At 44.1% G+C, this 1,153,433-nt stretch overlaps 1 protein-coding gene and 1 long non-coding RNA gene across 2 annotated transcripts; both read left to right on the top strand.

The window, feature by feature from the left end:
* The first annotated feature begins 59,903 nt into the window (after positions 1–59,903).
* On the top strand, positions 59,904–663,505 carry SLC15A2 (solute carrier family 15 member 2). The gene is made up of 23 exons (XM_078682022.1): positions 59,904–60,040; positions 130,488–130,540; positions 300,793–300,880; positions 309,230–309,371; positions 381,319–381,411; positions 389,180–389,279; positions 389,406–389,496; positions 401,821–401,898; positions 404,157–404,239; positions 430,709–430,795; positions 432,405–432,494; positions 434,412–434,456; positions 445,202–445,234; positions 447,107–447,195; positions 481,942–482,023; positions 485,177–485,299; positions 503,432–503,593; positions 508,014–508,060; positions 594,645–594,755; positions 624,742–624,838; positions 637,624–637,770; positions 641,568–641,672; positions 661,436–663,505. The coding sequence occupies exons 1-23, from the start codon at positions 59,995–59,997 to the stop codon at positions 661,625–661,627; spliced, it is 2,184 nt and encodes a 727-aa protein (XP_078538148.1). The 5' UTR covers positions 59,904–59,994; the 3' UTR covers positions 661,628–663,505.
* Positions 663,506–775,156: 111,651 nt separating this feature from the next.
* Positions 775,157–876,796, top strand: LOC144824982 (uncharacterized). Its single transcript, XR_013609222.1, has 4 exons — positions 775,157–775,265; positions 848,747–848,792; positions 876,190–876,351; positions 876,687–876,796. It is a non-coding gene; the product is annotated as an uncharacterized LOC144824982 (long non-coding RNA).
* The last annotated feature ends 276,637 nt before the right edge of the window (positions 876,797–1,153,433 follow it).

Below are 1,153,433 nucleotides of genomic sequence, written 5' to 3' on the forward strand. Positions count from 1 at the left end.
TTTTCTGGTAATCCTGGTCCTGATCTCTTAATGTGGGCTTCCTTGTGTAGGATCCCCTGCCTCTGGTCGAGAAGCCTCTTCGAGATCTCTGTGGGCGCTGTCCTAAAAAATTATCGTATTCCCTGTTGGGATGTGCATACTCTTCATCATCTCTCTGGGGTACTTCATCTTCTCCACTACTTTCTGAAGTCCCCGAGAAATTCATATGTCTGGGCCTCCCGGGCTGGAATCTAACTCTAGGTGCCCTCTCCCAGGCTTGTTCAGGTTTTTCTGTATAATAGTCTTTTTTAAGAAAGGGATAAATTACCCCTGACTAAACTTATTTATATCCTTTCTTAATTTCTGCGTCTTCCTATTTGTAAGATATTCATAATATCCGTTCATATCCTGATTTATTTCATCTATCTTTTTTTTGGCATCCTCCAAAACATTTGTGTCTGAGAGTACTTTCTCCAGCTCTTCTATTTCTCTTTTTTCTATAAGTATAGTGTTTTGGGGTGTTTCTATTATGAGGAGCATCCAATCTCTACTACATCTGTTAGAGATGAATGTCCACGTTTCCAAAAATGTGGTGTTATTTACAAAGAGCCTGGGTTCGTTGCGGACTTGGAGTCCTATTGGTATGGTTCCTGCCCTTACGTATTGTGTCATCAATTCCGCATGGAGCTCAGTGCTAATTATTTTCTTTTTTAGGTTTACCAGTTGGTTCCATTTTTCCCCCCCATTGGGAATTACTGTGATGTTGCCACTATTTTTGTTTGAGCTGAGTATTTTATTTAGCTGTTCTTCAGTGAAGCCGAAGGTCCTCAGTGTGTCCATAATAGAATTGGACCTTGGACCGTTTGTTTTTTAAGGAAAACCAGTGGGTCCACACAAAACCTATCTCTCCAGCACAAGGCTGTACAATAATGTTTCTAAAAGAGTGAAGACCCCACTATATACCAGGGAACAGGGTACTGTCGACATGTAAAGCCAAAGGACGATCCCTGCACTTGCAATTTCTTTTTATATTTTTATATTCCTATACCCCATGCATACTATAACAATCTTAAAAGGAGAGAAATATGTGTGTACATATAACACCCACACTAAGATATGACGTATCCACTCTTTATTTTTTGTATATAAAACAGTATTTGTATCCTTGCTTTTATCAGTATTAAAATTTCAGAAAACTTTTCTGAAAGCATTAAAAACATGCGCAATATATCACATTTGAAAACATCAGTTTACAATATTTTATAAAACATACAATATTAAAACACAACAATTATTACATGTAAATATACACTCTTTATCACTAAATCACCGGAGCTTTATAATACACAATAACTCATACTCAAAACCCCTTTCTCTATGTAGGTTCAAAAGTTCATACTACATGCTTTATCGACCGACGTTAGAACGAGAAAACGAGGTAGACACATGGACCCACATAAACTCAGGTGAGTGCTTAAGGTAGACGCTCGGAATATAGGAACGCATATCTGCTAATATGTTAAGATACTAGATAAAAGATCCCTGAAATCAACCGGGAAAAGAAGGGTACTGCCATCCGAGTGCTGATATATTACTCTGTCTGCTTGAATACGGTATGGCGATACTCTAACCTGTGAAAGCAAAGCTATGACACAAGTCAGCTACAATATGACCGGGAGAGAATAGGCGTAAAACATTACGGGTTATAAGATGCCATGGCGGTCCCAAGTGTAGAAATACTATCTCTCCTTGAGTCACTGTGTGGTTTGATTCCAGCAGTAAAGGGTAAAACGACAAAAGTGTCACGTATCAAAGGTCGAGTTAAAATCGATCTATTATCCAAACATTGTGAAGTCTAGAGGGCTAAAATTATTTAAAAAACACTCCCTTGACTCAGAAAACAAGGTGTTGAGGATATGGAACAAGGGCATCTTCTTAAACTATTTATATAGAGTATTATGTAGATGAACCCACGTAACAAGTATATAGACCCATGACGCCTCCTTGATCACTAACATGGGGTTATACTAATGTCAACCCACAGAGCATATCCGGTTCAAAAGAAGTGGGACAGCAAAACGGGACATACCGCCAAATCACACTATACCTCGTGGTGAAAGAGCTGTTGATCACAAAGGTAAGAATGGGTTGAATTATACTTAAAATCCACACTATGGGTAAGGACTAGCAAGATCACTAATATTCTGTGAATAATCCTTAACAGATCACATGTGGCCGATATAAAGAAAAACACAAAAGCAACAAGGACCTACGAAATAGAGCGTCTTGTCTTCATCCATTTACCCTAATCAGAGGTAAACTAATAGAGAAAAGAGAGGAGTTTTTTTAGCAATAAATAAATTTAGAATAAAAAATGAAATGATGTCTCTGTATACCTAGGGGAATCATAAAATAACTGGACTGAAAGAGAAGGGAGACAGGAATATCGACCTGAACCTCTGATATCGTCCTAAAGGTAAAAGCTCGCTTAAAATGACAAATGCGACAAAGAAAGAATAAAATAATAAAATTTTCAATATCATAAATTGTCTCAACAGGGTACCTCAATTAACAGAGAGTGAATACCCTTAACAAAACCGCACAGAAGCAGACTTGATCTTTCGGTGGGGAAAACAGTCCATCCTGCTCTTGGATAAAGACGAGTAAGTGGACTAGAATGAGTGTTGCTGGTAAATGTTTTTTTAACAAAAATAAGAAACATGTGATCCAACACTAAAGTATAACGGAGGGCAAAAAGTGTTTTTAAATGGAATGAAAATTGACTAATTATGTTTTCAGTGCACTGTAAAAGTAGGTTAGAAAAGGAAATGTCAGAAAAAAGAGAAATTTTAGGATCTTGATCTTAAATGTCTCTTATAATTTTCTTATAGACAAAGAAAGGTTATTTAAAGCTGAAAATGATGACCCCATATATTATGCTGTCCTGAAGAAGGTGTTACTATACCACAGATATAACACCGAAACGCGTCGACGCTTTGACAAATGAGAATCCGATTAAAGCCCAAAGAAATAACAGATATACAAAAAGTTTGGATACTGTAATTTCTGCTACAAAAAGATATGAGGCAGTCGGGTCGATAAAGCATGTAGTAGGAACTTTTGAACCTACATAGAGAAAGGGGTTTTGAGTATGAGTTATTGTGTATTATAAAGCTACGGTGATTTAGTGATAAAGAGGGATACAAATACTGTTTTATATACAAAAAAAATAGAGTGGAAACATCATATCTTAGTGTTGGTGTTATATGTACACACATATTTCTCTCCTTTTAAGATTGTTATAGTATGCATGGAGTATAGGAATATAAAAATATAAAAAGAAATTGCAAGTCCAGGGATCTTCCTTTGGCTTTACATGTCGACAGTACCCAGTTCCCTGGTACATAGTGGGGTCTTCTCTCTTTTAGAAACATTATTGTACAGCCTTGTGCTGGAAAGATAGGTTTTGTGTGGACCCACTGGTTTTCCTTAAAAAACAAACGGTCCAAGGTCCAATTTTATTATGGACACACTGAGGACCTTCGGCTTCAGTGAAGAACAGCTAAATAAAATACTCAGCTCAAACAAAAATAGTGGCAACATCACAGTAATTCCCAATGGGGGGGGAAAATGGAACCAACTGGTAAACGTAAAAAAAAAAACAATTCGCACTGAGCTCCATGCAGAATTTATGACACAATACGTAAGGGCAGGAACCATACCAATAGGACTCCAAGGCCGCAACGAACCCGGGCTCTTTATAAATAACACCAAATTTTTGGAAACGTGGACATTCATCTCTAACAGATGCAGTAGAGATTGGATGCTCCTCATAATAGAAACAGCCCAAAACAGTATACTTATAGAAAAAAGAGAAATAGAAGAGCTGGAGAAAGTACTTTCAGACACAAATGTTTTGGAGGATGCCAAAAAAAAGATAGATGAAATAATTCAGGATATGAACGGATATTATGAATATCTTACAAATAGGAAGACGCAGAAATTAACAAAAGATATAAATAAGTTTAGTCAGGAGGTAATTTATCCCTTTCTTAAAAAAGACTATTATACAGAAAAACCTGAACAAACCTGGGAGAGGGCACCTAGAGTTAGATTCCAGCCCGGGAGGCCCAGACATATGAATTTCTCGGGGACTTCAGAAAGTAGTGGAGAAGATGAAGTACCCCAGAGAGATGATGAAGAGTATGCACATCCCAACAGGGAATACGATAATTTTTTAGGACAGCGCCCACAGAGATCTCGAAGGGGCTGTGTAGTGAAGAATGTCCACACGTGGATTAATTTCCATGAACTTTATTCAGTATCAATCACTAAAGGTGCTCCCAGCTTGACAGGACCAAAACTCATAACATACTAAAGCTGCCTCCAGAGACAGCTACAGGTCATACCAAGTGGGCAGGAGAAGGGAGGGGGGGAAACAGGGGAGAGTGGAAGATACCAAGTGCCAAGTTGCAACACATCATCCCCCCTAGGGAGACAAGAGGAGAAAAGATAGGACAGCAAGGAGAGCGGGTTAGGCGAAGAGGAGAGAAGGGTGAAAGGTGAGGCAAGGGGAAATAAAAGAGGAATATAGGAAAGAGGGAAAAGGGCTCGGTGGGAGGAACAACAGATGAGAAATATTTTAACAACCACTACCAGGAACTTGCGGAGGAGAGGGGGCCAGGTCGGGGCAGGGAACCCTATACCACTAGGTTCCACGCGATATGCTGGCTTGTGACGCAATGGGGTAAGCAGGTGGGTGTCACAGTGGGGGTTGCAGGAACTTCCCCTCCCTATGGCGCGTCCTCAGACTCCTCCCCCCCTTCTCTATGCATTCTAATTGATGGACATTAACGAAATAGGGTTCTGCACTACTCCTACAAGTCCTTCCATCCCCCACTAGAGGGATGTTCCAGGAGGTGACGCTCATATTGCTTCTTTAAGTAGTAACTTGAACCCGGGCGGAGCCCGGCAGTACCTTCTGGCACCCTATGTCTCTATTGCAGTAACATCAACGGTGACTGGTCTCGGCGCTCTTTTGTCCTTCCTCCCTTGGCCACTACCAGCATCCAATACTCTCTTGACTTCCTTTTCAAATAGCTCGCAGTGAACGACCTGATCCACCACTGCCCTAGTTCCGTCCTCCTGTTTCATCCTGCATCTTCCCTTGGAGAACTCAGAGGTGTTTTCTAGATCTTGAAACTTATGCTTGCTCCTATCATCATAGCGTGAACCCTTCAGTCCTGACTGGACATTCGGCTGGAAATCTTTTAGTATAGTTCTTTGCATTACCTTGCTCTCTCTCTCCACCGTCTCACTGTAGGGCCTTTGAGGGTATTCTCCTTTCTTCTCCCTCTTCAAACTTGAGGCCACTTCTCTTTCTTTTTGACTATTGACCTCATACTCCTCTCTCACTTTAGTCTCGAGTTCAGATGGCGTGGTCATTAGCCCCATCTCTTTGCTATTGAATGGATTACCCTTACATTTAGTCTTTTTACGCTCAATTTCTATTGCCCTAGTGTGTTCTCCCTTCCTTTCGAATACTTCTTCTTCTCCTACTAAACTTTCTGTACTTTTGCACTCTAGTTTCTTACGTATTTCTCTCTCATCCACCATACATCGGTAAGATTCTCGTTTTCCTTTCAAGTTGCTTATGGTAGTAATTTCCCTTTGTACTTTAATACTGGCAGCCCCTTCAAAAACTTCAGCACCCTTGGGGAGCGGCGTGGAGATCTTCGACGCACCTCCCTTTGTTACACTCATGTTTTGTTTCTGTGCCTGCTCCCTCATTTGTTCTCTTCTTCTTCCTTTGTGTGATATTCTCAGTTTCATTTGATCCTTCCACCCCAGCATGGTGGGTCCACTTTCTGTTATGTAAATGGTGCACCTGGACTGATTTCCCATGTACATTAAATCCATGACTTGGTATCCTATTACTTTAATGTCCTCTCCTGTATTAGACTTTGGGGAAATGTTTGCCTCTTTCAATACGTTTCCATATATTTTAACTAATTTTCGGTTCCATTCCCTCTTGCTCATCATACTATGACGGGAACCAGAATCTGTTATCACATCTGTCATCACTCCGCCTATACAGATGGTACACCCCGGGTTTATTTTACTTAGAATAACTTCCTCGTGGCCACCCCTCCTTTTCTTCTTTACTTCTTCGCTTTGTATTTTTTCCAATGAGTCATGTACATAATATTCATCCAATACACTCAATATGTCCTCATAAATATTCCTGATCGTACCTATCATGAATGCCTTTTCCATTTCTCGGTACTTCTTCCGTCCCGCAGTTCCTAAGCTGTAAAGCAACATTTCAGCCTTTTCCTTAGGTACAAAGGATACTGCCTCTTCCTCAAAAATTGAAATGTAATTCTCAAAAAGACTCTTTCCACACACTCCAACCAGTGACATTTTGCTCATCCTCCTCCATAAACGGCACGGGTGGCGGAAAATTGTACTTCTGGCCCCACTCCATGTTGCCCGTGCTGTTGTATCTATGATAGCTCATGAAGGTGCAATGTTCACCTCCCACCACAGATGTCGGAACGAGAGTGCCTCGTTGTGTGCTCCTTTGCCCAAGATGTTTAAAAGGAATGTGCTGATAGGGAAAGTTCCGCTCGGTAAGATCGCACTTTCAGGCCTGCGAGTAGCGGGTTCCTCCTCCTCCTTTGTTCCCAATGAAACAGGAATGCAGTCTTTCCTGACAAGCTCTACTGCCTCCTTCAGCCTCGCCGAATTTTCTCTTTGAATAATACTCTTCACAAACGTGCTCATGTGATTATAAGTAAACCCCTTTGTTTATGTATAATTTTTTTTTTCTTGACGTCTTTTAAATGTCTCAGACCTTATTCCTTATTCCCCACTGCAGGTTTGTTAACGTGAGTGCATTGGGCAGAATAGCCCACTGGGTGGCAGTACAATGTGGCGTCTGTACCCTTTACAGGCTGTAGGGGTGACACTGGCGCCTGTAAAACTTCACGGCTTTACTCTACTGAGAAAGAGGATTGTTATTACAAAACCCACTCTCGGATGCTCCTCACGCTCAATATCCTAGGAGCACACCTCCGTAAGTCAGGAAACAGTCTCAGTGCCCGGTTGAGCAATCTTTCTATCTCACGCTTCACCCCCCGAGAACTCCCCCGGTTCCTCAGTAAATCTCATAATAAGCAGCGTTATTTTATACTTCAAGGACGTTTGTAAATATTTCACTTAAACTTCACTTTACGACCTTTCTTTTCTTAACACATATCTTCCTCTCGTGAAAGCCAACGTTTCACGATATCGTACCTCAACTTCATCGGGGTAAATAGTACCGCAAACAACTGCTAAACTTGGGACGTTTTCTGCCAGAATATGTCTCTGGGTGAAACGCCGAACAATCTGTCTCCTCAGTGCAGCTCACGGCTGGAGACGTGTGACAGCTTGCCTTTGGCACTTCTTTACTTATCACCTCTCACCTCTTCTTGACGCTTCCTCCCGCTATGACGAATCTTCACTTCTTCGACTTTCCTTTTCACACACCCAGGAATTCCCCGCACCTGCGCCTGCTCGGGCTCCGCCTGAGGCACCCTCCGGGGTGTTTACCAAGGTCGCTACTTCCTCCTCAACTCAGATCAGCTTCCCGCTGCATTGTGGTGACGCACTGCCAGGAAGAATAGCGACGTGCTGACAGGCAGGGATTCTCACCTCAAGTAGGGTCTTTCACTTATACCGGGGTTAAATTACCTTCCTTTCCTCCTATGTTCATGAGGTTAACTTCCCAATGCGGTGAGAACAATTTTATAATACTTCCGTTCCTCATCCGCTAAACTCTCTTATGGATTCCAGCTGCTCACTTTACAGACATCCGCCTCCTTCAAAACTCACAACTCGGATTAGCTTAGAGAGCTTCTCCTCACAGAATGTCCATTGCTCTCTTCTTATAGCTCAGGCGCGAGAATGGTGTCAGGCTGAGTGTTGCTCGATGAAAGGCGACCTCAAGGCAAACACGCCGCCTAACGCCGGGACCTGACAGAGAGTCAATATTTACTTTCGCCTCCGCGCCATTAGTATAGTGTTCCTCAAAGCGCAGAGCGCAGCGCGTATCCTTTACTGTTTTTTTTTTTTTGTTTTTTTTGATTCCTTTAAGGAGCCGTTCTCGCCTTCAAGCTCAGCATACACCTTCCCTGTGCCTGAAATGACACACGACTTTGCACCAGCGCGCTGATACCAAAGGCTTTACTTTGAGTGGGTGATAGGAATCCACGGTGCCCGGCCCGACACCCGATTATCTTTCTCCACCTCACTTGGGGGGTCTATCTGGGGCTGATGCGCAGGGAGGTGGTGACTGTAAAACCTCTTACTAGAAGATCAATTGAGGTCAGCTCCCTTCTCACTTCACGCCGCTTTAATTTCCGATGCTTCCCTCCGTCTTGTTTTCTTTTCCCCTTCTTTAACTGGTTTATATTACCTCGTCAGTCGCAACTGCTCACCACACGAGCTTTCGTCTCTGTCACAGCTCTTCAACTCGGGTCTTACTTCTCCTCACAAACTCACTTTTAATAAGAACGCCCGATGTAGATCACCTCTCAGAATGCTTCTTCCACTAATTTCACGGATCTTCTCCTACAGAGCCGATTTCTCAACTATTTCACCAAGGCTTTCAATATCACTTCACAACGCGGTGGGAACAATTAACTGCAATTTCGTCTCCCGCTCCGCTCAGCCTTCCTCATTGGCTTCAGCTGCTCACCTGATGAACTTTTGCTTACTCTGAAATTCATCCACTCGGGACTTACTCCTCTTCTGTTTCTTTTTCACACAAGAACGCCCGACGCAGCTCATTAGCTCAATTCTTCATCACGTTATCCATGTCCAAGCTTAACTTATTCCAGGGGAGAGCACCCCACTGACCCTGGCTCAGCTCCGTTACCCTCGTCGCCACAAATGTAGTGAAGAATGTCCACACGTGGATTAATTTCCATGAACTTTATTCAGTATCAATCACTAAAGGTGCTCCCAGCTTGACAGGACCAAAACTCATAACATTCTAAAGCTGCCTCCAGAGACAGCTACAGGTCATACCAAGTGGGCAGGAGAAGGGAGGGGGGGAAACAGGGGAGAGTGGAAGATACCAAGTGCCAAGTTGCAACAGGCTGCTCGACCAGAGGCAGGGGATCCTACACAAGGAAGCCCACAATAAGAGATCAGGACCAGGATTACCAGAAAACCCAGGCCCCCCAAGAGTACAAGAGAACAAGGAACAAGGTATACTGGCATTAGAGAAAACTCCCATAATAAATCTATCAGATAGGATACTCACAGAAGCCGAAAAACAAGTGTTAGGGATGGGATTTAATTTTGTCCCCACGGCGGGCATCAATAAATTCCAATTAGAAAAAGACCTCAGAGCTTTTTTCAGAAAAATCAGACTTTGTCGGTTTTTCGAAAACAGACCAGAAAGAGATGCCACGACAGACTCAGGGCTTAGAGCTAAATCTATGTTCGCCCCTAGTATAGGGATGGTAGACAGAAATATTGAAATCTTTGAATCTGTGGTAAAAATAGAAATAGGAAACCTAGTGGAGAAACAACAATATCAAGCCCACAATATCTCCAAAATCCAGAGAGAAGCCATAAACTCCTTATCAAGTGACACTCAAACCACTATCAAACCAGCAGACAAGGGAGGAGGTGTTGAAGTCTTCAATACAGATGACTACAACGAGAGAGTTATGTCCCTCCTCTCTAATGAATTGCATTATACGAAAGTATCACAAACTAGATTAAAGACACTTAAGATGGAAGTGGAAACACTTCTGCAAACAGCGAAAATGAATGGCGAAATCAGTGAAGAGGAGTACAAATTTTTGCATAATAATTGCCCTAAGACTCCAGCGACCTATGGACTTCCAAAAGTCCGCAAGAACATGGAGAATCCCCCTTTAAGACCTATAGTAGCGTCCATTGATTCACTCTTGGAACCATTGAGCAAATATGCTGATAGATTTCTTAAACCCCTAGTACAAGTCCAAAAATCCTACATAAAAGATACATCTGACATGATAGTGAAAACGGAGGGTATGAAATTCCTTCCATCCCCCACTAGAGGGATGTTCCAGGAGGTGACGCTCATATTGCTTCTTTAAGTAGTAACTTGAACCCGGGCGGAGCCCGGCAGTACCTTCTGGCACCCTATGTCTCTATTGCAGTAACATCAACGGTGACTGGTCTCGGCGCTCTTTTGTCCTTCCTCCCTTGGCCACTACCAGCATCCAATACTCTCTTGACTTCCTTTTCAAATAGCTCGCAGTGAACGACCTGATCCACCACTGCCCTAGTTCCGTCCTCCTGTTTCATCCTGCATCTTCCCTTGGAGAACTCAGAGGTGTTTTCTAGATCTTGAAACTTATGCTTGCTCCTATCATCATAGCGTGAACCCTTCAGTCCTGACTGGACATTCGGCTGGAAATCTTTTAGTATAGTTCTTTGCATTACCTTGCTCTCTCTCTCCACCGTCTCACTGTAGGGCCTTTGAGGGTATTCTCCTTTCTTCTCCCTCTTCAAACTTGAGGCCACTTCTCTTTCTTTTTGACTATTGACCTCATACTCCTCTCTCACTTTAGTCTCGAGTTCAGATGGCGTGGTCATTAGCCCCATCTCTTTGCTATTGAATGGATTACCCTTACATTTAGTCTTTTTACGCTCAATTTCTATTGCCCTAGTGTGTTCTCCCTTCCTTTCGAATACTTCTTCTTCTCCTACTAAACTTTCTGTACTTTTGCACTCTAGTTTCTTACGTATTTCTCTCTCATCCACCATACATCGGTAAGATTCTCGTTTTCCTTTCAAGTTGCTTATGGTAGTAATTTCCCTTTGTACTTTAATACTGGCAGCCCCTTCAAAAACTTCAGCACCCTTGGGGAGCGGCGTGGAGATCTTCGACGCACCTCCCTTTGTTACACTCATGTTTTGTTTCTGTGCCTGCTCCCTCATTTGTTCTCTTCTTCTTCCTTTGTGTGATATTCTCAGTTTCATTTGATCCTTCCACCCCAGCATGGTGGGTCCACTTTCTGTTATGTAAATGGTGCACCTGGACTGATTTCCCATGTACATTAAATCCATGACTTGGTATCCTATTACTTTAATGTCCTCTCCTGTATTAGACTTTGGGGAAATGTTTGCCTCTTTCAATACGTTTCCATATATTTTAACTAATTTTCGGTTCCATTCCCTCTTGCTCATCATACTATGACGGGAACCAGAATCTGTTATCACATCTGTCATCACTCCGCCTATACAGATGGTACACCCCGGGTTTATTTTACTTAGAATAACTTCCTCGTGGCCACCCCTCCTTTTCTTCTTTACTTCTTCGCTTTGTATTTTTTCCAATGAGTCATGTACATAATATTCATCCAATACACTCAATATGTCCTCATAAATATTCCTGATCGTACCTATCATGAATGCCTTTTCCATTTCTCGGTACTTCTTCCGTCCCCCAGTTCCTAAGCTGTAAAGCAACATTTCAGCCTTTTCCTTAGGTACAAAGGATACTGCCTCTTCCTCAAAAATTGAAATGTAATTCTCAAAAAGACTCTTTCCACACACTCCAACCAGTGACATTTTGCTCATCCTCCTCCATAAACGGCACGGGTGGCGGAAAATTGTACTTCTGGCCCCACTCCATGTTGCCCGTGCTGTTGTATCTATGATAGCTCATGAAGGTGCAATGTTCACCTCCCACCACAGATGTCGGAACGAGAGTGCCTCGTTGTGTGCTCCTTTGCCCAAGATGTTTAAAAGGAATGTGCTGATAGGGAAAGTTCCGCTCGGTAAGATCGCACTTTCAGGCCTGCGAGTAGCGGGTTCCTCCTCCTCCTTTGTTCCCAATGAAACAGGAATGCAGTCTTTCCTGACAAGCTCTACTGCCTCCTTCAGCCTCGCCGAATTTTCTCTTTGAATAATACTCTTCACAAACGTGCTCATGTGATTATAAGTAAACCCCTTTGTTTATGTATAATTTTTTTTTTCTTGACGTCTTTTAAATGTCTCAGACCTTATTCCTTATTCCCCACTGCAGGTTTGTTAACGTGAGTGCATTGGGCAGAATAGCCCACTGGGTGGCAGTACAATGTGGCGTCTGTACCCTTTACAGGCTGTAGGGGTGACACTGGCGCCTGTAAAACTTCACGGCTTTACTCTACTGAGAAAGAGGATTGTTATTACAAAACCCACTCTCGGATGCTCCTCACGCTCAATATCCTAGGAGCACACCTCCGTAAGTCAGGAAACAGTCTCAGTGCCCGGTTGAGCAATCTTTCTATCTCACGCTTCACCCCCCGAGAACTCCCCCGGTTCCTCAGTAAATCTCATAATAAGCAGCGTTATTTTATACTTCAAGGACGTTTGTAAATATTTCACTTAAACTTCACTTTACGACCTTTCTTTTCTTAACACATATCTTCCTCTCGTGAAAGCCAACGTTTCACGATATCGTACCTCAACTTCATCGGGGTAAATAGTACCGCAAACAACTGCTAAACTTGGGACGTTTTCTGCCAGAATATGTCTCTGGGTGAAACGCCGAACAATCTGTCTCCTCAGTGCAGCTCACGGCTGGAGACGTGTGACAGCTTGCCTTTGGCACTTCTTTACTTATCACCTCTCACCTCTTCTTGACGCTTCCTCCCGCTATGACGAATCTTCACTTCTTCGACTTTCCTTTTCACACACCCAGGAATTCCCCGCACCTGCGCCTGCTCGGGCTCCGCCTGAGGCACCCTCCGGGGTGTTTACCAAGGTCGCTACTTCCTCCTCAACTCAGATCAGCTTCCCGCTGCATTGTGGTGACGCACTGCCAGGAAGAATAGCGACGTGCTGACAGGCAGGGATTCTCACCTCAAGTAGGGTCTTTCACTTATACCGGGGTTAAATTACCTTCCTTTCCTCCTATGTTCATGAGGTTAACTTCCCAATGCGGTGAGAACAATTTTATAATACTTCCGTTCCTCATCCGCTAAACTCTCTTATGGATTCCAGCTGCTCACTTTACAGACATCCGCCTCCTTCAAAACTCACAACTCGGATTAGCTTAGAGAGCTTCTCCTCACAGAATGTCCATTGCTCTCTTCTTATAGCTCAGGCGCGAGAATGGTGTCAGGCTGAGTGTTGCTCGATGAAAGGCGACCTCAAGGCAAACACGCCGCCTAACGCCGGGACCTGACAGAGAGTCAATATTTACTTTCGCCTCCGCGCCATTAGTATAGTGTTCCTCAAAGCGCAGAGCGCAGCACGTATCCTTTACTGTTTTTTTTTGTTTGTTTTTTTTGATTCCTTTAAGGAGCCGTTCTCGCCTTCAAGCTCAGCATACACCTTCCCTGTGCCTGAAATGACACACGACTTTGCACCAGCGCGCTGATACCAAAGGCTTTACTTTGAGTGGGTGATAGGAATCCACGGTGCCCGGCCCGACACCCGATTATCTTTCTCCACCTCACTTGGGGGGTCTATCTGGGGCTGATGCGCAGGGAGGTGGTGACTGTAAAACCTCTTACTAGAAGATCAATTGAGGTCAGCTCCCTTCTCACTTCACGCCGCTTTAATTTCCGATGCTTCCCTCCGTCTTGTTTTCTTTTCCCCTTCTTTAACTGGTTTATATTACCTCGTCAGTCGCAACTGCTCACCACACGAGCTTTCGTCTCTGTCACAGCTCTTCAACTCGGGTCTTACTTCTCCTCACAAACTCACTTTTAATAAGAACGCCCGATGTAGATCACCTCTCAGAATGCTTCTTCCACTAATTTCACGGATCTTCTCCTACAGAGCCGATTTCTCAACTATTTCACCAAGGCTTTCAATATCACTTCACAACGCGGTGGGAACAATTAACTGCAATTTCGTCTCCCGCTCCGCTCAGCCTTCCTCATTGGCTTCAGCTGCTCACCTGATGAACTTTTGCTTACTCTGAAATTCATCCACTCGGGACTTACTCCTCTTCTGTTTCTTTTTCACACAAGAACGCCCGACGCAGCTCATTAGCTCAATTCTTCATCACGTTATCCATGTCCAAGCTTAACTTATTCCAGGGGAGAGCACCCCACTGACCCTGGCTCCGCTCCGTTACCCTCGTCGCCACAAATGTAGTGAAGAATGTCCACACGTGGATTAATTTCCATGAACTTTATTCAGTATCAATCACTAAAGGTGCTCCCAGCTTGACAGGACCAAAACTCATAACATTCTAAAGCTGCCTCCAGAGACAGCTACAGGTCATACCAAGTGGGCAGGAGAAGGGAGGGGGGGAAACAGGGGAGAGTGGAAGATACCAAGTGCCAAGTTGCAACAGGCTGCTCGACCAGAGGCAGGGGATCCTACACAAGGAAGCCCACAATAAGAGATCAGGACCAGGATTACCAGAAAACCCAGGCCCCACAAGAGTACAAGAGAACAAGGAACAAGGTATACTGGCATTAGAGAAAACTCCCATAATAAATCTATCAGATAGGATACTCACAGAAGCCGAAAAACAAGTGTTAGGGATGGGATTTAATTTTGTCCCCACGGCGGGCATCAATAAATTCCAATTAGAAAAAGACCTCAGAGCTTTTTTCAGAAAAATCAGACTTTGTCGGTTTTTCGAAAACAGACCAGAAAGAGATGCCACGACAGACTCAGGGCTTAGAGCTAAATCTATGTTCGCCCCTAGTATAGGGATGGTAGACAGAAATATTGAAATCTTTGAATCTGTGGTAAAAATAGAAATAGGAAACCTAGTGGAGAAACAACAATATCAAGCCCACAATATCTCCAAAATCCAGAGAGAAGCCATAAACTCCTTATCAAGTGACACTCAAACCACTATCAAACCAGCAGACAAGGGAGGAGGTGTTGAAGTCTTCAATACAGATGACTACAACGAGAGAGTTATGTCCCTCCTCTCTAATGAATTGCATTATACGAAAGTATCACAAACTAGATTAAAGACACTTAAGATGGAAGTGGAAACACTTCTGCAAACAGCGAAAATGAATGGCGAAATCAGTGAAGAGGAGTACAAATTTTTGCATAATAATTGCCCTAAGACTCCAGCGACCTATGGACTTCCAAAAGTCCGCAAGAACATGGAGAATCCCCCTTTAAGACCTATAGTAGCGTCCATTGATTCACTCTTGGAACCATTGAGCAAATATGCTGATAGATTTCTTAAACCCCTAGTACAAGTCCAAAAATCCTACATAAAAGATACATCTGACATGATAGTGAAAACGGAGGGTATGAAATTTGAAGGTGATAGAGAAATTATGGTGACTATAGATGTAGAGTCGCTCTACACCAACATACCCCAAAAAGACACTATTGAAGTAATTAGGACAGTCCTTGAAAAAACAGATATTAGAGGGGCCAGCAAGGATTTTATATTACAATGTGTGTCCATGGTCCTTCTAAATAACATCTTCCTTTTTAAAAAAGACTTATACATCCAGCGCAAGGGCACCAGCATGGGTGCAACTTGTGCACCGAGTCTAGCGTGCATCTACGTCAGTATGTTTGAAGAAGAGCACGTCTATAATGAAATGAGCCCATATTATGAAAACATCAGAAACTGGCTAAGATTTATAGACGATATTTTCTTCATTTGGACAGGAACAGAAAATGAACTAAAGGATTATTTAACCTGGATTAACCTAGGGGACGAGAATTTGAAATTCATCGCAACATATAGTAACACCAAAATGAACTTTTAAGACATCTGCATAAAAAGTGAGGAGAATCAATTGAAGGTGAAGCTGTTTCAAAAAGAGTCAGACCATAATACGCTACTGCACTATAAAAGCAACCACCCAAAAAGCCAAAAGGATAGTATACCTTTTGGCGAATTCCTACGTTTAAGGAGGAATTGCACTACGATCAATGATTATTATAAACATGCAGAAGAAATGAAGCAAAAATTCCAAGACAGAGGCTACCCAAAAAAACTGACAAACCATTCCCTAAAAAGAGCTTGTTATTATGACAGGGACAGTCTGTTAGAAAAAAACAGGAAAAAGAAGGATATGGAAAATATAGTGATGGTAAGTCAATTTTCCAGTGTAGCCAATCAGGTCAAAAACATCATAAACCGTAACTGGAAAATTATAAATGATGGGAAAGAAACCAGCCTACCGCGCCCAATGTACGCTTACAGAAAAAACAAGAACCTACGTTCTAGCATGGTACATACCTAAAGGGAGGATAAGATAGAAACCCAAATGAACATGATAGGAGAGAAGGCCGTGGGAAATCACAGATGTGGATCCTGCATTGTATGTGATCTATGTGTGGTGACAAAAGAAATTGTTTTAAATTCAGTCAAACATAGGATCACCACTCTAAACAACTGCAGAAGCAAGAACGTGATATATTTGATCCTTTGCCCTTGTGGTATTAGATATATCGGTGAAACAGGGAGGGAATTAAGACTCAGAATAGGAGAACATAAATCTGCCATAAATACTAACAAGGAAAATGCCCACTAGTCAACCACTGGAGAGAGAAGGGACACAGTGTGGGAGACATTCAGTGGGTCATCCTGGAGAAAATAAAAGAGCTGACCAGGATGGGGGACAGTAAAAAGAGACGGAAAACACAAGAACAATGGTATATAATCAAGTTCAACACGATTAAATGTGGGTTGAACTCTAAGGAGGACTGGGAAACCCTCATTTAACAAGACATATGATCATTAATCGGCAATATAAGTAGAGAATGGTAGGGAATCTATCTGAAAAATGAGAACGGCAGGGGTTCTATTTGGTAAATGAGATCTATGTACATGCAGAAATATGGGTTTGCCAGCAAGGGTGAACATAAATTCTTTCTATAACGATAATCTTTGAGGTTTCTATAATTGGGATTCTTTTTATATAGAACCACTAGCCAGCTTAATATTCTAAAAAACTTTCTTAAATATCCACAATGACCAATGGGACATTTGTGGTAATAGCGTAAGTCTTCCTAGAAATCGAGCGGTCGAAATTAACCTAAAGTGGGACGATAAATAGTAAATATTAGACCCCATTCAAAGATGGCGATCTAAAAACAGTACGACACATGAACGCACTACGCATGCGCATATGTGTCCTATCCCGAAAATCGGAAACAACAAGAATGGTGTGCAAACTTAAACCACACTTAGGATTACACACACATAGCAGATAACCCTGACCACCAATCCGACAATCGGGCAGGATAAGGATATTTTGGTAGTTTGTCTAGTAGACACAACTGGGATATAGAAAACCAAGATGGCGTTACCAGTAAACATGAAACAGCAACACTATGCGCATCGGCGTAAATACAAGTTGCTCCACAGCTGTTAAGGGTTACCAATGACCGCGCGCAGTATATATATGAGAAAAAAGAGACCGACGTTAGAACGAGAAAGCGAGGTAGACGCATGGACCCACATAAACTCAGGTGAGTGCTTAAGGTAGACGCTCGGAATATAGGAACGCATATCTGCTAATATGTTAAGAAACTAGCAAAAAGATCCCTGAAATCAACCGGGAAAAGAAGGCTACTGCCATCCCGAGTGCTGATATATTACTCTGTCTGCTTGAATACGGTATGGCGATACTCTAACCTGTGAAAGCAAAGCTATGACACCAGTCAGCTACAATATGACCGGGAGAGAATAGGCGTAAAACATTACGGGTTATAAGATGCCATGGCGGTCCCGAGTGTAGAAATACTATCTCTCCTTGAGTCACTGTGTGGTTTGATTCCAGCAGCAAAGGGTAGAAAGACAAAAGTGTCACGTATCAAAGGTCGAGGTAAAATCGATCTATTATCCAAACATTGTGAAGTCTAGAGGGCTAAAATTATTAAAAAAACACTCCCTTGACTCAGAAAACAAGGTGTTGAGGATATGGAACAAGGGCATCTTCTTAAACTGTTTATATAGAGTATTATGTAGATGAACCCACGTAACAAGTATATAGACCCATGATGCCTCCTTGATCACTAACATGGGGTTATACTAATGTCAACCCACAGAGCATATCTGGTTCAAAAGAAGTGGGACAGCAAAACGGGACATACCGCCAAATCACACTATACCTCGTGGTGAAAGAGCTGTTGATCACAAAGGTAAGAATGGGTTGAATTATGCTTAAAATCCACACTATGGGTAAGGACTAGCAAGATCACTAATATTCGGTGAATAATCCTTAACAGATCACATGTGGCCGATATAAAGAAAAACACAAAAGCAATAAGGACCTACGAAATATAGTGTCTTGTCTTCATCCATTTACCCTAATCAGAGGTCAACTAATAGAGAAAAGAGAGGAGTTTTTTTAGCAATAAATAAATTTAGAATAAAAAATGAAATGATGTCTCTGTATACCTAGGGGAATCATAAAATAACTGGACTGAAAGAGAAGGGAGACAGGAATATCGACCTGAACCTCTGATATCGTCCGAAAGGTAAAAGCTCGCTTAAAATGACAAATGCGACAAAGAAAGAATAAAATATTAGAATTTTAATTATCATACATTGTCTCAACGGGGTACCTCAATTAACAGAGAATGAATACCCTTAACAAAACCGCACAGAAGCGGACTTGATTTTACAGGTGGGGATAACAGTCCATCCTGCTCTTGGACAAAGACGAGTAAGTGGACTAGAATGAGTGTTGCTGGTGAATGCTTTTTTAACAAAAATAAGAAATATGTGATCCAACACTAAAGTATAACGGAGGGCAAAAAGTGTTTTTAAATGGAATGAAAATTGACTACTCATGTTTTCAATACACTGTAAAAGTAGGTTAGAAAAGGAAATGTCAGAAAAAAGAGAAATTTTAGAATCTTGATCTTAAATGTCTCTTATCATTTTCTTATAGACAAAGAAAGGTTATTTAAAGCTGAAAATGATGACCCCATATATTATGCTGTCCTGAAGAAGGTGTTACTATACCACAGATATAACACCGAAACGCGTCGAACCTTTGACAAATGAGAATCCGATTAAAGCCCAAAGAAATAACAGATATACAAAATGTTTGGATACTGTAATTTCTCCTACAAAAAGATATGAGGCAGTCGGGTCGATAAAGCATGTAGTAGGAACTTTTGAACCTACATAGAGAAAGGGGTTTTGAGTATGAGTTATTGTGTATTATAAAGCTACGGTGATTTAGTGATAAAGAGTGTATATTTACATGTAATAATTGTTGTGTTTTAATATTGTATGTTTTATAAAATATTGTAAACTGATGTTTTCAAATGTGATATATTGCGTATGTTTTTAATGCTTTCAGAAAAGTTTTCTGAAATTTTAATACTGATAAATGCAAGGATACAAATACTGTTTTGTATACAAAAAATAAAGAGTGGAAACGTCATATCTTAGTGTTGGTGTTATATGTACACACATATTTCCCTCATTTTAAGATTGTTATAGTATGCATGGGGTATAGGAATATAAAAATATAAAAAGAAATTGCAAGTCCAGGGATCTTCCTTTGGCTTTAAAGTTGCATTGCTCCTGCAGTCTGCAATGGCAGGGTTGCTGCCATCTGTTTAGTTAGGTCACTCGGAGTGGCACAAACAGTGCTTCAGGCCCTGGTGACCCCTTTAACTCTCATGTCACGGGTATCACTACTACCATTTACTAGGGATTCATAAGGGGTTTAAGTTCTTTCCAATTGGGGTTACCAATCCACGTGCATCCATTTTAGGCTCCAGTGCACTCTCTGAGTCATGAACATCAGCATTTGTACAAAAGGGGGGAAGGTGACCATACAAAAGGGGCATTTCCTACACACATGTATGGTTTGACAAGTCACTTGGGGCCCGATGTAGGTGGCAAATACCGGTCGAAAACGGCCGAATTCGGCCGTTTCCGACCGGTATTTGGCATCTTGAGATGTAGGGGGCCAGATTTTACAGATTCTGTAAATTTACCGAATCAGTAAATTTACAGAATCAGTAAAATACCGAATCGGTATGTTTACCGATTCGGTACCTTCCAGATGTAGGTGGGACTCTTCTGAGTCCCACAGGCCTTTAGGAGTCGGCATTTTACCACCCAATCCAATTGGGTGGTGAAATACCGAATCCAGGTGTGCATGCACATCTGTACATGCACACCTGTGCCATGTGACACACAGACATGCCCTTAGGGCATGTCTGTGTGCCACATGGCACACATGCCTGTAATTGGGGTGCCAGAGGGTGTCAAAGTGACACCCCCTGCACCCTTGCAAGAATAGGTAATTACCGAATCGGTAAATACCGATTCGGTATTCCACATTGATTCCTATGGGCTTCAAGGCCCATAGGAATCAATGGGGGATACCGATTCGGTATTTACAGAATCAGTAAATACCGAATCTTACAGATTCGGTATTTACCGAATCAGAATTACCTACATTTCCCCCCCTTTAATTTACCACTTCTTAAATACCGAATCGGTATGATTCGGTATTTTAGAAGTGGTAAATTCGATTTACCTACATCGGGCCCTAGGTTGTCGGAGGTATCACTGCCATCACTGCAGCCTCCTCACAACATGTAGGGTTTGTTGGAGGTATGGTGGCACTTTTTTTTATAAAAAGGGCTTCCACAGACATGAGGAAGAACTTTTGTTGAAATTACACAATGCCAGTGAGCACGCTTGCCTTGGCAGTTTTTGTGTTTCTGGAACGCTCTCTTTTTCTGTCCTTTTGTATGTCCAGCTAAGGATTCCAAACACTCTGCTGAAACACTAGCACCTAGCATTGCTGCAATATTTAACCAAGCCTTTCATGGAAGGCAATAGATCAAAACTGTAAAGCACAACGTTTTACCTATTACTGAACAGTATTGCCTGTTACTGAACAAAACCAAATTGATCACTAGAGATCCATACAATCAATCTGCTTTATTTTCTGTCAAATATGATTGAGTGACTTCTGGTAAAGCAGCCACAGGTAGTCATGCAGTTCATCTTCGAGATGTTCTCCTATATGGCCGCAGGCTGAAGCACGCAACAGGATGATGTCTATCAGACATTGGAAAACACAACATACAAGTAATGGGCAAGGCCACTGACTGGTGGTAACACTTGACACCATTTATGGGCCTTTATACCACTGTGCTGAAAGAATGACTCAAGAATGGATCCGAGTTTCAGGTCATGGCTGTGCCTAGTTGAGCTCTCTCTTTCAGAACAGGACCCAGCAAGTGAGTGTCGATTACATCTCCTACACCAGCAACTTCACCTATGATGCGGCATGGAGATCTGCATTGCTCCGTTCAAGAACAGCATCAGCATTACGATCATGGTCCAGGTGCATAAAAAATGTAATCTTCAAATCTATTTTTAAACTGATGGCTTTCAAATAATTGTATTATTATTTGGTGTTTGTAGAGAATGCTTGTCCACCATATGACTTCTTCTGAGTACTGAGAAGGGGTAGGAGATCTGAAACTTCAGCATCTGGCCCTGAATCCCAAGGGTTTTAGTCCATCTTTAGGGCCAAGGGTTATTTTGTCTTGGTCACTCACATTTATTCACAGTGCATCAGATTATGTTTACATAACTGATTCAGCTTCATTTTTTCTGATGCTGTCCCGTGACACAGTTAGAGCACTTATATGGAAAGGTGCAACAATATTTGGAACTTCGGCCCTATAGATCTATGGAGAAGCAGTTGGTTGTTCTTGACAGTTTATAAACTCTCGAGTTGACTTCAGATTTTGATAGCTAAAGTGAGTTAGCATGGTAGAGGGGCCGGACCGAACTTTACAGTGTATTAAACTGGCCATGATATATCTAACCTGTGCCTTAGTTTTACAACATAGCTCGGTTCAAAACTAGGGGGCTGTGTCCCAGATGGCTAGAAAGTAACCCAAACACCTACCATGCAACGTGAAAGGAGGCTCACGAAAAAGTTCAAAGCAAAATATTGGGTTGCCAAAAGGATCATTAACTAAGGGTAAGAGGTCAAAGTACCCTGTTACCAGTGGAGATGCAATTAGTGTTTCCTTTCAGACACAGTTTGGGAAAGCACCCAACATATATCACAGGCAGGTACCAGACTTCAAGGGTCCATATTTAGAGATCGCCTACTGGACATTCATCCTCCTTCACCAAAGGCCTTACATGTCTGATGTAAAAAGTTTATCTAGACAGTTCCAGGATCAAGACTGCTGGCTCCATCCAACCGGACAATCACCCAAGAATAAATTAAGGGGAAAAAAACACCATGGGGCAGATTACGATACTGCCCTTAAAGACTGCGCCCTGTAGTTGGAGACTTCAGGGCTGCAACGTAATGGGTGGCGTAGTTTACTTTCTGACCGCCTCATTGAGGTGACTGACACAGGTGCAGGGATGCACTGCACCACCCTTTTCACAATGGGAGCTTGTGTTACGGCCGTATTATGGCCGTAACACAAACTCCCATTGAGAAAAGGGAGCATGGAACCCAGCAACGTTCGGTCGCATTGTAATGGGCTGGTCTCGACCGCCGACCGGGTGTCGCATGGTCCCAGGACCGAGTCTGTGCGGGCAGAAGCAATTCTGCCCGGCATGGAAATTAGCCCCTTGTTTTCCTTTGGGTTAAACATGGACACATAAGGTCTCCACCAACTACAGGGATGCCATTGGGCAATCTCACAACAGGCTCACCACACTGATAGTCATGCAATGCTCATCATTAATGTATTGACCTCTGGTCATGTAATGGTATCTTGGGTCAGTTCAGGCCATCTGGAAAGCAAGGTTATCAATGCCCCTGGGTTCCTCTCCCCCATAAGACAGCCTATATTTAGGCTTCATCTGCTAAGTCTTGCTCTTTGTCTTCCTGGTAAGGGGTCTGTTCTTCTACAAGCCTTCCTTAATGCAGAACAACTCTGCCAATCAGTACTGTGTGCTTCTTTCTAGGATTAAAACAGGCTGGTGCTTAATTTGAGCCGATGGTTTCCAGTGCCCAACACTGGCACTAAATTGCCTGACCCTGCACTTATGACAGCAGCCACATGGTGGTGCTGTTTGTGTAATTTAAAGATGAGCAGAAAAAAAGTTGTTTGATAATTCAATATACATTAATAAGTAACAACTAATTTCTGCCACTCAAGGAATTCTTAAAACTTTGGTTGCCTCGAACAGTCTGAATTGTAACACTTAGTGTGATGGTTAGGAGTTGAGTAGGTACAGTGATAATGTGTTGTGCAAACTGAGGTGGCCTCCTGATGAGGGTCTGGGGCTTTTTCTTTTACAAATGAAATACTGCAGCAGGCCTAGGGAGAGCTTGTGCTAAATGGTCAAAGTCTGCGTATTACCTGCTAGATTTAAAGCAAGGGTTGAACGAGGAGAGAAAGCCCATAAAGTAACCATTTCCTATGTACATTAGCAAGTAAAGAAAGTAAATGCATCAGGCAAGATTCGGCTCTGTGTCAAGCGATCTACCTTGTGCGATGCCCCACATGGTACGGCACCTGACACTGGTATATCTGCTTGGTTCTGAATTTGTAAAATAAATAAGTGCCAGAGCCGCCCTTTCCAGGGGGCAACTGCAGTGTGCACCACGCATTGCCCCTGCCAGCGCTGCCAATGACAGTACCAACACAACTACTGACCATCACACTCCTACAAGCGTGGCAATTTCAGACTAGTCCATGGCCCCAAAAAGAATAAGAGTGGCTTGGGCAGCAGGTATTAGTCATTTTTTACGGATATTTAAATAAAAAACAACTGTTGTTATGCTTATCTCTAAATTTGACAGACAAAGCCACCATGCTGCAGATTGTCAAAAGTTCTGTGTTGGCAATTAAGTGCTGGCGCCGAGCACCATAAACTACAGGCTCAAATTTAGTACTGTTTGTGGTAATCCTTAATTTACATTGATATCTGGCCTTGTGTTTTTACAAACTTTAGGAACTACTTCACCTTTGGAAAAGTAATGATCAAGATTATAAATGGTTATGTCATGAAGAAACATAGAGTGCGAAGACCTATACAAGTGGTCAAAGGTCCTTGTGAGTTAGTTACTATTGGTTCCAGTTGCCCTGAAAACCCACAAGGATTGTTATTCTCTTTCATATGTTTTGTTCCCTGTTTCTGTCTCCTGTCCCTAGAGTATAGTGCGCCACCATATACTAAAACCATATGACTCACTTGTCCCTATACCATTGCACTGTATAGCCTGTGGGCCTAAAGTTGAGGGGACAGGATAATCAGTCACAAACGTGCCAGATGTCCTGTCCGCCATAGTACAACTGCATTATAGTTTATAGCCATGGTACTTCTAATATGGTGAACAGGATATCCATCACATCTCGGAAAATTCCATCCATCAAACTCTAAATATTGGCCTGTGTGTTTGGTTCATTTGACAATCATACCCAGAAAGTCTTGCAAACCCACCTGTAGCACCACAAAATAGTTTTGGAAGGTGTTTGTTTGTTTTATTTTACCTAGCTGCACTTGAGAGAACAAAAAAACAGCATTTGCAATGCAATAGGTCTCACATTTATGAGAGTTTGTGCAATTGGCATTGTAAATGACAATGCCTTTTATGTATGTGTTGTTTTTAAAATTGATAAATAAAAGGCATTGTCATTTACAATGTCAATAGCTTAACATCTTGCAAATGCGAGACCGATTGCATTGCAAATGCATGCTATAACAATAAAAGAAAGCGTTAGGAGAAAGTGTGTTCTTTGCTATTTGAGCAATTAGTGCTCGGAGGCTGTAATTAAACCCTATTGAGCAACAACACACGTTAACAGAGGGTGTCGCCATGGGAGGTTACAAAATGAGACAAGGCGGTACAGAGGAGGGACTACTAAGCCTTTTGACCAATGAACAGCCACAGTTTGCAGTGGACAATGACACAAGCCAATGAAAAAATTGAGCAGAGAGTGGGCGGAGCTTCAAGTCCCTACCTCAATACAACATGCCTTGCAGTGCAGCGCATGTGCTGCCCAGGCCCAGGCTCGACCTAAAAAATGAACATGATCAGGATGGGCAAGTTTTCTCACTCAGGCAATTGCTTTGGTTCAGTGTACTTTCCCATTAAGACTTTGGAATGAGACATGCAGTCGAGCGTAGAACGATAGGCAAACCTTTGCTTCGTGTTTGTATACTCCAGTCTACAATCTTCTGTTAATGTGCTTTCAAAGTATGGGACACTCCGTTCTTTTTTATTATATGGAACACCTGGTCTCGGCATGTGTCTGGCACGCGGTAGAAGATGACACAGAGCTGTGTAGCCAGCACACAGCCGGATGCAGGAAAGCTGTGCTTTTGACAGTTTCATTTTGTTACTTTTTCACCTTCTGACTGTCACATCCTTGTCAGACGTATCCAAGATGAATTGGAGTCACACATTAAAAAGCGTGTTTTGTTTATTGAAAGCGTGGAGAAACCATGTGTAAAACAAAAACGATTAGAGGAGCCCTCACGCTGGCAACAGCGTAACCTTCTGCGGTGTCACATGATTTGCATGCCAGTCCAAACAATGCAGTGTGGAACCAGCTGCAAATCAAAGGCAAGCAGCATGCCAGAGCATAGCAAACCCACCCTTCCAGACTTTAAAATGAATCAAGACATGTAAACACATCAAATACTTCAGTAAGTGCAACAGGTGAACGTTTATAAAAAGAAAAAATAAATAAAACAGGGCTTACACACATATGATGTATCTCCGCAGTTACTAAAGGTAAATAAACAACCCATGGCAACCGAATCACAGACATACACAATCATTGACTAGCACAGGCAGGTTGTGAGGTTTACTCTTTTCTTGGCTTTACACCCAACCACTCTGATTTTCGAAACCCCTTCCAGGGGCGAGTTCTCCTACCCCCCCTTGCCCACTTCACTGCGTCCCTTTTTACCTTTACATTACACCACTGACAACATGCTTTGGGGCCCTAAAAGGTTGCAGTTTATTCATACATAACATGGTTCATAAACATCCATGTTATTGTATACTTCCATTGTCTTTATACATTCATTGTTGTTATTTGCTCCCAAACAGTATAGCTTTGCGAGGTGCCCCTTTGGCCGGGCCTCTGTGTCTGCAGTGCCAGGCTTCAACTTACTACCAAATTAAGGGGGTGTCCGTCAGGACCTGCCCGGGCTGCAAGTGCCGATCCGCTTGCCCTGGAGCCTTTGTTGGCCCCTCGCCTGCTCCTCAAGGTCCCTGCCATGTGGCATCCCAAGGACCCTGTATGAGCATCTCATCTACTCAGCCTGTGGCTGTGTCCTGTCGTTTAGCTCCTTCAGTACCCCTGCTGTGAGGCATCTCAAGGGCCCTATGGGAGTGTCACCTCTATTCTGCCTGTGACTGTGTGCTGTCATTAGCTCCCTCAGTGCCCCTGCAGTGAGGCATCCCAAGGACACTGTGTGGGGCTTCCTTCAACCTCTAGTAAATGTTCTCTCTTTTGTATATCTTTCCTGGCAGGGTTGGATTGGGAATGAAAATCGGCCCGGGCACGGAAAAAAAAAACGGCCCACATTTGCATAAACACTCCTCATATCACTGCTTTGGTGTAATCTTATAAAAAACTTTAGGGAGGGGGTAAAAAAAATGCACACGTTAGTTTACACTGGTGAAACAAGTGAGGCCACTTCTATTAAGGCCCCCCTGCCCCTGCTCAGTATGTGCAGACATTAATGGGCCGGCCCGAGAGACAAAGGGAGTGATACCTCTGCTAAACTGAGGTAATGAGCGCCCATCCGCCTCTAGAAAGGCCACTCAGACACCCACTGGGCCACTGACTGTATCAGAAGAACAGAGACAGCGCCCAAAAAGCCCCCAGACTGCTAAAAAAAAGCAGCCCACAGCAGAACTCGGACAACTGGCCCCTCGGGCAAAGCCCGAATGCCCGCGTTATCAATCCGCCGCTGTTTCCTGGGTTTCTTCCGCCACGCTACCTATGGTTTTACGATCGGAGGGAGCTCTCCCTTCCCCTCCTTCCTCACGAGAACCAATCAGCGTCTTTGACCAATGCAGGAGGATCTTCATATAACCTGCTCCCAGTACCACGTCTACCCGGCGTATGCAGGCCGCTCCTGGGGTTTCTGCTGCGGGGTACACTATCTCACTGACCTTGCATGCACCAATGAATGCCAGTGCGTCCGCTGCACTAAACAGCTTTGCCTCCAGTTCTGTGGTGCCTACCTCATCTAGTGCCCATATTATTTTCCGTAGTACTGCAAAAACAATGACAGTTGTGGGAAATTATAGCACTTGCTCCCAGTAGCGGAAATATTGGTGAGATTTGAACCTGCGAATGCTAACTACTGATTCAACTATTTCTTCCCCGCACCAAGTGGGATGCAAATGAGAGGCCTTCTTACAATAGGCAGCATGACTTCACCATTATTACCATCTAATGCAGTGATTTTGGCTGCATTTCCCTTATTTAAATTATTTGTGGTCTCCCTGCCTACCAACTTTGAGGGCACTGGAGCCTGATTTGAAAGCCCGAAAGTTATGCTTTTTAACTCATTAAGCTAAGCTCCAATCCATCTCTTAAAACAGTTACACAGGTGGGAGACAGGTACTTTATACCACACCCCAACCTTACACTAATAGCATCAATCTTCCGAGTTTAAAGCAGTGCATGGGCAATGTTATACCAGACAGCTGACTACAAGTACTCAGCACCTGGGCCAGCCATATTCTTTGGCCCTGTCCAGACCGCTTTCAATTTATGATTGAGTTTCAAGCTCTATCATGCCCTATTTGGCCAGGTCCCTGACACAACCTAGGACACCGGTCCAAGTTCTAGATGTGCTTACATCTAATATTTAGGGATAGTGACGTGTTTTCAATATTGTGACAGCTCACGAATAATACTAACAATACTACAAATAATGCCTATGACCTATGACTACGAGAGTTCCTGTTTTGATCTTAAAGTAATTCTGTACGGATGTCTTCATGAACAAACACAATATTTCTCTGCAAAATATCTATAAGACTCATGCATCACCCACATCAAAATGAGTTAAGGAACATGGTATTTGAAACATCTGTTTAAGCAATAATCAATGTAATCTGGGCAAGACTCTCTGGAACACAGGGTTGGTTCTATCAGTGGCCCCCTGAAGGGCTGGGGCCCGGGGCCAAAGTCCACTTTACCCATGTCTTAACATCTCTGCTTGACAACGCGCCAGCCCACTGACCTATTTCTTGCCATAAACGTTGTGCTCTGTCTGGTACCATCTTTGCTGCAGGCCCATTAACCTTGCCTACTGTCTCTCGATCAGATAACAATTTCCCCCTGACAAAAAATCTGATCCCTCCCTGTCAGGACCTTAATCACTGAGTTTCTCCCAACTTTTCTTTTTCTTTAAATTGTGGAGGCCGAGCGCAGGGAACCGATAAGGCTGGTAACGGGTAAGATATTATCCTGCCGCCAACCATATATCAGGCCAGACCTATTGGCAAGCATTGGGGATTTTAGTATGAACTATGGGTCATATTATCAAGCCCCTTATCGCCGCGTCATCTGCACTTTTCTGCCGATAACGCGGAGATATTTGCATCGCCCTATTATCAAGGCAGTGTTAAGTCAATTAACGTGGCTTAAAGCCAAGCTAATTGACTTAACGCTGCCTTGGTAATAGGGCCCCTTTCACGATAAACTCATCGTGAAAGGGGGCGTGCAGTGGGTGTTGCGGTGGCCGTTCCACCGCAATACCCATTCACTTCGACGCTGCCACCTATTATCAAGAGAGGCGATAATAGGTGGCAGCGCCGAATTTAAGAACAGGGAAGACCTGTTCTTAAGGTGGCGAAACGAGGAGAAATGCTTCATTTCTCCTCGTTTTTGCTTTTTCCATGTGTGCTGCCTTGTGCAGCACACATGGCAAAAGCAAAATGCCAAGGTTTGTTTATGTACAGGAAGGTGTCCCTTCCTGTACATAAACAAACCTCTTTTTAAAAATGCCAATTTATAACTTACATGTGTGCTGCATGAAACAGCACACATGTAAGTTACAAAATGGCATTTAAGCTTTGTTTATGTGCAGGAAGGAACACCTTCATGTACATAAACATACCTTACCTGCCTGCGCTGGCGTTAAGTTGTAAAAACTTATCGCCATCGCAGAGGGAAACGCTAGGCTGCCCCATATCCTTGGTAATATAATGCAGCCTAGCGTTTCCGAAGTGGCGAAGAGAGGCGTGAAGCCAAGGCGACTAACACCTCTCTTCGCCACTTTGTTGGTAATATGCCCCTATGTGCGTAATGTGAGACCTGTCCTAATTCTTGCAGTGTTTAACTCTGGTGCTTCCTGACTAAAGTCTCTTCAAGGCAGATTTTTCCCTCTTATTCGCCTAAATATTACTTACTCACGCAGGCTGTGACTCCAGCTTCGCTACTAGATCTGCCTTCTACATCTGCGTTGCTGGCCCCTGCCTAAGACCTTGATTTCCCGGCTAAACTCACGCTACTCTTGCATGCGCACTGGCCTACTGCTTAGTTCAAGTCTACTGTGTATCTTGCATGCAGACTCGTTTGTCTTGTATTGCCATATTTGAGACATGCTGCATTTTTTTTATCGAAGACACTGTGTTAGCTAAGAAGACTGGTGGCTCCAGGCAAACTTTCCTTCGTGTCCTGCCCTCATGGCTGCCTATTTGACATCTAGGATGATACTCAGGCTGACTCAGGCTCTTAACTGGACCAGAACATTATGGTAGATTTATCACGCACCTTTTGATACAGTAAATTAGGGTAAAACCACTGGAAACAATCACCCCAAAGCCCATCTCCAGTCCTGCGAACAGCCACGCATTATGTGTGAGCCTAACGCAGTTTTAAGGCAAGTCCCTGCATCCCCGCGTTAAATATAATGATCACACATTATAGCGCCTCCTGTCCTTTACTATCAGGGCTGGAGGACTGTAGGACAATAAAGAGCCCTCTGAACAAAGCCCTCAGCGGCCGCCCTCTCGCTGCTTTGGGGGCTGGCTCACCTGCAGCGATACATTCACCTGCAGCGTTCTCAGTCATGTGGGCATGTCAATAGAGTGGTTATAATGATTTGCCCAAAGGCTGCGCAGCTGAGGCAGTGCACTTAAAGGCGGGTTGGGTTGGTGCCAGGAATGTGCAGTTTGGTAGCAGCACGTGTAAGTCATGCTGCTGTAGCACTCGCACCGCTTCCGCCGTGCACCGTGGTGCCAGCAAATGTGGTTCTGAAGATTCTGGATTCATGTAATCGTTCTGGACTCGAGAATTAAAACTTCGTCGAAACATGACGAATTTGGTATCAAAAGACCGAGAATGACGAGCACACCATGTATAGATATTTTCAGCATATTCGAGTGACGATTTCACCTCGAAATCGTCATTTGCGTTCTAAACCCTTGGCTACCATTTATGTGTTGCCCTTTACATAGGCCTTAATCCAGCTGAATTCATTTCCACAAGGACACATACTCCTTAATGGACTTTCCTATGACCTGTGCAAGTTGGAACCATTGCCCCAGGCCGAACTCGTTAGGTCAGTTCCCCTCCCAGTGGCCGAACAAGATAGCATCAGGGCTCAACAAGCCATAAAACCATTTCAGCGTGCACACCTGCTGTATCTTGCTCACATCTGTCTCTACTCTCTTTGCTTCACTTATTTTATGGAGGGGAGGTGCCTGTTTTATTGGGGGTCCACCGATATCTGATGAAATTTTGGGCCTTCCCGGGTGATTTGTTGTGGGCAGCACGACGTGAAATATGTACATGTCATCATGACTCTGCTTTTCCTTTGTAACCAAAACCTGTAAATGATATATTGCAAATTCAAAGAATGTTTGCCTGAAGCCGAATATTCTGTATAAAGAGAGAAGCCTGACTTTGTAAATTCGAGCAGGCTCCTGAGAATATACTTCCCCGTGTGTTGTACTTCTAGGACACTTGTTACCTTGGTTGCAGCCAATAAATCGCATCTTTGACTTCACCTAGAAGACTCTGAGTTTCTGTGGTCTGGATCAGGAAGAACCCGGGGTCTCTGGGTGTACCCTGACACCGCTGGGTTACCGGTTCTGTGCCGGTTCTTAAAAACCCAGTACCTCAGCTGGCGCCCAACGTGGGGCGATTCCAGTGGTACCAGTCAGCCAGAGGTTCGTGAGGAGCTTCGTGTGGAAATTCTGGAGGACGGCCAACCACCTCATCGACCCGTGCATGTCGACGTGGTCCGAAGGTCTTTGCTGCGAGGTTCCCCGCTTCCCGACGGCTACAAGGACTGCTGCCCTGGCTATCGCCCTGATTTGGACCCTTGAAGTTTGGTAGAGCGAAACACTAAGACGAGTCTTCTGGTGACGTCATCGATATCTCAGTTAAGTATAAGTGGAGCGTCTCCCAGTCCTTAGTTGGTCTTAGTCTTGGGTATCCTTTGGGATAATTGTTGGTACTTGCAAGCACCAAAACCGAAGGACTCGTGTATTCACGAGAAATATCGTAATCGATAATCCTTTGAAGTTTGGAACTAGACTAGAGAGCAAAGATGCCTAGTCTTAGACTTGGAAATTTGTTATGCCTTGGTTATAATAATAGGGACTCCCGATTGGAGGACTCATGTCCGGTTCCTCCGGTTGGAACTCCAACTTACGAGTTATATGTCAAACACGGAGTAGGTCCCATCACATACAATGAAGTGTGGATCAAATACACCAGAAAAGATGGTGTTTTAAAATGGCCCCAATATGGTAGCTTTGATACCGAAATCTTAGATAACCTTGAAGTCAAACTTTTCAAAAAGAAAGCCCGGCTGGCGATGTTTGACTCTTTTCGCCTATGGCGTAAGGAGGCCAAACAAAAAGAAATCCAATTAGCTAAGAAAAATAAGAGAGAAGGGGCAATTTCAGTAATGCAAGCTGCTATGCAGTTTAAAGATAATGAAGAAGAGCAGATGAGTGAGCAGTTGCACAGGCAACGTAAAATGGCAATGGATAAATGCTATCCAGTTTTGCCGTCTCTTCAGCAAGAGGCAGCAAAAGAGCGTGAAAAGGATCCATTAATGTCGCATTTATTAAGTTCACCACCCCCCTATGCGCAAAATGCCACGGCACCCCCGCAACCTTTAGTTGTGCAACTTGCGCCTCCTATTCCTCCGCAGCACTCACCAGCTGTTCTCCAGCTGGCTCCTGTCCCTATGGTGCAGCCTCCTCAAGGCCCACCGATCACACCTGTTTCACCTGTGCTTTCCACAATTTTTGCCTACTGTACTTTCTACTTCTCCTAATACTCCCTCTACGCTTTTGCCCAGTGCCCCTTCTATTTTGCCTGATGCCCCCTCTGCTATTGTCTCTGCCCCTGCCTAACCTCACCCAGTTTTTCCACCCGTTCTTCCTACAGTTTCACCTTCCATTCGGCAGAAAATGGCCAGCACTGTCACTAACCTTTTCTCACCTCTTTTCGGGTCGCCTACTACGACCCCTAACATGGGACGAAGACAGTTGCGAAGTCGACTGCCTGACTATCAAGAGAGAGACTCATTGAATCGTTTAGCACGGAAATGGGTTATGGACACTGTGAAGTATGATGTAGAGTCTTTCATGGAAGTCTTCGATCAATGGGAAGCACCGACGCAGAGATATGTTTTTGAACAGATGTGTGTTTTCCTTTGCGAGGATTTGGAAGTCAATGATCTGGAATGCAACCCGCAAGAATTGTGTCGTGTACGGTTTAAGTTTGGAGAGGGCATGATTGTAGGTCCCGATGTAGAGAAAGCGGTTGAAATATTGTTATCATATCGGAGTAAGGGGAGCAGTTCTGGGTCACAATCTGAACCTAGTGCGTCTAGTAGGAAAAAGGCGCGGCAATACCCAATGAGAGAAGTTCCCCACAATGGAGAGAGGGCGACACAACTGTTAACCCACCTATTCTGCCACACTTTCAGCGTGTATGGGTACATGTCCCATGGAAGCGAGCCGAAGTTTTAGCGCTCAAGCAGACATTACTTGATCCGCGTAAAAATCCTGCAGGATATTACAAAGAGTTGTCACAGACTGCTGGATCATGTATAATGAATTTAGCCGATATCGATATGTTATTTGGGAATGTTGTTCTACAGCCTTTATGGGGTAAAATTCGTCATACAGATCATGATCAAGAGTTAGGTGACTCATGGGCTAATATTGCTGCTGCAGATGCTCGACAAGTTGGTGGTGCTAAGCCTGAGCCTTTGGTAGCAGAACTCCCTGGTAGAATAGTTGAATACATGAAAACGATAATGCCTGCAATACGTGTAAATTGGGACAAGTTGTCTGCATGCAAGCAGAAGAAAGAAGAAACAGTCTCAGATTTCTTCACCAGGTTTGAAGAAACATTTGTCGACCACAGCGGTCAAGATATGACCACAGAAGGTGGTCAGAGATTGTTTGTCGATAAATTTGTGCACAATCTGCTTCCAGAATTGTGTAAAAAGTTAAAGGATTCAGAAAGTTCTTGGGCTGTGTCATCTTCAGCCCAGATATTGGCTACTGCACAATATTACGAAAATAGAGACAAGGACAAGAAAGATAGAGTAGAAAAGAAAACTAAGGAGTTGAAAACGAAGGTTTTGCTACAGCAAGCATATCCACCACGTGGTGGTGGTAATCAGAATAATAATGGTCAGAATACCTATCAGAGTAATTTTCAGCACCCTCAACAGTATCAGAGGAACTCGCAAAGAGCCGAGTACACTCAGCCACGTGTCCCTGTAGGCCCCAACCAGTGTTCGTATTGCAAGGAAGAAGGTCATTTCAAGTATAGTTGTCCTATTTTGTTACAACGTGCAAATGGTATTTCTGGTGTAAGAGGTCGTGGTATTCAGCAAGCGCCTAGAGGTAGAGGACGTGGAAACACCCCTCAGACCGCACGTCCCCTTCCACCACAAAATTCTATGAATAGGTTCGATCAGCAGAACCACGCATCTGACAGGACAGCTCAATACTATGTTGATGATTACTATACAGAAAATGAGTATTTGGAGGGTAATGATTGCTAGGACAGCCAAAGACAAAGAGAGGGAGTTGTTTCAGTTCCAGTAGATCAGAGTGGACCTTACGTTGAGGTGATTACATCAGGTGTGTCAGAGCCTTTTCTGTTGGATACTGGTGCTACAAAGAGTTCTATTATGCACTCCAAACTCCCTGGCGCACCTTTGTCTGGCGAAATGAACGTTTCTGTAGGTTTTTCTGGCGCCCCAGTTAGAAATCCGATTTCTGACCCTTTGTCTCTTTCTGTTGGTCCTTGCGAATTCGAAGCACCCCTCATTCTGACAACAGGTTGTGGTGAAAACTTGCTAGGATTGGATTTGTTAAAAAGATTGAATGCGACTTTGTACTGTTCTCCTTCAGGAGTACAGCTTACTTTAGGTAAGAAAGTGGTTTCCCCCATGTATTTGTCGAGGGATGAACTTCCAGCAGAATTGTCGTTTCTTCCAGATATTCTTTGGGCCGCTGGTCCTAATGATGTAGGCCTTTTAGAAATTCCACCATATGTTGTAACATTGAAAGCCAACGTTAAAATGCCACGAATTCCCCAATACAAATTCTCGAGTGAAGGTGAAAAAGCTTTGCTAGCGATCATTTACGAATTGATTGAAAAGGATGTGATTGAAGAAACACGAGGCAACGTTTGCAATAGTCCAGTTCTGCCTGTTTTAAAACGAACTGACCCTTCTCAGCCACCTGTGTACAGATTTGTGATTGATCTTCGAGAGGTGAATAAAATAGTTGTGCCACAATTCCCAGTTGTCCCCGACATTACCACATTATTGACTATGATTCCAGCTTCTGCAACTTGGTTTTCGGTGATTGATCTGAAGAATGCTTTCTTCAGCATCCCGATCGCTGAGGAGAGCAGGGATATTTTTTCCTTCAGTTTAGGAGGTTGCAGCTTCCGCTTTAAACGCGCTCCTCAGGGCTACTGTGAAAGTCCATCAATATTCAGTCAAGCTCTAAAAACACAGCTTGATACGATTGTTTTATCTAAAGGTGCCGCTCTTGTACAGTATGTGGATGATTTGCTCATTGCTGCAGACACTAAGGAAATTTGTAAAAAGGCAACGCTGTCATTATTGCATCATCTGTGTGAACTTCATCACAAGGTGTCACTTTCCAAACTGCAATATTGCCGACAAGAAGTGACCTACTTAGGTCACCTCTTATCAAAGAAGGGAAGGAAACTGACCCCAGAAAGAATTCAGGCAATAGCGAAATTGAATGTGCCAAGAACACAGAGAGAAGTGCGTGCTTTCTTGGGCATTACATCGTACTGTAGACAGTGGATTCTGAATTTTTCATTATTAGCCAAACCCTTGGTGGCATTAACGTGCAAAAATACACCCAATCCCATTCCTTGGTCTGAAGAGTGTCAGAAAAGTTTTCTCGAATTGCGCACAGCATTGTGTTCGGCTCCTGTGTTAGGTACCCCCGACTACAGTAAGCCTTTCACATTATATGTCCACGAGAAAGAGGGCTGTGCATTGTCTGTGTTGAGTCAGTTATTTGGAGGTAGGCAGCGTCCATGTGCCTATTTTTCGTCGACTTTGGATCTGGTAGCTAAAGCATTGCCGAGTTGTTTAAGAGCCACAGCAGCAGCTGTTTCTATTCGACAGTCTGCTGGTCTAGTAATGAATAATACACTAGTCGTGATGGTCCCACATGCAGTAGACACGTTGTTAAATAGAACCAAGACACAGCACTTAACTAGTGCTCGATTGTCCAGTTACGAACTGACACTGTTAGCGAGTCATGTGCACATAAAAAGGTGCAGTACCTTAAACCTAGCTACGTTGTTGCCAATTGCAGAGGAATCAGATGTTTCAGAACAGCATGATTGTTTCCTCAGAACAGAGGAAGAGACGAAAGGGAGAGTAGATCTATCCGATACTCCTCTTGCTGAATGTGATGGTACATTATGGGTGGATGGTTCATGCTTCAAGCTCCCGAGTGGTGACACGACTGCAGCATATGCTGTCACGACTTTGCATACAGTTGTTGAAGCTGCACGTGTCCCACATAATTCGGCTCAAGCAGCGGAATTAATTGCACTCACGAGAGCATGTGTATTGTCCAAAGGAATGAAAGTGACTATCTACACTGATAGTCAGTATGCATTTGGAGTGGCTCACAGTTTTGGGCGATTGTGGAGAGAACGTGGGTTCCTGACATCGCATGGAGCTAAGATTCAGCATGGTCAGTTGGTGAATGAGCTTCTTGAATCACTGACCTTGCCCCTGCAAATGGCGATTGCGAAATGTAGCGGTCACAAGAAGGTGACTGATGATGTTGGTCGTGGAAATGCATTTGCTGATGAGATAGCGAAAGAAACGGCAAAGAATGTAATGAGCCGAATGTATGTTGCAAGCCCTGGAAGATGGACTGGTGATGTTGGAATGTGTGAAGACACAATAGAGAGCGTGAAGTCCATCCAAGCTGAGGCCACAGAGAAAGAATTGAGCACGTGGAGAGAAAGTACGGGTAGAATGGATGCAAATGGTTGTTGGATTGAATTATCAGAGCATCAGAGATGGTTGTTACCTGATGCATATGTGCTTGCAGTGGTTACAATGGCTCATGGAATGGCTCATATCAGCGTGAAAGGGATTTGCGAGTTGTTGGCCCCAGTATGGAAGAATTCAGGGATTCCCAAGTGTGCAGAGAATGTTGTCAAGAATTGCATGGTATGTCTGAAACACAATCCTGGTAGGGGAACCCCAACTCTAGCTGGTCATTTTGCACCTCCTACGTATCCGTTCGAGGTTTTGCAGCTAGATTTCATTCACATGGAGAGGTGCAACAATTTAAAATACGTACTTGTTGTTGTTTGTGCCTTCTCAAGATGGGTAGAAGCCTATTCCCTAAAAGATAATACTGCCTTGTCCACAGCAAAAGCCCTTGTGAAAGAGTACTTTCCCAGGTTTGGAATGCCTAGAATGGTTTGGTCTGATAATGGAAGTGAATTTGTGGGTTGTGTGATGAAGAGAGTGTGTGAAGGGCTAGGTATTCGGCAGAAGTTCCACGCTGCAAATCACCCCCAATCAGATGGATTAGTAGAATGTTACAATGGCACTTTAAAACTTAAACTGGCCAAAATCCAAGCGAGCACAGGTCTTAAATGGCCTGATGCTCTACCCTTAGCACTGCTGTCCACTAGAATGACTGTGCATTCACGAGTGAAACTTAGTCCATATGAGATTGTTTTTGGCCGGCCAGCCAACATATGGGGAGTGCCTAGACCCACAAAATTTAGTGAACTGGAACACCCTGTTTTGCTCGATTATCTGTATGAATTGACGGTTAAATTGCGTGTTTTGCATCAACAGGTCCACAACACCCTGCCTCCGGTCTCTGAGACTCCGGGTCACGCCATTGACCCCGGTTCCTGGATTCTTGTCAGAAACTTTCAAAGAACGAAGAACGGCCAGCCCAGGTGGACCGGGCCTCACCTCGTCCTTCTTTCTACAAGAACAGCCGTTCGGGTGGAGGGGAAGACCAACTGGGTCCACGGGATCCATTGTAAAAAGATCCCTTTCCCTCTGCCTCCTGACCAGTGGGTCCAGAAGGGTGCCGCTGACCCAGAACCTAAAACAGTGCCACACGCCGTCCCCTTTAATGATTTGCATGTAAAAAGAACTGACTCTGAGCGAGTGTTGGACTTTGGCCCTTAGGGCAGGTTCACCCCTAGACTTTTTGCGTGAAATGGTGACCTGGCAATGGTGATTTTAGGGATTCTGCGCACTTTCACTGTGTCCCAGTGGAAAGTGCGTGCGCACTCTGAGTGCATGTGCTGAGCTAGGCCTGCCCGCCCATAGGAATGCATGGGGAATGTATGTGTCCCTGGTAGTTCCTGATGCGTGGGGTGTACAGGCTTGAGTCTGGTATGTGTGAACTCGTGTGAGTGAATGCTGCGCAACGGTGTATGCAGCATGTATGTGTCTAGTAGCGAAGCGCCATTTCTAGACATGGCTGTACGTGTGCTGTGAGGGTGCTGGCGTGTGATTGGCTGGAGCTGGCTGGCATGCCAGGCTCCAGGAAGTCTGGATGGGTCTGCCCGGTGGTGAGTGGGAGATCTGCATGAGTAATGTGTGGGAGGAGTGTACCTGTGTCCTGGATGGGCTGGGTTTTCCCCACACAATGCTGGCTCCGCCCCCCTGTGGTGTGTCTAATCACCCAAGCCCTGCCAGTGAATAGAGAGGGTGGTTGAGGTAAACAGAGTACTCAAGAACCAGCTGCGACTGGTTCCGCCCCCACTCTGCACCCTTGAACAAAGAAATGCACTGTATAAAAATGGGGCTGTGTCCCCACAAATGTTGTTCTCTTCCAGGATCCTGAGGGGGCTGTTGCTGCTGCTGCTGGGCCAGAGGACCGCCACTTGGGGTGTCTCCCTGCCTGGAGACCCAGTGTGCTGGCTCTGGGCCCAGCTTTGCCCCTTACCTGCCTACAAGGACTTTTGCTGGGTCCTTTCCTGATTTATAGCGCTAGGAGCGCTTGGCTTTTCCCTCTAGCGCTTGAGAGCGCTTTGTTTCGTCCTAGCGCTGGGAGCGCTGGGGTTTGTGCCCCCCTAGCGCTTGAGAGCGCTTGATTTTGTCCAGCAGCGCCTGGGAGCGCTTCTGTAAGGCAGGTGCCCACCCTGCACTTCGCGGCTCGAGCGGCTGCCCACGCCGCATATTTGTTTGATTTATTGGATTCACGAGGGAGCCCACTCCTCGGATCCTGGGAAGCCGCCTGCCTGCCTAAAAAGCGAGCCGCCGCGCTGCCCGCGGCGACCCGGAAGCACTGGGCCGGCTGACCAATCGCAGCGCGGCCCGAGACAGGCAACCCGGAAGTCCCACCCCCCGCAGCAGAGAAGCTGCCGGCCGGGTTCCCGAGGCTCCCCGAGTGGAGAGGAGAGCCCCGGGACAAGAGGAGAGCACCACGACTCAAGACGAGTCCCGCCGGTGGAGAGAGGAGCCGGTGAGAGGAACCGCCGCCCCAGAAGCTGACCGGGGAGCGGAGAGAGCGTCTAAGAAGCAGCCGGTGAGTGCTGGTGCTTGGGAAAGGAGAGGGGGGCGTCGGGACACATTGCCGGTGTCCGCCCCGCCCCCTCTCATTAGCGCGACCTCGCTCTTTGTTCTCTGAGCCCAGAGGAGGCTCACGGGGGCCTCTGTCTTGCTTCAAGAGCCCAGAAAGGCTCATAACGGCGGCATTTGTTTGTTGGAGCCTGCGAGGCTCAGGGGCATTTTTCTTGGAGCCACGAGGTGCCCCGGGGGCACCAGTTGTTTTGCAGAGCCCAGAGAGGCTCGTGAGCCCCCCCCCCCCTTTGTGTTTTGAGCCCAGAGAGGCTCAAGAAGGGCATTTAGTGTTCGATGAGCCTAAGAGAGGCTTGAGGCACTACCAGTGTTCCGGGTCCCCCGTGAGGGACCCCCACAGCCCAGTGAGGCTGCATCTGTGATTCCTTTTGAGCCCAGAGAGGTTCTAGGGGAAATTCTATTTGCCAGAGCCTACGAGGCTCAAGTGGGTGGCCACATCCTCCTCAATTGCACCAGTTGCCCAGCACTTTGTGGGCAACTGCTACGTTTAGGACCCTGACTTTGGACACAGGGCGTCCTAGCCCCAGAGAGGCCAGTTGGCCTAGGGACAGTCACAGGTGGTGACTTACGTGAGTTTGGCGCAGTTGGTATTTGTTCTGCACCTCTGAATGTATTGATTATGCGTCATGTGCCTTACACCTCTGAATGTATTGTGATGCATCATGTGTTTTCCCCCTTACACCTCTGAATGAATGTTATGCATTGCATCATGTGTTTTCCTCTTACACCCCTACAGGTATTGTAATACATAGGTGGTTGTTTTCTCCCTAGTACAGGTGGTGCTAGTGAGGTCCTGGTTACCAGTGATTACTGGTTGTGTGCTATTTTGTGCTATATTCTATGTACTAAGTGCTATTTCTGAAAGTGCTACTTCTGATTCCTGACAGTGGTCCAGGTGGCCCTGTCTTGTAAATATCCCCTTGTAAATTCTGCCCGTGCCTCTGGCACATTGTAAAGTGTGTGTTTTATCTAATGTGTTTTGGTGTAATACAAAGGCTATTTTTATATAACCTTGTGTGGAGTTTCCTTTGTGGTGGGCCTTTGGTTGTTGTTGCTGGGGTGCGTGCGCAAATACTTAGCCTACATCGCCTCCAAGTTTAGCCTTGCTGCTCGCGCCACGTTACCTAGAGGGTGAGTAGGGGTTATCTTGGCGTGTAACTCCCTTGCCCTGACTTGGGTGTGGTGGTCTCTGACTGACTTTGGCGAAAGCCCTGGCCAGCCGGGGATCCCATTTCCAACATTGGCGGCAAGCGGTGGGATAAGGATTTGTGTTTGCCTTGTACCTTAGTAGCAGCTGGCTGCACCACAAAACTCTGCATTTTAGATGACCACATTTTTGGGGATTATTGTTTTTGAAATTCCATTGTTTCTTCTCCTGAAGAGTGTCATTTGATTGTGTTCAGTACATTTGTCCCCCGCCCTGCTTCCAGAGTTTGGTACCTGTGTCGCTTTTGGTCAGGTTGAGAAGTCAGGGGTGGTAGAAACTGCCTTACCGATCCGAGGGGAGGGTGTGTGTGGATGAATGGTGTGTTTTCCTGGACGCATGAGTATGAGTTCTCTTTGATAAGGAGATTGTTGAAGTTTTGGAATTGTGTCCTCTTACTTCAGATTGTTCAGTCCCCTGTGTTGCACGTGTCTGGGATCATCTTGCCAAGATGGAGTCTGCTTTTAATGTCTGGGGTCTGTTTTTGCATGAACTGAGAGAGTTTTGCGAAGAGAGAGACATTGAAGTGAATGAGTCAGACACCCAGTCCCAACTTAGGGGTAACCTGATCCAATGGCAGAAGGATGACTGGGAGCGTGAGCACAGTGCGGAGAGGGCCCGGGTCTCACACCATGAGGGTGGTGGGTCAGAGGGGAGCCCTGAAGAGTCTGAGGAGGAAGAAGATGATAGCACAGGGACGCCAGCAGAGAGTGAGGACCCCATAGATAGGGAGTCCCTTGCTGGGTCCAGTTTAGGAGGCAGCGCCTCATCCCTTTCCCTGTCCCCAGAGGAGCTGGAAGATAGGAGGAGAGAAAGGGAGCACCAGCTGGCTTTAGAGAAGCTCAGGTTGGAGCATGCCCAGGCTATGGCACAGCTGGGCATTAGAAAGCAACAGCTAGAGACCGAGAGGGTCTTAGCGCAGGAAAGGATAGAGGAGGCTGAGAGGGCCGCCACCAGAGGCAAAGTAGCTCTGGAGGGTAGACTATCCCCTGCGCGCAGTGTTGAGTTTCTGGATCCCCCAGGGAGGGTTGAGTCCAGTGGTGGCAGCTATTTAAATCTCAGTCTAGAAAGTCCCAGTTCCCAGAGTATGGTTCCTGTTTCCCCAGAGGAGGAGAATAGGTTGAGGTTTAGGAACCTTAGGAAACCGTCTCACCAGTCTTGGGTAGACTTTGAGGATGACTGTTGTGGAACACTGTGGGCTTGGGTAGAGGTTCACACTGACTCTGATTTTGAAGTCTTGTTTGATCTTATAGTCAAAGAGCAGGTGCTCAGTGGTTGTTCGCCAGAGTTGCGCCAACACCTGTTGCAAGTTGGATTTACTGATACAGAGTTACTGGCAAGGGAAGCCGACCGCTGGGAAAGGGCCAGAGGTTCTCTAGGGTCATTGGTGAGTGACTCCAAAAGTAGTGGTTCAGGGATCTTCCAGCCCAGCGTGGTGGAAGAGGCTCAGTGTAGCCCAGCTAGGTCCCAGGATAGCGAGGAGGGTGTAGGGGCTCACTGCCTGGCTCAGTGGAGCAGGAGTGAGGGGGAGACCGAGGTTCCCCAGACGCCCAAAGCCCTGCCTCAGGACTTGGATGGTTTCTTGAGGGAACACCAGGTTGGGGACCTAGGCTGTCCTGTTAGTCCACTTGAGGAAGATCTCCTAGTGAGTAGAGGACCTGGAGTGTCTGTAACCAGAGCTCCTGTGGTTCTAGAGTCTGGCAGTACCGCTCCGGTAGGGAGGGTACAGGAGTCCAGAGTGAGGAGTGATTGGGGGAGTTCCCCAGTGGCTGGACCAGTGGGTCAGGGACTACCCAGTTGGGCTAGGTTCCCGTGTAGTGACCATGGTGACACCACTTCTGGTCTGGGGGATCGTCACGCACTGTCAGGTGGACAGAGGGCGGGAGATCTGCGCCAGACAGACAGTCACACGACACATGGGCCATGTGTCAGCCTCAGGGAGATTGTGTGTGAGTCCCCAGAAGTCCTGGAGTGCCAGGCAATTGTTCCACCGAAGGTTTTAGACCAGAGGTTGGAAGGCCAGGTTCAGGATCAGCCTGACCTGAAGGGTAGGACAACTGTAACCAGTGTCCTGACCGGTTCTTCTTCCAGAGGAACTTCTCCAGGTGGGAGAGGGCAGACCTCTGGAAGGGGGTGCAGAGGGTGGGAGAGCCCACCTCTGACCCCGGTGCAACCTGAGTGGATAAGTCCTGGGTTGGAATGGCGTTCTAGGGGTACCCCTCGCAGAGGGAGGAGGAACCCTAGGAGAAGAGGTAGGGGGAGGAGAGCCTTCCCCGAGACTCCTGGTCCGCCTGAGGTTGTAGGCCCTAGGCTGGAGTACCAGTGGCAGTCTAGTCCTGTCTTGCAGACAGGAAGAGTGGAGAATGGCTCCTATGTGCCAGGGGTTACTACCCCCCGCTCTGCGAATTGGCATGGACCAGTGGCACCTGGGTGGCCCAGGGCCTGGTCCTGGCCGCGGACAACTTGGGAGTACCAGTGGGGTAGCCCAGTTGGTCCAGACAGTGTGTTTAGAAGGAATCCCATGGGTTCACCGTGGCGTAGAACAGGAGGGTGTCCCTGCAGTTGTGGGCCCGCGTCCGTGTTCTATCGCCCCAAGCAGGGAAGTCCATCACGGTGGTGATTGGTCTCCCCTGCGTTTTGGCTGGAAGGGGGTTATGTTGGACTTTGGCCCTTAGGGCAGGTTCACCCCTAGACTTTTTGCGTGAAATGGTGACCTGGCAATGGTGATTTTAGGGATTCTGCGCACTTTCACTGTGTCCCAGTGGAAAGTGCGTGCGCACTCTGAGTGCATGTGCTGAGCTAGGCCTGCCCGCCCATAGGAATGCATGGGGAATGTATGTGTCCCTGGTAGTTCCTGATGCGTGGGGTGTACAGGCTTGAGTCTGGTATGTGTGAACTCGTGTGAGTGAATGCTGCGCAACGGTGTATGCAGCATGTATGTGTCTAGTAGCGAAGCGCCATTTCTAGACATGGCTGTACGTGTGCTGTGAGGGTGCTGGCGTGTGATTGGCTGGAGCTGGCTGGCATGCCAGGCTCCAGGAAGTCTGGATGGGTCTGCCCGGTGGTGAGTGGGAGATCTGCATGAGCAATGTGTGGGAGGAGTGTACCTGTGTCCTGGATGGGCTGGGTTTTCCCCACACAATGCTGGCTCCGCCCCCCTGTGGTGTGTCTAATCACCCAAGCCCTGCCAGTGAATAGAGAGGGTGGTTGAGGTAAACAGAGTACTCAAGAACCAGCTGCGACTGGTTCCGCCCCCACTCTGCACCCTTGAACAAAGAAATGCACTGTATAAAAATGGGGCTGTGTCCCCACAAATGTTGTTCTCTTCCAGGATCCTGAGGGGGCTGTTGCTGCTGCTGCTGGGCCAGAGGACCGCCACTTGGGGTGTCTCCCTGCCTGGAGACCCAGTGTGCTGGCTCTGGGCCCAGCTTTGCCCCTTACCTGCCTACAAGGACTTTTGCTGGGTCCTTTCCTGATTTATAGCGCTAGGAGCGCTTGGCTTTTCCCTCTAGCGCTTGAGAGCGCTTTGTTTCGTCCTAGCGCTGGGAGCGCTGGGGTTTGTGCCCCCCTAGCGCTTGAGAGCGCTTGATTTTGTCCAGCAGCGCCTGGGAGCGCTTCTGTAAGGCAGGTGCCCACCCTGCACTTCGCGGCTCGAGCGGCTGCCCACGCCGCATATTTGTTTGATTTATTGGATTCACGAGGGAGCCCACTCCTCGGATCCTGGGAAGCCGCCTGCCTGCCTAAAAAGCGAGCCGCCGCGCTGCCCGCGGCGACCCGGAAGCACTGGGCCGGCTGACCAATCGCAGCGCGGCCCGAGACAGGCAACCCGGAAGTCCCACCCCCCGCAGCAGAGAAGCTGCCGGCCGGGTTCCCGAGGCTCCCCGAGTGGAGAGGAGAGCCCCGGGACAAGAGGAGAGCACCACGACTCAAGACGAGTCCCGCCGGTGGAGAGAGGAGCCGGTGAGAGGAACCGCCGCCCCAGAAGCTGACCGGGGAGCGGAGAGAGCGTCTAAGAAGCAGCCGGTGAGTGCTGGTGCTTGGGAAAGGAGAGGGGGGCGTCGGGACACATTGCCGGTGTCCGCCCCGCCCCCTCTCATTAGCGCGACCTCGCTCTTTGTTCTCTGAGCCCAGAGGAGGCTCACGGGGGCCTCTGTCTTGCTTCAAGAGCCCAGAAAGGCTCATAACGGCGGCATTTGTTTGTTGGAGCCTGCGAGGCTCAGGGGCATTTTTCTTGGAGCCACGAGGTGCCCCGGGGGCACCAGTTGTTTTGCAGAGCCCAGAGAGGCTCGTGAGCCCCCCCCCCCCCTTTGTGTTTTGAGCCCAGAGAGGCTCAAGAAGGGCATTTAGTGTTCGATGAGCCTAAGAGAGGCTTGAGGCACTACCAGTGTTCCGGGTCCCCCGTGAGGGACCCCCACAGCCCAGTGAGGCTGCATCTGTGATTCCTTTTGAGCCCAGAGAGGTTCTAGGGGAAATTCTATTTGCCAGAGCCTACGAGGCTCAAGTGGGTGGCCACATCCTCCTCAATTGCACCAGTTGCCCAGCACTTTGTGGGCAACTGCTACGTTTAGGACCCTGACTTTGGACACAGGGCGTCCTAGCCCCAGAGAGGCCAGTTGGCCTAGGGACAGTCACAGGTGGTGACTTACGTGAGTTTGGCGCAGTTGGTATTTGTTCTGCACCTCTGAATGTATTGATTATGCGTCATGTGCCTTACACCTCTGAATGTATTGTGATGCATCATGTGTTTTCCCCCTTACACCTCTGAATGAATGTTATGCATTGCATCATGTGTTTTCCTCTTACACCCCTACAGGTATTGTAATACATAGGTGGTTGTTTTCTCCCTAGTACAGGTGGTGCTAGTGAGGTCCTGGTTACCAGTGATTACTGGTTGTGTGCTATTTTGTGCTATATTCTATGTACTAAGTGCTATTTCTGAAAGTGCTACTTCTGATTCCTGACAGTGGTCCAGGTGGCCCTGTCTTGTAAATATCCCCTTGTAAATTCTGCCCGTGCCTCTGGCACATTGTAAAGTGTGTGTTTTATCTAATGTGTTTTGGTGTAATACAAAGGCTATTTTTATATAACCTTGTGTGGAGTTTCCTTTGTGGTGGGCCTTTGGTTGTTGTTGCTGGGGTGCGTGCGCAAATACTTAGCCTACATCGCCTCCAAGTTTAGCCTTGCTGCTCGCGCCACGTTACCTAGAGGGTGAGTAGGGGTTATCTTGGCGTGTAACTCCCTTGCCCTGACTTGGGTGTGGTGGTCTCTGACTGACTTTGGCGAAAGCCCTGGCCAGCCGGGGATCCCGTATTGTCCAAAGGAATGAAAGTGACTATCTACACTGATAGTCAGTATGCATTTGGAGTGGCTCACAGTTTTGGGCGATTGTGGAGAGAACGTGGGTTCCTGACATCGCATGGAGCTAAGATTCAGCATGGTCAGTTGGTGAATGAGCTTCTTGAATCACTGACCTTGCCCCTGCAAATGGCGATTGCGAAATGTAGCGGTCACAAGAAGGTGACTGATGATGTTGGTCGTGGAAATGCATTTGCTGATGAGATAGCGAAAGAAACGGCAAAGAATGTAATGAGCCGAATGTATGTTGCAAGCCCTGGAAGATGGACTGGTGATGTTGGAATGTGTGAAGACACAATAGAGAGCGTGAAGTCCATCCAAGCTGAGGCCACAGAGAAAGAATTGAGCACGTGGAGAGAAAGTACGGGTAGAATGGATGCAAATGGTTGTTGGATTGAATTATCAGAGCATCAGAGATGGTTGTTACCTGATGCATATGTGCTTGCAGTGGTTACAATGGCTCATGGAATGGCTCATATCAGCGTGAAAGGGATTTGCGAGTTGTTGGCCCCAGTATGGAAGAATTCAGGGATTCCCAAGTGTGCAGAGAATGTTGTCAAGAATTGCATGGTATGTCTGAAACACAATCCTGGTAGGGGAACCCCAACTCTAGCTGGTCATTTTGCACCTCCTACGTATCCGTTCGAGGTTTTGCAGCTAGATTTCATTCACATGGAGAGGTGCAACAATTTAAAATACGTACTTGTTGTTGTTTGTGCCTTCTCAAGATGGGTAGAAGCCTATTCCCTAAAAGATAATACTGCCTTGTCCACAGCAAAAGCCCTTGTGAAAGAGTACTTTCCCAGGTTTGGAATGCCTAGAATGGTTTGGTCTGATAATGGAAGTGAATTTGTGGGTTGTGTGATGAAGAGAGTGTGTGAAGGGCTAGGTATTCGGCAGAAGTTCCACGCTGCAAATCACCCCCAATCAGATGGATTAGTAGAATGTTACAATGGCACTTTAAAACTTAAACTGGCCAAAATCCAAGCGAGCACAGGTCTTAAATGGCCTGATGCTCTACCCTTAGCACTGCTGTCCACTAGAATGACTGTGCATTCACGAGTGAAACTTAGTCCATATGAGATTGTTTTTGGCCGGCCAGCCAACATATGGGGAGTGCCTAGACCCACAAAATTTAGTGAACTGGAACACCCTGTTTTGCTCGATTATCTGTATGAATTGACGGTTAAATTGCGTGTTTTGCATCAACAGGTCCACAACACCCTGCCTCCGGTCTCTGAGACTCCGGGTCACGCCATTGACCCCGGTTCCTGGATTCTTGTCAGAAACTTTCAAAGAACGAAGAACGGCCAGCCCAGGTGGACCGGGCCTCACCTCGTCCTTCTTTCTACAAGAACAGCCGTTCGGGTGGAGGGGAAGACCAACTGGGTCCACGGGATCCATTGTAAAAAGATCCCTTTCCCTCTGCCTCCTGACCAGTGGGTCCAGAAGGGTGCCGCTGACCCAGAACCTAAAACAGTGCCACACGCCGTCCCCTTTAATGATTTGCATGTAAAAAGAACTGACTCTGAGCGAGAAAGTGAGAACATTTTGCACAAGGCTGTGCCACCATCCAAGCTATTGAACACTACAGAGCCTGAACTTTTGTTCCAGGATCAGACAATACCAGGAAGACAACGATATAATTTGAGACCGAGAAAAACGAACTAATAAAAGGAAAACAGTTTCTTTTGCAATTTTAGACCAAGATCCATGGACTAATAAACAGATATTTCCTTTCCTCCCACATACTATTTTTGAAAGTGCAGCTCTCCCATCTAAGGAACTTGCTTATTTTTGTTTTTCGAGCCATCCAGGTTCCGCTGCTAGGGCCGCGGTTTATTAAAGTCTTTGGGGTGCAGCTGACGACGTTAGGTCGGTAGTTCTGGTTGGTCCAAGGGAGTTGCCCTAGACTGACAGAAGCATCCCTTAGCAGAGGCAACCTCCCACCGCGGGCAGCACTTTAGAGAGGATGGAGTTTCCCGATGTGGAGAGACCTGCCAAACGAACGAATTTTAAGCACAAATTGTGTAACGTGATAACAAGGAAAAGTTTTATAATATTGTGTATTTCTATGCTATTCAGTGTAATGATATTTTTGATAAGTTACGTTTTATTTTATTTTCGTGTAACATTTGCACCCACTGCATCACCCATACCTCCTCCCACTGTTTCCTCTCATTCTTTCCACCCTCTGCCTGACCACGAATCAAATAGGAGATTGGAGTTCATTAATAACTCCTTTGTTCAGTTGTTACACCAACACCAACTTGTAATGAACACAACTAACTGTTGGGTGTGCGGTCTTATGCCTCACACCACGGATAAAGGTATCCCTTATCTGGTCCTGCCATTCAGTCACAATGGTTCTGTATGGGCATATAGGACAATGTTCATATATGCACACGAAATCTACCCCCTACGTTCTGTAACAGACAATCCTAGAAAAAGTGCTCTAGTCAAGAGTATAGTAGACATGATTAAGGAAGGTATTTCTTATGAGACTATCCCGAGAGATGAGACACTAGTCTACATAGGATGGAACATGACTGGATATGGAGCTACTCTGAGTGAGAAACAGCAAGCTAAGAGATCGTCCACGATTTGGATTGTACCCCATCAGGGTCATCTGTGTCTGCAAGGTAATGGCACGAATCCCAGGGCTCAGTTAGGGAAGAGTATCTGCACTAAAACATATGTTTTTGGATCTCAGACTTCCCCTGCGTTTTTAGCAGCTAAGGGTACCTATTTCATCTGCCACGATAGAGCCTATACATGGTTGCCCCCTGACTTTTCGGGCTCATGTTTTGTTTCCTTCCTGTTGCCTCCCACCTACACAGCAGCGGCAGACTACCACAGGATAAGGATAGCTAGAGGTGTTTTGAGTGAAGAAGACACTGCAGGTCAAGAATATGGGGACTTTGGAAAGGGTTTTCTGCCGTTCTGGGGATCCATGGCTAACAGCAGGAACATAAGGCAACTGACAAGGGTAGTTGAGTCCACCGTGATTGAAACTGCTGGTGCCCTTAGTAACTTGACTGCTGAGCTCCAGTCGGATCGACTTATGACTCTTCAGAACAGGGTCGCTTTAGATGTCATACTTGCAGACCGAGGTGGGGTATGTAGATTGATCCAATCGAGTTGTTGTGTTTTCATTCCAGATAACGCTCCAACAGTGTACCAGGCCATCTCCAAACTACATAAGATTTCCGAATCTATTCATGTGGATAAAGGAGATGGGTCGTTAATGGGATGGTTCTGGGAACTGATATCCGCCTGGGGATGGAAAATTCTGATGGTCATTGGAATGGTCTTAGCAGTTCTTTTCCTGTTCTGTCTATGCGTGCAGTGTGCTCCTGCAATATGTGGCCTTTGCGTCACATCATGTATAAGGAAGCCTGTATCAAGAGATGAACTGAGTACTAGAATGATGTTACAGCAACATCTCAATGACTTTAGGAATATAGATCTGGACTCAGATTAGCATGAGGATGGATTAATTGCCTATGTAAGGGCAAAAGGAGGGTTTGTGGTTCTGAAGATTCTGGATTCATGTAATCGTTCTGGACTCGAGAATTAAAACTTCGCCGAAACATGACGAATTTGGTATCAAAAGACCGAGAATGACGAGCACACCATGTATAAATATTTTCAGCATATTCGAGTGACGATTTCACCTCGAAATCGTCTTTTGCGTTCTAAACCCTTGGCTTCCATTTATGTGTTGCCCTTTACATAGGCCTTAATCCAGCTGAATTCAATTCCACAAGGACACATACTCCTTAATCGACTTTCCTATGACCTGTGCAAGTTGGAACCATTGCCCCAGGCCGAACTCGTTAGGTCAGTTCCCCTCCCAGTGGCCGAACAAGATAGCATCAGGGCTCAACAAGCCATAAAACCATTTCAGCGCGCACACCTGCCGTATCTTGCTCACATCTGTCTCTACTCTCTTTGCTTCACTTATTTTATGGAGGGGAGGTGCCTGTTTTATTGGGGGTCCACCGATATCTGATGAAATGTTGGGCCTTCCCGGGTGATTTGTTGTGGGCAGCACGACGTGAAATATGTACATGTCATCATGACTCTGCTTTTCCTTTGTAACCAAAACCTGTAAATGATATACTGCAAATTCGAAGAATGTTTGCCTGAAGCCGAATATTCTGTATAAAGAGAGAAGCCTGACTTTGCAAATTCGAGCAGTCTCCTGAGAATATACTTCCCCGTGTGTTGTACTTCTAGGACACTTGTTACCTTGGTTGCAGCCAATAAATCGCATCTTTGACTTCACCTAGAAGACTGAGTTTCTGTGGTCTGGATCAGGAAGAACCCGAGGTCTCTGGGTGTACCCTGACACCGCTGGGTTACCGGTTCTGTGCCGGTTCTTAAAAACCCAGTACCTCACAAAGCACACCACCTCCTCAATTACGCCGCCACCCGGGCAAGACCACCGTGCCTGCAGCTACACATCTGGCGAATGCCACGTGAACTCGACCCCACAGACCATGGCCGCTGCAGGAGCAGTCATGGTGGCTCAGCTCTGTCAACAATGGTGCTTGCTCTGTGTTGCAAACCAGTGCAAAGGTATTTACCTCCTCCGACACAACCATCAAATCTGAATTTCCAGCCCGCCCGGCACCCAAGAGCCACTAGCCGCCATATGCTGAGTCAAATTACTATAGCTGGAGGCCGGTGCTCGGCCCGTCACCACCTGACTTCAACACTTCCCGCTCACCTAGCCCCTGTCCTGGGGCATCCATGGTGTGACCAGGTCACAAGGGCACAAGGTTAGTGCCCCTCCGTTTCTCGTGCTCTACAGCAGTTTCGAAATCCCAGAGTCTCTCGTTGCTCAGTTGAGCACAATCTCTGACATATATGCTTTCCCCATCTCCATTGCACCGTATTGTAAATGCATTCATACAGCGCTCATCACTGCTGACGACACGTCAAAGCACTTCTCCTGCTTGATTCTGGGCGAGAAAGTGTCACCCATAGTTGCCGAAATGTCGCTCATAATAACACCAAAATTATGAAAATGTCACACATAGCAATCTGAAACCTTGGCAGCCATGCATCCACTCCGGCAGGGAAGCTACATGTGGCCATTCCATGGGTATATCTCAAAAACGCATCACATATGCAATTTGGAGATGCTGCACACACTCCCCTAGAAAACATCTCGACAACTTGTCCCTGAAGCGGTCCCACACAAATCGGATGAGGGAGAAGAGGGTGACCAGGAGCCCAGGCAATCCCTGCAGAGGTGGAACCACACCTTGTATATAAGGATTTCCACTCTGCCCAAAACAATACACAAGACCTGCACCAGCGAAAACTGCAACATTCAAAGACTGCCCAGTCTGAGTCTTGGTGTCAAACGCCCTCACCCGCAGATTGACTACCTACGGAATGAATATCTGCAAGCATTGCACCAGGTTTGTTCCATACCTGCACTGCCACTCCTTCTCTCATAAGTGCAAGCATGGGGGACTTCTCTCCTCCAGACACAGCCCTGTGGCGGTGACCCTTCCAACAAGATATCAAATAGCCTTGGTCGGGACTCGACCCAAACAAAGGACACACATCATTGGGGTTCATAATCCATCTGCCATTGTGACCCCATGAGGATTCAAACCACTAAAACAATTTACTGTCTCTAGTTGGCGTCCACATGCCGCTCTCGCCCAACGCTACACATTTCATGCTTGTAACCACTCAGAGCCACAGCAAAGAAAACTCAAAAGTGAAAGGCATTCCACCCGAGCATGGACATGAAAATACAGGGTCACCTCAACACACCCTTGTACCACGCAACATACCTTGAGACAAGTATAGATGGCCAATTAAGAGTTTTATATAGCACAAACTAGACGCGAAGATATCAGGTATCAGAGCGTTCTACACGAGCACCAGCTTCATCACAGGTGCAACATTCACTCCGTCAAGCCCGGGAAGATCAAGATATTTGCCCAGCATCACAGGATGTTGAGCGTTGTTGCCGAGACTCGTAAATCCGGAACCCCACACCACCCATCCTGTGCACCCAGCATATCCGTGGCCTCAACTGAAACCAAACTAAGCTCCACCCTGAGCAAAACTAACAGCGGAGATCATGCCCCCCTCTCCCACTGCTTTTTGCAAACAAAGCCTCCCATACTCATTCCCGGTCTCACCCCAACATATGCGCCACAACCAAAGGAGATGCTGCCGTGTTGGCCTGAGGGGCCTCAGGAAGGCCCGCACCTCCGGCCATGCTCTCGTCATCTCATCTCAGGCCATGCTTTCCTCGTCGTCCTCAGGTGCCCAACACTCCTTCCTAGGCACCACCGCCCTGGCTGCTGGCAAAGGGGGGTGGGCAGTGTACTCTTCTCCTCTGGAGATAGTACCACCGCACGCTGGCTCCTCGATGCCTCCCGCAGCTGCCCTCCGCCTCACAGCAGCCAGTCATCCCGATGGCTCGCAAAGACAATTCAATGATGAGAGGTCAAGGCAGGCGATTCCTTCTTCTCCTTGCAGGGGGGGTTGTATGCTCCCTCAGGGCCTCGCACCCTTATTTAATCCTCCAGCTGCTTGCCAACTCGCCCCTTGACTGGGGGGGAGCCGTTGGCTATCTTGGGGGCACCAATCATGGTCGCCCCTCCTTTTGCGGGCTTTGCGACAGGGGGGAGGTCTTCCCACCTCCGAGCGGTGTTTGTCCCTGCCCCCAATTTAGTCCGGCTGCGCCTTCCCTGGCTCTTCCTCTAAAGCAGAGGTCTTCAAACTTTAGTCGGCCGAGCCCCCCCATCTAAACCTGTTTACACGTCGAGCCCTCCCACTGCCACTACCACCTGACAAAAAAGTTCTGGAATCTGGTACTCTGCATCATTGATGGCCATTCCCTCCTGCAGAGCCCAGGTTGTATAGGGTAAATAATATTAAATAAAGTAAGAGTGTTTAGTAAACTGAAGTTTTTGTAGTGCATGTGCTTATTCTAAAGTTCAAATGAAAAGTCTCCAAGAAAATATTTAGCACAAAAAATTACATTAATGCTTTAATTTTCACATAAAATACAAAATTTAGGATAGATTAGCAAAAACACTCCCAAAACACAGGTGTGGGAGTGCATGTTTTTCTCCACAGAGACAATGTGTGGATAGATTCTTGCTTCTTCCTTCCTTAGGTTGTGCTCCACTTCCAGTCTTGAGCAGTGCCTGGAAACGGGAGTGCTCACAACATTTTGCGATATATTTTTTGTAGTTTTATATAGGGCGAACATGACCTAAAGGTATTGGACTGCTTTACAGGAGCATCTTTAACATTACACAAGGACAGATTCATTTTTTGTAAGCACAGGGAGATTAAGTGATTTTCCCAGAATCACAGGATGTTGAGCAGACATCAAGAATTGAACCTGGTTTCCCAGCTCTACAGTCATCAGCTCCGGCTCTTGTGCCACATCCTTGCCCCTAAACATGATATCAGAAAAAGAAGTTCCACAAAACATGCTTTCTGACACAATTGAAAAATCCATGATTATGTGGAGTATGGCCAGGTTTTGCCATGTCAGTAGGAGGCCAGTCGCAGTTTTCCAAGAAGGTCTAGGGAACATTTACATCATACACATGTGATATAAGTGATTCAAGAGGATATATAGATCTGTATTCTCTAGCATCATCAAGAATCAATTTGTTAGCATAGTTGGCTTATAAAGAAGATCGCATTCCAAAGCTTCAGAAATAGCTGCACAAGAAAACATTTAAATGTGGTCTATGAAAGAAGTGAGGACAGATGGTAGGCACACTTCACAATATTTTTTATATTTGACTTGTGGACTCAGATCTAGGGATTGGAACATGTTAAACAAGCACCAGCGACTTTAATCAAGGTCAAATTCATTTTTCGTAAGTCACTGGTAAATTAAGTGATCTTACCCAGGATCACACAATGTTGAGCCGAACTCAGGACTCAAACCTGGGTCCCCAGAAGCAAAGGCAGCATCTTTGGCATTAATGCCAAATCCACTCCTGCTTGAAATATCCAACGTTCCCACTAGTATTGGGATGAAGGGGAAAGGAGCGAGGCTTTAAAAAAATAATACAAAAAGCTCTTCACTCTTACCTGCCAGAGAATGGAATCTTCTGGAAGGATGTAACTGTTGTAAACTCCTTGCAGTGAAATGTACTTTCGACGTGAGAAGCAACATGGGGCGCAACTAGACAGAACTTCGGGGGGGGACTAAGATTCCCAGCCAGGGCTGGCCCTAACACTGATCGCACACGTGAGAGGGACAGGTGAGTAAAGTGTTGCATGAGCAGGGTGAGTAGTGTGCTCGTGTGACTGCAGGGTGAGGTACAGGGTGAACTTGTGTGACTGCAGGGTGAAGTACAGGGTAAACAGCGCAAGAGTATTGTGAGTGCAGAGTGATCACTGTGAATGCAGTGTGCTCATGTGACCGCAGGGTAAGTGGAGGGAGACCGGTGTAAGTTCATGGTGAGTGGCATAAGTGCAGTGTGGTCACTGTGAGTACAGGGTGAGAGGGTGGGTTGAGTGCATAGTGATCAGTGTGAGTACATTGTGATCTCTGTGAGTGCAGGGTGAGTGTCAAAGTGAAGGACGAGAATGAGGAGTGAGTAGTCTGAATGTAGGGTGCATTCTCAGACACAGTTGAAGTTACTCAGCATGTTATTGAGGCTTGGCATTGGGTTTCAGATATAAGTTAAACTATTGCTTTTATGGCATTATTCAAGGTCCAGGGATTGAGGGTGAAGGAAATCAATATTGTGCTCATCCTGCAATAAACTTCCAGTCTTGGGATTAGGGTTGCCAGCTCATTATATTGATGTCCCAAAAGGTACAAAAGTAAGCAGTCCCCTAAAGCCTATTTTCAGCACTCATCTCTGCACACTTGGAACAGCAAAAATACATAGAAAGCATTTTTAATTGTGTTCTAAGGCTGCCTGAATGATCTATGATTTATAATCCAAGGGAACAAAGATTGAAACGTCACATTACAAAGGAATACATACTATTTTATTTATAACCCTATTTAGTATACAAGACAAGGCCTTTGCAGGCTCTTTAAACAGCACATGACTGGCATTTTTATTTTGGTAACCCTACTTTATATTCCTTTTCATGAAATGCATTCTCACATTAAGGCAGTAAAAATTAAAATGTAAGGAATAGGTAGAGTGGGGGCACAGGGGGTACTGGAACCAGAAAACAAACAGCCTCTTTAATCAGTTTACAAAGGTATGTAAATATGCACATGGGGGCTGATTTACAAGCCCCTTGTGCCACTTTTGGCTCACTTTTTCATGTTAAAAGTGACGCAAAAGTGGCGCAAGGGGCTTGTAAATAAGCCCCATGGTTTTTAAGAGGTGCACAACGCCCATGGTTTTAAATGGCTACACCATGCCTCCCCCCCGCCACCCCCACCCGTCGTGTGTGTCAGCCCTGGCTGAGACAGCTTCCTGGGCACACACACACACACTTTTGGAGCTGCCAGCCGCACCCGAGTACTTCACAGGTCTTTAAAAGACCATTTACGCGTCAATGAGGCTTTGTTGTTTTCCACCCTTTCTTAGATCCCCTGCATCTCCATGACCATGAGAATAAGCACCCCCCCTGAAATCGTTGTGCCTCTGGCCTTTAAAGACCTGTGACTCTTGACACTCTTAGCTTTAACCCCGGCAGCTGGAGCTGCAGCAGCCCGGGCTGAGATGCACGTCTCGCGCCTGGAAGCAACAATGTGGGGTGAAGTTCAGGCCCCCCCCCCTGAAGGGATGCGGCGCTCCCCCCAGGGGGGGGGCACGCCCCACAGTTTGAAGACCTATGCTCTAAAGGCTCTCAAAATCTGAATGGTCACCTTTTTACTAAATGTGAAATCTTAAGTCTGACCTCATTATCTGCACAGGGTCGGACAAAAGCAGAAAATAGGCTCGGGCACCAAAATAATAGTGCCCAGAACCATTAGTGAAATAGAAAGCTAAAAATGTGGCCCATGTTGGCAAATTGGGACAGTTCTAAATATGTATAAACAGGCTGTTTATGTGTATGGAAAACTGCATGCAAGTATGCTTGCTGCAGGCAATGTTTCTTTTATCAGGGACATCAACAGTAAAAGCCTGCCCGGCAGACAATAAAACAGGCCCACAAACAGTCAAAAATGGCCCACACACTGAAATGTGAGACCAGACCACAGGGCGCTACCTGATTGCCCTACAAGCCAGTCTAACCCTGTAGTGACCCTCATCGAACATCCTTGGGTTCAGCCATCTTGTTCACTTCCAAAATAAAATCTGCATAACTCTTCTACTTTCACTTTTCAGTGAGTTTCTTTTTTCCTTGACAGTATTAGACCCTCCAGCCACTGCCATAGCCATCAATAATGCAGCAGTAGCTCTAGGACCACCCTGCTGTGCAGTGTTGCGTTAATTGGAGAGAGCAAACTTGTGCCATATCTACTAAGATTGGGCGCTAATCAGCTCTCTACCTGCACTGGCGCACTTTTGGCTGCCATGCACCAAAGCATACACCCTTGGGTCATAGTACAGGGCTTTCTGTGTTGTCTGAGGCGTAGCTTTTATACTGCAAGGGGCCCCTTCCAGTACAAAACCTTTGCTGTAAAGCATTTCTCACTTTGTATGTGTGCTGTAGAATGCAGCACACATGCAGGGAGGGAAAAATTAGGAGAAATGAAAACAGTTCTCATTACACCTGCCTCAAGAAGCTGCAGGATTTCTGTAAAATTCCATTCTACAATTCTTTGTGAATGGGGAGTTGCATCAAAATACACGGGTGGGTACACGGAAATGCCCATGTACCACCCATTGAACACCCCCTTCATGCAAAGTTTTCAAGGCAGCGCATTGTCCAGCTTTGCCTTACAATACAACGCAAATCGCAATTTGTGTTGGATTTTTAATCCCACCTCAACACTTTGCGTCTGGTTTGCATTAAAAAGATAAGGCAAGCATAATGCAAAGCGTATGAACATCTTGGCCTTGATTGATAGCTGGGAATTTACTGGCAGGTGTCCGATGTCCGTTGAACTAGCAGTGATAAAAAGAACCATGATTGGGATGTGACAAAGGTTCCTTATTTTATTTGCAATCCGTATTTCGACTTCGAAAAGTAGCAAGCTTTTGTTTCCATTACCTTTACTTCAATTGCATTTCCCAATGAATCTTCATGCACAGCTCGCTCCTATATCCCTTGTGATGTGCCCCTGACCTGCAGTACAATTTTAATTGCTCTGTTCAGTGTTTGATTTTATGTCAACAACTTCTAGTGCACATAACAATCATTAGCCTTCTGCACAAGCTGATCTCATAATATCTCATGAAATGGGCGATAATTACATGTTGCCATCAGAGGCCATTGCACTGCAATAAAGGGATCAACAGATTCACTGGTCATTCAGGCCCTTCCAATAAACCTTTATCTTTCCACAAAGTTATTCTTTTTGTTCCCAGATCACATATGCAAACTTCAAAGGGATCCAAATCATAACCGTCCGAGGAGAGATGGCAATTCTTTTGGACATGTTTTGCGAATTTTCTCTTCACTGCGAAAAATACCAGCATCATTGGTTTCTTCCCATGCATGAAAGCACTCCTTTTAACCTCCTGCGTCCATGGCGAGCTCTCCAGGAGACTGCAGAAAATTGGGTGCTAGGAAATCCCTCGCATTTAAATCAAGGGTGGTCGATAAGCAGACTCTCCAATGGTGTGGGACAGTGCCGGATTAGACCCCTAGGCAGTTGAAATGTTGGGGCCCCCCACGCAAATTATCTCCAAATATCCAATGTACTGGAATTTTTTTACAGATTGCTGCCAGAAGATTAGCTTTTAGGAGACAAAGGGCCAGATGTAAGTAATTCGTATTTACCGATTCATAAATACCGAATTTTACCGATTCGTTATTTATGAATCGGTAAATATGAAGGAGTGAGATTTAGGTAGATTTGGTAATTGAATTACGGAATCTGTTAAAATCGGTATTTACCGAATCGGTATTGCCCATTGATTCCTATGGGCCTTGAAGCTCATAGGAATCAATGGGCAATACCGAATCGGTATTTACCGATTCGGTAAATACCGATTCCAGCAAGGGTGATGGGGGTGTCACGTTGACACCCTCTAGCACCCTGAATACAGGCATGTGTGCCATGTGGCACACAGACATGCCCTACGGGCATGTCTGTCTGTCACATGGCATAGGTGTGCATGCACACATGTGCATGCACACCTGGATTCGGTATTTTACCACCCAATAGGATTGGGTGGTAAAATACCGAATCTGAAAGGCCTTTGGGACTCAGATGAGTCCCCCCTACATCTGCAAGTTACCGAATCGGTAAAAATACCGATTCGGTATTTTACCGATTCGGTAAATTTACCGAATCGGTAAATTTGGCCCCCTACATGCCAAATCTTAAATACCGGTCGGTAACGGCCGAAATCGGCCGTTACCGACCGGTATTTGGGCTCCTACATCTGGCCCAAAGTGTTATGTGACTCTGATATCTATGGTTTGTGTACTTTAAGTTGTATTTTGATCAGTTGTCGCAGGCCCCTAAAAGGAGTAGGGCCCATAGACCGGTGCCTACTTTGCCTATTTGGTAAACCAGAACCGGTGTTGTGCGCCTCATGTCATAGATTGCAACTTCAATACAGTTTCAAATTGTGGAAAATGGATAGAAAAAAACTTTATTCGCTACACACCAGGGTTGTGTTTATGAAATGATGCCCATAGGAAGCGATTTAGTAGAGCCTGTGGCACAACCTTGTCGCTATACATTGTCTCCAGTAAGCCTTGTAGCCTCTCCTTCACAACACCTGCCAATAACTTTTTCAATGCACTCTTGAGGTCAGACTCTCAAAACGCTTCCTGAGTTTGGTTAGGGTTTAGATTTTTTCCTAAAACCTGTATGCAACGTGTGTTGAAAGACCCATATTAAGACTATGTACCGCATCCCGCCTGCCCCAGAAATATGATACTTTGTCATCCTTGTCTAATAGCAGTGTAAGTGGTCTTGCAGACATCTGCGCTAGGCATAATTTTGCTACGTTTTCAACCAGCATGGGCAGAGCAAACATGGCTGGCTTTGATGTGATAAGCAGCATTTCTGCATGATATACCTGTATGCATCAGTTGTGAATAGGTGTTTACGTGTGTTGCCACAGGCCTGGTGACTTTTTCGCTGCATTTGAGAAATGCAAAGCACACAAGTATAAACTGACCGCAGAGGTGCGGTGCAACTGACAACAGAGGAACTTTATAGTCACACCTTTGCTGACTGTGCCAAATGATGCGAAACTGAACAATGCACTAATGACAGCTGGATGGAAGACATTAACCACGCCCATTTCAGGGGCACTCTAGAGCAACCGGGGGCAGTGCGTCCCCTTCTCACAGTAGAGTGAGAGAGAGATGCTAACTTGATTTGAGCTGCGCCTCTGAAGCGACCTGCTCCCAGTCAGTACAAGACACGCTCTGCGAACAGCAGGGAGGGATCCGCCTTTCATCTTTTCCAAAGTTGATTAAATTAGTACCACTGATTTGGAGTGTTGGGTTGGGGTTAATGAATACATGCCCCTCCCACCACCCACCCCCGTGTCGCCAGAAAATAACATTTGCACTGCTGGCCTTTCCTTTTACAAATCAAGTGTGTTGACCCTAATTTTTTTAATTTGACTGAACCAAGGCGAACACATTCCATAATGCACTGTTTTGCTGACCTTGAGTCATCTGATGTAAATAAAAGTAACATCTGCCAGCAGGGCACATAAAAGAATCCACATGTGTTCTGTATTAAGTTCTACAGAAAGGAGGAAAAATTACATCTTTTTTTTACACCATTTTAAGACACTCGAAATATGTCACGGTCATAAAATAAAGTAAAATCCATCAAATAGTTCAACGAAAACACGAGGTACTAGGGCGGCGCGTGTCGCACGCTGAGTGTTCCCTTTTCATAAAGAACCTTTTATCTGACCCAGACAGTGTGAAGGACCGTGGCGCTACAGATGTTTCATCTTCAAGGAACCGGGCAAACCCATGACCCATCTCCTTTACGACCCTAGCTATGTTCAAGGCGATCTAGTCTCGACCACGCGCGTGGTCAAGGGCAAAGGTCGAGTTCCACACAACGACACCACGCCTTCCTCATTTGCTTATTCATTTATTTTTGGGAGTCGCTCGACAGAAAAAGTGTCATCGTCTGTGATGTAAACAAACTTCAACCCGGCCGTTGTGCGCTGGAGTAAAACTTTAACCTGGGATTACATAACGTTCGCAGAGGGAAAGATGCTGCAAGAGCCAGGGAGTTTCGCCTCGCAGGAGGCGGAGGCAGAGGGCGGGGTAGGGCAGGCAGTGCGCTGACGGCAGCCGGACCGTCTTCAGAGCCCGGCAGCAGCAGACCAGTGCACTCATCATGGGAGCTGGGGAAGACAACTCGGTCGCTCTGAAATCCAAGAATGGTAATTATAGGGCTTAGCTCGCGCTCTTGCTTTAACATATGGGGCGGATAATGGATTTATTAACTCTGTGCACTGCAAAGTGTTGTCCTGGGCTTTACTTGCCAAAAGTATCCCTAAAGTGGCGATTTGTGAAACGTTGCGCTATTTCGCGTCAAGAGGACGTTTCTTAGGTGATAAATAAGCAGGGCTTTGTGTGGGATAAATAAACTGGGGGTGGGGGGTGTCTCTTAGAGGGGCTTGGCCTATGTAATCAAGGGCGTGGCTTAAACACAACCTACAATTCTGTGCTTACAATAGTGTGCCGCCCGACTGGTATTTTGCTGCCTCTTTCCATAATTGCGTCCAAATACAATACAACCACTGACATTACATCTGAAACAAGTTAGCACTATTGGATTAGTCAATGGTTGTTTGCTCCATGAGCTAAATGAGTAATAATAATGACCGTTGTAAATAATATAGAAAATGCTTCAATACTGAAACTATGAATAACTATAAAGCTCAATTAAGAATGCTAAATCAAATTCTGAAATGTTTACTTTACTATGGGCTTTAAATATGTTTAGAAGCTGCAAATACTGGGCAGCTGGAGTCCATGCAGCAGCTTTAACGCTGTAGACCTGTTACATTTAGCGCCTGATCTCTGCCCCTCACCCTCCTGTCCCACCGCGGATTCCACGGCTTGCGCTTTCAGATCACTATCAGGTGATCATGCCTCCCGAATAGATCCGGGTTGTGGCAGCATGCTTAACAAAGGAGTCTATTCTCAGTTACTACTTCCAGGGCCAGTGATGAGGGCTTCTGCAGCTGAATTAAGATTTTTTTGCAAGGTGCAGGTGAGGGTAAAATGGGGAGCCCGATAGGGACCCTTCTCAGCACCTGCTTTTTAAAACTGCTGGTGCTGAGCACAGGACCAGGCCCACTTAAAGCCCTGTACATAATACTCCTATACAACCAACCATGGATTTTGGCAGAAAGCCCTACCTACACAAAAGGGTAGACAGGTCTTTACACCACAAATAAATCCCTAATTAACGCATGGCAAATTTGAAGAAGTTTCCTTTTCTTAAAACTTTACCAGCTTTGCATTTGTGCTTTACAGTACGGCATATTTACAATGCGAGAAATATATTAAAAATAATGTCTGAGCATAGTATTTTGTACTGGAAACCGTACAATACAAAGCTATGCTTTGCATCAAGCACACTATAGTGAAATGGTGCATCTGTTGTCTCAAGGCAGCCAAAAGTGTGCCAGAGCATAAGGAGGGAAAAACATGATCATATCTTACTAGATGTGTCTCTGTCCTGCTGCCTCCCTTTCAAGCAAAGTAGTGCAATAACTTTTTTTGCTGCGCTGTGTTGCATTGAAACTTAGTAAATCTGCCCCTTGCAGTTAGGTCTACCACCACAACTTCTTTCTAACTTAACTTGCTATCGCTTTTTTTTCTTCTGCTCAATTTTCATTTTCTTGATCCTGCAAGAATGCAAGAAGAATGCCTCGGCTGGAAAGAGAGACACATATATAATACTGTGCACAGTACTAGTGGACAAAATCCCTCTTTCACTAAATAAATGCAAATTCAGATTACATGCTATGTAAATCATCACTGTGATCTGTGCCCATTTTAGGATGATTTGGGTGTTTATTAATTTTTCTAGTATTTGGCACTGTTTTTTTGGCCATTTTTAGGGTGTTGCTGTACTGTTGTGTCTGTTTCATAAAGAATCCGGCATTGCGCAACATGACAAACCTGGAGATTTTTAGGCACACAGAAAAACCTTTCTAGTCCTTCAGAAAGACTGCTTTGAGTGCAGCGAGGGGACTGCAGTCTGCAGCTACCTGTAACTGAGATTCACAGTGACTTTCCCAGGTGATCACCTAGAATACTGAACTTCTAATGATAAAAGTTTAGTTGATTCCAGTTGAATCTTGGACCCAGTTATTGGAATCTCCTCTGCGGCATTTATACGAGTCAGGTGTTAAAAGTTTCAGTTGCTTTCATTAGAAACAAGACATCAAGTAAATTGAACAGTTTTTCGGGGCAGACGGGATGTACTGGGTGAGTTGTGGGCTGGACTAAGTTTTGGTCCAGAACATTATGTCAGGTATCCGAGTGTGAAAGGATGGAAAACATGCCGCCCTCCAAGATCACTATGGGGGTGCTTTAGTGTTTGTTTTGCTCAAGACCCACATGTTACATTTCCATTCTAGACCAATCTGCACATCTTACTGCAGATAAAGATCAATAAAACAGAGATCCTTTGTGTTTTGGAACTCTTGTAAATCTATCTGATTGAGAGAGGGATCAAGGACATTTGTTAAATTTCTTCCATAGGAAGGGAGATCTGAAGGGCTGGAGGGGCTTATCCAGGGAAGTTACCAGGTATATTGTTGTGGTATCCTGCGTGATACAAAGTGCCGACATGAGATTTTGGCTGTGTTTTTTTACTAAATAATTTCTCTTCCCAAAAACACATCTTCCATGTCAAACACGGGAACAATTCTAAGGCCAAAAGTTGACCAGAATGCTGTTACTCATATTTCTGTTCTGTACACAGTATCTTCTGTAAAGCAGCATGTAATGTTTTTAAATTATTTTCTATTCAAAGTTCCTATTGCGTTTCAAACAACCTGTGTCTGGGGTGGTCGGCCAATTATTATCAATTGTGAAATGCCTGGTAGACCAGCCCCATCAGCCACAAAAGGGCTGAGCTCACAACTGATTGTAGGATAAATATTTTGCAAAGTGTTCCGCCTAAGAAAAAATTGTCTCAAGACCCTACTTGGATAATGGAAGGTTGGAATTGTTGTGTTTTGAGTTTGCTTCTAAAAGCTAGGTCATATAGTTAAGGACTGTTACCACTAGAGAGCTTGTTCTGCACAAGTGATGCTTTAATTGAGCAAACAGTAAAGGCAATATTCTACAGATTCACTTTGCTTAGATGAGCTCTTCCAATCGGCATGACATTTGCGGATGCCTGGCCTGAAGACTCCACTTGTTGTCAGATAAGGACTAGGAGATGGTACATAGTCGGTGTGGTCCTTTCGCTAAAGCCCAACCTAGTGCTGCTGAGGCACAGCCAGGGTGAGAAAAGGTGACTCATTGAGAGCAGATGAGTTCTGTCAGATGGGCCCCATTCTAGCTAGACACCCTGCCAGACTTTCTGGGGCTAGTCTAGGTTTAGAAGGTTGATTGGAACAGAAAGTGCCTTGCTGTTTGTGGGCGTGAATAAAACGAACATTCACTCATGAACGATCTCAGAACTATAACTCTTCAGTCAATTCAATATTCGACCTCATCGCTCCATTTACGTGAATGCAGGATCAGACACACTTTATATTGAGGAGGGTGCTCAGGAGTGATGAGTTCTGGAAGGGGATTGGAAATGTGGTGGGTGGTTTGAGCTGTTTTGAGAAGAGATATGTGAAATCCTGGGTGTTTGTGGACTGTATTGTGACATTTTAACCACATAGTTATAGGATTGATCATTGGCATATTTGAAAATGGCGCCATGGAGCATGGTTTTAAGTTAGACTGACACTCTTGATTGGAAAGCTGTTAGGTAGAGAGCCGGATATGGTCAAATACTGCATATTTAGGGACAGGTTGTCTCGTCTTATACTTTGTTTCAGCATCCCGTATTTATTGTTGCACTGCTTCGACAGGACCGCCTCATATAAATATCTAGGGGTCCACATGGACAGAAGGAGCTTGTTCTTAAAACACAGAGACGAGGTAAGAGCTAAAGCTCTGACAATCCAGGTGGCATTCTTAAATCTCTCAAGGCAGCTATCCGGCCCAAGCTTGACCCCTCTTATAACAGCTTTGTGAACAAAACAACAGCAAGAATTTTCAAACAAGTGCTGAGCCTTCCAAAAACCTCATCCCCTGCTCAAATACGACTTGAGTTTGGTCTCGAAGATCATCAAGCTTTCGGGGCTAGAGCAATCATCAGGTTGTGCAACAAGCTATGCACTTCCAGGGAAGGAAGCTTGGAGGCTATATTGTGGCAGGAAATTTTAACTAGTCAGCTTGGGCGATCATACAGATGCTACTTACAAGATTACTTAAAACTCTTGGACGTAGTAGAAATGCGGAGCTCCAACCCATCGCAGCAGGCACTCAAACTTTATAAAGGAAACACAGAGATGATGGAAGGAGTGCTGAAACTTTTCAGACACTCACCCCAAGTCACAGATCTGGGATGAATCCATCATTGTTCTTTAGCTCACTTCGCCACCTCAGTTCAGATCCAGCTATATGCAAATCAGTCTTGACCCTGTGTCTCATAGGAACATTCCAGCCCGAACTGCCAAGCCAGGTCTTCCCTGAACCGGAAATAAGCACCCTGGGACCGGTTTTGGGTTAACAACAAGCATCAGCCAGGCTAGTTTGAATCCAGTGGCAAAGTGAGGAAGGGATTGGTGGGTGGGAGGAGCACTCAGGGTTTTTTCAAAAGTTTTAACAATAATACTGAAATGTTTTTGATATTTTTGATATTTTTCTCTCAGCGTGCTGCTAAGGTAGCACGTTTGTCTTGTCCGTGCCTGCACTAGAAACTTATCTTAAGTGTCTGGGACACTTAACCTCAGCGCACTGTCGCTCTGCGCGGTTGTAATACAAACACTCCGCCTAGAATTTTTTCTCAATAAACACAATTTTTTTGCTTTCAAGAATGTACTTTTTATCGTAAAATTAACCACAAATGATTCGGTAACTTTTCCTCAGTTACATAATGCTTTCATTCAAAGGTTTATACAATACTAGAAAATTCACATTGTAACATTTTCAAACAATAACAATAGATGACTTTATCATGATGCCCAATGCATTTCAAGCTCTGACGAGCTCTTCCTCAGGGGCCTGTGGAGTGAATTATACGTATGAGTTATTCTATACAACAATAATGGAACAGGAAACACTACATCACTATGTACAAGGTGTCTAAACATTGAAAACATGCTTTGCAGGTAAAAAACACACATCACCATCACCTCAGTGAAAGCACCTCACCGTGCTGAAAGAAACCCAAAATCACGAGGAAACAAACTTACTAAGCCGTAGTCACCTAAGACTTCAATCTAAACCCTAAACAAATGTGGGAAACAAATGAAAGACCATGTGAAATGCTGCTTTCGACTATCTAATAGTCCAAGTGAACTGGCCGGCCGGTCACACAGTTCTCTCTTACCTTATGGTGAACGCTCTGTGCCAAACACGTGGGGATCTGCTATTACGGAGATTTAAACTGATCTGCAAAAACAAACCATGCCACTTAACCCTGGGTTTAAAAACCTCGTGACCGAATGTCTGCGAGGACAGAATATTTAGAAGCCCCTTACCGGATTCTAATGGGCTGCGCTTCAAACTTTTCTCCACTGCTCTACAATACTCCGTAACTGCTGCACAATGTGCCGACACGCTGTGTACAACGCACCGCGGTCTTCCTCAATCCACAACGGGACGACTGGGGGTATAAACACTGAAAACGGACTCAACTAACCAGCTAAAAATCTTTGTACACAGCGTGTCGGCACATTGTGCAGCAGTAAATATTCTGTCCTCGCAGACATTCGGTCACGAGGTTTTTAAACCCAGGGTTAAGTGGCATGGTTTGTTTTTGCAGATCAGTTTAAATCTCCGTAATAGCAGATCCCCACGTGTTTGGCACAGAGCGTTCACCATAAGGTAAGAGAGAACTGTGTGACCGGCCAGCCAGTTCACTTGGACTATTAGATAGTCGAAAGCAGCATTTCACATGGTCTTTCATTTGTTTCCCACATTTTTTTAGGGTTTAGATTGAAGTCTTAGGTGACTACGGCTTAGTAAGTTTGTTTCCTCGTGATTTTGGGTTTCTTTCAACACGGTGAGGTGCTTTCACTGAGGTGATGGTGATGTGTGTTTTTTACCTGCAAAGCATGTTTTCAATGTTTAGACACCTTGTACATAGTGATGTAGTGTTTCCTGTTCCATTATTGTTGTATAGAATAACTCATACGTATAATTCACTCCACAGGCCCCTGAGGAAGAGCTCGTCAGAGCTTGAAATGCATTGGGCATCATGATAAAGTCATCTATTGTTATTGTTTGAAAATGTTTACAATGTGAATTTTCTAGTATTGTATAAACCTTTGAATGAAAGCATTATGTAACTGAGGAAAAGTTACCGAATCATTTGTGGTTAATTTTACGATAAAAAGTACATTCTTGAAAGCAAAAAAATTGTGTTTATTGAGAAAAAATTCTAGGCGGAGTGTTTGTATTACAACCGCGCAGAGCGACAGTGCGCTGAGGAAAAGTGAGGAAGGGACCCACGTCTGGGCAAACCCTGCCAACTTAGGGCAAACAAAGCAAACACAAAGAGAAGATGGACAGAGTGCTGAAACTTTTTAGACACTCACCCCCAGTCACAGATCTGGGTTGAATCCATCATCTTTCTTTAGCTCACTTCGCCACCTCATTTCTGACCCAGCTATATCCAAATCAGTCTTGACCCTGTGCCTAATGGGAACAGTCCAGCCCGAACTGCCAAGCCAGGTCTTCCCTGAACCGGAAACAAGCATCCTGGGATCGGTTTCGGGGTAACAACCCCCATCAGTCAGGATAGCCTGAATCCATTGGCAAAGTGAGCAAGGGACCCATGTCTGGGCATACCCTGCCAATTTAGGGCAAACAAAGCAAACCCAAAGAGATGATGGATGGAGTGCTGATACTTTTCAGACACTAACCCCCAGTCACAGATCTGTATTGAATCCATCATCGTTCTTTAGCTCATTTCGCCACCTCAGTTCAGACCCAGCTATAGGCAATTCAGTCTTGACCCTCTGCCTCATGGGAACAGTCCAGCGCGAACAGCCAAGCCAGGTCTTCACTGACCTGGAAAGAAGCATCCTGGGACCGGTTTCGGGTTAACAACCCTCATCAGCTAGGCTAGCTTGTATCCAGTGGCAAAGTGAGCAAGGGACCCACGTCTGGGCATACCCTGCCAACTTAGGGCAAACAAAGCAAACACAAAGCAATTATGAACGTAGTGCTGAAACTTTTGAGACACTCACCCCCAGTCACAGAACTGGGTTCAATCCATCATCGATCTTCGGCTCACTTCGCCACCTCAGTTCAGACCCAGCTATGTGAAAATCAGTCTTGACCCTGTGCCTCATGGGAACAGTCCAGCCCAAACTGCCAATCCAGGTCTTCCCTGGACTGGAAACAAGCATCCTGGGACCAATTTCGGGTTAACAACCCTCATCAGCCAGGCTAGCTTGAATCCAGTGGCAAAATGAGCGAGGGACCCCCATCTGGGCATACCGTGCCAACTTAAGGGCAAACAAAGCAAACACAAAGAGATGATGGACAGAGTGCTGAAACTTTTCAGACACTCACTCCCAGTCACAGATCTGGTGTGAATCCATCATCGTTCTTTAGCTAACGCGCTTATAGCGCAGCCTCTCCCCCCGCGACGCTGTAGACCATAGCTGCTTGTTGTGCCCACTTGTCGCCCGTAATGCTGGCAACCGCACCATTGAAGAACCCCTGGTGGGATGAGGGTCCCAGGGGCTACGCTGCCTTTCTAGCTTTACCCGCTTCTTCCTTCACACTCAGGGGAGGACTGCAACCCCCAGAGTACACCGCTCATACAGCTGCTGTCGCGAGTGACGGGAAGGCGTGGCCAACGTGCTTATAGCACAGCCTCTCCCACCGCGGCGGGGGCGTAGCCCGGACGTAGCCAGGACCAAGGACGGGCCATCTGTGCCCATCAGGGGCCGGGCTGGGCCAGCCCGCTGAAGTTTGAGTTGTTGGACAGTGTGGGTTGGAGTGGGGACCGGGGTAAGCTTAGCTGTGGTATATGGACACTATGAACAAACGTAAACAACAGCAGGGGCAGGGGTCGTGGGGACATTCCTTATCAGGGCAGAATCAGTGTTAATGCACGAAAATTGAGCTCACTGAACGCAGGCTATCGTTAGAACCAGTAGCTCCCATTAGCACACTTGGCATCTCCCCACTCCCCCCCTGCACGAGTTAGTTACCATCGAAGCCTCTGTCCAGCATAGTGGTCTGCTTTCTCCATCCCACAGCTGTCACGTGATCTCCTCTTCCCCCAATACAGGAAATTTGGAAATTCCCTTAACACCACCCTGGTTATCACCAGTGGTCAGAAACCTAGCCATGTAACCATTGCTGAACCACCGTCCAAAAAGAGGAAAGCCCATTGACCACCAAGAAAACAACCACATGCCTTTAAGATCTGGGAAACACAAGGGGGAGTCTACTGTGAGCATTAGTTGTACGATGGCCAGCAGTGCTGCAACTAGCCAGCCCCGCTTAGCGGATGCATGCGTTTCCTCCCACTCGTGTAATGAGGTAGACCTTTGCACTAGGATTAAATCCAAACTTTCGGCACTGTTCGACCCCATATTAAAGAAGTTGTCCCTGATCGAAGAAAGGCTTGATAAAATAGAGTTGGGTATTTCTAAACTCCCCCCAAACAGCTCCTATGGGTCTACGGTGGGAGGAGCCACAACACTTTTGAGTGAGAGGCCAGTGGAAGTTACTAGGGGTCCGCTTAGCAATTCAAGTTGCTCCATATCCATGTCCGGTCCTGTTACGCAAGTTGCACATTCTGATAAACCGCCCAGACCATAAAACCTACATTCCTCTCTTTGAATCAGAATGAGAGACCGAGTAGTCACCAGGCACATCCGCTCCAACTCTCCAGCCCTTTGAGCACCCATCCCTTTCTTCACCTACCACCAGAAGCCACTCCCTATATAGTCGTTCTGACTAACGTTCCAGTGCCCACCCCTGGTGGGCGGGAACACTGGTCTACGTTAAGAAACAAGGCACTATATTTGCTGAGTGTTAGGACAGGTATTAAGGAACCTCTATTTCATGAGTTCAAAATGGTCCGCCGAGTCTCTTGGGTGGGAAAATCCCACAAGTCTCTCCCAGGCGATTGTGTGGTTATTAGCTTTAGATCCCCAAGACTGGTACAGCATATATTGGAGAGGGCGGGCAATTGTTTCATCAAGGAGGACGACTTTATTTGTGTCCCGTTGGGTTTCTTCTACAAAACAGTAGGGATCATTGGACATAGTGAGAGGAGGGGTGAACCAAATATGTGTGGCCAACCTATCTGCCAGATCCCCGCCTTCCAGATTCCCACTAGTAATCGATTTGGGGCCAGATGTAGGAGCCCTAATACCGGTCGGAAACGGCCTATTTCGGCCGTTTCCGACCGGTATTAAGGTTTTCAGATGTAGGGGGCTTAAAATGACAGAATCGGTATACTTACCGATTCGGTAAATTACCGAATCGATAAATATACCGATTCTGTAATTACAAATGTAGGTGGCACACTTAACAGTGCCACCGGCCCTTAAGAGTCGGTATTTTACCACACAATCCTATTGTGTGGTAAAATACCGAATTCAGGTGTGCATGCACATCTGTGCATGCACACCTGTGCAATGTGACACACAGACATGCCCTTAGGGCATGTATGTGTGCCACATGGCACACAAGCCTGTACTTGGGGTGCTAGAGGGTGTCAAAGTGACACCCCTGCACCCTTGCAGGATTCGGTATTTACCGATTCTGTAAATACAGAATCGGTATTTCCCATTGATTCCTATGGGCTTCAAAGCCCATAGGAATCAATGTGAAATACCGATTCTGTATTTACAGAATCGGTAAATACCGAATTTTACAGATTCGGTAATTCAGATTTTAAAATTACCTACATCTGCCCCCTTCCCATTTACAGACTCTTAAATACCGAATCGGTAAAATTCGGTATTTAAGAGTCTGTAAATGGGAATTACCTACATCTAGCCCCAAATGCCTTAACCTCCATGGATGAGATAGACTGACTTAAAGCCACTGGTGGCCTGACTTTAGCAGGAGTCTTAGGAGCCAGGGGATTATCCAGGTCATTCTTGGGCCGTCTCGACAAAGCCCATACAGGGCCCTCTTGTATTTAGGATGTCTCTGACTCCGGTTCTACCGATCGTAGTCCTATAAATCTAGGGATTGCATGTGATACAGGGATGATTAAATAACCTGAGGTGGCACCAAGGGATACTACCACCATTTCCTTGGCCAAATATTCTAGCACCAATGTTGTTGCCAAACAGCATAATTTTTCTCCTAACAAGTTAGTGGTTGTGGCTAGCAATATGGGTACATCTGACCTACTTAACACCACCGTAATACATCAAGTACATCCCTCAATGTCTCTTTCTTCCTGGAATGTAGCGGGATTGTCAACCAAAACTGCCTCAACTGACTGGGCAGTGTTTATAGATAAACTTGATATTTTGTCCTTCCAAGAAACCTGGTCGCTGACTCCCATTTTTTCCCCAGGTTATCTTAATTTTTTTAAACCAGCTCTGGGGGGCCAGAAAGGTAGGCCGTCCAGCGGACTCACATGTTGGGTCAGGCAGTCAGATGGATGGGTGGTGCAGGAAGTCTACATCAACAGTCCCGATATATTGGCATTGCGGATAAGAAAGGCTGATGTGCTAGACGCTCTGGTACTTAACGTCTATGCCAGTGGGATGTCTGGGGGTAGAGCTTCAACTGTAGTTGCAGACCTTGACAAGTTTTTGGATAGTTTGGGGGGCGGCTGCAATTTAATAATAGTGGGCGAGTTTAATTGCACGTTTGAGACTCTCGACCATGATGACGGAAAGAAGACGCTCAATGGAACATCCCGCAATTAAATCTAAGCCCCATCAAAAAGTGGACCGAGGCTGCATTACAGCTCAAAGGGTTATGTTTGGAAAGGAGCCTCAGAGAAGTCAACTGAAGGACGCACTCAGATAGCAAGGATACCCCCACTTTCAGCAGTGGAACCAAAAGTAGTCGTATCGACTATATATTTCTTAATGTTGAAATCTGGTCCCTTATGTTAGACATGAAGGTCCAGGAGCAGATCGAAAGTGATCACAATCCGCTAATACTAACCCTTAAGGTTCCTCGCCTATCCAGTAGTGATTCTAGGGTCGTTGAGGAGAGGCTAGTAGAGGCCACTCTCTCCAACGATATGAGGAGAGTTACATGGACTAGGATGGTGGACAATAAGGGCGATTTGGCTGAGATGAAATCTCTGGTTGGTCACTCACTCTCCATTTTACATGATTGCGACTCCCAGGAGGTGGTTAACCGCCTTATCCCCGAGGTTCACAATGAGCTGTTTGGGAACCTTAAAAAGTTTTTTATCAAATCCAATAAAAAAACGAGGGCCTTATCCACTAAGGTAGCCGCCTGGTATAACAAAACCTGTAGGGAAGCATACAAGTTATTGGCTAAAGCCATTAGATCACAGGTAACTGGGGACATAAAAAATGCCAGAATTAGGTACAACATGAATGAGGTGGTTCTGCACACCTTATTTCTCTAAAGTTAATCCAATGAATTATTACCAGTCTTGAACTTGCGTGCAGAACTGGGTAGTGCTATACCCTCAACGCACTTGACGTAATACATGAATATAGGGAGCGCAGAATCCACGCTCCACTCCCAGCTGCACTGCGTAATAGGATATTAAATCCAACCAACTTATCATTGTTTCACATTATTCAAAGTTCGTCAGGTAACTGGGGACATAAAAAATGCCAGAATTAGGTACAAGGCATCCCAGCAGCAGGCGAAGAAGCACTGGGATGAATCTCAATAGCATAATCTGCTAGAAGCAAGCAACGAGCAAAATATGACCCACTTCTGGCATCTTGTTAAATGGGGCAGCGGAGCAACATCCCAAGTTCCCATAAATCACGTCACCCTGGAGGCGTGGGTGTCCCATTATGAGGCTCAGTTTTCAGCTACTAGTTGTAATGTCACTGCCATCTACCAACCCGTTTCCGATACCAGTGCATCTTTTACCCTCCTCGAGGTGGAAAACGTGCTAAGTCAATCCCACGAGACCGTGCACCAGACCCAGACTGTATCCCGGCCGACTTGTTTGTATCGGATCAAGAGAACTGGGTCTCCTACATAAAATACCTTTTTTTATGCAGTAGCTAATGGCGCACCTACTCCCGAAATGTGGTCCGGGGCTGAGATTCTACCTATACACAAGAAGGGAGACCGCTCGCTACCAGGCAACTACAGGCCAATAAGCCTACTCGATTCTATCCAAAACATAGTTGCAAGGCTTGCCTTAGTCAGAATACAGGCTTGGATAGACGAGATGGATATTCTGACCCCATTACAGGCAGCGTTCCGTCCCCATATAAGCACCATTGACCAGGTGTTCAGGTTTGTGTTTGTGTATTGGAAGGTAATCGCCATTGATGGTGGTACGATCTACACGGCCTTTGTAGATCTAAAGACCGCGTTTGATCTAGTCCCACACAGAAAATTGTGGAGTGCCCTTCAGGCACTGGGGATGCTCTATGAACTATTGAGTATTCTGGTCAAACTGCATGAATCAAATTATGCGCTGGTCCGATGGGTGAAGCAGGGGAATGTTACCAAAAGGTTTGCGGTTACCAAGGGTGTCCGTCAAGGGTGCTTTCTGGCCCCAACCAAGTTTTCACTTTTTATTAATAGGGTGGTCCATTACTTTACATCTCAGCCCACTAATGCCCATTGCTTACAGGAATGAAAGTACCACTGCTCATGTTCGTGGTCGATACCCTGTTGCTTTCCAGGACTCAAAAAGGCCTGCAGGTTGCACTGGAGCGTTTCAGGGTTTTCTGTCGCGAGCATGAGCTTGAGGTAAACGTGGCCAAAACGAAGTTTATGGTGTTCCATAGGTCAAAGGCAGTGAGGGGGATGGTACACATGAATAATGTCCCCTTGGAACAGACTGACACCTTCACCTATTTGGGGTTAACATTGGGAAAGAAACTGACCTTGAAACCCCAGATTGACTTGCTGACACTCAAACATTCCCAACTTGCAAGTGCATTCTTAAAAGAGCATAAGCTTTCCAAGACTATGCCCATAGCCCCGGCACATAAAATATATAACCTTAAAGTAGGTTCATCAATGTTGTTTGTGGCAGAACTATGGGGTTTTAAAGATTTAACTTCCTTGGCTGCTGCCAAAAACAAATTTTTAAGAGCCTTGATGGGCCTTCGCAGTCTACTCCACAGCGGCCTTTATATTTGGATTTGGGCTGTAACAAAATCATGGACCAGGCACGGTTTAGACCGGTAGCTTTCTGGAGAAGACTCTGGAGTACTCCGAAGCTTACCCCGTTAGGGAACCCAGCGCCCCGTTAGGGCGCTGGGTTCCACAACTAAAATACCCTGGATAAGGAATTTAAAGTACACACTGATCTGTTTGGGGATGAGCAAACTGTGGGAGGATCCAGTAGTTGCTGTCTTCCCCTCGACAAAAGGATTTGAAAGAAGCAACCTACTGGAGTATGGTTAGACTGCAGCAATTTACGCAACATCATAGCAGCTCCTTTGCACAGGTTTTTATCGACCACAAACATGAACCAAAACTAGAATCATACTGGGACATCATTACAAGACATACTGACAGGAAGTTGTATCATCAGTTCAGGGTGGGTTCTCATCCCACCAAAGTGTTTACCAATAGTTGGTATTCCCATAAGGATGACAAATGTCCTTTTTGCCCAACCGAGATTGAGTCACTAGCTCACATTTTCTTTGTATGCCCTGCCTATAGGTCACCTAGGCACAAATGGTTGAAAAATATTTGCAAGAATATGGGCTTCAGAGTAGCTATGGAGGCTTTAAGGATTTTGAAAACCAACACTGATGATCCTATTGTCACAGCAGTGGGCAAATTTCTGAGTTGGTTGTGGGTCATTTGAGCGAAAAAGATGAGTGCTTGTGAACACAACCTCACACATAATATATAGCCTCAGTCCCTTCAGTAGCAGCTACCTCTAGCAATTTACCATAGTTGACAGTAATCTATATGTAGTATTTTTTTTTTTTTTTAGCAGAGTATTATATAGCGCGAACTAGACCCGAACCGAATCAGGTATCAGAGCGCTTTACATAGCACCAGTTACGTTACATGAGGACGGACACACATTCATTTTAGGCACGGGGAGATTAAGTGATTTTCCCAGAATCACAGGAGGTTTTGGCGTCGTTACCGAGACTCAAACCCAGATCCCCAGGTCCTAGGTCGAACGCCCTGGCCGTTAGGCCAACTCCTCTCCACGTTCACTGTCCTTTATGCTGGTTATTTTTATGACATATGATTTGTTTTTACAGACAATTTGAGATATTGTTGCACTGTATGTATCACTTATTTATTCTAATTATTAGGTAATTTAAAAGGGCTTATTGTTTCTGGTTACAGCGGATTTTGTGGTACTGTGCTAGGTTATATGTTTTATTGAAGCATGTTGTCTTTTATGATTTTATTGATCAAAATAAAGACATAATTAAACTGAAACTGATATATATTAACTGAAAAAACCATAGGTTTCAGGCACGTGATAGTTCACTGAAAAAAACATAGGTTTTAGGGAAAGTTATGGTTAGTTGGACATTTCAAGCGTACAAAACCAGTGAAAGTCCCCCGATATAGTTAGTTCAACTAACTATAATTCGCGCCCCAGCAATGTACTGCTGATGATGTCACATATTACATCACTCATGACATGGTTAGTGACATCACTGATGACATCACTGATGTCATCAGTCCTGTCCCAGCCAAAAAAATGCACTCCTTCGCCTCTCAGTACTCCTGCCCCAGCCAAGGGCACTCACCCCTTCATCACTCAGTAACCCTGTCCTAGCAAAGCGAACTCACCCTTTCGTCACTCTGCAACATCCTGCCCCAGTCAACAGCACTCACACTTCATCACTTTGTACCCCTTGCACAGTCTAGATTACTCACCCGTTAGTCACTTAGAAACCCCTGCCCAGCCAAGGGCAGTCATCCATTCGTTACTTAGTACCCCACTGCCAGAGTAGCGAGAACTCCCCACTTCAACATTCAGTAACCCACTGCTCCAACCAATAGCACGCACCCATTCGTCACTCAATACCCCCAGCCAAGTCAACAGCACTCACCCCTTCGTCATTCAGTACCTCTAGCCCAGCTAACGGAACTCAACCCTAAGTGATTTAGAAACCCCTTCCCAGCCAATTGCACTCAACACTCAGTCAATTGGAAACAACTGATCTAGCCAAGGGCGCACACTCCTTCAGAACTAGGGCCACTCAGTACCCTCTACCCTAGTCAAGAGCACTAAACCCTTCCGCACGCAATACCCCTTGTCCCAGCCTGCGGCACTCATCCATTAAAAGCTAAGGTCACTCAGTACACCTCTGTCCCAGCTAAGAATACATACCACTTCAGAGTAAGGGTCACTCAGCGAAGCCAAGCCAACCCAGCCAAGAGCACTCACCCCTAAGTCACTCTGTACCCCATGTCTCAGATTACGGCACTCACTCATTTAGAGCCAGGGTAGCTCAGTACACATAAGGGGAGGTGGAGGCTGAGAAGCGGATCAGCTCATGCAGAGGCCAGAGTCCGTCCCTTCAGTTCCTGCAGCGCATCAAACTTTCAAACAAAGTTCAGTTGGAGCCAGGAGGAACCTCAGTGAAAGCCGAAGCCTTGGGCACCAACAGGACCGGCACCTCCACTCACTTACGGCTACCGCAGCCCTCAGGGCACCTGCACCCCAGGGAGCCCAACGTTTCTTTTGGGTGTCTGTACGGAGCCCTACGCCCTGACTGGTGTCTGCATAGAGATCTGCGCCCTCCAGTGTTCTCGACTCCAGGTGAATCTGCAGGGATCTCGTACATCCTTTCAGGTATCTGTGCCAAAAGTTGCTCTCTCACCTGTGTTTGCGACTAGGTCTGCACAGCCTGAGGTGTCTTCAAGGAACTCACTCCATCTGTGACCGCACGGAGCATTGCTCTTCACTGTTGCCTTCAGGGAATTTTACAGCTTTGCAGCAGTTTCTGCCTGACCTGCGCATCCAGGTGCCAGTGTTTCTCTGGGGCCGGAATGTGGAGCTGTACCTTGTATATATATATATATATATATATATATATATATATATATATATATGTAGTCCATATGGCTCACTTTTTCCTCAAATGGCGCTGCTCAGCGTGGCCGCGTTGCTCCTGCGGTTGAGCCCAACCGCTATTAATTCCAACCAAGGTTCCTTCCGCAGAAGGAAATTGCGGAGTCGCAGTCAAACCACTCAGTATAGCAAGGAGGCTACTTTCAAGATTATTTATTCATATCCATAGGGTGCCAAAGCAAAACAGAAACTAACGCGTTTCGACAGCCTCCGCTGTCTTGTTCACGGTCGGTTTGACAAACCGACCGTGAACAAGACAGCGGAGGCTGTCGAAACGCGTTGGTTTCTGTTTTGCTTTGGCACCCTATGGATATGAATAAATAATCTTGAAAGTAACCTCCTTGCTATACTGAGTGGTTTGACTGCGACTCCGCAATTTCCTTCTGCGGAAGGAACCTTGGTTGGAAATATATATATATATATATATATATATATATATATATACCATCATCTCCAGAGATACTTAGAGGTGGAGAGAATCCCCAGGGGTCTCTGGATTACGATTGCCCCCAGCTACGAGGCGCCAACCCACTCATGATGGCAGAGTGGGGGAGTGTAATTTGGAGTCGTCTCGTCGGCTGGTACAAATCCTAGTCAAATACGCGGATATTGACAGGAGCTTGCTACAGGAGAAAATTGAAACTTTAGAAAAAGAAATAGAGCAACAAGGGGATCCCCAAATGAAACAGAAAAGTATGGAGGAAATGAATAATCATTTACATAAGGAGGAGGAAAAAATAAAAGAGAAAATAATCTATAAATTCAGAAGGGATAGTGATGATTATGCAAACAGAAAATATTTACGTTTGCGAGAAGATATGACTCTACGAGAACTGCAACAGCTAATAAACGCCTGGGCAATGCTGGTGAAAACCGGAAGGGCCAGAAACCGAGAGTCTCCCTCGGTCTAAGATTTGAGTTCTGCAGTGGAAAGTGGATCGGAATCCAATAATACAGGAATTAGATCTGAGTCAAGCAACATTAAACTGACCTTGGGTGAAGAGCTAGAGATTTTAAAACGCAGCAGGAAGGACTCATTACGACCACGCAACAAAGTGCCCGCCAAAGCAGGGCTAACCGGAGAAGAGGAAGCGTAGACGGGCAAAGAGGGAACGCCAGGAAGCACGGGCATGGGAAAGACATTCAAAAATAACAGCAGACACAAGGACTACAGTACCCAGAGACTCCAATGCCCAAGAGTCTAACACCATCTTCAATTTGGTCGGCATTGACCTCACTGCTGCGGACCATCAGCTCCTATCGCTGGGCCAATCCTATTGTCCAGAGTCAAATTTTAATTACACCCAGACTGGAGCGGACATTTATAGATTTATGCGGAAACTCAAACTTAAAAAGTTTAATCATCAGCGGAGCAAGCAGGGAGACTCAGTCTCTGCAGACATATCTTTGAGGGAGCCAGGGATATCAGAACTCATGGCATCAGATTATGGACTGTGACGCGATCTGCATGGTTTAGAACGAGGGGATATTTCCACATTAAGTGTGAGTTAGAGTGATGCAGTCAATCCCAGTTCACAAGAGTCCATTGTGCAGGGTACTGATGTCAAACCCTCTACTCCCTTTAAAGTTAAATCAAAATTCGTTCCTATCATGGCCAGAGATTCCATTGATGTTTATAATGAGCAAATTGTATCGCAAACTAAGAAATTGAGCATTTCCTTCAATAAAACACGTAAGAAGTTTACCAATCTGGAGAGCAAATACCATCAGCTCATAGACAAACTCAAGGACAATCATCAGGTGATAATACAAAATTCTGATAAGGGCAGAAAAATAGTCCTATGCACCCTCGAAGAATATCTGGAGGAAGCGCATAACCAGTTAAATAAAGTGGAATGTTACAGAAAGGTTTCTCCTACAAAATTTAAAGACACACAGAAATTATTATTTTTGCAATTGCTGGCTTGGAAGAGCATGAGCCTGTTGAGTTGGGAGGAGTTCAAATATGTTTAGAAAGAGCATCCTACTATCCCGGTGATGTACTTTATACCCAAGGTACATAAAAACATCAGTAAACCACCGAGGAGGCCCATCATTGCCGCCTGTGATGGTCTTTTGGAGAACCTATCCATGTATATTGATTTTTTCCTGGAAGACTTTGTCAGAGGGCTCAAATCTTTTGTGCTGGATACCTGTGATTTTTTAAGCATGATTCAAACTATTGCATGGAAACCAACTAATTTATTGATAGCGCTTGATGTTTCTGCCTTATATACATGTATAAAAATAAGGACGGAATAAGGGCAGTGGAATATTTCCTGATAAATTGATCCATCAAATATTCTCAAAATACCAACATGTCGTTAAAAATGTTATTGTTCAGCTTGGAGAATAATCTGTTTTTGTTCAATAGCAAAATGTACCAGCAGATTCAGGGTGTTGCCATGGGGGCCAGCTTCTCCCCAGTTATGCCTGTTTATTTATGGGATGGTGGGAGGAGCTGGTCCTCATGCAACAACATGAGCCGATATATGAGTCTAGGGTCGTAACCTAGTTGCGTTGCATTGGTGATTTGTTTATCGTGTGGGGTGGAGATGTTGAAAGTGCTACTGATTTTATTACACTTCTGAATGACAATGCAGTCAATTTACATTTTACATCTGATATTAGTACTGACATGGTCTCATTTTTAGATGTTAGGGTCCAAGTAGTTAACAATAAGCTGACTACCACTTTTTTCAGAAAAACTTCAGCAGGAAATACCCTTCTGCATGCTTCTAGTGCACATCTACCCCATCTCGTTAAAAGTATTCCATACGTGGAGGTGTTGCGAATTAGGCGCATATGCAGTGACCAAAACGACTGTCAGATCAAACAGAGGGAAAGCCGTAGTAGGTTTTTAGCCAGAGCATACAGGACTGAAATAGTGGATGCCGCTATTGCTAAGTCTAAAACATTGGCACGTAGTGATTTATTGAATTACAGAGATAGAACAAATGACAAAGATATGACTGAGCAACCCACTAGATTAATTTAGTCTTTCTCACGACAAGAGAAACAAATTAGAGCAATTGTTAAACGCAATTGGCCAATCGTGAAGGACGATCCAGTGATTGGTAGGCTATTACCCTCTAATCCAGCTGTGACTTTCAGAAAGGCCAAAAGCATGGGTAGGGCACTTACAAGAAGAAATTTAGAAGAACGAGGTAAATGTACTTAGCTCTCTGCAATAAAATGATTCTATAAGTTTGCTGTGTGTAAGGCCTGCCAATATGGCAACATAATGCATATGTTTTTTGAAAAACTGCCCTCACTTACACACAAAAGTGTGTGACATGCTTCATCATCGGGTCTGCTTACAAAACGCCCTGGTGTAGCCACACTCAGGACGGAGCATAAGGGAAGGGGTAGAAAATAGAAAATGAGAGATCACAAGGCACAACACATAGACAAATATAGCAAACACAGTGATAGGACAGTGAATATCACCCTGTGACTGGGACTGGTGATACGACAAATTGCAGTTAATGACAAAGTGCTCTAAAGTTGGTTTGGGGATACCAAACAGACCTTTATTAGTAGGTTCAACAACCAGGATTAAAAAGAAATTAGGATGGGTCGTGTTTAAGGGGAAAATTAAGTTCTCAAAACACCCCTCCTGATACTGCTTGTGCCAACATGTTTCGATCGACTTACTGCGCCTCAAAGGTCACCCCGGTCTTCTTCAGGACGTCTATCGTTCCCAGTCCTGGTATTGACACAACCGCAATTCGGTCAAAGTGCCAAAATAAACTAGTCTCTGGTGATCATGACTCAATCGTCACGTGTAGAGGAGATTCCCAATAACACTGAATACATGTACTGAAAAGAAGCATAAAAATATATACGCTCACTCTTATGTGCCGAAACTGAAGAGTCCCCTCATATGCATCCAAAATTGTTATGTCTACCCTGTGCCCCTATTCGGGTACCCTATATCGTTTGTTATCCACTACATGCATTGGTGGTAATCACTTTAACCACCCTGAATATTCATAAAAGAAAAGCGATAAAAAGTATATTGCTGTATATATACAGTCATCACATCCTGCTGTAAATGTACCCTCCTTAAATCCGTTGTGTTTACAAAACGGCACCCATTCACACTCAATCTACTTGATCACTTCTGACAGGGTCCCTCCCATGTACTCACCGAGTTTATCAACATTAAAAACTCGAAGTGGTGCCCGGCAGGGAGGTCTCCCAAGAACACAACCTGTGTTTCAGAACAAGGAATAGTTAACACACGTCAAAGCTCCACTGTCAGTAACGCTAATGCAATTAACTCACATCAAAAGATCATCCATTGTCGACAATGCCCATTGTAAATACACAATACCCGGTCAACAGACCGCCAAAGTGCCGAGAGTCAGAGGCACAAACTATCCAAAAAGTCCCCGACCAACACTGCTCCTTACTGTTCCGAGGGAGCAGCCTCTCCAAACTGCCTGATTCCGGATCGCCGCGCAGTCGGTAGCGGCTCTAGAGAGTGAAAGTTTTATGCCGCCATCACCGTCAGTAGACGTCCTGACTGTCCACGTCACTCGCGTCAGAAACGTGATGATCGTGTCTGCTCTTGTTTTTCCTCTAATTCTGCTCTTCGACCTACCGAATGGTCTCCTTCCCGTTTCTCCAAATAGATTGTATGTCCCATTCCACCCTCTTCTTAGTCTGGCCTGATTTTTATGTTGTTATTTACATCATTAATGGCTGGTGTCCCTGATGTGACTTACATCGGTATTGGTATAGACACCTGGTTTGATACAGAGGGTAGGTTGTCTGTTTATCTTGAGGAATCCTTTACTTCTTAGCGGGGCTATCACCCTTGGTGGGGCGGTTTTGTGTATGATGACTGTCCCCCTCATTAGGAACGAGTAAGACTTTGTAAGGGAGGCTCATAGTCTGAGTAGAACCTGTAGAAACAGTCTCTGTCTTACGCGTCCCTGCTGGACTGCCGTTCCCGGCATCTTAACGTGCCAGACACGATGACGTTGTCACTTCATCATGTTTCTGATGCGAGTGACGTGGACAGTCAGGACGTCTACTGACAGTGATGGCGGCATAAAACATTCACTCTCTAGAGCCGCTACCGACTGCGCGGCGATCCGGAATCAGGCAGCTTGGAGAGGCTGCTCCCTCGGAACAGTAAGGAGCAGTGTTGGTGGGGGACTTTTTGCATAGTTTGTGCCTATGACTCTCGCACTTTGGATGTCTGTTGACCGGGTATTGTGTATTTACAATGGGCATTGTCGACAATGGATGATCTTTTGATGTGAGTTAATTGTATAAGCGTTACTGACAGTGGGGCTTTGACGTGTGTTAACTATTCCTTGTTCTGAAACACAGGTTGTGTTCTTGGGAGACCTCCCTGCCGGGCGCCACTTTGAGTTTTTAATGTTGATAAACTCGGTGAGTATATGGGAGGGACCTTGTCAGAAGTGATCAAGTAGATTCAGTGTGAATGGGTGCCGATTTGTAAACACGACGGATTTAAGGAGGGTACATTTACAGCAGGATGTGATGACCGTAAATATACAGCAATATAGTTTTTATCGCTTGTCTTTTATGAATATTCAGGGTGGTTAAAGTGATTACCACCAATGTATGTAGTGAATAACAAACGCTATAGGGTACCCAAAAAGGGGCACAAGGTAGACACAACAATTTTGGATGCATATGAGGGGACTCTTCAGTTTGGCAGATAAGAGTGAGTGTATATATTTTTATGCTTCTTTTCAGTACCTGTATTCCGTGTTACTGGGAATCTCCTCTACATGTGACGATTGAGTGATGATCACCAGAGACTAGTTTATTATGGCACTTTGACCGAATTGCGGTTGTGTCAATACCAGGACTGGGAATGATAGATGTCCTGAAGAAGACCGGGGTGACCTTTGAGGCGCAGTAAGTCGGTCGAAACATGTTGGCACAAGCAGTATCAGGAGGGGTGTTTTGAGAACTTAATTTTCCCCTTTAAAAATGGTCATCCTAATTTCTTTTTAATCCTGGTTGTGGAACCTACTAATAAAGGTCTGTTTGGAATCCCCAAACCAGTTTTAGAGCACTTTCGCATTAACTGCACTTTGTCGTATCACAAGTCCCAGTCACAGGGTGATTTTCACTGTTCTATCACTGTGTTTGTTATATTTGTCTTTGTGTTGTGTCTTGTGATCTCTCATTTTTTATTTTCTACCCCTTCCCTTATGCTCCGTCCTGAGTGTGGCTACACCAGGGCGTTTTGTAAGCAGACCCGATGATCAAGCATGTCACACACTTTTGTGTGTGAGTGAGGGCAGTTTTTCAAAACATATGTATTATGTTCTGTTTCGCGTTGTGACATGTGTACTTTAACCTCTCCACCCCTTCTTGTGTGTATATGCTATACAGGCTGACATCTTACTTGCAAATCGGAATACGCAGTATATGTTTTAACATGCAGCTGTGGTCTCAAGGATAATGGCAGTACAAGAGGGGCGTGGCCAACAGCCGAGCATGTAGGACGTGCATCGTCCTAGCTCCGTGAATAAGCCCCAGTTTTGGTAATTTATCCTGTTTCATTGACGGACCTCCCCTCCTCCCTGTGCATGGTGTGATCGAGGCAGCTCTCCGACCGTAAAAGTAAGGATTTTGGACGCCGCGGGCCGGGGAGGTTCGATCTTGCACCGGAGTGAAAGTGAGGCCTAGCTGCGACGAGGCGACCCCGGCCCACAGTGCGCGGAGACGCGGACGGGAAGTGCGCTGCATTCCGGGAGGCGGGCGACAGCCGAGTCTCCACTTCTGGCTGCAGCGGGTGTGTGCTGGACTGGTGCCCCGGCAGAAGGGAGCGGCCTCCCCCCCTGGCCCCTGGCTGTTCCAGATTCGGCCGACTGGCGGAATCCACAGCACAGCACGGTGATCGACCGGCCCAGGATTACGAGCACTTGTTGGTCGGGCATCCGGGCCAGTCTGACACGAAGTGGAGCCGCGGCTTGTTCCCTCCCGGTGCCTGCCGCCCTCCCCTCCCTCTGGGATTGTCCGTAGCGATCTGGCCCCGGGACAAGCGAAGCGCACCGAGACACGGAGACTACACTGGCCGCGCGGGGGAGGCGGTGAATGGCGGCGGTGTGATTTGCCACATCGGCGGACGGCGTCCATTGCCACAAGAGCTTCAGGGAAACCGATTTGCAAGAGGTTGGGTGATTGCGGAATGGACTGTGTGATCGAGTGCGGGGGGCCCCTCCCACCCCCACTGGCTATACTGGCATTGCACGAATAACCACCTGGCCTCCACGGCGCACGACTATATGCCCCCTATACTTTGCGAGACGACAGCCCTTGGAGGAACGGTGCCGCGCTGCTGCATGATCTTTGCAATTGGTGCTGACACCTCTTACAGCACCACCTTCCCGGCGACTGCGAGCAACACTGAGCCTCGAGGTATAGGGCGGGGTGGCTCGGGTGAGAGGCCCACTACGCGAACTGCGACGAGCGGTGAGATTACCCCGTCCCAGAACCTGACTGGGGGTGCAACTCCTGGACGTTACTGTCGCACGACCACAGTCTCCACGAATTGCGGAAAACCGGCGAGGGCAGCCACAGGCCAGCGACACGATGGTGAGGAATGGAACCCGCCGACATGACCCGGCGCCACGCACATTGGTGCCCTCCTCTGGGTCAGACGACCCTCTGGCGTCGTCCACTGAGGACATCGTCCCGCCGACGGGCCTGGGGGCACAAGACGCCAAACTGGACCTTATCCTAACGGAAATCAGGGCCTCCAGGGAAGCGCTCGTGGCGAGAATGGACTCGATGTCCACAGGTCTTTCCCTGCTGAAAGACGACCACAAAAAACTATCCGAAAAAGTGGCTGAACACAAACTTGCCTTGGCTGATCTGATACCTCAACAAACGGAGCACTCCACGAGACTAGAGGAGCTGGAAAAACACGTCAAGAATCTAAGAGAGAGGGTGGACGACGTGGAAGGGCGCTCCCGCCGCAACAATTTACGTATTTTGGGTGTACCGGAGCGAAGCGAAGGGACCAACCCAACTAGATTTCTGGAGGATTGGCTACGGTCAATAATGGCTGCAGAGGACCTGACCCCGCTATACAGCGTTGAGAGAGTCTACAGAGTACCGCCTCGACCGCCGAAGCCAGGAGCCCCACCGCGCGTGCTAATAGCCAAGCTGCTACACTTCAGAGACCGGGATGCGATATTGAAAACCGCCAGAGACAAAACTCCAATCAAGTACGAGAATTCCACAATCTCCATATATCCGGACTTCTCACAAGCAGTGCAGAGAGCCCGAGCATCCTTCTGGGAGGTGAAGAAGACTCTCCGTGAACGTAACATGAAATACTCGCTATTCTTCCTGGCGCGGCTGAGGGTCATCCATGACCATAAGTCCTTCTTCTTTGATACCCCGGAGGAAGCCTGGGAATGGATAGAGGTATCTCTCACTCCGCCCAGATCTCAACGAGGTAGCCAGGGAGCGCTCAGTGAACGCTCGCAGAGGCCTTCGGGGACATGTCCGAACCAGGCTATGGAGGAGGAATCAGGGGGCACACACCCGCAGAGTCGTGATCATGATCAGTCGGAAGCAAGAACCTCACTACAAATGGCGGCTCTCACGACAGATGCGCTGGCTGCCCATGATGCAGACATGGACAGAGACACTAACAGCCAGGCGAGTTCTCGCACGGCTGCATCGAATACGGACGCTAGTATGCAATTATTCCCACACATCACGGCGCAACAGGCGGAGGAGTTTTGAAGAAGCGACTCAGTGCATGCAGATTGCTAACGTAAACTATGTGACTGCTGCTTGAGTGGGGGGGAGAGGGATGCCAATTTGATTATAACTGTCGGGGTGTTTGAGTGGAGAGACTTTAAGAAGGGACTTGCTGCTGATTACCGACTGGACGCACCCCCCCAGGCGACGGCACCATGAAGATTGGTTTGAGGCGGAAATGGAAAGGCCAATTATTTGCTACGGAGTACTCGGCATTTTCCAGAGGTGCAGCCATTTGGATAAGGAATAACATCCCTTTCAAAGCCCTAGAACAAAAGAAAGACAAAGATGGACGATTTGTATTCGTACAAGGGATATTAGATGGTACAAACGTAGTGTTGGGTTGTGTCTATGCGCCTAACTCGGAGCAATCTGGTTTCTTCCGAGATATTAGCGGACTGCTGTCAGGATGGGTGGCCCAGGATTGGGTGATTGGGGGGGATTGTAATGCGGTGTTAGACATCACACTGGATAGGTCACACCCTCCACTGCACGCCACGGACAGTAGGAGACAAGCTGAAGCACTGGCGGCCTGGGCAACTGGGTGGGATCTGGTGGACTCTTGGCGGGTACTGAACACAACCAATAGAGAGTATACGTTTTACTCCCCACCACACAAACTGCATACAAGGATTGATCGTATATTCTGTTCTCGTACATTGCTTGGGTCCATAGTGTCAGTCTTGCATATGGGCAAGACATTGTCGGACCACAACCCTGTAGAACTCACACTGCAATGGGGGGGGGTCCCTACCACGATACCAACGTGGCGTTTATCGCCAGGTCTCTTGGAAGGCTCGGTCTTCCGCTCCACCCTACTGGATGCCACTACCCTCTACTTTATAGACAACGAGAACACAGCTAGTAATAGACAAATCAAATGGGATGCTTTCAAGGTGACGTTACGGGGCGTAGCGATGGGCACAAAAGTGGGTGTCAAGAGAACGCTGTTGGATAAACTCAAGAAGGTGGAGGGCGGGTTGGCACTACTCGAAAACGAAGCAGTGGGCACTGATGGTCATCTCACCCAACTAAAGGAGGCACATATCCAGCATGCAGAACTGCTAGAGGAACTGCGGTTGATTGACTATAAGGAATACACATGCAGGCAACACGCGCAGGCGGATAGAGCTGGCCCCCTACTAGCGCGTTTAACACGTAATGCTCCGGAAAGTAGCCCCATACTGGAAGTGAAAGTTCGCAGTGGTAGGCTTGTGCGCCCCCAAATAGATATAAATAGTACGTTTAGATGCTACTACACTGATTTGTATGGCCCACACTCCCCACTTAACACCCGGGTACTAGACGACTTTCTTTCAGACCTGCACCTCCCACAATTAACATCGACTCAACGGACTGAGCTCTTGAAACCGATATCACTACAGGAAATAAGGCAGGCTATTAAGGCACTCCCACGAAACAAAGCCCCCGGGTCCGATGGCCTGCCAGCAGAATTTTAAATGACATTTATAGACACAGTGGCCCCAAGATTGCGAATATTATATTGGGAGGCTCTGGCAGATGGTGTCTTACCAGCTTCGACCTTGCAGGCAATAATAGTATCCCTACTGAAGCCGGGCAGAGATGCCTTACAACTCGAAAATTACAGACCATCATCCTTACTGAATACGGATTATAAAATCCTCAGTAAGTTGCTGGCGACGAGACTATCACACTATATTACGGATATCATACATCCGGATCAAAACGGATTTGTTCCGGGGAGGAGCACTGCGTTGAACTTAAGGAGGTTGAGTCAGCTGATGATACCACAGGGAAGAGAGGGAGCAAACGAGGGGTGTATCTCCTTAGATCTCAGGCAAGCCTTTGACTCCCTGAGATGGGACTACATGTTCGCAGTGCTGCTCAAGTTCGGCATTCCTGAGGAATATATAGCATGGGTGAAATTGCTCTATCAAGCCCCTACGGCGAGAGTGCGGACTAACGCGTGTGTCTCGGAGCCGTTCGACATAGCGAAGGGCACCAGACAAGGGTGCCCACTGTCACCCCTGCTCTTTATCATCGCTTTAGAACCCTTACTATTGAAAGCACGGACAATGGCGATACATAGAGGAATAACCAACCGCAATACCAGACATGTCATCTCTGCCTATGTGGATGATATACTATTGTTTTTTAACGACGTGTCGGGCCCCCTGACGTCACTGCCAGAATTATTCAGCGATTTCCGGAATCTTTCGGGTCTTATGATTAACGAAAGTAAATCCTATGGATACTATTTCCACAAGCCCCTTGTAAATGATTGCCTACACTTCCCACCACACAGCTTCCGGACTGCCCCTGAGACCTTTAAATATCTGGGCATTCAGATTTACAGACGCCCACAGGACCTCTTAGAGGGTAACTTGGGACGGGCCCTTAGCACATTGTGGACACAAGTACGATTTTGGACCACACTGCCGCTCTCGGTGGCCAGTAGAGTTACAATTTCGAAAATGGTGGTGCTACCCAGGCTTATATATTTCTTCACGAACCTACTGATACTGATACCCCCCCTTTTTTAAGGCTATAAATATGGTCCTGACAGAACTAGTGTGGGGCACAGGCAGGCGACGTATAAGTCTGGCTAAATTACAGTTGCCGACAGACGGGGGAGGTATGGGAGTCCCAGACCTGATAGCATACAGCTTTGCCTGCCAATTACAATGGTTGACCTATTGGATAGCGGGCCGTAACCTACATGAACTCGACATGTCAGATGCAGACAGAGCTATAGAAACCATACACAGTCTCCTTCTCGCACAAGCCAAAATACTGGTTAATGCCCCACCATTACTAAGACTGGCACTGCAACACTGGAGGAGGGCTGTAAAATACACGGACAAAACATCCACATACGCGCCCACGATACCACTACTGGGAATACCCCTGGGGACGGGACAACTCACGGAACGTAGACTGAGACTGTGGCATGATGCAGGAGTGCAACAGGTCGGAGATTTTTTCTCCGACGGGAAATTACTGACTTACACGGACTTCACTAATTTGCACCACACCCCGAGAGATATGTTTTTAACGCACGCGCAGATAGCGCACTACATCACCTCACACTGGGCGAGAGCCGGAACAGAACCAGACACTGACCCATTACTCACAATGCAATATCTCATGGGAACGGGTAGTCACCTGACGAAATGGCTTACGAATGGGATACGGTTGGGCAGAGCGGTCTCCTTACAGCCCCTCCGCACCCGCTGGGAGGAGGATGCAGGCAGGGCCTTCAGGGACAAAGAATGGGGCAGGGTGTTGAAATATCCCAAAACAGTGGCACGGAATCCTAAGTTCAAATATATCCAATTAATGATAGTCCGCAGGGCCTACCTTACCCCTCATAGGATACAAGTGATGTTCCCGGAAGCAACAAACACCTGCCCTAGATGCGGGCTAGAAGATGCGGACCTAATACATATGTTCTGGGACTGTCCCAGGCTCAGACGATTTTGGGGGGAGGTTCATGAAGTACTAACGGCGGTGGCGCCGGGTAGGCCGTACACATCCTTATTGTATGGAGTCCTGGGATTGGGTCACACAGAAAAGAAGAAGAGTGTTGGCACAAGATTCGCAGATTTGGATATGTTACTATCGAAAAGGGCAATAGCAATGAAGTGGAAGTCAGCCAGGGCACCCGATATAGAGACCTGGCGTGGAGAAGTAATGAGATGGGGGAAAGCAGAGGGTGCAGAATTACAAAGGGAGGAACGCAGGGGTCTGAGAAAGGCGCACATTTCTCTAGACTGGCACACGATATTGGGAGAGTTCGAAACACACTCCACGACCCACAATGAATGAGACCAGATAATCCCTGGAAGAACCGGTATACTTAAATGCGAACACGCAACCTGTTGTTAATATTATGTAAATAGAGACCGAGATGCCCCGTATCCTACAAGGCCCAAGTTGCAGATTTCATCACTATATCCCGCATAATAGTTTGCTATGCCTATTGGGAGGATGGAAGAGAGACATTTAATTTATTCAGCAGCTCAAGCGACTACGCCTGAAAAGCATTACCTGCAGCTGTTTCTTGATGTATGTACTATGAGTGCCGGGGGGGAGAAGAAATGTGTTTAAGCTTCGTTGGGAACGGTTCGACATATACAACAAAAAAGAAAACACAGTATTTTTTGAATATGTATAAAGAGCAACGTCAGGATATGTTATGATAACGCACTGCTAATTGTGATGTTTTACAATGATTATTGTGTGAATAAAACAAATTTAAAAAAAAAAAGTATATTGGCAGTACAAAATTAGCAGTACACAAAAGAATCCTTCAACACATATGTGCCATGAACAACAATCGGGAAAATTACCCAGAGGCGAGACATTTTAAGATCTGCCACAACAGTTACCCTAAACATTTGAAATATTTTGTTATCGAGGCCGTAGCTCCACAGAAAGGAGGTGGGGACAGAGAATCAAAATTAAGGCGGACGGAAACAACTTACATTTTACAATTCGATTCCAAACAACCTAGGGGCCGCAATACCAGTGAAGACCTCTATACATTTTTATGAGTATCTCTTTGACTGTCTGGACATGATGTAGGAAGTTATATATATTGATTAGAAATATAACACTGGCATGATGTATATGAATTTGTAACTTCTCCGGTAGCGATGTGAACCTTTTCTCTTAATATGATATTTTTAAGGATATTTTTATACGTGATATTTATGGTTAGATTTTAGAGATCATATTTAGAAAGTGTTTTTTATACTTCTGTTTATCAACTTCGACGTTCATGACGAGCTCAGCTCGTCATGAAGTACACCTCTTGTACACTCATGATGAGCTGAGCTCGTCATGAACCGCGTTTTTTTGAATTTTCCAGCGCACAGCGGGAAAATGCACCGCATCGATGGTGTTAATTAATGTGATTTTCTGGGGGATCAACTATTTAGTTCTCATGATATATGAAATTGTAGAAATAAGATCTTAGCACTGAAGCACTTTAGAATCGACGCTTGTTTGCACTATATTGTCCATCATCGACATGGGACTATAGGTATTTAACAAGAATATCCCAGCCATGGTATACATTGCAAGTATGTTAATAGGGGGCTTTTCAAAACTGCTTTAGAGTTGCTTTTAAGCTGGAACCAGGAACTGTTTAAGTGTATTTTTGTAGTAAAAATATTTTTTTATATATTTTCTGTAGTGCACTGGTTAGGTATGCACTTTACATAGTTTCACAAGTTGGGCATAGTATTTCATTTAGGTTATGGTTCGTGCATTTTGAAGCCGAAATTAATATGTATTTTCTACATGTATTTTCATGAACCTGTCTAAGTATGGTACATTTGACCGCCTTGCAGCATTTATGTTTTCACAATGAGGTCAAACCTATATGAAAGAAAATAATATGTTTTCTATGTCCATTAGATTGTCAATTACACTTGCACTTTAAAAAGTGGGGTAAAATGTCCATGAGTTGTCATGTGATCAAGGGTGGGATCGCTCGAAACGCGTTGTCGCAGACTGGCAATAAACTGAGATAATATTGCATAATATACCTGGGTCCATGCTCGTTTTTCAATACCTTAGAAATTTACTGAAAAAAGCCAAAGGTTACAGGGATGTTATACTTAGGCTCAGATTTCACTTGTACAAAAGTATTGAATTTCAGCAGTTATAGTTACCTGAGCTAACTGTAACTTATGCCCCTGCAATGCACTGCTTATTACCTCACATATGACCTCCCTCATGACATGGTCAGTGACATCACTCATAACACCACTGATGACCTTTCAAATCACCCCCTCTTTAATAATTTAAAGCTCCAGGGAGGTGGTGGTCCCTGGGGCGTTTAAAGGCCTGAGGAGGTGGGCTGCGGTGTCCCCTCCAAGTTATTAAATAAAGCACCAGGGAGGTTGCGGTTCCCAGTAGTCAAACTGGACTTGGGGAGGGAGCCAATGTCACCCTCCCAATTTGTTACGAAAATGGATGCCCTCAGCGGCTGAACAAAAAAATAGGCATGCAAGACTGTCATGATTTCGAGGTGAACATTTAAAAAAATATGCTTTTTTGCCCTGACAAGGTCCCTAGGGGACCCCAACACCAGAGCTAGGGGGTCAGGGTATCCCTACCTTGCCTCCCTTTTTTAACCTTTATTTTTGGGACTCGTCTGAGGCCCAAAATGGCTACCAACACTTCCTGGTAGAAGTGTTGGCAGCCAATCAGATATTAGCACGGGGACCGTTGGCTCCTCGGAGAATCTGCGTCCCTATATATACAAATTTAAATTTATTTTAATAAGTCTAAAACTACTGAACGGATTTACACCAAATAACAAAAAAACATTCTTTCTGCACCAAGAGCTAGCTTTCTGCCATATTTGATGTAATTCCGTCCAGCAGTTCGGGCTGCAGCCCTGTTCAAATTCCCTATGGGAATAACATAGGAGACACACTTTTTTACCCCCCCCTTTTTCTCGTCCCCCATATATCGGATCACCCCAAAACTTTCCATGTATAACTATAATTAGTGGCGCACTCTTTTTCAGAAAATGTAATGAAGATTTCTGAACCTGCGCCAAAGATATAGGCAAGTCAAAAATGCTTTTGCTATGGAAACATGGTCCTAACTATGACTACCGACTGACGATCACCAGTAGGTAATAGGTATATACGTTATAGTTACCTTAGGGCGCGCGTTATAGTTACTTGAGATAAGTATAACTGTAAATGGTAAAGTTCTGTGTTTTGTTTAGTTTAAAACGTTATTTTGTTACTAAACATTTCACCTAGCTGTAACTTTGTTTTCAGCAACAACAAAAAATATATATATATAGGTGTGTGTGTGTGTGTGTATATATGCCCTAAGGTAATTATAACTCATGCCCCCGCCATGGACAGTTTTCCCATCCATAACTTCATTGAAAATGTTACAGGGATATTATCAACAATGTCATGGAAGATGTCATGAGTGATGTAATATGTGGGGTAACTAGAAGTGCATGGAGAGAACACCAGTACTAATTACCTGAGATAACTACAACTATAACTGGTGAATTTCTTCAGGTCTTCACAGTACCAACGATACTCGGTAGAGTGGGAAAGAGTGACAGCAATCACTGAGTATTTTGTCTGATTCATGACTGCCGAATGACACCTCTCCTCTTATTTGGCATGTCCATGAAGATAGCTCATAAAGTGAGGGAAGCGTGCAAGGAGGGGGTGTAAGAAAGTGCCCATTTTTGACAATGTTACCCTCACTTTTTACTTGTCATTGATGCAGTTCTGACTGAAGTGCACTAAGATCCTGCTAACCAGATCCCCAGTGCCAGTGCTCTTTCCCTAAAACAAGGTAACTGTTCAATTGTTCCCCTTTTGGCAAAACCTTTAGCACCTCTGCAAATCCCTAGTAAATGGTGCCCCTGGCACCTAGGGCATGGGTACCAAAGAGGGTCCTTAAGGGCTGCAGCATGTATTGTGTCACTCCAAGCATCTTACCACCAAACGCATGCAGATTGCCATTGCAGGCTGAGTGAAAAGCTGCAAACAAATGTGAAAACACGACATGGCACACACCCTGTGTGCCATACCCATAGACACTGCAAGCAATATAAGTAAATCACCCATACAGCAGGCCTTACAGCCCTAAGGCAGGGTGCATTATAATACATTTGAGGACATATCTGCAGGAGCAGATATGCTCCTGTGCTGTCTAGTTCAATTACTAGATAGTGCAAGTGAACAGGAAAGCCATCTTAAGTACATGTACTGGGCGCTAGTCATTACAAGTTTCCCAGATACATGATGACTTTACTGAAACCTACGATATCCATAGTGATGCCAGTAATAGATTTATTAAACCATACACCCAGAGGGCTCCTTGGAGGTGACCCTTGAAAACCTACCAGCCTCTTAGTGTGCTGCCTGACTGGTATCTACCAGGCTGCCACTAAAGACACATTTCTGATACCCTGCAGGTGAGAGCCAGCATACTCAGAGGTCAGAAACAATGCCTATTCTGGCAGGTGGTGTTTATACCTACTCCAGCAGGATGGCTTGTGATTAAGCATATCAAGGCCAGGGGCTTCACATCCCTTGCTGCCTTTGATATGCAACCCCAGCTTCCCCATAGCTGGGAGATACCTCCCCTTGTCATGAATCCCATTTGGCACCAGGACAGTCTGGAAATTAGCTATGCAAGTAGGCATGTGAACCCCCAGTCTAGTCACACCCCTAAGGTGGGCTGCCTGAAGAGCTCTACAACAGAAGGATTCCACCATATCGTTTTTGGTGGAATCAGGAAGTCTGGGACACAGTTATGCCCACTCCGGAGAGGAAGTGGTCTTATAGGGGGTGCATTGACCCCAAGAGTAATTAGCTCATTGGCTATTACCCATCACTCCCCTTAACACCCCTAGATTCAGTATTTAGGTGGCACCCCAATACCAGGAATTCAGATCTGACTGACTCCAAAAGAAGATGGACAAAGAAGAGCCAAAGATAGCGAGAACAGAAGACTAGCTTTTGAGTTTGTTACCAAGCTCTACCTGCCTCCTCCTGTCCCAACAATCGCCCAGAACCGAACTGTCCTGCAGCTGTGCATCTTCCAAAAGCCCTGCAAGGCTGCCAGCACTTTTTAAACCAGCCAGCTTCTCCCTTAAACTGGAGGAGTCATTTTCCAGCAGCCTACAGACACCTACCATGACGTCTGTTACACCGATCTTCTGACCACCTGGTTCACTGATCCAGCAGCCACCCAGAAAGAGGTCACCATGCTCCAGAAGGTCCATTCCATCTGCCCACCCAGTTTGGAGATGCCAGGACCCCGAAGAGGCACCCGAGGTACTGGGTCCTGTTGCAAGCATCAATCCTTGTTTGTGTTCAGCCCGAACCACATCATCGCTAAAACTGACCTGCATATTGAGGGACTTCACTTGAGTGCACCTCCACACCAGTCGTCTTTCTTTGTTTCTTCACCCTCTTCTACAGGTGCACCAAGAACCAAGGGAGCCTCAATATCAACAAGCCGCCGGACAAAACACCTATTCCTCTTAGCCCACCAGCCCAAGTCCATTGAAATGGACAGGGTCTATGTGGCCCTGAGACCCCAAGAAAAGTGGAACCCCTTTGGGTTCTACCGGCCTGGTCCCTCAGTCCCCAATGCAGCCTTTTTTTCACAGGTACTTTCCCTATTGATTACAGCTTGTACCATCTGAGGCTACCACTAGTTGAAAGCACCTTTGCACTCAACACTGAAGGGTAGGTAAAACTGAATTCTTTGCAATTTCTAGGACCTTGGCCCCTACTCACCTTAAGTCCAGAAGAGCAGTCCTGTAAGTCCTTTTCAAGTAACTCTATGCAATGAATGTTTCTTCCATAGAATAACCTTACAGCATTCAAGGCTCATGCCTAAAATCTGACAGCTGTCAATTTCTACTGTTTCTACTGTAAAAATAAATAATTTCTAAAGTACTTCACTGATTACAAAGTTGTTGGTGTCCAACATTTTATAAAAATATATTTTATGTTTCTACATTGGTCTTGAGTTTCTTCTTGAGTGTGTGTCTCATTCATTGACTCTGTGTGTACAGCAAATGCTTAACACTACCCTCTGATAAGTCTAAACTGCTCGCCCACACTACCACAAAAGAGAGCATTTGGGACTACTAATTTAAGCCCTGTAAACTAATGAGGGTCAACTGGACTTTCTACATAGTCTACCTCATTTTGGTACACTACATTAAAAGCCAGTTTCCTACAGGGGGCATACATACCATGGGTATTGCCCTAGTGTCGTAAGGAACAATGACAACCCAAGCCTTGTTTTCCTGTTTCTCACAATCTCTTGGTGAATATATTGCTGTTTTGGATTTTTCTCAATGTACAGATTAATATACAATGTGGTTTAGGTTGATAGTTGTGCTTTGGATTTGCCAAGGTATTCAGTTACTACCAGTGAAATTGGTCCTTTATAAAACAAGACCCTGGCATTTAGTTACATAGGAGTCAAGCATCTGCAATCACAAGCTCTTCACTTAGTTACACAGAGAAAGCATTATTTGATACCACAAAGAGGTTAGCCATTAGACACAATCTAAATAGATCTTGCTGCAGATTTATTTATAATTGAAACTCAGCAATGACTACAGAATGTTACATGGGTACTGTTACTGGTCTGAGAAAAACTTGATAGTTTGGTTTCATGTTTATGATGGAATGCCCCCTTTAGAATTTAGCATGCGCTATAAGTTTGCCAGGATGTTCTGTATTAGAGTAGGAACTGCACAATCATCTGCAGCATCTTCTGAAATGCTAACGTGTCTCAGGGACACAGAAAGCGGGCACTCACACCCATTGTGCCCTCAAGGCCCTTTACATAATACCGTTCTTTGACTTTTTTCATAAACAGACTTTGGGCCAGAGGAAGAGAGAGAAAGACTGTATGGGAAGGAAGAGAGAGAGGAAAAAAAGAGAAGAAAACAGCAACAAAGAGAGAAAGCAGAGCCTGTAAGAGTGAGAAAAGACAGAAAGTGTAGGGTACTGGTGAGGTAGAATCAAATTAGTTGCACAGTTTTAGAAAGCATGGATCTGCACATGAGCAAACCATAATTACAAGTGGGCATATAAGCTGTGTTAATTTTGAACATGTTATAGTTCATATCTACAAATAAGAAATTATGCAAACCGGTCAAACTTATGCCTGTGAGTATATGAGATTTCACTCCTGCTGGCTGTTTTCCTAATTCATTGTACATAGTAAATGATCTGTGCACAGTCAATCATTAAACCGTCCCCAACAATTAGGCAATCAAATGCTCCTGTTTAACCATTGAACATTGGAGCAGGTTGGTGCACTACCTAGGGGTAGATGTATCAAAAGTCCATTTTGTGATTTCTTAATAGCGATTTTTAAGGAATCGCTATTTAGAATTGCAAAATGGAATGTATGTAAAAAATCGCTATTTTTTAGCGATTTCTTAGTCTTCCTTATTTGCGAATTCGCACTTTGCGAATTCGCAAATAAGGAATAATTTCCCATGCATTCCTATGGGCCAGGAGGCCAATAGGAATGATTGCGAAATATTTCTCAATTTGCGATTCGCATTTTGCGAATTCGCAAATTGAGAATAATTTCAAGGGTGCAGGGGTGTCTCAAAGACACCCTGCTGCACCCCTGAAATTTACATGTGTGTGCATATGGCGCACATACATGCCCTATGGGCATGTGTGTGCGTCACATGCCACCTTCAAAAATGCCAAATAGTGCATTTTTAAAAGAATTCGCAAATTAACATCAACTACAAGTTGGTGGTAATTTGCGATTTCTTAACCAAAATTCGCAATTGAAAAATGCTACATACATAGCATTTAAGGAATCGCAAAATTGCGATTCCTTAAATGCTATGGCAAAATAAGGAATCGCAAATTTTTGCAATTCCTTATTTTGCGAATTTTTTATTTATTCGCAAACGGCTTGACACATCTAGGCCCTAATGTCCAAAGAGAAGCATGTTAGAACCTAACGCACAACATAGGTGTGTGTGTGTCTCTGTGTGTGTGTGTGTGTGTGTGTGTGTGTGTGTGTGTGTGTGTGTGTGTGTGTGCACACGCCAGCCCTATCACATAAATGCACAGCAGACAATGGCCCTTTGTGAGAGTTGTCCAAGGCGATATTTTATTCATGCGGGGCATTAATCTCCATTGAATTCTCTGTGGGCTTTTGTTCCCACACCTAAAACTACCAAGTGGATTTTGAACATAGTAAAACCACTAGCTCATATGCTAACATTTTCCAACTGCTCAAGACCCTGTTAATGATGTTTTTTCTGTAGACCTGGGACTGCATCAGAATTGTACACATTTCCACCAGAGGCGCATCAAGGAGCAATATCTTTATTTCTCGTCATTGTTTCCTTTTTCTAAGAGTGCTGCATTTTGCATAGAGGAAAATGCCTCTAAGGATTGTTTTTGTACAGGAAGGTGTAAATTTCTGCACCAAAGCAATCCTGCCTGTAACGCATGCACCCTTGCTCCATTCTGCATTGGCGCAAGACTGCAGATTGTATGGAGGCACAGGCAAAGGACAGGAATGCACTACATCTTGATAGACATGGCACATTATTGCCCTCACCCTTTCATCCAGCACAACAACTTGTCTTGCTGCATTGCATTGCATGAAAGCATGGTAAATCTGACCCTTAGTGTGTGCCACACCTTTGGAGGACATTTTTCCCCATAGGGCGCTTTTTGGGAAAAAACCAAGACAGATGGTCCCTCATGCCTAGACGGCGGGGCAGACCTTCCAACACCTTTGCTTTTTTTCTAAAACCAAACTCACAAAGCTAGCTTCTATATTTGGGGGAATAAATGTCTCTTGCACTGAAAACTTTCTCCCAGCATCTAAGTGAGATTTGTGGACCTTCCTGTCTTTGTCTTCCATGGTTGATGCTTCAGCCCCGGACAGGAAAAACATAGATTGGGTCGGGGGTCACCATAATTAGGGCACCTTATAATGCCACTTCCACTGGTATGGTATCATCCCACCTGTTTTCCCCAGACTGGCTCTGCTGTCGGGGAAACTGCATTACCCTAATAGTTTAAATTAGGTGGGGGAACAAAGAAGTAAGTAAGAATTGATTGTTTTTGATTAAATAAGACCATTACAAAATTGCATTCTAATAAAACATTTCAGTCAATTGTTGTTTTGAACAGAGCACTGTTAACATTCTTATATATTAAAACATATGTGAATAATTTGAAAGTGCAAAGTGTCCTTAATACATTTCAATCAAAGCCTCTAGTGTCTATACATAGGTTACAGTGCAGCTGGTCTTTGCTTAGATGCTGCTAGAAGCAGGAACTTTACCAGCTTCCCATTTATTTGTGGGTCCCTTGGGTTATAGCATGCAAAAATGCTTGTCTCCGGGAACGTATGCCTCGTTCATTAAAATGATTTTTTAGGAGGCCTATCCTTTCCTCTTTTAGCTTAGTGAAGGAGCATATTATATGTTCAATATCCTCGTTTTCAGCTCCACATAGCCAGCATAAGTTCCCATAGTTCTTTCTCAGCCATGGTGGAAGATGAGGTATGGCTGGAAGGATTCCTAACCTGTATTTAAAAAAAGCTTTTTTAGACTTTCTAGAGTACCCCAGTTCAAACTATGCCTGTGACCCAAATGATTTGTAGCCACACAGAGTCATCCATGCATGGCTCCTGTGTGCAAAGGCAGCTTTGTCTTCTGTGAGAGAAAGTTTCTTAATAATCTTATTTACGATGTGCTTAAAGTGCAAGTGCTTTTTTGGAATTTCCCATAGGTCGGCTTGTCCAGTTAATGGCCAGTGATTCCTCCAGGTATGCTTAACTTGGTGAGGTCGATGTGCTGCACAGTTCCTGCCAGAGCTAGCGATTCAGTGTATTCCTTGCGGAGTTCTTAGTTTTGTGCCAGCACTTGATATACAAACCTCGCCTCGCAAGGAGTAGCTTTGTTAGACCAAATTCAAGCCTAATCTGTGCTGGCGAGGTGTAAGGCGGGAGGTTTAGGATTATTCTGTATGCTTTTGAAAAGGTGGGGAATGAAGAGATAGGCGAACTGGACATTAGTCTAATTTTGGCCAATATCCTGTTACTTGCAACCTCTATACAAGATCATGACATTTAATCGAATTGCTAATGTTTAGTTATTGGTGTGTAGTCAGTGAGTGAAAATCTAATATGAAAACTGACAAAAATGATAAACTGTATGAGAAGAAAAAAACTGTAAATCCTCCTTTCAAGTTCCTCAGTTTGTGCACCAACTGCAGAGATCGTTGTTAAGGTTGTAGGACATACAAATGTGTATAACATATGTCCAGGAATGATATGACCATGCCAGATTTTCAGAATGGCCAATGAGTTGTATTTAGATTAATGGCATGTAAAAAACGGGAATAAAGCCTAGGTCAATCAATCAATCAAATAATTTGTAAAGCACGCTACTTACCTGTGAGGGTCTCAAGGCACGGGGGTGGGGGGGGGGCTTTACTGCTCGAAGATCCAGGTCTTGAGGAGTCTTCTGAAGGTGAGTAGGTCTTGGGTCTGCCGTAGGTGGGTCATGAGGGCGTTCCAGGTCTTGGCGGCAAGGTAGGAGAAGGATCTGCCACCCGATGTCTTTCGTTGGATGCGGGGGACAGTGGCAAGGGCGAGGCTGGTGGAGCAGACTGGCGGGTGGGGGTGTAGAAGCTGAGTCTGCTCTTCAGGTAGGCCGGTCCGGTGTTGTGGAGTGCTTTGTGTGCATGGGTGAGGAGCTTGAAAGTGATCCTCCTGTTGACGGGGAGCCAGTGTAGGTCTCTCAGTTGTGGTGTAATGTGGCTGTGGCTGAGGACGTTGAGGATCAGTCGGGCGGAGGCGTTTTGGATGCGTTGTAGTCGACGCAGGTGTTTGGCTGGGATGCCTGGGTAGAGTGCGTTGCCATAGTCCTGCCTGCTGCTGACGAGGGCTTGTGTCACAGTTCTTCAGGTTTCGGTCGAGATGCACTTGTAGATCCTGCGGAGCATGTGGAGGGTGTTGTAGCAGGAGGAGGAGCTGGTGCTGACCTGTTTCGACATGGAGTGGTAGGAGTCGAGGATGAATCCTAGGTGCGTGAGTGGTCGGTGGGTGTTGGGGTTGTACCAGTGTGGTCGGCCACTAGGAGCCATGCCAGGCAGAGGGGGTGGGTCCGAGGATGAGGACCTCCATCTTGTCCGAGTTAAGCTTCAGACGGCTGCTCCTTATCCAGTCGTTCCACAGCCTTCATTCCCTAGTGTAGGTTGGTTTTGGCGGTGTGCTGTCGGGCCACTTGTGCGAGGGGGGCCATGTAGATGTTAAACAGCGTCGGGCTGCGGGATGAGCCCTGGGGGATGCCGCAGATGATGTTGGTGGCTTTGGATCGGAAGGGTGGGAGGCGGACGCTCTGGGTTCTGCCGGAGAGGAAGGACGTGATCCAGTCCCGGGCCTTCTCTTGGATTCATGCATTTTGGAGACGTGTCTTTAGAGTGCGGTGGCAGACCGTGTCAAAGGCGTCTGACAGGTCTAGGAGGATGAGGGCTGATGTTTTGCCATTGTCTAGTTGGTGCCTGATGTCGTCTGTGGCGGCGATGAGGGCTGTCGGTGCTGTGGTTTTGTCTGAATCCGGACTGGGACGGGGCCAAGATATTGTTGTCTTCGAGGTGGCGTGTCAGTTGCACGTTGACCATTTTCTCGATGACCTTTGCCGGGAACAGGAGCAGGGAGATGGGCCGGAATTTCTTGAGGTCTTTTGGGTCCGCCTTGGGCTTTTTGAGGAGGGCGTTGATTTTGGCGTGCTTCCAGCTGTCCGGGAATGTCGCTGTTTCGAAGGAGATGATGATGACCCTTCGAAGTTGGGGAGCGATGGCTGCGTTGGCTTTATTGAATATGTGGTGTGGGCACAGGTCTGACGGAGATCCTGAGTGGATGGAATTCATAACCTTTCGTGTCTCGTTGTCATTGGCGTTGGCCAAGGAGGTCATGCTGGTGGTGTGGGTGGTGTTTGCAGGGTGGGTGGAGTCCGGCGTAGTTGTGGTGGTCCTGGTGTGGAAGCTGTCGTGGATGTCAGCGATCTTGCGGTGGAAGAAGGTGGCCAGTGAGTCACACAGTTCTTGTGAGGGCGGGGCGTCATTGGTGTTGGCGCTGGGGATGGAGAATTCCTTCATGCTGAAGAGCTCTTTCCTGTCGTGTGCGTTGTTGTCCAGGTGGTCTTTGAAGAAGGATCTCTTGGCTAATCTGATGAGGTGGTGATGTCTCAGTGTGGCGTCCTTGTGGGTAGAGTGGCTGTCCGTTGTGCGTTCGTGGAGCCATTTCTTCTCCAATTTCCGGCTTGCGCGTTGGGAGGTCTGGAGCTCGTCGGTGAACCAGGTGGCTCTCTTGCTGATGTGGTTGTTGGAGGGTTTCTTGAGCGGGGCAAGGGTATTGGCGCAGTTGTTGATCCACTCACTGAGGTTGTGTGTGGCGGCGCCTGTATCAGTGGGGTCGGTGGGGTCGGTGGGTGGGTTCTGGGCGAGGGTGGTGGTCAGCTGATCTTCGGTCACTTTGCTCCAGCAGCGGTGGGGCATCAATTGGGTGTGGTGGTGCGTGGTTGGTTTCTTGAAGGTGAAGTGGATGCAGTGGTGATTGGTCCAGTGGAGCTCGTGGTGTGGTGGTAGATGACGTGGGTGCTAGTGGAGAAGATGGGGTTCAGTGTGTGTCCAGCGGCGTGGGTGGGTGCAGTGACGAGTTGTCTGAGGCCAAGGTTGTCGACCAGGGTGGTGGAGTTGGCGTCCTTCTCAAGGTGGAAGTTCAGACCCCCGAGAAGGATGTAATCTGTGGAGGCCAGTGCTTGGGTGCTGGCGAGGTTGGCGACGGAGTCGCTGAACTGAGCCTGGGGTCCGGAGGGTCTGTAGATGAGTGTTCCTCTGAGGTTGGGGTCGGTGTGGATCCGGAAGTGCAGGTGTTCGGCGGTGTTGAGGGTGTCGTCCGCGTGGGTGGAGACCTTGAGGTTGGACTTGTGGGCGATGGCTATTCCTTCTCCGATTCCGTTGGCACGATCCCCGCGGGTGATCATGTAGCCGTTGGGGATGGCTATGGCGATGTCGGGTGCCGCAGAGTCGTTCCACCAGGTTTCGGTCAGGAAGGCTAAATCTGGGGCAGATGTGTCGAGCTCTGGTCCCAGAGCTCGACGGCGTGTTTGCGTGCAGAGCGGGTGTTGAGGAGTATGCAGCGGAGGTGGTTGGGTCCAGTCCTAGGGGTTTGGTAGTTCTGTCGCCGGTCAAGCTGCAGGTGTGGCAGGAGAAAGATCCGTGGGTGCGTTTCGGGGTAGCCTGGAAACAGCGGTGCTCTCAGCCGATGTTTATAGCGTGGAGGGTGCTGGCATCGTAGCTGAGTCTGGTGGCGTGGCTGTTGCGGGGTACAGGGGTTCTGCTGCTGGGCCAGGCGCGGACGGGCACAGACGGGCTTGCCTCTGGCGTGCCACCCGTGCGTGTCTGGCGTGCCTCCCGCGCGTTAGCGGCACACCCGCTGTGTGCGGCCACCATTTAAGGCGAGGTGAGAAGGATGAGCAGCTGGGAGGCGGGAATGGGACATTGTTGGCAGCTAAGGTAAGTAAAACGAGCATTGGCATAGCCAATAGGTCTCGCCTTTGGGACCTTAAAAGTGTTTCGCCATGCAACAGTTGATGTTGTTGCACCAAGAATATTGTGCTGGATAACTAAACACTTATAAGGCCCCAAAGGTGAGACCTATTGGCTATGCCAAGGTTTATTATTTTAAACGTTTTATGAAAAGTTTGCAGACATTGAAGCAGTGTAAATGTAAATGTGGGATACTTGTAAAGCGCACTGTTACTCTACCCGAGTGTCCTGGCCCTGTAGACCGCTGGGGAACCCGTCCTGGTTTTCCCTGTGAGATGCTCTCTTTCTGGGTATCTCCGGGTGAAACCAGGCATCCCCGGCGTCTGTGGGGGGCCGTTGTAGAGATGAGGCAAGCTTAATGACCAGAGTTACCGAGTGTGTTCCCTGGTTAGAGTAGGCATTGAGGCGAGAATTATCGAGTCCGTTGACCCTGGTCCAAGACCCTGCCGCGTCGGGAATTGAACCCTGGTCACGGGCCGTTCTCTGCTTACAGGTCTGCCGCCTCTAACCAGTGAGCCACACCTCTCCACAAGACCAGTGTCTTCATGGTTCCATGGAAGGTTAACACGCCGAGCTTCCAAAATGTCTGCCAGAGAGACCACGGCTAGTTGAAGGATGAGGTTTGCAAATAAAATAGCCCTGCACATTTGGGAAGCAGAAACAAATATACTGTAGGCCCAGCTTTTCTCATGAACAGATAATTCTCTGGGTAACAGGCCCAGGAGTATTTAGAGTGTCAGCCCTGGTGTTGTGCATTATCACTTATCGCCGGCTGGAATCGTCATTACTCACAGCCATCACCGCAAAAAACTTGCTGATGATTGATACTGACGGCTAAGATGATTACTCTTCCAACGAGCTTACCTTTTTACCTTTTCACTGAAGCAGAGGCAACGCCAGGGCGCCGTGATAGGGTCTGTTGGCTTCAATGCACCACGTTCACAAGCAGACCCAATGCAGGAGAAACTGGGTGCACACATGTAAGGTTGAAGTTACACGAGCCTCCCACTAGGAGTCCACGCTCCCAGCTCAGCCTCTCTGAAACAGTGCCACCCTCTGCACACCCTCCCCTCGCAGCACCCATCATGAATTGCAGCTTTCTAAGGTAAGCTTTGAATACACAAGGACAAGGGAGGACGGGCGCTGCAGGCTGGTGAGTAAGCCCTGACAAATGCATTTCAAGTCTGGCCGATTATTTTCGGAGGCCTTCTAGAGCGCTATGCCAGTTGGACTGAAGCGTGTATTGTAAGCAAAGGAACAACTTAGTAAGGGCATAGCTTCACCGCTAGAGACCAGAGAGAGAGAGAGGGTCTTGGCACTATATTGGAGCTCAGACATTTACACGAGTTGCCCCACACATGTGTACCCTGGTGAGCACAGCTCATCTTGTGCACCATCTAGTGAAGGCACCCCTCACGGGGGTCCCGTAGTGAAACCAGCATTTACTGGCATCAAGATTAGGTGTTTTTCCTGGTTCTGGTCACATTCGCTGTGTTTTGATTCTGGCTTCTGAGGGTCCTGGGGGTTCGGACCAAGGAACTCTTTTATCACAACAAAGATTGGACTTGTGACAATGGATCAAACCCTGGTGTTTGCATTGACAGAGAGCTGGGGCTGAGGGACTAGTGCCACAGCAGCGGTGGTGCCCAGGCACTGACCATCGGCAAGCAGGGTGGTGAGGGCGGGCCAGGGCCGCAGGGCACGAAGTGTGAGGGCACAGAACTGTCCCTCAAAGAGTTCAGAGGGCACAAGGGGCTCAAAGAGGGTCTGAGAGAAGGGACGGACTCAGGAGCAGGGAGTCTGAACAAGGAAAGGGAAGGCCATAAAATGGAGGAAGGGGAGCGAGCGCAAGGGACCGTAAAATGGAGAAAGGGGAGTGAGCGCGAGGGACATACACGAGGTGAAAGAGAAAGGGAAGGGAAACTATGGGGGAAGGAGGGACAGCAGAAGAGCACTCAGTTTACAAGCAGGGGTGAGACACACACAGCGTCTGTTTGCAAGATAATTACAAACAGATGTCGCCAAAGCTTGCTCCCGCAGGGAAACGCCAAACGTGCACACGTTGCAATAGAAAGCAATGCAAAGCGTGCACGTTTTTGGGCAAAAAAGCTGATCGATTCCAAGAGTTCCCCTCCTAAGCAGGGCATGCGCGCTGCGTAGGCGAGACCTAAAAAATGCTTTCAAATGTATGTTGTGTGCAAATTTGTGGGTATGTGAACATGTGTGACTATGTGTAAATATATGTGTCTGACTGAAAGTGAATGAGTGACAGGTAGTGAGTGAGGATGAGGGAGATTAAATGTCAGTTACTATGAGTGAGTCAGGGTGAGAGAGAAAGAGTATGTGAAAGTAAGGGAGGGTGTGAATGAATGCTTGAGAATGAGCAAGAGAGTCAGAATGAGTGATAATATGTGAGAGTGAGTAGGAATGAGTGAGTAAGAGTAGGTGCAAGTGAGTGGATCAGTTAGAATGAGTGGAAGTGAGTATGAATGAGTGAGAATGAGTGAGCGAGGGTGGGAGTGCAAGAGAGCAAGAATGATTTAGGGCAAGTGACAGAAAATAATTAAGTCAGAGTAAGCGAGAGAGAATGAATGTGAGCAATTAAATATAAGTGAACATAAGTGAGACTGTAGAGTTATGCTATCAAGTATTAACCCTGGCATACTGAAGGAAATTTGTGGCTTATAGAAGCACCTGCAGCAAAATAATGGAGTTGGCATATTGGAGGCAATTCTTGACATGACAGAGGCCTGTGACAATATACTGGCACTGGCATAATAGAGGAATTGCTTGATGTATGGGACAACTATGGCAAATGACTGGTGTTGGCATACTGTAGGTAAATCTTGGCAGAGACACCCATGAAAAAATTGTAGCACTGCCATAATGGAGGCTATTCTTGGCATAATGGGCACCTATTATACTGGTACTGGTGTACTAGAGGTAATTCGTGAGTCGTGGGGCACCTGTCAAAACGTTCTGGTGCTGACATTTTGAGAAAAGGCATAGCATGGGACATGCATGGCAAAATGCTTCCACTAGCACATTGGAGGTAATTCTTGGCATAATGGAGGACAACCGGGGAATATAGGAGTGGGGCTACCATATCAAAATGTTGCCCCTGACATACTAGAGGATTATTTTGATATAAGGGTCACCCATGTGATATTGATGCCATTAACAGCGAAATTCTGGCCCTAGCAGGTAGTTTGTGGCATTAGAGGCTCCTGGAATATGGTGGGACACCCATGACAAAATGCTGATCCTGGCAGAATGGAGGTGTGACATATACAGGTACCCGGAGAATATTTTGAAAAAAATCAAGCCAACTCCTGCAGAGCATCAGCTTTCATTGGACTTGAATACTTAGGGGTCGCATACAATGCCATTCAGAAGGCCTCCAAATCAGATTCCGATTTTCCGAATCGGATTTGGACGGCTTGTTTCTGACCGATTCCGAAACCTTTCGGAACAAGCATTACGATGCTCAGACTTTTCGAATTGGTTCTGAATCCGAACCGAATGGCATTCGGAAAGTCTGAGTCACTTGGAGATGAAACGTGTGTTTTTACGGCCGCATTTCCAAATGACTCTGAAGCTTTCTGAATGAGTCATTACGATGACAGATTCAGGCAGCCCTTTTAAATCGGTTGTTCCAATTTGGATCGGCTGTCAGAATCTGACTTTGGGGGCTCGTAGCAGACCCCCTACACCCTGGTCAGAAAGAAGAATTCTCTACCTATTTTAAATAATAATGGGTATTTTGTCACAATTGTATACATATCTGAATGACTGGCCAACTGAAAAGGACACACCAATGTGAAAATGTCAAATCATATCAAAATTATTTTATGTTCAATTCATAAATAGATGAGAAGTTTCAATAAGTGAAAACACGATAAAAATTAAGCACATCCCGCATCACACATACTCAATCATTCAAACATCCAGTTGCATACCCACACATACTCATATACCTGAAGTGAAAGGATAATGTGGTGCATAGTTAACAGTTGAAAAACGCAAGTGGACCAAATTCCCTCATAAACATAAATAGCATAAATGTTTGTTACATGTATGGATATAGAATATTTTCAGTGAAGAAAAAACATATATAAAATAAGCTATAAATAGAATGTCCACAATATTTCATCAAATTACACATGCCTTAGCATCAATATTGCAATAGTGACTCTTGGGAGGGATAGAGGGATAAGATTAATGGGCAGAAGGGGTCCAGAGAAATCTGTAAACGATAACTCGCATTTCGGTTTTGGACCCAAGTTTGGGTCTCACCTTCCTCAGGGCGTAAGTGTCAAAAGAAGAATGGCCAAGGGACGTGCCTGAAATAAACAAAAAAATATAATAGTCTGAAATAGACTAACAATTAATTAATGTATCAATCTGTGTGGTCCAAGCGAATAACAGATGTCGCCAAAGCTTGCTCCCGCAGGGAAACGCCAAACGTGCACACGTTGCAATAGAAAGCAATGCAAAGCGTGCACGTTTTTGGGCAAAAAAGCTGATCGATTCCAAGAGTTCCCCTCCTAAGCAGGGCATGCGCGCTGCATAGGCGAGACCTAAAAAATGCTTTCAAATGTATGTTGTGTGCAAATTTGTGGGTATGTGAACATGTGTGACTATGTGTAAATATATATGTCTGACTGAAAGTGAATGAGTGACAGGTAGTGAGTGAGGATGAGGGAGATTAAATGTCAGTTACTATGAGTGAGTCAGGGTGAGAGAGAAAGAGTATGTGAAAGTAAGGGAGGGTGTGAATGAATGCTTGAGAATGAGCAAGAGAGTCAGAATGAGTGATAATATGTGAGAGTGAGTAGGAATGAGTGAGTAAGAGTAGGTGCAAGTGAGTGGATCAGTTAGAATGAGTGGAAGTGAGTATGAATGAGTGAGAATGAGTGAGCGAGGGTGGGAGTGCAAGAGAGCAAGAATGATTTAGGGCAAGTGACAGAAAATAATTAAGTGAGAGTAAGCGAGAGAGAATGAATGTGAGCAATTAAATATAAGTGAACATAAGTGAGACTGTAGAGTTATGCTATCAAGTATTAATCCTGGCATACTGAAGGAAATTTGTGGCTTATAGAAGCACCTGCAGCAAAATAATGGAGTTGGCATATTGGAGGCAATTCTTGACATGATAGAGGCCTGTGACAATATACTGGCACTGGCACTGGCATAATAGAGGAATTGCTTGATGTATGGGACAACTATGGCAAATGACTGGTGTTGGCATACTGTAGGTAAATCTTGGCAGAGACACCCATGAAAAAATTGTAGCACTGCCATAATGGAGGCTATTCTTGGCATAATGGGCACCTATTATACTGGTACTGGTGTACTAGAGGTAATTCGTGAGTCGTGGGGCACCTGTCAAAACGTTCTGGTGCTGACATTTTGAGAAAAGGCATAGCATGGGACATGCATGGCAAAATGCTTCCACTAGCACATTGGAGGTAATTCTTGGCATAATGGAGGACAACCGGGGAATATAGGAGTGGGGCTACCATATCAAAATGTTGCCCCTGACATACTAGAGGATTATTTTGATATAAGGGTCACCCATGTGATATTGATGCCATTAACAGCGAAATTCTGGCCCTAGCAGGTAGTTTGTGGCATTAGAGGCTCCTGGAATATGGTGGGACACCCATGACAAAATGCTGATCCTGGCAGAATGGAAGTGTGACATATACAGGTACCCGGAGAATATTTTGAAAAAAATCAAGCCAACTCCTGCAGAGCATCAGCTTTCATTGGACTTGAATACTTAGGGGTCGCATACAATGCCATTCGGAAGGCCTCCAAATCAGATTCAGATTTTCCGAATCGGATTTGGACGGCTTGTTTCTGACCGATTCCGAAACCTTTCGGAACAAGCATTACGATGCTCAGACTTTTCGAATTGGTTCTGAATCCGAACCGAATGGCATTCGGAAAGTCTGAGTCACTTGGAGATGAAACGTGTGTTTTTACAGCCGCATTTCCAAATGACTCTGAAGCTTTCTGAATGAGTCATTACGATGACAGATTCAGGCAGCCCTTTTAAATCGGTTGTTCCAATTTGGATCGGCTGTCAGAATCTAACTTTGGGGGCTCGTAGCAGACCCCCTACACCCTGGTCAGAAAGAAGAATTCTCTACCTATTTTAAATAATAATGGGTATTTTGTCACAATTGTATACATATCTGAATGACTGGCCAACTGAAAAGGACACACCAATGTGAAAATGTCAAATCATATCAAAATTATTTTATGTTCAATTCATAAATAGATGAGAAGTTTCAATAAGTGAAAACACGATAAAAATGAAGCACATCCCGCATCACACACACTCAATCATTCAAACATCCAGTTGCATACCCACACATACTCATATACCTGAAGTGCAAGGATAATGTGGTGCATAGTTAACAGTTGAAAAACGCAAGTGGACCAAATTCCCTCATAAACATAAATAGCATAAATGTTTGTTACATGTATGGATATAGAATATTTTCAGTGAAGAAAAAACATATATAAAATAAGCTATAAATAGAATGTCCACAATATTTCATCAAATTACACATGCCTTAGCATCAATATTGCAATAGTGACTCTTGGGAGGGATAGAGGGATAAGATTAATGGGCAGAAGGGGTCCAGAGAAATCTGTAAACGATAACTCGCATTTCGGTTTTGGACCCAAGTTTGGGTCTCACCTTCCTCAGGGCGTAAGTGTCAAAAGAAGAATGGCCAAGGGACGTGCCTGAAATAAACAAAAAAATATAATAGTCTGAAATAGACTAACAATTAATTAATGTATCAATCTGTGTGGTCCAAGCGAATAACAGTCAAAAGGCACAGTTTCACAGCAAGATGAAAGTTATTTAAAAAATTACGTGGCTACTTAATGCACAAAGAAAAAAAGAGCGTAATAGTCAAGAAAGAGTAAATGCAGATAGCCCCGCCACTAGGTGCTCTGAGCAATACATACATGCATAGGTATATCCCGACGTGAGACCTCAGTGATGGTTCATGGAATGCATCCAAAGAATACAGAGTGTACAAAGAAAAGATGTGATATTGGCCCCTTAGGATATATAGTGAACAAGGGCAGAGATCCCCTTCACCCTGGGCCTTCCGATTCAGGCCTGTGAGGGTACCAAAGGGATCCCCTTTTCCTACCATGCACAGTGTGGCAGGCACCAAGGGGTGCCTGCCACAGGGTGCACGATTTTCCCCAGACACTACTTTCTTCAATCGGAGCCTGTATATTCGTTCGGAACACAGGCTCCCATTGAATTCAGTGAGATTCCGATCAAATCACATCCTGAAGCATCCTGATGTATCATAATCGGTCGCTTTGACTCCCTGGATCTGAGTTGGTCGGAAAACAGTCTGAGACCGATTCGGTCAGAATGCCTTCCGACCGAGATCATAATCGACCCCTCAATGAGGGCACTTTCAGAGCCCATGGATTTTTTGCAAATTTACGTGAAAATGTTTTAAACTTTTTCTCAGAGTGAGGAAACTCACCCAAATCTCTTAAGAAACAGTCAAATACTGAATTAGACGATGTAGAGAGCCACCCGGTCTCTAAACAACAATGTATCCAATGCACCCACGCACGCATTCACCCTCGGGACGGGCACGCCCCGAGGTATATAATAAAAGCGCGGAAGACCGCTCGGGGTCTTTCCGGCATACCTCCAGCTATTGTGTGTGTGCCCATCATTACTGTTATCTTGCTGCGTGCGAGGCCCTGACCTCGCACACCACACTGGCGATGAGGCCGGTACCGCCCCCGCACGTGCCCTGCCGTCTGTCGGAGCTATCCGCTCCCTACCTGCCGCCTTCTGCAGGCTGAGGCTGCCTGTGACATCCCCTGGCCGCGAAGCTCATCCGCCGGCCTGCTGCCTGGGCTCGCTGTCGGCTCCCGCCCACGCGCCTCCTGTAGCGGAGCGTGTTCAGCCGGCGGGAGCTGTGCCTGGCCTTCCTCCTGGTGCCGGGTGAGTGCGCTGTTCCTGCGGCCTTGCTGTGGCCCCCCCCGCGCTGTGCGTGTCATTGCCTGGGGGCTCGTCCTCTGCCCCGGTGTGTGGCGCGTGTGCGCGCTTCGTTTGGTGCGCGGCCCCGGTGGGGAAGGGGTGAAGAGGGGAGACGCTGCACGTCAACCCCGTGGCTCCTGACGAGTGAAGGCTCCAACACCCACCCTGCCCTGCGACCTCACACGGACTGAAGGGGGGAATAGAGCAACATCTACACTTTCACTGCTCCTGGCCACATTTTGGAAATAAATAAATAAATCAAAAGGTGAAATAAAGCACTGGCAAAACCAACATTAAAGCACTGGCAATACCAACATTGCCTGAGGTCATTAGAGGAGGCCGACTGCCATCTCAGCGCACTAGCAGCCTGCCAAGGCATCACCCCGCCCCAGATCAAAGCCTACACTTAAGGCCTGGAAGGAGTGAGGTCAGGGAAGGGACGTCAGCATAAATGACAACGCTGCTGGAGGCGCGACCGCAGCGCCGGTCAACAATGCCACTCAACCAGGGCCCGCCGGCCCATCTCATCGCCGCGACGCCGACACGCATGTTATTAGTCATGCTCATACCGGCGTGGCCCCCATTCCACCCTTTAGTGAAACAGCAGACCCCGCAACTGCGGCACCGCGGTGGAAGGCGTGGCTGGGGCGTCTAAATCTGTACTTCAGAGGGACCCGAGAAACGGACAACACCGTAAAGAGATCGCTCTTGATCCTCTATGGGGGCCCAGAAATATATGACCTCTTCGAGTCCCTCCCGAACACGGGAGACGAAGACGACTATGACGTGGCGGTGACCGCGCTGAACACACATTTTGACCCCCAGGTGAACACCGACTATGAAAAATTCAAATTTAAGCGGGCGTGGCAAACTGAGGCTGAATCGGTGGACATGTACTACGCTAGGCTGCGCCGGCTGGCCAGCAGCTGCCCATTCACCGACCAGCGTGAGGAGATAAGGGACCAAGTCATCGTGGGGTGTCGGTCGAAACTACTCAGAAAGCTCATTCTCAGACAGCCCGGCATCACATTGGACGCCATCCTAGTCCTTGCTCGCTCCCATGAACTATCAGACTCAAGAGCGGACGAGATGGAGCTGGCGCTCCGGTCCCCCATGGCCCCACCAGCCACGCCCAAAATGGCGCAGATCAAGGAAGAAACCGTTGACGCAATACACAGAAGACCAGCGGGTGGACGAACACGACAGTGGCAACCCGGGGAGGCTCAATGCGCATACTGCGGTGGTGACCACGCAGCGACAGCTGTGTGCAACGCGAAAGGGAAGATCTGCTCGAAGTGCGGCAGGCTCAACCACTTTGCCGCCGTGTGCCAAGGAGGGAGATACAGGCCCAGTGCCCCGAGGTCACAGGGCTGGTACGGGCCTCGGTCGATGACATCAAGGGTGAGACAACTATCGCTAGAACCTGAACACCCACCTCCCGACACGCAGGCCCAAGACAGGAGGCCACATTATGAGGATGAGGACGACGACGAAGTATATGTGATATCGTATGTCAGCCGGATCTCTACCAGGAAGAGACCACCCCCCATGTGCACGATATCCGTCGAAGGGTCGGAAATCAGAGCTCTCATTGACACTGGTGCTTCAGTGAATGTCATGGACTCTGATCAGTATGAACAAATGTCGCCCAGACCTCCACTCGCCCAGTCGAACGCCCGGATATACACATATGGGGGCACGGAACCCCTGCCGCTGCGCGGAGTCATTAGTACCACCATCAGCAATGGAGACTACACCACAGAGGCAAGGTTCCACATTACTGTAGGAAAAAAGGGCACACTGCTCAGCTGTAACACAGCCGAAGATCTGGGACTGGTTTTCTTCGCCAACCAAGTCCATCAATCGCACGCCGACAACATGCTACAAGAATTCCCTGCACTGTTCAGTGGCCTTGGGAAGCTCAAAGGCAAGAAAGTCAAACTGCACATAGACACCTCCATTCTTCCTGTCGCGCTAAGACACCGAAGGGTGCCGTTCAATCTCCGCCCTCAGGTAGAAGAGGAGCTGAAGAGGCTTGAGGACCTAGATGTCATCGAGAAAGTCTCGGGACCGACCCCCTGGGTATCCCCGTTGGTAGTGGCCCCAAAACCAAAGCAGCCTGGCGCCATCAGGCTATGCGTCGACATGAGGCTGCCGAATGCCGCCGTGAAGAGGGAGCGTCATATCACGCCCACCATGGATGACATCGTCGCCGACCTCAACGGGGCGAAATGGTTCTCAAAACTTGACCTCAACGTGGGATACCACCAATTGGAACTTGAACCGAGCAGCAGATATATCACAACGTTCTCTACTCATGTCGGACTCCGACGGTACAAGAGGCTGAGCTTCGGAGTATCATCGGCTGCTGAGGTATTTCAAAATGCGATTAGGGAAGTTCTATCCGGACTGAATGGAGTCATCAATCTGAGTGATGACATTCTCATCTACTCAAACACCTTGGAGGAGCACCACGCCCACCTGAGAGCCACCCTACAGAGACTCCAAGAACATGGGTTGACTCTCCACCGAGCGAAATGCTCGTTCTATCAGGAAGCCGTCGACTTCTTTGGCTACCGGTTCACGCGCGAAGGGCTCCGGATTGACCCGAAGAAAGCAGAAGCCATCCAGAATGCAAGCACGCCCAGAAACCCATCTGAGGTGAGAAGTTTTCTCGGGATGGCCACATACTGCGGCCGATTCATACCCAATTTAGCGGATCTGGCCGAGCCCCTCCGAGCACTCACAAAACAGGACCAGGAGTGGGAATGGACATGCGTAGCGAACCAGGCTTTCCAGGAGATCAAGGCAAGCCTTCTGGATAAAGCTACAATGGCCTACTTTCAACCGCGCAGGAAAACTGAGTTAATAGTAGACGCCAGCCCGGTAGGCCTCGGTGCAGTCCTGATGCAAGAACATGGCCGAGACGAGTGGAGACCTGTGGCGTATGCGAGCAAGGCCCTCACGGACACTGAAACTCGATACGTTCAGATTGAGCGAGAGGCGCTGGCCATCAAGTGGGCCTGCCACCACTTTCACTTATACCTCTGCGGACAAAACTTCACCGTCGTAACTGATCACAAACCACTCCTACCACTATTCACGGGATCCTCCAGGCTCGCTCCCCCACGAATTAAGCGATGGGCAGTCCAGCTACAAGGCTACAACTTTACCTTGGTTTTCCGGCCAGGCGCCCACAATCCGGCGGACTACCTGTCCAGACACCCCGATGTGACCCGGAAGGCACTCCCGCTTGCAGATGGGCAGGTCGTAGAAGAGTTTGTACACATGGTGTCCATGGCTGCATGCCCGGACACTCTCACCCTGCCGGAAATAGGGGAAGCCACGGCTGCCGACGAGACTCTGGCCAGAGTCAAGAAAGCCCTAGAACATGGGAGCTGGACTCGGTTCCTAGATGGAATACAAGGACTACGACCGGAAGTGAGTCACGCCCGACAACAACTATGGCAGATCCGCCATGAGTTGAGCACAGGAGATGAAGGAATCGTGCTGCGAGGACACCTCATCGTTGTGCCCGCGAGCCTTCAGCAACACATGCTCACGATAGCACACGTGGGCCACCAAGGGATGGCCAAAACAAAAGCCCGGTTGCGCAACAAAGTGTGGTTTCCCACCATGGATCGCATGGTGGACGACATGGTGCGATCCTGTCACGCATGCACCATCACGGGTTCGGATCCAGCTCCGGCCCCGGTCATTACGGAAGAGGCAGCGACGACACCCTGGACTCAGCTAAGCATTGACTTTGGAAGCTTCCCGGACGGCCGACACACATTGGTGGTGGTAGACTCATTTTCAAAGTTTCCTGTCGTAGAATTGCTCTCATCCACAGCATTCGGGCAGGTCAAAAGGGCGCTAGACCACATTTTCGCCACGATGGGGCTCCCAGACGAAGTGAAATCGGACAACGGGCCGCCTTTTCAAGGGAGAGAGTTCCAAGCATATCTGGAAGGACTTCGGATCAAACACCGGAGAATCACTCCATTGTGGCCGCAAGCGAACGGCGAAGTAGAAAGACTCATGCGGACCCTCAATAGGGCCCTCCGCATCGCCGTCAATGATGGAAAAGACCCAGAAGCCGCCTTGGACCAATTTCTAAGTGCTTACCGGCAGACTCCGCATAGTACCACACAATGTGCGCCCGCACACGTCCTGTTCAAAAGAGCCCCAAGGGGAAACATCCCCACGTCCCCCACCTGGACACCGGCGGTAAGGGACAGTGAGGCGATCCAATCAAGGAGAACCATTACAAACCAAAAGGCAAGCGGAAGAACAATCTGTCAGAGGAACTAAATTGAAGGAGGGATGTAGAGAGCCACCCGGTCTCTAAACAACAATGTATCCAATGCACCCACGCACGCATTCACCCTCGGGACGGGCACGCCCCGAGGTATATAATAAAAGCGCGGAAGACCGCTCGGGGTCTTTCCGGCATACCTCCAGCTATTGTGTGTGTGCCCATCATTACTGTTATCTTGCTGCGTGCGAGGCCCTGACCTCGCACACCACAGACACCACCACTTTCACGGGTCAAGTCAGAACCCTATTACAGGTGCATCTAAAATAGACATTTGTGTTGTGTTGTTTTATTATATAATCACTCAGCTATTATGAAGTTTCAGTGATGTTAATTAATGTGATACCATTAGGGTTAAGGACACATGACATCACATCCCAAGAAGATTCAGTGTCAAAGGCCAATTGTTGTCTCTTCCTGCGATGTCAGTAAGGTCAAAGGGTGTGAGGTCACTTCTGCTACTCCTAACATTTTGACGAGGGAGGCATTGGGTGGTATACTGAATACTGGGCGATACAATGCAAGGTGCAGAAAGACGGAGGAAGGAGGGCAGGGAAAAGGCAGGGAAAGAATTGAGAGAGCAAGAGAATGCATTGCCTATATGGCTTAAGGCAAATGGCAGAAGGGAGAGTGGAAATTAGAGGACATAAAGTTGTAGGAAGCACATGAAGGGTGGAATAGGGATTTAGATATCAGAATTGGAGTACTTCATAGGGAGGATAAAAGGTACTGGCGGTTAAATCAGCTGCAGAACAGAATTTGAGGTGTGTGGTGACCAGCAAGGAGGGAAGGCTGAGTGGGAGAAAAGGATACAAGCACAGTAGGTGTGTACCAGATATGTGAATGCCATAGAGAGCTGTAGGAGTGGGTCTCTGGGGTGGGGGCTGGCTAGTAGCAGGGTACTTGGGAAAACCTTGAGTTGTAAATATCGGGAGACAGAAATATTGGAAATAAAATATAGTGACAGAGAAATATAGTGATGTAGGAATATTGTTGACAAGAATATTGTGTTTTGAGGTAAGTAATATTGTTTTAAATAGTATTATGTTTAATTTCTTTTTCAGTAATAAAGTGGTAAAAATATTGTTTTTAATTATAATATTGTGTTTAGTTGCTATTTTAATTTTATGTTACTATTGTTCATAAAAATGTTACTAGTCTTTTTAAAATATAAACTGTTATTTCAAGTGCTTTAGAATGTTTTTATAAAGGTTTTATAGTAATGTATAATGTAGTAGAGGGTTGTGGGATTTGTAGAGGTAAAGGGTGAAACATGTATTGGATAATAATTAATTTTAAATAGTTTAATACATTTTATTTAATTACTTGATTGATATTTATAATCTAAATTATGTAGTACTGATTTACTTTTGTTATGCCATTTGTGGGTAGTTAGTTTTGTACGGTTATAGGGTGGAAAGTTAATTAATTATTAATTAACAATTTAGTATTAATTGTTAAATATTTAACCTCATGGCTGCTGGAGCGATTCCCCTGCAGTGCTGGGCAGTAATAAAAATGGGTGTGGTTATGACGAGCTGAGCTCGTCATGAGTACCTGAGAGGTAGATGCCATGACGAGCTCAGCTCGTCATGAGCACCGAAGGGGCTAAATGATTTTTAATTACATAAAATATGGAATACTGAATATTTTACTTATATTTTAGTTGAGTTGTATGATGCTATGCTTGTATGGATATAGGGTGGGAGTTAATTAAACAAACATTAAGTTACTATTCATTATTATTTATAAATGTATTATTTAATTGAATTTTAAATATGTAAGTTATGGAATGCTTATTTATTTTAATTATATTTTAGTTGCGGACTGGTAGGTTTGTAGGGGTATAGAGTGGGAAGTTAATTAATTAATAATTAAATAACAATTGTTTATCAATTGATAATTGTTTAGTAGTGATTATGTAAATTGGTTAATATTTATTTCACAGGTTAATTAATATGTTTTATATTAAGAGTTACATGTTTTCTATATTTAGGGGTTACTCATATATGTAATGTGTTTGAAGTGAAGTGCTTTCCCTAATTTTGCTTACACTTCACTAGGAATCATAAAATTAACCCTACCGAACTCCAACACTTTTGCTACTGTTGCATTGTTTGGAGTGGGAATAGCAAATTTCACCCATCCGAATTCCAATTATTTCCCTACTGTTGCACAGACTGCAGTGGAAATAAAACAATTTACCCCTTGAACGTCCAACACTTTCCTTACTCTTGTGCTGTTTGGAGTGGGAATAATAAATGCAATCAATTCGAAATCTAATGCTTTCCCTACTTTTGCCCAGACTAGAGTAGATATAGTACGTTTTACCCCACCTAAGTACAACAGTTTCCTTACCGTTGCTCTGTTGAGAGTAGAAACAGAAAATGTAACCCCTGAGTAGTCCTTTACTTCCCATATTGTTGCGCTGTTTTGAGTGGGAATAGTAAATGTAACCTCTCTGAAATCCAATGCTTTCCTTGCTGTTCAACAGGCTGGAGTGATAATACTACATTTTTCCCATTTGAAGTCCCACACTGTCCCTACTGTTGCCCAGAATGGAGTGGGAATAGTAAATGTAACCCCTTCAAAGTCCAACACTTTCCTATTGTTGCATTAACTTGAGGAAGTATATTAAATCTTACTCCTCCAAAGTCCAACACTTTCCCTTCTATTGCGGTGACTTGAGTAGGAATAGTAAATCTAACCACACTGAAGTCCAAACCATTCCCTACAGTTGCATGAACTAGACTGGGACCAGTATATTTGATATTCTTGAACACAACGTCCATGGTTGCCCAAGAGGAAAGTCTAGGAAGCCTGGAAAAATAGTCCAGGTAATAAATTCATAAAGTATGGAATCATTATTTATTTTAATTATATTTCAGTTGCAGGCTTCTAGGTTTGCAGGGATAAAGAGTGGGGACCAAATTAATTAATAATTTAATAATAATTATTTAATAATTGATCATTATTGAATGGTAATTATAACATATGGTTAATAGTTTTTTAAATAAATATATATTTTTTCATGTTCAAAAAATTAAAACGTATGGGATTACTCATATATGTAATGTGTTTGAAATTATGTACTTTCACTACCCTTGCATGGACTGCAGTAGGAAAATGTAAATTAACCCTTCCCAAATCGAAAACGTTCCTTACTTTTGCATTGTTTGGAGTGTGAGTAGTACTTTTACCCCTCAAAAATCCATATATTTTCCCTACTGTTGCACAGACTGGAGTGGGGACTAGCATAATTACTCCTTCAAATTGCAACACTTTCCCTACTGTTGCACTGTTTGAATCGGGAATGGCAAACTTAGCCCATCGAAAGTCCAATGTTTTCCCTACTGCTGAACAGACTGGAGTGGGAAAAGAAAATGTAACCCCTCTGAAGTCCAACTCTTTCCCTACTGTTGCACAGACTGGAGTGCAAATAGTAAATTTGGCCCAACTGAAGTCCAACACTTTCCATGCGTTTGCATTGTTTGGCGTGGAAATAGTAATTTCACCCCTCTGAAATCCAACACTTTCCCTACTGTTGTGCTGTTTGGAGTGGGAATAGTACATTTAAACTCTCAGAATTCCAACGCTTTCCCTACTTTTGTTTAGACTCTAGTGGGAATAGTACATTTCACCCCTCTGAAGTTTAACACTTTCCCTACTTGCTTGGACTGGAACAGGAATAGTACATTTAACCTCTCCTAAGTCAAAAGCTTTCCCTACTGTTGCATTGACTGGAGTAGGAAAAGTAAACCTAACCCTTCCAAACTCCAGCACTTTCCATACTTTTAAGGTGGCGGGAATAGGACTAGTAATTCTAACCCTTCAGAAACCCAAAACTTTCCCTACGGTTGCATAAGCTAAAGTGGAATAGAATAGTTAATATTCTTAGATTCAAATAGTTTTCAGTAATATTGGTTAAATAGAATTTGTAGCATGACGTGTTTTTTTATATTTGATACAATGTGTTTTTATTTTTAAATACATTTTTAAATACATTTTAATGTTTATAGTATTTTTAGTGAATGTGATTTGGCACTAAAACTTCTGAATTACACCAAATTCAGCAAGAAGATAGATCTTGGCACATAGATTACACTTTCTGTGATTTGGTGTAAATCTGTTCAGTATTTTTTGTGAAATTTAGGGTGAAAAAATATAGATATTTGGATGATGGGGCCTGCAAGACTCTAGAGACACTCTCGATGGTGCACCACTTTAAAAATAGAGCATTTTGATTAGCTTTATTTCATTGGGGTATCTCTCTCCTGTGGGAATCAGACTCCCTCGAGAGCAAGGGCTTGGCTGCTAGCAACATGAGAAAACATTTGCTGGCAGCCATTATTGGACTTCTATACTTAGGATCTGATTACAATTTTGGCGGTCCTGGAGCGGGCTGCCACACCTCCGCTCAGCTCCAGGACGGCCAATATCGACTGACGGCCGCTTGCCAGATTACAAGTAATGTCGTGGTCTGGGGACGGCCCTTTGGCGTTTCTACAGTGGTGCCTATTAAAAAATCACCGCAATGGTAGCTCCAAATCCGATTCCAACATGGCATGGACTGTAAAGTCCCTGCTGTGCTGGAATAGGGGGTGAATTCACACAGAAGGGCACAACATGTGCCCCCCTCCAGGCACCCATTGGCCTCACAGCCATGAAAACTGTGGCAGTGAGAAAACTCCAAATATGCTTGGCATTGACGCAGGGCACTGACAACCATATTGGAGCCTTTGACCACTGCGCCACTGCCAGGGATCGTGAATCTTGTGGAGGTAGGACCGCTGCACTCAATACAGTGGTTGGACCGCCAGTGTGGCGGTTCCTGCCACTCCACCACGACCGTACTCCTAATTAGGCCCTTAGTCCCCTGTCCTGAAATCCTTAACAAAAAATATTTATGGGGGCAGGGGAGAGATACTGTGATCCCCTAGGCCCCATGCAGTGGACCCAGAAGAACCCCCTGGGCCAAAAACGAAAACAAATGGCAACACATGCTGCGATCCTAGAAGACGCTAGAGGAATAAAAAAAATGTAAAAACAAAATGGTGGCCAGGGCATATTTAGTTATTATAAGCCCCGAAGAACCTTACCCCTGGCTCTGTTCATAAAGGGGAGAGGGTCTGGATTGCACCCTCCCTGAGCCTCCAGAGGCCACGGGGAACTCACCTGATAATAATGTTTATGGGGAGGGGGATGCACTGCCAACCTCCCCAAGCCATTAGATACCCCATGGAGCCCACCCCTGGGCAAAACATATTATTTATGGGGAGACTGTGCCCGGCCCCCTTCCCTGAGCCATGGCAGTCCCTGGGAAGTCCAACCCCAGAACCGAAAAACTTTGCACTGGGACGGGTGTCACTTGGCCCCTCTTCCTGTGCCTCAAGAGGCCCTGGGGAGCTCACCCCTTGGGTTGAAATTTCCCCAAATGGGGACAAGACCCCCCTTTCCTAAGCAATTAATGACCCTGGTGATCTCATCCCCTGCAGCTGGCTCACTGGCTGTGTCCTGGGGAGCCCACCCCATGACATCACAGGTTTCCTACCCACAGTGGTGCAGACAGGGGAACCTGTGTTTAATCTTACTTGGTGGTAGCATTTTTAAAACTCCAACCAAGCAGGAGCAAACACCAAATCCACTCCCAGTAGGTGGGAGTTTCAAAACAGCTCCCACCCTCTGGGAGCAGACTCTAAATCTTCTTCCCTGCCCACATTGATGCAGGCAGGAAACAGATCTGAATAATGCTCCCGCCTACAGGGAGCAATGCTGGCTCCTACTGTATGCAGAGAGCCTGCTGGGGCCACTGAGTCCTTGGGGCTGCCCCACAGCCCCCAACTACAGTATGGTTGGTGCCCTGGGTGACCAACAGGGCACCCACCTTTAGTTGCAACGGGACCTGGGGGATGGGGTGCTTAAGGCCAAAAGAGGCCCTGAGAGGGAGTTGCATGCCTCCTTCCCCATCTAAATGCTTCCATGTCCAGGGTTGAAATCTGCCTAGAGGGGGCACATGCCTCCCTCTCCCTTCCCTATGCCCAAAATCAGCCCAGGGGGAGAGCCATGTGAGCCCCCATGCCCTTAAAATGTTGGAAGACCCGGGGGTGAAATTGTCCCTGGAGGGGGGCCACTTCCACCCTCCTCCCCCTCAGAATAACACCAGGCCCTGGGGAATGGGGTCTCTGGACAAATGTTGGCTCTTGGATGGGGCAGCATGCCACCCTGCCACCCCCTTTCTAAATGCTGATGGACCTTTGGATGTGGGTTCTCCGGCAGTGAAATCCTCCAGGGTAGAGGGCCACCTGCCCCCCCCCTTCTAAATGCTAGAATGGGGCCCTGGGCTCAAATCGGCATTTGAGGGTGGCAATGCGTGCCACCACCCCTAAAAATGCTACAGGGCCCTGGGGGATGGGGTGCCCGGGGCCAAAATCAGCCCAGGGACGGGGCCATGTACACACCCTCCCCCTAAAAATGCTGCCAGGTCCCAGGGGATGGGGTCCCGTGGCTGAAATCGGATCAAGGAGGAGGGCCATGCTCACCCCTCCCCCTAAAAATGCTGTTGGGTCCCAGGGTATGGGATCCTTGGGGCCAAAATCAGCCTGAGTAGGAGGGCTGCATGTCCCTCCCCTTCTAAATGCTACCATGTGGTCCCCAGGGCCAAAATTGGCTGGGGAGGGAGGTCACACGCATCTTGCTCCTCTTTAAAATAACACTGGGCACCTAAGGATGGGTACCAAAATCAGCCAGGGAAGAGGGACAAGGCACCCCCTCCTCCTCAAAAGAACACCAGACCTCAGGGGATGTGTACTCCTGGGGGAGGGGTCCCCAAGAACAAAATCAGCCCAGGGAGGAGGGCCACCCCCTCCCTTTATTTAAATAAATGGGCCTGTGGATGGTGTCCGAGGGGCCCCAAAAAAGTACACGACCCAGGAGGGTGAGTTCCCAGGCCCTAAAGAGGATTGGTGAAGTGGACCGCTCGGCCCTCTCCACTTTATTTTTAGAAATGGTCCTGAGGATGGGGTCCTCAGGAACTAACAAGGCTTAGGAAGGGGGGCCTGTAACCCCCTCCCCTTGAATTAAAAAAAAAACAGCCCTTGGGTTGGGTCCCCAAAGCCAGGCCTCTAGCCAACCCCCCACTGCACAAAGCCAAAGGCCGATCTCAGCGTGTGGTTGGCTATATTGAGGGGTTTGGCTGCAGGGCCTGGCAGCAGGTGGGAGGTGGCATTTATGTATGATAATTAAGTATTACTTTACATTTTTTTAAATATAGAAATTCACTGAAATAAGGTTAAAGTAAAGTTATTGTTAGGTATGCTGAATAGATCTGTTTTCATTTAAAAAAAAACTAGAAATTCACTGAAAAAAACAAAGTTTAAAGTATTATTATAGTTAGGTGAATTTGTCAATGGCAACATTAGCATTTTGAACTAAAAAAAACACAGAAATGTACAAGTTATAGTTAGCACTAAGTATAACTTGCGTTCCCACTACGCACTGCTTATGACCTCACCTATAATATCACTCATGACGTGTTCTATGACATCACTTATGACATAACTGATGACATCTCAAATTACATCATTCGGTGTATTTCAAAGTTAAAAAAAATAGAAACAGATCTTCGCATCACACTTTTTAGAGAAGAAAACAAATGTTGCAGGCACACTATAGTTAGGCTCAGATTTCACCAGCCCTGGCTGCTGCAGGTAAGAGTGGTGGGGCACGTTGAGGGGATTTCAAGAGATCACCATGAGGGAAAATTAATAATTTATTTAATTTTCCCTCGTGGTCGTCTATCGAAATCCCCCCTCACCTGACCCCACTGCTTTTACCTGCAGTGGCCGCGGGTGGATTTCACTGGTACAAAACCAGTGAAATTAAGCAGCTAACTAAACTTACGTCTCTGTAATGCACTGCTTAGGATCTCATATATTACATCACTCCTGACATAGTCAGTGACATCATTGATAACATCATTGAGTACATCTAAAATGACATCACTAATGACATCATCCAATGAGTGTAAGTATTTTGTAAGACTCTCCGATTCTTAAAGATATATACTAAGGTACTACAAAAGTTCAATTAGTATACTAGATGTACTACTAATGAGGGATACTGCTTCTAATATATATTATGTGAGTGGCTGTGTGTATGCGTGTGTGAGTGGCTGTCTTAATGAATTATTGAGGTGTGAGTGGGTGTGTGAGGGGCTGTATGTGTGAATAAGTGGGTATGTGTGTAACTGCATGGGTTAGTGAGTGGCTGTATGGGTGGATGAGTGGATGCATGAGTGACTGTATGGGTGAGTGAGTGGGTGTCTGAATGGTTGTATGACTGAGTGACTGGCTGCGTAAGTGTCTGTATGGGTGAGATAGTGGCAGTTTGAGTGGGTGATTGGTTTAAGTGAGTTGGTAGGTGTGTGGCTGTACAGAGTGAGTGTCTGTGGGAATGGCTGTATGAGTGAGTGAATGGGTGTGTAAGTGAGTGTGGAGTGCTTGTATAGGTGAGTAAGTGGCTGTGTGGAGAGACTGTATGGGTTAGTGAGTGGGTGTGTGAGTGGCTGTGTGGGTGAATGCATGAGTAGCTGTATGGTGAGTGGGTGGCTGTGTGAATGGCTATATGAGTGAGTGGTTGAGTGTATGAGTAGCTGTTTTGGTGAGTGAATGGGTGTCTGCATGCGTGTATGAATGACTGAATGGGTCAGTTAATGGCTGTATGGGTAAGTGAGTGTGAGAGCCTGTATGGGTGACTGACTGCATGTGTGAGTGGCTTTATGAGTGGGTATGTGATTGACTGCATGGATGAGTGAATAGGTGCATGAGTGGCTGTAAGGATGAATGACTGGTTGTATGAATAGCTGTATGGGTGAGTGAGTAGTTATGTGAGCACCTGTATGAGTGAGTGGGTATGTGAGTGGCACTATGGATGAATGAGTTGTTGTATGAATACTTATATAGGTCTGCAAATGGATATGTGGGTGGTTGTGTGGATATGTGAGTGAGTGTATGGGAGGATGTATAGGGATGTGAATGGGTGTGTGAGTGGTTCTGTGGATGATGCCATCAGTGATGTCATCAGTGATGTCATTTGATATGTCATCAGTGATGTTAACTGTGATGTCACTGACCATTTCATAGGTGACGCAATATGTGAGGTCACAAACAGTGCATTGCGGGGGGTTTAAGTTATAGTTAGCTCAGGTAACTATAACTGCTAAATTCCACTGGTTTTGTACAAGTGTAATCTGAGTCTAACCATAACGTACCTGTAACCTCTTTTTTTCAGTGACTTTCTTAGTTGATGAAAACAATATTTCCTAACTATAACATCCCTATACCCTTTAGTTTTTTCAGTGAATTTCTAGAGTTTTTAAAATTATATATTGCAACTACAATGCCCCTGTAACCTTTGTTTTCTTGTACCTTTCTAAGATGTTTTTAATTTTATGTCCTAATTGTAACCTGTATCCTTTCAGAATGAGTGTGTGAGGGAGTGTATGAGTGTCTCATTGGGTTTATGAGTGAGTATGTGATTGTCTCACTGAGTGTGCGAGTTGGTGCATGAGTATCTGAGTTGGTCCGTGGGTGGGTGCTTGAGTGTCTGCATGGGTGCATGAGTGTATGAGTAAAAGTCTGAGTGGATCAGTGCATTGGCATGAGAGTGTCTGAGTGGGTTTGTGAGTACCTCCTTGTGCATGTCAGTCAGTCTGTGAGTGAGTGCAGGAGTGTCTGAGTGGGTCTGCAAGTGGGTTTGTGAGTCTCTGAGTGGTTCTGTGAGTGGGTGTGTTAGACTCTGATTTGACCTGTGAGTCAGTGCATGAGTCACTGAGTTGGTCTGTGAGTATGTGAGAGAGAGTATGAGTGATTCTGTGTGTGGTTGCATGAGTGTCTGACTGGGTATCTCAGTGGGTATATGTGTCTGAATTGTTCTGTGACTGGGTGCATGAGTGCCTGAGTGGGTTCTGCTCATTTTCTGAATTTTTCTCAATATTGACCTTTATTTTGCCTCTTTTTGCTTATTTTGGACCTATATTTTGCCTCTTTCTCCTCGTTACTGGCTTTTATTTTGCCTCTTTCTGCTCATTCTTAACCTTTATTTTGCCTCTTTCTGCTGTTTCTGACCTCTATTTTGCCTCTTTCCGCTCGTTTTTAACCTTTATTTTGCCTGTTTCTGTGTTTCTGTTAGTTTCTGACCTCTATTTTGCTCTTTCTGCTGGTTTCTGTCCTTTTACTTTGCCTCTTTTATTCCAGTTTCTAACCTTTATTCTGCCTCTTGCAACTTATTTATGACCTCTATTTTGCCTCTTTCTGCTCGTTTCTCACCTTTATCTTGACTCTTTCGGCTCATTGCTGACCTTTATTCTGCCTATTTTTGCTTGTTTCTTACCTTTATCTTGCCTCTTGCTGCTTATTTCTGACCTTTATTCTGCATCTTTCTGTTTGTTTCTCACTTTTATTTTGCCTCTTCCTGCTCATTGCTGACCATTAGTTTGCCTCTTTCTGCTTCTTCCTCACCTTTATCTTGCATCTTTCTGCTAGCATCTGACCTTTATTTTGCCTCTTTCTCCTCATTTCCCTGGGACTGCAGGAGAAGCCTCAAGGCCCCCATGCTCACAGTGGCTCCCCGCTTTCAGCAGGGGAGCTGCATTGCTCTCACACAAAAGGAGCTGCTGGGAATGCAGCACCCTGCATGCAAGATCAATCGGTTTTGTCCCGTTCCTTGCCCGCACATTTGCGGCCAAGGAAAGAGATTAAACTTCCGCCTCCAGCAGGCGGGAGTACTTTAAAAGGTCCTGCCAGCTGGAAGCGGAATGTTTTCTTTTGCTTAGTGGGAGCTATCAAAGCTCTGGCCAAGCAAAAGCAAACAGCTATGCCCCGGGGTAGGCACCCTGGGACAAAGCAGGAACTAGCCCTGGGTGTGGCATCTCCAGTGCCATTTTTGGCTCCAAGAAGGGGTTGCCCAGCCCCCTCCTTCTGTTTGCATTGGCCTCCCTAGGGAGATTGTTGTCCCCGGGCCCGAGAATGTCCCAGGAGGTGACCATGTGTCCCCTGTCCTTCAAAAAAAACAAAGCCTACTTTAAAATTAAAAAAAAGTCTGTCTCGCTTGCCTAATTTGCCTGCTGATTGTCCATTGCTATGCCCTGCCTGTTTTTTCTGTTTTAAAACTTAATAAAAATACTTTGAAATTAAAAAAAACAAAGCCCTGAGGAGGTGGTGGCCCCTATGGCACTGGGGCACCAGTGACCACATGGCCCCATGCCAAATAGTTTAATTGTCCTGGGGAGGTGGTGGTCCCCAGGGCTTCTAGAAGACCACGATGGGAGTCTGCATGGACCCTCGAATTATTCTTTAAAAAAATGCCCTGGGGAGGTGGTGTTCCATGGAGCTCAAAGAGCATCGGGGGGGGGGGTCCCATGCACCCCTCCTTTTTTATGAAATACCCTTGGGAACTAACCAAACTGGATCATTTTAAAAACAAGCTCAAGAGCCCCAGCTTGGTTTTTATTCATTTTTTTGCCACAAATTTGTGAATTTCATGAATTTGCAGCAATTGTTTTTACTTAAGAAAAAGCTTTTTTGCCCTGCTGGGGTCCCTCTAGGACCCAAAGACCAGGGCTTGGGGGTCAAGGTATTTCTATCCTGCACCCTTTTCTTTTCTTTACGATTTTTTGGGGGACTCGGCTGAAGCCGCGTCCCAAGATGGCTGCTACCACTTCCTGGTTGAAGTATTGGCAGCCAATCAGAGCTTTGCACTTACCTGCATGACCTCATTATTATTCTTGAAGTTGACACGATCCCAGCAAGGCAAAGTTGAATTTCTTTTATTTGTTGACAACTACTGAACGGATTTACACCAAACTACTGAAGCACAATCTGTGAACCAAAAGCTTGCTTTCTGCCAAATTTGGTGGAATGCCATGCAGCGTTTTGGGCTGTAGTCAAGTTGAAAGTTCCTATGGGAATAAACATGGGAAACACATTTTTTTTAATCCCTTTTCTCGACACCCACTTGACGTATGACCCGAAACTTTCCATTTGCGACTAGAATCACAGGTGCACTGTTTTGGGAGCATTTTGTAAAGGTTTGTCAGATGGCACAAGTGAAAAAATGCATTCCTATGGATACCAGGTCCTAACTATAAGTACCTACTGGCGACTGCCAGTAGGTATTTTTCATAATATAACATGTTAAATATTAAATAAATAATATGATGTAACATAAAGATTTATATCAATTAGGTTACACTATACATATATGTTTATTTAAATGCAGACGCATATATACATATTTACCAAGAAAGTATTGAAGTTGGCACCAAAGCTTATAACAAACTGAGACATGAAACAGCATTAGCTTGCATCAACAAGTGCCAGTGTGGAGACCAGGAGACATGGAACAACATCTCAGCTAGCAAAGACTTATATACAAGTCATCATAAAAATCTTGTCAGCAAATTTTAAATTCCAGTTGGAGGGGGATGTCTGAATAACAGGTGGGAGGGAGTTCCAAAAATGTGAACTTACTAAGTAAAATTAATGAAACTTAGAGGTGGCTCAAGGAGGTTTAGGTGAGGTCAGAAGATTTTGGTTGGCCAATTAAAGACTGCAAGCTGGAGAGCAGGAAGAAAGAGTGTCCAAGAGATTTATGGGGGGAAGATTGCTAACTGATTAAAAACTAAGAGTATTAACTGTAAATGACTATGTTTTTTCAGTAAGTCAACCAACATGCTGATGGTAGTTGGTGGTGGGTGTGTTTCTGGGAACCTTGAAGAGATTGGACTTGTTAAAGTTAATGACCTTGATCAGTGTGACAGTGGAGTGGCTAGGTAGGGCAAGTAGAAGGCTAATCCAATAGTCTATTCTCCTGAACACCAGGAAGTAGATAGCAGATGAGGTTGTATTGAAAGGAGTGGATGAAGGTTGTACATATTGAGCAATTGGAGATTGTTATATCTGCCAACCTTATGGTGGTCTTCCCGCACATCTTTTACCTTACTCCTCCCACTTAAGCTACATTTGTTTTGTTGGCCCTAGAACTCAGCACACTTTACTTCTTAACTAGAGGTAAAGTGCTTGTGCTCTCTTCTTTAAACATGGTAAAATTGGCTTACAATCAGTTGGGACATTTTTATTTAACCTGCAAGTCCCTATTAAAGTGGTGCTACCTGTACTCAGCACCTGTAAATTAAGTGCTACTAATGGGCCTGCAGCACTAATTATGCCTCTCACTTAAGTAGCTCTTTTAAACACGTCTTAGGCTTTCCATTGCAGGCTGTGTGAGCAGTTTAAAAGTGTCAATTTGACCTAGCAAAATAAACCTTTAGGCAGGCCAATTGCACCATTTTTAATAAATATAAGTCACCCCTAGTCTAGGCCCTACACAACCCATAGGGCAGGGTGCAGTGCATTTATAAAGTTTGACACATGCTTTTAAGTTTTGCACGTCTTGGTACTGAAAAACTCTTACATCTGTTTTTCAGTACTGTGAGGCCCACCTCTCTCATAGGGTAACTTTGGCTCACCTTATTACATTCAATTGGGAGCAGATAGGAATGTTGAGTTTGGTCTCTAAAGAGTTGTAATTTAAAACCCTTTTCAATGGTAAAGTCGGCTTTTAAGTCAAAATCTGAAAATGCACTTTTAAAAAGGTGGCTTTTTCCTGTCCTAACCATTTGGTGCTTGCAGTCTGTATCCAGGGTTGCATGACTAGGTGTAGCTGGTAGTTGCTCTTCATGTATTACTCTCAGACAGTGAAACAAGGGGGCAATAGGCTGGCAGGATGCGCTATCTTTGCCTTGATAGTAGGCAGAGTAGTCACTTACCACACTTGCACATCACAAAGACTCTGCCTCCACACACTCACAAGGGGTTTCACACTGGTCTTTTGTGTACCCCGGTAAGCTGGAGCCGGGGCAGGGAGGAAAGAAATTCCAAATGCCTTTGGTGTGGAAACTTCCAGAAACTTCTCCTACTTCAAAGCTGGCAACAAGTATAAATATTAGTCCTTCAGAACCAACTCTACAATACACAACTGGACCTGTCAAAGAATCAGAAGAATAACTGATGTGCTGCTATGCTGCAACACTTACTGCTAGTTTGCTGCCCTACTATTCTGCTGACCTGCTACCCTACTGCCTGAGTGAGAAGGACTGAATGTACATCTTCAAGCCAGGACCACCAGAGTGTCTCCAAGGCCAGATGGCTGGCCTCCTGATCCGAGACTCAAGGACAGAAAAGGCCCAACTACCTTTAACCCTGCACCTGGACTCTGCCTGCAGTGAGACCTAACCTCCCAAGTGGTGCCTCTCCAGTTCAAGACCCTTGGAAGTGGGTCTAAATCTGCTATGCTGGCCCAGCTGTGGTCTGACCAAATCCGGTGCAAAGTGACACAAAGCCTCACAAAGCCTTGCCGCGCAGCTACAATCTTCATCAGAATGAAGCCGAATGATGCAGACCTTCGCCGTCCCGCTGCCAGCCTCTACAGAAACAGCGAAAGGTGACGCAAAGCCCTGCAAAGTCGCACCACACAGCTTCGTTGGAGCCAACGCAGGACGGCGCAACTTGACGGAGATCTTGCATCACAGCTCTTGCAGCTCCTTGGAACGCTCAGTTTTTTTAACAGATTTCACAAATGCCGGTGAATCAGGAACAAAGAGAATAGAGATAATGAAGTGGGAGGGAGCATCAGAGGCTAGGGAATAGTCAATTCTGCTGAACACAAGAGAATGGACTATAAATGTGGCTATTTTGAAAGGTATAAGTGGATACATTTTGCACATATAAAGCAATTGAACTACACATTTAGTAAATAGGATCGTCGGCACTACTGTGTACATGAATATTTGTTCTTACTTGCCATACAATCGTTATAATGATTTTAAACATTTAGGGGTCCATTAGGATGTCGTGCGGATTGCCACCGCCGGCCTGGCGGAGGTAATCCGCACGACATCCACTGCCCATTCCCCCCCCACCATATTACAAAGGCGGGGGGACCGCGGCGGTGCAAAACACCGCCCACCTGTTTTCCGCCCCGGTCGCCTTGCGGCCGGGGCGGAAAACGAGTAATATGGTGGCGGTGTCTGTAATATGGCGGGCGGTGTCTGTAAGACACCGCCCGCCATATTACAATGGGCATACTTCAATGCCTTTCTGTGAGAGGCAGGCGGTGTTCACTCTGAGGGCCCCCTGTGAAGGCCAAAGGGGGTGGCACACCCCCTGCCTTTGCATAATAGAAGAGGCAGGCACCGCGCGGTGCCTGCCGCTTCTATTGTGCAAAGGCGTACTGTTTTTTTCAACATTGTGGCGGGCGGTGCAGTGAGCACCGCCCGCCACAATGTTAAATCGTGAAATGCGCCCGCTACTGTGGCGGGCGCATCATGATTGTGATGTTGGGACCCCGCCCTTTAGGCGGGCGGTCCCGATTGCCGCGAGGGTGGCGGGCGGTCCCGATTGCCGCTAGGGTGGGGGGCGGGCAAAGCCCGCTCGCCATCCTAATGGACCCCTAAGTATAAACATTGCAGGTGAGACCTAGTGCCTTTGGTAATCCTTGTTGCAAAGTGCTATGAAATGGCTTTCAGTCTGTTTGAGGACTACATAATAAAGCAAACAAATTAACTATGAAAACGTAATGCCAGATTTTTTTTTGCTGTCTGCAGAATGAACGGCTGAATCGATAACAATACAAAGTTGTTTATATGTGTATTTCTCCAGGAGGCGCATTAATTAGTCCACTGAAAACATTACCCATTTCTATACACTAGTATCTCACTTGCGCCATCCAAGTGCTTCTTTACTCCTGTTTGGGGAAGAGGGGTCAACTGTGTTTGCACAGATAATTGCAAGGGCCTCAGAACGGACCTGTTGACTGGGCAGACCCGTTCGTGGAAGGCTTCCGAGCCATAATCTCCATTCAACTTAGTGCGCAAGTAATGCCTTAGCTTCCAAGGCTGGGGGAGGTGAAAAGGCACTCGAGAGAAAACGTGTGCGAGTTTATTTGCCAGAAGCTTTGTTCAGAAAGCGCGAGCTGTGTGCTTTCCCAGCCTAGGAGAGAAACGCGGCTTTCCTTACAGCAGGGAGGGTAGGCAGCATGGAGAAGAAGAGACGGAGGGTTCGTGGAAACCTAATAACTTCTCCTCCCTTCCTCTCTTTAGGGGACCTGCCGCCCAATGATGACCAAGGACCCCGGCCGCGGAAGACCTCCCCGGTGAGTAGTTGCACTTTCTCTCTGTTGGGTCCGAGGGAGCGGCTGGGTTTGAGAGCACCCGAGGGTGGCAGTGGGAGGAGGAAGGGCGGTGGGAGGAGGCCGTGGTCAATTTGTGGAAGCCGGGCAGGCCTCCGATTCGGCAGTAGCCGTCATCACTGCATGATACAGTCATCAAAGCGAAAGCCAGTCAGCTGATTGTTTACATTACTTCAGACAGTTTTTAAAAAAAATGAGAACGAGTGATGGCAATCTGCCACACAGTAGCTGTTTACGAGTCAGAATTGTACTCTAGACACCACGCAACAGAAAATAGATCTGGGCTGCAAATAAGAGTGGCCCTCATTAGTGAATCAGAGCGTTAAGAACGTGTCCCCAACTCCCCATATCAGTAAATCCGCTAGCAAAAAAAATAAAAAAATTGCTGGCATTCCAAATCAGGGCAGTTTGGAACTTGGAAAGACACGCTGTATATGTGTTTATGTAAGATATGTGGGTGACTGCATGCATTTGTGCCTGCAACAGTCAATTTGTAGCAGTGCCAGAGAACAAAATGGTCCACTACACCATAAAACAGGCCCACAAACAGCCAAATAACTAGCCCACACACACTAGCCTGTCAGGTGAGCCCTTCGACACTGATGGATTGCCCTATAGGCAAATCCAACCCTGCCAGACATGTCAAAAGGAGAACAAAGTGTCTGATTAAAGGTAAAAGGGCCCTTAGAGTCCTGTAAAAAGTTTACTGGTACAGTTCAACTTGGAAGCCTGAAAAAAAGTATTACAGTCCCGTACTAAGTGGCAATTGTAGTCTCATTAACTCTATGGGAGCCGTGCTCTGGTCCAAGTTGCCATAACCCTATTAAAAAGTTCAGCATTTCTGTCCAAATGTGACCTTAGAAATGCCCAGTTTTTCCGATTTAAAATACACAACTCCGTTTAAACATTATCCCCTTTCCAATGGTACTCCTCCCTAGTAGATCCCTGCTTGGGGATTGCCCCAGGAGGGTGATCCCCAAGCAGGGATCCACCCAAGAGGTACCAGGGAGGGGGGAGCGGCCCCTTGGGCAAGGGCCTTTGCTCCCCCCATATTTTTATGGGCATATTTAGTCTTTCTGCCCCCCCTCGGGGGCAGATGGGGCAGGAGCCCCCAATTTGCCCCCCCGGGGGTGCGGAAAGCCCACTAGATACCAGGGATTTTTTTTTACTTTGAATTAGGGGTGGGGGCTGCGCAATATGGGCATGCCAATGGCCCCACCTCCCTTGCCACAAAATGACAGTCTTTTGACCCTCCCGGGGGGACAGATGGGGGCAGTAGCCCCTATCTGCACCCAGGCAGGCAGGGCAGAAAACCCACTAGATACCAGGGATTAAAAAAAATATATAATTAGGGTTGGGGGCTGCCCAATATGGGCATGCCAAGGCCCCCACCTCTTCCTGCAAAGTACAGTCTTTCTGCCCCCCCCCATCCCACTAGAAACCAGGGTTTTTTTTCCAATTCAAATCAGAGGGTGGCTGCCCGATCTGGGCATGCCAATGACCCCACCCCTGCAAAATTACAGTTTTCTGCGGTAGCCCCCAAAATCCCCCCCCCCCCCCGGGGGCAGAAAGCCCACTAGACACTAGTTTTTTTTCCCCAGATGAATTTAGGGGTGGGAGTTGCCCAAGATGGGCATGCCAATGCCCCCACCCTACCCCCGAAAGAAAACAAAAGACTTTGTGTCCCCCAGGAGGCAGATGGGGCAATAGCCCCTGATTCGGTCCTGGGGGGGGAAGGGGTACAGAAAGCCCACTAAGCACCAGGGAATGTGAGGAAAATGTGTTTGTTTTTTTACAAAGTTTGTGGTTTGCAAGGACTTCTGGGTAACAGAACCTGGTGAGAGACGGACAAGACACCCTATCCTGGATTTCCCTGGCTGTCTAGTTTTAAAAAATATATAGGTTTGCTAGGTTTCCCTAAAAGCTGGTAGAGCTAGGGCTCAAAATCTACAGCTAGGCACTTTGCAAAAAAAGGGTCAGTTTTCACTTTGAAAATGTGGTGTGTCCACGTTGCGTTTTGGGCCATTTCCTGTCACAGGCACTAGGCCTACCCACAAGTGAGGTACCATTTTTCTTGGACAATTTCGGGGAATACGGGTTGGGTGGAATTTTGTGGATCCACGCATATTCCAGAACTTTCCACCACTGAAATGAGAGGAAAATATGTTTTTTTAGGATACAGTTTGACGGTTGCAAGAGATTCTGAGTAACAGAACCTGGTGAGAGCCGGACAAGTCACCCCTTTCTGTATTACCCTGGGTGTCTAGTTTTCAAAAATATATAGGTTTGCTGGGTTTCCCTAGGTGCAGGCAGAGCTAGGGATCAAAAGCTACAGCTTGGCACTTTGCAAAAAAGGGTCAGTTTTCAATGTGAAAATGTGGTGTGTCCACATTGCGTTTTGGGCCATTTCCTGTCGTGGGCACTAAGCCTACCCACACAAGTGAGGCACCATTTTTCTCAGAAGACTTTGGGAAATGTGGGGTACGTGGGATTTTGTGGATCTGCGCTGATTCCAGAACTTTCGACCACAGAAATGTGAGGAAAATGTTTTTTTTTAAGATAAAGTTTGAGATTTCAAAAATGTATAGGTTTCAGGGGTGTAACACAGGCCCCTGCAGCCCCCGCGGTGTGGGGGGGCCTCAAACTCCAAGTGGCCCCTCAGTACCTCACTCTGGCCGGAGAGCTCCTGATTGAGCTCGGAGGGGGCCCCTCTACATACCGGGCAGGGAGGCCCCCTCACTTTTCATTACGCCAGTGATAGGTTTGCTCGGTTTCCCTAGGTGCTGGCAGAGCTAGGGTTCCAAATCTACAGCTACTCACATTGCAAAAAAAGGGTACGTTTTCACAGTGAAAATATGGTGTGTCCACATTGCATTTTGGGCCTTTTCTTGACACGAGCACTAAACCTACCCACACAAGTGAGGTACCATTTTTCTCGGAAGACTTTGGGAAATGTGGCGCGGGTAGAATTTTGTGGATCCATGCAGATTCCAGAACTTTACACCTCAAAAATGTGAGGAAAGTATGTTTTGTTTTTACAAAGTTTGAGGTTTGCAAGGGATTCTGGGTAACAGAACCTGCTGAGAGCCAGACAAGTCACCCCATCCTAGATTCCCCTGGGTGTCTAGATTTAAAAAATATATAGGTTTTCTAGGTTTCCCTAGGTACCGGCAGAGCTAGGGTTCAACATCTACAGCTAGGAACTTTGCAAAAAAGGGGTCCTTTTTTGCATAAAAAAGAAGTGTCCATGTTGCGTTTTGGACCGTTTCCTGTCACGGGCACTAGCCCTACCCACACAAGTGAGGTACCACTTTTGTCTGGAGACTTCGGGTAACACAGAATTGTAGAGCAACTGTTATTTCCTATTGACTTTCGATGAACGTCTCACTTCCAAATGAAAGACAATGTGTAAAAAAGTAGTCACTTTGAAAAATATCCTATAATTCTCATGCTAGTATGGGGATTCACAATTTCGGAAATGTGCAAATAGCTACTGTTTCTAAACTCTATATTTTGTTCCAATTTCAGAAATACATAGGTATCTTTCATACCGATTTTTTACTGCATACATTTTCCCAAATTAATTGCTATATACTCGGCCCTCTAGGGCTGGCCAAACCGGCATGCGCACTTGGCATGTTCACCACTGGGCTGTGTTACACAGCCCATGGAGAACTGCCCAATCTCCCAGGCACTGCCTAAGCATCCAAACAGGACGCTGAGATCAATCACGATGCTGCTTCTGCAGCGTCGTGATTGGCTGAGAGAGTCTGGAAACCTGGGTGCTTCCGCTGCTTCCAGCAGACCTTCCTTCCAGGACGAAGGAGAGACATGAGGCTGTTTGAGAGGCGGCGTGGCGGAGAAGGTAAGTTTATTTTTATTTATTTTTTGTAATACATCCACCTAACCACCCCACCACCCCCGTTCTGAGGCAGCTGCCACTGTAAAAGTGTAATAGTATTCTTCAGGTATGCCAATAGTTTTCAATTGAAGGTAGAAGGATTATGTTTGCTTTATGGTTTAGTGCTAACAATAAAACTCAATAAACACCCAGATTCCCACTTCTCAAACAGGAAGGAATGCCTACAGTTAGGGTATCTCAGATCAATGAGTAATACCCCCAGGGGTTGTTTATCAGCAACTGGAAGCTGAACTAGAACCAAAATATGAAGGAAGTGTGCTTTATTGGATGCTCGGACTTTTGAACTGTAGTGATATGATGGGCACCTAACAGGATGGTCAAAAGTAACAATTTTGGAGAATGACCTCACACAACTGTAAGAACAGATTAATTTTTACCTTTTTACTCTGCATCCACTCTCAGAAAGGGAAAAGTATCCTGGCAACCAAAGCAATAGCAGACATCTTAAGAGTAAAGAATGATTATTTTAATATTCTTCCTGTAGGGAGAAACAGAGTTAATGTTGAAACATATATACACACACACACATTAATGTACTGGAATCTCATAGCAATCACATTCTTGCACATGTGAAACAGTCAGTGGTTGTCCGTTTATTCTAAAAAAGAGTTTTTGGTTTAATGTGAAATGTTGTGGGTGATGACCATAGCTGGAGATATTCCTTTAAATTAAACAATAAGCATTGCCAGTGACAATAGGTCTGGATTCAAAGGAATGTTGTATGTTAATGTGAAGGTTTACAAGTAAACAGAATGGGAATAGATATGTATTTGTGTGGAAGCAAAGAACTATAGAATAATATTGGTGGAGGTTATAAAGTCAGGTGACAGTTGCACTGTCAACAAAGACCTAAAAATCCATGTAGGTTAATGTGTTGTATGGCGTTTTAAATTCCGAATGGATTTTCCAGATTCATGTACTTATATAGGTACAATTCACGTTGCCCTTATATAGGCATAGAAATCAAGCTCTTATTTAGGCGTAGCCCTTGCTACCCAATACATGCATGGCTACTTCCATTCGTTCATCAAACGTCACAATGATTTCTTGGAAAACCAGCTTAAGCCGTTAGGGACTTCCCCTTGCTTGAATATTGATTTCCCCAAGAACTCAGTTACTTTACAATGAACAACTATTCTCCAGGGGTTCATTCATGACGTTCATATGCCCGACTTTACGTCAAACATGGCATTCCTAAACATCTTCAAGGTATAAATATACCTTCGCTTGCTATAGCAAAGCACAGTTGTTCGGAGCAGTTCGACGACCTACTAGCCCGACGCAGCTCTCTACAGCAAGTGCCAAGGAAGGCGACTCTCCAATTGACGCACTGATCAGGAAGCTGACCTTCTCTGCCGAGAATCCTCCTCCAGTGTTTCTGACTCCCCTTGCAGGGTGTTGGGAAATCGAGTCCTGAGACAGAGATACCAGACCTTCTTCATTCTAACAAGGTACTGAGCTGATTAGAACCTAGAGAAACCTTTGGTAGATTCTTGGCAAAACTAACCATATGCAAAAGACCATACTTACTTCCTCCCTCGTACTGGACTTAGGTTAGGTACATTGGGGTACGCGTGTTTTAGAAGCACCATTTGAGTATTTTAGTCTATGTTATTTATGTATGTATTTTTATATGGCTTAGAAACCATACAATGTTCTTACAGTATTAGTTCATAATAATATTCTCGCTTTACGCATTATACTTTGCATTCTGTCTAACGATTGTAGCATTTCACCTCTCTTGCATGAGAAAGAAGACTGTTCAATAAACCTTTTATTGTAAAACGCCAGTCTCCTATCTCTCTGCAACTCTATAGAAACGAAGCATGCACGATTGACTGAGTGAACTAGTTATCTATTGTTTCCGCGACTCTGAGAGATATTTTCTTATTCTTGGGAAACAAAGTTGTCATGTTTATGCGGTTGTCAGAAATGAATCCCTTCTTGTGAATTCCAGAAAGTTTTTAGTGACCTCTGAGCTAGCTGACACTCACTATTAAGTTTAGTATATTCGATAGAGACCTATTGACTTAAGTCCTACGTCAAATCTATAATATATATTATTCCAATGCGCAGAGCCTATTGGGAATATAAGAACTACACTATACACTACTGCCCTCTTCTCCTCTGTGCTGCCGCCACATACAACTAGTTATCTAAGAAACTTTAGTAGCATTCCAATATCATGTGTGTCCCTGAAAATCCAAGCTTCGGCAGCTGGATAAATGAACAACACAATCACAGCTGTGTAGAGAGCAAGCACTTCTTTGTGGCTGCACAGAACATTTGCCCAATCAAAACATATACTTCTAGCTCCCAATATATGGGCGGAGCTAAAACCTTTCTCTAATGATGCTCAAATAATTGTCTGGCCACAGCTGCACTGTCAAACCAGGACATACAAATTGGTGATTGTATTGCTGATTCATGGATCACCTATTCATGCTGTGATCTTAGGATATAGTGTGGTTACGGTCAGGAGTCTATACCTACCAATTGCTACCAAAGTGAAAGAGTGGAGAGGCATAGGTGTTATTGAAAGCACGGTTTCCAATTGAAAGAGTCACCGAGCCTATCAAATGGATGTTTCCCTATCTTTAATGTCTTGATTTTATTAAAGACCAGAGGTGAGCATTATGTGTTTTTTGCTTGCTTTATTCTAGCATATTTCCCATGAACCCTTGGAAAAATAACTACAAAGTGATGTGAAACTGCATGCTTCCCAATTAATAGTCAACCAGCCTATCTACACCCTTGACAGTAAGCCACAAGACCTCTTTCCTTGTGAAAGCTAACATTAATTGTAGTAAACCATAGGAACAGGGACCAAAATAATGGTGCAAGCCTTTAACAAAGCAAGGGGCTCTATTGCGAGGTTCAAAGCAAAAGTCCGATCATGTTGTTTCTTGATAATGAGAGTTGAGTCAAGGGCAATTATGTGTTCTGCCAAAGAATAAGTTATAAGAGTGGTGGGATATTACTCACCTCCCTGTCTTTAATAAAATGAAGACTTTCCGTTATGAAAGCTAGGGAAATCTCCATTTTATTACAAGGCTGGAGGCTCATTTTATGCTTTGTTAAGGCATAATCACAACAACATTAGCTACAAGAGGAAAAGGTTGCTGATTTGAGAATGTTGTCCAAGCCAGCTTCAGCCCAAAAGGCTATAGATGACATTGCCCCTCTAGTAAAATGAACTCCGAAAGCACTGGTATCAATTTCAGCTAGCCCTGTGACCCATCAGACCCATATGGTTTATGAGCTCTCCCAAAAAAAATTAAACAAAGGGGACATCTCAGGTAAGCAATTTTCTGTTTGTATGCTTTCAAAAAGGAAAGTGGACACACATCAAATTAGTTTTTCTCCTTCAACAAACATTGAAACAAACACCTGAAGGTGTTTCTAGCCCTGAGGTAAAATCTAAGCGTCTGATATCAGCTAGATATTTCCAATGAACAACCTCAAAATTAAATTGAAATCCCATATCTGATTCTATTTAGGTACAGGTGGATTATAAATTCTAACTCTCATCAACAGCCGACTTATCAGTGTTTGCTCTCACACTGTTGCACCAATCACTCTGATATGTTCTGCAGAAATTGCTGACATGTGGGTGTTTATGGTTCTGTGTGATTTCCCTTTGAAAGCTAAAACGGTTACAAAATTCCCTACTAGAAAAATCTGCTGAAAAAGGGCCAATATTGCTGTCCAAATACTATTCCTTTCTGTCCAAGTGGATTGGTAAGCGTTGGTGGTCTCTGTGGCCCAGGCTTGCCAGATTAGGTGTGCAGCATCTGCCAAAATTCCTAGAGTTCTCCAGGCTCACCCCAAACCTTCCAGGCTAGCAACACTAGAGACTGATTAAGGATAATTTTTTGAACTTGTCTTTGTGGATCCAGCAGTAAACACTGAAAAGACAGGTTTAGAATTGGGTAGTATATTGAGAGTTCTAAAATGGAGGGATCCAAGTTTGGGCCTACCAGAGAGGAGTCTGGTGTACCAGCAAGGCATTCTGTCAATGAACATACTAGGAACAAGATATCCAAATGGGGGAAAGGCAGGATTTTGATATAAACACCAATATTCCAGGAAAGAATCTATGGCTAAATCCTGGTGATCCAGTTTTGAGCTGTGAAATGAAAGGAGTTGCTATTTCAATTGTGAGGCAAAGAGTTTTGTGGAGAAGGGACCCCATTTTTAAAATTGAAGGGTGAACACAAAATTGAAGGGTGAATTGCTTCAATCCCAAAGGTGCCTGAAACACCAATCAGCTATTTTGTGCATGCTGCCTAGAAGATATTCTGCTTGGACAGAGAGTTTTCTCCAGATGATCAAGCCACCACTGACATTCTAAACAGGATTCTTGATCCAAATTAATTGTGTCAAAAGATGAAAGCCCTCATCGAAGTTAACAAGTATTCAGTCTCCAGCAGGCTTGATAACGGAAGTGTTCTAGAGAAGTGGCCTTAATGGAGGATGCCTGCAGACCAACCAAATGAGATAGAATTCTGAGAGATGCTGTGTAAATTTTTAAAACATCAGAGTCTCCTGTTTTATCTTTTTCACTTTGTCTTGCCATTGTTCTAATGATGCTTTGTCGGAATTAATAAGGAAATATAAGAATTCTATATGTTTTGAGGGAACCAGACATGATTTTTCTTCATTTATCAAAAACCCTAGCTTTTGTAACAGGTCGATGAAATCTCTTAACTGACTTTGAGAAAGATCTTTCTCCTGAGCTATAATGAGCAAGTGGTCTATATAAACTATCAGCTTCCTTCCCTGAAATAAAAAATGGACTATCAACTGTCCCAATACGTTCATGAAGCACTAAGGTGTTGATGAATAATCTTAAGCAAGAGATTTGAAATGAGAATTGTAAAAATGTACCTGAGGTTTGAGTACCTCTTTGATGATATTTGCAGTTTCCAAAAAGCCTGAGTCTCTCTGGGTAGAACTGCAGTTTACATCTTGTTATTAACCATAGAAAACTCTGAAATTAGTTTTTCCTCTTGTATGGTATAGGTCGGCAAAGTGTCTCCTGCCTTGTCAAAAACCTGATGTCCCAAAAGTTTTCTTCAAATCACCCTTTGTAGAGATGACATAAATTACTTATCTTGACTGTGAGCAGCAAGAAAAGAGGACTTGTCGCACCCAATCAAGAGTGTTTATAAGCTGGTTGACTGATTATTGGTTAACATACACTGTGATATTGAGTTCTAGTTATTTTCACAGAGGTTCACAGAAAATGTAGCTGCTTTTTTTGATCTTGGTTGCTTTTTTAATACAGCAAGGAGAGAATGCATTACCTCCTTGTCTGTCTTCCTTGATGCAGTCCTTATGTATGATCCTTTTCTTTTCTGGCAGAACCAATTCCCTAGCTGAAACCCAAAATGTTCCCCCAAGATGGCCCCTATTACCCATGAACCACCACAAAGGAGACGAACAAACGAAGCACTTTCTGTTTTGTTTTTTTCTGGAAAAGGTATGCCCTATTCTGACACTCGTCTGGGGCTTCGGTAAGTGTTTGTTTTGTTTTTTCTGCCTTTTTATTTGCTGTTTTACTTTACTTTAGAAAACAGGGCTTTGTTTCTGGTTTTTACGCTTGCACTTCGGCATGGCACGTTTTCCCCCCCATGGGGTCTTGTTTAGAGGGGCTGTTGGGTCTTTGCAATCGTCATACGTGTCCAGCTCTGGCTGCTCTGCTTTAGCTGGCGAAGCCGGGACAAGGAGGCTTTTTGTTCCTTACTCGTAGCACTATGCAGATAGCTGGCAGGGCTATGTTCTTCTGCTTTTGGAGTTCTGCTTTAGCTGGCTTTTTTGTGCTCTTGTCAGGACTCACAGAGCGGTCCTTTTGGGAGTCAATGGTGCCTAGGTTTGCCAGGCTTTTTCTCCCTGTGTGATGGATGGGGATTATATGGTACTGGCCCCTCCCTCCGGTCCGCTACAGTCATTTTCCATGTGACTTTAGGTCATGGGGCACCCGTATATAGCCCGTATTGGCTTGTGCCTTCTCAGTATTTTGGCGTTTGGGAGATTTTTCTGATTGGTGTTGGCATGCTATTGAGTCTGATGGGATGGTCGCTGGTCCTTCAGTGTAGCATTCTTTGCTGTCCATAGTGTGATGTCGTATGAGTGGAAGGAGGCTGACAAATCAGCCTTCCCTCTGTTTTTTTCCCCACCGTTATCCAGTAGACAAGTTTGCTGAGGAGTTTTCATTGCTGGTTAAGCGGGATAATCTCATGGCTGGTAGGTCCACTCATTGGAATGATGCAAAGGATAGGACGGGGGATGGTGTGGTTAAATGGTGTTATGCTGTCACCAATTTCTCTGTGCGTGCGAACACCTACAGCATTTTCAGGCCTTGTCAGACCGTATGTCTGAGGGTTCAGGTTGTTTGGATCTGCTGGCACTCATGAAACTAGTTCCCTTTTTGTCTGAAGTGTCCTTCGACAGCTTGTGTGCTTCCTTGGCTACTTCTGGGGTGGCTGTTGCTGCTCGTAGACATCTGCGGATGCACAACTGGAAGGCTGATGCTGCTCTGAAGGCTGTTTTGATGAGACTACCCTTTGAGGGCCATAAGCTGTTTGGCCAGCAGCTTGAGAAGATGGTCAAGAAGTCGGTGGAAAACAAGAAGTTGGTGGCTCCTGCGAGACCCTTTCTGAGGGGCAGGAGTCTGGTATTTAAGAGGGCTTTTCCTTCTGGCTCTTGAAGGGGTTCAGCCCAGCCCTTTTTGGTCGGGGTGGCAGCTGGGGCACCCCGTATCCAGACACATCCCGGTTCCTGTCTTCCTCTTCAACTGCCAACACACAGCCTCCCAAAGCATAACTGCTGGCATTCCTCTCCAGTGGGAGGAGGCCTTCCAGATTTTCAGGACCAGTGACGAATGGATGTGTCGGATGCCTGGGCCTTGCAGGTCATGTCCAGGAGGTATCGCTTGGAGTTTTGGGAAGGTCCGGGCTCTTTCTTCTGGGATATCCGGTGCGTCACCTTGCCCTGTTGGTTGTGATTCGGCAACTCCTGGACAAGGGGGCAGTGGTTAAGGTTGCCCCGAGGGAACACCAGCTGGGCTTGTACTCCATTCTTGTTTGGGTCCAGACTTGTGTTGGACTTAAAGGCTTTGAATCATTCCTGGTTGCTCAAACTTTCAAGATGGTCACCCTGCAGAGTTTCTTTCCAGTGTTGAGTCCTGGCCTGTTCCTCACATCTTTAGAACAGCGGGATGCTTATTTGCACGTCCTAATCTGTCTTCTGCATCAGCAATATCTAAGGTTTTTGGTGGAGGGCCGCCATTACTAATTTCGCTCCCTCCGCTTCTTATTGGCATCAGCTGCCAGAGTTTTCACCAAGCCACTGGCTCGACGATTGGTTAATTGCCTCTTCTTCTCTTTCTATGGCTTGCCAAGATGTCGAGGAGGTGTGCATCCTGTTGTGCACACATGGATTTCTGCTCATTGCCTTGAAGTCCCAACTGCATCCGTTCTAGTCTCTGCAGTTTATGGGGGCCCTCTTCCGGATGGACTTGGGAGAGTTTTGTTTGGCTCTTGCGAGGAGGGACAAGCCGATGTTGCACTGTCTTCCCTCATGTCTTTCCCGTCAACTCCTATGATGCAGCCGGCTCCAGGGGACCAGAGCTTCCACTCTAGCTCTGGTCCCCTGGAGCCGGCTGCATTTGTATCCCTTGGTGCATCATTTTCTGCAGCACTGGAATCCGGTGTCTCAGTATTTTAAAGTCCGGCTTCCTGTCACTTGGCGGGTGGTACGGGACCTGCATTGGTGGTTGAACCCGGTCAACCCCAACAAGGGTCATTAGTTGTGTGTTCCCCCTCCGGTGATCATCTCCACCTATGCCAACGGTCTGGAGTAGGAAGTGGTCCTGGGGATTTTTTCTGGTCAGGGGTTGTGGAGCAGGGTGGAGTCTCTCTATTCTTCCAACTGGAAGGAGCTGGCTGTGGTTCGTGCAGCTCTGTTTCATTTCCCCCCTTCCATCAGGGATCAGGCATGTGTGTCCAGACGGACAATCAGGTCACAAGGTCTTATGTTTGTCATCTCGGGGTGATGATTCCTGCCCTGTTTGTCATGGCCAGGAAGGTGGGGTTATGGGTGGAGCAGAATCTTCTTTATCTAACTGGAGTCTATCTTCCAGGGTGGGAGAATGAGCCTGCTACCAGCTCAGTCATCAGTTTCTGTTGTCGGTGTCTCTGTGTCTCTACCCCAAGGTCTTTCAGGAGGTTTGTCTGAGGTTCGGGTCCCCCTGGCCTGACCTGTTTACCACAGAGGGCAATGTCCTTCTCCCCTCTTCTGCTCCTTGATTCCATCCCGAAAGGCCTGGGCCACAGATGCCCTTTCGATTCCCTGGCCAGGGGGTCTCCTTTATTGTTTTCCACTGATCCACTTGATTCCCAGGGTGTTGCAAAAGGTTATCTCTGACCATGCTCGGGTTCTTCTGGTGGTTCTGGGATGGTCAAGGCCTTAGTTCCCTCTGCTTCTTCAACTGTCAGTGGGTCCTCTCTGGGTGTTTCCTCTTTTTCCCTCTCCTCTGAGTCATCCCATTCTGGTGCCTTCCTTCCTGCAGTGTCCCAATCTGGGAGTCTGGCGGCTGAGCGGTGTAATCTATTAGATCTGGGTTTTTCAGAGGCTGCTGCTACTACATCCAGTTGTCCCACAAGCTGTCAACTCGCAAGTCGTGTGATCGTCATTGGGGTCACTTTTATAAGTGGTTTAATTCTAAAGTGTTGGTTTCCTCCTCTTGTCCTCCTTTGCAGATTTTAGATTTCTTGCAGGATGGCTTCACTTTGGGTTTGGCTGTTTCTACCCTTAGAGCCCAGTGGGTAGCCGTTTAGGGCTTTTGTGGGGGTGAACTATCTGGTGTCTTCCCTTTGCTCTCTCTGCTCCTTATGGGTAGGGTGGGAGAAATTGGTGCTTTGATGTCAGTATCTCCATTTCTCCATTTCTTGCCAGATGAGGTTGTTCTTAGGCCAGGTCTGGCTTTCCTTCCTAAGATTCCTTCTTGTTTTCATTGTTAAGAGGACATTGTCCTTCTGGTTTTCTTTCCCGACTCTTCTTTGGCGGAGGAGATTTGTTTACACTCCCTGGATCTTTGTCGGGCTTTGTCCATTTATTTGGAGCATTCTTCTTCTTTTCGGCTGGCTGATTCCCTTTTTGCTACTTTTGGTCTTCCAAATAAGGGTTCTCGGCTTTCTACGGCCTCCATTTCCAGCTGGATTAAATCTGCCATTGTGAGGGCTTACCAGGTGTCTGGGTCTTCTTCTCCTCCGGGCGGTCTTTCAGGGGGCCTCTCTGCATGATGTGTGTGCTGCGCCTACTTGGAGTTCCCATCATACTTTTCTTTCCAACCATCGTTTGCAGTTAGTTGGGCTTTTTTCCTCCTCATTTGGGGTTCATGTCCTGTCTGTGGCGGAGGATGATTCTGCTACTTTTGTAACTTGTGCTGCATTGGTTTTTGTATTTGTATTAAAACTTTGCTTGGTTCTGCATCCTTGGTGTTTCACTGGTGTGTTTCTTTCCCGTGTTTGTGTTTGGAAGCAGGAATTGATTTGCTTGGGTATTGTATCATGTGCAAGGACTGCATCCAAGAGGACAGATGAGGAGGTAATGCCCCGGGTACTTAATGGTAATCTTCATTACTCCAAGTCCTGGTCTTCCTGTATGCAGTCCTGAGTCCTGCCCTCCCATCTGGCATGGCAGTTGACCATTTTCTGTTTTCGCATGTCTTTTGGCGTGGTATGTTACAGGAAGTTCTTCGTTTGTCTCTCCCTTTTGTGTTGGCTCATGGGTAACGGGGGCCATCCTGGGGGAACGTTTTGGGTTTTAGCAAGGGAATTGATTCTGCCAGAAAAGAGAAGTATCATTACTGAGGACTGGCTCCAGGAAGACCAGGACTCGGAGTAATGAAGATTACTGGTAAGTAGCCAGGGATTATATATAAGCCTCCAGTCTTCTAATAAAATGTAAGTTCATTAGCACACTTTTTAAATGAGACAATAAGACACCTTGCAAGTCTTTAGACAATAACAATTTAGAGTGCACAACAATAACTGTGGAATGCACATGGATTTATCAATACACAGTTTACTATCAGTGTTTGTACACCACTGTGCATTATTAATGATTGTCTCACAATTTGGCATGGAGCACCTGAGAAGCTGCAGGGCCTTAAATATAAATATGCACTTCACTTGCCACTTTGATCCCCACAACCACAAAGGCATTATTCCATTTGCTAGCCTCTGATTCTAGGTGTGCTTGTATAGCAGACACACCCTCTGCTGTCCCTAAGTCCTCTTCTGCCTGCAAGCTCAGTCCATATGCATTCTGCAGTCCCTCCATGTGGGGTCCTGTCCATTACCTCTCGTACTGACAGTGTGTCATCATTCACCACCTAACCAGTGGAAAGCTTTTTAGAAAACGTTTTAATATTCTCTCTAGCATTATTTGCCTCACAGTGTCACATGGCCTGGGACCACCAATCCTATCAGCACCTCAGACTTGTCTCTTTGGTCAAGGGTGCTCATCCAATCAATAATAAGGTAATCCCCTTTTTATATAAGGTAGGACAGGGAAAGAAACACTACACTGTTAGAATGAAAACCTTTCAAAGATCCAGAAAAGACATTAACATCTACAGTTTCACAACTGTCACATATGAATATGTGCTGAGACTTGCCACTGTTGCTGCTTGACAGTAACAAAGCTAGCCACAGGGGATGAAGGTGGACATTTCTCTCACCAGATGCATAGTTAGTTTTCACCTTTTCTACTTTCTTGAAAAATGGAAGTAGGACATGTAAAACAGGCAGTTTAATGTTGATGGTAGCAGGCACATACCAGTATTATTAGCCTAGTTTTCTCTAGTTTTTTGCTAGTTTTTACAATATATATGTCTATGCATGTATGTATGTATATGTGTATGTATGTATGTATGTATATATGTATGTATGTATGTATTTATTTGTGTATGTATTTATGTATGTATATATGAGGTGTCTGTATATTGAGAGACTAGCCAGCAGACACCATAACACTATACAGGGTCGAAGATAGAGCTGCATACAGTGATCACTGACATCATTTTGGAATCAACAATATTGTGTAACAGTAATATTGTGTTGAAAATATCGACTACAAAAATATTAGCATACTCTCCTTTGAATAGTAAGTATGAAAATATTGAAAAAATATTTCATACTACTATTGTTAAAAAACATACTAAAATCTAACTTCATCATATAAATATATATATATATATATATATATATTTCAAAATCCTTCGCAAAAATTCATACATACGCTCTCAGGAAAGTGAGTCCGAACCCACAAATGTTGGAACACAGGTTTATTCCACACAACGCGTTTCACCTAGCGGCTTGTTCACGTGTAGAAATTCGCCAAGACCAGACATAGTGATAAAGTTAATCATGAACATAAACAAAGGACCAATGTGCATATAGGTCACAAGTCGACAAAGAGATAATCGCCATCTTGAGTTAGTCAAATTTGCATATCAATTCCACAAAATAATACATCATTGTGATTCTCGTATTTTGTACAGACTCAATAGTAAGTGTGCAATCCTGTAAAAAATGGCAAGCGTGTATATGATGTAATCACGATAATACCTATCGAAAGTAAGTTCTACTGGCAAGTGCCCTCATACTTAAATACAATCGCCATCTTGGGTAAGTCTAATTTGCATCCAAATTCCACAAATAAGTTAAATAATTAATACATGGTTGCGATACTCATATTAGACTTATTGGCGTGCGCGCAAACGTGGCTGCTATGGCGAGCATGTATATTACTATGATGCAAATGTCCTCGAACGTGTATAATACTATGATGCAAATGTCCTCGAGACGATGATTCATGTCAACAGTAAGATCTACTGGCAAGTGCCCAGTCACTTAATAGTGATACAGAAAAATCATCATCAATCTTGGTCCAGTTTGAAAAGTTCATAAATATACCAAAAGTGAATAACATACGTGGTCTCGACTAAGGAGTGCAAAGGTTAGGTACGCCCGTGCAGGTGCATGTTCGTGAAATGGGCCCCTTCCTTTCCTCCTACTGAAAGAAAAAGAGAAGATAAAGTGAGAGAAAGATAACATAACAAATAAAAAGAAAACTGATCTCATATTAACCACCTACTTTACACAGGCAATAGCTATTCAGGAAGCACATAAAACATATGGAAACCCAATTTCTGACAACATATAGAAACTCATGTGTATATCATTCTTTCAAATGTATTTCCAGTTCCTCATCCATGTTGAGCCCACCCGGGGTTTTACTCTGGAAATCAATTATATAACGTGATTCTCTCTTTCTTAGGGCCAACACTCTATCACCCCCTCTTAGTTTCATGGGATGTGTTCCAAGATCATATAGCTGCAGTCTGAGATGTTAGAAAAGTGTTGCTGTTCGAAATGCTTAGCCACAGGGTACTTTGGATCGTGATTAGTTATCGCTCGTAGATGTTCTAGAACACGTTTCTTGGCAGCACACGTAGTGCTCCCAATGTACCAGAGACCACAAGTACACATAATGACATAAATAACAAAAGTCATGCCACATGTCAAAAATTGTGTCAACGTTTTGGTAACCCCATTATAAGTCACAGTGTTCCTGTAAATACTGTTTTTACAGGCCTTGCAGTGGCCGCATGGGTAAAAACCAACTAACCCATGTTGTGTACTAGGTGAGAGGTTCGTCACATCATTTCTTACCACCATGTCCCGGATGTTTCTGCTACGTCTATACGTGATGTTGGGTCTTTCGGGTATAGAGTTACCCAGTACAGTATCTGTTTTAAGGATATCCCAATTTTTTGTGATAATCCTTTTGACTCGCTGAGAATCTGAATTGAAAGTGAGGATCATCCGTGTGACATCCGATTCTTGAGAAACAATCTCAGGCTTATCAAACAGAGTGTCACTTCTGTCAACATCTGCTACTCGTTTGAGTGCTTTGTTCAGCACCCATTGTGGATTCCCTCTTTTGGAAAATCTATCAATGATATTGATAGTCTCCACCTCAAATGCTGACTTAGAATTACAATTTCTCCTTGCCCTCAGCAGTTCACCATATGGTATGCTCCATTTCAGTGATTCAGGGTGACTGCTGAGGGCATGTAGGATACTGTTGCCAGCGGTGGCTTTCCGAAATAATGAGGTATGTATGGTGTTATTGACAATATCCAATTTGACATCAAGATATTCAGTAGTAACACTGCTGATGTTACCAGACAAATGGATGTTGGAGCTGTTGGTGTTCAATTTCTCAATAAAGGATTCCGCCTCCTCCCTTGTCCCACTCCACACAATGAACAAATCGTCAATGTAGCGGAGCCACATGACAATTTTGGTCAGATCCGCCGATAGGGTCGTACTTGCAAATATTTTCTCTTCCTAGAGTCCCAAAAAGAGATTCGCGCAGCTCGGTGCAAAGCACGACCCCATTGCAGTACCTTTGATCTGCCTGTAGAGGGCACCATTGAAGGAAAAAATGTTGTTTTGGAGACAAAATAATATCATCTCGACAACCATTTTGGTGTGTTCCCTATATCGCAATGCACGGTTAGATAAAAAGTGCTCACATGCCTCAATACCCAGTTGGTGGTCAATAGTAGTATATAGGGAATGAACATCCAATACCACAAACAGATAATCTGAGCGCCAATCAAGCTTCTCAATACGGCCTAGGAAGTCCTTCGTGTCCCTGATATAACTAGGTAGTTGACAAACATATTCCCTCAAGAAGAAGTCAACATATTTGGAGATATGTTCCCCAGCACTTCCTATGGAAGACACGATAGGACGTCCAGGAGGTTTGGTATCATGTTTGTGGATCTTAAGTAATAGATACAATATTGGGAGTTTGGGGTAATCCCTTTTTAGATAGCAGTACTCCTCCCATGTTAGTAAGCCTTTATCCTTCCAATTCACAAGTTTATCCCAGATAGAAATGATACTTTGGTTGTAAATCTGGTTGGTCACAGGTATATAAAAGTTAAGCTCACTCAGTTGACGCATAGCTTCACTAATGTAATCCTCCCTTTGTAGAATCACTATGTTCCCCCCCTTATCCGCAGGGCGGATAACTATAGAGGTGTCATCTTGGAGGTTTTTGAGGAATTTACGTTGGTTAGAGGATAGATTATTCTGGTTCCTATCTTTCATTTTTCCACATTTGCGCCTAAGGTCAGTCAATCCCATAACCATGCATTCATGAAAAGTATCTACACTATCATGCGGGAGTATTGGCATGAAAGTAGATTTCATTCTGAACTCTGTTTTAGCTGTAGCGCCTTGTTCTAATTGCATATCATTCAACACTTGTGTCACGCTCATATGTGCACTAGTGGTGACATCAGGAGTATCCAACTCCGCTATAGTGACCAGAGCATCTACATCACCAATCTCAAAATTCAAATCATTGACATAAGTCTCAGTATTCGACACAGGTCTAGCATTTTGTCCCAGTCTTTTAAGTTTGTGCCATTTCTTAAGTTTAAGTTTGCGCACAAACTTGAAAGTATCAATCCTCGCGTCAGTATAGTTAAAATGTGATGAGGGACAAAAGGATAACCCCAAACACAGAGTTCTTTTTTCATAGTCAGTTAGCTTTTTCTTGGACAAATTCACAATTGTTTTATTTACCATTATGGCATCCATTAGTATGTTTTGTTGGAGCACGTTGTGCGATTTCCCATGGCGCCCTTTGTTTTGTCGGTGTTCACAGCGTTGTTTGAGCCGTTTTTTGCGGTTGCGGCGTTTCAACTGAGTGATCTTAACTTTTATATACCTGTGACCAACCAGATTTACAACCAAAGTATCATTTCTATCTGGGATAAACTTGTGAATTGGAAGGATAAAGGCTTACTAACATTGGAGGAGTACTGCTATCTAAAAAGGGATTACCCCAAACTCCCAATATTGTATCTATTACCTAAGATCCACAAACATGATCCACAAACATGATACCAAACCTCCTGGACGTCCTATCGTGTCTTCCATAGGAAGTGCTGGGGAACATATCTCCAAATATGTTGACTTCTTCTTGAGGGAATATGTTTGTCAACTACCTAGTTATATCAGGGACAAGAAGGACTTCCTAGGCCGTATTGAGAAGCGTGATTGGCGCTCAGATTATCTGTTTGTGGTATTAGATGTTCATTCCCTATATACTACTATTGACCACCAACAGGGTATTGATGCATGTGAGCACTTTTTATCTAACCGTGCATTGCGATATAGGGAACACACCAAAATGGTTGTCGAGATGATATTATTTTGTCTCCAAAACAAATTTTTTTCCTTCAATGGTGCCCTCTACAGGCAGATCAAAGGTACTGCGATGGGGTCGTGCTTTGCACCGAGCTTCGCGAATCTCTTTTTGGGACTCTGGGAAGAGAAGATATTTGCAAGTACGACCCTATCGGCGGATCTGACCAAAATTGTCATGTGGCTCCGCTACATTGACGATTTGTTCATTGTGTGGAGTGGTACAAGGGAGGAGGCGGAATCCTTTATTGAGAAATTGAACACCAACAGCTCCAACATCTATTTGTCTGGTAACATCAGCAGTGTTACTACTGAATATCTTGATGTCAAATTGGATATTGTCAATAACACCATACATACCTCATTATTTCGGAAAGCCACCGCTGGCAACAGTATCCTACATGCCCTCAGCAGTCACCCTGAATCACTGAAATGGAGTATACCATATGGTGAACTGCTGAGGGCAAAGAGAAATTGTAATTCTAAGTCAGAATTTGAGGTGGAGACTATCAATATCATTGATAGATTTTCCAAAAGAGGGTATCCACAATGGGTGCTGAACAAAGCACTCAAACGAGTAGCAGATGTTGACAGAAGTGACACTCTGTTTGATAAGTCTGAGATTGTTTCTCAAGAATCGGATGTCACACGGATGATCCTCACTTTCAATTCAGATTCTCAGCGAGTCAAAAGGATTATCACAAAAAATTGGGATATCCTTAAAACAGATACTGTACTGGGTAACTCTATACCCGAAAGACCCAACATCACGTATAGACGTAGCAGAAACATCCGAGACATGGTGGTAAGAAATGATGTGACGAACCACTCACCTAGTACACAACATGGGTTAGTTGGTTTTTACCCATGCGGCCACTGCAAGGCCTGTAAAAACAGTATTTACAGGAACACTGACTTATAATGGGGTTACCAAAAAGTTGACACAATTTTTGACATGTGGGATGACTTTTGTTATTTTTGTCATTATGTGTACTTGTGGTCTCTGGTACATTGGGAGCACTACGTGTGCTGCCAAGAAACGTGTTCTAGAACATCTACGAGCGATAACTAATCACGATCCAAAGTACCCTGTGGCTAGGCATTTCGAACAGCAACACTTTTCTAACATCTCAGACTGCAGCTATATGATCTTGGAACACATCCCCATGAAACTAAGAGGGGGTGATAGAGTGTTGGCCCTAAGAAAGAGAGAATCACGTTATATAATTGATTTCCAGAGTAAAACCCCGGGTGGGCTCAACATGGATGAGGAACTGGAAATACATTTGAAAGAATGATATACACATGAGTTTCTATATGTTGTCAGAAATTGGGTTTCCATATGTTTTATGTGCTTCCTGAATAGCTATTGCCTGTGTAAATTAGGTGATTAATATGAGATCAGTTTTCTTTTTATTTGTTATTTTATCTTTCTCTCACTTTATCTTCTCTTTTTCTTTCAGTAGGAGGAAAGGAAGGGGCCCATTTCACGAACATGCACCTGCACGGGCGTACCTAACCTTTGCACTCCTTAGTCGAGACCACGCATGTTATTCACTTTTGGTATATTTATGAACTTTTCAAACTGGACCAAGATTGATGATGATTTTTCTGTATCACTATTAAGTGACTGGGCACTTGCCAGTAGAGCTTACTGTTGACATGAATCATCGTCTCGAGGACATTTGCATCATAGTATTATACACGTTCGAGGACATTTGCATCATAGTAATATACATGCTCGCCATAGCAGCCACGTTTGCGCGCACGCCAATAAGTCTAATATGAGTATCGCAACCATGTATTAATTATTTAACTTATTTGTGGAATTTGGATGCAAATTAGACTTACCCAAGATGGCGATTGTATTTAAGTTTGAGGGCACTTTCCAGTAGAACTTACTTTTGATAGGTATTATCGTGATTACATCATATACACGCTTGCCATTTTTTCCAGGATTGCGCACTTACTATTGAGTCTGTACAAAATACGAGAATCACAATGATGTATTATTTTGTGGAATTGATATGCAAATTTGACTAACTCAAGATGGCGATTATCTCTTTGTCGACTTGTGACCTATATGCACATTGGTCCTTTATTTATGTTCATGATTAACTTTATCACTATGTCTGGTCTTGGCGAATTTCTACACGTGAACAAGCCACTAGGTGAAACGCGTTGTGTGGAATAAACCTGTGTTCCAACATTTGTGGGTTCGGACTCACTTTCCTGAGAGCGTATGTATGCATTTTTGCGAAGGATTTTGAAATACGAAAACACCGGCACGCTCCACCGGAGTGTACGTCACCCCTCATTGGGTCCCAGTATCTCGGCAGGAGTATCATGGTGTTTGATATATATATATATATATATATATATATATATATATATATATATATATATATATATATATATATATATATATATATATATATATATATATATATATATATATATATATATATTCACTGAAAAAACCATAGGTTATAGACCATATATAGTTAGGAATTAGCATTTACAAAACCTTATTTTACTCACACAAAACAATTGAAATTCGCATATATAGTTAGTTGCACTAACTATATATCGCGCACCCGCAATCCACTGCTGATCATGTCACATATTACATCATTCATGACATGGTCAGTGACATCACTGATGACATCACTGATGACATCTCAAATGACATCACTGATGACATCACTGATGACATCTCAAATGACATCACTGATGACATCTCAAATGACATCACTGATGACATCACTGATGACATCTCAAATGACATCACTGATGACATCACTGATGACATCACTGATGACATCTCGAATGACATCACTGATGACATCACTGATGACATCTCATTTGACATTACTGATCACATCACTGATGACATCATTCATGTGATAATACGATGAACCTCTTCAGACTCTAATATACCCTTAGATACACTCAGTGTAAACAGACACTCACTGACTGTCACTCATCCATGGAGTTACTCACACACCTAGTCAGTCATGCAAAGAATCAATCACACCTCCATTTCCTCAACGATACAGTTATACACACCTTACTTATTCAAACATATACTAACACATATTTACTCTCTCATACAATCCCTGATACAAGTTCACAATGATCCATACAGCCACTCACACATTCACTGGCTCTTATGCACAGTTATTTATATATGTCAACTCTCACATGTACTGTGTTTTACATATGTACTTACTTTGACATGTAGAACTGAGATATCCATTCACTCACCAATACACTCATGCACACAGTCAACCGCCCATACAGCTGTTTCCACATGCACTTTTGAACCCATACATCTAGTGAATCAACTGCTCACACATCTATGCACAGAGTCATACACCTCCCAGCCACCCACACGCACACTCAGTCTCCCATACAAATACTTGGGCAACCAATCAATAACCCATATAGTTACTCATATAGCTACTGATCAACACATGCAGCAGTTTACAGAACAACAGACATAATGATGCACAAATTAAGACAGTTTAGTCACTAACCCATGCACTCAGTGAGACACATTTAATCACTCACTCATACAGTCAGTCATGCACCTACTAAATCCTTCATCCAGACACTTATACATCCACTCATTCTTCAATATGTAAGACATATTTTAACTTTAAAGAAACATACAGTCACTGGATGTTGTCATCAGTGATGTCATTTGAGATGTCATCAGTGATGTCATCAGTGATGTCACTGACCATGTCATGAATGATGTAATATGTGACATGATCAGCAGTGGATTGCGGGTGCGCGATATATAGTTAGTGCAACTAACTATATATGCGAATTTCAATGGTTTTGTGTGAGTAAAATAAGGTTTTGTAAATGCTAATTCCTAACTATATATGGTCTATAACCTATGGTTTTTTCAGTGAATTTTCAAGGTTTTGTAAATGCTAATTCCTAACTATATATGGTCTATAACCTATGTTTTTTTTAGGGAATTTCAATGGTTTATTAATAGCAAATATCAAAAGCTGTAAAATGTATTCTTCTTTTAAAGGAAAACTATATTTTATATGTATTTAATATAATTTTTTTATGTATATAAATTTTTTGAGGGAACGAATTTATCAACTATCATGCTGAAGAAGAGTGTGGGGAAAAAAAAACAAAGAGGACTAAGAGGAAAGAACATTCAGTTCAAAAATACAATTGCTTTAAAGCATGAAGTGCTTTTCCACACATTTACATTTAAATAACCCATATTAGAACATACAAAATATCTACAGAGGAGACGGTGTACATTGAATTTTAGACTCTTCATTGGTACCTACATGTTGGTACTTACATCACCCACACAACACAACAGCTCTATTCAGAGCTACCCTACCTCAAAGCACTCTAAAATATTATTTTAATATTTCCCTTGGTTTTCCCCTTGTTACGCTTTCCGGAACGCTACCCGGTGCGCGGACCGGGCGCTAACCGTGCGAAAATTAAAAAAAAAATGTTTTTATTTTTACATATATGGGCCTCCTCAGCCACCCTCAGAAAACCTAGGGGGTCAGGATATGTCTCCCGTGCCCCCTTATACCCATTCCCAACATTGTTTATCCTCCATCTTGTGACTAAATTCGTCCGAAACACAAGATGGCGGACTCCCGTTATGCTACCGGTGAGCTACCCGGTTCGCGTACCGGGTAGCGCTTCCACCGCGAAAAATCGAGAAAAAAATTATTTAATTTTTTTGACCCACGGGGCCCTTTAATAGCCCCCACATCAATCCTAGGGGGTCAGGAGGGGTCTACCTTGCCCCCTTTCATTCATTTCCCCCTTCGTTTATTTCCACGTCTTGTCTCTCGATCCTACCGAGAGACAACATGGCGGCCCCTCCGGACTGTTTAGAATGTTGACAGTCACCGGAGAGCCAATCCGCTTCTCCTCGCGAAGTTCCGTTACGCGTCTGGTACGCGAACCGGGGCGCTAACCGGGACGCTGTCACAGATATATATATATTTTTTGAACGTTAATTTCTCAAAATCCACTGGAGCACATATCTTGAGACCTAGCAAAGGCACATCGGGCAAACAGTCTCTACAATTTTGCCAAGTTTCATAGAAATCCATTCAGCCGTTCGAGCTAAAAGTGAGTCCAACCGCCCTATGGAAAACTCAATGTTAAAAACACGTTTTGGGACCCCCCCTTTTTTCTTGGCCCCCGCTTGACGAAATCCCCCCAAACTTTCAGGGGACGCCCAGAAACAAAATGTGCCATTTTCCTGCAAATTTCAGCCAATTCCGTCCCTCAACGCCAAAGTTATTCAACATAGAATTTTCAGAAATCCCTATTCAAAAAAATCCTAACTATATATACCTACTGGCGACCGCCAGTAGGTAATATATATATATATATATATATATATATATATATATATATATGCGAACACAAAATCCAACCAGTTCTCGTCGGAAAAAACGGCCAGCTCTCCGGTGTGAGAATGTTTTCAAGTTTATTCAATCTCCAAACCCCCTTCACCCCGACAGACGCGTTTCGCAATTAAGCTTCGTCAGTGTCAGTTTGTGCTCTCTTACAAACGCCATTTTAAACCCATCGCCGATACTCTTTTCATTGACATAGCAGACGTTCCCTCTACTGCCACGGCGGCCATCTTGCAATGTGTTATTCACAATGATTTACAATGGTGAAAAATAGCGTAAGATTAATGAAAAGTGCTCGAGTGCAGTTATAAAATCATTGACAGCAACAAACAATTATATCTTTTTCGTGCACACTACATTTGTACATTTTATGGACATTATGTCTTTTCATTTCATATCTGTAGAATTTAATTATTAGATTTTTTAAAATATATATATATTTTTAAGAAAACAGGATTGGTGTGCATAGTTGTATCGGGGTGTATCCCCTAGTCCAATATTTCCATTTTTAGACATGCCCCACCTTTACCTCCTTCTTACCATTCAGCCCTGTATGGGCTTTCATCTAAATTCATTATCATACAGATATTTACAAATTTACACGGATTAGCCCAAAGATCCTGCAAGTATAGACCGACCTCTAGCTCTCATAGATTAGAGCACTCTTGTCTATTCACTGTGTTATCCTATAGATGAACCCACATCTCTGCGTCATTATTCAGACCCCATGGTGTCATTGTTTTCAGGTCCAAAATGTACCGTGACTCTGTGACGCGGAGTAGTTTTTCCCTATTTCCGCCCGTTCTGATCTTACTATTTGGTCTAGGCAGTAAAACCTGAGTAGGTCCCTGTTGCTACCATGATATTGGGCAAAGTGACGGGCCACCGGATAGGTTTTGTCCTTATTCGCGATGGCCCTCATATGCTCAAGGACTCTCAGTTTGGCGGGTTTTATAGTACTGCCAATGTACCGTTTGTCACACGGACACACCAGACAGTACACAGTGAAATCTGAATTGCAATTCAGATGTTTCATGATAGCCCTATTGGGTTCACCTCCTCCAGATTTTCCTGGGTATTCTTTTACTCTTTTGCTGTACTTACATGCTTTACAGCTTAAGCATGGAAAAAATCATGTAACCCTGTTCGTAATTGGGGTTGATACAGCTGGGGAGAAGTGACTATGTATCAAGTGATCTGAAACTGACTGACACCTCCGATACGTGATGTTTGGTTTATCTGAAAGATGTTTTTTCAGAATATTATCTGTTTTCAATATGTGCCAGTTTTTCTTAAAGGACTGGACAAGGTCACCTGATTTCACACTAAATGTGGTAATCATTCTGACTTGATCGTCTCCTTTCTGCGCCTCCTTAACCAACAGAAGATCCCTCCTGTTGATAGTATCTGCCTTCTCAGTGGCTTGATGTAATGTTTTCTGTGAGTAGCCTCTCGCTCTAAATCTGTTATTGGCGTCTTTTTGGGCCTCTCTAAAATCCGTTTCCACTGAGCAATTTCTTTTCAGACGGAGACATTCTCCGTAGGGTACATTACTAATTAGACTTCTGGGGTGACGACTTGCCGCGTGTAGCACGGCATTTCCCGCTGTGGGTTTTCTATATAATCTTGTTTGTAGATTGTTCTTTTCCACAAATACTTCCAAGTCTAAGTAAAATACACTCTTATCACTGATTGTGCTCGTGAATCTGAGATTCAGGTCATTCTTGTTGAGCGCGGATACAAATTCCTCAGCCGAGGTTCTATCTCCGCGCCAAACAATAAAAAGGTCGTCGATGTACCATGTCCACATCAAGATTCTCTCATTCCAGATCTCATTGTCTCCTCCCCAGGCCTCGTGCTTCTCCCACCAGCCTACGAATAAATTCGCATAGCTGGGAGAGAAGCACGAGCCCATAGAAGTTCCCCTGGTTTGTTTGTACAGCTGGCCTGCAAATAGGAAGAAATTATTATACAGACAAAACCTTATCATACACACAAGCATTTCACTATGTGCCCGAAACTTATCGTTCTTCCTGTCCAGGAACCATTTTGTGGCACTGATCCCCTTTTCGTGGTCAATGCAAGTGTATAAGTTCACAACATCCAATGTTATTAGCAACATGTCCTTGTCCCAAGTGACACTGTCCATGATGCGAAGGAAATCCTGCGTATCTCTCACATACGACGGTAGATACTTCACAATTGGAGCCAGATATGTGTCAATAAAACGTGAGGTATTCTCAAGGAGGCTCCCTATTGCCGAGACAATAGGTCTCCCTGGTGGTCTTTTGGCATTTTTATGGATTTTCGGCAGATGGTAAAATGTGGGGAGAACAGGGGAATCGCAATGGAGAAAAGAATATTCATCTGAGCTTAGCATGCCTTCGCTCCTCCATTTATTCAATAGAGTCTCAAATTCTATGGTGCTCTTTACATAAAGTTCTCTTTTCACCATAGCATAGCATTCAGTATTTCTCAATTGTCTCAGAGCTTCAATAATGACGCAGAGATGTGGGTTCATCTATAGGATAACACAGTGAATAGACAAGAGTGCTCTAATCTATGAGAGCTAGAGGTCGGTCTATACTTGCAGGATCTTTGGGCTAATCCGTGTAAATTTGTAAATATCTGTATGATAATGAATTTAGATGAAAGCCCATACAGGGCTGAATGGTAAGAAGGAGGTAAAGGTGGGGCATGTCTAAAAATGGAAATATTGGACTAGGGGATACACCCCGATACAACTATGCACACCAATCCTGTTTTCTTAAAAATATATATATATTTAAAAAAATCTAATAATGAAATTCTACAGCTATGAAATGAAAAGACGTAATGTCCATAAAATGTACAAATGTAGTGTGCACGAAAAAGATATAATTGTTTGTTGCTGTCAATGATTTTATAACTGCACTCGAGCACTTTTCATTAATCGTACGCTATTTTTCACCATTGTGAATCATTGTAAATAACACATTGCAAGATGGCCGCCGTGGCAGTAGAGGGAACGTCTTCTATGTCAATGAAAAGAGTATCGGCGATGGGTTTAAAATGGGGTTTGTAAGAGAGCACAAACTGACACTGACGAAGCTTAATTGCGAAACACGTCTGTCGGGGTGAAGGGGGTTTGGAGATTGAATAAACTTGAAAACATTCTCACACCGGAGTGCAGGCCTTTTTTTCCGACGAGAACTGGTTGGATTTTGTGTTCGCATCTTCAGCGCCTCACCAGCGCTGGCATTGAGCACCCGGGACGCTGTGGAGCGACGGCGGTGGAGGAGCGGTGTAAAAAAAAAAAAATATATATATATATATTACCTACTGGCGGTCGCCAGTAGGTATATATAGTTAGGATTTTTTCTCTATGGGATTTTTGAAAATTCTATGTCTAATAACTTTGGCGTTTGTGGACGGAATTGGCTGAAATTTTCAGGAAAATGGCACATTTTGTTTCTGAGCAGCCCTTGAAAATTTGGGGGGGGTTCGTCAAGGGGGGGGCGAGAAAAAAGGGGGGTCCCAAAACGTGTTTTTAACATTGAGTTTTCCATAGGGCGGTTGGCCTCACTTTTAGCCCGAACGGCTGAATGGATTTGCACGAAACTTGGCAAAATTGTAGGGACTGGTAGCCCGATGTGCCTTTTGTAGGTCTCAATATATGTGCTTCAGTGGATTTTGAGAAATTAACGTTCAAAAAAGATATATATCTGTAACAGCGGACCGGGCAGCGCTCCAGTTCGCGTACTTTTCGCGCAACGGAGCTTTGTGAAGCGAAGCTGATTGGTTCTCCGGCGTCTGTAAACATTCCAAACAGTCCGTAGCGGCCGCCATCTTGTCTCTCGGTAGGATCGAGAGACAAGAGGAGGCCAAAGCGAAGGGGCAAATGACCATAAGGGGGCATAGTAGATCCTCGCTGACCCCCTAGGTTTGATGTGGAGGTTTTAAAAGGGCCCCGCGGGGCAAAAAAAAAAAATAATAATAATAATCGAACGGCTGAATGGATTTGCACGAAACTTGGTAAAATATTAGGGACTGGTAGCCCGATGTGCCTTTGCTAGGTCTCAATATATGTGCTCCAGTGGATTTTGAGAAATTAACGTTCAAAAAAAGATATATATCTGTAACAGCGCTCCGCTTCGCGTAACGGAGGTTTGCGAAGCTGATTGGTTCTCCGGCGTCTGTAAACATTCCAAACAGTCCGTAGCGGCCGCCATCTTGTCTCTCGGTAGGATCGAGAGACAAGAGGAGGCCAAAGCGAAGGGGCAAATGACCATAAGGGGGCATAGTAGATCCTCCTTGACCTCTTAGGTTTGATGTGGAGGTTTTAAAAGGGCCCCGCGAGGCAAAAAATAAATAAATAATAATAATCGAACGGCTGAATGGATTTGCACGAAACTTGGCAAAATTGTAGGGACTGGTAGTCCGATGTGCCTTTGCTAGGTCTCAATATATGTGCTCCAGTGGATTTTGAGAAATTAACGTTCAAAAAAAGATATATATCTGTAACAGCGCTCCGCTTCGCGGAGATAAAATTATATCTGTATTACCTAGCTGTTGCTAACACCAGTTAGCGACGGCTAGTAGGAGATAGCGACCATCTTGGGCCCCACTTTGCATGTGAGTGATATTTATCACTAATGACATGCAAAGTGGGCATGCCAAGATGTTAGCGACTGGAAACAGTCGCTAACATCGCTATCTCCTATTATCAACTTTTGGAAATATTCGCGATAAGCGCGAATATCTCCAAAAGCTAGCACCTGCCCTGAGCAGTTCTAAGGCATGTTATCCAATGGGAGGTGGATAACATGGCTAAGAGCATTAGCTCGGTAATGCATGAATATCGCTGAGTTTTCAGCGATATTAATGCATTGCGGTCGTTTTTTATCGTATTTGCGATAAACCTTGATAATAGCAAGGTTTATCTGCGATAATTTCTGACGATGCTTAGCGGTAAAAAAATCGTTGCTAAGCATCGTTAGGGATAAATATCGCTTAACTTTGGTAATATGCCCCAACGTCTGTTAACGTTCGATTCGAAGGAAATCAGGAAGTGTTGAAAAACATTGTCTGCGCCATCTTGCCTTTTTTCAAATGCCACACTTTTGTCGTGCACGGCAGTCATTTTAGATGCCTTGACCAGACCCACTCTGTGCACGCTGTCGATCCTTAGCATGACTCCCCACCCTCGCAAGCATCTCCCCCAGGCAGTGGTCACCCCCGCTCTCTGTCTTATGCATGGGTAATAAACCACCCCCCATCTGCGCTGCTCTTCCCTGAGAATCACACCCTGTGCCCGCCCGACACCTCCCTTTCGCCCTATTCACTACCGCACCCTCTGACACTCCTTTTCCTCTGTGTCCGATTGTCCAGGCCGGTCCTAGGGTATCAGCTAGCCCTGCAGATGTAGTTTATGGCCCCAGCTGTAAAGAATCACCCCTCTTCAAAGGAGTTATAGTAGATCAAGGCCCACACTCGATGAGATCCGTCACAGCAGACGCGTTCCTATTATCTGAAAACCATCCTGTATTGTGATTGGGGAGGGGACCGAGCCTGAAGCGGAAGATTCCAGGGATGACTCTTTGTACATCAAAGTTTTTAAAATTATGTGTCACATTAAAAATATATAGCACTCCAACAAAGTAGTAAGATTATAAAACTTTAATAACTTATAAATATATACAAGAAAACAAAAACAGTAATAACATATAAACATTTTTAGGGAAAAACAACGAAGTAGCGGTCGGCTGTGCGAATAGTCCCAACGCAGCACAACGTCCAGATTTCTGGCGTGGGGCGTCGCGGGGGGTGGGTCATCAGTAGCAAACTGTTGTGCGAATAGTTCCAAGGCAGCAGAACGATGGCACCAAGGTGATGCCGCACTGGTTTTGGTATCCTACAATGCTGCTCCGAATAACGGCGTGGGGCGCCCCGGGGGAGGCGGCGTGAACGGGCCTCTCCAGGTGGAGTGTCATCTGTTGTAGTGGGGCGCCCCTTTACCGTTTCAGTTGCCATTCCGTCCGTTTTTGGTCCACTGTGTCAAAAGCCGCAATTCAGCTGAGTTGCGCCCACTCTTGCGGTGCAGCGATAGGCGGCTGTCACAGGACTCTCAAAATGGCGGCAGGCTCTTTCCTTTTTGGGCCTGGTCCACTGAAATGGCCCTGGGACACCTTGGAAATCGGACGCTTGTCTGCTAGGTCTTGGACCCCATTCTCGAAAGCGTCCCCTCCGCCTTGAGGATTTATCAAAAGTTTTGGGGGCCCCCTGTGGTAAATAGATAAATAATACCCTATTTTTGAATGCATAAATGAATAACAGATAGCTCAATAAATAAGAGTCAAGATTCGAGGTAGTAGGAGTTTTGCAGGTTTAATACAGCATAAGGACAGGAACAGGACGACCTGCACGGGAATAGGATGGCAGCTGCCGGGGACAGGATCGGGACAAGGGAAGCATAGGAAGACAGGATAACTTTTAATAACAGTACATGAGCATATATACATAACGCAAACACATAGCATTACATTGCAATAGGCGTAGCAGTGGGTGGAGCAGAAAGCGTGACGCGTAGCAGTCGCGAAAGATAAGGGTGAAAGTAGGTGTAACAGGGCGTATACATAGACATGTGATGCAAACGTAACAGAATATGTCATGAATGGGGCGGAACCCATGGAGGGGGCTACCTGAGGAGCCGGGACCTCTAACCTGATGGTGCGCGCAAACTGGCGATGACGTGTTACTAGGAGAAGCTGGGGGCTATGAACTCTGTGCTAGGAGCAGAGACTGAAGTCTGGAGAGTCAGGGCGACATGTACCTAAGCAGTATCTAGTATCTGATGTTTAGAGAACATGTTGATATAAACTAGAAGTCAGGAGGGGAAAGGCTAACAGACTCTAAGACTGGAGCATGCATTATTCTACATGTAGTGCGTGATGAAGAATATTAAATGACCACTAAATGCAGTATTTCTCTTACATGGAGACGTAGAGGCTAGACAATGACGGAAACTATCGATGCGATTCAGTAGCTTAGGAATGCAGAGAAGGAGGGCTGTACTGATAACTCGAATCATAACATACTCTTGGCAGACTCAGAGGCAGAGCCAGGCTGGGCCGGGCACTGCGATGCAGGAAATAAGTGAAGGGTCGAGGATACAGGTGGGGGCTGTATCGCTCCTCAGCGAGGCTTCAGGGGACAGGAGCTGAATCTGGTGTCCAGGCCCTTTTGAGGCCTAGAAACGGAGATTTTACAATGCATTAACGTGCACACTGAGAAACGTGGCAACGTAGCTTTACATAGGCCTGATATTCGTATTATTCACGAGAACTGGAAACTGGCATACTAGAGGTGGACACAACTATAATTGCGTCTTTAATCGAACATGGGGAATAACATATGCATATTAATCATGCACAGATAACATATGATGGAGGACGCGTAGGGACACAGAACATAGCAAAATTTTACTTTTCCACATTTTCCACACTATGGAATCACTTTGTCTGTAGCCCAGGCTCTGCCTGCGTGCCTCAAGTCAGTTGCAGCCACAGCACTAGCTATCAGACAAAGTGATTCCATAGTATTAGGACACTCCCTGACAGTACAAGTTCCACACTCCGTGGAAGTACTTTTAAACCGAACACAGACTCAGCACTTGACAATCGCACGTTTAACAGGTTATGAATTGACACTGTTCCAGCCACACATAGAAATCAGACGCTGCAACATCCTGAACCCTGCTACACTGTTACCATCAGTTACTTTAAGTCCGGACACACACGACTGTGTGGAAGTAGTCAACATCATGACAAAGCCAAGACAAGATCTGACAGATATTCCATTACCAGATCCCGACCTGACACTTTATGTGGATGGTTCATGTATGAGAACAAGTACAGGAGAACTAGTCGCCGCATATGCAGTGACTACTGACACCGAAGTTATTGAGACACACCGTATTGACACCCTGTCCGCTCAAGCAGCAGAGCTAGTTGCTCTGACACAAGCCTGCATACACGCTAAAAACCTGAAAGTTAATGTTTACACAGATTCACGCTACGCATTTGGAGTCGTACACGACTTTGGAGTGCTCTGGCAGGAGAGAGGTTTCATGACTTCTCATGGAACCAAGATTCAGCATGGTCTCCTTATTCAAGCTCTGTTAGATGCCATACACTTACCGACATCCATTGCTATCATGAAATGCAAAGCACATACGAAAGTTACTGACATTATTTCCCAGGGTAACGATCTAGCAGATCGCACAGCCAAGCTTACAGCACAGACTCCAGACATTCCAGTTAACATGACACACACTCCAGATCCGATTACATGTATGACAGTTAAGGACCCTACTCAAGATGTCATAGATATCCAGCTACATGCTACTCCCGATGAAATCAAGAAATGGTCCGAACAAGGAGGGGTCCAGACAGATCAAGGATGGGTGACGAAGGGTAGAGCCACATGGTTTCTCCCCGACTCTATGGTTCAAGTCATTATCAATACCGCACATAGTCCAGCACATTTAGGAGAAAAAGCTATGTTAGACAGTATCCAGAACATTTGGTTCAACAAGCATTTACGAGCTGCAGCCAAGCAGAAAGTCCGTACCTGTATGATATGTTGTCAGTTTAATCCAGGTAAAAGTGTCCCGGTGGAACAAGGGGGATTCCAGCCTCCTGACCACCCTTTTGAAGTCCTCCAGATGGATTATATTCAGATGGAGCGATGTCGAGGTTTCAAGTATGTCCTTGTAGTTGTATGCGCTTTGTCCAGGTGGACAGAGGCATATCCAGTCCCAGATTACACAGCCGCGACCACTGCCAAGCAGTTGGTTCGTGAGTTCTTCCCCCGTTATGGACTCCCTAGGGTCGTATATTCTGATAACGGCCAGCCATTCTCCTCAGAGTTAATGAAGCACGTTTCCCTTTTGTTAGGGTACCAGTGGAAGTTCCATTGTGTACGCCATCCTGAAGCAGCAGATCTCGTAGAAAGACATAACCAGACCCTGAAAATTCGCATCGCAAAAATTTGTAAAGAGAAAGGTGTGGACTGGCTAGTAGCTCTGCCAGTCGCTTTGTTCTATATGCGCATGGTCGCACATTCCAGACCAGGTCTGTCCCCGTATGAGGTCGTTTTCGGCCGCCCCCCTAACATGTGGGGTACTCCTAGACCCCGAAGTATTACCGATATTTCAAGTAATATGCTGACAGATTACCTAGCTTCCTTGATGTCTGCCCTCAACTCTTGTCGTTCACAGGTTGCCGCAGCATTTCCAGACAATACCGAGGTGGCACCGCATGAAATCGTTCCCGGATCCATGGTCTTAATTCGCAATTTTGATCGCTCAAGTCCGCTGGAGCCACGCTGGAAGGAGCCCCGACAGGTCCTCCTCGCCACCCGTACGGCCGTGAAGTTGGAGGGTCGCAAAGGCTGGGTGCACCTTTCGCACGTGAAAAAGTTTTATGGACTGAAACCGGTCTCAAAGAACATTTCCCAGGATTTGAAGGACTGCCAAAGTACTATTCTTAAGGACTGTCCCGCAAAGAACAATGATACTGCACCCTCCCCGTTAGAGAAAACTCCGCAGCAGGAGTATAAGTTGAAACTCCGGTCTAGTAAAATAAGTCAGCCAGTTTGATTGTCTAAGTCCTCCCCTAGGTGAAACGGTTAGACTGTTTCTGACATGTATAAAATAGACCCCCATAGTGAGAGAGTTAGTCAAAACTCAATCCGATGTATCGTTTTTCTATGTTTCATATTATTTCTCAGCATTATGATTTCCTGCACCAGTTATGCCTTTTACCTGTATTTTCCAGTTTCTCATGTAAATAAGTCTGCTAATGTTACGGTGGAGCACACGTTTAGTGATCTGCCTCCTCATGAACTCTCTTACCGCCTCGCTATGCGAAATAATACTTTCATCCGCATGTTACATTACTCACACCAGACCAGCAATGCTACAAATTGTTGGGTGTGTGGTCGACTCCCCCCTTTCCAGACGCCGAAGGGAGTTCTGCCACTCTTTCCTTATCCGTTTTCACATAATGGTTCGTGTGGAGCATGGTCCACGTTAACGTCGTCCTCAACAGATATGTCTTTTCTTAACAGTACATGTTTTCCAGACAAGCAAGGTCTTCCCCACAGAATCGGGTTAGATCTAGAAAATGAAGTTTACAATTTAGGTAATTATTCTTCGAATTTCATGGTCCTGAATGTTCAGTCTGATACTACTCCAGACTTACCTGCTATTTCAGTACTACCAGTCAAAGGCGAATTATGTGTCCGAAATAATGGTTCCGTACATGTAGGACATAGTGATTGTACTACTATTGTCAAGTATAGTGACAGTAGGAAATCTATTTTCAAAGTTTCACGTCATTCTTATTTTATTTGTGGTCAGACCGCATATGTTCGTCTGCCCCTCGATTGGGAGGGAACCTGTTACATTGCCCTCCTACTGCCACCGGTTTTTCTAGGCCCACCCGATTACCATAGGAATTCCCACCTAGTACATACTAGACACAAGAGAAACCTCCCGATTGTCGATTATACTGAAACTGCTCTAGAACAATATATAGATATCAATAAAGGTGTCTTTCCTTATTTAGGTACAGTTGTGAATAGTAAACTGATACGTAGATTAACCAGAACCCTCGAAGCAGTAGTAATTGAGACTACTTCTGCTCTAAGTAATTTAACCGAAGAACAATCCTTTATGAGAATTGTCGTGCTCCAAAATCGTCTCGTCCTTGACGTCATACTGGCCGATAGGGGCGGGGCCTGTAGAGTCATCGGATCTAGTTGCTGCATTTTCATTCCAAATAACGCGCCGTCTGTTTATTCAGCTATAACCAGACTTCATAAAATTGCCCATCTGTTACACCAAAATCCAGGCACCTGGACTTGGTCCGGTTGGTTCTGGAATATAATTTCCGCCTGGGGATGGAAAGTCTTGTCCTTTCTAAGTATTGCAGTAACGATCATATTCAGTTGCTGCCTATGTATACAATGTGGCCCTGCGATTTGCGGCATTTGTGCTACCTCTTGTATTCCTAGTCCCAAGCCCCGTTCTAAATCCCGTTCCAAGAAAATTCGAGACGAGCAAATGATACTGTATGAAATGATAGATGGTATCATGAATATTGATGTTTCCTGAAGGAAACGTAGTGACAAGGAGGGAATGTGGAAAAGTAAAATTTTGCTATGTTCTGTGTCCCTACGCGTCCTCCATCATATGTTATCTGTGCATGATTAATATGCATATGTTATTCCCCATGTTCGATTAAAGACGCAATTATAGTTGTGTCCACCTCTAGTATGCCAGTTTCCAGTTCTCGTGAATAATACGAATATCAGGCCTATGTAAAGCTACGTTGCCACGTTTCTCAGTGTGCACGTTAATGCATTGTAAAATCTCCGTTTCTAGGCCTCAAAAGGGCCTGGACACCAGATTCAGCTCCTGTCCCCTGAAGCCTCGCTGAGGAGCGATACAGCCCCCACCTGTATCCTCGACCCTTCACTTATTTCCTGCATCGCAGTGCCCGGCCCAGCCTGGCTCTGCCTCTGAGTCTGCCAAGAGTATGTTATGATTCGAGTTATCAGTACAGCCCTCCTTCTCTGCATTCCTAAGCTACTGAATCGCATCGATAGTTTCCGTCATTGTCTAGCCTCTACGTCTCCATGTAAGAGAAATACTGCATTTAGTGGTCATTTAATATTCTTCATCACGCACTACATGTAGAATAATGCATGCTCCAGTCTTAGAGTCTGTTAGCCTTTCCCCTCCTGACTTCTAGTTTATATCAACATGTTCTCTAAACATCAGATACTAGATACTGCTTAGGTACATGTCGCCCTGACTCTCCAGACTTCAGTCTCTGCTCCTAGCACAGAGTTCATAGCCCCCAGCTTCTCCTAGTAACACGTCATCGCCAGTTTGCGCGCACCATCAGGTTAGAGGTCCCGGCTCCTCAGGTAGCCCCCTCCATGTGTTCCGCCCCATTCATGACATATTCTGTTACGTTTGCATCACATGTCTATGTATACGCCCTGTTACACCTACTTTCACCCTTATCTTTCGCGACTGCTACGCGTCACGCTTTCTGCTCCACCCACTGCTACGCCTATTGCAATGTAATGCTATGTGTTTGCGTTATGTATATATGCTCATGTACTGTTATTAAAAGTTATCCTTCCTTCCTATGCTTCCCTTGTCCCGATCCTGTCCCCAGCAGCTGCCATCCTATTCCCGTGCAGGTCGTCCTGTTCCTGTCCTTATGCTGTATTAAACCTGCAAAACTCCTACTACCTCAAATCTTGACTCTTATTTATTGAGCTATCTGTTATTCATTTATGCATTCAAAAATAGGGTATTATTTATTTATTTACCACACCCCGACTCCTGTAGGCTTCTGGTGGGGAGCGGTTGCCATGATTGCTCGCGGAATGACCACGACGGAGCTACGAGATGGTGGTGCTCTCATGCTGAAGCCAGCTTCAGTCTGAAACATCCAGAAACAAGGTGGGGCTTTCATCGTTTGGGAAAAAAAAAAAGTTTTCATCCAATGAAAAGTGTTGTTTTTAGGTCATATGATCAAGCCTTCGATCATTAGGAAACCAAAAGTAAAATGAACCAATGAAAAGTTTTATAAACAAGTCACATGACCTGTTATGCGGCATAGGGTATAAAATGCGGAGAAAATACGTTGGCACGTGAGGCGGCGTCAGTAGCGGACCGATGTGCGAATAGGCCGAAGGCAATACAACGCGCCAAGATCCGGATGGCACCGAGGTGGTGTCCAGCAAGTTGCAGCACTGGTGTGGCCATCCTACAATGCTGAAAGTCGGCGTGGCGTGCCCCGTTGGCCTGTGAGTTTGCGTCAGTAGCGGACCGATGTGCGAATAGGCCGAAGGCAGCACAAGGCGCCAAGATCCGGATGGCACCGAGGTGGTGTCCAGCAAGTTGTCGCACTGGTGTGGCCATCCTACAATGTTGAAAGTCGGTGTGGGGCGCCCCGTTGGCCTGTGAGATGGCGGCAGTAGCGGACCGATGTGCGAATGGGGCCAAAGGCAGCGCAACAATATTTTCGGAATAGAAGACACCACAAGGCGCTGAGATGCCAAGATCCGGATGGCACCGAGATGGTGTCTAGCAAGTTGTGGCACTGGTGTGGCCATCCTACAATGGTAAAAGTCGGCGTGGGGCGCCCTGTTGGCCTGTGAGATGGTGTCAGTAGCGGACTGATGTGCGAATGGGGCCAAAGGCAGCGCAACAATATTTTCTGACTGACACCACAAGGTGCTGAGATGCCAAGATCCGGATGGCACCAAGGTGATGTCTAAGTTGCGGACCGATGTGCGAATGGGGTCAAAGGCAGCGCAACAATATTTTCTGTATGGAAGATACCACTAGGCGTTGAGATGCCAAGATCCGGATGGCACCGAGGTGATGTCTAGCAAGTTGCTGTACTGGTGTGGTCATCCTACAATGCTGAAAGTCGGCGTGGGGCGCCCCATTAGCCTGTGAGATGGCGTCAGTAGCGGACCGATGTGCGAATAGGCCGAAGGCAGCACAACGCGCCAAGATCCGGATGTCACCGTGGTGGTTTCATAGTTGAGAGGCACTTCATCTGCAGTGGGGCGCCGAGATCCGGATGGCACCGAGGTGATGTCTAGCAAGTTGCTGTACTGGTGTGGTCATCCTACAATGCTGAAAGTCGGCGTGCGGCGCCCCATTAGCCTGGGAGATGGCGTCAGTAGCGGACCGATGTGCGAATGGGGCCAAAGGCAGCGCAACAATATTTTCTGAAGAGAAGACACCAAAAGGCGCTGAGATTCCAAGATCCGGATGGCACCGAGGTGGTGTCTAGCAAGCTATGCAGTTGAGTTGTGTGCGCACTTGCGGCGAATAGGTCGAAGGCAGCATAACAATGTTTTCTGAATAGAAGACACCACAAGGCGTTGAGATTCGGTTACCACCGAGGTGATGTCTAGCAAGTTGCCGCACTGGTGTGGCCATCCTACAATACTGCTCCGAATAACGGCGTGGGGTGCCCGAAGGGGGGGGGGGGAGGCGGCGTGAACGGGCCTTCCTAGGTGGAGGCTCGTCTGCTGTAGTGGGGCGCCCCTTTACCGTTTCAGTTGCCATTCAGCTGAGTTTCGGCTGCTCTTGATGCTACAGCGTCAGGCGGCTGCAACAGGACTCTCAAAATGGCGGCCTGTTCTTTGGATTTGGGCCTGGTCCACTAAAATGGCCCTGGGACACCTTAGAACTCGGACGCTCGATTTTTTTTTTCCTTTCCTGTACATGCAAAAAAAGGTAAATGCCCGGTACGTTACACGCTTCATCTGCCACGATGAACTCTCCAGAGGAACCGAAAAAAAATATAGTTATGGTAACTATACCATGCATCGTCATATGGAGAGGTGGCACCAATTAATTATAGTGCTGCATAAAAGAGAGATTTGGAGGAGAACCCCTGACCTGCTAGTACATTTATCAAAGATGTGGCACTGACAGCATCAGAGGCAAGGGAAACGGTCCCAAATATTTAGAAGAACTTTGGAAAGATTAAAATGACATGTTTAGATTGTGGCAAATTAATTTCATGTGGACAGAAGAGTGTTACTCTAATAAATACAGCATATGAACATCATCATAGTCGATGGTTGGTAGAGACATTTTGACTATATCCTGGACCTGCCCGTCCTCGCCCAAAATGGCGCCGGAATAAATGGGACTCGTAACTCCTTGTTGTGTACTGGTTGCAGAACCTTGAAATCACGAGATACGTATGCAGTTTTGAAGCACATGGCGGGCGGGGACGAGAATTGATTGAATATTTCGACATCCCTATTGATATTAAGTTCTGATGTGTTATTGATTACTGTACTATTGAAAGTTCGAATTAACGTCACCCATGGTACTTGCCCGCAAATGTATATCTAGATAATTTTATTGTAACTGGCCCTGTCGTATTTTAATTATAAAATGTACGTCCACCGATTCCGTAACTGTTAGACACCTTAGTTCTTGCAACCTAATGGCCCGCCCGTTACGTTCCTCTACAGTGTAAATGTCTACTCATCATATACGATTACAGTTTGCTCCGTGGCCGGCCCACGTGGTTATAGGCTCGTATTTGTATAATGAAATTTTCACAATAAAGATTTTTAAAAGAAAACATGGTAGTAGTATATACATTGGTAAAGTTTTTAATAATAGTCACTGTTTTAGAATCAGTAAAAGGCAAGTGAAATAAAGCAGACCAATTACATGAAGGGTAAAAGGTATAATTCGAAGGAACGCAGTAAAGATAAATGATCAAGGGCTGTTGTGTTTTCTACTCCTGCAACATAAAGTGATCGATAAGAATCTCATATTCAGGCGTATCGGCGACTAAGACAGCAGGTCGACCCTCTTTTGCTCAACGGCTCCGTCATGGGACGAAGAAACGCTCTTTTTCTCGAAAAAAGAATATATTTTACTTGCAGGACAGTTGTAAATTTTCCGGGAAAGTACATTAGCCTGGAACATTATAACATATATTTAAGAAAAAATAATGTTCGGAAGTAATAAAAAGCGTAATTTTTTGGTCATATGACCAAGCCTTTCATCATTAGAATAAGAAAAGTAAAATGAACCAATGAAAAGTTTTATTAACAAGTCACATGACTTGTTATGCTTACGTTACGCGCTGCGCGCCCCGGATGACTTCCGGATGCGCTAACGCGGTGCGTCATATGACGCATTACGCGACAACGCAGGTCCAGAATATAGTCAAAATGTCTCCACCAACCAGCGGTTGGAACACCACCCCTTTCAGCAGGCTAAATAGTTCTGTTAAATGACAACAGAAGGGACAGGCAACAAGAACCATCAGTCAAAGAGGGGAGGGCTAGTTCTTCTCTACCGGGTTACATTGGGGCGCTACCGGAACTGATCGAATTGGTAGTCTACAGTGTTTCTGGATATTCAGACTGAAGCTGGGGTTAGCATGAGAGCAGCACCATTTCGTAGCTCCGTCGTGGCCATTCCGCAACCAATCATGGCAGCCGCTCTTTATCGTTATTTTGGGCGGGGTGGGTGGCGGAGCCAAGCTGTTTTGCAGCCATCATTGTGTGGAGTTCAGTTCATCTCACTAGTTTTGTATTTGTCATGAGGGGTTGTTCCTAATGTTTCTATTTTAGCGAGGTCAAAAAGAGATCCCATTAGTGGCCTACTGATTTTGCTCGATTCCTTTTCTTTTTTTTTTACACGATTTTTCGTTATCTGCGAAGACTAAACAGAGTATTGCGACTCTGTGTTTGTTTGTAAATAGAGAATGAACCAAAGAGAACCAATTCTAAAACAGTAAATACTTGGATAACAATCAATCAAATGGAGAGAGAAGCAGGCACGACGTATTACAACGGGGGCAAAGGCCTGCGTTAACTACCCTTCACTATGTGCAAAGAGAGAGTACTCCTAATAGAAATGAGGGGGGGGGGCACCATTCAAAGCAGATCAGTGTGCATAAACACGAAAATGTTTTCACTTACCACGTACTTGACATTCGACAGCTTATGATATTTGCTATTAAAAAACCATTGAAATTCACTGAAAAAACCATAGGTTATAGACCATATATAGTTAGGAATTAGCATTTACAAAACCTTGAAAATTCACTGAAAAAACCATAGGTTATAGACCATATATAGTTAGGAATTAGCATTTAAAAAACCTTATTTTACTCACACAAAACCATTGAAATTCCATATATAGTTAGTTGCACTAACTATATATCGCGCACCCGCAATCCACTGCTGATGATGTCACATATTACATCATTCATGACATGGTCAGTGACATCACTGATGACATAAAATAAGGTTTTTTAAATGCTAATTCCTAACTATATATGGTCTATAACCTATGGTTTTTTCAGTGAATATATATATACATACATAACATTTCTATGGCAAAATGAAACCCCTCATTTTGTTCCTTTTCAAATTAAATGTATTAAGTGTTACCACTTTATTCCAATCAAGATGACTTCAGGTGTGCCATACTTTTGTCATAAGTAAGACTGTTAGCGTTCTAGTTGTTCTTTAGAACACTCTGGGACATTCTGTCATTGGGCTATAGTTGGGCTACATCTGGCTGATATTTGGGCTACATTTGGGCTCTTTTGTCTCTGGTGGCCATCTTGGGAGACTGCATATCAGAATTTTTTTAATGAAATATAAGAGGATTTGAGAAGTCACTCAAAGTGTGCCCTAATTTTTCTTTCTTCAACACTAATCATAATTTCTATGGCAAAATGAACCCCCTCATTTTGTTCCTTTGCAAATTAAATGTTTTAAGTGTTAACACTTTATTCCAATCAAGATGACTTCAGGTGTGCCATACTTTTGTCATAAGTAAGACTGTTAGCGCTCTAGTTGTTCTTTAGAACACTCTGGGACATTCTGTCACTGGGCTATAGTTGGGCTACATCTGGCTGATATTTGGGCTACATTTGTTTTTTTTTGTCTTGGTGGCCATCTTTGGGCTACATTGGGCTACATTGGGCTACATTGGGCTACATTTGGGCTCTAACATATATATAGCCCAATGTAGCCCAATATATATTTTTCAAAGTTAATTTTCGTAAAAACCACTGGAGCATATATCTTGAGACATAGCAAAGGCACATCGGGCTACCAGTCCCTACAATTTTGCCAAGTTTTGTGGAAATCCATTCAGCCGTTCGAGCTAAAAGTGAGTCCAACCGCCCTATGGAAAACTCAATGTTAAAAACACCCCCGGCCCCTGCTTGACGAAACCCCCCCAAACTTTCAGGGGACGCTCAGAAACAAAATGTGCCATTTTCCTGAAAATTTCAGCCAATTCCGTCCATCAACGCCAAAGTTATTCAACATAGAATTTTCAGAAATCCCTATTCAAAAAAATCCTAACTATATATACCTACTGGCGACCGCCAGTAGGTAATATATATATATATATATATATATATATATATATATATATATATATATATATATATTCACTGAAAAAACCATAGGTTATAGACCATATATAGTTAGGAATTAGCATTTACAAAACCTTGAAAATTCACTGAAAAAACCATAGGTTATAGACCATATATAGTTAGGAATTAGCATTTAAAAAACCTTATTTTACTCACACAAAACCATTGAAATTCCATATATAGTTAGTTGCACTAACTATATATCGCGCACCCGCAATCCACTGCTGATCATGTCACATATTACATCATTCATGACATGGTCAGTGACATCACTGATGACATCACTGATGACATCTCAAATGACATCACTGATGACATCACTGATGACAACATCCAGTGACTGTATGTTTCTGTAAAGTTAAAATATGTCTTACATATTGAAGAATGAGTGGATGTATAAGTGACCACTTCCCCTTACAGCTAGGATTATTATCTTTTTGGGGGACACTCTTACCTTGCCGCCACCGCCGAGAGTCAGTCGGAAACAGCCGCAGAGCACCAGGAAGCTCCACTAGTCATCGCCGCCACCGCCAAGAGTCCCAGGGCTCCGGACTCCGCGCCGCCGCTCCGGGAGACCACAAATCCCGGCAGGCAACGCGGCGGCGCGTGCAGAGTGACGCGCCTCGCGCTCAGAGAGCGCCAACGGGGGTTGAAAAGACCGGCAAACCCGGCGGAGCGGGGGGACACTCTTACCTTGCCGCCACCGCCGAGAGTCAGTCGGAAACAGCCGCAGAGCACCAGGAAGCTCCACTAGTCATCGCCGCCACCGCCAAGAGTCCCAGGGCTCCGGACTCCGCGCCGCCGCTCCGGGAGACCACAAATCCCGGCAGGCAACGCGGCGGCGCGTGCAGAGTGACGCGCCTCGCGCTCAGAGAGCGCCAACGGGGGTTGAAAAGACCGGCAAACCCGGCGGAGCGGGGGGACACTCTTACCTTGCCGCCACCGCCGAGAGTCAGTCGGAAACAGCCGCAGAGCACCAGGAAGCTCCACTAGTCATCGCCGCCACCGCCAAGAGTCCCAGGGCTCCGGACTCCGCGCCGCCGCTCCGGGAGACCACAAATCCCGGCAGGCAACGCGGCGGCGCGTGCAGAGTGACGCGCCTCGCGCTCAGAGAGCGCCAACGGGGGTTGAAAAGACCGGCAAACCCCGCGTCGCGGGACGCGAGCGGGACGCCCGGGGCTAAGCCCGGGCAAAGGGCGGGCCCTCTGAGGCCCTCAGAGGTCAACAGTGGTCGGGCGGGCCACCCCACCAACATCTTCTATAAGGTTAGTTATCTAATAAGCTGTCCATAATGGCAAATTGCACCGCTACAAGTGACAATGTTGATATCCTGACTCAGGACGCAGAGTCCCCTGTAATACTGCTAACATCGTTTGAGACATTAATAGATACTGCGTTTAACGAGATAGTTGAGACTGAAAGGAGATTTTCTATGGGCCCGACGAGTATTAATTTATTACATGCCACTGCCAGTCTTAATGGTAATGGCAATACCCATATAACTCCTGAAATAATTGTTGTAAAATCCTCACATCCCCATACAGAAGTACCAATTGTCCTAGACGATGATGACACTGTAACATATATAGCATCAGAAGTGATCCCTGGCCATGCCTCAGTAAAAACACCGACAGAGGCTGGAAATAAGGGAACTGATAAAGTTGCAGCCAAGAGAAAGAGGGGCCCTGCAAAAACAACTTACAACAAACGGAAGCAGCCGCTAAGGACTGTTAATCAACCTACCCCACAAAGCATGTGGAATAAGGGGAAGAGACAAAAGTTGGTCCAGCATATAGTACCCACACAGGATCAATCGCATCTGGGTGATATGGTCGTTGTAAGCAATGAGGTGTCAAATAACGTATCTATCTCCACCCAGACTGAGTCCCTCCACGGAATTGACAAATTCAGCCATTATTCAAAGTCAGAGGGGAACCTTATTGAGACTGTTGTTGATACAATTTTTAAAAATTTGGAAGGTCAAATGATCAAACAATTTAATAATATTTTTAAAAGACTTGACAAATTGGAGAATATAATTAAAAACGAGGATGCTAAGAGAAAAGGTATAGCAAACTTGGACAAAATGAGAGTAGAACGATTGTTAAAAGACCTAGAAACTACTACCCATGTCATTATTTCAGGTGATCACGGTAATACAAGGACAGTGGAACAACAAGCTGTAATTAATCCAATACAGTCAGATACACCAAAGGCATCTAAAAATAAGGGCACTACAGGCAGCAACTCGTCTGCTTGTCAAACCAACACCCCCGTACCCCCATGTAACCCTATACATGGACATGTTGCTTCGACTAAATCCTCTGTTCCAGCTAATGATGTAAGTGGATCATTAACTAATTCTATTCGAAAGAGTAATGTAGCGAAGCAGACCACCTTAGCCCAGAAGGGTCCTGTTAATCACAATCAGCATAACAAAAAGAATATGCATGAGGACAACAGGCCTATTAAACATCAAGGCCCGGCCCTACATCTTCCACCTGAGGCTTGTCCTTATGTTTTAGTTCTGGCTGGAATCCCGCCGCTTAAGGAAGGTCAAGGAGAATCATGGGTTCAACTTCACAACAAGTGCATAGATTGGCTAACAAAGCACAAGGGGGTGGGTTATGATATAGCTAAAGAAATTATAACCACAAGGCGAGTAACCTGGGTCGGTCCTCTTTATAAAAACATCAATGGGGACTGCATTGTAATTAACTTTAGAAATCCGGGTACAGCGAAATATCTGCTGAATACTAACCCTGGCCGTTATGGACCTTCTACTGTGGTGACCCCACTTCCCTTAAAATATTTCTATCGTCCTCCCAACAAGTTGATGCAACCGCCACCAGTTTTTCCGTTACAGAATAGATTTGGAATATTCCAGGATCTGGACTCTTTGGACTGACTGCCTACTGAAACCACTAAACCACTTCTTGTGTGTTCTGAGGCAGCACAGTCAGAGGAACCACCCCTAGAGGGGACCCTGCCAATATTAGGGATTTTTCCATCTAGTTCACTAAGTGTCCAACAAAGCGTGGTTATACCTAAAACTGCCCCAAGCACCGACTGGGGTGCATGTTCAAGGAACAATATAAATAATAATCTAACAATCTTTAGTTGGAACATAGCGGGTTTGAAGTCCAAAATGGGAATTCCATCATGGAGGGATTGTGTCAATCGTTATGATATAATGATGTTCCAAGAAACTTGGTGTGTTGAGGACCTATTGTTTGAGGGGTATAGTTGCCATAATAGGACTGCTTTGGCCCCTCTGGTTGGTCGCCCAAGTGGTGGATTGTCCATTTGGATAAAAATTACTGCTGAAGTGAAGATTGATGAATTACAAACAAATTGTCCTAGTTTCATGGCACTTTCGTATACTCAGAGGATAAAACTGTGTTTAATCAATTTCTATAACAATGATTTTCTGTCCCAACCTAATCCTAATTTTATCTCTTTATTTGATTTTATTAATGTAATCATGGATGGACAAGTGTATGGAAAATTTGATGGCATATGTTTAGGGGGAGATTTTAACGCGCATATACATTCAAGAAACCCCCCATGTAAAAGAGGTATAGAACTGTTAGATTTTCTCTCTTCTAATGAACTTGTTAATTGCATGGAGCATGTAGGTATGGAAAACCATGCATCCCCATTCCCCACCTTTATTGGTCATGGGGGTGGTACGACGATTGATTATGTTTTTGTTTCCCATGCCATTGCAAAGGCATTAATAAGGGCAGAAGTAGTGTGTGAAATTTACAGCGATCATTACCCAATTGCCATCCATTTATCACAACCAAGGGGTAAGTGTCCAAAGCGTGAAATAGGCGCAAGGGGTCTGGAAATCTCGACAGACAAGTTGAGGGTAATCTGGAAGGGTGCAGACAATAAGGGGATCCTGGCTGAAGTATGTAAGAAACATCCATCTTTGATTAAAGATTGTCTTACCACAGAGGACCAAGGGATAAATGTGGTTAAAGCGTTTTCTGAACTCTGCAATATAATTAAAGGTGAAATTTCTAGACCAGCCTCTTGTAAGGCCGAGGAAATACCCAGGTGGTTCGATGCCCCATGCTCAAAAGCGAATAGGATGCTTAGAGCTGCCCTAAAAGCTGAACCAAGGGACACATTGAGGGTAAGGCTGCTTAGAGCAGAGTACAAGCTCGCTTTACGTACTAGATCAAATGATTTACTGAAAACACACTGGGATTCCCTGGCACGATCTGCTGATCTAAAAGATACCACTGGATTTTGGAGGGAGGTAAAGGAAATAAGATCTATTGGCTCAAATTTGACGGAAATTAACTGTAACATCACTGGCCCGATCTGGGTTGCGCACTTTGGTAAAATTTACGCAACACCAGACAATATTCCTTTGCTGCTACCCCCTCCACACCCAGTGTCTATTTCCACGCTTGAGGTTTTCGATGCAATTTTAGAAAGCGCCGGGAACAAAGCTCCTGGATCTGATGGGCTCTCCATAGACCAATTAAAATGCGAACCAGAGTTTTGGGCTCCTTTGCTATGCAATGTTTTCAATAATTTAACTGAAGGAGAGATTCCGGAAACATGGTCACGTAGCATTATTGTTCCCATTTTTAAAAAGGGCGATAGGCTGGACCCTGGGTGTTACCGCCCAATTTCTTTAATAGATAACACCTTAAAAGTCCTGGGACGGATCTTATTTAAAAGGATAAGAACATGGTCAGATGAGAATAACATCCTACATCCTAGTCAGTTTGGGTTCCGCAGCAGTGTCGGAACTGTGGAACAATGCTTGAATCTGAATTTGATCATGGGAAAATATAACATTGCAAAGAAATCCCCTTTATATTTTGGTTTTATGGATTTGAGCTCGGCTTTTGATTTCGTTAACCGCTCCCGGCTTTGGTCTACCCTTCTCGAATATGGTTTGGATGACCATCTGGTACATTTTTTAGCTTTTCTACACCGTGATCTTAAAGCTTGTGTACGTGTGAATCAAATGGGTGAAGTTTCCAACGATATTAACATTGGTAGGGGGGTGAGACAAGGGTGTGTGCTGGCCCCTCTCCTTTTTATTTTGTATATTAATAAACTAAGCGGCACTTTGAGCACCCTAACTAGTGATGTGCCTTACATTAACGGAGCCCCAATACCCACCCTTCTTTACGCAGATGACGCGGTCCTGATGGGCCGTACTCCGAAGGCACTGCGTATTTTAATTTCAGGGTTTGTCCTTTTTATGGCCGATTTAGGTTTAACAACCAATTTTAAAAAATCACTGATTATGAGCTGTGGGCCAAAAAGTCACAAAATCCCCCAGATTATTTCAGGGTCAAATGTCTTAAAAAGTACCAACACCTTCCCCTATTTAGGGCTCTTATTCTCAAATAGTGGTACGTGGCATGCCCATGTCTCTTATGCCAGGAATAAGCTGGGCAAGGCCATTAATTGTGTAACCTCGTTGAGGCAGCCTACCCAAGCTGATGTGATAACCCCCCTGGTGAAGATATACCAAACCCAATGCATGCCAACTGGCACTTACGGCGCTGAGGTTTGGGGCTACACTAAGTGTTCCTCCATTCAAACAGAAGAAAATAGATTCTGTCGGAAGGTATTGGGGGGGGTCATCTGTTCTCCAACCTATGTATGTCATAATGAATTAAACATTGCCTACATAGAGGATTTTGTGAGATCAAGACCAGCATTGTTCTGGATAAAGTTATGGAACAATATGGCTGCTACATTGACCCGTGATATTATTTCGGATTGTCTAAAATGTGACAGGGGACATCAGATTCCATGGCTGAAATCAGTAAAAGAGTGCCTCGTAAGCGTGGGTTTGGCATCCTTGTTCACATCACCGCACCTAATAAATCGCTCCCATAAGACCATCATCTTAAGGGCATTGTATGATTTATATAGTGAAGAGCGGGACAGAAAGAATCAGATCAAATGTACGGTTGTAAAATATATGGCCTGTTGTGAACCTCACATTAAAAAACCTGGCCTACCGTACAGATATTTGCGTTTGCATCTTGGTAGATGGGTAAGGGGCTTATTGTTTCGTTTCCGAGAGGGGAGTATAGTTAATTTATTGAACTTCCCTCTGGGATATAATAAACATCTTGAAACTTTAAATTGCCCCTGTAATCCCTGCATGAAACAAAGTCTCATGCATTTCCTGTTCTTCTGTGGTTTTTACAAAAAATTTACTGTACATTATTTAATGCCCTATTGCAAGAAAAATGAACTGACTAATTTTAAATTGGCACTTCGGTCCTTCTTGGTATTGGGATCAGACGAAGTCATTTTTAGGATGAGTTGTTTTCTCAAAGCTGCCGTTAGATCGAGAGCCACCCTTATTATTGATGTTTAACCATAGCACACTGCACTTTTTATTCTGTACTTTTATGATAATGAACTTTTTACATTTACCATTTTAATCCTTAGCATTTATGTGTAATTAGGTAATATTATAATAATGTGATGCTTGTCTTTTAAGAAAGGTTTTTAAAATTGTGTTTTTTATCAAATTCCTTTTACTATGATTACTGGGAATGGACAAATTTGGTATAGTTGTGAAACTATCTTTATTGTAATAGATTATGATTCGATTTAGATTTGATTGTGCTCGTTTTATCCTGTATTATTCTCCAAATGTCACTATTGAATTGAATGTTTTTGATATGTGTTTTTTGTTTGTACTTTTATGGATGTTTTTTATTCCGAATAAAGATCTTTTGACTTGACTTGACTATATGTTATTAAAGTTTTATATTCCTACTACTTTGTTGGAGTGCTATATATTTTTAATGTGACACATAATTGTAAAAACTTTGATGTACAAAGAGTCATTCCTGGAATCTTCCGCTTCAGGCTCGGTCCCCTCCCCAATCACAATACAGGATGGTTTTCAGATAGTAGGAACGCGTGTGCTGTGACGGATCACATCGGGTGTGGGCCTTGATCTACTATAACTCCTTTGAAGAGGGGTGATTCTTTACAGCTGGGGCCATAAACTACATCTGCAGGGCTAGCTGATAGCCTAGGACCGGCCTGGACATTCGGACACAGAGGAAGAGGAGTGTCAGAGGGTGCGGTAGTGAATAGGGCGAAAGGGAGGTGTCGGGCGGGCACAGAGTGTGATTCTCAGGGAAGAGCAGCGCAGATGGGGGAAGGTTTATTGCCCATGCATAAGACAGAGAGCGGTGGTGACCAGTGCCTGGGGGAGATGCTTACGAGGGTGAGGAGCCATGCTACGAATCGACAGCGTGCAGAGAGTGGGTCTGGTCAAGACATCTAAAATGGCTGCCGTGCACGACAAAAGTGTGGCATTTCAAAAAAGGCAAGATGGCGCAGACAATGTTTTTCAACACTTCCTCATTTCCTTCGAATCGAACGTTAACAGACGTTGGGGCATATTACCAAAGTTAAGCGATATTTATCGCTAACGATGCTTACCAACCAATTTTTTACCACTAAGCATCGTCAGAAATTATCGAAGATAAACCTTACTATTATCAAGGTTTATCGCAAATGCGATAATAAACGGCCGCAATGCATGAATATCGCTAAAAACTCAGCGATATTCATGCATTACCGAGCTAATACTCTTAGCCATGTTATCCACCTCCCATTGGATAACATGGCTAAGAACTGCTCAGGGCAGGTGTTACTTTTTGGAGATATTCGCGCTTAGCGCGAATATCTCCAAAAGTTGGTAATAGGAGATAGATATCTTGCATGTTGTAATGCAAGTTATTGTGGTATATGGAACTCATACCATAATCTCTCAGGAAAGCAGAAACTGATCCTTTTGGGACCGCCTAAAAAGGCCTAGGGGGTGAGGAGTACTCTACTTTGCCCCCTTTTCACGTTCCGAACTATTTTATTTTACTCTCTTCTGTAATTACACAAAATACCAGCGATAAGATGCATCGGAGACACACAGTGAGAGAAAGGAGGCCGGAGATGAAGAAGACATGTCAAATACACATTGGAGATAATATAGTGGCAGAAGGGAAGTAAATATGAGTAAACTTACCATGTAACATAAAAATGTTGCACTCTATACTATAAGTCTCATTTTATACTACAATCACTTCGCTACAACCTCATAAATTAAAAATAAAAATAAATAATGTCTCAAACAATTTTTGATTTCTAAATATAAATTTATTCTTCAGAATTTTCTAAATTTGAAACAACTAGTAACATGTCCTCATCAGTAATTTCCTCTTCAATCATCTCATCTGGAATCTCCTCATTAAAAGTCTGCAATGATGATTCTTGTAACTCTATGGTCTCCAAACACTCGATAAATTCGCCATCAAGAGATTGATCAAAAAAATCATTCAAGTCATCTCCTCCTTCTGACAATATTTCATTATTGGTGCTGTCCATTTCAATCAATGTAGTGGAATCATTCAAGTCATCTCCTCGTGACAATATTTCATTATTGGTGCTCTCAATTTCAATCAATGTAGTGGAATCATTCAAGTCATCTCCTCCTTGTGACAATATTTCATTCTTGGTGCTGTCCATTTCAATCAATCTAATGGAATCATACAAGCCATCTCCTCCTTGTGACAATATTTCATTATTGGTGCTCTCAATTTCAATCAATGTAGTGGAATCATTCAAGTCATCTCCTTGTGACAATATTTCATTCTTGGTGCTGTCCATTTCAATCAATCTAATGGAATCATACAAGTCATGTCCTCCTTGTGACAATATTTCATTATTGGTGCTCTCAATTTCAATCAATGTAGTGGACAATTCAAAAGAAATTGCCACGGTCTCTTCATTGTGAGCCATTTTATTTTGAAATTGCTTGCTGTAAATTGCAGAAAAAAATAATCACTTTCATTTATCGTTTTTAGTAATACATAATATAAAACTAACTTCATCAAGTATTTAGTATAACAGAAGGACTGCAAATAAATAACAGAAAACATTTTTCAAATTATCTTCAAGTGTACAACATAGTTCCCCTTACAAATTAACAACTCACCTTTTTAAAAGTAGCAGAAGTGTTAGTACTGTGTAAATCAAACACCAGAAATTCACCACCAAAAATTCCTCACAAATGTACCTCAGACAGTAGTATCACAAAATGGCTGTGGTTTCCTCTCATTTGACATATATACATAACCAATTAACTTTCATCACACACAAATACAAAACCAAAGTAACATTTTAATTGGTTCTAAATTTCAACACTTTCAAATGTGTTTTCCCCATGCAATTTTCCATAGGACATTTACATACGTCTACAGCCTGAATGGCTGAACGGAATTACACCAAACTTGGCAAAATGGTACATCAAACCTAAGAGGTCAGGAAGGATCTACTATGCCCCCTTATGGTCATTTCCCCCTTCGCTTTGGCCTCCTCTTGTCTCTCAATCCTACCGAGGGACAAGATGGCGGCCGCTACGGACTGTTTGGAATGTTGACAGACGCCGGAGAACCAATCAGCTTCGCAAAGCTCCGTAACGCGAAAAGTACGCGAAGCGGAGCGCTGTTACAGATATATATCTTTTTTTCAACGTTAATTTCTCAAAATCCACTGGAGCACATATATTGAGACCTAGCAAAGGCACATCGGGCTACCAGTCCCTAATATTTTGCCAAGTTTCGTGCAAATCCATTCAGCCGTTCGATTATTATTATTTTGTTTTTTTTTTGCCCCGCGGGGCCCTTTTAAAACCTCCACATCAAACCTAGGGGGTCAGCGAGGATCTACTATGCCCCCTTATAGTTATTTCCCCCTTTGTTTTGACCTCCTCTTGTCTCTCGATCCTACCGAGAGACAAGATGGCGGCCGCTACGGACTGTTTGGAATGTTGACAGACGCCGGAGAACCAATCAGCTTCGCTTCACAAAGCTCCGTTGCGCGAAAAGTCCGCGAACCAGAGCGCTAACCGGTCCGCTGTTACAGATATATATCTTTTTTTAAACGTTAATTTCTCAAAATCCACTGGAGCACATATATTGAGACCTACAAAAGGCACATCGGGCTACCAGTCCCTACAATTTTGCCAAGTTTCGTGCAAATCCATTCAGCCGTTCGGGCTAAAAGTGAGGCCAACCGCCCTATGGAAAACTCAATGTTAAAAACACGTTTTGGGACCCCCCTTTTTTCTCGGCCCCCACTGGACGAACCCCCCCCAAATTTTCAAGGGCTGCTCAGAAACAAAATGTGCCATTTTCCTGAAAATTTCAGCCGATTCCGTCCACAAACGCCAAAGTTATTAGACATAGAATTTTCAAAAAACCCATAGAGAAAAAATCCTAACTATATATACCTACTGGCGACCGCCAGTAGGTAATATATATATATATATATATATATATATATATATATATATATATATAGTTTAAAGTAGAAAATCATCATTAGTTCAATATTTATCATTAATATACCGTTAATTAAAAATAATTCTAACAAGTAATTAGTACTATATGTAAATATATACGTATATGAATGCACATGCATATATCGGTTTGTATGTTGATTTATATACACATATACTTATATGATTTAACAAAATTAAGAATAAAAATATATATTTCACATTATATATATTTTCTGGTCAATTCTTTAAATGTACTAATATATAAAGCACTATAAGTGTATGTATTTACACATAGATTTGTATATATATATATAAAACAGAAAAAATATTAACATTTCGATTCCAAAACATGAAATGAATTACAAACAAATAAAATTATTTTTTAAAAACACATTTAAAAAAACATTTAAAATGTAAAAATAAATAAAACTGTAAACAAATACTATAAAAAGAAAATTATAAACAAATATTAATACAAAATATATTTAACCAATATTAGGAAATGTATTTGAGTCGGGGAATAATAGCTATACTATTCCCACCTCAGTCTATGCGAAAATAGAGAAACTATAGGAATTTGGGTGGGTTAAATAAATCATTAACACTCCAAACAGCGCAACAGTAGGGAAAGCATTGTTCTTCAGTGAGGTTAAATTTAATATTCCCACTCCAGTCTTTGGAGCAGTAGGGAAAGCATTGGACTTTGAAGGGGTAAGTTTTACTATTCCCACTCCAGTCTGTACAACAGTAGCAAAAGCATTGGACATCGGAGGGGTTACATTTATTATTCCCACTTCAGTCTGTGCAACAGGAGGAAAAGCATTGGACTTCAGAGGGGTTAGATTTACTATTCCAACTCCAGTTCAACAGTGCGGAAAGTGTTGGACTTCAGACGGGTTACATTTACTATTCCCACTCCAGTCTGTGCAACAGTAGGGAACACATTTATTATTCCTACTTCAGTGTATGTAACAGTAGGGAAAAAGTGTGACTTCAGAGAGGTAAGATTTACTACTCCCACTCTAGTTTGTACAATAGTAGTGAAGACGTTGAACTTTGGAGGGGTTACATTTACTGTTCCAACTCCAGTTTAAGCAATGCTAGGAAAAATGTTGGAATTCAGTTACATTACATTGAATATACTTACACCAATCTGTGCAACAGTAGGTAAAGAGTTGGACTTCGGAGGGGTAACATTTAGTATTCCCACTCCAAGCCATGCAACAGTAGGCAAAGCTTTGGATTTCGGAGCGGTTAAATTTACTATTCTCATTCCAGTCTGTGCAACAGTTAGGAAAGGCTTGGACTTCGAAGGGGTAATATTTAAAATTCCCACTCCAGTGTTTCCAACATTAGGGAACGCATTGGACTTCAGAGGAGTAAGATTTACTATTCCCACTCCAGTCTGTGTAACATTAGGGAAAGTGTTAGACTTCGGAGGGGTACATTTATTTTTCCACTCCAGTGTGTACAACAGTAGGGAAAAGCGTTGAACTTCGCAGGGGTACGATTTACTATTCCAACACCAGTTCAACAGTAGGGAAAGTATTGGACTTTGTAGAGCTTACATTTTATATTCCCACGTCAATCTGTACAAGAGTAGGGAAAGCATGGGACATCGGAGGCGTTACATTTACTATTCCCTCTGCAGTCTGTGCAACAGTAGGGAAAGCGTTCAACTTCGGAAGGGTAAGGTTTACTATTCCCTCTCCAGTTTGTGTAATAGTAGAAAACCGTTGGACAGCGGAGGGGAAAGATTTACTATTTCCACTCCAGTCTGTGCAACATTAGGGAAAGTGTTGCACTTAGGAGGGGTAGGATTTACTACAGGAGAGAAAGTGCAGGACTTCATAGTTGTTAAATTTACTATTCCAACTCAAGTTTGTGCAACAGTAGGGGCATTTTTCTACTTCAAAGGGGTTAAATTTAGTATTCCAACTCCAGTCCGTGCAACAGTAGGAATGGGTTGAACTTTGGAGGAGGTAGATTTACTTATCTCACTCCAGTCCATACAACGGTAGAGAAAGCATTGGACTTCGGAGGGGTTATATATACTATTCCCACTCCTGTCTATGCAACAGTCCCTAAAAAGTATTAATTCAGAGGGATTACATTTACTATTCCCACTCATTCTGTGCAACAGTAGGGAAGGCGTTGAACTTTGGAGAAGTTAAACTTACTATTCCCACTCTAGTCTAAGCAACAGTATGGAAAATGTTGGACTTTAAAAGGGGCAATTTACTATGTCACACAAAAATGTCCAAAAGTAGGAAAAAAATTATAGTTTGCAAGGGTTATATGTACTATTTCAACTTCCGTCTGTGCAAAAGTAGGAAAGGCGTTGGAATTCAGAGGTGTAAGATTTACAGTATCCACTACAGTCCTTGCAACAGTTAGAAAGGCGTTGGCGTTCAGAGGGTCTAAATGTACTATTCCCACTCCAGTCTGTGCAACAGTAGGGAAAGCATTCAACTTCGGATGGGTAAGGTTTACTATTCCCTTTCCGGTTTGTGTAATAGTAGGGAAACCGTTGGACTGTGGAGGGTAAGATTTACTATTTCCACTCCAGTCTGTGCAACATTAGGGAAAGTGCTGCACTTCGGAGGGGTAGGATTTACTACAGGAGTGAAAATGAAGTTACTTTTCCAACTCAAGTCTGTGCAACAGTAGAGACATTTTTGGATTTCAAAGGGGTTACATTTAGTATTCCAACTCCAGTCCGTGCAACAGTAGGAACGTGTTGAACTTTGCAGGACGTAGATTTACTAATCCCACTCCAGTCCATGCAACAGTAGAGAAAGCGTTGAACTTCGGAGGTGTTACATTTATTATTTCCACTCCTGTCTATGTAACAGTCCCTAAAAAGTATTCAATCAGAGGGTTTAAATTTACTATTCCCACTCCATTCTGTGCAACAGAAGGGAAGGCTTTGAACTTTGGAGAAGTTAAACTTACTATTCCCACTCCAGTCTAAGCAACAATATGGAAAATGCTGGACTTCAAAAGGGCAAATTTACTATGCACATAACAATCTGTGCAAAAGTAGGGAAAGAGTTGTAGTTTGCAAGGGTTATATGTACTATTCCCACTCCATTCTGTGCAACAGAAGGGAAGGCTTTGAACTTTGGAGAAGTTAAACTTACTATTCCCACTCCAGTCTAAGCAACAATATGGAAAATGCTGGACTTCAAAAGGGCAAATTTTCTATGCAAATAACAATCTGTGCAAAAGTAGGGAAAGAGTTGTAGTTTGCAAGGGTTATATGTACTATTCCAACTCCAGTCCGTGCAACAGTTGGGAAGGCGTTGGACTTCAAATGTGTAATATTTACTGTTCCCACTACAGTCCTTGCTACAGTAGGAAAAGGGTTGGCGTTCTAAAGGGCTAAATTCACTATCCCCACTCCAGTCTGTGCAACAGTAGGGAAAGCGTTCGACTTCGGATGGGTAAGGTTTACTATTCCCTTTCCAGTTTGTGTAATAGTAGGGAAACCGTTGGACTGTGGAGGGGTAAGATTTACTATTTCACTCCAGTCTGTGCAACATTTGGGAAAGTGTTGCACTTTGGAGGGGTAGGATTTAATAAAAGAGAGAAAGTGCAGGACTTCGTAGATGTTAAATTTACTATTCCAACTGAAGTCTGTGCAACAGTATGGACATTTTTGGACTTCAAATGGGTTAAATTTAGTATTCCAACTCCAGTACATGCAACAATAGGAATGTGTTGACCTTTGAAGGAGGTAAATTTACTAATCCCACTCCGGTCCATGAAACAGTAGAGAAAACATTGGACTTCGGAGGGGTTACATTTACTATTCCCACTCCTGTCTCTGCAACAGTCCCTAAAAAGTATTAATTCAGAGGGGTTAAATTTACTATTCCCACTCCATTCTGTGCAACAGTACGGAAGACGTTGAACTTTGCAGAAGTTAAACTTACTATTCCCTCTCCAGTATAAACAACAGTATGGACAATGTTGGACTTCAAAAAGGCAAATTTACTATGCCCACACCAATCTGCGCAAAAGTAGGGAAAGAGTTTTAGTTTGCAAGGGTTATTTGTACTATTCCAACTCCATTCTGTGCAACAGCAGGGAAGGCGTTGGACTGCAGAGGTATAAGATTTACTGTTCCCACTCCAGTCCTTGCAACAGTAGGAAAAGCGTTGGCGTTCAGAGGGGCTAAATTTACTATTCCCACTCCAGTCTGTGCAACAGTAGGGAAAGCATTCGACTTTGGATGGGTACGGTTTACTATTCCCTCTCCAGTTTGTGTAATAGCAGGGAAACCGTTGGACTGCGTAGGGGTAAGATTTACTATTTCCACTCCAGTCTGTGCAACATTAGGGAAAGGGTTGCACTTCGGAGGGGTAGGATTTACTACAGGAGAGAAAATGAAGGACTTCGTAGTTGTTAAATTTACTATTACAACTCAAGTCTGTGCAACAGTAGGGTCATTTTTAGACTTCAGAGGGGTTACATTTAGTATTCTAACTTTAGTCCGTGCAACAGTAGGAACGTGTTGAACTTTGGAGGAGGTAGATTTACTAATCCCACTCCGGTCCATGCATCAGTAGAGAAAGCATTGGACTTCGGAGGGGTTACATTTACTATTCCCACTCATGTCTATGTAACAGTCCCTAAAAAGTATTAATTCAGAGGGTTTAAATGTAGTATTCCAACTCCATTATGTGCAACAGTAGGGAAGGTTTTGAACTTTGGAGAAGTTAAACTTACTATCCCGACTCCAGTCTAAACAACAGTATGGAAAATGTTGGACTTCAAAAGGGCAAATTTACTATGCCCATAACAATCTGTGCAAAAGTAGGGAAAGAGTTGTAGTTTTCTAGGGTTATATGTACTATTCCAACTCAAGTCTGTGCAACAGTAGGGACATTTTTGGACTACAAAGAGGTTAAATTTAGTATTCCAACTCCAGTCCTTGCAATAATAGGAATGTGTTGAACTTTGGAGGAGGTAGATTTACTAATCCCCTCCGGTTCATGCAACAGTAGAGAAAACATTGGACTTCGGAGGGGTTACATTTACTATTCCCACTCCTGTCTATGCAACAGTCCCTAAAAAGTATTAATTCAGAGGGATTAACTTTACTATTCCCACTCCCTTCTGTGCAACAGTAGGGAAGGTATTGAACGTTGGAGAAGTTAAACATACTATTCCCACTCCAGTATAAGCAACAGAATGGAAAATGTTGGACTTCAAAAGGGCAAATTTACTATGCCCACACCAATCTGTGCAAAAGTAGGGAAAGTGTTGGCCTTCGGAGGGGTAATACTTACTATTCCTACTCCAGTCTGTGCAACAGTAGGGAAAGCATGGGACTTTAGAAGGGTTACATTTACTATTTCCACTCCAGTTTGAGCAATAGTATGCAAAACATTGGACTTTAGAGAGGTCTGAATTAACTATTCCCTCTCCAGTCTTTGCAACAGTAGGGAAAGCATTGGGTTTCGGAGAAGTTAAAATTTCACTTCCCACTCCAGTCTGTACTACAGTAGGGAAAGTGTTAGACTTTGGAAGGACTATATTTACTATTCCCACTCCAGTCTGTGCAACACTAAGGAAAGCTTTGGACTTCTGAGGAGTAAGATTTACTATTCCCACTCCAGTCTGTGCAAAAGTAGGGGAAGTGAGGACTTTGGAAGGATTATAATTACTATTTCCACTCCAATATGTGCAACAGAGGGCAAAACTTTGAACTTCGGAGGAGTAAGATGTACTATTTCTGCTCCAGTCCGTGCAACAGTAGGAAAAGTGTTGGACTTCAGAGGATTTAAAGTTACTATTCCCGCTCCAGTCTCTACAACAGTAGGGAAAGTGTTGTACGTTGGAGGGGTTACATTTACTATTCCCACTCCTGTCTGTGCAACAGTAGGGAAAGCGTTGGACATCACAGGGATTAAATGTAATATTTCAAATCTACTCTGTGTAACAGTAAGAAAGTATTGTACTTTGGCAGGGTTATATTTACTATTTCCACTGCAGTCTGTGCAAAAGTAGGCAAAGTGTTGGATTTAGGATTATTTAAGACTACTATTCTCACTCCAGTCTGTGCAACAGTAAGAAAAACTTTGGAAATTGGTGGCGTTAAATTTGGTATTCCCATTCCAGTCAGTGCAAAGTAAAGAAAGAGCTAGACTTTCACAGAGTAAGAGTTGCTATTCCCATGCTGTGTGTGTAACAGTAGGGAAAGCATTGAATTTCAAAGGGTAAACCTACTATTTCCATTCCAGTGTGTGTAACATTAGGGAAAGCTTTGAACTTCAGAGGGATAAGATTTAGTATTCCCACCCTAGTTCAATAGTAAAGAAAGTGTTGGACTTCAGAGGGGTTAAATTTACTACTCCCACTTCAGCCTGTGGAAGAGTAGGGAAACCGTGGGACTACTGAGGGGTTACAATTACTATTCCCACTCTAGTCTGTGCAACAGTAGGGAAAGCATTGGACTTTTGAGGGGTACAATTTACTATTCTCACTCCAGTTCAACAGGAGAGAAAGTGCTGGACTTCGGAGCTGTTAAATTTACTTTTCCAACTCAAGTCTGTGCAACAATAGGGACATTTTTGGTCTTCGTAGAGGTTACATTTAGTATTCCAACTGCAGTCTGTGCAGCACGAGCGAAAGCATTGGACTTCAGAGGTGTAACATTTACTATTCTCACTCCAGTCTGTGCAGCAGTACGGAAAACGTTGAACTTCAGACAGGAAAGGTTTATTATTCCCACCCAAGTCTGTGCAACGTGCAAAGTGTGAATTCTGAGGTGTTAAATTTACTATTCTCACTCCACTCTGTGCAGCAGTAGGGAAGGTGTTGAGCATTAGAGAGTTTAAACTTACTATCCCCAATCCAGTCTAAGCAGCAATAAGGAAAATGTTGAACTTCAGACAGGTAAATTTACTATTCCCACACCTACCTGTGCGGCAGTAGGGAAAGCGTTGGACGTCGGAAGGGTTATATTTACTATTCTCACTCAAGTCTGTGCAACCCTAGGCAAAGCATTGGACTTCGGAGCATTTAAGATTACTATTCCCACTCCAGTCTGTGCAACAGTAAGGAAAACGTCGGACATAGGTGGGGTTAAATTTGGTATTCCCTCTCCAATCTGTGCAAAAGTAAGGAAAACGCTGGACTTCCAAAGAGTAAGAGTAACTATTCTCATCCAGTCCGTGCAAGAGTAGGGAAAGCATTGGATTTCGGAGGGTAAACTTTACTATTCCCACTCCAGTCTGTGCAACAGTAGGGAAAGCATTGGATTTTTGAGGGGTACGATTTACTATTCCCTGTACAGTCCAACACAAGAGAAAGTGCTGGACTTCAGAGCTGTTAAATTTACTATTCCAACTCAAGTCTGTGCCAAGCTACCAGAGGTTGAGCACAGGCAAATTTCGGGTGTGTTTCCGACATACCCTGACTAGAGTGATGGTCCCTACTTGGATAGGGTACAAACCTCTGCCAGCTAGATACCTAATTTCTAACATTGGTGATCAGCAGTGAATCTAGGACTTGTATTTGTGTAATATCCTATAGTAATTCAGAGTGCACTACCACTCTATACCAAACACCAACTCAAATCTATTCCTCCTGAATAGCAAAATTATAATAGATAATTTTCAATTCTCCCTGATTGGCCTTTTGAGTTTTTTCTGCTAAAACATGTCTCAATCTGGAAAAGCCACACTTGCACCTGCAGCTGAAGTTGTTGAATTTGATCTGGTCAGGTTAGAAGCTTATATCTTGGCTCAGATGAAGGTCTTTTGCAAGTAATTTCATGTCTCAATAAGGGGGTTCACCAGGAAGGTGCACCTGCAGAAAACCTTAAGGGCCGTGGCTAAGACCCAGGGTGCATGGGGTGATGACCTGGATGAGGAGCAGGTAATTCATGAGGAGGATGAGGAGCTGACCCTAAAGGCCAATGTGGATCTGGCACTGCCTGCAGGCCAAGAGGCCAACAACTTGCTTCTCGTGGCTTCTATGCTCGGTTTTCATATTTAATCATTAAAAATTCATAACTTGAGTAGCTATTTATTGAATTTTACTCATTTTGGCCTTGTTTTAGTCAGATAAATATTCTCTATTTTTCAAAACATATGTGGAGTCTTAAATTGTGTTTTCATTGTGTTTCTGTAAATTAAGTGTTACACAAATACTTTACACATTGCCTCTTAGGTTAAGTCTGACTAACCTACGCCACGCTACCAAAGGGTGAGCACAGGTTAATTTAGTGTGTGTGTCTGACTTACCCTGATGAGAGTGGTGGTCCCTACTTGGACATGGTGCAAACATCTGCCAACTGGAGAACCCATTTTCAATAAGTTGCTAGGGCCAAGGAGGGTGTCGCATGAATGGGCCTCGGGGGTGGGTTTCCTGGGACTAAAATTGACCCGGGGAGGAGAGCTGCGTGTCCCCCTTTGGTAGTACAGCCTGAACTCGGAGTATGGGGTCTCAGGGGTGGAAAGCTGCCCTAAGAGGAGGGCCGCGTTCCCTCCCCCTTTTTTAATGAGGCCAGGTCCTGGGAGAATAATCGTAGATATATATATATATATATATATATATATATATATATATATATATATATATATATATATATTCACAGAAAAAACCATAGGTTATAGACCATATATAGTTAGGAATTAGCATTTACAAAACCTTGAAAATTCACTGAAAAAACCATAGGTTATAGACCATATATAGTTAGGAATTAGCATTTAGAAAACCTTATTTTACTCACACAAAACCATTGAAATTCCATATATAGTTAGTTGCACTAACTATATATCGCGCACCCGCAATCCACTGCTGATGATGTCACATATTACATCATTCATGACATGGTCAGTGACATCACTGATGACATCACTGATGACATCTCAAATGACATCACTGATGACATCATCTAGTGTCTGTGTGTTTTTGTAAAGTTTAAATACGTTTTACATATTGAAGAATGACTGGATGTATGGAAGACTGAGTGTGTGTGTGGCTGGCTGGGAGGTGTGTGACTCTGTGCATATCAATGTGTACTTGTATCAGTGATTGTATAAGAGAGTAAGTATGTGTTAGTATATGTGTGAAAAGTATGGTGTTCTGTGTTTAACTATAGATGAGGCAATCGAAGTGTGATTGATTCTTCACAGGACTGACTAGGTGTATGAGTGCATATGATAGTGTTCTAATAATAAGTGACTGTATGTATGAGTAATTGTATGGGTGAATGAGTGAATGTGTGTGTAGACGTACGAATCAGTGAGTGTGTATGTAGTAACTGGTATTGGTGTGTCATGATGTCATCAGTGATGTCATTTGAGATGTCATCAGTGATGTCATTTCAGATGTCATTAGTGATGTCATCAGTGATGTCACTGAAGTATGGTGTTCTGTGTTTAACTGTATAGATGAAGAAATGGAAGTGTGATTGATTCTTTACAGGACTGGCTTGGTGTGTGAGTAACTCCATGGATGAGTGGCAGTGTGTGACTGTCTGCATAGGTGTATGAGTGCATATGATAGTGTTGTAATAATAAGTGACTGTATGTATGAGTGATTGTATGGGTGAATGAGTGAATGTGTGTGTAGACGTAGGAATCAGTGAGTGCTTATGTAGTAACTGGTATTGGTGTGTCATGATGTCATCAGTGATGTCATTTGAGATGTCATCAGTGATGTCATCAGTGATGTCATTTGAGATGTCATCAGTGATGTCATCAGTGATGTCACTGACCATGTCATGAATGATGTAATATGTGACATCATCAGCAGTGGATTGCGGGTGCGCGATATATAGTTAGTGCAACTAACTATATATGGAATTTCAATGGTTTTGTGTGAGTAAAATAAGGTTTTCTAAATGCTAATTCCTAACTATATATGGTCTATAACCTATGGTTTTTTCAGTGAATTTTCAAGGTTTTGTAAATGCTAATTCCTAACTATATATGGTCTATAACCTATGGTTTTTTCTGTGAATTTCATTGGTTTTTTAACAGCTAATATCTGTAGCTGTAAAATGTATTCTTCTTTAAATCCAAAAATATATTTTATATGTTTATGAATAATTTTTTTTTTAAATATTTTTTTTTCTTCGTTCCCGCTTCGCGAATCGGGAAGCTTCCCGTTAGCTGACCTTGATGCCGCGAAATAGACCGCGAGCCGGTAAACGTTTCTTTACCGCAAGTGCCGCGTTAGAAAACAACATCGTGACGCCTCACGTCCGCATGACGTTTCACGTTGTCGCGTGATACGTCATATGACGTACTACGTTAGCGAACTGGTACGCGAAGCGAGTCGCAAAGCGCAGGTTTCTGGAAGCAAACCGGGAGGCCCTGCAAAGCGCTTAACGTAAACACAGCAAGTCATGTGACTTGGTAATAACACTTTTCATTGGTTCATTTCACTTTTGGTTTCCTAATGATGTAAGACTAGGTCATATAATCTAAAATGAACACTTTTGATTGGTTGAGAACTCTTGTTTTTCCCAAATGATGAAAATCCCTCCTTCTTTCCTCACTCTGACTTTCATCATTGTGAGAGAAAGACCCTTTGTGATCACTGAGCAATGGCTTCTTTAGTAGCTTCAGCTGGTGCTTCCCCACCACCTCCACCACATCCAAGGAAGAGTGGACCACCTGCTCAAGTTATAATTCAACAAGAAGAGGAAGAAGAGGAACAGGAGGACGAGCACGAAGAGAGGCAGTTTTTGCCTGAGCAGCCCAGGACGTCTCACCGGAAAGAAAACTTCATTTGGCAATTTTTTTAAATTCCCAAAGGTCAGAAAAAAGTAAATGCAAGATACGTAACTTGCCTTCTATGTCAAGATAGACTGTCCAGAGGGACCGACAAAAAATACAGTTTCGGAAACTACACAATGCATCGCCATATGACTAGGTGGCATCCTAACAACTACAGTGCTGCACAGTTTCGGAACGACCTAGATAATCTTCCTATTATGGCCAGAAGATCTGTTGTACCGGAAGTAACGGGACCAGAGGGCAGGGAGATGGTGCCAAATATACAAATGAGATTTGGTGATGTAAAACACATCTGCGTATTTTGCGATGGATTCATTTCCTACGGAGAAAAAAGCATCACTCTGATCAACAGAGCTATTGACTATCATATGCAAGTTTGTACGAAACGCCCAAAATAATAAATACTTCTTTTTTTTGTTTTGTTGCTCCTGTTGAGCCCTTTACAATGAATCGTTTTCATTGCCCCCTCCAAGAAAAACCCAAAAAAATATAAAACTGTTCAGAAAAATTCAAAAAAAGTAAAAAAATGTTCAGAAAAATAAAAAAAAAAGTTCTTTTCAGAACTACCTCCCCGTTATTAAAAAATTGGTACAATATTTGGAACTGTGCCAACCTCTATTTCTCTTAGTTCGCTTCCCAGTTCGCTCGCCGGTACGCGAACCGGAAGCGAACCAAAAACGGTAAGTATAAGGGAAGGAAACAGACACTTATGTTAAAAGAAAGACAGCTATAGCGGAGTAAACTAGAGATACTATTACCCGTAATCCACTGCTGATGATGTCACATATTACATCATTCATGACATGCTCAGTGACATCATCAGCAGAGGATTGCGGGTTTTTTGGCAACGTGCCTTATCCACGGTTTAATAACGCTGCCTTTTGCTTTATATAAGTTTTCAAATTGTATGAAATATATACCAATAGGTCGTTATGAACCTTTAGGTAGTGCTTTTCTTCATGAGGTCTGGTCGCTTCCATACACATACAGATGTTTCAAAGATGATCAAGAAGTTTATCTGAATGGAGAGGAATGCACTGAGACGCCAGATCATTCACTAATGTGTACGCACATACAGTTACACGGTTCATGCAACAAACACCGACCAAATATGGCTTGCGTGTTGCAAGGCACGCCAGTTCCTGCTATCATCCCCACGTTCAAGTTGTTGGAAAATGGTAGTTATTTGATGCTCAATAATGAAGATTGTTCTGAGTTAATTAAAAGTATTCCTTTTATCGTAACAGTAAGTGAACGGGTTATTTGCTGCAGAAATGTTCTATTTCCTCCCACACATGAACATAGGGAGTTTTCAATCTGCCCACAAATACCAACCTTGGGACAGATTTCAACGGCATGGCAAGAATAAGAGCTCTTTTGTCTCAGAGAGAGGTGGCCTTGAGTTCGGCCCGTGAAACTTTCGTGCTTCACATAGCGAACACCCGTACAGAGGTGCACACACTTTTCAATTCAGATTTGCCTTTCAAATTCAGCAAGATGGTTCCGACTATCTTTAACGCATCCTCCGCAAAGTCCCTGGCGCACTTTTTTAAAGTTGTTACCAGTGGTCTCGTGACTTCATTTGAGAAAATCTTTGGACTCATCCCTGCTTCCTTTCATTCTATTTTCTCCACTCTGGTTCGTGGATTGGCATTTTTACTTGCATTACCAGCGGACGCTCTTGTGCTTTTTTACATTTTTAAATATGGATGTCCCTCCTATGCAACCTCCCACCCTGCAGCTGCTGACACTGTTCCGCAATCGCATGCTAGAATATTATGGCACAATGCCGTTGGCGATATTAAGCACGGCATATGGATTATCTTTTCGATTCTCCTACTTCACCTGTGTCCAGCCTGTATTTCACTGCCTGACCTGTGATTTCGATTGGGCCATTGATTTGTGTCTCTGCGGACCGGTTTCTCCTGACGTCGACTTTAATCAGCTGATGACTCCTATCATTACTCACGAGTTGGTTTGTCCTGGCGAAAGGATTATGGCTGTGGCATTGATGCATGGACTACTTGGTCCCTGGAATTTACTGGCGGCAGCACAGTCTTTCTTGGAACAGAGCTTTCTTGAAAACCCACCGAGCTGTCCTCTGATGGTGATAGAGGATCCGGTGCTGGGAGAGCACGTATGTTCTTTTCCGCTTTTAAATTGGATGGCTGAACTGTTTTCGGATGAAGACGGTGACTTCCTATTGGAGGCTGTTGCAGCTTATTTTGCATACACAGTTATGTCATAGACCTTTTTCATGTTTGATATGCTGAGTACTAGCATTTCATTGACAATTCATTGACTTATTTGTCAAGTTTTTATTATTTACCTTGCCTATTGGCTTAAGACTCGATAAAGTACTTGGCTGTTTTATTTTTCTTCAGCATTAAATTTTCCTAGTTTTTAATGCTTTACCTTGCGGACCGTCCACATATAAACTTGCAATCTGCTCTCATGAGATGGCACTTCTATTATCTTATTCAGTTCGTTTCCGGATCTTGGGGAGGTGTCATCTAGGTCCTGGATATCTTTACACCGTGTTAAGTTAGCATGGGCTCATTACCGGTTTAAACGCCATTTTTCCTTTTTTGCAACTTCTGCACACGACACTTAGTTGTTGCTTTAGCTTTCCACCTAGTAGTTCATCGTGGTTTACATGAGAATAATATGTTATTGCTCTACTATCTGCTTTGCTTGTTAAACTATATCTGTACAGCGAGTGCTAAAGTTTCAAGAACAACACGATACAGAATTGTTATGAGGTCTGATCTCCACGACTTCATACTCATAACATAAGTGCAACTTCTGCCAATTCTGGGCATGAGGCGGGTTTTATATTGCTTTGCCGAACACACATACACAACAGTTGATGCGGCTCACATGAAGAGAGAGCTGGTGTATGCTGATGTGATTCCTTCAAATCTAAGACACTAAAGTATGGGCACGCCCTAAACCAACACAAAGAGACCTTCTTAGCAAATAATATAATATGTGTATTAGGGAGGGTGAGATATAAGCAGCCGCGGGCCGTGGGGGGAGTTACGGTGAGGCAGGGAGGCGGGGAGGGGGAGAAGCAGGGTGGAGCCCTCTCTACCTTGCCCCTCACCCTCCCCGCCTCCCTGCCCCACCGTAACTCCCTCCACGGCCCGCGGCTGCTTATAAGTGTTGCTAACTCTTATTCATTTACAGCATGTTAACATACTGTCACCATTCGCTTTTTATGTACTAGTAACTATGCTGGTAATTTTGCTACTGATAATATGTGTACTTGTATTATCTAAGATACTACGCCTGTGAAGACGGCATTAGTAAATAAACATTTCAAATACACATGTGTTCTTCTTAACTCCATGTTCTGGTTTCTAAGAAATATATAACGACCGACTGTTCATGAGTTCCACGTATCCTGAGGTACTATAAGTTCATATTCTGGATTGTCTAAACATTGAGAGTTTGTTATATCCAATGTGACACTGTACCTAGCTTGCTAAGGAGTTTTTGATTACTAACGTGAGTTTTGGGACACCCTAATTTGCCGAGGTTCCAATCCTCTGTCCACAGTTCTGTGTGAGAACAGAAACCCTGCGACAGGGGCACCCCCGACCCTTGCTGGAGCTTCATCACACTTGCGATACAACTCCAGCAATGCGCCACCTTTACGGCACAGATACATCACGCATCTGTGCTGTTTTTTCCCCATGATGCGCCGCATTGTAAATGCAGCACACCATAGGTGACGGAACAGCGGCACAGAATGACTAACACATCCCTGGTGATGCGCCAGTCATCATAAATGTATCCCTATGCTTCTTATCTTGTTAGAGATGAACCGCCATATGTATCATCAAAGTTTTTTGCATTTCCTAAATAGCGAACTTTAAGGAATAAATAGCGATTCTTTACCATTCCTAGTTTGCGATGAGCTATTTGCTAATTACAAATTACCCATTCATTTCCTTCATTTCCATAGGGCGGTTGGACTCACTTTTAGCTCGAACGGCTGAATGGATTTCCACGAAACTTGGCAAAATTGTAGGGACTGGTAGCCCGATGTGCCTTTGCTATGTCTCAAGATATATGCTCCAGTGGTTTTTACGAAAATTAACTTTGAAAAATATATATTGGGCTACATTGGCCTATATATATGTTGGAGCCCAAATGTAGCCCAATGTAGCCCACTGTAGCCCAAAGATGGCCGCCAGACACACAAAAAAACAAATGTAGCCCAAATATCAGCCAGATGTAGCCCAACTATAGCCCAGTGACAGAATGACCAATCAGCTTCGCAAACCTCCGTTACGCGAAGCGGAGCGCTGTTACAGATATATATCTTTTTTTGAACGTTAATTTCTCAAAATCCACTGGAGCACATATATTGAGACCTAGCAAAGGCACATCGGGCTACCAGTCCCTAATATTTTGCCAAGTTTCGTGCAAATCCATTCAGCCGTTCGATTATTATTATTATTATTTTTTTTTGCCCCGCGGGGCCCTTTTAAAACCTCCACATCAAACCTAGGGGGTCAGCGAGGATCTACTATGCCCCCTTATAGTTATTTCCCCCTTTGTTTTGACCTCCTCTTGTCTCTCGATCCTACCGAGAGACAAGATGGCGGCCGCTACGGACTGTTTGGAATGTTGACAGACGCCGGAGAACCAATCAGCTTCGCTTCACAAAGCTCCGTTGCGCGAAAAGTACGCGTCCTGGGCCGCTGCCCAGTCCGCTGTTACAGATATATATCTTTTTTTAAACGTTAATTTCTCAAAATCCACTGGAGCACATATATTGAGACCTACAAAAGGCACATCGGGCTACCAGTCCCTACAATTTTGCCAAGTTTCGTGCAAATCCATTCAGCCGTTCGGGCTAAAAGTGAGGCCAACCGCCCTATGGAAATTAACATGGGAAAAACGCGTTTTGGGACCCCCCTTTTTTCTCGGCCCCCCCTTGACGAACCCCCCCAAAATTTTCAGGGGCTGCTCAGAAACAAAATGTGCCATTTTCCTGAAAATTTCAGCCAATTCCGTCCACAAACGCCAAAGTTATTAGACATAGAATTTTCAAAAATCCCATAGGGAAAAAATCCTAACTATATATACCTACTGGCGACCGCCAGTAGGTAATATATATACAAATATATATATATATATATATACAAATATAGATATATATATATATATATTCACTGAAAAAACCATAGGTTATAGACCATATATAGTTAGGAATTAGCATTTACAAAACCTTGAAAATTCACTGAAAAAACCATAGGTTATAGACCATATATAGTTAGGAATTAGCATTTAAAAAACCTTATTTTACTCACACAAAACCATTGAAATTCCATATATAGTTAGTTGCACTAACTATATATCGCGCACCCGCAATCCACTGCTGATCATGTCACATATTACATCATTCATGACATGGTCAGTGACATCACTGATGACATCACTGATGAGATCACTGATGACGTCATCCAGTGACTGTGTGTTTCTGTGAAGTTTAAATATGTTTTACATATTGAAGAATGAGTAGATGTATAAGTGTCTGGACGAAGGATTTAGTAGGTGCATGACTGAATGTATGAGTGAGTGATTAAATGTGTCTCACTGAGTGCATGGGTTAGTGACTAAACTGTCTTAATTTGTGCATCATTATGTCTGTTGTTCTGTAAACTGCTGCATGTGTTGATCATTAGCTATACGAGAGGCTATATGTGTTATTAATTGGTTGCCCAAGTATTTCTATGGCAGATTGAGTTTGTGTGGGGGTGGCTGGAAGGTGTGTGACTCTATGCATAGATGTGTGAGCAGTTTATTCACTAGGTGTATGAGTTCAAGACTGCATGTGGAAACAGCTACATGGGCAGTTGACTGTGTGCATGAGTGTATTGATGAGTGAATGGATATCTCAATGCTACATGTCATAGTAAGTACATATGTTAAACACAGTACATGTGAGAGTTGGCATATATAAATAACTGTGCATGAGAGCCACTGAATGAGTGAGTGGTTGTATCGATCATTGTGAACTTGTATCAGGGATTGTATAAGAGAGTAAATATGTGTTAGTATATGTTTCAATAAGTAAGGTGTGTTTAACTGTATAGTTGAAGAAATGGAGGTGAGATTGTTTCTTTGCATGACTGACTGGGTGTGTGAGTAACTCCATGGATGAGTGGCAGTGTGTGAGTGTCTGTATACACTGAGTGTATCTAAGGTTATATTAGAGTCTGAAGAGGTTTATCGTATTAGCACAAGAATGATGTCAAATGAGATGTCATCAGTGATGTCATCAGTGATGTCATTTGAGATGTCATCAGTGATGTCATCAGTGATGTCACTGACCATGTCATGAATGATGTAATATGTGACATGATCAGCAGTGGATTGCGGGTGCGCGATATATAGTAAGTGCAACTAACTATATATGGAATTTCAATGGTTTTGTGTGAGTAAAATAAGGTTTTTTAAATGCTAATTCCTAACTATATATGGTCTATAACCTATGGTTTTTTCAGTGAATTTTCAAGGTTTTGTAAATGCTAATTCCTAACTATATATGGTCTATAACCTATGGTTTTTTCAGTGAATTTCAATGGTTTTTTAATAGCAAATATCATAAGCTGTCGAATGTCAAGTACGTGGTAAGTGAAAACATTTTCGTGTTTATGCACACTGATCTGCTTTGAATGGTGCCCCCCCCCCTCATTTCTATTAGGAGTACTCTCTCTTTGCAGATAGTGAAAGGTAGTTAACGCAGGCCTTTGCCCCCGTTGTAATCCGTCGTGCCTGCTTCTCTCTCCATTTGATTGATTGTTATCCAAGTATTTACTATTTTAGAATTAGTTCTCTTTGGTTCATTCTCTATTTACAAACAAACACAGAGTCGCAATACTCTGTTTAGTCTTTGCAGATAACGAAAAATCGTGTAAAAAAAAAGAAAAGGAATCGAGCAAAATCAGTAGGCCACTAATGGGATCTCTTTTTGACCTCGCTAAAATAGAAACATTAGGAACAACCCCTCATGACAAATACAAAACTAGTGAGATGAACTGAACTCCACACAATGATGGCTGCAAAACAGCTCGGCTCCGCCACCCACCCCGCCCAAAATAACGATAAAGAGCGGCTGCCATGATTGGTTGCGGAATGGCCACGACGGAGCTACGAAATGGTGCTGCTCTCATGCTAACCCCAGCTTCAGTCTGAAACATCCAGAAACACTGTAGACTACCAATTCGATCAGTTCCGGTAGCGCCCCAATGTAACCCGGTAGAGAAGAACTAGCCCTCCCCTCTTTGACTGATGGTTCTTGTTGCCTGTCCCTTCTGTTGTCATTTAACAGAACTATTTAGCCTGCTGAAAGGGGTTGTGTTTCGACCGCTGGTTGGTGGAGACATTTTGACTATATTCTGGACCTGCGTTGTCGCGTAATGCGTCATATGACGCGCCGCGTTAGCGCATCCGGAAGTCATCCGGGGCGCGCAGCGCGTAACGTAAGCATAACAAGTCATGTGACTTGTTAATAAAACTTTTCATTGGTTCATTTTACTTTTCTTATTCTAATGATGAAAGCCTTGGTCATATCACCTAAAAATTACGCTTTTAATTACTTCCGAACATTATTTTTTCTTAAATATATGTTATAATGTTCCAGGCTAATGTACTTTCCCGGAAATTTTACAACTGTCCTGCAAGTAAAATATATTCTTTTTTCGAGAAAAAGAGCGTTTCTTCGTCCCATGACGGAGCCGTTGAGCAAAAGAGGGTCGACCTGCTGTCTTAGTCGCCGATACGCCTGAATATGAGATTCTTATCGATCACTTTATGTTGCAGGAATAGAAAACACAACAGCCCTTGACCATTTATCTTTACTGCGTTCCTTCGTATTATACCTTTTACCCTTCATGTAATTGGTCTGCTTTATTTCACTTGCCTTTTAATGATTCTAAAACAGTGACTATTATTAAAAACTTTACCAATGTATATACTACTACCATGTTTTCTTTTAAAAACCTTTATTGTGAAAATTTCATTATACAAATACGAGCCTATAACCACGTGGGCCTGCCACGGAGCAAACTGTAATCGTATATGATGAATAGACATTTACACTGTAGAGGAACGTAACGGGCGGGCCATTAGGTTGCAAGAACTAAGATGTCTAACAGTTACGGAATCGGTGGACGTACATTTTATAATTAAAATACGACAGGGCCAGTTACAATAAAATTATCTAGATATACATTTGCGGGCAAGTACCATGGGTGACGTTAATTCGAACTTTCAACAGTACAGTAATCAATAACACATCAGAACTTAATATCAATAGGGATGTCGAAATATTCAATCAATTCTCGTCCCCGCCCGCCATGTGCTTCAAAACTGCATACGTATCTCGTGATTTCAAGGTTCTGCAACCAGTACACAACAAGGAGTTACGAGTCCCATTTATTCCGGCGCCATTTTGGGCGAGGACGGGCAGGTCCAGGATATAGTCAAAATGTCTCTACCAACCATCGACTATGATGATGTTCATATGCTGTATTTATTAGAGTAACACTCATCTGTCCACATGAAATTAATTTACCACAATCTAAACATGTCATTTTAATCTTTCCAAAGTTCTTCTAAATATTTGGGACCGTTTCCCTTGCCTCTGAAGCTCTCAGTGCCACTTCTTTGATGAATGTACTAGCAGGTCAGGGGTTCTCCTCCAAATCTCTCTTTTATGCAGCACTATAATTAATTGGTGCCACCTCTCCATATGACGATGCATGGTATAGTTACCACAACTATATATTTTTCCGGTTCCTCTGGAGAGTTCATCGTGGCAGATGAAGCGTGTAACGTACCGGGCATTTACCTTTTTTTGCATGTACAGGAAAGGAAAAAAAAATCGAGCGTCCAAGTTCTAAGGTGTCCCAGGGCCATTTTAGTGGACCAGGCCCAAATCCAAAGAACAGGCCGCCATTTTGAGAGTCCTCTTGCAGCCGCCTGTCGCTGTAGCATCAAGAGCAGCCGAAACTCAGCTGAATGGCAACTGAAACGGTAAATGGGCGCCCCACTACATTTCAGCATTGTAGGATGACCACACCAGTACAGCAACTTGCTAGACATCACCTCGGTGCCATCCGGATCTCGGCGCCCCACTGCAGATGAAGAGCCTCTCAACTATGAAACCACCAGGGTGACATCCGGATCTTGGCGCGTTGTGCTGCCTTCGGCCTATTCGCACATCGGTCCGCTACTGACGCCATCTCACAGGCTAATGGGGTGACCCACGCCGAGTTTCAGCATTGTAGGATGACCACACCAACTTGCTAGACATCACCTCGGTGCCATCCGAATCTTGGCATCTCAACGCCTAGTGGTATCTTCCATACAGAAAATATTGTTACGCTGCCTTTGGCCCCATTCGCACATCAGTCCGCAACTTAGACATCACCTCGGTGCCATCCGGATCTTGGCATCTCAGCGCCTTGTGGTGTCAGTCAGAAAATATTGTTGCGCTGCCTTTGGCCCCATTCGCACATCAGTCCGCTACTGACACCATCTCACAGGCCAATAGGGCGCCCCACGCCGACTTTTACCATTGTACGATGGCCACACCAGTGGCACAACTTGCTAGACATCACCTCGGTGCCATCCGAATCTTGGCATCTCAACGCCTAGTGGTATCTTCCATACAGAAAATCTTGTTACGCTACCTTTGGCCCCATTCGCACATCGGTCCGCAACTTAGACATCACCTCGGTGCCATCCGGATCTTGGCATCTCAGCGCCTTGTGGTGTCTTCTACTCCGAAAATATTGTAGAAAATATTGTTGCGCTGCCTTTGGCCCCATTCACACATCAGTCCGCTACTGACACCATCTCACAGGCCAACAGGGCGCCCCACGCCGACTTTTACCATTGTACGATGGCCACACCAGTGCCACAACTTGCTAGACACCACCTCGGTGCCATCCGGATCTTGGCATCTCAGCGCCTTGTGGTGTCTTCAAATCAGAAAATATTGTTGCGCTGCCTTTGGCCCCATTCGCACATCGGTCCGCTACTGACGCCATCTCACAGGCCAACGGGGCGCCCCACGCCGACTTTCAACATTGTAGGATGGCCACAGAAGTGCGACAACTTACTAGACACCACCTCGGTGCCATCCGGATCTTGGCGCGTTGTGCTGCCTTCGGCCTATTCGCACATCGGTCCGCTACTGACGCAAACTCACAGGCCAACGGGGCGCGCCACGCCGACTTTCAGCATTGTAGGATGGCCACACCAGTGCGGCAACTTGCTACACACCACCTCGGTGCCATCCGGATCTTGGAATCTCAGCGCCTAGTGGTGTCTTCTATTCCGAAAATATTGTTGCGCTGCCTTCGGCCCCATTCACACATCGATCCGCTACTGACACCATCTCACAGTCCAACGGGGCGCCCCACGCCGACTTTCAGCATTGTAGGATGGCTACACCAGTGCGGCAACTTACTAGACACCACCTCGGTGCCATCCGGATCTTGGCGCGTTGTGCTGCCTTCGGCCTATTCGCACATCGGTCCGCTACTGACGCAAACTCACAGGCCAACGGGGCGCCCCACGCCGACTTTCAGCATTGTTGGATGGCCACACCAGTGCGGCAACTTACTAGACACCACCTCGGTGCCATCCGGATCTTGGCGCGTTGTGCTGCCTTCGGCCTATTCGCACATCGGTCCGCTACTGACGCAAACTAACAGGCCAACGGGGCGCCCCACGCCGACTTTCAGCATTGTTGGATGGCCACACCAGTGCGGCAACTTACTAGACACCACCTCGGTGCCATCCGGATCTTGGCGCGTTGTGCTGCCTTCGGCCTATTCGCACATCGGTCCGCTACTGACGCAAACTCACAGGCCAACGGGGCGCCCCACGCCGACTTTCAGCATTGTAGGATGGCCACACCAGTGCTGCAACTTGCTGGACACCACCTCGGTGCCATCCGGATCTTGGCGCATTGTGTTGCCTTCGGCCTATTCGCACATCGGTCCGCTACTGACGCCGCCTCACGTGCCAACGGGGCGCCCCACGCCGACTTTCAGCATTGTAGGATGGCCACACCAGTGCTGCAACTTGCTGGACACCACCTCGGTGCCATCCGGATCTTGGCGCGTTGTGTTGCCTTCGGCCTATTCGCACATCGGTCCGCTACTGACGCCGCCTCACGTGCCAACGGGGCGCCCCACGCCGACTTTCAGCATTGTAGGATGGCCACACCAGTGCTGCAACTTGCTGGACACCACCTCGGTGCCATCCGGATCTTGGCGCGTTGTGTTGCCTTCGGCCTATTCGCACATCGGTCCGCTACTGACGCCGCCTCACGTGCCAACGTATTTTCTCCGCATTTTACACCCTATGCCGCATAACAGGTCATGTGACTTGTTTATAAAACTTTTCATTGGTTCATTTTACTTTTGGTTTCCTAATGATGGAAGGCTTGATCATGTGACCTAAATACAACACTTTTCATTGGATGAAAACTTTTTTTTTTCCCAAACGATGAAAGCCCCACCTTGTTTCTGGATGTTTCAGACTGAAGCTGGCGTCAGCATGAGAGCACCACCATCTCGTAGCTCAGTCGTGGTCATTCCGCGAGCAATCATGGCAGCCGCTCCCCACCAGAAGCCTGCAGGAGTCAGAGCCCCCAAAACTTTTGATGAATTCTCAAGGCGGAGGGGACGCTTTCGAGAATGGGGTCCAAGACCTAGCAGACAAGCGTCCGATTTCCAAGGTGTCCCAGGGCCATTTCAGTGGACCAGGCCCAAAAAGGAAACAGCCTGCCGCCATTTTGAGAGTCCTGTGACAGCCGCCTATCGCTGCACCGCAAGAGTGGGCGCAACTCAGCTGAATTGCGGCTTTTGACACAGTGGACCAAAAACGGACGGAATGGCAACTGAAACGGTAAAGGGGCGCCCCACTACAACAGATGACACTCCACCTGGAGAGGCCCGTTCACCGCCTCCCCCGGGGCGCGCCGCGCCGTTATTCGGAGCAGCATTGTAGGATACCAAAACCAGTGCGGCAACTTACTGGACATCACCTTGGTGCCATCGTTCTGCTGCCTTGGAACTATTCGCGCAACAGTTTGCTACTGATGACCCACCCCCCGCGACGCCCCATGCCGTTATTTGCTGGGTGGCAACTTACTAGACATCACTTTAGTGTCATCTAGATTTCAGCGCGTTCTGCTGCCTTGGAACTATTCGCACAACAGTTTGCTACTGATGACCCACCCCCCGCGACGCCCCACGCCGGAAATCTGGACGTTGTGCTGCGTTGGGACTATTCGCACAGCCGACCGCTACTTCGTTGTTTTTCCCTAAAAATGTTTATATGTTATTACTATTTTTGTTTTCTTGTATATATTTATAAATTATTAAAGTTTTATAATCTTACTACTTTGTCGGAGTGCTATATATTTTTAATGTGACACATAATTGTAAAAACTTTGATGTACAAAGAGTCATCCCTGGAATCTTCCGCTTCAGGCTCGGTCCCCTCCCCAATCACAATACAGGATGGTTTTCAGATAATAGCAACGCTTCTGCTGTGACGGATCTCATCGAGTGTGGGCCTTGATCTACTATAACTCCTTTGAAGAGGGGTGATTCTTTACAGCTGTGGCCATAAACTACATCTGCAGGGCTAGCTGATACCCTAGGACCAGCCTGGACAATCGGACACAGAGGAAAAGGAGTGTCAGAGGGTGCGGTAGTGAATAGGGCGAAAGGGAGGTGTCGGGCGGGCACAGGGTGTGATTCTCAGGGAAGAGCAGCGCAGATGGGGGGAGGTTTATTACCCATGCATAAGACAGAGAGCGGGGGTGACCACTGCCTGGGGGAGATGCTTGCGAGGGTGGGGAGCCATGCTAAGGATCGACAGCGTGCACAGAGTGGGTCTGGTCAAGGCATCTAAAATGGCTGCCGTGCACGACAAAAGTGTGGCATTTGAAAAAAGACAAGATGGCGCAGACAATGTTTTTCAACACTTCCTGATTTCCTTCTAATCGAACGTTAACAGACGTTGGGGCATATTACCAAAGTTAAGCGATATTTATCCCTAACGATGCTTAGCAACGATTTTTTTACCGTCAGAAATTATCGCAGATAAACCTTGCTATTATCAAGGTTTATCGGAAATACGATAAAAAACGACCGCAATGCATTAATATCGCTGAAAACTCAGCGATATTCATGCATTACCGAGCTAATGCTCTTAGCCATGTTATCCACCTCCCATTGGATAACATGGCTAAGAACTGCTCAGGGCAGGTGGTAGCTTTTGGAGATATTCGCGCTTATCTCGAATATTTCCAAAAGTTGATAATAGGAGATAGCGATGTTAGCGACTGTTTCCAGTCGCTAACATCTTGGCATGCCCACTTTGCATGTCATTAGTGATAAATATCACTCACATGCAAAGTGGGGCCCAAGATGGTCGCTATATTCTACTAGCCGTCGCTAACTGGTGTTAGCAACAGCTAGGTAATACACATACAATTTTATCTCCGCGAAGCGGAGCGCTGTTACAGATATATATCTTGTTTCTGAACGTTAATTTCTCAAAATGCACTGAAGCACATATATTGAGACCTAGCAAAGGCACATCGGGCTACCAGTCCCTACAATTTTGCCAAGTTTCGTGCAAATCCATTCAGCTGTTCGATCCTACCGAGAGACAAGATGGCGGCCGCTACGGACTGTTTGGAATGTTTACAGACACCGGAGAGCCAATCAGCTTCGCTTCGCAAAGCTCCGTAACGCGAAAAGTACGCGAAGCGGTGCGCTGTTACAGATATATATCTTTTTTTGAACGTTAATTTCTCAAAATCCACTGGAGCACATATATTGAGATCTAGCAAAGGCACATCGGGCTACCAGTCCCTACAATTTTGCCAAGTTTCGTGCAAATCCATTCAGCTGTTCGATTATTATTATTTTTATTTTTTTTTGCCCCGCGGGGCCCTTTTAAAACCTCCACATCAAACCTAGGGGGTGAGCGACAATGTACTATGCCCCCTTATGGTCATTTGCCCCTTCGCTTTGGCCTCCTCTTGTCTCTCGATCCTACCGAGAGACAAGATGGCGGCCGCTACGGACTGTTTGGAATGTTGACAGACGCCGGAGAACCAATCAGCTTCGCTTCACAAAGCTCCGTTGCGCGTAAAGTACGCGTCCTGGGACGCTGCCAGGTCCGCTGTTACAGATATATATCTTTTTTTAAACGTTAATTTCTCAAAATCCACTGGAGCACATATATTGAGACCTACAAAAGGCACATCGGGCTACCAGTCCCTACAATTTTGCCAAGTTTCGTGCAAATCCATTCAGCCGTTCGGGCTAAAAGTGAGGCCAACCGCCCTATGGAAAACTCAATGTTAAAAACACGTTTTGGGACCCCCCTTTTTTCTCGGCCCCCCCTTGACGAACCCCCCCCCCAAATTTTTAAGGGCTGCTCAGAAACAAAATGTGCCATTTTCCTGAAAATTTCAGCCAATTCCGCCCACAAACGCCAAAGTTATTAGACATAGAATTTTCAAAAAACCCATAGAGAAAAAATCCTAACTATATATACCTACTGGCGACCGCCAGTAGGTAATATATATATATATATATATTCACAGAAAAAACCATAGGTTATAGACCATATATAGTTAGGAATTAGCATTTACAAAACCTTGAAAAATTCACTGAAAAAACCATAGGTTATAGACCATATATAGTTAGGAATTAGCATTTAGAAAACCTTATTTTACTCACACAAAACCATTGAAATTCCATATATAGTTAGTTGCACTAACTATATATCGCGCACCCGCAATCCACTGCTGATGATGTCACATATTACATCATTCATGACATGGTCAGTGACATCACTGATGACATCACTGATGACATCTCAAATGACATCACTGATGACATCACTGATGACATCTCAAATGACATCACTGATGACATCATGACACACCAATACCAGTTACTACATACGCACTCACTGATTCCTACGTCTACACACACATTCACTCATTCACCCATACAATCACTCATACATACAGTCACTCATTATTACAACACTATCATATGCACTCATACACCTATGCAGACACTCACACACTGCCACTCATCCATGGAGTTACTCACACACCTAGTCAGTCCTGTAAAGAATCAATCACACTTCCATTTCCTCATCTATACAGTGAAACACAGAACACCATACTTCAGTGACATCACTGATGACATCACTGATGACATCTCAAATGACATCACTGATGACATCTCAAATGACATCACTGATGACATCATGACACACCAATACCAGTTACTACATACGCACTCACTGATTCCTACGTCTACACACACATTCACTCATTCACCCATACAATCACTCATACATACAGTCACTCATTATTACAACACTATCATATGCACTCATACACCTAGTCAGTCCTGTGAAGAATCAATCACACTTCGATTTCCTCATCTATACAGTTAAACACAGAACACCATACTTTTCACACATATACTAACACATACTTACTCTCTTATACAATCACTGATACAAGTACACATTGATATGCACAGAGTCACACACCTCCCAGCCAGCCACACACACACTCAGTCTTCCATACATCCACTCATTCTTCAATATGTAAAACATATTTAAACTTTACAAAAACACACAGACACTAGAAGATGTCATCAGTGATGTCATTTGAGATGTCATCAGTGATGTCATCAGTGATGTCATTTGAGATGTCATCAGTGATGTCATCAGTGATGTCACTGACCATGTCATGAATGATGTAATATGTGACATCATCAGCAGTGGATTGCGGGTGCGCGATATATAGTTAGTGCAACTAACTATATATGGAATTTCATTGGTTTTATGTCAATAAAATGTCCAGCTAACTATATATGGTCTCTAACCTATGGTTTTTTCAGTGAATTTTCTATATATATATATATTCACTGAAAAAAACATAGGTTATAGACCATATATAGTTAGGAATTAGCATTTAGAAAACCTTATTTTACTCACACAAAACCATTGAAATTCCATATATAGTTAGTTGCACTAACTATATATCGCGCACCCGCAATCCACTGCTGATGATGTCACATATTACATCATTCATGACATGGTCAGTGACATCACTGATGACATCACTGATGACATCTCAAATGACATCACTGATGACATCACTGATAACAACATCCAGTGATTTTTTGTTTCTATAAAGTTTAAATATGTCTTACATATTGAAGAATGAGTGGATGTGTAAGTGTCTGGACGAAGGATTTAGTAGGTGCATGACTGACTGTATGAGTGAGTGATTAAATGTGTCTCACTGACTGCATGGGTTAGTGACTAAACTGTCTTAATTTGTGCATCATTATGTCTGTTGTTCTGTAAACTGCTGCATGTGTTGATCAGTAGCTATATGAGTAACTATATGGGTTATTGATTGATTGCCCAAGTATTTGTATGGGAGACTGAGTGTGTGTGTGGCTAGCTGGGAGGTGTGTGACTCTGTGCAGATCAATCTGTACTTGTATCAATGATTGTATAAGAAGGTAAGTATGTGTTAGTATATGTTTGAAAATGTAAGGTGCTCTATGTTTAACTGTATAGACAAGAAAATGGAAGTGTCATTGATTCTTTACAGGACTGACTAGGTGTGTGAGTAACTCCATGGATGAGTGGCAGACTGTGAGGTGTATAGGTGTATGAGTGCATATGATAGTGTTGTAAAGATGAGTGATTGTGTGTATGAATGATTGTATGGGTGAATGAGTGAAGGTGTGTGTAGACGTAGCAATCAGTGAGTGCGTATGTAGTAACTAGTATTGGTGTGTCAATGGTTTCAAAAATTATACTCTCTTTTTAACACTGGGTGAAACAGAGGTTATATTAAAATGTGAGGAGATGCATTGTATTGTCACATGAATGATATCATCAGTGATGTGGTCATTGATGTCAAATGAGATGTCATCAGTGATGTCATCAGTGATGTCATTTGAGATGTCATCAGTGATGTCATCAGTGATGTCACTGACCATGTCATGAATGATGTAATATGTGACATCATCAGCAGTGGATTGCGGGTGCGCGATATATAGTTAGTGCAACTAACTATATATGGAATTTCAATGGTTTTGTGTGAGTAAAATAAGGTTTTCTAAATGCTAATTCCTAACTATATATGGTCTATAACCTATGGTTTTTTCAGTGAATTTTCAAGGTTTTGTAAATGCTAATTCCTAACTATATATGGTCTATAACCTATGGTTTTTTCTGTGAATTTCATTGGTTTTTTAACAGCTAATATCTGTAGCTGTAAAATGTATTCTTCTTTAAATCCCAAAATATATTTTATATGTTTATGAATAATTTTTTTTTTTAATATTTTTTTTGCTTCGTTCCCGCTTCGCGAATCGGGAAGCTTCCCGTTAGCTGACCTTGATGCCGCGAAATAGACCGCGAGCCGGTAAACGTTTCTTTACCGCAAGTGCCGCGTTAGAAAACAACATCGTGACGCCTCCCGTCCGCATGACGTTTCACGATGTCGCGTGATACGTCATATGACGTGCTACGTTAGCGAACTGGTACGCGAAGCGAGTCGCAAAGCGCAGGTTTCTGGAAGCAAACCGGGAGGCCCTGCAAAGCGCTTAACGTAAACACAGCAAGTCATGTGACTTGGTAATAACACTTTTCATTGGTTCATTTCACTTTTGGTTTCCTAATGATGTAAGACTAGGTCATATAATCTAAAATGAACACTTTTGATTGGTTGAGAACTCTTGTTTTTCCCAAATGATGAAAATCCCTCCTTCTTTCCTCACTCTGACTTTCATCATTGTGAGAGAAAGACCCTTTGTGATCACTGAGCAATGGCTTCTTTAGTAGCTTCAGCTGGTGCTTCCCCACCACCTCCACCACATCCAAGGAAGAGTGGACCACCTGCTCAAGTTATAATTCAACAAGAAGAAGAAGAAGAGGAACAGGACGACGAGCACGAAGAGAGGCAGTTTTTGCCTGAGCAGCCCAGGACGTCTCACCGGAAAGAAAACTTCATTTGGCAATTTTTTTAAATTCCCAAAGGTCAGAAAAAAGTAAATGCAAGATACGTAACTTGCCTTATATGTCAAGATAGACTGTCCAGAGGAACCGAGAAAAAATACAGTTTCGGAAACTACACAATGCATCGCCATATGACTAGGTGGCATCCTAACAACTACAGTGCTGCACAGTTTTGGAACGACCTAGATAATCTCCCTATTATGGCCAGAAGATCTGTTGTACCGGAAGTAACGGGACCAGAGGGCAGGGAGATGGTGCCAAATATACAAATGAAATTTGGTGAAGTAAAACACATCTGCGTATTTTGCGATGGATTCATTTCCTACGGAGAAAAAAGCATCACTCTGATCAACAGAGCTATTGACTATCATATGCAAGTTTGTACGAAACGCCCAAAATAATAAATACTTCTTTTTTTGTTTTGTTGCTCCTGTTGAGCCCTTTACAATGAATCGTTTTCATTGCCCCCTCCAAGAAAAACCCAAAAAAATATAAAACTGTTCAGAAAAATTCAAAAAAAGTAAAAAAATGTTCCGAAAAATAATAAAAAAAATATAAAACAACAAAAACAATAAAAAAAAAGTTCTTTTCAGAACTACCTCCCCGTTATTAAAAAATTGGTACAATATTTGGAACTGTGCCAACCTCTATTTCTCTTAGTTCGCTTCCCAGTTCGCTCGCCGGTACGCGAACCAGAAGCGAACCAAAAACAGTAAGTATAAGGGAAGGAAACAGACACTTATGTTAAAAGAAAGACAGCTATAGGGGAGTAAACTAGAGATACTATTACCCGTAATCCACTGCTGATGATGTCACATATTACATCATTCATGACATGCTCAGTGACATCATCAGCAGAGGATTGCGGGTTTTTTGGCAACGTGCCTTATCCACGGTTTAATAACGCTGCCTTTTGCTTTATATAAGTTTTCAAATTGTATGAAATATATACCAATAGGTCGTTATGAACCTTTAGGTAGTGCTTTTTTTCATGAGGTCTGGTCGCTTCCATACACATACAGATGTTTCAAAGATGATCAAGAAGTTTATCTGAATGGAGAGGAATGCACTGAGACGCCAGATCATTCACTAATGTGTAGGCACATACAGTTACACGGTTCATGCAACAAACACCGACCAAATATGGCTTGCATGTTGCAAGGCACGCCAGTTCCTGCTATCATCCCCACGTTCAAGTTGTTGGAAAATGGTAGTTATTTGATGCTCAATAATGAAGATTGTTCTGAGTTAATTAAAAGTATTCCTTTTATCGTAACAGTAAGTGAACGGGTTATTTGCTGCAGAAATGTTCTATTTCCTCCCACACATGAACATAGGGAGTTTTCAATCTGGCCACAAATACCAACCTTGGGACAGATTTCAACGGCATGGCAAGAATAAGAGCTCTTTTGTCTCAGAGAGAGGTGGCCTTGAGTTCGGCCCGTGAAACTTTCGTGCTTCACATAGCGAACACCCGTACAGAGGTGCAGACCCTTTTCAATTCAGATTTGCCTTTCAATTTCAGCAAGATGGTTCCGACTATCTTTAACGCATCCTCCACAAAGACCCTGGCGCACTTTTTTAAAGTTGTTACCAGTGGTCTCGTGACTTCATTTGAGAAAATCTTTGGAGTCATCCCTGCTTCCTTTCATTCTATTTTCTCCACTCTGGTTCGTGGATTGGCATTTTTACTTGCATTACCAGCGGACGCTCTTGTGCTTTTTTACATTTTTAAATATGGATGTCCCTCCTATGCAACCTCCCACCCTGCAGCTGCTGACACTGTTCCGCAATCGCATGCTAGAATATTATGGCACAATGCCGTTGGCGATATTAAGCACGGCATATGGATTATCTTTTCGATTCTCCTACTTCACCTGTGTCCAGCCTGTATTTCACTGCCTGACCTGTGATTTCGATTGGGCCATTGATTTGTGTCTCTGCGGACCGGTTTCTCCTGACGTCGACTTTAATCAGCTGATGACTCCTATCATTACTTACGAGTTGGTTTGTCCTGGCGAAAGGATTATGGCTGTGGCATTGATGCATGGACTACTTGGTCCCTGGAATTTACTGGCGGCAGCACAGTCTTTCTTGGAACAGAGCTTTCTTGAAAACCCACCGAGCTGTCCTCTAATGGTGATAGAGGATCCGGTGCTGGGAGAGCACGTATGTTCTTTTCCGCTTTTAAATTGGATGGCTGAACTGTTTTCGGATGAAGACGGTGACTTCCTATTGGAGGCTGTTGCAGCTTATTTTGCATACACAGTTATGTCATAGACCTTTTTCATGTTTGATATGCTGAGTACTAGCATTTCATTGACAATTCATTGACTTATTTGTCAAGTTTTTATTATTTACCTTGCCTATTGGCTTAAGACTCGATAAAGTACTTGGCTGTTTTATTTTTCTTTAGCATTAAATTTTCCTAGTTTTTAATGCTTTACCTTGCGGACCGTCCACATATAAACTTGCAATCTGCTCTCATGAGATGGCACTTCTATTATCTTATTCAGTTCGTTTCCGGATCATGGGGAGGTGTCATCTAGGTCCTGGATATCTTTACACCGTGTTAAGTTAGCATGGGCTCATTACCGGTTTAAACGCCATTTTTCCTTTTTTGCAACTTCTGCACACGACACTTAGTTGTTGCTTTAGCTTTCCACCTAGTAGTTCATCGTGGTTTACATGAGAATAATATGTTATTGCTCTACTATCTGCTTTGCTTGTTAAACTATATCTGTACAGCGAGTGCTAAAGTTTCAAGAACAACACGATACAGAATTGTTATGAGGTCTGATCTCCACGACTTCATACTCATAACATAAGTGCAACTTCTGCCAATTCTGGGCATGAGGCGGGTTTTATATTGCTTTGCCGAACACACATACACAACAGTTGATGCGGCTCACATGAAGAGAGAGCTGGTGTATGCTGATGTGATTCCTTCAAATCTAAGACACTAAAGTATGGGCACGCCCTAAACCAACACAAAGAGACCTTCTTAGCAAATAATATAATATGTGTATTAGGGAGGGTGAGATATAAGCAGCCGCGGGCCGTGGGGGGAGTTACGGTGAGGCAGGGAGGCGGGGAGGGGGAGAAGCAGGGTGGAGCCCTCTCTACCTTGCCCCTCCCCCTCCCCGCCTCCCTGCCCCACCGTAACTCCCTCCACGGCCCGCGGCTGCTTATAAGTGTTGCTAACTCTTATTCATTTACAGCATGTTAACATACTGTCACCATTCGCTTTTTATGTACTAGTAACTATGCTGGTAATTTTGCTACTGATAATATGTGTACTTGTATTATCTAAGATACTACGCCTGTGAAGACGGCATTAGTAAATAAACATTTCAAATACACATGTGTTCTTCTTAACTCCATGTTCTGGTTTCTAAGAAATATATAACGACCGACTGTTCATGAGTTCCACGTATCCTGAGGTACTATAAGTTCATATTCTGGATTGTCTAAACATTGAGAGTTTGTTATATCCAATGTGACACTGTACCTAGCTTGCTAAGGAGTTTTTGATTACTAACGTGAGTTTTGGGACACCCTAATTCGCCGAGGTTCCAATCCTCTGTCCACAGTTCTGTGTGAGAACAGAAACCCTGCGACAGGGGCACCCCCGACCCTTGCTGGAGCTTCATCACACTTGCGATACAACTCCAGCAATGCGCCACCTTTACGGCACAGATACATCACGCATCTGTGCTGTTTTTGCCCCATGATGCGCCGCATTGTAAATGCAGCACACCATAGGTGACGGAACAGCGGCACAGAATGACTAACACATCCCTGGTGATGCGCCAGTCATCATAAATGTATCCCTATGCTTCTTATCTTGTTAGAGATGAACCGCCATATGTATCATCAAAGTTTTTTGCATTTCCTAAATAGCGAACTTTAAGGAATAAATAGCGATTCTTTACCATTCCTAGTTTGCGATTAGCTATTTGCTAATTACAAATTACCCATTAATTTCCTTCATTTCCATAGGGCGGTTGGACTCACTTTTAGCTCGAACGGCTGAATGGATTTCCACGAAACTTGGCAAAATTGTAGGGACTGGTAGCCCGATGTGCCTTTGCTATGTCTCAAGATATATGCTCCAGTGGTTTTTACGAAAATTAACTTTGAAAAATATATATTGGGCTACATTGGCCTATATATATGTTGGATCCCAAATGTAGCCCAATGTAGCCCAATGAAGCCCAATGTAGCCCAATGTAGCCCAAAGATGGCCGCCAGACACACAAAAAAACAAATGTAGCCCAAATATCAGCCAGATGTAGCCCAACTATAGCCCAGTGACAGAATGACCAATCAGCTTCGCAAACCTCCGTTACGCGAAGCGGAGCGCTGTTACAGATATATATCTTTTTTTGAACGTTAATTTCTCAAAATCCACTGGAGCACATATATTGAGACCTAGCAAAGGCACATCGGGCTACCAGGCCCTAATATTTTGCCAAGTTTCGTGCAAATCCATTCAGCCGTTCGATTATTATTATTATTATTATTTTTTTTTGCCCCGCGGGGCCCTTTTAAAACCTCCACATCAAACCTAGGGGGTCAGCGAGGATCTACTATGCCCCCTTATAGTTATTTCCCCCTTTGTTTTGACCTCCTCTTGTCTCTCGATCCTACCGAGAGACAAGATGGCGGCCGCTACGGACTTTTTGGAATGTTGACAGACGCCGGAGAACCAATCAGCTTCGCTTCACAAAGCTCCGTTGCGCGTAAAGTACGCGTCCTGGGACGCTGCCAGGTCCGCTGTTACAGATATATATCTTTTTTTAAACGTTAATTTCTCAAAATCCACTGGAGCACATATATTGAGACCTACAAAAGGCACATCGGGCTACCAGTCCCTACAATTTTGCCAAGTTTCGTGCAAATCCATTCAGCCGTTCGGGCTAAAAGTGAGGCCAACCGCCCTATGGAAAACTCAATGTTAAAAACACGTTTTGGGACCCCCCTTTTTTCTCGGCCCCCCCTTGACGAACCCCCCCCCAAATTTTCAAGGGCTGCTCAGAAACAAAATGTGCCATTTTCCTGAAAATTTCAGCCAATTCCGTCCACAAACGCCAAAGTTATTAGACATAGAATTTTCAAAAATCCCATAGAGAAAAAATCCTAACTATATATACCTACTGGCGACCGCCAGTAGGTAATATATATATCATATCACATATATATATACCTACTTGCAGTCACCAGTAGGTATATGTTAGGATCATGCTTCTATAGAAGGAGTATTTTTGACTTACCTATATCCTTGGTGCTTTTGATGAATCTTCACACAATTTAAAAAAAAAGTGTCATAGTGAGTCTTGTTATGAGAGGTTTGTCCTGACGCGTTTTAGATTAAACATTGTTTTTAGACTTGTGACCTTCCCTGTTATAAATTCTTGGTCTCATGATTTAATCTTGTGCCCATGTGATGATTCCTCAGCCCAGTCTGATATTCACGTATTATTTTTCTGTAAATTTTATACATTGCCTCGCAGGAAACTTGTTATCCCTATGCTTAAGGAAATGAATTTAAATCGATGCCGCCCAGTGTTTTTAGAATTACAGAGATTAGATACAGTTTTAATGGTTGCAATAGTCTCAGAATTTTTAAAACATGCTTTTATATTGCGGAAGTCACTTTACATGGATGATTTTTAACTGTTTCTTTCTGTTGAATATTGTTTTAAATAGTAAATTATGCTTATTACTTCTTTGTAAATGAAATTTCGTGTTGTACGCTTTTATGGTTATTGTCAATTAACCGAATAAAGTATTTGAACTTGAACTTGAGTCTTGTTGTGCATGGAAATTTTCAGGATGATCCATTAAGTGGGGGCCGAGGAAAAGGGGAGTAAATAAAAATATGAATTCCCATGTTAAATCCCATATGAGCTTTGAACAAGACTATGTTATGTTATGTTATTTGCACTTGTAGAGCATGCGATTACCCTTGGGTGTCCTGGCGCTAAGTACTGGTTACCTGACAAAGCTGAGAGAAAATCTTATTGCGAGAAGAGCCATGTCTTCAGGCCCTTCCTAAATGACAGACGATCCGGAGCAGTCTTGAGAAGGAAGGGCAACTCATTCCAAGCTCTCGAGGCACAAAGAGTAAAGCTTCTGCCCCCCCAACCCAATTAACTTTTTTTGACATGGGAACTTGGACTCGATTAGCACTGGTGGATCGTAATGCTCTGCCTGGAACATACAAGCGGAACGTTTGCTTAAGAAACTCTGGACCAACTCCATTAATGGCTTTAAAAACAATACAGAGTGCTTTAAAGCAGGCCCTTTGTTGTATCGGAAGCCAATGTAGTTTCTTAAGTTCTACTCTCACAGAGACAAATTTAGGTGTTCCGGACAGTAGCCTGGCCGCTGCGTTTTGGACTAATTGAAGCCTATACATATGTTGTTTTTGTATGTTCTGGTATAGGCTATTACAATAGTCCAAATGCGATGTTACAAGGGCCATGACTACTGTCTTGAGATTGCTCTCAGCCAGGAAGATCTTAATTTTCCTTATGATTCTGAGAATCATAAAACAAGCTGAGGACACCATGCTTACTTGATCATCCATGGTGAGTTTATTGTCTACTAATACCCTAGGTTTTTGGCCTTCCTGGCGGGTACAGGACAGTCACCCAGGTCTTTTGGCCACCAGTTTGGTGTCCACACCTGTGGGTTATTCCCAAACTTTAAGATCTCAGTCTTGTTAGAACTAAGCTTTAGACAATTAGAGGACATCCAACAGGATATTGCGCTCATGCATTCATGAAAGCGGTGCCCAACTTCTTTCTCACCTCCCCATGTCAACGACAACACTATTTGTGTGTCATCGGCGTAGGAGGTGAGCTGGAAGCCAAAGGATCTAATAACTCCTGCCAATAGTTCCACATATATATTAAAAAGCGTTGGGCTAAGAAAAGAGCCCTGTGGCACCCTACATGGCAGTGTGAATGGTCTAGATGAATTGCCATCCAGTTCCACAGTCTGTGATCTGTCGGCTAGGAAAGATTGTAAAAGTTTCCATGCCAGGCCTTTGACACCCATCACAGACAGCCGGTCCATCAATAATTTATGATGGACCGTGTCAAAGGCCGCAGACAGATCCAATAAAATTAGTACCGCACTACCTCCTCCTCCATCTACGGCCTCTCTAATTTCCTCGGTGGATTTCAGCAGAGCTAGCTCAATGCTGTGGTCTGCTCTGAATTCATATTGCGATGGATCCAGAGAATTAGTGTGATGGAGAAAGGCACTGAGCTGGATGTTCATCACCTTTTCCAGGATTTTAGCAGGAAAAGGGAGCCGTGAGATTGGCCTGTAGGTGTTGGGTTCTTTAGGATCCAGATTCTGTTTCTTCAAAAGTGGAAGAACAGATGCTTGCTTCCAGATTTTTGGGAATATGCCTGATGCAAAAATAGCATTTAACAAGGGGGTCAAGGCCATTCCTATCACTTCAGGTATTTGTTGAATGACCCAGGCAGGACAGGGATCACTCGGAGCTCCAGAGCGAATCGAGGTCAGGACCTTAACTGTCTTGGATGCCTCCAATGGTATAAATTGATTAAATACCAATAAGGAATCGTTCCTGCCTGATCCATTCATATTCACGTTGGACTGTACAGTTTTATTAGCTTCAGTGAAGGAAGAAAATCTAATTTCAACTTTATGTTTAAAAAAATCTGCAATTTTTTCGCAAAATAATGAGTTACTATAGCTCCTTGGAGCGGTAGGAGTAGAACGTTTTTTTACAATGTTAAAAAGTTCCTTTGAATTGGACTTGGCCAGGGCTATTTTATTTGAAAAAACTTTCCTTTTGCTTCCACTAACAGCTGTTTATACATAGTGATGCAGTATTTATATCTTTCCTTATCTACTTCACTATAATTTTTCCGCCATGCCCTTTCTAACAATTTGCAATCCAGTTTTTTTAGCTCTGAGTTCTTCCGAGTACCAGGGAGCTGGCGGTAGAGCTCGTTTGGGAGTCCACTGTTTCCTAGGGGCTAGCTGATTGCAAGATGTGGCTAGCCAATGATTATAGGCTACTGCGGCGTTTTCAACTCCCATGGGAGGGGATTGCATCGAGCTGCTAAGAGAATTTCCAAGTTTATTAATATCCAGTTTTCCCCAGGCTCTGGTCAAAATCTCCTGGGCTGGTTTAATATTGACTGGTTGGTTCCCCTGGCCACTCAATTCAAACTGAATAGCACAGTGGTCCGACCATGGAATAGAAAGGATGAACGTGAAAACAAGGTCCTGGTTGTTCGAGTATATACCATCAAGGGTATGTCCTTTTTCATGCGTAGAGGCCTTCACCAGCTGTAAAAGTCCACCTGCCCCCATAATTTGCTCCGGTTGATTAGTGTCGGAGTCTACAAGATTTTCTAAATGGAAGTTAAAATCACCCATAACTGTGTAAGAATCTAAATATAGTCCTTCTTCAAGTAATGAGCCCACCGTCTCCAGGAAACCCTTTCTAGGACCCGGTGGACGATATACTAAAATACCTCTAAAGGTCCTATGATTGATAGAATGGATGTTAAACGCTAATGCTTCACAGGTCATATTGGAAACAGGAAAAAAGTTAGGTTCTAAAGATTCATGATAAATAACAGCCAGCCCACCCCCTTTTTTATGTGGCCTCTCCAAAGTGTAACAATGAAACCCAATAGGGGTGGCCTTCACAAGATCTGGTCCTGAAGCATTGTCTGTCCAGGATTCTGTAATAAATGCCAGTTTTATCTCTAATTCTTCTAACAGTAAGGCGCATTCCATACTGTGCTTCGTTAGAGATCTAGCATTAAATAATATACATTTTAATGTGCCTGGACTGGGTGCAACCATCTTAGGATCAATCACCACTCTAGGACCAAGTGCTGGTAAGTTAAGAACATGGGGAAGTTCCTGTCTACAGCTGCGGCAGGAAGAACTCTCTATGCTTTTATCAATACCCCATAAAGGATCAGAGGGACAGCGTAACCTACCCCTTGCTGGATTTCATACATTTTGAGGCGTAACGGCCAGGGGGACTGGCCCTGTGACCGGCCGGAGCGTGGACGGGCGCAGACGGGCTTGCCTTTGGCGCGCTGGCGGCCCACAGTCGGCACGTCCGCTGCGCGTGAGCATGCGGGTTAAATAGCGATGCTTCCAACAACTAGACTGCTGACCTGCTGCTAAGCGGTTCGGTGGTTCGATCCCAGCTCCCTCCTCCAAGTCACCAATCAATACAATATTAAAAACGAAGTGATGCGAGATTTTGAAAGACAATGAACAGCTTAAAATCAAAGTAAGGTCAGGAACTGAGTAGGGGTCTCACCTGGAGAGCATTCAGCACAGCTTCGCCAGGGAACCGGCGCTGCGCGTCCGCGTCAGCGTGCGGGATAAACAGCCACGCTTCCCACAACTAGACCGCTGACCTGCTGCTAAGCGGTTCGGCGGTTCTATCCCAGCTCCCTCCTTCAAGTCACCAATCAATACAATATTAAAAACGATGTGAGGCGATATTTTAAAAGATGATGAACAGCTTAAAATCAAAGTAAGGTCAGGAACTGAGTAGGGGTCTCACCTGGCAAGCATTCAACACAGCTTCGCCAGGGAACCGGCGCTGTGCGTCTGCGTGCGGGCTAAATAGCCACGCTTCCAACAACTAGACCGCTGACCTGCTGCTAAGCGGTTCGATCCCAGCTCCCTTGTCCAAGTCACCAATCAATACAATATTAAAAACAATGTGAGGCGAGATTTTAAAAGACAATGAACAGCTTAAAATCAAAGTAAGGTCAGGAACTGAGTAGGGGTCTCACCTGGTGAGCATTCAACACAGCTTCGCCAGGGAACCCGAACTGCGTGACGGAATTAAACCAAATTTGGCAGGAAGGTAGAGTTTTGTTTGTAGATCATGCTTTCGGTTATCTGACGTAAATCAGTACAGTAGTTGTTGGGAAATTTAAAGGTAAGCAAATATGGATATCTGCGCGGACCCTAAGCACAGATCTAAGCTGAGATCTGATTGCCTGCCAACATTTCAACCAGAAAGTGTTATCAATCATATTGGGACTCGGCTGAAACCGAGTCCATCAAAAAACATTGAAAAAACAATAACGGTGTCATGGTAGGAATATCCTGACCCCTTGGTGTGGTCTCTCTGTGAACAAGAAAGGGCTGAAAATCTATTTTTTTATGTAATAAAAATTTAATTTTTTTGCTGCAAATCTGTGGCAGAAATGCAAGCAAAGTTAAGCTTGTTCTCCTGTGTTTGTTTGGAATACAGCCCCAGGGTGGGCCAGGCCCCAGGGGCATTTGTTTAAAAAAGGAGGGGACGTACGACGCCCCCTCCAAAGGTTCATTGAGCCCTGGGGACCACCACCTCTCTAGTGATTTAGTGATAAAGAAGAGGGGGACACTGGGGCCCCCTCCCTGGGTTTTATAAGCTGTGGGGACCACCACCTCCTCGGAGCTAAAGAAAGATTGATGGGGGCCACACAGACCCCCCAATCTCCAGGGATCACTGCCTCTTCAATAACACCTAATGAGTGGGCCATGCGGACCCTCCCGTGCCCCGGGGATTACCACCTACCCATGGCCAAATATTTAAAACAAAATAGGAGTGGCCACACAACCCCCTTCCAGGCCATATACAGCTCTAGGGAAGACCATATCCCTGGGGCCGGCCAATGCAGGTCGATGGAAGGGGCCATGCAGCAACCTCCTGGAGCCAATGATGGCTTTGGGGACACCACCCTCCAGGGTCAGCTCCTGCTATGTCCCAGGGTGCCCACCATGTGACATAGCTGTTTGCTCTGACTTGGCGGGAGCTTAGACAGCTGACAGACAGGGAGCCTCATGTTTAGCGGTTCCCTGCCTGTGAGAGCAATGCCGACTGGGACCCCTGGGTTTTGAGGATTCCTGCGTAGTCCTGGGGAAAAGAAGAGAAAGAGGCAAAATAAAGGTCAGAAACAAGCAGAAAAGGGCACAATAATGGTCAGAAACCAGCAGAAAGAGGCATAATGGAGGTCAGCAACAAGCAGAAAGAGGCAAGATAAAGGTCATAAATGAGCAAAAGGAGGCAAAATAAGGTTCAGAAATGAACAGAAAGAGGCAAAATAATGTTCAGAAATAAGTAGAAAGAGTCAGAATGAAGGTCGGCAAAAAGCAGGAAGAGGCAAAATAAAGGTGAGAAACAAGCAGAAAGAGGCAGAATAAAGGTCAGCAGCGAGCAGGAAGAGGCAAAATAAAAGTGAGAAGCGAGCAGATAAAGGCAGGATAACGGTCCAAAAGGAGCAGCAAGAGGCAGAAAAAGGTCAGAAATTAGCAGAAAGCGGCATAATAAAGGTCAGCAACGAGTGGAAAGAAGCAAAATAAAGGTGAGAAATGAGCAAAAAGAGGCAGGATAAAGGTAATAAACAAGCAGAAAGATACAGAATAAAGGTCTGCAACGAGCAGAAAGAGTCAAAATACAGGTGGGAAATGAGCAGTAAGAGGCAGAATACAGGTCAGAAACTAGCAGAAATAGGCACAATAAAGGTGAAAAACGAGCAAAAAGAGGCCGAATAAAGGTCAGCAATGATTAGAAAGAGACACGAGAAATGGTGAGAAACGAGCAGAAGCAGTCAGAATAGAGGTCAAAACTAGCTGAATGAGGCAGAATATTGGTCAGAAACAAGCAGAAAGAGCTAGACTAAAGGTCAGAAACCAACAGAAAGAGGCAGAATGGAGGTCAGCAACAAGCAGAAAGAGTCAAGATAAAGGTCAGAAATTAGCAAAAAGAGGCAAAATAAAGTTCAGAAATGAGCAGAAAGAGGCAAAATAATGTTCAGAAATAAGCAGAAAGAGTCATTAAAGGCCCGCAAGAAGCAGAAAGAGGCAAAATAAAGGTGAGAAACAAGCAGAAAGAGGCAGAATAGAGGTGAGAAGTAAGCAGAAAGAGGCAGAATAAAGGTCAGAAACGAGCAGAAAGAGGCAGAATACAGGGCCGCAACTAGCAGAAAGAGGCATAATATAGTTGAGAAATGGGCAGAAAGAGTCAGAATAAAGGTCAGCAGTGAGCAGTAAGAGGCAAAATAAAGTGAGAAACGGAAAAAGGCAAGATAACGGTCCAAAAGGAGCAGCAAGAGGCAGAATAAAGGTCAGAAATGAGCAGAAAGCAGCATAATAAAGGTTAGAAATGAGCAGTAAGCGGCATAATAAAGGTCAGCAACGAGCAGACAGAAGCAAAATAAAGGTGAGAAATGAGCAGAAAGAGGCAGGATAAAGGTAAAAAACGAGCAGAAATAGGCATAATAAAGGTGAAAAATGAGCAAAAAGAGGCTGAATAAAGGTCAGCAATTATTAGAAAGAGACATGAGAAATGGTGAGAAACGAGCAGAAACAGTCAGAATAGAGGTCAAAACTAGCTGAATGAGGCAGAATAGAGGTCAGAAACAAGCAGCAAGAGGCAAAATAGAGATCAGAAATGAGCAGAAAGAGGCAAATTAAAGGTCAGAAACGAATGGAAGAGGCAAGATAAAGGTCAGAAAGGACCAGAAAGAGGGAAAATACAGGTCAGAAACTAGCAGAAAGAGGAACAATAAAGGTCTGAAGTGAGCAGGAAAAATGCAGAAAACTGGTGGCCAATAACCTCGACTCTTCCGGCAGAGTTTGGGGAATTTTGCCACTCCACGTTTGGCTTGGAACACAGAGTTTGGCAAACACTCCGCCTACTGCAGGCGAAGTGGAATTTACTGGAGTGCCCACCCCTAGACTTCATCCTCCAACCAGTAGTGCTCCTGAAGGCGCATTTGCTGAGAGGTTGAGAAAGGGGGCGGGTCCTCTGATGAGTTCACATCAAACCCACTGTGGGGGACTAACTTGTGGCAACACTCGGGATTTTGGCCTCAATGGCCCTCAGCAGCCAAGGGGAGTTCATCCCCCAACTAGTAGTGTGAAAGAATTTGTGTTTGCAGAGTATTTGAGAAAGTGGGCAGGGCCTCCAATGAGGTCTCAGCAATCCTGCTGGGAGGGACTTACTTGTGGCAACAATGGGGGTTCTTGGCTCCCAACGACCCTCAGCAGCCAAGGGGAGTTCATCCACAACCAGTATTGTCCCAGGAAGGGGTATGCAGAGAGGTTGAGAGTGGGGGCCAGCCTGCAATGAGGTCTCAGCACTCCCACTGTGGAGGACTCACTTGTTGCAACAATTGGGGCTCATGGCCCCTAATGACCCTCAGTAGCCCAGGGGAGTACATCTCCTAACCAGCAGTGTGCACCAGGAGGCATGTTTGCAGAGTGGTTGAGAAAGGGGGGTGGGCCTCTAGAGGTCTCAGTAATCCCACTGTGGGGGACTTACTTGTAGTGACAATAGGGATTCTTGGCCACCAACAACCCTCAGCAGCCAAGGAGAGTTCATCCCCCAATCAATAGTGTGCCAGGAGGTGCTTTTGCAGAGTGGTTGAGAAAGGGGGCGGGGTCTTCAGCGAGGTCTTAGCAGTCCAACTGTGTGGGACTAACTGGTGGCAACAATTGGTGTTCTTTGCCCCCAACGACCCTCAGCAGATCAGGGAACATCATCTGCCAGGAGGCTTGTTTGCAGAGTGGCTGATAAAGGGGGCAGGGTCTCCAATGAGGTCTCAGCAATCTGGCTGTGGGGGAAATTACTAGTGGCAACAATAGGGGTTCTTGGCCCCCAATAACCCTCAGCTGCTAAGGGGGTGGCCGAGCAATTCTCTGCCCGCTCACGGAGCTCTGCAGAATTTGGCAGAGTTTTTTGGTATCGCTGCAGAATTCTGTAGAGTGAAACTGCGAGCTCCGCCCAGGCCTACATAGAATGAGCAGAAAATGGGCAGAACCCACTCAGGCACTCACGCACCCACTCACAGAATCAACTCGGACACCTCACAGACCCTCACAGACTCATTCACTCATGCACCAACTCACAGACAAACTCAGTCACGCACCCACTCACAGAACAACTCAGACACCCTCACAGGTCCATTTACTCATGCACCAACTCACAAACTCAGTCATGTACACCCACTTACAAAATCACTCATATTCTCTCTCACCCACTCACAGATCATTTCAGAGACTCACACACTGACTCACAGGCCCTCTCAGAGACTAACACAACCACTCAGACACTCATATACCCACTTACATACCCACTCATACTGTCTTACAACTACTTACAAACCTACTCAGATGCTCATACACCCACTGAGACACTCAAGCACTCACTCACACACTCAGTGTCGAAGGCTAGTGGTTACAGTTAGGAAATAAAAATTTTAAAAAACGTTAAAATTCACTTAAAAAACAAAGGCTACAGGGACATTATGGTTAAGAAATAGAATTTTAAAAACCATAGAAATTCACTAAAAAAAACAAAGGTTACAGGGACATTATAGTTAGGAAATTGAACAAAAAAAACCTTAGAAATTCACTGAAAAGCCTGTACCTGCAGAGTGGATTGGCTGGTGCCTGTAGAGCAAGATGATGACTGACTGACCACGGCAAGAGGTGCCTCTATGTTCGGCCCGAGATAATGAAGATGTTGCTATGGTGAAGCACACCTACCTTTTAAGATTTCTGAACTTTTGGTGGCAGGGAGGTTTGTGCTGGCATGGACTGCACTGCTTAATAGCGGCTGTTGCTGCTCTGAGGGAGACCCGAGCCATGATCGGTGCTTTGCGGGGGAGATTGCCGAGGTTCATCACAATGGCTACCAAAGCCATCAAGGGAATGAAGGAGGCTCCGAAAGAGGCTGCCGCACCCAGAGTGGCAACAAGGCAAAGGACGGCCGACTCCTGGCGCGGCACCCTGGCCAGGAAAATGGAGGAAGCTGATGGATATGCAATTAAGGGGGAGACAGAGATCATATTAGGCAATGCGGGACGAGCACCGAAGGCAGCTCAAGACAACCGTTAGTTGCTGACGTTTTTCCCTTGGCCACAGCCTTCAGATCCGCGAGCATGGCTACAGCTGTGGCCACGGCTGAAACTGCTTCCGAAGTGGTGGCGGAGACAGGCTGGGCTCAGCTGACTACCCCGCCTGCGGATACATGCAGCAACAGCCTGGAGCAGGGCTGCAGGAAAGGGTTTCTTCCCAGCTAGAGCAGGAGATCTTTGTCTGTGGATCTGCTGATGAGAAGGGGTGTGCTTCTGGATTCTCAGGAACCCTTCAATAGCAGAGTCCCCTGTGGAGACAGCAGTAAAAGGCAAAGATAACTCTCTTGTACATATTTCTTCAAATGCTATGCCAGGTGGGTCTGAAATAGAGGGAACTTCATCAGCACCCTGGCTTAGAAATCCATTGAGATCCCCAGAATTAGAAGAGAAGATTTTTTCTCTCACTGATGATTCTGACATCTTGATTTCAAGTGGTGGGCTCACAGAAGAAGACTCAGGGTCAGAGGACTCATCTTCCAGCCAAAGGAGGTGACACAAAAAGATTTCCACCCAAAAGCGCAGGACCAAGTCTAAAACAAGTCCTCAAGGGCAAGATACAGATACCAACACAGCCCGCAGACTCAGATGGGATTATTCCACTACCACCAAGTCTACAATGAGGAGGTGGGGGGCCAATCTGTACTACATGAGGGCTCTGCTGACCTGAAAGCCTCCCCCTCAATCGACCTTTATACCACCCTTTAAACAGATGCCGGGGGAAGCCCAACAGGAGAGCAGCAGGGTACACCTAGCCACCCAAAAACTTCAGGGATCTATCCGGAAGGTGAACAAAATCTGCACCGAAATGAAAGAAAGAATGACTCATGTTGAAGAAAGGACAACATCTCTAGAGGGAGAAGTCGAGAAGCTGCAGACACACAAACAGTAGCAAGACAAGCAGGTGGCAGTTGTAATGTGGAAACCCGAAGACTTCGAGAATCGGGAATGCAGAAATAACCTTAGGTTCTTGGGGCTGGCTGAGAATATATTGAGCAACGACATGAGAGCATTCATTGTGGGCCTCCTAAAGGGCGCTTTTCCTGATCTTTCACACTGGAACTGGGATGCTGAGGTTCAACATGCACATCGCTTCCCTCTAATGCAGAGGAAAAGCAACCCGCGGGACAGACAGAATGGCCCAGGGCAGTCTTAGCCTTTTTTTGCAACTTCCTTCTCCAGCAGGCTATATCAGAGTAAGGTCAGAAGCTAAACGCACTTTCGAGGGCCACACTTTTTTTTTTGGTAAGACTTTATTGGTAATTGCCAAAAAATACAACGGTATTCAATATAAGCCGGTGATTCATCGCACATCAATCAGAGAAAGTTCCTTCATGGGTACACAGCTATTCAGCCGACAACCTTCCGGTCCGGCAGCGTTTGTAGATGTTTTATGTCAGGCTTCCGCATAATATATGTACAATATGAGTAGTCTTCCATTTTATTTTTATACAACAAAACTTTAGACTCATTAAGTGCAGGTAGTTATAAATGTCGAAGGCAATGTATTTCAGGCATCTCATGCTGGCCGCGAGACCCACTCAACCCCCCCGTAACCCATTCCTGCCCTATACCCTGTCAGAACTTAGATGAATGCGTATCCCAGCCCCTTACTCAATTCCACTCAGCCATCCTCTAGTGTATCAGTCCTCTATCTCTTCTTCGTCCCCTGAGCTATCCATGTCGTCCTCAGATAGAGGTTCGCACAGATCTCCCCTATAGCTGTTCCATGCTTGCCATATCTTGTTCCACTTGCGAGGATTAGCTCTCATTTTATAAACTGCTCGTTCGACCACCATAAGTCTGTCCATCCCCCTGCACCACTGTGTTAGTGTCGGTGACTCTGCTACCCCCCACTTCTGCGCTATATCTCGCTTGGCCACCATGACCCCAATCGTAACCCATTGCTGCCCTCGACGCGTCAGATCAGTCCCTTCCCAAACATTCAGTAAGCACACCCGGGGATCTGGTGCAAGTGATGTCTCGAGGGTTTGGGAAATGGTGCGCATGATTTGTCTCCAATAGGCAGCGATAATTGGGTAATCCCAAAGTGTGTGAAGCAGTGTCCTCTCCTCGCCACAACCTCTGAGGCAGTTCGGGTGTTCCGCTCTGTGCATTTTGTGTAGGGTGGTTCTGGTGTAGTAAACTCTGTGAAGTATTTTGAACTGTATCAATCTAAATCTGAAATACCTGCTTTCCGTGGGGATGCCAATGCGGCATTCCAGTCAGTCTCGTCCATGTCCCCCAAATCAGTCTCCCACTTCTCCTTCAATTTAAGTAGGGGGTCTGGAAGATTATTCAGTAGCTTCCGATACGTGAGTGATGTGGCACCTGTCTGTATAAAGTCGGTGAGCAGACGGTCTTCTAGCGGTGAAGATTCGGGGACTGTCGACCCTGGTTCGATAACTGTCATCAAAGCATGCCTTATTTGTACGTATCTGTAGGTTTCATTGGAGCCCAACTCGTACTGCTGCTGCAGTTGTGGGAAAGGGATCATCCCGTTGCTGGTCCATAGGTCCCCCACTGTTGTTATTCCAATATTATCCCACTGGGTAAATCCCTTACTAAATCTCAGGCAACCGAGTTGCTTTGCGTCCCACAATGGTGTAAGTTTAGTAATAACCCCGTTCCATTTGAGTCATGTCTGCGCCTTATGCCAGAGCTGCACCGTGTGCCTGGTTGGGCCAAGCAGCTTCGCCGTGAGACCCCGGTTATATAGCGGCTCTATGAGGCTGTGTGTACCTAATTGTGCTCTGTCCGCTAGATATGCCGGGTCGTTTTGCGGGGCATGGATCCACCGATTTAACAGCTTAAGCTGTGACGCCCAGTAATATAGTTGTATATTTGGCAGGGCTATTCCCCCGTCATACCATCCTCAATTAAGTTTTGCATGTGCCACCCTGGCTGGGCGCTCTCCCCAAAGTAGGCCTGTCATTGCCGCAGTTACTTTTTGAAAATAGGAAGGCGGCACCATATCCGGGGTGTTTTCTAATATATACAGGAGACGAGGTAGCGCCATCATTTTAAATAATGCCGCTCTATCCAGCAGAGTTAGAGGGAGGGTTTTCCAGTGTCTGACGTCTGCCTTTAGGCGAACAAGTGGTGGTAATAGGTTTAGTGTATAGAACATCTCCGAGTCTCGAGTAACGTGGATTCCCAGATATTTAAACAATGTATTTGCAATCGTCAACGGACAGTTATTAGGGAGGGTCGGGCAGGACCCCATAAGACGTAGATGACCGATTTCGACCAATTAATCGTGTACCCGGAGGTTATGCCATGTGTATCACAGAGCGCCAGTAATCTCGGGATACCGGCCTCCGGGTCAGACAAATAAATGAGCATGTCATCTGCATATAGGGAAACCCTATCCTCCCAATAATCTCCCCACTGCACTCCTTTCAGTAATGGCGTCATCCTAAGGACTGTGGCCAATGGTTCTATGACCAACGCGAATAGCAGGGGTGAGAGTGGACATCCCTGCCGTGTCCCTCTGGGCAGAGGGATATCTCGGGAAATGAGGCCATTGGCAGCTACGTGTGCGACTGGTTCCGTGTACAGTAGTCTTACCCAGGAAGTGAACCTGGGGCCAAAGCCCATATGTGCCAGGACCGCGAAGAGGTAGTTCCACTCCATCATGTCGAACGCCATCCTGGCATCCAAAGAGAGTATGGCCGCCGGGTCTGCTAGCGTATGTGCCCTAGCGAGAGCGCCGTGCACGCGCCTGAGGTTCCAATCCGTGCTCCTATGTGGCATGAAGCCTGACTGGTCTGGATGAATCAAGTGTGAGAGGTGGGGCAACAGCCGATTGGCCAGCAATTTCGCCAAGATTTTTGCTTCGGCATTAAGAAGAGAAATCGGACGGTACGAAGTGCATTCTGTGGGTGGTTTCTCTGGTTTCGGGATGGCCACTATGGTAGCCATTCGTTGATCCAAAGGTAACATGCCTCTCTCCCGACTCTCCACAAACATGTCTAGTAAGGGCCTGCACAGTACATCTGTCATAGTCTGGAACCATTCGATCGGGATCCCATTCGGGCCCAGTGCCTTACCCGTATGTAGCGCGTTAATTGCCGTCCGTATCTCTTCCACCGACAGGTCAGTTTCCAGGTCGTCAACGGCCTCCTGCGGCAGGGTCTCCGTCCGCACATTAGTAAGTGCTGCTACCGCTGCTGCCGCTGTGACCTCCGCTTCCGGGGTGTATACCCCCTGGAAGTGATCAGCCAGGATGTCTATAATGTCAGCGGGCGTGATTGCATCCGCCCCTCCGCGTCTCTCAGTTGCAGTATAGCCCTGCTGCCTTCCTTCTTTTTATCCAGCCATGCCAGGAGCTTACAAGCCTTGTCCCCTATATCATATATTCTGTGTGTTGTCGTCTCTATATTCTCTACTGTCCGCCGCCGAAGGTGGTCGTCATGTAATTGTTGACAGATATGAAGCGCATGAAGCGCCTCCTCTGTCGGGTCTGCCATATGTTTCGCATTAGCCCTTTTCAACTGTAGTTCCAAATCTATCAGTTCCTGTCGTTGCGTGCGTTTATGTCCTGCTATCGTTGCTATCGCCTGTCCCCATAGCACTGTTTTGTAGGCCTCCCATAAAGTCGAGGGTGAGGACACCGAGTCTGCATTTTCTGAAAAGTAATACTTGGTCGTTGTTTTCAAGGCCTTACGGATACGTGGAACTCTGAGGTACCCTGGGTGAATTGGATATACTCTTTTGCGTGTACTTTCAGAACATGATAAAGTGAGCGTCAGTGGGGAGTGGTCTGATATACCCAGGGGTCTAATCATCATGTCACTAATTATGAGGCGGCCCTCTCCCAGCGTGAGGAAGTAGTCAATACGGGATAAGCTATTGTGGGTTGCAGAGTAGTAGGTGTATTGACGGCCTTCTGGGTGAAGATGCCGCCATATGTCCCTTAGACCCTGTGCCTCCATAAATTCACTAAAGCGAGATGGGCCAGGTGCCTGGGTTCTGACCGGGAATCTATCCTGTGTGTTGTTTGTTACAGCGTTAAAGTCTCCCCCCACCATTAGATCACCCTCCGGTAGTTCTAAGAGGAATTTACCCAGGTCCGGAAGTGCGGTTGCGTGCAACGCCGGTGGAATATATACAGATACTACGTTGAGGGGCGTCCCTTCCCATTGACCACATGCCGCTGCAAAGCGGCCATGGTCATCAGTTTTAACGGTCTGTAGTATGAACCGGGATGACTTTTTCATTAAAATCCCTGTCCCCCGGGACCCTGAAGAGAAGTCTGAGTGGACTATCATGTGGTAGCCACGTCTATCTAGTGCCTTGGTAGTGTCGCCTATTAGATGTGTTTCCTGCAGGAGGACCAGATCATGATTTAGCCTTTTAACACTTTGCAGGACTAACCTTCTCTTTATCTTGTCCCCCAGACCCCTCACATTCCAGGACATCAATTGAAGTGGGGCCACTGGGCCTGAGTGGGGACTCCCCCCTAAATTATCAGTCTGCGCAGCTTGCGCCATTGCTTAAATGCAGAAATGGAGATGAACTCCACAGGAGACGTCATCAGCAACCACGGCCCATGACTAACCATATAGCTGCCAGTGGTAGGCTGTAGTAGTGGGCCTATTCGTGCCTTGGACTGAGGCCATCGCGACCGGCATGTGCCAACCAGCACATAGTGCCATGCAGTGTACCTCGCGTATTCCCTAAGAGTCAAACAGTTTAAACAATCAACCTGTAACATACCCCCTGTCCCCCCTGCGCCCCCCCACCCTGCCCCCCTGCTACACGGACCTTGAACTGCCCGCCACCCCAACTTAGCAGAGTGCCTAACCCATTCCATATAGAAACTCAAAGTTACTTGCTCGTTGGGGGAGAAGAACACTCCGGAGTCGGCGACCCCTCATACTCTCCTTGGAGGTCTTCAGCCCAGTGTCCATGGCAGCTCACCCGGCATCGTTAGCACTATTAAATGTTCTCTCGTCCATCGGACTGTCATTCTAAAGCCTCCACATCTTCGTGAACACTGTCTCCCGTTGGTGAGCGACTCGCTGCCTCGGGTCCAGTTGTCCGGACGTCCATCCGTCCATCCGTGCGTAGGTCTCTCACATTCCTGCCCGAACGGCGGGACTAGGAAGATGGTCTCCAGCCGTCCAGCCAGTCTCGTGTTACTTCCGGGTTATCAAAAAACCAAGTCTTGTTTTCGGCCACCACACGCAGTCTAGCTGGAAACAGCATGGAATATGGAATTTCTCTCTGTCTCAATTCTTTTTTTATTTCCAAAAATGTTTTCCGTTTGCGTGCAACCTCCGCTGTGTAGTCCGGGAAGAAGGCCAGAGTGGAGTTCTGTATCTTCACCGGAGGAGATACTCTTGCTGCTTGTAGGATGGCATCCCTATCTCGGAAGTTAAATAGTCTCGCTAAGATAGGTCTCGGGGAAGCCCCCTGTTTTGGCCGTCCTCCCGGCACTCTGTGTGCCCGCTCAACGGAAAAGAAGGTCGACAGTCCCTTAGGCTAGAGCTGCGATTTAATCAGGTCTTCCACAAAGAGATCAGTTGCCCTGGTGCCTTCAGATTCCGGAACTCCGAGGATTCATATGTTGTTTCTTCGGGAACGCCCTTCGTGGTCGTCCAGCTTTTCTTTCAGCGCCTTGTTCTCTGCCGTGATTTTCTTCATCGCAGTTTGTAACTCTGACACATCTTCCACCAGTGACTTTGTGACCAGTTCCAACGACCCCACCTTTTCAGCCATTTTGTGGAGATCCGCTCATATGAGAGTTATCTCTGTGGAGATGGAACCCACCGTGGTCTGTACCTGCGTCAGCGCCCTCATTACATCGTCCAATGTTGCTTTTTTCACCCCTGCTCCCTCCACCGTCCTTGTGGTACTCGATCTTCCCTCCGTCGGGGGTGAGGTGTTATTGTCACAGGCGTCCCGTTCGATACGAGTTTGTGTTGTGCCACTTTTGGAGCCCTTACCCGCCATAACTGCTGCTGTTCCTCAATTGACCGTCAGCACCGGATGGTATTTACAAGGAGCTGTCCGGGGGAGAGGGTATCTGTTTGCGTGCTCTGTCCAGCTGTTATTGCAGCCTATATTCCACGTTCTCGCGTCCCGACAACCGGGGGCCAGGTGGGGCGGGCTCCGCACTTGGGTTTCTGAGCTCCTGTTTGGGCAGCGCGGTGTGTGTGTTCACGGTGGGTGTCCGGTCCTTCACCAATGTGTATGCAACAATAGGTTCATGGAAGGCCGCAGTCACTTGAGGTTCTGTGGATGGCGCTTTCTCGCGGCGTCCTCCCATGAATTGCCCCCTGCGCTAAATTTGAATGTGCCGCTATTGGTGCAGGGCAGTTGTGTATCTCGGCGCTATGGCAGGTACTGCCTCTTGACCGTGTCAATCCGTCCGATGTGCCACTTGTGCGCCTGATTTGCCAAACTCAAGATGGTCCCTCGTGAGCCTGCCCTTCAGTGACCAACAGAGAGATCGGGTCCCATTTCAGCCAGGCTTATCTCCGTTTGTCAAGCCCCTTCATATGTGCATCGCAGTTTCACTTGCAGGCTAGATCTGTTGCCCGTCAGGCTCAACACGGGGCGAAAAGGGGGGGGATCACTGTTCACTTTATGTCCCCTGAGAGTGGTGCTGATCCGGCGACTCCAACCGCCCCCCCCTACCTCCGATACGATGTGCTTCTCCTCCGCGCTGGCGCCCGGTCACCCGGCCGCGTCGCCGCCGAGTGCAGGGTATCGGCGGCGGCTTCCTGCGTTGCTCCGCCGCCGGTGGTCTGTGTCCCGCTGGGGCTCCCCTCTGTCACTTGCAGGGTCGTCCGGGACACGCCGGCTGGACGCCTCAATGTCCACCCTCCGGTCGCCGACACTTCCGGTTCCACGCAGCCGGTCTGATGGCACTTCCGGTCGGGTACTGTGATGAGTGGGATCCCCTGCTTCTGGCCGGCTTCCAGGGCGTCAGGATATGCAGTCGTAACTCCACCATCTAACGTCCGATTCGCATCGGAGTTTTTACCGCCAGAGCCGCCCGGTCCTGGGCCTTCGATTCCTCCCTCAGAGTCCTGAATTGGTCACAAATCAGGGTACGGATGGTAGGAGAGGCCGCTAGTCTCACGGAGCTAGCCCTCTAAGCTGCCGCCATGTTCGGCTGCAGGCCACGCCCCCGAGGGCCACACTTTTTTTGTTTGGCCAGATTTCTGCCACATCACTGTAGAAAGGGGATGGAGGCTACACCAAATAATACTATCCAGCCAGGCAAAAGGCTGTGAAGCATACCTTCTGAACCCAGCCCGACTCAAGGTTATTCTAAATGGGAGGGTGCAGATGTTTACATAGGAGATCCAAGGACTAACTGAAAGAGTTGAAGGAAACCAAAGGAAGTGCTGGAATATCATGGCTGGAGCCAGGGGGGCCTGTAGTAAGCTAATCCTTTGGGGGAGATGCGGCGGTGTCGATTGATGGGACTGGTCTCACTTTCGGGGGGAATCCTTTCTTTTTTTCTTTCTTTTCTCTATAGGGTTGTTTAGATGGGTTTCTTGCTGAATAGAATCCTTCTTTGATCTATGTGTTGCGGGTGGCACTGGGTGCTTTCTGGATTGGTTTGTTTTAGGGGATCTGGAGTTGAAACACTGGGGCACTTCGAAATGGGTGGAGTAGGCTGCCTCACATAGGTCTTTGTTGACCTATTTGCTCGTGAGTGGGAGGGCAAGGGGGACAGGGGACAGTGTTGCAGGGTTTCTGTACTCACACAGAACTGTGCACAGAGGAGTGGAACCTCGGCAAATTAGGGTGTCCCAAAACTTACCTTAGCAACCAACTCACCCCTTACCGAGCTAGCTACAGTGTCTCATTGGACATATCAAACTCCCAATGTTTAGACAAACCAGAACATGAACTTACAGTACCTCAGGGTACGTGGGACTCATGAACACTCTTTTGTTATATTATCATTACAAACCAGAACTTGGAGTAAAGAAGACACATGTGCATTTGAAATGTTTATTTACTAATGCCGTCTTCTCAGGCGCAGTATCTTAGATAATACAAGTATACTTATTATCAGTATCAAAATTATCAGCATAGTTACTAAGACATAAAAGGCGAATGGTGACAGCATGTTAACATGCTGTAATGAATAAGAGTTAACAACACTTATATCTCACCCTCCCTAACACATATATTATATTATTAGCTAAGAAGGTCTCTTTGGGTTGTTTTAGGGCGGGCCCATACCTTAGTGTCCTAGCATGAAGGAATCACATCAGCATACACCAGCTCTCTCTGCATGTGCACCGCATCAAGTGTGTTAACTATTCTCCTGCAAAGCAATATCAATCCCGCCTCAAGCCCAAGTTGGCAAAGGCTGCACTTGTGTTATGACTATGAAGGCGCGGAGATCAGACCTCATAACAATTCCATATCGTGTTGCTCCTGAAACTTCAGCACTCTCCGTGCAGACATGGTTTATTAAACAAAACTGATATCAGAGCAATAACATATTATTCTCACATACACCACGGCAAACCACTAGGTTGAAAGCTAAGTCAACAATTAAGGGTCGTGTGCAGAAGTTGCAAGAAAGGAAAAATGGCGTTTAAATCTCAAATGTACCTATGCTAACTTAACACGATATAAGGATATATAGGAGCTATACAACACCCCCCCATGATCCGAGAACGGACTAAATAAGATAACAGAAGTGCCATCACATGAGAGCAGAATCCAATTATAAACGAGCATGAATAAAAATTCAATTATAAAAACTAATGCTAAAAAATAGGACACAAGTATAATGTGGCTCAAGCCAATAGGCAAGCAAAAATAAAATGTCTTGACCAAAAGTCAATAAAATCAAGGAAATGCTATCAATCAGCATGTCCATTTGAGGCAGTGTCTATGATAAGACTGTATATGAAAAGTAAGCTGCAACAGCCTCCAGGAGGAAGTCACTGTCCTCATCCGAAAACAGTTCAGCCATCCAATTTAAAAGATGAAAGGAACATACGTGATCTTCCAGCACCGGATCCTCTATAACCATCAGAGGACAGCTCGGTGGGTTTTCAAGAAAACTTTGTTCCAAGAAATTTTGCGCTGCCGACAACACATCCCAGGGACCCATTAGTCCATGTGCCACCGCCAAGGCCATAATCCTTTCGTCAGAACAAACCAACTCGTGAGCAATGATAGGACTCATCAGTTGATCAAAATCGACGTCAGAAGATATTGGTCCGCAGAGACACAAATCAATGGCCCAAAGGAAATCACAGGTCAGGCAGCGAAATACAGGCTGGACACAGGTGAAATAGGAGAACCGAAAAGATAATCCAAACGCCGTGCTTAGAGTCGCCAACGGCAGTGTGCCATAATAATCAAGCATGCGGTTACGAAACCGCGTCAGTAGCAGCTGAGCGTGGTCTTGCACAGGAAGGGCATCCATATTTAAAAAGGCAGAAAACCACCAATGCGCCAGCCGCTAATGCAAGTAAAAACGGGAACCCTCCAAATAAGGATGAAAAAATAGAATGGAAGAAGGCAGGGATGACTCCAAAAATCTTCTCAAAGGAAGCCACGAGACCACCGCTAACAACTTTAAAAAAATGCGCTAGGCCCGTTGTGGAGGATGCGTTAAAGATAGAACGGACCATGGCTCCGAAATGCAAAGGCAAATCAGTGTTTAAAAGAGCCTGAACCTCCGTACGGGTGTTAGCAATGTGAAGCACGAAAGTTTCACGGGCCGAGCTCAAGGCCACCTCTTTCTGGGACAATAGAGCTCTTATTCTAGCCATGCCGCTGAATTCTGCTCCCAAGGTCGGTATCTGTGGCCAAATGGAAGACTCCCTATGTTCACGTGTGGGAGGATAAAGAACATTTCTGCAGCAAATAACTCACTCACTAACTGTTACTATGAAAGCTATACCTTTAATTAAACCACAACAGTTTTCATTATTGAGCATTAAATAACTACCATTCTCTAACAATTTAAACGTGGGGATGATAGCAGGAACTGGCGTGCCCTGTAAAACGCAAGCCATATTCGGTCGGTCCTTGTTACATGAACCGTGTAACTGTATGTGTCTGCACATTAAAGAATGATCCGGCGTCTCAGTACACTCATCCCCTGTTAGATAAACTTCTTGTTCATCCTTGAAACATCTGTATGTGTATGGGAGTGACCAGACCTCATGAAGAAAACCGCTACCTAAGGGTTCAAAACGACCTATTGGCACATATTTCATACAATTAGAAAACTTATATAAAGCAAAAGGCAGTGTTATTAAACCGTGGATAAGCCACGTAGCAGCAGTGGCTTCTGCCACAGAAAAAGGTAAAGATTCCAACCTTTCAATATGTAGCATAGAAAAGGAAGCATCACGCATTGAAAGCAAGCGTTGTTTGTCTGTCAAATTAAACGGTGCAAATAAAGAGGAAACGTTCATGTATCCCCAGGGAACTTTACCCATTTTCAGAGTCTGAAGTGTCCATGCAAACTGCATGATTGACCGTAATTGATTTTGACCATGGTATAATACTGACACTTCATCATGCACAATATCAACAACAGACGACACAATATTATCTAATGTGTAAATTCTAGAGGAAAGCACGTTAATGCTATTGTCAACAACTGCAAGCACTTTCTCAAGATTCGCCTGATCAATAGCCCTAAGGCGTGAAGCAGCCTCAATCTGTGAGAGTTTCCAAATTTCATTGTAAACCCCATATAACCACCTTTTCGACCTGCCACTAGCTGGGCCTTTAATGAAATCATTCAAATCCACGTCTGCATTCAGTTTGGAAAGGTGATACTTAACCGCAGGTAAAGTTGAATGTTTCAGCCAAGCTTGACACAACTTGCCCACAGAGTATGAGGTGACAGTATGACTCAAATCAAACCGGGGATCAGATCTAACAGTCTTAAAACCGTCAGTTATATTTAAAAACCTTTTTTGGCAAGAATCAGCACTACGGTGCCAAAGCAGCCAACCCTTGGGATTCATACTGGAAATGTTAAAGGAGGAATTAAGAAGCAGAGCCTGTATATCTTTAATAGACAATTGAGTAAAATTACTCCAATCCTCATATTCCTCCAACTCCGGGAAAAGACGGGGCGTTTAACCTTTTAGATGTAGCCAATCCAAAGCATGTGGTCTGGGAAATGGTTTCATTTAAAAACAACATATGATTCGGGATGAGACATGCACGGTGCAAAGCCTCAGTGCCTCGTACCTGCCAGGCCCTTGAACCCCAAACCGATTTAAGGTCTATTGTTTCCTTCCATAACTCATAGCCCCCAGTAACTAATTGATCTAGGAAGGCCTTCGAGTACAACAATTTTGTATCGGTAAGTCTAACCTTGGACAGTGGCTGTTTGTGAAATTTAAAATAAAAGGACTCGGGATTGGACTGGTTAAAGTCAGTGAAATAAGTATACTTTTTAAGAAACGTTTCTGAACTCCCTTGTGTAGGTGCCGGGCAATGTTCCCACTGTGTAAAATTAACAGCATCCCTTCGGGAAGATGTCTTGTGTAAGAAGTGATTGCCATAATGTTGGTAACAGAACAATTCACCATAATTAGCAGATTCCAAATATAAATCCTCAGCATCAAAAGCAGCATAGTATTTTATATCAGAAAACAAACTTTCCACAGCATTAACATCCCAATCATCAGAACGAATGTTTTGTTTCACCACATCCCCCATATTCACTCTAAGCACATTAGGAACATTAACGACTTCCGTTGGGCCATGAATCTGAAAACGAACTGCATCCCACGCGATTCCATCCAGAACAGGCCATGCTGTGATGTTAACCAAAGTCAAGTCTCTTTTTAATCTGTGTGTAGAATGTGAAGAGGAAAGTGGGGCCAAAGTTCCATTTAAATGAGTAATGCAAGTTCTCTCCTCGACATAGTGTCCATTCATAATCCGAAAAAAATAAAACACAAAACCAATTGACATAAAAAGGTAAACCGAAAAAAGGACCAGCCAAATGTATATCCAAGGAGGTATCAAAAAATGTTTTTTAAACAGGCTAGCATATACTGCAATTTGAGAGGGTTTTTTCGAGGCAAGGGAAGCAGAGTCAAATGAAAATCTGGATTCCGTGGCTAAACGAGCTTGCAGGTCAGGCATGGACAAATCAGTGGGGTATGTATAGTCCAATTCATCAACGTTAGTTCCGGGTAAATTATTTAATAATGGACTGGAAACAGCAGGTAATTCGATGGCCACTTCAGGTTCAATATTAGAAGCAGTGGGCATAATTGAATTTCTCACAATGGAAGGACAGGAAACAGCTGGTGTCATGCTAAGAAGAATCGGCCACTCTGTGTATCTTGACATTGTCAATAGAAATAAACCTGTTTTCTTTACGACCTGGAAGTGGTGGTAAAATGACTGTTCTTGTGCCCTTCACTCCAAGCACTGGGACTGGAGCTCGATAGGAGGGACCAAACTCTTTCTTGTTGTCGATCTTCTCTCGAACCAGTTCTCCAACTTGGGGTAGCCAGCCAACTACCGGGATCTGCAACGCATCATCCGATGTGGAGGGCAAATGTTCCTTAGCAAGACTGTCTCTGGTCTTTTGTAGATTCTGTAAAACATTGCAATGTTCATCTGCGTCAAAGGAAGTGGCGCGAACCACAGAGTCTAGACCGTCAAGGTCAGGGACGTACATCTTGATGCCAAAGAGCATTTCGTATGGGGTCCGCCCACCCAGAGACCTTCTAGGGAGATTATTAAGAGCACGCTGCACGCCATAGAGGTGAGCCAGCCAGTTTCTGCCAGTGCCTATAACTCGGGCTGTCAAAGATTGCTTTAAATCACGGTTCATTCGTTCAACTACACTATTACCCTCAGGTCTGTAGGGTGACGAAAACTTGACTTGGACCCCCATCGAAGTCATGGCATCCTTATACGCCTTAGAGGCGAAAGCCGGACCCTGATCCGAATGGAAGGTACCACAGGCAAAAATCCCTATAAAGATACGCAAATCTCTAATGACAGTCCGTGAATCAGCGCTGCGATGTGGCCATACCCACACAAAGCGTGTGCATGAGTCAACTGCTACTAAGATGTACTTATACGCAGTATCAGATGAAAAAGGACCGCAGTGATCTAAATAAACACAGCCGAGTGGTTTATTAGAAATGTACAACTGAGTCTGTGGCGGACGCGTAGCAGTTGAAGGTTTAATCTGCTGGCATATGTCACAAAGAAGGACATAATCACGCGTCTGTTTGTACAGTCCCCGCCACCAGAAACGTTGTTGTAGTTGCGTTACAGCGGCTGAGACGCCCGCATGCGCAGACGCCACACCTTCATGAGCCGCTGTAATCAAGTCTGCTCTGCGATCCGAGTTGGGAATCAGCCGTTCCCCAACATCAGGAATTGTCACAAAAGGAACCTTTTCGGGACTTAAGTGGTATTTATACTTCGAAGGGAATCCCGCAGGATGTTTACTTCCCTTCTCAGAGGCAGCAATCGCTGCCAAGATGTCGCTATCAATCTTGGTTTTAGACCTAGTAACTGCTGCAACTAAGTATGTAGATACTGCAGATTTCGCCGCTTCATCAGCAAGCGAGTTGCCAACAGCGTGAACTCCTACGCGCTGATGACCGAGAGTATGAATCACATAAACGAGTGGCAACATAGCCTTAAGCTCTGCCACTCGAACCCAGATCATTTTATGTTTTATTGTGCTACCCTTGGAATCATGAAAATCATTTTGAATCCAAAAGAACAAGTTTTCATTGTAAGACTGGACACAGTAGTAAGAATCACTTACAATTAGAGTAGTAACACTTGGATCTGCGTACTCCAAAGCTAGCAAGAGAGCACGAAGCTCCGCCAATTGTGCGGTGCAATCGCCCAGGGGCAACGTGTGCACTTCCCTGGAAACGAACTCATCATTCAACATAGCACCGACCACAATGGCGCATGCGGAAACGTAGGCATGTTTAGAGCCATGCGCAACCTGCGCCGACCCATCAGTGTAAATGATGCAATGGAAGTCCTCCAAAGGTCGCATAGCCAGAGGAGCAGGATGAACGAATTCATACTGCAAGTACTCTTGCGACCGTAAGGAGGCGTCAAAAATAAACATCACATCCGTGGATGACAATGACGCAGCCCACTGAATCCACCGAGGGTGCAAAGCCTTCGAATTCGGTACACTGGCTTTCGTGACTGCCTCCAAGTGAGGACAGGGTGTTACCACTAGCATGCGTTTCCCCTGAGACAGTGCTCGTTCTTTTAGAATTGCCATCTGTACAGCAGTTAAAACCTTTTCCACTGTGGGAAACCGCATCTCAGCCGAAGTGTACAAGTGTGACTTGTAAGCAATAGGTACTGTGTCACCTTCATTAAAAGTGAGGTATGTGAAACCCACCGTCCCAGGAATTATTCTTATTACCAGGTTGGTGTGGTTATCACGAGTCAGTAAATATTTAGAAGCGAGCAGATCAGCCTGCAAGGATTGCAAAATGGCTGAATGCTCAGGCAGCCAGCATGATTTTGAGAAAGTTGGTTGTATCAAAGCATACAAAGGCTTGATACGCTGGGCATATTCCGGAATGTAAGTTCTGCCGAAATTCAAAAAGCCCAGCAAAGACTGTAATTTTTTCAGTGTTGTAGGAGCGCGCAATTGTGCGCATTTCTCCAAGAAGTGAGGAGCCAAACCTCTACCTTCATTGTTCAGCTCATAGCCTAGGAACAACACCGTGTGTTCTGCAATGTGCGATTTTGCAAAATTAAATTTGTAACCCATGTCTGCAAAGGTACAAATTATGGAATTCACTCGACACAGATGCATCCAAATTTCGTCGTCTGTGAGATAAATATCATCCACATAAGAACATGCATCCGGATCGATTCCCTCCAATAGTGTGACTATTCTGGAGGTGAAGACCCCTGGACTATTTTTGTAGCCCATTGGGAGTCGCCGGAAGCATTTTTGCACACCAGCGGACGTAAAACTTGTCCATTGGGAGCTAAAGCCATCCAGTCTGTGGGCATAAAAACCATTGGAAATGTCAAGCGTTGTCTTGAAACGCTTACGCACTAGACTATCCACTAGGGCAGAGCCGTGAGTATTCTGTACTGCACAGTTACGGCAATGCGAGTTCAAATGCCGGTAATCCAATACCAAACGATATGATCCGTCAGGTTTGGTCACAGTAAAAAGGGGATTATTCATTGGTGACACACACGTTTCAATAACTCCCTGATATTCCAATTGTTCAAGGATTTCTGCGACGGCCGCTTTAGCTTCACGCCGTATGGGATATTGAGGCTGAGGCTGCGGCTCAGACCGCAAAGGAATTTCGTGGCATGGGGACAATTTGTCCCAACCACATTGGTTGCGGTAGAGAGCCGGTGCAAGAGCACGAGCCCACTCTTCTGCAAAATGCTGCGCATGCTCAGTTGAGACAGTGTGCGCGAAACTGGGAAGGATTACCTCCTCCCCTCGCGGCGCTGCGAGCACAAAAGGTGGGGGCCAGTCAGCCTCGGAAAGCAAAATGTCGTACGTAGACGAAAGGTTCTCCCAAAATACCCCTCTGACAGTACGCTGTATGTCACCTTCAATCAACAGGACAATTTCAAAAAGTCTTTCAGGGGGAGCTAATCTCGTATCGGCTGTTTCTATTACAACAAAAACTTCAGTCGCTGTCACCCTCAGTAGTGGACGGAGCGCCTCTCTGACTATGCTAATCTCCGCCGCGCTGTCCAGCAAGGTCAGAGCCCACGTCAGATTCCGAAGCCGCGTTCTCACTATCTGTGGCATATCTATGCGCTGTTAAGGCCGCGACTTTCTTCTTCGCAAACTGCTGACGCTTAGGCGTAGAATCCTCCTGCTTCACTGCGCCGTCTGTCTGGCGGGACTGACCACGTCCTTGCTGGCCACCACGTCCACGTCCACCCCCTCCTCCACCACCGGTCTTCTGGGCCGATGTTTCCTGAAAGGAACGAGGAGAGCGTTGATCAGAACCCTGAAAACGATCAGGTGATTTAATCATCGCGCGATCGCGCAAATCATAAACTTTGTCTGCCGGTGCAGGAGCTTGTATTGCAGGAACAGAATCCTGAGTTTGCCTAGTCTGCTTCCCCTGTGTCTGTTTTTTAGGCCAATTCTGTTTTTTGAACTTGGGCTGGGCATCTGACACTGCAGATTGCCCCTGAGGTTGTTTTTTCTCCTTCACCGGAAAATATTTCAGACCTCTACTTGTGCGGCCAATTGTCTTATAAGCGGCCACCACAATCTTTGCTAACTGGCGGGGTTTGTCGGCATCGGGCAGAGCAGCCAAAGCATTCGACACCTGAAAGTTAACTGCATCTCCTTTAACATTGGAGAGAATGAGATCACTTACAATCTCAAATGAACCACACAGGCGCATACCCAATTCAACCGCTGCCTCTGGACCGTGATCATTCTGAACACGTCTAATGATTTCAGGCAGGGCATTCATAGACGGGGTGCCGAAGCACCTCGTATAAACTGCCGCAAAAGTTTTTCCCCAGCTTTCACAGTCAGCAAGTTCAGGAGTAATATCCTTCGGTAGAGTAATCGTTAACATTCTATGTTTATCAGCAGGAGTAGAATTCGGAAAAACCGCCTCCAGTTGATTAAACTTCTCCGCTAGCCAGAATGGGAAGTCATCGTTGTCAACAGGACGCGCACCAAAAACCGAATTAACCATCACTGGATTGAGACGCATTCCGCCTCGATCCAAGGGAACGGCCGCACCCCCCTGGGGACCACCAGGAAGATGTCGACCGATGTATTGCACTAAAGCACGAATCACGGAAATGGAAACAACATGTAACCTGCGAATTTCTGCTAGGGTACAAGCCCCGTGATTCGGGTGCGGGGTAAAGCCACCCAACGCAGGCCAATTTGTACCTGGAATTGAGAGTGGACCTAACCGCGCAGCGGACAAAGAGTGGGGGAGGGCGCCATCAAACCAAACTCGATGCTGCCAATGATCAATAGGTATTTCCAATGCCCTGTACGGCGTATATACAGCCGGGACATCCGAGGCGGTGTAGGAGTGGAACAAACCAGAATTAGCGTCCACAGCCGGAAACGTAACCCAAGAGTAAAACAACTCGTAAGGAAACGCCGGATCTGCACATACCACGAAAATCACAGCCATCCCATCTACTGGGACCTGGTACGTCTGAAGATGGTTGCGTACCGCTACGCGACTATGCTGCGCAATAGCCACCGCCGCCATGACAACACCGGAAACAAGAACACACAAAGAATACTCTGTAGCACAACTGGGTAGTAATTCAAAGAAACCGTTTAAGAAAGAATCAAGCTTGAATAAAGACCTATTTCAAAAAATAGGTAGGTTTCACCGACACCCCGTTTTCCGGAAACGGATGTGAAGGGGTTAAGGCATGAACGATAAACTACTCGAGTGTCATGATATAAGACCACCGAAACCGTTGGGCGCCATGTTGCAGGGTTTCTGTACTCACACAGAACTGTGCACAGAGGAGTGGAACCTCGGCAAATTAGGGTGTCCCAAAACTTACCTTAGCAACCAACTCACCCCTTACCGAGCTAGCTACAGTGTCTCATTGGACATATCAAACTCCCAATGTTTAGACAAACCAGAACATGAACTTACAGTACCTCAGGGTACGTGGGACTCATGAACACTCTTTTGTTATATTATCATTACAAACCAGAACTTGGAGTAAAGAAGACACATGTGCATTTGAAATGTTTATTTACTAATGCCGTCTTCTCAGGCGCAGTATCTTAGATAATACAAGTATACTTATTATCAGTATCAAAATTATCAGCATAGTTACTAAGACATAAAAGGCGAATGGTGACAGCATGTTAACATGCTGTAATGAATAAGAGTTAACAACACTTATATCTCACCCTCCCTAACACATATATTATATTATTAGCTAAGAAGGTCTCTTTGGGTTGTTTTAGGGCGGGCCCATACCTTAGTGTCCTAGCATGAAGGAATCACATCAGCATACACCAGCTCTCTCTGCATGTGCACCGCATCAAGTGTGTTAACTATTCTCCTGCAAAGCAATATCAATCCCGCCTCAAGCCCAAGTTGGCAAAGGCTGCACTTGTGTTATGACTATGAAGGCGCGGAGATCAGACCTCATAACAATTCCATATCGTGTTGCTCCTGAAACTTCAGCACTCTCCGTGCAGACATGGTTTATTAAACAAAACTGATATCAGAGCAATAACATATTATTCTCACATACACCACGGCAAACCACTAGGTTGAAAGCTAAGTCAACAATTAAGGGTCGTGTGCAGAAGTTGCAAGAAAGGAAAAATGGCGTTTAAATCTCAAATGTACCTATGCTAACTTAACACGATATAAGGATATATAGGAGCTATACAACAACAGGGTGGAGAGGGCTCAGAGGGGGCTAGGGCTGGAGGGTCTCTGAGTGCAGGGAGGGGTTGGGGGAAAACACGGTAGATGAGTAAAACCACAAGAAATGGGAGAGATGAGGAGCCATTGCCGATGCAAGATGAAATCAGGTTAAGAAGCAAATATATATAGTTCATTCTATCCTAAAATACCTCGATAACTACAGCTGATGAGTATTTTAGTTGTATCAGTGAATATATGTGGCTTGAAAGATCAGGTTAAGAGACAGAAAGCAGCAATAGATCTGAAAACATTACGGGCTGATATCCTATGTTTGCAGAAGACTCACTTAGAGGCTACAAGAAGGAAAGTAATGGAACATTAGGGTTTAAACTCATCACCAACACTTCACAAGGAGCTAGAACAAGAGGGGTTGCCATCTTGTCCCGGAGGAGAGATATAACTTATAAGAGATGCCAGGCAGACAAGTGGGGACGCTGGGCGTTAGTAGAATTCTTTTATCATAGCTTTACCTTTATTATATACTCAGTATATGGATCCACTGGGGACGATCCTGAAGTCTTGGAATTTCTTAGTACTGAGCTAGCATTGTGGCCATCTCCTGTTATACTGTGAGGGGACTTGAATATCAATGGCTTGGGTGGGGTTTGGTGGGATCAAGGTGGCAAATATACAGGTCAGAAGAGGAAGGTTTACAGAGCCCTCCCATCTTTAGTTCAGGACAATGGGTTAATAGATATGTGGCCAAATTTGACACCATCCGACCCTGGTAGTACGTACTTCTCTGCCCCCCTTAAATCAGTGGCGCAGTTAGATTATTTCTTCCTTTCACACCGATTAACTTTGAGGTGTAGTTTAGAAAAACATCCTTGAAAAATATCGGATCATAATCCCTTGGCCTTGGTAGTCACCTTTCCAGGGGTGAAAGACCAAAGTTGGTTTGGATATTCTAAAGAGGTCTTTTAAAGGACCAGAATTATATTGTACAAATTAATAAATGAATTAAGGATTTTATGGAAATCAACAGGAATAGTGTAAGCAGTGGGGTGGTCTGGGATGCGTTCAAGGTAGGGGTTAGAAGGGAATCACTTAGCTATAGTCCACACCTTCAAAGGAACGAGGCCCAGCGAGCAGAGGAAGAGCTTGCTGGTGCTTTAGTTTCAGGGATACAACTAGAGAATCTATTGCTTAAACTTGCCCTTGCCAAGACCGACATAGGAGAAATTTCAGCAACCAAGTCAGCTGAAAAGTTTCTTGCTTGGCGGCAAAATTGCCACTAGTTCAATGAACATGTAGGGCATGTGCTGGTAGCACGTTTAAGACAGACGAACGCGGTGGGAGAGATACTCAAGATCTTATACAAAGGGGGGGACTTAGAAAAGGGCTCAACAGGGATTCAGGAGGAATTTCATAAATATTATGGGAAATTATACCATGAGGAACAAAGGAGAGAAGAGAGTTTACATTTAAATAGAGAGTATCTAAGTAGCACTGAATTAGAACAATGAATTCCTGCAGATGCAAAATTTCTGGAAGACCTACTTACTGAGGAGGAGATTTACGGGGCATACCTCGCGAGGTCTACAAAACCTTCCTTACCACCTTAGGGCCAGATCTGGTTAAAACACTTTGCCAGGCACAGCTGGGGAGCTCTGTCCCAGAATCATGGGCTGGAGCTTCCATCACTATTTAAAAAAAAAAGGGAAAGCCTCCTAGAGAAGCTGGCTCTTACAGACCCATTACCCTTATGAATAGTGATACGAAAATATTCTCGAAGATCTTAGTGAAACGGTTAAGCCACATAATTGGTAATGTGATATACCCCCACCAGCATGGGTTTATACCCAGAAGGGACACAACAGATCATATTCGAAGAGTGATAACATTGTTTGATGTGGTGGTAGTCTCAGGAGACCCAATGGCTTTGATCTTATTGGACACAGAGAAAGCATTTGATAGGGTCTTCTGGGACTATCTTTGAGCTGTCCTCGAATGGTTTGGTATTGGGAAGGGCTTATTAATGCAACTCAGGGTTTATATAAGGCCCGGTAGCCTGATTAAGATTGATTGGGGGTTACCCAGAACCATTATGGATCACATGAGGTACTAGGCAGGGATGCCTGTGTTCTCCCCTTCTTTTCGCTTTATATATTGATCCCCTGATCCAGAAGATTGAGGCCAACAAAGACAAGGCCAATGAGGTTTCAAGGGCAGGAAAGAAAAGCTTGACCTACACCAACGATGTGGCCGTGGTAACACCAAATCCTCAATTAGTACTGGCAGCAATAGAGGAGGAAGTCCGGGTATTCAGAATGATCTTAAGGTATTTACTTAATCAGTAGAAAAAGCAGATAGTTATAAATAGGACATCTGATTTGGATGATCCTCGGGTGATGCAGGCAACCACATAACAAGGAATACATATTACCGCCAAGCTTGGGCAATTGGTGGAGGCACATATAGCTCCAGGTATTAAAAAAGGAAAGGAGGACTTTGATAGAATGCATAATCTTCATTTATCCAGTGTAGGCAGGTGTAATATAATTAAGATGGTCTTCCTACCAAAAGTGCTTTACCTTTTCAGGGTTATACCCCTATAATTTGAAAAATTATGTTTTAAGATGCTGGAAAATATGTTGAATAGGTTTATCTGGGCCCACGGTAAGACCAGGAGAGCATTGAGATACATGACACTAACAAGTGAGGGAGGAGGCTGGGCAGTGCCGGATCTCAGAATGTATTACTGGGCCGCAGCTCAACAATTCATGCAGGGAATAATGGGAGGTAATGTAGAAGACCGGTGGAGCAGAGTAGGGTCACCAGATGTATATGAATTATCATTGAGAAATTAGGCCCAGAACTGCTTGCTGAAATACAGTGAGCCTATTAAAAAAAACTAGATTTAAAACTTTGGCAGTGGCATTCCAGACCTGGGTAGCTATTAAAAAGGAAAACAGGGCTTGGTAGAATACATTTTTATACACAGTCTTTTAAAAATCCGACGTTCCCACAAATCTTTCAAGATAGCACAATGGCAAGGTGGGCGGTTCTGGAATCTGGATAGCAGGGGACCTTATGAGGCTGGATGGAAATCAGCCATTTAAAGATGTGCAAGCTAAATTCAGAGTTGATAAAAGAGATTTGTTTAAATATCTACAAATATGCCATTTCTTAGCAGCGAAGAAAGGAGATTGAACAAGTTTAGTGAAGTCCACATTATGGAGGTGGTCAGGAATAATGAGAGCTGTACTATCAGGCATATCTATTCAGAACTGTCTCAGCTGAAACAGGATGATTTCTCGAACCAAGGGGGAAAATGGGCTGACAAGCTTAATATAAACCAGGATAGATTTCTTGACTCCCTGGAACTAGGTAAGCCCATTTTGTGCTCAGCTTGACTACAAGCACAACATTTTAAAACAATCTTCTCACTGTATCATACCCCGGAGCACAATGGGGGGTGCAGGAAGGGATCAGGTGTCCCACTGTAGCAGTACAGAAGCAGATCAAATACACATGCTATCAACCTGCTCCGTTTAGAAACTTTGAAGAAGGAAATAAAAAAGTTTTTAGATCAATCCCTGAACATAAAGGTAATGTTAACACCAGAATTAATGCTCCTTGGAGTTAGCAATGATGAAGCACAGGAGGCATGTCAGAATCAGAATCAGAATATTTTTTTTATTGAATTAATAAAAATCCTTACAATTAGAAGAGGAACGATTAACCAATATACACATGACAGATTACGTTGAAATACGGAAACAAGAATTATTGTCAAAGTTAAAAAAGAGTTAAAACTACGTCGGGTCCCCTCACTAACAGCGTAGGAGAATGGCCTCAGACAATGTATTGAATGTTCATGCACGGACCTGTAGCTGCTTTCCAATCTCAATCATAAATTTGAGACCCCTACAAGTCAGGATTGGTGATGAACCTCCCAGCCAAGTTATACATGTTCTTATATTCAATTTGTTTAGTATGTCCCGTAAAAAATGTCTTCTAGCTACCATAAGGATTGGGCACACACAAAATAAGTGAATTAACGATTCATTTTGATAACCGCAGAGTCTGCCTTTTGGGCAGTCGTCTTGGGATTTCCTGGAGGGTCTTAAGTCCTTGGACTCATGAAGGCCCTGCGGAGGTCAATGAGGATCTTTTTTAAGTGTTGGCTAAAATGTGTGGCCAAGTATGCCTTGGGTTGTTGGAGTGAATAGGAAGAAATAACTGTCCAGGCGTGGCGTCGATGGGTCAATGTTTGTTTGTCTTCCAGTAATGACTTCAATTTTGCATTTGAGTTGGCAATTTTGCAAAAACTAGCCTGGTCAATTTTTTTTTTCCATTCTTCAAGCAGTCCGAGATCTGAAAGGCAAATGTGCAGGTGAATGGCCCAGGGCTGGGTAGAGTAAATATTGATTGCTTGCCAACAGAGATTATTTAGTGAGTGAGGCTCAGCGGCGCGAAGTTTGTGGCAAAATTTGACAAACCTTGATTTAGACCTAAAGATTTGATTCTGAAGACCAAATTCTAATCGCACCTGGGCTGGCGAGGTGCATTTCGGTAGTTTAAAAACTACTTTGTAAATTTTATTTTGTAAGGTGTTTAGTAAGCCGGCCTCCCCTCCAAGCCAGGTGACCAGACCGTACGATAGAGCTGGTAAGATCTGAGCGGCCATTACTTTCAGAAGATGGGTGTAATTTGGGCCGCCCAGTTTTTGTAGGAGTCACCTGTATCCATAAATTAACGTCTGGGATTTGGCTTTTAGCACCGCAGAATGTACTTTTTTTAAATTGTTTTTGCCTAGGGTGATCCCCAGATAGCGATAGTGAGGTTGTATCCCCATGGCAAGATTGTTAATTCCAACTAAATTTAATGGGCTTTCGCTCTATAAGACGTATTACTTTTGTCTTTTCTCTGTTTAGTTCAAGATGTTCTTCATCCAGATAGAGATGTAGAGCGTTTATCAGCCTTTGCAGCCCAATTGAGGATCCGCTCAGGAGCACAATGTCATCGGCAAACTGGATGATTGGCATTGGGGTGTTACCGAGCTTCGGAGCATGGCTTACAATTTGACCGAGTCGTTTTCCTAGGTCAGCAAGGTAAAGATTGAATAGACATGGCGCCAGGACACAGCCCTGTTTTAGTCCGTCCTCAGTTGGAATTTTGGACGTGAGGCTTGAACCCTGTCCTTGTTTGACCCTAGCCAAGTATCTGTATAGAGGAGCATGAGAGCGTTGAGGACATTTTTTGACAGCCCCCACTTGATAAGTTTTTCCCAAAGTCTCCCCCTACTGACTCGGTCAAAAGCCGCTCTGATGTCAATGAAGCAGCCATATAACCGATTGTTGTTAGTTTTAGCTCTTTCCATCAGGAGTGCTAGGGCTGTGAGATTTGTTGTAGTCCCTGTCCCTTTTCTGAAGCCCGTCTGATAACTTGGGATTAGGTTGTTGGTGTCTGCCCATTCCTGGATCTCCTCCAAAATACAAGGAGCGTATAGTTTGGCTTCCACATCAATAAGAGATATTAGCCGATAGTTCTGTGGAGATCTCCTGTCTCCCTTCTTAAAAATTGGGTGGATGATGTTACCTTTCCACGAAGGGGGCTGCTGGTTACTAGTAACGACTTGATTAAACAGGGCGGAGAGATGGAGAGCACAAAAGTCAGCGTTGTGTTTATAAACAGCATTGGGGATGCCATTAGGCCCTGGTGCGCCTTCGGTTTTGAGATGATTAATGAACCTTTTGACTTTGTCACAGGAAAATAGGTCCGGCTGAGTCCCCTGATTATTAAGCCTTCCTATATCAGGGTGGCTTAATGACTTATCTGACAGTCCTTTCGCGAAACTTGATATCGTTGTTGTGTGGGAACGATACTGATTTACGGGGGGAACAAACAGCCTGATTCATCAAGCCGAATTGCGCTCGCAAAGGGCCAGATTCTGAGAATCTGGCCCTTTGCGAGCGCAATTTTTGCATTTGGGATTCATCATCCCAAATGCAAATATCGGTAATTGCTAATTCGCTAAATTGCGAGGAATTACATTTAAGGAATCTCTATTTGAGATTCCTTAAATGCAATTCATCAACCATTTTTAAATTGCTAATTCGCAATTTTGGGCCGCTATTTACCGAGAGGTCAGACCTCTCGGTAAATAGCAAAAACTTAGAAAAATGCTTTTAAAAGCATTTTTCTAAGTTGCATGTTGCACACACACATGTCCTTTGGACATGTGTGTGCGCAACACCTGTTTCAATTTGCATTTAAGGGGTGCTACAGGGTGTCCTTTGGACACCCCTGGCACCCTTTAAATCGCTATCTTATTTGCGAGTAGCTAATTGCTAATCGCAAATAAGGAATACTCCCCATTCATTCCCATGGGCCCTTTGGCCCATAGGAATGAATGGGGAGTTATTCCTTATTTGCGATTAGCAATTTGCTACTCGCAAATAAGGAATGTGTAGGAATCGCTATTTATTTAGCAATTCCTACATGAATACCGTTTTGCAAGTCCTTAATAGCGATTCGCTATGAATCGCTATTAGGGGCTCGCAAAACGGGCCGTTGATGAATAAGGCTGAAAGTTCCTTTTTTAAATAGAGGCTTTTTACATGGGCTTCCCAGCTTTGTTTACTAATGCCGGGATCCTGAGATATTGTGTCTGCGTTGTTTAATTTATTTATAATGCCCCAGAAGTCCCTCGTGTTTCGCTTTTTACTGGCTACTAGCAGTTTTGCCCATGTCTCTTCCTTGTGATTTGTCTTGGCTTTCCACACCATTTTGCGATAATTATTTCTCATTTTCCTAACAAGAAGGTGATTTGACGTGGAGCCCTGGATGATGTTCCTTGATGCCTACCGTTGTGCCTGGCTATTTTTCTCTTTTCCTCCCTTAGTTTGTTGGTAAACCAGGGTTCCCGTAGAACTAATGGGCCTCGGTGGGATGCAAGGTGAACCGAGTGTTTAAGAGACAAATTTTCTAACAGAATTATCCAGGTTGACACCAAATCTTCGTTTAGGTCATTTTCGAGTTGTGAAAGGAAGTTACTTGCGGTTTCGAAGATGGCTTTCGTTCCACTGCCCCATCATCGCAGTTTTCATAAATTAAACTTCTCTGGCTGCCCAGAAAGAACTGTTAAATGGGCCAACTCAGGCACCCCTATGTTGATCCAAATAATTTGAGGAAAGTGGTCGCTTTCAGTTCGTGTTGTAATTTCATAGCCTGTTACTGAGTTGAGCAGGTTATTGCTGATAAAAGTAAAATCGATGGTTGATGATGACTTGCCACTCATGTACGTCGGTGGTGCTGAAGATGCGCCTGTTATTACGGGATTTAGAATTGTTAATCCCAGCAATGACAGTTGCTTTAGGGTTGATGAGTTAGGCTCTGCCCGAAGTTTTTGTCTTGAGGTAAGTGTGTTTAGGTCTTCATGAATTAAGTTAAGATTAAAGTCGCCCGATAGTATCAGCAAACTTTGAGAGTTTGTTTTCTGAAGTGTTTTTATGAGTTTGATAAGAACGGCCAGTTTCTCTTTTTTTTTTTAATGTTCAGGGTGGATGTAAATGTTTATTAGCAGCAGTTGCAGTCCCGTTTTTATGGAGATCTTGGTTACCTGAACCCAGCGAAGTCCCATGTCCTGTGTTTCCGGCTCCCAATTAAGTCTCTGCGAGATGTATGTGGATAGCCCTCCACACGGGTGCCCGAACTTGCACGTTCTCTCGGCAAGGATGTGGTATTCGGTGAAGCCGGGAATGGCAGGGGATACCAGGTTCCAGGTCTCTTGTAGTAAAAGAATATCGTGTTTCTAAAAGAACAGTTGTATCTCACTGTCTTGGTCCATACTACTAAACCCATGGATATTCCAAATGCAAATGCCTATATTAGACGTTTTAACCCTCTTCTTAAGAGCGAAGTTGGGCTGTATACGTTGGGGTAGCTGTACGTGTTTTTTAGGAATACTTTTGATTGATGATTAGCGGGATCCATGACCAGTCCTGTGTAGGGGACCCACCAGTACAAGATTGCATTAGATGTGTATCGAGTCCGCCGACCTCTTGGGCTACTGAAGCCGAACGAGCACCCTGAAGACATGAAATTTGCTTACAGTTGATTGAGTCCTCCATGTTTATGTTCTGTAAGCTTTTTGCAAGCGGAAAAGGATATCTCGGGCGCGTGTGTTGCGTGAGGGTAATACCCCAATGTTCGAATGGTCCTCTATTTTCAAAGATCTTTGCTGCTGTCTCCGTGGAAGCCCAGGTGGTGATGGAGACTTCGCTGTTGGTGTGCTCGGATTTTGGACCGAACTCAACTGAAACTAGATCTTGTGTAGATATTCCTCTAAGCTTGGGAACAAGACTAAATAGTCTTAACAGGTTTCCTCTGTTTAGGATGTCGTGCAAGCCCTTTGTCTCATATTCCGGAGTAAATGTCAAAATTGGTTCTAATTCTGCGATTGAAATTACTAGTGGGTCTTGTGAGCGTGGGACTAAAGAGTTGAGCTTGTTTGCAAAGCAGATTTTATTTGTTGTTTGGATCATGTTCCCTGCATTGCCCTTGACCCTAGTGTCCCTTACGGGAGAAGGAGTGATTCGTAGCATATGGTTATCTTTAGATTGGATAACGGGTTTAGGCCAGACTGTGCAATTGTGGTTTTGCCCCGTTTTTATTATTGTGATCGGGGAATTGGTCCTTTGTGAGTCGTTTGTTCCTGTTTTGTGTTGAATTGTTCCCACTGGGACCAATGGTTTTTGTTTAATGCAATGTCGATCAATCCCAGTTTTAATTATTTTTATAGGGGTCAGGTCATGTACTGCCTGAACGTGTGTTTGGTCGCTAATTCGTTGCGTCCTGCGCAATATTGTGGGTCCGCTTGTGCTCGTTAAAAGTTGTTAAGATGGGAGGTTTTTTCTGAGCAGGTCGTCCCCGATTGCAGTTGGATTTCCTTGTGGAGGTGACTGCCCTCCTTTTGGGGTAGAGCGAGGACTTTTCGTCGTTGATGTTGTTTCTGGTGGGGAGATCGAAGCTGGTTTTGTATTTGTGCAAGGAACCAATGGCTTCTGGGACTTGCTCGGACCGTCAGGTAATACCTGGTCTGAACCGCCGGGTTGTATCCACAGTTTTGTTTTCGGACAGGGCTTTTGCCTGAGGGTGGTGATGACCTTCCAACCGCTTAGTGGCAGTATTTGAGGAGATGTTTGCTGATCCTATGTCTTTTGACAAATCGATCAAGGGTTTTACGAAGAAGTTGGTGATCCTTTGGTTACTTTTTAGTTTGGACCTAGCTTTCCTCGCTCTTTTCCTTTGCTTTTTCGTCAGGTTGTCATGTAGCGGAGGATTGGGATATTCCGTACCTTTGAGTGGACGAACAGTCGAGTTTGGAGAAACTTTGTACTGGGCCTTTGAGTGATGTAACGTGGCGGGATCCCTATCCCCTTCTGGGCTCTTATGTACCGAGAGGTGAGTGATTGAAATGCTTGATTTCCCCATGTTATGATTTTCTCCTGGTGGGTCTAATTTTGTTTTCTGGTTGTTGCCTTTTTTAACTGCTCCCAGAATGTCTTTCAGTATTGCAGGGAGTGACGCCAGCTTCTCGATGATGCTCCCACATCCGCAGCTGGACACAGGGCTTGTGGAACCTATGTTGGTTTGGGCCCGTTTTAGATGGGGAGTTTCCGTGGTTTCTTTATTTGTCAGAAGAGTAATAATTGTGTCTGTTTTGGAGCTAAGTTGGGCAATGTGCTCTGCGATGACATTAATCAAGTCGATTTGGACCTCCATCTTATCTGATTGAAAGTTGAGGGCCTTTATGGCCTGGTCCAAGGTGCTAATCAGGGTGGACCCCCAGGAACCAGAGGGCGCTTGCAGTAACTCTTTTTTTGCTCTTCCCGTTGTGAGGTTGTGTTAGTTGAAGAGATTGATATATGCGACTGCGTTGATTTTTTTTGTTAATTTCTGTTGTTTCCGGAGCTGTCGTCAATTAAGATCCTATAATTTGTGGTGGGAGTGACTCCTTTTTGGGGTGTGGACGCCACTGGGCTCCGGTTTTGCTCCACTACCATTTGGTCATGGTCCAGGTTTAAATCTAGATTTAGTTCTTGCAAGGTTTGACTTGGAACCGGGGGCAATGATGCTGTGTCCGAAATGAGTGGATGATGGCCGGACGGGGAGGCAAACTGGTCGTCCAGCCTCGTAAACCTCTTGATTGACTGCGCTTTTGATTTACCTGGTCTGTGGTCAGTTTGGGAATTATTACGATCGAAAATATGAATATTTGCCCCCATGTTCGATTTGTTATTGGAGACATTAAAAAGTAATTCCAGTGAATCCTAACCAGGATATATAGGTGAGGGTAGGACCATGTTTTGCTAGACTTAGTTGTTTTGATTTTTTTCAATGGGGAACTGGAGTTATGAATCATTGCCTGAACCAGTTCTGTTTTTTTTAGTGGGTTTGGGCGATTGCTCAGTTAATGACGCCGGTAGATGTTGAGTGAAAGATTCTAGAATTTGAATGTGATCCATCAGCAATGTGCCGCAGTATGAGGTTCCTGAGATGCTATGATTTGTCGTCTTATCTGGTTGAATGGGACTAGGTAAGTTCCTTGATTCCCTTGTTGATGCCAACAGAGCTGAAACGGGGTCTTTTAAAAAGAAACATTTGTTGATATTTTGTTGAGAGCCTGGTAAGTGGCCCGGGTTGCTGGGGGGCTGGCGGAGACTTTCTGCCTCAGTGGTCCCCTCACCGTCGCCCCCACCTTGCTGCCAGGCAACTAGGGACGGGATTACTTGCGCTTGCTTAGGGGCGTCTGACTTTTTAAGCTTTTTGCTGCGTGGTGCTTTATATGTTGACGCCTGACGTTTTCAGAGCTCATTTTTGTCCTGCACAGTGCAGTGAAGTTGGGGCTGGCGTGAGAGCTGGGAGGTGGTGGCTAGATGGCTGCTAGGTTGCTGGGTTGAATGGGGGAGGCGAGGAGTGGAACTCCGAGGGGACAGCTTTTACAGTTCTTGCAGACGAGCGGAGCGCTCGGGAGGTGCCTCCAACCAAATCGGACCTAGTCGGATTGGCCTGGGCTGCCCCCCGGGCTCTTACTTGGCAGCTGCCTCTAACGGCAGCCGCGCTTGTGCTATGGTCCTGAGCCCCGCCCTGTACTCGGCCTGCCTCTGAATCCCGGGGCTGTGAGACAGAGGCAACGAGGATGGAAGGATGGGCTATGGTCACTGCTTGCTCATTACTTGCCTGCCCACAGCCAGACACCGGACACCAGTCACAAAACGCCGGACTCCGCCCTCCACGTCCTCATTGTTCCTCGGGCAAACCGCTCCTCGCTGCTCCTTTGCGGCTCCAAGCAAGCGTGCAGGCAGGTCTGTACGTGGTGAAGGTCGCGCTGGAGCTAATGCCAGCCTTTTACCGTACTACCGCCCGACTCGGCTTCTCGGCTTCTCGACCTCGGAGTAATGTTGAGGCTGTGGTCGATTGGCGGGCGGGCATGGTTCCCCGCTCGCTACTCACTGCACGCCACCTCCGGCGCTGCTTCTGCTCTACTGCTCTGCTGCCATGAACTGACAAGGACACGATCGCCACCTAGTCAAGGAGGCATGTCAATATTTTTTATTTCTGGCTAAGGCTGTTGTAAGAATCTGCATATTCTCAACATGGCTGGACCCGCTGGCTCCCACGTTCCAGCAATGGCTAGGGAGGCTGCTTGCCATTTGCAATCTACAAAAGGGGTGTATGAAAGAAAGGGGGGAGAGCAAGAAGACTCTGCTAGTCTATCTGGGCCCCAATTTACAGATCGAATTAAGAAACATCTGACAATACATTTTGTCAACCATTTAATGGCGAACACTGCTTGTTTGGGGTTTTATCTTCTAGCATTATAACAAATTGCCGTTTTTTTAAATTGCTGGTTTATTAATTTTTTATGGATATATTATTAATTAATATTCCATTTCATGTATTTAACGCCTCTCTTCGTGGAAATTATCTAACTGTTATTATGGATTTAATATTTATATCACAACAAGCTGCTGCTGCCCCCTTTTAGGATCTCTCATTATGCAATGCTGTATGGTATTTATCGCTTCTCTTTATATGTGGAAACCTCCTCATGAACTATTTGTATATTTAATGATGGTGTTGAAATAATAAAATAAAAAAGAAAAGAAATTCACTGAAAAGACCCAGGGTTACAGGGACATTATAGTTAGGCTCAGATTTCACTCGTACAAAACAAGTGAAATTCAGCAGTTATGGTTACCTGAGCGAACTGTAACATACGCACCAGCAATGCACAGCTGATGACCTCAGATATTACATCACTCATGACTTGCTCAGTGAAATAACTGATGACATCTCAAATGACATCACTGGTGACATGATCCAGTGAATGTGAGTATTTTCTAAACATTTTTGTGTGTTAAACGTATACATACTAAGATACCACAAAAGATAAGTTAGTCTACTTTGTGGTATATTCATGATTGATTTCTTTCTTTAACATAGTTCATGTGAGCTTCTGTGGGTATCTGTATGTGAGTGGGTGTCTGATTGACTGTACAAGTGTGTGAGTGGGTGTGTGAGTGACTCTATGGGTATATAGGTGGGTATCTGAGTAGTTGTGCGGGTGACGCAGTGGCTGTGTGACTGGCTGTATTGGTGAGTGAGTGGGTGTGTCAGTGGCTGTATGGGTAGGGAAGTGAGTTGCTGTGTGAGAGGCTGTAGGGTAGGGTAGGTGAGTGGGTGTGTCAGTGGCTATATGGGTGAGTGAGTGGGTGTCTGAATGGCTTTATGAATGAGTGATTGGGTATGTAAGTGTCTGTATGGGTGAGTGAGTAGATGTTTGAGTGAGAGTTTGGTTAAGTGAGTTGATGTGTGAGTGGTTGTATGGAAGAGTGAATGTCTGCGGGATTGGCTGTATGGGTGAGTGAGTGACTGTGTGATTGGTTGTATGGATATACCAATGGTTATGTAAGTAGTTGTATGGGTGTGTGAGTGAGTGTGTGAGTAATTGTATGGGTGAGTGAGTGGCTCTGTTGACAGGCTATATGGGTGAATGTGTGGGTGTGTGGGTGTGTGAGTGGCCATATAGGTGAATAACTGGGTGTTTCAGCAGCTGTATGGGTGTGTGTAGCTGCGTGAGTAGATGCATGGGTGAGTAACTGGCTGTATGATCAGGCTCTATGAGTGAATGAGTGGGTGTGTGTTTGGCTCTATGGATAGGTGAGTGGTTGTGTAAGTACGTCCCCCCTCTAGGAGCCATTAACGGCCCTGCCTCCCCCAGAGATGGCTCCTCCAATGTCCTGGGGTGCACACCCCAGGACACAGCTGTTTGCTTTTGCTTGGTGGGAGCTGACAGCTCCTGCCAGCCAAGCAAAAGCAAACACTCCTGAGCCAGTGGGCGGGATCAGGCAAAGTGCTTCCACTTACTGGAAGCAGAGGTTTCTTCTCTTTCCCTGCCTGCAGACATGTGGGTAGTGAAAGATATGAAACTATTGCTCTAGGACAAAGGGAGCTGCACTTCCGTCAGCTCCCTGTGTGCAGTAGCAATGCCGGTTCCCGCAGGACATGGGGAGCTGATTGGGACCATGGGCTCCCTTTGCAGACCCCAAGATACACACTGGGTGCTTGCGTAGGCTCCAGGGCACCCATGGAATCATGGCCAGTCCAGAGGGGAGGGGTCCCCGGGCTGAAATTGGCCTGGGGTGGGGGGCTGCCCCACCCCAGGCCACTTCCCCTTTTTTTTGTGGCTGGTCCCTAAAAGATGGGGTCTCTGGGGCTGAAATAGGTGCAAGGAGGGGGGCCACACAGCATCTTTCCCCATTAGAATTATGGTGGCTCTCCTCCCCATTTTACATGGAGAAAAGAAGAAGAAAATGGGAAATCAAAGTGCAGAAAATGAGCAGAAAAAGGCAAAACAGAAGGCAGAAAAATTAACATAATAGGTAAAACAGAGGCAGAAAAATTACCAGAAAAGGCAAAACGAGTGTAGAAAAAGGAGCAGGAAAGGCAGAACAGATGAGAAGACGGCAAAAGATAAGGCAGAAAAATTTGCAGTAAATGTTAAACAGAGGGCACAAAAAAACAGAAAAGGCAAAACAGAGCAGAAGAGGGCAAAACAGAGAGCACTCAGACACCCCCAGCCCCATTCACAGACCCACTCAGAGCCTCAAGCACCCACTCCCAAACCTAATGAGACACTCATACACCCACTCAAAAACCCATTCACAGACTAATGCACCCATTCACAGACCCACTCAGACACTCATGCACCCACTCATAGGCTCACTTAGACACTCACACACCCACTTATAGACCCAATCAGGGACTCACAGACCCACTCATAGACCCACTTGTAGACTAATTCACCCACTCACAAACCTACTCAGAAACTCATGCACCCACTCACACAACCACTCAGATACTCATACTCATACTCAAGACCCACTCAGGCCCTCATGTACCCACTCAAACATCTACTCACAGGCTCATGTACCAACTCATAGACCCACTGAGATCCTCATGAGCCCACTCACATACTAACTCAGACACTCATGCACCAACTCACACACCCACTCACACACTCATGCACTCACTTACAGACCCACTCAGAGACTCATGTATCCACTCACATACCTACTCAGACACTCATACATCCACTGACAGAGCAACTCAGGCACTCATGCATCCACTTACAGACCCAAACAGACAGTTATGCACCCACTCACAAACCCACTCTGAGACTCATGCACTCACTCACAGACCCACTCACAGAGTCACACACCCACTCACAGAGTCACACACCCACTCACACACGTTCTTACAGACCCATTCAGACACTAATGTACTCACTCACTCACAGACTGACTTGCACACTCATGGGGGCACTCGTAAACCCACTCAGACACTCTCCCACCCACTCAAAGGCCCACTGAGACACTCACTCAGACACTTAGGCACCCACTCAGACACCCACTTAGAGACTCATGCATTGACTCAGAGACCCACTCAGACACTCATGCTTTCACTCACAGACTGACTCACACACACACAGAGGCCCTGGCAAACCCACTCAGACACTCTCACACTCACTCACAGACCCACTCAGACACTCACTCAGGCACTCATGCACCCACTCATACACACACTCAGACACTGATACCCCCCTGCACAGACCTACTCACGCATCCAGTCACATACCCAATGAGACACTTATGCAGCCACTTCAGGCCCACTCAGACACTCACACACCCACTCACCCATCCATTGAGACACTCACACACCCACTCAGACACTCTTGCACTCAATCAAAATCTCACTCTCAAAGGTTACAGGTTACAGTTAGGAAATAAAATTAAAAAACATTATAAATTCACTTAAAATAAGAAAGGTTACAGGAACGTTATAGTTAGGAACAGGATTTTTTTAAAACATAGAAATTCACTGAAAAAAACAAAGGTTACAGGGACATTAAAGTTAGGAAATACAATTTAAAAAAAGCCTTAGAAATTTACAGAAAAACACCCAAGGGTTACATGGATGTTAACATTAGGCTCAGATTTTAAATGTTGTTGAGGAGTAATGCTATACCACATGCTAAAGTGTACCATGTACTGACAAATTGTGTAGGCTGTAGTTAATGTTCATGTTGTTATATTCACAACTGTGGAATTGATGTACTTTATGTTAAAAGCAATAAAACCAAATACAAAAAAAGTTAGATTCCGATTTGACATGCGCAGCAGGGGGTTGGCTGCATGTAGGGAGCTGACTGCAGGTACAGCCAGTCAACATTTTCTTTACTGATGTCACTTCAAATGTCATCAGTAATGTTATCAATGATATCATGTAACATGTCATGAATGATGTAATATGTAAGTTTAAATACACTGCATAGCAATTGTGCAAGCTTTAGTTACTTCAGTTAACTATAACAGGTAAATGTAAGTGTTTTTTGTCTAAAATTAATTACATGTTTTATCTGACTTTTTCACAAATGGCCGTCTCTTTAACCTTAATGTTTTTTCAGTGAATTTCTAAGTTAAAAAAAGTAAGAAATTACCATGCCTAATTTTAAAACCAGTTCAGCGTTTTTACAGTGAATTTTAAGGGTTTTTGTTAACGTGAAGTAAGACTTTATTACCATACCTACATATCTCAATCCCTTGCAGCGCACAGCCTTTGTCCATATGTATGCAGGCCTTCAGCCATGTATGGCGTAGGGTAGTTTGACTAACCAAACATTTATTTTGGTCCTTTGGTAATCTCATGGTAATCTGGCAGTGCTTTTGAGGTACTCATTTAAAAATTATAAAAAATTGCTTGTAGTCATCCGCGACAAAAAATAATTGCACTTTGTCCCCAAGATTTGAACTCTCTGGCACCTTCCCCAGAAGGGGTAGGGGTTCAGGGTTCCCCTACCTTGCCCACTTATATGTTTTAAGATTTTCAATCATTTTTCTTAATTCTACTGAAAGCGACTGTTTAACTTTCTCGGTCCATAAACCCTGGTCCATAAAACCTTCCCATTAGCTATTGTGTGTTACACATCATCACACTCAGGGATCTGCCATGAATCAACATCCTCTGGTATCCTGTTAATGGTAAAAAGGAGAATATTATGACCATTCAAAATATTCCTAATAACCTTTAAATCAACTAGATAAGGGAAAACCATATGCGAACAAATGACATAGTCGATTATCATTGCTGATTTTGCTGCTATATAGGTAAAATGAGCTGGGATATCATCCTGTAATATCCCACTGATGATTATTAAATTTTGTTCCCTACAAGTCCCTAGCAGCAGAGAACCTCTTTTATTTGTCATGGAGGAAGTGAGGAACATGATGGCTGGAATGTTAACAGCCTCTTCTCGTTCTTTGTTTGCAAAGAGAGTACTTTACACATAATCATGTTGATATAACAAAAAAACTCAATTAACAAATTAGAATTTTCTTGACATGGAGAAACATAAAGATTAACCAAAATATAGTTCACCAGATTCTGCCCTGGGAATACAATACACTGTAATAGGTTCAATTGATGCAAAAACACTTGATAGGACCAAGTAAAATTTGTAGATAATAGTATGGCTTTACCACCACGCTATGATTTTGCAGCAGGATTGCGTAGACATTTTCAACCTCAAAAGCAGACGAAGCTCATGTTTCTTGATAGTGGATTATCCCCTTGACCCAATACATCCAAATTCTTGATTTTACCCAGATTATGTCAGCAGCCGGCTATATTCCATAAAACAATTTTAAAGCAGGGACACCCACTACTAAACACCCCACTTCAGTACATTTGGGGCAGCAATTTTACTGGTGTTTAACCTACCAGCTAGCCAGGCCCATTGGGGTCCGTCATAATTTTTACATGTCACACCCAGCTTATAATTGTTGCATGAAACCATTATAGAACCAGCTTCAGAAGAGATTAATGTTAATTTTGCGTTGATGGCCATCTCTCCCTGATAAACCCCACATTCCTCAATAGGGTGAGACAATGGCAAGTACTCTTTGCCCCCACTGACAAAATCTTGTTTGTAAGGGGCAGGTAATATTGTAAATTTCCCGAGACATAAAAATTTAAATTTCTTTTCTCTGAGTTAATGGTACAGGTTTTACAGAGCAAATTTTAATTTACACAAGAGAGGCATCCATAAACGGGGATATCTCTTGAGAGGTATACTCTACCTTTAAGGAGCTCTCTCTGTAATCGTCTTCTTCTTGGAACGTTTTGCTTTCCTCACAAGGAAGCACAGACCTATTGAAAACCAAAAAGTCTTGGAATGAGCCTTGGAGTGAGTGCTGTTTAGGAACTGGTGGAGTGAGTGCTGTTTAGGAACTGGTTCTGGAGCATGATCGAGGAAGGCCAGAGAGTCATCGGGAGTGAGTTACTACTTGAAGAGTCATGGAGGCTACCCCTCATGACCTTTAAAGGGCCATCCAATTGCAAATCTGTTTGCAATTTTGATTTCATACCATCTTTCATCGATGCCAAATCAGGTTCTGTTTTAAGATGCTCTTAATCACATCTAATAAAGTAAGACTGGGTCATTGATTTCTCTTGTAAAATACCTAAATGTGGGATCTTAAACCTTAATCAATTTAATTTGGTCTTGAGGAAATTAATTTTCCCAAACTTAGCCTTTTTGGTTTCATGATAAGTGCAGGTGGCGACACAATAATCTGCACAAATGCAATGATCTAGAGAATATCAATCCTGAATAGACCAACCTTTTAGCCTTACTTTTACTGCTTACATGTCGATAAATGAGGAGCTCAAGCTTATGAATTAGATCTTTACTGCTTGGAAAGGAGCTATGCAAATTGCAAGTAGAGACAGCATCTTTCGAATGTCTTGCAAATTTCTGCAATTAGGCGGGGCAGCACCCAGTAGGAGACAAACCACATTGCAACCTTGACCGACTGTAACAATCCCCCCTCTGGTCAACCCGGCGGCCGCAGCCCTAATGCTGCTGCCACGTCCCGTGTCAACTGCCCTAAAACCACACCACTACCCACCTGCTGCTTGGCGTTGTCTTGCTACATTAGCAGTTGTCTGTTGTCTTGCTTTTGCTTGCTTGGCAGGCCAAGTCGAGATAGCAGGTCCAGTGCAGTGGAGGGGATTTGCTAGCATTGGTACTTTGGCAAGCCTGAGGGCTTATGGGCTTATGGGGAGAAGCTGGTGGGGGATCCCTGTCATCTCCCCATAACTTCCAAGGATGGCCCTGAATATTTGCAGCGTCCCTGGGTCTGCCCCTCAGACTTTCCAGTGACATTCCTCACAGGGTGTGTAAATGAGCCATGAGCCGTTGGCATGGGTGTGAGCTGAGTTTGTCTTGGGGCTGCAGAGGAGGGATTCAGAAAAGTGAAAGAAAGCTATGGCAGGCGCCAGCGAGTTAAATGGCAGGTGCTGATGTACCAGAGTGCCAGTGCAGCTTAAACTGCTTCAGGTTATGTTGCGGCAGTGGAGCCAGGCCCCTATGGGCGTTGCTGCTGCCCTGTCCCCACTCGCCGCTCACCGCTCCTGCTGAGGACCACTTGCCGAATCTAATTTGGGGTCGGGCCTGCACTCCGATGCTTTCAACGTACTGACGGAAATGCGTCAGTGAAAACACTGCACAACAGTAACACTTATATCTCACCCTCCCTAACACATATATTATATTATTAGCTAAGAAGGTCTCTTTGGGTTGTTTTAGGGCGGGCCCATACCTTAGTGTCCTAGCATGAAGGAATCACATCAGCATACACCAGCTCTCTCTGCATGTGCACCGCATCAAGTGTCTTAACTATTCTCCTGCAAAGCAATATCAATCCCGCCTCAAGCCCAAGTTGGCAAAGGCTGCACTTGTGTTATGACTATGAAGGCGCGGAGATCAGACCTCATAACAATTCCATATCGTGTTGCTCCTGAAACTTCAGCACTCTCCGTGCAGACATGGTTTATTAAACAAAACTGATATCAGAGCAATAACATATTATTCTCACATACACCACGGCAAACCACTAGGTTGAAAGCTAAGTCAACAATTAAGGGTCGTGTGCAGAAGTTGCAAGAAAGGAAAAATGGCGTTTAAATCTCAAATGTACCTATGCTAACTTAACACGATATAAGGATATATAGGAGCTATACAACAACAGGGTGGAGAGGGCTCAGAGGGGGCTAGGGCTGGAGGGTCTCTGAGTGCAGGGAGGGGTTGGGGGAAAACACGGTAGATGAGTAAAACCACAAGAAATGGGAGAGATGAGGAGCCATTGCCGATGCAAGATGAAATCAGGTTAAGAAGCAAATATATATAGTTCATTCTATCCTAAAATACCTCGATAACTACAGCTGATGAGTATTTTAGTTGTATCAGTGAATATATGTGGCTTGAAAGATCAGGTTAAGAGACAGAAAGCAGCAATAGATCTGAAAACATTACGGGCTGATATCCTATGTTTGCAGAAGACTCACTTAGAGGCTACAAGAAGGAAAGTAATGGAACATTAGGGTTTAAACTCATCACCAACACTTCACAAGGAGCTAGAACAAGAGGGGTTGCCATCTTGTCCCGGAGGAGAGATATAACTTATAAGAGATGCCAGGCAGACAAGTGGGGACGCTGGGCGTTAGTAGAATTCTTTTATCATAGCTTTACCTTTATTATATACTCAGTATATGGATCCACTGGGGACGATCCTGAAGTCTTGGAATTTCTTAGTACTGAGCTAGCATTGTGGCCATCTCCTGTTATACTGTGAGGGGACTTGAATATCAATGGCTTGGGTGGGGTTTGGTGGGATCAAGGTGGCAAATATACAGGTCAGAAGAGGAAGGTTTACAGAGCCCTCCCATCTTTAGTTCAGGACAATGGGTTAATAGATATGTGGCCAAATTTGACACCATCCGACCCTGGTAGTACGTACTTCTCTGCCCCCCTTAAATCAGTGGCGCAGTTAGATTATTTCTTCCTTTCACACCGATTAACTTTGAGGTGTAGTTTAGAAAAACATCCTTGAAAAATATCGGATCATAATCCCTTGGCCTTGGTAGTCACCTTTCCAGGGGTGAAAGACCAAAGTTGGTTTGGATATTCTAAAGAGGTCTTTTAAAGGACCAGAATTATATTGTACAAATTAATAAATGAATTAAGGATTTTATGGAAATCAACAGGAATAGTGTAAGCAGTGGGGTGGTCTGGGATGCGTTCAAGGTAGGGGTTAGAAGGGAATCACTTAGCTATAGTCCACACCTTCAAAGGAACGAGGCCCAGCGAGCAGAGGAAGAGCTTGCTGGTGCTTTAGTTTCAGGGATACAACTAGAGAATCTATTGCTTAAACTTGCCCTTGCCAAGACCGACATAGGAGAAATTTCAGCAACCAAGTCAGCTGAAAAGTTTCTTGCTTGGCGGCAAAATTGCCACTAGTTCAATGAACATGTAGGGCATGTGCTGGTAGCACGTTTAAGACAGACGAACGCGGTGGGAGAGATACTCAAGATCTTATACAAAGGGGGGGACTTAGAAAAGGGCTCAACAGGGATTCAGGAGGAATTTCATAAATATTATGGGAAATTATACCATGAGGAACAAAGGAGAGAAGAGAGTTTACATTTAAATAGAGAGTATCTAAGTAGCACTGAATTAGAACAATGAATTCCTGCAGATGCAAAATTTCTGGAAGACCTACTTACTGAGGAGGAGATTTACGGGGCATACCTCGCGAGGTCTACAAAACCTTCCTTACCACCTTAGGGCCAGATCTGGTTAAAACACTTTGCCAGGCACAGCTGGGGAGCTCTGTCCCAGAATCATGGGCTGGAGCTTCCATCACTATTTAAAAAAAAAAGGGAAAGCCTCCTAGAGAAGCTGGCTCTTACAGACCCATTACCCTTATGAATAGTGATACGAAAATATTCTCGAAGATCTTAGTGAAACGGTTAAGCCACATAATTGGTAATGTGATATACCCCCACCAGCATGGGTTTATACCCAGAAGGGACACAACAGATCATATTCGAAGAGTGATAACATTGTTTGATGTGGTGGTAGTCTCAGGAGACCCAATGGCTTTGATCTTATTGGACACAGAGAAAGCATTTGATAGGGTGTCCTGGGACTATCTTTGAGCTGTCCTCGAATGGTTTGGTATTGGGAAGGGCTTATTAATGCAACTCAGGGTTTATATAAGGCCCGGTAGCCTGATTAAGATTGATTGGGGGTTACCCAGAACCATTATGGATCACATGAGGTACTAGGCAGGGATGCCTGTGTTCTCCCCTTCTTTTCGCTTTATATATTGATCCCCTGATCCAGAAGATTGAGGCCAACAAAGACAAGGCCAATGAGGTTTCAAGGGCAGGAAAGAAAAGCTTGACCTACACCAACGATGTGGCCGTGGTAACACCAAATCCTCAATTAGTACTGGCAGCAATAGAGGAGGAAGTCCGGGTATTCAGAATGATCTTAAGGTATTTACTTAATCAGTAGAAAAAGCAGATAGTTATAAATAGGACATCTGATTTGGATGATCCTCGGGTGATGCAGGCAACCACATAACAAGGAATACATATTACCGCCAAGCTTGGGCAATTGGTGGAGGCACATATAGCTCCAGGTATTAAAAAAGGAAAGGAGGACTTTGATAGAATGCATAATCTTCATTTATCCAGTGTAGGCAGGTGTAATATAATTAAGATGGTCTTCCTACCAAAAGTGCTTTACCTTTTCAGGGTTATACCCCTATAATTTGAAAAATTATGTTTTAAGATGCTGGAAAATATGTTGAATAGGTTTATCTGGGCCCACGGTAAGACCAGGAGAGCATTGAGATACATGACACTAACAAGTGAGGGAGGAGGCTGGGCAGTGCCGGATCTCAGAATGTATTACTGGGCCGCAGCTCAACAATTCATGCAGGGAATAATGGGAGGTAATGTAGAAGACCGGTGGAGCAGAGTAGGGTCACCAGATGTATATGAATTATCATTGAGAAATTAGGCCCAGAACTGCTTGCTGAAATACAGTGAGCCTATTAAAAAAAACTAGATTTAAAACTTTGGCAGTGGCATTCCAGACCTGGGTAGCTATTAAAAAGGAAAACAGGGCTTGGTAGAATACATTTTTATACACAGTCTTTTAAAAATCCGACGTTCCCACAAATCTTTCAAGATAGCACAATGGCAAGGTGGGCGGTTCTGGAATCTGGATAGCAGGGGACCTTATGAGGCTGGATGGAAATCAGCCATTTAAAGATGTGCAAGCTAAATTCAGAGTTGATAAAAGAGATTTGTTTAAATATCTACAAATATGCCATTTCTTAGTAGCGAAGAAAGGAGATTGAACAAGTTTAGTGAAGTCCACATTATGGAGGTGGTCAGGAATAATGAGAGCTGTACTATCAGGCATATCTATTCAGAACTGTCTCAGCTGAAACAGGATGATTTCTCGAACCAAGGGGGAAAATGGGCTGACAAGCTTAATATAAACCAGGATAGATTTTTTGACTCCCTGGAACTAGGTAAGCCCATTTTGTGCTCAGCTTGACTACAAGCACAACATTTTAAAACAATCTTCTCACTGTATCATACCCCGGAGCACAATGGGGGGTGCAGGAAGGGATCAGGTGTCCCACTGTAGCAGTACAGAAGCAGATCAAATACACATGCTATCAACCTGCTCCGTTTAGAAACTTTGAAGAAGGAAATAAAAAAGTTTTTAGATCAATCCCTGAACATAAAGGTAATGTTAACACCAGAATTAATGCTCCTTGGAGTTAGCAATGATGAAGCACAGGAGGCATGTCAGAATCAGAATCAGAATATTTTTTTTATTGAATTAATAAAAATCCTTACAATTAGAAGAGGAACGATTAACCAATATACACATGACAGATTACGTTGAAATACGGAAACAAGAATTATTGTCAAAGTTAAAAAAGAGTTAAAACTACGTCGGGTCCCCTCACTAACAGCGTAGGAGAATGGCCTCAGACAATGTATTGAATGTTCATGCACGGACCTGTAGCTGCTTTCCAATCTCAATCATAAATTTGAGACCCCTACAAGTCAGGATTGGTGATGAACCTCCCAGCCAAGTTATACATGTTCTTATATTCAATTTGTTTAGTATGTCCCGTAAAAAATGTCTTCTAGCTACCATAAGGATTGGGCACACACAAAATAAGTGAATTAACGATTCATTTTGATAACCGCAGAGTCTGCCTTTTGGGCAGTCGTCTTGGGATTTCCTGGAGGGTCTTAAGTCCTTGGACTCATGAAGGCCCTGCGGAGGTCAATGAGGATCTTTTTTAAGTGTTGGCTAAAATGTGTGGCCAAGTATGCCTTGGGTTGTTGGAGTGAATAGGAAGAAATAACTGTCCAGGCGTGGCGTCGATGGGTCAATGTTTGTTTGTCTTCCAGTAATGACTTCAATTTTGCATTTGAGTTGGCAATTTTGCAAAAACTAGCCTGGTCAATTTTTTTTTTCCATTCTTCAAGCAGTCCGAGATCTGAAAGGCAAATGTGCAGGTGAATGGCCCAGGGCTGGGTAGAGTAAATATTGATTGCTTGCCAACAGAGATTATTTAGTGAGTGAGGCTCAGCGGCGCGAAGTTTGTGGCAAAATTTGACAAACCTTGATTTAGACCTAAAGATTTGATTCTGAAGACCAAATTCTAATCGCACCTGGGCTGGCGAGGTGCATTTCGGTAGTTTAAAAACTACTTTGTAAATTTTATTTTGTAAGGTGTTTAGTAAGCCGGCCTCCCCTCCAAGCCAGGTGACCAGACCGTACGATAGAGCTGGTAAGATCTGAGCGGCCATTACTTTCAGAAGATGGGTGTAATTTGGGCCGCCCAGTTTTTGTAGGAGTCACCTGTATCCATAAATTAACGTCTGGGATTTGGCTTTTAGCACCGCAGAATGTACTTTTTTTAAATTGTTTTTGCCTAGGGTGATCCCCAGATAGCGATAGTGAGGTTGTATCCCCATGGCAAGATTGTTAATTCCAACTAAATTTAATGGGCTTTCGCTCTATAAGACGTATTACTTTTGTCTTTTCTCTGTTTAGTTCAAGATGTTCTTCATCCAGATAGAGATGTAGAGCGTTTATCAGCCTTTGCAGCCCAATTGAGGATCCGCTCAGGAGCACAATGTCATCGGCAAACTGGATGATTGGCATTGGGGTGTTACCGAGCTTCGGAGCATGGCTTACAATTTGACCGAGTCGTTTTCCTAGGTCAGCAAGGTAAAGATTGAATAGACATGGCGCCAGGACACAGCCCTGTTTTAGTCCGTCCTCAGTTGGAATTTTGGACGTGAGGCTTGAACCCTGTCCTTGTTTGACCCTAGCCAAGTATCTGTATAGAGGAGCATGAGAGCGTTGAGGACATTTTTTGACAGCCCCCACTTGATAAGTTTTTCCCAAAGTCTCCCCCTACTGACTCGGTCAAAAGCCGCTCTGATGTCAATGAAGCAGCCATATAACCGATTGTTGTTAGTTTTAGCTCTTTCCATCAGGAGTGCTAGGGCTGTGAGATTTGTTGTAGTCCCTGTCCCTTTTCTGAAGCCCGTCTGATAACTTGGGATTAGGTTGTTGGTGTCTGCCCATTCCTGGATCTCCTCCAAAATACAAGGAGCGTATAGTTTGGCTTCCACATCAATAAGAGATATTAGCCGATAGTTCTGTGGAGATCTCCTGTCTCCCTTCTTAAAAATTGGGTGGATGATGTTACCTTTCCACGAAGGGGGCTGCTGGTTACTAGTAACGACTTGATTAAACAGGGCGGAGAGATGGAGAGCACAAAAGTCAGCGTTGTGTTTATAAACAGCATTGGGGATGCCATTAGGCCCTGGTGCGCCTTCGGTTTTGAGATGATTAATGAACCTTTTGACTTTGTCACAGGAAAATAGGTCCGGCTGAGTCCCCTGATTATTAAGCCTTCCTATATCAGGGTGGCTTAATGACTTATCTGACAGTCCTTTCGCGAAACTTGATATCGTTGTTGTGTGGGAACGATACTGATTTACGGGGGGAACAAACAGCCTGATTCATCAAGCCGAATTGCGCTCGCAAAGGGCCAGATTCTGAGAATCTGGCCCTTTGCGAGCGCAATTTTTGCATTTGGGATTCATCATCCCAAATGCAAATATCGGTAATTGCTAATTCGCTAAATTGCGAGGAATTACATTTAAGGAATCTCTATTTGAGATTCCTTAAATGCAATTCATCAACCATTTTTAAATTGCTAATTCGCAATTTTGGGCCGCTATTTACCGAGAGGTCAGACCTCTCGGTAAATAGCAAAAACTTAGAAAAATGCTTTTAAAAGCATTTTTCTAAGTTGCATGTTGCACACACACATGTCCTTTGGACATGTGTGTGCGCAACACCTGTTTCAATTTGCATTTAAGGGGTGCTACAGGGTGTCCTTTGGACACCCCTGGCACCCTTTAAATCGCTATCTTATTTGCGAGTAGCTAATTGCTAATCGCAAATAAGGAATACTCCCCATTCATTCCCATGGGCCCTTTGGCCCATAGGAATGAATGGGGAGTTATTCCTTATTTGCGATTAGCAATTTGCTACTCGCAAATAAGGAATGTGTAGGAATCGCTATTTATTTAGCAATTCCTACATGAATACCGTTTTGCAAGTCCTTAATAGCGATTCGCTATGAATCGCTATTAGGGGCTCGCAAAACGGGCCGTTGATGAATAAGGCTGAAAGTTCCTTTTTTAAATAGAGGCTTTTTACATGGGCTTCCCAGCTTTGTTTACTAATGCCGGGATCCTGAGATATTGTGTCTGCGTTGTTTAATTTATTTATAATGCCCCAGAAGTCCCTCGTGTTTCGCTTTTTACTGGCTACTAGCAGTTTTGCCCATGTCTCTTCCTTGTGATTTGTCTTGGCTTTCCACACCATTTTGCGATAATTATTTCTCATTTTCCTAACAAGAAGGTGATTTGACGTGGAGCCCTGGATGATGTTCCTTGATGCCTACCGTTGTGCCTGGCTATTTTTCTCTTTTCCTCCCTTAGTTTGTTGGTAAACCAGGGTTCCCGTAGAACTAATGGGCCTCGGTGGGATGCAAGGTGAACCGAGTGTTTAAGAGACAAATTTTCTAACAGAATTATCCAGGTTGACACCAAATCTTCGTTTAGGTCATTTTCGAGTTGTGAAAGGAAGTTACTTGCGGTTTCGAAGATGGCTTTCGTTCCACTGCCCCATCATCGCAGTTTTCATAAATTAAACTTCTCTGGCTGCCCAGAAAGAACTGTTAAATGGGCCAACTCAGGCACCCCTATGTTGATCCAAATAATTTGAGGAAAGTGGTCGCTTTCAGTTCGTGTTGTAATTTCATAGCCTGTTACTGAGTTGAGCAGGTTATTGCTGATAAAAGTAAAATCGATGGTTGATGATGACTTGCCACTCATGTACGTCGGTGGTGCTGAAGATGCGCCTGTTATTACGGGATTTAGAATTGTTAATCCCAGCAATGACAGTTGCTTTAGGGTTGATGAGTTAGGCTCTGCCCGAAGTTTTTGTCTTGAGGTAAGTGTGTTTAGGTCTTCATGAATTAAGTTAAGATTAAAGTCGCCCGATAGTATCAGCAAACTTTGAGAGTTTGTTTTCTGAAGTGTTTTTATGAGTTTGATAAGAACGGCCAGTTTCTCTTTTTTTTTTTAATGTTCAGGGTGGATGTAAATGTTTATTAGCAGCAGTTGCAGTCCCGTTTTTATGGAGATCTTGGTTACCTGAACCCAGCGAAGTCCCATGTCCTGTGTTTCCGGCTCCCAATTAAGTCTCTGCGAGATGTATGTGGATAGCCCTCCACACGGGTGCCCGAACTTGCACGTTCTCTCGGCAAGGATGTGGTATTCGGTGAAGCCGGGAATGGCAGGGGATACCAGGTTCCAGGTCTCTTGTAGTAAAAGAATATCGTGTTTCTAAAAGAACAGTTGTATCTCACTGTCTTGGTCCATACTACTAAACCCATGGATATTCCAAATGCAAATGCCTATATTAGACGTTTTAACCCTCTTCTTAAGAGCGAAGTTGGGCTGTATACGTTGGGGTAGCTGTACGTGTTTTTTAGGAATACTTTTGATTGATGATTAGCGGGATCCATAACCAGTCCTGTGTAGGGGACCCACCAGTACAAGATTGCATTAGATGTGTATCGAGTCCGCCGACCTCTTGGGCTACTGAAGCCGAACGAGCACCCTGAAGACATGAAATTTGCTTACAGTTGATTGAGTCCTCCATGTTTATGTTCTGTAAGCTTTTTGCAAGCGGAAAAGGATATCTCGGGCGCGTGTGTTGCGTGAGGGTAATACCCCAATGTTCGAATGGTCCTCTATTTTCAAAGATCTTTGCTGCTGTCTCCGTGGAAGCCCAGGTGGTGATGGAGACTTCGCTGTTGGTGTGCTCGGATTTTGGACCGAACTCAACTGAAACTAGATCTTGTGTAGATATTCCTCTAAGCTTGGGAACAAGACTAAATAGTCTTAACAGGTTTCCTCTGTTTAGGATGTCGTGCAAGCCCTTTGTCTCATATTCCGGAGTAAATGTCAAAATTGGTTCTAATTCTGCGATTGAAATTACTAGTGGGTCTTGTGAGCGTGGGACTAAAGAGTTGAGCTTGTTTGCAAAGCAGATTTTATTTGTTGTTTGGATCATGTTCCCTGCATTGCCCTTGACCCTAGTGTCCCTTACGGGAGAAGGAGTGATTCGTAGCATATGGTTATCTTTAGATTGGATAACGGGTTTAGGCCAGACTGTGCAATTGTGGTTTTGCCCCGTTTTTATTATTGTGATCGGGGAATTGGTCCTTTGTGAGTCGTTTGTTCCTGTTTTGTGTTGAATTGTTCCCACTGGGACCAATGGTTTTTGTTTAATGCAATGTCGATCAATCCCAGTTTTAATTATTTTTATAGGGGTCAGGTCATGTACTGCCTGAACGTGTGTTTGGTCGCTAATTTGTTGCGTCCTGCGCAATATTGTGGGTCCGCTTGTGCTCGTTAAAAGTTGTTAAGATGGGAGGTTTTTTCTGAGCAGGTCGTCCCCGATTGCAGTTGGATTTCCTTGTGGAGGTGACTGCCCTCCTTTTGGGGTAGAGCGAGGACTTTTCGTCGTTGATGTTGTTTCTGGTGGGGAGATCGAAGCTGGTTTTGTATTTGTGCAAGGAACCAATGGCTTCTGGGACTTGCTCGGACCGTCAGGTAATACCTGGTCTGAACCGCCGGGTTGTATCCACAGTTTTGTTTTCGGACAGGGCTTTTGCCTGAGGGTGGTGATGACCTTCCAACCGCTTAGTGGCAGTATTTGAGGAGATGTTTGCTGATCCTATGTCTTTTGACAAATCGATCAAGGGTTTTACGAAGAAGTTGGTGATCCTTTGGTTACTTTTTAGTTTGGACCTAGCTTTCCTCGCTCTTTTCCTTTGCTTTTTCGTCAGGTTGTCATGTAGCGGAGGATTGGGATATTCCGTACCTTTGAGTGGACGAACAGTCGAGTTTGGAGAAACTTTGTACTGGGCCTTTGAGTGATGTAACGTGGCGGGATCCCTATCCCCTTCTGGGCTCTTATGTACCGAGAGGTGAGTGATTGAAATGCTTGATTTCCCCATGTTATGATTTTCTCCTGGTGGGTCTAATTTTGTTTTCTGGTTGTTGCCTTTTTTAACTGCTCCCAGAATGTCTTTCAGTATTGCAGGGAGTGACGCCAGCTTCTCGATGATGCTCCCACATCCGCAGCTGGACACAGGGCTTGTGGAACCTATGTTGGTTTGGGCCCGTTTTAGATGGGGAGTTTCCGTGGTTTCTTTATTTGTCAGAAGAGTAATAATTGTGTCTGTTTTGGAGCTAAGTTGGGCAATGTGCTCTGCGATGACATTAATCAAGTCGATTTGGACCTCCATCTTATCTGATTGAAAGTTGAGGGCCTTTATGGCCTGGTCCAAGGTGCTAATCAGGGTGGACCCCCAGGAACCAGAGGGCGCTTGCAGTAACTCTTTTTTTGCTCTTCCCGTTGTGAGGTTGTGTTAGTTGAAGAGATTGATATATGCGACTGCGTTGATTTTTTTTGTTAATTTCTGTTGTTTCCGGAGCTGTCGTCAATTAAGATCCTATAATTTGTGGTGGGAGTGACTCCTTTTTGGGGTGTGGACGCCACTGGGCTCCGGTTTTGCTCCACTACCATTTGGTCATGGTCCAGGTTTAAATCTAGATTTAGTTCTTGCAAGGTTTGACTTGGAACCGGGGGCAATGATGCTGTGTCCGAAATGAGTGGATGATGGCCGGACGGGGAGGCAAACTGGTCGTCCAGCCTCGTAAACCTCTTGATTGACTGCGCTTTTGATTTACCTGGTCTGTGGTCAGTTTGGGAATTATTACGATCGAAAATATGAATATTTGCCCCCATGTTCGATTTGTTATTGGAGACATTAAAAAGTAATTCCAGTGAATCCTAACCAGGATATATAGGTGAGGGTAGGACCATGTTTTGCTAGACTTAGTTGTTTTGATTTTTTTCAATGGGGAACTGGAGTTATGAATCATTGCCTGAACCAGTTCTGTTTTTTTTAGTGGGTTTGGGCGATTGCTCAGTTAATGACGCCGGTAGATGTTGAGTGAAAGATTCTAGAATTTGAATGTGATCCATCAGCAATGTGCCGCAGTATGAGGTTCCTGAGATGCTATGATTTGTCGTCTTATCTGGTTGAATGGGACTAGGTAAGTTCCTTGATTCCCTTGTTGATGCCAACAGAGCTGAAACGGGGTCTTTTAAAAAGAAACATTTGTTGATATTTTGTTGAGAGCCTGGTAAGTGGCCCGGGTTGCTGGGGGGCTGGCGGAGACTTTCTGCCTCAGTGGTCTCCTCACCGTCGCCCCCACCTTGCTGCCAGGCAACTAGGGACGGGATTACTTGCGCTTGCTTAGGGGCGTCTGACTTTTTAAGCTTTTTGCTGCGTGGTGCTTTATATGTTGACGCCTGACGTTTTCAGAGCTCATTTTTGTCCTGCACAGTGCAGTGAAGTTGGGGCTGGCGTGAGAGCTGGGAGGTGGTGGCTAGATGGCTGCTAGGTTGCTGGGTTGAATGGGGGAGGCGAGGAGTGGAACTCCGAGGGGACAGCTTTTACAGTTCTTGCAGACGAGCGGAGCGCTCGGGAGGTGCCTCCAACCAAATCGGACCTAGTCGGATTGGCCTGGGCTGCCCCCCGGGCTCTTACTTGGCAGCTGCCTCTAACGGCAGCCGCGCTTGTGCTATGGTCCTGAGCCCCGCCCTGTACTCGGCCTGCCTCTGAATCCCGGGGCTGTGAGGCAGAGGCAACGAGGATGGAAGGATGGGCTATGGTCACTGCTTGCTCATTACTTGCCTGCCCACAGCCAGACACCGGACACCAGTCACAAAACGCCGGACTCCGCCCTCCACGTCCTCATTGTTCCTCGGGCAAACCGCTCCTCGCTGCTCCTTTGCGGCTCCAAGCAAGCGTGCAGGCAGGTCTGTACGTGGTGAAGGTCGCGCTGGAGCTAATGCCAGCCTTTTACCGTACTACCGCCCGACTCGGCTTCTCGGCTTCTCGACCTCGGAGTAATGTTGAGGCTGTGGTCGATTGGCGGGCGGGCATGGTTCCCCGCTCGCTACTCACTGCACGCCACCTCCGGCGCTGCTTCTGCTCTACTGCTCTGCTGCCATGAACTGACAAGGACACGATCGCCACCTAGTCAAGGAGGCATGTCAATATTTTTTATTTCTGGCTAAGGCTGTTGTAAGAATCTGCATATTCTCAACATGGCTGGACCCGCTGGCTCCCACGTTCCAGCAATGGCTAGGGAGGCTGCTTGCCATTTGCAATCTACAAAAGGGGTGTATGAAAGAAAGGGGGGAGAGCAAGAAGACTCTGCTAGTCTATCTGGGCCCCAATTTACAGATCGAATTAAGAAACATCTGACAATACATTTTGTCAACCATTTAATGGCGAACACTGCTTGTTTGGGGTTTTATCTTCTAGCATTATAACAAATTGCCGTTTTTTTAAATTGCTGGTTTATTAATTTTTTATGGATATATTATTAATTAATATTCCATTTCATGTATTTAACGCCTCTCTTCGTGGAAATTATCTAACTGTTATTATGGATTTAATATTTATATCACAACAAGCTGCTGCTGCCCCCTTTTAGGATCTCTCATTATGCAATGCTGTATGGTATTTATCGCTTCTCTTTATATGTGGAAACCTCCTCATGAACTATTTGTATATTTAATGATGGTGTTGAAATAATAAAATAAAAAAGAAAAGAAATTCACTGAAAAGACCCAGGGTTACAGGGACATTATAGTTAGGCTCAGATTTCACTCGTACAAAACAAGTGAAATTCAGCAGTTATGGTTACCTGAGCGAACTGTAACATACGCACCAGCAATGCACAGCTGATGACCTCAGATATTACATCACTCATGACTTGCTCAGTGAAATAACTGATGACATCTCAAATGACATCACTGGTGACATGATCCAGTGAATGTGAGTATTTTCTAAACATTTTTGTGTGTTAAACGTATACATACTAAGATACCACAAAAGATAAGTTAGTCTACTTTGTGGTATATTCATGATTGATTTCTTTCTTTAACATAGTTCATGTGAGCTTCTGTGGGTATCTGTATGTGAGTGGGTGTCTGATTGACTGTACAAGTGTGTGAGTGGGTGTGTGAGTGACTCTATGGGTATATAGGTGGGTATCTGAGTAGTTGTGCGGGTGACGCAGTGGCTGTGTGACTGGCTGTATTGGTGAGTGAGTGGGTGTGTCAGTGGCTGTATGGGTAGGGAAGTGAGTTGCTGTGTGAGAGGCTGTAGGGTAGGGTAGGTGAGTGGGTGTGTCAGTGGCTATATGGGTGAGTGAGTGGGTGTCTGAATGGCTTTATGAATGAGTGATTGGGTATGTAAGTGTCTGTATGGGTGAGTGAGTAGATGTTTGAGTGAGAGTTTGGTTAAGTGAGTTGATGTGTGAGTGGTTGTATGGAAGAGTGAATGTCTGCGGGATTGGCTGTATGGGTGAGTGAGTGACTGTGTGATTGGTTGTATGGATATACCAATGGTTATGTAAGTAGTTGTATGGGTGTGTGAGTGAGTGTGTGAGTAATTGTATGGGTGAGTGAGTGGCTCTGTTGACAGGCTATATGGGTGAATGTGTGGGTGTGTGGGTGTGTGAGTGGCCATATAGGTGAATAACTGGGTGTTTCAGCAGCTGTATGGGTGTGTGTAGCTGCGTGAGTAGATGCATGGGTGAGTAACTGGCTGTATGATCAGGCTCTATGAGTGAATGAGTGGGTGTGTGTTTGGCTCTATGGATAGGTGAGTGGTTGTGTAAGTACGTCCCCCCTCTAGGAGCCATTAACGGCCCTGCCTCCCCCAGAGATGGCTCCTCCAATGTCCTGGGGTGCACACCCCAGGACACAGCTGTTTGCTTTTGCTTGGTGGGAGCTGACAGCTCCTGCCAGCCAAGCAAAAGCAAACACTCCTGAGCCAGTGGGCGGGATCAGGCAAAGTGCTTCCACTTACTGGAAGCAGAGGTTTCTTCTCTTTCCCTGCCTGCAGACATGTGGGTAGTGAAAGATATGAAACTATTGCTCTAGGACAAAGGGAGCTGCACTTCCGTCAGCTCCCTGTGTGCAGTAGCAATGCTGGTTCCCGCAGGACATGGGGAGCTGATTGGGACCATGGGCTCCCTTTGCAGACCCCAAGATACACACTGGGTGCTTGCGTAGGCTCCAGGGCACCCATGGAATCATGGCCAGTCCAGAGGGGAGGGGTCCCCGGGCTGAAATTGGCCTGGGGTGGGGGGCTGCCCCACCCCAGGCCACTTCCCCTTTTTTTTGTGGCTGGTCCCTAAAAGATGGGGTCTCTGGGGCTGAAATAGGTGCAAGGAGGGGGGCCACACAGCATCTTTCCCCATTAGAATTATGGTGGCTCTCCTCCCCATTTTACATGGAGAAAAGAAGAAGAAAATGGGAAAGGTGCCTGCATGCGCGCTATACTGGTCGCATTTAAGCGTGCTGCGCTTATTACTGATTTTAAAGCCCGTTTTTTTCATTTGCACTATTTCTGTATTTGAGCCTCGTTTTATTTGTATAATTGTATCTGGCCTCATACTTGCATTTTAAATTGTGCCTCCACCGCGTTTTATCGCGGAATCTCACCGTTTTTGTTGTTCCTTCGTGGCGCTTGGCCGCCATCTTGGGGTGGTCTCTGCCTCCTTGTGCCATTTGCTGCAGCGCTCTAGCGCTTCCTGTAGCCCAGGTGAGCTGCTACTTAAGGCGAGCTCTCCCACTGTCCTTCCTTGGGAAAGGTGCCTGCATGCGCGCTATACTGGTCGCATTTAAGCGTGCTGCGCTTATTACTGATTTTAAAGCCCGTTTTTTTTCATTTGCACTATTTCTGTATTTGAGCCTCGTTTTATTTGTATAATTGTATCTGGCCTCATACTTGCATTTTAAATTGTGCCTCCACCGCGTTTTATCGCGGAATCTCACTGTTTTTGTTGTTCCTTCGTGGCGCTTGGCCGCCATCTTGGGGTGGTCTCTGCCTCCTTGTGCCATTTGGTGCAGCGCTCTAGCGCTTCCTGTAGCCCAGGTGAGCTGCTACTTAAGGCGAGCTCTCCCACTGTCCTTCCTTGGGAAAGGTGCCTGCATGCGCGCTATACTGGTCGCATTTAAGCGTGCTGCGCTTATTACTGATTTTAAAGCCCGTTTTTTTCATTTGCACTATTTCTGTATTTGAGCCTCGTTTTATTTGTATAATTGTATCTGGCCTCATACTTGCATTTTAAATTGTGCCTCCACCGCGTTTTATCGCGGAATCTCACCGTTTTTGTTGTTCCTTCGTGGCGCTTGGCCGCCATCTTGGGGTGGTCTCTGCCTCCTTGTGCCATTTGCTGCAGCGCTCTAGCGCTTCCTGTAGCCCAGGTGAGCTGCTACTTAAAGCTCACTCTGCTAGCGCAGCGGTGACGCGCAGCGGTAGCGCCTGACTCGCGCCGGAGTCGAGCCAGAGTCTGCCCGTCTGCGCCCGTCCGCGCTAAGTCCGCGCGGTACGCCGAGGGTCTTTCTTTCCCTGTGTATTACCGTATGTCCTTACCCATTGGTTGATAAGATGTTTGCTTATTCCAGTGCCTCGCTCCATGCCATCAGAGGCACACTCCCACGCTGTTCTGCCACGCCTTACCATCCGCTGTGTGGCCCATGTCAGTGTGCTTGCAATAGATGGTCTTTGGATCAGCCTGTGGCCATTCGTGAACTCGCCGTTTCCCTCGCGCCACGTGCTCCTCCCGGTCTCCTTTCGGTGCCTGGTAGCTTGGGATCTGGTCTACGATTTTTAAATCTTAACACCAGATCTCTAGTGAAACACCATCTATCTGTGGCTGATCTTATATTGGATAAGACACCGGATCTGCTGGCTTTAACTGAAACCTGGCTGCAAGACACTGATGATGCTATAGTCAATCTTGCCTGTCCTCAGGGTTATTCATGTTTCAGATCTAATCGCCACTCCAGAGGTGGTGGTATCGCCCTATTTATCAAAGCTGCCTTCACATGTACCTGGACGGTCCTGCAGATTGCTGGATGCGAGAGTGCGCTGTTTAAGGTTACCATTAGCCCGCAGTTCTCACTGTCAGGGATGGTTGTGTACCGCCCCCCAGGCAGCGATGTAGCTTTTAGAGGTGCCTTTCCGGAGGCTGTGAGCCTATTGGCTAGTGGTTGTGCAAATTTTTCGATCTTGGGCGACCTAAACCTCCACTTTGATAGGTCAGAGTCTCTGGCCATCAGTGGTTTTTTGGCTGACCTAGAGGCTTTGCAGCTGATCCAGCTTGTCTCTCAGCCTACACATGTGGCTGGCCACACTCTTGATCCGTTTTTCACAACTATCTCGGATACCCAGATTGTGGCGGTCGATCCTGTGATATGGTCTGACCACTATCTGGTGTCTGCTTGGCTCCCCCTTCCTGCCAATCCCACTATTCCACCTCCTTTGCGGATACCTCGACGCCACTGGAGCAAACTTAGGTTAGAGGACCTTCACCGCATTATGGGTGTTGAGCCTTTAGGCCTTTTGCTGGATGTTACCTTGGGCTATGACCAGTTCTGTAACTGGATTACCAGAGCGTTGGACGCCCTGGTACCTATCATCTCCAGTAAGTCCAGTCCCCGGCAGGCCAGCCCCTGGTATGACAGCGCGCTGCGTGCAATGAAGTCCTCTTGTAGACGGGCAGAAAGGGAGTGGCGTAAGTCGTATGATGCAGATAAGAAATCTATCTACCTGGCCTTAGTTAAGCTCTACCATCGAGCCATATGTAGGGCCCGGGCGGCATTTTACGCAGCCGAATTCCGTAATAGCCCCAATCCTACCAAAACCATCTTTAAGACTATAAAAGACCTGATGGCAAAGAGAGTTTCCCCACAGTTGGACAGCTCCACTTCTCACTGCGAAGCCCTTGCTACTTTCTTCCTGGACAAAGTTAAGAAAATCTACCAGGCGTTTCCGAGCACACTGTCGCCAGTGATTCCCTGGAGCGGCTCTAGTAACTGTCCATCGTTGCACTCCCTTCCCATTCTCTCTAACGAGGAGTTTGCTAAATGGGCCCTGCGAGTCAAGTCTGGCTCGCCTGCAGACCAGGTAAGATCGGCTCTTTTCAGGGATGTCGCTTTTCAGGGACGCACAGTAGTGTGCTCGCTAATCAACCTCTCCCTGACTTCCGGCCTGGTCCCTGCCAAGTGGAAGCAAGCGGTGGTTTCCCCGATCCTAAAAAAACCATCTTTGGATCCGCTGAGACCTGAAAACTACCGCCCTATATCTTTGCTCCCGTGGCCGGCCAAGGTCATGGAGGCCCATGTAAATCAGACCCTCACGGAGCATATGACCCAAGTTAATGTCCTGGATCCCATGCAGAATGGGTTTCGTGCTGGCCACAGCACGGAGACGGCCCTTCTGGCAATGGTTGAGCATTTGCGGAGTGTGCTCGATGCAGGTCAAACGGCAGCGCTTATTTTGTTAGATCTGAGCGCTGCCTTTGACACTGTCTCCCATCGCATCCTGCTACACCGCTTGCAGGACATTGGCATTTGTGGTTCAGCTCTGCAGTGGTTCCGCTCCTTCCTCAGTGATCGCTCCTTCTGCGTTGCCACCCCTCCATTTCAGTCCAAGTACCATCCTTTGGACCTGGGGGTTCCTCAGGGCTCCTCGCTGAGTCCTACGCTTTTCAACCTGTACGTGCAGCCGCTGGCTGAGGTCGCCAGGCAATGGGGCCTAACCATGGTCTCCTATGCCGACGACACTCAGTTGGCGGTCACGATCAGCGGGGATGCCAAGCAGGACGCCCTCAGGTTCCGAAGTGGACTGAGAGAGGTGGCCAGCTGGATGAATAACAACTGTCTCCAGCTGAACGCGACAAAAACGGAGGTGATGATCGTTGGAAGGGAAGCGGATCACTGGGGGGACGGATGGTGGCCTCCGGAGCTGGGATCAGCGCCGGCCCCTGTCCTGGAACTCAGGAATTTGGGAGTATGGCTTGACCACACGCTAAGCTTTGTGACGCACACGAAGAGAGTGGCGGCCTGCTGTTTTGGAGTATTACGCGGGCTTAGACCCCTGCTCAGATTTTTTGATGCTCCTACTAGACAGCTGGTCATTCAAGCAATGATTATCTCTCGGCTGGACTACGCTAGTTCACTCCTTTTAGGAGCGAACCAAGCCGAGATTCTTCGTCTACAGCGAGTCCAGAACGCTGCGGCCAGGGCGGTGGTAGGTTTGCCCCGAACCTGCCCCACCTCTAACACTCTACGGTCCCTGCACTGGCTCCCGATAAGCAAGCGAATCCAATTTAAGGCTCTTTGCCTGGTTTTTAAAATTCTTAGAGAGTCGGCACCCGTGATCCTTAACGAACTGATCTCTCCCTACGTTCCCACCCGCTCACTCCGATCCCTTGGACAAGCCTTGGTGGTGGTCCCCCGTTTTAGACTTAGTCGGATGGGGGGTCGCTCCTTCCGCGTGAAAGCTGCAATTCTCTGGAATGCGCTCCCCTTGGAAATCCGCCTCTTGAATGATTTAATATCCTTTCGTAGGGCTTTGAAAACCTTCCTGTTTTAATTTGCTCCCTGTTTTAATGCTTCTGCTTTTTGTTACTGGATCTAGTGTTGTGTTGTGTCTACCCTTTCCCTGCGCCAGGACGCTCCTTCGCTGGAGCAGCTGTGCGCATTAAAATGCAAATAACATAACAACATCAAAGTGCAGAAAATGAGCAGAAAAAGGCAAAACAGAAGGCAGAAAAATTAACATAATAGGTAAAACAGAGGCAGAAAAATTACCAGAAAAGGCAAAACGAGTGTAGAAAAAGGAGCAGGAAAGGCAGAACAGATGAGAAGACGGCAAAACATAAGGCAGAAAAATTTGCAGTAAATGTTAAACAGAGGGCACAAAAAAACAGAAAAGGCAAAACAGAGCAGAAGAGGGCAAAACAGAGAGCACTCAGACACCCCCAGCCCCATTCACAGACCCACTCAGAGCCTCAAGCACCCACTCCCAAACCTAATGAGACACTCATACACCCACTCAAAAACCCATTCACAGACTAATGCACCCATTCACAGACCCACTCAGACACTCATGCACCCACTCATAGGCTCACTTAGACACTCACACACCCACTTATAGACCCAATCAGGGACTCACAGACCCACTCATAGACCCACTTGTAGACTAATTCACCCACTCACAAACCTACTCAGAAACTCATGCACCCACTCACACAACCACTCAGATACTCATACTCATACTCAAGACCCACTCAGGCCCTCATGTACCCACTCAAACATCTACTCACAGGCTCATGTACCAACTCATAGACCCACTGAGATCCTCATGAGCCCACTCACATACTAACTCAGACACTCATGCACCAACTCACACACCCACTCACACACTCATGCACTCACTTACAGACCCACTCAGAGACTCATGTATCCACTCACATACCTACTCAGACACTCATACATCCACTGACAGAGCAACTCAGGCACTCATGCATCCACTTACAGACCCAAACAGACAGTTATGCACCCACTCACAAACCCACTCTGAGACTCATGCACTCACTCACAGACCCACTCACAGAGTCACACACCCACTCACAGAGTCACACACCCACTCACACACGTTCTTACAGACCCATTCAGACACTAATGTACTCACTCACTCACAGACTGACTTGCACACTCATGGGGGCACTCGTAAACCCACTCAGACACTCTCCCACCCACTCAAAGGCCCACTGAGACACTCACTCAGACACTTAGGCACCCACTCAGACACCCACTTAGAGACTCATGCATTGACTCAGAGACCCACTCAGACACTCATGCTTTCACTCACAGACTGACTCACACACACACAGAGGCCCTGGCAAACCCACTCAGACACTCTCACACTCACTCACAGACCCACTCAGACACTCACTCAGGCACTCATGCACCCACTCATACACACACTCAGACACTGATACCCCCCTGCACAGACCTACTCACGCATCCAGTCACATACCCAATGAGACACTTATGCAGCCACTTCAGGCCCACTCAGACACTCACACACCCACTCACCCATCCATTGAGACACTCACACACCCACTCAGACACTCTTGCACTCAATCAAAATCTCACTCTCAAAGGTTACAGGTTACAGTTAGGAAATAAAATTAAAAAACATTATAAATTCACTTAAAATAAGAAAGGTTACAGGAACGTTATAGTTAGGAACAGGATTTTTTTAAAACATAGAAATTCACTGAAAAAAACAAAGGTTACAGGGACATTAAAGTTAGGAAATACAATTTAAAAAAAGCCTTAGAAATTTACAGAAAAACACCCAAGGGTTACATGGATGTTAACATTAGGCTCAGATTTTAAATGTTGTTGAGGAGTAATGCTATACCACATGCTAAAGTGTACCATGTACTGACAAATTGTGTAGGCTGTAGTTAATGTTCATGTTGTTATATTCACAACTGTGGAATTGATGTACTTTATGTTAAAAGCAATAAAACCAAATACAAAAAAAGTTAGATTCCGATTTGACATGCGCAGCAGGGGGTTGGCTGCATGTAGGGAGCTGACTGCAGGTACAGCCAGTCAACATTTTCTTTACTGATGTCACTTCAAATGTCATCAGTAATGTTATCAATGATATCATGTAACATGTCATGAATGATGTAATATGTAAGTTTAAATACACTGCATAGCAATTGTGCAAGCTTTAGTTACTTCAGTTAACTATAACAGGTAAATGTAAGTGTTTTTTGTCTAAAATTAATTACATGTTTTATCTGACTTTTTCACAAATGGCCGTCTCTTTAACCTTAATGTTTTTTCAGTGAATTTCTAAGTTAAAAAAAGTAAGAAATTACCATGCCTAATTTTAAAACCAGTTCAGCGTTTTTACAGTGAATTTTAAGGGTTTTTGTTAACGTGAAGTAAGACTTTATTACCATACCTACATATCTCAATCCCTTGCAGCGCACAGCCTTTGTCCATATGTATGCAGGGCCTTCAGCCATGTATGGCGTAGGGTAGTTTGACTAACCAAACATTTATTTTGGTCCTTTGGTAATCTCATGGTAATCTGGCAGTGCTTTTGATGTACTCATTTAAAAATTATAAAAAATTGCTTGTAGTCATCCGCGACAAAAAATAATTGCACTTTGTCCCCAAGATTTGAACTCTCTGGCACCTTCCCCAGAAGGGGTAGGGGTTCAGGGTTCCCCTACCTTGCCCACTTATATGTTTTAAGATTTTCAATCATTTTTCTTAATTCTACTGAAAGCGACTGTTTAACTTTCTCGGTCCATAAACCCTGGTCCATAAAACCTTCCCATTAGCTATTGTGTGTTACACATCATCACACTCAGGGATCTGCCATGAATCAACATCCTCTGGTATCCTGTTAATGGTAAAAAGGAGAATATTATGACCATTCAAAATATTCCTAATAACCTTTAAATCAACTAGATAAGGGAAAACCATATGCGAACAAATGACATAGTCGATTATCATTGCTGATTTTGCTGCTATATAGGTAAAATGAGCTGGGATATCATCCTGTAATATCCCACTGATGATTATTAAATTTTGTTCCCTACAAGTCCCTAGCAGCAGAGAACCTCTTTTATTTGTCATGGAGGAAGTGAGGAACATGATGGCTGGAATGTTAACAGCCTCTTCTCGTTCTTTGTTTGCAAAGAGAGTACTTTACACATAATCATGTTGATATAACAAAAAAACTCAATTAACAAATTAGAATTTTCTTGACATGGAGAAACATAAAGATTAACCAAAATATAGTTCACCAGATTCTGCCCTGGGAATACAATACACTGTAATAGGTTCAATTGATGCAAAAACACTTGATAGGACCAAGTAAAATTTGTAGATAATAGTATGGCTTTACCACCACGCTATGATTTTGCAGCAGGATTGCGTAGACATTTTCAACCTCAAAAGCAGACGAAGCTCATGTTTCTTGATAGTGGATTATCCCCTTGACCCAATACATCCAAATTCTTGATTTTACCCAGATTATGTCAGCAGCCGGCTATATTCCATAAAACAATTTTAAAGCAGGGACACCCACTACTAAACACCCCACTTCAGTACATTTGGGGCAGCAATTTTACTGGTGTTTAACCTACCAGCTAGCCAGGCCCATTGGGGTCCGTCATAATTTTTACATGTCACACCCAGCTTATAATTGTTGCATGAAACCATTATAGAACCAGCTTCAGAAGAGATTAATGTTAATTTTGCGTTGATGGCCATCTCTCCCTGATAAACCCCACATTCCTCAATAGGGTGAGACAATGGCAAGTACTCTTTGCCCCCACTGACAAAATCTTGTTTGTAAGGGGCAGGTAATATTGTAAATTTCCCGAGACATAAAAATTTAAATTTCTTTTCTCTGAGTTAATGGTACAGGTTTTACAGAGCAAATTTTAATTTACACAAGAGAGGCATCCATAAACGGGGATATCTCTTGAGAGGTATACTCTACCTTTAAGGAGCTCTCTCTGTAATCGTCTTCTTCTTGGAACGTTTTGCTTTCCTCACAAGGAAGCACAGACCTATTGAAAACCAAAAAGTCTTGGAATGAGCCTTGGAGTGAGTGCTGTTTAGGAACTGGTGGAGTGAGTGCTGTTTAGGAACTGGTTCTGGAGCATGATCGAGGAAGGCCAGAGAGTCATCGGGAGTGAGTTACTACTTGAAGAGTCATGGAGGCTACCCCTCATGACCTTTAAAGGGCCATCCAATTGCAAATCTGTTTGCAATTTTGATTTCATACCATCTTTCATCGATGCCAAATCAGGTTCTGTTTTAAGATGCTCTTAATCACATCTAATAAAGTAAGACTGGGTCATTGATTTCTCTTGTAAAATACCTAAATGTGGGATCTTAAACCTTAATCAATTTAATTTGGTCTTGAGGAAATTAATTTTCCCAAACTTAGCCTTTTTGGTTTCATGATAAGTGCAGGTGGCGACACAATAATCTGCACAAATGCAATGATCTAGAGAATATCAATCCTGAATAGACCAACCTTTTAGCCTTACTTTTACTGCTTACATGTCGATAAATGAGGAGCTCAAGCTTATGAATTAGATCTTTACTGCTTGGAAAGGAGCTATGCAAATTGCAAGTAGAGACAGCATCTTTCGAATGTCTTGCAAATTTCTGCAATTAGGCGGGGCAGCACCCAGTAGGAGACAAACCACATTGCAACCTTGACCGACTGTAACAATCCCCCCTCTGGTCAACCCGGCGGCCGCAGCCCTAATGCTGCTGCCACGTCCCGTGTCAACTGCCCTAAAACCACACCACTACCCACCTGCTGCTTGGCGTTGTCTTGCTACATTAGCAGTTGTCTGTTGTCTTGCTTTTGCTTGCTTGGCAGGCCAAGTCGAGATAGCAGGTCCAGTGCAGTGGAGGGGATTTGCTAGCATTGGTACTTTGGCAAGCCTGAGGGCTTATGGGCTTATGGGGAGAAGCTGGTGGGGGATCCCTGTCATCTCCCCATAACTTCCAAGGATGGCCCTGAATATTTGCAGCGTCCCTGGGTCTGCCCCTCAGACTTTCCAGTGACATTCCTCACAGGGTGTGTAAATGAGCCATGAGCCGTTGGCATGGGTGTGAGCTGAGTTTGTCTTGGGGCTGCAGAGGAGGGATTCAGAAAAGTGAAAGAAAGCTATGGCAGGCGCCAGCGAGTTAAATGGCAGGTGCTGATGTACCAGAGTGCCAGTGCAGCTTAAACTGCTTCAGGTTATGTTGCGGCAGTGGAGCCAGGCCCCTATGGGCGTTGCTGCTGCCCTGCCCCCACTCGCCGCTCACCGCTCCTGCTGAGGACCACTTGCCGAATCTAATTTGGGGTCGGGCCTGCACTCCGATGCTTTCAACGTACTGACGGAAATGCGTCAGTGAAAACACTGCACAACAGTAACCTGGTTACATATACCAAACAAACATTGCTCTGGCGGAGCCCTGGCAACTGCCACACCCTGTGGCAAATCCTTGCCATGTACTTCATTAAGATGTTGTCAGCCCACAAAGGGTTGGATGCTCAAACTAGCTGTAAGCCAAACCCTGCGGCCAAAACCCCTGCCGCTCATGTCCTAAAGCTGTGCTCAGTCGGAGAGTTGGATGCCTATGATCTACTAGCCCCAGAAATTCACTGAAAATAATAAAGTTTAAACTTATATTCTGGTTATGTATGGTTATACGATCTTACTTTCCATTAACAATAGACTAGCAATTGTCTGAAAATATGAAAGTTTGAAGTGAGGTTATAGTTAGGTATGGCAATGAGATTTTACCTTGCATTGAAAAACCCCTCATGTGAAGGCTTTAAATGGTTAATGGATAAAGTGAATAAAAAATTATCTACAGTAGTAGTGTTTTTCGATTACCCTAAGGCCTCTAACCCTAAAGGATAGTGCCGCAAATATATTATCTGTGATTTCATCAGAGATGTCATCAGTGATGTCATTTAACATGTTATGAGAGATATAACATATGAGGACATAAGCAGGGAATGACAGAGGCTCACGTTATAGTTAGTTCAGTAAAGTATAACTAGTAGATTACATTTTTTTCTTTGTTTATACTTTATTTCAACACCTGATGTATAACATCTCTTCAACCTTTGTTTATCTATAGTTTTCCTTAATGTAAACTAAAATCTTGTTACCATACCTAACTATAATATCACTTTAACTTTTGGTTTCTTCAGTGAATATTGCACAGTGGCATTTGCCACTGTGTAAAGATTGTTAGGTCAGAGTAGCCATAATAGGAGCTTTAGTTTTTTCTCTATTAACTTTAGTTCAGTTTGATAAATCTTCTCAACATTTTCTAAAAGAAAAATTCATCCACCTCAGGTCATTTCTGAAAAGTTTTGGGATGACCCGCAAAATTCGTGAATTTGTGCGAATTTGCGGATTTTTTTATTTTTGCGTGTTCGCGGGGCTCTTGGCGTGTTCGCGGGGTGCTTTGCGTGTTCGCGGGGTTTTTTTTTGTGCGTGACCGCGATGCGCCCTCTGGTTCATCACTGCCACCCTCTCGGTTTTTTTGTGCCATTCTGCCCTCTGCCCCAATCGTTGTTGTGCCCTTGTGCCCCTTGCCCCACTCGTTTTTGTGCCATTCTGCCCTCTGCCCCAATCGTTGTTGTGCCCTTGTGCCCCTTGCCCCACTCGTTGTTGTGCCCTTGTGCCCCTTGCCCCACTAATTTTTGTGCCATTCTGCCCTCTGCCCCAATCGTTGTTGTGCCCTTGTGCCCCTTGCCCCACTCGTTTTTGTGCCATTCTGCCCTCTGCCCCACTTGTTGTTGTGCCCTTGTGCCCCTTGCCCCACTCGTTTTTGTGCCATTCTGCCCTCTGCCCCACTCGTTGCTGTGCCCTTCTGCCCTCTGCCCCACTCTGTGACCTTCTACCCTCTGCCCCACTCCTGTTTTATTTTGGAATGACGCTTGCAAGCTGCCAGCGCCATTCTAAAATAGTTACTAAGTTAGCTTCATCAGGAAGCACTAATAGATAAAATAAAGCAGGTGCTCGAGCACCTGCATTTGATCTATTAGTGCTTCCTGTTGAAGCTAACTTAGTAACTATTTTAGAATGGTGCTGGCAGCTTGCTGGCGCCGTTCTAAAATAGTTACAAGCTTGAAGCTTGAACTTTTGCCCCCCGGATCCGTTCCGCTCGCGGATTCGCGGATTTTCGGCAAATTCGCAGATCGCGAATTTGCAGAAAATCCGCGAGCGGAACGGATTTTGCGCCCATGCTTAGCTTCCATGTGGTTGCATGGGACTCCTGCAACATCCGTTGCAGACCTCCATGTAGCTAAATAAAAACAAATATGTGGTGGGGTTATATGGGGTTGGACGCCCATTGGGGATTGGCTGCCTGCAGAATTTGAGAGCAGGGACTGGTGGCAAGCTAGGCTCTGCGTCCAGCCCTCTACTGGTCACAGTCAAAAGGTTTGTTAAGTGAGGATATTGGGTCTATATGATCACAAAACCCCAAAAATTCACTTAAAAAACTAAATGTTAACGTGAATTTAGAGCTGAGTATGTTAATAAGATCTTACCATACATTAAAAGTAACAGAATTCAGTGAAAAAAACAAATGTTAAAGTGATGTTATACTAGCACTTGTAATAATATAAAACTATCATTTAACTTTTGTTTTAATTGACCAGATATAGATTACTAAGCTAACTACAACTTATGCCCCTGCTGTGCACAGCTTATGACCTCACGTATTATATCACTCATGACATACTCAATGAGATCATTGATGACCGCTGATGACATCTCAAATGACATCATCCAATAAATGTGACACTTTGCTGACAGGGGGTGGCCTAAGTGCCAGAGGCAGCCATGGCATGGCACAAAAGGCCACCATGTTTTCCCATCCCTGGGCGAGTCAATTGTGTCCTCCTCAAGGATCTATTTGCCCTCTATGGAAATGAAAATGACAAATTGACAATATATGACCCCTGGCTGTGGTCAGCCCTTGTGAGGCTGACCCCCTCCCAAAACAAGCATTTGCAATGCAATAGGTCTCGCATTTACACTAGTTTATGCTATTGGCATTGTAAATGACAATGCTTTTTATTTATATTTTGGTTTTAAAACATAAAAGGCATTGTCATTTACAATGGCTTAAACTTGCGTAAACGCGATACCTGTTGCATTGCAAATGCTTGGTAACTTTATTGTGAGTGTATATTCAGCAAGTTGTTAATGCGCTGCAAAGTCTCCAGAGAATCGAGCGGATTCAAGTGTATATTTATAACCGCTGCAGGCTGTGTGTATAGCGGATGGAATATATAAGCGATATTTGTGTAATAAATGGCATGTAATCCATAATATAGCTGCAAGTGAGCAACGCAGAGTTCTCACTTACCAGGAAAGTGTAGACAATTCATGGGACAGCATAGAAAACAAGGACTGACACAGCTGAAAACAGAAGTTTGAAAATGTTCCCTGGAAATCGAAAGAGTTGTTACTGTCCACTCCTCACAGACCACTCACAACTCAACAGCAGAACCCTCCCAGAAGTTATGTAACAGTGCCCAGAAGCCTGCTACTAAGGCTGCAGGGAAGACAATACACAAATGCAAGGATAGTCACAATGACGAAGCCCAAACACGTTTAAAGCGCCTAGGACTGCATGGGAAACAGCGCTTTATGCAGACTTTCACTGATTTCTTAACGGCGCTTCTGTGAAATCTCTCGTCTCTTAAAGTGCCTACGGCTGCGCAGATTGTTAATTAAACCATATCCAACCAGTCTGGGCTCTTAGCAATTAAATTATTTAGTTAAACACTGCTTCTTTTCATTCTGTCGCCTCTCTTAGCGCTGTCTGCCAGGGTGGCTTGCCGAAAAGCGCCTCTCCTGCCAAACTCTACAGGCACAAATCCACAAAAACTTAAATAGCGTATATACCACGCGGTACAGTTAGCCAGGGAAAGTTTATAAGCTTTTTTCTGACTGGGAAAAACACAAACCCAGAACAGTGCTTAAGTTTTCCGCTTTGGGCTGACCTCGCTGGCTTCCTCCGCCTCCCCTTCACATTGGTACAAAACACACGGACACTCGTGAAGAGATCAGATTACACGACCCACCAGTGAGAAACATGTTGAGGAACTTGAGTTAGGAGAGTACAGCCCGGGCTCACACATGCACATGGAAATCAAAGGGCCATGCAAAAGGTACCTGGAAATTGGCCTTTCCCGCACTAGTGAGATACTTTGTAATCCCAGAGGAGCATGGAGCTCCCTTCCTTCCAGCCACGGTAATCCTTCGCTCCAGGCGATTCTGGCCGGGGATCAGCAGCGGCAGCCGCCCAAGCCTCCTCCCATTTATCGCCTCTCTGATTCTGTCAGATTTTATATATCAGTTTTTATAACTGTCCTTTAACCAGTCAAAACGAAACCTAAGAGCCGCGCGCGTGAGCTTCTACCTAAGACAGCTCATGTCGCGCGGCTCTTAGGTTTCGTTTTCCTAAGCGCATGGCAGAGTCGCGCTCGCACACATGCGCGCTCACGAGGTCAAATCCGAGATCCGAGACTGAAAGCGCGTGCACCTCCCCTGTCCCAGCGCGTGCACCTCCCCCATTTACAAAGTATACTAAAGTATACAGGAGGTCCCTTCGCTACGCTCGACCTAAAAAGGAAATCTCATGTATTAGGGTATTCCTGCATGTGGATTGTGAATCCACAATAAGGAATTAGTTTGAAAAAGACATCACTGGAAAGGTAAGACAACAGCGATGCCTCCCTTATACTTGAAGATGTTGCCCAGGGGGAAGGGATCCCTATCAGTTGCATGCAGAGCATCTCACCTGCTCGCTTGCTCTTGCCGGTCCGGTGTAGGATGATTCACTGCTGTCACTGATGGGTGGAAGGAGGTGTGGAGGGTAAAGAGGAAGGGATTGCACTTAACCACCCACCAGGAAACTAAAGGCGGGAGCCTTTGATGCTTGCACTTACGATTCCCCCGTGCTCTCTTCCAGTGTCGGACCTTTGCAGACAGCTGCATTGGAGTGGCAATGCAGCCACTGGCAACAGTCTTACTTAAAATGTTAACAGGTGCAAATATGCCAAGAAATAGCCGGCATACTTGGATCATGAGGTGAGTGAGGTTGCAATGTTGCCCAAGAAGGTTTTGCTTGATGCAATTACGAAAGCTTCTGCCCCAACCTCGAAAGATGATGTAAGATAATTCGTAGACCTCTCAGAACTGTAGTCGAAGTTTGTGCTTGATTGCATGGTTAAAGTCCATGCACTCATACAACTTCTGAAGGTGAGGGAGTAATTTAAGTAGAATGAGGACTTTAAGGAGTGATTTACTTCCATCAAGAATGATATATGAAGGGCTGCTTCTTTGCAAGGGTGTGTTCCTCAAAACAGCAGTATCATAACAACTGATGCAAGAGGGAGGGAACTGGGTGTCCTATGCTGACCCAAGTGGATTCTAGTGGAAAATAAGTCACAGTTGAATTTGACTTTGCTTCCTTATCTTCCACCGAAGAATGCTACAGGATATTGCTGTTGCGAGTGTGGAGTATGAATGTTGTGAAGCCATTAATGATGAGGAGGTTTTGAGGATGATGGAGGTGTGTGGAGGGTCACAAAATATTTGATTGAAGGGTAGCCAGAGTGGCAATATTCAAGTGATAAATTATGTGCTAGTAGGAACTCAAGAGTTACTTGATGGATGAAAGGGGATTTCTACTGAGAAATAAATGGTTAATTTTCCTATTTGCTTAAAGGGTGAGAATTTTGGAAGTCCATCAGAAAGCCGATATGGGTATAGGGAAGAATACATTTGTCAATTTAAAAGTTATTACTGGTAGCCAGTCATGGATGTGTCTGTGGAGAGGAAGATTTATGACTGCTGGGAGTGCAGTGACTCTGACAATTCCCAGGTACTTTTGCGCCCACCATTAAATCCTATTCCTTGACCCATGTTCCTGTGAAAGGCTGTTGAAATGATTAACAAGGGACCATTTCAAATGGTGATGGTGTGTGTAAGCTCATGGATTTTTACTCCAAGTAGCCTGAGTTCTGTTTCAAGTCGATTCCAGTTCTATTATGACATTCTTAATGATGTTTCCCAAAAAGAGGGGATTTGCTGAGGCATGTTGTGAGAGACAAGGTCTGCAGTTCACTTCAAGTGTCTTGAAAGAGTATGTTAAACGTGGTGCACAAGAACACTTATTTTATCCACCTCTTGTGGAGTATTTGAGCCCTTTACCCAAGTGATTATGGGTACTGTCCGCTGGCTGGTAGATATGGTAGGAACTGGGCAAGAGAGGTGAAGAAATTAGTCCGGGAATATTACGCTACTCCCACCTTGACTGGATTTAGTCCTTTCTGGATTTTTATGGGTACAGAGCCTTTCATTATTTGAAATAGATGACTGTAGAGAGGCATAATGATCGGTCACCAGAAGTTGTCAGGTGGAATATACTGAGGGCATACACCAGTGTGAGAAGTATTATGACAGTGAAGAAAGAATCAGGGATATGACATTGTATCTTGGACAGTAGGCACATGTGAAACTATGTACTCCATCATGGAAGGGGATGAGCAGATTCTCGCAGCCACTTCAAATCAGCGAGTTTTATGGTAACTCAGCATGACTGAACTATGGCAAGGTATGGCACTTTCATGCAGAAGTGGGACTGAGTGGAATCTTGTGCCTGATGCTCTGTGGCCAACTCTTGGTTGTGGTGTAATGAAGGGGAGCACCGCAGTGATTCTGAGTTGATATTCCCCTACCATGTCCAGGCTTTTGGTGTTGTGGTGTTTTGCGTTAGTTCTTGCTTTTTTTCTCACACCCACTTGGGGTTTTTCGTGCTAGATGTTGCCTGTCTTCATCTCATCCATTGGGTACCCTTCTCTCTACTGTTTCCGTTTCCATGGCTTTGTTTGTGATAGTGGTCTACATTTCTCTCTGTTTGTGTTGTCTAAGGGAAGGAGGTGTGTTATGTTTATTCCTTTATGTTCAGTGCTGGATTTGTAAAAAAAAATGCTATTGCTCAACGTATTGCACACAAGACCACAGCACGTTAGACCACCCACAGCTCTAGACAGATCTGCCAATTGCCAGTGCCATCGATGCCCGCTAACCATCGGATTCCAACAAATGTCAGAGTTTCAACGATTCATATCACCCAATAAAAATACCAGGATGGTCTGTAAAACCTGTTTTTTTATTTATATATATTCCATTGTTACAAATTGGTGTTGATGTGCTCATCTAAAAAAAAAAAAAAATTAACAAATAAATTGACATCACCATCAAGTGGTGGACTGTCAAAAATGAGTTCCAGTGTTAAGAAAGATGTGTTGGTGCCGAGCACCTGCAAACACGGGCACAATTTAAGCACTGTTTGTGTATATTCCTTTATACTTAAAACACAACCTACTAAATGAAGAGTGTACAATATTATTTATTCTTATTGAAGAATGTTAGTGTTTGAATTCTCATATGGGGCAGTTGGTGCTAAGAGAGGTAAGTCAGTTGCTGCACCTCTGGGTCCCTGTGTAGAAACAAACTAATTCATTACCGTGAAGAAGCTTCAGTGCATCTTTCTCCACATGCACAAGGGACTTTTTCCTATGAATGCTTTGTTGTAATCGAGTTTTTGTGTGATCTGAGTCAGGGGTTTTAATGTGCTCTGATTATTTCTAACTGGCATTATTACTTGTTGGGCAATACGGTTTTACAGGCAGATTAGGGTAATTTCTGTCCATCCAGGCGCAGTAAACTGGGTGGACTAAGGTGCCCAAGTGCTGCTATATAAAAACAGTAGGTCCAGTTAAAAAAGAAAAGTATAAACTTATGGTGGCATACTATGACTCCTAGTAAATGCACTTTTGTACTTTTCTCCAATTCACAAAACAGGTGTACTGGTCCACATAGAAAGCCATGTCGGCACTGGTTTCCAGACATACTACAACACATTTTTGTAAAAATTCCACAGGCTCCTTTTACCCCTGTACCGAAATCTACTAAGCATAGAGTATTGTATAGGGGAAATGGTCTCCAATGTGCAGTACTTAAATTGTAAAAAAATAAGGGTACTCGCCAGGAAGCCACTGCAGCTTGCACCACCCATTGCCTTTGTCAGCGCTGCCAATGATAGCACCAACACAACTACTAGTCATCACACTCCTACAAGGGTTGCAATGCAGACTTTTATAGGCCCCCAAAGTTATAAGAATAGTATGAGCGCCAAGTATTAGTCATTAAATTAAAGGTATTTTTAAATTTTTTTGATTTTATCATTTAAAAATTGTATATAGCGCTGGCTAGACGCAGAGATAGCAGAGTGCTTTACATGAGTAAGATAAAATAAAGAAAATATGGCATAAAATTAAATAAAAGATAATGAAACAACATGTGAAATATACAAATCAAAATAGATAAACAGATGCAAGAGCTATACACTTCAAGTAATTAGGGAGATGATGTTTTGGAAATGGACAAATGTTGCTTGACAAATATAACATGGTGATTGGAGATCAAGTGCAGGTCACGGGTTAGGACCCCCCCCAATAATAATCGGGCCAAACACGACATACAAATAGATAAAAGATAATGAAAACAACATGTGAAATATACAAACCAAATAGATAAACAGGGGCAAGAGCTATATATTTCAAGTAATTAGGTAGATGATCTTCAGGAAATTGACAAATATTCCTGGACAAATATAACATGGTGATTGAAGATCAAGTGTAGGTCACAGGTTAGGATCCCCAATAATAATTGAGGGGGTGGATTTTGAGATCTTTTTTGAAGCTGAAATAGGAGGGGTTACAGCGTAGGTTTTTTGGGAGGGCATTCCAGGTGATAGGGGCATTACCAGAGAAGGAGCGTAATTGTGTGGCTTTCTTTTTATGACGTGGTGGGATTAGGAGGAGGGTTTTGGTGCTTCTCAGTGGTCGGGTGGTGCCCGCAATGAGGAGTTTCTTGGAGAGGTACTGCAAAGTGTTTTGGTGGTAGACTTTATGAGTAATGCAGGCAGTTTTGTAGGCAGATCTGCCTTCAATAGGGAGCCATTTAAGAGATATGAGAGCCGGGGCTGTATGATTGAAGCGTTTGCAGTCTGTGACGTGTTTGGCTGCAAGGTTGAGCACAGCTTTGATTGGAGCAAGACAGGCCTTGGTGATTCAGTTGAGGATAGCATTACCATAATCAATACGTGAAAGAACAAGTGACTGAACTACAAGTTTAAAGTCATCGGTAGGTATAAAGGGTTTGATTTTCTTGAAGTAACAGAGCGTGAAGAGGGCTCCTTCAGTAGAGTTTTTGATGTGGACATTAAGGGTTAGGGTGCTGTTGATAGAAATTTTAAGAGATTTGACGTAGTTGGACAGGGTCCAAGCAGGTCTGAGATCCAGGATTGAACGGGGAGAGGGTTATTTTTAGGAGAGAAGAGAATGATTTCGGTTTTATTAGGGTTAAGCATGAGATGATTGGAATGGAACCAGGTTTGGATCTTGGTGAGGGTGTTGTTCAGGTGTAAGATGTCAGCATGAGTTTTAATCTTATAATAGATTTGGGTGTCATTGGTGTAGAGGTGATAGTTGATGCCTGCTTGTTTAAGAATGAGGGTGAGGGATTCCATAAAGAGGTTAAAGAGGGAGGGAGAGAGAATAGAACCTTGGGGGACTCCAAGGGAGACAGGTGTGGGGTTAGAAAGACAGTTTTGAATTTTGATTTGCTGAGTTCGGTGTTGTAGGAAGGAGACAAACTATTTGTAGGCAGTACCATCAAGGCCGAAACAGGTCCTAAGCACATTAAGTAGGGCTGAATGGTTGACTGTATCGAACTCAGCGGAGAGATCAAAGAGGATAAGAAGGCAAGTCTCGCCAGTATCAAGTGAGTGGTGGACGCCATCGATGACATTGAGCATTGCCGTTTCAGTGCTGAAGCTTTTCCTGAAGCCTGATTGAAAGGGGTTGAGTAGGTCGAAGTTTTCGATGTGTTTGTCTACTTGTAGTAGGACACATTTTTCAAGGGCCTTTGAGAGAAAGGGGAGGTTAGTGATAGGGCGGAGATTGTTTCGGTCATTGGGGTCAGCAATTGGGTTCTTGATTATGGGAGAGATTTGTCCAAGTTGAAGGGAGGTGGGGACAGAACCAGTGGAGAGAGAGGTGTTGTTGATTGTGGTCCAGTATGGGGTAATGATGTGCTTAAGGGCAGGGACAAGGTTAGAGGATAAGAGGTCTTTTATGTGGGAGGACGGTTTAAGATTACCAATTATTTTAAGGACTTGTAGTTCAGTCACGGAGAGGAAGTTGAATGAGGAGGCATTATTCTTTATTTGTGAGTAAGGGGAGTTGGTTTCCAGCGATGTGGTAGGTGATAGGTGTGAGGAGTTGTTAGGGGGGTGAGGAAGTAGGTAGGTGAGGAGAGTTGCTGGGAAGAGGTAGAGTAGTGGGCAGAAGAGAGAAGGGGTCAACTGGTGGAGGGATATGGAGTAGGTATGAGATATGAAGACAGGTTTGCATTGGGAGTTGGAGAGAAGCTGTGTGGAAAGGAAAGATTGATCAATTTTGGCTATTTTTTCCGAGAAGAAGTGGGAAATTTCTTCACATCAGGCGGAGGAGGCGATCAGATTTGGAGGTGCAGGGGAAGTTTGGTTTCAAATGATTTTGAAGAGTTCCCTAGGTCTGTTTTTGGCACGATCAAGTTGAGTGCGGAAGAAGGATGCCTTTTCCTTGAAGATGTGTTTTGGTATATTGACGGTATATTGAATTAGTAAGAAAATGTTGTACTCACTGTAAAAAAACTGTCATAAGAGCAGATGTTGATAATTAAGTGCCAGTGCAGAGCACCGGAAATCACTGGCTCAAAACAAACACTGCTGTTGTGCAAATGTACATTTATTTACTTTTTTTTTCCTTCGCCGGAAAAAGATTTTTTCTGTTGGTTACATCGCTGCCAACACTTGGTTTGATTCATTCTCTTTTCCATTCTGGAACGGGAGTTACCGCAGCCTTTTTGCTGAAGTACATTTCAGAAAATTCCAAGGATTTGAAGAGTGTGATTAGAGTTTGTGAAGGAATTGGATGAATGCATGAAAGAAAGGAATGATGGATGAATGGATAGTTTCATAAATAGATGTGGTTCGTAGAAAGAATAGATGTGCAGATAGGAAGATGGATAGATAAGTTGTCTCTTTGGTGGGCTATTGATTTTAATGCATGAATGGATGGATGAACAAATGATTCATGGACAGATATACCAGTTTCGAAAATGTGACAAAAACAAAACATCTGGGGTTGTCATAGCTTCAAGATATTATTTGTCGATTTTGAAATATATAGAAATATAATTTTGATATCTTCATTGGTGGAAATGTCTGTTGTAATAATATGTTTTGTTTTCCTTCAGAAAATGTGTGGTTCCAACTACCCCCTGAGCATTGCATTTATTGTGGTCAACGAGTTCTGTGAGCGCTTCTCCTACTATGGAATGAAAGGTACAGTATATTATGTTTGCACAAGGCTTGAGGTAATGTGTAAATTGGCCATTATTTCTCTTGTTACTGGAGTACATATATTATTGAATGTTATAGAAGTCCCCTAGATTGCCTCATTACTACTCCGGTATTCAGAATTCTCTCTGCCCTTTACACCCTCAAAAAATGCTTTACTCTTTTTTATTATCTCTCTAAAACCACTGTGTGCGTTCTGTCTCTAGCTATCAATACTATTGAGTATGGAAGGCATTGTTCTTGCAGAGATTGGTGGGCTTCTTTTACCAACATTTTTTTCTGGCATTTGACAGTCTTAAAACAGTCTAAAGGTGGTCCTTCATGGCTTAAGTCTGTAGTCTCTAACTTAAGATAAGTTGTAAGACAATAAAACAGCGTGAATAAATGAGTTGTTGTAAAACTGTCTTAAGAAATAGAAAACCTCAATAAATCAGTTGCTGGGGTCATGATTTACTATGATGTTGCATCTTGACTGTGTCACCTTTTGTGGCACTGAACTAATATAAATTAATTTTTGGCATTTACTAAGTCACGCAAAGCCACATTGCCTGGCTTATTGTATGCAAGGTAACGCAATGCAGCGCATAGTACTGCCTTGCAATACATTTCGTTGTGAAGGCGGCACATCGGTCACATCGGTGGAGCATGAGTGGTTCCATGCATCTATACATGTATTTTGATGCTAACCCAGATTTAAGAAGACTTGTAAAACTGGGTTTGCATCAAATAGTGTGCCTATCCGGCAGAGGCATAACGAGGAGAAATATATTTATCTTTGTAACTTCCTGCATTCTGCAGCACACATAGAAAGAGGTATATGCCTCTAAAGATAGTTTTTTTGCAGGAAGGTGCTCCTACCTGCGCAAAAACAATCCTGCCTGCCAACACAGGACTCTTGCTCTATAGTACAAGGGTACCTGCATTGGCACTAGGCACCACAAATATCTTTGTAAATATGGGACATTTCTGCTGTCTTCCTTTTTATGCAGGCAACAAGCAAGGTTCCTTGCTGCACCGAGTTGCGTGAAACAATAGTGCCCAACATTCTTTGCTCTGGAATTTGGAGATTTGTGTTTTCTGTACATTTTATCCTGATTAGTGGGCGAATAAAAAGAAATACTGAAGATCGTGGAGATTAGTGGATCAGGGACATTTACAGAAATTGACATTTTACATTTTTATTATTTTTAGAAGTATTATTGCTATTCTTATTAATAACAATATAACTATTTTATATGTCAATTTCTATTCTACACCTTTCATAATAATAATAATAATAATAATAATAATTTCACCCCTATGCTTCTTAAGCAATATGGTGCAAGAGGAAAGTCAAAGGTTTTCCTCTTAGTAACATAATTATGTCTTGATGAAAATCAAGAAACACCTGTTTAACAATGTGCAGGTATGGGTACTAAATAAGGGATTGTGCAGTTCTATTAGAAATTGGGTTTCTGGTCCGCAGAGGTATGCACCAAGACAAGGAGTAACCACAATCCTAGTCAGGGTATGTCAGTCAGATACACATCCACAATTAACCTGTGCTCACCCTCTGGTAGCTTGGCACAGAAGATTCAGGCTTAACTTAAGAGGCAATGTGTAAAGTATTTGGGCAAAACTTAAACAGTAAAACAGTGAAAACATCACACAAAAGATTCCACATCTAGTTAGAAAAATAGAGCTTAATTTAATTAATAAAACAACAAAAATACAATAAGTAGAACTAGAGTTATGAATTTTTATAAGAACGTGAAATAACACGATTAAAAGCACAGAGTGCCAACTGTGACAAATCCAAAAGTTCAAGCCGACCATGATGGAGCTCGGGTCAGATACAGGGTCCAACCTTATCCCACTGCAAAGTACCTTGTTGCTCCATCAACAGAGGGCAGATGCGTACAGCATAGGAGATGATGTGTCCTCGTTGATTCCTTTTGATGTAGGCGATGTGTCAGTTAAGATGCGCCATCGTTGAGCCGTACAGCCGACAATTTGAGGCCCTTGAAGCAGCGATGCATCAGCGCCGGAGGAAAAGCACTGGTATTAGCCACATAACGACAGTGATGCATACCTCAACGAACGACTGTCCTTTCACACCCCGAACCACCAGCTTCGCTCCGCCGACCTCGCCCTCGCCATCGTCCCACGCACTGGCGGCAGATCATTCTCCCACCTTGCCGTAAAGACATGGAACACCCTCCCCGCCCACCTGCACCACACCAAGGACCTGTTGACCTTCAGGAGATGACTCAAGACCTGGCTGTTCAACCTATAGCTGCCGTCCCCCCTTCCCCACCCATTAGCGCCTTGAGACCCTCACGGGTGAGTAGTGCGCTCTACAAATGATTGATTGATTGATTGATTCTTACAGTCGCAGCACTTTAATCCGACTTCCAAGGGCACAGGACAGGATTGGCACCACTTGGAAGGACAAGACTCTCAGATGGCAGAGAACAGTTGATTAAAGTCTTTGATGTCTCTGAGACTTCAGAGCAGGAGTCAAGCCAGCAAGCCCTTTAAGTCACTTTGTTTCGGGAGTGTAGAGATGCAGGTCCAGTCCTTCACACTCACAGGCAAGGAGGGCAGAGCAGAAATCCATAAAGTCCAGCAGAGTTCAGATGAGTGGCAGTCCTTTTAGCAGCACAGCTGTTCTTCATCCTGTATGAGTATCCACAGGTCCAGTAAAGTACTGAGTTGATGGTGTCATAGGTCCGATACTTACACCCAGTTGGGACTCTGAAGTCGACAGAGTTCCTAATCTTCCTGCCCTGGCTCCAAACTCACTACAGGGGATATGCAGCCCTTTGTGTGGGGACAGGCACAGCCTATTCAGGTGTAAGTGTCAGCTACTCCCTCCCATCCTGCCCAGGATAGCCTATCAGGATATGGATGGCCCATCAGTGACACCTAAGCTCCCTTTGTTTGTGGCTGTTTGGAGGAAATGCACAAAGTCTAGCTGTCACTCACCCCAGACATGTGTTCAGAGATAGACAGAAGGCACAGAATGGCTAAGTAGAAACTGACAACTTTCTAAAAGTGGCATTCTCCAACTTGCAACTTAAAATTCAACTTTACCATAAGTTGTGATTTTACAATTTGAGTTCAGAGACACCAAACTTGAAAAGTGTATCTTTTCACAATTGGAAACTACACTTATCAATTGTAATAAGGTAATCCCAATGTTAACCTATGGGAGCGATGGGCCTTGCTGTACTGTGAAAATTAATGTAAGAGTTTTTCACTACCAGGACATGTAAAACTTAAAAGTGTATTTCCCACTTTTAAAATAAACTCCACCCTGCCCTTGGGGTTGTCCAGGGCTTACCTTAGGGGTGTCTGTATGCTCTAATAAAGAAGTTTGGGCCGGCAAGAGGGTTGATTTGCCAGGTCGACTGGCAGTTTAACACTGCACCCAGAAGCTCTGCAATGGCAGGCCTGAGACAAGTTTAAAGGGTTACTGGAGAGGGTGACACAATCAGTTCTTCCGGCCTAGTAGCCTTTCATTTATAGGCACATGTAGTACACTTCACTAGGGACTTATAAGTAAATTAAATATGCCAATTGTGCATATGTCAATCTTACCATGTTTTAAGTAGGAAGCACATGCGTCTAAAGCCAGCAAAAATTAAGTCAGCAAAACAGGAGATCAGAAGATAAAAAGTCAGGGTAAGCTACGCCAAGGAAGCCAGGCCTAACAAATTGTCTGTAGCCTTGCACATAATTGCAGAAGGCACATAAAGTGGGTCCAAATTCCTTTTTCACCCCTGAGATATTTTCTCAAACCTGTCCTGGATCCTCATCAAGTGTCCATATTACTGACTGGTAAGGCATCCCATCTTCTAACCTCGGGGGGACTCAGGGCTCCACACTGATTCCTCTCCTGTTCAGTTTATATGTCAGGCCTCTCGCCGACATTGTGGAGTCCCATAGTCTTAGGCTTTTTCCATATGATAATGTCACACAATTTGTGGTATCCTTATCTACCAAGGATACCCGAAATCTGAAAGCCCTTAGGCTCCTGTCTTGCTCAAGTTGCTGCTTGGATGAACATCAACTCGCTGAAACTCAATGGGGACAGAACAGAGGTTCTGCTAATAGGAAATCACCCCCATCTTTGGGGTCCTCATCTTTGGCCAGCTACTTTGGGTCTGACCCATTACCCCTGTGCATGTGATAAAAAGTTTGGGAGTTTGGTCAGATGATAAATTGTCCATGAGCCACAAGATACATAAAGTAGCAGCCACATGCTTCGGTATTCTTAAATAGTATAAGGAAATCTGGGCCTGTTTACCGATTCCAGTTTTTTATCTGGGTGTGGCTAGATCCTTTTTCCAGCAGCTTCAAATTGTTCAAAATGTGGCAGCCTATATGCTTCTTCTTCCACCTAGGCTTTCCTGCGCAGCCAGTTTGCTTTGTACTCTGCACTGGTTGCTTATTGAGCAACGGGTTCAGTTTGAGACCTTATGCTACATGCACAAGTGCCTTGCTAATACAGGGCCTCTGTATTTAAGATCTTTGGTGTTGGAATACGTTCCAAACCGTGTTTTGCGTTCAAGCATTCTTAGAATCAGGAAGTCCCATTAAAAAGGCCGGTCATTTGCATATTTTGGTCCTAAATTGTCAAATGATCTGCCACACTCAAGGAGAGTCTGCAAGTCGCTGGTAGTGTTTCGAAAGAATTTGAAGACTTGGCTATTTCCATCTGCATAATGCATTGTAATGGACTAAGTGCCCTTTCTTCATCAAGGAGGCTAGTGCTGGGCAACCTTGTCAAGGTAACCATTAGCCATGTGCTTTACAACACTTCATAACATAACAAAGCTGTGATTGCCCTGAAATTAACAGAAATTTTCTTTCGAAAGCTCATAAGTTAGAATCAAATTGGCAGATTCAAATACCTTCCAGCTGACATCAGAGTTCAACAGAGACATCATTGATCATTTATCCTTCAATGCTTTAATATGCCCACTAGCTTTACTCATTGCAACATACCCTTACTGTCCCTACTATATGCATGGCAAACAGAGATCAGCTTTAGATTGAGAGCTGGATTACTGTAGAGCAATATCTTGTAAAGTTAGAAGCATATGCATGAATGAAAGAGGGAGAACCAATTCTGGCTGAACACCTAAAAAAGGTCCATGTTGCTAGGCACATGCAATATCCTCCTGATTTACTTAGAGCAACCAAAGCCAGGAACTTGTATATTTGGTTTGATTCAGTATCAAACGTCATAACTCTTGTCAATGCTATGCTAAAAAACATGAGTCAAAATTGTGAGGTCATCGATTCTAGGCTACTCTACTACAACACCATATTCATTGGCTCCAAAGGACCAAAACTCAAAGCTTGCAAAGTCTGTAGAACAAATGCAGTAAGAGTGTAGCTGAAACTCAAGAAGTGGAAACACAATTACCCTGCCTTGTCCTATATCGCCAGTACTGAAGACCTTTAGGGCAGAGGGTTGAACTACTTGGAAAAACTGACCTCCCACCATGCCTCAGACAAGGAACGAATCTTCTATCAACTCAAGGAAGTTCAAATGAAAACCAGCAGTTGTAAGAAATTCAAAATAGACACAGGCAACTCAATAGGACATCCTGGATCACACCCTCAAGACAGCAGAGAACTATCAATGTTCAGGGGAGGCCTAAGGCTTCCATTATCAATCAGACATTAAAGTACTATTAGAAATGCAACAGTGTTCCCACCTCCTCCCACCCAGAGACCGGGCTTTGTCACTGAATACACTACTGGTTCTCTTTCAAGTCAACATCTGCATCCCTCAACCTGACTACTTGACTAATCTAATCTCTATGTACAGATTGACTGTATTCAATAATACCAGTACACATTGCATGTCTGAGTCTGCAAATCCTTCACATTAGAGACTGAAAAGCAGAGGACATTAGAACACTCAGTACCTGATTACAGAAAGGGAAACCTACACTTTAGTGACTGTTCACCCTTCTAAAGTATTCACAAATCAGCATTTTAATAGTAAGTTTATGGGTGCAGAGAACTCTGCACATAAAAAGATAGGACTCTCATTTCTTTTTATGTGCAGAATTCTCATGCATATAGCAATTAACTGGTCCACTGGTAATGAGGGCCAAAGTGTAGGCTTACATTTCTCCAGCCCCTGAAACCAAAGGGTGGAACTTAATTTACAAATGTAAAGTAACTACTTGCAACTTTTCACACATAGGTGGAGGTCTCCCCCACCGGGGCGTAGATCTCCCTATGGCAAAATATTGGTGAAAAATGTATTAAACTTGAGAAAAGAAAGTAAAAATATGTTTAAGATAAATATTGAGAATTTAATTTTTGAATTAATTTAAGTATATTAAATAAAATATTTTTTAAAGATCCATGAAAACCCATCCTTATTTTGATTTATTGTGTGTAAAAATTATTAAAATGTATGCATAGAATTTAATTTAATTAATGTCAAGCACAATTAAATGTACATTTTTTAAGTTGTTTTACTGGAATATTGTAAAATATACGAATAATTATTTTTAACACACACACAAATTTATATGTCTACATATATATATATATATATATATATATAGATATAGATATAACATTAAGTTGAACTAATCTTATTTCTTAAGAAATCTAAATAAACTAATTTATGTTAACATTATTTCCTATGGGTGCGTTTTAAGCCCCTACCTTTGTTATTTTCTGTGGGAAGGTGTTGCGGTCCCAGTGGTTGGCAATGTGTGGTGCTGGACTTACTCCAGGTGTGAGCTAAACTACATTTACTACAGTCTTGGGCCCTTTTGGCTGTAGTAACTTTAGAAGTGGGTAGCAATAGACTTAGGGCCTGTTTATGAGTTTGTTGACACCGCCAAGCATATTTATCAGCCTCAGACTGTGGCTCCACTGCCAGGGATCGCGGTTCCCCTGTGGTTGCGGTGGACCCATGGCGGTCCGACCATCAGTTTCGTAATACAGCGGTCGGACAGGCGGTGCATCGGTAGCCACACTGCCACCATGGGTTTGGCGGTCCACGGACTGCCAAACTCATAATCAGACCCTTATGCCTTTGTGGTTGAGTGCATGTCGCTCCCCAGGCCCATCCCTAGCCCTCCCTTAAGCCCTCTATATTCCTATCAAAACTCCTCCCATTTAGCAGTGCATCATTTTCAAGCCTATCCCCACTGTCCCTCCCACATATAGTACTAAAACATATAATTACGAGCGGCAACTTTGCAGTCAAGCAGAAATGTCCTCAAAGAAAAAGATACGAGAGGTGGTGGCTGAACCTCCACATGTAGGTTTGTGAATAGCATTTCAAAGAAGGTGAATAGTAACATCTAACTGTGCTGTAAAATGCAGTTTGTGAATAGGCCACTTTAGCATCACTTTGCTCTCGTTTGCATCAGGTTTTGTGACATTGCACTGGCACCCACTGTTGATGAATCTGCCCTTAATTGTTGTTCATTACTAAATGAGAAATCTTTGTCTGGACATACTAGGTTTTTTACACGTTTTTAATTCAGGCCAGTAAGTACATTGCTCATGCAGTTAAATATGTGTATGGTGTTTATGCATTGTACTAACTATCTCTAATGCTTTTACCTATTTCGTTAGTGTGAAAGTTTACCACTTAAATAAATGTAGCAACTGTTTGCCAGGCATTTTTTGAATACCTAACTTGACTCTACTTTCTTTTTGGGTTCTTAAAATGTTTATATTCTATGGCCCTTGACTATGAACACTCATTTCTACACATCCATGTGACGTTTAGTATTATTTATTGTATGCATATTTTTTGTAGATGGTGGGCATATAGACAAAGTCACTGTGTGAGAACGACAGTATTTTAAGCCACAAATAAATTATAATATTTTGTTGTCACAGTGAAATTAACTGAAAAAAACTTCTGGCAACTGGGTCCCTCCTAATCAGCTTCACAGTGAGTTATAGATAATAACTCTATTTCTTGAGATGCAGGGCATTCATCCAGTTCAAATGCTGAAAATATTCTGGGTGTCACAACTATTAGTATTAGCAGAAGGTAATACTGCACCCAGTAAATATAGACGACAGACAATCTTTGAAATGGGGAATTAAATGGCAATATTGCATGTTTCCTCCATTCTGAAATGCACACTTGCATACATGCAGCTTTTGCTATGTGAATTGCACCAGGCATAACCTGAAGAAATGTGTGTCTCTGACAACAGTGGAAGAACTCCAAATTGTATTCACTTGTTGGAATGTCAATCAGCTTGTGATTACTGCAATAGATGTGCTTTGATCCACTGTATTGGAATAGTAATGCGCTCAGATCTGATTCATTATACCTTTTGTTTTTAGCTGTGCTCACTTTATATTTCCTCAATTTTCTGCACTGGGATGAAAATCTATCCACAACCATCTACCATGCCTTCACTGGACTCTGCTACTTCACCCCGGTTTTTGGTGCCCTCATTGCTGATTCCTGGCTCGGAAAATTTAAGTAAGAGAAGGCCTCACTGTAATAGTTAATTCTAATAGGTGCCTGTGTGGTGCCACCTATAGAGTGTTACCTATCATGTTTCAGTCTCAGGCTGTTGTCAAAGAATAAACTGTACTGGAAGAGTGCCCTGTTGCTGCAGGTTATTGCACTTTGGAAGTTAGTAAATATCTGTATGTATATTATATATATGAGTAGTGAACAACAGACAAATCTAGGTTAATACATCCTAAATATGCCGCATGCAATAGAGATTGGTGTAATGCCATAACTTCACAATCAGCAGTCTTCATCAAGGTCCTGAAACTGTAGTGCTATCCAAGGGCCTTATTTAGAATTGAACAGGTGGGATACTCCATCACAAAAGAAGGGGATATTCCATTCACTGTTTTAAGGGGCCTATACGGTCTGGCAGACGGTTTGATGGAGTGTCCCATTGACTAAACCCTAAATATACCCCAAGTCTCTTGTATGCAGTTGGAGTAAATTAATGCATTTTTTTCTTTATAAGGTACAGGTATCAAGTAGCAATTTCCGGCATGCATCAGAAGGCAAAGCAACAAGTAGAGCACTTGAAGCTAGTTATATGACGACAAGGAAAACAGATCTTACATTAAGGAGATTCTGCCCTTTGCTCGTAAGGCTTGCATATGGAGGAGAGCTGAAAGCCAAAAGAGATCATCTTGAGGGACCATTAAGAGCAAAAATAATTAATGCATATTCATAATTCAATGATCTTAGGGTAAAACAAACTTGTTTAGTTCATGTGGATCAGGCATTACTGAACTTGGACTAATATAATTATCATAGTAGTAAGGGGGATGGATGTAATTCAACTCTATATGCCACTACCATGATAGTATGCTCCTACTCATAGCATTTGACAATAAGCTACCTCCATACAAATATTTATCTTCAACTAATTCTTGAAATATGATAAATAGAGCCAAGTCATACAAAAACTCAACTAACTCAACAAATATTTACACTCAATTAGAAATGTATTAAATCAGGTTAAGAAAGGATATGTATAGAGACATTAGCCCTCTAGCCAAAGCATATATATTTCCTTTCCTTTCACAGTGCCTTTGTCACTGTTTTATCCACTATTCTGTAATGCACATTTCTTTTAGATAATTGTAATTTTGGATCCTCTTCTAACAATGTATTCTTTTTCAGCTGTCAGGCAATATGAAAAGAGAAATAACTAGTTAGTGGATAAAATACTGGGTGAAATTGCTCTTATCAGAAAGCATATTTAACTAACGAATGTCATGGACAGATGTCCGGTAACGTAGGCCTGTCCTGCACAGTCGAGTCCTTTCAATGGACTAGATCCCTCCCATAATTCTCCATCTCTTCTTTGTACTTCATTTCTCCTTCTTCTTTCCCCATTATTTCCACTTTAACAAAATGTTCTGACACTGATCACTTGATGTTCACAGTTGGTTCCTTTTGAAATAAAAAAATTGAGATACGCTTTTCTTAAAGAAAAAGAACCAAATAACCCTGACATTGTTGGCAAGTGTTGTTCCAAAAGATGGAACAGGATAAGGCAACTCATATAAATTGGATAGTTATATTTATAGGGCAAGCATTGAAATCTTGATTGTAAAGGCGGAACCACCAGTGTGTGCACAGTAGAGAGGAGCATCTTTTACAGTGTCTGCCAGTGACACATCTGGAAGAGTTAGGATCCAAAGAGTTTACATATAGTTAGAGGCTCTATAAATGAGTTGCATCCTAAAGATCCAATGACCTTCTGTCCCAATGATGGGTTTTATTATCGTGATTATCATGACTGACTGTCTGATTCTGAAATCTTGGTAGTTAGTAAATACACCATGATGAGGGTGATCCTGTGATGTGGGATTATAAATAGATAGCACTATTCAATCACTATGCATGAAACACATAAACATTTTGAAAATAAATGAGGAACCTTGCCCACCTTTCAGAATTTTGATCAACCATTTCTGATTTGTAGTTTAGGATTTTGGCCAAATGGTATGGTTCACTGTTGAGCAATTCATGATCATGATTTCAGGCCAATTGATTGTTCTTAGCTGTTGAATATTTTTTTTTCGATTACTAAAATGTTCCCACTCACACAACTAACCCCACATTTTACTGTTTTCATCATTCATATAATTCAGGGCTGGCCCCCAAATCATTCCTATCCTTGATTAGGTTGCATGTGAGATGTTCATGGCTTCCCATATCTTTCCATGATGTGGGGACATCATCTGTTTCCATAGTCTCACTAATTATTCACAGCAATTCTAACATGTAGATCAGAGTCCCACAATGCCTGATATATAGTCTATTGAATCAGGGCATTGTCAGTCACAGCACTATTGTGTTCGCTGTGTCTCAAATTCCGAATCCTACTATTTTTTATTAACAACACGTTGAATGTGAGCATGTCTGTTTAAATGGGCACCTGGTCACCCCTCCTCAAATATCACTGAAAAATGTGTCTGTTGCCCCTTGAAACAGCGTGTTTAACTTATCTGGGTCAGGTACCAGTCAGTAATCATTTTATGGAGCATTCGCTATGACAAATAGACTTAATGCATCATAATTTGTCTATCCATAGTCCATCCCAGAATTTTGTTGATATTTTATCACTCGTAGTCTCCATTTAATTTAGATTGTGACTTGAGTCAAGAATTTGCAATAGGTTGATATCAGGCCCCTGTTGACCACAAAGGATTGTACAGCCATTACAAATTGTGTTTTTTCAAGACCTAGGATACCCTTGCAGGTATTAGTGGGCCTTTCAAATACACATAACATGTCTATAACAGTGACCTTTTCTTTTCACCTCAAAGTGGGGCCACATGGGAAGGTCCAATGAAGGCTGATACATTTTTTTAAGCGCTTGTACTAGTAGACCATTAGTCTGAAGATTTTCCTTTTTATTAGCATAGCAAGGTCTTGCAGGAGAATGATCTTGTCCCAGGTGAACGTAATAGGTTCTTGACATCTTGCTTCTTTCATCAGATATTCTTTCTAGGGCTCGGAAAACCTTTCAGTGAGGATGCATGATGATCTTTTTTTTTAGCCTGTCCCGTTGGTCTCACTAGGTGCACTCATTCGATATCTGCTCATCAGCTTAGGTGTAAAAAAGGATTTTGTTAAATATGTTTTTTACATGGTTCAAGATGTAATTTTTGTCTTCTTTTACATTGTTCTTCATAATATTATCATATCTAGTACAGGTCTCAATGTCCTCACCAACTAGTATCTACATTTGGGCATTTGTTGCGTGAAGCTCCTCTTGAATTTGAAACATCTAACTATTTCATGACAGCCATTTTAGATCATACTTATTTCCGTGTGTGGGCTAGTTGATCTACCTCAGTTCTTTTTGAGGTAAGAGCTTCTTGAAGTCCCCTGTCGAATTATGTTACTTCCTATGTCAGATCTTCTCTCCATTCTTCTCCCAGGTCCTGTAACAGCCTCACGTTTATTTATTTATTTATTTATTTTATTTTTGACATTTGTACAGCGCTCTGTTACCCATAGGTGTCCTGGCGCTAAGTATTGCTCCTGATATAGAGACAGGTTAGGGAATCAGATGGTAAACAACCATGTCTTTAAAGCTCTTCTAAATGCCATAACGTTTCACTCTTATTAATGTTTCAGGGTCCTGTTGGTATATCACTGTTGCTTTCCCCACCATTTTTGAAAAGGTAGATTTACTTTTGTCTTCAGATTGTATTTTCATTTCATCTGAAACTAAACTTGTTGAGCACATGTTCACCTCAAGTTATCTTGGCGCTATAGAAACAAAACAACACCTGAGACACAGTGATATCAGGAAAAGTTAAGAGAAATTGTATGTTCTAAGCACTTCAGACCTATCTGTTTCTTTTTGTCAATTATGAGTGGGTGTATTAGGCATTATTTTGATAATGACTATTTTCAACTCCACCGCAAGTCACTTTAAATCTTGTTTTTGTGTGTTTGGTCTAAAAAATGTTTGGAATTACGTTATTTACTCTGGAGATCCATCTTTGTTCAAGTACCACGGTTACTCCAAATTTTTGCCACATGAATAACATTCTCGCTATTTTTGTGCAGAATTATACAGTCTAGACTGTTTCCTTGGTTAGCTAGTTGAAAGTCTCTGCTAGAAATCAAATTGTTCTATCTTATTAGCCTGTCAAAAGCAAATGGCCACAAACGGCAGGATTTAATGTTGAGTTGTAAAGGAAGATGCTCTGATTTCTACAGAAAGAGTTAAATGTGTAAGAGAAACCACTGTTAGGATTACTTGACCGAGGTATCACTGTAGTGAAGTAAATTCAATAGGTAGAAACTCCTCAGGAAGTAGCATTTCCTTTGGAAATGGAAGATTTTTTAATACCACCAACTCAGGACTGATTCAGTATTATCAGAAGCTCTGTGAAAGTCTAGAAATCAAACAAAATGCAAACCTCCTGCATAGTGGCGCAAATGCTTTATCTATCTGTGCATATTAATGATTCTGACACACTTTAGTGTGTGATTAATTGACTGGTGCACAACCTTAATATCCTGATACTGTAATACGAACCATATAGGTTTGACAAAACTGATGAGGTTCTGAGAAACATATATCGCCCACAAATCAAATTGGGAGCTGGGAATACTATATTATCCTTTTAAACTGCAGTACAGTGTTTCAGACATGTACAAATTCGCATTTCAACATCTATTTTTTAATGCATGCTAATACAGGAATATGTTTGGCACTCTCTTACCACTTACTTACTAACTTTTTACCATAGACCAAGCACATTGTTATTCCCAATTCAAGTATACACCATTACATACTACAATAACACTTTAGAGTAATTCATGTTTGGCCGCATAATTCATGGTTACTCCATTGTATGTGACCACGCCTTTAAATATCCCAGAGAGTATATATTCTCAATTTTCCCTTCTCTTTTTTTTTTATAATAGATGAGCATTGCTACCTTTTTCACCACTCCATCACTTATGGTCTCCTGGTAATTTTTTGAGATGTTGACATACTCCCATACCCTTGGCATTCTTTATTCGATTCCAACATTATGACATATCGTTATTTTATACGTATTGGGGCTCACTGCCTTTCTTGCGTTTTTGTTGAAACCGTCCCATCTTTACCTGATCAGCAATGGCATTTCTAGGCTATAAGATTTACATAACTTTATCAACGTGTAGTGTCCTTGATCGATATTGTGCTTTCTCCCTTTTCCTTCCTTCTGTCCTGTTTGTACTCATTAGGTAAATGCCAGCTGATGCCTCTGACTTTCTTCTAACTCCCTGATTACAGTTGTTGGATCACTTATCTCTTAGGTAATATCTCATTACTCTGTGATAAAGGCTTTGCAATGACTTCTTGCACATTTGTATTTCCATTCCTCTCTTTGGTTGCACACACACATTCTTACATCTACCAGCATTTATATAACAATTCTGCCCAGGCAATCTGTGAGGGTATATTTCAAGACTACTTCCGACTGTACCTGTATTACTTAGTTCACTTTTCCCCTCCTGTTGGTATTACATATGTGTTCTAACCTTTGTTTTTAAATGTTCAGTTTTGCCAATGTATTTTCAGAGATGCATGTACGCATTGACAGTAGCCATATTGCCTTAACACCTTCACATCTGTAGGTTAATCTTTTTACCAGTGATTCACTAATATTACTTGCATGCATATCTCTCTTCATATTTTCAAACTGGGGCAATAAAATCACTGAGTTCTGTTTCCTTTACCATTTTTAGCACAGGATGATGTACTCTTAATAGTCACTTTCAGCCTATTGGAAACTGATGGTTCCACCTATTTCGATCAACTGTTTAACCTTTACAGCGTTGATGATGTTCCTGTTGGAATGAACCATGTCAGCATTGTTTGCATCATCCTGCATCTTATTGTTGTAACTAGGATCACTACAGAATAAATGGAAGTTCTTTGATTCATTAACATCAAGGATTGAACAATGAATCATTGGTGTCAAGGACTGGCATTGTCAATCCAATACAGAATTCATTCATGGTAGTTTATTAAAACCATGGCATATAAAACTATTGTCATGAATCAAATGTATGAACAATAAGAAAGTCATTATTTATATAATGCCCCTCAATTAGTTAGTTTGCCAAAGTTACAGCAATTTCTTTCCTGCAATGTTCATGAACCTTCCAAAGCGTAAACTTAGGTTGATGTTCTTAGGCTCAATCAAAGCCATTGCTGCATGCCTGCAAGAACGAATTCCCAGTGAATTGATCTTTCATTTTTGCCGAGTTCTTCTCTTAATTAATGGTGCTGGACAAGTACAAATAATGTATAAAATGGACTCCTTACTGAATCCGCATAGTCTGCAGTGCCTTCTAACACGGGTATTACACCATTTAGGAATTAGTTCTAGGGTGGACAATCCCCCAGGACAGTATAGAATGAGTTTGTTTTTGTTGCTTTTGAAAAACACGTTCCCTAATAAGCATGACTGGTAACTGCAGGGTAGCTCTTAATAATTGTCCTTGCATGTACACGCTTTACCAGTTCCACTTTATCTTCACACAATGACTGTCCACGTATTTTTAGTGATTTTTAAAAAAAAAATGTGCAGTAAGAAATTAGGGTGTCTCATTGTGTCCTTATTTGCAGGCCAGATAGTGACGCCTCTAGGAAATGATGCGAAGGTAATTTCTCCCCTAGTTTTCAATTAGCAGCCAAAGTGGGCAATTGAGTGTATCATTTTGTGTTGATTGGGTTTGAAACACAGGAAAGCCCCCTTGCAGGCTATTGTTTGCTTAATTTATCTGACTTCTTGGCAGAATTGTGCTGCAGAGGCATTGTAGTAGACAGATAATCCTCTTATAGGTAGTCAAAATCATTTTGTCCAAAGGTTTTGCCTCTCTTCTGAACAACACTTCTGAGCCATAGGCGGGTGTGTGTGCAGGAAATTCGCCTGGCTGAGTTACAACATTGGCACCAATGTCGGACCTCACAGTTTTATACACAGCACACATAACAAAAAGAGCAGGGAGGCGGCTCTGTTCATAATGGATTGTTTATGGGGGCAAAATGAACCTCTGTCTTAGAGAAGTCCAAGGGATTTGCATGGTTCAGTGACATTGGGCCTGATTAGGATGTCAGAGGTCAGACCGCCAACAGCCCTTCGGTCTGACCGCCGTTTTATGATACTGGTAGTCAGACCCACAGCTGTCAGACGCAACACCGCCATCTCCACCAGGTTGATGGATCCCGATGGTGCAGCGATCGGAGGAGCGCCCCAGAATGGCGGCACTGCTGAGGTAGGCACAGCCGTCAAGATTATGACATCCCTTTCCAAAAGCATTTTCATGGTAGGAACCTCGCCAGGAAAAGGTTGTCAAAAAGAAATCGGCAGCCCCAAACAGGGCCACCAGCCATTGAAGGCCAATGTAAAGTGTCCCTAGAGGCACATGTGGTGCCCCACTTGGCTCCGTGCACCCCTTTTCCAGGGTCGCAGCATGCCCCTACCGTGGTACTGACGACTGTCTGACCACAAGCCCAGTGGTCTCACCCTGTACACCGGCAAACCTCACAACCTGCTACAACACTATAAATGACAATTAATGATTACATTAAAATTGAAAATAACTAAAAATTACAAACTCTATTTAAAAACATTAACACCAATTATATAAACAATGTATAGCATATACAATTAAAATATTAACTAAAATATATTAAGATAATTAAAAAGCAATATTCTTTGCAACTATGTTTTGTAAACGATATTAACAACACAGATATTTTTGTCCAAGATATTGCTTACCTGACAAAATGAATATTAAGTAAATGATATTCCTGCATCACAATATTTATGCTTCATAATATTAAAAACTCAATATTTGTATGACCCAATATTTTGTTCAAATACCATTTGCCCACTGGTTCTTTCGATATTTGATAAACATTCAAATTCTAATAGGCAATTTTTTTTTGTTTTCTTACCCATGGTCATAATTTTAGCTTTAGTAAGATTTATTGTAGCAGGGAACATGGCGGCTGCAATCTAAGTGGTGCAAGCTCCCTGGGAGGAATGCATTCTCCGATGTAGTGGGCTTCCCGACCCCCCTCCATTCAGAACATACCTAGTGAAGTGGCCTCTGTGTCTTCCATTTGATGGTCTCACTGTGGTGGTCTTCTGAATCGACCACAGCAGTGTCTAATCCCGAGGCCGCTCATGTGGAGATCTCACACTAGGAGGCAGCATCCAAGGGATTACAGCAGAACAGGGCAGCCGGCACGCAGGCTTGCAGTGGCAGTAGCAGAGGTAGCCAAGTGAGCATGAAGAACAGGAGATCCTTTCCCCCGCTGCAACTATATTCATGGAGGCTTCCAGCAGCTCTCAGATCCTGGGGAGTAGCTGGTGGAGTATCTGGCAGGCTGAAGAAGAAGTCAGGTGCGCCCAGCACCCTACGCTTATGCATAGGAGCAGTCAGCCCATTGACAAGGCAGGTAGGGTTGGTGGCAAGAACTCAAGGTACACATTGTGTACCAGAGCTACAATAGCAACAAGGGTAAGTCCTGGCCTTGATTTCCCCCTGATTTATGTGGCCACCGGTGAAGGAGCAGAAATGCATGCCTGAAGGGCAGCGGATGCAGTGGCCGCTGTTACTAAATTTGGGAAATCCACAAAGCTGTCTGGGAAGAGCCCACGTGGAAGGGGCAAAAAGGTTCCACCCGCCAGATTAAGGTGACCTCTTCCCTTAAATCCTTCTTTAAAGTCCTGACCCTACCAACCTTACATATTGTGGAGGGAGGTTTGGAAGAGGGCGCAAGCCAGAGGATTTTCAGCAAAGAGAATGGTATTGCCTTGACTGTTGGTGATATGGATATCCCACCCAGCAAAATCATGAATCCCGAAGCAGAAAGTGGGTCAGGCAAAGGATTATGCTGCATAGCTCACGTTCCTATAAATAAAAGGTTTGAGGCTCTTGCATTAGCAGATGAGCCAAGTTCAGTTGAAGAGCATTGTCAGCAGATGACAGAAGTTAGGGGGAAACCTGAGAAATAATTGCCTGCTGACTAAGCGGAATCAATGACTATTGAGGGTCCGAGAAGATCGAAAATCACTTGCGGCGGAATAATCTTAGGGTTATGAATATTCCAGAGGCTGAGGAGGGAACTAATATCAACTCTTTTGTAATCTCACTGCTGCAAGACACAGTCCTGAAGGACAGGCCAGACAGTAATATTGACCAAGAGACACAACGTGTACATAGAGACCTCTTCAAAAGGAACCTTCAAAGGCCAAGGAATATTTTGGTGAATTTTCTTTCCTATGCAGTAGAGGATGTGATAGTGAGTACAGCTTTAAGAAATGGTCCTTTTTTGGCTGGAAGGTATCAGATGCAGTGGGGAATTAGGCAGGAGAATGGAGGAGTTGCATAAATTGGGTGCAAAAGCACAACTAAAATACTGGGCAATGCTTTGTGTCATGTGGAACAATCAGATGCGTAATTACCAAGCAGTGAAAGAAGGAGATGCTCTGATTGAAACCATCAAAAGAGCCTTTAGTGTGATCATGAATGCCAAATTAGGGGGTAAGGGTGGAGGAGGTGGGGGAGTTCACTGTGGTTAAGTATATTCTGAGTATAAGCAAACCCTTCCCAGGGAAGCTCTTCAGGCATTCCATGCCATCTAGTTTTGGAAGGGTTCCTCAGGGTGGGATAGGAAGTAGAGCATGGGGTGGGGTATGGGTCCTGGGTGGGGAGCAGTGGGGAAAAATGGGAAAAAATATCTCCTCAATATCATCATGTCCTCCTCCTACAGCTGGCTGGTCTAGGATAATGCATCTGAAGAAAGGCTTCAATATAGTTAAAAAAGATGGGTAGTATCAAAGAGCTATCTTTCTTAACATTGGATGTCAATGGCCTCATATCTAAAGGCAGGCATAAACTGATGATGAGATATTTAGAAGAAAGTCTGCATCATATCATTTTATTGCAATAGACTCATCTAATGGCTAGCGAGAGTAGAGTCCTTTTTCTAAATTCAGATGGGTGGAGAGCTGTGCAGTTTTGTACCAGGCAGAACACTGTAAGGAGGTGTTGATTTTGGTAAGGAGGGGCACTGGGGTTGAGGTAGTTTCTTCAAAAACTGATAGTTCAGGTAGACGGGTTCTAGCAACTTTGAGATATGCTGGTTTTTGAGTTTGTTTGTGTCGATTTTTATGGCCCGCATTTGGATGACCGCCCAAAATATAGCACATTTGGAGTTGAATCTAATTGAGGTAACAACTGAGTTGATTATTCGAGGTGATTTTAATGCTCTCTTGGACCCCTTTTTAGACATATCTACCCGGAGGAATTGTGCCCAAGCCCTAGGACAAGACAGGCTTTTAAAGGTATGCTTTAGAATGTTGGTCTGGTGGATGCATGGAGATATTTAAGAGTGCAAGGAGGGGCTACACCTTCCATAGTCAAAATATGGGCTCTTTTCTAGGTTGGATTAATTCTTTGGGGATAGAGCTCTGTCGGGTCAAATAAAAGACCTCCCCCTGCTACCGGAGCATATCTCGGATCATGCAGCAGTTAGTATATCCCTGTTTTGGAAGCTCACATAACGCAAGGTGGACGTTAAAAGGGATGTCCTCCTAGACCCTGAGGTTGTCCCCATCCTGAAAAAAAACAGTGCTGGTTCTTTTTCTTCATAATACTGGTTCGGCTCCTTTAGAGGTAATTTAGGATGCTTTTAAATCATATATTAGAGGGGTTTTACATAGCCAGTCACACTTCAAAAATTAGGTTGAAAGAGTAGAACTGAGTAGTCTGGAAGAAAGAGTGAGGGCCCTGGAGCCTGCGATTCTGCAGAAAAGTGCATGGCTCAATAGAGATAGGGAGGGGCTATTAAACCAATTGGAAGAGGAGAGGTTAAATTACAAAATCACATTTGATACAAAGTGTAGAGAGCATTGGCAAACCGGGTGCATGAGAAAGTTTGAACACAGGGAGAGAAACTGGGGCACTGTTGGCCCGGAAGGCTAGAGTTTAGAGGTCTAGGAATGACATCAGGGAATTGGTTGTTTACCCAAAGGGACATGTTTTGAATAAGGTTGAAGAAATGCAAGCCTTTTGATCTCCTTGTTTTCTGAATTATACTCTGAAGAGGTTTACCCAGACATGGATAGGCTTAAAGATTGGTTGATGAGTGTAGAGCTGGGGGATAAAGAATGATTGGAAGCACCAGTAACCAAGGGGGACATCAGGGAGCATCCCTCACATATAAAGAACGGGAAGGCTGCCGGTCCAGCTGCCATTCCATCAGATCTCTGCAAGCTCCTAATAGAGGAGATTGTTCCAGAATGAGAAACAATATTCAATTCAATATATCAGAGGTGGGGACAGATTCCAAACTTGTGGAAAGAGGCCACAATTGTTTTGGTTTTAAAACTCTCTAAGAATCTCAGGAAGGCAGACTCCTATCATCCAATCTCCCTATTGAACGCATATTATTACGTTTTCACTAGCATTCTGGCAGGGAGATTAGCTAAGTTAGCCTCTCAGCTGATACACTCAGATCAGAAAGGATTCGTGCCAAAGAGGCAAATCCAATTACTCACACATCAGTTGATTGGTACTATTGATCTAGCTACTGCTCACTCGATCCCCCTGGCCGTGGTTATGTTGGATGCAGCCAAGGCATTTGACCGAGTATGCAGGACATACTTGTTGGGTGTGTTGAAAATATTCGGATTTAGCCCCTGTTTCATCTTTAGGCTTCAGAGGCTCTATGAAAACTCATCAGCTAGAATTCTCCTTCATGGATCATTGACTAGGAATTTAGTATTCAAAGGGGTACAAGGCAGGGCTGTGTCCTATCACCTCTTTTGTTTGACATCTATATTGAGCCATTTGCACAGCTACTCAGAATAATTACCAGGTTATCCAGTTTCACTCCCCCAACTTAGCAGTTGGATTGTGCTATATGCAGATGACTTGATAATTTACACATCTGACCCTGCTTACAAAACATACCTGGATTTGAGAGACTGGCGGCAGGGTTTAGTGCCTTGTCCGGATATGTGGTGAATAACTCTAAGTCGAAGGTAACGTGTTTGAATGGTGAAGGTTCGGGGGAAGCACGTGCAGACGTACAATACTTAGATATTGCTATTGTCAACACTGTGGATGAAATACCATTATACAACTTGAAAAGGGTAGCAAGGGAAATAGATGCCGTATTGACTAGATGTAAGAACTTGCCATTAACAATCTATAGGTGTGTGAATTTCACTAAGATGCTGATCGTTCCCAAATTGAGTTTGCTTTTCAGTTCTATCCCCCTTATATTTCCAAGATCAAATATTGATGAGATCGAGGGGAATATAACTTGCTTTATATGGGCCTCTCCCAGAGGGCAAGGATGTCATGAAAAAAGGTGAGGTTTAGGCTTGAAAAGGGTGGCCTAGCCCTCCTTGACCTGAATTTGTATTGCATAGCTTTTCAGTTTAAAAACTTCACGATGTTAATGGGTAAGTTCAACATGGGGAGTGCTTTTAGCACAAAGGATCAGGAAGTTTGGAACTACTGGATTTCTGTATAAGTTTGGTGCCCGAAATCTTTAAGAAGGCATGATTGAAGGTTCTAAAGACAGCATTAAGCCTTTGGTGCTGGGTGAAAAAGATCCTTATTGGGTATTATTCCAATTTTGCACCTATATGGGACTCCCCTGGCTCCCAAAAATGGGCTGAGTCTGCCATTAAGGTGGGCTGGGATCCCTACCTGGGGGAATTGATGACGTTGCTAGGGGTATTACCCTGGGATATCTTGAGAGCTAAAACTTGATATTACCTATCAAGGTTTAAATATGTGCAGCTGTCTTCTTGGTTTGCGAATTTGTCCCCGTAGAACAGGGGGGATTGGGAACTTGAGTCCTCACTCCAGGATATGGGATCCAAAAATAAGGAGGTAGCTAAGTGGTACTGGAAACTCTTTCTAGGCTGATGACAAGAAGATGACGTCACCATATCTGGTCTGGGAAGATACTTGTCAGGGGGTGGATCTTCAATCAATATGTCAAAATTATTTGAAATTATTGTATTCAGTGGTTAAGCGAGCAAATCTAAAGTGAAATCATTTCTTCACTATTAAGAGATTATATTGGACCCCCAAAACATCACAAAGTTTGTATTGCAGCCACCCTCACATGTAGAAGATGGGGTCTTCTAAGAGCTAATGAAGAACATGTCTTTTTCACTTGTCCTGAGATTAGGATGTTCTTGGCAGATAATGAGAATATCTTAACTGACATCTTGGGGGTTACTATAACATTAAACCTTGTATTAGCCCTATTGGGGTGGATATGATCTCACATAGTCTATTGAGCAGGGAGCAAAGTGGCCTCTTATTCTACTAGATACTTTTAGCAAGGAGGGATATTTATAAACGGTGGATTGATCCATCTTTCCCATGCTCCACGGATGACATAAAGTGCTACATTAGACTTGTTCTCTAGATATAGAATTCAAGACTGGAAGATAGACCGAGGGATAGACTGAGTTTACCAGGTGGAGCGGAATTGTGTGAAAGTTCTGCTAGAGCAAGAAGTCCTATGATTACTCCAAGGCACTGCCCTAGGTGATGGACAAGTCGGTTTGGTCAGAGCGCTGACTTCCTATCTTTTGAGTATAAGAAGTAACTTTATCTAATGTCATTACAAGGCCTGCTGGAATGTTGTTGAACAGCAATGATACTATAACACAACCTTGTTTCAAGCCTGTGGCAGTTTAAATCTCATTGTGATGTGTGGATGACTTATTTTTTTCAGAACCCCATGACTTTGCAACATGTTGCTCAAAAGACATTTAGTTCATATTACAGATTTAGCATTTATCAGCTGATAAGTTTGCTACCATTCCATTGGAAATGTATTTGATTTGTATCTTGTGGGTGCCATTGGTTTCTCACAACCTACATGTTTAACAATTTCTTGACAATGGGAAAATTGGTGTCATGACAACCGAGTTTTTAATTGATGTCTGCAATAATATAGTCTATGCATGCACAATAGACCTTTGCAATAGCTAATGATACATATACACAGTAATCTTTTGATCAGACGAGGATATGATAATCATAAACCACATTTATTTGATGTGCTTGTGGAATGTTGGCAGGGTCATATGGTTATTGGTTGATAAAGAAGTCTGACTTTTTTTAGAATTGTTGATTGTATCTGCCTGCAAAAAGCCTGGAGGTAGCAGGGATTCAATAACAGGCATATCAGCAGAAGGCTTTTCAACTTACATCGCTTCAGAAAAGTACTAACGTATAGAAGTTAGAAGGATAGCGCTCAGCCCCAGCTTGTCTAACTTGTCTAAAACAATGTAGTACTAGATAAAGTGTATATGACCAACCAAATAAATTATATGATATTAAAAAAGCTCAAAATAGTCTTGTATTAGCTAAAAAGGTATGTTTGGTGATTTGACAAATGTATTTATGTATTTTATGCTGATTAGACCCTCCGTGGTGACAGAGTGCTTAACAATAAGGCAAAAAAGGAATAAAATCATACAATGTATGTTAACACACACACAACGAATAGGATGATTTAGATAAATCCAGGACCTAGATTGAATAGAAGATCTAGGATTGAATCAATAAGTACAACTCCTGGTAGAGATTTCCACCTTCAATTTATCGTCAAGCGAAATGTAAAAGGTACACAAGGGGGTAGCCCTACCGTCCTAGATGCCAAGAGATACAAAAGGCAAATGGGAGATTCCATATTTTCTCAACTCAATCAGATATAAAAAATATGTGATGTGATTTGACCTTATTTATACATTTTCCAGTCTCACCACAAATGATACAATTCTCTCTTGAAGGTTTCACAAAAGTGATTATTCTGAGGAATAGAGTTTCAGATACTTGAAGACCTACGTAAGAAAGACTACTTTATTGTTTTTGATTTTTTAAAAGTTGAGATATCCAGGCGAAAAGAGGCATTGGTACATATGTGGCTTTGCTCCAAAAGATATAGTACATTTTGTGTTACATTGATTAAAATGTTATTGTGGCACTCTTCCAAGCTTTGTTCCCTTGCACATTTCCGATTTGGCAGGTAATGAATTAGGGAAATACCAACACATTTCAAGGGATCACTTAACCAAGGACAGTCCTAATAGTTTCACACAGGTATGACTCTGGAGAGCATCAGTATTGGATTATAAATTTGTATTTCTAAAATTGTTTCAGAAATATCCACTTCAAGGTCAAGCAGAGTACAAAGTGACAAATGGTCCCCTTTACTTTGTTTTCCACACTCAATGCTTTAAGGCAGCTAAAATGGGTTAGCGGGAACACTATTGATAGCAATGGGCTTGAGGCATGGAAAAATCAAAATGCAGTAATCCTCAGGAAAACTATATATGGGTATAAATTGAAGCAGAGTGAGTAGAGGAATATGCTAAAATAAGTTCAACTCTATTAGAACATTTCTGAGCATACAGTCAGTGTCCTCCTCTAAGGTCACTAGCTCTTTAAATAAACGATTTTAAATGTATTTTAAGCACAAAAAGTCTACTAGCAAGCACTGTGTCTAAGTTAATAGAGTGTCCCACAAATAACTTTCACATGTACGCAGTAAAGCATCAGATGCTCCACTTTAAATGGACAGTCTTAATTGCTAAATGTTTATACAAGGGCTAACACTGTCAAGATCTTTTCAAAATAGACAAGTCACAAGATCCAAGAAAGCTCTGCAATTACATCAATAGTTTACACTGCCGGTAAATCACCTGGCGGTAGTCTGTCAAAAGAAAACTTGTAATGACACGTAAAGATGCTGTACCAACTGACGAAACAACCTCACTGGCTGTTGTTAAAATCATACCTGGTCAAACAAAGCATTGGACCTCTAGTGATAAGGTTCTAGAAGTAAGCTATGACTATGGAATGGACTGTGTACTCAGCCCAAATGGGCTAGCTACCGCTCTGATCAAAAATAAGCTACCGTTTCTGGGCCCCTCAACTTATCATGTTGTATAACCACTGTTACTTATAAGCTGTACTTCTAGTGTCATGGAGGCTCCATCTTTCATCCGGTATAAAAATAAGTTGATCTTTAGCTTCCCCAGGAATTAACAGAAATATTGGCCTTCTTGATATGAAGGCAACATATTTTGCTACATTTTCTTAGAGAAGCTGTCTGAAAGGGCTGAAAATCTAACACTGCTACAGTGGTTTGGAACTGGTTTGAGAGATGAAAATAGTACAATTGAGAATATCCACAATCTGTCAGTGCTATACTGGTCTGTTTGTCTATTTAATCTTTATATTTTGTTGAATTTAAGTCATTCAGCATGTCTGTGGACCAACCTATCACATTGATACATCCCAGCAAGACTTTTGTGAACCATTCAACAAATGTACCATGAGTGCCAATCAAACTAGGAAAAAAGAATTAATTTTGAGAGATGACAATAGTACAATTGAGAATATCCATAATCTGTCAGTGCTATACTGGTCTGTTTGTCTATTTAATCTCTATATTTTGTTCAATTTAAGTCATTCAGCATGTCTGTGGACCAACCTATCACATTGATACATCCCAGCAAGACTTGTGTGAACCATTCAACAAATGTACCATGAGTGCCAATCAAACTAGGAAAAAAGAATTAATTCTTAAAAAAGAGACACCAAAAGGGGCCTAATACAAAGGTGGATGGTGGCATTCCTGATTTTAACTTTCCATGGTGCAGATCAAATGGATGGTTTTTGTAACCAAAAAATCTTCTTTCCTGTTTGACAGAATGGCATGGATTATGATTCAGTCTCCAAAAGAATGGGATTGCTTATGTTATTAATAACCTTGGGGCCATTTGAAGAAGCTGCATGAAGCTAAAACAAGTTTCATGCAGATCTGTCCAAAAAAAGTGGGGGTCCCTAAAGTATGAATTCACATTTTAATTTCTATTGTGTTCTTCTTTACTGGTCGCTGCAGAATTAAACCCTGAAGGATATTTTAGCAAAATAGACTGAAACCAAAACATCACTCAGGGAAATGCAATTGATTGGTTTACACTAAACTTGTTCAGCAGTTTTCAGGAAGTTAGCATTACAATAATGTGTTAGTTAGTTTGAAAGACTTAAAAATTTAAGGTATCTGGACTGCCAGTGTGCTTTCAGGCCTTAAACCGAGGTCTGTAGACTTCCCATAGACCTACATTTAAAAATAAAAGCCCCTTTTTGATGTAGAAGCATTGCTGTCTTTTTCATATCTGTGTTACCAAACTTTGGTCTGCAAACACTTTAACACATGGCCCATGAATGAAATTCTCGGCCAGGGTTCGGCAGTCTGCATCAGATTAGCAATTTATTAGCAAATTCAAAAAGAAACTCCCTTTCACAGAACTGTATCCCATGTTATAGATAGCAATTATACTCCATAATTTAAGGGTAAGGCAAACATACTAACTTTCTGCCAAATTTCACATCAGTCCATTGTATGGGCCCTAAAATATTATCAAATCAAATAATTTTTACCCCCCAATTTAAATTCTCTTCCTTTGTCACATCTGCCTGAGGTTCCAGCACAGGGTTCAGCTTGCTAACTGCCTAACAAATAGCATGCTGTTGTGCAAATGATGGATTGTGGTCCCCCTATCTGCGCCTCAGGGAGGCCCCAGGGAACTCATCCTCAAGGCTGGCATTTCAATTTAGTCCTGAGGGTGTGGCCTCATAGTGTCTGTGAGACCCCCCAAACTGACCTTTCAATTTAGGGGAGGGACCCATAGACTCTATATATTTGGGGGAGGGTAGAGTACATCTCCCCCCAGATGTTCCCCGCCCTGGGAAGCCCATTACTTGGGGGTTTAAACAAAGTAGTGTCACAGGGACCCCATCTGCCAAGACACAGAAGTTAACAAGGATTTGAAGAGAGACCTGCACAGCGTAATATGTTCCAGAAAGTTAGTGCTAGAGTTAATGGTCTGTAGCGAGCTACCAGGAATGACGCTGTCTGGACCAATCAGCGTAAGCGATAAAGACTAATACATAGCTCCCCCTGTTAGGAGAGAGACTCCCCGGTGCTCCGCTTAGTGAAACAATAAAGTTTAAATGTTCAAACCAGTTTGTAAAAAAAGTTAAATCCACCAGTGGAGAACGGTAATTCCGTTTATTGATCAATACTCATTGTTTTCATGAGCGGTTAAAGATGAACTCGAAATGCAAATTCAAAATGCATAATCCATGTCTGTTATCATCCAATTTAAACAATCCCAATCCCAATGCATTTCGGGCTGTAACGTAGCCCTTCCTCAGGGGAATGCTCTACAAACAAAAGAAATGATGCTGTCACTACTCATATATCAATGTACAATAAAGAAATCATAAATGTCGGTCTCAGAGAGAGTATCATGCATCTAAACGGTAAACTGCTGGGAGTCATTAGGTGGCATAGCGAGCTGCAAAGCTTGGGAAGAGCTGACCCATGTTAAACCAATGAGAAAAAAGAAAACTAACACGCAAAAAAATGTGCTCAAGCTGGAAACATGATCGCATGACCCACAGTCACCATTGTGAACCTACAGCGTTAGAAACACGAAAAAACGTAACATAAAACCATCGGTGCATCTTGAACACGTGAAACACGGAGAATATAAAAACACAGTGATCCCAAACGTCCCGCTCAATAGAGTTATGCGAAGCGTATTTAATAAAGGTCCCCCGTGGAGGTACTTACTAAGGAAAAGTGCGAGGACACCCTCGATGTACAACTGGTTGGAAGCGTGTGAGGACGCGAATAGAAACTTAAGGACAGACGCGCTGCCGAGATAGTAAAAATAAACGAGAGACTCAAAACTAAGAAAAAAGGGGAGCGCCATCTTGGAAAGGTGAAAAGAAAACGAAGAATGGATCATACAATATAACCAATTGGTGAAACATAGATAAATGAGGATAAAAATAAACACATTACAATCTGAATACCAAAGGGCATAAATAAAAAAATAGCAATGCTGAGAGCATTAATGCAAACATTATGGTTAGCAGTTTAGATGAACAGCAGGTGACATGATGATACAAAGTCTTATAAATAACATAGGAATTCCATCCTATCATTGAGACCGTGTGGCTGCATCGTCGCCAGATAGCGGATCCAGAAATTCTCTCTCTTTAATAATGTATTTTTATTGTCATGTGTAGGTGTCACTTGCTCCAATACTAGATATTTCAATTGAGCTACAGTATGTTTCTGTTCAAGAAAATGTGCCGCCACAGTAGATTTCAAGTTCCCAGGTCTGATGTTACTTTTATGTTCCAATAGTCTCACTCTTATTCTTCTTTCTGTGTGGCCAACGTAACATTTCCCGCAGGGACATTTCAGCATGTAGATAACATTAGAAGAATTGCACGTAGCATTCACTCTCAATTTGATAGGTTGTTCCTTCATGGGGTGGTTGGTAACATTACCCAGTATGCAATTGTTGCAGTTACTGCAGTTGAAACAGGGTCGAAGTCCTTTGAATGATTCTATGTCATGTGTTTCCTTGGGTTTGGACAAAATTTCTTTCAGATTACGTCCCCTCGTATAAGCAAACAGTGGTGGTTCTACAAAGGCTCCCTGGAAATCAGGTTCTAATCTCAATAATGGCCAATGTTTTAAAATGATAGTTCTGAAAAGGTTGCTCATCACAGTATATTTGGACACTACCACCATCCTGGAATTCTCAGTTTTTGGTCTCACTTGCAAAAGGTCTTCACGTTTCATGTTCCTGCAACGGGTGACAGCCTTATCCAAAGATTCTTGAGGATATCCACGTTTCTTGAATCTTTCTACCATGTGAGACAATTCTTCTTGACACAGATTATCAGCAGATACTATGCGTTTGACACGCATCAATTGTGAAAGAGGTAAATTTTGTTTGAGCCCAGGTCGATGAAAGCTTTGGTAGTGCAAAATAGAGTTCCGATCAGTTGGTTTGTCAAAAATGGTAGTTATCATTTTTCCAGCTTGTCGTAGTATTTTTACATCTAGAAAGTGAATGCATTCCCTATCTAGGGTCCAAGTAAACTGTACTCGATCATTCACGTCATTCTATGATCTCAAGAACTTCAAAAGGGCATTCTCAGTTCCCGCCCATAAAATGAAAATGTCATCGATGTATCTTAGGTAGAGTCTACCTAGACTTAGCCATGTGGATTGATTTAAGATGTGAGATTCTTCAAACGATTTCATAAAAATATTAGCGTACGACGGAGCCGCACAATTACCCATGGCGGACCCGCATAGCTGATGAAACCATTTGTCAAAAACAGTGAAGTAGCTATGGTAAAGGGTGAATACCATAAGTTCCATGAGGAATACCTGAAAGTCAGCATCTAGGTTCGAATTGGACAGTTCATGTTCCACTGCTGTAATCCCTAGATCGTGTGGTATGGAAGTGTACAGCGAACAGACATCCACTGTGCACATAACCAATTCTTGATCTTCCAACATGTCAGATACATGTTTCAATTTGTTCAAAAAGTCAGTGGTGTCACGAACATGTGACCTCGTGTTCAAAACAAAAGGTTGAAGATGTCTATCCAAAAACTTTCCAGTAGTTTCATGAATACTACCCCTGGTAGAGACGATGGGTCTAAATGGTGGTCTTGTGGGATGCTTATGCACTTTGGGCAACATTTTGGGCAACTTTGGGCCATTTAAACTTTATTGTTTCACTAAGCGGAGCACCGGGGAGTCTCTCTCCTAACAGGGGGAGCTATGTATAAGACACAGAAGTTCCCATTTTATTATTCACTGCTCCAGGGAAGGAGCATCCCAATAATGTTAAGTGGTTTAAAACGGCATTTGTTATTCCTGGTAGTACCCCTAGAAGGGGCAAGGGCACCACCAATAACTGTTTTAATGTTAATGCTTTGGAGGGCTGCAGGGAGTGCAACAACCCCCCAGCAACATTATAGAGAAACATGGTAAAGGTCCTAGTTGATTAAATCCATGACCCAAAGAGAGCTTACAATATTTTCAGTATTGTTTTAGTTTAAAACATCACGTTATGACTTACAATTACACCTAACTATAACATTCCTTTGATCTTTGTTTCTTTCAGCGAATTTATACGTTTCTTTTTTACACATAAGTTAAGATCATTTGTCTATACCTAACAATAACATCACTTTAACCTTTGTTTATTATAGTGAATTTCAGTGTTTTTTTAACATAATGTGAGATGTTATTGCCATATCTAATTATAATGTTACTCTAAGCTTTCTTACTTGTTGTTTGTAAGTCAAAATCCTAATTTAGAACATTGAGCTATTAACTGTCATCAAAGAGCTGCGTGTAAACTGAAAGGTATATGTTAGACCTATATGTTTTTTTGCCCAGTCTTTCATTATCCTACTCTTGGCAAAAGGGTTCATTTGGGTAGAAAACAATTCTTATTATTAAAGAGAACCCCTAACAATGGTGTTACATTTTACATCATGAATTTGTGCTTTTCCAGACTCAAACTATATTGCGTACCAGTATCAATGACATGTTAATCCTACACTTCACCCTGTAGTCCTGCCTGATGTAACCTTTCCTATACATTGATTTACACACAATGTGCAATGTGTGTGTGATGTAAAGTGCTATGACACCTTACATTGGCATGAGTGGTGCTATAAAACTAAATGAATCTGACAGACATTGGTTCAGGAGACTTGAGGGGCACTGTTAAAGGGTGGTAGCGAGGGAATCTGTGGCAGAGGTGGACATTGGGGGGGGGGCAATAAACACTGTCGGTCAGGACACCACCAGTGTTAAACCCGGCCCTGATGGGAGTAATTGTGCATTACTCATAACAGTGTTTGTTGTATTTCAATGGTGTTGTAATTGTCAGCATGTCAAGTACAAATACATCGGAACTGCCTTATTTTCTTTCTGACAAAGGTGAACCTGTTCTTCTTTGGAATAGGTGGAAGCAGATTGTTGGTTCATATCTGATTGCCATGGAGGGAGAGAAACTTTAGACTGCATGTAAACAAGCCAGATTGTTACATTATCTGGGAATTGTGTGGAGGAATGTTTATGAAAGTCTTGACATAGTGAATGTTGGAGAAGGTGAAGGTGAACCCAACAATATGTTTGATATGTCAGTGATGATGCTGGAGAAACATTTTGGAACACAGATTAGTGTGGTTTAGAGAGATAAATTGTTTTACAAGTTTGCAACGTAAACAAGAAAAGATAGGAAGCTATTTTGCGGTATTGAAGATATTGTCCTGCACATGTGAGTTCAATCACTTAATTGAGATCAAATAGTGAGAGGGAAAGGAAAAAAGTGTTGGTACTAAAAACAAAGAAGGTGATAAGAACTTTGAGAAAACAAATATGTACAAAATGATGCTAAAAATGGAGGAATTGAGTGTTTTAAGTGTGGAAGTGTAAGGCATCTCTCCAACAGTCCTGTATGCTTTGCACGGTTTGTGTTTGGAAAATATATGGCTAGAAAGGACATTATGCTTGTGTGTGTAAAGGGTCTAAACAGCCTGGTGTGAACTGTGTGGAAGAGGAGGATAAGTAAATTTTGAGCATCAAGAATAATAGACCAGTAGATGCTGATCCAGTTGATATATACCATAATGTGAAATTGCGGTTGATGAGACAAGTGCATCAGTGTTAGTTGACTCAGGATCATCATACACTATGATTGGTGATACAATTTGGGAGATGATATTTGGTGATCAAAGTATTATTTTATTATATTCTCCGGATATAAATCCAGTGGGGTATGAATATTTGCTGGGATATTCGGTGATGGAGATTCAATTTGCTCAACAAGGAATTGTGGGAAATGTGTGTGTGGCCAGAAAAGGAGATAATTGGGGTGGAGGCATCAGAGGGATATGAGAATAACCCTTCATCCTAATTCTAAACAAAAAATTTGGTGATGACGAATGGCATGTTACCTGATGATATTTGCTCAAGATTCCCTCAAGTATTTGGAAATGATTCGGGATTACTCAAAAACTTTTAACACAAATTTGTGTAGAAAAATAGTGCAGTACCATTTGTGTCAAAAGTCATGAATGTTCCTGAATATAGTGATGATGTGGCCATTGGAACAAGAGATTTAAACATTTGAAGAAAGGGGTGTGATTGAAGAGATATAGTGCGCAGAGTAGTTGCCCCCTGTCGTTTTGGGGCCTAAGGCTGGGGCAAAGGAGATTTGCATGTGTGCGGATTTGGGAGGGTTAAACAAGTATATCTGGGTGGCCAGGCAGCTCCTGCCGAATATCTCTGAGATACCTGCAATGATAAAGGATGTAAAGCTATTCAGTTTGATGAACTTGTCCTCTGCGCACCACCAGGTTAAGCTCCCTCCAGATTCTAGTCTTTTGACATTGTTTGTGACCCCTCTGGGAGCGTTTTGATTTATTTGCATGCCTTTTGGTCATGCTTCAGATGTGGCATGCTTCCATAGGGTCATGAACAAGGTTTTGGAAGGTCTGGATAAAGTGCTATTCTTTCAGGATGTCATACTGGTTTATGGTAAAACTCAACAAGAACATGATGAGGTGTTATGGTAGGGATTGGAGTGATTGCAATAGGCTGGATTGGTCATAAAAACAGAAAGTGCCAACTGTGACTTATTTGGGTCACACTGTTTCAGAAGTCCTACAATTGATCTGGCAAATAGTATAATTCAAGCTCCCAAACCAGGGAACAAGGATCAGTTATGTTCTTTGTTAGGTTTGGCTGGATTTTGTTCAAAGTTTATTCAGTATGTCTCAACCTTTGAGAGTATTGCTAAAAAAATATTCTCAGTTCTAGCTGGGATTTGGAGTGTGACCAAGCTTTTAAAGACATTAAGAACAAGATTGGAAAATTACTGACTTTGGGAAACTTTGATGCTAATAAAAGAACAATGTTGTCTACTGATGCTAGCATAAAAGGTTTGGGTATGGTTTTAGCACAAGTGGTTCATGGTGAGCTAAGAGTGGTGGCTTTTCCTTCACCTTCTTTGAAGCTTTCAAATATTCCGTAATTGATTGAGAGGTGTTGGCTGTATATATGGTCATACATCATTTCCAATTTTTCTTGTCGGCAATACTTTTCACAATAGAGTCCGACCATAGACCACTGACTAGAATTTTCATGTGCAGAGAATTAGAGAATTTTTCCCCAAGGTTAATAAGGTGGCCTGAGGGTTTAACTAGCTGTAATTTCATGGTGGAGTATGCACCTGGTTCAAAAAACTGTATGGCAGATTGTTTATCACGGTTGCCAATTGATGTTGAATTGGGTATGTAAACCATCTATGAAGAATGAAAAGTGGGAGTAGGCCAAATTGAGTGATTTGGATCTGGTGAGGTTGAAGGAGTTTATTGGGAAAGGCAGGCCAGAAAAAAAAGAAATTCCGTCCACAACAGAATTATTTCTGTGTGTAAAAGATGAGTTGAGCATTGTGGAAGGGAAGATATTCAGAGGTGAACGTGTGGTGGCTTCCAGAACCTTTAAATGAAAGTTGATTAACTTTGTTCATGATGTTGATTTGGGAAGTAATAAGATAATTGATAAAGTGTATGAGTGGTATTGGTGGCCAGGTATGGATCAAGAGGTAGAAGAGGTAGTAAAGAAGTGTTGGCATTGTGCAAATAATGACAAGTCAAGGAAGACTCATGCTGTTCTTTTATCTTCAGTTGAGATTCCCATAGAACCATGTCCCAAACTGTGTTTGGACATAGCGGGTCCATTTGACTTAATGCCCCATGATGAAAAATATGTCATGTTAATGGTGGATTACACATCAAAGTGGGTAGTTACTAAATGTGTCTCTGCTGCAAATACTAGAACAGTTATTGAGTTCTTAAAAGAGGAGTTTTCAAGAGAAGGAACTCCTAAGTGTTTTGTTACTGACAACAGATTAGTTTGTGCACCAGGAATGGGAACGTTTCTTGAAGGAACTGTCTGTGGTTCATTTTTAGACAGCTCTTTATTCACCTTAAGCTAATGGCCTGGCTGAGAGTAGAATAACATAGTGAAGAGTTGTGCACAGCATGCACGTCTTAATAAGAAAGCGTTGAAAGATATATTGCGGCACACCTAATGGGATAATGTTGATATCACCTATTGCGGAACTTCGAGGTAGGAAGCCTCACTGTAAATCGAACCTGGCGTGGTTAAAATTGAACAGTGATTTGGTTCAACAATTCTCTAGTAATGAACTAGTTTTGCAGAGGTTTGATCATAAATGTAAATATAAGGCAAAGAACTGCATGCATGTATAAAGATGGAAAGTGAATGATAGAGTGTTGGAAAGAGACCAGGAATGATAAAAAAAAAGAAGGTTAAACTTTATGGGACCAATTGTGATTAAAGCGTTGATTACAAATGTTGCTATAATGGACTCAGGAGATGTATGGAGCATGTCAAAGTTAATAGAAGTGGGATGTTTTGCCTTTCAAGATGTGCAGACTAAGACACATAACAATGTGGAGTGAAAGTGTTCTGAAGGCTTAAATGCCAAAAGGTACAAAGTTAAATCTAAGTGACATGAAAACCATGTGATATTTGGTTGTTAAACCAACATTCCCATATCATTCATTATGTAAATGGATGGTATACTCTGATATGTTTGCAATAAGGGATGTCTTGTTTCAACATGTTTCTATGAAGTTATTTGCAAAGGGGATTATTTACTGTAAGCCAAGTGTGGGTATCATAAAATGAATCTAGTTTTTCTTCCTTAGGCATTGTTAATTGACTTTGTATTTTAGCCAAATGATAGTATGATGATATGTATTGTTTTTTTTGGTTTGATTCTGCGAATATTAAAGGGGGAGATGAGGTATAATAGAATTCTCACATGTATTAGGCTTTTGACTCTGGGGCTTTTCAAACTGTGAGTCAACTGTTTTGAAATAATAGTATGAGTCACCTTTTATTGCAATTATGTTGCACTATTTATGGGCTCTATTGAGGTTCTGATAGTTTTTGTTAAAATGTTGTACTACTATGGGCCTTGGTGTACTTAAGGAGTTCTATCACCTATTGTAGCTTTTTTGCCTTAGGATATAATCAGATAGTGATACAATTTTATTGTATTTTATTTGGCACTGTAGTTATTGTGTTTTAAGGATGTACTTTTATGGCTGTATTTTTACAACTGACATAAAGTTACTATTATTATTATTATTGCTCTGTTTACACGTTTTGTAGTTCTGCTGGAGTATCGCAGGAGTAGCGATGGTTGTAGATTTTCTACTTCCACTCCAGTCCAAGCCACATTGGGGAAAGCTTTGGTATTTGCGGGGTTGGAATGTCCATTGTTTTGAAAATGTTAGTTTGTATTTTTGAGTGTGTATTTCAAAGGTTATATTAGGGTGAGAGGAGGTCTGCCACTCTATCACAAGGAAGATGTCATCAGTGATGTCATTTGAGATGTCATCAGTGATGTCATGAGAGATGTCACTGACCATGACATGAGTGATGTAATATGTGACGTCATCAGCAGTGCATTGCAGGCGCGCAAGTTATAGTTAGCTTAACTAACTATAACGGGGAATTTCTATGGTTTTGTACGAGTGAAATGTCCAACTTACTATAACGCCCCCGAAACGTATGTTTTTTTCAGTGAATTTCTAAGGTTTTTTAAATGCTAATTTCTAACTAAAACGTGCCTGAAACCTATGTTTTTTTCTGTGAATTTATAAGGTTTTTTAAATGCTGATTTCTAACTGTAACGTGTCTGAAACCTATGTTTTTTTTCAGTGAATATATATATTTATTATACTATGTATACATGTGAAAATGTCTTGGTCTGCCTGTTTGCCTTGGTGGCACAGAAAAAACGGGTGGAACTGATGTCAGCACGCCGACGAGGTCCTCTTATAGCTCCGATGACATTATACGGTGTGGCGAGCGGAGCCGTGCTATTATGATGTCCTCGTCGACGTGGGAGTGCTAGGAAAGAATTTCTGTGGAATGCTTGTGCAGGGGATATTCACCTAAGTGTTCAGGCTAGTCCTTTGGGAGCAACTGTTTATGTTGCCACTCCAGAAACCAAAACCAGTGATTCGAGGGCAGAGGCCCTGCACTTGCACACGAGGTGGGGTGCCCAGTCGTGTGCACCGGCGGGCCAGCGCAGTGACAAGCACCACAGCCCACAAAAAAGGTAACGAGGGCACTGAATTACACAGGATCTTCTCTTTGTATCTGGCAAGAACAACGAAGTTAAAATGCCCTAGTACCAAAATGTAGAATAAGTGCTACAACGGTCTTCAAGAGGCCCTGCGATCCGCTTCTGCCTCCCGTACCCTGGAGGCGGCACATGGGTCACGCGGTACGGTCATACTGCGGTGAGACGCACACTCAGTAACCTCTCATGGCACTGTTACACACTTTAGAGAGGACGCTTTCCATTAGCTTTGTTTTCTGATGAGTGTCGCACCGGCATCGTCCAACAACAGAACTCCTTTAGATCCAAACAGACTCTTCCACTCTCTCACCGGAAGTGAAACCAGGCCACGTGTACACTTTCACAATACAACTGCCAAGAATGCACTTAATTAATCAAATAAACATCTCTCTTAAGAACAGGGGCCAGCTTCGATCGGTAAAGAGACATTACAACAACTTTTTTACTTTGCGATACCATTACAACGCATGCATTACCACGCATGCGTTGTACATCGCAAAGTCATTACTACGCATTTTTTTAGAACGCATGGTCATTCACTACGCATGCCTTTACAATGAATTTTGTTGTAAAGGTATGTAAGGTAAATGACAATGCATTCTAAAAAACATGTAGACGATCCACATCGTTGTAAGGAAACAGAGGCTGTTCGGTTTCCTCACAACGACGTGCACCGCCCCTCAGAGACGACGTGAAGCAGAAACCACAAGGAGAGAGGAACCACGAGGGGTGAGAGGTAAGGGGGATTGGGCATGGGGTGAGGGTTTCTTTTCTAGGATTTGGGGTAGTGCAGTGGTGCTTGGGTAGTGTAGGGAGTCGTGCTGGGGTAGTGTTTTAGGGTTTAGGGTAGTGCAGTGGTGTTTGGGTAGTGTAGAGGGTCGTGCTGGGGGTAGTGTTTTAGGGTTTAGGGTAGAGAAGTAGTGTAGGGGGTCATGCTGGGGGTAGTGTTTTAGGGTTTAGGGTAGTGCAGTGGTGTATTAGTAGTGTAGGGGGCCGTGCTGGGGTAGTGTTGTAGGGTGTAGGGTAGTGCAGTGGTGTTTGAGTAGTGTAGGGGGTCATGCTGGTGGTAGTGTTTTAGGGTTTAGGGTAGTGCAGTGGTGTTTGTGTACTGTAGGGAGTCATACTGGGGTAGTGTTTTATGGTTTAGGATAGTGCAGTGGTGTTTGGGTAGTGTAGGGAGTCGTGCTGGGGGTAGTGTTTTAGGGTTTAGGGTAGTGCAGTGGTGTTGGAGTAGTGTAGGGGGTCATGCTGGGGTTAGTGTTTTAGGGTTTAGGGTAGTGCAGTGGTGTTTGGGTAGTGTAGTGGGTCGTCCTGGTGTAGTGTTTTAGGGTTTAGGGTAGTGCAGTGATGTTTGTTTAGTGTGGGAGGTCATGCTGGGGGTAGATTTATGGTTTAGTGTAGTGCAGTGGTGCTTGGGTAGTGTAGGGAGTCGTGCTAGGGGCAGTGTTTTAGGATTTAGGGTAACCCAGTGATGTTTGTGTCATGTGGGAGGTCATGCTGGGGATAGATTTAGGGTTTAGTGTAGTGCAGTGGTGTATGGGTAGTGTAGGGAGCCATGCTGGGGGTAGTGTTTTAGGGTTTAGGGTAGCCCAGTGGTGTTTGTGTAGTGGGGGAGGTCATGCTGGGGGTAGATTTAGGGTTTAGTGCAGTGCAGTGGTGTTTGGGTAGTCTAGGGAGTCGTGCTGGGGTTGTGTTTTAGGGTTAAGGGTAGTGCAGTGGTGTATGGGTAGTGTAGTGGGTCGTCCTGGTGGTAGTGTTTTAGGGTTTAGGGCAGTGTAGTGATGTTTGTGTAGTGTGGGAGGTCATGCTGGGGGTAGATTTAGGGTTTAGTGTAGTGCAGTGGTGTTTGGGTAGTGTAGGGAGTCGTGCTAGGGGCAGTGTTTTAGGGTTTAGGGTAACCCAGTGGTGTTTGTGTAGTGTGGGAGATCATGCTGGGGATAGATTTAGGGTTTAGTGTAGTGCAGTGGTGTATGGGTAGTGTAAGGAGCCATGCTGGGGGTAGTGTTTTAGGGTTTAGGGTAGCCCAGTGGTGTTAGTATAGTGGGGGAGGTCATGCTGGGGTTAGATTTAGGGTTTGGTGCAGTGCAGTGGTGTTTGGGTAGTCTAGGGAGTCGTGCTGGGGTTGTGTTTTAGGGTATAGAGTAGTGCAGTGGTGTTTGTGTAGTGTGGGAGGTCATGCTGGGGATAGATTTAGGGTTTAGTGTAGTGCAGTGGTGTTTGGGTAGTGTAGGGAGCCATGCTGGGGGTAGTGCTTTAGGGTTTAGGGTAGTGCAGTGGTGTTTGGGTAGTGTAGAGGGTCGTGCTGGGGGTAGTGTTTTATGGTTTAGGGTAGAGCAGTAGTGAAAGGGGTCGTGTTGGGGGTAGTGTTTTAGGGTTTAGGGTAGTGCAGTGGTGTTTGTGTAGTGTAGGGGGTCATGCTGGGGGTAGATTTAGGGTTTAGGGTAGTGCAGTGGTGTTTGTGTAGTGTAGGGGATCGTGCTGGGGTAGTGTTTTAGGGTTTAGGGTAGTGCAGTGGTGTTTGTGTAGTGCTGGGGTAGTGTTTTGGTTTTACGCTAGTGCAGTGGTGTTTGTGTAGTGTAGGGGTCTGTGCTGGGGGTAGTGTTTTAGGGTTTCGGGAAGTGCAGTGGTGTTTGTGTAGTGTAGGGGAAAGTGTTTTAGGGTTTAGGGTAGTTCAGTGGTGTTTGTGTACTGTAGGGGGTCGTGCTGGGTTCAAGTGTTTTAGGGTTTAGGTAGTGTAGGGGGTCGTGTTTTAGGGTTTAGGGTCATGCAGTGGTGTGTAGGTAGTGTAGGGAGTCATGCTGGGGGTAGTGTTTTGGAGTTTAGGTTAGTGCAGTTATGTTTGGGTAGTGAAGGTGGTCGTGCTGGGGTAGTGTTTTAGGGTTTAGGGTAGTGCAGTGGTGTTTGTGTTGTGTAGGGGGTCGTGTTTTAAGGGTATAGGGTAGTGCAGTGGTGTTTGGGTAGTGTAAGGGGTCGTGCTGGGGTTAGTGTTTTAGGGTTTAGGGTAGTGCAGTGGTGTTTGCATAGTGTAGTGGGTTGTTCTGGTGGTAGAGCTTTAGGGTCTAGGGTAGTACAGTGGTGTTTGTGTAGTGTGGGGGGTCATGCTGGGGGAAGGTTTAGGGTTTAATGTAGTGCAGTGGTGTTTGGGAGTGTAGTTGGTCGTGCTGGGGGTAGTGTTTTAGGTTTTAGGGTAGTGCAATGGTGTTTGTGTAGTTTAGGGGGTCATGTGGGGGTTAGTGTTTTAGGGTTTAGGATAGTGCAGTGGTGTTTGGGTAGTGTAGGGGTAGTGCTGGGGTACTGTTTTAGTTTTACGGTAGTGCAGTGGTGTTTGTGTAGTGTAGGGGTTCATGCTGGGGGTAGTGTTTTAGGGATTAGGGTAGTGCAGTGGTGTTTGTGTAGTGTAGGGGATAGTGTTTTAGGGTTTAGGGTAGTGCAGTGGTGTTTGTGTACCATAGGGGGTCGTGCTGTGTTCTAGTGTTTTAGGGTTTAGGGTAGTGCAGTGGTGTTTGTGTAGTGTAGGGGGTTGTGTTTTAGGGTTTAGGGTCATGCAGTGGTATTTAGGTAGTGTAGGGGGTCGTGCTGGGGGTAGTGTTTTTGGGTTTAGGGTAGTGCAGTTGTGTTTGGGTAGTGAAGGGGGTTGTGCGGAAATAGTGTTTTAGGGTTTAGGGTAGTGCAGATGTGCTTAGGTAGTGAAGGGAGTCGTGCTGGGAGTAGTGTTTTAGGGTTTAGGGTAGTGCAGTGGTGTTTGTGTAGTGTAGGGGGTCATGCTCGGGGTAGAGTTTTAGAGTTTAAGGCTGTGCAGAGGTGTTTTGCGTAGTGAAGGGGTCGTGCTGGCGGTAGTGTTTTAGGGTTTAGGGTAGTGTAGTGGTGTTTGGGTAGTTTAGTGAGTCGCGTTGGTGGTAGTGTTTTAGGGTTTAGGGTAGTGCAGTTATGTTTGGGTATTGTAAGGTGTTGTGCTGGGGTAGTGTTTTAGGGTTTAGGGTATTGCAGTGGTGTTTGGGTAGTGGAGGGGGTAGTGTTTTAGGGTGTAGGGCAGTGCGCCCAACCAGCCACAATATCCATTGACAAAGGGGATCCTGACTCTTTTGAACGCTCCGCCAATTGAATAATTTGGATCAAGGGCCCTACCACGTCCAAGACCTATCAATTCCTTCTTGGGATCCCCCATATACCTGGAGAAAAAGGTGCATAGTTTCTCATCAATTTCAGGCGCGTAAGCCACCTTCCCCTTCAGTGAGGGCCTGGGGCATTCTCCCCTCATCCTATTCCTGACCTCCCTTTCAAGGGGTTGATGGATTTTCCCCACCACATACTCTGCCACTTTGGCGTAAGGGGACCACTCCTCTGACCAAGGATGGTAAATTTGGGTAGGCTCGAACATGTCCGAGTTGACCCCGTCCCCAACCGGGGACTGAGAGGAGTGGGACTCTGGACGCCAGGGACGCCCTGAGTCCTTATTCTCATCGGAGGAGAAATCATCCTCCGATACATCCTCTCCCTCTAAGGGAAACTCGCCGTCGGGATCTACAATAGTGGTGACCATGTCGCAATTTTTTTGGGCAACTCTTCCTCCCGGCAGGGTGCATGTTTTAGCGTTTGCGCACTCTTGAGGAAGGTCTCCGTAAGTTTATCAAATCCTTCCAAGTGCCCCGCGTTACTCTTAACCACCCTTTTATTCCCCATCGGGAGCTACTGGGACCCGCCACCACCAGATCTGGGTCACTGAACACCCCAGGGATGCTTTTCGCCAGCTTATCAACCTGATCCCTAAAAGGAGCCAGCGCCCTAGAAATAGCCAGAGAGAGGGCTTGGTCCACTGCTGGAGGGAGGAGTTAGGGTGCCATAACTCCTCCGCTTCATGGTGGGAGGCGTAAAAATGGTCTTCTGGAGAAGACATGATAGCAGAGGGTGTGAGCACAGAACAAATGCCCTTAAAATCCTTAAGGCAGCCCCCTCGCCAGTGCTCCAACAGTTGGGCTTTCCCCGAAGCTGGTATAAGAATAGACGGAGGCACAATACCAATAACCACCACCAGGTGGCGCTGGTCACTAACATGGCCGTGTGGGGAAATCACTGCGTAGCAGTGTCAAAATTAGGCGAGGGTTGGTCAGGAATCAAGCGGACACTAAAGGAGTGACCAGATTCCCAAACGCGCGTAGAGACCAGCGGGAGCCCTTGACGGAGATACCTCGCACGGACCAGACGCGCCTGACTGGATCTCACCGCACGCAGAGTGCACAACGAGAGAAACTGTGAGGGTAAGAACGCGTTCTGGCAAGAGCCTGCTGTGCAGGGAATATGAAACAATACCAAGGCAATAATGCTAATAACGTGCACAAGAAACCGAAATACAAACAGCAACACCGTCAGATTAAGCCAAGAATGTAAGGAATGCACTTAACTGACGAGCAGTGAAGAAAGAGGAACCGGAAGGGACGTCACGATATTATATACGATGGACTGTGATATGATTGGACTATAGTTGCCTTGGAGACTACCCACTCTGATGGTTCATGGGTTGTGTAGTCTTTTGTTTAATGATTGTTGTGTTACTTTTCTTTGAAATGCTATGCAAATAAAGTGAGGAAAGATATGCATAATCCTTGCCTCCTTCCTGCCATAGAATTCATTAAACTTTATTCGATCTGATTTAGAAACATAGATCATAAAAGTGTACATAAAAACAGTAAATCCTATTTCCTAATACAATACAGTGAGAATTATTTAAAACCAGTAGGTAAAAATGGGTGTTACAAAGCCCGGTTCAGAGCAACTTCAGGTTAACAGAATCGTAAAGTTCAATGTTTCGCAAGATCAATCTCATGTACTTTGTGCAAAATACGCAATAAGGGGTCCAAGTAAGATGTAACTCTCCAATACCTGACCAAACTGCACTATATAAAACTGCAGAAAAACAAAAAATAAAAATAGTTTTTCACACTTCTGTCATTGGGCTACATGTGGGCTACATCTGGGTGATATTTATGCTACATTTGGGCTCTTTTTTCTCTGGAGGCCATCTTGGGAGACTTATTTGTTATGAAGTTTCCTAATTTCCTCATTTACTGCAGTCTCCTCAGTAGGAAATGCTTTCAGTTTTTTACTTTGATACCATCAAGAAGGCATTCAGATGTGTCACACATTTGCCATAAATTCAGAATGTTAGCACTCTAGTTGTTCATTGGATCACTGTAGTAAAGCTACTGCTCACCAGGGAGTGAACTGGAAGTCTACTGCTGGTATTGAAAGTGATTGTTTCAGTCTGCATGTCAGAATTTTCTAATGAAATAGAAGAGGATTTGAGATCTCACTTAAAACATGCCCTACTGTTTCTTTCTGCAGCACTAACCATAATTTATATTGCAAAATGAACCCCTCATTTTGTTCCTTTTTAAATTAAGTGTTTTAAGTGTTACCAGTTTATTCCAATCAGGATGGCTTCAGGTGTGATATAAGTTTGTCATAAGTAAGACTGTTAGATCTCTAGTTGTTCTTTAGAACACTCCGGGAAGCTGCAGTAGAACACAAAGGCATTAACTGATAGGCTGCTCCTGTTGAAATATAACAGGAAGATATTTGAGATCTCACTTAAAACGTGTCCTCATTTTTCTTTCTACAGCACTAACCATCATTTCCATGACAAAATGAACCTTCCCATTTTGTTACTTTTTAAATTAAATGTTTTAAGAGATACCTCTATAATCCCACCAAGATGGCTTCAGGTGTGCCATAACTTTGTAATAAGTAAGACTGTTAGCGCTCTAGTTGTTCTTTAGAACACTCTGGGAAGCTGCAGTAGAACACAAAGGCATAAACTGACAGGCTGCTCCTGTTGAACTATAACAGGAAGATATTTGAGATCACACTTGAAGCATGTCCTAATTTTTCTTTCTACAGCACTAACCATAATTTCTATGACAAAATGAACCCCATAATTTTGTTCCTTTTTAAATTAAATGTTTAAGTATTACCAGTTTATTCCAATCAAGATGGCTTCAGGTGTGCCATATTTTTGTCGTAAGTAAGGCTGTTAGTGCACTAGTTGTTCTTTAGAACACTCTGGGAATCGGCAGTAGAACACATGTTGGATGTACATGTTTTACTGAGAATGTCAGACTTCATTCTCACATGACTGAGAAAAATAATGTGAATTTACAAATAAAATATGCTCTCATTTTAGCTTCTGGAGCACCTTCCAAAACTCTATGGGACAAGCATGTGAAAATAGTTTTCTCTCAAACATGATTCATGATATCCCAGCAGAAGGTTTTTCACAGGGTAAAATCACCTTAGAACACACCACAATTTCTGAAATTAGTATGGTACCATCAACAAATGAATTCTAATGTAACTAAAGTCTGTTATCACCCTTTATAGTTCTCCTTTTGGTAGCCCTCAAAATCTTCGATTCACTACAATGCATTTCAATGGGGTACAATCATGTATATTGGTCCCAGGATGGCTTCCAGCAATTCCAGGATGAAGTGCTGACAGCCAATCAGATCTCACGATGACATGTGTGGTTACGCTCCGCCCAGATATCGATATTTATTCTTTTAAACATTTCTCAGGAACTACTGAACGGATTTACACCATTTAACAAAAAGAGTTCTTTCTGAACCAAGGGCTACCTTTTTGCCAAATTTGGTTTAATTCCGTTCAGCAGCTCGGGCTGTGCCTGCTGCTAAAGTTTCCTATAGAAAATTGCATGGGGAAAACACATTTTGGGACCCCCCTTTTTTCTCGGTTCCCCCTTCCTGAATCACTCCAAAACTTTCAAGAAAGGAGCGGACCGGAGCACCCCACGAGTTTTGAAAATTTTGCGAAGATTCGTCAATTGGCGCCACAATTATTGGGAATAAGGGCTTGCTATAAGTATATGGGTGTGAACAGCAGCACACACTTAATTCATTTTCAAAAGCCTCTGAAGAAGGAAACGCGTCAGGCTAAACGAACATGAGCTGCAAACTGATCGGTATGCCTGAACTGTTTATACTTTTTAAAGCTTGAAGTCGAGCATTGGCTCAGGAGTGCTTTTCACCGGAGGGCATCAAGAAGCAGAATATATATATATATATATTTTTATATATATACAAACAGATCAGCATCCATTCCGATGTTGAAAGAAGGAAAGCACACAGGTCTCTGAATGCAAAATGTTTAATACAGACCCCCTACCCCTCCAGCAGATGCATTTCACCTATAAAAAAAAGAATATTTACATTTATATATATATATATATATATATATATATATATATTCACTGAAAAAACCATAGGTTATAGACCATATATAGTTAGGAATTAGCATTTAAAAAACCTTATTTTACTCACACAAAACCATTGAAATTCCATATATAGTTAGTTGCACTAACTATATATCGCGCACCTGCAATCCACTGCTGATGATGTCACATATTACATCATTCATGACATGGTCAGTGACATCACTGATGACATCACTGATGACATCTCAAATGACATCACTGATGACATCACTGATGACATCTCATTTGACATCAATGACCACATCACTGATGATATCATTCATGTGACAATACAATGCATCTCCTCACATTTTAATATAACCTCTGTTTCACCCAGTGTTAAATACAGAATATAATTTTTGAAACCATTGACACACCAATACTAGTTACTACATACGCACTCACTGATTCCTACGTCTACACACACCTTCACTCATTCACCCATACTATCATTCATACATACAATCACTCATCTTTACAACACTATCATATGCACTCATACACCTATACAGACACTCACAGTCTGCCACTCATCCATGGAGTTACTCACACACCTAGTCAGTCCTGTAAAGAATCAATGACACTTCCATTTTCTTGTCTATACAGTTAAACATAGAGCACCTTACATTTTCAAACATATACTAACACATACTTACCTTGTTATACAATCATTGATACAAGTACACATTGATCTGCACAGAGTCACACACCTCCCAGCCAGCCACACACACACTCAGTCTCCCATACAAATACTTGGACAATCAATCAGTAACCCATATAGTTAATCATATAGCTACTGATCAAAACATGCAGCAGTTTACAGAACAACAGACATAATGATGCACAAATTAAGACACTTTAGTCACTAACCCATGCACTCAGTGAGACACATTTAATCACTCACTCATGCATTCAGTCATGCACCTACTAAATCCTTTGTCCAGACACTTATACTTCCACTCATTCTTCAATATGTAAGACACATTTTAACTTTACAGAAACATACAGTCACTGGATGTTGTCATCAGTGATGTCATCAGTGATGTCATTTGAGATGTCATCAGTGATGTCATCAGTGATGTCACTGACCATGTCATGAATGATGTAATATGTGACATCATCAGCAGTGGATTGCAGGTGCGCGATATATAGTTAGTGCAACTAACTATATATGGAATTTCAATGGTTTTGTGTGAGTAAAATAAGGTTTTTTAAATGCTAATTCCTAACTATATATGGTCTATAACCTATGGTTTTTTCAGTGAATTTTCAAGGTTTTGTAAATGCTAATTCCTAACTATATATGGTCTATAACCTATGGTTTTTTCAGTGAATTTCAATGTTTTTTTAATAGCAAATATCATAAGCTGTCGAATGTCAAGTACGTGGTAAGTGAAAACATTTTCGTGTTTATGCACACTGATCTGCTTTGAATGGTGCCCCCCCCCCTCATTTCTATTAGGAGTACTCTCTCTTTGCAGATAGTGAAAGGTAGTTAACGCAGGTCTTTGCCCCCATTGTAATCCGTCGTGCCTGCTTCTCTCTCCATTTGATTCATTGTTATCCAAGTATTTACTGTTTTAGAATTAGTTCTCTTTGGTTCATTCTCTATTTACAAACAAACACAGAGTCGCAATACTCTGTTTAGTCTTTGCAGATAACGAAAAATCGTGTAAAAAAAAAGAAAAGGAATCGAGCAAAATCAGTAGGCCACTAATGGGATCTCTTTTTGACCTCGCTAAAATAGAAACATTAGGAACAACCCCTCATGACAAATACAAAACTAGTGAGATGAACTGAACTCCACACAATGATGGCTGCAAAACAGCTCTGCTCCGCCACCCACCCCGCCCAAAATAACGATAAAGAACGGCTGCCATGATTGGTTGCGGAATGACCACGACGGAGCTACGAAATGGTGCTGCTCTCATGCTAACCCCAGCTTCAGTCTGAAACATCCAGAAACACTGTAGACTACCAATTCGATCAGTTCCGGTAGCGCCCCAATGTAACCCGGTAGAGAAGAACTAGCCCTCCCCTCTTTGACTGATGGTTCTTGTTGCCTGTCCCTTCTGTTGTCATTTAACAGAACTATTTAGCCTGCTGAAAGGGGTTGTGTTCCGACCGCTGGTTGGTGGAGACATTTTGACTATATTCTGTACCTGCGTTGTCGCGTAATGCGTCATATGACGCGCCGCGTTAGCGCATCCGGAAGTCATCCGGGGCGCGCAGCGCGTAACGTAAGCATAACAAGTCATGTGACTTGTTAATAAAACTTTTCATTGGTTCATTTTACTTTTCTTATTGTAATGATGAAAGGCTTGATCATATGACCTAAAAATTACGCTTTTCATTACTTCCGAACATTATTTTTTCTTAAATATATGTTATAATGTTCCAGGCTAATGTACTTTCCCGGAAATTTTACAACTGTCCTGCAAGTAAAATATATTCTTTTTTCGAGAAAAAGAGCGTTTCTTCGTCCCATGACGGAGCCGTTGAGCAAAAGAGGGTCGACCTGCTGTCTTAGTCGCCGATACGCCTGAATATGAGATTCTTATCGATCACTTTATGTTGCAGGAATAGAAAACACAACAGCCCTTGACCATTTATCTTTACTGCGTTCCTTCGTATTATACCTTTTACCCTTCATGTAATTGGTCTGCTTTATTTCACTTGCCTTTTAATGATTCTAAAACAGTGACTATTATTAAAAACGTTACCAATGTATATACTACTACCATGTTTTCTTTTAAAAACCTTTATTGTGAAAATTTCATTATACAAATACGAGCCTATAACCACGTGGGCCGGCCACGGAGCAAACTGTAATCGTATATGATAAATAGACATTTACACTGTAGAGGAACGTAACGGGCGGGCCATTAGGTTGCAAGAACTAAGGTGTCTAACAGTTACGGAATCGGTGGACGTACATTTTATAATTAAAATACGACAGGGCCAGTTACAATAAAATTATCTAGATATACATTTGCGGGCAAGTACCATGGGTGACGTTAATTCGAACTTTCAACAGTACAGTAATCAATAACACATCAGAACTTAATATCAATAGGGATGTCGAAATATTCAATCAATTCTCGTCCCCGCCCGCCATGTGCTTCAAAACTGCATACGTATCTCGTGATTTCAAGGTTCTGCAACCAGTACACAACAAGGAGTTACGAGTCCCATTTATTCTGGCGCCATTTTGGGCGAGGACGGGCAGGTCCAGGATATAGTCAAAATGTCTCTACCAACCATCGACTATGATGATGTTCATATGCTGTATTTATTAGAGTAACACTCAGATGTCCACATGAAATAAATTTGCCACAATCTAAACATGTCATTTTAATCTTTCCAAAGTTCTTCTAAATATTTGGGACCGTTTCCCTTGCCTCTGAAGCTCTCAGTGCCACTTCTTTGATGAATGTACTAGCAGGTCAGGGGTTCTCCTCCAAATCTCTCTTTTATGCAGCACTATAATTAATTGTTGCCACCTCTCCATATGACGATGCATGGTATAGTTACCACAACTATATTTTTTTTCGGTTCCTCTAGAGAGTTCATCGTGGCAGATGAAGCGTATAACGTACCGGGCATTTACCTTTTTTTGCATGTACAGGAAAGGAAAAAAAAATCGAGCGTCCGAGTTCTAAGGTGTCCCAGGGCCATTTTAGTGGACCAGGCCCAAATCCAAAGAACAGGCCGCCATTTTGAGAGTCCTGTTGCAGCCGCCTGTCGCTGTAGCATCAAGAGCAGCCGAAACTCAGCTGAATGGCAACTGAAACGGTAAAGGGGCGCCCCACTACAGCAGACGAGCCAGGCCCAAATCCAAAGAACTGCTATCTCACAGGCTAATGGGGCGACCCACGCCGAGTTTCAGCATTGTAGGATGACCACACAAGTACAGCAACTTGCTAGACATCACCTCGGTGCCATCCGGATCTCGGCGCCCCACTGCAGATGAAGTGCCTCTCAACTATGAAACCACCACGGTGACATCCGGATCTTGGCGCGTTGTGCTGCCTTCGGCCTATTCGCACATCGGTCCGCTACTGACGCCATCTCACAGGCTAATGGGGCGACCCACGCCGAGTTTCAGCATTGTAGGATGACCACACCAGTACAGCAACTTGCTAGACATCACCTCGGTGCCATCCGGATCTCGGCGCCCCACTGCAGATGAAGTGCCTCTCAACTATGAAACCACCACGGTGACATCCGGATCTTGGCGCGTTGTGCTGCCTTCGGCCTATTCGCACATCGGTCCGCTACTGACGCCATCTCACAGGCTAATGGGGCGACCCACGCCGAGTTTCAGCATTGTAGGATGACCACACCAGTACAGCAACTTGCTAGACATCACCTCGGTGCCATCCGGATCTCGGCGCCCCACTGCAGATGAAGTGCCTCTCAACTATGAAACCACCACGGTGACATCCGGATCTTGGCGCGTTGTGCTGCCTTCGGCCTATTCGCACATCGGTCCGCTACTGACGCCATCTCACAGGCTAATGGGGTGACCCACGCCGAGTTTCAGCATTGTAGGATGACCACACCAACTTGCTAGACATCACCTCAGTGCCATCCGAATCTTGGGCATCTCAACGCCTAGTGGTATCTTCCATACAAAAAATATTGTTACGCTGCCTTTGGCCCCATTCGCACATCAGTCCGCAACTTAGACATCACCTCGGTGCCATCCGGATCTTGGCATCTCAGCGCCTTGTGGTGTCAGTCAGAAAATATTGTTGTGCTGCCTTCGGCCTATTCGCACATCGGTCCGCTACTGACGCCATCTCACAGGCCAACGGGGCGCCCCACGCCGACTTTCAGCATTGTAGGATGGCCACACCAGTACCACAACTTGCAAGACACCACCTCGGTGCCATCCGGATCTTGGCATCTCAGCGCCTTGTGGTCTCTTCTACACCGGAAATATAGTAGAAAATATTGTTGCGCTGCCTTTGGCCCCATTCACACATCAGTCCGCTACTGACACCATCTCACAGGCCAACGGGGCGCCCCACGCCGACTTTCAACATTGTAGGATGGCCACAGAAGTGCGACAACTTACTAGACACCACCTCGGTGCCATCCGGATCTTGGCGCGTTGTGCTGCCTTCGGCCTATTCGCACATCGGTCCGCTACTGACGCAAACTCACAGGCCAACGGGGCGCCCCACGCCGACTTTCAGCATTGTAGGATGGCCACACCAGTGCGGCAACTTCCTACACACCACCTCGGTGCCATCCGGATCTTGGCGCGTAGTGAAGCTGCAGCAGCTGCAAATAAGCTTCAGACAGTGTTACAACCGCTGCTCAGAACTCTCAACTATGACACCACCTCGATGCCATCCGGATCTTGGCGCGTTGTATTGCCTTCGGCCTATTCGCACATCGGTCCGCTACTGACGCCGCCTCACGTGCCAACGTATTTTCTCCGCATTTTATACCCTATGCCGCATAACAGGTCATGTGACTTGTTTATAAAACTTTTCATTGGTTCATTTTACTTTTGGTTTCCTAATGATGGAAGGCTTGATCATATGACCTAAAAACAACACTTTTCATTGGATGAAAACTTTTTTTTTCCCCCAAACGATGAAAGCCCCACCTTGTTTCTGGATGTTTCAGACTGAAGCTGGCGTCACCATGAGAGCACCACCATCTCGTAGCTCCGTCGTGGTCATTCCGCGAGCAATCATGGCAGCCGCTCCCCACCAGAAGCCTGCAGGAGTCGGGGCCCCCAAAACTTTTGATGAATTCTCAAGGCGGAGGGGACGCTTTCGAGAATGGGGTCCAAGACCTAGCAGACAAGCGTCCGATTTCCAAGGTGTCCCAGGGCCATTTCAGTGGACCAGGCCCAAAAAGGAAACAGCCTGCCGCCATTTTGAGAGTCCTGTGACAGCCGCCTATCGCTGCACCGCAAGAGTGGGCGCAACTCAGCTGAATGGCGGATTTTGACACAGTGGACCAAAAGCGGACGGAATGGCAACTGAAACGGTAAAGGGGCGCCCCACTACAACAGACGAGACTCCACCTGGAGAGGCCCGTTCACGCCGCCTCCCCCGGGGCGCTCCATGCCGTTATTCGGAGCAGCATTGTAGGATACCAAAACCAGTGCGGCAACTTACTGGACATCACCTTGGTGCCATCGTTCTGCTGCCTTGGAACTATTCGCACAACAGTTTGCTACTGATGACCCACCCCCCGCGACGCCCCACGCCGTTATTTGCTGGGTGGCAACTTACTAGACATCACTTTTGTGTCATCTAGATTTCGGCGCGTTCTGCTGCCTTGGAACTATTCGCACAACAGTTTGCTACTGATCACCCACCCCCCGCGACGCCCCACGCCGGAAATCTGGACGTTGTGCTGCGTTGGGACTATTCACACAGCCGACCGCTACTTCGTTGTTTTTCTCTAAAAATGTTTATATGTTATTACTATTTTTGTTTTCTTGTATATATTTATAAATTATTAAAGTTTTATAATCTTACTACTTTGTCGGAGTGCTATATATTTTTAATGTGACACATAATTGTAAAAACTTTGATGTACAAAGAGTCATCCCTGGAATCTTCCGCTTCACGCTCGGTCCCCTCCCCAATCACAATACAGAATGGTTTTCAGATAATAGCAACGCTTCTGCTGTGACGGATCTCATCGAGTGTGGGCCTTGATCTACTATAACTCCTTTGAAGACGGGTGATTCTTTACAGCTGTGGCCATAAACTACATCTGCAGGGCTAGCTGATAGCCTAGGACCGGCCTGGACAATCGGACACAGAGGAAAAGGAGTGTCAGAGGGTGCGGTAGTGAATAGGGCGAAAGGGAGGTGTCGGGCGGGCACAGGGTGTGATTCTCAGGGAAGAACAGCGCAGATGGGGGGAGGTTTATTACCCATGCATAAAACAGAGAGCGGGGGTGACCACTGCCTGGGGGAGATGCTTGCGAGGGTGGGGAGCCATGCTAAGGATCGACAGCGTTCACAGAGTGGATCTGGTCAAGGCATCTAAAATGGCTGCCGTGCACGACAAAAGTGTGGCATTTGAAAAAAGACAAGATGGCGCACACAATGTTTTTCAACAATTCCTGATTTCCTTCGAATCGAACGTTAACAGACGTTGGGGCATATTACCAAAGTTAAGCGATATTTATCCCTAACGATGCATTGCAAAGATTTTTTTACCGTCAGAAATTATCGCAGATAAACCTTGCTATTATCAAGGTTTATCGCAAATACGATAAAAAACGAGCGCAATGCATTAATGTCGCTGAAAACTCCGCGATATTCATGCATTACCGAGCTAATGCTCTTAGCCATGTTATCCACCTCCCATTGGATAACATGGCTAAGAACTGCTCAGGGCAGCTGTTACTTTTTGGAGATATTCGCGCTTATCTCGAATATTTCCAAAAGTTGATAATAGGAGATAGCGATGTTAGCGACTGTTTCCAGTCGCTAACATCTTGGCATGCCCACTTTGCATGTCATTAGTGATAAATATCACTCACATGCAAAGTGGGACCCAAGATGGTCGCTATCTCCTACTAGCCGTCGCTAACTGGTGTTAGCAACAGCTAGGTAATACACATATAATTTTATCTCCGCGAAGCGGAGCGCTGTTACAGATATATATCTTGTTTTTGAACGTTAATTTCTCAAAATGCACTGAAGCACATATATTGAGACATAGCAAAGGCACATCGGGCTACCAGTCCCTAATATTTTACCAAGTTTCGTGCAAATCCATTCAGCCGTTCGATTATTATTATTATTATTTTTTTTTGCCCCGCGGGGCCCTTTTAAAACCTCCACATCAAACCTAGGGGGTCAGCGAGGATCTACTATGCCCCCTTATGGTCATCAGCCGTTCGATTATTATTATTATTTTTTTTTTTGCCCCGCGGGGCCCTTTTAAAACCTCCACATCAAACCTAGGGGGTCAGCGAGGATCTACTATGCCCCCTTATGGTCATTTGCCCCTTCGCTTTGGCCTCCTCTTGTCTCTCGATCCTACCGAGAGACAAGATGGCGGCCGCTACGTACTGTTTGGAATGTTTACAGACACCGGAGAGCCAATCAGCTTCGCTTCGCAAAGCTCCGTAACGCGAAAAGTACGCGAAGCGGTGCGCTGTTACAGATATATATCTTTTTTTGAACGTTAATTTCTCAAAATCCACTGAAGCACATATATTGAGACCTAGCAAAGGCACATCGGGCTACCAGTCCCTACAATTTTGCCAAGTTTCGTGCAAATCCATTCAGCCGTTCGATTATTATTATTATTATTTTTTTTTGCCCCGCGGGGCCCTTTTAAAACCTCCACATCAAACCTAGGGGGTCAGCGAGGATCTACTATGCCCCCTTATAGTTATTTCCCCCTTTGTTTTGACCTCCTCTTGTCTCTCGATCCTACCGAGAGACAAGATGGCGGCCGCTACGGACTGTTTGGAATGTTGACAGACGCCGGAGAACCAATCAGCTTCGCTTCACAAAGCTCCGTTGCGCGAAAAGTCCGCGAACCAGAGCGCTAACCGGTCCGCTGTTACAGATATATATCTTTTTTTAAACGTTAATTTCTCAAAATCCACTGGAGCACATATATTGAGACCTACAAAAGGCACATCGGGCTACCAGTCCCTACAATTTTGCCAAGTTTCGTGCAAATCCATTCAGCCGTTCGGGCTAAAAGTGAGGCCAACCGCCCTATGGAAAACTCAATGTTAAAAACACGTTTTGGGACCCCCCTTTTTTCTCGGCCCCCACTGGACGAACCCCCCCCAAATTTTCAAGGGCTGCTCAGAAACAAAATGTGCCATTTTCCTGAAAATTTCAGCCGATTCCGTCCACAAACGCCAAAGTTATTAGACATAGAATTTTCAAAAAACCCATAGAGAAAAAATCCTAACTATATATACCTACTGGCGACCGCCAGTAGGTAATATATATATATATATATACATATATATATATATATATATATGTATATATATATATATATATATATATATATATAATATATATATTATATTTATATATCCACAGCAATCAATTACCATGTATCAAAGAATCGATGTCAAGGACACTTAGTCCATTTCAGCGTGTTTTATTCTTTTAAACGCCCAGTCACTCGACGCGTTTCAGTGGAAACCATTCCACTCATTTGTCACTATTTACACTCACTACATCAATATTTACAAGGAGTTAAGTTTTAAAGAGGCTAAAATCATTTTCAAATTTCTGCATATTACATCAGCAAAACAGTAAAAGAGCAAGGATAATACTACAATCTGAGCATCTAGAGAATTCCTCATCCTAGATGTATTGCTAACGCTTCATCACAGTTATGTCCCTCAGGTTGCATTGTGCGATATTTGATTATCATTCTGGCTCCAACTGCCTCAATTCTTGGATCCTATCATCCCCTCTCTTTCTTGTAGGGACGTTGTCTAGGACACAAAATGAAATGAAGGTGTTGTTGGACCAGTGTGCCTTGCGAAGACCCGCCCAATAGGGCGGAACTTTGACTCATTATTTCACCTGTGTCAAACATCGTGCATGCTGCTGTTTCCCCCACCAACGCCATGCCATGAAGAAGGGATCATTCTCGAAACGCGTAGTCAAGTGGTGTTACACTACGCTGTGGGTTCTTTTCTGAGTCTGTGGCTGCTCCTAGAATAAAGAAGGTTAAAGCCAGAGTTGTGTGAGTGTTCTTAATTGCGGAGCAGTTACTTTGGATTATATAGTGGCCAGCTTGGGCCACGAGAACAACCCCGCTGCGCATGCAGACCCATGCGTCTTAAGTTAGGACACAGTTTACGGGACAACGCACCTGTTCGACGGAGCATAAGTGAAGCAACAGATCTAGGAGGGGATCGCCAGCGACCCAACGGGGAATTACCATGAAGGATATGTAAGCTGCACCCACTATGGACCTTCATACATTGCCCTGGACTACATGGACCAGTGTGCCTTGCGAAGACACGCCCAATAGGGCGGGACTTTAACTCATTATTTCACCTGTGTCAAACACCGTGCACGCTGCTGTTTCCCCCACCAACGCCATGCCATGAAGAAGGGACCATTCTCAAAACGCGTAGGCAAGTGGTGTTACACTACACTGTGGGTTCTATTTTGAGTCTGCGGCTGCTCCTAAAATAAGCAAGGTTAAAGCCAGAGTTTTGTGGGTCATACCTGTGCACCTCAAGTTGGGACACAGTATACGGGACAACGCACCTGTTCCACAGAGCATAAGTGAAGCAACAGATCCAGGAGGGGATCGCCAGTGACCCAACGGGCAATTACCATGAGGGATACATAAGCTGCACCCACTATGGACTTTCATACATTGCCCTGGACTACATGGACCAGTGTGCCTTGCGAAGACACGCCCAATAGGGCGGGACTTTAACTCATTATTTCACCTGTGTCAAACACCGTGCACGCTGCTGTTTCCCCCACCAACACCATGCCATGAAGAAGGGATCATTCTCGAAACGCATAGGCAAGTGGTGTTACACTACGCTGTGGGTTCTTTTCTGAGTCTGCAGCTGCTTCTAGAAGTAGCTACATGAGTGTGTATATGGGTTATTAGTTGTTTTTTTAGTATCAGTATGAGTGTCTGTATGGTTCAGTGGGGGATATTACTTAGCGCATAGATGCATGAATGAGTGACTCACTGTTTGTATGTGTTTTGAAGACAGCATGTGTGCAGGACTGTAAGGGTGGATGAGTGTGTGTATGGGTGTGTTAGTGAGTGAATGACTGTCTCAATAGTGTCTTTATGAGTAAGTACATATGTTTTAAACTAGTATATGTGAGTATTGATGTATATAAGTGAGTATACATGAGAGTGAGAGATTGGAAGAGTTTGTGCATAAATAAGTATGTGTTTCTATAAGTGATTGTTTAAGAGAGGAATTATGTGTATGTTTCTGTAGAAGTAAGTGTAGTGGTGTGTGTATAGCTGTATATGGAAGTAAATGGATGTTTGATAGTTTATTTGCATGTATGAGTATGTGTGTGAGTAACTCTATGTATGAGTGTAGGTGTGTAACAGGATGTATAGGTGTATGAGTACATATGATGACTGAGTACATGTATCAGTGACTATATGAACTATTGGTGAATGAATGGATGTGTATGTAGATTTTGGAATTACTGAATAGGTTGTTATAACTGTCATTGGTATCTCCATTGTTTTGAAAATTGTAGTTTCTATTTTTCAATGTGTGTATCAAAGGTTATATTAGGGTGAGAGGAGGTCTGCCACTCTTTCACAAGGATGATGTCATCAGTGATGTCGTTTGAGATGTCATCAGTGATGTCATGAGTGATGTCACTGACCATGACATGAGTGATGTAATATGTGACGTCATCAGCAGTGCATTGCAGGCGTGCAAGTTATAGTTAGCTGAACTAACTATAACGGGGGAATTTCAATGGTTTTGTATGAGTGAAATGTCCAGCTAACTATAACGCCCCTGAAACCTATGGTTTTTTCAGTGAATTTCTAAGGTTTTTTAAATGCTAATTCATAACTATAACGTGCCTGAAACCTATGGTTTTTTCAGTGAATTTCAAAGGTTTTTTTAAATGCTAATTACTAGCTATTACTTGTCTGAAACCTATGTTTTTTTCAGTGAATTTCAAAGGTTATTTAAATGCTAATTCCTAACTATAACATGTCTGAAACCTATGGTTTTTTTCAGTGAATTTCAAAGATTTTGTAAATGATAATTTTTTAATGTATTGTTATTTTTATTCTTTTTTCTACTGATTTTTAAAAAAAATTATACAACTTAATTTTAGATATTTTATTTTTTTCAATTACATTATAATGACATTATACATTACATGACAAAATATACTTTCTCAAAATTAATTACTTTAGTTTAAATACGTTGCAAATAGGCAATACTCTTGTAAGTACAGTAGTTACAAATGTTGTAATGCGCAACACAATTTCAGACACAATGCAACATTGAGGTCAATGTGAATTTCTAGTTAAATGCAATTAGTTACTTTTTGGATTACTTTTCTAACCACAGGACTGGATTCTAGATTCAGTCCTGGGACATCTCCTGTAAACAGTTGAGTAAACGCGTTTTTGTTACAGTAGTGATTTTTAAGGAATATTATTGTATTTTAAAAGTTGACGCGTAGAATCACCAATGTTATCCTATAGGACGAAATTCACTTAGCAGGTAAGTAGTGTTAACGTTACTTTTTCTTACTCAGTGGTGTCTCCTGGATCCAGCACGGGTGCATCTCCTGTAAACAGTTGAAAAAATGTGTTTAAGTTAAACAGGCAATTTTTTAAGAATATTTTTAGTTTGTGAAAATAAACACTTTGAAACTTTTCTGGTGAAAACCAGACAATGAATTCCTATGGAAGGAAATTCAAGTTACTGGTAGGTGTGGTTAGAATTACTTTTCAGGATCAGCACTGGGCTCGAAGATGCAGCACTGAGGTCTCTCCTAATAACAGGTGAGTAAATCGGAATTCGTTGTTCGGCTGATTTTAGGTGAATATTTTAAAGTTCCAAAACTCCACACTTAGAAGAATTTCCAAGTGAAACCACTCAATATTAGCCAATGGAAGGAAATTCCCTTAGCAGGTAAATAGTGTTATGGTTACTTTTTCTTACTCAGTGGTGGATCCTGGAACCAGAGCTGGTGCATCTCCTGTAAACAGTTGAAAGAATGCGTTTAAGTCATACAGACGATTTTTAAGGAATATTTTTAGTTTGTAAAAATAGACACAAACTTTTCTGGTGAAAACGAGAAATGGATTCCTATGGAAGGAAATACAAGTTACTGGTAAGTATGGTTAGAATTACTTTTCAGGGTCAGTGCTAAAAGAAGCAGCACTGAGGTCACTCCTGATAACAGGTGAGTAAATCGGAATTCGTAGTTCGGCTGATTTTAAAGGAATATTTGTACGTTTCAAAAATCAACACTTAGAAACTTTTCTACTGAAAACCACACAATGGATTCCTATGGAAGGAAATACAAGTTACTGGTAAGTACGGTTAGAATTACTTTTCACGGTCAGTACTGGGCTCAAAGAAGCAGCACTGGGGTCACTCCTGATAACAGGTGAGTAAATCAGAATTCTTGCTTCTGCTGATTTTATAGGAATTTTATAAAGTTCAAAAACTTCACACTTAGAAGAATTTCCAAGTCGAACCAGTCAATGTTAGCCTATGGAAGGAAATTCAAGGTACTGGTAATTATGATTAGAATTACTTTTCAGGAAGTACTGGGCTCAAGGATGTAGCACTGAGGTCTCTCCTGATAACAGGTGAGTAAATCGGAAATCGTTGTTCTGCTGATTTTAGGTCAATATTTTAAAGTTCCAAAACTCCACACTTATAATAGTTTCCAAGTGAAATCACTCAATGTTAGCCAATGGAAGGAAATTCACTTAGCAGGTAAGTAGTGTTATCTTTACTTTTTCTTACTCAGTGGTGGATCCTGGATCCAGAGCTGGTGCATCTCCTGTAAACAGTTGAAAGAATGCGTTTAAGTCATACAGGTGATTTTTAAGGAATATTTTTAGTTTGTAAAAATAGACACTTTGAAACTTTTCCGGTGAAAACCAGACAATCGATTTCTATGGAAGGAAATACAAGTTACTGGTAAGTATGGTTAGAATTACTTTTCAGGCTCAGTGCTGGGCTAAAAGAAGCAGCACTGAGGTCACTCCTGATAACAGGTGAGTAAATCGGAATTCGTACTTCTGCTGATTTTATAGGAATTTTATAAAGTTCGAAAACTCCACACTTAGAAGAATTTCCAAGTGAAACCAGTCAATGTTAGCCTATGGAAGGAAATTCAAGTTACTGGGAGGTGTGGTTAGAATTACTTTTCAGGATCAGCACTGGGCTCGAAGATGCAGCACTGAGGTCTCTCCTGATAACAGGTGAGTAGATCCGAATTAGTTTTTCGGCTGATTTTAGGTGAATATTCCAAAACTCCACATTTAGAAGAATTTCCAAGTGAAACCACAGTGGTGAAGGAAAGGGCATGGCCTGAGGTGACATTTTAAGTTGGGGAATTAATTCCTCCTCAATCCTGAGGGTCCCTAGGGGCCAACTAGCCCACCAGGTACATCCAGTATGCGCCAGGGGGCTGCGTTGCAGAGAGGTGTTCAGAGGTCACGCCCCTTTTTTACAACACTCTGCAACGCAGCTCCGTGGCGCTTACTGGAGGTACCTGGTGGGCTAGTTGGCCCCCAGGGTACCTCAGGATTGACAAGGAATTAATTCCCCAACTTAAACCACGCCACAGGGTGTGTTTGCACACATGTGAACTCAGGCCCCGCCCCCTCCCTTTACCACTGTGCAAACACGCCCTGTGGCGTATTTTAAGTCGAGGGATTAACTCCCCTTGAATCCTGAGGGTGTCTGGGGCACAACTAGCCCACCAGCTACCTATAGTAAGCGCCACAGAGCTGTGTTGCAGAGTGTTGTAAAAAGGGGCGTGGACTCAGAACACCACTCTGCAACGCCCCCTGGCGCATACTGGAGGTTCCTGTTGGGCTAGTATTCAAGGGGAATGCATTCCCCCTCTGCAAATGCGCCAGGGGGCGCCTTTGCAGAGTGCTGCATGAAGGGGGCAGGCCGCCGGCGCGATGCCGGTGTTTTTCTTTTTTTTTTAAGAAGGCTGTGTAGCCCCCTTTCTTTTTCTATTTTTTTTGCCCTGGAGACTCCATCCCTAGGGCTTGCCCCCTAATTTTATTTTATATTAAAAAAATGGGGAGGGGTGCTGCGTGGCACCCCTCCTGAGGCTTCTTTTAGCCCCAGGGACACCATCCCCCGGGGGCTCTGACTTGTTTTAAAAAAAATATTTGTTGTGGAGGGGGGCCGCCTGGCTCCCCTTCTGTGGCCACTTATGGCCACTGGGACCCATCCCCCGGAGCCGGCCTTTGTTTTTTTGTGTTTTTTTTTTCAATTTGGGGAGGAAGCCGGGTGGCCCCCCTCCCGGGCCACTTCTTGCCCCAGGGACCCCATCCCCCGGGGCCTGGCCTCTCATTGGGGACCGTAGGGGGTCCCCAATCCCCCCACGGTCCCTGTCGGCTCCGCGAGTCCTGCGGGAGCAGGTATTGCTTTTCTACATGGGGAGCAGCTAACATGCTGCTCCCCATATAAAAGAGCAATAGTCTTGTGTTTTTGAAGAGAAAGCAGGTTTCCTGCTCTCTCTTCCAACAACCAAAGCAGTTTGCCCTACGATTGCAAACTACAGTGTTTTTGGGGAGGGCACCCAGGGACACTGCAGGAGCCGGCCCTGGTGGGCGGTGGTCCCCAGGGCCACCACAAGGCTCCAGGAGGGGGGCCCCGTGGCCCACCTCCCAACATTTAAAAGCCCCGGGCGTGGTGGTCCCTGGGGCTGGGGGGTCCATCACGGACCCCCAATTTAAAAATTAAGTGCCCCGGGGAGGTGGCGGTCCCCGGGCCGTGTCGTGGTGCTTGAGCCCCCCCACACAGGTTTTAACATTTTTTTTTAAAAGAAGCCGCAGGGGTGGCGGTCCCCTGGGCTGTTGGGGGCCGTGAGCCCCCCGCATACATGATGTTAAAGCCCTGGGGGGTGGCGGTCCCCGGGGCTGGGGCCCCCATTATTATAAAAAACAGAAGCCCCGGGGGGTGGCGGTCCCCGGAGATGCGGGGGCCCTGTGAGCACGCCGTATACGTAACATTAAAGCCCCGGGGGTGGTGGGCCCCCATTATAATTAAATACATTGCCCCCTGAATTTGGCCACCCCGGAGCTAATTACAAATAAAGCAGGCTTCGGGTTTTTTTTTTTCACAGGGTACGGGTATCCTACGTGCATCCCGCGATTAAAAAAAATATATATCTTTTTTTTTGCCTTTGGGGTCCTGAGCAGACCTAGGAGGTCAGGGTGTTTCTACCCTGCCCCCTTTGCGTCTTTTGAGCACTTGTTTTTCAGTTTTCCTGTGCCTCGGTTCTACCGAGACACAAGATGGCTGCCAACACTTCCTGGTTTGGAGTGTTGACAGACAGTTGACAGCCAATTAGCATGTAGCTCGTGCTCGTAAGGCTACACGCATAATCCTCGGAGGATACGCGTACCCTACTCCGTCCATAGATATATCTATGATTTTACTTTTGATTTTCTCAGGAACTACTGCACGGATTTATACCATTTAACAAAAAGCGTGATCTGTGTTCCCAAACTCTACCTTTTTGCTAAATTTGGTGTAATTCCGTCCAGCAGTTCGGGCTACAGCCGCGCCTAAAGGTCCCTATGGAAAATTGCATGGGACCCGTTTTGGGACCCCCTTTTTTCTCGGCCCACGCTTCACGAATCACCCTGAAACTTCCAGGATAGGAGCGGAGCGGAGCGCCCATCTTCTTGGAGAATTTCGCGAAGATTCGTCAACCGACGCCACAGTTATTCCAAATAGAATGTTGAGGATTTCCTATGGAAACTAGGTCCTAACTCTAGCTACCTACTGGTGACCGCCAGTAGGTAATATATATATAAAAGTGTTTTTTCATTTGCAGTAACTGTTTGAAATGTTCAAAACTAGTTTGCCACTCACTACAGCAGCTATCTTGAAGTTTTCGAGGTGATCCATCAAATGGGGGACGAGAAAAATGCTTGAGTCCCAAAACGTGTTTTTCCCATGTCAATTTCCATAGGAACTTTAGACACGGCTACAGCCCAAATTGTTGAACAGAATTACACAAAATTTGGCAGAAAGGTAGATGTTGGTTCAGAGAGGTGCCTTTTTGTGATTTGATGTAAATCCATTCAATGGTTGTGGAGTTATTTAAAGCAATTCCAATTGTATATATAGGGATGCAGAGGATCCGTGACCTCTCTCGATCTTGAACTGAGATGATTGGCTTTCAACACTTCAAACCAGGAAGTGTTGGCAGCCATCTTGGGACTCTGCTTGAGGGAGGCACACAGGCTCCCTTCCTAGAGCTTATTAACACCCCAAGGGCCACCACCTCCCCAGGGCTTACGTATTATAAAATGAAGGGCCTCTCGGAATCCCCCTGGCCCTGGGGGCGACCACTTCCTTTGGGCTAATGCATTATTAAATGGGGTAGCTTCCTGGATCCCCGAGCCCCAGGAACCACCAGCTCCCAAGGCCACATTCCAAAATTAAATAGGGGGGCCTCCTGGTTCCCCATGCCCTGGGGGCGATCACCTCCCTGAAACAGGAATGGAGAGGAGTCATGGGGAGCTGTTAATGACCATGGTGAAGGCCACCCCCACGGCCGTCTCCTGCTATATCCTAGGGTGCTCAACCCCTGGACATAGTTGTTTGTTGTGGCTTGGCGGGAGCTTTATCACCCAGCAGGCGAGAGCAATAAAAATGCTCTTTCTTGCTGGAAGCAGAGCAGAATTGCTTTAGACAGAGGAAGCTGCATATTTAACAGCTCCCTGTGTCCAAAGTGAATGCTGGCTCCCGCAGAATAAGCCACTAGGGACTGCGGGGGCTTGAGGCTCCCCCCATGGTCCCCAATAGATGTGAGTGGGTGACATGGGTGGGACTAGAAATAGCAATGGAAAGGCTGGGCCCCAGAGAACAGGGTACTCAGAGCCAAAATTGGCCTGGGGAAGGGGGCCACATGGCCCACTGGCACTTTCTAAAAAGGCCCTGGGGGATGTGGTCCCCAGAGCCATAATCAGTCCAAGAAAGGGGGGTCATCCCCCCTCCCCTAAAAAAAGCAAAACGTTTTTTTAAACGCTGGGCCCAGCAAGTAACCGGAGGCCACACCCCCTTTCTCCACCTTTCTGCAAACGTGAATCCTGGTGAACTACCAGTTGGGGGATAAAGTCCCCCAAGACTCCTGAGGGACATAGGGGGACGACTACCCCTCCTGCTTATCCAGGAAGTCCCACATAATGGGATTGCTAAGAGGTCAACAAGGCCCACCCCCTTCCTCCATCACTCTACAAAAGCATTTCCTGGCACAATACTAGTTGGGGATGCAGCCCCCTTGGATTCTGAGGGCCCATGGGGGCTAGGAACCCCTCTTGTTACCTCCAGTAAGTCCCACACTGCGGGATTCCTGAGATGTCATTGGAGACCCTACCCCCTTTATCCAACACTCTGCAAATGTGCCTATTGGCACACTAGTAGTTGAGGGATGAAGTCCCCATGACGCCTGAGAGTCCTTGGGGGACAACTCCCCATTCTGTTACCTCCAGTAAGTCCCACACAGTGGGATTGCTGAGAGGTCAATGGAGGCCATGCCCCCTTTCTCCGCCACTCTGCTAATGCACCTCCTGCTGCACTACTGGTTGGAGGATGAATTCCCCTTTGATGCTGAGGGTCCTTGGGGGCCAGGAACCCATTATGTTACCTCCAGTAAGACCCATGCAGCAGGATTGCTGAGAGCTCTTCGGAGGCTCCACCCCCTTTCTTCATCACTCTACAAATACACCTTCTGTCACACTACTGGTTGGTGGGTGAAGTCTCATTGATACTGAGGGTCCTTGGGGGCGAACAACCCCTCCTGTTACCTCCAGTAAGTCTCACACAGCGGGATTGCGGAGAGGTCTTCTGAGGTCATGCACCTATTTCCCACCACTCTCCAAACGTGTCTCCTGGCACACTAATGGTTGGGGGGGTGAAGTCCCCTTGGCTGCTGAGAGCCCTTGGGGCCAAAAAGCCCTCCTGTTACCTCCAGTAAGTCCAACACAGATGGATTGCTGAGAGGTAGTCAAAGGCCACGCCCCCTTTCTCCACCACTCTGCAAACGTAACTGCGAGTTTAAAAAACATAGAAATTCACTAAAAAAAACAAAGGTTACAAGGATGTTTTAGTTAGGAAATAGAATATGAAAATCCTTAGAAATTCACCTAAAAAACAAAGGTTGCAGGAACGTTTAGTTTGAAAACTTCGCGTTCATTAGAACTAATACCTTTTAAATGGAAACAGGGAAAAATTATCCCTCTACTTAAAAAGCTGTCCACTGATCCCAAGGTCCCTGCCAACTATAGACCTATTTCTCTTCTTCCTGCACCCCATTCAATGCGGCTTTACACCAAATTATAGCACAGAAACAGCCTTGCTTGAGGCAACTGACTATATCAAGAAGAAAGTGGATTGTGGGGTAAAGGTTGTCCTGCTCATGCTGGATCTCTCGGTGGCTTTCTACACCGTCCCCCATGACAGACTTCTAGAACGCTTCTGCAACATTGGTATTGGTGGAATGGAGTTAAATTGGCTGACCCCTTTATTTGATAATAGGGGCCAAGAGGTATGGATTCCTCCTTTTGCCTCCCCTAGCCAGAATACTAAGGTCAGTGTTCCCCAGGGCTCAGCATTTTTCCCTATGCTTTTTAATGTCTACCTTGGCCACTTTGGCTAAAACCCTGGGGGCCAAAGTGATATCATACGCAGATGACACACAGTTTCTTTTTTGTTGCAACAAAGGGGTGGAATTTGATGGAGAAATTATTTTGAAACCTGTTTAGCAAATTAGTTCACCTAGCTAGCAATCAACCACTAAAATGTAACCCAGATAAGTCAGAGATTTTCTTCTTTGGCACACGCCTGTAGATATCTATAGATCATGGTGGCCTCAATATATTCCCTCCCCCAGCTACACTAATGCATACTGTAAAAAATGCTGGGATCAAAATAGACAGTGTTTAGTCCCTTCAACCGCAAATCCTTGACCTGGTGGGTACCTGTTTTGGTCTCCTACGGACTTTGAGAAAGTTTCTGCCACTGCTCTTGGTGGGAGTTAGGAAAGCTATGGTTCAGGCATTGATCACCTCCAGACTAGATTATGGAAATGTCCTGTATCTGGGGCTCCCAGAGTATCTGTTAAATAGGCTACAGGTGATGGAGAACGCAGCCTCAAGATTGATTCTCAACCTGGCAACTAAGACCCACATATCCCTGCAGTTGAGTTCACTTCACTGGCTCCCCGTGAGAATGAAGATCTAGTTCAAGACACTGGTCCTGGTGCATAAAGCGCTACATGATAAGGGGGTAGCCTATCTTAGAAGGAGGCTTTCCAGCTATTTGCTGGCCAGTATACTTCGTTCAACTTCTGGGCATCTGGTCACCATTCCTAATATCCGCCGTTCCAGAACCGGGGGCAGATCCTTTCCGTATCTTGTATCTAAGGCCTGGATTCAACTTCCACTGTCACTAAGGGCCAATTCGGATCTTCTGATCTTAAGAAATAATTTAAAAACATGGCTGTTTGATATCTGAGGTTGCCCTCAGTTTCAATGGTTTAATGTGTAGGGAAACTGCTAGGTAGTGCCGGGACACTCCTTGGAGTAGCTGTGCGCTCTACAAATGTTATTTCATTTCATTTCATTAAAAAAAAAAACTTGTATAGTTAGGCTCAGATTTCACTCATACAAAACCAGTGAAATTCAGAAGTTATAGTTACCTGAGTTAACTAAAACGTACGCCACGCAATGCACTGCCTATGACCCCACATATTGCATCACTCATGACAAGGCCAATGACATCACTCATGACATCACTGATGACATCTCAAATGTATTATTTTAATAATCAAAAAGAACATAGAAAAATATATTTAATTAAATAAATGAACACAAAAAATGTATATGTTAAAAAATATATAACACACAAAATAAATGTTTTTTTAAACATTCTAAACAAAATAAAGACTCCCCATCCCAGTTTTCTTTAAACTACACATCCAGCTCCTAAAAACGCAAACTACTCAAAGAAAATAAGAAAAAAACACTAAAGAATTAACATAAAACAAAAAGATAAAATACAATAATATTGTAAGCAACAATATTATTTACAACAATAATTAAAACAAAATTAAAATGATATTCATGCCTGAAATATTAAAGTAGGCGATAACTTTGACATCACAATACCATTGCAATAACTTTTTTGTGTCACTGTTAGGCCTAGGAAGAGTTCTTCTGCAAAGTGAACATAAAACTTTGCCGCACTACATGGAGTTTCGCATGTGGCAAGTGCATTACATATCGTGCATTCAATCACCTGGTGTTTGTCCTGCGCTCTAAAATCAGTGCAAACAACATAATGTGTAGCGCAAGAGGGCGCTGCTTCTGTCTGCCACTCAAGTAGATATTCTGCTTGAGCTGCATCCTTATCAACGCAAACAGAAGTGTTCTCAATGTGACCAGTAGTGACCATCCGTGACCATCAGCTTTGAGAAATCTTGCCTGGAGTGTTCTGAAGTAAGATTTTTCTCACTCGCACCTGCCAGCTTAATGTTGGCGACCGCGAGCAAGGAAAAAACTCTGTTCCACTGATTGTTTCGGAACACTGCGCTCTATGCAGAGCGCGGAGTTGGGGAAACTCTACAAACTCTGCAAACAGAGCAGAATTTCAAGCCAAGGCCTAGTCACGATATTATTTGTTCAATAGTTTGGTAAAATACTGCATCCAAAATTCCACGACTTTGACTCAATCTGAGCCCCTCTGTGAATATTTTATCCATTACAATCTTTCAGAGTTATATGTTTTTTCATCTCTGAGATTAATTGAAACTAAAATTATGTTCAACCATGAGAAAAAGGCTAATGGGTGTCCTTAGAGAATGAAACAAATTTTGTGTTGGGAAAATTGAAAATAGCTATCTCTCTTCAGCCCTACAGACCTGTTTGCATCACCATGACCTTTTGGTGAGAATTATAATCTTAACCCTCAAATTACCCTTGTTTTTTATCGGTCTAAGGCAGACCACATCTACCACCGACATTGGAACCTTTACATGTTACAAATCTGTGAATGGCCTTTGTACTCTGAGTTTTTCCGTACATTAACCTTCAATCTAGCACATCTCACTTAAGGATTTACAGAATATAGTTACCCAGCGAAGATATAAGATCTTCCAAGTCGATGGATGTAAAACACTAAATGCATATTTTAAGACTCTTGCTGTCCTTGTATGCTACTCATTGTATATGAACCCACTAAGTGAACATAGACATCATCGTTTATGCTCTAATTTTACCTGCTGCATCTTCTGTCAGTGTCCGGATTTAACTTTCGAATAATGTTGTGTCAATCAAGATCATGATGGTTCACTTGGACTTCAGGGATTTTAGGGTGCGCTTGTAGTGCAATTTTTGCCTAACTGTTGGCTCCACTGAATTAGATTAAAAAAGTAGCAGGTTGGGCCTATCTCATGGATAACATGTACAGGGTTTATGTTATTTTTATTTTTAAATCCCAAATTGCCAAAGACCACTTAAAAAAAGTCATACTTTTCTGGAACCCCTGTGAAACAGCTCCTTCTACCTCACATTCTCTTGCAAACCTACAGCCAACTGTCTTGTGCACCTTTCAAGCAGCACCAGTTCAGCATTCTAAAGATGACATCACAGACCCCTAGAACTGCTGCAGGCACTATAGGTTTTCTTTTTTGTAAGCATTCATAGTATTCCCACAGACAGTCTTCAGTCAAATTGTAAACACCACAGCACTACAATCAGTGCACTGATTCAAAAATATACTTAGGGCCTGATTATGAGTACGGCAGTCCCAAGACCACTGTACCCGCGGTGGTGGTCCAACCGATGCCTCCTCTGCGGTCTGACTCCCTGATTAAGACAATTGTGGTCAGACCAACAGAAGACCATCTACAGCATCCCACAACAGTGGGGAAACTGGCTAGGAATGGAAGCAATGCTGATTTCGGCACCACCATGCCTATTCTAACCTGCCTTTCCGCTGACATTTTCATGACGTGGACCATTCCATGAAAAGGTCAGCAGAAAGGCAGGGAAGGGCCCTCAAACAGGGCCCCCATATGTTTTAGCCCATTGGGTATTGTGGCTGTGGGCACATGTTGTGCCCACTTATGCCGGTACTGTAGTTTGTGCACTGTGTGCCATGCATGACATGGTGCATGGCTACAATGCATGCACAACAGTGCAGGCATTGAAGTATAGCAGCATTGCCTTCAGGCTCACACTGTGAGCTGAAACATGCAGCAAGATCACCATCAGCAGTAATCTCAAAATGCAGTGGTCAGGATGCCGCCGGCTCGGAGGGTTTCTTCCAACCGCCAATGCTGCGGCCTGGCGGTCTGACCGCCAAGGATGTAATCAGGACCTTAGTCTAAAGTAAAAACCGGGGACAGTCCAGCTGCTCCCCAAGTCTAGTTCTCTCAAGCCGTTCCTCATTACAGAAGTCCTAAAGTTGCATCCTTCATGGTTTACACTTTTCCTGGGGCAGTTCCAAAATAATGGAGTTGTATAACATAAGCATTATGTTTTAATGTCAGCCTTTCACATAAGGTACAAAACAATGAATTTGTGAAGGACTTAAGGACTTTCTAAGGAATATTACGACTCAGTTCCCTAAACTATGAGTATCTTGCTATGTCAAAGCCTGATATTTGATGCTCATCTGCCTGTCAAATAAACAAGATTAGTAAATGTTTCCGTTACTTGTGTCTCATTAGTACAGAGATTCTTAATCTGGCATCCAATGACCACTGGGAGTCCATAATGCCTACTAAGGGTACATGTGAAAAGGGAAATCGAATAATAGTAGCAGATCAGTAAATTATATCACCATAAAAAGGTAAAATTTTAAATGTTATAATGCTCTGTAAAGAGGAATAATATTTAAATGTGGAGGCTTAAAATTAAGTTGTTACCCTTATCTTTATTCATGACAGCAACACAAGTACAGTAAACAGAATCCAGTATGGGTGAATATTGGGGTCAGTTGAAGAAATATTATACAACAACTAAAAGAGCGCATGCATTTTGAGCAAAACAGGTCAAGTGACTTGCAATAATTTAGCATATTGCTTCCACACTTAAAAATAAAACCACATTTCAAAAAGCTCAAACTTCTTTTTAAAATTAAAATTTCGATTTCTGTATTTTTTTCTTTGTGAATTGCATAAAATGTTTCATAACTTGCCTATTTGTTTGATGTGTACTTGTTTCTCAATTTTGTGTATGTTTTTTAGGCTGGGTTACCTGGCTTTCAATAGTGATTCTGAGGGGGTCCGAAAAGTCAAAAGTTTACAAACTACTGCTCTATTTTGTAACTTGGAACATAAAATGTCTAATTTTTGAAAGCAGGACTTCTTCACCACCTGTGGGATCTGTGCTTAATTTGAACCAGTAGATTCCAGTGCTCGGCACTGGCGCTTAACTGTCAACACCGGCACTTTGATTTGGAGATAAGCAGAACACATGCTTTATAAATTCAATATATATTAAAAACAACTCATGCCTGCCACCTAAGCCATTCTTATAGCTTTGGAGGCTTCTAACAGCCTGTAGCAATGTGATGATTAGTAGTTGTGTAGGTAATGTGATGGCTGAGCTGATTGGGGCAATGGGTGGAGCAAGCTATGGTGGCCTCCTGGCGAGTGCCCTGACACATATTGTTTTACAAATTAAGCACTCTGGATAAAAAAGAGATTTTGTGAATATGGACTATCCCTGCCCACACAATTGTATTTTATTCCCTATAGACCTATGTGTGTATAATCCATCCATGGAATTACCTAGAACATTTATATTGGAACACCTAGGAGGAGAATTCTGTACGTATGATACAGCATATGTACGTTCTGCTTTGACTTGTTGTATAAACGAATAAATTAATGAGTGAATGAATGAATGAGTCGAAGTCATACATGCCATTACTCCACTCTCTCTGTATATAGAGATGGCATTTTAATTGGAACATAATGAGTTAACACTAGATACATGATAAAAGAAACGTGTCAAGACATTTTCACCACTTTTTATTCCTTCTGATATCTACATTAGTGGAGTTCAACTAAACACTGACATTCTACTTTAAACACATTTTGATTTTTTTCCTTCTTTCTAAAAGTAAAAGTCTTCTAAAGTTATATATATATATATATATATATACATATATATATATATATATATATATATATATATATATATATGTATATATATATATATACATATATATATGTATATACATATCGAAACAAAACCCTTTCAGGCATAGAGTGATGCATAAATTATACAAAAAAAGAAGAATAGACCTCTGGGTAGTTCTCAAGTTTAGGTGGAAAGCAGCTCCAGTATAGAGCACTCTTAACACCAGCGACACACTAAATTTGTTCACCTCAAATGTCTGCTTTTCTATCAAAGTCTGTAAGCGTAGGATTAGCACAGTGCCATCCACGCTGAGATAGATAGGGACAAAGTCTTTTGCCATTTCCACAGCAAAGTCTTTAAGTCTAGGATTAGCACAGTGCTATGCTTGCCAAGCTGTAAAATGTCCTTTTTGATCTCGCGTAGATGGCACTGTGCTAATCCTAGGCTTAAAATGTCCTTCGATCTCAGAGTGGATGGCATTGTGCTAATCTTAGGCGTAAAGACTTTGATAGAAAAGCAGGCATTTGAGGTGAGCAAATTTAGATCGTTGCTGGTGTTGAGAGTCCAGTTCAGTAATAGTGTCCATTACCCAATGTAATCTGAGAGATTTATCTCAATCTCTACATTATTGGAACTATAATTACTTGTGAAAGAAGGAGTATAACTGTATACTATGAAAATTGTGCCCCATTATGTATGATCAAATGTTTTCGATCTTACATGTTCGCAGGACCAGGTTCGCCAAAAACGTTTGGTTTTCGATTCACTGGCTTCATGGTAATCCAGGCACATTGTTAATAGAAAATGCAAAATCGATTGCTCGCATTCATAAACAGCTAGTTTCTGCATGTCTCTACAAGTGACTACACCATAGAGAATGTCTATTAATTTTGTATACTTTTTCTCTAAGACTGCATATTTTAGTACCACAGTATTTGTGTCTTTTTATGTTTTCTCACACTGAAAGAATATAAATCGTTTTTGGTTCCATAAAGAACTATGAAGTTTTCAGTATAAAACAGCAGATGACATTTCAAAATCATACATAAAAAGTTGACTGTGTCTCAGTGATACATGTGAAGAAGTCATAAAGGTAATGAAAGTTGTAGGTAATGTGCAGTCATAACTAAGCAAATGATATCAAATCAACATTTTCAAAGATGTGGTGCTTTACAAGGTATCCCGCATACCCTTAAGTAATTGCACTCTCACTTACTGAGTGATGGCGGCTTTCTGACTTTTCATCAGGATTGATATGAATACATTTTAATTCCGCCACAGCACAATGTTCTTGATTGAACCACACCTTTATGTAGAGCCTACATTTACCACCAATTCTTAGTGAGGGGCAAGGAAGTTATGGTTATAAAAACAGAACTCCAACTTGAGTCAGGTTGCAAGTAAATCCATACTGTGGAACTGGTTTTGGGAGATTCTTCTTTCAAATACCTTTTCCTGACTTCTCTATAGATACAATCTTTGTGCAGGATGATGCTTCTCACTGTAGCACCATCTCTGGTGTGGGCCAAATACAACAGTGGCACAAAGAGATGAGAGGATTGTGCACATGGCTGTCATCAGCTCAAATGAAAGTGCCATCATGAAAGACAAAAAGCTGGAGCTCCCATTATGGGCTCTCTTCACCTTGCACAACATAATCTGCCCTTCTCATCTACCGAAGTGCAGCCCATTGCTAACAAAGTCTTCAGTGAATTTCTAAACAAAGCCCTGTCAACATTCTCCTCACCTCAGTGTCTGGATCTCCACCCTCCAAATGCCAATTATACACTTCCACTGTCTGGGGACGCTGTTCTCCCTCTCCATCTTGTCAAACCAGAGACATCCACATGGATCCCAATTTGCTTTGTAATTAATATTGTGAGCTAACTTGATCATGAGCTTCAGAAGACACCAGCTACAACATTTGTAGAGTCTCTTTTTCAATGTTTGCTTGATATGCCCATATATTTTATAAAATTGCTATGATCTTGAGGCTACTGCTTCATGTGAACACAGCCTTAGGCTTCCAATAGTCCGCCCCCTGGGCTGATCATCTGACCTTGCAGAGCTGTGGTCCAGTGGGAGTCTAGCAGCAGACAGACTATTTGCCTGATTCTAGTACCTATCAAAAAGGTCCTAATATCGCACTATCTTACATGAAAATAATGCAGTTTCTTTGATAAGACTTGCAGCCTCAAATTGCATGCTGTTTTAAAGAGCATCCTCTATATGCCTAAAACCATGCATGAAAAACTGACCATTAAACTTCTGACTTTCGTCTGTCCTCATTCCCTTCTTCTTTGCAGGCCTCTTCTGAGCACAACCTATTCTAAGTCACATGCATGTTTGCCTTAATCTCTATTATTTCATTTCTACAAATTGCCAACAACTCTTTTCAAAGATCAAAACCTCTTCTTTGAAAATCATAACGCTGCAACCTAACAATACCTAAGCTCCTCCAGTGTATCTATTAACCTCACCAGCTATCTGCTTAAACAGACACGCAGTAAAATGTGCCACACAGAAACTGGAGTAAGTGCATGGAACGATTTGATTGGGCGCACAAAATTAATTACAATAACTGATAACTAACAATAGCCAATAACATTGGACTAACCCCTAACTTGAGTTCCGGATCAGCGTGCTTCCTGGCTTAAGGTGCTTCAAAGCCTTGTCTGGGGAAGTAAGTACTACATAATACAATTCCAATTCCGATAGATTACTATGTCTATTGGATTACTATATCAGAGCTTTAGCAGTGCTCAAATTAAGTGACTCAACAAACGTTCTCCCGTTGGTTGCATGAAGGCATGAACTGGTTTTTTATATCAGACCCTAAACAATGCACAAATTTGGGTCTGTCTGGCACCTTGTTCAGTAGCTTGATGTTGATGCACTCAGGTTCTGATTTAACAAACTAATTGACCTCACCTCATGCTGATAACTTTTAAAATATTGCTGGGTCCCTCTTCAGGATGTTACAGTCCCCTGGTTGTTTCAACATGATGTATTCCCTACTGCTTTGAGGTGCACAGTATTGCCTGCCTCTGCCTTTCTGTGCCATAAGAACCCTTCGGGTGCAACAGGAGAATGCCCCAATGCATTTAGCTTGTGCCGCCCCTTTAATGACACAGATTTGATTGACTCACATACAGTGCTCTCATGATTCTAAGGATGTTCCCTCTCATTTGCATGAGACCCTATATAAATGAGAGATCAAATTTGGCTGGCACAGAGGCAAAGAGTCCATCAGTAGATGCACAGAGTGTGTGCCACAAAACGGTAGTTCACCCCCACACCCCCACCCAGAGTCCCGTTTGAAAGGAGGCAAGGGGTGACTGAACCTCTGAGATATCCCCATGCATGTCGATGCATTCACTCAGTTTACCTGCATTGAAAATAATCTCTGGCCCCTTTGCAAAGTTGGCTCTCTGCTATGTGCCACTTGCACTATGAAGAACCGAGTGCCTGTTTCAACTAGCCATGCTCTCTTTCAGTAATGTATGGCACCCGTGCTAGCCATAACCTGCGGGCAGTGCAATATCTGTAATTGGGTGCCCTGTCCCTGGTTGCACCCGCCGCCCCTAGTACAAGGAGCACCATGGCGCAGACAGGGAGAGTACACTTTTGAAATAATTTGGCCCTTTGTGAGTACCTTCTGGGCTTGTCTTATGCATTCCTCATTGACAAAGGTCACATCCACCTTCCTTGAAAAAAGTTAATGCGCTCCCCGATCTGATGACGGCCTTCCTTTCTGGAATTATGCATGTGAAGTTGTCAGTTCACGGCACATTGCATATGTGAACACAGTGATGCAGGTCCTTTTCAGCCATTCACAAGATTCACAGACAGAATTGAGCCTCATTAATGTTTGTAGGGCAAGATTTCTGTGAATCCAGGGAAGTGGACATTTTGCACAGAATCAGATGATAACACCCAGCACAGTTCAAAAACTCTTGGGTCTCATTGCATATGGTATACAAAAACACTATCCATAATTCAATTCAAACTTTAGTACATCTGGCCCATTGTTCTCACTTTGACCCAAGAAAGCTCACTTCTTTTCAGTTCAAAATCAAGTTTATTAAAGAAAAGCATGGTAATAATACAAATCAGGGACAAAACTAATAAGGGAGCAATGGTGAAGAAATAATAAGAGGGGAATGGGGGGAAGGGAAATAAAAACTTACAATGATGGAATAATAAAAAGGATAGCAATGCAATGCAACAAAATCAAGACAACATACAAAATATAAAGGTGAATCATTTTGGAAAAAGCATAACAAATAAAGGGTGCAATACATAGGTAATGTAATAGAATGCAAATATGGCTATGCAGTAAAATAGAATGGTTAAATAGAAAGTAATGTGAAGGGTATCAAGGAGGTTTAGGTACTTCCTGCTGCGCAGGTCGAGGGCGGAAAGAACGAAGTGCACATTTATCTAAATACAATGTAATAGGAAGCCATAAGTCAGCACGTTTAGTTGCCAGCTGTGGAGGAAAAACAAAAGCAGTATCGAGTCTGTGGTTGTGAAGTACATTAAACCACCAAGCTTTAAAAGTAAGACTGGATGCAGACTTCCAATTGATCGTGATCTGTTGAAAGGCAACCGCTAATAATAAATCAACAATTCGAACATTAAGGTCATGACAGTCCCAACAAGAAGACAGGCTACCCAGGAAAACATGAGCATGTGAAAATGGAATAGTAGTAGAAAAAATGACATTAATTTGTGCCCAAACTTGTAACCAAAAGGTATGAACATCCTTGCAAAGGAACAACATGTGAAACAAGGTAGCATGTGGGGAAGTACATGACCAACAAGTGTCGGGTGTGTTAGGGAAACGTAGGTGAAGGGTGTAAGGAGTGTGTAATAGACGGTTATAAATGAAGAATAGAGATTGCGTTAAGGAAGCAGCCCTGGAGGATTTACGGATCTTTAACCAGATCCTATCCCAAAGAGGAGTCGGCCAAGAGAGGGAAAGATCAGTCTCCCACTGCTCCTCAACTTTGCTCTTAAGTCTGGGAATAGCGTGTACATGAAGCTGTTTGTAAAGAACAGAAGCTTTTGGAAGGGTGAGTAGAGTGGAATGAAGGTGAGCAATAGGGTCTGGAGTAGATGTAGGAGGAGGAGTGGCAGGGAGTGTAACATACACGGCCATGACTGACGCCTTGAGGAGAAGATATTGGGGAAGACAAGTGAGGGGTAGGTGAAAGGTGAGACGAAGAGTGGAAAAGGGTAAGAAGGTGGAACGTGAAAACAATTGGGAAACCCAAAGCAGTCCTTTGGATCTCCAAGACTTCCATAGAATGGGTTTGCCCCGGATCAGAAGGTACTTATTATGCCATATAGTAGAGGAGAGAAAGTCAGCAATGCAAGTAGGGGCCGGAGGGTGAGAGGAAAGGAGGAGTTTGAGGGTGAATTTATGAATAGGGGTAAGAAGTGAGGCAGGCTTACGAGAAAAAGAGATGCATTCAGCAAAAGAAAAAGGAGAAAGAAAAAGGCGCTCTACCTTTGTCCATAGAGGGCATGGAGAATCAGGGTCTTGTAACCAGAAGGAAGACTGACGAAGCAAAAAGGCCTTATGATAAGCGGAGAAATTTGGAAAGTTGACTCCACCCTCGGAGGGAGGACGACTGAGTCTAGCTAAAGACATTCTAGGTTTGCTTTTATGCCAAAGAAAAGAAGATAAAACTGAATTTATTTTTGTGAGGAATTTAGCCGGAATGGGGACAGGAATATTGGATAAGGTGTAAAGAATAATAGGGGAGATCATCATCTTGATTGTATCAAGGCGGCCCCACCAGGATAAATAAAGGGGATGCCACCTAGCTGTGAGATCAGATATTTTCTGGATGCACTTGGTTAAACAAAGGGAAACAGTGTCACGAATTGAGGGGGTAATATGTAAGCCTAGGTATTTAATATTGGAAGGACTCCAGGTGAAGTTTGAGGCAGTGAAATCAGTCTTAAAAGTAAACTTCGTTAAAGGTAAAATTTCGCATTTATCGTTATTAAGTTTATAACCAGAGACTGAGGAAAAATGTTGTACTTCCGCTAAAAAGGCAGGGATGGAAACAGTAGGATTCGAGATAAATAATAAAATGTCGTCCGCGTAAGCAGCTAGTTTGACGGAAAGCTCTGTAGTACTAAAACCAGTAATGTTAGGGTTTTGACGGAGTTTGGATAAAAAAGGTTCGAGGGCCAGGTTGAAAAGGAAGGGTGAGAGGGGACAACCTTGACGGACACCTCTACCGAGGTCAAAATAAGGAGAAATTTGGCCATTAGCGAAAACTGCAGCTCGGGGATGAGAGTATAACAAGGAGACTAGGGAGATAAATTTAGGACCAAATCCAAACCAATTAAGGGTGTGAAAAAGGTACGACCATTCGACTCTGTCGAATGCCTTTTCAGCATCTAAAGCTATGGCTGCAAGGGGAGATTGGAGATGAGAAGATTTTGTTAAGATGTTAAATAGGAGCCTCGTGTTATCTGTAATATAACGGCCTTTAACAAAGCCTGATTGTTCATCTCCAAGCAGGTCAGGGAGCAGATGATCTAATCTCATTGCCAACATTTTAGCGAAGATTTTGTAATCTATATTGACTAGTGAAATAGGTCTGTAATTTTTACAATATTGGACATCTTTGCCAGGTTTAGGGATTAGACAAATATGGGCATCCGAAAAAGTACCAGAAGAAGTGCCTATTTCAGTAAAAGAGGATATAAGGGAGTGGAGTTTTGGAATAAGAAGCGTCGAAAAGTGGAGATAAAACTCAACGGTGAAACCGTCAGGGCCGGGGGCTTTGTTCAGTTTCAAACGATGAAGAGCAGCAACCAATTCTGGCTGCGAGGCATCGGATTCTAAGGAGGACAAGTCAAGAGGGAAGGAAGGGGGGGTCTGAATGGTAGAGAAAAAGTGAGTAAGAGACTGAGGAGAAGTGGGTGTATCTGAAGTGTATAAGGACTCGTAAAAATGTGAGAAGGTAGCAAGAATGTCAGCATCTTTATGGTGTAACTGGGCAGTATCATCATAAATTGATTCAATATTGACTTTATTTTGTTTGATTTTTAAGTAATTTGCAAGAATCTTCCCGGCCTTGTTCCTACCACCATAAAACTTGGCACTAGATTTAAGCAAGTACAGAGATGCGTCTTCAGTTGACTGTTCATTAAATTTAAGTTTGGCAGCAACCAGAGATGTCAGACTATCTGAGGAATGGGAAGTGAAGTAGGCGTGTTCCAATCTTTTAATGTCATGAAGAAGGGTTTTGGTAAATTGGCGTGCAGATTTACGTTTTTTAGCAACAAAAGTAATAATAAAATCACGAGCAGCTGCTTTAAAGGTATCCCACAGGGTGTGTTTCGAAATAGGTGGGATATCATTAAAGAGGAAAAACTCATCAAAAAAGGCAGAAAAAGAAGCAGAAAAGTTGGGATCCAAAAGAAGGGCATTGTTGAAACGCCACCGTTTAGGACCATCAGTTTTGGGTAAAATTTCGAGACTGACCAGTACAGGGGCATGGTCAGAAAGTAAAATCGGGCCAATTTCTGCAGCATGAAGAGTTTGAGTAAGTGCGTGGGAGACAAAAATGTAATCAAGCCGTGATTGGGACCGATGGTGTTGGGGAGTAAAAAGTGAATTCTCGTAAAGTTGGATTACATAAACGCCAGGAGTCCACAAGCTTATGTTGCGAAATAGCTTGGGTGAACAATTTGTGCGATTTCGTAGGAATATAATTGGCATCGGACTTCCTGTCCAGGAAAGGATCAAAGGGGTGATTACAATCTCCCGCAAGGATGAAGTTATCATCCATGAATTGGGTGATGCGGGGAGAGAGATCAACCCAAAAAAGGGGTTCACCGGCCGTGGGGCCATAAACATTAAGGAGAGAGATTGGAACACCTCTAAGGGATAGTCTGACATGAATCCATCTGCCATTAGTATCCGATTCTTGAGAGAGAACCGTTAGAGGAAGTGACCTACGACATAAAATGGCAACACCATTACGTTTCCCATCACCCTTTGAGAAAAAGACGTTACCCACCCAACCTCTCTTGAGTTTGTCAGATTCTAAGTCCGAAAGGTGAGTTTCTTGAAGAAACGCAATGTCAACATTTAATTTAGCCAAGTGAGATAAAATGCGTTGACGCTTGATTGGGGAGTTCATACCCTTAACATTCCATGAAACCAAATTTAAAGACATATTATGAACATGAACGCCAAAAAGTGCACAATCAATGATGTAAAGAAGTAATGAGGAATCGAAGAAAAGAAGGTAGAGATAAATGGATGAACGAGGAAAAAGAGATGAAGAAAGATGACAGGCAACTGTAGAGGACGGAAAAAATATACATGAAGAGTGAGAATGTGAAGAGGAAAGAGATCAAAAAGTGACGAGTAAAGAGTAAGAAGTAGAAAAGGAATACAGAAGGAAGGATATAGGATTAAGAAATAGATAGAAAAGAAGGGAAGGAAAGATGTAATATAACCTGAGGGGAAAGAAATCATTATCGTAAAGCAAAACAAAAAGTCATTGATGAGGGAGGGGGAAATAAAGAGGAACAAAAAACAAGGAAGGTGCAAAAAACATGAAAAGAACATACCTACTAAGGGGAAGTACGAGAAGAAGTTGAGGGGGGAAGGAGCCAGGTAGGGAAGGCAACACTACTGAGGGCAGCCGGGCAAGGAACCAGGGAGATGACATCGTACGATGAGGAGTTCCTGCGGGAACAAAGACAGGGTAAAACTGAGACAATAATACAAAGAGCAATAGCAAAAAAGAGAAAAAAAAAATGAGTAGAAGGGAACGAAACTTAGTAAAATGCATTACAATATGAAAAAGGAATAGAATAAACAAACAGCATAGAATTTCAAAAAGGGGAAAACACATTAACTGAACGTATGAGGAGAACAAGAACTTTGCTAACATAACCAGAAAGTCAGCCAAAAACATGAAGCGAACAACAGCGCATCAACATGAAAACTGGAATTTTGAGACAGACGTGTGGTGCAGAAAGTCAGCCAGGAGAGAAGGACGAAGGACCAGAGGTATCCATGGTAGAAGTACGATGCGCATTAATGAAACTTTGCAGTCTCACAGGATCCTCATAGGTGGTGGTCTTGTTATTGTAAGTGACCTTAAACAGACATGGATGGTACAGGCCATAGCGGGCACCCATGGCACGGAGGGCCTCTCTCATGCTGAGGAAAGCTTTCCTACGATTAGCAGTTGCTTTAGCATAGTCCTGGGCGAAGAACAATGGAGAGTCCAGCCAAGACAATTTGGGAAGAGCCTTGGCAGCTGCTAGAACTTTCAGGAGGTCAGTGTATTCCAGGAAATAAAGGATGACACCTCGTGGCCTTTGTGACATGGAGAGGGATGTGGGCAAACGGCCCAGACGATGCGCCCGTTGAATGTTGAGAGAGGTATCCTGTGGTAAATGGAGCAGTTTGGGAAGGAAGGACTTGAAAAAGGCAAGCGGATCGGACCCTTCAAGATTTTCCGCCAGGCCGTAAATGCGAAGATTATTACGCCTGCCTCTATTTTCCAACTCCTCCACCTGCTTCTGAAGAGCTCCTACCTGTGAAGACAGGTGTGTGACTTTAGTTTGAGATTCCTGAAAAGATGCAACAGATTGCTCCACCGTAGAAACTCTCGTTTCAATTTGAGACCAATTGTCCGTTAAAACTTGGAGTTTGGTATTAGTTTCCTCCATGAAAGGGCGTAAAGTTCCAATTTCTTCAAGGAAAGGACGAAAAGAACGGATTTCCTCCAATAATAGTTCCATGGAAACAGGTGACGATGATTTAGGTGGAGACGGAGGATGCTTTTTGAGTCGTTTGGCAGTTACTTTTCCCGAAGAAGTAGGAGATGGCGTTTCCATGAGTGCCTCCGAGTCAGAAGGTGGAAGGGAGTCTTCCATTTGGGACAAAGCTGAAAAAACTTTAGAGTTCTTGACAAAAGCCACCTTTGTAGGTGGTTTAGATGAAAAGCGAGACATGTGTTGTTGTTTTCCCATGTAAAGGAGCCTGGGACGAAGAGTGACAAACACTTGATGGTAGCAAGCAAAAGCACTAGTCACAACCTTAGTGAAGAAGGTGCGCTGCTGAAGAAAACAAAGAAGGAGCTCATATAAAGATAACCCACTCAGGCATAATGAGAAAAGTCAATGAGGATATACGTGCACACATAGAGCGCGCAATGCATGAAGGTGGGAGCGTGCGTCCAGTTGTGTCACAGAAGAAAATGAAATTCTGCTTTAAAGTTCATGAGAGGCTTAAATGCAAATAGAGCTCATCAGAAATGCAGAGAAAGTCAAAAACCGCAAAGCTTGTAAATAGGACACATCACCAGTGCGCCACCGAAATTAGAAGGCAGGAAGGATGCATCTGCAGCATTGAAAGACATCCCATGTAAACATAAGGACTGGTGGGAACATTAATCAAACTGCTGTCCCTGCTGGTATTAAAACGAAAAAGGAATACCAAAAGACGTTTCAAAAAGCATCCAGATAGTAGAAAGTGCAGGAGAAGTCAAGCCTTGAGGAAAAATGAAAGCTTGACAAACATACCGCTTTCCAGGCTGAAGGACTCCGTAACGCGCAAGATGGCGGTCACTCTGTGTGAGGAGAATCTTTACTGCTGACGGACGGCGCAGAGCAGGCGAGACATGCAGCGCGGTCTTGGAGAGGGAGTCAGAGGCGGACTGCAGGCATATTGAGGAGAGCGCTCACACTGGGGAAAATCACATACGCCCTCACCAGGGGACTGCTCCGTGACTGGAGCCGCGAAATGGCGGCCACGAATGCCGGAGCGTCCCTGAAGGCGGACTCGCAGATACCTCAGCCTCCGACGTCGGAAAAAGGTCCACGAAGGTTCCACTACATGGCGGAAGTGTTCCGACGGGGATTCAGGACCAAAGAGCAGGAACTGTGAATGCAGAAAGGGAGTTCTCCCGGTGTCCAGCCGGAGCCTCACTCAGGCGCTGCCATTGCCTACGGCGCCAAGCCACGCCCCCAAGAAAGCTCACTTCTGACCTCACAGTATTAAATCAGGGTCGAGTAAAAACACTTACTTCAATCTTATAAATGCTCTCTGAATGTTTATTTTGTTATATTTTATTTTCTTCTCTATCTTCCCTTATGTCATGGACATATCTTTAGGGACCTTTGAAGCCACATCCAATTTTCACAAGTGCAAAAAAAAAAATCAAATCAAATACAATAAACTGAAATAAAATTCAGACAAATATTGAATTGCATTAAACATTTCTGCCATAGTACATATGATCATCACACCTGGGGTTCTGCTGCAAGCGCTTCCAAATTAAATACCTTGTCTATTTTCAATTTGATTCAATTTGTGCTCATGATGTGATGTGCATATTGGATGTCAGAGTGAAAAGCATAAACGTACTGATGGATCAATTTGTTGAATGTGAAGTGCATAAAAGGAACGTTTTTTGAGTCCCAACTTAACTATCTAGTATATGTCTTTGGAACTATCAGATAGGGTACCTCACTTGGCATTCAAATACCCACGAGGATGCTAGTCTGTTTCTTGAAAGCTTAGAATGTCCATGTTGAAACATTAGGTACTGTTTCTGGTGATTAATACGTTTTCTTTCCTGCCTCCACAGGACCATCATTTATCTTTCCCTGGTCTATGTTGTCGGTCACGTGATCAAGTCAGTTGGAGCCATACCTTCAGTGGGAGATGCCGATACTCATGTGTATGTCTTGCCTTTTCAGCTAGTTAAGCTGCGTTTTGGAACAACATTTAAATATTACTAAATGATTGTAAATTTTGTCTTGAAAATACTTTATTGCAGCATCCAGGAGGGGTTCAGGGCCAGCACTGGGACGATCGACCAGGCATTCAGGCTTCTGCTCATATTTTGGAAGGTGGTGCTTATTAGGAAGGGCAGTCTCTACCTGGGATTCATTGATCTTAAGACAGCATTCAATCTGGTTCCTAGGACCAGATTTTGGCAGACTCATGGGCGTTCCATCGCTAATTCTCAATCTATTGATTCGTCTCCATGAGAACACCTATGCCCAGGTGAGATGGGGAGCCCAAGGTCAGCTGACTGAGCAGATTCCCGTTGGCAATGGAGTCCGCCAGGGTTGTGTGATGGTCCCCACTCTGATCTCCTTATACATGAAAGGGGTGGTGAGGTTCCTCCAGGAAGATCCAGCTGATGCCCCAATCCTGGAGGGCGACAAAGTGCCGATGCTCCTGTTCACTGACAACACCTTATTAAAAAATTAATGAAAAATGACCAATTCTTTTGTGAATCACAAGGTTTAGTCATCAACACCACTAAAACGAGGCTCATGGCTTTTAACCCCCATAAAACCTTTGGGAATAATCTTACCTTGAATGGCACCCCCCTGGAGAGAGTTAGCACTTTTGAGCACCTGGGTATCCGACTCTCTGATAAAAACGCAAAGGAGGCCTCATCTTGCAAAAATGCTCTTAAACCACAAACGGGTAACCAGGGCAATAATCAAAGAACATCGTTCCTCGTACAGTAGGCCGGTGCCCCGGCTCTTGTACTGTATGAAGCTAAGGCAGTTAGCTCTGCCCTATATGGAGCCAAGCTATGGGGGTTTTTCAATGTCGAAGAACTAAGTAAGTCTGAGCACAAGTTCCTGAGGGATTTGGTATCGGTTCCATGCAATACCCAATTAACACCTTTAAAGTATGACATGGGCAGATGGTCGATTAAGGATATACTCTTCTGGGCTCGGCTGAGGCATGCCACTGAACTTGCCAACTACACTGCAGCCTTAAAGGAGGTATCAAACTTAGATGTAGGCAATCGGGTCAATTGGACATCGTGCTAAAGAAAACTATGATACGACTTGGCCTCAAAGAGTCCTGGGACACCCAAATCCCCCTGAGCAAGGAGGAACTTAAACAACATTATTGGGATTGGGTTGACCAACAGGAGCATAGCTACCCAGATAGGGGGAGATTAACAGATGAATTCCTCATGGCCAAGCATACCAGAGGCTTAGAGCCTTACCTGGACGTGATTCAGGTCCCAGCGATAGGGCCCTGTATATCCAGTTTAGGTTTGGCTCACTCCCTGTTAATGCTGTTACATCAACGTGGCACTCAGCAAATAATAGAACTGAAAGCTGCCCTTTTTGTGGAGCCCTGCTGGAGAGGGTTGCCCATGTCATGTTCGCCTGCCCAGCCTATAGGATTGCTAGATCCTATTGGCTGAGACCCATTTGCAATGGCATGGGCACACGTGATCATCGGGCAGCCCTCCGCATTTTAAAATCTTAACCTAGTGTCCTCTTTTCCTGCGGGGTGGCCACGTTTTTGAGCCATGCTTGGCTACTTAGGCACTACGCTCTGCTAGGGGTGACCCTACCCTAGGACTTGCTCCATCTATGTGGTAATAAAAATGTGATGTCCTATTTAATAATCTTGTAGATTAGTTGTACACCGTTTTTAATTTAGAACATTTTTCATCATGGACATAACACCCGCACTTTATATAAAATGGCTGTGATTACCTGTTTTATATATTACTTTTATCTTCGCCATTGTACATATTTCTTTCTTGGGTACTTGTTAGGGCATGTATTTGTTTTAATCTGTACATATATTTCATGACAGTAAGTTTTTAGTGCTATTTATCTTATTTCTAGTTTTTTTTAATTTTGTTAAAATGCTGCGTAATCACATCTCTAGTTAACTTGTTGTACTTAAAGGTTTGTAAATAGGAATCTATGTTTTTATCTTTTGTACAAATTTTGAACAATGCTTTTATGACACAAGCCGTCGAAATAAAGCTATTGATGATGATGAGAAGCATCTCAAACCAAAGGCCAGACCACAAAACGAAGAAAATGTTCACATTTTTAGATACACATTTTTTAAACCACCGACACTACTGCTTCTTTTTTTGTTGTCTAAAAAAAGCTGGAAAGTCCATTCTGAGAAGCTAAATATTTCTTGAGTGATTTGAGTACTAAGGTATTATAATCTTTTCTGGTTGATTGTCACTTGCCTGGATTCTCTTTTTCCCATCTACTATACTCCCCGATGTGTTAGCCAAAGTGCGTGGAAGAAGGTTTATCATATGTTACCCTTTTTAGGTCTTGGCAGCTGTTGCTATTCAGTGAGCCCATGTTGCCAATAAAAATACACATACATAGAATACTTTCTTTATTTCTTTATTTCGGCATTAAATTGCCATAAAAGGTTTGCATAACAAGGCATTACATAAGAAGCAACATTCCAAAGTCAATTAAAAAAAATAAAAAATGCTTACATCTAAAATAATACAGTTTAAAAGAAGCATATTAAAACACAACTACATGTCTGTCAAGTTGACTTAGTGTTCTACAGGTTAAAACATGATACTTATAAGTGCAAAGTGCGCCCCCCTTAGCTTTACAGTTTTAAACCTTTTTTCCTGCGGACAAAATAAATGGAGTGTAAGAATCTACTGGCACTAAATACAATATATTGTGTTGTATCCGTTTTGATCATTCTAAATGCACTCGTACAAGACCTTATTCCTAAGAGATTAAACAATGGTTTAATCCATTTTCTTCTTGCCGAAAAGGATGTGCAAGTCATCCTCCTTGAGATTGCCCTCACACATAGTGCAGATTTCATTTACACTTTGAGTGTCATCAGTCTTTTTCCTGGACCATCGTGCCAGAGTTGAGTTGGTCATAAGATTACCGTATCTTAGTTTCATGTATAGGGTTTTTGCAAGTGGGGGCTCTACTTCATCAAGGAAATACTCGAAAAGAGGCTCATCCTTGAAGCTTAAAAAGTTACTGACTAAATTCCCACCCCTGTTTACATAGAATACAGAAGAATGTGCTTTAGGTCAGCCCTCTTTAGTCATTGGCTGTTGGTATTTGTTTAATGATGCCATTGACTGCATGGTGCTATTTGTAAAGCCATGGCATTTCGGGGAAGAATATATGGGGCTTTAAGTAGTTCCCAGTCGTACACTCTCCACTGTGGGGCTGCAATCTTCTTCTCTTTGCTCCACTCTGCCTACAACGTCCCCTACCCAAGCCAAGTGCAAGTTATGACCCGAGCTGTACATCCCCTTCACGTTCTGTCTGGTGCAAACTAGCTCTCTTTTTTGTCTTTGACTGTGCTGTTGGATTTGCTTTGCAGCATCGATTACCTAAACCGAGCTATTCCAAAATGACCACTGTGTATGCATGTGCATATAGCACAGCCATTTTGAATTGCAATTTCTGAAAAATATAAGAACCTCCTTTACACGCAAAGTGGCCATCTTATAAAGGAGTTGTTTACATTTTGTTATGTCTGTTACAGATGGCCTCTATGAAAAATTTTCACTTATAGGAGCCAGCAGCTGTGGGGAAAAATAGACTAGCAAAGCCAATAGGACGGTGCCTGATAGCAAAGGGAAGACCACTTGGCTTTGTTAAGGCATGTTGCTTAGTGACTGCATTATTATAGAAGCAGCACTGTACAATGAACTACAGCTGTATTTTCTCAAGACGTGACATTTATGTGATATTATTAATTAGAAGTCCAACAGAAAATAAAGAGCTTTTCTTCGACGCACCTACTTTCCAAGACAGTTTTTCCTTGTTTCTGATGTAATGGGGAAGAACACGTTTTCAAAAAGGTTTGCTGGACTCATTGCTACACAGTGGCCTATTTGCCTCCCAAGCATCATTCGTCTATCCTTGTTGATGTAACCTTTGATGTAGAAGATCCCTGATGAGATGACAACAACTGCTGGCAGGTTTATGAATGGGAATGTATTATTCATCACAGCAACGTCTTTAATAGATACTTTTGTATCGCTTGCTAGGTCTTTTCAAGGTAGCAAAGCTCTGGAATTTGTAGATTAAGGCAGTTAAATTCCCCTTCTAAAGTAGAGGCATTCTGTATTTCCTGGAGGAAATGACATCATGAAAACAATGTTGTTTGACTGTAAAGCTCTTCTGAACCCGTCTTCAACCATGCATAAGAATGAAAATGTGCAAACGTATACATGAACCAGACTACTCAATTCAGGATAAAGGTATCCTGAAGGATGCAATAATTCCTCCTTATCCAAAATGCATACATCAGGAAATCTATGTCGTGTTAAATAGCGATGTTGGTTGGGCTGCCAGCACTGATGTGCTTTTCCTGGAACTACCTTGTGCAGTGTTTCCGAGACACACAATATAAAAAATGTAACGTGAACATGTTACAATGTCTCTTATGGACGTGGAAAAACTGGTGTGTCTGGGGCATTGTTCTCTTGCTTTTCAGCAACAAACCCCTCTGTGTTCATCCACAGTATATGGCAAGCATTAAATACATATAAGTAGTATTAAAATCATTTTATGGTATTGACTGAGGACCACCACCCATACTCAGAAAATTATATATTAAAAAAAAAATAGAGAAAGAATTGCATGAACATTAAAACACTTAGTCATTTTTCAAAGAGATTGCCACATTTTAGGGTAAATCATTTTGAACCATCATTAGGATGTTTCAAGATCATATGAGCCATTTATCCAGTTTATTTTCCTATCGAGCAGCTAACGTGTTCAACACTAATAGAGACTTTTCAAGGCTTTCTTTGACTTAACATTACATTTGAGTATATTGAGCCATTCCATTAAAAACTCCGCACTCGTGTGAATGCTGAGAAAAATACTCAGCTATGATGTGCAGATCTCTCAAACCTACACACAATATCTTACATTTTAAATCCTCACCTAGGCGATAGGGGGCTCTCATATTTCAATGTGAAACAAGACACGTGAATTATAGGGGTTGGTGGAGTTTGTGGCGTTGCACTAAGTGGCATTCCGCAGAATTCCGCTGACTTCTGCTCCGCCCTAAGTTAGGGCATATAATGTAGGCGCAATGAGCAGAGCGGTAGCTAGAGGTTATAAAGGCATGGCCTGACTCTAGTAGTAAAGGAGAATGAGCAGATTAATGCTGGAGACCCTGAAATCATTGCTTGTCAAGAGTAGCAAAGGCAGCTGCACAGAGTTGAGTCTGGAGACGACATAGGCTTTCCCTGCGAACAGTGGCTGAGGAAATTATGAGAGTCAATGCTGGAGAGCACATGAGTATTGCCTGTCAAGGATAGACAAACAAAATAACAGCGTTGAGGGGGGCTATGTAGACATTGACAGGCAGGAGTAGCAAAGTGGGATGTGGAGACCGCGTAGGTATTTCCAATCAGGAGTAGCCAGCTGGAATGAGGAGAGTGGCAGCTGGAGACCGCATTGGCATTGCCTGTCAATAGTATCTATGAAGAATAGGCAGATGAAGCCTAGGTCATATGAGTGCATCAACGGTTTCCGCGGATCCTCCGACTCAACAGATTTCGCCGAGCAGTTCAGAGCTGTGCTTGCTTGGATTACTGACGCGTTGCCGCTTTCCTTGCTAAGGGGATGAGGGGGGGGGGTGGCGGTTTTAACAAATCCAGCACAACTGCTTGGGTATTCCGTCCGCTGCTCTAAACCAAACAATGCGTCGCTGCTTTGGACCTCCCTGGCACGTTGCACTACAAATTCACCAGCAACCTCATACTCACATGGATGACGACGCCATGTGAAGAGCCAAAATAGTTTTATTTGTTGGCCACGATCGTCGTAGATAAAATCTACTGCTCTTCAGCCATTGATGTCCACGTTTATGATTAATTGTGGAAATCAGAACTTACAACACCAGCTTTCCCTCTTCCCTGAACCGATGCCAGCCACAGGCTTACCTGAATGCATCGATGGTTTCCACGGGTCCTCCGACTCACTGGATTTCGCAGTGTAGTTCAGAGCTGTCCTTGCTTGGATCACGGACGTGTTGCCACTCTCCTTGTTAAGCAGATGAGGGGGTGGCGGATTTAACAAATCCAGCACAACTGCTTGGGTATTCCTGCCCCTGCTCTTATCACTGTACTGCTGTCTTCTGGCATTATCAAATTTGCACGCAAAGGTGAATATTTGCTGTTATCCTAGTCGGCTTGATCACGTACAAATTTGTGGGCTTTGAGGATTTTGATTTTCTCTTAATGCTTTCATAGCCTTTCTTTAATTGCATCTCTTGATTTCTTTATGTATTCTGTCATTTTTAATTTATTAAGGTCTTCGTTGATTTTATCAATTTCATCCAGAATGCTTTTACGGTATATCTCAGCATATTTAATTAAAATGTTCACTAGATTCTTAGAGGCTGAAAGATTACTTTCACCCCACTCCCTGACCATATTCAGATTTGGCTTATCAAAACTCGGGGTGAGCAAGATCCTTAGTCCTTGTGGGACTTTTCCCACTTCCACATACTTTGTTAAAGATTTATGCTCCCACCATAGCTCCCACCATTTTGTAATCTCCATTCTTATATTCTTTTCCAGGTTCTTTAATAGTATCTTAGCATCAGTTTCTTTGTTAGCCCCTCTTTCCTGCTGATATGATTGACTTGCGGATGCTTTGGGCAGGTTACCGAATAATTTATCTGCCGCTGCATCTCTTTCACGTACCGCTTCTGCAGACATCATGAGGTGTTCTTATCTCAGTGAGCTTAAGCCTGATGTTAATCAGCTTACTTTATAAGTGGCTTGTATCATACCTCCCCACCTACGCCTTATGCCGTATTACTCACTGCCTTGATTTCGATCGCCGACTGTCATCCTCTGGTCGATGACAGTATATTCGGCTGCAGTAGGTGGTGGCCACCAACGTTCCACCATGGATCCTCATACTATGAATGTCGGTTGAGGGCGGCCGCCTGCTTGGAGTGAGGGGGTCCGTCGATGGAAGCAACCAACCTCCGTAAATTAAATTATAGACTTGCAGACTCTCACTACCTCCCACTGGCGAAGAGAGAGTGGCGAACCCAGGATCTTTTGGCAAGATATTTTTATTTAATCCTCACTCCTCACAAACGATGATGCATTTCGGGCAATAAGTGCCCTTGTTCACATACGGAGCGCAGTCCGCCATTTCTTTTTATTATTGCTTGGTGCACACACCCCTACCTTCCGTTTCACATGATAATAAACAGGAAAAACATACTTTCACTATTTCAATAACATGTGTTCCTTTAACAATGTTGTTAAGATCATTTCCTTTTTTACCAACACAGTAATCAACAGTAGAAGACATAACAATTCATTAGAGATGCAAATAAATATTTAAAATACTTGCGGAAGTATATAAATGTATGAATACACAAATATAAAAAATTGCCATTATGAATAAATAAGGTATATGCATACATAAAACCATATAATAAATATTTCTTATTTAATGTCTTCTTACTATTTTTATTTGCATGAATGCCGAAATTACATCTTATATATATGTATAAAAAACTGAAATTCTGATGATTTGAACAGTGGCACAGTTTTCTTGTCCAGAGATTCAGTTTATTAAAGAGTGACAAATCACCAGATGAAAGAAATAAAACTACATAAACAAATACATGAAAATAAATTCTGCCCTGAACAATTTTTGTTCTTTGTGCAGGGGTCTCTCCATGGCTGGGCTGCTTTTGATTGCCTTTGGAACGGGAGGAATTAAACCCTGTGTTGCTGCCTTTGGCGGGGATCAGTTTGAAGAACAGCATGTAAGATTTACCTTAGCAATTGAATTCACAGTGGCTCACAAGTGTGTTGCCACTTACCTGTTTGGAACATGAAAACACCTAATTGTTTTCATGATAATAACATTTTCATTTCTTGCCTTGTTCTAGGTCCATGAAAGAAGCAAGTTTTTTTCCATTTTCTATTTAGCCATAAACTCTGGAAGCTTGATATCCACATTTGTTACTCCTGTCTTGAGAGGTCAGTATTTGGAAATTTTATAATAATAAACTGTTTTCCTAATAATGAATGACTCTAACAGAAGTTATAACTTTTTAGTGGTAGGAGCTACTTCGCGCATGAACAAATTAGGGACAAAACCGGAATCCAAATTTGTGAAAACGGTATAGCTAGAGTTTTGGTTAATTTCACAGCCCATTTGAACTATTCCTTGACTATTAGACAGGAGTTTGCTGGTGTAGACTGTGAGTAGGGAGAGTAACACACATTTGATTAAAATGGTTCCTCAAAGTGTTATACTGTTTTTCCTATTTTATTTTGCGTGGCTGTAAAGCAGAACCCCAGCCCTTTCAGTTTCTTTCGAGTTGAGGCTACCATGAGGGGGTGCTGGTGAGGCAATGGTTCAGATTCTACACAACAGTCTTATCAATTTGTGCTGGTGTTGGTGAGCTTTTAAAACAAACCTTCCTGTTAATAACTAATAAATATTCCCCGCTTACAGCATTATTTGTGTGGGAGCAGAACTTCAATGGTTTACTGTACCCCAATATTTTGATCATACCAAAATTACCTTTGGCGGCCTGACTCCAGCACCCTTGATCTAGCTATAAGAGTCACCACAATTTTTGACATCAGGGCCAACAAATCAGGAGAGTAAGTATATAATGACTGGGTCCTCTCTATAACTGAGTTCTAGATCAATGAAAAAATTAAAGGATGTTGTTAGACAATCAAGAAAATAAGAATGCAATGCCATTAACGCCTTAACCGCGGCGGTTTTTCTGCCGCGGTGCGGGCATTCTAAAGGGTGGGAGGGGCTGCGTCGGCTGTTGGCCGACAGCAGCACTGGGGAGGGAGTGCTCCCGTCGACCAACGGCCAACCGGGATCACGGAAGGGGTTAAGGCTCAGACACAAAAGATATTGCCAGAACCAGAAATATCCAAGTTCCAATAAGCAGCAAAAATCATTAAGTCCTAACTTCTCAATACAATGAATAACGTCCCTAAGTTATTACTGGCAGAATCATAAAGGAAACTAACAGCATCTCTAGCTGTTCAAGAAAAGACTTCCTTTCTAAACATAAAGAGTCCTGTGAGGAAAACAAAAGGTCTCTGGCTCACTGCCAAAGCCAGGATTTTTTAAACACATTTGACAGCAGTCCACAGATGTACCACACAATATGAAACATTCACAAACCAAAAAACTTTAAAATTTATGTGACCAAAGACATTACCACAGTTCAACACCCAGCAAATTTGACAAAACACAAAGGTTGGTTGTTTACAAAGTACAGTGTCTGAGGTTTTTGTGAAGCATTGTGTTGCAGGAATCTTAGTAAATATGCCTCAAGTTTTTGTGCTGAAGATTCTTCGTAAAGTTGGATTTTATTTTTTTAATTTTTAGTTTCATTTATTATTGAGAGTGCAAGCAACAAAATACCAAGACACATCATTATAATGAATAAATCAGAAAAACGTGAATTAGTCATGTATATATCATAATTACTGTGTATATTATTGGAGATAAATTGCAAAATCAATAATCAATATTCTCTAATCAGGGAGGGGTGTGGCTAGCAGACGAAGAGAATGGCGGCTAGTTAGAAGGGCTCCCGCATCCTCGCTGACTATCCTACATAATCCTGTGCCCATAAAGCCTAGAAACCCCCTTAACGGGTGGCCCACCAGCTCTTAACTCTGCTGCTGTCGGTGACGCGGTGATGCAACTCCACTGCGGCGAGTAAAGAGAGAAATTCCGGCAGCTCGTGGCGCAGAAACCAACATGGCAGTGCGGAGACCTCCGACCACAACTACACGGTCAGTGTAGCTGCCCCACAATTTGGGATCGACAGGCGATGGACCTCTGATTTGGACGAGGCTGCTGGCTGATCCGATTGAGGCGACGAGTGGGGCCCTTGGAGCTGGAGCGGCTGATTGGGAGCGGCGTGCAGATGACACAGCGCGAAGGCCGCTACTTGAGGTCCCGGCTTCAGTGGCCTACTGGGCCTGGACCCAGCCTTATGCGAATCTCCCAAAGCCTGGGGGTCAGAGGAGAGGTGGGGCGCAGGTCGTCCTAGGGGCTGAATAGACCATCCATAAGCGGTGACGGGACCACCCCGCTGCAGCGTCCCCCCCCCCAAAATTGAGGCCCCGGCTTCCGACGCCAGCAAGGCCTACACTGATAACCTCACCAGGGCCTGGGTACATGCAAACGATACCAATGGATTGTGCCCCTCCTTGCGCCGACTCACCCCTGATGGAATCAGACTAGATAGCTGTAGATCTCGGCGGGACCTGAGGCAGACGGATAGGACTGCTAGCCGATGCGCTGATGCCCAGACTGAGGCCGGGGATGGTGTCCCGAGAGCTGGGAGAGACCCAGAGACCGGCAACGTGGACAAGCAGCATGGGCGGCCTGAGACTCAACCGCTGGCGCCCGAGGCCGCAGCTATCGAGGTGATACGCATGAAAAGATAACACAAGTGGACCTCGCCCTTTACCTGGAGCTCCAGTGGATTCCTGAGGAGAAGAACAAGATCCTAAAGACTATCACGGCCCCCTTGATGAGAGAGCCAGTGTTGTGACAGGAAAAGAAATAATTCCACCCGGCCAGATGTCCCAAGGGAGAGAGGATCCGGCTACAGGCGACTCCTGCGGGAGTACTGAGGCTCACGGACAGGTATGCAGTTTGCCGTTCCCTGGTCGGCTAGGAGTGTTCGGACGCTGCTAGTGCCCTTGGCTGGCGAGGTCACCTGGACATAGTAGGCTAAGAAAGAGAGGCCCTAGGGAAACCCTACAGGCCAAAGGCGAGACAGGCATACTCGCTGGGTAGGCGTCGGGGACTACCAATGCTGATCTTGGCATAAGTGCCCTCCCACGTGACCCGCGGCCTGGACATGGCAACAGGCAGGGGTCCGAAGGCTAATGTGCTCAACAAACAAGCCAAATTTGCTTGGAACAAGTCGGGGGAAGATCGTGAAGTGCAACAAATGGAGGCACCAGAGTTGCAGAGCACTCTTAAACCACTGTCGGTGCCAACACTTCACGACGTCATGGAAGCTATCAGCGGGTGCGCACTTCCCTCGATTCAGTCAACATAGAAGTGTCCCTAATACGGGCGGACTTTCGCAAAATGGATGAAAGGGTGAAAGACCTCAAAATTGTTGCGACAACGTGGCAGGCTGATATGTCTCAGCTTCAAACGCAAGTTGCCAAACTTCAGAGTCGACAGGAGCGAATGGCGCAACAATTTGATGAATATGAAGGACAGGTCTGACAAAATAATATACTTATGTTGGGTGTTCTTGAGGGGCCAGCGGCCGACCTCTATGTGGAAGTCTTAATAACAAACTAGTTACTTCTCGATTGAAAAAGCGCATCGAGTACCAAGGGGAAGGCCAAAGCCCGAGGCCCCTCATTGCCTGTGTCTTCAACTATAGAGATAGAGACACCAAACTACAAATGGCACGGTCCAACCCTCCACTTAAGATTGCTAACAATGAAGTCACATTCTTCCTGGACTTCACTGCCAAGGTCCAGTCCCAAAGACGAAGCTTCCAAGCGGTGAAAAAAGAGCTCCAGGACTGTGAAGTAAAATATGCCATGCTTTTTCCAGTGAAACTCAGAGTGGAGTCTGACGGCAAGACGTGGTTCTTCACCTCACCAGAAGAAGTGTGCGACTGGTTGGAGGGGCGGCGCAGAGTGGGAGGCCAGCTACGAGACCACAATGGAGGACCCAGGCCGCACAGAGAGAACATCAGGACTCTGTCTGCAGACGATTCCGCTACTGTGGAAGGGAAAGAGACAGCGCGCAGATAGAACTTATACCTGAGGTTGAGATTGCATGAAGTTCTACACAATCACAAGTTCCGCAGCAGCGGTGAGACTGTTCTTAAGACTTAATCGGAGTGTGGGTTGCCTGTAGACTTGATTTTCAGACTATCATTCCTGAACACGCCTAACTATGGGATGTGATCCCTAGCCATTTTACTTGTAGGGCTGAAGGTTGAACACTAAGGCATGACACAGAGAGATATCAGCGGGGATGGGGGAACAACCAGCCTGCACCTTTCAGCATTTTTGGGAGGGAGAAAGGCACCCTGCCTAGTTGGGGAGTGGGTAGTTTTAAATCCACGGGCAGGGGGCAGGGGGGCAGGGTGGGGGATGATAGGGGGAGGGGGATGGATGTTCGCTTTTTCAAGGATTTTTTGATTTACAAAGTAGTAATCATATATTGCCATGTACCAGTTTCTTTGCTGACTTCAGTCGTAGGGGAGATGAGCAGGGTCGCGTTTCACCAGTTATGTTAGTTGGAAACACTGAATGCACACCGCTATTGACCTACCATACACTGACTCTCTTCACGCTAGACGATGGGGGATAAAATAGACTTGTCACTCTCTGTCCTTACCAGGAATGTAAACGGGATGGGGGATAAAATCAAACATGGAATTGTTCAGCAATATTTAAAAAGGCAGGCTTCTGATGTGGTATTACTGCAGGAGACACATCTAGTAGGGAATAAAAGTAAAGTCCTCACACGATGGGGCTACAAACTCCTAGTACATGCTGACTACACCACGGGATCTCGGGGAATGGGTATTCTGATCAAAAAGAACCTGGCTCTTATTGTGTACCGTACTTGGGCAGATCCTGGGGTCGATTTGCTGTTTTGGAGGCCCAGTGGGAGTGAAGAGACCTTAATGTGATCTCATTATATCTGCCGCCAGCATTGGGCAAGGAACTGAAACCCAAAACACCTACTTCTCCAATACACATAAAAGCTCGTCCCGTATTAACTATTCCCTGACACACGCTGCCTCAATAGGTAACTTCCGAAACTCCCAGGCTTTGCCGAGAGGTATTTCTGATCACTCCCCAATTAGGGTCGAACTTACACACTGGGAACAACAACTACAAACCACTATCATTCTCAACCCATGGTTGCTGAAAATTCCGGACATCAAAGAGGAATTATGCTTGCAAACCAGCAATTACTTCAAAGAGAATGTTGGTTCGGTTAACTCAGCACTAATTATATGGAAAGCCTTCAAGGTAGTCTTCAAGGGACAGTCCATGTCTCTAAAGACGGGTTACATCCAGAACAAACGTCAAATATTAGTTCAATCGGAAGATGAGCTCCAACAACTGGAACTCGATAACACAAATATGCCATCAGAAGACACGCAACACCGTCTCGCACTTAGACCAGAAGAATACAAGATCAAAGCTAGGGAACATATGATGGCCAAACACCTTAATACCCAACACAGAATGTATGAACTGGGTGATAGGGCTGGTAATATTTTGGCATGGTTAGAGAGAAGAAAGCAAGAGGATAGATGGGTCCTGAGGCTGACGATGCCAGATGGCGAGACAATTACCCATCCTAGGGATATTGCGGAGGCATTTGCAGAACACTTAGAGAAGCTATACTTCCCCTCTATTACATACACAGTGGACGATTCCCACCAACTCCTCTCTGATAGCAACTTACCAATACTCTCTGAGTCAGATAGGGACACCCTCGATGGTGACTTAACAGACAAAGAGATTCAGAAGGCCACTAGTCAAATCCACTCTGGGAAAGCAATGGGGCCCAACGGAACTCCCATTGAATTCTTAAAAGTAACGGCCTCTCAAGTTGCCCCACACCTGCGTACTATGTATAATAAAAACTATGAGATGGGAAAACTGTCCAAAGACCACCGTCTTGCCACCATAGTTGTTATCCGTAAACCAGGGAAGCCCGTGGACAGCTTCCCTGTCGGCTCATACAAACCGATTTCTATAATCAACGTACAAGCTAAGATCTTAGCGAAAGTTCTTGCCACTAGACTAGTTGCAGTTATCTCCTCCTTAGTTCACCCTGACCAATCTGCCTTTATGCCAGGGAGGAATACAGCACTCAACATCCGTCGCCTCCATAACGTGCTTGCAGGCAGAGAATTCATGGAAGAGGACGCAGTAGTTCTGTCAGTAGATGCCTCTATGGCGTTCGACTCTATAGTGTGGCCATATTTATTTGAAGTTCTGGCGAGGTTTGGATTTGGTCCAAAGTTTTTGGGATGGGTGAGATTACTTTGTGCAGATATACAAGGATAAATAAAGAGTCAACTGTTACACGTCCCATGCATTCACACTGCAGAGAAGTGCCCGGCAGGGCTGTCCTTTATCTCCACTGATATTTTCTCTCATGCTGGAACTGCTTGCTGCCTGGATTCGTCGAGATGTAATGGTAAGGGGCTTGAAATGGGCGGAGGATCAGGAAGATCGAATATCCTTGTACGCTGACGATATACTATTTATTATATCTCGCCTCACCTTTAGATACATTCATGTTGTTTTAAACATATTCACGAATTTTGGAAAGTACTCTGGCTAGGCTATGAATTGGAGCAAGTCAGTAATGTTTGTGCTCTGGGGACAGGTCCCTCACCTCCCGGTAAATTGCATGATTGAGGTGGCTAGGGATGGCTTCCGTTATTTGGGAATCTTTGTAACATCTGATCCGACCCTTTTCCATAGCTGCAACTTAGCCCCCCCGCTATCCCGGCTGCGAGCAGACGTGAAGAGCTGGAGGTCCCTACCTCTGTCCCTAGTGGGTCGTGCTGCCGTCGCTTTTTATACATTCTCCAGAACTGCCCACACCGTATCCCAGATACGTATTTCACAGCAGTGGAAAGTGAAGTCCGTACATTGCTATGGGATAGCAAGGCCCCTCGTGTTGCAATGAAACAGTTAACAAAAGGATGGGACGATGGGGGCAAAGCCCTCCCAAACCTTAAACTCTACTATTGGGCCTCTCAATTGGTAGGTTTGAACCACTGGATATACCGCCCCCCCTAATTATCCCGCATATATATGGGACAGATACCAAACTGGGTGTACTGGTTATTTAGGAGCACTGTATACCAAAGTCAGGAAAAATAGATATTTGGGGCCAGCCTCTCACACCATAGGGACCTGGTACCAGGTGAATTCATGCCTGGGCTGGGCCAATATCCTCACGAAAGTGACGCCATTGAGGTATGCCCAGAGACTGGGTTCTCTCTGTCATCAACCCGGTTTCGACAAATGGGATATGATCTGGATTTCAGTAGTTGGAGACCTGATCAAAAGGGATCTATCCTTAGTTTTGAAGAGGTCCGGGGGCAATATCAAATGGCCCAGGGAGAACTGTTTTGGTATCTACAAATCAGACACGCCCTCGCCGCAGCTTTTCCAGATCTCCAGAATTGTCACTGCTGGATGTGCCACTACACTCGAAAGCCATATCGCTAACCTAAAAAAAACTATGTAACAACCTAAGCAATACATTCCACAAACTTATAGAGTAGTGGCAGGGAGACCTGGGACCTATTGACGATGAAGACTGGCAAACAGCTTTAATGTCCCCTAGAGAAGCGGCTATCACCCCCTGCTTCCGACTGATACAACTTAGGACCCTACATCGGTCATATTTAACAGGGGTCATTTTGGCAAAAATAGGCACAAGGACAGATGTGCTCTGCCTCAGAGGGTGCAAACAAGCAGCTACCATTTATCATACGATCTGGAAATGCCCTGAGATACAGCACATATGGGAGGGGGTCACGACTCACATTCAGACTGCAGTAGGGAAGGAATTAGCTCTCACACCGCAACTAGGCCTACTCAATATATGGACGGCCATGGCCCTCACAGAAATTGAACAGCAGCTGGCCACACTAGGATATACACTAGTCAAGCGATAAATAGCACAAAAATGGGGGGTGGGGACCCACCGTCTATCCATGTATGGGCGAAAGAGCTAGACAAATGTATGATTGCAGAGAAGGAAGTATTTACAACACATGGGTACCCTAAAAAGTGGGACAAGAAGTGGAGCACATGGAATGTCTATCGTGGAAATGTATGTATACCCCCATCGGTGGAACTGGAACTACGTAGAGGTGGTGACAGAGATGTAAGCATTTTGTAAATGTGGCTTTTCTACCCCTAAATATTGTAAGATGTAATAGGTAACCACTGTAAGCACTGAATGGTACTGTACGTATAATTATTACTGAACTTAATAAACAGATATTTAAAAAAAAATCTCTAATCAGACATCAAATAATCTTTCAGATTCCCCCAAATAGGATGACATTTCAGGGTACAACCTTTGGCCTTAGGTATCTAAAATTCTAAATCATATGCCTTCATTACTTCTTTCCACCATTCCTCATGCTTTGGCAGAGATAAAGATTTCCAATTTCTTGCAATGGTAAGTCTAGCTATGGAAAGAATATAAAGTACAAAGTCAGCAGCCCCTATTCCAAGCAGGATCACATTTGGAGAAGGTATCACTGTATGAGGTTGTACTATAGATATCCGCATCTGTATCAAAGACCAAAATGCTATCAGTTTAGGACATGTAGCAAACATATGGGCGTTATCAGCTGCTTCAAGAGCACAAAATGGGCAGCTGTATGATCTATTATACCATTTAGAGTATTTGGAAGGAAAAATGTAAAAATCAAAGATTGTGTGATATATCTGGCCTCTTAGTCTAGTAGAGGTGACAGCTTTTCAGTATTGGGCAAGCAAGTTGGAGAGTTCTTGAACTGAAATACCCTCATTTAAGCTAGCAGTCCATTCATCAGCCCAAGTTCCCAAATTAATGTCGATTCCATCTATATTCGATTCACACAAAGTGTATCATAAAACAGTACATAAAAACTACAATTCCTTAAAAAACAGATATGGTGCAATAAAAATAAAGATGCTAAAAATACAGGTCACACTTTAGCATACCAGAGGTAAAAAGACGTTCTTCTCATTTGAGTTGCCCTAAGAAACCCAGCAAGTATCACGCATGTGTAAAGATTTGGAAGACGTTGCAAGTGTAAAAATGCCGGCCTGCATTGTGTACAATTTAGAGATTTCAATAAAGATATATTAAAAGATCTTCTCAGGTCTATATAACATTTACAAAAGAACACTATGGGGTCGATTCCGATCCTGGAAAAAAAACGTCCGTACGATTCGTATCCAGAGCCCTCTCCGTATGAGTCGTAAACATGCCGTACGACCAGACGAGTACGATCCGGACCGGGGTATGAGGACGCGATTTGTACGGTCCACGTCAGGTAAGGGCGATTCGTACGGAAAAGCACACAATCTCATACACACCGTACGGTCCGTACACTCCATGATCGCAGGGGTACGGTGCATACCCCTGTGATCATGGGGAGTACGCACCGTACCCCGCGATCGCAGGGTGTACGCACCGTCCACCCAGCGAACATGGGGTATGGTGCGTACACCCCATGATCGCGGGGTACGGTGCATACACCCCATGATCGCAGGGGTACGCCCCGTACCCCTGTGATCATGGGGTGTACACACCATACCCGGGGGGAGGGCGTTCCGTACCTGTTTCGAGGCAAACTCTGCTTCTCCGGATGTTTTCGGCTCCCATAGAAAAAGCGTCATATGGTGCGTACCCGACACAAATCGTACTTGCTGGGTCGGAAAAACCAGCTACGAACCATACGGATGTCGCGTACAGCGGGTTCCGAGGGAGATTTGTACGGGGATTTGATTCGTACTGTCTCTGTATGATTCGTACGGAGTCCAGCTCCTGGTACGAATCGTACTTCATCGTACGTACGGGGGACATTGCAGGATACGATTCGTACGGGAAAAACGCTCCGTACGGCTATTCTGAGCGTTTTTCCCCGAATCGGAATCGACCCCCATAAGTATAGTTGATTGTTTAGACACATTATCACAGGAGCAAAGCAGTAGATCATTAGATATATTGTTAACAGTTGGGAAACTTATCAAGCAGTGGAATGTTTTTAGCCTAAAACGCATTAAAACAAATCTGTGCTGGGCATTAAAAACATTAAAAAGATACGGTTGCATTGAAAAGGTGGTCAAGACCATTTGGTTATGTTGCACAGTTGGATTGGCCAATTTACGCACAATCTCAAATCCTCCAGTTGATTTAAACACTCTCGGGCCGATTCACAGAACTAATCTGAGATAAAATACTAAACGTACTACTTTTGGTATTCACAGAAGGCATTTAGGAGTAGTAAATTTAGGACTCCTATAGATCCAATACGACCTTTAGATGTGTGTCTGTGTAGATCAATACAGAGGACGTTGTTATCACCCAAAAATTAAAAGAAAATCTCAGGCCAAGTATAGCTTGCAAAGATAGAATTAGATGGATGTATGATTATACAACGCAATCATTTAGTTTGTGGTACATTACATCGCTGTTTTTACAATGCAATTCATTACAAAGACTTGCGGTGGAGGGCACTGAACTTAGAAATAGTTTGATTTACTATTTCAACTCCAGCCTACTTAACAGTAGGAAAGATGTTGGAATAGTATATCACACTATTCCTTAGTCTAGAGCGCCATCCAGCACAAGTCGTTGAAACGACTTGTGTTGTAAAAACAGCGATGTCAATGTATTGCTGTGTTTTGACCACGTTGTAAAGGTTGTTTTCCAAATTAGATGAATAATGCATCAAATAAGTGGGACAGTTGCTCCTTTTTATATTGTCCAATTCTGTTTCCATGATTCTGTTTTATAGAAAAGACCTCAATGAATCAGATGTAAAAACTGTGGGGCTTATTTATGAGAGGCTTGTGCCGCTGGAGAGTCACTTTCCCCGGCAGTGCAAGCCTTTCAATCATATCTACGAGGCCACACAAAGCCACTCTGAGTAGCTTTGAATAAGCTCATAGATATGGAGTAAGACATAGCATGGCAAGGCACTCTGTTGCCTTATCTGTGCCAGAAAAGCGTTCCATGGGCTTCGTTGTGGGTTTTCCCAAACAAAACCCAAGGGTTTTGATGCTGCCACAGTATTTAATTATTAATGTAAACACGGGGAAGCGCCAAAAACGTATGCCACATAGAAAGTGGAAAATGCCTCTTTGTATGTTTTGTACAGGAATGCACCCCTTCCTTCACAGAAACAGTCCTGCTTGTAACAGAGGCACCTACATTGGCGCCAGGCTGCTAAAACAGTCCCAGCGCAGATAAAAAGGACAGGAATGCACCGAATTGCTTACAAACGGTGCATTTTGCCCTTTCACTTTGGCGTAGAACAGCACAGCAAGGTGCCTTGCTGCAGGGCCCTCTGACAAATACCATAAATGAGGCCCTGTGATTGCAATCTACAGTGCAAGTGAGTTTGAAAGACTTCATTTTAGCCAGCTATGTTCACTGTAGTCTAGTTGTCAAGTTCTCATTTTGATTTGCTAGCAGCGAAATGGACTAGCCTTCATGCACTATATTCAAAGACCTGCCCAAGCAAAAGTTTTATTTGCCATTTGTAATGGTCCAACACTTCACTGTCATATAGGGAATCTCAATGTCTATGGATTCAAAATATGTAGCCCTATATTTCACTGCATTTAAGTCAGTGTTCAACATTCCATAGCTAAGGGTGATGTTCCCAAGTTCCCTTATGAACACAAGAGCACATCTACCATATTTGTGGCGACGTACAAACACACAGCAAGCATGCACACACACACATGTACGCACACACACACATGTACGCATGCATACACACACGCACACACACACACACACACACACACACCATACACCATACAAAATAGAAAGTGGGAGAGCGCAGATATAAATACGTTTGTGAGGTATTTTCCAATCATATTTTCTATTGTTTTTTGTTCCATTTTTTGAGGAGGTAAAGACCATTTAAATATATATACAGACTATTTTAAAAATGTATTTGTGTGTGAATTACTTTTATAAGTGTGTTTTCTACAAGTTAGGTACTGCAGATGGAAAAGAGGTTGGTGTTCTACTGCAGTCTGTCTGGCTTGACAAACGGTTGTGTCGTGGTGTTTGTGTCATGGCTGATGATGGAAAGCCACTTGGCTATTCCTGTGGTGAACACATTTAGATTTTACACATAAATCAACATTATTCAAATGCAATAAGGCTCAGATTGAATCCAAACTCTTTTTTTAAATGAACTTTTTCTTAGCTTATTTTTTCCCATCAATGGATTACCACTCCAAAATTGTGCACACAATGTGCACTATGTTTTTTACAGTTGACAATCAGAAAGGCGTGGCTAAACAGTGCTCGTCTCTACTTGGCCATGGTTTCACCGTGAACATAAAAAATGGAATTGTGTTATCTTAAATATGTATGTTTTAAAAAAATTTGATCTGAAATAATGAATAAATTGTTACAAAATATATAAAACTCTAGAAAATAACATAGGCAAATAATATAAGCTTAACCTCTGTCTGCTGACCTTGTGGGATGCTGCAATACTTTGGTAAGAATGCACGAATGTTGTTTTCTTTTATCCCTAGGAGACGTTAAATGCTTTGGAGGAGATTGCTATGCCCTGGCCTTTGGTGTCCCAGCAGCATTAATGGTGGTGGCCCTCGGTAAGAGCACTCCTGTTTCTGATCTAAGTGTGTATTCACAAGCAAGTCCAGCAAGGGAGCACAAAGGAGGGAATGATGAACTGAAAACTCTTTTTTGTGTGATGGTTAATCACAATAAGCAAAATCCAACCAATTGCAGCACTAATGAGCAACACATCGCCATCAAACAAAGCCTTTCAGTGAATTGTTGGTGCTTTGTAATGATATGCATTAAGCCATGGAAAAGCAAGAAACTAGTGCCCCACCATTTGAATTTCCCAGAAGGATGCAGGCAAAGGAAATGCCTTATGGCCTGGATCTCCACCAGCTTCCTTCACACCTTCATGAATGTTTTGAATATTTTTTCAATTGGCAGCAGAAAGAAACAAAAAACATAAATGTCCCACAACTGGTGATTGGACACATCTAACAGTTCAGTCTGCCCTTCAGAAAGCAAGTGCAGTTGCTCCCATAGTTCAAATGTAATTAATTCATATAAGTCACAGTTATTTGGCCAGCAACGTAGAAAAATTGTTCCCAATTTAAATGTAATTATTAATTCACCTGGACGGTGTGTGATTACCATCTCAACACCTGCAACTGAAAGTGTGTTTGAATCACTCACACAATATGACTCATAGGGGCATATGTACAAGCCCCTATCGCCACCACAACTTCACTTTTACAGACGTTGTGATGATGATAGGGGCTGCTCCTTATGTACAAGGCAATGTTAAGCCAATAACTCTGCCTTGTGCATAAGGCCCCTGGGTGTTGCGGCGGGCGCGCCACCACAACACCCATTCAATTTGACGCTGCCCCCTATGTACAAGGATTGTGTACATAGGAGGCAGCTCCATAATTAGGACCAGGTAAATCCTGTTCTTAAGTTGGCAAAACAAGGAGTAATGCATTATTTTTCCTCGTTTTTGCTTTTTTCCATGTGTGCTGCCTTGTGGAGCACACATGGAAAAAGCTAAATGCCATGGGTTGTTTATGAACAGGAAGGTGTACCTTCCTGCACATAAACAAACCTTAAAAAAATGCCATTTTGTCACTCTCATGTGTGCCGCATGACACAGCACACATGAAAGTGACATAATGGCATTTTAGGATTGTTTATGTCCAGGAAGGGACACCTTCCTACACATACACAATCCTCCCCTGCATGCAGACTCCCTTGCATTATTGTGCAACACCCTTGCACTATGGTGCAAGGGTGCCTGCGTTGGCGCTAAGTTGTTAAACTTAGCACTATAGCAGGGGGAAATACGAGGCTGCACAACATTCTTGTAAATATGGTGCAGCCTTGCGTTTCAGAAGTGGCGGAGTGCAGCATTAATCCAAGTAGTCTAACGCCGCGCTCCGCCACTTCCTTGTACATATCCCCCATAATGTTCTACCACTCAAAAGAGCATGGTTGTGTATGTGCTGAATTCCGATCCATATTTTTTTATGGAGGTGTCTATATAAATGGAGATGGCAGGTGCAGCCTTGTTCATACACCAAGACCCAGAGCTCAATTGACAAAAGTTGTTCCTCGGGTAAGATTACATTTTGTGGTTCTGCATCCTGATTTCTAGAATTTGGATTACACTAATTTTGAAGCACAAAATGCAATTGCGACAGTTTAAAATCGGCACGCAAGTGGATTTTGTATTATTGTCTTGAAAATCCACAAACACATAATTACAAATATTTTTAACATTTTTGAGGCGGTTCTCCCTGTGGAAAAAGCAGGTAAAATTACCGGTATTAAAGAAGAAGTAAGTGCTATGCAGGGGGGGGCGGGAGTGCCATATTTAATAGGGTAAGAAATGTATCCATGGCAAAAATTCTGGCAAGAAAAAAAGTTGATAGTACAAATGCACACTTTACCATGATTTGTTTATGCACGTTTTCCACGTAGTGCAAGCCCCTATCAGAGAATTGTGTGAGGTAGTAGTATTCCTAGAACTCTAGAAATGTTGTAGATTTATAGGAGTATCTCTGGCATTCTTTGTGGAACAACAACATTTAAGAAATGTACTCTAAACGTAGGAGAAAAAATATGGCAGCATATTTCCAACTATTTCAAGTTGTGTTTTGTAGACTGGTTCTACGGTTGCAGATTATATTTTGGCTCCTTTGGTATGACTTCTGAAAGCAGAAAAAAGAGCAGAAGTCGTTTTGAAGCATAAAAAAATGAGTAATATATTGTCTAACTCATTGGTAATTAAACGTGACTTTAGTCCTCTGATTATATCTGCTGAGGTAACCTGTATATTCCATCCCTGTAGTTGTGTTTATTGGCGGAAGCGTAATGTACAAAAAAAATCCACCACAAGGAAACATATTGGTTGATGTTTGCAAGTGCATTGGGGTAAGTATGGTCTCTTCCATGCTTTCATTTTGTGTTATCAAGGTATGGATGTGTGGTCAGTGCCTATAGTTTCAAATAGTCCAATACATTTTGCACCAAAAAGACCAAAGGTGGGTGTTTAGACTATGCGCACAAACCAGGGACATTATGAAAAATGTGAATTCTTTTTAATGTACTCCACATTGGTAGACAAATCTTATGATCATGTGAGCTTAATAATTGGAGCACACCTCCGGAATTATTTGGGGAATATTCTGTATATGTATGTCTCATGGGCTTTTTCTATCACAATCTCTTCTAAAATGGTCCCATGGATAAACAAAGGATCTGTGCTTTCTTTCAGTCATGTGCATAAAACACAATCTAAGACTGAATCCTGATATTGAAGTAGGCCACAGACTTGTTTACTACAGACGTATCATGTTCCATACCACACCCCACTACCGACAAGAAAAAAGGATTGTTTTGTATTTTGCTAAGGTTTATGATAACTGAGACTTCCAAACAATTAAAAGGGTGGTGGTAGACACACCAACATATTGTTCTCTATCACACACTCCATGGTTGGTAGATTCAATATTGAGGACCACGGCTACCATAAGTCTTCACAATAGATCTTTACCCTGTATCAATGGAGGATGTAGACTCTTTTGTTTTTAGTGTTTATGGAACACTGAGGGTAACTTGGAGGATGCATCTCATCTCCCTTATGTGTTTATCATCACGTCCAGCTTCAGTGCATGCCAGAGCAATTTAAAATGTGGGGGCTTTCCTGCAGAATGTGATGAGGAACCCATGAGTCTCCCATATATCCCACACATATTAATTGACCTGCCGGCAAATGGGGTCCCCTGAATGGGTTAGGGAGCCCCTGAAGGGCTGGACCCCCCACCCCCAAGGGCTTCTGGTACCTGAGCTACACCCTTGATGCAGAATGCTGAATGGGTGATAGATTTCATGATGTAGAATGTTCAGTTAGTGGTTGCACGCTGAGAAATAAAGATTTATAATACCAAGCTCCATGTGTGGCACGGTCATTTGCATGTGTAACAACTGGCAATGAGATAGTGCATTGCTTAAACCCCTTGATCTGAAGAACCGAGAGGGCTCTCCCTTTCTTTGCCATGTTCCAGCCAACTGCTCTTGCGTGTCAGGTGTGCCTCAGTCGAAGTGAATATCGGCAGTTGGTGTATGTGGAATCAGAGTGTCACTCCAGCCAATGAAAGTGAAGGTTTTCCAGAAAGTTTGTTTTGTCATCAGTTAGAAACCTGCTGATAAAGTCAAGACGTACTGCACCACAATGGGACAACCAGGTACAGAGAATCAGTAAAGGCTGTGATAGCAGCCTGCAAGGAAGTGCTAAAAACAGAGACATTTCTGACAACAAGAAATGCTAAGGGCAGTGACAACCAGGTACAGGAATGTGCAACGAGCGGCCACAGCGAGGTGCAAGAGAACGCTGTGAGCAGAAGCAGGTGAATGCAGAGAAACAGAGGTGGCAATAACCAGATAGAGAATATGATCACGCGTATCAGAACCTCAGTAAAGAGAGCCATCCGACCTTTGCACCAGAGGCATAACCCAAGCAGAAGCACAGGTTTGTGCTTACGAGGCTGGTGAATCACATGGGACCGACTGAAAGGTCATGAGCTGTGGTTGAAATAGTTTTATTTATCAATGGCTATTGAGAAGAGCGCAAAGTATTAATTGGTCGCCTTCTTGAAATCACCTCCTCCCTTCAATACTGCCAAAAAGCTGAATATTGACAAAAAGCAAACACATTTGATGATTTTATTGATGCATTGGAAGAAGCAAATCACAAAATGATCATTAAATATCGGAAGAATTTAGCAGTTGACAGAGTAAAAGAAGTGATAAAGAAGGGACCATAAGGTAATGAAGTGACATACAGTCAAATGAAAGAGGCGTTAAACACCAAGTTCAATACAATGCCAAATCTCAACTATGAAAAGTAAAACATTTTCAGGAAAGGCAGAGAGCTGGTGAAACGATGGATGAGTTTGTAGAAAGAGTTGATTCGCTCATCAAGCATTACAAGTTCAATTAATTCAATGAGGAAGAGGCCATGCATCTCAAAGTACTAGATGGTTGTCTCTCTGATTTCTCCTGATGACGAATGCTGAAAGTGACACTCAGCTTGGAGTGAGTACTCATGGCTACCAGAGCAGAAGAAAGAGTTGATAGACAGGCAGCTAACATGGAGGCTGGAGCAGCCGAAAATGAAGCAGCACTGAGTGTGAAAAATAAGACCATGACAAGGCAGAAGGCCATAAGCTAATGTCGCTCAGAATAAGTGGTGTTTTCTATGTGAATTTTCCTTTCCACATGAAGGTAAATGTCCCACCATTGGACAGATATGTGAAGGGTGCGGGTAAGACAACCATTTGGAATTGGTTTGCAAAACAAGGGAAGGATCTTGTTCAGCACGTCGAAAAACCAAGATGGATGAAAAATCAAGTGCATCACGTAGAGAAAACATAATTAATGTCAGAATGATCTAGACACAACATCTACACTCGCCCTGTGACCACATCAGTTGAGGCAAGTAGACACTGAATAATGTCTATAGTCATCAAATTCCTCATCTAAAAGTACATCATCATCATTGTCAAGAGACAGTGAGGAAGATGGGTGTGCGATGTCAGTGTTGACTGCTGCATGATGTGCTCATGTAGGATTCGTTTTTTGCAAGGAAGAATGGTGATGGAAATTAGGTTGACAAGTGATAGTGTGAAATTCATTTGCACACTATCCCAAGATCACTCTGAAAGTGAATGGATGCTCCATACCTTTATCATTGACAGAGGGGTGTAGCTAAACATTGTGCCAGTGGAAAAGTAAAATGTACTGTCTCCAGTGCCCCTGTTGAAAACCAAAGTGTATTTGCAGGCTGCTTTGATGCCACTGCAAAGTTACGGTTCATCCACAGCAACTGTGAAGAATAAAAAGATTGATGATGAGAAAAAAGGGGTCAAACCTGCCCCATCGAGTGTTCCTCACAGAATAGAACTTGCTGCTGAACAGCCACAGAGCTTCTTCTCACACTAGCCTGTTGCTCTCTACAATAAAATACATGATAAAGCCAGTTGCAATATCCATCGATTAAAAACTGTATGATATCATCAAATTATTATATGTTAAGATGTCATTCCAATACATAAAGAACAAAACCTGGTGGTCAAAGCAAAAGGCAAAGGTACAGCTGCTGGTTTGTTAGCCCACCACTAGTATATGACAACAAATAACAACTCACCCATTAGGTTAGACTAATAAATGAGAGACTGACTATTATGAACATAGTCAGATTTCCATCAACTGCCATTGGTGGCCAGTGTCATCATCTGAATATCCTTTCCTACCACAGCACCTCTTGATCACAGAGGAATCATGTGGATTGGATTTCATACCAGTCACTGAAATCTCGATAGAAAAAAGGCAAGTAAACCCTAATGACCCACTTGGTCAATAGCTTGCAGAATGTAAACCTCAGATATATAATTTACTAGAGCAGCTGATGGATTGTGTTGTGCAGTGCAGTGAATGTGAAGATTTAAAAAGGATATGGAAGAAAAAACCTTTTTATTACAATATCTCTTCCAAACCTGTTAAAAAAAGTGCAGCAACAGCTTGTAACAAATACGCCACTGATCTAAATGGTCGACTAGTTTCAGCCACATGGGCCTTTTGCCCTGGCTTTCTTCAGGACCCAAAATTTACATAGCTACTGCATACGTGAAAAAATGCTATTGTGCAAATATAATTATGAAATAAATACCTCAATACAGGCAGGGTGATCTTCACACCTGTCCTGTACGAGGTATTACCCTCACCTCACCTGGTAACCACTCAGGTTTCTGAGACCCCGCCCTCTCCGTCAGTGCCTCTGGCTTCTCCTGAGATCGTGGGAGGTGGCATTCCAACCAAAAGAGATGAGTGCCTTGAACCATCTGGGAGCTTGGTTGAGCTTTAGAAACCATAGAGATAAACATAATGAATATATTAGGACTGAGGGCCATTGGCATGACTTCTGTTCCACCAAGCTTACGGTTCTCCTGCTTCCTTTTGGAGTAGGGAACACTCAGTATTTACCATGGTGGAGTCTCAGCTTGCTCATCTAGCATAAATCTGTGACATGGTAGCCTGTCCACTACTGTGCCACAATGTCATAGTGATGGTCAGCTACCCCAATGAAGGGCAGTGTGAGCGTCACTAGTTTCCACAGATTGTGGATGCCAGCCGTATGTTTCAGGGCCATACTTTTCTTTTCAAGACAAAAACTTCCACTTTGGAAGATTGTTTATTGGAAACAAAAACCCTCTGTCTAGTGATCTCAGCAAACATGGTGCCCACTTTGCAAAGATCATTGACTACAATTGACCCACAGCACTTGCCACTGCACTGAAGGCACAGAGTTCTTTGTTTTCTTGGTGGCAACCTCTTAGCATGGCAGGCAGCCCCTTCCAGAAAGGTAGAGGCAATAGCCTTCACATACCTCACATGTCAGTGGACCACCCGATAGGGTCTTATTCACCCTGTAAGTTATTTTATGAAGAAAATACACTTTAAGACGACTTTGTATTACTCCAATGTTGTGAAATGTTCCTTTAGCAGTTAGAGTGACACACACATCTTTATGTGAACAGATTGATATATGTTAGGACTGTGCACTGCCTTATGGCCATATTCTTAAAATATAGTATGGAATTTACCCCTGCAGTTTTAACCATACAGCTGGAATGCATTTCAGACAATAATGGAATTCATTAAGGTTCGAGGACTCCTCCACAGCTTGTAACAGTCACACATTCCCATAAATAGTTCTGAAATCCATTATAAATGACAGGCTGATCAGGTTTAAATGCGCTGCACACGTTCATTTGCACTTTAAAGCACTTTTTATGTTTCCACACATGGAAGAAACCTTTACCCCAAAACCCTCACCAATTTTGACGGTTATACCACGCTTTCCCACCCTGAAAACAGAATATCTGCTGCTTTCTGTGCCAACAAATCTGCAATTGTTTTCAGAGTGGGACACGCCCTTCAAAAGATTAATGAGTACCCAAAAAACTGGAAAATGTATTGTTCACCATCCTTAGTGGGTGCCACCAGCCACAAACACCAATATACTGCTAGGTGACAAGATTTACCATACATCCAGTGCTTTAAATGAGCCGGTACTCACCGGTACTGAGTACCGGCACTTCCGAATTTTCTGGCCGTCCATACCGGCACTTTTCTTAGTTGAGGGAGGGTACCGGTACCCTCATTGAAAGCACAGCAGTTTTAGGTTCGGTGACTCCTCCAGCTCAGGGCAGACGCCGCTCTGCTTCAGAGGAGCTTGTAAGTCACAGAGCGCCTCGAAGGCCTTGTGCCGAGTCGCTGCTGGAGATTCCAGCAGTGCTCACTTGAATGGCCCCAGACTGCAGGGGTCTGAGAGGGCTTGTCTTGCGTCATGCTGTGATCAACAGGACAGGGTCTAGACCAGAGGTCTTCAAACTTTTCCAGGTTGAGCCCCCCCAGCTGAATTCCCCCAGATGTTGGGCCCCCCACCACCCGACAGAAACCTCGGGAATCCCGCACACCACATGATCGACTGCCACGCGCACACCACGGGCCATATCCGGCAAACAATGCTCAACACAACAAGAGTGCCTAGCAAACTGCAGGCCTGTGAGTGGGTGTGGCGAAACGACAGAGGCGTACCACACATCTCAAAACACAATCCTCCAAGACAAAATGTGCGCAAATTCTCCCCATTAGGATGCCCTGCCTTACACAGGACACAGATCAACAACAACACCACCAACATGAATTTGACGGGTGTGCCGGTGCCCAGCCACACCTAGACTCTCAATCTGTGGGTGGATTCCTGCCACTGCCATCCTCAGGCTGTGCTCCACATCCAGTCCTGAACGGTACCTAGTCTTCAACACTGCAAGTGCTGAGAACCCAATCTCACAAACTCCCCAACAAATAAACAAATACATTGTAGGATGTAAAGCACCATACACAAGTGAACCAAAGGGAGGACCGCCATGATGAACCCACTATAGGGAACACACCATGGGTGCTTCACCAAGCGAAACCCAAAACATGGAACTTGACCTTGCCCATGAGGGCCCCGCATTCAAGTAGCAGCTGGACATCACGCAAAATGTCACACGCATGATGCATAGATCCCACACATGAGCACACATAGAATACAGAACAGTAACACATAGGCAAGGGAGCAGCCAAACAATTCAAATACCTTCCACTCTGAACCACAGCTCCCATGGCACCAAGAAAGCAAAGGAAGTCATCACAACCCTCCCCATCCATCATGTACACCTTGTCATCCACCAACTCCCCCACCGTTCATTCTGTCCCTCCATCTGAGCCCCATCCACATCCAAACCCCTTCAACCACTTGCAAACCCATCCACATCCATCCCTCCATCCATCATCTCACCCATCCATCCCTCCATCCACCCCCTCACCCATCCATCCATCATCCATCCATCCCTTCACCCAATCCATCCCCTCACCAATCCATCCACTCTTCCACCCATCCATCCACCCACTCATCCATCCAACCATTCACCCAAGCTATCCTCCCACTCATCCATCCACTCCTCCACTCTGCCATCCACTCCTCCACTCATCCAGCCACTCTTCCACCCATTCATCCACTCCTCCACCCATCCATCCATTCACTCATCCATCCAACCACCCACCCTTTCACCCATCCAGCCATCCCCCACCCACTCATCCATCCACCCAGTCACTCACTCACCCACTCAACCCCCACTCATCCATCCACCCATCCATCCCGCTCTCCACCCTCCCCCCCACTCATGCATGCACTCTCTGACCCATCCATCTCCATGCTCCTCTCCTCACCCATCCATGCACACACCTGCCCATCCACTCTGCCAATCATTCATCCATGTCCTCACTCATCCATCCATCCATCCATCCTCCCCCTCTCTCTCCATTCCCCCCTCACCCAGCCACCCATCCCTCCATCCACCCTTCACCCATCCACCCACTCATCCATCCACTCATCCACTCATGAATCCATCCATTGACCACTCATCCACCCCTTCACTTTTCCATCCATCCCCCGTCCATCCACCCTCCTCAATCGCCCATCCATCCCCACATCCACCCCTTCACTCATCCATCCATTCATTCATTCATTTACCCCTTCACCCATCAATACATAAATCCATCCATCACCTCTCTCGTCCATCCACCCACCGACTCATCCACCATCCACCCCCATTGATCCATCCACCATTTCACTGATCCATCCACCCCTCCACCCATCCATCTACCCTTCCAACCATACACACATCCATCCACTCCTCCACTCATGCATCCATCCTCTCTCCCACCATCCATTCACCCCTTCACTCACCATCCATCCCTTCACTCATCCATCCACTCCCCACCCATACATCCCCCATGTCACCCACACATCCACCATGTCACCCATCACCCCACCCATACATCCACCACTCCACCCATACATCTATTCACCCACATGGCAACATAACGGACGTCTGGTGGCCGGCTCCACCCGAGATCCCTCACACATTTGATGATTCAAATTCGAATCTGCAGACCAACATCCCTGAACACTGACACTTCGGTGCCCACACAAAGATTCTCATGAGTTGAGGGCCACAGACCAGAGCCCACTGTCCCGATTCATGGCCCAAACCCGGATTGCAACCTCTCCCTCCCTTCCCAAAATAACTGAAGGACTCCCGCCCCCCCCAACTCCCCCTCACTCCCACCCCCCTTGAAAGACTGGGGCCCTGGGCCAGAGCCCACCCCGCCCGTGCATCAAAACCTCTGCGAAACCTTCTCTCCCTTCTGGGAAGAGCTAACTCTCCCAGGAGGGGGTTAATTCACGGAGTTGACAGATTCAGCTGCAGTGGGAGGCAAGGGGTCTCCTCTGCTAAAACAGAAAGCGTGTCTGTTTGTTTGCTTTCGTTTTTAGCAGAGGAGACCCCTGCCTCGCACCGCAGCCGAAGCTGTTGACTCCGTGAATTGGCCCCCTCCTGGGAGAATCACCGGGACAAAGGAACGGGCACAAAGGGAAGGGAGTGGAGCCCGCGCCCCCCCTGGGATGTTGCCACGCCCCCCCAGGGGGGCGCGCCCCACAGATTGAAGAACCCTGGTCTAGACAGACCCTGCCCTGTCGATCAGGTGCGCAACGGCTATTAGCCTTAAAGTGTTAAGGCGCCCCCACCCCTTTCCTCCGTCAGGCGTGTGAAATGGGCTGGGGCTGCCAGTCATTAATCCTGTCCCATTTAGGGAAGTGAGCCGGCCGTACTAAAGTGAGCAGCAGCGCCACACAATCCTCTACCTTCCCAAAGATGTTTTTTTCATCTTTTTGTTCAGCGCAAAGGCTGCTTTCCTTTGTGTGCCCCTCTGTTGAAGCAGGAAAGAAGATGTAAAGTGGATAAATGATGTTTATTCGAGTAGTAACATCATAAGGGCACAAACACAGGTGGAAACAATAACGTGTGAAGAACAGCTCTCAAAAGATCAAATCCACCGAATATTCTCTAAGGTTATTTATATAAGATAAATGAACGTCCCAACAGATGAAATAATCAACACAAGTCTACAAATGAAATAAAGATATGGAAAAATATTAGATGATGAGTATATACAAAACATGCATAAAGGAAGGGGGAGGGATGCATGTATAGAAGTGAGGTGAAAGGTGAAGTTAAGGATTGCCACTTTCCTCACATAAAAATACCAGATATTTGTTGAGGTCTGAAATCTTGAATGAACTTTGAAATGGTATTTTAACACAAATTTGTGTAGTCAAAAATCCTGTGCATTTCTTGTTAACTTTAATAATCAGAACGCTCTCAGGAGATATTTTAAAGGGAATGGGTGGAATGCTTTTGTGTTCATTTCAGCTTGTTTCGCTCTCTATGGCTGTGCACGTTTGAGAATATATAGGATTTTCCAAACAACAACAAATAACATATGGCATTAAGAAGCACCAAATATTACAAAACAAGGAAATGTTAACATATAATCCTGTTTGGCTTTCTTTTTTGTGTAATGAGTTAACCTGTTTTTTTTAACATAAACACATTTCTCATGCGTTTTGATATGTGCTGTAACTGGTATACAGGTCATTATGTATCATCATATTTTGCCCTTATCCCAGCCACTAGCCCCGCCCATTTGCCACACCTCTAACTCATTTTAATGAGCACCTGCACTTATTTTTTCCCATTTAAAGCACTGCATACATCAAATTCCATCATGCCGATGTTCTGAGAACTGTGAATGTGGATTTCTCTCAGGTGTTTCCAAATGGATACTATTGTTCAATGTATGCAAATAAAATAAGTGAATACATGATGATACCACTTTGCATAATTTTAGGTGTACATAAATTGTTTGTTCGTGATGTGCAAACACAAATGTATTTCTTGCATATTCTTTTTGTTGTCATTTAAGATGTTGAAACAACCCGAGGTAGAAGCCTCGTTATAATTAACAAAAGGCAGACAGGGAGAAAGTGAAGGTAGGAGAAGGGAAGGGAAGGAGAAAGAGAAAAAGAAGGGAGGAGGGGGGCACAACCAGCATATAATGACATCGCAGTAGCCATCGTTACAGGTACATAATGGAAATAGCATGTTACAAACACTCATAATATAGACAAAAACCAACTTCAGAGGGTCATGTTAGAATGGGACACATTGTGCAGGAAATGCCAGCATGGGGAGGGAACTAATCGATTATTCTCTGGACAATGATACCTATACAGGGCCTTTCCCAGCAATATCTAGAATGCAGGAAAGCATTACTGTATGTCCGTCTGTGTGGCTTTATGATTATAGGGAGCCTCATAAATGTAGGTAAGCTGAAATTGGCTCCCAAATATCTTTGGGGCAAGAGGTAGGGGGCATCACTTCCCAACAGGTCCCCAATTGATCCTGGCAATACATTGCATCCTGCAGGCTAGATTTCCTCCCCCAGTGTTGGCAGGAGCCTGGCAGTTAGAATTCATTGTGCGAGTGGTACATCTTTAACATAGCCCAGTAAAATAACAGTCAGCGTTTGAGGCACTGAATGACAGGTGATCTCTTGAAGATTGTGATGGTCTGTATCCCAATAGTCTTCTATTCTGGGGCAGTCCTAAGCCAGATGTATAAACATCTGATGTGCAGAACACGTCTCACTGTATGCCTCCTTTTTCAAAGCCCATGTGCTACAGTTGTATTGGTGTGCGATACAGCCGGTGACGAAACTTGAAATGGATGAGTTGCAATCTATAGTGGGGGGAAAGAGCTGCAGTCTGCCTGAAGCAATATGTCCATAGCTCAGTAGTGAATGGAGGATCTGTGTCCAGCGCCCATTTAGCATGTGCTGTAGGAGTACAAATCGGAGCCTTGTCCTGCATGATAGCGTAGAGGCGTGTGACCAGTTTGCGGTGTGAGGCATTCATCAGCATGCTTTCAAGAGCATGTAGCATGGGCGTGTATTCAGGGAAGGTGATATGTTTCACATGATATTGTGGGGCGTATCTGATGGTAGAGTATGATGTCCAGGGCAGTAGGGACAGGAGTGTCATCCAATGCAAATCGTGGAAGGAAATAGACGTCGGGGTGTAAGTCAACCCTAGGTTATTGCCTTTCTCCTGTGTGCTTGAACACCTTGCACCTTCGTCTTGCAACGCCGACAGCATTGGGTTACGTGTTATGTGGATAGATGGGGTGTATGCACAGCAAGTTGGCCCAATGTCGCAGTCAATCCCAGGCCCATCCATCGCATTCCAAGATATCAGTCCGGGGCATGTGGACTTGTATGGGTGATATAATGCAGTGGATAACAGGAGTGGGGAGGCTAAATCGGCCTCCACCGCCACATTTGACTTAAATTTAGTGGAGTAAATAGCATAAATAATAGATATTAAGTGAGCACAAAAGTCATAGTTAGGATCTGGTTATGAGCAAGGAGTTAAATTCTGACACATGTGGTAACCTTTGTTGCCTTACATGTCAGAATTCCAAGCACCAACTGGAATTTCCTCCAGTTATATTTTGGAAGGTTAAACCTGGCATAATTGCACAATAAATGAAGATGCTGGCTGATTTTGGCACTAAAATCCCCATTTTATGAATGACAACCTTTATTAAGAGTTATTTAACAAACCTGTTAAACACCTCAACCATGGTGCCAGTATTTACTGGGTGAAGTAAACAAATCAAGGGACCTTAATCGTGCAAATAGCTTTGTGATTTGTCCCCTTGGTATAGAGACATTACCCTTTGCTTTCAGGTTTGTTTTCTGTCCTGGCTTCTGATATTGTGTTATTTTTGGAAGTGACACCGGGTTTCGGTCATCAAAAAAGCTTTTGGAATACACTGGTATATACAGACCTGATGCAATCTTAAATGAATGATGCCAGGGAACACTGGGTGTGCCTTGTCATGTGAACATGCCTATTAACCAAGAGTACAGGTTGAGCCCAATAACAAGTGTATTTGTTGTGATTATCAAAGTGAACATTGCCCTAGAGTGAAATCCCTTCTGTCAATAATATGCTTGTACATGAGAGATCAAGGTTTGAACAACACAGAGAGATGGCTTTAATGATTTGTCTGAATGACAGGAAGAGCAAGGTTAACTTCAGCCAAGTTATGTCCTTCAGTTCAAATAGTGTGTGTGAGCACTCCTCTTTGAACGTGATTCCGCTCTTTTGGACATCGATTGAGCTCAATGTTTCTTTCAGATGAAGTTCCTTGAACTCAAAGAGAACCTCAGAAAATGATCAGAGGCGTGGTGGTGACTGTGGGACAAGGGTTCCACTCTCATGGTGCCCCCTTTGCTGAAAGAGATGCTTCAGAGCATCCATCAGGGAAACAGGGTTAGACTGGGAACATAAAGCAATCCTGGCAAATTTGGTCATACCACTCCTGATACTGAACGGAGTGAGCAGGCCCTACTATTTGTGAAGGGGGATTTGGGGCCGGCCTCCCTTCCCAAACAATATATCTATTATACAATTAAATGCCCTGACTTTTAAAGTCCCCCCCACAAATTGGAATCTCCATTGGTTTTAATGGATTCACTATTAATAACACTAAATGACACCCTCTTTAGATACTCATGATGAGAGATGCATGCTGTACCAACCATCACAAGTTTGGGACTCAGTATTTTTAGTATTTTGTAGAAGTTGTCAGGCTTCTACACAGTTTTGTCGAAATTGAGTGGTTTGGGTTAACTGGGCAGCTAAAGTATGAATAATATAAGAGCTGACAAACTTGATAATGAGAATCTCATGGCCTGTTTGGTCAATCAGTTACGGAGGGGTGCAGTGGGCATCCTCTCTGACTCTTCTCATCTTACAGATTCTAACCACATATTGTACAATGTATAACACATAATGGAAAAAAGTGACTCCTGTTTGCCATTTGAATGCCATCTCATGCAGCAGTATGGTTTCCCGGTGCCTATATTTCAGAACAAAGTAGTACTAGCTCCTAGTCACTAAAGCAATCCTTTGGTTAGGAAAATGCCCCATGTATGGTTCACTGACAAAAAATCAAAACCCAAAATATTGCGGTGAAAAATGGTATGTCAAAAATACTGAACACAAAAATACTGTTTTCCTATACTTATAATGTAAATGCTAAAATATCCCCTAAAAATATAATTGTATACTAATATCAAAAAATATATTTAAAAAATATCATTTAAAAAAAATATATATATATAGTTGAACATAGTAAATCCAAATAAATATATTAACATGTGACAGTCATATAATGTAAATTAAATATATTTAAATAAAATAATATTATATATATATATATATATATATATGTATAAATATATTTAAATATAGACTTATTTAAACATACACACACATACACAACTACACACACACACACACACATATGTATGTATTTGGTTGTAAGAAAGGCTGCCTGTATATCCGAAACGCCTCACCAGAGTTTGCCACAATGAACTAAAAACGTCTAAGTGAATCTGAGCGTGCTGGAGCCTGCTTTGTTATTGTGAACCGGCGCTGTAGTAACATATATATGTATGTTATGTTTATTTACACATATAAAAAGTACAAATATTATTAAAATAATAATTTTAATATGTATTATAATTTAGTATTTTTATAATTGTATAATATAACAAATATAACAAATATATATATATATATATATATATATATATATATATATATATATATATATATATATATATATACAATAAATTAGAAACTGTAACAAATAAACTGGTAAAAATGCAGAAAATATACCCATTTAATTGCACATAAAAAAGGAAGCAATATAGAAGAATGCATTTTACTAAAAATGTATTATATATCACAAACATTACAAATTAAAAAAATATAATTTTAATACACAGAAACATAATAATAATATAATTTTAAACGCTATAAAAAAACTTTAAAATTCTAGTAATAATACATATATTATTTCCACTACAGTCTGTGCAACACTCGAGAAAGTGTAGAACACAGGCGGGGTAAAATGTACTGTTCCCACTCCAGTCTGTGTAACAGTAGGGAAAGCGTTGGACTTAGGAGGGGTAACATTTACCATTCCCACTCTAGTCAGTGCAACAGTAGGGAACGCGTTGGACTCAGGAGAGGTAAAATTTACTATTCCAACTCCAGTCGGAGCAACAGAACGGAAAGTATTTGACTCAGGAGGGGTAACATTTAGTATTCCCACTACAGTCTGTGCAAAGTCTTGGACTAAGAAGAGGTACAATTTACTATTCCAACTCCAGTCAAAGCAACAGTATGGAAAGCCTTGGACTCAGGAGGGGTAATATTTATTATTTTCATCACAGCTGGTGCAACAGTAAGAAAAGCATTGGAATCTGGAGAGGTAAAATATACTCTTTCAGCTCCAGTCTGTGCAACAGTTGGGAAAGTAGTTCACTACAAACACGTACCTTATTTATTGCATGTATTGTTTTAACTATTAAAATTAATAATTGGACATTAAATACGTACATTAAAAAACAATTAAACATAAAATATGTTTCATTTTGTTAAATAATTAATATAAGACAAAAATTTTATTTAACAATTATTTCATTAAATTCCCAGACTATCGCCCCACATACCTAGCGACATACTTTCAACATATATGTAAATTAAAATATTAAAATAATTACACAATTTACATAATTAATTAATAATTACTTTATTAATAATAAATAATTTATATTTACTCTATTATTTAATTAACTTTCCCATCCCATAACCCTACAAACCCAACAGCCCGCACCTAAATTATAAATAAAAAAAATATTTTTGCACAATTTACATATTTAATAATCAAATACATAATCAATACTAATTAAATTAAAATTATAAATTAATTATACTTAATTAACTTTCTGCCCTATAGCCCTAAACCCCTCGATTAAATAAAAAATATAACTAACTTGAAATTAATAACAATTACACAAACATTATAAACCATATATGAATAAAGTATTATTTAAACACAGAAAGAAACTTAAAAACAATAATTAGTTTTGGTCAACAATTTTTTTGCATGCAATATTTCTGTGTAACAATATAAAAAATTTGATGTTTCTGGATCTCGATATTTTTACCATTAATATGTTGTACGGATACCCTATGTGTAATGCCAGTAAAGATAAACAATTGTAATCTGTCAATACTAGAGATGTGGTGGATTATGTAATTTAGATAAAATATAGAACACAGCATTGGACATCCGAGATAATAGATAATTGACCATAATGTCAGTGCTTAACATTTCATAGTAGTGTTTATGATAGTCCCAGTTAGCACAAATCCATAATAAATAGCAGACTCATTAGAACAAAGGGGGTCATTACAATCAGGGTGAGACCGCCTCGGACAGGCTGTCGGTGGTGGTCTCACTGCCATTGTGAGGCCATTTCCTGCCCAACGTATAATGAATGGACTGAGATAGGGGTTAGGCCTAATGGACAGGACCCAGGAAGGGCCTTTTAACATTAAGAAAACCTGGAATCCTATTTCTTTGTTTTAAAGACACCACACTATATGATTTTAGTGGTTCGGGGTATTTATTTTACCCTTTATTCAATATTTTAAGAATTATTTTGTGGAAATTCTCTTTTTTCAGAGAAACACATGTATTCAACAAAAAATAAACGTTCAACATTTATGACATTATTGTGTTTAGACGATATAAAACATTAATACTTTCACAAAAACTAATGATAAACAACATGTAGAAAAATCAAAGACAAATTAGATCCATATACATCACATATATATATATATCAGACCGCACATCAACTTTCTTAGTGCATGTATATATGTACCAACAAATATTAAATGTCCAAGTTCATTAAATCCTGATTTTTGAGAAACAATCTATTTCATTTAATTCAAAGGCATAAATTAATTATGTCTGCCAACGCGTTTCTAGCCTAGTTTTTTCAGTTATGGGCTTTCATCAGGGCTTCTTACTGTGAATCATATTGGCCATATCTACAAAGACAAAAAACAATCAATTGTCGCATTCTCTACCCTCAACTTTCTAGTTCATTTGTGGCAATTCCATATGGTAGTGGAACCTACCTAATGTCTTTGGTTTGAATCTTCTCTCAACCCAAATGCTACCAGCAAGATGTTTATGTATGCTCTCTCTAAAATGATAAATCAGTGTGTAAGTGACCATTTTGTGCCTTCATTGTCGTTAAGTTAAAAAATGCGGCATCTATGCTCCTACCTTCAACACTTTGTCTGCTTGAACTTCCAGCGCAGTCTCTTTAAAACACGGCTCTACATGGGAAAATTCATGCTATATTTCAGTTTTGTGTCTTAGTTTATGGCATACCCCTGTTTGCAATGCCCTCATTTTCGGAAGAACCCATACCTGTTTGGGTGCCTGCCCAACTTTTCCTTCTTCCTGATTTCTTGTTTTGTTGTTTTCTCGGGCGATCTGTGTAGAGACCAAAACAATTAAGTAAGCTTGTAGCACGCGGAGCTAAAATTCCGTGCTAGTATCTACGCGCGGCTCGGCGTCTCACCTATATTAGTCGCCTGTTCTCGCTGGCAACTTCTTCCTCTCATTGCTTCAATGGGTATATTTGCTACGCTTTTCGCGAGTGTCACAGCGGCATTTAAACGCGCTCTTCTTCCTGGTATTGTAACCCGGAAGTGAAATCACATTACTTCCTAATCGGCGGAGGGTTTGACAACGGGCTCATAGGAAATGTAGTTTTTGTGTAAGTAATTTAGTACCTGTTTTTGATTTGTGACGGTCCCTTTTAACTATTGCAAGAATTAAACTCATGTGAAAATTCCTACGGCATCGATCAACTGATTGTTTATATAATTTTACTACATCTTGCTGTAGAATTTGGGAGGGTGATCCTAGTTCAACCTATAGCTCTATTAACAAATTTTAATCATTTGTTTAAAGTGAGGCACAGCCGGCCAGGAAGATGAGCAAGCCTTCCCAATCATGCATTTTCGTTTTAAAACTAATTTTACATACAGGTTAAATCAAAAAACCTTTATTTTCTCGATAGCTCGAACATTTCGTTTGGGCAAGTGAGCACGCTGTTAAATTTCATAATTAAATACGCTTCTTTAGACAGTAGCCATGCATCCACATCCATCAAATTCCTGGATGTGTTGAATGATATCAACACAGTCCATTTAGAATCTCTTGCTGTATTCTCTTCCTTCAAAAAGTGATGGACCATAGGGGCAGTGATCACTTTCTTTTTATTCTTGACCGGTGTTGGGTTATTCTCTGGTTGATTTGCTGATTAGTTTTCCCTATATAAATATTATTACAAGGGCAAACCACAGCATAGACAACATTCTTCGTCTTACAATTAGTAAAGCTTGTATGTTTCCATTGTACATTTTTGTGTGTGATTCATTCCCCTCCAATGTGGATTCGCATACTATGCAATTACCACATTTGTGGTGGCCTTCTACAGGTTTCATACCCCACTGGGAGCATAAATCCTTTTTCGGTTCTTTTTGGAAGATGTCTGCTCTCACTATCTCTTGACCAATACTTTTATTTTTTCTCATTGTAAATAATGGTCATGCAAAATGTACCTCAAGATTTTCTAGTAGGTGCCAATTGCGCATTTTGATCTGCTTGTACTTATTTGTGTGCGGACCAAAAGTCGACACACAAACAAGTCTATTTAATGGTACATTTGTCTTTTTCTGCAATAATGTCTCTCGTGGGGTATACCATGCATGCTTTTTCACGTGTTTCAGCATTTTCTTTGGATAACCTCTCAATTGCATCTGATTACAAAATTCCCCTGCAAACACATCAAAATAATCTTTAGATGAGCAGTTCCTATGAATGCGTAGTAGTTGGCAATACAGGAGGTTTTCTTTTAAGCTTTTTGGATGTGAACTCCTAAAGTGCAAGATTGAGTTTTTATCTGTGTCTTTCTGATGTAGAGCCACCGTAAGTACACCATCTCTTGGAACTACATCCACATCAAGAAATGTCAATTTTGTTTTGCTTCTGGCTTGACAAAATTTAATATCTTTATGTCTGGAACCCAGCCAACCGGAAAACAAGTCCAATGTCTCTATTGGACCGGACCAGACACCACATATCGTCAATGAAGAGGAGCCATTGCTTTATATTCTCGGAAAATGGATTATTATTGAAAATAAACCTCTCTTCAAACTGTGCCATGAAGAGGACCACTATCTCCGGGGCAAAAGGACATCCCATGGTGGTCCCCTTCGTTTGGAGGTAAAAGGTGCGGCCAAATTTAAAATAATTCTTTTTCAAGGCTACTGTTGCCAAGCTGAGGATAAACTCGGTCGTGACCCTGTGTGGTCTTCCTCTTTTCTCTAAGTACAACTCAATACCTTCCAAGGCCTCATCCTTGGTTTTGTGTGTAGAAGAAGGTGACATCAAAGGTCACCATCCATTGCTCTTGATCATCAAATGCTACACCCTCGAATTTTTGGATAAAGTCAGTTGTATCTATCAGATATGATTGTACATCAGCGAGACAAGGTTTTAAGAAGACATCCACATATTTTGAAATCGGTTCGAGCACTGAATCACACCTGGAGATTATTGGACGCCCCGGTGGTTCATTCAGCCTCTTGTGGATTTTTGGCAGGAAGTATATAACTGGGACCCTTGGAAATTTTTTAGATAAAAATTCAAATTTCTTCAGTCCCAGCATCCCTTTCTCTAGACCTTCTTTCAAAAGTGCCAAGACCTGTTCTTGTATGGCTTTAGTGGGATCTTCACTAATAACTCTATAGCACTCTTTGTTTTCCACTTGAGATGTTCCTTCTTTCATGTACATTTCTTGAGGCCAGATAACATGGGCTCCCCCTTTATCTGCCTGTTTAATCACCACAGTGCTATCGTTTCTTAAAGCAGAACTGGCCTTTTGTTGGTCTAAAGTAATATTTCTTTGGTGGAGCTTCCCTCTTTTCTCTAGCTGTGTCAGTGAAGACATTGCTGCTTGTTCATACGCAATCACCGCCTTGGGGATACCATGTGAGGGTGGAATGAACTTAGATTTGTTGGCCAGCCCTGTTGTCTCCAAGTTCCCTTTATACTCCTTATCAGAAAAGAATGCTTGTAAGCGTATTTTTCTGCAAAACTCCAGAGTTTCCAGTTTTAATTTTGTATAGTCTGTGACCCTGTTTGGGACAAACTTTAATCCCAATTCTAGGACTGATCTTTCACTATCACTTAGAACTTTTTGTGACAGATTCACTATAGAACTTTTGCTCACGACTTGTAAAATTGCCTCCTTGTCCGCATCTCCCAAGGTTACTGTTTGAATCTGACTTTGCTTTTCTGTTGGCCTTTGTCTAAAAAAGGACCCTGTTTGTTTTGTTGGCCAGATCTTGAGTCTGAGTCAGTTGATGATTCAGACGATGAAGGCTCAGAAAAAGTCGTGAACCTGTTTCTTGACCGCCCCTGATAGTTTACAAGAGCTTTACGCGATTCCCCTGATGTATAATAATCCTCTTTTAAATAGGGGTAAGCCTGTTTCAAACTGAATGCTTTACTCTCTTTCTCAAACTTTGCAGATTTGTAGTTAATCGTGTTGTCTTTAAAGGTCACTATTTCTTTTAAAATTTTTCAAGCAATGACTTCGCTTCACTGTCCGAATAATTGTTTTTTAATTCCTGTGTGATTTTATCTAATTCTTCTAACTCTTTTTTGCATAGCCTAGCCACTGTCTCAATTGTGTGGACCATGAGGTCCCGGCTACATTTAGTGCTTATGCCACTAAATCCTTTTTTACACTCGGGATCATCTATGAAAATCACCGGAGTGTTTTTTACTTGCAGCCCCCACGGGATTGTTCCAGCCCTTAAGTGCTGCAATTAAAAATGCCCATGTAATTCAGTTCTGATATGCTTCTTGCTCAACCTGGTTAGACTGTCAACCTCACTTTGCTGTTTGGCTTGAGTACTTAATGAAACTGCAGAGAAAGGAGAGGGTGCCAAAACTAAATTTTGGATGTGTTCCTCTGTAAAAGAGAGGGTGTCCTTTTTAGACATAGTTATGAAGGTGGTTGGAACAACCCCTTCAACCAAATAAATGTGTACCTATTTATTGGCTCACTTTCTCTGTCATACTAACCCTCGCGAGTAAAAAGTCGCACAATAATTGGACTGAGATAGGGGTTAGGCCCAATGGACAGGACCCAGGAAGGGCCTTTTAACATTAAATTTAACAAGAAAACCTGGAATCCTATTTCTTTGTTTTAAAGACACCACACTATATGATTTTAGTGGTTCTGGTTATTTATTTTACCCTTTATTCAATATTTTAAGAATTATTTTGTGGAAATTCTCTTTTTTCAGAGAAACACATGTATTCAACAAAAAATAAACGTTCAACATTTATGACATTATTGTGTTTAGACGATATAAAACATTAATATTTTCACAAAAACTCATGATAAACAACATGTAGAAAAATCAAAGACAAATTAGACCCATTTACATCACATATATATATATATATATATATATCAGACCGCACATCAACTTTCTTAGTGTATGTATATATGTACGAACAAATATTAAATGTCCAAATTCATTAAATCCTGATTTCTGAGAAACAATCTATTTGATTTAATTCAAAGGCATAAAGCCTCGTTTTTTCAGTTACGGGCTTTCATCAGGCCTTCTTACTGTGAATCATATTGGCCATATCTACAAAGACAAAAAACAATCAATTGTCGCATTCTCTACCCTCAACTTTCTAGTTCATTTGTGGCAATTCCATATGGTAGTGGAACCTACCTAATGTCTTTAGTTTGAATCTTCTCTAAACAATCATGGTGAGACCGCCTCAGACAGGCTGTCGGTGGTGGTCTCACCGCCATCGTGAGGCCATTTTCCGCCCACCTTATAATGAAGGCAGGCAGTTCTGTGGCAGTCAGAAACTCCAACCGCCACTCATCCGGCGGGCTCCTAGAGCCCGTCGGTGATGCGGAGGCCTTCCTATCCCTGAAATGGTGGCTGTGCCTACCAGGCACTGCCATAGGGATTAGGATGATCCCTCCCACCAGCCTTTCCATTGCAGTTAACCTGCCATTGAAAAGCTGGCGGCTGCAGCACCCGCCGCAATGAAAAAGGTGGGCAATATGACCTCCACAGTGGCGGTCGCATTGTAATTTGGCCTGTGGGACCCCTGCCACTATGTCGAGTGGTCCCCATCTCTGTTAGGGTGGCGGGGGGGATGTGTGTCCACCTGCCATCCTAATCAGACCCATAGTGCTAAAAAAATTCTTTATTTGCTATACTTATACAGTCTTACAGTTATGCAATTTCTTCCTAGTTTGAACAATCTACATGCAATTCTCAATGCACTTTTTTTGCTCAAGGCTTGCAGCGAAGTAGTAATGGCAATTTCTTTTACTTTCTACAATGATGCTGTATTCTTACATTTGTCAAATGTCAACAATGCCCTTGAAAGTGTTGATTTTTCTTAGTGTATAAACCACAAACACATATGAACGGAGAACCATACTCCGGTTTCACACAGAATAGCAGCAACACACAGGCAGATCCAAATATTTGCATAAAAGCAGCAGGCACACAGAAACACAGATGCCTAGGTGCATTTCCATGTACAGACACGTACACATGCACACACCAGACAAAGAATCCACCCCAAGAGTCCTCATTTGGCAAGCACTGTCCCAGCATCAAAGGTCAGCCCATTTCCTTTGGCCTAGGTACTTTATCAGGCAGCCTTCCAATAACTGATAAGATTATGATAACTTCAACTGTGACATTATAGCTATCAACTAAGGACACATGTCTCAGAGATCTTCAACAATCACTCGTGTTTCACCTTATTTTGAGCTTTACAGCAGGGAGTAGTTGGCGTGATTTAAAAATAATTTGAGTGCGGGTGTTTCTTGATACAAATTAATTTTTAGCGCTATCCAAAATAGTCCACCTTAAAATGTATTTTATAAAACCTTTGAAGTTATCAGATATTCAAATTAGAAATAGGGCAATCTGGAATTCTCGGATTCTCCTTGCCTGTTTTAATTTATATCCTAACACCGGAGACTAACACATTTCCAATTGCTTCCAAACATGGCTATGAATGATGCACCTGTGAGCCAATATGCTTTGCCCGAAGATCAAACAGTGTGATCAAAGGAGGAAGCTTAATTAGATTACTCAAAAATATCTGAAATCTCATTGCATGACTAGAAAGGCATACATGGCCTGGCAGACACCCATTCCCTAATTTACAAAACATGAGTTACAGAATTGTGTTGTAGGAGCTTTAGCTTTATGCACCAGGCAGCAAAAGTGTGCAACTGATTAATTTAAGCAGCTCCAAAGTTTACACATTTTTGGCTACCAACATACCAGGAATTAGAATCAGAAATCTGCAGGATGATTGGATACACTTATGTATTTACAGAAAAACATACACACACTGCTTACTGATGCCAGATTCTCATTAAACTATTGGTGTAAGATTTCCATTACGATGTATACACTATACCAAATAAAGATCCCTTGCAGGTAAAAGTGTTGAGATCACCCAATTTAAGTATGGACAGTAGACAAGCTTTTCAAGTACAACATGTAGCAACCATGTCACTGAGTCTCTAGGTTCCACCTCTATGGCAAGGAATTTCCCACACATTGGTAAAGGTTTACACCACTTGCATGCTAATGACAAGGTGAACTCGTCATGAGGCACACTGGATCTGTGCTCATGACAAGGTCAACTCGTCATGTATAATGGGATTCATAAATATGCAGCACAGGAGGGGAAAACCCCTTAGCAGCCAAGTGGTTAAAAAGAAGAAGGAGACAAATTAAAACTTTTGGAAAGGACTAACCTCACAAACCGTCCTATGTACTATTAGGTCAGTTTGTAAAATACTACTGGCAGGACATTGCAGAATGACCTTCCTAATACAAAATAGTTCAATAGGTCAAAATTTGCAAACCCCTGTGATTGGCTACAAACCAATTGATCATTGCCTTTAAGGGCAGCGGACCACCATCCCTGTGTTTGCCTTCCCAAACAGGAAACATTTTTTAAAGCAGCCCACGTTCCTTAAAAGAATCAGTGCTGCTCTAAATTAAAAAAAAAGAATCCTCTTTGGGAAGCCATCAGTGAGAGCAGATCTTGTGGGCCACTGCCTCCTACACTTGAAGGCTGCCAACACAATTCCCAAAAGGGTGGGGTTCAAAGGAACCCCTTCCCATTTATGAATCACTTACCTCCTTCCTAGAAGAGTCAGCAACTGGTTAGTGATTTGTGACCTGAGTTGGGGTTGCATCCCATTTACGCATTCATATTGAACCACAATCTGAAAGGAACACCCATTTCATCCCCATTAACAAAATAAGATTAGGAATGGGTCACAAAACACATTTTATGAGTAAGATAAACAGTTCTGACGCATACATTTGATTTAGCATGTTAGGAAAAGGCATTTAGCAGTAATGGACCCAACAATTGTAGAAATCGCAACTTATAGGAACATAACATACTTTCATACATCTGACCCATAGTTGCCTGTCTCTTTTCACTGCTTGAAAAGTGCAATTCATATTTGGTCTCTTCACCACAAAGCATTGAAAAGAGGCCTTAGCAGTTGGGTGTCACAGCTCATTTCATCCTTGTTTCTTCCCTTCTTTCATGATTGCTTTATATTAGTTGCACAATGCTTCATTGATGTCCTCTGGAGGATTTTTCACCCATCTCTCTAGCAACAGCTTCTTCACCAACCTTGTTGCATCTCGACCCCCATTCAGAAGTTAAGCTTGGTTTGTATTGCTAAGGATTCTTTCTGGTTATATCCTTGCCTCAAAATGGAGTCCAGAGCTCTTCTAATAGAGTTTACTCACACACTCTCTGCCCCTCATGGCAACCAAAGCATGCAGTTTTCCTGTGTAAGCACAGGTAATGCACGTACAGACCTTAGCATGGACTCCAGCAAAATCTCTGCACAGGTGGTCATGCCCCTTCTTCGTCACAGAACCAAGAAACTATGATATTGTTCATTCAATAGAGGGAGTTTCAAAAGATTCACAATCTTTAAAGCCCAATGTATTGTCAACAACTTTTAATAATCATAGTATTAGAGTGCCAAAACATTAAATGGAGTTTGAACTATAAATATTGTGCAGCTCTTTTGTTTTTCCACAATGAATCTGTTCTATGTGTGTTTATTTATGTACCATGAAGTCTGTGTCCTGTTCACTATTTCCCTAATTTTCTTTGTGTATAGTATTATTTGAATACAGATACATTGTGATTTTATGAAAGTATTACAGTGTATCCGATAATAGAATTCTCTAGATATTTGTGTGTTTCATTAAACCTTTTGGATGTGCAATTTTTTGATGCACACCCTAATGCATGAATTACGGAACCTCTGTTTCTTAGGGCCTGAATACGAATCTGGCTGTCTTGTGACTGCTAGACTCTTGGTGGCCAGGAGTGGCAGTCCACCGTTAATCCGATTACGAGTTTGTAAGTCATATCGGCAGTGGACTGCCAATTGCGCCAGGGAACAGTCATTCCCTGGCAGTGGCACAGGAGTGCCACAATGCATTATGCTGAGAATGGACTGGAACAATCCAGCTCATCAAATTTTGAGTTACTGGACTGCCAGCCTGTTCATGGTGGAGCCCCGCCATGAAAAGGCGGGTTGTGCAGGAACAAAGGGGGCCCTATAGGGGCCCCATGCCCCCCGCCATGAATATGACCTCAAACGGATGACATGCTTTATTGCAATATATTTTCTCCTATCCTTAGATCCACAACAAATAAAGACCTTTGGATATGCTACCTTGAAAACTCATGGATCAAAATATTGATCCATGAAGAAATAGTTTGTGCCCTGTGATCAATTGAGTATATAAATCAGTGATAGATGGAATGTTTGAATTAATCTCAGTGACTGGTAATCACTCGGGTCGCATCACAATTTATTGTTATTTTGCACACCATGCCACCTCAGTTTGAACCCAGCTAAATACAAATTATTCTTTCTGGACCCTGCTCCAATAGGAACAGTTCTGCCCGAACTGCCAAGCCAGGTCCTCCCTAAACCGTAACACAAGCAGCCTAGCACCGGTTTTGCCCTAGATATGGGCTCATCAGCCGGGCACAGCTTGTTTCCAGTGACACAGTGTGCATGGACCCACAAATGGGCAATTGACACATTGTCAAATACATTTCAACATTATTTAGAATGTTATGATTTTGCTGGTCATTTGTCATCTTTTATGTCATTCAATGTTGCAAAAGTGTGTGCATCCTAAGGGGCTCATTAGGATGACGGGAGGACTTTGTCCGCCCGTCATCCGGTGAATGGGACCACCCGCCATAAGGGCAGGGGTCCCGTTGTACACATTAGGATGCACCTGCCACCCTGGCGGGCGCTTCCCACATTTTTTTCCAGCACCGCCCGCTGCAATGCTAAAAATGCACGTTGTGCATTTCAATGCACAACATGACAGGCACTGCGAGGTGCCTGTCATGTTGTGCATTGAAATGCAGGGGGGTACCATAGGTACACTCCATGTGCACCCCCATCCCCCTCCCCCGGAGTCCCTGGGGTCCCGCAACGGGCCCCAGCAGGGAGACTCCGCATGCCTTTCCGTGGCAGCATTGCCGCCATGGAAAGGCATTCACAAATGCCCATCCTAATATGGCTCGCGGTGTCTGATAGACACCGCCACCATATAAACCCTTTTCCGCCCCGGTCGCAAGGCGACCGAGGCGTAAAAGCGGCAGACGGTCTTTCCATCCGCTGCGGTCCCCCCGCCATAGTAATATGGCGGTGGGAAATGGGTGGTGGGCCGGTGGCGGGCGGGCTAGGATGTCGGGCAGATCCACCCGACATCCTAATGGGCCCCTAAATCTCTTCTCACAATCAATTTTCATCTCTAATCCACAACTCTGTTTCCAATGTATGAAAATAATGTAAGCATTGATGAAAAAGCACCTTATGCTTCTATAACAAGTTTGTTAGTAATGTACTACCTGCTGAGTCCATTGATAGAGGACTTCTCATCCCTTGACTGGCTCAGAATATTATAAGATTGGAGTACAGTCTGCCTTTATGGACCCGGTAATTTGTAACAGCCTGAGTAAAAGGAATACATAAATAGCCCTTTATAATGTTTAGTCCTCCCGATGACTAAGGGAAGTTTTAGGGAAAGCGAATGTTGCTGTCTACATAAGTCTGACTGTATTTGATTGCCCTACAGACTATCTCTTGTATGTACGGGGCCGCTGGGAATGCTCTTTATTATTTCATTTTAGATCTGACACAATAAAATATATTTTTCCCCACTGGGTTTCACAAAGAACCTTGACATGAGGCATTACCCCTGTGATGAAGTGTCAGGCCAATCAATGTTATTCTTAGGTTTTTCAGAAAATGTTATGTGAGGTACACCAGACTTTTCTTTAATTCCTTTAAAAAAAAAAGAATTGTCATAATATTAGACATTGTAGGCCAGCGTTTACATTTTTACTTTAGTTATCCAATGATGAATCCATTTTACATATTAGGTACATTTTAGGATAATGTGGGTGAGCTCGTACCACTATGTTGCCTTAAACCCTTCTGCCAATATTGCTGCATTGTATCTACTTTTATCGTTTTTATCTTATTTGAATGGATTGTATGTTTTTACTATGTGTCCTTGTTTATGCTGTATGATGCTTTTATGGATGGTGTTTGCATCCGAAGAAAGACTGTTTTAATTGAATTAAATTGAGTCTGATGAAGAAACCATTTAATATTTTGTAATAGAGAGATATGAAACTTGTTGCAATAATCGCAAAATTCAGAATGTACAAAATAACACAGTATTTAACTAAAGCAATCATTATGTAACATAAATGTTCCTGTCTGTAGTTTGCAATAGGGAATCGATGGAGACATCGCTCACGGGAATATCCAAAACGGGAGCACTGGCTAGATTGGGCTGTTGATAAATATTCGGTAAGAACATTCTTCTAGAGCCCATAACAACATTTTCTTTTTTTTTAGGTGAAATAAAGTTTTTTTGTGACAAATTAAAATGATTCATTGTCTTTAAAAAGATGGAGTTCCACTTTTAGAACTATCAAACTCTATATGAAATGAATGAATTGTTCAAAACAGAAACACATGTAAATTTTAAAATCAAGAGGGATGTGCAAGCCAATATATATTCTAACAGTAATCCCCTTAAATTTTGCCTTAGATGTAATTATTATTTTCTAAAAAATATGGAAAAGTAGAAGAAAGGATCATGAAGTGGTTTTAATCTGGTAATCTGGTAACTGTTTTTATAAATTATTTTGCTTTTTCACAGTCCAATTCCCTTAAGCAATGTCAGACAGGGGGTAGACACACAGATATATTAAGCCATATTGCTAGTCTCACAAGCAGACAATCAAATGAATACAAAAGAACTGCCAATTATATTTATAGGGAAAGTTATAAAGAACTGAGTTGTAGGAACTGATGAAATATTTCACAAAATATTTGATCCTGGTGGGGGAATGCACGTTTTTCTGAAGACACTTTTAACGAGTCAGCAACAATTAATTCCAAATCACTTTTTAGAAAATTACTTTTCTTTATTTAGGCACTAGACTCATTTTGTAAAACATTACGAAACGAAGTTAAAATGTTTTTATTTTCTTCTCATATTTGATGAGTCATTGTGACATTTTGTGTTAACATGGGAGAAGACATGAATGGGAAACATTGGGACTGTCAAATCTCCCCTAACTGAATTACACATACTATTGGTACTTCAACTAAATGGTGATAGAATCTTTTGCCAATACCAATGCAGAGATTGAATGTGATGTATTGAATCCTAGATGGATGTCAATTCTTTACGATTAAACTCTGACAAGCCGTAGGTTGCCATCTTACGCACTTTCTCCAAAAAGTAAAAGATGTGTGGGAGATGTATGACCTAGTGATTTGCGTGCCCCAATTACATCCGATCAACTTGTAATTTAGAAATAATTATGCTTCTCAACAACATTTCATGGAGCATATAAACAGCTTTCCCTCTGCTAGCTTCCTAACTTGAAAAGTATAAAGAAAAATCAACCCTCTGATTTTTGAAAAAATGTAGTTCAGAAGATGATTCTTTCTTAACTGTTTCTTGGCCTTCCACTATACTTTGTTAGCATTTTCAAAGCATTCCAAACACCAAAGCCCCCTTGATTCTGGGACTGAAAAAGCATGCCTGTAGTTACCCACCTAAAATCTCTTTGCTGGCCACAAATGAATAAACACAGTTTATACCCCTTTGTCTTTGTCATAATGGTAACCATCAATCTGCAGCAAGTTATATTCAGGGAATCTCTACACTGTATATTCCATCCATTTTAGGATGCACACTTCTTCTAACCCTGACAACATATATATAATGAACCTAAATAGATATGGAGTTGAGAATGCCAAATCTATATTCATGTATACTTATATTGATGATGCATTGCAAATAAATATTGTGAGGTTGAACCTGCTTTCTGAAGCAGATCTATAGAAAGTGAACACAGCTAGTAAGCCAATAATGTTATTTTCTTTCTTTTGTTCACTACAGACGAAACTCATTAAGGAAATTAAAATGGTGACACGAGTGTTGTTCCTATACATTCCACTGCCAATGTTTTGGGCTCTGTTTGATCAACAGGTAATGAAATTCTGCTTTGGAAATTAGATCTTTTTACATAGAAGGAATATTGCTATTGGTGATTATATGAAATAAAGGAGCTTAAGGATCTTAATTCATTATCATATTTCTGCAAAAATAGTGATTTAGTAGAAAATCTATAGAAATAGGTTAAACACCAATATTGAGAACCACACAAGAAATCATATGTGTGCAAACATGTGAAGGCAAGATGAGTTACTTGTAAAGGGTACAATTCCAATTCTAAGGCAGCCACAACACAAGAATTGTATAGTGATCAATAGGAGAATTGCATTTCCATTCTATTTGCTATAAAGAAGAAACGCTATACATTTGACCAACTATTTGATGTTTGCAGAAATTGAAGATTTTATTGAAGCCACAGAGAAGGAACTACACCAGGACTTACAGGGAACAGTTATCTAGACTTGGACAAGCATTGAGAAATGTTATAGAGACATATATAGAGTGTAGTAAAAAGATTCCATAAACAAGTACAGTAAATAGATGATGATAATATGCATGGGGTTTCTTTTGGAATGCTGTATAAAAATGTATATCCTGTACCGAAAACAAGACAGTATGTTATTAATCAGCTTCAGAATGCAATCCAAAGAATTAAGCCCTTATTCTTTAAAATAGTCCTAAATCAATAGAGGCATACATCTTTGCCCACGACTTGCAGGGATTGTTGACTTTCACCTAATTCCCAAAACCCAAAGGGAAAAGTATGATAGATGGCAGCTAATTGTGTAGATTGCCAACATTGCAGAAAATACTATGCAATAGGATAGAAGTGACTGTTAAATTTGATTGTTTATATTTTCATCACCAGATAATGATTTCCCAATTGAATACTTCCCTTACTGCCATACAAATAAGTAAAGGGGAACCCTGTATGTACTGTCCCACAGTCACTGCACCACTTACATTTTGCACATTTTAGTGTAAGTTCGAAAAGCAGAAATGTGTTGGAATGTTATTACAGATATTTGGCATTATTTTGGTAGGCCAATTTCGCACATATAGCCATAACTTATGGCTGTGGAAAAGTCATGAATCCTTTTTAATTTCCCCAGTAGCAAGATACATTTGTGAACGAAAAAATTTCAGATCCGAAATTTGTTAATCAGGTCCAAATTATATGCAGGCAGCTCACTCAGGCCCCTTAACTCCCTGCCAATATGAGTTCTGTTAAACTGTCATGAGAGGATAACACTTCAGAACGTCATGTGCACAGTATATTTTAGCATATGTCTTTGACCTGGAAAAAGGCTGTCATTTGGGTGGGTGCAATATTCCTTGCCACACAGATATTGGCTGAATTTTGGTGACTCCACATTACTCTTTTAACACAGACTTCTGGCCATATTCCACCAATTTTTTCTCATGCTCTGCTCAAGAACAGAAAGTTGGTGAGCAAGAGCGAGATTTGTCTTCCTCTCCTGCAATTTAAATTAGCTTGGAGGACATCTGGCATGATTTTTCGAACTAAGGCAGTGAGAAGGCTGGCACTTGAGTAGAAAATCTACTTCAGCAAGCAGCAAAATCAACTCAAGTAGCTTGGACCATCTGACACACCGCATGGTGGCTTTCGCTCTTATTTTTCAGCGTGGAGCGAGTTACCTGCTCTAAGTCACAGCTCGAGCATCATGATATGCCTATATCCACCTGTTGGAGGAACTCCACGGAATCTTGCAGAGTTTTTATATAACTCTGTGGAATTCTGTGGGAGGCAAATTCTGCCCAGCCCTAGCTGTAAAGGGAGACCTCACTGATCTAGGAGATTAAACCCAGAATTTAGTGACCCAAAATGCATACTGTTAGATCAGGAACATGAACATATATTTAATAAAAGACTAGGGTATTATTTTTTTTACATATGTATGCTAAAAGACTATTCAATTATTTCTTAAGGGCTCCAGGTGGACATTGCAAGCTACAAGGATGGATGCTGATTTTGTAAGTACTTTGAAATATTTGACCTTTAAATTGTAGTGCCTTTGGCTTTCGATAGGGCAAACCTAGCAAAAGGCACTGTAAGTCTGTACATGGTCCAAAGCAAGCTTAAAGTCGGTGAGTAATGGAAGATGAAGCTGAGTTGCGGATGGTTAATGTACTGTAATGTAGTGTTCTTTAACAATGTGGATCATTAACTCTTTTCTAAACGAGAGCAGCGTTGGGGCAGTCCTAATAGATGTGGGGATGTTGTGCAAGATGCTGGGTGCATCGATAGAAAAAAGGCCTGTTGTTTTTTTTTTAGGTCGAGCATTCAAGACCTCTTGTATATACTTATATATTAGCATATACTTATATGTGTCAACCAAAACGGATGCCTGATATGGAAGACGACTGCACCACGGATGAAAATCAGCCAAATTCATGTATTCAAAGGAATCAGCAGCATACTTATATGTGTATGTACTTTTTTGGCTCTGGAGAACAGCCCTAGGACTTGTCTGCTTCTGCTTAGGGACCTTTTTTTCTGTTGAACTGCGTCTATTTAACTGTCTTAATAAAAAAGGACCAGTAGAGGTCAGGAAAATGCCAGAATTGCCTTCTGCTGAGGGACTTTATTTTTTAAAATTTTTCTGGCAACTGCCTCTATTTAACTTTCTTGATAGAAAATGACCAGCAGAGGTCAGTAAAATACCAGAATCACTTTCGCATTCTCTAGATTTTAGTCCATAGAAATTGTCTTCCACGAGCACCCGTAGACAATAATATCTTTTTCAAATCTTGTATTTTCAGTGATAAGACCACCGAAGGCCCTGATTTTATATTAAAAACAGAGCTTTGGACTATACAATTTCCAGCTGAAAGGCAATATTTCTTTCCATGTGTTCCAATACCTGGCATGTCACGTAGTTTGGTGCTTACTTTCCACCATATTAAAGAACAGTAGATGTTTTAGCACCCAGGCTAATGTGCTGCATAGCTAAATACAAATAAGGTCCCAAAGGCGAGACTGATTGCATTGCAAATGCTTGTTTTTCTTTTTTACACTACTTAGTCTGCAATCTAATGGTGTTCCTGCTGTGGGTGTGATGTGATGAGAACCTCCAGAGATGGTGTCTGCACAATAAGCTGGGCTGATGGTTGTGATAGCTTTGTAAGTGATGCAGACTGGCAAGGGTGGCCAATGATGTTCCATCATGGTGGAGTCGATGTGATTAATTTTCTTCAGGCCTTGGATGATTTGTGTTGCAGGTTGTAGGAAGCTCGTAAGGGTGCCAGTGTGGAGTCTGGGAGGCATTGAAGTAGGGCATTACCACCATCCAGATGCAAGAGTACAAGGGTTTGAATAGTATATTTGAAGTCGTTTTCTGGAAGAAACAATTTGACCTTCTTTAGAAGAGAGAGCTGGTACCAAGCCCTCTTTGTTTTTTTGGCAATGTGTTCCCTAAGGGAGAGGTTTCTGTTCAGTGTGATTCCAAGTGATTTTCCCTTCAGTGAGAGTTGAAGTTTAAAGCCATCAATGTTTTTTTTTAATTTTTTAATTTTTTGTGAAAGCAATTCCAATACAGTTTATCCAAATACTTAACCATAAGAGAAAGCAATTGATAAATTTTAACAAGCAGAAAAGGAAATAACCAACAAAAAATGAAAATTAATATATTATATACAAGAGACAATAAGATATTTGCAGCATATATTGCCACTAAATAAAACAATCCAACAGCCATGCTGCCGAAATATCGGAGAATACGGTTCTGCGAAAACAATTGGGGAACCTTGACTATCACATAGAAGAGGATAGAGCTGACCAGGCAGTAATGGGAGACCAAACCTTTTCCCCCCGCATCCTAGACTTTAGCCCCCTGGTAGCATAGCATGCTAATTCGTAATTATAGACTGCCAAAAACCGAGCAAGTCACATTTGAAAACTCGGAGGATCTTCCTCCTTCCAGCGAGCGGCCAAAATGATGCGATATACTGCAGTACCAATAAATAAGATTGATTCCTCGTTATGACGCAATCTCAGGGTGCAGTCATATCCCAACATAAAAATAGTTGGAGACTCCGGCAGATCCCGTCCAAACACCTCCTTCCAGAACTCCCAAATCATTTTCTTGAAGAGCCCCAAGCTGTCACAATCATAAAACATATGCACAAGAGTCGCAGGTCCGCCTTTGCATGTAGGGCAGCGATCGCTAGCGGTTTTACCCCATGTATACAATTTAGCGGGGTATAGTAGAGATTGTAGACTGTTTTATACAGCTGGGCTTTTAAACTAGTTGCAAGTAAAAGTTGGGAGGCCAATGCCACTACCTTATCTAAGTCCACATCTGGATTATCTAATTTGCTGGACCAGGCTACTTCAGTATGTTCCATGTCATCTGGAGAGTTGGCAAGAAGAGTGTTATAGAGTGTGCCTATTCTGGAGGAGGGTTTCTGGATGTCTTCCATAAGGGATATCCTATTCCACTTTATGTTAGGAAGCAAATGACTAATGCTTGACCTCAATTGAAATAATTTCAAAAAATCCCTGTTAGGTATGCCATATTGCGTCTGGAGGACACTAAAATTGAACTCTTTATCTGGACCTAGAAGATCGAAAAGAGAGGTAAGTCCATTGCTCTCCCAGTTAGCAAAAGTCCCATCGTTAATGTTTTGCGGAAAAAGAGGGGATTGCCAAAGTGGGGTATATCGGCTATATTTAGGAATAAGCATACATTTTGTTATTTTGGACCAAGCTTTCCAAGCCCCTATAACAATCTTGAATTTAACTTTTTTATAATAGCTAAGGTCATAATGTCTAAGTAGAAACCCTCTCACTTTGGGACCAAGGGCCAGCTGATAAATTGAAGGAATGCCAACCCCAGCTTCATCCTGTGTTAGGTTGACCATGGGAGCAAATTGCTGCATATAAGCAGCCCAATAGTACAGGAGCAAATGAGGGATAGCCAGACCTCCGCGATTGTAGGGCAGGGACATGTATTTGACTGATCTTCTGATCTTACCGTATTGCCAGATGAATTTGGAAATCTGGGAGTTGACAATTTTTATAAATTTGTCGTCTACTAAAAGAGGAATGGCGCAAAATAAATATAAAATTTTAGGGAAAATGGTCATTTTAATATAATTCCCCCTACCTATGATGGAAAGATGAAGGCTATTTACTCAGGCTAGGTCCTGTCTAATTGTGTCAATAAGGGGTTCATAGTTGCTTTTGATGATGTCTTGAGTTTCAGCCGTAATATGCACTCCTAAATACGTGGCCTTCGAAGCCCGCCTAGGATCAGAGCAAAGCGTGTTTTGCGTGCATAAAATTACTGTCTTGTCCTTATTTAGGGAGTAGCCTGAATAAGACCCAAATAAAAGTGTAGTTTCCTCTATCTCGACTAAAGCTGCCACTGGGTCAGGTGTTAAGATAGCGACGTCGTCCGCATAGGCTAGGACTTTAGTTTCAAAGGTACCTGTCACTACCGGATGAATTCTAGGGTTGGCGAGTAGTTTAAAAATCAGGGGATTAATATAAAGAGCAAACAAAATTGGGGAACATGGGCACCCCTGCCTCGTTCCTCTTGTTATGTTAATCACATTTGATTCCCGCCCCATTATTTGTAGTTTCGCTGTTGGATAAGAGTACATGGCTTTGATTGATTTTATAAATAGAGACCCAAAATTGTAATGATCTAGGATGGCCCACAAATACTCCCAGGACACCCGATCAAAAGCCTTCTCGGCATCAAGAAGGATCATTGAAGCTTGGCCCCCTGTCGCCGACATAATGTCAAATATTGTGATTGCTCTGCGGGTATGGTCGGTGGTGCCCTTCTCTGGGATAAAGCCATGTTGCCATGGGCTAACCAGTTGTGCGATAACTCTCCTCAGGCGGTTAGCCAACATTTTTTAATAGAGTTTTGAATCAGAGTTAATTAAAGAAATTGGAGTCAGCAGGCTTACCTTTTTTTGCAAAGATAATAATACTGGCGACCTTCCAGGATTCTGTCAGGGTTCCGCTCCATTGAATCCCAAGGAAGAGATCTAACAATAAAGGGAGTATTGTATTACCTAGGATTTTATACAGTTCTAAGGGGATTTTATCGGGGCCGGCCGCTTTCCCAGATGCCAATTCCGACAAAGCAATTTCAAGCTCTGAGATGGTAATTTCGCTCTCTAAGTCGTTCTTAGTAAGGCTGTCGAGATAGTTATCAGAGCAGGAAAGGAACCTACTAAGAAATGTTTTGGCTTCTTCACTATTATAGACCCGGTCCTCCTGATATAGCTTCTGGTAGTATCTCTGGAATACTTTGAGTATGTCTTCTACTTGGGTATATTCTAAATTATTGTCTTTTATTAAAGAGATTGCATTCAAGGAGGCCTGCTGTCTAGTTCGCAGGGCTAATTGTTTCCCTACTTTTTCGCCGTTCTCATAGAGATTTTTACGCTGGGATCTAAAAGATTCAGCCGATTTTTGAGTTAATACCTTATTAAGCTCTGTTTTACATATTAAAATCTGGCGAAGTATCTGCGACCCATCTAAAGCCCTGTTCTCTGCAATCGCCGTTATATGTACAGTTTCAAGGTTAGCTAAATCTGAAATTTTCCTAGAGTGCTCGGAGGCTTGCTGCTTCTGGACCCTCGCTACATAGCTGAGGGTTTCACCCCTGAGAGCAGCCTTATAGCTGTCCCACACTGTATTTCTAGTGGCGCTACATCTGTTTAAGTCAAAATATCCCTGAGTCCAGGTCCTGATATAAGAAATATAATCCTCATTGACCAGCAACTTCCGGTCAAATGTCCAGTTGCGGATCTTACGAGTTGAGGGAGATATATTTACTATCAGAGCAAGGATATTATGATCTGATATCAGCTTCGGGTATTTTGTGATGGTGGCTTTATTTGAGATATCTCTGGTGGTAAATATATAATCAATCCTGGTATATTTATTGTGAGGGTGAGAACAAAATGTGTAGCCTGGGTCTGCAGGGCGCTTTAAGGACCAAATATCTACAAGGTTGTAGCTAGCTATTAGTGAGCTGATTGCTTTAAAAACCCTAGGCTTACGGCCACGATAATTTGAACTAATTGCACTGTTGAGGTCTGAGCCGAGTGAAATATTAAAATCCCCTGTGAGAATTAGTGGGCCGGGCCATCTTGCTAGATCAATTTCTAAAGCTTCAAATACAGATGGGTCATCCAGATTGGAGCCATAAGCCGAACAAATAGTTGCGCCGAGCGCCAACTCCACAATTGCCCATCTACCGGGTAGATCGTGGGCCTGCCGGACCGGCTTACCTAAGTATCTTTTGCCTAGGATGGCTACACCCCGTGTGTTAACTGTATGTGTTGTGGTTACTAGAATATCATGCCCCTGAATTTGTAATAGGCTCCTTTTGTTCCAAGCAAGGTGAGTTTCTTGTAGATAAATAATGTCCGGTGAGTGCTGCTTAACTACTTCGGCGAGCCGACCCCGTTTATCCCTGTCTAGGAGCCCAGCAACATTCCAGCTCCAAACGGTTAACCTCCCCATTGAATACTGTACAGTGTTCCTTTATTTCCTGTCTCTGGATTGCTGTCTGCTTTTAAAGAGATACACTTACAAATATAGAACAGTTTTCTTTGCAGTGGAATTGTTTTCTTCTTTTGAGTTTTCTCCCCCTTCCCACCCACGTTCCCCCCTCCCCGTCTACTCCCCCTCCACCTAGTCCCCCCTTGCTCCCCAAATGAGGCAAACAGACTCCATCAGAGTCTTAAGAGCGATGTGTGTGATCTCAGTTGCCAGGTCCCTCCCGACATGCTAAAAAAAAGAGAAAAAAAACTATATAGAGAAAGAGGAGAAAATAATGAGCTCTGCTATAACATCAAACCAGCTACGTTAGTTTTTCTTTACTTTGATGCTAACGGTTTATGACCACCGAAAAAAACTTTCAAATGCATTTCTAGAAAAAAACAAGTGAAAAAAAAACAATCCAGCCCTTGCTTTAATCCTGACTACTTATATTCAGTTATTGACCCACCTCAGGGCAATGCCATTTCAGTGCTACTGGGGCCTTATATTTAGAAGAAGAGAAAAAAAACAGATTAGCAAATATAACAATGAGGCTTATCCGAACAATGGCTTACCCGTACCCGGTGCTTTAGCAGACGTTGGAGCTACGTACAATACACTATGTATGTAACGACATTAATTTCTCATTAATTTCTCATGCATTTTTTAAGCTAACTTACAGTTGTTTCCAAGATTTGCCTATTTTAAGCTATCCAAATATTCTTTGGCTTTAATTTCTGAGACAAAAAACTTTGTCTGCCCCCCATAAATAACCTTTAGGCGAGCAGGATTGTTTAGGTACACTGTCGCCTTTTTATCCTGAAAAGGTTTAATGAGTTGGCGCAGCCTCCACCTCCTTTTGACCGTGGTGTGACAAAAGTCGGGTCTCGTAAAATAGGAGCGGTCTTTTAGGGTACGTTGCGCCTCTGGCCTAGCTTTCTCGAAAACCGCCTGTCTAAGCAAGAAGTTTCCAAAATAAACTAGGATAGCCCTGGGGTATGCTCCAGGTTTCACGGGGGACCTCAGTGTGAGTGGCATACGGTGAGCCCTCTGTATCTCAACATCCCAGTTCCATATTGAAAGCTCCGGGAGGGAGTCACGAAACAAGTTTATAACAAAGGAGCGGATATCTTCCCCCTCAGCTTTTTCGGGAACACCCAGGATTCGCAGGTTGTTCCTGCGCTGACGATTCTCAAAGTCCTCGAGCTTCCATCGAATGTCCCCAATTTGTGCTTCATTGGACTCAACCTGTTCCCTTATTGCGACCACTTCAGTTTCATTTGTTAAAGTCCTGGATTCAACTTCGGTCAAACGGTCGCCAAATGATCCACAAGTCTTACTAGTTTCCTCACCACTCCTTGCACCCTGCGAAGTGCTGCCTGAGCTCTTCGCCCGTCTTGGGAAGTTTCCTCCCGATGGGCTGCAATTGCCTGTAAAACCGCATCTATATATGGAGGAGCAGTAGCCAAAGCGGAGGCAGTGGTGGCGCTTGATGAAGGGAGGGCCACAGGAGTTAGCTGCTCAGTGTTAGAATGATCCCAGTCTAGGCCTGTCCCATGAGTCTTAATTATCCACTTTCTACCTTCTTTTTGCCTGGGTTTGAAAAGCCATCAATGTTTATGTAATTGAGCCTAGTTTGTACTTAGTCTTGTTCTTTGCAAATACTAGGAATTATGTCTTGGTTGGACTGAAATTTACGTTGGCGCTGGACATCCAAGTCTGTATGATATGCAAATAGTGTTTGAGGCATGGGATGTCTGAAACATAAACAACAAAAGAGTGTATCTGACAAAGGGAAGAGCTAGCAAGAAAACTCACTGTGTTTTAAAAAGAACCTTCACTCACCAAATTAGTTGGCGACATGCTTCATATTGGGTTCTCACCAGAGAGGCCGAGTGCCTCTCCGGTGTGCTTCAACGCCTGATTACAGCGGAGCAGGTTTTTTTATTTGAGTGTAAATCGTGAGTGGTGCAAAAAGTAGTTTTAAAAAGGTGCCTCAGTTTAATCCCAAGACAATTTTAATGGTGGAAAACTGGGCACTGTTAAAAACAAGAGCGTTGGATGTGTAAAAACTGGTGAATATAATAATCATGAAACGTGGCCCTATTGACTTCCCACGCACACTTATATTTGACATATTTAATGTGAAATGTATGCCTGAAAATGTCAAAACAGGCTTGACATTTAAACACTGCAGCTTTGTCTGTAGTATTGTAAGGCTGCCATGTTTATTAGTTATGTTATGTTAATTGTACTTCTTGTGCGAAGGTGTCCTGGTGCTGAATGCTGCCTTCTGGTTGTCAGAGTGTAAGTTAGCCTAGGCGGTAAAAGGCCAGGCTTTAAGTCCTGTCTTGAATGGCATCAAAATAGTCCTACATATGGGTGGTGTAAAACCAGGTTGCATCCTTTATGGGATATTTAACTTCTAGTCCACATGCACAGTATTTGCACACTTTGTGCACAGATGTCCATAAACGTCAACTATGTAAATCAGGGTTTCCCTATCAGAATATCCATGAGGTGTAGCACATATACAATGACAGGTTGGTTAGCCGCCTCTCTCAATGCCCTGACGTCCAAATATACCAGCTATTTAATATTAAAACAAAAAAATCAGGGGACCACACAACAATCTATCTTTTTCTATATTGATGAATAACTTTTTTGCAAACAGTCGAAACGTGGCTAGAAATGGATCACTGAAAAATATGCACTGATGTCTTTTTCACAAGCAACAATATACACACTGGAAACGAGAATATTCAGGCATTTTTCTCAATAAGTAACATGCTAATCACACGGAAGGTAAAACAACACTTTAAGAAAATAGTGAGTGCAAAAAAATGGTTGCACTATAAACAAAACTGGAATGTATCTTTTTTTATCGCATGTAAAGAACTGAAAGATGTTTGGGCTTTAGTTGTTTAGATTTTCTAGATGAGAGCAGAGTTTATTATTACAGATATCAGAACAAAACTAGGCAAAGCATATGTCCTCCCAGAATGGACAGCTGACCAGCACAGTGCGTTACTTGCAGCAACATGGCAGTTTGGAAATAATATACAAATGTTTAGAGTGCTTAACTTTACTATAGAGAACAAATCATCTTGGGCACCAGGCAAGTCATTTAAAATTATTTAGTTTACCAATGCATGCATATGCAGGTCTCTCAACAAGAAGAGTAAATGGTGCATTGCATATTTGCATCAAAATATTATACATTTTATAATAACATTGCCAAAATGGTTATGGTTTGATAACATTGCACTCTATATAGTTCAGACATATAAGGTGCTCCCTCCCAGGGCCAACGGCCCATAATGCCCTAGTAATCACAAATATCAAAGCAGTAGGGAGAAGCACTCTTATGACAGTGTATGACTGAAAAGTCCTCTGAAGAACATAATATCCCAGAGAGAGTCAAAAGACTTCGGGGCATATTGTCAAGAACGGCGTTAAAAATTAATGGGCTTGATAATATGCCCTTGAGAATTCCAATAGAGGTCCATGTTCTGGTGTGAACACGGGCTTCTATTGGAATTCTCCAGGGCATATTATCAAGCCTATTATCGGCTCTTTAGCTGCAGTTTTAACGCCGTTCTTGATAATATGCCCCATAGTTACTTAGAATTTCAATGATTAAATGCAAGCATCACAAGACACGTGTAGTAAGGCTGTTCATTCTTTATTTCTTTGCTTCAACTTTAAATAATGTACAAGGACACAGTATACGGGTACATCCCAAACATTGGGACTCCTTCAAGGCTGTTAAAAAACGTATAATACAAATGTAAGCCAAACAATACAGACACAAGCTGCAAATTATAAACATTATGTACACAGCAAAGAGAAATAACAGATACGAAGTTCAAAGCGACATTAAACAGACATTGCAAAAAAACATCCAAAACTAACACTAGTACGTTTGAGAATACCTCAAACAGAAACTCTGAATTGCACTTGAGCATCTTCAATATTGTCACACGTTGCTCTGGATTTAACCATAAAAAGCAAATGAACACAAACTTCAAAAATGTACTGCAATTGTATGTCAAAAGGATTAAAGAAAACATTTCGTCATAGACTTGCAACTTAGTAGCTGAACACATCAGCTATCTAAATGAGCACTAGTAACTCTGAAATAGTAATGAATTAATAAAATACTTATTCTTTCAAAAGAGAACAAAGCATGAAATGAAACAAGATACACTTCACCCGTTCCTCACAAAGGATATCCTCCCACATTAAAATATAGTTGAGGGATAGTGTGTGTAGTCGAGAGGCAGCTAGCAATGTACCCAATTGTGTAAATTTATTTTAAGGAATTCTTCCACGAATTGCTCAATGTACATTCTCTTGAAAAAAGCGGAGTTGTGTATCATAAAAGCACATGTGGCCAGTGATATTTCATAAATCTCAATGTAATATGGTAACAAACAACTAACAATTAATACAAGATTTGGGGAATGAGAAAGAAAAATAAGCTTATAAAATAAACTCAAAATTGCTGAGGATAGGCGGAAGTGAGGAAGAGAATAGGAGACAGGATTAGGTTACTAGTTCTGGTTCTTGGTATGAACTAGAACAGTGTTGAATTTTATCCAGTAGTTTCCGGTGCTCGGCACCAGCACTCAATTGTCAACACTCACACATAGTAGCACTGTTTGTCTAATTTATAGATGAGGACAACAGCAGTTGTTTATTAATTTATTATGCATTACAAATAACTAATACTGGCTGCCCTAGCCATTCTTATAGCTTTGGATGGCATAGAATAGTCTGATTTGTTTCACTTGTAGGAATGTGATTGTTAGTAGTTTTTGTGGTACTGTCATTGGAAGCACTGGCAGGAGCAATAGATGGTGGAAGCTACGTGGCTTTTTGACGAGGGCCCTGGCACTGTAACACTATGTTCTGAGTAAGGCGGTGTGACAGAGACTTAAGACTCGGCATACTGTTGTAGGCACCTTTAAGCGCTGCTATGTGAAATTTTAATGTTCTATTCAGTAAAATGGGAACGATCGGCTGTAATCTGGAAAAGTATTCTGTGACAAAATTATAACATAAAACTGAAATATCAGAAATATATGTTGATGTATTTTAATTTATTAACAATCTTTTTAAGTGGGACCTTCTTCAGGCCATAGCTGTCCTCCGGTGGAATTTTTGCTAAATGTTTACTAATAAAAATGCTGTGTTTATATTACAGAAAGGATTTGTCATCAAACCAGACCAAATGCAGGTAATTTTAAGCAGGGGGCTAGTTCTCAATAATACTTCTCTATGTGGTATACATTTCGTCCAGCTACCCTTCTTTTAGCTCTATTTCCAAAGCTATTTTTCCTGCACAACAGGCATCATGTAATGAGAAACTCACTGGTCATATTAAATATATATTTGACATGGACCTAAACTGGTAGGGTGGCCGTGGGTGGAGAGGACGACGGGTTGGGGAGAGGGAGAGAAATAAAATAGAAGAACCTTTTTGTTTTAAACTCACCTGCTGCCCCGCACCGCTCCGGCTGATGCATGGGATGGTGATGAAGGGGATGGGCCCTCATGGCACTGGCTCCACACCCAATCAAAGCGCTGCTCTCACAAGATAGAAGTGCCAGGCTTGGTCTGAGCAGCCTTGTTTGCTGCTCAGACGATGTATTGGAGTCTGTGCTGTTTCTCCAGCCCGGCTGTGTAACACAGTCAGGTTGGAGAAACATAAGTGCACATGTGTGTTTGGCCAGCCACGGACAGGCGGCCAAACACACATGCGCACTTATGAGTGCACTTTACTCCTCCCTAACATGCCAGACCCTGCCCTATAATTTGTATTGTGTGGCTCAGACAGCATAAATAAAATGATAACAACATTGCGTTATTATCATTGTATTTATTGTCTGCTGGCAGGGACTGTGGGGCGACGCCTCTCCCCATTACGGAGGAGCCGCCCCTGTACAGCTCATCGCCTTATTTTTGAAAGTGGAGTAAAAATGGCACATATTTGACCTGCATTTTTCATGGCATAATACATATTCAGTGTCTCGGGCACTGTTACAAGATTGTTGTAAACGTTGCCCAATCAGAGCAGCTTTCATATTATCACATTTGCATGAATGTACACAAATAGACAATCTTCATGGAGCTTGCCAGGTCCAGGCTGTCAGTAGGCTCCTGCATCCCTCTAGCCTGGGTATGCAAAGAAGGCCGGGTCCGTACCAGGGGCCGCCTTAGCCCTCAGTACTGGGAGTCTGCTGCCATCCTCTCATACAATAAGAATTGTAACTTTATATAACTCTACATTTATTGACACTGAGTTTCCAAATGGAATGTTAGTGTTGCCCTAACACATTTGTTTCTTTAATGTATACATAGTTAGGTTATCGTATTCATTAGAAACAAAAACATTCTTTTGCAAACGATATGTGTATAGGTGTGGGAGCCAACACAAGCAGAGGAAACTAAGCCATATGGTCTGGTGGGTGATTTTAAGGAAGGGAGAGCTTTTACTCTGCTGGGATTGCGTGCTATATCTACTTGGTTTAATGAGTGTTGAGTGGACTGTAACCATTTAAAAAAAAAAAAACTGAGATAAGAGATGCCTGCAGATCGAAGATTATTTTGCCAAAAAACGGAAACACAGGTCTTTCATAAACTACCATTGAAGATCACAAATCTTATTCTGGTAATTTATGCATTTACTCATAAATGGTAGGTTAGCTTGGCATAAAATGTACATAAACACAAAAAGCTAAAAAAGCTATTGTTTAACAACTTGAACAAGAATGCATATATGTACTTTAAAGTATGCTGAGTTTCCATCCATTCTTCAGGTTTACTATATTTTGGGAAAATAGCTATTTTGTTTAAATTTTGTCCAGCAGTTATTTTGGTTTCATTAGCATCACATGGTTGCAAATAATTTGATGGGTTGCTCCCACATTAAAGTTTTTGTATCACCTTCAAATTTGCCTCTACTACTACAGGTATATATTCACCTACGGGAAGGCTCCTCTCACTGTCCTTTGACATTAATTTAAAAGACCAAATCTGGCATCTTTGATTTATGAGAGGGATGGTATGTTCTTTTTTTGCTAACATGATCTTATTTCTTAATTTGCAGACTCTTAATCCCCTCCTTATTCTGATACTCATCCCCGTTTTTGATCTTGGTATCTATCCACTCGTTAAGATGTGCAAAATCAATTTAAAGTGAGTATATTTCTAACATTTGGAATTCTTTGTTTCCAATCCCCCTACATTTTACTGCACTCATCGAATCAAGAGCTGCAGGTAAATTAAGTGGTAAATTGATCCTAATACATGTTGAAAATCTGCAAGTTGGACACATTTCTACAGCCATAGGTGTAAAAAGGAGCAGCAAAAGTAGATTTCTATTTGAACAGGTTCGATTGGAAATGTTTAAACATCTTATTGCTCTTAGGTTTCCCAGGTCCATGTGAGAACAGCTTATCCAGGCCACGTTTTCTTCTTCACATTCTAGTTCTTGAAGCCCTCACTTTAAAATATCACAATAGGATAAACAGAACTACAAGTATCATAGTGCAGAGAAAAAAGTGTGGATAAATGATATGTGTTTCAACATGGGAAACTTGAGAGCTTAAGTACAGGCAAAGTTGTAGATTTGTGGTCATTCATAAACATTTCTTTGCTTTTTCCACCATAATTGTGCAATACATTTTTTGCAAAAGAAACTAGAGCTAATTTGTAATTTATGCGTCTAAGAACCCCAAACACACCTACAATTCCATAGAAAAATTGATTTCTCCAAGACAAATATTGCCTAACCTGAAACATGTGGATTGTCTATTCATGAACAACGAGAGACTTGCAAGTCCACCTGGAAATATATGTTAGTCACAGATTTCGTATATACTTTGTGATATTTTGTTAATCCCAAATATTAAGTAAATCTAAGTAAGCAGTTAGCTGCATCATAACTTGCAATCATGGTCAAGATCTCCAGGGCGCAATTTAAAGTTTGCATCAGGAAGGGGAAGAGAAAATGTAATGTTCTTCCTTGCTTTACTGTCATCATGGGGTACACAGTTTTCAGTGTTGGCTACACAAGCTTGGATCGTAAAGTTTTAAAAATTCTAGTCAAAAACAGAAGTTCCAATACCAGTTTTACTGCTACAATAACAGAACAGTACGCTTTCAAACATTTTAACTGCCTGGAACATAACCTTTTTTACTGCTTACATAGAATTAGCACTCATTATAAATTGTATTCTTCTCCAATCAGCACCTTGTCCTAGAAATAGCATATATCACTTTTATCAGCCTAGGAACAAAAGGAGAACATGAGATATTTATCAGTGTGAACATCTTGGTAAAAAGGTTTGTTGACAATTCTCATCATCAAAACTTACATTAGGAGGAATAATCTAAGCCTCTATGTTTTTAATAAAATCCTATTACGTTAAGCTTAAAACTTTGAAAATCTCAATTTTATAGCAAGACCAAGGCTCTGTTTATGTGCAAGTTCAAATCTCTTGCACTGTCAATTGGTTTACAATAAAGTGTTGCCAAATTTGTAACGTGATCAGTGTGCAGACTTTAAGATATCCAGCCTTTGACTCATTACATAAACTTTCAAAGCCATTGCACCTCATACTGAATGTATTCCAACCACAGTCATGTCAATTCCTGCTTCACTCATTACACCTGTGGCCCATCTTTCAATAGAATGTGAAATCCACAGTTGACTGAACCATTGAGTTCTTACTTCCCTACCTCGCAACTCTCATTCTTTCTCACATCTCATCACATATAACATTGGTTGATAATGGGACTCTGGGTATCCTATCACCCTATAGGGTTACATTTGATGAAAGAAGTATATTATTTGCATCCAGATTTCTTACATATGAAACCATTCTGGCCACACTCGAAGGAAAGCACCCAATGTTGTTGCCTCTGGATCTGGTCCCTAGCAGAAAATCGTCTCTATCTCTCTTGTAATCCTTGATGGAAACAAATCTAGGACAGACAGATACCACTTTTCTTGAAGTCATTCAATACTGGCTTATCTAGCATACAATCACTTGAATCTCTAAAATACTTCAAATTCCAATTGACCTCTACATTAAGGTGCCTTGTAACATACTGGGCCTTGCCCATGATTTACTGATCTAAACAAATATTCCAGACCATATTTGCCAACTTTGTTAACCTCTTCATGATCACACCTTCTTCCCATAAAGTGACATATCAAACAGCCAAAATGCTCTCCATTCTCAATAACACTAACCTTTTCCTTCTTTTCAGGAGACTCCTTAGTGTAAATTAACCTACCAATCAGTTTCTGTCAGTTTATATGCACCTCCCCTATGTGTTCAATTCCCTTCAGTTGTCTTTAAAGTAATTTTTGCACCCCAACCTTGTGAACTGGCATTGGACTCTCCCACTACCTCCACTTTGTGTTCGAAAATAGCTCTCCCATGCCATGCCTTCATGTTTGTCAACCCCCATCTAATATCTTCCTTTGCCTCAATATTCAATTGCACCTGATGATGAAATCAATATCCTTTCTCGAGATAGCTCTCGTTCAATTTCTGTAAAGACTAATAGTATAAAGGACCTGGGAAGATAGACTCAATTGTAGATCAAGATTGTGATGAACGTTTTCAACTTTCACAAATATGGTCCAGTTTCAGAAACCCTAAACCCTCTAGGAAAATACAGATTGAGCCAATTTACCAACTTGTGTCAGGAAATCTGGTGGACTGTAAGCTACTAATCATTAATTGAGGATGGTGTTTTCTGGGCAATGATGAGTCCTGTGAGCCTACTGCATTATTTGCGTATTACTGAGCTCTACAGCTCTTTTCACAATGAATCCACACTATATATTAAAAAAATGTTTAAATGAATGCCTCAATTTAGTGCAGATTATGTGAGTGGATGTAACTGTAAAAATAAATACAACCGTTGTAATGAAAACGATTAATAAACAAAATATTCAAATATTTGCAACAGTGTGTAGTATTTCAAGTAAACTGAGGTAGCACTCCCCCACTGAAACTGGGAAGTGTCCCCCGGGCTGCAAAAAGTCCTTATATAAAGGTTTCCTCAATGTTTTCAAAAAGTAAATGCCACCTGTTTGCTTTGAAAATATATTCGTGTTTTAATCCATCTTGTTATATTCACAAGGATATATTCGACTTTTGCATGGTCATTCCTTCAAATTCAAATTATGCACTCTAATAATCCCAATGCATTTCGGCATATACAGGATGCCTTCTTCTGGGGATGTATGTTCTGTCAACAAGGGAAAAACATAATGGGTATACAAGGTAATGCGCAGGAGGGTTTTGCAGATAAAGTTATTAAAGGGACCTCTACGGGGAAATTGTGCTCATTAACTATTTCGGAAAGGGTGAAGAAAGAGTTGTGCAGAGAATCGTGCACCGTGTAGCCGTGTGGGCGCTATCTAAAAGCCGACCGGTTAATGTTGAGACACAAGATTATCGGAGCTGCGTAATCTATGAAAAAATGTGTCGAAGTGGTGTGCGCCAAACCGTGGTTGTATACGAACAACGGTGGGTTTCGAGACAACCGAATCAGAATTAGTAAAAAATAGTGAAACGGACTTACAAATACTGTGACTGCGTGTTACAGTGAAAATTGTTCTAGCATGCTTCTTGTGAAACTCGTTCAAAACGAACGGTATAAAAACGAGGCTTACCGTGGCGTGCAAACGCGGCGAGGTGAATGGAAGGTGTGGCTGTTCCCATGCCGGGATAGGGCGTGGCTGAACCCCGGAAGTGTTATAACGTGAAGGTGGTTGCTAGGCAACGCATTGTTGCCGTATTCGTGAAAATAACAAAAAATTCGCTGCATATCTAAGAAATGTGGATTGCACGTTTACAAAAATCTAAATTAAGCTGAAAAATAGTTATAGAGGCGTGAGTGTATTAGTGGAATAGATGGGTAAATTGGTTCGAGTAAGTGAATCGGGAGGAGTGGTTACCAAGTAAACGGTGAAGTGGAGGGATAAAAACCGATTCTAATACTGCTAGATGTGGGTCTATAGAAAAATTAAAAGGTAACTAAGAAAATAATTGTGAAACGAGATTACTAGAACACACAGTATGTGGCAATCTCTCTAGTAACATTACCAATGTATACATACAAACAATCTGATGATGGGGCTACCCATTAAACGCACGCTGATAAGTAACAACATGTAAAACATTTCATAAGTAGCATGAATATTCCACACGGTCATTAAGACCGAATGGCTTCATGCTCGATAGAGCAAAAATCCAATAGTTCTCTCTCCTTAACAGTTCATTATGATTGTCCTTGCCTTCTTCTTTGTTGATGGTTTCCAAAGCGCAATAGCGCATTTGGCTGATGCCATGACCTGCTTCTAAAAAATGTTGGGCGACTGTAGATTTGGTTTGCTTAGTTCTAATATTTGACTTATGCTCGTTAAGCCGTGTTTTGAGTTTTCTTTCTGTCTGTCCAACATAAATTTTACCACAAGGACACTTCAACATGTAGATGACATTAGATGTATCACAGGTCGCAGTTGCTCTGATCTTAACTTGGTGTCCTCTCATGGGATGATTGATGGTTTTTCCCTTAATTACGCTGTTGCAATGGTTGCAATTCCAGCACGGAGTTGTTCCTTTGAATTCAGTGGTGGTACGATTAGAGTGTTTAATGAGCTCACCCAAATTTTTTGCTCGTGTGTAGGCAAAGATTGGTTCAGTGTTGAAAATGTTGTTGAAATCAGGTTCAACTCTGAGAATGTCCCAATGTCTTTTAATGATCTGTTTGTACTTTTTGCTGACTGTCGAATATTTAGAAACGATGGTGATTGAATCTTTTTTGATTGGTGTTGTGTTGGTCAATAATTCATTTCTCGATTTAAGTGCACAACGTTGTTTGGCCTGCTCGAGAATTTGGTGTGGGTACCCACGGGACTTGAATCGCATTGTCATGTTCTGAATCTCTTGATTGAACCTGTCAGTGTCAGATGTGGTTCTTTTGGCTCTGATGAGTTGGCTGTATGGCAAATGGTTTTTGAGAGGTTGCGGGTGAAAACTTGAGAAATGTAAAGTATTGTTCCTGTCGGTTTCTTTCCTGAATAAACTGGTTTCAAATCCTGTAGTGGTATTGGTGATCTTGACGTCAAGAAAAGTTATGGATGTGGTTTGAATTTCATAAGTGAACTGTATTCGTTGATCAATGGAATTGAGTGAAGCAAGTTCAGTTTGTAATAGATTCTGTGGGCCTTGCCATATTAAAAAAATGTCATCAATGAACCTCACAACATTCTGAGGTGGTTAATCCATGTAGTTTTACAGAGGATGTGATCCTCCTCAAATCTATGCATAAAGATATTCGCATAGGTAGGTGCTGCCGAATTTCCCATTGAGGTTCCGGTCATTTGTTGATACCAATCTTCTTTCCAAACAAAATAACTGTGAAATAGGGTAAATTCAAGTAGTTCCATTAAAAAGATTTTGAATTCATTATCCAATTTCGTTCTTAGTAGACAGTATTCTACTGCCTCAATGCCCATAGAATGGGGAATGGATGTGTATAGGGATGTAACGTCTACTGTGCACAGTAGAAGGTTGCTGCGAGATTCAATCACCATCGTTTCTAAATATTCGACAGTCAGAAAAAAGTACAAACAGATCATTAAAAGACATTGGGACATTCTCAGAGTTGAACCTGATTTCAACAGCATTTTCAAGACTGAACCAATCTTTGCCTACACACGAGCAAAAAATGTGGGTGAGCTCATTAAACACTCTAATCGTACCACCACTGAATTCAAAGGAACAACTCCGTGCTGGAATTGCAACCATTGCAACAGCGTAATTAAGGGAAAAGCCATCAATCATCCCATGAGAGGACACCAAGTTAAGATCAGAGCAACTGCGACCTGTGATACATCTAATGTCATCTACATGTTGAAGTGTCCTTGTGGTAAGATTTATGTTGGACAGACAGAAAGAAAACTCAAAACACGGCTTAACGAGCATAAGTCAAATATTAGAACTAAGCAAACCAAATCTACAGTCGCCCAACATTTTTTAGAAGCAGGTCATGGCATCAGCCAAATGCGCTATTGCGCTTTGGAAACCATCAACAAAGAAGGAATGTCTGACAAAATATCGAAATCAAAAATATCGAAATACAAAAATATCGGAACAAAAATATCGAAGTCAAAAATATAGGAATCCTATCCCTAACAAGGTAAGTACAAAAATATCGAAAAAATAATATCGTAGTACAAAAATATCGAAATTAAAAATATCGTTTTTTTAAATGCATTAATAATAATGTAAAAATAATTATAAAATACATATAATGTTACAAATATTAAATAAAAATATTAAAACATAATTAAAAAATTAAAACTAATACATATACATTTAAAATAAATTAAAAACGTAATAATTTAATGTAATTTTATATTTTTTAATTTCATTTAATTGATTTAATTTAAATTTATTTTATTTTTACCCTGTACGACTGTACCCCAAAACCCCAAAACTGACCCTGAACCCTAAAAATACCCCTTTACCCAAAAACCCAAAACTGACCCTGAACCCTAAAAATACCCCTTCACCCATGAACTGAAAACTGACCCTGAACCCTAGAAATACCCCTTTACCCAAAAACTGAAAACTGACCCTGAACCCTAAAAATACCCCTTTACCCATGAACTGAAAACTGACCCATAACCCTAAAAATACCCCTTTACCCAAAAACTGAAAACTGACCCTGAACCCTAAAAATACCCCTTTACCCAAAAACTGAAAACTGACCCTAAACCCTAAAAATACACCTTTACCCAAAAACTGAAAACTGACCCTGAACCTAAAAATACCCCTTTACCCATGAACTGAAAACTGACCCAGAACCCTAAAAATACCCCTTTACCCAAAAACTGAAAACTGACCCTGAACCCTAAAAATACCCCTTTACCCAAAAACTGAAAACTGACCCTGAACCCTAAAAATACCCCCTTTACCCATGAACTGAAAACTGACCCTGAACCCTAAAAATACCCCTGTACCCATGAACTGAAAACTGACCCTGAACCCTAAAAATACCCCTGTACCCAAAATTAATTAATATTATTTAATTACCAATTAATTATTAATTAACAATAACAATAAAGTAAATATATTAGCACATTTGCTGTAATTAATTTAATTTAATAATTAATATTATTTTGCACAATTAATTAATTAAGAATAACAATAAATTATATATAAAAAATTACTATAATTAATGTAATTATATAATTAACAATAATTAATTACCAACTAATTAATAATTATAAATATGTAAAAAATTATAATAATTAATTAACTAATGAATAGAAATGAATTACCAATTAATTATTAATTAAAATATGTACAAACATATATCAATTAATTAATTATTATTAAATTACTTCCCACCCTATTCCCCTATAAACCCATAGCCCGCTACAGAACATATTTATCTATTAATAAATTAATTAAAAATAATTAAAAATTAATTCTCAATTAATTAATTAATAATTCCTACTAATTAATAATTAATTTAACATCATTAAATTACTTCCCACCCTATTCCCCTATAAACCCACAACCCGCTACAGTAGTAAAAGACAATATTTAATAAAATAACATTAAAAATAAATAATAAAACATAATAAATACAATATAATATACACTAAATTTATTTAAAAATTGATATTAGTAACATCAAAGTTATTAATTTCGATATTATTAACATCGATATTTACAACTTCGATATTACTGATATCATGCCAATATCGATATTTAGACTGTCGATATTACTTACCTTCGATATTTTTGTATATCGATATTTAAACTTCGATATTTTTGCATATCGATATTTAAAAATCGATATTTTGTCTGTGTACCACAAAGAAGAGGGCAAGGACAATCATAATGAACTGTTAAGGAGAGAGAACTATTGGATTTTTGCTCTATCGAGCATGAAGCCATTCGGTCTTAATGACCGTGTGGAATATTCATGCTACTTATGAAATGTTTTACATGTTGTTACTTATCAGCGTGCGTTTAATGGGTAGCCCCATCATCAGATTGTTTGTATGTATACATTGGTAATGTTACTAGAGAGATTGCCACATACTGTGTGTTCTAGTAATCTCGTTTCACAATTATTTTCTTAGTTACCTTTTAATTTTTCTATAGACCCACATCTAGCAGTATTAGAATCGGTTTTTATCCCTCCACTTCACCGTTTACTTGGTAACCACTCCTCCCGATTCACTTACTCGAACCAATTTACCCATCTATTCCACTAATACACTCACGCCTCTATAACTATTTTTCAGCTTAATTTAGATTTTTGTAAACGTGCAATCCACATTTTTTAGATATGCAGCGAATTTTTTGTTATTTTCACGAATACGGCAACAATGCGTTGCCTAGCAACCACCTTCACGTTATAACACTTCCGGGGTTCAGCCACGCCCTATCCCGGCATGGGAACAGCCACACCTTCCATTCACCTCGCCGCTTTTGCACTCCACGGTAAGCCTCGCTTTTATACCGTTCGTTTTGAACGAGTTTCACAAGAAGCATGCTAGAACAATTTTCACTGTAACACACAGTCACGGTATTTGTAAGTCCGTTTCACAATTTTTTACTAATTTTGATTCGGTTGTCTCGAAACCCACCATTGTTCGTATACAACCACGGTTTGGAGCACACCACTCCGACACATTTTTTTTAAGATTACGCAGCTCCGATAATCTTGTGTCTCAACATTAACCGGTCAGCTTTTAGATAGCGCCCACACGGCTACACGGTGCACGATTCTCTGCACAACTCTCTTCACCCTTTCCGAAATAGTTAATGAGCACTATTTCCCCGTAGAGGTCCCTTTAATAACTTTATCTGCAAAACCCTCCTGCGCATTACCTTGTATACCCATTATGTTTTTCCCTTGTTGACAGAACATACATCCCAAGAAGAAGGCATCCTGTATATGCCGAAATGCATTGGGATTATTAGAGTGCATAATTTGAATTTGAAGGAATGACCATGCAAAAGTCGAATATATCCTTGTGAATATAACAAGATGGATTAAAACACGAATATATTTTCAAAGCAAACAGGTGGCATTTACTTTTTGAAAACATTGAGGAAACCTTTATATAAGGACTTTTTGGAGCCCGGGGGACACTTCCCAGTTTCAGTGGGGGAGTGCTACCTCAGTTTATATTCATTACGCTCCCAGTCGGAGGGCGCTACCCCGGAGCACCATACAGACTGTTGAACTTTATTTTGAGAATCGCAGTGCGTCCAGGAATACCCTTCTTTATAAGTAGTATTTCAAGTATTCATTACATTTAATGATGAAATCAGCCTTTTGTTAACAACCACACCCTCTAGTTCATAGCTAAACTTTATTAACAGCAAACATACTTTTCTGAGTTTCTTAGATGCCTCTAGCCCAAATACTTTAGCTGGACAACAGAATTCTTAGTTAGCTTCCTTACTTGTAGAAGATTGTTCTCTGTCTTAGTAATGGCTGTCCCCATCATAAGAGCCTGGCTCCGGGGAGCTGGTGGCCTTCACACAAACCTCTCAGGAAATTGAAGAGGCCTCTCTGGCAGACTTAAATACACTTTTCAGTTTTTTTAAAGACCACACCAAGTGATAAATGAAGTAACATGCAAGAATTAGCATACACATTCTGTTGCACTTTCACCGAATTCTATTACATATTATAAATCATTTACAAATCTTGGTATGCATTTTGTATTAATTATAACACCATAATATAATGTCAATCTTAATAAAGCATCGTTTTCAAAGAACAAATGTTCTTTACGTTGGGAGGCCTTTTTTCATATCTTTAATCTCTTTTATTTATCCAAATTCAGTTACAAATTTCACACCCAATCCCTTCATTGGCAGCAATGCATTTTGTCCACAGTTGGACTCATTCAAGGCAAATATTTCAATATAGCTTTTAGACAGAGGCGGGTTGGTGAAGTCTGAGAGTGGTGAGGTTTAGATGGGGCAAAACATTTTCTGGAGGCCCGTGGCGATTAACTGTGTATTTTTAATGGGGTTAAATTAGTACTCGGGCTGATTGACGGAACTGAGTAACACATGTAGGGGCCAAGCAAAGTTCTTTTCATTTTAACAACAGAGTGCACTGTTTACAAGATATATTTTGTGAATGGGGGAGATCAACGCTGGCTCCTTCATAGGCCTCGCAAAAAAGTGCCACATGCAGGCAAGTCTGCAACATTTAAAGAGCACACTCTCTTGGCGTTTCCATGAATAAATTCAAAATCCATGGGAGTCCGAGACTTTTTACACATCGGCAGGCTCCCATCTCTCACGATAAGGCCCTGCACTTACCCCAATTATAGAACAAAGTGATAATAAAGACAAAAGAGAGTTGACTGGGCCCCATAACTGGAGGAGCTTGAAAACTGGAGTTTACACTTCCCGTTGATTTACGGCAAGGTGAGGCAATATTTGCTGCTCTAGTCTTCACAAGGGCAAATAAAGCACACTTTTTTACTGTTCGCTCAATTAAACAAACTTAAAATACCTTCAGGCACACTTTATCCAAGTGAAAGGCCAGATATTCTTTGTAATTTAAATGGTTTCTGCAGTGTGCCCATCACTACATGGCCTACTGCCTGGTTGCAAGAAAAAAAGGCACTTTTTATTCCAGGGTATAAGAATGTATTGGAGTGCTTTGCATGAGCACCAGTTATGTTACACAAAGACACATTCATCTATTTTTAAGCACTGGGAGATTTAGATTAGCTGATTTGCCCAGGATCACAGGAGGTTGAACCGACGCCGTGACACGAACCTGGTTCCCCTGCTTGTAATTTAGTCTCACACACACAATTTATAATTAGCACCCTGAAACACAAACAGCATTAGCCAACAGCCACATAGCCTAACATTCCCCATGATGGCATACCATAGAAACATTTAAACATAGAAAATCAACAAAACTGAGTTTAGCTTTTGTTTTACGCTGTTGCCCGTTGCTTTTCTGACTTGGAGAATGCTTGAAATTTTGGCTTGCCGGCACATTTTCAGTTGGCGAGGGGCTCATGAGGTAATGGGAGGAGGGGTCTTGCCTGCAGAGCCCTCTCATGTGCAAAGCCATTAATGGTGGCAATCTGCATAAAGAGGAAAGAAATAGCAAGAGCAGAAATGGGCAATCACCGCATGGCTTTATGATAAAGCTGTACGGTGATTGGTCATGCTCCCCCTCACGTTACCTAGGGCGCAAGAGCCAATCCAGATGCTTCCTTCCTGAGAGTAGCACCTGGATTGGCTTGGGCAAGTACACTCAGCACTCATTAGGAAGCTAAGGGACCACGGCTATGATTCCCCTCGGCTCCCTAATTGCGCTGGTGAGAGAGTGCCCCAGGGCTCCTGTCAGGTTGGCAACAGAAAAGTAGCCGGCCAACCTGACATGCGCAGGAAGTGTGGACTAGAGTAAGGACTCAGATTAGCAAGATGGGGCATGTCTAGTTTCTACTGCTGTCTTTTACTTTGTAGGTCCACCCCTACAGGCCCGCGTTCACTGCCCTGCCTACTGAAAATTCAAGAACTTAAGTGCTTGGCCGCAGCGCGGCTGAAAAAATAGATGACGTGGCCATTTTGTACTTAATTTATTAAACCTATCCTTATATTTAATATGGGTGTCTGGGGGCATATAAATATGATGAGGCAATGCCCCTGTCCTAATAAAGGACCGCCCCTACTTTTAGATCATTCATTGTCATAGGACGTTTCTGTAGTTGATCATGTCCATGATCCATAATCTGCAAATATATATGGGTTTTGAGTAAACAAATTTCAACAGGGGTGGCATCTCACTGCAATGTTTGTTTGATCTGGCAAAGTTGGTTGCAGCCATTCAGTAAGAATGCTTATTTTAGGCTCACGGATCTGCGGAGATCCTCAGAAACTCAGCTGAAATTTACAATGGAAAAGTGTCCCTAACTAGAATTATATATATATATATATATATATATATATATATATATATATATATATATATATATATATATATATATATATATATATATACATATATATATATATATATATATTCACTGAAAAAACCATACGTTTCACACCAGTTATAGTTAGCTGAACATTTTACTCATACAAAACCATTGAAATTCCCACGTCATAGTTAGTTGGACTCACTATAACTCGCGCGCCCGCAATCCACTGCTGATGATGTCACATATTACATCATTCATGACATGGTCAGTGACATCACTGATGACATCACTGATGACATCTCAAATGACATCACTGATGACATCATCCATGTGATAATATAATGCACCTCCTCACACTCTAATCTAACCTTTGATACATCCAGTGTTGAATACAGACTACCATTCCTGAAACCATTGACACACCAATACCATTTACTACATACACACTCACTGATTTCTAAGTCTACACACACATCCACTCATTCACCCATACAATCACTCATACATACAGACAGTCAACAATACAACACTATCATATGCACTCATACACCTATACAGACACTCACACAGTGCCACTCATGCATGGAGTTACTCACAAACCTAGTCAGTTATGCAAATAATCAATTACACTCCCATTTCCTCATCTATACAGTTATATACACATAACCTTACTTATTGAAACATATACTAACACATACTCTCTTTTACAATCACTGATACAACTACACATTGATCCATACAGCCACTTACGCAATCACAGGCTCCCATGTATAGTCATTGATATATGCCAACTCTCACATGCACTGTGTTTTACATATGTACTTACTTGGACATGTAGCACTGAGATATCCATTCACTCTTCAACACAGCCATGCACACAGTCAACTACACATACAACTGTTTCCATATGCACTCTTGAATCCATATACCTGGTGAATCAACTGCTCACACATCTATGCAGAGAGACACACACCTCCCAGCCACCCACACACACACTCAGACTCATAAACAAATACTTTGGCAACCAATCAATAACCCATATAGCCACTCATATAGCTATTGATCAACACATGCAGCAGCTTGCACAACAACAGACATACTGATGCACACACTCAGACAGTTTAGTCACTAACCCATGCATTCAGTAAGACACATTTAATCAACCACTCATACAGTCAGACACGCACCTACTAAATCCTTTATCCAGACACTCATACATACACTCATTCGTCAATATGTTAAACATATTTTAACTTTACAGAAACACACAGACACTGGATGATGTCATCAGTGATGTCATCAGGGATGTCATCAGTGATGTCACTGACCATGTCATGAATAATGTAATATGTGACATCATCAGCAGTGGATTGCGGGCACGAGTTATAGTGAGTCCAACTAACTATAACGTGGGAATTTCAATGGTTTTGTATGAGTAAAATGTTCAGCTAACTATAACTGGTGTGAAACCTATGGTTTTTTCAGTGAATTTCAAAGGTTTTTAAAATGCTAATTCCTAACTATAAAGAGTGTTAAACCTATGGTTTTTTCAGTGAATTTCAAAGGTTTTTTAAATGCTAATTCCTAACTATAACGATTGTGAAACCTCTGGTTTTTTCAGTGAATTTCAAAGGTTTTTTAAAAGCTAATTCCTTTGTATATCGAGTTTGTAACCTACGATTTTTAGCGTTTTTTTTATTAGCTGTTTTGTATAACTATTAATTATTATTAATTTAATATAAAAAATATATTTTCAATGTATTTTTCTTTTTTTTATCATTTTTTCCTGGGGCGCTCAGGGTGCGCGCACCGGTAAGCTTACCCGTATCATTTTGTCTTGGAGCGCTCAGGGTGCGCGCACCAGTAAGCTCACCCGAGAGCGCCATTTCTGCATTCGTAAAAAAAATATGTATGAAATCTAAATAATAATGCAAGACATTCAGTACCATATTTATAAAAGTAGTATTTTTGATTTTCAGAATGGAAATGATTTTGCATTTTCGTAAAGCTAGCAAAACGTCATTTAGGTGCGCCGCGTAGGCGCCCACGGAAGCGCCCACGTTCGTGCTGCATAAGCGCCCCTGGAAGCGCTCCGGTGCACGCAGCGTAAGTGCGTCAAGTCATGTGACCTTAAAATAACACTTTTCATTGGTTGCTAACAGTTTTTTTTACAAAGAATGAAAACCCCACCCATTTCCTTCACTTCTTCTTTCACTTTTGTGACTGCAAGACCTGTTTTTTCTGCTCAACCTTTTTGGGATTATAATGGCTGCTAGACCCACCAGTAGCAGTGAGGACTCGGATGAGTTCATACAGGAAGAGGCTCCTCAGCCCAGGGTAAAGGAGCACTTCATTTGGAAGTTTTTCACTATACCAGCAGGTAAAAAAAAGGTGAATGCTCCAAAGGTGGAGTGCAGAATTTGCCATACTGTCCTTTCACGGGGTGACCCTACAAGGAAATACAGTTTTGGAAATTCGACCATGATTCGGCACGTTCGGAGAAGGCACCCCCAGAACTATGCCCGGGAGAATGTCAGGGCTCTGGCACGAGATGCTCCAAGGGATGGTGCTTCAACTTTGACTGGAGGACCAACTGCATTATCGGTGAGGGGGAGACCTGAACAGCTGATTCCTAATATTCAGGCTGTTTTTGATGGCATTGTTATAAAGTGTAAAGATTGTGATGAACTACTTTGTTACGGTGAACAAAGTATTGTGAACATTTTCCGAACAAGGGAAAACCACCGCTGCCGTCCCCAGCCCTAATTTTGACTCTTTTTTTTTGCTCCTGTTGAGCAGTTTGACATTCCCTGTTTTTGTTTTTGTTCACTAAGAAAACCTAAAAAAACAGTTATTTTTAGAACTACCTCCAATTCTCAAAAAAGAGCTGTATTCTTAAAAAATTCAAAAAGAGTAACTGAAGTGGAGAGCAGTGAGAGAGGAAAGGAAAATGAGTGAGAAAGCAAAGAAAGGGACGACAGGGGAAGGGAAGTCAAGTAGGGGGACTGAAAGAAGGTGAGTGTGGAAGGTGAGTGAGGAGAAGGAGAGTGAACATGGGGAATGAGGATAAGTGAAGAAAATGTAGTAAAGGAACGGGTGAGTGGAAGGGTAAGAAAAGAGCAGTGATGTTGAGGAAAGAGTGGAGATACAGACTGGATAAAGGCAAGTGAGTGTGAGACAAGGTGAGTAAGGGAGTGAAGAGACAGAGAAAGCGACATATTATTCATTTTTATTTCTAATTTATGAGGTAAAAGCGAAGTGATTGTAGTATAATAAAATACTTATAGTATAGATTGCAAAATTTTTATGTTACATAGTAAGTTTACTCATATTTACTGCCCTTCTCCCACTCTATTTTTACCAATGTATATTTGACATCTCTTCTTCATCTCCTGCCTCTTTTCTCTCACTATCTGTCTCTGATACACCCTATCGCCGCCATTTTGTGTAGTTTCAGAAAAGAGTGAAATGTAATACTTCAAAACTTGAAAAGAGAGCAGGGTAGAGTGGCCCTCACCCAATTCTTTTTTAAAACTATTTTCTTTCACTGTTTTACCCTGTGGTGCGCTCATGGTGCGCGTACTGGAGAGCGTACATGAGAACGCACCCAGCGCTTACCCCGTGAAAATAAAAAATAAAAAAAGGTTTTTTGCCCTTCAGGGTCCTTCTAGGCCCCCCTCAGAAAACCTAGGGGGTCAGGGGGTGTCTACTCTGCCCCCTTTTAATTATTTCCCCCTTTCTTTTTCACCTCTTGTGTCTCGATTCTACCGAGACACAAGATGGCGGACTCTCCGGACTGTTTAGAATGTTGACAGACACCCGACAGCCAATCAGCTTTCCGCTCACGCACTCCCGTAGCGCGCCGGGTGCGCTCCCCGGTACGCGTACCGGTGAGCGCTCAGAGCGCGCCTATAGATATATATGTGTTTTTGAAGTTCATTTTCAAAAAAACCACTGGAGCAATTTCCACCAAATATAGCAAAGGCACATCTGCATACCAGTCCCTACAATTTTGCCAAGTTTGGCGTAACTCCATTCAGCAGTTCGGGCTGTAGACTTGTCAGACCGTCCTATGGAAATTAACATGGGGAAAACACGTTTTGGGACCCCCCTTTTTTCTCAGCCCCCACTTCACGAATCCCCCCGAAACTTCCAGGGAAGGAGCGGAGCGGAGCTGGCCAAAATTATGGAACATTACACACAAATTCCTCAACCGGCGCTAGAGTTATTCCCAATAGAATGTTGCAGATTTCCTATGGAAGCTAGGTCCTAACTATAACTACCTACTGGCGACCGCCAGTAGGTAATATATATATATATATATATATATTTTATTTATTTTGTTGCTCGAATCCACCATTCATCAAGCACTCTCGGGCAGGAGTTCGATATGCGATAATGGATGCCACAAACAATTTCAGTTCACGTCTCTTCAATTTGCAAAGAAACTCACTCCCGGGGGTGTTTAAACTTACTGTTTATTTAAAAGCCAGTAACAAGCGCGTTTCGGCGTTCTGCCTTCTTCCGTGTATACCAATATATATATGTATTATTTTTTATCCGCCCTTGTGTGCAAAGGGCGGATAAAAAATAATACATATACTGGTAGAATTATAATTTTTCCGAAACTAATGTATTAAGGGAAAAGATGATGAAATGTTTCTAGGATAGCCGTCCCTTGTTTGTTTGTTTGCTGTAATGCAATTGTTTAATATTTGGCATTTGCTATTTAATGTGTAAGAAATGAAAAAAGATATAATGTATTGACACAGACATCTATGTATGATGACAATAATTAATTGCGAATGTAAATGTGAAAAATAACCTGAAAACTACCAAGGTGGTGATCATTTGATCAATATGATTGTAGTCCCTTGTCTGTTTCAAGTACACTGGTTTGACGATGCCTCACTAAAATGGCTGCTTCCAGTGTATCTGAGTAACATGGAAGAAGGCAGAACGCCGAAACGTCGTTGTTACTGGCTTTTAAATAAACAGTAAGTTTAAACGCCCCCGAGAGTGCGAAGTCTCTTTGCAAATTGAAGAGACGTGAGCTGAAATATATATATCTATAAATATATATATATATATATATATATATATATATATATATATATATATATATATATATATATATATATATATATATATATATATATATATATATATATATATATATAAATATATATATATATATATATATCCTGTTTTGTCTCCTTGACAAAAAAGTAATCGCCGCCTCCAGTGTGAGCGTTGTCGTCAAACGGAAGGAGCAGATCCATAAAATTCAATCCACCTTTTCCCAAAAGGGAAAGACGACAACGTGGGTTGCAGTTAAAATCTTTTTATTTCAGGCTTCCGTATATATATATATATGTATGCTCGTGGGGAGGTCCAACTAGAGAACTGCAACCGAACACAGGTGAGCTGTTCCCCAAACAGATTTAATTAAAGGTACAGGTAGTCACACTCTCCGGTACATTAAAAGCATATGTCCACAGTCCCAACGCGTTTCGAGTTTGCCTCTTCTTCATGGGGCACTGCAGGCATCACACGCATATTTCACTCCAACTCCAAATTTAAGCTATGATGCATGCCATGAATTAGCGAATCTGCTGCTTTCTGGGAGATGGAGTTTCAGTTTATATCCTGGATGGATGCGTGCTGAAATGAATGCCAAGATAAAGCCCCTCCTGGGCCCCAGACAGCCGGCTGCCTTTATCCCACACCTGCGCTCCACACAGTGGCCCCCTCTTCCTACTGGGGTGGTGCTAGTTCGGCGGCAGGACGGCCGCCAGAATATGTATGCTCGTGGGGAGGTCCAACTAGAGAACTGCAACCGAACACAGGTGAGCTGTTCCCCAAACAGATTTAATTAAAGGTACAGGCAGTCACATTCTCCGGTACATTAAAAGCATATGTCCACAGTCCCAACGCGTTTCGAGTTTGCCTCTTCTTCATGCGGCACTGCAGGCATCACACGCATATTTCACTCCAACTCCAAATTTAAATTATGATGAATGCCATGAATTAGCGAATCTGCTGCTTTCTGGGAGATGGAGTTTCAGTTTATATCCTGGATGGATGCGTGTTGAAATGAATGCCAAGATAAATCCCCTCCTGGGCCCCAGAGAGCCGGCTGCCTTTATCCCACACCTGCGCTCCACACAGTGGCCCCCTCTTCCTACTGGGGTGGTGCTAGTTCGGCGGCAGGACGGCTGCCAGAATATGTATGCTCGTGGGGAGGTCCAACTAGAGAACTGCAACCGAACACAGGTGAGCTGTTCCCCAAACAGATTTAATTAAAGGTACAGGCAGTCACACTCTCCGGTACATTAAAAGCATATGTCCACAGTCCCAACGCGTTTCGAGTTTGCCTCTTCTTCATGGGGCACTGCAGGCATCACACGCATATTTCACTCCAACTCCAAATTTAAGCTATGATGATTGCCATGAATTAGCGAATCTGCTGCTTTCTGGGAGATGGAGTTTCAGTTTATATCCTGGATGGATGCGTGCTGAAATGAATGCCAAGATAAAGCCCCTCCTGGGCCCCAGAGAGCCGGCTGCCTTTATCCCACACCTGCGCTCCACACAGTGGCCCCCTCTTCCTACTGGGGTGGTGCTAGTTCGGGGGCAGGACGGCCGCCAGAATATGTATGCTCGTGGGGAGGTCCAACTAGAGAACTGCAACCGAACACAGGTGAGCTGTTCCCCAAACAGATTTAATTAAAGGTACAGGCAGTCACACTCTCCGGTACATTAAAAGCATATGTCCACAGTCCCAACGCGTTTCGAGTTTGCGTCTTCTTCATGGGGCACTGCAGGCATCACACGCATATTTCACTCCAACTCCAAATTTAAGCTATGATGAATGCCATGAATTAGCGAATCTGCTGCTTTCTGCGAGATGGAGTTTCAGTTTATATCCTGGATGGATGCGTGCTGAAATGAATGAATGCCAAGATAAAGCCCCTCCTGGGCCCCAGAGAGCCGGCTGCCTTTATCCCACACCTGCGCTCCACACAGTGGCCCCCTCTTCCTACTGGGGTGGTGCTAGTTCGGCGGCAGGACGGCTGCCAGAATATGTATGCTCGTGGGGAGGTCCAACTAGAGAACTGCAACCGAACACAGGTGAGCTGTTCCCCAAACAGATTTAATTAAAGGTACAGGCAGTCACACTCTCTGGTACATTAAAAGCATATGTCCACAGTCCCAACGCGTTTCGAGTTTGCCTCTTCTTCATGGGGCACTGCAGGCATCACACGCATATTTCACTTCAACTCCAAATTTAAGCTATGATGAATGCCATGATTTAGCGAATCTGCTGCTTTCTGCGAGATGGAGTTTCAGTTTATATCCTGGATGGATGCGTGCTGAAATGAATGCCAAGATAAAGCCTCTCCTGGGCCCCAGAGAGCCGGCTGCCTTTATCCCACACCTGCGCTCCACACAGTGGCCCCCTCTTCCTACTGGGGTGGTGCTAGTTCGGCGGCAGGACGGCCGCCAGAATATGTATGCTCGTGGGGAGGTCCAACCAGAGAACTGCAACCGAACACAGGTGAGCTGTTCCCCAAACAGATTTAATTAAAGGTACAGGCAGTCACACTCTCCGGTACATTAAAAGCATATGTCCACAGTCCCAACGCGTTTCGAGTTTGCCTCTTCTTCATGGGGCACTGCAGGCATCACACGCATATTTCACTCCAACTCCAAATTTAAGCTATGATGATTGCCATGAATTAGCGAATCTGCTGCTTTCTGGGAGATGGAGTTTCAGTTTATATCCTGGATGGATGCGTGCTGAAATGAATGCCAAGATAAAGCCCCTCCTGGGCCCCAGAGAGCCGGCTGCCTTTATCCCACACCTGCGCTCCACACAGTGGCCCCCTCTTCCTACTGGGGTGGTGCTAGTTCGGGGGCAGGACGGCCGCCAGAATATGTATGCTCGTGGGGAGGTCCAACTAGAGAACTGCAACCGAACACAGGTGAGCTGTTCCCCAAACAGATTTAATTAAAGGTACAGGCAGTCACACTCTCCGGTACATTAAAAGCATATGTCCACAGTTCCAACGCGTTTCGAGTTTGCCTCTTCTTCATGGGGCACTGCAGGCATCACACGCATATTTCACTCCAACTCCAAATTTAAGCTATGATAAATGCCATGAATTAGTGAATCTGCTGCTTTCTGGGAGATGGAGTTTCAGTTTATATCCTGGATGGATGCGTGCTGAAATGAATGCCAAGATATATATATATATCCAAGAATAAGGTTAACCCCAAAGGAAGAGCCCACAGTGCAGTACTTCTTCGGTATTTTATTGATGACAGCTTACAAACAGGTAAAAGAGAAAACCAGCAGCATCTCCTCTTCACAGGCCAAACGCGTTTCAGGTGTGACCCCTTTCTCAATGGCCTCTTTTATGCAAATGCAAGACTGGTTTTGCGCACTGATTTAAAGTTCCTGGGACCTGCCCAAGTGGGCGTTGCCATTCGCTCTGCCTTCTGGTCCCTGTAGTGCTGCACCTGTTTCCTCGAGTGAGTCCGTCTTACAAAGCACCAAATGAATGTTCAAAAGAAAACCCCAGTGGGTTGCTGCCACAGTTCTGCTTTTACACAAAGCAATTTTGGTGCATGTCAACCCGAAATTTCTGCCTCTCGCATATTCATGGCGCCGGTTGACACCCTGACGAGCCTGCACCACGCAGGGAGGCTCTTCCGCGGCTGGGCTCAGCCGCTTCAATCCAAAAATAAGGTTACCCCAAAGGAAGAGCCCACAGTGCAGTACTTCTTCGGTATTTTATTGATGACAGCTTACAAACAGGTAAAAGAGAAAACCAACAGCATCTCCTCTTCACAGGCCAAACGCGTTTCAGGTGTGACCCCTTTCTCAATGGCCTCTTTTATGCAAATGCAAGACTGGTTTTGTGCACTGATTTAAAGTTCCTGGGACCTGCCCAAGTGGGCGTTGCCATTCGCTCTGCCTTCTGGTCCCTGTAGTGCTGCACCTGTTTCCTTGAGTGAGTCCGTCTTACAAAGCACCAAATGAATGTTCAAAATAAAACCCCAGTGGGTTGCTGCCACAGTTCTGCTTTTAAACGAAGTAATTTTGGTGCATGTCATCTCGAAATTTCTGCCTCCCGCATATTCATGGCGCCGGTTGACACCCTGATGAGCCTGCAACACGCAGGGAGGCTCTTCCGCGGCTGGGCTCAGCCGCTTCAATCCAAAAATAAGGTTAACCCCAAAGGAAGAGCCCACAGTGCAGTACTTCTTCGGTATTATATTGATGACAGCTTACAAACAGGTAAAAGAGAAAACCAACAGCATCTCCTCTTCACAGGCCAAACGCGTTTCAGGTGTGACCCCTTTCTCAATGGCCTCTTTTATGCAAATGCAAGACTGGTTTTGCGCACTGATTTTAAGTTTCTGGGACCACCACCTCCCCGGGGCACTGATTATTTAAATACGGGGGTCCGTTGCAGACCCCCGGGCGCCAGAGACCATCACCTCCCTGAGACTCTAATTATATCGGGAGGGAGGCCACACGGCCCCCTCCGGGAGCCTTTGATCGCCCCGGGGACCGCCACCCCCAGGGCCGGCTCCTGCAATCTCCCAGGGTGCCCACCCCTGGGACACTGCCGTTTGCCATGGCAGGACGGGAGCATGGCTCCTGCCCTGCCATAGCAAACAATGATTTGCTTCTTGGAAGCGAGAGCAGGAAATCTGCTCTCGTTTCCAAGAAGCCCCACTTCCAAAAGAGAAATGTTAAAAAAGCTGGTATCTCGCGGGAGGCCCAGTCACCTCCCTACACCACAGTGCCAATGTGCCTCCTTGTACGTTCTAAGTTGGAGGATTAAGTCCCCTTGAATCCTGAGGGTCCCTGGGAGCCAACTAGCCCCCCCAGGTACCTTCAGTAAGCCCCACACAGTGGGATTGCTGAGAGGTGGTCCGAGGACATGCCCCTTTTACACCACTCTGCAAATGTGCCTCTTGGCGCACTGCTGGTGGGGCAATGAGGTCCTCTTGTGACCTGAGGACCTCAGGACTAAAGTGGACTTTATCCCATGAGCAGCAGGGCACCAGGAGGTGCGTTAGCAGAGTGGTGTACAAAGGGGGTGTGGCCTCAGACCGCTCTCAGCAATCCAGCTGTATGGGGCTTACTGGAGGTACCTGGTGGCTAGTTGGTCCCCCGGGACCCTCAGATTCAAGGGGACTTAATTCGCAAACCCAGAATGTGTCAGGAGGCGTGTTTGCAGAGTGGTGGAGAAAGGGGGTGTTACACCTTGCATAGCTTGGCATGATTACCCCTGACTTTTTGCCGTTGCCTCCTGTGAAGTTAGATGCTGTAGGTACTTGCCACTGCTAATCAGTGTGCAAGTATAGATTTTCCCTGTATAAATTGTTTGGTTGTCTCTGATTGGTATGTTTGTCCTACTAGCAAGATCCCTAAGTGATGTGCACTGTGTGTGCCATAGTTAGTACGAAAGAAATGCGCAGAGAGGGAACACAGGTCTTAAGTGTAGGGCCTGCGTGCATTATGCTAAATTAGCATGTTGTCCTGACAAGTGCTACCACTTGTCAGGCCTTACTTTACCTTTTGCATACACATGGGGCACCCCTGTAGGACGTCCTGGGTAACCCCTTGGCAGGGTGCAGTGTAGGTAAAAGGCAGGACGTGTGCCAGTGTGGGTGCTAGGCCCTAACAGTGGAAAATGCGTAGTTTCATTTTCCCTGGTGAAAGGCCATCCTGCCCATAGGACAGAATGGGGGAGGGTGGGTGTAGTATTGTTAGCCTAGTTTCCCAAGAATTGGAAATGGAACAGTGAAGTTTGGTATGTCTGAACTCACAGCGTCATAATGCATCTTTTTGGGCAGATGGTTTTGTCGCTGTGTGTCCAGAAACCGCTGTTTGAGAAAATGGCTGAGTTTGTGCTTTAGACCATTTTGTCTGTCTCAGCAAAATGTGAATTGCCTGCTTGGATCTGGGAGAGGTGAGAAAGGCTGAGGGAGGTCGTGCCCCAGGGGAGGGGTGGAGATGGCGCCAGGCTGTCCTGCATCTGGAGCGGAGAGAAGGAGAAGCTTTGCGAGGTGAAGAGGCCTGGTTCAGAGCCATAGAACAATAGACTCATCACCCTCTGAGTGATTAAACATCCAGGCCCCAAGTATCAAAGAGAGGACAGTGAAACTGGGGGGGGGAGATACGCAAGACTGATTTATGGAGGGGTCGGGACCCCTGAGCACAAGGAAACTTCAAAGACAATGAGGGATATAACTGGAAGAACTGTAACCCCAAGACTTTGGTTATGTTGATGATGTCATTGAGAATGGTCTCTGTATCATTCAGAGAAGTGCTGGGAACGCTTTGAAGATGTCGTGGACTGGTCGAGTCTCTGGTGGCTTTGACCTGTCCGCGATCGGGAAGAAAACCTCTGCCTCAGGAAGACTTGCTGAATAGGCTGCGGGAGACACTTGACCCTTGCTTTGTGATCTGGGGCTTGTGGGCAGTTTGTAGCTCTTGACCAAGGAGAGACTGAAGAGGCACTGCAGTGGGTCGTGCCCCCTTTATCCTGAGCAGGACTTTACTGTGTGCTGCGTCCTGTACCCCAAGGGCCCGAGGTGAACTTGCTCCCTGTTCAGAAACACAAGAACATAAAAGTTTCCTGGAAGTCTCAAGTGGCGCGGTGGTGGGACCATGTTGTGGCAGCCTGAGATCTCCGAAGGGGTGCCTAAGGTAATCGTGGGCACCCGGAGCGAATCTAGACTCTGTCACACAGGGTGTGTGTCTTGGTGCAGCTATAGGTATTGGATCGCCTGTGGATTGTGTAGCATCATGGAAGAGAGCCGAGATTCGGGATGTGCAGGGGGTGCTTGTCGCAGTGCAGTCCAGGCACTAGTGGAGAGTGCGGGACATCATGGGCATTAAGACGGAGTGAGTCTCCAACAGGCGATCGGCGTGTGATGGTGCCGACAGGGCATTAGTGGGGAGCGCCTGGTACCATGTGTGCACCAGGAGGAGAGGTGAGACTCAGACGCACAGTGTGCATGTCATTGTGCGACCCGGGCATTAGAGGAGAGCGCCTGAAGACCGTGTGCACCAGGAGATGGAGTGAGTCTCGGACGCGCCAGTGGTGCGTGTCAAAGGCGCCACCGGAGGAGCTGGTGAGAAGTACCGGGGGCGGTGAGTACCAGGGAGCGAAGAAGTCCTAACAACACTGGAGAGGAGGGCCAATTGATCGGGCCCTTGAAGGCAACGTGAGGTAGCACCATCGTCATGTGGAAAGCTTTGTGGAAGGATTTTGTGCTGAACGTTGGTAGCCCCGACCGGCAGTCCTGCAGGAGCTGAACAACGGGCTAGAGCGCGCCTTGCCCATGGTGAAAAGGTGGAGTGAGACCAAGCATATTTGTTGCTAACGAACTGTCGAACTATTGGACAACATCTGACACTAGAGGTGCTTAACGAACTCAGTGGTTAGTGCGCTAGGCACTACATTATGTTTCTCTTGCAGGATACAGGATCATAGCGTAGCACACTGCATTGGTTGTTTACTGCGCTGTGACGCATTACCTTATTCCTTACTTTCACAGGGTATGCTAGTGGTGATATGCATGGCATTGTCTTCCTATCGCACTGTACGTAATCGCAGCGTGATGCATTGCTGTATTTCTTCCTTGAACAGGGCATGCTGGTAGTGAACAGAGTTGCATTAGCTTGTGTTGACATGATCTTGACTCTACGCATTGTATTGTTTCACTGTGGCACTGTGCAGGAACCCATCTTTAAGCAGTGCAGTATTCCTTGCATTTTGCAACGTGTGTGAGTCTAGAGATACAACGTACCTACCCTGTTGAGAACGGTGAAAAGTCAGCGTAACTGTTAGTTAGAAGCGGTGGAAACAATATTACTCAGTGTATTTATGTGGGAGTTGTATCATGTGGTCATTTCGTATCTTTTTATATAAAGTATACTCGTTTTATACAAACTTGTTTGGAGTCCATTTGTGGTGACATCATTAGGATTTCTGTGGGCGTGGTTGCACATACTGAACACTTGTGCCTTGGAGATAAGCCTGGCTGCTCGTGTCAAGCTACTAAGGGGGTGAGCAGGGCTGTCTCAGACAGTGTCCTTTCTTGGCCTAACGTGGGAGCAGGGGGGTCCGGGTCTCGCACTTGACAACAACGGTGCACGCGGGAACACCAGCTTCTAACAGGGGGCATGGGCCGTGTCCACCTGTCAGCTAACCCACTATCCGGGGCATACTGAAGGTATCAGGTAGGGTAGTTTGCCTCTAAGGACCCCCAGCAGTGAAGGGGACTTTAATGCCCATCCAAGAGCACACCAGGAAGTGTGTTTGCAGACTGGTGGGGAAAGGGGGCGTTGCCTGCTATGAGAACTTAGCAATCCTTCTTTGTGGGACTTACTGGAGGTAATAGGAGGGGTAGTTGACCCAAAAGGTTAACCTTAGTTGCTAACTACCCCTCCTGTTACCTCCAGTAAATCCCACACTTTGGGATTGCTAAGAGGTCTTCAGAGGCCATGCTCACCTTTCTCCACCACTCTGTAAACGCACCTCCTAGCACAGTACTGGTTGGGGGACAAAGCACACTTTACTCCTGAGAGACTTTGGTGGCCAAGTAGCCCTTCTGGTACCTCCTGTAAGTCCTATGCAGAGGAATTCCTAAGCGCTGGTTAGAGACCCAGCCCCCTTTCTCCACCACTCTCCAACCTCGATTCCCAGTTAAAGAAGCATTTGTAATGTAATAGGTCTGGCATTTGCAAGAGTTAGAGCTATTAGCGCTGTAAATATAAAAGTGTTTTATTAATGTTTCTTGGAGTGGAGTGGAGTGGAGTGGATGTAGGTTGTGTGTAGTGGAATTATGTGGTATGTTGTGCAGTGAAATTATGTGGTTAGAAGTTATGTGGTATTTAGTGTATAGGAATTGTGGGATTATGTGTTATGGAAAGAAATTGTGTGGTATGATAAGCTGTATTGTGGAGTGGTAACCTCAGGTTTAACTCAGTGAGACAAAAAAGAAGGAACCACTGAGGAGCACTTCTGGACCTAGTCAGAGGTATGAGCAGTTCCACTGGAATTATGCAACTGTTTGGCTGCACCGACTTTCACACAATTATACATTATCCGCATTTGCCACATAATCCATCATCTGCTGCATAATCTGCAAATTTGACCAAAATAAACCTTGTTTCTAGCTCAAACGGCTCAAACGTTACCAAACATGCACTGACAAGTGTTACATTGTGGTGGAAAGTCATTTGCAAACCTAGAATGGTCACGTGTTACTTATTGCTAAATGTTGGTGTTAAATTGGTACTAATGGTGCGCAAATCACTCTTGCTTCTTTCTGTACCTCTCTTGCATCTTTCTGCATTTCTCTTGCTTCTTTGTGTGCCATTCTTCCTTTTTTGTACTTCTCTTGCCTCTTTCTGCGCATCTCTTCCACTTTCTGTAACTCCCTTCTTTCTGCACCTCTCTTGCTTCTTTCTGCACCTATCTTTCTTCTGTACCTCTCTTGCCTCTTTCCGCACCCCTCTTCCCTCTTTCTGCACCTCTCCTGTCTGTTTCTGCATCTGTGTTGCTTCCTTCTGCACCCCTCTTGCCCTTTTCTGTACCTCTCTTGCCTCCTTCTGCACCCGTCTTTCATTTTTCTGCATCTAACTTGCCTCTTTCTGCACCTCTCTTCCTTTTTTTGCACCTTTCCTGTTTCTTTCTGCAACTCTCTTGTCTGTTTCATCACTTTTGTTCCTACTTTCTGCACCTCTCTTGTTTCTTTCAGCACCCCTGTTGTCTCTTTCTGTACTTGCCCTCCCTCTTTCGGCACCTCTCTTGCTTCTTTCTGTACTTCTCTTGTTTCTTTCTGTACCTCTATTGCCTCTTTATGCACCCTTCTTCTCTTTTTTCATCTCTCTTGCCTCTTTCTTTCTGTAGTTCTCTTGCTATTTTCTGCACCTCTCTTGCCTCTTCTGCATCTCACTTGCCTCTTTCTGCACTTCTCTTGCTCGTTTCTGTACCTATTTTGCATCTTTCTGCACCTCTGTCTTCTCTTTCTGTACCTCACTTGCTTCTTTCGGCACCCCTCTTGCCTCTTTCTGCACCCCTCTTTCTGCCCCTCTTTTGCCTCTTTCTGCAGCCCTGTTACCTCTTTCTGCATTTTCCTGCCTGTTTCTGCACCTCTCTTTCCTCTTTCTGTACCTCTGTTGCTTTTTTCTGCATTTCTCTTGCCTCTTTCTGCACCCTTTGCACTCCTTTCAGCACCTCTTTTGTTTTTTTCTGCACTTCTCTTCCTTATTTCTGCACCCCTTCTGCATCTTTCTGTACCCCTCTTGCCTCTTTGTGCACCTCTCCTACCTATTTCTGCACCTATCTTGCCTCTTTTTGCTCCTCTGTTCGTTCTTTCTGCATTGCTCATGCTTCTTTCTGCGGCTCTTTTACACATTTCTGCATCCCTCATGCCTCTTTGTGCACACGTCTTCTCTAATTCTCTTCCTCTCTTGTTTCTTTCTGCCCTTCTCTTGCTTCTTTCTGCACTGCTCTTACTTCTTTTTGTACCTCTTTTGCAAATTTCTGTATCCCTCTTACCTCTTTCTGCACCCCTGTTCCCTCTTTCTGTACCTGTTTTGCCTGTTTCTGTGCCTCTCTTGCCTCTTTTGGCATCTCTGTTGCTCCTTTCTTCACTTTTCTTGCCTCTTTCTGTATCCTCTTGCCTTTTTAAGCACCTCTGTTGCTTCTTTCTGGAATTCTCTTGCTTCTTTCTGCATCCGTCTTGCTTCTTTCTGCACTTCTATTGCCTCGTTCTGCACCTCTCCAGCTTCTTTCTGCACCCCGTTGTCTCTTTCTGCATCCCTGTTATCTTTCTGCACTCGTCTTCTCTCTTTCTGCACCTCTCTTGCTTCTTTATGCACTTCTCTTGCTTCTTTCTCTACCTCTCTTGCTTCTTTCCGCACCCTTTTTCCCTTTTTTTGCATCCCTCTTGTGTCTTTCTGCTGTTCTCTTGCCATTTTCTGTACCTCTCTTGCCTCTTTTTTCACACTTCTTGCCTATTTCTGCATCCCTCTTTTCTCTTTCTGTACCTCTCTTGCCTCTTTCTGCACCTTTCCTGCCTGTTTCTGTACATCTCTTGCCTCTTTCTGTACCTCTGTTGCTTTTTTTCTGCACATCTCTTGTTCTTTCTGCACCCCTCTTGCCTCTTTCTGTACCTCTATTGCTTCTTTGTGTACCTCTCCTACCGTTTTTGCACCCCTCTTTCCTCTTTTTGCACCTCTGTTGGTTCTTTCCGCACTGCTCTTGCTTCTTTATGCACCTTACTTTCCTCTTTCTGTACTTCTATTGCTTCTTTCTACACCTCTGTTGCTTCTTTCAGCAATTCACTTGCCTCTTTCTACATTTCTCTTGCTTGTTTCTACACCTCTCTTGCGTCTTACTGCACCTAAGTTGACTCCTGCTGCACCTCACTTGCTTCTTTCTGAACCCCTCTTGCCTCTTTCTGCAGCCCTATCCCCTCTTTCTGCATCTCTTTTGCCTCTTTCTGCACCCCTGTTCGCTCTTTCAGCATCTTTCCTACCAGTTTCTGTACCTCTCTTGCCTCTTTCTGTTCCTCTGTTGGTTCTTATTGCACTTCTCTTGCTTGTTTCTGCACCTCACTTGCCTCTTCCTGTACTTCTATTGCTTCTTTCTACACCTCTGTTGCTTCTTTCCGCAATTCTCTTGCCTCTTTCTGCACTTCTCTTCCTTCTTTCTGCACCCCTCCTGCCTCTTTCTGTACCTCTCTTGCCTCTTTGTGCACCTTTCCTACCTCTTTGTGCAGCCCTCTTGCCTCTTTTTGTACCACTGTTCATTCCTTCTGCACTGGTCTTACTTGTTTCTGCACCTCACTTGCTGCTTTCTGCATTTCTCTTGCTTCTTTCTACACCTCTGTTGCTTCTTTCAGCAATTCTTTTGCCTCTTTCTGCACTTCTCTTGCTTTTTTCCATACCTCTCCTGCGTCTTTCTGCAACTCTGTTGCCTCGGTCTGCACCTCACATGCTTCTTTCTGCACCCCTCTTGCCTCTTTCTGCACCTCTCTCCCCTCTTTCTGCACCTCTCTTGCCTCTTTTTGTACCCCTGTTTCCTCTTTCTGCACCCCTTTCCTGCCTGTTTCTGTACCTCTCTTTCCTCTTTCTGTACCTCTGTTGCTTCCTTCTGCACTTCTCTTGCCTGTTTCTGCACCCTGCGCGCCTCTTTTAGCACCTCTATTGCTTCTTTCTGTACTTCTCTTCCTTCTTTCTGCACCCCTCTTGCCTTTTTCTGTACCCTTCTTGCCTCTTTGTGTACCTCTCCTACCTCTTTCTGCATGGTTCATGACATGGTCGGTGACATCACTGAAAAAAGCCTAGACAAAGCAACTTTTAGTAAAGTGATTAACGACGCAGCAAAAAAGAAATCCTTTCTGGAGGACAAAATTATAACTTCTAAACGCAGGCACGGGTGGACGATCAGCTCTTCTTATAAATTATTGAAACCGCAAGCATACCTAACATCTCACTTTAGCTGGCAGCTAAAAAAAGTCTTATATAAACTACAGGCTGGGCTTGCACGATTCGAAAGACCTACAGCCGTCCTGGAAACAACCCAAACAAGTACCTCAGTGTCGCCTGTGTGGCTATCAAAAGGAATCCCTAATCCATCTTTTTTGCGTTTGTCCAGCAGTTACGGCTTGGAGGAGATACTACTTAAGAGCTATTTTTAATGAACTTAAAATCCGCACGTGTAGGCAAGCCGTTATACGCTGGATGGACGGTTCCTCTATAATCCTGGCCTGCCGAGGAGTAAAATACCTGGCAGAAGTAAAAAAAACTATTACTCCGAGCTGATCAGGAGAAGATCAGAGAGGTCTGACCAACAGGACACTGTTTTAATTGGAATAAGTTGTGCAATAAACTGACTGAAAATTAGATTTACTTAGAATTTAATTGGTTAGGTGACATAGATGTTGGACTAAATTTTAACTATTGTATTTTTAGTATTTTATGCGTTGGTAGAGTCCCCACACTGTAATCAACAGGATATAGTATTTAATGTAGTCTGGTTTTAACCGTGGATGCAAAGATATTTAATTGTTTTGGATATTTGTAACAATTTTAACTAATCATACAATAAACTTGAAACTTGAAACACTGATGACATCTCAAAGGACATCACTGATGACATCACCCATGTGATAGTCTGATGCACCTCCTCACACCCTAATATAACCTTTAATATACCCACTAAAATACAGACTTATGACCGGCATTCATGCCGGGAAGGCTGCATCTCCCCTCAAGGTCAAGGATAGGGTACCACGAGGACTTGGAACTACTCTGAGGAAATGGAACTACTCCGAGTCTTCATTAGTGGAACAGCAGAAAAGAAAAAATAGACTGAACATTTTCTTTTCAGAGGCCCACTGGAGGGCTTTTAAATCAAATGAACATTATTCTACAGTGCAGAAACCTACTAAAGGTAAAGGAATTCATGAAAGTGCACTTCTGATCCCAGCATGCAACACTAAGTTGAACTCACCTGTGAGGGCCACTGAGGGCTAATTAAATAAAGAATATGCAGAGTAGAGTACTTTTCCTTCTATCCTGTGCAGTATCAAGAAGCCTGTGACCAATGAGCTGTTGCTCTTAAACGGGTACGATAAAATATGCATCTGAATGAAAATGCCAGCTTCTATTTATTAAAGAATCAGTGGAATTGATCTGCTCTTCGAGTGCCTCTTCAACTGGGGATGTTTTGTTGAAAGATATATATATTTATATATATATATATATATATATATATATATATATATATAAGACCTAGTTTCAATAGGAAAAGTTTTTTTTGACTTGCGTATATATTTGGTGCCAGCTAAATCTTCATGAAATTTTCTCAAAAAAATGCACGGGTGATTCTAGTTGTGCATGGAAAGTTTTGGGTTGATCCATCAAGCGAGGATCGTGAAAAAGGGGGATGGGAAAAAGGGTGCATTTCCCCTGTGAAACCCTAAAAGAGTTTGAACACAACTACAGCCTGCATCGGCAGGCGGAATTACACCAAACTTGGCAGAAAGGTGGCTCTTGGTCAAGAAAGTGGCCTTTTTTGTTATTTGGCATAAATCAGTTCAGTAATTTTTAAGATATTTATAGCAAACCAAATGTGTCCCTATGTGGACGCGACCCCTCCGTGAATCCTCCTGATCTCATGCAGATCTGATTTGCTACCATTAGTTCACCTGGAAAGTGTTAGCTGCCATCTTGGGACTCCAACTCAGTAGAGTCCAAAAAATAGGTTAAAAAAAGGTTAAAGAAATAACCCCAGTTGCAACCACCTCCCGAGGCCAAATACATATTTAAAACTGGGAGGGCGGCTGGTAGCTCTTTCCTGGGCCATATATGACCCCGGGGACCACCTCCTCCCCGGGACCCATTGTGCCAATTAAAGGAGGGGAACACACAGCCCCCCTCCTGGAGTAATTTATGGCCCAGGGAACCGCCACCCCCCAGGGCCAGCTCCTGCTATGTCCTGGGGTACCCATCCCATAGCAGTTAACTCTCACTTTGTGGGAGCTTTGACAGTTCCCACCAAGTGAGAGCAGACACTTATGCCGGTCCCCGCAAGCAGAAGTAGTCAAACTGCTCCCGCTTGCTGAGAGCGCAGTTTTTAGCTGTTTTCCTGCGGGCTGTCATGTGTGCAGAGAAACAGAGGAAAGATTTGCTCCCTACACGTCAAAGCAATGCCACCACCTGCTGGAGGTGGGGAGCTGCAGGGACTGTGAGGGATTGAGGCTCCCCCTGCCGTCACTGGATGCCCTTGATAGGGCTCTAGGAAACACAGGAGGAAGTGGTCAGGCCCAGGGGCATGGGATCCCAAAATCAGCCTGTTTAGAGGGCAGCATGGCTCCACTTCCCCAGTGATTTTCAGCCAGGCCCCTGGGGGTTAGGTCCCCGGGGACAAAATTGGCCCAGGAAGGGGGCCACGCTACCCCCTCCCCCAGTGAACTTTGCTTGGGCCATGGTGGATGGGGTCCTAGTGCCTAAATCTCCCTCCCCCCATTAGGTTTTGGCTGGGCAGGGTAGCCCTAATGCTCATTTCACAGAAATTATACCTCAATGAGAAGCACTTGCATATATAAACAAGCAGGTGCCCAAACTGAAGCTCCACTTCTGCAAAAGACCAATGATCCTGACTTCCTGGGCTTTACAAAGACAAAACAAGTGTGTTTTCTTGGGAATTCCACTTGAAAGACAATCTGAAATGCTTCGTGGAGGTGATTGTTTAGGGTCTGTAATCTGTTTCCACCTCGTGGACTTTCAGGAACACAGTCTAAACAAAAGAAAAGGAAACGAAGGCACCTGGAGGATTGAACATGGGGGAAGAAATGGCATCACACTTAGCCTGACCCATAAGTTGTATTACTGGATAATGATGAAACATTAATAGCAAAGGTTGAGAAAAGATAAATCATGATGGGATGGAAAAATGTAAAGGTTTTATGAAAAGTTTGGTATATGATTTTTTGAAAGATGGTTATAACTTAAAGAGGTTTTTGACGATAATGTGGGAGATGAGATAACGAGACTTCTGGGTGGGTAACATGTTATTGTTCGTTTTCTGGAATTTGATAATTGTTGCCAGAGTTTTTTGCGGTCCATGGGGCCGCGATTGCCGATACACGGCAAGATTGGATGATAATGACAACAAGATATTTGAATGATTTCGTTCGTCAAATATGATGTTCTAAGAAAATTCTTTAGGTCATGGCACAATTATATACAGGAGAATGATAAATAGTGATCATGAAAGGGTTTAAACGCATCTTTTGCCGATTCACGGCGTTATGTATTTATGATAAATATTGATGGTTGAAGACTGTCTGCATTGCCAATTCATGGCTTGATTTGTTATACGGGGGAAGATTTCATGAAATATTTCCTTCCAATTATATGTATTGCACATTTAAATATGGCGCGTAAAAATGTAAACCCTATTGGTCCTATTTCTATTACGATTACCCAGAATGCAATTATAAAATGATGCCGCGAAAAATGTTCTGATGTAAACACTGACGAAGGGAACTTTCTCCCGAAACGCGTTTGTTTAAAGAATAAATTCGTGCTGTTAAGCTGCTTAAATCTCGAGAGTGCTGTATTCTTCTGTCTGGCCCGGCTGGGTATTTTTCAGAGGATTTGGAGCTACTATTTGTATCGCGGGACACCGCCGCGTTTACAGCACCCGCTATTGGAGTGACTCGTGTTGCTGGTGTACAGGAGCTGTATATATATATATATATATATATATGTATATATTCACTGAAAAAACCATAGGTTTCAGGGACATTATAGTTCGAAATTATTATTTCAAACACCTTTGAAATTCACTGAAAAAAACACAGGTTCTAGGGACGTTATAGTTAGAAATTAGCATTTAAAAAATCTTTGAAATTCACTGAATAAAACATAGGTTTCAGGGACGTTATAGTAAGTTGGACTTCACTCGCACAAAAGCAAAAAAATGTGGCCGTTATAGTTAGTTGAGCTAATTATAACTCGCGCCCCCGCAATGCACTGCTGATGACGTCACATATTACCTCATTCATGACATGGTCAGGGACATCACTGATGACATCTCAAATGACATCCCTGATGACATCACTTAATAAGGGTAAATGCCACTCTACAGCAGTCATGGCATCCTGCAGCTCTCCTCGTAGGAGACTGCTATAGGGTGGCATTTACACATATTAAGGGACTATACAAAGAACAAATCCACGCTCCATGATTATTATTACGTGGGCTATACAATCCAGTGACACACCTCATACACATTGTGACCATTGGCGATAATCAGATAAGAAGCCTTGACCTAGGGTATGGCTGCTCTTACCATTATCTCGGCCCAGCTCCAGTAAATCTTCCCTTTAAAGAATATCAACTCTGTGGCATATACTAGGTCACTCTGAGACAGCGTCTCTATCAAGATAAAGAGCACGGAATAGGTCCCTAAAATCACAACTATACATAGATCTGGAAGGAAGGGTGCTCTCCTGTTCATATCCGCAGTGTGAATCGCCTGTTTCATCCCCCCTTTTTTTGCTGAGCTCACAAGGATTGCTCAATTGACAGTGATTACTATGACGGAGACCTGACGAAGGCCTTGCCCAAACGCGCGTAGTCTGACAACATACCGCCAGTCTCTGCTCACTATTTGATCATTGTCATCCTGAACTATGGATCATGTAACCTCTGTTGTAACAAATTACTAGCAATCCATTATGTCTGTTCTTAGATATGTATACAATGTGAAGTATGACAACATAGGCAGATATGGATAATGTTTTATAGATGAATTATTCATCATATGTATCAAGTATCTTTATTTACAAAAAGCATCATTGACAACATTTGATAAAAAATGTTTTAGATTGTATGAAAAATAAACAAATGTGATTTTGATATCAGCTACGACAATCACTGTTTTCATTAATGTTTCAGCTCTAGAGTTTTTTTGCCCGCACCAATTGCTATTCACTGTGCCCAGGTGTGTTCTTACATGTTATTGGTTATTCCCTGGCAGGGCTAATATATCCTATATACAGGGGCCCCAGTTCCTTTCCAGACTATGTATGTATGTATATACACCCACACACTTTCTCTTCTATCAGACACTGCCAAGTCAGGGTCCTACCTCTTTTTATACCCTCAATGGAATAGCCTAGTATTTCCTTAATTGCACTTAATATTTCACTCTAAAAAGGGCAAGCTTGGGAATTCTGCACCATAGATGCAGTGAGTCAATTCTCTGGGCACAAAAAAATCAGTTAAGGCTGTTGCAAAATACATTCTATGACAATTATTCCTCAAGATGTTTTAATAAAAACTATGCCCTGTCTCTTTACAGACCAATTAGAAAGATGGCAGCTGGAATGGTACTTGCAGCACTGGCTTTTGCAGTAGCAGCCGTCATTGAAGTCAAAGTAATGGTAAGCAAACAAATATATGGTAAAGTAAGGATAGGTAAATATTAAAGTTTGCAATTATACAAAGCTTTCTGAAACATATTTTTCACAATAATATAAAAATACATAGCCTTCATTAATAAAATAAACTGCAGAAAGGTTTGCTTTTCAATGATATCTACAGGAGATCTGAGTGTTCAAAAATATGGGATAATGACTGCAGGAATAAACCACATCTAACTCAGTTTATTAAATCTACTTTATACATACAGAGTTCATTCAGTGTGCCAAGATGTAGTGATAAAAAAGCACTGAGAGTCAGCTTCAAAATGAGGTTTCCTATATTTGTAATAGTTCCAGAAATATTATATTATAAAACATGTAATGGAAAATTTGGATATTTGTGAGTTACTCCTAAAAAATAGAAATTCCTAATGGTTATGTAACTTACAATGTGATTACAAGAGCTCACAAACTTGTGTAAATTAGTGAAATATGAGTGCTTGCCTCAGGAGGGTGCCATAGGGGTGATCAAGGAAATCTTGTGCACATATGGTGTACTTATAGTCTGGTGTATTGTATACGCTTCGGTGTGTGGGTGTGTGTTGGATCTACTGTACAAGAGAAATTCACAAACTGGAAGATGGAGAGAGTGTTCAGACAAGAGATGCTGATTGGAGGCAGGCAATAGACTGTTTCTGAATGTCTTTGAGGTTAATCAGGCTACTGTGATAGGATCAGTATTCTAGATATTTCTTACTGACTAGCACCAGATGGTCAATGGACTGGGGACAGTTCTTGGAAGCCTTGGTCTGTGGCTCCAAGGTCATAACTGTGGCATTGCTACTGAAATTCCAGGAGCCTGAGAAGTGGGCTATGACATTCCTTTGATCGTACCTGACTTCTGCTATGACTCCTAAGTCCTGGGGGATCCTAAGGCATGGGCTCTCAGTGATATTTTTAGTCCCCGAACAGATTTCCACAACAATTTCTCCAAGCAACCCTTATCAAGGATTCTTTCAGAGTGTTTCAGTGGAGGGTTTTGTGTTAGGTCAGAGTGACTACCTAAGGAGGTTAGCAGGCACAGCTGCATCACCTACGGAGATAAAGGGTTGCAACCAATTTTTCCCATGTCAACAAAGCTTCTTTGTTTTCTATTCCTGAGTGTGATCCAGTTGTAAGTGAAGATTGCATCTTGTGTACCTGTGCAGTATTGGTGTGTTGGAGCTATCTGAGATCATTGTCATGGTCAGCAAACACAGCCAGCTATGACGAGAATGCTAAGAACTGAAAAGAAGTCCTGATTAAAATACACTTATAGTTGCAAACCACACCGGCGTGCAATACCCTGATGATGTAGGGTGACCCAGGGAGGAGTTCTAACTTCCAGAAGGGGTGTTACATTGCCCAGAATACAATTCCCAAAGTGCACCAGGGCTGCTATCCAGACGCAAGAAGAAAGTGTAGGCAAGGGATCTGGAAACACTACTGCAGAGGAGCTCCTCGGTTTGGTGTTACCTTGGTACTGGTAGCCCTTTCCATCTTATTGCCCTATAGAAAATGTGTATGTATCTTCTTCTGTGTAGTTACAGAGAAAGTGTAACACTGATAGTAGAATAGGTTGTATGCCAGAATATTGTATAGAGACATAATGACATTAAAAGTATGCCCTAAACATTGCTTTCCATTATATCATTGCAGCCGGCGTAGATTTCATATTATTAACTCCATTGGTGTGAAATTTAGAACACAACATTAATGTGAAACAATATTTTGACAATGATATTCTGTAACAACACCACGGAATAAAGTATTTTCTTTGGCTAAAGGTAGAGGGCTGACTGGACATTGATTCATTATGTGCTAATTTATTATCATGGGCCTCTAATCTCACACCACCTCCTTGAGTTAACATTGGATAAATCAGCATTAGTACCCTGTGGCTAGCACTCTTTGTGTTTCGCTGGTGCTCAGTTTTGGTTCCGTGAGTAGGTCATGCATGGGACATCAATTGTAAAATGCCCCATTTAAGATAATCGGTGTCCAGTAGCCCCTGTGTTTCACATAATCCTCAAACCATTTCTCACACCTCATATTTAACATCTTGCTCTGTCAAGCCGTCTGAACAATAATGGTGTACATTCCCTGAACCTAACACACAAACCCATGACAGTATTGAAAATCCATACATACTCAATAAAATATCCCAGTCCCTTTCGGTAGACATTTTCCTCTGTCCATAATCCCTGGTTAAAAAACCAAGACTATATTCCTAAGTGATAGGGAACGGCACTCCAGTATTCAGGCAAAAAAACTAATTAACGAACTTTCCTGTAACAGTGGATTTTTCAGTGTTAAATCGATTAACAAAAAGAGTGTGCTGAACTGTAAATTGCCAGAAAAACTAGCTCAAAATACCAACTTCAAGAAATCCTTTGGTGTCCAAAATATGCCTGGGTTTAGATTAGGCAGATTTGGTGTGTCATTGTCGTGAGGCACAAAGTGGGGTTGGGGATTCATTTTCCTACGAGTGCAAACATTTGCTCAAAGTCATCCAGCCATACAGGATAAAGACCCAGGTATGCTCCAGAATAGACTTTACGACCTTTCTTTTCCAAGAACAGGCACATCAAACAGAGGGTGACAACTTCAAGATAACTGTGAATAATGCATAAATAAAATAAAGTATGCTATTCATGCAAAATATGTTCCTAATATGCCATACCGTAAGGAAACAAATTCCCTGAGTAAGGCATAGAGGATGTACTGTGACTACACTGCAGGAGCACCAATTATTTTTTAGTACAAATGAAGTAATCTAAATTGCTTTAAATGGTATTTGGCATGTGACATCAATGTATGTGCAAATATTTGGTTATTAACGAATGGCTGAAACTATCTAACATGCTGATCCAAATGCAGTCTTTAGGAGAATATTTTAGAAGGCGAGAGAAAACTCTGCTACAATGCTAATCCAAAAAGATGCTCTATATGAAGACTTTGGTTACTCCAGCAATACCCATCAGGCACGACAGAGCTCATTAATCAATGGTATAGGTTGAGCCTTTTGGATGTGCTGTGCCGTTACAGCTTTCCTTGCATAAAATATCTACTGTAAAACGTTGAACAAGAAATTGGCCATTTGTTGGTAAAAAACACATACTTTTTTTTGTTTAGGAGACCAGCATGCCCGAACCTGTTAACAACGAATGTCGGATTCAGTTCCTGAATTTGGCAAATGGAGACGTTAAAGTACATTCTGCAGGCGTAACCTATAACCAACCAAAGCTTTATGATAAGGTAAGTGTTGCATGTTGACCTTCAAGAGCACATTTTAATGTAAGTAAATTTCCCCCTTGAATGTTGAATACGTGTTTTTTCCACTGAGAGCCATAGCTATGGTACTGAACGCTTTTAATTAGCAATTTGGCCTTTTGTATGTCAGCATTTTAATTACTATGTGTGAGAGAAAATACAATTAGCAATTTAATAGTCGCTGTTTTGCCTGTTCGTAAGCACCCTATGGCACCCATGCTGTAGATGTTCAAGGGTGCCCACAGCTTCTGAAAAGTAGAAGCTAAAGGTATGAAAGTACCTTATAAAACCCCACAATGAAGCTCAGAATAATGTAATAACCTAAAGACAATGCCAATTCAAAATTACCTTCGCTATTCAAAGACATATATCTCTGAAATGTATTCAGACATCACAGGCACACTTCGTCTTATTTGATGCTTGTCATAATGACAGGCTTTGGGAATAATGAAGGTGCAGGATATTATTGCTGAACCATTGGAAGGGTATTGAATAAAAACCAAATGTGAAAAGGCCCTTTGTGTAGGAATATATAGGATCCCACATGAAAAGTGTGTCACATGCCTTAAATGTTAAAATTACACAGGTAAGTATTTATATTTAAAAGTACTTAAAATTATAATTAAAAAAAGAAAATAAGGCGAAAAAGTGCATATATATATATACTTTTCACATGTACCTTTTGTAGCTTTAATTACTTTAGATTTAAATATTAATTATTATTGAAAAAGGTGCATGTTATATATATTTATATATATATCTATATATATATATATATATATAGATATATATATATTGTACACGCATTTTTTCAGCTTTAATTATTTTGTAAAATGTATTATTAAATGTATTATTATTTTAAATACTTTTAACCATATATAAATATGTCTGTAATATTACATTTAGGGCCACAATATTTTGCACGATATTTTGTACTTTATGTTGTATGCGTGTGAAGTCGATATTTATGTATTGCAAATTGTTTATGTTGATATTATGTCATGCAAGCTTTTGAATGCAAAGGCAGGAATCAAAGTATTCTTGAGATAAAATGTTCTAATTAAAGTGTATGTCTTTGGGGAGAACTGGTGTTTAACAGCGGGTTTTGCTTAATAATTATAACAACATTTAATAGACGACTGCATGCAACACCTTGACCAGCTACTGTTATTTTTAACTCTTTGATTATGAAAGTTTGAATAATATATAAATCATAATTGCCTCATTGTATAAGTAACACAATGCTGAAGAGTCCAGCATAGCTTGTAACACCTTATTTCTAAAGTTAAAGTAATTCACCCACATTTATTTCTCTTTAAAAGTGAACACAATGTAAATAAACAAAGTCCTCCACTTATTTAATAGTAACATATTTGTATATTCATACTTTTCCAAATCCTCTGTAAACTGATTCATATTAATAACCTTTGTATGTTCGGCATGTGATAAACAGTAGCACTGATATTAGCCTAGGCAGCGTTTTCCAAACTGTGGGTCGTGACGAGCTGATTTCAGGTGGGTTGTGAAAGAGCAATCAATAGGATTCCTTTACAGTTTCTATTTATCTTGCCACATTTCCTGTGCTTCAAAGACAGAGGTTAAAGTCCAGGCTATATTTTCAGAAAAATTGGTTCTTATTGTTTTAAAATGTGGAGTGGCGTTTACTTTTTTTCTCTTGGTTGGAAAGTGGGACAAGTTTTTAGAATGAACTATGAGACAATCTTGCTGGGGAACAGGGAGTTTGAAACACCGAACAACATTTAAAAACCAGTAAATTAACTGTACACATATTTCAGAATATATCAGCAGTTAGGAAAGCAAAAATGAAGCACATTTTTTTTTTATTCTGACGTGTGATCGAAATAAAGAATTGAATAGGATCAAAACAAATCAAGGCACTTTTGCTTGGTGATAAGCAAATGATAAATGTTTGAAATTGGGGGCATATGTACAAGCCCCTTTCACCACCGAAACGTCACTTTTTGTGACATTCCTGTGGTGATAGGGGCCTTGGCTTATGTACAAGGCAGCTTAAGCCACTTAACGTGGCTTAACACTGCCTTGTACATAAGGCACCCTTTCACGCTATGTTTAGCATGAAAGGGGCATGCAGTGGGTGTTGTGGTGGACGTTCCACCGCAACACCTATTGTATTGGACGTTGCCCCCTATGGATAAGGGTGGCGTACATAGGAGGCAGTGCCAAAATTAAGACCAGGAAAATCCTGGTCTTAAGTTGGCGAAACGAGGAGAAATGCATTATCTCTCTTTGTGTTTGCTTTATCCATGTGTGTTGCCTTGTGCAGCACACATGGAAAAAGCTAAATGCCATTGTTTGTTTATGTACAGGAAGGTGCCCCTTCCTGTACGTAAACAAACCTTTTAAAAAATGCCACTTTGTAACTTTCATGTGTGTTGCATGAAAGTTACAAAATGGCATTTTAGGATTGTTTATGTGCAGGAAGGAACACCTTCCCATAAATAACCAATTCACACAGACACCCTTGCACTCTGTGGCAAGTGTGCCTGCGTTGGCGCTAAGTTGTTAAACTTAGCGCCATCGCTGGGGGAAACGCAAGGCTGCACCACATTCTTGTAAATGCGGTGCAGCCTTGCGTTTCTGAAGTGGCGGAGCGTGTCGTTAAGCCCAGGAGGCTAATGATACGCTCCGCCACTTCATTGTACATATCCCCCTTGGTCTCTAGTTGGCAGAGGCAGGCACCCTGTGCAAGTAGGGACCACAATTCTAGTCACTGTAAATCTCAACACAATCATAAAGTATCCTGTGCTCACCCTCTTGTAGCTTGGCCCAGAGCAGACAGGCTTAACTTAGAAGGCAATGTATAAAGTATTTGAGCAATATCTGATACAGCAACACAATGAAAACACAACAAAAAGACTCCACAATAGTTTAGAACAAGCATTTGCAATGCAATAGGTCATGCATTTGCAAGAGGTTAAGCTATTCGGATTGTAAATGACAATGCCTTTTATTTATGTTTTAAAAATCAACACATAAATAAAAGGCATTGACATTTACAGTGCCAATAGCTCAAACTCTCACAAATGCAAGACCTATTGCTTGTTCTTTATGTTTAGAAGACCAAGCATATTACAAAACACAGCGGTACTTGCCCTGCTACAACCCTGCCGAAAAAACTAATGCTGCTGAAGCTTCTCCTGCTGCTTTCAGGAGATAGATGCCCCATAAAATACTGGTCCCTTCAGCCCTCTGTACTTTGAAACATGCTTACTACTGGTGAGGTGCTGCAGTTGCCTCCTCACAAACACAAATAGAAAAGGAAGGCAGGGATGGGGCTGTGGAAGCTCAATCTGACACTGGACTCGATCTGGCCTGCTGCTGGAGAGTCGAACAAGGAGGCACTATATCCGCCGCAGCTTCGGCCAAAATACCTGCTTTAGGGAAAGTAAAGCTTTAGAAAAAAACATTTCTCCATTTCTTTGCTTTTGAAGCAATGGCAGCAACCACGTTTTAGCTTAAAATGTTTAAAGCTAAAGCGCGGGTGCCAGCATTATAAAAAAAGTAAATACATTTGAAAAAACATGCGGCCAAGTTTGGGATCGCAAGGAAATAAAAGTAATGTGCAGCGCCATTATGAGTGCTAAGGCTGCCACACTAGTTAAATAAATAAAGAAATAAACCATTGTGGGAGAGCTTGTCCTACCTGCAAAAGCAGGCAGGAGAAAGCCCTTCAGGAAAATAGTGCTTGAGGGATTCAATTAAAACATACCATGTAACACTACAAGTAAAATGGCTAGTCCTCATGGGAGGTAACAAATGCAGACAAGGCGGTACTAAGGAGGGACTAACAAGTCTATTAATGAATCGGAAGCCAATATTTACAAAGCACAATGACACAAGCCAATGAAAAATATAGGCGAGAATGGGCAGAACTACAAGTCCATACCTTAATACAGCATGCCTCACTGAGCAGCGCATGCGCTGCCCAGGCTAAACCTAAAAATAGAGAATATTTATCTAATTAAAAGAAGACCAACCTGACAAAAATCCAACATGTAGAAGTTGAGAAATTGAATTTCGGAGAAATAAATACAGTAAAGCGCTTAGAAGCAAGTAGCACTGCAAAGGTTACTTTAGGTCACATTGGACCAGGGCAAAGTCAAAATTCTGACCGACCTCGTGGAAGTGCAGGCCAGCTACAGGCAAGTACATTTCCTGGTCTCTGGCAACATGGGGGCATATTTACAATGAAAATGGCGAAGCATGTCGTAAGCCCAGAAGGCTAACGACAGGCTCTGCCACTTCCAAAACGCAAGGCTGCACCATATTCGCAGGAATGTGGTGCAGCTCTGCATTTCCCCCTGCGTTAGTTGCCTAGTGCCAACGCAGGCACCCTTGCACCATAGTGCATCGGTGCCTGTGTTGAGGGGAAGATTGTTTATGTGCAGAAGGTCCCCCTTATTTACAAGGCACATTAAGTGGCTTAACGCGGCCTTGGAAGCACACATGGAAACAGCAAAAATGAGTAGTCTATGCGTGCCTCACAAGGCACAGCCTCCTATTTACGCTGTCTTTGTAGATAGGAGGCAGCGTCAAAACAATGGGTGTTGCGGTGGAACACCCACCACAGCACCCATTGTCCTCCCCTTTCACGGTAAATACAGCATGAAAGGATGCCTTATTTACAAGGCACATTAAGTGGCTTAACGCGGCCTTGTAAATACGGCAATGCCCCTATCACCTTCACAATAGCACTGAAAGTGAAATTGTGGTGACAATAGGGGCTTGTAAATATGCCCCAAAGTGCGTTGATCTTCTCCACGCAGTGAAGGGAATCCATCGGTTCAAATTTACATAGGCTGTTTGATGCGTTGCAGTTGAGCCTCGTGGATCGGGATCTCGGTTTGGCATTGCATCATCGTTGAACTTTGTAATCGGATTGATGCATCAAAGTGGAGTCTCTCAGTCGGAACCTCGGATTGGCACTGCGGCGTTGTTGAACAAATACCACATCATCGTCGAGTTGTGCAGAGCTGAGTCTGGATCGGCACTGTATCAGCGTAGAAGGGACCTGCATTGGTTCCGATTGCGCAGTGGTGACGAAGCATTAATTTTGTAGCAAAACAGCTGCAGACCAACTTCTGAGGCCCAAAAATTGGAGAGGGCACCTCAGGCAAGGGTTCACAAAAGGCAGGGAAAGCAGCATCAGCAGAATTGCAAGAAGTCTTTTTTTTTAAACATCTTTTATTAGCATTTTTGTGAAGTAAACATTTCCACATCAGCATCGTACAACACCACTGAGCTTAGGGCAGGACCAGTACAACGCTGCCCATAGTACACAGTTGAATATTCAAAGCATATTCGTGGTACATCATTAACGTTTCCAGCATTGGGCACATGCAAAGGATGAGCGATTCACAGTAATACACATATAGCAATTGTTCTCCAATGTCCGCATCTATCTACATACAGTCTCTTCTGAGCGTAAAGAAACAAACCCTCTCACCAGGTGCATTTGCCCTCCAATCCCGGCCACCCTCGTACAATTAACACCTATTAAAACACACCACGTCTAGTGGCTACCTATCGTACCCATCTCTCTTCATAGTCCTCCTATACCTCATCTCACCACTTCTCGTGGGTGCGCCAGTAAGTAGCATTACAATGGTGCCCATATATCCCTGGGCCTAGAGGCTATCGGTATCAGTTCCGCATATGTCAATAGTCTTTCCTGAAACATTACTAAATCATTGATTCAGTCCTTGAACTTGGGGGCACGCCCCCTACCCCAGCAGCACGCCACTCTTCTCATGGCCATGAGGAGCGCCAGCGCTGTGTATTGTCGGTGCTCGGGTCGAAGTGATTTAACTTGTCCCAATAGTGCCATCTGCGGTGTAGACACCACGGCGTATCAATCATTTCGCTCAATGCCTGAAATACCTGTTCCCAGTACTCGTTTACCTCCAGGCATCCCCAGGCCAAATGCAAAAAGTCCGCCCCTGCTGCACGGCACCTATCACAGCTATCATCCCCTCGTAACTTGAATCTGTACATTTTGGCCGGAGCATAGTACAATCTGTGTAAAAATGTATAATGAATTATACGAAGTCTGCTACTAGCCGACACACGCTCTGTTTGTAGACAACCCCATGTCGACTGCTCATCAGTCATAACAAGCCCCAGCTCGTCATCCCATTTCCTGCGCGAATTCGGAGTTGCCGCCTCCACTTGGGTATGGACCGTGTGATACAACACCGATACCAGTCTTTTGGGTGGGTCTCTCTCAAGTATGAGCTGTAGTGGAAGTAAAACCGGCGGTTCTGCAGGAAACTCAGGGGTAATTGATCTTAACCCAGCCTTCAATCTAAGGTATATAAACACATACAGCGGTGTCCTTTGCAACTCTGGGAACATGTGATCCATATTGCGAAATTGGTCTGCGTGGTATAGGTCTCCCCAGGTATGTACCTGAGTCCACCGCTGGAACTGCTTAAAAACTCCCTCCTGCAATAACCGCATGTCAGGGTGGTATGCGAGGGGCAATAGGGTAGAGTATATCATATGCAAATCTAGCATGTTCTGTATACGATTCCATGCTGCTATAGTGCCCGTAAGTGCATTGGTCGACCTGTCTCTATTCTTTGCTACTACATATATTGCCCCTTCTATTGGGGTGGGGTGTGCCAGCCAATGTTCTGCTGCCACTTGTGGCATATATGTCGGTTGCTTCACCCAGTACCATGCATAGTGGGCCTGCGCGCACGTAAAGTATAACTCAAAATTTGGGATACCGAACCCTCCCTTCTCCTTCTCATAAGGTCTCGTCATCACCTCCCATTGCAATCTAGGTTGCTTTCCTCCCCATACTAGACGTATCATCTCTGATTTAAGCGATTTAAAAAAGAACGCTCTGGGATAGAAGGGGATTTTCAGGAAAAGATATAATAGCCTGGGCAGCACCACCATCTTAATCAGCGACGCCCTTCACAACACCAAAACCCTTGTCCGCTAGAGTAATCTGCAAGATTCCATGTAACAAAATACATGCTTACAGGGTTTAGCAAAATGTGAAACAATCCACCCTTAGAAGCCTATTGTCTTTAATACAAGCTTTTCACAATAAGTAAGTAAGACCTACTAGCTTTGCCATTGCTTTTCATTACAAACAGATCACAACTAAGGAATGTGACATAACTTTTCACTGTAAATCGATAAGACCTCTAGCTTTTTCCACTGGTCTGACACTATATATAACACACGCGACCCTTGACCCTGTTCTGGGCCGGTCGCTCCACGCACTGCGCACATTCCCCGTGAGTGAGCCCAAGCACCCCCTGCTCTGCCGAGTTCGCCGCTGCCCTGCAGCTGAGTTCCTGGGCCTCCTATTCTGTAGTCTGCCCCTGCATTTTGTTATCTGTATTTCGTAATTTGTTCTCTGCCTCTGCATTTTGTTGTCTGTATTCGTAATTTGTTCTCTGCCTCTGCATTTTGTATTTTGTTTTCCTGCCTCTGTGTCTTAACTTCCTGCGCTTGTTTTCCCCCTGTTTGCGCCGCTTCTGTGCCCTGCCCCTGCCGCGTTTCCCGCCCTTCTCCCCGCCGCTGCTCCCCTGCGGCTTCGCCCCTTTTCTTTTTTTATCCCTTCCCATTTGCCGCCCCGCTCCCTCCTCCCAGCTGCTCCTCCCTCCCACTTCGCCATTTATGGCGGAGTGCACGCGCACGCGCAGCGAGCACGCGCAGCGAGCACGCGCAGCGGGCGCGCCGATTGTGCGCCGAAGGCGCGCCAAAGGCAAGCCCGTCTACGCCCGTCTGCGCCCGCCTGCACCTGGACCGCGCCCAGCGCCAGAACCCCTGGCCCCCGCAGATGCCATCCCACCTGCCGGACCTACGACGCCGCCACCCTCTACGCACTCAACACCGGCCGGATCCCCGGATGCTACCGAGAAACCCCGAGGCGCACCCACGGACCCTTCACCTGCAACTCCTGCAAATTCGCCTGCATCCGGACCTGTACCGCACCCGCCAAGCCGAGCACCAGCAGCAACCACCTGAAGTGCATCCTGCTCAACACCCGCTCCGTCCACAGACACGCCGTGGAACTCTGGAACCTGCTCGACACCACATCTCCAGACGTCGCCTTCCTCACGGAAACATGGATGAACGCCTCCTCAGCGCCCGACATCGCCATCGCCATCCCGGACGGATACAAGATCACCCGGAGGGACCGCGTCAACCAGACTGGAGGAGGCATCGCTATCGTCCACAAGAACACCATCCTCATCACGACCAACTCCGACGACACCCTCACAGCCGCCGAACACTTCACTTCCAGATTCACACCAATCCCAAGACCACACTCAGAGGCACCCTCATCTACAGACCCCCGGGACCTCGCACACAATTCAGCAAAGACATCGCAGACTTCATCAGCCCACACGCCCTCTCCTCCGCTGACTACATCCTCCTAGGGGACCTCAACTTCCACCTGGAGAACAACAATGACAACAACACCACCACCCTGCTGGACAACCTCGCCAACCTCGGACTCAAGCAACTGGTGAACACCCCCACCCACTACGCCGGCCACACTCTTGACCCAGTCTTCTCCTCCAGCAAGTACATCTCCTTCAGCCACTCCACCGGACTCCACTGGACAGACCACAGCTGCGTCCACTTCAGCTTCAGAAGGACCATGAACCACCACTACCCGCAACAGGTTCCCCGCAGGAGCTGGAACAAGATCACCACCGACCAGCTCACCACTTCCCTGAACCAGAATCCTCCAGCCAGCTCAACGGACCCCAGCCAAGCAGCCAACAACCTCACACAGTGGATCACCAACTGCGCTGACGACCTCGCACCCCTGAAAAACCACCCCTGCAGGCCCAGCAACAAGAAAGCTTCCTGGTTCAACAACAATCTCATTAACTCCAAGAAGAACTGCCGCACCCTCGAGAAAGTCTGGCGCAAAGACCCGACTACAGACAACATGACTGCCCTCAAGTACGCCACCCGCAAACACCACCAACTGATCCACACCACCAAGAAGATAGCATTCAAGGAACGACTGGACAACAACTCACACAACAGCAAGGAACTCTTCAGCATCGTCAAAGAGCTCTCCAACCATAGCGCCGGAACCAAAGACATCACCCCCTCGCAAGAACTCTGCGACTCACTCGCCTCGTTCTTCCACAGCAAGATCGTCGACATACATAACAGCTTCGACACACAGACCACGCACCCAACCACCGAACTGACGCCCCCCACCACCACCCTCCGCGCCTGGACCCCGGTCGGCACCGTAGACACCATCCACACGATGAATACCATCCACTCCGGATCACCAACTGACCCATGCCACCACCACGTCTTCAACAAGGCCGACACCGTCATCGCACCCCAACTCCGGGACATCATCAACTGCTCCTTCAACACCGCCACCTTCCCGGAGAGCTGGAAGCATGCGGAACTCAGCGCCCTCCTGAAAAAACCATCAGCAGACCCCACCGACCTCAAGAACTACCGCCCCATCTCGCTCCTCCCTTTTCCTGCCAAAGTCATCGAGAAGACCGTCAACAAACAGCTTGCCGCCTTCCTTGAGATGAACGGACCCCTCGACCACTTGCAGTCCGGCTTCCGAGCCAACCACAGCACCAAGACCGCCCTCATCGCAGCCACTGACGACATCCGAGCCCTGCTCGACAACGGGGAAACAGCGGCCCTCAACCTCCTGGACCTCTCCGCAGCGTTCAACACTGTCTGCCACCGCACCCTGGCGCAGCGCCTCAGCAACATCGGAATCCAAGAGAAGGCACTAGAATGGATCATCTCGTTCCTCGCAGGAAGAACCCAGAGAGTCCGCCTCCACCGTTCAGATCCGAGGCCACCGAAGTCATCTGCGGCGTACCGCAAGGATCATCACTCAGCCCCACCCTCTTCAACATCTACATGAGCCCCCTCGCGGCCATCGCACGCCAAAACAACCTCAACATCATCTCCTACGCCAACGACACCCAGCTGATTCTCTCCCTCACCAACGACCCAGCCACCGCCAGAACCAACCTACACGAAGGGATGAAAGACGTAGCCGAGTGGATGATGAACAGTCGCCTGAAACTGAACTCAGACAAGACGGAAGTCCTCATCCTTGGATCATCACCCTCTGCCTGGGACGACTCCTGGTGGCCCTGGGCAACGCACCCAAACCAACGGACCACGCACGCAACCTGGGCTTCATCCTGGACTCCTCCCTCTCGATGACCAGATAAGTCAACGCCGTCTCATCATCATGCTTCAACATCCTACGCATGCTCCGAAAGATCTTCCGATTGATCCCCACCGAAACCCGGAAGACGGTCACCCAGGCACTCGTCACCAGCCGACTGGACTACGGAAACACCCTCTACACTGGAACCACAGCCAAACTACAGAAAAGACTCCAACGCATCCAGAACGCCTCCGCACGACTCATCCTGGACATCCCCCATCACAGCCACATCTCCAGACACCTGAGAGATCTGCACTGGCTCCCCGTCAACAAGAGAATCACGTTCCGACTCCTCACCCATGCACACAAGGCTCTCCACGACCTGGGCCCCAGGTACCTCAACGACCGCCTGACATTCTACACTCCCACCCGCCAGCTACGATCGACCAGCCACGCCCTCGCCGCCGTTCCACGCATCCGAAGAGTCACCATGGGAGGAAGATCCTTCTCCTACCTGGCATCCAAGACGTGGAACTCCCTCCCCATCCACCTCCGCCAGACCCAAGACCCCTTCTCCTTCAGGAAGCAACTCAAGACCTGGCTTTTCGAGCAGTAGCAGACCCCCCTCCCCAAGTGCCTTGAGACCCTCCGGGTGAGTAGCGCGCTATACAAATCTCTTGATTGATTGATTGATTGACGCCTACTGAATTGTACACAAATTGGCAACCATCAGGCATTCATTTATAAAATTACAACTGTGTACAAAATTACAGTTAGCAAAACAACATACAACCCCTCCTAATAGAACAAAGAAGAATCATCACAGTGAAATTATGCTCCCTGGATTTGTCAGAGTAGGTGACCAACAACACCAAAACCCTTGTCTTCTATGGCAATCTGTGAAATGACATGTGACCAAATATATTTCTTCAGCCCACAACATACTGTGATAAAAATCCACTTTTAGGGGCATATTGGCTAGACCATGTGCTTTTCACAATAAACAAGATAGCCTACTGCATTTGTAATAACTTTTCCTAATAAACAGGCCAGGCCTATAGCATCAGGTATAACATTTCCCTCCACACCAGTCACGCCTATAGCTGTTATCATTGGCTTGTCACTCAGGCCTATTGTACTGCACATAATCTTTTCCTCACGGCAACTACCAAGCATACAGTCACAAATTTGTGAATGTATGCAACATTACAGTTGGCATAGCAAAATAATATCTCTCCTAACAGGGCTCAACAAGGAGGTTCACAGTGCAAATAATCTATACTCATAGTTTTTCAGCGAGACCAAATAATCCATGAGATTTCATGCGAGAAAAAAAATATTTCTAGGCCTTAATTCAGAGTAATAACAATCCACCCTTAAATGCCTATTGACTTTAACATGCACTTTTCACAACCAATATGTTAGGTCTACTGCCTTCATAATAGGTTTTCATAATTTAGAATAAGACACAAGGCCTTCATCATTGTCTTGTTACCATAACCAACTGAAGCACATTGTAATGAGTGCAAGCTTTCTACAAGGCAACTATTTGGCATGGTAAACAACCGTTACCCCCAAACTTTCTCCCCGCAGGGATTCACAACGCGTTTGTTACAACGACCGCGTTGTGATTCCGCATACCATTACTCCGCAGTCAGAACAACGACTTGCGGAGGGGTGGGAGGTGTTGGATTTAAAATCCAACACCTTCCCTGGTGTCTGCACAGACTGGAGCTGGAATAGTAAATTATACTATTCCAACATCCAGTGCCCCCTCCACAAGTCGTTGTTCCGACTTGTGGAGTAATGGTATGCGGAATCACAATGCGGTCGTTGTAACGACCGCGTTGTGATTCCCTGCGGGGGAAAAGGCTGCGGGATTTCGACATAGATTCCTTTGGCATACAGTCACAAAAGTACAAATGTATACAAAATTATAATTAGCAAAGTAAACTAATATCACTCCTAGGAGCCTCTGAAGGACTAATGTAGTGCATATCTTCTATCCCCAGAGTTTGTCTGGGTGGATCACCCACACCAAATCTTTGCCTACAAAGATAATCTGTGAAATTCAGTGTAACAAAATATCTGCCTAAAAGCTATAGTACAGTTTAATAACAATCAATCCTTAAAAGCCTGTTGTTTTATTGCATGCTTTTTGCATTAAAATGGTCAGGTCTTCTGCCTTTGCCTTAATGTTTCATTATAAACAGATCAAACATATGACATCTGGCTTGTTTTAAATCAATGAACCAATGAAGCCTTTACACTTTTACACTGGCTTTACAGTTTACCTAAAACCTACTTATTCATGTGCACTAAACAGGAAACCTTCAAGAATACAGGTATAAAATTACAGATGTATAAAAAAGAGCTTGTAAAACAAAATACAACACCTCTCAACAGAGCTTAACAAGAATCATCACAGTAAAAACTCCCATGGTTCATAAGAGTGGAAGGCCAGCACACAAACACTTGGCTGCTACAGAGATGTGTGGTTTTGCATGTAACAAAATACCTGCCCATAGCCTGTAACACAATGTGATAATGATGAATTGTTAAAGGCTTACTGGCTTTAACATATGCTTTTCACAGGTAATAAGCTAGACCATCTGCCTTTGTCATAATGTTTCACATAAGCTGGACAGACCTGTGACATCAGACATAATATTTCCAGTGTACCAAACAGACATGAAGCTTATCACCATAACCAACTCAGGCTTAAAGTTTTGAGCATAAGCTTTTTCCACAAGGCAACCATCAGATACACAATCATAGCATTATAAAAGTATCGTAAATTTCAGTTGGCTACCCAAAATAACTTAACATAACACATCTGTATTTATAAAGTACACTTTCACCCGTAGGCATCTAGGCACTGAATAACAGATATTATTGTTGCCCAACTCAATGGTACTCATTTTATCATCCTCAGAAGGATTAAAGGCTGAGTGGACCCACCGGGATTCGAATCTGTGACAATGAGGTTGAACACAGGCCCCTACAGTGGACGCTTTAGTCCACTAACCCATCAGACCCGGGCAAAAAAGCGTTGTTTCTAAGATGGCCTAACAAGAATTTGCACAGAGCAAACCTTCTATATACATGGTTTATCATACTAGGTGACAAACACCAAAACCATTGCCTATTATTGTAATCTTTAAGATTCTATGTAACAAAATACCTAGCTGTAGGCTTTAATATAGAGTAATAATAATCAACTCTTAAAAGCCTATTGACTATCACATATTCCTTCCGCAATAAATACATCAGACCTCAAGCCTTTTTCATAAAATGTCATAATAAACAGATCTGGCCTATAGCTATGATCATTGGCTTGCCCATATAACCAAGTGAATTGAGTATAACCTTTGACACAAGCAAAACAGTGCAATACATGCAGTCTTTTGAGTGGAAATAACATGTGGGTAAAATCTAAGCTCTCCTCTCTGCAGGACACTGAAAGCTCTTTTTTGGTGATCACATAAGGTCATGTGACAATTGCACTGTCAAGCCATACCAAAGAATCCATGTAGGTTAGGGGAGCCCTGGGCTCTTACACACAAAACTGCATTCTGGTCTAAAGTTAATGCTGCCATATAAAAACAAACATCTATATTACCTAGTTATCTAAGACACTTTCAACATAACAATCTCATACTCCACTTTGCTCTCTCTGCATGTGTACTATTTTTGTCTGATCAGGTGCAGATAGCCCTATGTGGTCGCAGGAAGACACAGGCACTGAAGGGCTCTCCGCCAATTTAAATACCATTCTCCTCCCAGCATGCAACTTGTCCTCTAAATACACATATACACTTCTGACAGCTGGCTGTGGGTGTGAGGGCAGATAAAAGGTATGTGGGTGTTAAAACTCATGTCACAAGAGTTGCCATGATGTGTTCCATAGTTTGTGCTAGTTTACGATGTGGGTTTGGGCAAGGAGGCGGGGGAGGAGTGGTGTAGTGGGTGATGGAGGTTGTTGAGGACGGGCTCTGAGGAGTGAGACCATGGGCCCTCAAGTTTATTTTATTTTATTTAGTTCTCGGCTGAGAACAACAAATATTTAATACATAATAAAATTCCTTTAAAACGTGCCTATAAAATGATAACATATCTTCCTAGTACAAAGTTGAAAAAGACTTTAAAAATGTAAACATATTGTAACATACAAATTAATTAGGCGGTACCTTACAAAGGGAGATCAGGTTCTGAACCGAATTGATTTTGCATTTTGTTCGAATTGGTTGTGTATACCTTTTTCTAGCTTCTACAACTATCAAATTTGGACAATCAAAAAACATATGTTTCAAGTCTTGCTCCCCGCCATTGCATAAATCGCAGGAACTACTGGCTTTTTCTTTTGGGAGCCATTTGTAGGTGAATGATCTTGGAGGAAGTATCCCAAGCCGGAGTAATATAATCAATTGCCTGACACCGTGCTTTGAGTTAAAATAAATATACTGCTGTATTTTCTTATAAGTAATAGTTTCATTATATGTTTTATACAGTTGCAATTTGTAACACTGCTGTATCTCAAGTTCGAAGCTTAACCTTGGTGTTAGGTGTTTTAAAAAGGGCTTCAACTGAGCAGAAGTCCAAGATTGCAGCAAATCAGTATTAGCATTTGATATTTTAAAAGCAATTGAGACATTCCTACAGAATATATATTTCAGCAATCCTTGTTCAAATGTCTCTATTTTTAATAGGGATTGTAGGGTTCCTTGTTCCACATGGATGAGGTTATATGCCCATCTTATAATATTAGTGATTCCTCTGGCATAAGAACTAACTAGTGAGAGTTCGAGGTGAAGAGCAGGTACAGCTTGGGACATCTTACTTAGTTTCCGGAAGACTTTCGCTTATTTCAGATCCAGATGTTTCCATTGACTTAATGGAATATATTCGAGTGCATATGATAGTACTGGCGGGATCTTAGCACTATATACTTGAAGGAGAGAGGAAAAGTGCCTAGGCCGTTTGAGGCGTATAATCGTAACCTTTTTGGCTCAGGTTCTGTATATCAAGCAGATTTTGCAGAGATTGTGAAAAAATTCTCCCTAGGTATGTGTATTCATTTACCACTTCCAGCGATTTTCACCCTAGAGTCCAGTTGTATTTGACAAACCGTTTCCTTCCTGAGAATGTAACTATTTTTGTTTTGGTAATGTTCGGTATTAAATATTTTTCTTCCTTGTATTTATAAAGTGCTTGCAGATTCCTTTGCAGACTAAATGGCGTTAAATCTAAGACGACTACATGGTCTGCATACAACATGGTGTAGATTTTGTGGGATGAAATTTTGGGTGGGAAATTGCAGACTTTTAAAAGACTTTTGGGCAGATCAATAAAGATATAGGAGAACAGTATGGGAGCTAGAAGGCATCCTTGTCTGAGGCCGTTTGGTGTAGCTATTGGGCTTGTAAGACCAGGGCCCACATTTGATTATACACTTTGTGTTAACAGATCCTTGTATTTGATTTGATTTGATTTGATTGGGAGATTTATAAAGCGTGCGCATGCCCGAGGGCGTCTTGGCACAGCATCGCCCTTTATGCAGCATCACACCCATAATTTTGTCAGAGTAAAAATGTCCAACATAGGCCAAGGAGGGTTGGATCCTTGCTAGAGAGCTTCAGCATAAACACTAGCTCTGTAAATTGGTTCTATTTAAAGTAACTGTATGTACATATATTTTGCGTGATCATGAAATTCTGGCATGGACCCAGTTCCGCCTAGTGGACTTACTCTGGAAACATCTGAAAAGAGTGCGGTAATAACTGTACATCACGGCCAACCTTCTGTAACATGGTGCAATAACAACTACGTACAAGTGCTGACATTTTACAAATTACGTCACCCTATATCAACATCTGCCAATGCCAGGACAACACAGATCATGTTACCTTTCCTGCCATTTGTCAGAACATAGCTTGTTAATTATTCACTAACAAGATGCAGTAATAATAGTAGAATGCCCAGGCACACTACACGTTTGTCATTCTAAGACAGCAAGCAGTAATTGTACAATGCATGGGTATACATTCTATGTGATGCATGTCCATCATAGTGGGGCAGTGAGCAGTAATATGTTTCAATGATACATGTCAACTCATGTTTAACATTCTTTGAAAGAAACTGCAAAAGGCAGTCCAATGCAGAGGAACACACAATGTATGTTTCTCTCATTTATTTTGATTCAAAAGGTTGTAATAACAGCACCCTACAAGCTTCACTCCATTATTATGTAACACTGTGTGGTTAAACCAGTACAACACACAGGAGTTAATCTACTTAGGGGCGGGGACAATACAGTAATCGACTATGAGACAATGGGTAACAATATGCCCCATGACCAGCCACCCACCCAGGACTACTTTTTCAGAAGACAAAGAACTGACTGAGGACGAGCTGAGTTATCTGGGAGTATACGTATCCTAGAACGCATGCTCCCTGGCTTAGTAACGACAGAGTTGGGAACTTCATGTGACAGAATGCAAAATATGAATTGACAATGAGATGAGCAAGTTCTGCCACTCGCTTGAAATAGCTTGAGATCTATTGCACTACATTTCCCAGAATATACCATGATTCACTCAGTAAAGCCTTTTGGTCACACTGCCTAGACCAGCATGAACATAATAATAAAACCATCCAGATGTATCAGTACTTTCGTTTTGAAAAAATAATGAATGATGTATTTCCTTCAAGATGCTGCTAAGTCATTATGGTTGATGCAGTGGCCATTCTGAATGAAGCGAAACCCTTTGGGAGCAAATGAAAGTGCAGAAGCACTTTTTGGGGGGAGAAAGGATATAACTTTGTCTCAATCAAATACTGTACTCCTGGCTCCCAACATATTGAGGGAGCTAAAGCTCCTCTTCTTGTAATTTTCACATGGTTGCCTGGCGACTGCTGCATTGTCAAGCCAGACCATAAAAATCAAAATGATCCTATCTGAGACAATATTTTCAGCTAAACATCTAACCCCCTTAATGAAGAACTCCTTCCTGAGCCTCCTGAATCAGAAGAGGGAAATTCTATGTAAACATGAACAATATCCTCCAAACATTTACACCTATAATCACACTTAAATTTAGAGCAATCACAAAGCACATCAAATGACATCACTTTTTCAAACCAACCCAATGTTTAAACTGCCTCATTAATTTGCTGTCAAGTCCAGCAATAATTGAACCAAACCATATAAAAACACTGTCTTTCTATAGTGACTTCAAAGACATCTGGGCCTCATTATGAGATTGCTAGATTTAGGCCACAGAGATACCGATTTGTCCCATATGTAGATCTTCACCTTGTAATAATGGACCAGGAGTTCCTGCAGCAACTAAACGCTGGTGTAGGAACACTGTAGCACTTGTAGTCAAGCAGAGCAACACCCCCCCTTGTGATAACACTCTGCACAACTCGTAATGGGGCCCCTAAAGTCCATCAAGACTGTGGCAAACACAGTGCAACAAATAAGTGGAATGACCTGCTACACATAAGAGCCTCCTACTCTCTTCTTGAATTCTACAAGAAGCTGAAGACATGGCTTTTCGAGTAGTCTAGTCTAGATTCACATCTCCTCAGTGCCAGGATATCCTCCGAGGGGATATTGTGCTCTCCAAATCTAGATAATATAACATACCATAATATAAGAATGTCTTGGCAATAAAAAAATCTCTTATCTCTGGCATTAGAGTGCAAATGCTTCCATCAAGCAGGATAAAGGGATAGCCATTGATGAAACATAATACACTTTTCTGCAGTACTGTATCACTTTTGAGCTAAAAAGTGATCCAGTACATACAATTGTGATTTTGATATGTATGCGAATATGGGTTTGAATGCTATCAACTCCCAAAGCTTTAACATGCATCTGCCACTGTAATTGACAAGCAAACCACATGTGTTTTTTTGTGCAGGATCCAGAATATATCAAATGGAAACTGGGAGACAAAGCAGAGAATGCACTTTTTTTGTTCACATACAATGGAAAGAATGCAAGTTGTTACACTCAACTCCACGAACGAAACGTCTACAGTCTAATCATTTACCCAGTGAATGCAGACCTGCATTGCAAACTTGTAAGTTCTTGGGTTGACTTCCTAAGTCAATAATGTGCATGTCACATGTTCTCCATAATCACATGACAACCTAGCTCAGATGTCAAAGCCTGCCCTGTCATTGCTGACCTTTATTTTTATCTGCTAAGAGCTTGAGCCTGGTTGAGTATTGCGAATTATATCTCTGTAATATTTTTTCCTTTATAAAGCAAGACTGGTTGACATGTTGGAAGTGTGATTAATTTGCTAGACTTTTGAACGCTCACAGGAGTCATAATTAAGAAAGGCTAATTGAAAAACATTATGCAGGTTTACTACTGATTTACAAGTAAACGTATATTAGAAATGTGTAATTTGCAGATGTGCACAAAAATTGTAAAGTCCACTTGTTACAACTCAATTTTATTTAGTAGATGTTAATGTACCAAAAAAATGACAATTCATTCAACTTTATTGATTTAGACATCTTCTGAGAGCAATATTTTAGGATGAATACAAAATCTATACATTTTTATAAAATTTCACAAACCATAAACATAATTTCTTTTTAAAATAATGATAAAAAAGATTTTAAGAATGTATACAATTTGTAACACACAAATTCAGTTGGGGGGATTTAATTAAGACAATCAGGTCATCATTAGTTAGTAGATTATATCTAGAACTATAGGTTTTAAAAAACACAATGCCTAGCTTCTATCAGTTCTTTATTGGGACAAATGTATAGCACATGGGCTAAATCATGGACTCCTTCTCTACATAATCCGCATAATCTTGTCTTCTCACTTGAGTCACTCCAGTGTTTTGAATAGGAGTTTAGTGGTAAAATTCCTAGACAAAGCATAATGAGGCAGCATTGAACGCTATGATCTAGAGTATATCTCAAGTATTTTTGGTAACTCATATCCTCTAGGTTGGCCATATAAGGCCTATAGTGTGATAACTGTGAACAGTGCTCCATATCTAGGTCAAAACGTAATCGCAGAGTCATGTTTTTTGAAAATAACTTTAGGTGACCAAGACTGTAAGAGTGTTGTAGTGCATTGAAAGTGCTCTAAGCTGTTGTGAAAATGTTATTAAAAGTATGATGGCTTATTCTCACCCTAAAGGTTTCTTGCTGTAAGAGGACTTGTAAAGAGCCTTCTTCCCAATGCAAAAGATTAAACGTTCATCTAATTATGTTGGCCAAAGTTCTTCAATATGTACTAGCTATGAAAATCTCTAGATGAAGTGCTTGACCTAGTGTAACTTGGCTCATTGAGTTACTTTTCAGAGTAATTTCCCTTAATTTGTATTCAGAATATGCCATTTGTTTAAGGCAATGTATTCAGATGCATATGACAAGGTAGAGGGAATTTTGGCTTAACAGATTTTAAGGAGGGAAAACTTGACAACATCAACTATTTATTTGCTCATTTATTATACTATAAATATGTATGCAGAAGCCCTGACTCCTTGTTTAAATAACACACAATAAGAGAGCAGTCAGGCTTGCAGAGATGGAGTAAAAACAAAGAACTTGTGATGAAAGAGGTGGTGGAAAACGTGAGTAAGAGGGGGGGGTAGACTTCCTCTAATGATTTCATTTAGTGTGGTTAGATGCTGTAAACCACACTAAAAATGCAGGACATCCTCTCAACTGTATAGTACAATGAGGTAAAAAACAGAGAAATAGTGAGTAGAGCAGAACCGTATTAGGAACCAAAAGCAGCCCTGGAAAAAATGTTTAATCCAGCCCGCCCCTTCCTCTGTCTTTCTATATATTCATTCTCTCTCAATCTTTCTCTCTCTCGCTCCGTTTGCTCCTGTTCCAGTGTTACTGGGCCCTTTATCATTAGATATACTTTCTTAGCAGTATCCCTTCTGACACTCACTTGGTCCTCCGATGGACCTTGTTTTGTGCCGATGGTTGCACATAGAGGATCTGTTATCAGTCTGTCCAATAAGGACCAGGAATTGGATTGCCAATTTACAAGTTAATACCCAAATTTATACATATAACTCTTAAGACCAGACTATACAAGTAAAGGATTATCACTGCTAGTCCCAATCTCCTGAAGAAATTCAGTTGGGCCCAAATCATATAAACCATTAGTTCAGTTAAGGCAATGCAAAACAATAACCTTAGTATCTGGTATTCGGAGATTTCTCTATATCAATCTTTCTCTGTCATTAGTAAATCAATTGAAAATGCATAATCAAGTTAAGGAATCAATCATGACAAGACAGAGCCTTCAGTTTAGTTAAGGTTAGATTTGATCAAATAATCAAAAGTCAGGTGCATTATGAATTTGCATTGAAGATTTAAAGAGAACAGGGCAGTTCTGAATAGTTTGAGCTTGCCATGGATGACAATAAGCTCAGGTAAATTCAGCATGAGCCAATGTTAACTTAATGGCAGTGTACCATAGGAAAAGATCAGAAATGGTTCACACAGCGTATATGCCAGCCGAAATCGAAAAAGTAAAGTCAGCTAAGTTCCTAAAATGCAGTCTCTGGGCAAATGTCTGGCTCGAATCAGAAAAAAAGTACTTCCTTCTCTTTCAGATCAAACTATAATATAATCCTCCAGTTTTGGTGGTGACCCCTCCTCGATCACCTCATTGTGCTAGACCACTCAGTCTATTGGCCAGTTTGTACAGGATGGTTGTCGTGAGACATAAAGGAGACACATTTTTAGGAGAGGTACTGCTGGTCACATACGTTGTCAATTCATCCGACTCAGAAACATTTCCTACTGACAGATTACGATGGAATGTAACCATTTGGTCTTTCCGACTGGCATTCGGAGGCTTCAAGTTGGTCAGAGTCTAATCGTACAGGTCTGTGGACCGCGTTTCTGACCGAAGTATTATGATGTCAGATTCAGACAGCCTTTCAGAATTGGTCTGTCCGACACGAAACGGCTGTCGTAAACTGTCTTTTGGGGCTTGTAGCAGGCCCCCTTCACCCATCAGCCTCCAGTTGTGGCCCGTGGGGGTACCCATGGGACCCCTCTTTCAAACCCTGCACAGTGTAGCAGGCACCATGGGGTACCTGCGACAGGGTGCAAGTTTTTCCGCAACCATCCCATTTTTCAATGAGAGCCTGTGTTGTCGGTCGGAGCACAGGCTCCGATTGAAGTCAATGGGAGTCCAACCGAACTTAGTTTGGAGACATTGTAATCAGCCGGTTGGACTCGACGGACCTAAGAGGGTCAGAACCGATTCCGACAAGGAGTAAGTCAGAATGCTTTCCGACCGACATCGGAATGAGTCCATCAGTCATAGATTACTCTATATGTCTCATAATCAGTTTAGGTATGCATCAAAGGACGACTGCTGCTACCATAAACCTTGGAAAGAGCCAAGGGTGAGGAGAGGGAAGATCAAAAGTATGATGTGATCCTAATTGGTTCACGATTATTATGAAGCCCAGTCTCCTCCTGGAGGCTTGACATTGAAACACTTGTATGGGTCATTGAGGATTATTAGGATGAGGTGGAGATACTACACAGAGGGCACAAGAGCTCATGTATTGACAAAACCAGAGTTTTTATACATGAGGAACCACACCAGGGAGATTTGTTGTAGCAGCACGAAGAATGGCTCATCCAACAGGAACAGGATGAAGAGAGCAGAGACAGGACAGATGTATTAAATGTGCAGGGTAAAAATGAGAAGGGAAGGATAGAACTAACAAGAAGGCGCTGGTCTCTGAAGAAACAAGAGACATGGTGATAAGGAGACTTGTGACATGGAGGTTCAGATTGATCATGTGACAAGCTCTGAATGCGAGAGAGGTAAAGAGTTTCCGATGTACACGAATAGAAGAAGAGACAAAACTATAACTATCTATGAATGGGATGGGAGACAGAGAACATGTGATCAACAAAGACAATGGGAGAAAAAGAGGAGAGTCAGAGAGCCTTATATATGTAGATAGACAAAATGAGGAGAAGATGATCAGATTATCTGTGATTAAATCAGGTCATGTAGTACAATGCTGCATTGGTATTGAAGTACTTGTTTAGCTTAGTACTCCGTGATTGACTGAAAATTATAGTTGAGTCCCCAAACTTATGAAGAACCAAGTATCAGACAGTATAATGTCATCGCTATGTTATGTTTCCAGGCATTTGTGTAGTATTGCAGATTGCCCACATCCTGCTCAAAGATTCATAGAGAACTATTTTGTGTGTGATAACTCACAAATGTTTCTGTATTTTGTTTGCCATATCTTAATGCAATTGCTTGGTTTTCTTAAACATCTCTCTTTGCATTGAGAATTTTATGTGAGACACATTCTAACTTTACGCTGGTGCTGGTGATGGGGAGGCTTTGTAACTGTCAGTGAACAGAGACAGTTGTCGTAATGATGGTTTTGCTAAAGATATTCAAACACATCATGACAGTTTAAATCACACAAAAATGAACATGACAATATTGTTTTACTCTCTTAGATTGAAGATTCAAAAAAGAAGCCAGCAAATGGAATGGCAGAAGTCAGGTGGGAATATCTTTTCTACATGTTTCGATCACCTGTTATGGAATTGATCATTAAACATTGTTTACCACAGATGATTCTTTTGATGAACTTAAACTCTTGGATAAATTGAAGTTTGGGTTAATTTGTAATTCACTATAGCAATGGGATTTATAAATAATGCTGTTGCACTATTAACAATTGTGACCTCTTGGGAGTCAGTGCTATATTATTATTATGTTAGCCTCATGCTCATAGGTATTGAGAATCACAATCTTTATTTACCTTTAAATTGATTTGTGAAACATGATAGCCAGCAAGGTGATTCATACTGATATCTTCGTATTAATTTTCAAAGAGTTTGAAATGGCAGCTTTCTTTTATACTCAGTAATCATACATATTCTAGGTGGTTAAGCATAGGCTGACCAATCAATACTTCCATCAAATCTTTGCTGATAGATAACTGAATCCAGGGAAGAGGGCAGGTTAGGAACGTGGAGAAATACCCACAACTCCACATCGGTTACACCTGACCCTTGACCCTGATCTCGGTTCAGGTCGCTCCCCACGCCGCACGGTTCCTCCTGTGCACCCCTGACTCTGCCCCACTGCTGCCGCTGCCAGAAGCTCGCTGCTGGTGTGCTCCCGCGGTCTGGTGACGTCATAGTTTTTTCTTTTTCTGTACTTCTGAATTGCACCTGTATTGCATTTGTATCCCTGTATTTCAGTTTTTTTCTGTATTTCTGTTTTTATTTAATTTTATTCCCTTTTGCATCCCTTGCCCTCTGTGCCCTCCCCGCTCCCCGCTTCCCGCCGCTGCTCCCCTGCGGCCCCGCCCCTTTGCTTCTGTGTCCCGTCCCCATTGGCCGCCCCGCTCCCGCCTCCCAGCTGCTCCTCCCTCCCACTTCGCCTCTTATGGAGGACGCCGCGCGGAAGCACAGCGGACCCGCGCAGCGGGCGCGCTGCTGGCGTGCCGAAGGCGCGCCAAAGGCAAACCCGTCTGTGTCCGTCCGCGCCTGGTCCGCTCCCAGTGCCAGAACCCCTGGACCCCGATGCCGCCACAACATCAGACTGCACTACGACTCCAGCACCCTCCACGCACTCAAACCCGGACGAGACCACCCCTGCTACCAGGCCATCCCGACACACACCCAAGGGCCCTTCACCTGCCGGAACTGCAGCCTCACCAGGGGAACACTCATCTACAGACCACCCAGACCCCGGCCACAGTTCAGCGACACCATCGCGACCTAGTCAGCAACCACGCCCTCGCCTCCACGGACTACATCTTCCTCGGGGACCTGAACTTCCACCTCGAGAACAACAACGACGCCAACTCCACCGCCCTGATCGACAACCTCGCCAACCTCGGACTCAAACAGCTCGTGACGACACCCACCCACGCTGCTGGACACACACTTGACCCCCTCTTCTCCGCAAGCCCCCACGTCTCCTTCAACCACACCACCGAACCCCACTGGACCGACCACAGATGCGTCCACTTCACTTTCAGGAAACTCACCACACACCACCGCACCCAACAGCTGCCACTACGCTGCTGGGGCAAGGTCACCAAGGAGCAACTGACCACCACACTCGCCCTGAGACCACCCGCCGACCCCATCGACCCCGACACCGCCGCTACCAACCTCAAACAGTGGATCAACGACTGCGCCAACACCCTCGCCCCTCTCAAGACCTCCACCACCAACCACACAAACAAGAGTGCCGCCTGGTTCACCGAAGACCTCCGAACCTCCAAGCACACCTGTCGAAAACTTGAGAAGAAATGGCTCCGCGACCAAACACCAGAAAGCCACACAGCCCACAAGAATGCCACCCGCAGGAACCACCAACTCATTAGGACCGCCAAGAGGACCGCCTTCAAGGACCGCCTCGACAACAACGCACACAACACCAAAGAGCTCTTCAGCATCGTAAAAGAACTCTTGAAACCCAGCTCCAACACCAACGACATTCCACCATAACAAGACCTGTGCGACTCACTGGCCAACTTCTTTCACCGCAAGATCACCAACATCCACAACAGCTTCAACTCAGACACCCACCCACCTCCAAGACCACTACCCCTGCGACCTCCACCCGCACCAGTCACCTGACCACCTGATCCAACGTCAGCGACGAAGACACCATCAAAACCATGAACTCCATCCACTCCAGATCCCCATCCAACCCCTGCCCTCACCACGTGTTCAACAAAGCCAGCCCAAACATCGCGCCCCACCTCTGGAAAACAATCAACATCTCCTTCGAGACAGCAACCTTCCCGGAAAGCTGGAAGCATGCAGAGATCAACGCACTACTAAAGTAACACAAGGCGGACCCCAAGAACCTGAAGAACTTCCGGCCCATCTTCCTGCTCCCGTTCCCGGAGAAAGTAACGGAGAAGATTGTCAACAAACAGCTAACCCGCTACCTCAAAGACAACAACATCCTGGACCGCTCCCAATCCGGCTTCTGCAGCAACCACAGCACCGAGACCGCCCTCATCGCCACCACCGACAACATCAGGATCCTAATGGACAAAGGAGAAACAGCCGCCCTCCTCCTCCTGGACCTATCAGCAGCCTTCGACACGGTCTGCCACCGCATCCTATCAGCACGCCTCCATGATGCCGGAATCCAAGGAAAGGCCCTGGCCTGGACCACATCCTTCCTCTCTGGCAGAACCCAGAGCGCCCGCCTCCCATCCTTCCGCTCTAAACACCGAGATCATCTGCGGCGTCCCACAGGGATCCTCCCTCAACCAAACGCTGTTCAATATCTACATGGCACCCCTCGCCCACGTCGCACGACAACATAACCTCAACATCATCTCCTATGCTGACGACACCCAGCTGATCATATCCCTCACCGAAGACCCCCACACCGCCAAAGCCAACCTCCACAGAGGAATGAAGGCCGTCGCCGAGTGGATGAAGGACAGCAGACTGGAGCTAAACTCAGACAAGACGGAGGTCCTCATCCTCGGGCCCACCCCATCAGCCTGGGACGACTCCTGGTGGCCCACATCGCTAGGCACAGCCCCGGAACCCACCGACCACACACGCAACCTGGGGGTCATCCTCGACTCCACCCTCTCCATGACAAAGCAAGTCAACGCCGTCTCCGCGTCCTGCTTCAACACCCTCCGAATGCTCCGCAGGATCTTCAAATGGATCCCCCCTGACACGAGAAAAACCGTCACCCAGGCCCTCGTCACCAGCAGACTCGACTACGGGAACGGCCTCTACTCAGGAATAACAACCAAGCTCCTGAGACGACTACAACGAATCCAGAATGCCTCGGCACGACTGATCCTCGACATCCCCGACGCAGCCACATCACACCCCACCTGAGAGGCCTGCACTGGCTCCCAGTCAACAAGAGGATCACCTTCAAACTCCTCATCCACGCACACGAAACCCTTCACAACGCCGGACCAGCATACCTCAACGACCGACTCAGCTTCTACACCCCACCTGCTGCCTCCGCTCTGCCAACCTCGCCCTCGCCACAGTTCCCCGTATCCGGAAAGCCACCGCCGGCGGCATGGAACACCCTCCCTACCAACCTGCGACAGACCCAGGACCTGCTGGTCTTCAGGAGACTCCTCAAGACCTGGCTCTTCGACCAGTAGCAGCTCCCCCCCCAGTGCCTTGAGACCCTCATGGGTTTGTAGTGCGCTCTATAAATGCACTGATTGATTTATTGATTGATTGATTGATTGCGCGATGCATTTAGATAACATCTGTTCTAATATAAGATATCCAGTAGAAAATCAAACCTTCAAATTTGGCAAGTACATCTTTGTCTATATCTGTAATAGCAGGGTCAAAGAGAACCAGGGCCAGAGGAAGGATTGGTGTAACTACACATTCCTTACTTCTTGCAATCAGTTCACAATGCACTATATTACTGTGTATTCAGTGACACATTGTGGAAACCATTACTTAAGTTTCACTCAAAGTTAACAAATATGATCATGTTTGGACGGGGTGATGTTATGTTAATATGTTATGTTAATAACCACTTATAGAGCACACGTACACCCATAGGTTTCATGGCGCTGAGACTGAGGGGAGTAGCCCAAAATTCCTAGGCATAAGCTTGCTCAAACAACCAAGTCTTCAGGGCTTTCCTGAAGACCAGGAGTTTGTCGCAGCTCCTAAGTGACAGGGAAAGGGGATTCCAGAAAGTGGGGGCCAGATAGGAGAAGCAGCTACCTCCTTGCCGTTTCCGTTTGAATGACGGGATTGTTACCACGTGGAGGTGGGCAGCGCGTAAGTTGCGCGGGGGTTCGTATTTGGTGATCATGTTTTTAACAAATCTGGGGCTGTTACCATGCAGAGCCTTAAAAGCTAAGCATCCCGTCTTAAAGGCAGCCCTTTTAGCCATTAGTAACCAGTGAAGTTTTGACAGTCCCGGTCTAGCTGACTGCCATTTAAGGCTGTTTCCAGATTAGTCTTGCTGCCTGATTCTGAACTATCTGGAGTCGTTTTAGCAGGCCCGCTGGCAGGCTGAGGTAGAGAGCGTTCGAAAAATCAAGACGCGAGAGTACCAGGGCTATCACCACCTGTATGAGGGCTGAGTGTGTCAGGAAGTGGGGTTCAAGACCTGGTTTCCAAAGGGGCTGTAGTGAGGGTGCCTGTGGATCAACAGGGTAGAGGGGTTATCTAGATCCTGTTTCCGATCCAAAACCCATTAAAGACTACCATGCAGTTCTGGATTTGTAGACAGTGAAATTGTGCATCCCTCACCGGTCCTTCAAGACGGTGTCTCTGCAGTTGATTCCGTCCTTCCTGTCGGTGGGGGATTTTCTCACTTCTCTTTATCTCAGGGACGCCTATTTCCATGTACTAGTTCATGAGGCTGCGATTTTGTGTGGGCCTCGATCATTACCAGTTTCAGCTATTGCCATTTGGTCTCTCTGCTTCTCCTAGGGTGTTTACTAAAGTGTTCGCATCCTTGGTTGGGTTGTTGCATGCTCAATGGATCCACGTATTTCCTTACTTGGATGACCGGTTGATATCTTCCTCTTCTTTCCTTAAGGCTCAGCCTCATACTCAGGATGTCTGCCACCTCCTGCAGACGTTCGGGTGGATTTTGAACTTGGAGAAGTCCCATTTGGCCCCACTCAAGAACTGCTGTTCATGTGGGGAGTCTTCAACACAAGGGTGGGGAAAGTTTTCCTGTCAGAGCCTTGCAGACTGACTCTGGTGCAGTAACTGAGGAAGGTGTTGGGTTCCCCATCGTCCATGGCTTGACAGTGGTTGAGGTTGCAGGGATTGATGTCTGCAACGGTGATGATTGTTCCCTGGGACTGGTTGCACTTGTACCTTCTAGTGAATCATGTTCTGGGTCATTGGTGTCTGGGGTCTCAGGATTATGAGCAGTATATTCCAGGGTGTGGGGAGATTTCCCGGGAGCTGTGCTGGTGGCTGGAGGAACAGTATCCCTTGAAGGGCTCTCTGTTTGAGTCCCAGGAGCAGTTGGTGCTGACTACCGATGCCAGCGAGCTCGGTTGGGCGACTGTGATAGCTCAGGAGTCCAATCAGGGGATCCGGTTGGTCCGGGAAGCAGGGATGTCTTTCACCTGGATTTAGTTGAGAGCCGTTCAGTTGGCCTTGGTGCATTTCCTTCCTTGGGTCCTGCTTCGGAATGTGCTGGTGAGAGCGGACAACCCGGTGGAGGTGTGTTATGTCAACCATCAGGGGAGTGTGAAAGTGGCATCCCTCATCTTGTTAGTGCAGCAGATTTGCCAGTGGTACGAGTTGAACTTGTTGTCTCTGAGGGCGTTACATCTGCTGGGTGTATTGAACTCAGAGGCTGATCATTTGAGCAGGTCCTTTCCCTCCCTGTTGTAGATGTGTTTGAAGCAGGGGGTATTTGGGGCGCTCCTGAGGAAGTTCGAGGTCCCTATGGTGGACCTGTTTGCGCTTCCGGGGAATGCCTTGACGGAGAAGTATGGCTCTCTTGTTCAGTTGGATTCGGTTTGGAGAGTGGATACTCTGTCCTTTTGTGGGAGGGGGGCTTGATGTATTCATTTCCTGTGATTGCCTTGATACCGAGGGTCCTGCTGAAGGTCTTATTGGACCCAGCATCTTTGATACTGGTGGCACCTGCCTGAGTCGGAGGCTCTGTTGTTGCGGTTGGCGCTTGCTGGTCGTTGCCAATGGATCCCTGGCCCCTGTTGTTTCCTCCTCTGTCCTGAGATTGTCTGGTCTGGTTACATCTGGTGGACTGGCTGTTGAAAGGATGAACCTCGTGGCTATGGGGCGTTCTCCTGAGGTGGCTCAGTTTATCCAACAGTCCCATCGCCCTTCGACACATAAGTCCTATGCTCGGCATTGGGTGTCTTTTCAGGGTTGGGGTGAGGATTGGGGCTGGTCTGCTTTGGAGGTGGATCCTGTGCGTGTCTTGGATTTCCTGAAGGATGGATTCACATTGGTTCTGCCTGTTTTCTCTTTATGGGCTCAGTGGCCTGCTTTGAGGGCCTTTTCGGGGTCAGGCCTGTGAGTCTGTTGTGCCTTTGATGTCTTGGCTGTTGAGGGGTTGTTTTCTCAAGAAGCCGGTGGTTAAGTCCTTTGCCCCAGGTTGGGATCTTCCATTGGTGCTGAGGGCTTTGCAGTCTGCTCATTTTGAGCCTCTGGAGGAGGTGTCTCTACGTTTCCTGATGACCAAGGTGTTTTTTCTTGTTGCGATCACCTCGGCCCAGAGGGTTGGGGAGTTGGGCTTGTTGCTTTGTTCTGAGCCCCTTTTGAGGTTCTTTCTCATTCTCCAACCTGATCCTTCCTTTGTTCCCAAGGTTCCTTCCTCGTTTCACTGTTCGGAGGAACTGGTTCTGCCGGTGTGATGTCCTGCCCCTCAATCTGAGCATGAGGTGCAGTTGCACCATTTGGATGTTAAACGGGCTCTTGGGGTATACTTGGGTCGTACATGGCCATTTTGTAAGGTGGATTCTCATTTTGTGACTTTTGGCCGAGCCTGCCAGGGTCTCAAGCCATCAGGTGCTACTCTCAGTAGGTGGCTGAGGTTGGCTGTTGGGGCGGCTTGTGAGTGTAGTGATGTGCAGGTACCTGGGTCAGTTCAGGGGAGATCGACTTGGGGGATGGCTGCTTCCTAGGCTTGTTTTCAGGGGGTGACTATGGCTGAGATCTGCAAGGCCGCTACTTGGAGTGCTCCACGCACCTTTATGTCCCATTATCGTTTGGTGGTGGGTGGGACTGGGTCGGCTGGTTTGGGGATGCAGGGTTGCATTCTATGCAAGTGGTGTGACTTTCTGCTTTTTTGTTCTATTAAAGTCCATGTACTGCTCTGTGGTGAAGCCGAGTCTTGCTTTGGTATCTGCTCATGGGTTAAGGACTGTGACAGGAGGTCTGACGAGGAGGTAATGATTGGTTACTTACCAGTAATATTCATTACTCCGAGTTGTAGACCTCCCTGTCACAGTCCTGGTTCCGATACCTTCTTCCCTGTTCGGCTTCTTGTGCTTGGTGATACAGGATGTGGTTCAGTAGGTCAGGGGTTATGTGCCACAGGATATGGGAGTGGCCTAGGGGATAGCGGTAGCAACAAGGGAGTTTTTTTCATGTGGAGTTTCTGTGGGGAGGAGCTATCGCTCATGGACTAAGGGCTGTGGCAGGAAGGTCTACAACTCGGAGTAATTAATATTACCAGTAAGTAACTGTCCATTAGTGTGCACATTTCTGTAGCTCTCACTCTATTACATTTACAAAAAAATTGTCATGAATATGGTGTGCCCGTCTTCCCCCATATATAATAATAACTTGTCTTTTGAATCAATTCATGGCACAGTTTATGCAGTGTTTAAGCAATGTAAATAACAGTTGTTATTATTGCCGTCATTTATGGTACCCAGTAAGAATATATGCCAATGGCATTGTCCATCACTGTACATATTATTATAATAAACATTGCACAGCATTAGCAAAAAGAAATGTACTTTGACACGTCACACCCTTTTTTAATAGAAAGAAAACAGCACTAAAAATCTGTCTTTACTCAGTAGGTGAGGTTATCTGGCGCGGCATAGCTTTCTCAGAAAGGCATGTGATGAGCACCTAATATGTGGTCCCTACAGGCCTGATTCAGGAAGGCAAATTTACACCTTTATGTAAAGGTACTATTTTTTTGGTATTCACGACTGCAAGTTCTTTTTATGTGCAGAGTCTCCTGCACTAGAGCGAGTCCCCTCAGTCGTAAAATTAGTATCAGTAATTAAACTCGTAGTTTGTAAATACCCCAAAAATTGTAAACTTATACAAAAGTGTAAGTTTACCTTTGTGAATCAGGCCCTTAAAGATGGTGTCCTGGGCCCTTGCCCACTTTGCATATTTTTTTAAAAAGTCGCTGCCGACAGTCATCAACACATGTGCAAGGAATAGAAACTGGAGTTGTTGGCTGGAATGGACGGGGAACAGCCATTACAACGCGGGTTTTACCACGCGTTGCTTTTACATTGCATGCATTACAACGCATGCGATGTTACAACGCGTGGTAAAACCACGCATACCATTACATCGCATGCCCTTTCCAACGCATGCGATGTAATGTGTAATGGCGGCGGGGGTGGCTATCCACGTCGTTGTGAGGAAACTTAGGGTGTTTCCTCACCACGACGTGAAGCAAGCAGGAAGGAGGAAGCAGGATCCGACGGCGACGCTGGAGAGGAGAGAGGTAAGGGGGTTTGTGCATGGTGTGGGGGTTACTTTTGTATGGTTTAGGGTAGTTTAAATGTAGTGTGGTAATGTTTGTATTGTGTGTGTTTTTTAAAAACATTTTAGCGTGTTTTGTGGTGTTGTCGTGTTTGTTTCGTGTAGTGTATTAGGGAGGGTAGTGTAATGTTTATGTAGTGTAGTGATTTAGGTTTTAGGGTAGTGTAGTGTTGTAGTGTTTGTTTATTGTGGTGTATTAGGGCAGTGTAGGGGTGGGAGTAGTGTGGGTAGCATAGTAGTGTTTTAGGGTTTAGGGTAGTGTAGGGGTGGGAGTAGTGTGGGTAGTGTTGTAGTGTTTTAGGGTTTAGGGTAGTGTAGGGGTTGGAGTAGTGTGGGTAGTGCAGTAGTGTTTTAGGGTTTAGGGTAGTGTAGGGGTGGGTGTAGTGTGGGTAGCGTAGTAGTGTTTTAGGGTTTAGGGTAGTGTAGGGGTGGGAGTAGTGTGGGTAGTGTAGTAGTGTTTTAGGGTTTAGGGTAGTGTAGGGGTGGAAGTAGTGTGGGAAGCGGAGTAGTGTTTTAGGGTTTAGGGTAGTGTAGGGGTGGGAGTAGTGTGGTAGCGTAGTAGTGTTTTAGGGTAGTGTAGGGGTGGGAGTAGTGTGGGTAGCGTAGTAGTGTTTTAGGGTTTAGGGTAGTGTAGGGGTGGGAGTATTGTGGGTAGTGTAGTAGTGTGGTAGTGATTTTGAGTTATGGTAGTGTAGGGGTGGGAGTAGTGTGGGTAGCGTAGTAGTGTTTTAGGGTTTAGGGTGGTGTAGGGGTGGGAGTAGTGTGGGTAGCGTAGTAGTGTTTTAGGGTTTAGAGTAGTGTAGGGGTGGGCGTAGTGTGGGTAGTGTAGTAGTGTGGTAGTGTTTTTGGGTTGGGGTAGTGTAGGGGTGGGAGTAGTGTGGGTAGCGTAGTAGTGTTTTAGGGTTTAGGGTAGTGTAGGGGTGGGAGTAGTGTGGGTAGTGTAGTGTGGTAGTGTTTTTGGGGTAGGTGTAGTGTAGGGGTGGGAGTAGTGTGCTGTGTAGGTGTAGGGGTAGGGTTGTCACTTACCTTGGATACTTTTACCACAAGTATGGCTTTACCACGCATGCCTTTACGTTGTATAGGCATGCATGGTAAAGGCATACTCGTGGTAAAAGTATGCGATGTAATGGCATGCGATGTCATTGACATCACGTAGTAATACACGCGTTGTAATGGCATGCGTGGTATTAGTATGCGATGTAATGACATACATTCGGAATGGACACATGAGTAGACACAAGAGAATTTGACTGCAGATGTGTATGCATTGGGACGAAAACAAATGTGTAAGGAGGAAATTATGGTCACATTACAGTGAGATATTACTGTGCCTCAAGATAGTTGAGAGGTACCGCCAGCCACTCAGAAGATATTGCTGATGTCACTAAACGGCTCCTAAGAAGCAGTGAGAACATTAGAATGACCGATGCACATGAGAGGTAGGCGACAAAATGAATGCAATGCAGGTGCGTTTAGAGACTAAAATATTACCAAAAGCTTAAAATAAATTATAGAGTAAGTTGTGTGGCTGAAGCAGCCAATATGGCGGTTGTATCTTGGGTGAGATCTCTACCAGTCACTCCGGCAGTATCCTGTGACCTCAAATGCAATTGGCAGACGCAAAAGGACTGTACAGTCGTGTTAAGATGCTCGCACTACTATGACACCCCAGGGCTGCAAGATTGGCCCATGGCGAGGCGGAGACTGCTCAAAAGGCTAGTTTAGGGAATTGACTTTTATGCCACCCAATACCAAAAGTACAGCATTTCCCCTTAACATTGCATGTGGTGCAGGATTCTTCCCTCTCTAGCTCCCACTGTGCTCACCATGTGGCGCCACCTACTAATTTGAACTAAAAGGATGGAATAAAAGGGGAATGCACACAATAAGTACAAGACATTAAATCTTATCCAATTCCTCTGACTAAAATTAGCATGCATATTGCATAGAAATAGCGCAAGAATCCCAAATTAAGAGGAGGGGGCAGTGGCAAATGACAGAATTATTAAGTGTTTGGCAGAGGGACATTGATTTGGGTCAGGGCAGGAATTCCCTTTGAACCCCTCCAGGCAGAAGCAGATAGAGAGGGAAGAATCAATCTCGCAGAAGGTAAATTTGATTGGCAGCCTCTACGCCCCTAACCACGACCATCCTACGCTTCTGGTTATCTGGAACAACTTGTAAAGTGGCTACTCATGCCGAGGATACCGGGAGGGGATAACAAGTATGCTAATGCTGTTGGGAGCTCAGTAACAGAGTGAATGAAAATATCCTGTTGTTAGGATAGCTTACTCAGCTAAGTTGTTGCTCGGTAACCTGCAGGTCGTACGCTGGAATCCTGGCAGGGTTGCTTCAGCCTTTCCACGTCGGCGATTTGCATTCCTTGGAGCTGGGCTATTATTACACCTATTAATCAAGTACTGAGTGTGCTCTGTTCACTTTAAGCTATTGTTTCTCATTGTGGCTTCTTTCCAGTCTCCCTTCACAGCTTATAGCATGGAAGCCGTTCACTTATTTGGCTATATTTCAGTTCCAGAAATCAACACGTATCATGTATTATTTAATAGGCATTTTAGCAATAACGCACAATGATGACGCCTTTTCTTCAGAGAAACGTAACCCGCTTACCGCTGGTGTATACCGATAAAGACGTCAAACGTGTGTCTGGAAAATAGTGGCAATATTAACTCGTGATGAAATAACGCCCTGGGGCGCACTCCTGACGGGACACACAACATCTTTGTGCGCATGCACCAGGTGCGACTGTGGTTGACCAGGACTGCATGCCCCGTTCCCGAATAAGTCAACATGTTTTGAAAACAGGTGCGACTGTGGTTGACCGGGAAAACATGGGAACCACATCCAACATACGTGCGCCTAGATTCCACAAAGTGAAAGAGTTAGTCCATCTCCGCTGAAGACGACGCAGCAAATGAACACGGAGTTGTGGTTTTACCTGTCGCGCTGTTTATGTGCACGTCACACCTGGGGAGTTTACAGATGGCCCTTTGGAGGGTGAAAGTGGTCGCGGGGACCTTCAGGGACCCTTGTGACGCAGGGTGCATATGTGCAAATTCCGATAGAGCAGCCCTGTGCAAATCATGGAACTGCCCCTCTCCTTGCACAAGTTGTAGTGTCCTGCCAGGACACAGTCTAGTTGTTCCTAAGTGTAACCCTACACTCAGTGGTCGAAGTGGGGAATAAAAAGTAGGGGAACTGTGGATGGAGAATCAGGGGGCGGGAATAACCGAAGATTGGATCAGTGGGCGGAGTCAGGGGTGTGGCTAGAAATCGCAAAACATACCAATTTTTTGTACGTTTAGCCTTTTTTACTCCCCAGTTACAGCTTATAACGTTATTTAATTCAAACAATGGATAAACATGTTTATTTGAGGTTTAATTCAGGAAAAAGCAAATACTCATAGGGAATACAGGTTTATGTAAAGCGTGCGAAATATAAGCAGGGGCAATGGCATGGGCGCAAATTCAGGATGGTGAGTGTAAAAATTCAGGACAAGGGGTCAAAATTCAGCACACTAATTCGGGACAACAGGTATGCTTTTCAGACACATCAGTGAATGTCATGCAATAGTATCTAAATAAATAGGCAAGAAACATAAGTACAAGTCACTTCAACCCCGTCACCGCTCCTTCCTGTCATTTCCCCTGCCCGGTCTCCGTTCCTGCCCGGTCACCGCTCCTGTCCAGTCAGCACTCCTGCCCCATCACCACTCCTGCCCCATCACCACTCCTGCCCCATCACTTCTCCTGTCCCATCACTACTCCTGCCCCTATCCATTCACTGCCCCTATCCATTCACTGCCCTTATCCATTCACTGCTGCACCTATCCATTCACTGCCCCTATCCATTCACTGCCCCTATCCATTCACTGCTCCTGTCTGTTCACCGCTCCTGCCCGGTTACTGCTCCTGCACATGCCTAATCACCGCTCCTGCCCCGTCACTTCTCCTGCCCCATCACTTTTCCTGCCCCGTCACCTTTCCTGCTCCGTCACCTCTCCTGCCCCGTCACCTCTCCATCCCTGTTGCCTCTCCTGCCCGGTCACCTCTCCCGCCCCATCACCTCTACTAACGGGACAGCAAGTAAACAACCTTCATGTATGTAAGTAACTTGGTCAGCGCACAAATGATTCCCTTAGCATGGGTCTTTACAGGCAGGGGTTTCCACGAAAATTCATGCCTTTAGAGCACATTCACTCAAGAGAACATTCACGCACAATCACAATTGCTTCAAACCACCACAACTTGCTGTAGAAAACTGGGAACCTCCGAGATACTCGGTCAAATCGAACTCTTGGTCGCCTTTTCTGGTTCAGAGCAATACATGTCCAGTTCATTGAAGACTAGAACATTCCCCAACACCCCAAACAATTGTGTCCTGCAAAATACGGGTATATCCACAAATGCCGCATTCAGAGCTGTCTGTTAAAAATGACAGGCCCTGAATAAGCAAAAGTACACAAAGCATCCAAGTCGATAAGCAAGTATCACGACAAAACACCAAGGGCCCGATGTAGGTAAATCTTTTTTACCACTTCTTAAATACCGATTCATACCGAATCGGTATTTAAGAAGTGGTAAAAAAGAGGGGGGGAGATGTAGGTATTTCAGATTCGGTAAATACCGAATCGTTAAGATTCGGTATTTACCGATTCTGTAAATACCGAATCGGTAATGCCCATTGATTCATATGGGCATTGAAGCCCATAGGAATCAATGGGCATTACCTAATCGGTATTTACAGATTCGGTAAATACCGATTTCAGCAAGGGTGCAGGGGGTGTCACTTTGACACCCTCTAGCACCCCCAATACAGGCATGTGTGCCATGTGACACACAGACATGTGGCACACAGACATGCCCTAAGGGCATGTCTGTGTGTCACATGGCACAGGTGTGTATGCACAGATGTGCATGCACACCTGAATTCGGTATTTTACCACCCAATAGGATTGGGTGGTAAAATACCGAATTCTGAAGGCATGTGGCACTCTGACATGTGCCAGCTACATCTGCATTTACAGAATCGGTATTTTACCGAGTCTGTATTTACCGATTCGGTAATTTTACCGAATCGGTAAATACAGAATCGGTAAAATACCGATTCTGTAAATGCATGCCCTACATCTGAAAACCCTAATACCGGTCTGAAACGGCCAAAATCGGCCATTTCCGACCGGTATTAGGGCTCCTACATCTGGCCCCAAGAGACTAACATCACATTACAGAACAGGCCTGGAATGTTAAATTAGCCGCTGTGCAGGAAAACCCCGAATTATTGACCGGAAAAAACTATAGAGTATGCTGAAGCCACGGTGTGGCTGTGGATCTACAGTTTCTGGCCCTGGTTGCTTCATGACATTCGCAGGAATGGACATCTTCAAGGAGCTGGACAAAGGAGTATCAAGTTTAAAGTAGATCAGTTGGCACGGACATTAAGGCCTAAAAACACAAGTCACAATTTTTCATGCGTTTGTTTTCCTCACAAACTTCTTACAAAGACATCTTACCACCTTAACCAAAAAATAATCATGCAGGTTTCGCAGAGTTGGTGGCAAGTTCCCGACAGTCCTCTGTTTAGGGAAAGCTCCTCTGTAATCACCAACTCAGCATGATATGCTAAAGGCAGAGGGCGGCGCATTGTCATTCGAAAGGGTTAATCAGCCTCAATCAGCCTCAATCGGAATGACAATGGGCCGCCCTCGGTCTGTGTGAGCTCAGGGAGGGGCTGCTGCAGCCTCTTGAGTTCAACAGAGAAGTGCGAGCAGCCCCTGGAAGATGAAAGAATAATCATTTTGTAAGTTGGACTATTCTTGCCGTCCCGGGACGATTTTTTGAATGACAGAAGTAGGGGAACGGACTGAAAGCATTTTTAAAAGTAGGGGCACGCCGTGCCCTCCCGATCCCGCCCACTTCTACCACTGCCTACACTGAACACCCACCCACCACAGACGTCACTGGGTCAGGTGACTCTGTAATTAAAAGAGGCCGAGGGCACATGCTCGAGGCCAGAATTACCATCCATAAGCTGGTGTCCGTGTCACACTTATTTCATCATGCGGCCCGCATGATGAAATAAGTGTGACACGGACACTAGCTTATGGATGGTAATTCTGGCCTCAAGCACGTGCCCTCGGCCTCTTTTAATTACAGAGTCACCTGACCCAGTGACGTCTGTGGTGGGTGGGTGTTCAGTGTAGGGTTACACTTTACACAAGTGGTCATTTATTGTTAGTATAATGTGTATTTCACAAGGGTATGAACATTTGCAAGCCATTGTATAATCTCATATTAAAACAAAAACATGAGGCAATAAGAATTGCACTCCGGGGCAATTTCTGTAATGTTACCCTAATGTTTATATTTCAAACGACCAAGATGTTAGGTCATGTAAGAAATGGGAGACGAGGGAAGAGGGAAGTCTGAAAAGAATTCTCCTAATGTTACTTCAAATCATTGGCGTAGATGCCAGCAAATGAAAACACTTCAAAGTAAGGGCCTTAATGTGATTGTGGGCCACGTGCATTTGCTGTTTACAAATGGTATGCTCAGAGAGTAGATTATAATGGATGAAATGGATAGTCCATATAAAGGATTTATGATAGTCTATGTCAACAATGTTTTGAGAAACATACCAGCCTATCACACACCTGAAAAGCAAAGCACAGTTTACCCCAAACATAATAGAAGATTGGCAGACTGGGTCTGCTTTAAGGTATTGGAGTCTAGATCCGGGAGAGTAAACTTTCTGGCAAGATTCAAAACAGACATACTAACGTGTCCTGGAGTACCTGCTCAGCTCTATCCACGCGCTGCCCTTCATCATCCTCAAATCCTGCAGGTTTCTATCCAATGCTTCCCCTACGATGTTTTGGAAGAAGCCTATTCCATGTTGGCATCTACTGTTTTCTCTTTTCCATCTCTCTGGGCACCTCTGCTTACAAGTCTCTTTGCCATCTCCCTGGGCACCTCTGCTTACAATCAAAATGTAAAGAATACAGTTGGCTGATATGACTTCCATTTTGTTTACAGAAGGGACAGCAAAACACTTTCATCTGGCACCGTATGTGCCTTTCAACCTTCACATTTGTGCATATCATTTTCACCCAAAGTTTAATCATGACAATATTTACTCTTACAAAATTGTAGATAGAAATTCCAAACTTTAGGCGTGTGCTTTTATGTCTCCATCCCCAAAAACGTTATCTGAAGCTCTTGTTACTTCAGCAAAACAGGACAAGCTCAAGAGAATGATGTGGTGGTGAGACCCTTGGTAATTTGTCCTTTGGTAGAGGATGTACATGAAGTAGTTCATAGCAAGTTTTCCTCTATAAAGTTCCTCGTTCCCTGCATGCTGAATAATTAATCTATGGTACAAGTGCCTCATTTTAAGACCTAGAGACATAGAGTCTACAATAATGTGCTCCTTACAGGCCTGCCAAACAATTTGATGAATAGACTACAGAGATTACAAATGAAGCGACCAACAAGTCCCTACAAATGTGTTAATTTGGCCATACCACACCAACTCTGAAAGCTCTCCACTGGCTCCCAGTTCATGCTAGGATTAAATTCACTCTTAAACCCTCCGCTGGCTCTCATTGGATGCTAGGATTAAATTCAAGACATTTTTCATTGTTAACATGGGACACCTATGGGAAATCTAGACTGGTATTTCATTACATCTGTTGACAAGACCATACCTGATTACTCTACGCCCCTTTAACCTTCAGCAGCATGAATGGTGATTGTTGCATACAAATTTTGCAATACCCTGAACCCCAAATGAGAGTCAAGTCAAGTCAAGTCATGGAATTTGTATAGCGCACTACATACTCAGAGGGTTTCAAGGCGCTTAGGAAGGGGAGGAGGATTACTTGTCAAATATCCATGTTTTGAGTTGCTTTCTGAATGCTAGGTGGTTCTGGGTAAGGCGAAGGTAAGCGGGGAGTGAGTTCCATGTTTTAGCAGCCAGGTATGAAAAGGATCTGCCTCCCATGGTGGTCTTGTTGATGCGAGGTACAGTGGCGAGGGCTTGGCTGGAAGAACGTAGTTGGCGGGAGGGGGTGTAGAAGGACAGTCGTGAGTTGAGGCAATCTGGTCCGATGTCGTAGAGTGATTTGTGTGCGTGGGTAAGCAGACGGAAAGTGATCCTCTTATTGACGGGAAGCCAGTGGAGGTCTTTAAGGTGACCAGAGATGTGTTCGTTGCGTGGGATGTCTAATATGAGCCTGGCTGAGGCGTTTTGGATTCGTTGGAGTTTCTTCTGGAGTTTTGCGGTAGTACCTGCGTAGAGGGTGTTTCCGTAGTCCAGTCGGCTCGTGACCAGAGCGTGGGTGACTGTTTTCCTTGTTTCGGAGGGGATCCAGCGAAATGTTTTTCTGAGCATGCGAAGAATGTTGAAGCAGGAAGAGGATACGGCGCTGACTTGTCTGTTCATTGAGAGTGAAGAATCCAGGATGACGCCTAGGTTCCGTGCGTGGTCTGTCGGGATGGGTGCTTTTCCGAGGGCTTCTGGCCACCAGGAGTCGTCCCATGCAGAGGGGGATGTACCTAAGATGAGGACTTCTGTTTTGTTCGAGTTCAGTTTCAGACGGCTTTGTTTCATCCATTCGGCAACTTCTTTCATTCCTTCGTGTAGGTTAGTTTTGGCGGTGCTGGGGTCATTGGTGAGGGAGAGGATCAGTTGAGTGTCGTCCGCGTAAGAGATGATGTTGAGGTTGTGTTGGCGTGCGATGGCCGCGAGGGGGCTCATGTATACGTTGAAGAGGGTGGGACTGAGTGAGGATCCTTGTGGTACGCCGCAGATGACTTCAGAGGCCTCGGACTTGAATGGAGGAAGGCGGACTCTCTGGGTTCTTCCGGTGAGGAACGAGGTGATCCATTCAAGTGCTTTTCCTTGGATTCCGATGTTATTGAGGCGTTGTAAAAGGGTGCTGTGGCAGACTGTGTCGAAAGCTGCAGAGAGGTCAAGGAGGATGAGGGCGACTGTGTCTCCATTGTCCAGAAGAGTTCGAATGTCGTCTGTTGCTGCGATGAGGGCGGTCTCAGTGCTGTGTTTTGCTCGGAAGCCAGATTGTGAGGGGTCGAGGGATTTGTTGGCTTCGAGGAAGGCGGCGAGCTGGTTGTTGACAGCTTTCTCGATGACTTTGGCCGGGAATGGAAGAAGTGAGATGGGGCGGTAATTTTTGAGTTCGGTGGGGTCTGCTGTTGGTTTTTTCAGAAGGGCGGTGAGTTCAGCGTGTTTCCAGTCTTCCGGGAAGGTGGCGGAGTTGAGGGAGCAGTTGATGACGTCACGGAGGTGCGGTGCTATGATGGAGTCTGCTTTGTTGAAGATGTGGTGAGGACATGGGTCTGTGGGGGATCCTGAGTGGATGGAATTCATCAGGCGGATGGTGTCCTCAGTGGAGATTGGGTTCCAGTCGTTAAGGGTGTTCACGGGGGGAAGATGATCAGCAAATGGTAGGGTGGGTTGGTTTCCGGGTTGGTTGTCAAAGCTGTTGTGGATGTCTGCAATCTTGTTGTGGAAAAATGAGGCTAGGGAGTCGCAGAGGATTTGAGAGGGGGTGATGTCGTTGGAGTTGGCCGAGGGATTGGAAAATTCCTTGACGATGTTGAAAAGTTCCTTGCTGTTGTGGGCGTTGTTGTCAAGTCGATCCTTGAATGCTGTTTTCTTGGCTTTTCGGATCAATTGGTGGTGAGTGCGGGTGGCGCTTTTGAAGGCGTCCTTGGTGCTGGTGGTTGGGTCTTTTTTCCAGGCCTTTTCAAGGGAGCGGCAGAGTTTCTTGGACTTTTTGAGATCATCGTTGAACCATGAGGCCTTCTTGCTGCCAGGTTTTCTTTGACATTTTTTCAGTGGTGCTAAGGTGTCGGCGGTGTTGGATAACCATAGGGTGAGGTTGGCGGCGGCTTCGTTGGTGTTAGAGGAGAGGGCTGGGGAGTTTCGAAGGAGCGATGCGGAGATTTGGTCCGTGGTGATTTTGTTCCAGTTTCTTTGCAGGGTAGGTTGGAGGTGGATGTTGGGTTTTGGTTTGTTGTAGGTGAAGTGAACGCAGCTGTGGTCAGTCCAGAGGAGGTCCGTGGTGTGGCTGAAGGAGACATGGTTGCTGGAGGTGAAGATTGGGTCGAGTGTGTGACCTGCGATGTGGGTGGGGGAAGTGACTAGTTGTTTAAGTCCGAGGTTGGCGAGGTTGTCCACGAGGGTGGCGGTGTTGCGGTCGTTGATCTTTTCAAGGTGAAAGTTGAGGTCTCCCAGAAGGATGTAGTCTTTGGAGGGGAGCGCGTGTGGAGTGATGAAGTCCGTGATGTCTTCACTGAATTTAGCTCGGGGTCCTGGTGGTCTGTAGAGGAGGGTGCCTCTGAGTGTGGTCTTGGGGTCGATGTGTATTTGGAAGTGGAGGTGTTCGGAGTTGGCGAGGTTGGCGTCAGAGCTGGTTGAGATGCGGATTGATTTCTTATGGACGATAGCGATCCCTCCTCCTGTGTGGCTGGTACGGTCTTTGCGAGTGATCTTATAGTCTTCAGGGATGGCAATGGTGATGTCTGGTGCGGAGGAAGCGTTCATCCATGTTTCCGTGAGGAAGGCGATGTCTGGAGAAATGGTGTCTAGTAGATTCCATAGGTCAATGGCGTGCCTGTGGACTGATCGGGTGTTGAGAAGGATGCATAGTAGGTGGTTGGGGTCGGGGATCTGTGGTGTGGTCGTAGCGGAGATGTTGACGGTGCCGCTGAATTTGCAGGAGTAGCAAGAGAAAGGTCCATGGGTGTGTCCGGGAGCGGATTGGACGCAATTGGGGGCGCGACCGGGGTTAAGGGCTAGGAGGGTGGTGGCATCGTAGGTAATGCTGGAGGGCTGGGGAGCGCGAGGGGCAGGGGGTCTGGCGCTGGGCGCGGTCCAGGCGCGGACGGGCGTAGACGGGCTTACCTTTGGCGCACCTTCGGCGAGGCCGCAGCGCGTGGACACTGCGCTTGGAGGCATTGGCCATAAATGGAAGGTGGGGGGGGCGGAGCGTGGGAGGGTCAGCAGCTGGGAGGCGGTAGCGGGGAGGAGGGGCAGGGAAAACAACAACAGCAAACAAAATGGAGGTCAGAGGGGAGGCGAGGCAGGGGCAGTAGGTCGCCTGGGACAGCGAAAAGGAGATTAACAAAATAATACACGTTGCTGCCAGGTGGGCAAACACAGCTAAATGCAGTGCAGGGCGGGCGGCGCTACAATCACATGCAATGCGGGGCGGGCGGCGCTACAATCACATGCGCTTGAGCTATAAGTTTCAGAAAGCACAGCGCAAATTGGCCAAATGCAGGCGATATTGCTAATTTACTGAATGCAGGCGATACCGTGATGTCAGTCAGCAGTGCAAAGATCCCCAGGAAGACAGCAGCAGTACTGGGAGAGGAGCAAGGAGGGAGCAACCGGTCAGGAGCGAGTCCGGGCGGACACAGAGTGGAACTTTCCTATTTTGCATGCATTTGACTTTTCAAAAGCATGATTTTTTTATGTCCCGGGCCAAAGACTGGGGTGAACCTTAGCCAGTGAATGTCTCTATGATGGCATCTGGACCATTATGGCTTTGTTATTATCATCTTCAATGTCATGCAATGCCAGCACTTCGAAGTTATCGCCAGATGATAATCAGTCCTACCTGAAATACCAAAACCTACTAAATAAATTACTTTTTGACATAAAACTCAAGGGTGAGATACACAATATGGTCCTCAATCTTTCCTTGGTACACCCACTTCTGTTATCTTTACGCTTCTCATATGCATTCTCTGAACTCTAGCACCATCTCTGCCACTGACAGCAGTATGAGGCATGTCCCTAAATTTAACCTCTCTCTACAGAAACCAATTTTCATGCAAAAGACCTACCATTTTCATCCTCTGTAATGCTGCTTCCAGCATCATAAGATCAGTGGGCCAGTTTTATGATAGTCTCTCAGATCAGAGGTTTGACAGTACATACATTTCTACTGGGATATTATTTATGTTGCCCACTCTCTAGTGATCTCGAGGTAATTGTCTGTCGGAAGAGAACTTCTATGGTAGTGTGTTAGAGTAATGTAGTTAAAAGTATCATATGAGAGAAATATCATGTCTAAATATTGTTTACTAAAACAACATCCAATTGGGTGTAGATAATCCATTACTAACTTTAATGAGGCAATCTTTTTGTAAACAATATTATGAGTATGATATTTAAGTCAGGCGATATTCCGACTACTGTATTCCAGAACAAATATTTTTCAATATTTGGAGAAAAAGCTTGTAGGAACCCAAAAGGCTTATCGTTTTTAGGTCGAGCATTTGAGACCTCTTGTATATACTTTAGTATATACTTATATGTGTATGCACTTTGGGGGCTCTGAAGATCAGCCCTAGGACTCTTCTGCTTCAGCTTAGGGACTTTTTTTCTGTTCAACTGCCTTTATTTAACGGTCTTGATAGAAAACGACCTGTAGAGATCAGTAAAATACCAGAATTGGGTTCTGCTTGTTCAACTGCCTCTATTTAATTGTCTTGATAGTAAACGACCAGTAGAGGTCAGTAAAATACCAGAATTGCTTTCTGCTTGTTCAACTGCCTCTATTTAATTGTCTTGATAGAAAACGACCAGTAGAGGTCAGTAAAACACCGGAATTGCTTTCTACTGAGGAACTTTTTTTATTTTTTCTGGCAGCTGCCTCTATTTAACTTTCTTGATAGAAAACGACTAGCAGAGGTCAGTAAAATACCTGAATCCCTTTAGCATTCTCTAGATTCCAGTCCATAGAAATTGTCTTCCACGAGCACCCGTAGACAATAATAATTTCTTCAAATCTTGTATTTTCAGTGATATGACCACAGACGGCCCTGATTTTCTATTCAAATCTGAGCTTTGGACTATACCATTTCCGCCTGAAAGGCAATATTTATCTCCATGTGTTCCCAAACCTGGCATGTCACGCAGTTTGGTGCTTACTTTCCCTGCATGTTAAACAACAGTAGATGTTTTAGCACCCTGGCTAATGTACTGCATAGCTAAATATATATAAGGTCCCAAAGGCGAGACCAATTGAATTGCAAAGCTTGTTTGGGAACTATGATTGTGATGCCCAATAGGCAGGGGTAAACAAGGAAAGAAATGAATGGAAACAGAACAAAGCCTTTAATAATATACTTAAACACGAAACACCTAATTGAAGCAGCAGCTGAACAATTACATTTCTTTTTTTAACTTGAATAAGCTGACTAAACAAATAGCAAAATCAGCTGCTTCCTAGCACCTGCCTGACTAGTTTTACTTGTTTGTCTAAGTACAATAACTGGTGATGTAATATAATAATATGAGAAGTTGTTACACTGCAGCACACGAAGAGGTTCCAACAGGTACCCGGATCTGGCAGCTTTTATTGAGCAGGAACCAAGATCTGGACTGGATCCCGTGAAATAGGCTCAATTTGTCTAAGTGTGATTTGCAGACACTGGGACATATTCAGCAGTATCAGCATGTTGTTTGATTTCCATTAGGAGCACCAATCTGCATCGGTGAGGAGGGGTCTCTTATTTTCTCTCCCAGCTGGGCCCAACACAAAGGCCTAATTTAAAGGGCCATCTGCCCTCCTTTATTATTGAAGTCTCATCCTCGGAGCTATCCTAGAATGCATAGATGCCAACGCAATAGAAGGAACCAAAGGCACTCCATTTGTTATCATTTCACAAGTGCTTACGAGAAAACTGGGACTTGGAGGCAGGATTTTAGCATTGCCCAACCCCTATTTGAATGATATGCATGAACTATAACAAAGTCAGATGTATCTGTCTTATAGAGTAGTTACACATATAAATGTAACCTCTCTCGACAGAAACCAATTTTCATGCACAAAGATCTACCATCTTCATCCTCTGTAACGCTGCTTCCAACATCACATGGTCAGTGGGCAAGTGTTATGATAGTCTCTCAGATCAGAGGTGTGAGAATACATACATCTCTACTGGAATATTATTTATGTTGCCCACTCTCTAGTGATCTTGAGGCAATGGTCTATTGAAAGAGAACTTCAATGGTAGCGTGTTAGAGTTTTGTAGTTAGAAATATCATATGAGAGAAATATCATATCTAAATATTGTTTAACAAAATATCACCCTGTTGGGTGTAGATCATCTATTACTCACTTTAATGAAGCAATCTTTTTGTAAACAATATTATGAGCATGATATTTAAGTCAGGCGATATTCCGACTACTGTATTCCGTTAAGAATATTCTTCAATATTTTGAGAAAAGGTTTGTGTGAACCAAAAGGCTTATCATTTTTAAAAGCAATGGTTGTAAAGTCCTATAGGCAGGGGTAATCTAGAAAATAAATGAATGGAAACAGAACAAAGCCTTTACTAATATACCTGAACACCAAAACACCTACTTGACACAGCAGGGGAAGGATTGCATTTCTGTTTTTGAGTTAATCAGACTGACTAGACAAATAACAAAAGCAGCTGCTTCCAACACCTGCCTGACTAGTTTTACTTGTTTGTCTAAGTACAATAACTGGTGATGTAATATAATAATATGAGAAGTTGTTACACTGCAGCACATGAAGAGGTTCCAACAGGATCCCGGATCTGGCAGCTTTTATTGAGCAGGAACCAAGATCTGGACTGGATCCTGTGAAATATGCTCAATTTGTCTAAGTGTGATTTGCTGACACTGGGACATATTCAGCAGCATCAGCATGTTGTTTGCTTTCCAATCTGCATCGGTGAGGAGGGGTCTCTTATTTTCTCTTCCAGCTGTGCCCAACACAACGGCCTAATTTAAAGGGCCACCTGCGCTCCTTTATTATTGAAGTCTCATCCTCGGAGCTATCCTAGAATGCATAGATACCAACGCAATAGAAGGAACCAAAGGCACTCCATTTTTGATCATTTCACAAGTGCTTAATAAAACTATGACTTGGAGGCAGGATTGTAGCACTGTCCATCCCCTTTATAGGTGTAATGTGCATGAACTATAAGAAACCCAGATGTATCTGTCTTATAGAGTAATTACACATATCGATTTAAATAGCATTTACTAATTTGTTGTATTTAATTTATTTTTTTACTCCTGCTTGTCCCAATATAGGGTGCCAGAGTACATAGTATATATATAGTCCTACATATGTGCAAATCAATGTACAGTACATGTTACATAAGACAACAGGAGCTACGAGGTATAGGAGTCCCGTATCACTCATACTGGTACTCATTATATGTCAAGAGTGTGTGGTCTGGAGGAGTGGGCCATTCTTTTAGGGTATGAACGACATGTCATCTCCCTCAGTGCTTGCAACGTCCTCATTTATATTCAAGACATTAGACAGGGGCTCCAATGGTTAGAGACAGCCATGGACAGATTCTGAGAGGCTTCAGGCCTAGGTGTGAACTGAATGAACACCTGCCTGTTCCGCAAGAGCCCAGATTGTCCACCGCACCACTTAACGATGGGACCCCACCCTGTGTGATGGAGGCCTCACAAAATCAGTTATCTCGATATTCAAGTTTTCCACGATACCCAGGACTTAATAGACCAGAATCTTATGCGGGCCATTGCCTCCGTCCGACCACAGCTGGCATTCTGAAGCACACTTCCACTTACATTGAGGGCAGGGTTTCAGTGTCCAAGATGGTGATGATCTCCTTTAGTACTTTCATAACCTACGGGTACACATTCCGACATCCACATTCCATACGCTCAGTGGTATGCTAGGGACCTTCATTTGGAATAAGGGAAGGTGCGAGTGACCCTTCGAAAACTTTAGTTGCTGGTGGAAAAAGGGGGAATGGGTGCTCCTAACTTCAAGCATTATTATTTGGCAAGACAATTACAGTAGCGAGCCGCCTTAACTTAGTTGGGTAAGCCACACTAGATCACACTAGCTGATTGATTCAAGAGCTGTTGCTGTTGTCGGGCAAATTCCCACCACAATTGAATAAACTCCTGGCTATAGCACAGGCCAATTACACTAGAAGCCTGTGACTATCCCAAACTCTAATGCTGTGCACGCCGCAGATCCATCTTAGCTCCATACGCACCTTCAGGGAGCTACTTGGGAGGGAGGGAGAAAAGCACTTGGAGTCAGAGGGAGTAGGAACTCTGGGTGCACTGTTCCTAAATGCAGCCCTTGTTACAAGTGAGCAGCTCAGCGCGATCAACAATCTGCCCATGGGCCATTTTCTGGCCTACCGTACTTTGCTGGCTCAACTACAGTGCGGCTGGCAAATCACAGATACTGAGCCAGACACACATCCCATATTACACATGGTCCACATAATGGGATGTGGATGTTGCCTTATCACGTTGTTCACACATCCGCTCACACACTCCCCGCAAGACTTGTTGCACCACATTAGAAATGAATGGGAGCATAACATAGGTTGCACCATGTCTCAAAAGGAGTGGGACAAGGTTCTTCCATACCCTCTTAAGCACTGATTTAAGGGTCAAACACCTGTAGATGTAAGAAACCCACGTTGCGACCACAATTGCACAAAATCATGGACTACGTCAAACCCATACTGGCTGTCCCTAAAGATGGTGAGTCTAATTTGAGCAGTTAAACTGCAAGGTCGGACAAGGGCAATTATCTGTGCAACTTGTGCAGAGAAAACAGATTGAAGCCAGTAAGCTTCTTTCACAACATTTATGGTGCACAAGGCAAATGCTGCTCTTAATGTGCCTTCAATTCCTAAAAATTACATAAATAGGCCATGGTTGGACTCATGTAATGGTTTATCCTTAATATCAGGTGAGACTTAAGCAATCATGATCGAACTCTTCACAATTTTCACTTAGTTCAGCTATGGGCATCAGAGTAGATACATGTAAAACATTGCATTGTTTTATTACCACACTCTCAGAGGCAAGCAACGTCTGTTCATATCTAGTTAACCTATTGTGTGTCAAATGTTGCATTTTTGTTTTGGTCAACAATAGCTCTACAGAGTGTGGGACCATGACAATTAAAGGGTGTCCAATCAATATGCTCTTGCTCTTTTCCAAGCTAGCACTCACTGCGGGAACTGCCTTTAAACAGCCGGGGGGCCCTGCCACTACAGGATCAAGTGTGGTAAGAAAATAGGCCACATGTCTTCAGGCCCCTCCATGATTCTGTGTCAGATTTGAGAGTGTGCACCCATCTCTCTCACTGAAAAACACAGTAAACTGTTTGGTATATTAAAGCATTTCCAGAGCCGGGGCACTACACAATTTCAGATCTAGGAATGCCTTTGTACAATTGTTGTCCTAAGTAAGCGGAACAGAAATGTCTCTGTATGTCAGCTTCAGTAGGGGCTTTGGCATCAAGGAAACGTTTGGTATCCACTGTCTGCAGTAGCCAACCAATCCTAAAAAATCTTGATTTCATTTTGGATTTGTGGTGGATTCATTTGCAAGATGGCATCCACTCTCTCTGGTGACACCTTTTTGACTCTTTTCATACTAATGTGTCCCAGATATTAAACTTCTTTTGACAGTTCTGCAGTTTACCTGGAGACACTTTCTGTCTGTTCTCTAACAGGTGATTCAAAAGTGCAATAGTGTTGTATTTACAGGCATCAATAATATCTGATTCTACAAACAGGTCATCTATGTATTGAACAAGGATAGACTTGCAAAGTATTTGCAATGACTCAAGATTTCTTTTGAGAATCTAATTAAATGTTGATGGACTAGCTGTATACCCCTGAGGGACACAACACTAAGAGACTGGCCTCTGCTGGAAGGTAAATGAAAACAAGTACTGGCTGTCTTCGTGTAAAGGAACTCAAAAGAAAGCCTGACATGAATCAACGACAGTGAACCATTCTGCAGTGCAGAAAATTTGGAAACGTACAGTGGCAGGATTCGGTACCACGGGACAACAGGGCACTACTATTTCTTTAATCTGCCTCAAACCCTGGACAATTCTATACTTGCCATTTGGCTTTAGAAACTCATAATTTGTGAATTACATGGGCTCGCATTTAATTCTCTCAGTATGCCTTTCTGAAGCATGTCTTCAATCACTGATTTTATTCCTGCAATTGTCTCTGGAGGCAAGTGATAGGATGGTTGTCTGGGGTAGACAGAATTTGGCTTTAATCTGATTTGGACTGGTTCTACACCTTTTATACGTTTAATATATTTTCCTGTGAAATTGCAAGCTTCTGCATTAATGGTGTCTCCTAAATCTTCAGGTAATTCAAAAAGTGTAAATAAGGGAAACATTCCTGCATCAACATTTTGTCTAATTATTTTAAAGTTGACATGGGTCTGGAAGGCTATACCGTTTGGTGTACAATATATTGTGCAATTTAACTTATACAAGAATTCTCTTCCTAAAAGATTTACTGGGATTAAATCAAAGACCATAAATTTATGTTTTTCTTCAAATGTTCCAATTTTACTTGGGCTTCTTTTGAAATCAGATTTTCCATTTGTTTATTTGTAAACACAAATACTTGTATGGTTTTCCCTGAGAGAGGCAGTCTGGTACCTCCACTATTCTAACAGCAGAGCGGGCAGCTCTTGTGTCAATCAGAAATGATACATAATGACCATAAACATTTCCATCTACATATGGGCCACCGTGGTCTACCTCTAAGACTGTGCCTAGTATGCAATCTTCTTCCTCTCTCAGGCACCTTTATTGGGAATTATCAGAGGCACATTAATCAGTCAAAAATAAAGAGAATTAACCTAAAACACTTTAATTCTGATTTTGGAATTGTGGCATGTTATTCTGAATCTGATTTTTATTAAACATTGACATTTAATTGAGACTAAACCTGGTATTTGTGCAGGGGACCATCATTTGGGCTTGATTCTGCATAGGCGTTTGCATTTGTTGCTTAGGCATTCTCTGAACTGGTGAACCTTGTAAAATCTACATTAATTCTCCTGTATTTTTGGGATTTAATTGACATTCTTATTTCCAACGCCCCACCTTATGGCAAACGTACCCGGTAGTAACCATTTTCATTGCATCAATGTCCATTCCAGATCCCATAGTCATGGGAACACCTCTACCTCTACGGTGGGACATATTCATTCCACCTTTAATTCTGAAAAATTCAGCCTATGGTGTAACAACTCCCTGCATAACTCCTTGGGTTCCTGGAACAGACGGGTTCTGAAAATGTATCTACGCCAAATTAGTTTGAACTAACATGAATTTCTCCTTTATTTTCTTCTCTTTCATGTCCAATTCATCACTGCAGTATTTCACATGACGCAGGATTTCATCTAACAATTCAGTCTGCTAGCAGATCACACTTTGCTTAATATGGGCATTGATCTCAGATTTCAATCATAATAGGATTTGAGACACAAAAATTCCCATATCCTTTTCTTCAGGATACTCACATCCACAATGCTGTTTAAACAACTGCAGTAATCTCTCATAGTACTCATGAACTGTCTCCTTTGACTCTTGTGTGGTTCTCTTAATCTTGAACCAACCTGTATCCCTTGGAGGTATTTTCCCCTTCAAAAAGGTCATAACCGCTTCACATTTCTCCATCACCAATGGTGATGGTGTACTGGTCCCTTTATCTCTAGGTGGTTTTCTTTCAGCCATTGCACAGCTACTTTACATTCTGCCCATAGGTCAGCTGGTACCACAATGTCAAGGAATGTATCCAAGTCCCTCCACAACACCGTTGAAATCTTTATAAACCTCTCCACTTGTGCATACCACTGCACCGGCATGTCTCTCCATTTTTGGGGAAATTGTTCGTAAATGCACATGTACATAGGTTCCTCCAGCTATTTCCCACAATGGATATGCTGCTGCCTCATCCTGTTTTCCTTCCGGTCTCTCTTTTTCTTTTCATGTTTCTTTGCCCATCAAAAGTTTCAACTTTTCCACATCCTGCAAATGCATTTGGTGACTTTGATAATGTGCAAAAACATTCCTGTAAGTCTCATGTTTTCTATTACTTGATCATCCAATTTGACCCCATAGCTACGATGCTGATTGACGTTGCTATACCTGCCAATTTTTCATGTTCCGTAGCAGTCCTTCGAGTAATCTCCCTGCACAGGTAGATTAACTAATTTCTCTAAAATGGTCAAACTCGAAACAACCTTTGATTAGCTCTTCTAATTCTATCTTCAACTTTGGAATATTCAATAACCTGTCCTTTCTGGTCTCTGTTTCATTTGGGGGCCCTGTCACTTTTGCCCTTCTCTCTCTAGTAATCTCTTCCAGCCATTCGGGTAAATCTCCATCTTCATTGACACTTAAGTCATTAGGGGCTATGGGAGTCATGAAGACTAAAGTCCCTCCTCCATCCTCTAGAGCCTACACATTTTGTGAGGGTCGCCACAGAACTAACTGTGTGTTCTGGGTTGTCAGTACATTTCCAACACCTGGTTTCCTTAAGACTTCTTGACTTCTCTCAATCTGGGGTGGTGCACTTGCAAGCACATAAGGTGCAACTGGAATATTCTCAAAGGGGGCCACAGCTGGTGGTTGTCTCACAAGTGGTGGAGCAATTTGTAAAATCTATAAAGAACATTCAATTGGAAGTGGATCTGGATCCACTGGAGCTGCAGCTTTGATCTGACTGGCACTAGCACCTACTTCTCCTGGGTCAGAAAAACAAATTGTTTGTGGTGGTTGGGAAGGCACCATTTGTTCTAATATCTCACCTTCCAAATCCGTATTGGACTCATCTCCTTCTTGTTTAGCAGGATCCTTGCTCTTTTTCTCACCTTCTGATATAACAACTCGATATAATATGGTTCCTACTATAATTGCCTTCCTCCAACTACACTTTTCTTCATACCATTGATTGCTCTTCCTGTCCTTCTCTGATGCTCTCCTTCTCTTTCTCACTCGCAGCCTTCCCCCAAGTATGAAAAGCCTTGTATTATATAGGTCAAGGTGCAGTATTCACCTCATACAATTATCCCTTCAAATGATCTAGGATTCTGGTATTAAATATGCCATACAGTGGAAAACTTAGAGCACCCTCATTTTCCGTAATCGTTCTCCATTATCAAAGCCACGAACATGAGTTTAAACCATGTTCAGTAGACATAATGTATGCCGAAGTACCCTCAGGGGCTGCCTCCTCAACCTTATGTACAGGAATATTGACATCTCCTCTTACCAACTTCCTAAAATCCTTAAAACATTTCATGATGACAATTACAATTTTCAAATGTTCACGTAAAACCAATGTTTTTATTCTATTACTTACACATCGATTTTCAGTTCACCAATTAAGACAACTTTTCACTTCAAGCAATTATTTTCCAAAGACAGTACTCAAGTTGACAATGTACAATCACAGTGCATCACTGAAAATCTACAAGCCAATGGCAGCACAAAAGCACACCAATTGTCCAATCCCCTGCAAATCAATATGACGTACAATTCACTCCTCGCAGCAGACACCTTCCTTTACAATTTTCTTTGATTTCATACGCAACTTTCAAATATCTTCTTTAGACAACTTCTTGTTTTCTCTTTCAAAAGGAAAGGTTCTCAACCACTCGAGAATATTCTACATTCACAAGTGATCTCTAGACCAGTGAAAAATCACACAAAAATCAATGTAGCATCACTCATTCGCGCAATAAGGTTCCACTAACATTTGCCAACATTAATCAAACACAACAGCATGTACCCATTGTTACTGATAGAGGTGATGGTACCTCACACATCACATCTAAACCACCTGCAACAAATTTAAAATTCAACAAGCCTGAACTTCACCCCTCCTTTTTCAACAGCTTAATGTCTCTACCACCCACTCATACACCTGAAAAGAAAAGACACTCACAATCACAATTCTCTCTACCATGACATTTTCACCCTATTAATACTCACAACTTCAAAACTGCAACTGCCAAAATAGCAATGCCTTTGTTTTCCATTTTGCCATGCCGTCAGCATTTGGACACAGGAAACTGGATTTGGGGATTATTTACTATAACTTGGGAACTAATTTTAATTCTCCATTCAGGGTGTGAACCATATCCTCTGTGTGAGAAATTGGCCTGATGTATGATGTCCACAGTTCTGGGGGCACCTTGTATCAGTCCAAACAATCCCTTATGGTGGTGGTTGTAAGTCAACCTTATAGACTAGCTATCCTAGGGGTAGCATATACCTAACCAGTCTTAGGCTTAACTCAAGAGAGCATGTGAAGCCAGCTGTTTTACCATATGCAGTCCTGTAATATCAAATGAAAGGACACCACACAAGTTATATATTATAAAAATATATGTATTTATTACTAGACTAATCCTCTGTACTCTTTATGAGGGCAGAGGCACAAGCGTTTAAACAAAAGCACAGTTAAACATACAAAAGTTGCACAATTATGGATAGGGCCGGTGGCCACTCAAACCATATACTAAATAAGTGGTATAAGTATCACTTTACGAACAATGGTAAGACCTAGGGCCTTGGGAATCGCTGGGACTACACTGGAATAACAGCAGTTAGGACGGGAGTAGCCCGCGGGATTCGGGTGCAGCGCTAAAAGCACACGCATGCACCAATGCAAAGTCAATTTTGCGTAAAAGTTACAAAGTTACTGTTTTAGAAGTCTTCCGACTGGACTAGAACTTAGCCACTTAAAACTAGGACACTAGAGGTGTAAACCACTACAGGAGCACCGGCGTTCAATCGTTACCTCACCCACAGGAAGCGGGTGCATAGGTGCCAAAGTGTGTCGGTTTTCGTCGTGGAGTTCTATGGAGCCTGGAGATGAAGATGCTGCAGGCGGCCAGGAGAGAAGAGTCCGGTTGGATCCAAGGGTGGATCAAAGATGTAGAGTACCTGAAAGCAGAGGGGACAGAGTCTGGGTCACTTGGCAGTGACCAGGATGGAACCAGGAAGGAACCAGGCAATGTTGGGCGCAATCAGGTGGTTGTCGAGAAGCTTGTCTCTGCTGCCACGTGGACTCTGGGGCATCGAGGATGACCAGGAGTAAATCACTAGCTGTCCCACGAAGGTTCTCACTGTCGGTGGTGTTGGCTTCTGGATCGGAGTTAACAGGCCTTGGCAAATGCAATCCACGCAGGATTTGAAGAATGGTTCTTACTCGGACCAGCAAGGTCAGAGAGGTTGCTCCTTTTCAAGGGAGCGAGGGCCAGTCTAGAGCAACCAGACTAGCAGAGTAGTTTTAAAGGTTGGTTGGTACTGGGGCCACTAGCCAACGGGCAAGTGACCGGACCAAAGTGTCAAGCATGAAAATGCAAAAGGGCTCCACGCAGCACTCGGTGAGTGTAGAGGGGTGATCTTCGGAGCACGAACTGCTCGGGGCTAGGGGTTCTCAAACCCCAATGCACAGCTTCGAGGGTGCCTTCGGAGCTGCACGGTCAGCACTTTGCAGTCTTTTCAAGATGGCCGGCCCCACTCTTCACGTCACCTCCACGGGTCTCAGATTCACTGGGACTGTGGATCGAGCTGTTAGAAGTCAGACAAGCTGGGTCTTGTTGATCTCTGTTGCTCGAGTTCTGGCGGGAACTGCAACAAAACAAACCGTTGGGCGCTGGATGGTACCTGTTTGCACAGGGTGGTCACTCCTTGACCACAAGGGAGATTCTTCAGTCTTCCACGTCGAGTGGGATGTCGAAGGGTCCTTAGTTCTGTATCAAAGTTTCAGTCAGGATAATCTAATGCTCCTGGGCACAGCTCCTATCTTTATTCCAAATCAAGGGGCTGGATTACCTGCTAGGGTGGGACCCAGGAAGGGGGTGGTTACACCCCTTTCCTTTTGTCCAGTTTCACGCCAGAGCTGGGGCTGGAGTGCCCCAAAACCAGTTTGACTGGATTTTGCATGGGACACCTTGTGTGCCCCTGGCAGTGTCTAGTTTCATTCAGCCCTCCCTGCCCCAATCCACTATCTCCTGTCTGGGGTCATGTAACACCTCCCTGGGACAGGAAACCTTTTGTCCAAGCCTCCCCTGCCAAGTTTCGGTCAGCAGCAGGAGGCCAGACTTGTGTCTGTGGCAGCAGCATCCATTTTGTGATGCTGAGGCTCTGGTTAGATTTAACCGCGTTTAAGTAAAGTAACATGTCTTTCCCCTCTAGAAGGGTGGAATGCTACCCCTGTCGCCAGAACTGGCGAGGGGGTAGTATTCCAAAGTGTATGACACCTTACACGACATGTTTTGATAAAGCCAAACCAAAGTTAGCAATAACCGCGAGGATTATAATGCACTTAAGAGTATATGGTATGGCAATACCCTAGAACAGCTATAAGGAAATGGTTCCGAAAGCTGCAGACAGGCTCAGCTCATGCTAGAGCACCATCTCACATAAAACCAAGCACTCTGCCTCCAGGATTGTTAAGGCCTGCCATAGGAGTGACTTATAGGCATATATGTGTCCAGATATAGGTTTAGATAGGCTTAGATCTAAGCAAGGGGTGATTACACGACCTTGCCCCAGCTGAGTGATCAGCCAGTTGTGTCTGTTTGGATGGCCAGCCAGGGGTGGCAAAAAAAATATGCTGCAGCCCCTGGTAGGCCTTGTAACCAAATTGGTGATGTACCTATAGTACATGTCTGTGAATTTAGAGAGAGAACAGCAGGCTGTGGGTCTGATTAGCAGGCCCACAGCCACATTAAGTCGAAAACCAGTGAAGCAAAAAGCAAAAATTGGGGTGACCATAGGAAAGCAGACCCTAATCTCCTACATAACCCTCCCCCCCAAACGCAGGGACATTAAACTTAACCTTGACCAGATAAGTCTTCATGTTCTAAGTGGAAATACCTGGAGAGACCATCTGCATTGCCATGGTCAGTCCCTGGTCTGTGCTCCACTGTAAAGTCCATCCCCTGTAGGGAAATGGACCACCTGAGCAGTTTGGGATTTTCACCCTTCATCTGATTAAGCCACAAGAGAGGCTTATGGTCGGTCTTAATCTTGAAGTGAGTGCCAAACAATTATGGTCTCAACTTCTTCACGGCCCAAACCACAGCAAAGGCCTCCCTCTCAATGGCTGACCAACGTTTCTCTCTAGGGGTCAGCCTTCTTCTAATAAAAGCAATGGGCTGGTCTTGACCATCTACATTAAGTTGTGAAAGCACAGCTCCTACCCCCAACTCAGAAGCATCTGTTTGGACAATGAACTCTTTGGAGTAGTCAGGACTCTTTAGGATAGGTGCAGAGCACATGGCATTCTTCTGGTCATCAAATGCCCTTTGACAGTTGCCTGTCCACTGAAACTTTTTAGGCATCTTCTTGGATGTCAGATCATTCAATGGTGTCACAATGGACCCATAGTTCTTTACAACTTTTCTGTAGTACCCAGTCAGGCCCAAGAAGGCTCTGACTTGTGTCTGGGTAGTTGGAGGAGCCCAGTCCTGTATGGCCTGTATATTGCTCTCCAATGGTTGAACCTGACCCCCACCTGCTAGGTGGCCCAGGTACACAACCTTGCTCTGCCCTATCTGGCACTTGGTAGCCTTGATAGTCAGGCCTGCCTTTTGCAGGGCCTCCAGAACTTTCTTCAGGTGGATCAGGTGATCCTCCCAGGTGGAGCTGAAGACAGCAATATCATCTAGATATGCTGCACAAAAGTCATCCAATCCAGCAAGGACTTGATTCACCAACCTTTGGAAAGTGCAGTTGCATTCTTCAAACCAAAGGGTATTACCACAAATTGATAATGTCCACTGGGGGTTGAGAATGCTGTTTTGGCCTTAGACTCCTCAGCTAACCTGATTTGCCAATAGCCAGCTGTCAGATCAAATGTGCTCAGAAATTTGGCAGAAGCCAACTTATCTATGAGCTCATCTGCCCTTGGAATAGGATGAGCATCTGTCCTAGTGACAGCATTGAGACCTCTATAGTCCACACAAAATCTCATTTCTCTCTTTCCATCTTTGGTATGAGGTTTTGGCACAAGGACTACTGGGCTGGCCCAGGGGCTCTCTGATGGCTCAATAACTCCAAGTTCAAGCATTTTCTGCACCTCAGCCTTTATACAATCCCTGACATGGTCAGGTTGCCTGTAGATTTTATTCTTCACAGGCAGACTGTCGCCAGTGTCTACCTCATGGGCGCACCAGTTAGTTTGACTGGGTGTAAGAGAAAACATATGTCTGTGAGCCTGCAGAACCTGTCTGCAGTCCTATTGCTGCTGGTCAGAGAGGCTGCCTGCCAAGGCTACTCCATCCACTGAACCATCATCAGGGTTTTGGGATAACAGGTCTGGGAGAGGGTCACTCTCTTCCTCCTGGTCCCCATCTGTTGCCATAAGCAAGCCCATGTCTGCCCTGTCCACATATGCTTTCAATCTGTTTACATGGAGCACCCCTTGGGGGCTCCTAGGGGTGCCAAGGTCCACCAAGTAGGTGACCTCTCCCTTTTTCTCAAGTATGGTGTGGGGTCCAGACCATTTGTCTTGGAGGGCTGCTGGGGCCACTGGCTCCAACACCCACACCTTCTGTCATGGCTGGTACTCAGTCAGCACAGCCTTTTTGGCCATGCCAAGCTTTCTGTAATTCTTGACTGGCCTCAAGGTTTTTGGTTGCCTTCTCCATGTATTCAGCCATCCTGGAGAGGAGACCAGATACATAGTCCACAATATCAAGTTTAGGCTTTTTGAGAGGTAACTCCCATCCTTCCTTCACAAGACACAGTGGACCCCTTACAGGGTGGCCAAACAAAAGTTTAAAAGGGCTGTAGCTAACCCCCTTCTGTGGGACCTCTCTATAAGCAAAGAGTAGGCAGGGTAAAAGGATGTCCCATCTTCGCCTAAGCTTTTCAAGGTAACCCTTTTATCATTCCCTTTAGGGTCTTGTTGAACCTTTCAACAAGCCCATTGCACTGTGGATGGTAGGGTGTGGTGAACTTATAGTTCACTCCACACTCTTTCCACATTGCTTTCAAATATCCAGCCATGAAGTTGGTACCTCTGTCTGAAAGTGCCTCCTTTGGAAAGCCCACTCTGGGGAAAACTCCAAGTAGGGCCCTTGCCACAACAGGAGCTGTTGTGGTCCTCAGGGGAATTGCCTCTGGATACCTGGTGGCATGATCCACTACCACCAGTATAAATCTGTGCCCAGATGCTGTTTGGAGATCCATTGGTCCAACAATGTCTATCCCAACTCTCTCAAAGGGTACCCCCACCACAGGTAGTGGTATAAGGGGGGCCTTTGTGGTGCCACCTGATTTGCCACTGGCTTGGCAGGTGTCACAGGAGCGACAAAAATCCTTGGTATTCTCTGACATATGAGGCCAGTGAAAGTGAGGGACAAGTCTCTCCCAAGTCTTTTTCTGGCCTAAGTGTCCGGCTAGGGGAATTTCATGGGCCAAGGTAAGAAGGAAGCCCCTAAATTGCAGAGGTATAACCAACCTCCTGGTAGCACCAGGCTTGGGGTCTCTAGCCTCTGAATAAAGAAGCCCATCATCCTAATACACTCTATGGGTACCTTGAGCATTCCCAGCAGCCTCAGCAGCAGCCTGCTGTCTGAGGGGTTCAAGAGAAGGACAAGTTAACTGAGCCTGCCCCAGATCTGCCCTTGAGGGTCCCCCTGTCCCCAGAAACTCAACCTGATCAGGTTCAAGCTCTTCCAGGACAGTCTCCTCTTGGATCACAGAATCATCCTCCGGAGAGGGCTGATCCTCAACCTGGGGCAAGGGGAAGGCACTGCCTTAACCCTCTTGCTCTTTCTCTTGGATTGTGGTTGGTCTATAGTTTCAAGATCTTCCACAGGTTCAGGTAGGCACTTCTTGGCATGTGACCTGGTTACAGCAAGGACATGTGCTGAAATATCTAGCATCTCTGCATGAGTCCTATACTCCACTTCTGACCATAAAGAATTCTCTAAATCATTGCCCAAAAGACAGTCAACTGGGAGGTCTGCATTCACAACAACTCTCTTGAGGCCAGTTACCCCTCCCCAGGAGACGTTAACAACAGCCACACTATGTGTAGTAGTGGCATTGCTAGCATTGATCACTAGGTAGTTCTCACCTAGTACAATCTGTTCAGGGTCCACAAAGTTAGGTGTCACCATAGTGAGACTGGCACATGTGTCCCTGTAGGCCTGAGCCATTTTCTCATTGATCAAAGGCGTCTGCCTGTACTTGCCCAAAGTATTGGGACTTATTGTGGTGGACATAGCCAAGTCCACATCACAGATCAGAACTGCCTGAGTTGGAACCCTGACTAGGCCAGACTCCATCTCAGTACCCAGGGTTAACCCCACTATAGCCTTGGGTTGTGCACTACCACTGCTAACTGTACTAGGGGGTGCAGGTGCCTTAGGGGTGCAGTGGTAGGGACTGTTCCTTTCTTAGTGCATTCACTACCCCAGTGTGAAACTGATTTACAGGTATTGCACCAAGGTTTCTTTGGCCCATCATTCTTCTTCTTGTTTCCAGTTTGGGACCCACCCTCCTTAGGAGTATTTTGGGGGCCTGAAGAAGACTTCTGGTCTTTTTGTTTCTGATCTCCACCCTTCTGGTCTGCCCTTTTCTGATCACCTCCACGGTTCTGGGGTTTCTGCTTAACCCTTGTTCTGACCCATTTGTCTACCTTCTTACCCAATTCTTGGGGGGAGGTCAGATCTGAGTCAATAAGGTGTTGATGCAACTGATGGTTATGACAATTATTAAGGATCTGTTCTCTCATTATTAGATTGTACAATCCTGTATAGTCTGAGACTTTACTTCCCAGCAACCAACCCTCCAGAGCCTTAGTGGCACAATCAACAAAATCAGTCCAGTCCTGAGTCTGAGCTTTTTGGGTATCTCTGAACAACAACCTGTATTGTTCAGTGGCTAGGCCAAACCCATCAATAAGAGCATTCTTCAGGACAGTGTAGTTTTTAGCATCCCCAGGACTAACTGTGAGGAGCTTATCTCTCCCTTTCTCAGAAAAGGAGTACCATAAGATTGCTGCCCACTGATCTTGGGGAACCTGCTGTACCATGCAGGCCCTCTCTAGAACAGTCATCCATTTGTGGATGTCATCCCCTTCCTTATAGGGGGGCACAATATTTGTCAGGTTTCTATTGTCATAGGACCTGTCTTTCTCTCTAGGAATATTGCTGCCACCAGTGGGTATCTCCCCACGCAATCTTTGTTCCCTTGCTAAAGCAAGTTTAGCTTGGGCCAGGGCTATCTCTTCCCTCTCTATCTGGAGTCTGACCGCTCTCATCCTGGCCTTATGCTCTTTTCTCTGGGGGGAAGTCATTCCCCTTTGAGAGTTCCTTGAGGCATTAGAAAGGTTAGAGTCCCTGGAAAGGGATCTATCTCTTCTATTGCCTGGGAGTATTCTGCTATTGGGTCTGGGGAGGTGCTGTGCCTTTCCATCTCCATGTAGGCTCAAGATAGCTTGGCTAAGCTTTCTAACTTGGACCTGGATATCCCCCTGATCATCTGACTCATCTGATTCTGGATCCACCTCCTCATCTTCTACCTCTGGGGTGGTGTTCTCATTCTCTGGGGGGTTCACTCCCTCTCCTGGATTACCCGAGGGACCTGCACTAGCCTTCTCAAGATCATCCTTTTCTAGGATTCCTATCAGGATGGGAATGGTAGGGTTGTGACCCTTTTTCAGCCCCCTTGTAGCGCACAAGGCACTCAAGTCTCTGAAGCTCAGTTTGTCATAGCTGGAAGGTGCCTTGGTAAGGTCACCTGCCACAGGCAGAGCAATTGGTTGCTCACCTGTGCCAGACATGACTCTAGTGAGGTGTAAGTGGTGCACTTACCTATACTATGTGTTTTCCTACTGGACCTTGCTAGTGAGTTGTAGTCAGGGTGTGCTAAGCCCTTTAATCTACAACTACTACGTTCAGTAGAATTTAAGTATGTAAGCTTTGTTTATATGTACCTGTGGCTTCTGGTGAGAACTGTCAGGGGGATTGCCTTGTGTCAGTGAGGCACTTCTGCTCCTTGACTGCTTTGCTGTCCCCCCCGCCGCCGCTTACCGGAAACATCAGTGGCTGCCGAGCAGGGGGGACTACACTTCCCAGGACCACCAGCGCACCACAACCCGCCCACCTGAGCGCCCGGAGGCGCACAAAACACCCGTGCTCCCGCAGTGGAGCGGGACACTGTTCTTAGTTACCTGCGGCTTCTGGTGAGAACTGTCAGGGGGATTGCCTTGTGTCCGTGAGGCACTTCTGCTCCTTGACTGCTTTGCTGTCCCCCCCGCCGCCGCTTACCGGAAACATCAGCGGCTGCCGAGCAGGGGGGACTACACTTCCCAGGACCACCAGCGCACCACAATCCGCCCACCTGAGCGCCCGGAGGCACACAAAACACCCGTACTCCCTACGTGCCGCGGGACGCGCCGCGGGCTAATCCCGGGCAAAGGGCGCGCCCTCTGTAGCCCTCAGGAGCCGAAGGAGGCCGGGCTGGGCCTACTGACTGAAACCTCATCTAAGAACACTCGTACTGTAAGGTATTAAGTTTTTATTATTTTCTAGTGTGCGAGTACCGAGCTGCTAGCCTGTGAGACTCTTTGGTTCTGCCCCTGTCATCTCGGGGCCATCCCTGAATCCAGGCCTGAACTAGATAAAAACTGCTACGCACTATGACCTCGACAAGCGTTAAGGATGTAAGTGGCGCCAATAAAGGAACTTAGGACAATTATGTATTCAGGATTCCCTCTCATAGCGAAAGGGAGAGTACACTTGCAGAACGACGAGCTGAGCGACGTCGCTCAGTCGAACTGATTAAAAACAAACGCCCCTCCCCTGGTCGCTTACAGATAGACAGTCCACCACATATTAGCTGCCCTGTTGATAACGAGGACCCTGATATAACTAATAATAGCATCCCAATCCTCTTACGAGATGTAACTTCTACCCCTGATACAGTCAATGTATCACATAGACTAGTCCCACCTCCTCTTTGTAAATCACCACTGGGAATAGAAGTTATACCCGACACGCCCTTACCTGCAGCAAAGGTCATACGGAAAAAGCCAAAAAACTCAAAGCATCCTAGAGTACAGGGTTCACCGCCAAGGAAAAGAAGGAAAAAAGGGAATGAACCACAGAGGAAAAAGATCAGCCACACTGACTTTGGCAAATCTGCTAAAATCCTTATACCAAACACTATGATGACCCCTGTAGTAGGAACTCCACCACAACGCCTGGCACCTGATACTTCTTGTAAGGACTTAATAGGAGTAATGGAACATCTAATCAGAGCCTCAACATTGTCACTAATAGAGCGACTGAAAAAAATTGAAGATCGGCTCAGAACGTTAGAGGAGACATTAGCTACAAATGTAGGGTTAACTAACCAAAATGTCAGGCCCGTACCAGTAATCTTGCCTATGCCGTTACCCTTAAATTCTATTGCCCAAAAAGATTCAAAAACTACTGAGGGGGAAAAAATTAAATCACAATTCCCAAGGCCAGTCACAGATAAACCACTGCATCAGGCAGTACAACTCGCAGATAGAGAGGCACTTAGGAGAGAGAAAGTGCTTAATTTAGGAAATCCACAAAGTAAGCTGGCTAGAAAAACCTCAGATAGGATTACAAAGCCTAGGGGGCGACAAGTGGAATTGCCACCAGAAGCGGTTCCTCTGATCGTGGTCCTTACAGGAGTCCCAATATTAGAAGAGGGTAAGTGGGAAAACTACTCCCAGTTAAAAAATAAGACCACGTATTGGCTCAGGCAGAACCGTCCTCTTCCCCCAGACTTAAACGGCGAGATATTACATGTTCGCCGCCTCTCATGGCTTGGTAGCAGACCAAAGGACAAATTGGGGGATATAATTGTTATTAATTTTAGGGATCACAGAACAGTCAGTCATATTTTAAACTGGTTTCCAGAAAAGGGCAATGATTCCATCACGCCCTGCGATCTGACTTATTTTTACCCTAGCTCTTTAGTGGTTCCCCGATCCAATTTTAGAGCCAACAATTCTAGAGCCAGCAATCACTTCCAGGCTAATCATCTAATACCCCTCCAAAACCGTTATGAGAGTCTTTCTCGCAACTCCATGTTTGAAGGGATGGAAGGAATTGACTGACTGTGTAGTTGGGCTATAAGGGATCCTCCAGCTAATCTACCCTGTGGTAACACCAAATGTTCGGGGAAAAATGCTAGGATAGCTAATGTTGAGGCAACCTTGTCGCCCAGGGCAGGAAGTCTTGGGATAGCACCGATAGCAGACAAGCCCCTTACTAAAGTTAAAGGAGCAAAGGTTTCAGAAGCAATCGCTAACAAGGTAAACCCAAACACAGGAATTATTAGGATGATTTCCTGGAACATAGCAGGGCTTTTAAAAAATATGTCCAAGCCAGAATGGAATGAATTTATAGAGGGATTTGACATCTGTATGTTCCAAGAAACATGGAGTACATTACCCCAATATAAATGTGGATATACAACCTACTTTATCCCAGCTACTAGTACAGGGTGGGGTCGGCCTTCCGGAGGCCTACATATATGGATTAAAATAGCGCTCAACTTGGTTATCACCCCTCACCCATGGCTATCACATGATATATTGTATATTTCTGCCAAGGGTTATAAACCTTTTGAGCTGTTTAATGTATATGCACATGGGACTCCGGGAGGCCAAACATCATCCACTATAGCTCTGCTTGAGGGGGCGTTGGCAGGTATCCGCCCACTATCTAGTATTGTCATCGGGGGAGATTTTAACTGTACTTACGAACCTTTGACCACAGATGACATCATGTGTATGAATGAGGATGATTGTCTAAGGTGTATCCCACCGCTGACCCTAGCACCAATAAAAAAGTGGACCCCGAGAGTGATTCAATTAAATACCCTAACAGTAGAATATAACCTACGTGCTTTGAACGGGAGAACACTATCTGACCCAAATGGGGCAATGACTTATAATAAACTTAGCTGTCCTTCCTGTATTGATTATATTCTGCTTGACACTAGCTCCTGGAGTACATTAGTTGATATGGAAGTTGTACAGTCGCAGGACAGCAACCATAACCCACTATGTATGGAAATTAAATGGGGGAGGGAGAGGGATTTAGCAGAGGTACCACTAATGATAACAAAAGAACTAATCCCGTCTGATGGTAACCGTAAGCTGAAGTGGAACAAAATATTGGGTCAAGAAGATAGTCTGCTTTCTATTAGAGGATTGGTTGAATCACAAACCAAGGAATTGGTCTCTGAAATTATGGCCCCCTATAAGGACAATAATAAGTTTAGCCTTGAAGACTCTTATAATACCTTAGTGAGGGAAATTGGATCCCTCTTTGTAGTTAAAGGCAGCGGAGGCCTATCAAAAAAAAACACCTCCCACAACCTACTACCCCTTGGTATACGGCACAATGCAGGGAGAAGAGAAGGGAAATAGGAATTGCGATTAAGGGGAAAGATAGTGCAGCTGTACGGATGTCTAGAAGGGAATACAATATCTGCATACAAAAGGCTAAGAGGGTTTGGGAGGAGGAATATTGGCAGGAACTAAAGGTAGCAGCAAGCTCAAAAAATACAATACTCTTCTGGAACATGATAAATAAGTTAGAAAGGAAACGAGCGGATCCTCTTGCCAATCATATAACTGAACTACAATGGCATACACACTTTTCTAATCTGTATCACTGTGAGGAAGAAGTGGTTCCATCTTGGTGGGGACAAATCTATCCCAGTATCAACGGGACTGTATCGACTGAGCCCTTCACAGCCCAGGAAGTAGCTGTAGCCATAAGGAATATAACCCCTGCAAAAGCGGCTGGTCAGGATGGGATACCAGGTGATCTGTATTTACATGAACCCAAGCTGTGGTCCAACTTTATTGCCCCATTGATAAACCTAATCCTTGGTGGTCACCCTGTCCCCGACTCCTGGAAGGGAGCAGAAGTAGTTACAATTTACAAGAAAGGTGATAGGGAGGACCCAGCCAACTACAGGCCGATTAGTTTAATCGATGCTATGCAGAAAGTAGTTGGCCGGGTGATTGTGAATAGAATAGACAATTGGATAGAGGTGGGGAACATACTCTCCCACTTCCAGGCAGGATTCCGTAAAAATGTGGGGACAATGGATCAGGTCTTCAGATTTTGGGCAATCTATTGAAAAACTGTCACCGTTATGAAGGGAAAACTCTACCTGGCCTTTGTAGACCTTAAAAGTGCGTTTGATCTAGTTCCCCGCGAAAAACTTTGGAGGGTCTTAATGAACATGGGGTTCCCATGCTATCTTCTGCAACTGATAGTTAAGCTCCACGAGGATAGTTATGCCAGGATTAGGTGGGGGAGCCAGGGGCAGCTAACAGGGAGGGTGTCCGTGAAAAGGGGTATACGGCAGGGCTGTGTGTTGGCCCAGACACTGTTCTCTCTCTTTGTTAATGGGGTTGTAGACCATTTGAGAGAGGACAGTGCCGATGCCCCGGTCCTGGCCGGGGAGAAAACACCTACCCTCCTCTTCGCGGACGATACCCTACTGTTGGCTAAAACTCCAACGGGCCTGCAAAAATTATTGGATAAATTCAGCCTGTTTTGTTATGAACGTGGGCTTACCATCAACACGACCAAAACAAAGTTGATGGTGTTACCCCCCTAAACAGGGAAGGAAACCCCAGATCACCCTTAATGGATCTCCACTTGAGGTGGTGGAGGAATTTGACTATCTGGGAATTAGGATTAATAGTAAAATGAGGTGGGACTCCCACATAGCCAAGATGCTGCTAAACCTTAAGAGAGTCGCGGGTGCTATCCTGAGGAGCCAGCGACTATCAGTTAGTAGACCTATCGCCCCGGCTCTTGCCGTGTATGTAGGAAGGGAACTGCCTTCTGCGACATATGGGGCAGAATTATGAGGTTTAGAAAATGCCCAGGTCTTGGCCAGAGCGGAGAATAAATTTATAAGGGAATTATTTGCCTTACCGGCATCAACCCCGCTGAAACCACTGTATCTGGATATGGGCAAACGCTCTATCTCAGATGTAGTTCATTTGCGCCCGGTGCTGTTCTGGGTGCGCATAAGGAGGACCCCAGAGCTAGCAAATTATGCCCTGGTATTGGACGAGCTGATTACATTGAACACCAGTGGCAAAATACATTGGGTAAACAAACTGAAACAGTTGGTGCTGAAGCTGGGTTTGATTGAATCTTGGACTTCCCAGCCCCCAACCCCAAAACAAGTAATAAAGAAAATCTATTGGGAGTGGGTGGAGGCAGAAGATCAGAGGAACCCAAGCTGGGGTACTCTAACCATGCAGTTCATAGAACACAAACCGATCAGGAAGTTGGAACCCTTTTTAGATCTCATCAGAACACCTAGAGACAGAGTAATCTTTCTAAAGATGAGGTATGGAATTTTACCACTTAACTGTTTCACTAAAGGTTGGAAAGGCTCAAGGGCCCCTAATGGTGCATGCCCTTGTTGCCCCTGCAAAACAAAATCTTTGCCACACTTCCTGTTTGGTTGTAGAGCTTATAAGAGGGCAAGACATAGATGGCTGAGTCCAGTTTGTAGGGAACTGGGGGTTAGAGATTTCCGGGTTGCCCTCCGCATTATTACAACTAATACGTCTCCCCTTTTTATTGTTTGTGGTGTGGCAAAATACTTATCAAGTGCATGGCTTATTCGCATGAGGATATGTAATGCCATTAATCCTTAGACCCTCTAGATACGGTTACCAATTTATAACACTTTTTAAATCGACATATTTAGTATTGTCATGTAAACCTGGATATGTATTATGTTTTTAAATGTATATAGTATTTTTAGCACTTTTAACATGAAATGTACATTTTTAACCTCAATGTTTTATGAATCAATGTACTTTTATGATATGACAATATCGAATAAAGTATCAATCATCAAAATTATATGTACCTATGGCACTTAATGTGATCTTTCAAATGATATAAAGATTGCAAAGGTAAAACAACAGCAAGCTCAAATCCCAACCGCTGCACACCAATGTGAGAAGTTGGCCTGATGTATGATGTCCACAGTTCTGGGGGCACATTGTATCAGTCCAAACAATCCCTTATGGTGGTGGTTGTAAGTCAACCTTATAGACTAGCTATCCTAGGGGTAGCATAGACCTAAGCAGTCTTAGGCTTAACTCAAGAGGGCATGTGAAGCCAGCTGTTTTACCATATGCAGTCCTGTAATATCAAATGAAAGGACACCACACAAGTTATATATTATAAAAATATATATATTTATTACTAGAATAATCCTCTGTGCTCTTTATGAGGGCAGAGGCACAAGCGTTTAAACAAAAGCACAGTTAAACATACAAAAGTTGCACAATTATGGATAGGGCCGGTGGCCACTCATACCATATACTAAATAAGTGGTATAAGTATCACTTTACGAACAATTGTAAGGCCTAGGGACTACACTGGACTAACAGCAGTAGCCCGCGGGATTCGGGTGCAGCACTATAAGCACACGCATGCACCAATGCAAAGTCAATGGTGCGTAAAAGTTACAAAGTTACTGTTTTAGAAGTCTTCCGACAGGACTGGAACTTAGCCACTTAAAACTAGGACACTAGAGGTGTAAACCACTACAGGAGCACCGGCGTTCAATTGTTACCACACCCACAGGAAGCGGGTGCATAGGTGCCAAAGCGGGTTTCGTCGTGGAGTTCTATGGAGCCTGGAGATGAAGATGCTGCAGGCGGCCAGGAGAGAAGAGTCCGGTTCGATCCAAGGGTGGATCAAAGATGTAGAGTACCTGAAAGCAGAGGGGACAGAGTCTGGGTCACTTGGCCGTGACCAGGATGGAACCAGGAAGGAACCAGGCAATGTCGGGCGCAATCAGGTGGTTGTCTAGAAGCTTGTCTCCGCTGCCACGTGGACTCTGGGGCATCGAGGATGACCAGGAGTGAATCACGAGCTGTACCACAAAGGCTCTCGCTGTCGGCGGTGTCGGCTTCCGGATCAGAGTTAACAGGCCTTGGCAAAATCAAGGTCAGAGAGTTTGCTCCTTCTCAGGGGAGCGAGTGCCAGTCTGGAGCAACCAGACTAGCAGAGTAGTTTCAAAGGTTCGTTTTAGACTGCTAATTTAGGACATCTCACATGATCATATTGTTTATTATTTGCTAACAGGATATTTCATAGAGATTTTAAAGAAACGTGATAGAAATTAATTCTACGGTTTGTAAAATCAAGTAACTTGAAACCACTTCGGAGCAAATTTTTGGTGTAGAGCTGATTGACAAAAACAGACTAGAGGTCAATTGACTTTGTTGTGCACCTCAACAGTTTTGTAATCAGGCAAATAATACAGCAAGAGGTCACGTAGTGTATCTTTTCCCACGCCTTCCCTGCACGATCCTGAACCACGATGACACATCCCTGGTTACTGGTGCCTCGTAGATTGGCAGGTGGTGGGTATTCAGCCAACCCTGTGTAAACAGTGAATCGTGAATTTTCTCTGCTGTTTACCTGCCCACTTGCTAAAAAGTAGAGATTATTTGGCAGTTGGCCTTGCAATTAGCAGAAAAATGTCACTATTTACAAGGCTGCGGGCTTAATAGTAGAATAGTAAATTCTACACTGTTTGGCTGGTAATCATGCAAATAGGAAGAACTCTTTACTAGTTACCTGGCCAGAGATTAAATAGCAAATATTATTCACTATTTGGCCAGCGGCTCCCTATTAGCAAATTAACATCTTTATTTACCGGACCACTGGCTAAATACCTGAAATTGTGCTCCACTTGGCTTGTGACCTTGCAAATAACAAAGAAATTTCACTTTTTATCTTGCTGCTGGCTTAAGAGCAGACATTATGTACTGTTCGGATTGCTACCTTGCAAATTGCAAAAAAAGCATAAATGTTTACCAGGCTGCAGGCAAAATAAGAGACAGTATTTGGCCAGTATTCATTCAAATAACAGAGAAACTTCTCTATTTAGGTAGTTGTTGACAAAAAACCTAACATTATGTACTATTCTGCCATGTGCAGATTTAAAAAGGAACTGCAAACTAGGGGGCATATTTGCAAGGAGTTGACACCACCAGCAGGTACATTTTTCCGACGTTCTTATAGTGTTAACTCATTTGCCTTACTTACAAGGCGGCATAAAGCCACTTAACATGGCTTCACGCCACCTTGTAAATAATGCCCCTATTCACGCGTCACTTACCTTGAAAGGGGCATGCAATGGGTGTTGCAGTGGGCGTTCTGCCGCAACACCAATTGTTTTTTTACGCTGCCCCATATTTACAAGGTATGGAGCAGCGACAAAAATACCACCAGAGAATACCTGGAGTTAAACAGGCAATATGAGGAGACATGTTTAATTTCTTCTCATATTTTGCACTTTCCACGCGTGCTGTATTATGCAGCATAGGCACCCTAGAAAAATGACGCTAGGGTGCCTGCGCTGGTGCTAGCCAATGTTTTTAGCACCAGCGCTAGGGTTAACGCAGGGGTGCATTGCATTCTTGTGAATACGGTACATCCCTATGTTTTGAAACTGTCGAAATGTGACATTAGACATTTTGGAGTTAACAACGAGCTCTGCCAGTTGCTTGTAAAAAAGCCCCAAGGAGTGAAGGCAACTCACACACATCTTTAGCAAGTCAGTTCTAAAACTGACCTAAGTGCAATATACACTAAGAAGCACTTACTCATAGGTCTGAATTTCTAAATAGTCATCAAAGAGAATGTTTGAATATTTCCACGTCAATCTGGAAGATATGACACATAATTTCACTCCATTATACCAACAGCCAAGACACAGTGACTTGGGAGGCCATTACGGATCTTTCGAGTAATCCACAATGCTCCTACTCCTTTAAGTTTATCTGAAGAGGTGGCTAATGACAAAGGTGATTAGATACATTGCAAGAATAGGTGGGAGTGTACCAGGGGCAGATATTGGATAATGAGAAGGCTCAATGTTATCAGGACACCTCTTTTTCTGTCCTAAGTTTTCATGCAACAAATCAGTGCATTCTTGAAATTGTACTTCTGGTTCTGGTCAGTTAAACAACTCATACTAAACACCTGGAAATTATGTTTGTAAAACCAAAGGCCAGAACTTGAATGATTGCATCCCAGTCACATAGTGCAATCTGATAAATAGGATGATCTTTTCAAAATAGAATCAATTATAATTTAAGTCTAATTATTTGAAAAAGAAGTGTCAGGGACATATATCACAGATATCAATGATATATCCTGCATAATCTGATTACCCAATATTTGATTCTTAAAAGGTAGCCTCTGTATGTTTTGCAATTATGGACCTGTTCGCACATTTGATGTTTCAAACTCATGAGTATTGATAATTCTATTGAGTTAGAGATCTTTTCACTCCTCACTATACTTCCTCTTAAGGCTCACTCGTGTATCAGACGCAGAGAGTCTTTAGAGTCCGTATGAACACTACCACTAACCTTCAGAGCCAGTGGTGTCACTGGTTTTTGGAGTCCCCTTTCTGGCCCACAGCCCCTAGTCCAGTGCCACTGGGTCTCAGAATCTGCTTGCAGGTCCACACTTGGTATCAGAATACTCCCGGCCCTCTTCTACGCCATTTCTAAAAGCTTATACTACTACATTTTACAGCCTTCTGCTGGCTGTCAGAGATTGTTATATCTTTCTCCATGTCCTCTACTCAGTTCTGCCAGCCTCATCCATAAGAACCGACATGCTACTCTTTCAAATGTTATTGCATTTCTGTTGATATAGGAGATCCTCCGACCATGTCTGTCAACACTACAGCCTTTCAGCTGACCCTAAAATTTCAGGCACTTTCTTTCTGTAAAGACTCATAGCCTCTACAAAAGTGTGCAGACATAATCTCCCATTCTTATGCTTCCGTGCCACCTTTTATACCCATCTAAGGCACTCATCTGGTTTTCTGAAACCATTTTTGGCCCATACCTTGTTGTGCCTCACCACTTTTTGACCAGCCTGGCATCCTATTTTCTAATCATGGCATTAAGACTTTCCTCCAGCACTCATTGATGATCACATATCCCCTATCATAGTTCTCACAACCTCCATATTGTCCTTACAATACAATTTTAGCCCTAATCCACCCTTCCCCATCCATCGTCAAATTCTTCTGACAGCCATGGATTTCATGGACTACCCTACCAGTCTTGACACTCAGAACCTCTTTGCTGTCTGTCCAAAGATTATGTGGCACATATAAAAACCACCACCCTTCAACATGTTTCACTGGCCACTCGTCTGGTGGGGGAGCTAACACTGCTGGTGTTCTCAGGACTGACACAGCTGGCAGTCAGAGTCCTTTGTTCCTCAGAGTCCTTCTGTGGGCCATTTAAACTCAACCCTCTGTGGCCTCCCTCACCCCTTCTTATGCACGTCAGAACCTTCTTATAATCCCAAACTCCCCTTTGCTATTTGCCATAGACCTTTGACCACCTTTGTTAGCCACTGACTGTTTTTGCTGACATTAGCTCTCTACGTTTCTCAAACCCTTTCTGCCATCTGTCACAGACCACACTCATTTTCACCCATACCCCTTTAGACCTCTCTGCCAACTTTAAGTCCCTTTATTTTATTTATTTATTTATTTTATTTAGTCATTTCTAAAGCGCAAACAGCTACCCCCAACGGGGGTGTCCCGGCGCTGACAGTGTGTGAAGTCCAAGGGGTCAGTCAGAGAGTTCCGTCTGGCTAGATCCGAGAGAAGAACCAGGTTTTGAGTTTCTTGCGGAATATTGCCTCAGATGAAAGGAATCTGAGTTCTGCAGGTAGCGAGTTCCACAGTCTGGAAGTGGCCACGGCAAAAGCCCTGCCACCTGTGCGAGTCAGACGGAAGCGTGGGCAAAACATAAGGCAAAGATGGTTGGATCTAAGATCCCTTGTTGCATGAGACCTCCTGATTCGGTGCCTTAGGAATGCCGGGCCACGGCCATTGAGAGCTCTGAAGGCCAAGACCAGGGCCTTAAACTGAATGCGATATCTCACAGGTAACCAATGGAGTTTGGTTAGGTGAGGTGAAATCGAGTGGCGATAGGGAATGTTACAAATCAGCTGCGCCGCCGAGTTCTGCACAATTTGCAGACGGTTAATGAGATATGCAGGGGCGCCGACGTAAAGACTGTTTGAGTAATCCAGATGGGATGTAATTAGAGCATGTACTACTGTTCTGCGGGACTCAAAAGGCAAGAAAGGGATGATTTTTTTAATCATTCGGAGTTTTCCGAAGCAGGATGATGAGACCTTATTAATTTGAGTCTTGCAGGACAGAGCTGTGTCGAATTGAAAGCCCAGATTGCGGGCAGCTTGCACAGGCACAGGAGGAGGATCAAGTTGAGATGGCCACCAGATATTGGAGGGAATAGCAGATTTTTGGTTAAAAAATAGTACCTCCGTCTTGTCAGTATTTAATTTTAAGTTGTTGGTGGACATCCATGAGGCGATGTTAACCAGACAGTGGCGAAAGCGGGCCAGGGAGCTGTCAGAGTGGTCCTTAAAAGAAAACACAAGCTGAGTCTCGTCAGCATAAAAGATCACTCTGACGCCCCAATATTCAACCAGCTAGTAGTCCTGGTCTGCTTAGCTTTTTACTCATTTGTCTGGTCCTTCATGATATGGTCTCTTGGGGGTGGTCCCACTGACACTGGTATCCATAGCCTTCCTAGTCCCAGTTCCTCTTGCCCTATTCTAGCCCTACTAGCCCTCCTGGTGACCTGGCCTGGTTTGCACTTTGTTCTTGTTCATCTGACTGTGGCCCCCTCTGCTATAGTGTTCCTAATACTAGTGATCCTTAGTCTGAGTAGAATCCGGTCTTCTAGTCCTTTCATTTCTCTTAGTTCCCTTGTTTTGCAGGTCACCCTGGTCCATACATTTCAGCAGTTTCCACCTTTGGAGCACTGAAAGCTACTTCAGATTAATGAAGTTCATTGTGAGCTGCTAAAAGGCTGACCAACACTCATGTTGTATGCGGAATCCTAACCCATCTGAATTATAAATATGTTTTAAGCACTAATTTGCAGGGTGCCCAAAACTGTGACCAAAACAATATTTACATTCCATCTCAGGATAAACATGTACAAGAAAACGGTACCTTTGGGCCCTGTGCCACTGCACCTCCTGCACTATTGATAGCTATGCACTTGACACCAATCCCTTGCAATCTGTGTCTGTGAATTCATAGGACGTTAGTGACCTTCCAAAACCGATTGGTAGCCTACAGCTGGTTTAGTACCATTTCCGAACCTGACTGCCAGTTGCGGCTGGTGTAAGGAAAATGCTGTGGGACAGCACGGGGGAGGGAAGTGCGGGGGGAGCGTGGGGGTGGCAGCGCGAGGGGGCTGAAATAATTTAAAAAGAAAACTTACCTGTCGGTCTTCTGCTGGCGGGCACTGCTCTCCGTGCTTTTCCTCTGGGCTCAGGCTGAAGCTCCCAGCTTCCCCTGCTGCCAATCCTGATGCAGCTCTCACCAAGAGAGAATCGTAGGAATTGGGCAGAGCACACTGGTTTTGTGCTCCATCGGGAGCTTGGAGCCTGTGTCTGATGATCTCTCTACCCAGTAATACAGCTGGATTGGAGAGATGACAGAGCGCATGACGGTTTGGCTGGCCTGAGGCGGTCGGCCAAACCGTCATGTGCACTGACAGCAGGGCCCACCACTCCTCCTCCCCTGCTGCAGTGCTGTATCCCCAACCCCAAAGACTCAGCCACAGGAAGAAAAATAAATGATCTGTGTTAAAATCATTTTATTTTTCATTTATTTCTGCGGTTAGTGTGGCGATGCTCCTCTGCCATAACGGAGGAGCCGTACCTGCTGCCTGCAATTTCTGACATTGCTTCTCATTAGCAAAGTGTCCCTTTACTGTAATGTGAAGCTTTGAAATGTTACACAAAAGCGCACTGAAAACAGAAAATATTACTCTAAGCGAAGTCAAAATCTGGGAAAGTCAAACATAAGGAAACAAAGCTTGGTGGTATTGACGCACCCGCAATGACACCCTACCCTACCCTTTAAATGCTCATTGATTATAATGGGATCTCACTTCACACTTACCTAATCTCATCTTCCTTACAAGACACCAAAGGCTGCAAGGTATGAAGAAAGAGACAGGTAAAGTGTTTTTGCCATACTTCTCAACTTTTAGTGGCAGCAGTGAAAGATCTCTCTACATGGAACAGGTAGCTCAATTAATAACATTTGTCACTTAACAAATTCTCAACTCAGCTTTTCATCCTCAAGGAGTAAGTTAAGCAGAAGGGGGATGGGAGCACACTGCTTCCACTGCTCAGGTCTTTGTACCTCTCCCTGGCGCACAGGTGCATCTCCAAGAGCTCGACAGCTCAGTGGCTCATGGGAGCCTTTTTAAACAAAAGGGGGATGGGAGCACACTGCTTCACCTCCCAGCACAGTTCGTCCCTTTGCATCCTGGTAAATGCAGTTCAATTTAAATGCTTACTTGAAATTTTGAAGAGTGTTTCACCAAAGTTGGTGCAATTAGTACTGTTAATCTCTACGCACATGTGTTTCTGGATTTTATCCTTCATCAGTAGAGATAACACCAAATTCTTCTTGGGTTTGCTGAGAAAGCTGCCACCATCCTCTCAGGTCTCTGTACCTCTCCCTGGCGCACAGGTGCATCACCAAGAGCTCGTCAGCTCAGTGGATCAAGGGAGCCTTTTTAAACAGAAGGGGGATGGGAGCACACTGCTTCACCTCCCAGCACAGTTAGTCCCTTTGCATCCTGGTAAATGAGGTTCAATTTAAATGCTTACTTGAAATTTTGAAGTGTATTTCACCAAAATTGGTGTAACTAGGGCTGTTAATCTCTAGACACATGTGTTTCTGGATTTTATCCTTCATCAGTAGAGATAAAACGAAATACCCCCTTTCTGAGTAAGTTAAGCAGTATAAAAGAGGCACAGGGTCAGACTGATTTGCATATGGCCATGTCTGAACTGGGGTGGCGGAGTGAGCTAAAGAATGATGATGGATTAAACCCAGATCAGTTGACTGGGGGTGAGTGCTTGCAGTGTTCAACCCTCCGTCCATCATCCCCTTTGGTTTTACTTTGTTCACTCTAAGCTTGCAGGGTATGCCCAAATGTGGGTCCCTTGCTCACTTTGCCACTGGATTCAAGGTAGCCTGGCTGATGACAGCTGATTAGCCAGAAACCTGTCCCAGGATGCTTGTTTCCGGTCCAGGGAAGACATGGCTTGGCAGTTCAGGCTGGACTGTTCCCATGAGGCACAGAGTCAGACTGATTTGCATATGGCCATGTCTGAACTGGGGTGGCGGAGTGAGCTAAAGAATGGTGATGTATTAAACCCAGATCAGTTGACTGGGGGTGAGTGCTTGCATTGTTCGACACTCCGTCCAGCATCCCCTTTAGTTTTGCTTTGTTCACCCTAAGTTGGCAGGGTATGCCCAGCCGTGGATCCCTTGCTCATTTTGCCACTGGATTCAAGCTAGCCTGGCTGATGACGGCTGATTAGCCAGAAACCAGTCCCAGGATGCTTGTTTCCAGTCCAGGGAAGACATGGCTTGGCAGTTCGGGCTGGACTGTTCCCATGAGGCACAGAGTCAGACTTATTTGCATATGGCCATGTCTGAACTGGGGTGGCGGAGTGAGCTAAAGAATGATGATGGATTATACCCAGATCAGTTGATTGGGGGTGAGTGCTTGCATTGTTCAACACTCCGTCCATCATCCCCTTTGGTTTTGCTAAAATAGGTAATAGTAATAATATGTAGCTTCAACCATAATTCTGCAGCGCTGTGCAAATAAAACATGCTACTATTAGTTGCATCTTATTCAGAAGAATAATCTATTACTTTAAGCCAAGCTAGGAAATGGTAGCCCCAACCGACGTACACAAGTATGAGCTGCCCTTGTGTTCCTGCACTGGTCTTACCACCTTTGAGTCCAGGGGTTGCAAAGGCTGTGCCAGGGGTAATGAGGGAAAAGCTAGGGGTCACAGCTGCAACCCTGGAGACCCCTAATTGATGTCCATGGTGCCTAAGCTTGAGGTGCTACCGGAAAGTAGGAGCGGCTAATTAAAAAAGGACTGTGATGACGACCATGCACTGTGCTGGGTGGTGGCCAGAGCCCGACACCCCTGGTGTCAAGACAACAGGTCTATACTGACAGACACCAGCAGTCATAGCAAGGATCTGGATGGAAGGGCTGGTGGCATGCTTTAAAAAGTGGGAAGGCAGAGTCAGGTCCGGCACCTTACATCCTGGCCCAAGCAGCACGCCTGCTGCTCACTAGCTGACCTCGTAGTAACCAGGGCGAGGACAGCCAGCTGGGATGTGTAGGGATTTGAAAGGCACAGAGTAAAGTCCGAAAGCAAGACACTCCATTCCTGTTGTGCTTTCCTTCTATTTTTCAAGCAACTTCTTTTCCTTTATTTTTGTTCCTAGCTGCAGGGCATGAGCTACCTGAGATGTGCCTCCTGGCTACTGGTAGCTCACAATTGACAGGTTAGAGACACTTCCATAAATAAATGTGCGCACATGATTTAATGCTCAATAGGAAGACCACAATTGCAAGCAAACCGGCTGTGTATGTTCATTTTTAGAAATGGGATTTCTGGTTGGCTAGGGCTTGCGCCTAAGGCAGGCAGAAACCACCACTCTAGTCAGGGCAAGGGAGTTACACACAGAAGATATCCCCTGCTCACCCCTTTGGTAGCTTGGCACGAGCAGTCAGGCTTATCCCAGAGGCAATGTGTAAAGCGTTTGTACAACACACACACACAGCAGCAAAACACACGGCACACCACAAAAGGAACTCCACTCAAGGTTATATATAAAAATACCCTTTGTATTATCCTAAGCACATTAGAATAGTAATCACACAACATACACTGTGCCAACTGGCACTAGGCAATATTTACATGGGCTTATATACACATGACAGGGCCAATTGGGCCACTGTCAGAACCACCCCACAAAGCACAAATAGTAAATGTAAAACACAACCAGTAACTACCAAGTAACTACTGGCAAAAAACTGTACTCAGCATTAGATCCTGCAACATAAATCAAATTATGCAATCAGCATCACATTAGGCGTAAAGCACATTATGCAATAAACCTCACCAGCATAAACACAGTAAGCACTAACCTCATAAGCATAAATCACATTAGAGGCATCAATCAGGGTTCATAAATCACATTTATCATATGCTCCACATAAATCACATTAGGGCCTGACGCCCTATCAACTTAACACTAACCCCCTGGTCAACTGGCCTTCACAGAGGGCTCAAATTCCCTATGTCCCAAATGTCAGGGCTGGCTGCCACTGCAGCAGGATCAAAAGTGCGCAATTGCGCTGGCACCACTGTGCCTCCTGGGTTTCCCACTGGGACTCTTTAAACAACTGTGCCCCAACGTTGCTACTGCTAACTGTGTTGCAGCTGTGAAAATAACTGTAGGCACTAACTGGGCTGTCTGAGCCCAACTTGGGGACTCCTGGAACAAATGAGCCCAACGTTGCAGCTTCCCACTGTCAGGCGTGGAAACTGTGGCAAGGCCTGGCACCACGGTGCCACCTGAGCCCCACTACAGGACTCTTAAGAACAATTGCCCCCCAACATTGGAGTGGCCCGCTCTCCCGCGGGTCCGCTCAGGAAAACAGGCACCGGCAATGTGCCTCAATCTCGCTCTTCAGCCAGCCCCACACACAGGGCCCTCCTGTATCTCGTCCGGTCTTCCTGTGCGGGCTCGCCTCTAGCGCTCTGAGACGTGGTTGGCCGAAAGGGAGCTCTCCCTAGATGCGTCACTTTGTAAATCCGTTGCAGCCTTGCGCTAGCTTTACCCTGCCGCTGCATCACAGAAGTGACGCAACGGCGGCGTAAAAGTGGCCCACGGGGATTGTAAATCTGCCCTGCTGTATCTGGGCTGGCCCTGGCATAATGCTGAGCCTCCTATGTGATCTACTTTTCAACTACAGCAATCAAGAGGAATTTAGACTCGTACTCAGAAACACTGGCACGCAAGCAACACTATCCTGCTTGAGACACCTACTACTGGGAGAAAGGTAGGTAAAACGGTGGAAATCTGCAGCACTGGGTCTTCTGATCCCAGAGGGCCACATGGTGAGCAGGTGGGGGAGGCCACGAGACCTCTCCCGCCAGGCCAGGGCTGACCAGGAGGTGCAGCATCTGAACCTGGTGATCGCTGATCGATACTGGTGCAAGGGCGGAAAGATTTCAGAAGCCTCGTCAGAGTAGCGCTGCTTCTCTCCTGCAGCACTCTTGCACATTTAAACATCGCTGCCGCTGTCACGAAGGACATGGGTGAAGAGGTGGGTCTCCCGTCCTGACAGAAGGTGGACTGCCCGGGTGAAAGGGAAAATGGCGGCACTTGAAAACAGACTGAGCCGTCCATGGAGACGGTGAGACTGTGCAACTTGCACAGGCCCCTTATGACGCCCCCAGAGCGACCGCGCAGCAGACGCGCGCAGCGAGAGCACCGATTGAGCGCCGAAGGTGCGCCAAAGGTAAGCCCGTCTGCGCCCGTCCGCGCCTGGCCCGCGCCCAGTGCCAGGACCCCTGGCCCCCACCGTCGGAAGCCGACCCGACGGACCTACGACGCCAACGAACTCAACGCACTCAACACCGGCCGAACCCCGGGCTGCTACCGAGCCACACCGAGACGCACCCACGGACCCTTCAGCTGCCACTCCTGCAAGTTCACCTGCAACCGGACCCATGCCACACCAGCACCCACCAAGCCGAACTCCAGCAGCACCCACCTGAAGTGCATCCTGCGCAACACCCGCTCCGTTCACAGACACGCCGTCGAGCTCTGGAATCTGCTCGACACCACAGCCCCAGACGTCGCCTTCCTCACGGAAAACTGGATGAACGCCTCCTCAGCGCCTGACATCGCCATCGCCATCCCAGAGGGCTACAAGATCATCCGGAGAGACCGCGTCAACCAGACAGGAGGAGGCATCGCCATCATCCACAGGAACACCATCCGCATCATGACCGACACCGACGATACTCTCGCACCCGCCGAACACCTGCACTTCCAGATCCACGTCAACCCCAAGACCACCCTCAGAGGCACCCTCATCTACAGACCCCCCGGACCACGCACACAATTCAGCGAAGACATCGCCGACTTCATCAGCCCACACGCCCTCCCCTCCGCCGACTACATCCTCCTCGGGGACCTCAACTTCCACCTGGAGAACAACAACGACCGCAACACCACCACCCTGCTGGACAACCTCTCCAACCTCGGACTCAAGCAACTGGTGACCACCCCCACCCACTACGCCGGACACACACTCGACCCGGTCTTCTCTTCCAGCAAGGACATCGCCTTCAGCCACGCCACGGGACTCCACTGGACGGACCACAGCTGCGTCCACTTCAGCTTCAGAAGGACCACGGTCCACCATCACCAGCAACAGGTTCCCCGCAGAAGCTGGAACAAGATCACTGCAGACCAGCTCGCCGCTTCCCTGAGCAAGAACCCTCCCACCAGCACAACGAACCCGAGCCAAGCGGCCACCAACCTCACGAAATGGATCACCGTCTGCGCAGACGACCTCGCCCCTCTGAAGACCCCGCCGAGCAGACCCGGCAGCAAGAGAGCCCCATGGTTTAACGACGAACTCAAGAGCTCCAAGAAGAACTGCAGAGCACTCGAGAAAACCTGGCGCAGAGACCCAACATCGGACAACATGTCTGCCCTCAAGCTCGCCACCCGAAAACACCACCAACTGATCCACGCCACCAAGAAAACTGCATTCAAGGAACGACTGGACATCAACGCACACAACAGCAAGGAACTCTTCAACATCGTGAAAGAGCTCTCCAACCCCAACGCCGGAAACAACGACATCACCCCTTCGCAAGACCTCTGCAACTCCCTCGCCTCCTACTTCCACAACAAGATCGCGGACATACACAACAGCTTCAGCACCCAACCGACGCACGCCACGACCGAACCAGCGCCCCCCACCACCACCCTCCGCGCCTGGACCCAGATCAGCACCGAAGACACCATCCGCACGATGAACTCCATCCACTCCGGATCTCCGACCGACCCCTGCCCTCACCACGTCTTCAACAAGGCCGATGCTGTCATCGCACCCCACCTGCGGGACATCATCAACACCTCCTTCGACACCGCCACCTTCCCGGAGAGCTGGAAGCACGCCGAACTCAGCGCTCTACTTAAGAAACCATCAGCCGACCCCACCGACCTCAAGAACTACCGCCCCATCTCGCTGCTCCCGTTTCCGGCAAAAGTAATCGAGAAGACCATCAACAAGCAACTGGCCACCTTCCTCGAGACGAACGCTCCCTCGACCTCTCGCAGTCTGGCTTCCGGGCCAACCACAGCACCGAGACCGCCCTGATCGCAGCTACCGATGACATCCGAGCCCTGCTCGACAACGGAGAAACAGCGGCCCTCATCCTCCTGGACCTCTCCGCGGCCTTCGACACTGTCTGCCACCGTACCCTAGTACAGCGCCTCAGCAACGTCAGAATCCAGGAGAAGGCTCTGGAGTGGATCATCTCCTTCCTCGCCGGAAGGACACAGAGAGTCCGCCTCCCCCCGTTCAGATCGGAGGCCACCGAAGTCATCTGCGGCGTCCCTCAAGATTCCTCGCTCAGCCCAACACTCTTCAACGTCTACATGAGCCCCCTCGCAGCCATCGCACGCCAGCACAACCTCAACATCATCTCCTACGCCGACGACACCCAGCTGATCCTCTCCCTCACCAACGACCCCGCCACCGCCAGAGCCAACCTGCACGAAGGGATGACAGACGTAGCCAAATGGATGTCGAGCAGCCGCCTGAAACTGAACTCGGACAAGACGGAAGTCCTCATCCTGGGATCATCACCCTCCGCCTGGGACGACTCCTGGTGGCCCCCCGCCCTGGGCAGCGCACCCAAACCCACAGACCACGCACGCAACCTGGGCTTCATCCTGGACTCCTCCCTCTCCATGACCAGACAAGTCAACGCCGTCTCCTCGTCGTGCTTCAACATCCTACGCATGCTACGTAAGATCTTCCGATGGATCCCCACCGAGACCAGGAAGACGGTCACCCAAGCCCTCGTCACCAGCCGTCTGGACTACGGCAACTCCCTCTACGCCGGAACCACCGCCAAACTCCAGAAGAAACTCCAGCGGATCCAGAACACCTCAGCACGACTCATCCTGGACATCCCCCGCCGCAGCCACATCTCCGGACACCTGAGAGACCTGCACGGGCTCCCGGTCAACAAGAGAATCACCTTCCGCCTCCTCACCCACGCACACAAAGCCCTACACAACCAAGGCCCAGGATACCTCAACAGCCGCCTCAACTTCTACGCTCCCAAACGCCAGCTTCGATCGACCAGCCACGCCCTCGCCGCCGTCCCCCGCATCCGAAGAGCCACCACGGGAGGAAGGTCCTTCTCCTACCTGGCCGCCAAGACTTGGAACTCCCTCCCGACCCACCTCCGCCTGACCCAAGACCACCTGGCCTTCAGGAAGCAGCTCAAGACCTGGCGGTTCGAGCAGTAGCGGACCCCCCCGCCCCAGCGCCTTGAGACCCTCCGGGTGAGTAGTGCGCTATACAAATGATTTGATTGATTGATTGATTGATTGCAGGAAGCACAGGCCGACAGTACACAAGCAAGGCACTGACATTTTTCTGATATGTGCACTAGGCGTTCTCTATGAGCTCAGTCAGCTTCATTGCTCTCATTGCATTTCCTGAGGCCCTCGCTATCAATCCTGATACAGGTAAGACTCTACATACACGGCTACGATATTAAACAATAATCACAATGGAAACCAAAAAGCTTTATACTCCAAGTGACTGATCTAATGACCTTTGCACCCAGAACCCTGTTTGACTTGTGTGTTCTTTCAACCTGATGATAACATTTTTATGAGATGCAAAAGGCAAGAATCTGGCACCACATCCACATGGTATACCTCTTCCCTTCTAAATCAGGAGCTATGTGACCCTGGAGACCCCCATAACCAGTTATATGAGAAAACTCCAAGCCACCCAAGAAACAAACTCAAAAAAGTTTCCCTATCCTCTTCAAGTCTCTCACATGACTGGTAGAGCAAGAAGTTCCTCACCTGATACCACAATGTTGACCAACTTTTACTGCCATAGCACTCACCAATTCCGAAATACTTGAAAGCCTCGCCTCATTTAAGGCTGAGCTACGATAAGAACTCAAAGTGTATTATTCTGAAAGCTTAAAAGCAGACCTGTGCTCTAAAGTAATCCTGCTTAGAACAGACTCGGGCACAGTGGGCTTCTAATTAGTAGACATGGAGTCAAAGTTGGAAACAATACAGGAGAGAGGCACTGGAATGAGAAAAGAGCTGCTTAAATTGATATCCCAAGCAGACGAAACATTCATTAAATATAAATAATTGGAAAATAGGTTACAGAGCAAAACGTCTCGCATTAAGGGCATGACAGAAAGCACACCACAGAGGGTGCAGAACTAAAGGCCTTAGCTGGCATTTTCTCTTATGGTCTAAATGACTCACAAGTGTACTTCAATATAAAGAGAGCACCCAGTGTAGGTCCCAGGCCAACCGGGGAAATAATAAGGCACAGAGATTTCTTGGTCAAGCTTCTTAGCTTCAAGATGAAAGAATGATAGCAAATATAATCCACCTCCAGGAGTACACATGTGAACTCTACTAAGATATAGTCCCAATATTTTTTTTAAAGATCTCAGATCTTTAGATTCATCACTGATAAACTCAGGAAAGACATAAGGACCTTTACCTTTTGGCATCACCTTTGACCGGCAGAAAAAGGTGCATCACTTCATTGGCATGGCATCATTCTGCTAGTCTCTTGGACATTCTTCTCCCAGAAGACGTGAGAGAAGTGCGCAAACCCAGAGTAGAGTGATGGCTCCTCTTTGGCCGGTGAGTAGATGGTGACATGGTTTAAACACATGCACAAAGACACTGAGAAGGTCAGCAGCAATTAAGGTATCAAAAGGATGTTAACTGATCCCTTGTTAAGCTCCTTTCTCTTTGAAGATACTTGACCTGATTTTGGCAGAGGCAGGCCAATACTCACCTGGGAATGTTGCTAGACCGTTGACTCTGGAGAAAGGGAAGCTTATATTTTTCCACAGCAATGAGTTTACCCCGAACAAAAGTTGGAAATGACCTGAGCACCACACACACAACCATAAAAGGGAGACATGCTCCGATGTACATTAGAAGGCACAATGAAACTCTGCCACAAAAAGGTTGCACACTGAAAGTGTGCAACCTACATGCAGCCCTCTAAAGAGATAAAACAGGGTCCCCTGTTCACCCAGACGTCCCCTTGGAGGTGGGTGCAGTCACCCACTACACCCACCTGCAAAGGGCTCTCTAATCCCTTTTAAAAGTGCAGGCAGGTTGCCGCTTGCACAGAGAAACACCGAGCAGCCCTTAAACAGCTGCTCCATAATTCTCTTGCAAGCACTGCTCTAGGGCAGTGTGAGTTCACAGCTGTCCTGTGGGCAGCACTTTCTTTCTGATAGGGCGCACTTTCCACATTTGCACCAAACGCACCTGCTTTAAGGTGAACCATGGCCCAAACAAACTGGTACTCTGCCTCGAGTTCTCTGGGAGGCGTCTTGATAACTGCATGAAATCTGAGAAGCATAGAAGAAGATTATTAGAAGCAAACCCAAATACATGAGAAGCCAGATCATATACCAAATACGCCTCCAATTGAACACCTATGCGGGTTGGAACTATCACCCCATATTAAAACGACCGTGCCCAACAGGAATTAGCCTTGAGAAAGTCTTGGGACGATTTCCCTTAAACGACGAAACACGTGTTGGCTGTGGAAAACTTCCTGATAAATCACATGGAAATAAAGTGATCAACAAAGAAGAAAAAATATATATATACTAATTTCTTGAATATTATTGCATTAACTCTGTGGAAACACGTTATCTACTTGTGTGCAACTATATTGCTACGTGTGGTAAGGAGTGGTTTTGGTTCAAACATGGAAACTGAGCCGTACAGCTCAGGGGTATCAACTTTCCTAGTAATAAGCCTTCTGTAACAACCCTCCACTAACACTAGCTGGGCCTACACATGGGATGCATTCAAAAGCCCTACTAAAGGCAAATGCATTCGTGCTTTAGCCAACATAAGGAAGCTGGGGCTAGTGGAGTAAACCCTGCTGTAGAAACAGCTTGCTAAAGCTGAGAATGAACATAAAAACAAACTCTCTAGATAACTGTGTAGGACCGTAGTGTTGTTAAATGGAAAACGTGAGAAAATGAATATGAGTAAAGCAGTTCGTACTCTTCTACAACTGGAAAAGATTTTCTATGATCAAGGCAACAAAGTAGGTACACATTTTGCAAGCCAATTTAGGCAAAAATTATATTCGAAATAGTAAGCTACTTTCAGGCTAGACAGCAAAAAATGAAACTATGAAACGCTAAGCATTCTATAACTTTTACTTGCTCCTCTATACATATTAAGAGAGACACAACAGATAGCATACCTTCATTCAACCGCCTCACCACACTTAGGGGCCGATTAGGATGGCGGACGGACTTGCGTCCGTCCGCCATCCCAGAGGTGGAGGGACCGTCCGCATGGACTGCGGAGGTCCCTCCATGCAAATCAGGATGTGACCGCCACCCTGGCGGTCACATCCTGGATATTTAACATTGCGGCGGGTGCTGCTTCAAGCAGCACCCGCCGCAATGTTAAAAGTGCATGTGTAACATTTACATGCACAAAGCGGCAGGCACCGCGCGGTGCCTGCCGCTTTGTGCATGTAAATGCTGGGGGGTACCATAGGTACCCCCCATGTGCACCCCCCACTCACCTACGCCCTGGGGGCCCGCAACGGGCACCCAAAAGCAAAAGTACACATGCTTTTCCACGGCGGAAAAACCGCCGCGGAAAAGCATGTTTACTAATGCTTCCTAATTTGGCTGGTGGTGTCTGATAGACACTGCCAGCCAAAGGAGAGCTTTTCCGCCGCGGTTGTAATCCGACCGCGGCGGAAAAGCAGCGGACAGAATCCAAGACCCACCAGCCATCGTAATGCGGCGGTGGGTCTTTGGTGACTCCGCAGAGGATTTTCCGCCTCCTCCGGGCCGGCGGTGGCTTCCGCCGGCCCGGAGGAGGCGGAAAATCCTCTATCATAATCGGCCCCTTAATGTCAGAGCAGAGGGAAGAACCAGACTCCTCTATTTCTGAGGTGGTGCTTAAACCCCTCACACTTTCATTTAGCTTTTACTAGCACTTTGGCTCCACATTTAACTCAATTGTTTAATTCCATTAGAATGGCACTGTATCCCATACAATTGCCGAAGCTCATATCTCACTAATTCTGAAGCAGTGTAGGATGCAAAAAATCAATTGGGGAAGTGTAGAGGAGATGATAGAATCACCCGCCTGAACTAGACTTGTAAACAATGGGATTCTATCAATGTGAGTGGTGACTAATTTTATATGATATTCTCTAAACTTGTGAAGAACTACAATGTGAAAATTAGGCCTCTCTGCGGGTGGCAGAATGAGGGCACTGTGTGTTTTTAAAATACCCCTCACACACTATGAATCCCATAGTGTCTTTCTCCCATCATTGGGGTCTTCCCGTCCCTCTACGGGGCGGGGCTTGCTTCAACCTACGAGTGACGCGGGAGCATTTCTATTTTTTTACAATAGGCTATGTGATGTGATAAGGATAGTGATATGTGTTAGGGAGTGTAGGGACCTGTTTACGTGAATAGTGGTGTAAAAAAAGGGTAAAAATTCCATGGCTAGTCGAAAAAATTAATTTTAATGGCTTCGCAAGCTGGGAACATTAAAAAGGGGTTAGTAAGTAGAATTACAAATGTAGTCTACTTTGTCGACATGACATGTTTCATAGGCAGACCCCTCCTGCCTACTCATCAGGACCTCTGTTGATCCCTACAAAAATGCTCAATTCTAAACTAAATGTAAAATGCCTATGGTCCTAAAACTTAACAGCAAAAATCGGCTGCTAGGTTTTGCCTCTGGGCTTGAGTTGGCCCTTAGTGAGGCATTATCATGGAAAATTGTCATGAAAAATGACCTAATATGGTCTCTGTGGAAAGACACAAGGGAGAAAAAGGGGTACATGGTTGTAGAATTGCAATTTGTCAAGCACAATTCATACATGGCTCATTTTTGCGTTAGTCACAATGTGGCTTAGTATCCCAAAGTATTCTCAACATTAATTATGTATATGACCTGATGAACTGTCTTTCGCCATCGTGGTCAAAGGTTATGAACCCTTGGTAAACTTCAACACAGAGCATGATACACACTTCAAACACAAACACATATTCACAATCCAAAACGACCCATCTGGTGGTGGGTTTTTTAACAAGCAAGGGTGTGGGCCTTGCAGTTCCAGGACAAGTGTCTAATCAAGAAAAACATCTCACTAGCGGCATAACATCAAAACATCCACTCATCATACTAATAAGTGGGTCATTTTTCACACATGCCGGTTGATGTATTATTCGTGAATAAACGGTGGCTTAGTGCCTCCCAGACATCAGCCTAATAAGCTCCCAAATGCGCCGTAGTCAAACATGCTGGTTGAAATAATGATCGTAAAGACGAACGAAAACAAATGATGGCAAATACCTCCAAATGTGCAAGCATGCTACAATTGATACATACATTTGAAGCGTGGTGATAGGACCTCATGAGCCTGCGTCTCAGGGTGATTAGTTGACTGGTTACTATGGAGGAAAGTTTTAACATAGTCACTCACACTGTTTTTGGGCGGCAGAATCTCACCATCAGAGACGCACCCCTCCTCTATCACAAGACCAAGTTTTTAAAGACCCATGGTCAGGGTCTCACTTACGTGACCGCATGCCTAATCTGGCTTCATTCCATACCCTTCAGCAGCTCCGTGGATGTGACCGGAGTCCTGCCTCGGCTTGTGTTCTTATGCCGGAAAAAAGCCTAGTCATGATTGCCTCTGAAAAAAGACTAGAGAGCTGACCCAAGATGGCGGCGTCCATCGGGACACTGCTGGTCTATAGTCTGTCATCTATTTTTTCTTCTCTTGATCGTGTTTTTTAGGAAAATTTGCGCAATACTTTCTAAATACATCTCATTCATGCCGCAACATCTTAAATTAATTTGGAAGCGATTTCTGTTTTTATTTTGTTTTGAATTAGTCTGCCAGGGCGGTCACTGAATGTAATAGGCGGGCTCGAACTTTCTTAAATGTGAAAGGTGTTATATTGAATGCATGATCCATATTCCCAGGGTGGTCAGAGTCTATGCACTGTCTTTGAGAAATGAGGAGCTATTCATGGGTCCTTCCGCAAGACATGTTGCATTATGTCCAACTCAAGCCCAGAGGCAAAACCTAGCAGCCGATTTTTGCTGTTAAGTTTTAGGACCATAGGCATTTTACATTTAGTTTAGAATTGAGCATTTTTGTAGGGATCAACAGAGGTCCTGATGAGTAGGCAGGAGGGGTCTGCCTATGAAACATATCATGTCGACAAAGTAGACTACACTTGTAATTCTACTTACTAACCCCTTTTTAATGTTCCCAGCTTGCAAAGCCATTAAAATTATTTTTTTCGACTAGCCAGGGAATTTTTACCCTTTGTTTACACCACTATTCACGTAAACAGGTCCCTACACTCCCTAACACATATAACTATCCTTATCACATCACATAGCCTATTGTCAAAAAATAGAAGTGCTCCCGCGTCACTCGTAGGTTGAAGCACGCCCCACCCCGTAGAGGGACGGGAAGACCCCAATGATGGGAGAATGACACTATGGGATTCATAGTGTGTGAGGAATATTTTAAAAACACACAGTGCCCTCATTCTGCCACCCGCAGAGAGGCCTAATTTTCACATTGTAGTTCTTCACAAGTTTAGAGAATATCATATAAAATTAGTCACCACTCACATTGATAGAATCCCATTGTTTACAAGTCTAGTTCAGGAGGGTGATTCTATCATCTCCTCTACACTTCCCCAATTGATTTTTTGGAATTACAGTCAGCGTGCAGCTGCGGAAGTCAAACTACCAACTTCTCCACAGAGAGATATAACACCTCCACTTACCTTTACACATTTACCACCACAGACGTTCCATACGACAAGTGAAATACGAGTTGAAACATGTCTAATCTAGGACTTGCCTTTACCGAGGATGAAATTTCAAACCTCATGTCATCACTAGGCACTTTTGAGGGGCTTAACACGGCGGTGCCTAGTACGAGTAACAGCGACTGGGATGAACTGGAGGAACTGAGGAGAACCCAGATCAAGACTGCGCTCCATGGCCTACTCCTGTCTGAGTATCTAAGAGTCAATACAGCACCACCAGGCTTGGTGGTCCATAACGAACCGTTCATTTTCCTTGAGGATAAAACTTTCAGAATCAACTGGTCCCAGATCTCTTGGCGATACACCCGGAATTGGATTGTATTAATTATAAAAACAGCCAGCAGACTAGCATCTGATTTAAAAATTGAAATTGAAGCCATTGAGGTTCGACTGAAGAATTACGAGTCCCCTGCCGCACTCAAAAAACACCTGGATGAATTGAATAAAACACTCAATGATTTCAAAACATCCTTGAAACTGAACAAGTACGAGAAATTCAAGAAGGATACATCCAGATGGACACAAGAGAAGGTCTATCCCTACATCAAGGATGATCTCCGTTCCACTAGAACCAACACCACTGATGATGACTCCTCAGACAGTGGCTCCACCGGCTCAAACTCAAGTAGAGGAAGAGGACGAGGATACCAAGGCACTCGCCAGAACTATCGACGATCACACTACCAGGGGGTAAGAGGTTGGAACAACCATCCGCCGCCAATGATGTACCCACACCAGCAATACGGGCCCCAACCATTTCAACACCCACAAGGACCATACCCACCATGGTCTTACCAACAACAAGACTATGGCTATTACAATCAGAATCCTTTTTTAGAGGTGCGCCATGGAGGCAACCGGGGGCGCAACCGGAGGGGAACGACCGTACACTGGACCGAAAAAGAAGAAGATCCTCCGAGAGTGTCAACAAGGAGCATGACAGGGGCATCCAAGAACAAGAAGCAAGTCTTGTTGTAAACCTGACCGACTCAACCCTGACAGAAGCTCAGATGCGAGTTTTGGAAAAAGGCCTGGGGTATGTCCCTACAGCCAACATGGACAAATTCCTTCTCTTCAAGGAAATCCAAGAGTTCATACGACGTTTGAAGATACAGGTTTTCTTCAAGGACAAAGAAAAAATAACGGATTTGGGAGACACAGGTCTCCGACCCAAGTCCAATTTCACACCTTTGGATAGCACCCTACCTGTGGAACTCCTTACTTTTGAGAAGGCGGTTATGAAAGACATCAAGGATATGGACCCAAAGGAAAAGAAGGTTTTGCAAAACATCACCAAGGATGAACGAGAAGCATTACATGAACTGAGCAACAACCCCGACTTGATAATAAAACCAGCGGACAAAGGGGGAGCGACGGTCATACAGAGCAAATTACAATACAACAAAGAATGCGTGAGATTGCTTCAGGACCAAAGAAATTATGAAATACTCAGGACCGATCCAACCGAGAAGATCCAAGTAAAAATCAACACCATGCTGGAAGAAGCACTGGCCCACAGCTGGATAACAAAGAAGGAAGGTGATTTCCTGTGTCAAAAAAAAACCCAAGGACACCATACCTGTATACGTTACCCAAGATACACAAACGACTGGATAACCCTCCAGGACGACCGATTGTATCTGGCATCGGTTCAGTGTTGGAACTGATCTCAAAATTTGCAGATGCTTTCTTACGCCCGATGGTACAACGCACTAGTACATACCTCAGGGATACTAAGGATGTACTGAATTTGCTGGAAGACCTCCGCTTTGATCCAAATTGCCAACTAATGATCAGTTGTGATGTGGAGAGTCTCTACACGAGTCTCCCCCACAATGAGACGCTCAGTATCATTGAAGACGTGCTATTTGATGACGCGGGGAATACCAGACACCAAGGAACATCGTGATGGAGTGCTGCTCCCTCGCCTTGAAGGAGAATTTCTTCGAATATGACGGGACTCTGTACTTACAAAAACATGGGACCAGCATGGGGAGCACATTTGCTCCCAGCATAGCTGGTCTTTACGTACACAATTTGGACACCAGGAGGATCCTACACCCCAACAACCCATTCAGACAAAGGATAAAAGTCTGGAAGAGATACATCGACGATATTCTGATCATTTGGGATGGGGATGAGGATACATCAAAACAATTCCTGACGTGGTTGAACTACCAAGACGAATTTCTCAAGTTCACCAGCACGGTCTCCAGAACCAGTCTGGTGTTCCTTGACCTGAACATCTTCCCAAGAGATGGAAGGCTAATGACGACAACACATTTCAAAAGTACAGCCAGGAACTGCCTCCTCTTGTACCAGAGTTTCCACCCCAAACATCTCCGAGATAACCTACCCTACGGACAATTCCTCCGTCTAAGACAGAATTGCACGGAAATTGAGAGTTTCAAGGTCCAATCAATGGATCTGAAGAAGAAACTAGCAGCCCGCCAGTATCCAGAAAGGATAATAGATCAGGCATGCAAGAGGGCACGAAATAATTGCAGGGAGAGCCTCCTAGAAGAAAAGACACTCAAAGAAGAGGAACAGAGACCCATATGCATTACCACATTTAATACCTGCTCAGACAGGGTTTCGAAAGTCATCAACAAACATTGGAGTATTCTAAACAGTGGGGGACTCCAGTTACCTAAACCCATGTTCTCCCACAGGAGGGGGAGGAGCATACGGGACATCCTTGTACACACTAGACCAAAGACCAACAACAATAACCAAGGACGGGACACTAACTTTGTGAAAGGCCACCATCCATGTGGTCAATGTAAAGTATGTTGCCTGACCAAGAAGACCAACAACCTGGTTTTTAGAAATGGATCTACCTGGGAATAGCGAAACTTCACAACGTGCAACAGTTGCAACGTAGTGTACCTCATCACGTGCCCCTGCCGTCTCGAATATGTGGGGATGACGAGCAGGGCAATCAAGACCAGGATAGGGGAACACAAGAGCACAATCAGATGCCAAAGAGCTAGTACTAAACTGACCGCTCACTTTCTGGAAAAAGGTCACAGGCCTGATGATATCTCATGGACAGTGATAGAGCAGGTATCCAGGGAACATATGCTCTTGGAGAACGAACAAAGGTGGGTGTTCCGCTTGGACACTAACAACTGCGGCCTTAATGATGATATTCCATGGGGCCAACTCTGACGTTTGGCACGGCCATCCACCACATTAATGATTGCGCCATATACCCACCCCATGGCATGCCACAACAATAGTAATCATGATGACACGAGAACGATGATACCCTGAGATCTCAAACTATGAGGCTATCTGTATTATAGTTTCAGCAAAAACACAATAAGAACATGGTCTAATGTGAGACTCAGCATAATACTGACGAACATAATGCAACATGTCTTGCGAAGGACCCATGAATAGCTCCCCATTTCTCAAAGGCAGTGCATAGACTCTGACCACCCTGGGAATATGGATCATGCATTCAATATAACACCTTTCACATTTAAGAAAGTTCGAGCCCGCCTATTACATTCAGTGACCCCCCTGGCAGACTAATTCAAAACAAAATAAAAACAGAAATCGCTTCCAAATTAATTTAAGATGTTGCGGCATGAATGAGATGTATTTAGAAAGTATTGTGCAAATTTTCCTAAAAAACACGATCAAGAGAAGAAAAAATTAGATGACAGACTATAGACCAGCAGTGTCCCGATGGACGCCGCCATCTTGGGTCAGTTCTCTAGTCTTTTTTCAGAGGCAATCATGACTAGGCTTTTTTCCGGCATAAGAACACAAGCCGAGGCAGGACTCCGGTCACATCCACGGAGCTGCTGAAGGGTATGGAATGAAGCCAGATTAGGCATGCGGTCACGTAAGTGAGACCCTGACCATGGGTCTTTAAAAACTTGGTCTTGTGATAGCGGAGGGGTGCGTCTCTGATGGTGAGATTCTGCCGCCCAAAAACAGCGTGAGTGACTATGTTAAAACTTTCCTCTTCAGTAACCAGTCAACTAATCACCCTGAGACGCAGGCTCATGAGGTCCTATCACCACGCTTCAAATGTATGTATCAATTGTAGCATGCTTGCACATTTGGAGGTATTTGCCATCATTTGTTTTCGTTCGTCTTTACGATCATTATTTCAACCAGCATGTTTGACTACGGCGCATTTGGGAGCTTATTAGGCTGATGTCTGGGAGGCACTAAGCCACCGTTTATTCACGAATAATACATCAACCGGCATGTGTGAAAAATGACCCACTTATTAGTATGATGAGTGGATGTTTTGATGTCATGCCGCTAGTGAGACGTTTTTCTTGATTAGACACTTGTCCTGGAACTGCAAGGCCCACACCCTTGCTTGTTAAAAAACCCACCACCAGATGGGTCGTTTTGGATTGTGAATATGTGTTTGTGTTTGAAGTGTGTATCACGCTTTGTGTTGAAGTTTTCCAAGGGTTCATACCCTTTGGCCACGATGGCGAAAGACAGTTCATCAGGTCATATACAAAATTAATGTTGAGAATACTTTGGGATACTAAGCCACATTGTGACTAACGCAAAAATGAGCCATGTATGAATTGTGCTTGACAAATTGCAATTCTACAACCATGTACCCCTTTTTCTCCCTTTTGTCTTTCCACAGAGACGATATTAGGTCATTTTTCATGACAATTTTTCATGATAATGCCTCACTAAGGGCCAACTCAAGCCCAGAGGCAAAACCTAGCAGCCGATTTTTGCTGTTAAGTTTTAGGACCATAGGCATTTTACATTTAGTTTAGAATTGAGCATTTTTGTAGGGATCAACAGAGGTCCTGATGAGTAGGCAGGAGGGGTCTGCCTATGAAACATGTCATGTCGACAAAGTAGACTACACTTGTAATTCTACTTACTAACCCCTTTTTAATGTTCCCAGCTTGCGAAGCCATTAAAATTATTTTTTTCGACTAGCCAGGGAATTTTTACCCTTTTTTTACACCACTATTCACGTAAACAGGTCCCTACACTCCCTAACACATATCACTATCCTTATCACATCACATAGCCTATTGTCAAAAAATAGAAGTGCTCCCGCGTCACTCATAGGTTGAAGCACGCCCCGCCCCGTAGAGGGACGGGAAGACCCCAATGATGGGAGAATGACACTATGGGATTCATAGTGTGTGAGGGGTATTTTAAAAACACACAGTGCCCTCATTCTGCCACCCGCAGAGAGGCCTAATTTTCACATTGTAGTTCTTCACAAGTTTAGAGAATATCATATAAAATTAGTCACCACTCGCAGTGTAGGATGCAACAGAATGCACCTCCTATAGGCTCATTATGCTCTTCAATCTGCATGCTACAATTTATACAAATATATTGTTATCCAGTTTGGAACCATTGCTTCTGCCACTAATCCACCCTGACCAATCTGGTTTTATACAGGGGAGGCCAACATGTTCCCCTATCAGAAGGGTAGTTCACCTGCGCAAAATGGCAAACAGAATGTCAATTCCAGCCATTCTGGCTTTTCTTATTGTAGAGAAGGCCTTCAGCAGGGTGAACTGGGGCTTTTTGGTGAACTCTTGAGCAATTTAGTTTAGCCTAATACTTTTTTAATATACTTATGGCTGAGTATCAATTCCCTACTTCAAAAGTACAGGTGAATAAGGGATGTCAAGGCTTTTTCTGCTAGCATGAGGCACAAGGCAGAGTTGCCTGGACTCTCCTCTACTCTTAGAGATAAGCATTGAACTTTTTGTGGCAAATATTAAAGGGGATGGAGAGATTAAGGGCTAGATGTAGGTAATGAAAATTTACCGATTCTAAAATACCAAATTTTACCGATTCGGTATTTTAGAATCGGTAAATGCTATGTAGATAAAAAATCGGCAAGTATTACCGAATTGGTACGATTCAGTATTTACCGAATCGGGATTTACCGATTCGGTAATTCCCATTCATTCCTTTGGGCCTGGAAGTCCATAGGAATGAATGTGAATTACCAACTCGGTAAATACTGATTCAGTAAAATAGGGAAACATTCAAGGGTGGCAGGGTGTCACATTGACACCCTGTTGTACCCCTGAATAGTGCTTGTGTGCACATGTGGCACACATACATGCCCTAAGGGCATGTATGTCTGCCACATGGCACGGTTGAAAATGCACAGATTTGCATTTTCAAAGGTATTCATTATTTACCACCAACTTATAGTTGGTGGTAAATAACAAATCCTAAAATGGGAAAAGCATTTGTGTGCTCCCTACATTGCAAATTCGGTAATTTACCGATTCTGTATTTTAAGGAATCGGTAATTTACCAATTCCTTAAAATACCTAATCGGTAAATTACCGAATTTGCAATTTAGGCCACCTACATCTCAGTAGCCTAATACCGGTCGGTAACGGCCAAAATTTGGTAATTTACCAATACCGTTAGCGACCAGTATTTGGGCGACCTACATCTGGCCCAAAATATATAATGAGGACCATAAATTGACACTATTTGCCTATGACCTTTTGTTGATCTCCTGCAAATGTTTAAATAAACTTGTTAAGACAATGCCAAGAATACAAAGCAAATTTCAAAATTAATATTAGTATATTGGAAATTAAAAATTTTACATCACCACTATATGAGGTTAACACATTTGGGTATATTCACAAGAACTTGTGCTAAACATCATCAAAAAATGCTAATGCACCTTTACACATTGCAGCCCATCACGGGAAAATAACCTTGTGTTAATGTGGAATTCACAACAAGGCAGTAGCATGCGATAGTCTGCCAAAACCGCAGCCAATGTCCGCGATACAACCACTGCAACAGAGATAAAAACACAAACCACAATGCGTAAAAAGACGCAATGTGCCCAAACGCGATAAGAAAACAGTGACAACCAGCAAGAGGCCACCAATACCCACGCGTAGTGCGGGAAAAAGCACAAGAACAGCAGACGGAAAATGCCACAAAAAGAATTACATTAACTGCCGAGTACCACGGATGCACCCTGACCAACTGCAGAGGACAACATGAACCCCACAATCGCCAAGTAGGAACACCCAGGAAAACAGGGCCCGTGGAAGGCCAATGAGAAGAGGAAGACGGAGTGCAGTCGCCAGGAAAACCAGATTATAGCCACGGTTGAGCCAGAACACCACCACCAACTGTACGTCACCTCGAACGTGTCATTGGCAACAAAGAGGCAAAGATGGCACACCACCTCTGACCATGTGAATGCCATTGCCTGGCAGAGGAGGAAAATGGAAGAGCACAAGAGGCCCTGGGTTGATGTGAATGGCAAAACCAAGCAGAAACTCGCTGCCAACACGGAAGCAGCTACACGCCCCGGAGGAGGGGGCCAGCAGAACACCAGGAGCTGAATGACATGGAGAAAATGGTGGCCACAGTCACCAGGCAGGAGACGGTAACAGGAGTCTGGGATCCGGACACTGTCCAACATGACCGGACACCACATCAACAGGGTGCGCACTGACCAGGGAGTGGGTGGACTGGGGGAGACGGGCCAAATGGCACAAATGCACAAATAGGCAGAGCACACTGCACACCCACAATGACTCAGGATCATGTCCCTGATCCCACGGGAACACCTCAGCACACACACAAACACCAAGTAGTCCCACATACACCATGTCCCAAAGGGCACCCACACATCACATCAACAAGTACACAACCAACATATGCACACGTGCGAAACATAGCAAACATGCATATACGTCAGCCACACTGACAAAGCAAGAGACACCACATGACGACTAGCATAGCTGCTGTCCAATCACCATGACAATGTACATGGAATGACACTGAGGTGGCTGAGTGCGGACCACAACCGGAAAGGAGCAGGTCACATTCGGACACAACCACCTGCACAAACAACCCCTGACATCAACAACACATCTGTGGACAAACCATGCCCAAGAGTCACAACTCGACAAAGAGCACAAGTTACCCAAGTCTGCCACATCTCAGCACTGTGGAAGCACAGAAATGACAGGCACACTGCATGAAAGGGACCAGTGGCAGACAAATCAGAGCTGCAGGAGCGAATCAACCACCGTGCAGAATACGCACATAAGTAGAAGTGCACCTCGACATTGACAACATCCTGGTACTAACAGCAACACCTCCACAACAGAATACAGGGCACTACTGGTGCCGCAAATGTGCATGACATGGCAAATCACATCTGGCACAGCAGGAAACTGTGACATTACAATGTACAAGTACAACCTGTAACCTGCAAATATGTTTTATTCACACCTGCTGTGTTTTTGGACATGTTGTACTGTCCCATGATTGCCAGGGACGGCCACAATGTCACGTGCTCATGAGAAGTAATTGTGGTCCTAGGGCCATTCCTGCTGCAGCTGCAGTGGAATGTGGGCCACGTGCCCCATCATCCCCATCATCGTCCGGTACTTCTGGAACTGGGATCTATGGTGCATTGGTGCGTACACAGATGTTGTGCAACACACAACATGCAACAATCATCTTGAACACAATCTCCGGGCTGAACAGTAGCTTTCCACCTGTGCCATCCAGGCACCTGAAACGTGACTTCAACATGCCAAATGTGCGTTCAACGATGCCCCTGGTGCGTATGTGGCCCGCATTGTACTGCCTCTGGGCGGGTGTGTTCGGGTCTCGGAGGGGTGTCATCATCCAAGGGCAGAGTGCATATCCTTGATCACCTGTGACAGTGCAGGGAGAAAAGAGTCAATACTTGGTTCGGCAGGATGTGATTCAAGGCCCACTGATACAGTGACGCCTGTGCTGGCTGTGTATGGGGTGAGTGTAAGCCAGCCCTCAGGGAGTAGCTGGTGCTGGCAACAACTCCAACAGTAATCAGCCACTCAGACAAGCAATTGCAGAACAACAAGTGGGGATGACTTGAGTCACACATGGTTGGTGGCCCCGGTTGCACCAGCGGCCGACACGGGCCCACCGCCATGGGACGCTGACCTGCGGGAGACTGGGGTAGGGTCACGAGTGCGGAGAAGGTTTCCATAGATGTAAAAGGAGTGTGTCATGGATGTCTCGGAGGATAGTGGAAGGTGTACCCCGAGGGCATGATGCAGAGGGCACATGCCAGCTGTGTCTGGCAACATGAAGGACATGGATGCCACAGACTCATGCCGAACACGGTGCACAGGGTTAGTGGCATCACATGATGACGGCTTGCGTTGAACAGAGTTAGTGGCACCACGTGACGATGGCTTGCGTTGAACAGGGTTAGTGGCAGCATGTGACAACGGCTTGCGTTGAACAGGGTTAGTGGCACCACGTGTCCACAGCCTGCCATATGGAATTATGCCCCACGGATCGAGTGTGTCTGGCACTGTGGCCGCTGCCATGGACTTGGGGTCACTGCCATTCAGGACTCAGGACACAGTTCCACATGTGGGACCTACTGTGATGAAGGGGACGCTGGTGGGGTATGTTAATGAGATAGGAATAATGTGGCCCAGCGTCCTGGGGGCCAGCGATGGTCTGCGGAGGCTGCAAAGCTTGCGGGACTGGGGCTTGGAGCTTGCCCAAGGCATGTGGTGGGCCCTCTTTGATACACGACGGTGTCGGCAGGTCAGCAGTGCGGCCTTGGGGCGCTGGGGCGGGCAGGCCAGATCTGGGTATCAGCGTCCTGGGTGCAGCAGGCACACAGGGTAGCAGGCCCCGCTGCTCACGGCGTCAATGTCGTGGCAGACTGGGAGGTGCTGCCCTGTCAGTGACGTTGGCCTTTCCGGGAGCAAACCACGCTCTGCGCCACTGGGTTTTTGTCCACACCCCTGGGCAGCCCTGGTGTACTCATGGCCCACCCACTACGCTCACGCACACAGGGGGTAAGGCAGCAGGCAACATTTTCTCTATCTGAGCCGCAGCCTGGTGTGACATGGTTGCGTCCACTGTTCACTACTCTCCAGTCACCAGCAGTTGTGGTCTGCATGGACATATCTGTGGTTTGCCTATCCATGTTGGTCATGCACATCCACGCCTCACTTGTCGCTGTGTACATTCCCATTTACTGGTCACTTGCATCCTTCGCACATGGCTGCATTCCGCATCTACACCCGTTCAGCTGTTGTGTGACTGTGTTGCCATGACATGGCTGTATTGTGTGCAGGGGTAGCCGAAGATCACCATGGAGTGTTGTTGTTTTGTCTGGTAGGTAGGCATGTTGAATGTGGTTTGGTCACGTGTGCATTCCCACAGTTGTGCGTTGTGTGATGGTGGCTTTGTGGTGTGTGGTGTGTTGATTTGGCACCTCCCAACGAGCATTCCAGTTCCATATGTGCCATCCTGGAAGCACTGGATGATGATGGACTGTCGGAAGATGTAGGAATCGTGCAAACTGGCAGGGTAGTTTGCGATTACATTGGTGAAGAGCCCCCGGTGGTCCACTATTGCCTGCACATTGATGGAATGCGTGTGCTTTCTGTTGCGGTAGTGGTGTGCTGTATTTGCAGGGGGCTCAAGTGGGCCATGTGTGCAGTCTATTGCCCCCAAAACGGCCGGGAATCCAGTTATGGCGTAGAAGCCTTGCTTGGTCTCCTGCTGTTCCTGCTCAATTTGAGGGAAGTGAAGGTACTGGGGTATGAAGCTGAGGATGGCATCCAGGACAGGTGTGATGAATTTTGATAGGGCTGGCTGTGAGATCCCTCCAACTCTGGCAGTTGTTGGTTGGAAGGTACCAGAGGCCAACAGGTGCAGCACATCAAGCAGCTTTGTCTGCGGAGGGATGTTGGTTCTCCGCTGTGTTGGGACCGTCCACCTGTGGGCGATGTGGGTCATGATGTGGATGATGGTTGTCCTTTTGAGCCTGCAGTGGGCAATGACTTCCTCAGGTGTGAGGTCTCTGAGACTGGTGCATTTTTGGTAGGTCCGCTGTCTTGCTCTACGCTGCCTCTGTGGTGGTCCGGGGGGCGGGTCCGAGTGCTGGGGGTGGTGGCAGTCCAGGGGGTGGTGGCGGTGGGTGTTGTGGCCCTGTGGGGGCTCCAAGCTGCATGATGAGTAGCTCCATGGCGTTGTTTGTTCTTTGGGTGTGGCTGTGTGTGAGGCTCTGTTGCCTACTGCAGGTAGTCATCCGGCTTTACACCTGCAGGAGGCAGGTATTAAATACCTGCTGCTACTGCGACTTATCGCATGGTTTTGGTTCTCATCGCAGATCTGGCATTTCTTTGTGAAAGTGGTGTTGTACGTTTTTTTGTGTGTTTTTGCATGGGAATGCCTACTCTGCATCTCACTAGGGTTAGTTGGTGGTGTCCACCGTGTTGATACATTTTGGGGCAGTTATCGCTGGAATACAGGCAATGTCTGCAGTTTGCACCAGCTTGTGAATGGGGTGTTAAAACTATCTCCACTTTTGATGCTTTAGGTGGGGATAAATCGGGATTGAGTCCTTGTGAATATCCCCCATTGTCTTTCCAAACCTCCATTCAACGGGCTAGAAGACATATCCGATACTTGGGCATTCACATCATTCCCAGTTCAAATGATTTGTAAAGAGTTAATAATCTACATCTATTGTCTGCTTTTTGTGATGATGGTCCCCACTATACCTGTCAAGAGTGGAGATGGGTTAATACTGTCAACATAAATGTGCTTACTAATGTCATATACTAATTTCAGGAGCTTCCCATTTCAGTTCACAGAGTGTTTTTCTCTGAGCTCAAGTCGCTCATCTTGTGCTTCATTTCACAGCAAATAAAATGGGCTTTAGAATATTACATCTTCTTAAACTACCAGGGGAATTATCATGCCCAGATGTTTTATTATATTGCAGAGTGGCCCACTTGCATTGGACACACATGGATCAAGCTTAAGCTGGTAGAATAATATGAGAGCTTGTGTGGAGGAAAAATTAGATAGAACATCAAATGTATATTTTAGAACACCCTCAAAAACGAACTGAAAAGTATGGGTACTGTCACTAAGACCACAGTAGAAATGTCTTTCCCCTCGTCTCATGCTCCCATACGTTATAAACCAATCTTTACTGCGGGTCTATAACCAGGGCCATTTGATTACTGAATATTCTGGATTTTTTTTATCAATGTCAGATCTATTGAAAAAGTGGGAGCTATTGCCCTTCGAATCTTGTAAACAAAAAATGTATTTAGTAGAGAGCAATGTATTCAATTATAAACAGTTTAGGCAGACTCCTCATATTAGATGCTATCCTCTTGAGGGGGGGCGGGGCTAGCAGCCGATGCAAGCGGACGCAGCCTAGCGAGGCTCCCGTCCTTTGCCCCATTAATCCGCAAATTATCCGTAATTCGGCGCGGAATCCCCGTGGAAATCGGGTTGATTCAGCGTTAATTATCGATGCCTGCCCAGGATTTGTGACAGGCCTGCAGACCGCCCGCGCTCGGCGCTGCGGATCCACCAGACCCGGAGGCGGCAAAAAACAACATGGCGGAGTGAGGACGCGGAGAGCGCTGACCTGCAGGCGAGGGGGCCCGGGGCTCGACGATCGCAGTCCGACAACCTTTAAAGGCGGGGGCTAACCTCGTGGGGCGACCTGGAGACAGCGGCCTGTGGGGAGGCGACGGCGCGCTGCGGAGCAGTATGAGGATCAGGGCCCTGGGGAGCCCGAAAATCGACGTCCCGGCTTCTGGGCCTGCGCCCCCCTGGCGTCGGTGCATCGGCGCATACATCAGCGCACGCCGGAGACCAACCAGCGGAACCCCCCGAGCGGACAACGGGAGTGCGGCCGAATCCAGGACACCAGCGGAGCAATACCGCGGGCCGTCAGAGGTACGGTTGAAACAAAGACGGTGGGAGGTAGGAGGCCCTGAGGGAGTGCGCTCGGCAGTGGAGAGCTGGGCCGAGTCCTACCGGGAGACCCACCCGCCTCTTCTCGTGTACCCTGTGGGGAGCCCGACTGACTCTCATAAAGCGCAGCAGTACTGGGGAGTGCGCCCCTGACCCAGCGACTCGGCCCGCCCGCGCTGCCGGCCCACCCCATTGTCCAACTCCCAGGGACCCCTACGGAAGTAAGCAGCACCCTGTGACCACCCGGAGACGCAATCAGCACAGCGCTGACCAGCAGGAAGGCTCTCCGCTAACGAGGTGGGATAGGGCATACGTGCCTCAACGCTGTAGGCGGCTTAGACCCAGGCAGAGGGCTCTGAGACCATCCCAGTGGAGGGAAGTAGCGACGGTCTGGCGACCTTGGGCTGGGCTTGTTTGCGGCCTGGTTGGTGAACAGTAGCGGAGACTGGCTGCTCCGCAGTCGGGGCGACGACCCAGTCCTCCACTGGAAGACCCGCATCGGCAGGAGTGCGGAAACGTGAGCACGGACATCCAGCACACCGGCTGGCCTCTTGGCGACCCATGGTGAGTGGAGGAGCGTGGGGGGTCGGCACCGGAGGGCGGAGCGGGTACCTGCACTGACCATTAGACGTGCGCAGACCGCTGTGGGACCACATTGCTGAGGAGGCCAACCAAAGGCAGCCCCCCCCACCCCCCGAGGTAGTGGAGGTTGAGCGCACGAGTGCAGCGGCGGGACCCCAGGGACACAGCTGCCATCACCGACGAGCGACTCCTGGCCGCTCGCCCCGCGGGTTACCATTACCTAGCGAGTAACGGCTCTGCCTGGAAGAAGCGACCAGACATCCTGCTGAAAGACCTATCGGTCACGACCAGCCCAGACTATCCCGGCGGTTCGCCCGGAGGAGGCATGGGGAAACCGAAAGGACCGAAAGGAGAGGGAGGAACGGCTACAGAGGCCTTGCAACAACCTCAGTCGGAATTGCTAACGATGCAAGACAAGATCCTGGAAGCTATAGCGGCCACGAGGACCGCTCTGCAGGAAGACATTGCTCAGGTATCGACGGGCCTGGGGCTCTTGCGAGCAGATCATGGGAAGCTAGCCGACAGGGTTAAAGAAGCAGAAGTAACTTTGAAAGACATTGTGCCAGGACAAAAAGCTTTGGAAAGTAAACTTACGGACGCCCTGGACCGCATCCAGACACTAGAGCGGAGGGCGGAGGATGCGGAAAACCGAAGCCGGCGAAACAATGTACGACTGGTGGGCCTTCCGGAGAAAAGTGAAGGGACGGACATACTGGGCTACGTGGACAATTGGCTGCGGACAGTTGTGGCTCCGGAGGGTCTGTCCCCATTCTTCACGCTGGAGCGGGCACATCGTGTGCCTGCTCGACCCCCGAAGCCGGGACTTCCCCCGCGTCCGGTGGTGATTAAAGTGCTCCACTACAGGGACAGAGACTGGCTTCTGCAACGAGCGAGGGAAGCGGGACCCTTCCAGGTTGATTATAGCAAGGTGACGCTGTTCCCGGACTATACCTTCGAAACCCAAAAGCAGCAAGCCTCGTTCCTTTCCATTAAAAAAGAACTACGAACAGAGGGACTGCAGTACTCGCTGTTGTTCCCGGCGAGGCTACGAGTCTCGTTGGATGGGAAAGCACTGTTCTTCACATCATCGGCTGATGCCTGGACTTGGTGGGACTCTTATAAGGCTGGAACAGATGGGGCCCGCCACAGAGCTGCGGAGGACTTCCAACAGGGATCAATACGGAGATCCAAGCGGCTTCGGAAACGTGGCCAACACCAAAAGCGGCCGACGGAATCGCAGACGGAAGTGGAGCGGAAGGCAGCACTGCAAGCGGTGAAGGAGGTCTCGGGTGTGGTGGCACCGCGGCGGGGAGGGGAATCGATCTCGGAGGGCAAACAAACAGGGTCCGAAACTGAACTATCGGAGGTGGACAGCACAATGGGCCCAACTGTAACGCCACAAACAGCGGAGGAAGTATTTGGCAGCTAAATTTCGTACCTGGGAGAGGCTGGTGGCTACAGCCTGGATGGACTGGCGAGCCCAAACGCTGGAGCAGGCAGACGTGAGACTGGTCAATCGTGAGTTTGGAGGACTATTGTGGGGTGGAAGGGGAAAAGGGAGGCGAATGTTACTGAAGTAGCTAGTTCACGTGCCCAGAGGCCCCTAAGGCCACCGCAGTACAGACTGCGGAGTAGACAGTTTTGAGAGCACTTTGCTCGATTGTTTGGACGGGGGTGACTCTTTGTGGTTGGGTCCTGTTCTAGGGGGGGTGGATGTCTAGAGATGTTGGGGTAACTCAGGACAGGGTGGGGGGTAGGGGGAGGGGGTCGGGGCAGAGTGGGACTAGTGAGCAAAGGGGAAGTGAGACAGAGCAGTTGGGGATGGGGGACGGGGGGGGCATTACTGGTGTCTGGCCACTGTGGGACAGAGTCCTTAGCAAACAATGTCGAGATAATGGATAATGTGGGTTCGTTAAAATGTGTGTCCTGGAACGTGCGGGGTTTAAACTCAATGACTAAAAGGCACAAAGTTCATTCTTACCTGGTCCGCAGGGGGATTCATATTGCCTTTCTGCAGGAGACCCATCTGATTAAAAAAGAAGGGGCCGCACTTCAAAAGAGGTGGAGGGGTCACCTGTTCTACACCACACATTCAGCGTTTGCCAGGGGGGTGCTAATTTGGATTCGAGCTGGGGTCCCCTTTCAGGTCACTAGGCATACAGCGGACCCGGAGGGCCGATTTGTAGCTGTCGAGGGATTACTGAGGGGTCGTCATATAGCGCTCTGCAGCGTTTATGCACCGAACACTGAACAAGCACCTTACTTCACTAAACTATCCAAGCACTTAGCAACCTACTTTGCGGGCCCGATGTTGCTGGGGGGGGACTTCAACTCTATTAAGGACACCACCTTGGATAGATCGCACCCACCGCTGCACGCGTCCCCAGTACACAGATTGGCGAAACATAGATTGCAATGGCAGGGGCAGTGGGATCTCACTGATGTATGGCGCGCACAACACCCTAGTGAAAGGGACTATTCCTTTTATTCCTGCATGCACGACCTCCATGTCCGTATAGATGCGTTCCTATGCTCCCAACAGGTATTACCATTGGTTACCCGAACGGAGTACCTAACACGCACGATATCAGATCATAATCCCCTGCTACTTACCCTAGCCTGGATGAACGGAAATACACCAATTCCAACGTGGCGACTCAGACCGGACACGCTGGATGACCCACCATTCAGGGTGGACCTAGAACTTAGGATCACCCAATACTTTGTAGAAAATGAAGAGACCACCTCCTCCAGAGCCGCCGAATGGGACGCATTCAAGGTAGTGGTAAGGGGACACTGTATTGGGAAATTTGCAGGCGCACGACGAACACTAGTGGAGGACTTAGACAAGGCGGAACGGACGCTGCGGGATGCTGAGAAGTCGCGACCCGGCCATCCCGAATTGCAGGGCGAGGTTAGCGCAGCGGGAGAGGCGGTAGCGGTCGAAGTGGAACGCCTACGCAGCTTTGATTATAAATCTTATTTGACTAAGACTCTCGCTGAAGGGGAAAAAACGGGGACACTCCTAGCCTGGCTGGCCAACCCCCATAGGGGTTCCACCCCGATACTGTCCCTAACAGGTACGAGCGGGGAAATATACAACACCCAACCAGGCATAGTGCAATGCTTCAAGTACTATTACGGCAATTTATATAGGAGGGAAACTGAGGCCCAATCCGAGGCAACGGAAGCCTTGTTGGCAGAGACCCAACTGCCCCGATTTGACCCGGAACACGCTAAAGCAATCGGAGGCCCGGTCGACCTTGCGGAAATTAGAGGAGCCATAAAGAAAATGGCGCGAAACAAAACACCGGGGATGGATGGGCTACCAATTGAGTTCTATGCAAAGTATGTGGAGCTACTAGCCCCAAAACTTAGAACGGTGTATAATGAAGCCAAAGAGAAGGGAGAGTTACCCCAATCGATGCGCGAGGCGATCATGATTCCGTTGCTAAAACCGCGTAGAGATAGCGCAGATCCAGCGTCATACCGACCGTTATCAATGCTGACGACGGATTACAAAATCTTAAGTACGATTCTGGCGGGGAGACTGATAGCTCACATGAAGGGTTTAATCCACGGGGACCAATCGGGCTTCATCCCCACTAGGAACACGTCCCACAATATTCGACGTCTGCTCAGACTACTAGCAGACCCGCCACAGGCTGCAAGAGCCCCTATGGTGTTGTCAGTTGACATTGAAAAAGCGTTCGATAGTCTGGGGTGGGACTATCTCTATGCGGTGATGCGGAGTTTTGGCCTAGGGGATGACTATATAAAATGGACCAAAGTGCTGTATGTGCGAGCAGGCGCGAGGGTGCGAGTGGGAGCATTAATATTGGACCGTTACGAGGTGAACAGAGGAACAAGACAGGGCTGTGCACTATCACCTCTGTTATTCGCTCTGGCCATGGAGCCGTTTGCAATGCTATATCGTTGTATGCGGACGATCTCTTGCTATTCTTAGATAACGCTGAAGAGGCGGTTAAGGGCGCGGAGGGTCTGCTACTGAGATTCGGGGCACTATCGGGCTTGAAGGTGAACTGGGCAAAGACTTGCCTTTTCCCGCTCCGAAAGGGGGAGAAACAACCGACAGCAAACGTTAGCATGCGCTGGGAACCAGATTGCCTGCACTACCTTGGGGTTTACCTCTACCACGACCCCGCCAACTTGCTGGACGGGAACATTGGACGCTGTATTCGAGCGTTGAAGGGCAACATGTCCTTCTGGGCTACCCTCCCCCTATCCATGACGGGACGAGTGTCCCTCCTCAAAATGATCGCACTACCTCGTTTGTTGTACCTTTTTAGGACCCTTCCGGTATGGATACCGGGAGAAGTATTCAGGCGCTTAAAATCTAGCGTAGTGTCATTCCTCTGGGGAGAAGGCAGGCGGCGAATAGCGTTGACGACTCTCATGCGCCCAAAAGACCAGGGGGGGCTTGCAGTCCCAGACTTCGAGCTCTATTATCTGGCGGCGCAACTCCAATTCTTCACGCAGGAGGTGGCAAGGGTATACCGGGGGCCTGACCAAGAGAGGGACACGGGCACCCCCCGCCATGTGCTGGCATACAAAGCCCTGCAACAGAAATTGTTCCTGAGAGGGTTGACCCAAGAGGAAAGGACACTACGGCTGTGCTGGAATCGCATGCAAAGGCGTGCAGGCCCAGGTCGTCCATACGCACCAGAGATACCATTAGGGATGATGACGGCGCTTCCACACGGAGGGGATTGGTCGAACCTCCAACTATGGGAGGAAGCGGGACTTCAAATGGTAGGTGACTTATACACCGACGGGGTGCTGATGGACTTCCAGACTCTGCAGGAACGATATGACCTCCCACGTGGAGACTATTTATTACATGCGACAATGGTGAGGGCAATTCAGACACATTGGGGGTAAGGACTGATTGAACCTAAAACGTCATTGGCGTGTCAATACACGATGATGACAGCAGGAACATTCAAGGCGGTCACATGTCTTTACTCCAGAAGAGCACGGAAAACATTCCACCATTAACACGCCTCAAAACACAATGGGAGAATGACCTGCAAAAAGAGATCCCGGACGCAACATGGTCCCAGCTACTTCGGCGAGCCAGGAAGAGCACCAGAAATGCCCGTTTCCAACTAATACATCTTTACATCCTGCATAGGGCCTACCTCACTCCAAGTAAAATAATACAATACTTTGGCGCAGTAGATGCGGCATGCCCCAGATGTGCGATAGTAGGTGCTGACTTGCAACACATGCTCAGGGACTGTCCGCGATTGCAGGAGTACTGGAAGGGAGTTGGGGACACCCTGAATGAGGTCACGGAAAGAGCCCTGCATTACGATAGCGCGGTCGCTCTCCTACACTGGTTTCCACACACACGCAAAACGAAAATATCGAGCAAATTTATAGACATGGGCCTACTGATTGCAAAGAGGGAGCTCACCAAGGGTTGGAAATCTAAGACAGCACCAACACATCAAAAATGGTTGAACGAATTTCTGAAATGGGCAGCAGCAGAGAGCACACTTAGGTACCAGTTAGCCCGGCGCACGGCAGATGAGAAGGCTCAGGAAGCGGCGCTAGCATGGGAGACCCTAGTCCAGGCGCTTAGGGACAGTGCAGGAACAGGAGACGAAGAAGACGAAATACCACACGGGGAGGCCCCAGGGGAGGAAGGGTTGGACCTCGCACTACTACCGGACACACACACCTAAGCATTGTTTCCATGATCCTACTTCCACCAACTCGCCCGAGTTCACAAACATGACCCGTAGGTTCAGACACCAGGGACACGGGGGAGGGGGGTGGGAGAAAACAGTTAAACTATTCCACACAACGAAGAGAGTTAACACACCACCACAGAACGAGGGGATGCAGTAGGTGCAATACACCCAAAAGCGGAGGGGGTTGACTCACTGAGACGATTGTAATTAAAGGCTGAACACCATGTTACGTGATTATACGCCGCCCAACCTCCGGGATGTGGGATGTAAGGCTGTGTAAATAGTAGATGGAAGTATAGGTATTGATTACGATCCCGAGAACATACTGGTGTACGTGTTATATAACTCGAATTACCTCTGCAATAAAAATTGTTTTACAAAAAAAAAAAAAAAAATAGATGCTATCCTCTTGCAGGGAACATTCTCAAACTCAGTCCCAAATGGTTCAAACTTACCAGGAACCATGCGTGATTTCAAATGCGATGCTCTTTGATGAGGCGTACGCAAAACGTTCCACATTTTTGTTTGCAGGGACGCACATATAATTTAATGTGATCAGTATTTATACCCTACGAAACTTCAAAAACTCTATCTTGTTGCAAGTATATTATGCTAGAGGGGATGTGGCCTGAATGGTTATCTTGATCATATCTGTTGGGTTTGCCCGCTCATTAATATATATTGGGCTTTGCCTCCATAATACTGGATGTGAATGAAAAATTATGTTGAACTGTCTGGTAGGTGCCAGGACTACTCAGGCAGCCTTCATGAAGAAAGAGAGCCTCCACTTATTGTATTTTGGTATTTACAATTACAGAATATTTTGTCAACGGAATGGTTGGCGGCCTCCATCACAGTTTTACGCGGGTCATTTGAGGCGATCTGGGAACCGTGATTGTTGCTTCTTTGTCAAGGAGTTCCCCAGGTTGCATGCCCAACTCAATCACACACCCTTTATTCAAATAGTATTGTAGTTTTGATGTTATAGTGAATTCTTTGTGAGGGCGGACTATCTTATAATAGCAACATTTAACAGACTTGAGCTTATGGGGAATAACGTCAGATCGTTTTCCTCTCTTGAGGGATTGGGAGGGGCGAATGTTCTAAGACCTATTATGTTGTTACCATGTTGTCAACTGTGATTGCATGACTGAACTATATTTGCTGTTTTGAAGGTTAAATATAATAAAGCTTATATGGTTAAAAAAGAAACCTATATGGCATATCAAATTCCCAGCAATACTAAGCAGGGAGCCTTTGCTTTCGTTGGTCCTGTTGCCCCCAGTACAAGCGTGTGAGTGTTACGCTATGTAGTAGAAGACTTGAACCAGTGATGGAAACTCTATTGTACAGGCAGTGTGACGCCTCCATTGGTTAATGAAGAACAGCTTATTGTGTCGAACTGGCACCAAGGTTTGAAATCGGGGTGCAGGAAGCCAAGTGCATGGCGCTAGATCCACATGCCATATAGGAAGTGGGTTAATAATAACGCAGAGAGGGGGAAGGAGGTTTTCCATGCCCTAGGCTGCTTTTTGGGATTGTCGTGCACTTAGCAGATAGAAAGAAAGTGTGTGTGTTTACGTGTGTGTGTATGTATGTGTGTGCACGCACACACCTGTGTGTGTGTGTGTGTGTTTGTATAGAGGATATGTATACCTTTTAAAGAATACGCAGACTGGTGTCTAAATCCATAGTATACCTATCATTGATCTCTGCAAAGTTTGCTTCAGTGCCCTCAACTCTTATAATGTGCTTCTTTGCAGATTCTTTAATGCTGGAAACAAAACCATCACAGTTAAGCTGAATGACAAGACTCTCGCAAACAGAACTGGAAGCTTTGAAGTGTCAGATTACACTGCATTGGAAAGAGGAAGGTAAGCACCAAATTCTATTTCCGATAAACTTATTTATTTGAAGCTCACATTTACCTTCAAGAAACATTTCACTATGAGTATTGCCCTATAATAAAATACTATTTGATTTCACTAGAAACCTAAATGATGTAGGTTTGGAATCTATGCACTTCAGAATAAAAGTGCAAGAGTGTCATTTGGAACGCATAGTTCAGTTTTAGTCAAGAAAATCTGTTTTTAATCTGTACTAAGTCCAAAGAGAATAGTCCCCGGGGTAACCTCCACTTGTCGGCGAAGCACATCTGGCAGAAATTCCTGTACTTTGGTCCAGTAATTTATTATCGCCGGGCAATCCACAAACATGTGGAAATCATCCGCTGCCGGATGTTTACACCTAGGGCAATAATGCTCTAGTCCAGTGATCCTGACTAATTTTCTGGGTGAGATATATACTCTATGCAAGGTGTAAAGATGATTTCTTTTGAGGGGAGCAGGTTTAACAACTGCCTAGAGCATGGTAAAGGAGTCTCCCCACAGGTTCTTAATGTTGTTAGGATCTAGACTAGTAACATTACCCCAGAGTTTTTGGAGTTCGGGTTCTGTCACTCCCTCAACCTCTAGCATGGGCCAATACCAAAAGGATACCTCACGCTTCCATTTGCCCCTCCTTGATATTGAGTCGAACTTTGAATTTGATACATCAAAGTCCCAGGATTTAGTTGCCCACCATCCTGACAGCTGATAATGCTTAAACCTTGTAAGGGTCCCACCTGTCATGCTAGAAAGGGAGTCCCAGCTCAAAAGCTGTGAATCTTTCTGCAAGTCACCCCAGCACATTAAACCTGCCACCTTAAGGGGACGGGATAACTGGTCATTAAGGCAGTTTGGCGTGCCTGGAGAGTCCCAGATCGGAGCCCGGGATGCATAATATGGAATTTTTAAACTTTTTCTGATATATAGCCAGTTCTTCAAGGCAGCACCCAGGATCTTAAGCCTGACCCTTTTATAAAGCTTTGGATCGCCGTATTTAAAGAGGAAATACTCTTGCCCTTGGGGTATACCATGCAATAAGGCTTGAAACAATAGACCTAGTGAAGATGCGTCTGTCTTATCGGCCAGTATTCTGACATTTTTAAAGTGGAATGAATGACAGTAAATAAGTAAATCTGGTAGGGCTAACCCTCCTGTTATTAAACTTCTCCTTAGCTATCCCACCCCCTTACTTCTCCTTTGCCCTCCAAATTCATCGTCTATGTTATCATTTTGGCAAGGCGCAGAGATATGCAGGGCCTGGAAGGATGTAAAAGCACCGATTTTCACAGACTGTCTGAAACATATAATCCTTACAAGTGAATCCGACATGGCATGTGGCAGTACAAGTTATGATAAGATCTGGGCGGCCCTTGTGGCTTGGTGTAACAGATAATGGTGTTCCAATGATTTTGCCCGGGCACTGTTGGCTCTTTTCCTCCAAAGTAACACGGGGTCATCACGGTAGTGTGAAATGGAGTGGATTAAGAAAGCAGTAGTTGCTTGAGGGATATACATTTCTCACTCTGCACGGGTCTCGAACATCAGGGCTGGAATAGGTTGGCCAGCGGAGAGAGGTTGTTGTTTCCCATCAAGAAAGCTCATCATGGTGTATGCGGAATAAAAAAAAGAAGAAAAAAAAAGAAAATCTGTTTTTAATATTTGGGAAATGTAGGATCCTTGTAACCCTACGAACGCCGAAAGAGAAAAGAGACATACGAAAAAGTGTTTAGGAAGCTTTTATCTGAGGCATTTAGATTGTATATCATTCGTGCTATTCTATAGACCAGCATTATTAACTTTTTGACTTCTGTCTACCCCACACTAAATCATTACTGGAATACAAGGATCCCCACTGTATTCCACCCTGGACTGGAAACCAGCATTCTAGGACCGGTTTCGGGGTTTCACCCCTTAGCAGCACTTGGGGCATGTGTGAACGCGGGTGGGGTCGATTTTATGCAGTTTAGCCAGTGTCGCATAGGCTCTCCATAGAAAGTGGAGAAGTTGTTTATGTCTATTGTTGAGGGATATCTCCGTGTCTGAGCACAATATTATTTCCTTTGAGGGTCTGACAGAGGGAACATGAGAATGAGAGCCATGCTGGCCTTGTACAGTTTAGATATTATGTGTTTCCCTCCGGTGCTGGAGATTATTAATTTTAAGGGAGGGAACTTTCCGGCTCTAGCAGAAATCCAGGGATCTGGGCGCTCAAAGCCCTCTGCAGCCTACTTAATATAAACTGATCTATATATGGGGCCCTGTGAAAATGGGCATCTGCTGTCCTTGACTATACGTGCCCTCCCCCCGGGAAGAGGTCGCCTACTATGTCAAGAGAGTATTTTGTGAGGGTGTGCCATACCAGCCCCTCTTGAGTGATCGGCAGTCAAGCGGTTATCAGCCAGAGGAATAGCCGAGGAATATAACAAGCGATCGCCTGTCAGGAGGGACAGTTTTTTCCAGACCCAGATAGTCGTTGACACCTTTTGTATATCATGGGGGTCTCTAGGGAGGCCCGGTGTAGCACTGCGGCAGCAGGGTCGTATCAGCAAGGTCCGCTTCTGGTTTTGTTTATGGGATCCGGACATCGGAGTGAAACCAGTGGTATGCAAAGCTGTACAGGGTCACCAAGTAGTAAATATGGAAATTAGAGACTCCGCACCTCCCCCCGGTTTGTATGGCAGGGTCATAGTGTTTCCCAACTGAACCTGGGTCTTCTGCCCCCCCAAACCAGGTCCGTGAGGGTGTTATGCAGCATTTGGAAAAACACAATGGTAAGCGGGATGGAGATGGTGTGGAACATATACAGGAATTTGGGCAGCACCACCATTTTAATGATAGCGACTTGTCCAGCTAGTGATACAGGGAGTTTTAGCCACCGCTCCACTTGTAAATTTAGTTTACTTAACACTGTATTATCTGCTCGGTCTCCTTGTGTAGGTCTATCCCCAAATATTTAACAGATGTTTCACACCATGTCCATGGGAATTCGCAGTCCATACTTGCCGCTACAGTCTCCAGTTTATTTCGAGCCCACATAGCCCACCATATCAGATTACTTCTCTAATTATTGGCGCCAGGTTCTCACTGGGGTGCCAGAGGTAAAGTATAATGTTGTCCGCGTAAATTGTTATCAGGAGTGGGCCAGTTTTGAATTGCAACCCCCAGTGAAGATGGCATTCTTGTAAATGGCGCATTAGGGAGTCAAGTGTGATAATGAAAAGCAGGGGCGATAGTGGGAATCCCTTTCTTGTGCCACATGAAAATTAAAAGGAGGGGGACAGGGTCCCATTTAGTTGGATTCGAGCCGTAGTTTGTGAGTAGAGTAGAATAATGAGCACTATAGATCCCAATTGTATGCCTAGTCAAATGCCTTTTCAGCATCCAGCAGTGTGGCAACTGCAGGAATGTCAGATGAGACCCTATGCAATACTGCAAATAGAGTGTGCAGGTTCAAGGCTGTTGATTTGTTCAGTACAAAATCCAATTGGGCAGATGAAATTCTTTGGCCAAGCAGGAGGGATAGTCGTGTCGCCATCATCTTAGCTAGGATTTTTTTTATCGACATTCAGTAAAGAGAGTGGCCTGTACGAACCACATAACTGTCGATCCTTCCCTGGTTTAGGAAGTAGTATGAGAACCGCTTCTCGCAATCTGGGTGACAAAACTTTGTTCTCAAGTGCCTCCCTTTTAGAAATGGGAGTTTTGGCAGGCTAGGGCATGTGCCAAAGCCAGGTAGAAACCACCACTCTAGTCAGGATAAGGGAGTTACACTCCTAAAATAACCCCTGCTTACCCCTTGGTAGCTTGGCACGAGCAGTAAGGCTTATCTTAGAGGCAGTGTGTAAGCATTTGCACATAACCAACAGTAATACAGTGTAAGCACTACAAAAGGACACCACACCACTTTAGAAAAATATCAAATATTTTTATATGCTTAAGACAAGACCAAAAAGGATTAAAATCTACAATACAGTACTTAAAAATCCACAGTTATCAAGTACGCTTTGAAAATAGTTCCTTGATGTCGATAGCTCAATTCGGGGCTATCACGGCGTTGTGAGCAAACATATCCAAACAGTTCTGGCTAACCGTGGCATTGCAGGCCAGCTACGGTGTCGGGAAGACCTGCAAACAGTACCTTTTAGAAATGCAGGGCGTCGGCGTCCTCTCGTTGAGCTTCCGAACACACGGCGTCCACAGGCTTCGTTCCTAAGGTCGGCGCAGGAGTCATCTGGGCCCTCAAAGTCAAATGCGTTGCAGGCCCACCTCCTCTCTGTTGGAATCAGGAGCGCTGGCGTCGGCAGGTGTTGGGTGCTGCGGTGCGAAGTGCGGCATGCAGTGCCCTCAGATTGTGGTGCGAGCAGCTGCTCGTGGCGGCATCAGATGGCGTCGTTGTTGAGACCAGGGTCGCGGTGCGAGATGAAGATGGTGCTCATCACTGTGCTATCAGGTCACGGTGCAAGCAGCGGTGTTGTCGTTGCTGAAGCGCTGTCGTTGGCTGACGAACTGGAGTCGATGGTGCCGGCGTCGGTAGGCCAAGGCTGCAGTGCGGGATGAGGGCGGTGCGTTATGCAACTCTTCGAGCGGTGCCTGCAAGACACGGTGCAAGTAGCGGTGTCAATTTTGGCGTGGAGCGTCGTCGTTGGGGTGGCCCTGGCATCGTCGTAAAGCGAGGCGGTGCGAAGTGCGGTGCCCACAGGTCACGGTGCGAGCAGCAGCTCAGTGGTGGCATCAGCAGGCGTTGTCGGTGAGACCAGGGTCGTGGTGTGGCATTGTGGAGGTGCCCTCTGCGGAGCCTTCAGGACATGGAGTCCGCAACAGCATCGTAGAGGTCGTAGAGTTGCATTTCTTCTGTTGCAGCACAAAACACACAGTCCCCAGTGCTGAGGGCAGAAGAGCTTGAAGTCTTTGATGTTTCTGAGACTTCTTGAACAGGGGGCAAGCTCTACCTCAAGCCCTTGGAGAAACTCACCAAAGTAGATTGCAGAAAGTTCAGTCCAGTCCTTTCAGTGCCCAAGACAGAAGCAGCCACTGCAGGCCAACACAGCAAAGCACACAGCAAACTGGTAGTCCCTCCTCACAGCTTCTCCAGCTCTTCTTCTTGGCAGTCTTCTTGATCCAGAAGAATTCTAAAGTTCAGGGGTCTGGGCCCCAATATTTATATCTTAAAATCCTTTGATCTATTAAGCAGAGAGTGTCTGTGCCCAGCCAGAACCAGTTCTGCCTTCTCTGGTGTGAATTCCTGGCAGGAGGTGGAGACGGCATTGTCAGAGGAAGAACAGGTCCTTTGAGGTGCAACGAAATCTCCTCCCCCTTCCCCCATTGCAGCCCAGGTCTAGTCAGCCCTTTCCTGGCCCTACCTAGACTATCTGGAGCCACTCCTGCTCCCCAGCCTTCGGTCATCCAAAATCCAGACAGGCAATCCACATTCCAGCAGAGGCACACAGTATGACTGAGCTAGAAAATACCTACTTTCTAAAAGTAGTATTTTCAAACACAGAATGTAAAAATCACCTTCACTAAAAGATGCATCTTTTGATTCTGAATTCAGGCATACTACATTTTATTTCCCTACCTAGTTCCCAGGGCCAGTTATGTTTATAAGATGTTATAAACAAACTTCCCATTCTGTCCTAGGGGGAACAGGTAGCCTTGCAATAGTGAAAAATGAAATGGTCTGTAATTCACTATCAGGACATATCACACATACCTGGGCATGTCCATCCTTTCACATACACTGCACCCTGCCCACAGGGGTACCTTGGGCCTTCCTTATAGATGCCTGACATGTATGAAAAGGGAAGGTTAGGGACTGGCAAGTGTGTGCACTGACCAGGTTGACATGGCAGTTACCAACTGCGCGCAGACTGTGCAATGGCAGGTCTGAGTTACCTTTTTAAGGCTACTCACATGGGTGGCACAATCAGTGCTGCAGGCCCACTAGTAGCCTTTGATTTACAGGCCTTGGCACACTCAGTGCACTTTACTAGGGACTAACAAGTAAATCAAATATCCAATCATGGCAACACCAATCCATATCACAATTTACACAGAGAGCGTATGCACTTTAGCACTGATTAGCAGTGCGAACGTGCCCAGAGTCCTAAAACCAACACAAACAAGTCAGGAAAAAATAGGAGGAAGAAGCCAAAAGTTTGGGGATAATCCTGCAAAAGGGCCATTTCCAACACTCCTGATATACTTCACAAAGGCACGGGCAAGAAGGGTCTTGTATGTTTTATAAAAAATGCCAGTATAGCTGTCTAAACCTGGTGCCTTCATACCATCCATTTAATCAATGCTCTGAGTTATTTCCTCTGCTGTGAAGGGTTTCCCCCAGTAATTGCTGATGTGCGGAATCCAGCCACACCCATTGCAATTTCCTCCAAGTATTGCGTTCTCTCAGCATCATAGTCTGTCACCCGGTTTGTGTACAGATCAGTGTAATACTTAAGGAGTTCATCCTGTATAGCTGGTGTGTCTGTTATTTGGGTGCCTTCACTATTTTGGCGACTCGTGATGTATGTGTCAGGGAAGTATGCCTGTCCCAGACTCCACCATGCTTTATTTGTCCCCACCCATTAGACTCCTTAGCTGCCCATGTGCATTTCCCCGCCCCATAAATGCTGCTTCTTCATTGGCCTGCAGGAGTAGTTTTATGTGCAAGCTAAATGTCCTTGGTTTTAGCAGTTCTTGCTTATGGTGGGTAGCAATTCTTGTTGATTTCCGCATTGCTCTTTCCCTGTGGCAAGCCTCTTGTTCCAGCATGTGGAGGGGCGGGGTTTGCCTCGTGTTTGCAAACACCTGTCCCTTTGCCTATAAATAGACACGCCTTGCACATGCTTGGCTTACTTTCAGCATTCCAAGAGGTTCCTGTACATCAGCTGTCATCAGCCAGCAAGGAGATTCCTCTCTCCAGATGTAGAGTGGCCTCAAAGGATGAGTCAGCTCCAGAGCCTTGGATAAGCTAAGAGCCCTGCATTTCTTCAGGTCTTCATGTCTTGACCTTATGAACTCAAACTTGAAGTTTCCTTATGATTAATCTGTGACTTTTGAAAAGAGACAAACAGTGCTTGAGGAGACTATTTCCTTAGTTTATTTACCTCTTTGCTCACTAGACTTTCAAGAACTGAAAGCTAAGAAGCCTGGATATTTCATGGAGCTTTTATTAGTGACATGCTGGACTATTTCCTTAGTTTATTTAACTATTTGCTCACAAGACTTTCATGAACTGAACACTAAGATGCCTGGATATTTTATGGAGCTTTTATTAGTGACATGTTGAACTGTTTCCGTAGTTTTTTTTTACTCTTTGCTCACTAGACTTTCAAGAACTGACAACTGAGAAGCTTGGATACTTTATCAAGCTTTTACAATTAACATGTTAAACTGAACTCTTCAGCATTTATATATTTTATGATAATACGCTATTAGAATTTTGGCAACTCAGATACAAAGTGTTATTGCTATTATTGTCTCTTGTTTTCTGAGTGCACGGATGAATGGTGCCATAGTGTTTTGAGATAAAAAAAATGTGTTCAGCCTTAATTTATGTTTCTATTCAAAACTATATTGTTCCTGAACATTAGACAGTGGAAACAGAAACACAGGCATTATGTTTCACCAATGAATCAGTATAATTTGAGTTAGCACGAACTGTTCTTTCTTAAGTGCGCATAGTGAACGCCTCAGCGCAAATCCTGTGGACAGAGATATGACAGGCTTGCAGTTATCCCTGCAATCGGTGATTAAATTTTATTTATCTTCATATACTCTCTGTTCTATGCCATTTTGTGCATGTGTTTCTGTACGGAGAAGTGCATCAGTACCCCATTGTTTCTTTGCCAAAGCATCACACGATAAACACTGTAGATTTCTCAGAGACCCAAGACGTGGTACCCAGCTGGACCACGTTGAGTGAAGAAGCAGTGTTTGTTTTTCTTCTCTAATTTCTCATCCACTTCCTCTTCCCTTTGGGAAGCCCTGCCAGTGGATTTGTTTAATCACAACACTGAGAGGTGTTCCAAAAGGTATTGGGAGCATACATCGTTCATAGCCCCTGCAGACATCCTGAGATTTCAGGTGAGTGGTCACGCCACGTCCCTACAGTATTGTTGGCTTCTGGGGAGCAGCAGTAGTCAGGCGAATGTGTGCCCTGGTCTCTCCCCCTCCCCGTACCTCCTAGCAGCAGCGTGTTTGCTTAGGAAGTGTGTTTCCCTCTCAGCCGTCTCACAGAATTCAGACAGCAATGCCATCTTGGAATGTAATGTCACCAGTGTTTCATGCGCATCTTGTTCCAGATCCCAATCTTCTAGTTGTTCTTCAAAACGGAAAAGCGTGCACCTTAGGTCTGTTAGGATGCTGGAATGTTTTGAGATACAAATCCCTCTCATGTAAGCTTTAAAGGCTTCCCATAGTGGGGCCCAGGATGTTACTGATCCTGTATTCAGATAAAAAAATTCAACAATTACCGCTCGAAGCTCGGATCAGAAAATCTCGTCACCAGGTGCCTGACCTCCATTGTGTCTCACGGCCGCCAGCCCTGGGCTCATGTAGTTTAAGAAGGACCGGGGAGTGGTCTGATAGTGTTTTGGGGAGGTTATGTATAGTTTTGTGTCATGGCACCATATTGAGGGACAGCATCCAATAGTCCGGTCATGTCCATGTGTCGTGTGGTGCTGTGTAATGTATGTGGGCAGACTCGGATGGGTTGTGATGGTGCCAAATATCTAATAAGTTGAATGTTTCACAGAGTTCCACCATTGCCCGGCACGCCTTAGGTTTAGAATCGGAGTATGGGCAGTACTGTCGCATTTGGGGTCTAAAAGTAGATTGAAGTCACCACCCATGTAGATATAGTGTGCCTCCACTTGATCAATCTGAGCCTGCATATTGCAAAAGAAATCTAGACTGTACGTATTGGGTGCATAAATACAAATAAAAGTCAAGCAGTACCCTAAGGTGGTCGCCACTATGGTGTAGCATCCTTCAGTGTCAGCGCAGGTCATCGAGGATTGGCATGGTATACGCTTATGTATTAAAATGGCCGTCCCCCTGGCGTATGTGCTGTAGCTTGCAAAGTAGCGATGCTCCCCCCATGTGGATGCATATCCAGGTGATGGCGTAGGCGGGAGGTGAGTCTCCTGCAAAAAGGCTATGTCTCCTTTGTGTCTTTGTAGTTAGTGTAGAGCCTGTTTGCCTTTATGTACATTATTTAATCCCCTAATGTTACATGTAACTAGTGTTAATTCCGAAAAAGGGGATAGCATACCCTGTGTGGCCATGTGGAGCATTTAGTGAGGCTAGGTGTGTATGACTAGTGCCAAGCTGTGTAGAAAACAGCAACCATAACATGAAACCAATACAAAACTTCCCGTTTAAGTCTAGTTACTCGTTTCCCCTCCCCCTCCCATTCCTGCCATATCCATAACAGGGAAATCCCAGCTAGACTTAGTTTTCCATTAATATAAAAGAAAAATTAAATTCTTATCTGAGTTTCAAAAAGCTATGATTCGCATTAAGGGGGAGGCGACACTATGCTAGTTACCCATATTTTTTGGATGGTTCAGTTACTAAAGTATGAAGCTACATTTGCAATATTCTAGCTACAGAAAGCTTGAGCAGTGTCTAGGCATTTTGCTCCATTGTCATTCAGTTCAGTTTTCATGTGTCAGTGGAGGCCATGCATCAAGCAGGCAGCACTCCAAGGAAAAGCAGTCCGTGCTGGCCCCGGAGTTGCTGTCTGGTAGGGACCCTATCAGCTCATCCTTCCTGCGTGCCCCCTGGGTCCCCCTCGGTCTCTGAATAAGTTCGGAAAAATTCCTGCACAGGGTGTCAAAGAGTTGTGCTTTACCCTCCACCACTACATGGATCTGGGCAGGGTAAATCATGCCATATTTTAGGCCCAGATTCTGCAGCTTGACCTTGACTCCGGTGCATTTATGGTGGGCTTCTTGTACCATGGCAGTAAAATCCAGATATAGGGAAATTGCGGAGCCCTGACCTTTCAGTGGGCCTTTTTCCTTATCCAACTGCAGCACAGTATCCCTGTCTCAGTAGTTGAGCAGACGGGCTATTAGGAGCCTCGGAGGAGCAGCCTGAATTAGGGCAGGGGCCCAGAGTTCAGTGGGCTCTCTCAACTGAGAATGAGGTTGTGAAGGATTCTTTGCTGAATAGTTCCGTCAAGAGTGTTTCTACAAAGTGATCCATGCTACCAGTGTTTATAGTTGCCAGGACACCCAGGATGCGTGTATTGTTGTACCTACTTCTCACCTCTAGGACTTCATTGCCACTGTTTTGAGGAGTTTTTCCATTCGGTCTAATCTCTTTATCGACTGACCAGCGCCGTCCTCAAGGCCGGAGACTCTACCCGTAAACGTGTCCAGCCGTTTTTCATGAGTGTCTATGCGTGCCCACATTTTGTCCAGCCACTTCTCCAGGGAGTCAAAGCGTCCATCCAAGCCCTGGATTCAGCCCTGAGTTCCACCATTAGGGCATCTACACCCACCAATTCCACTCCAGCAGGGCCTGCTGCTCCAGTACTCTCAGCCATTGTCGCTTTGGGGTTCTTCTCAGGGCCTTTTGATTTTTCAAACTGTAATTACCTCTGTTTGGGGTCCCTGCGGACCATCGCCTGCTCCGTTGTTGCAGTTGTATATGCCCTAAGCTGTCAGGGCCTCAGGAAGGGCCCAGACCTGCCAAGGCACTGGTAATAGGTGTTACCCTTCTGTATATTAGGCTGTAGGTGCTTCGACTTTCTGTGGCTTCTTCAGTTCTCCTTTCTATGTTTTTAGGCTGTGGGGGTGAGATAGTAGCCACCAAGTAGTTCTAGGTATCCACTGCTGCTAGCGGCTGCAAGCGCGTCAGTTTCCTACCCCCTACCCCTCTGGAGCAAGGCCCAGTGTTGAGTAAATATCCACAGAAATCTTGATGGAAACAATGAGTTTATTGGTAAAAATAAGAAGCACTCCCTGAACACAACTGTAGGCTCCAAGCAGTCAGTGGTAACTGTCATACAGTAACAGTTATGGCAAAGAATACACATGAACAACTGTACAAGATAGCGAGGCAAGTACATTCAAGTAATAATACATCACGAGATATATTCAAAGAGAAACACAAGCGCGAGTCGCGTACAATGAATGTATACCTGAAGTGAAATGTGAGCGCGAGTCAAGCGCGAGAACACACGCGTGCATGAACGCGTGTATGAATACATACACTACACACCTTCCCTCCTTATAAAATGAAACAAAAAAAACAACAAAACAAAAAAATTGAAGATTAAACTTTGCTCGTTATATAAGCAACAAAATCTGACAACCATTTGGGTTTTCTAGTAGTTCTCTTGGGTAAAGAAACATCTTGTTGGACACCAACATTTTGATTGATAATGTCATTGTTTGAACAACAAGGTATTGTATCAGTATCTTGATTGGTGCAACAACTACTCGAACAACAGGGAATCGCAGCTGTGTCATCACCAGTTTCTCCTTCACCTAAATCCTCATCTAAATATGACAAATCAGGATGTTCAAGAATAGGTTCTTTACAATAAACATCCTTATCAGCCTTGAGAATAGCAATCCTACTGAGATTCCAAACTTTGTTATTTGATAATCTCACAGAATTTTTTAATACTTCTAAAACTTCATAAGGGCCCATAAATGCACTTTCTCCTTTCTTAACCTTCCATGGTTTTTTTACTTTTACCATCATACCAACTTCAACTATTGGGTCCTTTTTTGAACCAAATTTCTCATCAAAATACTTTTTATTATTGCAATGAGTGCGAATAAGATTTTCTTTGACTTTGCTTAAATCTACATTTGAAGAAGTAGAATTGACTAACCATGACGGATTCACTTTAGTTCTGGGAACCCTTCCTCTCATGATTTCAAAAGGAGAATATCCAGTCATGGAATTCATGTTTGTCCTATACATCCAAACTTTCTTAAATATTTCAACTTCCCATTTTTTGTCATCATTATCAGTAAATTGTATAGCACTTTTAAGAACCCTATTGAATCTCTCTATCACCCCATTTCCACCAGGATTATATAAAGAAGTAGTGGAATGAGTAATGCCAAGTCTTGAAAAATAATCTTTGGCTTTCTTCGAATTGAATTGTACACCATTGTCAGAGATAATTCTTACTGGTAATCCTTCTTCAATAAAAACTTTATCAAGAAAATATAGTACTGAATCAGTATCTATTTTCTGAACAATTTTGATAATAGGCCATTTGGAAAAAATATCAATAGCTGCAATGACATACTTAGATTCATAACCAATGGCACCCATAATGTCAATAGCAATAGTTTCCCATGGATTGTTAGGAATAGTATGCGCACCCATATTTGGTTTAAGAGTAACTAATGATTTATCAGAATTCGCACATACAATACAATTCCTAACTAAACGTTCAATAAACATATCCATCCCTGGCCACCAAAATAATTGTTTAACTTGTTGTTTGGTCCTGACCATGCCATTATGACCTTCATGACTTTGTAAAACTATAATTTTCCTCACACCTACTGGTGGAATAATACGTTCTCCTCTTCTAATGATGCTCTCACAACATGAAAGCTCTGTTCTCACTTCCCAGAAGCTTTTCAACTCTGAACTTAAACACTTTTTTCCAGGCCAAGTACTAGTGACGTAATTGGCAACACTCTTTAAAATTTTATTATCTTTAAATTTCTCCTTCCATAGAGTCTGATCAATAGAAATGGGACCCTCATCATGAATCATGGCAATCTGGAAATCATCCCATTCATTGTGTAAATCTTCTTGCCTGGGTAAAGGCATCCTAGATAAGAAATCAGCAGAAACATTGTCCTTACCAGGTACATATTGTATAATATAAATAAAGTCTTGTAAACGCATGGACATGCGTGCAATGCGAGCTGAAGCTCTTAGCATGCCCTCTGTAGTAAGAAGCCGTACTAAAGGTTTGTGATCGCTTCTCAGAATACATTCCTTACCCCAAACAAATACCCTGAAATGTTCCAAAGCCCAAACACATGCTAAAGTTTCTCTTTCTATCGTGGAATACTTTTCTTGAGCAGGTGTAAGCGCCCTGGAAGCATGTGCAATAATAACTTCCTTTCCTTTATTAGTTTTTTGAGTAAACACAGCACCTAAACCCTTTGAGCTAGCATCAGTAGTGATGATGTTTTGTAAAGAAGGATCAAAACAAGTGAGCGCACTTGCAGAGCAGATAGCATTCTTCACATCACAAAACTCTTTCTCACACTCATCCGTCCATTCAAAAACAACTCTATTTTTAATTAACTGTCTGATATTATATGTTCTACATGAAAAATCAGGCACATACCTGGCGTAAAACTCGACTAAACCTAAAAAGGATCTCACATCATCTTTGGACTGAGGATGAGGAGCTGACTCAATGGCTTCTAAAAGTGAAGGCTTTGGCTTAATTCCATCTTCACAGAGTTCGTGGCCTAGGTAATTCACAGAATGAACACCAAATTTACATTTCTCGTGCTTAATGGTAAGACCATGTAAATTAAGTGCATTCAAAACTTCTTCAAGAGTAGCAATATGTTTGTCTTTGTCATCATTGAATACCAAAATGTCATCTTGAAAACAGATGACATTTTTACAATCTTTTAAAATGTCCTGCATAACTCTCTGAAAAATTGCTCCCATCCTCGTCGCCAAATTGTTGAGTAAATATCCACAGAAATCTTGATGGAAACAATGAGTTTATTGGTAAAAATAAGAAGCACTCCCTGAACACAACTGTAGGCTCCAAGCAGTCAGTGGTAACTGTCATACAGTAACAGTTATGGCAAAGAATACACATGAACAACTGTACAAGATAGCGAGGCAAGTACATTCAAGTAATAATACATCACGAGATATATTCAAAGAGAAACACAAGCGCGAGTCGCGTACAATGAATGTATACCTGAAGTGAAATGTGAGCGCGAGTCAAGCGCGAGAACACACGCGTGCATGAACGCGTGTATGAATACATACACTACACCCAGCCAGACCGCAACGTCCCACAGCTCAACAGGGCCGGTTACTTCCAGCAGGCCCATCTTCAGTGTGACTCCCAGCAATGGCAGCCAGCTCCCCACCTGGTTCTACTCAGTCCAGTGCAGTGGTGCTTTTAAAAGGCCACACCCCCAATCTGCAAATATTATTTAATAATCTAAATAGTTACAGAACCCCTGATTAGGTGTAGCAGATCCCCTTGGGTCCACGGATGACACGTTAAGAACCACTGGTTTAGAATATTCATGCTTTTTTCAGTGACCTTGCAATGTTAATTATATGTAGGTCTATCTGATCACTCATCTTTCCATCTATCTAACGATCATCTGTCTATCCCTATGTCTTTTCATCCATCTGTGCATCCATCTATTTATCTGACTCTTATACAGCACATAATAGGTGTGTAAAATTGTCTAATATTTTAACACAAAATACGATGAACATTTTGTGAAATTATGGGAAATTCTACTTTTACCACATATTGCTGGTAAACAAAACTCATGCGAGATACGACAAGAGACTGGTTTGTATAGAGAATGTCTCTGGGAGAGATTTGCATAAGCCAGTCTCCCACAGGCAAAAACTGATTTTAAACTTAGTGATGCAAAATTTCTTGGGGCAGATTTATGAGTTCTGGCGCATCTCTGCAAATCAGCAGGGATGCGCCAGAACTGATGCGTCACGCAATTCCCTCCTTGCGGCACCACAGATGCGCCGCATTTACAATGCGGCGCACCATGGTGCAAGGAAGGGCAGATGCGTGACGCATCTTGTGGCGTACGGGCGGCGCATTGCTGGAGTAGCGTCGCAAGTGCGAAGCAACTCCTGCAACGTACAGAGGCCACCCATACATAACGTGGTGCGTCACTCCTTACGCCTGCTTCAAGCAGGCGTAAGGATTTGACCCAGCAGCGTCGTAAAACTGACTCAGTGAAATCTTGTAGATTTCACTGCGTCAGTTTTACCAGGCTTTCCTACGAGGGAGCGCCCACCCTGCGACAGAACGCCCACATGAAACCTGACGCAGGTTTCATGTGGCGCAGGGCTTTACAACGTGACGCATCTGCCTAGATGCGTCACGTTGTAAATAGGTCGCAGGGATGCGCCACGTTTCGGCGCCGTTGCGTGACGCAACGGCGGCGTAAACGTGGCGCAAGTCCGACAGAAATCTGCCCCCTTGAATTTTGCGTAATGTAAAATTTGCCTTTGGGATTAACATTTTTTATCCAGGCCTCAATGCAATACTGACCCAGCTCCTGTTTGTTTCAACAAAACAGTCTAAAGGTGCCATGTTTGGAGCTCTTTATTGAATGTGTGAGTTGTGCCTGACTGAGGATTCGAAAATTACTTTAGAGGCTTAGGTGATTGGCTAGTAGACAAGGGGGTTCCAGTCTCTTCTAAACTAGGTGGCCTGCCCTACCTTTTGGGTAAAAGGTGCTCACTAGACCTGTTTAAAATATTAAGTTTAAATTTGTGCAAAATAAAATTGTATATTTTGTACTACATAGGCTCCCCTAATTCTGTGCTCCCAGTATGATTAATCAGTCAGTTTAATTTGTTCCCCAGTGCCCCCTTGGAGACCACAACTTTTCACGCTGGACCTTTTTGGCCAACACTGAACCATTGTCCTTCTTAACCATTGTCAACCCCAGGTTCACATATTGGGGTACCCTTGTTCCTTTATAGACAGTTAAGTACTGAGCACTGGAAACCACCGGCTCAAAATAAGCACCGGCTGTAACCAAGAGATGGTGCAACTTAAGACATCTAACCACAGCAGGTGCCTTAAAATGAATGGTGATGAGGCAAGTACCTGGAAGGCTATTCAGTTGCGTCATCGGCACTGGATCAATATAACTTTGCTGGAGTCTTCATCGCCTAGATGGGGCTGAACTATTGTACAGGTAAAACTATAGCTCAACCGTGTGGGACTAGTGCATTATTCCTCCTGGAGACTTAGTTGTGGAGGTGGCCATGGGGCTGGATAGCTGGGTTCAAGCACAGATTTAGGAGCCAATCCATAAGACACGAGGAGACACGCAAACAGAGAACCTGATCTTCAATGTCCTTTGATATTCAGGGAGGAGGGGACAGCTTGGAGAGAGATGGTAGTGAATGAGAACCATAGAAGAAGCAGTGGAAAGGCTTTGGTTGTGATACTAGACAATCTGCTTGTTTTAGGGTTACATGAATGTGAAACCATATCTGCAAGACAACACAGCATGACCTGCTGGTATTGTTGACCCTTTCTTTGGAGGCTTTGCATTTATTTGTGCAGTAGTTTTCATAGCTACTGTACAAAATTTTATTGAACTAACACGTGTTCTTCTAGCATATCTGCATCAAACTTTTAAATCTAAAATTCTGTTTAAAAAACTCCAGGAGGGACACAGATCTTCTAATGAAATGAACATGCAGCCAAGCTAGGAATAATAAATATACGATTTCCATGAATTTGATTTCTTTAATCGTCTAATGTACACAGCAAGTGTTAAAGCATCCTGAAGGGGTTATGCACAATGAGTACCTTTCGTCATTGAAGGTTTCTGTGTGATGAAAAATCTCAGTATGAAACTGGACCATGAAAAGATGTGCAGCTGTAATTTGTAAAAATGTAATTTGACCAAGTGTGATGTTGAATAATGATCTTTAGTAATGATTTAAGAGTAATTCTAGGCGTGCTAATGATACAACTCTGAATTTTCTTTTCTCTCTCCTTTGCTTTTCTCCAGCTTTCACACTTCCTCATGTTCCTCCTGTCTTCTGCTGACTGCTACTGTTGCACTCTCTACGTTTGACAAGCCTAGTATCAGCAGAGCATGCTTCTTCTACTGGATACCTTTTCCTCAAAACAACTTGGGGTTTTCCGAGAGAGTTCCCAGGAGTCAGAGCAAAGGCTGCAGTGAATTGATTCATTAACAGGACTAGAATTAGACAAAATGAAGTATGTGAGGCTGTAATTCATTGCTTCTGAAATATACTAAAAAGTTGGCATGCTAAAGCCATATGTCGGATAGGTGCCACTTTACTGACATTCAACTAAGTGAATGTTTTTTATTTAGGCAAAGTGATTGAAATAGTTCTTGCTAAAAATCTATTTTGCTGGAATAATTTTTCTATCTCTGGGTTTCCTTGATGTTAAGTGCACATGCTCATGCATGCCTTACCATTTTAGCTACTCCTTGGTGGAACTCCAGAATGGTTGATTTTCAGGAATTCCTTCCCAGGGATCCTTCTTCTAACAAAAGGGAGTACCTTCACTCAGTGGCCTACAATAGGGCTGCTTCATCTTTCTGTGCCAGTGACTGTATAATGAGGTTCTGGACGCGTAGGGGCTGATTTTCTTAGAATTTCCGCAACGCAGTGCAGCAAGGCACGTTGCTGTGCTGCGTTGCATGACAGGGAGGGAGCTGAAAAAGCACCATATCTACTAAGATGCGGTGCTCTTCAGCTCTCTCCCTTCACTTGCAAACTTGAGGCTAAATATCACCAACACAGGTACTCTTGCACCTTTGTGAAAGGGTGCCTACATTATGGGCAGGATTGTTGTTGTGCAGGAAGGCATACCTTTCTGCACAAAATCAATCCGTAGAGGCATTTTCCTCTTTCTATGTGTGCAGCAGAATTCAACACACATAGAAGGAGGAAGTAATGAGGAGAAAGAAAGATATTTCTCCTCATTACGCTTCACTATGGAAGGCATAGCATTTTGATGCATTCCCAGCTGGCTACAGGTTTGCTACATTTAGTAAATCTGGGATTGTCTGAAAATCCATGGGTGGATGCATGAGAACGGCAATACTGCGCATGGGGCACCTGGTGAAGTTATGTTGTTTCTCTAGTGATAGTAACTCTTTGAGAAAATATATATTTTTGTTACTCAAACTCCTTTTTACGTTTTGCCTGTACAGCGCTTGCGCTGTGCTTGTGAAATTTATTTAATTTAATATGAATCTTAAAAGTGGCTTACACCCACCCCCTTGCTTTCCTTGCATTTTATTGGCTTCTATGCTTTCCACTTACTTTCCTTCTGGTACTATTGACTGTAGCATACTGTTTCCTGTTGTTTCCTCATATTGTTCCTTGTGCTTCTATTATCAGTTTCTCGCCACTAAAGTTCTGTTTCCCTCTGCTTTTGTGGAACTATTTTTTTAAGGTAGTGCCTGTACATCACTTGCGTTTGTTAAAATGACAGTGTTGCCCCCCTGCTTGTATCCTCATCCCCTGACCTTTTCCCCTGGTGCGGCAGTTTCACCTCCCGTGCTGCTTCTCCCACAGATTTTTGTATCTCCACACAGGTAATGTTATTTGTGTAGTGTCAGTGAGTTTTCATCCGCGGATGCTGCCCTGGCACTGGGCCGTACTTTCAGGTGACTCCTCCCACTAGGCGGCTAATTGAAGCCATTGCAAAGGGATTGCTAGCCCGGGAGTGGCTGCAGCCCTGGAGCGCTCTCTGCACGCCGGACGATTAGGAAGGTAGCCACTTGGATTTTTAACCTCACTCCTAGCAATTTATGCTGTACTGTGGGCATCACTGGCAGTGACTGGAGATCAAAGAAATCAAGCTTTTGCTGCTTTATACACATATAATCACATGTTAAAATAACTGTCATGACCTTGAGATGCAATATGCAAAGTACTCTTTTGTGCCAATTAGCTGCACTGCGAAAGCATGGAGATTTGGATTCCTTTAGCTCCACTCATTTACCGCTAATGGCTGATGCTTCAGAGCTGATTAGTGTGTCTATTATTTCTCTTGTTATGGAAAGCACTTGCATACCATGCCAATGTGGTGTGTGCATCAATCAATCAACAAATCAGCGAATTTGTATAGCGCACTACTCACCCGCTAGGGTCTCAAGGCGCTGGGGGGAGGGGGGGTGCTACTGCTCGAACAGCCAGGTTTTGAGTTGTTTCCTGAAGGAAAGATGGTCCTGGGTCCGCCGTAGGTGGATGGGGAGGGAGTTCCATGTCTTGGCCGCCAGGTAGGAGAAGGATCTTCCTCCGGTGGTTGTTCTGCGAATACGTGAGATGGTGGCGAGGGCGAGGCTGGCGGAACGGAGCTGGCGGGTGGGTGTGTAGAATGTCAGGCGGCTGTTGAGGTATTTGGGGCCCATGTCGTGGAGAGCCTTGTGTGCGTGGGTGAGGAGTCTGAACGTGATCCTCTTGCTGACGGGGAGCCAGTGCAGGTCTCTCAGATGGGCAGAGATGTGGCTGTGATGGGGAATGTCCAGGATGAGTTGTGCAGAAGCGTTCTGTATCTGTTGGAGTCTTTTCTGGAGTTTGGCTGTGGTGCCAGCGTAGAGGGTGTTCCCGTAGTCCAGTCGGCTGGTGACGAGGTCCTGGGTGACCGTCTTCCTGGTTTCGGTGGGGATCCACCAGAAGATCTTTCGGAGCATGCGCAGGGTATTGAAACAGGATGATGAGACGGCGTTGACCTGCTTGGTCATCGAGAGGGAGGAGTCCAGGATGAAGCCCAGGTTGCGTGCATGGTCCGTTGGCTTGGGGGTGGTGCCCAGGGCGGGGGGCCACCAGGAGTCGTCCCAGGCCGAGGGGGATAGTCCCAGGATGAGGACTTCCGTCTTGTCCGAATTCAGTTTCAGACGGCTGAGCTTCATCCATTCCGCAACGTCTTTCATTCCTTCCTGGAGGCTGGATTTGGCGGCGGTGGGTTCGTTGGTGAGGGAGAGGATCAGCTGGGTGTCGTCAGCGTAGGAAATTATGTTTAGGTTCTGTTGGCGTGCGATGGCTGCGAGGGGGCTCATGTAGACGTTGAAGAGGGTGGAGCTGAGCAAGGACCCTTTCGGATCGGAGGGTGGGAGGTGGACTCTCTGGGTTCTTCCGGTGAGGAATTGAGATGATCCACTCCAGGGCCTTCCCTTGGATTCCGGTGTTGCTGAGGCGCTGTATTAGGGTGTGGTGGCATACGGTATCGAAGGCTGCTGAGAGGTCCAGGAGGATGAGGGCAGCTGTTTCCCCGTTGTCGAGCAGGGACCTGATGTCATCGGTGGCTGCGATGAGGGCGGTCTCGGTGCTGTGGTTTGCTCGGAAGCCGGACTGCGAGGGGTCGAGGGATCCGTTTGTCTCGAGGAAGGTGGAGAGTTGTTTGTTGACGGTCATCTCGATGACTTTGGCAGAAAAAGGGAGGAGCGAGATGGGGTGGAAGTTCTTGAGGTCCGTGGGGTGCGCGGTGGGTTTCTTCAGGAGGGCGCTGAGCTCGGCATGTTTCCAGCTCTCCGGGAAGGTGGCGGATGCGAAGGAGCTGTTAATGATGTCCCGGAGTTGGGGTGAGATGATGGAGTCGGCTTTGTTAAAGATGTGGTGTGGACAGGGGTCGGTTGGGGAGCCGGAGTGGATGGTGTTCATCATGCGGGTGGTGTCTTCGGTGCTGACCAGGGTCCAGGTGCAGAGGGTGGTGGTGGGGGGCGCTGGTTCGGTGGTTGGGTGCGTGGTCTGTGCGCCGAAGCTGTTGTGTATGTCGGCGATCTTGCGGTGAAAGAACGAGGCGAGTGAGTCGCAGAGGTCTTGTGAGGGTGTGATGTCGTTGTTGCAGGCACTGGGGTTGGAGAGCTCTTTAACGATGCAGAAGAGTTCCTTGCTGTTGTGGGTGTTGTTGTCCAGACGTTCTTTGAATGTTGTCCTTTTGGTGGTGCGGATCAGCTGGTGGTGTTTGCGGATGGCGTGCTTGAGGGCTGTCATGTTTTCTGTTGTTTGGTCGTGGCGCCAGGCTTTCTCGAGGGTGAGGCAGGTCTTCTTGGAGTTTTTGAGGTCGTTGGTGAACCACGAGGTTTTCTTGCTGCCGGGTCTGCTGGGAGGGTTCTTCAATGGTGCAAGTTCATCGGTGCAGTTGGAGAGCCACTGAGTGAGGTTGCGGGCTGCTTCGTTGGGGTCCCTCGTGTTGTTGGGAGGGTGCTGGCTGAGGGAGGAGGTGAGTTGGTCGGTGGTGATCTTGGTCCAGCTTCTGTGGGGAACCTGTTGCGGGTGATGGTAGGTCGTGGTTCTCCTGAAGTTGAAGTGGACGCAGCTGTGATCTGTCCAGTGAAGTCCAGTGGAGTGGCTGAAGGAGATGTGCTTGCTGGAGGAGAAGACGGGGTCTAGCGTGTGGCCGGCGTAATGGGTGGGGGTGTCAACCAGCTGCTTGAGTCCGAGGTTGGCGAGGTTGTCCAGCAGGGTGGTGGTGTTGCTGTCATTGTTGTTCTCCAGGTGGAAGTTGAGGTCCCCTAGGAGGATGTAGTCTGAGGAGGTTAGGGCGTGCTGGCTGACGAAGTCTGCGAAGGCTTCGCTGAATTGTGTGCATGGTCCAGGGGGTCTGTAGATGAGAGTGCCTCTGAGGGTGGTCTTGGGGGTCGGTGTGTATCTGGAAGTGAAGGTGCTCGGCGGCGGTGATGGTGTCGTCAGAGTTGGTCGTAATGCGGATGGTGTTTTTGTGGACGATGGCGATGCCTCCTCCGGTCTGGTTGACGCGGTCCTTCCGGGTGATCTTGTAACCTTCCGGGATGGATATGACGATGTCGGAGGCTGAGGAGGCGTTCCAACCAGGTTTACGTGAGGAAGGCGACATCCGGTGCTGTTGTGTCGAGGAGGTTCCAGAGTTTGACGGGTGGGTGGGTGTTCAGCAGGATGCACTTGAGGTGATTGTTGCTGGTGCCTGGCCTGGCGGGTGCGGTGCAGGTCCGGAGGCAGGTGAATTGGCAGGCTTGGCAGGTGAAGGGTCCGTGGGTGCCTTTCGGGTTGGCTTGGTAGCAGGCGGGGTTTCGGCCAGCGTTGAGTGCGTGGAGGGTGGATGCGTTGTAAGTCTGTCATGTGGGCTAGCAACGTCGGGGGCCAGGGGTCTAGGTGCTGGGCACGGTCCAGGCGCGGACGGGCGTAGACGGGCTTGCCTTTGGCGTGCAATCGGCGCTCCCGCTGTGGGAGCAGGGTGGCGAATGGGAAGGGTACAGAAGGAAGAAGGGGCGGGGCCGCAGGGGAGCAACAGCAGGGAGCAGGGAGGGGGGTGAGACGAGTGGGAAAACGGTCCTAAGGGCGGCGAAAACAGTGGGAAAACAGTGGGAAAACAGGACACAATACAGATTCAGTCACGAAATAAACAGCAAAATACAGTGAAAGAAACACCTCGAGAACAGGGGCCGCGGCGAACTTGCAGTGGCAGCGGGGGAGACCGGGCACACTCAGAGGGAGCCACGCGGTGCGAGGAGCGATCGGCCCTGGGGGCAGGGTCAGGTCACAGCTCTCCGCCGCGCGGACAGCGCTTTAAATGGCCGGTGGAAGGGAGGATCAGCTGGGAGGCGGGAGCGGGGTGGCGAATGGGAAGGGTACAGAAGGAAGAAGGGGCGGGGCCGCAGCGTAGCAGCGGCAGGAAATGTGGAGGGGGTGAGACGAGCGGGAAAACGGTCCTAAGGGCGGCGAAAACAGTGGGAAACAGTGCACAATACAGATTCAGTCACGAAATAATCAGCAAAATACAGTGAAAGAAACACCTCGAGAACAGGGGCCGCGGCGAACGTGCAGTGGCAGCGGGGGAGACCGGGCGCACTCAGAGGGGGCCCATCAAGCCTCGCTTCTCAGTACCGCCATATTTGTAGTCGGCAAACTCCCGGTCTTCATCTTGACAGGGATGGTCTATTGAGACCACTTGCTAGTGTGTCTCTGATTGTGGAGGTTTCATGCAGGGGCGTGACACAGGCCCCTGCAGCCCCCGCAGTGCGGGGGGGCCCTCACCCTCCAGGGGGCCCCATCAGCACGGCACTTCTGCCGGGGAGCTCTAGATTGAGTCCGGAGGGGGCCCCTTCATGTACCCTGCAGGGGGGCCCCCTCAAGGTTCGTTACGTCACTGGTTTCATGGGTTGCCTGACTCTTGCCCCACGCTTTGCTATCCTCCACTTTATTCCTCTCACCAGTGAGTTTCATTATGGTGATTAGCACCTTCAACTCCTTAATGATCTCTGACTGTTTTATTTGCTGTTTTATACAGTGGAACTCAGCTCGAAGGTCTGGAGGTCATTAGAGGGACCGGGCGACTTTGGCGCTGTATAAAACAGCAAGCAAAAGAAAAGCCTCTCTTCGCTGGTTTATAATTATTTCATATTGTTTATTGCGAGGGATGCACCGAGATCCAGTTTTTATTATGTTTAAGAGGGCGAACCAGAGGAAACATTATTTATGTTTACACACAGGTGAAATGGACGGATGGCACAGCCATGTAGTAAATGATAAAGGCTTTTATGACAATCGTCGAATAAAACTTGCTTGACTGACTGACTGATAAAAGCATTAACTTACTCATACTTCTCAATTTGTGATGATCACGTGATTCTACGATGGTGGTGTGGTTCTGTGGTGGTAAATGTTTTGTGTTACAAAATTAGAGCCAACGTCTATGAGGGAGCCTGTGTCCCCAACATCTGTGTGTCAAGCAACTTGATTGACTGCCAAGAAAAAAGGCAGGTCACTCAGGGGTGCTGGAAATGAACCTTCATGCTTTACAGACCACGAAAGGTTTCTGTGCGCCTACCAGGTAGTAGAGGGGGAGAAGGAAGACCTTGTTAGCTTTCGCCTGCACAGTGTGTTCTCAACACCTTTGTGCCCTGCCCCAATGGCTGGCACTGTGAGATATTCATACTGCCTTTTATCCTCAGCTCCGGAACTTTCAAACCTGCTGCGTTATAAACAGCCATCCACAATATGTATGTATTTCGATTTATATAGCGCACGAATCACCCAGGGGTCTCAAGGCGCTTGCTTAGGGAACCCGTCCTGGTATTCCCCTGTGAGATACCCCGGCAGGGTATCCACAAGGTGAAAGCCAGGCATCCCGCCGCGAGGGGCCGTAGTGGAGATTAAGCAAGCTATTGCCCAGAGTCGCAGAGTGTGACCCCGTGAGTCGAGTAGGCACCGGAGCGAGAATTGTCAAGTCCGTGGAATTTTGAGCCCGAGACCCGCCGAGGCGGGGAATCGAACCCTGGTCCATGGCCGATCTCAGCTTTCGGGTCTGCCGCCTCTAACCACTGAGCCACGCTTCTCCACAATATGAACTTGCGCACAAACTTACAGGTGACCCACTTCATTGTATACAATATTGCATGTCTTATATTCTTTACTCCTTTTTCCAGGTCTCTTCTTGAGGCCGGGAAGAACATTTCACAGCTCTTTGCATGATTACTTCATGAGCCTGCTCGAGTATGACACGCAAATCAAGCGTGCTTGGCCACTACATGTTTTATTCCGCCACCATTTACCTAATCTCCCCACATTATACTATCATCAGTTACTGCACAATATATTGGCTTTCTCAAAAAGCAAGTCATAACACTTTTATGGAGTTTCAGTAACTTATATTGCATAACTGCTCACCATGCTAAATCTTAATTCAACAAAAAAATGATATTAATCACAGAAGCCAAACCTAATGCATTCGGCGTGTGTATGTGCCTCACTACGATAAAGCCGTTGGATAGAGGGGAGGGCCTTTAATTTTCAGCTCACCCTAAAAGGAAAAATATTGACAAATAATCAGACAAAAGCACATTTCAAATTATTGACCCTCACTACCTTAGGCTCTGTGGAGCACGGGGAAAGGCCGTTTTTAGTTAAACATTAGGGTTACTGCCCTGCTTATTTCATGATTTTAGCCAATTCTAGCCCACTTTCCAGGCATTTCTGCCACTTTTAGTGGATAGAGGGATGGCTCCTTACTTTAAGTGCAGAGGGAAAATGTATCTTTTATTTTTCTGTTCTTAGATGTAGGGAGGGGTGCGGGCTGGCCAGAGCAGGGGCCAGGGGGAAGAGTGTTAGGCACAATCTACGTGCACATAACTGTTTGGCCAGCCATCTTGGCATTTGCATTACAGCCTGAGTGGTAAACATGCACAGGCTCCATGTCCCCTCTGAGTGCCGAACCATGGCGCAGACCAATCACAATGCTGCTTAGGGGAGCCTGGGTGCTTCCTGCGACAGAGAGGCGTCGGAGAGGCCGCAGCTAGCGATGCGACCAGCAGGTAAGTTTTCTTTAAGCTTTATTTTCTACCCCTCACCCACCCACATCCCCCTGCCCCTCCCCCCGCCACCATTTCCTACCAACCACCACTGGACAGATATGTGCCAGGTACCAATATGTTCACAACATGGTGATTTTAAATCAAGGGGAGCAACAGATTAGTGTTTCATTTTTGAAGTTCAGTTCTATTTGAACCCCAACACTTTCACAGCATATAAAACCATACTCTATCATCTTCACCAAGCCACATCCTGTCGCTCTAAGGGATCTCTGACTTACAAATATTTTAGAAATGTTACCTGGCAAACTAATGGTAAGATCGATGGCTACATCCCATGACATTTTTTTAAGATAAGTTAGACAAAAGGTAAAATTCACAAGTGGCACTAAGCAATTTACAGATGTTGGTGTAAAAGAGTGAAATGAAAAACCCTCCTTACAAGGGGGCTGGTGATTGGTGCGATATTTATTGCACATACTAAATAAAGTACGACATTGATGGGCCAGTGTTTCTTTTGTGTGATAAATACCACCTACTTTCCAGGTTTTCCCTAAATAATAGGGAATAACCTGTGGATTTTGGTGCTTAATGCACCAAAAACCGGAGGAGGTCATGGTTTGTCCAACACATTTTTCCAGGTCTTTGTACACCCTAAGGAAGCACCATCTTCCAAAATGTATTCAGTGATGCGTTCCTAATCACAATAGACGTAATTCCGATATGTGTGGTAACAAAAGTTACTGCATTTCTCGGAATGTAACGGTTCACTTGTAATGAGGTCCTCATGCTGAATTGCTGAACTCTTGCATTCGATAATTTTTCACGACCGAATGGTGTGAGCATGTCCACAAATCAGCCTTAGTAATTTCGTGCAAAAAGTACTGATGACTCCAGACAGGAAAACTGAAAATGCATAAACTCCATGTTGTTTCACAACAGATTTAAGATCAGGAACAAGTTGAAGAGTGCCAGGACGAGATGCATATCTAAGCTCTTCACGGTTGCCTTCAAAAGATAAGGGAAATTATTTCTAAAAGAAAAAACATAAAGTGGATCTGAAATTCTTAATACGTTTAAGAGGCAAAGTAGGCTGTCACTGTAATATATGGGAGCGATAAATAGTTCATTGAAGTGGCCAAACATGGGCAAAGTTTCTTTTGGGGATCACCCATTAAGGGCCTGATTCTGATGCGGCTAGGAAAGCATTCCCACCTAGGGCCAGATTCTGATGCGATTAGGAAGGCCTCCTAATGACATTTGCTCCTTCCAAATCGGATCAGGAACGTGTTTTCCTGACCCAGGGCCCAATTATGATGAGGTTAGGAACATATGCTCCTATTGAAGTCAATGGGAGTCCAACCAAATCGTATCTGGAAGCATACGGATGCATTCTACTCCGTCAGTCGGACTCTCCCGATCCGAGTGGGTCGGAAACCATTTCCAAACCGATTCGGTCGGGAAGCTTTCCAACCCGCATCAGAATCAGGCCCTAACTCTCCTCCTACTGTTCAACGCACCTCTCAAGCAAGCATCCTTCTAGTATACAAACTATACAAAGAGGTGGGATATTGCAACTTTAGCTATGTGACTCTATGATGGCTGTGGTTTCTGGAGTGTACATGGATGATACACATCCACTCACATATTCCTGGATTGCAACCCATGATTTATACAAGGCAGGTGTAGTTAAACTAGCCAGCCAATGCACAATGCCACAGTAGGTCTCAAAAACCAATCAGGCATCAAACAAATGAATGACTGTTGTTGGCAACTGTTAGTGATGCAGACATGATAAAGAGAGATGGTTTTCTCTAGATTAGATGAACCCTTTGAGGCATAGTCCATAATATCTGATTGAAATAGAACGGGTGGAAGTGAGGGTGTGTGAAATTAAAGTACTTACAAATAATGCACACACTTTGCATAACCCACGAGCATTGTATGGAATATTAACACAATTATTATCTTGCTTCATTGTGTGAGGCAAGGAGGTCCCAACGAGATCCCTGTTCAATATAGAGAAGCGTGAGTGTGCTGGAGGTATGGGGAGAAGGGTTCCGCATGCTGCAGTGGTGGAGGTGTTCGGATACCATTAATAAATGGCACATTGTACCTTGAAATCTGTGTTATATGACAGTGGTACTGGCATATTTTCATAAGCTCTCCTCTTATCATACTTTATATTGTTGTATTTGGTCTCTGAGGAAAGCAAACTTGCTCTACAGCTCATGAAATGTATTTTTATAAACTTTATTTACCGGATTTCAACATGAAAATGATGCAAGCTTAAATAAATGTATTTAATTTATAGCGCCTTCCAGACAGAGCTCAATTATATACAGTGCAAGCATTTGTGAGCATCAAATCATAGTGGGGGGAGGTATGATTGACCTCAGAAAAGCACAGGCATTACTAAAATTCACAATATTTTACATAGGCACCTGCCAATGACACAACTAACTTTTCGGCAAATGTATCAGAAAGAGTAGCAGACAGCATGTTTCCTATTTGTATCTGAACGCCGAGAAATAATAGGCCCTGCACATACATTCTGAAATTGCATCCTTCATGCTCCTTATTGCAGACTATATGAGCAGCTGCATGCTGTTCCACATCCCTTAGCCAATCATCCTCAACAAGGCAGTCCCCCCTCACCCACCTATCAACTACACTCCATTTGGTTAGCTGTAGGGTGATGGTGCATTTCCCCCCCACATTTTGTCCTCATTTTATAATCCCTATTAAGCATATAATTCCATTCACTTATAAAAACACATCTTAGAATACAACACGTTGAACACAATAAACTAATTTACTAAAAGAATGTGCATTCATATCAACTCTTAACAAGGGTAGCATAAATCCAACCCAGCAGAACTCATACGCACACATTGCACTTGGTGCTAATTTCTAAGTCGAGCCTAGAGGTAGCGCATCTCTGCTCTGCGAGGCATGATTTAATCCCTCTGGGAAGTTTGAAGACACCCACCACATGCCCACCGCTATTCATTGGTTACTTGGTCCACCTTAATAAATTCCATACTTTTAGTTGGGGAATAGTGTACTGTTGTCACACCTTATGGTCGTTTTGTTTATGGCCTGGCGACCACCCCTGCTACATGGATCCTTTAGATATGGGCCACATACTTTGCTCCCGCCCCCTCCCATTGTCCTTGTTCACTTTGCTCCTGTCCCCTTCTGTTGTCCATATTCCCTTTGCTCCCGCCCCCCCATTGTCCATGTTGTCTTTCTTACCGCCCCCCTCTCGCCATACTTTCTGTTGCCTTTCTTCCTGCCCCCTCACGTTGTCCGTGTTCACTTTGTTCCCGCCCGCCTGCAGTTGTCCGCATTCCCTTAGCTCCTGCCCCCCTCCCTTTGTCTTTGTTGTATCTCTTTCTGCCCCCGTCCCGTTTGTTGTGTTGACATTCTCCCCACCCCTAACCGTGCTCACCCATGACCCACATAGCCGTAACTACCTTTGGAGGAGGTGCAGCTTCTGCATTAGAGGGGTAGGTCGTGCTTTTCCTGAGAGGTTTGTTTCTATTCTATTTGCCCCTATTGCTAATTTTATTTAGAATGCATGAATAGATGGTCTTTATAGCGCATATGAATACCCCAGCGGGTTTCTTGACACTTGAGCCTAATTAAATCTTTAGAGCTGGATAATCTGGGTTAAAAACATTACCATACAATGTAATATTGGCTAAAAGGCACGACTGAATAAACGTGTTACACACAACATGGGGTCTGTCACTTGATAATTCTAACTTAATTTTGTGTGCTCTCCTATACAAAGCACGGTCAGAGGACTCTTTAAAGCACACAGGACATTAAAGTTTCCCTTGACTCTAGCCTCGAAAGTTCTCCATGAAAACCGCAACAAGGGCAGGGAAGCATAAACTTTGTTTCCTGATTCCCAGATTTTCTGGCACCGAAAATCAGTTTAGTCTGTCTTTACATCATGTCTATAACCTGAAAAGCACGTACATTTCCTGCCCCTTGTTTGTTAGGCACCGTCCATAAAGTGGTAGATAGGAGCAAAGGATGAAGGCATTCTTTGTTGACCCACTTTCCAAAATCAGGGTATTCTCTATTTATGGTACGATCGGTGCAAGTCTCATTTATTTACTTTTTATTCATTTATTCACCCTCTCCTTTTTACTCACCCTTTCGGAAAGCACAAAACTTCACCAAGTTGCACCACCAGTCTGCATGTCGTATCCATCCATTTTTAAATCATCAGAACGCCTGGTCCAATTTATTCATGTATGCTTACCCTGTGTTGCTGGTTGTGTGTATTCCACCAACATTCATTTATTACTTTCAAGGAGAGTATATCTCCTCCCAGACTGGGGGGAAACAATGAATTCATTTTATTAAACACTCAAATTGTTCTGTGTTGCAGATGAATATTTGAACTATTTTTACATGTTATGTGTTGCTTAATTGTGTTCTCTAGTGCGCACACCCCCTTTTATATTTTTACCCTCTTCCAACCAGTGAATCTCCAATACTTCTTTATGCTCATAGTAGTTTAAATATTTAAGTTTCTCTGAAATTGTAACACAATCCTACTGGCCTTTCTCCTCATTCTTGCCCTGCACGTTTTAGTGTTGCATTGGAGGCTGCACATAAAATCGCTTAATAAACAAGTGCACAAGAAGCTTCTGTTTTGTGCTACCTGCCATGTCTCACATAAAGAACGTTTTTATGCCAATTACCAAGCTTCTTTAATGGTGCAACAATGCTTAAAGCTAAATTCACCCAACCCTCCCCCAAACCCTATTCTACTGCATGGCTTGACACAAAAGGTCCCTTTGGCAAGACCTATTGGCTATGCCAATGCTTGTTTTTGTTTTTTTACAGGAGCTCACATTACACACTGAATTGTGGGGTGGGGTTCTCAATTGCTTGACTAATAATGACAATAAACATTGTTTTCCATTAAGCTACAACGACTTAAAAGGATTAATTGACGATAAAACCTACTCATTTCCCCTTGGCCTGGTAGACTTCGGAGCTTCATACACCATTGTGCTACACGAGGTAAGTTATTCCGTCTTGGAGATTAGTGTCAATTCTGATAGCACTTTAAAACACAGAATAAAAAACGTACGCTTCCAAAATATCGGCCATATAAAAATATCTCCCTACAAATGTTTCGACATGCTCCTAAAATCCGTTGTCCACCGCCAGCACCAAGTGTGGTGCGACAGATGATTGAAGTGTAAATTAGTATAAGTCATACAATCATACATACACAAGTCATGGGACGTGACTTTGGATAGAGTTAAGTATTTAAAATATATTGAAATGTTCAAATTGAGATATTTTATAAGGTCGATATTTTGGTCTCTAATTATTGGATCAGTTTTTTCACATGTACCTCTTAATTACATGATGTGAAACTTCATTAAATGTGGTATATTTTTGTAATAACGGATCATTTCATATCATTGTCAGTGGTATATTTCCCAGCGTCAACTAATGCCTGTACTATGAACTATCAAAGGTCCTCATTAAGAGCTGTGGAGAAGCCCAAAAATGAGTGTCTAGAGCTACACATCTTACTCCAATGTTTGTTATGTGCTCCGTTAATAAAAAAAATAACTAACTTTACTAGTTATTGATATACACCTAGATTTTTTCTAAAACAATTACATGTACGAGATTCATACATTTCGAGAGATATGATGCTAAAATCGATGAAAAATCACGATTCCTGTGCCTCTGCCTAAACTTAACCTAGATCATTTTTCACTGATTTATTGCACAAATTCACAGAATGGTACAAAGACATACGCTGACATGCCATCATCTTTGTATTTCTTTTTTTTAAACTAAGAAAACATGTTTCCCTTTAAGAGGATCATTGTCCAACCCTCCCCCTCCATCAGTTTTGGAGGTATTTCCTTCATCTTCTTGTTTCCACTATGGAAAATGATTTAATTCTGCCAACTATTTACAACAAGGGGTGGTGAGGGACAGAGTCTCTGAATTAAGCAGAGTACTCTGCCAACTGGCATGAGTAAAACACTGATCTTTTCCAGGGATGGAATAAACTTTGAGAATACTCACAAAATCGAGAATTTGTTATGTGTTCTCAAACATACCAGGATACTCTGCCCTCCGTGCGTGCTCCTCATCCCCAGAGTGGAATGATTCGTGACATACTTATATACTATTGTGCAGTATATTTGCACATTTGTAAAAGGATTCACAAGGCAAAGGTCACATTTTGTGAGAAAATTCCTCATGTAAATCCAGCAATTTGTGTAAGTCAAACATACCCCAACACATGGCTTTGTGAATCAAGACCACTGTATTTTCCTGCCAGGGAATGCCTATTCTCAGTAGTACATTTCCGCATTCAATTTCTGTGGAAAAGGACATAACTAAAATATAAGAGGCCTGGCTGTTCTTGATAGAAGCCTCCCTTAAAGAAATATGTTTCATGATAGTGTGTGTTTTACCCATAACTTTAGAAGTCCCAAAGTGGCAGTAAGGTACATTACTAAATTGAGCACTAAATTACTTTTCTGCACAGTAAACTGGGAATGTAGTTTAGTAAAGCATTGATGAATGATAAAGGATATCCTATGGACTCCACACATTTCAATTTTGACTATTTACCCTCCTTTTCAGGCAGACCAGATGAAAAGCTAGCTAATATGCTAAGTAAGTCATGTTTTGTGAGGTCTAAAAGGTGCTATCACAGTCCTGGGTCAAATAACAAATTCCAAGATATATTGGGGTCTTGGATTGCCATTCCCTTATTTGTAACCTATAAATTAGAGGATTTATGTAACTACAAACTGAACCTGTCTTTATTCGCAGCCTTCTCTTTACCACCTCTAGAGTGATGTAGGAACACTCCAGCACAGAATTTGGGGAAGATGGGAAGGGACAGAGAAAGAGAGACAGAGGGGGAGACTGGAGCCATCCAGGTATTCAGGACAGCATTCTACTGTGTTTGTTTGGTAGACAGCAGAATATACAGCACAATATAACTTTGGACAAATGAAAACAATATACTGAAATGAACAGAATATTTCCTAGTGTAATTGGAAGAGGTAAATAGGGTGGAATGACTGACCAGCCTCCCGGCGATTGTATGATGTAACAAGCTCCACAATCAACCAGAATACAACAGGTAACACATGAAGTCCTGGAGACTGAAGAAACTATAATGGAGGAGGCAAGTGGAAACACCCCAAAAGAAGCACAGGCAGGATGAATGACTGGGGAACCTAAACTAGAGGGGATCGAAAAGGGAAGAAAACAATAAAGGAGCTGGACTGCAGACCAATGTGACAAATTATGCGGGTGCAAAACGCAGAGTATAAATTAAAAAGCGTGAACTTTCCATATGTACTGAGTAATTTGCCAAAGATGTGAAGCATGATGACCACAAAGCTACCCCTGCCCCCAACCCCCTCTCTCCATGATCTGTGGTATGTCAGCCGCCAGCCCTTTCTTCTCAGTCTCCACACTTCTGTCCCTATTAATCTTAGAAGCAATTCAGTGTAACGTGGGACTGAGAGCAATGAGTAGGGAGAGTAATGGCCCTTGGGGTTATTAGGGGTTGTATTTATGCATGTAGGTTGTGTTTAAGAGCGACACTCATGCACAACGAGTACATTTGACTAATCTGGTCAAATATATTAGTACAGTGATTGCTTGGCCTCTTGTCCTTCTTTCAAAAGTGTTTATGTTGGGATCAAGTGTCATTTACCTGAGATATATTCAATTTCAGACTGTTCACTTTAAATCCAACTTTAAAGTTGGTTTAGGAGTTTTGCTGCTTTATTCAGGATACAATTGTACAGGGCCAACATCCGGTTATTTCTGTGGAATAGCCTGTTTTCTAAGTGCTTCCAGTTTTTCGCAAATTAAGGTATTGAGGGGTATGGATATAAAATGTTTTTACACAAGATTATGTAAATCTGATTATTGAACATAGTTGGAATTATAACGTACATCCCCATGTTCAATAATGCTCAACTAAGCCCTTTGCTGGCTGTGATATTGTTCACCATGGATCTAGTTAATAATTCTGGTTATTGCTTACAATCGGTGATGTCACATAAGGAGAATACAGGACATTAAATAACCTTTTTTCTTTACCTTTCCCAAGATTCAGGTCTCCGTTTCTTTCCCTGTGTCACCTTGCTCATATTTTGTAGGACTTTAATTGAAAAGTGGGCCTCTGTTGGTTTGCCAATCGTTCATGTGGGTTGTGAGGACAACTTCCTATAAATTGCTGCCAATAGGGATCCGTAGGGAGGCCTCACAGCACACATCTAGAAAGGGACACAGTGGATGGGCACTTTGGATTTATTCTTTTTTCAACGAAGCCCATAATTCTGGGGCGGGCAGGAGAAGATACTTTATAGCGAGTATGGAACTTTTGCTAAACACTGACACCTGCTTTTTGCATCTTTTACTAAAATAAGTTTGACCAGGATTAGAAGTATGCCTCTTTCCCAAACCCTGCAGCTGTACCATAGGTGTATCAACACCTGACAACCTGAGAAAAAACCTCCAAACGCACAATGCAACCCATAGAGAGGCCAAAGGAACAAGTGGGCAGAAAGGGCAAGACACTCAGAATGGGGAATCTGTGAGAGGAGGGCTCCTGTCCCAGTCAGGAGGAAACTGATGCTCTGTTTCTGATCTATTAAAGACCCTGTCATGAGTTCCTACAGATACACGTTGCTTGAAGCTTATTATTGATTGCTGGCATAAGGACTCTTGGCGTCACTATATTGGGTGAGTCAAGCAATGCACACTTCGAATAACAATAGTAATAATAATTATAATAATAAAAAGCGGCACTATAATCATTATAATACTAATCATCATAATTGTTATTGGTATTATTATTATGGATCAGTGTTGTGGGTACTATTATAGTTATTATTATTATTAACAACAATAGTAGCATTATTATTATTATTATTCAAAATGCGCACGCGAATAACAATGCTAATCTTATTACTATTATTATAATTATTTGTAATGATAATAATAAAAACAGCAGCAATAATAATAACAATAGCAACAGCAACAACAACAACAACAATAATATTTATAATAATAATAATAATAATAACATTATTATTAGCACAAAGTCAACATTTCTTTTAGGAGCCTACCATTGGTGTTGCTGAATGTGTGAGCCGGCCAGTTCCAGAGGTACCCAGTTTTCCAACCTTGAGCCACTTTGTTTCATCACTCTTCACTTCATGTCTATTTATTTTGCTTTTACACGTTCTTTCCTGTCCCAGCTTTCTCCCTGTTTCACACTTTTCATGACTTTCTTTTCCTCATTTTTATCTTTTCTGCCTATAACACTATTGCATTGGGTCTTAGTCTGATGACGAAAAATATCTTGGTCCCAAAAAACGGATGCTGGTGCCCAGCACCTGCAACCACCAGCACAATTTACACACTGAAGTCGATGCCCTATTTGTGAGCTTGGGTGTGATTGCGATTATCTTATGTTAGAAGACAGCAGGTACCAGGGTATTGGAGATGACAGCTGTTTTCTTCCAGCCAAGCACAGGCATTCCCCTTTTGTTGTAGGTTTTCACATTGCTTGAGTACAATTAAAGGGGTATCTTTAAGAGACGTTGAGGTGTAGATGTGATCCACTCTATGGTATTGCTGCCTTAGTTGGCAGGACCGTTGTCCTGAGAACAAGGTAAACCATGTTTCTGCAAATCAAACATACTTAGGAGTGTAAAGTGAGCTGCAGCTACTTATTACTAAACCTACCAGGAGGAAAAACAGGCTAAGAAGACCATATGTGGTCTTTAAGGACCTGGAAAGGGTCCCAACAGCAGTTGATTGGCATTTTCTAACTAGGTCCCACTCACAAAGTGAGCTTTATAATGTATCCTAAACACAAGGCTAATTGATGTAAAAGATAGTTTGGCATATGGTGCAGATCTCACAACCCGCTGCTGAGGTTGGATTGCACCACCTAACCAGAAGCACACTTGAAACGGCTGTAGGGAACCCTAATTCAGCTGACAACCTAAGCTAACTGGCGTGTACAGGAGTTTGCCTGCACTGCTGTAAGAAGGAGACATGTACACCTAATAATGGATTTCACAGTAGGATCTGGCACTTCTCCTAGTCCCACCTTTTCTTACTTTCACCTACATCAGCCAGACCTCACCACTATGTTAACATCAAATAAGGGAACAAGAAAAAGTGTGGTCCGCTGCACTCCGTGTTAAACAATGTATTTAATCACAATGTATTCAATAAATCAAAATTTCTTAGGGTGCTCAGGGTGGACCCCTTCTGTCCGGGAGGGGCAGGGTAGCGCGGCGAAACAAGAGACCTTATCAGCGTAAGGTGGAAGACCTGAGCACGCCTGTGTGCTAAGTGTTAGGCACAGAAGGTAAACAAAATGTTTGAGGGTTCAAAGTTCTTTATTCACTTTGTTTTTTGGTTCATAAGTCTGAATCCAAGTTATTTTTTCTTAGGCAATGATTGATGTGCAGTCAATTGGAAACAATTCCGTAGTCAAAAATTCATAATTGAAAATGTGGAAACAAATGTAAATATCCCCGATGCATTTCGAGCTAGAAAAGCTCTTCTTCAGGGGGTCCACATGATCTAAAAGAAAGTGTGAAATGTAGAAATTTACTAAATAACAGGGCCCGAGGGTAATGATGGAGAGAAATAATAAAAGGTGCTAATGTGCAACTGCAACAGCAGCAAAACATGCAAGTTATGAAGTGCACTTGGTGTGCAAGGCGGAGCATGCGTAGAGGTAAGTAAGTAGCGGCAGGCATTAGATAGATGAATAATCCTGGGATGATAAATGTGGGCAGTGCGAGTAAAAGAAGGATGGAAATAATCAAGCAGAACCGAGTGCAACCGCGGTGCCAAAAAAGTTACAGGAATTGCAATCGTGGTGTCCATACATGAATGGACTGTGAAGATAAAAAGTGCTCTAAAAGAATACCCAATTAGTCGAAAAAATTATAATAATTATGATGAGCTTACCAAAGATGTGAAATGGTGAAACGGATAACTGTTACATTCAAAGGTCCAGTACGACGGGACGCCGACAATGGAAATGCGGAAGTGCGGGAGAGGTGCGCATGCGTGCTAATACTACAAAATGAAAAATAGAAAGGGGACTGCGTTGAAAGTAAAACTGATTTAATCGGGACGGTCCGAGAGGGTAAACCAAGTGTAAATGTGAGCGTGTGGGAACAAAACGCTAAAGGGAAATCCAATGAAGGTAAAAAATGGTGAAAAATACATATAACGTGAAAATGAAAGTGGATCCAAACAAGTATGAAGGGTAAATGAAACCAATAGAAAGGGACAACAGGCAAGATCATAAGAATGCGAAAACAGACTAGGTGGAGAAGTATATAGATTACCAGGGTGAGTATGGATAAAAGGTAATAAAATGATAAATGTAAAGAAAATCTATATGAAAATGTGCACAGAAATTTAAATAAGAGAAATCCAGAAAATATACAAAAAAATGAGAAACTGCATAACAGAGTGTGCCTGAGAAAAAAAGGGGTAGGGACCCAAACAGATGTGAGAAAGGGAATAAGTGTGAGTGAATATGGAAAAAAAGGAAGTACAGGAGGACAATTGGAAAGGGGAACCATGAAGGTATGAAAGGTAAAAAACGGTGAAGGGGTGAAAGATAAGGATGGTATAACAAAATTGAGAAACAGAGGTGACTAGACGAGGTAAAATGTGTAAAATATGTATAACTGATGCAGAGGAAAATCCATCGAACAATAGCAAGCACAAAAGGGGGGGATCAACAGGTACAGTAAACATAATAAAGCGGCAAGTTATAAGAAACTGCTATATTCCAGCCGTTCATTGAGTCCATTGGGATGAGCAGAGTTCATCTTAAATATCCAGTGTAGTTCTCTCTGGAGAAGGAATTTTTTGGGGTCCATGCCCTCCGGTTTCTGGACCACCTCCAGAATTAGAAACAAGTGCTCACTTGATCTTATTTTATTAATTGTGGAAGAATTGTCAAAAATGCTAGAAGATCTTACCACTGAAGTATCTCAATTACAAGAAGAATTAAGCACCAAACTTACTCCAGAAGAACTGAGCCAAACTTTGGATGACATTAAACTACAACTGGAAAATATACCAAAGAGATAAATGAACGCAAGCTGCGTAAATTCAAACGGGATACCGTTGACTACAAACTCGGGGAAGTGTACAACTGGGCTGAAATTTATGCAGCAAGAAGACAACAAAGAGCCCAACACTTTAGATCTACTGATGGAGATACCACATCTTCTGATGACTCCACACGCACAAGACCTCCCAGTCAGATTCAGATTCAAATACTTTATTCGGTTAAAAAGCAAAAAATAACCATAAAAGTAGCATAAAAAGGTACAGTTTACAGAGGAGTCATGTGATCATTATTTAAAATCACCCAGAAGGAAATAACACCAAACTTAGGTACATGTGTACAACATGATGATTAATTCATTTGGATCGATTTACGACATTTAAAAACAGATTTAAAAAATTCAGCAACTGAGGCTACCATAAAAACAGTTTCCATTTTCTGGCACTCTAAAAACGCTAAGCGGCATCTGTATATATTTAAGTCTTTAAGAATAGGGATGATAAGTTTCTTTCGAAAAAAGGTGTAAGACCTCCCAGTCAAAACCAACAACGACCCCCACGTCAAGTGCAGCCTCAACAAAGTGGCGCCTCCACCAGCCAACTTTCCTCCCAAACTACTGGACCGGTGCCTTTTTTAGGATTAGGCACAGATGCAACCGGCGATCCAGGCGGTCACGGTTCAACCGAGTTATAGCGCCCTATAGCTCAATCTACGAGGAGTCACAGAACTTAATCATTAACATTTCCCAAACTACCATCTCGGCAACACAAAGGAAGGTTTTACAAAAAGGCATCTCCTTTGTCCCTACCTATACCACCAACGACCTTGAAACTCAAGTATGTTTCTATAAGTTCATGCGTACATTGCGTCTCAGACACTTTTTTACCAATGTATGTGCTGCACCAACATCAACTGAAGACCATACTCTCATGGATTTACGCCCCAAAAGTTCTTACTTGGCCCCAGTCAGCCACAAAACTCTTGACCTATTTGAAGCACTTGTGCACAAAGACCTGGACACCATCAATCAAACTATGGCACACCACAAACAGAACCTGACAAGACATGAAAGAAACGCTTTAACCCAATTATCTTCCAACACCAACATCAAGATCTGCCCCGCTGACAAGGGCGGGGCTTTGGTAATTCTGGACACCCAGTTCTATCTAGACAGCGTAAACAATCACCTTAGTGATTCCTACACATACTTGGAGATCCACTCCGATCCTACCAAGGAATATTCTGCTATCCTCCAGTCTCTCATTGACAAAGCCGTGGCCCATGGAACCATCACTAACAAAGATCGCAGTTACCTTATCAAAACATATCCCAATGTCCCGTATTTTTACATGATTCCCAAAATTCATAAGGACCCCATCAAACCTCCATTCAGACCAATTGTCAGCACATGCAACTCTATACATGAACCCATTGGCACTTACTTAGACCGACATCTACAATGATCAGTGACCCAAATGAAAAGCTATCTACAAGACACCACAGATTTTCTATCCAAAATCAATAATACCATCATCGACCCACAAGTTCCAGTGCTACTATGCACCATTGACGTAAACTCGCTTTACACATCCATTCCCCACAACCTTGGCATTCAAGCCATTGAATCAGCTCTTCTGAACACCAACAAACCCATTGACTTACAAATTTTCCTCATGGAATTGATTGAATTCACTTTACTTCACAGCTATTTCAAATATCAAGACACATTTTTCATCCAGTTATCAGGCGTAGCAATGGGAAATTGCGCCGCCCCATCATACGCCAATCTCTTTATGCAAGACTTTGAAACCCAAAATATTCTGTCGGTTCCACATTGGCAAGATCACCTCAAATGTTATTACCGCTACATCGATGACATTTTCTTAATTTGGACTGGTTCGGAACATCAACTCACCACTGCTATCAGTCTTCTCAACACCATCAACAACCGGATACAGTTTACCCACAACATCAATTCTAAGAGGATCTCATTTTTGGATGTGGACATCACAATTACCGACAACACACTTGCTACATCAACTTACATAAAACCCACTGACCGCAATAATTATCTACACTACTCAAGTTTTCATCAACCCAGCCTGAAGAAACATTTACCGTACTCGCAACTAATGCGAGCCAAAAGAATCGCATCTACTGATGAGGCTTACAAATGTGATAGCAATATCATTACCAACAAATTTCTCAAAAGATGTTACCCTGAGCAAGTGGTTAACATGGCTCGTGACAGACTAAACACGATTGACCGATCAACTCTACTTAAACCCAAATGTAAATCTACCATAACTGAACAACGGAATGTATTTGTTTCAAAATTCTCTACGAAGAGTCACTTGATCAAAAAATGTATCATGAAACATTGGCCAATATTACAACTTGAACCTGATTTCAACACAATTCTCAACAGCATGCCTATTTTTGCATAACAACGTTCAAAGAATTTAGGAACTATGTTGAAACCACGTACCATCCAAGTTACCATATTCAAAGGAACTATCCCTTGTCACAACTGTATGGACTGCCATAACATAATACCTGGGAATACCATCATGCATCCCACCAAAGGCACTCCTATCTCACTAAAAGTAAACGCAACATGTGATACAACCAACGTTGTGTACCTACTCAAATGTCCCTGCGGACTTGCTTACGTTGGAAAAACAGAACGCAAGATTAAAACAAGACTTATCGAACACCGAAGTAACATCAGAAATAAAAACTTGAAATCCAACGTATCAGCCCATTTCACACAGCTCAATCACAACATCAGTCAAATTCGTTTTCTAATTCTGGAGGTGGTCCAGAAACCGGAGGGCATGGACCCCAAAAAATTCCTTCTCCAGAGAGAACTACACTGGATATTTAAGATGAACTCTGCTCATCCCAATGGACTCAATGAACGGCTGGAATATAGCAGTTTCTTATAACTTGCCGCTGTATTATGTTTACTGTACCTGTTGATCCCCCCTTTTGTGCTTGCTATTGTTCGATGGATTTTCCTCTGCATCAGTTATACATATTTTACACATTTTACCTCGTATAGTCACCTCTGTTTCTCAATTTTGTTATACCATCCTTATCTTTCACCCCTTCACCGTTTTTTACCTTTCATACCTTTATGGTTCCCCTTTCCAATTGTCCTCCTGTACTTCCTTTTTTTCCATATTCACTCACACTTATTCCCTTTCTCACATCTGTTTGGGTCCCTACCCCTTTTTTTCTCAGGCACACTCTGTTATGCAGTTTCTCATTTTTTTGTATTTTTTCTGGATTTCTCTTTTTTAAATTTCTGTGCACATTTTCATATAGATTTTCTTTACATTTATCATTTTATTACCTTTTATCCATACTCACCCTGGTAATCTATATACTTCTCCACCTAGTCTGTTTTCGCATTCTTATGATCTTGCCTGTTGTCCCTTTCTATTGGTTTCATTTACCCTTCATACTTGTTTGGATCCACTTTCATTTTCACGTTATATGTATTTTTCAAAATTTTTTAACTTCATTGGATTTCCCTTTAGCGTTTTGTTCCCACACGCTCACATTTAAACTTGGTTTACCCTCTCGGACCGTCCCGATTAAATCAGTTTTACTTTCAACGCAGTCCCCTTTCTATTTTTCATTTTGCCGTATTAGCATGCATGCGCACCTCTCCCGCACTTCAGCATTTCCATTGTCGGCGTCCCGTCGTACTGGACCTTTGAATGTAACAGTTATCCGTTTCACCATTTCACATCTTTGGTAAGCTCATCATAATTATTATTATTTTTTCGACTAATTGGGTATTCTTTTAGAGCACTGTTTATCTTCACAGTCCATTCATGTATGGACACCACGATTGCAATTCCTGTAACTTTTTTGGCACCGCGGTTGCACTCGGTTCTGCTTGATTATTTCCATCCTTCTTTTACTCGCACTGCCCACATTTATCATCCCAGGATTATTCATCTATCTAATGCCTGCCACTACTTACTTACCTCTACGCATGCTCCGCCTTGCACACCCAGTGCACTTTATAACTTGCATGTTTTGCTGCTGTTGCAGTTGCACATTAGCACCTTTTATTATTTCTCTCCATCATTACCCTCGGGCCCTGTTATTTAGTAAATTTCTACATTTCACACTTTCTTTTAGATCATGTGGACCCCCTGAAGAAGAGCTTTTCTAGCTCGAAATGCATCGGGGATATTTACATTTGTTTCCACATTTTCAATTGTGAATTTTTGACTACGGAATTGTTTCCAATTGACTGCACATCAATCATTGCCCAAGAAAAAATAACTTGGATTCAGACTTATGAACCAAAAAACAAAGTGAATAAAGAACTTTGAACCATCAAACATTTTGTTTACCTTCTGTGCCTAACACTTAGCACACAGGCGTGCTCAGGTCTTCCACCTTACGCTGGTAAGGTCTCTTGTTTCAACATCAAATAGGGGACATCCTAGAACACCTGTGTTCCTTTGGGCTGGTCTTTCCACAAGCAGCACATTACATCGGAGAACTAAGGGGCATATTATCAAGGAACGGCGTTAAAATTATCGCCGCTCTAGGGTCAGGAAACTGCCGCTAAAACGGCAATAATAGGCTTGATAATATGCAGTAGAGAATTCCAATAGAAGCCCATGTTAACACTAGAACATGGGCTTCTATTGGAATTCTCAAGGGCATATTATCAAGCCCATTATCGCTGCTTTAACAGCAGTTTCCTGCCGCTAAAATGGCGATAATTTTAACGCCGTTCCTTGATAATATGCCCCTAATATTTTTCATCATCAGTGTATTGGAAAGGCACTCAACTTTGCTGGTGAGACGCTTATCACAGGACTGGGCTGAATGCTCTTATTAAATGAGCTGATCCCATTTTTTAGAGTCCTTAATGTGAACCCTTTAATATGGGCCTGCAGCTAAAAGCCCCTGACTTTTCAGAAGCAGGGTTCATTATTTGTTTCTATTGCCTGGCCCAGATGGTCAGGGAAGACATATCCACTGAAAAATAGAACTTTTCTCTCAATCATCCCATTAGAAAAATTATTAGAACTGCCTTGTCTAGAGGTTAGGTTGGCAGTTCTCTTTAGGGTCATACTTACCACAGTGTCAGAGCAGGCCAAGTGCCACAGTGATTCAGATGTGGTTCTCACTCCATCCTGCTTAGGAGCCAGGAGTCAGCTTTGTAGTGAGCAATGCCAGAATTGGGCAGTGGGAGGGTAGGGGGATAGGGTTGTCAAACAGCTTTGCCCCAACTCATTCAGCCTCTTCAGTGGTTTCCTCATCATGCAATCATGCGTGGACTTTGTGGCTCGAAACTGCACAAGCACTGCCACCCAGCGGTGATGGGAGCTGGCTTAGTCCTGTCATGAGAAAATCAGTCGCCCATCCCCCATTTGTGAAGGCCGGTAAAGGTACTTGGTAAGTTCCCTGCCAAGATGAAGGGCACCTCTACTGGAAGAGCAACCATTAATTTAGCACGACAAACAAACACTTTACATGGAACTTTTAAGTGGTTTTGAGTCATAGAACACAGTCACATTTACAGATATTATCTAAAAAAAAATATTTACAGTGTTTGTGTTGTAGTATGTGTTGTCACTTTAGAGCAAGGCTCACCCCTCTCACTTCTTTCAAATCGTTTTCTAACTGTCTCCATTTTTTCTCAAAGGTTTCTGGAGAAATGATTTTGGCAAATAAATCCGAAGACATTTTAGCAAACAGTGTCCACATTGCTTGGCAAGTTCCACAATATGTGTTGATCAGTGCTGGAGAAGTAATGTTTTCCATCACTGGCCTCGAGTTCTCCTACTCTCAGGTACTTGTCATGGTTTCTTTCATAAGAGAAAATTTCATTTCTGTAGGTTAAAAAAAGGATTATGTTAGGATTTTCTTTGAAGAGGAAATGTGTTCATGTTTACCTTATGATGATACTATTAGATGATGCCTTCCAGTGACATGCAATGTTTATATGTTATGATCATATGCTGTTATCACAAAATGGAATTCATATTGTGAAGCTAAACCATTGTATTTAAAATGTATGCATTTTAATGTATTTATTTTTTATGATTTTGTGTCATAAGATTGTTATGTGATGTTATGTTAGTTACGTATGCTATGATCCTATGATGTTATTTTATGAGTAGTCAATTTGTTAAAAAGAAGTGATGTTATTTATTTAGTTTAGACACACCGAGCTAGGAAAAGGCAAAGTCCTGGCAGTAGAGGGGATTCTTCATGTCTCTGAAGAATTTCAGGTAGTCATACTCCAGTCTAGGATGTGCAACGAACATCCTTAAAACTTTGGGGCATATTACCAACGATTAGCGATATTTATCGCTAACGAGGCTTAGCAACGAATTTTTTAACGCTAAGCATCGCCGGAAATTATCGCAGAGATAACTTGCTATTAGCAAGGTTTATCTCAGAAGTGATAAAAATCCTCGCGTTAACTGCCAAATGAGAGATTATCGCTGGAAAACCAACGATAATCTCTCGAAGTTTGGCGTTAGCTTGATGATAGGGGCTCACAAACTTAGCCATGATATCCACCTTCCATAGGATATCATGGCTAAGTCAGGAAAATACCAGCTGTAAAAAAAGCAGTGCTAACCGCGGTTAGCGCTGCTTTTTTTATCACTAACAGGGTTAGCGAAATCCTTGTTAATAGGAGAAATGTCGCTTAACAACATTTCTCCTATCATTTTTCTCTGGAACGCCCCCTTTGCATCTCATTAGAGATGCAAGGGGAAGCGTAGAGAAAAAGGGTGCTAACATGCGAATGTGCGTGTTAGCACCCTGTTGTTGATAGGGAGATAATTTTATCTCCGCTTTCTTGGCTTTTAAAGCCAAAAAAGCGGAGATAAATCCCTTGATAATATGTCCACAGTTCTACACAATCAGTAAAGAGTACAGGCAGAGTCAATTTGACCATTTATTAATATCACCAGTATCCACATAGCCAGTAACGGGTATTGCCTTTTGTACATTCCCAGTAACAGATACTGAATTTTTTTTTGTGACCTGTATTGGATTTTACAAACAACCTAAGTACTATCAGGTCAGTTTGTAAAATTCGGAATCGGAGTGGTTTGCAATCAATCTATTCATGAATACTCCTATTGGTGGCTGCCGTAGGGTTGGTGGCCTGCTAGGGTCTACAGTTCAGCAGGTCTGTGATCGTCTTCTAATAAAGTTATTTTTTTAAGAATGCTGAACGTTTCCCTTAAAGTTATCAATTCTAAGTTTGTTTAAGATTTGGAAACGGACCGCTGGACAACTGACCACTCCCCAACACCTTTTTTTTACATTCACAAATGGGAAGCAGTCACAAACAAGCTCCTTTTCCTTTTGTGAATAGGTCTTCACACCAATTCGGCAGTTTCCCACTTCTCCATCTTTTGTTACTGGATTACAGTGGCAAAACATTAGTTCATCACATACTGTTTTGGAATTTGAAAGGGACACCCAAAATACACCCTGTCTAAATAGACAATTGTTATCAATTGTCAATTCCATTTCAGGAGTTAGTAAAAGTTTTCAGACTCCAAAATATTTGAGGCGTAAACTCCAAATCAGAGTGTTTGCAACCATTAAAATGCTGGATATATCTGGCCCAGTGTATTCTCAATATCTACATGCTTTGCAACATGAATTCTCAGTAGCCACATACACACACTGGTTGGGCCAGCCCCAGAGATCAGGAGCTAGAGCTGCGCCAGTCAGACATAATTCTATCATTGGCTAATCTGAAAGAGCAGGATTGACCATCCACACAAATTCAGGAAGAAGTGGATGGATGTAATGAAGCTGGCTTGGGACACTGTGGCCCAGCCTACTGTATCTGCTTTGCATGTCCTGACTGATGTCACTGGAGTGAGAGAAGAAAGCCACTTTTCCTGATAGTAGGTATGAAGTTTGCACCTGCCCAGCCGAGGTTCAAGATGTCTGACCAATCAATGGCTGAGTGTAGATCTAGTCAGACTCATTAAGAGACAAGATTCATGCAACCTAACTGGTGTCTAACATGCACTAAACTCTATCCAACTATGGTGTCTGTTTGTTTACTGTGGCCAGTGGCTTTATCATCACCACATCAATTCATGCACAGTTTGAAACTGGGACCTGGAGCGCCAAGTGTACTGGCTAGGAGTTGGGCTGGACTCTGACAATATGTATGACATCATGCTTTCAGAAAAAAATGAAAGGTGAATGGGAAAGGGGGATCGTCTCTCTCTCTCTATACAAAATGGTAATTCTTCTCTTGACTTGTATGCAATCATAGAACATACACCATACTTCATTGAAGACTGGGGAGTCTTCAGCTCTTGATGGTCACCCTGCTACACCTCATGGGGATCAAACCCCCACCCCCCTCCCCAACCTACAGCTGACTTCTCCACACTCCTTTCTTTTAATGTGAAGCTAAAGTTGGCTATTCAGAACATATGAGACATGCAATGGTATGTGTCGAAGCAAGTAACTCCTCAATGGTGAGGGGCTTCTGTACTACAGAAGCTACATCATCCACAATTACAGCCCTGGTAACAACTGGTGGAGTAAAATTAGTAACTGGACTCATATAGGTTTGTCACATATAACCTTGAATAATAACATGATTTCAAAGACATATTGAAACAGTAAATAGTGCTGCTGGCATGGAAATGAGGAGGCAACAAGAGAATCATGACCCTTATTTGCCATCAGTATTGACTGATACACCGAATCAGACTTTCTCACCCATTATGTGCTTTAACCACTTGGCTGCGGCAGTAATTCTGTCGCAACGCTGGGGAGGAGGGGAGGAAGCGCAGCGCCGCCATGCTCATGACGGAACCACACCGTCATGAGCCACGGGCGAGCTGTGCTCATGACAGCATGGTTACGTCACGACTCCGCCCACTCACTAATTTGCCCGCACAGGGGGAGAATCAGCGCTGCGTGGGCAGTGCAGCCGCAGCATGACGGAACCTCGCCATCACGGCGTGGTTCCGTCATGAGCGGGGAAGGGGTTAAAAGGAGAGAAGCAAAAGTAGGTTTCTGCCAGTGTCAAAGCATGTTAGTAGATTCAATGCTTTAGTGTGTTTAAACACCCTTATGGACTGGCTAGCACAAGCGGCTCCTACCCACCCCTGGCTGACCCTTTTAAGTACTCTAGGGCAGGGCTTTCTACCCCTTGTATCAGGGTTTGCAAAAGGATTGTCGGTAACAAGAAGAAAGTAGACCTCTGGGAATCCTGTTTACTTTTTGGGCTTCCACCCCTTGCCTCTCCCATACATCCTCAGCAACATTTGTAACGGTTTTAGGGACGGACAACGAGTCCACATTGTGGCGTCATTATGGGGTAAAACCGTATCTGATGTCACTTTTGCTACCACTCGCATTTTGATGACTCATCATCCATACAAATCTTATGAAGTTTAATTATGCACTAGAAGGACCAATATTCTTTTTTTGATAATGAAAGAGAAGACTTCAGATGGATACCAAACAATAGCCAGTTTATTAGAACTGTTGTGTTTTCCAACCCTTCTTTGTACAGCCCACCATGACTAAGATCTCTGAGGGTCCAAGGTGACAGATTGCTAACATACTGTTTTGTTTTCCTCCCAGTCTCCTGCAAGTATGAAGTCGGTTCTGCAGGCAGGCTGGCTCCTGACCGTGGCCTTTGGAAATGTCATTGTGCTTATTGTCGCTCAAGCAGCCACGATGGCTCAGGTATGAATGTTAATTTCATTGTAAGCTTCGTCAAGAACAAACCACATCAAACTTCAGATATTGGTGTTTTTACTGAATCTGGCAGTTGACGTAGGAGGACGTAACATTTTAATTATATATGAAGAGTTACTACATGAGTAATCAAATGCCAGAGGAATCTTCATATTATTATTTATGTGAGATCATTGCTGGTTGGGACCAGTCACATACAAAATAATGTGAAAGAAATTATGCAGTTATTCAAAAGAGAAGTGGTGTGGCCTTGTAGGAACCTTATGGGCTGGCCTCATACCACATTATCCAGAGGACTTGTAGCTCCTCATCACTGGTTATAAATCAGAAGGCTTTTGCTCTTTCAAGAAATTTATGAGTTATTTAGTGGTCATTGATTGCGAATACCGATTAAATGCTTGTGTGTTTAGTCTCTTACAAATGGTATCTTAAATAAACATACTGTTCTAGCTAGACCCTGATCCCCTCACACTCCACTAATCTACTAACTGTCCGAACGCTTACACTCCCACCTGAAATTAGCTCACTAGCACCCACTACCACACAACAGAAATACCCTATAACCGCACATCCATCCAGGTGCTCATTAGCACCACAGCACTGCAATAAATACCACCTGCAATACCATCTCCAACCACAACATGCAACCGCATTAACGAGACACATGATGTATTCCATCCCACCTCTGCACACCCTTCCAGCATAAGCACTCTGCCAAGTATCATTCCTCCCCACAGCACCACAAAACCAACCCATAACAGCGCACTAACAACCCCATTTTCCAGATATTATTTCCCACCACAGAACCACCTCACAATACCAGAAGTTCACTCATCGCTACGGATAATTCACTACTACACTACCACACTCATCACTGTGACCCCAACACTGTGCTATCACCTTTCAGTCCCACAATATAATCCATCAACAACCTATTACTCACCACTATGCTGCCACTTCCCACCACTAAACTACCACTAAACTACCACCCCTATGAAGGCACTATGACAAAACAACTCACATTATCTATTACTGCCACTACCAATCTACCACCATATGCCAGTGCTCCACTATCCCTAAAACGACACTATAAACTACACACTGAACCAGCTTTATATTGCAAATGTACAGTGTTAGAAATGGGGTCTCTAGTTGGCAGAGGTTTGCAACCTGTCAAGTAGGGATCCTCACTCTAGTCAGGGTAGGTAAGTTACACACCTAAGGTAACCCTGTCTCACCCCCTCTGTAGCTTGGCACAGAGCAGTCAGGCTTAGCCCAGAGTACACGCCCACACAGTAACAGAGTGAAAACACTACAAAATGTCTGCATACCAGTTTAGAATATAGCTAATATTTATCTGAACAAAACAAGACCAAAACAACAAAACTCCAACATACACAAGTCAAGATATGAATTTTCAAAGATCGAAGTAGCAGTTTTAAAAATGAATGGTTGCACTTGATCAGGACAAAGTACCATAGATGTGTCAAAAATCAAAGACGATGCGAGTTGCAGGGGAGGTGAGACGTAGAAAAAGCAGATGATGCGTCGGTTTCTTACTGCTAGGCAAGGGAGGTGATACGTTGTTTGTGGGCACGATACCTCGGTTACTTACTGCGACGCGGTGTCAACGAAGAAATTGGCACTCAAGGACAATGCGTCGAAAGTCAAGTGACAGCATTGAAGAAGGCGTTGCGTTGGAGTCAGGCGATGCGTCGCAGGCTTCGTTGTTCTGGCACTCGAGGCTCATGTAGAGGTGGTTCTTCTGACGTTTTGCCGGTGCTGCGCTAGTTCCAAATGACGGTTGGAGTCAATGCATGGATTTTCTTCTTTGTATCACCAGAACTCACTTCCAAGGGCCAAGGAACTGGATTTTGCACTGCTTGGCAGAATAGGACTCAAAGCAGCAGAGTCGGGGTGATTGCAGGTGAAGTCTTTGATGGCCCTGAGAATTCTTAACAGGAGGCAAGCTCAACTCAAACCCTTGGCGAACCTTGGAAGCAGGATGTAGAAAGCAAAGTTAAGTCCTTTCCAGGACAGAAGCAGCAATCAGCAGGCCAACACAGCAAAGTAAACAGCAAGGTGGCAGTCCCTCCTCATGGCAAATCAGCACTTCTTTCTGGCAGGATGTCCTCAACCCAGAAGAATTATGAGAATATGGTGTCACAGATCCAGTACTTATATTAATTTCAGCCTTTGAAGTAGTCAAACTTTAGAGGAAAGTCTTTGTAGTGCACAAGACCCTGCTCTTCCCTGGCTCCAGACACACTATAGGGGGTGAAGACTTCATTGTTTGAGGACAGGCTGTGTAAAGTCCTCCCACCACTCTAGCTCAGGAAGGCCCATCAGCCTGGTGATGCCCTTTGAGTGAGTGTCTAGAGTGAATGCACAAACAGCCCAACTGTCGTCCTGATCCAGATGTGTATTAAGAGGTTGTATGACGATCCATCGTAAACACTCGCATCGCATGCCCTTACATTGCAATTATCCCACCGCTAGTGCTCTTACATCGTGACTAATCACATCGCATACCATTAGGTCGCATTGGTATAGGCATGCATGTGAGTTACCGTAACTTCGCATACAGACACCCCGCGTGGTATTACATAGCAATTTACCCTCCGACCTCAAGCCTAAAGCCTAAAACAGCCCCTATACTGAAAGTAGCCCTAAGCCCTAATGCATGCGACATACCCGACCCTAAACCCTAAACCTTAAACCTTGCACCTTACAATACTGCACGCTAACCCTTCCCTAACGCCTAAGCCCTAAACAGTAATACAAGCCTACACTCCGACCTCAACCCTAAAGCCTAAAACAGCCCCTATACTGAAAGTAGCCCTAAGCCCTAATGCAACCCCAAAAACAGCACCCATTCTCTAAGTCTCCCTAATAGCCCTAACGCCACCCCTAACAGCACCCATTTCCTAAGTAGCCCTAGTAGCCCTAACGCCACCCCAAAACTACACCCATTCCATAATTAGCCCTAGTAGCCCTAACACCACCCCAAAACAGCACCTATTTCCTAATTAGCCCTAGTAGCCCTAACGCCATCCCAAAAGAGCACCCATTTCCTAAGTAGCCCTAGTATCCCTAACCCCAAAAAAGCACCTCCTTACCTGTTTCGCCATTGTTCCCGCGTTGTCTCCCTCTCGTCTGTGTTCCGTTGTGAATGCATGCGTTCTAAATGCGCATGCAACGTAATGGGGTGCACAGACAACGCACGCGACGTACCGTCGCGTGCGTTGTAGGTGCACGCGATATAAACGCATGTGCTGTAATGCATGCGCTGAGCTGGTTGTTTCCCGTATCAAGAGACAGGCAGAGGCACCAAATGGTTAATGTAAGAAAATGCAAACTTTCTAAAAGTGCCATTTTCAGGGCTGCACTTTAAAAACTAGCTTCACTAAGAGATGTATTTTTAGATTGTGAGTCCAGAGATACCATACTCCAATTTCCTATAAGCTCCCAATTGGAAGATACACTTGTAAGATGGTACAAGGCAGCTACAATGCTAACCTATACAAGATACAGGCCTTGCTGTAGTGAAAAACAAATGTAGCAGTTTTTCACTAACAGAATATGTCAAACACAGCAGTACATATCCTACCTTTTAAATACACTGCACCCTATCCATGGGGCTACCTTTGGCCTACCTTAGAGGTACCTTTTATGTAATGAAAGGTCAGGATTGGTTCTGGCAAGTGGGTGCACTTGCCATGTCGACATGGCAGTTTAAAACTACTGCACTCACAACCTGCAGTAGCTGGCCTGAGTCATGTTTTAAAAGGCTACTGAGTGGGTGGAACAATCAGTGCTGCTGGTATACTAGTCGATTGATTAAAAGGCCCTGAGCCCCACTTGTTGCATGGTACTAAGGACTTACTAGTAAATCATATTTGCTGATGATGGAGAAGCCAATCATGCATGCTTTACAGGAGAGAGCATATGCACCGTAGCACTGATTAGCAGAGGCAAAGTACCCAGAGTCCTAAAACCAACAAAAAGGAAGTCAGAAAAATAGGCAGAGTCAGGCAAACAATTAGGGATAATCCTGCAAAAAGGGCCCGGCCCAACATACAGGTATTAATATACATTAACAACTAAACATATCACTACCATATTGTCAGTATTCCATCTGCACCACAATAACCCAATAAAGTGCAGCATCACAACACTGATACAACATGTACATCAATACAACCGAAAACAGTATAGCACAACAATATTACAGACAAACCTACAGACAGCACAACACAAACACAATATAAAAATAAAATATAACAAAAAACAAAATACACATCACAAGGACAACGCAGCAACAAACAACAACACAAACCCAACCACACACAACCATAAAACAGAAGGTACTAAAAAAGCAACATAATAAAATCTGAAAAGTACAACTTAACAATAATATTGGTAATCCTTAACTGCTAACTCTTTTCCACCTCAGGTGCTGAGTCCTTTTTTGATGTTTGAGTCACTGTGTGCTTGAACTTTCATGACTTTTTTTCCATATAAGGTATCCAGGCTAAAACTGTGTCCTTTATTCCAACATCCTGGGGATACTAAAGATATCCAGGGTCTGTAGGCGCCCCTAGAGGAAACAGAGAAAATTGCCCAAAAATATATCAACAATTTGTATTTTGGGAGAAAAACCTAGAAAAAGCGCTGTACAAGAGAGCATATGGCCACAGAAGGATGTGGTGACTAAAGGATGAAGAAATGAGATGAATTCTCATATTAGTTAGAGAAAATGCATAGCGAGTTGCTGGTGGCACACAATAGGCAGCAACTGACAAGCTGTTCAAATAAAGCATTCTTTAGGTCAACTTGGAACTTACAAAATGTTGCAACATTCCAGTTCCCAATATTCTACAATTAGATACTACGTGGGTATCCCCTTACAGAAAACAATATGAAATTACATACTTTAATCGTTACTAGTTCTTGATACTGAACATGAATAATTCAATCTTATGATGGCTCACAATCATACAATGAACAAACTATTACATGGAGAGATGTAATAGCCAGAAAAAACAAAATACAACATCAGATATATATATTCTAGAAAACACACTAAAATAATAAAAATCACACTTTAAAATGAAAGGGTGCCTCCTCAACATCCACCTCAAAATGTTCATCCATGCCACTCATCTCTTCTACTTCCTCCACCATGACCTCACAACTTAAATGTCAGCATTGACTGCCCTCAGCTTTTACAGACCTCGTACACAACTCTTACACTGTTGCTCTGACAGGTAGACCAAACTTGGACTCCTGTTTCCTCACATGCACAGGTTTCATCATGTGCACTGAATCATCAATCTTAAATTTGAGCCCTTTAACCTTATTCCTCACAATCAGTAACTCAGAAATATTTTTATTTCGCCAACACGACGTTGGCATAAAAAGTATTCTACAAACACATATACATCAATTTCCACTCTTATTTAGATATAAAATTACAAGTATTAAAACAAGGTTTGTTAAAAGAGATAAAAATTAGTTTAAAAAGTTGATCATAAAGTAAGAGAAAACATTAGTCCATAATTATACACAAAAATATTGCACAATCCAACGCCTTGATTTGTATTTTAAGTATCAGAATGACAATATGATTTCCTTTTACTCAAAGAAGAGAAAAAGAATGAGGCCAAAGAAAAACATGTAAAGGAGTCAGATAGTAACTGAAGATAGCATAGGGCTACACAACATTGTTTAGAATTATGTATGGCTTTGGTATTGCCCTCGAAATGCTGAATATATCTTGAAAATTCCAATAAAATATTTAAACCATAAAATTAATTTTGCGAATAAGGGGAACAATGAGTCTTTTCCTTTCATTACCATAGAAATTACAGAAGAACAAAATGTGAGTGAGGGGGACAATGAATCTTTTCCTTTCATTACCATAGAAATTGCAGAAGAACAAAATATGGAGATCTTTCTGAATGGATGGCTAGTCACAAGGTCAAAGTGGAAGTTCAGAGATCACATATGTTTTGGGTGGAAGACCTAACATAAGGGGGATATTATTTAAGCGGAATCTCATTAAAATATATCTATGTTAAAGATATGTAACAAACGATAGATAGGTAGAGTTCACATTGATCATTGTTATACTCGGAACAGCGTGATATGATCTGACTGTAGAAAGTTTAAAATTTGTATTGTGCCTCCTCGCCTGTAAATGAGTCAGTAGATGGGGTTTCAACTTTTTTTAGAAATAGACCGACACATCTTCGAGTCCTCGTAAAGATGGTGTAAACCAGCCACCTGATGGTTGGATTCAACATATCTTACCAACTAATATTGTTCACACCATCTAATTTCAGAACATCATTTACAATATCTCTAGTCAACAAAAGGGTTTCCTTGCGTCAGACTGAGTGCCACATCAAAATTTGTGCAATAACATTTTTATCAGTGATGTAAGGAACTCTCAACTCCTTGTGGCAGTTATAATTAGAACATGACTGAGGCAAGGAAACCACATTTTCCATAAAGGCATCTTCGACACGCTGCAGTTTAGAGGCGTCAGAGATGCCCCAAACGGCTGCCCCATAAGAGGCAGCGAATACAGTTTCCGCTTCATAAACCTTTTTTATACACTTCAATAGGTTTAGTCCCGAGTTTTTTTACAGCCCCAATATTTTTTTCCATCAATAATCCCCTGTTAGAGACCATACTTCTCCAATTATTATCTCGATCAAACATGATCCCTAAGTATTTGAAAGAGTGTCCACAACGTCTAACTTCACCCCTTCAATATAAATTTGTAGCTGTTTCTGCGGCTTTGGACCTGTGATAAGAATGAATGACTTAGAATAATTAATTTTCAAGTCCAAATTGTTCATGAATTTTACTTACTCCTCTGCGAGTCGACGCAGCGTATTACCTGGATCATCGCATCATCAGCATAGAGGAATATTGGTACTGGGAGTGAATTAATAAGAGGGACATCTGTGGTGGACTCTAACAATGCAGATTCTACGGCGTTGGTATATAGAGCAATGAAAAAGGGTGCAAGGACTCACTCCTGCCTCACACGCCTAGTAATTCTAACGTGTCTCGTGCATTGCGCATTCTCCTCCCTTGCCAAAGCAAACACAGAGCACGGAAGGGGATAATCTGAATCTCAATTCCCATTGCCTCCATGATCTGCCACAGCCTAGACTATGCCACGCAGTCAAAGGCTGCTGACAGATCCATGAAGGCAAGACCGCTCTTAGCCACCATGTATTTAGCTATTATTAAATTTAAGCACTGGTCCACTGTGCCCTTTCCTTTTCTGAAAACATATTCCCATGGGATTATAATGTTGTTTTCCAGGGCCTATTCCTCAAGCCTGTTAAGAGTAACCGGACCATTAGATTAGCAGTTGAGTCTAATAAAGATATGGGCCTATAGTTTTTTGGTACTGTCTTGTCCCCCTTTTTGTAGATAGGTACAATTATGGCCATCCTCCATGAAGACGACACACCTGTTCGGTCAATTTTATTCAAAACATTTGTGATAAGTGGTGCCCAAAGATCTTGATTATCTAAAAAAAAATCAATTGCGACACCATCAGGTCCAGGTGCCTTCGCTCTTTTAAACTGGTTAAGAGCGTATCTAGTTTCTTCCAGAGTAAACAGGACATTATCTTCTGATCCAGGTAATCTTAAAGGGGGTGTTGAACAGTTACCTCCTGGGTGTTACCAAACTGGCCTTCCAAATGTGTGACCCATGCCTCCTGCTCCACGTGATGATCTGTTTTCATCCTTAGTTCATCTCTCAGAAACAGTGCATTGATCAGTGTCCAAAAAGCATGTTTAATACAGCAGCCCTTTATAATTTTTTCCTCCAGACCTCCTTTAAAAATGTTAACCTTGATAACCTTGCTTTCTTGTATAGCTGGCGTAAGGACTTGACCAAATATTGGTCTCTAGGTTTTGTCTTTAAAGCCATATGAATGTTCTTAAGTGATTTTGCACATTTGTCATCAAATCAGGTGGCACCCTTACGGTGCCCATTAGATAAGGAGCGTAATAGGTTGTTTTTCATTTCTAATAGAATTTTCTCAAAATCTGTAGTTATTTCATCGGTTGTATGTCGTTACAATGCATACTTTTACAACGCATGCCATTACAACGCATTTCTTACAACGCAACATCCATTACAACGCATTCCATTACAACGCATGCCATTACAACGAATTTCCATAAACTACCATTACAACGCATACTACCTTTACAACGCATACCATTACAACGCATACCATTACAATGCATAATTGGTAAGTATTGGATAGTATAGGGGTATAAATTAATATTCTAACTCCAGGGGGGTGCAACAGTAGGGTAGGTGTTGGATAGTGTAGGGGTAAAAATTACTATTCTAATCCAGGGGGTGCAACAGTAGGGTAGGTGTTGGATAGTGTAGGGGTAAAAATTACTTTTCTAACTCCAGGGGGTGCAACAGTAGGGTAAGTGTTGGATAGTGTAGGGGTACTATGCGTTGTAATGGTATGGGTTGCAATGGTATGCGTTGTAGTGTCATGCGTTGTAATGGTTGCGTTGTAATGACATGCGTTGTAATGGATGTTGCGTTGTAAAAGTTTTGTTATAATGGAAGTGCGTTGTAAAAGTTGTGTTGTAAACGTTGTTCCCCATTCCATCATCAGTCATTGCATCTAAACAGATCATTATCTCTGATGTTCGTTTGCAGACTATATTCCCCACAAACTTCACAGTATTGACTTTTTTCCCACTTCAGGACAATCCCATTTTCCCTTGCAATCACTGGTTTAATATGAAGGTTAAAACAATGTTCCTTATTTTGTAAAGATGGAATAAGAAATGGGATTGCAGCATGATCACTAAAAGCATAAAAGTTGATTGTAAATTGGGTGAAGAACTTCCTTATCTAGTCTGAGACCAAAACATAGTCAAGAGTTGAGAAGTGGGAGTGAGTATAAAATGTGAAGTTCAATTGTCAGGTTCAGGTTTCAGAAGTATTTAACATTACAAGGTTATTTGAAATTAGTAGCCTATTTAAGGCATTGCCATAATCATTGTGGCTAAAGTGGAGGATGAAATCCCCATCCTCGTCTACTAGCCCATATGCTAGTGTATTAATCTTATTGCAAGAGTGAGCATTAAAATCCCCTAACCAGATTATATCACAGGGTTTATGATATACTTTCTCTAAATTAGCAAAGTCTTTTCCCAAAGGGCCCAAGATCACTGCTTGATTGGTATTAAAATTATTATTATAAAAATGTATAAGTATCCAAAATCTATGTTTGTGAGACTCAAAAAGAATGATATGGTAAAATGGTGACATATTAAAAAATGTTTTGACCTTTAAGGGAAAAGTATTAGAAAGTAATGTTAATAGACCTCCGTTTGAGCGACCGGCTGTTGAGGGTATGGCAGGCGTGTGAAATTTGCAATACCCATTAAGAAATACCATGTAATCATCATTGAGGGGTGTTAGGCATTGCCCATCAAGTCAATAACATTCAACTGTGTCCTCCAATAAAGTAAACCTGTTCCTACGAGGTATGAATGTAATAGGTTGAGGGGGATATTGGCTAGAAGGACGTAAGGGTAAGTGGCTGTTGTTTATTTTATGGGATAGAACTTGAGGTGGTCTGCAGGGTTTATAGAAAAAGCCCAACAGGAGTGCACAGATTTTCAAGTAGAGAGCGGGGACACTTGGTAGCCTTATTAATAGGTCACCTACCATAGGCTGGTTTTTAAAATTAATAATAACACAATTGCCTCCTATAGTTTTAGGAGCCATTCCTACCCAATTTACCCTCCTGGCCATAATACGATGTTGATATAGATTAAAGCTGTCCCCTGTATGTTTAAAAAGCCAATGCTGGGCTTTATGGTTTAGCTGCTGTGTAGTTTTTTGTTAGTTCAATTTTAGTTCTGGTACATTTGCTAATACTATAACGAAGGGACAGGCTGCTGGTTGGAGGTTTAGCCTTACTCCTGATTTGACTGTATCAACCAGTTGGTTATTAGTGTGCCTCCTGGAATGAGGACCTAGACTGCCACCACCTGAAAGAAGATTATCTGTAAGCGGTCGAGCATGAACAGCGTCACTCTCTGGCAAAACAGGGTGGCCTAAAGCTGAAGGGGAATGCGGGAGTAGACGCACATTTGGGAGATGGAAAGGCTGCGGGGGACACCTCTGTTCTATCCTATTCGGGAGTACATCAGTTTTCGTAGCAAGGTAATTGCTATCAATGGGTAGTTTCGGTACTCCTGGTGTTGGTACAGGGACCACAGAATCTGCAGCCAAAACATTAGAAACGGCAGAATGAGTTGTGGTGGGTAGCGGAAATTTCTAAAAGTCAGAGCTAGTTGTTTGTGCCTGTCCCACCTTCCCCCCTCCCACAGCACAAGTGTTAAAACTACTACACAACAAAGACACATAATCCTCAGTTTTTCTCAGTCTTGTTAAAAGCGGTTGTAAGAGACGAGAAAAAGAGTGTTCCAGCTTCCCACATAGGTTGTCTAGTGATTGTGGTGTGCCCCCCAAGCTGGAAGAATGAAGGGACTCAGTGTCTTGATCGCTAGGGTTCAAAGGTCTTACTAACTTTGGTGCAGTCTTTGATGCAATGATTTTATTCACCCTCCCCCTCCTCTTTTTGACTGGAAGTTCAATTGGTGGGCTATCTTGGGATTGAGTTTGGATTTCTACACCAATATCTGAGGATAAGACAACACCAGCAGGTACTACAGGGGTTAAGGTGGATAAAGGAGAGCCATGACCATAAAAGTCTGTGCAAGATCTTTCTTCCTCAAGCGAGAGGTGCCGTTCCGTAATCTCAATCTCTTTTGAGACGACGTCCGCCGCTCCCAAAAGGAAGGGGTCTAGCTTATTGGTAATTTCACCCCCTTGTTCATTTACTTTTGCTTTCTGTTTTACCATCTTGAATGTTGGACGATGCAGATAACCAAAATCCAGGCGTTAGGGGAGTGGCCCAGCCCAGCCTCTTCTATGTGATGACGAACATGGACGGGCCCGCCCTTGGCCTGGGCTTGGACCGGACGTGGCCCGGGCATGTCCCCGTACTCATCGCGCGCAGTGGGACTCCTGCCACTTTTTCAGCATGTGCAGACGCTGTGGGGTTGCTGGGATACGGAGTCTGTGTGACTCCCAGCCTTGTTACTGTGTTGCAGGCAAGTGCTGGTGAGAAATGGCAGCGTAGCGTTCAAGCTCGCTCTGGGGACCACTGGCTCTTTTTCAGCGCATGCAGATGCTGTGGACTTGCTGGGATAATGAGTCCATGTGACTCCCAGCCTGGGTACAGTGTTGCAGGCAAATTCTGGCTGGAAATAGAGGTGTGTTATTCCTCTCATAAAAATGCCTTTTCTGTTTGTCTTGCGCCACTTCTACTCTTCTCCTTGCACTTTCATCTGCCATTTACCATACTTAACCAATCCGTTCATTCAAACTGGACAGAAGCATGTGTTACCTCTTCGTCCTTGCAACAATTCAAATGGTGAAACACCAGTAGACGCATGCAGAGTTTTATGATAAAATCACTACATGGTTTTGACTGCATTCATTACAACACACTTGTTGGCAACAGTCGACTGGATACACTCACCCAACACCCTATAATTCGCTCAACCAGTCCATTTGTTTGAGGGTAATACATTTAGGTTTTGAGATGATTAACACCACTGGTCTTCAAGAAAAGCTCCACCTCACTAGACAAATTGAGCTGCATCGTTTGACACTAATACCTTCATTTATGAACACATCCTTTAGAAAGCCAACCACCACTCTTGACGCAACTTCAATCACAGATTTGTCTACCGGCCACTTAGTATAATAATCCCATCATGACCAAAGCAAACCTATATTAACTATCCAATTAATTGAATGGCCCCACAATATCAATCCCTACATGTTCCCATGTGGCAGAAGGTAAGCCTATGGGACACAAAAGAGGTGTATGCAATTTCATTGTTTTGTCATTGGTGGAACATATGACTCCTTCACTACCTGGTCTATTTATCTGTCAGTGGAAGTCTACCCAATGGACAACCTCACACACCTTTTCATCATAGTGGCTCATCAAATACCCTCATGAGCTCAAAATAGGATGGCCTTCCTCAACGAAACAGGTGGCACCAACTTGTTTACCCTCGCTAACAGACCATCTTCCACTGACAGCTCCTCTTCCACTTTTTCGGAAGTCTTTAAATCAAAGTCAAGTTTCCTCTCCCATGGCCAACCTGACTCCACATGCCTCATGACTATGGTCATGGGGAAATAACACATGACAGCTTTGAGCCATTCCTGGTCTGTGAAAGCACACATTTGTGGTAAGTTTACAGCTACAACTATACAATCCTCCTGTTTTTCTCAACACACTCTGAAGAACTTGACAAGAAATCTGCACAACCTTTCTTACTACCAGAAATGTATTCCAGTAGAAAATCAAATTGTAACAGTTTCTATGCCAATCGAGCAATATGCAGCGTAAAACCTCCAACATTTTTAACACTCAGAATATATATTAATGGCTTGAGGTCAGTTTGGATTACAAATTTCCTTCCCCAGACATAATTCTGAAACTTCATGACTGCCGACCAATAGACAAGAAGTTATTTTTCAATGAACGAATACTGCCTTTTGGCACCTGTTAAGACACAAGAAGCATAACCAATTGTCCTAACATCTGCACTTTCCTTTTGACTAAGGACCGCTCCTAGCCCCACATTGCTGGTATCCACAGTTATAACACACGGTAACTCTGGATCGTAGTGTTTCAATAATTTCAGAGATGTCAATTGCTCTTTTACTCATTCAAACATATTTTGCAATGTCAGCATTCCACTCAAAAGTGACACCCATCATCAACATTCATGATAAAGGTCTCAACCTGGTTGCAAAATTCTGAATGAACCTTGAATAGAATTCACGCGTGCCTAAACATTATTTCAACCCTTTTTTTGTCCAAAAGAGGTTTAGTGTGAATTATACTGTCAACTAGACTTGGTTTGGGTGCAATACCTCAGCTAGTTACTTACTAGCCTAAGTACTCAACTTCGAAAGTAAGGAAAACACATTTATCTCTCCTTAGAACAATACACTTGATCTGGAATCTTTTTAATACTTCTTCCAGTACGGCATCATGTGTTTGCCTGTCGGGGCAACAATTAACACATCATGTTTGAAAATTGATAGCCCCTGAATTCCTTTCAGCATGTTAGTCATCACTCCCTGGAAAACTGAGGCTGCAGAGGCCAACCCAAATGGCATGCAACAGTATTGGTATGTGCCAGACGGGTAGACAAAGACTGGAAAATTTCTCTATTCTGGCTCCAAGTCAATTTGAAGGTACGCTGAAGCCAGGTCTAATTATGAAAATATTCCTGGCTTCTTTTAAACCAGCTAAGATTTCATTGTTGTTGGGGTAAAGGGTGAGAGTCCACCCAAATTTTGTGTTAAGGCAACAGAGGTCTACACAGACCCTCTGTTCTCTATTCTGTTGGTGAGCTACCACCAATGAAGATAATGACGACGATAAATCAATGAATTCCATAATACCACACTTGCACAAAGAGGGTAACTCTTTCTCAAGAACCTTTTCTACTTCACAAATATTGAGTCCTCTTTTTCTATTATAGTGTGTTTATAATTTTGAATCGTACTCAACTCGTCAGTAAAAACGTGGATATTTATTCATATTTTTTTCCAAATCCACATTTTTTCTGACAGCTAACACCAGCTCCTTTGCACCTGGTTTGAGAATCATGCCCAAATGCTCTAGGTGCTACCACCCTAAGAAGTTCAGCCTCTTGTGGGCTACATAAATCTTGCCAGCTATTCTCAAACCTTTGAATTCTAATATTTCCTCAATATACCCACTCAAATTAATATTACATTCAACATAAGACACATTTTTTGGATCAGGTAGTAGCAGTAGTCTAGTGGGCCATACACTGTCATACAGGTCCTGAGTAATCAAAACCATATCTCTTAGCTCTTTGCCAGTGTTTACATCCTTTTCCTCTTAAATGTAACCATTCATGACACATTTGACTGATGACTGTTGTTTAGGTTTGGAAGACTCACACACTTTTGCATAATCTCCCTGTCTGTTTTATAATCTGCAAGTTACATATCTGAGGGACATTGCTTTCCCCCTTTTACATGTGTATGATTTTCACAACGGAAATATGTATTTTGCTGGGAGAAAAGTGAGTTGGGGGTGTCAGCCTGCTTGTAGTCTTTAACACCTTTACTACCACTCGTCTTCACAAGGGCAGCTAGTTCTGGACTTTTACCTTCTAATTCTTTGGCTGACAACTGCGAGGTCTCAATACTTGGGGACATTTTGACGGTATCTTCTGATGAAGGATTGCTCATTGATAATAACTTCTGTTTGATCATTTTGTCTTTAAAATGGCATATAAATCGATCTCTTACTAATTAATCAGAAGAAGTTTAAAATTGGCATTCCACAACAAGCCGTTTTAGCACCATTACATACGTGACTACATCCTCATCTGGATTTGGAATCCTTTAAAGAAATTAAATTACATCATTAAACTCAATACATATCAAATCTAGTCTGCAATTGTCTTACAGTCTTCTGGTATTCATCTAACTTGTTTCCTTCCTCAATTACTATTTCAGGTAAATATTTCAATATGGTTCTGCCCTCAAACGAATGAAGAAGTAGATATCTCCTCCTTTCAGCGTGAAAACAAAGTATCCAAGTTGCACCTGAATAGGTCTCCAAGGCATGGAACCATTGTTTCTATCTTATATAAGGCTCACCAGGAGTTTCTAAGAAAGGTGGGGGTGGAGTTGCCGCCTTACACTGTAAAACAAATGTATGACAAATAGATATAACAACTGGTGGAACCGCTGTACATAAAAGCTAACCATACACCTAAGTCACCCACTTTTCCTTAACACAATAGTAGTCAGTGTGCACATCACTGTAACAGGGTGAATAGTCAGGAAACATCTATAATTATTGAACCAGCAGCACTAGAAGAACAATGTAGACCAAACGTGTCACCCACACTCTGAAAGGAAACTAAGGGCTAATAATCTAATATCACAGCTGCGGCAGAAAGCACACATTGTCCCCATAAAGGTTGGAGAATAGCTTAATTAATTACAATGTGTCAGCAAGCTGTGCTGATCAGACACAAAAATTACAAATCTGACTGCAAGCTGTGCGGGAAAGCGCCAGTGAAAAATGCTGAATCATAATTACCGTGTGACCCACTTTCCTTTCCTGTGTGTATCAGCGCAAAGGCCCCATCTTGGAATTTGGACATGCCCAACACTGTATGGATCAGTGCTGGAGAAATAAGCCGCACTCTCTTGAAACACAGCACCAGTTTGGAAGCGTTTCAGTGATGCACCCAGTTTTGCCTCCATAAACTCAAAATGGGTGTCACTTTTAGGGACACTGCACAAGGTGCATTGCATTTAACCTACGATGGCAGTTCACCTTACAATGATGCGCCCAGTGTCACCGCTATTCTCCCAAGATGGCCATCACGTTTTGGGACACCAGGTAAGTTGCATCATGGTTCACTGCCGGGGTCCACCTCTGCCTCACCTTTGCTACCTAGCCTAATAAATGTGCATGCTTTTCAATGACTGTTCAAGGAGTCCGGACGTCACGATTTTGGATCCCAAAATTACTTTTATAGGCAAGCAGGGTGCCAACTCACCAGTTGTCAGCTACATATCCACTGCCCCTGTACCTTCAACTGTGATGTCGTGTGCTCCGCAAACAATTTAGACTGGGCAGTCCACCACGAAAATGCCTACACTCCTTTGAGGAACACAACTGGGTCAGTGTTGGCAAATCCCATCCTCGTTGCCAAAAAAGATGTGATGACTGAAGGATGAAGAAGCAAGATGAATTCTCCAAAGGTAGGTTTATTAGTCAATGTGAACACACGGCAAGCTGCCGGTGACACAGAATAGGCAGCAACTGACAAGCTGTTCAAATAAAACATTCTTTAGGGGAACTTGAGTCCAACAGTACCTCGCAACTTTTCCGTTCCCAACACTCTACAGCCAGATACTACAACCTTCACCTCTCTTATCAGTCCTGTGCGGAGATCTCCATCACAGTGGCAAAGATCTCCACGCATAGAAATTTACTGCTATGTGGGCAGGACCAATTCTTGCATAAACTACTGGCATACTTCTACATGGTGTGCTTTCACAGTCACCGGTGACTGGTGAATGTGAAAAAAAGGTTATTGTAGTCCCACAAAACACTATTCAATATGTTATTGAAAATAAAGGTATTGCTTTTGAGTTACTAACAACTCCCATGAAGGGATAAGGGGCATTGTGGTAATGGAAACAAACCTTTTTCCATATTCTCAGTACCACACACGCACTGCACTAAGAAGAATAAACACTTTTAAGTAAAAAGTAATTATTACTACAGGAAAAGCCTGTTTCTCAGTACATCTAAAACAACTACACCGAATATTATAAAAGCCGCAGAAAGGCACGCTGTGAATAATGAAAATTTCTAAGATTATTAAAATGTCTTCTAGAACCTAACACCTGAATTTCTGCTTCTGTGCACTTCACTAAGAGAGCATAGAAGCCTGAGTATCTTGCAGTCTATAGTTTCCTAGGGGGAAGAGATGCACTGCATAGCTTGTTATAGCAAAGGCTGTCTTTATCAGTGGCGGCGTGAAGACAGTGTTCATTGTGAAGGGTAAATATACGCTGCAGTCTTCCTCTGGGAGTCGGCATAATCAGCATCACGCAAAACGTAGCATCTGCAAAGTGTGAAATGAGCTGGTAGAAGGTGAGACCACCTCTGGCAGAATCCCGTGCAATAATCTAAGTAAAGGGCCTCTCCTGACAAGTGGGCAAGTGGTCAAGTGGCAATCCTTATATACTGATTCACATCAGAAATTCTGAATTTCTGATATAAGTTTAGTAATGTCTGGCATAGGTTATGTACACCAAGTTGTGCCTCCCTGACATTTCCTTATGAACATATAAGGGAAAAGGACGTCAATTCATACTACATCATTTCGACTATATGTCTGTATTTGTTCTTATTTACCCTTGACATTTAGAACAGGAGACATTTGACAAAGTCGGATGTCGTATCAGGTGCTACATCTATGTCATTATTCGAATGAATTGCCTCTTTAACATGTTCTTAGAAAGTTAAGGTCATGCAACATCTGCATCAAAAAGCAGACATGACAATGATGCTACATAAATCGGGAAAGTTGGCGACTTAAATTGTCTAAGATTTAGAAAATGGTGTTCTCCCATATCTAAGATGGCTCAGGGCCTACATAAAATCAACACTTTAGTAGCTGTACTTCACAGTGGGGGTGGTGAGGAAATGAGGAATAATTACTACTAAAAGGGAAGGGGTTAGTGACATTTAAAGAGGAGTATGGGAATGCCCTAGCTAATGCAAACACACACTCCCACAAGACCATAGTAATTCACAAAATACAATTTTAAAGTTACTATGGGCCTACAAGTGTCAAAACAAGCTACAATGTACTTTTCTACAGGCCTGGAGTAAGCTAAACACCACACATATCCATTCATAGGTATTGCAGCATATTCTCATAGAAAATAATTGGGTCAGGTAATTAAAATAACACATCTTAGGAACTAATGTTGAGTTAATTAAAATAGTTTGTCTTATAAAATTACATATATATTTATACTGATTATATATTAAATATTGATCCATTGTTTAAATTTGTTTCACAATAAAAAATAAATAAAATATAAGAAATTAGACTTTTTAACTTTGTAAAAATACACATTATTTAAATTAAATAGGTTTCGTTTTAACATGTTTATTGAGTATTACAGAAAAATGTTAGTGAGGGTGGTTAATTGTTTCACTTATTTTTTTAAGTTAATATTCACAAATACATTGAAAATATTTCAATGTTAATATAAATTATATTTAATGATTTAATATATAGATTAGTATTTTATGAGTGTCAGTTTAACATTGTTTTAAATTATTTTAGATTTATGTTGTATATTAAAATATGTTTTAAATAATAACAAACTGTATTACATTCCCCAATAATTTCCCCTTAGGGGAACTCCAAATTGGTGGCAGGGATCTCCATCAATAGGTGCAAAGTTATTAGTAGTAACTTTTGTACTCATATATTCTGTTGTAGGAGTACCCACTCCCTCATTTGTAAGGTGGAGATCTGTAAGTCTACACTTAGGTGTAAATCTCCACTTGCAAATGATGAATATAAAAAAAGTGGGAAGTCAATAAGTAAATATAAGTATGTATCTTTACTTCAATGAATCAGTCCAGCACTGTAAGAGTGAAGCAAACAAAATATAAAAACATTAACAAAAGCGTACAGTCACAACTAGAGAAAAGGTGACTGCTTGAAAGATGGGGGTCAGAGGAAAGGGAAAATATCCAGAAGATCAAAGAAACGATAACGATAATAAAGAAACGATAATAAAGGTGGGTAAAATTATTCCATAACCGAAGAGGAGGGGAAAGAAGTGTGTCAATGAAGGATTATTTCATTAAAATATTAAAGTACTGTGTGATTATCTGGTTCCTGGAACAGCAATGCAAAAGGTAGTCGAGAACAAATTACCTGGTGATACTTTCGAATCTGAAGACTACCAGTCTGATGAGAGTGAAACCGTATGCTCTCTCTTCCACTTTAAGTATCTTGTTAGGTGATTTTATTTCATGGGAAAGCATTCACTAATGAAGCTATGTAGTGATTGAGCATTAACCTACTTTTTAAAGGGTCTACTTTTGGCACACTCCAGTAGCCCTATTCCCACCAAACTGTTCCCCTTGACATTAGTAAAGTGATATAGGCACACGGCTGCCTCTGGCCCTCCTGTCTTCAACAGTGCTTTCTGTGTGCTAGTGGTTGCATGTGGGGACACCAGTGATTATTTCTGGTGAACAAGACTTATATTGTTAATCTCAGACTTTGACCAAGAGAGTGAAAGTCAGAAAAGGGAAAAATAAAGGGAAAGAGAAAGAAAAGGAAACAGTGACATGGGGTGAAAACAGGGATGGAAAAGGCCATGTAAGAGTGAGATAAAGAGACAGGAAGTGCATAGTAGAGGAAAGAGGCATGAGATTAAATTGTGACTAGCCAGACTAGATATTTGTCAACCCCTGCATTATACAGCACTGGTCGTGGGCTCCAAAGAAAAAAGTCTACCCCTGCATCCAGTTTTCTTTTTTTTAAAAAATTACAAATCAACCACTGGGCCCAAAAGGTATTCCTCTTCTTAAGTTTACTTTAATAATAATACTGCCACCAATATAGGTATAACCGTAATGTACTCTTTACCTCTTTCCAAAAATGTATGGGTTTAAAAATGTTTTCAAGAATGTCAGTTTAATTTACAGAGGTTTGTAATTAGAAATGCACTCTAGGTTAACATTATTGGAATTGTAAACAAACCATACATTCAAACTGAATATGCTACTCTCCGTATCAGCATACTCTGCCTTTTTACAGTTCCCAATTTTCTAGACTCATTGTAGCAATTAGAAATATAGTCAACTGCAAGCACCTATATGCAGTGTACTTAGTGAGTGTGGGGAAGGGGGGAACCATAAATGTGAAGAATAACTGGAATCATAATGTGTCGCCCTTTTACAAATTCTGATATTTGTCCAGTCACAAGTTATCTGGCAGCACAGTGGTCTTACAGTAATTGCATTTTTGTTGCAGTGGGCTGAGTTCGTCCTATTTGCAGTTCTTCTCTTTGCTGTCTGCATTATTTTCTCCATCATGGGATACTTCTACATACCGGTGAAACCATCTGATTTAGAGGAAGAAGAACTAGAAGATAAAGAAGAAAAAAAGCAGCCACCTAGTGATGAAAACATGCTGCAGCTGACGGAAAAGAAAACCAAGCTATAGGTTACTCTTTTTTTGCAGTGCATATCTATGTAGATGTTATATTTTGTGTTCAAATTGCCATTTGGGATATCAAGCTACAAAAGACTGGCTCAAAAAAAAATAACACTCTTAAATTACAAGCCTCATATGCCCAATGGTGGTGCCAAGCAAATTGACTGTTCTACTCTCACTTAAATGAACAGGTAGAATTACCCAGGAAACCTATAATGATTATGATGAAATTGGGCACCTCGTAAAAAGGTGGCACTTTCTTGATGTGAAATTAAGAATGTGTCAATGTGAATGACACTATTTATAAGTTGCACTAACTGCTGGGGGAATGCACATGGTTTCTCCATGTACTGTGAATTCATTCATTAAGTTATTGCTTATTCTGAGCTAACTCCATAAACGTTTTTCAGTAATGAAGAAAGACAAAAAGCAAGTTGAAAAATACTTTGAAGTTCGCCATCCTCTCATTTTTGTCCTATTACCTTGATGTCCAGGAAGTCAACTGGGCCCAACAGGGCGTATTTTCTGGTTATGACCAGTGTTTAAAATATGGATAGTCTGTAACAGAAAGTTCACACCATCCATCCTCAAAACATCTCCCACATGGTGACCCCAACCACTGGTCAATAGCCTTTCTTTCTCACATAACAAGTTAGGATCCAATCTATGAAAGTCCCAGGAAAAAGTTGGACGGTTACACTCTGCATGTGAGGAATATTTCAGATGTGTTTAAATTTTCAAAGGATTACAGGTCTTTAAAGGATCACAAGTAGCGATGGGGGAAATGCTAAACTTAAAGTATTCCTAACAAATTGCTACAGTTCCCAAAAACCTCTAGCACATACATGAAATGAAGCTATAAGCACGAAATCCGATGATAACCATGATCCAGTCTTTTGGAAAGCAACTCTATACTGACAGAACTTCGCTTTTCCACATGATGTGAAAGCCCAAGACTCGTGGTATTCTCTCCTAGTTTCATTTTGCGGCATCCCAAAGCCTTTCAGGAGCCATATTGACCTTCATGCTATTCAAAATGGGCACCAAGTAACACTGTTGAGAACTTAATGTGGTAAAGTGAAACAATTTTTTTCCAGGTCTTTCAATTGCAACCCGTTAAACTACCTCGGAAACTTTTATAACAATCCTCCGGGATATGCAAGTACCAACTCCTTTAAGTTCTCTTTATGTCTTGGTTTACCAGGGTGTCTTCTATGAACTTTCCCGAATTAAGTGAGATGCATAAACGTTGTGTATGGTTTCCAATGAACTTTGCACTATGTAATTTCTATTAGATCAAATATTGTAATTTCAGCCTTATATAATGATTGTCAAAAGAATTGCATTTCCCATTCTATTTCATAACCCTGAATGATGGCTGAAGGAAGTTCTCATTTTTGGATACCAAATTAACAGACTTGACCAGAGATATGTGAAATATAAGATATATCTTCATTGTGTATGGAATTTAATAGCATCAAAACCGATGATCCTGCTTGTTGAAAATGGACCAATAAATATGGGCAGCAATTTTAGTTTTCCATGAAGTTTGCTGCGTTTTGTAGATAACCATACTGTGTCTCCCAACTATTAGTTGGGAGCTTTTCTTCTTCTGACTTCCTTTTCTTTGTATTTAGTTTGGCATTCATCAGATTTTCTATGATGGTTTTATTGTATAGTGTTCAATTGTGCAATCTTTTCTCAGGCCCAAGGATTCACACAGCGTTGATTTAATTTTCTTGAATGAAACATGGATGATAACCATGGAGCCCGAACAAAGGAGTCAAGCTGAAATATGCTGAATACAGTTGTGGCAGATTTCCACGAGCTATAAATGAATTACCCAGGATGACTGGTCTTGAATAAAATATATTAAATAAATCTCTATTTCTTGATTTATCCTCTCCATTTTATCATCTGTTTGTAGATAATATGCTAATGACAGTTGGTGCAGAATGCATCTCACATAGAAAGAGGAAGTAAAGAGGAGGGTTATATACTGCTGGAGAAGGTGCAGAAAGGAACTGCAGCGCAATCTTTGGTGTCATCCTTGTGTTTCCCATAAATCAACTCTATTCAATATTGTATTGATGTATGGGAGCCAAGGAGAGTTTACTGTATATATTGTTCTTTTCTGCGCTATCTTCCACTCTATATAACCCTCCACTTGTGACTAGCGCTGTTCATCTTTTTCACGAGCACTTGTGCACAGTTCTGTACAGCTTACATGACATTTAATGTAACAGAGTGCTGTTGTTTTATCTTATGACCAAATACAAGAAAATAATAATTTGTGCATTCATTGTTCTCTAGTATCTTGGCTCCCTTTGTTCCTCCTCCCTTGCAACTTGCTATGTGCATGCTTTTTTATAAGTAAAACTGTCAACTAAATAATACCTGTTGAGACATCGTTGCACACTACATACTATTCACCCAGGTCTCAACTGGGCATATGTGTGTGAGTTGACTTGAAAAAAGCACCTTAGGTCTCACTTCCAAGTGTCCAGGACTGGGGTGGCACCACTTGGCAGGGCAGACTCACAGCTTGCAGAGTTCAAATGTAGATGCAGGTAGTTGGAAGTCTTTGGCATCCCCGAGGCTTCAATCAGGAGGTAAGCCATCAAGCCCTTGTAGTCAATCTGGGTTCAAGTGATGCAGGTCCAGTCCTTCTCACCCAAGCAGTAGTACAACAGGCAGCAGGGCAGCTCAGCACTGCAAAAGAACAGCAAGGCACGAGTCCAGCAAAGCAGCGGTCCAGCAGAGTGGTATTCATTCCAGCACCACAGCAGTTCTTCTTCCTGTGGGAATGGTCACAGGTCCAGAAGAGTACTAAAGTCATGGTGTCAGAGGTCCAGTACCTATACCCAGATGGACCTTTGAATTGGGGGATACATCAAAGAAAGCTTTGAAGTGCACAAAAGTCCTCTCTTCCTGCCCTAGCTCCAGACTCACTACAGGGAATAATGCAGCCTTGTGTGTGTGGACAGGACACAGCCTATTCAGGTGTAAGTGTGAGGCTATGCCAAGCTCCTCCCTCCCATCTCTAAGGATGGCCCAACAAGACACATCTAAGCTCCCTTTATGAGTGGCTGTTTGGATAGAATACACAAAGACCAGCTGTCACCCAACCCAGACTGAACAGAGAAAGGCAGCAGGCACCAAATGGCTAAAATAAGTAAATGCTAACTTTCTAAAAGTGGCATTTTCAAAACTACAATTTAAAATCCAACTTCACCATAAGTTGTGATTTTAATTGTGAGGCAAAGACGCCAAACTTGAAGAGCCATCTCTACGTAATTGGGAATTACACTTAAAAGATGTAATAAGGTGTCCCAATGTTATCCTATCCGAGAGATAGGCCTTGCAGGGGAGAAAAACGACTTTGGGAATTTTTCACTACCAAGACATATAAAACATGAAAGTATATGTCCAGCCTTTTGGATACATTGTAGGTAGGCCCTGTGGGTTATACAGGGCCTACCTTAGGGGTGAAATATATGTATAATAAGGGAAGGTGTATGCCTGGTGTTAGAAATGGGGTCTCTAGTTGGAAGGGGTTTGCACCCTGTCCAAGTAAGGACACTCACCCTAGGGAGTCACACAGCTAAGACAACCCCTGCTCAACGCTTTGGAAGCTTGGCACAATCAGTCAGGCTTATTTCAGAGGCAATGTGTAAAGTATTGTATACACACACACACACACACACTCACAATAACACAGTGAAAACCCTACAAAAGGAATCCACACCAGTTTAGAAAAATAGCCAATATTTATCTGCATAACACAACACCAAAACAACAAAAATCCAACATACACAAGTAAAACAATAACTTTTAAAAGATTAAGCATCTTTAGTCCATAGAATTCAATGGATGTGGTTGTTCTAGCACAAAGTACCTTAGATGTGTCAAAAATCAAAGACGGTACAAGGCGCAGGGGATGTGAGGCACCCAAAAAGTAAAACAATGTGTTAGTTCCTTACTACAGAGGGGAAGGGATGCATCAGTTCCTTACTGGCAGGGGAGGTGCGTTGGTTTCTTTCTGGAAGGGGAGATGATATGTCGAGTTCCAGACATGCGGCCTTGGTTCCTTACTATGATGTGACGTCGAGGGATGTTGCGTCAAAAATCCAGCTGTGCTGCGTTGATGTGACAGCGCCAAAGCAGATGCTGGGTCAATGTCACAGCCATGTAGGAGGCATTGCGTCAAATCTTCAGCTGCGAAGACGGTGTTGCCTCGGAGTCAGAGCGGGTGCCACAGACATCAGTGACATGGTGCTCAGGACTCATGCTGCGGTGACTTTTTCAGCCACAAGGCAGGTGCCCCATCGAGTTTACACTTCCAAGGGCCCAAGAACTGGATTTGGCACCACTTGGTAAATCAGAACTCTCAGCAAAAGAGCCCAGGTACTTGTAGGTGAAGTCTTTGATGGCCCTGGGACTTCATAGCAGGAGCCAAGCTCGAGCAAGTCCTTGGAGAACCTTGAAAGAAGGATGTAGAAAGCAAAGGACAGCTCTTTCACACCCAGAACAGAAGCAGCAGGCCAGCACAACAAAGCAACAGGCAGAGTGGCAGTCCCTCCTACAGAATCCAACTCTTCTTCTTGGCAGAATGTCCTCAGTCCAGAAGTGTTCTGATTTTGGGGTGTCAGAGGTCCAATACTTGTACCCCTTTCTGCCTTTGAAGTAGGCAAACTTCAAAGGAAAGTCTTTGTAGTTCACAAGACCCTGCCTGTCCCTGACCTGGCGTCAGACACACTACTGGGTGTGGAGATAGCTTTGTGTGAGGACTGGCACAGCCCTATCTATTCAGGTGTCAGTGACAAATCCTCCCACCACTCTAGCTCAGGAAGGCCCATCAGCTTGGTGATGGGCCATCAGGATATGCAAGGCTTGGCCTACCTGAGCTGTGGGATAATCCAGAAGAAAGTTGCCCAGGGATAACTAAAGCTCAGCTGTTATGCCATTTTAGGTACCAGAATTCATTGTCCTTACAGCGGTGTACTTCCGTGGGAAGACTGACGGTAGAGTTCCTCCAAGTAAAAATTTAATCTAGAATGGAGGATTTCTTGGATATAATTTATCCTCCACTTGCGAGAAAACTCTACATGCAGCTTAGGATCGGTAGTCTCCCACTTAGGGTATTTACCTCTAAATGGGCTAATACAGAGAATATTATGTGCCCGGCATGTAATTACAAGCAAGAAGATGTACCCCACATTTTGTTCTTTTGCCCAGCTTATCAGGCAACAAGAAAATATTGGTTGATCCCACTTTGTAGGAACTTAGGCTTCAGCCAATGTGCCCAAGCTTGTAGGGTCCCAAGGTACGACACCAACCCCCCTATTGTTTTTGCTATCTCACGGTTTCTACTTGGTATGTGGCGCAGACGGAAACGTTTTTTATAACTACAGTGTACATTTATTCGCTTTACTTTGTATATCTTGATAACTACCAAGGTTTAATCCATTTTAGGTTCAAATTTTACTGGAATTACTATTTATTGTTTTATTTATTCTCTGCATGTACGTATGTATTTTATGTGCACTTTTATGGTCTGTGTTGACCGAAATAAAGTTATCAATGATGATGATGATTTGCAAGGCACACCTCCCTTTGTGTGACTGCCTAGAGTGAATACACAAGAGCCCAACTGTCAGCCAACCCAGACCTGTATTTTATAGACCAGCAGAGGCGCAGAATGGTTAAGCAAGAAAATGCACACTTTCTAAAAGTGGCATTTTCAAACACGCAATTCAAAAAACCAACTTCACCAAAAGGTGTATTTTTAAATAGTGAGTTTGGAGACCCCAAACTTCAAATCTATATCTTCTCCAAACGGGAAATTATACTTAAAAGATATTTCAAGGCAATCCCCATGTCCTTGCAATAGTAAAAAATGAAATGAGCAGAATTTCACTATTAGGAAATGTAAAACACACCAGTACATGTCCTACGCTTTAAATTACACTACACCCTGCCCATGGGGCTGCCTTTGGAGTACCTTAGGGGTGAATTACATAAAGTAAAAGGGAAGGTTTGGGCCTGGCAAGTGGGTGCACTTGCCAGGTTGAAATGGCAGTTTAAAACTGAACACACAGACACTACAGTGCTAGGTCTGAGACATGTTTGCAGGGCTACTCGTGGGTAGCACAATCAGTGCTACAGGCCCACTAGTAGCATTTGATTTATAGGTCTTGGGCACACCTAGTGCACTTTACTAGGGACTTATTAGTAAATGAAATGTGCCAATGATGGATAAACTATTCACCAATACAATTTACTCAAGAAGCACTTGCACTTTAGGACTGGTCAGCATTTCTACAGTGCCCATAGTACTAAAACCAGCGAAAACGAAATGCTGTAGACAGTCAAAAATAGGAGGTCAGAAGCAAAAAGACAGAGGAAATCATGCCAAAACATGCCAGGTCTAACACCTGGCAAGAGGTTTATCTTGCCAGTTCAAAATGGCAATGTGAACTGCACATACAGTCTCTGAATGGCATGCCCTAGTCATGGTTAGAGGGCTACTAAAGTGGGTGATACAATGAGTGCTGCAGGTCCAGTAGTAGCATTTAATTTACAGGTCCTAGGAACATGTAGTGCACTTTACTAGGGACTTACAAGTAAATTTAATATGGCAATAGGGTATGAGCCAAAGTCTCCATGTTTAGGAGACAGAGCTCAAACACTTTTGCACTGGTTAGTATTGGTACAGTGCACAGGGTCCTAAAGCCAGCAAAAACGAGATCAGAAAAATGGAGAGATCTAGGCAAAAAGTTGGGAGAAGACCACCCCAAGGATGTCAGGTCTCACATATGTCCCCCCAGCTAAAAGTGGGGAGAGCTACCCAACTCCTTGGGACTAAGGCGGAAGAATCTAAAGAGACCATCAGCATTGGCTGGGTCTGTTTCTGGATGATGTTCCACCATAAAATCCATTCCCTGTCAGGAGATGGACAGCCTCAGCAGCTTGGGAATTTCACCCCTCATCTTCATGAGCCATCTGATGGGCCTATGGTTGGTCTGAACCAGAAATTGATTCCCAAACAGACATGGTCTCTACTTCTTCAGTGCCTAGACCACAGAAAAAGCTTTTCTTTCAATTGTATTCCACCTCTGTTCCCATGGAGGTAATGAAGGCTACCAGTTTGTCTAGGCCATCCTCATTCAGCGGTACTATGCCTGCCCTGTGCCATGCTTTGAAGCATCCATTTTGCATGATGAATTCCTTGCAGGAATCCGGGGTCTTGAGCACAGGTGCTGGGCACATGGCTTCCTTGAGAGAGCCAAAGGCTTTCTGACAGGTCTCCGTCCAGATCTCTAATCTGGGCTGCCTCTTAGAAGTAAGTTCAGTTAAGGGGGCAACAATGGCGCCATAGCTCTTAACAAATCAATAATCGCCCGTGCCTAGAAAGGCTCACACTTCTGTTTGGGTTTAGTTAGTTGCCAGGCCATTATGGTTTTCCATCTTGATCTGTACAGGCTGCATCTTGCCTCCACTTACAAGATATCCAAAATATACCACGGAACCCTGCCCAATCTGGCACTTACTGGTCTTGATTGCCTGTTGCAGGGCCTGAAGCACCTCATGGAGCTGATGCATGTGTTCCTCCCAGCTGGAACTATAGAAAGCAATGGCATCTAAGTAGGCGGCACAGCGAGCCTCCTCATCAGCCAGGACCCTGTTAACAAACCATTGGAAGATAGCAGGGCCACTTTTCAAGCCTAAAGGCATAACTCAAAATTGGTAGTGACACTTTGAGGTTGGAAATGCTGACCTCTCTTTGCCCCCCCAATCAGAGCGATCTGCCACTATCCTGATGCCAAATAAAAGATAACTTGGGAATTTGCTGGCGCCCAGCCTGTTAATGAGCTCATCAGCTCTGGGGATTGGATGTGCGTCAGTCCTGGTGATGGAATTGAGTCCTCTGTGGTCCACATAGAACTGTAGTTCTGGTGTGGTGCTCATTGGGGCAACCTTTGATACCAACATCACAAGACTGTACTAAGGACTGTTAGAGTGCTCAATCGCCCCTAAGGCAAACATCTTGGAGACCTCCTCCTTGATGCTGGCTCTTACTCAGTCTGGCAACCTGTCAACATTGCTCTTTACTGAGGGACTGTCTCCCATGTCAACATCATTAAAGTGTAGATTTGTGAGTCTAGAGGTGAGTGACAACAGTGACGCAATCTGTATCAGCAATTGGTAACATTCGCCTTGCTGTTCTGGGGTCAGTGTGGCAGAGAGGTTGACACCCTTCACTGACCCATTGTGTTCCTATTCAGAGAGGAGATCAGGGAGAGGTTTACTTTCCTCTTACACTCCCTTATCTGTCATGAGGAGCATGCTCACTTTGGACCTCTCAAAGTGAGGCTTGAGTTGCTTTACATGGAACATCCTTAGGAGGTTCCTAGGGGTCTGGAGGTCCACCAGGTAGGTGGCCTCACCCTTCTGCTCTTTGATTGTGTATGGGCCAGCCCAGCAGTCCTGAGAGCCCTGTCCTCCACTGGTTCCATTACCCATACTTTCTGACCAGGCTGACATTCCAACAGAGTGTGGCCTTCTGGTCATACCAGAGTTTCATAAATTCCTGGCTAGCCTCTAGATTACATTTCACCTTTTTCTAGAAGTGGTGCATCTGAAAACAGAGAGTCAGCATATAGTTGACTACATCCTGGGGAATTTCCTGAGATCTTGCTCCCACACCTCATTGACAAGGCTCAGAGGTTCCCTAACAGGGTGTCCATAGAGGAGTTTAAAGGGGCTGAACCCTACTCCTTTCTGTGGCACCTCCCTGTAGGCAAAGAGAAGGCATGGCAAATGGACGTCCCACTTATGCCTCATGTGCTCAGGTGGGCCATAATCATGCCTATCAAAGTCCTGTTGAATCACTCCACAAGACCACTGGTTTGGAGGTAATAGAGAGTGGTGAGCTTGCAAGTTACAACGCACTCATCCCACATGGACTTCATGTATGCAGACATGAAGTTAGTGCCTCTGTCAAAAACCTATCGCATTGGGGAACCCAACAAGGGTAAAGATCCCCATCAGAGCTCTAGCCACCATAGGTGCAGCCACTGACCTCAGAGGGATGGCCTCTGGGTAGCGGGTAGCATGGCCTACCAAGAGCAGGGCAAACCTGTAGCCTGGGGCTGTCTTGGAGTCCATTGTGGTGATGCCCACCCTTTCAAAGGGAGTGCCAATTACTAGTACTGGGATATGGGGATCTTTGTGCTTTCCCCAGATTTCTCACTGGCCTGGAAGTCGGAACAGGACCTCCAGTCTGTCTTTAATTGGGGCCAATAGAAGTGGGAGACAGGCCTGGCAAAGGTCTTGTCTTACCTTGCCACAAAGATCTTGTCTTACCTTGCCGCAAATGTCCTGCCAGGGGTATATTATGAGCCCAACCCATTAGGAAGGTCCATTAACAATGGGGTACCACCAGCATAAGCGTTGCCCCAGCACAAGGAACCTTAGGCTTGCTATAAAGAAGATTGTTCTCCCAGTACATTAGGTGATCCCAGAAGCTTTGTCTGCTGTATGGGCTGAGGCTTGGCACCTCATGCCTTTAAGAGTGGGACACTCTTTCTGAACTTGGAAGAATTCCTCCATGGTGGGCCCACCCTTAACCTACCAACTGGCAAGCTCAGGTAGGCCACCTAAGGCAACAATGATATCCCTGGTTGGCTCTGGCCTCCTCCTTAGAGACCTTGCCAATCTCCACTGTGGGAAGAACTTCAGGGACCGGTTTCCTGCATTCCTTGCTCCTCTCCTTGGTAGCTGACTAGACCACTGTTCCAGGCTCCAGACATCCTTGACCCCCCTGTCCGGGCAGCCATGGCTTTTATGGTCATGCAGCCCCACTCAGGCAATCCCATGATCTCAAAGTGAGACCTGAACTCTACTTCCCTTCAGTTAGTGTCATCCACGCTGCTGCCTATCAAACAATCAAGAGGCATGGCAGGGCTTGCCGCAACTTTCGGATTACCGGAACCCCCCTACCCCTCAAAGAGAATCAGAGCCACCGATAGATGGCTCTCATGATTGTCGACGAACACAACTTGATGGAATGTGTTTGGTAGCACCTGCTCTGTAGACACCAACTGACACTTGACAGTTGTCTTGCTGGCTTGTGTGTATCACAGAGCCTCTACCAGTTGCCGATTAATGGTGACCTACTTCCTATTATTTGATACATTGATGGGCTTGTGACACCATTTCTCTATCCCCCAGGGAAATTACTGTTACCCCTGTCGGTCCCCCAAAATAAACTGGGACTACCTGCTCCACAGGTCCTACACTCGCCAACCCTGGTGTCTGCCCACCAGTGCTGGGATGTGCCCTCTTTTGACATTTGAAGTCACCCTTGTTGTGCCCATATTTGTAGCACTATGTACATTGCTAAGATACCTCTGCTATATATAAAAAAAAACTTCTTCTTAAGATCAGACTGGGACTGGTTGCCACTGCTCCCTTGGGAATTATTTTTGGGGCCTTTTGAGAACTTACTTTTAAGGTTTTCTTCCCTCCTGCTTCCTACTGTTGGGAACCATGACTACCTTTGTGGGAGTCGCCCAGATTCATTTTTTAACACTCTGGTGCTAGCCAAGAGGTCCACCTCCTCAGCAAGCTTCCTTGGGTCAGTCAGTTTACTGTCAACTAGGTGCTGGCACAACTCAGGAAAACAGATGCTGAGCATCTGCTCTCTGATGACCAAATGGTACAACCAATTAAAATCACTAACCTTGCAGCCCTTCACTCAGCTATTCAGAGCCTTACTGAAGTAATCAACAAAATCTATCCAGGATTGATTGGGGAGCTTCTGGCTGTCCCTAGATCTTTGGTGATAGTTTTCGGGAGTCATCCCAAATTTGGCAATCAAAATGGTCAACATAGGGTTATATTATTTTTGGTCCCCAACCTCTAATGTCAGAAGTGTGTCCATGCCAAGTGTTGGCATGTGTTTCCACACACCACCTATCCTCAGTGCTCTTCAGGAACCCTGTGAACCATCAGTGCAAATTCATGAGCAGAGAACCATTTGTCAATATCAGCTACGACCACATAACTGGAGCTCCAATCCTTGGGTATATGAACTTCTTTATCTTCATCAGGTACTGCATGTATGCTGCTACCATCACTGCTGCAATTCGACTGCCTGGTCTTGATGTCCATCTCTTTTAGACTCAGTTTTGAGCCAGAACAAGTTTCATCTCTGTTTAGTCTCTCTCTGCCTCATCCATTTTGGTCTCATTTTTAGTCGTTTTCTCTTCGGCCTCCATTTTTAAGTTGGCCATTAGCAACTTGAATTGTCTCTCCTCCCACTGCTCCCCCAGCTCCTCTGGGGATAGGCCACAGGAGGAGACACTGCTAACTGCTCTCACAGCAAATTCAGGGCTGTCACCCTCAGCCACTGCCGGTGGTTCTTCACAAGAGCTATGCTCAGGCTCCCTTAATCCATCACTCTCCTTGGAGCTAGCTTCTGCTCAGGACCTCAGCACCTTTTGAAATTCTACCTTCTTGGTGGGAGTCTTGGCAGGATATTCCATCTCCTTACAAAAGTCTTAAAGCTGTGCCACTGTGTATGTTTGCAAGTTTTCCATCTCAATTTCAATGGCTCCAGTTGTAGAACCAGCAGGGAGAGACATACGGTAGAGGAAAAATGTAAAAACGCAAATCAGGGAGAAATTGGAAATATTTGAAACAGTCCTGGATGTGGATGGGTAATGTAAACCACGTTACTCTATGGTACCTTACAAGCAAAAGTCCTATCATCACCGCTGTTAGAAATTGAGTTTCTGGTTGGCAGAGGTATGCACCCTATTCAACCAGGAACCAGCAACAACAAAACCCTATATTATCCCGTCCTCACTCTCTGGTAGCTTGGCACAGAGCAGTCAGCCTTAACTTAAGAGGCAATGTGAAAAGTATTTGTGCAACACTTCAAACACTAAGACAGTGAAACTACCACAAAAAGACTCCATCCCAGGTTAGAAAAGTAGAGAATGATAACATGGCATAACATTACTAAAAAAACTTAAAAAAGCTATTGACTAAATAATCGTGTGGCATTCTATTCAAATATACAAATATTACAAATATCTTTGCTTTCCCAGGTGCTTCCTATCATTTTGTTTTAATTTTTACTCATATGTGGCCCTGAATCCTAAAATGTAGGGTTGCCAGAGTTTGTGGATATTATTTTCAACTCCGTATTGGCAGAGTTACTGATCGCATGGAAGGCACCTAAATACTGATTCTGGCTATAAGGTTAAATCTGTATGCTCCTCCGTTTCCTAAAATCAGCTTTATGATATTTGAATTCTTTGCATGGAAATATTGTTGTAAGCTATGTTGTAACGCAATTAGGATGTACCAAAGATGTTGGACTGGGTTCAATATGGGAGAGAGGGCACTAGTTTTTACCTTCCACGGAGCCTGAGAAACCTTGGCCGATGCCCGGTGGAGCTGTCCTACGCAGCTATAGAGGAGTCTGGCCCCTTGGCCGTCACCTACCCAGCCGGTCATCTGACATTGTTTTTCCTAGTCTCCCCATTTGTGTCTACTTCTCTTCCCCTTCGATGGAACAATGACGACGCCCCTTGGGTGGATACCAATACTGTTTGTACCCTCCGCGGAGACCGAGCAACCTTGGCCGATGCCCTGTGGAGCTGTCCTATGCAGCTATAGAGGAGTCTGGCCCCTTGGCCGTCACCTACCCAGCCGGTCATCTGACATTGTTTTTCCTTGTCTCCCCGTTCGTGTCTCCTTCCCTCCCACTCCTCCTCCCCCTGTGATTCTTTGATTCAAATTGATGTAACTATGTAACCTGTAACTCGCTGATTCAACTGATATAACTATGTATCCTGTAACTCGCTGATCCTCATATAAAGCGCTCTGATACCTCTGGGTCTAGCCGGCGCTATATAAAAAATTTCAAATAAATAAATAAATAAAATAAATAAATGTGTTATATGTGTTAGGAGGTTACCTGTATCTGGCGGGGCTTATTTAACGTTTCTCCTTAGTCTCCCCAACCCCTGCTAATACAGTAGCTGCAAAGTGCCTACTCTAACAGAATGCTGCTTCAGCCACTGTAGCTGTAATCTGCATTCTTTTCGCCTTTGCTGGTTTCTTAAGTACCCCACCTTTGCCTGCTGAACCGAATGTAAGGTCAATGACAAAATAAATATCCCAAAACAAAGGCAACCCTACACCTTAGCTCTATAGGTGCAAGGTTCCAACAATTACCCCCTTTCTCAACCAAATGTAGAGACAGATGATGTGGAAACAGCTTGTTGTTCATCTGATTACACTTCAAGAATGTTACTTTCTTTCTTTCAACCACCGCCTTTGTAATTATGTGTAGGAAGTTTTGTGTACCTAACAGAGTTATTGAAGAGAAGATACCTCATAATGCTTGTTGGCTCTGTGCATGCAACCAAAAGGCAAGGCCCAACCCTACCACTGTTATGGAGTCTTGTGCAGTGTGATAGGTCTTGCGTGAACATCTGCTCACCTTTCCACCATTTTCATTAGAGTATACTATGTGCTGCCTCAAGCTAGAACCACAGTGCAAATAATACAGTCACATCCTGGTCACCTCCTCTATCCCTATTTTTACCTCAGCCACCTTATCCTGCTGTAAGTAATACCATTATATTAATATAATACATGGGATTCTGCAAACCCTGTTTTAAAAACCTGTGTCTAATATGTGTATAATAAGGCGACTTCAGACACACCCCGTCACCTATTATGCAGAAATGGTATAGCCACTCTACTGCAATAATTTCTTACAGATGAGTTACAACGTCACAATGCCTGCTGCCAGAGCCAACAGCTGAGGGGAGAAATGCAGGTTATATCATCAAGCACAATTAAAGCATTTGTTTCAAGAATGAAAACAAATGTTGCTTTACTTTCTTCTACTCTGTTTTTCCAGCTATACAGGACAAAAAGGAGCTATTTTTGCAAATGTATATTTGCACTCCATAGCTAATTATATAAAGGTGAAATATTTCTGCAGGTTTCTACAAATTTCAAGGTACTGCGCCTTTAAAAAAAAACGGACTTACATTAAACTGATTCTAATATATTTTTGCAACAAATATCTAACAGATTTTTTGGCGTGTCTCTTAGCCATGCAATTCTTTTTTTATTCCTCATGTTTGCAAACATGCTCTCTCTTTCATATGAAAGAGCTGCACACTAAGGATTTGAGGGGTGCGTGGGAAGGTTGATGGTGTGGCCATGTATTATAACGGATAAAGTACCAAATGCCAAATGATAAGGATATTGCAAGTCGCTTCAGAGTTGCATAAACTTATAAAGGAACTCAAACTTCGGCCTCATTCCTCTATATGGTCAGGGAACTCCTCAGTGACTTATAATGTTCAGCAGGTGAAATTTCATCCTGTATATAATTCAGACAAAGTGCCCCTTTGGCTCTTATACTGACTAGTTTACTGGGTCAGGTGTTTTACTGTTTTAATATTTCTAACTAGCTTACCCGTCGCGCGTTGCTGCGATCTCAGAAGAAAGGAATGTTGCTGCTGCTCATAAAGATAAGTATATCTCCGACATCCTTGTTATTGATTTACTCTGCTTTGCTTATCTGATACTTGTATATATGTAAATAGGATGTTATTTAGTATTAAGAGTTTCCTATGTTTTCTGGGATTGGCCTATATCTTCTGAATACCTCAGAATGGCCTTTTAAGGTGAAATTGTAACTTTTTTCTCTGGTTTGTGTACGCTTTCTAATGATACTTGTGTCTCGCACTCGATATTGGCCCCTGGTACTTTTACCCTAGACTACTTCCCCTCCGGTTCTATTTCGAACCGGGTTAGGCCTCATCGCATTTGGCATACTTTTGAACGTGAGCGCGAGAGCACAGCGCTTACACGCTCATACCTTGCGCCCCCATCAAGACTCGGGTTCATTCCCGATCCTGCACCGTCTCGCCAACACTCCGTCTCGGAACAACGAAGACTGGTTCAACATGTTTGGGCAGCTTCTCCAGCCCCCTCAACGCGCGTAGCTGCGCTCGAGGAGGGCCGTGTTACATTAGAGGAATCCACCTTCGGAGCGATTCTCGATGGTCGTCGTTTGAGAAGAACGGGCTTGATCAGTTTGTATTCGAACAGCTTCTAGTCTTGCTTCGATATTTAAAATTGTTTTATGCCAGAAACCTTCACGGGAGTGTACTCAACAACTTCCCAAAGTTTCATGGCGATCGGATGAATGGTGTAGTAATGCAAAAAGGACAAACAGACGGACAGACATACATTCGTTTTTATATATATAGATAATGGTGGCCTATTTATTTGTCATAGTGTGACTGCTGGTAGCATTTTTTATCTTAAAGTGACTATCAATGTATGTCAAAATGTATGTAAATCGTCCATTCGTAACTAGGTTTGTTTCCTTCATTCCCATTTTAGCACTAGAGGTGAGCTGTGTATCTGTTCATAGGGTCAGCTGTAATCATGTTTTCTGTGTTCTAGACTGACCACTTATTTTGACTTGGCGATTATGTCAAAAAGAAATACAATAAGCAATCAAAGTGTGCCGATGCACTAGCTAATCAAGTATTAATTTACTGTATATTTCTAACAATGAAAATTACATATTTGCCAAGGTACAGAGAAATAAAAAACAAAACTACATATTCAATTTGCCCAAGGTACAACAACACAATTTAATATGTAGAGCAGCAAAAATAGTCAAGCAGTCGCTTTCTTTATGCACAGTTCTGAATATCGTATATGAACTTTAATTAAAAAAAGATAAAACACACACATGCCCAGTGTCTACTCTATAGACCTTTTTTTATACAACACCCGTCAACTAAGCTGAGCTGCTCATAAATGTTAAACGTCCCTCAGTCAGAGAGTGAGAGATTGTACTTCGTGTTAATAGCTGCCACTGCAACTCCACTTCCTTGGTGGCAGTCATGCCTCGTTCTATTCTGATGTGTTTTACGTACTTTCGTACTGTCTGCCCTGGATATGTAAACAGAGACAGAAAAATTACTGAAAATTTCCAAAATATCTCAAATCTAAGGGAAATCTGTGTATTTCAGAAATTTAACTTTTCACATACAAACCAGGCTACAAATTACTATGTCCGTAACAATGGGTTTTAATTCATATTCATAAATGTTATTTTTGTTCTAAGAGGGACGCAATGGTCGTTGCTTTACCTCACTCCAGCGAGAATTGACAGTCCCTCGTTGAAGTTACTATGTTTGGATAACAAATGAAGCATGTAAACCGCAAAGGGGGTTCCTCACAGATAACCTCTAATAAATAGAGAAAGTCAAAAGGCTACAGATGTATTTATGGCGGGCACAGTAGTGGAGACACATACTAATCTGGACAAAATGTCAAGACCTTAAGCTAAAACGTTTTGAAAAGGTGAGGTTATTTACAAGGAGCAGTATGCAGAAGAAGCAAGTCTGGGCTAAAAAAAAAACACAAGCATTTGCAATGCAATAGGTGTCGCGTTTACAGGAGTTTAAGCTATTGGCATTGTAAGTGCCAATGTCTTTTATTTATCTGTTTTGATAATTAACATATAAGTAAAAGGCATTGGCATTTTCCAATAGCTCAAACTCTTGTAAATGTGAGACCTATTACATTTCACAGAAGTCCTGGTAAAGGAATTCAGGACACGAGAATAGTATGTTCCCACCTTTCCACTCCAGATTTTACAAATGGCATCGGGCTGTCAAAGCTGAACATATGTGGTAGATTTCATGTTGTTTTATTTGTTCAGCTTGGCTTTCCAAGAGCCATTAGGCTGCCAGTGTTTATACTTATTTGTGATAAACTGATGTTGTACATCAAGGGCCAGATGTAGGTAATCCAGTTTTACAGATTCTAACATACTGAATTTTACCGATTTGGTATTTTAGAATCGGAAAATGGGATGTAGGTAAAAATTCGTTAAATTTTACCGAATCGGTAAAATTCGGTATCAGTCATTCGGTATTTACCATACCGAATCGGTAATTCCTATTCATTCCTATGGGCCAGGCCCATAGGAATGAATGGGAATTACCGATTCGGTAAATACCGATTCGGTAAATACCGAATCGGCTATTGAAAAAAAAGAAAACCTAAGGAGTTAGCCAATCAGGTGCAATCGCCCCCTGCCAACCAGGAAGTGACTACACCCAGGCAGGTGGAAGCAATTAGAAGCTTCTGGAGAGGCAGTGAGAGCAGAGCTGAGTCCCTGAGTCACAGGAAAACTTTTTTGCATTTGAAAGAGAAAAACACCAGTGAAAAGGATGTTCCAGAGAGGAAGAGAAAAATATAATTCAGCACCATGGAGCTGCAGGTACTTGTGGAGGAGGTGGTGAAAGCACACCAGAAATGGTTTGGGAAGCAGTCCCTAACGGTGGCAGAATCTGCCAAAAGAAAGATTTGGCTGGAAGTACAGTCTAAGGTGAATGCTGTAGGAGTGACTCCACGGGAGATAGATGATCTGAAAAAGAGGTGGTACGACCTCAGGAGCTTAACTAAGAAAAAAAATGCAGAGCTCCACAAATAGGCAAACCGTACTGGAGAAGGGAGGAACCGTGCACCTGCCCTGACTGAGCAGGAGGAGCTGGTGGAGTCGACCATAGAACCAAAGAGCGTCTGTGGACTGGGAGATGCAGACAACTCAGCCATAGCTGCCACCAGAAAAGGTAAGAAGCATGCGCAGTAATCACCCCCACCCCATCACCTTCCCTTTCCCCTATGTGGCAGTGTTAACCCCACTCCAGTAGAGGTAGCAACATACACCAGCAATGCATTGTGGGAGATGTAGTCAATGAAACACCTACCATGTCATAGAGCACACCAAGCAACAAGTTATGCATCACACATCAGTGATAAGCAAGCTGAGGCAATAGCTACAGAGTTTCAGTGATAAGAATTAAGGGCCCGATGTAGGTGGCCCATTACCGGTCAGTAAACCCGAAATTCGGTAAATTTCAGGTTTACCGACCGGTATTGAGCCAATTGTGATGTAGGGGAGGATTCGGTAAATAACGAATCAGTATTTACAGATTTGGTATTTACTGAATCATCATTTACCGATTCGGTATTTACCGAATCGGTAAATGACATGTAGGAAGCACTTTTAAGAGTGCTGTTGTGCTTTAAGGATTCATTATTTACCACCAACTATTAGTTGGTGGTAAATACCGAATACCTTTGAAAATGCAAATCTGTGCATTTTCAACAGTGCCATGTGGCAGACATACATGCCCTTAGGGCATGTGCCACATGTGCACACAAGCACTATTCAGGGGTGCAACAGGGTGTCAATGTGATACCCTGCCACCCTTGAAGCTTTCCCTATTTTACCGAATCTGTATTTACAGATTCGGTAATTCACATTCATTCCTATGGGAATTACCGAATCGGTAAATCCCGATTCGGTAATTAACGAATCGTACCGAATCGAGAATTTTTACAGATTTTTTGCTACATAGCATTTACCGATTCTAAAATACCAAATCGGTAAAATTCGGTATTTTAGAATCGGTAAATTTCAATTACCTGTATCTAGCTCTTAATTGTATAAGCAGTGCTGCAGGAGCACAGAGCTAATGTAAGCTTTTATGTCCACAGGCAAGACATCTCGCAGGCGTACCAGGGAGATGGAAGGCAGTGCACCACAGAGGGACGACACCCAGGAGGCAGGCACAAGTGCAGGGAATGACACAGAGGACACTGGTGCCTCAACAACACAGCCAGCCTCCCAAGACCTTGAAATGTCTCTACAGCTGCAGGCCTCCCCAGAGCGTTCTGGATCCCCTCTGCTACTGTCCTCACCTGAACTGCCTGCGCCACTGTCTGAAACAACACCTGCAGCTCAAAAGAGCAAGAGGCATGTAGTTGCCCTACTAGTCCAAATGGAGACATCAGCAGGTGACATGGAGGGGGATGAGACACCAACCTTAGCTGGGGAAGGAAGCACTGCCATACAGCAGTCCAGCGCAGAGGGTGCCCGCACAGGTACCAGACGCTGCAGGCCCAGAGACAGCAGTGCTGCACAACATGTGGAGGGTCCCAGTGTCTTCCGTGGGCTGAAGGGTAGCATGGTGAAGATACAACGTATGCAGGGGAACACCATCCACTCTGTGCAATGCCAGATGAAACACCTGAATGCAAGCATGGAAAACATAGGGAAGGGGATCAGTGCATTGGTGGATGAGAACAAAGAGTTGGCATCAGGTATGAGGGAGATGGCTGAAGGGATGCGGGGCATGTCTCAATCCGTGCTTCTCTTGTGCACAAAAATGGATCAGGACAGAACAACAAGGAAGAAGGACAGGCAGGAAGCACAGCGACACACTAAGGCTGTTAACCGCCTGGCCACAGCAACTTCCCTTCTGTGCAGGCGATGTGTCAACATGCAAGAAGGACTAGCACACAGCAGCAATGAGGTGTCCAGGGGCCTTGCAAGGGTGACGAGTGCTGTAGAGGTGCTGCTTAATGCTAGGTCAGCACATACTGCTGCTCTGGATGTACCTGAGAGCGAGGAAAGCACCAGTAGGAGCAGCATGACAAGCCCCCCTGTTGCTGAGACACGGAGGAGCAGGCTCCATGGTGCTACATCTGCCCACACACCTAGTGAGGACAGCCAGCCAATTTCATCTGGCACCGGTAGGCGTGGCCGAAAATGACTAATGCTGCCCACACTCCCTGATCTTTAATGGGGAAGTGAGCCAGTACACCCATTAGTAATGGATTAATGGATACCATTTGTGTTGCACATTTGTGCCTTTGAGTACCTGCGTAGTGCCAATAATTAAACTACGTTGGGTACATACTCCACCTCTCTGTCTCTTTACTTACTCAAAAATAGTTGCGCCTGATCTCTGCCCGTCTCTGTCTGCCATCTGCTGCTGGTGCTACTCCTGCTGTGTTTAGGCCAGGCAGTGCATGTAGCAATGATCTTACAGCAGATAAGTGGTGAGTACTGCCGTGCGCCTACACTTTTGTGGAGGCAGCGGAACCTGCATTTTAACAGCCCAGAGGTGCGCTCCACAACGTTCCTAGTGGATTTGTGTGCCACATTGTATCATCTCTGGCTTGGCGTTGATGGTTCAGGTAGGGTGTTAGGATGAACGAGCGGGCGGCATATGCGCTGCCACCTGCTTGAAAATTAAAGAGCCATTGATCACAGGCGCAACAACACCTACATCTGCAATATCTATCAGGGTGTGTCACAGTGTTTTACCTAGCAGGTATCCTTCTCCGAATTCCCCCGCTGTCTGAAGTGTGTAGATCCCACTGTTCTCAAAGATGTAGGAGTGGTGGGTGCTTCCCGGTAATTTGGCCACAATGTCTGTGATGATGTTGTTGGCATCACAGATTACCTGCACATTGATAGGGTGGGTTGACTTCCTGTTTCTGAAAATGTACTCTGTGGCAGCAGGTGGGCAGATTGGGATGTGGGCACTGTTCCCACTAACGTGCGCGGGCATGCACGTGCGCAGGATGGGCACACGGAGCTCACAGTGTCCTGGATTTAGCGCACACACTGTGAGACACCCCTATAAGCCAATTCGCGCCACCGCTTTTCAAACACGAGCGGCGCGAAATCTAGGTGTGAGGCAGAGGAGAGACATGGTGCTTGCAGGCGTCTAAAGCCCATTGTGCTGAAAGGGCTTCTGCTTCAGCCCCCCACACCCCCGATGTGAGTCAGCCCGGCTGAGACAGCTTCCCGGGACACAACAGCTGCACCGAGCACTTCACGGGTCTTTAAAAGACCATTTGCATGTAAATTAACTTTGTCGGGGCTACAACAAAGGGCCATATGTATAAAGCTAATTAGCATTCGCAAAGGCCGAAATTCTGCGAAGTTCGGCCTTAGCGAATGCTAATTAGCAAAATGGTATGTATGTAACATGTTTGATGCAAAATAAGGAATCGCAAAATTTGCTATTCCTTATTTTGCGATTGCACTTAAGGAATCACAAATTTTGCGATTCCTTAAATGCAATGGATCAAATAAAAAATATTCAAAAAATGCCCATAAGGATTCGCAAATTACCACCAACTTCTAGTTGCAAATTCTTGTAAAAAAGCTTTTTTAAAAAAAAACAAAGGTGCCATATGACGCTCATACATGCCCTTAGGACATGTATGTGCGCCATATGCCCCCAAATGTCATTTTCAGGGGTGCAGCAGGGTGTTCTTGAGACACCCCTGCACCCTTGAAAAAATTCCTAATTTGCGATTAGCAATTTGCTAATCGCAAATTAGGAATGATAAGGAATCGCTATAAAAAAGCGATTTTGTACATACATACCGTTTTGCGAATTCTAAATAGTGATTCCTTAAAAATCGCTATTTGGAATTCGCAAAACGGAACTATGATACATATGGCCCAAAGAGAGGTGGAGATGGGGGAGATTGGAAAGAGTAGGCGTCAAAACATCCCGAAGGGCAGCTATTAGTCCCACGGTTAAAGTCAAAACCTCGCCAGCAAGCTGCTGAGATTCTAGCTATAAGAAGACTAGAAATACCTTTCGCTAAAGGAATATGGTGCAAATATTTCATCTCTGCTTGCAACTTTAATGGGATGGTTCCTGCAATCCTAAACAGACACACTGTGTGGCCATCATTAGCTATTGGCAGGGGCTATTGGCAGGTAGCTGCCAAGACTCAAATGCTGGTAAGTGTCAACGGGCCAGAGATCTATGCTGAAGCCAGCCCGAGAAGTCGTGTGACTGCACCATCAAGGCACAGGGACAGGCCACTTTGCTCAGATGGAATACGAAGAGCCTGATTTACATTTCGGCAGACAGCCAATTAGAATATCTACAATGATATTGACTGAGCCATTAATATAATTGCACAACAATCATAAACTAACTAATTGCCCAATGTAGTTTTCTATTCCGAGGACAGTAACAACCAAGCCTCATATGGCCTTCGTGTCACCTTATCAATTAGTTGGTTTTATATTACTGCACCTCAAGTCTTTCCTTTCTAACCCTCTCAACTACATGTACATTTTACAGACTAACAATTAGCCAACAAGAGGAGTGACAGCAGGCAATGATTTCTTACTTGTCGTAATTTATATGTACTGGTGTTAATACATTTACCATTTTACTCTCAGATTTTCCTCCCCTTGGGCTTTTAAACTTCTCTTCAAGACTTCACCTACTTTTTTCTCCCCTCAGGTCTTCTTACTCCATTTTATTCTCTTAGCCAGGCCCTTAATTCACTCTTCTTTTGCTCACCTAACACCTTCACTTTTTTTTGCACAGCCGTTTTCTGTTGTCTCACTTTATATTTTCTCCCTCTGTCTTTGGCCCCTTACTGTCTCTGTCATTGCGACTAAGTTGTCACATGTGTTGCACACCACCCTTGTCTTTCCTTACTCGCTCAGCACCCGTCAGAGTCCGTCCCTTTTAGGTGATCATCTTGTTACTGTGTGGTTCTAGCTCCTCCCCATAACCACGGGTTGGGTTGCTGGCCCTCACCAACCAGCAGACCAAATCGCACAGTTTCTCCGTGCATGAAGCAGCGTAGTTTCCCCCTGCAGGTATGACTTGGAATTCTGAACAGTGCCTGTAGTGATAACACCTGCTAAACTACAGCAGTGGTGCGATAGTTGCCACCTGTTCAATAGTCGCCACCTGAGCATGACTAAAAATCAGAACATTACATGTCTGCACGCGGTATATTTCCACCACATTACCCACACCACAACTGACCACTATAACCTCTCCTATGCATCCTAAGGCATTACATAGTTCCTGATGAGAGAGCTGAGGATAAGGCTTAATCAATTAATAGATTAAAAGAGAGTTTATTAAATAAATTAAATTATAAGAAAGAGTTCAACAAAGCTTTATTTCGATATGAAATATCTTAAAAAGCACATCACAATTAAAAACACATTTCATTCAAAATATAATCAGGAAAAAAGATTACAATGACAATCATTTTTACAATAAAATAGTAAAAATATATTAAACAAGAAACAGCTTTGCTGAGAGCTTAAAAACTGATAACTATACAGATTCATCGTAGGGCTTTCGATCTTAGCAGCCAAGCCCAGCTTAAATATTTAGCCACCCCACAAGCTAACATGGTATTTACATCTGCTCGAAGAATTCTGAGGGCAGTCGAGTGATTCCTGGTCTCGAGCTGTCGACAGACAGGTCTTAACCACTTCAATCTAGATTTAGTGTAGGCTGGGCATACAAAGAAGAAGTATGGAATATTTTCAACTACCCCTGCACAATATGGGCAGTCAGCAGACGTTTGGTTGGGAGGTATCCACTTGTTTGTGCGTTCGTGAACGGGAAGAGTTCCCATTCTGAACTGAATGAAGAGGGCCCTGTCTCTAGATTTCTGGATAAAATCCAGGTAAGGCTTAAGACGAGGCACTGTCTTGTGCTGGTGGAACTCGTCAGTCAGTCTACCCAGATTAGGATCTCCATGATCTTGTTTATCGATCCATGTCCAGGATACTCTCTTAATTTCCATTTTAGACAACGGGACCCCTGACTCCCATGCAAGGTTAAGGCCGGTGGCCAAAAGAAGCCTTTTTATATTTGCGAACCAAGCGATCTTGTGAGATCCCTGGAGATTCATTACTTCTTTTAGGCCATCGGCATATCTGGATAACTCAGGGGTACGCCAAAGGCAAGCCCAGTAAAGAAGGGGACGCAAGCTGATTAAATCCTTAATTGAGCGGCGGCCCAGGGCACCCAGAAGGGGTTTACTAGGAGTTCCCCTGGGAAGTGAAACAAGCTCTCTAAAGAACTTATTTTCTGCTGTCACAAGGGTATCTAAATTATTGAAGCCCCAGAGCTCGGCTCCATATAATGCGCAGCCTACAGCCTTTGCGGCATAGATCTCCAGGGCAGGGGCGATAGGTCTGGAGATAGAGGCTCGGTTCTCTCTCCCAATAACTCCCACAACCCGCTTATGGCTTAGGGTAATTTTTTCAATGTGCGGCTGCCATTTCAATTTGTCCGAGATTCTGATCCCCAGGTAGTCAAAAACTTTAACACGCTCTAAGGGCACCCCATCAAGTGTAAGCGTGGATTTAATCGACCTGCTCGGATTAAAATAAAGGAGCTTCGTTTTGGTGGTGTTGATTACTAGGTCCCTCAAATTACAAAAAAGACAGAACCGATCTAATAACTTCTGTAAGCCCGCCGGAGTTCGGGGACTTTATCACCAGCCAAAACAGGGGCATCGGCATTGATTTCTGATAGGAAAGAGACCACCCCATTCACAAATAGCGTGAAAAAGGGTGGGGTTCCCTCGGAAATGATGGAATGCTGGCTTTTGCGGTGGGAACAATGTAATGATTAAGCATTGTATTGACAGAAGGTAATATAACATAAAATGGCAAATGCCACACATATGTTAGGGGCCTGAGGCCTACTGTTGCTTCTAACTCTTAGCAAAATTTAGAAAAAATATGATTCAAAATATTTGGCCTACTTTACACCATATAAAATTCTTACATATACAGATACAGTCCAGAGAAATACAGAGAAACACCTGTTTCTCTGTATTTATTTTTAGATGCTCAAAAAAACAGACACTACTCAGATGCATTTTCAACGGAGTTTGGTGTCTGCCAAGCTCTAAATCGGGTCCTATGTGTATTGTTTGTGTTGTGTGATTGGGTGAATTTTATATCTGACTTGTATTTGCTAACATTTGTAAACTCTCTTTGTTTTAGTGCAATTTTATATTGTAATTGGTGTTGACTTTTCCAAGTATAGGCAAAGCCGTCTTGGCTCCAATAAAGATGAATTATTGGGTTTTCCAATGCTTGTATATTACATGTGAGAATAGTTGCATGTAGGTTTCTGGATGAGTTCTGGTTGTGGGAGGATGTTTATAATGGAGCATGATTGAGAGCTCTGGGGCGGAGGCTGTGAAGCTCGATGGGACGGAAGCTACACCGAGGGCCGGAGGAAGCAACATAGAGGGTTAGGCGGAATCGACATTGGGGGGTTTGGGTGAGGAATCAACACAGAGTGTTCAAGGAGGGAATCAAATTAAAGGTGATAGAGAGCAATGTGGAGCCAGCTGGAAGTAAATGGGCAAGAGAGCAACGGAAGCGTGTAGGGTCGAAGCACACAGGAAGAAGAGAGAGAGCGAGCACAACATATCAAATGACTGTAAAGAAGATCTATAAAGGGGTGGAGTGAAAACACCTCTGGCTTTACAGATTATTAGATCTTGCCTAAAAGCGCATGCGCTGCCTGTTCTGAGACATGTGGTGGGCTTATAGTGGGCTTGGAGCCTCCCCATTTCTTGCCATTGGTTGGTTTGGTTGTCACTCACATTTGCTTGGTTCCTACTTGTCAGATTCTGTATGCTATCCTTACCTCTTGTGTTGTTTGTCCCTCCTCTGGAGCAGTGAGCCATTGGTTGTGTCCTTCCACGGCTCCCTTTTCAGGCACTACTTTTTAGGTCGAGCCTAGGCAATGCCCATTAGATTCCCAATGTTAGGCTAATGTTCTGATTTGTTACCTTTGCCTCAAATTGTAAAGCGCTCTGATATCCTTCGGGATCAAGTTTGCGCTATATAAAACTTTATAAATACATTTTAAAAAACGTAAGTGGCTCTCTGGTATCCTGGTGTTGACTTGGTGATATGGATTGTTGCATTTTGCGCTCGGCGTTCTGCTCTTGCTATATTCATACATAGTAATCATAGGCTGTTTCCATAGTTTTCCGCATTTTGACAGTTTTCTTCTGTCAAGGTCTAACATGTAAAATAGATGTGTAAAGCACATCTTAAAACTCAACTACCTTGTGCAGACCCTGAAATGCACTACATAATTAATACTTAGACCTCGATGCAGTAGGTATTTACAGCATTTTCTTTAATTAGCTCATCCTTTATATCCCTCCGAATTCGAAGACAGTGACTGCGATCAATTTTAGTGAAGTAGCAAGAGAGTGAAAAACACACAAGGAGGGAAAGGAGGAGGAAGAGAAAAACCAAATTACGTGACAAAGGAGAAAGCAGGAACCTGTTAAATAAAGGGGCTCGTGGTGGATTAAAGGCATAAGGTGAAATCAGAACTACACAGTCTGGGTATTCGTTTCCCCGACTAGAGGCCCTGGCAATTTGTTTTCATTTACAATATTCACTGACGGTAGTTAAAATCATATTTTAAGAGGGACCACCGAATATTGGACAAGACGGATTGGTCATGGATACCAACGGCGCTGAGCAAAAAACACACCTAACGAAGACCCTAATTTTCCCAGGGTAGCAGAGAAGCGAATCCACACCCAGAAGGAAAAAAGGCCGCACAGTGTCTCGTTTTGTTCCTGGAATGTCCAAGGGTTTCAAGAAATGGCACAGGACCATGAAACTTTAGCCTTCTTTCAGCAACAAGATATAGTCCTGATCCAGGAATCTTGGAAATTGACACCAACCTCAATCACAGGTTTTAAAGAACATCATATCCTTGCTTAAAGATTTTCGCCGTTTGGACATCTCGAGGCGGACTATCAACATACATAGCCCAAAAATACGATTGGGTAACAGAAGAGTTGGACTTGTGGGTTAACTGGGCCCAAGTGATCAGAATTAGTGACCAGTCTCCACCAGAGCCCCAAAAATGGCAACTATTAGTGATTAATGTTTATATTCACCCAGAGAAGAAAACCCAGAAAGAAGAACACGCAAATTTGATAACCTTGATAAAAGCGATGCAAAGAGCCTTTGTACAATGCCCAATGTTCATCGCGGGCAACTTCAACTGTAACCTCACAGTCAAAGATCACGTGGCAGAGAAGATGAAAAAGACCCCAGGTGGCCATAAAATAATGGCTACACTAGGAGACATGGGACTGTCAATACTGAATGGCAATACAAAGGGCGATATACCAGCAGCCGTTACATACCTGAGTGGCAAGGTCCACTCAATAATAGATTATACAATCGTGAGCAAGGTTTTATTCCCCTTTTAAACACAATAGAGCCACCCAATAATCCCATGAGGACTGGGTATTATCAATAACAAAAAGCAAACATTGTCCCACATAGGAATTGTTTCTCAAGGATTTACACTTTTCAAAAATGTCACAATCGTGATCTAGAATCAGAAAATGTAGGGAAAATATAATTCTTTACACAGATATTTAATAAGATTCTGTACTTTTCAATATTATAACTGCAACATTATCATTGTAACATGGCATCACATATATACTACAAAAATTCAGACCACAAATGATAGTAGTATCAGAAAACACCTTTTGCTCACAGTATGGAGAACTTAAATACCATACAACACATTCATTTCATTTTCTACAGCACTAAGTTCAAAATCAAAATAAATGATGAGCAAAAAACGGTGTTCAATGTCGACGTTTCGGTCCCACGTCGGTCTACACGATCCAGAGGACCATCATCAGGACGGAAAGTTGCACAAACATATAATATTCTTTTTCACTTCCAGCCGGAAGTACTCCTTAACTTTAGCAAATGATTAATCCATGCAACAAGTTCTGCACCGGGCTGCGTAATATTTTTTAATGATAGAACTTTGTCAAGAAGCACGTAAATTACTTCTGTATTATTGTGGTACTCGCGGCGTTCGCTCCACAGTCACCCGACTACCCAAACAGACCGCTCGGTCTGTTTGGGAACTAGCGGCGTTCGCTCCACAGTCACCCGACTTCCCAAACAGACCGCTCGGTCTGTTTGGGAAGTCGGGTGACTGTGGAACGAACGCCGCGAGTACCACAATAATACAGAAGTAATGCCCCCAACTCTACCTGAGAAGAAGCGCCTTCCATCATCAACTCTGTCACACCCGGCTTCCGTGCACCTCTGTATCGGACTGTCCAGTTTATCATTCCCATTCCCTTATGTTCCTCCCTTCCCACCATCATGTTTAATGTTGCCTCGTGGAAAGTGCGTGGAGTAGGTCATCCTATCAAGCGTCAAAAGGTCTTCCCCCTAAAGGAGGGAGACGCATCGGCTTAGGCAGCAGAGCACCTGGGGCCTGGACTGCAAGGCCCACACAGCAGCGGGGCTTCCAGCGGAGAAGCAGCCCCTCCCTCATTCAACCCGGGGCTATTTAATTACCCACATAGCACCGCGAAGCGGGCCGGCGCCGGGCGAAGCTCGGGCAAAGGGTGGGCCCTCTGTGGCCCTCAGAGGTCAGAGGAGGTCGGGTCGGGCAACCTGTCTTGGTTTTGCGGGACAAAGGATACGACCTAAGGTATACGCACCTAGAGACTACCTACGAACTCTTTTGGTTTCTTTAAAGGGACTAAATACTGGTAATTAAGATACCCACCTGACTATTTCACTGTGTATTGCTCAATAGTCAGTTGCACCATGTCTTCTAAAGGGGCCGCCAAACAAATTTTGTCTCAGAACGGTTCAATCAAGGGGACTTTGGACCACTATCTAACCAGGGTATCATCTGCAATAGAGAAAGTAGAACATAGTCTTGCCACAGAATCTTCACCCAGTATGCGATCCCCCACGATGCCAACAGATTTAGCTAACTCCTCCTTAGTGAGGGAACTAAATGAAATCTGTAACAGCAGGTACACCTTAATAGAACAGGAAAAGGAACAATCTGGTGCTCCGGCAAGCCCCATGGAGAATAGAAGACCCCAGTTTAGTGCATCACCTCAATTAAATAAAAGTCCCCTGGAATCCCACCTCCCAATAACAGACAAAGTTAAAAATCAACCGATAGTACTCCCTCAGGTCCCTCTTGTCTACAGAAAGCGTAAAGGTGCGGAAGATATAGGGAGGCTAGCGAAACAACAGAAAATAAACCCAAGTCCCCCACTGGTCATTGCCACCACCCCAGAAATATCTAAGGCATGTCCAACATTGGAGACTCCTGTATCTATTCTACCATCCGAACTATTGGCCCAGCTCGAAGGACTGGTTAAAACCTTAATATCCCCGCTGATAGTAAGGATGGATAGAATAGGGGAAAAGGTCACGATGATAGAACAATCCATCAAGGCAAACATGCTTACAAATAGAATGTCTGAGCATAAGCAAACTCAGAACTTAGCTGCCTCCAATATGCCTAGCAAAATGACCCAATACCGACCAGTCGCTACTAGATTATTAGCTTCAAAAGCCAAGGAAGTACCCAAAGAATCTCCAAAAGTACTGAGTTCTGCTCCTAGAGCAGGACTGATTAACGTAGCCACGTTTTCTGAGGGGTCTTTTGCAAATCAGGGTAATATGCAAAGAAAAATCAATTGTATAAACCTACCTCCAGAGGCAGCACCTTTTGTGTGTGTCCTTTCGGGAGTGCCCGAGCTTACAATCGGGAAAGTTGAACGTTATCAGGACCTTAAAAACAAGGTATCATTTTGGTTAACCAAAAATATACCCCTTCCACCAAATATTGATGGTAGTATCCTAAATGTTAGAAGGGTGGGGTGGGTAGGATCCCGTCCCAAGGACTTAGCTGGAGACCTGGTAATTGTAAATTTCAGGGATAACCAGGTCGTCCCATTCCTTTGTAGGTGGCAGCCACAAACAGGAGACGGGCCAATAGCAACAAGGGAACTGTGCGATTTTTATCCCAGAATCGCTTATCCGCCACCCTCAAGATGGAGTGTAGAGGAAAACTACTTGAAGGGTGGGAGAGGTCCCGTACCGAGCAGTTACAGGATACCTACCTTCAACCGTTATGACTTACTCTATGGCTCACACATGCTGAACTGATAGGATAAGGATATCGTCCCAATTACTGTCCATAAAGCACAGATACTTTTCCCCGTATGAAGTACTTTATGGCGATGCCAAATCCAATGAACTCGAATTCTAACTGATGTTGACTTTTTTTATTGTTTTTAAATTGTTAAATCTCTTTTGTTGGATCGATTTCTTATTGCTTGTTCACAAGGAAACCTGATTTGGATAGGGAATTATGTGTAAAACTACGTTGTATATGAAATTTTATGCTGTATGCTTTTATGGTTATTAATTTTAACCGAATAAAGTAAAGTAAAGTAAAGTACAGAAGTAATTTACGTGCTTCTTGACAAAGTACTATCATTAAAAAATATTACGCAGCCCGGTGCAGAACGGTGAAAAAGAATATTATATGTATGTGCAACTTTCCGTCCTGATGATGGTCCTCTGGATCGTGTAGACCGACGTAGGACCGAAACGTCGACATTGAACACCGTTTTTTGCTTATTCATCATTTATTTTGATTTTGAACTTAGTGCTGTAGAAAATGAAATGAATGTGTTGTATGGTATTTAAGTTCTCCATACTGTGAGCAAAAGGTGTTTTCTGATACTACTATCATTTGTGGTCTGAATTTTTGTAGTATATATGTGTTGCCATGTTACAATGATAATGTTGCAGTTATAATATTGAAAAGTACACAATCTTATTAAATATCTGTGTAAAGAATTATATTTTATCTACATTTTCTGATTCTAGATCACGATTGTGACATTTTTGAAAAGTGTGAATCCTTAAGAAACAATTCCTATGTGGGACAATGTTTGCTTTTTGTTATAGGTTTTACTCCCCAGCATTGAAATATTTCAAATTATTCAACGCATCGAAAGCGATCACTTCCCCCAAATAACAAGAATGAACATCTCGCTATCTTTGGCACAAAGAATGAATTCTCTAATACAACATGCCGAAAAGTTCAATCTAAAAAAACTAAAATTGCGTGGGGGGGCTGAAAAACATCGTGGAGACAGCAAAGGATTACACAACAAAGTTAGGGTTTCAGCTAGAGGAAGATCGAGTGCCCAACTGGGAGCAATTGACCAGGGACCTTATCTATAAATTCCCAGCAGAGTTGGGGAATCGAAGAAGTTATAACACCAAGAAGGAGCCATGGATGAATACGGAACTAAGAGCACAGAAGAGAAAGGTCGCAAGAGAGGTTAGATTGCAGGTGCAGGCAAAAAGAAAGGGGAAAATCTCAAACAAAAGCAAATTAAGGGAAGCAAGGAGAGTTTACAAGAAGATGTTGTGGGGTGCCAAGACCGAACACAAAGAAACCATCTGGAATAAATTACTATTTGCGGGAAAACTTCCAACCAGTAGGGACTTCTGGGGTATAATCAACGACCTGAATAAAGGAGAAAATCTCTAACAAGAGGCAGGGATCGGAGAAGAAACCTGGGCTCAACACGTGCAAAATCTATACTGTCACACAGAGCCAGGTAACCATGAAGTTCGATGGATGATGGAGTCAGCAGTGGGGAAGATAAATGGTTTTATAGGTCAGGAAAATGAAGAAAACGGAGAGTGGGCCAAAGGAAAAAGTGGCAACGAAACGAACCCTCTAATCTCTAAAAAACAATTGAGGGGCATAATATTAAAATTAAAGTCCGAAGGAGCAGCAGGACCAAACGGGCTCCCCAACGCCCTGTTTAAGAATGACCCAGACTTCTGGTCTGAGTCCTTAACACCTCTGTTTAACTATATATTCGAACATACAGACGTCCCCGACTCCTGGAAAGGGAGTATAATTCACCCAATATTTAAACAGGGTGACCACCGCAACCCTGCAAACTATAGGCTGATATTGTTTCTTGACGTGGAGGCTAAACTTTATGCGTCATGCATCCTAGTACCGTTACGAGACTGGATAAGTGACTTGAAAATAATCCCAAAGTTCCAAACAGGCTTCAGGCAAGGGATAGGAACCGTAACAAATGTAAGTATTTTGGCACTCCTAACAGAAAACGCAGTCAAAAGAGGATCTCGGTTGTATGCATGTTTCGTGGACATAAAATCTGCTTTTGACCGAGTGAGCAGAGAGCGCCTGTGGTAAAAATGAAACACCTGGGGACTTCCGAGTCAACTACTAAATGCAATAGTCGCCCTGCACAACAACACATGGGCAAGAGTGAAACTAGGCAATGGAGGCAGCACAATCTCGAGTATCACAACACAACAAGGTTTAAAACAAGGTTGCGTGCTAGCCCCTAGTTTATTCAATCTTTTCCTCTCAGACATAAGCAAAGTTATGGAGGCCGCAGAATGCCATCCACCGTCTTTGGCCAACGAACCGATTAATATACTACAGTATCCGGACGACATAGTAGTGCTAAGTCAGACACCAAAAGGCCTACAAAGAGCTATAAATATACTAACAGCTTATTTGGTACAAGAAAAACTGGAATTAAATAAAGCAAAAACGAAAGTCGTCCGCCTAGTGGAATAAAAAAAAATCAAGTACAAATGGATGACTAATGATGCAACGGTGGAAGAGCAACGGTCGTACAAATACCTTGGCATCACAATAGGGCAAGGATTAACGCATAAGGAGCACAAATTGGCATTAAAAGCCAAAGCGCAATCGCTAATTTTTGCATATCGTCTATTAAAAGCAAAATTGGATTGTCCAAATTACAATCATCTCCTAAAGGTTATGGCCACTCAAATTCTACCCACCTTGTCCTACGCCCTTGTTACTTGGCGCGGTAATGAGGCTGATCTGCTAAACAACCTGCAGACAAAGATCTACAAAGTTGTGTTTAATCTGCCAAAATCTGCCTCCCCTTCGCAAGTTCGGCTCGAATTTGACCTTCAAAACCAGAAATTCCGGAGCATGAGCGGCTTCGTGAAACTTTGCCAAAAGTTTCGCTCTGCCGACCCAGAAACTATGGACAGCGTGTGCTGGGAAGAAATGAAACAACAGGTGGAAAATGAAGCACTGAACTCCTGGGGAAGCCATTTGCAAACCTGCCTGAGAGAGCTAGATCAACAAACAGTTTGGGATACGAGGACAGACAAAGCAATTATAAGTAGAGCAGCCAACAAGGCAGCAAAGAGTAAATCCTTCTGGGTGTATAAAAACACCACCTCCAAACGTCGACATGGGTGGACTATCATCAACTCTTTCAAATCACTTAAGCCGCAAGCATATTTACTAACTCATTTTAGCGAACACTTAAAAAAGAACTTTATAGAGTACCGAATGGGACAGCACGTCGCAAAAGATTTATTACCATCTTGGAAATATAACTACCAAACAGAGCAATGTCGGCTATGTGGATACAAAACAGAATCCTTATCTCACTTTCTATGTGCTTGCCCAGCACTGATGGCTATGAGGAGATGGTACTTGAAGCCCATTTTTAATGAACTGAAAATTTGTACTTGCAGACAGTCAGTGATAAGCTGGCTGGGGGGGTCCTCTATAATACTGGCCTGCCGGGGAGTAAAATTCTTGGCAGAGGTAAGAAAACGGTTAGGGCAAGTGGAGCTAGAATAATACACAGGAGAAAGCTGCCCTTCACCGTTGCCTAAGGATCCCCAATGATACACATGGACTGTATGCAAAGTCGAATAAAAGCCCAGTAAGCAGGTAGACGCTGATCATTGCCAAATTTTAAATGTTGCAATTTTAAGGTTGTTTTGATATTAATTGAAATGATTGTTTTTGTATAGTTATTTTATAATGGGAAGATTGTAAAGATTTTAATTAATCGTACAATAAAAACACTTTGACTTTGATATTTTACACATACTGCTTGGAATGTTTTCATTTTTTGTTTAAGTTATTCTTAACACATCTATGTTCTGTAAAAATAATTAAAGGAGTCCTAATGTTGTCTTTTTTCTATATTTATGTGCTATGCGCATCTCAAGTGCATTTCTGTTGCGCAGAGTGCTTGCCTAGTGGCTGCTGTGAAAGCTTTGGGGATCTAGCCAAACCAGGGCGACTGGCTTCTATTTAAAGTAGAGGTGGATGAATAGGTTTGGCTTACGAATTGGGTGAAGTCACAGAGGGGCATGGCAGACTACGCACACGCAAACACAGATCCCCAAGCACAAAAAGATAAAGATTCAAGCAGACAAATGGACATCTAGGCATACCAAGACATATGTGCATCAGAGCAAACAGACAACACATATGCACCTACAAACAACAGTACAAAAGCACACATACAGTCTCAGACATACAGGAAGAGGAATGCACGACTGTGTGAGTAGATGGATACGTGTGCAACTGTGAATGCACACATGGTTCAATGTATACACATGGGTGCATGAATGGATTAACAAATATACAATTGTTGTTTAGGACTTGTTTTTTGACTTACAACGGATTGGATTTGTTTTACTATGATCCGATTTTGAAATTGTTGCGTTGTAAGAGCAGAGAACAAAGATGCTGGCCCTTTTTCTGTGGTTTACGTTTTAGAACGATGTATGCTTAAGAAGCAAGTTCTAAACTTCAGTCTCCTTTAAGAGCATTTGGCAGTGAAAATATCAAACAAGACATTTGAATGGGACAAGAGAATACATAAGTATTCACTATTCACTACATGCCTTTAGGGAAAGCAAGTCTGAAAAACATTCAAGCAATTGCAAAATGTGTGCCTCTATCCTGGTATCTATGAAGAAACAACCCCTTTTTCAATCATAGATTAATGGCATCCAGAGTATGCACATAATGCCTTATTAGCCAAGCACCGACCACAAAACGTATAATAATTATATGGAACAACTCTCACTTATATTATAGTAGGACATTATCCAGAGAGTGAAGCAAATGCAGCGGAAAAAAATACTCTAAATGCTGAGCTCCACCTCAAACAGCACTCACTATTGCTTATGATGGGCTACAACAGAGGAGTGCAAAACAAATAATTAGAAGGAATAGTCAATAATACATATTACCAAGCATTCTACTTTGAATACACAGTATAAATAGTTACTCAGGTATTTTGTTTTAAGGGAAAATAACAAAGTTCAATGTGTGGTTATCATAAGATTTTTTGTCAACATATCTGAAAAAGAAAGTGCAAAGAGAATGTTTTACAGCAATTTAAATCCAATTAAAAATAAACTTGTCAAAAAACCTCTTGTGGGTAAAACTGAACAGTGGGCTTTGGGTTAGGAAAATTGTTTTTAATTGGTTGGCTCTAAAGTCAATCTCGTTGGCTAGTTTCTTATTGGATGGATTTTGTCGCTCTTCTTGTGTTTTTTCTTCTCCTGGACCATAGTTTCTCTACCACCCTTTTGATTGGATGACTTGTATCCTTCCACTGCTCACATTCAGATAACGAAATTATTATTTTTAGCACTACACAGGAGTGAGCACATGTTTTCTTGAGTTCTCTCCCTTGCCCTGTGTGTTGACTCTCTGTTCACCCTTCCGCCCCCTTTTTTTCCGGTCAAATAATAACTTTAGTGATAAACGATGCATTTCATAAAAGCACACACAGTACATCAACAGCACACTAAATATTATATAGTCTCTTAAAATCTACAAACTAGTGTTCTCCTAGGCGCTGTCCCAGAGCCCCTTTCCCATCGAACAGGGCTGATTATTCCCCATTTGACAATTAAGGTGACTTTCAGACATGGTCCATGCTACTCACCGTGCAACAAAGTTTAATTCCGGCCTTAAGAATCAATATGAGCAGGCCTGGCTGACTAAAGCAATCTTCTCAGACCGAGGCAGCCAGCGAGTTCAGAGAATACCAAGGCATGTCTTCTCAGGCTCCGGTCTCACAATGCAGGAGGGTTGTGGACTTGTGGCATCTAGCAGACCTCTCTGGTTGATGCTTCGGGACGAACTATCTCTGATGGGATATCCAGACATTACTCCGTAGCTTGCACGTGTAATTGTAAATATGTTATGTAGTTGTGTATATATGTGAACTTGTATAGGCTCACAACATTTCCCACCCTATGAACAGTCCTTGAGCTGAGGATCTTCAGTAAAATCTAATTATGATACCACCATTGGAGTCCTGTGCTTTTCTAAACCCAAAGTGTACTTGCCTGGGTAACTAATTCTTGTAATTGCGTGTATATCTAAATTGAAAACCTGCCTTAAGACACTTCATGTGGCGCTACATGTGTAGAAATGCACTCTCTTTTCACTTTTTTAAGCAAAAGTTTGGGGTGGAATTTGGCGCTGTACCACATACGCTGTCTGGTTCCCGGCGCACATAGCCTTAGTTGCAGAGCACAGAGACCTTATACTGCCGCACACAGAGGAAATACATTAGAGGGAACAGTGGATGTGGGTGCCATCAATACAGTCGATGACGGTTGGGAACTGTGCCAGTTGATAGAAGTCAGTCTTGGTCTTTAGCAGTTCTGCATGTGTGTCAGGGAAGCTAATGTAAGGATGCATTCTCTGCATCATGGCCTCTAGGAACTTCCGGAAGAAATGGGATGGGCAGCTCTGAGACACCCCACCTACCGCAGCAATCACCCCCTGGTAACTCCCAGATGCAAGCATGGGGTGGGATGGCGTGCGCCCTTGGTGTTGGGTGCTCCAGGATTGGGTGCAGGTCCCTGATCAAGTCCAGGATGGTTTGGGGGTGTAGCCTGTACCTTTGCAAGATCTCTGCCTCAGTGAGTTGGAAGAGCGTTATCCGCTGTCTGTAGACTTGCTCCTCCTGTCTCCAGACCCTCTCTCCTGCTGCCTGTAGCCGTAGCCGCCTTGCTATCACGTAAAATGCCGCCATTCTGGTCACATTGTTGCATTTTGGGGCCTTTTTGTAAAGCCTGCACCTGGTTACCACCTGCTTTCAATCCATGGTAAATACCGACTCTTAAATACCGAATTTCATGAAATTCAGTATTTTAGAAGTTACCTACATCTCGATTGTCATTTTTTGCCATTTCTTATTTACTGATTCGGTAAACTCCGATTTGGTAAATTCCGATTTAGTAAATTCCGAATGGGTAAATTTCGATTCGGTAAATTCCAAATCGGTAAATACCGAATCGGTAAATTACCGATTTGTATTTACCGATTCGGTCTTTTTTGGTGTCCTACTTCTCAATTGCCCAATACCGGTCGGTAACGGACAAAATTCTGTATTTTCGGCTGTTACCGACCAGTAATGGGCTACCTACATCTGGCCCATAGCTCCCTACTGCCCTCTTTTTGGCAAAGTCCACCATTGGTGACATCAAAAAATAAACAAATTACTACATTCTTAGCGTTATTGGCTCATAGTTTTTGTGTGATAGAAATTCCAGAATGCCTGTTAGCTGGTCTTCAACCACTATACATTTATTCTGTGGATCTGTAACAGGTAGATTTTCTGGGACTGCATGACATCATTTATTGAAAATGTAGGTGTAGTGACTATATATACAGAATATACGGAAGTATAATTTATGATATAGGGGCATATGTATCAAGCCCTTTTCCCGTTCGCAAACAGGCCGATTCTGAACAGGAAAAGGCCTTTTGAGATGTATCATCCCCAAAGGGCATCGCAAATTAGAGATTCGCAAAATTTGCGATTTTCTATTTTCCGATTGCATTTAAGGAATCGCAAAGTACGATTCCTTAAATGCGATGTAGAAAGCACCTCAGTTGTGCGAATTTGACATAAGAAGTTGCAAATTACCACCAACTGACAGAATTTGAGAATTCTTTGAAAAAAGCACTTTTTTGCTTTTTTCAAAGCGCCATGTGCCACACATACATGCCCTTAGGGCATGTATGTGCGCCACACGTGCACACAAGCTCATTTAAGGAGAGCATCAGGGTGTCCTTATGACACCCTTGCAACCTCGAAATTGCATTCTCAATTTGCGATTCTCTAATTGGTAATCGCAAATTGAAAATGTTTCCCCTTCATTCCTATGGGCCTCAACGCCCATAGGAATGAATGGGAAGGTATTCCCTAATTGCGAATCACGATTTGCATTGAAAGAATATTAAGGAATCGCAATTATTATTGCGATTCCTACATACATAGCATTTTGCGATTCCTTAATAGCAATTCCCTAAAAATCGCTATTAAGGAATCTCAAAAGGGCTTGTTCATACATATGCCCCAATGTTCAATGGTTCAATGATGGTAGTAGAAGCCATCTCCGTGTTTAGCTATGTCATAAAGGAACTTTTATATAGTCACAGAAGTACACAGTAATTTGCAGTATCCATATAGCGCTTTTGTTATAGTAAGTACATTTCTGCAGTGCTTTATTACTGTTTGTGTGATCTCCTAGCACTTTCGTACTGTTATAGTTCTGAAGTATCTTTTAACCGCAAAGTGGTGTGCTGACATTGTATTTGACTGTTTCATTATACCATTGAATTACAGCTGGCGCTCACATTACAAGACAGATTATATATAGTCTAATGTGTCAACAAGTTATGTCATTATTACCCAGCCCAATAGTGCTCATTTAATAGCCTTAGGAAGATGGACGGCCGAAGAGGCCCTGCCCGACCCAATTTGCTTCAACGTATACACACATCTCCGCAGTGGGCGCTCAACTGACTGAGGCATCTTACATTCCAAAAGAACAACGTAGGTAAGACTTTAACGCTCTGAGGAAGTAATATGTGGGCATTCATTCCCACAGCACTGATGGCAAATCCAAAGCACTCCAGTATTTTCCATTGGGCGCAACAGTAACTGGGAGGGGAGGGGACGAGCAGACAACAAACAGAGACCTCTCTGGAGCAGGCATGCATGCATTCCCCTCATGCCTCCTTGAGGGAATCCGCCAATCAGACTGAAAGACACTCTATTTACACAGGCTCTCAACACTCGCCTTGCTGTGTAAGCAGTCAGGGGGCGGTGGCCTGAGGGGCTTGGGAGGAGGCAGCCAAGAGCTCTCAAACACTCCATTCATCCGGGGCGTATTCCCTGTTGGGCCTAGGGTCCAGGCTGTGATACGATCTCCTCTTCCCACTGAGATGTTCTGACGCATCATCCTGCTCCATGTATTGTTGTGTTTGGTTTCAAATAAACCAATGGAACGATAATTAAACCCATACTGTGGCTTGTGTGGTCAAAACTAGACTCCTGAAAGCCAAGCCATTAATTATTGACAAAGCATGGTAGAGTGGTGGAAGTTAGGATACAGTAATTTTATCATGAGAAAAGGCAACGAATTGAGATGCGATTTAGTCATAATGCATCTTTAAACAAGCATTTGCAATGCAATAGGACTCGCATTTTCCTGAGACCTATTGCATTGCAAACAGGAGTGCGGGCGGGAGAGAATGCACACACAGCGGGAGTGCGGGGGAGCGGGAAGGCATGGACCACGTGAGTGTGGGGGAGAGGGAAGAAGGCACGGACAACGGTAGTGAAGGCGGGAGGGAGGTGAGAAGGCATGGACAGCGGGAGGGCCGGCGGGGGAGAAGGCAAGGAAAACGGGCGGGGGGAATAGTGCTCTAAATAACACGTAGAGGAGTGTGGCTCAATGGTTAGAGCGGCAGACCCTGATGCAGAGTTCTGGCCCAGGACCAGGGTTCAATTCCCGCCTCGGCAGGTCTTGGGCTCAATTTCCTCGGACCTGATAATTCTCGCCTCGGTGCCTATTCTAATCATGGGCCCCACGCTGCAACTCTGGGCAATAGCTTGCTTAACCTCCACACCGGCCCCAACAGTGCTAGGATGCCTGGCTTCACCCGGAGGGTGCCCAGGAGTGGACACTTCACAGGGAAAGCCAGGAAGGGTTCCACAGCGGTATGAGTAATAGCGCCTGGAAACCGCTTGGTGGCAGTGCGCTCTACAAATACCTTGACATTTACATTTGACATTTACATTTACGTACCATACAGTGTAACACTCGCGTAAAGGGGCCAATAGCCATGGGAGGATACAAATTACGACAAGGCCATAATAAGGCGGGACTAACAAGCCTCATAATCAATCAGAAGACCGAATTTATGAAGGACAAAGACAGAAGCCAATAAAAAATATGAGAGGAAAGTGAGGGCAGCTTGTCTTCCATACTGCATGCCTCGCAGAGCGAGCAACGCATGTGCGCTGCCACTAAAGCTTGACCTAATCAGAAAAAATAGGGAAAAGAGTAAAGAGTGGAAATTAACTAAAATTCAAAATGAAAACCAAAAGCATTGTGATGCAGATTTTCTGTGCAATAATCTGTAGACTTCAAAGATCCCAACTAAAAAAAGAAGGGTTAGTGCCATTGTGGTGGCCTAATATGCTGGTATAGAGAAAAAAGAACACACGGCAGCTACCACTGTAGGTTCGGAAGAAAGACATATGTGAGTGCCACCATCATGCATACCCCCTACTTCCTCACTCGTAGCCACAGCTTTCATTCCAAAGTAAAAGAGATCTGACCAAATCATACGATCGACAAAGTACTGTTTTTCCCAGCACTCACAACAAGATGATAATCTTTTGTTCTTTAAAGCTAATCCTGTTGCCTTTTATACAGAAGCTTTTAACACATACAACATACCTGCTTATGTAATAGAATGATTGCTCGGAACTCCGTCACTCATCTACAGTTAAAACACATTTCAACTCAAACCAGTTACATTCTGGCTAACCAAGTAAGAAAGGAACTCACACTCCAAAAAACTGTTTCTGACATCACTGTGTCAGTGAATGTGAATGTGTATTTTGCTTTGCTTCTCATTTTGAGGAATAATTATTTTAGGAGAGAGTGGGTTTACAGACAATGGATCAACATCTTTGGGATGTCTAGGGAAGCAGCCAATGGCAGATACCACTCCTCACCCTATGTGATCCTTGACATGGTTGCAGTCTGGGAACAGGAGCACGATTCACTTACAACCCACTCACAGGCTTTGATTGCCTATGTCAAAATACTGGCTGCAATCCATTTTGTGGCCATCTTCTAAAGGGTCAGCTCTGATAACGTTGGCTTCTCACAGGCAACCGAGTACTGATACTTACATCAGGTACTGAGATGCATTAACAGAAGAGTGCACTGGTTTATCGCCATGCTGCAGACATTGGTGGAAAGGCAATAGGTTACAATGGAATCTTATGCTCTTGTCTGCTAGGTGTTGTTGACTGACTGCACAAATGTGGCATTTGAGCCACTTTACCACACAGCATACCTTTTCTGCAACAGACACCGCTGGCACTTTATAAACGTTCAATCTTTCTGAGATGCTCGGGCTGCTTCACTGATGTGTACGCTGCCTTTCCTGGAATTACTCACATTTTCTGTCAGTCACCTCTTGCACATTGCTTGGTTGCTGAAGATTTAGGTGGGGTGGTTTATTGGTCTGTAATAACACCTCACACTGGGCTGCATATGCACCTAAGAGTGGCATCTCAAACATACTCATTAATCACTACAACACAGTACACACACATTATCCTGTCACTCACTGCATTTATGTGGGTGTGATCTATTTCATTTAAAACAGAGGCCTGCTTTCAAACAAATCATGTGATGCTGGGTATACTCTCTCTCCCAATCCCATCACACCGTAGAGACATCTAACTGTCCTACTTCAACAGAGGTGTGGTAGGGAAAACATACATACACAAATGACAATTCAGATGTCTTGTCCATACGGAGGGTGCTAGTGTACTTCCCAGTTGTGTACATGATTGTTGTAGCCTGTTGCACGTTGTACAACATCGCCATGTGTTGGGGTTGCATATAGATCTTAATCCTAATCTATGCGCACATTCAGGTACACAGGCTAGGGTACAGACTGGAGGTTAGGGAATTCAGGTGTGGGGTCGGATAGTTAACTCATTTGTTCTTGACCGGATAGTTTGGTTACTATCCTTAAATGGTTGAACAGTCTCTTGTCAATGATAAATGTAGACTACCACACTGGCCACATATACCACATATTCTATCATGGGACAACTCTGTTTAATTTACATAATGTTATTAATAAACCTTCAATGCTTGGCCTGCATTAAGGCCCATGAATTTCTGAGATTTTCCTCCCAGCCCTAATCTCAGCACCACTGTCTAGGAGGGTTTAGAGAGCAGCTTGGCCTGCTCTCCATGTGTTAGATCAGCTGAAAGGCGATAAGAGGTGGTATATTTACTTAAGAGCACATGCATTTTGAGAATGATGTTCAGGCATTGTAGTGTAGTTCCTATTATCCCAATAGGCTCTGCGCATTGGAATAATACCTTCAATAGTAAAGGCCTAGACCAGACGTTAACTAGGTCTACTACTGTCGATATTAGACTTAAAGTTTTGGGTTTGCCAGCTAGCTCAGAGTTCACTAGAAACTTTCTCGAATGTTCAGGAAGGAATTAACTTCCCTGATTAGACAAGAAGGGATTTAGTTTCTGACAACCATAGAACATGACAACTTTGCTCTCCCCTAATCAAGAGTGTATCTCGAGAGTCGTGTGAACAAAAGGCAATTTATTTTACTCAGTCAGTACGTGCATTCTTAGTCTCATCAGAATGTAGAGAAAAGGAAGAGACGGGCGTGTTCAATAAAAAGGTGTTATTTATTGATCAGTCTCTTTTCTCATACAAGAGAAATGGATCGATATTATTGCAATACTTATAGTTAAGTAAAGTGCATACATTAAAAGCAATAGTATGAAATAATACTGTAAAAACATTGATATGGTTTCTAAGCCATATGAAGGTTTAAAATGAATACAATATAGTACATACACATATACATTTGACTAAACGTACTCAACTGGTGTTTCTAAATACGCCTACCCCGTGTACCTGACCTAAGCCTAATACGTGGGCGGGAATAGAAAGTTACAGTTTAAGTTAAGTTTGTTTTTGCCAAGTGAATAACTAAAGAATTCTCTGCGAGGGGTTATTCAGTTCTGTACCTGGAATCTAGGTTGAATGAGGGATGGTATCTCTCTCTCTGGTCTCGATATTCCAGGCTGCCTGCGAGGGCTACCCGGAAGCGCTGGTGCTGGATTTCTCGGCAGGAGAAATGGGCAGCTGCTCGATTTCAGCGCGTCAGGAAGGCGGGGCTGCGCTAGCGGGGTCTGCTCTGCTCTGGGCTTCGGCAAGTATGGCTGCTCCGTCTCGTCACCACCGCGTGTGTTTGCATAGGGCAATATCGGTAATATTTATACCTTTAAGGTGCCGAGATTGACGTAAGGATGGACATAGATACGTCAATAAGGATGTCATACGACTTGCTCGTTAGCACATTCTTTTGCTGAAGTTCTCGGTGAAATCAAAACAATGGCCGCAGGGTTTTGCCCAGGTTTTCATAGGTTTGATTTGTTATGAGAACTCCGTATGCCTTATCAGGGGCTGGAGGAATATCGCTTGTCTAATTAGATCGCAAGCGTTATGACCTAATCAGATAACACGTTCCTGTGACGTAGTGTGACTGCGTCAGATAACGGTATCTGCATCATGGGGGTTTTCTGCCTCATGGGCTGACTGCTAGTTAACTTGTTGGTTTGTTTAACCAGAATAGGGTCAGGAATAGGGGGATCGATTCAGAACCTATAGGAATACATCACACCCACTCCACGCTAACTATGGACATATTTACTAATCTATGCATAGTAAAACATACTATAGAGTATAGTGTATACCTTACCACCCCAAAATACATAAATGCATTTTGAAATTTTTCAAATATACGGAAGAATTGCAATCATATGTATTGTATGCACTCAAGCTGTAGAATAATGCCAAAGTAATCACGCATTTGTATACATTATTGCTATTTGGTATATGATAATTTACACATGAAAATGGCTCTTAATACAGAAAAAAAGTTCGAGACCATTCCATCACAGAATAAAATATTTATGAACATACCAGCGGGCAGCTAATGTCTATAAGCTATCTAAAATTTAGAAACCTTAGTTCTCTAAGAATAGTTCTTACTTTAAGCAGAAGATAGTGTCCCGAAAAATATGCCAAAATATTTTGGGGCTGTTGAAAATTGCTGTCCGTGAACTGGAGGTGAAATTGTTCATGTGACTTTATTTTTAAAGTTGAAGGCCGAATTCAGGGAACGCCGTGTGCGAGCTTGCTCAAAAGTCTCTATTTCTGCTCTGGTGAGAACATCATATCATTTAGGCTTTCGAAAAAGCTGTCAACAGCTTCCTGGGAAAGTTCCACTAACTCGGAAAAAGGTGTAACCATGCATTCGTGCGCATGATTGTCTCCATTGACATTCTGATTCGCATTGCTGACAGAAGGTCGTACCTGTTCGATGCTGCTTTCATCTTGAACTTCACTACCCCTCAATCGTAGTGGTGAAGCTTCCACGAATGCCGTCATCAGGATTGGTAGCCTTTGAGGGCAGCACAAAGCGTGAACCTTGATCGGGCTCAACAATGTTTCTGCATCCCTTGGCGCATCCGATTGTAGCGTCAGACAGGTGTCTAACATGCATTCTTCTCCGCATAGCAGACACCTTAATACAGGTAAAACACACCTTTGCCACATTGGTCGAAATGATAGAAACCAAGTCATGTTCAGGTCTCTAAGCCGGGAGAGTCCCAGGATTTTTGATACCCGGTCCCGGTATCCAATGGCTAGGATTGTTTCTTCCCTTGTCGCAAGAGTTTTGTCTGTGACATGGGTTGCCATAACGAAAAATAAGGACTAAGAATAGGATTCCTGCAATCAGTCCCAAGATCAGGGGAAGTCCGCCAAAAATCGAATGGACGAAATCTGGAAAAATACCCAGTATGGCTTTGAATGGTGTTAATGCCATCGAAAATACTGTCTTAAATACCTTTGAGACCCCATTGGTATCAGAAATATTTAAGATTTCATTCAGGATTTCTGCGAAATGTATGGGGGAATTAGTTGATAACAATGAATGTATCTCTGCAGTCGTCCTTGCGACTTGTAGATCATACGTTTCTTTTGATGACGTGAGCCTTGTAGGCGTCTGAAGAAGCACTGTTTTCATTCTGCTTAAAGTATCTATTCGAATAGAAGTAATTTTCAAATTGGGCCATGCCCTTGCCTCCCTGTCTGGAAAGGAGCTGGGGAACAATGAGCGTCCACAGCACTTGACCTTCGCAGTCGTAGTTACGAGATAAGGAGTCCCGGGCATAAGACTACAACATCTGCGATCTACAATTAGAATGTAACTCCCATTGTAGAGTCTTTGAAAGAATGGTTCTATCTCTGTTGCAGGTGCGCCTTGCTGGTGACATGAAAGGTTGTATGAATTCCCTTCACAGGCTCCATGCAAACTAATTCCGTTACACAGAAGCGTGCCGCTTAGTGACATCGCACAATTATTGCCACTAAGAAACACTTTCTGTCCTTTATTACTGACACATGCATGTGAATAGGGCAGGTTCCATGTTGTTTTAATGTACCCCTTTCCCAATTTCTCGTACATGCCAGCCTGTATATATTTTTGGCAGTATTGAAACCTGAAGGTTGAGATTGGAATATTTATTATCCCATGTATTATCCATTCACTGACAGGTCGTTCTGACATTGTCACTGGTAATCTTTCGAGTTTTTCAATGCTCAAGATTGTATAATCAGCACCCTTTTGTGCCATACTGACTTGTCTATCAGTAAGGTTAAAGATTTGGAATAGTGACGTTGTGTTGATTAAACGCCAAGGCACATAGCCTGAACGCAGATTTTGTAACGTCCAGCCAAGCTGTACAATAGAACGCAATTGAGACTGACCGTGTTGTAATAACAGTAAGTCTTGCGATAATATGTCGATTGCTGAAGACACAATGCTGTCCAAAGAAAAAATTCTGGAGGACAGAGTCATTAACCCATTGTCCACTACAGAAAGTGATTTTTCCAAATTAATACGGTCAATTTCCCGTATTCTCTCTGCTGTTTCAATTTGAGTAACCTTCCAGGCCTCATTGTATGCCGCATATACAGAGGCTGCTATGAAACGTTTTTGACGCTGTTTGCGCGGTCCCATAATGAAATCACGCAAGTCAGCACCATCAGTAAGTAAAGTTAGGTGTTGCTTAATTTCTGTCAGTGTGGTAGTTTGTGGCCATTGAAGGCATAATTTGCCCACACTGTAGGTGGTTATTATCCCTGGGTGATGTCTTTGAGGATATCTAGGGTCTGGCCTGGTCATTTTGAACCCCTGTGTTTTGTTCAGGAATCTGTCTTGACAGTTATTAGTATCTGTGGGCCAGATCAACCACTGTTTCCAATCAGGATGTGTTCTGTTTTGGTTTAATACATAATTTACGTCTATCTCCTCATCTGTAGAGGTATTGCTGTACATTGTTGGTTTTGGAATAGACGGTTTATTTAAGTCTTTGATTTTGGCTAGGCCAAGACAGGTAGTTTGTTGAACAGTGTCGTTTAAAAATATCATTTGTTCTGGGATCATGCAGGCTCTAAACAAAGATTCTATACCCTGTACTTGCCATTCTTTTGTGCCCCAAACACTTTTCAATTCAACATTTTTGTCCCAATAATCAAAACCAAAAGTATTCATTTGTTCAAAGAATGAGTCTGAATATATCAATTTTGTGTTTGTTATCATGGTCTTAGTTCCTGTCTTGTTTGACAATTTGAAATAAAATGCTTCAGCATTACTTGTGTTAAAACCTGAAAAGTATTAATATTTGTCATAGAATGTTCTTGAGCTTCCTTTTGGAGGGGTTGCACAATGTTCCCATTGATTATAATTTAAAACATTTCTAGGTTGTGCAGATCTATGTAAAAAATGGTTACCATAGTGGTTATAACAGTACATACTATCATAATTTGTAGAACCCTGCAAATAATCATGTTTGGTAAATTTAGCAGACATTACTAAGTCAGACATCATATTATTAATGCTTTCGAAGTCCCAATCATCAGCAAATGAGCTTGGTTTTGCAAAGTCACTCAATGAGATCTTAATTTGGTGTGGATATTTCAGGATTTCGACCGGACCATAAATTTCATAGTCAGTGTTGTCCCAGGCTACCCCACCCGGTATCGGATTGGCTGTGAAGTTGACTGAAGAAAGTTCTCTTTTCTCGACGTGTGAAGATGTGTGTGGTTTGAGGATCAAGTTGATTTTCTGACTTGCTGTGTCCATTTTAGCATATTTTCCCTCAATGAAGCGTCCCAAAGTAAGTACCATGATGAGCCAAAGTATGAGGATAAATGCACCAAAACCCACCCAAAATTCGATCCATGGAGAAATCAGATATGTTTCTTTTAGTTGTTTCAAAAGTTCTTTTGCTTTATCTTTAAAGGTTTTTGATGATGGCTGTGTCTTTGATTCACTGAAGCCTTCAGAGGAATCATCGAAGTTTATGAAGTAGCCGGATGCAGTTCTGTCAATTGTTCCAATTGCTTCAGGATTACTGTTTCTTGCATTTTCGCTTGGTACTTCATTATAGATTGGTGTGTCTCTGCTAAATGTTTTTATTTGGGTTTTCAGAGGTCTGAGTTCTATTGCATTGTTGCATAGTCCTTGTTGTTCTTCTGTAGGCGTTTTGAATGTGATGAGCCTCTTCGTTAGGACCTCTGTACTGGTAGCAAACCTTGGTGTTCGGCTACTTATTGGGAGTCCACTTGGCCTACTGTTTGTTATCGGCCACATGATTGTGGTTTTACCAGGTCGATGGATACAACTCGGTTCTCCTTTTTACCAGCAAGTGGCGGTAGTACAACTGATCTTGTCCCGTTGATAGACAAGACAGGAACTGCTTTTCTGTAAGAAGGCCCAAATTCCTTCTTTACCGCGATCTTTTCCCTGACTAGATCCCCGACTTTTGGAATCCAGACAGGTCTTGCTGGGACAGGTGGTGGTTCTTCAGTGGTTGTTGGCTGTTGTTTCAACTTTATGTTGCTCAGGTCTTTTCTTGTTTTGTTTAAGTCCTGCAAAATAGCCAAACGGTCTTTGATATCAAAGCTTTTTTCTTTCACCACTGAAGTCTGACTATCAATGTCAGAGATCAACATCCTAGTTCCAAATAATAATTCGTACGCACTGAATCCCTTCAGAGAATTTCTTGGCAAGTTATTTAGACTACGTTGGACACTTATTAGATGTTTGACCCACCCAGCTCCCGAACCTAATACCTTTGCCGTTATAGACTGCTTTATGTCACGGTTTTTTCTTTCAACAATTCCGTTCCCCTCAGGGTGAAATGGACAAGAGTACAGCAATGCCACGCCCATGCTGACCATGGCCTCCTTATAAGCTCTAGAGCTAAAAGCAGGACCGTGGTCCGAATGCAGCATGCCAATTGCGTATGTGCCGATAAAGACTCGCAAATCTTTTATAACAGTTCTGGCGTAAGCCGTTCGCTGGGGCCACATCCATATGAATCTCGTGCATGAATCCACTGCGACCAAGATATATTTATAGTTACCGTCCCTTTGTAAGGGACCGCAGTGATCTAGATAAACACAGGCTAATGGTTTATCCGAGATTAGAAGGGGCGTCTGAGCTGGACGTCTCACCGTTGATACTTTAATTTTTTTACAAATTTCACATTCTAGAACATAGTTCCTTGTTTGTCTTCTCATTTGTGGCCACCAATATCTCTGTTTTAATAATGATACTGTGGCTGAGACACCAGCATGGATAGAAGCAAGCCCTTCGTGTGCCGCTATTATTAGTCCTAACCTATGTTCCATGTTTGGAATTGCCCTATCCCCCACTCCAGGGATTCGAGCAAAAGGAACATTGTTTGCATCAGTTATGTATGAGTATTTTACTGGAAAGCCTTTCGGGAGTGTTTCTATCGAATCCTTTTCTGAAGCGCTGACAGCTTGTAATATTTTGCTGTCTATTTTTGTTTTTGACCGGGTGATGGCAGCTACGGAAGCCGTTTGCACAGCTGCCTTCGCGGCCTCATCAGCCAATGAATTCCCTGCAACGTGAACGCCATCACGTTGATGACTCAGTGTGTGTATCACGTGAGTCTTTGGTAGTTCTTTTTGTAAAAGAACTACTTGTTCCCAGAGCATTTTATGCTTGATTGTGCCTCCTTTTGCATCCTTAAAACCATTTTGAAGCCAGATCTGCAAGTATTCATTATAAGACTGAACGCAATAATACGAATCGCACACTATGAGCGTGGGGAATTCTCGATCGGTATTTTCAAGCGCCATCTTGAATGCCAGTAGTTCAGCTCGCTGAGCTGTGCAATCTCCTAGAGATTGCGTTTTAGTGAGGGTTGGTTTAAATTTCCCTTCGTGCCAGCAACCTTTAACAATCGCGCACGCAGCACTATAAGCTTGTTTACCCCCGACTGCGGGTTGTGCTGATCCGTCTGTATATATTATACAGCCGTAATGATCTAGAGGCAGAATTTCGGTCGGCGGAGGACATTCAAATTCATATTGGAGAAATTCTTGTGTTTTTAATTTAGGATCAAATTCGTATGCCACGTCCGTTGCAGCAAGAGAATTAGCCCATTGTATCCATCTAGGATGGAGCGCTTTAGCATTTGGAATGCTTGCCTTTGTTACCGCCTCTAGGGCTGGTATCGGTGTCACGATTATTATTCGTTTACCTTGTGCCAGGGCTCGTTCTTTTGCTATAGCTGTCTGTGTTGCGGTTAGAATTTTTTCCGTAGGGCTAAATTTCATTTCAGCCTTAGTGTACAAGTGTGATTTGAATGCAATTGGTACCTTTTCTCCCTCATTAGAGGTCAGGTATGTGAATCCGCATCTCCCTGGGATGACTCGAATCACAAGATTGCGTGTGTTATCACGTGTTTCTAATTTTGTTTTAATTAGCATGTCTGTTTGTAAAGATCTCAAAATTTCTGTGTGTATTTGAGTCCAATTGGATCTTTTAAAATCTGGTTTTATCAGATCATATAGGGGTTTTACCCTTTCTGCATAATTTGCAATGTATGTTCTTCCGAAATTTAGGAAGCCTAGAATCGACTGTAGGTTTTTTAGTGTTCTAGGTGCTTGGATTACGGCACATTTCTCTAGGAAATTGTCGGCCAGGCTTTTGCCTTCACTTGATAATTCATATCCTAAGAACAGGACTGTCAGATGGGCAATTCTGGATTTTTTAAAGTTGAATTTGTAACCCTCTGCTGCGAACCCAAGTATTATGGTGTTCACTCTCTTCAAGTGAGTCTCCAAGTCATCATCTGTTAAGTAAATGTCGTCGACATAAGATAATGCTTCATCATCATATATTTGTAGTAATTCTGTTACTCTCGCTGAGAATACTCCCGGGCTGTTCTTGTACCCCTGGGCTAACCGACAGAATTGTTTTTGAGTGCCATTTATTGAGAACGCAGACAAATATCTGCTCTCTGGTGCTATGTTTTGACAAAAGAATCCATTAGAGATGTCTAAGGTTGTTTTGTATTTTTTGCGCACTATGTTATTCATTAGTGCAGCACTATGCGAATTTTGCACTGCAAAAGTTTTGCAACATGTGTTAAGGTGTCGGTAATCCAAAACTAGACGATATGAATTGTCTGGTTTGGAGACCGGAAACAAAGGGTTGTTCATTTGTGAGGTGCAAGTTTCAATCACCCCCTGGTATTCTAGCTGATCTAGTATTTCTTTTACCTGTTTTTTAGCTTCTTGCTTAATTGGATACTGCCTTTGTGCAGTAGGTTGTGATTTTAACTGGATTTTGTGAGGAGGAGAGTCCTCATCCCATCCCACGTGATTTTTATATAAAGCAGGAGCTAGAGCCACTGCCCACTTTCTAGCAAGTGTGTATTTTTTATGAATTGGGATATGATTTGAGAAGGCAGGCATAATTACTTCTTCGCCATGAGGGCAATCCCTGACAAACTCTGGTGGCCAGTCATTTTCAGCTAGAAGGATATCATAGCCCTTGGAGAGATTATCCCAAAATAGTCCCCTTATTTTTCTAGTCTTATCCCCCTCTATACGCAATGTTATTTCGTATATTTTGTGAGGTTTGCTAACTCTGGTGTCTGCAGTTTCCACTTGAAGATATTCATTCGTGTCCACTGTCTCCAGATGATTCATAAGGACTTTGCGAGCTATGCTCACTTCTGCTGCGCTGTCTAGCATTGTCTGAGCCCATACCCCGTTTTTCAGTTGTGTCCTCAGAATTCTCGGCATTGTTAACTATTTTAATGCTGGCTACCTTCTTCTTTGGAAATTGTAACTTCTTTTTTAGCTGAGCAGATTCCTTGTCTTTGGACTTGGCGTGCTCTTCTCTTTGTTCTGATCGTCCTCTTCTTTCCGATTTCTGCGAGGAAGTCTGAAAAGATTGAGAGGGACGTGTATCAATGTCTTGATATCTATCAGGCTTTTTTATATTATCCCTGTTTCTAAGGTTATATCTTTTCCCAGAGGGGTCACTCTGGGGTGACCTGTGTCTTTGGTTCGGAGATTTCTCTCTTCGCATAGGAGACCTTCCTCTGGACTGGAATTTCTTTTCTTTGGGATTGGATTGTTTGTTTCCATCCCAGCTCTTTTTCTGTGATGTTGAATTATTATTAAAAAATATTTTTTCAGGACTTTCAATCAGTTGTGGTTTTACTGGTATTCCACCTAAACTATCTCTACCTAGTTCCTCATAGGATTTTTCTATGATTCTAGCAATTTCAGCTGGTTGGTCTGCTATATCTGTCTCCTTTAACCTCTGGCGGATCGCCACGTTTGCTGCTTCTCCCTTTATGTTGGCTAATAATATAGCGGAGACCTGCTTGAAGTCTTTTAGTAATTTCATACCAAGAGTTAAAGCGGGTTCTGGACCATATTCATCTTGAATTTGTTTTAGCACATCTGGTATTACCGAAATGGATGGAACACCGTGCGTTTTTGTGTAGATGGAAGCAAAGACTGTACCCCAAGTGTCACAGTCCTCAATGTGTGGTGCGATTCCCATTGGAAGACAGATAGTCAGAATCCTGTGTTTTTCTAATGGGGTGGTGTCAGGAAACACCGCCTCTATTTGGGTGATTTTCTGTGCCAACCAGAATGGTATTTGTTCCCGTTTAGCCGGTACTTTACCTAGGCAGGATTGTATGTTCTGTGGTGTAATTTTATTTGTGTTCCCCTGGTGAGGGGTCAGCTGTGGAATTTTAATTGCTGGCTGAATTGTAGAAGTCCGCATCACATACTGGACTAATTGTCTATGTATTTTTAATAATTGTTTTAGCTGTGTTAACAGGTTAGCTGCAGACATCCCGTCGATGTCTGGATGTGGTGTGTATCCGGCTAGGACCGGCCACGTTGCTCCTGGTCTACCTAAAGGACCGAGCCTGGTGATGTGATTATTATGTTTTAGGGCGCCATCAAATAAGAGCAAATGCTCTTGAAATTTGAGTGGTACTTCCACCTCCTCGAAAGGAGTGTACGTTTCAGGAGGTTCCTCTATTTTGTAATAGTGGAAGTACTTTGTTACAGGATTTGCTGCTGGAAAGTTTATCCATGAATAGTATACCTCTGTCTGCCGATATTCGTGTGCCTCAATTACGAATATGACTGTACCACCTCTAGGTGTCAGTCCATTTTCTATAAGTTTTATGGTTATAGATTTCCTTTTGATGACCGGGATGAGTATTATATCCGGGTCTGCTTCCTGCATTGTAGCATCAGCTGCTGCGAGTTCAGTTGCTAATCTAACTCCCTCTCTTTCTTCATCACTGTCTCCCATTTTACTGACAGGATGGTTATTTTTTTGTTTGCAGATCAGGTTTCTTATGGAAACAAAGATTAGATGCACAATATTTTGGAACTGTGTATCCTTCAACGTTGACTATACCAAGAACCATACATAGGAGTTCCCTCCTGCGAGGTCTGGCGGATATAACCTTTTACCCACTCCAGACGTCTTTGGAGTATAATGGGAAAAAAGGGGTCTGAGTGAGAAAGCACGACTGAGTTACTTTAAATGTCTTACGTTAGTTTTATCGCCCTTTCCAAACACGTTGGGCGCCATGTAGTGTAGTTCCTATTATCCCAATAGGCTCTGCACATTGGAATAATACCTTCAATAGTAAAGGCCTAGACCAGACGTTAACTAGGTCTACTACTGTCGATATTAGACTTAAAGTTTTGGGTTTGCCAGCTAGCTCAGAGTTCACTAGAAACTTTCTCGAATGTTCAGGAAGGAATTAACTTCCCTGATTAGACAAGAAGGGATTTAGTTTCTGACAACCATAGAACATGACAACTTTGCTCTCCCCTAATCAAGAGTGTATCTCGAGAGTCGTGTGAACAAAAGGCAATTTATTTTACTCAGTCAGTACGTGCATTCTTAGTCTCATCAGAATGTAGAGAAAAGGAAGAGACGGGCGTGTTCAATAAAAAGGTGTTATTTATTGATCAGTCTATTTTCTCATACAAGAGAAATGGATCGATATTATTGCAATACTTATAGTTAAGTAAAGTGCATACATTAAAAGCAATAGTATAAAATAATACTGTAAAAACATTGATATGGTTTCTAAGCCATATGAAGGTTTAAAATGAATACAATATAGTACATACACATATACATTTGACTAAACGTACTCAACTGGTGTTTCTAAATACGCCTACCCCGTGTACCTGACCTAAGCCTAATACGTGGGCGGGAATAGAAAGTTACAGTTTAAGTTAAGTTTGTTTTTGCCAAGTGAATAACTAAAGAATTCTCTGCGAAGGGTTATTCAGTTCTGTACCTGGAATCTAGGTTGAATGAGGGATGGTATCTCTCTCTCTGGTCTCGATATTCCAGGCTGCCTGCGAGGGCTACCCGGAAGCGCTGGTGCTGGATTTCTCGGCAGGAGAAATGGGCAGCTGCTCGATTTCAGCGCGTCAGGAAGGCGGGGCTGCGCCAGCGGGGTCTGCTCTGCTCTGGGCTTCGGCAAGTATGGCTGCTCCGTCTCGTCACCACCGCGTGTGTTTGCATAGGGCAATATCGGTAATATTTATACCTTTAAGGTGCCGAGATTGACGTAAGGATGGACATAGATACGTCAATAAGGATGTCATACGACTTGCTCGTTAGCACATTCTTTTGCTGAAGTTCTCGGTGAAATCAAAACAATGGCCGCAGGGTTTTGCCCAGGTTGTCATAGGTTTGATTTGTTATGAGAACTCCGTATGCCTTATCAGGGGCTGGAGGAATATCGCTTGTCTAATTAGATCGCAAGCGTTATGACCTAATCAGATAACACGTTCCTGTGCCGTAGTGTGACTGCGTCAGATAACGGTATCTGCATCATGGGGGTTTTCTGCCTCATGGGCTGACTGCTAGTTAACTTGTTGGTTTGTTTAACCAGAATAGGGTCAGGAATAGGGGGATCGATTCAGAATCTATAGGAATACATCACAGCATGTGTTAAGTTTGAGTTTTGTTCTAGCATCTCATATTGCAATAATTTAACATGTTTTATTTGTGTGCGTATGTAATAAAAGGAATAGAAGTTAAAGAATGCTGCCATGAATGTATTATATATAGTTTTGGTTGGTCTTACTAATTGTATATGGACATTGTAGGAGAGTAGGGTCTGCTTCCTATGGTTACCCCCACTTTGTGCTGTGATCCTCTGGTTTTTCGACTTTAGTATGGCTGTGGGCCTGCCAATCAGACCCACAGCCCAGCTGTTTTCTCTCTAAATTGATACCATGTACTTTAGGTACATACCAAATTGGTTACTGGGTCACCCTTGTGAGCCCCTGTATCATGTACCATAGGTACCCAGGGCATAGGTGCAACTTAGGCCTACCAGGGGCTGCAGCATGTATTGTGCCACCCCTGGTTTGGCTTCCAAACTGACACCACAGGTCTTTTGGGAATTCAAATCTGGGAGCACACTGCTAACCTCTCCGCCGTATCGTCCCACTGCATCATGGTCTGTGCAGTTCGAGTATTTTCAAGAACAGTTCAAAGTTCAAAGTTTCAAAGTATTTCACCTCAATCGATGACACCACAGGTCTGTTCACTCAGCCTGGGTAAGGTAGTGTAATCACCCCTTACTTAGATATAGTATACCTATATAAACATATACACACATATACACCTATAAGTCACTCCTATGGCAGACCTTAACAATCCTGGAGGCAGAGTGCTTGGTTTTATGTGAGAGGGTGCCCTAGCATGAGCTGAGCCCCTCTGCAGCTTTCGGAAGCATCTCCTTATAGCTGTTCTATGATATAGCCATACCATATACTCTTAAGTGAATTATAATCCTCGCGGTTAATGCTAACTTTGGTTTGGCTTTATGAAAACATGTTGGGTAAGGTGTCAAACACATTGGAATACTACTCCCCTCCCGGCAGTTCTGGTGGCGGGGGTAGCATTCCACCCTTCTAGAGAGAGAAGACATGTAGTTACTGGTTTACTCGGTTAAAGTTAAACAAAGCCTCAGCATCACAAAATGGATGCTGATGCCACAGACACGAGTCTGACCTCCTGTTGCTGGACGAAACTCCAGCAGGGGAGGCCTGGACAATAGGTTTCCTGTCCAGGGAGGTGCCAGCACCTCCCCAGACAGGCTTTTGTGTATTGGGGCAGAGAGGACTGCATTCAGTGAATGCTTTCCAGACACTGCCTGGGGCACACAAGGTGCTCCATGCATTTCCCAGTTCAAACCGGTTGCTGGGGCACTCTGCCCCAGCTCGGGTGCAAAACTGGACAAAGGGAAAAAGGTGTAACCACCCCTTCCCAGGTTCACCCATAGGAGGGAACTCAGTATGTATAGGAGCTGTGTCCCTAGGACTTCACATTACCCTGGATGAAACTTTGATACCGAAATCCTGGATCTTCGACATTCCATTTCGACTGGAAGATGGAAGACATCTCCCTTGTGGTCAAGGAGTGACCACCCTGTTCAAACAAGCACCAACAGCAACTTTGCCGGTCTGCATATTTGAGGCTTCTGCTGGATCCTGAAGAATCTGCGACACAGGACACAGACTTCCAGATATCACTGACATAGACCTTCGATCCCAGCAAAGCTGAGACCTGTGGAGGACACGAGAGAAGTGGGACCGGAACTCCTGGACATCCTGCATTTTGCTAACTGCATTGACTCCCGAGGTATCTCACAATTGTGCATTGGGGTACAAGAAGCCCCAGACCCTAGCACCATTTGCACTGAAACTCAGGTCTCCACACTCCACAAGTGTCCCGTGGGGCCCGCTCTTGCATTTCAGCTTGACTTGTTTTCCCGGTTCCTAGTCTGTTGGCTAGTGAGCCCCCTGAAGACTTTCTTTTACATCTAACTTGCTTTCCTTGTTGCTCTAGGCTTGCTCCAACTTCCCTACAAAGGAGAAGTTCCTCAGAACTTGCTGGTCTGCACTGAACCCATTCTTGACATCCTCCGTGGGTTGTGTTTGCCAAGGCTTGTTGGGTCCAGTCTGGATACCGACACTGCAGTCAACGTAATTCTTTGTTGGACAGCTGGAATCCAGTCCGTGGTCATCGTCAACACCTCCTGGTCCTCATGGCTGAAGAGACAAACTTCACATCTTCACCTGAAATCACCCGACATCTGGTGGCATCTTCCTATCGCCGCCCTGGTCACTGGAAAGTGACCCAGACTCTGTCCCTACTGCTTTCAGGTTCTACAGATCTTTGATCCACCCTTGGATCCACCCGTACACTTTTCCTCTGGTCGCCTGCAGCACTTCTTTACAGCTCTCCATTGAAAACGACGACGAAACCCGACACGAAAAGACACCTATGCACCCGGATTCCCTGGGTGAGGTAACATGAGTACTCCAGTGCTCCTGTGGGTCTTGACTCTCAAAGTGTCCTAGTTTAAAAGGGTTCTATCGTAGTCCATCCGGAAGTGTCCTTAAATTGTATATTTGTAACTTCTACGTTTCCCATAGAAAGTCATTGGTAACCCGCGTCTGTGTTTAGACACTGCACGCGTCTCCCGTGGGCCTCCTACTTCCTAACCTTTGGTTGTTCAGAGCAGCCCCAGCGATCCACAGGCCCCAGGCCTGCTTTCTAATTCTCTTGTGGTTCTTATACCACTATTATAGTATATGGTTTGTGAGGCCCCTAGGGCATAATGTATACTGTGCAACTTATCGTATATTAACTCAGTGACTTGTATTGTATTTTTACCTCTGACCTCATAAAGAGTGCAGAGGGGTTGTGTTTAGAATAAATACATATATAGGCGTGGGCGCAAAATCCGTTCCGTTCGCGGAATTTGCGGATTTTTGGCAATTTTGCGGTCCGTGAATCCCACGAATTTGCCCAAAAATCCATAAATTCGCAAGCTGGTGGATTTTTTTGCTTGGTCGCGCTTGAAAAATACAATATTGCGCGCGCAGCGTTGACTTACCGTGATTCTGTGTTCGCCGAGTTGTTTTTCTCCTGGTTTGCATGCGATGCGCCATTTTGGATCTTGCTGCGTGATTGCGCGAGAGTTTTTCGACTGCGATTAAGTCATCGCGGCCCGCCATCCTGCACAGCGAGAGTTTGACAACGCGAGTACGTCATAAGGGCCCGCGATCATGCATCGCAGGAGTAAACAATGCCGAACACGTAGATGCGGCGCGCAGCTGACTTCCGGCGGGAGCTTTGAACAGCTCGCTTTCCCGAACTTGCAAAAATTGCAATTCTGCACAAGAAATCCACCGCAGTCAGCATAAACCTTCTGAAAATGATGATTTTGATCAGAATAACTCCTCAGATTGACATTTGGCTGCACTTTTTGGTGCAAGGGGTTCATTGTTTGGGGGTAGGAGGAAGGAAGTGCCCCAGAGTCTCCAACTTCCTGTTCCTGTCCAGCAGGCTCCTCCCAGTGCTTTGTCCATGTCCTGGTCACTTTTGATTTGGATCTGGAGCTGGAAGGATTACTTTTTGTTGCTTCTGCTGGATATTTGTATTTGAGGACTTTTTAGACTTTGGAGTTTGGATCACGTTTGGTTTTAGATTTGACAAGTACGTTGGTGTTGTTTGTTTGGGGCATTGCAGTTGCTGCAACTACAATTTTAAAACTTTTTTCACAACTTAAAAAAAAAATATATTGTGGGTAGCCACAGTATCCAGTAGGCCTAGGGTTAGTCATGGGTGCATGATACAACTATTTCTGTAATTTTTTTTTTTTTTAAATCTTATTTATGTCATGGAATTTTAGCTCACTGTTATATGTTGATTTTTTATTTTTATTTTGGGGTGCCTGTAAAGCCTCACTAGCCAGTAGGCCCATGGGTAGTGAGTGGTGCATAGACCTAGTCTTTCTGTGCGGTGTCTTGAATTTAAACATCAGTGAGGGCATGGATGGCATTGCATTGTGGTGATTTTTGTGTGTTTTTCGACTTTTTGGGTGCTCTTGGGGCCTGACCATGAGTGTGGGGGCCATTTTGAGACCTGGTCCAGGCAGGGCCTGGCCATGTGGGGGGGGTCAAGGGGCCATTTTGAAGCCAGGCAGTGTGCTCAGGCCTGCACCCAGTTTGCCTTGCTTTCAACCATTATGCCCAGGGGTACTCAGTTGTCCATGGACCTAGTCTTTCTGTGGGGTGTCTTGAATTTAAACATCATTGAGGGCATGGATGGCATTGGATTGTGGTGATTTTTGTGTTTTTTTTTTACTTTTTGGGTGCTGTTGGGGCCTGACCATGTGGGTGGGGGCCATTTTGAGGCCTGGTCCAGGCAGGGCCTGTCCATATGGTGGGGGTCAAGGGGCTATTTTGATGCCAGGCAGTGTGCTCAGGCCTGCACCCAGTTTGCCTTGCTTTCAGCCATTATGCCCAGGGGTACTCAGTGGTCCATGGACCTAGTCTTTCTGTGGGATGTCTTGAATTTAAACATCATTGAGGGCATGGATGGCATTGGATTGTGGTGATTTATGTGTGTTTTTTGACTTTTTGGGGTGTTTAACTGATGTTCCTCTGGCTTCCTTTGCTTTTAGGTGCACAAGAGAACCGCCAGTGCCAGGAAGAAATCCTGCAGCGGTGTGTGCAGCACAACGTCACGTGACGTCACGTGTGGCCACAGACAACTCTGCAACTCGTACAACTGCGGCCTGCTGTTCTGACATCTGAAGAAGATGGGCCCAAATAAAGATGGCCGTAGCTCCTCTACAAAGAAAGTTGCCAGTGCCACTGCCAGTAAGGAGGAGCAGAAGAAGCAAGTGGCGCCACTTACCAAGGAGACTGGTGTGCCCACAGACACTTTTTTCGGGGAAAAAAAACAACGCCTGCAGCACCGGGGTCCGCCGGGGACCAAGCTGGGAGCAGCACCTCTGCTTCATTAGGCTCAGTGCCACCACGCAAGGTTAGGTCCAAGCCCATGAGTGCTGCAGAGGCAGCCACTGTCATTGCTCAATCACCATCAACCAGTGATGTAGGCTCATCGCAAGAAAGTAGCACCCAATCAACGCAGGGTGTAACTCAGCTGACGAGTGTTCAACACCCACAGCCACAATGACAACCACAGGTGCAACTAGTACAAGCGCAAGTACATGCGCAAGTAGAGGCGCAAGTAGAGGCGCAAGTAGAGGCGCAAGTAGAGGCGCATGGAGAGGCACATGGAGAGGCACATGGAGAGGCGCAACTAGAGGCGCATGGAGCGGCACAACTGCCCACAATGCTTGTTCCTCCAGAAATAGAGGCACATCAGGAAATCGAGATTGAAGCGGAGGTATCATCCGAGGAAGCCACTCCTCCTGATGATGATCCAATGTCTTCCAAATCCCCAGCAATAAAAAGGTCAAGGAGGGCTACTACTACAAGTTCTTCTTCAAGCCCCCTTCCTTCTGATGACCTTGATGTTGATTGGAACCCACCAATGCAGTCTGAGAGTGAGGCACGCCATGAGCCGACAAAGGTAGCTAAGCCTAAAAGGAAGGTTCCCGCAAGGCTTGTAAAAGGGTAGGCAGATTCCAACCGATAACCTGTAAGTATTGCCCGGCGTAAGTCGCCTCTTATACCACTTGAGATTATCAAACAATGAGGCAGGCGCTGGAGACTGGAAGGCAGGAAACAGAAGTTTATTCCGACGGATCAGAACACGTCAGATCAGACAGCAGGGTATCTTCTCGAGGTGCTCTAATCGCATCTCTGAGGCCTGGCCTCTTATACACAGGTTTATGGCTTTATTGCATGAAACACATTCTTGTCAATACTTTGAAGTACGGAAAGACATCCTCGGAATTCCCGCTTCAAGCCCGTTCCCACACATATTTACAGTAGAAGTCCCCACCCCGATCCCAGTAGGTGATGACTGTCGCGCAGCTGGATATTCCGCCGATTCCCGGAATGTGTGCGGCTGATCGGAAAATCATGGGGTGGGGGCTTTGATCAATCATAGATCCTTTGAAGAGGGACAGCTTCCTACTGTATGGGGCAATAAACTGCATCTGCAGGGCCAGGTGATGGCCTGGGATTGGGCCGGACAATCGGGCACAGAGGAAGGGGGCTCATCAAAGGATGTGTGGTCATGAAAGGGACGGAGGGAGGTGTTAGCCGGGTACGGGATGTGGCTCCGAGGCAGGGCTGAAGGGGCGGTTTATGGCCCAAGCATGTGAGAGCGGGGGCTGTCAGTGCGTGGGGGATGCTTGCGAGGTCAGGGAGGGAGAGAGAGAGACGTGCTGGCTATCGGCAGTGGGCAGAGAGCCCATGGCGTTCAAAATGGCTGCTGCTTACGCGCCCATATGAGCCTAAAAAGGGACAAGATGGCGCCGATAATGTTTACGTCGCAATCTAGATTTTAACAGTCCTCCCTTTTCAACATATCTAGCCAGCTTGTCAATCTACATCTATCCCCATCATATTACGGATTTCTACTTCATACAAAGCTTTCATGTGTTCAGCTTCGAAGTCCAGAGTCTTAGAGCAGATACAGTTAGCAAAAAGTGAGCATAGGGGTGGCAAGCATTGAACACCCAGGCAGAATCCACATATTACGACAATCGGTATCAATACGATCATAAACAACCTCCACCCCCAGTCCTTTACAGCACTCCAGAACCACCTCCCAAGCGACCATTCTTCTTGTTCCTGATGAACTTCTGAGGAAAGTCTGTGGAGGTGTTCAATGGCTTTGTAAACTGAGGGGGAATTGTCCGGTATGTAGGTGCAGCAGCTGGACCCAATGATACGGCATGCTCCTCCACGATCTGCTAGAACCACATCTAGAACAAGGCGGTTCTGAAGGGCCACCAGGCGGACCGCCTGAAGCTTGGCTGTATTGTTTGTGAGGATGCCAGCTGTAATGTTCATCATCATTTCAACTGCCTGGGTCAAATGTCGGATGGCACGGCTGTTCGCCATCGGACCCCAGAGCGGAACAAGTCCCTTCATTGCGTCCAGGAATTGTGCTCCGGCAGAGTCGGCTTGCTCAATGTCTTTTGCTCGCTTTTGTTGGTGATGGTTTGCTGGGGCCACATAGGTTGGAGGAAGGATGAAGGCAATGTAGCAGGTACCTCCCCAGCCCTTTGGGAGCCAAGTGTAGGCTTTTGTACCGCAGACAAAGTACATGTTCGGAGAGGTGACGAAAGAGGGTGGATCAGTTGAGTCCAAAGTTCTGGTGATGCGGTAGCGCTGCGGCCCACCATTTTTGTCCCAAGACCTTCGATGCATACAAGGCCTGAGACATTGACAACAGATAGAGCCACGGTCAGGGTGGCAGCTGTTCGTTTCCGGAGGTAGGAGAAGGTGGGTCTGGCTGGGTTGTTGAACACCTGCATTTCAACCAGTTCTTTGGCAGGGATGTCCATGTGAATAGAGGTATTGGATGTCAGAGGGCAGAAGGGAGCAGCATTTCTTCCTGTTTTGTTCAGCCAGACCCCATGATAAAAGTGCGACATAGTTTTGCTGGAAGTGGCATTATCCCTGTAACTCTCTTGCAAGAGGATCAGCCAAGCAAGGCAGGAACCATGAACAGAGAAAGGTGAAGGGATGAAGGGGATGGAATGTCCAGTGGCATGTGGTAACAACCCACAGATCCAGCAATTTGTGGCATTGGCGGCAAGGTTGTGTTGGTGCAGTAACTGCACGAAGGAGTTGTTCCAGAACTCCTTACGTCTTTCTCGGAGTTGGGGTGAAAGAGAGACCAGATAGTGTTCTTTCACGGTGGTGGGTTGTGCAGTAGTTAGGAATGTCTTATGAGCTGGTGCGCTCTCTTCCACGATCCAGAGGGTGGTCATGAGGAGGAGGCAAAAGAGGGGGGCGATAAAGAGGGTAATAGTCTTTGAGCTGTGTATTTTGTCAGTTTTTGGGTTTCTGTAGTGGGTCTTCGGATGTCTGGTTGCTTCCATCATCTTCGCGTCGGGTGCTTCCATCATCTTCGTATCGGGCGCTTCCATCATTTTCAAGGTGCTCGGTAGTGGGCAGAACCACAAACTTCGTTTGGCTTCTCTCCTGGCAGCCTTGGTAGTGTTGGGCCACCGCTCTGAGAATTGTAACTTAGTCAGTGGTCTACTTAGCCGAAGCTCCCTCCTTTCGTCGCAGGTTATACCCTTCTCTGGATGGCACAGTGGGATCGGGAAATTCTGCCAGTTCAAGTGTCTCTGTATCAGGGTAACAGCTTAGGGATGGTCGGTTTTTGTTCAGGAGCTCTCCTTGGGTGGCCACGTCTTCGGTCGTCGTCAGGGTTGAGGAGATTTTCTTACAGTGGTGTGCGTGCAGCCAATTCCGCTTCCCTTCCACTCAAAGAGCTGTTCGGGTGGTGATCAAGACTTGCCAGGGGCCCGTCCACCGAGGTTCCAGACTCTTTGCACGCTGGAAGTTTCGGACTAACACGTAATCACCGGGTTGGATGTCGTGTCCGGGGCCCCTGGAAGCATCGGGGATGGCCTGCAGCACCTGTTGATGGATAATAGACAGTGTTTTGGTCAAATTGTACAAATAGTCAGACATAAGGGCGTCCGGGACGTCGTGAAGGGATGTCGGTTTCGGTGCAGACCAGATGCTCATGGGCCGACCGAAAGCGACCTCGTAAGGGGTCAAGTGGTGTTTGGTGGGGGTGGAACGCATTGACAGCAATGCCAGTGGGAGAGCGTCTGGCCATTTCAGTCCTGTGGTAGCCACTATCTTTGCTAGTTTGAGCTTCAGCGTGGCATTATGTCGTTCAACCAGTCCAGCAGATTGAGGGTGGAAGACTGCATGGAACTTTTGTCTTACACCCAAACCCTTCAAGATGAGTTGGATAACCTCGGCTACGAAGTGGGGGCCATTGTCGCTCCACAAAATTCGACAAAGGCCGTAGAGAGGGAAGAATTCCTTCCGTAATACCTTTGCAGTAGCAATGGCAGTGTTGTCGCGAGTTGGATAGGCTTCCACCCACTTGCTAAATGCGCACACGACAACAAGTACATACTTCAGACCTTGGCATCTTTCTAGTTGGATGTAGTCCATCTGTAGGATTTCAAATGGGTGATTGGGGACCCCAAACCCTTCCCGGGGTATGACAGTTCCTTTCCCAGGGTTGTGTTGCAGGCATATCAGACATTGTTGGACCAGGCGTTTAGCTGAGTCTGTGATCTTGTCATTGTGCCAAACTTTGGAGACGAGTTCGGCCATAGGGGCAGGTCCTATGTGTGCAGGGGAGTGTGCCATGGTCAGTATGGGGATCAGGTACGAGTTGGGTAGCAACCATTTGTTCGTGTCTTTTGTCCGCCAGCAGCCTTCATCGTCTTTCAGTCCCACCCGTGCCCATTCAGTCAGTTCGTGTGGTGAGCTGGCCATCTGGATGTCACTAATAGTTTCCCTAGCGTCCTTCCATTTTTCTGTTTGTGACCTGGTCACGTACATGCATGTGGTTGTCCTGTTCTCGGCTGTGGTCCGGGCAGTGATGTCGGCCAGTGCATTCCCCTGCCCAATGATGTCCGTCACCTTTTTGTGTGCCTGGCATTTGATTACAGCAAGTTGTTTGGGAAGGAGGACTGCTTCAGTCAGAGCGGAGACTAGATCTCCATGTAGGATGGGTGCGCCGTGTGAGGTCAGGAATCCCCTTTCCTTCCACAAGAGCCCGAAATGATGAACCACCCCGAAGGCATACTGGCTGTCTGTGTAAATATTTGCTGTCGTCCCTGCTGCTAGGATACACGCTCGTGTGAGGGCAATCAGTTCCGCTGCCTGTGCAGATCGTTGTGTGATGTGGGCGGTCTCAACTACAGTTCGGGCTGTGGTAACTGCATAAGCAGCTGAGGTGGTGCCATCGGGGAGTTTGATACAAGAGCCATCCACCCATAGTTCTCCGTCAGGATCTGGAAAAGCAGTGTCTCGGAGGTCAACCCTACTCCTGGTCTGTTCGTCAGTGAGGGTCACACAGTCATGTATGGGGGACACATTGGGGTCGTTCTCAGGTAGGGGTAACAAAGTGGCTGGATTCAGCGTGGTGCATCTTTTTAGTGTGATGTGGGGTGCAAGTAGAGTCAGTTCGTACCCAGTCAGTCGTGCGCTAGTCAGATGTTGCGTCTTAGTCTGATTCAGGAGTGTGTTGACCGCATGGGGCACTAACACCGTGAGGGGGTTCGAGAGCACGATCCCCTCACTTTGTCGGATAGAGATAGCAGCGGCAGCTACAGCTCGAAGGCAGGCAGGCAAAGCTCTGGCTACGGGGTCAAGAGTGGCAGAGAAGTAGGCACATGGGCGTTGTTTGGGGCCGATGGACTGAGTCAGGACAGACAAAGCGCACCCCTCCCTTTCGTGAGTGTAGAGGGAGAAGGGCTTTGTGTAATTGGGGGTTCCTAGGACTGGTGCAGAACAAAGGGCGTCTCGTAGTTCTTTGAAGGAGGATTGGCATTCAGGGGTCCAAGGGAGCGGGAAGGGGACATCTTTAGTCAGCAGGGAAAGTAGTGGTTTCACAATGAGGCTGAAATTTGGCAACCACTGTCGACAGAAGGAGGTGAGGCCTACTAGGGAGCGGACTTGTTTCTGGGTTTTAGGGACAGGGGTTTCTAGGATGGTCTGTATTCGATCGGGTGTAAGTTTCCTCCCGTCTTTGGACAAGAGATGGCCTAGGTAAGTGACCTGGGGTTGGCAGAATTGCAGCTTCTTCTTGGAGACCTTGTGGCCATTTTCCGCGAGGAAGTGCAGGAGTTGGATGGTGGCTGTGACTGCAAGTGGAGTGGTGTCGGCTGCCAAAAGGATATCATCGACGTACAGTATCAACACCACTCCGTCTGGTAACTGGACTGCGTCCAGTTGTCTCTTGAGGGCCTGGCTATAGATGCTGGGACTTTCAGTGTAGCCTTGGGGTGCTTGGGGTGCTCTACAAAATCTATATGAGCGGGCTTTTAAGGTGAAGCCGAAAAGGTAGCGGCTGTCTGGGTGGATGGGGATGGAGAAGAATGCGTTCTTGAGGTCGATTACAGTGAAGGTGGTGGCAGTGGAAGGGATCAGAGTCAGAATGGTGGTGATGTCTGAGACTACGGGGTACTGAGGTACAACTACTTTGTTGATCTCTCGTAGGTCGATGATGAAGCGGTATGCTTTCTCATCTCCCTCACCCTGCTTCTTTACAATGGGTAGGATAGGGCTGTTGCAAACATTGCTAACTACTTCCTCTACCACTCCTGCATCTATCAGGGACTGGATGATCTTTACCAATGCCTTCTCGCCCTCGGGCGATATCCGATATTGTGGAAGTTTTGGGAGTACTGCGTCCTGTCGAACAGTTATATGCACAGGGTCAATCATCATGCGTCCTACGTCCGAGTCAGTTTTGGCCCACAGGTACAGAGGTAGGGTGTCGAGTAGGGACAAGTCAGCATCAGTGATGGAAAACATGCGTCGTGTGGGACAAGGTCCGAGCAGAGTCGGGTTGTCGTACAGAATAACTCGAACTCCGTCTTGTGAACACCTAATAGTAGCTCGAAAATGTTTCAATAAGTCAAGTCCCATAATGGCATCTGGGGTGTTGGATGAGAGCAAAAACGTTGTGTCGGTGGTGTTATTTTCCAAGTCAAAGGAGATCAGCGTGAACAAGGGATTAGTGGAGGGCGTTCCATCAAAACCTATTGATGTCACATGTGAGCCAGACAAGGGTGCCCTTGGAATCAGTCGTTTAGATAACGCGCTACGTGTTGCGCCAGTGTCTACCAAAAATGGAGACTTCGTACCCAGGACCTTAGCGGTGACATAAGGACCTTGCTGGTCAACATGGAGCTCGACTGGATCCCTCCCTTGCCCTTGGCAGTCCTATGCGAAATCATGTGCATTGTCGTAGTCAGACTGTTGGTATTGGTTCTGTCAGGGACGGTCAAACGTGTTCGGTCTGCCTGGCCTATCGTTGTTGGTGTCGTTTGTGTTCCCTCGCCCCTGTCCTCTATTTCTTGGCTCACCCGCTACGTCTCTTGTGTCCCGATTTTTGTTTGCTTCTTGCAGAACCGGACACTGGGATTTCCAATGACCAAATCCTTTGCAAAACGCACACTGGTTCTCATCGATGTCTTTACGTCCAGCGTAGGGTGGAGATGGATGGTCTCTAGGGGGTGGTTTTCTAGAAGCATTCGAGCTTCCTTTGTACTGTTCCCTTCCTATAGTCACCCCTTGCAACTGAGCAATCATCACCCTTTCTTTCAGGTCCTTTTTCTTTTTCTCAGTCGCCCTATCGTTCTCATTCTTTTGATGCTCATAGTACTGGGCCATCTGAAGGATAGCCGCAGGTTTGGAGGCCGCCCAGCTACTCTCGCTAGTCTGTAGTTTCTGCGAGACTTCCTGCGACAGACCTTTGACATAATTCTGGACAAACAGATGATGTCCGGTTGCAGTGGTCATGTCCTGGCCACTGTAATCGGAGAACACCGTCTCAAACTGGGAGAAGTATTCGGATATGTCTTCCTGGGGTTTCTGGTGGCAGGCCGTTACTATCGACCAGTCCACCTTCTTTTCTGGGATCAGGGTTTTCAATTTCTGGACGATCTTGTCTAGGAGGTCTAAAATGGATTTTAAAGGTTTCTGTCCAGGCTCTCGTTGTCTATCTATGCCATCGAGTTGTGACCAGGTATGTCCGAACAGCTCAAGGTGGTCGACTTTCCGGATTTGCTTCCACACGTCAGCTGGCAGACATAGCCCGAAAAACAAATCGATGTCCGCTAGGGTCATAATCGTTGAACCTAAGGCCGTGCCTAATTCCATGTAAAAGGCAGTGGGGTTCTTTCGTAAATCAGGCAAGGACTTTCGGAAAGTCAGGATGTCTTGCCGATCCCATGGTTGGTAGACCCAGTTATAAACTACTCTCCCTCTCGCATCTTGGTGGTTAATGTCATCATGTGTTCCCTGTCCTCGTGGGGGAACCCAATAGGGAGCGGCCTCCTTTATAGGCATCATTGTGTCAGTTTTTTCTGTTCGGGGTTCGGTCGCTACAGGAGTCGTAGTGTTAGTTTCTGGCCTCTGTTCAGTGAGGTGGCGGAAAACTTCAAGCGTACGCGTGAAAAGGTCCATCACATCACACTCGACTTCATCCCCAATGTCAACCTTTCTATACAGAGTCGTTAGGTTCTCAGGACCTTTGTCTTGGTATCGATCCTCATAGGTATTGAGGGTGTGATAACAAAATCGCACAACAAAGTGTTGTCTGTGGCTATTGGCATATGAATTGTACATATCCGTTACGTATTCCTCGCTCTCCTTTCGTTCCACCAGTGTCTTCACTATCTTATCGATCCCTGCTCGTTCATCTTTGCTTAATCGGTTCATTCTAGTGGAATCTTTCCTTCTAGCTTCAGGGTCATCTAGTGTTACTGCCTGAGCTGCATTGAGTACAAGGGGCTCAGCCGGCGCGGAGGCCGTGAGGACCGAGGTCCTGGCACTATTCTCACCTGTACTTGGGGGATGCAGGTGTTGTATTAAGGGTTGGGAAGGGGCATATGTAGGGGGCATGTAGATGATTGGGGGACGTAGTAATAAATCATCGTTCGTTCGTTGTTTCGAGGGTAACTCAGGGTAGAGCGTAGAGGGCGTTCTAACGGGAAACGGGACTGGTGTTTCGGACTCTTGCTTCTGTTTGGCTTCCTTTATCTCTTCCTCTAACTTTCTAGCAGCTAGGTGAGCTGCTTTTCATAGTTCTTTCTCTAACCTAACTTTGTTTCTCTTTTTCCGTTGCTCTGCTTCTTTACGCCACATGTCGAGACTATCAAGCATAGTGGGCGTTGTCTTATTGTTACGTAGGGCTGTTTCCAGCACGTTTATTTTATCGTCATCAAAGGATCCTATCAGTGGCCACTGACTTTCCTGATCCTTTCTTGTATATTTATGCCATGGCTTACTATAAGCTATGGCAACTAGTCCACATTTAGTGAACATGTCCTTATTAGGGGTGCCTTCCAGTGGAGCTGGATGGTTCATCTCTAATAAGCGGTCCGGGCTGAACCAACTACCGATCAGTGGGGAGAAGATAGGCATGACAGATTACAAAGGGGGACAAAGGTCCGCAATACCTATCCTTCACTACTTGCAAAGACTAGACAGAATATTTCTATTCTACGTTATTTGAAAACAGAGAATGTCTCAAAAGAACCAACTTCGAACAATCAACGTTCGGACAATCAATCAATCAGTGGGGAGAAAAATAGGCACAACAGATTACAAAGGGGGACAAAGGTCCGCGTTACCTACCCTTCACTATCTGCAAAGGGAGAGGGAATATTCCTATTCTTCCCCGTTTGCAGGCAGAGAATATCTCAAAAACAATCAATGAGCAATACTAGTATTTTCAAACAATCAAACAATCGTTTCGCAATTTGTCGTGTTACACGACCTTACCCGGACCGCATGGACAGTTTCTCGTCTTCCGCTTCCAGCGCCCGATCGACCTCTATTCTCCATAATTGCCGCGACACTCCTGATGGTTCCTAGTCAGGACCGTAGATCATTTGAGAGAGAGGTCTGCTCGGAACCGGTGAAGTTCGGATGATCGGCTGCCAGACGAGGGTCAATCGGGCAGGTGCACTCTCGATCGTTGCAGTCGTTCACTCTGTCGTCAGGACCTCTCCCACTGGATCCACGTGTCGCTGATGGGCCCCACGTTTGGGACGCTAATTGTAAAAGGGTAGGCAGATTCCAACCGATAACCCTTAAGTATTGCCCGGCGTTAGTCGCCTCCTATACCACTTGAGATTATCAAACAATGAGGCAGGCGCTGGAGACTGGAAGGCAGGAAACAGAAGTTTATTCCGACGGAGCAGAACACGTCAGATCAGACAGCAGGGTATCTTCTCGAGGTGCTCTAATCGCATCTCTCAGGCCTAGCCTCTTATACACAGGTTTATGGCTTTATTGCATGAAACACATTCTTGTCAATACTTTGAAGTACGGAAAGACATCCTCGAAATTCCCGCTTCAAGCCCGTTCCCACACATATTTACAGTAGAAGTCCCCACCCCGATCCCAGTAGGTGATGACTGTCCCGCAGCTGGATATTCCGCCGATTCCCGGAATATGTGGGGCTGATCGGATCTCATGGGGTGGGGGCTTTGATCATTCATAGATCCTTTGAAGAGGGACAGCTTCCTACTGTATGGGGCAATAAACTGCATGTGCAGGGCCAGGTGATGGCCTGGGATCGTGCCGGACAATCGGGCACAGAGGAAGGGGGCTCATCAAAGGATGTGTGGTCATGAAAGGGACGGAGGGAGGTGTTAGCCGGGTACGGGATGTGGCTCCGAGGCAGGGCTGAAGGGGCGGTTTATGGCCCAAGCATGTGAGAGCGGGGGCTGTCAGTGCGTGGGGGATGCTTGCGAGGTCAGGGAGGGAGAGAGAGAGACGTGCTGGCTATCGGCAGTAGGCAGAGAGGCCATGCATTCAAAATGGCTGCTGCTTACGCGCACATATGAGCCTAAAAAGGGACAAGATGGCACCCATAATGTTTACGTCGCAATCTAGATTTTAACAGGCTTTCACTTATGGCTGATGATGACGACGAGCAAGAAGTGGTGTATGCTGCTGATGAACAATCTGACGACGAACCAGTCATCACAGATGTCATTCCAGCCCCAGCGGGCATGCAGCAGACAGACATTTTAACCCTATCCCAAATTGCTGCTGAGCGGGATGTGGGCGGCGTGGCACTGGTACCACCACCAACGCAGTTAACTACTACACCAACACGACCTAAAGCTTCCATATTTTCTCTTCAGAAGGGCCGGCAGGGACCTCCATCCAGCTCGACCTCCATTACCTCAAGTAGTGGTGTTGTAAGTGCACAACAGAGCCGAATTCAGCTACGCCCATCCTCCACTTCATCTGGCATTGAAACTGAAAGTAGCACCTCCACCACCAGCAGACATTTCCAGTCCCCAGTTTGGGACTTCTTTAGTGTTAGCCAAAAGGCGGAAAACATGGTTGTTTGTTCGATTTGTAAAACTGTAGTAAGTCGGGGTAAGCTTGGTACCAACTATGGTACCGGAGGCCAGAGAGGTCATCTCCAAAAACACAACACAATCATTTGGGAGGTCCACCTGAGGAAGATCCAGGGAGCCAAAAGTACAACAAATCCAAATGTATCCATTCTTATTGCATCTGATGATGAGGAGGGGCTGATCATGCAGGGGGGAAGTGAAGAAGCGACAGACATATTTTCTGCTACACCCAGTACCCCTGGCAGCAGCACTGCAGTGGTAGCGCCCATACCCTCTACCCCTGCAACATGTATCAGGCACACTAAGAGTCTGGGAGAGACACCAATGCGAAAAAGTACATCAATGAGCCTAACTGGTTTGAAGAAGTCTGCATCATCATCATCACGTAAAACGGTCCAGACCACCATTTAGAAGCATGTTTTGGTCGGATGCGCCATTTGAACGCAACCACCCAACGGCACGTCTGTATAACGCAAAGCTGGCTAAAATGGTAGCGCTGGACCTTCTCCCTTTTTCTTTCGTGGAATGGGTGGGTTTTCTAGAATTTGTGGCAACAGTCTGCCCTAAATAGAAGGTTCCTAGCCGGTCCTATTTTGCCAGAGTTGCTGTTCCAGCACTACATCAAGATGTGCTGGAGGTGATTGGCGCAGCTATTCAGAAGAGTGCTGTTCACACTATTCACCTGACAACAGACATGTGGACCAGTTGCCAAGCCCTTGATTACATGTGCATCACTGCACACTGGGTCTCTTTTGCAGGGGTTACAGACAAGTTAAAAGCAGGTGTTGACACGGACACAGTTTTTCAAGCTACTCGGAAACATGCAAAAGTAGCCATGTTTGTCATGGAGAAATCTCATACTGCACCTAACCTTTTGGAGGAGTTTGACAGGAAGGTCTATGAATGGCTGCATCCAAGAAATCGCATGAGTGGTTATGTTTCCACGGATAATGGCAGTAATATAGTTAGGGCCATGAATGATGGTGGCTATTGCTGAGTGTTGTATTTGGCGCACAGTATTAACATTGTTGTGCAAGATTTCTTGAAAAAAGAAATCATAGTCAGCAAGTTACTGACCACCTGCCGAAGAATCTGCACACATTTCAGCCATTCTTTTAAGGCCCGGAAGAAGCTGAGGAGCATGCAACATGAACGTAGACCGCCAGTCAAAGGACTCATCCAGGAGGTGGTAACACGTTGGAACTCAACCTTCTACATGCTTGAGCGTCTGTCTGAGCAGTGGGGGGTAATCAATGAGTATGTCTATGAACTGGGTTCTACTATGAAAGACATGAGGCTAGAGTTGGAGGAATGGAAGCTAGTTGCAAGCCAGACAGACATGCTTCGTCCTTTTGATGTCTTCACGCGTGAAGTCAGCAGGGAGGACTGTTCTTTGGGCAAAGCTGTTGCGCATGCTAGAGCACCAACTGAAGGCGGTGTCTTCAACGTTCCGAGATGATGCTGAAAAGCAAGACGCATATCAGTTGGCGGAGAGGTTATTAAGCCGCCTAGTTGACAATGAAAGGCTTAAAAAAATACATACAGAACAACATTACAATTGTGCCACTATTCTTGATCCATGGTACAAAAAGGCCGTGGCCAGCAAAGCATTCATTAATTTTAATGAAGCAGATGTTTATCTAGCTCTGTCAGCCACTCAGTTCGAAAAAGCGCGGCAGAACATTGAAGGAGCCGGCAGACGTACTACTGAATCAGCAGGCCATCCGGAGTCAAGTTCCACTTCTGAATCTGTAGCCGAAGGGAGTCACGTTCCCTCATAGACGTTAACGACACCAGCAACCATATCATCATCCTCACCTGCACCAGGCCCAGCCATAATATTGTCGGAAGCGGATTGCCTAACTCATCAAGGGTTGGCTCGTTCCAGTGATGCAAAGGCCACAGATGGTACGCAAAGTGGAACAACCCTGGAGAACCTTGAGTCGATGGTGCAGGCCTATCTGGATGACCCAACAGAGGTCTTTGTTAATCAGAACCCATTGCTGTATTGATATAGGAAAAGGCCTTTGTGGCAACTGATCACCAACCTGGCTCTAAATTATTTGTCTTGCCCACTCGCAAGCGGGTCTTCTGAACGTGTTTTCAGTGCTGCTGGTGCCATTGTAACTTCAAAAAGGACCCGCTTCTCGCCCAAAAATGTGGAGAGGTTAACATTGATCAAGATGAATCAACACTTCATACCACCAGATTACAAAATACGTGAATGCACGCAGGAAGAAGAGGACACCGACTTAGGTGACGGAAGTTCTACTCTGTTAGCTGACCTACTCCGGTCTCAATTCATAGAGTTTGAGGACGAGCGCTACTTCCCTGTCACCGAGGCCTGAAAATGACTTCCTTTTTTTCGTCCTTATTCACTTTTATTCTTGTGTGTCTTTTTTTGTTTTGCAACTTTTACCACAACAAAACTCTAATCACCTAATCACAACAAGTCCATCAGCAGCACAGTCTTCATCTTATTTCCTTATTGATTTGAAGGTGCCGCAGTCTGCATTTCTGAGGTTCACAAGTTCACAACTCAATCATGCTCCTCTATCCTCCTCCTCCAGACTCCCCCTATCCATTTCCCTCAAGGCAGATGGCTAGATTATGCAGAATAAAGAAACGTTGTCTTCATAGACGAGTCCCCTCAAGTGGGACTGGAATTACAGAGTACATGCTTGCTGATTGCTGACAGTTACTTCTGAAATTGACAGGAGAGGCTGCCCTGTGGGCCCTCACTTTCAGAAGAAGATGCGGACAAAAAGTGGAACAGGTAATGAATAATGAGAAGAAGATGGCATGCAGTGGACAGCAATGGCTGTCTGTCTCTGATGAAAGCAATTGCTGTTTGTTTGTTGTGCATTAAATGAATCATATGTCTTCTGTTATTATTTAATCTTTTACACACTAAATGTAACTCAAGTCTACTCAGTTTTTTTACCTTGTTTAATTCAAATTGTATTTCAACTGCAGGGGCCACTATGTTGCATTTTCCAATATGCAAAATGTCCTTGGACTTACTGTTTGCCAATATACCATGATGATTGATTAAATAATATATCTTTTACTTTATAGTCACTCACTGGGATGGATGGATCATCAGCGTCGGTTTACGGAAGAACTATGGCCAATTTGTGAGTGGCAAAGAGGTAAACCAGTCTACAACAACTACTACAGCAGAACTACATGTCTGTCTTGTGGTATGGAATGGTCAAGGCAGTGTAGTGCTGTTATGCCAGGCAGAGTCCAGACAGCAGTTCATGTAAAATTGGGGCTATGTGGCTTGCTGCATACAATTAGATATGCTTTGTCTGTCTGTGACAAAGAGCCTAGGTATGCTACATCAGGTTGCTTCACTCACTGGTGCCTGCCTTGACCGTCTGCATGGCCATGCCGCAAGCATGGGCCACAAATCCGTTACGCTCACGAAATTTGCTGTTTTCGGCGGCAAATTCGCAATCCGCAAATCTCGCGAAATTGCCGAAAATTTGCAAATTCTTGAGCGTAACGGAGTTTTTGGCCCATGCTTGCGGCAGGGCCATGCAGACGGTCAAGGCAGGACCAACTGACTGAAGAAACCTGATGTAGCATACCTAGGCTCTTTGACACTGATAGACAAAGCATTTCTTTGGAGAAGTGTGGCTCACTGGTTAGAGGAGGCAGACCTGGAAGCAGAGGTCAGCCGGGACCAGGGTTCAATTCCTGCCTCTGCGGGGTCTTGAGTCCTAAAATGTCCATGGACTCGACAATTCTCGCTCCGGTGCCTACTCGATTCACGGGTTCACACTCTGCAACTCTGGGCAATAGCTTGATTAATCTCCACAACGGCCCCTCGCGGCGGGATGCCTGGCTTTCACCTTGCGGATACCCTGCCGGGGTTATCTCACAGGGGAATACCAGGACGGGTTCCCTAAGCAAGCGCTTAGAAACCGCTCGGTGATTTGCGCTATATAAATTCCTGTGCATTTACATTTACATTTACATTTACATTTCTAGGGTTTAGGGTTCAGTGCGGTTTACTAGAGTTTTTGGTTTAATTTGGTAGGGTTCCCGCGGAGTCTAGGGCTCAGGGCCCGATGCAGGCTCGTTCATAATGATGTTGGCAAGGTTTAATGGGGGGTTTGGCGTTTTTTGGTCGAGAATTGGATGAATTTTGGCCTTTTTTGGTGTTTTGCGGGCGCGTGTGTTTGGGTGAAAAGTAGTCGTACACCTTCCAGTGGATCGATTTTGTTCGGCCTTGCTGATATTCTTGGGAATCGCTGGAACAAATGTCCTGGTACGTTTCAAGAGGATGGAAGTAGTGGAAGTGCTGAAAACAGCAATTTTTTGTTAACGGCGCGATTTGCCATGTTTTGGGGATACCAGTATTGCATGTTTTTGGGGGGCTGCTTGGGGGTGTTCTAGCTTTTTGGGGGTGGGTTGAGGGGTCTGGGAGCACTGCTGGGAAGGTCTAATTTTGATTGCAAGTGGTTTGAAGAAAATCCATGGTGGGAAAGGAGGCTTTGGGCCTAGTTGCAGACAGCGTTTTGGCACAATTTAAACTGAGGCCTAGCAGTATTGCATGTTTTTGGGGGGCTGCTTAGCGGGGTTCTAGATGTTTGGGAGTGGGTTTATGGGTCTGGGAGCACTGCTGGAAAGGTCTGATTTTGATTGCAAGTGGTTTGAAGAAAATCCATGGTGGGGAAGGGGGGTTTGGGCCTAGTTGCAGACAGCGTTTTGGCACGATATTAAGTTAGGCCTAGCAGTATTGCATGCTTTTGGGGGCTGCTTGGGGGGTTCTAGATGTTTGGGAGTGGGTTTATCGGTCTGGGAGCACTACTGGGAAGGTCTAAATTTGATTGCAAGTCGTTTGAAGAAAATCCATGGTGGGGAAGAGGGGTTTGGGCCTAGTTGCAGAGAGTGTTTTGACATGATCTGCAAAAATCGCCCATAGTTACTAGTAATTAATACTATCCTTGAAAAGAAGACTCAGAGTACGCACTTTCGAAATGATGATTATATGTAATACTGTCACCTCTGAAACTGAAAGTATTATTATTTTTGCACTACACAGCGTACCTTATATTTTTTTCACCATGGTGTTTTAATATTACTTCCTGTTTTTCCATCAACAATTACAGGCCGGCTTTTACCCTGTGCCATTGAACAAACGATTAACTCAGGCTTACCATTAGTGATCCGCAATTCCGCACCAGGCAGGCAGTGGACAGTGTGTCTGGTCACCAAGATTGATCGACGGAGCGTCAGATGGAATGGAGGAGTACCGCGAATAAGAGAAATGGCTGGATGCATGCAACTTCACAAATTCATTGTAACAGGACAACTACAACATACAGTTACAGTATCCTCTTAACTTCTCCTTATCTTTTAAATGTTATTGTTGTGAACTTGAACTTCTACGAGTGTGACTCTGTGCGTTTGTTTGCTCTCTGCTTCAAATTCATCCCTCCAGCTATTTGATAAGTTTCTTTGCTATTTTTAAAACTAATTTAATGTACTAATAACTGTAAGTGTTTATTCTCTCTGAGGGCAGAGAGGCAAGTGAAATTGAGTAATTAAAATTATTACTGCAGCCCTGTACTGTCGATTTGTTTCTTCATAGTTAATAGTAAGTGGTAGTAAGTACTACTTTTCAGTAACCTAACCATCCATTTAGCAAAAACTTCATGCATGCAATAGTGCACTTCCTTTATGTCCCTTAAAAGATTTATGGATATCTTTGAATCCAAAGATTTGTTTTCTTCATTTGTTGTTTGCCCATGCTGTGTTTTTTTTTCCTCTCTCCACAAAACTTTCCCAAAACCCCCATTCCCATCCAATTTTCAAACCCTAACCCTCTTCCCCTGGGCTGTGTGGTTTTCTCATTGAGGTGTGACTAAATGACAACAATAAATTCCACACACTTGCTGGGGAGGATATGGTCAAAGCAACAGAAAGATCATTCTAATCAGAATTTCATGTGCGCCATCGTGGATTGATCATCAACAACATCCTCCTCCTACACGTGACGAATCGAATGCTTAATGCTTACGCTGCTTTGTCCTTTGCCTTAATACTATTTCTTCTAGTAGCCATACTCCACGCAACTAGTGCTTAGTTATCTTTTGAATACTTTAGCACTGCTTAGGCTACAATTTATGGCACTGTTCTCTACGGTACTATCTATCGTACTGTTTCTAATGCTACGCTCAGGCCACTCAATCTTTAATTTCATTTTTTTTCATATGCTGCTACTGCCAGTGTGTACCTCTACAACTACCAGCACAACGATGATATTTCAACAATCCAGGATTTAAGTCAACACCCAACCGTAATCGCCATTTGCCATGCAGCCAGCCCTGTGCCTAGCCCTATTCTCAACACGAATCACAGGTAAGATAAGCATTTTGGGGAGGTAGAATAATGGGCTAGGACTCGGAGGAGAGGAGAGACTGACAGTGTCACAATAGTACTAGTAAAGTACTAGTAGGGCAATTGAATTCACTAACTCTGTTAGTTGCACTTTTGTACATGTTTGGACGTTTAGATAATTCATGCTGGTAAGTTTGAAGAAAGCCAACGTACAGTAACCCCCGCCCACCACCACACAAAATAATATGAATGCGTATACTATGTTTAAGTATGTAAAATAAATGAATATATTTCCCCTAACAAAAATAAACTAACCCAACCCACCCCCCTACCTAACCCCAACCAATGTCCAAATGTCCTTCAAGTCCCTTTCCCCAACGCCCAATTCCCACCCGCCCAACAGTCTTTAAAAAAGGGGCAAGGGAAAGTCACTTCCTCCGGCGGTGTCCTCTGAGTCCTGTGGACAGGTCCCGCACCTCTTTGCGGAGGACCCGGAGCTGGCGCTGTTGCTTCTCTGCCAATCGCTCCAGGTATTCCACTTGCTTTCGGAGGCGGTGCAGACGTGCCATCCAGGCTCTGGGGGGGGGGGCAGCTGATGTTGTTGCTGCTGTGCGTCGGGAGGCTGTCGGGCCACGGCGCCATTTAGCTGGAGGCTGCTGGCTGGTGGACCCGGGTGCACTGGAGGAGGATGCAGTAGTTGCCGTGTCCTCCTGCTCCAAAGCCCAGAACAGCCGATATTCAGTGCAAATGGCCTCCAGCTTACGTGCCCTGGCCCAGACAGCCATCTCCTTGCGGGTGAGCTTTTTTGGAGCATTTATATGAAGAAAGAAAGAAAAATACTGTAGCCAATAGTCTTTAACATTAAGTCAAAATAATTCAACAGAAAGTTGTCTCACAGTAACACTAGCAACTTGCAAGCACAGTATAACATTTTTGCATGTATCTTTCTGCATTCTTTGTAGGCCTTTACTATGACATTAGTGGGAGTTTCAGGAATTCTACTAGCAGCACTATGGACTCACTACTACATAGTCAGAGAGTCAGAGACTACACCAGTCTTCTTTTTTTCTCTTGTTTTGCAAAAGAAATTACTTGTACGTGAACTTGTGGTAGCCGGCATAATGCCAGCTCAGTCAGCTTGCACCCAAGAAAAACAGACACAAGCCATGATGACGCAGACTCGCATTACTTTAAGCAGTATATGCAGGTGGGGATAGGAAGCTCTTACTTTTCTATAGGGGTGGCACTGGCCATACTCGGTTACATCAAGGGCTACTGTTCAATGTAATTTATATTTCGCACTGCCCCCCGGGCCTTGACTACTACAAAAGGAAAATGAAGATTATTGATTTCTGATCATATATCCTGCCGATCACATGATCTTTGCTTATATGATGGATGACTTTAGGTGCTTTGTTTTGATAGATTGAGTGAACAACAGCAATAGTCCACCCATGACACAGCTGAAAGAAAATTATTAACATAGGGAGTGAGTGTGGTACCCATAATTGCCAGAGGAAGGGGCTTGATATAATGTCAACTATACAATACATACACAATATATGCTGTGCTTGCAAAGTAAACTACTGTACTGTTAGTCAAGGGAGTATTTAAATTTTATGAACAATCACAACTTCTAGTATTTGTATTTCCTCAGCTTTGCTACTCTGGCACGGACATGCTGTTCAAAGTAACACTGTTCATCCGCTGAGCGTCTGCTCCAATACATACACCTCTGCTATCTATGAGGAAGAAGAAGATACCATCCAGGCTTCCAAAGTAAACGTCTATCATTCTTCTTAATGTCTCAACTTGTACCAAGTTTACTTTTTCTCAACAACCAACTAACACCCTTTTCATTTTATTTGGTAAACCACGTCTTGACTTGCATTTGAGTTTGACCCAAATGATGTATTGCAATGCACACCACACATGCATTTTCTGATTCACCCACACAGGCAGTCATCTTTTCTTTCTCCTCCAACCATCCTTGCTTCAAGCAGCCATGCATCTGATTCCTTCCTATCAGCCACCTCTGCCTGCATTCAAAAACACGTATCATTCTTTACCGTCATAAATGTTACGACTCGCTCGTCCTTCTTTTCACCCTTCTTTCCCTTTTCGTTCTTCACATCCCTCAAGATCATCTGATATGACTTGCCTTCACGAAAAAAGTTTCCCAGCTGAGTTGAAGTCAAATAGAGGGGGCCATTGCTTACCCGAGAACTACCGCCGCTAATGCTATTACTAAGTCAAGGTTGACTGTCTTCTCCGTGATTGGCAAAAATGTAGTTCTAAATTAGTAACTGTTCTTAACAGTACAGTGTACTTGTACTAGTGTACTCTCTACTGTACAGTACATCATACACTCCTTTGCGAGCCTACTCTAAAATGTCAATAAGTAAGGAGTATAATAACTTACCACCGTCCGCTGCTGCTGAGCCATCTCCCTCAGCTCCTCCTGGTGGCACTTGTGGCGCCACCGCATCCGCCCCTGGAGTGGATCCCTCCATGCTGCTGGCATTGGTGGTGGGTAGTGCCGCATCCGATGTTGTGACGCCTAGAAAAAATATGTCATATTTTTAGATGCCATACACCGCCCCCTATTTCGTCTCGTAATGGAAGAGAAAATGTTAATACATATACAATTTTTAATTATTGGGACTGAAGAAAAGTCACTGTTTTGGGGAGGGTGTTAACTTATATGCTTAGCCATAACATGCAACACTTTTTGGCACAAATGATGAATGCTTGCTTTTTAACGTGCAACATTTTTCTAATTACAGACAGAACCAACTACTCCTCATCACCACCAGGAGGACTTGAAGTTCCAACAAGGTGCGGGCTCCCGAGTCCCGCACAGTTACTTCTGACTGAGGTATGTGGAAAGTCGAACTGCACCTATCATCAACAATGTCCTATTTCTCTTGTCCATACTTCTGTATGTACAGAATAGTCCCTGAAACACCAGCGGTATGGTATGTGCTACTATCAAATGAAAAAGCCAACTACTAGCTTATTCTTGGTTGACATTAACATTTTGTTGTTGGAAATTGTCAAAGCACTAACATTAAGAAGACTGGAATACACAGCAAGGGCAACCCAGAGGACTGCACCCAGTGCCTCTAGAGCTATTGCTGGATCAGAGTTTTGTTTAACACTGTTTGCCGACTGGGCAAGCTTGGCTCCCCCAGACGGCTCGGAGGGACGCTACGGTGTACCGACGGAAAGAGCGGTGCTCCACTCGCCTAAGCCGCTGCCAGGTGGAGTGACACATTTTCCTCCTACCTACTAGTGTACTGGAGGATATTGAATATGACCTGAAACATACAGGTGATATCATTTTCACTTTTATTGCAGTAGCACTAACATACTGGTCCTGATGAAAGCAGTGGCGGACTATTTTGCCACATATGCTGGAACATGTTGACCCTATCTGCGAACAGATATTTTGTTAAATCTGTTGGCGCTTTATATTATTTTTAATGTTGGGAGAACTGAGAGAAACTATTAAAAAAAAATGTTCTTTACCTCTACTCATTTCTGTCCAATTTTATATCACTTCACGTCATTCACTAGACACTTTTGCACTGCAACTGAGTTACCCCTGTTTACTGTCACCATTTCCGGTATCTGCTCAAATCAAACACACATTGTGTTAACTATCCGTCACAATAACATCTAGTGACGGATTGCACTCTCACCTGGGTTACGGAGAGCCCAAATGATGACTAGGGCGGTACCGAGCAGAAACTGATGGGTACTCTTTTTCCAACTTAAGGAGTGTAGTGTAGTGTGTTTACTGTCACATTTTTACACTACAACCTTCAGTTGTGCCACATAATTGAACCTCTCCTTTTCTCTTTGACCCCCAGACACTTTTTGTTGTGATGATGTATTATTGGGGCATGTGTATGTATGCAGGTCGTTAATCTTGCCCTTGGACCCCCGTTCTAACTTTTGTTTTTTATTTTTACAAGCTTAGCTACCTACACAGACCGACTCATAATAATAGTAAATAGTAGTAGTACAGAGAGTAATGGTAGAAAGGCAGGATAAGAATGTAGAAACAGTCTACAAGAATATCAAAGACTAATAGGAGCTGTAAAAGTTAGGGAAGTATAATTATATTAACAACAGAACAACTTACTGGGGCCAGCAGAAGTGGCTGCAGAGGACCATTCCTGCCCACTTTCTTCCGCCGGAGTCTGGGGTGTACTCTTCTTGCCCCTGGGAGGTGCTGAATGTGAACATGAAATAAAAACAAACATGGATGATTGTTTTTTTTGAAATATTTGATTTCTTTGACCACAATCTAAAATTATCTCTGGGAAACAAATTACCAACAATTGCACTATATGTATTGACCTATCTGATCTGGTCAACTAGGAGGATACTAGTACAGTATTGCTGGATTCGCAGACCGTCTACTTGGAAAGTTATGTAAATCACTAACTAAACCAACAACAAAAATGTTCTACTACGACTGCCAGCACTCAGCAGCACGCGACGTGACAGACACAGTCCGTCATCATGATTGCAGACCACTAAAAATGTCCTACTACTAATAACAAGTCATAATATACTCAACCTATCAATCGACCACTATCTCTTCTTCTTAGTGGCAGCAGGAGTACAAAGGAAGGACTAGACTTGAGTCTCTAGTCTCTCTAGCATTACGCAGTTCTGTAAAGTACTACACTCATACATATTCAGGCCAAATGAGAAATGAGCAAAGTTGCAAACAAGTAAGCATAGTAACAACGCCACTGAGGAGGCGAGCACCTGCAATCGCAGAAGCTATTTAAAAATTATTTTACCTGCAATGTAATCGAATCAGCAGCATTCTTGCTCTTCGGGAAAAACATATATTAGCAATATAACACAGAGCAGAAGAAAACAAAATAGTTATTAAATAGCTACTCACCAAGGCCAGGGATCTCCACGCCTAGCAGGTCGAGCAGGTCCTGCTCCCGGTCGAGGAGGTCAGCCCACCGGTGCGTCGCTTGGTCATAGGTGCGCCGGACCCCCGACTACCTACGCATGGCCCGGTACACCTTCTTCCACAGCTGGCGATGCTCCCGGAGGCCATAGCCTTGACCGGGCCTGCCCACTGCTGCCACGGTCTTCGGGAGGTGGCGCAGAACATAAAATATAAGCGTGGCCACCTATACCGCCCTGAAAAACTCCCTGGCCACTACATCCTCCCACCTCAATCGCCCGCAAGGGAGCCGGGTACGGGGTGCGGGACCCTTCCCCTTACTCTTCCCGGCTCCGTGTGCCATGGTCCTGGACAACTGAAAAAAAAAATAGGAAAGAATAGGGAAAAACTAAAGAAAAGAAAAGAGTTAAAAAAAGTAGCTTTAAAATAACCAAAAGTAGAAAAAAAAAATAGATGTAGAAAAAGAGAGGGATAGATAATGAGTAAAAAAGATCCAAAAAAAGTTCAAAGAAACAAAGGACTGCAAAGATTAGGGGAGGATTGAAAAAGCATGCCCAGAACCATAACAATGAATGAAAAAAAAGATGGCACGCCCATTGAGGACCGCGTGGGTAAGTTTGCGCGATATTTCCCCCGCAAGCACGCAAAAACACACGCAAACACGTAATAGCGCCCCGCACACAGCGCGAGCTTGTAAATAGTGCCCGGAAACGGAAATACGCAACGCGCACAAGATGGCCGCGCCCATGTACGACCGCATGGGTAACTTCGCGGTCGGTGCGCTGCAAGCCGCCCGCGAGTACGCAAAAAACCCCGCAAACACGCAAAAAAAAGAAATCCGCGAATTCGTACGAATTCGCAGATTATGCGGAACGCGAATTTGCTTTCGCACGAATTTGCGTACCGCGAATTCGCAAATTTCGCCCATACTTATAAATATATATTTGATATATACCTTGTGTGGTGTCCTTTCATTTGGTACTCAAGGGATTATAATTGGTAAAACAACTTGCTTAATACGCTCTCTGAAGTCTTAGCCTGATGACTGCTGGTCCATGCTACCACTAGGATATCTTTCTATAAGGTTGACTTTACAACCACCATCAATAAAGGTCGATTAGACTGGTGCAAGATGCCCACTAGAACTAGTGGACATCATATGCCAGGCTAACTTCTCACATTGGTGTGCGCGGATGGGTTAAGAGCTTGCCTTGTTTTACCAAATAATCTTGAGAATATCATTTGAAAGATCATATCAAGGTACCTTTAGGTACATATGAATCAAGTCTTAAATACATAAGTTCTACTGAACTTAGCAGTTGTAGGTGGTAAGCGCTTAGCACACCCTGCCTACAACTCCTAGAGAGGTTCTTGTAGGAAACAAGTAGTGTAGGTAGGTGCACACACCACACCACACTAGCCATGTCCTTGGAAGCAGGGCCTAGTGGGATTCTGCCAGAAGACAACCCAAGGTTGCCTTCTAAGTATGACACATTCTCTTTTAAAGAATTGAGAAGCTTGTGTGTGGTCAGAAAGTTAAGACAAGGACAGAGTCCAACCTTTAACCACCTGGTAGATATCTTAGTGGAACATGATGTAGAAAATGCATCAGACCCAAGCAGCCAAGGTAGTAGGTAGTGGGGCCATCCCTCATCAGAAGAGAATCCTAATGGGGATGCCCCACTGGTCTCTAAAGATGATGAGGATGTAGATCAGGATGAGGTTGATGAACCTAACCTGGTAAACATAGGACTAACTGGAGGTGGAGAAGGCCTAGGAAGGCCTCCCTCTAACCTTCCTGTTAGGCCTAATGGTGGGAATAGAAGGCCCAGATCCCTTTCCAGTGGATCTGAGCATTCTGACTCATCAGTAGGGCCCAATGCCTCTGCTCAGAGGAGGATGACTTCCCCTCAGAGAAGTGGGCATAACGCTAGGATGAGAGAAGTCAAGCTTAGGATCAAGAGGCAAGAAGTTGCCCTTGCAAAAGGGACCCTGGCTCTTGAAAGAGAGAAGAAATTGTGTGGGCTAGAGCCCACTGGTGGCAGCAACAACCCTAGTGGTAGGGAAAGGTCTCATGACCATAGAAACCTGAACAAGATTGTCCCTCCCTATCAGATTGGGGATCACATCCACAAGTGGATAACTGCTTTGGAGAGGGCTTGCAAAGTACAGCAGGTACCCCAAAGTCAGTGGGCAGCAATCTTGTGGCTCGCCTTTGCAGACAAAGGAGGAGACAAGCTCCTCACTGTTAGAGAAGAGGATGCTGACAACTACAATGTCCTGAAGAGTGCTCTGCTAGATGGGTTTGGCCTAACCACTGAGCAGTACAGGTTGCTGTTCAGATACACCCAAAAGACACAGACTCAGGACTGGACTGATTTTGTAGATTGTGCTGCTAAGGCTCTGGAAGGCTGGTTACTGGGCAGTAAAGTAAGTGACCATAGTATAACCTTATTATGAGAGAACAGATTCTTAATAACTGTCAAAACCAGCTTTTGCATAAACACCTGGTTGACTCTGATTTGACCTCTGCCCAAGAATTGGGTAAGAAGGCAGACAAATGGGTCAGAACCAGGGTGAAGCAGAAGGCACAGAACCAAGGTGGTGATCAGAAGAAGCAAGACCAAAAGGGTGGGGAGTAAGCAAAAGACCAGAAGTCTTCTCAAGGTCCCCAAAAAGCTTCTAATGGTGGGGGTTCCCAACAATCTACAAAGAAAGAAGGCCCAAAGAAACCATGGTGCAAAGTCTGTAAAGTAAATACTCACTGGACCAGTGATTGCACCAAGAAGGAGGCAGCTCCAGCCACCATTGCCCCAAAGGCAACTGTCCCCCCTAGTTCAGCTCCAAGTGGTGGTTCTCAACAGAAGGGTGTAATAGGGTTAACCCTGGGAACTGAGATGGATTCTGGCCTAATCAGAACACCAACTCAAGCTGTTTTGACCAGTGATGGGGACATAATTCTGTCCTCTACTGTGAGTCCCAATAACTTGCGCAAGTACAGACAACTCCTTTAATTAATGATAAAGTGACTCAGGCCTACAGGGACACATGTGCTAGTGTCACAATGGTGACACCCAGCTTTGTGGACCCTGGACAAATCATACTAGGTGAACATTGCCTAGTGACCAATGCTAGCAATGTCACTACCACTCACAGTATGGCAATTGCTAATTTCTCCTGGGGAGGGGTATCTGGCCTCAAGAAGGTTGTGGTTAGCTCAGACCTCCCTGTAGAATGTTTGCTTGGCAATGATCTGGAAACTTCAGCCGGGTCTGAAGTGGAGTATAGGACCCATGCAGAAATGTTAGAAATCTCAGAACATGTCCTTGCTGTGACTAGGTCACAGGTCAGAAATTGTAACTCTGAACAGGCACTGAATTCTGGAATAATGGACCAGTTGCCTACCAGGAAGAGAAGCAGTAGGGTTAAGGCAGTGCCTTCCCCCTGCCCCAGGAAGAGGATCAGCCTTCTGAGGAAGCTGATTGTGAGACCCAGGAAGGAACTGTCCTAGAGGAGCTTGAGCCTGATCAGGTTGAGTTTCTTGGGACAGGAGGACGTTCCTGGGCAGATCTGAGGCAGGCGCAGTTGGACTGCCCTTCTCTTGAACCCCTCAGACAGCAAGCTGCTGCTGAGGCTGCAGGGAATGCTAGTGGGACCCATAAGACTTATTGGGATGAAGGGCTCCTGTATTCAGAGGCTAGAGACCCCAAGCATGGAGCCACCAGGAGGTTGGTCATACCTTTGGCATTCAGGGGCTTCCTTTTAACACTAGCCCATGATATTCCCCATGCAGGACATCTTGGCCAGAACAAGACTTGGGACAGGCTTGTCCCTCACTTTCACTGACCTCACATGTCAGAAGATACCAAGGAGTTTTGTCGCTCCTGTGTCACCTGCTAAGCCAGTGGCAAATCAGGTGGCACCACAAAGGCCCCCCTTATACCACTACCTGTGGTGAGGGTTCCCTTTGAACGTGTAGGGATTGACATTGTTGGACCAATGGATCCCCAAACAGCCTCTGGGCACATATTTATTCTGGTGGTAGTGGATCATGCCACCAGATACCCAGAAGCTATTCCACTTAGGACCACAACAGCACCTGTTGTGGCAAGAGACCTCCTGGGAGTTTTTTCAAGAGTGGGTTTTCCTAAGGAGGTTGTCTCAGATAGAGGTGCAAACTTCATTTCTGGATACCTGACTGTAATGTGCAAGGAGTATGGAGTGAACTACAAGTTCACCACACCCTATCAACCACAATGCTATGGTCTAGTTGAGAGATTCAACAAGACCTTAAAGGGCATGATTAAGGGTCTCCCTGAAAAGCTCAGGCGCAGATGGGACATCCTGCTGCCCTGCCTTTTGTTTGCTTATAGAGAAGTCCCACAGAAGGGGGTTGGCTACAGCCCTTTTGAACTTTTGTTTGGACATCCTGTAAAAGGACTCCTTTGTCTGGTGAAGGAAGGATGGGAGATACCTCTCAAACTTCCCAAACAAGACATTGTGGACTATGTACTTGGTCTCCGCTCCCGGATGGCAAAGTACATGAAAAAGGCATCCAAAAACCTTGAGGCAAGTCAGGAATTGCAAAAGGCCTGGCATGACCAAAAGGATGTGCTGGCTGTTTACCAGCCAGGACAGAAAGTGTGGGTGTTTGAGCCTGTGGCCCCAGCAGGTCTCCAGGACAAGTGGAGTGGACCCCACACTATTGTTGAACAGAAGGGAGAAGTCACCTATTTGGTTGACCTTGGAACTCCCAGGAGTCCCCACAGGGTGCTTCATGTCAACAGACTGAAACCATATGTTGACAGGGCAGACATGGGCTTGCTCATGGCTACTGATGATGGACAGGAGGAAGAGAGTGACCTCTCCCAGATCTGCTCTCTCAGAACCCTGTTGATGGTTCAGTTGATGGTGTAGCCTTGACAGGCAGCCTCACTGACCAACAGCAGCAGGACTGCAGTCAAGTTCTGCAGGCATACAGACATATGTTTTCACTGAGTCCAACTCAGACTACCTGGTGCACTCATGAAGTGGACACTGGGGACAGTGTGCCTGTTAAAAGTAAGATTTACAGGCAACCTGATCATGTCAGGGACTGTATCAGGACAGAGGTCCAAAAGATGTTGGAATTGGGAGTCATTGAACCCTCAGAGAGCCCTTGGGCCAGTCCAGTAGTCCTTGTGCCTAAACCTCACACCCAAGATGGTAAGAGAGAGATGAGGTTTTGCGTGGACTACAGAGGTCTCAATGCTGTCACTAGGCAGATGCCCATCCAATACCCAGGGCAGATGAGCTCATTGACTGATTGGCATCTGCCAAGTTTTTGAGCACATTTGACCTGACAGCTGGCTACTGGCAGATCAGACTAGCTGATGATGCAACGCCAAAGACAGCATTTTCAACCACTGGTGGGCATTATCAGTTTGTGGTAATGCCCTTTGGTCTGAAAAATGCACCTGACAAATTTCAAAGGTTGGTGAACAAAGTCCTCTCAGGCCTGGATGACTATTGTGCAGCTTATCTAGATGATTTGCTGTCTTTAGCTCCACCTGGGAAGATCACCTGATCCACCTGAAAAATGTTTTGGAGGACCTGCAAAAGGCCGGCCTAACTATGAAGGCTACCAAGTGCCAGATAGGGCAGAGTCAGGTTGTATACCTGGGCCACCTTGTAGGTGGAGGCCAGGTTCAACCATTGCAGAGCAAGATCCAGACCATAATTGACTGGACTGCTCCAACCACCCAGAATCAGATCAGAGCTTTCTTGGGCCTGACTGGGTATTACAGGAAATTTGTCAAGGGGTATGGTTCCATAGTGACACCCCTTAATGACTTAACTTCCAAGAAAATGCATAAGGAAGTTCAGTGGACAGTCAGCTGTCAAAATGCATTTGATGACCTGAAGCAGGCCATGTGCACTGCACCAATACTGTAAAGTCCAGACCACTCCAAAGAATTCATTGTTCAAACAGATGCTTCTGAGTTGGGGGTAGGGGCTGTGCTTTCACAACTGAATAAAGATGGTCAAGACCAGCCAGTAGCTTTTATTAGCAGAAGGCTGACCCCTAGAGAGAAACATTGGTCAGCTATTGAGAGGGAGGACTTTAGGACTTTGCTGTGGTTTGGGCACTGAAGAAGCTGAGGCCGTACTTGTTTGGTACTCACTTCAAGGTTCAGAAAGACCGTAAGCCCCTCTTGTGGCTAAAACAGATGAAGGGTGAAAATCCCATATTGCTCAGGTGGTCCATTTCCCTACAGGGTATGGACTTTACAGTGGAACATAGACCTGGGAGTAACAATGCCAATGCAGATGGACTCTCCAGATAGCTCCACTTAGAACATGGAGACTCAACTGGTCAAGGTTAGTTTAATGTCCCTGCGTTGGGGGGGGGGGGGAGGTTGTGTAGGAGAGTATGGTCTGCTGCATATAGTTACCCCTACTTTTTGCTATGATTCTCTGTTTTGTCGACGTTAGTGTGGCTGTGGGCCTGCCAATCAGACCCACAGCCCAGCTGTTCTCTCTCTAAATTTATACCATGTACTTTAGGTACATACCAGATTGGTTACTGGGCTACCCTTGTGAGCCCCTGTATCATGTACCATAGGCATCCAGGGCATAGGTGCACCTTAGGCCTACCAGGGACTGCAGCATGTATTGTGCCACCCTGGTTTTCCTTCCAAACTGACACCACAGGTCTGTTCACACAGCCTGGGTAAGGTGGTGTAATCACCCTTTACTTAGATATAGTATACCTATATCGATAAATATACATATAGACATATATACACCTATAAGTCACTCCCATGGCAGGCCAGAACAATCCTGGAGGCAAAGTGCTTGGTTTTATGTGAGAGGGTGCCCTAGCATGACCTGAGCCCCTCTGCAGCTTTCCAAACCATCTCCTTATAGCTGTTCTATGATATAGCCATACCATATTCTCTTAAGTGCATTATAATCCTCGCGGTTAATGCTAACTTTGGTTTGGCTTTATCAAAACATGTTGTGTAAGGTGTCAAACATTTTGGAATACTACCATCCCCCCGTCAGTCCTGGCGGCGGGGGTAGCATTACACCCTTCTAGAGGGAGAAGACATGTAGATACTGGTTTACCCGGTTAAAGTTAAACAGAGCCTCACCATCACAAAATGGATACTGCTGCCACAGACACTAGTCTGACCTCCTGTTGCTGGATGAAACTCCAGCAGAGGAGGCCTGGGCAATAGGTTTCCTGTCCAGGGAGGTGCCAGCACCTTCCCAGGCAGGCTTTTGTGTATTGGGGCAAGGAGGGCTGCATTCAGTGAATGCTTTCCAGACACTGCCCGGGTCACACAAGGTGCTCCATGCATTTCCCAGTTCAAACCGGTTGCTGGGGCACTCTGCCCCAGCTCTGGTGCAAAAATGGACAAAGGGAAAGGGATGTAAGCACCCCCTTCCCAGGTCCACCCATAGGAGGGACCTTAAGGGTAGTCCAGCCCCTAAACAGTATAAAGTGTTGGAGCTGTGTCCCTAGGATTTCAGATTACCCTGGATGAATCTTTGATACAGAAATCCTGGACCTTTGACATTCCATTTCGACAGGAAGACGGAAGAGATCTTACTTGTGGTCAGGGAGTGACCACCCTGTTCAAACAGGCACCAACAGCAACTTTACCAGTCTGCATTTTCGAGGCTCCCGCCAGATCCCGAAGAATCTGAAACACAGGACATGGACTTCTAGACATCGCTGACCCCGATTTTTGATCCCAGCAAAGCTGAGACCCATGGCGGACACGAGAGATGTGGGACCGGAACTCCTGGACATCCTGCATTTTGCTAACTGCATCAACTCCCGAGGTATCTCGCAGTTGTGCATTGGGGTACAAGAAGCCCGATACCCGAGCACCATTCGCACTGAAGCTCAGGCTTCCACACTCCACGAGTGTCCCGTGGGGCCCGCTCTTGCATTTCAGCTCGACATGTCTTCCCAGTTTCTAATCCATTGACTAGTGAGCCCCCTGAAGACTTTCTTTTACATCTAACTTGTTTTCCTGGTTGCTCTTGGTTGCTCCAACTTCCCTACAAAGGAGAAGTTCCTCAGACCTTGCTGGTCTGCACCCAAGCCATTCTCAACATCCTACATGGGTTGCGTTTGCCAAGGTTTGTTGGGTCTAGTCCGGATACCGACACTGCAGTCAACTAGATCCTTTGTGGGACAGCTCGAATCTAGCTCCTGGTCATCGTCGATACCTCCTGGTCCTCATGGCTGAAGAGACAAACTTCACATCTTCACCTGAAATCACCCAACATCTGGTGGCCTCTTCCTATCGTCGCCCTGGTCACTGGTAAGTGACCCAGACTCTGTCCCTTCTGCTTTCAGGTTCCACAGATCTTCGATCCACCCTTGGATCCACCCGGACACTTTTCCTCTGGTCGCCTGTAGCACTTCTTTGCAGCTCTCCATTGAAAACAACAACGAAACCCGACACGAAAAGACACATAGGCACCCGGCTTCCCTGGGTGTGGTAACACAAGCACTCCGGTGCTCCCGTGGGTCTTGACTCTCGAAGTGTCCCAGTTTAAAAGGGTTCCATCGTAGTCCACCGGAAGTGTCCTTAAATTGCATATTTGTAAATTGTATGTTTCCCATAGAAAGTCAATGGTAACCCGTGTCTGTGTTTAGACACTGCACGCGTCTCCCGTGGGCCTCCTACTTCCTAACCTTTGGTTGTTCAGAGTAGCCCCAGCGATTCCACAGGCCCCAGGCCTGCTTTCTAATTCCCTTGTGGTTCTTATACCACTATTTTAGTATATGGTTTGTGAGGCCCCTAGGGCATAACGTATACTGTGCAACTTATCGTATATTAACTCAGTGACTTGTATTGTATTTTTACCTCTGACCTCATAAAGAGTGCAGAGGGGTTGTGTTTAGAATAAATACATATATATTTGATATATACCTTGTGTGGTGTCCTTTCATTTGGTACTCAAGGGATTATAATTGGTAAAACAACTTGCTTAATACGCTCTGTGAAGTTTTAGCCTGACTGCTGGTCCATGCTACCACTTGGATAGCTTTCTATAAGGTTGCCTTTACAACCACCATCAATAAGGGTCGATTAGACTAGTGCAAGGTGCCCACTAGAACTAGTGGACATCATATGCCAGGCTAACTTCTCACAGACATAATGGAAATATTTTTCAAATTCAGTATTTTCTGTCGACATAATATAAGGCCCGGTCGAAGCACTACGCTACGCTCGCATAGTTTGCGAAGTTTGCACAACTTCGCACTACGCGAACTGCACATAGCACAGTGCGAACACGCGTACCGTATTGCAGCGGTCATTTCTTGCTTGCTCGCGTTCCTCAACGTCAAGTTGGTGACCGCGAGCAAGCAAAATGACATCCTGCCGAGACTTTTTCCTCGTTCGCGATCAGCAACATCAAGTTGCCGATCGCGAGAGTGGAAAATAGACCTCCCTGAGAGATTCTCAACACGGGGAGGTCTGGTTTCTCATTGTGAGTGGTCGTGTATGCTCGCACCACTCGCGATGAGAAACTACCAGTCCACGTTGAGAAAGCTGCCGCTCGAGTAAAAATCTCATCGGGTGGCAGAAAACTACAGCTCAATTTTCAATGATTGCACAGTGCTGGATTCTTGTCCGCACTGTGCAATCATTAAAAACGGCATCTTGCACAGTGTGAACATGCTACTATGCAGTTCGCATAGTGCTACGCGTAGCTCGCATAGTGTGAAGTGCACTTCGCGTAGCTTCGCGAAGCGCTACTTCGCAAACTACGCCCAACCCTACATAACACTCAAAACTTCTACAATTGGAAACTGTTTTATTACTATCTTGTCGAACGTAGTTTGTGTGATACTACTGACACTGTGTACCTTTGACTTTTTTAAGAAACACCATATTCACTTTCATTAAAATATCTACATTCGCTCATTTTTTAAAATGTGAAACATATTCAAATAAAAACAAATCACAATCCTTTAGAATGCTTTTAGACTTGTAGAAATACGATCTAAAGAAAGCATGGCCTTGTGTTGAAGATGTTGCAAAATGTTTTTAGAATATTTATCAAAGGAATGTGCAAAAAAGAGCCCTCTTCAACCAAACCTTTCTCCTCTTTTGAGGGCCTGATTTGTGGGGAAATTATAATTTCTTCCTATTTGAAACCGCTTAAAAATCCATAGATAAACATTGGTTTGTCCATGTTTGGTAAAGAGTGCATAATGTTAAATCTTATATTTAGAGATAAAATATACCTTTTAAATAAAGTAAATTTGATATGCAGTATCAAAAAATGAATTAAAAAGTTCAGTTTTTTTACTAGGATGCAGAAGATGGCGGCCGTGTGCAAGAAGCTCCATACCGGACAACACATAATCCCGATTTATCAGCCTGTTGATGGGGGCCTGATGGCTTTGTACCCTCTCCCTGTGCGGGAGCATCAGTGGGGCAGCTGCGGAGCAATGGCAAGGTTGCTGCACAAGAGGTACCACCCAGCGACATGACAAATATGGGAAGACATGGTTTGGCAGTTCGGGGTGGACTGTTCCCATGAGGCACAGAGTCAGACTGATTTGCATATAGCCATGTCTGAACTGGGGTGGCTGAGTGAACTAAAGAATGGTGATGGATTAAACCCAGATCAGTTGACTGGGGGTGAGTGTTTGATTTGTTCAAGCGCTCCGTCCATCATCCCCTTTTGTATCGCTTTGTTCGCCCTAAGTGTGGCAGGGTATGCTCAGACGTGAGTCCCTTGTTCACTTGGCCACTGGATTCAAGATAGCCTGGCTGATGAGGATTATGAATCCGAAACCGGTCCCAGGATGCTTGTTTCCGGTCCAGGGAAGACATGGTTTGGCAGTTCGGGCTGGACTGTTCCCATGAGGCACAGGGTCAGACTGATTTGCATATAGCCATGTCTGAACTGGGGTGGCTGAGTGAACTAAAGAATGGTGATGGATGAAACCCAGATCAGTTGACTGGGGTGAGTGTTTGATTTGTTCAAGCGCTCCGTCCATCATCCCCTTTTGTATCGCTCTGTACAGACGAGCCTACAGCACAGCCAGCATACATACTCAGATTCGTTTCACAGGAAACAACCAGGTCTTAAGGGTCTTACGGAAAATTAGTAAAATAGTCAAAACATTGTAAAAGCAGCAATTACAAGCCAAAAAACCGGGGAAGTTTATAAACACCGCCTGACTCCCGCAACATTATAGGATGCAAGTCCCGTATCAAATGAAGCCTTTATATCCAGCCCAAACAATCAAACTCATCCCTGGCCCTTCCGATCTGTCGTGCAAGCTCTCTCCGCTCGAACCGCCATCTCGACAGGAGAATCAAAACGTTCGAGAAAGTCAAGACCAGCACTGTAGGATCGAATCCAGAATTCTAGTACTTTAACTCCACAAATCAAACGGAGATATCTGTCCACCAACAGTAAGTCACAAGGACGTATTTGAACCAACTGGGAGGAGATGTACGGTAAATCAATCCGATAGGCACTGAGGACATTATCCAGGAGTATAAGATCGGCTGCATCCTTTATGGGCGGTATCGCCATTGAATAGGATGAGTGTTCGGTAGTCCCAAGCTCGCCTGTTGTTGTGCAGGAACTGACAAAAAACACCAGATCTGGTTTCCACACGGAGCCCTCTGTCTCAAGCAAGACCAGCTGCGCGGGTAACATATCGTGTTTCGAGTCTGGCAAAGGTTCGGAGTCCAGTCTCAAACATATGTTTTCAGCTGTTACAATCATTTTGTGGATGATGGCGGTGACTTGCGAGTGAAGCGCCCCAATGGCGGCCATTACGGTCTGCAGCGACGGCGAACATTCCGTCCGCTCCATCTCTTCTCGCGAAGCGGCAGATCAGATCTTTAACCCCCGAGGTCGACTACTCCGGGAAAACAGGCACGAGCGGAGCGGACAGTAAAAACTGAGCACTCGTCAATTTCGTGATCTCCACACCGTCGCCGCCAGGCGAGGATCCAGACCCGTCGACCACGGGAGCTCAATGGGGTCTTAGGGTAACGGACCCCCGTCCTCTGTTACAGGAGCGTCGTGCCGCCGTACCCTTGGCATCAACCTGACCACAGTACCACCATCCAAGCCGGTCAGGATATTCTCCACTTCGGGAGACCGGACTCCGCCCAGGTCCCGTAGCCGATGTTGTTCAACTTCAACCCGGATGGGTCAGAAATCGAGGCCCCGGCTTCCATGCTGGGTTAGGCCGAGAATGAAACACGGCATAGCTTCACCATTCGGGACGATAGAAACCTCGGGATTGCACCTTTAGTCTCAGCAACACTTCAGCCACACGGGAGTCTGGTGCGAATTCAGGATCGATATCAGGATTTATCAGCTACTGGCGGAGGTCGGCAGAGCCGGGAGCTTACGCGGCCATCTTGGTTGCTAGCGTAGCTCCTCCTTTTTGGTCATTTTTGATACCGCAATCAATGTAGTGTCTTACTCTATTTGAATATAACGTCACCAGACGGATCGGTTGCATCACAAGGGACCCAACCCTGTTTGACCCTCTCTTTCCCTGCCAATTTTTTTTAACAGCGGCCACATTGGGATATAATTGACACTATAAATATAGTAATTGTATTCTCCTAAAATCTCTGTGACTACCAATCACTCCCGGTCTTGTATGAGGGACCACTCACAAGTTGGCGTTCTAGCGTTTTGGCCGCTAATAGAATACAGGAAGCACCGCTCCAAATCAACACATTTCTGGTGCGATAACCACAGCCAGCATAGATCAGTCTGCGCGGGGATCGCTTATGTGAAATGGAACAATTATTTTTACCAACTGCCACATTGGGAAGTAAAGGATAAATATAGAATTATATTCTCTTTAATCTCCGTGACTACAGGCTACTCCCAGTCATGTCTTGTATGAGGGACCACTCATAAGTTGCCTTCTAGCATTGTGGCCGATAATAGAATACAGGAAGTAACCGCCCCACCCCAACAATGAACAACTTCCGGAGCGATACCCACAGTCAGCACAGATCAGGCTGCATAAGGGACTGCTTAGGTGGAGCATAATGACGTGGCATTTTTTTGAACACTAGGAGTACGGAAAGCACCCTCTGAGAACAACTTCCGGGGTGGTAACAAGGCAGCACAATTCTGACCACATAGTTTTGGCGGCAAATACGGCAATTAGAGCCATAACGAAAGGACACCGCCCTACGGACTCATTATTCCACGGAGCCGCAGGAAGGCGTTACTTTAGCGAGGCAGTGTCTAGCAGTCAGTATGTATGGCATAGCCGCAACGGAGGATAGGGGGCCGCCCAGAAATGTCCCCTTCGTGATATTGAATACCTTTCTTGTATATCTCTCTTTCCATGTACAGAATGGGATTGTATGCACCCTTCCCACCCGTTCAGAGGCTCATGGGCATTGCCTCCAACAAAACTAAGTATGTATATATTTTGTGTTCCTCAATCTCTCCCCACCAAAATCAAGCATAATAATAACCGCCAGGGTCCATAGAAGTAGAGTGTGTGTTTTCTGTTAAGTGTTTGTGAGTCATTTTTTGTTATTTTTATCCACAGGACATTGCACTAGTGGACAATCACACATTATTGGATAGAAATCATCACTCACTATAAATATCACCTTTCTTGCAGGTCACTATTTTCACCGGATGCAACATATATTCTTCTGGTTTTCAATACTGTGTTTTTCTTTCAGATTAACATAGGGAATACCTAATGGGCATCGTATCTTGTGCATGATTTCTTGCCTCTTTACAGAATAATAACACTTGTGTATACATATATATATATATTTCAAACACAAGTTCGTCAATCCCCCAGCCTCTCTGACGGCAGCGGGCTCGAACAAGGAGGCGATCCTCAATTATTCACCACAAAGACTTTCACATCAAGAAAGAATCAGCTCGAGCCCAACAATCAAGTGATTATACAATGAACTGTATTGAAGCCCACTTGGGCAGAATTGTATGTATTTTTGTATATTTTTGTGTATATTTTGGTACATATTTTCTTTCATTTAATTGTTGTGCATTTTTTTAATACAATTGGCACTTTCTGCCATAAGATACAAGGGCAGTGTAAAACATTTGCTATAGCCCACAGGGGCGCGATTTATAATCATGATTTCACCAAACAAATTGTTTTACTAATTGGAAGAAATGTTACCAAACTGAGACTGTTATATCAGTTTAAACATTACACATATTGCTCAATCGTATCCATCTATTTTATTATGATATCCTCACTAAGACACATTGATTTATGTAGTACATTGTTCACCATTTAAAGATGGCCGCCATTATGTAGTTTGATATTGATCTGTGTAGGGACAGGTAGTCCTACCTTTATGTTTTTGATTTGATTACTTTAAAAACTTTGTATGTATGAACTGATGTTACCCGTGACCAAGGTGCACATACACATATATACATAGTGAACAAGGATACTTTGGTATTCGAAACGCGTCTAACTGTGGCTATAATAAATTAAGACCTGCTGTAACCACGCGTTTCAAACCGTAGTCCTTGTTCAAAGCAGTGTTCTGCCGTGAACAAGGACTACGGTTAGAAACGCGTAGGAGTTTTGCTTACGATTTGAAATAAACCAACTTGAAAACCACCAAGAAGTGTGCCACGCCATTCTTGTATTGAAATATATATATATATATATCAAAGCTCCAAGGTTCCCACCTGTTGGCCTGTTGGAGACGCACTCTGACATCCGCTACAGCAACCTTCATGAGGTAAAAGCCGGATCGGCGAGCGGATCCAGTTTACAGCACGCCTGTCGATTCACGCCGGACGCGTGTCGTGCTCATTGCACTCTTCAGCGGCACGACAGTCATTTTGGCATAGAGGCCACACCTCCCACTTAAAAATATGGCCAAGTTGTTGAACCCAGTGGTAATGATATCCAAATTTAAGGTGCTCTTACAAGCTGCACTATACTGTTGGAAGAGATACCACCAACGGCAACGTATGAGCGTGGCCCATCCCTATGCACCTGAGCTACTGCTACTTGGAATACAATTTGGGGACCCTTAAACACCATACACAAGGCTCCAACCAGCAGAATGGACCATGGCAGGGATCACCACAGTGGGAGATTGCTACCACATGGGGGTGCAAATCCCCATAGATGACCTTATGTCCCCATATGATCTCCCACACGGGCAATTTCTGACTAATTATACTCTAGCTCGGACATTTGGGGATTTGTGGAGCAGTAAGTCACAGGAACCACAAACACATGGGGTGCTTCAGGTGCTAATAACCCTTGGGTGGCCAGACATTTTATTAAATGACTGTATAGGGCACTTCTTGATTTAATTAAAAAACCACTTGCCCACACCAGAAGAAAGTGGGATGAGAAAATAGGGAGAGAATTAACGGATAAAGAATGGAACCGGGTATTGGGAAGCTCTAGAGGGGTGTCCAGAAATTCCAGTTTTAAAGAGATCCAGTTTAACTACATTCACATGGTATACCTGACGCCTCATAGACTAAACATTATACAAGGAGACATTACACAGTGTTGTTCCAGATGTGGAAAGGGAGATATGGTGTTTGCTCACATGACCATGTAAACCTGAGGGAATTCTGGGAGACGGTACTACATACAGGATACAGGTCTGCCTGCTCGGCCTGTTCCTTAGACCTACAGCCAGAAAAATAGGTAATAGATTTATTGACCTGGCGCTGATCTTGGCAAGGCAACAGATAGCCCATCACTGGAAGACACGCACAAAGCCTTGGATAGAGAACTGAGAGAATAGCTTGGACACCTGGGCTAAAGCGGAACAGAGATCATTACCGAAGTAGGATGCAAAGGGGACTCGTAGACGTCCCCTAGCAGAATTATGGACAGAGGTGCTGAGAGAATGGGAAATAAGACACAAACCCTATGACAACGATGGGAAGGAAGAGTTAGAAGACCTGCGGGTGGATGGATCTAGGCAATCGGCGACCAGGAATGAACAATAGGTAGAGAGGTAGAGAGGTAGAGAGGGAACCATGCTTGGGCCGGGATGCTCTTCTCCAGAATGATCCCTCCGGCTGACTAATGATATTTCCATTGATCACAGAATTCGGCATTAGGCAAACCCCACACCACTTGAGAAATACATATGAGACAACCCCCATGGAGGGGGGAGACACTAGGAGATACACCACAAAAAAGGGTTTATTGAAGTTTGTTATATATGATTAGTTTAAGTGAAACCAAAAGTATATCTTTATGGCTAGGCACGACTAACTCTCTTGAGTACACATAAATCAATGTACAGATTCTCGGCAAAAGATAAGCATTGCCTCTTATACATATAGTCACCCATATAAGGGACGTTGGATTTCAACTGTATGAAAAGGGAGTAAAATGTAAGTCATCAAATGTATTGTGGACGCCATTTGATTGTCTGTACATGCAGAACATTGTATTTATATCAAAAATGCCAATAAAGATATATTTTAAAACATCTGTCTTTTTTTAACTTCCTTTTTAGTGGAACAGGCTGGTCAAAGCTTGTCAGACCATGACTTGGGACAGAGAAGATGATCCTCTAAGATGAGGCATGCACAAGAGCTACCTATCACCAGAGAGGAGGAAGCTGCCCACACAAGCAGGGGTAGTGCACCCGTCAAGAGACAAATAAGATCTCTCACTCAAAGACTCCAGGCAGAGGCAGTACCGTCAACTGTGGGGGCGGGGGAGGTAGCCACAACCAGCCAGGAGAAGGCAGATATTGGCACACTTCTTGCCCTTGACAAAACAAACCAATGGTATCCAAGGAACACCCACCTCCTCCTTAATTTCAGAGACCTCCATACCATCAGGACCTCCTGCTAGAGAGGCCCTGTGTAGGTAGCATTTCCTTTTCCAAGTGCCCACCCAGAACAATACCAACAAATGATGGACAATTTAACCTTAACACCCACAGCCCTCTTGTGTGACTCATTCCCCTGCCCCCTAAATATGGGTCATTGGTTGCTCACTAGGAGGTACTGAGGCCAATCAGAGAAAATGAGGGAGTAATCTATTGGAATATATGGGACTTAGTTGGAGAGATCCAGATACCCTGAAAGACAGATACTGAACATCTCCAAACTTTACATGGCTCCATCACCTCCTTGATAGCAGATCTAATGTTGCACCTGCCTTCCCAACCTGCCTGACCTCCTGTTATTCTGTCTCATCTATCATCCCTGTTTCCCCTGCTACAGCATGTCTTCCTCTTCCCAAGGGGTGTCTGGTCCTGCCAGCCATTTAACATTCACATTGAAGGAGGAGGAGGACATTTACCATCTTTGGGGTGAAAAGTGAAAACAAGGATGTCCAACAAGCTTTGCCTCCAAGTCAGGAACATGACTTGGACCTCTCCCCTCTGGCTTGAGGGGATGACTTTTTATTATAGTTTACGACAGTGAAATATGGTTGTGATCTTTGCTTTTTCGACTGGTTTTTGTTGACTCTTTTATACATTTTTTGTAATTGGTGTGCTTGGTATACTGACTTCTTTCCTATTGTATTTTTAATATTTTTTCATCCTGCACTTTGGACGGTTTTTGGTAAAATTATATTCCAAGGTAGCAACAATAGACCATGTCAATATTCCTAATCTCCTACATCCATATCCATCTTAAATGGCCACTGGTTGTCCAGAATGGAGAGCAGTTTCATCTGAGTAGTTGTGTGGGGTGGAGAATGATAATTGATGGATACCTGTTATTCACTAGTGGTGTTCTCTCTCTCAGATGAAAGAGAGAAGACAGGAAATGCATATTCATTGAGGTATGTGTAGGAGATTGGACAGAGTATACCTAGTTGAGAGCTTTGTGGAGGTGAGCTGTGTGCAAGTGAACAAGCATCTGTGACTGCTTACCTAATAGCTGGGACTGGTAATATTCAGAAGTGATCTTGGAGGAAGGCAGCTGCCAAGCTTTGAAGTGGTTTTCTTGGAGATGTTCTGTGGGGGGACAAAAACGTCCCCTCCTCCCTGTCCATGCCCTCCTCCTCCTTGACCAGCTCCTTATGCTCTGTCTCTTCCACCTTCTCCTCTTCTTCTAGATCGGTGTTAATTGCTTAGATAGTTGTTTAGAGAAGGATTGCCCACCATCTTTCCCTTGTTGATGGTTCAGCATCATCCTCCAGTGCAATGTCCCAAGTACTTTCAAGAAGACTACTCACTAGCTCGAACAGTAGAGAGTTAATTTCTGGATAACCCTGTGAACTCAGCTGCTGAAACTGGGTCCTTAAAGTTGGTGTTGCTGAGTTATCTCTTAATCCAGCAGCAGTAACAGAGAGAAGAATTATGTTCAATATGTATTATCAATCTATAAAAGTAACCATGAACTGAACAGTCATGTTGACTCTTTAGAGATACTTACAGGAAAGGAAAAGAATCAGCACCAATAAAAACTTTTAACATTTTAAATGAAACAATAATTTTGCTAAATAAGGTGTTGAAATGACGAAAGATGACCTGCGGAAGTTAAGATCTGAATGTTCTCAGACTTACCTGACTGAGGGATGGTAAGGGCATAATTCCTGTTACCAGGATTTCCCCTGATGTAGTCTGTGGTTATGTTCACAAGGGATACCAAGGACTGTTTATGACAGAATAGAGAGATACACATAGGGGAGTGATCCATTATAAATCATGCAAGAATATTATATTGTGATAGATTAAGTACTCATTTTGAGAAATACAAAGATTTGTCTGCTTCAAGTTAATATTTCGATATCTTTGAGTGCTCTCATTACAATGTCAAGTCGAAAGACAATTTTATCAGTCAATATTTGTTATTCAACAAGTGCCTTGCATATTCTAATTCTAATTCTAATTGCATTTGAATAAAACTTACTACCCCCTGATGAAGCACTTTACACCCGACAGCACGCTGCTCCAGAAGCCAAGGCTAGCTGTTACTCCAGTGTTATTGTTAGTTATTGGGATTAATCTTGTTTGACCCCTACAAAATACTGATGCTGCTGCTGGACTTTGAGTGTGTAACCCTGAACAGTAGCGCTTTTGCTGCTTCACAAATCAGTTCCTTTTGCTGTCTAGCAGAATGAAGGATGAAGTCCCTGTTGACAAAATTCAGAATTTACATGATAATAGGGCATGGAGGGCCCCTGGCATATGGTGGGTGAATCAAGAATCTGTGGGCCCTCTCTAAAATAAAACAAGCCAAAACAACCCCTGCTGGAAGCAAGGATCTCAACCAGGTGGTAAAATATTGTCCAGGCTTGGCTCTGTTGGTGGTGGGTGTTGAGGAACACCCACCAGCTGCAGGTTGTTCCTCCTGGAGCAGCCGTCTGCATTCTCCACTTTCCTCTCCAGTCTGATTGTCAAGAGCTGCAGCTGCCTTACCTCCTTGTATAGTGAGGATGCCTCAGCTTTCACCATGGAGCCTGGGTTCCAACCTCTGTTGTGCATTTTGCAAGCTTCTGTAGATCCTGGTAGAGCAGCAGGACCTCGACCAGCAACCCTCCCAAAGGTCACATTGACAGTTCTGGGCCCAACCTGTCCACGAGCCTCCACTGGTGGTCCACCCCTCATGACTCATGTTGCCACACACCAACAGAAAGGGTTGCCCTTATGTGGTCTTCTTCTGCAGGACCCTGGCTGTCCAATGGCCCAGGGCTTCAGAGTCGCTCCTCTCACAAGCATCTCAAGGCCTCCACCACAGCCTTCAGGCCCACAGCATAGGCCTTCAGCAATCCTTGCAGCAGAAGGACCCAAGGTGGCTGCACCTGCAGTCTCCGTGTCTCCTGCAATCGGGCCGCTCCAGAAACCTCTCAAGCAGGCCGGCCCAAGTCACTCCGCACAGCCACTGCTCAAGGGTGCCTCTCTTCCACGGGTGATCCCATGCTCCTCAGTACAGGCTCCAACCCTGGGCTGACTCGCTAGACTGTAGCTCCTGTGCCATTAGCGGTGGGGTGGGTGAAGGCCTCAGATCATGGACCTCTCCTCCTTCTTCTCATCATGCTGGTGGGTGAGTCATTCCCAGCTTTGCAGCCAGGCTCTGGGTTCTGTTGCCACCAAGAAGGGTGTCACAGGCTCCCCATCCATGCCGCTCAATCCTGGTAGTCACGGGAAGAGTTGCTGCAAGGCAGGATGCAGGATGGCACCGCCAGCCACCGGATTGCCGCTCTATGCACATCACGGCGCTCAGAGCTTAAGAGCAACACGTCCACCATCTTGGTCTTCCAAGCCTCACCTATACTTAATGGGATTAATCTTGGGCACTCAGCAAACCATTCTATGCATTCATTCCAGTTTGTTTGTGATAGGTTAAACTAATAGGAGTTAGGTGTTAGGGGTATACACGTACATGTAAATGGTTGGTGGAGTTAATTGATGAGCTTGAACAGATTAGGTATTTTTAGACTGCAGGGGTATGACTTTCAAAGAAGACGAAATTGTGATATTTGATATGAGGCATGGCGGTTTGGAGAAATACAATCATAAAGACTAAGGCAAACATGCTTGTGATTTTGAGAAGGTTACACTCTGGGAGAGGAGGCGTGCAGAGTATGGCGGGGAAGGAGAGGAACTTTGAAAGACAAAAGGAGAGGCAACAGTCAGAAGCTTTAATTAAAGGTCGTCTTTTTTATGCCGGATTTAGAATTATAGAAGATGTTTTTTATAGATAGCGTGCATTTTGAGGATGCAAGAATGTAGAATGAAACAGAATAATTTGGATGCGAAGATAGTGATATATCAGGTACTTCTGATAAGCATTAGAATCTGGCGAACAATCTGTGTCCTCCGAGACTACCCCTAGACCACAGTTTCAGCACAGGGGCTGGAAGCATAATGTAATGGTTGCACTTATATACTGGAAAATAGTTTTAGGCTGTAGTTGAAGGAAGCAGTAACATCATAAGCATACCAATGTAAAATATATAAGTATGTTTCAAGAGCGGAACCCTGTGGCTCAGGATCGATTGGTTTGTATCACCAAACACTCTACCATCAATCATAAGCTGAGACAAACGGTAAATTCCCTGTGGTATCTTCTCAACATGGGGGACCAGGAAAAGACAATACCAAAACCCCTATTTGCTTTCCGCAGGAATAAAAACTTACGCAACCACCTGGTACGTGGTGCCTTGTTGGCACCTGGAAGTATGAGAAAGACCGGAATTCTAGGTCTCCCTCCGGTTGAGGGTCACCACCGTTGTGGAACATGCCAAGCATGTCCACAGACTGTGGTGGGAAGTGCCCTGACGATTGATAACCGCAGCATCAAATTGAGTGGAATGAGCAATTGCCGCTCAACCAATGTAGTGTACGTCATTCTATGCCCGTGTGGGCTGCCCTATGTAGGCGAGACAGGGCGTGAATATCGATACAGGATCGGCGAACATAAATCCAGTATTAGAAACTCGAAAAGTGGGGCTCCACTTGTCCAACACTGGATCAATACCAAACATACTGAACTAGACCTTCAATGGTCTATTCTTGAGAAGGTACGCTATGTAGCAGGGAAGCATAGCACTGCTCTGAGAAAGAAAAGGGAGTTTTTTAAAATTTGTTTTCTAAATTCTGTGAACAAGGGGTTAAACGAACATTGCCCCTGGGAAAACGCGATTATGTGAAGGAGATCTTTTTTCCCGAACAATAGCCGGTTACCATCGTGCCTCCGTCCCCTGTTACGGTTTTTATTATCTTCTGTGCTGGTTAGCACCTGGGAGATAAGACTATCTACAGTGGCTCTTGCCCGTGATTTGAGCAGAGGGCCTCTTGGCTCTGGGTGTTAATTCGAGGAGAGCCCATGTGGTCTGGCTTCGTTGAGTTTTTTCCCCCCTTCTTCTTTGATAGAAAATGGATTGTTTTCTCTGTTGAGGTCTTTTTTGCGCGTGGATGTTTTTTCCATATGTAAATATATATTTTTGTCTTCTTTCTAAAAAGAATCCTTGATGGGTCCGGTATTGCTATCTAACACCTCGTCTGCTCTTTGCTTGTATTCTTTTCCTGACCGCCCTGATATTCCGTCTCGGGTTTTTGGCTCCTTCTTTGCCCAATTTGTGCGACTCCCCTTATGGCTTCCCTAATGGCCGAGAATCGTTCTCGCCCAACATTTAAACCCCCTGGGTATTCCCGCTGTTTAACTTTGGGTTCGCCTCCGGCCCGTTTTCTGTTTAATCGCTAGAAGGTTTTTGGCCTCCAGCTCTATCTCCAGGCATCTCAGGTACGTTTTTGCTGCCAGTGCTGTCAGTTTCTGAAAGTTTTTGGTAAATCTGGGCAGCGCGGTGGCGGGTGGTATGCATGCTAGATGCACCTTTTCATTTTGTCCCCCTAAAGATGTTTTTGTGAGGTCTCCCGACTGGGGCTTTGAGTTATTGCGCTTATCGTTTTTCTCAGTGCACGAACTTTAGCGATGGCATGCTTTTATTACTTCCCTTAATCAACCTACCGGGTTTGCCCCGCTTGGCTCTAGCGGAGTTATATTTAACTTCCTATACACAGGGTCGGATTGGGATCACAATTTGGCCCGGGCACTGACGAAAAAAGTGGCCCACGTTCAAGGGGCGTGGCATACATTTAAGGGGCATGGCCTACAGTTAAGGGGCGTGGCCCACATTCAAGGGGCGTGCCCTTTCATGAAACACTATTTGGTTACTCTTTGAGGTCTAACTCGTAGAGAAATATTTAGTAAATTAAGCCTTTTAAAGCTTACAGAGCAAGTAACATTGGTAAAGACTAGGATCACTGCAGGTCTGATAATTGAATACTTACATGCAGTCTTAACGCCCTGCACAAGGTCGTTAGATACTCTTTCCCAACCAGCTAATCATCACATAAATCAGAAATCTAGTACAAAGTCAAGGAGAAAGGGTAAGACTGGAATCTCTGGGAACAGAACATGTAATAACAAAAGTAAGAATTCACAAATGAGGAAAAGGCAGTCTGGGGTGTAAAGAATGCTGAAAAAATGTATCTGTACAATCTAGTCATAAATGTATTTCACAGCCAGCAAGTGATGTCTATATACAAAAAACACAGTTTTATTCACATCTGTTGCTGCCTTCAAGTCTGGGCCATGAGGAGACTGAGGATTACTCAATTAACCATGAAAATTATATAAAATCTGCAAAAAGGAATTCTAACCTGAACATACTAGAAAAGTTAATTCTTCTGCACAGAGAAAGAAGTGCCAAGTTTGCACATTTTGCTTAGGCCTCGAACAAGGCCTAGCATAGAATGAGGCTAAACAGCTCTCTTTTGAGAAATCACATTACATAAAGTCTTAGACATGTCCTGAAATCAACACACAAACATGTTGCCACATTCTGGCCTAGGACCTAAAATAGAGTGCAGTCAGACCTACACACTACAAACAAAAACGAACCAAAACTTACTAATTAATATGTTTCGCATATAGAGAAATATGCCCCTTGTCTGCATTTTGGATGAGGCCTTTAAAATAAAGTTACATTATTAACTGGCACACAAATGAATCAGTAAATTGTGCAAAGAAATGGTAAACAAAATGGTTCCTACCGGTTCCTTCTTGCTTCAGAGGAAGGGATCGGCTAGCAACACAATGCATTTCTGGGTGCTGGATGTGGCAAGTCAAGTAAACCTTTGAGGAAGACCTACTGAACTGAGTCTAGTGCAGTATTTTCTGGATTCGGTGGGATGGCAATTGAGGCACACTCGATGTCGCTTTGAGTACTTAGCTACTAGCTTTACTCTGCCTACTTTGGTCAGCCCTGTTGAGAGTGGGATGCCAAGGGGATTAGATGGCCCCTCTTGAGTTAGAGCTTGGCAGTGTGGTGCATCTGGTTACAAGAGTAACCAAATAGAAAAGGTAGAGTGAACACTCTGTAGTTCTGTATGGGAGTGTCAGGACTAGGGTGACCAACTGGCATGGGTGCAAATTCAGGATGGGGAGTGTAAAAATTCAGGACAAAGGGTTAAAATTCAGAACAAATCTTCTGGACAAAAGGTACGTTTTACAGACCCATCAGAGGAGGTTGCGCATTATTATGTAAGTAAGTAAATAGACAACCATTTAAGCACTAGTCAAAATAAGTTTATATCAGGTTGAACCAATCGTGTACTTCACGGTTTTTCGGTATGCACGCAGCTTTGATCAACTGTGCAGGTCTTTTTGTGATATTTCATATGATAATAATCTATATATATGGTTACAGCACTGAGTTGTCCAGTCTGATATTTTGTTTACAATTCATGGTTCTGAGCAGGCATGTTTGGTGAGAGAAATGGTCGGGAAGATCTGCTTGGATAGTCATTGTGAGATGTAAAGTGGCAAACATAAGATGCCGCTAATCCAGATCCAAACATATTCAACCATTTGCAAACCTATCCATCATGTATTCTTCCATCCATCATTTCACTCATCCATCCCTCCATCCACCCTTTTACTCATACACCCATTATCCACCCATTCATCCACTCTTCCACCCATCCATCCATTCACTCATCCATCCATTTACCCTTTCACCCATCCAGCCACCCTTTAACTTACTCATCCATCCACCCAGTCACTAACCCTTAGACACATTCACCCTTTCAGTCATCCACACATCCATCCTCACTTTTTCTCTCCATCCACCCTTTCACCCAATTCATCTCTTCACTCATCCATCTAGCCATTTGCCCTCTCACCTATCCAGCCGTCCTTTCACTTTCTTATCCATCCACCCAGTCACTCATCCTTCCACCTATTCACCCTTTCAGCCATCCATTCTCCCTTTCTCTCTCCATCGACCCTTTCACTTAGCCATCCATCCTTCCTTCCATCCACCCAGCTATCCATCTACTCATCCACTCATGCATCCATCCATTGACCCTATCACTCATCCATCCTTTCAATCATCCATCCATCCATCCTTTCACTCCTTCACTCATCTAACCAATCTTTTGCCCATGTACCCTCCCTTTCACTCACTCATCCATCCTTACGGCCACCCTTTCACACATCTGTTCATCCATTCACACTTTCACTTATCAATTAATCAATCCATCCATCATTTCACTCATCCATCCACCCATTCTCTCTCATCATCCATCCATTCACCCTTTCATTCATCCATTCACCCTTTCACTGATCCATCCAGCCATCCCTTCACTTACTCTCTCACCCACCTTTTCACAATAATTGTGAGCTGAGCCTTTGTAAGCAGCGTTGCAGACAGAAGAGACTCATCAGGAACTCACCCCTCGCTGTAGTTCCTAAAGCAAAGGGAGGCGTTCAAGATGCCCCTGCACATAGTCAATCTGAAACCTTGGAAGTCATGAGTCATGCATGATGCACAGTGCCAGGCCCTGAGGTGTCTGTGACATGGTGTTGTTTCCAGGGCTTTAAGTGGGATGACAAAACTGAGGGGTCTCTCCAAAGAGGGTGTTCAATGTAATTATGGGCGTAGCTTAAAACACCTAAGCTACAAATCTGTGCTTAGCATAGTGTGCCGCCCGACTGGTATTTTGCTGCTTCTGTCATTGCGTTCAGATATATAATATAGCAAGTAATGTTACACCTACAACAAGCCAGAACTATAGGTTTTGTCAATGGTTGTTAGTTGCATAAAATAGAAAAGCTGCAACCATGACTTCCTTGAATGTAATATTGAAAATGCATCAGTTCTAAAATGACACCGAGAAAGAACTATAACCCTTTTTTTTTTAAACTTCTTGCAGGGGGGGGGACCGGGGGGGGGGGGCTAAGGTGAAGATTGTGCGCTTTCAAAACATCACCTACCTGGCCCCCACAGCCAGACCCATTCTTCCTCACCCACTGTGCCCTGAATGTGAGGGGCTGTGGGCGAGGTGTTAAGACTATCACTGTTTCCCAGGCGGCGTGGGCCCCAGGGGGGCCATTGTGAAAATGGCTCAAAAGGCCTGAGAAACACCTGGCCCCCAGGGAGGCCGATTCTTGTAAACAATCACCCCCTCCCCAGCCACCCTCAGCGTGATTGCTTTGCAGGGCAGGGGGTGCAGTAGAGGCCACAGCTGATAATCGCTGTATGGCCTGCACAGTGAAGCGCTTTCATTTCTGTCTCTGTCTCCGTGCTGTGGGCCGTTTTTTTTCTCCCATTTCCCAGTCGACAGAGAGCAGACAGCAGAGAGCACTCTCTGTGGACTGGGAAAGGGGAGAAAAAAAACGGCCCACAGAGGGCACTGAAACAGCGGCCCTTCGGCCGATTCCCGAATGCCCGCAGTGCCAATCCGCCCCTGCCTATACAGTTATATTCCCCGTGCCCACGAGTCGTTCTAGATGTATGTTCCATCTCGTACCTTTCCATCGCTGACTCGATGACGACGACAGGCCCACCTTTGTTGAGAGGCATTATTGCCGCCAAAAATTCTTGCTTTATATTTTGTTCCTTATTTGTCTTTCACTTTAATTGTCCCATAGGAGCGAAGCGAATAATTTAACTTTTCCACCTCTTTGAAATTCCCTCTGATTAGTGACAGCTCTACGAACTGGAAAAGGTAAATCCATCGCCGTGTTTTCTTTACATCGTAAAAGTGCATTGTGGGATTCTATTACAGGACCGGAGGCTTCAGATTATGCTTCTCAATCTTTACTGCATAAAACACAGCAGCCAATGAAAATGTATATTTTCAGTAAACATTAACAATAAACTTCATTACCCATGAACACCCATGAGTATAGGCACGCCCCCACAGTCCATAAGAACCCCTTGCGTGCTCCCATCATCCTCTTTCTTTGCTGCTCAAGCCAGAGTTAAGTGCACCTCCCCTGTTCCCTCACTCTGCTTGTTGGTTTGGGGGTAATAGGGAGACTGTTGTGTATAACCTTTGGATTGAGGCGGGTCGCTCCGCTACATGATTGAGGACATATGTTTATATGGTGCGCTTGTTGTTATTTAGCCTGTGAGCATGCTTTAGGACTATTTGTGGGGCAGACGGATCGCGAGCGCTCACCTTGCACGGCGCTCGGCTTGGGCCGGCTTTTTGCCTCAGGCGACTCCCGCTGTGGAGCGCGCGCGCTCAGCGCTACTACGACGGTCGCTGACCGGCGGGGGGCCGCCGCGATTTGCAGTTGGGCCCGTTTCACCGGCAGCCTGCGGGCGCACGGGAGCTCCCTAATGCGCCCCGTGTAAAGGCCGGGTGGCTCACGGCCGACGCGCGCGCCCAAAAACGCTGCTCAATTGGGCTACTTTTTAGTAGCTTTTGGTAGCGTTTTGGGCGGCGCGCCTCAGCTCGTTCCCCAGGCTCACTGGAACGCGCGTTTCTCGTTCCACACACCGGCTGGCCCCTCGTTGTACCGCCAGTGCTGGCTGTAATAGTCTAAGGTCCAGAGTGAGCACACACTCTTTATATATTTGGGACCTAGGTCTTTGGCCTTGTGGAATACAGCTTTGCTGAGGGGGTTTGGGTACAGTTGCCTGTTTTATTTATTGTGTGCAGTGGGCTGACCCCCCCCACCACCCCTACACCTGCCTCAGTGATTTACTATCAGAGAGTGAGCATGGAGAATTGGGTTAAATACCCCGAAGAAGAGGAGGCTGATGGGGAGGATAATAATGATGGGCAGCAGGAAGCTGTTCTGGAAGACAATATAGTCGAAGCCTTGGATGCCTCGGTTCAAGCTTCGGTGGACAGAGCAATGGAGACGAAAGTCCCCCAGACTGTGCAGCAAGCACTAGCAGTGGCCCTGCGCCCCATTCGCAAGCAGTTAGAAGGCTTTGCTAAGCGACACGGATATGACAAGGGTAGGAAGCAGAAGCGTGCTACTCCCTCTACCTCTACTTCTATTTCTGAAGAGCGCAAACTGTGGCCGCATGCACAATCCATGGCCTCATTGCCGGCTCGTGACGCCCCAACTGACCATCGTTCTGGGGGCAAGGCGAAGAGTAAACGCCAGATCGTGATAGACACGGATACTACCACCACTAATACTGACACCGATACGGACACTGATACCTCGGAGGAGCAACCTCCTCCCCCTAAGAAAGCCAAGCCGGCTTCCAAGTCAGTGGAGGACAAAGCCTCTAAGGCTTTCCACTTTGACCCTTCGGACATCGTACACCCCCGGTCTTCGGACTGGGTTCCGCCGGCGGACGTCTCTGATTATATTCATGATCACCTCCGGAAGAGCTTCACTCGGGAGGTGCGCAACCGACTGCGGTCGGAGTGCCCGCGTCCAGATATTCCGGACTGTGTCGCTGACACACCGGAAATAGACGCAAGCATGCTGACATTTCTTAAAAAATTTTCCAAGGATCCTAAGAGGGGGCTTGACAGGGCCTGGCGGGGCTGTCAAGACAAGATGCTGGATGTCATTGGGCCCCTGGCGAAGATCCTAGAGATGGCCTTAGCGGCCAAGGAGGGTGCGACTCCTGTGGATCCGGACATCTTGGCTGAGTGGACTCAGCGCGCCATTTGCTTTCTGGGTAACGCAAATTGCGCCGTCTCTTCAGAGAGGCGCAAGTCCTTACTAATGCGCATGGACAGCAATTTAACGGAGCTGGCGGAAGCTGAACCTGGCCCTCTGGCCGGTGGGTGTCTCTTCGGAGACAGGTTCGTGAAGGACGTCACCAAGTATGTGGGCACCTTCACCGCATTGGATAAGGCCCAGAGTGGTATTAAGCGCGCCCTCACGCAGGGTGTTTTCAACAGGGCCGGGCGAGGCGGGGGTCGCTCGTCAGGCCGAGGGTTCAAGAGAGGCTCCCAGAGAGGGGATTTTGGCCGCGGCCGCGGCGAGTGGGACTCTACCCGCGGAGGAACCTTCTATCCCTCACGACGAGGCTTCAACAAAGGCCGTTTCCAGTCGGGAAACAACAGGGCGAATTTCAAGGCCCATCAAAGTTCCGGTGAGTCTGACAGATGTGTCTTTCCTTCCTTTGGGGGGTCGCACGCAGCATTGTCTGCGGCAATGGCAAGTGTTAACTCAGGATGTTTGGGTCTTGCAGACTGTTCGGGGATTCAGGCTGGAGTTCTACTCTCCTCCTGCGCAAGCGTTTCCCCCGCCACCTCTCCATTTTTCCCAACTAGATCACAGTTTTATAGAAGCAGAGGTGGCAGACTTGCTGAGGAAGGGCGCGATCGCTTTTTGCCAGAGAAGTCCTCGCGGCTTCGCCAGCAATGTCTTTCTAGTCCAAAAGAAGGGAGGTGGCAACAGACTTGTACTCAACCTCAGAGATTTCAACCAACATCTAGTGTACAACCATTTCAAAATGGAGGGTATCCACATGTTAGCGGATTTGTTACAAGAAGGAGATTGGTTAGTGCGATTAGATCTGAAAGATGCATATCTTTCTATTCCGATTTTTCCTCCACACCGCAGGTTCCTGCAATTTCAGTGGAGCGGCCAGTGGTACGAGTATTTGGCTCTTCCTTTCGGTCTCTCCTCGGCTCCCTGGTGTTTCACCAAGGTAATGAAACCAGTGGTGGCCTTCCTCAGGGAGAGGGGTGTGCGCATGATCATTTACCTAGACGACATTCTGATCATGGCGCAGGACCGGTCAGTGTTACAGCAACACTTGACCATGACTACTTCCTTGTTGCAAGGCCTGGGGTTTGTGATAAATCTAGCGAAGTCAGTAGTGACCCCGGCTCAGGTAATAGACTTTCTGGGGTTCACGGTCAACTCCCTCACGGCGCAGCTGCTTCTTCCACAGGCGAAGTTGAGGGACTTGAAGAAGGAGATCAGGAAACTGCTGGACAGGCAATTGGTCTCGCTCAGAACACTGGCCAGGATTGTAGGAGTCCTGGCGTCCTCTATCCAGGCGATATTTCCGGGTCCTTTGCACTACAGAGCCCTCCAACGTCTGAAGATCAGACACCTTCAGAAGGGTCTCTCGTATACGGACTCGGTTCCGCTTACGGACGAAGTTCGGCACGAACTCCTATGGTGGCTAGGCCACGTGGATGCCTGGAACGGCAGAGCGATCTTCGGGTCGCGACCAGATGTGGTAATCGAGTCGGACGCCAGCAGATGGGGCTGGGGCGCGCGCTGTGGAGAGGTTTCCACAGGCGGCAGATGGTCGTCTCAGGATCTGGAACTTCACATAAACTGTTTGGAATTACTGGCAGGATCGTTCGCGGTCCGCACGTTATCCCCGAAGCAGACATCATGTTGCATCCTCCTGCGCCTGGACAATGTGTCCGCAGTGAGGTATATCAACAAGTTGGGCGGCACGAGGTCGTCTCTTCTTGTCCAGATAGCCAAAGAGTTTTGGCATTACTGTCTACAGAACCAGATTTCAGTCATAGCGGAGTACATCCCGGGTCAGGCCAACCAAGTGGCAGACTGGCATTCCAGACACTTGAGGGATTACAGCGACTGGAAGCTGCTTCCCCAGGTCTTTCTCTGGTTACAGGCGATTTGGGGTCCTTTTCAGACGGACCTGTTCGCCTCCAGGTTGACGTATCAACTTCCCCGGTTCTTCAGCTGGAGACCGGATCCGATGGCAGAAGCGACGGACGCATTTCTCCAGGATTGGTCGGAGGGGACCCAGTATGCATTTCCCCCCTTTCTGTTGATTCCCAGAGTAATGACTCATGTGATACGGCAAGCGGCGGAAATTGTCATGGTGACTCCGTGGTGGACATCACAAGCGTGGTTTCCCAAGTTGTTACAGTGGAGCTGCGACCGCCCCCGGCTACTGCCGGATTTGAAGTGGTTGTTGCAGGGCCCTCGTCAGGAACAGCACCCGTTGCTGTTGGAGGGCAGGTTATCCCTGATGGCATGGAGGCTTTCAGGGAACAGTGGCAAATGCCAGGAATTTCGGACAAGGCTGCTGACTTTATCAAGCAGGCTTGGGCACCTTCCACCAGGAAGCGATATTCCGCTGCCTGGAAGAACTGGGTGGATTGGTGCGTGGGACGACGTCTGGATCCCGTGGGGGCAGGATTACCCCAAGTGTTGAACTTTCTATCCGAGAAGGCGGCAGGTGGCCTAGCGTATCGTTCGGTCAACAACTTTCGCTCAGCCCTCTCGGCGGGGCATGCCCTGGTGGATGGTAAACCACTAGGCATGCACCCGGTTGTTTGTAAGTTGTTGAAAGGCATCAGGGTGGCCAACCCTCCCAAACCCAAGTATTCAGGTTTGTGGGATGTCTCAGTGGTGATTTCTTTGCTCGACAGATGGCCGGTTAATTCTCTCCTGTCCAGGAAGCAATTGTGGGCTAAATTAGCCATGTTGCTTTGTCTATCCTCTTGCAGAAGATCTTCAGATGTCAGAGCGCTCGACGTAAAAGGTAGAGTGTTTACCCCAGAGGGGGTTTCTTTTCATATTACAGGTCGTACTAAAACAATGTCTCGACATATATCTTATAATGCTTTTCCTGACAATGAAAAACTATGTGTGGTCCATTGTTTGAAGACCTACGAGGAATGTACGAAGGCCTTGCGGCCGCAGGGCTGTTCGCAATTGTTGATTTCTATTCAAAAGCCCTTTAAACCAGTGGCGGCTGCCACTATTGCTAGATGGCTTCGGTTCATTATGAAGGAAGCTGGTGTTGATACGAGTATTTTTGGTGCTCATTCAGTTAGAGGCGCGATGGCGTCCAAGTCATATGGTTTAGGATCCAGTATCCAAGATATTATGCATTGTGCAGATTGGTCCTCTGATTCAACGTTTAAGACGTTTTATTACAAGCCGGTGGGAGATATTACTTCTGTGGTATTTAAACAGCGTTAAACTAGCATAATCTGAAGCCTCCGGTCCTGTAATAGAATCAAAAATTTGCTAGCATTCGCGACAAGAATTTTCAATTCTATTAAGGACACGGAGGCGAGGATTATCCCACCCGGCTTAATGTACTGTATGTATTAAGCTTACCCACCCTTTTATGCAAGAATTACGGGGTGTTGTTTCCTTTATTTCAGGATCGGATAAGAAGTCGGATTAATCGAATCCGGAGGTCAGGATGTTCCGCCTGAAGATGTTCTTCCACGTTGGAGGATTGTGACTGTTCAAGTTTTGTTGGACTTGTTTCGCCTCAAAGAAAGAGGATGATGGGAGCACGCAAGGGGTTCTTATGGACTGTGGGGGCGTGCCTATACTCATGGGTGTTCATGGGTAATGAAGTTTATTGTTAATGTTTACTGAAAATATACATTTTCATTGGCTGCTGTGTTTTATGCAGTAAAGATTGAGAAGCATAATCCTCGCCTCCGTGTCCTTAATAGAATTGAAAATTCTTGTCGCGAATGCTAGCAAATTTTTGATTCTTACCGGGTCTAGTTAGCAGGTCGATTCTACACTGTAGTACCAGGGTATTGACATCTCCCTCGGTTACCTGAAATTATCCCGCTTTGACCTTGAGAATTATATCCATTTATTAAAGGGGAAACAAATATTTTTATCATCCCCCAGATCCTGAATTCCGTGATGCGAATCCGCCATTTGTTCGAGTGGACTAACTTCTTTCCTTGTGGACAAGGATTGATGGTTCCCCGCAGGCTCCATCGCCCTGGTGGAAGCCGAGGGGGCCCACCCCTGAGGCGTATTCGACCTCATTTTGGGTAAGTGGATACTAGTGGATATATTATTGCAAGCCGGAATGCTTTAATTCGGGCTGTTATAGCCATTTTCGAACAGCGAAGTTAACACCAAAAAACTTGGGTCTCTGTGTTTGCAGTAATTCCCAGATACCATCCCTAGGGCCTTGCCGATGTATAATTTCTTCCTCTCTGTAAAACATACGAGGAGCCAAGAAGCTAAATCTTGGTTGGAAACTGTGAAACTGACTCTCCTGTTTTGCTCGTGATTATTTATGTTGTACCACAAGATAAGCGTTTATGAAGTTTTCTTGCTCGCCCTTGGGGGAACTCAGCTGGGCGGGTGGACACATTGTAAGCCGGCCAGCTGCCAACTATGAGTTTCCGCCTAAGTTACCTCTAACCAGGGCGGCTGACCTGCGGCCTAGGTATAAATTGGTGCGTGAGGGTCTGAATGAATACGGTCCCTCTTTCTCTTCTCATCCTTAACGTCTGTAGTAGTGTATATGTTTTGACCTGTTTATTGTTTCTTTGTTGTGGTTCCTTGGGATTTCCTCGATGTTTCTTTTGTAATAGCTATCTTTCAAATGAAGTTTTGGGTTGCACTGTTTTGAGCTCACTGTAGTTAACCAGAAATGCTGTACAAATTGTAAAGATATTTATATCAATTGTATAAGAAATGCATTTTAAAAAAAAACTGTCCATATTAATAACATGTATGTAAGTCTGAAATTGTTTTTAATTTTTGCAGATTGTATGCTGTTTCTTCACACTCCCCCCCCCTTCTCTGACTGCCCTGATGAAGGTGTGGCTTTAGACCTGGCACTGCACCGAAACGCGCGTTGGCGTTTTGTAGTCTGTCCTGTTATTTTGGCTAACTGGCCTCCCATCCTGTTACGGGGAGATCTAGCTGGACAGAATATTTGTGCTACATCTGACTCTGGAAGTATGATGAGTTTGAAACAAATGAAGAATGTATGGGTATGCCTGACTGTATGATATTTGTTATGTTGCAGAATGAGTGCCGCTGGCACCACGACACGAAGGGGAGTATGGGGGGACAGCGCCCTAGTCCCACCCATCTGGCGAGCGCAGCTTGCAGCGCGCCCCCGGTGCCGCCCCCCCCGGACATCTGCCAATGGGGAGGGCTCGTTGTGGATGGGGGAGGGCGCTTTCAAATATATACTTGGCCAGCAGCCTGGCTCGGCCTTTCTTTCCCGCTTCCGTGGCTGCTCTGCGCTGTAAGGGCTTCCCGCGGCTTTGTTGTTCCTGTTCCTCGTGGGTCTTGCGTCGAGTTTTTCCTCGTCGGGATTGCGGTGAGTGTTGTGTTCGGGGGTCCGCGTGCGGGGGTTCTGCGTCGGAGGGGCACAGAGCGGGAGGAGGCGAAGAGCGGACGGTTTTTGGACGTTTGTTGTCCTCGATGCCGAGCAGCGTTTGTGTGGCCTGGGGGGCCGAGGGGGAGCGTGCGGGGCAGTGCCCTAATGGAGGGAGCGGACCTGGTATGGCCTTGGTTTTATTGCGGGCAGTCTCATTGTTGGCAATGCTGCAGAAGGGGAACAGCTTTAGGAGGTACAGTGTGGGGGCATTGCCGCGGGTCGCTTCCCCTGCAGAGTGCGACAGGGGAGCAGAGCGACACTGATTGCTGGAGGGCATGGTGGGAGGATGGCGGACGTTAGTGTGAAGGAAATCCGCCTCAATAGGCTTTTCCTTTTGAATCTGGTCTGTATGGACAGCGGGCTTGTACGTCTATTTTGGGAACCAAGGCGGACTTGAATGGTTGCTGGTGGCATACCGAATATATCCGTGTGGGGCGTTGCCCACACAGGCTCTGATCTTTTGGTACAGGCCCAATTTGTGGTTTTGCTCAGGGAGGGCTGCTGTCCAGATTGTGAAGAACTCCGACACTTTCGGGCTAGGCCGAGCCAGATGAAATGCAGAGAAATGGATGACGAGTGAATGGACGAAGGGCTGGAATGGGAGGCGTTTCGGCATACAGGAGACTAGATCTAGCGGCCTGCGCTGCCATCAAGTGGTGGGGTCGAAAATGGCGGAATCGATTGTATTGCATGCTTGTCAGACGTGATGGATGGAGGTGTATGCAGCGTGACCAGGGGGGGTTTTCCTCACGGGGGACGCCAGAGTCTGCGCCAATGTTTGTGTGGCCATTACTTAGAGCGGTTGTCCATTGCTTGAAGCGGTTATTTTGTCAGGTGCCATTTATAGCCAGGCGGTGCGTGAAGATAGAGAATACTGTGTTGAACATGCATTGGGGGAGGGGAGTGCAGGATACACCGGGAATCATTGTTTCAGGCGCGTAGTCTAGTTGCAGCTCTGTTTTGTTGGCCACTAGAGAGCACGTGGAATTTTGGCCACCCGAAACCTCCGGCGGAATTGGTTGGTTGGAATCAATAGGTGGGTGTTCTTAGGATACTGGGGCCTAGGTTTGTTTAACTGGTTGGACGCACACACCGCAGGTTAGGAGTGGGATTGTTCCGGGGTAGTATGTTGGATAGAGGCAACCCTTGAACTGCTGTTTGTATGCAGAGGGTTGCAAGCATTTGTCCTTTTTCAAAGTGAAGCGCAATGAGAAAACACTGCCATTCAATGGCACCATATAGTGTCCAAATGCATGTTGCGGATGCTGCGCGGTGCTGAGCAGGGCTTCCATGCTTCTGACCGGGCATGGGGATACCCTGGAGGAGCTATGACGCTATTTGTTTAACTGGTTGGACGCACACACCGCAGGTTAGGAGTGGGATTGTTCCGGGGTAGTATGTCGGATAGAGGCAACCCTTGAACTGCTGTTTGTATGCAGAGGGTTGCAGGCATGTGTCCTTTTTCAAAGTGAAGCGCAATGAGAAAACACTGCCATTCAATGGCACCATATAGTGTCCAAATGCATGTTGCGGATGCTGCGCGGTGCTGAGCAGGGCTTCCATGCTTCTGACCGGGCATGGGGATACCCTGGAGGAGCTATGACGAGTCTCTTTGAAGAGGCGTATGCGGCCGGTTTCGCGGGATTAAATTAAAGAGAATGACATTCTGGTTTTCACATCGATAAATGTCAGGTGTGCGTAATTCCAGTTTCCAAGCAGTCAATTTTGTGACGAGGTGAAACTGAAGAGGCAGCACCTGTAGATGGGCACATGCCAGGCTACTGCTACTTGGCAGGTGCCCTGTGGTCTGCACTGGCATTTTGCCCATTGGTTGTAACCAGCGCCTTTGTCTTCGTCTCTCACTTGCTTCTAATGCTTAAAAGCTGTGTTGTAAATAGCACGTTCGTCAGAATTGTCTGATGAACATCAAAGCAGGGTCATTCTAAGCGTGGCAGGTTGGAGACGCCTTAAGTATGTTAGGTTGAGGCCAGGGGCAGGGCAAGAGGACTCGCACCACCCTCTAACCTTTTTTGTAACATCCACACAATGTTGCACTCGCAAGACACAAATTTGTATATACATATATTAGTGTGAAAGTATATTGACACCATATACAGGATATAAGTTTGCTACCTAATTAACGATAACATTCCAGCAAAAGGTATAAGCTTTCTTTTGAACTTGTACATAAATTAAAGCTAGTGGTTGAGGTTCCGTCCTCTGGCGACGAGCGCGAGCGGCGGTTTGTGAAGTCTGGGGGGTCCGAGGGGGAGCGGGCCGGGCTGTGTCTGTTCCATGCGGGTTCACACGGGTCCTGCTGCCTGCAGTCTCCCTCGCGTTACAGGGCTTTCTTTTGAACCTGAAAATAAATTAAAGTGAGTGGTGGATGTTCCGGCTTCTTTTCGGTCTTGCAACTGCGAGCAAGAAGTGACCATGTACGCCCGGTGCTTGTAATTACTATTACGGTAACCGGCTCCGAAGTTGTAAATAGAATAGAGTGCCCGGTTCCATGTTCGACATCTAAAGAACGGGCGCGTTGAGTCGAAAACGGGGCGCCTTGGTTCTGCGCGCGGAGGGCATGTCGTGACTGCGAGGGTTGGCTTGCTAAGAATATGCAACCTGTTCGCAAGTATGCAGAGTAACAGACATAAAATTGGGACTGCGCATACTTCGAGCAGGGTTTAGTATTAAACACTTGTATTGGTTTGCTTCAAGTAAAATGAAGGGGCAGGCCAGTCACGTGGCTGTTTTGTAGCTGTTATGTTGCACTCAAACTCCAAATTGTTACCAAGCAGATGTTGAATTGGTTGCATCTTTGGGGTTCAACACCTTTTGTAGGAAAGTGATCAAAAATAAAATGTATCTTCGTGGTTTGCACCCGGTGTCGGGCTTTCAGTCGACGGGATTAGGTGTTGTCGCCCATGGCTGCCTTTGTCAAGCTTCCAGGCACGCTTTCTTTAGGAGAACACATCCTTACCTGGGTAAGGTAGCATGGTCGCACTGACGGGTTGTGCCTGCGCCCACCTTAACGGGCTCCTCTCGGCCAATTGAGGCACGATCGCGGTTGCCTCAACAAATTGGGGTTGCTCAGGCGAGCCCGTTTATGTCTCTAAGCTTTATAACTAGTGTATCAAGTCGCTGCCCACTCATGCATTATTGGCTGATTTATACGAAGGAGATCTCCTGACGCTTTGCAGTGCCTCCCATCCAGGCGCAGTAGTAGGTTTGAACAGACTGTCAAATTGTCTCTCCCCCACCCAACTGAGTATCAGGTCAGATTTAAGCTATAACGAAAGGGTGAAAGCGAGCCTTTCAGGCGGCGCACAAACGGCTCCAGGCACAGAAACCGTTCTTCCTCTTTTGCTATCTCCGCACTCCTGCCAGCAATGCTCGCAAATACAGCCACTTTCCAAAGGAAAGATTATATAAAAATCATGTGACATGGCAGGGTAAAGCCGCTTGGCGTGACGCGTGGTGGGGGTTGCAGGGCATCAGGGCTTCCGTGACGACTTGGGTCTCCCCCCGAATATTCAGCCTTTCTCAGCATGGCTGTTAAGGTTTCAGATTGCCATGCGTGACATTCCATAACTTCACACATGGCATAACGCACCGGATGCACATCAAATACATACAATACATGATGCACATGCCCGGGTACTTTGGCGTTCTCAGGCATGTTGTAGGATGAGTGTCAAACGTTTGCTCCTGCCGAACATATGCCTAAATGGTATATAAATATCTCAAAAGACGTATGAGGCACATATTAGCCTGTATGTGCCTTGTCTACTCGCCTTTCATTATATATTATGTTGTACACTCATCATGAAGGGTTTGAATCATCATGGTGCCTTCCCTACATTCTGTTGGGGTTCTCACTGGAAATTATGCTACTCGGTCTTAATAAAATAAAAAACGGAATATCCTTAAACTACTGCATTCAACATTGAAAACGTTCTTGCACCAACGGGACAGGGCGGGTTATTGCTCCTCTGAACATGCTCGGATTCCCCTGATGTTTCTCTGGCGGGAAGTCCTCTTACCGTTGATACTATATATATAAATAAAGGTATTTATACATTTCGCTAATTTGCCTGCTTCCTGGGGTAGAAGGGAGCTATCGAGGGTGCTTTACCGGACCAATGGAATAATTCCACTTCCTGCTCACGTGGAAAAGAACTAACCTACATGACCCACGCAATATAATGTATAGTTTCTGGGGTAGATGATACAACCTGCGCTTAGAGTAGTGGCGCCCGACTGGTAAATTGGCTGCTCTGTTAGTGCATCCAGCTATATAATACAAGTAACATTACACCTACAGCAAGCCAGGACCATTGGCTTTGTCGTTGGTTGTCAATTGCACAAGATAAATAAGCAACGACCGTGGCCTTATCTATAATATTGAGAATGCGTCAGTGCTGGAGGATTCAGTCTCACACGCTCTCACGCTCGCTTTTCACTAATGAATAGCTGCGTGGGCGCCAGTCAGGTAGGCAGGGTTTCGGCGCGCCTACCTTGGAGCACTACCTACTCCATGCTTTTTCTGGCAGCTATAAAGCGCCAGCTGTAAAAGGTTTTCAGAGCGCTTCCATACATATAATCCTTGCATGCTCTACATGCTAATGATAGATTCATGGGCCCTGTGTTACCCCTGTGACGCCTCCCAGAAGCTGCTCACACCCTGTCTCTCCACTCTAATATAATAGATAGCTCATTAAAGAGGCTGTCTTGTGACACCCAGTTTAGACAGTTTTCCTCCTTACTTTACAGGTGGACTGCACAAAAGCGATGTAAGATGCTACCTTTATAATAAATCGATGTAAGATGCTACCTTTAAACTTATTGAGGCTCTTTTAGCAAGCAACATGGCGGAACGAGGTGCTATACTGTGTCCATTGGACAGATGTGCTATTATATTAAAATCCACTTGAATTAAATTCTTTCAAAGCCCAAAGCCCCTATCTGTTGTACAGTAGCATGAGGTGTTGATAAGTAAAAGCAGTCACAACAGCGGAGCCTACATTGGCTAATGCTCATTAATTAAAGCAGTATACGTGATGTGTTACATTGACGGGGAGGGTTACAAGGTATAGGAGTCCCATAGACTTCATAGCCACAGTGCTATATTGGAAGGATTCCAGTTTGTGAGCTGCAAGTAACAAGCTACAACTAATACTAATCAGCCATCGGCACACTATATGATGTGCTTTCACGGGAAGCATAAACCTCAGGCCAGCGACATCCCCAACATTGTGTGATGCCTATTGTGCTAGCACAAGGCATGTAAGATAGTCATCGTGTCAATCAGCTTCGACTGGCGTCCACATGAAGGGTGGGAACCATGGCATGTGGGTCTATTACGACTGTAGAAACTGTGGGTGATGTGAGATGAAGAATAAGGGGACGAGTTGAGCGGTGACACTAAATGGCGCTCGACAAACTACAATTGTCATTGGCAAGATGCGGCATGTGAATAAGTGACCTAGTCAAAATGCTGCAATACTGCACCTGGCGTCAATCAGGCTCGACCAGGGTAGCGAGTGGGGCATTGTTGATCCCTGTTCAGGTCAGAGAATGGGATTGGTAGACAAAGGGGAGCAGGGCTGCTAAGGAATGTTTTCTGTCCCCAATGCAGGAACCGCACTGGGAAATTACCCTACTCACATGGTTCCAAGTATCGCCTGATGTAGCAGTTGGTATATTACGACCTCAGATGGCTGTAGGAGGTAGACTCAGTCAGGTACTGTGTAACGAAAGTGACGAACATCCAATACACCTTATTCTGATTGTCGCGTGTGGGTGATGGGCCATTCTTACGTTGTGTATCAAAAAGGGGGGGGTAGAAGAGTCAGATCAAGAGTTGATCCTAAGGCTCAATTTACCATTCCAAGAAATTAGAATGGAAGGTCCAACATGAGTCGGAGCCCCATGTAGCAATGATTAACAAGAAAGGGACTCAGTTGTTCCTAGACGAAGAGTAATAATAATAATAATACTACTACGGTCAAGAGGGGAGGAAAATTGATGAAGGGGTAGTGCTCAGTGGAGTGCTCCCCTGGGCATCCCATTAGTTGGAATGAATGGCCTCACACACTCTTGCGAGTGTCATGCTTCATCATCGGCCGTTGCTCCTCGTTGGGCAGGCGGTGCAATGTCCAACGGGCTCACCTCTAGGAGGGGCTCTTTATCGGAGATCTTTTTTCCAACAGCCTGTGGGTGAAGTGCAAGTGAGGGGCCAGGTAAGAGGTGGATAGTGTGGGTGGGTGTGTTAAAATATAGCAAGGGATACCGGAGAGCAATTTATTCTGGTGGTTCCCCTACTATAAGTAAAACCAGTGGGTGGCCTACGATCGCCAGAAATTAGGTTCTGTATCACGATCTAGGACTACACAGCGTTACGTGAGGTCAACATGTTTCTCGCTTCTGCGGTTGTGCTGCGATTCTTCAGGACCTTATCTAATTTACATCTATCACAAAGGGGAAGACCTTAAAGTATCAACCTGTAACCATCAATTTGTAACTGTTGTACTACCTGGGCGTAACCGCTCTTGCCTGGAGGAGACAAAAGGAAGAGTTACCAAAATACAAGGACAACAATTATCCATTCTTGACCGTGAGCACACTGTGAATAGGTGAAGAGAAGTGACTAGGTGTCTGTGGCATTCTGTGAGCAGTGACCTGTAAGTGTCCACTTGATTCACATGTATCACAAGTCATCTCCAACACAGTAGAAAATTAATGATAAAATGAACTAAAGTTAAAATAAAATAAAACTAAACTAAAAACATGATAGCAGCAGTTATTCAATTCAAGGTGTTCAAATGTTGACCCCTCGGATTCATTGGATACTCACCTATAGGTCAAGGAGTACAGGTGTCAACAGTACCCGGTAGGTGTGGCATCAAGGGAGAGAACCAATAGGGGTTTAATGGCTATAGGGGAGACAAAGGCACCAATATCCAGAGTTATCAGAGAATCCCCAATGTCTAAACGTTTCTTAGGAGGACTACTGACATGCAGGTAGGTAAGCAATTGTATATCGTCAACTGCTCATGTAAAGGGATTGCCATATTCTTATTCAGGTTTCAAAAACATAGGCACATATGTCCGACATACAGCGTGGGCATATTAAGTTCTGTTTACCGATGCCAGTGACTACGTCTTACGTATTGGCCCTTGCATAGTGGCTACACCTTGCATTGAGCTGGTATTCAGAATAATGGAACTAGAGGCCACTCGCCTACAAAGAACCCGTGTGAGTTAGAGTGGTCATATGGCCAGGGGCGGTCATAAGTGGTTGCCTGAGTAGCGTGGTGATCAGAGGTATAGGTGCATACATGCATCTCTTATCTCAAGCTTGGTGTACACTCTATATAAATTTAGGTGCCAACACTACCCCTGCGTAGTTGACTGAGCAGCGAGGCAGTCAATTGTATAGCGGGACAAGGGTGCATCCAAAAACATACCACTGTATGTGTTCCAAATATTCGACTATAGCACAGACTGATGTTGCGCCATACAATGTGCCCAGTATAAACATATAATCAGAGGCCCAAAGTGCCCGTTAGTAGTCAGCCATAGAGCGCCCGTCAGTGCTTAGGAAGCGGCTGGTGCGCACATCAGGTGCGAGGTGTCCGGGTCTCTTGGCTAAAGAGACTTAGCATAACGCGTGCCACTGTCTGTGAGCTGACTATTAAATTGTAGCGCGGCTCACATTGCATTCAGTTCACAACACACACACAAGGGCAAAGGAGGTTCTAGTTTTCCGCCGGCCGTTCGGCGGCCGCCATTGCTAGGGACGCGGCGCGCACCTACAATCGAGGTGTCACGGTCAAAACCCCCCGCCTGCCACGCTAATGCGGGTCAAAGAGGCAAAGCGCGCTGCCAACTTACTGCTCAGAGCCTCGGCCAGTGCTCTTTCTCCTACCCATCTCTACCGGATCCGGATAGTACCGGGTCCCCGGTCCACTGCTGGTTATGTTAGTGGTTCGGGGCGTCACCCCTGTGACTGGAAGGTCACGTGATGCGTATTGTAAACGTGGGCGCCATCTTGGAGTAGGCACTTCCAGGCGCCTACAATAGGGAGAAAAGCAGGATGACCCACATAAAAGGTGTTTTTAATGTAACACTATTCATAATCATTTGATGAGTGTTGAGATACACACAATTTTGGGTCATGGTTATGACATGGTTATGATAGGCATAGCTATTCCCTTTAATAAGAGGACGCTAATACGGGCGCCATATTGGAGGGGTAAAAAACGGCCCCTTCTTATGGTTAGCGCTGTGCAGCGCCATATATGCAATATACGAGTAGTTGTCAATAAGCTTATGGAATACCCTGGGAGGACCTGTAATGTAAGGGTCCGGTAGTCCAATAGTCCACTTTAGACATAGACTGGATACAGCTGCTTAGTGTGTACCAAGCGTAGAACACAATCCAACATTGTATTTATAGACAGCTCCATGGGATGTCTTCGTTCAATCCCCGCTTGTCTGAGGAAAGCCTGTGTATCCAGCGCTGCTCTTTGTGGAACAGGTCTTGTTTGGATCTGCTGTTGGGTGTTTCAAGGATGACCCACCAAATGGAGTCAGCCGTATGATTGTTTTCCAGGAAGTGACGGCACATCTTAGTGTTGGTCTTTTTGCATCGTATATTGCTGCGATGTTCCGATATACGAGTCTTGACCGCTCTGGTGGTCATGCCAACATATTGTAATTCACAGGGGCACCTAATGAGGTAGATACAATTGGTGGAGTTGCAGTTAGTATGATTGCGGATTTCCCAAGTGAATATATCTGTCAAATTGATGGACTTGGTAACATTGGTAAAGGGGCAAACACTGCAAGAACCACACGGGTAATGTCCCATCACTGGTGGGAGTTGCCAGAGTGTGTTCTGTCTGCGGCCTCTACTTTGTTTAGGTCTGGTGTGTATCAGGACGTCTTTGATGTTACTGGACCTCTTAAAAGCAAACCTAGGGATCTCCAGAGTCAGTTCTCCTGTATTGAGAATTTGCCAGTGTTTCTTGACAATTCTCTTGATATCGTTAGAGATTGGTGTGAAGGTTGTGACACATGTCAAGGGCATGGTCTCTTGTGAGGCTCTGATATTACCCTCCAGGAGTGCCTCTCTGTTGTTGTTCTGTGCTCGCTTCCGAGCTTTGTAAATCTCCCTGGTAGGGTAGCCTCTTTCCTTCAAATTTCGTGAAAGGATCGTAGACTCACTCCTGTAGTCAGTGAGGTTGGTGCAGTTACGCCTCACCCGTAGAAATTGACCAAAGGGAAGGTTCAATCTCAAGGCTCTAGGATGGTGGCTGGTAAAGAGTAACAAACTGTTCCGGTCAGTGGGCTTCCGATACATCGTGGTATTGATCTTTCCCCCTTCCAATCTGATGGTAAGGTCCAGGAAAGCAACCCTGGAGTCTGACGCAGTGATGGTAAAGGTCAGGAAGTTGTTCAGGGTGTTCAACCACGTAAAGAACTCCAGGTACTGGGGTGTTGTCCCTGTCCAGAGTATGAGGATGTCATCAATGAACCTCCTCCATAGTATGATGTTAGAATGGTAGGGGTTCATTGGACCATTGATGTATTGTTCCTCAAAGTCTGCCATATACAGGCATGCCAACGAAGGAGCAAAGGTACTGCCCATAGATGTACCCTGGGTCTGTTGGTAATATTGTCCTTTGAATTCAAAGAAGTTCTTAGTCAGGGCAAGTTCCGCGCATTCCATGATAAAGGAAGGTGGTGTTGCCGATGTCCATACTTCCATATTGAGAGTCCTCTCTATCACCCCGAGTGTGGCCCTCTGTGGGATGTTAGTGTAGAGGGCCTCCACGTCTAGGGTAATGAGGAAGTCTATATGGGTGCCCTCCTGCAGATTGTCAAGGAGGCATAAGACATCTTTGGTGTCCTGCACGTAGGAGGGGATTCTCTTCACCAGCGGTTGCAGGAAGTAATCACAAAATTGTGATAAAGGCTCCAAAATAGAGCCTATCCCTGACACAATCGGGCGTCCAGGTACCGGTGTAGTGCCCTTATGAATTTTGGGGAGGGTGTAGAAGTATGGTACTTTCGGATTCTGTTTCACAAGAAATTCAGCCTCTTTCTTGGAAATCCATTCCTGGCACTCCGCAGATTCCACCAATCCTGTTATGGTGGTTTTGAGCCGTGCGGTAGGGTCGGTCGGGATAGGAGTGTAGTAGCGTCTATCTCCTAATTGTCTTAGGCACTCTGTTTCATAGTCTTTGGTGTCCATCAAGACTGTTGCCCCACCCTTGTCCGCCTGTTTGATCGTGATGGTTTTGTCATTGCCCAAGGAGTTGAGTATTTGTTTCTCCATATTGGACAGATTCTGGTATTTGTTGCACGGTCTCAGGGCCCCGATGTCCTTGAGCACAGCCTGCTCATATGTTAGGACTTCGTTTGGTATCATCCCACTGTGGGGTGTAAAGATCGATGGATTGTGGAGACCCGAGTCTGTGCGAGTCTCGACGGGTTTACCATCAAAGAAGGCTCTTAGTCTGACTTTTCTGAAGAACTTCTGGATCTCACAAGTCAGTTCGAAATTGTCTACCTTAGGGGTGGGCACAAATCCCAATCCTTTTTGGAGAACTTTTTCTTCTGGTCTTGTGAGCTGGCGTGATGAAAGATTCACCACAAGACTTACTTCCTCCCTGTCTTGCTCCTCGTTTCTACCCCTGTGGTCGGTGTTTCCTCCCACTGGACCCTTTTGTCCGGAGCGTTTCCTCGCCTGCGCCCGCGCCCTCTGCCCCAACCTCTGTCTAAAAAAGGCTGTTGGTTCGCATTTTGCGGGGCAAACTGCGGGGGGTATGGAGGTCCGAAGGGGTTCATAGGATGTTGAAACTGAGGAAAGTGCCACATTGGGGGACCTTGGTAGGGAGGCGGTTGATAGAAGGGTTGTCCCCTTCTCCCTCCTCTGTTTCCTCTCCGGGGTCTAGGTTGCCACTCATCTCCACTTGAATTGTCGTCGTTGTTAGACCCTCGCTTAGAAGAGGAGGCACTTGAGTCGGAGAGGTACCCTGTCCCTGTGGGGACAAAGTCGTCCTTGAGGTAAGGATAGACTTTCTCTTTGGAAAATCGGTCAATATCCTTTTGTAATTTTGCCACTTTTTGTTTCATCAAGAAGTCTTTGTGTTCAGTGATTTCTTTATTGAGCTCTGTCAACTTGGTCTTAAAACCGGTGTTCTGTCCCGAGTTTTTTAAGGCGCTCTCTGCTGCCTGGATTTTAGTCAGGAGCTCATCAGCCAACCGTTTGGCTGTATTTACCAGAAGAATCAGTAAGTCATGAGTACATTTCCATGAAATGAGAGACCATTCTATTTTAAATTGGCCGTCCTCCCAGAAAATTCTAGGGAAATTCTTGACGATGAGGCCGTTAGGTGCTATTTTAGCCTTGAAGTATTCTGCCATTAACGCCCCATGTAGTGTGATTCTGACCCACTCTCTTTTCATGTCAGAGAGTGCTTTCCAGTCTGTGGCGTTACTCCCTGTTGCAATTTCGAGGTCCATGCCTAGCATGGATGGAAGCCTATGGATAGCTGCTGCATCATCGTCACCGAAACTGAGTCCCTGTCCGTCCATCTTGGGACAGTATAGGGTTCTCTGGTGAAGAATGAAAGACAAAAGGAAAAGTCAAAAGAAGGGGAAAATACTATAAGTATATCAACCCAGTCCAAGATACATTGGTCAGGGACTCAGAATGAGGAGGGGGATAGAAGAACACTTACCCACCGAACGATATATATACACCCCATGGTGGTTAGCCGTGCAAGATATGTATCAAAAAGGGGGGGTAGAAGAGTCAGATCAAGAGTTGATCCTAAGGCTCAATTTACCATTCCAAGAAATTAGAATGGAAGGTCCAACATGAGTCGGAGCCCCATGTAGCAATGATTAACAAGAAAGGGACTCAGTTGTTCCTAGACGAAGAGTAATAATAATAATAATACTACTACGGTCAAGAGGGGAGGAAAATTGATGAAGGGGTAGTGCTCAGTGGAGTGCTCCCCTGGGCATCCCATTAGTTGGAATGAATGGCCTCACACACTCTTGCGAGTGTCATGCTTCATCATCGGCCGTTGCTCCTCGTTGGGCAGGCGGTGCAATGTCCAACGGGCTCACCTCTAGGAGGGGCTCTTTATCGGAGATCTTTTTTCCAACAGCCTGTGGGTGAAGTGCAAGTGAGGGGCCAGGTAAGAGGTGGATAGTGTGGGTGGGTGTGTTAAAATATAGCAAGGGATACCGGAGAGCAATTTATTCTGGTGGTTCCCCTACTATAAGTAAAACCAGTGGGTGGCCTACGATCGCCAGAAATTAGGTTCTGTATCACGATCTAGGACTACACAGCGTTACGTGAGGTCAACATGTTTCTCGCTTCTGCGGTTGTGCTGCGATTCTTCAGGACCTTATCTAATTTACATCTATCACAAAGGGGAAGACCTTAAAGTATCAACCTGTAACCATCAATTTGTAACTGTTGTACTACCTGGGCGTAACCGCTCTTGCCTGGAGGAGACAAAAGGAAGAGTTACCAAAATACAAGGACAACAATTATCCATTCTTGACCGTGAGCACACTGTGAATAGGTGAAGAGAAGTGACTAGGTGTCTGTGGCATTCTGTGAGCAGTGACCTGTAAGTGTCCACTTGATTCACATGTATCACAAGTCATCTCCAACACAGTAGAAAATTAATGATAAAATGAACTAAAGTTAAAATAAAATAAAACTAAACTAAAAACATGATAGCAGCAGTTATTCAATTTAAGGTGTTCAAATGTTGACCCCTCGGATTCATTGGATACTCACCTATAGGTCAAGGAGTACAGGTGTCAACAGTACCCGGTAGGTGTGGCATCAAGGGAGAGAACCAATAGGGGTTTAATGGCTATAGGGGAGACAAAGGCACCAATATCCAGAGTTATCAGAGAATCCCCAATGTCTAAACGTTTCTTAGGAGGACTACTGACATGCAGGTAGGTAAGCAATTGTATATCGTCAACTGCTCATGTAAAGGGATTGCCATATTCTTATTCAGGTTTCAAAAACATAGGCACATATGTCCGACATACAGCGTGGGCATATTAAGTTCTGTTTACCGATGCCAGTGACTACGTCTTACGTATTGGCCCTTGCATAGTGGCTACACCTTGCATTGAGCTGGTATTCAGAATAATGGAACTAGAGGCCACTCGCCTACAAAGAACCCGTGTGAGTTAGAGTGGTCATATGGCCAGGGGCGGTCATAAGTGGTTGCCTGAGTAGCGTGGTGATCAGAGGTATAGGTGCATACATGCATCTCTTATCTCAAGCTTGGTGTACACTCTATATAAATTTAGGTGCCAACACTACCCCTGCCTTTTTTAGACAGAGGTTGGGGCAGAGGGCGCGGGCGCAGGCGAGGAAACGCTCCGGACAAAAGGGTCCAGTGGGAGGAAACACCGACCACAGGGGTAGAAACGAGGAGCAAGACAGGGAGGAAGTAAGTCTTGTGGTGAATCTTTCATCACGCCAGCTCACAAGACCAGAAGAAAAAGTTCTCCAAAAAGGATTGGGATTTGTGCCCACCCCTAAGGTAGACAATTTCGAACTGACTTGTGAGATCCAGAAGTTCTTCAGAAAAGTCAGACTAAGAGCCTTCTTTGATGGTAAACCCGTCGAGACTCGCACAGACTCGGGTCTCCACAATCCATCGATCTTTACACCCCACAGTGGGATGATACCAAACGAAGTCCTAACATATGAGCAGGCTGTGCTCAAGGACATCGGGGCCCTGAGACCGTGCAACAAATACCAGAATCTGTCCAATATGGAGAAACAAATACTCAACTCCTTGGGCAATGACGAAACCATCACGATCAAACAGGCGGACAAGGGTGGGGCAACAGTCTTGATGGACACCAAAGACTATGAAACAGAGTGCCTAAGACAATTAGGAGATAGACGCTACTACACTCCTATCCCGACCGACCCTACCGCACGGCTCAAAACCACCATAACAGGATTGGTGGAATCTGCGGAGTGCCAGGAATGGATTTCCAAGAAAGAGGCTGAATTTCTTGTGAAACAGAATCCGAAAGTACCATACTTCTACACCCTCCCCAAAATTCATAAGGGCACTACACCGGTACCTGGACGCCCGATTGTGTCAGGGATAGGCTCTATTTTGGAGCCTTTATCACAATTTTGTGATTACTTCCTGCAACCGCTGGTGAAGAGAATCCCCTCCTACGTGCAGGACACCAAAGATGTCTTATGCCTCCTTGACAATCTGCAGGAGGGCACCCATATAGACTTCCTCATTACCCTAGACGTGGAGGCCCTCTACACTAACATCCCACAGAGGGCCACACTCGGGGTGATAGAGAGGACTCTCAATATGGAAGTATGGACATCGGCAACACCACCTTCCTTTATCATGGAATGCGCGGAACTTGCCCTGACTAAGAACTTCTTTGAATTCAAAGGACAATATTACCAACAGACCCAGGGTACATCTATGGGCAGTACCTTTGCTCCTTCGTTGGCATGCCTGTATATGGCAGACTTTGAGGAACAATACATCAATGGTCCAATGAACCCCTACCATTCTAACATCATACTATGGAGGAGGTTCATTGATGACATCCTCATACTCTGGACAGGGACAACACCCCAGTACCTGGAGTTCTTTACGTGGTTGAACACCCTGAACAACTTCCTGACCTTTACCATCACTGCGTCAGACTCCAGGGTTGCTTTCCTGGACCTTACCATCAGATTGGAAGGGGGAAAGATCAATACCACGATGTATCGGAAGCCCACTGACCGGAACAGTTTGTTACTCTTTACCAGCCACCATCCTAGAGCCTTGAGATTGAACCTTCCCTTTGGTCAATTTCTACGGGTGAGGCGTAACTGCACCAACCTCACTGACTACAGGAGTGAGTCTACGATCCTTTCATGAAATTTGAAGGAAAGAGGCTACCCTACCAGGGAGATTTACAAAGCTCGGAAGTGAGCACAGAACAACAACAGAGAGGCACTCCTGGAGGGTAATATCAGAGCCTCACAAGAGACCATGCCCTTGACATGTGTCACAACCTTCACACCAATCTCTAACGATATCAAGAGAATTGTCAAGAAACACTGGCAAATTCTCAATACAGGAGAACTGACTCTGGAGATCCCTAGGTTTGCTTTTAAGAGGTCCAGTAACATCAAAGACGTCCTGATACACACCAGACCTAAACAAAGTAGAGGCCGCAGACAGAACACACTCTGGCAACTCCCACCAGTGATGGGACATTACCCGTGTGGTTCTTGCAGTGTTTGCCCCTTTACCAATGTTACCAAGTCCATCAATTTGACAGATATATTCACTTGGGAAATCCGCAATCATACTAACTGCAACTCCACCAATTGTATCTACCTCATTAGGTGCCCCTGTGAATTACAATATGTTGGCATGACCACCAGAGCGGTCAAGACTCGTATATCGGAACATCGCAGCAATATACGATGCAAAAAGACCAACACTAAGATGTGCCGTCACTTCCTGGAAAACAATCATACGGCTGACTCCATTTGGTGGGTCATCCTTGAAACACCCAACAGCAGATCCAAACAAGACCTGTTCCACAAAGAGCAGCGCTGGATACACAGGCTTTCCTCAGACAAGCGGGGATTGAACGAAGACATCCCATGGAGCTGTCTATAAATACAATGTTGGATTGTGTTCTACGCTTGGTACACACTAAGCAGCTGTATCCAGTCTATGTCTAAAGTGGACTATTGGACTACCGGACCCTTACATTACAGGTCCTCCCAGGGTATTCCATAAGCTTATTGACAACTACTCGTATATTGCATATATGGCGCTGCACAGAGCTAACCATAAGAAGGGGCCGTTTTTTACCCCTCCAATATGGCGCCCGTATTAGCGTCCTCTTATTAAAGGGAATAGCTATGCCTATCATAACCATGTCATAACCATGACCCAAAATTGTGTGTATCTCAACACTCATCAAATGATTATGAATAGTGTTACATTAAAAACACCTTTTATGTGGGTCATCCTGCTTTTCTCCCTATTGTAGGCGCCTGGAAGTGCCTACTCCAAGATGGCGCCCACGTTTACAATACGCATCACGTGACCTTCCAGTCACAGGGGTGACGCCCCGAACCACTAACATAACCAGCAGTGGACCGGGGACCCGGTACTATCCGGATCCGGTAGAGATGGGTAGGAGAAAGAGCACTGGCCGAGGCTCTGAGCAGTAAGTTGGCAGCGCGCTTTGCCTCTTTGACCCGCATTAGCGTGGCAGGCGGGGGGTTTTGACCGTGACACCTCGATTGTAGGTGCGCGCCGCGTCCCTAGCAATGGCGGCCGCCGCACGGCCGGCGGAAAACTAGAACCTCCTTTGCCCTTGTGTGTGTGTTGTGAACTGAATGCAATGTGAGCCGCGCTACAATTTAATAGTCAGCTCACAGACAGTGGCACGCGTTATGCTAAGTCTCTTTAGCCAAGAGACCCGGACACCTCGCACCTGATGTGCGCACCAGCCGCTTCCTAAGCACTGACGGGCGCTCTATGGCTGACTACTAACGGGCACTTTGGGCCTCTGATTATATGTTTATACTGGGCACATTGTATGGCGCAACATCAGTCTGTGCTATAGTCGAATATTTGGAACACATACAGTGGTATGTTTTTGGATGCACCCTTGTCCCGCTATACAATTGACTGCCTCGCTGCCTAGTCAACTACGCAGGGGGAGTGTTGGCACCGGCTTTATATAGAACGCATACAGTGGTATGTTATTGGATGCACCTTTGTCCCGGTATACTATTTACTGCCTCGCTGCTCAGTCAACTACGCAGGGGTAGTGTTGGCACCTAAATTTATATAGAGTGTACACCAAGCTTGAGATAAGAGATGCATGTATGCACCTATACCTCTGATCACCACGCTACTCAGGCAACCACTTATGACCGCCCCTGGCCATATGACCACTCTAACTCACACGGGTTCTTTGTAGGCGAGTGGCCTCTAGTTCCATTATTCTGAATACCAGCTCAATGCAAGGTGTAGCCACTATGCAAGGGCCAATACGTAAGACGTAGTCACTGGCATCGGTAAACAGACCTTAATATGCCCACGCTGTATGTCGGACATATGTGCCTATGTTTTTGAAACCTGAATAAGAATATGGCAATCCCTTTACATGAGCAGTTGACGATATACAATTGCTTACCTACCTGCATGTCAGTAGTCCTCCTAAGAAACGTTTAGACATTGGGGATTCTCTGATAACTCTGGATATTGGTGCCTTTGTCTCCCCTATAGCCATTAAACCCCTATTGGTTCTCTCCCTTGATGCCACACCTACCGGGTACTGTTGACACCTGTACTCCTTGACCTATAGGTGAGTATCCAATGAATCCGAGGGGTCAACATTTGAACACCTTGAATTGAATAACTGCTGCTATCATGTTTTTAGTTTAGTTTTATTTTATTTTAACTTTAGTTCATTTTATCATTAATTTTCTACTGTGTTGGAGATGACTTGTGATACATGTGAATCAAGTGGACACTTACAGGTCACTGCTCACAGAATGCCACAGACACCTAGTCACTTCTCTTCACCTATTCACAGTGTGCTCACGGTCAAGAATGGATAATTGTTGTCCTTGTATTTTGGTAACTCTTCCTTTTGTCTCCTCCAGGCAAGAGCGGTTACGCCCAGGTAGTACAACAGTTACAAATTGATGGTTACAGGTTGATACTTTAAGGTCTTCCCCTTTGTGATAGATGTAAATTAGATAAGGTCCTGAAGAATCGCAGCACAACCGCAGAAGCGAGAAACATGTTGACCTCACGTAACGCTGTGTAGTCCTAGATCGTGATACAGAACCTAATTTCTGGCGATCGTAGGCCACCCACTGGTTTTACTTATAGTAGGGGAACCACCAGAATAAATTGCTCTCCGGTATCCCTTGCTATATTTTAACACACCCACCCACACTATCCACCTCTTACCTGGCCCCTCACTTGCACTTCACCCACAGGCTGTTGGAAAAAAGATCTCCGATAAAGAGCCCCTCCTAGAGGTGAGCCCGTTGGACATTGCACCGCCTGCCCAACGAGGAGCAACGGCCGATGATGAAGCATGACACTCGCAAGAGTGTGTGAGGCCATTCATTCCAACTAATGGGATGCCCAGGGGAGCACTCCACTGAGCACTACCCCTTCATCAATTTTCCTCCCCTCTTGACCGTAGTAGTATTATTATTATTATTACTCTTCGTCTAGGAACAACTGAGTCCCATTCTTACGTTACCAGGTTGGAGCAGTGGGCGAGGCGCAAGAGATGGGATTTGACCTTAGCGAGGACTCGAATTCTATGGCTTGGTTTCCCGGGAATGAGATGGGGTCAGCTGAGGTCAGACTCCAGCAATGTCTAGCAGCACGGGGCGGTCCTCCCAGCATCCTGATTATCCATCTGGGGGGGAACGACCTGGTCAAAGTGGGGAGGAGAGCCTTAATGGAAGCCATGCAGAGGGATGCGACAGCCATAACGAACCAATAGGGAGCCACGGGGTAATATGGTCTGAGATTGTGCCCCGCAAGGTCTGGAGGGGAGCACGGTCGACAGTTGCGATAGAGCAAGGCCGGAAGAGGGTCAACAGGTCCATGCAGAAATTCATGGAAAGGAGGGGCCTGGGGTTCATTAGGCATGCGCTGATACAGGAAAGGACTGAAGGATATTATGAAAGCAACGGAGTACATTTGTCTGAGCTAGGAATGGATGTGTTTCTCCTGGACTTGCATGAAGCTCTGTTGGTGGCAGGGTGCCGTTAACTGGGTAGGTGGGGGGGGCTCTGTCATCGACGGGGGCCTCCTCCAGAGCTGTGGCGGAGTACAGGGCGATCTGGAAGCAGATGGACAGTAGGGGTACCTCTGCGGCAGAAGGATACAGTCTAAATACCTCTGCCTGGCACAGTAGGGTGCCCGAGCCAAGAACCTGGAGCCGAGGGGGTTCCAGGAAACAGCGTCGGCGCCCCGTTAGTCCTTCGGGCGGTCGGGGGGCTTGAACCGACCGGGGGTGTGCCTCATCTTCCGCCCTGACAGGGGGGGCGGGAGTCTAACAAAATAAAGTGAATGTACTGCACCGTCTGAGCATCGACTCGCCGTGCAAGATGGCTCCTTGGGCAAGCGGGTCAGCGAGAGGCTGCCGCTTTGGATCGCCTGTAAGATGACCCACCTACCAGTACCTGTGTTGTACGAAATAAACCTGCACCACTGCTTTCCCACAAATATGTCTCTTGGTTTCTTTGGTATGTAAGTCATGCATGCAGGGCGAAGTAAGCCTGATGGTGTGGGCACTATGCCGCTGGCACCACGACACGAAGGGGAGTATGGGGGGACAGCGCCCTAGTCCCACCCATCTGGCGAGCGCAGCTTGCAGCGCGCCCCCGGTGCCGCCCCCCCGGACATCTGCCAATGGGGAGGGCTCGTTGTGGATGGGGGAGGGCGCTTTCAAATATATACTTGGCCAGCAGCCTGGCTCGGCCTTTCTTTCCCGCTTCCGTGGCTGCTCTGCGCTGTAACCCACCCTGAACCCTGACCCAGCTGCAGAGCGGCTGGCAATTTGGAATACGTTAATGATCATGTTTTATGTTGCAGGCGGAGTCACAGGGCGATCTGGAAGCAGATGGACAGTAGGGGTACCTCTGCGGCAGAAGGATACAGTCTAAATACCTCTGCCTGGCACAGTAGGGTGCCCGAGCCAAGAACCTGGAGCCGAGGGGGTTCCAGGAAACAGCGTCGGTGCCCCGTTAGTCCTTCGGGCGGTCGGGGGGCCTGAATCGACCGGGGGTGTGCCTCATCTTCCGCCCTGACAGGGGGGGCGGGAGTCTAACAAAATAAAGTGAATGTACTGCACCGTCTGAGCATCGACTCGCCGTGCAAGATGGCTCCTTGGGCAAGCGGGTCAGCGAAAGGCTGCCGCTTTGGATCGCCTGTAAGATGACCCACCTACCAGTACCTGTGTTGTACGAAATAAACCTGCACCACTGCTTTCCCACAAATATGTCTCTTGGTTTCTTTGGTATGTAAGTCATGCATGCAGGGCGAAGTAAGCCTGATGGTGTGGGCACTATGTGTGTGTTGTTCAGTTTGACTGATGATTTGTAGGTGTGGTGGGTGTGTATCTTACTGTTCATTGTGCTATTTCACTAGTTTGGCTGTGATTCTATTGAAATGAAATAATATATTTAAAATTTGAAAGAAAATAAATAAAAAGATGTTTATACTCTCCTAAAAAAATGTGGTCTGTTTTCTGGTTCCAGTGAGCTCATCTCTGCACTTTCAAATATAGGACTCTAATTGAGCCACTCGACCAAATATAGGGGGCAGACATTTTTCTGTTGTCTGAAGTACCTGCAGGATGGCTCCGCCAGCCACCCGATTGCCGCTCTATGCACATCACGGCGCTCGGAGCTTCAGAGCAACACGTCCACCATCTTGGGCTTCCGAGTCTCACCTATACTTAATGGGATTAATCTTGGGCACTCAGCAGACCATTCTATGCATTCATTCCAGTTTGTTTGTGATAGGTTAAACTAATAGGAGTTAGGTGTTAGGGGGTATACACGTACATGTAAATGGTTGTTGGAGTTAATTGATGAGCTTGAGCAGATTAGGTATTGTTAGACTGCAGGGGTATGACTTTCAAAGAAGACGAGATTGTGATATTTGATATGAGGCATGGCGGTTTGGAGAAATACAATCATAAAGACTAAGGCAAACATGCTTGTGATTTTGAGAAGGTTACACTCTGGGAGAGGAGGCGTGCAGAGTATGGCGGGGAAGGAGAGGAACTTTGAAAGACAAAAGGAGAGGCAACAGTCAGAAGCTTTAATTAAAGGTCGTTTTTTATGCCGGATTTAGAGTTATAGAGGATGGTTTTTTTAGATAGCGTGGATTTTGAGGATGCAAGAATGTAGAATGAAACAGAATAATTTGGATGCGAAGAAAGTGATATATCAGGTACTTCTGATAAGCATTAGAATCTGGCGAACAATCTCTATCCTGTGAGACTACCCCCAAACACAGTTTCAGCACAGGGGCTGGAAGCATAATGTAATGGCTGCACTTATATACTGGAAAATAGTTGTAGGCTGTAGTTGAAGGAAGCAGTAACATCATAAGCATACCAATGTAAAATATATAAGTAAAACATGCTAACTTTGAGAAGGAGGTTCTGCAAATTCTGGAGTAGATGTCTTGTGATGTGCATTCTCAAGGTTGGCTCACAGATGTATTTATAAACGTAAAGTGGGATCCCTTTGGGTGCCCCTTGTTGTGGCATGGCATAGGTTGAGCACAGCCTCCCAGACATAGGAAGTGTATTGCCTGTATTGATGTGGCTGAGATGAGGAGGATGGTGACTGAGGTCCCTTTGTTAGCATGAGACTGCCAATTGAACTCCCTGAAGCATTGTCTTTTGGTAGGTGGTAGAAGCTGGGGTGGGACTGCAGAGTAAATTTGTGAAGGTGAAGGGCCCCCATGGGTGAGGCCCAGTATTTTGTCTTAGTTGATCAGAGCCAAATACAGAAACCTCACGCCTCTTTGTGCGTGGACGTTTACAGGTACAGGCCAAAGTGGGGGTTCACTTTGCCAGTTATAAATAGGACTCCCAGTTTTAAGGTATTTTTTTATTTTTTTATTTCCATTTCTATTTATTTCTATTTATTTTTTGGAAATGTTTTCAGTATTTATCCATATTTATTTTAGGTTTTGTAAAAAAACAAAGCTGAAATGTGTATCATTTATTTAACCAGTTAACCAGTTAATGTGCACTTGTGCCTGAATGCATGGCAGGTTTCAATGATATAAACACACTCAGATGATAAAATAGGCACTTATAAGAAAATATGCCAACAACTGTATCAAGGTTGTGCAAATGTACTGCTGTTTATGGCTCTTTAAAATTCCTTTATTTATTTTATGTCCTTGCTTGTTAATTCGCACAGCTATTGTAAAGGGCAGTCATGACTGACAGCATTTAGAATCACTTAAAAACAACCCAATTTCTGTTTCTATCCACATCGAAAAATATTTTCCGACAAGAAATAAATGGTTTTCCGTCTGTATATATCTGTAAAAATCACTAAAACGGAAAACAGGGAGCCTTAGTTATAAATGAGGACTTAAAGATGCATGACAAAGTGGAAAATATGTTACATTGTACAGTAAATAGTTAACAGCTAGATGATGAAAAATCAACAACCTGTGAAAGCTACATCCTGCCTGGTGCAAGGGTTAGGAAAGCAGTGTAAAACAAGCATTTGCAATGCAATAGGTCTCGCATTTGGGAGAGTTAGACCTATTGATCTTGTAATTGGCAATGTCTTTTACACATTTTTTTGTTTGGAGTGGATGGATGCATGTTGTGTGCATTGGAATTATGTGGGTTGAATTGGTTTTGTTAATTGTGGAATTGTGTGATTTGGGTTTGTGTATTGGAATTATGTGGTATGGTATGCAGTGGAATTATGTAGATGGTAACGATGTGGCATTGAACGTAATAGAATTATATGGAGTGGGGTTGTGCATCATGAAGTGGAATTATGTGGAATGGTATTTTGTGAGTGGAGTAGTATGTAATTATGTGGTGTGTTGAATTTTGTGGCATGATGTGAAATTCTGTGGTATGGATTGGATATATGTGGTGTGTTGTGTAACTGTGTTGTTGAGTTGAAGGATTTGATTTGGTGTCCAGTTATGTGGTGCGAAATGTAATTGTGTGGAGTTGGATTGTGTGAAACTGTGTGGCGTTGAGTGGAATTATGTGGCATAGTCTGGAGTATCTATGTGGATTGTTGCTATGTGACAGTGGTTTTATGTGGGGTGTATTTATTTGGTATTGAGTAGAGTGTACATTTATGTGCAGTTGAATGATGTTGTGTGTAGTGATATGATGTCTGTTATTTATTTCATGCTATAACCTCACTTTAGGTTAGGAGATGTCACACTTTGTTATTGAAGCCACCCTGTCATATATATTAACTGGTCACAGTCTCTAAGTTGAGGCCACCACTGGAATGAACACCTGGGACGAAACACTGACAGCTCTGCAGATTAATGTGCTTTTCATGTAACCTACCACTGCGGTTGGCAACGCTTTACACACAACTCTGCTACACAGAGACACAAACCAGCGCAGAAAAAATTTACCCCTCGCGCCTAATAAATAACCTCTACCCGTACTTCGGTCTACGGAGAGTACCATTTATATGTGAAGTGCTTATTAGGTAAAGATTTTCCCATGTAACTTTTAAACTATAAAAAAACAAATAAACAAATCCTTTCCTACAGTCTATTTATATGGTGCTTAACAGTGGCATAGGAGTGCTTCCAACTCAATCTATTTTTCACAGGTAGTGGACACGAGGCTCAAGGAAATGTAGTTATCAGTCCAGTACCGCACATTTTAGTGAATTGAGTGAATGTGGAGCAGGGTAAAACAAGGAGCATATTGCTGTTTGTTTGTTTAGCAGCCTATCTATTTGTATATGTGGTCCCAAACAGGTTACATGACAGTGTCGGTGGCGCAGTGTACATGCCCAGCCCTCCTGGAGTTAACAAATTCATTAGTGCTTTATTAATCGAAGTTTAGGGGCAACTTTCAAGAATGCGCCAAAGGTGGATGTGTGGCTTTCTCTGTGTGATGCATTTCTCTCTGTAAGTCCACATGCATCAAAGTGGTCAAGAATATACTACAGAACCCATTGTATTCATTCCTCCATTAAATTGCCATCTCTCCATGTGAGGAGGACACACATACTCCAATTCTGATCTTTTTTTTTTACAAATCAGGGAATTCTGGGACTTGCAGTGCTTGATTTGATTTCCCTGTACTCAAATCATCAAGGCCATCAGATGCCTGTAAAATTTGTCGATTTCGTGTTAAAAAGAGAAACAAGTCTTTTAGAAGTTGGAGGTGGGTTTATTAAAACCTCATCCAGCAACTGGCAGGAACAGAATATTCAAGGCATTATATTCTAGATTCTAAGAACCCAAGTAAGGGCTCACTAGTCTTAAAGGGGAAGAGAGGGAAACATCACACATCTCCCTACCATACATTTGAATAAGAAGAAAGTGATACAAAAGATTCAGAGAACATAAGAGAATTAAAACTAAGCAAACAAAGAAAACATGTGTAGAGAAGGTCACAAAAACAAGAAGCATGTTTACACATAATCTTTCAAATAAATGGGAGCTCTACGGGTTCTTTGACTCCTTCTGAAAGAAGACGAGGACCTATCAAAGGAAGAGTTAGACAGAAAATACAAGTTATTACGTGAATCACTAAATTGAGCAGAGTCCCTTTGAGAAAACAAATATGGATCAACAACAACGACACGACTCTTATTCCAAATTCTCCCATCATCAGTTTTAACAGCATTTTTGAAAATCTTAATCACAGCTCTAATATCAGAATATTTAGACCAAGGTCTGCATCCCACAGGAGTCTTTATTTTCACAAAATCACCCACCTTGACCTCCTGAAAACAGACGTTTTTCATTTTGTCAAAATAAGACTTGCGAGCATCCTGTTTGAGTAATTCTTTGGCTCTCCAAGAACCAATATCATTGTCCACCAGACCTTTATTCATACACATCCACCCAGGGCATAATAACGTGTTAGGAACCCTCCCTTTGAACAGCTCAAATGTAGACCTGCCCGTAGAAGAATGGGGGGCAAAGCGATAGGTGTTGATCCTGTCCTGAAGGGTAGACTTCCAATTCAAACTAGAAGAGCGAGCAAGCTGTATTGACTCTTTCAAAGTCTTATTAACTCTCTCAATAGCACCATTAGTTTCGGGATGGTACAAGGAACATCTTTTATGAACAATACCACATTTTTTTAGATAATCAACAAAGACTGAGGAACAGAATTGAGGCCCATTGTCAGACAATATACTGTTAGGAAAGCTTTCCTTATTGAAGAGGGGCTCTAAAAATTTAATGATGGCATCAGAAGTGATGTCTCTGACAGCAGAAACCTCAATCCACCTGGAATAGAGATCGATTAACACAATTAGATAAGGAGTATCAGCGACTCCAGAAAGAGGACCTACAATGTCGATGGCAACCTCATCCCAAGGATGACCCGGTAAAACCCTTTTTACCATTGGCATGTGTCTAGTTTTCAAAATCTTATCACTAGCACAACATTCAGAGCATTCTCTAACCATTCTCTCAATTTCTAGATCCATTCCCGGCCACCAAAATTGCATGCGAAGTATCTCTTTGGTTTTTACTATGCCCAAATGACCACAATGAGCATGTATTAACAATTTTTTCCTTAACGTGCTAGGAGGAACAAGCTTGGTCCCTCTAGTTAAAAGACCATTGTTAACAGAAAGTTCATCAGAAATTAGTAACCAAGGCTTAATCAAACGAGTGTTATTCTTCAAGGACTGCATGACATTAGAAATTTCTTCATCCTTCTCTAATTCTACTCTCCATTCAGATTCATCAATGGCACCATCAGTCACCTCACACACATTCGTAAACTCCTCCCAGTCACTTGAGTCATCAATTTCGGAGTTGTCAGAGTCAACCAATCTTGACAAGCAATCTGCTGATTTGTTAGCTAGGCCAGGAATATACTCCACTTCAAACTCAAATTCTTGTAATGAAACAATCCATTTCCTGATCCTGGAAGATATAGCATCTAGCCCTTTTTTTGAAAACACTTCTCTCAAGGGTTTATGATCAGACAAAACACAAACTTTCGTACCCCAGATCAAATTTTTAAACTTTCTCAAAGCCCAAAAGATTGCTAAAGATTCCTTCTCTATTACAGAATAATTACACTCCGATCCCTTGAGACAACGAGAAGAACAGCAAATCAAGGCATCTTTGCCATTCCTCTTTTGAACCAAGACCGCCCCAAGTCCCTTATCACTTGCATCAATAAACATGACAGTGGGAAGACCAGGAACAAAAGCATGAAGAGAAGGTGCCCTTCTTACCTCCTTACATTCACTCGTCCAGTCAAAGACGGCATTTTTCACTGTTAACCTCCTCAAATTGCATGTTTTGTTGGCGAAATTAAAGATAAACTTACCATAGAATTCTACCATGTCTAAAAATGAGTTCATCTCTGCACGTTGGTTCTTTTATTTTATCAATGGCCTCAACTAACTCCTTCTTAGGAAAAACACCATTACCAGTAATCCGATGACCTAAATAATTGACTTCCTGTACCCTGAATTTACACTTAGACCTCTTCAAAGTCATACCAGCACCATCCAAACGTTCCAGTACCAAAGAGACTCTTTTATCATGCTCACTAATATTACTGCCATAAATCAGCAAATCATCTTGGTAACACTTGACACCAATCAAACCCTTTAAAATCTTTGACATAATCCGTTGGAAGACAGAGGCTGCCGATACAAGGCCAAAGGGCATCCTCTTAAACTTGAAGGTACCCATAGGTGTTACAAACGCAGTCAGATCTTGAGAAGAGTCATCTAACTCCACCTGATGGTAAGCGGAGGCAAGATCAAGTGTGGTAAAATATTTGGCACCTTCTAAAGTACAAATCATCTCATCTATATTTGGTAGGGGAAACCTATCAACTACAACCTCCTTATTTAAAGATCTTAAATCAATACAAAGACGAATCTCACCAGTGGGTTTCCTGGCTATAACCACTGGAGCAAGCCATTCAGTAGCTTCAACCGGTACAATAATGTTATTCTTGACAAGCTTGTTTAATTCTTCCTGAACTTTAGGCTGTTCTACAAGAGGGATCCTTCTGACTTTTGCTACAACAGGGAGAGCATTAATTTTCAATTTAATGTGGTGCTTATAACCACGCAAACAAACCAAATCTTCTTTAAAAACATTAGGAAATTGTTTAGCTAAACTCAAAGACAACTTTTCATCACTCATGTTACATACTGTATCAGATATTTCATGAATTTGAACTTGAGGAATTCCATTGGGATCAAGTATAACACCCAACTGGCGTTGATGAAGCCAACCCAAGAGTGCGTCTCCCTTTTTTGACACATAAACCTTACCCACAATAATGTGAGAACCAAGTTCAATCTCGGCCATGAAATATCCTAACATAGAAATGGGTTTCTCACTATAACCTAAAGGCATAATATCACATTTAAATATTTCTACTTTTTTTTTAAACAAATCATCAAACAGTTTTTCATCAATTATCGTTATCTTTGAACAAGAATCAAACTTAAAATTCACCATTGAATTTTCCACCTTGACCATGAACGATGGATGATCTGGTTTATCATCCTTTATCTCAAAACAAATAGATCTTACTTGTGGTTGAGACCATCTCCTCCTAGAGTTGTCACTACCTTGTGTTCTTGACCTGCAAAACATTGCATAATGACCTTTCTTATTGCATAAATTACAGGTTACTTTTAAAGCAGGGCAAGTAGGTGCATTAGCTAAGTGTGTGAACTGACCACACCTAAAACATGAATACCTATTATATGGTGGATTCGAAGCTCTAATTGGTTTTTCTTCCAAATTTTCTCCCACAGTTCTTTTAACTTGACAGACAATCTCATCCACTTTTGTTTCATCTTTCGATTCAGATATCAAAGGTTTGTCTTTTTCCTTTCTAAGTTCTCCAACACATTTTGTCATATGTTCAACTTGTTTAGCGATTTCTAAGACTTCCTCAAGAGGGGGTTCGTCTTTCAACCAAAGTTCCTTTCTGATCTCATCATGTGCACATCTCAACACAAATTGATCACGAATCCTTTCATCAAGGGACTGACCAAAATTACAGGACGAAGCAAGTTTCCTTAAAGAAGATACATAATCCTCCACCGACTCATCCTTTTTTTGTTCTCTTAAGCCAAAATGGTATCTCTCCATTATAGTACTAAGTCGCGGTAAATAATGCCTATCAAGCTGTACGATTGCTATCTCATACTCGTTTAGATTTCTCTGTTCAGCAGCCGACAGGTCAGGTAAATGTTCAAGTACATCCTGTCCTTCTCCTCCTAGACAATGTAACAAGAGAGAATGCTTTCTTTCATCACTCAGGTTCGTTCCACAAACTCTTGCATAATTAGCAAAAATTTTCTTCCACTTCTTCCACTTAACATTCGGCTCACCCGGACTTGTTAGGAAAAATGTAGGTTGAGTAACATTCTGCATATTCTCCCTTTTTAATTCTGTTTCTTTTATGTAGATAAACTTATGTAAAAAAAAAAATTTTTTTTATTTTTTATTTTTTATTTATAAAGTGTACTTCTTGAAGACTTTTCCATTAGTCTCTTTCTCTTGCTTATATGATATAAATATTTTTTTTTTAACTTGGGAAACCGATGAACAATGTACACTGCTTTTCCCTTTTTTTGAGATTTCTATAACGCAACAATGGACCCAAAGCAGAAATGTCCTTAAAGACGTTCTGCTCAGAACGAGCAAAACAATGGAAATAGATTGCGCAAGTAACTTAGAACACTGTGCTCAGAGAAGATACGTGGAACGCAACGTTCCGATTCCTTGAAGCGCAGGGAAGTCAGGAGACAGCACGTACTGTGTGCGCACTGTGACGTACACGTCAGCGCGAGCACTTGGACAGCGCGAGATGGATGACGTCGTAGCTCGCGAGCAGATCAGCGAGGAACCCAGCGCGAGGATGATGTGGCGCTCGCTTTACTCCAAATTTAAATTAGAAATATTCTTTGACTCCCTTAAATTATGCTTAACATTATATTTTCCGCTTCAAGTGCCACCCGCTCTCCTCACCAGACAATCGCAGCCGCTGGGAAGACCTCGCTTCACTTCTTTCTGAGCAGCCGCTGGAGGAGGGATCAGGTTAGTTTCCCTGCTGAGTTGTTGAGTTGAGGTGTTAACTCCCAATCGTCGCCAATGTAAAATTCGTCGATTTCGTGTTAAAAAGAGAAACAAGTCTTTTAGAAGTAGGAGGTGGGTTTATTAAAACCTCATCCAGCAACAGCCAACAGCAACTGACAGGAACAGAATATTCAAGGCATTATATTCTAGATTCTAAGAACCCAAGTAAGGGCTCACTAGTCTTAAAGGGGAAGAGAGGGAAACATCACAATGCCTCTGTCTTAGAACATGAGCAGGAACAGAATGAAACCCAAAAAAAGTGTGCTGGTAATTAAAAAAACAATTGCAAAGCAGATAGAATGTCAAATATGGAGCAGAGCTAGAAACACAAGAATTTCCACAAAAATAAGGCCTGTGATGACCGAAAATATGTAAGTAAGCTTGGGACATGAGCAGGAAACAAATGAAACAAAAAATGTGCTGGTAATAAAGGAAAACAGACGGCAAACAGAACAAGGCGTCCCGGAAATCCATTCTTTCCCATGCATCAGATGGCACCTGTCTCTCATTATGGCCTAAACGGTCCCTTGCTTCAAACGTTCAACTGTTGTATAATGTTACAAGGTAAACACTCTGCACAGAATTAGACTTAAACGTGTTAAAGCTAATAATAAAGCTTCTCAAAACATATTGGAGAAGTGCGTTGTATTTGCAACCACAAAGGCGTAGTTACCAATACTGCAAGTGGAAATGTCCAAGCGACCAGCAGTCCAGGTACATCATTTGTCATCATTCGTAGAGAAGGCACAGGACATGAGGAAAACTTTCCCTCTGATGCTTGCTGTGCCCTCTGCTGACCAAGTGCTGTGTTATTCTTGAGCCCTATCACTGCGCTCACACAGCGGACCAGGAGCTGGGAAACCGAGCTTCCTGCAGCCTGCAAACCGAGGGAACATACTCTCGGGGGACCTGTGCACTTAAGTGAACTGAGCTGGATAAAACGCGCGCCATCGCGGTCACCCAGAGTCACATCATCTCAATATAACTTTTTTAATATGTTTGCTTATTATCACTTTGTTTGAGGGTAAAATAATGATCATATACTTGCTGGCTTTCATTGAATCTGATTGCACTCATGACACGCACTTCATCATGACTAAGAGTAACCCCCACCTCCCATGTCTCCATCCCTCAGGACCACACCATCCTCCTTTTTGGCTCCTAAAACACAATATCACTCTCTCTCTTAAAGCGATGTCAACTTAAGGATCTTTTGTGCCCAGTCCAAAATATGTTTTGAGCCCTCCTGTTAGAGCAACTATGAATTTTATTATTGATTTTCTGCTAATTCATACATGCATGATGGCAAACAATATTGACTTAAGGCTTACATTTTCAGAAAAGGTGTTATACAAAACGAACCAAAAGAATGCTTCTTACGGGCCATCCAAAAAGTACAAAACAGAAAAGGGCTTAGACAGCACACCTCTTCTCACTTGCTAATTATGTAACATTCTATTGCTATTATGGGTGTATGTATCCCCATTAAGCTTTGGTACACAAGCATCAACAGCAACTTTGGTCAAACATAGGGATCCAAAACATGTAGTAAGTCTTGATATTCTTTTATTCCAAAAAATTGTGGTTCGTCTTACAAAGACTTTTTCAAGGCAATAATAAATTCGCATAACATGGACATTCGGACGGTTCAAGGACCAAATGCGGTTTTCAAAGTAGTAAGCAATTCACAGGAAGTCGCCCTGAATTATCAGGCTATGAACACTCAAGGAGACTCCTTGGTTAAAGTATAATGTGGTTGAATGATGTGTGCCCACAGTGGCCTCCTAGCTGGCAAATGATTTAGAAGTCAGTCATGACCATGATAAGACCAGACCTTAAAAGATGTGTAGCCCGTGATCCACACACTTGATGAAAAGCAGCGAGACTCCCAAGACTTTCGATGCCGCTTGGTGCAAACCACCTCTAATTCACCCTAAGATTAGCGATCAAAATAACGAGGCAGGCGCTGGGGAGTGGAAGGCGAAGAACAGGTTTATTTCTCTAGAGGAGAACACATCACATCAGACACCGGGGCTATCGTCAGGAGGTGCTCTAACTTCATCTCTGTGGCATGGCCTTTTGTATGTTTTTTCGTCAGTTTATTACTTGGTCAAACATTCCTGGCATCAGTTTATTGCATAGTCAAACATCCTTGGAATCCCCGCCTCAAGCTAGTTCCCACACAAACCCCGCAGCAATCGTCCCTCCACCCAGATCTAACAGATGATCGCTATCTCGCAGCTGGGCATTCCGGCAGGATCTAAAACATGTGGAATCGGTCAGATCTAAGGGGTCGTGTCACTGATTAAATTCAGGCCCCTGTGGTGGTGAAGCAAGTTCTGTCGTATGTGGGTAATAAACTATGTCCACAGGGGTCGGTTAGTGCCTGGATCTGGATTGAGTGGACAGGTGAAGTGGAGGAGGTTATCAAAAGGGCCTGCCCGTGCGTGGGGGATGAAAGGACAAGAGGGTTCGGTGCAGGAAGTGACTCCGGGGCATTGTCATGCTGAAAAGGTTTTACAACCCTAGCACATGTGTTCAGGCTTGGCCAGAGCACGGGGGAATGATAGCGAGGTCGGGGTGACTCACAGGTGACCAGCAGAGTATGAAATGGCCACGATTTCTAAAATGGTTGCTGCTTACGCGCACGTAAAGGCCTTCGCTAAGCAAGATGGTGCCGGCAATGTTCATATTTGTCGTTTTTATTTTCTACAGTCCTCCCTTTGAACATAGTCCAGCCAGCTTGCTAGTCTATCTCAATGTCCATAATGTCCTGTATCTTTCTATCATTTATTACTCTCATCTTCGTGAACTCAGTGTCCATAGTCTTAGGGTGCAAAGAGTTCAGGCAAATAGAACACAAAAGTGGTATACAATGTATCTCCAAACAACCACATATAATTATTATTGGAACCAAGAGGATCATCATTATTTTCCAGCCCCATTCTTTCAAAATGCCCCAAAACCAGTTTCCAAGTGTCCAAGTCTCTGACTCCTGATGGATTTCTGACGCCAGCCTGTGGAGGTGTTCAATTGCCTTGAAAACAGAGGGTGAGTTGTCAGGGACGTAAATACAGCAACTGACTCCGATGATGCGGCATGCTCCTCAACAGTCCGCTAGTACCACATCTAGAACAATGCGGTTCTGTAAAGCCACCAGGCGGACTGCCAGAAGCTCAGCTGTGTTGTTGGTGAGGATGCCAGCAGTGACGTTCAAGGCTGTTTCAACTGCTTGACTTAGGTGCCGGATGGCTCGTCTGTTTGCCATCGGGCCCCATAGCGGGACGAGTCCTTTTGCCGCATCGAGGAACTGTGATGTGGCGGAGTCTGCTTGTTCTGTGTTTTTGGAATGCCTTTCTCTGTGATGGTCTGCAGGAGCTGTGTAGGTTGGAGGCAGAACAAAAGCGATGTAGCACATGCCCCTCCAGCCTTTTGGGAGCCAGGTGTAGGCTTTGTACCACAGATGAAGTGTATGTTGGGTGATGCAACAAATGAAGGGGGGTCCGCAGTGTTCAGAGTCTTCGTTATTTGGCAAGAGCTGTGACCCACGATCTTAGGTCCATGCCCTTCGATGCAGACAAGGCCTGGGACGTTCACCACAGATAGGGCCACTGTCAGAGTTGCGGCAGTTCGTTTCTTTAGATAGGAAAAGGTAGGTCTGGCGGTGTTGTTGTACACTTGCATTACAACTCGTTCTTTGGCGGGAATGTTCATTGGAAAGGTTGCATTGGAAGTCAGAAGGCAGAAGTGAGCGGCTGTTCTTCCCGTTTTGTTCAGCCAGAATTCATTGTAAAATTGTTTGATTGTCCCATCGGATGTGGCATTGTCTTTGTAGCTCTCTTGCAGGAGCATTAACCAGACGAGGCAAGATCCATGTACAGAGAAGGGTGAAGGAATGAAAGGAATGGAATGTTCAGTGGCATGAGGTAGCAACCCACAGATCCAACAGTTCGTGGCATTTGCGGCAAGATTGTGCTGGTGCAATAATTGTACGAAAGAATTATTCCAGAATTCTTTGCGTCGTTCTCGGAGGCATGGTGACAGTGACACCAGATAGTGTTCTTTCTTGGTGGTGGGTTTCATGGTGGGTGACATTGTCCTATAAGCGGGAGCACTCTCGTCAACGATCCAGACAGTGACCATCAGCAAGAGGCAGGTGAGAGATGCTGCCAGCAGGGTTATTGTCTTTGTACTGTGCAATTTGGCAAGCTTGGAGTCGTCGCGGTGGTTCTTCGGTCATCCGGGTTCTTCCTTCACCTTCAAGAGGCTCGACGACTGGCAGGACCACATACTTTCGCCTAGCGTTTCTCCTGGTAGCATTTAGAGTGTTAGCTACCGTTCTGAGACTTTTGACTCAGTTAGTGGCCTGCTTGTCAGAGCACTCTCCTTTCGTCGATCTCAAATTATACCCTTTCTTGGATGGTACTGTGGGGTCGGGAAATTCTGCCAGTTCAAGTGTCTCTGTCTGTGGGTAGCAACTCAGGGCTGGTCGGTCTTTTGTCAGGAGCTCTTCTTGGCTGTCCACTTCTTCGGGGGCCGTCAGTGTTGGAGATATCTTCTTACAGTGGTGCGCATGAAGCCAGTTTCTTTTTCCTTCCACTCGCAGGGCAGTTCGGGTGGTGATTAAGACTTGCCAAGGGCCCATCTACCTGCGTTCCAGACTCTTCGACCTCTGAAAATTTTGTGTCAGCACGAAGTCCCCAGGCTTGATATCGTGTCCTGGGCCCCTGGATACGTCTGGTATGGCTTGCTGCACCCGTTGGTGGATAAGTGTTAGTTAGTTCGTTAATTTGTACAAATAGTCAGACAGTCGGATAGTGGGCCCAGTCAAAAATATGTTTTGAGCCCTCCTGTTAGAGCAACTATGAATTTTATTATTGATTTTCTGCTAATTCATACACGCATGTTGTCAAACAATATTGACTTAAAGCTTACATTTTCATAAAAGGTGATATACAAAACGAACCAAAAGAATGCTTCTTACTGGCACTCCAAAACGTACAAAACAGAAAAGGGCTTAGACAGCACACCTCTTGTCACTTGCTAATTATGTAACATTCTATTGCTATTATGGGTATATGTATCCCCATTAAGCTTTGGTACACAAGCATCAACAGCAACTTTGGTCAAACATAGGGATCCAAAACATGTAGTAAGTCTTGATATTCTTTTATTCCAAAAAATTGTGTTTCGTCTTACAAAGACTTTTTCAAGGCAATAATAAATTCGCATAACATGGACATTCGGACGGTCCAAGGACCAAATGCGTTTTTCAAAGTAGTAAGCAATTCACAGAAAGTCGCACTGATTTATGAGGCTATGAACACTCAAGGAGACTCCTTGGTTAAAGTATAATGTGATTGAATGATGTGTGCCCACAGTGGCCTCCTAGCTGGCAAATGATTTAGAAGTCAGTCAAGACCATGATAAGACCAGACCTTAAAAGATGTGTAGCCCGCGATCCACACACTTGATGAAAAGCAGCTAGACTCCCAAGACTTTCGATGCCGCTTGGTGCAAACCACCTCTAATTCACCCTAAGATTAGCGATCAAAATAACGGGGCAGGCGCTGGGGAGTGGAAGGCGAAGAACAGGTTTATTTCTCTAGAGGAGAACACATCACACACCGGGGCTATCGTCAGGAGGTGCTCTAGCTTCATCTCTGTGGCAAGGCCTTTTATATGTTTTTTCGTCAGTTTATTACATGGTCAAACATTCCTGGCATCAGTTTATTGCATAATCAAACATCCTTGGAATCCCCGCCTCAAGCTAGTTCCCACACAAACCCCGCAGCAATCGTCCCTCCACCCAGATCTAACAGATGATCGCTATCTCGCAGCTGGGCGTTCCGACAGGATCTAAAACATGTGGAATCGGTCAGATCTAAGGGGTCGTGTCACTGATTAAATTCAGGTCCCTGTGGTGGTGAAGCAAGTTCTGTCGTATGTGGGTAATAAACTATGTCCACAGGGGTCGGTTAGTGCCTGGAACCGGATTGAGTGGCCAGGTGAAGTGGAGGAGGTTATCAAAAGGGCCTGCCCGTGCGTGGGGGATGAAAGGACAAGTGGGTTTGGTGCAGGAAGTGACTCCCGGGCATTGTCATGCTGACAAGGTTTTAGAACCCTAGTACATGTGTTCAGGCTTGGTCAGAGCGCGAGGGAATGATAGCGAGGTCGGGGTGACTCACAGGTGAACAGCAGAGTATGAAATGGCCACGATGTCTAAAATGGTTGCTGCTTACGTGCACGTAGAGACCTTCGCTAAGCGAGATGGTGCCGGCAATGTTCATATTTGTCGTTTTATTTTCTACAGTCCTCCCTTTGAACATAGTCCAGCCAGCTTGCTAGTCTATCTCAATGTCCATAATGTCCTGTATCTTTCTATCGTTTATTACTCTCATCTTCGTGAGCTCAGTGTCCATAGTCTTAGGGTACAAAGAGTTCAGGCAATAGAACACAAAAGTGGTATACAATGTATCTCCAAACAACCACATATTATTAATATTGGAAGCAAGAGGATCATCATTATTTTCCAGCCCCATTCTTTCAAAATGCCCCAAAACCAGCTTCCAAGTGTCCAAGTCTCTGACTCCTGGTGGATTTCAGACGCCAGCCTGTGGAGGTGTTCAATTGCCTTGAAAACAGAGGGTGAGTTGTCAGGGACGTAAGTACAGCAACTGGCTCTGATGATGCGGCATGCTCCTCCACGGTCCGCTAGTACCACATCTAGAACAATGCGGTTCTGTAAATCCACCAGGCGGACCGCCAGAAGCTCAGCTGTGTTGTTGGTGAGGATGCCAGCAGTGACGTTCAAGGCTGTTTCAACTGCTTGAGTTAGGTGCCGGATGGCTCGGCTGTTTGCCATCGGGCCCCATAGCGGGACGAGTCCTTTTGCCGCATCGAGGAACTGTGATGTGGCGGAGTCTGCTTGTTCTCTGTTTTTGGAACGCCTTTCTCTGTGATGGTCTGCAGGAGCTGTGTAGGTTGGAGGCAGAACAAAAGCGATGTAGCACATGCCCCTCCAGCCTTTTGGGAGCCAGTTGTAGGCTTTGGTACCACAGATGAAGTACATATTGGGCGATGCAACAAATGAAGGGAGGTCAGCAGTGTTCAGAGTCTTCGTTATTTGGCAAGAGCTGTGACCAACGATCTTAGTTCCATGGCCTTCGATGCAGACAAGGCCTGGGACGTTCACCACAGATAGGGCCACTGTCAGAGTTGCGGCAGTTAGTTTTTTTAGATAGGAAAAGGTAGGTCTGGCGGGGTTGTTGTACACTTGCATTACTACTCGTTCTTTGGCGGGAATGTTCATTGGAAAGATTGCATTGGAAGTCAAAAGGCAGAAGGAAGCGGCTGTTCTTCCCATTTTGTTCAGCCAGAACTCATTGTAAAATTGTTTGATTGTCCCACCGGATGTGGCATTGTCTTTGTAGCTCTCTTGCAGGAGCATTAACCAGACGAGGCAAGATCCATGAACAGAGAAGGGTGAAGGGATGAAATGAATGGAATGTTCAGTAGCATGAGGTAGCAACCCACAGATCCAACAGTTCGTGGCATTTGCGGCAAGATTGTGCTGGTTCAATAATTGTATGAAGAATTATTCCAGAATTCTTTGCGTCGTTCTCGGAGGCATGGAGACAGTTACACCAGATAGTGTTCTTTCTTGGTGGTGGGTTGCATGGTGGGTGACATTGTCCTGTAAGCGGGAGCACTCTCGTCAACGATCCAGACTGTGACCATCAGCAAGAGGCAGGTGAGAGATGCTGCCAGGAGGGTTATTGTCTTTGTACTGTGCAATTTGGTAAGCTTGGAGTCGTCGTGGTGGTTCTTCAGTCGTCCGGGTTCTTCTATCACCTTCAAGAGGCTCGACGACTGGCAGGACCACATACTTTCGTCTAGCGTTTCTCCTAGTAGCATTTGTAGTGCTAGCTACCGTTCTGAGACTTTTGACTTAGTTAGTGGCCTGCTTGTCGGAGCACTCTCCTTTCGTCGATCTCAAATTGTACCCTTTCTTGGATGGTACCGTGGGGTCGGGAAACTCTGCCAGTTCAAGTGTCTCTGTCTGTGGGTAGCAACTCAGGGCTGGTCGGTCTTTTGTCAGGAGCTCTTCTTGGCTGTTCACTTCTTTGGGGGCCGTCAGTGTCGGAGATATCTTCTTACAGTGGTGCGCATGAAGCCAGTTTCTTTTTCCTTCCACTCGCAGGGCAGTTTGGGTGGTGATTAAGACTTGCCAGGGGCCCATCCACCTGCGTTCCAGACTCTTCGACCTCTGAAAATTTTGAGTCAGCACGAAGTCCCCAGGCTTGATATCGTGTCCTGGGCCCCTGGATACGTCTGGTATGGCTTGCTGCACCCGTTGGTGGATAAGTGTTAGTTAGTTCGTTAATTTGTACAAATAGTCGGACATTAGTATGTCCGGGACATCATTAATGGAGGTTGGCTTTGGTGCCGCCCAAATGTTCATAGGCCTGCCGAAGACTACTTCGTAAGGGGTCAGTCGGTGTTTGGTTGGGGTGGAGCGCATTGACAGCAATGCCAGTGGGAGGGCGTCGGGCCATTTCAACCCAGTCGTGGCGACTATTTTTGCTAGCTTCAGTTTTAGTGTGGCATTGTGTCTCTCTACCAGGCCCGCTGATTGGGGGTGGAAAACGGAGTGGAACTTTTACTTTACCCCCAACCCTTTCAGTATGTTCTATATAACTTCTGCTACAAAGTGGGGGCCATTGTCGCTCCATAAAATTCTACAAGGGCCATATCGGGGGAAGAACTCTTTCAGTAATACCTTCGCAGTAGCTAAGGCAGGGCTGTCACGAGTGGGGTAAGCCTCCATCCATTTGCTAAAGGCGCACTCGATCACTAGAACGTATTTTAGACCATGGCACCTCTCTAGCTGGATGTAGTCCATTTGGAGGACTTCGAAGGGGTGATCAGGGACTCCAAACCCTCCCCGTGGTACAACGGTCCCTTTCCCTGGGTTGTGTTGCAGGCACACTAGGCATTGCTGTATTAGGCGTTTTGCTGATTCTGCTATCTTGCTGTTATGCCATACTCAGGTGATCAGTTCGGTCATGGGGGCAGATCCTATGTGTGCTGGTAAATGTGCCATGGTCAATATGGGGATCAGATAGGCATTAGGTAGCAGCCATTTGTTTCCGTCTTTTGTCCTCCAGCAGCCTTCCTCGTCTTTCAGTCCCATCGAGCCCATTCAGTCAGTTCGTCCTGTGTGCCTGTCGTTTGTATGTCCCTTACAGTCGTTCTAGCATCAGTCCATTGTTCTGCTTGTGACTGGTCACATACATTCGTGTCGTGATTCTGTCCTGGGCTGTGGTTCGGGCAGTAATGTCGGCTAATGTGTTTCCCTGTCCAATGAGGTCGGTCACTTTCTTATGTGCCTGGCATTTAATCACTGCTAGCTGCTTGGGGAGGAGGAATGCTTCCGTCAATGCGGAGACTAGATCTCCATGTTGTATGGGTGTGCCGTGGAAAGTCTGGAACCCTCTTTCTCTCCACAGGAGCCCAAAATGGTGAGCCCCCCCAAAGGCGTACTGGCTGTCGGTGTATATGTTTACTGTCGTAGCAGCTGCTAAAATACATGCTCGCGTGAGGGCAATGAGCTCAGCTGCTTGGGCGGATCGTTGGGCAATGCGGGCTGTCTCTAGGATGGTTCGAGCTGTGGTCTCGGCATATGCAGCTGAGGTGGTACCATCGGGAAGTTTGATGCACGAGCCGTCTACCCATAGTTCCCCATCTGGTTCTGAAAAGGCAGTGTCTCTGAGATCCACTCTACTCTTTGTTTGTTCGTCAGTGAGGGTCACACAATCGTGCAGTGGATTCACACCAGGGTCATTTTCGGATAAAGGTAACAATGTGGCTGGATTGAGAGTGGTGCATAGCTTTAGAGTGATGTGTGGCGCTAGCAAGGTCAACTCGTAACCTGTCAGTCGTGCGCTAGTCAAGTGTTGGGTTTGGTCTGGTTCAGTAGCGTGTCGACTGCATGGGGTACTAGCACAGTGATTGGATTGGAGAGCACTATTCATTCGCTATGCGTATGGATACTGCTGCAGCTGCTACAGCGCGCAAACATGCGGGCAACGCTCTAGCTACTGGGTCGAGGGTGGCAGAGAAATATGCACAAGGGCGATGTTTGTGACCAATTGATTGCGCTAAGATGGACAATGCACAACCCTCCCTTTCATGTGTGTAGAGGAAGAATGGTTTGGAGTAGTCTGGGGTTCCTAGAACAGGTGCCAAACAAAGGGCATCTCGCAATTCTTTAAATGCTGACTGGCATTCGGGTGTCCAGGGGAAAGGTGAGGGGGTGTCTTTGGCTAGGAGGGAGAGAAGGGGTTTAACAATGAGGCTAAAGTTCGGTAACCACTGTCGGCAGAATGAGGTGAGGCCTATCAGAGAGCGGACTTGTTTCTGAGTTTTGGGAACAGGAGTGTCTAGAATTGTCTGGATCTTGTCGGGTGTGAGTTTCCTCCCTTCTTTCGATAAGAGGTGACCTAAATATGTTACCTGTGGTTTGCAGAACTGCAATTTCTTTCAGAAACATTGTGGCCATTTTCTGCAAGGAAGTGTAGGAGTTGGATGGTGGCTGTGAGGGCTAGTGGAGTGGTATCTGCTGCTAGAAGGATATCGTCTACGTACTGTATCAACACCACCCCATCTGGTAACTGTACGGCATCTAACTGTCTTTTGAGCGCCTGGCTATAGATGCTCGGACTCTCGGTGTACCCCTGGGGTGCTCGACAAAATCTATATGAGAGGGATCTTAGAGTGAATCCGAAAAGATAGCAACTGTCTTGGTGAATGGTATGGAGAAGAAGGCCTCTTGAGATCGATAACGGTGAAAGTGGTAGCAGTTGACGGAATAAGGGTCAGGATGGTGGTGATGTCAGAAACTACTGGGTACTGTGGTACTACTATTTTGTTTATCTCCCGCAGGTCGATGATGAAGCTGTAGGCTTTTCCATCACCCTGTCTCTTTATGATCGGTAAAATAGGACTATTACAAACATTGCTCACTACCTCTTCTACCACTCCTGCCTCTACTAGTGACTGTATGAGTTCGCTCAAGGCTTTCTCGCCCTCTGGCGATATCTTGAACTGGAGTATTTTCGGCAAGGTTGCGTCTTGTCGTATTGTCACGTGTACTGGGTCAATCATCATTCGTTCTACGTCTGAATCAGCCCTATCCCACAGATGCGAGGGTATAGTGTCTAGTAGGGATGTGTCTGTCTCAGAAATGGCGTACATGTGTTGGGATGGATTATCTCTCCGGTGTTGGTGATTGTCATATAAGATGACTCGTACTCCGTCTGCCGAACATCTGATAGTCGCACGGAAATGCTTCAGTAGATCGAGACCCATAATGGTATCTGGAGTGTTGGAGGAAAGAAGGAACGTCGTGTAGATAACATTGTTTTCAAGTTTGAAGGGATTCGGTCTGGACAACGGGTTGGTGGAGGGCGTACCGTCAAATCCTATTGAGGTTATATGTGAGCCAGACAAGGGTGCCCTTGGAATCAGTCATTTGGATAGCGCACTAAGTGTTGCTCCTGTGTCTACCAAAAATGGTGACTCTGTGCCCAGGACCTTTGCGGTAACATAAGGGCCTTTTTGGTCAACATAGAGCTCAACTGGATCCCTCCCTTGCCCCTGGCTGTCCAATGCAAAGTTATACATGTTGTCGTAATCTGTCTGTTGACACTGGTTCTGTGTAGGGCGGTCAAATGCGTTCACTCTTCCTGGCCTTCCTTCGCCAGCTTCACTTGCATACCCTCTCCCACGTCCTCTTCCTTTCTGTTCATTTGCTATCTCCCTCGCCCCTCTGCCCCTACCGATTCCTAGCAGAATCGGGCATTGGGATTTCCAGTGTCCGCACTCTTTACAAAACGCACACTGATCCAGTTCTAAGTCTTGTCGTCCTGTATATGGCGTTGATGAATTACTTCTAGGCGGTTGCGTCCTAGGGGTATTCTGTTGGTATGCTCCATTATATTGCTCCCTTCCTGTATTCACTTCTTGGAGCTGCGCTATCATTACCCTTTCTTTCAAGTCTTTCTTCTTCCTTTCCGTGGCTCTATCAATCTAATTTTTCTGGTGTTCATTGTACTGGGCCATCTGGAGGATGGCCGCTGGTTTAGAGGCTGCCCAGCTGCTTTCGCTGGTCTGTAGTTTTTGTGATACTTCTGGTAGCAGTCCCTTAACATAATTTTGGACAAACAAGTGGTGTCCGGTTGTGGTGGACATGTCTTGTCCACTGTAATCGGAGAACACCGTTTCAAATCTGGAGATATACTCCGAGACGTCTTCCTGTGGTTTCTGGCGTCATGCGGTTACAATGGACCAGTCGATCTTTTTCTCCGGGATCATAGTTTTGACTTTCTGTACTATTTTGTCGGGAAGGTCTAATATGGCTTTTACTGGTTTCTGTCCGGGGTTTCGCTGTTTATCTAAAACACCGAGTTGCTCCCAGGTATGGCCGAGCAGCTCTGTGTGGTCTACTCTCCTAATTTGTTTCCACACATCCCCTGGCAGACATAGCCCAAAGTACAAATCGATATCGGCGAGTGTCATAATGGTTGATCCTAGAGTGGTACCTAACTCTCTATAAAATGCAGTGGGATTCTTACGTAAATCCGGTAAAGATTTACGGAATGTTAGGATGTCTTGTCTGTCCCATGGCTGGTATACCCAATTGTAGACCACCCTTCCTTTAGCATCCTGGTGGTTTATGTCATCATTGTTCCCTTGTCCTCTAGGGGGGACCCAATAAGGGGCAGCATCTTTTATTGGCATCATGGTATCCGTTTTTCTATCGGGGGCCCTGTCATTGTAGATGTCTTATCCTTAACTACCCGTTCTTGTTCTATGAGATGGCGGAATACTTCTAGTGTGTACGAGAAGAGTTCTGTTACATCACAGTCATTTTCATCTTCTGTATCTACCTTTCTATAAAGAGCCATTAGTCGCTCGGGCCCCACATCTCTGTACTTTTCCTCGTAAGCAGTGAGTGTGTGATAACAGAGGCGTACAATGAAGTGTCGCTTATGGTTTTAAACATAGGAGTTGCATATGTCGGTTAGATACTCTTCAGTCTCTTTCCTATCTACGAGCGTTTTAACTATTTTATCGATACCTGCTCGTTCGTCTTTACTTAATCGTGGGATCCTCGGCAACCCTTTCTCTTTTGATTCAGCTTCTACTGACCCGCCTTTTGATGAGGCATTAGGCACAAGAGACTCTGTTGGTGCTGAGGCTATGGGAGTCAAGGCAATGGTGCTGTCTTCGACTACGCTTTGGGATTCCTGACGTTGTATTACAGGATGAGTGGGGGCATAAGGAGGTGGCATGTAGATGATCGGAGGGCCTAATAACAAATCATCATCTACTTTCTGTTTAGTTGGTAACTCAGGGTAAAGAGTTGAGGGCGTTCTAACCGGATAATAACCTGAAACCTTTGACTCTTGTTCTTTTCTATCAGTCTCTCTTTCTTTTCTATCTTCTTCTAACTTTTTACAAGCCCTGTGAGATGCTTTTCGCTGTATGTAACGTTTACAATGAAATTTTTACAACGCACTACCATTACAACGCTGGCATTACCATGCATACCATTACAACGCATTGCACTGGGGGGCACTCTAGGATAGGGAATAAGTTTAATTTTCTATCCAACACCTTCTCTAGTGTCCACGGGGACTGGAGTTGGAATAGAAAATTATACTTACCACTATCCAGCACCTCTAAGCGCTATGCGTTGTAATGGTATGCGTGGTAAAAACCGCGTTGTAAAGGTATGCGTGGTAAAAGTATGCGTTGTAACGTCATACATCCGCTTTTCGCATCTCTTTATCTAGTCTAGCTTTGTTTCTTCTCTTTCATTGGGTTGCTTCTTTTTGCCACAGACCGAAGTTGTCAAGCATGGCTGGCGTAGCTTTCTTTTTGTAGAGCGCTATTTCTAAGATTTCTATTTTAGCGAGATCAAAAGATCCTGTCAGTGGCCACTGATTTACCCGGTCCTTTCTAGTGTATGTGTGCCATAGTTTGCTATAAGCAATGATGGCTACTCTATATTTAACATACATGTCCTTGATAGGGGTGCCTTCCGGCGGTGCTAAATGACTGACCTCTAACAAATGGTCCGGTCCAAAACAATCAAACAATTTTGAGAAGACAGGCATGACGTACAAGCGATCAGCAAAAAATCTCAATAGGCCGTGGACAAAGGTCCGCACTACCTGTCCTTCGCTGCCTGAAAAGAGGGAATATTCCTATACTATGTTGTTTGCAAGCAGGGAATGTCTCAATTACTACCAATAACTTCAAAGAGCGGAATACTAGTATTCGAGCAAACGATTTCAATACAATCAGACAATCAATTTTATCGTATATCACGACCTTACCCAGACCGTTATGGACAGTTTCTTCGGCGTCCCCTTCCAGCGCCCGTTTGTCCTCTCACTCCAACAAATGCGGCGTTCCTGAAAGGTTCCAGTCAGTACCGCAGGTCACTCGAGAGAGGTCCGTTCAGAACCGGTGAAGTTCAGTTGATCGGCCGCCAGACGAGGGTCTCTTTCAGGTAGGTGCACTTCCCGATCGTTTAGATGTTCACTCCGTCGTTAGGACCTCTCTCACTGGACCCACGTGTCGCTGATGGGCCCAACGTTGGTGCGCCAATTGATGAAAAGCAGCGAGACTCCCAAGACTTTCGATGCCGCTTGGTGCAAACCACCTCTAATTCACCCTAAGATTAGCGATCAAAATAACGAGGCAGGCGCTGGGGAGTGGAAGGCGAAGAACAGGTTTATTTCTCTAGAGGAGAACACATCACATCAAAAACTGGGGCTATCGTCAGGAGGTGCTCTAACTGCATCTCTGTGGCATGGCCTTTTATATGTTTTTTCGTCAGTTTATTACATGGTCAAACATTCCTGGCATCAGTTTATTGCATAGTCAAACATCCTTGGAATCCCCGCCTCAAGCTAGTTCCCACACAAACCCCGCAGCAATCGTCCCTCCACCCAGATCTAACAGATGATCGCTATCTCGCAGCTGGACATTCCGACAGGATCTAAAACATGTGGAATCGGTCAGATCTAAGGGGTCGTGTCACTGATTAAATTCCGGCCCCTTTGGTGGTGAAGCAAGTTCTGTCGTATGTGGGTAATAAACTATGTCCACAGGGGTCATTTAGGGCATGGGACCGGATTGAGTGGCCAGGTGCAGTGGAGGAGGTTATCAAAGGGGCCTGCCCGTGCGTGGAGGATGAAAGGACAAGTGGGTTTGGTACGGGAAGTGACTCCGGGGCATTGTCATGCTGACAAGGTTTTACAACCCTGGTACATGTGTTCAGGCTTGGTCAGAGCGTGGGGGGAATGATAGCGAGGTTGGGGTGACTCACAGGTGACCAGCAGAGTATGAAATGGCCGCGATGTCTAAAATAGTTGCTACTTACGCGCGCGTAAAGGCCTTCGCTAAGCAAGATGACGCCGGCAATGTTCATATTTGTCGTTTTATTTTCTACACACTCAGATTTCGATTCTGGAGTCCGGCATCCGGAATCGGAATCGGAGTGTGTGGATCGCGGGCGACACATATCTTAATGTCTTTGAACCGTCCGGATGTCCATGTTATGCGATTTTATTATTGCCTTGAAAAAGTCTTTGTAAGATGAAACACGTGTCGGCAAGTCGTGTGCTGGGAACTTTTATTGAAGTAAATATTTTGGGGAATGAAAGAATATCAAGACTTACTACATGTTTTGGATCCCTGTGTTTGACCAAAGTTGCTGTTGATGCTTGTGTACCAAAGCTTAATGGGGATACATATACCCATAATTGCAATAGAATGTTACATAATTAGCAAGTGACAAGAGGTGTGCTGTCTAAGCCCTTTTCTGTTTTATATATTGATGCACACTCAGTGTGCTAAGAACACCTTTGGGTAGTTGGTGTTGTGAGGGATACTAAAGCACCCTAATCCAGACTTGTCTGAAAAGAAATAATATATTTCACATATAAAATATAGCTTTGAATTTTGAATGTGCGGACGTTTCCCTATCAGGGAACACTACTACCCAATGTTTTTGTTGGCCCTCCAAAACATATTAGGATGAGAGAAAGTCAAAGGTATAGGAAAGCAGAAGGGGGAAGAAAGGGAACAATAGAGAAATGTACAGAGGTAAGATAAACAGATCAGTTTCCGGGGGGGTCTTCATAAGTTGCGGCACTGGGGAACAGCCCACTTTACCCATCCATGTCTTAAAATGACTCCGTCCTAAAGAGGGGCGCTGTTTCATCTCCTGAGCTTGTCCTGTGATGGTGGTTGATTTCTGGGGCCTCTGCCAGTCAGAGGCACTTGAGGTCCAGGCGGAAACCCGTGCCATTGTCTTCCAATGTTTCGCCTCCTTAAGGCCAGGCGCCACATGGGCTCCGTTCATCTTGTTCACGAGGGGAGATGATGGGGCAATTGGTGTTTCTCTAGTCCGGGGTGAAAGTAGGCAGTTAGCAAAGCTTACATTTCTTCCCTCTCCTGCAAACCTTCTGCGTATCGGCTGTCCCTAAATTGCACACTTTCCGCAAATCTCCTTGTCGCTGCTTTGCCGCAAGACTGTCTCACATTGCACTAAATTCGAGACATACACGGTAGGGGGAGGGCGACGGGTGTAGAGTTGGGGAGAGGATGGGGTCCGGGGTGGGTGCTCATGAGGTATGGCAGCATGAGGGACTTCTCGTAACAATGACCTTAGACACGGGCGGGTGCCCTGGCATGCACCGCATGGTAGTTATGGACTAGAAGGCACACAAGAGGCTGGAGCAGGAAGTGGAAAGAAGACTAGAAGGGCCCAGCAGTTTTTTCGCTCTCTGTGAATCTGCATACATTGAGAGTGAAGTGATGTTTAGCTCCTTTGAAGCAGGCCTTTCTCTCCCTTCCCTTCATCCACCGTCTGATGCACGATGCTCACTGCGCTTGCTACTGCACCGAATTTTGCTAAAATGTTGAATTTATTTTTTATTCTTTCCCTATGCCTTGAACAAATCAAATGTTGAGATTAAGAGCACCTAGATAGCTCACTACACGTAAACCGCCTCGAGGCGCTGTTCGAGTTCGAGGGGCTGTACTACCAAACGGCTGCAATACGAAAATGCACAATGAAGCAACATGATTTACTGGGAAAGATGCACCGTCTCTGCAGTATAGTACAAATCTCACAAACACAGCTTTCTATTTCTAAATGAGGTCTGCTGGCCAGGGCAGTATCTCAAACAAATCTAAAGTGGTGGAAAGGAGGCGCATTATCTTGTTACAAAACACCCACATAATAGGTAAACAAATAAATGAAGACCTTGCTTGCACAACTGTCTATTTCAGGCCTATGAGCAAATGAATCTCATGACCCCTGACACAGCCAGATTAATGCAAATACCCTCAAAACTTTCTTGGCATTTTCCAAGACAATGCTGAAAAGCAGCCGTCGTTGTGTGTGGGTGGAGGGCGGCAGACACACATCTCTCATCCTTAGCTTTTCCTATTGAATTTGTGCATCAAGGCTGAAATGCCCGCCGAGTAGTAAAAAAACTAGGAACTCAACTGGAAGTCACAGGTTAACTCACCGAGGGAGGGGAGTGAACGCCACTGAAGAACACGTCTTCGGAGACGAGGCGGAAGAGGATAATTACATCCGCAGCCCTCCACAACAAGCTCGCGCGGCAGCAGTGGGAAGGAGGGGGGCCTGCGTGATTCATTTGGGGGAGCGCGCAGCTGACGCCATGATAATTGCTACCATATGGCGCCAGCCGCACGCTCCCGCAAGTGGATCGCCACACGTGCACGCATTGCCATTAATGGCAATGGAACGCGTGCACGTTCTTGGCTGAAAAGCCAAAGCGATCGGAAAATGTATTTTTCCAAGTAGCGCATGGCGCTGCGTAGGCGAGACCTAAAAACGAGTTAGAGGACAAACATGCCAGCCAATTCACCGTGGTTTACGATGATCCCCTCATGAAACACCTTTCAGTTACATAAGATAGACACATTCTGCCCTATTCACATTGTCTACGAGTCGTCACCCTGAAAAACAGAAACCTTTACATTAAGCAAACAGTGTGAGGCTTGAGCGCAGCAGTGCTTCTCAGCAAATTAAAACTATACCAGTATATCTCACATGTTGACACCAAGGTCCGACTGGCCATACCGGGCTTATGGCATTTCCCTGGCAGGCTGGAAGAGTAGGGGGCCGGTTTTGTTACTGGGGACCATTTTTGTAGCAGTACAGCAGTTTTGAAAGCACCTGCTGCAGAGTTCCTTGTATATCCAGTAGTTTCCAGGCAACATTAAAAGTGCCAAGATAACTCTAGTGTTCAATGTACTTGTTGGAGAGAGATCAGAGTTTTGTCTAGTGGCAGTTTTGACTTATCTCAGGTAGAGCAGATGGTTAATATGCCTGCTGCAAAGGGCATGTAGCATGGAGATCACAGACTGTGTATAGCTTAGTGGGTTACTGCAATTGTAACAAGATCCTTTTGTTTGTGTGCAGTTCATAAGTTGCCATCATAATCTAGCCCAGTGAACTATGAAATGTCATCAAAGAGCTGAATGCAAACTATATAGTACAGGTTAGAAAGTTATGTTTTTTTCAAAGTCTTTCATTATCCTAGTGTTGCTATAAAGGGTCTGTTTGGGTAGAAATAATTTCCTAATAATTAAGCTAACCCTAGCCACTGTGTTACCTGAGTTTTTGCTTTTCCAGACCATGCACTCATAATGCCTACCAGCATGGATAACATGAATCCTGCAACTTGTAGTCCCCTTTGTCTTATGCAAAATTTTGTTTACACTGATTTACACACTAATGATTCGTTGTCTCTGTATTTGTGTGTGATGCAAAGTGCTCCGACACCCTACACGGGTATGAGAGGCGCTATAAAACAAATGAAATGCATGTGAGAGAAGGGCTATAAAGAGATGAGGGGCACTGTTGGAAGGTGATAGTGAGGCAATCATTGAAGAGCCCCAACCAAGATTGTTGAATCCTGGTGCACTCTAAGGTAATCGTTTACAATGCTTTAAAAGCTAATACTATTGAATATATATAAAACATGTTTTTCGGAATGCTCCATGTCTATGCAAATTCTCTTGGTGGGGGAACCTTCCCTCCCCAAATCCTCCTAGTAGTGATCAGGTTCGCTCCCTGCACTCACTACGCACCAGGGCTGCTTTGGGTTCCCAGTCTGGCTCTGGCTAACACCTGAAATTCCATGTGAAGAGCAGCTTCTGGCATGAACAAACTGCAGTAAAAGATACTGACATGGCTATACAGGATGATTACTGGTCTTGCATGATACCATAAGAGTTCATCAAATAGGTTGCTGAGCCAAACAATATATTAACTGGAATGGCATAGTGAGCAAAAAAAACGATAGATTTAGGCCCAGATCTCTGTACTGGGGTGATGTATGACACTGTTCTGCATTTTGTCCGTCAATTGTTCTTTTTGCATTTGCCACCCCGAGTGGGACGGGTATGCCCAGACGTGGGTCCTGTGCTCTCCATGCCACTGGAATCAAGCTAACCTGGCTGATGAGGGGTGAAACCCCGAAACCGGTCCATCATGCTTGTTTCCAGTACAGGGAGGACCTGGCCTGGCAGTTCGGGCTGGACTGTTCCCATTTGGCGCAGGGTCAAGACTGATTTGCATATGGCTAGGTCCAAACTGGAATGGCATCGTGAGCAAAATAATGATGGATTTAGACCCAGATCTCTGTACTGGGGTGAATGTATGACATTGTTCTGCATTCTGCCCATCAATGGTTCTTTTTGCAAACAATAAACTATGGCCCATCACCAAATGGAGTGTCCTTCCCTCAGACTGTCCAAGGCTGCTGAGGCCATCAACCAAAACAAGCACTGGTAAATGCAATTGGTTTCACCTATGTGATTAATAATATATATTTTAGTTGTTGTAAGAGTTAGCTTTGTGAGCAGTAGTGAAATATAGGTTACTGAAACTCCATAAAAGTGTTATGACTTATTTATTGAGAAAGTCAATATAATGTGCAGTAGCAGGTGGTAATATAGTGCGGGAGTTTAGGAAAAGGGCGGAGTTACAAAGAAAAAAAAACATGCAGTGACCAAGCACATTTGACCTAACACGCATGTTATCTGTTTCTCTGTAATAGCCAATTGGGTTGCCTAAAATGTCCCTCAGTGGTTGGTTTGAGGAAAGAAAGATCATGGGTCACCTGGCAGAGGAAGGGGTATGTAGTCGACAGTTACCACAATCCCTTGATTTACATTGAAAGGTGAGTACATTTTACAGTGCTGTGATTCCGCAGAAAACTTCACTTAGCAGTCACTTGGGAGATTGCTCTAGGAAGAGACATGCATAATGCATGCACGTTATAGATAGCTTTAATTATTCATTAAATTGTCACCCTTTTCTGCTCTTTGTGTCTAAGGAGCGATGTTACAGATTTTTTAATATTCACACATTTTCATGCCATTATACAGAACAAGAATTCTACCTTTTGTATAGATACACCACACAAATAAGTGTCCTGCACTGACAAATACCATCCATTGTATCTGGAGACTTAAAATGCATGCAGAATTTCTTTACCTGGACCTAAGAACAAAAGCACTGGAAACATAACAATAACAACTATTTCAATACAATTTCATTCTTTTAAAAGAAGGGAATGAGTGTAGTGAAGGTAACATAAATTAATGTCTACGGACAGCCGGGAGCAGAGTTATATCACGGTGTCTGGAATTCTGTCACACACAAATTTAAACACAGCTGCCTTGGTGCTGTGGTGATTGGCCCTCATACCCAGTAATGTCAGTGGGAAGCACTGTGTTGGTCAAATTGAGAATCTAAGCCACATATAGGGTAGAAGACCACTGATTTGCCTCACTATCAGCATTGACAGCAGAAATGTTTGTCTGTGAATGTTAATAAAATATCAATTATAATGCACGCCTCTCGATGCAGTGACATAATCTGTGCTACGGTGAAATGCTTCCAGGTATAAATTAAAACACTGCTATGAATGTTGAAGACACCTTTCATATGGTAACATGCTGTTTGTAGTATGATTTACATGCCAAATATTTTCAATACTCGACTCGTTCACGGGCTATTAGAGCCAGAGAAGACCCTTGGCACATCTCTCTGTTAATCTGCTGGTGCTCCCATCTCGACTTTTGAGACCGACAAAACACGTCCACCCTGGGATGCTGACCTATACATATTGCATGAAAGTAGAATCATATTCTATCTCAAACTTGCTATTTGATTATGCCTGTGAAGGTGCCAGCTATGAGCACATATGACATGTGCATAGCAGATGGCTGACTATTCTGCCTTGCCATAATGAATTTTGGTCTGGGAAGAGAGCTACTGGAAAAAAAAGTAAGAGTCTACTGTGCCAAACTTCGGGTCTACGGGCACATAGGTCTTTGTGGCTTAGGGAGTTTAAATGAAGCACTTTCACCTCCTGTTCTCATCACGAAACAATAACTCTACCTAGCCCCATGGCACAGCGCAAGGTGTGACAGACCCTTGAAAGAAAGTGTAATGATGTAGCATACTGTATCCCATTATACAAAGTTAACATGCCAGCAGCCATGCTTAGCATCATGAGAACCGGACTACCACCGGGGACAAGCTTGGGTCAGTGTGCCAAAGGCAGCCCATGGAGCAACTGGCAAAGAGGCTTGTCTCTCATAAAATGGGGCAGGTGTATGCACAAACACAAATGGATTGAGCACAACTATACTTTCTAGATGCTCTCTGTGCCAGGGCTTGCAAAGGCTGGTGCTAAAGTGCAAGTTCTCCTTAGAAGATTTTGTATCAGCAATCCAACGGGAGCTTCATGCAATGTGCAGCCAAGGGGCTTGACAGGTGCTGACTGGCAGGGAACATTGAATGCACAACCCACTACTCTGGAGCCTGCTTCTACCCGAGGCACATACTTCACCAGACTCTCCAGTAGCGTGTATCATCGAACTCACCAGATTGCAGATGTGGTGCACCATCTTGAATGCAGCATGATGTCGGACAGGATTAAGATGTAATTGGCACTCAAAGTCGAAGGCCAATGCAACACCCGCCACCCTTTGTAGTTTATAGGTCTCTAGGAGCACTAGAGTGGGTGCCTGTTTCACCCCAGGGGGACTGGTGAAGGGAGCACTTGAGTGGGTCCCTTCTTGGGACCCTGGGGGGACTGATGAATACATGTTGCAATTGGAGCATTGGCTTTCCAGCAGATGTGCTGAGACACGTAAAATAAGTTCCAGAAAAGTAGATGAAAACAGTACCGGGTGACAGGAAACTGAGAAGAGAAACGCACCAAGACAACAAGAAATAGTATGCTGCAGCCATTAGAAATGGAGAAATAGTAAGTGACAAGCACATAAACCAATTAAAAGCAAGGGCGGGATGTAAGTCCCTTTTAAGATTTATATTAAACACAATAGATTTCACAAGCACAGCGCAAGCACTGTGCAAACAAAAGCAAAACCTAAAAATGGGATCTTGCTATGCACTGGCCCAAACAGTTTGGTTAGGAGCAAAAGCAGGGATCAGAAGACAGGTCTCTGAGTTACCCTAGCATCACATTGGCCACTGTTTCCTGTTTTCTGAGTGATATCAAGGAAGTGAAGTGCCACATAGTGTGCTAAATCATTTGAACATCAAGGGAATATGTGTAGAATCAATAAAACATATTGGTTTTTCTTTACAGTGTGCAAAATCACCATGGAAACAGAAAACAACCAATAGCTCACCAAATAAACTTACCTCATTTTAGTTTTTTTATTTAGTTTTGTTTAGTTTTGTTTAGTTAGTTTAGTTCATTTAATTTAGTTTAGTGATTTATTTAGTTTTTTGTTCAGTGTAGGGCCGATTTTAGTTAGGGATTGTTATAGCCTAAGCTCTTGATAGCTTTGTTCTTTTTTATAGCTTCTATAAGTTTATGTAGGGTTGGTTGTCCTCTTCGTATTGTTACTTCGAAGGCATTGTGCCATACTTCCACTGCTTTGTTGGCTTTAGCTTTTTGAGCTAGAGTACTGTGGTAGATGTTCCACCAGGGTATTTGGAAATTGGGTTGTCTACGGTGCCCTGATCTATGTAGCCTTCCCACCCAAGTGTCTTCAAAGTAGTCTAGGAAGGGAGTTAGTTTAGTTTTATTTGCTTGATAGAAGAGGCTTTCAAGAAGTATGCTATAATGGTTTGCTACTTCAGTTGATGGTACATAGGCCAGGGCTATACATTTTTTAATTTGGTAGGTAAAGTTGACATTGGTAGTGTAATCTATACTTAAAGTAGTTTTTTGTAGGTGTCACCAGATACTTTGGTTAAAGTGGTAATTGTAACCTTGTATTGCAGTGTGTGGGTATAGTTTTAAAATTGATTGAATCATTGGTTGTTCAAAATCAATCATGATTTTTTGAGGAAAGTAGTTGTTGGTGTGTTTTTTAAATATTGTTAGGAGCTCTATGTATGTGGTGTTTGGTTTATTAGGGAGTATTGAGTATATGAAGGGGATGTTAATATCTTTATATTCGCCGTGTAGTATTAGTTGATTAAAAAGGCTTGGGGAAAACTTTGAATGTGCCATCCATCATCCACGTTTTGCAGTTTTTAAGTTTTTGTAAGGTGTTGTTTGTTGCAAAGATGATAATTCGTTTTTCATTACTGTTGTTGTCATGTGGAAGGAATATTTCCTCTTTGTGGGTGGTGGTGTATTCTGGCAATATTTGTAATTCTGAAAAAGTTTGGGGGCTGGGTAGTGTTTGAGCAGTAGCTTTTTAGTTTGGGCAATTAACCTCTTGAGAGTGGGGATAGATGGTAGTTGTCCTGTGACAAGTTCAGGTACCCTAATTAACACGATTTTAAGTATTTGGGTACTTGTCTGTTGGGAGCTGGTACTTGCTTCTCTGATTGTCTCGAGAGGATCTCTAACCTCAATTTCAGTTACATTGGGGGGATGGTTGTGCTCTTTGACATTTACTACATTGGTTTCTATTGTAGTGGCTCTCCCATAGCAAGAGTTTGAGTAATATGTACTGCATTTCCAATGTGTTTTGTTTCCAGTAATTTTCGTGTGTGTATAAGTGTAGCCCATGTAGCACAGAAGTAGTTTCCCTTTTATGAAGCAATGAATTCTGCTCCTTCTGCCATTTTTTGGTGTGTGTGTGTGTATATATATATATATATATATATATATATATATATATATATATATATATATATATATATATATATACATATACATATATATATATATATATATATATATATATATATTCCAACACTCTTTAACTTGGTTGAGTTAAAAAACGGCAAGCACTCAGATATCCGTTCACCCAATGCTTTTTTACAAACCCCTCATCCCCGACAGACGCGTTTCGCTGTGCAGCTTCGTCAGTGTCAGTTAGTGTACACACAAAGTTGCCATTTTAACCCTCCGGTTTGCCCAGAAGCTTCAACAACATAGAAGACGGTGCCTAATGCAACTATTGAATGCGGTGGCCATCTTTCAATGCATCTATACCTTTTCATTTGATTGGGTTATCATGGAATACAATAAAGTGCTCAAGTGCTCATTTAAAAAAAAAAAAAATTATATGCGACAGCAACTAATTAATAAAGTGCATACGTGCTTTGAACATTGTTAGGGACTTTACGACATGATTAATATACCATTAAGTTGTATTATCATGTGCTCACAATGGCACTTCACAATACATGTGTTAGATCAGTGTCCCTTATTAACATCATTTATATAGCCCTGTATGAGCAAGGTATTCCTGTTTAAATACAGTTACTAGACAGTCAAATCACACACTGGACTGAAGGATGATATACATATGCTATATCTTGCTATTCTCGGCCCTACTACAGTTCTCTCCAGGACTACTTTCCCACATGATCCCATGTCGGATTTTAGAGGTATACCCACATTTCCTCATCATTATTAAGCCCCCATGGGGCCATGGTTTTTAGATCGATGATGTACTTTGACTCTAATATTCGGAGTGCCTTGACCCTGTCTCCTCCTCGTTCTGAGCGATCTATTTGATCTATACAATAGAAACTCAATAGGTCCCTATTACTCTGGTGCAGCTCTGAGAAGTGCCGTGCCACCGGATTGGATCTATCGTTTTTTCGGGATGGCACACATATGCTCAAGAATTCTCAATTTCGTAGGGTTGATCGTACTCCCCATATAGCGTTTCTTACAGGGACACACTATAGGCAATAGATGGTGAACTCCGAGTTACAATTTAGAAGTTTTTTGATCTCTCTATTGGGGTTTCCCTCGTTATTTCTCCCTGGCTAGAGAGTAACTTTTTAGCTGCTTTTACAAGCCTTACAACGTAGGCAAGGGAAAAATCCCGTAACTTTGGACAGTTTTGTTGGCTGTGTTTTGGAGGAGAAATTATTGTGGACTAGGTGGTCTGCTAGTGACTGGCAGCGCTGGTACGTAAGTAAAGGTCTTTCAGGGAGGTGTTTTTTCAGTACATTGTCGGTGGTTAGGATGTGCCAATTTTTCTAAAATATATGAACTACCTCCCCTGCTCTGGTGCTGTAGTTAGTAAAGTTTAAACAGACAAAGGTCCTAAGCATATACCAATTAATAAACCAATGATATATAGACCACAATAGGCTCTATATATTTCTAGTCCTTGTCCAGCCGGACAGGGAATTTTTATTAGTCAGATAAATAGAATCTTGTATCAATTGCATTAGTACAACAACAAATCATTGTAATAAAGCACACTCCTATGCTGTACTGTAGAGAAAAGGATAGAGGAGAGAAAAGGGTGTTTCAGGCAAAGGAAAAGAGCAGACAGGGTACTGTTTGAGTCAGAAGTTAACAGTATCACCTGAAGTGGTACATACAAATACAGATATACATTAAAACACTGTATGTCCACTCAAAGGAGTCGACGTTTCAATCCTGTGCTCGAATTATCAAGGGATCATCTTCAGGACTTAAATAATTATTTTGCCTGGATTATAGGTTAAAATGGGCCTGTTGGGGAGAAAACAGGGAAAAGATAAGAAATAAAGAGAGGTGTCAATATATGACTAGGGTGTTCGGTCAGTTTTAGCCATCTGCAACATTTAAATTCGGAATCGCAGTGAGTGGTCTGTGCTAGTGCTTGTGAGAACAAAGTGTTCTGAGTATTGTTGATAAACATTTGAAACATCACAAACATTGTCCTCGGAATCACGGTTATAGAGATGTGCTTGGTTTAGAACTTATAAGGTGTACTGGTGATGACTGTACAATTTGCTCAATCCTTTAGTAAACATTCTTGTTGGTTCATCGTACTTTAGTGCTGGTTTTACCACCAGGAGATCCCTCCTATTGACTTTAGATGCCTTTTCTGCAGCTTGTTTAAGTGTGTTATTAGAGTATCCCCTACTCTGGAATCTTTGCTTAGCTTCTGATTTAGCCAGTTGAAAATCTCCATCCGCCGAGCAGTTGCGCTTCAGGCGTAGGAGTTCACCATAGGGAACATTTTGTATCAGGCTCTCCGGGAGATGGCTTGCCGTGTGTAATATCGCGTTTCCCGCCGTGGGTTTTCTATAAAGTCTTGTCTGGAGGCGGTCGTTGTCTATAAAGACCTCCAGATCCAGGTAACAAACACTAATAGCGCTTATCGTGCTAGTGAACCTAAGGTTCCAGTCATTGTTGTTCAGCGCGGAGATGTATTCCTCGGCCGAGGCACGATCGCCGCGCCAAACAACAAAGAGGTCGTCTATATACCTCGTCCACAATAATATGTTATCAGTCCGGTGATCATGGGCTTCACCCCAAGCCTCGTGCCTCTCCCACCAGCCAACGAACAAGTTTGCGTAGTTAGGGGAGAAGCATCAGCCCATGGAAGTCCCCCTCGTTTGCTTATACAGTTGCCCTGAAAAAAGAAATTTTTTATTATAGAGGCAAAACTTCATCATACTCAATAGCATGAGGTTGTGTTTCTGATATTTTTCAGGTTTCCTATCTAGGAACTATTTAGTTGCCGCTAGTCCGTTCTCATGGGCTCTGCACATGTATAAATTAACATCGTCCATTGTAATGAGAAGCATGTTAGGTTCCCACGTGATATTGTCCATTAATCGGAGGAAGTCCTGCGTATCCCTCACATATGAGGGTAGTTCCTTCACGATTGGTGCCAGGTATGAGTCTATAAAGCGCGATGTATTTTCCAACAAACTACCAATGGATGACACAATTGGTCGCCCTTGTGGTCTTTTGGCATTTTTATGGACTTTTGGCAGATGGTAAAAAGTGGGTAATACTGGTGATTCACACTGGAGGAATAAAAATTCTTCCATGTTGAGCATGCCATCCTCCTTCCATCCTTCTAACATCAGTTGATAATCTGTTGTACTTTTGCCATACTCGGTTCTTTTAATGACAGTATAGCAATCAGGATCCTTCATTTGTCTTAATGCCTCCTGTTCATAATTGTCTTTTGTGAATATCACAATATTACCCCCTTTGTCGGAGGGTTTGATTTCGATACTATCGTCATTCTTTAGAAATTTGATGGCTTCCCATTCCTTCCGAGTTATATTTGAAAGTTTCATATCCATTTTATCTTTTGCCAGTTTTTCCAGATCCGCTAAGATTGCTTCATTACAAACATCTATGGCGTCATGTGGAGCATTAGGTAGTTTTTTTTATTTGTTTTTTAGATTGCTCGGATCTCGAACCTGTGTAGGGATCACTGACTAAATATCGAGGGACGAAATATAGACTACCCAAAATATAGATTCCAAAAATATCGACAGACAAAATATCGAATTCCTATCTACAAACAGGTAAGTACCAAAATATCGACCCCAAAATATCGTTTATATATATATACATTATAAAAATATCGAATTTCTTAAAATTAATGTAAAATTTAAAAAATATTAAAAATAAATAGCTAAAATATACTTAAAAATACTTAAATTACCTTAAAATTATTAAATAACTAATTTAACTTATATAAAAAAATACAATCATATCTGTTAAAACATATATATATATATATATTAACATAATATTAATAAAAAATACACAATATTATTACCGTAGGATAGCGGAGGTGTAAAAATTACTATTCCCACTCCTGGCAGTGCAACAGTAGGGAAAACGTTGGATAGCGTAGGGGTAAAAATTACTATTCCCACTCCAACGAGTGCAACAGTAGGGAAAGCGTTGGATAGCGTAGGGGTAAAAATTACTATTCCCACTCCAGAGAGTGCAACAGTAGGGAAAGCGTTGGATAGCGTAGGGGTAAAAATTACTATTCCCACTCCAGAGAGTGCAACAGTAGGGAAAGCGTTGGATAGCGTAGGGGTAAAAATTACTATTCCCACTCAAGAGAGTGCAACAGTAGGGAAAGCGTTGGATAGCGCAGGGGTAAAAATTACTATTCCCACTCCAGAGAGTGCAACAGTAGGGAAAACGTTGGATGGCGTAGGGGTAAAAATTACTATTCCTACTCCACAGAGTGCAACAGTGGGGAAAGCGTTGGATAGCGTAGGGGTAAAAATTACTATTCCCACTCCAGAGAGTGCAACAGTAGGGAAAGCGTTGGATAGCGTAGGGGTAAAAATTACTATTCCCACTCCAGAGAGTGCAACAGTAGGGAAAGCGTTGGATAGCGTAGAGGTAAAAATTACTATTCCCACAACAGAGAGTGCAACAGTAGGGAAAGCTTCAGATAGCGTAGGTGTAAAAATTACTATTCCCACTCCAGAGAGTGCAACAGTAGGGAAAACGTTGGAGAGCGTGGGGTAAAAATTACTATTCCCACTCCAGAGAGTGCAACAGTAGGGAAAGTGTTGGATAGCGTATGGGTAATAATTACTATCCCCACTCCAGAGAGTGCAACATTAGGGAAAGCGTTGGATAGCGTAGGGGTAAAATGTACTATTCCCACTCCAGAGAGTGCAACAGTAGGGAAAGCGTTGGATAGCGTAGGGGTAAAAATTACTATTCCTACTCCAGAGAGTGCAACAGTAGGGAAAGCGTTGGATAGCATGGGGGTACATTTTACTATTCCCACTCTAGTGAAAATAAATTAATATAATCTACTTAATTATCAATTAATCAATAATACAAATTAATTATTAATTAAGAATTAATTAATTATCAATTAAAAATGAATTAACAATTTGTTTAAAATAAATACCAATAAATTAATTAACATATTTAATTATTTATAATTAAATTCCTTCCCACCCTATTCCCCTATAAACCTACAACCCGCTACAGAAAATAAATTGATATTATTCACATAATTATCAATTAATCAATTAATAAAAAATAATCATTTAAGAATTAATTAATTACCAATTAAAAATTAATTAACAATTTAATCAAAATAAATACCAATTAATTAATTAACATATTTAATTAATTATAATTAAATTACTTCCCACCCTATACCCCTATAAACCCACAACCCGCTACAGAAAATAAATTAATTTAATTCACATAATTATCAATTAATCAATTACTAAAAAATAATTATCAATTAAAAATTAATTAATTACCAATTAAAACTTAATTGACAATTCATTCTAAATAAATACCAATTAATTAATTAACATATTTAATTAATTATAATTAAATTACTTCCCACCCTATTCCCCTATAAACCCACAACCCGCTACAGAATTAAATTACACAATAATTAAATAACATAAAATTAATTACTTAAAATAAATTACAAAAATATATACACTTTTCACACATATACTAACATAAAAAACACTTTAAAAAATTCGATATTATTAAAAATTCGATATTTTTAATAAACTATATTATGTACTTCGATATTTTGATTGTCTATATTTTTAAAATCAATATTACATTACTTTCCTTCAAAACGATATTTTTGATGTCTATATTCTGTCCATTCGATATTTTGTCCATTCTATATTTTGGACTCGATATTTTGGTTTGTCTCTATTTTGGAATCGATATTTTGACCATTTACCCTGTGTAGCACTAGTATCCTCAGTCCGTTGACTTTGACCATTTATTGCAAGATTTTCTTGCGTGGGAGCCAGGATAGTCAAAAGTGTGCCCGAAAACTCCTCTCTTGTCTCCTCAATGTACTCATCTAAGCCCACCGAGTCATCGCCACCTACCATCTTTTTCGGATGTAAAAGAAAAATCTTTTGGAATTTGAGTTTTCGAATGTACCTAAAGTCCTTGTACTGACCAAATCAAATTCGCTTGAAGGACAGAAACTTAAACCTTTCTTTAGGACCCTAGTTTCATCATCAGTTAGTGTCCTTTTAGAAAGGTTAATAATGTTGTTATCGTCCGAATGATTTACCGCTTCTTGCGCCTCGACACACTCCGTGTTACTCTTGGTGAGGCGTTTGGCAGCGTTCCCCCTCTTGCCCCTCCTGGTTTTCCTCTTTGGCTTTGTAGGGGTGGATGATTCCGTTGCTGTGGTCTCTGCCGAGTTTTCTTGATTATTTTGTACTCGTCGAAAAAAGGTGTCTCATTCGGTTTTTCTTTTGCTGCGGGAACAGTTGTCTGTTCCCCGTCCGACATCTCCATCTCAGATACCGAGGTCTCTATGTTGCTGGTACTCGGAGTTCCTTGGGCAAGGCGTTTTTATGTGGCATCGAATTTTCGTGCAAAGGTTAGAATTCTACCTGTCATATAATCCTGCTCGTCACGTTGGAATTTAGTTTGTTTCCGCTTCCTGATTCCCAATTCATATTCCTTTAATCTTTTGGTCAGGGCGTTTCTCATTTCTAAGCTGGTTTTCGTATCCTTTTCTTTTACAATCTGTTCCTCCAGGTCCGCAATTTCCTTCAGACACTTTTCTCTGTCAGTCCATGCGTATTTTATCAACATGCGTACCATTCCCATTGCTGATTCCGCTGTATACTCGCCCATTCTTTTAATAAAGCCGGATCAGGGTTTTCATACGAAGGTACGGTGAAAATGCTTAGACCCCTCGGAATTCTATTGCAATCCGCATAGCGTTGGAGGGAAGTGGCCTCCCACCATTTCCGGACTTCTCTCTCTTGCAGCTTTTCCAGTCTTTGAAATAATATTTTTAAGTTACTGTTGGGTGTTAGCGATGTTGTTAGATTCACAGTTCTCGTGGGTTTGTCTTTCGCAGACATAAACATTACATCTGCGGCTGACTCCCTTTCTCCAATAATCCCTTGTGTGTTTGACATGTCTTTTTGTTTAGAGCTCGTATCTTCAAATTTTACTCAGGGTGGTGATTTCTCACAGTAACGGGGTTTGCAATAATCGTCTGTACCATACGGGACAGAGGCTGACCATTAGTTTATCTTGGCAAACAGGACCGTTCCACTCACCGAGTCAGATGCGGGTGCTTGGCTGGTGTCTTCCGACGTCTTCCTTACAGCTGCTCCGATACGTCGAGCAGGCGGTCCGTGTGCTTCAGTCGATGTTTTGCTTGGAGTCCGATATCCGTTCTCCATGTTGATTTCAGTTTGGTTCACATCTCCTCGGGGCTGACGGCCATATTAACTTGTTGCACAGGATTATCACCGCCGTCGCTCCTCCAATTCCCGGGTGCTTAAAACCAGCGGTGGTGAGCCGCTTATAGACTCCAACACTCTTTAACTTGGTTGAGGTAAATAACGGCAAGCACTCAGATATCCGATCACCCAACGCTTTATTAAAAAAATATATATATATATAGTTATAGTTAAGACCAAGTTACCATAGGAAAATCGCAACATTCTATTCCCAATAACTTTGGCGCCGGATGACGAATCTTCGCGAAATTTTAGAAACTCGTGGGGTGCTCTGGTCCGCTCCTATCCTGAAAGTGTTGGGGTGATTCGGCAAGCGGGGACCAAGAAAAAAGGGGGTTCCAAAACGTGTTTTCTTCATGTTATTTTCCTTAGAAAACTTTAGACACGGCTGAACGGTGATAGAGCGCGCAGGTCACCCGACTCAGATTACCATACTCACCTGGGCCCATAAACAACCTATGATGATATTTAATCAGGTGACCTGTGCACTTTCTCTAATCAGTGATTTATACATTTCATTTAGGACCTATACCATTGTCTTACCAATCTTCGTCATCGGTACCTAAAGTCCTAAGGGATGAAAGGTGTTAGAATAATATTAGAATAATAGGTAGGATAAGAACATTTACACTCATAAAATACCCACAACTCTGGAAAGGTTTTAAACTCTTTATATAGAAAATTCTCAATTAAGGAAATAACGATTAGGATGAAAATATGCAGAATTTTTATACAGCAGTCTTTACGCATTTGACCTTAGGGGGGAAAGAGAGAAGGAAACAATACAATGACATACCCACATTGAATATTTACCTAGAATGGTGTGAAGAACTAACCCTGGCCATGGGTCAGTTTAAAGGACAGAGCCCCGTAAGTGCAGGCACCATAAAGGCAAGAAGGTACAGATCAGAATTCAGACAGGTAAAGCCAAATTGGATCAGGACAGGACCGCCAAGGGATAAGACCAGCACCCGCAGTTAAAATTGCAACGCCTGCCTTACTCCCTCTCTGCAGCTAACAGCTAGAACCCGGTAAGAGTTATCGATTTCTCCGACAAAGTGCTTCGCCAGCACTTCAGCTCTCAAACCCCGATCTGGGTTTCGAACCTTCTGACCGAGGGCCTCGCCAGCACCTCTGCTCCCGATCGCCTATTGAGTGCGTTGGGTCAGTGACAGGTCAGCTATTCCGACAAGTTGGACAAATTAACTAGCTAAGCCTACCCTAGTTATGCTATTTTTCTAGGTCAATGTACCACCCCCAATGTTGCAAGTGTAAGGATCCCCAATTTCGATTGGACAAAAGGATGAGGAGAGGTCCTCACACCATACCAAAATGAAACTTTTAGAATGAATATTAATGTTTGAGTTCCCGCCCATCAATTTTATTTTCCGATGCGCTTTTATTCAACCCGGCAGTGAAAGTATCAATAATGATTATAATGGAGTCCATATTTTTAGTACCCTTGTGATGACCACTCAAGGTTACCCCATTTTATGAACCCTGGATCACGACATGGCTTGATGAGCATTATTGTGTTTCCTCACCAGAAGCGGAGGGCTATTTAGCCACCTCCTTCCAGGTTTCCCCTGACCCCCCCTGTCCTGAAGAAGATCCGCACGGCCGAGTCTGCGAACCTCCCTTGCACCATAAGTTGGATCGAAACGTCGACGCCCTTGGAAAGGCCTAGACTTACCCCTTCTGTGTCCCCTATCGTGCAAAACTGGAATTTAATTCTGCATTTGTATATATAATTCAAACTGTTTACAAATAGTTGTGTAGCTAGGCTGCATATGACGGTGAATGATAACCGTGTGTATTGCTTTCAAAATATATAATTCCTTCTTTTCTATGCCTTTGAATTTCCTCCATCTTTTTCACTCACCAACACTGAAGCACTCCTTTTCCCACTAGCACGTTCCCCCTTGGAGCAACCATCCTTTGAACTGGCAATTCTTGAATATGTCCTGAGCTTTCACCTAATTAAGTACATTAAATTACTTGGTGAATACAAATAACCCTTTGGGTCTTTTTTGTCTGTTTATCTCCGTGTTAAATTGATGTTTAAATTATTGATTAATGATTGTAGGAGCTTGCCTCTAACTTATTCGCTTCAGGCTCCAGTATAAACATAGGAATCGAATATAACTATGTCATTTGACTAATTTCTTTTGTGACTAGGGTTCTAGGACCATTGTCTTTTGTACCACATAGTACCCAGGTCCAGGACCAACCTTGGGCTAACCCCATTTTTTTAAACGGCATGCTTTAGGACACAGGCAGCAATCTTAGTTCTAGTGCGCAAAAGCAAAAGATTCCCTCCAAAACAGAAAGTACGTCATGTCGAACCTTCTGACAGAGGGCTCCGCCAGCACCTCTGCTCCCGATCTCCTAATGTCAATGTCAATGTCATAGGTTTTTATAGAGCGCAGCTTGTCACCGCAAGGTCTCAAGGCACTTGCAGCATAAGAACCGACTAAGAAAAGACAAAAAAGGAGCGAGCATCGAAGCAAAGGACAGGGGAACCCTGCTAAGGAAAAAGCCATGTTTTCAAGGCTTTACGAAATTGCTGATGCTCATTAATAGAGAGAAGGTGAGGAGGCAGCTTATTCCAAAGCGCCGGTGCAAGATATGAAAAGGAGCGCTGCCCATACCCAGAGGTTCGCACGCGGGGTTGCGTTAGTGAGGACTTGTGGCTAGATCTTAAGGACCTCTTGGGGACATACCAGTGCATTGAGTGCGTTGGGTCAGTGACAGGGCAGCTATTTGGACAATTCAGTCAAATTAACTAGCTAAGCCTACCCTAGTTATACTATTTTTCCAGGTCAGTGTACCACCCCCCAATGTTGCAAGTGTAAGGATCCCCAATTTCGATTGGACAAAAGGATGAGGAGAGGTCATTACACCATACCAAAATGAAAATTTTAGAATTTATATTAATGTTTGTGTTCCCACCCTTCAATTTTATTTTCCAATGCACTTTTATTCCATCCGGCAACGAATGTATCAATAATGATTACAATGTAGTTCATATTTTAGTTCAGCTTCCTTCACAGGGGTCAGTAGTTGACGTTCCCATGAACATCTTCTAGCAAGTCAGGAGTTGGCCGAGTTTCAAAGGTCAGTGCTTCATGGACTTGAGCTTTGCTGCGCAGTCGCAGTTCCTCCAAAGATGGAGTTCAGAAATATATGTCAGGCCCAAAGTTCGATACATATGAGAAATAGAAAAGAAACAGTTTTAGAACAAAGAATAACCGAATGTACTCTATACCACTTATCTCTACTCTATTCCCATTACTTTATTTTAACTATTGCGTTAGAAATTAGGTAGAACGAACAGCTTAGCATAAGCAGCAGTGCAAGCTTCATGCATGCTTTAGAACACAGGCAGCCATCTTAGTTCTAGTGCGCAGAAGCAAAAGATTCCCTCCAAAACAGAAAGTACGTCATGTCACGTGAGTGTGACAGACGCATGCGCAGTAAGAAATCCCGCGTAGCAGCCGCCATATTAATGCAAGCGGATTATCATTAGTAAAAGCTTCACTTAGATGTCATGTAATGCAATATTAATAGGACAAAACATGCTGATTAGTATATTAACGTTATGTCGAGAGGACTGAATACAAGCAAGTCGCATAACGTGCAAATCCTTGCTCCAGCAAAGGAATTACACCAAATTTGGCAAAAAGGGAGTGCTTGGTTGAGAAAGCGACCTTTATGGTGTAAATCCCTTCAGTAGTTTTTAAAATATTAATGGAAAAAGAAATATATACACCTGGGCGGAGCCTATACACACATCTCATCCTGAGATCTGATTGGCTGTCAGCACTTCCTCCAAGAAGTGTTGGCAGCCATCTGGGACCAATATACATGATAGCACCACATTAAAAAGCATTGCAGATAATAGAAGGTTTTAAGACTTTAGTTACATTAGAAATCATTTTTTGTACCATGCTCATTTTAGAAATTGTGGTGTGTTCTAATGTGATTTTACCCTGTGAAAAAGTCTTCTGCTGGGATATCATGAATCATGTTTGAGCGAACACTATTTACTCATGCTTTTCCCACAGAGGTTTAGAAGGTGATCTATAAGCTAAACTGAGAGCATATTTTCTGTAAATTCATATTATCTTTCTCAGTCATGTGAGAATGAAGTCTGACATTCTCAGTCAAGCGTGTACATCCAACAAGGGCAGAGACTGTCAGTTGGTTCCTTTGTGATCTGCTGCAGCTTCCCAGAGTGTTCTAAAGAACAACTAGAGTGCTAACAGTCCTACTTATGACAAAAGTATGGCACACCTGAAGCCATCTTGATTGGAATAAAGGGGTAACTCTTAAAACATTTAATTTAAAAAGGAACAAAATGAAGGGGGTCATTTTGCCATAGAAAGTATGATTAGTGCTGCAGAAAGAAAAATGAGGGCACATTTTGAGTGACTTCTCCAATCCTCTTCTATTTCATTAAAACATTCTCTTATGCAGATTGAAAAATGCACTTTCAATACCAGCAACAGACTTCCCTGGTGAGCAGTAGCTTTACTACAGTGATCTAATAAGCAACTCGAGTGCTAACATTCTGAATGTATGGCCAATGTGGGACACATCTGAATGCCTTCTTGATGGAATCAAAGTAAAAAACTGAAAGTATTTCCTACTGAGAAGACTGCAGTAATTGAGGAAATTAGGAAACTTCATAACAAATAAGTCTCCCAAGATGGCCACCAGAGACAAAAGTGCCCAAATGTAGCACAAATATCACCCAGATGTAGCCCAAGTATAGCCCATTGACAGAATGTCCCAGATTGTTCTAAAGAACAACTAGAGCGCTAACAGTCTTATTATGACAAAAGTATGGCACGCCTGAAGCCATCTTGACTGGAATAAAGTGCTAACACTTAAAACATTTAATTTCCAAAGGAACAAAATGAGGGCTTTCATTTTGCCATATAAATTATGATTAGTGCTACAGAAAGGAAAATTAGGGCACATTTTGACTTCTCAAATCCTCTTCTATTTCATTAAAAAATTCTGACATGCAGAATGAAATATGCACTTTTAATACCACCAGCATACTTCCGTGGTGGGTAGTAGCTTTACTACAGTGTTCTAATGACCAACTAGAGTGCTAACATTCAGAATTTATGGCAAATGTGTGACACATCTGAATGCCTTCTTGATGGAACCAAAGTAAAAAACTGAAAGTATTTCCTACTGAGGACACTGCAGTAAATGAGGAAATTAGAAAACTTCATAGCAAATAAGTCTCCCAAGATGGCCACCAGAGACAAAAGAGCCCAAATGTAGCACCAATATCATCCAGATGTAGCCCACGTATAGCTCAATGACAGAATGTCCCAAAGTGTTCTAAAGAACAACTAGAGCACTAACAGTCTTACTTATGATAAAAGTAAGGCACACTTGAAGCCATCTTGATTGGAATAAACCGGTAACACTTAAAACATGTAATTAAAAAAGGAACACAATGAGGGGGTTCATTTTGCCATAGAAATTATGATTAGTGCTGCAGAAAGAAAAACTAGGGCACATTTTGACTTCTCGAATCCTCTTCTATTTCATTTAGAAATTCTGACATGCAGACTGAAATATGCACTTTTAATACCAGCAGCAGACTTCCGTGGTGGGTAGTAGCTTTACTACAGTGTTCTAATGACCAACTAGAGTGCTAACATTCAGAATTTATGGCAAATGTGTGACACATCTAAATGCCTTTTTGATGGAACCAAAGTAAAAAACTGAAAGTATTTCCTACTGAGGACACTGCAGTAAATGAGGAAATTAGAAAACTTCATAGCAAATAAGTCTCCCAAGATGGCCACCAGAGACAAAAGAGCCCAAATGTAGCACAAATATCATCCAGATGTAGCCCACATATAGCTCAATGGCAGAATGTCCCAAAGTGTTCTAAAGAACAACTAGAGCACTAACAGTCTTACTTATGATAAAAGTAAGGCACACTTGAAGCCATCTTGATTGGAATAAACTGGTAACACTTTTTTTTTTTTTTTATTCTTTATTTCGGCATGAATGCCATAAAAGAGTCACAGCACAATTCATTACATTAATATAAACATTTTTGTCAAAAGGTTTTAAAACATCAGTAAAAATAAATTTCTTAATACAAATTAATCTAAGCACAACCTTTAGGGTATACCAAATATCCCCCTATAGTTACTAGGGCACATTCTAATTCTGTTTTTAAAGATATACTTCGTCTATAGCTGTTGCCCCTTTTTTTTCCTTAGGAAGAAGATTGAGTGTAAGAATCGACTAACACTAAATATTATTGTTTGATTTGTATTAGTTTTGAGTATTCTCAGGGCCTGGTTGCATGATCTCAGACCTAACAGAAGGCATAGTGGTTTGATCCATCTTATTCTAGGCAATGCATATGCGGGGCAGAATAAGAAGATGTGAATCTCGTTTTCAATCTGGCTACAGTCACACATGGCACAAACTTCATCTGCCTCCAAGGATGGAGCATTCGACCTCCTTGACCAACGTGCTAAGGTTGTTTTGGTCAAAAGGTTACCATACCTTAGTTTTAAGAATAGAGTTTTAGCGAGTGGGGGCTCTATCTCATCAAGAAAGGTCTCAAATAGTGGCTTATCTTTGAAGCTGAGAAAATTTGTTACCAAGGTTCCTGCAGCCGGAACATTTGTTGCCATGTTAACCATGAAACTCCAAAAGGCCCTTTTTAGTATTGGTTTTGGGTTGGACGGTAGATGTTCTGGATTCTCCCAGAAGTGTTTTAGACCTATTTTGGTAAGCCAAATTTTAACATGTTTTAACCATGGGATAGTTGTTGAATTATCGAACTCCATGATTTCTTTTAGACCATCCCTGTAAGCCTGCAATTCAGGCACCCGCCAAAATCTAACCCATAGCATCAGTGGGCGGATTATGGTGTAATGGTCAGTTCTTTTGACATTTAGATCCAATTCAAGGGGCACTAAGGGAGTGCCTCTTGGGACCCTTACCAAACTTCTCATAAAATTATTGTCGAGAACACGAAATGAATCTTTTGACCCCGGCCCCCAAATTTCTGCGCCATACAGCGCTGCTGGTTGAACCTTGAATTTAAAAAGCTCAACTACCGGAGACACTGCTTTACTAGTACTCAAACTTTGTTTCCTAAGAATTGGCTTTACATTCTGGGTGAATGCCAGCTTACTTTTTTCCATGGGGACTCCTGGGGTCAACCTTCTAACCACTGCAACACTCTTAAGCAGTCCGATTGTAAACTTCATAGCAAATAAGTCTCCCAAGATGGCCACCAGAGACAAAAGAGCCCAAATGTAGCACCAATATCATCCAGATGTAGCCCACGTATAGCTCAATGACAGAATGTCCCAAGGTGTTCTAAAGAACAACTAGAGCACTAACAGTCTTACTTATGATATAAGTAAGGCACACTTGAAGCCATCCTGATTGGAATAAACTGGTAACACTTAAAACATGTAATTAAAAAAGGAACACAATGAGGGGGTTCATTTTGCCATAGATATTATGATTAGTGCTGAAGAACGAAAAATTAGGGCACATTTTGAGTGACTTGTCAAAACCTCTTCTATTTCATTTAAAAAGACTGAAATATGCACTTTTAATACCAGCAGCAGACTTCTGTGGTGGGTAGTAGCTTTACTACAGCGATCTAATGAGCAACTAGAGTGCTAACATGCAGAATTTATGGCAAATGTGTGACATATCTGAATACCTTCTTGATGGAATCAAAGTGAAAAACTGAAAGCATTTCCTACTGAGGAGACTGTAGTAAATGCCGAAATTAGGAAACGTCATAACAAATAAATCTCCCAAGATGGCCACTAGAGACAAAGGAGCCCAAATATAGCACAAATATCACCCAGATGTAGCCCACATGTAGCCCAATGACAGAAGTATGCAAAACACTTTTAATTTTGTGTTTTTGCAGTTTTATATAGTGAAGACTTGTCAGATATTGGAGTGATTTGCATGAGCATTGGTTACATCGCACAAGAACAAATTCATTTTGGTTGTAGACATGGGGAGATTAAGTGATTTGACCAGAATCACAGAATGTCAAGCTGAAGCAGAAACTTCAACCTGGTTCCCCAGTTGCAAAGTGTACAGTTCTGGAAGTAACACCACTTCCTCTCCCCTAAGTGTCCTCATTTTACGATTTCAGAGCACTAACCATAATTTTGATGCAAATAAGACCCTCTCATATATGTAATTTCTTAAGGAAATGCTCAAGGTATTACAGTTTTAATTACATCAAGATGACCTCAGGCGTTCCACACTTTTGTAATACATATAGAATGTTATAAATCTCGTTGTTCATTAGGAAACTGTGGTGAGGCAGAGGCCAGGGGCACGGACTCTGAAAATTAAAGGCAGGTTGGAGGGTGCAGAGGCAACAATTTGACCACACTGGGCAGACAGGAAGGGCAGTGGCAGCACAACAGACTATGGAGGGCAGTGGAAAGGGGGTAGGGGCAACAAACCAACAATACAGGACTGGCAAGAAAGGCTGTGTCAATATAATAGACCATTGTGGGCAGTGATAGTACAACCATACATGCCAACAGACCCGATTCAGCCAGGAAACGTCCAATGTTTTTAAGCCCAAATAGGCTTTATTTTATCTGTCTCCTCTCTACAATCTCCTCTTTTTCAATGTAAGTCAAAGGGGAAAATCAATACCTCAGTTTTTTTCAAAATCTCCCTATTACCAAGTTCAAAATGTTAGCAAGTATGGTACATTGGATCATGGAAGGCAGGAGGAATTGGGGTAGGGACATGGACTCGGATAACAGAGGACAGGAGGAACATGGAGAGGTGCACCAAACTGACCCTACAGGGCAGGCATCAGGGTTTGCAGTAGCACAATACACCACACAGGGCATGAGGGACGGAAGTGCAGCACAACAATCCATAGAAAGCAATAGGGAGGGAACAGGACATGCACATGGACAACAGAGAACAGAGGGGAAAGAGGCAATGGTAGCTAGCTGACCATAATGGACAGACAGGAGAGAAAGCTGCAGCATAACGGACCATAAAGAGCAGGAGGGACGGATGAGGGGCATTACAATGGAACAGACAAGCCGGGAGGGAATATGGGTTTGCACATGGAAACAGAGGGCTGGGGGCAAGGGGGCAGGGCAGGAGCCGCTAGATGGCAATGGAGGTCAGGCAGGATGGGCACTAGAAGCAAGACACACCATGGAGAGCAACAGTGAGACTATAATTGCATACACACAGACCATGGAGGGAAGGTGGGTGGGGGTCAGGGTCAGCTAACTGACCGCACAGAGAAGGTGGGAGGGGCCGTGGCAGTACAGAAGACCATGCATGGCAAACGGGGGGGGGGGTTAGTGGCAGCACAATGGCTATGATGGGCAAAAAGGAGGGCGCAGGGGCATGCACAAAGGACCATGGAGGATAGAAGGGAGGGGCAGGACCTGGGCAAAGACAAGAGAGTTCAGGGGCAGGGGCCTCACAACAGACCATGCGGGGCAGGCAGGAGGAGCAGTTGCAGCACAACAGACCAGGGAGGGCAGAAGGGTATGGCAGTAAAATGAACCATGGAGGACAGGAGGAAGGGGATAGGGGCATGGAATGTGGACAGGCAGGGTGGAGGTGGCAGGGACAGGTTATAGTCATCTGACAATGCTAGGCAGGTCGGAGTGGAGTGGCAGCTCAACAGAACACTCAGAGTAGATAGGAGTGGCAGGTCCATGGGACATGGTGGGCAAAAAGGATGGATCAGGGGTATGCACACAGACATAGGAGGGCAGGGGGAAGGTGAATAGGGCCAGCAAGATAAGCATAGAAGGTAAGCAGGAGGTCAATGATGGGGCATAGAATTGGGCAATGGAGGGCAGGATGAGTGGACTGGTACATCATGCTAAATGGAGGGCAGTGGCAGCACATCAGACCATGCATGGCAGGAGGGAGGAAGCTAGTCCGTGGATTCAGACAACAGAGGATAGGGAGGAGGTGGATGGGGCAGCAAGCTAACTGTTCAGAGAAGGCGAGAAGGCCAGTGGCAGAACAACTGCCACACAGGGCTGTAATAAGGGAGCAGGGACATGGACTTGGACAATGGATGTCTAGGAGGAGGGAAGGCAGGAGCAGCAAGCTTGGGTGAGGGCAGCACAATGCCAGGCCCTGCTTCCAACCACCCACCATCCATTGTGTTATGCATCTTACTTAACGTTAAAAAAAACTAGAAATTTGCTGGAAAAAAACAAAGATTAAAGGGACGGAATAATTAGACTCAGATTTCACTCATACACAAACAGTGAAATTCAGCAGTTATAGTTACCTGAGCTAACTATAACTTATTCCCCCGCAATGTACTGCTAATGACCTCAGACATGACATCATTCATGACATGGTCAGTTACATCTCTCATGAAATCACTCATGACATGTCAAATGAGCTGTGAATGGAATGGAACTACAATCGCTAGAACTTTATTTAGGGATAGTGTGAGTATTTTAACACCCCTTTTTTTCTTTTCTTTTGTGTAAGAACCATTATAATACGCAACATGCCCAGATTAATATGGCCGATAGCCTTTCACTTTAAAGTAATGTGTAGTCCATTGTTTATGTTGATGTTTGCAATCCTAAGTATGTTTTTTATGAATAAGTCACGTTGATGAACATACAGGTATGGCGGTCACGGGGCAAGATATGCTGAAATTACATTGTGTGCATATTAACACTTCTTTTCTTTTCTTTATTGTATCAATTCCTGAATTTTCACATCGTGACCAGGCCAATATGGCCGCCAGCTTTTTGGATTAAAGTAATATGTAATCATTTGTTAATGTTGGCAACTGGAGGCATTTGTTCATTTAAATAAGGATGCTACAATGACGTCTTGTATCGTTATCAATGTTCGGACGAGCCAAAACACGTGGATCACGTCCTTTGCAGATTTAATACTTCCAAACTACAACCTGAGGGCTGATTCCTTTCTTGTAAGAGTAAGAGGAGATTAAATACATATATATAAAATTCACTGAAAAAAACACAAGTTTTAGGGACATTATAGTTAAAATTAGCATTTAAAAAACCTCAGAAATTCCCTGAAAAACCGCAGGTTTCATGGACGTCATAGATAGTTGGACATTTCACTCGTATAAACAAGAGAAATTTGGCCGTTATAGTTAGTTGTGCTAACTATAACTCGCGCCCTCACAATGCATTGCTGATGACGTCACATATTACATCACTCATGACATGGTGTCAGAGCAACCTTCTCTGTCTGCACTCAAAAAACATAGGAGCAGAATGCCGCTAATTCCCAATGCCCCCACCAGGATGTTCCTGTGAGATACTTTATGACTCTCAGTGGGTAAGTACTGCACGGGGGAAAGGGAATTGGGAGAAAGAGAAGAGACAGCCCTGGGCACTCGTTTCATCTTCTTTTATTACAAGCTGTAACAATTAACATTTATTACTTTTCTGTTATTTTATATTTAAGACTTACTGTAATTCTTGAATAAGGTTAGCTTGTCTTACCAGGAGATTTCCAGGACCAAACCTCTCTTCTATCATCTATGTTTAATATTCAGCTGATTTGCTCTGGCTCTTGTTAACACTCTTTTCTCTCTTCTTGCAGGTGTCAATGAAGATTGTCTAATGATGTTTTTAATCAGAAGCATAAGGTAAGTTTTCTATGTATTCTTAATGCTCTCAAAATTATACATGTAATTATTATTCTGGACTTACTGAGTATTTTGGGCCGAGCACTGTGTATCTTTCTTCTTGGAATAACTGGAACAATTAATTTTTATCCGGAGATCCTATAAATTAGCTTGTTTTATTCCTTGGAAAAGGATCGAGAATTCTTGTACTATTTCTATGAAGAATTGAGCCTGAACTGTGCCAAGGAAGGAAGTACGCGCTCGTTCAGACCTAAAAAGTATTTCCTAGTGTTTTAGTAGATAGTTTGTATGCCTTCTAATTACTCTGAACGCATGAGTTTTTAACGCTAAAATCTCTCGGGATTATAAGAATTCAACCTCCTACTTAGTTTGAGGCAGCGAGGTTCTGAAACACTGTTCAATAATAAATGCGCATTAACAATGAGACACTGGTCTCACTCTGACCATTCAGGAATTTATCTCCTACTTAGTTCCTGAAGCGAGACTTTAAAACACTGTTTAAATACACATGCGCATTTAACTATAAGACGCTGGTCTCTGTGAAATTCTGTGACACTGCTCGAGTACACATGCACATTCAGACTAAGATACGCTTTTCGGCTTTAACTCGTCAGCACTAACCTGTCACGTCAAAGAGTTTGTGGACTGTCAAAGCTAATTCGTGAGGAGCGACGCGGCCTACTCTGATTTCCACGACGAGTGTGAGGTAGGTGTTAACGGGCTGAGATCTCAGGTGAAGTGCGCCTTAGAATGTTAGTGAGCCCGCTTCACCTGCTCCGATAGAATTCAATAAAGACTAGAACGCTGACCCGCGGATGTGCTGGCAGTCATGTTTGAAATCCAACGCGCCAGCAAATCCGCCAACTAAAGGCCTTATGCATTCTTTTCTTGGTTTTTGTAGGGTAACTAGCACAGATAGCAGAAACTTCAGGATCACGCAGAGGAAACCTCCAGTGAACCCTGACGCATGGTTAGTGACATCACAGATGGCATCACTGATGACATCTCAACTGACATCACTGATGACATCATCCACATGATCACCTGATGCACCGCCTCACACCCTAAAATAAAGACTACCATTCTCGAAACCATAGACACACCAATACTAGTACAGCTACAATATTCTGTGCACTATGCATGCAGACCTCTAATCAGGTATATAGCACTGCTAGTCTTTTAAATACTCAGTTAAAACCTATACAGTCTAGGAATCCTTCTGTCTGTCCCATGCACTTGTCCATTCACCCATCCAGCACTATGTACGTTTCCTATAACTCTGCCAATACCTAAGCACTTATAAATTAGCATGCACTCTCTTTGCAGCACTGACATTACTCCAGTTATTAGTCATATACTTAAGGAATAGCCTAGCCACGAACCCAAGTACAGGTACAATGTTTTGTACACTATGCATGCAGATCTCTAACAAGCTACATACTATTAATACACTCTTCTAAATACCCAGTTAATACCTATGCAGTGTTGGAATCCTTCTGTCTGTGCCATGTATTTCTCCAATAACCCATACAGCACTATCTACGTATCCTATCACTCCGCCAATACCTAGGCACTTATAAAGTCAACATGTACTCTCTTTGCAGTAATGAAATTATTCTAGTTACTAGTCATGTACCTAAGGAATGGCCTAGCCAGAAAAACGAGTACAGCTACAATATTCTGTGCACTATGCATTCAGACCTCTAATCTGCTACATAGCATTGATACAGTCTTTTAAATACTCAGTTAGTACCTATACAGTATAGGAATCCTTCTGTCTGTCCCATGCAGTTCTCCATCCATCCAGAACTATCTACGTATCCTATCACTTCACCGATACCTAAGCACTTATAAGTTGAGCATGCATCTCTTTGCAGCATTGAAATTACTCCAGTTATTAGTCATATACTTAAAGAATGGCCCATCCACTAATACAAGTGCAGGTACAATATTTTGTACACTGTGCATGCAGACCTTTAACCAGCTACATACTATTGATACGTTCTTCTAAATATCCAGTTAGTACCTATATAGTGTAGGAATCCTCCTGTCTGTCCCATGCATTTCTCCGATCACCCATCCAGCACTAGCGACTTATCCTATTACTCCACCAATACCTAAGCACTTATAATTACTAAAAAACATGTTTAGCATTTTTTGATATGTACTATTGTCAAGGTAAGATTAAGTAATCCAAACACTATCAATGCACAACTACATTCAGCTATGCACTATATATATATAAACCTCTAACCAGCTACTTAGTAAAGTACTACCCATGCAACCTAGGAATCCTCCTGTCTGTCCCATGCACTTCTCCAATCACCCATCCAGCACTATCTACGTATCCTAATACTCCGCAATACCTAAGCACTTATAAATTCAACATGTACTCTCTTTGCATCACTGAAATTATTCTAGTTACTAGTCATGTACCTAAGGAATGGCCTAGCCAGTAAAACTAATACAGCTATAATATTCTGTGCACTATGCATCCAGACCTCTAATCAGCCACATAGCATTGATACAGTCTTTTAAATACTCAGTTAGTACCTATGCAGTCTAGGAATCCTTCTTTCTGTCCCATGCACTTGTCCATTCAATCATCCAGCCCTATCTACGTATCCTATCACTCCCCCAATACCTAAGCACATAAATTCAGCATACACTTTCTTTGCAACATTGAAATTACTCCAGTTATAAGTCGTATACTTAAGGAATTGCGTAGTCACTAACACAAGTGCAGGTACAATGTTTTGTACACTATGCATGCACACCTCTAACCAGCTACAAACTATTGATTTGCTCTTCTAAATACCCAGTTAGTACCTATGTAGTGTAGGAATCCTCCTGTCTGTTCCATGCATTTCTCCAATCACCCATCTAGCACTATCTACTTACCCTATTACTTCACCAATACCTAAGCACTTATAAATTCACTATATACTCTGTTTGTAATACTGTAATTATTCTAGTTACTAGTCATGAACTTATGGAATGGCCTAGCTACTAACACAAGTACAGCTAAAATATTTTGTGTACTATCCAAGCAGACCTCGAACTAGCCACATACTATTGATACACTCTTCTAAATACCCAGTTAGTACTCATGCTGTGTAGGAATCGCCCAGTCTGTCCTATGCACTTCTTTAATCACTTATCTACCACTATCTACTTATCCTATCACTCCACCAATACGTAAGAACTTATAAATTAAGTGTTCACTCTGTTTGCAGCACTGTCATCATTCCAGTTACTAGTGGTATTCTTATAAAATGACCTAGGCACCAACATAAGTACGCATAAAATATTCTGTGCGTAATCCCTACAAATCTCTAAGCAGATACGTACTATTGGGCCACTCCATTAAATACTGAAGTAGTACCCATGCAGTGTAGGATACCTCCTGTCAGTCTCATGCAATTCTTCAATCACCCATCCAGCATTATGTTCTTATTGTATCAGTCCGCCAATACCTAACCACTTATGGGGAAGATTTACAAGCACCCTGCGCCACCAGTACGTCACTTTTTGTAACGTAGTGATGGCACCAGGCACTCCTTCATATTTACAAGGAGAGGAAAAGCCACCCTGGGTGGTTTTTCCTCTCCTTGTAAATACGACCCCTTCATACACAGAGCTTTATGTCAAAGGGCGTTCCATAGGTGTTGCTGTGAGTGTTCCCACGCAACACTCATAGAACAAGACACATCTCCATATTTATGAGAAATCGTAAATCTGGAGATGTGTGTGAATGCTGCGCCATCCTAGAGTTGGTGTAGCAAGGTGCAACGAGGAGAATTGTTTTCATTTATCCTCATTTTTTCCTCTTTCAATGCATGCTGCATTCCACAGCATACATTGAAAGAGGAAAATGCCTTTACTGATTGTTTTTGTGCAGGAAGGTGTTCCTTCCTGCACAAAAATAATCTCCGCACGACACAGACATCCTTGCACCATGGTGCAAGGGTGCCAGTGTCACCGCATGGCTGCAGCTTGTGCAGCAGTGCAGAGGGAAGCACAGAGTTGCAACATATTCACATCCCTGTGCTTCGGAAGTGCCACAGTGCAGTGCAGCTAAAGAGCTTGCAGTCTCACGCTGCAGTACTTCCTCATAAATCTTCACCTATAAATTCACCATACACTACTAATGCATTCTTTCAGTCAATCATGCTGTATACATATATTCAACCAAACTTTCACACATTACCTTGCAATTATAGTTCTTTCTTTACCCAGATAAGGTAGTTCTGATAAGAATTTTTTTTCTTCTTTTTTCTTTTGTATTTTCTTTTTATTATTTTGAACAATTTTGTATTTTTTGGGTGTTTTTTCAAAAAATGAACAACAAAAAGAACGAATAAAACAGGAAACTTTTGGAATTATTTATCATTTAAAAAAAAATAAAAAAATTAACAACGATGGTTGCGTTGCGCAGCACAAACTGCATCCACCGACTGTTCACCGAAGCATATAAGTTTCTTACACTTCACGCAGTGTTGTTCGAGAAAGGCGAATTCTGGCCTAATGTCCATTCAGGTGTTCCTGAGGACGCTCCAGACGTACTTGCCACAGCAGGTGAGGAGTTCAAAGCAGCTCACCTCATTTCCTCCCAAACAACATTGAGAGGATGTGAGGTCCGGAGATGCTTGTACATAGAAGCAGTGCCACAAGAGTAATTTTTTCACTGCCTCATGACAGGACTCGGTCACAAATTTTGCACGTCACCTTTCTAGCATTTACTTTCTTCTCTCCAGGTGGAAAAGTAAAGAATTTCCACACGACAGATTCCAGCCTCTGTGGACGTGGTGCCTCCTGCAAGAATTGTTCTTCAGAAGATACTTCCTCCTGCTGTTGCTGCTGTCCAGATGCCATTTTGTTTGATATTTTTTGAAAAACACCAAAAAAAACAAGCAAAAAGAGTTCTTGTAGGAAAAGTGATGTCTCTCTAAAGATGCTCCAACAAGAATGATTAAAATGGGTGGGGTCCTTCAATAGTTACAGTGGGAAATGTTATGAACCAATGAAATCTTTTTTTTTTTAGGTCACATGGGATCCGCGCACTCTGCGCTCACGAAGCATGCACCTGACGCGACTTTGCGACAATACATTTAAAAATAATATACGTTTATTATAAGTACAAATATTTTTTTTTCATGAATATCTTAGATAATCTCTTGCCCTAATATGTATGTTAAAGACACTCACATATCATTTTAGAACATAACATCTTTTTGCGGGATTCGCGCTCCCAGCATGCCCCAGCACGTATATGACGTCACGCGGGACCTGCCACCGTGCAAGCGTCGCACTACGTAATGCGCATGTGTTGAGATTTCGCAGGAACAGGAGTCGCGGACTGGTCGCATACCAATCGTGCACATCACGTAATATTAAATGTATATGATGTAACTGAAAAACACACAGCTGTTGCACAGCGTATGTGGATCCTTCACGACTTTTCTATAAAGGCGGATAGAATCCGGGCACCCACCGTGATGTGTACGCACTGGGTACGCAACTCCAAAAAAAAATTGGAAAAACATTATTTAAAAAAAGAAAATAATATAAATATATTAAAATAAAAATTAAACAATATTTCAGTTTGATTTTTTTATTCTTTTTTGAAATTTGCAGAAAAATATATGTTATTCATAAATAAAATATTGATAAATAAACAGTTAAAAAACTGTAGAAAATCAGTACAAAAACATAGGTATAACTACTATTACACTTAAAATTAGCATTTAAAAAACCTTTGAAATTCACTGAAAAAACCATAGGTTTGAGAGACGTTATAGTTAGAAATTAGCATTTAAAAAATCTTTGAAATTCACTGAAAAAAACTAAGTATGGGCAAAATTTGCGAATTCGCGTTCCGCGAAAACGAATTCGCAATCCGCAAAATCCGCGAATTCGTGCGAATTTGCGGATTTTTGGTTTTCTGCGTGTTCGCGGGGTTTTTTGCGTATTCGCAGGGTTTTTTGCGTGTTCACGGGGCTTTTTCGTGTTCGCGGGCCGCTTGCATGGCGAAGTTACCCATGCGGTCGTGTATGGGCACAGCACCCTCTGGTTCACCACTGCCACCCTCTGGTTCACCATTGCCACCCTCTGGTTCATCACTGCCACCCTCTGGTTCACCACAGCCACCCTCTGATTCACCCCTGCCACTCTCTGGTTCACCCCTGCCACCCTCTGGTTCACCACTGCCACCCTCTGGTTCAGCACTGCCACTCTCTGGTTCACCCCTGCCACCCTTGGTTCAGCACTGTCACCCTCTGGTTCACCCCTGCCACCCTCTGGTTCACGACTGCCACCCTCTGGTTCCTCACAGCACCTCTGGTTCACAACTGCCACCCTCTGGTTAACCACTGTCACCCTCTGGTTTAGCACTGCCACCATCTGGTTCACCACTGCCACCCTCTGGTTCACCCCTGCCTCCCTCTGGTTCACCACTGCCACGCTCTGGTTCATCACAGCACCCTCTGGTTCACCCCTGCCACCCTCTGGTTCAGCACTGTCACCCTCTGGTTCACCACTGCCACCCTCTGGTTTACGACTGCCACCCTCTGGTTCATCACAGCACCTCTGGCTCACCACTGCCACCCTCTGGTTAACCACTGTCACCCTCTGGTTCAGCACTGCCACCCTCTGGTTCACCACTGCCACTCTCTGGTTCACCACTGCCACCCTCTGGATCACCCATGCCACCCTCTGGTTCACCACTGCCACCCTCTGGTTCACCCCTGCCACCATCTGGTTCATCACTGCCACCCTCTGGTTCACCACTGCCACCCTCTGGTTCAGCACTGCCACTCTCTGGTTCACCCCTGCCACCCTCTGGTTCAGCACTGTCACCCTCTGGTTCACCCCTGCCACCCTCTGGTTCACGACTGCCACCCTCTGGTTCATCACAGCACCTCTGGTTCACAACTGCCACCCTCTGGTTAACCACTGTCACCCTCTGGTTTAGCACTGCCACCCTCTGGTTCACCCCTGCCACCCTCTGGTTCACCCCTGCCTCCCTCTGGTTCACCACTGCCACGCTCTGGTTCATCACAGCACCCTCTGGTTCACCCCTGCCACCCTCTGGTTCAGCACTGTCACCCTCTGGTTCACCACTGCCACCCTCTGGTTTACGACTGCCACCCTCTGGTTCATCACAGCACCTCTGGCTAGCCACTTCCACCCTCTGGTTAACCACTGTCACCCTCTGGTTCAGCACTGCCACCCTCTGGTTCACCACTGCCACTCTCTGGTTCACCACTGCCACCCTCTGGTTCACCCATGCCACCCTCTGGTTCACCACTGCCACCCTCTGGTTCACCCCTGCCACCATCTGGTTCATCACTGCCACCCTCTGGTTCACCACTGCCACCCTCTGGTTCACCCCTGCCACCATCTGGTTCAGCACTGCCACCCTCTGGTTCAGCACTGTAACCCTCTGGGTTGTAAAGTTGTAAAGCCCTGCGCCATCAGGAGGTGTTCCGGCGCAGGGGAGGGCGTTCCTGCACAGGAATGCCTCCTAAAAGTGGCTGAGTGAAATCTACAAGATTTCACTCAGTCACTTTTAGGCCAAAGTTGCGTCAAAACCCTGTACCTGCTTGAAGCAGGTGCAAGGCTTGAAGCAGAATTGGGGAGATAGGGCCCCCCAGAGCATTGCTGGAGCTGCGTTGCAAGCGCGATGCAGCTACAGCAATGCGCTGCTTTTACGGCACAGATGCGTGACGCATCTGTGCCGTTTTTGCCACATGGTGCGCCGCATTGTAAATGCGGCGCACCATGGGTGGCGGAGCTGTGGCGCACAATAACTGGCGCATCCCTGGGGATGCGCCAGTTATTGTAAATCTGCCCCTATACATTTAGCCAACGAGGGAGCACTTACTGATTAGACAGTAGAAAGTACTCCAGTTGAGTAGAGGTATTGCACAAAAAGGTGGCATCTTCGTGGACAAACACGCAGGGCGGGATTCATTCTGCCCCCTGTTAGACTCGTTTTTTGTGCCCTTCTGCCTTCTGTTAGACTCGTTTTTCCCTTTTTTTTCTGCCCTTCTGCCCTCTGTTAGACTCGTTTCTCCCTTGTTTTTCTGCCCTTCTGCCCCCTGTTAGATTCCTTTTTTGTGCCCTTGTGCCCTCTGTTAGACTCATTTTTCCCTTGTTTTTGTGTCCTTCTGCCCTCTGTTAGACTCGTTTTTTGTGCCCTTCTGCCCTCTGTTAGACTCGTTTTTGTGCCTTTCTGCCCCGTTAGACTCGTTTTTTGTGCCCTTCTGCCCTCTGTTAGACTCGTTTTTTTTCCCTTGTTTTTGTGCCCTTCTGTCCTCTGTTAGACTGTTTTTTTGTGCCCTTCTTCCCTCTGTTAGACTCGTTTTTCCCTTGTTTTTCTACCCTTCTGCCCTTTGTTAAACTGCTTTTTGTGCCTTTCTGCCCTCTGCATCACCACATCATCACTCAGCGCTACCCCAGCATCACTCAGCACCACCACATTATCACTCAGCACCACCACATTATCACTCAGCACCACCACAGCACCACTCAGCACCACCACATTATCACTCAGCACCACCACATTATCACTCAGCACCACCACAGCACCACTCAGCACCACCACACCATCACTCAGCACCACCACAGCATCACCCAGCACCATCACAGCACTACTCAGCACCACCACAGCATCACTCAGCACCACCACAGCATCACTCAGCACCACCACATTATCACTCAGCACCACCACAGCACCACTCAGCACCACCACAGCATCACTCAGCACCACCACAGCATCACTCAGCACCACAACAGCGCCACTCATCACCACCACAGCATCATTCAGCACCACCACAGCACCACTCAGCGCCACCACAGCATCACTCAGCGCCACCACAGCATCACTCAGCACCACCACATTATCACTCAGCACCACCACAGCACCACTCAGCACCACCACAGCATCACTCAGCACCACCACAGCATCACTCAGCACCACCACAGCATCAATCAGCACCACCACAGCACCACTCAGCGCCACCACAGCATCACTCAGCACCGCCACAGCATCACTCAGCACCACCACATTATCACTCAGCACCACCACAACACCACTCAGCACCACCACAGCATCACTCAGCACCACCACAGCATCACTCAGCACCACCACAGCACCACTCAGCACCACCCCAGCATCACTCAGCACCATCCCAGTATCACTCAGCACCACCACAGCACCACTCAGCATCACCACAGCACCACTCAGCACCACCACAGCACCACTCAGCGCCACCCCAGCATCAATCTGCGCAACCATTCAACAACAACTGGTTCAAATATGTTCTCTCAATGTTTCAAACTTTATTACAAATGTCACAAAAATATGTTAATATTTCACTTCTGTTCTTGGATTTTCGTCACAATAAAATACACTGAACATAATCTTCACAAAAGTTATTTACAAAAGTTTAAGCTATTGCCATTATAAATTAAAATCACTTTTATTTAAGTATTAATTATTTTAAAAAATTAAAAGCCATTGTAATTTGTAATATCAATACAGCTAAGTCACGTATATACAAAACATGTTGCATTACAAATGCTATAGGTGTCACATTTGCGAAAGTTATGACTATTGGCATTGTAAATGACAAAGCTAATAATTTAGCTATTTTCAAAACCAACACATAAATAAAAAAAATCGTCATTTACAAGACCAATAGCTTAAACTTTGCTAATGCGAGACCTATTGCATTGCAAATGCTTGTTTTTATATCTGTCAGTGCTTCCTGTTGAGGTTTAATTTTCGTGACAGGCGCCTCATTGCCTACTTGTAACTATTCTCTGACCCTGCTTCAAGGGTCAGAGTAGGGTCAGAGAACAGTTGCAAGTAGGCAACGAGGCGCCAGGAAGCACTTACAGGCTTACAGCAGCAGGTGCCCAAGTTGAAGTTAATTTCTTTGTAACCCTTTTGTAAAAGGTTACAAAAAATTAGCTTCAACTTTTGCACCTGCTGCTGTAACCCTGTAAGTGCTTGGCTGAAAATTCGTCCCTGCTGATTCGCGGATTTTACCGAGATTTCGCGAGATTCGCAAGCGGAACGAATTTTCAGCCCATACTTACAAAAAAAATAGGTTTCAGAGACGTTATAGTTAGAAATTAGCATTTAAAAAACCTTAGAAATTCACAGAAAAAACCATAGGTTTCAGGGGTGTTATAATTAGCTGGACATTTTGCTCGTAAATATATATATATATATATATATATATATATATATATATATATATATATATATATATATATATATATATATATATATATAAAAACCCAAAACGGCATTCCAAAACGGGCACTTGGGTCAAATAACAACAGCTCACGTATATAGTCCAAGCAGTAAGGTTTATTCACACCATAAACCCAACGTGACGCGTTTCGCGCTCCATAGAGCGCTTGATTACACAAAGTTGTAAATAAAGTTCATCGTATTTCAAGTTATTCACATAATTCATTGTAATCAAAAGAGGACTAAGCGAGCCAAAATATGAGCGCCATCTTGGCATGGTACATATAGCCATAATTGTCCGTAACAAATATCGTAATTTAAGACCCTCGTGTTTACTGTGTGTTTAACATCAGTCTATGTATATGACTTGTGTAAGTGACCTCGTCAGTTTAATAACCGCGGCATTGCAGTCTAATAACACAATTTCCCTCAGGTAAAAGAGTAAACATGTAATTAATCTTAACCCCGTCTCAAGTCACAAAATGTGGTTTGCAGTAGATGGCGACGAGAGCGGTCGCATAAACCTTCTGCTCCCGTCGACGGCCGATTTGCAGCACCGGTTCTGGCGTACCGGGACCCGTGACACGGGGTCCCGGGTGGTCGGAACTGCAGTCAGCACTTACGGAGCCTGGAGCACCCGTCCGGGGGCGGGGAGACCGCGAGTGGTGGCGATCGATGGCTGGATTTGAGCTCGGAGGCCGTTGGGCGCCCTTCCCCCACAGCGCACAGGAGGCGGCCGGGCCGACACAAAGACGTAGCGCTCCACCAAACCTCCACGTTCGGAAGCACCTCGGCTGCCCGCACTCCCCTGGCCCGCGGAGCACCAGCACGACCGGCGAGGACATTTGAAGTACGGGAGCCGCGAACGGCCCCTCCCCCATAGCGCTGTGCCGGCGGCTGAGCCCGGGCGGCCGTGCGGCCGGGGGCCTGGACCCTGGAGAATCCGAAGCGGCGGCCTTGAGACTGCTGCCGCCCCCTCCCACGTTGACCTGCAGGTGAGCAGCGACCACGCTCGCGGCGGCATCCGAGGGGCAGAAAGGGGAGCGACCGCAGGCTTAGGAGAACAGAGGCTGGGCTTGGACAGCCAGCGTGATCGGCCCATGAGGCGCGGTGTGTGGGGTGCAGCGTCGCCGGCCAGGAGAGAGCGCCGAGATCCCTGAGGGGCCACGGAGGGCTACGCTGGTGGCGACGAGATCCGGACAGCAGTGATAGGTGAGAGCTACGCTCGCACGGCAAGGAGGCCTCCACCACTACAGAGGACACGGAGCTCCCTCGGGGTCAGGGCCTGAGGAGACGCCCTGCAGCATTGATCCACGGTGCCCTACCCACGTGGTTGGCTTTGGTGGTCAGCGGTGTGTGGTGATGTTGAGCGGTGGCCCTCAGAAGCATCGAGATTTTCCCAGCCCGTTTCACCCGGCCCCCATAGCCTGGACATCGCTGGAGGCGCAGCACGGTCCGGTGGACCGAGGGGGAGAGAAGCACGCTGCCACGCGCATCGGTGATTCACGGCGGGGCACTGGTGAGGGGGGGCCCCTGGAGAGCGCTTTGGCCTAGAAGAGACCCGTAGCCCGGTGAAGTTGGGTGGTGGCCCACAGAGGCATAGAGCTTTTCCCAACCCGAACCGCCCGGCCCCAACGGACTGGACATCGCTAGAGGCGCGGTACGGCCCGAGGGACAGAGGGGAGAGAAGCGCGCCACCACACGCATCAAGGAATCACGGCAGGACGCTTGAGATGAGGGGAGGCAAGATGGCCGCCGAGGCGCTGTGGGAGTAAGTCGCACCTAGACCCCTCTCCTGAAGTTAAGCAGAAATTCAGGCACTAATGGGGATTTGAAGGCAGCATGCAATTCGCCGCTATAATCCAACACAGAGGGACTATTAATCTCGCAGACTTACTGGAAAAAGCAAAATTGTGGTACTCAAGGCTCCGTAAAATATTGCTGGCAGAAATGGGTACCCGAGGAAAGGAGAAATCACAGCAACAAGTACCCATACCAGGCGTCACAAACAAAGATCTTATACAAAAGGATTCAGGCAAACTGGGCGCTATTCCAAAAACAAAAGCGCCACCCAACAACAAGAAGACAACCCCCACGGTCTCTTCCCTCACGAAAACACAGCTACGTAAACTGGAGAGAGCCGGAGAAAAGGAAAAAACGCTGACTCAACCAAAAGTCGTGAGAAGCACCGGTATCACAACAACGACGCGGGATGCAGCGGGGGAAAAAAAGAAACCCGATACTGGATTTCGGCAACCTTCTGTATCCGAGGTCTTCGGAGCCAAAATCCACGTAGAGGCAGCAGGGGCTTCAGGAACATCGGGAGCCCAGCAGAGCACAACAACCGGGCCGCCCGCAGGAGCTGCTCAGAGCGTCCTCGAGGACGCAAGCGGAGGCGTTGCTATGCAACCGGAGGTTACGGTGCTCACGCTTCCCGCAGAGATCCGAGTGGTGAGTCAAGCAGCAGCTGAGCGAGACGACGCTGTACCAGAGCAGGAACAGCCGCAGTACCAGAAAGAACAGAACGAAAACCAAGACTCAGATGCAAACAAAGAGGTGAGAGAGGCCAATTGTGGGGGTGAGACGCTGAACACGGGGCTAATGCTTGAGGCCCTCATTGAGGTAGAAGCTGAAATACGCGAGGAGCAAAAACAAGCCAGTTTGGCAGAAACGGTTTGTGCGGATGGGGCTGATGGGGCTGATGGAGAGTTTTTCTCTGTCCCTGAGGGATCAGACTCAATATTGGCAAGCAGCGAGGAAGAAAGAGACTCTTCTGACTCACTATCGAGTTCAGAAGTTAGCGACAGCTCGAGGGGCAGAGGTACACAAAAAAAGCGTAAAATATCATCTAGAAGAGCAGGCTCCCCCCAGCACTTCCATAAGGGAACATATAAAAAGCTAGCATGGGATTATTCTGCCACCTCCAGCATATATAAGGAAGACGAGAATGAGGCACAAAATGATGGAGGGAAACTGGACCTAATGTTTGCTATGCTGAAACAGATGCAAATGGAAGCCAGGGTTGAAAGTCGGAGGGCCAGGCATGATACGAAAAAAATCCAAGCCTCAATAAGGAAGATAAACAAAAAGTTTGAAGAAGTTGAGGAAAGAATTATTGGAGTTGAGGAAAGAACCGGACGCCTAGAAGATGATGCAACTGAGTGGCAATCAGCTAGAGAGGGGCAGACTAAGGTCATGGAAGATCTGCAGTGGAAAGTGGAGGACTTGGAGAATCGCCAGAGGCGAAACAATGTCAGACTCCTCGGAATAGAGGAAGGGATTGAAGGCCAAGATCCGAGAGGCCTCGTCGTCAAGTTGCTAAAGGGTGCGTTCCCAGAAGCACCATGGATCTGGGACCAAGAAGTGCAGAGAGCCCATAGATATCCACTTTTTGTAAAAAAATCACATAAGGAAGGCTCAAATATACTCCCCAGGGCTATGTTAGTCTTTTTTGGAAACTTTCTCGCAAGGCAGGAGCTAATGGAGAGAGCTAGACCTGATGCCAAAAAAACGGTGGAAGGGATAACTTTCTTCGCAAGACCTGACTTTTGCCATATAACAGTGGAGAGGAGATGGCGGCTAAGACAATTGATCAATGCATTTCAGGCCCAAGGAGCAGAGGCATATCTATTGTTCCCAGCAAAGCTGAAGGTTGTCGTAGCGGGCCGTAACAGAATGTTTTTCTCTGAAATAAAAGCGGGGGAGTTTTTGACAGAGTTAAAAGAAAAAGGGGGGGCTCGAAGGAAATAGGCAAGGAAGGGAGTAGAAGAAATTTAATATCAAGTATACATATATGGCGACTAAATGCCTGATAGTTCAATGTAGTAGTTGATAAGAGGGGAGGAGAGGGGGAGCGACTCTACAACGCCAAGCGGACACACATAGGTCAGGGATTACCTATTTGCCTGTCACAGGGGGGGAGGGGCAGCAGCCGGGGCGGGGGGGCTTAAAGGGGGGGGGAAGGGAAGAATTCACGGGGAAAAGGTGTTGGTGCAAGTTAATACAGATTTGTAAAGAGTGTAGAAGTGCAGTAAAAGAGCATATAGAAAAAGGCAAAAAAATATCTGAGGCGCTGGTAAAAGCTAAACTAGAAACATGGCACTTAGGATAATGTCAATTAACATCTGTGGTTTAAACAATTTGGAGAAAAGACAGAAGTTCTCCGCACTGCTGCGATTTTGGAAAATTGATATAACCTGTATACAGGAAACGCACGTAGCAGCTGATGATAAATTCCTGCTTGGTCAGATGGGGTTGGAGATCCTTGCTAATACAGGACAAGAAGAGCGAAACAAGGGGGTGGCAGTTCTGGCCAGAAAAGGGGTGGTTAAAATTAAAAAGAAAAAAGAGGATTCTGAAGGGAGATGGGTGATGCTAGACCTAGAAACAACAGCGGGAAGATGTACTTTGGTCTCACTATACGGTTCAAATGAAGACGAATCGGATTTATTAGAATTCCTGGATAGTGAGCTAGCTTTGTGGCCAGAGCCTGTGATTTGCTGCGGGGATTTTAATATTAATGGGCTGTATGGAGTAATAGGCGCAAGCGGAGGTGGTTATCAAGGAAGAAAAAAAAAGGTGCATAAAGCAATACAAAATCTCGCTAGACACAACGCGCTGGTGGATATATGGCTGGAGCTTAATCCATTAGGATCAGGTAGTACCTATTATTCAGCTCCACATCAAACAGTTGCCCGTTTGGACTATTTCCTTATCTCTAGCTCATTAGTTAACAGGGCTAAAATAGATTGTCTCCCAAGGATAATGTCGGATCATAATCCGTTGGTGTTAAGCTTAGCAACATTACAAAAAGTGGAAAAAATAAACCCGACATGGTCATTTGAGAGAGGTTTGTTGAAGGATGAGGACTATGTCGCAAGGATGCAAGAATGGTTGACACAATTTTGGGACATAAATAGATACTCAACCTCAGCAGATATGGTGTGGGACAGTTTTAAAGCAGGAGTAAGGGGAGAGACATTAAGTTTTTCTCTGACAAGAAGTAAAAAGGAAAAAGACAAGATGGATGAGGATATTAGAAAGCTGCTGGAGATGGAAAAAATGCTAGTAGAAGCAATAGAAAAACAAGAACCTATTGAACAGATTTTAGTGGCCATAGAGATGCAGAGATCAGAAACAGGGACTACTCTGGCACAAAAAACAGCAAGAAAATACTTAGCACACAAAGAGAAATGTTATGAATGTAACGAGAGGGTGGGACATCTGCTTGCGATTAGAACTAGGCAAACCCTAGCGGCAGGAGAAATCAAAGAAATTAAGGACTGTAATGGGATAATTGTTAATAAAGTGGAGGAGGTGCAGGAGGAGTTTAGGAGGTTTTACGAGAGACTATACGAGCAGGATAAAAATGATGAGGAGATAGAAGCAAAGAGCTTGGAATATCTAAGGCAAGGCCAACAGGAGGGGTTGTGCATAGAGGATAGGGATAAACTAGATACACAATTAACACTACAGGAGATAAGAGACGCAACATTTAGTTTACCATCTGGCAAAGCAACGGGTCAAGATCAGATCCCAGTAGAATTTTACAAAACTTTCTGGGATGTACTAGCCAAAGATATCTGGATAATTTGTTGCTTGGCACAAGGAGGCAGAACGGCTCCTCACTCTTGGGCGGGGGCCGACATAATCGTATTATTGAAAAAAGATAAACCCCCCACTGAACCGGGTTCTTATAGGCCTATCACACTGCTTAATGCTGATGCGAAGATATTCTCCAAGGCACTGGCCAACAGATTGAGCAAGGTGATAGAGAAGGTGGTCTCCCCTATACAACATGGGTTTATACCAGGGAAGGGAACCACGGAACATACTAGACAGCTGATAACCATTTTGGACGCTGTAGCGGCCGCAGGCGATCCTGTCGCGGCTATCTTTTTGGATGCCGAGAAGGCTTTCGACAGGGTCTCTTGGGTTTACCTTTGGAAGGCTATGGAGTGGGCTGGTATAGGTCGAGGATACATAAAGGCAGTCCAGGCATTATATAAACATCCTAGCGCAAGGATCCGTATTAATAGATCATACTCTAACGCAGTGCAGATTAGACGAGGGACCAGGCAGGGTTGCCCAGTCTCACCACTATTATTTGCAATATATCTGGACCCCTATCTGAGAAGACTGTCAATAAATAGGACGATTACCCCAGTTATATTACACGGGAAAGAATATAAGTTATTTGCCTACGCAGATGATGTGGCCGTCATTACACCGACACCAGAGGAGTCACTGGCTGAAATTGAACAGGAGGCTAGGAAATTCGGAGAGGTTTCTGGATATTCAATAAACAGGGGGAAAACACAGGTCGTTCAGAACATATACACTACATTTGTAGACGCAAGAGTTGTCTCAGACACAAAGTACTTGGGTGTCAGGGTTACGGCAGACCTAGAAAAACTAGTAGAGATAAATGTGGAACCACTGCTAGCCAAAGTAAAAAGCAACTTGGAGAGAGTAAATAACTTACACCTGACTCTCATGGGTAGAATCAACTTTATCAAAATGGTTACTTTTCCGAAGTTTTTATATTTGTTCAGGGCAATCCCACTTTTTTTCGAAGGGATTTGGTTTAATAGAATAGAATCGGCTGTAAATAAGTTAATCTGGGCACAGGGGAAGACACGCAGAGCATATCGGTTTTTAACACAACCGCGCGAGAGAGGAGGTTGGGGAGCACCCGATTTTAGATTTTACTACTGGGCGGTAGCTCTACAATATTCCAAAGGATTATTAGGCGGAAGTGATCAGGAGGAGGAGATGGGGAGGAAAGGGCCGGAGAATGTATATAAAGTACTTCTAGGTAAAGCGGCAGAAAACGCTTTGGTAGCAACGGTGGACTTTGCATATTTTAAGCACACAAGATTTAAGACACTGACTGCGATATATAAAGTTTGGAAAGCGATAAGGAAAAAATTGGGACTGGGAAGGTATAATCGATATTTAAGGCTTTATAGAAATGATAGCCTTCCGATAGAAATCTTTTGGGATACAGTTATGAAAGAATGGGACGAGAAAGGGATTAAGAAACTGGGAGATTTAATGGATGAAGGGGGAGCAATCTTAACGTTCCAAAACGTACAGCATAGGTATAAAATAACTGGACATAGCTTCTTCAAATACCTACAAGCGAGGAGTTACTTCTATACAAAAACGGGGGGTGCAGGAGGGATGGCGAGATGTAAGATTATGGATTATTTGGGAAGTAATTTCTCATGCTCAATAAGACAGCTGTATGCAGAATTACAAGCCTATAAAACTGATGACAGAGAGAAATTCAGTAGTAAATGGAGAGAGCAGGTAAATGCAAGACCTGAAGACTTACAGATCTCCTTAGATTTTGGTAGAACTATCTTATGCTCTGCTACACTCCAAACCCAACACTATAAAACAGTTTATTCATTATATTATACACCAGCCAGAATAGCCAGTTGGGGAGGCTCCACGGGAATAACGTGTCCAAGGTGTAATTCAGCTCAAGCTAATATAACACATATGTTCGCACAATGTCCACAATTATACACTTTAAAACGGGCAATAGAAGAGTTTCTAGAGAATACACTGGATATAAAAATTAAATTATCTGAGGAATTAATAATCCTGGGGGTAAGCTCAGAGGATAATATAACCTACCCAGAATTCTTATTCATGGCTGCAGCAGTATATAGGATAATTGTCGCAAAAGCATGGAAGGACAAAACTGCACCAACATTCCAGACCTGGGTTGCAAGATTATTATCTACGTATAATCTGGAGAGGGCTATTTATGACAGAAAAGGAAGGAAGGCAAAAGCTATGGGGTGCAAGATATGGTTTCCCATTGAACAGTGGAAGAATAGGAAAAATGGTGTGCGGCAATAATTGAGAATTGTGTTGAATATATAAGGTTAAATAGAGATGTTGTATTATGTGCCACATTTATGTCTTTGAATATTAGTACTCTAAATCTGCATATTATTTTTACTATTATTTAGCAGTACTAATCTGTATTTGTTATAAAAGAATATGTAAATGTATAAAAACACATTGGTTGTAACAGAAAAATGGGGGGGGAAAAAATTTCTTGAATAAAGATATTTAAAAAAAAAAAAAAAGGAATCACGGCAGGACACTTGTGAAGGGGAGGCCCCTGGAGGGCGCTTTGGACTCGGCGAGGCCCGTCGCCCGCTCGCAGGCACGCTGAAGCACGTGACCGACTGCCCTGAATAGAGGTCCCGGGACTCCGGGTGGTCGGCCTGCCAGGAAAGAGGGATGTCTACGGGCAGACCGCCCCGAGGCAAAACAGTGAAGGAGATGTTTGCCAAGTCGCAATCCCCCCCGCAGAAGGTCGCAATAGCCCCGACGGGGAAAAAAATGGAGCAGACTCCGGACGAGGGTACGGAGCCTATAATGAAGTCCTTTTTAGAGGGCCTCTTTGCCTCCCTGCGTGACGACATACAGACCTTCAAGACTGAATTCACCAGCGAGATTCGAGAAGTGCGGCGCGAGATGGATGGCATAGGGGAACGGGTGGCGGACCTGGAAGCCAAGAGCGATGAACGGGAGACGGAACTCTCAGCTCAGCAACAGGAGATTATTCGGTTGCACGATCAACAAGTGGATCTGCAACTCCACTTGGAGGACTTAGAAAATCGCTCCAGACGTCACAACATCCGCATTCGCAATGTGGCCACATCTGATGCTACCCAAGATACGTTCCGCTATGCTAGAGAGCTCTTCAACCACGTGTTGGGGAGACCATTGGACTCTCCCCTACAGCTTGACAGGGCCCACAGGACCGGTCCACCCCGCGCGGCGACAGCGCCCCCGCCAGACATCTTGGTGTGTGTTCAAGACTACCGTACCAAGGAGGAGATACTACAAAGGGCACCGCCAGAAGCACCCGATAACGTTCCAGGGCACCTCGCCGCTGCTGTTTCAGGACCTGGCGGCGCTCACGTTGCACAAGCGCCGGCTCTTCAAGCCAGTCACGTCCTACCTACAACAGAAGGATATTCCGTACAGCTGGGGCCACCCCTTTCGCCTAATTTTCAGACTGGAGAACAAACAGTACCAACTCCGATCCGTCTCGGAAGCCTACACTCTGTTGGGTATAGAAGCACCGAAAGATGACGCAGAGGCCCAGGGAACGGCGCCGGAGACAGAAGGGAGGAGACCGCAATGGAGCCAACAGCGACGGCGGAAGGGAGTCAAGAAGCCACCGGCGACGGAGATCGCAGCAGGACAGCGCGCCGCGGTGGATGCAGTGGCCACAGACAGCGGCACCGGTCCCACGGGAGAGAGACTCAAGGACGCCACTTGAGTTGAAGGTCCGTATTGGCCACCAGGCCGTTGGCGGGAGGATGCTCCCGGACAGACTAGTAAGACTATCTTACTTTATTCTTTTTCCCTTTTCATCCTTGGATGAGAGACAATGACACTTTGCAGTTGGGGGGGAGGAGGGGGAGTTTGAGTTGGGGTGAGTGTCTGGTCCATGGTTCGAACATTGGTCGGTCCGGCGCTGAGACGGGGAGGGCAATGCCATGGCGTAGGAATGGAACAGGGTTCGGTGGAGTTGGGTACTCTAGGGCAGCACATGGGGTGGGTTTGCGGGGAGGATCCTTTAGAGGGCAAATGACGAACTCACTATCCTCACGCTGAATGTGCGTGGCCTGAATAATCATGTCAAGCGCAAGGCGATCCTCCTACAGTTAGACCAATCGAAGGCGGACATATGCCTCCTACAGGAAACGCACCTTCTGCATAAAGACTGTCACAGGCTCAGGTCTAGTAAATTCCCCCATCAATTTTTCTCCTCATGCCCAGATAAGAAAGCAGGGGTGGCAATTCTGGTGGCGCAGAAGTTCAGGGGCAAGGTGCTGGGGAGATTGGCCGAAACTAAGGGGCGCCTACTGGCGTACAGATTCGCTGTAGGCGATAGGACCTTTACGATTGGCTCGATATATGGACCCAATGATGGACAGGAACACTTTCTGCACAGAGCAATCACTGATGTCACCGACACAACAGACAGTCACATTGTCCTGGGCGGGGACCTCAATCTGGTCTTCGATAACATTCTCGACAGGTCCTGCCAACGCACTACACAGGTGGGAGCGCTCACAGCGGCGGGCAGAGCCAGATTGCATGACTTAGGGCTGGTAGATCTATGGCGCGAGCTACACCCCGGGGAGAGTGACTATACTCATTTCTCAGCGGCCCACCAAACATACGCGCGTCTTGACTATCTGCTAGTTTCCACCGCCGTCCAGTCACTAGCTGTCAGTATTGACATAGGCACTGCTTCACTCTCCGATCACGCTCCGGTAACGGTCACCCTCTCCAGGCCACCTATACAGCGTCCCAGCAGAGTTTGGCGCCTCCGGGATTCACTCCTACATAGGGGAGCGGTGGTCACGAAAATCAAGGGCGCGATCACTGACTATCTCGCACATAATAGTAACAGTGACACCACACTATCCACGCAATGGGCGGCGTTGAAAGCGGTCCTTAGGGGAGCATTTATATCTCTCTCTACTGCAGAAAATGCAGAGCGTCAATCTAAAAGGAACGAACTCACACAGCAGACCAGGGAACTGGAACAGATCCATCGTAGAACGGGGGCGCCTAGGATATGGAGGCAACTGAAGGCAGTCCGCCAGCAACTTGCGGCCCTTGATCTTGATAGGGCAGAATACGCAGCACTACGCCTACGCCATGCTTATTATACGGGCGGAGACAGGTATGGGCGTCTTTTGGCTCATAAACTGCGCAAGGTCACACAGCGCAGAGAGGTGCGCGTGATAAAGCGGGACGATGGTGTCACGGTAGGCGGACAACAGGCCATAGCGGAAGTCTTCAGCGATTTCTATGCCAAACTATACTCCGCGGACCCTCCTAACCCTGAGGCGGAGGCGGGATTCTTGGCAGACATCCCCCTGCCGAGGTTGACGCCAGAACAAATAGACTGCCTGGAGAGGGACATCAGACCGGAGGAGGTTATCTCCGCCATCTCGCGGCTTAAACTGGGCAAGGCTCCGGGACCGGATGGTTTCCCGGCAAGCTTTTACAAAACGTTCTGTCATCAAGTGGCACCACTGCTTGCCAGACTCTTTACTTCTTTCGCGGAGGACGGAGCGATCCATATGGACCTGCTGGAAGCGTCCATCGCAGTGATACAGAAACCAGGTAAAGATCCGGTGGAGTGCGGGGCGTATAGACCAATCTCCCTCCTGAACGTGGATCTCAAGCTATACACAGGTATTCTCGCCTCCCGCTTGGGCCCTTGTATGGGGGGACTGGTCGACCCGGACCAGTCCGGGTTTATTCCAGAACGCCAGACCTCAGACAACACTAATCGGGCCTTTCACTTACTGGAAAAAGCGGCGCGAACGGAGGGTGAATACATGATGCTGGCCATTGATGCTGAAAAGGCATTCGATAGAGTACATTGGCCTTACCTGGAGAAAGTGATGCTGAAGGCGGGGATATGGCCTAAATTCTGTAATAGAGTGTTCAACTGCTACAAATATCCGACAGCTACAGTCCGGGTCAACGGGTGCACATCGCTGAGGTTTCATATTGAACGCGGTACCAGGCAGGGCTGCCCCTTATCCCCGCTTCTCTTCGCCCTATATATGGAGCCTCTTGCATGCCTTTTGCGCTCCGACCCGGAAGTGCAGGGTATCAAGTTCGGGGGTGACGTCCACACCATAAGCTTGTACGCGGACGATGTCTTGATCTCCCTTGCGAATCCCTGGCGCTCCCTGCCGGCGTGTGTTGCGGACTTGGAGAGGTTCGGTAACGTCTCCGGTTTCAAAGTTAATATGACTAAATCGGTAGCTCTCGACTTGTCCCTGGCCCCCACTACGCGTACACAGCTACAGGCGCAGTTCCCCATGCCATGGACGTCAGAAGCGGTCCCATATCTGGGGATTCAATTGGCACCCTCTCTCCAGACCTCGGTGGATCTCAACTACTCTACGCTGCGGCAGAAAATCAGATGTGAGCTAGGTCTTTGGAAATATTTTCCATTGTCCTGGTTGGGCAGGGTCACGGCTGTTAAGATGACAGTTCTCCCACAAATCTTATACCTCTTCCGAACGATCCCTCTTGCGCCACCCCGTGGCTGGATTAAGCAGATGCAGTCAGAATTGTCGCAGTTCATTTGGAATGGGAGGAAACCCCGCATGAAGCGTCAGATAGCCATGCTTGCGCCAGACCAGGGCGGCATCGAGATGCCGGACTTAGCAACGTACTTTCAAGCGTCCCAGCTCCGCTTTTTAGTGGAATGGGTCAGGTGGGAATCCGGGAAGCACTGGTTGTTTCAGGACCAGGCCGTCGCAGGGAGGACGCTGCAGGAAATCCCCTTTATGGGACGGGAACACCGGCCTCCCAATCTTTATGCTTCCTACATTACGCGAGTGCCCCTGGAGATTTGGTACCGAGTAGGGATTAGTCAAGAACTGACTACCCTTCCCTCACCACTCACACCCATCGTAGGGAACCCAGAATTCCAGCCAGGGATGGACGAGAAATCGTTTGCGCGCTGGAAGCCTGCAGGTTGTCGGGCTCTACATCATGTATATGACGCAGACGGGGTGATTCCCTTCCCCCAGTTTTGACAGGAATTCGGGCTGCCGGAGACGGAACGGCTCCGTTACTGCCAGGTCAGGCACTGGGCGCTCCATACTACAGTGAGGTCGACGGCTGACAGACACCTGACCAAATTTGAATATTGGCTGCTCTCCCACACCACTGACAAACGACTGATCTCAGACCTCTACAAAACACTCATGCAGAAACACACACACATCTATAATGCGAGCAGGGTGCGCTGGGAACGAGAGCTGGGGAGGAACCTGTCACATAAGGAGTGGGAGGGAATCTACTATAGGGCACGTTACTCAGCCTATCACATGGGCCTTACTGACACCCTCACGAAAGTAGCGTACTACTGGTATTATACCCCCGAACGCCTGTACGAAATGGATAGCACGCAAGACCCCAGGTGTTGGCGCAGATGTGGTCAGATGGGCACGTTGGTGCATGTGCTTTGGGAGTGCCCAGTCTTACAAGGATACTGGAGCCAGATACTGGGGAGATAGACACACACTTCGAAATGGAAATCCCTCGATTCCCCGCCGACGTGCTCCTGGGGTTGCCCAACGCACTGACATACCCACTGAAATCACAGAGGGGTCGCCTGATAGCGATAGCACTGGGGTCGGCGGTACAAAAGATAGTGGCGCAATGGAGAACCAAACACATCCCCACATATCAGGGTTGGCTTCATCGTTTATGGCTGGTCCTCGGTATGGAGAAATTGTCCTTGTCTGGGGCGGGGGAAGAAGCGCAGTACGCAGACCTGTGGAGACCATTCCTATCCCTGTTGGCATCTGAGTTCACGGCGGTGACCTGCCCCAAATACCTTCGCCTGTTAAGATTGACTGACACCGGCACTACACCCAAAGCACGTTAACCTACCATTGTAGACTGAGAGAGCCATAAACAGCGGCTACCTGGACCATGGACCGGGGGGGGGAGTTTTGTGGGGAGGAGCGTTACCGAGGGGAATTGGGGGTTGAGGGCTTGGGGGGGTTATGGGTGGTTTACAAAGGGGGTTTCCCTCTTCTTCTACCGGGGCAGGTTGGGGCTTGTTATGAATTTTGGCAATAAGGGGACCTTGCAGGGGCTGATGCTTAAGGCCGCACAGTAAGGCGCTAGAAGAAGGTCAGTCGGACACTCAGCGACAGTTAAGCATGGAACTGAGCTCCAGTCCCTTCGATAGTTGGGGGCAGGGTGTTTGCCCAGAGACATTATTCACCCACACTCTTTTGACGACGCGGCCGGCCCTGTTTGGGTTGTAGGCAGCTTGCTGTATATAAGACTGTTCGCCCATGCTGTACCCTGAGATTTGTGTCTTGCTTATCACTGCTTAGGGGCGCTGTCCTAGGACAGTTCAACGGTTCCTTCATGTGCCACTGTTACTTGTTTTCACCTGAGGTATCTTCAATAAACATATGTAATACTAAAATGGGGTTTGCATACTGAGTAAAGTCATGCGTCTAATTCAGTTTGAAATCATCGTTACGTTAGTAGTGTTCATAATCTAATCATGAAGCCGCGAAAGTGTAGGGCATTATAAGTGGGCGTGGTCATCATGCAAACGGAAGAGCCAGGCATGGCTAATGTTATCCGTTGCCATGGTATCCCCGTTGTTGCCGCTGGGTAGATAGAGATAATAGTGACAGTGGTCAGTTCCTAAGTTAAATGTCATATCTCCTAAATATGTTTAGTGTCAGTAACTCCTGGTTAATCGAAGAGACTGACAAAGATGCCGATGACTGTACAGCTATAAAGCTCTGGTTAGTGAGCAAGGTCGGCTTAGTACTACCTATAATGTACGATAAACATATGTGATGTAAAGAGGATTCAGGGAATAGGCCTCTCACTCCCATCATGTGTGATATACTAACTCTAGTGACTAAGTGCAACTAATCAAAATAAGAATCACAACAAAATTAATAAAACTAATTAAACTGTTAAAAGTCCAAATACGTTACATAGATGGAGTAAGAGTAGAAGATGACCACAGTGAAAGGATTAGGGTACAGGTGCCGCAGGCCTGAGACATGCCCCTCCCTTTCTACCTGTGGGATACAGAAGAAAAGAAGCAAAATATATTCACACATTGATACAAGAAAGATAATTAGCAATTCACAATCTTACATACATGTGTAATTATTCTTCCTAGAGATGTACATTAAGTTCTTCATCCATGTTATGCCCTTTTGGGTAACGTCTACATAAACCAATAATGTGTCTGGATTCTCTCTTTTAAAAAAGACAGGGAGGTTTCCTTATATATCCAATCAGGGACAAGGAGTAATAAACCAAAGAAATAAAGGGAAGTCCCTATCTGGCCACGAAGTTGGAAAAGGAACACCTACTAAATAGTAGAGGGGGTATTCACCTTTTTTGTGCACAAACCATAACCACATGAATAATAAATCACAAAAATGAATAGAGTCAGATAAAAAACGATAACAGATAATACATGGAACAATTGTACAATTTATTCAAAAGATAATACAGTCATAAAACAATTTCTTAAAAATTCATTTTTACAAAACAATTTTTGTGCCATTGAGACCAGTTAAAAATGTGACAATTCACATGAAAGAACATTAAAAAAATGTATTGTTACACAGTTGTCGACGCAGCGTTTCGGTTTTTAGGATAAGACCTTCATCAGGACAAGTTTCTAGTTCGGAAAAAAACATACAATTAGAACCAATTACTAATTTCATCTCTCTTTTTTTAACCACAAAATACATCAATAACACAATTACATCGTCGGTCTATAACACAATTGGATACAGGAACATGTACGAGCCATCCGTAATGGCAATAAGAGCTACCCTCTGGCAGTCCATTATAATGCAGTCCATACAGAATCTGAAATATTGGCGATCAAATTTCATGGTATTGCTGAGGTGAAAGCCAATCCTAGAGGAGGGGATAGAGTGGCCACATTAAGAAAATTGGAATCTCAGTGGCTGATCAAATTGAGAGCAGTTGATAGGGGACTAAACACAGATCGCGAATTACATGTGTTTCTTAAGGCATGAAATGATCAAGCTATGAAAAATGCACTTTCAAACATATGATACTCTTGTTGATACTGTGGGTAACGTTGTCCTTCAATCAGTAATCATCTGGCTTTATGTATACAACTATATAAAAAACATAAATAAACAAGAATGTTTTTTTTTTCTCTTGTCAAAGACCACTAAAATTGGTCGCCGTTTGTGTCCTGTCTGATGAGTTGTTGAGACTGAACTGTTTGTCTCTCTTTTAGGGACATGTTGCTATTATTATTGCACATTTGTTTCCCTATGTCGCATTCATGTCCTCTCTACATTTATACTTTCTCTTTTGACAGCTGTTCTTATTTTTGAGCTTATTACAACTGGGTGGTCCTCTACTTATGTACAGAAACTTTCTATCTATATTATTTAAAGATTCCCTACTGACATGTCTAAACCTGTGCCTCGTCTCAGGGGCTCCCATGTTGGTTGCCAGGTTTGCTCCCGAATTGAAAATAAAACAATACTTGTTGGGAATGGGGAGATGAGGGTGCCATGTGAGCAGTTTCTAAAACTGGGCCAGGGACAGGCTAATTTGCATATAGCCATGTTCTGAGCTGGGATGGGGCAGTGAGCTAAATAACGGTGATGGATCAAGCCCTGATCTTTGGACTGGGTAAGAGTGGTCTGCTTAATTCAGACACTCTGTTCATCACCACCCCCTTTTCTGAATCGTTTTTGGCCACTATAGGTGTAGCAGGGTATACTCAGACATGAGTCCCTTGCTCACTGCTCCATCAGGATTCAAGCAAGCCGGGCCGACGACGGCTGAAAGGCCAGAAACCGGTCCCCGGAAGCTTGTCTCCTTTCTGGTGAAGAATTGGCTTGGTAGTTTGGTCTGCCCTGTTCCCATGATGCACTGGGCCAGGGACAGACTAATTTGCATATAGCCAGGTTCTGAGCTGGGATGAGGCAGTGAGCTAAATAACGGTGATGGATCAAGCCCTGATCTTTGGACTGGGTAAGAGTGGTCTGCTTAATTCAGACACTCTGTTCATCACCACCCCCTTTTCTGAATCATGTGAGCAGTTTCTGACATTAAATATATAGTTTTTCTCGTGTTTGCTTAAACTAACAACATTCCAAGATGGCCGCCGTCTTGTTTTGCAGAATGTTAGTCAGTCTGGTCTGTTTTCGATCTCCACCACTCTTACTCCCGGCCCAGCGTTCACACCTGAACTCTGTTTGGCTCCTTCCCGCGCTATCTACTTCTAGGCATATATAAAATGTTGCCGATCACTAAGCAACTTTTGCTGCTACGAGTGACCAGACGGGTCACGAGCGCTGTTGCGATTAGACGGGTAAGCGAAGTGATTGTGTGTTTATCTTGCATTTGATGGGGATATTATGCACCCACTGCATTGTGTGAGTTTCCCACCTAGTTTTTGGTGTGGGAGCATACAGTATGCTAGTACATTTCCTTGGCGATATATTTTTGATTTCACTAAATCTTGATATGCCTGTTTTTTTATTCTCTTGTTCCCAGATTGCAACTTATCATGGTTGCGAACGCGGCTATTTTCATTACCTTTCTATGAGCTCGTGTACATTACTTGCTCGCTTTGAATTATTGGACCTATTTTGATATGGACTCTGTCCTGTAACTTTGGATCTTGACAGCCTTGAATTGTACCCACCTTTGCCTACGGTGAGCCCCTGTCGTATTATGTCTCATTATGTTTTAGTATTCCGTCATTATTTATACATTATGTGCTGTTTAAGGTCACTTATTGCTGTACTCGTTTTCGGCACCCATGTTAAACTGCTCTTTCAGATACGACTGCAATATTTAATTCACCATATGTTACTCTGGCGACTTAATTGGGAAAATGATTTCGCCTCTACACCAGTTCCATACTGTGACATACTTAAAGGTTACGGCTCAAATAGGCTTTTATTCTGTAGCTTTGTCAACTAACTGCCCAGTCTATAGTAATAGGCAATAGATGGTGTTTATTCATTTATTTATTTTCTCTTACTCAGATACATCTGCTCATTAATAATAGACGTTACGTTTGCGAAGAGGACTTTGATGACTTACTTGCTAAAGTGAATGCAATTCGATGCTTCACGTTATTCTCTAATTTTGGGGTGAGCAATACTTGTATATAAAACATTTTTTTTATTTTTTTTATTTTTATTACCTGATTGTGTTGTTTTCGGCTTGGTTCATATAGACCTAGACCCTGATACTAATACTGAGGACTCGTGCCAATTTATCCATATATTTTGTTCGTTTTGACTCTACCATATCCTGTATTGTGGATAATCTATTTCGCAAACATTTTCTCTTAGTGGCACAAACGGCTTCTATCTTGATGTTGGTCTTATCTAGTATGGAACCCTATTTTGGGTTTTAGTTTTCTCATGTCCATCATTAAATTCTGTAATTGACTCTCACCTTTTGTCCCTCTAGGTAGTTCATTATTTCACTATTTATATATAACGTTGTGTCCCTACCTCCTGAAGTGGATCACTAACGCCGCCCTACTGTTTTTTATGGTGGGTGTTTTTGATCTATAATTACAACAATCGTTCAGTTATCCTTGATTTTGCTGCAATGCAGAATGTTTTATGTACTCAATCATGAGTTTGATCTTATTTCCCCTAAGAAGGTTCTTGTACATACATGTATTGTCACTTACAATACATATAGATTGTTAACACTTCTGTACTGCATGTTATGAAGCACTAATTCTGTTTGACCGTGTGTTGTATATACCATGCGATTGTATTGTTTGTATATAATATGTGTTCATGTATGGATTGTAATATGTGTGTACTATTTTTAATTATTCCTAGCCTTGATGAAGTCTCTGTGGGAGACGAAACACGTGTTGGCGATGTTTATGCTGGGAAAACCTGCGTTTTATGAATTTTGAATAAAGGAGAATAACCAAAACAACGTTATTTGAAGAGGATCTCTTTTTGACTCTACATTGGATTATTACTTACCCTTATACTGCTTTAATCTTGTGTTGTAAATTTCATCAGTGACAATAGTTCAAGGTTCTATTCATGCAATACATATAAAGAATGAAAGAACTCAAATACATTTTGGTGTGCTGTAATTAGAACCTCACTTCTTTGTAATAAAGGACTTGACTTACCCACTCATATGGGAAAATAGGCTAAAAGGTGCAGCGCATGGCCGGATGCAATGATCTCTGTACCATTCATCAACCGCTTTATTTAATTAGCGTGACGTTTGTCAGATTCTCCAAAAGCTGCGTTTTTAATTTGTTGAGCTCTACAAGACAAAGGCGTTTTTTGCACATTTAGTACGATTAAAAAACAACTATTTTGTGAAGCTATAATTTCTGCCTCTCTGAACGAAGAATGATCCACTTCTTTTATCAAGAATATACTATCGTGATTTTGACTACGATGATTCAGCACTCTTATTTAGCCCCTTATTATTACAGATTTTTAAGCAGACAATTTTGATTTACAGATCTTTATTCTGGCCATCTTGATGTTTACTAACTCTATATAACGTAATAGATACCTAACCTTAAACAGTTAAAATACTTGTTAATTCAGCGTAAGCTGACAGTGGAAGTGAGCGTGTACAAATAGCAGTGAATTAACAAGTATTTTAACTGTTTAAGGTTAGGTATCATTACGTTATATAGAGTAAGTAAACATCAAGATGGCCAGAATAAAGATCTGTAAATCAAAATTGTCTGCTTAAAAATCTGTAATAATAAGGGGCTAAATAAGAGTGCTGAATCATCGTAGTCAAAATCATGATAGTATATTTTTGATAAAAGAAGTGAATCATTCTTCGTTCAGAGAGGCAGAAATTATAGCTTAACAAAATAGTTGTTTTTTAATCGTACTAAATGTGCAAAAAACGCCTTTGTCTTGTAGAGCTCGACAAATTAAAAACGCAGCTTTTGGAGAATCTGACAAACGTCACGCTAATTAAATAAAGCGGTTGATGAACAGTACAGAGATCATTGCATCCGGCCATGCGCTGCACCTTTTAGCCTATTTTCCCATATGAGTGGGTAAGTCAAGTCCTTTATGTTTAACACCGTATGAATAATCATATATGAATGAGGCATCAATAAAAGTATCGATCTTTTTCTATTTATGTTTCCAACAGGATTATTTTTAAATTATTTTTATTAAAATCGGTGGCTCCCTTGACTCATAAAGAACGTTACCAATTGAAGAAGGTAAATAAAATAAGGTGTATAAGAGACTAACCAAGTCTACCAAGAAAAGACATAGAAAATTTACATTTGACTCCTCTTTTAATAATCTAGATGCGCATACTTTCCATGAAGAAAACAGCGCTGCAAACCATAGAAATATGTTGAGCAAATAACCGACCTATGGGGTGATAACTTGGAAACAATCCACAAGTTACAGATATCAAAAGGTAACTAAAACCTGCCCCTCAACTTAGTAAATTTGGAAATTAATTTGGATGATATTTCCTATGTTACAGGTAGTGGAATGTAATTAAAAGCCAGTACCTTAGCTATAAACTGGGGAAACTCCCCACCAAGATTGAATCGAAACCCTGGATCTAACTAGTTGTTTAGATTAATGGTTAATTATATGTCACATTGATATTCCCAAAGGGGCAGCCATTTGGTAATTTCCCTTTTAGAAGCGCTTGAGTAAGAGCACTTCAATTCCCTTCGAATACCTGCACCACATGTATAATGAATAGAAAGAAGAGCTTGTTGTGCCAGAAAAGTTATAGACCGACAAATGTAATTGTAATTGTGCAATTGTGTTATAGACCGATGATGTAATTGTGTTATCGATGTACTTTGTGTTTAAAAAAAAAAGAGAGATGAAATTAGTAATTGTTTCTAATTGTATGTTTTTTTCCGAACTAGAAACTTGTCCTGATGAAGGTCTTATCCTAAAAACCGAAACGCTGCGTCGACAACTGTGTAACAATAACATTTTTTAATGTTCTTTCATGTGAATTGTCACATGTTTAACTGGTCTCAATGGCACTAAAATAGTTTTGTAAAAATTAATTTTTAAGAAATTGTTTTATGACTGTATTATCTTTTGAATAAATTGTACAATTGTTCCATGTATTATCTGTTCTTGTTTTTTATCTGACTCTATTCATTTTTGTGATTTATTATTCATGTGGTTATGGTTTGTGCACAAAGAAGGTGAATACCCCCTCTAATATTTAGTAGGTGTTCCTTTTCCAACTTCGTGACCAGATAGGGACTTCCCTTTATTTCTCTGGATTCTCTCTGCCTTAATTTCAAAGTACGGTTACCACCTCTTTGATTCAGATTTACCTGTTCAATGATAAAGTATGATAACTTCCTAGGATCTGAGGAATGACATGCCTCAAAATGGCGAGCTATAGGATATTGCTTGTCCACCTTACTTATCGCTCGGGTATGTTCAAGAATGCGTTTTTTTGCCATATGTGTGGTACTGCCCACATATTGGAAATCACATGGGCAGACCAACACATATATCACGAACATGGTGGTACATGTCAGAAATTGGTTTATCAATTGCATTTTGTTAATGCTAGGATTCCAATACTCTTTTACCATATGACTGTTGGCACATGCTTTGCAATGTCCTCAGGGGTAAAATCCATGAAAGTCTATACCCCTGGGAATCGCATTCTCGCTGATATCGTTATGGACAAGGATATCCCTCAAGTTGCGTCCTTTTTTATAGGTTATACTTGGTCTGTCCGGGAGGGTGTCATCTATTATTGGATCACTTCTGAGGATATTCCAATTCCTGACTATGCTTTTTCTGACCTGATTGGAATTGCCATTGAAATTCAGGATGATTCTAGTGGTGTTACATTCAGAATCATCTTCCTGTTTGTTGTTTGATTCTAGATGTCATTCCTGCTGCTCCTTTCGTATTTGTTGTCTCAAATAAATGATCGTATTTCTGACTGTGGGTTAATATTCTTCCTGACGCATAATCTCCACAGTCTCTATGCAGCTTGTACTGTTTTCTTTTTTTAATGTCATCCTCTAAGGTTTTTTGTCTTTTTTTAATTTCTTCCATAAATGCAACAATTGTCTCTTGGTCAGGATGTTTATTTAATTCTTCCGCAAGTTCTTCAATGTCTTTTTTGATTTTAGCTCTGTCTGACCATGCATATTTGACTAAAATCTGCATCATAAATTTGGAACTATTGACTGAGTTTTGGGGCCAGTCTTCCAACATTTGTGGATCTGGTGAGTTATAAGATGGAGTAATGTAAATGTGCAATCCTCTGGGTATCATACTTTTTTCCAGATAATCTTCTGATGAAGTGGCTTCCCACCACTTCGAAACTTCTAGCTTATGTAGTTTTTCATATTTCCTGAGTATATCCATTACTGTCTTGTCAGCACGTATCGGTGTAGGTAGTGTTTTTCCCACACCTGGTGCTCTTGCAAACAGTGTTTGCGCGGCTTCCTTTCTCTCTTTATCTTCGTCCATGGTGACAGGGGTTATCACTGCAACCCCCTTGGATTTTAACGTGACGCTGTGCTGTTATCGTACCCCTCCGTACAAATCCGAAGTTCCCCAATGTTCCTAGTACTGTCAGCTGTTGATCTCTCAAGAAAGTCTTTTGCTGACGGAACAAACCTAGCCCAGTATCAGCGACTACAACTTCAATCAAGTAACAGAGACTCCTTACCTCTACAATGTTGTTAACTGGGTGCTCGTGAGGAAGTCCGTCTCAATGTTACTGTGTTCAGGCAGTCATCTGTTTCGTAAGTTTGTAAGAAGACTACGAACCGCGTAGATATCCTCCACAAATATTCCACTGAAAGAGCTCCTGCTGGAAATCCCTCGCCTTTGCCTGGGGTGGCTTGTTACCGGCGGAGCAGCCGGTATTAATATGAATCCAAAACAGTGTTCCAAAACGGGCACTCAGGTCAAATAACAACAGCTCACGTATATAGTCCCAGCAGTAAGGTTTATTCACGCCACAAACCCAACGTGACGCGTTTCACGCTTGAACTTAGGAACTGACCGCTGTCACTATTATCTCTATCTACCCAGCGGCAACAATGGGGATACCATGGCAACGGATAACATTATATCAAAAACAATGAGAGGAGTATCCCCTATGAAGTTGAAGAACAGACGTATCTGGAGGACAGGTTTTTGGCAAGAAGGAGGGTATTCTTCCTTTTGTTTAAAACCCCTCACTCACCAACCTAGTGGTGACATGCTTCATCATCGGGGTCCACCTTGGCGTCCTAGCGACACCAAGGTGTGCTACGACACCTGTACTACAGTGGAGCGGGTTGTGACTGTGGGTGCGGAAAAAAATGTTAAAAATTGTCCTGGTTGTACTCAAAAATATAGTTTTAATTATAGAGCAACTGAACAATGTTAAAAATACGAGGGCGAGATCCTGGTAGGGGAGTTACGACCAAGCGATCTCTATATGTGTTGTGTGGTCAACATGTTTCTACCTTAAGGGCTATTGCTTGGTATTCATCAGGACCAGAAAAACAGGTGGACAGGAGGTGCGTGCTCCCTAAAAAGCACACCCGTGCCTTGATCCCCTGTGTGCCTACTGGCAAAATGGCCAGTGGTATATGCTGCTCAATAAAATAAGTGAGCAGACGAAATAGTGAAAAAGAGACTCGAATATGAGCTCTCTGGGCTTCAACGGGCAGGGCGTAGGTTCAATGCCTTAAGCGTAACATATTAGTTACTGGCAGGAAAGATCAAGTCCGACCTACTCCTAGCGTCCTCTGCTCGGCTAGTGGAGCTAGTTGACCACACAACACATATAGAGATCGCTTGGTCGTAACTCCCCTACCAGGATCTCGCCCTCGTATTTTTAACATTGTTCAGTTGCTCTATAATTAAAACTATATTTTTGAGTACAACCAGGACAATTTTTAACATTTTTTTCCGCACCCACAGTCACAACCCGCTCCACTGTAGTACAGGTGTCGTAGCACACCTTGGTGTCGCTAGGACGCCAAGGTGGACCCCGATGATGAAGCATGTCACCACTAGGTTGGTGAGTGAGGGGTTTTAAACAAAAGGAAGAATACCCTCCTTCTTGCCAAAAACCTGTCCTCCAGATACGTCTGTTCTTCAACTTCATAGGGGATACTCCTCTCATTGTTTTTGATACATTTCCTCCCAGGGGAATAGGAGAAATCTCTAGTTCACTTTGAGTGAACAAACTCCCTTACTCTCTTTTCTGTTTGTAACAACGGATAACATTAGCCATGCCTGGCTCTTCCGTTTGCATGATGACCACGCCCACTTATAATGCCCTACACTTTCGTGGCTTCATGATTAGATTACGAACACTGCTAACGTAACGATGAATTCAAACTGAATTAGACGCATGACTTTACTCAGGATGCGAACCACAGTTTGTGACTTGAGTCGGGGTTAAGATTAATTACATGTTTACTCTTTTACCTGTGGGAAATTGTGTTAATAGACTGCAATGCCGCGGTTATTAAACTGATGAGGTCACTTACACAAGTCATATACATAGAATGATGTTAAACACACAGTAAACACAAGGGTCTTAAATTACGATATTTGTTACGGACAATTATGAGTATATGTACCATGCCAAGTTGGCGCTCATATTTTAGCTCACTTAGTCCTCTTTTGATTACAATGAATTATGTGAATGACTTGAAATAGGATAAACTTTATTTACAACTTTGTGTGATTGAGGTGTCAGAAATCCTCAAACTCCTTCTCAGGGGTCTTACCAATAAGTAGTCCATTCAAAAGCAGCAAAGAAATCAATAGAGATCTGAAATATGAAAAGACATCTTTATTACAATTAATTGTGAGGCTACGTCGCCCAGTCACACCTAAAGCAACTGAATGTGGCAGCCTGCTGAATGGTCTCAGCGCAGACCTCTTATACCATTTATTATGCCCTAGGCACACATTTTTTTCTTTGAAGTACATCATTGTTGGTCATTCCCAGGACGTGCACACAAACCCACTTTTCAGTTTGTCCAGCCCAAAATTAATCATCAAACAAACCCATAATAAACACTCTTCTTTAGACAAGCTGGACGAGACCCATAATGAAAAGGCCCGCAGCCCACATCATAAATAGACCATAAAGAAGGAACAGGAACAGATAGGAGCAAGATAAAGTGGTGTGTGCGTGTACAATAAACATTGCAATGTCCTGCTCTTTGATCTCTATCTGACCAGCTGCCTAACAAGGAACTGGCTCAACGAGGTCAGCCTCGGGCAAGGGAGTCAGCTTTCGCCAGGTCACGAAGGAGTCAGCACAAACCCATGCTAAGGTTATGTCCTTAAATACTTGTTCTGCCACAGTTAGGGCCTACTGTAAGGGCAATCCACAAAATGGCTGCTGTTCACAAAATGGAAGCCAAGGGTTCAGTACGAAAATGACAATTTCGAGGTGAAATTGTTACTGGAACATGACGAAAATGCTTGTACATAGTGTACTAGCCATTCTCGGTCTTTTGATATAAAAATCATCATGCTACGACAAAGTTTATTACACGAGTCCAGAATTTTCAGTACCACAGACGCTCCTTTTGCCCTTACATAGGCAATAACCTATACTCACGCTAGTCTGATTCCAGGTCTATTTTTATCAAATCATCAAGATGTTGCTCAAGCATAATCCTATTACTTAGCGACTCTCTCGGGACAGGTCTCCTTACACACGCAGTAGCACAAAGGCCATATATGGCAGGACCAAATAGGAATGCCTCTATCTGTAGTATGTGGTATAAGACCACACACCCAACAATTAGTGATGTTCAACTACTAACTGGTGTTGATGCAGAAACTGTACAAAAGGAATTATCAGTAAACTCTGATCTCCTAACTATCCATGTTCAGGTAAAATCTGGAAAGAAGAAGTAGGAAGAGACATAGGTTGGGAGGTGGGTGCAGATGTGAATTGGGCAGAAAAAACAATCCCACCCATATAGACAATGCCATGTTTAAAAAAACACTAGAAAACACGTCATTAAGAACATATAGACAAAGTAGTGACCGCTATTACTAATGACATAATTTTTCACAACCCTAAGCAAAAGGTAGATCCTAAAATTATCTAGTCACAAAAACAGTTCATGGGTTTTAACAAGGGGACTGCAAGCAGGTGGCCTGCTATCTGCAAGGGAGTGGCAATACGCCATGGGAATCTAAATGGATGTCCTCACACAGTGGCATTGTCTAATGGGGTAAATACATATTTTCCTCAATGTTTAGGCCTAGGTGTTCCTAAATTCCTTATCTAGAACATCTCAAATAGAGAAATGACATAATACAGATTATCAAGGACATGAAGAAAAGTCCCTTTAAAAAATGTGCATTAAGTGCACTATGCAATACAAAGGCTAATGATCAAATGTGCAGACAAAAGGACAAGAACTAGAGAGTCCTGGTATTTGCATGATTAGAACACATCTGATCCCACCAAAAATTAAAGCAGCAGGAAAAAAGAGAACTGAAAAATTAAAATAGACATTGAAAATTCGTCATGTTCAAAAGGTAAACTTAAGATATCTCCTATTGAGATGGAAAACGTGTCTTACTATAATATTGGGTCAGTTAACCAGCCTATCACTACCCCGACAGTCAGTCTGAAAAAAACATTTTACATAACATGGGGGGATCCCTGATACATCACTCCAGTCTAGAAGTGTGCACATAAACAATACACCCATAATAATAAATGGGCTGACTGGTGAAAGGAATATGGAAAAGGGAAATGGAACTAGGACACAAGTAAAATCCCCAATAATTAAGCATGATGCGACATCGGTCAGGGGAGAAGCAATAAAAGAAAAATCTATAGGAAGAACAAGAGTTTGCTTGGGTGCCTCAGGCATGTGACACAGCACCAAGAGTACGGGGGATACAAAAAGACCAAAGTTACACAAATCTTAACTCTACCGCTGGCAACTACACCATATACGGTAATCCTAACTAATGTTCCTGTTCTCCCTTCCGGGAGAGAAAAAAAATGAAACCTGGTTTCCTTTCAAGGGACAAAGCCATATGCTATTTGGGAAACAGAACATGATTAAGTAATGCAATATAGAAATTAGGCGACCTTGAGTCACAGATCTATAATTCCATCCTTAGGTCCAATCAAGGATACATGAATGTAGGGCTGCCTATTCCTTTAAGGGAATGTGCAGTAAGTGACTAACAGCAGATGACACACTTTGATTCTGTATATCTTTTTAGTTTTCTTCAATATCACTATAGCCAAATGTAGGCATGCACTGGTAAAAGTGCTGCCTGTCTTCCTCACAGTATGAAAACCATATCTGTGAAATTTATCATTATACCAAATCCATCCAACTGTTGTGCAACAATACGTATCGTCATACGGATCCCTTCACAACACTGGGGAACTTGTAATAGTAACAACATAAGCACAGACAAAACAATAGCATAAAAAGCGGTGACACACAGCACCATGGCACATGTACTTTATGCACTGTAAACCTGCAGCCCAAAACCCAATATTTGGGCCTGTCTAAATTTGTCAGGTCTAAAATCCTTACCCTCCTTTTGACAGTAGAGCACCAGGCAGTGAGTCTGCTGTCAAATATAACTTTACTGTCGCTCTTCTAACATAAAGGACCAACTAAAATTTTTAATGACAGGGCCAAATACACAAATGAAAACATAAACTTTTTTTTAAGAAATTACGCAAAAAACACATCTACTTTCAACTAACCAAACTCACGTGTCTTGTCAGCCTTAAAACAATCCATTAACAATCTGCAAGCAGAAGCAGAAAAATACACAACACAAAAAGGACACATTTTAGCAGATACAAAAATAAATTTTCAGTACTTAACTGTTACTCTCTTATCAGTTCACCTCGCAACATCAAGCCACCTTATTTTTACCGTTCTAAAAGAAATGGTTACACTGACACTCCATACTAATTTGGCACCTATAATTTCCACTGTGAGAAATAATTCCTAATTAGCAAATCGTTTTTTTTCACTTAGGCCTGTAGCCTTCAAAATTTTGAAAGGGCTGCATCTTATTTTTTTTATCTAACACTTAATGCAACACTTCGTTTTTTGTGAAATAAATGCAACTAGCAAACATCATTTTACTTAGCGTGGAGGCACAAATGTATCAGTTCTGCAGAGCATTTAACACGACGTTTGGAAAAGAAACCCCTTTTATTTTCCCTATTAAATTGAGTTTTTTCATTTTATTGATGTTCTCACGGAGAAACCAGAAACCCTACTTTTAGAGGCCCGCTCAGAGAGGTCATTCTGCATTCCTCTGAGGCAAAGTCCTAATTAAAGGTCACAAATGTCAGCCTTCTCCATTATTTACAGGGAAACTAGAAGATAACATCTCAGCAGCGCGGCTCGAGCCAGCCTCTGCAATTCTCTCAGCCCTCAGCTTTTGCCACACTGACGCTGTCAAAGCCAGAAGGCCTAACTAATTCCTAATTCACTCTATTTTGAAAAATAATTTCTCTTTTTTTTTTTTTTAGGCGCTAAAATTATCTCTATTCCCAGATTATTAAACTACATTTATTGTGAATAATTCACAAAACCTAATGACACACATACCATTTTTTTTTTTTGAGTAAATGGTTGTTGCAATCCTATGGTACACACTTCATCAGTCTTAAATGAACAAACTTTTCCGTAGGCCTAGCTGAAGCTAGAACCTTCAACCCTGATATTTAAAACAAGCCTATGTACTGGCACATTGACCCACTGACTCATAAGAAGTAACGGTGGGTGGCCAGCTACGCTCCGTGCACGGAGTGCGCGTAGTGCCGTCTCCTGCGCATTTTGCGTAGCGGGCGTAGCCAGGCGGCACTACGCGCGCTCCGTAGACGGTGCGTAGCCGGCCGCCACCAGCCTCCCTCCCGCCCTCCCTAAATATTTAAATAAAAGGATTGAAAAGTTTTCAAAAAAAACTTACCTGTCCGCCGCGTCCCCGGGGCTCCCTCTCCCGTCCCTGGATTCGCGCCGCCGCCATTTCGGATACTAATGCGCATGCGCGGGCGGCCGCGCATGCGCATTTCTCATGAGAAATGCGCATGCGCGGGCACCCCTGCAAAAGGGAGACCCACAACGGGCACCCAAAGTACATCTCTGCCAGCCTGTGAATGGTGGTTGAACCCCGATACACAGGCTGGCAGGGATGCAGCATCCTAATCTGGCAGATGGTGCCTACTAGGCACTGCCACCATTTTGTGGATGAAGGGTGGGTCCGACAGGCAATCGTAACAATTGCCTGTGTCAGACCCGTGGTGGACGGACTTCCTGTCTGCCAGCAAACCGCCCGCCATCCTTATCTGGTGAGCGGAGAATGGCAGAACGATGGCGGTGAATCCGCCACCGGCAGGCTGACGGTGATGGATTCACCACTATCGTAATCAGCCCCTAAGTAATAGCTTGTTAGGGAGAATACTAACACCTATAATTGCTATATCTGCTGGCATACTAATGGTAGTTCTAATTTTCAAATGTTGTAATAACAAGCGAACAGAGACAAAATGTAGAGCAAGAAAAAGGAAAAGAGAAGAAATAGAGCTGGAAGAGGAGAAAGGAGCTTATTATGAAGTAATGAGAGATGTAGAAGGTATTCGGTTTAAACAGATGAAAACTACTTCTTTCTGAAGAAAAACAGATCATAATCAGATTTAGTTTATTATATGATGGTTTGAGTCGCCATCAAATGGGGGATTGATGAAGCAGGATTTTTGTGAAATAAAACCAGCTTGATCAAATCAGCTCATATTTGTGTTATTAATGAAACCAATGACTAATGGTGTGAAAATTAGTTTATGTGAAAAGTGCTAAATGAAGCACAACACGTGTAGTAAATGAAAGTATCATTATACATGCAGAAAGCATGAATAAATGAAGTATTCTTTTATGTGAACTAAAACTTTTATTGGAGAAAGAGATTTGAAAAAAAAATAAGAAGAATGTTTATGAAAATGCCATGTGAAAACGCTTATATCCAGTCACTTATAACATAAGAGGAGGCGCGCCAGAGGCAAGCCCGTCTGCGCCGGGATTGCTGCCCGTGCGGCCAGCGATCAAGGCCATATAATCTACGACAGAGAACAACTGCTGAGATTAGATAGGGCGGAAGAGAATGCGACCCCTGGCCCGGTCCAGGTGCAAAAGTCAGGCAATACCCTCACTGGGGGACTGATTTACTGCCGGTCTCTCATCAAACATTCTTCTGAGATTTCGGGCCTGATAGAGGAATTGGGGCTTGATGCTCTGTTTCTTTCGGAAACTTGGTCTCACGCAGAGTCTGCTGTCGACCTAGGAAATGCCTGCCCGAATGGGTATGAACTCCTTCACAAACCCAGAACTACGGGCAGAGGGGGGAAGTGGGGATGATCTTCAAGGAGGAACTGGATTTTAGAGTTCTGCAGGTAGATGAGGTAGAGGGGTTGGAAATGTTGGGTTTCTCTCTACACTCCCCCAGCGGAAATCTCCTCACAGGACTGGTGTGTTATAGACCGCCAGGGGGGCCCACAAACTATCAAAATCTGTTTGACACTATTATTAACCTCGCATTGGCCCACTCTAATATGATCATCCTAGGAGATTTCAATCTCTGTGAAGAAGGGAATAATAACAGCCATCTGCGTGATCTTAGGCTTACCTGTGCCAATTTAAATCTCTCCCAGCTAATGGTAGACCCCACACATCAAGGGGGTCACACTCTTGACTTGATATTCTCCAACCAGCCTACGACGAGGATCCTGAACATAACTCCCCAGACCAGTTTATCATCGGGCTACCACACTCGGGAGGAAGGACCAGTCAGCAAAGGGCTTACAGGAGAGGCAGGGATTTGGCCAAGCTGGAGCGGGTCGGCTCTTCCGCATTAGAACTGAGCGTCACCCACTTCACAGCCACAATGTCTGTCGACGATAACTATAAAATGTTTTCCAATCACATAGATTACACCTTGGATCAAGTAATCCCCATAAAAGATATAAAAAGCAAAATTTCGGCTCCATGGTGTTGTACGGAGTTGAAACAGCTCCGTGCGCTCCGTAAGAAGGCGGAAAGGAAGTGGAGGAAACGCTACGATGAGGAAGATAAAAAGGCTCTTAGACAGATACAACTGCAATATAAAGAGCAAATCCTCAGGGCCAAGGCAGATTTTTATGCTAGCTCTATTATCCAAGCGCCCAACGGGACTGAAGCATTGTTTAAAATAATTAAAGACCTTTCATCCCCTAAATGCTTGGAAAATAAAACTGTAACGTCCCAAAAATTATGTGATGGAATCAGCCTGCACTTTCAGGACAAGATTGCAAATATCGTGAACACCCTGCATAATAACGCCAATGGCATACAACTTAACCCTGATCATAGGACTCAGTGTGAGCCGCATTTGTCGGCTTACCTGGACAACTTCCAGACATTAACAGAAACGATCGTTGGTAACCTGGGCGATAGTGTTTCATCTGGCTCTCCCCTGGACCCTTTTCCCCATAAATTCTGGAAATCTGCAGGGCGTAATACCGTCCCATGGCTAAGGCAGATTTGTAATCAGTCCCTGGAAGAAGGTAAGGTCCCAGAATGCTGGAAATTGGCGGTGGTGTCCCCTTTGATTAAAAAGCCCTCTTCGGACCCATCAGTACCGGCTAATTTTAGGCCCATTCCCCTTCTTCCATATCCGGTGAAGATTCTGGAGAAAGCAGTCAGTAGGTCACTGTCTTGCTTCCTGGAGGAGAATCTCTTATTGGATAAAGACCAGTTTGGATTCCGCCCTGGGCATGGGACTGAGTCCGCCCTGACTACAATGATGGACAACCTATGTATGCAGGCCGACAGCGGGATTGTTACCATTCTTGTACTTCTCGATATGTCGGCCGCATTCGACACGGTGAATCATCTCCTACTGGTGGAAAGGCTAAGAAGGTTGGAGGTCGTGCACTGCAATGGCTTCAGTCCTATTTGGAGGGCCGCCAGCAGATAGTAACTCTTGCACCCTTCTCCTCCGCTAAATCCCCAGTTGACCACGGGATGCCGCAGCGATCTGCAATTAGCCCTATTCTATTCAATGTCTACTTGCAGCCCCTGTTTTCCATCGTAAAGTCATTTGGAGTCAGCCTAGTCAATTATGCTGGCGATACGCAATTGGCCTTCTCCTTGGAAGGGGACCATGCAGTATCGATGGACTTGTTCCAGCAGTGTATGCGACAGACGACGGATTGGCTCCGAAGGAACTCCCTACAATTTAACAGTGGGAAGACGGAGGTGATGTTCTGCTCAGCAGGCAGGATATCTAAACAACTGCCTTGTGATTTCAGACTCCTTCCTGAGGATGACTCACTCATCCCGGTCAGGAAAGTCCGTAACCTGGGGGCACTGTTCAATGCTGACCTCCAGATGGAATCACTGGCAAATAAGACCGCGAGCGTCTGCTTTACTCTCATCCGCATGCTGCGCCAAATACTACCTCTACTACCCAAAGAGAATTGTTCTCTGGTGGTAGGCAGCATCGTGGGCAGCAGGTTGGATTATTGCAATGCCCTTTATTTGGGAGCCCCGGGATATATCTTTCAAGGCTTGCAAAGAATCCAGTCTGCAGCAGCCAAACTGGCCCTCGGCTGGCCGCGGAGTACATCATCTATCGCGGCTTTAAGGGAGCTCCATTGGTTGCTGGTTAGGGAAAGGGTCCACTTTAAAGCTCTTTGTATGGTTTTCCGAGCTGTGAACGAGCTTGGACCGGTTTCCTTACAGGAAAGGTTCAGTTGGTATCTTCCCACAAGACAGCTTCACTCTTCCAGTACTGGTCTGTTGTCAATCCCTCGGTTTAAGCGGGCCAGGCTTGGAAGTAGGGCCTTTAGCAGGGTTGGCGCTCGACTATGGAATGAGCTCCCTCAGAATCTCAGACTAGTCAGCTCTTTATTAGAATTCCGCAGGAACTTAAAAACCTGGCTTTATCCCACAATCTAGACCATGTTCCCCTCCTCTGTGGTGACCTGTTCTACTTCGGTCACGGCAAGTTCTTTAGTCTGAAGCACCATGATGCCCGTAGGGTGACAGTATGCCCTATAGAAAAGCTAAAATCAATCAATCATATGAGAGACATAATAATTAAATTTTGAGCCTAATTAAATTATGTGGATTTATTTAAAAATAATTAATCATTTCCCATAATGATCTTTTATGAATTTTTGTTGTGTACATTTAAATGAAACATGTTTTATTGTTCTAGAAAAAGATGCATTACCATTTCCTATGATGGCCTCAAAACTTTGCTTTAGTGATTTTCTTTTCTTAAAATGTAGGTCTGGAAGAAATGTATTTTGTCCTTCACTAGTTCTAAAATGCTGTGTTAGTTTGTTTAGTGTGCACAAAGTAATCTCTAGGAATTTCTTTCTAGAGCTAAATATTATTCTTTTGTGAATTAACTTGTTGACAAAAGTTACAAGATAGTGTGGAGTGTGCGCGAGTACGTGGATAACGTTGCAAGATACTTTTCCTACTTCTGCAAAGGATGACTTCATAGAATTAACAATGGATTTCCTGAAAGAACTTTGACGAGGCGGCATGGTCTGATGATCACTTTATTCTGAAAACCAATAAAATCGTGAAGAAGATTAGAATTATACTTTTAGGAGATTGTACATTTAACATTTAGGGTATAAATATTTCTGCAAAAAAGAATTAGGTAGTAGCTGCTTCTATGAGAGGAGAGCCTGGCTGCTGTCTTTGCCAAACCTGACTGAGACTGTCCTAATTACCTTTGCACTTTGGCTGGTGATGTTGCCTTAAGCTATACCTTTTTGGCCGAGAGGTTAGCTCTTCTTCTTAAATGCACTTTGTGCAATAATTCTCTAGGTTTGTATGAAATCAAGTTGCATACTGATAATTGCAATGAACTATTTTTCGTTTGTCTATTTCTCTCCCCACTCATGCCTGTGATTGATATTGTGATGTATTCATTATAAACTGTTTTCTCCTGTTTGTGATTTTACCTCGAACTGCTGATTATAAAAATAATTTTGTAGCATAGAAGTTTTACTCTGTATCTCCTGCATCACTAGTATGGTTGTCCTGCTACAATTTCAATGTCTCCTGCCACAGCCAAAGCAATCAATCTCCTTGGAAGAGTGGCTGTAGGAACTGAGTTGAAATAAAATAAATTATAATTAAAACATCTAGGGGCGTATGCATGTTACTTTTTCTCAGTCACAAACAGCCCGTTTCACAGAATCAAGCCGTTTGTGAGCAGTAAATAGTATTTTTACATGTACCAACCCTATTTTGCAATTTGGTAACCGGTATCTGAATCTTAAAACAGGTTAGCGATAAGGCTTTAGGAAGGGGCAGGATAAGGGCGTCCCTTCCTAAAAGCGACTCGCTGTGGTATGTATGAATCTTTTGCGACCAAATTGCGGTCGAAAAACATTAACTTTTAACCACCAAATTTAATTTTGGTGGTGACACATTTGCAAACGCGAAGGGGTCCCAATGGGAAGGGGTCCCTAAGGGACCCCTTCTATTTTGTGAAAGTATGCAACAATGTTTCTTAAGAGCAGGCTTTGGCCCATAGACCACTGCCTACTCTTAAAAAATTAAAACAAAACTTTTCATTTTTTTTCTTTAAATGCATCCCATTTTCCTTTAAAGAAAACGGGCTGCATTTGAAAAAAATGTTACTTTATATTAAAAAAAACACAGAAATGGTGGTCTGCTGTCCCTAAAAGGCAACCATCTCTGTGTTTTTAGTGATTCCCAATGGCTCACTAATTGTGACCTGACTCATTAATATTAATGAGGTCAATCAATTGGGACGTGACCCACTGGGAACTGCTAACAGTGTAAGACACACTGTTGTACGTAGCTATTTGCGATTTCCTAATAGCAAATTGCTTTTGAACTAATAGGAAATCAGAAACAGAAATATTAGTACATGTGGGCCCTAATTATGTATAGAGTATGTGTTAGAGGGTGTATTTGAGGGTACGTATGTGATGTGTGCTAGTTATGAAGGTATTGAGAAAGGACAGATATGGCCGAGTGATTTATTTAATTATTTATTTGACAGACTTGTAATGCGCCCAGCTACCCCGAAGGGTTTCCCAGCACAGGATAGAAGCAGATAGCGATAACACCAGCAAACAACTAGAAAAGCCACATTTTTAGATGTTTACGAAATACCAGTTAAGAATTACAGTTCTTAAGAGTGGCTGGGAGAGAATCCACAGCTTGGGGCCAAGATAGGAAAAGGTGCGTCCCTTAATACGTGTTAAATGAAACCCAGGCGTGGTGAACAAAGAATGACTTGCAGATCTCAGCAAACATGTTGGACTATAAGGAGTCACCAATCTTTGGATGTATGCTGGAGCTAGGCCACGTTTGGCCTTGAACATATAGCAAATGTGTTTCGCAATCTTGATCCTGTGCAGTTCCTGGAGCAGAGGCAAAGCATTGGCATATCTAGGTAAACGAAAATTAGCCGGGCAGAAGCATTCTGAACGTTCTGGAGGTGTTGAATAAACGACTTGCCAGCGCCTAGATACAACACATTGCCATAATCCAGTCTGGAGTCAGGACATGACCAAGCCCTGAATGACTGTTCTATGTGCCTCTAAAGGGATTAGGCAGAGGGTCTTTTTCAGCTATTTAAGGACTGAAAAACAAACAGCAGTAACCTTTGATACCTGTGGGTTCAAGGAAAATTAGTCATCAATGATGAAACCGAGATTCTTGACCTTAGTAGAAGGACAGAGTAGGGTCCCAAGGGAGTCCGGCCAGATTGTAGGTTTGTTTTTAGTGGGAGAGCGGTTTAGAACCTTCTCTGGCACCACCTTAGTGTTGTAGGAAAGAAGCAGCCCATATAGCAGGTGGAGTGCATTGTGAAGAGGACAGCCTTCTCGATAGGTTGAGACAGAATACAAGTGGGCCTCCAGAGAGAGCGCTAGCTGAATCATAGAGAAATTCTACTCCACCTGTCTCTTCTCACCTTGCAATTGTTTTCATGTTCCCCATGGTGCATGCCTCCTTCCCCAATGCACTGACAGAATGTGTCATCTCCTACCATATGACTGCCTTTCTGTGTTTCACCGAGGCAGCCTATGTAGTTGTTAGTAGTTTATTTACCACAAATGTAACTACAAGAGATGTCTCCTCTTCAATTCAAATCATTTTCTTCTTCAGAAGTGAGGTCTGCACCTATCATGCAAAATGTGGTGACTACAGGATCAGAAAGTCGAAGAGGAATAACATCTTAGCCTATGGTGTGGGCAGCATTTATGTTGTTGGAAGCGTGTATGAATCTGATCAGCTGGTCATAATGTTCATATTCCCTTCCATGCAGTGGTCTCCCTTCTGGATATTTTAGTCTCCAGCCTGGTTATGGAGGTTTCCACCAGCTCCCAGTTTTCCACCAACTGAGGAAATGTAAAATACTAATTGTTACTTTATGGTTGTAGATTACTTTAATGCAGACTCCACCATCGCTTCTCTTTCTAATCGCTTTACACACAGAAATGGTGACTAGCCAAAAGAAGTAAAGTTACTACAAAGTTTTAGAGTAGATTTACACAAGTAGATTTACTCATGTTTAAACTTACCTTTTGTTAATAGGCCCCTAAAAGTGTTCGGAAAGTTTTAGTCACATTACTTTAATAGGAAATATACACACGCATCTTTCAGTTTTTGATTTTATGTTCAGATAAGTAGACCAAGAATTGCAGCTGATTATGCTTTAATGGCCATGGAGTCAGGCATGCTTAATGATACCTTTCTGTATAATAACAGGTCTCATTAGGAAACTGCCACCCACTTAGTCGAAGTGGCACTTAACACAGATATTATTTCTAAGAAAAGTGTTGAGTTTGTAAATAACAAGTGAGAAAAAAGGCCTAAAGGTTTGTCGTGGGAACAGAAACATTCACAGCGAACAGTCTGGTGTACAACAATATGCCACCGTAACAAATGCTTGACACATGGCATTTATAATTAAATCGTAGCCTTTTGTTCCAGGACCTGCTAATTGAACATTAAATGTTATTAAGGCTATGCGACGAATATTTAACTAGAAATACTATAATAATATAGTAATAAACAACAATTAAACCCTGATGCGAGCTTCCGCATCATAATTTTGAATAATATCAAGATAGTGTCTTGCATTTATAGGGTGCTTTGAATGTGCTAAGTGGTTGTAAGGCCGCAACAACATAGATTTGAAGCTTGCTCTTCCTCTGCCCACATGGGAATTGAAAATCAATTCCCCAGACCAATTAAAGGTGTGATTTAGTTTAAATGGAATGGAGAAGTCCTGAGGTGTGAACTTTGTAGCCAACCATTCCCTACTTTCAGTGCACTTATTGTGCCAAGTCACCTTACAAACATAAGAATATTGTAGCAGCAGAATGGAACCATTCTTTTACTGAATGAGAGATTAAAACATATTGCTTTGCTATATTTTATTTTATATTTTAAAGTACATATATCCTTGAAGAGCTGTCTTGTGCTGAGTGACAAGGACTAGCGCAAGGGTGCCCAACGGATGTCCAGAAGGGCCGTATACATGATAGATTTTCCAGACCTCCGCATAAGATAAATTCACAGGTATTGAACCTAATTGTAAGCAGCTTACATATTCGGTGGTTATCCTTAAATTGTGGTATGAATCCGGCTCTAATGTCCCTACGGTGGGAACCGATGCTCTACAGTACATGTATTGCTTCAAAACAAGCAGTTTGGACTTCCATCAACTCTTTTACTTTAACTTAACTTGCTCTCTTTTTATTTCTGCTCTTGTTTTTCTGATCCAGCTAGAAGTACAGCTCTGCCCGAACGTGTGTCATATATACTGTGCCGTGCAAAGTGCTAAGGGGAGAAATCCCTCTTTCATCAACAAAATACGAATTCAGATTTTTTGCTATGTAAATCGTCAGTATCTTGCGTTCCCTTTATCGAAAGACTCAGCTTTTAATTAAATTCGGGGTGATTTGACCCGTTTCATTCCTATTTGAAGGTAGCTTTGCATAATTGTTTGTGTTTCACATAGAATTTGGCTTGGTGCAAATATGACAAACAAGAACATTTCTAGTCATTTAGGAAGACAGTTCCCTGAGTCTGACTGCTGAGAGGCGTGAGCTGCTTTCCAGTGCTTCTTGTAACTGAGATACAGCGCGACCTTGCTTGTGTACAAGATAAAAACAAGCATTTGCAATGCAATAGGTCTCGCATTCGCGAGTCTTCAAACCATTGGCACTGTAAATGGCAATGCCTTTTATAAAGAATTAAAAGGCATTGTCATTTACAATACCAACAGCTCAAACCTTCGCAAAAGCAACATATATTGCATTGCAAAGGGGTGTGTCCGTGACGCGGGCGCCGCGCTCATTGTTAAAGTAAAAAAAAAAGAAAAGAAACAGCGTGGTGTCCCTGAAGGGGGCGCGGCGCTCATTACTAAAGTTACAAAAAATAAGTAATAAAACAGAGCACTTTGTCCCTGAAGCGGGCGCCGCGATCAGTATTAAAATGAAAAAAAAAACATTATTGAAACCGAGCATGGAGCTCAGTATTAAATTAAAAACAAATAGAGTGTGGTGTCCCTGAAGCGGGCACTGCGCTCAACATCAAAGCTTTAAAACAAACATTTAAACAGAGCGCTGCATCACTAAAGCGGGCGCAGCGCTCAGCATGCGCATACAAAAGAAAGCAGCCGCCATTGTCCCCAAAAGTGTCCATTATCAAAAACGTGCTCACTCACTAGACAAGTAAAAAGTCAAGTCCTTATGGGCGGTAACAAATGGAGACAAGATGGTATTGAGGAGGGACTAACAAGCCTCATAATAAATCGGAAGCCAGCCTTTAAGAAAGGCAATGTCACAAAGCCAATGACAAATATGGGTGGAGCGTGGGCGGGGCTGCTAGTGCATACCCTAATACAGTATGCTGCGCAGAGTGAGCCGCGCATGTGCGCTGCCACTAGGCTTGACCTAAAAATAGCGAGACCCAACTCTTTAAGTGCAAATTTTAAAGTTACAGATGGTTTCCACGGGATCCGTTTGCTGCAAGTGTGCTTCCCCACATACCAAACTGAAAATGATAAAAACTCTACTTGATGCCAGTTTGAGACTTGAACCGTGACTGGAATCTACTATTGTATTTTGGTTTTATATGGTCTTTTCACTTAACCAATAGAATTACTATTCATATTGAGCGCTACTCACAAATAGTCTAATGTTCAAAAACCGATGTTTCACAAGTGGACTTAGTAGAGACCATTTGAAAACGGCCAACTGGGGTGTCAACTGGGGGACTCTGAACATTTAAAAACACTGCCTGTGGTATTTTTCTGAGTTAGGTATCAAAATGTTTCAGTTGCTATTCTTAGAAGCAAGACAACATGTACACGAAACAAGTTGTTGATTGTTATACAGACAGGAGGACATGATGCTGGGTGCAATTGCGTTTTTGACTGCATTTGTAAATCAGGTAGCTTGAAATGATAACATTAGCAGCATGGAAAACAGGTTGCTTACCATCAACTCTTTTTAGGTGCAATGGTGGTGATTTACCACTACAAACTGCATTTTCCACATTTCCTTTCTAGAAAGGTCTGCACATCTTACTCTGCGGAAAAAAATCAATAAAAGGTGGAGCAACTGTGTGTTGCAGCCCTTGTAAAGCGTTCCTAACTTACTCGGCATTGACTCTTGGACAGAGTGTTCACCAAGCCAGATTAAAAAGATTCTCATCCCTCCAAAATGTTTCCTCTCCCTGTCACTCCAATGTGCCCCATAAAAAGTAAGCTAACAATTCCCAACTCCTGCTATTTTTAAGATCTATAATCAAAAGAGCTGGGAAGGGATGGGAAACCTGGACAATGACAAGGAAGGCCAAGTCTCAGAGTAAGCAAGATTACAGTAAATAACTGCGCCATTTGTCTTCAGCAAAATATTTCTGTAGGGTAGCATATAATGTTTTGAATCACCTTCCAATCCCTCTTATTTCCTTTGCACGCACAAAGCACATACTGTGCTCTGGTGGACTGCCCATAAGTCTCACTTGCTAACTGCCTGGTAAGCCAGCGTCCCGAGCCACCAGAAGGATGTGCTCAAAGATGTTTGCAGAATGAATAATGCTCATAGTGTGCCACCAAAAACAGAATTTCCTGAAGGTGCGTCTTGGAAAATAAGACAGACGTTTTGACAGTAAGCAATGTTGGATCTTAAGTTTACTTCTGAGGACCTTACCATACAGTTAAGGAATAATACCGGAGGAGAGCCTTGCAAATGAACAGTAGACAGAACTAAAGTCTTCTTTACATGTGGTATGCAAACACAGGCATGAACAAATGCTCTGTTGATGGGAAAAATCCTGGGGATTTTGATGATGGTAATGCTGGGGGTAATGCTGAAGATAACACTGGTGGTTTTAGCATGGGTGGTTCTGGTGCTAATGGTGGTATTACATGGCTGATGGCATTGGTGGATGTAGTGGTAGTAAAGGTGGTGATAATAGAGTTTCGCCCATTGAGTCCTGACATTTTTTAAACTGCTGTAGTAAAAAATGGATTGGTTTCAGTTTACAATGCATGTGCCACACAAACAATTCAGTGTGTAATGACTGAGTAGACATTTCATAGGTAAAATAGTCCAACACATATGGCACTTTAAGCGGTAATCAGACATAATATCGATATTTTAATATCGAAATGACATAATATCGAAGATTAAATATCGTAGGTGAAATATATCGAAAAATAAAATATCGTATACAAAAATATCGTATTTAGTATGTGTATTATAATATCGAAAGTAAATATATCGGAAGACAAAATATCGAATAGGAAAAATATCGTATAATAGTTAAAAATGTATATTTAATGCTAATATTGTAGTATAATCTGTTAAAATATTTATAAAAAAATTATAAAAATAAATTTAATAATATAATAATTAAAAATACATATATATTTTTAGGAGCGGGTTATTGGGTTTATAGGGGATAAGGGTGGGGAGTGTTTTAAAAATATATGTTAAAAAAATTAATAATTATCAAATGTCACAATATAATAAAAAATAATTTCATAAAATACATCAAAATTTTTAAAAACGCGAAATTGTAAATTTAAAATTTAAATTTGAAAATTTGAAATATTAAATACATTTTTGGAGTGTTAAACATATATATAATTATTAAAGATATATTTTTAAAATTAGAAAATATATTTACAAATATTGACAAAATCGAAATTAAAATAAAAATTAATTTGAAAATAAAAAATCCAAATTAAAAATATTAATTTTTAAAAATTTACAATTTTTAATGAGTATTTAAAAATTATATTATAAATAAATTAATCCTTAACAAATAAAAATACATATATACAAATATTTGAAATTTCGAAATTTAATTTTAAAATTTGTCGAAATTACAAATTTAAAATTTTAAAATTCAAAAATATAAAAATTACGGGATTGTTAGAAAAATATATATTACATAAACTAATATATAACAAATGTAACAATCTTATAGCAACAATTTAAATATTATTAAATAAAGAAATGAATCGATCATTTAATTTAGAAGTTCAAAAGTCAAAATTAATAAAGACATTTTTGATATTTGTAGTAGTTGTTAATTACATTTTTGGGGAATAGGCTAGGGATTAAATTGAATTAATAATATTTTAATATTTTTTACAAAGAAAGCATTGGAAAAATAATATACAATCTTTATTATATATATATTTTATTAGTTTATTCTTTGCTCTAAATGGGAATATTGTTGATATTGTTTATAAAAAAAAAAAATTACAATATTTTGTGTCTGGCTCCTAATTCTATTTTATGTACACTGGAGTGGGAATAGTAAATTATATGTAATTAGTGTCCAGCACCTACTTCAATTTTATGTAGACTGGAGTGGGAATAGTAAATTTTATTGATTTTGTGTCCAGCACCTACTTCAAATTTATGTAGACTGGAGTGGGAATAGTAAATTATATTTTAATTAGTGTCCAGCACCGACTTCAATTTTATGTAGACTGGAGTGGGAATAGTAAATTATATTTAATTAGTGTCCAGCACCTACTTCAATTGTATGTAGACTGGAGTGGGAATAGTAAATTATATTTAATTAGTGTCCAGCACCTACTACAATTATATGTAGACTGGAGTGGGAATAGTAAATAATATGTAATTAGTGTCCAGCACCTACTTCAATTTTTTGTAGACTGGAGTGGGAATAGTAAATTATATTTAATTTGTGTCCAGCACCTACTTCAAATTTATGTAGACTGGAGTGGGAATAGTAAATTATATTTAATTAGTGTCAAACACCTACTTCAATTGTATGTAGAGTGGAGTGGGAATAGTAAATTATATTTAATTAGTGTCCAGCACCTACTAGAATTTTTAGTAGACTGGAGTGGGAATAGTAAATTATATGTAATTAGTGTCCAGCATCTACTTCAATTTTATGTAGACTGGAGTTGGAATAGTAAATTATATTTTAATTAGTGTCCAGCACCTACTTCAATTTTATGTAGACTGGAATGGGAAAAGTAAATGATATTTAATTAGTGTCCAGCACCTACTTCAATTGTATGTAGACTGGAGTGGGAATAGTAAATTATATTTATTTAGTGTCCAGCACCTACTACAATTTTTTGTAGACTGGAGTGGGAATAGTAAATTATATGTAATTAGTGTCCAGCGCCTACTTCAATTTTTTATAGACTGGAGTGGGAATAGTACATTATATTTAATTTGTGTCCAGCACCTACTTCAAATTTATGTAGACTGGAGTGGGAATAGTAAATTATATTTAATTAGTGTCCAGCACCTACTTCAATTTTATGTAGACTGGAGTGGGAATAGTAAATTATATATAATTAGTGTCCAGCACCTACTTCAATTGTATGTAGATTGGATTGGGAATAGTAAATTATATTTAATAAGTGTCCAGCACCTTCTTCAATTGTATGTAGACTGGAGTGGGAATAGTAAATTATATTTAATTAGTGTCCAGCACCTACTTCAATTGTATGTAGACTGGAGTGGGAATAGTAAATTATATTTAATTAGTGTCCAGCACCTACTTCAATTGTATGTAGACTGGAGTGGGAATAGTAAATTATATTTAATTAGTGTCCAGCACCTACTACAATTTTATGTAGACTGGAATGGGAATAGTAAATTATATGTAATTAGTGTCCAGCACCTACTTCAATTTTATGTAGACTGGAGTGGGAATAGTAAATTATATTTACATAGTGTCCAGCAACTACTTGATATTTATGTGGATTAGTGTGGGAAGAGTTGTTTATTTATGTATATAAATTAATATATATATTTTGTGTGTATGGGAAATTATATTTTTTAAGATCATATTAGTAAATACACAGAAAATTCATAATATTTTTTTCAACGACATAAATTTATTAGGTATTGTATATTTTGCTGAGATAATAATTTTCAAAATATAATATTTACATTTGTGAAAAATTTATATTTTTACCATAAAGACATTAATACAATAGCAAGTTTTATTGTAAATAAGAAGAAGAAAATATAATATTGTTAAATGTTATATCACATTTTTATAGTCTTACATATGTTGTTAGTACATACAATTTTAACAATAATATTAATAATTAAAAGATTCCTATTTATTTTTTAACAATATATTTGTATACAAATTTTTTCTAACATAGGTTTATTTATATACAAACAGAAATTGGATATCACAACATTTTGTAACATTTTATTACATTTCAAATACATTTTACATAAATATTATTTATTTTATAATATTTATTTGTACAGTTTTACTACAAATTTCACAATTATTTAATACAGGGAAGAAATAAACAAATTATAAAATATAGTAGTGATTTTCTAAATATTTAAGGTGATTTTAGAAAGATTTAATAATATCTTTGTTATATTGGACTATTTTGTTACTTTTGGGTCTTTTATTTTGTAACCGGGTGAGGTCGTTTTGTGTCATTTGGATGGAGAGCAGCTCATGAGCGCAAAATCCGCTCCGATCGCGGATTTTTCGGATTTTCGGTAAATCCGCGATCCGCGAACTCTCGCGGATTTACCGAGAATCCGCAATCCGCGATCGGAGCGGATTTTGCGGTCAAAAGTTCAAGCCCCATGTAAATAATTTACGATGGCGCCGGCAAGCTGCCAGCGCCATCCTCAAATGGTTACTTAATTAGCTTCGACAGGAAGCTCTAACAGCTTTTATCAGTTGGAGCTTCCTGTTGAAGCTAATTAAGTAACTTTTGCAGGATGGCGCTGGCAGCTTGCCGGCGCCATCGTAAAGTATTTACATGGTGTCTTCTTCTTCAATAAATATGAAGGGCAGGGTTCATTCTGGCACGACGGTCCTGGCACAAAAAAAAACCTCAACAGGAAACACTTGCAGATATCAATAACGCATGTGCCCTAGTTGAAGCTTAAATTCAGTGACTCATTCATCAGCCCAAAAATAATCGTGAGCGCCCCCGTCCGTTTGGCCCCGCCCACACACTCGAGGTGTGCACCGTCTTCCCGCCATTTACCCACTATGATGGCCATTTCACTCCAGGGGCCCCTGCGCACTTCGGCGCGATTGCATAGTAACACACACTTGGTCGCTGGAACTCGTTGAAGTGCAAATGCAGTGACTCATTCATCAGCCCAAAAAAAATTGTGAGCGTTGGGAGGCTGGGCAGATGTGCCTTCTTCACAAATATACCATCGAAAATCCGCTGTGATGCTGGCCAGATGCATTTGCATCTTTGACTTTCACGAGCGCAACCCCCGTGCTGTTCCTGTGACCAGGGGGCTTCTGTCTCTTAATCTGCTGCTCTGATCGATCTCTGACCTTTAATATACACAAGAGGCATGTGCGCTCGCATGGAAGCCCCGTCCGTTTGGCCCCGCCCACACACTCGAGGAAGCCCCGCCCCAAATCCGCAAATCCGCTAAATCCGCGGATTTTGCGGATCCACGATCCGTGAATCCGCAAATTCGTGAATCGTGGATCCGCAAAATCCGCCCATGCTTACTCGCGGTTGGGAGAGACTTAACGTCGCTTAAGGTAAGGTTTGTTTTATATGTTTTATGTGTGTTTTAATGTGTATTTGGGAGAGTAGTCTGGTACTATTTACTGTTGTTAGATGTAAGTGAGTAGTATTAACGTTTTTGAGATCGTTTATTTACCTGTGGCAGCTACTCGTAGTTTTAGCTTGTTTTAGGCTTGTTTGGAGAGTTACTATATGTATGTTTAAAGTATATGTAGTAGGAATATAATGTTAATACTAATGTTAGTAGTTGGTTATGTGTTGTTTTATGTGGGTGGGAATGTATGTTTTATATATTTCTGTTGTAGGTGTTCGCCATATAGGAAGGAGCGTTTTTTTTTTTAAAGGAAGTGTTTGTTCGTTTTATTCACTAATGGATTTCAAACACTTCTTAAAATTTTGCGGTTTTCCAGGAGCGTTTTTTCTATATTTTAACTATTTTCGGGATGTTTATGGTTTTTGGAAGGAACTTCGGTGGATGGATTGTCGATTTTTGGGACAGTTGCATTTTTTCATTTTTTTTTGGGTCAACGTTTCACTATTTGGATTATTTTGTTGGAGAAGGATTTTGCTGGATTTGCAAAATGCTTGGTAAGTTATTTTTATTTTATTTATTGTGGGTTGGTAAAGTAATTATTATTATTGTGCTGTTTTATTGCTGTTAATAGTAAGTAATGTGTGCATATATATGTAATTAAATATTATATATATTGCAAACATTAAAGAGTGTTGAAAAGACAGATTTCAATGTAATTTTGATTGCTTAGGTTTCATTTTTAGGGACTTGTTTGGTGATCAGATTTATTTAGAGAAGTGTTTTGGCAATTATGTTTAGGTATTCAATGCCTTTTGTACTAGGATATAACTTTACTTGTTGTTCTAGGTATTTGTGCATTTGCTTGTTTTGTTTAGATGTTTTAGGGACTAGTTCAGTAATGGATTGTTCCATTCGGAACTCCTGGTAGCTTTGTTCTTTTTGTAGGCATTTAATAAAGTTTTCTAAACTTGGTTTAGTTCTGCCAGTTGATTGTGTAAAGGCATTGTGCCAACCTTCAGCTGCGTTGTTTGTTTTTGATTCACCATTTAAGGTGCTTCTGTAAACGTTCCACCAGGGTATTAGGAATTTAGGGTTTCTTCTGTGGCCAGATCTATGGAGTCTGCCTACCCAGGTGTCTCCAAAGTAGTCTAAAAAAGGACTCAATTTTGCTTCATTTTGTTTATAAAAGGTGCTATCTATTAGAATGTTGTAGTGTTCTGCTATGTCTGTTTCAGGAACATAGACCAGTGCTATGAGTTTTTTTATTTGATATGCAAACGATGAGTTTGTTGCATATTCTATGCTTAACGTTGTCTTTTGTAGATGTCTCCGTAGACACTGGTTTAAATGGTAGTAGCAGCCTTGAATGCAGGTATGGGGGTGTATTTTTAAGATGCTTGAAAGCATTGCTTGCTCAAAATCTAGGATTATTTTTTCAGGGGAATAGTCATTAGTGTTTTGTTTGATTATATTTAATAAATCCATATATGTGGAATTAGTTTTATTTGGTAGTAGTGCATAAAGCAGAGGTATGTTGCAGTTTTGATATAGGCCATGTATAGTGTATAATTGGAAAAAAGGTTTGGGACAGGTGTTAAAAGTCCCATCCATCATCCAATATTGGCTTTGCTGAAGTTTTAATAGGTTCATATTTGTTCCAAAAATTATAAGTCTTTTATCATTGCTTTCATTGTCGTAAATGATAAATGGTAGTTTGTTTAAAGTTATAATTTGGTTGACAAGTTATATCACTATATGTTCTTGGAGGTGGTGTGGTAGTAGTAGTAGTTCTTTTTGTTCGTGCTATAGTTCTTTTTAGTGCAAGAATATTTGGCATCTGTGTTGTTGCTGTTTTTGGAATTTTGGGAATTTCTTCTTTTAATATGATGCTGGTTGCTTTTTGGGAACCTGTGCTTGACTCTTTTATGTTTTCTAATGCTGTTCTAACTTCTATTTCTGTTATGTTTGGTGGGTGGTTGTGTTCCCTAGTATAAAGTACAGTTGCTTCTCTAGTTGTTGCCCTTCCATAACACTTGTTGGAATAATATTTGCAACATTTCCAAATTACTTTTATCCCAAATTGTTTCTCTTGGGTATAAGTGTAACCCATGTAGCACAGTAATAGCTTTCCTTTCTGGCTGGTTACGAATTCTGCTCCTTCAGTCATTTTCTATTTAGTACATCTACAAGAGATATATTAAATAGTTATTTTAAAGGTAATGTTTGTTTATAAATTTAATGAAGTAAACAATTGTATTGTATATACTTACATGTTTTCGAAATCCGTAAAATATTTTGATATGCTTTATTGTTTAGTTGTGTACTGTGTTTTCTGATTTTCGTTGATCTGTTAGAAAAAAATAAAAGTAAATGTTATTGCTTGATTTTGTATATAGTTAGAGTTTCAGTGCCAATTTTTGCTATAAAATTGGCTGCTAATAAGTCTAGGATTTAAAAAAAAAATTGTGAATATACTTACTTTGTTAGTTCTAGTTAGGATTTTGGAGTACAGTTGTCTGTTCTTTCTTAGCAGAGTATTCTGTAGTGGTTTCTGAAAATAAAAAGTAAAGATGTGTTAGAAATGTAAACATGTGTTTATGGTTATAACATTTAACAGTTACTTTAGTGTTTGAATATACTTACTTAGTTAGTTGTATCTTTGGTATTCGGAATTTTGATTTCAGTATTTTGTCAGTAGAGTTTTCTGTAGTGTTAGGAGAAATTAAAATGTAGAACATTTTAAATAATTAGAACATGTGCTATGTTTTGTGATTTTTGCCAGTTACTTTAGTGTTGGGATATACTTACTTAGTTTGTTGTATCTTTAGTTTTCGGATTTTTCTTCTCTGTTTTTTGTCTGTAGAGTTTTCTGTAGTGGTAGTTGAAAATAAAAAGGAGATATGTATAAATAATTAGAACATGTGCTCATAATTTAGGATTTTAGCCAGTAATTTAGTGTTAAACTATACTTACTTAGTTAGTTGTATCTTTGTTTTTGAGTTGTGTAGTCTTGTATTTGTTAGTAGAGTTTTCTGTTGCGTTAGGAGAGAAAACAAAAAGATTTGGAATTACTCATTATTACTTGTATTATATTAAAAATATTTAACCTTTTACTTAATATAGAGATTATATTTACATTTGTAGTAGTTTCTTTGTTTTCAGAAATCAGTTGTATGTTATTTATTAGTAGAGTATTTTGTAGTTGTTCGAGAAAAGGAAAAGTGGATTTTTAGTAATAAATTAACAATTTAGCAGTTACTTATATTTAGTTTTTTAGAGTTACTTACTTGAAATCTATTATTTTCTCCTGTAAATTTTCCTGTCCGGTCGGTGTAGTGCAATTCATCCACAGATGTATCTCCTTTCGTTTGTTTTAGCATGTGGTTTGTGTTTAGTGGGTAATTGTTTATATAGAGGATTGTAATTAGCAATTAGTTTGCTATTGGTTATATTAGTAAATCTGTGTGTTCATTGGTTAGTTTATAATTTTGAATTTCTGTTGTGAGTTGCGTGTTGTTAGATAAAGCAAAAGCAAAATATTTAAGTTTAAAAGAAAGCAAAAATAATTTTATATAAAAGTGTTGGTAATATAATTTATAACAAATATATGTTTTAGAGTTAACAAACATGTTTAAAAAAATATATATAAATGAGAGGTGTGTATTTTATTGCCAAGAAAAATATTTTTATTTTGAAAGTATTTATATATATAAAAATATAATTTCGATATATTTAATTACACGATATTATTGTCGACGATATTAGTGAATTCGATATATTTGTACTGGTGTATAAAATTTAATGTGATCGATATTTATTACCTTCGATATGTTTGTAGTCGATATTATTGTTATCGGTGTTTATGTGTATCGATATTGTGTACCCGATATTTTTGTATTTTTATAGTTAAGTATAGGATGTCGATAATAATGCTTTCGATATATTTGTGCCGATATTTTTGTATCACGATATTGTGTCTTTCGATATTATGTCAGTGATTCACTTTAAGCAATCCTTAAGAGGCTGAATGATACAGCTAACAGCTTGAGGTGAGAGAGAAGTATTCCTATGAGTGGAGCCAAAGCCCACTTTATGTATATATAGAAGAATGTGTAACAATATATTATACAGATAGGCTCACTGGCAAGCATGACTTAAAAATGGCACTTATCTTTGGATTTCCAGCATGTTTTCAGGATAAACAGCTGTTTTGTGGAGATTAAAGCACATGCAGTGTGTTAGGTATTACTTAATTTTGTTACGAGTTATTGAAAGCAAAGTGAGTTATCAGCAGGTGAAGCAGAAGTGTTTATTTTTGACACATGCCTTGGCATTCTGAATGCTATCATCCCTCTCAAAAATTCCCCAACATCGATACAATTGTCAACAGGTATAACTAAATGAATGAACATGTAAAATGAAAACGAAAGTCAGATAGCAGCAGTAGCAGATGCATAGCTATCTCATGAGAAGACCAGAAGAGGCCTTGATACAAGACATGCAAATGACAACACTCTGAAATAGTCAGTTTGTGAACCCCTGCTTTGCAGTGCCAAACACAAAAATGAGGCTGTGTATGTCTCTGGCAAGAAAGTGGCACTGTGCTTTGTACAACATTGGCAACCAATTTGACAGTAAAATAACACAGCTTGAGAAACTGCAATGTTTTCAAAGCAATTCCTATTACAGTCTCCCAATCCCATCTTTTGCACCTTGGATTCAACACCTACAGCACGTTTATTGACATTAGCCTCTAGAGTTAAATCGTTATTTCATTGTCATGTGATTCACCAGTGTCTATTCCACAATTGCCATTGGTGCTTTCATCATCTTGAGGGATGGTCAAAGGAAAGGCAGAAGCATAGCTTTTATTACCGGATAGCCGATGATTATCGCTTATGCCGACTCGTGTGAGAATGTAAATGAGAGACGTGCTGTAGCATTTTACAGGCCTTTTACTTTGTCTCTTCCCAACAATTGGTCCTCTGGTGGATCTTGCTCTGTGATGAAAGGGGTTGGCTTTTCAGGGAATGAACAGTTATCCAATGAGGACCCCCAGGAATAGCAGAACTGTATCCACAAACTCAAAAGGAAACTCATATAGATAAATCTCAAACAAATACCATAGATTATAAAATATGATCACTGCAATCCCAAGTCTCCTAAAGAAACGTAGGCGAGCTAGGATCATACAAACCAGTAATTCCATTATAGTTAGGCGAAATAATAGCATTAGAATTTGATGATCAGTAACTTCCCTCTTGCACTTTTCTCTAGTCATAGGGTAACTCAGAAATAATGCTCACTTAAACGTAATGACGAGTCAGAACAACAAAGTCAGATCAAGTAGTTAGTTTCGTTTATCAGATTAAAGATGGAAACAATATACATTTAAATAAATGTAGAATTCAGATTAGAATTCAAATAAAAATGTAATTAAATATACCAAAGCTCAGAATTCAGGGGCAATAAGGTGAGTAAGAGGGGCAGTCTCCCTCAGCCGAGGGAGACCCCCAAGCCCTTACAGAGTATGCATTAAAATGGCTAGATAGCCAGATGAGTCTTCCCCAAAGACTGTTAGGAGAGTTCAGCAAAATTCCAAGTAGCCAGGCCAGTCTGTCAAGACAGTAATTTGTCTATGTTTGCTGCCGTAACAGCAAGAGTCACAGTAGCACAACAGGGACCCTTCGATCTGCTTCAGGAATAAGGTCAACAAACATTTCTTAAGATAGGCAATTATATTCTGGCAGTTTCTGGGATGACACCTCCTGGCATCACTTCAATTTGTCAGACCATTTAGTCCATTGGTCAGTTCAAATTGGATGAGTGTGATGTGGCAGCAAAGAAGACACAAATCCGGAAAAATTGTTGGATCAATTCTGCAGTACCTTAAGGTATTCAATCATGCGACACATTGAACAATGGTACACTGAGGGAAAAGCATAAAAGTTAAAAAGGGCACTTTTCCAGGCAGCTGTTCTAGAGTATAGCAAAAGTTGCATTAAATGCACTGCTCCTCACAGGAGATGTCAAAGGAAACAATTATAATTTCAATGCTACTGGTAATACGATGGAATGCTCCCATACGCTTTAGTAATGCCAGTCCATGATTTCACTAAAATATTGAGGCCTCATGAATTTAAGCTAATATACGACACAATCATGTTAATTATGAATCAAAAGAGAATTTAAGTAAATAATTTCCATTATGTAATTGATCATTTATTAATCATTTCTATATGGTTGAAAATAATACATGTAAGCATAGGGTACTCATGAAAGTTTGTAAGTACCAACCAACTAATGATTTGTTCAAACATTTTTGTTTATGAGTTAAACCACTAATACATATGTAAAATACATGCTAGAGATATGAAGGCAAAATTAAGTATGATTGTGGTTCACCTACTTTTCTTATTTTCGGTGTACACATTATTACATGAATTGACATTTTCACATGAGAACCAAGTTACTTCATATAGTTTCAATGTTAGTCTTATTAGCGTTCACACTCACATATGAATTTTAAATTGACTAGTAATAAACTCCATAGCGTGAGAATTTTCTACCCTACATACTTCTAACACATGCTAATAAATATGATATAATTTAATAATTAAAAATCACATCTATATTAATTGAACAAATAAAATATATCTCAAATCTATCTTTCTTCTACATGCTTTTACGAAGCAGCAAGTATACTTTGTATATTTGTGTCACTTTTCATAAAGCGTAGCTTGCACACATTTGCTGTTTTTTCACAAAAGTTGTCATAAATCATTTCTTTGTCATAAATTCTTTTGATGTAAGCTCTGCGCTATCAATTCCTCCTTTGATGGCCAATCAAGCCATCTCGCCTTTATCTTTATCTCATCTGATGTCATAATTATAGTTCTGATGTTTTCAAAAGTGTTAGTCTAGAATGTCCTAGAGCTTTTAATTAATCAAAATACCTAGATTGTCTATGTTCTAGTTCTATCTCTGACTTTTTTCTTTTCACTCCTCTCAATTCTTTCTTTTTTCTTTGTCAGGGATATGCATGCAACATTGTTGAACTTTCAGCATCTGGTAGACCCCGCCTTCTCTTGCAAGAAGGACATCTAATTCAAGTCAATTTTGTGGCACCATAGATCTGTTATTAACCATTTCAGTATATATGGAAAGAAATACTCCAGCTGTATCATTCGATAACCTAGTTTTCGAATTTTGTGAGAATTCAGAATTACCCCAAATGACAGGATTATTGCACCAAATATATCACCTATTATTTCAGCAGCATTTGTACCACCTTTTAAGCGCATGTTTAAATGTATTGCTTTCATCTGACTGAAACATATAATACATTTTTGGAAACACTATTCCCATATAACAGCACCCATACCATTGTGTGGTAGCCTGTTATAGGCATGTTTCCCTCAATTGTACTACATCCCTGGGAAAACAGGATCTGGACCTCCAAGGTACAAAGCCCACCCACCTACAATTTGAAAGGCCTGGTAACATTCACTAGAACCAACAAATGTATTGTTATGTTCCGATTTGCATCACAATATACAAAGCTTTCCTTTATGTTGCCAAGCTGGAGCCATCGCAGCTTGTGTGTTTTTCCTTTTAAGTTCATTTTTGTGTGCCCATGGTAGAATCTTTGAATAGCTTTAGCCTTTTTCTTTATTTTACCTGGTCTGTCCTCAATGGAATTAATACATTATTTTTCTAAATTATGCAAGTGGCATAATGTAGATGTGAGACGCAATATCTAAGCTCTGAGTGGGTTGAAAGAATTCACCCATCATTTCAGCTGTTTGCTTATCAGGTACAATATTCATGTGTTTTTTAACAAGCACTTCCAAACAGACTAAATCAAAGTTAAAATAATAGTACTGGAACTGTCCTTACAATAAAACAAACTGGGTATCACTCTACAAGAAAGTCTATAGGTAACAGGTAGATGATGAAAGGTTACCCCTTCTTAAACAGAATTAGGTAACTATGCACAAATAACAATTTTGAGCGTCCATTGTCTGCACATACTCGTAAAGTAATTTAGTAAAAACATTCGAAGAATAATCAATAGTGGATTGATCTACATGAAGAATTGTGTCAGCTAGCTTGTTTACCTTAATTTCATTATTCCCTTCCTCCGGCAGTTCAGAAATAGAGATAGGTTTAGGCTTCTCTACATAGATATGATGAGGAAGATTTAAAATATTAAAAAATACAACAACAGAAATAGAAAATGTGGCAAATAAACATGCACATATGCATTTGTGTATTACTTATACCAGTTTTGAATCCACGACTTCCCCAGGACTAGACTTCAGGACTCTGTTAAAATTTGTATTAGATGTTAAATTTCATTTGCAGCACGATTTTAGTTAAAACGTATAAGTGCTTTGCTTCATTTGTTACCACAGTTCACAGGTATTCATAGTTTCACAGAGTTACTGCCACATGCATCAACAGAAGGAATTGCGATTCCTAAATAGCGATTTTTAAGGAATCGCTATTTAGGAATCGCAAAAGCCTTTGCATGTAGGAATCGCTATAAAAATAGCGATTCCTACACATTCCTTAATTGCTACTCGCAAATTGCTAGTTGCAAATAAGGAATGCTGTCCCATTCATTCCTACGAGCCTCCAGGCCCACAGGAATGAATTGGAGATTGCATGAGCAATTTGCGAGTACAAGTAGGTACTCGCAAATTGCTCATGCAATTTCAAGGGTACAAGGGTGTCAAAATGACACCCTGTTGCACCCCTGAAATTGATCTGTGCACATATGTTGCACACACACATGCCCTAAGGGCATGTGTGTGCGAACATGAAACTTTGAAAAATGCACAAAAGTGCATTTTTCAAAGTTTTTGCAAATTACCATGAAGTTCAACTTCATGGTAATTTGCTACTTCTTTGAGCGAAATCGCTAATTTTTTTTAACATTAATGCATTGCATTTAAGGAATCTCAATTTGGCATTCCTTAAATGCAAGCGCAATTTAAGGAATCGCAATTTAGAGATTCCTTAAATTGCGATTTTTGCTTTTGGGATGATGCATCCCAAATGCAAAAATACCGGTTTTTCCTTTGATGCATGTGACTTTTAGTCTGTTTGTGGCATAGATCAATGTATTTTCATCTCTTTAGATGTTGACCTTCTCTTAAAATGTTGCTTTGATAGCTTCAGTCTGCATCCTAAAGGCGGTTTATGTGACATTGGATTTTTGAAGCAAAAATCGTGACATGCTTTCTCCTAGTCGTTGGTGGCTGCCAAGTAAGTCCACTTAGATGCAGCATATTTCCATTTTCGTACATTGGCCCTTTTAGACCTTTTAACTGATGGTCCATCATCATCATCATCATCAGTATCGTTTTTTTCAGACTGACTAGAGACTGATAACAATATTTGCAATGAACTTTGTTTTTGTGTTGTTGTTTTTAAATGATTTTTGTAGTGTATTTTATGGTTTTAATTAACCGAATAAAGTTATTATGTCTATGACTATGACTATGACTATGACTAGAGACTTCGATAACAGTTTAGGGTACCCTGCTTTCAGTTAGAATTTGCCTCAATTTACCTGTTTTTTGGGCCAACGGTTTCCATTTATTATTCGCGTTTCATCTGCACTGTTCTCCTCGATAGGGTCAGTTACTCTCCTAATCAGTTCTTCCTCTCTCTGACCCTCTGTACCTACAAACGCTGACTCTCTCAGACCCTTGTTCAAACCAGTGCCTCAAGACCCAGTAGCTGGTGCCCCCTCTACTATTTTACTGGCCTGAGTTGAGTGTCTCACTGTAACCCCCGGCACATCCACTACAGGTACTGCATCTTCAAGGGGACATGAAATTCGGCGAGTATGGGCAGCATGCACCCATTTTGGAAGACCACCACGTTTACTAGCAGTTGTGGTTACCAGAATCACTTGGAATGGTCCACATCAGTGAGATTCCAGACACGACTTGCATACGCTTTTCTTCACCAGGACCCAGTCGCCGGGACTTAGGTTGTGGCACTGCTCCTGTTGGGGCTCCCCTAACCAAATCATCAGTAATGTTTACCAACTGATTCGCAAGGATGGCGGTGTGGCTTGGCCGTCTGCCAGATGGCTGCACCTTGAGTGGGCTCTGCCGGCCAAGCTTCAACATCTGGAATAATCCTGCAGGCTACAACATCCTGACCTCACCTCAACGTTGGCTCTGGAGCATGCTCGGTGTGGGAAACTGAACAAGCCGAATCCTGTTCTCCAGCCAGACTTCTCAAGCTTCTTGGCGAAAGCAAGGGCCCCCCTGGGGTCTGGGAAGACAAGAGTTTTTGCACCCTGGTGGACCCTCAACTTCGCCAGATATGCCAGGGAGTAAGAGACCTCATGTTTTTGCAGGATCCGTTTGGCAGGTAGAAATTCCCGCCGGGCTACCTGAACGGCGAGGGTGTTTAGCCGGGTAAAAAGAAGGCGTATTGCCCTGATGAACGATGGTGCCTCTTTTGTGTGCAGCTCGGAGTATAGCATCCCGGTCCAAGTAGTTCAACAATTTCACAATAATGGGGCGTGGGGGTAATCCGGGACCAGGACGGGGGCCCAGGGAGCGGTGCGCATGTTCTTCAATGAATACTGAGGAGAGGACTTCACCAAAAAGTTCCTTGACCAGAGTCTCAACAAAGTCCTCCATGCAGGAGATGTTGGTCAATTTCGTAAGGCCCGTTATGCGGAGATTGCTCCAACGGGAGTGTGCTTCCATATCTGCATTCTTCTACAGGGTGACGGCCAGGATCTTGTCCATTTGGAGTAGCTTTTGACGGTCTAGCGTGGCAGCATCTTCGGCATCGGACACCCTGGATTCAACAAGGAGCAGACGGTTATCATGAGTGTCCACCCAAGCCTTCACAGAGTCCAGGCAGGCAGAGAGTTGATCCAGCTGAGTGGCGATGCCAGTGACAGTCGTCTTCACGTCCAGCATAATGGATTTCAAGCCATCCTCGCGGGAGGGAGGTGCTTCCGTGGTGGCAACAGGGTCCATGCGTGACTGGACGGCCGAGTAATGCCGTCTCTGGTCCATGCCCCGCCTACACACTTCTTCTCCAGCAGCTGCACCGACTGCCACATGAGCCGCAAGGGCTCCTGGTTTTCTCACTGCTGGCCCGAGGATTTGGACATTGCGGAAATTCAAACGGCTGGAACTAATTATGTTGACTTAAATACGGAATCTGTGGACTTGGCTTCGGTGCTGTGGGAGGGGTTTAAGACCGGGATTCGGGGTGAATGTATTTCTAAACAGGCTGGTGTCCTCCGTTCCATCTGCACTACTCTGGCTAAGCTCGAAGCGGAAATCAAAAAGACCTGGATGCCGCACAGGCTGCTCACCCCAATCCTGAAACGCTGGCATTAATGCGTCAAAAACACACTGAATTCTCTGAAGAAGCTGACCGCGAATTATCCGTCTTGGGCAGGGAGGGTTGGGTGGGTTGGGCCCGTCGTTTCAGTTAGGCCGACCGCCATGGACGCACGCTTGACAGTCTCCTCCACCCACCACAATCTGCTTCCTATATAACGGCCCTCAGTCGTTCATGCAGGACAACCTCCCCGGAGGAAATTAAGTCCCGCTTCCTTGACTTCCATTCACAGCAATATTCTGCTGGTGCTCCTCCACCGCGGGAGGCCTTCGATCAATATTTCGAGCCCATCGCGCTGGTCTGGCTAGAGGACTATCACCGGAAATTTCTGGACGAACCATTCTCTAAGGAGGAAATACTCGCTGGCATTAGTAGTTTACCCGGGGATAAGGCACCGGGCCTGGATGGCCTGCCGGCCTCATTCTACAAAATGTATGCCGATCTCCTTGAACCACAGTTGGCGGCTATGTATAATGAGTCCTTCGATAATGGTCTCTTTCCGCAGTCGCTCCGTGAGGCAATAATAACTTTGCTCCTTAAACCTGACAAACCTGCTGACCACCGCGATTCCTAACGCCCCCTTCCCTAATTAACATTTATAACAACATTTTCGCTAAACTTATCGCCTCCCACCTCCTGTTACTTATACCCCTCATCGCCCTTCCGGACCAATCTGGTTTTATTCCCGGCAGTGAGCAGTCCGCTGAAATTCCTTGCGCATTTGCCATAGGCGTCCCTCATCTACGTATCGTTCGTTTATGCTACCAGGCTGCCATCCTTGACCTGAGACCCCGATATCCGGCTCCGAGCCTTCCCGATGGAACCACTGACTTAAGCACTCCGCCGTTACATTTTACCAGTAAAAGAACAGACTTCTTTGACGGATTGTTTCTGAAACTTAGGCCCCAGTCCCGGATCCTTGGTGACACTTAGTTGGCAGCAGTTTCGAGTTATAAAATGCGAATCTGTGCCTATTGTAGCCCTCACGCGTCTGTTCAGTTACCGGATTTCGCACTGGAGTCCATTTTAATACTGATTATCTGCATCAAATCCTCTCCCTACCAGACATCAGATGGAGCGGTGCTCCCGCCTAGAAAAACCATTGGGCGCTTCCCCAGTTCACGTGCCTAAGGACTGACTATAGCAAGTTAAATGGGACCCCCTCAGAATTAAATACGGCCAGGGAAAGGAGTGGAATGAAAAGACACAGCTAAGAGAACAGTTTTCCCTCAATGGCCACAATATTTCAATATAGGTATGTATACAATTTTAAATAAAATGTAGGTGAAAGATACACAACAATCTTATATATTTTCTTCAAAAAGTGTAAAGTTTTATTTCCCATTTATCATTTCTTTTTTATTTTAATATTTTTGCATAATTATTCAGAAATGAAAACAAAAACATTCTTTTAAAAAAAACATTTTATCAGTATTAAATTCCTAGACAATTTTATGGTTCATACAAAAGAGAAAAAAACACAATAAAGTAAGCACAATACATAGCAATATACAAAAAATTCAATTCACCCAAATAGTTATGCCCCTGGTTGCTAACAAGCTGTCACAACATTCACACACAATCATACCCTCACTACATACATAGCCACAACATCTGAAAAAAGGAAACTGAATCCAAATTGGCAGAGACCCCCTGCCAATCTACAGGTCTCAGATCACAGTATGAAACCCCACACTTGGTCGACGCGCGTTTCGGCGGCGCAAGGCTACCTTCCTCAGTACCTCTTCCAGATAACCAAAACCATATGACAAGGGGACGTTAAAAACAACAGATTACTAATCCTTGCCCATTAGGGAGGGTTTCAACAAATAAACCGTGTATGTTTCTGTATATCCCACGTGTCCTCCAGCTACATAGCACGATTTAAATCGTGCTATGTAGCTGGAGGACACGTTGGCCTGCAATCACTGTGAAATCAAGAAATTCATATACATTGGAAGGCATAGCCTCACAATTAATCGGAAAGAGACAGAAGTTTGGGACGGAAGAGGACAATGCTTCTGAAATACAAAATAAAAAGCTGAGGGGACTATCACGACCTGAACTGGTGAGGATATTCGACTCGATCCTTCAGTAAAATCCATACCAACGTAAACAAAATCTCTCTCTGTTGGGGGGAGTCACAGTGGAATCCTTCTGATCTGGGATATACAGAATCATACATGGTTTATTTGTTGAAACCCTCCCTAATGGGCAAGGATTAGTAATCTGTTGTTTTTAACGTCCCCTGGTCATATGGTTTTGGTTATCTGGACGAGGTCCTGAGGAAGGTGGCCTTGCGCCGCCGAAACGCGCGTCGACCAAGTGCGGGGTCTCATACTGTGATCTGAGACCTGTAGATTGGCAGGGGGTCTCTGCCAATTTGGATTCAGTTTCCTTTTTTCAGATGTTGTGGCTATGTATGTAGTGAGGGTATGATTGTGTGTGAATGTTGTGACAGCTTGTTAGCAACCAGGGGCATAACTATTTGGGTGAATTAAATTTTTTGTATATTTCTATGTATTGTGCTTACTTTATTGTGTTTTTTTCTCTTTTGTATAAACCATAAAATTGTCTAGGAATTTAATACTGATAAAATGTTTTTTAAAAGAGAAAAAAAAATGTCATTTCTGAATAATTATGAAAAAATATTAAAATAAAAAAGAAATTATGAATGGGAAATAAAACTTTACACTTTTTGAAGAAAATATATAAGATTGTTGTGTATCTGTCACCTGCATTTTATTTAAAATTGTATACATACCTATATTGAAATATTGTGGCAATTGAGGGAAAAGTGTTCTCTTAGCTAAGGACTGACTATATCCTACGGCCCTATGCTCCGGCGAGAGCATCCTTGAAGTTTTGTCCCCTCCGTGTCACATCATCGCCCTGACGAAGGTGTGGTCCCCCCTCCCTTCGGGCCAGACACCGAAACGTGCGTTGTTTTGTGGGCAACAGGATACATTTTTCCATCCTTAATCCTATGAAAGTTTTATGCCCCCACCTTTGCTTTCCTGGATGATCTATTTTCCTTTTGGTCATCTATGTGCTTAATGGCGTTAATACAACTTTGTGACCTCACTATAAGTTATGAATGAGTTTTTGTATGAGGATGAATGAAGAATGTGTTGTGTAGAGTGTGAGACTGCATGGTGTATGTGGGATGATTTATATTGTTAATTTATTGTATTTTTATAATATGAAATGATGTTAAAAATATTGTGTATCACAATTTGCACTGAATTTTGATAAAACCTTTGAGAAATAAGAAAAAGAGATATATATCTATATATCAAAAAAAAAATAAAGAATGAATTATAAAAACAAATATTGATTCTTGGTGGTACTGGCTTCTTGATTAATTAATGGGTTGTTTCCGTTCTCTTGATGTATAGTCAGAACCCTCTTTAGGGCCATTTGTATAATTATGTAGGCAGGGTTCTCTTCTGTTCCTATTGATTGTCTAGCCCCCGTGAACCTGCCTATATTTTCCTTTTTGGGGGGCCCCCTTCTTTCCTGATATTTATGCCAGGCAGGGCCACCTCACACAATCTCAGTACTATTTTCTCGGTTTCACATCAAATTAATCCCAATCTTCCTACGATGGCTGCTCTACTGGAAGCTACAAAGGCATTTGATGCACTTGAGTGGTCCTTTTTGTTCTACATCTTGCTACGCATGGGCTTCAGTGAGGTGTTGGTGCGTAAGATCAGGCTCCTCTATACGGATCCCTCGGCTTGTCTCCGTATTAATGGCCAGGTATGCGACCCCATGAGTTTCGCCCGTGGTTCCCGGCAGGGGTGCCCTTTATCACCCATGCTCTTCGCCATTGCTATGGAGCCTTTGGCCACAAGGCTCCGGCAGCACCACAACCACAGAGGAATAGGTTTTTCAGCCCGCTCCCTTCTCGTCTCCATGTACGAGGACGATGTAACCCTATACGTCCATCATCCTCAAGAAAACCTCAGTCCACTGGTCCGGGAAATTATACGTTTTGGCTGACTTTCCAGAATCCAGGTGAATTGGGGCAAGTCAGTGTTGTTTCCCTTGACTGATGCCACCAAACCGTTCACACCGGACTTCCCGTTTGAGCGGGCCACGGGTCCCACATGCTATTTGGGCATCTGGTTGAGTAAGGACCTGCACGAACTGTGGAGATATAATTTCAGCCGTGCAGTTGATTGGCTGGAATCTAGGATTCCATCTTGGCAGGCCGGATCGCAATTGCTAAGATGGTGGTTTTGCCTAAATATCTCTACCTATTTTTGAATATCCCCAACCCTCTTACCTCTCATTTCTTTCGCAAATTACGCTTCCTAATCATCTCACTCTTCTGGGCGGGTAAACAGCCAAGAGTCACATACCACATCCTCACCCTCCCCATGTCTGTCGGAGGTATGGGTGCTCCAGATTTCAAGATCTATGCCCTGTGCGCCCAGGCCAGCTTCCTGCACTTTTGGATTCACCCTACCCCTTATCAACCTCACGTTGCTGTTGAGACAGATACAGCATCTCCCTGCCCCTGTCCACGGCCTTGTTCGTGCCGGCGGTGCGCCCGCGGGCAGAGGTCGATACGGTCGGGACACTGCGCTGGGCCTGGTCCGGATTTTGCCGGCTCTCCAATCTCCTCTTGCTCTCTGCTAATGCTATGCCAATAGTGAACCACCCAGATTTCCCCCACTTCAGCCTTCTGGCATGTCTAGGCACGCGACAAGTTTGGGTCTAAGGACGGTGGCGGACCTTTACCCTGGGAACACTTTCTACTCTCCTCCGGACTCCTTGGGTCTGCTGGACACACTTTTATTCTACCAGCTTCGTGCTATATGCCGGAAACTACATTCTACATTCCCTCAGCCCCCACCTACCATGCCGGCTCTGGACTTCATGTATGCATACCCGTCCCCGCACAAATTAGTCTTTAAACTATATGCTTACACTCTGACGTCCACCTCTATTACTTTGGATTGGGCACGGGTGGCTTGGGGCGTCATTCTAGGTATTGATATTGCGCAGGCAGACTGGCTATATTGTTGTAACCAGACTAAGAAGCTGTCTCCCAATTATCGGCTCCGTCTGATACATTTTAAGTATTTACATAGGTTGTCCCGCACCTCCGTTCAGCTACACAGGCTTGGGCTCATTCCATGGGATACTTGTATGCGTTGCGCAGCCCCTGCAGCTGACTTTGCACATTTGGCGTGTCTATGTCTTAAGGTCTCTGAATTCTGGAGGGAGGTGTGTTCCACTTTTTCGGATATTACTAGCACCACAGTGCATCCTGACCCCCACATGTGCCTCTTTGGTTTCGTAAAATTCTGTCCTGATTCTTCCCGACGCCTGATAGCGATGCTGCTGGTTCTGGCTAGACGTAGTCTGGCCATGTGTTGGGGTCGTAGACATGCTCCTAGGGCTGAAAGCTGGCTGGAGGATGCCTTGCGGTGTCAAACTCTGTTGTTGGAGTTCTGGGACTTACTGCCCGAAAGGTCCCAACCTGTGGACATTTGGGGCCCTCTGGTGACTTATCTCCGTTCCCGTTCCCACCCCAGTGGTGCTGTCTCTCCCGCGCTCCCCGCCGGCCCTGCGCCCGCGGCGGCCACCGGTGCTGGCCAGTGACTGCCTCCTTACTCCCTATTGGCCCCCCGCCTCTTGGCACTCTCCACTGATCTCTTTTCCGTATATATTTTTTTTTTTTATTTTAGCGATTTCTACAGCGCCTGGTGACCCAGGGGTATCCCCGCGCTATGTAACTTGAACCTATTGAGAGGGGAGGTAGCCGAGGGGTGTTATTTGGGAAACAAATGGGTCTTGAGTTTTTTGCGGAACGCAAGGAAGTTGGATTCCAGTCTGAGGGCGCGAGGGAGTGCGTTCCAGCCTTTGGCCGCCTGAACGGAGAATTGACGGCCTCCTGTGCGGACTTTTTTGAATCTGGGAATGAGGACTAGATTCTCATTTTGAGATCGTAGCGATCTGGTGGCTATATAGGGTGTGATCATTTTGCTAAGGGTCGCTGGGCCAGAACCGTTGTAAAGCTTGTGTGTGGTACACATAGCTTTAAAGTGCACCCTTTGGCGAACAGGGAGCCAATGCAGGGTTTTAAGGGCTGGCTTGGCGGATGTTCTGGAGGGAGTGTTGGTGATCATGCGTGCTGCCGCATTCTGTGTCCGCTGGAGTTTCGTGATGGTAGCCTCGGGGGCTCCCAAATAGACCAGATTGCTGTAGTCTAAACGGGACAGCACTAGGCCCTGGATAAGGAGCTTTCTGGACATAGGAGGGAGAAGGGGCAGGATTTTACGAGTCGTACGCATGAGCCCAAAACATGTGCCCGAGGTTTTGGTTGCCTGGGTCTTCATCGTAAGTTGTGGCTCTAGCCACACCCCGAGTGTCTTGATTTCAGATTTGGGGGGGGGAATTTCACCGAACACATCGGGCCATATCGTGGGAGGGATAGTTGTCCATTGCTTACCAAGTAACATTACCTCCGTCTTAGTCCCATTCAATTTCAATGATGATTCGTTCATCCAGTTGTGGATGTTTATGAGGCAGTTAGTCAGGTTTTCAGGATGGTCAGTCAGCTGGGACAGGGAGACGACTAGTTGGGTGTCATCGGCGTAATTCACCCACAATGTGTCCCCTTATGAGGAGAGGGACCCCTGGTGGTGTTGCTGAGATTTCATCTTAACGTATTCCTGTGTATTGCAAGGTGTAATCTACTGGTTTCCGACTGCATGACTTGATTTCCCCTGTGTCAATTTGAACTGCTATGTTGCACAGTGTAATGTGTCTGACTTACATGTTCTCAATAGAGGTTTTAAAAAACTTTTTTTTTAAGTTAAAAAAAACTGATTTGCAAGGATTGCAGGCTGTCTCATAGCTCTCCCCATGATTATTTCATGTGGGGACAGTCCTGTTCTTCTTCTGGGGTAGTTCTCAAACTCATCAACACAAGAAGCAAAGCATCAGGCCATTTTGGGGATGTTGTAGCACACACCTTCACCAACCTGTTAAACAACGCCAGGTGCTTCTGGTCGGTAAGCACAATGTAGTTTCTGTTCAAACTGTAATGCGGCACATAACATCTGCAGGACCTCATTGTTAAAATCAGTCCCTTCATTTGGCTCCAAAGAAGTCAGAAACTCAGACATCCAGGATGTCCGGATGCGGATTAGTGAATAATTCAGTCACATCCAAACAATCATGATCTGCCTCATCAATTGCAATTTCATTTCCAGGCAAAGGCATCAGAGTAGCAGGATTGAAGCTTGTCCATCACACCAAAGTCACGTCCAAAATCACTTGCATATACTTAGTCACTTGATTACTGGTGAGATGTTGTGTTCAATTAAGTAATATCTCGACTGAATGACGCACATGCACAATAAATGGATGACCCATTACAAAGCTTCTGCACTGTTCCAAACTCACACATTTTGCAGCAACATCTTTACAACATCTAGGTAAAGCAGAGGCTATGGGATCCAAGGTACCAGAGAAATATGTAACCGGTCTATGCGCAATACCATTCATTTAAGTCAGTGCCGACAATGGCAGTCTTTGTGCACATTTCAAAACAGAGTAAAACCTTTGTTAAAGTCAAGAAATTCCCAATGCTTGTGCTTGACAAAGATTCCCTCACACTTCATTAAAATAGCTCATGCATTCGTCATTCCATGGGACTGGATCTGACACTTCCTTGTGTGTAAGCCTTTGAAGTGGCTTAGCTGACAGTGAGAAAATAGAATCCATTGTCAACAGTAGCCAACCATTCCTAGGAACATGCAAACCTCCTTTTGTTTTTGTGTTCTTGGTGGATTCATCAGCAGAATTGCAGTGATCCTGTCTTGTGATACCTTTCTGGCTCCTTCCTCAATGTGGTGCCTTGAGTAAAGAACTTCTCTCCTGCAAAATTGAAATTTTGCTGGTGAAACCTTATGTCCATTTTCTGCCAAATGATTTAGTAAAGGGATGGTCTCGCGTATGCAAGCCTCCTGAGTACCCATCACTAACAATAGGTCATCAATGTACTGAACCAAAACAGAGTGATTAGGCATCACTAATGACTCCAGATTCTTTTTCAAGATTGGATTGAAGATGGAAGGTCTTTCCGTATACCCTTGTGGAACTCGGCACCCTGCCAAGAAAAGATTTCTTAACCGAAAAGCAAATAAAAATTGACTTTCTGGGTGCGAGGGAATGGAAAATAAGGCTTGACACAAATCAATGACAGGGAACCATTCAGCTTCACATGGCATCTGATAAAGTATCACAGCTGGATTTGGCATTATTGGGCAACAGGGGATAACAATCTGATGAATCCGGCGCAAGTCTTGCACGATCTGATACTTCCCATTATATTTCTTAATTCCCATATTAGGAGAGTTACATGGACTCCTTCTGATTTCTTTTAAGATTTCTTGTTCAATCAGTAAATAAATTAATGGTAATCAATTAATGGTGTAATTCCTGCAATGGTTTCTGAGCTCAAATTGAACGGAGGGACATAAGAAAATTCAGCATTTGGTTTTAATGTGATGCATACTGAAGCAAATCACCTTTGATTAGTCCAATATAATTTCCTGCAAGTCTCAAACCTCAGGTGACAGTGTCACTTAACTCCAAAGGTAAATCATCACTTGGAAATAAACCTTCATCTTCAGAATTTTGTTTAACCAATCTAAATACAACATCCTTATCATTGGTAGGAAATTAAATTCCTTTTGGGATACAATAAATGAAACAATTGAGTTGCACAGCACGTCTTGTCCTAGTAGATTTACTGTACTAGAGTCATATACTACAAACTTGTGCAGATCTTCAAATGCCCCAATCTGTACAGAGACAGGTTTGGTCACTGGAGTGGATATCAATCAATTTCTAACTCCACAACTTGGATTCTTTCTCCTGAGAGGGGCAGGTTTGGAACTTCAGCTGTTCTTACAGTGGAACGGGTAGCACCAGTGTCAACAAGGAACGAAACAGGAGTGTAATTTACCTTACCAGACACATAGGGACCACTTTGATCCACCACTAAGGATGTGCCAATCACGCAAACCTCCTACGCCCTTAGGCATCGTCATTGTGACAATTCTGAATCCTGTCATCAACTTGAATCAAATAATGCTTAATAACATTAGGGCTTGCATCAATCTGAGCATTTGTGTGAAACCATTTATTTACATTATATCTCTGAACCTGACCATTCAAGTGAGGCATCAGGGCTTGAGGCATATTTAGGTTTCGATTTTTCTGTCTTTGAGTCTGCTGATTCTGCATCACGTCATTCACTTGTGACTGCATTCTCATGCACAAAAAGGAATTACAGAGGGAATTAGCGCAGGTCGCCTTCCACTCAAAATATGTAATCACAAAGACCTGCTCTAAAATGGGGCATTATTTGTGAGCATACCCAAAGCCATATCTTGGCTCTAATATTTAAGTACTAGCTATCTAATGCTGCAAACAGTAGGTGCTCCTATCCCTAGATTAAAAATTGTTATGTGTCGAGCCCCAGTACACAGATGGACCTATATATTTCAAACCGAAAATATACTGTGCAAATTACAACAAAGAAAAATGTGTAAAGGTAATGGAGGCACCACACAGAAACACCACCATGGGAGCTGCTGATAAGTTCTCATCAGTGTGCTCCGGTTTTCATCATTGCCAGCCTCCAAAACCATAAATAAATAGTGTGAAAAAAGAGCACAAATAAGATGAAAGTGTGAAAAGGTAAAACAAGCACTAAGAAAAACTTCTGCGTGCCACCCACTCCTGACCCCCTAATATCAAAGCAAAACCTCCCACTCTTTTTTGCTTTTGCAAGCTAAAGACGAGCTAAACAACCACTGGCATATTGTTATATATATATATATATATATATATATATATATATATATATATATATTACCTACTGGCGGTAGTTAGGATTTTTTCTCTATGGGATTTTTGAAAATTCTATGTCGAATAACTTTGGCGTTTGAGGACGGAATTGGCTGAAATTTTCAGGAAAATGGCACATTTTGTTTCTGAGCAGCCCCTGAAAATTTGGGGGGCTTTCGTCAAGGGGGGGCCGAGAAAAAAGGGGGGGTCCCAAAATGCGTTTTTCCCATGCAATATTCCATAGGGCGGTTGGCCTCACTTTTAGCTCGAACGGCTGAATGGATTTCCACGAAACTTGGCAAAATTGTAGGGACTGGTATCCCGATGTGCCTTTGCTAGGTCTCAATATATGTGTTCCAGTGGATTTTGAGAAATTAACGTTCCAAAAAATATATATATCTGTAAGCGCGCTCTGGGCAGCGCCCCGATTCGCGTACCTGACGCGTAATGGAACTTCGCGAAGCGAAGCTGATTGGCTCTCTGGTGTCTGTCAACATTCTAAACAGTCCGGAGCGGCCGCCATCTTGTCTCACGGTAGGATCGAGAGACAAGATGCAGTGAAAAATGAAGGGGGAAATGAAGGAAAGGGGGCAAGGTAGACCCCTCCTGACCCCCTAGGATTGATGAGGGGGATATTAAAGTGCCCCGCGGGGCCAAAAAAATGTTTTGCGATTTTTCGCCATAGAGGCGCGTCCCGGTACGCGAACCGGGCAGCTAACTGGCAGCGTAACGGGAGTCCGCCATCTTGTGTTTTTGGAGCGTCCGGTTCGCGTACCGGGTAGCGTCCCGGTAAGCGTAACAAGAGAAACAGTAAAAAAAAAAATTCATGGAATAGATTATCAAGAAAACTTTGAAAAATTGTAGGGACTGTTTGTTTGATGTGCCTTTGCAAGGCCTCAAGATATGTGCACGTGTGGATTTTGTCTAATTAAGGTTAAAAAAAATATATATATCTGTAAGTGTGCTCCGGCGCGCTTACGTTACGGGTTTTGTTTGCGCTGCAGAGCCGATACGTCACGGTTATGCGACGCGTCATGAGGCGTCTCACGTGGCTACGTGATACGTCACGTAATAAAGAATATATTTTACAGATATAGATATTAGCTTTTAAAAAACCATTGAAATTCACTGAAAAAACCATAGGTTATAGACCATATATAGTTAGGAATTAGCATTTACAAAACCTTGAAAATTCACTGAAAAAACCATAGGTTATAGACCATATATAGTTAGGAATTAGCATTTACAAAACCTTATTTTACTCACACAAAACCATTGAAATTCCATATATAGTTAGTTGCACTAACTATATATCGCGCACCCGCAATCCACTGCTGATGATGTCACATATTACATCATTCATGACATGGTCAGTGACATCACTGATGACATCACTGATGACATCTCAAATGACATCACTTATGACATCTCAAATGACATCACTGATGACATCACTGATAACAACATCCAGTGACTGTATGTTTCTGTAAAGTTAAAATATGTCTTGCATATTGAAGAATGAGTGGATTTATAAGTGTCTGGATGAAGGATTTAGTAGGTGCATGACTGACTGTATGAGTGAGTGATTAAATGTGTCTCACTGAGTGCATGGGTTAGTGACTAAACTGTCTTAATTTGTGCATCATTATATCTTTTGTTCTGTAAACTGCTGCATGTGTTGATCAGTAGCTATATGAGTAACTATATGGGTTATTGATTGGTTGCCCGTGTATTTGTATGGGAGACTGAGTGTGTGTGTGGGTGTCTGGGAGGTGTATGACTCTGTGCATAGATGTGTGAGCAGTTGATTCACTAGATGTATGGGTTCAAAAGTGCATGTGGAAACAGCTGTATGGGCGGTTGACTGTGTGCATGAGTGTATTGGTGAGTGAATGGATATCTCAGTGCTACATGTCAAAGTAAGTACATATGTAAAACACAGTACATGTGAGAGTTGACATATATAAATAACTGTGCATAAGAGCCAGTGAATGTGTGAGTGGCTGTATGGATCATTGTGAACTTGTATCCGGGATTGTATAAGAGAGTAAATATGTGTTAGTATGTGTTTGAATAAGTAAGGTGTGTATAACTGTATAGTTGAGAAAATGGAGGTGTGATTGATTCTTTGCATGACTGACTAGGTGTGTGTGTAACTTCATGGATGAGTGACAGTCTGTGAGTGTCTGTTTACACTGAGTGTATCTAAGGTTATATTAGAGTCTGAAGAAGTTCATCGTATTATCACATGAATGATGTCATCAGTGATGTGATCAGTAATGTCAAATGAGATGTAATCAGTGATGTCATCAGTGATGTCATTTGAGATGTCATCAGTGATGTCATCAGTGATGTCATTTGAGATGTCATCAGTGATGTCATCAGTGATGTCACTGACCATGTCATGAATGATGTAATATGTGACATCATCAGCAGTGGATTGCGGGTGCGCGATATATAGTTAGTGCAACTAACTATATATGGAATTTCAATGGTTTTGTGTGAGTAAAATAAGGTTTTGTAAATGCTAATTCCTAACTATATATGGTCTATAACCTATGGTTTTTTCAGTGAATTTTCAAGGTTTTGTAAATGCTAATTCCTAACTATATATGGTCTATAACCTATGGTTTTTTCAGTGAATATATATATATATATATATATAAAACATATAGCAAATTGTTTAAAAAAGTATCTTCCCCCTAAAAGTAAGAAAACTATTTAAATTATTTAATTTAATAAATTATATAGAAAAATACTAATAAAAACAATAACATTTTATAAACGTATATTAACAATTCGAATGAGGCAATCATAGCAAAAGAGTTACACTTTGAGGGTGTCAGATTTACTATCCCCTACCAATTTTAGAAACAATAGGGAATGTGTTGGGCTTTTGCAGTGTGTTAGATGTACCATTCCAATGCAATGAAAAATAGGACAACTATTGGACTTTGGAGTGGTCATATTTGGTATTCACACTCCAAACTCAGCAAAAGTACACTAAGGGGCCGATACCGATTCGGTAAAATCCTCTATGAATAGTTGTACGGAGCGTATTTCCCGTACGAATCGTACACCTTCAACGTCCCCGTACGTACGATCAAGTACGATCCAAACCCAAAGCAGAATCGTACCAAACACCATATGACAAAAATATACATACGATTTGCACCCGGATCACGCAGTACGCTACGTCCGAACGTAAACAAGCATTAGTTTCCGGCCCAGCAAGTACGATTCGTGTCGGCAACACTCCGTACGATCCTTTTTCTACGGCAGCTGAAAATGTCCGTAAAAGCAGAGTCCGGCCAGAACCGCACCCCCGGTACGCGACATACACGCCATGAACCCCATCGTCCGTGTCATCCCATTCCTGTACGCCTACGACCTGATGCACAGAAACCGACGATGGCACAGACGGTGAGAACAACGTACCGTAACAACAGAAGTGGACTTGTACGGTGCGTCTTCACGCTCGCGTATATCACCATTGCAATAGTGCTATGAGCAGCACACACGCCATGAATGTTGGGGTACGGTGTGTCACACGCTCGCATATGGCACCATTGCAATAGTGATACGATGCGCACACACGCCATGATTGTTGGGGTACGGTGCGGGTCACGCGATGCGCACACACTTGCCATCATGCCATGAATGTTGTGGTACAGTGCGTTTCACGCTCGCGTATGGCACCATTGCAATAGTGATACGAGCCGCACACACGCCATGGATGTTGGGGTACGGTGCGTCCCACGCTCGTGTATGGCACCATTGCAATAGTGATACGAGCCGCACACATGCCATGAATGTTGGGGTACGGTGCGTCACACGCTCACGTATGGCACCATTGCAATTGTGATACGATGCGAACACACGCCAGGAATGTTGGGGTACGGTGCGTGACATCTGAGGGGTGGGTGGAAATGACTCCCAGCACGTGTGAGGTATGGCACAAATGGTGAGCTTTCGGACTCTTTCAACATCACAAAAGGCGTTAGGCAGGGGTGCGTCCTTGCTCCATTCCTATTTAACATTTACACAAATGGACTAGAGCAAGCGATGCTGGTAGACAACAAGGATCTTCCTTGCATAAACACCCGGCCAATTCCCGCATTATTGTACGCCGATGATTCAGTCATTCTAGCGAGAACCCCAATCCAACTCCAGCTCCAACTGGACAAGTATTGCCAATATATGCTTTCTCTTGGCTTGAGAGTCAACAAATCCAAGACCTTTGTTATGCAAATCGGTAAGAAAGCTTCAAAATGCAAACCTCTTTATATTGACAGTACTAGGCTAGAAACAGCAAGAAAATATCCATACCTAGGGATCCTTATTGATGACCGTATGTCTTGGAAACCTGCCACCTCCAGTAAGTCACTGCAGTTTCAGCGCACCACAATGGCGCTGTCCTCTTTTTCAAGGAAATTGGGTAAACCCGCTCCTGCCGTACTAATGAGAATATACCAAGCAAAATGCGTGAGTGTGGCCACCTACGGAGCGGGCGTATGGGGCTACACTCCTGTTAATGAGCTCCAAGTAATTGAAAACGATTTCCTGAAATATGTATTAGCTCTTCCTCGCAGTGCCCCTAATTACGGTAGCCATGTTGAGCTCGGTTGGGATTATCTCTCTGACACCATTAGATACCAAACGATCCTCCTCTGGCATCGTATTTGGACTAAGGAGCAATGTCTCCTTACTCGGCTGTTAATTACCGACTGCTTGTCATTGGTTCACTGGAAAAGGATCCCCTGGCTTTTGTATTTTTTTAATTTTTTGAATGATCTGAATTGTCTAGCTTTTTTTACAAATCCTGTCTCACTAATGTCTATACCAAGAAAGACTTTGAAGAACCTATGTGTCACCCACTTAAGAGAATTACGCTTGTGTTCTGAAATTGGCAAACAAACAAATATCCATTTATTGACGGCACAATCCTCCTACGGTATCCAACCATATCTGTCTTTTTATTTATCAAACTACGATAGATATGTTTTAACCAGATTTCGGTTTGACTGTTTTTATCGTCTTGTCTCGTTCCCGGAGCCTTTAGATTGGTCCCGCGAACTGAGCAGATGCCCCTGTGACGATTGTTCTATCCAGTCCACTTTGCATGTAATATTATTCTGTAGCTTGTACGAGACCCCGCGTAAACGCTGGCTGGTCCCACTACTTCGACAATTTGGGCTGAGAAGATGCAGACCTGCTCTTTTGGCACTACAGTACTTAGATACTCCATATGTTGCCAAATCTATAGCTTGCTTTTTAAAGGCTTGCTTGAAAATTCGCCCTAAATTTGCTGTTTCTGCATCTTAAAATAGTCTGTTTATTGTGCGTATAACTCTCATTCTTTCGCCACATAGGATATCATTGTACAGTTGACTTGCTAGAAATATTCAATTTATGTCTTTGTATATATTAATCAATATTGTCCTTTTAACTGTTGCAAAACTTTTTATAATGAACTTTTATGATTGTAAATTCAATCGAAATAAAGTTTGTTTGTATTGAATTGACTCCCAGTAGTGTCCAGATATATGAGGGGTGGGTGCACAGGACTCCCAGCAGTGTCCAGACATATATGGGGTGGGTGCACAGGACTCCCAGCATAGGCCAACAGTATGGGGGTGGGTGGATATGACTCCCAGCAGTGTCCAGACATATGAGGGGTGGGTACACAGGACTCCCAGCATAGGCCAACAGTATGGGGGTGGGTGGATATGACTCCCAGCAGTGTCCAGACATATGAGGGGTGGGGGCACAGGACTCCCAGCATAGGCCAACAGTATGGGGGTGGGTGGTTATGACTCCCAGCAGTGTCCAGACATATGAGGGGTGGGTGCACAGGACTCCCAGCAGTGTCCAGACATATGAGGGGTGGGTGCACAGGACTCCCAGCATAGGCCAACAGTATGGGGGTGGGTGGATATGACTCCCAGCAGTGTCCAGACATATGAGTGTTGGGTGCAGAGGATTCCAAGCATAGGCCAACAGTATGGGCGTGGGTGGATATGACTCCCAGCAGTGTCCAGACATATGAGGGGTAGGTGCACAGGACTCCCAGCAGTGTCCAGACATATGAGGGGTGGGTGCACAGGACTCCCAGCAGTGCTTAGATATAAGGGGTACATCATCATCAACATACCACAACTACAAGGGGGTATGTGCACATCCCTAACTTGTGACTTTCATGATAGTGCCATAGCAACACATCACTTACAGCAGTGTCCCACTCCATGGAGGATGGATTTCTGTCACACACTGCGTGACATACCACGTGTGGGTGTGATGTCAAATTCCACATGCATACCCACCCATGTAGGTTGCTGGCAAAATACACACCCTCCCATCATGACACAATAGTGTATAGTGATGTAACAGACCACCAAATAAAGAGAGCGAAAGTGAACACACACTGCCATGTACATCCCAGGGCTGATATGAATGTCCAGGTGGTGGTCAGACCACCAAGATGTAGTCTATCATGGAAGGATTAGGGTTGAAAACCCTTAGGTACAATGCTCAAAATTGTGAGTCATGTGCCCAAATACCCTGCAGAACAATTCCCAACATAGGGGTAGGCTGTGATAACTCACATGCATAGTGGCAAACAGGGTGAATGTGTCCATGAAGGCATTTGTACATACTCAAAACACAAGTACAGTGAGTAGCATGGATGGCACAGACAAATGAGCAGTAGACATCTGTGAGCAGGTATGGCCATTGCTGAAGGGAACTGTCGACAAAAAAAGGAAACGTGCACACATGTCAGCACAACAATTGTGCAACTGTCTGCAGTGAAGATCTCAGGTGTCACAGAGGAAGGAACACTCCTTGGGACAATGTCTGTAGCAAAACTGAACCCACACAACCAAAGATTAATTGCAGAGACATTGTGATGGCACACAGATACCATGGTCCACCTCATGACCATAAACAAAAAACATATTTCAGAACCCCAAAACATTACCATGACACCAACTCCAGGGCCCTCATCACCAACATCAAGTACCTGAAAAGCAATAGTGTAGAATGCAAAATAAAAGGCTTTATTCAGCTTTAAATGAAAACAAGTGCAAAAATGAGTCCCTGCTCAAATAAGGCCAATTGCCAGTCCACAACAATGTCTTGTAGGGGGACATTGGGGAGGTCGTCTACCCCAAACTTGCCTGCACATGAATGAACTAATGGGCTGTTGACCCTTGGGGGGCATCATCGGGGTCAGGACCAGGCACCGCACGGACAGCAGTGGGAAGGGTAGATGTGGTGGGTGCAGGGTGGGACGTATCGTCATCAATGGCTTGTGCAGCGCCAAAGGTGGAAAGATACTCAGCGCTGCACACTGCTGCCAGTTCGTCCAGACCAACCCCTGCACCCGAGAACACTATGGGAGTGGAGGTAGAGGGCAGTGAGGGTTGCGGACTGTGCCTTTGGATGCGTGTCTGCGGTCTGATCCCAGTCCCTGTGGGTGTGCCTGCAGCCCTCTGAGTTTGCGTGCCAGGAGGTGTGCGCTTTGACTTTTGTAGGGGTGTGCTGCTTGTGTCCGTTGGTGTGCGCGATCGTGCCTTCCTGCGTGTGCTTTGGACAGGTATGGGAGAGGGGAATGTGGATGGGTCCCAAGGAGGGGGGACAGACTGCTGCAGGAGGGAAACTGCTGCCGTCAGTAAGGAGTCCATGAACCTGAGAATCCGACGTTGGTCAGACATCGTAACTGACATGCCCTCCATGAACGAAAACAACTGGGTCAGTATTTGAGTCTGGCCATGGAGGACATTCTGCATTCATGCCTGACCAACCTGAATCTGGCAGAGTAGGTCCACAGACTCCGCACTGAGAGCAGCAGGGGAGTCAGGGGTAGGGGCTGCGGTGCCTGGGCCGAAGGAGACATGGGGGGCTGCACGGACAGAAGGGACCGGAGCAACTGGGAGGGTGGAGATGGTTCTGGAGGAGGCAGGGACAAGCACAGTGATGCTGCCAGGTGTTGCGGCGTATTCCCCCTCCTCCTGGGAGTCAGAAGTGGACCCATCTGCGTGGTAGGAAGTGTCACCTTCCAAGAGGTCCGCAGGCTGACTCCCCTCACCCTCGGTGCCACTGGCTCCCTCAGACTCCTCAGTGATGGTGGCACTGTGGCTGGGTCCCTCCTCTTGGTCCGTGCAGCTGTCTCCTCCTGTCTCTGTTGATGCTGTGGGCTAGGAGAAGAAACAGAAATGCATCAGTCACCTGTACACATCTGACACATGATCACAAAATCAGAAGGTCACAGTGCAAATCATGGCATGCATCATGAGTAATAGCCAAATAGCCCTGCACATATTTGAGACTTGTACTGCCCAGTTGGTATAGACACAATGCTACTTGGACACAAGGATCCAAAGAATATACCAGGCCACAACTTGAATGAGAATTACACTGAGAAGAGACTGTTTGTTTACAGGAGAGCAGATCAAAACAATGAAGTGATGCCACCTCAAGTACACAAAAAATAAACAGTAGTGGTGCCCCTCAGGGAAAAGCAACCCACCTCACTCCCCAACATGATACCACATTCAGAGCCCTGTCAGTACATTGGTGAAAAAATCAATGTAAATAAATGTTGGCTTCTTGGGACTCAGCACACTTTACACAATCGACATGTATTGAATGTGGTAATTCGCAATCTTGTGAAGACAACAAGTATGTGCCTGTATGACATATGTCTCACAATGAAATGCACACAAATAAGATTTACACATTCTTTGAAACAGCTGGCACCCTTTAAGATAAAACACTGTTAGAAACAAATGGCGTTGCAGATTTGCCATATACATGGTCCAACGGAGGTCTTGATGGCTTGACACTCATTAGTTTGTACAATTGACAACAAAGGAGTTTGAAGACCTCAAGACCCTGTGGGGACATGTATATGAAGATCAAGGCACACCATTAATCACTAACACTGGCCTCTTTGAAAAGCTGCCTGCTTCTTTCAAAACATTGGAAATGTCGTTTTGTGTGCACTACCTTGTGAGACAACTATCATGCAGGCACTAAGCATGGGCGTAAAATCCGCTCCGCTCGCGGATTTTTCGGATTTTCGGCAAATCCGCAATCCGCGAACGCTCGCGAATTTGTCGAAAATCCGTGAATCCGCTCGCGGCGGATTTTTTGCTTGGTTGCGGCGCGCGGCGTGGTGCACGGCGTTCACTTTCCGTAATTTTAGCGTTTGCCGAGTTGTTTTTCTTTGCGAGTGACGCGCCATTTTAGATCTTGCTGCGTGTTCCCGCGGGAGTTTGTCGCCCGCGAATACGTACTCGCGGCTTGCCACCTTGCACAGCACACCTCGCGAGAGTTCGCAATTGCGAACATGTAGTTGCGGCGGAAAGGAACAATCTCGCACTTGCGAAATAGAGATTTTGCAATTTCGCACAAGAAAATCACCAGCAAACAGGATAAACCTTCAGAAAATTATGATTTTTATCAGAATCACTCCTCAGGTTGACATTTGCATGGCCTTTTTTTTTGCAAGGAGTCCATTTTGGGGGGGGGGGGAGGAAGGAAGTGCCCCACAGTCTCCAAATTCCTGTTCCTGTCCAGCAGGCTCCTCCCAGTGCTTTGTCCATCTCCTGGTCACTTTCATTTGGATCTGGAGCTGGAAGGATTACTTTTTGTGGGTGCTGCTGGATATTTGGATTTGAGGCCTTTTTGACTGTCTTTGGATCACTTTTGGATTAGAAATCAACTTTCACAAGTAAGTTTGTTTGGGGCATTACAGTTGCTGCAAGTACAATTTTGGAACTTTTTCAGAAAATTAAATAAATTATATTGTGGGTAGCCACAGTATCCAGTAGGACCAGGGTTGGTTATGGGTGCATGATACAACTGTTTTGTTGAATTTAAACACCATTGAGGCCATGGATGGGCTGGGATTGTGCAGATTTTATTGTTTTTTGTCGTTTTTTTGGGCCTGCTGGTGTGGCCCTTTGCCCAGGGGTGGTGAGTGTTGCATGGGCCTAGTCTTTCTGTGGGGTGTCTTCTTGAATTTAAACATAATTGAGGCCATGGATGGGCTGGGATTGTGCTTATTTTATTGTTTTTTGTCGTTTTTGGGGGGCTGCTGGTGTGGCCTTTTGCTTGCCCAGGGGTGGTGGTGGTGCATGGACTGAGTGTGCCTGTGGTGTTGTCTCACTCTCTTTGATGTAAACATCATGGATGGCATTGGATTGTGGTGATTTCTGGCTGTTTTTCTGTTTTTTGGGGGTGTACTGTTGATGTGGTCTGGCCATGTGGGTGGTGGTGGTGGCCATCTTGAGTGCTGGCTGGTACAGGCAACATGTGCTTGGGGTGTAAGGGGGCCATTTTGAGGAGAGGCAGTGTCTGAGGCCTGCACTTATTTTGCCTACTTTTCATCCCTTATGCCCAGGGGTAGTGAGTGTTGCATGGGCCTAGTGTTTCTGTGGGGTGTCTTCTTGAATTTAAACATAATTGAGGCCATGGATGGGCTGGGATTGTGCTTATTTTATTGTTTTTTGTCGTTTTTGGGGGGCTGCTGGTGTGGCCTTTTGCTTGCCCAGGGGTGGTGGTGGTGCATGGACTGAGTGTGCCTGTGGTGTTGTCTCACTCTCTTTGATGTAAACATCATGGATGGCATTGGATTGTGGTGATTTCTGGCTGTTTTTCTGTTTTTTGGGGGTGTACTGTTGATGTGGACTGGCCATGTGGGTGGTGGTGGTGGCCATCTTGAGTGCTGGCTGGTACAGGCAACATGTGCTTGGGGTGTAAGGGGGCCATTTTGAGGAGAGGCAGTGTCTGAGGCCTGCACTTATTTTGCCTACTTTTCATCCCTTATGCCCAGGGGTAGTGAGTGTTGCATGGGCCTAGTGTTTCTGTGGGGTGTCTTCTTGAATTTAAACATAATTGAGGCCATGGATGGGCTGGGATTGTGCTTATTTTATTGTTTTTTGTCGTTTTTGGGGGGCTGCTGGTGTGGCCTTTTGCTTGCCCAGGGGTGGTGGTGGTGCATGGACTGAGTGTGCCTGTGGTGTTGTCTCACTCTCTTTGATGTAAACATCATGGATGGCATTGGATTGTGGTGATTTCTGGCTGTTTTTCTGTTTTTTGGGGGTGTACTGTTGATGTGGACTGGCCATGTGGGTGGTGGTGGTGGCCATCTTGAGTGCTGGCTGGTACAGGCAACATGTGCTTGGGGTGTAAGGGGGCCATTTTGAGGAGAGGCAGTGTCTGAGGCCTGCACTTATTTTGCCTACTTTTCATCCCTTATGCCCAGGGGTAGTGAGTGTTGCATGGGCCTAGTGTTTCTGTGGGGTGTCTTCTTGAATTTAAACATAATTGAGGCCATGGATGGGCTGGGATTGTGCTTATTTTATTGTTTTTTGTCGTTTTTGGGGGGCTGCTGGTGTGGCCTTTTGCTTGCCCAGGGGTGGTGGTGGTGCATGGACTGAGTGTGCCTGTGGTGTTGTCTCACTCTCTTTGATGTAAACATCATGGATGGCATTGGATTGTGGTGATTTCTGGCTGTTTTTCTGTTTTTTGGGGGTGTACTGTTGATGTGGACTGGCCATGTGGGTGGTGGTGGTGGCCATCTTGAGTGCTGGCTGGTACAGGCAGCAACATGTGCTTGGGGTGTAAGGGGGCCATTTTGAGGAGAGGCAGTGTCTGAGGCCTGCACTTATTTTGCCTACTTTTCATCCCTTATGCCCAGGGGTAGTGAGTGTTGCATGGGCCTAGTGTTTCTGAGGGGTGTCTTCTTGAATTTAAACACCATTGAGGCCATGGATGGGCTGGGATTGTGCAGATTTTATTGTTTTTTGTCGTTTTTTTGGGCCTGCTGGTGTGGCCCTTTGCCCAGGGGTGGTGAGTGTTGCATGGGCCTAGTCTTTCTGTGGGGTGTCTTCTTGAATTTAAACATAATTGAGGCCATGGATGGGCTGGGATTGTGCTTATTTTATTGTTTTTTGTCGTTTTTGGGGGGCTGCTGGTGTGGCCTTTTGCTTGCCCAGGGGTGGTGGTGGTGCATGGACTGAGTGTGCCTGTGGTGTTGTCTCACTCTTTTTGATGTAAACATCATGGATGGCATTGGATTGTGGTGATTTCTGGCTGTTTTTCTGTTTTTTGGGGGTGTACTGTTGATGTGGACTGGCCATGTGGGTGGTGGTGGTGGCCATCTTGAGTGCTGGCTGGTACAGGCAGCAACATGTGCTTGGGGTGTAAGGGGGCCATTTTGAGGAGAGGCAGTGTCTGAGGCCTGCACTTATTTTGCCTACTTTTCATCCCTTATGCCCAGGGGTAGTGAGTGTTGCATACTTGCATGTCCCTAGTCTTTCTGTGGGGTGTCTTCAATGTAAACATCATGGATGGCATGGGATTGTGCTCATTTTTCTGTGTTTTGTCGATTTTTTGGGGTGTATAACTGAACTGATGTTCCTCTGTCTTCCATTGCTTTTAGGTGCACAAGAAGACTCAATAGAACCACCAGTGCCAGGAAGAAGTCCTGCAGCGGTGTGTGCAGCATAACGTCACGCGACGTCACGTCTGGACACAGAACCCTCTGCAACTCGTGCAACTGCTGCCTGCTGACCTGCTCTGAAGAAGATGGCCCCAAAAAAAGTAACCCGTAGCTCCTCTAGCAAGAAAGGTGCCAGTAAGGAGCAGAAGAAGCAAGTTACCAAGGACACTGGTGTGCCGCCCGCCCCTTTTTTTGTGAGTAAAAAAAAAAGTATGCCTGCAGCAGCTGCAGCGGGATCTGCTGGGGACCAAGCTGGCAGCAGCACCCCCGCTCCATTGGGCTCAGTGCCACCACCACCACCACGCCAACTTAAGTCCAAGCCCTTGAGTGCTGCAGAGGCAGCCAGTATACTTCTTCAATCACCATCGACCAGTGATGTTGGCTCATCGCAAGAAAGCAGCAGCAATGTCCCTCAATCAACACAGGTTGTTGTAGCTCATCTGACGAGTGTTGAACAACCACAGCGGCAACAACAATCACATGTGCAAGTACAAGCCCAAGTACATGTGGAAGGAGAGGCAGCGCAAGGAGATGCGCATGCAGAGGTGCATGGAGGGTCACAACAAGTGCCCACAATAGTTGTTCCTCCCGAAGTAGGGGCACATCAGGAAATCGACAATCAAGGCGAGGTATCATTTGAGGAATCCACTCCTCCTGATGATCCTTCATTGTCTTCCACAACCCTAGCAAGGAAGAGATCAAGGGTGGTGTCTACATCCTCTTCAAGCACACCTCCTTCTGATGATACGGATCAAACTTGGGAACCAGCACCACAGCCGTCTGAGAGTGAGGCACACCATGATCCAACAAAGGTACTTAAGCGTAAAAGGAAGCTCGTCCAAAGTCTCAGACTTATGGAGTGTGATGAGGCTCAACAAGAAGTGGCGGATACTGCTGCTGATGAAGACTCTGCCAACGACGACCCAGTCATCATAAAGGTCACTGCAGCCCCAGCGGGCATGCAGCAAACAGACATTTTGACCCTAGCCCGAAGAGCTGCTGAGCGTGATGATGATGATGATGTTGTCGATGAGGAGGCAGTGGAAACACCACAATCATTGGAGTTAAGTAGTACACCAACTCGTCCCGCTTCCATATTTCTTTCTGGCAAGAAGAGACCTCCGTCAACCTCGACCTTAATTAGTGGCGGTGAAAGTGCAAAACGTACAAAAGTTGGGCAATCCAGATCCTCCACTTCATCTGGCATTAGCTTCATGACCACCACCACCAGTATCGCCGCCTCCTCCATGTCCCACAGACACTTCAAGTCCCCCGTTTGGGACTTCTTTACTGTTTGTCCAAAAAATCCAAAGTTTGCCATTTGTACCATTTGTAAGCAAGCAGTTAGTCGTGGTAAGCCAGGTACCAACTATGGTACCGGAGGCCAGAGAGGTCATCTTAGGAGACAGCACACTGTCAAATGGTTTGCGCACCTAGATGCGATCAAGAAAGGCCAAATTCAAGGAAACGTTGATGTTTCATCTGATGATGACGAGCAGGAAGAAGACGTGTCAAACACTTCCCTTACACCCAGTACCCCTGTCAGCAGCACACCCAATGTGAGGCACACTAAGAGTGTTGGAGCGAGTGAGACACCAACGCACAAAAGTTCACCAGCGAGCAAAATTGGGTCAACGAAGTCATTATCAGCCCGTAAATGCTTGGTCCAGGGCAACATTAGAACAATGCTTACTTCAGACGTGCCATATGAACGCAACCACCCACTGACGCGTCTGTATAACACTAAGCTGGCTAAAATGCTAGCTGTGGACCTTCTACCTTTTTCTTTTGTAGAAGCGGTAGGTTTTCTTGAATTAGTTGCAACGCTCTGCCCTAAATGGAAGGTTCCGAGCCGGTTCTATTTTGCCAGAGTTGCGGTTCCAGCACTACATGAAGATGTGCTGCAGGCGATTGGGGCAGCTTTGCAGAAGAGTGCTGTTCACACAATACATCTGACAACAGACATGTGGACCAGTGGCCCAGGCGATGATTACATGTGCATCACTGCACACTGGGTCTCTTTTTCAGGTGTTATAGCAAAGCTAAACGCAGGTGTTGACCCGGACCAAGTTTTCAAAGCTGCTCGGAAACATGCAACACTAGCCATGTTTGCCTTGGAGAAAAGTCACACAGCAGAAAACCTTTTGGAAGAGTTTGACAAAAAGGTGTTGTCAATGCTATCCCCCCTAAAACGCAAGATTGGTTATGTTTCCACGGATAATGGCGCCAATGTAGTTAAGGCCATGTCACAGGGTCACCATGTTAGAGTGCCGTGTTTGGCGCACTGTATCAACCTGGTAGTTCAAAAATTCTTGAGTGATAAAGAGAGTCCAGCGTTCGAGGTAATGGCCACCTGCCGCAAAATGTGCAACCATTTCAGCCATTCTTTTAAGGCCCGGAAGCATCTGCGGAGACTGCTACTTCAACGTGGAATGCCAGTGAAAGCACTCATCCAGGAGGTGGCAACACGTTGGAACTCAACCTTCTACATGCTTGAGCGTCTGCATGAGCAGTATACGGTACTCGATCACTATTTCTTGACAGAGGCTACATCTCAGAAGGAGGACCTGCGGATGAGTAAGGCGCAATGGGCCATAGTTAAAAGCCTGACAGACATGCTTCGTCCTTTTGAGTTCTTCACGCGTGCAGTCAGCCAGGAGGACTGTAATTTGGGAAAAGCTATCCCATTGTTGTGCATACTGGAGCACCAACTGATGGCGGTTTCTTCTGAGTTTGAAAAAGATGAAAAAAAAAAAAACCATTTCATTTTGTCTGAGAAATTATTACATCGCCTACGTGGTGATGAACGTCTTAAAAACATCAACTCAGATCAGCATTACATTTGTGCTACTATTCTGGATCCACGCTACAAAAAGGCGCTGGCAGACAACGCATTCTTTCCTTTCGCTGATGCAGATGTTCAAAAGTACAAACATTGGTTAGCCTGGTCAGCCAAGAGGTTTGAAAAAGAACGGCAGGTTATTGAAGGAGAAGCCAGTACATCAGCATCAGCATCAGCAGGCCATCCGCAGTCACAAGAATCCACTTCTGCACCTGTGGCTGGGGCACAAGTGACCTCTCAGCCGTTAAAGACACCGGCAACTGGATCATCTGCACCACACACAATGACAACACTAACAGTGGCTGGGGAGGAGGATTGGCTAAGTTTGATGGGGTATGGTTCTCTAAAAAATGTCACAGGCACAGCAAAAAGTAAGCAAAGTGGAGGAACAGTTGATGACCTTGAGTCGATGGTGCAGGACTATCTGAATGACTCAACAGTGGTCTTTCTTAATGAGGAGCCATTGCAGTATTGGCATGGCAAAAAACAATTGTGGCCACAGCTCTACAACCTGGCTATAAACTATTTGTCTTGCCCACTCGCAAGTGTGTCTTCTGAACGTGTTTTCAGTGCTGCTGGTGGCATTGTAACTGCCAAACGGAGCCGCCTATCGCCCAAAAATGTGGAGCGGCTGACAATGATCAAGATGAATCAGCACCTCATACCACCAGATTACAAAGTGCGAGAAAGCACGCCACATGAAGACGATGAGGACAGCAACGTAGATGAGGGGATTTTTTCTCTGTTCGGTGCCACTGACCTCATCCAGCCTGAATTCGCAGAGTATGATGACGAAATCTTGTTCTTATTCCCTGACACCGAGCCCTGAAAATGAGACAATCAATCAAGAACTTTCTTTTTCGTCCTTATTCACTTTTATTCCTGTGTGCTTTGTGTCTCTCTTTCTTTGTTTTGCACAGTTAATTTAATTCAAACTTTAATCACCTAATCCCAAAAAGAAGACCATCATCAGTACTGTCTTCACTTGTTTGCTTATTGATTTGAAGGTGCCGCAGTCTACATTCCTCAGGTTCACAAGTTCTGAAGAACATGCTCCTCTATCCTCCTCCTCCAGACTGCGATTTCCCTCCAAGCAGAGTGCTGGATTACGCACAATGAAGAAAGACTCAGCACTTGTGGGGGTGTTGTACTTCTTTGCGGGTGAGTTGACGGTTTTGGGCCCATTGCTGTGAAGCTCTAATAATGGACAAAAGTGTTTTGGACCAAATATGAGGTGAAAATTTCTTGCCGTTTTTGCTGACTTGCTTGCCTTTGAGGTGCTCTTTGGCGGGGTTCCGGGGGTTTGTGTGTAATTTTTGGTGTCTGTCGAAGCACTGCTGCGACAGTCTAATCTTGATTGCATTTGCTTTTCAGGAAATCCGTGGTGGAAAACAGGAGTTATGATGATTGATGATGACCTAGCTGCACAGCGCGTTACTTTGGACCGAAGGCCGAGAGACATTGTAAGTATGAGATTTAGCTTTTTCGCTGTTTGGTGGTGTTGTGTCGCGTGTTTTTTTGCGGGTGGGTTGGCGCCGGCGGGTCTTGCCTGGGGCTTTCCTGGGAAGGTCTAATACCGGATACAAGTGTTTTGGACAAAATCCATAAGGAACAGCCTTTTTTTTGCCATTTCTTCAGACATCTTGCTCAATGTAGCATTTTGGGGGGCTTCCTGCTGTTCGTGGGTGGGTTGCGGCCGGGGTCTCTGTCGAAGCACTGCTGCGACAGTCTAATCTTGATTGCATTTGCTTTTCAGGAAATCCGTGGTGGAAAACAGGAGTTATGATGATTGATGATGATGACGACCTAGCTGCACAGCGCCGCGTTTGGACCGAAGGCCGAGAGACATTGTAAGTATGAGATTTAGCTTTTTCGCTGTTTGGTGGTGTTGTGTCGCGTGTTTTTTTGCGGGTGGGTTGGCGCCGGCGGGTCTTGCCTGGGGCTTTCCTGGGAAGGTCTAATACCGGATACAAGTGTTTTGGACAAAATCCATAAGGAACAGCCTTTTTTTTGCCATTTCTTCAGACATCTTGCTCAATGTAGCATTTTGGGGGGCTTCCTGCTGTTCGTGGGTGGGTTGCGGCCGGGGTCTCTGTCGAAGCACTGCTGCGACAGTCTAATCTTGATTGCATTTGCTTTTCAGGAAATCCGTGGTGGAAAACAGGAGTTATGATGATTGATGATGATGACGACCTAGCTGCACAGCGCCGCGTTTGGACCGAAGGCCGAGAGACATTGTAAGTATGAGATTTAGCTTTTTCGCTGTTTGGTGGTGTTGTGTCGGGTGTTTTTTTGCGGGTGGGTTGGCGGGTCTTGCCTGGGGCATTCCTGGGAAGGTCTAATACCGGCTAGAAGTTAGTTGGACAAAATCCATAAGGAAACACCAGTTTTGGCACTTTGTAAGTTAGGGTTCGTTAGGGTTAGCCCTAGCAGCAGGATTGCATGTGTTTAGGGGGGTTCTATTGCAACGCGGTTCTGTTGTTGTAGAGCACTGTTGGAGCGATGCTGGCTATGGATACTTTTGCTTGCAGGCAAGTGGTTTGAATACAATCCACGGTCTGTATTTGGGTCTACTGTTACTTTCAAAGTACGTTTTGTAACCATTTTTCTGCTAGGCATCATCAAAGTGTGACTTTTTGAACCACACAGCGTACATACCTTTTATTTATTTATCAGTGGTATTGTAATAGCACTTCCTGTTTTCCGTTCAATAATTACAGGCCGGGTTTCAGTCAACATCCGCCAGGCAGGCAGTGGACAGGGTGTCTCTTCTGTCAGTGGTCACCACCACATTGATGGACGAAGCGTCAGCTGGAATGGAGGAGTGCCGCCAATAAGAGGAATTGTTTGCTGCATGCAACTTACTTACCAATTTCAACAGGACAACTCCAACAACATACGCAATACAGATACAGTATCCATTGTTGTCTTTTATTCTAAGAGTGTGACTGCATGTGCTTACCTTTACTTTGTAACCAAAGATTGTCTGTAAACTCTGTATCTTCAATTATTGTTTGTCCATGCTCTGCTTTTTTTTTCTTCTCTCAACAAAACCTACCCAAAAAGAAACCCCCATTCCCATCCATTTTACAAACCCTAACCCTCTTCCCCCGGGCTGTGTTGTTTTGCTTGATGTCTGACTAAAATGACATCAATAATTCCACACACTTGCTGGGGAGGATAAGGTGATAGCAGCAACAGGCTGGTGAAGGAATACGAGGATATCTTCTAGACTTACTCAGCTTCAGTACTATATCTTCTAGTAGTAGTAGCCAATGTCAAATAAATTCAACGCAAGTACTAGTTATACTTGCAATACTTTACCATTTGTTAGGCTACATTATGGCACTGTTCTAGTGTACTGTCACCTGCTATTTTCTCGATCGTACCGTAACCGTTGTAATGCTACAGTAAGGAGTACAAACAAGGTTTCGTTTTCTTTTTTTCCATAGGCATGCAACTGCCACTGTGTCACACCACTAGTAACACCGCAATGAGGAAATGTCACCCGCCCAGGAATGACAACGTTAATCCCCATTTCACCTGGAGCCAGCCCTGGGCCTAGCCCTAATTTCTAACACAAATTACAGGTAAGATAAGCGTTTGGTGGGAGGTAGTATAATGGAGTATTATTTCGGAGTAGACAAGAGTTTGACGGTTGTACTACTAAAGTCCTACGACTGTTCAGGAAAACAAAGTTACTGTTACACCCCCGCCCCCCACCCACCAGACTGAAAAGCAGTAAAAAACAGGTATGGTCAGATAAAGTAGTTGAAAAATATATTTATTTATCCCTAACAAAATAATCTCCCTCACCCACCCTAACCCCAACGATTGTCTCTGAAACGTCCCAAAACGATCCCAACTCCCAAATCCCACCCCCCAAAAGTCTATAAAAAAAGGGCAAGGGACACTCCACTACTGGAGGGTGCTGGTGCTGGTGCATGATGCGGCATGGGCATCATACTCCTTGCGGAGGGTGGCAAGCTCGGAGCGGAGGCCCTTAACCAAGGTCTTATACCTCAGGACCTCCTGCTCCAGGTTGGACATGCGGACTCGGAGGCGGTGTTGGCGTTCCTTGCAGCTCCTGTGGGGGGCAGCTGGTGTTTCCGGTGCTTGGCGGCGGCGGTCGGCTTTCTTAGCCCGGCTCGGTCCCGCTGGTTTAGTCACGGAGGAGGATGCAGTCGAAGATGTTGCCCCGCTCGACTGCGTGTCCTCCTCCTCCTCCAGGGCCACCAGCCGCCGATACTCGGCGACTGTGGCCTCCAGCCTCCGTTGCCGGGCCAATCTAGCCTGCTCCCTCCTTGTTGTTGATTTGGAAGAAGGAGCAACTATATGAAGAAAGAAAGACATAGTCTGTAACCAATGCTCCTTAAGTTGGGTCACAGAGTACAAGTAGCAAATTGAAAGCACAGTACATAACTATTGAGGACAGTATCTATGTAACCCTCCCACTTCTGCATCCTTGCTCTAACAGTAGTGGTAGTTTAATGAACTAATTCTACGACCACTATGGACTTCCATTACAGTCGACTATGACAGTACACCAGTCTTATTCTTCTTCTTCTCTCTTGTTTAGGGAAATGGGTACGTTATCTTATGCAAGCCGGCAGAATGACATGGACACAGCACAGTGAAGTTGCACCCGAGAAAAAAAGTTGCACACCATGATGATGGAGACAGACTTGCGTTACTGTACCGGTCCAGTACATGCAGGTGGTGAAGCTATTACTTTTCTATTACGGGTGGCACTGAGAATACTCTGTTACAAGGGCTACTGCTTAATTAATTTACCTTTCACCCTACAGTGCAAATGAGTACTAGAAAAGGAAACTGAAGAAGCTAACTAATTTGATTATCTATCACTTCACATGGGACGTATTTAATGACAGATGAGATGACTTTAGGTGCTTTGCTTAATATTGAGTGAACACAGTGATACACCCACACATGAATGACGTACTACAAGTAAACTAAAGTTATTAAGAGAGGTACAGTGTCCACCGTAATAACCAGATATATGCTGTGAATGCAAACGCAATACAAAGTACTGCTACTATTCATGGAAGTATTGGACACATTTACAATTTCTTTTCCTTGCCTTCCCTGCACTGGGACGGACGTGCGGGTGCGGTGGTACATGCTCTTCAAGGTAACACTTACTTCACCTGGCGACCATCTACTCTCTCTAGATACACATTTGCTATGTAAGAGTCAGAGAATACCATGCTCCAGGCATCCATTCATTCAAAGTATACGCACACATACAGTTTCTGTTTCACCCACCCAGGCTGCTGTCCTTCCACCCATCCTTGCTTCATCATTGACCCAGCCATGCACCATACCATATTCTTTCCTTCCCAGCCACCTCTGGGTCCAAGCAAACACATATCGTTCTTCTTTGCCAGCCATCATACAAGTTCGCGTCCCACTTACTTACACCCTTCTTTCGCTTTTCGTTCATCCCATCCATCACGTTCGTCTAAGAACTTATTGGGATTCTTCTCACCAAAAACTTCACAGCTAAGTCGAAGTACATTTCGAGGAGGCTACTACCTGGTTGATTTGTAATTGTAATACACCCGTGCAGAAAGCACACTATGCAGTCTTCAATCTCAATAAGTAAGGAATATATAGCTTACCTGTTTCCGCCACCACCGTTTGATCCCCCACAGGAACGGCCACCAGCTCTTCTACCGCCGCATCCTCCCCAGAGGCCTCCGAGTCCAAGTCCAACACATCAGCCACCTCCGCGCTGGCCCCGTCACCAGATGTTACACCTACAAAGTACATTTAAGAAAGTTAGAATACACCACTCACTACTATATAATATTTGGTCTAGGAGAAATGTTAAAAAAACAGAATACAATGTAATAATTTGTGACTGTCTACTCCATAGTGAAAATGTCCCATTTTCCAGGGAAGGCTGTTGTCTTGCTGCACTTTTATGCACAACTGATGAATGCTTGCTTTTGATTTTTAACACGCACCACTTTTTCTCCTAACAGACAGAAGCTTGACTCCTGAGTCCTAAGAACACGACCAGGATCAAGTTCAAAGTAGGTGAGAGTTCGGCTCGACCACAAGAAATGTGTCCAATTAATCGTCAGCACTAACCACTTTTCCGTTTACAGTTAAATAGTTTTATGACAAAGTAGATTTCAATAAATGTGTTTACTTTTAATAAAGCTTTTACACTTAAATAGACTCTGTGGTTTTTGTTCCTCTAGACTAGAGTGGATGAGCTAAAGGTTTTGGAATTTTTGCAAGCATGAGTGCCTCTGACACTTCTTGACTGTGCTGTGACTCCGTACTACTCTCTTGTCCTGCGTACGATAATCTAGAGATCATTGGGGATCTATAATCGGTGACTTCGGGAGCTGAATGACTCTGCCACACTATCTAGTCAGTAAGGAGACAGTGCATAGAGGTATTGCTGAATATAATGGGAGTCCAATGGAATTTTCAACAATAATGGCCTTCCCTTTTAACTTCTGAGGTCATTGACCCAAACTTTAATTTCTTTTGTTTTCTATATGCTACAGGCATGCATCAACCTTTTAGCTATATGTGCTGTTTATAGTCACTACTTTGGTCCTAAAAATCCCTGTATGTGTGTGGTCGTGTCAATCACCCTTCTTACATCATATTCCCTCTATGTGCCCTTCTATCTGGAAAAAAGGGGGAGGGGGGTTGGCAATGCCTCACGGGAGTAACACCCAGGGGAGGATCTGACAGACTGGTACTCGCCTGAATCCTCACTTATCATCATCAGCTACTGCCAACCATGAAAGAAAAGGGGAATAAAACTTGTGCAGTGTGAACAAAAATGTGCAGTTGCTATTAAGTGACCCTTTATAGGTGTAATAGAACCTGTGAATTCCAGTTCTATACTACCTAGTGGTTTAAAAAGAACAGAGCTAAACTGGCATTTTCGTGTTTATTCTGTGCTGTTTGCTCATTCTGTTAAAAACAACAACCAACATGTTTCATCACCTATCTATATATTACCGGTGATTTCGTCAGGGTTTTCCGGGTCAGCGTGAGTTTTGCACTGCTGAATTCTCCCTTTATTGTACCAGGTGGCCTTTGTTTGTTGAGCCTACCCGGCCCCCGTGGAAGAATCTGGTATACACCACAGTGCTGTTGGCGTACTCCGGTATCCGCCTACTGGTCAGATTTCGGTCTTGGGCTATAATGTGGCTTCCGCTCACCCCGTTGCCAAAGGCCACCTGTAGCTGATGATGATAAGTGAGGATTCAGGCGAGTACCAGTCTGTCAGATCCTCCCCTGGGTGTTACTCCCGTGAGGCATTGCCAACCCCCCTCCCCCTTTTTTCCAGATAGAAGGGCACATAGAGGGAATATGATGTAAGAAGGGTGATTGACACGACCACACACATACAGGGATTTTTAGGACCAAAGTAGTGACTATAAACAGCACATATAGCTAAAAGGTTGATGCATGCCTGTAGCATATAGAAAACAAAAGAAATTAAAGTTTGGGTCAATGACCTCAGAAGTTAAAAGGGAAGGCCATTATTGTTGAAAATGGTATGAGTGGGGGACGGTCTTTCCCTATAATTCCCCTGGGGCTCCAGTTGAGATTGTGAGTCCAATGGAATTGCCAAATGTCCAATCTTAGTTAGCTACACAGACAGACTAATAAAAATAGTCTAGTAATACCACAGGGAGTCATCATATTCGAGGCAGGATAAGAATTTATATTCAGTCTACAAGAAGATCAAAGACGATTTAGAAAAAATCGAATGAGGAACGCTAGGAAAAAATAGGTACTGTTTAGTAAAATGTAAACTTACTGGGGCCAGCAAAGGAGCCCTCGCCTGCCCGATCCTGGCCTGCATCCTCAGCACCCTCCTCCTGTGTCCTCTTGCCCTTGGGGGGAGCTGATGTACAACATGAAAGAAAGAAAAACCATAAAACATGGATGAGATTTTTCAACCAAATCAAACATTTCAAAAGAACAATAACAACATATTTTGGAAAAATAGCAAATAGATAGACAACTATTCCACGGGATCTATCTCATGTGGTATACTACGTTATTCGTATTGCCTGATTTGCGGAACGTTGACTTAGAAAGTTCCTATGTAACTCAATAAACAGACTACTAAAGAGGTTTGCCTAGGCCTGGCACTGCAGGCAGTAGTGCACAACACGTGACAGACAAAGTCCATCCTGCTTGCAGATCAGTGAATACTCAAACTATCAATCCACCCGCCACCACCGCCACTATTTCTTCTGATAGCCATGTGACTGTCTAAAGGAAGGACACTGGACTTCAGTCTGTTGGGGCTGATTTATAAGTCCCTTGCGGAAGTTGCGGCTGATTTTCCTCCATTGTTGCGTGCCTTTTCTGACGCAGCGGCAGAACAAAAGACTCGCCATGGTGTTGGTGCGGCGTATATATTAAAAAAAAAACACATATGGGCATATGGGCGATGCATCACGTTGTAAAGCCCTGCGCCATCAGGGGGCGTTCCGGCGCAAGGGAGGGCGTACCTGCGCAGGAACGAATCCTAAAAGTGGCTGAGGGAAATCTACAAGATGTCAATCAGTCATTTTTATGACAATGATGCATGACTCAAACCCTGCGCGCTTGAAGCCGACGTACGGCTTGATGCAGCATTGGGGAGATAGGGTACCCCAGAGCATTGCTGGAGCTGCGCCATCGTTGGCACGCAACTCCAGCAATGCGCTGCCTTTACGGCACAGATGCGTAAGGCTTCTGTGACGTTTTGGGCCAATGGGTGGTGGTGGCATGGCACACAATTACTGCCGCATCCCTGCTACTTTGCAGGGATGCGCCGGTAATTGAAAATATGACCCTTACTGTCTAGCATTACGCAGTTCTTTTCTTTACAGTACACTGATACATAATTTCTCAGGCCAATGAAATGCTTCTGAACACAACATACAAAACAAAGAAGCATAGTAGCAAGCAAGGCTACTGAGAAGGAGAGCAGTGCACCTGAAAATGAAATGCATAGAAGATTTTGAAATATAATTTACCTCAATGTAATCGGCAGCATTATTGCTCTTGGTAAAGAACAAAGATTTGCAAATAACAGAGCCGGATAAAACAGAGTAGTAAATGTACTACTACTACTACTCACCAAGCCCGGGGACCTCTACGCCGAGCGCGTCCAGCAAGTCCCGCTCCCGGTCCATGACATCGGTCCAGCGGTGGGTGGCCTGGTTATACGTGCGCCGGACCCCAGAGATCTTGTACATGGCCCGGCACACCTTCTCCCACCGCTGGCGGCGCTCCCGGATGCCATAGCCGGTCGCGATCTTGCCGCCTCCCAGGATCGTCTTGGGGAGGCGGCGCTGGACATGGAAGATCAGTGCCGCCACTTCCTCCGCGCTAAAGATCTCCCTCGGGACCACTTGCTCCCCCCTTAAACGCCCGCACGGGAGCCGGGCACGGGGTGCGGGACCCTTCCCCTTCTCAGGGTGCTTCCCGGCTCCCTTTACCATGGTCTGGGCAGAAATAAACTTAAATGATAAAGAAGAAATAGAATAGTGAAGAAGAAAATAAAAGAGTTTAAAAAAGTAGTTTAAAAGTAACTAAAAGCTGCAGAAAACACAAAAATATAGAGCTAGAAAAATAGAGGGTTAGATAATAAGTAAAATTAGATCAAAAAAACTTCAAACAAGCAAAGGATGGCAGAGATTGAGAGAGGATAGAGAAAGCATGCCCAGAACCATAGCAATGAATGAGAAACAAGATGGCCGCGCCCGTTCACGACCGCGTGGGTAAGTTCGCGCGAGATTTTCCTTGCGAGTACGCGCGAACTTGTACTCGCGAGCAGCACACTTTGCGAGATTACACATAGCGGGCGGAAACGGAATTACGTCACGCCAACAAGATGGCCGCGCCCGTGTACGACCGATAGGGTAACTTGGCAAACGAATAGCTAGAAGCGCCTCGCGAACACGCGCAAGATCACGCGAACATACACGTCGCAACAAAAACAATTTTGTATTCGCACGTATTCGCGGCTTCCGAAATCGATCTCGCACGGATTCGCGCCCCAAATAACGCGCGAAATTGCAAAAAAAACGATTTTAGCTAAAATGAAAGCAATGAGCAGGTGCAAAAGTTCAAACTTAACATTAGTAACATTCAAGGTAGTGCTTCCTGATGGGCCCCTCCAGAGTTTGCAACAATTCTATGACCCTGCTATGACCCAAACAGCAGGCTCATAGAATAGCACCATAAAGGTCCTGTAAAAAAAAAAAATCACTGCAACAAATAGCAAATTACAGATAAGGAAGGAAGCAGGTGCCAGCCAGACTGGAACTTTCAAAATTACTGACACATTAATGAAACACAAATTAATTGATGGCAGTTGAAGAAGGGCAGGTGTGCTAGCTTTTTTCAACCACCATAATCTACAGTAATAAATAAACCTAATAGGTGCCTGTGAGGATGTACTAGAGGGTGGCATGGGTGTCCCAGAGGGTGGCAGTGGTGAAACAGAGGGTGCTGTGAACCTGTGATGATAAACCAGACGTAGAAACAACATAGTCGCGGCCGTTGCAAGCCGAAAAGTAAGTTCGCAATTGCGAACTTGTCCCAAAATCGGCGCGAACACGCGCCAACACAAAAAACGGAAAAATCCGCAAGTCCGCTAGAGTTCGCGGATCTTCGCGGATTGCGAATCCGTAAATACGCAAGTTCGCGGATTGCCAATCCGCAAAATCCGCCCATGCTTAGCAGGCACATAAGTGTCCTTTACACAATTCATCATATTAACACATTCAAAACATGAACAACTTTTAACAAGTCTTGTGAGTGCCAAGGTACAATCATTTATGTGACACTACTTGAAATGTACCAGTCCTCACATGGGCATCCATTCCCTGATGACACAGTTGATTGCACATAAGACCAACAGGCTGTCTTGTGAAGTGGAACATGTACCAACTCAGGACAATGCTTAAGCTAATGGGCCTGCAATTGTGAGGAAACAAATCATTGCTGCATTGTGGACACACCGTAATCCCCAGGCATAATGTTAACACAGAAGTGTGCACACTAAGACAAAACAGCATTGCATCTGAACTACATACATGTGGAAAAAATGTATGAGGCAGAATCATGTCTGCAACCAAATGACATCGGCTGCCAAGCCCCAAATGAAATCACTGGCCACCATCACAGGGGCAGTGCATGGTGAAACATTGATCAGCCAATTCTCAACCAGAGGTCAGACCTGGCAAGGCTAAATAGAAGGCTCAAGAAATAAGACCTCAGAATAAGGGTAACAAACACTGTGCAGCAACAATTGCAAAAGTAACCCAAGCTCACCTCGTGGGGCTAGGAATACATATTAGTCACAAACAACCAACAACAGATTGTTGTGAATAGGCACACAGGCACTGTCCAGTGTGAATATGCACAAGCCAAATCTTGTATCCATGTGCAGTGGACACATGTAGCAGACACAGGAAAAATACAAACTATGCCAGGGACCAATACCACAGAGGTAGACCCATGCTGAACCCACATAGAATGGGCACAATGTTGGATGACACACATGTTTAGGAGGCCAGCGTGTCTCAGGGGACTGTAGTGGGCACACTGATCCATGGGTCAGGAATGAGCTGACTGTACCATGAGTAACCGTCATGGCACTATGCATATCTCCCACTGATTTACATCATGTCTGAGAACATAACATGGGTCATGCGTGCTGCAAGGGTGTGCAGTTGAAACCTCACACTCCAATGTTGAGACTCATCATCAGCGCAAACAAATATGAAGCCCAAACACAGTGCACAGGTCATGGCACAGGCAAGGTCCCAAACCATGTCACAGACCACCCTCCCACATGATGCGGAAATCAATGTGAATTCTTATTTTCTTGCACCCTAGATGAGCATGTGGCAATGTGATTACACACAGAGCAGGGGACACAGGTTAAGGAGGGGAAGGGATGAAAATGAGCACCAGGTGACTATGGGGTATCGAAAAGACACTGCACATATAACCTGTCTGACCAGACACCCCAACTGTGGGAGTGTAGCCAGGCTTCAGAGCACTTCAAAAAGCAGGTGACACTCAACACAACAAACAGCCATGTACCTAGCCCCTCCTTGCTGCTGTCTCTCCTGCAACTGCCTATCGAGGTCTGGAAACACCACTGCCAGGACCCGGAGCATGTGCGGAGTTAGGTGATGGCTTCCGCCATGCCGGCATGGAGGCTCCATCTGCACCTGGACCCGGATGATACCCCTGGTCCAGCACCGGATGTCTTGCCACCTCTTCTGGACGTTGCGCAGCCGCCAGCGATGCCCCCCCGCAGACCTGACGGCCCTGACAATGTCCATCCAGATTCCCCCCCTTCTCGTAGGCAGTTACCTGTCAGGAAGACAAACTGAAACAACATCACTACACCTGCTCCATGTCCCAGAGACACACACTTGCACACCATTGATAATGTGAACGGGGAATAGGATGGTGACAGGACTTGCATCATTGTCCATGTGAATTAGGCCTGTGGGCAAGCCCCAATGCACTACATGGTATTGAAAGGCAACAGATGGGGTAATGGGTGCAACACAGTCACAGATCATGGCACACACTGGGCAACACATGCAACTGCAGGGTTTGGGACACCATGTGCCAAGCAGTCACATATCCCACTCCACTTAAGAACCCTCAGCAGACCAGACAGACACACCCTGGCACACATCACTCGCCTGTCACTGACAACAGCGGATACAACCCTCACTTTGCACATGTGCCACTTGACGATGGGGTGTCACAGGTGTCGTGCTAACTTTGCAAGTCAGGCACACAGCACTGTTTACTTGTCACATCAGATGGCTAGAGCTGCTGCATACGCCATGCAGCAGTGGTGCAACACATCACATACACACTCACCCAGATGACAAGGAACATTCACACACTTCAATGTCCATAAGGTTAGACACATCATTTGGACAATCTCACCACGGGTCCCCTCACGTCATAAACATCTGTGAGTACAGTCACCTGTCACTCCTGGGGGAACACTGATCCACCTCAGGACATTTGGGAATAAAGCCACCAAGGTCTGGCATGGCTGAATGTGTCATTCACAATGCAGTGAATGTCACAGTAAGCACAATGCAAGTGAGGAGTGAACACACATGAACTACATCATGCTCTGCATGAGATACACCACCATGTACACCCCCAGGACTCACTCACAACCACATTGCATGTCTGTCCCACTAATACACAATGCCTGTTGTGACTCACACAACAGGTGCACAGTCAAAGGTAGTGTAGTCAGCACCTACCTGCTTCTCTGGTCTCCCATACGGCTTGCTGTACTGTGGTAGAAGGGCATCCAGCAGTGCCTGGTTTTCCTCCTCACTGAAGGCTGGGGCCCTCTCCATAGTACGAGCCATAAAATGCCAGAGGATGTAGAGACAGCAGCAGTGAGGTCCACTCCAATGTTGTGCAGGCAAGTGCCCTCTCAGGGGTTCTTTCTGCCTTAAATCAGTGCTGATGAGGGGCTTTCGTTTTGAAGAATACAGAGTGATAGGTCAGATTCGTTTGCATTGTACGTTTCCTCCATTCCCTTTAAACATACAGATCTGACACGCATTCGCATCGTTCAAAATTTGAGCTTCAGCTCCACAAACATTTTTCAACATTGTATATTTTTGCCCAACTGACTTTTGCAGGGCACCTGTAGCACGCACTCAAATCTCAGTATCCATGACAACCAGGATGCATTCAGGGCCTACTTCTCGTCCCCTAGGTGTCCCCTAAGTTTTTTTGAGAGCCACACACGTGTACGGTGCGTTTCATGCGCTCGCGTATGGCACAATTACAATAGTGAGACGATGCACACACACGCACAGAAAGTAGGGGTACAGCGCGCTCGCATTTAGCACAAATACAATAGTGATACGATGCGCACACATGCCCGGAAAGAAGGGGTACGGTGCGCTCGCGTATGGCACGAATACAATAGTGAGACAATGCGTACACGTGCCCGGAAAGTAGGGGTACGGTGCACTCGCGTATGGCACGAATACAATAGTGAGACGATGCGCACACACGCCCGGAAAGTAGGAGTATGGTGGGCGCGCGTGTGGGATGATTAGAATAGTGAGACGATGCGCACACACACCCAGAAAGTAGGGGTACGGTACGCTCGCGTATGGCGCGATTACAATAGTGACACGATGCGCACACACGCCCAGAAAGTAGGGGTACGGTATGCTCGCGTATTGCACGATTACAATAGTGAGACGATGCACACACACGCCCGGAAAGTAGGGGTACGGTGTGCTCGCATATGGCACGATTACAATAGTGAGACAATGCGCACACATGCACGGAAAGTAGGGGTACGGTGCGTTTCACATGCTGTAGTGAATGCAGGGGTACGGTGCGTTTTAGACGCTGTAGTGAATGCAGGGGTACGGTGCGTAGCACACGCTATAGTGAATGCAGGGGTATGGTGCGTTTCACATGCTGATGCGAATGCAGGGGTATGGTGCGTTTCACACGCTATAGTGAATGCAGGGGTACGGTGCGTTTTACGCGCTGTAGTGAATGCAGGGGTACTGTGCGTTTCACACGCTGTTACGGGCATCTGATCTTGTTGTACAATCGATGTGTGATGACTTGTTGACACATTTCATGTGTGACGGGGCACTATGTGGTACACATCACCTTTACACTTGCCCCCTATGTATCATTTTGCATGGCAACATCAACACTGGGATTGCACAGTCGTCACTACGGGCACCTGTCTCATGATGCCAGGGACCGGGGCACTTTGTCACTTGACATTTCACACTCAGCATGACCCTATGTGACTATGTCCGGTGTGTGTCATGTTAAAGATTGAGCTTGCTGTTTGTGATCCATAAACTGCATCTGCTGTTGGTGCATCTAACATGAGTCTGTGTTGAGATGGGAATGGTTTCACATGTACACACACCATGCCACATGTGCATTCCCACGGCTTTTGGGTCTGATGGCATCATACATCATTTTTTACCAGGCATACATGTCTGCATTGTGACAATGGCTGTGTTGTTTTGTTGTCACATGCACACCTTATTTGCAATGTGTTTGATATGTACATTTGACATTCCATGTGACCTGTGTCTGTGCCTTGCAGTCAGCTTTCTGGATGGGATTACAACCTTCTACTGCAGGTTTGGTGACGTGTGTCACTCCAGTGATATATCGGGCTGTTCACTCACACCAGCCCAGCAGCTCATTTGAGGGCATGTAATATTTATTTGTCATTTAACAGGTGTATCTGGGTTTTCATAGGAATGCCAGCAAGCTGGCATTTGTGTCCTGGATGTATTGCACACGCCTGACTCCATAGTGACCTGATGTGTAGTAGCAGTTTTGCATGTGCTATGTACATTAATATCGATGTTGGCTGACGGTTATTCTCCATTCTTCCCAAATATGTCCTGCAGGGCACCGCCTCTATCAAGGCCATTTCCAGACATGCCTGCCATAAGGGAACGTGCCTGCATCCAACGTTACAGATTCACTCGACAGTTGATTCAGGACTTGACGAACAGGCTGGAACCACATCTCCAACCACAACACAGGTATCCTACTGCGCTGACCCCCAAGATAAAGGTGATGGCAGCACTCCATTTTTTTGGTACGTTTCAATTAACCGTAGCTGATGTAGGTGGAATATCACAATGTTCAGCCGTGTCTTGTGTGATGTTTTAACAGCCATTTTGGAGCACATTGATGAATTCATCAAATTTCCTACTCCTGAAGAGTTGAGAGATGTCAAGGGTGAATTCTATGCCCTGGGAGGGATGCCACATGTTATTGGGTCCATTGATGGGACACATGTGGCTTTGGTGCCACCACAGGCTCAGGAGCAGTCGTACCGCAACAGGAAACATTATCATTCAATAAATGCCCTGGTGGTGTGTCTTGCTAACATGCTGATTTCCCATGTTTGTGCACATTTTCCAGGATCGGCACACGATGCATTCATCATGAGGCATAGCAGGGTGCAACGAATGATGCTGCAGCTGCGCAACGATCGGGCATGTCTAGTTGGTGGGTAAACTATGTTTGTCCTGTGTGTTTCTGTATCTTTTGCTCTGACGGCATCTCCTGACCCACTTATTTACATGATGTATCTTTGTAGGTGGCTCGGGATATCCCAACACGCCATGGCTAATGACACATCTCCGCAGCCAAGAACAGCTGCAGATCAGCGGTACAATAATGCACACGGGCAGACCAGGTGAGTGATTGAGAGGACGTTAGGCCTCCTGAAGAGCCGATTCCGGTGCCTCGATAAGACCGGCGAATCCCTCCCATATGCCCCAGCCAAGTTCTGTAATAGCTTCATCGTGTGCTGTATGCTGCACAACATGGCAGTTGAGAAGGCAGTGCCACTCATCCTGTATCCTGAGGAGCAAGAACATCCACCCATTGAGGATAAAGGGCTTGGTCAGGATGCAAGTGATGAGGAGGAGGAGGATGATACCCGGAGTCAGCTCCTATGCAACTTCTTCTCATAATTGTGAGTCACTGGGAATGAGTGTGCCAGCTTGTAGCATTGAGTGGCATGTGTTGCAATGTGTGTGTCCAGCTGACTGTATGCAAAGTAACTCTGATGTGTGTTCTGATGTGTCACGTAAGTGCTGATGTCATGCCACACAAAAATGCTCAATGACTTAGCTTGAAATTTACATGTGTATTACATTGTTCCTGTTTTGAACATGCCAATGTCTTTTGCAAAGATTTTTAACGGTGAGCCCTTGTGTGTCTGTCATTCCCAGGTTGCTGTGCCTGTTGTCTGTTCGTGTCATCTTAGTCCTCCTGCTATTCCTCATGATGATTGAAACGTGGCCCGATTCAGCATTCCATGCACGGATATGTGTAAATGTCAGTTCGGGTAAAAGATCCAAACAGGCTGTTTGGGGTTGGTATGGTTTGGGAATGTGTGGGAACCGTTTCTGTGCATGTTGTAGGACCATTCATACATGTCTCATCACCATGGATCAAATTACATGTTGCACCACTCCCATGACAAGACAGTCACCGTTCTTGACAATCATCTGTTGTGGAGTTTTGGCATAAATGTGTGTAAACCTTGCCCCTGGCACATTTCGAATATCACGGGTTGACATTGTGTGGGACATCACAACCACAGGCTCTATGGGGAATTGCAGCCTCACTGTGTGCAGCAGGATGTGTTTGGCTCATCCACTTAATCTTGTGTGCCAGTACAGTTTTATTTCCAATCAACCATGTTGTGAAGGTGTGGGCCAGTGTATGTCCCACATGTTCTCTCAAATGTCCTGTGAGTCTGTTCGCATGGATGCATTGCCCCTTGTGCCAGTATGTCATGTCACTGTCACGTCACTTCCACAGGGCCGGTGGAGAACACAGCTTTGCAAGCCTTCTTGGTAAGTTGATGTTAACTTTCTATTCCCATGATGCCTGGAATGTTGAACTGATGACCTAACAACATTGTGCTGTCGCAAATGTGAATGCTTCTGCGGCACCAGTCGGGAGACGTTAATCCCAGGATTCTCTTGTGGCGTGCTGCATATCCTGGTCACGGTAGGGATGGTGTTGTGCCATTGGTCCTCTTTACTCTCTGTTGAGTTCCAGCTCAGCAGCTTCTTAGATTAGGCATTTCAAACCCCAGTTGGACGAGCCAATGACTGGCTGTTGCGGGGCTTCCTTGTGTTTACCTAATTCACTCCCTCGTTGGATGAGGCTCTTAAGGCTCTTGCGGGTGATGTGTAATTTCTCTTCTTCACCCTCACTGACTCCCAGGCGTAACTACGGATTGTTGTCTTTGTGTGAGTAGCACTGCAGCGCATTAGAATGTCTGTTTATTGGAGCCTTATTCATACACTGTGATTTTCTTGATTACTGCATGGCTCTAATTGCATTGAAGCAGCCTACAGAGCGTTATACCCCCTTCATTTAGCTGCAAAACTCTGCTACTTTTTATGTGTCCGTGTTCAATCCTCAGATCTAGTATCATTTTCATTGCTGTGATCCCAAATAGGATACAGTGGCTGTTGTTTTTCTTTACAGTTGTAACTGTTACAGTATAGGTCCTAAGGTATTCTGTGATTCAGTGACAAGAAGTGTTGAATCCCTATGCTTGTTTACCTTTGTTTCAGATCTCCCTCCCTGCTGTTCTCTTCCTTTCCTTCCCTCGCCTGATCACCCTTTTGAGTCTGTCATTTCTTCTCAGACCAAGGGGCTATCGGGAGATGAACCACTTTGAGCATCGCACGTTTCTGAGGATTCAACGAACCGACAGTCCCAGGCAGTCGTGTGCACATTGTATCATCAGCATTACAGGTAAACTCATTGCATAACTTATTTTCTTTTGAGCAATGGCACTGGCCATGGACATTGGCTAAAGCTTCATGGCCTCAACACAAACTTGATCCATTTGTGTAGAAAATGTGTTCCCAACAGTACAATGTGCCTCATTAAAGTCACTGCAGATCTCTTGCCAGTTTGAATGCATCATCTATGGCATAATTTACAAAGATTTTACATATGGGAGTATGTGTACAGTGGCAACATGCATGCAGTTTATCATGGCTAATGATCCATATCGTGCATGAAGTACATGGTTGTGTATGTATTGTTGCAGCTTGCTACCAAAAACGGGCAGGCAACACCTGCTGACGCTGTGTGTCCTGTGCGCAGCTTGGTCTTTTGGTGCCTGATCCTGTGGCCGTCATATTTGGTGATCGTTCGTCCATTTTCTTTCAGTGAGCCATGGGTAACCAGACACTCCTTCATTTCCATACACCTGTTACATTGTGCCTTTCAAACCACCTTGTCTTTGTGTGTTATTTTTTGTATGGTGTCTCATCACTTACGCCGTCATGTGTCCACTCATTCCTGCTGCTGCCTCCCCTGCGGCACCGCACCACTGAGTGCCCTGATTCTGCAACACACATGCCTCCCAGATGCTCCTCCCTCCCTCCACCCATTCCTAATGCAGGCAGCAGCTTGTCAGTGATACTGCTGTGCCACCTCCGTGCCAAAGACAGGACCGTCAGCGCCTGCAACGTGCACAGTGCAAGACCCTCTGGTCCTTCCATGACGCAGGTGACACAACAGACTCATGCTCCAGCCACCCTTCAAACAGTGAACACCAGACAATCATTCACCTGCTATCAGGAAACCCCTAAGCGCACCCATGACAGCTTCGCAGGCTGTCTGTGCAACTCCCTTTGCCAACACAGCGCTGCCCCGCATAACATACCATGTCCGTACAACAAGGTCATGTGCCTCCTACTGCACACCCGCTCCATCCACCTGCACGCCATTGGACTCTGTTACCTCAACAACACAACAGCCCCACACATCACCTTCATTACAGTAACCTGGTTGAACGCATTCCACAGAATTCTACTTCAACATTGCCATCACAGACGGATACGAGATCACCCGCAGGGACCGCACCAACAATCCAGGAGGATGAATTGCAATTCTTTCTGAATTACACCCACAGAGTCACATATAACACCAAGGACACACTCAACATTGTCAAACATCTGCACTTCAGGTTTCACAACAACCCCCCCACCCTCAGTCTAACTATCATCTACAGATCTCCAGGTCTACACACACAATTCTGCTAAGCCATCAACAATTATATTCATAGTCATTTATTGAGCGCACATCTAACTCAACGGGGTGTCCCAGCACTGTAGTGTGCCGAAAATGAGGCAGCATACGGAGGAGCTACTAATCAAGCAGGCTAAATAGCCAGGTGTTAAGGGCTTTGCGAGACTCACATTCAGACAGAACCATACGCAGCAGAAGAGATAGCTTAGTCCAACATTGAGTGGTTCCTACCTGAAAGGTTTCACCTCCTGATCTAGGTTTTGAAAACCAAAGACTAATGAGCAAGTGCTTGTCATTGGAATGTACAGATCGTGATTGACAATAGGGACGGAGTCTCCTCCTAAGGTAGACCGGACCAAGGCTTTGTTCTGCCCTGTGGGCGACTGTCAGCCCATTGATATCTATTAGTGTAGCCATGGGCAGCCAATGGAGTAGTCTAAGATATGGGGAGATATGTTGTCAAAGTGAGACTCCACATACCAGGCGGGAGCAGCGTTTTAGACAGTCTGCAGTATACGGAGCAAGCCTAATGTGAGATCAACGTATGAGCCTTTTGCGTAGTCTAAATGGGAGGTGATCATTGCGTGTACCACCGTTTTCCAGGTTACATTGTGCAGATAGTTAGTACATCTCTTGATGATTTTACTCTTGCCAAAACAAGCGGCACACGTCTCTTGTACCTGTGTGGCAAGGGATAGCTGATTGTCCCATCTAACTCCTGTCCGAGTCCTTGTGTACCGGAGCAATGGCCAGTTCCTCTGGCCACCACAGATTTGAAGAGAGGGGAGAAGGTTGGTTAAAAAAATAGGATCAAGGTGTTATCGGGATTAAGTTACTAGAAATTGTGGTCCATCCAGGCCGCAATAATCTTGAGACAATTTTCGAGTGGGTCAAAATTTGCAGCACACACAGCATTTAAGGTGAATAGAAGCTGGAGATCATCAGCCTATGATATGATTTTGACTTGGCAATCGATTCAGCCAGCGGGGTTAAGTAAATATTAAAAGTCAGAGGGCTCAGAGCAGAGCCCTGCGGCATGCCCCACTTCAGTGGTTTGACTGGGGAGATGAATGGATAGGTACAGAACTGCTGTGTGCGGTCAGATAGTAAGGACGATATCCAGTTCAGCACTGAGCCCCCCGCGCCTATGGTCTTAAGGCGGTTCAGAAGAATGGGATGGTCAACGGTGTCAAATGCTGTAGACAAGTCTAACAGCACCTACACCACCTTGGAACCTCAGTCGACTGCCCAGCGTATAGAGTCTGCCATTTCAATGAGGGCCGACTCCGTACTATAGCCGGGATGAAAGGTGGATTGATAGTCATGAAGGAGGCTATTATCTTCAACAAAGGCCATCAGTTGCTGCCAGGATAATTTCACTGAAATCTTGGCCGGAGCTGGTAAAAGAGAGTTAGGTCTATGATTGCAAGGAGATTCAGGATCTGCATTGGCTTTCCTTAAGATGGGCAGGAGGAACACGTGTTTCCATGCATCCCGATTAGAGATCAATCTGAGGGGAAGGTTCCAGATGGCGTTTAAATGGTGATTGTGAATCTTAGCAAGGATGTTGTATTGCTTGGTGGGCAAGGGGTCAGTAGGGGAACCGGATTTACACATCTGCAATTCGAGCAGAGAGGCTTCCAATGAAATAGTGGCTAATTCTGAGACCACAGAGCTGGGAAACGACTTTACTGATTGGTCTTCAGACATTGGACAACTACATCAGCACGCAGGCCCCCACCTACACAGACTACATGGGTCAGGGGGATAGCAACTCCTGGCTGGAGGACAACCACACCACCATCCTGCATTGGTACATCAACATTTGCATCCAGTTGTCCAAAAAACTACACACTGCACCACACTTCGCTACAGATCCACTAAAAAAGCTTGACCTGTGTCAACACAAACGAGCTGTGTGGTACCCTCACACAGGATACTCCAACCAACGACACCGCCACACCCTACAACCGCACACACCGGATCAGCAATGAATCCAACACTCTTGCCACATTGGCGGACTTTCCTGTGAAGCACAACAACAGTTATGCCACCAGGGAGAAGGCAGACCTACTGGACTCCTACAGGTCTAGCCGGACTTATGTGCAAACCTTGTAAAACAATCAACCATTAGTTACCTTTCAGCCCTGAAATCCACAACACACAGACATCACCGTATCATCAGCACGGACAGGAGGACAACCTTCAGGTATGGCCTAGGCACCAACACACACAACATGAATGATCTCATCAGCATTGTAAGTGAACTATCTAACCCCAGCTCTCCATACAAAATACATCCCACTCTTGCAAGGCCAAGGGGATCCCTTGCAACTTACTACCACTCCAAGTTTGTGGACGTACACGACAGCCTCACCACACAGAGGCAGACAGCGCTATTTTGCACAGGACATACCCCCCTCAGGTCCTGGACTCCCGTCAGCAGCAAAGACACCACCCGGCTCATGTACACCATCTACTCTGGCTCTCCATCAGGACCCTTCCCACACAACATCTCAATCACAGCATACACCATCCTTGAAGCCCACCTCCGGCACGGCATGAATGTCTCCTTTGAGTATGCCACTTTCCATGGGAGCTGAAGGCATGCAGAGACCCAGGCCCTTCTTTGACAATGGATGGCAGTACCGCAGGATGTCCTGGAACATCACCCTACTTGCCTACGCAGCCAATGTCATCAAGAAGACAGTCAACGAGCAACTGACCATCTCCAAGCAAACCTCTGCAGGCAACCCACACCAGACCATCGCCCACAGTAATCACCCCACTGCAACAGCCCTCATTGCCACCACCAACGACATCTTGGACCCTGCTCAACAATGGTGAGAGAACCCCCCTCACCCCATCGACCTCTCAATGGCATTCTACACCATGTGCTACCACATTGTCTGATCACACATCTCCAACACTAGGATCCAGAGGAAGGCCCAGGATGAATTCACCAAGTACCTCCCCAGCAAGGGCCAGGGAGTCCACATCCCCCCTTTGGCATGTAGTACACTGGGGTCATCAGGCCCATGCCCCAGGGCTCATCTCTCAGTGTGACAATCTACAATGTCTCAATAACCCCCCTCTCCAACATCACATGCGCACACGACCTCATCATCATGTCCTCTGCCATTGACACCCAGCTGCTCCTCACCCTCACCAAAGATCCAGCCACTCCCAGATCCAACCTTCAAGAAGGCATGAGGTGCTTTGACAAATGGATGAACATCGGCCACATGAGGCTGGATTTGGACAAGACTGAGCTCATCATCTGAGGAATGTCCCCTTATGGCTGGGATAACTCCTTGTGTCACACCTGCCTGGGCAGCGCACAAGCACATAGTGGCCACACATGCAAGCAGGTGTTAACACCATCTCTACCTCATGCTGCAAGTCCCTCCGCATGCTGCAAATGATCTTCAAATAGATCCAGTCCTAGTCAAGACAGACAGTCACCCTGGTCCACAACACCAGCCGGCTCAGCAACACCCTCTATGCAGGAACAACAGCCAGACTCCAGGAGGACTTGTGTACATCCAGGGTGCATCCGCACACCTCATCCTCAACATCCCCTGCCACAGCCACATGACAGTCCACCTGAGATGCCTACAATAGTCTCACTGTCAACTGCAGGATCACCTTCATACTCCTCAGCCACACTCAGGAGGCACTCCTCAACCCCAGCCCCAAAGTCATACATGGACATCTCCCATCCAACACCCCATTGCCCCAACTCCATACAGCCAATCCTACCTCACCAAACAGACCTGGTACACCCTCCCTGGGCACCTCCACATGACCCATGACCTCTACACCTTCATTAAACTCTTCCAAAACTGTCTGTCTGAGCAGTATGGCAAGCCCCCCCCCCTCAGCAGATTGAAACCATCACGGTTGAGTATTGTGCTCCATGTATGTATTTGATGATACATTGTGACCTATGCGTGTCCTCGACCAGACTCAGATCCCAGTGTATGGATGGCTTGAGTTTGTGCCACACTCTGGCATACTTTGACATATCCCACACGTATGTTGTTGACTCAGGGAAAAAGACTGCAACATCAATTTCACTTGTGTTTGTTTTGTTTATTTATCTATCTTGTGAGGGAAACGTGAATAAGTGCTAGGTGCTGTACAAAAATGCTGGGAATCCAAAATTCATAAAGGGATCTGTGATGCCTTGCAGTTTGAGTCAACATAGTCCAGACACAGTGCTTGGCATCATTGTTCAGACTGCAACCAGCAAGTCCATGTGGGAGAGTAGGACAGTCAATAAGGTGATGCTGTTGCACAAAAAGGCTTGATGCCAGACCAGGTGACCTGGGAGATGGGCATGACCCACTGCCTCTCACTGCCTTTTCCGTGGATGACCCACCTTCCTTCGGGAACCCTCATATGCATGCCTTGATGATGCATGGGACGCTCCGTAGGACGATTCCTCCTCCTCCTCCCTCCCTGTGCCTGTTGGCGGTCTTCGCCTAGATGTTTCTTGCCTGGCGATACAGGGAGGGTGCTCCATGTTGTCAGCAATCCGACGGAGTGAATGGCTTATGTCCTTTTGCACCGCCAGGAGCTCAGCCAGTCTTGCCTCCATCCGACCTTGTGTTGTTGTTGACTGGCGTGATGCTCGGCCTGCTGGTTTTTGATTTCGGTGAGGGCCCCCACTACCTGGCTGAACTCCCTCGAGTCCCGCCGGTATGCCTCCATGATGTTGCATAGTTCAGACATGCCAGGCCCTGCAGCTGGCTGGTCAGGTTCTCGCCTCCGCCTTGTGCCACTCCCACCACCCCTGCCCACACGAGCTTGGCCTGCCGTTGTGGGCACATCGGGTCAACAGGACCCCTGAGGGATGGCAGTGGTGGTGTTGTCTGCCACCTCCTGTGTGCCCGACGAACCTTGTCCCTCATTGTCAGACTGGCTCAGTTGTTGAGTGTGGGCAGGGCTCCGAGCTGTCTGCTGGGATGTGGCAGGAATGGGTATGGTGGTTGGCGCAGATGTTCCTGATCCAGGTGCTGCACGGGTTTGGGCACCAGAGGTGCCAGGTTGGTCGGGGTCACCCATGGAGTGGTGAGAGGCGTCGGTGGGATGAGGGTCCTGCATAGCCTGGGACTGCAATTCCTCTACCCCATTGTTGGGGGGAGATTCCGCACATTGCCCCGTGGGTGTGAGAGACAGACAATGTTAATGCCATTTTAAGCAACATCCATTTTTCATATACATTGTCGTTGGCACTGTTCCACCTGGTAGTTGTTTATGCGTTGAATTGTTCTCAATGTTCACTTGTGGATGGGTATGATGTGGGTTCAGATTGATCTGTGCTCAGGAGTCATTGACATGTGAGGCACTATTTACAATGACTTGCACAGCCATGCATATCAGCAGGGCTTTGCCAGTCATTGTGCACCACAGCTATGCCATGATGGATGCAACACATTTACAATTCGGATCAGCATGGTGGAAAAATGGCACAGCTGTGTCACGCATCTGTGCCGTAGGAGTGGCACATTGCTGGAGTTGAGACGGCGGCGCAACGCAGCACCACAAATGCTCTGTGGCGCCATATCTGCACAATGCAGCGTCAATCCTTACGCCTGCTTCAAGCATGCACAGGGTTTTGAGGCAGCATGTGCATGAAAGTAACTGAGTGAAATCTTTAAGATTTCACTCAGCCACTTTTGGGAGGTGTTGCTGTGCCAGAATCACCTTGTAAATACCCAGCACCATGGCGCAACTTTTGTGCGTCCGCTGCATCAAAAAGGTGAAGCAACGGCATTGTGAAAGAAGCACAGGGGACTTGTGAACTGCACCGTGCATTTTTTGCTTGGATACTTCATCAGATCTGTATTTGTTTTGTTGTGTTACATGACGATTGTGACAGTGGGGCACTCCATTGCCTGTCCCAGGAGGCTATGTTTATGTAAGGGGTGTGTGTGACAGGCCGTGCTGGTAGTTGGAGTCTGATTTGGAACTGGGCCTCCCTCGTGGTGTGGCTGTCCGCCCATGGAGCATGCTGCCATGAAAGTGGTTGTGAGTTCCTGAACAAGATATCTGACCTTGTTATCCTGGTGTTTGTGTTTGCACTGGTCACAGGAGGGCCTTGTGCTGCCTACACCAGGGCCCAGTGTCAGCTATCTTGTCAGTACATTCCCACTCCATGTGCATGAGCATGGTGCATGGATGTGTACCTGGGCCTTATGGGATGAGTGCGATTGGGCATGGGTGTCCTCAGAAATGTTTATAGGAGTGGCCACATTTTTAGCTTCATCACCATGCCTTGCACCCTTCTGGCCTTCTGCCTTGCACCATTCTGGCCCTCTGCCTTACACCCTTCTGGCCCTCTGCCTTGCACCCTTCTCACCCTCCCCTTGCACCCGTTGGGCCCTCTGTCTTGCACCCTCCTCCCCTCTGCCTTGCTCCCTCTTCCCCTCTGCCTTGCATACTTCTTGCCCTCCCCCTTGTACCTTTCTCACCCTCTGCTTTGCACCCTTCTCAACCTCCCCCTTGCACACTTCGGTCCCTCTGCCTTGCACCCTCCTCCCCTCTGCCTTGCGCCCTTCTCGCCCTTTGCCTTGCACCCTTCTTGCCCTCCCCCTTACACCCTTATCGCCTTCTGCCTTGCACCTTTCACACCCTCCCCCTTGCACCCTTCGGGCCCACTGCCTTGCACCCTCCTCCCCTCTGCCGTGCACCCTTATCGCCCTCTGCCGTGCACCCTTATCGCCCTCTGCCTTGCACCCTTCTTGCCCTCCCCCTTGCACCCTTATCGCCCTCTGCCTTGCACCCTTCTTGCCCCCCCCTTGCACCCTTCTCCCCTCTGTATTGCTCCCTCATCCCCTCTGCCTTGAACCCTTCTGGCACTCTGCCTTGCACCCTTCTCACCCTCCGCCTTGCACCTTCCTCCCCTCTGCCTTGCACAATTCTCGGTAACCCCCGTGCACCCTTCCCACCCAATGGAGGGTGCTGCCAACTGGGACAATGGTACCATTTCAAAAGCATGATGGACTAGGGCCGGCCCTGACTTGGCCCACACCAGACACACTGGCGATCCAAGGGTGGCAAGAGCTACCCTTGTAGCCCCCCTGCGTACGCCCATGCAATTGGGTCCTATTTGGAGTCCCACAATGCATTCTTGGGTCTGTGCTTCCTGTAGCATGGGACATAGCATGGCCTTTGTTTGTCAAAGGGGAATACACATGTTAATGGCATTAGCGTTGTTTTTGCCTGTAGTTATGGGTAGTGGGTGCCTGGCGCTTGTTGGGGGCATTTTTTGTACTTGGAGTGTAGATGCCATTACACCCATGTTACTTGAGTTGTTTGTATACTCACCAGGCTCTACGACTCCTTCAATGCCATGTACTCCCACTGGTGGTAGCAGGGCCATGACCTTCTCCTCCCAGGGATGGTACTGTACTTGTCTGCGGGGACCACCACCTCCAGTGAGCTGGCTCTGGGCGTAGTCCTCGTCCATCTTCCACTTCACCATCCTCCGCAGATCATACCACCTGGCCTGGCAATCCCTCCTGGTGCGTCTGATGTGTGCAACAGCATTCACCCTATTGACGATCCTCTCCCACAGTTGTGTTTTCTCGGCTATTGACTTCATTTACAAGGATCTCGATCTCCTCCTTTGTGAACTTTGGATTCTTTTGTACGGACATGGTGTGAGGTGAATGTGATTGGGGGTGACGGTGCGTATGATGGATGTGGGTGTGTGGGTCTGAATGTAAATGGGGGTGTGCGGGTCTGCATGTGATTGGGGGGGTATGTGTGAAGGTGGATGTGTGCAGTTGTTGGTGTGTTGTCAGTCTATGTAGTTAAATGGGTATGTTGCAAAGGATCATGGTTTGTGAGTGTGGGCCCTTTTTATTGGTCCATTTGTGGGTGGGGTTTAGTTTGAAATTTTGGTGGGTGTGTTATAAGGGGTGGGTCTGAGTTATGCCCTCTGTTTGCCTGTTTGGATCTGGCCAGGACATTCTTTTCCAATGGTCTGTACACAGGAAACATGTTTTGTGGTGTTGTGCGAGTCGTTTGCACCCTCCTTGTGCTGTTTTTAGGGGTTTGCATGCGCTTTGTTTAGGGTGGGTACGTATCGTATTTATTTTTTGGCTCGCTCATAGACGACGTTTTTAAGGGGTTCACGTGCGCTTCATTCAGGGGGTTTGTTTCGTATTTGATTTTGTGGCTTGCTCATACGCTAAGTTTTTACGGGGTTCGCGTGCGCTTCGTCCGGGGGGTTCGTTTCCTATTTGATTTTGTGGCTTGCTTATACGCAATGTTTTTACGGGGTTCGCGTGCGCTTCGTTAAGGGGGTTTGTTTCGTATTTGATTTTGTGGCTCGCTCTTACGCAACGTTTTTACGGGATTTGCGTGCACTTCGTTAAGGGGGGGTTTGTTTCGTATTTGATTTTGTGGATCACTCATACGTGATGTTTTCCGTACAAATCGCAGTTCATACGCGACAACGTTTTCTCGTACGAATCGTGTTCTCGGTCCCCGGTCTGGATCGTACTTGTGGGGTCGTTCAGCATGTTTACGAATCGTGCGGTTCACTTTCCGAGTCAGTTTCGTACGTATTTTCGCTTGTTTTTGGAACGGTTCGCAAAGATTCGGACGGATTTTGTACCAACAGATCTTACTATGCGATTCGGACGGATTTGCACGATTCGTACGGAAATGGCTACGAATACGAATCATCGTACGGATTCCTTTCCCAAATCGGAATCGACCCCTAAGTGTTGGGATTTGTAGGTGTCAGATTTACTATTCCCTCTCCTACGTAAACAACAATAGGGAAATTACTGCGCTTGGAGGGGTCATATTTACTGTTTCTGTTCCAATAAGAGCAAAAGTAGGGAAAGTGGGGGACTGATTTACTATTTCCACTCCTAAATTCTTTAAATAAAACATTTAGATGTAGACCAAATATATCATTGAAAGCATATTTAAATAAAAAATGTGTTCAGTAAATATAAAACTAATGGAATGCTACTTTTATATCACAAATTAAAATTAAAAGAAAATGAGCTAAAAGGAACATTGCACAACTATGGGGGTCCCCAAGGCCTCCTACACTTGATTTTTGGGTGGAAAACATGGATTGGTGCATGTTCAGAGAGACAACTGTGTACTTGGCTCGGGGTCGCCACCGAAAATGGCATAAGATTTGGGGCCCTTGGAACCGATATAGAGGAGATATATGTGATCCACCTGTGCCTGTAGTCCCTGATGTCTTGCCTTCCCCCTGACCCTTTGCCGGTATTGATTCTGCTGCTCCCTTCTCCTCCCCCCATTTCCCCATCACAGTAATGTTTATTGTAATGTTGGATGATATGATACTCTACCCTCGTCGGATCTCTGCGATCTTGGATCCTGTATATGCCTTGCTTTGTTTTTATTCAATAAAAGAAATATAAAAAAAAAACAAAAAAAATGGAAAATATTTTAATTCAAAACACTTTCCTCACTACTATCTTAAAAAAATGAACACCAACGAAGAATTAAAAATAATGTTAAAAATGTTATGAAAATGAAAAATTACTAATATTAAATAAAATGATGACAAATAAGCCAATTAATATACAACATTTATTAGCACTATTTATTAATTGAATAAATTGATCAATCACTTAAATAAAAAACAAATAAAATGCAGCAATTAATCATGTAATTAATTTGCTTAACTTATTAATCATAATACATTAAATCACATAACAATGAATAATGAATGTAAAACATTAATTTACATTTTAAAAAACGTCATGCCCTTATCTCCCCATGCTCCACAACCCACTACTAAATTAACAATTTGAAATTAAAAAAAAAAACATTTCATATCAAACTTACAAACTATCCTAAAAAAATTAAACACAAATATTATTAAAATACTAGTAACTTATAATCAAAAAAGAACTAATATTTATCAAGCTAATTAGAGAATTATTTTTATACAACTATATTAATTAAAACGATATTCTTCACAAGTATATTAAAAAAATTAGATTAAGTACCTAAAAAAGCATATTCTTACTTCAACATTAAGTCCTGCAACATTTCTTATTCTATATTTTGGTCAGACACCATATTTGACAAATCAGTTTAAAGCTTTGTGAAATGCTCAGCTAAAAATAAGCAAGCACGCATTCACCATCTTGAGCTGTGGGCATTACAGAGCCAGGGTTCAAAGCAGAACATCTGATCAATGTAATGCGACAGGAAGAGACTTCCAGAAACTCTTGTTGTGATAGTCGGACTTGGGACAAATGTTGGGTTTTCAGGGGAAGAGTAGTAAAGCAGCAACAGAATGTAAAACTGCAACTATCAGGGTGGAACCTAGTACAATGTTTTTGGATGCTTCAAAAGGAATGGCAAAAAGAACAATTGATGGACGGAATCCTGACCAATGTCAAACACTCACACCGAGTTAGAGATCTGGGCTTAAATCCATAATTTATTTGCTCACCACACCACCCCAGTTTGGACTCAGCCTGTTTGGAACAGCCAGGTCAAATCCTCCGTGGACTGGAAACAAGCATGCTAGCAGTTTGGGCTGAACTGTTCCTATGTGGAGGAGTGTCAACACTGAAAGTAAGTAATGATTTACTGTATATGGTTATTTAAACCCTTTACAATGTAGAAAAGAGTTCCGTTAATAAAACAAAGGTCAAGTTCGTACATATTAAGACAATAAATCCTTCAGTAAAAAACATACTAAGACAGCAGCATCAAAGTTAAAATAAAGTATGATTTCAGTTAGGCAGCCTATTTGTCATAATAAGATGTGCTGTAAGTTGATCAGTGTTGCCGGCAGAGGGGTAATATAGTAAAGTTACAGTGCATTTTAGAAAGTGCCACTTCAATAAAAACATATTTGCGTTAAAAAAGAAAAGGTGATTAGTTATGATAACAGTTCTGGCAATCCCTGTGATGTGGTCAGTGTTGTTCAGTATAGTTCAAAGTGGCTGTTTGCTTTCAGCATTGCCCTTCACCTAGTTAAAATCAAGGCTTGGCGGGTGGCAACATGAGGTTTGGGTAAAATTCAGGGGCCTTGATTATGGCCCTTCTGCTTGAATTGGAGCAAGAGATGCAGCATGTTATTCATCCTCACCATTGATTTGCATATTGCTGGGTCCAACCTGGAATGGTTTGGTGAGCAAAAAAACAATGTGTTTAGGCCTAGATCTCTTACTGGGTGTGAGTGTTTGACATTGTTCAACATTCTGTCCATCAATTTTTCTTTTTACAATTGTCAACCCGAGTTTTCCGTCCATCAATTGTGCAAGTAATGGCTGTTGTGGTAATTATAGACTGTGCTCCTAATCATAGATTGTAAATTTCAGTGGTTTTTAAGTTTTAATTTCTTACCAGAGTTGCCTTTTAATTTGGCTTTTTAGGTGTGTGTGTGTATTGCACAGTTGCAGTCCCCATTGTGTAGTCATAGTTAGGTCAGAATTTCCATAGTGGTAGCCAAGAATAAAAAGCAGTCCCAAACGGATGTATGACATTACAACGCATGCTTTTACCACGCATGCCTTTACAACGCGGTATTTACAACGCATGCCTTTACAACGCATAGCGCTTTGGGGTACTGGATAGTGAATAGTTTAATTTACTATTCCAACTCCAGTCCCCGTGGAGAGTAGGGAAGGTGTTGGATAGTAAATTAAATCTATTCCCTATCCTAGAGCGCCCCCCAGCGCAATGCGTTGTAATGGTTTGCGTTGTAAATACCGCGTTGTAAAGGCACTACGTTGTAAAAGTTGCGTTGTAAAGGTTGTACACCGTCCCAAACCATTGGATCGGATGCTAGAATTACACCAAATTTGGCAGAAATGTAGAACTTTACTAAGCATGCTTTTTGTTATTTAGTGCAATTGGGTTAAGAAATTAGTGTTTAATGGCAGAGACGACTTGTGACTTTTGAAAGTAGTTGGGCAGGCACGTAAAAATGTTAAAAATGATAATAACCTCTGCCTTATGAGATGAATCCCGCAATTCAGAGATGATCGGGGCACATTTATTTATAATGCATCTGTTATACTGGCAAATTAAACATAATCTTACCTGGACATTTGGATTCAGCTTGCAACTGTAAACCAGTACATCCAAGGTCACATTCTGCCGTATCGCTGTGCCTGGCTCCAAATGTGAATGCTGGTCCCACAGAAAGCCCCAGCATCTCAGCCAATCCACGCACTGCTTTCATGATTCTAGCAGGATAAGAAAGGTCAGGCAAACAGAGCACTCCATCAGAGACCGAAAGGACTGTGTCTCGTCTTTTCAACTCCCTGCTGACAATATTTCTGAAGCCTGATGTGGGCACTTTAGACTGTCCAAAGGAAAAACACAGGTCAAATAGGCATGCACAGTTCAGTTACCTGCTCCTGGTTCACACAATCAATCCCAGAGAAAGAGTACTGTAGCCCCGCCCCTAATGGGAAAAAAATGAATGGCCTAGTACTGCTGAAGTAAAATAATGAGTGTGTCTCAGGTGTGGGGCTTTGCCGTAGGGGATCAACACCCCCACGCTTTTATAAAGGAACAAAGCCTGTTTAAGGTGGTTCTCAGGAAGGTTATAATGGAATAAAAAAAAGTCGGTATATCTGCATTGTTCGAGTCCAAAAATGCTCGGATTGGCCACTATAAAGGGAACAAGACAATCCTGATTGGCTGGCGATAACCTGAAGAATATGTTGTGGCAGCCAGTACAGAACTCAAGGGCATGGTCCCTGAGTCACACAAAATGAATATATAAGGGGGCGGGTGAGCATACAATGGGGCATGTGGGGGGGGGATCCCAAAGTGCCCTCCCTTTGATTACCTAGCCACAACATGAACAACATTTTGTGGCAGCTATTACTTTTATTATTTATTATGCGTTCTTATATAGCGCTCGATTACCCGTAGGCATCTCGGCGCTTGCCTTGGGAACCCGTCCTGGCTTTTTACCTGTGAGATACCCGTACTGGGCATCCCCAAGGTGAAAGCCAGGCATCCCGCCGCGGGGGGGGGGCCGTAGTGGAGATTAAGCAGCTAATGCCCAGAGCTGCAGAGTGTGAACCCGTGATTCGAGTAGGCACCGAAACGAGAATTATCGAGTCCGTGGATATTTGGGCTCAAGACCCTGCCGCATCGGGAATTGAACCCTGGTCCCATATTTGGGCTCAAGACCCTGCCGCGTTGGGAATTGAACCCTGGTCCCGGGTCTGACCTCTGCTTCAGGGTCTGCCTCCTCTAACCAGTGAGCCACACTTCTCCACTATTACAGGAGACTATTACAGGAGTTACAGTCTAAATAGATTGTATTGAATGGCATGTTTTCAGGGTCACAGAAAGGAGCACATATAAAGAGTGATAAGAGATATTAGGCACAATATAGATCATTTGTTGGCAGTACCATTGTAATTTTAGGAACTGTGGTGCATTCTAAGGTGTTTTTACTTAGTGAAAAATGCTGGTTCTAAGTTGGGATTTGATTAACTGTTTGAGAGAAATCTGTTTTGTCTCATGATATTCTCATAGAGGTTATGGAAGATGCCCCAGAAGCTGATAAGAGAGCACATTTTCAATAAATGTATACTATCTTCCTCAGACATTTGAGAATAAAGCCTCATAGTCTGAGTAAAACATGTACCTCTATCAACAGCAACAGACTGTCAGTTGATTTCCCAGTGTACTACTGCAGCTTCACCACAATTTTCTAATGAACAATTACAGTACTAACTTTATGTATTTTTTACAACAGTGAGGTACACCTCAAACCATCTTGATGGATGCAAAGCTGTAAAACTAAACACATTTCCTTTAAAGATATGAGAAGGGGGGCGTGGCTTGAGGCGTCAAGATGGTGGACGCACTCTAAGAGTGCTTCAGGAACCCCATCCATTATCCGCCTGTCATCCACTGTCAATAGCCACAACTGACCTCTCCTGGCTGTCTGCCGTGCCTCCTGAGGTTCAGCTCCGGTCCCTTCTGTGTCTGGATCGGTGCTCTGGCGGCCTGGGGAGGCGCCTTTTCCACTGGCGGCCTTGGCGCCGCGAAATGGTGGACCTGCAGCGGCCCTGATCCCGGAACGGCAGATACCCTTGAGTGGCCTGGCCCTGGCCTGCGGCAGAGCGGGGGTGGTGTCTGGGGCCCCTTCACTCGCCCCAACGATCGACGAAGATGAGCCCTCGGCGCAGGGGCTGCTGGTACCACGGGGGGGGAGGAGAGACTGCGGGGGGCCGTGGTGTGCCTTGGATCTCAGTTGCTGTGGTCGGGCGGCGGTGCTGGGGCCGAAGCTGTCATCGGGCCCCCTTGTATGTGTCTCCTCTCCCCGTGACTGTTCCCATCAGGGCTGGACCTGACGGAGGCACCGCATCTGGGCCTTTTGGAGCCGCCTGAAGTGTGGTGGGCCCTGCGACTCAGTGTCCTGTGGTGGGGGCACCTACATCTGTCCTGGGACCGGCCATCCTGTCGGGTGGCAGGCGGGAGGCGGCCTGGTGCCCCCAACCCCCCAGCCTTCATCACTCTCCGGACTCATCGCCAGGGCTCTGGGCCTGTTCCCTCGGATCGCCCTCGCTGTCTGCCGTGGGCGAGGTGACGGCGCTGTGCCAGTGAGGGGGCCGGGGTGGGCGACTGGTTATCTTGTCGGGTGGCAGGGCGGGAGGTGGCCTGGTGCCCCCGCCCCCCCAGCCTTCATCAATCTCGTCAGGGCTCTGGGCCTGTTCCCTCTGACCCTCCTCATTGTACGCTACTACTGGAGTGATGGCGCGCTATCGGTGAGGGGGCCTGGAGTGGGGGACCAGCCATCTGGTCGGTTGGTAGGGTGGGGGACGGCCTGGCTGTCCCCACCCCCCCAACCCTCACTGTGCTCCTGCCTCACACCCACAGTTCTGGGCCTGATCCTCTGGACCAACCCCCCTACGGGCCACGGACCTTCGTTGGTGGGCGGCGTTGGACGTGACCTACCTTTCCACCTACCCTCCAAGGACACTGCTGCTTCCCTGTTGCCGACGAGGCGGCCGGGCCCCGGGACGAGTGGGGACCCCCTGTCGTTGGTCCGCCGCTTGTGGCTGTGGATACTGCCTTCCATTGGGGTGCCCCGTGCAGACCTGCCGCCGGCCCTGAGGCACAGCATCCCTCTTCCTCTTCATAGAGGGTTCGAGGGTGGACCTGGGCGCTCGGACCTGAGTATTGACAGCCTGAGTGACTGGAGACCCTCTCCCCTCTGCAGGACCGCTTTGTTCTCCCCCTGCCTGAGCCGAGGCCGAATCTTTCCTTGGGGCGATGGGGAGGAACCGCGCCCAGCAGAACCCTGCCTCTCCAGACCAAACCACAATGGACCGCTTCACCATGACAGACCGGGATCCTGGAGGTGGGGCTTCCAGGGCCCCTGGCCCTGCAGGGGATGATCTCTCCACCATCCTTCAGGCGATAGGCGCCTCGCAGGCTTCCGTTGAGACCAAGATCGGCGAGGTGAGGGTGGATGTAGCTCTGATCCGCCAAGACCTGTGCAACGCTACAGCACGAATCACAGAGGCACAATCCTGCATCTCCACTGCGGAGGACGACATTGGCCAGCTTAAAGCGCAGGTGGCCTGACTCCAGACCCAGACCTCGGAACTCCACCGGCGGGCAGAGGACGCCGAAAACAGATTACAAAGGAACAACCTGTGCCTCATAGTCTTTCCCGAGGGAACAGAGAAAGTCACACAGACATGTTCGTGGAGGAATGGGTGCGCTCATGGATGCCCGGGGAGTCCCTTTCGCCCTGGTTTGCCGTTGAGCGGGCACATCGCTCCCTGGCCCCCAAGCCTTCCCAGGGCTCCTGTCAGACCCATCATCCTGAGGGTTCTCAATTTCCGGGATAGAGATGCCATCCTCCGGGAGGCCAGGGCCCAGGGCCCTCTGATGTTTCAGAACAGTAAAATTATGGTCTACCAGGGAGGTTCAGGCACAGCGTCGAACCTACGGTGAGGTCAAGCAGAAGCTCGACAACCTGGGTCTTAGATACGGTCTTCTCTTCCCGGCCCGGCTCAGGGTGGTCTTTCAAGACAAGACATTCTTCTTTGATACCCCTCAGGCGGTATGGACCTGGCTCACGGAAGACCGCCCCCTCCTGAATTGGCCGACCCCCCTCTCCCTGACCCGCAGGGCCACCCCGCAGCCCCATCCGGCCCTTCCTAAAGCTCAACGACAGCGGACTAGACCTCGTAAGAAAAATGACCGTCGGGGGGAGGTGTCCCGTTCTCCGGGTGGGCCGTCTCTGCACCCTTCTTCACATGTTTCAACTCAGAGGTCCACCACTTCCAGCCCTACTAACTCTCTGATCAATTTGAGCCGTATTCCGGAAACGCCCAAGGCTTTGCGCCCCTCCTTCTCTGACTCAGACCTGTCTAGGAGCCCTGTGCTTCATAGATCCGGAGATGTGTGGGGAGTTTGAACTGGGGCACAAGCACGTACTTTTCACCTTGTTCCCAACAAGGCACCTGTACTTACAAATGCCTGCCAACCGCTATAGCAGGTGCAATTCATCTTTACTGTGACCAAGGCTCAGTGATCTGTTTCCTATTCCAACTCCTGTACTTACATGTATTTCTGGACACAGATTACCTCAAACGTAACTAACAGCTGTTGACAAATCTCTTATCGGGCTCCATGGATGGGGGTCATTCTCTGCTAAGTTCATGTTCAGCTAACCGTTTAGGCTTAGCAGTACGACTCGCTAGTGGGTGTTGTTTTGAATGTTTTCCTTTTCGGGGCGACAGATGCTTCGTTTTCAGCAGTGTAGGGTTGGGGGAGTTGGGGGGCAAGGGAGGTTGGGTAGACCGTTTTCTCCCGATTGTTTGTTGTTTTTAGCCGCATACGGGCTACTGTTTATTGTTTTTCTTGATAGCACCTCAGGCATGTATGCCACGGACGACGACAGGAGAGTCACCACTATGCATGCTATTGACCCAAAGACACCGGTCAGGATACACTACTTCCCTTGGGACCCAGGTCGATCTAAGTGTACCTCGCCTCCTCCACCCTCTTCCCACCCCAATGTCGTCAACCTTGCATAGACCTCTCCACATTTTCTTGTGGAATGTCAACGGCCTCCTAGACCGCATAAAGCGCACTGCTGTCCTTCGGAGCGCTCAGTGACACACGCCAGATATCTTTTTTTTACAAGAAACACACCTTATGGGCACCCAATTCATGAGTCTTAGTATCCGGGCCCCATTCACGCAGCCCGGCATAAGTGTCCTGGACAGAGCTCCCCTCCAGGGCCGCCCCCCGAGACAAACCACTAGGATGACAGTCATTTTACAGCAGGGTGTATCCTTGCGCTTTCTGTCCTGGAATGTCAATAGTTTCCTTGATCATCTCAAGCAATCGGCGGTACTTCGATATGCGCAGCATCAGGGGGTGGAGGTCCTAATGTTGCAAGAAACACACCTATTGGGTAACCACTGCCCCTTCCTAGTGAGATATGAGTACGACAGGGTCTGGTACTCGGTCTTCGTACGCGGGTCCCGCGGAGTTGCGATTCTGGTGCAGCGCGCCCTCCCGTTTGTGGCGACATAAGTGGTTCACGACGACCAGGGCCCTTACGTGGCACTGTCCGGTACCCTGAATGGAGCACTCCTTAACTTGGTGTCGTTGTACTCCCCCCGATCATGGCTGACTGCAACCCTGGCTGCCTCCTTGGGACTCCTGGCTTCCTTGCCCATGGGCCCCATCTTCCTGGGGGGTGACTTCAACGTGGTCCCATCTCCTGTACTCGGCGCGACTGGGTCCTCTTCCCATGGCAGACTGGCGCGTTCAAAACACCTAACGGACTGGGCTGTGTCTCTGGGTCTCTTCGATGCCTGGCGTGTGTGGCAGCCACAGACTAGACAGTTCACCCAAACCTCGGCCGTGCACCACACACACACGTGTATTGATACCTTCTACATTCCCTCGATCGACTGCCTCTTGCTGCCGGAAGTCGCTATCCTCCCTAGGGGTGTATCGGACCATTCCCCGGTGCTACTCACTGTGCGTACCCCCCCGCCTCCATGCGTCAGACATGGAGAATGAACGCACGGTTTCTCCAGGATAAAGACTTCCGCGAGGTGGTGGGGCGGGAGCTAAAACAATACTTCCAGACAAATTAGGGGTTTGTGTCGTCTCTGGGCGTCTTGTGGGAGGCAGGTAAGGCAACGCTACGCGGGGTTGCCAAGGGGCAAATCAAAACTCAGCGGCGTGCACAGCTGGAACAGCTCACCTCAAGTGAAGCACAGGACCTGCTCCTCAAGCGATCCACCGCCCTGAACCCAGACACCTCCGAAGTGATGCTCCTTGCCCACATTCGGGAGGAGATTCGCCAATTGTCGCTGGACGCAGCAAAGCTTCTCTGGCGCTCGTTTGTTGCCAGGGTGTACGGATGGGGAGACAAGAACGGTTCTCTCCTCCACAGACTAGTCACCTCCCCCAGAGCGAATCGAATAATTCCAGAAATAGCGGATCAGGATGGCTCGGTGCTTCATTCCCCAGCCGACATGGCCCAGGCCTTTGCGACGTACTTCCATCAGCTTTATACGGCCAGGGCTCCCTCCCTTACCCTTACAGATTTGTTGCAGGCTGGTGTCTGTAGCCTCCCTCAATTGGACTCCGATGCCCGGGGCGATCTAGACTGTCCCATCACCCCTGCAGAAATTGGCGACGCTATTACCCTCGTCTTGTCCGGTAAGACCCCGGCACCGGACGGCCTCCCCTAGGAATTCTACGCCCTGTATGGAGAGACATTGACTCCATATCTCGCCCAATTATTCAAGGAGGTGACAGAGACAGGCTCATTTCACTTCGAAACCAATATGGCTACCATTGTGGTCCTTCCCAAGTCCCAACCACCCTCGCCTCGATGCGCGGACTATCGTCCCATCTCCCTCATATACATGAAGCTGAAGTTGTACGCTACAATACTCGCCCAGTGTCTTAAGCCCCTTTTACGTACGTTGGTCCACCCGGACCAATGTGGGTTCATGCCGGCGTGTGGCACCCATCATTGTTTGTGGAGGCTCCATATCGCTTTGGCCTACCGCAACTTGATCACCCCTTACCTCGCTCTCCTCTCCTCTTGGTAGACTTTGAGAAATCCATCGACTCTGTGGACTGGGGGTTCTTGGACGACGTTCTCGAAACAATGGGATTCGGTCCCTGCTTCCGAGGTTATGTCCGACTATTATATGCTCGGGTCCTTGTGAATGGTGTTCTGTCAGATCCCTTTCCGATCCGAAGGGGAATGAGGCAGGGATGCCCCCTTTCTCCCCTGCTCTTTGCCCTGGTGATGGAACCTCTGGCAGCTTTGATGCGTTCCAGCGGGCAGATGCGGGGCTGGGAGTGGCCCAACACGGAGGCAGAAAAAATCGCCCTTTACGCGGATGATGTCCTGCTCTACTTGGTGGATCCCGCCAACTCGGGCCCTCATTGCCTCGAGATGCTCCGGTCCTTTGAACAGGCATCAGGCCTCCGGCTCAATCCCGAGAAATCGGTCTTGGTTCCCCTCCATATATCCAGGGAGTTTTTTGTTTGGCAATCGACTATACCACTCTGTTGCCAATCCTTTAAGTACCTAGGGATATGGGTGACTTTGCTCCCCGAACTCAGCTGGGCCCTCAATATTATCCCGCTGGTGAAAAGGACCAAGGCAGATCTGTTGTAATGGCAGTCATTGCCGCTGAACCCCATGGGAAGAGTTGCTCTGTTTAAGATGATGGTTCTTCCCAGGTTCCTTTACATGATCCAAAATACCCCATCAACTTTTCGAGAGCATGGTTCCGGGAACTCGATAGATTGGCCTCAGAATTCCTCTGGGGCAAGGGCAGGTCTCGACTGGCCCTGGGTGTTTGTCAGATCCCCTCCTTTGATGGGGGCTTTGGGATGACCCATCTATACTTGTACTACCTAGCCACACGCTTGCTCTCCCTGCACGACTGGCACAATGGAGGATGGTCAGATCCGGCCTGCAGATTAGAACTTAGTGAACTGGGCTTGTCTAACCTCCAGTCGATGATGTATAGGGCGCCTGTCCCATCTCGTTTGCCGGAGGTGACGCGTTCGGTGTTCCTGACCTGGCGGGCTGCGCTGCACCATACCGGATGGACCCGCACGTTGACTCAATGCACACTCCTGTGACATGGTACCTGGATTAGAGAAGTCAATGGGCTGAAGGGTTTTCGGTCTTGGGACCTTATATGCATTTCCCAACCAGGCGACATTTGGGTGGGTGACCACATGCGCTCCTTCCAAGACCTCCGGGCTAGGCATTCCTTGCATCGCTCGCAGTTTTACAGATACTTGTAGCTTCGCCATGCCCTTCAAGTACACTTAACCACTGGCACACGACTCCCGGATCATAGCCCTCCCGAGGCACAAATTATGCTGGGGGACTTGGGGAGAGGGGGCGTCTCCCGCATTTATCGGTCGCTCATTAATATTACTCCTACATCTCTTGACCAACTGCGGGCCCAATGGAAGAAATGGGTGGGTTCCTTGGACGAGGAAGATGGGCGCAATGGCCTTATGGCCCCCAGGACAATCACCGCCTCCGCTAGGTTGCGCTTGACACAACTCTACATTCTGCACGCTGCCTTCATGACGCCAGCACGCTTACACCGCCCGGGGCCCCGGCCAACCCCTTCCTGTGACAGGTGTGGTTATGAGCCTGCCGACTTCTTTCCCATGGTATGGACTTGCACAGGTCTAGCGCGCTTCCGGGGAGACACTGAGGAGGAACTCACTGAGGTGTTGGGGTGGGAAGTCCCACACGCCCCCAGACATGCACTGCTGGGCATCACTGATGGGTTGGACGAGACCAGACATGAAAAACTTTTTTACACTACAGCAATGGTAGTGGCCAAAAGAGACATAGCTTCGCTTGGAAGTGCCCTGACCCTCCCTCCGTGGGGAAGTGGTGGGCCGGAGTAGACTGGTGCGCCACGCAAGAGAAGGCACTGTACAAGACACGTGGCTGCCCCAAGAAGGATCGCAGGGTCTGGGGGAAGTGGTTGGGAGGTTTTGCCTGATTCTCCAGGAACAATGCAGTAGGTGCAATGCAAACATTCAGCATAGGAGAATGTTTGATTTGCACCTACTGCATTGTTCCTGTAATAAGGACAATATAAACGCTCCCTCCATTGTCTTTTTTATATATATACATTTAATTCATTCATGTCTTTTTGATCTTAGCGTCTTTATAGTGATTGACATGCTCTCCCTATTATCACAAATATTCCAAAGACAAATCAGAACCTGATGGTGCAGTGTCGTAAGCCTAATTTTTCAGGTGAGATCACCTATAAATTTAAAGAGTCGCATCTTTGTACTCTCTACTTCCTGCCATTTGGCAGGTATAGCTAAAGCAGGGTTATAAATACAGTTTGTGTTAAGGTTTTATAATACTGGCCCATGCGCACCTTGATGTTTAGTTCTTTTATACCAGAAGATACGTTTGTCTTTAGCAAAATGGATATCGAAAGCCCCCATCCAGTGCCTTGCTGCCATACCAACATTACAGTACAGCACTACAGACAAGCTGTTATCTTTACTGTTAGCTCATTCAAGATATTATCATTTAATAATTAGCAAGATACAGTCTTAGTCACCTCTATTTTGGTTATTTGGTTCTTGGCCTACATGCGCTATCTCTTGACTTACATGCTCTGTCTTGAAACTTGTTTCTTCGAAGCCCACTCTAAGGTACTCCCTAATGTAAATTCAATAACTGTTATGTTTTAAGAATTAGAACTACGAATATGTATTTACCGGCAATTAATAATGTACTTAGGTAGAAAAATCTGTAAAAATTTGTATTAAAGACTGTCTATTTTAATTTTAGATTAATTATATGATGGTACTTTCCTGACGAAGACACTTGGTGTCGAAACGCGTTGAAGAAACCGTCACTACTTCACCCTTACCATCATTTTTAAATTTGATGTTATGTCTGTTTTAATTATTATGTAAATGTTTTTTTTTAGACAATATATGCATTTTTTGTGTAATTTGCACTAAGAAAATTATTAAATATTCTGATGGTTTTTTATAAAAATCGTTTTTAGTAAAGTGTCATTTTTTATTTGCTGGTTTTCATTGCATTTTGGAATTTTGGTTTGCCTGGGATTGTTACTTGTCATTATAAAATAGCAGATTTAACCTCCTCCCAGCTGAAGTTAGGCTCCTGTGTTTCTCGAGGATTGGTAAAAACTGGTGGTGGCTCGACTTGAAGCGGGCAGTCCAGGCATGTGGTGGGATAGCTGACACAGAGATAGACATGTACTCCGCATTAAGTAGTGGCTGGTTCACCATTTTCCAGAAGGCAGCACTGCACTTTAATAAACAGGTGGCTACTAAATCGTCCCATGCCTCCGGTCTGAGAGCGTTTTTGAACTCCTTGCGGGCTAAATTATAGTGAGTCCTAAACACCCTTACCTCATCCTGAGTCCGTGGGGAAATTTTGCAGGGCCACCAACAGATCTTTATGAGCCTTGGAGCAGCTTTTATCAAACCATTTGTTGACTAGAGTGACAGGGGTCTTCCAGTCCTCGTGAGTCCCAACTTTACTGCCAAGCAAATATTGGCAAAAAACAATCCAAAAACCTGCTATCGGGGCATCCTCCTTAAGACAGTCAACAAAATAACAAAATCAGAGTTAGGGTCCACAACCAAATTATTTAAAAACTCTGCAGGGACAATCCTTGCACAACTGATTCTGCAGCCTTAATCTGTGGAGGTACTGGCTCCTTGTTTGTACAGGTTATCACTGGCCTTACGCTCTCCCAACAAAATATGACTAGGTCTGGATTATGGTCACTGGAGATATCCCAGACAGTCGCAAAATTAATTAGAAAAGGGAAGAAAATAGCAGACAAAAATATAATAATCAAAAGTTGTGCTGTGACTCCAACCCATAAAGGTGGGTACCGCATTAATTGCGTTGAGACCGTCCACTGATCGAAGATTGACATGATTATAATCAGAAAATATGCTTTTTAATAACTCTCCTTGATGGGACGTAGGAAATGAACCAGTTCCGGGCCACGGCGAAGGTTGCCATAATCCTCATTAAGAAAGCAAGTGGTACAGGGGTGCAAATTAAAATCTCTAAGTGGCATCATATGGGTGAAAATGGTGAGACCCAGGAAATAGCCATGCAATATAGTTCTGAGCTCCAGAGCGACGGCATCAATCATAGAGGCAGAGTTGTACACATTGACAATTAGGAGCCTAAGTATGTTAGATAAAGACAAAAGGACATGCAATGCATTTGTTGAGTCGAAGGGGGCCCTCTACACCTAACCACTCAGGGCCAAATTCACAAAAGTAACTAACCCTCCCTTGGTTACCCCTGTACAGAGTGTATGGCATTAATGGAGAACCTAAAAAAACCATCTAAGAACAGAAGCTCCTGGCCAGCCATGTCTCCTGTAAGCAAACACTATTAAAGCTTCTTAACTTTCTCAAGCAAGACTCGTCTAAGTATTTGTCCCACGCCCCCGCTACATTCAAGCTGACTAACTTCAGAAGTCCATGGTAGGTATGGTAATGAACATCGGCCAGAAAGACAGGAGTGCCAGTGCAGGGGAGTCAGTTTTGGTCCTCAATCTGGGACAAGGGTTCAAATGTATTATTTAACTGAGCACTAGGGTTCGAGGCCTTAGTGCGGAAGGCAGAGGGCCCATCATTCTTGAGTGAGGGTAGTGGCCCAATCCTTGGAATTCTAGCATAATCAGGAGGATAGAAAAAACCCAAGGGGTGTACTGCGATGTTACTTCTCAGTGCCACACTTGTCCCAACATTTAGCAGAATATACTCCACCCACAGAGGATTACAGAAATGTACTATTATGCTGCCATGGTAACCTGCTTTTACAGTGTTCCCCACCCAACCTACCCTTCAGGCAATGATAATTGGGAGAGATAGGGAGATTGTAGAAAGCCAGCTCAAGAACCAGTGTGTCACCTTATTTTTGAGCTGGGCATAGCTCTTGGGATCATAATGCTTTAAGCGGGGATGTTAGTCATTACAAGAATGTATGGTGTCGAGGCTGGGGGCAACAGGATAGCTTCCTTGCCCATGGGCCCCATCTTCCTGGGGGGTGACTTCAACGTGGTCCCATCTCCTGTACTCGGCGCGACTGGGTCCTCTTCCCATGGCAGACTGGCGCGTTCAAAACACCTAACGGACTGGGCTGTGTCTCTGGGTCTCTTTGATGCCTGGCGTGTGAGGCAGCCACAGACTAGACAGTTCACCCAAACCTCGGCCGTGCACCACACACACACGTGTATTGATACCTTCTACATTCCCTCGATCGACTGCCTCTTGCTGCAGGAAGTCGCTATCCTCCCTAGGGGTGTATCGGACCATTCCCCGGTGCTACTCACTGTGCGTACCCCCCCGCCTCCATGCGTCAGACATGGAGAATGAACGCACGGTTTCTCCAGGATAAAGACTTCCGCGAGGTGGTGGGGCGGGAGCTAAAACAATACTTCCAGACAAATTAGGGGTTTGTGTCGTCTTTGGGCGTCTTGTGGGAGGCAGGTAAGGCAACGCTACGCGGGGTTGCCAAGGGGCAAATCAAAACTCAGCGGCGTGCACAGCTGGAACAGCTCACCTCAAGTGAAGCACAGGCCCTGCTCCTCAAGCGATCCACCGCCCTGAACCCAGACACCTCCGAAGTGATGCTCCTTGCCCACATTCGGGAGGAGATTCGCCAATTGTCGCTGGACGCAGCAAAGCTTCTCTGGCGCTCGTCTGTCGCCAGGGTGTACGGATGGGGAGACAAGAACGGTTCTCTCCTCCACAGACTAGTCACCTCCCCCAGAGCGAATCGAATAATTCCAGAAATAGCGGATCCGGATGGCTCGGTGCATCATTCCCCAGTCGACATGGCCCAGGCCTTTGCGACGTACTTCCATCAGCTTTATACGGCCAGGGCTCCCTCCCTTACCCTTACAGATTTGTTGCAGGCTGGTGTCTGTAGCCTCCCTCAATTGGACTCCGATGCCCGGGGCGATCTAGACTGTCCCATCACCCCTGCAGAAATTGGCGACGCTATTACCCTCGTCTTGTCCGGTAAGACCCCGGCACCGGACGGCCTCCCCTAGGAATTCTACGCCCTGTATAGAGAGACATTGACTCCATATCTCGCCCAATTATTCAAGAAGGTGACAGAGACAGGCTCCTTTCACTTCGAAACCAATATGGCTACCATTGTGGTCCTTCCCAAGTCCCAACCACCCTCGCCTCGATGCGCGGACTATCGTCCCATCTCCCTCATATACATGAAGCTGAAGTTGTACGCTACAATACTCGCCCAGTGTCTTAAGCCCCTTTTACGTACGTTGGTCCACCCGGACCAATGTGGGTTCATGCCGGCGTGTGGCACCCATCATTGTTTGTGGAGGCTCCATACCGCTTTGGCCTACCGCAACTTGATCACCCCTTACCTCGCTCTCCTCTCCTCTTGGTAGACTTTGAGAAATCCATCGACTCTGTGGACTGGGGGTTCTTGGACGACGTTCTCGAAACAATGGGATTCGGTCCCTGCTTCCGAGGTTATGTCCGACTATTATATGCTCGGGTCCTTGTGAATGGTGTTCTGTCAGATCCCTTTCCGATCCGAAGGGGAATGAGGCAGGGATGCCCCCTTTCTCCCCTGCTTTTGCCCTGGTGATGGAACCTCTGGCAGCTCTGATGCGTTCCAGCGGGCAGATGCGGGGCTGGGAGTGGCCCAACACGGAGGCAGAAAAAATCGCCCTTTACGCGGATGATGTCCTGCTCTACTTGGTGGATCCCGCCAACTCGGGCCCTCATTGCCTCGAGATGCTCCGGTCCTTTGAACAGGCATCAGGCCTCCGGCTCAATCCCGAGAAATCGGTCTTGGTTCCCCTCCATATATCCAGGGAGTTTTTTGTTTGGCAATCGACTATACCACTCTGTTGCCAATCCTTTAAGTACCTAGGGATATGGGTGACTTTGCTCCCCGAACTCAGCTGGGCCCTCAATATTATCCCCCTGGTGAAAAGGACCAAGGCAGATCTGTTGTAATGGCAGTCATTGCCGCTGAACCCCATGGGAAGAGTTGCTCTGTTTAAGATGATGGTTCTTCCCAGGTTCCTTTACATGATCCAAAATACCCCATCAACTTTTCGAGAGCATGGTTCCGGGAACTCGATAGATTGGCCTCAGAATTCCTCTGGGGCAAGGGCAGGTCTCGACTGGCCCTGGGTGTTTGTCAGATCCCCTCCTTTGATGGGGGCTTTGGGATGACCCATCTATACTTGTACTACCTAGCCACACGCTTGCTCTCCCTGCACGACTGGCACAATGGAGGATGGTCAGATCCGGCCTGCAGATTAGAACTTAGTGAACTGGGCTTGTCTAACCTCCAGTCGATGATGTATAGGGCGCCTGTCCCATCTCGTTTGCCGGAGGTGACGCGTTCGGTGTTCCTGACCTGGCGGGCTGCGCTGCACCATACCAGATGGACCCGCACGTTGACTCAATGCACACTCCTGTGACATGGTACCTGGATTAGAGAAGTCAATGGGCTGAAGGGTTTTCGGTCTTGGGACCTTATATGCATTTCCCAACCAGGCGACATTTGGGTGGGTGACCACATGCGCTCCTTCCAAGACCTCCGGGCTAGGCATTCCTTGCATCGCTCGCAGTTTTACAGATACTTGTAGCTTCGCCATGCCCTTCAAGTACACTTAACCACTGGCACACGACTCCCGGATCATAGCCCTCCCGAGGCACAAATTATGCTGGGGGACTTGGGGAGAGGGGGCGTCTCCTGCATTTATCGGTCGCTCATTAATATTACTCCTACATCTCTTGACCAACTGCGGGCCCAATGGGAGAAATGGGTGGGTTCCTTGGACGAGGAAGATGGGCGCAATGGCCTTATGGCCCCCAGGACAATCACCGCCTCCGCTAGATTGCGCTTGACACAACTCTACATTCTGCACGCTGCCTTCATGACGCCAGCACGCTTACACCGCCAGGGGCCCCGGCCAACCCCTTCCTGTGACAGGTGCGGTTATGAGCCTGCCGACTTCTTTCCCATGGTATGGACTTGCACAGGTCTAGCGCGCTTCTGGGGAGACATTGAGGAGGAACTCACTGAGGTGTTGGGGTGGGAAGTCCCACACGCCCCCAGACATGCACTGCTGGGCATCACTGATGGGTTGGACGAGACCAGACATGAAAATTTTTTTTACACTACAGCAATGGTAGTGGCCAAAAGAGACATAGCTTCGCTTGGAAGTGCCCTGACCCTCCCTCCGTGGGGAAGTGGTGGGCCGGAGTAGACTGGTGCGCCACGCAAGAGAAGGCACTGTACAAGACACGTGGCTGCCCCAAGAAGGATCGCAGGGTCTGGGGGAAGTGGTTGGGAGGTTTCGCCTGATTCTCCAGGAACAATGCAGTAGGTGCAATGCAAACATTCAGCATAGGAGAATGTTTGATTTGCACCTACTGCATTGTTCCTGTAATAAGGACAATATAAACGCTCCCTCCCTTGTCTTTTTTATATATATAAATTTAATTCATTCATGTCTTTTTGATCTTAGCGTCTTTATAGTGATTGACATGCTCTCCCTATTATCACAAATATTCCAAAGACAAATCAGAACCTGATGGTGCAGTGTCGTAAGCCTAATTTTTCAGGTGAGATCACCTATAAATTTAAAGAGTCGCATCTTTGTACTCTCTACTTCCTGCCATTTGAAAGGTATAGCTAAAGCAGGGTTATAAATACAATTTGTGTTAAGGTTTTATAATACTGGCCCATGCGCACCTTGATGTTTAGTTCTTTTATACCAGAAGATACGTTTGTCTTTAGCAAAATGGATATCGAAAGCCCCCATCCAGTGCCTTGCTGCCATAACAACATTACAGTACAGCACTACAGACAAGCTGTTATCTTTACTGTTAGCTCATTCAAGATATTATCATTTAATAATTAGCAAGATACAGTCTTAGTCACCTCTATTTTGGTTATTTGGTTCTTGGCCTACATGCGCTATCTCTTGACTTACATGCTCTGTCTTGAAACTTGTTTCTTCGAAGCCCACTCTAAGGTACTCCCTAATGTAAATTCAATAACTGTTATGTTTTAAGAATTAGGACTACGAATATGTATTTACCGGCAATTAATAATGTACTTAGGTAGAAAAATCTGTAAAAATGTGTATTAAAGACTGTCTATTTTAATTTTAGATTAATTATATGATGGTACTTTCCTGACGAAGACACTTGGTGTCGAAACGCGTTGAAGAAACCGTCACTACTTCACCCTTACCATCATTTTTAAATTTTATGTTATGTCTGTTTTAATTATTATGTAAATGTTTTTTTTAGACAATATATGCATTTTTTGTGTAATTTGCACTACGAAAATTATTAAATATTCTGATGGTTTTTTATAAAAATCGTTTTTAGTAAAGTGTCATTTTTAATTTGCTGGTTTTCATTGCATTGTGGTATATAAATAAATAATACCGGATCTAGGTTTGACTGGACATAGCAATAACAGATAGCTCAATAAATAAGAGTCAAGATTCGAGGTAGTAGGAGTTTGCAGGTTTAATACAGCATAAAGGACAGGAACAGGACAACCTGCACAGGAATAGGATGGCAGCGCTGCCTGGGACAGGATTGGACTGGCGTAACATTTAATAACAGTACACAAGCATATATACTAAAACTGTTGCATTGCAATACATACAATAGGCGGAGCAGTGGGTGTGGTCAATAGCAGTCGCGAAAGATAAGGGTGAAAGTAGGTGTAACAAGAGGCGTATACATAGACATGTGATGTAAACGTAACAGAATATGTCATAAAGGGGGCGGAAACATGGAGGGGGCTACCTAAGGAGCCGGGACCTCTAACCTAATGGTGCGCGCAAACTGACAATGACGTGTTACTAGGAGAAGCTGGGGGCTATGACTTCTGCGCTAGGAGCAGAGACTGAAGTCTGGAGAGTCAGGGCGACATGTACCTAACACTATCTAGTATCTGATGTTTAGAGAACATGTTGATAGAATCCAAAAGCTATCGGGGTAAAGGCTAACAGACTCTAAGACTGGTGCATGCATTATTCTACATGTAGTGCGTGTTGAGGAATATTAAATGACCATTAATACAGTATTTCTCCTACATGGAGACGTAAAGGCTAGATGATGACGGAAACTATTGATGCGATTCAGTAGCTTAGGAATGCAGAGAAGGAGGGCTGGACTGATAACTAGAATCATAACATACTCTTGGCAGACTAGCAGGCAGAGCCAGGCCGAGCCGGGCACTGTGAGGCAGGAAGTAAGTGAAGGGTCAGGAATACAGGTGGGGGCTGTATCGCTCCTCAGCGAGGGCTCAGGAGACAGGAGCTGAATCTGGTGTCCGGGCCCTTTTGAGGCCTAGAAACGGGGACTTTACAATGAAATAACGTGCACACTGAGAAACGTGGCAACGTAACTTTACATAGGCCTGATATTCGTAGTATTCACGAGAACTGGAAACTGGCATACTAGGGATGGACACAACTGTAATTGCGTCTTTAATCGAACATGGGGGATACATATGCATATTAATCATACACACATAACATAAGATGGGGGACACGTAGGGACACAGAACATGGCAAAATTTACTTTTCCACATTCCCTCCTTGTCACTACGTTTCCATCAGGAAACATCAATATTCATGATACCATCTATCATTTCATACAGTATCATTTGCTCGTCTCGAATTTTCTTGGAACGGGATTTAGAACGGGACTTGGGACTAGGAATACAAGAGGTAGCACAAATGCCACAAATCGCAGGGCCACATTGTATACAGAGGCAGCAACTGAATATGATCGCTACTGCAATACCTAGAAAGGACAATACTTTCCATCCCCAGGCGGAAATTATATTCCAGAACCAACCGGACCATGTCCAGGTGCCTGGATCTTGGTGTAACATATGGGCAATTTTATGGAGTCTGGTTATAGCTGAATAAACAGACGGTGCGTTATTAGGAATGAAAATGCAGCAACTAGATCCGATGACTCTACATGCCCCGCCCCTATCGGCCAGTATGACGTCAAGGACGAGACGATTCTGGAGCACGACAATTCTCATAAAGGATTGCTCCTCGGTTAAGTTACCTAGAGCAGAAGTAGTCTCAATCACTACTGCTTCAAGGGTTCTCGTTAATCTACGTATCAGTTTACTATTCACAACAGTACCTAAATAAGGGAAGACACCTTTATTGATATCTATGTATTGTTCTAGAGCAGTTTCAGTATAATCGACAATCGGGAGGTTTCTCTTGTGTCTAGTATGTACTAGGTGGGAATTCCTATGATAGTCAGGTGGGGCTAGAAAAACTGGTGGCAGTAGGAAGGCAATGTAACAGGTTCCCTCCCAATCGAGGGGCAGACGAACATATGCGGTCTGACCACAAACAAAATAAGAATGACGTGAAGCTTTGAAAATAGATTTCCCACTGTCACTATACTTGACAATAGTAGTACAATCACTATGTCCTACAGGTACGGAACCATTCTTTCGGACACATAATTCACCTTTAACTGGTAGTACTGACATAGCACGGAAGTCTGGAGTAGTATCAGACTGAACATTCAGGACCATAAAATTCGAAGAATAAGTACCCAAATTATAAACTTCATTTTCTAGATCTAACCCTGTTCTGTGGGGGAGACCTTGCTTGTCTGGAAAACATGTACTGTTAAGAAAAGACATATCTGTTGAGGATGACGTTAACGTGGACCATGCTCCACACGAACCATTATGTGAAAATGGATAAGGAAAGAGTGGCAGAACTCCCTTCGGTGTCTGGAAAGGGGGGAGTCGACCACACACCCAACAATTAGTGGCATTGCTGGTCTGGTGTGAATAATGTAACATGCGGATAAAGGAATTATTACGCATAGCAAGACGATAAGATAGTTCATGAGGAGGCAGATCACTAAACGTGTGCTCTACTGTAGCAATAGAAGACTTATTTACATGAGAAACTGGAAAACACAAATAAAAAGCATAACCTGTGCAGGTAGTCATAAGGCTGAAAAACAATATGAAACTTAGAAAAACGATACATCGGATTGAGTTTGGACTAACTCTCTCACTATGGGGGTCTATTTTATACATGTCAGAAACCGGTCTAACCGTTTCACCTAGGGGAGGACTTAGACAATCAAACTGGCTGACTTATTTTACTAGACCTTAATTTTAGCTTGTACTCCTGCTGCAGAGTTTTCTCTAACAGGGAGGGTTTAGTATCATTGTCTTTTGCGGGACAGTCCTTAAGAATAGTACTTTGGCAGTCTTTCAAATCCTCGGAAATGTTCTTTGAAACAGTCTTTAGTCCGTAAAATCTTTTCACATGAGACAGGTGGACCCAGCCCTTCCTGCCTTCCAGCTTGACGGCAGTACGGGTGGCCAGGAGGACCTGTTTGGGCTCCTTCCAGCGGGGCTCCAGCCGACTTGAACGATCAAAATTCCGGACAAGAACCATGCATCCGGGAACGATTTCATGCGGTGCCACCTCGGTATTGTCTGGAAATGCGGCGGCAACCTGTGAACGACAAGAGTGTAGGGCAGACATCAAGGAAGCTAGGTAATCTGTCAGCATATTACTTGAAACATCTGTAATACTTCGGGGTCTAGGTGTACCCCACATATTAGGGGGGCGGCCGAATACGACCTCGTACGGGGACAGACCTGATCTGGAATGTGCAACCATGCGCATATAAAACAAAGCGACTGGCAGAGCTACTAGCCAGTCCACACCTTTCTCTTTACATATTTTAGCAATGCGGATTTTCAGGGTCTGATTATGTCTCTCTACGAGACCGGCTGCTTCAGGATGGCGTACACAATGGAACTTCCACTGGTACCCTAACAAAAGGGAGACATGTTTCATGAGTTCAGATGAGAATGGCTGGCCGTTATCAGAATATACGACTCTAGGGAGTCCATAACGGGGGAAGAATTCACGAACCAACTGCTTGGCAGTGGTCGCGGCTGTGTAATCTGGAACTGGATATGCTTCTGTCCACCTGGACAAAGCGCATACAACTACAAGGACATACTTGAAACCTCGACATCGCTCCATCTGAATATAATCCATCTGGAGGACTTCAAAAGGGTGGTCAGGGGGCTGGAATCCACCTTGTTCCACCGGGACACTTTTACCTGGATTAAACTGGCAACATATCATACAAGTACGGACTTTCTGCTTGGCTGCAGCTCGTAAATGCTTGTTGAACCAAATGTTCTGGATACTGTCTAACATAGCTTTTTCTCCTAAATGTGCTGGACTATGTGCGGTATTGATAATGACTTGAACCATAGAGTCGGGGAGAAACCATGTGGCTCTACCCTTCGTTACCCATCCCTGATCTGTCTGGACCCCTCCTTGTTCGGACCATTTCTTGATTTCATCGGGAGTAGCATGTAACTGGATATCTATGACATCTTGAGTAGGGTCCTTAACTGTCATACAGGTAGTCGGATCTGGAGTAGGTGTCTGTGTCGGATTAACTGGAATGTCTGGAGTCTGTGCTGTAAGTTTGGCTGTGCGATCTGCTAGATCATTACCTTGGGAAATAGTGTCAGTAACTTTCGTATGTGCTTTGCACTTCATGATAGCAATAGATGTCGGTAAATGTATGGCATCTAACAGAGCTTGAATAAGGAGACCATGCTGAATCTTGGTTCCATGAGAAGTCATGAAACCTCTCTCCTGCCAGAGCACTCCAAAGTCGTGGACGACTCCGAATGCGTAGCGTGAATCTGTGTAAACATTAACTTTCAGGTTCTTGGCGTGTATGCAGGCTTGTGTCAGAGCAACTAGCTCTGCTGCTTGAGCAGACAGGGTGTCAATACGGTGTGTTTCTATAACTTCAGTGTCAGTAGTCACTGCATACGCGGCTACTAGTTCTCCTGTACTTGTTCTCATACATGAACCATCCACATAAAGTGTCAGGTCGGGATCTGGTAATGGAATATCTGTCAGATCTTGTCTTGGCTTAGTCATAGTGTTAACTACTTCCACACAGTCGTGTGTGGCAGGATTCGAATTAACTGATGGTAACAGTGTAGCAGGATTTAGAACGTTGCAGCGTCTGATTTCTATGTGTGGCTGGAACAGTGTCAGTTCATAACCTGTTAAACGTGCAATTGTCAAGTGCTGAGTCTGTGTTCGGTTTAAAAGAACTTCCACAGAGTGTGGAACTTGTACTGTCAAGGAATGTCCTAATACTATGGAATCACTTTGTCTGATAGCTAGTGCTGTGGCTGCAACTGACTTGAGGCACGCAGGCAGAGCCTGGGCTACAGGATCTAGTGTGCTCGAAAAATAAGCACAGGGCTTGTATTGTCCTGCTTGATCTTGTGTGAGAACAGATAATGCTGTACCTTCACGTTCAGTGACGAAAAGTGTAAAAGGCTTACTGTAGTTCGGTGTAGCTAGAACTGGGGCTTGGCATAAAGCTTTCTTTAACTCATTGAAACTAAGTGTATGTTCAGATGTCCAAGGGAGGACAGTCGATAGGGCTGCCTCCTGTGTCGTTAACTGTATCAGTGGTTTAGCTAGAAATGCATACTGAGGAATCCATTGTCTGCAATAAGAAGTGAGGCCGATAAAAGCACGTACCTCCTTCTGTGTCTTGGGCTGAGGAAGACTCGCTATTAACTGGATACGGTCGGGTGTCAACTGCCTACCCCTCTTGGACAGCAAGTGGCCTAAGTAGATCACTTGCTGTACACAGAATTGATGCTTCGAAGGGGACACCTTGTGCCCCATCTCGGCAAGGAAATACAAGACTGTAAGTGATGCTCGCTCGCAAGCACGTTCAGAACGGGCTGTGATCAGTAGATCATCGACATACTGGAGCAGGGCAGTGTCAGCTGGCATGTGAATGTTGTCTAGTTGTCTCTTAAGTGCTTGACTATAAATACTAGGACTTTCTGTGAAACCTTGAGGAGCTCGTGTGAACATATAGCTCCTTCCATTTAAACAAAATCCGAAAAGAAACTGGCTGTCTGGATGAATGGGGACACTGAAAAACGCGTTCTTGAGGTCTATGACTGAAAAAAATGAGGCTTCGGAATCAATGGCTGTCAATAGGGAAGAGATATCTGGGACAACTGGGTACTGGGGAATAATACATTTATTGAGTTCTCGAAGGTCAATCACTAATCGATATACTGGGGGTGCATTTGGATCAGTACGTTTCATGACTGGAATGATCGGAGAATTACATACATTGGAGTCAGTTTCTACAACTACTCCTTGAGCCATGAGCTCGTCAATAATTTTGGATAAGGCTGCTACAGCCTCAGGTGGCAATCTGTACTGTCTGATTCGTGGTAACACTACACCTGGCTTGAGAGTCACACGATGGGGTGTGATTTGCATATAACCTACATCAGTTGGACCTTGCGCCCATAGATGCTGCGGAACATTAGACAATCTCGGATCAAAATCTCGTAATACATAGTGACCCTTGAAGTCACGTAGAAACAGTCGTATTCCCTCTGGGGAGCAGCAAATACCTGCACCTAATTCTTTCAGTGTTTTAATACCTAACAGATTTTCTGGACATGACTTCGTAAGTAACAGATCAGTAGTGCGGGACAATGGACCTACTTCTAGAGTAACTGGCTTAGATATCTCGTTTACAATAGGCTTTCCTGAAAATCCAAGGGAAACATTTCTAGAGCCTGAGAGCGGAGCCCCTGGAACTTCGGCGTGACTGATGGTGGTCCTACTTGCCCCTGTATCAATCAGAAACTTTCTGTCTTTCCCTAGTACTTGACTATGAACATAGGGACCTTCTTGATCTACAGGAATCTCGATGAGAGGCAAGCCTACCTCCCTCTCTAGGCTGTTTCATGAATATGGCTGATACTCTGGATACTCTGTCTGAGCATACTGGTACATCTGCTGTGTAACATGCTGTGTTGCAGCAATAGGCTGCGGTGCTGGAACTGTCTGTTGTGCATTCTGTGGCTGAGAAGTCTGTGAAACTTGTTCTTGTCTAGGCGGACGTGGTCTTTCTTTAGTTTTACCAGTAGCTATATTATGTTTCAGAACTGCACACTCGTTTATAAAATGACCTGGCTGTTTACAATAATTGCATGTCCCTTTAACGGGAGCTGCAGAATGACTGGCTTGATTCGTACCCCTCTTCTGACTGTCTTGAGGAACAGATTGTGCAACTAGTACTTTCATTTTCGTGTCTTTCATACGTTTTCTTTCATGATCTTGCTCTTCTCTGATTCTATTCTGGTGATATTGGAGCATCTGTAACATCTGGGACGGGGTACTAGCTTGCCAGGTACTTTCGACTTTCAAAACTCGATTCTTAACTTGTGGACTTGAATTCTCGACTAATTTAGTAACAAAAAGATGAGGGTATGACTCGCTACTCGTCTTCAAGCCACTGTTTATAATAAAACATTTTTCAAATCTAGAATAAAAATCACTAGTGTCTTCGTCTTGTTTCTGTTTACAGGCTGAGATTGCATCCCAGTCTTCCTTTTTAGTGGCTAATAATCTGGGCAAAACTTGTATTAACAGTTCAGGTAATTCTTTACATTTCTCTCCAAGACCGGTACCTGGTACTCGTATCTTATCTTCAGCTTCTAGAACTGCCCAATCGATCTTTTTCTCTCCCACCTCCCATTCTTTTTCCTTGAGTTTCTCGTATACCCCTGCGGGCAACAGGACTTTTAGCATTTTAATTATATCTGGATACGTGTATTCTCCCATACGGAGCATGTCTTTTAATTCTCGGTGGAACCCTGCTGGATCTTTGTCATGACAGGGAATTAATTTCTTCATCTCTAAGAGTTCCATCTTTGTAATCGGAGTGTAAACAAACACTCGTTGCATTTCACCATCCGCTGTCCTAACTGGGTGTACTTCTCGTAACGGGTTCTGTCTATCTATGTAAAACGGTTTACTTTCTGGGGGTGAGACATGAACAAAATGCGGGTTCAGGAACGTTCTATATTTGTGGCGTTGTTCTAGAATGACACTAATTAAATCGGTACCTAAACCTTTCCATCTATACTGGAGTAACTCGTTCAGGACATCGTGTAACGGACCTGGATCAGACTGTTGACCCTCATACAATGTGATGAGGTGCTGGATCATATACATACCCACCAGTCGCTGCTCGGCTGGGGGCAATTTCAGAAACATTTGTGCCACTATTTCGTCTGGAAAAGTGGTAGAATCAGTAATCCATCGGACTGCTGATCGGGCTAGTTCTTGTTCATGCATAGTACTTAACTCACTATAACCGATTCGTGATTTCAGAATGTGATCGGTAGCTTGAAATACTTGTTCTAGAGAACTTTGTTCTGGTGCTGGGTGATGAAAAACTGACTTGTGTTCTAGGCGTAAATGGCGGTCTGGAAATCTAGATTTTCCTACATACGCTATTCTGGCGGGATTCTCGTCCTCTACCTCTTCAGTAGAAGAGTCATTTTCTTTCTCGCTTACTTGTGCTGCTTTACGTTGTTCGTGTAACTTTATTATTTCCTTACGGATTCTCTTGTACATACTCTCTATACTACTGATAGTTCTGTGCTTACCCTCGGCTATATTATCACTCCACCTTGTCAGGATTCTCATTTCGGCTGGATCTTTGGACGGGTAATCTTGTTCTCTTATTAAACAATTAATCAGAAACTTTAATAACATGAGCTGGATCTCAGCTTTCCTTTGAGACATGGCTTCGCCAATACTTTCTGGATCATCCCCTGTACGGATGAAACGATATATTCTGTCTAGATCTTCTTTCATATTCGGTAGGGTGTCCAAATACCCGGTCACCCGTCTTACACGGATGGAATATATAACTGTACTATCATCACCTGCAACTGGATCATAGCGGCATTCAGTAAGGGCTCGTCGGATATCTGCAACGGACTTATATTTGGGCGTACGCTGTAACGCACTTTCATGTAACTCGACTAACGTTAAACGTTGGTGTGGTGGCGGGGTACCAGGAGGACCTCCTCCTGCGGCCCCTAAACTGGAATCGTCGACTGATACTCTTCGTGCTGGCAGAGTGGGAAATTGTAATGTAGGCTGGACCGGGGGTACCGTAGCAGGTACTCCGGTGTCTGGAGGAGCAGGAATGGCATTATTTACAGGAGCTGGCGGAACAGGATTTGCATATTCTGGGACTGTGTCGTCCAAGTAGGACGAAATGAAAATATCAGCTGCGGTCGGTTTGTGACGTAGCTTGGTCGGAACTAATGGTGGCGGAAAATTACTGGATGCCTCCGGGGTTGCTTTTGGCAAGCCCTCGGCAAGAAGAGGATACATACCCTTAATAAGGGCATTCCTCTGTCTGTCTGACTGTTCGGTTTTAACTCGTTCACCTATCTCGATTAGTTCCCTTTCTTGGGCTCGTTCTAAGGATTCTCTACTTAATTCTGACTTTCTGCTTTCTTTTTCGGTTCTTTTATGAGATTCTTTGCGCCATAACTCGATGGCATCTTTCTGTGACTGTCTGGCTTTCTTTTTCCATAATGCTTCTTCTACTCGCATGATGCACTCGGCATCCCATGTGCCTGATACAGGCCATCTATACTTTTCTTCTAACTCTTTGGTGTACTCCACCCATAAATCTAGATATAATATGGCACTTATGCCATGCTTCTGATACATAAAATGACCTGGACTGTCCCTAGGCGGGACAGGAACTGCTTCTTCTAACAGACCTTTTCTAGTTCTTAACTGACGTAGTCTGGAAAATAACGGCATGACTGAACTGTAATCTAGACACAATACAATACACAATGAACACGATAATTACACCACTTTCATACTACGACATTAAAATACATGAGGAACATTTAAAATAACGGTTCGGACAGAATACTACCTGGAATACGGAAAACAGAATACATGAATCTTCTTGAGAACAGAACTGACTAGAACAGAAACTAGATGCACTGCTGAAACAGTACGAAACTTACCGGTCTCATAAAGAGACACGTCAGGACCCGCATCCACCGGAGTGGACACTTCGTTTTGGGATCTGTGTACCACCAAACCCCACGGACCAGAGACAATTAGATTGACCCTGTCTAGATACTACCCCAGCAACGGTACTCACCGGGCAGCAAGAACGGAAGGCCTCGGACTGGACTGGACTGCTTCGACGCCGGACGGACGAACTTCGGACTTCAGTTACGGGTGGGCCTCCGGATACCTCGGACCTTGGACTCTCGGCTTGGGCTCTGGTCGGGACTCGCCGCGTTCCTCCACCGCCTCGTCTGGATGCTGGACCGCCACCTCCGTCTCCTCCGTGGGCCTGAGGGATACTTGAAGCAGAAATATCTGCACGTGCACGGTATTGTTCCGTCACGGCTGCAGAGGGTCAGGGGGCCGGCGTGGCTTCACCGGCGCGTGGGGAAAGGGCAAGTCCCTATTCGGGCGCCATTATGTGGTATATAAATAAATAATACCGGATCTAGGTTTGACTGGACATAGCAATAACAGATAGCTCAATAAATAAGAGTCAAGATTCGAGGTAGTAGGAGTTTGCAGGTTTAATACAGCATAAAGGACAGGAACAGGACAACCTGCACAGGAATAGGATGGCAGCGCTGCCTGGGACAGGATTGGACTGGCGTAACATTTAATAACAGTACACAAGCATATATACTAAAACTGTTGCATTGCAATACATACAATAGGCGGAGCAGTGGGTGTGGTCAATAGCAGTCGCGAAAGATAAGGGTGAAAGTAGGTGTAACAAGAGGCGTATACATAGACATGTGATGTAAACGTAACAGAATATGTCATAAAGGGGGCGGAAACATGGAGGGGGCTACCTAAGGAGCCGGGACCTCTAACCTAATGGTGCGCGCAAACTGACAATGACGTGTTACTAGGAGAAGCTGGGGGCTATGACTTCTGCGCTAGGAGCAGAGACTGAAGTCTGGAGAGTCAGGGCGACATGTACCTAACACTATCTAGTATCTGATGTTTAGAGAACATGTTGATAGAATCCAAAAGCTATCGGGGTAAAGGCTAACAGACTCTAAGACTGGTGCATGCATTATTCTACATGTAGTGCGTGTTGAGGAATATTAAATGACCATTAATACAGTATTTCTCCTACATGGAGACGTAAAGGCTAGATGATGACGGAAACTATTGATGCGATTCAGTAGCTTAGGAATGCAGAGAAGGAGGGCTGGACTGATAACTAGAATCATAACATACTCTTGGCAGACTAACAGGCAGAGCCAGGCCGAGCCGGGCACTGTGAGGCAGGAAGTAAGTGAAGGGTCAGGAATACAGGTGGGGGCTGTATCGCTCCTCAGCGAGGGCTCAGGAGACAGGAGCTGAATCTGGTGTCCGGGCCCTTTTGAGGCCTAGAAACGGGGACTTTACAATGAAATAACGTGCACACTGAGAAACGTGGCAACGTAACTTTACATAGGCCTGATATTCGTAGTATTCACGAGAACTGGAAACTGGCATACTAGGGATGGACACAACTGTAATTGCGTCTTTAATCGAACATGGGGGATACATATGCATATTATTCATACACACATAACATAAGATGGGGGACACGTAGGGACACAGAACATGGCAAAATTTACTTTTCCACAGCATTTTGGAATTTTGGTTTGCCTGGGGTTGTTACTTGTCATTATAAAATAGCAGATTTAACCTCCTCCCAGCTGAAGTTAGGCTCCTGTGTTTCTCGAGGATTGGTAAAAACTGGTGGTGGCTCGACTTGAAGCGGGCAGTCCAGGCATGTGGTGGGATAGCTGACACAGAGATAGACATGTACTCCGCATTAAGTAGTGGCTGGTTCACCATTTTCCAGAAGGCAGCACTGCCCTTTAATAAACAGGTGGCTACTAAATCTTCCCATGCCTCCGGTCTGAGAGCGTATTTGAACTCCTTGCGGGCTAAATTATAGTGAGTCCTAAACACCCTTACCTCATCCTGAGTCCGTGGGGAAATTTTGCAGGGCCACCATCAGATCTTTATGAGCCTTGGAGCAGCTTTTATCAAACCATTTGTTGACTAGAGTGACAGGGGTCTTCCAGTCCTCGTGAGTCCCAACTTTACTGCCACGCAAATATTGGCAAAAAACAATCCAAAAACCTGCTATCGGGGCATCCTCCTTAAGACAGTTAACAAAATAACAAAATCAGAGTTAGGGTCCACAACCATATTATTTAAAAACTCTGCAGGGACAATCCTTGCACAACTGATTCTGCAGCCTTAATCTGTGGAGGTACTGGCTCCTTGTTTGTACAGGTTATCACTGGCCTTACGCTCTCCCAACAAAATATGACTAGGTCTGGATTATGGTCACTGGAGATATCCCAGACAGTCGCAAAATTAATTAGAAAAGGGAAGAAAATAGCAGACAAAAATATAATAATCAAAAGTTGTGCTGTGACTCCAACCCATAAAGGTGGGTACCGCATTAATTGCGTTGAGACCGTCCACTGATCGAAGATTGACATGATTATAATCAGAAAATATGCTTTTTAATAACTCTCCTTGATGGGTACGTAGGAAATGAACCAGTTCCGGGCCACGGCGAAGGTTGCCATAATCCTCATTAAGAAAGCAAGTGGTACAGGGGTGCAAAATAAAATCTCCAAGTGGCATCATATGGGTGAAAATGGTGAGACCCAGGAAATAGCCATGCAATATAGTTCTGAGCTCCAGAGTGACGGCATCAATCATAGAGGCAGAGTTGTACACATTGACAATTAGGAGCCTAAGTATGTTAGATAAAGACAAAAGAACATGCAATGCATTTGTTGAGTCGAAGGGGGCCCTCTACACCTAACCACTCAGGGCCAAATTCACAAAAGTAACTAACCCTCCCTTGGTTACCCCTGTACAGAGTGTATGGCATTAATGGAGAACCTAAAAAAACCATCTAAGAACAGAAGCTCCTGGCCAGCCATGTCTCCTGTAAGCAAACACTATTAAAGCTTCTTAACTTTCTCAAGCAAGACTCGTCTAAGTATTTGTCCCACGCCCCCGCTACATTCAAGCTGACTAACTTCAGAAATCCATTGTAGGTAGGGTAATGAACATCGGCCAGAAAGACAGGAGTGCCAGTGCAGGGGAGTCAGTCTTGGTCCTCAATCTGGGACAAGGGTTCAAATGTATTATTTAACTGAGCACTAGGGTTCGAGGCCTTAGTGGGGAAGGCAGAGGGCCCATCATTCTTGAGTGAGGGCAGTGGCCCAATCCTTGGAATTCTAGCATAATCAGGAGGATAGAAAAAACCCAAGGGGTGTACTGCGATGTTACTTCTCAGTGCCACACTTGTCCCAACATTTAGCAGAATATACTCCACCCACAGAGGATTACAGAAATGTACTATTATGCAGCCATGGTAACCTGCTTTTACAGTTTTCCCCACCCAACCTACCCTTCAGGCAATGATAATTGGGAGAGATAGGGAGATTGTAGAAAGCCAGCTCAAGAACCAGTGTGTCACCTTATTTTTGAGCTGGGCATAGCTCTTGGGATCATAATGCTTTAAGCGGGGATGTTAGTCATTACAAGAATGTATGGTGTCGAGGCTGGGGGCAACAGGATAGCTTCGTTGGACATAATGGTGTGAACTAAAGATCCCGTTGTTTCTGACAAAATGGGTGGGGGATGGGCGGTGCCCACTGAAGGCAGCCTGCAGCATGCTGTGGCAGGTTGTTGGAAAGAGTGTTGAGAAATGGATGACTGTTCCCTCTGTCGGGTGTTGGCTGAGGATCTGATTGCATTAGTGATTCATGGGGGGCAACCACCACTAGAGGTTCCCTAAAAAGGACAGAATACCCAGCTTTGCTACAGGTAACAGGAGAGGCTCCGGTTATAGGGTTCGATGGGGGTCCTAAGTGGCAAGTTACATAAGCATCTTGACAGTTATCAACCTGCTGGTCTGTATTGTCGGGCCACTCACAATTTTGTCAATGACTCAGGAGAAATGATCCATTGGCCCTCCTAAGTTAATTGAACATCATGTCCTCCAGGTTGGTCAGGCGGGCATTTAGAGCGCCTAGAGCTCCTGTAAGTGTCATTTCCAGCCCTTGGGAATTTGCATCCCACTTAATACTGCAGTTGGTATACGCTCTGATGCATTTGACTTTTTGTTTCCATTTCCATAATTACTGGCAGAGGCAGCTCTAATGGGTGGAGTGGAGATCTTACTTGCTGCCTTTCTGCTTACTCTCAAAGGTATAGCCTGTGAAGTGCTGTGCGCGTCTCCAACCCTGGTTGGAGGACCAAACGCACCGCCATCCAAAGACCCAGTTGGAGTAGTTGCAAAAGTCTGTTCGGGGGCGACTATATTAAGGGTCTCAACGTTTGCGGCAAGGGCAGAAATAGAGTTAGCTTCTGAGAGATTAATGGCTAATTGATCTTCTACAAGAGTGATTTCATCTGCGATTGCACTCACTGCATTGTTTCAGAAATTCAGATTGAGTTCTAGGTTCGCGGTCTCTTTTCCATCACATCTACAGACTCCCCTTTTCTCTTCCCCATCTTTACAAATGGTGCCAAAGCAGGGGCTGATCAATATCCTTAATAAAGGCCAGAAAGGCACCCTAGTGAGAGATGGAAAGAGTAACTGTCATGTGGGGCAGAAATCTTGCCCGCAGTCTACTCATCAGGATACAGAGGAGTAGCTGTTGGTTAGAGGGGTAGCCCAGCCTCTTTCGGCCAAGGCAGGCAGGGAGAAGCTCTTTCAAGCACAATGAGCGGCAACCCCCTGTTTCTGGGCAGATAGAGTCAGTGATTATTGAGGCAAAGCCTGCTGGGGGACATGGTCCCACCCCAGGAGGTCAAGAGTCTCCGGGGCAGCATCCCTCACTGAGGGCAAGGATAAGGGCTTTATGAATAATGAATGAATAAAGGCATTTCTATAGTGCACAGCTACTCAAAAGTGTGTCCTGGCGCATCAGAGGCCATTGGAATATGAAATAGACCCCCTACTAGCTGCACTTGCAAGGAAAAGAAGGGAAGCGGGGACAGAATACCCACAATTATTGGTTAAAGAGTAGAGTTTTGAGATGTTTCCTAAAAGTAGCTAAATCTGTCACCACTCTCAGTGACGTGGGCAGCGCATTCCATGCTGGAGCACCAAGGAACCCTAACAGAGCCCCCAGCCTGGACATGAGAAATTCTAGGGACCATGGCAAGGTTCACAGAGGAAGATCTCAAAGTCCTGGAAGGAACGTAGTGTGTGATCCTACTGCAAAGGTACTTAGCCCCCATTCCATGCAAAGCTTTAAAGAATAGCACCATAGCTTTAAATCTGATTCTATTCTTTATCAGGAGCTAATGGAGCGCTTTGAGATGAAGGGACATATAGTCCTAGCTTTAATCTTGAGAATGGCTCTAGCGGCGGCATTTTGTGCCACCTGCAGATGTTTGAGAAGATATTCTGGAATACCGAGTTAGAGTATATTCACATAGTGCAGTCTTGAAGAGATCAGTGCCTGTACCACAGATCTCCTGTAATCTATGGTCAGGAGTGGAAGGAACTTCCTCAGCATCCTGAGGATGCCAAAGCACGTTTCCACCACAGATTGGACTTGGGCTTTCATAGATAAGCACCCAAATTCTTTACCTTTTGTTGTGCAGCCAGAGGTGGTGCAGTGCATGGCAAGCCGCTCCTACTGAGCAGACAGAAGCGGCATATATTGAGACAAATTCTGCTTGGAGATATAGTTCCACCCCAGCAGGTTTAGAGTCTCTGGTGCAGGGTCCCGCACTGCAGGCAGTGAGTCAGTGGCAGCTCCTCTGCTAAGGCATCCTGTGTCACTCACCTGCTTCCGGGTCTCGCGGCACCATTGTTTTCTGTTTCCTGGCGTTAAGTTCTCAGTCAGCGTCTCCCCATCTCCTCTGTGGCTCTGCAGGAATCTCTTCTGCATAAAGACACAAGAAAAGAATACTGGAAAGCATGGCGTAGACAAGGCGGCAACACGCTTGTGCTTAGCTACTTAAATATCAGTTAAGTGAATATCTGAAAATACTTATCTGATAGGGTTTCCATGATTGAAATGGACATCTGCATTCCTCATTGTTATGTTGCTGTTGTCTGTGCTGAAGTAAGGCAGCCAGTATATTAGATTCTAGAGGATTTAAGGATATAAGAAATCAGTTAGCCTTGACATTTTTGCATTTTTATTTGTATGAGTTGCTAACTCAAAACTTCCCTATGGGTTTATGACTAGGCTATCATTTTTGGGCTAATTTCTTTTTTCTATGTTCCTATTCAGGGTAAGCACCATACATAAGTATCTCTACATTGCACACAAGGGATGAGGTACACATTGTGATATTTTCTGTTTCATGCTTCCCATGCAGAATTACTCATTGAATTCTGAAAAACCTATTTTGGATACTAGTGGAAGAGGGGAAAGCTTCAGGTATAATATATATATGTATTAAATACTGTTTTACAACCTTGTTTATCTCTATCTTAAATAGGTCTTACTCTGATGCCTTGTTTACAGGGTCACGTACCTGCCAGTGATGAAAATTGGTGATCCAGGTCATACCAAAGACCCTTCTTCTATTTGTTCCTTCCTTTGTTTCCCCTCTTCTCCCTGTACAGTGGTTTGATTTGCCTTGGTTGGTCAGACTAGGTGATAGCAGGAAGTTGAGAACTATTCTTCAGACTCTTGCCTCTCGTTCCTGTGGAGACCTCAGGTGAGCCTTGATAGAGCTTGTCAGCTCATCAGCTCAAGGGAGCCTTTTCAAACAGTAGGACGGTGGGTGCACACTGCCTCACATCCCAGCATTCAGTTTGCCCCGATGCATCATAGGGAAAGCAGTGCATGATAACACTTATTTCGGTGTCAGGCTTTAGTTTTTCACCCTTGTTGGTGCCGCCAGTGCTGTATATCTCTATCCACGCTTTTTAGGATAGTTGTCCTTCTTCAGTAGAGAGCAACACATTCTTTTTGGGGGTTGATGAACCTGGCCCAGCGAGTGGTACAGAGACATTTCCAGCACCCCCAAAAAGAATGTGTTGCCATTGAATCACTACAAGCTTCCCCCAAAATCCAGTGAGCCGGTCACTATCCTTTCTCTTGTTGTTACTGGGGCCTTGGTGTTGTTTTTCATTATACACGTTTTAGCGAAAATGATACATTCATTTCCCATTATTTGTTTCCAATCATTAAGATGCACCTGCCCGTTCTGTAAGGCCAAAGCGAGTGTTCTAGCACGGGTTTTCTTCAAGGTTTCAAGAACTTCCAGACAGCCATGTGCTCCATGTGCCACATGTGATCTAGATATATCGGTTGAGGCTTCGAGAGAGTCTATAAACCTTGTCCAACCCCGAGTTGGTGGCTTTTCCTCACTCCCTGCAGAAGAAGCTTCACCCTTCCCACTCACCTGACGAAATCTGCCAGAACAAAGAAGCACTTCATTCTCCTTCAAGTCCAAGTGAACCGTTGGCTCCTGTGGCTCTAGCTCCTCTCTCCCTCCTGCACAGCTACTCTGGACCCTATGAGTTCCTGAATCAAAGCCTCAAGATCCTCGTTGAACTTCAGTCAAGTGGAAGAACTAGGTTAAGTACTTGATATCAGGTTAGTTCGCACTAATCCTCCTATAGTAGTAAGCAGGACCAAGTAGTAGCGCCTTCAAAGACTATAGACTTTTCCTCCATGCCCTCTATGTGATTTCCTTCAGTGCTTCTTGTGTGTTTACACTCCAGATCTTTCTTGCAAACTTAGCACTAAACGTTAATTGCACGAGGACGAAAGACTTTAGCTCCATATTTCTCTGACAAACAGTAGTGCTAAGAGAAAGCACTTCAGAGTGTTTGATATATGTATGATCCTTGTACCGGAATGTGTGCTCCAAGTTTAATTCTTGGGAGTGTTCCACACTTCAATCTATGATTCGGGTTATTCTGCTCTAATGCCGTGCTGCTGATAAGACCTGTAAGTGTATGCCACTGAAGTCACTGCATGGTCATTGTATATAGAGGCCTGTTAGTGTACTGATGGTAATTGCCTCCTCTTTTTATTTCTAGTATATTATGTGATTGCAAAACCAGAGGTTTTGGTCCAGTGCGTATCTACCTCACAGACACAGAAAACCTCTGGAGCAACAAATCCTGTTACACAGTATCACGCAGCTGCTGAGCAGATCCAGTACTGCAAGTCTCTATTTTCCTATTTTATCTCAACCCTCTTCCCCCCAAGGGCAGTGCTTGGTTTAAGGCGTTTTTGTTCCTTGAGTGGGTCTGGCTCTGAGAGGGTTAGGAGGTCCAACATTGGCTCAAGAGTCATCTCCTCGGTTGGGACCAGATGGTTGCAGGACACTCAGGCAGGTCTCCTAGGGCAGCAATCTCCTCCCCGGTATGCCCAGGCGAGGCTTCCTCAGGCACCCCATCAACCTGGACCATGGGAACTTTGGGGGTCATGTTTCCCATGATTCCTGCCTTTCCTCTTCTTGAAAGCTGCCTGGGCCAATTTTCCAGGCTCCAGCCTTCCTTGACTCCCCTCTTGAACAGCCAAGGACCTTGTGGACCATACAGACCCATTTAGGAAAGCCTAATATCTCCAGGTGTGACCCGAGCTCCACTTTCCAGTGTGCTCTAGATCTTTGCCCAACAGCCAATCTACAGGCAATCTACAGGCAAGGAAGGCAGTACTCAAAGTTACTTTTAAAGAACCTGACACCCCAATCCCCCACTCAAATGGACCCAGAGCCACTGGGTATTTCATCACAGGTGTCTGCGACTATCACCTAGTGTAATATATTGGGGAGGAATTGCTCTAAAGACACCAGATGACACCTCATAATAGTCATGCCAACTCCAAGAATCCCCCTATGCCCATTAATGTTGACCCACCGCCTATATTTGGAAGTATTGAGAGGCATTTGGACTTTTGACGCCATCTCTCTTTCCCCTAGGGACACTGATGTAACCTCTGCTCTCTCTCCCATGCTAACTAGGACCACTCCCTCTCCAAGTGCTGCACTGGCCAACCCAGGTGTCTGCCCACCAGTGGGGGGCTGAGCCCTCTGGGGACATTTGGTGTCTCCCTGTGAGTATCCTTACTTGTAGCACTCAGTACACGAGGGACAAACATTCCTGTCTGTTTGCCAAATAACCCCTTTTTCTTTGGTTCAGAATGGAACTGGTTAACGGTACTGTGGGAGGTATTTTGAGGAGGTTCAGAGAACTCTTTATTTTTAAGTTCTCCCCCCCTTTCTTCTTTTGGGACCCCTACCCAACCTTCTAGTGATGCCACCAGATACCTTTTTGGGCACTCTGGTGTTGACCCAGAGATCTGCCTCCTAAGCGAGCTCCCTGGGGTCAGTGAACCTACTATGAATCGGGTGATGGTGCAGCTCTGTAAAACAGATATAGACCATGTGCTCTCTCAGTAGCAGGTTAAACAACCCAGTAAAATATCCAATTTTGCTGTCACACACCCAACCATTCAGTGCATTGCTGGCATAATCAAGAATTCCACCCAAGACTTGTTCTGCATCTTTAGGTTCCCCCTGAACCTAATGCAGTAGATTTCTGGGGTGAGTCCAAACTTTGTGACAAGGAAGATTTTCATTGGAATGTACTTCTCCTGGTCCCCCACCTGCAGTGTCAGCAAAGTATCACTTCCCACTGTTGGCATGTGTTTCCAGAGTGATGACCTGCAATACTCTTTTTGTACCTAGTGCATCTTAAGGGCCAACTTATTGGCAGAAAAACACGTGTCTACTTCATGAGCTACCACATAGCCAGGCATCAGATATTTAGGTACCCAAACTTTGTTGTCCCCCTCAGACACTGCGAGTATGCTGTCACCAATGTTGCTGGAATAAACTTGTTTATATTTGATGTCCAGCTCTCTGAGGCTTAGCTCATGGGCCATTCTCATCTCCTCCACGGTTTAGCTATTTTCCTCCATGTCTTTTTTTCGCCTAAGACTTCTTCCCTCTGCTTCCAACTTGAGCTTGGCCATTTGGAACTTAAACTCCCTTTCAGCCTTCCTGTCCACCAGCTCCTCTAGGGACAGGCCTTATGAAGAAACACTACTCTCTGCCCTGGTACGAAGTTCCAACTCAGAAGACAAGTTATACCACTCCCCTGAATGTTACATCTCATGCTTGCATCCAGACCCGGCTCCTGCTCTTCAATATCATCATCCTCATTCCCATCCTCTGTTGCTGTCAGACCCTCAGAGCTTTGTGAAGCTCCAACCTCTTGCTGCCCTTTTGGCTGGCAATCCCTTTTTGTTACAGAATTGTTTGAGCTCAACTATAGTGCAGCATTCCTGTTGAATGAAAGTGGATTTGGAAAATACAAAAGAGCCAGTTAGGAAAAGGTAAAAAAAAAGCTTGAATTTGTATCGAATTATTAAGTGTTACACAGAATCACTATATGTCACTACAAAAACACAAGTCCAAATCTCACAGTTGCCATCCATGAAGGAAATTGGGATACTAGCAAAACGGGTGAAACCCTATTCAAGCAACAACCACAATTCTTGTCATGATGAAACACAAGTAAACCCAAAATTAACCTGTGCTCAGTCCTTTGGTAGTTTGACACAAAAGCAATCAGGCTTACCTTAGAGGCAATGTCCAAAGTATTTATGCAGCACTTCAAACAGTGGTGATGTATAAACACAACAAAAACAAATAACTATTTAGAATAATAGAGGAAAATGAAATACATTTTTAGAGACCCAAATGACAAAAATCCAGTCAGCAGAACCAGAGACTTGAACTTTTAAAGATTTAAGTGAACATATCGTCTGGAAGCACAAAATGCCAACTGTAGTAATCTGGTTGCGCACGACTGGTACAAAGTTACAAGTTCAGGCCGACCGTAATAGAGTGTGGGCCGGATACAGGGACCAAGTTAGGCCTGCTGAACAAACTACCTTAAATCTTGATTTGCGGAGCTTTGTGGGATCCCGCATTATGAATGCACCACACATCAGCAGTTCTAAGGAAGCTGCAGGGCTGAGATGCGGAGTCTTGTGGAATCCTCAAGGATGCTGCGTACAAGGGGCTTGTTTTGCGAAGTCTGGCATGGAGAATGCATTGAGGATGCGCTGCACAGTGGTGATTCCGAAGAAGCTGCGATGCGCAGTCCTGCATCTTCATCTACGCTGCCGTTGACGAGGGGTTTGCAATGCGATAGTCTGTGTCAGGAATGCTTCCTTTTCACTCAGGTAGCAGGGAAGAAGGGCAACAGAGTAGCCTTCCTTCTTGCAAAGCATCACCGCAGTCTCCTGATTGTTCCCCTGGTCCAGAGGTATACTGAAGAGTTAGGACTGGCATTTCATTATTTATACCTGGTACACACCTTGAAGGAGGAGACGGTTCTAGAGCTTTCCATCCTCAGAAGAGTTTGGAATTTCCTGCCTCTTTGCCCTGGTCCCAGCCTGGCTGGGGACATAAAAGACTAATGAAATTTGCATGGGGGTGTGTCCCATGTAAATGAGGGAATCCCTTTACCTTTGCACCCACGCCGTATTACAGATGTGGGCGCAGAGGCAACGAAGCTCTCAGGAGGTGCACTGACAATGTGCCACCTAAAAGATGGCGCACTGTCAGTGCACTCCCTGATTGCAGCCCTCTGGAGGGGGCAAATGGGGTCCCATGGACCCCCCCAGACATACTCTTGCGGGCAGTTGCAGTCACTCACTGTACCCGCCTGCAAGGGGATCTCTAATCCCCTTTAAAATTGCAGCCGGCTTACGCTGTGAAAATATGGAGCGTCTTCAAAGCAGCCACTCCGTTTTTCACATGAATGCACTGCCCCCAGGGCATCGCGAGTTCGCAGCTGCCCCGGGGGCAGTGCATACATGCAAATATAGCAAATTTTCCTTGATTGCACTGGGCGCACTTATTAAAAGGTGCGCCTGTCGTAATCAAGGAAAATGAGGCGGATGTATAATACGGCCCCTGAAAAAAAAGTTAAAAGTACATGTCCAACTTTGAAAATACACTGTCCTGTACCCTATGAGCTGGTTAGAGCCTGCTCAGGAGGGTGACTTATATGTCTAAAAAGGAAGGTTTAGGCCTGAAAAATGGTCATTTTGCCAGGTTGAAATGGCAGCTTAAAACTGGACATACATGATGCAATGCAAGCCTGAGATATGTTTAAAGGGCTCCTTAAGTGGGTGGCACAACCAGTGCTGCAGGCTCGCTAGTAGCATCTAATTTACAGGCCCTGGGAACTTGTAGTAGCACTTTACTAAGGTCTTACATGTAAATTAAATATGTCGATTAGGTGTAAGCCAATTTTACATGTGCAAAACAGGAGGAATGAAGGCAAGAAGTTTGAGGGTAGACTGCCCTAAGGCTGGCATCTCTAATAGCAGACCATCTAAAAGGCTGATAAAATAGTTAATTCTGCTGAACACCAGCTGATGGGTAAAATAATTGGTTTTATTGAAAAGTAGAAGTGGATGACTCCTGCTCATATTAGGGAATCGAAGGTGCACCGCCATGGCATTCCGATTCCTTGAGATGAACTCTGACTTCCTCGTAGATGTGAAGAAAACACCCAATTTCCTAGGAGCTGCCACAAATGTAATTATTCTTCTACTCGAAGTGGAAAGTATGTCCAGAGAGAGGGGGCATATGTACAAGGTAGTGATGGAGCACAGCGTTAGCCTTCTTGGCTTAACACTGCACTCCAACACTTCTAAAATGCGGGGCTGCACGATATTTACAACATTACGGTGCAGCCCTGCGATTTCTCCTGCGCTGGCGCTACATTTAGCTGCATAGCGCCAACACAGGCATCCTTGCACCATAGTGCAAGGGTGCCTGCGATGTGAGGAATTATTGTTTATGTGCAGGAAGGTGTCTCTTCCTGCACATAAACAATCTTAAATGGCGATTTGTAACTTCTATGTGTGCTGCTTTGCGCAGCACGCATAGGAGTTGCAACTCATAATTTTTTTTTATTATCGTTTATGTGCAGGAAGGGACACTTTGCTGTTTTTATGTGTGCTGCACAATGTAGGACACATAAAAACAGCAAAAACGAGGAGAAATAATGAATTTGTCTTCGCTGTGCCCTGTTAAGACCAGGTTTTCCTTGGTCTTAATTTTGGCGCTGCCCCATATTTACGCCACCCTCATAAATATGAGGAAGCATTAAAATCAATGGGTGGTTGTGGCGGTGCGTCCACCGCTACACCCATTCCCACCCCTTGCATGCTATGTATAGCATGAATGGGGGCTTTATCTACAAGGCAGCATTAAGCCATGTTAAGTGGCTTAATGCTGCCTTATACATAAGGTGAAGCTATATTGCCACCACAACGTCAAAAAAGTACTGTTAGGGTTGCGATAGGGGCTTGTAAATATGCCCCAGTATTTGAAGCTGGTGATTTCATATCTTTCTTCTAAACTCCAGTTACCAGCAGATGGGGAGCAGCCAGGGGGGATTGATTTAATCAATTCTAAAGACTTTCTTTTTCTCAAATTCCTGTAATCCTGGCCATCCAGGGTATTTTAAAGAGAGAATAGAAGGACCTAACATGAGTGTCAATATCAAGGTATATCGGCAGAATATATCCTTTGACCAAAGGAGATATTGAACTCCCACAGTCATTGATCATTAACCCTCTTCTGGCTAATTTCGTTGGGAAGCCTTCACTTTTAACAAAGGATTTTTCGATTTCTGATCCTACTGGGAAGATAGCAGAGGGGGCTTTGAAATGAACCTACGCAGGGCAGAGTTATCACTGAAGGCAGCAATTTATATAATATATACATCCCAACTTCTGCCTAAGGATTTTCAGTCTCTTTCTTCTGGGATTCAAGATGGCTAGGATTGCTAGCATCTTTTGGCTCACTTGGAAATTCAAGCTCAGTTTTTCACTGACATTGTTATCGACAATCTCCGAGTTTCAGCTATGGCTTCTGGTGGTATAGTGGTTGGCTGGGTGCTGTCTGCATTTATGGGGATAGAAATCTGATGCAACATAGAAAACCTGTTTATAAGAATGCATTTTAGAGGAAGTAAGCTGCTTGGGAAGGAGTTGCAAGATGTCTTGCATAAGTAATTTCAGAACCAGAAACATGCGTAACTCTTTTGCCATAAGCAAAAGTATTGGGGATAGAATAAGTTATTTTCCAAAAGCAAGAGGGACAAACAAGAGCTTCATTATATTAAGTCCCATTTTCAGACTAAGACTAGGACCTCCTCGACTCCATCTCTCCCGACATCGCCTTCCTAACGTAAACCTGGATGAACCCCGGCTCAGCCCTGGGCATCGCCACCGCCATCCCCGACGGATACAAGATCACCTGCAAGGACCACACCAACCAACCAGGAGGAGGTATTGCCATCATCCATAAAAGCACCTTCCGTCTGACTACCCAGTCAGACGACCCAATGACAAGCATGGAACACCTCCACTTCCAGGACCAGACCAACCCCAACACCACCCTCTGTGGCTGTGGCACCCTTGTCTACAGACTCCTGGCCCCTACCCTTCAACAATGCCATCATCGACTTCATTGCACCCAAGCTCTCATATCCACCAACTACATTCTACTCAGTGACCTCAATTTTCACCTGGACAACCCCAACAACCAGAACACTGCATCCCTTCTGGAGAACCTTGCCAACATAGGACATAAGTAGCTAGTCACCTCTCCAACTCACTCTGTAGGACACACGCTTGACCCCATCTTTTCTGCCAGAGAAAGCCTCACCTTCAGCCACACCTCCAAACTCCTCTGGACCGACCACCACTGCATCCAATTTGCTTTCACCCAACTCACCACACACCACTGACCCCACCCCTCTCTCACAGAAGCTGGAACAAGGTCACCGAAGAACATCTCACCGCCTCCCTCAGCACAACCCCACTGCCGAAATATACAGATGCCAACATCTCAGCATGTAACCTCCACCAATGGATCTCCAACTGTTCCGACACTCTGGTGCCCCTGAAGAAAGCCCCCAGCAAGCAACATTTCAAGAAAGCCAGCTGGTTCACTCCCAACCCTCAGGAATCCAGATACCCCTGTATATGGTTCAAGAACAGATGGAGGAACAGCAAAATCATGAAGCCCACACAGCCTTCAAAGTCGCCGTCATCGCGCACCCTCTCCTCCTCAAAACTACAAAGAAAATGGGCCTCTAGGTAGGCCTGGGCATAGTACACAGAGTTTTGCTACGCGGAACTCAGCAAAGTTAGAAAAAAATTCCACGAAGTTCCGCGAGTTGCGGAGTGCAGTGCAAACTGCAGTCTGTGCTGGTATTCCTGCAGCTCGGGTAGAAATTGTCCCAGGGCGGCAGCTTGGGCTCGCGAACTTACTGTTCGCAATCGAGAGCAGGGAAAAAACTCAGCTGCGCATCACGAAGCGGAGTTTTCTGCACTCTGCGAGCTCCGCAGAGTGCGGAGTGTAGAAAACTCTGCATGCTCGGCGAACGGAGCGAAGTTCACCGCCCAGGACTACCTCTAAGACAGTACACACAACAGCAAAAAAATCTTTACTATAGTCAAGAAATCTGCCAGACCCAACAGCAAGACTACAAACCTCCCACCCTCCCAAGACGTCTGCAACCAACTCAGCTTCTTTTTCCACCACAAAATCAGGCAGCTCAAACCCTAAGACCTTCCCACCACACCCCCCACAATTGCATCCAATGACACCACCTTCAACAAATTCTGCTCAACCGGACCCTACTCACCCCGGGTGACGTGCTCAATACCATGAAGAGCATCCACCCTGGAGTCACCTTAGAACCCCGCCCACACGACATCTTCCAGAGTCGTCACCTCCATCACCCCCAAGCTATGCCACACCATCAACTGCTCCATTGAGACCGCCACCTTCCCCAACAGCTAAAAACACACAGAGATCAACCCCCTGTTGAAGAAGCCATCCACCGATCTGACAGACCTCAAAAACTTCAGACCCATCTCCCTGCTCCCCTTCCCAGCCAAGGTCATCGAGAAGGCCATCAATGCACAACTCTCTGAGTTTATCAAAGCCAACCATGTCCTGGACATCTCCTAATCTGACTTCTGAAGCAACCACATTACTGAGACCACCCTCCTCGCCGCCATTGACGACATATGATCCCTCCTTGAATGGGGCAAAGCATCAGCCCTCATCCTCCTGGACCTCTCAGCTGCCTTCAACACCGTCTCCCACCACACCCTAAGGATGAGACTCCACGATGCTGGCATCTGCAACAAAGCCCTGGACTGGATCCGCTCCTTCCTCACCAATCCAACACAGTGAGTGCCAACCATTGTTCCTCTCAGAACCCACAGAGATCAGCTGCTGAGTGCTTCAGGGATCCGCCCTGAGCCCCGCCCTCTTCAACATCTACATGGCCCCACTCACAGCCAATTTCAGGAACTAGGGACTCAGTATCATCTACTATGCTGAAGACACCCAGCTAATCCTCTCCCACACGAACAAACCCACAGCCGCCAGAAACAACTTCCACAACACGATGAATGCTGTCTCCACCTGGATGAGAGACAGCTGCCTCAAGCTCAACTTGGACAAGACCAAAGTCCTCATCCTGGGACCCACCCTCTCAGCTTGGGGTGACTCCTGGTGACCTACCACGCTACGAACACCCCCCACACCAACGAACCATGCACGAAACATCAATATCATACTGGACCCCTCGCTCACAATAAACCGCCAGGTCCACGCCTTCTTATCATCATGATTTTACACACTTCACCTGCTTCAAAAGACCTTCAAATGGATTCCCACCTAATTCAGAAAGATATTCACCCATGCACTCATCAGCAGCAGACTCTACTACGGCAACACACTCTACGCCTGCGTCACCCAGAAACTTCTCAGGAAACTACAGAATGCTCAAAGCACTGCAGCTAGACTGGTCCTTAACATTCCCTGCAGCAGCCACATCTCCGAACACCTGCGAGAACTCCACTGGCTTCCAGTCAAAAAAGAGTCACTTACATGCTGCTCACACAAGCATACAAAGCTCTCCACGACACAGAACCAGCAAATCTGAACCACCGCCTTTCATTCCTCGTACCCACCAGACATCTCCACTTCAAACACCTGGCTCTGGCCAATGTCCCACGGATCTGGAAGAAGAGGACCAGAGGAAGATCCTTCTCTTTCTTTGTTGCCAAGACCTGGAACACCCTGCCTCTCCACCTCAGGCAAGCCCTGACGCTGAACCAATTCTGGAAGGACCTCAAGACCTGACTCTTCGACTAACCCCAGCACCCAGATGGATCAGCAACCCCCCATCACCTACTCAGTGCCTTGAGACCCTCACAAACCTTGCTTGATTGATTGATTGATTGATTGACTGCTCAAAGAACTAGTTCTGTCCAACAGTCAGTAGGAGATGAAAGTGGTCAGAAACAACACACCTGACTATGCCAAGCAGACATTTTTAAGGCTACTACTTGGGCTTCTCCCTCTACCTTTGTCTCTCATTACTGATTAAATGTGGTTCTGGGATCCAAATTGTGTTTTGGTAATCTGATTATTTTTTACGGCTGTTTTATGTTGAAATATGTTCTGATGTTTTAATAGTATGTTCACTTGGGTGTGGTAATAAAGATTATGTTTTTTGTCTCACTCATAAGTGCTTCTCTTGTTTGAGAAAGTGTCTGAGGGATCCTTATCAATCCATGATGAAGACGTGCGGGGTTAGAATGGGGCAAGGAAGCAAATGTGGAGGTAATGCCTGGATTAGTACTTGTAATCTTCATTATTCCAATTCTTCTTCCTTGTCCCAGCACTTACGACCCTCCCTTCCTCTCTTCTTGGTGGCCTCCGCAGCATTTCTAATAAAAGGATTGTTATAATAGGACTTTGATAGGGAGAGGTTGAGATTTATTGGAAGGAGAACACCTCCTTCATCCTTTATATGCACAGTGAACAACTTAGGAAAATGGTGACTCACAGGGTTTCAGTAAAATAAACCCTCATGAAGTAAGTACTGAAAAGTGGAAGAACAGAAGAAGAATCTTAATAATGAAGAATACTGGTAAGTAATACAGACATTTTTCTACATTTCAAGCTTGATGAAGCATGAGTGGTGTTTTATTTAGGCCACGGTGACCATCTGCCTTATGATACCTTTAATATAAGCCCTAAGAGTGTGTAAGATTGCAGCAAATGCCCTAAAAATGACTTTGATGCTGAAAAGGAGCACTCAGAAGGCAAATTGTCATTCTGCTTGGAGATGCGAAAAACATTGTACTTTAGCTTTGAAAAAGACTTCTGAGATCCTAGAGAGGCTATTAATACCCACCTGCACCTTGCTGCTGTAAGAAATAACATTTAAAAGACAAATTTGACTTGCCCACCATATTTGAGTTGCACCTTAGAATGTGTTCAGGGCCTGATGTAAGACCATGACAATTTGCGAGTTGCAAATTGTGCTCGATTGCGAGTCGCAAAATGCCATGCACAACAGTGTCTGAGACAGTGTTGGCGATTACCAATGGGGTCGCAAATTGCATGCCTCATGAATATTCATGAGGCACTTGACATTTGTAACCCAATCCTCCAAGGGATGGTGGCCTGTTGGGCTCAGCAGACCTCCATGTCTGGGGCTGCTTCTAAATAAAGCAGTTTTTTTTTTATTCAGCCTGTTTTCCTTAAAGGAAAACAGGATGCATTTTTTTTAAAAATGAAGCATTTTCGTTTCATTTGTTAAGGGCATGTAGTGGTCCCTGGGACAACTGCCTGCCCATAAAAAATATTTTCCCCTGCATTTGCAAAGGGGAAGGGTTCGCGCACCCCTTGTTGTCACCTGACTCCCTTGGCTGCCGCCGCCAGAGCGCCCCACGCTGATCGTTCCCTCCCCCTCTGACGGGCAGGTCACGAGGGCGGGGACGGGCGTGGCTATCATCTCGGGCGGCTCTGTGGTTGGCGGGGCAGCTCCTCTGTCCCTCCACCCCCTGCCACGCCCCTATTACTTCCGGTGGCCTATTTTATGGCACTACTAGCCCGTCTGCACCCGTCCGCGACGGGCCGGGACCAGGGGCCATACACCCTGCCCCTTTAGTGGCATACACATCCGCTCAACTACTTTCCTGCACTGCTGACGTGCCCCTATCTAACTCTCTCACGCAGTACCTCACTTTTTTGGGTATTTATGTCCCCCATTTCGTCAGTGTTACTCCTCCGCAGCCTATTCTCTCCCTGCCCACCCAGGACACTGGGCTTCTTCCCACTACAACTGTACCATCTCACACTGCCTCTGCCTGCCTTCTTAACACCCGCTCGGCAGGCAAGCATCAATTACAACTCTTCAACCTTCTTACCTCAGACTCCCCTGATATTCTGTTTTTAACGGAAACATGGTTCTCTGAGGCTTCTCTCCCTGACCTCCTGGCCATCCTCCCCGATTCTTATTATGCCATCCGGGCTGACCGCCCTGATGGCAGGATCGGGGGGGGTGTAGCCATGATTGTTCGGACTAGTCTCCATTTCCAGCTTCTCCCCCAACCTTCTATAGCTGGGGTGGATTTCTTGGTTGCCCGCTCCACTAATCTTCCTGCACCTCTCACAGTCGTCCTTGTCTATCGCCCTCCCCTGAGCATGCCTCTGTTTGTGGCCTCCCTACAAGAACTCCTTGCTACTCTTGTAGTTAACAACTCTTCGGTTCTCCTGCTGGGCGACTTCAATTATTGGCCTGGTGACCCCAGGGAGGACCCGGCGTCTAAGGACTTCACGGCCACCCTTCTGTGCCTTAACCTCAAGTCTCATGTATCTGCCCCTACACATAATCTTGGGCACATCTTGGACCAACTTTGGTCATCCCAGGATATTGTCTCCCCTCCCAGCATCCTTCCTTGCACTTGGTCCGATCACTCCCTTATATTCTTCACTATCAATCTTGGTTCCCTTCACAAATCCCCTCGCCCCAAGAATGTTTTCGCACGCAGTTGGAATCACGCGGACCTGCCCTCTCTCTCCCATTCCCTTGCCTCTTCCTCACCCGACCTTAATGGCATTCCCCTTGATCTACAGGCCGCTACAGTTAGTAATTGGCTATCTTCCGCCTGCGATCAAGTTGCCCCTCTCAAGTTAGTCAGGTCTATTCGCCCACATGAGGCCCACAGATGGTTCAACTCTGAGCTTAAGATCCTCAAACTGGAACTTAGACGCTCTGAGCGCCTTTGGCGCCGCAGCTATTGTCCTGACCTTAAGGCCAAATACAAATCTCTCCTTAATGAGTACAAGAGAGCCATCCTTGTATCCAAGACCAAGTACTTTTCTGAGCAGGTAGTTTTATCTGCCAACAAACCTAAAGAGATCTTCTCCTTGGTCAACAACCTGGCCACCTCTGATCGCGCTTGCCCTAACTTTATTCCTTCCCAAACCCTCTGCTCCTCATTAAACGACTTCTTTATCGAGAAGATCGTTAAAATTAAATCTAACATTTCTATCACTCCCTTTACCCCATTTCATCTTGCCCCCTCTGTGCCCAAATCTTCCTTTTCCTCTTTCCCGTCTCTTTCCTTGGATTCCTTCCTAGCTTTGCTCACTAAAATTAAGTCTGGCTCTCCTACTGACTGTGCCGCCGCTCGCATTCTTAAAACTCTCTTTTCTTTTTGCCCTGCCACTCCTCTCTCCCTTCTTAATGCTTCCCTTTCTACTGGTCTGGTTCCTTTGTCATTTAAATCTGCTATTGTTTCTCCCATTCTTAAAAAACCTGGTCTTGACTCCTCCCTCCCTTCTAATTTTAGACCTATTTCTCTTCTCCCCTATCTTGCTAAAATTCTTGAAAGCTACATCACTTCTTGTCTTTCTTCTTATATCGAGCAGAACCATCTCCTTGCCTCCCATCAGGCAGGTTTCCGTTCGGGCCATTCGACGGAATCAGTTGTGCTCGCCGTTCTCGACGAGCTGAAAGCTAAGGCTGACACCAACTACCCTCAAGCTCTGGTCCTCCTCGACTTGTCCGCTGCGTTTGACACGGTCGACCATAACATCCTTCTTGACCGTGTCAGCGCAGCGGGCATTCGGGGCCCCCCCTCTCGTGGATCACGTCCTTTCTAACAGGACGTTCACAAGCTGTTCACCTCCCTGGTTTTTCTGCTCCCCTCTACCGGTGCCCTGTGGGGTCCCCCAAGGTTCCTCCCTCTCTCCTCTTCTCTTCAACCTTTACATTCACCCTCTTATTTCTTCTCTCCTTGAGCTGGGGGTCTCTGTGTATAACTACGCAGATGACCTCCAGCTCGTCTTTGATCTTTCTTCCTCTTCTCACTCCTTATCTTTTTTCCGCTCCACTATGGTTTTCATTTCTGGGTGGATGAGCGCCAATCACCTCAAGCTCAACCCAGATAAGACTGAGCTTGTTCTGACTGGTGGCTCATCCAGCCCGTGGTCTTCTGCTTTTTGGCCCTCTATCCTCGGCCCCCCTCCCACACCGGTCCCTTCTGTTAAAACGTTGGGCATTAAGGTCAGCCAGGACCTGTCTATGCACGGCCAGGTCAGTGCTGTAGTGTCCTCTTGCTTTCTTTCCCTTCGGTTGATCCGAAAAATTTCCCGTTTCTTCTCTCTTGACTCTCTTAAAATTATTATTTCTGCCCTCATCACTTCCCGCCTTGATTACGGAAACAGCTTGTTCGTAGGCATTCCTGCCTACGAGACTCGCCGTCTTCAAGCAATCCAAAATCAGGCCGCCCGCCTCATTTTTCACAACCCCAAAACTCACCATATCACGCCTGTCCTCAAATCTCTCCACTGGTTACCTATCTTGCAGAGATCCCTGTTCAAGCTAGGGTGTCTTGTTTTTCGGGCTGTTGACCGCTCTGCTCCGGCGTTTATCAACTCTTTGATCTCTACTCACATCCCTGCTCGTACCCTCCGATCATCTTCCTCTGCCCTCCTCACTGTTCCACGTTTCCGTAAAACTCGCACTGGTGGAACTAGATTCTCTGTCCTTGCGCCCCGGTTCTGGAACTCCCTCCCTCTTTCTATGCGTTCTATACCCATCTTCTCGCACTTCCGTAAAGCGCTAAAAACATTCCTGTTTGCCCAGGCCTACCCCTGCTAACTCCTCGGCCCTGTCTGTTCTGTTCATTAGAGCTCTCAGCGCCAGGAAGCCGTTTGGCCACCGTGCGCTCTATAAATATTTTCATTCATTCATTCATTCATTCCCATTTGCGAGTGCATTACCACCCTCTTGAAGAGGGCGGTAAATTGCGAGTGTTTTGCGACCGCAATTGCGGTCGCAAAACATTCATACATGTGGTAGAGAGTCACTATTAGGAAGGGACAGCCTTGAAATGCCCTTTCCTAATAGCGAGTCGCAATTTCTATATAGTGAGTCGCAAATAAATTGCGACTCGCTAAATAGGATTGTACATGGCCCTATTAGTTTTTGCATGTGCAAACGGGTTTCTAACCCATTTGCGCATGCAATTTAGGGTCGTACATCTGGTCCTTAAACCTTTGCAGAAATTATTTCACATAGAAAAATCACACGTAGGAAAAATGTGCTTGCTTTAAACGTGTAGGAAAGTAACTTAAAGAAAATAAATTGTAGTAGGCTATCATTCTCAATGTGTTTCTGTAACTAGGCCCATGCCATATATTCCTGCAACTCTTGCTCACAGTAAAATAGACATTTATTTAAAATTTTGCAAATCACCAGCATCCTGCTAAAGAATGTGCTGACTTAAAGATTGTGTTCTTTTGCTTCATTACACCGTATTAGATCATCCTGCTTTAACAATGAACTGTGCTGTGGATTCATAATGAATAGACTGTAAGGATGAACAATAATTCAGATTAATTTTAACATTGTCGATAGAATTGTTTCTTAGCATTTGACTAGCCCTTTGCATTCACAACAGGACATTGAACACAGCTAATAGCTTCGGTAAGAAGGTTCCTATGAGAACTTTACTACATGTTTCAATACTCGCACCAGTTTTTTAACTATGTACAGGCATAAATATGTACTGTGGAAATCGGAAGGAGGAGCTATGGTTGTTGACTACACCATCGGATGAGCAGTTTCCATTGGATGAGAGCATCATATACCTACTGATTTTTATTACATTATTGGGTGGTCTTATACCATATTTGAGGATGCCTAGTTAGAGAGAGGAGAGAGACCCCTTATGACTCTACTATGGGATAGTCTCTCTATGAAGAAGTCTTATTCAAACTTGCCCCTCATTGCTGGAAGCTACTGCTGACAGGGACTTTACCTTCCTTAGTCCTAATTGTTCTTGATCAATGCTACTGCAACAATCATTCCTATACCACTGATATTGCAACTGTTGCTACTGCAGCTGAGGGGAACTGAACTGAATTTCCAGAATGACTATGGGAAGTTCAAGACTTTACATATGCCCTGAAAATCTTGCTCTCTTCAAGAAAGAACTCTTCATGGGGTAGGTTAGGCTTCTTTAGCTAGCTTAGTGACAAATCTCCTTTATGGAACACTTAGGGGCACATTAGAATCGCGGGCGAACTTTGTCCACCCGTCATCCCGTCATAAAAAGGGACCGCCCGCGATAAGGGCGGGGTCCCGTGGGTGCCATTAAGATGCGGCCGCCACAGTGACGGACACATCCTGCATTCCTAACATTGTGGTGGGCGGTGCACTCAGCACTGCCAGCCACAATGCCAGGAAGGCAAGTTGTGCACTTCCATGCACAAAATGGCAGGCACAGTGCGGTGCCTGCCATGTTGTGCATGGAACTGCAGGGGGGTACCATAGGTACCCCCATGTGCACCCCTCACCCCCCGGGCCTGCAACGGGCCCCCCAAGCAGACTATGCATGCCTTTCACATTTCAACACCCACATTCTAATATGGCTGGCGGTGTCTTCCAGGCACCGCCACTATATTGAACCCTTTTCTGCCTGGTTGACATGTCAACCGGGCGGAAAAGAGGCAGACGGTCCTTCCGTCCGCCGTGGACACCCCAACCACTGTAATATATGGCGGGGGGTCATTTCTGCACGGATGGCGGGCGGATCGCCCCCGCCGGGCCAGCGGTGGCTACCGCTGGCCCGGCGGGGTGATCCGCCTGCCATCCTAATGGGGCCCTAAGTTTGATTTATGCTGTCACTAATGCATCTTTAGTAGATATTTCTGTAATCTGGACTAAACGAAATAAAGATGACCAAATCATACTAAGCCTTCAAAGATAAGTAAAGGTTTTGGAAACTACTACAACTTCTGGTCTTTGACTGAAAACATTGAACCTGACAGCTGATGATATTTATGACCGGTACTTTTGTTTCTTGCTCCATTCGCAACACAGTGGCAAAGGTCCATTCCACCAGTCAAGCGCTATCTGGTTTTCAAGGGTCCAAGCTGTAGGTTGGGCTGTTTGGTTTAATACCCAATTTTTCCCAATCCTTGGGTGCTAACACTGCCTACTTTCCAGATGCCCACTGACTGTGACGTGAAGAAGCACCACTGGCCCCCATTTTTGAGCCCTCATTCACTGTTTCTGATCAGGAGCAGCACATTTCTCACTCAAGAAATCCGATCACTGCTTCTTCCTTAGTCCTATGAAAACGCTTTCAAACTGTATGAGTACCATATAAATTAACATCAAATAATTAAATGTCCGTCTTTTTATTGCCGTTTGAAGAATGAAAGGCTGGACCTCGAAGGATTCCAAACTGTGGCTTGCAGCTTATATATGCATTTCTCCAGCAGACCTATTACCTCACTGAGCATTTTGCCTTTTTCTACACAATTTTACGACAGTTTTCTAACATATATGACAATGTGGTATATAGGGTGACCCTCAAAATACTCCCTTGTCACCACCACATTTTGTTTGTATGAGGAAAAGATGTAAACTGTTTTGCACAGAGCAATGCAAACACCACAGAATGAACCTGCTGGCTGGACAGACCCATTCGTGGAAGGCTGCTGAGAGCCCATAACACCCCAAATGAACTTAGTGCTCAAGTGCTGCATTAGATTCCAAGGCTGAAAGACACTTGTGGGAAAATGAGTGCGAGTTCATGTGCCAGATGTGTTCAGAAAGCGTAAGCTGGACGGTCTCTTAGTTCAGTAGGACAGACATAAAGAGAAACACAGTGTTCCTTGCAGCAGGAAACACCGAACAATAAATGCCCTCATTCATCCGGTAATGAGAACTTCATTATGTTAACTCAGTCAGTGCTCCTCTATGGATAGCCTATACATTACCCAGCCTTTCACAATTATGGGTATCAAAAATTAACTGGGATGATAATCTGCTCACCCCTAAGAATATGGCAAATAGGGGTAAGTAGTGAATGAAAACAAATATTGAGTTGAGATAATTGTAGGTTAGGAAAGTCTCTTCAACTCTATAGACCTGTTTGGATCACCCTGACTATTTGGTAATATTCATAAGATTACCATTCAGCATCAAAATTTGTATATAGCTCTAAAAATGTCTATACGAACCACTAATATTGGAACCTTCAGATTTTAAAAACCTGGTCACAGGTCTTTGTATTTAGATTTCCTTTGTACATTACCATCAATTCAAAATAAATAGTTCACAAAAGTAGATTTACTGAAATCATGACACAGTGTCCTTCCTGATATTTCTAGTGTTCACGTTTCTAAGCTTTACAAAGTCTCTAACCTAGGACTTTAATATAAGTAGTTTCCAGGAGATCATGTGATCAAGCCATTGTGTATGGCAAAACGCATTGTGAATTAAACAACACTGACATCGATTGATTTGCTGGTTTCTTCACTTTCCTGAGAGCGCGCTGATCTTTATAGGATTGTTTGGATTAATTTGCCAGTTGACTCCACCGGCGTGCGCGCCACTCTTCAAGGGTTCGAGTGGTACAGAAGGAGTGTCAAGTTGTGGTTGTATATATATATATATATATATTCACTGAAAAAACCATAGGTTATACACCATATATAGTTAGGAATTAGCATTTAAAAAACCTTATTTTACTCACACAAAACCATTGAAATTCCATATATAGTTAGTTGCACTAACTATATATCGCGCACCCGCAATCCACTGCTGATCATGTCACATATTACATCATTCATGACATGGTCAGTGACATCACTGATGACATCACTGATGACATCTCAAATGACATCACTGATGACATCTCAAATGACATCACTGATGACATCACTGATGACATCTCAAATGACATCACTGATGAGATCACTGATGACATCATCCAGTGACTGTGTGTTTCTGTAAAGTTTAAATATGTTTTACATATTGAAGAATGAGTAGATGTATAAGTGTCTGGACGAAGGATTTAGTAGGTGCATGACTGAATGTATGAGTGAGTGATTAAATGTGTCTCACTGAGTGCATGGGTTAGTGAGTAAACTGTCTTAATTTGTGCATCATTATGTCTGTTGTTCTGTAAACTGCTGCATGTGTTGATCAGTAGCTATATGATTAACTATATGGGTTATTGATTGATTGTCCAAGTATTTGTATAGGAGACTGAGTGTGTGTGTGGCTGGCTGGGAGGTGTGTGACTCTGTGCAGATCAATGTGTACTTGTATCAATGATTGTATAAGAAAGTAAGTATGTGTTAGTATATGTTTGAAAATGTAAGGTGCTCTATGTTTAACTGTATAGACAAGAAAATGGAAGTGTGATTGATTCTTTACAGGACTGACTAGGTGTGTGAGTAACTCCATGGATGAGTGGCAGAGTGTAAGTGTCTGTATAGGTGTATGAGTGCATATGATAGTGTTGTAAAGATGAGTGATTGTATGTATGAATGATTGTATGGGTGAATGAGTGAATGTGTGTGTAGACGTAGGAATCAGTGAGTTTGTATGTAGTAACTAGTATTGGTGTGTCAATGGTTTCAAAAATTATACTCTGTATTTAACACTGGGTGAAACAGAGGTTATATTAAAACGTGAGGAGATGCATTGTATTGTCACATGAATGATATCATCAGTGATGTGGTCATTGATGTCAAATGAGATGTCATCAGTGATCTCATCAGTGATGTCATTTGAGATGTCATCAGTGATGTCATCAGTGATGTCACTGACCATGTCATGAATGATGTAATATGTGACATGATCAGCAGTGGATTGCGGGTGCGCGATATATAGTTAGTGCAACTAACTATATATGGAATTTCAATGGTTTTGTGTGAGTAAAATAAGGTTTTTTAAATGCTAATTCCTAACTATATATGGTGTATAACCTATGGTTTTTTCAGTGAATTTTCAAGGTTTTGTAAATGCTAATTCCTAACTATATATGGTCTATAACCTATGGTTTTTTCAGTGAATTTCAATGGTTTTTTAATAGCAAATATCATAAGCTGTCGAATGTCAAGTACGTGGTAAGTGAAAACATTTTCGTGTTTATGCACACTGATCTGCTTTGAATGGTGCCCCCCCCCCCTCATTTCTATTAGGAGTACTCTCTCTTTGCAGATAGTGAAAGGTAGTTAACGCAGGCCTTTGCCCCCGTTGTAATCCGTCGTGCCTGCTTCTCTCTCCATTTGATTGATTGTTATCCAAGTATTTACTGTTTTAGAATTAGTTCTCTTTGGTTCATTCTCTATTTACAAACAAACACAGAGTCGCAATACTCTGTTTAGTCTTTGCAGATAACGAAAAATCGTGTAAAAAAAAAGAAAAGGAATCGAGCAAAATCAGTAGGCCACTAATGGGATCTCTTTTTGACCTCGCTAAAATAGAAACATTAGGAACAACCCCTCATGACAAATACAAAACTAGTGAGATGAACTGAACTCCACACAATGATGGCTGCAAAACAGCTCGGCTCCGCCACCCACCCCGCCCAAAATAACGATAAAGAGCGGCTGCCATGATTGGTTGCGGAATGGCCACAACGGAGCTACGAAATGGTGCTGCTCTCATGCTAACCCCAGCTTCGGTCTGAAACATCCAGAAACACTGTAGACTACCAATTCGATCAGTTCCGGTAGCGCCCCAATGTAACCCGGTAGAGAAGAACTAGCCCTCCCCTCTTTGACTGATGGTTCTTGTTGCCTGTCCTTTCTGTTGTCATTTAACAGAACTATTTAGCCTGCTGAAAGGGGTTGTGTTTCGACCGCTGGTTGGTGGAGACATTTTGACTATATTCTGGACCTGCGTTGTCGCGTAATGCGTCATATGACGCGCCGCGTTAGCGCATCCGGAAGTCATCCGGGGCGCGCAGCGCGTAACGTAAGCATAACAAGTCATGTGACTTGTTAATAAAACTTTTCATTGGTTCATTTTACTTTTCTTATTCTAATGATGAAAGCCTTGGTCATATCACCTAAAAATTACGCTTTTAATTACTTCCGAACATTATTTTCTCTTAAATATATGTTATAATGTTCCAGGCTAATGTACTTTCCCGGAAATTTTACAACTGTCCTGCAAGTAAAATATATTCTTTTTTCGAGAAAAAGAGCGTTTCTTCGTCCCATGACGGAGCCGTTGAGCAAAAGAGGGTCGACCTGCTGTCTTAGTCGCCGATACGCCTGAATATGAGATTCTTATCGATCACTTTATGTTGCAGGAATAGAAAACACAACAGCCCTTGACCATTTATCTTTACTGCGTTCCTTCGTATTATACCTTTTACCCTTCATGTAATTGGTCTGCTTTATTTCACTTGCCTTTTAATGATTCTAAAACAGTGACTATTATTAAAAACTTTACCAATGTATACACTACTACCATGTTTTCTTTTAAAAACCTTTATTGTGAAAATTTCATTATACAAATACGAGCCTATAACCACGTGGGCCTGCCACGGAGCAAACTGTAATCGTATATGATGAATAGACATTTACACTGTAGAGGAACGTAACGGGCGGGCCATTAGGTTGCAAAAACTAAGGTGTCTAACAGTTACGGAATCGGTGGACGTACATTTTATAATTAAAATACGACAGGGCCAGTTACAATAAAATTATCTAGATATACATTTGCGGGCAAGTACCATGGGTGACGTTAATTCGAATTTTCAACAGTACAGTAATCAATAACACATCAGAACTTAATATCAATAGGGATGTCGAAATATTCAATCAATTCTCGTCCCCGCCCGCCATGTGCTTCAAAACTGCATACGTATCTCGTGATTTCAAGGTTCTGCAACCAGTACACAACAAGGAGTTACGAGTCCCATTTATTCCGGCGCCATTTTGGGCGAGGACGGGCAGGTCCAGGATATAGTCAAAATGTCTCTACCAACCATCGACTATGATGATGTTCATATGCTGTATTTATTAGAGTAACACTCATCTGCCCACATGAAATTAATTTACCACAATCTAAACATGTCATTTTAATCTTTCCAAAGTTCTTCTAAATATTTGGGACCGTTTCCCTTGCCTCTGAAGCTCTCAGTGCCACTTCTTTGATGAATGTACTAGCAGGTCAGGGGTTCTCCTCCAAATCTCTCTTTTATGCAGCACTATAATTAATTGGTGCCACCTCTCCATATGACGATGCATGGTATAGTTACCACAACTATATATTTTTTCGGTTCCTCTGGAGAGTTCATCGTGGCAGATGAAGCGTGTAACATACCGGGCATTTACCTTTTTTTGCATGTACAGGAAAGGAAAAAAAATCGAGCGTTCGAGTTCTTAGGTGTCCCAGGGCCATTTTAGTGGACCAGGCCCAAATCCAAAGAACAGCTATCTCACAGGCTAATGGGGCGACCCACGCCGAGTTTCAGCATTGTAGGATGACCACACAAGTACAGCAACTTGCTAGACATCACCTCGGTGCCATCCGGATCTCGGCGCCCCACTGCAGATGAAGTGCCTCTCAACTATGAAACCACCACGGTGACATCCGGATCTTGGCGCGTTGTGCTGCCTTCGGCCTATTCGCACATCGGTCCGCTACTGACGCCATCTCACAGGCTAATGGGGTGACCCACGCCGAGTTTCAGCATTGTAGGATGACCACACCAACTTGCTAGACATCACCTCGGTGCCATCCGAATCTTGGCATCTCAACGCCTAGTGGTATCTTCCATACAGAAAATATTGTTACGCTGCCTTTGGCCCCATTCGCACATCAGTCCGCAACTTAGACATCACCTCGATGCCATCCGGATCTTGGCATCTCAGCGCCTTGTGGTGTCAGTCAGAAAATATTGTTGCGCTGCCTTTGGCCCCATTCGCACATCAGTCCGCTACTGACACCATCTCACAGGCCAATAGGGCGCCCCACGCCGACTTTTACCATTGTACGATGGCCACACCAGTGGCACAACTTCCTAGACATCACCTCGGTGCCATCCGAATCTTGGCATCTCAACGCCTAGTGGTATCTTCCATACAGAAAATCTTGTTACGCTACCTTTGGCCCCATTCGCACATCGGTCCGCAACTTAGACATCACCTCGGTGCCATCCGGATCTTGGCATCTCAGCGCCTTGTGGTGTATTCTCTTCAGAAAATATTGTTGAGCTGCCTTTGGCCCCATTCGCACATCCGTCCGCAACTTACACATCACCTCGGTGCCATCCGGATCTTGGCATCTCAGCGCCTTGTGGTGTCTTCTACTCCGAAAATATAGTAGAAAATATTGTTGCGCTGCCTTTGGCCCCATTCACACATCAGTCCGCTACTGACACCATCTCACAGGCCAACAGGGCGCCCCACGCCGACTTTTACCATTGTACGATGGCCACACCAGTGCCACAACTTGCTAGACACCACCTCGGTGCCATCCGGATCTTGGCATCTCAGCGCCTTGTGGTGTCTTCAAATCAGAAAATATTGTTGCGCTGCCTTTGGCCCCATTCGCACATCGGTCCGCTACTGACGCCATCTCACAGGCCAACGGGGCGCCCCACGCCGACTTTCAACATTGTAGGATGGCCACAGAAGTGCGACAACTTACTAGACACCACCTCGGTGTCATCCGGATCTTGGCGCGTTGTGCTGCCTTCGACCTATTCGCACATCGGTCCGCTACTGACGCAAACTCACAGGCCAACGGGGCGCCCCACGCCGACTTTCAGCATTGTAGGATGGCCACACCAGTGCGGCAACTTACTAGACACCACCTCGGTGCCATCCGGATCTTGGCGCGTTGTGCTGCCTTCGGCCTATTCGCACATCGGTCCGCTACTGACGCAATCTCACAGGCCAACGGGGCGCCCCACGCCGACTTTCAGCATTGTTGGATGGCCACACCAGTGCGACAACTTACTAGACACCACCTCGGTGCCATCCGGATCTTGGCGCGTTGTGCTGCCTTCGGCCTATTCGCACATCGGTCCGCTACTGACGCAAACTCACAGGCCAACGGGGCGCCCCACGCCGACTTTCAGCATTGTAGGATGGCCACACCAGTGCTGCAACTTGCTGGACACCACCTCGGTGCCATCCAGATCTTGGCGCGTTGTGTTGCCTTCGGCCTATTCGCACATCGGTCCGCTACTGACGCCGCCTCACGTGCCAACGTATTTTCTCCTAATTTTACACCCTATGCCGCATAACAGGTCATGTGACTTGTTTATAAAACTTTTCATTGGTTCATTTTACTTTTGGTTTCCTAATGATGGAAGGCTTGATCATGTGACCTAAAAACAACACTTTTCATAGGATGAAAACTTTTTTTTTTCCCCAAACGATGAAAGCCCCACCTTGTTTCTGGATGTTTCAGACTGAAGCTGGCGTCAGCATGAAAGCACCACCATCTCGTAGCTCAGTCGTGGTCATTCCGCGAGCAATCATGGCAGCCGCTCCCCACCAGAAGCCTGCAGGAGTCGGAGCCCCCAAAACTTTTGATGAATTCTCAAGGCGGAGGGGACGCTTTCGAGAATGAGGTCCAAGACCTAGCAGACAAGCGTCCGATTTCCAAGGTGTCCCAGGGCCATTTCAGTGGACCAGGCCCAAAAAGGAAACAGCCTGCCGCCATTTTGAGAGTCCTGTGACAGCCGCCTATCGCTGCACCGCAAGAGTGGGCGCAACTCAGCTGAATTGCGGCTTTTGACACAGTGGACCAAAAACGGACGGAATGGCAACTGAAACGGTAAAGGGGCGCCCCACTACAACAGATGACACTCCACCTGGAGAGGCCCGTTCACGCCGCCTCCCCCGGGGCGCTCCACGCCGTTATTCGGAGCAGCATTGTAGGATACCAAAACCAGTGCGGCAACTTACTGGACATCACCTTGGTGCCATCGTTCTGCTGCCTTGGAACTATTCGCGCAACAGTTTGCTACTGATGACCCACCCCCCGCGACGCCCCATGCCGTTATTTGCTGGGTGGCAACTTACTAGACATCACTTTCGTGTCATCTAGATTTCAACGCGTTCTGCTGCCTTGGAACTATTCGCACAACAGTTTGCTACTGATGACCCACCCCCCGCGACGCCCCACGCCGGAAATCTGGACGTTGTGCTGCGTTGGGACTATTCGCACAGCCGACCGCTACTTCGTTGTTTTTCCCTAAAAATGTTTATATGTTATTACTATTTTTGTTTTCTTGTATATATTTATAAATTATTAAAGTTTTATAATCTTACTACTTTGTCGGAGTGCTATATATTTTTAATGTGACACATAATTGTAAAAACTTTGATGTACAAACAGTCATCCCTGGAATCTTCCGCTTCAGGCTCGGTCCCCTCCCCAATCACAATACAGGATGGTTTTCAGATAATAGCAACGCTTCTGCTGTGACGAATCTCATCGAGTGTGGGCCTTGATCTACTATAACTCCTTTGAAGAGGGGTGATTCTTTACAGCTGTGGCCATAAACTACATCTGCAGGGCTAGCTGATACCCTAGGACCAGCCTGGACAATCGGACACAGAGGAAAAGGAGTGTCAGAGGGTGCGGTAGTGAATAGGGCGAAAGGGAGGTGTCGGGCGGGCACAGGGTGTGATTCTCAGGGAACAGCAGCGCAGATGGGGGAGGTTTATTACCCATGCATAAGACAGAGAGCGGGGGTGACCACTGCCTGGGGGAGATGTTTGCGAGGGTGGGGAGCCATGCTAAGGATCGACAGCGTGCACAGAGTGGGTCTGGTCAAGGCATCTAAAATGGCTGCCGTGCACGACAAAAGTGTGGCATTTGAAAAAAGACAAGATGGCGCAGACAATGTTTTTCAACACTTCCTGATTTCCTTCGAATCGAACGTTAACAGACGTTGGGGCATATTACCAAAGTTAAGCGATATTTATCCCTAACGATGCTTAGCAACGATTTTTTTACCGTCAGAAATTATCGCAGATAAACCTTGCTATTATCAAGGTTTATCGGAAATACGATAAAAAACGACCGCAATGCATTAATATCGCTGAAAACTCAGCGATATTCATGCATTACCGAGCTAATGCTCTTAGCCATGTTATCCACCTCCCATTGGATAACATGGCTAAGAACTGCTCAGGGCAGGTGGTAGCTTTTAGAGATATTCGCCCTTATCTCGAATATTTCCAAAAGTTGATAATAGGAGATAGCGATGTTAGCGACTGTTTCCAGTCGCTAACATCTTGGCATGCCCACTTTGCATGTCATTAGTGATAAATATCACTCACATGCAAAGTGGGGCCCAAGATGGTCGCTATCTTCTACTAGCCGTCGCTAACTGGTGTTAGCAACAGCTAGGTAATACACATATAATTTTATCTCCGCGAAGCGGAGCGCTGTTACAGATATATATCTTGTTTCTGAACGTTAATTTCTCAAAATGCACTGAAGCACATATATTGAGACCTAGCAAAGGCACATCGGGCTACCAGTCCCTACAATTTTGCCAAGTTTCGTGCAAATCCATTCAGCTGTTCGATCCTACCGAGAGACAAGATGGCGGCCGCTACGGACTGTTTGGAATGTTTACAGACACCGGAGAGCCAATCAGCTTCGCTTCGCAAAGCTCCGTAACGCGAAAAGTACGCGAAGCGGTGCGCTGTTACAGATATATACCTTTTTTTGAACGTTAATTTCTCAAAATCCACTGGAGCACATATATTGAGATCTAGCAAAGGCACATCGGGCTACCAGTCCCTACAATTTTGCCAAGTTTCGTGCAAATCCATTCAGCTGTTCGATTATTATTATTTTTTATTTTTTTTTGCCCCGCGGGGCCCTTTTAAAACCTCCACATCAAACCTAGGGGGTGAGCGACAATGTACTATGCCCCCTTATGGTCATTTGCCCCTTCGCTTCGGCCTCCTCTTGTCTCTCGATCCTACCGAGAGACAAGATGGCGGCCGCTACGGACTGTTTGGAATGTTGACAGACGCCGGAGAACCAATCAGCTTCGCTTCACAAAGCTCCGTTGCGCGAAAAGTCCGCGAACCAGAGCGCTGCCCGGTCCGCTGTTACAGATATATATCTTTTTTTAAACGTTAATTTCTCAAAATCCACTGGAGCACATATATTGAGACCTACAAAAGGCACATCGGGCTACCAGTCCCTACAATTTTGCCAAGTTTCGTGCAAATCCATTCAGCCGTTCGGGCTAAAAGTGAGGCCAACCGCCCTATGGAAAACTCAATGTTAAAAACACGTTTTGGGACCCCCCTTTTTTCTCGGCCCCCACTGGACGAACCCCCCCCAAATTTTCAAGGGCTGCTCAGAAACAAAATGTGCCATTTTCCTGAAAATTTCAGCCAATTCCGTCCACAAACGCCAAAGTTATTAGACATAGAATTTTCAAAAAACCCATAGAGAAAAAATCCTAACTATATATACCTACTGGCGACCGCCAGTAGGTAATATATATATATATATATATATATATATATATATATATATATATATATATATATATATATATATATATTCAACGCTCTGTTCCCTGCCGTTTAAGAGACGGGTCACTCGCGAGTGGGTGCAGTCTGCGGCGGCGGGGCCCCGCACTTGTATCACGCTCAATTTCCTTAGTGATTATTTTCGAAAATCAGCACTCGTAGACAGAAGGGTAATGCCTTTCCTTGGTTTTATTTTACAGTGTCAACAGACGCGTTTCAGCTACAAGCCTTCGTCAGTGTTGTCTACGCGCGCCTGGCAACCACAACATTTATATATATATATATATTATATATATATATATATATATATTGAAGCTCATTGATCTCCCTCACGACTCGGAAAGAGAACTTGAAGCACTCCGGGTATGGCAGTAGATTTTATTCACCGCACACGGCAAATATATATATATATATATATTCACTGAAAAAAACATAGGTTTCACATCAGTTATAGTTAGGAATTAGCATTTAAAAAACGTATAAAATTCACTGAAAAAACCATAGGTTTGACACCAGTTATAGTTAGCTGGAAATTTTACTCGCATAAAACCAATGAAATTCCCACGTTATAGTTAGTTGGACTCACTATAACTTGCGCGTGCAATGCACTGCTGATGACGTCACATATTACATCACTCATGACATGGTCAGTGACATCACTCATGACATCACTGATGACACCATCCAGTGAATGTGTGTATTTAAAAAAAATAATTATGTGTTATATATGTATATGTAAAAGTTGATGGAAGAATAAATGTTTAAATAAGTGTTTACATGGATTTTTTTTAATTGATTGGTTAACTCGCTTATTAAGTGTATCTTAGTGAATACATATATTTGTGAGTAATGTTTAAGTATTTAAATATATGGATTAGTGTTTCACTTTGTGTATAAGTGGCTGCATGGGTTGGTGAGTAACTACATGTGTAGGTATATGGGTTATTAGATGTTTTTCTTAGTATCAGTATGAGTGTTTGTATGGTTTGGTGGGGGTATTACTTAGCACATAGATGCATGAGTGACTGACTCTCTGTTTGTATGTGTTTTGAAGACAGCATATGTGCAGGACTGTATGGGTGGATGAGTGTATATATGTGTGTGTTAGTGACTGAATGACTGTCTCACTAGTGTCTTTATCAGTAACTACATATGTTTTAATCTAATATATGTGAATATTGATGTATATAAGTGAGTATATGTGAGAGTAAGAGATTGTAAGAGTTCCTGTTTAAATAAGTATGTGTTTCTATAAGTGATTGTTTAAGAGAGTAAGTATGTGTACGTTTCCTTAGAAGTAAGGTGGTTGTGTGTGTATAGCTGTATATGCAAATAAATGGATGTTCAATAGTTTATTTGCATGTGTGAGTATGTGTGAGAGTATCTTTTGGATGACTGTCGGTGTGTAACAGGATGTATAGGTGTATCACTACATATGATGAGTGAGTATACGTATGAGTGACTATATAGAACTGTTGGTGAATGAGTGGATGTGTATATAGATGGTGGAATTATTGAATTGGTTGTTGTAACTGGTATGGGTATCTCCATTTTTTTGAAAATTGTAATTTCTATTTTTGAATATGTGTTTCAAGGGTTACATTACAGTGAAAAGAGGTCTGTCACTCTGTCACAAGGATGGTGTCATCAATGATGTCATGAGTGATGTCACTGACCATGTCATGAGTGATGTAATATGTGACGTCATCAGCAGTGCATTGCACGCGCAAGTTATAGTGAGTCCAACTAACTATAACGTGGGAATTTCATTGGTTTTATGCGAGTACAATTTCCAGCTAACTATAACTGGTGTCAAACCTATGTTTTTTTCAGTGAATTTTATAGGTTTTTTAAATGCTAATTCCTAACTATAACTGATGTGAAACCTATGGTTTTTTCAGTGAATTTCATAGGTTTTTTAATAGCAAATCTCTATAGGTATGAAATGTAATATTTTTTATCATGAATTTTATATTTTATAATTATGTAATACTATTTTTTTTTATTTTTTTGCCCTGGAGCGCTCCCGGGGCGCGTACCGATGCGCTCACCGGTGAGCGCAGTGTTACGGCGCCCCCCGGGGCGCGTACCGGTGAGCGTCCCATTAGCGCTATTGCCTCGAACAAAAACAACATCGTGACGTATCGCGTAACCGCGTGATGCGTCATATGACGCACGGCGTAAGCGCACCCGGAAGAACCCGAGCGCATACGATCGCGCAACGTAAGCACCGGGGCACGTAGCGTAAGCGCGTCGGGTCATGTGATCTGAAAATAACACTTTTCATTGGTTCAGATCAGTTTTGGTTTCCAAATGATGAAAGCCCCCACCTTTTTTCCTCATTCTCACTTTGTTCTTTGAGTGAGGAAGACCTGCTTTTTTCTTACAGATATGGCTACAGTCATATCAGCAGCTGGCGCATCTGCCCCACCACCACCACCACCACCATCAAAAAGACCACCAGAAGATCACATTGGTGGTCAAGAAGAAGAGGAGGAGGAGGAGGAAGAGGAGGAAGAGACAAGGCAGTTCCTGCCTGAAGACAATCCCCCATACAAACCAAAAGAGCACTTCATATGGGAGTTTTACAAAATCCCAAGGGGTTTCAAAAAAGTAAATGCTGCAAAGGTGACTTGTCTCATCTGTGGTGCTGTGCTATCCAGGGGGAACCCTACAAAAAAATATTCCTTTGGGAATCATACTATGATTCCGCACATGATGCTTTTGCACCCTAACAACTATTCTGCAGCAGAGGTAAGGGACCTCTGCAGAAACCTACCCCAATCATCATCCAGACCCTCAACATCCAAAGAACCCACTCCATCGGGTCCAGAGGCAAGTGAGGTGATTCCAAATATAAAAAACAAAGTTTGGGGGATACAAAATTGTTTGTATATATTGTAACAAAACAATTAGTTATGGTCAGCAAAGCATTACGCTAATCAATGTTGCTATGGATAACCACAAATGCCAGAGGAAGCCATAATTTTTCCTGATTTTTTTTTGTGCTCCAGTTGAGCCGTTTTCAATTCCCTGTTTTTTGTTTCTCCCCATAAAAAATACAAACAATATATAAAACGGTTCAGAAAAGCCAAAAAAAGTAAAAAAATGTAAAAAAAAAAAATTAAAACAACAAAAAGAATAAAAAAAAACAGTTCTTTTTAGAACTACCTCTAATTTATAAAAAAATTCTTTTTTTAAAAATTCTGTCATTCTTTTTTCTCCAGGGTACGCGTATCGGTACGTGCACCGGGGCGCGCACCAAAAAAAAAAGAAAAAAAAAAAAAGAATGAAGGAGCGAGCATGAGGGAAAGGGACAGAGAGAGTGATGTTAAGAGAAAGAGAGCTCGAGGGAGCAAAACAAAGGGACTGTGTATTAGATAGTAAAACAGTGAGGGAGGATTAGAAAAAAGCAGTGACTGTAAGTAAAGAGGGGTGAAAGACGGTGGATAAAAGTGAATAAGGGTAAGACATGGGGAGTGACAGAGAGAAAGGAGAGAGAGAGTAAAGGAGGGAGTAACTGAAAGGGAGTGCGTGAAGCAGCAAAGAAAGGTAAGTGAAGGAGTGTGGGTGAGTTGTAGGGAGTGAGCATGACAAAAGAGTATTGACAGAATGAGGGGACAGAGACAGCGACGGTAAGAGAGACAGAGTGAGGGAACGGAAGTGAGGAACTGTGAGGACAGACGGACTGAGAGAAGGAGTGACAAGAGTGAAGTAAATGATTAAGGGAAAGGGAATAAGTGAGGGAGCAAAGGAAGGGAACAGAGGGTAAGGGAAGTAAAGCAGGGGGACTGAAAGAAGTTCAATGTGGGAGGGGAGTTAGGGAAAGGGGAGTAAACATGGAGGATAAGAATAAGTGAGGGAAGCAGAGTAAGGAAACAGGAGTGAGGTAGGCTGATAGAATAATAGTGAGGTTAAAGCAAAGGGTGATGACAAACTACATTTTTTTAGTCACACTTACGATTTAATTAATGTAACTTTAATTACATTTTTTAACTACACTTTGTATCTGTGAAAGAGAGAAGAAAAAATAAGTTATAATTAGTAAAATATATATTTTAAAATAAAAGATACAAATGAAGAGGTTAAAAATCATAACAGTGTATTAAGAAATAAAGTAAGAGTGAAGGACACAGAAAGGGAAATAAAGTAATGTAGAAGGACAAAAAGAGGGAAAAAGAAATAGAAGGAGAGCAAATTACTAAGAGTAAGGCATATAGATTCACTGACAGAGAGGAAGAGAAGAAGAGAGAAATGAACTGAAGTTAACAAAGATACTAAAAGAATGTGAGTTAGCAAAACTAAATCAGGAAACAGGAGTAAGTAAAAAGATAATGACTGAGAGGGAAAGGAGTCTAATTAAGGATGCATTTAGGGGGGGAGGAGCCAAGCTCGCGTCCGAGATGGCCGCGTTTTAGCTCGGCTCCGTTCGCTTTCCTGTCTGGAACGTCTATCCTGTGTTTTATCCTGCCCCGGGAAGTATTCTTTGATAGACTATGGAACTACGACATTTCACAGGCACTTACCGTTTGATCCGTTTGTTCCTGGGTGCCGCGGATCCTGGGCTGCACCCTTGTCTGCTTCGGGGCCTCCGGAGCGAGCGGGCCTGACACTCCTTGGCGGCGCCCGGGCGGGGCGGAGCGCTGTGGCCGGCCCTTGGTGGCGGTGTGGGTTCGGTCGGAGAGGCCGATGTGCAATTAGACCGATTACGGCTATCCGGGCCTGATCCGGCAGTCCTGCGGCCTGGTGTTGGGGCGCTGCCTTCCATGGACGGGGTTGACCGTGTATGTGGCTCGTCTCCCCTTTGTTCTCCGGTCCGGCCATTTTGAGTCCCTCCGCCCGGACTCGGAGAACGGAGCCGGTAGCGTGTGGGGAGCCGGCGACCCGCCTTCTTCTGGTGGCCCCCCTTCCTGCTCTGGTGGTGCCTCTGCTGGTGGTCGGCTGTATCCTGTTTGCCCAGCTGGTGTCCGGACGGGGGTCGGAGTTTGCCGCGGCCCCGCCGGGCTTCTAAGATGGCGGCCGACCCCATGTCTCTCGGACTGGCCGAGATTGGCGACGCTGGTCCGCCGCATGGCACGTTTGCTGAATACCGTAAAGGTGAGCCTACGCTTGGCGACATCCTCACCGCCTTGCGCTCCTGGAGTGCTCCCATGGCCGCGCCTATCATTGACCTGGAGGAGGATCATTTTGCCGGGCCTGCTGAGCCCCCCCCGGTGTGTGCGGCTTCATCTCTGTTGTGTGCTGCTGGAACTTTCCTGGAGGTCGTGGGCCCGGCGGCTGCCGTTGGTGTGGGTGTACGGATGTCCGCTGCCCTCCTTCATCCTGTGCTCCCCCCTGTACAGGGGGTCCGCCGGCCGGGTCCCGTCCGGACCGGCCTTGTTGGATCTCCCTTTCCCTTTTTGCCTCGAATGGCCGAACGAAGATCCTGTCATTGCTCCGCCGGATCGGCTTCCCTCATATTGTCGTCGGAACTGTGCCTGCATTGCCTGAGGTGGTTGCCGTCCTTTCCTGTTCATCCGGGCCGCAATCGATATGACTTGTGTGGATTGCCGATCGGACTCCCTGTTATTCACCTCCTGTTCCACATGATCTGGTTCCTTGTGCGTTGGACGACTACAGCTTGGGATAAACAAGGACAGGGTTGAGATGAACTTGCCTCGGTGGACTGTTATCTTGCGGTATGGTCGGATGATCCGTTTGTAACTGTATGACTATGTTCGATTCTCCTTCATGTTCCTGGAGTTTATCCTTGTGCTTATTATCTTCCCGTGGGTTCTGAGTATTTTCGGACGGGAGGGTGGGAGCTGATGGGGTTTTGATTATATGGTTCCTCTCCCGTTGCTATTTCCCTGTTTTCCCTTCTTTTTTTTTTTTTTGTCTTTGTGGTTCTTGCTTACTTTATCTCTTCTATATTTCGGGTTCTGATTAGGGCGACAGGCACGCTGCCGGGGGGTAGGCCATAGCCTTCTGCAGGGGTGCAGGGTGGGGTGTGCGGGGTGGGAGGGGGGTCTGTTGTATTGTGTTTTCCCCTCATTCTTTTTTTTGGTTCTATGGCTCTTATGTATCCCCTTTTTTTCGAGACGCGGTGTCGGCATGTGGCCCCCTGGGGTGTTTTTGCTAGCATGAGCCTTCTGGTATTCCTGCCGTCACGGTTCACTACGCATTCATTCCTCCTGTTACCACTGGTTCCATGTGCTGATCTATTCTTGAGTGCTTCGTTAGCCGTGGGGCGCGTGCAGTGATGCTGCGTTCTTACTTCTCCCCCCTTTTTTTTCCTATGTCTTTTCCCCCCCTTTTTTTTTCCCCTCTCCCCCTTTTTCTTTCCTCCCCCGGGTTGTTGTGGCAGAGGGCTCTTTGTTTTGCAAGCCTATTTTTAGTTCTGTGTATTATTGTGTGTTTTCGTAGTGGTGGGAGGGCGCTGGGCAGCGGTTGCAATTGCTCATTACTGTGGGACTCACGTTCTGCCTTTGCCAAAATGTACCTGTTCTTTTTGAATTTTCCTGTGTTCGATACTTCTGCTTGTTCGCGGCCCACCACGGCCCTCTGGACTTTACGGATTGCCCTTATTCTGAGACACCCTTTCTTCTATTATAAAATCAACCTTCTCTCATCCTGTATGTGATAGTTGCTCGGTGGCTTCTTGCCTTTGCTTCTCGTATGGATTGCTGTGATGTCCTGTGGGAGCTTCTGTATCGCCTGCTATGTTTCTTTTATTGTGGTGGCCGGCCCGATGGGTTGTAGGCCCGTATCTGTGAGCGCTTTCTGTACAATAAAGGTTTTAAAAAAAAAAAAAAAAAAAAAAAAAGGATGCATTTAGAAGAATGAGGAATGGAAGATAACTGAGAGTAAGTGAAGGAGAGTCATAGAGTGAAGGGATGAAGGGAGAGAGGATAATATAGAAGGATTGAGGGAAAAGGAGTGAGGAAGTTAGTAGACAAAGAAACTAAGGGAAGGACTGAACTGCACTACACCAGCAGCCGCCGAGTAGGGGAGAGCGAGAGGGCTCACGAACTACCCTTCCCAGCAGCCCTTGCCCCAAGGCTGGAAGTTACATCCCGCAGCAGCGCGCCAGGCGGCGCATATAAACCAGGCTCCATACCCGTGTCGTGGGAAGCCCGGGCAAAGGGCGGGCCCTCTACGGCCCTCCGAGGCCAGAAGAGGCTGGGCTGGGCCACCCCCCTAACTCCGCTCCTGCACTGTATAAGGTATTTATACAACCCCTCACGCATCTTGTACCTTAAGTCTCCCTTCGTGATATTGAGTGGTACACCTCCAGTATTATCGAGGAAAAGATATTTGTCAAGCGCCAACAACACAAGAAATCCCACAAAGTACAGATCTGAGTAGCATGAGGAAGGTAACTAAAACCACCAGGATGCCCACCTTAAGATCCATCACTAACCAGAAGGCGGATACCTCCCAATCAGTACCCACACTTACAGCGATAGACATAATGTTAAAACAGACTATAGGTGCAGTATCCACTGCAATAGCGAACAAAGAAAGGAGGATGTCCTTACCACCGATGATAATTACTCAAGATGCACAAGATGTAGTAGAAGATCTCTCAGTAGTCACTATAGATGCAACAGATGATCCAGACACAAGCCTCGGTGTTACCTCCTCCTTCGCCGAGCTCCCGTGTGCTCAGGCCCCTATTGAGACTATTAGGAATACAGAGGATACGCAGACTAACCTAAGTACTGCGCGCGTATTAGAAAAGGCGACCCCAAGCAACACAGAGGCAAAAAGAGACAGAGAAGCTCGTGTACACAAGAAAAAAAAGGGGCAAAATAATATAACAAACCATAACTTAGTGGCACCAATAACTAATTCTACACCAGGAATACCTTGCTGGGTGGCAAATATGGTAGCCGATCTTAAGGCAGACCTTGAAGATACGATCATTGCCCATATCAAACCCCTTATGTTAAAAATCGACAGATTAACATCTCTAATAAATAACAAAGGGGTGGGATCCACTAGGCAAGTGGGACATGATGGCACATTAACTAAAGTAGGGCAAAAAGGGGAAACTGTTCACAACACACCAAAAGATAAGGCAGTACCAGTTAATGAATCCACTGCAAACAGACCAAATAAAGTCACGCAAACCAACATCCCAATTGTAAAGAAAGTCCCAATACCCCCGAACCCTAGTGCTTCCAGTACTACCCCACAGGTCCAATCGAAGCAAGGAAATGGACCCCCCCTAGTCTCAAACAACAAAACGGGCCAAAATCTAAAAGAAAGTACAATCACAAACACCCCTCTATCAAAAAATCTACCTGAAAAAGCAAGATCGGCTCGCTTCCAGACAATTAACCTTCCACCGGAAGCTTTGCCTTTTGTGGTTGTATTGACAGGAGTTCCACCCCTGAAAGAGGGGAAAAAAGGAAACACACTTCGAGCTAAAAAACAAATGTGTGCAATGGCTAAAGATAAATAGACCATTACCGCCAAATATTTTTGGCGAAATACTCACGGTCAGAAGAGGAGAGTGGATAGGGAGAGGAATAAAAACAATAGCAGGGGACATCATAACAACCAATTTCAGAGACATTGCTGCAGTGAATTATATATGCAATGCACCCCCCAGTAGAATTAACACAAATCCACCCATTACAATTATCATATTTCTACTCAATTACACCCCTAAGACCAATGCAGATAAATAGGACATCTTTGAGTAGGGTTCATCAGTTAGAACCTCAGCATAGAATTCACCAACGGTAAACGCCATGGCAAGGCACTCCGGACTATGATCCTTTTCTATCCCAGTATGCACACTGGAACCGGTTTTGTGCACTTTAAGAGGTGGATTGACTCGTACCCGAGGAAACCAGCACCTCACAATCCGATACAAGATCAGAGGAGGAAGGGCTTACAGGGACAGGAATTCGCATACCGATTGCCCCAGTAGATAGCAGTGGCAGGAGGGCCAGTATAAGGAATTCCAAAAAACAAAAAGAGGGAACAAAAATACCAGATCAAACACCAGATCAAATAGATCAAATGACAATAGTTGATCAAATTAGGCAGAATACCGAAATTAAACTTGTACCCCACACTAAGACAATAATAGTAGGGGAAGACAAGGAAACGTATCCACTAAGGGAACTGAAAGGGCCCATTATGGGGGACAACCAGGATAGCCTCCGAATTATATCTTGGAACATTGCAGGTCTGACAGCCAAATATGATTCTCAGGAATGGCGGAAGTATATAAACAACTTCCAAATTATATACCTGCAAGAGACCTGGGCGGTCGACCCCAATCAGTATAGCATAGAGGGGTATAAATGTTTATCTTCATCGGGGAGAGCGATCGGAGGACTAATAATATACGTAGACCTTCTTATTCAATGGACTTGGTTTAATTATAATTGGGATTCATGAAACATACAAGCGATAGGGTACCGCTTTAAAAGGCTCAATCTTCTTTTATTAAACTGGTATAATGCGGTAGGCACGACGTGAATAGGGAACGTTACAAAAGAACTGGATTTCCGTCTAGATAGGCAGATTTTATCAAATAAGACACCAAACTCCCCCTGTATAATACTCATGGGGGATTTTAACTGTCACCTCTGCGAGAATCTAAGACCTTTGAATAAGGATTGGTTGCGATGCACTGTATTAAAAGGCCCACATTTTGCACACACCACGGAGGGATGGGATTTAGAGAAGCTAAAAAAAAGGCACAACCGGGCCCATACTATGGACCTGATTGAGTTAGGTAGCAATGGAGATCCCAATCCAACATTTAAGGGCAGAGGTTGCCACTCGTACATCGACTTTATTATGGTTTCACCTATAATAAAAAGAAGCACTAGCAGCATGGCCATTGATATAAGCATATTTAGTGATCACAACCCGCTGGTCTTGGCATTAAAAGGCATTAACTTCAAGAAACCATCACATAGAATAGACATTTTAGAAAAGGCGGTGGACCAGGGGAGGAGGATCAAGTGGGCCAGGACAGATGGAGACAAATTTTACAGAAGACTAATAACAGAAGGGCAAAACGCTATAAATATATGCCTTGATCTCAGCATGGGGGGGAGCATCGGTGGTCAGTGCATTTGAAGCAATTGCACGTCACGTAGATGATTTATTAAAGACCACCAAAGGCAGTAAAATGGCTCTCACACCATGCTGGTTTGACCAAGACTGTATCAAGGCGCATAAAACCTTAAACGTAGCCTGAAGTCGTGCCCTAGGGACAATTTTAAAATAGTACATTACAGATCAGAATATAAAAAGGCCCTGAAATCCCGTAAAAAAAAGCTTACAAATACAAGCGTGGGAAGACCTAAGCGAGGCGGCAGAAAGGGGAGACATGTCTGGATTCTGGAAAGTCATTAACACACCATGTTTCCAGGATCCAGGCGTGCCCAAAATAATAAACACCATCTTGCCAGAGCAATGGTATACCCATTTCCAGAGCCTCTATAATCACACAGGTCAATTAATTCAGGATGAAGGATTAAGGCTAATCCCAAGTACTAGACTAGACTTTTCCTTGGCAGAAGTGGAACTGGCAATAGCAGGATTAAGCAAAAACAAAGCACCCAGCCCTGACGGCATATCCCCTGACCTCTACCTGAGCATTATAGAGTTGTGGGCTCCATTACTTACGAGGGTTCTGAACGAGGCAGCGGTGGCAGGGCTGCCTCGTTCCTGGTCAACGGCAACTATTGTCCCAATCTATAAAAAAGGGAACCGCGATGACCCACAATGTTACCCCCCGATATCCCTCATTGATGTGACGGCTAAGGTGCTGGGCCGCGTCATTCTAAATCGCTTACAGGAATGGGCAGATGAGAACCAGGTCCTTACAGACATACAATATGGGTTCAGGGAGGGCCGATCTAGCACCGACCAATGCTTGAATCTTTACCTCTTGACAGCCAAAAACACCATCGCTGGCAAAGGGGCTATATACATGGGGTTCATGGACCTCGCCGCGGCCTTTGACCGTGTAAACAGAGAAAAACTGTGGGCCCTATTTTCAAACCTAGGAGTGGAACAAAAACTAGTAGACCTCCTAAAAGCCCTACATTGGAACACCTCTGCAACAGTTCGATACAACCAAGAGGGAAGCAGGACTGAGCCATTTTTATGTACGAGCGGAGTGAGGCAGGGTTGTATTTTAGCGCCTTTTTTGTTTTCCATATATATCAATCACCTGGATAAAGAACTACTCAAATTGTGTGTGGATTCGCCCTAAATAGGATATCGAGCGGTGCCCGTATTACTTTACGCGGACAACGCGGTGTTGTTAGCCAGAACACCGCTGGGGCTCCAGAAGCTGATTGATGGATTTGTTAATTTTATGGATAAACTTGATCTATCTGCCAACCTGGAAAAATCCTATGTCATGACAGCAGGAGGCAGGGATAAAAGGAACTTTACCTATACAATTGGGCCACACAAGATAAGCCAGGTCAAGTCTTTCTTGTATTTAGGTGTACTGTTTGATGAACACTTAAATTTTAAACCTTTGATGGATAAACACGCAGCGAAACTGGTGGCGTCTTCAGGGGCTATAATGGGCTACGGGAGAAGACTTGGCAGATGGTCCCCGGAGCAAATTTTAGATTTGTACAGATCAGTTTGTTGTGCTAAAGTAGTTTACGGAGCAGAAGTATGGGGTTTTACAAATAAACAACTGCAGCAGATCCAGGTGGAAGAAAACAAGTTCTTCAAAAGAATTTTGAAATTGCCGCAGAGTACCCCAGCCTATATCATTCATGAGGAACTAGGGGAGCCCTATATTGAAGATCGAATCAAAATTAGACCACTTCTCGCCTGGATTAAAATCTGGATTAATCCAGAAGCGGATTTCACCAGACAAATCCTTAAAGACTGTTTGAAACGTGATAGAGGGGGCCACATTCCATGGTTGAAATATGTAAAGGACTCTCTTGAGTCAATCGGTTGGAAATTTTTTTACACTGCACCTGAATCTTTAAACAGCCAGAATAAAACAATGGTAAAAAAACTTTTTGCAGAATGGACATTTACGAATAGGGCCGACGTGGAAAGGTGCAAACCCACTGTTTCATCCTACTGTTTACTGACAAAGAAACAAGGAATGGAACCATACCTCACTGTGATGCATAATGCCCAGGACCGTTATTATATGACTCGATTTAGACTTAACATGTTACACCACCTACTCTCTGTCCCCTATGGATTCACTCTAACAATAGAGGCGAAGGGTACCTGCGGCTGCGACGGTACGTCTCCGCAGGATACCCTTCACTTTGTTTTGTTATGTCCCTTTTATTCTGTTCCCAGACGCAAATTTTTAGTAGGGATCCTGAAAGAAACTAAATTTAGACAAGCAAAAGTGGCCCTAAAGTTTCTGCAGGAAGCCTCAGATGCTCATACATTGTTTTGTACAGTAAGTTTTATTAGGGTGGCAATGAGGTTAAGGAACACAAGAGAAATAACTGACTACAATGCCCCTTAAATAGAGACTTCGATGGAAATTTTCGCTTCTTCTTTGCACATGTAATGATTTTTAGCTTGTTTTAACTTATTTTTAATCCTTTTTATATAAAAAATTGAATTTCCTATGTACTTATATGGTGTCTTTTTAAGTGCCGAATAAAGATTTGAAATTGAAATTGAAATTGAGTGAAGTGGAGTACAATGAGTGAGGAAAGGAAAATGAGTAAGGGAGCAAAAGAAGGAAAGAGAGGAGAAGAGGACTAAAACAGTGGTACTGAGAGAAAGGGATTCGGTGATGAAAGTAAAGAGAAGAACATTGAAAGATAGGAAATGAGGGGTAGTAATGGAACCGGACTAAAAGAAATGGGGTGAAGAACGATGAGAGAAGAGCAGTGAAGTTGTTGTAAGAGAAATGATAGAGGGTAGATAAACACAAGTGAACATAACACAAGGAGAGTGAGGGACTGAGGACATAGAGGTAGTGAACGGAAAATAGAGAGAAGAGGTAAAAAAAAGGAGCAAACAAAGATAAGCGAGGGAGAGTGGGTGAGTTATAGTGATAAAGTGCAACAATACTGGTGAGTGAGTAAAGAGGAATTACTAAAAGAGCAAAGGAGGGAAAGACGGAAAAGGGAAGTAAAACAGAGAGACTGAAAGCTGAAAAGTGGTGCAAGGGAGAGAGGGGATGCAGACAGTTGAAATGGAAATGAGGGGTTGTGAAAGAAGTGCAGTAAATGAATGGGTGTGAAACAGAGTGAGAGAAAGGCAGTGTGAGTGAGTAAAGAGAGCTGAAAGAGAGAGGAAAAAGGAAAGTGAGTGTGAGACAATGGGAATACAATATAAATTACACAATACAAACTATAGAATAATTTATACAACATGTTAGATAGTTTATTTTTGCTGTTCTCAGAACATATTGAATTTCACTAAAAACAGTGAGTTCAAACTATTCATCATATGACAGCGGGAAAAAAAACACAATCAAAAAGATTGTGTTTAAAAAAAAACATATAAACTTACAAATCACATATGTACACTAATCTTTGATTCACTTACTTTTCCTTTAGGCCAAATAGTACATCATGAAGGTCCTTTACGTTGGAAGGTACTCTGCGGTTCTCTAAAAATTCCATTTCATCGACTCTCTAGAAAAAAAACTCCAAGAACATCTGAAATATGTTTCAATGTTTTCATATACTCCTTCTGTTCAGTCATGACTCTTTGCTCATTCCTTCACCTTTCCTTAAGGCCAAATAGTGTCAGATGTATCAGTGTATTTTCAAACTACTTAAAACAAACTCTAAAATTACCGTTTTCCCGACGTTCTGAAAGAAAGGCTCAAACAACATTTTCACAATATTTAAATATTTAACTATAATACTGATATCACTTACTATGCGATCCACTTACCATAACTTTATGAGAACTATAATTTTTATATTATCTTCATCACTTTTACTGACAATATAGTTTTAAACAGCAAACTAACTTTTATTAACTGCTCCCGTCTTCATAGTGCAATTACCTTTACTTAAATTTTGGTTCTAAAAACACTGGGTATGAATTTTTTAAGTCAAAAGGCAAACGTTGTTTGAAAGTCAAATGAGTGTCATTACAGTTAGTCCAACCTTTTCGACATTTTAAATAGCATGTGTAATACCCTGATGTTGTTGAAGGACCGTCATGATAAATAATAGCTACAGTTGCAAAAGTTCTTCCTGATATTGATAACTGAGAAGCCACGAAATTTTTAATAGAAGTTGACAATTTACTTCCATCAGGTCTACATCGTTGGAACATTAAAATGACATATTTACCATAAGTTTGTAAAAATAATGTGAACAGCATTGCAGACTTACATTGGGTACACACCATATTGTGATCAGCTGCTTTAACTAGATTATTAAAAGACACTGATTTGCAGTCTGGTAAAGTGAAATATATAAATCTTTCAGTGTCTATTCTAGTACTACTTGATAAACTACAGTTGTCGCAGTCATGCTGCCATTGATAAGAAAGGCTAAAAAGATTGGTTATATCTACACCTTCATCTTCCAATACAACAAACATATACATTAAAAATTCCTGACAATCCTGCTGAATATTCTTTGAAAATTGATTTTGACCAGAACATATGTCTAGAAGATTTCGAATTTCTGAAACACTTTCTATTTTTGCTCTATCACTGCTACATTTCTCAAACACAGAATTCAATAAACAGCAGAATGTTTGATCCCGATTTTCAACAATCTGTTCTTGTACATTTTGAAGAAAAAAACCAACATTAAGCACTACATTAGCATAGCAGTTGACACCAGAACTGTTTTCAAACTGAAATCCACCAACATTTTCAACAGAATCCTTTTTCTTTCTGCTTACAATTACAGTTTCATCTACTTTTTGTCTTTTTGCAACCACCTCACTGCAATTATTCTCATTTCTTCTTTTTCGGCCTACCCCACGTTTTTCAAACAGAGGATATTGAGGCAAATGTGGAGCATACTCTCTTCTTAACCTATTGTATTCTTTAACACAATCTAGATCAGCACAAATCTTTGTTTCATCACACTCAATCAAATACAATCCTGATAAAGTTCTGACTCGTGATAATGCCACATATGCCATACCCTCTTTAAACACAGAACTTCCAATGTTCACCAAAGCACTATCTACACTTAAACCTTGAGAATTATGAATTGTCACCGCATATGCCAAACAAACAGGAAACTGTTTTCGGCGAACATATAAGTCTTTTACAAGCAAAAATCTAGCTGAACAACAACAAATTTGTTCTATTTCGTCAATGCCATCAAATTTAAATTTTTAAATTTCAATTCCATCTCTATTTTTGTAATTCACAAAATCAACAACATGACCCATTGCTCCATTTACCAGACCTCTTTCAACATTTAAATTCCTTCTCAAAATGATACGACAATTTAAACACACATTCAGAGTCTTTTCAAAACCAGCAGTTTTAGATATACTCTTCTCTAATGAATCCAATTTTGATTTCAAAAACTTCAGAACAAGCATCTCCAGATAGCTTGTGGTATTGTAATTTGTTATCATGCTCAACTGGTAGCATCAGTAAACGATGTAAAGTAATCCCTTTAATGTTATGTGCTGCCAGCCCAGTTGGAGCGGTAACAACACAAGACAGCGGTGATTCAGTCCTTTTCTGCTGATAAGTTGCAATTGCTTTAATCAGAAAACTTTTTCCAGTTCCCGCTTCTCCACTCACATAAAGTCGGACAGGCTTAAATGATGTACATGAGCACTCTTTTTTCTCATGACTGAATCCATATTCAACCTGTTCTGTGACTTCGTCATATATCTGTTTCTGCTCAAGGTTTAGTTGTTTCACCAAATCTTCTAAGTTAACTACATCATCTTGAGCTTGCTCCAAAGCTCTTTCCACCTCATCCATGGCAGTGGCAGCTTCATTTTGGATAATTGGTCCTCCTAGTGGATCCTGACTCAATGAAGCAGAACTCTGACTGTTTTGAGAACTGTCTCTAGCAATCTCTGCTGCAATATTGGCTTCTTGCTCTATTTCTTCGTTCAACATTTGCAGATAATTTGGAAAATCAGAACATTCTATGGTATCCTTGGTTGCATTAAAAGAATCTCCGTAACAGAGAAAATCTCAGAGTAGTTCCTCTTCTGTACGCCATGGCTTAAAGAGTTGCAAAAGAGCTAAATAGTAAAATTCCCTTTTCTCTGGATTTTCGCAACTCAATTTTCGATGATTAATCAAATGGCCTTTTCTCTGCTTCACTAGACATCCTTTACACCCAATGATAGCATATATTCCATTGTTGATATCTTCTCTGATGGTCCTCTTATAAATATAGTTTTGCAGAACTTCATACAAACAACTGTTCTCAAGATGACTACTTCTATTTGGACAGTATCAGCCTGATTCATGAAGCTAAATTGCACTCGCAAAGGGCAAGATTCTCAGAATCTTGCCTTTTGCGAGTGCAATTTTGGCATTTGGGATTCACAATCCCAAATGCAAAAATCGCTAATGAAGAATTAGCTAATATGCGAGAATTAGCATTTAAGGAATCTCTTTTAGAGATTCCTTAAATGCTATTCATGACACTTTCAAAAATTGCGATTTTGCTAATTTGGGCCGCTATTTACCGAGAGGTCAGACCTCTCGGTAAATAGCAAAAACTTAGAAAAATGCTTTTAAAAGCATTTTTCTAAGTTGCATGTTGCACACACACATGTCCTTTGGACATGTGTGTGCGCAACACCTGTTCAAATGTGCATTTTAGGGGTGCTACAGGGTATCCTTTGGACACCCCTGGCACCCTTAAAATCGCTATCTTATTTGCGAGTAGTAAATTGCTACTCGCAAATAAGGGATACTCCCCATTCATTCCTATGGGCCTTTTGGCCCATAGGAATGAATGGGGAGTTATTCCTTTTTTTGCGAGTAGCAATTTTCTACTCGCAAATAGAGAACATGTAGGAATCGCTATTTATTTAGCAATTCCTACATGAATACCGTTTTGCGTGTCCTCAATAGCGAGTCGCTATGATTCGCTATTAGGGCCACGCAAAACGGCCCGTACATGAATCAGGCTGTAAGTATCCAACATGTTTGTCTTCAAAATATCTGTACTGTTTGGTTCTTTCTCCGCCAAATACTCAATTTCTTGTACAGATTTCAAAACTCGGTTTCGTGGTGCAGCAAGACCTAGACTCACCCAAATAATTGTTTTAGACTTGGCGTAGAGACTTGCTGATGATAACCGATCAGAACATTCATATGCTCCAATTTCCTGATGCGACAACATCTTCAAACTGAAACTGTATAATTTCTTGCTTATACTCTTTTCATGTGAAATGTAATCCCACATTCCCTTCAGTTCTGTCTTTTCTTTTTTTGTGATGTAAGACGTCACATATCGAGCCACAGCAATAGAGTTGTCAGCAACGAATTGAATATCCATGTTAGCATTCCACATGGACAAAATCACTGGGTTGTAGTCGTTGATGTACTTGGACTCTTCGTTTCTTTTTAAATTGTATGTATTTTTTGGTGATTTTCTCGTCACAGTATGTCGTAGAGAAGACATCAAATTATTTACTCTTCCTTTAGAAATCACTGGTCGTGGAAATGTGAAACGACATTTTGTGTAGAACTTGTCTTTGTTTCTGAATTTTCGACGACAGTACTTTCCACAACGATGTGATTGAAAGCGTAAAACTTGTTGCCTTAAACTGTTTTCTTCGGTAGTTTTCGGAACAGCACATGTTGAATACTCTTCAATGAAACTCATCACTGTGTCATCCGAATCTGTTCCAAATTTGGGTGCATCTTTAATCCATAACAACATATGTATGTGAGGAGCACCTCTTGCTTGATACTCCTTTCTCCAAAAGAAATCCAAAACCTCTCCAAGGGGAGGATTTTTTTTGTTGGTAATGATAGACATCATAGCTTCAAATCTATGATTGAAATATCTGCATACATTCACTGGTTCCGAAGAACACAGTTCTCCAGGTGTTTTGAATTCTATGTTTTGAATGTTTGCATTTGCCTCTCGTAGAAATTGAAGTAAGTCGTCCCATGCATTCTCAGCACAGCTAAGAGTGAGGAACCATGTAGGAGTTCCTAAGTTTCTTAGCATACATTTCAATTCTCCATGACGACGGTACCAATACTCATTTGTACCACGCTGACATGCCATGAGATTGATCAGATGAGATTCCAAAATATTGTCTTGCAGATTGACTTTCTCCATAAAGTTCCTCGCCGAAACATTTTGCAGATGTGCTCCACTTTTCAGTATATGGTTTACTGCATAAGAAAGCCCAGACAAGTCACTTTCATACAGTAGATGAAACAAATATGGGATGCATTGACGAAACCTTGGATCTTCAGCATATAATCTTAAAGTCCGGTATTCAGGTGCTGGAATTTGAAGTGGTCGATTGTCATATCGTCCACCTCGACCTGTTGGAAATAGCAGTGGAAAACAACGAGCTTCCAAAATTTCTTCCCATACACTAATGGGACTTCCTTTTGCAGCTTTCATTTGAAACAAGTCAATTGCATTCCCCATTACTTCTTTGGAATGCAAAGGATGAACAGTATAATGTTCATATATTTCTTCACTTCTAGACACATCAACTTTTTCAATTTGGCCGGCTGAACAATCACTGTCTTCTTCTGCAGCTGTTTTGTCTGCTCCAACACATACATCTTTGTAGTACTCATTGTTTTTGACCAAATACAACGTTGCCTTTTTGACTTTCCTAACATCCACTAAATCTTGCCAGATTTTCTTACTCTTTGTCGGAACCCCATTAACTAGAACAACCAGAGGTTCCTCTTCCACTTTCTCTACACCAATTGTATCAATATTTTTCTTGAAATCTAGAGGCAAATAAGCAACTCTTCCCTTTAATCCTCTCTGTAAATCCAAAGGAGGCAATTTCCCTATCTTAGGCTCCATGCGAACAATAGCCTGAAAAGGATGGACACATTGAATCAGAATAGATTCATATGTATTTAAATCCATCAATTCAGGAGGAATGTCTACCAACTCAAGATTATTGTGAACAGCTCTAGCAGGCATTCTGTTTTCATTTAATTTATTATTACAATATTTACAAATACGCTGATCAGAACTCAAATCAAAAGATTTCTCCACCAACAAAAAAGTTGCAAAATTCTTCCATTCAGTATTATTTTCCATTTCACTTTCTGCATATAAATCAACTAACCTAGTCTGAATCTTATAATGAGTTCGTCGACAACACACACAAGTAAAATTAGGCCTTTCACTTGATTTCACCTTAAACTTGGTAATTTCCTGGTCAAACTTTTCTGTACTTGAAATGTGTACATTGTCTTCCACATTACCTTCTATTACTGTGTCAATTTCTACACTGTCCACTTTTTCACCAAAGTAACAAATCTCAATATCTTCACAAATCTTCTTCACATCTAATTCAGTTCCATGCAAAAGAGCACTGTTTAACTGTTTAAGCTTAAGTGCTGGACTTTTTGCATAATACAACATTCTCACTAATTTCCTCATTTTGTTATGATGCACTGCTAACATCCTAAAATGATGAAAAACACTCTGACATACTTTTCTAGAAAGACAAGCCAGTGAATGCCCTTGCAAACCTGTGTTTTCTCTCACTCTGCAAGGATCTAAGTCTTGCAACATCTTCATTTTCTGTTTTAGACTTTTCTTACTATATGTCCGTAAGAAATTGCGAAACAAATCTTAGACACAGGCCTCATCTCCTTTCCCCCCCTGCACATGCCTCACCTCATCTGCACAATCTACCTCCTAATCTGAGAAAACACAGGTGACATGATTGTGAAAGGTTCAAATATATTTATTTAATCTTGCAGACACTATTTATTCCTTCTCAAAAATGTAAAAGCCATTCATTTGCCCCAAAATCGTTTTTTAAATAACATTTAATAATCAGTGCGCAGGTCCTATGTACAAGCATTCAATTTCACTACTGAAACCTCACTATTTCACAAAATACAAATCCTCTATCTTGCAAATGTTGTTACCAAGCATTATAAAAAACATGACACAAACCAACAGCAAAGAAGCTCAATGTGCTTCCTAATCTGAGGTAACACAGGTGACATGATTTTGAAAGGTTCAAATATATTTATTTAATCATGCAGACACTAATTATTCCTTCTCAAAAATGTAAAAGCCATTCATTTGCCCCAAAATCGTTTTTTCAATAGGATTTAAGAAACAGAGCACAGGTCCTATGTACAAGCATTCCAGGTCCCTACTGAAACCTCACTATTTCACAAAATACATTTCCTCTCTCTTGCAAACATTCCTACCAAGCATTATCAAAAAACATGACACAAAACAACAGCAAAGAAGCTCAATGTGCTTCCTAATCTGAGGTAACACAGGTGACATGATTGTGAAAGGTTCAAATATATTTATTTAATCGCGCAGACACTATTTATTCCTTCTCAAAAATGTGAAAGCCATTCATTTGCCCCAAAATCGTTTTTTGAATAACATTTTAGAAAAACAGCGCAGGTCCTATGTACAAGCATTCAATTTCACTACTGAAACCTCACTATTTCACAAAATACAAATTCTCTATCTTGCAAATGTTGATACCAAGCATTATCAAAAAACATGACACAAACCATCAGTAAAGAAGCTCAATGTGCTTCCTAATCTGAGGTAACACAGGTGACATGATTGTGAAAGGTTCAAATACATTTATTTAATCATTTAATCATGCAGACACTAATTATTCCTTCTAAAAAATGTAAAAGTCATTCATTTGCCCCAAAATCATTTTTTTAATAAGATTTAAAAAACAGAGTGCAGGTCCTATGTACAAGCATTCCAGGTCACTGCTGAAACCTCACTATTTCACAAAATGCATTTCCTCTCTCTTGCAAACATTCCTACCAAGCATTATCAAAAAAAAACGACACAAAACAACAGCAAAGAAGCTTAATGTGCTTCCTAATCTGAGGTAACACAGGTAACATGATTGTGAAAGGTTCAAATATATTTATTTAATCACGCAGACACTATTTATTCCTTCTCAAAAATGTGAAAGCCATTCATTTGCCCCAAAATCGTTTTTTGAATAACATTTTAGAAAAAGAGCGCAGGTCCTATTTACAAGCATTCAATTTCACTACTGAAACCTCACTATTTCACAAAATACAAATCCTATATCTTGCAAATGTTGATACCAAGCATTATCAAAAAACATGACACAAACCATCAGCAAAGAAGCTCAATGTGCTTCATAATCTGAGGTAACAGGTGACATGATTGTGAAAGGTTCAAATTTATTTATTTAATCATGCAGACACTAATTATTCCTTCTCAAAAATGTAAAAGTCATTCATTTGCCCCAAAATCGTTTTTTTAATAAGATTTAAAAAACAGAGCGCAGGTCCTATGTACAAGCATTCCAGGTCACTACTGAAACCTCACTATTTTACAAAATACATTTCCTCTCTCTTGCAAACATTCCTAGCAAGCATTATCAAAAAACATGACACAAACCAACAGCAAAGAAGCTCAATGTGCTTCATAATCTGAGGTAACACAGGTGAGATAATTGTGAATGGTTCAAATATATTTATTTAATCATGCAGACACTATTTATTCCTTCTCAAAAATGTAAAAGCCATTCATTTGCCCCACAATTGTTTTTTAAATAACATTTTAGAAACAAAGCGCAGGTCATATGTACAAGCATTGCAGGTCACTACTGAAACTTCACATTTTTACAAAATACAATTCCTCTTTCCAGCAACAACTTTTTGTCAAGCATGTTCAAAAAACATGAAAAAAGTCACATTAAAAAAACACATTTTGCTTCCAAATCTTCTCCATAGAGTATACAAGTCTCTATCTATATTAAATGAATCATTACTCACCTTTACAAATGCTTTGGGAGATTGAGAACAGTGTCAGACACACACACCAATATTTCTTTAACAGAGAAAAAGGTATGTACTCCAGGCACTGCAACCATGAATGGCACAGAAAACCTCTAATTCTACACACATATCCCTCATGTTAACCAATTAAAACTCTTCCCTCTCTATTTTCAAACCAACACCCTCCCCCCCTCAGCCCTTTCTACCCGTTACCATAGCAACTCCCTCCTCACTGAACTCCCAGGTTTAAAAGTTTATTCTACAATGTTGCAAATGAACTCAGCAAGGATGTTTGACCTCTCAATACACCAGCTTATCCGGTGCTATGTTTCTTTAAATGAATTTTTCTTAACCATTCAAATTACTTCTTTCACAGAACAGAAGCATGCACCCTAACTTTCAGTTTTCAACTATCTGAATCCACCAATCATTGCTTGTGATTCAAGAGCACTGAAACTCCACAGTTTTTTTTTGCAAACTCCTACTGTTCCAACTGCCATTTCATTCCTACACTTCATCTGACTGTACCAGAACCTCCTCTCACCATGTATTCTGTCTGGATTATTGGACATAGCTACACCCACTGGGCTCAAAGGTATGCAGCTATCAGAAATTTTCACAACCTTGATTTACCAAATGTAGACATCAAGTGGATTGGCCAGAGAGGATTGAAATGTCATCAATTGATACCATTGGTGAAAACCTTTTACCATCTGCCACACCCTGACCTCATAATTTTGCACTGTGGTGGAAATGACCTAGGCACTTTGACTGGGGTAGGTCTGGAAATGCTTTTAAAGGACACATTTGGGCAATTGGTGACACTTTTTCCACAAACTGCCTTGGTATATTCCAATATATGCCAAAGACAGAAATGGAAGTGGTCCAACCAATTTTGTCCACAATTTGAGAAAGCACAGAAACATGTGAATAAATCTGTTTCTGCTTACATTAGAGACTATGGAATGGGTTCAATATACAACAACAACTCCGTTACAACATGCAAGATATCTACAGAGGAGATGGTGTGCACTTCTCAGATGAGGGGAATAGAATATTCCTCCTAAATTTAAGACTGTGCATTGGAACCTACTTGTAGGTACCTAAATCAGCCACAGAACCCAAAAGCTCTTTTCAGGGCTACCCTACCTCTGATCACTCAAAATGATTACTTTACTCTAACTTTTTTCACTGTTTTTCACCAAAGTACGCTCCCCGGTATGCTCCCCGGTAAGCGTACCGGGCGCTCCCCCCGCGAAAAAAAAAAAAAAAAAAATGTGGGCCTATATGGTCCTCCTAAGCCCCCCTCAGAAAACCTAGGGGGACAGGGGGTGTCTACTGTGCCCCCTTTTACCCATTCCCAACGTTGTTTGTCCTCCATCTTGTGTCTCAAATCTACCGAAACACAAGATGGAGGACTCCCGTAGCGCTGCCGGTACGCCTTCCTGCGGCGCGCACCGGTGAGCGCTCCCAAAAATGTTTAAAAGTTAATTTCCATAAAAACCACTGGAGAGACTTTCACCAAATATAGAATAGGCCCTACTACATACCAGTCCCTACCAATTTCCCAAATTTGATGGAATTCCATTGAGCCATTTGGCCTGTAGCCCTGTCTAAATATCCTGAGGTAAATTACATGACAAAAACACATATGAAGTGTTAGATTTTACAACAAATTAAAATGTTACTTTCATTTTCTACTTTTATTTCCTGACATTTGATTGGTTATGTACATGAATATAAATGAAAAATGAGAGGGAAACACAGCCATTTTGACTACAACTACCTGAGGTACATCTTTAAAGAATATTCTCATAAAACTTCAACAGCTTTCTGTAAGGTAAGTTGTTAATTTGTAAGGGGCACTTTAAGTTAATTTTTAAAAATGTTTTCTGATAGTTATTTACTGTCCCTCTGTTATAGTTATAGATTAAGATAGGCTTCTCTGTTATAGTTATAGATTGAGTTAGGCTTCTCTGGTATAATTATGAATTTACTTAGGCTTCTTCACATACACTTTTTTATATTTCTACTTCCTGCCTGATACCATACACTGCCCAAAGATAACTTCACTGTTAAAAACTCAGAAGTGCCTTTCTGAACTTAAACCCAACAGTGCCCTAACTCTACTGATATAGTTATTTTTTATGCAATTTACAGCAAAAAAATGGAAGGTAAAGAGGAGAGCAATACAATTTCTTTTGAAATTATAGATAAGGACATTCTTAACGAAGACTTGGATTTCATGGATGAGTCTGAGGATCAAGAACTAATTGACTGTCTTGAAGCAATTGAATCATGTCATGAAAATTTGGAGGACATTCCAGATGATGTAATGTTAGAAGTGTTATTAAATTATGAACAATCTCAACAATAAATGTATATTTAATAATTAAAAATTGTTAGAGACATTACTCATTTTTATATGTAATTCATGAAATACTACCAAAATGATTATAATATAAACTGAGACTTACAGTATACTGTGCAACTTTTTTGTGTTACATAGTAAGTTTGCTCATAGTTACTTCTTTTCTCCCTCTATATTATCTCCAATGTATTTTTCACATCTCTTTTTCATCTCCTGCCTCCTTTCTCTCACTGTCTGTCTCTAATGCACCATATCACCGCCAATTTTGTGTAGATTCAGAAGAGAGTAAAATGTAATACTTGAAAACATCATAAGGGAGCAGGGTAGACTACCCATGATCCCCTAGGCCTTCTCAGGAAGTCCTTAAAGGATCTGTTTCTGCTTTCCTGACAGACTATGGTATGGATTCCATATACCACAATAACTTCTGTAACAACATGAAAGATATCTACAGAGGAGACGGTGTACATTGAATTTAAGACTCTGCATTGGTAACTACATGTTGGTACTTAAATCACCCACACAACACAACAACTCTATTCAGAGCTACCCTACCTCTAAGCACTTTAAATTATTATTTTACTGTTTCACTGGGTTTTCCCCATGGTACGCTCCCCGGTACGCTCCCCGGTGCGCGTACCTGGCGCTCCCCCCGTGAAAATCGAAAACAAATAAAAAAAATGTTTGCCCCGCGGGGCCCTTGTATGGCCCCCGCATAAAACCTAGGAGGTCAGGGGGGGCTACCCTGCCCCCTTTTGGTCATTTCCTCCTTTGTTTTTGCCACCTCTTGTGTCTCGATCCTACCGAGACACAAGATGGTGGCCGCTCTGGACTGTTTGGAATGTTGACAGACACCCGAGAGCCAATCAGCTTTCCGCTCGCGTACTCGCGTTACGTGCCGGGTGCTCTCCCCGGTGCGTGTACCGGGGCGCGCTTATAGATATATATATTTTTTTGAACCTAAATTACCCAAAATCCACTGGAGCACATATCTTCAGACATAGCAAAGGCACATCGGGCTACCAGTCCCTACAATTTTGCCAAGTTTGGTGGAAATCCATTCAGCCGTTCGGGCTAAAAGTGAGTCCAACCGCCCTATGGAAATTAACATGGGGAAAACACATTTTGAGACCCCCCAAATATCTCGGCCCCCGCTTGGCGAATCCCCCCCAAACTTTCAGGGAAGGAGCAGAGCGGAGTGGGCCATCTTCTTTGAGAAATTCACAAAGATTCGTCCACCGGTGCCAAAGTTATTCCCAATAGAATGTTGCAGATTTCCTATGGAAAACAATCCTAACTATAACTACCTACTGGCGACCGCCAGTAGGTAATATATATATATATATATATATATATATATATATATATATATATATATATATATATATATATATATATATATATATATTCACTGAAAAAACCATAGGTTATAGACCATATATAGTTAGGAATTAGCATTTACAAAACCTTGAAAATTCACTGAAAAAACCATAGGTTATAGACCATATATAGTTAGGAATTAGCATTTAGAAAACCTTATTTTACTCACACAAAACCATTGAAATTCCATATATAGTTAGTTGCACTAACTATATATCGTGCACCCGCAATCCACTGCTGATGATGTCACATATTACATCATTCATGACATGGTCAGTGACATCACTGATGACATCACTGATGACATCTCAAATGACATCACTGATGACATCACTGATGACATCATCCAGTGACTGTGTGTTTCTGTAAAGTTTAAATATGTTTTACATATTGAAGAATGAGTAGATGTAGAAGTGTCTGGATGAAGGATTTAGTAGGTGCGTGACTGACTGTATGAGTGAGTGATTAAATGTGTCTCACTGAGTGCATGGGTTAGTGACTAAACTGTCTTAATTTGTGCATCATTATGTCTGTTGTTCTGTAAACTGCTGCATGTGTTGATCAGTAGCTATATGAGTAACTATATGGGTTATTGATTGATTGCCCAAGTATTTGTATGGGAGACTGAGTGTGTGTGTGGCTGGCTGGGAGGTGTGTGACTCTGTGCAGATCAATGTGTACTTGTATCAATGATTGTATAAGAGAGTAATTATGTGTTAGTATATGTTTCAAAATGTAAGGTGCTCTATGTTTAACTGTATAGATTAGAAAATGGAAGTGTGATTGATTCTTTACAGGACTGACTAGGTGTGTGAGTAACTCCATGGATGAGTGACAGAGTGTGAGAGTCTGTATAGGTGTATGAGTGCATATGATAGTGTTGTAAAGATGAGTGATTGTATGTATGAATGATTGTATGGGTAAATGAGTGAATGTGTGTGTAAACATAGGAATCACTGAGTGCGTATGTAGTAACTAGTATTGGTGTGTCAATGGTTTCAAAAATTATACTCTGTATTTAACACTGGGTGTAACAGAGGTTATATTAAAGTGTGAGGAGATGCATTGTATTTTCACATGAATGATATCATCAGTGATGTGGTCATTGATGTCAAATGAGATGTCATCAGTGATGTCATCAGTGATGTCATTTGAGATGTCATCAGTGATGTCATCAGTGATGTCACTGACCATGTCATGAATGATGTAATATGTGACATCATCAGCAGTGGATTGCGGGTGCGCGATATATAGTTAGTGCAACTAACTATATATGGAATTTCAATGGTTTTGTGTGAGTAAAATAAGGTTTTCTAAATGCTAATTCCTAACTATATATGGTCTATAACCTATGGTTTTTTCAGTGAATTTTCAAGGTTTTGTAAATGCTAATTCCTAACTATATATGGTCTATAACCTATGGTTTTTTCAGTGAATTTTCAAGGTTTTGTAAATGCTAATTCCTAACTATATATGGTCTATAACCTATGGTTTTTTCAGTGAATTTCAATGGTTTTTTAATAGCAAATATCATAAGCTGTCGAATGTCAAGTACGTGGTAAGTAAAAACATTTTCGTGTTTATGCACACTGATCTGCTTTGATTGCTGCCCCCCACCCCTCATTTCTATTAGGAGTACTCTCTCTTTGCAGATAGTGAAGGGTAGTTAACGCAGCCCTTTGCCCCCTTTGTAATCCGTCGTGCCTGCTTCTCTCTCCATTTGATTGATTGTTCTCTTTGGTTCATTCTCTATTTACAAACAAGCACAGAGTCGCAATACTCTGTTTAGTCTTTGCAGATAGCGAAAAATCGTGTAAAAAAACAAAAGGAATCGAGCAAAATCAGTAGGCCACTAATGGGATCTCTTTTGACCTCGCTAAAATAGAAACATTAGGAACAACCTGTTGAAAATAGCAATGCGTATGTATATAAGCGGCGTTCATTTGTGTTCACAGTACCCCTTGTTGATTGTTTCAATCGAGCATTGAATTGTTCGAAGTTAATTCTCTTAAGGATCTTCTCTACCTGCAAACGAGGAAGAATAGGAATATTCTATCTCCCTTTGCAGATAGTGAAGGGTAGGTAACGCAAGCCTTTAACACGTCGTACCTATTTCATTCCTCATTGATTGATTGATTGTCCGAACATTGACTGTTTGGGAATTAGTTCTTTTTGGAGGTATTCCCTGTTTGCAAATAAACGTAGGAAAATCTTTGCAAGTAGTGAAAGGGTACGTAATGCGGACCGTTCTCCCCCGTTGTAATCTGTCATGCCTATCTACTCCCCACTGATTGATGCACCTTTTTCACCCGGACCATTTACTAGAGATACGTCATCTGGCCCGACCAGAGAGCACCCCTAGTGAAAAGGACATATGCAATAATAACGAAGTGATCACTGTATCCTGTTAACAGAAACTTTACCATGAAACAACCTGGAAAGAAAAAAATAGGAAAACGAAAATCAGTAGGCCACTGATGAACATGAACTTTTATTAAACAACGAACAAAGAAACGATAACATAACGTAATGATAAAACCTATTAATGTCCTAGAAACAAGAAAACGTTAAAATATGCCAGTGGTGAGAGACCAGAAAAACAGTAAGAGAAACCAAATCACCCCTCGCTGTCCCACCGCCTGCCACGCCAAAAAAATCGATAGACTAGGGAAAATGCAAGTCAGTAGAACATCCACCCCCACTCTGGAAACTTCCAAGGTGGGGCAGGGTTCCGGCTACGCCCAGCCGGGAGCAGCCCATATAAGGCAGGTCCTGCTGCCACGCCTCGGCCAGGAGATCCTAACGTAGGGTGTAGCCGAAGGAGAGGCCGAGGCCAGCGGGACCCGGCCAGGGGATTGCCTTTACAACGCTGAACAGTTGCAGGGGGGGGGAATGTCTCCTCGACCCTCCCCTCTCTCTCCCAGTCCGGCCGCGGTGGCCCTTGAGAGTTGCAGGTAGTCCCGCCACATGCTCTTCCGGTCCGACCACCAACGGTCGGGGGGCCGAGGCCGACGGGATCCGGCTGCAGCCGATAAACCAAGAAACCCGTTCATGGGGCCAGAGCCAGGGGCGTCCGGCCGACATCCACCGGAAGCCCGGCCCGAAGACGGACGGGACACTTCTTTCTTTTATAATGGCTGCGACAACACTGGGGGGGGATGTCTTGCACATGCCTCCGACCCCCCCCTCGTCCTCATCGCCTGGTCCGGCCATAACAAATCTCAAGCGAGACGCCGTGGGGTGCACTGGGAGGGAGAGACGGTGCGAACAGGCCTCTCCCGCCTCCCCAGGTGGAGACTTCCCAGCTGCACCCTCAGCGCTCCAGGCGCCCGGAAAACGGTTCTTCCACTGTGGCCATGCTGCAACGTCTCGCCCGGCAGGGTGGAGCCCGTCCGCTCATGTGACCCCGCGATCGCCGGTAGCTGCCGAACTCTCAAAATGGCGGTCGACCTGGCAAGAGCGGGCCCAGCATAAAGAAATGGCCCGGTCACTGGTTGACTCCACCACCGTAGTCCTCCACGACCTTGAAGATTCTAGAGGAGCCGCGGGAGTCTCCGACCCCCGATGGGGAATGACTGCCATGATCGCCCGTGGAGTGACGAAACTGTATCCGCGGGACGTCGGCGCTCCCATGCTGGCGCCAGCCTCACTTTGAATTACTAGCATCCTGCAGACCTCACTTCCGGTGAAAGCACAGTGTGACCCGGTAGGAAAAATTATTGCACCCCCTCCCCTTTTTGACTGATAGTTCAAACCACCGATCCTTTCCTTTGCCCTTTTAACGGAACTTTGGACTGCCTCCCCCTCTTTTACATTTTCTAGAGAAAACAAAACATTAACCACTACATTAGCATAGCAGTTGACACCAGAACTGTTTTCAAATTGAAAACCAACAACATCTTCAACAGAATCCTTTTTGTTTCTGCTGTGACCCTGCTACAGCACAGGCATTGTCCCCAGCAGTAATTCTGCAATGCCGGTAAGAATAGCTGTGGTGCCTACTGGACTCACTCACCCCCGCGGCGCCCCACGCCGTTTTTTGCTGGGCGGCAACTTACTAGACATCACTTTCGTGCCATCTAGATTTCAGCGCGTTCTGCTGCCTTGGAACTATTCGCACAACAGACCGCTACTGACAAGAATATTTCATTATTGGTGCTGTCAATTTCAATAAATCTATTGGATAATTAAAAAGAAATTGCCACGGTCTCTTCGTTGTTTAAATGTTTTTACTGTTTTTGTTTTGTTGTATATATTTATATGTTATTAAAGTTTTATATTCCTACTACTTTGTTGGAGTGCTATATATTTTTAATGTGACACATAATTGTAAAAACTTTGATGTACAAAGAGTCATTCCTGGAATCTTCCGCTTCAGGCTCGGTCCCCTCCCCAATCACAATACAGGATGGTTTTCAGATAGTAGGAACACGTGTGGTGTGACGGATCTCATCGGGTGTGGGCCTTGATCTACTATAACTCCTTTGAAGAGGGGTGATTCTTTACAGCTGGGGCCATAAACTACATCTGCAGGGCTAGCTGATAGCCTGGACAATCGGACACAGAGAAAGAGGAGTGTCAGAGGGTGCGGTAGTGAATAGGGCGAAAGGGAGGTGTCGGGCGGGCACAGAGTGTGATTCTCAGGGAAGAGCAGCGCAGATGGGGGGAGGTTTATTGCCCATGCATAAGACAGAGAGCGGTGGTGACCAGTGCCTAGGGAAGATGCTTGCGTGGGTGAGGAGCCATGCTACGAATCGACAGCGTGCAGAGAGTGGGTCTGGTCAAGACATCTAAAATGGCTGCCGTGCACGACAAAAGTGTGGCATTTCAAAAAAGGCAAGATGGCGCAGACAATGTTTTTCAACACTTCCTCATTTCCTTCGAATCGAACGTTAACAGACGTTGGGGCATATTACCAAAGTTAAGCGATATTTATCGCTAACGATGCTTACCAACCAATTTTTTACCACTAAGCATCGTCAGAAATTATCGAAGATAAACCTTACTATTATCAAGGTTTATCGCAAATGCGATAATAAACGGCCGCAATGCATGAATATCGCTAAAAACTCAGCGATATTCATGCATTACCGAGCTAATGCTCTTAGCCATGTTATCCACCTCCCATTGGATAACATGGCTAAGAACTGCTCAGGGCAGGTGTTACTTTTTGGAGATATTCGCGCTTAGCGCGAATATCTCCAAAAGTTGGTAATAGGAGATAGATATCTTGCATGTTGTAATGCAAGTTATTGTGGTATATGGAACTCATACCATAATCTCTCAGGAAAGCAGAAACTGATCCTTTTGGGACCGCCTAAAAAGGCCTAGGGGGTGAGGAGTACTCTACTTTGCCCCCTTTTCACGTTCCGAACTATTTTATTTTACTCTCTTCTGTAATTACACAAAATAGCAGCGATAAGATGCATCGGAGACACACAGTGAGAGAAAGGAGGCCGGAGATGAAGAAGACATGTCAAATACACATTGGAGATAATATAGTGGCAGAAGGGAAGTAAATATGAGTAAACTTACCATGTAACATAAAAATGTTGCACTCTATACTATAAGTCTCATTTTATACTACAATCACTTCGCTACAACCTCATAAATTAAAAATAAAAATGAATAATGTCTCAAACAATTTTTGAATTCTAAATATAAATTTATTCTTCAGAATTTTCTAAATTTGAAAGAACTAGTAACATGTCCTCATCAGCAATGTCCTCATTAAAAGTCTCCAATGATGATTCTTGTAACTCTATGGTCTCCAAACACTCGATAAATTCGCCATCAAGAGATTGATCAAAAAAATCATTCAAGTCATCTCCTCCTTGTGACAATATTTCATTATTGGTGCTGTCAATTTCAATCAATGTAGTGGAATCATTCAAGTCATCTCCTCGTGACAATATTTCATTATTGGTGCTCTCAATTTCAATCAATGTAGTGGAATAATTCAAGTCATCTCCTCCTTGTGACAATATTTCATTATTGGTGCTGTCCATTTCAATCAATCTAATGGAATCATACAAGCCATCTCCTCCTTGTGACAATATTTCATTATTGGTGCTCTCAATTTCAATCAATGTAGTGGAATCATTCAAGTCATCTCCTTGTGACAATATTTCATTCTTGGTGCTGTCCATTTCAATCAATCTAATGGAATCATACAAGTCATGTCCTCCTTGTGACAATATTTCATTATTGGTGCTCTCAATTTCAATCAATGTGTTGGACAATTCAAAAGAAATTGCCACGGTCTCTTCATTGTGAGCCATTTTATTTTGAAATTGCTTGCTGTAAATTGCAGAAAAAAATAATCACTTTCATTTATCGTTTTTAGTAATACATAATATAAAACTAACTTTATCAAGTATTTAGTATAACAGAAGGACTGCAAATAAATAACAGAAAACATTTTTCAAATTATCTTCAAGTGTACAACATAGTTCCCCTTACAAATTAACAACTCACCTTTTTAAAAGTAGCAGAAGTGTTAGTACTGTGTAAATCAAACACCAGAAATTCACCACCAAAAATTCCTCACAAATGTACCTCAGACAGTAGTATCACAAAATGGCTGTGGTTTCCTCTCATTTGACATATATACATAACCAATTAACTTTCATCACACACAAATACAAAACCAAAGTAACATTTTAATTGGTTCTAAATTTCAACACTTTCAAATGTGTTTTCCCCATGCAATTTTCCATAGGACATTTACATACGTCTACAGCCTGAATGGCTGAACGGAATTACACCAAACTTGGCAAAATGGTACATCAAACCTAAGAGGTCAGGAAGGATCTACTATGCCCCCTTATGGTCATTTCCCCCTTCGCTTTGGCCTCCTCTTGTCTCTCAATCCTACCGAGGGACAAGATGGCGGCCGCTACGGACTGTTTGGAATGTTGACAGACGCCGGAGAACCAATCAGCTTCGCAAAGCTCCGTAACGCGAAAAGTACGCGAAGCGGAGCGCTGTTACAGATATATATCTTTTTTTGAACGTTAATTTCTCAAAATCCACTGGAGCACATATATTGAGACCTAGCAAAGGCACATCGGGCTACCAGTCCCTAATATTTTGCCAAGTTTCGTGCAAATCCATTCAGCCGTTCGATTATTATTATTTTGTTTTTTTTTTGCCCCGCGGGGCCCTTTTAAAACCTCCACATCAAACCTAGGGGGTCAGCGAGGATCTACTATGCCCCCTTATAGTTATTTCCCCCTTTGTTTTGACCTCCTCTTGTCTCTCGATCCTACCGAGAGACAAGATGGCGGCCGCTACGGACTGTTTGGAATGTTGACAGACGCCGGAGAACCAATCAGCTTCGCTTCACAAAGCTCCGTTGCGCGAAAAGTCCGCGAACCAGAGCGCTGCCCGGTCCGCTGTTACAGACATATATCTTTTTTTAAACGTTAATTTCTCAAAATCCACTGGAGCACATATATTGAGACCTACAAAAGGCACATCGGGCTACCAGTCCCTACAATTTTGCCAAGTTTCGTGCAAATCCATTCAGCCGTTCGGGCTAAAAGTGAGGCCAACCGCCCTATGGAAAACTCAATGTTAAAAACACGTTTTGGGACCCCCCTTTTTTCTCGGCCCCCCCTTGACGAACCCCCCCCAAATTTTCAAGGGCTGCTCAGAAACAAAATGTGCCATTTTCCTGAAAATTTCAGCCAATTCCGTCCACAAACGCCAAAGTTATTAGACATAGAATTTTCAAAAAACCCATAGAGAAAAAATCCTAACTATATATACCTACTGGCGACCGCCAGTAGGTAATATATATATATATATATATATATATATATATATATATATATATATATATATTGAACGCTGGAACCTGACCGCCGAAGGTAGCGGTAACGACAGGCGTAGACCTCGTCTTCGATACCAGGTGTTTAGTCAAATCATAAACACCAAAGAAGCCACATCACAGGAATCATTGCCAGCAATCCATATTTAATTTTGTTTAGAATGCAAGAGCGAGTGCCCTCCCTGACGCGTTTCGCTCCGCAGGCGGAGCTTGATCACATGACGCGTCAGGAGTAGGCAGTGCATTAAATTCAAGTGAAAAGCCCAAGCGCCTAAAGAAACAGGACGCAAGGGTTGCAACAAAGCAAAAAGGCATACATTTTAAAGTTGAAGCAATAGTGCCAGTCAAATTGTGTTTTACATCTATGCACAAGGGGACAGAAGTAAGAGCATAGTGCTCAAATGTCATGTCAAAAAAGAACGTTACATAATTAAATATAACGGCCACTCTCAGGGAGTAAAGTGCAGATTATACGTTAATCTTGTCAACATAATGACCACAAACTAAAGTTTTCCTAGAATGTAAAGCAAAACTGATACATCACAAATGAAAATAAACAGTATGCTTAAACCATCAAATGCAAATGCATCCAAACATTCTGTTCACCATTGGTCAAAAAAGAATTGATTACATTCTCCCTGAGCAAAACTATTGACAACCCCTGTCATAAACACAATATATATCAAGTGACGAAAAAAGTGCCAGTAGGTAGTTATAGTTAGGACCTAGTTTCCATAGGAAATCCACAACATTCTATTTGGAATAACTTTGGCGCCGTTGGACGAATCTTCGCGAATTTCTCGAAGAAAATGGCCTGCTCGGTTCGACTTCTTATCTGAAAGTTTGGGGGTGATTCGTCAAGTGGGGGCCAAGAAAAAAGGGGGGCCTCAAAACGTGTTTTCCCCATGCAATTTTCCATAGGGACCTTTAGCCAGGGCTACAGCCCGAACGGCTGAACGGAATTACACGAAATTTGGCAGAGAGGTAGAGTTCTGTTCGCAGATTGTGCTTTTTGTTAAATGGTGTAAATCTGTTCAGTAGTTTCTGAGAAAATTGCAAGTAAAATCATAGTGATATCTAGAGACGGAGTTCAGCACTCGTACGGAAATCTGTTCAATTACGAGCGCGAGCTGCATGCTGATTGGCTGTGAACTGTCTGTCAACACTTGAAACCAGGAAGTGTTGGCGGCCATCTTGTGCCTCACTAGAACCGAGTCACAAGAAAACAGTAAAACAAAGTTGAGAAATAAGGAAAGGGGGAAGGGTGGAAACATTCTGACCCTATAGTCTTGGTCAGGGGGTGGTACATGGATCTTTAGGCTCAATATTTATTTTAAAAAAAATCAAAAATGGCGGGGTACTTGTGCAGTACTTGTACGCAGTGGAAAAGGTGGAAAAAAAACTAGTAGTTTGTTTTATTCATTATGTTCCGGGGGCAAATTACGGGGGCAATTTTTTTGCATAATGGGGGCTTGTAAGGTGCCCCGAGCACTGGGGAACGGCACTCCTCTGGTTTTATTTTTTAAGTAGGTGGGGGGGTTAGGGTCCTACTCCCCGCAGTCTCGGTGAGCAGGTCTTTTTAAAAAAAATCTATGTATTGAGCTCTCTCGAGCTCTCTCTCTCTCCCTGTACACGTCGCGGGGAACGGCACCTTTCTGGGGTAGTGATTTGTAAAATGACCTTCCAGCTCGGGTACCTGCATTGTCTGGACTTTTTTATTAATGTTGGGAGGGTGGGCTTGATAATACGTCCTTGTTAATTCCCATAGAAGCCTATGTTCTTGTGTTAAAATGCGCTTCTATGGGAAATACCAAAGGCCGTATTATCAAGCTCATTATTGCCGTTTTTATCGGCAGTTTCCTGCCAATAAAACGGCGATAATTTTAACACCGGTCCTTGATAATATGCACCTAAGTTTACTGGTAAAAAAAAGAGCAATGGTCCATATTATCAACAAAAGGCGATTCATTATCGTCGCTTTTATCGGCAGGAAACTGACGATAAAGCGGTGATAATGGGCTTGATAATATGCCTTTGTGAATATCCATAGCAGCCCAGGTTAACACCAGAACCTGGGCTATTATCAAGCACATTATCGCCGCTTTATCTGCAGTTTCCTGTCGATAAAAGCGGCAATAATGTATCGCCTTTTGTTGATAATATGCTCCTTCATTTTTATGATATTATATAAAGCTTTCCTTTTTTGTGTGTAGCAGTTGTACTCTCTACGCATGCGCAGTGTCGTTTCGAAGCCCACGTTTTCTTTTTCTTCAAGTTCAACAAGCAAACCTTTCTTTATTTCAGGTAGTAAATCTGTCGCTTTCATTTCCCGGTTCGTGTGTGTCATCCGCTGCTGTACTTTTGTACAGTATTAATAATCATATTTTTTCTATATTTATTTGAAAGGTACTGCCGAGGCGCCAAACATTGATTACGTACTCCGTCCACCGCCATTTTAGTAGTTTTTCACCGTTGTTTTTATTATATCTGTTAGTTAGAACTCAGTAGTTTTCAATCCTACTCTTGAATATCTTACTATAGTATTTCAACATTATTTTTATTGTGGACCGTCATACCCCTCCCCCACAAAATAAAAGACGTATGTAGTTTTTTTATTAACTTTTATTAAACAATAAGTATAAAGCGAAACTCAATTATAACTATATTAGAACTAGAAAAATAACTTTAACAAACAATGTTATAAACAAATTGTGAAATGGGTTCCAAAAGGTGTCCGATTGGTAATCTGCAAAAGAAAAAAGAAAATAAAGTTTAGAATTATGTAGATATGAGTAAATGAGCTGAAGCATTACGGGGCATATTATCAAGAACGGCGATAAAATTATCGCCGTTTTAGCGGTAGGAAACTGCAGCTAAAGCGGCGATAATAGGCTTGATAATATGCTCTTGTGAATTCCCATAGCAGCCCAGGTTCTGGTGTTAACCTGGGCTACTATGGGAATTCACAAGGGCATATTATCAAGCCAATTATCGCCGCTGAAACAACGATAATTTTATCGCTGTTCTTGATAATATGCCCGTACAAGTTTTGGTAACTCTACGGTTTTACTTGTGCAGTGTGACTTGTACATTGCAGTTCTGTTATAGTGCCCGGTTCAAGTGGTATCTATATGGAAGAACCTATTGCGTTACTGATGGTCGTTATGCCGACTTATTTCTAATGCATTGCTATATAGGCTTTGTAGATCTAGGGCTCTGTGCTTACCGTTGTATAAACCTTGCGGCTAAACATTTCAGGCAGTTGGTGTCACAACTTGTTTTCAACAATTCTTATACACGTCCTAGCAGACAGCAGTGTCTAAGTTTAGGAGAGAAAGAGAAATGATGTCACAGAGAGTGAGAGAGAGAAAACAACATTAAAACTGTGTCGCAGAGTCTGGAGTTGAGATTCTTTCTTGAAAAGTTAGATGTAGATTTACTAGCTCCTTGCATCACTTTACCCATGTTAAAAGTGACTCAAAAGTGGCGTAATAAGGTTGTGGATCTGTTTTTCAGACTGTTGTAATCTATCTGTTGTCACTGCTCGGAGGTAATTATAGATTTTACAGAGAAGCTGCTGTACACTACGCACTCTGGGCCATAATATCAAGCCTGGGCGACAAATTTATCGGCAGGAAAGTGTCGCTAAAGTGGCGATATTGGGTTTGATAATATGCTCTATGGAATTCCAATCGAAACTCATGTTAGATGTCCCTTCATCTAACATGAGCTTCGATTGGAATTCCATAGAGCATATTATCGAACTCATTTTCGCCAGTTTAGCGGCACTTTGCTGCCGATAAAGTGGCGATAATTATGTTGCCAAGGCTTGATAATATGGCCCACTCTCTGCTTTCACAAATTTAGGTTACACTACAGTTTTGCGAGTGTAGTGTACCTGGTACATTTCACTTGTTATAGTGCCGCGTTCAAGTGGTGTCTATGGAAGTGCCTACTGCGTTACTGACGCCCCTTATGCCGACTTATTTCTAATGCATTGCTATGAAGGATTTGTAGATATAGGCTGCTGTGTTTACCTTGTATAAACAGTGCGGCCACCGGAGTTCACCACTCGACTTGAACTCTGCTTCTATACGTCAAAGTAAATTCAATACGTTGGAGACAATTCCATTGCTGTTGCTCGATAGGCCGTGGTTGCTTCTGAAGGATGTTTGCTGAAGGAAACAAATGGACATTTTGATTAGTCTTCGTAAACTGAGTTGCGTAACTACTATCAAAAGTGAATTTTAATTTGGGTTCTTAATATTCCAAAGTTAGACTGTTGCAGCTTCAGCAAACAAAGGAAGATCAAAACTTAATACAGGCCTGGGACGGCCTCGTGACGCAGAAAAAAAATACTCTCATGGACTCACAAATAATTATAATAGAGGCCTAAGCACGTGGTGTAGTACAGAAATACGACACAGAAATTTATGCATGCACAATTTTTAAAATTAGAGGTGTATAGGACCTTGTGACTTATAAAGAAATATTTCAATTATGTAAGCACAATTTAAAACCATTGAGGGGTTGGAAAGCCATATGAAGGAGAAAAAAATAGCATTATGCATATACAATTTACAGTGGAGGCTGAGGTTGTGACGTCTTCTCTTAAATTTGCTTCTATCATCTTTTTTCGTGTCTTCAAAGGCTGCGGTTTCGCTGAGTCTGGGGTGTTTTCGACAGTCTGTCTGTCACCGCATCACAGGCAGGCAAAAGAGAGCGTGCTCACGCCAGTGCCCACATTATATGGGAACCGCGGGGGCTGACCAAACCAAGCCCAGGGCCGTCATTGGTAGCGTTTTCGCGGTCTGCAAGAATGACAGCCCTGGGGGACATCCCATTGGGTAATGTATTGGTTTCTAGGCTTAATCAATCAATCAATCATAGCACTTGTATAGCGCGCTACTCACCCGGAACGGTCTCAAGGCGCTTGGGGGAAGGGGTCCGCTACTGCTCGAACAGCCAGATCTTGAGTTGTCTCCTGAAGGCGAGATGGTCCTGGGTCAGTCGAAGGTGGATGGGGAGGGAGTTCCATGTTTTGGCCGCCAGGTAGGAGAAGGATCTGCCTCCGGCGGTGGCTCTTCGGATGCGTGGAACGGCAGCGAGGGAGTGGTTGGTCGATTGTAGCTGGCGGGTGGGAGTGTAGAAGGTCAGGCGGTCGTTGAGGTACTTGGGGCCCAGGTCGTGAAGAGACTTGTGTGCGTGGGTGAGGAGCCTGAACGTGATCCTCTTGTTGACGGGGAGCCAGTGCAGGTCCCTCAGGTGGCCGGAGATGTGGCAGCGTCGGGGGATGTCCAGGATGAGTCGGGCGGAGGCGTTCTGGATGCGTTGGAGTCTTCTCTGTAGCTTGGCGGTGGTTCCGGCGTAGAGGGTGTTTCCGTAGTCCAGTCGGCTGGTGACGAGTGCCTGGGTGACCGTCTTTCTGGTTTCGGTCGGGATCCATCGGAAGATCTTGCGGAGCATGCGCAGGGTGTGAAAGCAGGATGAGGAGACGGCGTTGACTTGTCTGGTCATCGAAAGGGAGGAGTCCAGGATGAAGCCCAGGTTGCGGGCGTGGTTAATGATAGCAAACATGCTAGGTGGTAGCATGTGGGTAGTGTGGGCGGGCATGCACCGCGCATGTGCAAGTATGAGTGTGTGCACTAACATTTAACAATAGAGAGAGATAGGGGCGGCGTTGTAATGTACGCAGAGGCAGGCCCAGAATCGGATCTGCAATGAGTGAACACTTCTAATCATTCTCCTTAGCGCGCCCTGAGCTCTGATTTGTCACTGAGAGGGTGATTGCCCCATAGTTTGTACTGCTTATTGTTGTGCCTCTCATCTTAATGTTATTACTGTTTTCCAAGTTTAGAATATTATGCCAGCATGTATTCTTAGTTCTCTTACCTGAATGGTTCCATATTCTCCATTCTGATCCTGGCGGTTGCTGAGGCAGGATGGTTGGTACTTGTACTGCTGTACTTTCTGAATAAACTCACCTTATACCAGCTCCTGGACCACGACTCTTCTCTTCATTTTGGCGACGATTCGGTCTTCCACGTCTTCGAGGAGTCTCTGCTGTTCCCGGAGAGCTGTTTCCATACGCTTCATTCCTTCTGCTGGTTGGCGCTTCCTGTGGACTCTCGCTAAGCGCTTTCCCCTCACAGCGCTTACCGCTCCAGTGTTTCCTGAAACCGGCAACCCAAGGTACTGTTTTCTCAATTTTGGGTTGGTTTGGAGGTTTTGGCGTCACTGTGCGCTCGAGCACACAGCGCAAGACAGCGCGAGCGATACGAACATTCTCAAGCGCCATTCCTTCGTGCCAGCGCGAGAACTCTTCAGCGCGTCTCTCCATTGCTAGGAGACGCTGTATGCGCACTGACGTCATCGCGCACTACGTCTGGCGGCCATTTTGAGAGCAATTTTTACTTTTTGCCAACCACGCATGAAAACTACATCGTTATCATTGCCGTTTTGCCAACCACGTTTATTTTCAACCGGCAAAACAACTTTATAGTACCAAATAATTCTTTACCACAGTTTGCCAAAGCAAATATAATACATTACGTTCCTGTTCACCTGCCTCAGCTTTAATCCGCGAAATAAAAAAAAAAAAAAAAAAAATTTACACAGATACAACTTACATGGCTACCACTGCCAACCATACGATTTCTCCTCCACCGGCCTTTCTCATTGAAGGGGAGATTCCCACCACAGAATGGGAAGAATGGCTAGGGTTTTTCGAAAATTATCTTGAGGCCATAGATGGCCTTAGATTTCCTGCGACCAGAAAGAAAGCCATCTTATTGAATTCCTTAGGAAAAGCAGGACAACATGTCTTCAAATTCCTACCAGAACTCTTAAACGATGACGGGGAGCCTATTGATAACCCCTACAATGAAGCAAAAATGAGATTAGAAAAATACTTTGGAAAACAAATTAATATCGTCATGCAAAGGCACAAATTTTATACTGCTCCCCAAAAAGGCAAAGAAACAGTTGATCAAATGGTTGCTCGATTAAGAGAATTATCTCTGAAATGTGACTTTGGAGCTATGGCAGACCAGATGATTCGAGACCAACTGATAGTGCAATGTAAAAACAAGCGCATGCAGCAAAAACTATGGGCAGCTAAAAACCCTACATTGTTAGAAGCCATCACAATTGCTAAAGTCGTCGAAGAATCTGACAAATGCATGGACGAGATGCGTCTTCTTGAAATAAAGAAGGAAGAGACTGTCAACATTATCCAAGTCTCCAAGTCTGATAAAGAAATACCTTCCAATGTTGATAAATTGAACACTAAACCTAAAACTTTTCTTTCCAAGTCTAGGTCTATTTATAATAATCCTGGTGGGAAAGTGAAATTTGTGGGATGTTTTCGTTGTGGAGATATGTCTCATGCTGCTGATTTTCAAGGTTGTTTTGCCAGAGAAAAAAACTGCCGTAAATGTGGTAAGCGTGGTCACATTAGCAAAGTATGCAAATCTCCTGCATTTAATAGAGTTAATTTTGTTGAAGATGATGCCTCCTCTCAAGAAATGTTCTTATGTGTGGACGGTGATGCTGATGATGACATTACTCATTTTGTCTTGCAGAAGCCAAAAGCTTCTTTTATTCTCAATGATATTCCCGTTACCCTCATGGTTGATCCAGGCTCAATGTTTTCCATTATACCTTATAGTATGTATAGGGAGCATTGGCCATCTGTACCACTATTACACAGTGATTTCATGCCGAAAGGTTATACAGGAAAAGTAATTAAATTGAAGGGAGTCATGGATACTTCATTTCAATTTAAAGGCAGATCTGCTTTGGGCAAGGTTTTCGTTTCCGAAGAAGGCCCAGCAATTCTTGGATGGTTACAACAGTATGACTTACATATTGTTCTTGACCCAAGATCTGATGATGTGGTACTTGCAGTCGATGATTTTTACAATGTTGAAAATGTCCTTTCAAAATTCTCTGATGTTTTCCGTCCTACTTTGGGTAAATTGAAAGGTTACTTACATGAAATTAAGGTTAAGGAAAATGCTTCCCCAGTTAGACATGCTTTAAGAAGAATCCCCATTGCTGTTAGGGAGGAGGTAAAGGGAATGCTTGATGACATGCAAAAGCAGGACATAATTGAACCGGTGGAAGCTTCGGAATGGCTTTCGCCAGTTGTAGTCACACAGAAAAAGGACGGTAAACTCCGTTTTTGTGTTGACCTTCGTTCTCTTAACCAGAACATTATTGTGGACAAATTTCCTTTGCCCAACATTTCTGAAATGGTTTTGTTAATGGACAAGGTTAAATTCTTTAGTAAACTGGACCTAAGGTCCGCTTATCATCAAGTTGTATTACACCCTGACTCAAAAAAGTTTACCGCTTTTGTTACCATTGAAGGGGTGTTCCAATTTAAAAGGTTACCTTTTGGTCTTGCCTCTGCGGCAAGCGTTTTTCAACGCATGATGCATTCCCTTTTCAAAGACTTAAAACATGTCCACTTCTTCCAAGATGACATCTTGATTACAGGTATAGATGAGCTTGAGCACAATTCTAATTTGTCAAAAGTTTTACAAATTCTATCAACTGCTGGTCTTACTTTGAGAAAAGACAAATGTCAGTTTTTGTTAACCGAAATCGACTATTTGGGGTACACTATTTCTCAGAATGGTATTAAGCCAAAGGAAGATCTTCTAAAAGCTATCAGATGTGCTCCTATACCCACTGACAAAGACCAACTCAAGTCGTTTCTTGGTTTAGTGGAGTACTACTCCAAATTTGTTCCTAATTTCTCACATAAGACTGAACCGTTACGAACATTACTTAGGAAAGGTGTGCACTTCGAGTGGGGAACATTACAGTCTCAAGCTTTTGAACTGGTTAAAAGTGATATTATTAATGCTGGCATTTTGACAACTTTTGAACCTGGTAGGGATACTTATGTTACAGTTGATGCAAGTGCATACGGTATTGGCGCTGTGTTGTCTCAGAGGTGTGGAGGAAGTGAGAAAACTGTGGCGTTTGCATCTCGCTGCCTCAATTCTTCTGAGCGTAACTACGCTGTCATCGAGCGTGAGGCTCTAGCTGCAGTATGGGGCGTTTCGCACTTTCGTACCTACCTGTGGGGTATGGTGTTTTGTCTGAGAACTGACCATAAGCCACTTCTCAAAATTCTGTCACCGGGCGGGGCCAATAATGGTTCTCCCCGCCTGATGAAGTTTGCTGCCAAATTACAAGACTATACTTATAAATTAGAGCACATTTCTGGTTGGAGGAATACACAAGCGGACTGCTTGTCACGTCTTCCTGTTTTTTCAGAGTATGTTGGTGAGGATTTGGAGGATGAAAGTGTCTGTTTAATTGCTGCCTTTGAGGATGTTTGTTCTTCTGAGTTTCACTCTATTTCTAGAGAAGAATGGCATCAAGCCGTCTTGGAGGATGCTGATTTTGGTGAGTTAGTGGATGCTATTCGTTTGGGGTGGAGAAGGGAAGGGAATGTTAAACCTTCTCTGCGTCCCTTTGTCAAATTACAAGAAGAATTGAGTTTGGGTGTTTCCGATGATTTGGTGTTGCGCGGTGAGAGATTTGTACCACCATCTTCTCTAAGGAGGAAAGTTTTTTGTTTAGCTCATGAGGGACATCTTGGGCAAAACATGACCCTTAAGAGAATTAAAAAAAACTTTTGGTGGCCGGGAGTTGACGATGATGTGCGTAGGTGGGTTGAGTCTTGTCTTCTGTGTAAAGAGAGTGAAAAGAGGTTGAAGATCTTCTCTCCTCCACAGGGCTCCATTGTCAGCTCTTGCGTTTTGCCTTGGGATAAGTTATGTTTAGATTTTATTGGTCCCATGGATTCCTTACCTGCTGATTGTAGGTTTGCTTTAGTTCTTGTCGATGTAGCCTCTAGGTGGTTGTGTGTAGAGTTTATGAGGAATATCACCACTGATGCTGTTATTAAGCAGCTAAGGTCTCTATTTCTTAAGGAAAGTTTTCCGAAAATCCTTGTTACAGATAATGGCACCCAACTCACGTCGTCCTCTATGCATTCTTTCTTAGCCAATCATGGAATTCTACACATTTGCACTTCTCTTTACAACCCCCAGGGTAACGGTTTGGTGGAACGGATGAATCGTTTGATTAAGGGTACCATACAGTTGTCGGTGCAAGGACAGAAAGATGTGCGTAGGGCAGTAGAAGATATGGTGTGGTCTTACAATACCACAGCCCATGGAGTGACTGATTTGGTCCCGTTTGAATGCATGCGTGGGAGAACTCCCAGAACTAAGTTAGTCCCACAGTGGCTGTGGGAAGGTAATGTTGCTTCTAAGGTAGTTCCTGGAAAGGTGGGTAGAGTTGAAGTGGGCGATTTGGTCAAAATCAAGTTGGGACGTAGGGAGTTTGGCATGAATAAGTTTTCCGATCCTATGAGGGTTAAGGAAGTACACAAATGGCACGTTGTACTAGAGAACGGACAAAATTGGAATTTCCGCAGGATTGCCTTGTACGCCAAGAAAGAGGTTTCTGATGGGAAAAGGGTTGAGAAATCATCCAATGAAGTGTCTTTGAAGAGTGACTCTCTTCTCGGGGGTTCTCATGTTGCTTCAAGTTCTTCTCAAGGAACTTGTCAATTGCCAGACTCTTTCCCTGTTACACCCACTTGTTCTAAGAAGTTTCCTTCTGTTCCTGGGTCTTCACATGGAGCGCCCTCTAGTTTGGGTCGCACTTCCTATGGAAGAACTCTTCGGGTTCCTAAAAAATTTGATGAATTTGTCAGATATTAAAAATTATTCTTTGTTCTCTCCTCCTTTCTCTTCTCCCTCGTTTTTGTTGTTCTTTCTCTTTCCTTCCTTACTTGTTTTTTTTTTGGTGTTTTTTTTTTTCTCTTTAAAGGGAGGAGATATGTTGTGCCTCTCATCTTAATGTTATTACTGTTTTCCAAGTTTAGAATATTATGCCAGCATGTATTCTTAGTTCTCTTACCTGAATGGTTCCATATTCTCCATTCTGATCCTGGCGGTTGCTGAGGCAGGATGGTTGGTACTTGTACTGCTGTACTTTCTGAATAAACTCACCTTATACCAGCTCCTGGACCACGACTCTTCTCTTCACTTATCATACTCAGCGTGTACCCGCGCATACGGTACTAATATGCTTTGACGTTATGCGTCGCATTAAGGCTTCCGTGTGACATCATGTATGGCGTTCTGTACGCGAAAGGGGGAAATGTTTCTACTTGGCTTAAAACATTTATTTATGTATTTAATGTACATACTAAGGGCAGACATTTGGGATAACTATGATTTTTTTTTAATACTTGTAATAATCATATATTACTTTTAAAAACAATTACACAAATCGCGGTAGAACATCATGCGTTCTGGTATTGAAATAGCTGCCTAAGCGCATCATAAGCATACGCAAAGACATGTGACTTTAAAAGTAGAGATTTGATTGGTTCATAACTTTTGCTATTGCGTCTGTTGAAAGTTCCATCCTATTATAATTATTCGACTTTGAGTTTCTAAGAAGAAGCATTTCTTCTGAGAATCTTCTCAAATAGAAGGAAGATCTCAATAATAAGAGCAATGGAGTCATCTTCCAGCAGTTCTTCAGAGGGAGATTTCATTCCTGAAGAACGTCCAAAGAAGAGGAAAGAAGCTCTAATTTGGAAGTTTTTTACCTTTCCAGAAGGACAAAAAAAGGTTAATGCTCCAAATGTGCCAAACAACTCTTTCAAGGGGTGATCCATCTAAAAAATACTCCTATGGCACAGCAAATATGGTGCGACACGTGAAGAACTTGCACCCCAAGAACTTTGCTAGAGCTGCAAGACGGAGGTTGCACGAGAATCCACCTGCTACTGCACCAAGCACATCAACTGCGGCAGCAGCATTTTCAGCAAGCAGTCCACACCCACAAACTGATTCTGACTTTGCTAAAGTTAAAATTCTATACATTTATTGCGATAAACTTTTGTGTTATGGGGAACAGTCTATAGACCTGATGAAACGCAGGATGCAGGATCATTGCTGTCCTCGACATTCGTTGTTTTTTTTTTCCATTCTTTTGTTCCACTTGGAATTTGTTGAGAAAACACAAAAAAAACAAAAAAACAAAAAAACTGTTCTTTTTAGAACTACCTTCACTGGTCAAAGAAAGAACTATATTTCTATGTTAGTGTGTAACATTTAGTCAGAATGAATGTGTAGTTCATAAATGAATGAATTAATATCTTACTAGTGCATGGAGAATATGAAAGTGCAGAACTATAAGGAAGTGCTACAGCATAAATCTATAAGGTATTTATCTATAGTATACTGTAGTATGTCCGAAGCACTTGAATGTAACATATGTACATAAATATGTTACAAGTCTATGCTTTAATTTGTGCTGCTGGTGAAACTGCCTGGGTGAATTTGTATGTGTTAGGGCCGGATTTACAATCTCCTTGTGCCTCTTTTACACAGCCGTTGCGTCACTTTTGTGACACAGCGGTGGTGCAAAAGATGTGCCATGGTGTGTGCTACTAACAATGTGACGCATCTCGAGGGTGTATTACATTGTAAAGTGCTGCGCCAGAAGAGGCTTTCTTGTGCAGAAGGGGGTGCAGCAACGCCTCCTAAAAGTGACTGAGTGAAATGTATAACATTTCATTCAGTCACTTTTGAGCTTATGCTGCGTCAAAACTTTGCACATGCTTGAAGGAGGTGTAAGGATTGATACAGCATTGTGAGCATAGGGCCCCAAGAGCATTGGTGGAGCTGTGTTATACTTGCAATCGACGTCAAGCAATTATTAATGTAAAAATTCCTTTGCAATTTAGTTTTGTTATTATTTTATAATAAGAATATGAAATATAATCTAAAAAATAAAATAAATATAAATATTTATATTAAAAATATAAGAAATTAGTATAAAAAGAAAGACATAATAATTAATACATTTATAAATTATCATTTACAAAACCTTTGAAATTCACTGAAAAAACCATAGGTTTCACACACGTTATAGTTAGGAATTAGCATTTAAAAAACCTTGCAAATTAATTGAGAAAACCATAGGTTTCACACACGTTATAGTTAGGAATTAGCATTTAAAAAAGCTTCGAAATTCATTGAAAAAACCATAGGTTTCACACGTTATAGTTAGCTAAACATTTCTCTCATACGAAACCTTTGAAATTCCTCCGCTATAGTTAGCTCAGCTAACTATAACTTGCGCGCCCGCAATGCACTGCTGATGACGTCACATATTACATCACTCATGACATGGTCAGTGACATCACTCATGACATCACTGATGAAATCTCAAATGACATCCCTGATGACATCACTGATGACATCATCCTTGTGGCAGACCTCCTCTCACTGTAATATAACCTTTGATACACACGATCAAAAATAGAAACTAAAATTTTCAAAAAAATGGAGATAGTAATTCCAGTTAGAATAACATATTCAGTAATTCCAAAATCTACATACACGTCCACTCATTCACCAACAATTCTATATAGTCACTCATACATGTACTCACTTATCATATGTACTCATACACCTATACAGCCTGTTATACACCGACACTCATCTACAGAGTTACTCACACATGCAAATAAACTATCAAATATCAATTTCCTTGCATATACAGCTATACACCCACCACCACACTAACTTCTACAGATTCGTACACATACTTACTCTCTTAAACAATCACTTATAGAAACTCATACTTATTTATACAGGAAGTCTTAGAATCTCTTGCTCTGACATATACTCACTTATATACATGAATACTCACATATACTACTTTAAAACATATGTAGTTACTCATAAAGATACTATTGAGACAGTCATTCACTCACTAACACACCCATACACACACTCATCCACCTATACAGTCCTGCACACATGCTGTCTTCAACACACATACAAACAGTGAGTCAGTCATTCATGCATCTGTGCGCTAAGTAATACTCCCCACCGAACCATACAGACACTCATTCTGATACTCAAAAAACCAACTAATAACCCATATACACACTCATGTAGCTACTCACCAACCCATGCAGCCACCTATATACAAAGTGAGACACTGATACAGATATTTAAATATTTAAAGATTACTTGCTAATACACCTATTCACTAAGATATACTTAATAAGTCAGTTATACAATCAATTTAAAAAAAAAAACATCCATTTAGACACTTATTTACCCATTTATTCTTCCATTGACCTTTAGATATACATATATAAAAAATATTTATTTTTCAGAAAGACACACATTCACTGGATAATGTCATCAGTGATGTCATCAGGGATGTCATTTGAGATGTCATCAGTGATGTCATGAGTGATGTCACTGACCATGTCATGAGTGATGTAATATGTGACGTCATCAGCAGTGCATTGCGGGCGCGCAAGTTATAGTTAGCTGAGCTAACTATAACGGAGGAGTTTCAAAGGTTTTGTATGAGAGAAAAGTTTAGCTAACTATAACGTGTGAAACCTATGGTTTTTTCAACGAATTTCTAAGCTTTTTTAATTGCTAATTCCTAACTATAAAGTGTGTGAAACCTATGGTTTTTTCAGTGAATATATATATATATATAATAAATTAAAATATTAAAATAATAATTTTATTTTTAAACATTATTTTACACTACATTAACTAAAACAGTAGGGAAAATGTTGAATAGCGTAGAGGATAAAATTACTTTTCTGCCTCCAGGGAATGCAAAAGTAGGGAAAGTGTTGGATAGCGGAGGGGATAAACTTACTAATCCCACTCCAGTAAGTGCAACAGTAGGAAAGTGTTGGATAGTGGAGGGGAATAATTTACTATTCCCACTCCAGCAAATGCAACAGTAGGGAAAGTGTTGGATAGCAGAGGGGAAAAATTTACTATTCCCGCTCCACGGAGTGCAACAGTAGGGAAAGTGTTGGATAGCAGAGATGATAAATGTACTATTCCTACTCGAGCAAGTGTAACAGTAGGGAAAGTGTTGGATAGCGAAGGGGATAAAATTACTATTCCTTCTCCAGCAAGTGCAACAATAGTAAAGTGTTGGATAGAAAAGGGGAATAATTTGATATTTCCACTCCAGCAATTGCAACAGTAGGGAAAGTGTTGGGTAGCGGAGGGGATAAAATGATTATTCCCACTACAGGGAGTGCAACAGTAGGGAAAGTGTTGGATAGCAGAGGGGATAAAATTACTATGCCCACTCCAGGGAGTGCAACAGCAGGGAAAGTGTTGGATAGGGGAGGGGAATACTTTACTATTCCCACTCCAGCAAGTGCAACAGTAGTGAAAGTGTTGGATAGTGGAGGGTAATAATGTACTATTCCCACTACACAGAGTGCAACAGTAGGGAAAGTGTTGGATAGTGTAGGGGATAAAAGTACTATTCCCACTCCAACGAGTGCAACAGTAAGGAAAGTAATGGATAGCGGAGGGGATAAAATTACTGTTCCCACTCCAACAATTGCAACAGTAGGGAAAGTGTTGGATAGTAGAGTGGAATCATTTACTATTCCCACTCCAGCAAAATAATAAACATGAATTAACAAATACTTAAATAATAAACAATAATTTACCTCCCACCAAATCCCCTATAAATGACACCACCAATATTGTAAAACATGCCACAATTAACATAATTGCTTAACAATTAAATAATTAACTAATAACAATGAACAATCAAATTAAGGACAATCAGTAATACATTAATTCACACTATTAAGACTATAAAATAGCAAAAACTAAATAATATATAACAAATATTTTAAAATATATTCGATTATAATTAATACCCACACTACTCCCCTATAAATCCACAACCCGCTCCAAAAACAAATGACACAATATACATATTTACCATTTACTTATTAATTATTAATAACCAATTAATAATGTATTAATAATAAATAATTTAACACAAGTAACATTATAAAATATTAAATACATAAATATTAATTAATACAACTGTTAATTAATTAATTATAATTTAATTACTTTCCACCCTACTCTCTAATAAACCCACAACGCACTCTTAAAAAAATAAAGCAATTAACATATTTACCAATTAATAATTAATAACAAATTATTTAACACAATTAAAATAAAATAGTAAATACATAAATATTAATTAATACAATTATTAATTAATTATTTATAATTAAATTACTTCCCACCCTACTCCCCTATAAACCCACAATCCGCTCCTAAAGAAATGACACAATTAACATGTTTACCAATTAATAATTAATAACCAATACATAAATAATTAATACCAAATTAATTAACGGAATTAACAATATGAATTATTCAATGCAAACATATTCATTCATTAAAATTATTAATTATAATTAAATTACTTCCCACCCTATTCCCTTATAAACCCACAACCCGCTACAGAACTAAAATACAATATATCATTTTTATAAAAATAATAACATACAAATATTGATAAATAAACGGTAATTAATTTACTTCCCACCTTATTCCCCTAAAAATCCACAACTCGCTACAGAACTAAAATACGCAAAAATGAATTATCATAAAATGTATTATTTCAAAAAATTTCAAACATACAATACAAAAATAAGCTATACTTATACAAAATATTTAAATCACATACTTTTAACACATACTAAAATACAGAACACTAAAATAAATTTCGATATTATTAACAACAATATTTTGACTAACCATATTACTAACTTCGATATTAAGTAAAACGATATTTCTTACCTGCATGTCGATATTCTGGTCGACGGTATTCTTGCAGGTCGATATTGTGCCACATCGATATTTAAACATCGAAATTCTGGTATATCGATATTTAAACATCAATACTATGGGGCCCATTAGGATGTCGGGCGGATTGCCTCCGCCAGGGTAGCGGTGGCCACCGCCACCCTGGTGGAGGCAATCCGCCCGACATCCTTCCCTGCATTCCCCCCCGCCATTTTACAATGGCAGAGGGGACCGCAGCGGTGGGAAACACCGCCCGCCTGTTTTCCGCCCCGGTCGCCTTGCGGCCGGGGCGGAAAAGGGATAACATTGTGGCGGTGTCTATCAGACACCGCCAGCCATATTAGCATGGGCATTTTTCAATGCCGCAGGCGGACTTCACTCTGGGGGCCCCCTGCGGGCCCCCAGAGTGAAGCACAGTAGGGGGGTACACACGGGGGGTACCTTTGGTACCCCCCTGCATTTGCATAATGAAAGCGGCAGGCACCGCGCGGTGCCTGCCGCTTTCATCATGCAAATGCTGCAATGCATTTTCAGCATTGTGGCGGGCTGTGCAGAGAGCACCGCCCGCCACAATGCTGAAAATACAGGATGTGCCCACCACTGTGGCGGGCACATCCTAATGTCACTACCGGGACCCCTGCCCTTAAGGCGGGCGGTCCCGTTTTCCGATAGGGTGCCCGCCCACCATCCTAATGTGCCCCTATGTCTGCATTCCCTCATAGATTGTGTAAAGGGTCCTTGGTATATAACTAAATGCTAAAATGGCTCTTAAAACATGAGGAAGCCATGTAGTTCTGCAAAAATTGTGATACAGCCTGACCTAACACTTTCCCCCTCTGATTTAACTCCCATCCACTGAGAGACCAAAAGCTGACCGTCTTGCACTCCTTTTAGACAGCACCATCCAAGCATTATAATGATGACATCGCAAACTACCAGCAGCCCTTGCTGGAACTAGAAGGTTCCATGTTTGTAAGCATAGGTAGCATCGACACAGGAAGACTCCAGTCAAAATATACACACCAAAGCACTACAATCAGTACATTGATTCAAAAACATACTTAGTCTAAAGCAAAAATCGGAGACATTTTGGATGCTTCCTGAGCCTACTTCCCTCAAGCAGTTCCCTGGTACAGAAATCCTGCAGTTACATCATGCAGGGCTCACCCTCTTCCAGAGGCAGTTAAACAAAACATGGAGGGGGACCGTACGGGCCGTCTACTTGCGAACATTTTGAATGTTTGAGAATGTGGGGATTAACCATGTTTTTGTAATGAAACAAGTATCAAGTTTGTGTTAATTGATAAGGACAGCAATGACTGGTGCATGGTGCAATGGCGAGCAAACGTTAATACGCATGAGTTAGAATGCATGTTATTTAGTTTGGATGTGTGTGATAGGTAAATATGTGCAAAGTTGGATCTGTTTGTAATGAATCTGTGTCTGATTGGCGTATGATTATTTCTTACCTTGTGGATTTCAAGTTGAAAAGGATTTCTGGACAACAGCCCTATATGACTGGAAAAAACCCAAACATGCAATACCATTATCTCTGTCGACCCTTAGCTAGAGGCGCCCAGGCGGTGGGACGCTCAAAGGGGTTGACTGAATAAGGAAGAAGTCAGAAAGTAACGTCACTTCCTGTACAGATGGATGATGGAAAGTGATGTACTGTAAGTGCCTGGGCAGATGGATGATGGACAATGGCATTAGTTTGGCTGGCTTCGTCTTTGAAAAATGGTTTTGGTGGAACACCAGTGATGTCCCTTCTTGTGCAGATGGATAAAGGAGAGTGAAGTGCTCTTGCCTGTCTTTTTCTTTTAAAGTTGGTTTCAGTGGGAAATACATCATGTCACTTCCTACGCAAATGGATGTTGGTACATGCAGTGATGTTACTTCCTGTGTAGATCAATGTAGTCGAGCTACTTGAGTACTAAGGTATCAGAATCTCTTATGGCTGTTTGTCACCACTCTGTATTCTTTAGTTCCCGTCTGCTATATTCAGCTACATGCTTGTCAAAGTGCGTGGGAGGGATGTTTCTGATCAGTTATCATTTATTAGTCTTACCGATAGACTGCTGAAGCTGTCTTTGGAAGGACCCATGTTACCTGTTCACATACACATACTAACATGCATACATACATTTCAGAAAAGTATGCTTTTGGTTGCTCCACTTCTGTCTTTGCAGTTACCTTTATGTTTAAGGTTTCCATTGGCTGGGTGGGCTTTCATTAAAGCCTTGGCATTTCATAGATTGTTACACAGAGATATAGGTAGTCCCCAGTGGTAGCATCCCCATAGCACTGTCTGGAGCCAACTTGCCCATATTTTTAATTTTGCCATTGTTTCGTGCATTACATTGGCAAAGCTAAACCATTCCAAAATGGGTGCTGCTCATGCACATGCATATAGCTCAGCTATCTTGTAATGGAAATTAAAAAAACATAAGTACCTCCAATAAAGATGGCATCCATGCATTCATGTGAATGGATGATGTTCATTTTGTTTTGGAGCTTTTATGTTTTTTTAACCTTCATTATAAGAAGGCTTCTGTGCATGTGTACTCGTGCAAGGTGACATCTGTGGGGAAAAGAAAGCATTTAGAAGAGACTGGAGTTGAGACCTCTAGGCTATGCCAGTGCTGGCTGCTTATTGATAGTTGCCCTGTTGAGGGTTTACTGTACAACAGTGCTCTCCCACCTATTGTACATTGAGAGCTAGTTATATTCAATAAAAATCATCAGGGGGCGTGGCCAAGATGGCAACCAGAGCAGACGCTGCCTAGAGAGCTCCGCAGCTGGCCTGTCTAACAATCCTTAATAATTCTGCCCAACGGAGCTCTTAAGATACTACATCAACAGCCCACGCTGTTGCGAAGGTCGGTAGCCAAAAAAACAGAGAGCTGTGGACGTCCTCGCTACGCTGGGATCGAATTAAGTGACCTGGGCCTATGCTACCTTGAGGTGGATTGAGCCGCGAGGGGCCCAGGAAGGCTGGGGTGCCCGCCTGGATGCTGGGGCGGCCGTTGATGCCCTGTCACAAGAGGATGGAAGACCTGTGTGTCACTGGCCTCGGAGTGTGCCCTTGCAAAGAAGGAGCGCGTGTAGGTAGATTGTGAGGCATGAAGTGTATGAGGAGTGGAAGTCAGTTGTTGATTTTGTTATGGAGTTTTCATGTCAGAACAGAGGAAATATGCTTGCTCATAAGGTTCAAGGGTAGGGATGGGAGGTTTGGAGTTGGGGGTTACTTGGGTATGCACGCTTTTTTATTATTGTGTCTAACCAGGGGGTGGGATGCTCGAAATGTTCAGTTCAAGGGCCTCGTCGGCAGCGATGGAAGTAATGGACAGCACATATGCAAAATAGACAAGACAGACATGGTTTGGAGGATATGGGACAATGCAAAATTCTAACATGATACGTGAGAGGGTTAAATTCATTTGTAAAGCATTACAGAGTACAAACATATCTACGGAGACAGGGCATTCAGATCGCTATGCCGAGCTGTCAAAACCTTCTTGTTCCCTTAGTACTCTGTCTCTTCCGTTCTGTGTTGTTTAGTTATGTTGTGCTGCTACCTTGTCGGGCGCCGGGACGCTCCTTCGCTGGCGCATCAGTGCGCTTAATAAATACGCATAACATAACATAACATAACATAACAGGAGACACAGCTGCTTGACACTGAGACACAGAAACTCTGCAGAAAGTGGAGAGGGCAGCTGTTCGCATCTACCTACTCTACCTATGCTTAGGGGTAGTCATATGGGTAGCCCCACAGGTTCCATTCAAACAACGTATTTACGAGGTGAATGTAGAGGGCAGATATGTCATGGTACACGTGTGCTTGATGGTATTGAGGTGCCACCACTGAAATGGGCAGGCGACTTCAATTGCATCCTTGATGGCCTATTGGATCGGTACCCGTTGAAACGACACACAAAACTGCATATAACAAATGCCTTGGGTGAGGTAATGAGCAGGCTCCACTGTGTGGACATTTGGCTTGACACGCATGTAGGTGAACAAGGTTATACTTGTTACACCCCTGCCTGGGAGGCGTATAGGAGACTCAACCGCTTCCTGCTCTCTCAGGAGGCATGTGGTGGGGTAATGAAGATTGAACTGTTGGGCTGATCTTTATCAGACCATGCTCTGGTGTTGCTGGAGTGGGGACCTAAGAGAAACAGACCGAGGGTTCCACTGTGGCGATTGCAACCAGCCGCGCTATGCAATCCAGTATTCAGAGAAGAACTCGGAGGTTGTTGCCGGTTACTTTGCCATAAACTGGTGAACTACTGTGACCAGGAGTACAGAGGGTGATGCTTTTAAAGTGGTTACTAGAGGGGACTGCTTGTAGAGAGTGGGAGGTGTGAGCAGTTCGCCTGGTATATGCTGTCCACTAATTAAACTGGGCATCTTGCACCAGTCCAAACAACCCTGTTTGTTGATGTATGAGGTCAAAGATAACCTTTAGAAAGCTATCCTAGTAGTAGCTGTGGAGAGCAGCCTTCAGGCTTAATCTTGAAGGAATGTAAAGCAGCTTGTTTTACAAGAATATCACCTCTTAAATATTTACATGAAAGGAGAACAACACAGTAGATATATCAAAATATGTATTTATTAATATAACACTCTCTAGTATCCTCTACACGAGGAGAAAACACCAAGCACACAATACGAAGTCAATAGAACAGTTGTAAGTAGCACAATACACAGTGGATTCTAGGGGAAGACCAAATCATATACTAAAATAGTGGTACAACAATAACGACTCAGGTGAAGACAAGGTCTGGAGCACATAGAATCACTGGGACCCCAAGGAACCACCCAAGGCGAGTAGATAGGGACCCGACGGAGGACAGGTGCACTGTGCTAACACGACCACAGGCTACGTACAATTCAATGGGGAAGTTGTGGTTGCAATTTTACAGTTTTAGGACCCTTCTAGGAGGACTTCGAGGAAACCCTTCAGAACTTAAGTGGTTGGAGAACCAACCCGCCCATAGATACCTCAGTACCAGAGTTACCTATCCGAGAGGAGCCAGGTGCATAGGGTTGAAGTGGCATTGGAAACAACTGTTGTTCTCTATGAAAGGCTTCGAAGAAGTACTGCTGCTGTGAAGGTGAAAAGGGTCCGGTGGAATCCAAGGAGGGATTCATGAAGAAAGGAACCTGAAAGCAGAAGGGACAGAGTCTGGGTCACGTCAGAGTGACCAGGGGCTCGGGAGATGAATGCCCGCCGATGTCAGGTGCTTCAGGTGCGAAGAAGAGTGCTTGACTCTGCAGCCACGAGGACCAGGAGATGTGAATGACAACCAGGAGCTAGATGCGAGCTGTCCCATGAAGGATGTCTAGTGCTGAGGGGACGGTGTCTGGCTGGAGCACCAACAAGTCTTGGCAAAAGAACCTCACGCAGGAAGGTCAAGCAGGTTACGGTGAGGACCAGCATGGTCCTGGGGACTCTCCAAGCAATGTAGAGTCAGGGCACGTCTGGAGCAACCAGGAAAGCCCAAGAGAAATCAAGATGACCCTCAGGAGGACCCACAGGCTGAATGGCCAGGAGTCGCGACGGGACCTTCAGCAAGATCACAAAGTACCAGCCCACTGAGTACTCGGTGCGAGGAGGCCAGTGTTCTTTGCTAGAAATACTGCTCGGGGTCAGGACTACACGGAGTCCAATGCACAAGCTCGGGAATCGCCAACAAGCATATGCACTTGCAAATAGACGCTGTGCACTGGGGTTTGGGTATGCAGTCCCCACAAAGGTACTGCCTCAAACTTGTTGAGAGGGCAGATCAACCTCAGGGACCTTCGGAACCCACTTCCTGGGTTGCTGGAGTCATCGGTGTCCGGAGGAGCTCGGGAACAGCAGACCGGTCTGTTGCGTTGTGGTGCCTGCGAATGCAGGGGAGTGACTCCTTCACCCCAAAGGAGATTCTTAAGTTGTCCTTAATGCACCACAGGTCCTTCACGGAGCCTGTATGGAGCAAGGGCACAGACAAAAATTTGGATGGAGAGGGCGATGAAGTTGGGCCCAGTCGAAGTCCGGCGAAGTCCAGAGTGTCCAGAGGGTTGAAGGTCAGTGGTTTCTTCTTGTAGAATCTTGTCCAGGTAAAATCTAAGGAGCTACGGTCAGGTAAGCCTTTTTTTACCCAAAGGAGAGGGTTGGACAGATTCAGGTGACCCTCCTAGGGGAGTGTCAGGACAGCGAATAGGTTACTCCCATGTCCTTTGTCCAGTTTTGCACCAGACCAGTAGCCAATGACTCCCAGAACTGCTTTGAGCTTGGCTATGCACAGGGATACCAAATATGCCCCAGGTGAAGACTTCCAGGCACTCTCAGAGTGCACCTACTGTGCCCCAATACACTAAATCCTGGCTGGGAGTCACACCTTCCTGAGACAGGATGCCTGTTTTGCTGCCTCTCTCTGCTCGAGCTTGGCTCAGCAGCAGGAGGGCAGAAATGTGCCTCTGGTCGGCAGCATCCATTTTGTGCTGACCAGTTTGAGAAGGCTGGCACCAGATAGACCAGTGACCCCACAAAGCTTGCTTCAGAAGGGTGGAATCATACCTCCCACACTGGTAACCGGTGTAGAGGTATGATTCCAAGGTGTTTGATACCAAACATGACATGTTATGTATTTATTTATTTATTTAAAGGGTTTTATAAAGCACTGGCTGAACCCAAGAGTATCAGAGCGCTTTACAACATATTGGAAACAACAGAGTTTCAAACGGAGTAATAATACAAAATGGTAATGAGGCATGGCAATTAGCAACAAAAAAAAATGGCTGACCAACGTTTCTATCTGGGGTCAGCCTTCTGCTTATAAAAGCGGCTGGCTGATCCTGACCCTCTTCATTCAGTTGTGGTAACACAGCTCCTAACCCCCACTCAGATGCATCAGTATGAACAATGAATTGTTTGGAATATTCAGGACTTTGCAGAATGGGGCAGTGCACATGGCCTGCTTCAGGTCATCAAATGCCTTCTGACAGCTAACTGTCCACTGAACTTTCTTGAGCATTCTTTTTGAGGTCAGATCATTTAAGGGTGTCACTATAGATCCGTATCCCTTAGCAAATCTTCTGTAATACTCATTCAGGCCCATGAAAGCTTTGATCTGGATCTGGGTAGTTGGAGCAACCCAGTCCATGATGGTCTGGATTTTGCTCTGCAATGGTTGAATCTGGACTCCACCCAGAAGGTGGCCCAGGTACACAACCTTACTCTGCCGTATCTGGCACTAAGTGGCCTTGATAGTGAGGCCTGCCATCTGCAGGGCATCCAGAACATTTCTTAGGTGGACCATGTGACCTCCCAGGTGGAACTAAAGACTGCAATATCATCTAGATAAGCTGCACTGTAGTTGTCGAGGCCTGTGAGAACTTTATTCACCAACATTTAAAATGTGGCAGGTGCATTTTTCAAGCCAAGGGGCATTACAATGAATTGATAATGCCCACTAGGGGTTGAAAATGCTGTTTTGGGTTTGGCATCCTCAGCTAGTCTGATCTGCCACTATCCAGCAGTGAGGTCAAATGTGCTCAAGAACCTGGCTGAGGCCAAGGGGTCAATGAGCTCATCTGCCCTAGAAATAGGGTGAGCACCAGTCTTAGTGACTGCATTGAGCCCCTTGTAGTCCTCACAAAACCTCATTTCTCTCTTACCACCCTCGGTATGAGGTTTGGTTACCAGGACCACTGGACTAGCCCAAGGACTATCTGAGGGTTCCATCACTCTCAATTCCAGCATCTTGTGGACCTCATTCCTCATGCAGTCCCTGACAAGGTCAGGTTGCCTGTAAATCTTATTTTTAACAGGCAGACTCTCACCTGTGTCCACTTCATGGGTACACTACATGGTCTGACTATGAGTCAGGGAAAACATATGTCTGTACTGATTGAGGAACTTCCTGAAATCAGTCTGTTGTTGCTCAGTGATGCTGCTTGCCAAAACTACACCATCAACTGAGCCATCATCAGGGTCCTGTGAGAGGGGGGTCAGGGAGAAGGTCACTCTCTCCGTCCTGTCCCTCATCAGTAGCCATGAGCAAGCCCATGTCTGCCCTGTCCACATATGGTTTGATCTTGTTCACAAGGAGCACCCTGTGGGGGCTCCTGGGAGATCCAAGGTCCTCCAGGTAGGTGACCTCTCCCTTCTGCTCAAGGATTGTATGGGGTCCACTCCACTTGTCTTAGAGAGCTGCTGAGGCCACAGGCTCCAACACCCATAATTTCTGTCCTGGCTGATACATAGTCAGTACATCCTGTTGATCATGCTAAACTTTCTTTTTTACTTGCCTTCTTCATATACATCCGGAGCGGTGACCAAGTACATAGTCCAGTATATCTTGTTTAGGTGGTTTGAGGTGTAACACAAGGGGCCCCTAACTGGATGCCCAAACAGAAGTTCAAAAGGACTGTTGCAAAATCATTTATCTGGACAGCCTCAACTTTCATATACAGTTTTTTCGGCTATCATGCACCAATCCATATCTTTTTTCCATTCAGTCAAATCCGGGGATGCTTGGCACCCCATAGTCTTGCAATATTCCGCTTGGCCACCATACATCCCAATGTTACCCAGATGTGTTTGTTGGACTTGGCCCTTTCTGCAGGGTCATCCCTAAACTTTTTGCCTTTCTCCTAGCTTTTTTTTAACATGGTGTTGGTGATTTTAGGCCTCTGGGTACTTTAGGACTGCTGTCCAGTTTAAAGTGCGTGTGGTCTCTGTGTTACTTATGGTAAGACTGGACTACACCTGTTTAGCCTATTTAATTAACTTGTCAATCCCTTGTCAAGTGGTATCTCATATACCCAGGGGTGGAAAATTAAATGCCACTGATGGGTTTGAAGCACTGATTGCGCCACCCACCAAAGTAGCCTTGCAAACCTATCTCAGGCCTCTGCCATTGCAGGGCCTGTGTGCACAGTGTTACTGCCACTGTGACATGGCACCTAAAGTGTGTGCCATGTCTGTGACCCCCCTTTTCCTGCATGTCAGTCACCCCTAAGGTAGGTAGACCAGCTGTTCCGCGCCACCGGCAGGGGCGCCTCGTGTTGGGGGTAGGTTCTTCACCCTGGCTGTCCGTTGCTGCAGGTATCCTACCTTTCCGGACAGCCCCACGGGAACAGTCTGCGGGGCCCTTTAGGGTTGTTCTTAGGGTTCCCCCCTAGAGTAGGACCAGTTGGCTTACTCCCTGATTGGCCCAGTGAGGTTGTATCTTTTTAATTTTTTCATAAATTTCACTGTGTAGTACCCAACACTCGAGGTCCTGAAGAATTGCCAGACAGGCATGAAACATGTCGACCTTTTTAGAGGGTTGAGTTAGTCCACTGTAAATCAAGCAGTTCCTTTTCTCCCCTCCCACCCTTTTAAGAAGGGAGTCAGCCACTCGAATAAAAGTCCTTTGTGGACTGACTCACCCTTTTTAACCTCACTTACCCTTCACGACTACACTTCACCAGACCCTCACACGCACTCAAACCATTGGCTGGAACAAAAGATCTCCAACAAAGAGCGCCTTTGGCGCCCATCAGACATTGCAGCGCCAGTCTGACGAGGAGCAGGAGACCGATGATGAAGCCTGACACCTAGTTTCCTGGGTGTGTGAGGTCTCCTAGTTCCAACAAGGGAACACCTCGTTCCCTGCCTCTGTTCTGTCTCCATATCCTTACACCTCTTTCCTTATCTTTTCCCGGGGAACTCAGTACTTCTTTGCCTATCACCCCTAAGGTAGGCCCTAGCTAGCCCTATGGGCAGGGTGCATTGTAGGTAAAAGATAGGACATGTACCTTAAGTGTGTGACATGTCCTGGTAGTGACAAACAGCCATTTTGGGTTCTCACTGCTGTGGGGCTGCCCCCTCATAGGAATGCATTGGGGATTCCCTGATAAGTGTTTCAGTGGTAATTCCTTATATGGGAGGAGCAGTGTGGTCAAATTTAGTATATTTGGAATTGTAATAATAAATAATGCGGAATGTTGTGCGCAGATTTATTATAACTATTTTAGAACGGCCACTTTTAGAAGTTGGCATTTCTGTGCGCTATGTGTCTGCCTGCCTGATGTGAATTGCATGTCTGGCTGTTGAGTGACAGGGCCTGGGAGGTGTGTGTAGCTCCTGGAGGGGATAGGTGAGTCTGCGTTAGGCTGAATAGGACATCTACATTTGGAGTAGTGGGAGGAGTAGTCCCCTTACCCTGAATAGGATTTTCCCTGCCCTGTACAATGCTAGCTCCACCCCCTGTGCTGTGTCTGATCACCCTGCCCCCACCTGACAAAAGGGGAAGAGGAGCCTGGTAAACAGAGTGCTCCAATTCCCCCTGAACCAGTTCTTGCCGGTTACCCCAAGCCCTGTACTGCAGACAAAGGAATGCGACCTATAAATATAGGGGCTGTGACCCAATGAGGGTTGTGCTTTTTGGGGCTGCCTGTGCTGAGGGGGGCCTTCTGTTGCTGCTGGGGCCCAGGAGGAACCACCACGAGGGCTTGCCTCCCTGCTGGAGGGCCCTGTGTTCTGGCCTCCCTAGGCCCAACTTTGCCCCTCTCCCCTCTAAAGGACTTTGGGACTTTGAGCGCCTTGAGAGCGCTATATTTTGATTTGCCCCAAAGGAAGAGCATGGGCTTCGCAGCGCGGAGCTGCAGCCCTTTTTGAGGGAATCCCGACAAAGGGATTTCCCTACATTTTGCCCAGCCGAGTGGGTGCCTACCCCGCTTTATGCTTTTAAATTACATTGGGCGCCCACCCCACATTTGGAGTTGTTGGCATGTGCCCACCTCACGTTTGGAGCTGTTGGCAGGTGCCCACCCCATTTATGTGTTTATTTTAGAGGCGGGTGTCTACCCCGCACTATGGCGCTAAAGAAGAATTCACCACCATAGCCCGATCGAGACCCGGAAGTCAGGCTTGTCCACCTGACTGTGGGTGGGGTGTGCAGCAGATGGCCAGAAGTGAGGTGTAGGAGTTGCCGGCCCGAGCTGGGCTCCCGTGAGCTGTTGGGAGCCCTGGTGCCAAAAGAAGAAGATGAAGGCAGGCAGGAGCCCACCCCGCCTACGTGGGTACTGAGTGCAACTGGATTCGAAGTGGGGCTCTCATGAGCAGAGAGAGCCCCGCATGTTGCTGCGCCCGCCACTGAGTCCCAGAAGCAGACCGAAGAAGAGCCTGCAGAGCCTGTGAGTGGGGCCACCGCCTGACTGTTGTTGGTGCCTACAGTGGCACCCCTGTTAGTTTTGACCAGCGGAGTCCTGAGAGAGCCCCGGTGAGTGGGGGCTGACACCATCGAGCGAAGAAGCCGAGTTAGGGTTCCCAAGGCACAATTGGTGCTTGTTGGGGGCACTAGGGCCAAAGGCTGTTGGTTTTTCACAGCTGTACCGCCATGGCGTCAGCTGCAACCTTTTGGGCCACATCCTGCTTAGAAGTCTCGGAGTGGGACTTGGGGGCATTTCTCTTCGAGCTCCAGAGGGCACAGCTGTGCCAGTGCCTCTTGTGCATCACAGCTGCACCGCAATTTGCAGCAGCTGCACTGTTTAGGCCATTTGCTGTCAAAGTCCCAGTGGGGACCGAGGAGGCACAGTAGTGACAGCACCATTATTAATTTGGGGGCATTTTTATGAGAAAGGAGTTAGATACACTCCTGCCCTGCCCCAGCGCAATTGCACACTTTGGATGTTACTGCGTTGGCAGCCCAAAGCCCTGACATTTTGGATATAGGAAATTTTGAGCTCTCTAAGAAGGCCAGTTGGCTAGGTGGTCAGCTGCAGGTTGGTAGGGCGCAAGGCCCTAATGTGATTTATGTGGTGGGCAGGAAATGTGATTTATGCACCCTGATTTATACCCCTAATGTGATTTATGCTTATGAGGTTACTGCATACTGTGTTTATGCTTGTGAGGTTATTGCATAATGTGTTTATGCTGGTGAGGATATTATGACCTAGTGTGTTTAGGCTTATGAGGTTGGCGCATAATGTATTTTACGCCTGATGTGATACTGATTGCATAATATGATTTATGTTGCAGGATATAATGCTGGGGACAGTGTTTTGCCAGTAGTTACTGGTTGTGTTCTACATTTACTATTTGTGCTTTGTGATGGTGCTGACAGTGGCCCAATTGGCCCTGTCATGTGTATATAATCCCCTGTAAATGTTGCCTAGTGCCTGTTGGCACACTGTAAATTGTGTGATTACTATTCTAATGTGTTGTGGATAATACAAATGCTATTGTTATATATAAGCTTTTGTGGAGTTCCTTTTGTGGTGTGCCTACTGTGTTGCTGGGATAAGCCTGACTGTTCATGCCAAGCTACCAAGGGGGTGAGCAGGGGTTATCTTCAGCGTGTAACTCCCTTTCCCTGACGAGAGTGGCGGTTTTTGCCTGGCTTAGGTGCAAGACCTAACCCACCAGAAATCCCATTTCTAACAGCGTTCCTTACTGGTAAGGTCTGTTTCACTCCAGATATTTAGGTGACACCACTGTGCTGATTTCTGCCTCACTGAAATGTGTACCTCACGCATGCAAGATATCACCTTTTCTCAATATATCCGTATAGCTGAACAGTCCCATATTAAGTGAAAGAAGGAGCCTTCCTGTCCACATCCCCTAATACAGCTTGGGAGATTGAGTTTAGCCATTTTTACCAAGGTTGTGAGGGCAACATAGGATCTGTGGAGTACTTTTAATTAATACCAGCCTAAACCATGATCTAATGATTACTTCCTTGGGCAAGGCTAGAGCTACCATCCAGCCCTCATCCTGCATTTGCCCTAGGACTTGTTTCCAACGGGCCCGAAGGGTCAGCAAGGGACCTGTTGAATTTTCTATAATTTTTGATATATGAAAGATGCTGCCAAACCAATTTCATCCATTCTTCTCGTGTATTAAGCCTTTTGTCAATTGTATTTAGTTGGCACATGAACCATTGTTCACACGTATTCCTGATCACATCCAGATTTCCTCCTCATCTGCTCACATTCACTTTCTCCAGAATAAACCACTTAAATTGATTACAGCTGTGATTCTTTCTAGAGAAATGCACTGTCAGCGGCGCGTTTTCTTTTCTGTTTTTTAGTGATGACATGTGTTCCAGGAGTCTAACGCGGAGCTCTCTTCCTGTTTCCCCCACATAACCAAGAACACATGGGCAGACAAGAAGGTATACAACACTCTTGCTCCTTGACTGTAATCGATTTAAGTGGTTTAAAGAAAGGGAAAGGGATAGGGTGCAAATGCGGTCTTAGAGCAGGTAAAAGACTGATATGATGAGGTATATGCTTTTCACAATGGTTTTGGCACTTTAAGAAATAGAATCGTAAAAGTTGTTTTCTTTTTTTAGATGATAGTCGGATTTTAATTGATGGGTACATTCTTCTACTTAAGAAATCATAATAATAACCGCTGGAGGTGGAGCTTAAGGTGAAACATGCTTGAAAAGGGAACTAATGACAGGATGGAATAATATGGAATAAGGTAACTTACACTAGAACTGTAGTTTTCCACAAAATATGTTTATATACAACTTAAGAGACCAAAGTTAACAGCGAGTGGTTGGTTATTTTGTTCCCGTCCACCTTCACCTTCACAATCAACTTTCACTTTCCTTCTCCCCTTCTTCATAGATTGTAAATAAAAAAAATATTTCCTGTGAGGATATCAATGGGAGGGGATAGACAATAAATGAGGTAGAGCCCAGTTGCTAGAATATAATAAACAGAAGTGCTGTGTTCTTAAAACAAATGTATAACAAAAATAGACGAAGGTAAATAGTCCATTATATTTTGGATAATGAATGTCTTGAACAAAATTTGCCTTGGAGTTGAAAGAGTTAAGCATTGCCCATTGTTTTTTTCAAATTATGATAGATAGGAGTTGACATGTATGGGACAGTTCTTGATTGCCCTACTGAAAAACAATTATTTTATCTGCTTACAGGAACCAAGTGAAAGTGGCAACCAACCAGTGCCTTTTATTAAGAGAGACGTATGTGATTGTCTTGAAAAAGATGGACTATCATTTTTAACCAGCTAAATGCCTCGACGCTTCATTGTGCACAATCGAGGGAAACAGCTTATCCTATAGATATCAAACATTAAGTATATCAAGGAGTAGCCAGGAAACATTGTGAACCTTGATGTTCGACCTTATGACAAAAAATAGTGTCTTATCCTTTGTCTCTCAGTCGTTTTGCCTGTCAGTATACATTTGGTGTTATCGTAGTTTAAAAATGTTGTTTATTGCTTGGTAAAAGTATATGGAATTGATTTTAAACCTTCTCTTGATGAGAAATTGTCCGAAGTAGTGTCAGACTACTGTACGTGATTTTAATGTGAATGAATTTTTACAACTGTATGTTGCATGCTTACTAGTATGATGCTTAATGTGTTTTTTTTAAATAATAATAAAATATCAGTATCTTCTCAACTTGGAATGTATGGTGTTGTAATTAGGAATCTGTAAGTTCTAACACATGGGCTACAATCTGGGTATAGGGTACACAGAGTGATTTTTGATTGACCTCTAATCACTAGTGTCCACCAAGGGATTTTTCTCTCTATATGAGGAACACCCTTCCTTGAGATTACCTGCTTTTTATATAACCACTACATTAGCTATTCTCTGATCTCTCGGTAGTGTGCCCAGACCACGACTTTCCTGAAACATTTAAAGGAGCATTGGGACAATCTTTCATGCTGTCTATTTATATAGTTCGATCGGCTTACCATTAGGACCTCGTAATTTTCTGGATTTTAGCGCCCCAATTGCTTGAGTGATTTCACATTTCGTTATTTCTACCTCTAGGTCTTCTCTATCTTCCACTTCAAGCTTTTGTATGGGCTAATGAACTAATAGCTCCCATGCTTCCTCCGTTGTGACCGACTAAGAGGCCTTATAGACCGGTATACAACCTTTACAACAAAACTTTTACAACGAACTACCATTACAACGCAACTTTTACAACGCAAACTATCACAACCCATTGCTCTGGGGGGCACTCTAGGATAGGGAATAGGTTAATTTACTATCCAATAACCTTCTCTAGTGTCCACGGGGACTGGAGTTGGAATAGTAAATTAAACTATTCACTATCCAACACCCAAAAGCGCTATGCGTTGTAATGGTATGCGATGTAAAAACCGCGTTGTAAAGGTATGCGTGGTAAAAGTATGCGTTGTAACGTAATACATCCTTATAGACCTGCCTATAGTATGATGCAAATTCTTCTGCGATTTCCTCTCTCTGCCTCGTCATTGTACCAGCTCCTCATTTAATCTCATAGCCCATCTTGCTGCTCCCTCTCTTCTATCTAACCAGGCCAGGAGTTTTCTCACCTTATCACCCACTTCGTATACATTTTGTTGCGTTGTACAGTGCCTAGCCTTGGCTGCTTCTTCGGCTGCATCTCTAAATTCCTTCTGTTTAAGCCGAAGGCAATGTTGCAGTGAATCATTATTGTCCTGTAATCATTTTGCTTCTATGGCTTGTAACTCATGTTCTAAATTTTCTAATTTGGCCCTTTTTTCCTTCTTGTGCCGGCTATTAGGGAGATCCCATGTCCTCTAATGACTGTCCTATAGGCTTTCCACAAGATATTGGCAGAGTCCAGCATGCCATCATTTTCTGCTATGGAATTATCCGTGGCTTTGTGGAGTTTAGCATGGATCTGGGGTATTTGGGGTATTTGGGGTATTTTAAGATATCACAGGTTTAGTTTCCCTTGGTAAGTGTGATTGGTGGAGCATAGGTTATTATGAACACACACTGGGGAAAGATCAGAGATACCTCATGCAAGGTGATGTGAGTCATGGAAATATGCGAGTTAGTGTGCCAATGTAAAGATATAGTCAATACGAGAAAGTGTGCCGTGGGCACCAGAGTTATAGCTGTATCACTGTGTTGTGCAGTTGAGTGTCCTCCAAATGTCTATAAGGCCTAAGACTGACAGGACGTCCCTTAGATTAGTTCCCGTTTGCTCCTGTGGTTGTATCGGCCACCGGTCTACCTTAGAGGAGAGAGTGTTGAAGTCTGCTCCCATTTTCAAGTTGCCTACTGGGGTCTACTTCACATCATTGATTTCGGATCTATATGATTTAAATTTTGTTCCATTATTACAGAAAGTTCAAGATCTGTTTACCCAATGGCACTCTCTCCCATTATATATTCTGGGCAGGGTGGTTTTGATTAAAATGTCAGTGCTTCCACTTTTTAACTTTCTCTTCTCAGCAATCCCATGTGTTTTAGTTAGTTCCTTTTTTTTAATGAAACTAGAGTCTATGTTTACATCATTTCTCTGGGGCAAAAAGGTCCCACGAATTGCATTGAGCACTTTAAATGAGGAGCAGGAAGATGGCGGGTCAGCTCTCCCTAATTTGAAGGACTATTACTAGGCATACTTTGCACAATATATGTCTAGATTTAAGCAGAAATTAAACTCTGATTTTTTTTTGGACATGTTTTTATAAATTTCATTTGTAAAGAAAACTAGATCCATTGCCCACTATCAATTTTTAGATCTCCTAAATTAGTACACTATAAGTGTCTACATTGGTTTTATCATAAACGTCAGGCTTTTTGTAAAAGATACTCTATTTTGGCAATTAATAGTTCAACTCCTATCGCGGGGCTTATTTCCTCTGCAGGAATTAAAGATTCACCCACAATCATTCAAAATTGGACAAAGGCAGGGTTCTAGAAACTTTTGGATTTGATAGATGGTTGAACACAAATTAAATGTCTCATCTAATTCTCCATAAGTTTCTTCTCCTGGGGTCATATAACTATATAACTCTCTTAGGAAGTTTTTTGGTAATCTGGACTTGGCCCAGGTTGTCAATCAGAAAAGTTTAGTTCATGAATTATTAGAAGATATGGATTTAAAAAAACCTGGGGAATGGAAGAAATGTCTAGCCTCAATCAAGGGGAATGATCTAGAGGTGAAGGCCATAATTAAATGGGAAACAATTGAGGAGTTGGAAATCACTGCAAATGTTTGGTCTACAATTAATAAACTAAATTTCAACACGGTCAGAGGGGCTAATTGGCGAAGGATGCTATTTTTGTAGTAAATGGCTACTGTATAGAACTCCTAGCCTTTTAGCCAAGGTCTATCAGAACCAATCGGGCAGTGTCTTTGGTGGCATAATCACCCTTCTGCCAATTGGACACCTATAATATTAAAGTGCCCTCTGATCCAGAAATTTTGGATCTACATTTTGATTATTTAACATCAGAATGTATATTAATAAGTGGTCCCAATGCTTTGTTGATATTGCTTGGTTATGATCTAGACCTCCGCCTACCTGATAAAACAATTAAACTATTATAAATTGGAATGGCTGTTGCCAGATCACTTCTACTCCAAAGATGGTGATCGGATTTAATACCATCAAAATATGAATGGATCCAGAAAATGGAACAGGTTAAAAGAAGTGAACAAGCATATACCCTACGAACGGGTGGGCTGAAGAAGTTCAAAAAGATTTGGGAAGAGTTTTTTAATGGCGATGTTTAAATCTGCAGAATTGGTACTGGAATTTTCATCCTTGGTAACCTGACTTTTATGATCCTTGTAAAAAAAATAGTAACACTATATTTCATTTAGAATAGCTTTTGCGATCTTAGTAAACTATATAGGATCAAGTTACATTTTGATATATGTGTTTGCTTGGTTCATATTTTAGGAATAAAATATTTGAATATATGTTTAAAATTGATGGGAATGTGGGGCAATGGATGTTGTTTTAAGATAATATGTGTCTTATTTTGTTGGATTTAAAATGCAGTTTCTGATTTGTCAGTTTGTCCAAAAAAATGTAATAGGTGTTTTATGCAAAATTATAATTCCTGCCAATCTGATGTCGTTGATGAAATTTGATATATAAATATTAAGATTCTAATTTATATAATATATGGATTTCAATAAAAAAAAGAAAGTTGCCTACTGGGAGTTCAAGGAGTAGTGCCCCCAGTTTCGGAAGTAGCTGTGTAAGTTATCGCAGTGGGATATAGAGTGAGCTTAGGTTGAATAACTGTCCTTCCCATATTCCTGTGGCGGCCACATACCTGGTGGTGTCATCATGAATAATCTTTTGGACTATAAAGGGGAAGGATGAATGTATAAGGATGCTGACCCCTCTAGAGCATCTGGTGTATCATGCATGTGCTATCAGTTTGTACCCCCATCTATTTATTGCTTCATATTGTGTTCCTTGGATGTGGGTCTCCTGCAACAGAACCACCTCATGGGCATATATTTTCAGGTATTGTAGGACTACCCCTCTGTTAAATATATCCCCAAGGCCATTAATATTCTTGGAGAGAATTTTGAATCCTTTGGATGCTCCATATGGTCTACTTAGCCTCTGTTCCGGGATGCATTCTAACCCTTCCCTGCATGGATCCCAAGTGGGGGGTGGAAGGGAAGATAGTGCCCCAACCCCATGACTCCCGGCATCCCTTCCAACATGCTTTTTGTCACTGATCGATAAGGAAAACAATAAACCAAAACATTTCTAGCAAAACTTTATCCCATTCCCCCTCCCCACCTCCCAGCATGATGGACTGAAACTGCCCCCCCCAACTATGCAGAGTTCCGTTGTACCCCATAACAAACATTAACCTATTTAGGAGGGGAGACCTCAAGCCATCCCTTCCTGATGCCACTATTGCTCATCAATCAACATTATTACATTATCCTAACACAAGTTCTATAAAAATTAAAACAGGACATATTGGTAAATCTGCATCTTATTCAGGAGATCTGTACAGTTCGGGCCTCATTGTCCTTCTCGGGTGCTTTCACTGGGTATTGGAGTTCCCAACTGAATCTTGCAATCTTTACTACGTATCATTGTGAGTCTTTTGCCGGGTCAGTCAAGTCTTTGTTGTGGGTGTCAGAGGATTCCAGCTCGCCTTTGTCCTTAGTCTTTTTTCACTTGGTCCTCCTGTGCCTGGGAGTTCTCCAACCATCCAGCCAATCCCATGCTTCCTCCGGTGCAGCAAAAAGACATGTTTTTCCTTCTACAAGCACTCGTATTTTTGCCGGGAACAGCATGGCATATTTTAGGTCTTATTCCTGTAGGGCTTTTTTGACCTCCTAGAAAGACCATTGTTGTTTCTGCAACTTTATTGTAAAATCCGTAAAAAAGGAAACTACACTATTATTCCATTTTAGAAGAGGAGCAAATTGTGAGGTCTGCAATATCACATCTTAGTCTTTGAAGTTAAAAATGCGGGCAATTATAGGTCTCGGTGGGGCCTCTGGCTCGGTGGGACCCCTGGGACCCGGTGCGCTCATTCCACTGAGAATAATTTTGAGAGACCTTTGGGCTTTAGGTGTTTGAGTATAAGATCTTCTACAAACAAGTCTGGCAGGGTCCTCTGCCCTCTCCGGCACTCCAAGTATTCCTACATTGTTTCGGGGCGTGTGGCCTTCTGCCTTCTCCATTCTAGCCTCTAGCACAGTTAACCTACTTCAGTTAGTAATGTGTTGGTATCGATCTTGAGGGCAGTGATGGGTTCCTCTGCCTTGATTGTGAGGAGGGCTAAACTCATTTGAGTGTCTGGGTCTCTAGGGTCACTGATGCCCCTTTTTCATCACCGCAGGTCTTTAGCACCTTTGCCCCTGTCTTGGTTCTGGGCTTTGCCGGGGATTCATGCCTCTGGGCGGGATCACTCCAATCACCGAGGCTCCTGCTGCTTCAGCTGTAAAGCGAGATCTCCTCCAGCCCCCAAGCACTGTCTCATCTCTTTGCATGGACATCATTCCAGTGATATTGTATCCAAACTACAGGGTACATTGCATCTGTAATTACTTGAGGCCATGTTCGGCCTGCTGCGTTGCATTTTAAGGCCCTTCAACACTCTTAGGCACCTTTTCACCATTCAGACTTTGCCGGGTGACCCAAACCAAAGGTAGGGTCGCGCCACTCAGCAAGGCCCAGGCTCACTCTGCTGCGGCAGGGGTACCGCCTCTCTCACTCGAACGGTGCCTCACCCACAACGGTCGCTGGATTCTTCTTGTTGCTGCCAGATGGTGCACTTGGGCAAGGGCAGTTATATACTGCAGTTCACTGCCGATCCTCCGGATCCGAAGTTAGCCACACCTTCTTAGCCACTTTAGACCCCTAGCCTTGCCGTCTCGGAGCTCCGGTCACCGTCAATCATAGTAGGCATAGCTCGCAGAGGTGCTACCATCGGAACAGGCCGTGCTCCGATGTGGGTGCGTCTTCCTGTTTTGGTGCAACATACTTAGCCCCGCACGCTCGCAGGGTGTTCAGTCAGAGATTTCCATCCACGGAGATCGAGCCTCATCAGGATAATGTCCGATTTTTGCTGTTATTTCACGGTGGCCGGACGGAGCTTTGTTAAGTTGTGGCCATCTTGGTTGGCTGCAGGCCACGCCCCCCAACCATTTGTCTTGAATGTGGTGTTATATGTGATGCCACCCATCTCTTGTTCTTTTTCCTGGACGTCAACAGTGAGTTACAAGACTCTTTTCAATCATGCCTGATGAAAGTAGCTGAGTGGATGAAGAGCAGCTGTTTAAAAGTTGAATTGGATACAACTGTAAATATTGCTCTTTAAGTGTTCTCTTTTTATCATGTCAAGCACATGGTAACCTTCTGAGTTTATGATCTTTCCCACTCGGGTGGACAAGGCAAGAAACCGGGGGGCATATTATCAAGGGATTTATCTCCGCTTTTTTGGCTTTAAAAGCCAAGAAAGCGGAGATAAAATTATCTCCCTATCAGCAACAGGGTGCTAACACGCAAATTTGCATGTTAGCACCCTTTTTCCCTACGCTTCCCCTTGCATCTCTAATGAGATGCAAAGGGGGCGTTCCAGAGAAAAATAATAGGAGAAATGTTGTTAAGCGACATTTCTCCTATTATCAAGGATTTCGCTAACCCTGTTAGTGATAAAAAAAAGCAGCGCTAACCGTGGTTAGCACTGCTTTTTTTACACCTGGTATTTTCCTGACTTAGCCATGATATCCTATGGAAGGTGGATATCATGGCTAAGTTTGTGAGCCCCTATCATCAAGCTAACGCCAAACTTCGAGAGATTATCGTTGGTTTTCCAGCAATAATCTCTCATTTGTCAGTTAGCGCGAGAATTTTTATCACTTCTGAGATAAACCTTGCTAATAGAAAGTTATCTCTGCGATAATTTCCGGCGATGCTTAGGGTTTAAAAATTAGTTGCTAAGCATCGTTAGCGATAAATATCGCTCATTGTTGGTAATATGCCCCCTTGGAATTTAATTTGACAAGGATCTCGCCTTTCTTCCCCAGGTGAAGGCAATTACATGATCTTGCTTTGATCTTCTCCCCAAAATTTTTTTTAAGTTTCTTAGTACAGTTCCTGGGTTTGCCAGGAAAATCATTTTGCATTCTATGATCACCTCTGATCTGGATTATGCTAATGTTTTATATGTCGGCCTACCTGACTACTTACTCTGTTGCCTTCAAACAGTAGATAAGGCAGCTGTGAGGCTTATACTGAACTGTCCTGACAAGAAACCTTTGACCAACATTTGAGGAATCTGCACTGGTTTCCAGTGCTTCCACACATTTAGTTAAAACACATATGATAACCTTCGGGACACTTCATAATGAAGATCCATCATGTCTGAGGGAATTGGCGCACACCATCCCTCTGGACCTCTTCAATCCTCTAATCAGTTGCTGTTGCAAGTCCTAATAGTCCGTAGTGCTGTTTGGGTGGACTGTCCTTTTCTTACTTGGCCCCCAAACTGTGGGCTGTTCTTCCATAGAATATCTAAGCCTCCCTTAACAAACAGGCTTTAAAAAAATAACCGGGATCCTAGCTATTTCATTACTTTAGCTGCTCAAATTAACTGTCCCCTTCTAGCTATTTCAGCACCTGGAAGACGTGTTGATAGCTATGTGCTATATAAATGGCTTAAGAGGAGAGAAGCAGTATACCAATACATCTTGCGATCGTGATTTGAGTTTTCACCGGCCATCCAGTATATATGTAAGCCATGTTTTGGAGCTAACCAATCATATCTAAAATGAAGCACAAACCCTGCTACTTGGCAACAGAAGGATTCGTTGTCTGTGAAAGAAATGCCTTCCTAGTATCCTGCACTTTTCTTAGTTTACGAAACGGAGCTGTGATGTTTTGAACTATTGGATCTGTTTTCTTGGCCTGAGATTCGGTTGAACAGAGCAAAAAAGAAAATGTGATGAAAGAAATAAACACATATAAATGGCTACATTAAAAACATCTACCATGAGTCCTTTATCTGCATTTGCAGGGCTCTCTCCATGACTGGGCAACTTTTGTTTGCCTTTGGAAGGTGTGGAAATAAATCCTGTGTGGCATTCATTTGTGGGGACCAGTTTAAAAAACATCATGTAACACCTTTCTTAGCCATGCATGGTGTGTTGCCATCTTGTTGCCATCTTTATTTGATAATCTTGCAAATTGTTGATTCTATTATATACACATTTGCAGTTCTTGCTTTGTTCTAGGACCATGAAAGAAGAAGACTATGTTCCTTTTATATTTAGCCACAGATTCAGGAAGTTTGATAGCCACATTTGTTACCCTTGTTTTAAGAGGTCAATATTTAGCAATTTTACAGCAAAAAAAGGTTTTCTGGATTATTTATTATTCAACCTCTAATCCTATTATTTTGTGCTGGCGCTTTTATGGTGTAAAGGAACATCAAGCAATGCAAATTATAATGTCTATGAACTTTCACATGCAAAATTATTTTTGGGCCAAGCGTTTTTTGCAAGTACTGTGTTGATTCATATTTTGTAACATCATACAAATACCTGATAATTCATACAAAGTGTGCGCAAAGGGGTAGGAATATTGTAAATAGTCCATGGGAAGACACATCAATTAAAGTTGTGGTGGGTAGCAGCCCAGTGTTGAGGGAAACACTAGCGCCTAATGAAAAGCAGTGTAAACTATAGGCAAAATTATATAATCATATTTTACTGCATAATGAGTGAAATATTCATGAAAAAGATACACATTATGCAATTTACTTATGGGCAGTAGCCTGCCTAAAGAGAGTAACACGTGGGAATGTGCCTTGATCAGGGACGTCGTGCAAGAAGTTGCTCGCTCAACAGTTGCTCCATGTGGTAATATTTAGCATCAAGCATACACAGCATTATCTGTGTTTGCTTTGCTGATGGCATCGTCAATGACAAAAATCCACCCAAAGGTTCTGGAGATATAAATTTTTAAAGGAACAACAAATCACAGCATTTTACTTAGTGCAATAAATAATTGTAATCTATTGCGGCTCGGTTTAGACTTAGGCACAGCAAGTAAGTTGGAAACAACTAAAAGGGGAACTCATGTGGGGACCGACTCTGACAGGGAGCACCTCACTGGGACCAATGAGGTTCAGTTGAACAGTTGCCTCGCAAGAAATGCAGTTCCTAGTCCAGTTCTAGTGTCTATGGGTGAACCATGTTAGGAATCAATGAAGTGGTCCTGATGCAAAGGAAGCAGGATGCTGAAGATTCTCAAGGATGCTGATGACTGTGAGCTGATGTCGGGGGTCTCCCTGAGGCCAGACCTTGATCTATGAACGCAGTGGGGTGGCTTTGGACTCAGGGGTCAATGTCCTCTAATTTTGGATGAACTCCAGCACAAAAACAGTTGTCACTGTTTTACTATTGCAGCAAAACCAGGGTTTCCCTTTAACTTGCAGTAACTTCGATGCTGGGCAGCCAAACTTCACTCCGATCACTCACCCAGGTCCAGCAGACTTAGTGCAACTTTTGAGGGTTGGGACTCAGTCTCCCAGGCTGCACCTCGGTGTTCAGCGATGATCAGGCTTCTTGTTGCTGGGACCTCAAAGAAGCAGGCTTCTCAGTTTTTATGGCTTAGTAGCTGTAACAGCGAGTTAGCCAACTGACGCATGGAGTCACTTTCACTGACTGGGACTTTGGGAGACTTTTCCTCGAGCTTGACACCACAGGTACAGTTCTTTGTTTACTAGCTAGAAATCAGCAGGCACAGTCCAGATTCTGGTGTAGCCTCTCTTTGCTGGATTCAGGAAACAGCTGGCCAATCCTTCTTTGGTCCTCTCTCCAGCCTAGACTTGATCTAAGATCTGGGTGTCAAGGGCGCCACTTTGATGCCTGTTTCTTGACTCCAGGTGATGTAGCGACTACTAGCTAGGGCACTACCAGGTCCCCTCCCACCTAGTGATGACTTACTGCAACGTGTGGAATTTAGCTGGCCCAGAATGCACAATTCTGTGCATACCCATGGAAAATACTGTTTGGCAATGGGTTATCCTCTTCTTTCTGAGAAGCCTGCCTGTTTGCTAAAACAAAAGAGCAGCTCCTCTTGTGTGCCACTACCACTTGTCGTTCAAAGGTGGCTTCCACTTTGAAACTTGCCTTCATACCCTGTTTTGCCATCTTGCCACAGGGAGGTCACATATCTTCCATTGGCAGGCTATTTCTATTCCTTCCTGACAGTCATTCACACGTCTCCCAGAAGGGCAAAGGCTGTCTTAAGGACAGCAGCTTGTGTGGAACCGTAACTAGTCACTGGAAACTTTGGGCAACAAAGTGGCAACTTTCTAAAATTGTTATTTGTGAAAAAGTTGCATTAAATTCGACTCGAGCAACCAGTTGGATTTAATGCAACCATTTGTTAACACCCCAAAGTAGCATATTTAATAGTCCCATTCAGAAGTTAGCAATGCTGAGTTGTAAGTGTGTAACTCAGTACTCGCCAATGGGGCTGCTAGCCTTTCCAAATTAAAAAATGACAATGCTGGATTTTGCTGTCAGAAAATATAATATTGCTAAAACCCATGTCCATCTTTTTTAATATAATGCACCCTGTCTTTAGGACTCAGTAGACCTGCTGTAGGAGTGACTTTTAAGTATTAAAATGAAGAGTTTAGGCTTTACCGTTACTTTAAATGGTAAAGTTGAGTTAGCAGTTTAACAATTGCTCGCCCATCCTGCAGTGGCAGGCTGGAAGTCATGCTTTGCTTTGTCACACATGTGGTGGCACAATTAGTGCTGCTGTCCACAAAGGATACTTTAACTTACAGCCCCTAGGTACCTTGGGTAGCATATACTAGGGTCTTTTAAGTAAGTTAACTTATGCCAATCGTGGGTGAGCCAATTAGGCATATACCTTTTCAAGGGTAATAGCACTGGCCCTGAGGCCTGTTTTGCAGGACTCAGTGCACCTTCGTAGTACAAAAAAAGCAGTATTGGTCCAAAAATAGGGGGGGTCCTGCAAAAAGGGTCATTTTCCTACACTGTAAAAATACCTGCCTCTAGTTTCTATATAATCAGTGACTAGTGACACACCCAGTAACCCATGTCAAAGTGCCTGCTGCCAGAGTTAGCAACTTAGGGAAAATGCAAGTCAGGTCAAGGAGCATAATTATAGGGGCTGTTTAAAGAACACAAAAGAAATATGCTTTTCTTTCTTCTGCTCTGTCTTTTGAGCTGTAAATTGACAAAATGAAAGGAGGTATTTCTGGCAACATGATACTTTCGTGCACTCCTTGGGTAGTTATATCAAAATTTGAACCTTTCTTCATGTTTTTACTGCTCCTTTTCCAAAAGAAAACTGTTAGAAGTAACGCCAAAATGTTAGAAGTAACGCCAACACACAAGTACAGAGAGAGAAGACGTTTATTGACTGGATTCTCCAGCACCAGCTGACAAGTGAAGCACACCAACATTCTAAGGTGAGCTTCACTCCAAGATTCTACGCATGGAATTTCCCACTGTGAAGAAGGTAACGGGGGGAAGCGGGTGAAGGAAAGAAGGGAAAACTGGGTAAAGGAAGGGGACACTGGAAGGGTTAAGTACATAGTTACAAAAAAAAATAACTGCATTAAACTGTTTCTAATATCTTTTTGCAACATATACCATAGCACTAAAGAGTCTAATTTCATTTTTCATGTTTGCATACAGGCTCTCTCATTCATGCAAAAGAGCTATTCACCAAGGATTTAAGTGGGTTCTGGGAAAAGTGATGATGTAACCATGTAAAATAAGGAATAAAGGGGCATATTATCAAGGGGCTTTATCTCCGCTTTTTTGGCTTTAAAAGCCAAGAAAGCGGAGATAAAATTATCTCCCTATTACCAAGCTGTCGCTAACACCAGTTAGCGATAGCTAATAGGAGATAGTGACCATCTTGGGCCCCGTTTTGCATGTCAGTGATATTTATCACTAATGACATGCAAAGTGGGCGTGCCAAGATGTTAGCGACTGAAAACAGTCGCTAACATCGCTATCTCCTATTACCAACTTTTGGAGATATTCGCGCTAAGCGCGAATATCTCCAAAAGCTAACACTTGCCCAGGAGCAGTTCTTAGCCATGTTATCCAATGGGAGGTGGATAACATGGCTAAGAGCATTTGCTCGATAATGCATGAATATCGCTGACTTTTCAGCGATATTCATGCATTGCGGCCTTTTTTTATCGCATTTGCGATAAACCTTGCTAATAGCAAGGTTTATCTGCGATAAAAATCGCCGATTTGCGGCGATAATTTTTGTCTCTAAACAAGTTAGAGACAAAAATTATCTCTATTGGTTGGTAATATGCCCCAAAGTTCCCCCTGGAATATGGGAGAGGAGTTGGCCTAAAGGCTAGGGCGCTCGACCTCGGACCAGGAGAACTAGGTTCGAGTCTGGGTAACGACTCCAAAACCTCCTGTGATTCTGGGCAAATCACTTAATCTCCCTGTGCCTAAAAATGAATGTGTGTCCTCATGTAACGTAACTGGTGCTATGTAAAGCGCTCTGATACCCGATTCGGCTCGGGTCTAGTTCGCGCTATATAAAACTCTAAAACAAAAACAAAAAAAATAGGTAAGGCTATTTCAAGTTACCTTAGAGTTCCATAACCTTACTAAGCAACTCAGCCTTCAGCCATGTTCCTCTATATGGTCATGGAACTCCTCAGTGACTTGCACGGAAGGAGTTCTTTCTCACAAATATAAAGTAGGCATCCCCTGAGCCTAGGGGAAGGGACAGAACGGTCCTCAGTAAGGACAAAATTGGAAAAAAAAATCGGGGGAACGTCACAGTCCTGTGGAAGTCCCATGGGAGCCAGTGCATCCCCACATACTTCCACTGGAGACCTGGGTGACTGTGAGAAAAAAAAGTAAATGGCTACCGTGGGTTAGTTATCTGTTATGCATTGTCTGCCCTCAGGGGATTGACTATCCACAGGTGGCCGGGACCTGCAATCAATCTTCCGCTGCGCACAGCCAAATACAAATATTTTTGAACACCTCACTAAACAATATATTTATTTAAGCAAAGGCATTATTGGTTTTATATAGTCATTTTACACGTTACTGCTTCATGAGCCAAGAGATCAGGAAAGCTCTTTGCAATTTGACAATCACATGCCTAGGTTGGGTGGTAGGGCATGTCGATGGTCCTATCACCCTCTAAGATGGCTCGCCCCCTCCTACTGCAACTCTTCCCCATCATACCTCAGTTCAGCCACTGTGAACCACCAACATTAACCTCTGACAGTATCAAACCATATGTATCAAATCCTGTGTGCGCTTACGCTGTGTACATAATGTGTTTTCAAAGAAGCACCCTCCCCAAGAGTTCCCGTTCTGCCCCATCCTGCCTTCTTTCAAGAATGCCTTAAATAAAACCTGCAAAATCAGGAGAACGAGCAGCAAGGCCTAACTGTCGTATCTCCCCGAGTTTCACTGCTCATTCCCATCTCAAGAAAATTGAAAAATAAACTGAGTTAGCAATATGTTGCAATTATATGCAAACTATGTAACAATGTCCGCAGGCCATAACCCAGTCTCACACCTTTTCCTCAATGCTAACATCCAGAAAACCCCTTTGTATTGTAACAGTTCTTTTACATTATTTCTGATTGCCTCTGACTCCATTCTGCGTGATGAAACACTTGAAGAGGCTGTAAAATGTCTCTGATACAATTGCTGTTTAGAATCAAGGCTTAATGTTATGCATATTACTGTGCTGTTATTGGCCCTGTACATGATTGTGTGTATGATTGCCCTTATATATATCCTCGAACACATCTACTGAATAAATACAATCGGTGTTCATCTAAGATAGAATTTCCACCACCATGGTTTTTTAGTCTGAAGATACTTCTTGAGAACAGTTTGGTGGTCAAATCCGGTGAAATCAGCAGGTTCAGGCGTAGACTGTTGTCAGTTGACTCAGTAAATGTATTGTGAAAAGCAGTTACATACCGTTTGGCTTAGCGCAGCGACTCCCTCTACCCCTTTCTGGTTTATTTATTTTTAATTAACCCTATCCAAGATATGGATCTTCTATACAGAGCTAAATATTCTTCCAGTTCTGTGCACCAAGCATTTTAGTGCTGATGATCTATTTTGGATTTGTGAGCTAATGTTTTCTTTTATCCTGATGAACACAGCTATCTTCCTCCAACCACACAATTGTCAATGTGTCACCATAATGACACACTCCCTAATCTTGTGTTCTTAACTATAGGTGACAGGCCATTATTATCTTGCAACAGTGTTCAGGCCCTACCATGTAGTCATCCTCAGAACGGTTGGAACTTTTTCGAGGACAGCAGATGAATATGCAGGGACAGTGAAAAGGCACTTCAAGGTTCAGTTTAAAATCCTGTCCATTGATATAATGCATTTTCAGTTTTCAGATATCTATAAGTGAAAGGGGCACCTGAATTGACATAATAAATGAAGGGAGCATCGGGTGACCGATAGCAAGAAGATCACCTGCAGGAGAGATATTCGTGAGGTTTAAAAAGATGTACCACATAATACCATTACTGCCCATACACTCCAGGCTGTCAGGAACAGACTAAATGGGCCTGATGCACAAAGGAAAAGTTAGACGAAAGTCTAACTTTACGTCTTTCACTATTCACAAAGGGCTTTTACATGTAGTAAATGCCCTTTGTGAATACTGAAAGTCGAACCGTACGAAAGTCGAATCGTATGAAAGTCGAACTTTATGACTTTCAGTATTCGCAAAGGGCAATTACTAGTGGTAATATTGGTAAGCACTTTCCCCAGTGCTCTGCTTGACTTGTAGATGTCCGATGTTAAGTAGGACTGCACGATTTGCCACGTGTGCACCCTCACTTGAACAAAGTGGTACATTATATTTGCAAACAAAAACAAGCCCGCGGAATGCAAAAGAGAGTTTTCACCACTCACTCCCCAACGGAAGTTAAGTGTAAAGTAGTTATATCAAAAGAGGGTGAGGCTTGTGGATGTGGGGCCTTTGCTTACTTCCTGGCTTGTATGTTCAAATTCATTTTAGACTACGAGGAGAAAGTCAGAAGACCGAAAGAGGAACAATGTCTAAAAAGTGGACGTTGGTAGGGTGCATAGCCTTCTTTTTGCAAACTAGAATACCTCAATGCACAGCAGTGGGGGAGAGCAATAGAGGGAAAAAGTGCAAAAATGGAGAGGGGAAAGGGTAGGAGAGATTAACATAACTACATGTTTCTCCGCTGACATAGACTGCTCAACCATCCAATACTGATAGCCACTCAGTGTCCTAGATTTGTTGTGTTTGTCTTGGAATTTACATTTCGGATCACATTCATGTCTAGGAGGGGTAATTCTCTCTTGGTATCCCTCCTCACACCCACAGTTAATCCAGTTTCATTGAAAACACAACCAAAGAGGAACTTTGATCTAGCAGGACCTATCCAACTCACTCTTTCTTCAATATGACACATTCCAAATAAACAAGCTTTTGTATGAATAAAAAAGAAAGGGATTCCTACTCCAAAGTTCTACAATTTGAGACCATTATTCAGCAAGGAAGCAAATATAAAGCTTACCTCAATCAATTTACCCTTTGAATCATATAAATATTCCTGACATTTCAACCCTACGTCTGTCCTAATCATCTATGCATTTGAAGTGCTAACTTCAGATATCTTATCTACAGATGGTAGATTGAGGGCAAAGTTAGCACAATTTGGAAGACAAACTGCAAAATTCTCATTTAATGTCTGGGGCAGGAGAAGACCTAAACTTGGACTATTGAAGAGTAGCTACACATCCACTGGAAGAAGCTACTAGGGGACCTCTGAGTATGAACCCTCCAACTCTGGAGCTCATCCATCAGACAGTTATGGTGCACAGGGATGAGTCATGTGTTGAGAACTGCAAGCATAGGTATCTGTTCGGAAGCTGCAAGGGTTAGTGAGGAAAATAACTAAAACCTATGCCACAATGGCATACAGGATGGCTAAATTGGAGCAGAGAGGTACAGCCCTGGAAACACACGGTGTTGCCTTTAAGGGGCTTACTGAGTCTCATAAAGCACAGCTAATAGATGTACTGTGGAGGCTGGAGGAGCATGAAAATCATCAAAGAAGAGACAACCTGTGAGTTCTTGGGGTTGCTGAGGGGATGGAAGGGTCAGATGCGAGAACATGCTTGATAGATCTATTTCAGAAGGCCTTCCCCGAGATTCAGGGATGAAAATGGTCACAGGAGATTAAAAAAGCGCACAGAGTTTTGATGGTTCTAAGGCAGACGGGTAATAAACAGTCAAATCCAGGGCAATTTTGGTATATTTCTGCAATTTTCTATTAAGGCAAGCAATCTCTTGGCCCGACCAGACTCTAAAGGCATTGTGGAAGGCTTTGAATTCTTTGTACGGCAAGACTTTTGTGTCGTCACAGTGGAACGGCAATGGCAGCTTAGATAGCTGATAAGACCTTTTCAGGACAAAGGTGCCAAGGCTTTCTTGATTAATCGAGCTAGACTCAAGGTTATATAGAATAACAAGACAACAGTCTTCACATTGGAAATCAAAGCAAAAGAATTTCTGCAGTCTTTGGATCATCTGCCATAGCAGTCATATAAGAATAGTCAAGAAAAAAATTACTGGGCGGGATCTAATTTGTTGTCTTTGTTTTTGAATGAGGAAATGGGTGTTGCAGTAGCAGAATGCCGGGGCACTATTGCCATTAATATATCAAGTTGGTTTTAGTGTATACCAGGTGATTTCAGTTTTGGTCAGAGTGTGGGAGAAGTTTGTTGCTGTACTATTTTTTTCAAGTATTGCTGGCCTATTTTCTAAAAAAGAGGTTAATCATGCTTAAAGAGGGCTCTGACTGTTTTCTTTTTTTGTGGTTTGAGTAGGAAATTATTTTTTTTTGTTTCTTTGGCTCAGGCTAGGTAGGTTAACATGCGGCGCTGGGCTGAGACGGAGAGAGCTCACTCATCTCCAACAAACCTATGAGTTGTCTGTATGCTTCACTTGGTCTCCAGGGTGGAAGCTAGTGGCTAAACTTGGTCATTGGGTAATTGTGGAGTGTCAGACTCTGAGAGGGAAGCTTACCATTTGCTGTATCTATGGATCACATTTGGATGGAGCTGCAGTTTGGTAGGGGCTAGAGTTGGAGCTGTCTGCATGGGCTACACCCTTGGTTGTGTGTGGCGAATTCATTTGGATATTGGTGGTATCCATAAACAGGCCGTTAATTATATGGGCAGGAAACCCGGGGTTTATAGGACACTATCCCAGTTTAAAAACTGCCACGGTCTGGGCGATATTTGGGATAGACTGAACGCTCTGGATCCAGGATATCCCTATTTTTCACATCCTCACCAAAGTATGTCTGACTAGATTATTTCCTAGTGTTGCAGGAGTTAGTTGGTAAAGCTGTTATTAGAAATCTTCCAAAGATTTTTTTTATCACAACCCATTAGACTTAATATCCATAATCTTAATATCCCCTAACCAACTATATAGATCATATGAAAAAGTGGATAGTTGGTTTTATGGAACTAATTAGAAATAGTGCCTCGGGCTGAATAGGATTCTTTTAAGGCAGGAGTGAGGGGTGAGATGAGTTGTTTGGAGGCACAATATACCTGATTGTTTAGGGTGGGATGATGTTCAGGAGACACTTCAAAAACGTAAGATAATTGAAGCAAAGATCAATGGTATCGCTCAATAAAGACAGAAGAGAAATATCAGACCATTATGAAAGAGTCATATGAATTTGGTGAGTCAGAAGATAGATTATTGGTGCTACAACCATGCCAGCAAGAGATCAAGAGGGGTATTGAAGCAGTTGAGGGTTCAGATGGGAGAATGGCTACTAGGCCGGAGGCCATAGTCTAATTGTTTGAGGATTACTATTAGAGATTGTACCTAGAAGATAAATGACCAATTTCAGAACAGTTAGTGAAGCATTGAGGAGCAATTTATAGCATCATATAAGACCATAGTGATATGGAAACTTTGAATCCAGATATAACTCACAAAGAGGTAGATAATGCTTTAAAATCCCTGGCCTCAGGCAAAGCAGCCGGATCAGATCAAATTCCTCTAGTTTTATAAAATATTTTTGGGGGAGTTAGCTAAGGATTTAGTAGAAGTGTTCCTTGGCGTTTAGCGGGATGGGATTGTTCCAATGTCCCAGGGGGGCACAAATATTGCAATCTTCAAAACTAAGGGAAGACCTCCAAATAAACCCAGGTCATATAGACCGATATCCTTGATAAACTCAGACGCTAAACTGTATTTGAAGTTTTTGGCCTTGTGTTTGGGGAGGATCATAGACAAGTTAGTATCACCTTGGCAGCATGGGTTTATCCCTGGATGTGTAACTTCAGATCATATACGTAGAGCTATTACAATATTCGATGTAACTGAAACGTAAGATGACCCTTTCTCTCTGATCCTCGTCAATGCCAAGCAGGCCTTTGACCGAGTGTCTTGGGGGTACCTCTGGGAAATAATTAGGTTCAAGGGGTTTGGCCTGGGTTTATTGAAGGCAATTAAAGCATTGAATATCTGCCCTTATGCCTAATTGCAAATTATTCAAAGCAAAAACATTATCCAACAGGTATAAATAAAAAAGACAATTTATATTGCATGCACAGGGCATTACAAAAGTCAGAAAAAGGAGACACTTATTCACAAGTTTTTAAATCCAAAAATGATCTTTAGTTTCTTTATAATCAAAGGTTATGAAAATAAATTCATGCCACAGGAAATATGTACAGCACGTAAATGGATAAATCAGATGACAACCAATAAAACTTGGTGCTCAATATGTACAAGTGAAAGGTGGCGATGCAAGTGAAGGTGAGTGAACAGCGGTAAACGGCGCAGGTGAGCAGGGTGATATATATAGTGACTAGCTCAACAAGTGACCAGTATTCAAAACGACTTTATATAATACACATCGCAATTTTTTAGTCACAACAGAATGCGCCTATAATTTGCGCTGTGAAGTCGACGACGTTTCGGTCCTTATTGAATGCGGACCATCATCAGGACTGGGTTGTCACAATTGGAGTGCTGTCAGGAAAACAGGACATGGGTTAGAGTCCTAGGGTAATGGGTAATGGGTAATCAAATTACATTACTAGTGGTGAGGGGAGAGGGAAGGGAGCAGTGGTGGCAAGGAGGGACCACAGTGAGAATCCAGCACGTCAGGCCATAATTATAGAGGGGTGTGATGATGATTGAGGACCGGTGATGAAGGGTGAAATAGGGCAAGTGTAGAATAGATTACGTCCTTAATTGTAAGCCAAGTGACCAGCTGATTGATGGGTATGGCAATTAATCATCAAGGGGGCGAAAAAAAGTGTCCACCCATGCACGTGTGATATACGAACATGGAATACCGGAAACCGGTGATACCTGTAGACAGGAAAATTCGGAATCCTCATCCGAGGATCTGGCAAAGAGAATTCTTTGCTTCTATGTAATACAGCGAGAGAGACAAGGTTTATGTAGAAACAAATCCCGCTATGAATTTAAACAAACCATACTGCGGGTGTTTACAAAAGTACCTTAATCTTCTTCGTCTACACCGGTCAAGACCGGTAAAATTCGTGGACCCTTACATTCAGTAGACTGAGGGACCTGAAACCGAAAGAGACGGTCAGGGTCCGTATGTAATTATGTGGGACATGGTGAAACGAGGCGCGATGTGGTACAGGCTTACCGGAATAATCGAGGGAGCCGATCACGTAATGAATACGCGTGAGCAGCCAGCCAAGTGGTCAGGAAGCCCGCAGGTAGCGTCTGAGTCGCAGTTCGGATCAAACACTCGCTGCAAGGGAAAGTTACTGGGAAGTGGCACTGCGTGACTGGGGGGCGGGGTCGACAGTGGGTGGGCGGGAGTGGGCGGGACTAGAAGGCAAGGTGAAACTAAAAGGGACAGAGGGTAGAAACAACTAATGACATGAAGGGAGACCCGGTTAAAGATGATTAATGTAGTGCGCAGTAACCATCAGTAACTAAGCAGAAAATTATTGCATATAATAATCGTGGTCTCTGGTAAAGATGATTAATGTAGTAACCATCAGTGACTGAGCAGAAAAACATTGCATGCAATAATCGTAGTCTCTCACATCATGTATATTCAAACAGTTATTAAATGCCATATATATATTACTAAACAACCATGTTGCAGAGCCAGTAAGATAAACAATTCCATACAGACCTAGTCAGGGTATTTCAACACTGCAAATGGGGAATAGTTTATATGGAGGAATTACTAATACATTCTAGTGTGAACAGCTATAAATAAACAGACAGAGCAGTTAGATGGACAGGAACATGTACAATGTATAACAAGGCTGCTAAGTGGTCACGGTATTATTCCACTCATCAAGAGTATTGAGCCCGGATGCCACAGAGTCACAGATGGTCATCCACTTACATTCAGCTTTATTTAACAACCTCTTGATGTCTCCTCCCCGAACAGGGAGGGATGGATTGTCAATCACTTGCCAGGCAATGTCTGTATCTAGGTGACCTGAATCAATAAAGTGTGGTACTAAAGGGGCAGTGAGTACTTTACAATTGATCCTGCTCTTATGCTGGATGATCCTTTGTTTGATCATTTGAGTCGTTTGCCCTATATAAATAAGGCCACAAGGACATGTAATGGCATAGACCACATTCTGTGTTCTACAGTTAGTGTGTGTCTTCAATTTATATGTCCGATCTTTGTAGGAAAAGACCTTGGTGTTTTTGGTCAATTCGCAAACACTACAATTCTGGCATTTAAAGTGTCCCACCACTGGATCCAGTCCCCATGCCGCGGTGATGGTATGTTTTTCTTTTTTGGGCTGTGGCCATGTAATGGTGTGTACCAGGTGGTTAGCGATTAATTGCAAATTATGGCATGGAATCAGACAGAATTCAGATTGTGAGTGGCACGAGGCTGGGCTGTCCCTGCACCCCTATCGTGTTTGCTCTCTACATTTATCCCTTTTTAATTTGGCTATTAGATGATCCAGCGATCGTACCATTGGCAGGTTTTAGCATACGTGGATGACATATCCTTGCTTACATCTAACCCCTTTGTACTAATAATGTTGCTCTGATCGCAGGGTGGATAATTCTAAATACCTAGGGATAAGGATTTCACATGCACAAGGCTCAATGAATCAACCAATCAAACAGGTTTATTTCGCATTTAGTAAATGCATAAAAATACAATTAATTATCACAGTACTAATTGATCAAGGGATAATTCAAGACAGGTACAAATTAATTTTATATATTTCTCTTTTAAAAAAATCATTTAATTTAAATACATCTACATTTCAGGAGCTAGCACGTATATGCTATAAAAGGATTATTTACAATAGTAGATTTATGAGTAAATCACCCATGTGTAGGCATTTTGTTTTTCTTTAATAGTTTCTTTTTAGCATGTTAGATATCTAACAGGAGTTTAATGAAAAGAAGTATAAAAAATTGAGGACGGTTAATAAAAATAATCACATAAAACATAGGATCTTCTCCTACTCCAAAGGACTGAATATAACAAATTTGCTATCATGAAACAAATGAGGGGTGTTTCCAAGGAATAAATAATGGTGAGAGCTGAGGGATAAGAGTGTAGGGTCAGTTTTTTTTAACAGAGGGAGGACGTACTGTTTCCTTCCCATCTTATAAAACACACAAAAGAATCGAATGTGTGGCATCGATTGGGTAGACAGTCTATCACAGGGAAGAAGTGTTAGGTTGCTTAGTGAATATTCAAATGCTGGGTATCCTACCACGAGGTGGAAAAAGTTTAACCTCATCCTTGTTAACCCCTTTGCTGCTAGGCCTTTTCCCATCCTGTGCTAAGCCTTTTTTTGGCTACTTTGGGTAGTGAGCGCTTAGGCCCCTGTAACTTTCTGCCCACATGAGGTATCCACGCCAATTTTGCGTCCTTTTCTTCCAACATCATGGGGATTCTAAAGATACCCATGGTTTGTGGATTCCCTTGGAGGGGTCCCAAAAATGTGCCAAAATACAGCAACATTTTTTTTTTTTTTTTAAATGGGAAAAACGGGATTCAAATGAAAGCGTCTGGGTTCTTCCCTGCAAATGTTATCAAAAAAAGGTTTGTGGGGCTGAAATAACCATTTTCCCAGCTTTTAGGGAATGACAGACTTTTGTCAGAAAACCAACACTTTTTACACAGTTTTGGCATTTTTCTGGGACATAGCCTATTTTTGCTATTTTTTTGTGCTTTCAACCTCCTTCCAGTTAATGGTAAAAATTAGTGTGAAAGCAATAATGGATCCTTGAAAGCTATACACTTTAGAAAAGTAGATAAAATTCTTAATACAGAAAGGGGTCATTTGTGTAAATCCATTAAGGTTTCTTTATAGAAACGAACAGTTAAATATTGGAAAAATTGAAAATTAGTTAAAAAAACAGCCTTTTGTGTCAACGTTTTCCTCTGTAACTTCTTGTAATAATGACAGCTCTTTGAAAGCAATATACCGTTACACCCGCTGGACATACCTGGTTGTCGGGATATATAGGACTTGTAGGTTCACCAAGAACCAGACAAACCCAGAGTCAAAAACCGAGTAGCAATTTGCAATGGCTTTTTATTATGTACCTGGTATTTAGCAATTATTGTGTGAAAATGTATACATGGAAAAATAGGTATGAAAGACACCTATGTATTTCTGAAATGGGTACAAATTATAGAGTTTAGAAACAGTACATATTTGCACATTTTCAAAATTGGGAATAATCATACTAGCATGAGAATTATTGGTAATTTTTCAAAATGACCTCTTTTTTACACAATGTCTTTCATTTGGCAGGCAGAAATGCATCAAAAATCAATAGGTAAAAACAGTTGCTTTACAAATCTGAATTTCCCTAAGACTCCTGATAAAAATGGTACCTCACTTGTGTGGGTAGGCATAGTGTCCACGACCGCAAAGGGCTCAAAATCCAACGTGAACACACCACATTTTCACAATTAAAATGTACTCTTTTTTTGCGAAGTGTGTAGCTGCCGTTTTTTTTTTTAACCCTAGCTCTGCCGGCATATATGGAAACCTAGCAAACCTATACATTTTTGAAAAGTACACAGCCATGGAAATCCAGGATGGGGTAACTTGACTGCCTCCCACCAGGTACTGTTACCCACAATCCCTTGCAAACCTAAAAATGTGTCCAAAAAAACACATTTTCCCCACATTTCTGTGGTGGAAAGTTCTGGAATCTGCGTGGATCCAGAAATTTCCACCCACCCTACGTTCCCCAAAGTCTTTCAAGAAAAATGGTACCTCACTTGTGTGGGTCGGCCTAGTGCCTGCGACAGGAAACGTTGGAAAACGCAACGTGATCACACCTCAATTTCGCAGTGAAAAATGACCCTTTTTTTGCAAAGTGCCTAGCTGTACTTTTTGAACCCTACCTCTACCTGAACCCATAGAAACCTAGCAAACCTATACATTTTTAAAACTAGACACGCAGGCAAATCCAGGTTAGGGTGACTTGACTGCCTCCCACCAGCTTCTGTTACCCAGAATCCCTTGCAAACCTAAAAAATTGTCCAAAAAAACACATTTTCACTACATTTCTGTGGTGGAAAGTACTGGAATCTGTGGGAATCCACAAATTTCCACCCACTCCGAGTTCCCCAAAGTCTACTGAGACAAATGGTACCTCACTTGTGTGGGTTGGCCTAGTGCCCGCAACAGGAAATGGCGCAAAACGCAAAGTTCACAAATTGACCTCGCACACCAAAAAACTATATGATAAACACAACGTTAGTGCTCAATAAGCATTCGTATTGTAACAAAGATAAAATCCAACTGTCCTCCGAAGAAGTTTTTCAAGTCAGTTTTCTTCGTGGACCGGGAGACCAGACGACCGCACACGCACGCGACGACGATGCCGAATTGATGGCATATACTTTAATCTTCTTTTAATTTTACTGGATCCCAAAATGAATGGATGATTATTAGACCTGCCAACTATATAATTATAAAACCTATTGCTTATACACCTGCCAGGACGGATGGGACGTGTAACATAAGAATACATTGCGCAAAGCCCTGAAGAAGTCCGGTTTCGGACGAAACGCGTTGGCTATTTTTATCTGCAAGGTTTTTGAACAAATAAAGAAAGAATAAAACGAAGAAAACTGACTTGAAAAACTTCTTGGGAGGACAGTTGGATTTTATCTTTGTTACAATACGAATGCTTATTGAGCACTAACATTGTGTTTATCATATAGTTTTTTGGTGTGCGAGGTCAATTTGTGAAATTTGATGTACAGAACAAATTTTTATTTGTTCTTTGTTGGGATCTAGGGGGTTGTATCCCAGACCGTTTGCACCCTTACTTTAACAAATATTAGGAACTTGACCCTTGGTGCGGCCCTTAAAGCCTCAATCCCTCCTTGCCGCGACAAAACGCAAAGTTGTCACATCTCAATTTCGCAGTGAAAAATGACCCTTTTACGGCACAGTGCCTAGCTGTAGTTTTTGAACCCTAGCCCTGCCGGCACCTAGGGAAAGCTAGCAAACCTATACATTTTTTTAAACTACACAGGCAGGGGAATCCAGGATGGGGTGACTTGACTGCCTCCTACCAGGTTCTGTTTACTAGAATCCCTTGCAAACCTATAAAAAAAAATTTAAAAAACACATTTTCCCTACATTTCTGTGGTGTGAAGTACTGGAATCTGTGTAGATCCACAAATTTCCACCCACCCCGCGTTTCCCAAAATCTTCCAAGAAAAATGGTACCTCACTTTTTGGGGTCGGCCTCGTGCCTGCGACAGGGAACAGCGCAATACGCAACGTGGTCACACCTCAATTTCAAAGTGAAATATGACCCTTTTTTGGGAAAGTGCCTAGCTGTCGTTTTTTAACCCTAGCTGTGCCAGCACCTAGGGAAGCCTAGCAAACGTATACATTTTTTAAAACTAGACACCCAGTGGAATCCAGGATGGGGTGACTCACTGCCTCCCATCAGGTTCTGTTACCCAGAATCCCTTGCAAATGTAAAACATTGTAAAAAAAACACATTTTCCCCATATTTCTGTGGTGTAAAGTTCTGGAATCTGCGCTGATCCACAATTTTCCACCCACCCTGCATTCCCCCAAGTCTTTCCAGAAAAATGGTACCTCACTTGTGTGGGTCGGCCTAGTGCTTGCGACAGGAAACGTTGCAAAACGCAACGTGGTCACACCTCAATTTCGCAGTGAAAAATGACCCTTTTTTTGCAAAGTGCCTAGCTGTACATTTTGAACCCTACCTCTACCTGAACCTAGGGAATCCTAGTAAACCTATACATTTTTTAAAACTAGACACGCAGGGAACTCCAGGATGGGGTGACTTGGCTGCCTCCCACCAGCTTCTGTTACCCAGAATCCCTTGCAAACCAAAAAAATTATCCAAAAAAACAAATTTTCTCTACATTTCTGTGGTGGAAAGTACTGGAATCTCTGGGGATCCACAAATTTCCACCCACCCCGAGTCCCCCAAAGTCTTCTGAGACAAATGGTACCTCACTTGTGTGGGTTGGCCTAGTGCCCGTAGCAGGAAATGGCGCAAAACGCAAAGTGGTCACACCTCAATTTTGCAGTGAAAAATGACCCTTTTTTGGCCAAGTGCCTAGCTGTAGTTTTTTAACCCTAGCCTTGCCGGCACCTAGGGAAAGCTAGCAAACCTATACATTTTTTTAAACTAGACAGGCAGGGAAATCCAGGATGGGGTGACTTGACTGCCTCATACCAGGTTCTGTTTACTAGAATCCCTTGCAAACCTATAAAATTGTTAAAAAACACATTTTCCCTACATTTCTGTGGTGGAAAGTACTGGAATCTGTGTAGATCCACAAATTTCCACCCACCCCGCGTTTCCCAAAGTCTTCCAAGAAAAATGGTACCTCACTTTTTGGGGTCGGCCTCGTGCCTGCGACGGGGAACAGCACAATACGCAACGTGGTCACACCTCAATTTCGAAGTGAAATATGACCCTTTTTTGGGAAAGTGCCTAGCTGTAGTTTTTGAACCCTAGCTGTGCCAGCACCTAGGGAAACCTAGCGAACGTATACATTTTTTAAAACTAGACACCCAGTGGAATCCAGGATGGGGTGACTTCCCTGCCTCCCATCAGGTTCTGTTACCCAGAATCCCTTGCAAATGTAAAACATTGTAAAAAAAACAAATTTTCCCGATATTTCTGTGGTGTAAAGTTCTGGAATCTGCGTTGATCCACAATTTTCCACCCACCCTGCATTCCCCCAAGTCTTATGAGAAAAATGGAAAAGTGCTTTTTGAACACCAGCTCTGCCAGCACCTAGGGAAATCTAGTAAACCTATACATTTCTGAAAACTAGACGCCCAAGCAAATCCAGGATGGTGTGACTTGACTGCCTCCATCTAGGTTCTGGTACCGAGAATCCCTTGCAAATCTAAAGAATTAAAAAAAAACACATTTTCCCCATATTTCTGTGGTGGAAAGTTCTGGAATCTGAGTGGATCTGGAAATTTTCACCCACCCTGCGTTCCCCAAAGTCTTATGAGCCAAATGTACCTCACTTGTGTGGGTCGGCCTAGTGCCTGCAACAGGAAACGACGTAAAACACAACGTGGTCACACCTCAATTTCGCAGTGAAAAATGACCCTATTTTGCAAAGTGCCTAGCTGTAGTTTTTTAACCCTACCTCTGCCGGCACCAAGGGAAACCTAGCAAACCTATACATTTTTTTAAAACTAGACACCCATGGGAATCCAGGATGTGGTGACTTGACTGCCTCCCACCAGCTTCTGTTACCCAGAGTCCCTTGCAAACCTAAACAAAGGCAAAAAAACTAATTTTCTCCACATTTCTGTAGTGGAAAGTTCTGGAATCTGCATGGATCCAGAAATTTCTACCCACCCGGCATTTCCTAAAGTCTTCCAAGAAAAATTGTACCTCACTTGTTTGGGTCAGCCTAGTGCCTGTGACAGGAAATGGTGCAAAACGCAAAGTGGTCACACCTTAATTTCACAGTGAAAAATGACCCTTTTTTGCAAAGCGCCTAGCTGTAGTTTTTTAACCCTACCGCTGCAGGCACCTAGGGAAACCTAGCAAACCTTTACATTTTTAAAAACTAGACACCCAGGGAAATCCAGGATGGGGTGACTTGACTGCCTCCCACCAGCTTCTGTTACCCAGAATCCCTTGCAAAATTGTAAAAAAAAACACATTTTCCATAAATTTCTATGGTGGAAAGTAATGCAATCTGTGTAGATCCACAAAATTCCACCAAGCCCACGTTCCCCAAAGTCTTCTGAAAAAAATGGTTCCACACTTGTGTGAATAGGCCCAGTGCCTGCGACAGGGAACGGCGCAATACGCAACGTGTAAAGAAATACCCTATGCACACACTTGAAAATCAAACCCAGTCGTGTACATGTCACTACACAAATGTAAAGGACAAAGCAAATAGAAATGAACAGGAATCTCCTGCAAGGTATCAGTAAAGTTCAGTTCTTTAATTTTCTCTCAGAACCAGCCAGCCGACATGTGTTTAATCGCTTTGGAAATGTGTTTCCGCGAATCCTCAGGGCTGGAAAATATAAAAAAACAATACTAGAACATCCAGCATGATGCCACAGGAAAAAACAGTATTTTTAATACCGTTTCTTTAAAATCAACAGTGCATCCACTTGCGTTTCATTCGTAAGAGCACCCGAATTTGCGAGTAAATCGTACGTTGTGTTCGTCGCCTACAGGTATGTGCCGTTCGTGAGGGAAGTTGCCGGGACTCTAAAACACAAAAACAATAAACTGGTGTGGGTGAGAAGCGGCATCCGAGAAGACAAAGTGAGAGTCGATATCCTGTACAAAAGTGCTGGTCTTGTGCGTAACAGTGTTTGGATAATAGCGGACGGCTCGTTCATACTCCCAGTGTCCTGTATAAAAATGTGTCTAGTTTTGTGCAATCACCAACAAGATGCTACCCAACCAGAACATACCTGAGTAATTGACCGTGTAAGAGAAATGAGGTCTGGAAAGGGGAAGAAAAAATGGAAAATGAGGAGGAAGCCAAGTTAGAAGTGGCCTCTGTGAGCAAGAGAAAGGAGCAAAGGAGGAAAGATAACAGTTAAAACGTATTATGTGTATGAAATCAGCTCACCGCTCCGCCGGTGATAATTGAGACCCGACAGGGCCCGTGACCTAATGTGTCAATCCCGTAGGTTGTAAGCTGCAGAAATACAAATAGGGACTAAAGCGGGGGTAGTAGAAAAGAAAAGGGGAAAGAACAGGGGGAGCGTCAAAATTGCTGTGTGTGACAAAAATCAAACCCAGTCGTGTACATGTCACTACACAAATGTAAAGGACAAAGCAAACAGAAATGAACAGGAATCTCCTGCAAGGTATCAGTAAAGTTCAGTTCTTTAATTTTCTCTCAGAACCAGCCAGCGGACATGTGTTTCATCGCTTTGGAAATGTGTTTCCGCGAATCTTCAGGGCTGGAAAATATAAAAAACAATACTAGAACATCCAGCATGATGCCACAGGAAAAAACAGTATTTTTAATAACGTTTCTTTAAAATCAACAGTGCATCCACTTGCGTTTCATTCGTAAGAGCACCCGAATTTGCGAGTAAATCGTACGTTGTGTTCGTCGCCTACAGGTATGTGCCATTCGTGAGGGAAGTTGCCGGGAATCTAAAACACAAAAACAATAAACTGGTGTGGGTGAGAAGTGGCATCCGAGAAGACAAAGTGAGAGTCGATATCCTGTACAAAAGTGCTGGGCTTGTGCGTAACAGTGTTTGGATAATAGCGGACGGCTCATTCATACTCCCAGTGTCCTGTATAAAAATGTGTCTAGTTTTGTGCGATCACCAACAAGATGCTATCCAACCAGAACATACCTGAGTAATTGACCGTGTAAGAGAAATGAGGTCTGGAAAGGGGAAGAAAAAATGGAAAACGAGGAGGAAGCCAAGTTAGAATTGGCCTCTGTGAGCAAGAGAAAGGAGCAAATGAGAAAAGATAACAGTCAAAACGTATTATGTGTATGAAAACAGCTCACCGCTCCGCCGGTGATAATTGAGACCCGACAGGGCCCGTGACCTAATGTGTCAATCCCGTAGGTTGTAAGCTGCAGAAATACAAATAGGGACTAAAGCAGGGGTAGAAGAAAAGAAAAGGGGAAAGAACATGGGGAGCGTCAAAACTGCTGTGTGTGACAAAAAGCACAATGTCTCTCAAAGTGAATACGTAGTAGTATGCTCAATTATAAGCTAATTGTACTGTTCGTGTTTAACGATAATATATCTTATTACGCTGTTCTAACTTGGGCTGCAACAGATGTTCAAGTTGTATAATGTGAATGTATCTATCTAAAATCACGTGTCTCAACATGTTCCACAACAATGTCAATATGATATTAACGACACGTATGGTGACACTTGGCACTCTCACCATCCTCTAACTGGTCCCCTCCTTTTTGGGCCAACATGTTTAGTTACATTGTTCTTGTTCGATGTAAGTATGTCGTAATAAGCTGATCTAACTAGGGCCAGTATGGTCTTTCGAGTTCTGTAATATGATTGTATTCGCCTGTTATTACTTGCCTCAACATGTTCCCTAAATAACGCTAGTATGGTTTCAACCACACATATAGGGACACTTGGCACTTTCACCATTTCTCTTATCGTAAAACCTAGTGTATAATGATAAATAATAATTACGGGGTATCTCAAACAATGTGAATAATGTCTGTAGATCAATGTTGACAGTATATCCATGCCACGTATGAATCGTCTTGTGCGCTTGTTCTACTTTCATGCACCCTTTTAAGCCGCGCATGTGAACACCCTATGAATCTTCTACTCTTTCCTTTTACAATTATGCTTTCCTTATGTCTCCCTTGTGCACAAGTCCACGCTTGCCCAATAAATGTATAATAGAATAAGGTCAGTCCCACATACATTTTATAATGGCTCTTTTTCAATTCAAAGACAGAGGAAGGCATTTCCAATATGGCAACACACGCGCACCACAAATAAGAGGTCAGCGCGCTAGTGTTCCGGGTCACGTGTCCACACTTGGAACACGGTGACCTGGGAGAAGATGTTTCGGCCCTGTTTTCTTAGCCACATACAAGTAAGTGCAGACTCTCGAGTTTATTACTTTTGGCATATTTTCATACGGAATTTACTTTACTTTAGATTGGAGGACGAAGGGACTAATACACCCTTTTCCTCCATCTTGCAGATTCAAGATTGACATAGAAGTTATCCGCTCCATAGCGTTCACCGAGTCTTTTGCTCCCGGGCTTACAGCCCTGACAACATACGTCTTGGGGTAATTTGTGCATTTTTCTTCTTTTGATTATTTACACACCGTATCTTTTTTGTTTTTTTCTCTGGGGTCTGTTTCTAATAGGTGGCAACTGTTCTAAAAGAGGAGGATGTGAGCTAAATTAGAGTTTCATATTTTCGTTTACAGCGCACACCTCGCAACTCAAATTCTCCCTGGCAAGGATACCGAAACTTAACATTTCCTCGCATTGACGACACATACTTCTGGGAACTATCAATAAGTACGTTTTCTTTGGGGGTCACGTCCATTAGCTTATAATTGAGCATACTACTACTTATTCACTTTGAGAGACATCGTGCTTTTTGTCACACACAGCAATTTTGACGCTCCCCCTGTTCTTTCCTCTTTTCTTTTCTTCTACCCCCGCTTTAGTCCCTATTTGTATTTCTGCAGCTTACTACCTATGGGATTGACACATTAGGTCACGGGTCCTGCCGGGTCGGAATTATCACCGGCGGAGCGGTGAGCTGATTTCATACACATAATACTTTTTAACTGTTATCTTTCCTCATTTGCTCCTTTCTCTTGCTCACAGAGGCCACTTCTAACTTGGCTTCCTCCTCGTTTTCCATTTTTTCTTCCCCTTTCCAGACCTCATTTCTCTTACACGGTCAATTACTCAGGTATGTTCTGGTCGGGTAGCATCTTGTTGGTGATCGCACAAAACTAGACACATTTTTATACAGGACACTGGGAGTATGAATGAGCCGTCCGCTATTATCCAAACACTGTTACGCACGAGACCAGCACTTTTGTACAGGATATCGACTCTCACTTTGTCTTCTCGGATGCCGCTTCTCACCCATACCAGTTTATTGTTTTTGTGTTTTATGCGGCACAGAGTCACGGCAACTTCCCTCACGAACGGCACATACCTGTAGGCGACGAACACAACATACGATTTACTCGCAAATTCGTGTGCACTTATGAATGAAACGCAAGTGGATGCACTGTTGATTTTAAAGAAACTTTATTAAAAATACTGTTTTTTCCTGTGGCATCATGCTGGATGACCTAGTATTGTTTTTTATATTTCCCAGCCCTGAGGATTTGTGGAAACACATTTCCAAAGCGATGAAATACGTGTTGGCTGGCTGGTTCTGAGAGAAAATTAAAGAACTGAACTTTACTGATACCTTGCAGAAGATTTCTGTTCATTTCTGTTTGCTTTGTCCTTTACATTTGTGTAGTGACATGTACACGACTGGGTTTGATTTTCAAGTGTGTACATAGGGTATTTCTGTATATATTTGTTGGTGTATCAGTTTTGTCTGACATACTTCAGAGTGGTTAGAGGGTTTTTTTCCACTCACCGAGTTGCACCACCACACTTTTATCACCTAAACACTTTTTGCATCCACTTTTGGCAGAGCGCCCGGTGCTTCTCTGAGACTGAAAAACCTTTTTGTACAGCGCAATATGCAACGTGGTCACACCTCAATTTCGCAGTGAAAAATGAGCCTTTTTTGCAAAGTGCCTAGCTGTCGTTTTTGAACCCTACATCTGCCGGCACCAAGGGAAACCTAGCAAACCTATACATTTTTTAAAACTAGACACACAGGGGAATCCAGGATGTGGTGACTTGACTTCCTACCACCAGCTTCTGTTACCCAGAATCCCTTGCAAACCTAAACACATATAAAAAAAACACATTTTACCCACATTACAGTGGTGGAAAGTTCTGGAATCTGCGTGGATCCACAATTTTACACCCACCCCACAGTTCCCCAAGTCTTACGAGAAAAATGGTACCTCACTTGTGTGGGACGGCCTGGTGCCTGCGACAGGGAACGGTGCAAAACGCAACGAAGTCACACCTCAATTTCGCAGTGAAAAATGACTCTTTTTTGGCAAAATGCCTAGCTGTAGTTTTTGAACCCTAGCTCTGCCAGCACGTAGGGAAACCTAGCAAACCTAGCAAACCTATACATTTCTGAAAACTAAACACCTAGGAGAATCCAGGATGGGGTGACTTGACTGCCTCCATCTAGGTTCTGGTACCCAGAATCCCTTGCAAACCTAAAGAATTATAAAAAAAACAAATTTTCCCCATATTTCTGTGGTGGAAAGTTCTGGAATCTGAGTGGATCCGGAAATTTCCACCCACCCTGCGTTCCCCAAAGTCTTATGAGAAAAATGGTACTTCACTTGTGTGGGTAGGCCTAGTGCCTGCAACAGGAAACGGCACAAAATGCACAGTGGTCACACCTCAATTTCGCAGTGAAAAATGACCCTTTTTTTGCAAAGTGCCTAGCTGTAGTTTTTGAACCCTACCTCTGCCGGCACCAAGGGAAACCTAGCAAACCTATACATTTTTGAAAACTAGACACCCAGGGGAATCCAGGATGTGGTGACTTGACTGCCTCCCACCAGCTTCTGTTACCCAGAATCCCTTGCAAACCTAGCAAAATGACAAAAAAACACATTTTCCCTACATTTCTGTGGTGCAAAGTTCTGGAATCTGCGTGGATCCAGAAATTTCTACCCACCCTGAATTTCCCAAAGTCTTCCAAGACAAATGGTACCTCACTTGTGTGTGTCAGCCTAGTGCCTGTGACAGGAAATGGCGCAAAACTCAACGTGGTCACACCTCAATTTCCCAGTGAAAAACGACCCTTTTTTGCAAAGTGCCTAGCTGTAGTTTTTGAACCCTACCTCTGCCGGCATCTAGGAAAACCTAGCAAACCTATACATTTCTGAACACTAGACACCCAGGGGAATCCAAGATGGGGTGACTTGACTGCCTCCATCTAGGTTCTGGTACCCAGAATCCCTTGCAAACCTAAAGAATTATAAATAAAAACACATTTTCCCCATATTTCTGTGGTGGAAAGTTCTGGAATCTGTGTGGATCCGGAAATTTCCACCCACCCTACGTTCCCTAAAGTCTTCTGAGAAAAATGGTACCTCATTTGTGAGGGTCGGCCTAGTGCCTGCAACAGGAAATGGCGCAAAATGCAAAGTGGTCACACCTCAATTTTGCAGTGAAAAATGACACTTTTTTTGCAAAGTGCCTAGCTGTAGTTTTTGAACCCTACCTCTGCCGGCACCAAGGGAAACCTAGCAAACCTATACATTTTTGAAACTAGACACCCAGGGGAATCCAGGATGTGGTGACTTGACTGCCTCCCACCAGCTTCTGTTACCCAGAATCCCTTGCAAACCTAGCAAAATGACAAAAAAAACACATTTCCCTACATTTCTGTGGTGCAAAGTTCTGGAATCTGCGTGGATCCAGAAATTTCTACCCACCCTGAATTTCCCAAAGTCTTCCAAGACAAATGGTACCTCACTTGTGTGTGTCAGCCTAGTGCCTGTGACAGGAAATGGCGCAAAACTCAACGTGGTCACACCTCAATTTCCCAGTGAAAAACGACCCTTTTTTGCAAAGTGCCTAGCTGTAGTTTTTGAACCCTACCTCTGCCGGCATCTAGGAAAACCTAGCAAACCTATACATTTCTGAACACTAGACACCCAGGGGAATCCAAGATGGGGTGACTTGACTGCCTCCATCTAGGTTCTGGTACCCAGAATCCCTTGCAAACCTAAAGAATTATAAATAAAAACACATTTTCCCCATATTTCTGTGGTGGAAAGTTCTGGAATCTGTGTGGATCCGGAAATTTCTACCCACCCTACGTTGCCTAAAGTCTTCTGAGAAAAATGGTACCTCATTTGTGAGGGTCGGCCTAGTGCCTGCAACAGGAAACGGCGCAAAATGCAAAGTGGTCACACCTCAATTTTGCAGTGAAAAATGACACTTTTTTTGCAAAGTGCCTAGCTGTAGTTTTTGAACCCTACCTCTGCCGGCACCAAGGGAAACCTAGCAAACCTATACATTTTTGAAACTAGACACCCAGGGGAATCCAGGATGTGGTGACTTGACTGCCTCCCACCAGCTTCTGTTACCCAGAATCCCTTGCAAACCTAAACAAATGACAAAAAAACACATTTTCCCTACATTTCCGTGGTGCAAAGTTCTGGAATCTGCGTGGATCCAGAAATTTCTACCCACCCCAAATTCCCCAAAGTCTTCCAAGACAAATGGTACCTCACTTGTGTGGGTCAGCCTAGTGCCTATGACAGGATATAGAGAAGAGAATCGAACAGTGAGCAACCTAAAATACCCTTGAGGGCTTGGGTGATTAGATAGAAGGGTGTAGGTGCCTTCAAGGGAATTCGTTTAAACAACAATTGTTGATAATTCAAGTTTGATTTGAAAGGATAAATCAATGATCCTTGTAAGAAATAAATTCATCAAAATGAATTAATAGTTATAAATGAACACAATTCATCAAAACACAAATCAGATACATAGATAACAAACACAAACACAAAAGGTGTATAGGAAAATGGAATTTATCAAGTGGTAAAAAATTTGATTTATATACAGATATAGATGATTAAGAGTTAAATAGGTCTGCAGGTATACAAACAATATGTAAATAAGTAACTCAACAGAACCTAAAACCACCTATCCAAAATCAGAAATACATAACAAAAATGTGGATGAGGCGGAAGTCGACGTTTCGGTCTCTTCGAGCCAACTTTGTGAGACCATCTTCAGGACTGATGTGAATTGGGAACTGTATAATAACCAAGTGTAATCTGAAACATAAATGTTGGCAGTTACACAACAATCTTTCCAATTTTGCATTGTATCTATAACACCTTAGTGACCAAACAAACATAGTACTGATTATGAAAACAAACTACACCTAAAGACAAATATGTACAAAAGACATTGGACCATAGAATCATATTTACAAAAGACATTGAGCCATAGAAATTCATGTATGCAAAGTTCATTATTTCACACAGGTAGCTACTGGTGTTCACAATATTTACACGACTTTTCGTATCATCACAATCACATGTTTCATTACCCGTATGTAGCTGTGGTGACATCATAAGCAATCTGAGAGAACATTGATCTCATATAATGAAAATGCATCAAGTCCATCTAATCAAAGGATACCAAGAAATGTTACCGTTATTCATAGTTGGCACAATTACAATCACTGCCGAATATACAAAACATATTATAAATTCATTATGTGCAAAGCACATTAAAAGTTTATTGTTTAGAATAATCCACTTAGGCTATTCATAGTATTGATCACTCTGATCATACAGTTATATTGATCAGAACCCGAAAGTTTTAAGTTTGTGGATGTTTTATATTCAGAGGAAATCATAAGTGGGTAACCATTTTACCTCAATATAGATGCTCGAGCGACTCGAAAGACAGGGATATGTAAAAGCCTGCCGACAAAGTGCCAAAAGGGGGTATCTATGAGGCTAAGGCTACGGGCTTACCGTCAAACTCTCTGGGTCGTCGGCAAACGAAATCCAACATGTAACCGGGAGGTAGAAGCGTTCCCTACTAATTTTACCTGTATTTAAAGCTCCGTTTGGAGATCGAAATGGGACTGCGTATTTGAGTGCCATATTGAGACGGGTGTGAAAGAGGCTCCATATGCAACCCGACATTGCTAAAAGTAAAAGTATGCATGAGACCCGCAGCGTTATCAAAAGTGATGTCCATAATGTAACGCGAAAAAATGGGGGGTTGTTTAATCAATTACAGCCTAATTCTGGGCTTTCATTAAGACCAAGAAACAAACCATGTAATGGCCGCCATATTGGAAGAGTGAGCAATTCATTTCCATATAGAGTGTGGTATAAACGCGGTATAGCCTAAATGCCGTAGTGGACCATACACACATCCAATAACAAGTTTGTCATCGTGAAATGTATATAGAAAGGGAATATAACTCTTTAAAAGGGGATGTAATACAGACTTCCTCTGAGAACAAAACATCCACTTTGTGTATATGGGTAGTTCTTGTAAGCAAACTTGGAAACAATTACAATGAAGAATCCAACAGATTATCTAGCATATATATACAGTCGAAAACCATGTGTAGATGACATCAGTTTACCGCCTCAATCTTTATAAATGTAACCCTGATGACAGTGTAACAAAACCAAAAGCAAATAGGTTTAAACAGAAGGGTAACTAATTATAAGACCATTGATTCAGATCAAAGTAGGCATGCTAATGCATGCCATTCAGTGGCCGAGTTTAATCCTCGTTTGACAGTATCAGTTAGACAGATGAGTTTACCTTCTCTCATAGAAAGAACTCTATCAATGTTATTCTGTCTTTTGTTGGGTCTGATGACCTCAAGCACCCACCATAGCATATCTGTTTCCTTGTGACCAAGTTGTAGATAATACTCAACCAGTGGTGCATTGTCCTTTTTGTAACTGATCCGCGACTGGTGTTGGAGAATACGTTTTTTAATAGACTGAATGGTTTTGCCTAGATAGTGTAACAGGCAAGGGCATTGGAAAAAGGTTTTTGATGTGGACTTCAAAGTCTCCCCCCTCTCTGTGGGTTCCCCCTGAGCCTAATTGCTGCGTGGAGCGGGGTGGAAATTGGACTATCGGCTGTCTACTGGCCCTGATCCGCCATCTTACCCGGGGACCCCGCGGAGGACACAGTGGGCGCTCCATCGCCTAGCAACGCCACATTGGCCTTACCGCTCGAAAATTGGAAGATAGTCGTCGCTCAGTTGTATGGCCAGTAGCGATGGGTCGGTAGACTCATCCCTTGGTTGCTGGCTGCCCAGGAGACTGCTGGGAACTGGGCTTCACAGCCATCATTTGTTGCCTGACGCGGCCTGCACAATGCGGGGACTCTGAAAGCCGAGGACATTGACGATTGCCGCACTTTCCCTGCTCGCCTAGTGCGTCCACGCAAGGCCTCAACACTTGCCCTCCGCCTGGCTAATTATCCGCTGCGCGCGACGGCCGGACCATCGACCACCATGGGGAAAAGAGACCCTAACCAGCGTAAGCTCAGCTTTGATAAGGCCTCCCTGCTGAATGCTGACACCATCACGGGCTCCACGTCGGAAGAGTGTCCCCCTACTCAGCAGGACAACACCACTACATTGGTCACGACAATGATGTCTGAAATGAGAGCCGGGTTCAAGGCACTGGATAATAGATTTGATACGCTCGAGCAGAAACTTGCAGACATGGGGTCTAAAGTACAGGCCCATGATCGTCGTCTGGACATTGCTGAATCCCGCATTTCTGATGTTGAAGACGCGGGCTCTAAAACGTTAAAACGCCTTGACAGGGTTGAAAAAATCTTGAAGGAGGTGGCCATAAAAAATGAAGATCTGGAAGCGCGCGGACGACGCAACAACGTTCGCATTTTGGGTGTGGCGGAATCGACCCAAACTGGCCGGATGGACGTCTTTGTGGAAAAGCTTCTCATTGACTTGTTCGGAAGGGACCTGTTTACTCCGGGGTTTGTGGTGGAGAGGGCCCACTGGTCCCTGGGCCCGCGACCAAAACCGGGCCTGCCGCCACGCCCTATCATCGCCAGGATCATGAACTTCAGGGACTGGGATGCAGCCCTACGTGCCGCCCGTGAGAAAGGGGAAATACGATGGCAGGGCGATTCATTGTCCTTTTACCCAGACTTCACCGCAATGGTCCAGGAGGCACGTCGGAAATACACCGGGGTTAAGGCTGCTCTGCGAAATTTGGGCCTAAAATATGGTATGCTTTACCCCGCACGCCTTAGAGTGAAGGTGGCTGGCAGAGCTCGCGTCTATGACTCCCCAACAGAGGTGCAGGAATTTTGTCGAACCTATAAATCCAGAGGTTCCCAGATCAGAGTCAACTCCAGGGCACCGTCACCGGTGCAGGGAGACACTCAACAAAGCGTGGATCTGTTCACGGACGCTGGACAGGGCTAACAATTGAAATCTATCACATGCTTCTACTTTCGTATTTTGAGCAGTCGGCGTTGCAAATGGAGACTCACTTGATTGACTGCCACACAATAGTGTTTTTGATAGCCCGGATGTCGAGGCGTCGCTACCCCCCATGGCGATCGCCGGTCTGCTTGGGGAATGTCTATTTTTTTTCATTAAGGGGGTTTCAGTTGCAATTGCGCTTCAACTGTTCATAATGTTCTATGTTACCTCCGAGCGGGGTGAGATGTTCCTCTTTGGGGTTTGCAAGAGGTTGGGTGAGGGGTGGGAGTGGGGTTTTGTTTGGTTTTGTTTTCTTTGCAGGTGTCCGGAAAGCATCGCAATTTTAGTACAGAACTGCTCATGCTATAGGTCAATTAGCCCTACTTTGTTCCCATGGCTAGATTAGGGTTGCAGTCGGGTCCCTCGGAATTGTCATTGATGACCTGGAATGTCAGGGGGCTGAACAACGACAAAAAGTGTAAACAGGTGTTTAATTATATAGCTAGGCATAAAATAGACATTGTATTCCTGCAGGAGACTAATTTGACCGCTGACTCTGCCACAAGGGTAGCCAGAAGCTGGGGTACGCATCGCTTCTTTGCTCATTACAACAGATACTCCAGGGGGGTAGCAATTTGTATCCACAAATGACTGCCATTTAAACTACTCCATACTGTCCTTGACAAGGATGGCAGATATGTCATCATTACGGGTACCCTAATGGGACACAAGGTCACGCTCTTTGGGCTGTATGGCCCTAACACTGATGCTCCCACCTTCTTCAATGATCTACAGGTACAATTGTTGAACTCAGAACCTGGCCTGCTTTTCATTGGCGGTGATTTTATTCTGCTCTTGGATCCGTCAAGGGACAGCACTGCAACTACCCCAGACATGCGTCCCCACTCACGCCCAGTCCTGCGAGACGTCTGCACACACTTCTCTCTCGTCGACATTGAAGCAATGTTGCACACGGCCACACCGGCTTATTCCCACTACCCTGGTTTCCACGACACATGGACCAGAATCGACTATTGGCTGATATCCCCGGAGGTGGTTGGGTGGGTGACAGACCTGCTTACACTGCCGCGCACGCTATCTGATCATTCTCCCGTAGTGCTGAGGTTGAGGGTCCCCCGGGAGGGTGGTTATGAGAGAAGGTTGCGCTTCCCTGGGAAGGCTTTATTGGATCCAGTTTTCACGGAAGAAATCAGAGAAGCAATTGTAGAATACTTTGACTTAAACACGGGCACGGTGGACACCTGGGCTGTCCTCTGGGAGGGATTTAAGGCGACCATAAGGGGGGTATGCATTGCTAAACATACTGGAATACTGCGCGATGTACGGACTGCCCTCTCTCGTATAGAACACGACATAGCGGCGCTAGACACTGAACAGCTTCAACACCACACAGAGGAGAGGGAGCGCAGGCGCTTGCAGCTGATGGTGGAGTTTAGGGAGGGAGCGGAACGGGAACTCCGATTCCTGACTAGGTCATACACGGCCAGACAACATGGGGAGGGCGAACGACCTGGTAGGTTATTAGCTCACTTGCTCCGTCCACCTCCCTCCTCTTCTTATATCACGGAGCTTAGGGGACCGACGGGAGGCCCCCGGACTGGATGGGTTTTCAGCTGACTTCTACAAGGCCTACAAAGATCTGCTGGTTCCCCATCTGGTAGAAATGTACGCTGAGGCCCTTGAATCTGGTTGTCTGCCCCCCACTTTAAGGGAGGCGGTCATCGTGTGGTTACCTAAGCCGGGCAAGGACGCTACGCTTTGTGAATCCTACCGCCCTCTACCTTTACTGAATCTCGATTACAAGATCTTAGCGAAGGTTCTGGCCATACGCCTCTCACTCCTGATGGAATCCATAGTCTCTCCGGCCCAATCGGGCTTTATCCCACACCGCTCCACATCCCTTAACCTCCGCACCCTTTTCTCCGTTATCCACCGGGTAGACCCCGATACACCAGCGGCAGCGATACTGTTGGATGCCGAAAAGAGGCGTTTGATTCTTTGGAGTGGCCTTTCCTCATGTCTGTGATGCGCCGCATGGGACTTCCGGAATGCTTGGTCAACACAGTGGAATTGCTGTACACTCTTCCCGTTGCCCGATTGCGTTTAAATGGTACACTCACTGCCCAGTTCAGACTGGCCCGTGGTACGAGACAGGGCTGCCCACTGTCCCCACTGTTATATATCCTGGCAATGGACCCATTGGTCCGCCATTTCCAGGAAAGGCATTTGCATCGAGCGGATGACACCATCCTCTATGTCCGGCAGCCCCAGGTCAACCAGGTCAACCTAGAGCCATTGCTCTTAGAAATCACCCACTTTGGCAAATACTCTGGCCTTCGCATTAACTGGCACAAGTCGGTGATATTCCCGCTCACGCCCAGTACGGTCGAATGGCCCAACTCTCTCCCCCTCGCATGGTGCCGGGATTCTGTGAGATACTTGGGCATCCATATACATTTGGAGACGGTATCCATTGTCAGATTAAATTACGGAACTGCACTGACGGCCCTTGAGGAGCAGGTTGAACGATAGACTAGACTACCATTGTCCATGGCCGGCCGTGTTGCTATCATCAAAATGATTGTACTGCCGAGGTTTCTATACCTGTTCAATAATATACCTATACCCCTTACCAAAGTTTTCTTCACGCAGCTCTGCTCTTTACTCCTGAAACTGGTGTGGGGCAGCAAGACTCCACGTGTGGCTTGGCATGTGCTAACGCTCCCATATGAGCGGGGTGGCTTAGGCGTCACTGATTTTTATCTGTATTTTCTGGTGGCACAGTGCTCATACGCATATCCGTGTTTTCATCCTGATGCCAGGATCCCGTACCTGAAACCGGAGGCCGATTTGGTGTTGCTGGGAACATTGTCCACCACTCTCCCGTCGGGCTTTCCCAGAGATCCGAGAGATATCCAAACAGTTTCGGCCACATGCTGGGCATGGGGTAGACTGAGCCGCCTTGTCGGCCTGCCGCAGTTATATTCCCCGGCCCTTCCACTACCCAACGCCACCTGGCTCCCGATAACTGGGGAGACTGTGGTGCGACAAACGTTGACTAAGTTCCACATAACTTCAGTCAGGGACTTGTTCCCGGACGGCCATGCATTCACACTGACAGAGGACCAACGTTTCACGGAGAGGACGTTCATGGACTCATTTGTTCTAACCAGACTGCGCTCCCTGCTGCGCGCTTCATTCTCTTTGTACCCCCCCCCCTTCCGAGGAGATGACGCCCCTCACTTTTATCATACAGCACACATCGGGCGCACACTTGGTCTCTAAATTGTATCTGATGTGCAGCGACCTCCTCCCCTCTCGAGACCTGGCAGTGCGTGCTGCATGGGAGGCAGATTTGGGATACACCATCTCAGATGATCAATGGCAGTGGTGCTGTAAAGCGACCAAAAACGTCTCGATCAATAGTAAACACAAACTTTTAAATTTTAAATTTTTGCGTAGGCTGTACTTCACACCAGCGCGACTGCACAGGATTGATCCATCATGATCTCACGCCTGTCCCAAATGCTGTGGGCCATTTGCGGATTTCGCTCACCTTTCATGGACCTGCCCTAAGTTGCAAGACTATTGGTCCCGAGTACACAGCACACTCAGTGACATGCTACACTTAACCCTGGCCCCTATCCCGGAGATCGCTCTCCTGGGTTACGTGGCTGAATTTCCAAAGACAGTGCGCAAACTGGCGGCACTGGGTTTTCTGCTAGCCAAACGAGAAGTTGCACTAAGATGGTGCGACCGATGACCCACGCTGCACAGCTCCTGGCTCCGGAGCATGGCACACTGCAATCTTAACAGTACCTAATACTCCGACATGGTTCCCGCCACATCCAGGCCTGTTGACATTTGGGGCCCATACCGCGCATATATCGCAGGCACCATTGAAAATAGTCAACCCACTCCTACACACCCGGTGGTCCCCCGAGGGTATTGGTTGAGAGATGCGGGTACGCCCCGATATTGAACGTTTGATCGATGCTTACTTTGTGGGGTCTCTCCGCCCCCCCTTGCCTGTGCGCCTTGATGAACTGGGGAATTGCATATTGTAAATGTACTGGTGGGTATGTTGAGTGGTACTGTTGCATTAAGTGCTTGTTGAGGAAATGTTGCCCCACTGTAGGCCTCTACCCCTATTTTTGACCATGCAACTTGAGTATGTTCGAACGATGATACGCATAATATTTGTGACTAGAGTAAAACCTTATGAATCACCATTGTATATTGAATCTGTATGCCTTTCTTTACTTTTGTATTTCTTTTGGAAAATAATAAATACATTTACAAAAAAAAAATCATCTATATCTGTATATAAATCCAATTTTTTACCACTTGATAAATTCCATTTTCCTATACACCTTTTGTGTTTGTGTTTGTTATCTATGTATCTGATTTGTGGTTTGATGAATTGTGTTCATTTATAACTATTAATTCATTTTGATGAATTTAATTCTTACAAGGATCATTGATTTATCCTTTCAAATCAAACTTGAATTATCAACAATTGTTGTTTTAAACGAATTCCCTTGAAGGCACCTACACCCTTCTATGACAGGAAATGGCACAAAACTCAACGTGGTCACACCTCAATTTCGCAGTGAAAAATTACCCGTTTTTGCAAAGTGCCTAGCTGTAGTTTTTTAACCCTACCTCTGCTGGCACCTAGGGAAACCTAGCAAACCTATACATTTTTGAAAACTAGACACCCAGGGAAATCCAGGCTGGGGTGACTTGACTGCCTTCCACCAGCTTCTGTTACGCAGAATCCCTTGCAAACCTAAAGAATTGCCCAAAAAAACCACATTTTCCCCACATTTCTGTGGTGGAAAGTTCTGGAATCTGCGTGGATGCAGAAATTCCCACCCACTCCCCGTTCCTCAATGTCTTCCGAGAAAAATGGTACCTCACTTGTGTGGGTGGGCCTAGTGGTCAAGACAGGACACGGTGCAAAACGCAACGTGGTCATACCTCAATTTCACAGTGAAAAGTTACCCTTTTTTGGCAAAGTGCCTAGCTGTAGTTTGTGAACCCTAGCTCTGCCGGCACCTAGGGAAACCTACCAAACCCACACATTTCTGAAACCTAGACATCCGGGGGCTTCCAAGGCGGTCTGGCTTGCGTTGATCCCCCAATGTTTCCTTACTCAGAATCCCTTGCAAACCTCAATTTTAGCTGGAAAAAAACAGTTTTTTCACACATTTTCGTGTGGGAAAGTGTGGCATCACCGGGCTCACACAAATTTACTACCACCCAGCGTTCCCCAAGGCCTCCTTTTAAAAATGGTGGATCACTTGTGAGGGTGGACCAAGTACGCGCGACATGCAAGGGCACAAAACCTTTGAGGCAACATCAACATTGCCAATCAAAAAATGTTTTTAGCCCTTGCCTGTCGCGGGTACTTGGGCCTACCTTTGTGTGAGCCCGGTGATGCCACACTTTCTTACACTAAAATGTGTGAAAAAACTGTTTTTTTTTCAGCTAAAATTTAGGTTTGCAAGGGATTCTGGGTAAGGAAATGTTGGGGGACCAACATGACATTTCATGTTCCTGATACATAAGTGGTTGTCACTATCCAAACCTACCAGTAATTCACAAGCAATGTCCAGCCCGGAAACACTAGATTCCTATATGTCATGGTGCTTTCATTAGCCTATTGTGCTGGGACCGAGTTATCACAAGTCAGATATGACTTATATTTGACTGACATTGCTGCAGCATACACTGGCCTGATGTGAAATAAAGCCTAGTGAGATAATGTATCTGCTCTACAGATTATTATTTCGTTTGCAGGAGCCAGATAGTTTGTTAGGTTAATGTGCCTTCTGCAGAGCAATGCAAATTCCCTAACTATCAGTAGTGTGAATCTGAAATGACCCGTTATAGTATGTCATGTCACAAAGAGCTGCTATAACGGTCTTTCAAAAATGGTTTACTACCTAGATTACCGTGACACGATCAACACACTGAGGATTCATCTCCTTGAACCAAATATTGTGGACGCCAAAATCAGGGCATCCAAGAGGTTATAATTGACCTCTCTAGACATCTCCCCAGAACATCGGCTAACATTTTCTGATTTTTGTATATTGTAATTTTAGACCTATTTAGTATAAATCTGCTTTGTGAACTTTATTGACTCCTTTGAAATGCTGCTTTAGCTTTATCTATTTATAATCATAGCAAATAAATCACTGCTTTTAGATCATATATAATTAATGTACTAAATGCATTACATTTAGCGAACATTTTGGGTAGTCTTTTTATTGGGAGAAGTGTGGGAATACTGGGTGTTAAAAATGTTGTGGATCCTTACAGAGTCCTGAATTTTCCTTCACAGAAATATGAGGGAAATTTGTGATTTAGTCAAACTATGCTGTTTGCAGGGCATTCTGAGTATAAAACAATATATTGGGATCTATCCAAACTACACCATTCCAGATTTCCCAAGGTAACTTCTTATCAGAAATGTCTGAGTCTCCCGAAGGTTTCCCTGCTTGCCGTTGGAGCCCTGGCCTAAATACCACAGATGTCCACGTCGACAGATTTGGTCAATTTGCAAGGTAAAAGGTGTAGGAGCACTGTGTGGTAGAACACTTGTGGATCCCTGCAGATTCCATTGGCACAATATGCTTTCACTTTTACTTTGCTGTGTAATGTCAGTGCGCACAGCATGCGGCACAATACTGCAAAACAGAAAATGAAACTTGGGACTCAGCGGAAGCTTTTCCCTTGCATGGTGACTTTCATTTTGGAAAGGAAAACGATTCTGGCATTTTTACCATAAACTTTTTCTTTTCCAATACTGTGGATCGCCCATTGGTAACAACCATACTGTAAAAATAAATTGGTGGACATCAACGGGTTGTTATCTGCCCTACAGCAGTTAAAACCCACAAAATCCATGCAGCCTGATATTCTGTCCAATAAGAATTGAAAACAAGCTGCAGGGATATGATGTTCACATTGCAGTCACTTCTTTGTTCCATGATCGTAGGGGACTTCTCCAGTTCCAGGACGCCCCCAAGGATGGAACGCTTTTGGGACTGCAAAACAGCAAAAAGCACAGTGGTCAAAGAAAGGTGGCAGATGCTGCTGATGGCCAGCCACAACCAAAAGAACGTTTCACTTGCTATACATGGTCCATGGAGAAGAGGGCTAGAGAGAGAATAAAACATATTGAAAAGTACAAAGAATATAGAAGTGGAGATAGAGAGGAGAGTTTATTGAAAAGGAGAAAGGATTAAGGGAAAGAAAGGAGAGTAGATAGAAAATGCAAGAGATAGTAGGAGAGACGGGAATGGGAAGATAGATACAGCAGCAAGCAGAAAGGGATAGTGGGTAAAAGGTTAGGAGAGGTAGCGAGGGCAGAGATTGGGAGTAGATAGAGAAAGTAAGACATAGCCTAAAGGAGCAAAATTAGAGCTAAGTACATGTAGAGAAATGGTGATTGGAGATTTTAAGGGAAATTTATAGCTTATCATGTTTTGGCCAATATACTTGGCCTAATGTGATTTCAAAGCACAATACTGCACTTTCTTTTCTAAAAGGGATCTTAGAACAAGATATAAAAATCACCTTGCATAGTGGTCTTTAAAATCTTGATAAGGTCTAACCATTGTTACTTGATCCACATTGCTTTTTACAGATTACTTAACAATGGCACCCCATTGTTATTTGTTACTATATGCCCAAGGTGGGAAGTGCTAACGGCTTTCAGCCATGTCTACATTTACTGGTATAGTCGAACTGGAAATTGCTACCTACTTGCTGAGAACTTAAAATTCTATTAAGGAGGTGATTTGGCTTTCGCATGTACATTTAAATATAGCAGTCTCTTACCTGTTTTATGACATGAAGCTTGACTTTTATCAGTACCTGTGGTAATGCCAAACAATCCCTTAGTAAGTATATATTTTCGGTATACAACCTTTACCACGCAACTTTTACAACGACCTACCATTACCACGCATTTTTTACAACGCAGGATCCATTACAACGCATACCATTACCACGCATGTATTTACAACGCAGGTACCTTTACAACGCATACCATTACAACGTAAGTATTGGTAAGTATATTATTTTATTAAAAATATTATAAGTTTGCGTTTTTGGGTAAAGGGGTATTTTTAGGGTTCAGGGTCAGTCCAAATTTTTAGGGTTCAGGGTCAGTTTTGGGTTTTTGGGTAAAGGGGTATTTTTAGGGTTCAGGGTCAGTTTTGGGTTTTTGGGTAAAGGGGTATTTTTAGGGTTCAGGGTCAGTTTTCAGTTTTTGGGTAAAGGGGTATTTTTAGGGTTCAGGGTCAGTTTTCAGTTTTTGGGTAAAGGGGTATTTTTAGGGTTCAGGGTCAGTTTTCAGTTTTTGGGTAAAGGGGTATTTTTAGGGTTCAGGGTCAGTTTTGGGTTTTTGGGTAAAGGGGTATTTTTAGGGTTCAGGGTCAGTTTTCAGTTTTTGGGTAAAGGGGTATTTTTAGGGTTCAGGATCAGTTTTCAGTTTTTGGGTAAAGGGGTATTTTTAGGGTTCAGGGTCAGTTTTCAGTTTTTGGGTAAAGGGGTATTTTTAGGGTTCAGGGTCAGTTTTCAGTTTTTGGGTAAAGGGGTATTTTTAGGGTTCAGGGTCAGTTTTCAGTTTTTGGGTAAAGGGGTATTTTTAGGGTTCAGGGTCAGTTTTGGGTTTTTGGGTAAAGGGGTATTTTTAGGGTTTAGGGTCAGTTTTGAGTTTTTGGGTAAAGGGGTATTTTTAGGGTTCAGGGTCAGTTTGGGGTTTTTGGGTAAAGGGGTATTTTTTGGGTTCTGGGTCAGTTTTGGGTTTTTGGGTAAAAGGGTACAGGGTAAAATTTAATATAATTAAATTTAAATTACATTACATTAAATTGATTAAATTAAATTAAATTAAATTAAATTAAATTAATTAAATTAAATTAAATTAAATTAAATTACATTATATTAATTTTAATTAAATTAAATATTAAAAAATATTATATACTTACCAATACTTACGTTGTAATTGTATGCGTTGTAAAGGTATATACGTTGTAAATACATGTGTGGTAATGGTATGCGTTGTAATGGATCCTGCGTTGTAAAAAATGCGTGGTAATGGTAGGCGTGGTAAAAGTATGCGTTGTAACGTCATACATCCATATTTTCTGTTTCTACCGCATATGGCGGGTTTCCATGCTTTTTACATTCACCACTCAGAGTACAGAATGCCTGTCCAAGCAATGTTAGCCACATATAGGGTGGCACCTCGAGGATCCTAAGCAAGGAGTCTACTGTTTGTGAAAGAGCAGAGAATGTCCAAAATTATGGAAGTGGAGGACTATGTAGCATCTAAATGGGATGGACCATCAAACAGAGATGTTGTCACAAAGCAGCATCCTAGATGCGAACTGTGACACCATCATTCAGAGCATTAGAGGCAGTGCTGCTGCTAGTGTGTCCTCAGGCAAGCCACATGCCTCAGTGGACCTTTCCTGGGCTCACACAATCACCTTAACTTTTTCATATCTACCTGTTTTCATGTCCAATATCTAACAAAGGTCTCCTTTTGTTCAACACCTTTCCGACAACGTGCCAGTAACTGAGAGGGGTGTATGCCAATGTCAGAGCCAGTTTCACACCCATGCAGGTTTGATTGGTGCTTTTGATGAAATGTGATTAAACTATACATTTTTTGTAACAACCTTACAGTGAAATTCAATGTTTGACCTTCCCAACTTCCTTTGTATTTAAATTCAATTTAGTCTTCACCATTGTTGCATCCCTAAAATGCTGGAAACATGCCGTTCTCCACTACTTTCCTAAAATATTCTTGATGAATATGCTCCCAACTCTCTGTAAAATTATTTTAAATTAGTGGTGAGTTAATTTAAAACTTCACTTAAAAAGTTGGCCAGAATTGGGAAATTTCACACTCTATAAAGCAGATGAAGTTTCCTAACTTCTTGTGGAGTAAGGTTTATCCTTTCAGGCCTTCCAGGTGTGATGATTTTCTGATGCAGAATGTCCCAGGTAGGACATTTCCCAGAAAAAAATGACTGTTGAGACTAAATACCCACCACCTGAGGTAAGAGGTGTGGGGAAGAGGGCTCTGAGCTGAAGTCACCTTATGTTTTTTCTTTTTTTTTTAAACTTGACAAGCTTTGCATTCAGGGCCAGACTGGCCATAGCAGGCACCGGGTAATCCCCCGGTGTGCCGCACGGGTGGGGGCCGGTTTTGGGCTCCTTGGGGCCGTTTTTGTTATAGGGCGTTTTTGCAGCATTGCTGCAAAATCGGCCCTGTACCAAAATAGGCCGAAAACCGGCCCCGGCAAAGAGGTCGGCGGCACCTGCAACCGACCCCCCCCCCCCGAGTGTGGGGGGCGGGCGGCCGAGCACTTTGCCACGCCCGGTTGTGGTTCACAGTCCGGCCCTGTTTGTATTACACAAAGCTTGAACACTTTAGATACTCCACAAATGTTTGAGTCAGCCTACTTAACAACTTTACATCCTTTTACTTTATGTTCTATGTAATTGATAGGATTTAAAGTTGGATTGTGAAAAGTTGACTGAGTGTACTTTAATATGTACCTTAAAAAAGACACTTATTACATCACGTCGAATCACACGGTGTGCACCTGAATGTCGAAACCAGAATATCGATAGCACAGAATATCGATAGCAGAATATCAAATCCAAAATATTGAATGGTAGGTATAGTTTTCTATAACTTCCTCCACATATATGTACCTATACAATATATATATATATATATATATATATATAAATATACATACACACACACACAGACATGCACCGTCACGCAGTGCCTATATGGTCACAAAATATACTTTAAGCAGTTCCTTGTAAATTACTTTCAAACGCAGCTCTAATCCTAAATGAATGGTAAAAAGCATACACATTTATGCTTCCTGTAATTAACTCTATAATTGAGATAAATCAACATACTTCTATTTAAAAAAACCTCTTAATCATCTAATGACTCTGTATTTTCAGAAAAATCTTGTTCAAAAGTCAAAAATTAACAAGCTGCTTATCTTTTTTATTGTTTAAACATCAGTTGAAATTCAGCTCTTTGATCTGCTTTTATATCGAATGCTCACTCTAGCAGCAGCCCTTGTAACATCAAAACTGAAGTGTTACATTACAGTAAAGTAGAATCTCATTTTCTTATTACAGTGCCGTAGTGATGTAACACTTAAACGGTAACAAGAAAATCATAGATCGATTTTAATAGAACTATTATAGGTATTCCTCTAATCTATATCTAGATGGACAATTAAATAAAAGGGATGTTTTTCACTCAGTGTTTCTAAATATCAGACAACGAGTGAAGTTATGTGTTTTCCTCGAATCCTTTTTGCCTGCTCGGATCAGCATGACAGAGGTAGAAGAGTTCATGATCTCACTTCCCTCGGCTCCTTAAAGCTTACTATTTACACATACCTACTGCCAAGACGCTCACCCTAAATACCTCTTAGGAGTCTCACCCCTTTCTGCTTACATCGAAAAATACTGGTGGCCTCCCAGTCTGCTCTCGGCCTTTCCCACCGCTCCTCAAACTATAATTAACAAGCATTTACAATGCAATAGGTCTCGCAGCATTAAAGTTTGAGTTATTGGCATTGTGTATGACAATGCCAATAGTTATAACTTTTGCAAATGTGACACCTATAGCATTTGTAATGCAATATAAGTTGTATTTACGTGACTTAGATGTATTGATATTACAAATAACAATGGCTTTTCATTTTTTTAATAGTTAATACTTAAATAAAAGTTATTGTAATTGAGTCGGTGGAAAGGGTGAAGTGGGTCGTGTCCCCGAGAGAAGTGGTGGTGTCCCGAGTGATGTGGTGGTGTCCCCGAGTGTAAAATGCATACAAATAAAATAAGCTAAAATGTCTATGGTACCCCCACTGTTTCCCTTATACTTGTTCTAAATGGATGCCATTAGCAAATGAAATGATGTATGTCGTTACAACGCATGCTATTACAACGCATGCCTTTACGACGCAAGTTTTACAACGCAAGTCGTTACAACGACTTGCCTTGGGGGGCTCTTTTATAGTGAATAGTTTCATTTGCTATTCCAACTACAGTCTCCGTGGATAGTAGGGAAGGTGTTGGATAGTAATTAAACTATTCCCTATCCTAGAGCGCCCCCCAGCGCAATGCGTTGTAATAACTTGCGTTGTAAAAGTTGCGTCGTAATGGTAGTGCGTTGTAAAAGTTGTGTTGTAAAGGATGTTCCCCTTAGCAAAGCATTAAGACTAACTAAATAAATCACCATCCACTCAATACCCCAAGAGGGCTGTAGGCAAGGCTGGCAGGGCATCCACAAGTACTCCCAATAACATCACACGGAAGTGGTGACCCTCTTTCGGCAACAACAGCCCCCAAGGCCTTAAAGAGTTTTGTTTTCACTGCTTCGACCTTGGGTGCAACCCTTTCCTTGTCGTGGAAAACAAGTTGCGAGCAGATTGTGTTTGGGGAACAAACACTAACCTTTGTTCTAACTTTTTTAAGCAGCTGGCAGAGGAAGGCTGGAAACGTTGCCGAACAACAGGGCTCCTGTTAACCCGATATGAAGGTGGATCCTGAGAACAAAGAGGGAAGGTGGCGATTCCAGGATCATCGTCCAAAAACGTCAAGTTTTCTTTTGTTTTCTTTTTCCAGTGCACCTCTCAGGAGGCATAAGTCTGGCACCACGGTGCGCCTGAAGAGCTCAATACAGGGAATGTGTAGCAAAGCAGCCATGCTCTTTCGGCAGAGGACGGCTTTATCCGGCAGTTCAGGATCCTTCTGCGGTTTTTTTCTTCCGTCCTGAACGTAACCATTTATCTTCTTGTACAAGGCAGCAAAGTGCCGGAAAAACAGCCTTCCACCACCCCCTCCGCAAACGCTGCCCGTGGCCTGGTCCACTCGGCCCTGCGGCCAAAAGATGCTGCTGCTCGCAGATGGGGACAGCAAGGCATGCACCAGGCTGTAAGAACAAGTTACAGCACAACGCACTAGGTAGGGTTTCAGGTAGCACCTCTAGGGAGCAGCAGGAGTCGGAGAGGGAGGGACGGAGCTGGGAAGGATGCCAGCCTCAGATAGATACTTAAAGGCACCTACACCCTGCCTCTCACCAGCTACCTCCCTCCTCTGGGTGCCCGGGGACTGCAAAGAGCACTTACACAGGGCAGCGCGGCCGGTTGAGACACCATGCTGCACAAGGCAGGGCACGGCAATGGGAGAGAATATTTTATTGCATGATTAGTATGGAGTAGGGTGGCAGCTCCAAATGAGTGTGGAGAAACCCTTCCCAACATTCAGTGCCACTCCACAGTACGTCCCAAGTAACCTCTTAAAACTACACAATACGTTCAGTGCTTGATGTGGAAGGTAAAGAACGACTAACATAACTAGTAGGCTCGCTCTCCTCCCGAAAATAATACAGTAGGGTGTATCCTATCGATAAAACACAACATACTAAAATAGATCACTGAGTGCTATCAATGTAATTCAATAATATCCTTTCGCTACAGTGCTTCGGCGCCTAGTCAGGTGTAAGAAGGCTATAGATAAGCAATGACAATACATCAACTGCGGTCTAGGAAGGTTTAAGTTGCTGCGATTCTAAGAACTCTAGGGACAATACGGTACTCGGCATAAAGGCAGAACTTCCAGTGCCGTGCTTCAAACAGAATGCAAGGAGCAAAGAACAACCTGTTATGTGTTTAAAGAATTACAAAAGATTCACACAGTTAATCTAGGATTTTTTTTTTAAAACACTGGCAAATCACACAGGAAGCCCATGCTTGGAATGATGTCCAAAAGAGGATTTGATACACTTCGCGGAATCGCTACAATTTTTTTTTTTTTTAAATACATTAATGCTCTGGGACGTCCCTGAGATTATTATGTCCCGTAGTACAACGCAGTTTGCAAACACCAATGCAGGGTACAGCTCATCTTTACATGCGCTGCAGAATAAAGCATGACGCAGCAGAAGACCGAACTTCGTCGTAGAGTTAATTGTTTCAAAAAGTCTTATTAACGTCCTCAAAAAGTTGTACCTCTTTAAAAAAAAAAAAGTCTCAGGTCACTGGACCATTTACGTCATTAGAAACTGTTGCCCTCGCCCAACAAATGAGTATACAGTTAATACGGCACTTAACTGGCCCAACAGGACTTGCACCAAGGAGTGTTTCAAGCAACTCAGGTGCCGGCTAAAGGTTGTATGGGCATGAGGCAAACCATACTCAGGTAGAGCTCACTGAGGAGCATTCTTTAGCGACCCAAGCGTTCCTTTGTGTTCAGGGGCCTACTTGCTCTGCAAATAGACACCGCTGCCCGCTAGCTGAAGAAAACAAGACGTGCGCTCGCACTGACAAAAACAAAACCTTTCGTGGGGCGGGACTTCTGTCTTGTGAAGCCCGCGCCCACAGAGTGCCTGGCCAGAGGAGCAGTGGTGACGCGGGGCTCCCATGCTCGAGGGAGAGCCCCGCGGAGGCTGCAGATGTCCGGAGTGGCGGTAAGTGTGCCTTAGTTGTAGGGGGGCGGCTGGGTGGGTCTTGGTGCGCTTGTGTGTGTGTGTGTGCGCGCGCGTGTGTGTGTGTGTATGTGTGCGACGGTAGGGGGGTGTCTCTGTATGTGGGCCTGCGTGTATGTGCGCTCGTGTGTGTGTCTCAGTGTGTGCGCATGCGTAAGCAGGGGGAGGTGTGCCTGTGTATGTTTGTGTTTCCCAGGAGACAGGAGATGGCCACAGCGAGTGCGTGAGGGCGCTCGTGGCCCGCTTCGATCCCATGCACGTGGCCAGCTCTTGTCTCCTGGAAGCTGAGTCGCTCACAATAGGTCTCTGGCGAGACCGCGCTTTCGCACGGTTAACGCCACGAGACCTAAAAAACATCACTTACTGTTGGAATGCTACCCACCCCACTGTCCTGAGCATTACTCTCCCCTCACCCAATAAATATTAACATTTGAAATACCTGGTGTCCGCCCAGCCCACTGCCTCTCTCGGGTCTGCTGAGATACAAGGAAGTCAGTCAAACTATCATCCACCTTTCCAACACATCACCTAAGTCTCTGGGAACCCAAGCCGGCCATGGCAATCACTGGGGAAGAAGTCTCTTCCCTTTGACTTCACAGCAATGAAAAGTCATTTGCTTCTACACTTCTTTAAAGCAAGAGTAGTGAATGACCAGATGTTGAATCATGCTAATACCATAGATTAAAATATAAACAAGCATGGGCAAAGCCAATTGATCTGGCGTTGACCAACAGCCTTTTAGCTTTGGCAATGCTTGTTTTGCTCTTTCGTGGTTTATGCAAAGTCTTATGGCTGGGGAGGCAGCCAGGCCATCATAAATCTAAAACAACGTTGGCTAAAGTCAAAGATACTTTTGAGGTTTAAAAAAAAGCACACGTTACCATCAATGTTCCCTTTAATTTGTTTCCTCTGTGTCTGGAAGTGCCAGATCTCCATGCACTGCAGCCAAGGCACCATGCATGCGAGTGCAGCACGCAAATATAGAAATCTGTGGCAATTACCACTCAAACTTTAGTTTACCATGAGAACGAAAACAATTGCATTTGACATGTATAGCTCCATTTAACAGGGCCTAAGGACAGTTTTGCAATGTGGATACAGACCATCATACATGAATTGTTTACTCTAGTTGTACCTATACCCCAATCCCCTATCGGCTGGGTGGATGGGGGGCAGAGAGGAGACAGAGAAATGAGAGAGGGAGTATATGGCAAAAAAGTGTTTATATGTGGAGCAAGAGTCTGGCAGCTGAGTTCTGTATCATCTGGAGTCTCTTTAGGAGCTGGGTGGGGATTCCTGCGTAGAGTGTGTTGCTGTATTTAGCTTGCTGGTGACTACGGCTTGAGTGACGGGCTTCCTAGTGTTGACGGGATGCCACCTGAAAATCTTATGGATCATGCAAAGGGTGTGTAAGCAGGCAGAGGAAACTGCGTTAATCTGGCATTTCAAGATTAGTTTGCTGTCCAAGATGATGCCGAGGTTGGGAGCGTGGTCTGTGGGGGTGGGTGCGGGTCCTGAATTTGGAGAGCCACCAGGTATCGTTCCACGGAGAGATGTTATTCCCAAAGATCAGTAGTTCCATCTTGTCCATGTTGAGCTTCAGGAAGTTACTCCTCATCCAGTCGGTGATGCTCATTTTCAGTAACTTAGGGCAATCCTCCACTTTCACTGGTTTCTATCTCGAAAGGACCAATGTACCAATATCCTGCAACAACAAAGATCTGCTTATAATTTTGTAATAAGCCAAACACTCTCCCAAACCTGTTATTTGGGAGTTGCATTTCATTTAGCCAAGCCTTCTCTACAATTCATGTAATATGTATGAATGAAATGTTCTTCTGCATCAAGAGATACCTGCTGCATTTATTATGCTCCTTGCATTGGACTTGAACAAAATGAAACAGGCAAATAATGTGGAAACCTGCCTGTGCTCTAAAAAACAATGAAACTCCCACAGAGCAATTATTTTAAATAAACTCAGCAGGATGCCACAATTTTCAATTCTCCAGATCTGAAAATGAAATGCTAAAAATATGGAGATCGTCTTTAAAATTCCATTTGAAGCCCTCTTAGAATTTGAAATAAACGGGATAGCTTATCTCTATCACTCACAAATATGCAAAGAAATGTTTTAAGGCTAATGGCTACCCAATTGATGCAACGGAATGAGTAAGGTATGATGGGACATTCATAACCACCAAGATAGCAAAATTTCAATGTGACGCAGGTTAGTAATTGAAATTCCAAACCAATATGGCACCATCTGTCTGCATACCTGATGAGTGGCACCATGCCATGCATGACATGTTTAGCAGAGGTTAGGATTTCACTCAGCTACATGTTTCATTATGGGACTTCTAGTTTCACTGTTAAAATTGTAATAGAGGCTCCAAACATTTTTTTATTTATTTATTTGAGAATTTGCTGAGCACACCAAATAGGATTCATGGTGCTCATGAAAACACATGAAAACACTACCCAGCAACCAACATCATAAATATTTAAGTCGTAAGGTTTTTCCTGAACATGATAACGTTTGACTGGCATTTCAGTTTTAGCAGCAGCATATTCCAGGCTTCGGCTACCTGATAAGAAAATTATCTGCCGCTTTCACTCATTTTTTATCTTAAGATGTATGGAAGGAAGGCTGAAGAGGATCAACATTTTCTAGTCTGAGAGTACCGCAAAAAACGTCTTGAATTAAAAAAGGCAACACCGTGAAACAAATACAAAACCTTTTAAGGAATTATGTTTTTGAACCAGAAGCCACTTCAAACTAGGCAGGTGATTTTTAAAGCGTGGCGTGGAAAGTTCAGGAGCAGGTGGGCAGCACTATTCTGGACAAGTTATTGTTGCTGGACTAAGCAGGAAGGGAGACTGGTATATAGAGCAGTTGAATCGGCAAGAAGGGCTCTTAACATAGCTTTTTTAAACTTTTTTTTAGCTTTTTTTAGCTTTTTTTTAGCTTTTTCCTAACAGAAGATTTTTTTTACGATGTTCAAGTGTGGAAGTCATCAAGAAGTAACTTTCTCAATCTGAGGATGAAATAACTCCTAGCTTTTTCAAAGCCCATACTGAAGTAAGGCATTGGCCGCAGACATCAAGAAACTAGTCTTGAGATCAAAGAAAGGGAACTTCCCAGCTGTAGCATCTCTGTTTTGTTTTTCATTTTAGGGAGTTGAGCGATATCCCGCCTACCAAAGCTTTACGACCCTTAAGAAAGTTGATGTGAACAACACCTTCTTTACTATCCAATCTCAAAATGATCTGTGTGTTGTCAGCACAGCACATAGACGTCAGCTGAAAATCCTTAATCAGGTCAGGCAAAGGGGCCACATGATTATTAAAAAATGCGCGACTAAGGGAGGATTGGTGTGGGACTCCACCAGGGTCAGACTGGCCTAAAGGGCAATCAGGCAGTGCCCAAGAGACTGATC

Source organism: Lissotriton helveticus, chromosome 3_1, assembly GCF_964261635.1.
Source record: "Lissotriton helveticus chromosome 3_1, aLisHel1.1, whole genome shotgun sequence".
Lineage (NCBI taxonomy): Eukaryota > Metazoa > Chordata > Amphibia > Caudata > Salamandridae > Lissotriton > Lissotriton helveticus.

Excerpts from the sequence above, each read along its gene's own strand:
- SLC15A2 (XM_078682022.1), top strand. The coding sequence starts at position 59,995 with ATGGGAGCTGGGGAAGACAACTCGGTCGCTCTGAAATCCAAGAATG. Across the intron at positions 432,495-434,411 it reads GGGCTCTGTTTGATCAACAG|GGCTCCAGGTGGACATTGCA; the intron begins GTAATGAAATTC and ends TTATTTCTTAAG. Across the intron at positions 508,061-594,644 it reads AATGGAATGGCAGAAGTCAG|ATTCTTTAATGCTGGAAACA; the intron begins GTGGGAATATCT and ends GCTTCTTTGCAG.